At 42.3% G+C, this 1,073,851-nt stretch overlaps 15 protein-coding genes and 4 long non-coding RNA genes across 82 annotated transcripts; 9 read left to right on the plus strand and 10 right to left on the minus strand.

Moving 5' to 3' along the window:
- The first annotated feature begins 113,372 nt into the window (after positions 1 to 113,372).
- On the plus strand, positions 113,373 to 156,244 carry LRP12 (LDL receptor related protein 12). Of its 3 annotated transcripts, XM_077351680.1 has the most exons (7): positions 113,373 to 113,677; positions 137,131 to 137,187; positions 146,443 to 146,578; positions 149,713 to 149,915; positions 150,823 to 151,921; positions 152,470 to 152,602; positions 154,872 to 156,244. In XM_077351680.1, exons 1-7 carry the CDS (start codon positions 113,596 to 113,598, stop codon positions 155,730 to 155,732), a joined length of 2,571 nt encoding a protein of 856 aa, XP_077207795.1. In that variant the 5' UTR covers positions 113,373 to 113,595; the 3' UTR covers positions 155,733 to 156,244. The 3 variants fall into 3 exon arrangements, with proteins under 3 accessions (XP_077207795.1, XP_077207796.1, XP_077207797.1); XM_077351681.1 differs by lacking the exon at positions 137,131 to 137,187 and having other exon boundaries at positions 113,375 to 113,677; XM_077351682.1 differs by lacking the exons at positions 113,373 to 113,677; positions 137,131 to 137,187 and adding an exon at positions 139,240 to 139,357.
- A 9,366-nt stretch (positions 156,245 to 165,610) lies between these two features.
- DPYS (dihydropyrimidinase) lies at positions 165,611 to 208,268 on the plus strand. Its single transcript, XM_077351683.1, has 10 exons — positions 165,611 to 166,018; positions 176,645 to 176,803; positions 177,871 to 178,050; positions 181,019 to 181,208; positions 185,830 to 185,986; positions 186,712 to 186,853; positions 187,766 to 187,908; positions 203,945 to 204,152; positions 206,325 to 206,427; positions 207,821 to 208,268. Exons 1-9 carry the CDS (start codon positions 165,770 to 165,772, stop codon positions 206,397 to 206,399), a joined length of 1,503 nt encoding a protein of 500 aa, XP_077207798.1. The 5' UTR covers positions 165,611 to 165,769; the 3' UTR covers positions 206,400 to 206,427; positions 207,821 to 208,268.
- A 1,817-nt stretch (positions 208,269 to 210,085) lies between these two features.
- Positions 210,086 to 220,035, minus strand: DCSTAMP (dendrocyte expressed seven transmembrane protein). Its single transcript, XM_077351685.1, has 4 exons — positions 219,925 to 220,035; positions 214,855 to 216,330; positions 211,375 to 211,698; positions 210,086 to 210,235 (listed from the first exon to the last, which is right to left on the minus strand). Exons 2-4 carry the CDS (start codon positions 215,878 to 215,880, stop codon positions 210,152 to 210,154), a joined length of 1,434 nt encoding a protein of 477 aa, XP_077207800.1. The 5' UTR covers positions 215,881 to 216,330; positions 219,925 to 220,035; the 3' UTR covers positions 210,086 to 210,151.
- Positions 220,036 to 242,870: 22,835 nt separating this feature from the next.
- Positions 242,871 to 603,169, minus strand: RIMS2 (regulating synaptic membrane exocytosis 2). 50 transcript variants are annotated; one of them, XM_077351690.1, is made up of 43 exons: positions 601,789 to 603,169; positions 560,236 to 560,268; positions 559,754 to 559,840; positions 542,341 to 542,551; positions 536,579 to 536,590; positions 511,779 to 512,053; positions 457,511 to 458,421; positions 431,361 to 431,378; positions 429,570 to 429,778; positions 428,040 to 428,159; positions 427,232 to 427,331; positions 426,117 to 426,240; positions 423,791 to 423,837; positions 422,446 to 422,558; positions 413,212 to 413,259; positions 410,287 to 410,417; positions 402,383 to 402,554; positions 401,379 to 401,532; positions 395,018 to 395,044; positions 392,195 to 392,263; positions 383,045 to 383,201; positions 376,119 to 376,235; positions 360,916 to 360,981; positions 360,264 to 360,371; positions 358,011 to 358,082; positions 355,700 to 355,762; positions 350,611 to 350,685; positions 348,013 to 348,090; positions 345,579 to 345,752; positions 344,371 to 344,480; positions 335,301 to 335,342; positions 331,402 to 331,491; positions 326,838 to 326,870; positions 313,674 to 313,694; positions 308,781 to 308,881; positions 290,500 to 290,672; positions 288,144 to 288,449; positions 276,949 to 277,190; positions 250,784 to 250,922; positions 248,869 to 248,981; positions 247,866 to 247,967; positions 247,236 to 247,375; positions 242,871 to 246,057 (listed from the first exon to the last, which is right to left on the minus strand). In XM_077351690.1, exons 1-43 carry the CDS (start codon positions 601,962 to 601,964, stop codon positions 245,839 to 245,841), a joined length of 5,778 nt encoding a protein of 1,925 aa, XP_077207805.1. In that variant the 5' UTR covers positions 601,965 to 603,169; the 3' UTR covers positions 242,871 to 245,838. The 50 variants fall into 50 exon arrangements, with proteins under 50 accessions (XP_077207805.1, XP_077207803.1, XP_077207804.1 ...); XM_077351688.1 differs by having other exon boundaries at positions 250,784 to 250,925; positions 376,119 to 376,232; positions 601,789 to 603,168; XM_077351689.1 differs by having other exon boundaries at positions 250,784 to 250,925; positions 326,838 to 326,867; positions 601,789 to 603,168.
- Positions 603,170 to 614,193: 11,024 nt separating this feature from the next.
- Positions 614,194 to 635,347, minus strand: DCAF13 (DDB1 and CUL4 associated factor 13). The gene is made up of 11 exons (XM_077351740.1): positions 635,094 to 635,347; positions 632,309 to 632,508; positions 630,634 to 630,741; positions 629,610 to 629,699; positions 628,985 to 629,140; positions 628,013 to 628,090; positions 626,090 to 626,172; positions 624,816 to 624,980; positions 620,147 to 620,282; positions 615,047 to 615,210; positions 614,194 to 614,389 (listed from the first exon to the last, which is right to left on the minus strand). Exons 1-11 carry the CDS (start codon positions 635,161 to 635,163, stop codon positions 614,302 to 614,304), a joined length of 1,338 nt encoding a protein of 445 aa, XP_077207855.1. The 5' UTR covers positions 635,164 to 635,347; the 3' UTR covers positions 614,194 to 614,301.
- A 98-nt stretch (positions 635,348 to 635,445) lies between these two features.
- On the plus strand, positions 635,446 to 646,856 carry SLC25A32 (solute carrier family 25 member 32). The gene is made up of 7 exons (XM_077351741.1): positions 635,446 to 635,706; positions 636,887 to 637,037; positions 640,115 to 640,200; positions 642,076 to 642,236; positions 644,089 to 644,202; positions 644,908 to 645,053; positions 646,366 to 646,856. Exons 1-7 carry the CDS (start codon positions 635,526 to 635,528, stop codon positions 646,496 to 646,498), a joined length of 972 nt encoding a protein of 323 aa, XP_077207856.1. The 5' UTR covers positions 635,446 to 635,525; the 3' UTR covers positions 646,499 to 646,856.
- An 855-nt stretch (positions 646,857 to 647,711) lies between these two features.
- Positions 647,712 to 657,273, minus strand: CTHRC1 (collagen triple helix repeat containing 1). Its single transcript, XM_077351743.1, has 4 exons — positions 656,521 to 657,273; positions 650,656 to 650,877; positions 648,806 to 649,022; positions 647,712 to 648,210 (listed from the first exon to the last, which is right to left on the minus strand). Exons 1-4 carry the CDS (start codon positions 656,686 to 656,688, stop codon positions 648,068 to 648,070), a joined length of 750 nt encoding a protein of 249 aa, XP_077207858.1. The 5' UTR covers positions 656,689 to 657,273; the 3' UTR covers positions 647,712 to 648,067.
- A 3,955-nt stretch (positions 657,274 to 661,228) lies between these two features.
- Positions 661,229 to 689,327, minus strand: FZD6 (frizzled class receptor 6). Of its 3 annotated transcripts, none has more exons than XM_077351746.1 (7): positions 689,142 to 689,327; positions 687,575 to 687,935; positions 678,117 to 678,313; positions 674,849 to 675,866; positions 673,003 to 673,151; positions 666,870 to 667,313; positions 661,229 to 665,757 (listed from the first exon to the last, which is right to left on the minus strand). In XM_077351746.1, exons 2-7 carry the CDS (start codon positions 687,752 to 687,754, stop codon positions 665,592 to 665,594), a joined length of 2,154 nt encoding a protein of 717 aa, XP_077207861.1. In that variant the 5' UTR covers positions 687,755 to 687,935; positions 689,142 to 689,327; the 3' UTR covers positions 661,229 to 665,591. The 3 variants fall into 3 exon arrangements, with proteins under 3 accessions (XP_077207861.1, XP_077207859.1, XP_077207860.1); XM_077351744.1 differs by having other exon boundaries at positions 689,000 to 689,327; XM_077351745.1 differs by having other exon boundaries at positions 688,974 to 689,327.
- A 230-nt stretch (positions 689,328 to 689,557) lies between these two features.
- LOC143844511 (uncharacterized) lies at positions 689,558 to 714,527 on the plus strand. 2 transcript variants are annotated; one of them, XR_013234005.1, is made up of 4 exons: positions 689,558 to 689,653; positions 691,941 to 692,134; positions 713,823 to 713,972; positions 714,402 to 714,520. It is a non-coding gene; the product is annotated as an uncharacterized LOC143844511 (long non-coding RNA). The 2 variants fall into 2 exon arrangements; XR_013234006.1 differs by lacking the exon at positions 713,823 to 713,972 and having other exon boundaries at positions 714,402 to 714,527.
- BAALC (BAALC binder of MAP3K1 and KLF4) lies at positions 703,328 to 721,168 on the minus strand. The gene is made up of 3 exons (XM_077351747.1): positions 720,836 to 721,168; positions 714,481 to 714,656; positions 703,328 to 704,947 (listed from the first exon to the last, which is right to left on the minus strand). Exons 1-3 carry the CDS (start codon positions 721,002 to 721,004, stop codon positions 704,837 to 704,839), a joined length of 456 nt encoding a protein of 151 aa, XP_077207862.1. The 5' UTR covers positions 721,005 to 721,168; the 3' UTR covers positions 703,328 to 704,836.
- A 12,023-nt stretch (positions 721,169 to 733,191) lies between these two features.
- Positions 733,192 to 774,037, minus strand: ATP6V1C1 (ATPase H+ transporting V1 subunit C1). Of its 2 annotated transcripts, none has more exons than XM_077351751.1 (13): positions 773,908 to 774,037; positions 754,634 to 754,815; positions 752,713 to 752,780; positions 745,309 to 745,394; positions 744,707 to 744,801; positions 742,930 to 743,021; positions 742,303 to 742,401; positions 741,460 to 741,528; positions 739,273 to 739,365; positions 739,092 to 739,185; positions 738,093 to 738,190; positions 736,414 to 736,540; positions 733,192 to 734,867 (listed from the first exon to the last, which is right to left on the minus strand). In XM_077351751.1, the coding sequence occupies exons 2-13, from the start codon at positions 754,763 to 754,765 to the stop codon at positions 734,772 to 734,774; spliced, it is 1,149 nt and encodes a 382-aa protein (XP_077207866.1). In that variant the 5' UTR covers positions 754,766 to 754,815; positions 773,908 to 774,037; the 3' UTR covers positions 733,192 to 734,771. The 2 variants fall into 2 exon arrangements, with proteins under 2 accessions (XP_077207866.1, XP_077207865.1); XM_077351750.1 differs by lacking the exon at positions 773,908 to 774,037 and adding an exon at positions 760,365 to 760,519.
- On the plus strand, positions 760,570 to 778,145 carry LOC143844514 (uncharacterized). Of its 2 annotated transcripts, XR_013234008.1 has the most exons (5): positions 760,570 to 760,770; positions 763,054 to 765,285; positions 770,800 to 771,794; positions 775,216 to 775,285; positions 776,412 to 778,145. It is a non-coding gene; the product is annotated as an uncharacterized LOC143844514 (long non-coding RNA). The 2 variants fall into 2 exon arrangements; XR_013234007.1 differs by having other exon boundaries at positions 770,800 to 775,285.
- Positions 778,146 to 779,241: 1,096 nt separating this feature from the next.
- On the minus strand, positions 779,242 to 785,938 carry LOC143844515 (uncharacterized). Its single transcript, XR_013234009.1, has 3 exons — positions 785,291 to 785,938; positions 781,496 to 781,673; positions 779,242 to 780,177 (listed from the first exon to the last, which is right to left on the minus strand). It is a non-coding gene; the product is annotated as an uncharacterized LOC143844515 (long non-coding RNA).
- Positions 785,939 to 786,000: 62 nt separating this feature from the next.
- Positions 786,001 to 820,105, plus strand: AZIN1 (antizyme inhibitor 1). Its single transcript, XM_077351748.1, has 12 exons — positions 786,001 to 786,314; positions 797,253 to 797,390; positions 802,923 to 803,120; positions 803,345 to 803,518; positions 804,124 to 804,296; positions 806,195 to 806,326; positions 807,926 to 808,007; positions 808,328 to 808,402; positions 812,534 to 812,699; positions 813,941 to 814,056; positions 815,731 to 815,945; positions 818,102 to 820,105. Exons 3-12 carry the CDS (start codon positions 803,019 to 803,021, stop codon positions 818,211 to 818,213), a joined length of 1,347 nt encoding a protein of 448 aa, XP_077207863.1. The 5' UTR covers positions 786,001 to 786,314; positions 797,253 to 797,390; positions 802,923 to 803,018; the 3' UTR covers positions 818,214 to 820,105.
- Positions 820,106 to 834,763: 14,658 nt separating this feature from the next.
- LOC143844517 (uncharacterized) lies at positions 834,764 to 839,039 on the minus strand. Its single transcript, XR_013234010.1, has 3 exons — positions 838,523 to 839,039; positions 835,733 to 835,823; positions 834,764 to 835,341 (listed from the first exon to the last, which is right to left on the minus strand). It is a non-coding gene; the product is annotated as an uncharacterized LOC143844517 (long non-coding RNA).
- Positions 839,040 to 853,719: 14,680 nt separating this feature from the next.
- Positions 853,720 to 862,415, plus strand: KLF10 (KLF transcription factor 10). 2 transcript variants are annotated; one of them, XM_077351752.1, is made up of 4 exons: positions 853,720 to 854,110; positions 858,305 to 858,523; positions 858,719 to 859,628; positions 860,993 to 862,415. In XM_077351752.1, the coding sequence occupies exons 1-4, from the start codon at positions 854,075 to 854,077 to the stop codon at positions 861,250 to 861,252; spliced, it is 1,425 nt and encodes a 474-aa protein (XP_077207867.1). In that variant the 5' UTR covers positions 853,720 to 854,074; the 3' UTR covers positions 861,253 to 862,415. The 2 variants fall into 2 exon arrangements, with proteins under 2 accessions (XP_077207867.1, XP_077207868.1); XM_077351753.1 differs by lacking the exon at positions 853,720 to 854,110 and adding an exon at positions 857,186 to 857,481.
- Positions 862,416 to 876,956: 14,541 nt separating this feature from the next.
- On the minus strand, positions 876,957 to 888,098 carry ODF1 (outer dense fiber of sperm tails 1). The gene is made up of 2 exons (XM_077351762.1): positions 887,672 to 888,098; positions 876,957 to 877,433 (listed from the first exon to the last, which is right to left on the minus strand). Exons 1-2 carry the CDS (start codon positions 888,025 to 888,027, stop codon positions 877,115 to 877,117), a joined length of 675 nt encoding a protein of 224 aa, XP_077207877.1. The 5' UTR covers positions 888,028 to 888,098; the 3' UTR covers positions 876,957 to 877,114.
- Positions 888,099 to 888,153: 55 nt separating this feature from the next.
- UBR5 (ubiquitin protein ligase E3 component n-recognin 5) lies at positions 888,154 to 972,215 on the plus strand. Of its 7 annotated transcripts, none has more exons than XM_077351754.1 (59): positions 888,154 to 888,475; positions 902,683 to 902,727; positions 903,232 to 903,313; positions 903,774 to 903,850; positions 904,527 to 904,646; positions 906,338 to 906,527; positions 909,659 to 909,818; positions 915,220 to 915,369; positions 918,310 to 918,521; positions 921,322 to 921,438; positions 921,970 to 922,080; positions 923,275 to 923,429; positions 923,815 to 923,932; positions 925,392 to 925,576; positions 926,033 to 926,142; positions 926,620 to 926,732; positions 932,062 to 932,205; positions 932,794 to 932,905; positions 933,061 to 933,215; positions 934,685 to 934,882; positions 936,157 to 936,367; positions 937,316 to 937,442; positions 938,320 to 938,471; positions 940,384 to 940,479; positions 940,734 to 940,857; positions 941,878 to 941,975; positions 942,117 to 942,265; positions 943,963 to 944,054; positions 944,406 to 944,552; positions 944,662 to 944,780; positions 944,891 to 945,017; positions 945,128 to 945,257; positions 945,448 to 945,608; positions 945,870 to 946,109; positions 947,617 to 947,740; positions 948,685 to 948,796; positions 949,227 to 949,358; positions 950,212 to 950,469; positions 950,711 to 950,979; positions 951,818 to 952,029; positions 952,231 to 952,461; positions 954,145 to 954,218; positions 955,276 to 955,448; positions 955,844 to 955,957; positions 956,821 to 957,038; positions 958,311 to 958,431; positions 958,512 to 958,610; positions 959,675 to 959,918; positions 961,385 to 961,499; positions 962,182 to 962,326; positions 963,291 to 963,421; positions 964,240 to 964,300; positions 965,060 to 965,235; positions 965,645 to 965,729; positions 967,346 to 967,501; positions 967,655 to 967,768; positions 969,272 to 969,416; positions 969,943 to 970,028; positions 970,675 to 972,215. In XM_077351754.1, exons 1-59 carry the CDS (start codon positions 888,414 to 888,416, stop codon positions 970,885 to 970,887), a joined length of 8,397 nt encoding a protein of 2,798 aa, XP_077207869.1. In that variant the 5' UTR covers positions 888,154 to 888,413; the 3' UTR covers positions 970,888 to 972,215. The 7 variants fall into 7 exon arrangements, with proteins under 7 accessions (XP_077207869.1, XP_077207873.1, XP_077207872.1 ...); XM_077351758.1 differs by having other exon boundaries at positions 962,191 to 962,326; XM_077351757.1 differs by having other exon boundaries at positions 945,134 to 945,257.
- Positions 972,216 to 978,830: 6,615 nt separating this feature from the next.
- Positions 978,831 to 989,270, plus strand: RRM2B (ribonucleotide reductase regulatory TP53 inducible subunit M2B). Its single transcript, XM_077351763.1, has 9 exons — positions 978,831 to 978,985; positions 980,560 to 980,715; positions 981,785 to 981,901; positions 982,683 to 982,816; positions 984,714 to 984,808; positions 986,094 to 986,227; positions 986,908 to 987,012; positions 987,392 to 987,505; positions 988,830 to 989,270. The coding sequence occupies exons 1-9, from the start codon at positions 978,926 to 978,928 to the stop codon at positions 988,980 to 988,982; spliced, it is 1,068 nt and encodes a 355-aa protein (XP_077207878.1). The 5' UTR covers positions 978,831 to 978,925; the 3' UTR covers positions 988,983 to 989,270.
- Positions 989,271 to 1,073,851: the final 84,581 nt, after the last annotated feature.

The following is a 1,073,851-nucleotide window of genomic DNA, read 5'->3' on the forward strand; positions in this document are numbered from 1 at the left end:
TTTGGTTGCTGAGCAAGTTTTTAGATTGCCCATAAATTGATTTAAATTGTCCATTGAAGTCAATGAACTTGGAACTCTGTTCCACTGCTTTTTAGGAATGGGACTATTCGTCCTCCGGATGGCTACTAAAACAGGCGTGGTGTTCTTTTGAGTATATTTTTATTTTCAGCCGATGTCTGCAAAGTAAACACTCAGAATAAGATGTGCCAGTGTCCACAAGGTGACTGTCGTTTATGACAAACACAGGTCAGGAGCACAAGGGCTTTTCTGTTGAGCAAATGGAAACATTATTTCAAGAGTAAGTGGAATAATTTTGTTTGTGATAAGTATTTGTTTTCATGCAGAACAAAGGGATTTACCTCCTGCTTTATGTGAGATGTGGAACAAAGCTCTACCTAATCGGTCACTAAGAATCTCCACGCAGCATTTGTATCAATATGTACAGTGGAAGTAAAGTACAATTGGGATTTTCCTGTTAATTCTTCTGCTCTGGTAAATGCAATAGAGACGGCCATTTACCCACAGAGCATCTACCCCTCCGTTAGATATGCCGCCCTCATTCAAGGATTTGAATAGTGCAGCCTGCAGTAATTTGGATTTCCTTAAAAATATTGAACTGTTTTCACTATTAGCTACTATCTGGAAAATCCTGAGGGCAGCGTTCCAAGAGCTTTGATTTGCCCCCCAAAATGATTTGGTTCCCAGAATGTTTCAATTTCTGGATTTAGCGACTCTGAGCTCTGGTGCAGAAAAATATATTTTAAAAAATCTTTGAAGCTAGGCAGAGAAAACAGCCAAGTAGCTGGCTAGAAATTGCTATGTGCTTTATTTTTTTTTTCCCAGCCTCCGGATTGCAGCCCAGAAGGCATACAAAAATAGACCGAATGCCAGAAAAACACAACCAACATACTAGATATCAGGATTTAACTTTTCCCCCCTAATAATAAAAAAAGACTGAAAAAATGCAGCTGGTGACGGTTCTTTGGTAATTATCATGCTTCCATATTATCTATCTTTTCTCACCAGTGCTGACTGACACAGGCCACTGAATTCTCCTTTCCAGTCGTTGTAGGTATGGACGAAACTTTGTGCAAGCCTTGATTGTATATTAAAAAAAAATAATAAGGACTAAGAGCATTTCACTTCCCTTCCTCTGAACTTCCTCACTCTCAACAGCTTATCTGAAGATAAGTCATACAGCCCAGTGTTTCGGCTTAATTGCAAGAAGGTTGCTCATGCTTCAGTCCGTTCCTTGGGGATTTCTACATAAGCATTTTAGATCAAGGTGTATCCGGAATAGGACACCTTGTTCATTCCTGCCCCCTGGTGGCAGCTCCCAGTAATCCATATGATGTGGATTTGTTTTTTGGAGGGGGTGGATGTGATGAATTCCTGAGTTAGGAACAAGACCAAACTCACAGACCTTCAGACGGTTTCCTGAAATCTGAATCAGCGAATTTCTGTGGGTGTAAGGCTGAACTTTTTGAAGAGTATGTTGCACGACTGTGGGGTATAATAATGCTCATAATTTCTCATGAACCAGCATTCCCCGCGTCTTGTAAGGCTGAGAAAGTGGGAATTGGCTCCTTGAGGTCAGCTGGGGGTATCCCAAGAGGAAGCTGCATTCCAAATTTGTAGTCCCCAAAAAGTGTCCTTCTCTGGAAAAGGGGTCATTTATAAAGTACTTCATGTCATACAAAGATTTGTTTGGATAGTTTTTAAAGTTATGATGAATGTATGGATATTGATTAAAATGAGGAAAACAAGAATAGACATCCTAGATCTAGAAGAAGAAGAAGAAGAAGAAGAAGAAGAAGAAGAAGAAGAAGAAGAAGAAGAAGAAGAGTTGGTTCTTATATGCCGCTTTACCCTACCCGAAGGAGGCTCAAAGCGGCTTACAGTCGCCTTCCCTTTCCTCTCCCCACAACAGACACCCTGTGATGTGGGTGTGGCTGAGAGAGCCCTGATATCACTGCTCGGTCAAAACAGTTTTATCAGTGCTGTGGCGAGCCCAAGGTCACCCAGCTGGTTGCATGTGGGGGAGCACAGATTTGAACCTGGCATGCCAGATTAGAAGTCTGCACTCCTAACCACTACACCAAACTGGCTCTCTACTTCTGAACTGGGTCATCGAGTACCAAAACTGAGCTAGATGCAGATTTCTCTAGAAACCTGAAGGAAGTCCTAGGTTTACAGAAAAATCTGAGAATGTTCATTGAGCTCTCAGTTGCCATTCAGGAGGTTACTAGTCAACCACAGCAATATTGCAGAGCCAAGAAAGGGGGAACCAGGGGGGGACCAGGGGGAACCAGGGGGGGGGACTTGAAGGCCAAAATAGTGCTGGAAGCTGTCCTGTCCCTCTCCCCTATAGTGTTCCCTCATAGAGAGCCCCAACATACTTTGCCCTGAAAGAGACTGCTAGGAGGAAGGAAGGAAGGAGGGATAGCTGAACACAAGGAAACTGATAAAGGGAGGTTGGCTGGTGGGTGGGAAGAACAGAAGGAAGCTGAAAAATCAAAGAAGTTATAGGATCTGCCAGGTAAGGGAAAGAGGAAATACAGGCGAAAAATTATATTCCCTCCACCAAAGTCCTTGTAGATCTTCTTGTATTACATATTTTACATTCAATCCAAGAAATAAATCATTTGGAGGTGGTCTATGGTAGACATATGACACTGATCTCTCATGCTGCTAAAATCCAGGGTGTTATTTTTATTGCTTCTATTTTTCTTACCCTATCCTCAAACGTGGTGTGTAGGCAACATAAATGCCTGCCCAAACCACTTTAATTTCACAAGAAACTTCTAAGACCAAGAGACACTGACAAATCAAATTCACCAGATTGGCTTCCCGGCCAAGAGATAAGAGAGCCTCTCTAGTCCTCATCTGACAGGTAATCCTAACATGCTGGATCTCAAAATTAGACTTTATGGGAGAAATGTGTGGCTTCTCCTCTAGATAGAAGTTCCAAATCTCTTCTATGGCCTCTAGCAAGCTTTCTCTTATGAGCCTCTTGTGGCGCAGAGTGGTAAGGCAGCAGACACGCAGTCTGAAAGCTCTGCCCGTGAGGCTGGGAGTTCAATCCCAGCAGCCAGCTCAAGGTTGACTCAGCATTCCATCCTTCCGAGGTCGGTAAAATAAGTACCCAGCTTGTTGGGGGGTAAATGGTAATGACTGGGGAAGGCACTGGCAAACCACCCCGTATTGAGTCTGCCATGAAAATGCTGGAGGGCGTCACCCCAAGGGTCAGACATGACCCAGTGCTTGCACAGGGGATACCTTTACCTTTACAAGCTTTCTCATCCTCTTTCCACTCCATTGGCTCCAGCTTGCGGAGTAATGGAAACTTAAAGCACAAGGTCATCTCATCGTGTATTTCCATTACAACATGGAAAAGGACCAGGGGACAGGCAGGGACTTGGATGTGCTGCTTTCAGTGGCAGCTACAGCTTTTCAGTCATCTTGAATCCTGGCCCTGGACCAAGGATCTATGCCCAAATAATATTGTCACTTGACTTGTTAAAAAATATAGGGTTTGCTTTAAAAAATATTTCTACATTCTGTGTCTGGAAGGAATATTTTCCAGGAAAGAATGCATGTTTTGGTACTCATCTCACCTCCTCCCATGGGGGTGGTAGAGGAAAGTGCCATGAAATTGCAACCAACTTATGGAGACACTGTAGGGTTTTCAAAGCAAGAGCTTTTCCCAGGTGACTTGGCATCACCTGCCTTTACATAGAGGCTTCCTTGGTGGCCTCCCATCCAGTACTAATATTTATGCAGCAGCTGCTTCAGTTTGCTAACAACTGTAGTGACCCAAAAGGAGGAGTAGGCTTTCTATCAAGAGGGCTGTCAAGAAAAAAGACGAGATTGTCTTAAATTAGCATACAGGTATGGACTGTAATTTTTAAAATCCCCTTTGTGTATCATATATGTAGAAGAGTTGTCTTTCTTCATGCTAAATGTGATATCTGTTTCACTGATATACTTAGAATCCACTGTGGCACAGGATCATCTCCATGCTGTCTCCAATTTGGGGCAATTTTAGGTCTGTGAAAGGAGGACAGAGAAGCAGCCCCTGAGTCTGCCAATATTCATGCTGAACGAGAGTAAATGTTCCACACAAAGGCAGAAGATGTCGACAGCCAGAACAAGCGCAGAATGTTAAAATATTAATGTTGGTAAACATTGATTTGTTTAGATTTAATGCATAGGATTAAGGAATACTGAATGAAGCAAGAGACAATCAGCCAGTGCCCAAAGGTAAAATGCAGTTTCCGAGTTATGAAAATTTAATTTGACTGCTTAAGGTATAATTGCTCATATTTATAGCAGCCTCATGCCAGCCAGATAAGAGCCAGTCAGATGGACAACACCCCCAAAACAGAAGTGAATTACTGGAGATTGTCAAATCTCTAAGACTGAGCCAGAGAAAAAAATGAGCAAGTGGGAAGGAATCCTACATGGCATTGTTTTATATTTCAGCTGGCTTTTGGCATTATATAAGAATCTACTTGGAGATTAGGCATTTTTCACCTTAAATCTTTTCGCCTGAAAATCTCATATGTCACATTATAAAGTTTAGGACTGGTTTTCATTGGCATAATGGAGGTTTTCTTAATGCGCTGAAGAGAATAACTAGACCTTAAAATTGATGCAAGTTAATGGTTCACCTTTAAAGCTTTAATTATATTGGCATCAATGTTAATTACAACCCTTTAATCTTTGAGATTTCACTCATTTGCTTTACTCATTTTCTTCCCCAGGGTTGATTAGGCATACAGGTAAACTAAATATATGTGGTAAAGGCATCCATTGAATTTAGTTCATTTAAATGCCACATATATTACAAAAGTGTGAGTCAGGAATCTTAGCCACCTGTGAATTCCTGGTTTGCATCATTTTTTGCAAAAATGAGCACATGTATGGTTAGCTGAAAAACTATGCATGCTCCTTTGGGTAGGAGGCATTTGTTGTTGTTGTTGTTTTTAATCTGCTTCTGAACAATCTCCAAGGCCATCATCAATATCAGCTCTGGTCAGGATGCTATCTGCACTTCCTCAGATCCAACTGGTTTTGAAGAATGGCTTAGAGATTGTCAGCACAGTGGAAACATAGGCTCGGGAGGTTAGCAACCCTACTCAATAATACACCCCTGCCTGCTTGCTGTGATAAACAAAGCAGAAGGGAAGGAAGCAAGAATCATAGAATCATAGAATCATAGAATCATAGAATCATAGAATCATAGAATCATAGAATCATAGAATCATAGAATCATAGAGTTGGAAGGGGTCATACAGGCCATCTAGTCCAACCCAGGATCAGTCCAAAGTATCCTAAAGCATCCTAAAGTATCCTAAAGCATCCAAGAAAACTGTTTATCCAACCTCTGCTTGAAGACTGCCAGTGAAGAAATGGACTTGGGCACCCGGTCCACCAGGTACCCACCCGGCAAAATAAGGAAATAAGCAATATCTAGCTGGCAGCAAGCTAGTAGCAGCTAGAGTCCATCTGGACTGACTTCTTTTCTTCTCTTCCATAGATATTTAACTTGGGTGGGCCTGATCACTTGGGCAAGAGCCCAAGGGCCCTTGGATCTTTGAGTCCTAGCTTGAAGCCTCAAGGCTGTGAGAGTCAGTTTTGCAGAACAAATTCACTGTCAGAGGGTGTGGAGATGGCCATAGGACAGACACTTTCAAAGGGGGATTGGGTAATTTTAGGGAGAATAGGTCTATAAGCAACTACTAGCCATGATGGTTGAAGGAAACCTTCCCATTTAGAAGCAGAAATGTCTGAATACCAGTGCCAAGCGGCAACATAGGAACAAGGCCCTAGCCTCTGTGCCCTGTTGTTGGTCCTCCAAGCGACCTGGTTGGCCACAATGTGAGACAGGATGTTGGAGCAGATGGGCCACTGATCTGATCCAGGAGGGTTCTTATGTTCTTTCCAGAGAGTAGCTAATAACTCATGTTAGCAGCCAGCCATCATATGGGAGTTCACGTCCCACTATGCTTATGGTAGTAGGAAGTGCTGCCAAGTGATAGCGGACCTATGGTGACTTCTTAAGGTTTTCAAGCCAAGAGACATTCAGAGGTGGTTCGCCATTGCATGTGTCTACATAACAATCCTGGAGGTCCTTGAAGATCTCCCATCCAAATACTAACCAGGGCCAAAGCTGCTTAGCTTCCAAGTTCTCATAAGATCAGGTTAGTCCAAAACATCCAGGCTGTACAAATATTTCTTTTCAGCAATCCTTGGGTTGCTCCAAAGCTTAAAGTGGGAAATCTGTGCTTGGCAATCAACTATTCTAAAGCAACCCCTGACATATATATTTTTAAAAGATTCTAGGTAACTGGGTCAGTGAAGACTTCTGTTTTAGAGCTTTAGAGAGAGAAAGCCGATCAGAATAGACAATACGGAGTAGATCTGCCATATGGAGTGTCTCATGGTTTGGATCTATCAGGCTTCCACAGATGGAATGGACTATCCATGAACTATCCATGGATAGTATGACTTCCCTGCCTCATCTTCCCAATGTAGCCCTAAATGTCCCCAATAAAATGCTGCTTTGCAGCACCAAGGACTCCTCCTGGAACTGCATGAGGGGGGATTTGGAGGTTAGCTAAGGTGGGGTGGACAGAAATTCTCCAATGGATCCATCCCCATTCCTATAACTTTCGTAATATCTGAATCATTTGCCACCTGGTGTTATAAAGCGGATCTTCAAATCAATCATATAAAGATACTATCCCTCCCAACTGTCAGGAATCATGAATACATCTTCAGAAATAAAAAGAAGAAGAAGAAGACTTCTTAACTATCAGGTCCAAATCCTAATAGAAAGGCAAAATTAAACGTATCTAAATTTCCCCTACATCCTCTCTTTAAACATAAATAAATAAATAAACCAGTCCTATTCTGTTCCACATTTCCCACCACTCTTCTTGGCCATGGAGTAAACACCATTAATAACTGATACAAACAATCAGTCGCATGCATATAGATAAACTGGGGATGACAAAATATCAAGTTGCAGCTGCTCAATTGAATGCCGTATCTGTACGAGTGGTAATTACTTTTAATTTAATTAGGACTCGTAGTATTGTTTCTATCTCATAGATTACATTATAACATGTAATGTGTTAAAGTTAACAAGACAGAGGGAATGGGGGGGCTCGGAAAAGCAGTAAATATTACCTTTTTATCTATAAACAATGCCATAGTTCAAATTGTCTGGAAATGGTGGTGGTTTGTTTCCAATAATCATTTCATAATAACCATTTGATAAACTCCTCAGGGGAAATGACGGCATTGAAATGCAATAATTAATAAGTAAAATGATTTGTGTTCATGCAGGTGTTGGGCATAGTGGAGGAGTCTAAACTGTGTTTTCCTGAAACAGATTTGTTATTGTGGATTCATGCGGTGGATGTGGAAAGTCATCGGCATCCAAATCTGTGCCTTTTATAAAGTTTTCAGAATTCTTTTTTGGGGGTGGAAGAGGAGACGGAGCCACGTTATGGCAGGATCCAAAATTAAGAGTTTTGTGGAACCATAGAACACACATAGGCACACCTCCCCTCTGGCAGAAACATTTGTGCACAAGAGCCACTTTGTCAGCTGCATCATAAAATGTTACCTTCGATGTTAACAAAAGAAAACCATTACTTTAAGCATTTTTTTTCATTTTCGCATTTCTACCACTTCATTAGCCAAATGCTTCTTAACAAAAGCATTTTCAGAAAACACAGCAAAAATCTGGATAAAAATTACATCTGGTATTTGCTTAAATGCCTGGGTTGACCCTTAACCAGGGCTAAGCTCTGTGCAGTGCAGTGCTATTCTGGTTCACCCTTGGAATCATAGAAACATAGAGTTGGAAGGGGCCATACAGGCCATCTAGTCCAACCCCCTGCTCAACGCAGGATCAGCCCTAAGCATCCTAAAGCACCCAAGAAAAGTGTGTATCCAACCTTTGCTGGAAGACTGCCAGTGAGGGGGAGTTCACCACCTCCTTAGGCAGCCTATTCCACTGCTGAGCTACTCTGTGAAGATTTTTTTCCTGATATCTAGCCTATATCATGGTAGTTGTAGTTTAAACCCATTACTGCGTGTTCTCTGCAGCCAACAGAAACAGCATCCTGCACTCCTCCAAGTGACAACCTTTCAAATACTTAAAGAGGGCTATCATGTCCCCTCTCAGCCTCCTTTTCTCCAGGCTGAACATTCCCAAGTCCCTCAACCTATCTTCATAGGGTTTGGTCCTTCAGCAAAATAACATCAAGTGCTCACTAGTCATTTGGCATAATTTCAAAAAGAGGGGAAAAAACCTCAAAAGAAGAATGTTCCTAGATCATAAGTCGAACTCCACTGGTCCTGACTTCCAAACTTAAATCAAAACAAACTGGAACCAATCATACCTCTTTGGTATCTTTGTAGCCTGCACAGTCATGTCCGACCCATCGCGACCCCATGGACAATGATCCTCCAGGTCTTCCTGTCCTCTACCATTCCTTGAAGTCCATTTAAGTTTGCACCTACTGCTTCAGTGACTCCATCCAGCCACCTCATTCCCTGTCATCCCCTTCTTCTTTTGTCCTCAATCGCTCCCAGCATTAGGCTCTTCTCCAGGGAGTCCTTCCTTCTCATGAGGTGGCCAAAGTATTTGAGTTTCATCTTCAGGATCTGGCCTTCTAAGGAGCAGGCAGGACTGATCTCCTCTAGGACTGACCGGTTTGTTCGCCTTGCAGTCCAAGGGACTCGCAAGAGTCTTCTCCAGCACCAGAGTTCAAAAGCCTCAATTCTTTGACGCTCAGCCTTCCTTATGGAAGAAATGTTTCCCTATAGAAATGTTATATGCTCACAATCATAATGCTTCCTTGTACTGTAGCATGAATTTTCATTGTAAACCACCCTGAGCTGCAAGGGAGGGTGGTATATAAATGTAATAAAATAAATACAAATAAATCATGGAGTTGGAAATCTGTCTGTCAGCCTTTCTCAACTGTTTTGCTCTTGAAAAACCCCTGAAACAGTCTACAGGCTTCAAGAAAGCACAGAAGTGTACAGCATGATTGTACAGAATATGGTTGGGAAGCAGAGCTGTGTACACCCCCACTTGAAGGCCCTTCCCTTCCCACCTGCTCCAGGCCCATCATTGGCCTTAAATAACTCCCATCCATTCAGGAAACACTTCCTGGGCACAAAGAAACCTCAGGGTTTCATGAAACCCTGATTGAGAAAGCCTGGCAAACTATGTAGTTCTGGCTGTGCGATTGTTGTTATCATGATCATAATTGTGATGGGCCAACATTACTGTTTCAATATTTCAGAAGTGGACCCTGACAGAAAAATGCTTGCCTCAGGTCACCGACTGAGATCCCAGCTAAAATACAATTTTAAATGTGGAATTCCTGGGTTTTTTTTTCCCTGCTCAGTCTTTTAGCCACACAGCTATGCTAGCAATTAAAGCAGATTGCCTCCGTTACTGTACAAAATTATGAGGTTTATGTCAAAGTGCGCATGACTTCTTAGTCCAGTCATAATCAAATGCTCTAGACTATTCTCAGAGACCCCCATTCTGATGCTAACTCTCTTTCCCCTTTGTCCTATTTCTCTTCCTTCTCTTCATTTTATTGTGATGTTGTCTGACTTGAGGATACAAAAGCCACACATGCATCCGATCCTTGCAGCTTCCTTTGGATTCCTTTGATATTTTTGCCTTCTTGGTAGCACAGTCAGTATCACAGCTTCTGACTTGCCCTTCGCTGCAATCCTAATGGGCAATTTCAGATTCATGATGAAGAGTAAGACAAACAGGCAAATGGCCGTAAGCACGCAAGCTTGAAGGGGCTTCGTTGCCAGCTCATTATAGTTGCACTAATGAGATTTCCATCCAATTTGTGGGATAGCAGAACTCTACTCGAAAGGGGGGACAGAACCAGTGATACAGTGGGATTACTTTCCCCTATTTTTTTTTAAAGAAATAACCTTTGTAAAATTCCAGACAGACTAGTTAGTGCAGAAACCATGTAACACGGCGCATAAACAGTTGCTGGATTGTTTACATTGCTTTCATCAACGGGACATAATTGCTAAAGTAATGGAATCCTCATCTACCCTACTTAAGCAGCAGTAAAAATACAATTTATGCACAATCTTCAAATAAAACAAGGAGCATAAGACATTTTTTTAAAAACTGTCTGGAACATAAACAGATGCTGTTCATAAGAATCAGTTTTGAGATTGGTAAAGCAGTCAGAAGAAGAGACAGAGTCTATGTGATTCCAGTCTATTGTAGCTCATGAAAAGGTAATCTACATATGGTAAAACTACTATAAAAGTTTCGAGTGTAGTGTTTGCCATAGTGAGAGAGCCATTTCAGTTCCACCATGAAAGGTTAAGGGTGGCCTGAAACTTTGTTTTCTGTGCAGTCAACACAAGCTGCTGTTGTGTGCAGTCAAGAAAAGTGAGAGCACCATTCACCAGGATATATCATCAGAGAGGACAGGAAGCAGGAAGAGGACAGGAAGCAGGAAGCTCTTTCTCACGCATTGTCTAGCATGTCAGGAGTCAGTAGTGGAAGCTGTAGCAGGAATAGAAATGCACTTATTGGCACACAGACAACAGTCCACTTAATAGGCCACAGCCATGCTCCTGCTTCACTGAGCTTCCAACTTCATTGAGTTCATAGACATAAGATCTGGCCCAATCACTTCCAGAAGATCTCCAGGAATTGGGCTTAAAGTCGTACTGCCAAATCCTCTGCCTGAGCCTACACAAAAGCTTTGTTCTTTCTGTCTCTTAAGCTGCTGGACCACAACTAGATACAGGTCGAAGCTCAGCACACAAGACTGAATGGTCCTCCATATTTTCTTCTTTCTTCTTTTTATATTTTAGCTGGTGATTGGTGGAGCCGGTGGCCCTCTCATCCAATATGCTGCTGTAGGTGCCACTGGATTTTTTGCTTTGTTTATATGTTTCCACTCTTGGCGATTGATGGCAGTAGTTTTGGCCATGTACATAGTCAATCGCTGGTTTCCAAGGTCTTCCTTGATCTGTTTAAGCCATGTTTTCTTTAGCGCCATTCATTGGATCTTCCATTCAGTTGGTTGTTCTCACCAGAGGAGTTTGAAGCAGTCTGCTGGTGTTCATTCTGGAGACATAGCCAAACCATTGCAGTCTGCATTTCTGGATTTGTTCTTTAATTTGTGGCTGGTTGTCACATTTTGGACAATTTGGACAAAGTCTCATTTCAAATATGATCACACCCAGAATCTGCTGCAGGCATCGCATTTGGAAGGTCTCAAGTTTGTTTATGTCAGGTTTTCATAAGTCCATGTTTCTGATCCATATAGGAAGACTGGCATTATTAGTGCCTGGAGATAAATTTGGTCTTGAGAGAGATGTCATGGAGGAGAGTTCCAGCCCAACCTTCTTCTTGAGTTTTCTATAGGGGGGGGGGGGTTTACATATAAAGCAACATTCAGTCATTGGAGCCCCAACCTGTAGACTGGAGTTGGATGACCCAGACAAAGTTTACAACTTGTGATGACCTCAGAGAAGTTCTCTGGGTTTGGATAGAGGGACAAAAGGTGTTGGAAACTACCAGGGGAATGTTTCCCCTCAGTTGCCACCAGACATAAGAGCAAAAGCTGCCCATGGTTATACCTTTCTACTTATTCAGGACCTTGGATAGCAGTCTGTTTGAGTTAAATATCAGGGATGGAAACAAAGACTATGGTGGAAATTAATCTTTTCCTTGCTGCCCTGAGGTACCAGAGCTGAGGGTTTGTGGGGCACAAGCACAGAGCTTTTTTTTTTGGGGGGGGGGGAACCACAAGCAACTTATTTATTTATTTGATTTATATAGTACCCTCCCAAGCAGCTAAGGGCAGTGTACAGCATTTATTAACAATAACAATAACAAAACATTAATAAACTAAAATAACAAAGCTTAGTTGCAAAAGGTAGAATGAATGGAACATTGGAATAAGCACAGATCTAACTGAACAATGAAAAAGCCATAAAAGCAAAAGGGAAATCAAAGGCTATACCACATTGATCAGACCCCATCTGGAGTACTACGTGCTGTTCTGGAGGCCTCACTTCAAAAAGGACATTGACATAATTGAGAGGGTTCAGACAAGAGTGACGAGGATGATACGGGGACGGGGGACCAAGACCTATGAGGAAAGGCTGAGGGACTTGGGACTGTTCAGCCTGGAGAAGAGGAGGTTGAGAGGAGACATGATCACTGTCTTTAAGTACTTGAAAGGTTGTCACTTAAAGGAGGGCAGGAAAAGGTTTCTGTTGGCAGCAAAGGATAGGACCCATAGTAATGGGTTTAATCTATGTGTAGAACGATATCGGCTAGATATCTGGAAAAAAATGTCGCAGTCAGAGTAGCTCAGCAGTGGAATTGGCTGCCTAAGGAGGCAGCGAGCTCCCCCTCGCTAGCAGTGTTCAAGCAGTGGCTGGACAGATACTTATCCTGGATGCTCTAGGCTGATCCTGCATTGAGCTGGGGATTGGACTAGGTGGCCTTTATGGCCACTCCCAACTCTATGATTCTAAGCAGCAGCTGGACAGATACTTATCCTGGATGCTCTAGGCTGATCCTGCATTGAGCTGGGGATTGGACTAGGTGGCCTGTATGGCCACTCCCAACTCCATGATTCTAAGCAGCAGCTGGACAGATACTTATCCTGGATGCTTTAGACTGATCCTGCATTGAGCAAGGGGCTGGACTGGATGTCCTGTATGGCTCCTTCCACCTCTACGATTCTATAAAAGCATAACTGCATCATCAGACACTTTGTCAGGGTCAGAACAGTATGGAAGGGTTTATTGTGGATTAAAATGAACATGGCAAGACAAAGAACACAGGGATCTTTTAAAATAGATTATTTGAAACTTGGCACCAAGAGACACCTTACTGGCTTAATTCCACCAAGAAACTGATGGTGCTGCATGTGTAGGGGAGGGGAGGGCTATGGGAAGGTGTGCCTAATTTTTGCACACAACAATGGAACTGTCAGATTTCCAGGACTCTGTGTCCTTCTTTGGTTATGAAATACACATCTCTCTTGAGCCTTTCTGTCCCTTGGCAGTACCCTCATGTTTTGGCAATACAGACCAATAGTTTATTTTTAGATACAGAGGAAAGCAGTGGGGGGTGGGGATGATCCTGTCACCTCAAAAATTTTATACAAAAATAGGCCTCAGTTACATACCCCAAGGTTCTTAAAAGCATGCCATTTAGTTTAGGACTGCTCTGGGAGTTGTCTCATTTGAAACAGAAATAGGTACTGCTCATCTAAAAGAATAAGTCTGCCCTTCCGAGATTCTCCATACTGTGAGACGGTGCCTAAAAATGACTTGAAAGTTATTTTAGGGACTAAAAATGTATTCAGATGTAACTCACTGTTTCCATAGAAAGGCATCTCAGATATTAAAAAACACAACAACTGTTTAATATTATGATGAATGTTTTCAGCTAAAATAGCTACTACCCTCCTGAGGCTTGTTTTATTTTCTTCTCTCCCCCACCATTTTCTCTCCAATAATGTCACTCTTCTCCCATTGCCTTCTCTTGGACGCTTACCCGGCCATTCTGATTGGAAGCCCCAATCCTCCTTTTGCTGACTGCACAGGCTGCCTTTTGTCCCTTCAAGGAAAGACCACAGACCAGTGCATGATTTGTATGCAGAAATTCTCAAGTTCATTCCCTGACACCCTAGTTCAAAGACCTCGGGCAGCAGGTACTGGGAACGGTCTGATAACCTGGAGAGCCACTGCCAATCAGATCAGAGAATACTGAGCTAGACGGATGAGTGCTGTGTCTCAGTATGAGGCAGCTTCAAATGTTCACACTTATCCAATAAAGCTGCTGCTGCTAATTTATAAATAAAAACCATGGGATAATTTTTTTTAATGTTTTTAAAGTCTTTTTCACATCTCAGCTGGACCAGGCTGCTGACCTGACAGATGTGGCTTATTAATTAATATATAAACACAAAGAACTCAGCAGATTACAAGCAATAACCTCCAGAACACCTTAATAACTTATCATTCATTTATAATCCCTGTAATTTGCAAAGTAACAATAGTCTTTCAGTCACAGATGTGTTGCCTCACTAATGGCCATGGAAGTACGATTAGTTATTTGTTTTCGTTTTTTAATAGCGCGGAGTATTGGTTGTTTTACTCCCGCATAAAGTCTGACAATTATTTGTTTATCCAAAATAAATCAATCAGATTGGTAAATTTCATAAACACAGGCAACCAAGAAATCACCTTATTATATACAATATAATCAGTTGATTTATAGGGGAAATCATCATTTTCCTGCATTGATTTTATTTTATTTTTTGTGATAGTTACATGTCTGCCTTTCTCTGAGCAACTTGGGACTCATGGTGGGTAAATGAAAACTTGATTACAGAATGGAATCTTACTTCATCTAACACTTTTTAATGCTATTTCTCAGCACAAAATTCCTGGGCTACTTTGTCTTGAAACAGTGGGGATCAATTCGATTTAATAGCCACTTTTCAGATTCCTTATAAATTAAGATAGATAAAAAGTAAACAATTCTATTAAAATACAGCCAGTTTACTTACAAAAAAGGACTGCCCTCATGAGGAACTTTTAAATATTTGAGTACTGTTTGTTACCTGTTTACCAATCTGAGATCACAGGCATCTGTGATCACTGACTGGTAAAATCCAAAGAAAGAAAAAGGGGGAAATGCTATATATTACCTTTGATTAGGACCAATCAAGATATTACACGACCGTTTTGAAGCATTCACATTTTCCAGAACTCTTCTTTAATTTTTATTCAATTTTTTAGTTGTTACATGCAAAACAAAAAAGGGGAAATTCTTGATTGCACATTGAAGCAGAGGAGGAAGAAAAGATGTTTCTGGCCATGATGTTAAGTTTTCTAGTTCATATCTTGTGCAGGAGATGTGGCCAACAATCAGATAAAATGGTGCTCGGCAGAGTGGCTTTCCGTGTTTACCTTCTTCTGACAAAAAGAAGGGGAAGCAGCAGTCTCCATTGGAGAATATAAAAGCAACTGTTAATCAAATGATGAGCATTGTTTTCTTTAATGGGTAAAGTTTTGCATAAATTTGGACTTTTTAAGTTTGTAACAATGCATTTTGCTAATTTACCTGTCTTCCGTCCACCAGAGTTGAAGTTTAGAAAGGGAAACAAATTTTATTGCTGAGGAACACTTTAAATCCCATCATGTTCAAAAATGCTTTCAGTAAAAGTAAAGCGAGTAAATTTGAAGTTGAAAATAAGACAATCCTTGGAGTAAAAAAAATCACTCACTTATCAGTATATTTCCATGTGGCTCATTCTGAATTCAGAATTTGGAACACAAATTTAGAATATTCAACGTGGCATTATTCATTACCTGGCACTCAGTCACTCAAGGCAGTTAGCCAAACAAGCTATCTCTCTACATACAGGTGAACCAACATTTCTGAGAATCTTAAAAAACTGAAAACATTCATAAATCAAAATAGGAGGTTTTCTATGAGAGAAGCTCGCACTGTGCCAAGTTTAAGTATACTGGCTGTGAAAACAAACCGGCTTTTCTGACAGATACATTTATGCCGACAATATCAATTAGTGCCTATGAAACAGACTTACCAAAGATGATATTTCAATCAGTACCAGGTTTCTAGATGCACAGAGAACATACTTTGTTTTCTCAGTCTAGGAAAGACGATAATGATTCCCAGGGAAACAACAGCAAAAAGGATGGGATTAAAAAATTAAGATTGCTTACAAGGGAAATTTTAAAAGCTCCTTGTTATTTACAATTGAACTACAAACTTTTCTTCAAATGATTTTCTTCCAATGATTAGTGCTCATGATCCAGTCAAAAGGAACAATGCTTCTTTGTTGGTTATATTTTTTTTCCTTATAATTCTTCTAATGTTTTTCATGATATGCAATACATAAACAGTCCTATTCTGGGCATGGATCAACAATTGTTCTGCGAGGGCAATGTGATGAGTGTGTACTTCCTTATTTTACCATACTTAGAATCAAGTCATTTATATTTCGATGCAAACAGGGTTACCAGTGTAGGTTTGGGGGTGAGGGACACAAAGAGATTTCATGGGAGAAGCAAAATTCTCAGCAAATTTTTAAAAATTGCTCTTAGATATTCAAATTCAAATTTAAAAATGCTATATCTTAACCACTTGTTGTGGTTAAGTGGAGGGATACCTTTTCCCTCTTAACTTTCTTAAGTCACAGCCACTGACCCAGTGTGAGTTCTGGCCTCTGGCAGCCGGCATCTCCACCACTACCATCTCCACCACTGGGTCTGATATGACTCCCAGCTTAAGCCACTGGGCCCACTAACGTATCCTGCCTCCTCTGTCATTGCTGGTGGAAGCCTGGCACAACTCCCGGTGTTCAACTGGGCCCTGCAAGGCTTCCTGACTCCCAACCATAGATGGTGATGCCAGGCCTCTGCTGTTGGACCTACTGTGGCTTCTTGCCTCTCTCCTATCATTGTTGCCACAGCCATCCAACAGAGGAGGAGGTACTTGCGCAGAAAACATTCTTGTTTCCAAGGATTTACAGACACACCCCCATGCATTTTTAAAATGTTTTCAGATTTGTCTGCAAACCTGTGGAGTTCTCCTGCAAAAATATCTGTTTTATATCAGTGTGGGCTCAGTCCATGGATTTAAGTATCCACAGATGGATCTATACTTGTCTATTAGATGTGCGATGAGTGAGGACCTGCAAGGAACCAGCAGGAAGGGGAAATTTCCCCACCTTTGCCTCCTTCTCTCTCTCCCCTTCTCTGTCAAAGTTCCCTCCTCTTTCTACCCTATCCCTTCTCTAGCAATCTTCTCCCCTCGCCCCTTGTATGCTGATCCACCTCCTCTTACCCCAGTCCTTTTCAGACAGTAGTCTTCTTCTCCTTCCACCTCTTCTCAACCGCCCCCCTCTCTCCCATCTATTGCACTTCTCTCCCCCAAACAATCTCCCCACTCTTTTTTGTTTCCTCCTCCTTCAATCAGCCTTCTTTCTCTTCCCCCAAGCCAATCCCCCTTTCTGTTTCTCTTTCCCTCGCCAACCCCACTTTTTATCTTTCTCTCCTCCTCCTTCTCTCCCCCTACCTTTGACCCTAGTGGCAGCAGTGCCTGGGAGCTGCTCCAAGCTCCAAGCCTGCTGCCCCCACAGCTGGGCCCAGAATGACCCCCAGAATCTGCTACCAGCTTGGCTGAGCCTGCCACAGCTATGCTTCACTGCCATGCCAGCTGCTATGGCTAGGCTCTGCCACTGTAGGAGCAGGAGCAGCAGGAGCAGCAGGAGCAGCAGGAGAAGCAGGAGCAGCAGGAGCAGCAGGAGCAACAGGATCAGAGGGCCCTTCAAAGGTATATAATGAGGGAGGAATTCCCCCCCTCCCAATGCATTTTTAAACATTTTTGAATTTTCTGCAAACCCAAGTTCATAGCAAAATTTGTTTTGGGTAAGTGTGGCCTTAACCTGTGGATTTATATTTCCACTGATGGGAGCCAAATTTGGAAATGAATATAATCTATAATAATCCGAGATTATAGATTATTTTAAAGAATGGTGAATCCTACATGAACTGAAATGAGGGGAGGGGGAGGAAGACTTCCTAAAGTGTAAATATTTTTTTTTAATTGAAAGACTGTAAACCTATATCCAGTAATGAATCCTCATAAAAACAGAATGGCATATTTAAGTTATGAAGTATGAACCACATGTCGTTAGTGTGGTTTCATTCATTTTAAAGTGTTCATCGTTCATGACAAATTCACCAGGGATTATCCATAGTCTGCAAGAGGTCACAAAAATGTCTGTGGGGCAGAGAATGAATGATTTACTTTCTAATGAGGAAGTAATCATGATTTTAGTTCTCACATTCCATTTCCCACATGTAATTTCTGTGTGATTTTTCGAGCTGCAGAAGTTCATAACTTCCTCTAAAGCAAACCTAGGCAGTCCAAGGTTGGAGAGGTGCAAGACAAGAGGAGTAAAGGCAGGAGACAATAACAGATCCCTTTGTCCCATCTTCCTTTCTTCCAATTCCATCTTCCATTTTAAGTCTTAATTGCAGTTTGCTACAGAATGTTCTTGATTTTATAAAGTCTGAACTTTCTCCCTTTATAAAGGGGTCCTGAAAAAGATGTACATTACAGCTCTTAGTATATATAAATATGTTACATTATACCATCGCCATAATTAAAAAGTTGCCTTGAGGTTTTCTTAATGGCAGAAATAGATGTTTGTGGTATAATCATGGCCTATCATGATTTTGATGGATTTCATTGGACTAGCAGCCATACATTTAAATAATGGTCCTATCATATAACCTTTATATTTAAATCCTTTCATGCTGTCCTTTCCCTGAAAAAGGTAACCAGAATTTAAAGGTATTAAAAAGCCATTGGAAATTTTATTAAAAAATAATTTTCTTTTCCTGCAAGACCATGGTTTAATTCCGTATAAATTAATTTCACTCTAGAAAGTATCTCACTTGAAGAATCTGTTAAGGGTTCCTTTTTACACCCAGCTTGGTAATAAAAATTAGAAAGCAAAATAAATGAGATGAATAACAGCAAGGAAACGAGATGCCTCAAAGAGCATCGTATATAATTGGAGGAGCCCGAGAGAATGTTTAAAATAAGTTCAAGAACAGTGATAAAGGCGGGGGGGGGGGGAGGTGATGTTATCTATTGGACAGAAGAAACCATTAACATCCACCAGAGTGTTTTCAATCACTTAATCAGAAAACCCTTTTCCTGAGTGCTGTTTCTTGTCCATGTGCCATGGACAAACATAAATATTTTGGACTTCCTGCACTCTGATAATGGCCTCTTAACCATAAGCCCTTCCCACCTCAAAGACAAAGCTAAAACAAATGTTGAAGCAGGAACGATAAGAGATGATTCCTTTGCCAGAAGGATTTGTCAATCCCTTCATCTTTTGCACGTTATTAGGATTTTTAAAATCCCCATTAATTTCAACTCTGGTTAGAAAAATGAGGCAAGCACAAGGGTGTTGGGTTCACTGATGTTGCTGCCAACCTGACAGGCAATATACTAAATGGACTGAGGTGGTGGAAGTTTCATGTGAATCAGGGTTTCCATGCCCACTGTACAGGGAATAGTTCCAAAATGCAGGATTTCCTTTTTATGCATCTTTGTAGTTATCCATCTCACTTGCAAGTCATCTGAAGCATGCTCAGCAGCTTACATATGGCTCCTTGGCAGTCTGTCATCCAGGATACTCATCTGCTGACGACCAACTGAGAGCTTGGAGAGGGAGGTCAGTGGAGGAAGATGCATTGTTCTCACCTCGGATTTCCTTTTCTGCAGATTGGATCAAGTGATCTTTTGTGTTCAGTCTCTCTGTTTTGTTCCAGACACCGGCATACATGACCTTTAGCCATGTAGGTCCCAAAGTACCCACCATAGTCTTTTCATGGTCAAAGGAGACAACTTCTTTCTTTTCTAGTCAGGACAAAAAAACCTTTAAGTCCAATCTCTTGTCTTTCCTTCCCCATCTTGTGAGTGTTCTGCATAGTGCAGGGGTTGGACTAGATAACCCAGGAGGTCCCTTCCAACTTTATTGTTCTATGATTCCATGCCCTCCATTTGGGAGGGGATTTTTTAAAGTTTTATATTTTGTTCTTTGGTCTTTACTGACTAGATTCTAAGCTTTGTTTTCATACATGGGACACCCCCCGTTTCTGAGGCAGAGGCTGTTTTCTGTTGCAGAACACATTCTTCCACAGCTGAGAGCTCATTCACACAGGACCAGAGTTTTAAAATATTAGCATCGGAGGAAAACACTGCTGGAATCAGATATTGCTAACTTGATAAGATAGCTAATATTTCCAGTAATGGGTTGGGTCAGCAATATCCAGTTTTTCAGTCCAGATCTCTGATTCCAATATTTCTAATATCAAAAATAGTGGGATTATGAATAGTAGCAAGGAGGCGGCAGGGGCAGAGAAGGAAGGAAGGGCTTTAAAAATAAACATCAAAGAACTGTCTCCTCCATACCCCTAGGGGCAGTAGACCTGGCCTCCAGACAATGACACAATGAAAGCTGAATGTTCTGCCCATAGAAAATGATGAACTTTTAACGTTTAGAGAGTGAGTGTGTTGTGGACCATCTGAGAATGCTTTCTCAGAATTTCTGAGAATGCTGAGAGAATGCTTTCTCTCCTTCCTTCCCAACTCCTGGGGTGGGAGGAATGGCATTTTAATTTCCTTCAAAAAGGGCATGACTACTGCTTTTGTTAAACTGGGAGAGGAGTTCTAAGTTTTATTAAAACACAAGGTTAACAGCAGGTAATGAAAATGCTACCCAAGCCCTTATTTCTTGAAGTGGACGACCTTCACCCTCACAGGCCAAGAGGGCCACAAACAGAGTCAAGGCTTAGGATCCAAGTTTCTGTTCTTCAGTGTGTTCTCTTCTATCACCACCAATGCTTCTACACAAAGATGCATTTATTTTATTTTATTACCTGACCTGAAAGGAATTATTGTTTTTTTAATGGAATATTGTGAGTTACATTGCAGTTTCCACTGAAAAGGTGGAGCACAAAATCAAACAACCAATAAACAAATCAACAACTTTTTTCCAGTGAAGGCCAGCCCTCTAGCTAGGATCCAGTCCAACGTATAATATACTGCTGCTCTTCTGTGCCCTCCAGTACAGGTGGAGTCCCCATGACTTTGCTAGGAGTTTGCATCTTCTTTATTGTACTTGAAGTAGAAACCAGTACTTCACTGGGATTATGGATGCCTGAGTATGTCATAAATTGATTCACAGTCCACCTCTCCAAATAATGAAATCCCTGCTGCTTATTGGATTGTAGACACCCAAGACTCCTTCCTTCCTTCCTTCCTTCCTTCCTTCCTTCCTTCCTTCCTTCCTTCCTTCCATCCATCCATCCATCCATCCACCCATCCATCCAATATAAAAATAGATCTTCTTTTTTGGAATATGATTATGCCAATTCAACAGCCTCCCAGGTTTGAAAGAGTTAAATTTTGGTGAGGAGGACACCCGGAGCCTCCTAATTCTTATTTCATGCTGAAAAGATTTGTAAAAGACTATTCATAGAATCAAAGAATAATAGAGTTGGAAAGTACATCCTGGGTCATCTAGTCCAACTCCCTGTACTATGCAGGACACTCTCAACCCTACCGCTCATTCGCTGTAAGCTTCCACACCCTTGAACCTTCACAGAATCAGCCTCAGGCCTACTCATAAATAACTGGAATACAGAGGAGAGTGCATCTTTCTTGGCAGTTCATTAATACTAACATCACCTGATACTTAGAACCCAGGATTTCACCTGTTCAGTGAATGTGAACAGAAAGAATGTGAATGTGTACAGAAGGAACTTGATCTCTTCCACTTGCAAAGTATTAGCCAATATAACTCATTTCAGTATCTCAAACATGGCTTCATGAGGGGTGTGAACTTGACATGGCATGAATGGAAGAAAGGTAAGGGTAGACAGTCATTGGTCAAAGTACTCTCATGGGGAGTTGACACTGACCATTCCACAAAATTTCCTGAAGTTTTGTCTTCAGGGGGTAGAAGGTGACTAAATATCTGCATGATGCCACTGAAAAATCAGATCCACTAGTTATGCCATTATAGCTCTACATTCATGTCCCTTCAAAACAACTATTTTGATTTTTAATGATCTTTGGTTTAATTTCATATTGTTCATGCTATATATCTGGGGTTGCTAATGGATCTTGCAAGGAAACTATCAAAGACAAAAAACAAAAAGGAACAACTTGAAGTCTTCCTTACCTCTCCTCTCCCTAACCAATTGTCCTCTGTCCTCCTCTTCAATTATGCATCATATGATCAATCTCTTTAGCATTTAGGGGTGTGTTTCTCTCCACCCCGATCATTCCAATGTCAAACCTGGACTGAAAATATGGTGCTTTAAGCAACAAAACATTGTTAGGAAAGGAGGAAGTCTTACCTTACCTGAATCCAATCCTTCAGGTAAAGAAAATGGTGAGATTCTTTTCCCTCACATACATTTTATAACTGAATGAAGGAACTATATGAATGAATAAATAAATATCATATTTCAACCAGCCCTTACTCAGATTTGAAAACTGCCCTTTCTCTACTGCATGCTTTCTCAACCAGGATTACATGAAAACCTGTTCTGTTTTGTTTTTTGTTGTTGTTTTGATGGCTCTGGAAGGGCTTCCCAAATGGATGGGAGTTAATTATCTTTTAAAAAAATTGTTAAACATTTATTGATATGACCATATATGTCAACCAGCTCCTCCTCACAAAATGGCCAATAATGGGCCTGGAGGGGATGGGGAAGACCCCCAGCTATGCTTTGCAACCATATTTTGCACAATTGCACCACTTCTGGGGTTTCTCATAGCCTGAGGAATGTTTCAGGGGTTTCTCAAGGGTAAAAAAGTTGGGAAAAGTTTCTCTACTAGCAGAAAGAGCTATACTATAAAACAGACACCCCAAAGACTTCCCCTTGAGCCTATGTCATTTGAACCAAGTCCAACATGAGATTGACCATAAGACCTGGTTATATTTGTCCCATTTGCAAATCTGCCTTACATGAACATTTCACCTCTGCATAAATAATGGATGAACAGTCTTCCCTCTTTTGCCCAGTCTTACGGCATTCTTTTCTGGCTCAGAAATTAAGGGACCAGGTGCAAAGAGGACAGAGCTCATGTACTTAAGCAAAAAAATTTCACTCATTGCTGTTTCTCTTGCTTCTGCCTGACAAGAAAACACCTGCCAAAATCCCCACCCCTCTGTTCAACAATGTAAACGTATAAGAACCCTGCTTTCCTTTACATCTGGTCACCCTGCAGAGGAAAGCTCTCTATCTCCCCCATCCAAAGCTCTTGGTAGCCTCTCTTTTCTTATTCCGGTGCTTGCGACAGTCCATTATCAGAAACAACAGAAGTTGTGACAATGGGAGTAGTCCGTATGTAAACAGTTGATACAGTGATTCCCTGGGTACAAATTGGCTTTATCAGTCATTTGAATAATGATGGACCAGAAACCGCAATTTGTGTTCAAACAAATAAATGGAAGTGGGATAGAAGAAACAAAGAGAAGCTAACTTTAAGCAACCCTAATAAAGAAGGGAAAATACTTTTTTTTGGAGCTGAATTTCCTATGTTGCCATTTCTGCAGTTTTGTTGTTAATTTCCTTGCTAACATTATTATGTATGAACAAGGTGATATCAAGTATTGATCTTTACTATATTCACATGCCAATTTGTTTCCTTCTGACTTTGTACCATAATATTTTACGCACCACGTCGCATCATTTTGTTCTCCATTATATATACCTTGTCATAGATGCTCTTTGTGAGCTGCCCTTCTGCCATATCACTTTGAACATCCTGTGTCTACCTAGAGAGCATTTTCTCGGGCCTTCTGACACACGTCTTTTCATAACTCTTGTAAGGACATAAACTGTTGGCTGGTTTCCAACATAGCCAGCGAAATCACTGACATATCATCAGTGGTGGATTTTAATGGACTGAGGTCACAACCTGTATAGTTCCCGCCTATACAGACTCCCGGGAATGCAGAATCGACTAGAGTGTTCCTAAGAAATCTCACAGTGAAGTCCTAAGCTGAGTTACACCATCCTAGATACATTGTCAGTGGACTTAGAATGATGGGACATTTTTTAGGATATAAAATTCCGTCTTGAAATCCAACATAAGTAAACATTTCATGTTAGGCTGTTGCAGAAAAATAAAACAGGAATCCAGTGTCAGTTTAACAAAATTTATTTTAATATAAACTTTTGTGTGACAGATGTATCAGATAAGCTGATAAAGTGATCTCTGACTCATAAAAATTAGTGCTGGAATATATTTTTGCAAGTAAGGTACCACCGGTTCGATTTTATAATTTAATATATGTTCTTTTGTGCTGCACAAAGTAAAAACTAGGAATTTTTTTTTAACAGAGAGAGATTTCTGCCCTTAAACTTCTAGCTAGTGACCTTTCAGCAAGGCTCAGATGAGAACTTGTCTTTATATTAAAACTCTTTTTGTTACATTCTGTCTGATGTAACACTACAGATTGAGGATCACATGGCATAAGATCTGGACTATAAACCTGAATGAAAGTATTTATGTGTTTCAGATGGAAATAAAACAGATGCTTGTGAAAGCGACTTCAATAGGGAAACACTGCCAAAATTAAGAGAATAAAGCATTGGGGTTATTTGGGTTTTCTGAAAAGCAACAAAACAAAACAACCCCCCCCCCCCCAACCAAGTCAGTTGAATCACACAGGAATCTCAAGACAATTCCAAGATGAACTGACTCAGAGAGTAAATGACCTCTTCATCTCGGTGATAAAGTTCCAGCCAAAATATTCTCTCAGCCTGAGACGTGATTCATTAGAAATATGTACATGGTGTGGAGCTCAACGCTCTATCTGGCAGAGTCCGGCCTGCAGACAGATAAGAAGCAAATGCAAATGTCCTGATAAGAACTGAATGCAAATATTTATGATATGATATTCCCTGGGAATTATGTTGAGATAAAACAAAGTGTATTATTTTCCCGCTTCTCTTTCAGGTTTGCCAAAATGCCCTTTTTTGCTTCCGGAATTTGCATTTCTTCAAAATTGATTCGGCTTGCGTATTATGTTAAGCTATTTGTTTGCTAAGGATGGTAATTAGTTACTGTAATTACAGCAATGACAGTTGCTAAATTGTTTTTAAAGCATTACAGTGAGCCTGTGCCAGAAGATTGCAGTATTTTTTTGGATTTAAGCAGAGGCTGGAAAAACTCCCACTCTCAGGCCAGCATGGGATTTTCGACTACAAAGCTGCTGCTCCTGATTGAAATATTTTTTAAAAAAAAAAAAAGAAAAAAAATCATTAATTTGCATTGATTATAAGTAACTAACTTTAAATTTTGGTTTATTCGCAGATCACAGAAATATTAGTGATAGTGGGTCCTGTGGGAAAGCAGATACAAGGGGAACTCCCATCGTAAATAAAAATGAAAGCTGATAGCAGAGGAAAAATGGTAGAACTATTACTGGAAGCTTGTTAATTAAACTCTTCAGTCTGTTTTTTTAGATAATTTTTTTAAAATGTAGAATGTCTGATTGAAAGTCATTCCTGAATGCTTTTTTCCCCTTCCTTCCGGAGGGTCCATGGCTAATAGGAGATAACAGAAAGGGGTAGAAGAGAGGAAGGAGGATCTTTTCTGAAGTACTCCTGAAGTTCCAGGCAAACAAAGAGATTTTCCTGATGTGCTGTTGTGCGCTCAACCAACTTTTTCCCAGCCATTCGTGGAAAATTGACACGGAACGTATTATGGGATAGAAGCGTGTCACTGCCTCAAGAAACCTTCTCCAGCACTCATTGTTTTAACTTTCTTCCAGGTTTCTTCAAATGATGGGATTACCGCAGCCATCTGAGCCAGAGGTGGTCTTTTTCTATGACATGTAGTCTCAGGAGCTGATCCTGGGTTGAGCAGGGGGTTGGACTAGATGGCCTGTATGGCCCCTTCCAACTCTGTGATTCTGAGAAGATTAGCTTGTGTAGGACTATGAGTGTGATTGGGAACATACAGGTATGTGTTAACCTTAAGGCTTTAATCCCATCTCCATCGCCATCCCTCTCCCCTATGCTCATATAATCTCATTTCTTATCCTTTCTAGTTCACACCCAAAGTTCCTATTCTCCTTTAACAAGCAATGTCCCTTCTCTACCTCCAAGGACTAGTTTCCCGCCCCTGTCTTGATGAGCAAGCAAACACCTTCAACCATCAATGCCATTAGTGTATGTGAGCTCACATGGGTTATACATAACCCTCACCCTGACTCTATGCCCATTTCTAATTAGTGATCAAACAATCAAATATGCTTTGACAGCAGGCTCATAGCTCTTTGGATCCCGTAATATCTTTCTTTGTGATCCTTTCCCCACCCCTTTATCATTTCTCTTTTTATTACCTGTTTAATATACTTACACCTGAACACTGCATTTGCACGGGTAAGCAGCCAGCTTCATCCAGCGTAAGCAACTTGCAATTTTGTTTCAAAACTGGCAACATTTATAAGCAAAAGACAATTGATTTAAAATTACAATTTGACAGCTAGGCAAACTTTTGCTGTAAATTCCCCGGCTCGATCAGAAATTCACTAACTGGCATTACACGTGTCAGTATTCTTTTAGATTTAGTTCTTCCTCCCCCAAAGAAATATGAAAATAGTGATATTTGCCCACATCACATACTTTTCACTATGTTTTACATGAATTTTCCTTAAGTCGCATCTCTTCCCATTCTCTTATGCAATCAACATCACGCACAAGTTGGAGGGTTTCACAGATTTCACAGGTTATTCCATGTGCCAGTCAACCTTGGCCAAGTATGCACAAAGCAGATCTGCATTCATACGTGTATATATGTAAATCAATGTTTTGAGCACAATTCCCAAACCACAGTTAGATATGTGAAATAGCACTAGTATCTTCTCTCCACTTAAATTAGGGTTAGGGTTGAGACGAGAGTATACAAAATATCCATCTCTACGAGGGAAAGAAAAATAGTTCTGGCTCTTTAGAATGTCCCTGGCTATATGTATGAAAAGTGCAAGATATTTTCGTTAGAGACATACAATCGAGTGATCACATACTCATACGAGGCTAGAAGAAATCCAAACTTAGCAGTCACTGTTCAGAAAAGGGTAACCTGCACTTCTGTTAAGCTTAAGCAAGAATTTAATTTACACTGATCCTTCTCTAAACAGTCAATTTCATGTAAAATGGCTGCTTTTGCAAAACATGTATTACTGGACCACAAAATATAAGGGGAAACCAGTTTACGATGCCTTCCAATGACTGTATGACAATGACTGGGAGCAGATTATAACATCAAATGAATTTGGAAATCGTTACAGCATATTTAAACAAACAAATGCTCTCTGCTATGAAAGTTAAAGATTATTCCCATGTGGCCTATCAAAAGCAGGATGAATGACTCCTAATCACATTCTGAGATATTCTCCAACTGCATCAAAGAAAATTCATTCTGCCCAGGTGTGCCTCTTTCCCTAAACTTATGATGGGAGCTGATAGATGGTAAATATAAATTAGCTGCTTTGGATCAAAGACCAGCTGTAATGATGGGGAAAGAAGAATGGCTACATTCATCATATCATATATAGCAGATGGAGTCGGAAAATGACACTACTTTACTCAGCCAGTGCTAGCAAGAGAAGAAACTGGGAGGCAACCATTACTCAGTCCTGGGCTGGGGCCAGTTCATAGGCTAATCAGCCACTCCTTTGCTTTTTGTTGTTTTGTTGAAGCATATATTTTCAAGATAAATCACATTAAGCATACTTTTTAAAAATCAGATTAAATATGAGGCTGAACATCGATTATTTTTATGTGATATTTCCAACTCTACCCATGCCCACCCTATACATTTTAGGATCTAGTTGTCAAATCAGTCCATCATGTAGTTCCCAAGAACAGTTGGAAATGTTTGTTTGGTTGTAGTCTGCCATTCTTACACACTGTAAATCAATGCAATCGATAGGCTAAGACCTGATCAGAAATATAGTAGAACTAGAATTACAACAATGTTTTGTAAGAAAATGAAGACACATTTGTATTCTACATCCAATTCTATTATCAACACTTTCAGGCAACTAAAGGATAAGGGTTGCCTTGACATTTATTTCATTTTCAAAAATTTATATCATGGAATGTGGGACTAGAGTCTTTATTTATCTATTTGGCTCCCAACAGTTGCATGGCTCTTTAAAGTATTCAATCTATCCTATTTCTCTTTGTCAGTGCGGATAGTACACACCCACTGTTAGTGACATGTGTCTTTAAGACCTGGCATGAGATTCTCCCAACCCTAAATGGATACATCTGAATGCATAAATTATATCATCATATATATATATCATATATTCCACTAGTGAAGTGTGGCTCTGTCTGAGGAAAATACAGAGACTGGAGTAGTGAATGGATGGATCTTTCAACAATTTATTTATTTGTATCCCTTCTTTCTCCCCAATGGGGACACAAAGCAGCTTACATTGTTCTCCTCTCCTCTTTTTTACTCTTACAACAACCCTATGAAGTATGCTAGGCTGAAAGAATGTGCCTGACCCAAGGTTACCCAGCAATATTCCATGGCACGAGTGGGGATTTGAACCCAGGTCTCCAAGGTACTAGTCACTCTTAACCACTATGCATCATCACACAAACCTGAAAAACATTTTCATGTTCATAGAATCATAGAGTTGGAAGGGGCCATACAGGCCATCTAGTCCAACCCCCTGCTCAATGCAGGATCAACATTAAATGTTGATTTAATGCATGCCTGTTACCTACATGACTAGCCAATGTAAAAGTGAATACACGTAGGCTCTTCTGCATGACGGAGAAAACTGCATAAGCAAATAAACAAGTGAGTGAGTGAGTGGATGAATAACATTACCTATTACATGGAGGAATCTACATTTGTTTGTATTTTGGGCTCACTGAAGACATTAGATAGAATGGTAGACACATACACAGACATGAAAATCCCTTATACGGAATCAGACCATTGGTCTATCATGGTCATAGAATCATAGAATCATAGAGTTGGAAGGGGCCATACAGGCCATCTAGTCCAACCCCCTGCTCAATGCAGGATCAGCCCAAAGCAACCTAAAGCATCCAAGAAAAGTGTGTATCCAACCTTTGCTTGAAGACTGCCAGTGAGGGGGAGCTCACCACCTCCTTAGGCAGCCTATTCCACTGCTGAACTACTCTGTCAGTACTGCCTATTCTGATTGGAGGCAATGCTCAGTGAGTCAGGTCCAGATCTTTTTCACATCAATCACTGCCTGAGATTTTTAACTGGACATAGGGTGGATTGAAACTAGCATGTGAAACAGGCGTTGTACCAGAGAGTCACAGTCTCTTCCCCAGAGTTGTAAGGACAGTGCCTACAATATCCTCCACTCTACACCCCCCCCCCACACACACACTGTACTTTCTTTTAATGTTTGTTGTTGTTGTTGTTATGTGCGAAGTCGTGTCCGACCCATCGCGACCCCATGGACAATGATCCTCCAGGCCTTCCTGTCCTCTACCATTCCCCGGAGTCCATTTAAGTTTGCACCTACTGCTTCAGTGACTCCATCCAGCCACCTCATTCTCTGTCGTCCCCTTCTTCTTTTGCCCTCGATCGCTCCCAGCATTAGGCTCTTCTCCAGGGAGTCCTTCCTTCTCATGAGGTGGCCAAAATATTTGAGTTTCATCTTCAGGATCTGGCCTTCTAAGGAGCAGTCAGGGCTGATCTCCTCTAGGACTGACTGGTTTGTTCGCCTTGCAGTCCAAGGGACTCGCAAGAGTCTTCTCCAGCACCAGAGTTCAAAAGCCTCAATTCTTTGACGCTCGGCCTTCCTTATGGTCCAACTTTCGCAGCCATACATTGCAACTGGGAAGACCATAGCCTTGACTAAACGCACTTTTGTTGGCAGGGTGATGTCTCTGCTTTTTAGGATGCTGTCTAGATTTGCCATAGCTTTCCTCCCCAGGAGCAAGCGTCTTTTAATTTCTTTGCTGCAGTCCCCATCTGCAGTGATCTTGGAGCCCAGGAAAATAAAATCTGTCACTATCTCCATTTCTTCCCCTTCTATTTGCCAGGAATTGAGAGGGCCGGATGCCATGATCTTTGTTTTCTTGATGTTGAGTTTCAAGCCAACTTTGGCACTCTCCTCCTTCACCCGCATCAACAGGCTCTTTAGTTCCTCTTCACTTTCTGCCATTAGAGTGGTATCATCTGCATATCTGAGGTTGTTGATATTTCTCCCTGCAATCTTGATCCCAATTTGTGACTCCTCTAATCCCGCATTTCTCATGATGTGCTCTGCATACAAGTTAAATAGGCAAGGCGACAGTATACAGCCTTGCCGAACTCCTTTCTCAATTTTGAACCAGTCAGTGATTCCATGTTCAGTTCTCACTGTTGCTTCTTGACCTGCATATAAATTTCTCAAGAGACAAATAAGATGCTCTGGTATTCCCATCTCTTTAAGAACTTGCCACAATTTGTTGTGCTCCACACAATCAAAGGCTTTAGCATAGTCAATGAAGCAGAAGTAGACGTTCTTCTGGTACTCCCTAGCTTTCTCCATGATCCAGCGTATGTTGGCAATTTGATCTCTAGTTCCTCTGCCTCTTCGAAATCCTGCCTGTACTTCTGGAAGTTCTCGGTCCACATATTGCTGGAGCCTAGCTTGTAGGATTTTGAGCATAACTTTGCTAGCATGAGAAATTAGTGCGATGGTGCGGTAGTTTGAACATTCTTTGGCATTGCCCTTCTTTGGGATTGGAATGTAAACTGACCTTTTCCAATCCTGTGGCCATTGTTGAGTTTTCCAAATTTGCTGGCATATTGAGTGTAGCACTTTTACTGCATCGTCCTTTAAGATTTTGAATAGTTCAACTGGAATGCTGTCACTACCACTAGCTTTATTGTTGCTCAGACTTCCTAAGGCCCATTTGACTTCACATTCCAGGATGTCTGGCTCCAGGTCAGTAACTACCCCATTGTGGTCATCAGGGATGTTAAGCTCGCTCTTGTATAGTTCTTCTGTATAATTTTGCCACCTTTGTTTGATCTCTTCTGCTTCTGTGAGGTCCCTACCATTTTGGTCCCTTATCATACCCATCTTTGCATGAAACGTTCTCTTCATATCTCCAATTTTCTTGAAAAGATCTCTGGTCCTCCCCATTCTATTGTTTTCTTCTATTTGTTTGCACTGTTCATTTAAGAAGGCATTCTTATCTCTTCTAGCTTTTCTCTGGAATTCTGCATTCAATTGGGTGTATCTTTCTCTTTCTCCCTTGCCTTTCACTTCCCTTCTCTCCTTAGCTATTTGTAAAGCTTCCTCAGACAGCCATTTTGATTTCTTGCATTTCTTTTTCTTTGGGATGGTTTTAGTTGCTACCTCTTGTACAATGTTGCGAACCTCCGTCCATAGTTCTTCAGGCACTCTGTTTATCAGATCTAATTCCTTAAATCTATTTGTCACCTCCACTGTGTATTCGTCAGGGATATGATTTAGTTCATACCTGAGTGGCCTAGTGCTTTTCCCTACTTTCTTCAATTTAAGCCTAAATTTTGCAACAAGAAGCTCATGATCTGAACCACAATCAGCTCCTGGTCTTGTTTTTATTGACTGGATAGAACTTTTCCATCTTTGGCTGCAAAGCACATAGTCAATCTGATTTCTGTGTTGACCGTCTGGTGATGTCCATGTGTAGAGTCGTCTCTTGGGTTGCTGGAAAAGAGTGTTTGCTATGACCATTGTATTCTCTTGACAAAATTCTACCAGCCTGTGCCCTGCTTCATTTTGTACTCCAAGGCCAAACTTGCCTGTTATCCCGGTTATCTTTTGGCTTCCTACTTTAGCATTCCAATCCCCCATGATGATAAGCACATCATTTTTGGGCGTTGCTTCTAGAAGGTGTTGTAGGGCTTCATAGAACTGATCAACTTCATCCTCTTCAGCAGCAGTGGTTGGGGCGTAGACCTGGATCACTGTGATGTTGAATGGTTTGCCTTGGATTCGAACTGAGATCATTCTGTCATTTTGGGGATTGTATCCCAAGACTGCTTTTCCTACTCTCTTATTGATTATGAATGCTACTCCATTTCTTCTGCGAGATTCTTGTCCACAGTAGTATACCTGATGGTCATCTGAATTAAATTCACCCATTCCTGTCCATTTTAGTTCACTGATTCCTAAAATGTCGATGTTCAGTCTTCTCATTTCTTGCTTAACCACGTCCAGCTTGCCTTGATTCATGGATCTGACGTTCCAGGTTCCTATGGAATAAAAATCTTTACAGCATCGGACTGTCTTTTCGCCACCAGTTACTTCCACAACTGAGCGTCCTTTCGGCTTTGGCCCAGCCGCTTCATTCATTCTGGCGCTACTCGTACTAGCCGTCTGCTCATCCCCAGTAGCATATTGGACACCTTCCGACATGAGGGGCTCATCTTCCAGCGTCATATCGTTATGCCTATTGGAACTGTCCATAGAGTTTTCATGGCAAAGATACTGGAGTGGTTTGCCATTGCCTTCTCCAGTGGATCACCTTTTGTCAGAGCTCTCAGCTATGACCTGTCCGTCTTGGGTGGCCCTGCACGGCATAGCTCATAGCTTCACTGAACTACGCAAGCCCCCTTGCCACAACAAGGCAGCGATCCTTGAAGGGGGTTTTAATGTTTGGACAGGGCTAATGCTGATGTCGCTTCAGTTGCTGCTTTTAAAATAGTATACAATGACCAGAAAGGAAATAGCCCCATTCTAAAGGACCTTTTCTGAAGTAATTAATGTTTTCATCCAGGGGGTAGCTCAAATGTCTAGAACTTGCTTCTTCTTGGTTCACTTTACAGAATAACTGAAGAAGACAATTTTCTAACACAAGGAGTTGTCTAAAATTTGTCAGTTGAGAGAAAAGACTAAAGCAGAAGAAATAGAGAAATCAGGTTAGTGTGCTATGTATATTCTCTTTTAATATATCTAATGAACTTTGCCTTCACCAGTTGGACAGCTCTAAGATGTAACCCACAGGGGAAGAGGGGAAAACGAGGGCTTAACTAGATGATATGCAAGACATGAGTCAAGTCAGGGGTCTCCCAACCTGAGTCCTTACACATGAATATTGGAGTACTAACATTCCCAATCATTGCAGGGATGCATTCATTGCATGAGCAGGCACAGGGAGAGGAGGGGATTCACCCTCTCCCCCTGAGCTGTTTGCCAGAGTTGAAACAACCATGTTTGTCCTGCTAAATCACAAGAAGTCAATAGCCATTTTCATAACGACCCCTTGACCAGCTCAGTGACTCTGTCTCAGACTCCTTGGTGGGGGGAGCGAAGGAGTCAAGATTGTTGACTGAGTTGGGCCAGAGGCATGAGGGATGACCCATTTTCTTGCATAAGCATAAATGATACTCTCTAATTTTGCTTCTGGACAAACTGTCTCCAGACTGAGTGGAGCAATCACTGATGGTGGCTTAGGAAAACGGGTAATTCAATATCTAGGACCCTTAAATGATTAAGAATTGTGAGAAATAAACGTATATTTTGAATTTTTGTGATTGAGGACCTAATTATATACAGCCTCCATATTTCCTTTGGATTCAGTCTAATTATTATTGGAGGAATCACAGGTTCAGCTTCATATGAACCATCAGCACCAGAGACTACCTTGCCACAGCCTGCTAGAGAAACCTTGCTGCCCATCCTTTGACATGCAGAATTTGGTTTTATCTTTGCAACAGCCCTCTGTAGTAGATTAGGCCAACATTAGAACCCGTACCTGTCCAGGATCATCTAAGTCTGCAAGAAGAGTGGTGCTAGAAGGCCCAGGCTGAGGTGACACAGACAAGGCAACACACCAGACTGGGTGCACACAATCCAGCTGTTGAATTACAACAGTGCCCTGGTGGTGATTGTTCTGTACAGGATCCTGACCAGAACACAGAGCAGCACCTGCCTGACTTGGGGCCAATTACTTCCCAGTCTACTTAAGGTGAGGCCTGGGAAGCCGTTCTGAATCAACCAGTTCTCAAGGCCATAATTCTTGAGCCAGCTCCAAACATTGCTTGCTCCTCTACTGGGGGCCATGCCAACTGATCATCTGTGGGGAAAGTTCCACCTCTCAAGAAGACCAAGAAGCTTAAGGCTTAACTGGGGAAAGCAGTGTGGAAAGGAAGGCTGAAGCCTCTACACCAGACTTTACCCAGCCCCACAGAACTTGGGAATGTATTTCCCTGATGTTACATGATATATAAAAGGGCTTGGAGGACCCCCTGACCTGACTCTAATCAGACATAACATCTAATTGAACTATCAATAAGAGTGAAAGCATTGGTGGTGAAGCCCAGTGGCTGAGAGTGGGAACTTGAAACTGAGAAATATTTATTCTTTCTCCCATCATTAGCCCAGAATCTTGTCTCAGCTTCAGTCCTCCATCTGCAATGCCAGACTAAGCAGTTATGACCTACCTCAAAAAAACTGTCATTATTGAGATGATGTATATAGGTCTTCAGACTATGGATGGGTAGGATTCCTGTCGTATGGTCGCACAGATTTTTAAAAAGCCTTCCTGAAAAAGCCTGGCTTGAACTTTCCCCTTTGTGTGTTATCTCGGTTTTCTATTTCTTTTTCTCCCCAGACAGTTGTTTATAAAAATGAATGTTCAAAGACAATATTGCCTTTTTGAAGTCAGAAGCGGTACACTTTGTTCCACCATCTTGTTGGCCATATGGGTAGACCTCAGGCAAGTTAATGCAAGTTGAGTTTGAAATAAAAAGGGTTGACTGAAATCTGTGTGAAAGTCATTTGTGAGGTACATTTTGGCTATGCCCAATACATAGTGCTCTCTCTCTGTGTCTCACTGAGCCATTTGAAACTTCTACCAGGGCTTAGGCCCTTCCCTCCCACAAAGACAATGAATCTTACAAAGAACCAATAAATGCTTTCCTGCACTTATGCAAAAGAGATTAACCTCAACAGACTGTAGAGTCATTGAAGGCTTTATTTGTGAATTGCTCTCTGATTAGGGCAGCAGAGGAGAGAAATGCTTTGGCTGACCTACATTTAATAGCAGGTTTTTCTCAGCAGCTATGAAACGATCCCCCCTCCCCACTATCAGAAGATATATCTCTAGCAATAAAGGGGAAAATTTGCAAGCCTCAAAAAATGATAGACAATCATAGAAGTCTAATCAAAACACACTGGCAGAAAATAAAGCTGCAATCCTAATTACTCCTGAGTAAATTCCAGTGGAATCAGTGGTGCTGAAAAGGGGTGTAAGTGTTGCAGGATTGGTTTTACTCATGGCAAACTATGCAAAAACACTGAGTATTAACAGGCATCAGCAATGCTGCAGGGCATCTCAGCAGTTTTGGCTGAACACCCCCCCTGTTCCCAATGTTTGCAGTGTGGCGGGGAAAACAGAAGATTATTCTGGACCTTCTCATTGCTGGTTTATCCCACCCTAAAAGGAGACGGTGGCTTACTTTTTTTGCACAGTTAATAATATATAAAAAATAATATAAAAACTGAATTAAAATAATATATTCATCTGCTCTATGATTCCCAGCAGGTTCCCAACTATTATGCTTCTTCTAATGGCAAACTTTGATAGCCAGGTGTTTTTTGGCAGAAGAACTCAAGTCCACCCATAGACAATGTACTCAATTCTAGATTCAGGAAACACCCAAGTATACGGAAAAACATTAATCTGTAACTTTAACACATTTACTCCGCAACAAATGCCATAATAACTCTTGGAGAAGGAAACTGGGAAGAATGGCTGCTGTGAGAGAAAAATTCACCACACCAAAATTTCCTTCACCAAACAATCATGTTTACATTCAATTGTAGTGTACGACTGAGATTCAGAAGTAGATGAGATGGATCCTCATGATTGCCAACCTTTCAACCTAAACAGCCAGGATGATTGTGTCATAACACTTCTGAGGTTCAGGGCTAGAATGAGCAGGAATCTACTTGTCTAACTCAAGCACTAAATAGTAACTCAAGCACTAAATGCTGAACCCCACATGAGTGTAATGCATAATATGTCTAGTAATCTCCTGAAGGCCAAATATATTAGACTTTGGTAGATTAATTAGCTCTGGCTATTTTATTTGTAGTTATATTTGTAGTTAACAATTGTAGGTGAAGGAAAGTGAGATCGATGGTTTAAGAAAATTGTATTCCATATCCATGATGAAGTCACATTGGGATGTAGACTGCAAAGTCTGTGTCATTTTGAAGAAGATGATGCATTAAGTTAAGACTACCAGATGCCCTGTTTTTAGAGAACATATCCTCTTATTTTGGCATCTGTTCTCCCTGGGACTTTTAAAAAGAAATGTCTTCTTTGAGGGTTGAAAGGTTATTAATATTCCTAGTTTGTAGCAATTATCACGGTTTAAATAGTAGTGGGTATTTAAAATGAGATTTGCCATAGTGATGACTTGTTTGAAGTAGCCCATCGGGAAATATGTCCTCTTTTCACCCCCAAAATATAGTCACTTTAATTAAGTGAAACCTATAGTAGTCATTCCAGGTGTCTTAAAATTGTAACCTATAAACCAATAGAGCAAAATGAAAAGTGTACATTCTTTTTCTGTACTTTGCACAATAAAAATGCCTCATAGTGCTGAAAATAGCTTCATAATTTAGAATTTGTTTGCTCAGAAATCATAGCCTCCCATGTATCTATTTCATAGGTTAGCACTAATCTAAAGTGACTGACGTGTTTATTGAATGATTTAGCAATGGTATTTACTAATAGTCATTCTTTTAAATAGGGTTATCAGCCCCTGGTCCATTTTCATGTTTTCTATCTTTCATCTTTAAAAGTCTTTTTCAGGCCTACCACACGTGAAAAGCCACGTTGAGGGTCCCCCATACCCAACCCAATTACTAATCAACTCACATAATTTGTCAATGAACAACAACGATTCATCACACATACTCAACATATGGCATGTTTAAAATAAGCAAAACTGTGGTGGATATGAGCAGGAAAGCTCTCCCTGTTCCCCGGCTCCATTCCTCATGGCCAATTACAGATTGTGGCAAGCAAGTTTTAACAATGTGTTACTGATTCCTGAAAGCAAATTACTGATAACGAGACTAGACTATGTAATCATTCCATTGGAATACTTAAATCACCACACCAGAAAACTGGGCTCTTGCAGACCTTATTTAGCACTTCAGCATGGAAAGAAAATACATTTCTCATTGGCATTCAGACTGAAGATCTTCACATTAACATTCTAAACCAGATGTTATTCGTTGTTGGCCTAATTTTCACTAAGGCAATACAGGGTGGGGGGGGGGGGGTCAGGTTCATACACTGAATTTACTTGTATTAATAAGCCACCCCTGAAGAGCTATGGTCATTTCAAACACTGCCACTGCCACTTCCTCTCCTCACCCCTTTTCACTGCACAGTCTTTTAAAATATTCCAAGTTGTGTGCTATAATGCTAAGCTGATATACCCTTCAGTGTTATAGCAGCACCATTATATGCCTTGATTCGATTCAACTTAGAACATTAGAAAAAAAAGTCATGGAAGATCACATGGCAAAAAAAGACAGGGGAAGAACAGCATTGTGGGAAGCACTATGGAGATTTTTTAACAGCACACGACATGGATTTGGAAGTGCATCGAACGGGTAGAAAACAAGAAAGCAGCTTCTCTGAAAAATGGCTCAACCACACTTTGCTAATCTCATGCAAGCAGGTTTGTATGAACAAGTAAATAAATTCTATTAGTCCAGTCCAGTCTAAGTAACTAAAATGGATCTGTCTGGAATATCCGAAAAATCCGCTAGCAACCATCTACTAAGATGGAATACAAAGGCAGCTTGGTGTAGTGGTTAGCAGTGTGGACTTCTAATCTGGTGAGCCGGGTTTGATTCCCCAATCCCCCACATGCAGCCAATTGGGTGACCTTGGGCTTGCCACAGCACTGATAAAACTGTTCCGACCGAGCAGTGATATCTCAGCCTCACCCACCTCACAGAGTGTATGTTGTGGGGAGAGGAAAGGGAAGGCGACTGTAAGCCACTTTGAGACTCCGGGTAGAGAAAAGCAGCATATAAGAACCAACTTCTTCTTCTTCTACGGGGAAAATCTAGAATGGGTAATAGTTCCCCTATCTAAGTCAGCATCTATAATGAATGTCAGATCCTGAGTTTTGAACCCACTGAGAAGGAAACTGCTGAGAAAGATGACTGAAAGCAAAATTCTTCCACTTTTTCCAGTAATTAATTAAGGCAGTCCCACATCTCATGAATAAATCTTTTTCTGAATATTAGAAATAACAGCATATTCCACACAATTGTCATTGTCACTAATTCCAAAGAAATCACATAGAAGGCTTGGTTTAATGATGTCACTGGCTGAGGCAAAGGAATGCACCTGCACCCATCCCATTTAAACTGGACTGCTATTCATACATAGTAGCTATGCACTTTGCACAGGTAAACAGCCCATGTAAATGCAGCATTGTATAATGCCTCACAGGAAACTGCTGTTTTTACGTCATCACCCTCATGGTTAAATTAAGCTGAAGTTACAGTGCCATAAAAATGTTATCCTGAATCTTGCTTGCGTAAAATGCCATCAAGTATTAACTTATGACCCCTTAGGGTTTTCAAAACAAGAGCTGTTCAGAGATGGTTTGCCACAGCCTTGGATTTCCTTGGTGGTCTGCTATCTCAAGGAGTAACGAGGGCCACCTCTACTTCTGAGATATGACAATATCAGGCTGGCCTGGAGCATCCAAGTCAAGGCCCTTGATTCCTACAGGAGGCCATTTGGTTCAGTTAGATGACTTCCCATTGAAGTTCAACTATCTGTTCACAACAGGAAGTTAAATGGATGACCTTCTTGGACAGGTGACCTTCTCTCAGTTAATATCTTCCAGGGCTGCTGCTGTAATAAGCTCAAAGAATGCAAAAGCTATAAGTAACTATTGCACTAGCAAAAACTGAACAAACAATTTGTAATATCAGTAATCCAGATATTTATAACTTGGGGCTTGAAAATGACTTTGGTTTTGGTCTGTGATAAAATAAAGAACATAGAAGGGCTGGGAAAGTAAAGAAATTAAGAAAAGTACCAGAAGGGAAGAAAAGGAAGCTGATATTAGAAGTTTCATCAAAGTTGCCTCGGCATTTTTTGACCTTGAGCATATATTTCAAGAGGGTTAGAGAATCACATGAATACACCAAATCCTAATTGTTCTTAATCTACCCATGCAGTCCAGCACATATTTTCAGCCCACTCCAGAAACATTTGTTTACTTGTTACAAACCATGTCACAAATCTTCAGTGCTGCAGCTAATATTTTACAATTGATCAAATAAAGTGGGCTATGTATTCTAAATATGTGACTTAATGAATACAACTGAAAGATTTATGCTCCATTTAATGTACTTAGCTGAAGACTCAGGGGGATTGCCAAAGGAGATAAAAAAACTGGAGTATGGGTTAATGCTTAGTTATCTTTTGGTTAACTCATAAAGCTTAGTAGTCAAAGAACTTGAAAGGAAAACCTTTGATAAAAAATTAGCCTATTTGTAAATTCCAAAACAGGCAACTGCTTTTATGTACAGCATAGTATAGGCTTTTATACTACCCAAAAAGGGGTTGGAAGAAAACTGTGTTTGCCATTTATGGATCAGGACAATCTTTTTAGTGGTTTTGCATCCTACAAAAAAAATTTAAAAATCAATTTTTAAAGAAAAAAAGAAAATCTGAAAACAGTAAGCAGAAGAGATACAAAATTGAATCCAAATACTTTTCTGATGATACACAAGTGAGGAAGGGGTCCTTTTTGACCACTACAAAGCAGGGAATCATGGGACCTGCATAAACAAAAACTATGTGGTATGGGGGGGGTGCTGTTGTGAGGAGGGGAATAAGATAGCTTTGAGTGAAAAAGTTGGCTGACTTCAACCCATACTCTCAAAGTTCTTTTCAGTTATTTAGTTAGGGGGAAAGTGTAGGAGCACAGTTAACAGATACCCTCCTATTACACTTGGATGTATTAAGCACAGAGGAAGGTTAATGAAACTGATGTTCTCATCCCTTTATTGTAACAAAATCAAGACCAGGGAGATAAAACATTGGAGTGGAGTGCCAGTCAATTCATTGCTCAAAAATTATAACCTGACCTCCATATTTTTAGACCATGGTCAAGAACGTCCTTGTGTGAGGCTAAATCACATTTAACCCTGGTGAAGGAAGGAAGTACATGAACCTGGTCTTGTTTCTGTGCTTGATATGCACCGCTTTCTGTGCTCTTCCCTTTCTTTCCTTATAGCAAGAATTCTGGTTAAACAATAACATCAGCTATACATAATGTTTAAATTAAACTGGAATTAACCTGCTCTCCTACTGTGAAACCAGGATTTAATCTAGGTCCAAAGTCCAAGCTTAAGGGAGAACAATATTTAGTTACCATGCATGGAAAGGGGAGGAAGCATCCTTTTACTAGTGTTATGATCCATGGGGAAATAGTAACTAACACCCCTTTGCTTCTGTTCATAATATTAACAAGGGTTAAAGACACGATTCTATTTTAAAGTGTGTTCTAAGTTGCCAGTCAGGAACGCAAAGGAGTTGAGACCAAGACTAACAAATGGGGGGAGGGGTTCGAGGCAATAGCCCTGCGCACACCTTACCTAGGAGCAAACAGTACCAGAGAGTGTAGTATCCTCAGCATGGTGTAATTGTTCGAGCTTCAAACTAGGATCTGTGAGTCTCGAATCTTCAGTCTGCATGAAGGTCACCAGGTGCCGATGTCTCAGCCTAACCAGGCTCACAGGGTTGTTGAAAGGATAAGGTGGTAGAGGAGATAATGGTGTGATAAGCTGCTTTGAGTTCCCAAAGGGATGAATATTGGGATATTTTAAAAGATCCCTGCCCTGAAATTCTCTGTAACGAAACTCTGCCATCTCTCCTTCCAATAAAATTTTGTAGCTAGGGGAGTACATTGCATTTGTGTCCACCTGAACCAAAAATATACTCTAAAAATACATTATTGGTATTTTTTTAGTATATTTTGGCTTTCCAAATGTATTTGGGTTTTCCCAAGAAAGCCAGGAAAAAATCCCAAGAACATCTCAGATATATTTGGGAATTATCGGTAGAACTGAAATCAGCGGAGAGGTAGGGCAGATCGCTCCCACCTTTATGCTGTTTTCAGGCTTCTACTGCAATCCCTTTCAAGGTTAAAGAGACTGCAGAAGACAGCCAGAGGATCTGCTGTGCCAGGGGGAGAAGACTGTTCCCATTGGCTGGGCTTGGAGCTAGCTTCTCATACAGCCCAGATTAAACCCCAGAGTTGCTCTGCCACAGGAAACAACCTGCTAACTGCAGAACAATAAGTCATGGGGCCAATTTTTCCTGCAGCATGGTTTATTGGATACCCCCCCCCCCCCCCCCACTTTGGGATTTCTGAAAAAATAGTCTACCAGTATTGAGATCCAGTTTTTTTTTTAGGGAATCCCTAAAATTGGGGGAGGGAGTGTCAAAAAGATCTGAACTGAAATTACCCAGAAAAAATTGCACACCCTTATTCGTAGCATAACTTCTACTATCAGCTATGTGTCAGATTAGGTGTCACTGAATTGTAACAGGGACATAGAGTCAATCATGCAAATACACAAATTTCATCACAGGTACCCCCTACAAATATCTTCACTGTGGTTCCATGTATAATTCCTAGGTTTGCTGATCTCCAGATGGGGCTTGGAGATCATTTGAAATGACAGCTGGTCTCCAGAATACAAAGATTGGTGTCCCTGGCGAAAAGGGCTACTTTAGAAGGTGGACTCTACGGTGTTATAATCTGCTGAGGTCCCTCCCCTCAAACCCTGCCTTTCCCGGGCTCCACCTCAAAGTCTACAGGAATTTCCCAATTGGAAGATGACCACCCTAATAATTCCAGTAGCAGGCCTCTCTAGATAAGTAATTCAGGACACATGGTGTGGAATCAAACCTACCTTTAAGCAAAGGTTATTGCTATTCTGGAATAATTTCAGTCTATTCTGTTTCGCTATAACATCCTTTCTCAATTTCTTTACCCTTGAGAAATCCCTGAAATTCCTCAGGCTTTGAGAAACCACATAAGTGGTGCAATTTTGCAGAATATGGTCGGGAAGCATAGCAGTGTACATGCCCGCCCGTGGCCCCTCCCCTTCCCACCCCCTCCAGGCCCAGTGTGGCCACTTAGGGAATGGGGTGGGTAAGTTGAAATCAACATATATGGTCTTATCACCCAATAAATGTTTAGCAAATTTTAAAAAATATGAAAAATTAATAAACTCCCACCCACTGTGGAAACCCTTTCATAACCATCAAGAAACCCCAAAGCTTCACAAAACCCTGGTAGAGAAAGCTTCCTCTAGAAGAACAAAGCTGACCAAGGTTGTGTAGGGAGGGACACAAGGATCGTTTATGCACTGGGAACTTCTTTGCCCCAGCTCCCATGCAGGAGCACAAATCGGGGGCGGATGAGGCGCACCGGGCCAAATGCTCCCCTGTGTGGGTGTAGGAAGAGTTGGGGCAACCTGCCATGACTAAAACTCCAGCCTGCAGCCCAGCATGAAACCTCCAGTGCATAAACGGTCAAGGTTGTGCATTACTGTCATTGCTTCAGGGTTAACGTAAAACTGCTCCTCCTGGTAATGTTTTCAACTCCTGCTCCCCCTGCTATTTTACCGACTCGATGTCAAGCTGTCATTCTATAAAACTTAATGGTTAAGTCTGATGATTTTGAGAACAGTTTTATGGGTGATTTGTTACATTTTGAGTTATTATTGTGAACTGCCTCAAAACCTTTAAAAAAAACCCTTTTAGATAAATTGTCAGTGCCGTCTTTGTTCTACATACTGTACCTGGCTACCTGTATTGAAGTCACAGAGTTCCCGAGTGAGATTACACAATCTATGGAGATAGTGAGGGGAGCTAACAAGACAGGGAGAGCCAGAAGGGCATGAAGAGAAGGAGCCTCCTTAGCACTCGTTTTTTCCCTCTTGACAGCTGAATGTCAGAAGAACTTGGTCTTGTTGAAATTAACCCAATCACAATGAAGGAATCAAGACAGGCATTTGTACCTCTATTGACTTTTCACGTTTGTGTGATAATTATTGTAACATTTCCTAAAGGCCACAGACCTTTTGATGATAAATACATCTCATTACATGGAATTTTTATATGTAATCACCCTCATGGATCTTTCTGTAATTCGGTGGATGTATTTATCATGTGTTAATCCTAGCGTAACAAGCTTTTCACCTATTTGACTTAATTATAGGCATATCATATGATTTACTGGGAGAGATTCATTTTCTTTATCTTTCTTATGCATCAGAAAAGTCCACTTGCTTTCTTAACACTTTTGTATTTCACTCAAATCTGTTTCATTGTTGGTATTTCCTTAATTACTTCGTCCTTTCTTCAAAGACCAGATATTCATCTTTTAGCTTAGGGCATTGATAGTTAAGGCTAGAAAAAAAATATCTCCTATTGTTGCTATGACTCATCAGGTAAGCACACCTCAGTGAAAGTATATTCCAATGTGAGCCCAAATCTAGAGTAATCGCCCCAATAGCCTCAGCATATGGTACACCCAGTTCCCTTGGCAAGGACGTTAAGGTTGCTTCCTTATATTGGCTGTTTTCATTTGGATGTGAGCTCTAATAGGAAAGAGTGCCATATTCACATAAAACAATATCTAGGAGATATACACATGCACACTGTAACAAATAGTTTGGGATAACTATTCTCAGTGGTCTGTATCCTATCACTTTGCTCGAAATTTGAATCCTTCTGCCAATCTAATGAGACTCCAGATGGACGTGTCTCTTCTTCCAATGGAAGAGTTAACTCTGTTGGAGAATTTGTCTTAGGATGAAGACTTAGGCTGAAAACTTCAACTTTTGCTGAGCAGAGTGGTAGGATAAAAGCCATTAATCCATCACTAGTGCTAAAGATCAGAGGAAGTAATATAAGTCAGAAACCACTAGAAACATTCTCAATCTTCTGATTCCCCCATGCTTTTGGATTACAGTGCCATAAACATTATAAACAATGTATAAGGATGAAAAAAGATAAAATAATTAAGCATTCGGATAGAAAATTAAATGAACTACCTATCTAATAGACAATGTAAACTTCATCCATAGTTTCTCCTTATCGTAGACACTTATCCATATTCTGTTTAATTTATAGACTTTTTGGTTATTATCTCACCCTCTTCCTTGATATCAGCATGTTTGTGATCTTCCCTGACAGTGCTTTGATCTTTCATGTCTTTCGTTAAAAACACTAAATTAGTAACATTAAAATGGGTTGCAATTTAGCTCTTCGTTTTATACAAAGTGAAAGCTGAAAGCCAACAGGTTATGACAGGTTATACATTTAACCATTTAAACCGAGACCATGGCTTTGGGGGCAGTGGAAGCTATTAAGCAGTGCACAGTACTTTGTTCTATGCACAGCTCTTATGCTTTTAATGTCGACCTTAGCCACAAAGGTCTGGGTGGGACACAGCTGGCTAATAGTGTCACTACTCCATGCTCTCTCATATTGTGTCTGTCTACGTCAATATGGACACCATCTATATGGTACCCACATAAGAGCTTATGAGGTCTTTTAGTAATGGTTGTATAGTGTAAAAAGCCACAGTGAAAATGAACTTCCTCTTGGCCTTTTATGACATTTGGTGATGTTCCTTAACTCCTTGATAAGTGAAACAGAGTAGATTGCTGTCAACAGCTTGTTGGGTTGGCCATGGTGTCTATAGGATCCTATGTACTCACTCAGCGCTATGCTTTAGCCAAGGGTAAAGAGACTTGCAGAACATATCCCATGAGATAAAGTGACAGAAATTGAATCTTCAGAACTTCCAACTCTGGATTGTATGCTCTGGATTGTTAGCTGCAACTGGCATTCATGCTGAGAGATGTAAGCCAGTGAAGTGTGACACATTCATTCTATCACTCTTTTTTCTAATATAACAGGTTTTCGTGAACAACCTTTTCTGTTGATAATGTGTAATCAAGGCATACATAAACTTAACCCAATTGTCTTCAAGATGAAAAGGAACAATGATAGTTAAATGCACTGAATGGTAGAAGCAGATCCATACGTGGGCATGAGAACATTTAGGGCCATTCTGCATGACTTAAATGTAGCAGAAGTCTTACCTTTGGTAAATGCTATTAATTCAACGTTCCGCATAACGTCATACACAATCTGCAACACTCCTGCAACACTCCCGCAAAAATTGCTTCGTTGTAGAGCTCTTCGGGAAATCCAGAAAACTGGATTTCCCCTTAAAAAACCACTAGACTCTTGAGAACAACCTGCAACATCCGGAAAAGACATGTGCGTTCTCAATGTAGCAGTAGAAAGAATGTCCCTCCCTCGCTCTTGCCCCTGAGCTTCCGGAGACGCGATCGCCATTTTTTCCCCCTTAGACTGGTGAAAGCACCGAACGAGCGGGGCTTCTCTGGCTAAAGTCCCTCCACAGAAGTGCTTAACAGTAAAACAAAGCTCCCTACTGCAAATGTCTTTAAAGTTCCCAAGCACAATACAGCCCCCTGTTCGAGTCCCAACACAGGCCCATAGCTATGCTGATGAACAAAGGAAGAGAGCCCCACCAATTATTTTTCATGCCCCTCCAACCAGCACTAGGGGTTGTTATGAAATCTGTCACAAGTCTTTTGCCAATGAGACAGGGGCATTTCATTCCCTCCTCCCCCTCCCCCTCCCCCCTAGGCTTTGCCAATGATGTAATTTGCATGCCTATAGCTATTATTAAGCCTTCCTATAGCAACTTATGTGGAGCCAAACCAGAGCAGGGTTTTAGAATTGGAGTAGGGGGGGGTGTTCAATGGAAAACAATGTTGTGAATAAAAGTGGCCATCCACCCAAGAAAACTCACCTTCTTCCGTGATAACTGTTAGCATTTCATTCTCAGCGAATGGAACAGACACTGTTATGGGGATACATTGGCTGCGGGGATTTCTGTTTGGCATACTGTAATCCGGGAACATGGAAGTGGGACAATATAGGAGTAGGAAATGTCATGTATTTATAAGACTCTGTTCATCGTGTGTCAATAAAGAAAGGGGAGATTTGGCTTGAAACAAAATGGCTTATTATTTAACCTTTTTTGTAGAATGGTCCCTTGTAGAGACTTTGCACTACAACATAGCTCATGCATAACAACGTGAATAAAGAATGTGCTCACCACCACTGTACTCTCCCCCACCCCCTAAAAAATCTTCTGCCTACCAGCCTGGTTCAACTCTGTGCAAGGAAAGTCTAGATGCTACAACTCCTATTAAGGAAGGAATACTTCCTCTAACAGATTTGGGTGGGTAACTGCATTGCTTGGAAACAACAACACAAAATTTGAGTCCAGTGGCACCTCTAAAACCAATGAAGCTTTATCCTGCATGCACAGTTCTTCAGATCTGATAAAAATGAGAAACTTATACTTCGAATAAAACTTTGTTGGCCTTAAAGGTGCCCCTGGCCTCAAACTTTGTTCTGTTTCTCTAAGACCGTTTATGCACTGGGAACTTCACTGCTCCAGCTCCAGTGCAGGAGCACAAATCGGGAGCGGATGAGGCACACCGGGCCAAATGCTCCCCCGTGTGGGTGCAGGAAGAGGTGGGGCAACCTGCCATGACTAAAACTCTACCCTACAGCCCGGCATGAAACATCCAGTGCATAAACGGTCTAAGAGAGAAATACTTCTGACAGATCAACAGGAAAATCCTAAGCAGGGTTCTCCCCTTGGAACTGCAATTAAATTTTCCTCCCCCAAGCAAAGTTCCTTTTTTTCTGGAGCAAAGCTGCTTTCAGCAGAACAAAGATCCTTGTTCAGTGGAAGGATTCATTCCAGAGTGACAGTGGAGTGAGAATGATCCTTACTGATGCTACCACTGGATAGAATGTTATTTCGGTTCACATGTTTGGGGGAATGCCCTAAATTTGTGCCATTTTGCCAGGATCTGAGAGATAAGGTTAAGCTTGATTTGTCTCCTTACCTGAATATTATTTTTAATACATGAATCCAGCATACGTGATGCTTTGGATTCACAGAACGGCTCTGATTGCTCTCCCCCCCCCCCTTTAAATTGTATCCAGCGTTTCTGCTATAGTCACAATGAGTGTGAAACATGGATCTTTGTACTAAGGTAAAAAAATCACTCCTAAATGCCAGGTCACACTGACACCAGATTCCCTCACATTTAGATTCTTTCTTCCTTCTTGCTCAGCTGTCTTCTTGTTATTTTCTTTGTCCTGGTAGCGCCTGCCTTTTTATGTTTTTATCCGCTCCTGTTGAGTGGACTAAGGAGAGAAAAGGGTCGCTGGATTATATGGAGATTTTCAAAAACAGGGTTTTTTTGGGAGGGGAAATAAAAAGCCCCTTATGAATGACTGCACAGAACCCTGCAAACACAATGACTCTCATAGCTATGTACAGTCGATGGATCTCCATATATTCATGGGATATTTTATTCTCCCATACACAACAATTTTGGCTTGCACACATTACTGGATCAAAGCCATATTTGGAAAGTACATTACGTGTATTTGTAGAAGCTCTCATTTTCCTGCACATCGGTCTAAGCCATTACCAGCCAATTCTCACATACTGATCTCAGCAAATTTACTTGTAAATAGATCACACTGATTTTGAAGTATTAGCCTACTACAGCTTTTTACCAAATCTGCCTTTTCTGGAAAGAATTATTGAACGGAGGGTGGCAGGAGAAGTCCAGATCTACTTGCATGACATATGTACGTTTGGCTCTTTTTGGCACAAGCTTTCTACCCGGCTTGAGGATGGAGGTAGTTTTGGTGGTACTGGTACATGATATTCACATCCCAAAGCCTTAGATCCTTCGTATCAGGACGTACTCAAAAATGATATTGGGAAATGCAGAACCAGATCATAGGATCTGCTGTGTTTGTATGTGACGGGGAAGGACCCTAGAAAGTCCAGTTCTTTCACAGATATTGTTCAATATCTGTGTGAGACCCCTAAATAAGGCCATGTACAATTGTAGAATGGGGTGTCCTATCTGAAAGATGCAGCAGCTTCTTCGTTATCAGAGGCCTCCCACCAGGAACAGATTACGCCAGTTCTGACTTTTCTTCACTGACTGCCTATTTTTCTTGGGGGCCAAATTAAGGCGTTAGTACTTGCCTTTGAAACCTATCATGACCTGATATCGGATATACATATATATGAAATAAATAAGCTTGCTTCCAAGAACCAAAGTCAGGTAAATCACTTTCCACTCGTTGTTGATAGGTGCAAAGTCATGTCCGACCCATCGCGACCCCATGGACAATGATCCTCCAGGCCTTCCTGTCCTCTACCATTCCTTGAAGTCCATTTAAGTTTGCACCGACTGCTTCAGTGACTCCATCCAGCCACCTCATTCTCGATGAGGTTTTTCCCAGTACATAATACCCCTAGGTCTAACACATGTTTATCTCAAGATGCTGTGATGCAAAAACAGAGCATGTACTTACTATCAAAGTCCAAGGCTGACTGACCATTTTCCCTTGGAAACCAAAGCAGGCAAAAAGGATCCAAAAAAAGTATCCCGCAACTTATTTAAAATTAGAACAAATACTTTCATGTAACATTTGGAACCTTCAGTTACACAACTCAAATGACTGTTTCGCTATTTGGGGATTTTTCATTACTTGGATCAAGAAACAATATGCCAACTCCTGTAGGGGTGTACCACAGTCTTGACAGGAAAACCCCCAGAAATTAAGGTTCACAACATATGAAAGCAGATCATTAACAAAGACAATGTCACTACACCAGGTCTGTAATATATCCCTTGCAAAAGAAGCAAGGTAAGGATTCAGACTAATAGGCGCTAAAAAAAAAATCTATCCAAGAGTATGTACCTATGAATTTCCTCTTGCCAATCCATCACAGGATTTCACTTTCACATTAAGAGTTGATTTGCACTCTGTGTAAACCCCATTTATCATGATGACAGAAGCAAAAGACCTTCATGGTTTGAAATTCCTTCATAACTTTTCAAAGACTGATATAAGAGGCTTGTAACACTCTAAAATTATTACAAAAAGGATTATTTATTTTGCAAGGAATGACTTATTGTGAATGAACTGATATTTTCTAGCACAACCATATTTTTAGTTGGGGAAAATAACAGCGAAGAAATGCAATTGGTTAAATATATTCTTTTAACATGACAAAAATATGAGGCTAGTCTTGTAGGCTGCCAGTAATAAAACCACGACCAACTGCCATAGGGAATAGAATAGGTATTATCTACCAATGAAATATAGAACCTAAGGAGTTAACTTGGAACTGTATATATTTGCTTTCAAGGCTGTCTGAGGCATCCTCCTAACATGAATTCCTACAAAACAAACATAACACTGTAAAAAGAAGCTGGATGGGTAACTTGGTATTTGGAAAGCTGATGAGGATGGTTTTCAAAGTGGATTCTGGGAATCAGTGGGGTGCCTTCAAAGTTTGTGCATGAGGTTCCCCGAGAAAGAAAGAGGAAGGCAGGCTAATAAGACTAAGACTAAGACTAAGACTAAGACTAAGACTAAGACTAAGAATAAGAATAAGAATAAGAATAAGAATAAGAATAAGAATATAATGTATAACATACTTATGAGTGAGGACGAGAGGTATTCTTTAAACAGTCTAATTATGAAAATTATGCACAACTATTTGGAAAGTTGATCCAGAAAATTATTAAATGTAAAATCATTGCAGTGTACAGAATATGAATTTTTGAAATATAGCCCTTTAACCCGAAAAAAAATGGGGGGGGGGGTAGAAATACATTTATATTTTAAAAGGATTTGAATTCTAAAAAACTTAGTAAAATGTGACCATTAATTGATGACATTCTGCATCCATTTGACCTGCATCCATTTGCCTTTCCTGTCTTCATAACATACTTGGTTGCAGCAATCATGGGGTGGTCTTCCTGAAGCATGCATCTAGGACAGCTTTTCTTGGTGTTTTTAACATTGAGAAACCCCTAAAACATTCTTCAGGCTTCAAGAAACCCCAGAAGTGATGTCAGCAGGACACGCCTTCTTGTCACACCCTCAGAAGTCACATGTCACCAGAAGAACCATCACCCAGACACTCCCGCCAGATGTGACACCACCAGGCCACTACCACAGCACAGGAAATGACAGCACAGAAATATGTTCAGATGATATGTGAACTATACCTGCCCTCTGGGCTGCCTACCAGTTTGCTCTTCTTCACCAAAGGGTGCCTGCATTGGGAACCTGCAGAAACAGAGCTAGAGCAGGATTATGCAGCTCCATCAACCAAACCCACACCAATGCCAGAAACAGGGCCAGAGCAGGCCTATGCAGCTCCATTGCCCCCAACCCCCACACCAGAAATAGGGCCAGGGCAGGCCTATGCCACTCCCTACCCTTCAGCTCAGTTAAAATGAGAGTATTTATATCTCTGGACTCCAATTGCTACTAGGGTTGGGGTGCTTCAGCAGGCGTGTGTGCGCCCAAAGGTGTGCTGATGCCCCCGCCTCACCCCCCCCCCCCACACGCGCAATGCTCTCTGCGCTGGGAGAGGCCAACCATTTCGGGCACTGAAGTGCCCAACCCTAACAGCAAGGGTCCACAAGGCCCTAAAAACAATTAAAACTCTGAAATTCAATTAAAAACACTGAAACATACTAGGAAGAGGAACAATACCAGCTGGGGTGTGCCAGATGAAACAAAAAGGTCATCTGCTGGAGAAAGAGAGGGGACAGATCTTCCTGGGGATGGAGTTCCAAAGTTTTTGGAATTTGTTGTTGTTGTTGTTGTTGTTATGTGCGAAGTCGTGTCCGACCAATCGCGACCCCATGGACAATGATCCTCCAGGCCTTCCTGTCCTCTACCATTCCCTGGAGTCCATTTAAGTTTGCACCTACTGCTTCAGTGACTCCATCCAGCCACCTCATTCTCTGTCGTCCCCTTCTTCTTTTGCCCTCGATCGCTCCCAGCATTAGGCTCTTCTCCAGGGAGTCCTTCCTTCTCATGAGGTGGCCAAAATATTTGAGTTTCATCTTCAGGATCTGGCCTTCTAAAGAGCAGTCAGGGCTGATCTCCTCTAGGACTGACCGGTTTGTTCGCCTTGCAGTCCAAGGGACTCGCAAGAGTCTTCTCCAGCACCAGAGTTCAAAAGCCTCAATTCTTTGACGCTCGGCCTTCCTTATGGTCCAACTTTCGCAGCCATACATTGCAACTGGGAAGACCATAGCCTTGACTAAACGCACTTTTGTTGGCAGGGTGATGTCTCTGCTTTTTAGGATGCTGTCTAGATTTGCCATAGCTTTCCTCCCCAGGAGCAAGCGTCTTTTAATTTCTTTGCTGCAGTCCCCATCTGCAGTGATCTTGGAGCCCAGGAAAATAAAATCTGTCACTATCTCCATTTCTTCCCCATCTATTTGCCAGGAATTGAGAGGGCCGGATGCCATGATCTTTGTTTTCTTGATGTTGAGTTTCAAGCCAACTTTTGCACTCTCCTCCTTCACCCGCATCAACAGGCTCTTTAGTTCCTCTTCACTTTCTGCCATTAGAGTGGTATCATCTGCATATCTGAGGTTGTTGATATTTCTCCCTGCAATCTTGATCCCAATTTGTGACTCCTCTAATCCCGCATTTCTCATGATGTGCTCTGCATACAAGTTAAATAGGCAAGGCGACAGTATACAGCCTTGCCGAACTCCTTTCTCAATTTTGAACCAGTCAGTGATTCCATGCTCAGTTCTCACTGTTGCTTCTTGACCTGCATATAAATTTCTCAAGAGACAAATAAGATGCTCTGGTATTCCCATCTCTTTAAGAACTTGCCACAATTTGTTGTGTTCCACACAATCAAAGGCTTTAGTATAGTCAATGAAGCAGAAGTAGACGTTCTTCTGGTACTCCCTAGCTTTCTCCATGATCCAGCGTATGTTGGCAATTTGATCTCTAGTTCCTCTGCCTCTTCGAAATCCTGCCTGTACTTCTGGAAGTTCTCGGTCCACATATTGCTGGAGCCTAGCTTGTAGGATTTTGAGCATAACTTTGCTAGCATGAGAAATTAGTGCAATGGTGCGGTAGTTTGAACATTCTTTGGCATTGCCCTTCTTTGGAATTGGAATGTAAACTGACCTTTTCCAATCCTGTGGCCATTGTTGAGTTTTCCAAATTTGCTGGCATATTGAGTGTAGCACTTTTACTGCATCGTCCTTTAAGATTTTGAATAGTTCAACTGGAATGCTGTCACCACCACTAGCTTTATTGTTACTCAGACTTCCTAAGGCCCATTTGACTTCACATTCCAGGATGTCTGGCTCCAGGTCAGTAACTACCCCATTGTGGTCATCAGGGATGTTAAGCTCGCTCTTGTATAGTTCTTCTGTATAATTTTGCCACCTTTGTTTAATCTCTTCTGCTTCTGTGAGGTCCCTACCATTTTGGTCCCTTATCATATCCATCTTTGCATGAAACGTTCTCTTCATATCTCCAATTTTCTTGAAAAGATCTCTGGTCCTCCCGATTCTATTGTTTTCTTCTATTTGTTTGCACTGTTCATTTAAGAAGGCATTCTTATCTCTTCTAGCTTTTCTCTGGAATTCTGCATTCAGTTGGGTGTATCTTTCTCTTTCTCCCTTGCCTTTCACTTCCCTTCTCTCCTTAGCTATTTGTAAAGCTTCCTCAGACAGCCATTTTGATTTCTTGCATTTCTTTTTCTTTGGGATGGTTTTAGTTGCTACCTCTTGTACAATGTTGCGAACCTCCATCCATAGTTCTTCAGGCACTCTGTCTATCAGATCTAATTCCTTAAATCTATTTGTCACCTCCACTGTGTATTCGTCGGGGATATGATTTAGTTCATACCTGAGTGGCCTAGTGCTTTTCCCTACTTTCTTCAATTTAAGCCTAAATTTTGCAACAAGAAGCTCATGATCTGAACCACAATCAGCTCCTGGTCTTGTTTTTATTGACTGGATAGAACTTTTCCATCTTTGGCTGCAGAGCACATAGTCAATCTGATTTCTGTGTTGACCGTCTGGTGATGTCCATGTGTAGAGTCGTCTCTTGGGTTGCTGGAAAAGAGTGTTTGCTATGACCATTGTATTCTCTTGACAAAATTCTACCAGCCTGTGCCCTGCTTCATTTTGTACTCCAAGGCCAAACTTGCCTGTTATCCCGGTTATCTTTTGGCTTCCTACTTTAGCATTCCAATCCCCCATGATGATAAGCACATCATTTTTGGGCGTTGCTTCTAGAAGGTGTTGTAGGGCTTCATAGAACTGATCAACTTCATCCTCTTCAGCAGCAGTGGTTGGGGCGTAGACCTGGATCACTGTGATGTTGAATGGTTTGCCTTGGATTCGAACTGAGATCATTCTGTCATTTTGGGGATTGTATCCCAAGACTGCTTTTCCTACTCTCTTATTGATTATGAAGGCTACTCCATTTCTTCTGCGAGATTCTTGTCCACAGTAGTATACCTGATGGTCATCTGAATTAAATTCACCCATTCCTGTCCATTTTAGTTCACTGATTCCTAAAATGTCGATGTTCAGTCTTGTCATTTCTTGTTTAACCACGTCCAGCTTGCCTTGATTCATGGATCTGACGTTCCAGGTTCCTATGGAATAAAAATCTTTACAGCATCGGACTGTCTTTTCGCCACCAGTTACTTCCACAACTGAGCGTCCTTTCGGCTTTGGCCCAGCCGCTTCATTCATTCTGGCGCTACTCGTACTAGCCGTCTGCTCATCCCCAGTAGCATATTGGACACCTTCCGACCTGAGGGGCTCATCTTCCAGCGTCATATCGTTATGCCTATTGGAACTGTCCATAGAGTTTTCATGGCAAAGATACTGGAGTGGTTTGCCATTTCCTTCTCCAGTGGATCACCTTTTGTCAGAGCTCTCAGCTATGACCTGTCCGTCTTGGGTGGCCCTGCACGGCATAGCTCATAGCTTCACTGAACGACGCAAGCCCCCTTGCCACAACAAGGCAGCGATCCTTGAAGGGGGCTTTTTTTTGGAATTAGGACTGTTAAAATGTTTGAGATCTTATTGTTATTTTTTTTTAATTCTTTGATGTCCCATGAGCACTCTGATGCAAAGGAATCCCCCCCCCAACATTAACAAAAGATAGCATATAGGCCAGGTGTGAATCCTAAGCATCATACAAATTCCAAACAGTGCCAGAGTAGAATTATGAAATAAAAATGAATGGTCTTAAATGCACTGAGAGCCTCTGGGGAATAAATGATAGAATTTTCTTATATTTCCTGTATATGTAGATAACAAATACATTTAACGCAAGAAGGAAATAGAATTTTAATAGAATTTTTAACTAAAGATCTTGAAACAAAACTAGACATACATTTTAATTGAATTTCTGGCTCAAATTACAGCAAACCATTATAAATCATTAGGAATCAGTTTTAAAACTGCTTTCACTTTTAGCCGTATTACAAACACAGAGGTAAGCTTTTACAGCTACAGATAAGTGTTAATAAATTACCCGAATTTCAAAATTAATGGCTGCCCGGCTGCTTTGGGGAGATATCATTGTGTTTCATGAATATTTTGATTTTGTGATTAGATCAAAATGCACTGAATTCCTAAACAGTCATAACTAAGGTCTGCTGATCATAAACTGTTCCTTTTTTAATAAATTATATTCCTCACAAATCTGCTGATATGGAATAATTAGAAATTGGTTGCCTGCATTTACTGTAAGATTTGCATGACTTTAGATCTCCACCTACTGATCTAGTGGCTGGCAGGAAATGTACATTTTGTACGTTTCTAAATATACCTTGCCTGCAGAGATAATGGTTTATATTGTGATGTTAAGAAGGTTTTTATTTGCAAAAAACAAAGCAATGTCACTTGCCAGTTCTGGAAGACATTGATTAGCCTGTTTATGTCATTCCTATTCAGAACTTATTATTTACAGCTTTTCTGTTTCCATTCCTTTGTAAGAGATTATGATCTGTCTCTTGTAAACTGCTTAAAGTGGGTCTATTTTCTCCCCTTTTTTAGCAAGTCTTGAAATACATTTTTATAGAAATGCTGCTATATTAACATGGAATGTAAATGGTGTAAAAATGGGGCATATTAATCGAACATGGTATCTGCCAATATGATCTTTTGAGTAGTATACAAAATATTTAGAGTTAGACGGAAATGGAAATTGCACATCTATTCTTCAGCGTAGAACACTTGCTGTCTGAATGTGACCCCTCCAGGCAGCCTGTATATTCTACAATTAAATGCACTTTACATTTTAGATGCGGTTCATCTTAAACACATTGCAAAATGCCCACATCTGCTGTTTCCTATAGGTTTTCTGAAAGGCAGGAAGGGGCTGCTGATTATATTGAATCCAGTTCTTAGAACCGAGTCTGGACAATCACGGATTTTAAGGTTGTTTTGAATATGGAAAGATATCTATACCATTTTGCCTATGCATAGAAGGATATATAGGATTGCTGAACTGTTCACTTTCAAATGCATAGAGTAAGGCCATTTTCTCCCGTGTGACACACAATAGGTGGTGGGAATACATTTTTGCTTAACAACAGGGTTGTATCTTCATTTTCACGAGTCACCGTTAACTCCCAGGCCATACAGTATTGAAGATACAGAGAATAAAATTCCAGAGTAGTAAGTCACATACATAATCTGTATCCAGGTTTACAGTTAACTATATCCCACGTAAAAGGAAAAGTTGACCTTTCGGTCGCACTGATTACTGGCACCACTAGACTTCCTACCGCTGCTAAGCAAAACACTGATAAGAATCTATAGGTTCCGCTCTTAATCCCAAAACAGTCTGTAGTCTTTCAAGGCAACTGAATGAGACTGTGCAGGAGAGTTCGTGAAAAGGAGTCTAATATTTCATGCTGGAATAAGATACAAGCTGGTTCGCTCAAGCTGGTTTTGCCTGGATCTCATGTGGGTTGTGCCAGGGACTCGACCGCCATGTTCTTTTTGTGGCTGTTGTTAAGAGAAGGAGGCAAATGGAGGAGATGGGGGAAGAAACCAAGAGAAGAGAAGAGAAGAGAAGAGAAATGTAAAAATATGGAAGAATATATTTTTTAACAAATTTGTTATTGACCATGGGAATAAAAGTAGTTTCCAGATGCCTCCAAGTAGGCTGGGAGAAGATAAGCAACACCCATTGCTGCTTGGCTAGACTGAAGGATTCTGATACATCGCCAGTATTTGAGTGCTACTGTGTTCCCAAAACATGTATAACAAAGGATGATACAGCAAAAGAACTTACATTTTTATGCAACTAAGTTTGGCTGAACCCTATCCATAGCCTGTTATGTGTGTCAGAACTCCACAGCGATGGACTGGCACATTGTGCCCAATGACCCATGGCACCCTTCATTAGTTTAGGCTTATACTAAAGCCAGACACTGCTTCCATGGTCCTCCAAGACCAAGCTTGGCTAGACTCCATCGTCTCTCCAGCTTGATCCAAGTCAAATATTTGACATGACAGCTGCAGCCTGAGACATGTCCTCCCCCCCCCCCCCCGCCAACCCTATTGTATTGTTGATCAAGTGGCCGGCAGAATCAAGTTCATCTGGAGACTTCTAGGTGATCTCTTTGTCTTCACACCTCTGACTCATCCTAAGCCAATTTGCCAGGGGATATCTCTCCCTCACCCCAAAGAGCTAGTCTATAGATCTATTGAGTTATGATGATTTCCCATATTTATCATTATCACCCATCTCCTCCCCCAGCCGGGCCATTTCCCCAGTGTCTTACCCCTGGAAAATTCCATCATACTCCCATCATGCCCAGCATGACCCCCCTCTCAGAAGGGTATAAAAACCCTTGCTTTGCCAAGCCAAAGTGTGTTTCTGATCTGGAACCAATTCAGATCACCTGTCATACTGCTGGCCAGTTGTGTTGTCTTTCTGCCTCTCTGCTCTCCAAGACTGGTAAATATCTTCCTTGATTAACTGCAACTCTTTTCCCTTGTGGATTTCCTATCCAATAGTCTGTTAGTATGCCTGATACATATAAGTTTGTCTATTTCTCTTTGTTATTTTCTTATAAATAAATATTGCTTATTATTGTATTACTATCTGTTGTCTGCCTTGAGTTCATAAGGGTTCAATTACCTCGTATAACATGGGCATTCGATCCTCTCACTAAGCCATTCCCTACTCCACATATATCCTTGACAAGCACTATTTTGGTAACAAGGTAATTGTTTGGTAACATAAGGTAATTATGTATTGAAACTTGCAGTTCCTATAAAAATTAGAAAACCATTAACAACCATATTGTGTTCAGCAGGAAGTCCAAAGGTACAATCTTAAGAACAGTATCCTGGGAGTAAGCCTCATTGGATAGACCTGAGGAGGGTATTAAGTAGACCTTCTAAGGATGTCAGAGTAATATGTCTTCAGTGGCTTTGACATTGTACAGCAATTGTCTTTACTTTTTTTCAGATTTCGGATCCATATACATTCTCTGGTGAGAGTGAATGAAGATTGCTTTTGACCATTTCTGCATGGCGGTAATATTGACATAGCCCTCTTCAGTACTTTTGCATTGTTAACAGCTAAAGTGCAGCACCTGTGATCCCAGAAAAAAGCACTAGCATTGGTACAGAAGCACCTGTGAAGCCTCCTGCCAAACCACATCCAATGAACTTTAGAAGATCAATTCTCTCTCACAGGAAAGTGGAAGGCGGCAGACAGTGACACAATGAGCCAGCCAGAGCTTATCCAGAAGGCATATTTGCACAGGCAGTCAAGAGACAACAGCAGCCAGGGATGGGTTAAATGGACCACAACTCTATAACTGGATTTGCAAATAGATGATGGGGTCCATAAGCTCTTATCAAGCTGGATCACAATGTGTAGTAAATTGTCCGGGCCTTGGGTAGTGCCACAAATCACTGGGTTAAGAGCTCTTCTGGCCAGGGCCTCTTGTATTTCTATGATAGGGGTCAGAAACTGCCTGTGGTTTGATCAAATTAGGATTAATAAAAATTTAGAGTTGCATAGATCATCATCATTATAAATCCCAGAGTTGGATAGGCCAACTCAAGCTTTTTAAGTCCCTATTCTCTTCCATTCCCTGTATCAGTCTATAGAATAAACCCTGACCCACTCTCCATTTACTGTTGCTGCATTCTGGTATGCAGGGATATAATGACAGCATGAAGACCCTGGACATTGTTAATTATCTCGTTTCCTTCTGGGGAGGTCACAAATTCTAAATTGATTGGCAACTGGAATATCAGAGCTAAGAGCCATGCATCACTGAAATCTTGCAATCACTGAAACGGTGAGTGCCATGGGAAACAGTTCTCAGGAAGTCACAGGTGGCTCCTTAGCCACTGAGCATCACTGCAATGGAGAGTTAATAGCAGCAACAACAACAACGAAGAGATTTCTGATGTGATCCCTGGCTTCCTAGTCCCAGATCCTTCTACTGCATCCCAGTGCCCAATCCGCCTCCCAGCATTCCACGAAAAGATGTGGACGGAAATAACTGGTTTCTAATGGAGCAAAAGAATTAATGTTCTCCATTGGCTATCTTATCAGTGCAGATCGTATCTGAGTTAATTGATATCTAAATTGCAAATTAAAGTGATTTGTGCAGAAGCCATTATTGGAAGATCGTGATTATAACGTTTCCTTCGTTTTGTTCTGCTTTAGATGTCCCAGGCAAAAATGATACGATTGTCTCCAAAGGGAAGCCAGCAGAATACTAATGCCTTACCCAGTAGTAGATGCTAAAACTTTACACCTGGCCACGAATTGTTACCAAAAGAGGGGGGGGGAATTTAGCATAATGTAAAATCTTGAACGATCAATGTGGCAGGATTGCCCTTCAATGTTTCTTTCAAGCTGTGGTTAAACTTTTTTTTTCCTGTAAATGCTGACATATTTTCAAACACAATGAGCATGCTTTCCCCCCACACTGAGCCTGAGAGTATTTGAATAAAATATATGCCTTTGGAATGAGGTCCCACTAATGATTCTGGCAAGATTTGTACTTTATTCTTCTGACTGGAGATATAGTACAGGTGGACATGTGTTTTATGACAGGAGATAAAATGTGAGAAAATATCTAATTCATGATATCTGTACAGATCCAATTAAAAACAACAACAACGGAGAGTCCTAATGGACCTTCCTGAATGTGTTGCTTCAATTGCTCAGAATATTCCATACCAAGATGTGGTTATCAGTGCAGGTCTCTTCTTTTAATATTGTTAGCATGTCATGAGACAGAAGAACCAGAATACATAGTTGACATTGCTGGATATTTGCTCCCATTCATTTGTGCCACCATATTCTCTCATCACGGCATTTGCACTCACACATTTACTTCTGAATTTACTGCTTGTGGACTTTAATGTACAGAATCCCCTTCCCCGCATTTCTGAGGAACAACAACAGCACCATCCTATCAGAGCTGACCCTTCCAAAATGAAATTCTGAGGGCCCTTTCCAGGGAGTAAGCCCCATTCTATTACATGGGACTTATTTCTGAGTTAATCTCTTACATGGGACTGATTTCTGAGTTTTGCATTGAATCCCATGTCTATCGGCCCTAAGAAGGCTCATAGTGAAAAGTTTAACATCAAGATTAATTAATTAACCATTAATTCTAATGACACAAAAACTAAAGGAATGACTTCTACTGATAGACTCTCCAGACCTTGAAGGTGGTGCATTGCATTTATTTCAAGATGGTTGACTAATTGGGGCATAAATATTGTCATCTATGCTCTACTGTGAAGAATTACTGTAAAGGTAATGCTAAACTGGTGATGGAAAGTGTCACCAAGTCACAACTCATTTATGGTGAGCCCCCCCCCCCATACGGTTTTTAAGGCAAGAATGACAAATAAAGGTGGTTTACCATTGCCTACCTATGTATAGCAACTTTGATCTCTCCTTCAAGTTCTAGTCAGGGCTCACTCTGCTTAGCTTCCAAGATCTGGCAAGATTGGGCCAACCTAGGCCATCTAAGTCTGGGCAATGCTAAATTAAAACCCTATTAAATCCTCTGTTTCTGGTTCTTGGAAATCTTAGAATGTTCCTGAACTTCAGAGCATTATTTTTATGGTAGAAAGATAAGCAATAATGTTGAGTGTCTGATTGTACTATGCAGGATTGTCCCGTTTTTCATTGTGAGCTACATTCACTCAAGTTGGTCTCCCATCTCCTGTGTTTTCTGACTACACTTTCACCTGCATTGTTGGAAACTGTTCAGGATGTGGAGGTGGACAATTGGAATGGCTCTCTTACTTTGCGCCTGGATCATTATTTTTCTTAGTGGCCTGCTTGAGTAGTTTCGGCCATTTCCAGAGTTTTACAGTAATGCCAGAGAAACAGGGCAGAAATCCCCATCACAAATCACCCAACATTAGGGGAATTTCCACACATCAGTAAAAATAGCGTCACGTCTATGGAATAGCAAAGTGCTAAATAATATTGTGCCTCCCAGGCCCTCCTCACCTTTTTGCTGTCTAGCCTTTGTCTGGCTTCTTTTCACAAGTCTTACCATCCTCATCTGCTTCTGGAAGAGGTAGAAGAGCGCAACAAGCCTTATATGTGTCACACTTCCACCTGTCGATCTATTCAGGCAACCAATCCTCTTTCTCCAACAGTTTAAAGGTCCCGCAATGCCCACTAATTTTTTTTTTAATTCATACTTCTCTGTTGCAATGCCTATATATAGAATCATAGATGCATAGTGCTTTTTGGACACTACCCCTTATGGAATCATGAGTCCTTTGATAAATTAGAAAATATTGTTTCTGATTTGGGGTGTGGGGAGAAAACTTTCAAGAGACACGCTTTGTTGAATAAATTTTCTTTTATTGCTTTTCTTTTATCACCTACACATATGTCCGCCTATTCGTTGCTCCAGGCACATTGCCATTTAAAAAAAGAAATTCCCGTCCCTGGGAACAAGGAAGAGGGAGATGGGTGTGAGGGCAGGATGAAGCAGGTGACTTTAACGCGTTTGAGCCTCCATACCTTCCTCCTGCTGTTTGCTCTCCAGTAGCTAGCACTTTAAAGTTGGTGAATCTACTTTATGTGATTCCCAAAGAAGTGCTCTAAAATGGAGGCTGTAGCAAGCTGTCATCTGGATGTGGGTGGCATCATGTGCAGGAGCTGGAATATTCAGCTTGCAATCAACTGGCATGATGCTACATTTAACGGGTGTGGAAATGCTCAAGCTTTCCTTCTCTCTTTCCTTGCGTTCTTTGATTCGGTGTTTTTAATTATTATTATTATTATCCCTACTTTCTCTTCGGACTCAGGACGGAGTACATCAAAATAAACATACAAAAAATTAAAAATATATAAATGCATTATACAATAAATAATTAAATTCTAAAACATCTAAAAAACGGTTCCTCCCTTAGTGGCCTATTCTGGAATTACAATGGGAAGGAAGGAGAGAGGGGGCAGAGGAATCATACCTGTCCCTGAGAGGGAGGCCAGTTCAATTCAGTGGTGTTTTTAGGCCTCAACCATAGATCCATCATCACAAAAATATATCAATGGTGATACCAATTATCGGAATCATTAAGAAAATCCGTGCTAATTGTAGTAGGCATCATTAATGATGTTTCTGATTCTGGGCAGCTACCCAATGGCAAAAGATAGTTACGTAAGACGCAGTACTGAAGGAAAATTCTGAGGGAACGTATTTTTAAGCACAAGGTCTGAGTGCTGATTGACATGCTTTGTATGATAGTAAAATCTGGCAGGTGCATTAACTTGCATTCCTCTGATCTGTACACATCCGCACTTGTCTTCTTAGGGTACTTGGTAATAAGCTTCTTTAAAGATCCCTGAGTAAGCACTGAAGATAATATCTGGAGTATGTAGCACTCAGTCCTTTTAGAATGGCTTTTCCCTGCTCCTTTCGTTTTCTTAAGAAAATGTCAGTTTAATCATATCTTAATGCTTTGATAATGCGTTTCTTTACATAGCTGTAGAACACTCACTTCAGTGTTTTAAAAGAATTAATGTAGATGTAAAAAAAATGCCACTTAAATGAGATTTCTTTCCAACAGGCTAATAAAACAGGAGCAGAGCTTTCGCCAACTTGAAAAACATTTACACAGTTACACAAATATGGGACGCTATCACTGACTTGGTGCGCAGCCATATGGTAGAAGTGGCTTGGGTTACATTTAAGTACCCTTGCACCGTCTGTGCACTGGCTGACAATTTACACAATGTGGAAGAGTAGCAATTTCTGTTGTGGATGTATATATAATACCAGCTTCTATGCATGTGTATAGCCTTATGGTCCAAGTCTATGATCTTCCATGTTGCTGAACAAGTATTTAGGATGGGGAGCACAATTATAAGTGAAATACTTATAATATGTGCCACTGCTTTTGATTCAGGACACCATGCAAACCTACCAATGATTACCACTTAGAGAAAAGACAATGAAAAGTTGCAAATATCAAGGGTAGATTGGGGGTGGGTGAACTGTGGTCCTCCAGATGTCCATGGACTACAATTCCATGGCAGCATGGCAGGGGCTCATGGGAATTGTAGTCCACGGACATCTGGAGGGCCACAGTTTGCCCACCCCTGGGTTAGATCCAGTCAGCGTTTTCATTCAGTCTCACCCAATATCCCTTCTTACAGTACCTATCTCATCTATCTTTTGCCCAAGTAGTTCCATGATCCTCAACACAACCTTTTTCCTGGAGAAGAGGGATCTCTTCATTCTCCTCCTCTTCCCTTTTTCACCAATGGAAAAGCTGGTTGGATCCAACCAAATGGTTCCACCACTGTCTTGAATGTGAAGCCTTTAGTTTAACCACTTAGTCCTCATGAGCAACTGGAACAGGTCTACTTGCATTTGCTTGTATCCCTTTTCTCTTCTTCCTTTGACCTGTATTATTGACATAGATCCAATTGTAATATATCATGTTACTGGTCTGCTTCCAATTAAAGGTGCAGGTTATCATCTTCTGACCACATGAGCAATTTCTGGACAGTATAGTATATGTTCCCCCTTCAAGGATCGCTGCCTTGTTGTGGCAAGGGGGCTTGCGTAGCTCAGTGAAGCTATGAGCTATGCCATGCAGGGCCACCCAAGACGGACAGGTCATAGCTGAGAGCTCTGACAAAAGGCGATTCACTAGAGAAGGAAATGGCAAACCACTCCAGGTTCTTTGCCATGAAAACCCAATGGACAAATTCAAAAGGCAAAACGATAGAGGACAGGAAGGCCTGGAGGATCATTGTCCATGGGGTCTCAATGGATCGGACATGACTTCGCACCTAACAACAGCAACATAGTATATGTTGAAGAAATGCTAGGCATTGCACAAGTAAACTGTTCATGTTTTCACTTAAAACCACCAATAGAAGTCATCTTGATGCCTCCCATCATTCTCCAATCAAGTTTCTGAAAAATATCTTTTTTGAAAGGAAATCGAAAGATGAACCACCTCTACCCATGTAAAACATATCAGTCTCTCCACAGAAAACTGATAAGAATAGGCCCCCTTGATTTTGTTTTACATAATTTCCTAAACATCAAAAGATTCAAAAGACTGGTTGCTGCACAGGCTTATACAGGGAGAGAAAAAAATCCGCTCTACAGACTAAAAGACTTCTCTTTACGTAGTCTCATGGTATAGTGGTGCTGACTTGTGAATTTCAGACTATTCATGATACAAACCAACCAGAGTTATTCCAAGGGATTGCAAACAGTCTACAAAAAAAATTAGCTTAACTCTCAAACGTTTCTGAATAATCATGTTTCTCTGTGAAACTTTCACCTGTTTCATCAAAACAAATTATAAATACTGTTCAGAAATTATTACTTAAATATAATTATGATCAAAACATTTTAAAATGTGATCCAGCTTTGCTTATGGCATTTGGTGGTGCCAACACAAACTATGTGTGGAGTGTGTGTGTGTTAAATGCTTCAATTGACAGCAGCAAGATTTGGGGTGCCTAGGCAACCAGGGTTTTTTCCAGCCACAATTATCTTAACACCGCCCGTGGCGCCACGGGCGCCACGGACTAAATAAAACGGTAAGGCGTTCTGAGGCGGGATGTGTCCGTGATGAGGAAGGGTCCGGATTGGACCCTTCCTCTGGACAGACAATCGGAGGGAGCAATCGGCAGGCGCGCAGCGCCTGCCGATTGCTCCCTCCGATTCCCAGCCTCGAGCAACTGCGAGCCGTGCGCAGCGCGGCTCGCAGTTGCTTTTTTGTTGCCGCCCGCAAGGGAGCCCACGGCAGCCGCGCGCAGCTACAACACAACCTACGAAGAGCAACTGAAGACCTACGAACCTACGAAGAGCAACTGAAAGCAACACAAACCTACGAAGAGCAACTGAAAGAAAAAAGAAAACCAGCCAAAAAGCCCCTACGAGCTGCGACAGAAGCCGCCGAGGAGCGCCCCTCCTCCGACCCGTGTGCACAGCTTACCTTCCGGGGCCTCCCTGCCCTCCTGGCTGAAGAAGAAAAGAAACCTCTGAGTAGCCACGGAGAGAAAAAAAAAAACAGCCAAAAAGCCCCTACGAGCCGCAACAGAAGCCGCCGAGGAGCGCCCCTCCTCCAACGCGTGCGCACAGCACGCCTGCCGGGCCCTCCTTGCCCTCCTGCTTGCAGCACAAAAGAAACCTCTGAGTAGCCACGGAGAGGAAAAAAAACCAGCCAAAAAGCCCCTACGAGCCGCGTCAGCAGCCGCCGAGGAGCACCCGTGAAGAGCTGCGGAGGCGCCGCCAGCCTCCTCTTACAGGTAGCTTCAGTCCCTCGCCTGCGCCACGGGCCGCGCCCGCGGGCCGCGCCCGCGGATAGAGCCGCGCCCGCGGGCCACGCCCGCGGATCGGGCCGCGCCCGCGAGCCACGCCCGCGGATCGGGCCGCGCCCGCGAGCCACGCCCGCGGATCGGGCCGCACCCGCGAGCCACGCCCGCGGATCGGGCCGCGCGGGCGCGGCCTGCACGGGCGCGGCCAGGCCCTGATTCCCTCTCCCCGCCTCCCGCAGTAAGAAGCTTCCCGGGCCGCAAACTTGCGGCCTGGGAAGTTTTTTACTGCGGGGGGGCAGCGGGGAGAGGGAGCCGCGGCCCGCAGGTTGGGGACCACTGTGCTAGAGCCCATTGTCTTCTTTATACAATGGGCTTTTTTTACTAGTTGTTAGATATTGTAACTCTCCATGCAAAAGGATCTGTGAGGGAAAGGGTTAAGAGAATTCTCTCATTCAAGTACACTTGGCAGTTGGCCCCACCCTCTCAGTGTTTAGAATCTGAGCTGTCACTTGCCTTGTTTCATCTTATATAGGACTTCTGTTCTTCTCTCTTACCTGGGATGTAGCAAGTTGAACTTTTTGAAGTTAATCTGTTCACAGTATGTTCCATGTACCTATATAAATGTCTTTTAAGGTATGCTTCTATTTTTGTAAATAAAATTTCTCTCTCTAGTTACCATAGGTGTCAGATCATCTTTGTAATTTCTTTGAACAGCATTTTTCCTTAACTGGGAAATGTAGAGAATTGGGGATACTATGTAAATTTTCTGTGCTTCCAGGATAAATTATTTCCCTTTTTTAATATAAATACTGCCCAGAAAACATTTGAATAGAATTCTGAGCAAAATATGTTGAAATATAATCCAGCCTGTTTATGGCTTTCATAGGCGCCAACACACACCGGGTGGGGATTAAATCCCTGATTGTCAGCAGCAAGCTTTTAGGTGCTCAGGCCACCATGTATTTTTTCTAATTATGAATAGAGATTTTATTCAGGAAATATTAGGTTGGATACAAATCATGAGGATGCCTTTCTACTCCTAGGTGTAAACCGCACGGAGCTTTTATTCCAACCCCAGATCGATTCGGTCCCTGCCCTCTGCACAGAATGCGACTTCCATTTGGATTTTGGGCAATTTAAATTTTCCTTCTGCAGCAAGAAGGATTGAACCGGAGTGACCCTACCTTTATTGTGCGATATCTTAGAGTGCTTTTAATGCTCAATATCTGGATTGGGGAACCAAGCTCTGTGGTAGAGAACCTCTGATAGGCCACACCTGGTCATGTGACAAACTTGCCTTAAAGGAGAAGGCCCTAATTTCTCTCAACTTCGGTCGGTCCTGGATTTTTCTTCCCTCCTCTGCCTTTTTCGATCCTCTCCACCACCACCCCTCCAAGAAAAGAAAGAAGCTCCCTGCCTGGCTCCTCTCCCTCACCTTCAAGAAAAGAAAGAGGCTTGGCTCCCCCCCCCTTCTGAACTACCCTAACCACATGCAGAAGACTTTCCTGTTTCAATGGGGAGGGGGGAAGAGGAAGATCCGAGTTCAAAGCGATCTGGATTCAACAGGATTGACAATGGAATAAAGAAAGTAAGTGCAGACTCTGCCCTAGAGAGTGTTGTCTACTCACAAAAGGAATCCTTCCTTTTTTATGAATGGAAATTTCACAACTGCTCTTTAGAAGTGCATTCCTAAACAAAATTATACCTAACTAGGGCCACTGATATCAAGGGATTTGGCAAGGTGCCAGTCTGTTTAGGATTGCACCATAAAACCAGGACATTCATCTCAACTAATCCTTCTCAACAACAATGTAGGATTCAGAGGATTCTTTTGGGATCACTGGGTCCAGTAAATCCAGTGCTTGTGACCACACCTCAAGTCTTTGTTTCAGTGGGTCTTGCAAGTGAATACAGATACCTCTAGATAAAATGTACTCACAACCTGTCAATCATGAAGGGCTCTTGATACAACTCCCCCCCTTCCCTGTTATTACTTCCATAAGGTTAAAGGGAGGAGGGAATAATGTGTGCATTACAGCTAATACGCCGTGCACTTTTTGTGTGGCTTTGGGCATGCGTGCATGTGGGAAGTAATGTACCTGAGCTTATCCAGTTACAAGCAAAGTCACACTAAATTTGGCAAGATGGATTGAACCCGCTCTTGTCAGTGAGATCAAACCATTTACAAACAATCATTGTTTATTAAGAAAAGTTTTCTGCCATCAGCTGTTAAAAAAAAAAAGAGAAATCCCTGAAGTGCCAAAGCAGACAGGTCATGAGCGCAAAATACAGTGTTCTGTTCCACTGATATAATCAATCTGATCAGCTTCAAAATACTACTTGCTTTATTGCAGGGGATGGATAGACAGAGATAGCGGGCTGAAAACATAAATTGTAGGTACGCATTTCCCCCCCAGTCTGATTGCTCATTTCCACTTAGATGTGAGACTGGCTTCCTGAAAGCCCTTGATTATTGCAAATTGCTGCAATGTCACAATCACAGCCTCATTTAGTTGCTTCTCTTTTTTAAAAAATTGTTGAGCTTTTGAACCACTAATATTAACTCGTATTTTCTTGTCTCCTTGCAACAATTATTCAATCAGGTTTTCTATTGTGAAGGATGGAAGATAAATTCCTCTGTAGTCAGAACAACTATAGTGTCATGCATGAACAGCTCAATCTTACTCTTAAAAAAAATCCACAAATAAAATTGTGTGTTCTTAAATAATCACCAGATAAAGGTTTCTTCTAGCAATGTTTCCTGATGATGAAATAAATGGCTTTATGGTAAAATTAATAGTGTGAACTTGTCTCTGATGCTCCTTCCCTCCCTTCTTTATTTTACATCATTGTTGCAATGCATAATGAAGACCTTAGTGGTTAAAACACAGGGCCAGAACTTAATGTTCTGTTTATGTTGTACTGTTTTGGGTCCCGTACATTGTACTTAAGCAAAATTTGAGATATAAGAAACTTCCTTATCACAAGTCACTTCGCTGACCAATCTACTGCATGGCTGTCCATTCTGAAGTTGAAAAATATTAGCAAGCACCATATTGTAGGCAATCTGTAGATGTTCAGATGCCAGCTTGGAGTAGTGGTTACAAGTGCGGACTTCTAATCTGGCGAACCAGGGCAGAGTCTGCACTTACTTTGTTTATTCCATTGTCAATCCTGTTGAATTCAGATTGCTTTGAACTCGGATCTTCCTCTTCCCCTCCCTCCCCATTGAAACAGGAAAGTCTTCTGCACATGGTTAGGGTAGTTCAGAAGGGGGGGGGATCCAAGCCTCTTTCTTTCTTTTCTTGAAGGGGGGGGGGGAAAGGAGCCAAGCAGGGAGCCTCTTTCTTTTCTTGGAGGGGGTGGGTCGGAGAGGATCGAAAAAGGCAGAGAAGTGAGAATAAAATCCAGGACCGACAGAAGTTGAGAGAAATTAGGGGCTTCTCCTTTAAGGCAAGTTTGTCACATGACCACCTGTGGCCAATCACGGATCCTCTACCACAGTGGAGAGCCCAGATTCAAAACAGCCTTTAAATATTGAGCATTAAAAGCACTCTAAGATACCGCACAATAAAGGTAGGGCCACTCCAGATCAATCCTTCTTGCTGCAGAAGGAAATTTTAAATCACCCAAAATCCAAATGGAAATCACATTCTGTGTAGAGGGCAGGGACTGAATCGATCTGGGGTTGGAATAAAAGCTCCGTGCAGTTTACACCCAGGTTTGATTCCGTGCTCCCCCACATGCAAACAGCTGGGTGACCTTGGGCTCACCACAGCACTGATAAAGCTGTTCTGACTGAGCAGTGATATCAGGGCTCTCTCAGCCTCGCCTACCTCACAGGGTGTCTGTTTTGGGGAGAGGAAAGGGAAGGCAAATGTAAGCCGCTTTGAGACTCCTTTGGATAGAGAAAAGCGACATATCAGAACCAACTCTTCTTCTTCTTCTCTACCTATCAAAATAAGTTACATGTATCTGTACAAACACATTTTACAAGTATGTTACCATGTACATTATTTTCACATCTGTTTACACTGGCAACTTAATATCACAGCTACTTCCACATCCCCAGCTATTTTCGTGCAGGCATGGCTGGGGTGAGCCGGGTTTGACTTGGTCTGGCGAATGCCCAGTTGCCTAGTGGTGACATGTCCTCACATGATAAAGAAGAGAGTTGTTTTACCATGATATGAAACCGAACCAGAGATCAACCCCACCCCCACCCTACCCCCCAATTGAACAGGTGTGGAAAGTGTGGCTTGGGTCCCAAATGGGTGAGCAGAAGAGTCCATGCTACGTGTTTAATTGCAGCCCACCATGGCATTATATTGAATGGAGTTTGCTGGGTCATTTCTAGTATGATCCTTACTCCATCCAAAACACTGGCCACCATTGGGGATGGTGTGTCGGGGAGGGGGTTGGGAAACTTCTGGAGATTTGGTGATGCAGCCTGGGGAGAACAGGGACCCCAGTGAGGCACGATGCTATAGAATCCCCCCTCCAAAGCATTCCTTTTCTATGAGGTACTGATCTCTGGAGTCTGGGAATGAGCTATAATTCGAGAAGATCCCTAGGTCCCGCCTGGAGGCTGGCATCCCTACTACGCAGTAGATATGCATGATCTCTAATGACCCAAGGAGAGTGATACCCTTTGTAATCAGTTGGTTTAAGAGCTTGTAACTCTGCTTAGGATGGCATTATAGCACTGCTAAGTATTTGTCCCTGAGTGAAGTTTGAATGGAACTAGCATATCTTTAAAAAATCCCCAATCCACCAACAAATAGTTTTATTTGGAAGAGAAACAACTTTGTATAGAGAGGGGAGAGAGAGACCTGTCTAACTGTTCTGGTTTTTTGTTCACTCTAGCTATGCTAAATACATATCTCCTCCAATGGATATTCTTACGTTTTTGAATCATGCACACTATAGATTGTGCATATTCCAACAATTTATTGTGGGGAAATCTACACCAGTTTCACTGTTGGCCAGACATTACATGTCATGTTTTGGTAACTGCCAAATACTATTTAGCTGTCTGGTTTACTGTTATTCATGTTTTCCTGTCCTGTTTTCCTTTCCAAGTTATCAGAAGTTCTTTAAATAGAAGTAAATCAGGATTTGAGAGAGCCTTGGGAAAAAATTGACAGTACCAGTGAGTTAGTACCATGACAAAAAGACTCTACGTAATGGAAGTAATAATGTTGTACTAAGAGTGGATTTACCTTCAGAAATTGAGAATTCATTAACTTGGACACAAATGTTCATAAACATTTTTTAAAAGTAGACCCTGATAATTTCAGGTAAAGGTATCCCCTGTGCAAGCACCGAGTCATGTCTGACCCTTGGGGTGACGCCCTCTAGCGTTTTCATGGCAGACTCAATACGGGGTGGTTTGCCAGTGCCTTCCCCAGTCATTACCGTTTACCCCCCAGCAAGCTGGGTCCTCATTTTACCGACCTCGGAAGGATGGAAGGCTGAGTCAACCTTGAGCCGGCTGCTGGGATCGAACTCCCAGCCTCATGGGCAGAGCTTTCAGACGGCTGCCTTACCACTCTGCGCCACAAGATGCTCTGATAATTTCAGATGAAATTATTTACTGACTTCATGTAGCAAAGATTTCAGGCTCATTAGCAATATTTGATTCATTTACTTTATATCCCACCTTTCTTGCCAATGAGGGCCCCTAGTAGCTTACATCCTCCTCCTCTCCTCCATTTTAGCCTCATTCTCACAATATCCCTGTGAGGTAGGTTAGGCCAAGAGCGCATGACTGGCCCAAGGTCACCCAGCATGCATCCATGGTATGAGTGGGGATTTGAACCTGAGTTTCACAGATCCTAGTCTGACACTTCAACCATTACATCACTACACTACAAAGTCATTGTCATAGATATTTACAACAAATTATTCCATCCCCCACTCCTGTAAAACAAGATAAAAAGGCTATGGTGATGTGAAGGTGCATTCCGTTAAAAAAATGGTTTCCCCATGCACATTTTGTCTCATAGACTGTTTATGCACTGGGTACTTTACTGCCCCAGTTCTCGTGCAGGAGCACAAATAGGGGGCAGATGAGGTGCACTGGGCCAAATGCTCCCCTGTGTGAGTGCAGAAAGAGGTGGGGCCACCTGCCACGACTAAAACTCCAGCCTGTAACCCAGCATGAAACCTCCAGTGCATAAACGGTCATACGGGTATTCACAAGTGGTGCTTTCCAACAAAAAGGCAAAGTCATTCCTGAAAATACCCACAGATAATGTAGTGTGTGTGTGTGTGTGTGTGTGTGTGTGTGTGCATTCTGCTTGTAAAAGGTTCTCCAGAAATCTCTTTTCAGATTACTTCAAAACCGAATCTTCATTCTGGGGGGGGGGGGGGGGGGAGCACAATTTTCTAAAGTGAACTGAATCCAGTCTTTGCAGCATAATTCAAATTGGACATGTAATTCAGTTCTTGGAATTAACCCACTCAACCAAAGCTTGGAAAGATTTAGATTTACTCAGCCTATCAACAACACAATAATGTCTTACAGTCACAAGACCATTCTGGCTTGTGTTGATATAGCCAAACACACTGTAATCTGTCATTCTAAAACTTGCTGTTGCTAATTGTTAGAAACAAGGATCTGTAACAGTCCTCCTGGGTTCATCTGGCTGAAAACATACACAGATTCATACACTTTTAAATCAGGATAACGTTTTTTTAAAAAAACACAGGGTGCTTTGAAGCACTTCTAAAATTACTTTCCTGGGGATGTTGTTTTGCTTCAGTTTTGAAACTGTTAAGAAACATGTTTGGAACAAAATCCCAGGATTTTAATCCACTGGCTGGGAGAGAGTGAAGTGAACACACACAGAATTTTAATGATTCAAGGGTAACCTCAGTTCCGCTTTTGCCGCCATTTTATGTTCTGCCATTGATTCAATCTGAACTTGGTTCTCACAAAAGGAAGAGAATTATATCGTGGTGGCATATAATGACATTTCTATATGGTTTGCATTGCCTAAGTTTTACAACCATTTAAGGTTTGTCTTATGAATAATTTAGTAAAAACCTCGTTTGTCTCTTTATCTAATTTAGCATGTGTACCCAACAGCGCTAAGATGTAAAATGAACCTTATTTAAAAAATCTTTTTAATGTGCTTTTATTTAACTCATATAAATGTTGGGGCAATAAACAGAAGACTTCAACAATGGTGAGGGGGCAATTTGCACCAAGAACACACAAAAATACATGAATTATGTAGCAATACTGGGACCTAAACATGCAAAAATGTAATCAACAATGATTCTCCCTTTGAAGAAAAAAAATAGGTAAAGCCTTTAAGGAAAGAAGGCTAAATCATCATTAATCACTGCATTCTTACAGAGCTGCTATAAAAGTGCTAAAAAATATGTTATACAAATAAAAATGCTTTAACATTGACAGAAGAAGATACAATACTCCTTTTTAAAAGAAGCCTTATGCCAAATAGTATAGTCTTACATTTTATGTGGCATTCTGCTTTCTCCCTTTTAAAACATTTATTAAGCAGAAAGACCTCAGTGACATGTAAATTTCATTTTCTATGCCCAGCAGATTAAAATACATCAGCTTCAGACATCATTCAGCAAAGAAATAATTTGAATAGTTCATTTTATTAGAAAAAGATTTATGTCAGCATTTGACTATGACAAGAGAAGGACTAGGGCACGCATACAATGCTGAAAACAGATTTTCCCCCCATGGAGAGAATCAGCATTGAACAAAATTGTGTCTGAATATCATGTGGGTTGGTCAATGAGCAGGTGAACGACTTATATTGCAGACAACACCGGAATTTTCTCTCTCCAACAATCTATACCTGACCAGGTTGATTCACTTGGGATTTCATAATTCTCTATCAGTGTTTCGGTTGCGAATAGGTGTCTCTATAAAGGACAATTTACTAGAATTGTAGTAAATGCAATATCAAGCTAGGATAGGAAATTATTATTCCATTCCTAAGATACATTCTTCATTGGTTCAGGATGTAGGAACTCCAATAGGTGCAAAGTCCCTTTTCCTACAATAGGATATTGAAAATCTTTTAAACCCGATAGCCGGCTTAAAAGCATTTTTAACAGTTGTCTACTGTCAGAAATGCAAAACAGGACATTTCTACATTGACAGATATATATTACAATTAACATTAAACAAAACTGCACATTCTTAACCAACCCCCCCCCCATGCAATTGTAATATTCAACACTCACAATTGTAATTATTATATACTGACTACCGCCCATCCCTGTACTTACCAAGCCCGACCCTGCTTAGTTTCCAAGATCAGATGATATCAGGCGTGTTCAGGGTGGCATGGCCATAGTATTAAAAGGGAGATTTGCCAAGATTCCTTTTGAAAATAGACTATGCCTTTGCAGACCAAATTCTCCTGACACTATTCAACATATCTTACTGGATTGTCCCTTGTTTATTGTCCAGCGAAGGCACGTTATACCTTTTATACAGAAATGGAGAAACCATTCAAAAGACCTGATCTGCCAATTTTTATTGAGTGATAAGGATGCCGATGTCACTTTTATTGTGGCTGAATTTCTGTCTTCAGTTTTTAAATTCAAACTGACTGATGCACCTTGCTTTAGGATGCTTTGGGCTGATCCTGCGTTGAGCAGGGGGTTGGACTAGATGGCCTGTGTGGCCCCTTCCAACTCTATGATTCTATGATTCTATGACTATCTCTGCTTATCGTGCTAATCTGCTTTATGCCAATAAAGGTATTGGGTACTGACTGCCTTCTTAGAATCTGTTGCGTTTTGCTATGGCGAAACACATTGATGGGATCACTATTGTATTACAGTCAGTTAGAGCTGACTATTCTGCAGCTCTCTGGGGTCTCAAGTAGAGGTCTTTAATAGCCCAACCAAGCCTTGAAAGCTAAGCAGTGTCAACCCATGGTTTGGATTTGGATGGCCCAGGGTTGCTGTTGTTTGGTGGAAGCCAAGCCACTTGTAGCATCTAAGAACTCCCCCTTCACCCTCTAAAAACTCTCCCCTGCAACACCTGAATCTGACAAGCAAGGTGGAGAAATCTGGAAGTAAGGACCACCAATTTTGTTTTAGATATTCTAACAGACTGATTTTAACTGCTGTTGTTGTTGTTAGGTGCGAAGTCGCGTCCGACCCATCATGACCCCATGGACAATGATCCTCCAGGCCTTCCTGTCCTCTACGATTCCTCAAAGTTCATTTAAGTTTGCACCTACTGCTTCAGTGACTCCATCCAGCCACCTCATTCTCTGTCGTCCCCTTCTTCTTTTGCCCTCACTCGCTCCCAGCATTAGGCTCTTCTCCAGGGAGTCCTTCCTTCTCATGAGGTGGCCAAAGTATCTGTGTTTCATCTTTAGGATCTGGCCTTCTAAGGAGCAGGCAGGACTGATCTCCTCTAGGACTGACCGGTTTGTTCGCCTTGCAGTCCTAGGGACTCGCAAGAGTCTTCTCCAGCACCAGAGTTCAAAAGCCTCAATTCTTTGACGCTCGGCCTTCCTTATGGTCCAACTTTCACAGCCATACATTGCAACTGGGAATACCATAGCCTTGACTTGTAACTGTAGAGGTAGGCAATGGCAAACCACCTCTGAGTGTCTCTTGGCTTGAAAGGCCTACTGGATTGCCATAGGTCAGGTGTGACTTGACAGTGCTTTCCACCACCACTCCTTGTGCCTTTTACACTGCAGCTGTCAGGTAGAAATTATAGTCTTGTGTTTGAGAAGCACACTTGGTGCGATTTTCCTCATTTGATTGAACTACAAGTATTATAACAAATATAATTTGGAATTATAAATGGTATATGTGGTTCTACATAATTATATTTCAGGGAGTAGGAGACACACACATCCTCAGGGGCAGACTGGCCATTTAACATCCCTGTGGGGAGAGGAATGGGAAGGCGACTGTAAGCCGCTCTGAGCCTCCTTCGGGTAGGGAAAAGCGGCATATAAGAACCAACTCTTCTTCTTCTTCTTCTTCTAGAGGGTCCCTGGTGGCCAGGAACAAGCAGGGCTAAGCTCTAGCAACTCTGCCTTGATCCTCAGGGTCTGTTTGGCCACGGCCCCTCAGCAGCCATAGCAGTTTGTGTTCACCCACCAATTGTCTTCTCCTGAATTGCTTCTGCTTTTCGGAGATGATACATTGGGTGAGCTCATTGCCCCACTGAGCTGAGAGGCCATCTGCTGCCAACCTGTAGATTGGCTTGTTCAAGGGACTCACTGACCAATCCAGTCCTGCATGCCCTCCTGTTCATAGTTTGTTTGCCCCATAGTATGTTTTTCCCATATGAGTGTGGGAACAACTCTCCGTTGGGTGGGCAACTCTGCATGGGATGTGCATGCATGACTTCTCCCCACTACGCAGTAAGAAAGCAGCAATAACACATCACTCTGTCACAGGAGACAAACAAGGGGAGTTGAATTTAATCCTTCCCAGTCACAGCTGGGCAGCTGAATGTATGATTCCAGCCTCTCCTAACATAGTTCCATGCATACAGCTCAGCTGTTGTCTGCCTACCTTGCTGGATAAGGGCAAGCTCTTTTAATAAGGAATAGCATATTGGTTCAGGTGGGATTTACATTTTGGAGTAATAATTTCCATATGGATTTGTCAGGTTATTCTAGGATGGAGATGGAGGACCCTGACTACCTAGTCTCCCACGTAGCTACTGTTTCCCCTGAAACAACAAGCCCACACACTCTCAGTGGGTAGCTGCCACCACCTGTCACTTTGTAAAGCTGAGACTGACAGTCTAACTTCTCTCTCTCTCGAGAGAGAGAGAGAGGTGGTGGGAGGTGGTGGATTCTCGCTCTGTGGAAATTTTTAAACAGAGGCTGGTTAGCCATCTGACGGAGAGGCTGATTCTGTGAAGGCAAAGGGGTGGCAGGTTACAGTAGATGAGCGATTGGGATGTGAGTGTCCTGCATAGTGCAGGGGGTTGGACTAGATGACCCATGAGGTCCCTTCCAACTCTATTATTCTATGATTCTCTCTCTCTCTGTCTCTCTCATTCACTCGCTCCTGGGAAAGTCACCTCCCTCTTGGTCAGATGAACAAGATAATTTCTCCCAGAGAATATAGCTACTTCAGAGGGTGGATTGTATAGCATTAAACCCTACTGAGGTCCCTTCCCCCTAACCCTGCCCACCCCTGGCTCCACCCCTAATATCACCAACCCAGGTGTTTCCTGACCCAGAGCTGTCAACACTAAAAACTGACTTCCCCCTGTAGATCTTGGACTTTTATTCTGTATCCCTGATCACACAAGTATCTTTTTTAAAACATTTAAGATGGCATATGAACTTCCCTAAACCTTTCTCAATGACTCTCCTATTTAGCAAAGTCTTCTGTTAAACTAGTTCTTTGTCATTTGTGGTTAATTGAGATTTGTATACTGTGTGTTTCTGGAGACAGATTTAATATCTGCCAGTTAGAAAGTTGAAAAATTAAGTTTATGTGAATACTTACTCTATGAAAGGATATTGGTATCGATTAACATAGTCCAGATCCATGTGTATCGCAATGATGCGGAGGGAATAACTAAAATGGCCATTCAGGTATTTCATTACTCAAATTGTACTGGAGCCACTAAAAGAGTCCCCAGTGACCTCTGGACTGGAATTCCAATCAGTCTCTGCACTATTGTAATGACACGAGTTTCACAATGCAGAGCAGTGACCTGATTAATAAGATGTTCCATAAAGGTATTTCTTCAATTTATGGTTCTTTATCCTGGATATCTTTGTTCTTATTTAAGTTCACTCGATCCCTTTCTGCTGTTGTTACCTTTGTGTGTAACAAGCCTCAGGTCCTCTACAGCAGGGGTAGTCAACCTGTGGTCCTCCAGATGTCCATGGACTACAATTCTCATGGGAATTGTAGTCCATGAACATCTGGAGGACCACAGATTGACTACCCCTGCTCTACAGTACTTTGCATGGAGCACTGTAAATCTGCTTTTTGTCATCTGACAGTCAACTCTATGCCTTCTAAGAATGCTGATTCTCAAAATGAGGATCCTCTGTCAGTTGGGATCTTCCAGTGGATAATAGAAGCTTTCCTGGAGGTGACCAGAAATGGGTTTTAGAAACTGATGTTCAGAAAAATTCAACAAAAAGTCTTGCACTTCTCCCCCCCCCCCCCACCACCACCACCAATGTTCCAGTGTAATCTTTTTTTTGTTTATAAGTATTCTTCTGAATTCATCAATATGGCAAGACAGAATGGCAGGGACACGGAGAGATATTCAGAAGCTGCACTTTAAAGGAGGAATTTCCTTCAGTTGGCAGAATTCAGCAAAACTGAAATCTGGGCCTCTTCCAGAAGTGATGAAGACATTTTAAATTTGGTCTGGCTTTGAATAGCTAGTTGTGGTAAGCTGATATGTAGGAGGAGTTTTTAAATTGGGTTTTGCTGCCCGTCCTGATCCTTCGGCATGGGACTGAATGGTCTACAGTCCAACAGATAAATAAAGCTTCAAGAAAAACTGGATAGCTTCAAGCAAAGTCGAAATCCCATTGATGTACTTTCCTCAGTTTAAAAAAAAATTAAGATTCACCGGTCTAAGCGGTGGCACAAAATCTCCACAGCATGCCCTGTTATTTTGCCTTCCCTTCACATTATGTTCTGTTCATTCATTTCCACCCATCGTCAGGGAGCCTAAAAGAAAGAAGAAATCTTGGGGAGATCTGAGGGTAAAATGGCATATTTTTATTAGTAGAAAGATTATTTGACTTTAGAACTGTAATAATGATAATTTCTGTGACCAAAAGTGCTCCCTTATGATTAATCAATTATGCAAACCATCACCATTTCAGAGCTAGTAAAGACTTATTTAATGACATTTTTCATGCATCTCATGTCTTTAATATATTATTATCCCTTTATCCTGACATAGCCATCCACTGTGGAACATCTGCACCATTTTTTATTTTTGGGTCACTGGAGTCATTCACTAACTGCAAAGCAATTGTTTATTTAGAATAGAGGGTTCAAAATTGATGTCTCGAGAAGTACAGGTAACCTGTTGCCGGCTTGCTCCTCTGTGATGCACAGTAACATTCCAGAGAAATGCTTCAACGTAAGAAGACTGCTTCATTAAAACTTTCATGGGGTTATCGGCCCCATGACTGTAACCTGCTGATGACCCCGGCTATGAGCGATGGGGGGGAGGAGTTATATGTCATCATTGCTGTCTTTTGTTTCTCACTTAGGTGTTATTGTTATTGTGGGAGTACTATTGTAAGGATACAGTTTTAAGGGGATTTTATTGTTATTGTGGGAATATTATATATTGTAAGTTTTTAAAGTGTGTTTTATATATATGATGATGTTTTATGTGAACTGCCGTGAGCCAGTTTTGGGAGCAGTGGTATACAAGTAGAATGAATGAATGAATGAATGAATGAATGAATGAATGAATGAATGAATGAATGAATGAATGAATGAATGAATGAATGAATGAATGAATGAATGAATGAATCGTTGCAGAGGTTGTGTCTGCAGTAGAAGAGCTAGTAGCACCATAGAGACCAATACAATTTTGGGGATATATGCTTCTGAGAGTCAATCTCCCTTTGCCACATATAGACCGTTTACACACTGGGAACTTCACTGCCCCAGCTCTCGTGCAAGAGTACAAATCAGGGGCGGATGAGGCACCCTGGGCCAAATGTACCCCCATGTGGGTGCAGGAAGAGGTGGTGCAACCTGCCACGACTAAAACTCCTGCCTGCAGCCCGGCATGAAACCTCCAGTGCATAAACTGTCATAAGCAGGAATAGGATCTCTACTCCTACTTGGGCCTGACAAAGGCCCATTATGCATGGGGGGGATAGCGCACATTCGGGGTAGAATGGCGGCGACTAAAATCACAGATAACACACAAAGCTGGCTGCAACCGGCCACAGACTTGGTGCATGCCTCCGAAAAAGCCGCACTAGCGAAACGCGGAAGAAAACGCAACTTCCGGGTGACCGGGGCGCAACCAGAAGCAGCGTCGGGGTCGCCGCGAGCATAATTGGTTACTCTGGGTTTTGCCGCCGTTGCGTCCCGTCCCGTGCATAACCGGTTTGCTTCGCGTCTTCCCCCTCCACGTTTTCCGTGTGACCCAAAATCGCTGTTTCGGCAGCCGTGCTTAATGGGCCAAAGCGAGTTCTGACTCTCAAAAGCTTCTCCCCCAAACACCTTGTTGGTCTCTACGGTGCTACTGGACTCAGGTCTTAGGCCTATTTTACACTCCTAAGAATACTTTCCTGGGAGAAAGTCCCATGGAGTAGACCTACCTGGGAGTGCACTCTTAATGCTCTGCTTTCATCTTCTCCTCTTTCCCCCCTTCTCTATTCCCCAAAAATGTCAGCTCAGCTAGGACCCTTCAAATTGTGCATGTGGGAGGAGAGCTTGCTCCGTCCTTGAGAGCTTCATTTCTGGAAATCTTCTGGATTCAATCACAAACCAGAAATTTCCATCCGTGGGACAATGTGTGCTTCACAATGATTCCGGCTCACTGTAAGAAGGAGAAGCATGCGAGAAAACAAAAAGCTATTTCACTTTTAAAAAAAGATGACTGGTAACCAAAGTAACAGTTTCAAATAATGATATTCATGAATGTTTGATTCCTATACCTCCTCGATATTCTTTACCAAGCTGAAAAAAACAAGGAAGATTTTTTTCTCCAACACACTTCAGTATATTGTTGTATAGTCATTACTACACAGATTGTTATTCCTGAATATTGTTATATTCTTTATATCCTTCTGTTTATTTCATTGATTGCTGTACTTCAAATACAATACAAGGAGGTTGGTCTCAAAGAGCAAGCAGACAAAATACAACCTAATTTTAAGGCCTTTCTGAGTTTGCCTTTTCCCAGTGATATTGAAGTAAATAACCCGAAGGTGGTGGTGGGGGGAGCTCCTCCCATAACTGGCTTGGGAAGGTACCTTCTGTAACTACCAATAGGAACATGTTCGTTTTCTAGCTAAAAAACACAGGGCCATTCCGCACAAGGGCCAATGTTGCCAATTGGTTTCACAAAGTAGAAACGCTATTTTAAATAATGGAATCTCAGCATTCTGCATACCTTCATTTGTAGTGAAATCCAGTAGCGTTTCATTCGTTCTCCACAGGTTTCCGGTATCGCAGGAATCGCTAGAAAGGAAGCAATTTTTTTCTGTGCTTGTTCCCACCCCTGGCCGTCAATCAAATGGAACAGCCAATGGGCGGTTGTTATCATGCTCCCCAAAAGCCCCTTTCCCTTTAAGCACAGTTAAAAAAACACACACACACATGTTGCAACGAATATGCCTTGATTCCTCACAACGTAGAGACCCATCTAGCTGGTGTGTGAGCTGGCGAGTCATCATTACCACGCTCCCCCGAGTGAAAAAAAAATCTCCCCCCTGCACGGGCGTGATTTTTGGCCGAAATTAAAGGGAACTGGTAAACAGGGGGCTGTGTTGTGCTTGGGGACTTAGGGGAGCTTTAAAGCACTTCTGTGGAGGGACTGTAGCCGGAGAAGCCTCGCTGGGTGAATCAAGCCTCACTGGTTCGTTGCTTTCCCCGCTCTGAGGGGAAAAAAATGGCGATCGCTTCGCCGGAAGTTCGGAGGAGAGAGCCAGGAGGAGGGACTTTGTTGCAATCGCTACATTGAGAATGCACAGGTCTTTTTCGCAAGTGTTGCAGGTTGTTGGCAAGAGTGTAGCGATTTTCTGAAGGTGAATCCACTTTTCTGGATTCCCCGGAAATCACTACAACGAAGCGATTTTGGCGCTAGTGTTGCAGGAGTGTTGCAGATTGCTCACAATGTCATGCGGAATGTAGTTTTAGTGGCGAAAACAAAATGTAATACTAGTGCTATCATCTCATCTATGGAATGGACCACAGAAAAGTTTGAGGCTGTTCAATTCAGTTTGCAAACAACAATGCTATCGTATATCACGCATCAATCCACTTCTGATGTGCTGCAACCACAGGTGACAGAATCTCACCTCTTGTCCTTGTATCGTTGTCCCACTGGAGGCTGGCCAAGGAGTTCACCTGGGCTGACAAATGAGAGAAGGTGAGATGTTGGTGCAATGGGAAAAAGGAGCCCTCTCAAACTCCCCCTCCAGTACTAGACTATTTTGGTGGTCATGTCGTCAGCACAAAAAGAAGAAAACCAAGATCACTTGTTGAGAGCCAGCTTGGTGTAGTGGTTAAGAGTGAGGGCGTCTAATCTGGTAAGACAAGTTTGTTTCACCGCTATTCCACATGCAGCCAACTGGGTGCCCTTGGGCACACGACAGAGTGCTGTTCTCACACAGAAGTTCTGTCAGAACTCTCTCAGCCCCACCCTACCTCACAGGGTATCTGTTGTGGGGAGAGGAAGGGAAGGTGATTGTAAGCCGCTTTGAGACTCCTTCTGGTAGAGAAAAGTGGGGTATAAAAACCACCTCTTCTTCTTGTTGTTGTCTCTTTTAACTGAATATTTATTCTTCCTCAGGGAGAAAATATCTACAATAAATTATATACTCCAGAGAAAGCTGAAAAACAAGGCCAGGAGTCCACCAGAATCAAGAAAACTATTATAGTATGTGTCACCAAATCGTTATACAGTGTAAATGAACCCTAAATCAGCTGGCTTCATATGGTTAGATGTATCTATTAGAACCACGAATCCCTTTCCCCTTGCTTTTTTACATAAATACACACATACAAGATTGGGTAAAAATGTAACCGTATGAGGAATAAAGTTGCATGTATTTTGCCCGGCTAAAACAAACAACAAAAAAAGTAAAGTCCTGCGTTATGACTAACTCAAGATCTCCATCTAGCGGCTATGTTAGGCCTTAACAGTCTTCAGTGCTAAGATCACATTCCTATGGTGTTTAGCTTCAGTTTCATTTATAAGGAGCACAGGATGGTTTAGGAATCCTGGTTTAGGAATCTTTTTTGTTTGCACTGCAGAATGGAATCCAATCATTCTATTCCAACAAGCATCACATAATAAGCTGCATATCAACAATGCCTATTTAATGAGTCAGAACAAAGTTCAGGTCCAGTGGCACCTTTAAGACTGACAAAGTTTTATTCAAGGTATAACTTTTTGTGTACATGCACATTTCATCACACATCTGGTCTTGAAGGACATCATACTTCCCACTTTTGATGAGGTTCCCCTGACCCTTGCTGACTTGACTAGGGCAAGCTTTTTCAACCAGGGTTTCATGAAATAGGCATTCAACCAGGGATTAATAAAATAGGCATTTAGGTCCCTTGTGTCTCCTGGGAGCTCATTCCAGCTGGCTGGGGCAAGGGCTGGACAGTCTTTGGCCTGGAAGAAGGCAGTTTCACCTCTTTCAGGCCACGAACTCTGAGCAGGTGTTATTGTGAAGTTCTCAACACTTTTTGGGGGTTGATAAGGGAAATGAAGCCCCGCAAGTATGCTGGTCCCAGAATGTTAAGGATAATGCAGTGTCCCCTCCATGCCCTCTGAAATTTTTCTTCACAATACTTGGCTAAGTAGGGGTTTCAAGAACTCCAATGTCTCATTCTCCCAAGATAGGCAAATACTAGCAACTACAGCATTAATTTGGTAAGGCAAGAGAGATGAGATGATCGTTTCCCTTTGTCCTTGGTAGGAAATTGTTTGACAGAAGGGAGTGTTTTTTAAAAGGTAGGAACTAGGAAGGTTGTGTTAGGGGACACTCAACCACTCAACAGCAAGCTGTAAGATGTACTGCAGCCCTACATGCAGGGACTATTCAGTAGCTTCTTATCCTTTTCAAAGCACCTTTAGAGGGGGACAATTTTTATTGGGGACTTATTTTCTGATCCTTCAATGACACAAATCACCTGCTCCCAAAGGGGTCCTCAAATGAACGGGAATATGTTTTTTTGTCACTCGGTGAAAAGAAAAGTGAACAGTAAACCTGACATCTGGAAGGTTTAATAAGGATGCTAATAAAAAACACTTATAAAACAGAAAGGGGGGTGAATTGCATGTTCTCATATATTTAAGCTTTGTTTAGCAGTATATCTTTTTTAAAGATCTATTCAGAAACTGCCTGAGAAAACCAACAACATCAAATAAAAAATAAATATACGTAATATAACTTACAATGAAAAAGATAGTATTATGATTCTTCTATACTCTTTATCGGTCTCAGAGTGGATCGGAGTTGTACTGGATTGGAACTTTGTGCACCATCTCTCACCCAACATAGGGTTGTTTTCAGGCAAATATGTTAAAAGCTGCATTCCAATTTACTCACACATAAGCTCTTTATTTATAACCAATATAAAAATTACCATAAAAGCAAGCAGCATAAAATTGGTGACTGGATGGGGAAAGAAGATAGAAGACACTTGAAAGCCTGGGTGGATAAGATTTCTTTTGGCCCGTACTTAAAAGCCAGTAATGTAGAAATTGCACCTGACCTGGATTGTCCAAGCCGGCCCAATCTTGGCAGATCTGGGAAGCCAAATAGTCTGGCTGTGTATTTGGGAAACCATCATTGTATTTCAGAGCTGCTTTGCAGAGGAAGGTACTGGCAAACCACTTCTGTTAGTCTCTTTCCTTGGAAGCTCTACGAGGTTACCATAAGTCAGCTGGGACTTGACAGTATTTCACATGCAGTGTAGAAGCTAGGTGAACTTCAAAGCAAAGAGAATTCCATAGATGGTCACCACCACTGAGAAGGCCCTGTTTCTAGCTGCTATCCACTTCATTTCTGTTAGCAAGGGAACCACGAATAGTGCTTGAAATGGTCTACTTTCAAGGATTGATATAACTGGGCTTTCAGGCCTTGAAGATTTATCCCAGAACTCTGGAGGTTGGAATATGGGGGCTTCTGGGATATTGTATTATTTCCTGCTAGAAAAAAACACTACAGATGTAGCTGAGCGCAAATGTTTTATGATTTGTTGGTCATGAGAAGAGTGCAAAAGAGTTATCATGACTCGTGGCCTGGACTGAAAGTATAAACATGCGCTTGCACCAGTTAGCATGCTTAGCAGGGGAACACTGGAGTCATATTGCAAAACCTGGACATGGCTTTGGAGTGCAAACTTAAATTGTGATTGAGAGCCAGTTTGGTGTAGTGGTTAGGAGTGCGGACTTCTAATCTGGCAAGCCGGGTTCTGTTCTGCACTCCCCCACATGCAACCAGCTGGGTGACCTTGGGCTCCCTATGGCACTGATAAAGCTGTTCTGACCGAGCAGTGATATCAGGGCTCTCTCAGCCTCACCCACCTCACAGTGTGTCTGTTGTGGGGAGAGGAAAGGGAAGGTGACTGTAAGCCGCTTTGAGACTCTTTCAGGTAGAGAAAAGCGGCATATAAGAACCAACTCTTCTTCACTAATCTCAGGGCTCTCTCAGCCTCACCTCCCTCGTAGGGTGCCTGTTGTGGGGAGAGGAAAGAGAAGGCAACTGTAAGCCATTTTGAGACTCCTTGGGGCAGAGAAAAGCGGTATAGAAGAACCAACTCTGCTGCTGCTGGCTAGTATCTTGCCTTGACCTCAAGTTTGGTCCTCAGCAGGCTTACAGACTTTGGTTGAGGTTGACCTGAATTCAGTCACTTCCCATTGGCCCCTGGGACCCCATGAAAACCACCAACAACATGTCCATCCTACGGGGCTGTCAGTATGCTACAGTTAAAATTGGATGTTCTCACCATGTTTGTTCCATTATGTTCTTCTTTTGTGTACAGAAACCTGTCTACCTTTATACATCATGATCTCATTCTGTTAGTCTGTCAATAAAATACTGGGCTATTATTGCTGCAGTTAAAGTGGGATGTGCAAATAGGCATCATGCTCCAAACCATGTCACTTCCAACATGAAACCAAGAGATACTGTGTTGGCATGACACTCTAGGATTCTCCCCAAGCTCTATAGTTTTTCAGGGTTTGAATCAGAAGCGATGATGCTGTATTGGAACAGCCCCTCAACTCAACTTGCTGCCTGTCACTCAGCCAAGCAGTGTACAATTGTAATGAATCACATGCTTGATTTTCCTCTCCATACAAGTGAACGTTGCATTCTTACAATGGCCTATGCGTCTTCCCACTTTTCACTGAAATTACTGGAGGTATCTCTTCATGATCTTGAAGTTGAGAGAGCCCTGATATCTCTGCTCGGTCAGAACAGTTTTATCAGTGCTGCGGTGAGCCCAAGGTCACCCAGCTGGCTGCATGTGGGGGAGTGCAGAATCGAACCCGGCTCGCCAGATTAGAAGTCCACATTCCTAACCACCACACCCAAGTGGCGCAAATTTGACCAATGCGCAGCTCCTGCCGGATTCAGTCTGGTGGGAAGATCTTTTGTGGGGCTTTTGTATATAGGTTGGGATTGTTTGGGAGTTCTTCGTTTCAGTTCTTCGTTCTGTTTGTACCTTGCTGGGGTCCTAATAAAGAGCTCAAATCACTTCCCATCTCCATGTCCAGCTCTGAACCCACGGATTTAACACTCACCATGGGACCTGTCTCTGGCAAGTCCTCTTCTAACTGGGGACATGAGAAAGGATGGGCTGTTTTGGACCCAGCCCCCAGCCCCAAGGATTTGCTTTCCCGAAACTAGTCATGGAAGACTCAGCAGTATAGATAGAAGCACGTAAGTGTGTCTGTGGCGAAGGTCAAATACAGACAGCTGAACATGTCGTATTTGAGTGCAGGCTCTATCGTCACCTCCGTACAAATTCACTGGCCTCATTGCTCACAGAATGCCCCAGAGGTTTGAGGAAACAGCGTCTTAAGCGACTACTTTCAGACACAAATAAAGATCTAACAAAAATTATTGCTAGATTTGCTTGGGTATCTATAAAAATAAGGCAGAGCTGGACCAATCCTGTTCCCTAGTGCTTTTATATTGGATCCATCTACAATTGTTTTTATTTCTTAGTTTTTACCCATTTATAATTGATTTTATATTTGTAATTTTATGTTTTTTTTACTGGCTGGTCTATGACCGTAAATAAAATTGATTGATTGATTGATTGACCCAGCCCCCAGCCCCAAGGATTTGCTTTCCCGAAACTAGGCATGGAAGACTCAGCAGTATTGTTGCGGTTGCTGGCGACCTCCAAAATGGCCACTGAGGTTTCAGTGGCATTCTTTACTTAAAGCTACAGACATTTCTAATATTGGGGGAGGGGTTGAATCCCCACTTTTAAATGTTATTTATCTGTTTATTTCAGAATTCAGGTTTTCCTGCAAACCTGGGACTTTCTTCAGTTTTGTAGAGCTATTCTACCGATCTGTCCCTAACTCCATTTTGTGACTGTTGCTCATATCCTCTTATGGCATGTTTCACAATTGGAATTTTTTAAAGTAAAAAAAAAACACCCTTTATTGGTTTTTAATTTTTACACAAGTTTTATCTTGCCACTACTTTGTATATGTTGAGCACTGCTGACGGAAAGTGCTGCACTCAACTTATGGAAACTCCAGAAAGGTTTTCAAGGCAAGAGATGTTCAGAGGTAGTTCACCATTACCTACCTGGACTTCCTTGGTGTTCTCCCATCCCCATAGAAGTCAGGGCCACCCCTGCTTAGATTCCAAGATATGATCAGACTGAGCTAGCCTGGACCATCCAGGGCAGGGCATTCTCAACATTACATTGCAATGATCAATGACAACCTAGAACAGGGGTAGTCAACCTGTGGTCCTTCAGATGTTCATGGACTACAATTCCCACGGGCCCCTGCCAGCATTTGCTGGCAGGGGCTCCTGGGAATTGTAGTCCATGGACATCTGGAGGGCCGCAGTTTGACTACCCCTGATGTGATCAGTCCCCAGTCTATCGAGCTTTATACTACATTCATAGAACTTGCAGTTAATGGATCCCCTGCCCCAGTATTAACCCCACAGAAGTTAATGGGACTGTTCAGAGCACAGGACATATATGTCTGCCCACACACCATCACACAAGTTACTAAAAAACTGGGTCTCATAATTCCTCAACCAAGAGCGATCTTCCCATTAGTTCAGTGGGCATACATTTTGTAGAACTATGCACTGCTGTTTGATAAGATAGCAGGAAAGAAGCTATTTTCTGATTTACCGATAGAATATCTCCCTTCACAGTTTTCATGGCAGTTTTAAAAGTTCTAAACGCATTCGGATTCCCATTTGCACTTACTCTGATGGCGGAGACCAGATAAAACATGTCAAATATTATCACACTGGCAAAGGTTCTTCATTATTTGAGATATAGACCTGGGCCCAGTTTTATCAGATCTCAATTCTTCAGGTAAACCATGAGTCACAAAGTGAGGCATTATGCTATAATGGCTACATTAACAGGGGACCCAGAGATAAAATTCTGGTCATTTTGACTGCACACCTCCTATCATTAGGAAGCTTTCATCTTAGAAGGCGATTTGTTGGCAAAGATTAAGGCTTCAGTTGGGTAAATTGTCTGGCCTTATATATAAATCAGGGTTTTGACTATTCTGCCTCTATCTCTCTTTCCATCTTTCCTGTGACAGAAGTTCTCTCATTAACCACACTGGGTGGCAGCTGGGCACTTGATGAATCAGCCTCAAAATGAAAAGCTGGTTGATTAAAACAGACTTTAAAAATGTGCTTACCAGTCATTGTTTTTGTGGTCACATCTTCAATTAGAAAGTTCAAGATGCTTTTAAATTGCATTTTTAACATGATATAACCTGCACTAAACATTCATTTAAAATGAAGTGTTATATGCACAGAACCCCCGCCCCCAAAACCCTATAAATATGTAAAAGCAGGGAATTCAACTAAGAAGATCCAGGGAAGACAGAGCGGTGTGCTCAGACTAACACTTTTTGCTAGTGCCAGTAATGCACTAATAGGCATGTCCCCTTAAAACCCCCCAAATGGGAACACTCAGGAAAAGAGTGTTGCTGTTTTCATGCCCTGCTGGATAACTTCTTAAGGGCATGAAGTTTAGTTGGATCCAGCAGGGTACTTCTGATGGTAATGTGCAAAAATTCTACATCTTCCCCTGGTTAGAGAGGTAGGCTTGCCCACAAAAACGAAAATTAAAAACAGCAACATTCTTGCTATCACCCAGAAGTGACATAAGGTGGCTCTAGGAATTACCAGAAGCTCTATGGTTTTATAATAGAGTTTCTAACAGTTCCTAGGGCTACCTTCTGTTTTACCTACAGACGGCATAGCAACATTGATGACTTCACTGACATCACCTCTCCCGTGTCCCTTCTGTTCCTACATAATTTTCTTAATCTCAGCTACACAGAACCCATAGAAACACTGTCTGGCTGGGCTAGACGATAATTTTCAAACCTGTTCCTGTTTCAAGCCTAAGAGTCACCAATAGTTACATCGACCATCTTTCTGTGTGCTTAAATGTCATTTCCAGAATTCTACAAACTTAAGGCTGTTGTTTAGCTAGGAATTATGGAGATTTTTTCCCTTGGTCTGGCATACCAATGAACTGCAAATTTTATTTTCATTTAGACCATACCATCTTTCCACAGATTTAATCATGCTCAAATTTACACAGTCTACAAAGGAAAGTTCTATCAATCCTTTCTTCCTTTTCTTCTATCTTCTTGGCTGGAGTCTGGTGGAGGAAATATTATTGTTTGCCCTTGGAATTCAATGCTTCTCTCTATCCAGGTTGCCTCAAGGATCTACTCCTTATCTCTCATTTTCAGTGAAGTCATAAGCATTGTGTTTTTAGAAGAAGGACCTTTGGGTTGGTTTCAGGTGAGGATTTTAGTGCATTAAACCATACAGGAAACATCTCTAGCAGTTTAACTGTATTTAAAAAAAATTAAAAACACCCACTTAGTCTTTCCCATTCAGCTAGCATTAAAATTCTGTGGCCAGCATTGTATTTTGGTTGCACTGAACATTTCATTTCAGAAGCATAGCATTCAGAATCAGATCTGTGCAAGAAAACAAATGACCATTTTGAGCATCCTTTCCTGGGGAGGTGTGCCTGGCCCCCACATCACCAGGAGGGCTTTTGAAGGCAGCTTTATTGAGGACTGTATTTTGCTTGTGTTAGTTTTTTATTATCAGCAGTCCTAATCGGAGTTTTAAAAAGGTGGCTTGTGTAGGTCTTATAGCAGTTGTTTTTAGAATGCCTTATTCAAATTGTAAGCCGCCTTGAGTTCCACAAGGGAGATAGCTAGTGAACAAATGTTATAGATAAAATAAATGAAACCATTGGTTCATATATCACAAATCTCAAATCCTAATCTAATTGAGGCTCCCACACATTTTATTTTATTTATTTATTTATTTATTTTTGGATTTATAGAATCATAGAATCATAGAGTTGGAAGGGGCCATACAGGCCATCTAGTCCAACCCCCTGCTCAATGCAGGATCAGCCCAAAGCACCCTAAAGCATCCAGGAAAAGTGTGTATCCAATCTTTGCTTGAAGACTGCCAGTGAGGGGGAGCTCACCACCTCCTTAGGCAGCCTATATCCCACCACTGCTCCGGGGATTCATGGTGGCTTACAATAAAACAATAAAACAGTCATAATTTAATAACAACCCAATAAAACCCCTGAAACGTGGGATAATCTTGGGATAAGTTAACATTTATCCCCAAAACTTGGGATAAATTAACATTTAAATGACAGCATCCAGAATGACAGTGTCTGGCAGAAAAAAAACCCCATAAAACATGGAAGTCTGAAGACATCTGAAGACTAAAAAAGATGGGCATAAATTTTCAGGGACATAATTAATTTTATTAGATACAAGAGGTGTAGTCAGTGACATTTCAGTTGTATCTCAAGAGAAAAGCACTCACCTACCATTCATAACAGCCATGATATTTCATTATCATCCACTAGAGGGTGCTGATTAGTAAGCAGCGAAAAGGCTGAATATGATTTCACTGGTGCTCAGAAACAGAAGTAGGACTTGCCAGATCTGCTCTCCTGAGCAGTACTCTGATCAGATTTGCTTCCACACCATATCTTCAAAGACAGTGGAGCTTTTGAATTCACTCAAAGCTGCAAGGAAGAATCACCGTGTTGATTATAATCATACTTTAAACAGAGAAAGAACTATGTTTATCTCAAATTGCATGAAAATTAGATGTGCAAAGGTGCTCTAGGAGAAAATTCAGGCCTAATTTTTATCAAGGCAGTCAACTGGTAGGCTTTGTCCACATTTCTGCTCAACATTCTATTGAAACTTTGTTGTATGTTTCAAGGGAGGTATACTATCTCTGTGTGTAGTTGGTGTAGTGGATAGCAGTGAGGACTTCTTATCTGGCATTCTGTACTCCCCCACATGCAGCCAGCTGGGTGACCTTGGGCTCGCAATGCACTGATAAAGCTGTTCTTAAGGAGCAGGAATATCAGGGCTCTCTCAGCCTCACCCATCCCACAGGGTGTCTGTTGTGGGGAAAGGAAAGGGCAGGTGACTGTAAGCCACTTTGAGATTCCTTCAGGTAAAGATGCACCAACTCTTCTTCAGTAATATCAGGGCTCTCTCAGCCTCACCCACCTCACAGGGTGTCTCTTGTGGGGAGAGGAAAGGGAAGGCGATTGTAAGCTGCTTTGAGACTCCTTTGGGTAGAGAAAAGCGGCATATAAGAACCAACTCTTCTTCTTCTTCAGTAATATTAAGGCTCTCAGCCTCACCTACCTCACAGGGTGTCTGTTGTGGGGAGAGGAAAGGGAAGGAGATTGTAAGCTGCTTTGAGCCTCCTTTGGGTAGAGAAAAGCGCATATAAGAACCAACTCTTCTTCTTCTTCTTCTTCTTCCCTCTAATGGAATACTTTGTTCATTGTTTTATATTTTTATTATTATATTATATTATTATATTTTTATTATATTTATATTTAGTGATAGAACCATGATTCTTTAATGTTACAGAGGTCAGAGAATATCGTGCTGAATTTAGAGTTATTTTTGAAAGCTGTAACAATCAACATAAAAGGATTGTAAGTAGATACGTTTTTTTATTATAGAAGACAATACACAACTTATTTTTTGTTAAATAAGTTTATTTCCTAAATCAGACTTGTCACGGAAGAAAATTATTGTGTGAAAGCACTTATCGAATTGGGAAACATACTGGCAAGTCTCCCACCTTTAAATTATTGTTGTTGTTGTTACTATTTATTACATTTCTATACTGCCCTCCCAATATGGCTCAGGGCGGTATACAAGATAGGTTAAAATTATTTAACAGTAAATTAAAAAAACAACACAATACATCAATATTAACAATACAAGACAAAATAAAAGCAATCTATGAGGATCTCTTTCCACATATTATTTTTAGGGCTGGGTGGAGCTTACACAATTGTTTGCTGGTATTGTTGGCTGGAAGCAACATGTGAAGATAAGAGGGAGATGGGTCATTTGGAATTGCCTAATCTGTCTCAGGCCTTTACTAACCATTTAAGGTTATCTGTTTGTTGGCAATTCACATGAAAAAGTCTATTTTAGGAAGATGGTGCACCTGACCTTTTAACATCTTCACTCAAAACAATGAAACATTTCTTTTAAAATGTGGACCATACAGCCAAAGGAAAGTCAGAGAAATGTAGGGTGGAGGAAACAGAGAGATACGGTCCCCTGGTATACTGCAAGGGGCAAAATTCAGGCAGTCACAGTAGTATCAAACATACAACACTCAACATTAGAATGCCCACATTAAGAGCTAAGTCAACATAAATCACTCAGAAATGAGGAAACTGAAAAGGTAAAGCAAGGGAGCAAAGCAGGGGCTTCCTAGCTAGCTATTCATGCATGTCCCAACTCTTTAAGCAGCAGTCTGAGAGTCTAGACCAGGGGTAGTCAAATTGTGGCCCTCCAGAGGTCCATGGACTACAATTCCCATGAACCCCTGCCAGCAAACGCTGGCAGAGGTTCGCAGTTTAACCTACCCACCTCGCTGGGAAATCAGGGAGAGGATGTCCCCCACCGATGGCATGTGGTGGGATATTCCACCTTTGGGGAGGCCCATAGATCTTCCCTTCACCCTGGCCTCAACCATAAGCCTGGTGGAAGAGCTCCGTTTTCAGGTGAGCAACTGGTCTTAGTGTCAAGATGGAGGGGAGGCAGAAAGTATTCCGGATTGGAAGCTTGCTGGCAACAATATCAAGGGTAACTGCCAGGGTTTGGACCCACAACTTCAGGACTGCTAACATCGGACCCTTCCTCCAATGCAAGGAGCCAAAGCCTGGCACAAGGAGCCTTTCACCAGCATGTCTTCCACAGGACACATTTCCTTGCAGTGATGGACAGCTCCTGGCACCAGGGGAAGGCTTCTCATGTCAGAGGAATGCAAAACCATTTGCAAAACAGAACCTCTAGATCCAGCAGTGTCTAGAATCCCCTGAGATAAAAGGCAGGTGAACGAACATAAAAGGGGAGTTTCAAAGAGCATGAACTCTGTGTAGAATGGCTATTTGTAACACAGAACACAGCAATATTGGCTTCTAGGGAGAAGCAGCCATTGGCTTGCCCATGATATTGTACACAGTTCAGAATTGCTAGTCACACGACCACTGGCCTAGATCAGCCTTAGAGCACAGGCAAACGATGCTAAAATGTTATTAGGGTGCAAAGTTTAGCACTCCAGAAATGTGACAACAAACTTTCCAGACTTCTCACTCATCTTTAAACATAATGTCTTTGAGCGAATAATTTCAACTTTATATTCCATGTTTTATTTTAATGTCAGCAATAGAGATATGAGTGGAGCACATCACACTTCAAAGAATTGTATAGCCTTTTGTCTTTTAAATTAGATTTAAGATAAGCTTCAAGCTCTTCAGACAAATTCAGGTAGCAATAATTAACTGCCAACATTAAAAATGCCTTTCTAACTCAACCCTGACAGATTGTATGGCATAAGTTCATTAAAATCATGAGTCTATTTGCATTTCCACATCTTTGGTGTGTCTGTGACATGTATTTCCTTCATGTTCTTGATCCGTATACCCAACCTTTTAAATTTCAGAAGCTGCCAAGTTCAATAACCAATGGTGAACGCCACTAACTTCATCATCATATAGATATATTCACCAAAACAAGACATAACCTTAAATGCTTTCAAGCTAATTTAAAAGCTTTAATAACTTGCTATTTCTGGGAAAGCTACTAACCATATTTTAGAACTACAGTACCCATGATTCCTTGGGGTAATATTAACCACATGAGGAGATCCTGGGTGGAGTCTGCACAGAGCTTTTATTCCAATCCCAGGTCGATTCAGTCCCTGCCATCTCCACTGAATGCGAATTCCATTTTGATTTTGTCCGATTAAAATTTTCCCTCTGCAACAAGCATGATTGATCTGGAGTGACCCAACCTTTATTCTGCAATATTTAGGAGTGGAAATAACCCTCAATATTTTCAGAATCGGATTGAGAAAGTATGAGAAATCATGTGGATCGCCAGCTGCTTCGCATTTGTTGCCAAAGCTCCATGATAGAAAAGCCCTGATTGTCCAGGGCTGACTCCGTGGTAGAGAAGCCCTGATTGGCTAAGACTGTAAGACTTTTTTAAAAGGGGAAGCCCTAATTTTCGCTCAGCCTAAGCTCTAGAAGCCCTAACTTCTGTGGGTAGAGGAGTCCTCTCTGACATATTCTAGTCTTATTGTCCTTAAAGAATTTTATAGTTTCAAATATTCTCCCTGCCACAGCAAATACAGGCCAAGGCATCCCAGCTCAGGAAAATTATAAGGAGGAAGGAAATGCTGAGAAATGCAAGCAGAAAAGTAAATGGACTTAGTATAACTCCACTTACACACAATTTTGTGCGACACCTAGTACTTTTCTACCGATATAGTGTCCAGAAACTGGTTGCACAACGTATTGTGCTAGCAAAAATTCAAATACTCTTCTTGCATTTCTACCTGCACAAGACCTCAGGAAGAAGCAAAAATAAAATTGCATTCAGAAGGATTAAGCATGCCACTGAGTGCAAGGCCAAAAGAAGAGTCCCCATTGCCAAGAACCAGAAATCATGAAACTACTTGTCAATATCTGCCACTAGTATCTATATACTGATTTACTTTTGCCAAATCTTGAACAGCCCTCTTCTCTAAATAATTATAATTTATTCCTCCTTTACCTTGAGTTATTGGTTCACTGCCTCACTGGGGCCGAAATTCGAGGGACAGCCCTTCAGTGGCGCTCTTATAGACTCCCTTGTGGGGTCCCTTGGGGCGCAGTACTTTCTCCCACACTGTTTAACATTTTTATGCGTCCTCTGGCACAGCTGGCCCAGAGTTATGGGCTGGGTGGTCACCAATTTGCAGATGACACCCAGCTCTATCTCCTTATGGACTGCCACCAGGACTCCCCCCCAATTACATTCGTCAGACGTTTGGAAGACGTTGCTGGATGGTTAGAGCAGAGTCTCTTGAAACTCAACCCCTCCAAGATGGAGGTCCTGTGGCTGGACAGGAAGGGGGCCGGACAGGAAGTGGGATACAGCTTGTCATCTCACCCTTGGCAAGAAACTTGGTTGTGATTCTGAATGCCTCTCTGTCTGTCTGTCTATTTATATATTTTTATGTTTATACTCTCCCTTTCATGATGATGTCACCTCGAAGCGGTTTACAAGGTAAAACCATAAAACAATATATCCCATAAAATCCCATTAAAATCCCATTAAAACAACAGTAACAATAATCACAATATTCCACAGTTATAAGATGGCATTAAAACAATACCTATGGAGGCCCAGGTCACAGGAGTAGCATGTACGGTGTTTTTCCATCTGCACCAGTGAGGCTACTAGGCTCCCTACCTGCCTCCAGGCTGCTTGGCCACTGTGATCCGTGCAACAGTCACCTCTAGATTGGACTTCTGTAACTCAGTCTACCTTGGCCTGCCTTGTCCTTGACCCGGAAACTCCAGTTGGTACAGAATGCAGCTGCTAGGGTCTGTACAAATACACCTTGGAGGACTCATATCCAGATGGTGCTGAGGTAGCTGCATTGGTTGCTAGTTCTGGTCCAGATTAAGTTCAAGGTTTTGGTTTTGGCCTTCAAGGCCATCTGTAGCTTGGACCCTATCTTAGGATCCGCTTGCCTGCTTATGTCTCCTACAGAATACTTCGCTCTGAGGCGTGAATCTCTTGGAGGTCCCTGGCCCTACAGAAGTGTGCCTGGCCTTGACCAGGGCCAAGGCCTTTTCAGTCCTGGCCCCAAACTGGTGGAATGAGCTCCCGGGAGTGCTGAGGAACCTGCTGGAGCTATCACAGTTCCACAGGGCCTGCAAAACTGAGCTGTTCCTCCAGGTCTATGGTTGAGATCAGTGCTAGTGCTAGAGATATCACGGGCCCTCCTTAGGCTCAGTTGAATTACATCTACACCCCTCACCTCTAGGGAGGTCTGCTTGAGGGAGGGATTTTTAAGCCACCATTCTTTTGTAAGGGGCTGTGACCCCTGGGTATAATAGGGTTTTATGTGGGGATTTTATGGGGGGGGGGGGTTTCTCTAAGCTGCTGCAAATCTTCGGAAATCAGCGAGACATACATCTAAATAATAATAATAATGAGGAGGAGGAGGAACAGGGATGCATTTGCTGGCAGGGGCTCATGGGAATTGTAGCCCATGAACATCTGGAGGACCACAGGTTGACTGATCTACAGGACCTCTGATCTACAGGATTATGCAGCTGAGAGTCTGGGGTCTTTGCTTTCCACTGAGGAGAGAATCACTACACATGAATAAATGGGCCTCACTACACATGAATAAATGGACCTCACTCTACACATGAATAAATGGGCCTCACTTCAAAGGCCTCAATAGCTTTGCTTCAAAATAAATAAATAAATGAAGGGGCTTCTTTAGTTGTTAAAAACATTTCTCTTTCACCTTTCCCTTTAATTTCAAAGCAGCTCACGAAAGAATGCCCGATGCTATTCATGAGAACAGTAAAAACACACATTTCAAAAATCCCAGTAAAATGCCATTTAACCCAACCCTAAACCCCCCACACGCTTTATACTGTATACCAGAGGTCCCCAACCTTTCCTCGGCTGGGGACCGGCAGGGCAACTGCCCCGCCCGCGCCACACGCATGCACGCCCACGAAAGTGCCGCGCACGCATGATTTCGGCCACGCAGCGCACAAGCTTGCGGCCTGGGAAGTTTTTTACTGCGGGGGGGCGGGCCGCGGACCGCAAGTTGGGGACTACTGCTGTATACTCAAATTCTTTAGCCGCCTACCCAAAAACAATCCACCAGCTTTACATTGAGGCTTTACACCAGGGGTAGTCAAACTGCGGCCCTACAGATGTCCATGGACTACAATTCCCCCTGGGGCTCCTGGGAATTGTAGTCCATGGACATCTGGAGGGCCGCAGTTTGACTACCCCTGCTTTACACAGAAGCAGGGAAGGGAAGGGTGTTGTTTCTCTTGTTGGGAGTTTCTTAAATTAACCAGTAGGTGGCAGTGTACCAAAGGAGAAGTGCGACAGATTCCCTCCATAAGGAAAGCTACCTCAGCAAAGTTACATACAGGAAACATAAAACAAAATAGGCCAAAACTTGGGATCTCTTTGATGCCTGAGAGGGCCAAATCACAAGAGGGCTTGTGGGTCAGCAGGGATGTTCCATTGACAGATCTCTCAAATGCCTAATCAGCACAAACCCTTCTGAATCATACCCTGCTGAATCGGAAATTCAAGACAGTAACTGTCAAATTTTTGTTTTAATAACAGCAACAAAAACTCCACCCGCATTAGCACTTCCCACCCCTTTACAATACTGGGAACGGGAGAAAAATCTGTACTTCGCTGCACTTGAAATAGTGACTGACAAGGGAAACAATCAACAGAGGCTGCTCTGGAAATGTTTTCAAAGGGACAGAAATGAAGGGGTGGATGAATGGGGCCTAATGACAATGTGCGTTTTCTCCCTAAAATCAGTATCAGGAGAAGAGAAATAAAGACTGCTATTGTCGCTCAGGGACATATATTTCCGGAATAAGAACAAAGATATATTTGCTTGTGCATAGCTGCCAAACCTCCGATGCTATTGTCTAAGTAATTACGATTCCTCCTTTGTGAAGAACGGTGGATGAAATAAATGTGTGCTGCAGAAAGTCAGCTTGCTAGATTGGACCCAACGAATGAAGAACATCTAAGGCAGGGGTAGTCAAACTGCGGCCCTCCAGATGTCCAAGGACTACAATTCCCAGGAGCCCCTGCCAGCATTCGCTGGCAGGGGCTCCTGGGAATTGTAGTCCATGAACATCTGGAGGACCGCAGTTTGACTACCTCTGATCTAAGGGAATGGATCTGCTGCTACTGCACCCCTGGAAACGCTGCTCTTAAGAGTTTTATGGGACCAAAGGAAGGGAGTTGAATGACATGTAGTTGACAACGCAAACCAAGGAGGATTGTTGAAAGTCACCATCATTACCGCAGACCTGTTGACTGGCAGCAACATCTTTAAGCAGCCAGGCCAAACTGAGAGATTCATCCTGCTGCCTCAAGACCAGTGATCCTGACCACAATTGCCTTATAACAAAGTCACCAGTTACTTTGTTCTCCAGGTGCTGGAGAAGAATTAATTTGAGCTATCCATGGGAAGCCTATCTCAGTCTTAAATCTCACAGGTGATCAGCAGACCAGGGAGAGAGCACCTTGCCAATGAGGGCCAATCAGTTCAAACTGCATGCAGACAACTCACTCCCTAACTGATTGGCCGTCCCTGAGGTTGTGCCACCAATAAGGAGAAAGCACTCTTCCAATGAGGCCAATCATGGGGCTTATCTGTCTTCTTCTTTCTCTTTGCTGGGTGGAAGAGATACTTGCCCCTCTGAAAGGCCCTGCTGCTGGTAATTTGCCCCATCCTCAGCCTCGTCCCAACCTCTATCTTCTGCAGGCAAGGAAGGGAAGTCAGTTGCTTCCTTTGCCTCCTGTGCTGGACATTTCTAAGTCTAGGTCCAGTCATTACTAGGCCTAGGCCCAAGATGTCGCTTGGCAATCCCACAGTGCCAACTGTAAGATGAGATTTTATGAGATCTTGATTCTCATGCTCCATTAGTTTTGGGTGTTTTCTTCAAACCAGGGGATTCCACAGGTGAGTAATAAAAATCACCTGTACCTGTAAATAGCCTAATTGTATAAATCTTGATTCATACCCTGGGGCCTTTGTTCACAATCAGCTATAAAGACATAATACATATATTATATATGAGTTGGTATTTAACTGGAAGCATACAATTAATGAAATAAAAAATGAATAATAATTCATTTTTGTGGAATATTTTGTTAAAACCTACATTATTTTTCAAATGAATATTGATTCTTCAGTGTCAAGTAAGATATATTGGGCAACTAACTGGATAGCATTTAGGAGAAACTTGGGCCTTCATAATTCCCATTGCTTTGAATTGTTGTCTATCATTTTGCAGCTAATGCATTTGTTCCTGATTAAATCCATCTGCAGGTCTTTACAGCTTCTTAAATAAAACTGCAGCATCAGCGCCTAGGAAGAACTAACATTCATCCAATTAAATTAATGTCTTTATCATGCCATATACGCTCAATTTTACCTGTGATTTCATAGAAGTAATTTGTTATGTGCTGGTTGTGATCATGTTGCAAACTTCTGCTGAGACAGGCAACATTTAATTTCTACAACTCAGCACGGTGACGATACATAGTGATGGCAGGAGGGCTGTTTTTGTTTGATTTTAGTTTGACTAGTTCTGCTTATTTGCTTTTATGTTGGACTCACTAGAGAACTGATTTAAGCCTGACAGGACTCGATAGTGCGCCTTTCAATAAAGGGACTTGTACAAGCCTATCTGATCCCATCAGCCTTTTTTACCGGTCCCACAAAGGGAAACAGGATCAATGTTTGCCTCCTGAAAACCATACTATCCCAGCATTACAACCCCAGTGAGCTACACTATGTACACCTTACACGCATAATGCTAGAAAGCAGCATGTACACAAGGTAGAGTTGGCAATCTCCAGGGGTAGGGATGCCAGTCCCAGGTGGGACCTGGGGATCCCCCGGTTTTATAGCTTATCTCCAGGCAACAGAGATCAGGTCCCCAGGAGAAACTGGAAGCTTTGGAGGCTGGACTCCATTGCATTATACTCCATCAAGGTCCCTCCTCATCCCGAATCTCACCCACTCCCAACTTCACCCCCAAAGACTCCAGGGATTTCCCAACCTAGAGCAGGCAACCCTATCCAGGGAGTGGCTCGAGATGTCCTGCTATTACAAATGATCTCCAGGCAACAGAGATCAGGTCACCTGGAGAAAATGGCCATTTAGGAACGTAGATTCTATAGCACAGAGAGAGAAAGCTTATCATATCGAGGCCCAGAAGCCAAGAAAAAAGAAATTGTGTACAATGCAGATTAGTCAAGTCACAGGAAGCTCAGAGATTTTTTTTAAAAAAACCACAGGCATCAAACCTCAGTATATAAGGAAACACCTAAGAAGTAATAAGCTTGAAGACTTGAAAAGTCACTGGAGGTCATTCAAATAAATGGATAAAGTATAGGAGTTAGTTGCACATAGGTACTATCCCAGTGACTCAATAGTTGCATTCCAGTTGGAGGCAAAGTTGTGAAGACAGGACATTTGTAGTAGTAGTAGTAGTAGTAGTAGTAGTAGTAGTAGTAGTAGTAGTAGTAGTAGTAACTCAATTCAGTTTTACCACATGAATAAAAAAGGAATTTTCTGAAAATCCTAAGGCATTGAAAACAAGTTATTGATTGATAAAATGGTCTTACAAATTTGTAAATGGTGGAAAACCAACCAAAATGTTGTTTGGATTGACTACAAGAAGGCATTTGATTCACTCCCTCATACATGGATCCCGAGAACACTAGGCATCAGAAAAACTGTGATAACATTTATCAAAAATACCATGAGTAAACGGAGAAGAAATTGGAACACTTAATATCAAGCAAGGAATTTTACATGGAGATTCACTAGCTCCAGTGACCAGTGTAGTGGTTAAGATGGGTGACTTCTAATTGGGTGAGCTGGATTTGATTCCTTGCTCCTCCACATGCAGCCAGCTGGGTAACCCTGGGCATGTCACAGCCCTGATAGTGCCGTTCAGTGGTCCTGTCAGAGGCTCTCTCAGCCTCGCGTACCTCACAGGGTGTCTGTTATGGGGAGAGGAAGGGAAGATGATCGTAAGTCGCTTTGAGACTCCTTTGGGCAGTGAAAAGCAGGGTAGAAAAAAAGGGTAGTAAAAAACCCAACTCTTCTTCTAATACAACTCACCATCATTTTCAACATGGAGAGAGAAATGCTGAGGCAGGAAGTAAAACATTGCACTTACCGCCCCAGCATCCATCTGTCTCTTGACATCTGATCCAGTGGTCCCATCTTCCAGTCTAGGTCTTTGGTCTCCACCGCCTCACAGTTGACTGCGGATCCTGTTTACAGGATCCAATAATCCTCCACTGAGCAGTGGGCAAGATCCAGATATAAGAAGGCTGCTATAAGGAAGGTTGCTAACTCCAGGTGGTAAAAATCCTGGTGACTTGGGGAAGGTGCTCAGCATTGATGTGATTGCCACAGAGACCTCAGCCACCATCTCCTCCAGGGGAACTGATCTGCATAGTGTAGCAATCAGCTGTTCTTCCAGAATTCTAGGCCCCACTTCAAAATTGACAAGCCTTGAAGGTAGCCAGCTGTTGCAACAGCCCAGAAAACTTTGCTGAAACATATGGCACACATCTGTGGAAACACCCATGGGCCTATGATACCAATCGGCACAATGTAAACAAACCCAGATAGAAATGCAGAGATTCTGATCGACAGGAAACCTCCTTGAATAAAGCTGAATAGGATTTTGGGTTAACCTGTTTGGGATGGCTCTGCCTATTAACCTTAATCCGATTCATGTCTTGCATTTCTTTGCTTCTGTCCTAATAAACTGGAATCTGCAAACTGGAATCTGCAAATCTCCTTGTTTTACCTCTCTCCAAATATTGACCGTTTGCTGTCTTTGTAGTATAGAATCATTTGGCAGATTTTATGAATAGGATCCTCTGCAAAGAAGATTCTGTGTGTTTCTTTCACAGGCCTAACCTGGGTTTCTATATAAGGGGTGTGAACGGAGGAGGTGAGGAGCGTTTAATAACACTTATTCCCCTTGAAGTGTTCTTAGGAAACTAGTCAGCTATCTGCAAACATAATGTTTAGCCATTGCTGTTTAACATGCAGCTTCGGTGAGTCAAAGCCAGCATTGGTTGCCATTGCACTTATTAAAGCCAACAGAGCATAACGGAAGACGTTTCCAGCAAGAGTAAAAATAAATATGAGCAATTGCTTTTCTCCCCCATTTTAGTCTGGTTTATATTCCTTCTGTCTCTGAAACAGACCCAACTCAAGGAAATACATCTCAGGAAATAAATAAAATGGACCCTACAGTTACACTAGGATAACACATGAGGCCTACTAATACTGAATCTGATCCCTGGTCCATCAGGGTCAATACTGTCTCTTTAGACTGGCAGTGGCTCTCCAGGGTCTCAGATGGAGGTCCTTCACATCACCTACTCCATTTCACTGGAGAAGACAGAGACTGAACCTTGGAACTTCTGCATGCCACACTCTACCACTGAGCTATAACCCCTCCCCACATTTTGCAGAAATCAAGTGCGACTGTGGATTGATCCATATTCACACCAGCCAAGCATGAACACATGAAGCTGTTGTATAGTAGCTGAAATCAGTGGCCCATCAAATGCAGGGTTGTTTGTTCTGGTTGGGAGTGGGTCATCAGGGTCTTTCATGTGGCCTGTTACAGGAGATGCTGGGGATTGAATCTAGGACCTTCTGTACGCAGAGCAGAAGCTCTACCACTGGGCCACATCTCTTTCACTCGGCCTGATAGTCCTTTCTACCCTGTGTGTGTTGTTGTTAGGTGCGAAGTCGTGTCCGACCCATCGCGACCCCATGGACAATGATCCTCCAGGCCTTCCTGTCTTCTACCATTCCTTGAAGTCCATTTAAGTTCGCACTTCTTCAGTGACTCCATCCAGCCACCTCATTCTCTGTCGTCCCATTCTTCTTTTGCCCTCAATCGCTCCCATCATTAGGCTCTTCTCCAGGGAGTCCTTCCTTCTCATGAGGTGGCCAAAGTATTTGAGTTTCATCGTCAGGATCTGGCCTTCTAAGGAGCAGTCAGGGCTGATCTCCTCTAGGACTGACAGGTTTGTTCGCCTTGCAGTAACCTGTATATTTAACAGACAAAAAATACAAAGAGTCTTCCAGTAAAATACATTGCAAAAGATTGCTACTTGGAACTGTAATGTTGACATTTTTCTGGGGAACTGTATTTCTGTATATTACTGGACAAAACAGGAAATCACTTCCTTATGCAGGAATCCTGTAAATATTAGCTGAGCTGTGGGGGGAACCGATTTCCATCAGCAGCTCTTTTGTTGAAATGACCTCAACACATGGGTGGAGGCAACTGCCTAAGTCTTTTCCATAGAACTGGCAACTACAGTCCAGGGAGTGTGCCAATTCCTTGGCCAGAATTAAATTCCAGTGAATTCAAGGTCCCAAACAAATAAGCATATACGATCGCAGGCCAAAACCATTGTAGGGAAGATTAGATGGCTTGCCGCGTTGGAAGGAGGGCGGTTCTTATGGTTTGTGAGGTCAAAGGTCTCAGAACATCAAGATCCCTCAGATTCAAAGGATACAGATCAGGGTTGCGATGGACATACTTCAGCACCTTACCGCTATTCACATGCCACCATTTTGGGCTCACACATAAATACACACTCTACTGCACCAGGACCAATGAATCTCTCTGACTTTGTCTCTGTTTCAGGCCATCCTGGAAGACAAGACCAAATCAGATTCAAAGTATTGGTATTAACCTTTAAGGCCGTAAATTGTCTGGGACCTTAGTATCTGTGGGACCGCCTTCTCCCATATGTCCCTCAAAGGAGCTTACACTCCAGCACAAAATACCAGTTTGGTGTAGTGGTTAGGAGTGCGGACTTCTAATCTGGCAAGCTGGGTTTGATTCTGCACTCCCCCACATGCAGCCACCTGGGTGACCTTGGGCTCCCCACGGCACTGATAAAGCTGTTTTGACCGAGCAGTGATATCAGTGATCTCAGCCTCACCTCTTTCACAAAGTATCTGTTGTGGGGAGAGGAAAGAGTAGGCAATTGTAAGCCACTTTGAGACTCCTCCGGGTAGAGAAAAGCGGCATATAAGAACCTTCTTCTTCTTCTAAAGATCCTCTAAAGAGGCCCAGAAAATAAAGTGGGCCTCAACCAGAGCCTGGGCCTCCTCGGCCCTAGCACAGGCCTGGTAGATCAGGGCCCTGGGGGACCAAAAACAGTTCTCAACAGCCTGTAAGAGGGAGTTGTTCTACCAGGCCAATAGTTGAGGCCCAAAATCAACCAATGCATTGTAGTATACATCTTGTAATGCCCAAATTATTTCTAAAACATATTGTTTGGCACTTTCCCCTCCTCTTGCAGTCTGTTGAAAAAGAAGGGATGCTCCAAACCGTAAGGGATAGGAATATAGGAAATAATTTAATTTAAAATATTTAATGGCTTTATACTTTGTGTTAAATGATGATTATGTTTGATTCTTGATTTTGTGATTGAGTGGTTTTATCAGGATATAAACCACCCTGAACTTTTGGAAGGGCAGTATAAAAATGTAATTATCATACCATGTGTATGAAAGGCTGATGGTTCTTCCAACAACGTACTGAATGTTCTAACACAATTGATTGCCTCTCATTGGAGACATGCCCCCAACAGGGAGACAGCACGCACCCATTGAGGGCCAGTTGTGGGTAAGGTTGGGCACTTCGGTGTCCGAAGCAGCTGTTCCTGCCTGAAGCAGCTAGCGCCATGGCGGGGGGAGGGGAGGCGCAGGCACTGGTGCGCTGGTTGGCGCACACATGCTAGTGCAGAACTCTACGCCTGTGTGTGTGCATCAACCGGCGCACTTGCGCCAATGCCTCCCCTCCCCCACCACAGCATGGCGCTGGCTGTTTCAGGCGGGAACAGCCGCTTCAGGCACTGAAGTGCCCAACCCTCGTTGTGGGTCTTCCCACCCCTGTTCCTCCTTCTCTTCCATGCTGCTTCCCAGCATTTGCCAGAAGGAGGAAGAGCTGGCAGAAGGTGAATCGGTGATGTGGGGGAGGAGGCTGGCCACACTGTTCTGTGGCTGCAGTTCTGGCCCTGGTGGCCCAGCTTGCCTGGCTGGCCTACCAACTACCCATCAGGGAGTGCAGGAGGCAACTCAGCTGTGCTCCACCAGCTCACCACCTTTAATTGGAATCAAATCAGCTAAGGGAGAAGTTTTATTTCACTCACTATCTAGGCATCAAATTGTTAATCAACGTTCTCTCAGTGATTTCTAGGAATGCCTTTGGTCATTTATGGAACCTGGCATACTGGTGGTAGAAAGTGCTGTCCAGATGCAGCTGACTTATGGCAACCCCATAGGGTTTTCAAGACAAGAGAGGAAGAGAGGTTGTTTGCCATTGCCTGCCTCTCTGTAGCAGCCCTGGACTTCCTTGGTGGTCTCCCATCCAAGTACTAACCAGGTCTGATCCTGCTTAGCTTCCAAGATCTGATGAGAATGGGTTACTCCAGCCATTCCAGGTTAGGGCTCTGCCACATTAGCAACTGCCAGAAAAGGCTTTGTATTCCCATTTCCTACCATAAGATTTCTCTTAGTCTTGTCCTCATAATTAGTCTGTTAGAGGATATGAATCTCTCCTAGTCTGATAAAATCATGTCCAACCCTACTTCCTAGCCTCTTCCCCTTTATTACCTTGTTTGAGCAATTTGTTACTCTGCATTCCTCTATTTCCAACTGTTCAGTTACACATTTAGTCACTCGTGTCCTTTCCTTTCTTTTGGGAATGAAACATTTTCTTTTCAGACTTTGCTGCCATCCCCGTAAGTGCAGAGTCCTCCCCCGGTTGGACACATTTTGAGACTGAAAGTAGGCTGAATTCTGGATTTCAAACTAGTTACGTTTGTGCAACTGGTTATGCCTCTATTCACTGTAGCATCCTTTGCCCTGTGGATAGTTTTCTGCTTAAACATTTAGGCTCCTGCCTTGATTTCCTGCTTGGATCTCCAAGAGATAAAAGTTACAGTCTTCCCACTTTCTTTCCTTCTCTAGCATCATGCCTCCTCTTCCAAGTGAACCTGCCTGCACAGAGACTGTTTACGCACTGGAGGTTTCATGCTGGGCTGTAGGCTGGAGTTTTAGTCAAGGCGGGTTGCCCCACCTCTTCCTGCACCCACATGGGAGTGCATTTGGTCCAGTGCACCTCATCCGCCCCTGATTTGTGCTCCTGCATGGGAGCTGAGGCACTTAGCAGGGCCTGCTAACAAGGGCCTCCCGGCCTGCTGACTGCCTGCTAAGGAGCTCTGTCCCAGGCCTGCTAACGAGCTGGCCTGCCCCCTCCCGCCCCACTTGATCCAGTTGTGAGCTGCAACCCAAAGCCACCTTAAGCTATCTGGGTGGGGGCCAGAGGAAGGAACTCTTTCAAGGCCTGTTCTTAGGAACGGGCTTTGAAGCTAGTATATATATAAATCAGATGAGCTCTTGAGCAGATGTTCCATTGTTCTATATATTTACGTAAACCATTTAGTGGTAATTGCAACACAGCAGACAAAAAGTTGAGACTGCACGCTGATTCTGATTTGTTATTCACTGCAATAGCTTGCCATTTGGTTATAACTGGCAAGAAGCACACAGGTCTTGCTCTCATTGTGTTGCCATTCCAAAACAAAGATGCTGGCCTTGGAGTGATGCAGCCTTCTGCTATCTCAGGACCTTCACTGGCAGGCTCTCCCAAGCCTCAGAATGAGAGCCAGATACTCCAGACCACATGGAGTCATCTCTTTCTCCCTGGCAGAGGGTGTGTTTGTATCCACAGCCCTGATACCATACTCCTGCCTGGATTGGATTCCATGGCCCCCTTTATACCCAAGGCCCCCCTCCCGATACCGCCTCTTCTTCACCTTCCCCACTTTCCCATTTGACGTCTCCCTTGCCTGTCTCCATACTTTCCCTTTATTCACCACGCCTGTCTGAAGCTGGTCTCTCCAGGTGAGTCTTGCTTGCTGAGTCAGCCTCTTGAGATCCCACTCACTGACAGCTGAGGTCTAGCCTGCCCTGTCAGCCTTCTGGGGCCTGGCTCACTGACAGCTGACAGCTCTTCCCTTGCCTGAGCTGGCTCTGCCTGGGTTGTTTCATCTCCTGCTGTTGCCCAGGCTGCTTCCCAGGCCCTTGGGTGAATTAGCTACTGGTTTTGGGATCAGGAAGGGAAGTCCAGGGTCAAGGCAAGCAGAACCTTGCTGTGCTTATCAACAGATTACTTATAAAATCCATAACCAGGAGATGACATGCTGAATTTGGGGAGGACAATTCAAACGGTTATCTCATTAACAGGAAAGTTCTAAGCAGATTTATACTCTTAGACCTCTCCTAACAATTTTTCTCACAAATGCAACTAACTTTCTCATTTTGCAAAATATCAAGGACATCATATTTCTGGCAGCTGCCACTAATTCTAAGAACTGTGGATTTCCAAACAGATGTTTGACAGAGAAAGGGGGGAAGAGATAACTGACATGTAGTAGAAATAGGTATCCCTGCTAAATGATCAAAAATGTAGCAGAATACTCAGAACTATAACAAAAGATAACAGATTTTACATGCATTGTTTGAGATGTTTGGAAAAATTATCTAAGACTGCAATGCTATGAATCCTCCAGGAAATAAATCCCTTTAAACGCGATGTAATTTGTGATGCACGTTATCAATTTTTTATTAGGTTTCCTCTTGACTCTGGGGAAGGGTGCAGTATAAATGCAAAAATAAATAAATGCGGAAAATAGCTGAAAGGAGTGGAATGCTGAAAGAGATGAACAGCTGGGAATGTTTAGTTTTGCCAATGGCGTGTGCTTTGGAAGGAAATTGTTTTTAACACAGGTAGCGATTTCGGCTGTCTTTCAAACTCTGCCAAGAAAACATGCTGAATATATCACAGATTGAAGCTCATTTATCTAATGAAAAAAAGTGAGCTCTGGAAAACTATTTTTCATTATCAAAGTACTGGCGTGATCTAGGAGATGTCATGTAGATCTCAAAAAGGGAACTCACTCATTCCATCTGTTCCACATAATATATTTCTGGTAAGGGATTGGAGGAGCAGATGGTCTCATGGTTTAAGTGCCACTCAGCTCTTAAAACCCACTCAGGGGGGCTGTCCCACCCGAGTGCCTCCTCCTCCAACCAGCTTGCCTGTCTGTCCAGCAGCCAGCCAATCGTCTTCTGTCCCCCGCCCCTGACCACACCCTCCTCCTTCCACTTCCCTCCAAGACTCAGAGGCTGCAGATCCCTGCTGCGTGAGAGCTGCCCCTGCCAGTGAGTGCCCTTCCTGGGGGTCGGCAGCCTTTCCAGGTCCTGGGGGGAGAGAGAGGCCATCTAAAGAGTTCTTCCCCCCCTCCACCCCCACCCCAATCTAGCCCCTATTGTATTCCTGAATGCAACAGACTTAGCCCCTAGTTTAATATAATTGCTCAGCCCAGCATTTCTACCAGAACTTGCTACCTGGACTAGAAAAAAGTTACAAAAACCAAATCATGGCCAGGAGCATGCAAAGGAGATGGGATGGTCATTGCAACTGCTTCTTCTCAACCATGGAATAGATGTTTGAAACTGAGCTGATTTGCTGTTCAAACAGTAAAAATTCAACCCTTTGCTAGAGAGAGAGAGAGAAAGATTCTCAAAGAGAAAGGGAAGCTTGAAGGAAACAGATGTAAAAGGGAGTTTAGAGAAAATGTAATCTGAGAAACTCTTAGAAAGAACGGGTACAGCTGTTTCTTGCCTCACCTCAGGCTATGGCAAATGGCTCAGTCACGGCTTTGCTCTCAATGATGCTTCCTGGAAGGGGGTGGGGAGGGAAGAACAGCAGCTGCTGCTATCAAAGCACTGCTTTAAACCAGGGGTAGTCAATCTGTGGTCCTCCAGATGTCCATCGACTACAATTAATGAGGTGGCTGGATGGAGTCACTGAAGCAGTCAGTGCAAACTTAAATGGACTCCGGGGAATGGTAGAGGACAGGAAGGCCTGGAGGATCATTGTCCATGGGGTTGCGATGGGTCGGACACGACTTTGCACCTAACAACAACAACAATGCCATCCTTCCGTGAGGGCTCAGGGTGGCTTACAACCTGTCATTACAATAAGAGGGTTATAACATTCAATTATTTTAAACCAATTTACATTACAAATCCAGGGGAAGGTAGGGGGAATAAAACACTGATGTTACCTATATGGTATACAGATGCTGTTGTCTATGTAGGGATGCCAGTGGTTGTTGGTGTTCTGTGGCCACAACCATAGGCCTTGGTGGAACAGCTCGGTCTTGCAGGCCCTGCTGAAGTGTTTTAAATCTCACAGGGCCTCAATCTCACTGGGGAGGGTCTTCCACCAGGCTGGATCCTGGGCAAAGAAAGCTCTGGCTCTGGTTGAGGCCAATTTAACTTCTTTGGGACTATGAACAGATTTTGTGTGGTCGAAAGTAGATTTCTCTGGGGGCCACAGGGGGGCATATTGTACATAACAATAAAAACATTAAAACCCATTCCTAAAGAGTATTTAGTTCTCATCAGCTGGCTTTCTTTCTCTTTTGGTTAATTTTCATAATTATTTTTTTCAGTACACCTGAAGAATTTCCTGAATACGTAGAGAACCTTACCTTGTCTGGAGTTGACCCACTGTGTGTCTTTTATTATCTGTGCTGATATATAGTAATAAAGTAAGGACAACTGCATTGCATCACTGAGGCATGGTCAATGAGGCATGGTGTTGATTAGACAACTGGGGCTCAAATTCCTACTCAGCCATTCAGCTTGCTGGATGGCATTGGGACCATCACTCCTTCAAGCAGGAGCGGAAAAACTGTGGGTCTCCAGAAGCTCAAGGACACAAGCCTCTGCTAACATGGGGTTCATGGGAATTGTAGTCCATTGACATCTGGAGAACCAGTTTGGCCACCCTGCCTTAGATAAAAGGCAGGATCATATGTAGATAATATACTCATTTGAAAGTGAAAATTGCTGCGTAAGTTAGATTGTTAAAAAGCAAAGCAAAAGCCTTAATGGCAGAGCTGGATAATGGTATCATTACTTTTACAGAAGAGCTGTTTCAAGTGCTGTTTTAAAGAAGATTGCATTTGATCAGTACCTTCAGGAATTATCCGGAGCACAGATTCTTGAAATGCATTGTTAAGAGCAAAGCCAGCTTCTGCCCAAGTATGGCTAAGACAAAATAAAGGTGGGTGAGCTGTTCTCAGATACCACTTCATCTTTAATGCATGCTTGAGAACTCAAGGTGACATACATGTGTAATAAGTTTTAAGGATTTCATAATAGGGAAAGTAAGGATGTAAAGAACTTGCAAAATAGAAAAAGGTAGTATTGCTCTTTTCAGTATTAGATGTGAAGACCAAAGTCCCATGTTGTATTGATAAACCAGAGGGCTATGTTAAATGGATCAAACCAGCCCTGTAAATTAACGTTGGGAGATGTTAGAGGGACAGTACCATTCTAAACAGTGTTATACCCTTGTAAGTCCATTGAACACAATGCTCTAAAGAGTTTTCATATCCAGACTGCTTAAATACTGGTCATATTGTAGATATCTACATGAAACCATTGAGGGAAATTATCAGGGGATTTAAGGTAAGGTGCTAGCAATATGCAGATGACAGTCAACTCTACATTTTTCAACACCTATGTCAGGTGCATCCTTAACAGGTGGCCTAACAATCCACCTCAGTAGGTTTCTTGGAGAGGTAGCATACCGTATTTGCCGGTGTATAAGACGACCCCCCAACATTTCCACTCAAAATATAGAGTTTGTTACATTACAGTACTATGGGCCACTATGGGCAGCTATGTCTATCCCAACTGAAGTGCACCGGACGACCCCCCCACTTGGAGGCATGTTTTTCAGGGTCTTATAAGTAGTCTTATACGCCAGCAAATACTGTAATTCCCCCTTGTGCAGAAATTAGATGACCTCATGTTTCACCCATCCAAGTACGGTGAACATTAGATAGCATCTAGGTCACTGGCTTTAGATGGCATGCCATGGCTGCTTTGAAAGTTATCAGATTAACAAGTTTTATTGTGATTCATATACAATGTGATTTATATACAATGGGATATATACATACATACATATACAATGGGGAACATACTAAAATTACTATTTATCTTCTTTAAGAGGAGAGAACCAGAAGGTGTGGATTGGAAATTTAGCATCCAACTGTCTCTTTGCATCTATCCATCTATCCATCCATCCATCTATCCATCCACCCATCCATCAATCCGATTTATATATCTCCCTCCCTTATGGTTCAGGGTGGTTCACACAGAACATAGAGATACGTACAGTGTAATTCAATAACATCATATAGAACGCAATAGTAACAATGGTTTCCATGACTAGTGATAATAATTCTGGTAACAATTCCATATAACAGTTCTGACATTAATGATAACAACGGTAACCTGTTAACTATAGTCCCGTAGGTAGGTTGGTTTGAGATTCAATTCATGGGGAGGGATTTCTGGGGGCCCAGTAGATGTTCTTGGTCTGGTCGACCTCAACCAAATGCCTGGTGGAGGAGCTCCATTTTGCAGGCCTTGCGGAATTGTGGTGGCTCGGGCAGGGCCCTGATCTCTTCAGAGATCAAGAGGGGGCCAAGACAAAGAAAGCTCTGGCTTTGGTTGAGGTCAAATATTTATATACCTATCTTCTCCCAGGCTTCCTGGCCCAGAAAAATGTCAGGCAGTTTATTATATGTATGGTCCTATGTTTTTTTTAAACAATTTGTATCAGCCACAAAGAAGGATTATAAATGAAGAAAGTAAATAGGCAATCGTATACATCTTTGTGTATACATGTTCATCAAAAACAAATTCACAGAGCTGCAAGCACATTAATGTTACTGTAGCTCATGTGCCAATCCAACTGTGATATATGCTAAAGATACTCACAGGCAGTGTTCCACAGCTGTTGATCCTTCTCCTCCCACCCCCCTACTCAGGAAATCAGGTGCCTCTTCTCCCATCTAGCCATCTGAATAGCCCAGTTTGGCCCAAGCTTGTCAGGGCTTGGGAATAAGGCAGAGTTGGCCATGGTGAGTGCAAAAATGGGAGATCACTGAGCAAGACCAGGGTTACTGTAAGGAGGAAGGCAATGGCAAACCACCTCTGTTTATCTCGTGCCATGAACACCCCATGGTTGGGATTGCCATAAGTCAGTTGTGACTTCATGGCACATTCTTGTTTTGCCACCTGCTTGAGACAGGCTGCTTTCATCTGAGGCACTGGGCTATGGGATGCTTTTAGGATGAGGCTGCTGTGAATGGGCAGGTAAACAGGCAGCAGAAAAACTGTAGGACATCTTTTTCACTGCTTGCTTGCCTGACCTCTGTCTCTTCTTCCTACTGCTACTGTGAATGAATGCATCTTCCAGGAAAGTGCCTGAGATTATAACAACCTGCAGGTGGTGGGAGAGACAGAAATAATAGAACATCAGTCGGGGCTGTAACTGAAAACACACAGTACTGTCTCATACCCATTACAGAGAGCTGAAAGGGTATTCACAACAGTAAAGGTAAAGGTATCCCCTGTGCAAGCACCGAGTCACGTCTGACCCTTGGGGTGACGACCTCTAGTGTTTTCTTGGCAGACTCAATACAGGGTGGTTTGCCAGTGCCTTCTCTAGTCATTATCGTTTACCCTCCAGCAAGCTGGGTACTCATTTTACCAACCTCGGAAGGAGGGAAGGCTGAGTCAACCTTGAGCCGGCTGCTGGGATTGAACTCCCAGCCTCATGGGCAGAGCTTCAGACAGCATGTCTGCTGCCTTACCACTCTGTGCCACAAGAGTCTCTTTCACAACAGTAGACCCCTCTTTTTAAGATACGTCTATATGACTGCCTTGCTGCCCTTCATCTGACACCTGAAGAAGCAGCTTTGACTCTAGGAAATGTATACCACAAAGATCTTGTTGATTGCTACGGTGTTAGTGGACACAAATCTAGCTGATTCTTTTGAAGAAATCTTATTCTCAGTACATTCCATTGTATTTCTATTGCTTTTGAGACTGACAGTAGACATGATGAAGGCTATAAGCACTAAGTAGAGCCTCTTGTGATGCAGTGGTAAGGCAACAGTCATACAGCCTGAAAGCTCTGTCCATGAGGTTCGGAGTTCAATTCCAGCAGCCGGCTCAAGGTTGACTCAGCCTTCCATCTGAGTTCGAACTCAGCCTTCCTTCTGAGTTCGGTAAAATGAGAACCCAGCTTGCTGGGGGGTAAACGGTAATGACTGGGGAAGGCACTGGCAAACCACCCCATATTGAGTCTGCCATGAAAACGCTAGAGGGTGTCACCCCAAGGTGACATGACTCGGTGCTTGCACAGGGGATACCTTTACCTTTATAAGCACTAAGGCAATCATAGCATCCCCCAGGTAACAGGTGATCTTTCATTGTATTCCTGTGATCATTTGGCAATTGTGGATATTTCCTGGAAGCAACTGTGTGTTCCTAAACATGGGGAAATAACTCCCTCCAACACTGTTTTGGTGTATGAAACCTACTTTTTTTTTGGGGGGGGAGTTATTCCCCTGCAGCACCATTCTAAGCCCATTTGTGTTTTCTTTTTTTTCTCTTTTTTTAAAGCCATTCCCTGCAACTCCTGTGCAGCTGAGGAGAACTTGAGTTGGGCCCAGGTTCTCAACTTTTAAAAAACGCTAATGTGTAATTTAGCCTTAATAGCCATCCATGTATGTATGTATGTGTGTGTGTGTAAGCGTCATGATAATTCCAAGAATATTTTAACTGTTTTGCTGTTTAGGATGCTTACATGCCTGAGTTCATTCAGAAGTTCAATTTTAGAAAAATGCATTCTTACAATGGGCGTGGAAGAATTATCACTGTGCTCCACAGTTCCAGGAGGGGAAGTATCCATCTGATTAAGTGGAAACTTCTAATGGTGGTTGAGTAGGATAAGGACTGGGCGACAAGACTTTTCCCCCTCAGGTTATTCAACTGAATGTTTTTTCTCTATCTGGTGAGAGCAGTGGGTTGTACTGGGCATTGTCATGACTGAGAACTCAAGCAGAGTCCTGTGTGGGGGAAATTCTATAGCTTCAATGGATTTAATTTATTCAGCCCTACCTTACAGCATTGGATGAAATTTGAATTCAGAAGCATCTCATAACACCAAGCACATTTTCCAGGCTTGAAGGTTTCATAAGTCCAAGGTCACAGCCACATAGTTTCTTCAAAGTAAACAAACAAACAAACAAAACCCAGGTAGGTAAGCACTGACTTGTGAACGTTTATACCCCAGAATGTGCTACTGGTTTTGAAAACTACCACTGGACTAAAATTCTCACAGCCCCAAATCTCTGTCCCTCGCAAGAGCGTCTTCCTGGAATCCAAGATTTATTCAAGGCAAGGGCTTCCGTGTGCATGCACGCTTCCTCAGTGTGAGGAGGTGTGCATGCACCCTGTCGCTCACGCCTTGGACGCATCTTCGTTGCATTTTAAAGGTGCCACGGAACTCAGAGGTTGTTGTGCGACTTGAGACCAGCGCGGCCACCTAACTTGAATCTTTCTTGGAATCGAGGCAGGAAACACGCACAAACAGCGGGCGGCCTGACTGGGGAGTGCACAACTGCAAGGGGGGAGGCCGGCATCCCAGCACGACCACGGGCGACGCTCCGACCAGACAGCCGCCGCCTCCTCCTCCTCCTCCTCCTGGCCGTCTGCCCTCCCCTCCCCGCTCCGGGCATCTTCCAGGGAGAGCGGCGGCGGCTCCACGCGTTCGGCCCTCCAGTGCGCAGCTGCGCCGCCGAGGCCCCTCCTGCCCGCTGCCTGAGCTGGGAGACGAGGCCGAGGCCGGCAGCTGAAGCGGCGGCGGCGGCTCATGGCTCCTCGGGCGGGCGGCTGAGCAGAGAGCGTGCGCGGGGCTGGCCGCTGCCGAGTCCTCCCCCCACCCCGGGCCCCGGCTCGGCCTTCTCCCCCCGCCTCCCTCCGTGGCGGTGTTATGGCCCCTTGCTGGAGCACCCAAGGGGGCCTTGCTTGGAGGTCAGCGCAGCTCCTGCTCCTCGTCGTCTCCTCCTGTTGCGGTAGGTAGCCCGGGCCGGGGACCCCGCGGGGGGCGGCGGAATAAATGAGGCGGCTCCGTTTCCCCCTCCCCTCCTCTCCCCCTTCCCCTCCCTTTGTCCCCAAGCTCTGCCTGGGCCCGGGAAGGAGGCGTCGGGAGACAAAGCAGCCTGACTTGTCTGGCCGGGAAAGGTGAGTGTATTTCTCCCCCCCCTCCTCCTCCTCCCTCTCGGCTCTTTCGCCCCTCAAAACAAACAACTCCCCCCCCCCCAAGGCAAACCCCTATTAGGTCGCCTCAGTATCCGTGCTGGTGTGTTTTCTTTAAGGGCTTTAAATCGGACCCGACTAATGTTCTGTTTGGGGGAAAGGGGTTGTCCGAAAAACAGAAGAAAGAGTGCTGGGACCTCTCGGGCCAGTTGTTTTTGTGGTCGCCACTCTTCCCCCCCCCCCCATCGCACATACAGACACACACAAGTTGCACAATTGGAGTGTTTTGGTTTTTTTTTTTGTAGGTTCAGGGGAATCCTGAGATGTTTGTGGGGGTGATTTTGGATTTTTATAGTGAAATGATAAATATTGAACTGTGTGTTTAAGACAGATGGGGGGGGGGCTGGTTGGATACTCCTTCTTTCCCCCTTCCTTGGTAGGAAATCCCTATGCAACTATTCCCCTGTCCCAAACATATTTAATAGGAATAAAGATACTAGAGGCCCCAGTTTAATAATTCTACTGTAGAGGTCTGGGTGGTTTTGCATTAGGCCTGTGCTTTTATGTTTCATTGTGCATGTACACACTGATATTTTCCGTATATGTAAGGACTTAATGTATCATCTAAGACAGGCAATTTCCCAGAGTTCCTTGTCTTAGATAGGAAGGTGAGTTAAAATAGTGGATCAAATAACTTCAAGCTTTGCATTTCGCCTGGCTTTATTGGGTACCTACTTGGAATACAAAAAACCTTGTCTGGATTCCTGCTAGGTGCTCTTAGTCTGGAGCTTGCCCTAGAGTGCATTGAAATAATGGCCCAAAGTCTTCAGGTTCTGCTGCACAGCTAATTTTAAACAAGCGATCTTTATGTGCTTGACCTGCAACATCCATAAATATTTTTGCTCTGGGGAGCAACAATGGTGCTTTGCTAGAAATACCATGCAACAGCTCTCACTTTAGAGAGCTTCCCTGTGATAACTCTATTAATGAGACTCGCATAAGGGGAGGCATGTGGCACAGTTTCATGTGTGGGAATACTTGCTAAACATACAACGCACATGACTAGAGATACGGACTTAGTTTCTCCCATGACAGGCGGTTTACATGAAGGAGAGTGCCAGAGTATTGATTCGAGGCAAGAACCCTTCTTTCTTATTTACACATCCAGCTCTGTTGTGAGGACCTAAAACTCAAGCTGGCTGCTGTCCTTACTTGAGAGTTAACTACAGTTTGTACAACAGGGATCTGTAGTTCCTGTAACTTAGAGATCTTCTAAGATGTTTCTGTTCCTTCCTGGTCATCTGCAAATATATCTGAAGTTCATATTATCCAGAAGTTTTAAGGGGATCCACTGTTGGCCTTGCTGAAGGCTGAGTTACTGTACATAAGATGCGAAAGATGTGGTCATAGATCTACTGAAACTTCCTTTTGTTATTTATTATTTTAAAAACTGCAGTGAAGGGAATCCTCACTGGATTGGAGACATGACCCTAAAAGCACTTTGTGTTTTAATTGTTTCTCTTCTGGTGTCCCAAGCTAAGTATGCATTTTTATGTCAAACTGCAAACCTTGAATTTGTGGTCCATAGTATTAGAACTGGAATTCCATATGGACTTAAAGGGTTAAACACCACCTCCCTTGCTGCTGCTGCTGCTGCTGTGTAATTTATATCCCTTACCTTTGCTTTTAGGTAAAGTGATGTATTATGAGATCTGGTGATCCATCTCCCTGCTTCCTGTGTACTTTGGCTCTTTATCCTTTTTTAGACACTTTAAAAGAGATTTTATATTAGTTGTATGTGTCATTGCTCATTTTAAGAAAGCCAGCTTGGTGAGTTGGGTTTGCTTCTGCACTCTCCCACATGCAGCCAGCTGGGTGACCTTGGGCTCGCCACAGCACTGATAAAGCTGTTCTGACTTAGCAGGAAAATCAGGGCTCTCTCAGCCTCACCTCCCTCACAGGGTGTCTGTTGTGGAGAGAGGAATGGGAAGGTGACTGTAAGCCGCTTTGAGACTCCTTCTGGGAGAGAAAAGCGGCATATAAGAACCAACTAATTCTCATCATCATTATCATACAGTTAATTCTTAATGTGAAAGTTAGCAGAGTCGGATCCAGCCAGATTTATTACTGGTGAAAAAGAAAGGAGAAAGTCCCCTTTGACCACAAGAGGGGTTAAACCTGAGGTTCATGGGACCTGCATGGATAAAAACCATGCGCAGATGGGGCAGGAGTTAAGGCAGTTGAGTGATTGAGCAAAAAGTTGGTTGAATCCAAACTATAATGTCAAGCATATTTATGAGATTTCATTTAAAGTACTCCATTGTCTGTTGCAGGGTGTGAAAAGCAATGTATATATGAAACATTTTCCCCCGCCAAATTTCTCAGTGAGAGGATGAATTTATTAGAGCCAATTTAAACTAACTCAGGAAAAAAATAACTGTTTAAATAAGGCCTTGACAGTGGTGGGGTACTGACAGTTTACCCAGCGTAAACTTTCAGGAACCAGACTTTCTTATTCTTTAGTATAAAGACCAATTTTTTATTATTATTGCTACTACCAAACCTAATAAAAATTACTAAGTGCTCCAGTAAAGAGATTCTAGGTGCTGTGGTGATCTGATGCCTGGAATTAATAGAGCTCTCATTTAAATAATTTATTTTATCATACAAGCTTCTATTTGTCAGTCATGGGTTTTTGAACAAGATGAGGTACTCGCTCATTTTATTAAATAAAATGTTTGCTTGCAAATAAATAGAAACTGCACTGTCTAAAGCAGAGTTTCTTGATGGCCCTGAAAGGATTTCCCAAATGGGTGGAAGTTAATTTATTTTTAAAGTTTGTTCAACATTTATCAGGTGATATGACCATATATAGTCATATTGACCCCCCCCCTTTCCCACAATGGCCAGTGATAAACTTGGAAGGGCCCCAGATGGGTGTGTACAAAGCTATTTTCCCCAACCATATTCTGCACGATCATGCCATTTCCGGGGTTTCTCGAAGCCTGAAGAATGTTTCAGGGGGGTTTCAATGGTAAAAAAAGTTGAGAAAGAGTGGTCTGAAGTATAATCTGAAAATCATGCAGCTGATATGCCTGTTGGACTTCACTATTCTTGTAATTCTTCAGGATCAGGTTGGCAGCAGTTTAATTAATGGAATTCAGGGAGGGGAATAGTGATTGTTTATAATGTTAAATCCCGTCAAATTTAAAAGTTCTTTATATGAATTAGGAAATGAGTTTTTGATGTATAGTAATCAATATATCACTGACCAAGATAGCCTGACTTGGTCAGATCTCAGAAGCTGGACTACCAAGGAAATCCAGGGCAGTTTTGCAGGCACAGGCAATGGCAAACTAATTCTGTTAGGGTTGGGTGTTTCGGCGCCCAAAGCAGCTGGTCCCTCCCGGCACAGCCAGTGCCATGCCGTGGGAGGGGGGGGGAGGCGCAGGCGTCAGCACGCCGGTGGGCGCACACACGCAGGCGTGGAGCTCTGCACCTGTGTGTGTGTGCCCGCCAGCACACTGACGCCCGCACCTCCCCTCCCCGCTGTGCTGGGAGAGACCGGCCACTTTGGGTGCTAAAGCGGCCAACCCCATAATATTAAATTCTCTTGCCTTGAAAACCTTATGGGGCTGCCACAAGTTGACAGCAAAAAAAAAAAATCAATTTATGACTGAGTCAATACTTGTTGTCATAGAGTAATCAATACATGACTGAGTTGATCTGTCATTGCAATGGGAAACATAAAGTTATGTTATGGCCATTGATGCAAAAAGTCTTGGCCCTAAATTCCTATTCCCTGGCACTTCTTATGTGTAAATATCCCAAAGGGCAGCTGGAATCCCTGCGATTCAAGGTTAAACAGTCTTCCAGTTTCAAAAGAGCCCAGAAGGCTGATATAAAGGTGGTTATTCTGGTAACCAGATAGCTAGCTAAAATTGATTTTCTGTTCTTTATATAGAACTAAACTTGTTTTTGAAAAATGTCTTCCGAAGACCCATATAATTGGGTTCATAGAACTGGAAGGAATATCTTGTGTCAGTTCGGAGTCAGGAAAGACACTTCATAGTCAAGTGTATCTGACAGCTGTTTGCCATCTTCTTTGCTATATTTTAAATTTATGAATGTATTTTTTTAAATGTGGTACATGTAGCAGCTAACTAAATTCCATATTAGATTCTGACAAGAAAAGTACAACCAAGCCTTAGATGCAGTTATTCTGTTAATACACCTAGTATATCACATTGCTGATTTCATGTTCTGTTTCTCTCCTGCATGCCTGAGTTTTTTTCTGGGCATTGCCACCATGTCTTACACCTAATTAAGTACCTGCTAATTTCAGTATACATTTGTTTTTCCTTGGAATATTATTTCTGGTATTACAACTTTTACAATTTTGGACATTTGAGGTCTCTTTTTTCACTTGTTTGTAAACTTTTTTGTTTCTAGAACAACTGGAAACTTGCTGAGTACCGAGGTCATCTTAAAGTCACGATCACTTCACTTAAGGCTAGTTTCTACTTATCAAGTTCTGCTGAACTCAATAGGCTTTAAAAATTAAGTAAGATTTTTAAAACATTTAAAGGTTAACAATGTAAGTCACTTTCTGTTCCTGATTTAGTTTATGGCTTTTGCAGAATCTAAATATCCATATTTTTTTATTATTATTTGAAAGATGTTCTGAATTCTGCCCTGAAGATTTCAGGCTAGACTTCAGTTTACCTTTTGGTATGTTTGCGTATTACTTTCTCAATAACAAGAGACTGAAGGTAACCTGAGTTTCGTAGGTGGTCATAGCTGTTTGCTGCCATTGGCCCATTATGCACGGAGTGGAAGGTCCGCATTCGAGGTGGAATGGTGGCGGCTAAAATCACCAATTATGCACGCTGCAGGTGGCAACTGGGCACAGAGTCAGTGTATGCCGCCGAAAAAGCCATGTTAGCGAGATTCAGAAGAAGGGCCCATTATGTACGGCCGCCGAACCGGCGATTTCGGGTTACATGGAAAACGCGGAGGGGGAAATGCACACCGGTTATGCACGGGACGGGGCATAACAGCGTCAAAACCCAGAAAAACCGATTATGCACGCGGCGATCTGGGCGCCACTTCTGGTGCGCCCTGGTCACCCGGAAGCTGCGCTTTCTTCCTCGTTTCGCTAACGCGGCTTTTTCGGCGGCATGCACCGAAGCTGTGGCCGGTTGCAGCCGGCACCGTGCATTATCTGTGATTTTAGTCGCCGCCATTCCACCCCGAATGTGCGTTATTCCCCCCGTGCATAATGGGTCAAAGTAGAGCTTCCCGGGACCAGAAGCAGCTCCGGAGTAGCCGCGTGCATAATCGGATACTCTGGGTTTTGCCACCATTGGGTTCCGTCCCGTGCGTAAGCGGTTTGCTCCGTTTCTTCCTCCTCCACCTTCTCCATACTGCCGTTTCAGTGGCCATGCATAATAGGCCATCGTGACAACTTTGTGTGTCACCTGCAGAACAAAGTTGAGAGTCCACTGACACCTTTAAGACCAACAAAGTTTTATTCAAGATATATAAGCTTTTGGGTGCAAACACACTTCTTCAGATATAATGAAAATATTTCCTCAACTATATATATAAGAGTAGGGTAAGCGAAACTATTATTATCCAGTCTGTCTTTTAATATTGCTTTGACCCATATATTTGTCTTGTCAGGTTTTATTAACACTTTTGTAATTATGGAAGTTAGTTTTCTTAGTATTTTTGGGTTTTCTGATAGGCTTCTACTGTTTGGGTTTTTAGGTTCCATGGTGCAGTCCTAGAGTGGGCATTGGGGGAGTAACCTAGTAGGCATTCCGTCACCACAATAACTATTGTATGAGTTGGTTAGAATGGTTTGGCCTTAGCACAGCTCTTCTTAGTTTTTCCTGTCTCTCCTTGATACCTTTCTTCCTCAGAGCTCTTAATATTCACTGTGCTTTGTATATGCATGTGCAGTGAGTTGAATCTGAGAGCTGCAGCAGGTTGCTTTTGGCCATCATGATGATTGGAAGAGGGGAACTTGCAAGGATTCATGGGGAAGGAGAAACTCCATTCCTGAAGTCCTTGATTCCAGATCTCTGTCTCCTCCTGTTTGCCTGCACAGTCACCATCTCCTGTTCTTCCTAGCAACTGTATGTATTTGTGATATCTATCTATATCTATCCATCTATCACCCTTGGGTGATTTTTATTTCCAAATTTCTTTATTTAAACAAGATTTTTGTGCCAAGTTGGGGATTTCCAGTGATCACATTGGCAAGCATGCCTTGCGGTTCAAGGTATTTAATGCCATTGGAAGAAGGATCTACTAGAACTTAATTTACCTATGCTGATATTGCAGCTTCTGCTTTTTGTATGCCCTTCTGTGAATAGCTGCCCCGTTTCCTTTTTGCAGTTATGCCCCTTTGCAAAGTCTCATGAAAGGATTCTCAAAATATGGGCAGAATATTTTAAGCATTTCGAATGAGGATGTGCAGGCAACTGAAGCTTGTTTGGGAAGTAAAATTAATTCACTTTTTGGGTTAATAGACCTGTATGCATAGATACTAGCACGGTATCCATAAATCTGGGGAGAACCCTGTAGGGTTTTGTGATATTTGAGATAATAAGCCATGGCACAGAATTTAAAATTTGGGTCATATTTTTCTGCTTTGGAAATACCTGCTGTAGGGAACCCCTGGAGTCTAACAGTGTCTTAAATGTGTTTAAGGTATTCAGGTTTTTTGCTGGCTTTAGCAGGAATTTTCTGTGAATAAGAGGTACAAGGCTATATGTCTTTTAAAATGTTACCATAAAAACTTGAAGTCTGTTGCCTGTGTGACACATCTAAGAAGCACAGAAAAGGCTTTACCTAAAAGGTTCAGAGTGGGTCCCTGTAAATTAATTGGGGAGAGAGTATCCTTCTTGCGATCTGACTTTCCAACAGCTGCTTTGATAAGCTGCTTGAAAAAGAATGAGCCAGCACCTCAGGGTTTTTATTTATTTAAAAAGCAGCCATAACAGCTTTTAATGTTTTATTTATAACCTTGTAGAGTATCTAAATCATGTGTCCTTAGTGGGTTTCTGTTCTTCGTGTGAGCAACCAGTAGTTTTCTGGATCTATTGCAAAAGTTTCTTTCTATGATCCTTGTTCAGCAGTTTACGAGGCTCCTCCTCGTCCTGCTCCCCAGCTGCTGCCTCGGAGGCTGCGCTGCCACTCTGCCGCCGGCTCACCTTTGGTGCTCTCCAGCGGCCGCCATGGCTAGGGCTCCCCCTCGGCGTGGCACTGCGCCGTTGCTGCTGGCAGCGCCCCCCAGCAGGCGGTGGGAAGTCAGGGGCACTGGCGGGAAATAAAGTGGAGCAGGGGCTCAGGCGGCAGTGACGTCCCTCAGCAAAAGACTACCTCCCCTGGGCCTCAGTAAAATTGTCAAGCGGTGATAAAAAGGTTGGGGACCACTGAGGTAGAAGACAGGAAGGCCTGGAGGATCATTGTCCATGGGGTTGCGATGGGTCGGACACAACACAGCTTCATTATGTGTATAAAAATGGATAGATTGGTAGAGTGGCGGCCTCTATCTGGAGAACCAGGTTTGATTCCCCACATTCAGCCAACTGGGTGGCTTTGGGCCAGTCACAGTCTTCTCAGCCTCCCCTATCTCACTAGATGCCTGTTGTGGGGAGGAAGAGTAGGCAGTCATAAGCCACTTTGAGACTCCTTTGGGTAGTAAAAACCAGGGTACAAAAAAACAGCTCTTCTTCTAGATTTTACTCCAGCATCAGTTTAAGAGACCAACAGGATTTTCAGGGTATCTGATGAAGGGAGCTTTGACTCTCAAAAGCTTAGTCCCTGAAATTCTCGTTGGTCTCTAAGGTGCTCCTGTACACAAATCTAGCTGTTCTACTTCAGATCAACAGGGCTAACCTCTGAAACGATCTCTAGGAAGACGGAAATTGCTTGACTATTAAACACATCAGAACTCCCTTTTAAGTAAGGAGTTGCATAGATAAGAAAGAGATAATCTTCAGGATAGAAATAGAATAAATATAAATCTAGAGTGGCTTAGGGAAGCTTTGGTGACAAGAGCTTTGAAGAAAGATAAAGATGATAACTTGATGAATACCAAGCAGAGTGTCAGAAAATCCAGTGAGGTATGGCAGGTAGCATGTCTGATTAGGACAGAGGCAACTTGGAGTCAAAGCCCCATTCTGTAACGAAGCTTGACTGAGTGACTTAGGGAGGTTTATTCTCCCCCAGCCTAGCCTCTCTCACAGGATTGCTGTGAGAATAAAAGAGAGAACAGAAGAACTTTGTGTGTCACCCTGGGCTCCTTTGAGAATAGGTGGAACAAAAATGTAGATGAGTAGATAGCAACTTTTTATTTTATTTATTTTACAAAATGTGTATCATACCTTTCTGCCCCTGCGGGGGGTACTGGTTTGGTTTAGTGGCAGCCTCTAATCTGGAGAATCGGGTTTGATTCCTCCATATGTACCCAGCAGGGTAACCTTGGTCCACTCACAGTTCTCTCAGAACTCTCTCAGCCCTACCTACCTCACAGGGTGTCTGTTGTGGGGAGAAGACAGGTGATCGTAAACAGCCGTGAGACTCTTTGGGGTCGTAAAAAGCAGGGTACAAAAACCCAGCTCTACTCTTCTTCTCAAAGCAGCTATCCAATTAACTTGTGTGGAGTGGATAGTGTGAAAGATAAGGTAATGGTAATTCTTATATTGATATCTTAAATCGGGGGTAGTCAAACTACGGCCCTCCAGATATCCATGGACTACAATTCCCATGAGCCCCTGCCAGCGAATTGGGAATTGTAGTCCATGGACATCTGGAGGGCCGCAGTTTGACTACCCCTGTCTTAAATAGACACCAGATATCCACAGGTTTCTTCACATCCACACTGGCCTCAGTTTCAAAAAGCAATGGGTGCTTAAGGATAGAATGCCTTTCGGTAGGCTGGAGGATTATTGGAAGACAAAAATCATGTACTTCCTCATGCACTACGTATTGTGTTCTGCTTTTGATTGTCAGGAAGAACAGCTACACTGATTTGTGGGCTTTTCTTAACCTTTCTCAGATGGAAGCTGCTTCATCCCTCTCCTTCTCACCCCCCCTCCCCATGCAGGCAAGAGGTCAGGAAGATGGCAAAAAGTTCTTGTAGCAATCCCCTTATTATTCCCTGATGATGAGTTTGGCTGTTCAATTAATGGCAGCTGATATTTCTAGGGGCATGATACAAAGGCAATCTTTTATGTACTTTTACAGGTAATGGGCCTGCAAAAGGGAGCTCCTCTACCACGCCTTTGGTTGAGGTCCTCCGAAGGTGAACAACATCGACTGGACCCAAATCCTCCCTTGTACCCATATGCTGACCAATCAAGATTGCTTACTGCTATTGTTAGAATGTTATTTTGTCTGTTTATTGCTATTATTACAGTTACCTTTATTTGATATAGTCACGGAGTTCGATGTAATATTCTTTGTGTTTTGTTCCATGTGAACCGCTGTGAGCCTTAGGGGAGGGCAATGAATGAATGAATGTTCAGAACTAAAAATCTCTGTAGTTGTACACAGAGATTAAATACAAAGGTAATGTATTTTCAACAGGAGAGGGGTTGTCAGTTCCCTCTGCAGCAGAACATCTGTTTGTCTCTTGTGCTGTTCCTGAAGGACCTTCCTTCCCAGTTATCCTGGATGAGTATTTCAGGGTACCTTGTGAATCAGTCCCAAAAGCACATAGCTACACCACACCCTTCTAAGCTTACAGCTTTGGTTGTTGAGCTGTAATTTAGGTTTTCTTCATGAGGTAAGAGCATTGCGTTTGTGTTTTCCCCATTGTCTATGATAAATGTTTTGTACAATACAGCAGGTTGGAAGTAACAGATGCAAAGATACAGTTCAACGTATTGAGCAGATATATTTTAAGTGATTATAGTTGTATTTAGCAAGTTTAGTACTTAGAAGTTTTCCAGTGTGGTGGCAGATGCTTGTAAATTCAAAGGTAGCAACTTTTAACAAGCGTAAAGCTACACTAAAATAACAATAAAATCTAACATAAATATGCCATCTGCACCTATTTCGTGGTTTATTGAGTAAGCTGTGTAATAGTGAGCTTTATATAAAAAAAATCCCACTTGTCTTACATAAAATCAAAGTAGTTTGTGTGTGCTTTAAAAACAAGGTGCGTGAGGGGGGGGGGATACCATTCCAGCAAGGTCAAAGTTCTCCCATCTACTCAGCCCCATTCCCTGGTTGCTCATGCTTGAAAAGAAGCTGCTACCTGGAGTTTGTCTGTGTTGCTTTTTGTCATGGAAAACTACTCTACCAAAGGCTTGAGTTGTTCCACTTGCTCAGCTCCATGCCCTGCTTGCTCTTCCTCTTTTATTGTTGTGTTATGATATTTGACTGATATTACTGCTCGGTCAGAACAGTTTTATCAGTGCTGTGGCAAGCCCAAGGTCACCCAACTGGCTGCATGTGGAGGAGGAGTGGGGAATCAAACCTGGCTCATCAGTTAGAAGTCCACACTCCTCACCCCTACACGAATGCAAATGAACTCAATTCTCAGGAGAATTAGAAAAGTTTTAATTCAAGCATGGTCTTTGGTATAAAGATGTTCTACAACTATAAAGCTAACAAATCAAGGAAAACTTTTGTCAGCACAAATGAAACTAATACCAACCTGAAGATGCCGGATCTCATCCATGTTAATGTCTTTGACAGTGTAACATTACCATGTATGTTTAATAAGGATAGGTCTGTTACACCTGAGCGTGGAGAATGTGCATATTTATGCCTTCTACTATTACATCAGATTAATTTAATTTGGATTAATTTTTAAAGTTTAAGAAGTGCAGTTACCATCTGAGTGAAGGTAAAGGTGCCTAAATTTCACAAAAAGGCATCAGGAAACTTTAATACTATAGACATCTAGAAATGTGCATTTGCATATTTTTAAATCACTTTGGAAAGGCTTTATGGTTTTCATTTTAGAGCATTACATGTCTGCATGGAAAACTCAGCGTGTTCATTAAATTTTGGCCGTGGAAATATTATTTTAGAACACAAAATTTGTTGGCGGAAATAGTAAGAGATGGCTTCCACATTGGAAACATTGTTTCTACTAGCAAATCAATGGGGGGGGATGAAGATATTGGAAGTTGGCATGGATGCATTCTGCGGTCCGAAATGAGCATGAGCGCTAGTAGGAGACCGTCTCTACCAACATTAATGATTCTCTACACTTAAGAGCCTCTTGTGGTGCAGAGTGGTAATGCAGCAGACATGCATTCTGAAAGCTCAGCCCCATGAGGCTGGGAGTTCGATCCCAGCAGCCGGCTCAAGGTTGACTCAGCATTCCATCCTTCCGAGGTCGGTAAAATGAGTACCCAGCTTGCTGGGGGATAAACGGTAATGACTGGGGAAGGCACTGGCAAACCACCCGTATTGAGTCTGCCATGAAAACGCTAGAGGGAGTCACCCCAAGGGTCAGACGTGACCCGGTGCTTGCACAGGGGATACCTTTACCTTTATACTTAAGAACAATATAGGGTCAGAAAAAAGTTGTTTCTCCTAATTCCACCTAAACTAGCGTCAGGTTGTTTGTATTTATTTTCTTCATGTTTCCAGGGCAAGTGAGGAAAGGCGGGGGAAGGGTTTTGCCTGACCACAGTTCACTTTCAACTCTACTAGCTCAACGAATACCGTAGGGAACAATTTCTTACATCCCATTTGCTACAATACCATGAACTATCTACCCCCGTGCCTTGCATTTCCTGCAAAAATATCTTTCTTGACTGCAAACTATGTGTAATAAATCTGTAGCTGAAAGGGATGTCTCAAAGAGTGCAACTCACCTTTGAAACTTCAACTGGACTGTGGCCTGTTGTTTGTGCATGCTGTATTTTAACAGCAATTTGGACTTTAATCTTTCTTTACTTCGCCTTTTTGCAGTTAAAAGAATTAAAAGGGGGGTGATAAATACTTTTGGATTCTCTTGGTATTTGCTGTAATCGTGCAAGAGATCATTGAATAGGACTACAAATCGGGGGTACAAGAAGAGTTGTTTTTTGTACCCTACTTCTCACTGCCCGAAGGAGTTTCAAAGCTGTGAGGTAGGTGAGGCCCAGTGAGCTCTGACAGGACTGTTCTGTGAGTTCAGCAGTATCACGGCTGTGACAAGCCCAATGTCTCCCAGCTGGCTGCATGTGGAGGAGCAGAGAGTCAAATGCGGCTTGCCAGATTAGAAGCTGCTGTTCTTAACCACTGCACCACACTGGCTCTTTTGTATATTAGATTTGAAATGGCATTGAAGATCTAATTTTTTTTTTAAACCCTAAACCCTGCTTTTCTCTAAGGATAGGATGGATCAATAAGGTATTGGAGAAAGATTTTGAAAGGCAAAGGTTTATTGGGTTACAGCTTTTGAAATAAATTATTGCATTAAACTTGCTTTTTTACTCAGGTGTAATATAAAGTGAGCGTCAGAATTGTTTGATGTATACGGTAGCTTGGGTGTGATTTGATGGCGTCTCTTCTTTCTTGTATGGAGCTAGGTGATAAGTTTGGACTCTGTCGCTATATACAGGCAATTGGTCTTGGCACTTGAGATGCGTAGCTTCAGTCTGTTCTACCATAAACAGATGAGCCTTGGCAAGCCTCCATTCTCCAGTTTCTTAAAAGGATGATAATTAGTAGTAGTAGTAGTACTGTTCTTTGTCTTTAATAAGCTCGGAACAGTTTACGTAATGCTCCCATTGATTGTTCACTAAATCATAAACAGCATTATATTCCTCTAAGTCAGTGTAGTTCTGTTTAAATGATTTTTGTGTAAGTCTGTTTAGATTTTCACTGCTCATAATAGATCAAGGTCTCCTCTCTCCAGGGCTATAGGCTAAGGTATTCCCACACTAGTCACAATGCCCACTAGGTTGGATTGTGAATACAACCAATACAATATTTGTAAATTAAAGTATTATATACATTTCTGTCACAAGTAGCAATAACAGCTTCCATGCCACAAGTATAACAAGTGTACAAGAAGAATATCATCAAGAAGATAAGGGAGAAACTGTAGCATTATGTCATGGTTGTCCAAAACACATGAATGCTCTTTTCAGATGCTAACGGACAGGCTAACCATTGTAAACTAGTCTGGCCACATCTTTCTCTTTTGTCCTGAGGCTTCTTTCCCATATTCTAATTTGTACAGCCCAAATGCTGAACTAGTATGACAGGGTCTATGATACATCTTTAAAAGAAGGATTTTTTTTTTTTGGCAGAGTGAAAATTGGAACTGTGCAGTAAAATCTATTTTGTAGCGTATAATAGTCCTTACCTCCAGAAGGAAATAGAAGTAACATAGGGAAAATTTTAACTGCAATGCATTTGCTATTATAGAGGAAATCTGTAGGAGTTTCAAGGTATGTGTTTCCATATTTTAATGCGTGTTGCTAAAAAGGAATAAATCACATTCATGTCCATGGGCCATACTTCAATCAATACCAGACTTGGCCCGGGAAATTGAGGCCAGATGCAAAATAGTAATGTAATATCCTTCACTAGTCCATCCCTTCCAGAAGCCATTTGCCTTCACACAGTTCTTATGGTGCTTGCTTGCTTCATTTTCCCATGACATCTTTTATATACATATGCTTGTTCTGCCCCCACAGCACTTAAGTGGAAGAAGCCTGGATATGAACCTGACTCATTTCTTTTGATACGGGATAGAGAGACACTTCTTGTCATTGCTGCGGGCACTGCTCTTCCCTATATTCCATGAATTTCATAAATTCTACTGTGTGACAGACACAGTTCTGGAATTTAAAAAGTCTTTGTGCAGTTTAAATAGACTTGGCCCCTGCTAGTTATCAGTAGGGATGAGCACAAACCAGTTTAATGAGGCAGAATTCAGCATGAACTTGGCCCAGTTTGGAATTCCCAAACAGATGTTCAGAGCTGAACATTTACCAGACTTCTATCTAGTTCGGTGTGGCTGTAAGAGCCATTTAAACGGCTGAGCAGCATGAATCTGCAGCTGATCTGTTAGGTTTAAATGCCTGTGAGCCATTTCACCAGTTGGGTTTCTTTCCTTCCACTTCGAAGCAGGGAGAAGTGAAATGAACTGGTGAAATGGCACACAGGCATTTAAACATAAAAGCAGGGTGGGTTTACCCATCAGCTGTTGAGTTTAAATGGCTGCCAGCCATTAACCCTGTTTCATGCTCCCCCTCCCCCTCCCCCTATGCTTTGAAGCAGGGGAAATAAAAAAAATAGATTAAATGGCTGCCAGCCATTTAACACTTCCTGGACAATCCCACCCCCCTCTGGCCATAGTAATCCATGACCGGGAGAAAGAGAGACCTGAGCTGACCAGTTTGGGGCATTTTTGGCTCAATTTGGGGTTTGGTTTGGGGATCTTTCCTAACTGGAATTTTTAAGTTTATGCCCATCTCTAATTATTACAATTTAGAATTAAATTTATTTATTCATATTTATTTATTTTACATTTATATACCGGCCTCCAAGCTATCATGTTACTACAAATCTTCTAGGGCTAATCAGTTCTTTAAAGAATTGGTTCTTGTTTTGCTCCGTTTGTGACTGATTGCAAATCTTCTGGATGGTATTAATTGCACAATTAAAACTGCATACAATTGTTCTACCCTTTGGCTTAGTAAATTGATGAGTGATAGAATAATCATGACTGTTTGTCTTCCTTGTAACTAAATTATTGTTCTTCTGGACTGAGACTTGTGCTGTGAATAATTTTTTCTAATATCAGCACCATGAAGGGATGGGGCTCTTTAGTAGAAGGAAGAGTTTCATGACATCCTGTTGGTTTCTTCGTGCTGAGCTTTGGATCCACTTCTGGCTATTTGCTCTCAGCTGCACATTTTCAGTTTGTTACCTTAGCAACTGCGTAGGTACTTCATGTATATTTAAACAATAAACATGGGGTAGTTTTCCTTAGTTCCTTAAATTCAGGTCATCTTTGTCTTTACAGTGCTAAATTAGGATAATAAAGGAAATAGACTTTTTGTTGGAGAATACACTTGTACAGATTTGATTAAACAATTTCAATTGTAAAGCTAACAAAAAAAAATAGAAGGTGACATCTTTTTACAAGTTGGTGCTTTTTGTGTGCATTTGTGCTTTCTATATAGAGCAGTAGTGTAATTAAGGCCTTTGTTGTAAACTTGTGTTTGCAATAGTGCTTGAATAGATAGGCCTATAAAGCAGAGATTATTTGTCACTGCACTGAATTGATATTACTCAATTTGTGCTAGCAGGCCTCAGTGACTGACTTACTGATAGAATTAGGAAAGTACACCATCTTTGTCAGATATAGGGGACTTACAGTGTAGTGCATGCCTTGTGGCAGCATACCCTGATCAGTAGAAAAAAAGTTTGAAAAATTAGAGACTTTTTCATGCCATGTCTCCAAGTAACCTGCCTGAAGAATCTTACAAATAAAGCATAATAGAAACATAAATGGTTAAAAATTCTTATTTAAAATCCAGCATAAAACAACCAGCCGGTTTATAAAAACATAGATAATTAAGCTGTTTAATGTTAATACCAGTTTCCAGGCTAAAACACACTATTAAATTGGTGGTGTAATATCAAACAAATGTTTTGGTCTGGCACCTAAAAGAGTAAGGCAGGCATTGGGCTAGGATCAAGGAGAACCAATTCTTCTTTTTCTAAAGCTGAGGGACGAATATTCCCCTTGACCCTGAAGCCAGATTCCCCTCACCCCACACACACACTTCTTTTGGAGTAAAAAATTAAACTGTAATTTTTTTCTGCACGGAGCTGTGTTTTCTTTCTGGGGCAAACTGGGATGTGGTGGTGGGATTCTGCCCTCATAGCTGGGGCTAAAAAGGGTCAGGTGGTCACACCAGGAGACTCCCCTGCTATGCTGCCTGCATGTTTGCTGGTGGTTGGGGGGGGGGAGGTTTTCTTTTCAGGAATAAAGGTGAGTGAGACACTTCTGATTTAAGTTTACAAATCTATTTTCAAAATAGTACAACAATAACAACTAGGCAAAAATGCAACTTCAACCCACCACCCACCCCAAAACCGCTGACATCAATTTATTGGCACTCCTCCCCCTCCGCCATCACCTGTTGAGGAGCCAGGTGCTCCAGTATGGCCTTCATCTCCATGAGCCTTGTGTTTTGGAGGCAGAACAACCCCCCAGCTCTTCCTTCACCGCTCCAGGGCATCCACACACCCATGCAAGGCATGCACTGTGGAATGGGGGTAAACAGAGGCAGATGACACTTAAGGGCAGACGTAGTCCTCTCCTGCAGGCCATCTATGCCTTGCATTATCTCCTCCACTGTGTGGCTAGGTAGATGTCTCCCGCGAGGTCCCTGTTCCTCCCAGGGTGGAGATTGATGGCCTGAATTTTGGGGCAAAATTTGCAAATGTGGGTCCACAGATGCCATTGACTTGCTCATGGTGGCACTAGCCACCAACCACCCCTTGCCAGCTGATAGGACCCTGCAGGCACATACCTTGGGTTTGGTGGGTGCTGGCAGGGGCATCCTCCTCGACCTCTGGGTCCTGGACCCTCTCGGCCTCTTCTTGGGGGGAAGATGGCATCTCCTCCAGTTGTTCTCTGTCTGGTGCCTGGGGGAGGGTGAAGGGTTTGGCCATGCTCCTAGGTGCCATGGTAGCTGAAGAGGCTGGGAGAAAGAGGCAGTGGGGGAAAAGGAACAGGGTCTCAGCTCCAGTTAATTGCAGTGACATGTGTGCCCAGTGATCCCAAGAAAGTTGGGGGTTATTGCCAGAAACTGGGATCTGCCATGGGATGGCCTGCGATTAAGGGGCTCACATCTGAAAAAGGCAACATGGCTGCCTGGCGGCCAGCACCCCACCTTGAGCAACAATTCAGTGGCATTGGCATCTTTGGTGGCAACCTCTCTCATAAGTCTGCAAACACCGGGGGGGGGGGATTTAGGGATCCCCCCTTGGGTTGGAGCTTCTGGGGTAAGATGGGGACTCCTGGGGCCTAGAGGCACCCACCACAAGGGCAAAGTGAGACGACTCTCAAGGAGGCAATTCCCCCAACCCCAGAAGTTTAAAATCTAACCCCTGGTAATTTCTGCAGAGGTGTGTTCCTCCACGCTAACGTGGGTCTGCCTATTAAAGGGCACCGCAGCATTCTCCCTTAAAGGAATGGCTGCTTCAAACTTCAGGGTAATGGGGGGGGGGAAGAAGGGGGGAATTTAAATACGGCTCGAACTAGGACAAGTGGCACATTGGGGGAACTCACATAGGTATGAAGGACATCCTGCAACTTCTCCCATCATTCTGTTGTGGAAGGGTGCCTCCCGCTCTCCCTGCCATGCCTCCAGGCTTAGGAGCTGCTTGAATTTCGTGTGGCATTGCTCCCACGTTCTGCAGAAGCCCCTCTCCACCAGCTTCTGTGCTGCCACCTCCTTGTCTGTGTATGGGTTCTGGCCATGAGATGTGGGAGACTCCTTGAGTGCGGTACCATGTCCAGAAGAGCCTCTCTGCCAGAAGGCTCATCTGCATGGCCCTGGAATGTTTGCAAAAAGCAATTTTTTAGAGAGCAACACAGAAACGCCCCTTGAGATTAAAAAAGAAATCCATTTGCTGGAACAATAGCAATACCAGTACCATCATTCATGCCAGCCCTGTTGCCATCAGTCCCCTACAGGGGGCAAAAAGGAACATATGACCACCCCCTCCAGCCCACAATCCCCCCTCCCTTCTCCAGGCAAGCAGTGTAAAACCAGAGAATCACAAGCATAACAAAAGCAATGTGAACTTTATTTTTTGTGTTACATAAGACATATGGTTGGACTCATCTCCCCTGATGCCGCCTATACAGGAATGTAGCAATGGCATCTCAGCATGGCCATAAAGAGATTCTCCATTGTAAAAATACACCTGAAAGGGCCACTCTCAAGAAACAAAGGAAAATGTTGGAAAGGTGTGCTGCTTGGTGGGCTTATCCAGGTAACATGGGGTTCTGGGCATAGATGTGCACTCGATGGATCATCAAGCAATGCATAAGAGTCAATTTTTAAAAAATTTATTTTGGTGCTCGGGGAAACTTTACAGACCCCCCACACCTCCGCTGAGTGGAGATTGGCAGGTAATTGACAAGGTTGAAGAGTGGTTAAGTAAAGTTCACATTGCTCTCTCTTCTGCCTTCTCCCCTACCTTGTGAGGAGGGGGAAAGGTGTGATGCGGCAGCTGAGAAGTAGGGGATGGGTTTCCCGTTTGAAAGGCTGCACATGCAAGGTTTACAATCCCGCGTTTGCGAGCCAGAGGCCATGCGTGTTTTAGCCTACCATGCAAAACTGGTCATTGTATTTTCACTTGCTGTCTAAAAATATAAGTTGTTTTTGCTCTTGAGGTCACTAATGAGACTATTAGGCAATTTCATGTGAAATTGATGGAATAAGGGCTGGTTCACGCTGCAGCCTGCATTTACATGAACAAATGTAATGGATGAGTCTGTTTTGCTACTTACAGGAACTGCTGCAAGTCATAACCATCCCTTCCTGTCTGACATGGCACTTTAACATCATGAATGTGTATACCTGGGATAGTTTTACCATTGTGGGAAAAGAAATATGTGAGTTGTACCTTTTTGAAACAAAATATTTAATACAAATTTTCTAAGACCAATGCAAATGGTTATGACACTGTTGTGCTATCAGCACAGTCTCTGGTAGCTGGCAGAATACAGAACCTATCTTAATTCTTACTGCTTGTTATAATGGTTATATGAGCAGTGGCTTCTAATCTAGAGAGCTGGGTTTGATTTCCCAGTCCTTCACATGTAGCCAGCTGGGTGACCTTGGGCGAATCACAGAGCTGTTTTCACAAAGCGGTCTGTAAGAGCTCTCTCAGCTCCACTTGTCTCAGAGGGTATCTGTTGTGAAGAGAAGAAGGAAAGGGATTGTAAGCCGCTTTGAGACTCCTTTGAGTAATGAGAAGCGAGGTATAAAACATTATTATTACTATTGTTGTTGTTGTTATTATTATTAATTATTATTATTTATATTTAGGATCTGGAAAAGACCCAAGTTCAAATCCCTACTCTTCCATGGAAATTTGCTGGGTGATCTTGGTGTTGCATGCCTTTTGCCTAACCTACCCCACGTGGTTGTTGGGAGGATAAAATGGGAGGAGCAGAAAACAATATAGGATACTTTGAGTCCCTGCTGGGAAAAATGGTATAAATAAGCTAATTGGGAAGGATACTTTTGGATTGTGGTGTGCCTATGAGATTATTATTCATGCTCCATTAGTTTTCTCTTCATACTATCTGACTGAATAAAACTCCAGTGATAATGTTTCCAGAGTCTTAACAGAAAAACATATTTACAGAGGTCGACCATACAGGAAGTATGACCCAGCTTTTAGATATAAGAGGCCCTGTAAGTACCGTATGTAGTGAACAACTTCTTTAAACAGTACTAATAGTTATGAAATATCTTTGTGAAAAGCCATTCATTGACTGCAGTAAACAAAGTTGTACCTTTCAAGTATGAAATGTGTGCCATGTGGCAAGGTTGGACATATGACATGATTTAGGATTTAGTATTACCCTTTGAGTTCCAGTTGTTTGTGCTGCATTAGAATCAAGTTATATTCTTTTTTTTTTACTGTGTATGGCCTCCAAAAATATTGAATAACATACTGTAATTTTAAAAATATAAGACGTAGGTATTAAATTGTGTTATGGATGGAGTTAGATTCAAGTGGATGTCAGTGTTGGTCTGAAGCAGCAGAACAAATTTAGAGTCCAGTGGCATCTTTAAGACCAGTTTTATTCAAGGTACATGAGCTCTCGGATGCACACTTTCTCAGATCGTGTCCAACATCCTTATTTCCAGGGAGGTCTGTACATTAATGTCAAGCTGTGATGGAAAGAACAGGCCAAAATGGTGGCATATTTTTATGGTCAATCAACTTGGTGATTTACAAGCTCTCTTGAAAGCATCTGGATCATTTCTTTTTCTTTCTCTCAGTGGGTGGGTGGGGATCTGACCTGGAGAGGAGGCAACTAGTCTTTTAGGCTTCCAATCAGCTTTCAGTGTTATTGAAATCATTCAGAGTACAAATAAAACAGTAGATTTTGCGCAGTTTTATACTCAGACACATAGCAGTTTATGTGCCAATAGATGTCTTGTGGGACTTGTAGGGTTCTTGTTTTTGTTAAGCGGAACTTAACGTGGCTGTTCCGCTGGATCCCATTAGCTTAGGGCCTGTTTGTTTACATGCAACTGAATCAAAAGGTGGAGTGTTATTTTTAAATTACTCAGAGCAGTCAATATACATAACGCTTTACAGAGCACAAGCGGGCACGTCCCTGTCCCAGGGAACTTCATCTAAAATTTGGGCCGGGGAAGATAACACAGAGAGGAAAGAAGATGAAGGTGGGGGGAAAACTGGGGAAGAGTATGTGTTTCTTTGAATGACGTGTATATGAGCTTAGTTCTTATAAACTGGGGGGGGGGGCACTAAGGGGTTGTGTGAAAGTTCTCAAGTGTTGCCTGTTTTGTGCCTCTTCAGAAAAACATCACACACAAAAAACATTTTGTATCCCGTCTGAAAAGATGAGGACAAAGCAAGTCCGCACCTTATTCAGGAAGGCATTCTAGCTAGTGCCTTCAGCCATCCAGAGTAAAGAGCAAGCTCTTTGCAAATAACTTTTACCTATTAAAGAAGGGCCTGACATCTTGCATTTGGGGTTGCCAGCTTATGTGGAGAAAAATGGCTTGTCCCTTTAAATAGAGAGAGTATGGGAATGGACTGTTAAAGCTTTTTTCTGGCATAGAGGTAAATAACAACACTTGATAACATCCCAGTTAATCCTCTGTTAAAGGGACAGGATGCTTTCTCTAAGCCATATTGCAACACCATTTATAACTTAGGCGAACCTTTAAATTTGCTTAATGTTACAGACAAAAATTGTTTGGTTTGTAATTTCTAGGCTGGTTCTGGGGTCCGAAGAAAATTCGTCAGGGCCTGATCAGTGTAAAGGAGAAAGCACAGGCGGACGGTCTCCATATGTAGAGGGGTGGGAATGATGTCTCTTTGCTGATCTTGTTGGATCACAACAACAAAAACAAAGTCCAATAGCACCTTTAAGATCAAAAAAGATTTATACAAGGCATGAGCTTTCGAGTGCATGCATTCCTCCTCAGACTCAAAGTGCTTGAATAAATCTTTGTTGGTCTTAAAAGTGCTATTGGACTCTATTTTTGCTGTGCTACTTCACACCAACACGGCTACCCGCTTGAATCTATCCTGTTGGATCAGTCACATTAATTGATACTGTGGACCAGGGGTAGTCAAACTGCGGCCCTCCAGATGTCCATGAACTACAATTCCCAGAAGCCCCTGCCAGCGAATGCTGGCAGGGGCTTCTGGGAATTGTAGTTCATGGACATCTGGAGGGCCGCAGTTTGACTACCCCTGCTGTGGACCATCCTATATTGCTGAGCCCTTGGGAACAAGTGATTTGGTTGAGAGATAACTCTGGTGGTTCTGGTCTTTTAGATGTAGACAGCAAGGTTTGGAGAATCTGAGTTAGCTCCCCGTCTCATGGGGTGCCCCCAGAATAAACGTTCTAACCAGTGTTATTTAACATTCATGTGAGACCCTGTATGAGGCCTCCTGGGGCTTTGAGGTTTGTTGTTAATAAGTAGATGATACTGATCTCTAGATAGTTTGTTGACTAAGCAACTAGAGGCATCTGTCTCTGTCCTCTGTCCTGATTAAGTGGCTGGAACTGGATCCAGATAAGAGAGAAGTGATTCTGATCAGAGAAGCTGATAACCTGAAGGAGGTTGTTTTGAATAGTTGGATGAGACTATTCCATCATTGACAGGCTATGTAAAGGGTTTGCGGAACAGGTGTTAAAATCTATTGATGAAAATGCAGATTGGTACTCTTTCTAAGAGTGCCTGCTTCCATTTTTGTACGGCATGAAAGCTAACTACTTATTTAAACTTGGCCAACCTAGTTATGTTAATCCATGCTGCTGTAATATTGACACTAGATTATTGCATTGTGTTTTGCAAAGGGCTGCTCTTAAGGATTTGTCAGAACCTACAGCTAACTCAGAATGTGTCAGTCCAACTTCTAAAGAAGATTAAAAGCTGCTAATACAATTCTAGAATTTTTGTACCGGCTATCAAGTCTCTCCCCCCCCCCCCAGCATGACCCAAATTAAGGTAGTAGTTTTAAGGCCTATACAGTCACCAAAACAGCTGCCACTTCTGGCTAATCAGATCCTTCTTGCCCTTTCTTCTGTAACATCTGTGACTCAGTGTTATGGGCTCTTTTTGTTGTCCCCCCCTCCCACCAACCTTTGGAATGCACATCACATTTATCGTTAACTTTTATTCAAGAGAGTTTTCAGTGAGACCTAGTTTGTAAGGTCTTTTGATGGTAGGTTTCTGTTCTAGATTTTTGCTTTTTATTGGGAAAGTATGCAACAGATTGTCTTGCAGTTTGTAATTTATGATGTAATTCCAGTTGATGCTTGGAGCAATTTTTCCAGAAAGAAAAGTGGTATATAAATGTTTAACATATAATGGCCCTGCTGGAGTCCACAGCCACATGGAATGACTAGCCACTGCTTCCATATGATAAGTTGTGGATCTTTTCTGACAGTCTAGCTAGTAAACAGAAGTAATGAGAGGTATCGTTGCTATGAAAAAAAATTCTGGTGAAATCACAGTATGACAGGATTAAGAGTTTGGCTATATGTTAAACTTGCCCTATAAAGAACAAGGCTGTGTGTAGAATTTGATCCCTCATACTAGGCAAGAAAAAGTGGTATTTGCCTTAAAACTCATTCTTAGGAGAAAAGACATGCTTCTGGTCATTCTATGGGGGATTTTCCATTTTGTTGTATCTGGTCAGCGTCCTATAAGACGTTGGGCAGGCAGTGGAAAATATGAAGTAATTGAAATGAAATAATTGAAAAGGACTCAACCATCTGAGATCTTTTAAAATCTATTACAATGTAATCTGATGTCTCTAGGTTCCATATTTAGTTTGTCTACCACATGACAGGTGTTCGGTGCCTTGGTAGTGTAAAAATTTATGTTATTTCTCAATTTATTCTTTCTTCAGAAATATAGTAGAGGAGTCTTAAGTATTTGAATATTAAAATAGCTTGGGTTTTGTTCTTTTTCTGTAATAGTATATCTGAAGAATTTTTACAAATTTTATCAAGGAAATTAGTTTATTCATTGTTTAATTTTAGGAAACAGTGCTCTTGCAGAACGTTCAGAAAATGTGCATATTTCAGGATTGTCAACTGGTAAGTCATTTTTTTGTAATGTTTAAATTTCATGCATGGCTTAAATAGTAAATATTGAAAGCCACCTGGTATCTTATGAAGAGATATTTGGCTATAAAAATTATTACTGCCTTTTGCAGCATGTAATAAGGAGTGAAGCAACTGGAACATGGAAGAATTTTTATAAGATAAATTTGATACCTGCATGCTTGTGAGCAGATTATTCCATTCTAAATGCTTAATTATTTTTTCATACAAACATTAAACTAAAAGGGAAGGTGGCCTGTGTTGATATTTTATATAGCAGTTTTACAAAATACCAAAAGGCAATTTTTAATAAGTCTTAACATTAAAGAATAACAAAACTAAGCACATGACAAGTTTTGTTTTTAAGACTGGAGGCAATACCTGAAACTGCTGTTCTCATGAATACACAGTTCTTCTAATACAAAAAGAAGTAATTGTCTGTTACACTAATGGAATACTGGTAGAGTCTTTAAGGTTTGCTTCCCTACTTTGCTTTCAGACAAAGCTTCTGACCTTCAACAATCTTTGTTCCCTTTCTTCTATGTAGCATAGATATATGCTATGTGTAACTTGCTAACATACCCTGAAAAGAATATCTGTGACAATATAAACAGCTGTACTTACTTTAGCTTTTGACTTAGGTCCTGTTTTCTAAAAAAACAAAACAAAACAAAAAAGACTTTCTTGCCTCTCTCCCCTTGCCCCACTCACCTCAGAATTGTGCCCCCTCATGGGTTAGTGGCCTCCCATTAACATCATGGGTATCAAAGTGGGAAAATACAGTAAGGGAAAGGAATAGGTTAATATTGCCCTCTCTCTTTTCTGTGAGTGAATGATCCTACAGTAAGTAGGTTGTAAGAATTCAGGCACCAACTTTTGAAATGATAGAATTGCTACAATAGTTTTCTATCAGCTGAATCCATTATTATTTATTCCCTGGAAGTGAGAGTACCATTGGCATTTGAATTCCTGCATCTCACCTCCTTTCATTGTAAAAGATAGTTAAGTCGCACAGAGAGATCTCACATGCATTTGAAGTTCTTTATTCGTGAGAAGGAGAGAAGCTGTATTAGTAGATCTGCTAGTACCTAAGAACCACTGTGTTAGCAGTAAAGAGATAGAAGGCTGATAATCCTTACCATAGTTCCTCTTTATAATTTGGAAACAGTGACCTGGGCGGCACTCTCCGGGTCCACATCCTGCGGTCCGGGTCAACAGCCTGCTGTCTGGCCACTGCCTGGGACAGGAAGCCCCGGGCCGTCCACCACTTCTGCCGCTGCTGCGGGCCAATCCAGACGCACCCAGCAAAGCTGAACACTTCTGGATTGGACCGGCGGAGAGCACCCACCTCCGCGAGTGAGCTGCAAGCATGCTGTCACCACCAGACAGCTCCTGGCCATCAAGGGCACCACTTCCACGGTTGCACAGTTGACCCGGCCTCAGAGCTGGTGACCACTGCCTCACTCCTACACCCAGCCTCCATGCACTGGCCACCTACACCAGCCCTACGCTGCCACTGCCACATCCCACCTCTCCAGCTGAGCCCTTCCAGCACTGTCTCTTTCTCTTTCCCATCCACCGTTGGGCCCACTCACGACGGCGCACCGCTCTGCGGCCCACCGCTGCAAATGCTCCTCTCATCTGCCACAGCCGGGTGCCACACCCACGAAAACGCTGACCCACAGGATCCCCTCCCGCCCCCACCCCATCCACATGCACTACCATGAGGAGTCGCCATCACCCACAAACCTCTCCACCACCCTAAGACCACCCCTGCGTAAGGACGTCCCGCCGCATTGCCTCTCTGCCCTCCACTTGCCCTTGCACCTACCTCGGGCTGCCACCAGCACCTCATTGCACCACCCAACAACTCAAAGATAGGCCTGGCCCGCCTGCGGCCCATGCACACCTGCTGATGGGTCCCCCTCACTCCACCAAACTGCCCCCCATACCTCACATGCCCCTCTGCTAGCCCCCGCTGCATTTTCTGTAAAGCAGGCTTAAAAGCTAGTGCAATTATAAAATACCAGTGTAAGTGACCATGGAATCTAGTTTGACAATTATTTATGTATCTCCACAACAGGCAAAATTCTTTGGAGGAAGTGATAGGAAGATTGAGTGTTTGCAACAGAAATGGAATTGTCATTTTCTTTCTACCACCCTGGTAAAGTTGCATGATAAAAGTTTCCTATTTCTAAAGAAGCACGATTAATTTTTTTCCACTTTAAAGTAATCTGCAGTTCCATTAACTGAAAAGCAAAAGGTTCTAAATGAGTAGTAAACATCTTGTAATTTTTGCATACAAATCACCCATTTTCTGTCTTGTTATAATGAACAGTCTTATATATAAATTAGCTTAGATTTACAAAAATATTGACATATATGAGGCATTGTAATATATCTAGACAATATCTTGTACAATAATGCATCTAAATCCATGAATAAGTCACTGTTACAAAATAATTTGAAGTAGGTATGAGTGTAATATCGCATTCTGGGCTATAAAATACAGGATTTCATTAATGCACCCAGATTTATAGATATTAATACCATAATGTAATTACTCCCCAAGCCAATTAAACAGATGTGCTAAGAACTCCCAAGCATATAAAAAAGTATAACTTAATGCCATGACTTTTAAGTTTGTTGCATATTGATGAACTCTTTACAACTAACGTTTTATAATAACGCTATTCAGTATACCTACATATTCTTTTTTTAAAAGACGAGACTAATGGATCCAGTGAATTCATAATCTGTGCATACCCGACCACTTAATTTCAGAACTTAATATATATACATCTAAACCAATGAACTTTAAAGGTAAAGGTATCCCCTGTGCAAGCACCGAGTCATGCCTGACCCTTGGGGTGACGCCCTCTAGCGTTTTCATGGCAGGTGATTTGCCAGTGCCTTCCCCAGTCATTACCATTTACCCCCCAGCAAGCTGGGTACTCATTTTACTGACCTCGGAAGGATGGAAGGCTGAGTCAACCTTGAGCCAGCTGCTGGGATCGAACTCCCAGCCTCATGGGCAGAGCTTCAGACTTCATATCTGCTGCCTTACCACTCTGCACCACAAGAAACTTTAGGTAAACCCAAATTATATTTCAGTTATGGTAGTACTGATGATCATGAATTTCCAAACTCTTTTCTACATCTCTCAGTTTTCTATACAGCCAAAAAATTTCGAATCCTTGTTGACCAATGGGCAAAGAAGGATGAGGTTGCTTCTCTGTATATTTCAGACATTTTAAGGTCAGACTTCCAACTTTAATATCCCCTCCCCTGCATTCCCCCTGTGCAAGGCAGTCATGAGGATTCATGGATCAGCAACCAAAGCAATAATCATTAAATTCCTGTCTGTTTGAGGAACATTAATGGCACCATATGAATCCCATCATCTCTAAAATATTTCTTACAAGAAATGTTTTTATGAATAAAATGATGATTGTGGATTGTATCCAACCAGCAGGTCCACTTGGTGAAGGAAGAGTCTCCTTTGCCCACCAAAAGGCTGTGCTGGCTATAGTCGTGTGAAACAGAATGAAAAGGTTGGCTTTTGTCAAGGAATTTAATACAATCATGCTTCTAGAAAACAGATATATGCCGTTGCTGGTGTTCCTGAATTTAAAAACTCAAATTGAAGAACATTCTTTTAGTGCAATCTTTCCTGGGCATATGTCTTGTTGAATAGATCTGTGTAGGAGTTTGAATAGACCTGCTTAGGATTGTTGGCCCTGATTACGGATCTCCTCTTGCAGTGTTGCCACAAGAATTAGACTACTTTACCGGTTCATTATGTGAGATAAATTATTATTCGGTGAGTCTTACTTTTACAGATATATCTGTGAGAGTCTGAGTTTCTTTAATGCTTATGGGAATCACCTTATAAGCGGAGAAATAAAGATCACAGAAAAAATACATCTCATGTCTATGACTGTACACTGACATTTCCTTGTGAGTAAGCATTTACTGATTAATTAGTTCTTTATCATTCAAACTGTGCAAATTAATATTTTAGTAAGTAGAAGGAAGCTGTCAAGGGAACCCACACAACGAAACTTGAACCCCCCAAACGTTCTCCACTTTCATCTTGAAGTCTTTGTGCATGGTCAGCAAGCCAGGCCATTGAGAGTTAATGTGCTCATCTCCCACGTCTTGTCTGGCTCTCCTCTAAAGTCAAGGAACTTGAGGATCAAGGGCTTTCATTCTTTAGAATAGTGTAACACTGTCTCTGAGAGTATTCCGGGAATGGTGAGGATGGAAAAAATTGAATTCCACTGGGATTCCACTGTGCTCAGCCTGGGAAGAATCATGTCATAGGTACTCTGTGTACAAAAGATGATTACTGTACAATGGAGCATGATTTGACTAGTATGTAACATTAATATATCGACTCTCCTGATTCAGAATAATTCAACATGTTGTTAAGAGTACAGAGAACTGAACAATATTTATGTTTTCCTACGAAGCTTTTAATGAAATGAAAAGGGGGGGAAATTATACAAAAAGCGCTATGCTTTATCCTCACCAGCTGTTTGCACATGTGTTCTTTATTCTAAACAGCTGGTTAAAGCCTGCAGCTTCTGGCTCTGCTTCTGCAGCATATCCTTCTAACTAATGTCATCCTACTGACTCAAGCTTTTTTCCATGTTACTTAGAACCTCCATTACAAGGTGGAGTAGTGCGCATGAGCTGTGGTCCAGTGGCGTGCAGAAGGTCCCTAATTCACTCTCCAGCACTTCCAGTTAAAGGATCTTATAATATGTGATATAAAAGACCTCTTTCATAAGTGTTGTGCATGCCTACTGTTTACTCCCTTTCCTGAGCCCTTGATTGGTATTTCTTTAAAAACAAAATTTAAGAAATCCAGTTTTACATTTTTGGTTCATAGCAACACCCTTCCCTCCAGCCATTTTACTTCAGCTGAATGTTCAACTTTTTTGTTTTTCAGTCTCTTGCAAGGATGTAAATACTTAACCAGTATAAGTATTCTGTTACTTTTTGGGGGGAGTATTAAAGCACAAATATACTGAATTGGTAGCATTTATCCAATATATTATCTATTGAGTTTATTGATTGAAAACTGAGTTCTCTGCTAGGCTCTAGTAACTTCACAGATCTGTATGAACACCTGTCTTTTCCATAATGGAATAGCACAATGTGTAAGAGACTAAGCAATGGATTTGCAAGTCAGGTATTGGCACCTTATCTTTGTCTTCATCTTGCTAAGTAGCTGCAAGCAATGTATTCTCAGCTTCAGTCCTCCACCTGCAATTCTGAAATAACAGTATATATCCAACCACACCATACCAAACACTTAAATACCTTTAAGTATTGAGAAGTGAAGGTGATAGTTTCTTTCAATTACTCTCCTTCTCAGACGCCCATTTTATCCTGTTTCCCTACCTGGGGATGTCCTCATCTGGAGGGAGACTTAGTGGGCTATGGTGGAAACGGGATGTCTGAAAGTTCTACTTCAGATGATTTGCAGATGCTGGGAATAGGTCAATAATTTACGATTACTGAGATATTATCTGCTAAGAGCTTTGACTATGCTTTATGCCAATAAAGGTACTCTGACTCTTTGACTATGCAAAAATGCTAGCGAAGTTTTAAATACTGAGAATTTTTTGTTTTTTTTATTAATATAATTTTAAAAAGATAATTATTGCATTTTTAGTTGAAGTGTAATTCTCATTTTAAATGGGTGAAGACTGAGAATTACTGTATACAATCGGACCCTAAGGGTTCTGTTATTTTTGTAGTGGTACCTGATGTGATATGAGTTTGTGTGTTATACCAGGTTTGTTTGTTTTAACTTTCTATCTTACCCCATTTGGTTGTGTACCATTCATAAAACAAGTAAATACAGGATCTTAAAAACAGAAATAGAAAGTGATTCTGCTGAGAAATCCCATGTAAATACAAAGGCCTTACTATGCATGATTGGTCTCCTTGGTTTAAGGGATTCCGGATATCTCAGTTCAGCTCAGAAGAAACTTGCCTCATTGATTCCTTTCCAGGACCTCTCCTACTTCTTTGGCAGGATTCATACAAGAAAGAATTGTTTCACTGTCTCTGGCCATTTTGGTCTTTATGTAAGATCTAGCACCTTGAGTTGAATGTCTTAAGTCCACTATTTCAAAGAATTAAATCCATAATTTGTATATATTTTAAAAGTGGCAAGGCTGATTTCTGTAGTCATTTTCAAGATTCTATTGGTATTTTGGCATATTGTTAGGTGTTACATTGGAGTTATTGGACTGAATGGTCAAAGATAATATACCAATGCAGGAGGAGACAGGTTTTAGAGCTGGTCACTCAACCATAGATCAGTGCTTGATATTACATCATTTAGTAGAACTCTGGGCTACACCATTTTTGTTGATTTCAAAGCAGCCTTTGATAGTATCTCCAAATACAGACTATTGGCTAAGTTTGAGAACGCTACAATTGATAAAAGATTATATGTACTTATTATTCACATGCTATATGAAAGCAGTATCCTTAGGGTAAGATGCAGCCCTTAGGGTCACCTGTCTGGCAGGATCCCACTGGAAAAAGGAGTAAACCAGAGATGCATCCTGGCATCTCTGCTTGTCAACTTATATATTAATTCCTGAGACGTCATAGTGAGGGATGGTATATAAATTGGATGACAAAATAAAATTCCATGTGTTAACTTCAGTTGTGTGTTAGGAAACTATTATTTTAATAAAAATCCTTTTTATTAATTTTTAAAAGCCATTTCTGTCTGGGATTTCTGGCCAGATTCACCTCCCACATACACTGGTGGAGAAATCTTGCTCACAAGGCTTTGACCCCCTAGAACTGGGGGTTCTGTCACTCTTCTGACAGCTAGGAAGTTTTTTGGTGAGACTGACTTCACATAGAACCAGTGTTTGGCCTATTTCTGGGTAGGCTTCTCTGGCCTAACTATTCTTGCCCACAGTGAAGCAGGAATGAAGAGGCTTGCAGGCACATTTCTCCTCGCACAGCAAAGGATCTCAGTTTGGGCCTTTACTGTATATTGCCAAGAGGAACTAATAACTTCACTGTCACCAAAAGGCATAAGAGAGACAAATGACAGATCAAGGGACATGGTATTGAACAGGTTAAATCCTTTAAATATTTAGGTGTAGCCTTCCAGTCAGCAGGGTCATGGAGAGTTCAAGCAAGGCATATGGCAGAGAATTCTCACAGAATGTTCTCAGCTGTTCTGAGTTTCTTCTTTAGAAAAGCAGCTTCCTATATCTCTGCAGCAGTTAAGGTTTTCCCAGGAAAGGTGATTGCCCAACTAATGTATAGCTCCCAATTCTGTCTTTACCCTCTGTTTACCCTCTGTAAGTTGCAGGCTGGAGGCAGGGATGGTTTCCATCGAGGCATGCTTGTGGGTTCATATACTAGCTAAAATTAAATTGTAACCACCAAGGACTTACCCTTCTTATTCTTCAAGATAACCATCATTAAAATTGGCTAAGGACTGAAAGGAAAATTGCAAGAGTGTGATTTCTCCCCTTCAACCCTGTTACAGCTAGGCTTTCAGAAAGTCAAAGAAATAAAAACAATGGATTTGCGACCTGACCCTTCAGTCTGATAGGGACTAGCTTCAGTGACTTTCCACTGTAACATATCTCAGTCAAAACTGTTTCTTGCCCACATATTATTTAACAGTACAAGGAGTACCTAAATATTGAAGAATATTTACTCTGGCAAACTTCAACGTCCTGACCTTGAGCCTTTTTGGAAGGCAGATACCATTGCATTTCTCATTCACAATGGGTGTGGCCTGCCAAATTGCAAAGACTGAGACTAGAGCATGTACTATTGTACATCTCTTACTATAGTGACTCGAACTCACAATATATGACACCAATCTTTGTAGACTCCCCGGGAAGATCAGAGCAATTCTATACTTCTCCAGTCTCGCTTCGGAAATAATGAGCAACATCGAAAATTTTGCACGAGGGCATACGGCATACATAAGCAGATGGTTAAGTCCTTAAACAAGGCTGGCTCATGATGACACTGTTAAAATTATTTGCTGATCTTAGTATTGTATGTGGCAAGCTTTTGAGCTAATTTTATATAGAAATCAAAATGAATAAACACTGGAGTTTGCATTTGTAACATACCTTGACTCTTTGAAATATAGCACAATTGGAGGAAATGCTAGAACAACTTCTGCAGTTACTTGACATCTACATTCATGCTTTATAAAACTATGTTTTCTGTGACATTCATCTTCCCAGAATACTTATTTTTGTCCCATAATATGAGTCTCACATAACAGGTTGCCTGAACATGTGCATAGTAGTAATAGAGAATCCCAAAGAGTAATGGGGAAAGAGCACCACCTAATGGGGGCTTAAACAAAACCAATAAATCTTCTGCAAAACTAGAGTATCACTAGTACATTGGTGAAAAAACAAACGTCTAAGCTCAGTCATTCTACTCATGCACCATAAAACTCTTGTTCTATTGGAACTTAATATTCAGTTTCTGAATTAAACATCCTTTCCTTCTGATGTGTAGCATTTTCCCTGCGTACTCTCATACGTGAAAAATTACGTGTGTCTATTTGCCATGTGTAAAAAAATGTGAAAGTTATTAACGGTATATGGATTTTGTTAACTTGCTATGATGTGCCCATTTTATTTTCTGTTCTTGGTAGTAAAACTGTCAGATTTTTGTCATGGTTCTAATTTAATTTAATTGACAATAAAAATATGTGAATTTGAATGATATATTTTGCCGATGTTCTTGCTTGGACTCAAGAAATTAGGGAATCTTCCTCTGGTACCAAAGATACTTATTAGGTTGTATGGTCTAACTGTGTATAAATGGCCATGTTCTAAAAGAAATATATATATTTCATTATTATAACTTCAGATGATAAGGCTTGGATCCTATGCATTATGAGTGAAGCTGTGCTAGACAAAGGGTATTCCTGTACTTTTCTGTGCCTGCCACATTATGCTTCTGTGGCTGTGGACCATCAGGGACATCATAGGAGTCCTAACAGAGGACTACAGTAGGAGAGGGAATTGATTAAAATTGCCTCCCCCCCTCTTTCTGTGAGCAGTTTAGAATGAAGCCTGGCTTCTCCAAGTGGGAGAGAGAGATAAGATCCAAGCCTAAATATTCTGTGTCTTAAGTGAAGTCTCATTTTAGGAAATTAAGTTCTTCTGCACTAAACCGTAGCAAAAATACCTCTAATGACATTCTTTCATATCTTTGCAGCTTGTGGAGATATTCCAGAACAAATTAGAGGTCCAACTGGGATAATCACTAGCCCAGGCTGGCCACTTGAATATCCTGCCAGAATCAACTGTAGCTGGTATATTCGGGCAAACCCAGGAGAAGTTATCACAATAAGGTAATCTGTGTACTATTTTGTTATAATTTACATATTTTCCTCGTGTCGGTGTTGCTTACACAGAAATCACTTCCTGTAAATGTTTGATCTATTATACTTATTTAAAGTACTAATATCTGACACATAGAAGCCATTTCAGGAGCAAATAGGCTAACGATAAACCATTAAAACAGTCAGCTAAAGCCATAAAGATGTAAAAGCAACTAGCATTTAAGAACAACTGGTTAAGAATAAATAAGACAAAAATGGGGATGGGGGACATAATCAGAGTAACAGAAACTGTCAGAAAGTGCAGGAAAATACATTATTTTCACGGCACCCAAGGCTTAATAAGACTGGATCTAAGTAGATGTTTATGATGTTTCATAATAGAGGCACCACACCAGAAAAAGCCCGTTGCATGGTCCACTCACTTCCAAAAGCTAAGGCCATGCAGAAAAGGGCCTCTGAAGGACCGTTTACACACTGGAGGTTCATGCCAGGCTGCAGGCTGGAGTTTTATACATGGCAGGTTGCCCCACCTCTTCCTGCACCCACATGGGGGAGCATTTGGCCTGGTGCACCTCATCCACCCCGATTTGTGCTCCTGCATGGGAGCCGGGGCAGTGAAGTTCCCAGTGCATAAATGGTCAAGGTGATTTTAACAGCTTTACATGGGATGTTCCTTTATTGTCTGTTCTTTTATATCTTATTTTTTTCCTCTCACATTTTATTCTTCTTCTAATAATAATTTAGACATCCAAATATACAGCAGCACCAAGCATCATTAGCGTGGCAGAAGTAAAGTTTTTCATACTTGTGAAAAGCCAAGCCACTTTCCTACCAAACCCAACCAATTGGACTTACTATTTCTCTCACATTATCAGAACTTTAAGATGCTATTGAAATTAGATTTTAATTGTAATCCTGTAAGAATAGAAGAATAATTTTTACAACTTGTGCCTGTGTGCTAAATCTAAAGTGATTTTTTCCATACTGGGTTTTGTAGTTTTGATTTTTTAAATCATCATCAGTACTTTAGTTAAGATGGCTTTAAGTGGGAAATAAGTATTAAAATGTACTAACTTTAAATTCAGTTATGTTTTAATTTTTTAATAATTACAAACTTGAAACAGAAAATAAATAAAAATATAACAACAATGGTGATCTATAAAGAGCTTTCAGGTATATAAAAATATGCCTTTTGTGCAGTTATCCTCTGTATGCCATTTATTCAAATTAAGTGCAGTTTGGAGAAAACAGCAGGGAAAGAATGCTGTTCTAATTATCTACTTGTGAGCCACCTGATGACATATGGTTTGGCATAATGAGAAACTAGGTGAATCCTTTACTTTGATTGCTGGGGATTTCTGGGGAGTTTGAACTAGTCCAATGAAGCTGTCACCTCTCCCCCCCCCCCCCGATAGCTGATCTCTTCCCTACTGCCTCTCCCCCCCCCCCCCCGGTGCCATACCACAACTTTGAAACCTTTCTCATTTCAGTAGCAGTTGATTTTGTGACATGGAATCTTGCTATTCAGTAATGCTCGCTTGGCTCATGAAACATAAATGAGATGTATGGCTTGATTTCTGTTATGTTACAATAGCACAGTGTAAAAGTATGAAAAGTCAAAGCTCAAAGTGGTTTGGTCACAAACTGTGACTGTTCAGAAGCAAAGGGACAGAAGATGTTCTAGTCCCAGAAGTATAAAGGTCATTTGGAAGGATAAAATTGTAAACCCACAAAAGTTGCGTAAAATATAGAACTCAGTTTCTTCCTTAGGCTAGCTAATTGGAAATTACAAAGGAGAATTTAATGAGTATCTTGGGACTAGCGCAGTCTTTTGAACTGCACAGAAATAAGTCTGCATGAAACATTCACATTTAAGTTTGAAAAAGAGAGCAGAGATCTGTGAGAAGTATACCATGTTATCACTGCAATCTTGAATACAGGCAAGACTGTGGATAGCAATGGTTGAAGAGTTAAGATACCCAAGATTAGCAGATACCCTGTACAGAGAACAGGAAAACAAGGAAGACTTGCACTCACATTTCTCATTCTCCCCTCCTAAAAGTATACAACCTTTAAGACACCAAAGCTTGTTTAATTTTGTATTTACAAATTTGATTTTAAGAAGCTATTTCCCTGACATCTGTCTCCTAGCGTACTTTCCATTGTTAGAATCTGAAATTTACTAAATGAAGAAGAGCTGGGGTTTTTGTACCCCACTTTTTACTAACTGAAGGACTCTCAAAGCTGCTTACCCTTCCCTCCCCACAATAGGCACCCTGTGAGGTAGGTAAGGCTGAGAGAGATCGGAGAGAACTGTGACTGGCCCAAGGTCATCCAGCTGCTGCATGTGTAGGAGTGGAGAATCAAACCTGGTTTTCCAGATTATTGGCTTCTGTTTTTAATCCCTACCCCAAACTGGATCTCCAAGTGTCAAATGAGTAATAATTTTAAAAGCAAATCTTTAACGACTGAAGACGAAGATAGATTTGAGGGTTGGCTAGAGTTTGATAGTGAGAGACAGAGAATATTATACAGAAAAACTCCATTCTGAAAAACCTATGCAGAGTTTTAATTCATGCTCAGTTCAGCCATACACATTAGGTGATTTTTGTAGTATTACAAAGAAAGAAAGAAAAAAACTCTATTGATACTGATTCTAGGCCATACTAGGGGGAAATCTCATTTCTTAACAGCAGTGTTTCAGGATGATGCTTAAAGTCCAAAAGTGTGTATGGAATTTTTTATATGGAAAATCATTTGTTTGCAAGAAAGCATTAATGACTTTACTTTGAGCACAAGGCCTCTTTAGTTGAAAGGTGGGCTTCAGAAATTTGAAGGGAGAAACAGATTTTGTAATGGAGGTATTATGAAACCACATGTAAGCCATCATGTCATCATAGCTAAATATAAGCTACGGACAATCATTTACAATTTCAGACATATAAAGAGTCTTTTCACAATCAGGGTAGCAAAACTTCAGGTTTAGTTTTGCAGAAATGAAATGAGGGGAAAATAGATTTGTGTGATCCTTGGGAAGCACCAGAGTCTTGATAAACTTCATAGTTGCATAAAAGTATCTAAAAAATCTGTATGGCTTTAACTGGTTAAATGATGCAGATTTTAAACAATTATTATTTTCGTAGTTTTCAGGACTTTGATGTTCAGGGATCACGGCGATGCAGTTCCGATTGGCTAACGATAGGGGCCTATAAAAACATGGAAGGTTACAGAGCGTGCGGGTCTTCTATTCCATCTCCATACATCTCTTCACAAGACCATGTTTGGATCAGATTTCATTCAGACGAAAGTATATCAAGGAAAGGTTTCAGACTAACTTATTTTGCAGGTAAGTGCCAAATGCAGAAAGGTTACTATACAGTATCTCTATTTTGCCTCGTGATGTCTTTCCCTTTTGTGCTTTTTTGTTTAAGAAACGTTGTGTATCTATTTCTTTCATGGTTTCTGAAGAGGAGCCTTTAAAAAATTGGGTAAATTTAAAACAGTGTTGCTCACAGACATGGAGCTGTTTTTAAAAGTGGATCTTGCCCTACTTTCCTGTCCCAAATTTTGCAATCTGTAGTATCTGTCTTTGATTGATCCTGCGCACTTTGTATTTTGATATCCTTCGAATTTAATTATAAAAGGTTGAAATGTAGCATGCAGAACTTCTTAAAGAAACTGAAACATTTTACTATTAGTTGAAAGAAACAGAATTAATCACATTGGTCTAAAAAAGGCTTTCTCAACCAGGGCTTCATGAAGCCCTGGGGTTTCTTGACGGCCCTGGGTTTCCTAAATGGGAGGGAGGTAATCAATTTTTAATATATATATTTTATTTTAAATTGTTAAGCATTTATCGGGTGATAGGGCCATATGTGGTCATGTCGACCCACCTCCTCCTCCTCCCAAAATGGCCCATGATGGGAATGGAGGGGGTGGGAAGGGGAGGGGCCCCAAGTGAGCATGTACACAGCTGTACTTCCCAACCATATTCTGCATGATTGTGACACTTTTGGGGTTTCTTGAAGCCTAAAGAGTGTTTCAGGGCTTTCTCAATGGTAAAAAGGTTGAGAAAGGTTGATCTAAATAATCTGTTTTAAAAAACTCTTCTTCAGCAGACATTGAGTTTTACTTATAACTGATGGGAAAAGCTGTAACTCTTACAACCATGACATGCTTCACTTAAAAGAAAACAATGGTATATATTTAGAAAACAAAATTATTTTTTTTTCACAATGTCCTTTTTTTTTAAGGGAAATCTAATGAGCCAAGCTGTGATTGTAACCAGTTCCATTGTGCTAATGGGAAATGTATTCCGGAATCTTGGAAATGTAATAGCATGGATGAATGTGGAGACAAGTCTGATGAAGAAATGTGTGCCAAAGCAAATCCTCCAACTCCTCCTTCCTTCCAGCCATGTGCATACAACCAGTTCCAGTGTCTGTCTCGCCTCAAAGTTTATACTTGCTTTCCAGAATCTTTAAAATGTGATGGAAACATTGACTGCCTTGACTTTGGAGATGAAATAGACTGTGACGTCCCAACTTGCGGACAGTGGCTAAAATATTTTTATGGTACGTTCAATTCTCCTAATTACCCAGACTTTTACCCTCCAGGGAGCAATTGCACTTGGCTGATAGACACTGGGGATCATCGCAAGGTTATTTTGCGTTTCACTGACTTCAAACTTGACGGTACTGGTTATGGGGACTACGTCAAAATTTACGATGGACTGGAGGAGAACCCTCGCAAGCTGTTGCGTGTTCTAACTGCATTTGACTCTCATGCCCCTCTTACAGTTGTTTCTTCTTCTGGCCAAATCAGAGTGCATTTTTGCGCTGATAAGGTGAATGCGGCAAGAGGATTTAATGCTACTTATCAAGTCGATGGCTTCTGTCTCCCATGGGAAATCCCGTGTGGCGGAAACTGGGGTTGTTACACAGAACAACAGCGCTGCGATGGCTATTGGCATTGCCCAAACGGAAGAGATGAAACCAACTGCACCATGTGTCAAAAAGAAGAATTCCCCTGTTCTCGTAACGGTGCCTGCTATCCGCGTTCTGACCGCTGCAACTACCAGAATCACTGCCCAAATGGTTCCGATGAGAAGAACTGCTTCTTTTGCCAGCCGGGAAACTTCCACTGCAAAAACAACCGATGTGTTTTTGAAAGCTGGGTTTGTGATTCTCAAGATGATTGCGGCGATGGTAGCGACGAAGAGAATTGCCCCGTCATCGTGCCCACCAGGGTAATAACCGCTGCCGTCATCGGTAGCCTTATCTGCGGGCTGCTTCTGGTGATTGCTTTGGGATGCACTTGTAAGCTGTACTCATTGAGAATGTTTGAACGAAGGTATGTATTGTATTATAAAACCTGGACAACTTATTTTTTTATATCTCATTTACCCAACTAAAATGTCAAAATCGAGGAGTGGGTGGATAGTCTAGGGTTGTGCGATTCATCGTCCGAAGCGGCTGTTCCTGCCGGTAGCAGCCAGTGCCCGTGGGGGGGGGGGAGGCGCGAGCGCCGGCGACTCCCCACCCCCCACCCCCGTGGGGTGGTGCTGGCTGCTACCGGGGGGAACAGCCACTTCGGATGCCGAATCACACATCACTAGATACTGTGATAAATTCTATTCCCCCCCCCAGTCTGGAATTCTGCATTAGGACAGTTTCTATGATGTAGAACCAAGACATATAAGGGCCTCTACGTAGGCTGTCACTGTTAGGGTGTGGGTTGATCCCTTTCCATAGCCCCCATTCTGGAAGAACCAAGATACAACATTGAGATTTGGCCATACCTATTGACAACAATTCTGTGTTAACCTGTCAGACTTAATCATGGATTAATATTAAACTTGCTTCAACTGTTTTTAATTTCTTTGTACTTTAAAAAAAAAGGTCATTTGAGACACAGTTGTCAAGGGTTGAAGCTGAGCTGTTAAGAAGAGAAGCGCCTCCTTCTTACGGACAGTTGATTGCTCAGGGCTTAATTCCACCTGTTGAAGACTTCCCGGTTTGTTCACCAAATCAGGTAAGACGTTGGTGGTTCTCCATGAGAAATTTCTTCAGCTGCCTCCTCTGGATTGTAACTAGTATGTGACAATTGTCAGTACTGGGGAATCTCAATCTCCCCCCACCCTCTGGTTCTTTGGTATTAGGCCATAAAGAACTACCCTGTTGTAATCCATACCCCCAGCCACTCCAGCCCACTGAATCGACCGTATTGCAGACTGGGTAGATCTTTCAGGTGTACCACCATCTTGTTTTATTGTATCTCATTGTTAGGTGTATTTACGATACGATAACATTTATTGTGTGTAGCCGAAGGCCATTACAAAGCACAATTAAAACATTAGGTGTATTTTATTGGGGTAAGATTTGGGGATTTTATTGTTGCAAGATTTTTATGTTATCATATTTTTATATGTATGCTGTAAACCGCCGTGAGTCAGCTGGCTGGGAGTGGTGGTCTAGAAATCAAATTATATTATAAATAAATAAAGTTGACTGCCGGCTATTTGACAATGGTCAAATATTTCACGAAGCCAGCAGAGTTGTTAAAGGATAGGAAAACAGCAGGACAAGTCAAGGATTAATCTTTTCTCGCAGCAGCAGCTTTTGGAATAGTCTCTGAAACAAAAGTTCTGAAATCTTTTCTCACTCGAATGAATGAAGTGCATTTTTGTAAGGTTTGCAGTTTAAAACGTTAAGCATTGAAATGCTTGTCACAACGTATAGCATTAGATAATAATTTCTACGTGGATGGTAGATGATACCACATATTTTCAAGGGTAGGTTTATTAGAATAGGCTGAAGCCTGCCTCCTTTACTAAGTGGACAGAGCAGGCTTCAGTGATAGACAGCAGAAAGAAATGGCAGGTACAGTCTTCCCTTTCAGTTACATACTCTGGAGCAGGGGTAGTGAACCAGTGGTCCTCCAGATGTTCATGGACTACAATTCCCATGAGCCCCTGCCAGCAAATGCTGGCAGGGGGCTCATGGGAATTGTAGTCCATGAACATCTGGAGGACCACAGGTTGACTACCCCTGCTCTGGAGGACAAGTGACTCTCCGAGCGAGTGGTAGCCTCCGTGGCTGCTGTATAGCAACTTATAACTTACTTGCCAGGATGCCAAGTGGTACTGCAGTCATTCCTAAGGGCCTGAATAGGCCTTCTGTAATTTATAAAAACTTTTCTATTTTTAATTGCAAATTCTCCTGCCGTAATGCAATCTGCTTGTGAGACACGCCTGCCTGTCTAAATAGTGCTTTGCCATGCAATATGAAGAATTTATTTTAAGAGAAATAATGTACAGACTTGCATGTACAGGTATTTGGAGACTGCCTCTATGATAGCTGCTGGAATCCCACAGGAAAAATATATTTCTTTGTATGTAAGTGCTTTGCTCAATAAGACTACCAACCTACCTTTGAGTTCTTAGTTAAATGCCAGCGACACACCTTTTCTGTCTAATTTCGCTTTCCACCACATGGTGGCGCTTAAAACCTTGCTATGTAAATGTCCTTACCATTTTTGAAATTCATAACTGATTATTCCAAAAGACAAAGATTTTTCCAGTCACTTTGGCAGTTCTCTGTGCACACATGTAAATAAGACAGAGCAAAATCTAGGTCTTTGTGTGTCGTCATGTAACTTTTTCACCATGATCGGTATTTGTCTCTGATGGAACCGTATTGTTTGGAAGAGTATTTATTTTGACCTACCCACCTGTATTATTAAATTAGGCAATATTACTTTATCGTTTATGAAAGTGTTCAGGATATTGTTGAAAAGCTACTCTGACTCACACTGGAAAAGTGGGTCTGTTATTTCAAGCGCCCAAATGACAATGTGTATATAACTGTGCAGCCCTTGGAAATATTATTATAATTATAAAATGAAGACTAGGTTCTATACATATTTCTCTGAAGAGCTCCTATTGTTAGTGATTCTCTTCCTGCTGCCCAGACTCGAGTTCACCAGCCCATTCTTCCGTAGACAGAAACAGTGATTGGGTTTGGCAGCACATTCGCACAACTTATTTTGCCCACCAGCACTGTCCTAGTAAATAATTTTCGAGCTTTAAGGAGTGCCGAAGGTGAAAACTAGTTTCATAGGTGGGGCCAGTTTAATTTGCCTACTGACATATTTTAATAAGAAATTGCTGATTGTATCTTTATTAACAAACAGTTGCCCTGGAGAAATGAAATAGGTCCTTCATTCTTCTTAGGTGTATCCATGTGCATTTTTTTCTTCGTAGTTTTTAACATGTATATGTCCCCCCCCCCTCTTCTTTCAGGCTTCAGTTTTAGAAAATCTGAGACTTGCGGTGCGATCTCAGCTTGGATTTACCTCCATTAGGCTTCCAATTGCTGGACGGACAACTAATATTTGGAACAGAATTTTTAATTTTGCAAGATCTCGTCATTCTGGATCTCTGGCGTTAGTTTCATCGGACGGAGAGGATATTACCAGCCAGAATGCTAACAGAGAAGCTGAAAGAAACAGCTCTCACCGAAGTCTCTTTTCAGTGGAATCTGATGATACAGACACGGAAACCGAACGTAGAGACACAGCGGGTGCAGTTGGTGGCATTGCTGCCACTTTGCCTCAGAAAGTCCCTCCTGCGACAGCAGTGGAAGCCTCCGTAGTCTGTGGAACTTCCTCAGTTCAGAATACTGGCAGTAGTACGGATAGCGGAAGGGAAGCAGCTAGTGCGGAACAACCAAATTCAAGTCCGGGACGCCATCAGTTTTCTAGTGCACTAAGTCGTATGACTCAAGGGTTACGTTGGGTACGCTTCACTTTAGGGAGATCGAGTTCAGTAAATCAGAACCAAAGTCCTTTGAGACAGCTTGATAATGGGGTAGGTGGAGGAAGAGATGAAGACGATGATGTGGAGATGCTAATTCCAGTTTCCGATGTAGCATCAGACTTTGACGTGAATGACTGCTCAAGACCTCTGCTCGATCTCACCTCGGACCAAGGACAAGGGCTTCGACAGCCATATAGTACGACCCATAATGGGACACGGTCCGGCAATCGAGACAGTCCCTGCGAGCGCTGTGGGATGGTACATACTGCTCAGATACCTGACTCTTGCTTAGAAGCCACACTGAAAAATGAAACTAGCGATGATGAGGCTTTGCTACTTTGTTAAAAGTTTGGATTGAGTGGTTGGGGTTGGATGCAAGTTGGAGCAATATTGGTGATTGTTTTGTACTTCGTAATTAAAGAAACATTGGGGGGGGGGGCGATTGTTTCAAAAGAAAAGAATCCAGGCCAAATCATGTTACTAAAAACATCGTGCATGACTTACTGAATTCGTCACGCGGGCATATAATGCAAAAGTTTTTCCAGCTCAGCATACGTAATATACATCTTTTATAATGTGATTATTCTTTAAAGGTCATCTTCTGAGGACTTTTGCCACAGGCTGCTTTTCCTCTTTGTATTCTTAAAGCTTGTTTTGGGGAACGGACCAGACGCAGCATCTTTATAACTTATGACAATAACAAGCAACAAAAGATCTTGGTGCAATCAGAACTTTCCATGCTTGTTATCTGACAAGGTTGCATGCTGAAGAACTGCATATGGCCAGCATGCATCTGCTGTTGGTTCCCTTACACCAGGGGTAGTCAAACTGCGGCCCTCCAGATGTCCATGGACTACAATTCCCATGAGCCCCTGCCAGCAAATGCTGGCAGGGGCTCATGGGAATTGTAGTCCATGGACATCTGGAGGGCCGCAGTTTGACTACCCCTGCCTTACACATACTTTAAGGATTAAGGCAGGATGAGATAACATGGGAAATGATCCTCAGCATCAGATAGGTTTAACGTAGTGTGTAAATCACAGCAGAAATCAGGCTCCTCTGCTACTTCTGGCTGTGTGCCACTCACTCCAGGTGGACTGGCTACTTTGTACAGAATATTTATTCCCCTTTGAAGTCAAGTCCAATGTACTATTGCCAATATAATTTTACTAATTGCTGGTTATTGCTAAGTGTTTTTTTTTCCTTTTGTGGTTTATAATATTTTGTCTAATTGTTACTGAATGTCATCATGTTTAACTTTTTCAGAGGGAGGAGAGAATTTCTCCAACACATTATATATATATATACGTTTTTCTTTTATGAGTTCAAAAGCAGTTAACTTAGATAAACAGAGGGCAAAAAAAAATAATCTTTTGTAGTTTTTATAACATCGACTTTAATAAGTTGGTCTAGAATGGTACAACCAAATAAGGTGTAAAATTCAAAAGTAACTTTTCCATCTATCTTTTAAGATAGATAGCTGAAGCAGATAAAATATGCATTAATTCTTGTATATAATGTGTTTTTCTAAAAAAAAAAAAAAAAAGCTGAAACAGGTACATGTTACTCAAGAAAATATGTTTCAACTGCTAATGGATCTTATCCCTAATAGGGTTTAAATTTGTTTTGGTCTAAAGGGATTTGCACTAAAATTATATGAAAGTCTCTGAAGAGCTTAGTGCACAAGCACTATCACTTTACGATTCTCTAATACAGCAATGAATATATATAAATATATAAATATTTCTATGGCTCTGGTTTTAGGTTCTTGCTTTCATCAGTCATTGTTGCTGCAACCGAATTTCCTTTGCTTTACTAATTTCCTATTTATTCATTCATTGTATTTAAGAGCTGGTTTATCTGACATGAATTTGTTGTGCTTTTTTTTTTTTTAAAAGAAATTAATGTATTTCAAGGTTTTTATTTTTATTTTGTTTGTTTCTTCACATTGTTGGTGCAAAACACACCATTGGGGGACAAATGTTCATAGCTTACAATTTTGTGACCAGCAGGTGGTTGTTGTTGCTACTAGATGATATTGAGAACTTACATCTTTTGAGAAGGTTAAAAAAAAAAAAATTGTCAGTTGCTGTTCTATTTATTCTTTGCCAGTCTAAGTAGGCTTAATGATTTAGTAAGAAGAGTATTTTTGTGTGACTGTATGCTATTTATTAAATTTCATATAATTTTGCTGAATGTCATTTTAAAGCATGCTTAAAGTCTTGTGGATTTCTTGTCATGTTATGCTGTTGGGAACATTGACAATGTTTTAAGATGTATCGAATTAAAAAAAATGTATTGAGAATTTTGCAACACAAGTAGAAAACATAGTATAAATCAAATTTAAGGTGATAACTTTTGGTCACAGACCACCGAGAACGTGCGCAATACAATGTTTCTCTGGAGATTTTCAGTTTCAACCCTGCTACAGAAATATGGGAGTGCAGTAGGCTGCATACTTCGTAAAGCCTTTTGAAGAATTTGTCATATTTGAGAACGGCCTAGCAATCTAAATAGTCACATGTCCCACTCCAGCAGGTAACTATTAACAGGCTGTGCAAACCTTAGTTCAGCCGTGGAATCGACTGTCTAAGCTCCCCCTAACTGGCAGTATTGAAGCAGCAGCTGGACAGATACTTATCCTGGATGCTTTAGGCTGATCCTGCATTGAGCAGGGGGTTGGACTATATGGTCTGTATGGCCCCTCCCAACTCTATGATTCTATGACATTAATATTTACCAGCTTCCTGATACATGGTACACTTGAATCATTCGTGCTATCCCAGATTAAAATAGGAAACACTGTGTTCACTCTTGCACGCAGATGCATACATCTTTTTTCAGTCTGGCCCATGATGATGGATCATCATTCATCTTCCAACGAGGCTAGACTGGAGCTGAATAGTTCCTGACAGAGTGGTTCCTCAGTGGAACAAGCTTCCTTAGGAGGTGGTGGGTTCTTCTTTGGAAGTTTTAAGCAGAGGTTGGTTAGTCTTCTGACATAAATGCTGATTTTGTGAACTTAGGCAGATTGTGAGTGGGGGGGCAGGAAGGGATGTGCCAGTGTTTGTCTTTTGTGGCCCTTCCTTGCACACCCAGGGAATTGCTGATTGCCACTATGCAATGGTAGGTGAATTTCCTCAAGGCCAGGCATTGTGCAGGAGGTTGGACTAGATCAGTGGTCCCCAACCTGCGGGCCACGGCCCGGCACCGGGCCGCAGCTCCCTCTCCCTGCCCCCCCGCAGTAAAAAACTTTCCAGGCCGCAAGCTTGCGGCCCGGGAAGCTTCTTACTGTGAGAGGGCGGGGAGATGGAATCAAAGCTGTGCCGCGCACTGCGCATGTGCGGCAGGGCCGCACATGCGCCATGCTCGGCAGAAATCGCGCATGCGCGGCACTTTTGCACTGTTGCTCTGCCGGTCCCCAGCCTCAGAAAGGTTGGGGACCACTGGACTAGATGACCCTGTAGATAGATAAGATAGATTTTATTTGTATATAGCCATAGGCCTTTACAAAATATAAAATACAAATTTATAACCAATAAAATAGAATAAAAGGAATGATGACCTTGTAGGTACTTTCCAACTCAATGATTCTATGAACCATTTCAAGAAAGTGGACAAATAAAAAGACAAATCTTGTAGCAGAGGTTTAAACTGTCCACTCCAGCTGCCTATAGTGCTTAAGTCAGGGGTAGTCAAACTGCGGCCCTCCAGATGTCCATGGACTACAATTCCCAAGAGCCCCCTGCCAGCGAATGCTGGCAGGGGGCTCCTGGGAATTGTAGTCCATGGACATCTGGAGGGCCACAGTTTGACTACCCCTGGCTTAAGTCATAGAGCCAAGATTAAAGGAAAATTGCATTAGGTTTGGTACAAGGTGGGAAGGAGGTAGCTGGCCTATTAGGATAATGGGGGCACTACTTTGGGCAGGTTCAGCTGCCTCTAGCCCCCTCTTGCCTGTCTGCTTACTACTGTGGGGGTGGCAGCATACAAGCAGCCCCTCCTTAGCATCACTCCTTTCTTTGCGAAATTCTTCCAACAAACTTCTCCCGATGAAGGCTTTGCACATGTGAGTCTCTCTCTCTTTTTTAATTACAGAAGACTAAAATTGCTAGCTCAGCAAGCCAGTCCAGACCCTAAGTTGGTCTGGTATGATGGTATATAAATTTTTAAAAAATTAAAAAATAAGGAAATGACCCATAATTGGGACATTTAATGGCACTTATACCACATATGTATGGCACAGTTTGCAGCAATATGTTGCGTCTTAATTCCTACCTGGCATTGCTATGTTAACAGTTGCTTCAAAAGTACTGTGATATTAATGGATGGATTGTATTCCCCTATAGTTCTACAGAACCCACAGTACACAGATACGTCATTCTGTATGACTGTCTTTGCAAAGTTGCTCAGTTTAGGTTATGTTGAATAATGTTTGCATTGAGAAGAGGAAATGTGCATGCATTGATGAGGGCAGCAAGGCATCCGGGCTCAACCAGGAGAACTTGTAATCATTGCATTGAATTCTGTGATCAAATTACTAATCCCTGAGTTGGCCAAAATGAAAACAACTGAACAAAAGTTCCTCCACACCAGGGGTAGTCAAACTGTGGCCCTCCAGATGTCCGTGGACTACAATTCCAAGAAGCCCCTGCCACAAACTAGTCGTAGTCTATAGTAGATAACACTGTGTACTTTTCACAGGAGAAGAAACGTCTGTAGCCTTGAATATGAAGATACAGTTTAATGTTGCAGGCAAACTGAGTTTGCCATGGGCTGTGTGCCAGTTTTCTATAATGATTCACTATCCCTTTGCAGGTGCTGAAGGCCATTAGTAATGCCACAGTTAAAGTTTAACCAGACCCATCACTATTTTTGGAGCAAGCTATCTACTTTTTAAGAGGTTGAAGTTACCCATTTTGCTCTGAAGCAACATCCAAAACAAAAGGTCCATGGTACCTGACTGACCGGAACAGAAAATTATTTTAAGTAATTTTGGTTGGTCTCAAAGCACCCTTTCTCAACTATTTTAATGTTGAGAAACCCCTGAAACATTCTCCAGGCTTTGAGAAACCCCAGAAGTGGCACAATGGTGCAGAATATGGTTGGGAAGCAAAGCTGTGGACACGTCCACCTGGGGCCCCTCCCCTTCCCATCTCCTCCAGGTCCATCATTGGCCATGGGGAGGAGTGGGTTGACAGGACCATATATGGTCATATCAGGAAAAGTGTTTATGAAATTTAAAAAAATATATTAAAAATTAATGAACTCCTACCCATTTGGGAAACCCCATGATTTCATGAAACCCTGGTTGAGAAGGCCTGTCTTAAAGTATTTACTTTTGTTCTACCACTTTGCCGCATGGCCAAATCATTAGACTTTGAATCTTCCTGTTCTTATTGAGGTGACGGTTTTTGATCTCATCCTAGCTACCCAGAGCTGTAAACAATGGGCGGTATAAAAATTCAAATACATAAATAAAAAATGGAATATGAGACTTTCAGCAAAGACGCAGATTTCAGGGGAAATGTTTCGGCCTCAATTAAGGTGCAGCTAGAAAGTATAACGTGGCAATGCTTTCCCTGGACAATTGGGAGACCTCACAAAACAGACCTGAAAGAGCCAAGAGTGCAAAAGAATGAAGCAGCAAAATTAACAGTGGAGAGGTTAGTATAAAGCTGGGTAAAACAATTTGCTGTGAACTAGAATGGCCTAGGTGTCACTACCACAGAGATAAAGCTTCAGGGTGTTGCCCAGTACTCATAATTATGGAAGAGAGAAAGGTGCCAAGCCACAGAATCTCAGAGCAATGGGAAGATGCCTTCTCCTGTAAATGGAAGACAAATCTGATAGACCCTGCTGCTGCTGCTCCATGGAATCCAGGCTATTCTAGAGAGCTATGGTGCAATTGCAGTTACATAGATGTATTCATATTATGTCTGGGATTTTAAGGAGAGCGTTGAGCCACATTTGTTCTTGAAATGTGGTTGGTTATTCCTCTTGGGTATTTGAGTGCAAGAAAATGTGACAAAGCCCAGGCAGGTCTGTATGAAACTCTTGATTGACATGTCTCTGTACCTCGATGTGATAGGGCAAGGTCATTTGCTAGTAAAGGGAGAGGAAGTGTACTATAGTTACTGACCAGTGAAGAAGCACTGAAGCCTAAAGAGCATCTTCAAGCTGAACGTTATCCATCGGAAGCAGGGAGCTGTTTTTTTTTAATCCCTTTGGCTGTACATGAACAGTTTGAACCTGTCCATCTGGCTCCTTTTTACAGATTCAAACAGTACACTCTAGGCATGAGTGTTTCACACATGCAGCCCCACACAGGCCAGGGAGATTTCTGGTTTCCTGCCCCTTCCAGCTGCTGTTGCTGCAAGTCAGACTGCATGGTCTTCTAAAGCCAGTTTGGTGTAGTGGTTAGGAGTGCGGACTTCTAATCTGGCATGCCGGGTTCGATTCTGCACTCCCCCACATGCAACCAGCTGGGTGACCTTGGGCTCGCCACGGCGTTGATAAAACTGTTCTGACCGGACAGTGATATCAGGGCTCTCTCAGCCTCACCCACCTCACAGGGTGTCTGTTGTGGGGAGAGGAAAGGGAAGGCAACTGTAAGCCGCTTTGAGCCTCCTTCGGGTAGGGAAAAGCGGCATATAAGAACCAACTCTTCTTCTTCAAAAGTCACCTTACTGATTAGTGCTTGTTGAAGTCTTGTGCTGTTCAGGCTGTTGTGTGCATGTTTACGTTTGCATCATTTTGTGGAAAGCATAGCTTCCCGACACACACAGGATTTAATTACCTGACTGACCAGCCAGCCATGCCCCTGCTAGAGAATTGGTTTTTCCTATTGCACTGGTACAGAAGCTACTCCCCTCCCCCCAAGGGAAGTGTTAGCCAACCAAAGCAACTGTTGCACAGCTGAAAAGCTCTTTGAAGTAGGTGACATGTCCAAAGAGTGAACACAACTGTCAAATGTGTTACATTAACCTACTGAGAATATTCTCCATGATGTTCCACAGTCTCCCTTCCAAAGACATTTCACTGAGTTGCTCCAGATATTTTTTTTGTTTTTTGTTTAATGGAGAGCTTAAAAAAGAAATCAAGCTGGAGGCTATTGTGCTCCAGAGCATTCCAAAGTAAATGTCAGAGATGTGAGATACCATCTTTTCTATGCTGGGAAAGGGTAGCCGTTGTCACCATAGAGGATCTCTCTCTGTTGAAACATGGATAACGTGGAGGCTGCCTAGGTGATTACAGAAGGTCCTGAAAATACCAGGTTCTGCTGATAGGGACCACAGGTTGGAAGCTAAAAGAGAGGACTGAGAAGCTGCTTATATGCTAGATAGGGTGGTCTGCCATCACTGGAGGATGGGTTTGACATAATGCACCAAAACATCTGTTCCACTTAAAATTTCTGGTAAGGCCTTGGAAGAGGAGCATGTCTCATGGCTTAAGTGCCACTCAGCATTAACACTCACTCAGGGCAGCTGTCCCACACTTGAGCATTTCCTCCTCCAACCGGCTTGTCTGTTTGTCCATTGGCCAGTTGCCTTCCGTCCCCCACCCCTGACCACCTCCTTCCATTTCCCTCAGAGGCTGCAGATCCCTGCTGCATGAGAGCTGCTTCTGCCACTGAGTTCCTTGCCTGGGGGCTTGCAGCCTTTCCAGGTCCTGGGGAGAGGGAGAGGCCATCCGCAGAGTTCTCCCCCCTCCCCGCTCAGTCTAGTGCCCATTGTATTCCTGAATGCAACGGGCTTTGTCCCTAGTACAAGAAATAAATAGTAAGATGGCTGGAATATACAGGCCATCTAGTGAACTAGCTTGTTGTACAGGTTAGGACTCTGGCGAGCTGGGTTTGATTCCCCGCTCCTCCACACAGCCAGCTGGGTGACCTTGGGCTAGTCGCACTCCTGATAGAGTTGCTCTGACCGAGCAGTAATATCAGGGCTCTCTCAGCCTCACCTACCTTGCAGGGTGTCTGTTGTGGGGAGAGGAAAGGGAAAGCGATTGTAAGCCACTTGGAGACTCCCTCAGGTAGAGAAAAACGGCATGTAAGAACCAACTCTTCTTCTTCTAGTTCCCCTTCTGTGGCAAATAATGATTCATTGGGAAACTATTTTACAATTGGTTATTTTTCTGAAGCTAAATAAGCATTATGGTGGTAGTATAGGGGAAGAGAGAGTACATGCTACTCTGCAGCGGTTATGCCAACCCCACTAAAGAGTAGTATCTCAGACTGCAAACTTACAAAGACTGCAAACCTACAAAGCCATACTTAGCAGTAGGTTTACCAGATTCCCACCCATGTTCTCTGTTGCCACTAAGCGGCAGGAATGAAATTTAAGGGGGAACCATTGTCACTGATACTTCGATGTCACTCTCAGGTGACCGGATTCCACCACCACCACCACGCTCACCCACACTGTATGAGCTGGCCCAATCTCACTGCTTCCCCATCTCAGGTTCTGTCCCCCAAACTGCTTCCTGGGATCACTAGGGCAGAGTTAAGATGGCAGAATCTCACAGTAAGTGAATGTAGTTCACTCTACATTCTATCTGTAGTTCTAAAGAAAACTAGGAAGACCTCTCCCATCACCATTATTTCCAATAGGAAGGACTAGACACCAAAAGGATATTAGTTTCTCTTGTGAGTTTGTGGCTTAGATAAGATTTGAACCCCTAAGCAGACTTTCACCCTTCTAAGTCCATTGAAGTCAATGCTGTTATATATATAAGGTTTAAATTCTCGATACTTATAAAATTGATAAAAAATATTGAAGGCTCAGAGAACTTGTCACTGATGAAAGAATCACACTGAAAACAGATATTACCTGGATTCCATTTTGACAGAAGTCCTACAGAATAAACAGGGAAACTACCAAAAAAAGGACAATTTTCTTTCTTTTATGAATATATTTATTGTATTGCCATTGGATAGGTCTGTTTCTTTCTGTTTGGGTCAATGCTGTTAGGGCCAAACTCAATGCCATGTAGTCCATGGTCTGACCTGTGGATGCTGATGCTGTTTTAGAGATGAATTCAGCCATTTTAGAATCCAAATACTGATCAGGGCCAGCCCTGCTTAGCTTCCAAGCTATGGCAAGACTGGACTAACCTGGATTATCTAGGCCTCATTTCGCACTCATTGGATAATGCACTTTCAATGTGCTTTTGTAGCTGGATTTTCCTGTGCGGAACAGGAAAATCTACATCTAAAGTGCGTTGAAAGTACTTTATCCAACATGTGCGGAATGGATCTAGGTTAGAGCCTAAGGGCTTTTCAAAGTTTCTCATGGAAAATGAAAAATTAAAGTGCTAAAACTAGTTCAGGTCTACTAACAAGGCTTCAAACAGGGTCACCTCAGCAAGGAAAAGGTAACCTTCCTTTTTGCACATAAATCCCTGCTGAAAGGTGAATTTTGGCTTCAGCATTGTTCAATGCAACAGCCAGCACTGGAATCCCCAGACATTTAGGGGCTCAGTCATGCACAAGCCCGCTCCCCCCCCCCCGCCCACCATTTTAGAGTCAACCCAGTAATACCTTGGAAGCATGCAAAGCTAAACACATTACTTTGGGAGAGGGTCTTATTTAAGGTGACCAGATTGTCCCACTTTTGGAGGGACATCTGGCAAATCGTACTTATGTTGAAATTAAAAAATATATATATTACAATACTATTTTTGCATTGTATGCGTTCTATGAAACTATGAAACTCCATATTGACCAAATTTTTAATCAAGAACCCCCCTGGTCAATGGTGTCCTGCTTTACCAATGTTAAAATCTGGTCACCTTAGTCTTATTGAATGCATTTTTACATGGGGGAAAGGAATTTATTACTTTTTCATTTCAATATGAAGCTCTTCTAACACTTGGGTCTTTTGTTTTACTGTTCTTTCCTGACGCTTAGGGGAACTTTTGGAGAAAGGGCATGCTTGTCTTAAAGAACGCTGCTAATTCCTATAACAAAAAGAACAGGACTGACAGGAAGTAATTTGATATGCAGGAGAAATATGTTGTAAAGTTTGCTTTTCGACTGGCCTCTCCCACCACCGTTGTGTGTTAGGGCAATAATTTCAGTGTTAAGAAAAATATTTCCAGGCTGAGAGAGGCCCATTATTTGGGGGGGGGGGGGATAATCCTTGCAGAAAAGCCTGTGTCGGTCCCTCCCCTACTGCCCCAGGGACTCAGCCTAAACTCATAGGCTCCAGATACTGCCAAAAAACCCCATGTGAGTGTAAAGTTACACAAGGCTCCCTTTAAAGTCTGAGGCCAGCTGAAGGGAACGTCAAAAGAGCTGCAGTTCTCTGCACACTGAGGCAGCCTTTATAGAAACAGTCTCTGCGAAGTTCCAGGCAGGGACAGGAGAAAAGCAGCCAGCCATGCAGAGGCTTTTGATCAAAGGAGGGAGAGTTGTGAATGATGACCACTCTCAAGTGGCTGATGTGTATATCGAGAATGGGGTCGTGCGGGCAGTGGGGCCGGAGCTGAAGCCAGGATCGCCTGCTGGCCTCCAGGTGGTTGATGCCACCAACAAGCTCGTTCTGCCCGGAGGAATCGACCCCCACACACACTTCCAGTTCCCCTTCATGGGCACCCATTCTAAAGACGACTTCTATCAAGGAACAAAGGTAAATGTGCCCTTGGTGGCTGTTTCTTTCTCCCTTGCTCCGGTATATAGGCTGTTTTCCCTTGGGCTACATGCAATCGCTATCCTGTTGAAGACAGGAATGGATTACACCCAAAGCAGTGGCTTCATAGTAGTCATTTGGATGATTTTCTGGCTTTGCTTCTTCTGGCAAACCTAGCAGTTTAAGGATCTGTTCATCCAGTGAACAGACGGACCCAAGGCATTGTGGGTAGGGGTTGGAGGCAGTAACTTGCAAGGAGATCCTTATTCAAAGGAGCAGGTTTCTGGGTCTTCCTTTTTACATCAGAATGAGTGGGACCGTTGCAGTCCTACCTTATCCAGATTCTGTAGTCAAACCCTATCTTAAATTGCCAGGGGGAAAGTTAGAACGATATTGGGAAACTTAGATTTCAATCTCCAGTTGTTCAAGTCCACTTAATGAGCTTTATGGGTAAGAGACAATAAATGAAGCTACAGCAGAGAACCAGTATGGTGTGGTGGTCGTTAAGATTTTGGACTAGGATGTGGGAGACCCAAGAAAGGGCCCCCTACTTGTGCCACAGAACCTTGCGGGCTGATCTTGAGCCAGTCACGTACCAACAATGTAACCCACCTCACAGGGTTGTTGTGAAGATAAAACAGAGAAGAAGCAAACATTTGTAAGCAGCTTTGGATGCCCACTCGGGGGAAAGGCAAGATATCAAGTGGATTCAAATACAAACTGTGAAAGTTAGAAAGTATCTTTTTATGAACTGTGGTGACACCCCTTCCTTTTTTTAAAGGCGATGGATTTTGTAAAATAGGGGTTTTAAAAGCTCATTCTGAGCAGAACAGGACTGAGTAATCATTCCAAAATGCAGTTTACAAATGGAGCAAAAGTAGATTTCCATATTTTCAGGAAAATAACATAAGGGCAGATGCTGCTAAATTTTGTTTCTTGCTGGGCTTGCATCCATTTTAGCAACTGTTTCAGTGGGGGAAACTTTTTCTGGCATGACAGATTATATGAGCAAAACAAACCAACTGTACTATCCCTGCTTTCTGATATTGCAGTTCTTAAGGATCTGACTACCTGAAGATAAAGCAATTTTAGTTACAAAAGATGGATTATCTATGCCAGGAGTAAGATGAAATGGAGATACGAAGAATGTTATGAGCAGCTTTGGATCCCCAGGAGGAAGGAAAGTGGGGTGAAAATGAATTAGATAAGGGAGAAATCTCACTGATTTCCCCTGAATTTACATTTCCAAAGTCATTTTCACAAACAGCCAGGTGTATCCCAAATCCTGTCCATGCCCAGCTGTACCCCCAAAGTCTCCAGGTATTTCCCAATCCAAATCTGGCTACCCTACCAGAGACAACCTGATGGTAGATTTAATGTAGGCAAGACATGGCCTTCACTCATTCAGCAACAGCATTCTGTTGTACTTTTAAAACTGTCTTCATGGGTGGCCCCATGCAGAGTGCATTACAGTAGTCATGGTTAAGAAAGTATAAATGAGAGTGGTAAAGCCTCTGTCTTCCAGTTGCACCTTTCAAACCAGAAGCCTGAAACTGATTTCCTTAAAAATATTGACCCCCCCCCCCAAAAAAAAATCTGGGCTGCTTATTTCCTTTGCTCGTCTCCGCACAATAGAGTTGTGGGTTGGGTCAGCTGAAAGCCCACACAGAACTGGAGCAAAGTTTTCCATAACTATTAACTCCTGCAACAATAAAAGGCTAGACCGTGTGGGAAGGGCATTTTGGAGCAACTTGATTGGCAGAAGGCAACTTCTTTGTTGTTGTATGTTGTTGTTTAAAGAGCCTCTCACCCACCACTCTCATTGCCAATTAGAACAATCATTTCCCAATTGCTGCTGTTGCAAGACGCCTCCTAGTGGGATGCCAGAAGAACATTCTGAGTGAGTGAAAAAGAGTTCTTTAGGGAAAGGGTTCTGTTTCCCCTCCCACTCCTCTGAGGATTCAGCTGGAATTTGCAACCTGCAAACAATGCCAGAAAAGCAAAATTGCGGTGAAGTCAGACAAGATTATATAGCCTGCGGCCGGCTAAAGGGAACCTTACTTGTTGAGAATATTCCTATGCCGTTTCTTCAAAGTCCTGCTTTCAGGCAGCTTACAACCAACAACCACTATATTCAAACACAATATAATAAAAACCAAGCCAAGTTTAAAAGCACTGTAGCTGGCTTTGCTTGGAGGCCCTTTTGCTAGAAAGAGTTTCTGCAAACTTCCAGGTGGGGAGGGGAGGAAGCAGCCAGCTGGCTTTTGATCCAAGGAGGGAGAGTTGTGAATGGCGACTACTCACAATGTACCTGCCATGTACCTCAATGGCTGCCATGTACCTCAAGAATGGGGTTGTGTGTGCAGTGAGGCCAGTGCTGATGCCAGGTTCGCCCGCTGGGCTCCAGGTGGTTGATGTCATCAACAAACTTGTTCTGCCATGAGGAATCGACCCCCACAGTTCTCCTTCAATGGGAACTCTATCTAAAGAAGACTCCTATCAAGGTCCAAAGGTAAATCTGCCTTCCTGACTGCCTTTACTTTGTTGATGCGACGGCTGTTGTGCTGATGCCCAACCTGAAGTTCAGAATCCTGAAGGGGGTGCAATATCACTATAAGTATGCATAGATGTTATCACTTTGAAAGGGATGCCTCGCTTTCTCTTTACCTGGGAGCTGCCCTCTGCAACCTTATCTATTTGTCCTCTCACTTTCTCACATGGCCTTCCATGATCTGTCTGTAGATACAGTGCCAAATATCCCAATAGAAGGACCTCGTAGGCTGTAATGCCATAAAGCCCACCTTCCAAAGAACTAATCTGTCACCTGGAGATCAGTTTGTAATCCTAGGAGTTCTCCAGCCTAGACATGGAGGTTTGGAAGCCTACTTTACCATCCTCCTCCTCCTCCACCACCACCACCCAAACAAACACATACAAACACTGTTGTGGGATGTCACTTGACCTGCTTGAAGAGTAGAAATTTAGAAGGTTCAATATGCTACATCATGAAAGGAGTGGCAGAAGAGTCTCATTCCCCAAGCTTTGGACTCATCATTGTGATCTGGACAGTTTTGAAAGACAAAACTGGGTTTCTAGGCAGGATGTTAGAGTTTTAAAGTTACTGTTTTCAGAAATGCTACCACATGCAGGGCCTGTTGAGGAAGGTGGAGAGTAAAAGTGTCAGTGTGCGGAGGGGACAGTAGTACAGGAAGGAAGGAAGGAAGGAAGGAAGGAGAGCTGGTTCTTATATGCCACTTTTTTCCGAAGGAGTCTCAAAGTGGCTTACATTCGCCTTCCTTTTCCTTTCCCCACGACAGACACCTGTGAGGGAGGTGAGGCTGAGAGAGCCCTGATATTATTGAAGAAAAAGAGTTGGTTTTTATATGCTGATTTTCTCTACGCGAAGGAGGCTCAAAATGGCTTACAGTCTCCTTCCCTTTCCTCTACCCACAACAGACACCCTGTGGGGTGGGTGAGGCAGAGAGAGCCCTGATATTACTGCTGGGTCAGAACAGCTTTATCAGTGCTGTGGCGAGCCCAAGATCACCCAGCTGGTTGCATGTGGGGGAACACTGAATCAAACCCAGCTGGCCAGAAGTCCACACTCCTAATCACTATACCAAACTGGAGTAATATTTGTTAGGCAATGGAGAATGTTTTCAGATGAGCCAGTCCTGTAGAAGATAGGGTCCACTTGAACTGAATAGCATTAGGTGCAATATTAAAAGGTAAAGGGGCAAAAAATGGGGCAAAAAATGTTTTTCGATATATATTGATGAAATCTGGGGTGACTGACTAAGAAAAAGACCTTGGGGTGGTGGTGGTAAACTCAATGAAAATGTCCATTTAATGTGTGTCTGCAGCAACAGAAAATCTAATACAAGGATTTAGTCCACATATAGAGCTGTGGTGCGGTTGCATGTGGAATACTATACAAGGAAGCAAATTGTAGAACAGGGAGAGATGCCAAAAGGCAACCAAAATCATTTTTTAACTACAGCAGCAGTCAAGAAGATCAACTCCAAGATAGATAACTTGTTACAGCGCAGAATAAACAGACCTGGCATTCTGGGCTCCTTGACATTGTGCTTTGACCATGTAATACCTAATGGCTTTTGGTTCTAGGCAATTATTACAAATGCAGAGCTAATCACCGGGACTGGGGTTGGATGCCAACTTTATAACACATTTAATTGCCAAAGTGAATTTAAATGTTTGCTTTCAGTGTAATAATTAAAAGCATGGCATATCTCTATTTGCAGATGTTACCAAAAAAAAAAAAAAGACCTTATGTGGGGCATTAGGGCAGATATCTCTTGAAAATGCTTACAAACCATTTTTGCATTGAAGTACATGACATCAAAGGATTGCATTTTGGTAAATAAAATCTAACTGTAAAGCAGAAGCAAATCAGAATGAAAAGGTGTGTCAAGGCTGATAAACACAACTCACAGACCTATGCTGACTAAACATCCAGAATCCCTTGGACTTTGCTCATTTAACATTACCTTGAAATCCACAGAGTACTATAGAAAAGCTGTAACTGCAAAAAAAGGGAGAAAAGTTTGATTTTCCCAAGGCTAGCAGGAAAAGTAATAGAGATAAATAACCCTAATTCAAATCCATTGCTTCTTCTGTCCCCAAATTAAAGAGAGAGCCTCTATGGCGTGGCCTGCTGAGAAAGTTCATAGGCAAACTTTGCTCTGAGGGTGCTAATCTACTGGAGGTCCCTGGCCCTAAAGACACACGTCTGGCCTCAACCGGATCAGGGCCTTTTCGGTCCTGGCCCCTACCTGGTGGAATGAGCTCCCGGGAGAGCGGAGGGCCCTAACGGAGCTATCAGAGTTCCGCAGGGCCTGCAGAATGGAGCTCTTCCACCAGGTCTTGGGTTGAGGTCAAAGCCAGGAACAATGGGGGACCCTCCTCAGGCTACGTGTTAATATCTAGCAAACTTCACCCTGGGGGGGTGGACGGCTGCAGGGATGAGAGGAGGGACTATACTGCCAATCTTGTCACGTTTGGCAGTCTGATTTTTGGCTAATGTGCAGTGAAGCTAGGCTAACTGAATCTAGAAGGGAGAACCAAAGATCCATTTATTTAAAAAATACCAAAAACAACTACATTATTATTATTATTAATTATTAAATTTGTAGCCCGCCTTTCTCTTAAGCCTGAAGGCAGGTTACATACAAATATATAATCCATAAAATCCCATAGAAACCCCTAAACCAGCACAAAGTCCCAATGTACCAAGATGGCCAGGTTCCTACTACCTCCCACAGTCATCTAACAAGGGGTGTGCTAAAGGTTGTGGCCTCAACCATAGACATGGTAGAAAAACTTTGTTTTGCAGCCCCTATGGAACTTTGCCACTCTGTCAGGGCCCTCAACCCTTCTGGGAGCTCATTCTACCAGGTCAGGGCCAGGTATATCTCTCTGCGGCCAGGGACCGCTAACAGATTAGTACCCAAGGGCAAAGGGACCTTTGGGGGGCTTAAGGAGAGAAGCGGCCCCTCAGGCTGGACCCAAGCTGCAAATGGCCTTAAAGGTCAGAACCATGACCTTGAACTTGATCCGGTCCAAAACTGGTAACCCATGCCCCTGCCTCAGCACTGGCTGGATATGTGTCCTCCAAGTTGAACCAGTGATGTATTCAGTTTGGACCCTGGCTGAATGCAGTTGATGGAAGAAATTACACATTAAAAATTGACTAACAGAAACAGAGATAAGGCTGGAACATAAACCTATTGCAGAGAGGCAGGGGAAACAGTTTAAGTAATGGTTGGCATATCTCTGTTTCTTATGAAATGGAATATTTTCAGTCTTCTTGATGGACTCTTTCATTCTTCCCAAGTTGTTCTCCAGTTTTGATCTGAGGAGCCCAGGGACCTCTGAGTGCTAATGCCTGGGCTTTTCCCTGAGGGATATAGCCCATTAAGAAGCCAACAGTGCGTTTCATTAGTGTGTGTGTTACACTGCAATCATTAACCCCATGCTTCATCTGCCATCGCTTCTCTTTCATTTTGTGCCTTTTGCTGCTCTGTTCTTCACCCACACTGCTTCCTATTCCTTCTCCCTTGACCTAGCCTCGACTCCTTTCAGGTTAAACTACCTCCACTCCATTGCCCTCTCTGTATAGGGAAACCTGTGTTAAGGAGCCTCACATGGACTCCTCAGCATCCCACAGGGTCTTGGTTTCTACAGCAAAGCTCTTTTGTACTGCAGGTGCCGTATTTCAAAGTCATCACTTCCACCTCCATTATTGTTCTGCTGATACACGGATTTGTTTTTCCAGCTTAGCAGGCACTGGGGGGAACGGCTTCTGCTCTAATTGTATGCCTGAGGTGCTTCTGGCTCGTTTCTTCCCAGTCTGCAGACTATCTGGTTGGGAAGGCTCAGAGATGGCTAAATGCGGCAGACTCTCTCGCTAGAAATGCCACCCTCCAGGTGGGACAGGGGATCCCCCAGAATTATAACTTCAGCTAGGCTGGTGCACTTCAGCCATTCAAGCCCGAGGCGGGCAGTGCCATGGCGTGGGGGGGGAGGAGCAGCAGCGCTGCCCCTCCCATCCCCCCACTGTAGCGCTGGCCACCTCGGGCTTGAATGGCTGCCAAAGCGGCTGAAGCACACAAGCCTACTCTGGACTGGCTCCCCTAGAGATAATGGATGTTTTGGAGGGTGTACTCTATGGCAGGGTTAGTCAGACTGTGGTCCTCCAGAAGCCCATGAACTACAATTCCCAGGAGCCCCCATCAGCAAATGTTGGCAGGGGCTCATGGGAATTGTAGTCCATGGGCATCTGGAGGACCACAGGTTGACTACCCCTGCTCAATGGCATTGCATTCCACTGAGGTCCTAGTCCTCCCCAGGCCCCATCCCTAAATCTCTAAGGGTTTCCCAGCCTGGATCTGTCAACCCTAACTCTTCATCACCTGCCAGTGACCCAGGGGGCCTGGCAAGTCTTTCTGCCCCACCAAACCTCTGCCTCCACCCACCAAAAATTCAGGACAGTGCTAGACAAGCACTGCTTTTCAGCTAGGCTGGTAATGAGGATCCTGTTTGCTTCCACTAAAACCATATCTGCTGTTTAAATATCTTTTTGTTTACAAATGCATTGGCTGGGCGTGGAGAACATGGAACCAAAACCAGCCTACACAGCAGTAGTCGCAAGGCAGAATCAATAGAGAGGTCCTTGTTCCGTTCCATTCCACTGGAGCTTGTGGCAACTGGCTGGAACGGAGGGAAGGGGCATCCTGGCCAAGGAACAAGTGATCCCGCTGGTGGGGAAACTGGCACATGTACTGTTCCCTCAGTCCAAGAGGTCCTTTTTAGAGCTTTAGCTAGTAAGAAAAATGCTCCATGGCTGGCCTGCGCAAGTGCAGTCCCAACAGGTGTCTGCTCAGAGAATATCCATGAACAGAAGGCCCACTCACAGCAGCTTACAATTAAAACATTAAAATACAATAGAGCACAATACCATAAAATAGTAAAAACGGCATTAAATTCAAACCTAATACAATACACTGGCAGAGAATGAACCCTTAACAGTTCTCCTCCCCAACAGTCAATCCTGGCTCCATGAACCTCCTCATTCCACCAGGTAGTAGCCAGGACTGAAAAGACCACTCAGTGCAGATTGTGGCTGAAATACATTGTCATCCTACCCATTCTTCAAGTAGGTCGGAGTAGGTTCTATTGTTCTCTCATGTGCCTGGCTCAAGGTCACCTAGGAAGCTTTCACAGTAGAGTGACAATTTGAATTTCGGTCTTCCAGATCCTAATCTGGCATTATACTCATTATACCGTCTCTTTTCCCCTAATAACTAGAAGGCTCATCTTGAGCTGAAATCAGAGCAATTTCTCTGTATCACTATCACTAAACATTATAAAGCTCAAATTACATGCAGCCAACTCACTCCCTACATCAGTGGTCCCCAACCTGCGGGCCGCTGCCCGGTGGCGGGCCGCAAAGGCCATGGCACCGGGCCGCGGCTCCCTCTCCCCGCCCCGCCCCCGCAGTAAAAAACTTCCCAGGCCGCAAGCTTGCGGCCCGGGAAGCTTCTTACTGCGGGAGGCGGGGAGAGGGAATCAGGGCCGGGCCGCGCCTGTGCGGGCCACGCCCGCTCGGCCCGATCCGCGGGCGCGGCCCGTGGGCGCAGCCCGATCCGTGGGCGCGGCCCGGGCGCGGCTCGGGCGCAGCCTGATCCGCAGGCGCGGCGTGGGCGCGGCCCGCGGGCGCGGCGTGGGCGCGGCCCGATCCGTGGGTGCGGCCCACGGGCGCGGCCCGATCCGTGGGTGCGGCCCGCGGGCGCGGCCCGATCCGCGGGCGTGGCCCGCACGGGCGCGGTCCGCGGGGGCACGGCCCGATGCCCTGCCGGTCCCCAGCCTCGGAAAGGTTGGGGACCACTGCCCTACATGACAGGTTATGCTGTCAATGGGGAGAGAGCACTCTGCCAATGAGAGCCAGTCAGTTCAAACTGCACTCTGCCAATCAAGGCAAACAAATTGCATGCAACCAACTCACTCCTACATGTTTGGCCCTCTCTGGGAGTGTGCAGCCAAGAAGGAGATAATACTCTGCCAATGAAGGCCAATCAGTTCAAATTGTACCTTGCTAATGAGGGCTAGATGGGGAAGAAATGGAGATAGTGACAGATTTTATTTTCCTGGGCTCCAAGATCACTGCAGATGGAGACTGCAGCAAAGAAATTAAAAGACGCTTGCTCCTGGGGAGGAAAGCTATGGCAAATCTAGACAGCATCCTAAAAAGCAGAGACATCACCCTGCCAACAAAAGTGCATTTAGTCAAGGCTATGGTCTTCCCAGTTGCAATGTATGGCTGCGAAAGTTGGACCATAAGGAAGGCCGAGCGTCAAAGAATTGAGGCTTTTGAACTCTGGTGCTGGAGAAGACTCTTGCGAGTCCCTTGGACTGCAAGGCAAACAAACCGGTCAGTCCTAGAGGAGATCAACCCTGACTGCTCTTTAGAAGGCCAGATCCTGAAGATGAAACTCAAATACTTTAGCCACCTCATGGGAAGGAAGGACTCCCTGGAGAAGAGCCTAATGCTGGGAGCGATCGAGGGCAAAAGAAGAAGGGGACGACAGAGAATGAGGTGGCTGGATGGAGTCACTGAAGCAGTAGGTGCAAACTTAAATGGACTCCGGGGAATGGTAGAGGACAGGAAGGCCTGGAGGATCATTGTCCATGGGGTCGCGATGGGTCGGACACGACTTCGCACATAACAACAACAATGAGGGCTAATCAGTTCAAATTGCAATCTACCAGTGAGGGCCAATTAGTTCAAATTGCATGCAGAGAACTCACTCCCTACCTGATTGTCCCTCCAATAGGGAGAGAGCAATGAGGGCCAGTCATGGAGCTTATCTGCCCCTGCTGCTTGCCGGGTGGAAGAGGGGCTGGCCTCTCTGAAAGGTGTGGTAGCTTAGACTGATGCTCTCTTCCAGCACTTAGCTGGCTTTGCTTAATTGGCTCAGGTGAGCCAGACAGACACAGCAGGGAGCTGCAGCTGGAGGCTGGGTAGTCAAATGAGGAGCTCTTGCAACAACTTTGGAATGTAAGCCCTGGTTTGTCTGCAGGTCCCTTCCCTCCTACTGGTCAGAGTTCTCTGTCTGTTGAACATTTTGCTGGGCTAAGCTCTCATCCAGCTGAGGCTCCAGTGAAGCTGGAAGCTCCTGGCAAGGCTTTTCCTCTGAGGAATCCTCACTAACAAGATCTGAGCTCAGAATACCTCCCAATGGCCCTGCAGCTTCCCATTGCTCTTTGCTTTCAGCAGCCTTCTCCACCCAGCCTGTCCCTTGGGAGATGTAGGGGGATGGGCATGGATAAGGCGGCCCCCCTCTGAAGACTTCCCTGCCTGGCCCACCATTTGGGAAATGTGGGATAGGCAGGAAGGTGGCAGCCTTCCCAGCCAAGCCTTTAGAATATTTGGGGAGCAGGAAGGTGGTGGCCCACCCCTGCATGGCTTGGCCTTTAGAAGATGTGGGGTTGGATGGGAAGGTGGGGGTAGTGGTGACCTGTGTGGACACTCTTGTATGGGAGTGGGGGTAGGAGGGCCAGTGCCCCTCCAAAGCAGCAGTTTTCTCAAGAAGAACTGATACCTTCCTTCTGTCCTCCCTTCCCTCCCCCCTCTTTCTTTCTTTCTCTTTCATCCCGTCTTTCCCTCTTTCAGTATCAGAACAGTGGAAGTCAAAAAATATTTCTTTCTAAAGCAAGTCCCTAAAGGCTATGGGTAATAAGAATCTCCTTGCAGTATTTTCTTCATTCATAACCAATGCTTAAGAACACAAGAAGAACTCATCTGCTTCAGAACCATGGTTCTTTTTAGTACCACATCCTATTTCACACACCAGCCAACCAATTCCTTTGAGGGCTGGAGCCTTACCCCGATGTTGCTTCCTGGCTCTGGGATTCAGAGGATTAGCGCCTCTGAACATGGAGGTTCCTCTCAGTCTGCATAGCTAGTAGCCACTGATAGACATATCCTCTATCTAATCCCCTTTGAAAGCTGACTATTCTTTTGGCCATCACTACATTCCCCTAGCATCAAATCGTGCATTTTAATCACTCTCTGTGTTAACTTCCTTTGTGTTTGGTTGTTTTTAGGCTGCCCTAGCAGGAGGAACCACGATGATCATTGACTTTGCAATTCCTCAGAAAGGCTGTTCCCTCAATGAAGCCTTCGAGCAGTGGAGAAGCTGGGCTGATCCAAAAGTTTGCTGTGATTATGCATTGCATGTGGGAGTCACTTGGTGGAGTGACAAGGTATTATTATTATTATTATTATTATTATTATTATTATTATTATTATTATTATTATTATTATTAATTCAACTGCTATCAGGGAACTGTCTCGCATCGGGTTACATAGTAAAAAGATAAAAACCCCACATAAAAGGAAAAAACCCACAATCGACCCCCTCATTACAGAGCACGGTGGTGAAAGATAAAACCCCACCTTCCTCTCCCATATTTGGAGCATCCTCTCCTTGTGCCCCAGGGGAAAGATCCAGCGTGCTGTCAGACCAATCAGTAGACGTTTAACCTGAAGGGCCCCCTAAGATCTACCATGCCCGGGCCTCAGCCAAAGACCTGGTGGAACAGTTCCGTCTTGCAGGTCCAGCAGAATCATGAAAGTTCCTGCAGTGAGAACAAAAGGAATATATTACTTTGAAAGTGACCATGGCAGAGTAGCCACAAGCAGCACAGGCAGCCAGGATCTGTGGTGTTCCAAGAGGGGTGGGCCATGGATGGCATTATCAACTCCTGTCTGTTTCTATGGCCTGACTAAACAAAACCCTTCAGGCAGAAGAGAACTACAGATCATGGACTGTAGTCTGTATTAGAATATAACTCCTAAATACTTGAAACATGACTTAAGGCAGCCTTTCTTGCCTTTTTTATTGTTGAGAAGCCCCCGAAACCTTCAGGCTTCGAGAAACCCCAAGAGTGGCACAATAGTGCAGAATATGGTTGGGAAGCAGAGTTGTGTATATGCTCACCCAGGGCCCTTCCACTTTGCATCCCCTCCAGGCCCATTACTGACCATATCACCCAAAAAATGTTTATAAAACTCCCACCCATTAGGGAAACTCTTCCAGGGCCAAACAAGAAACCCCAGGGTTTTGCAAAACCCGGGTTGAGAAAGCCTGCTCTATTAGAGAACCCAGGATTGATTAAGACTATAGGTACATACTGTTGTACTAACTCCTCTATATCCTGTTTGTGCATTATTGCTCCGTATGTGCTTAATTCATGTTCTGGAAACGTGAGGGAAACAAAAGCAGGTCCTGAGAGTGTTTCTGATTTCAATATTTCTGTGGCTTTTCCAGGTCAAAGAAGACATGAGAATACTTGCCCAGGAGAAAGGTGTCAATTCCTTTAAGGCCTTTATGGCATATAAAGGCCTGTATATGATTGGAGATACAGAGTTGCATGCGGCCTTTTCTCAGTGCAAGCAAATTGGTGCCATTGCTCAAGTTCATGCAGAGAACGGGGATTTAATTGCAGAGGTAATTGCTGGATTTGGGTTACACGTGAACCACCCTGCCCCCAAATCATTCTGATATCAGTTGCTATGGGAGAGGAATGGGAAGGCGACTGTAAGCCGCTTTGAGCCTCCTTCAGGTAGGGAAAAGCGGCATATAAGAACCAACACTTCTCCTTCTTCCTTCTTCCTTCTTCCTTCTTCCTTCTTCCTTCTTCCTTCTTCCTTCTTCCTTCTTCCTTCTTCCTTCTTCTTCTTCTTCTCCTTCTCCTTCTCTTCTTCCTCCTTTTCCTTTTCCTTTTCCTTTTCCTTTTCCTTTTCCTTTTCCTTTTCCTTTTCCTTTTCCTTTTCCTTCTTCTTCTTCTTCTTCTTCTTCTTCTTCTTCTTCTTCTTCTTCTTCTTGTATAGATAGATAGATTTTTGCCCCATCGTTCCTCAAATGGCTCATGGCGGCACCAATAATTTAATAATCTGACTGGAAGGATTGGATGTGGAAGTTCATTAATCTTATCTGCAGCTAGGCTTGCCAACTGTCCGTGGGGGAATGCATGGATAATTAGGGGTAGAGCCTGGGGAGGGCAGTGTTTAGAGAAGACCCTCCGTTGGGCATAATGCTATAGAATTCACCCACCAATGCAGCCATTTTCTCTAAGGTGACTTATCCCTGTGGTCTGGTGAGCCATTGTAATTCTGGGAGATCTCCAAGCACTCAAAGCACTAAATGATCCAATAAGCCAGGCCTTTGGTTATCACCATTCATTGAATAAAGTTCACTGACTCAGCAGTTCTGGGGATATAAATAACTGCAGCTCCATCTGAACCTGCTTGGTGTTTGGAGAAGGCTGTGAGGCTGGTTCTTGTGTTCTGCTATATGGGGCAGCCTGCAGAGGGGTTCTGAATACCTATTTCAGTATTTCCAGGCCAACAGCAATCCTATCCTACCAGTTAATGATGGTGAATGGTCTGTAATTTGTGTGAATGGCTTCTATCCACCGTATGACTCAGGAATATTTTATAGAGAAGCAGAGAACCACTGGTTGCCACTAAATAGGCCATCTGTTAAGCTGAGCTCTAGATTTTGCATTCTTTTTGTACACTTTGGCTGATTTTTCTGAAGGTTTCCCTCAGCTATGTAAAAGTAAGCGATTTCACATTTACACGTATTTAAATGAAGAAGTCTCCTAAACTTCCTCTTCCAGCACCCTCCCCCCCCCCCAAAAAAAGTCAGGAGATGCAATACATTACCTGTATGAGCTATTGGAAATTTTGGCACATCAACACCTTTTCTGTTCTGTGTTTATGTTTTTAGTATTGCTGTGAGTGGGACCCCACTGACTGTGGAGTGCAGTGCCCGTGATAATTTCCACTTGTTCTGAGAACTCTGAAAACTTGGCATAACCCAAATACAAGTAGAGTCTTCTGGGTATCAGGCTTTTCTCAGTAGATTGCCAGCTAATGGCTACACAGGGAGATGCTTAAAACCCTTCTGTGTAGTGAAAGGGATGAACAAAAAGCAATTTATGCCTGCTGTGGGGATGCCAAAGATTAGGCCTCCTCCTCCTCCTTTCTCTGTCTGTCTGCCGCTCTTTCATTTAAAGGGACAGTGCAGCCAAGAAATCAGGAGGAGACTGGGAAGGAGGGCAGCCATGATGAAGCTAGGAAAGATCCTTAAAGATGTGTTACTGGTGACCGAGATCATGATAATTCATACCATAGTGTTCCCATTTACTATGTGTGTGAGAAAGTGCAATTTGCTATTTGGGGATATAGGAAATCTGCAGATGTCAGATCAAATAGTTATAGAATCATAGAGTTGGAAGGGTCTATAAAGGTCATCTAGTCCCACCCCCTGCTCAATGCAGGATCAACTGAAAGCATCCAGGATAAGTCTCTGTCCAGCCACTGCCTAAAGACTGCCAGCGAAGAGGTAGCCTATTGCACTGCTGAATTATTCTGTGAATAATTCCCTCCCTGATATCTAGCTGGTACCATTCTACTTGTAGTTTAAAGCTATTACGGCAGGTCCTCTCCTCTGCCGCCAACAGCAACCACTCCCTGCCCTCCTGTAAGTGACAGCCTTAAAGAGAGCAATCATGTTCCCTCAACCTCCTCTTCTCTAGGCTGAATATTCCCATGTCCCTCAGTATTTCCTCATAGGGCTTGGACCCCAGGCTCTGGATCATCCTTGTTTCTCTCCTCTGAACCCTCTCCATTTTGTCCACATCCTTTTTGAAGTGAGGCGTCCAGAACTGCACACAGGACTCCGGGTGGGGTCTGACCAATGCAGTATACAGTAGGACTATGACATCTTGCAATTTTGATGTGATGCCTCTGTTGATACAGTCCAAGACAATTGCGTTTCTGGTCTTTTAGTTAAATGAATTGGTTCATTGTACACTGTGTGATATCCCTATGCTGACTGTCTGAAGTATGACCTATCAGCGGTAAAGACCATTGTGTCTGAGCTGACATCTTAAGTTCTATATGAACCGATTTAATATGCGATGGCTCATTTCCATTTCATCACATGGTGCTACCTCCATGAACCGGTCCAAAGAGATCCACATGTTGGATTTACTTGGAGCCATTTCACATTACCTTTCTCCATGGCGTTTTTTTCCAGCCTGTATCATACAGAGCTTGTGGTACAAGATGCCATCTAAATGGTTGGCCATTGGTACAAAGCTTACAGATGTTCTAAAATAGCTTTATTTATGTTTCTATAGCACAAAAGTCGATATTATAAATATACAGCAAAAATACCTGTCTTGTTTCTAAACAATTATGTATCATGCTACCCAAATCTCTAATTCATTTTCTGTTGTTCTTTGCTTGTATTAGGCCAGTAGATACTTCACCTTATTGGTCCTTTCCCACACTACACAACAAAAGAATTATACTGCGATTTGACACTCCAACTATTACTCCATCAGGTAGACTACATCTGAGAAGTTTGTAATGTTAGTGTTTGAGTAAACATGTCTGATCTGCAGGGTGCAAAGAAGATTTTATCGTTGGGGATAACTGGCCCAGAGGGGCATGAATTGTGTCGGCCAGAAGAAGTGGAAGCTGAAGCCACCCTGAGAGCAATCACCATCGCAAACTCTGTGAACTGCCCTCTTTATGTAGTTCACGTGATGAGCAAGTCTTCAGCCAAGGTGATTGCTGATGCCCGGAGGGAAGGTATGTATGTTTCCCACCAAGCATGTCTACTGAACAGCTCAGGAATCTGAACCTCCAGGTTGACCCTCCTTGCCTAAGTCAGTTCTCTGGGGGAAGGAACTAGGTAGGCTGTGTTTGCACATTAAGAGACCTGGCTTGAGTGAGAGCAATGTAGACTTCCTCACTGTTCCCAGTACATGGTGCTTGGTATCTACTGGATAGCTAGTAAGTGCAGGCAAAACACTTTGAGTTAGTCAGTGGCACATGCATGAAAAGCTTTCCCTCTGGCTTCTAGGTTACCATCAGACCTATTATGATCAGGAATTGCTCCTTCTCCTCATTTCCACTCTCTGAATTGTCCTCTAAAAGTGGAGCTTCTCCAGAACCTCTTTGCAAATTGTGTGGGCTGGCAGGAGGGATGCCAGTCTCTAGGTGGGACCTGGGGGTCCCCAGGAATTTCAGCTCATCTCCAGTCCAAAGAGATCTGTTCCCCTGGAGAAAATATATTCTATTGGGGGGTGGGAGTGGACTCTATGGTGTTGTACCCCATTGAGCTCCCTGCCCCCCCCCCCAAGTTCCAACCCCAAGTCTCCAGGAGTTTCTCAACCTGGATTTGGTATCTTATTCCGCCATCCCTCTCCAGTGGCCAAGGGGGATATGACAACCCTAACTGGCAGGCCCTAGTGTAGTCAGAGGAATCCTTCCCATGCATTCTGCATAAGGACCCTAAAATTAGAGATGTATGTCATTTGGTGTACATAAAGGAGGAACTGCTTTCCTGAATATGTTCCCCAGAAAGCTCTTTGATCGAGCAACACCAACCAGCTAAGGATCTCTGGTCCTAAGGAAATATATATATATATTTGGCCCTTGCTCTTACCTGGGGGAATGAGCTCCCGAGAGATCAGGGCCCTGCCTGAACTCTACAAGTTCTGCAGGGAGACAGAGCTCTTCCGCCAGGCCTACGGTCAAGGCCAATTATATTATAACCAAATCCAAATCTCGGTCCTCCCTCCCACCTCTTCTGCCTTCCTTTCCTCTTCTGATACTTCGTACTACTCTGCACCTAGCAGGCTATAAACCACCTAAAGTGCATTCATATTGGTCGTGGTAGGTGTCAACTTGTAAGTTGGGCACTTTAAGCAGAGAGGGCAGGCTGTTGATGTTATTTCTTGGGGGGGGGGACATAATGGAAGAGGCAGTCTTGCAGGTAGGAAGGTCCCAGAAATCCTGAACAATAATATTTTTGATTTGTGACTAGGGTTTTCTGTTTGCCTCTTTTTGGTGTGTTTTTGGCTTTGTGTGATCTGTGTCCTTTTCACTGTATTTTGTTCTTAGCTTAATTTTCAGCGCAGTGCGACTCTGTTTCTTCCCACTAGATGCCACTGTGGGCAATGCTGTGTGGAGCTCAGTGCTCTGCTTTTGCAAACCCACGCGATGATGTGGCTTCAGAACCAAACATCAGAAATGATAAAGTCAGGCCAACTATGTAGGTCAAAGCAGAAATTTTGCCAAGGCAATCAAAAAAGCTTCAGGAAAGAAAGGTGCAGAATATTTGCATTGTGGCTTCAGTGGAGGTAAATTATGTCAACTGTCCTTCAATAGATGTATTTCCATCTCGTCTCTCTTCTTGTGCTGTATGTGCCTACACGACAATGGTGACAAGAAAATAATTGTTCACCCCCAAGATTTACTTTTCCAACAAGTACATTAGCACTTCTTTAAATGATCCATATACCGCAGAGAAGAATCAAGATGAAAAGATAACTATTAGCAGTGCACAGAAAAGGCTGTACAGTCTGTGTTGTATACAGTACAGTCCTGGCCAGAGTCTGCACACGTAGGATAATGCACTTTTGATGTGCTTTGGCAGCTGGATTTTCCTATGCAGAACAGGAAAATCTACTTCTAAAGTGCATTATCTATTGCGTGCAGAACCTACCCTGGACTAGACCTGATAAGACCCAGGCTAAAATCTTCAGGGAAGAAAGGAAGAAGAAGTTAATGAGAATCTCTCTGCCAGACTAATTTATCTGATGGAATTGTCGGGAGAGGGGGTAAGAGAGAAGGTCAGGACTTGGTTCACTCTCCTTGGCGACTTGGAGGGAGGGTTAATTAATTAATATGGGATAATTAATAAATATGATTACTGAGAGAAATTTGGGATCATCAGGCCAACGTTGGTTTCAGATGCAAAGACAGAAGTGGCAAGGAGCTCCAATAGGCAGTTCTGCCATTCAGTATTCAGATTCTAAATGACTGCAGAAACAGCAGCGAAGTTTTATTCCAGGATCCATCACTGGCACATTTTAGGAATCAGACTGACATTTAGAAAACAGAATAAAACACTGCAAACAACAAAGGACATTACCAAAAAATCTTCTACATCTATTAATTCCACCAGTTCACTCAATATGACCTGCAACATCTGGCCTGCCAGATCAAAGCTGCATAACATGCCTCCTTCTAATCTAACACATCTACTCACAGATTTCCGTTGTCCAAAATCGGCTGGATCAGGGATAGCAGGAGAGAATGTGTTCATAGACCCTGATGGCTCTATCACACAACCGCTGTCACAGTGCGACACCAAAGATGCAAAACAGCCATGGCCTGTAGTCTTTTGTGAAATGGGGGACTTTCAACTGTCCACCCTGGGGGGGGGGGGCTAATCTAGCCTTGAGGTTCCAGAACTTTTTGTTTCCTCTGTTTAGCAACTGAGAGCCAAACTACATATTACATTTGTGACATCAGGTTAAGGTGACCAGATTGTCCCACTTTTGGAAGGACATCTGGGGGCACCTGGAGAATTGTACTTATGTTGTAATTTTTATATATATATATATATATATATATATATATATATATATATATATATATATATATATATATATACATACATATATATATATATATATATATATATATATATATATATACTAGTTTTGTGTTCTATGAAACTTTTCATTGCTCCATATAGACCAAATTTTTAATCAAGACCCCCCCCCCCGGTCAATGGTGTCCCACTTTACCACTGTTAAAATCTGGTCACCTGACATCAGGTCCAGATTCAATTTGTTTTCCCTGCAGTACTGCAAGATATGCAGGCATTCTTGAAGCTGTTTGGGCTCAGGGTGATGGTACGCTTGGCAGTTCCCATGTACAGCACACATACCCTGCAGCTGTTTCAGCTCAGGAAAATGACATGAGCAGGGAGAAAGCCCCTCCTCTCCCCCCCCCTGCTGTTTCCCAAGCCCAGTCAGATTCCTGGGGACTTTAAAAATGCCTGCACATGCTGTAGGTCTGCAGTGAAAGAATCTACGGTCCTGAAACTCTCATGTGCTGCACCGTTAAATTCTAACGCTAGGCCTGGCCTGAGAAACTGTGAATTAGCATGGGGAATGATCTAGGAAGAGGTGGCCTGAAAGGGCTTTAAAGACTAGAATCAACCCTATTTAAGCTTGGCTTGTGCAATCAGCTACCTTTACGCAATGCATGATATACTACCAACCTCCAAGTAAAGCCTGGAATTAAAACTCATCTCCAGACTGCAAAGATCCATTCATGTGGAGGAAATGGCAGCTTTGAAGGGTGGACTCTACGGCATACCCACCTGAGGTCCCTTCCTTCCCCAAATTCCACCCTCCCCAGACTCCATCCCCAAAGTCTTCAGGAATTTCCCAACCTGGAGTGGGCAAGGCTGTCCGTCCCCCCTTGAAGCAGTTGCATAATGACCTTCTCGTTGGTCAGAGGTCACAGCATCTTGCTCAGGTCAGAGACAGGACACTTCTTTGTTTTTTTTATTTTTAAAGGAAAGAAAAAGAACTGAAACTGTGAGTCACGACATGTAGGCCAAATTAGCACCGTCCAGTTCCCAGGCTTCAATGCAGGAGTCTTCTGTTTCACTGGATGCAGATCAGGCTGTTAGTTACAGATAAACCGGCCCCATTATACTAGTTGCACCAGCGATTCTGATTAAGGATGAGCATTGCTATCTTCTTTCCTGTCTCATGAGTGATCTTTAAATTAATAATGACATAGAAATTTCTGTATCTTTGTTCTGGGAGATCCCAAGCCATCTGGTTGTGTGAGGTAGCTCGGTGGTGCAATTTAAAGCCACGCAGTTTCTTTGGCAAAGGGGGGGAAAAGCACAAAAAAAAGTGTAAACCCCTCTTCCCCCATCCGTGCTGCCATGAAGACATTTGAGGGGAGTCGTTTTGCTTTTATTGTTCTATATCGCTGTACTAAGAATCGCCATGGGGGACAGTTGGCTATAGTCTGCCCACATTACAGCATTGCAAGGAGCCTCTTGTGGCGCAGAGTGGTAAGGCAGCAGACATGCAGACTGAAAGCTCTGACCATGAGGCTGGGAGTTCAATCCCAGCAGCCGGCTCAAGGTTGACTCAGCCTTCCATCCTTCCAAGGTCCGTAAAATGAGTACCCAGCTTGCTGGGGGGTAAACGGTAATGACTGGGGAAGGCACTGGCAAACCACCCCATATTGAGTCTGCCATGAAAACGCTGGAGGGCGTCACCCCAAGGGTCAGACATGACCCGGTGCTTGCACAGGGGATACCTTTACCTTTATTACAGCGTTGCATGTAAGCTGTTTGTTTGTCTTAACTTTCATCTTTCCCCCCCAGGGAAAGTTGTATATGGGGAGCCCATAGCTGCTGGTCTAGCCACGGATGGAACTCACTACTGGCATAAGGACTGGCAACATGCGGCAGCTCACGTGATGGGGCCTCCGCTGAGGCCAGATCCTTCCACTCCAGACGTTCTCATGAATCTCCTGGCAAAGTAAGCAAACTCGGAACTTGTACAAAGACTCCTCTTCCCAGTAGGAGGCAAAATGCTTTTTCTACAGTGTGGTCAGCCTGAGTGGTTTGAGTCCAATGTTTTCCTCTCTCCTGCCACAAACATTCATTAAGCGTGCATCAGTAGCACAGCTTTGTCTGCTCCTGCAGGTGCAGTTTTGCATCAGATTTCTTAGATAAACTGCAGTTTACTGTGCAACAGTTGCTTAGATGCTCAGCATAGAGGGGCATGCAACCACACAGAAGAATGGTTCATGGAAAAGTAAATGGACTAGACCAGCGGTCCCCAACCCCTGGTCCGGGGACCAGTACCGGTCCGTGGATCAATTGGTACCGGGCCGCAGCTCCTCCTCGTCCTCCTCCCCAGCTGCTGCCTTGGGGACTGCCCTGCCACTCTGCCGCCAGCTCTCCAGCGGCTGCCATGGCTGGGGCTCCCCTTTGGCGTGGCACTGCGCAGCTGCTGCTGGCAGCGCCCCCAGCGGGTAGCGGGAAGTCAGGGGTGCCAGCAAGAAAGCAAGTGGAGCAGGAGCTCAGGGGGCGGCGATGTCCCTCGGCAAAAGACTCCCCCCAGGCCTCAGTAAAATTGTCAAGTGTTGACGGGTCCACGGTGATAAAAAGGTTGGGGACCACTGAACTAGACTATGCTGTGAATGATATAGAACAGTGGGAATTCTGTATCCATGGGAATGTATTTTTTTTTTCTCTTAGTGGCGACCTATCTGTATCTGGGACAGATAACTGCACCTTCGATATCTGCCAGAAAGCTTTGGGAAAGGATGATTTTACCAAGATCCCAAACGGGGTGAATGGTGTGGAGGACAGGATGTCAGTTATATGGGAAAAAGGCGTGGTGAGTGGGACTTCTTTCATTCTTGCAGGTAATGGCAGGAGCAGGGACCAGTCAGCCATTTTGTTATAAGGAGGCCCACATGGTCTCAAAGACCCCTTTTTGTTCTGCCTAGCATTAAAGGATTGAACTTGATAGCTATCCTCTTCCCAAATGCTATTAGAGAGCCAATTTGGTGTAGCAGTTAAGAACAGTGGCCTCTAATCTAGAATCAGAGAGTTGGCCATACAGGACATCTAGTCCAACCCCCTGCTCAATGCAGGATCAGCCTAAAGCATCCATGAGAAGGATCTGTCCAGCTGCTGCTTGAAGACTGCCAGTGAAGGGGAGCTCACTATCCCCTTAGACATCTGACTCCACTGCTGAACTGACTGGAGAACTGGGTTTAATTCCCCCCTCCTCCTCCACTTGCAGCCAGTTGGATGACCGTGGGCCACTCACAATTCTCTCAGCGTCCCCTACCTCACAGGGTGTTGTGGAGAGAGGAAGAGTAGGCGATTGTAAGACGCTTTGAGCTGCCTTCAGGTAGTAAGAAGCAAGGTCCCAATAACTCAACCCTGCTCTCTTCTTCTTCTCTTAACCCCATTATTTGAATATATCCCAGCCTAGAGATGTTTCTGTGTACAGTCTCAGGGCTGTCCTGAGCAAATAAGACCACATTTTTAAAAAATGGCCATTATAAATGAGCAAGACTGGAAACCTGAGAGTAACCTCTTCCGCAGGCTGCCAAGAGGCACTTGCTGGATGCTCTGTTGGAATCCTTCAGTACGTTTTTGGCAGCTTCTGATGTTGAGACTCCCTGCCCAGCCAATGTGCAGTGTTTGGCAATAGGGAGAGAGGCTGCCTACAACCGGCTTGAGCATTTCCTTTTCAAAACAAATGAATAGTTTTGCTTTCCCCCATACTCTTTTGCAGCACAGCGGCAAAATGGATGAGAACAGATTTGTGGCTGTTACCAGCACAAATGCCGCTAAGGTGTTTAACCTGTACCCGAAGAAGGGGAGAATCGCCGTGGGCTCGGATGCAGACATGGTCATCTGGGACCCAAAGGCTACAAGGTACGGCCTGAGTAATCAGCTCCAACCTGCCCATTTGGCCACTGAGCCACACGATAGAAATGCATTTTTAAAAATCTCAAATCAACATACATCTTCACGATGGGCTAACATCCCGTTGGAACAGTGCTGCGTTTGAATTATTCACGGGACGCTTGGTGCTAGCCGCAGCATCTCTGCACGGAGGGTTTGTCTAGTCAGAAGGTTTTAAAAAATCTATCTGGACTGCTGACCGTATAGGAAAATAATGCTGCCTGTACTTTACACTAATTGCCACTTCCTGAAGATGGTCCATGATTAAAAGTAATCCCAAGGCGATTGCATTTTAGAGTAGGTGCCTGAAAACACCTAAATGATGTATCAAGGGTGCCAAAACACTTTGCTGAATATCGGGAATACCATCATTTATATCTAATTCAGAACAGGGTCTTCCATGCAATGGGGCCAGAGCATGTAGGGGAGGGGGGAACGCAGATGGCCGAAGGAACGTCTATGGCTTTAAGAGATGAACACCTGCTAAGATCTCACAAGACTAATCTGAGGTTTTGGTGGCTGTTAAAAGGGCTGCTAGGCAACAACGCTATGTGGGCACCTTCCTACCCTTGGTCTCCATTAGCCGAGGACTGGGGTTGGGAGAAAGGCTGAAAAAAAGTGAAAGAGGGAAGGAAGAAGAAGAAGGAGAGAGGAGAAGCTGAAGTGGGGGAGAGAGAAAAGGAGGGAGAGATTGCCAGAGAGAGAGGGAAGGAAAGCTGAAGACTATAATGGTAGGTTGTGTGGGTGGGAGGGAGGGAGAAAAGGAAGTGGTGAAAGGAGAGAGGCTGTGGGAGTTGAAGTCCTGGATTATCTATTAAGCAAAATTAGTATGTCCTAGAAAACCAAAGGAGGAGGGGGTCACCACAGAGGGGTTTTTTCGTGTGGTTATATTGCTTACTGCTGTTGTTTAGTGTTAAACATTTTTTAAAAGTTTATATTTAATATAATTGTGGGGGGTGGCCTAGAAGAAATCTGAATTTTAAATCTCTTATTTCATCTTCAGCACTTATTAAATCAATATCTTCAGTTAAGCAATGGAGGAACTGAGGGGGACCAGTGGGCTGTGGTTAGGGCATCAGTTGGCCTTCATCTGCCAAGGAGACTGAAAGGGAAAAGAGTGGGGGATAAATGTAAAAGGGCATAATTTAGGGTTGTTTCGATGTGATGCTACTTGTGGCCAATGGGCCATTCAAGCAGGCTGCTCATTGGATTTGGCAATCAGAGATACATGCTGGAGAGGGTCAGGAGAAGAGGCAGGTGCAATCGAGGCAAGAAGTCAGAGCAACCAGCTCTTGTTGAGGAAGGAACAATGCTTTTGTTAGCAGCACAAACTCCACCAGTTTTCTTGAAAGTCACATGGAGGGGCCTTGAGGGGTGGAACTTCTAGAAATGTTCAGTGTGCAAAATACTGTGTATCTTTTTGGGAGGCTAAATTACCAGCCCTTTCCCTGTCTTCCCAGACACCTCCTGTACCCACTCACACAGATGCTTTATCTTCCTTACAAGCCTGTAACTGAAAATGGTAAACACGTAACTGGCTGGAGAAACATAGGAACTGAAGTGACTTTGCTCAAGCCTGGCCTGGTAAATAAAAAAACAGTATTTACCAGAAAGGTCCTATAAAATAAAGGTATAAGATGCTCAGAATTTCAAGTGGATTTAGCTTTACAGGAAAGTAGACAGATTCAAGTGGGTAGCCATGTTAGTCTGAAGCAGCACAATAAAACAAAATCAGAGTCCAGTGGCACCAAAGATTTATTCAAGGCGTGAGCTTTCGAGTGCTTGCACGCCTTGAATAAATCTTTGTTCGTCTTAAAGGTGCCACTGGACTCTGATTTTGTTTAGGAAAGTAGACAGTGAGACTTTGGGGTAAATGAGGTGTTCCACTTTTAATAGGCAACAACTTGGCCTTGCAGACAACAACAGGAACTGCAGTTGCCAGCAGTAGGCCTCAGGCTTTAGAAGGGAGATATCACCAGCCAAGCAACAGACTGTGCTAGCCAGGAGGTGTCTATGGCCACATTCATTACTTTTGATGGGGTGCCTGTGAGGGGGGAGAGCTTTTCCTTCAGCCTAAGTGCCTGGAGATGAGCTGTACTTTTGGGGGGGATCCTCAGATCCCACCTGGAGGCTGGCATCCCTAAACCTCAGTGGGGTACAATGCTACAGAGTCCCCCCTTCTAACGCAGCCTTTTTTGGCTGGGGAGCTGATCCTTATAGCCTGGAGATGAGCAGTAGTTCCAGGAGATCTCCATGCACCACCTGAAGGTTGGCTACCCCTAGGTAGACCTTTCAGCGGTGGTTGTTTCCTCCTATGATTTTGAAACTTATCCTAGAAGTTTTCAATATTTCAAGGCCTACTTTGAAAACAGAACAAAATCTAGAGTCCATTCTGGTTGTTTCATTTATCATTAAAATAGAGATTGTATAAATATATTGTTAACTGATTTTGATAGCTTGGGACAGGTTCTCTCTTTTTCTGTTAGGTTACGTGAGAAGGCAACAAAAGCGACGGAGGTGTGCAATATCAAAATGTCAGTTGCGAACATATCTTTCTTCTTCTAGGAGAGCCATTTGCTTGGATAAAATGTTTTGCGATCCTGAGCAGATATTTAGTGACTGATCAAAAACGAACCTGTTGACTTCGGCTCTGATCCTGCCCCCACTGCATTTATCTATTGTCTTTGATGCAAGACCAGGCATTTCTCTGAGCATCTGTTGCCATACACTTGGCCAGAAGAGGGAGCATTCAGCCTAGAAAGGAGGGGGAAGCCAACGCTGACTGGCAGCCTTCTGCCATCCGAGCTCTTAAACACTTTGGCTGTCTGCCAGCATCGCGAGGTTCTCCACATTTCAGCCACCTCGCCTCAATGCTGTGCTTGTTGCCTACATATGTAGCCAGGGATTTGCACATTTATTAATGAAAGAGTGCACTACTAATTTGCTACAGCAGTCATTGGCAGCTGGATTCTCTTGTCCACAAAGGGAAACCCAATGGAGAATTATTGGCATAGCCAATGCCTGATAGTGCCATGTCCAGAAATGTGTGGGAAAGATGCACCATTGATTTCACAGTATCAATAGTTAGTCCAAAGTTGAAATCAGAAGGCCAAAGTTATAAATCTCTCATTCCACTTTTATTGGATATATATCAATCAACTTTGATTAAAAAATAAATCCAATAAAAGTGGAATGGGATATTTAGAACTTTGGCCTTGTGATTTCAACCTTGGACTAACCAGAAAGGTGGAGAAGAAGCCATATAAAGCTCGCTCCTGTTACCTCCCTGATATAAAAATGTAGGCATGTGGCATAACTAGATTTAGTTTTTCCCTATGCTCCACAAATAAGGATTGTAAACCTGGATTAAATATATTTAAGAATCCTGATTTGGGGCAGTGGAAATGTATGGAATGAACTCCACTTATGCCTTAAATTAGTGGTCCCCAACTTTTTTAAGGTTGAGGACCACCTCTGGGGGTGGTGAAGAGCCAGCGGCCCGGGTGCCGCGCATGCACGTTAGCGCCCCCTGGTGGTGAAAATGTGCATGCGTGGCAGCTCCACGCATGCACGTTTTCACCACCAGGGGGTGCTAATGCGCATGCGTGTTTGTGCCCACCAGCATCTCCCCCCCCCCCAGCTCTCACAGCAGAAAACTAGCTGGGCCACGAGTGAAGTGGCCGCTTCTCTCTGCAGGGTGGGAGAGGCAGGGGTGGCGGCCCGCCACGGATCACAGGTTGACTACCCCTGGCTTAAATCATAAGGTTGCAGAGTTAGATTTAACCCCGGATTCATGTGACAGAAAGGCAGGATGGGTTCATGCCCATTCAGGATTAATGTGGGTTTGATGCGACATCTGAAGGACAGCTTGGGGGACAGCCTGGTGTAGTGATCAAGTGCCGCTCCTCCACATGCAGCCAGCTGGGTGACCTTGGGCTACTCACAGTATTGTTAGAGCCTTTCTCACCGAGCAATTCTGTCAGGGCTCTCTCAGCTCCACCTACTTCACAGGGGAAGTAGGAAGGGAAAGTGATTATAAGCCACTTTGAGACTCCTTCGGGTAGTGAAAAACAAGGTATAAAACCAGTTCTTCTTCTTGAAGTTTGAGGGGAGAGTGAGATAGTCAGAATGTAATGAAACTGACAGAGAAGCTTCCAAATCAACAGAGTAGAAATAGATTCCGCCCCCCCCCGTTAGTTTTTATTTCTGTTGTGTTCACCAACTATTGTAAGCTTGGGAATAGGGATGCCACCTTCCAGGTGGGACCTGGGGATCCCCCAGAACCACAGCTCATCTCCAGACCAGTTGTCTTTGGTGGGTACACTCCATGGCATTGTATCCCAATGAGCCCCCAGCTGCCATTCCCAAATCTCCAGGAGTTTCCCAACTTGGCTTTGGAAACCCTACATCCCATCTCCTGCTGGTGGCCAGGAAAGACCTGAGAGCTCTAATTGGGAAATACGCTCTTTGGCAGTGCCCCCCTTGGTTTATTGGTCTGTTTTAGTATTATTCTAATTGAGAGTGGAGGTTTTGACAGTTCTCCATAAGAGGGTGATTGAGCTCATGCTTTTGCTGACGAGTGGAAGTGAGCTGTGGTTTAGCTCATGTGAAGTATTTCACTCTTCTTTTCCCCTTAGTGTAACCTTTCTATTAACTGGCATCTTTTCTCCTTTCTACCTGAAATCTCATATAAGGGATTGCTGGCTAAAAGGGTACAGTCTCTGAAAAACTCACCCACATTGGGTAGAAAACAAAGAAAATATAGGTGGAAATATAAGTCAGAAGCCAATAATAATATATCAGAAACCACCAAGAATTAAAGCAACAATTAGTAAAACAAAATGGAGGGCTGGGGGAACCCACCGGATTTCCATTCTGACAAACATGTCTTTCTAGGAAAAGTCATATTATTTAGCCAGAACTGCTCATGGGCACTTTAATTTGGAGTCTTTTTTTCCCATTCTACCTATCCCCATAGTAATATGACAATGACACTTTTGTGACCACAGAATGGGTACGGCAATGGCAGCCAGGTGAACCATGACTCTGATGTCCTGTAGGGTCTTAAATTTGCATACCTTGCTAATTTCTACATGGGGATTCATTTACAAAAGTAACACAGATCCACTGTAACATGAAAACCAAAAAGACAATGATATCAAGAGAGTCAGGACAGGCAGAAAGGTCATTGGCATAGCTATAGGGAATGATGGGTGTGCAGAAGCTTGGGGGGGGAGGGGCTGGATAATTTATGGATGGCTGCCCTGGCTGGCCCATTTGCTAGGTTCCTAATAACTAGGCATGTCCAGCAGAAAAACTCACCCAACCTCCAAAATCAGAGTTAAACTTTCTGTTTCCTATCTCCCTCTGTGTGTGTATTGTGACATCAAGTCACTTCTGATTTTTGGACTCCCTATCAATTAATGACCTCCAAAATCTTCCAGTGTTGACAGCTTCATTCAGCTCTTGCAAATGGAGGTTTATGGCTCTTTGAGTGAGTCATTCCACCTCATTCTGTTTTTTTCTCTTTTCTGGCTGTCTTCAACTTTTCCCAGCATTATTGTCTTTTCCCCATGACTCTTGTCTTCTCATACCCTGCCTAGAGTATGGTAGCTTCAGTTTGATCATTTTCGCTTCTATGGGAGCTCAGATTTGATTTGATCTAGGACCCACTTATTTGGCTTTGATGGCCCATTTTGTCCGTAATTTTATCCGTAATACCCTATGTCAACATCAAATTTCTTTCCTACCTGATACCATGTTTTTGCAGAATAAAAATGCAAGCTGAGTTGCCAGCCTAAAGCAATGGACAGATGTTAATACCAAACTGGGGAGAACTGGGAGATTTTTCGGGCCCATTTATACACACACACGTGTACACGCACCTATTTATTAAAAGACCCAACTCTGCTGAATGGGCTTCCAGATTGTGTGCCACAATTTCTAGCACAACCAGGGAAGAGAGAGACAGATATCTTGAAGTGAAACACACTTCCTAGGTCCGACATTATGGATGGAATCAAATTCACTTGGCATTTTTTTGAAATTGCGTTTGGGGAGTGGGGAGATGGTTATAAGAGAGAAAACTGGATGACTTCCATCCCTTAAGCTAAACTGAAGCTGTTCTCTTGATTCCTTGAACACTGGAAGGAAAACTTTTAATATCACAGTTGGTTGCTACCCATTTCTTTCCTACCTGATACAGCAATCTTGTAGAATAAAAATGCAGGCTGAGATGCCAGCCTAAAGCAACAGACAGATGTTGATGCACGACTGGGGAGAATTGAGAGGTTTTCATTGGAAGCCTTTGGGGAGAGGGTTTAGACATCCCTTTGAAAAATGATCATGGGTATTGTTAGACTACCCAAAGAAATCTCTATAAATCAATCATGCTAGCCTTTCTAGTTTAATAACATTCAGGATATAACCTTTCTTTTTCCTCAAAGATCTGACTTTATGATGAACTGCAATAGAGCATAAAGGTTTGCAGTTCAATTTTTTCCTTTGTTTAATGCATAGTCTTCATTTGCTTCTGATATCACAAATCCAGTTAGACTGCTATGTGTGTGGGAGAGAGAAGGGGGGAATAGGGATGAGCAGGAACTGGGAAAATGCAGTTCAGTAGGTGGTTTGTGGCACGTCCGGTTCATAAAACACAGACCATTGCAAACTTTTAGCTGTCTCATAACCTGGTTCAGTTTGTGAAGTTCAAAAAGTGTTAGAACACCCCTATACAGTATGCTAAACCAGGGGTAGTCAACCTGTGGTCCTCCAGATGTTCATGGACTACAATTCCCATGAGCCCCTGCCAGCGTTGTGCTAAATCACCATACCAAGGAATCTCTGGATGACTCTCCTGCCCCCAGGAAAATAACTGCTTATCAACTCCCCTATAAAGCACTTTCCTGGGGGCATCTTTGGGAGGGCGGAGTGTAACATATCCCATAAATGCAATCCTCACCAAATTTGGAGAGCATTTGGAGAGTCATTTTAACAAACACAGTTTCAGGAGTGTATAGAATGTTTTATGTGAACATCAAAGTCATAGGGGACCTACCCTAAATGGTTCTTTACATGCTCTCCAAGTTGTTCCTTTAAAGTTCTGTAAACATTCTGATGGAAATATCTCAGCTCATAAAATGGCATGAACCACCATGAACAACAAAAAAATATCCATGGAAAGTTTGTGTTGGTTGACCTGCCAGGAAGTTGACTTCACAAAACATAAACTAGCTAAAATTTGTCAATAAATTCAGGGACATACCTATACAAGAAGGCTGGTTCTCTTTACCTGTTCAAGTCCTGTGTATGTTGTGCAGTTCTGTTACCTGACATAAGCATGTGGGGAAAGATTATACAGGGCTAAGGCTGGGGTTGACACTGTCATAGATTCACGTAAGGAATTTTAACAACCTCAGTAAGAACTTACATTGTTGTTCTTTCTAGATTTCCAGGCCTTTTTTGTCCTTTTCATCAAAAGTTAAAAATGGGAACTCAGGTTATCCCTATACACAATTTCTGATTTTTCTGCCTCTCTTGATCCGCTGCTTCTACATTTGCTGGAAAATACTTCCGCATAATAGCAGAAGGAAGAGTGGGTATGTGCTGGTTTGAACAGCATCTGTCATGACTCAAAATTATGTATTGCAAAGGTCTCCCCAAAGTGAAACTCTGTCAATCTACTTAAGAGGCAGTAGCCCTTCTCTTTCTTTATCTCATATAATGTAGTTATAATCTCACAATGATGATTTTTGAGGAGACTACCTGTCTGTGTGCCCTACATTATACCCCACCACTTTCCAGCAAGCCCTTTCCTGCCCATCGTTCAACTTTACAGGGTTGGCGTTTATGCCACCTCCTGACATTAGCAGAATACATTCTCTGGCGTGGCATAGTGTAGCCGTTTTTCCGATCCTTGTTTGACTGATGCAGCATCAGCTTCATGACATAATCAGACTAGTAATGCCCCACTCCAAAACATAGGTAGACTGCCCGCAAAACGGAGCTCTTCCGCCAGGTTTATGGTTGAGGCCGGGGCCGATAATATAGATCTATGCCACCCCCGGGGAATCGGGATTCGGACCCGAAGTAAAACATCATCAGGGCCTCCTCTCCACCCGCTAGTAGTGGGGGGGGGGAGTTGAGCTGCCGTTCTTGCCATGCCGGTAATATTGGTAACGTTATTGTTGTTATAATGGGGTTTTAATGGGGATTCTGGGATGCTGTGACCCGCCACAAGCCGCAAAGGAGTGGTGGGAAATAAATATAATAATAATAATAATAATAATAATAATAGTTATGGGGAATTAAGTCCAATTGATTTTTTTAATTTAAATCTACTTCCCTCCCCCATTCACGTACATTAATATGATTTGGGCTAATCCAAACAGTTGTTGTGTTATGATGTCCACAAACCATTATGGATAACGGCAAATGTCAATGAAAGTAAATTAGATTTCTTTAAAAATGTATTTGAGAGAAAGTAAAATGGAGGCCAGTATCAAATGCATGACAGACATGAGAACAGCTTTTCTCTTTTGATCCTGGAATGTTTTATACGTTTCTCTAATGAAATATTCATTAAATAGCACTTAGGTATCAAAAGACCCCTCTTTGAACGACATTGATGCATTGTAGGACATTTTTCCAGACTTTGACGCACATGACGGCTTAAAACAGGGGTAGTCAAACTGCGGCCCTCCAGATGTCCATGGACTACAATTCCCAGAAGCCCCTGCCAGCGAATGCTGGCAGGGGCTTCTGGGAATTGTAGTCCATGGACATCTGGAGGGCCGCAGTTTGACTACCCCTGGCTTAAAAGTATCACATGAAGATAAATAGTAAGATCATTAAGATGAGGCTTTGCTGTGGGCAAGAGGGAGCCTGCATTTTACTTTTCAAAAACCCCTTGCTTTGACCATAATCATGTTTGTTTGTTTTTAAATTGAATCTCCCTGGCCAACATCTGTGGGCACCAATACTCCTAGGGAAAGTTGCAGGTGAATGCTGTTCAGGCAGTGAACCAAAGAAGAAGAATAGCCTCTTGAGCGTAATACTTTCCTGAGAATGGAATCAAACACTGAGAGCAGCTCAAGTATGCATTTCCAGCCTGAGCAGTACAAACATCAGGCACATCCTTGCAGCTCCTTAATTCTGTGTTGTGTCTGCAAAGCTGACTCCATCTCAGGAAGACGATTTACATTTTGCAAGCTACGTCCCTTTTAACTTAAGCTCCCATCCACGCACTCCCTCTTGCTCATGGATCATCCATAACGGCCTCCTTAGAGAGTCCCAGGACTTCCTTTCTATGAATTAATCAGCAGCCTTTTGCCGCTTCTCCTTTTATGTCCAACGCCGTGCCTTCCCTGGAAGTGAGTGTTCAGAACGGGTAAAAAGGGCACTGCAGGGGGACAAATATAGCAGTGCTGGGGAGTGAGGCAGCTCTTCCAAGTAACTGCAGCCCCAAAAGGCAGAGGCCAAAATAATGGAAGAAATGGTAGAAGCAGGATGCTAGATGGGCCTCTCCGATACATCCATCAGCCTTGCCCTTGTAGCTGCTTACAACTACTATCTTAAACAGAGGGTACCTCTTTGCAGAGAATAATTAATGTGGTTCCAAGGTGGTTGTGTTTTTTCTTTGGAAAAGCTGGCCAGAGCTGCAGGGGTAAAAGTCACCAGAGAGAGGGATGGCAGCTATAATGTTATGCCTCCCATAGTGCTCTGGGTACAGTAAAGCAGAAGGGAAATGCAATTGTCCTGCTCTTTCCTTTTCCGTGCTGTGATGTCACTTTTTATCCACGGGGGTCACCTCCGCATTCAGCATGGACTCTTCAGAGCTCACACTTTACTGCAGAAGGAAGGGGGGGGGGATCTGCCTATTTTGATGTTCCCCATAGCTGTGTGAGGCTGGCATGTTGCCAGGAAGAAGGGGGTATACCAGCAGGGCTTCCTTTCTGTGTTTTTTCATCTCACCCTGAATTGGCATTAAATTTGGGGCAAATAAATGTCCCATATTCCATTCCTTTATTGCACTTGAGCTGCTCCCTGCATGCATTTCACTCTTCCTTAAATCTGGTTTAGCTCGGAGAATCCCTAAAGTTGGCCCGTGTCCCTTCACTTCTTTCAGCAAAGTTTTGTTCCTTTCCTCCAGTCTAAGAAGCTGGAGGAAGAACTGTTTCTGGCAGAGGAAGGGGGTTTAGGGTGGGGGAAATGTCAAACTTTGGTAGGACACATGCAATTACTCTCAGTGGCTCAGTTTACATGCCTTTAAAAAATTCCTGGTGCACAGATGTGCACACATAAAGCATTCCAAGAAGCCTTCTTGGTGTGATCCTATGTATGTTTCTATTAAGATTTTTTCCACATGGTGTTTTACTAAAGAGTATGTGCCATGCACACCCGCGCACCAGTAAAGCATTCGGAAAGAACTTGGACATGCAGCATGTACTTTTTCTCAGTATAATATCAATGCACATCAGTAATACCTGGAAGAGAAGAAAGGCACACAAAATGTATTGAACGCTGTGGCAGACTGCACATGCATAGTGCTCTGCATACAATTTAGAATTAATTTACTTGTTTTGTCTTCATGTTGAAGCTGACTTATGGTGACCCCATAGGGTTTTCAGGGTAAGTCATGTTCAGAGGTGGTTTGCCAGGGTCTGCCTCTGTGTAGCACCCAGGACATCCCTGATGGTCTTCCATTCAAAGACTAGCAAGGGATGACCCTGTTTAGCTTCTGAGATCTGAAGTAATCAGGTTAGCCTGGACTATCCAAATTGGAGGATTTAGAAATCTAAAGGTAAAGTTATCCCCTGTGCAAGCACCGGGTCATGTCTGACCCTTGGGGTGACGCCCTCTAGTGTTTTCATGGCAAACTCAATATGGGGTGGTTTGCCAGTGCCTTCCCCAGTCATTACTGTTTACCCCCCAGCAAGCTGGGTACTCATTTTACCGACCTCAGAAGGATGGAAGGCTGCGTCAACCTTGAGCCAGCTGCTGTGATTGAACTCCCAGACTCATGGGCAGAGCTTTCTAACTGCATGACTGCTGCCTTACCATTCTGCGCCACAAGAGGCTCACTTTTAGAAATCTACCTACACCTAAAACATTGTGCAACTCTGAAATAGACACTCTGAAGCCGACACCTTTAAGAAAAGGGAGGCCTCCACCATTATGCTTCTTGCAGCATCCCAAAAGTGGGAAATACCTCTGGCAGGATATTTTCCCACTGCACAGGTGCTGCCAACAGAAAAAGCTGTGAATTTTTGCCCAGTCAGTTGCTGATTTTCCTACCTATGTGATGGATCCTGCCAGCAATGCAGTATGGCGGAGCTGCAGGGGAGTATAATGACAGGGGGGGGTGGTCTTGCAGGTGTCAAGGTTTCAAAAAATGGGGAATCTCAAAGGCATATGGCTCCTCTTTGAACACACGATATGATCATTGGGAACTCCAAAACATGGGGGAAATTTAGGTGACAATTTTGAAAGCGTCATTCAAAGAAACAGGTTCTAGCCTTTGTGTTCAACCTAAAGTACAAACCTGGGTTCAAATGTAATTTTCATTTCAATTATAAGGCCAGCTGAGTCTGCTTTATCACCACTGTATACACTCAGATGTATGCATAATCAACTGGTATTCTTGACCTTTCTTCTATAAGAATGTACATAACCCTGAGTGTCTGTTCATGTGTATTTCTGATAGGGGGAAATCTTTCCGTTGTCTCTAATTTAAGGGGGGAAATTCAGGTAGGGTTGCTATTTCTTTCTGCAGAGAACAGAAGAGAAAGTGATCATAAATTTACTATTTCAGTATTGAGGTATATGCAATATTTTCTTAGGACTCTCATGTTCTGTTGGAGTTTATGCCCAGTAATTACATGCAGGAGTTTGATAGTGATATTTTTCTTCAGCACACAAAAGAAGATCATATGCTTTCCATCCATATGCCTTTCTATTTTAGATAAAAGGGAAGAACAAAGAAAGAAGCAACAAAAGTCAGTCTCCAGGAGAACACAGTATTCATTTTCTGTGCCACGCAGACTCACAAAATATCATCTGTGTTCTTCGGGGAGCAAATATCTCCTGGTTTCAAAGGAGCAGTGACGAATCTTTTCTTCCCCATTAACTTAAAGCATATCCTGTTTTTCCTACAAAGAAGGCTTGTGTCTCTTTTTATTTTTTTGCTTTCTCTCAGTCATTCTCAGAGCCTAGTATAGCTAGGGTTACCAGCTTCCAGGTGAAATCCAGAGCTCTCCCAGAATTTCTGGGTTTTGATGTAGATAGTTGAATTTTGGGTTCCATTGATTATTATGGTCTGTTTTTATAATTCTGTTTTCAATTGCGAACTACCATGGTGGCTCTGATTGGGGAGAAAAGTGGTATATAAATGCTGTAAATAAATACATAAATATGCTTCTTGCATAAAGTAAAGACTCAAATGACTGCCGCAGCATTGTCAGATATTAATACAATAATAAGTAGGCTAATGTTCTGGCAATGCCTTTCCTCAAAATACCAGCAGCATCTCCTTATTACATTAAATAGCTGAAGAGTGTACTCTGAAAGGACTTTTTTCAGTTGCTCAGAGATTTAATAATGATAATTAGTCACTAACCATTAATCATTGTAATTAATTTTGTACAGGCAAAGAACCATGGTTTTGTTCTTTCTTTACTAGCCCCTATTGTCATATAAGTAATGCTATTGTATAGCGGTTCCCTAAAAGTCCAACTTGGTGAGTGGGTGTGTGAAGCATTCTCAAATCGCAACCAACCTATAGTGACCTTGTAGGGTTTTCTAGACAGGAGATGAACATAGGTGATTTGCCATTGCCTGCCTCTATGTAGCAACTCTGGGCTACCTCAGGTGGTCTCCAAGTCTGAACCAGACTCAACCCTGCTTAGCTTCTGAGAGCCAGGTCAGACCAAGAAAATGACTTCATGGTGGTAAAGTGTCGTAAAGTCACATCTGACTTATGACCACCCTGTAGGGCAGGGATTCCTAACCACAGGTCCGTGGACCCCAGGGAGTCCATAGGAGCTGCAAAGGGTCTGCAGGTCTGGGCTGTCTTAGAATCATAGACTCATAGAGTTGGAAGGGGCCACACAGGCCATCTAGTCCAACCCCCTGCTCAACACAGGATTAGCCCTAAGCATCCTAAAGCATCCAAGAAAAGTGTGTATCCAACCTTTGCTTGAAGACTTCCAGTGAGGGGGAGCTCACCACCTCCTTAGGCAGCCTATTCCACTGCTGAACTACTCTGACTGTGAAAATTTTTTCCTGATATCTAGCCTATATCGTTGTACTTGAAGTTTAAACCCATTACTGCGTGTCCTCTCCTCTGCAGCCAACGGAAACAGCATCCTGCCCTCCTCCAAGTGACAACCTTTCAAATACTTAAAGAGAGCTATCATGTCCCCTCTCACCCTCCTTTTCTCCAGGCTGAACATTCCCAAGTCCCTCAGCCTATCTTCATAGGGCTTGGTCCCTTGGCCCCAGATGATCCTCGTTGCTCTCCTCTGTACCCTTTCAATTTTATCTACGTCCTTCTTGAAGTGAGGCCTCCAGAACTGCACACAGTACTCCAGGTGTGGTCTGACCCGTGCCGTATACAATGGGACTATGTCATGTGATTTTGATGTGATGCCCCTGTTGATACAGCCCAAAATGGCATTTGACTTTTTTTACTGCTGCATCACACTGCCTGCTCATGTTTAGTTTACAATCCACAAGTACCCCACGGTCTTGTTCACACACAGTGTTACCTAGAAGCGTATCCCCCATCCGGTAGGCATGCTTTTCATTTTTCTGACCCAGATGCAGAACTTTACACTTACCTTTATTAAATTGCATCTTGTTCTCATTTGCCTATTTTTCCATTGTGTTCAGATCTTGTTGAACTCTGTCTCTATCTTCTGGAGTATTTGCCAGTCCTCCCAATTTGGTGTCATCTGCAAACTGAGCTCCTACTTTTCATTCCGGCCTACATGAGGTAGAGCCAACATAGTAGTAGTAAAGGCAGGGGGAGGGAGCAAAAGGAGGGCTAAAGGTGAGGACAGTGATGTCACTTCTGGGGTGTGGCAGGGGCTGTGGCCAACTGATATCGCTTCCGGAATTCCTCGAAGGCTGAAAAATTATTTCAGGGGCTCCTCCATGGTCCAAAGGCTGAAAAAGGCTGCTGTAGGGTTTTCAAGCCAAGAGGTGTTGAGAGGTCATTGCCTTCCCCTGCATAGCAACCCCGTATTTCTTTGGTGGTTGCCCAACCAAATACTAACCAGGGCCTATCCTGTTTAGCTTCTGAGATCTGTTGAGATCTGATTATCCTGGGCCATCCGGGTCAGTTGGGGGAATTATATTTAACGTTTAGATGAAAGCCTCTCCTTGGTACTTCTGAAAGGAATGCTACAACCATGAACCCAGCATCTGGCCTATGTTCTTTCACATTCTCCTTGTTCTCAGGGGCACCCGAGGGGCTCATCGCGATAACAATGGCCCAAACAGACCCTGGCCGTTGTAAATTGACAGCTGCGGCTCAGATGCTTTTGCCATTAGCTGAGCAATCAATAGCAGCCAGACGTCAAGCGATATTGCAGGAACTTTCAGCAGCTTCCTGGCAATGTTCTATAGTGATGAAGTTGTCAGTGATAACAGCAAACAGTTTGATGTGAAACGGTATCGAGCTGAGCTGTCCAGAACAGTTGACGTGCGGCTGCGGCTTTCTGATGGGAGACTGTGCTCCCTTCGTTCTTTTTCATATCCCTAGGAGCATTTCAGCTCATACCTGGGGTCTTGAAGGGCAAGCCCTAATTGTGAAGAATGCTTTTTTACTTTTAAAGAAAGACAAAAGAGCTGTGTACTGCAAACTGTATTCTGGATACCTTTATAACCTTTTTTCTATTGGCTAATTCTCCCCTGTGATGTTTTTCAAAAGAAAATGTTTGAGCAGTCCAGGGCAGAATCTGCACTTACTTTCTTTATTCCATTGTCAATCCTGTTGAATTCAGATCGCTTTGAACTCAATTCTTCCTCCCCCCCCCCTTTGAAACAGGAAAGTCTTCTGCACATGGTTAGGGAGGCTCAGAAGGGTGGGGGAGGCAAGCCTCTTTCTTTCTTTTCTTGAAGGGGGGGGGGAGAGGAGCCAGGCAGGGAGCCTCTTTCTTTTCTTGGAGAGGAGGGGGAGAGGATCGAAAAAGGCAGAGGAGGGAGGAAAAATCCAGGACTGACAGAAGTTGAGAGAAATTAGGGACTTCTCTTTTAAGGCAAGCGTGTCACATGACCAGGTGTGGCCTATCAGAGGTTCTCTACCATGGAGCTTTCTTTCCCAAATGAATATTGAGGATTTTCAGCACTCTGAGATATGGCACAATAAAGGTAGAGTCACTCCGAATCAATCCTTCTCGCTGCAGAAGGAAAATTAAAATCGCCCAAAATCCAAACGGAAATCGCATTCTGTGTAGAGGGCTGGGACTGAATCGATCTGGGGCTGGAATAAAAGCTCTGTGCAGTTTACACCCAGGTGTGTTTTCCATTGAAACATTGTAATTGGAAGGGTCAGAACAGTGCCTAGTGGCTTTTCCACCTGGATATAATGAAGAATCGGCATGATGGAGAACTTAACTAGATTCTATCTGGGTGAGCCATGTTGCCATGGAAGCTTCCAGTGTGACCCTGAGTCAGTCATTCTCTCTTAGCCTAACCTACCTTACTGGGTTGTTGTGAAGATAAAATAGAGGAGGGGAGGACAATTTTATAAGACACTTTAGGTCCCTGTTGGGAAGAAAAGCGGGGTAAATAAATAAATAAATAAATCTGCTCTGGTTTTAGAAGTGTGTCGCCCTGGTTGCCAGTGTGTATAATTTAAGGGGGGCGAAAATGGAAAACAATGAAAACCGGGAACAGGATGATGTTCCAACTCATAAGTTCACCTTAGCAGCTTGAAGCAGTGGATTTCCAACATCCAGGTTAAAATAGTGTAGACCACTGGTTGCTTGTCTTCTAACTGCAGGACCATCTCAGCAAAGACACATCACCAGGCCATTGACTTCAATATATTTGAAGGCATGGTCTGCCATGGAGTGCCCCTTGTGACCATTTCCCGAGGCAAAGTGGTTTATGACAGAGGAGTCTTCCATGTGGAAGCAGGACAGGGAAGATACATCCCTCGTGAGCCGTTCCCTGAATATGTCTACAAGCGGATCAGGCAGCGAGATCAGGTTTGGGTTCATCCTTTACCTCTCTTTTGAAGCTCCTTTTCTATAAACTTTGCATGTTTCTTGATTCCTGCTAGAGCTGGCAGGAGTGTATCTCCTCTGTTTTTTCTTTTTTATAACACTGCAACTGATCAAATTTATGCAACTCTGAACCATTCAGATGAACCAATAATGCTTAGGACTGATTTATATCAATCGCACCAGTTATTTTTTAGAGCAATAACCAAAATTCTTATTTGGATGTAAAACTGTGTCATCTTTTTCCACTGTTTGCAACCATTATCTTCTTCTCCCAACCCACCCTATAAACCATGTTCCCCTTTTACTAACTCCCCAACCAGTTTTCCCTACATCTGATTTTGGAAAACTGGTTGGGAAGGGGCTAAGTAATCATTTCCTCCCCTGCCCACTCTGCCTCTGCTGATGTTTACCCCTCTGGAGGAAAATGTGCCTGTATATATCACAGAATCACAGAATCATAGAGTTGGAAGGGGCCATACAGACCATCTAGTCCAACCCCCTGCTCATCGCAGGATCAGCCCTAAGCATCCTAAAGCATCCTATGATAACAGAATGAACAGTTCCACCCTTAAAAACAGGATAACATTTTTTAAAATGTAAGTGTTAATGTTGCAATAATTCCTGAACAGGGTCTTTGCCTCAATTACTGCCTTTGAATGGAGCCATAAATAGCTAACCAATGGGCAATAGTTCCAGATTTATTGGGAGCTATGGGGAGAGACAGAATATCTATTAGTTTTAAGAAATACCCAAGGCTGCATACAAAATAGATATACTTTGAGAGAGCCAGCTTGGTGTAGTGGTTAAGAGAGACGACTTCTAATCTGGAGAGCTGGCTTTGAGTCCCTGTTCCTCCACATGGAGTCAGCTGGGTGACCTTGGGCTAGTCACAGTACTGTTAGAAGCTGTTCTCACGGAGCAGTTTCTCTCAGAGTCTGTAAGCCTCATCTACCTCACAGAATGTCTGTTGTGGGGAGAAGATGGGAAGACAATTGCAAGCCCCTTTGAGACTTCGTCCGGCAGTGAAAAGTGAGGTATAAAAACCAACTCTTCTTCTTCTATAAAATATAAGTTCAGAAAATAGAAACATCAATACAGTCTATCAGTGCAAAATTAAATTAGGTTTAAAAGTGCAGCAGTCTCTCCAGACAACAATGGAATGGAAAAAAAATAACAGCTTCTTAAAGCAGCAGTAAGATGATAAAAACAATGCAACTCAGCTACATCTGTGTATTACAGCTACTGTAATATAAGTCATATTGTTCAGTGAATATCAGAGTAGTTCAGGGTTAGAATAGGGTTCAGATTGCCTTGAAAGCCAAAATAGAGAATGCAGACTGTGTCACTGGCAGGAGAGGATTCCATAACTAGTGGGTAGCAGCCCAAAAATGCTTGCCCTCTCATCTGATATTATGAAGCTACTGCAGTGTAATGCAGCCTTTCTCAACTTGCTCTTCTCCCACCCCCCACCCCACTAAGTGCCCAGAAGCAGCAGAGAGGATGACCGGGAAGACGTACAATTAGCCCAGAGTGGGTGGACTACCCTCTTCTTATTGGGTGCATATCCCCCACTCAGGGCCAACTGGGGTGAATTTAACCCAGAGTGTTGTCGCAGCCATAAACTGGGGATTATTAGGTGGGAAATGTTCTAGTAACTGTGTCTATCTCTTTAACAGAAAACACCACGTAGTAAACACAAAATTATGTTGAAGTTACTGAGCGGCGATGGATTTAAAAATAGTTTATATCGCCCCAAACTGTTCTTCCTTCATTTATTCATTTATATGCTTTAAAAAGATCTGTCCATCACAGATCAGCTAGGGAATCAGTGTTCATAGTCAAAAAATTATCATTTGAAATCATGCAGTTCATCAATGGAGATCTCCAAGCAAGCAGAAATAGTAGACTCAGGAGTGTACTTTAAAGAGCCCTGAATGCCGCTCTTGAATGTAGATCAGCTGCCTGATTGGTTCATGCACAGGTGGATTCCAAAACATCTGTTTTAGGGTGGCCAAAATGGAAGAGATGACAAATGTGGGTCTGAAAGTCTGTTGTGGATTGATGCATGTAACAAAAGTAAATGGCCAATTATGTTGGTTTTAGTTTTCTAAGAAATAAAAACAGAACATATTTTTTTACTATGTTTCATTGCAGGTTTGTCAGCCTGTTCCTGTCCAGAGGGCCCCATATGCTGGCAAAGTGATTTCGCTCATTCCAGCACAAAAATAAAAACCACACAGGAGCTCATTTTCTGCAGGTAAATGTCTCCTTCTGTCAGTGTAAACTGGTGGGGCTCAATCCATGACCAAGTGCAAAAGCTACAATATTTTGCAGTGCTTCTTTGCTGCATCCAGAGGCTTTGCTTTACAGTATCTTTTAAGGAAAAGTACAAATTTAAAATGTTCATGTACTTCTCACCCAAGCACTGTAGTTTCTATGGAATGTTTCTGTAAGGAGTGTGGCTTAGACATTCTTTGTGAAATATAGAAAGCCAACTTGAAGTAGTGCTTAAGGGCTGCAGCCTCTAATCTGTAGAACTGGGTTAGATTCCCCACTTCTCCACATGCAGCCAGCTGGGTGACCGTGGGCCAGTCACAGTCTTATCAGAGCTCTCTCAACCTCACCGGGTGCCTGTTGTGGGAAGAGGAAAGGAAGGCAGTTGTAAGTGGCTTTGAGGCTGATTTCGCACCAGCAGCGCCACTGGTGCTTTGCTGTGGAGCTGCATGCTCTGCAGCATGCTGTGTCTCCATGGCGGACACATTTCAGTGCTGGATCTTCTTAGGCACTGAAATGTGTCCCTCCGGAAAACAGTGGTGGCAGGAAGGTTCTGCCACCTTTGTTGGAAGGTGGGATTGGATTTCGCACAATCCCACCTTCCTGCAAAACATTTTTAAAAATGTGCCATGAAGCACAGTGAAGCTGTCCCGGCCATAGGGTGTGGAGGAACTGGCTCTTCTTGTCCAGACAGGGCTACCATGGGACAGGCCCTGTTGGCCGCCTCCGCTCCAACAGGGAATACAGAAGAATCCACTTTGTGCAGGGTTGGAACGGTGGTCGTCTGGCAACAACATCACGTGCCTGAGCCCCGGGTCCATACTGATACTGCCCCAGCCTTTTCCGCCCATGCAGAATTGGCCTGAGACTCCTTTGGGAGTCATGGCTCAAGTGACTATGCCTCATGGCTCAAGTGACTAGGATTTTCTCCCTTCAGCTAGCTGGCAGGGGGTATAAATACTGAGACAAGTCTTTGGTTCTCAAGTTGTGTGAGTACTGTGTGTTGCCTTAAAATAACTGTCTTCACCGTGATTTCCATTTATTAAAATGTATGTTTTTGACATTTGAAACTGGAAATGTGTGAGGCTGAAATTTCACCAAAAAACATAATTGGAGCAGAGAGGTGGTAGAACTGTGGGTTCCCAGGACTCACACAATATTTGTTTTCTCTGACAACAGGGAAGGGGCAAGTTGTGGTATAGATATCCTATGAAGGAACAAAACCTAGAGCTGTAGAGGAGTGACAAATCAGTAGTAATTCTTTCAAGCTGTTTATGCTTTCAAGCTGTTTATGCTTTCTGGTATTACTTCTGCCAAGACATCGGCCTTTTGAATGATTATATCACATCATATTATCTTCTTCCCTTCTTCTGTAGGTCCAAACAGATGAGAATTATTCCATTTGCTCTACTTAAGTAACCTGTTTTGCAGTCATATTAGCCTACAGTTTTAATATCAACATTTGAAGAATCTCTTGATTTATCTTTTTTATAAACAACTATTGATGACTTAATGTGTTAATGACCGCTTTTCCTCTGCTTTCGGTTTCCCTGATGAGTGAACCTTGTGGAAACCTAATAAAAGACATTCATGGTGAACTAGGGATGATCCTAGGTGTGGAGAACACCATGTAAACATTGAAATAGTCTGTAATATCCACTCTGGCTTATATGCAGATACAGGGAGCCATATCTGTACTGAATATTAATGCTGACATAATCCTCATAATCAAGGCATGCAAAGTGAAACAAGCTATTGAACCAGTAGCCCGTAAAAGAGTTACTCTATATGTACCATTCGGATTTCATTAAAGTGTTTATAGGACTTGCCTCTCGGTCACTTTGATTCTCCTGTGACACAATAAACTGATTCATTGGTCCTCCCTTCAGGTTGATTGCAGCTATAATATTTAGTATCATACCACAGGAGCTTATGCAGTGTGCATCTCTTTCTCTCATTCATACACACACACGGGAAAAATCTAAGTGAAACACATGCTCTGATTGCCATTCAGTTCTGGTTTTCATGGTCCATTTCCCAACATACTATAGCAGGGGTCATCAAACTGCGGCCCTCCACATGTCCATGGACTACAATTCCCATGAGCCCCTGCCAGCATTCGCAGGCAGGAATTGTAGTCCATGGACATCTGGAGGGCCGCGGTTTGCCTACCCCAGTACTACAGGGTAGAGAACCATTGTGATGTCATGGTTGGAGCAGTGACACTCAGTGGTGGGCTTGTGATTGGCAGGTTGCTTCCACCTTGCAACAACCACTGCCAAAGGAATGGATAAACTATGAGCTTCCGTGAGGCACAGGTCTCCTGCCAGGGATGGAAGTAAATGTGGTTGATGAGAACTGCAGAGGTGGTTTTTCAATCCAACAAAGTTTGAGTGTCAATCCACGATCTAAGAGACCCACTCTTCCATGGAAGTTCGCTGGATGATCTTGTATAGTCACACTCCCTCAGCCTCACCTACCTTACAGGGTTCTTGTGAGGATAAAATGGAGGAGAGGATAACAATGGCAACCTGCTTTGACTCCTCCTTGGGCAGAAAGGCAGGCTATAAATGAAGTAAATCCATAAAGCTTTGTGTTTCTTTTAATGGCTGGTAACTTGCCAGTCCGTGGCAAATATGTTCCCAACCCTGATCCTTTGGCTTCAGGAAGATGGACTTGAACCCGTGATTTCTCTCAGGTCATAGGTATGCTCCTCCACTAAACTATGGCATGCTCTGCTGCCATGCCTGGAAAGAAATACTTCTTTTTTCAACTCTTCGCCAGATACTGACATTTGGCAACATTGGTCCTTGTGCGGAATGGCCCCAAGATCTTTGGGAAGTGCAACCTTCTGTTTGCAAGCTCCTGCCCTCAGCCTCCCACCGGCACAGGAAACTGTGACATGAGAGGACCTCAAACCCAATGGCCACTGTTCATTTCCTGCCAGTCCTGCTTCTTAAGTCCTTAGTGCCACAGACCCTGGCAACTTTGATTGCCATCCAAAGACAACTAGGGCAGCCCTTTATTAATTTTTCAGAGTGCAGCTGATCTACTTTGGGGATTTTTCCCCCCAAAGTAAGCTCGCCGTTTTTATCTCTCTGTCTTTAAAAAAACCAAGTTCTGCGTTTCAGAGTGTGGGTGGAAAGGGTGAGTCAAAGGGGCAAGCCAAGGTTTTCTGTAAGCAATGGCACTCTTGCGCACCAGAATGGAGGAGGGGAGAACAAGGTCACAACATCACTAGGAAGAACGTAAAAAAAGATGCCAGTAACCCTAATTGGCCTTGTATAACTGAAACCCTTCATTTCAGATTTGCGTCTGTTCATGTTGAATTGAAAGCCTAAAGTTCTTTCATCTGTGAAAAATAAAACATGAAGTGGAAGGTGGCTGGAGGGACCGAGACTCTTGGGTGATGATAGATATATCACAGGGAAAGAAAATATCCACCCACACAAAAGAGCAGTGGCACAGATGAGAGGGAGGCAGCAGGATGGAAAATGGAGGGAGTAATTTTTTTGAGAGAGAAGGAAAAAGAAGAAGGTTAAGGGAGGTATTATTTATAGTTATTAAGACAATTGAGCAAATTAAGCTAAGAATTTTAGTTTTTTTATGAGTTCAAAGTTGCATTGGAAGTAAAAGGCAAATCAATGATTTTTTTTTAATCCAACCCACGTCATTGGTCCACTCAAAAAGGATTTTCTTTTTTGTTGTTAAACACAGCTGTCTTTGGTCATCTCTGAGTCTTCCTTCTGGACATTTTTCATAGCTTGGAGGATAGGGAACCAAAAGTGTAGCTGTGGAAAAAGCAAAGTATTTTTTTTAACATGTGAATAACCATTATGAAATTGCAGAAGTGGAAGGAATGAGGAAGTTATGGACCTTTTCTGCTCTGTACAGAACAAGATGGAAACTTTTGTTTATTCTCTTTCCTGCTTTGATGAAGAGGATGGCAAAGAAAGCACAGTTTAGTAGTCTTCTTAAGCAAGATCTCTCTATGCCCTTCATCCTGGATGGAAGGGAACTAGTTCAGGAAGTAAAGCTTGTATTTACCACTTGGGCTTACCAGCTCTCCAAAGCTATTATGGCAGTGATTCGGTCTGGGGGATGAATATGAAAATAAGATTAACTATAACTTTACATAAGAACATAATAGAATCTTCTAGATCAGACCAGAATACTGGTCCAGTATATGTAATCCAGAATACTGTTTCCCATGGTCAACCAGTTCCTGTGGAAGGCCAAACAGCATAGAAGCCATGCTGTAGCTCCGGAATGCTGATATTTGGAGATTTGCTATTGATGTACATGGAAGTTCCCTTGAGTAGTACCAATCGACTGACCTCTCCTTTCTCAATCCAACCCACTTTTAAAGCCATCCATGCTTGTGCATATCCCTTCGTCCACTGGCAATGAATTCCGCAGTTTAATTATTTGCTGAATAAAGCTGGACTTCCGTCTGTCCATTCTAAACATGTTTCCCCAAGTTCTCATATTATGGAGTGAGGAGACAAAGTTCCCTCTATCCACATTCTCTACCAAGTGCTTAATTTTATAAGCCTCTTTGAGACTGAAAAGCCCCAGATTCTCCAGCGTTTCCTATTAGGGAAGATGTGCCAGCTTTCATAGCAGATGTGTTACCAGACTGGTGCAGGAGCAGTCCACACATACATAACTTCCACCTTCGGGGACGGCAGTATATAAGTATGAATAAATAAATAAAAGTTTGCCCAAATACATGTGCATTGGAGCTACATTTTCTGTTTCTGTGGGAGTTAGTGCAGCGCATGGCTGTGGCCACTCTAGCCCTGGTGCTAGGACCAAGAATCTGGGACTTTTTGCCTACTCCTGGTAGATTCAGCCTACATGGGGTAGATGACAGGCCTCAGCTATAAATATAATATTCAGAACTAGTACTGCTTTCCAAGGTATTTACCATTGCAAATGAATTCTTCCTTTTTGTGTTTCGCCCTGCAAGCTTTGATCTTCGGTTCAGTAACTTTGCATGTAGATATTTTATCCGTTTCATGCCTATGTGAGGAAAGAATGACGTTGTCGCAAGTATTTTAAGCTGTGTGAAGACAGAGGCCAACAGCCCAAGGACTGCTAAAAAGAAGACAATGACAGCTAACTGGATCCATATGGCAGCAAGGGCAAATTTTGGTTTGGGGATACAGGCATGCTCAAAGAGAGGAATATTAAAGGAGGTCGTATTCTTAATGATCTCTCCGTTGTTGAAGATAAATTTATCGGCATTTTTCTGTAAAAAAGGAATGGAGAGAAAAGTTATACAATGGAGCTGGCTGTTTGTGCTGCTCCCATTATAAAACAATTCAAGCACAATACTTCAAAGTTTCGTCATGCCACTGAGATGTTGGATTTCGCCAAAAGTTCTTTGCATTTTGTTTCCATCTATAGGACATTCACACATTAAATTATTGTTCAAAGGCATTTCTGGGCTATTTTCCACACACATACACACATTTTTATGTCACCCTTTTCTTAGGGCTCAGGGTGGCTCAAAGCAGCAGCATCCCTCTGGAAAAAATACACAGACTGGCTCAAGAACCTTAACTTGTGATTAATTTTGGCTCGTTTGTGGTTTTAAAGCAATTTGTGGAGGTTCGTGAATTCATGGGAAACAAAAAGCAGGAAATTAAACCCTCACTTTCTTCTCCAATCTAAACAGCCGTGTTGCAGGGGCAGCCTGCTCCCATGGCTCAGCTATTTAGAGCTAAAAGCAACTGAGTCACAAGAACAGGCTGTCCCTGCAGCTCAGCTGTTTCATGCACATACCTCACAAATGTGGTTTGATTCATATGAGAGCTAACTGGGTTTGTGAGTTTTATGGTTCGGTTTGTGGCTCAACCACAAATCAAACCAAATTTTTGCGGTTCATGCCCATCCTTATCTGTGGGGGGTGTTTCTGTTTTATTTCCCAGTTGATGGAAGAGTAGATTATACAACAGACAACTATGAAGCAGGAATTTCTTTTCCTTTTATCCAGCAGCAGGTGTTATTTAAATCTCTCCCTGTTGTGTTGTCACTGGAAGTTAAGCAATTGTTATGTTTCTGAACCAAAATGCCCTACTCTCCAGAACACCTGAGATTCTTATAATTGCTTCTTGGATAAATGGTTTCTTTGGCAGAGAGGGGGAAAAATTGATGGCTCAGCGCAGGCAGCTCTAAGACAAGGTAATGGGAAATGTACCTGCTGAGAAGCACAAAAAGGAACAAAAAAAATTATTGCAAGCCTGAAAGAACTTGGGCTGTGGTGCCAAACGTCTTGATGACAGAAATTCTCACATTGGCAAGACTGCCAACAACTTGTGTGTTTTGTAAGGGAGGGGATCTTAGGACCCCTTTTGCAAATCATCCCTGCTATTTTTGGGGTGGCTGTTCTGAGGAAATATCCAAATAGCCCCATTAATCAGCTTTCATGTTCAGTCATTGATCTGAAGTAAGCTTCACCTCTGAAACAATGAATTCAAAGAGCAGAGCCATGGAGAGCAAACACAGTCCATGGACTGCAAGCCATTTTCTCCAGGGGAACTGCTCATTGTAACTCCTAATTGGAACTGCTCCAGGGGAACCAGCTGTAATAGCAGGAGATCCAGATGTCACTTGGAGGTTGGCAACACTAGAAATCTACCAGAGATCCAGGAGACCTCCTGTAGGTAGGAGTAGACAATACTGATTGGGGCTAAATCTGCACTCACATTTTTCCCATTGTTGATCCTGCTGAATTCAGATCAATCTGAACCTGGATCTTCCGCCTTCGTTTTTCCTGACTTGAAACAGACGTTGCCTTCTGCACTTAATCATCTGGCTGCTCTCTCCTTCCCGCTTGATTGGGGAAATTAGGTGTGTGTGTACGAGCACAAAGCTGGAGAGGGATTTTTTTCCTTTTGACTCCTGACTCTACAACCAAAGCAAGTGGGGGTGGGGGGTGGAGTGGATCATGAGGCTAATTGTTTATTTTTATTTTCCTGAGTGAGGTGGGGGATGAGGGGGGGGAAGACAATCCAAAAGGCAAAGCTCAACACATAGAAGTGTGGGCTTTTGGAGCACAGTCACTTAAAAAATGAGAAAAAATAAATCTTGCAAGGGAATGACAACTGGGAGCCAGTTTTCCTGCAGCCGCCCTGACCAATCAGTGACAGACTACCTCAGTACATCAGTGCTGGAGGCGCGGAGAAAGGGAAGGAAGTTAATCCAGAAAAACTCTGACATCTACACTTGAAATACTGGGAGTTTTGGAGCGGTTTTCTCAGATGTAGCAAGTTATATCCACTCCTTGATATCGTGGGGAAAAGGTAGTGTCACCACGGATCAATCATAGAAATTATAGAGGGAAATTTTAAAGCGCTAAATAACAAAATGGAAATTAAATAAGTTGTAAATGTCTTTGGTTTTTTAAAATTGGGGTTACAGGGGATAAAAGGCCCAGAGCAGATAAAGCCTGAGATAGAACAGACTCCATATAAACTAGATTGTATTCAAGTGTATCCATTAGCCCATCTCCCTGAGCACCACCTCTTCTACATTGGCAGTGACTCAACACAGTCTCAATCTGAGACCTTTCCCAGCTCTGCTGCTTGAAATCCTGATTATGCTGGGGCTTGAAGATGAGATCTGGGTGTAAACTGCACGGAGCTTTTATTCCAATCCCAGGTCGATTCAGTCCCAGAGTGACCCCACCTTTATTGTGCGATATCTTAAGAGTGCTTTTAATCCTCAATATATTTTAAAATCACATTGTTTTGAATCTGGGCTCTCCTCCATGGTAGAGAACCCGTGATTGGCTACAGGGGGCCATGTGACAAACTTGCCTTAAAGGAGAAGCCCCTAATTTCTCTCAACTTCTGTCGGCCTTGGATTTTTTTTCTGCCTTCTTCAATCCTCCCCCCCTTCAAGAAAAGAAAGGATTTTTTTCCTCCCTCCTCTGACTTCTTCGATCTTCTCCCCCCTTCAAGAAAACAAAGAAAGAGTCCCCATTTGCCACTCCTCCCCTCTTCTGAGCCTCCCTAACCACATGCAGAACACTTTCCTGTTTCAATGGAGGGGGAGGAGAGGAAAACTCGAGTTCAAATTGATCTGAATTCAACAGGATTGACAATGGAATAAACAAAGTAAGTGCAGACTCTGCCCTGCATGCAAAGTATGCTGGGGAGTATGTTCTACCACTGAACTATGGCCCTCCCAAATTCTGCATCTCTTTCCAAAGACCACACTGCAGCGTTCAAAATGACCAAAGGACAAGATTCTGGGTCTGCTTACTGCCACCATTCACCACCATTCACTGCTTCCAGGCCTTTAGTATTGTATTCTTAGCATAAGTTTATTCTGCGGTACACTTTTATCCAAAGCAATCAAAGCCAGAGAAAAGTGCTGGTTCTGTAGCTATGATACTTACATGGTAATACAATTTCAAATGGACGTCTAGCTCAGGGAAATCTTGCAGATGCTTGCTCACTGAGAAAATGAGCCAGTAAAGCAAATAATCCACTGCCGTAAAAAGAATCCAAATGCAAAGGTTAGCAAGCACAGGGAGAAAAAAGCGTGCGGTGCGTTTCCTTTCCCGGGATGTTTGGCGAAAAGAGGGGATGGCCGTGTAGACCTTTCTTTCCTCTTTACTGAGGGGCAAGACAGAGAGCTTTCTCTCACGCCATTGCTGTTCGTTGTATCGGACAAACTCTCTTGTAATGTAAGTATTCTTAAATTTGACGTTGCAGGGATTCAAGAATTTTCGGACAAAGAGGAATGCCCCAACAATCATGAAGACAACCCCCAGAAGAGGAAGGACCTTTTTGCCCATGTATGGCTGTAATTCAAGTATAGATGAGATCTGGCTGGTAACATTCTGGATTTGCCACCTTGTATGCTTCAGCTTCTGTTTCAAGCTCTGATCCGAAACCGAGTAAACCATGTTCAGATCCCCCTCTGTCGACACAAGGTCTTTAAACGGGTTGTCCAAAAGCTTAAACTGATGGTAAATCCACCAAATTGCTGCAGCGTAGTGGCTGAGGAAAGGAAAACGTTGCGATTCCAGAATGCACGTCACACTATCCGCCAGCTGCTGTAGATTGTAGAAAATGCTTTGGAGGTTCCCAGAAAGGGCTACCCCAGTCCCAGCTGCAACCAAGGCATTCCTTCCTTCACGCAGTCCAGCAGACAGGAAGAAGAGAGACGCCCAGCATCGGAGGTGCCTAGAAGAACACAGACCAACAGAAAGGATAATCCAGAGGAATGTGGACGTGACCAAGGAAAAGAGGGGATAGTCCACCAGAAATGAGTACCCAGCGAGGAGCAGGAACATGGTCAATACCAAACTAACGACGCTGCAGATCACAAACAGGTGCACAAAATTCTTCCAGCCAGTCTTTCTTTCAGACACAAAAAGTTTCCAGGCATGCTGAGCAAATGTGAGAAAATTAGTCATTTTGTCCTCAGTGCTCTGGAGATCCAGTGATGGTGACTGAGGATATAAAAAAAGGAGGGCACTGTATCCTTAGAAGTTATAAGAAGTAATTGGGGAGGATTTATGCTTGAATTCAACAGCTCTCAAAATGTAGCAAGGGGGGAGCCCCTTCTTTGATTCTCTTTAAAACTGAAGACTTCCCAACTTGTTTTTACCTCCCTCACAGGTGCCTGCAAAGTGATGGACAGTCCCCTGTTGTGCTGTGTATCAACCTGTGCGTGTCCCATCCAGGCTTCCATCCGCTAGCTCAGGGATCCCCGATGTATTGCTGCCTGGCCAGTGTTTCAACAAGTGGAGAGGACCAAGTGGGGGTTTTGCCCAGCAGGGCTTCTGGTTAGTTGTTAGAGATCTAATTGGCTCTGCAGGTCCACAAATCATTGCAGGGGCAGGATCTTCACCATGTGACTGAAGCTGTGTGTGAACAACAAAATGTTTTGTAAACAACACGTTCGTTTAAAAGGATATTTTGTTAAGCAGAACTTCTTGAAATGTTGAAAATCTACTCTTCGCATTAGGCACAATCTCGGTCCCTAACAATCTGTGGTTGGCCCCGCCTCCTGTCTCTTGGAGCCTCATAGCAGCCATTTTGTGTTAGAATTACCTTCCACAGCCTTGTGTTAGAATTAGAGACTCACAAAAGGTTGAGGGTCCCTGCTGTAATGTCCTTGAAACATTACTGTGAGAATCCCGTTCACTACACTTTAAATGAAACTTTAAGTAAATTCTTTGGACAACACAAGCCTACAAGGTCAGGTCTCATAGGGTAACTAATTCAATAGGGCCAATAATTCAAAAAGCCAGGACCCAAATTCCAATCAGTGTCTCCCCTTATTTAGAAGAGACTTTGTACCAGAGACACCATGAACTTTCTTTATTGGTTAATTACTTTTAGCTAAAGGTCACCCAAACAGTGATCAGAAGAGCCTGGGATAATTTTCAGGGGCTCAACTAAATAGAAAATGACTGTCATATAAAACCTGAATGTCCGGGATTGTTAAAAACTGTCATTGCCTGCTGTTAGTCGAAGTGTTCACACACACACACACACACTCTCTCTCTCTACAAACTAGAGTGAAAACCACTTTAGTTTTATACCTGTTGTTCCTGTAATGATCATAGGAGGACTAAGAATTCTTAGGGCTGAGCTACTGCATTCTCAGCAACCTATCACTGGGTTTTCTGGTTCTCAGGTGATCTAGGAACTGGGTGATGGAGGAGGGGATGACTCTTCTCCATTGAAGGGGGGGGGAAGCTGATTCTGTCCTCTGACTTGTCGACCACAAATAATTCCACTTCCTGCCTGTGTCCTTGTGGCCTCTCTGAAAAAGGGTGAAAATGGTCATTTGATTGCTTTGACACATACCTGGTAAGCTTGTACTTTACAAAATGGGGACGTTAGGACATTGGTTGGCAGTCAGAATATCAGTGTACAGTCAGTGGGTTCAGATCCTTACTGCCATGAAGTTCAAATGGTGACTGAGCCTCTCTTTCTCTCTCTCTCTCAGCCTAAGCTACATCACAGAGCTCTTGTGAGAACCAAATGTGGGAGGGGAGCATACATGTTCATGAACAAGGCTGGGAATTTTTTAAAAGCATAGTCAATACAAGTTCTTTGGGTGTTATTAGTGTTCAGCCACAAGCATAACTAGGGCACTTTGAATAAAGTTTGCATCCAGTGGCACCTTGAAGACCAATAAAGTTTAATTCTGGGTACAAGCTTTTGTGTGCCTACACACTTCTTCATCCACAATTGCTGTTCATTGGAAACAGCGGCAAGGAAGGGAAGGAAATCACTCCACACATGACACAGTCATCAGCAATAGCTGCACTCATAGAATCACAGAATAATAGAGTTGGAAGGGGTCTCATGGGTCATCTAGTCCAACCCCCTGCACTATGCAGGACACTCACATCCCAATTGCTCATGCACTGTAACCTGCCACCCCCTTTCGTATTTCCCACCACAAATCCCACTGGGACATGTTTTCTTTATTTCGTAAAAGGTAAAACCCCAGCAGTTCAGAGAGATTAGCAGTTCAATCGGTTCATATTTTACCAGCCAACCTAACTGCACAGTTCAGTCTTGGGGCTTTACTGTTGTGTTTTTGCTCTTCTGCTGCTGTTCCAACAACACAAAATGTCAAACGGATTTACATGCTTATTAGATTATGAACACATCACGATCCATCAGATACTAATTAAATAAGATAAAGTTTTCCAATTTTATCCTCTTATGAGATACTTCCCCCTTAACAAATATCATTTTATAAGGACAACAGTATCTTTTTGTTTATCTTGAGCACAGCAGGTTATCAGGAAGTGGGACAGAAGCTTCTCTTCTTGAGATTATTAATGCGCTCCTCATCTGCAGTTTTTATCATTCTTCATTGGCCTGTTTTATTATCTGCTGGGAATTTGAAATAAACACTGAGGGCTTTTTGGTTTTTTTTTAGGGCAGGAATTTTCCAAAAAGATTATGCCTTAAAATATGCTTGTGCAGATTTTAGTTCCCCCTTCCTATTCTCGTTGTCTTTGAAGAAACTGAAAACCAAGGTGGAAAAGTATCTTTTTTGCCAGTGATTGTAGAGGATGCTTCCAAGTTAGCCTGTGGTTGGTAAGGGGAACTTGTTGGCTGCTTCCTTTCCACAGACTATTTGAAGAAGAAGAAGAGTTGGGTGTTATACCCCGCTTTTCACTGCCTGGAGAAGACTCAAAGCAGTTTACAATCACCTTCCCTTTCCTTTCCCCACAACAGACATCCTGTGAGGGAGGTGAGTCTGAGAGAGCTCTGACAAGAGTGCTTGGTCAGAACAGCCCTATCAGGGCTCTGACAAACCCAAGGTCACCCCGCTGGCTGCATGTGGAGGATCAGGTAATCAAACCCAGCCCGCCAGATTAGAAGCCGCCAGTCTTAAACACTGTACCACGCTGGGTTATTTGTAGATGACATGTTGATTCTTGTTCTTGGTTGCTGACACTTTATTACCAGTTCATTTTATGGGCAGGATCCAGCAAAAATGTCTCACAACCAAGTCTAGAAAGCATCACAAAATGTGTAGCCTCTGGATCCTCTGCTCTGATGATTACAGGAGCCATCCTACACTAGTCTACTCAGAAGTACTTATTCCATGGACCTTACTCCCAGAAAAAAGAGTTCTTAGGATTGCATCCTACATCACCCAGACGTTCTTGATTTGAGGCATCAATCAATAGATACTAAATGAGTACTTCAATAGATACTAAAGGAGTACTGTACTTCTAAAGGGGAGCAGTGCCTGTCTCTGAAGATCCACAAACCAGTACCTAAGATCAGATTCTCTACAGAGTTATACCGTTCTAAACCCAGTTTCAATTAATTTGAAGTAGATGAACTCTTCATAGGAGTACACTCTTAGGCACTGGACTCCTTTACTGCTGCCAATGCTCGGATTCCAGAGATGAATATGGTTCCCAGCTCCAGGTTGAAAAACTCCGTAAGATTTGGGGGTGAAGCCTGGGGAGGACAGGAACCTCAGCTGGGTACAATGCCATACAATAAACCTCTAAAGCAGGGGTAGTCAAACTGCGGCCCTCCAGATGTCCATGGACTACAATTCCCAGGAGCCCCCTGCCAGCGTTCGCTGGCAGGGGGCTCCTGGGAATTGTAGTCCATGGACATCTGGAGGGCCGCAGTTTGACTACCCCTGCTCTAAAGCATCCATTTTCTCCAGGGGTACTGATCTCTGCTGTAATTCCAGGGGATCCACAGGTCCCACCTGGAGGCTGGCACCCCTAAAGAAAAGGAGGCTTGCCTTTTCTGCACCAGCAAAAGTCTCAAAATAACTTGGGCAGGTGTCAGTGGAGATATTTAAAAAACACATAGGCATTAGCAGTGCGGCACCATTCCACCACCCAAGAGCAGGAAGGAATGAAAACAAAGATCTACCCCATCCAATACAACCTTGTTTTCTTGTTGCTACCATTATTGGAGCATGCCCAAAAGCATAATTCTGAAGGTTTACTTACAGACTGTCCTGAAGGGACCATTACAGTTTTTCATGTCACCGTGCCTCTTTACTCAGAGGAGAAGCTTTGACTGTTGCTGACAAAAGAAGAAGAAGAAGAAGTTAAGATGAGTCACTGCTTGGGACTCCAGTGGTCCACCCACCTCCCTATAATGAGTCATGCAAATTACAATCTTGAAATGCTTCTGGTTTTGAAGGTGGAAGTAATTCATTGGCAAGAAGCTATGGCTGTTGAGGACATAACAATACATATCCACAAATCCATACTCTGTTCTCTGTAGAACGTTACCTTGTTAAGCAAATAGCTCCCATGTAATGGAAACAACTATTGGAAACGCAGGCTGGTCTGCTGGAATCTGGTACTGGGATATTGTTAGCAAGAGGAGATTTACCAGCGTTTGCAGAACATGAAACAATACTACTCAGCTAATGTTCAGATAACCAGGAAAGCAATGTTATTTTCTACCACTAATACAATATGGGGATAGAATCATAGAATCATAGAATCATAGAGTTGGAAGGGGCCATACAGGCCATCTAGTCTAACCCCCTGCTCAACGCATCCTAAAGCATCCAAGAAAAGTGTGTATCCAACCTTTGCTTGAAGACTGCCAGTGAGGGGGAGCTCACCACCTCCTTAAGCAGCCTATTCCACTGCTGAACTATTCTGACTGTGAAAATGTTTTCCTGATATCTAGCCTATATCGTTGTACTTGTAGTTTAAACCCATTACTGCACATCCTTTTCTCTGCAGCCAATGGGAACAGCATCCTCCCCTCCTCCAAATGACAACCTTTCAAATACTTAAAGAGGGCTATCATGTCAACCTCTCAACCTGAACATTCCCATGGTAGGGGATGGGTAGGGGTGCCAGCCTCCAGGCAAGAATAGGAGTTCTCCTGGAATTACATCTCATCTCCAGACTACAGAGATCAGTTCCCCTGAAGAAAATGGCTGCTCTGGAAGGTGGACTCTATGGTATTGTACCCTCTTGAGGTCCCTGTCCTCCCCAGGGTCCACTTCCAAATCTCCCAAAGTTTCTCAGCCTGGAACTGACAACCCAACCCCCCCCCCCATCCGCTGCTGGTGGCTTTGGGGAGCAGGACCTGGCAACCCTAGGTGACAGGCAAATACTCCCCATGTTCAACCCAAAACACACACACACACAATTTGTGAGTGTTCCCACTGGATGTTTAAAAAGTTACCTAAGCACTTGCAAATGTTTGACAGCAATGCTCACAAACTGTGCATGTGTGTACAATGCGCACCTGTTTCCCCATCCCTTCCTGCTAGTTGCCCCCATGTGCAAACCACATACTTTGTTTTTCTACGGGAGTGAGACCAAACTGCTATTAAAGGATGCCACTTTAAAGAGATGATAGGCCCAAATTGGAACCATCTTCCCAGTTGAAGCATCTTCAACTATTGAGAGCTGAACAGAGAATTAGGGTAACAAATGGGTCAAAATCAAAGGTATTTCCTTCTTTCTTTCTTTAATTCATTAATTAATTCATTAATTAATTCATTCATTTATACCCTATCTATCTCCCCAAAGGGGACCCAAAGAGGTTTATATCATTCTCTTGTCCAACATTTTATCTACACATGTGTGGTTAAGATACTGTGCTTGGTCCAAGGTCACCCAGCATAATTTGTTCTGCTTTTTTAAAGGAAAAAATGTGCAATTTCACACCATCATGTGCCTTGTGACGAATGTTATAAGGGCCACTGGGGGAAAGGAGAAGTGGGATGTTTTTTTAAGCTTTGTTGTTAGCTTGAAGAGTCATGGTCTGATGTACACTGTTTCTCCCTGGCATCTAATTTTGGCTTTGATGCACATTCATTCATTCATTCATTCATTCATTCATCCATTCATTCTCACCCCTTTTGGCAAGCTGGCTCAACATAAAAATTGGATACAAATAGCATTTTAAAAATTAACTATCATTAACTAAACTATCTAAAATCATTTAAAATACCTTGTTCTATTCCATTACTACACCAATATTTAAGACCATTGTCTGTAGCTCTTCTTTGATTATTCCAGGGGAGGCCTCATCACAGGAGGGGGCCAGTTCAGTGATTTGGCTGGTTATTGGCCCTATCCAAATGCCTGGTGGAAGGGCTCTGTCTTGCAGGCCTTTTGAAACTGAGCCAGCTCTTGAAGACTCTTCTGGGAGCTTATTCCACAAAGTGGGGGCTGCAACCAAAAAGGCCTTCCCCTGGTTGAGGCCAAATGTACATCCCAGAGACCATGGATTGCCAGCCTGTTCGTACTGGCGGAGTGCAGTGCCCTTTGGGGGCGGGGGGTATAATCAGTAAGGGGATCCCTAAGGTATGTGAGGCCCAGGCCATGGATGGCCTTAAAGAGCCATCCTTTAAATATGGGTTCCTCTCATTCATATTTTATATTCTTAGAGTACCACTCAAAAACTATTTTTGTAGGGATTAAAAAAATCTTTTACAAGAACAGGGAAACTAGAAAATAGATTTCAAGTGAGATTATGCAATGGTCCATTTAGCAAATCTGTGATATTATTATTATTTATCAGTACTTTTATTAGTGACTTGAGAAGTGAAATACATTCTATAAACTGAAGGTGACATCAACACTCTGGAGAATAAGCTTATTATTTTTTAAATCTTGGCAAACTGGAAAGTCACTTTAGTCAATACAATTGAAATTCCAAGGCAAAACTAAAGACATCTGATCCAGCAGATGTTATTGGCCAACAACACCCACTGGAATCAGTGGGAGTTCAGTTAGTCACCATTAATTTGTCTTGTGATTGCGATATGACTTAGCTATAACTAGTTTATTCGCTTTTCCTTTTTTCCTGCATATCTGTTAAGATCCCTCACAACTATAGAGATGCCTTCAGATGTTCTCAAGAAAATGAACAAAATGATTCCATCTCCTTTTGAACATTGTCCCAGAATCGATACTCAGATATACACTGCCACTGACCAGGGAAGGGAATCATTCAAAAGTTGTGTTTTGGTCTGTTTCCTACAAAACATTTTAAGGAGATCCTGGTTTGGAGGGAAACAAACTGAACGTATTTTGTGGTTCAGTCACAACAACAAATCATGGTTGGCAGGAAAACGGAAACAATTCATTGCCGATCCAAAGGGAAACCCAACAATCCCCCAACTTCTCATTACAGGTTACTCTTGTGTTACTTAATTTTAACCCTCCTCTTGTTCAAGGAAGATATGAGACTAGTTTAAAATAAATAATAAATACTAATTGCCACATAAAGATTAAAAAAATTAACAGTGCAATTCTAAACCTCCCGACGTCAACAATACAGTCCTCTTTGCTCAGAGGGAAGGCACAGGATGGGGGGGGCTCTCCCCAGCCACCATGTTGAACCCCCTTATGCCGCAATACGATTGAGGAACCTTCGTGGTACCAAATGCCCCCCCTCCCCCCATGGTTGGAAAACTCTGATCTATGACCTGGGAAGAAGTCAAGAAGACCCTGAAGAGGTCAACTTCCTCGAACCCCTTAGCTTTTGTTCCCAATGTCTGATGCTGCACGCAAATGAATTCAGAAGGTATCAGCCAGAAAATGAATGCAGTAGCCAAGAATGTTCCTTAACAATACTTGCCAAGTCGTTCTAAGTATACATGTTCTTGTTAGCTTGACATAATAAGCTTACAGACACTAAGCTCAGTGGGTGTCAGAGGGCAGAGCTGACATATAACATTTGCTCCGGAGTGACCGCTGCAAAGCGATTGGAGCTGCCAGCTCTGTGCTTTGATTAACAGCCCCCATAAATATTGCTCCTTGTATTCCCTTCTGCTTCTGCCTTCTGGTGCAGTGCAGCTGCATCAGCCCAGCTTAGCCGGCACAAGTCGGGGAGGCTGCAGCAACCTCTGCGTTCCTGACCTCTTTTCTTTCCACCCGAATCCTTTCATTCTCTGCATAGAATAATCATTATTTGTCCCCAGCATAAAGCCGAATATCCTGGCCAGCCTCCAGAGACAGCGCAGTTCTGTCGCATTTCCTCTCAAAAAGTCTGGCTTTCATTTATGTGGTCTTTTGAATTCATGTGTAATTAGTAAGATGCCCTGGGAGCTACTGGGACACACACAGACAGAGTGTTCACGGCTGTTCCCAGGGCCCATTTTGACTCAGGTAGGGCTTTGCTAGGTGGCCTGTTCTATGTCAGCAACAAAGAGCATTGATGCCTTCAGGTACTCCAGCTGCAGTTCAGCCTGTGTTTCCTTTACTGTTCTTCTCTGCAGGAGTCTCCCTAAGCATAATCAGCCAGCTGTTGGGAAATTCTTGAGTTTTGGGGGTGGAGCCTATGGAAAGGCAGGGCTTTCAGGATGATGAACCTCAGTAGGGATCTGAGGCCACGGAGTCCAGCCTCCAAAGTCCCCATTTTCTTGAGGGGAACTGATCTCTGTGGCCTGGAGGTCAGTTGCTCCACATGGCCCTAGTCAATGGCCAGTTGCCTTTTGTAAAATTTCAGTTTCAGAGAGTAAACAAAGGCAAAAAGTCTGCTTTGAGATAGGATTGCTCTCTGTTTTCTTTTGCAGTCTGAGGAGGGGAATTGCCTTGCAACAGCTCATTTTTAAGTGGCGATGAAAGGAGGGACAGGTCTGTTTTATTTTTCACAAAGCCCCGATAAGTATCAGCAAAATGATGAGACATCATCTAACAATACAGCCGTATTTAGATGACCCTAATTATGACAACTTAAAGAAAAGATAAGCCTAACAGTCAGGTTTTATTTCCCCATCCTGCTTGCCATTTCCTGATATCTAAACAACTCTTGGGTAGAAGAAATCACATTTTTCTGTATTAGGAATCACATTTTTCTATATAAGCATCCTTCCTTCTGCTCTTTCCCAGTATGCAAGGGGCCTGTAAATCTGGACTGAAACACAGGGAGACTTTCCATTTTGTCTTAGCAAAAATGCCGGAGACATTCAGTGCCATCCTAAGCAGAGTTATGCCCTTCTTGGCCCATTCAACTCTGTTGAGGATTGCTCTGCTGGGTTGGCAAGTCTAGGTTTGGAAATTCCTGGAGATTGGGGGGGGGACCTTAGTGGGGTATGATGCCACCCTCCAAGGCAGCCATTTTCCCCAAGGAATTAACTTCTGCAGTATGGAGATCAATTCTGGGAAATCTCTAGGCCCCATCAGGAAGCTGGCAATCCTATTTGGGTCTCCCAGGGGCCTAATTCAGTGGGAAGGTATCGATTTCTCATTGAAGCTCTTCTTCACTTCCCCCTCCTGACAGCTGCCATTTTAAGCAACATCTGCACAGAATTCTGACACGCTTCTCAGAGGTTTTGGTGTGGCTGTATCAACAGGGGCATCACATCAAAATCACAAGATGTCATAGTCCCATTGTATACGGCACTGGTCAGACCACACCTGGAGTACTGTGTGCAGTTCTGGAGGCCTCACTTCAAGAAGGATGTCGATAAAATTGAAAGGGTACAGAGGAGAGCGACGAAGATGATCTGGGGCCAAGGGACCAAGCCCTATGAAGATAGGTTGAGGGACTTGGGAATGTTCAGCCTGGAGAAAAGGAGGTTGAGAGGGGACATGATAGCCCTCTTTAAGTATTTGAAAGGTTGTCACTTGGAGGAGGGCAGGATGCTGTTTCTGCTGGCTGCAGAGGAGAGGACACGCAGTAATGGGTTTAAACTTCAAGTACAATGATATAGGCTAGATATCAGGAAAAAGTTTTTCACAGTCAGAGTAGTTCAGCAGTGGAATAGGCTGCCTAAAGAGGTGGTGAGCTCCCCCTCACTGGAAGTCTTCAAGCAAAGGTTGGATACACACTTTTCTTGGATGCTTTAGGATGCTTAGGGCTAGTCCTGCGTTGAGCAGGGGGTTGGACTAGATGGCCTGTATGGCCCCTTCCAACTCTATGATTCTATGATTCTATGATTCTATGATTCTATGATTCTATGATTCTATGACCACGTAGCAAGGCAAAATGTCCTGAGACAACATTACTATTGGTCTGTCTGAGTTAAGTCCACTTTTATACAGGGAACTACCATTTAGCGGTTCATTAAATTCTCACGTCATTTTAAGATACCTTTCCCATTGATTCCATTGGGTGCTGGATCAATATATAAGGCATTGGAAATTCTGCGTAGTCAATGATTCATAATCCTGTCCGCGTTTTGCAACGGTGACTTGCATGCAATAAGTAAAATCGACAGTTTCGTAAAAGCATTTCGGTGCAATTACTCCAAATCCCCAGAGAGCATCAATGAGATGGATTGTGACTGCCAAGAAATACAGTTTCCCTGGAAGCTGGTTTTGCTGCAGTATCTAGGCTAATTTAAATTACTCCCTCTGCCACCAGGGTGGCTCAACGAATGCCACATTGGTGAATTTCATATGCACAGTGATACGAATGAAGGGACTATGTATATAAAGGGAGCCACTCGATTTTGTATAAAAATTACATGTCACTAGTAAAGGTAAAGGTAAAGGTATCCCCTGTACAAGCACCGGGTCATGTCTGACCCTTGGGGTGACGCCCTCTAGTGTTTTCATGGCAGACTCAATACGGGGTGGTTTGCCAGTGCCTTCCCCAGTCATGACCGTTTACCCCCCAGCAAGCTGGGTACTCATTTTACCGACCTCGGAAGGATGGAAGGCTGAGTCAACCTTGAGCCGGCTGCTGGGATTGAACTCCCAGCCTCATGGTCAGAGCTTCAGACATCATGTCGGCTGCCTTACCACCCTGCACCACAAGAGGCGCTTACATGTCACTAGTACAAACTAGTAAAAAGGATCCTGACAAGATATTCTTAAAGGAGGGCGGAGAGGGTCCTGTCTGCCAGACAGAAGCTAGGAACCCTTAGGAAGAGAATCTGACTTCCCATGGGGGGGGGAGCAGAAAAAAATTAAAATCTCATTCAGAATTAACCTACTATGTAATGACTTTTCAAAATATTTGTCAGCATTTTCCAGGGGTTATTTTTGACGCAGTTTTCTTTTGTTATTTAGTTTTTATATATCAGAAGAGCACACACAGGGGTTAGTTTAGAAATTGTTTTATTTTTACTCTTGTGATCATTCTGGAAATACAGGTCTGTCTACAATCGGGATTACCAGTTCTGGTCTGGAAATACAGAGCACCAAAATCCATGTAGAAACTCAAGCAGAGGAAGATTTCCCTAGACAATTTCCGCACTGGAGGCTCCACACTGGGTTATAGCACAATAAAATCAGAGTCCAGTAGCACTTTTAAGACCAACAAAGATTTATTCAGGGTGTGAGCTTTTGAGTGCAAGCGCTATTCCTCAGACTATGAACTCCACATGACAGAGAATAAGGAGTTCATAGTTTGACGAAGAGCACTTTCACTCAATAGCTCACGTTCTGAATAAATCTTTGTTGGTCTTAAACGTGCCACTGGATTCTGATTTTATTGTGCTACTTCAGACGAAAATGGCTACCCATCTGAATCTATGCTAATGGTTTGTAGGCTAGAGTTTGAGCTGGGGCAGGTTGCTCCCGCACAGGAGAGCATTTGGCCCGGTGCACCTCGTCCGCCCTGGATTTATGCTCCCACACAGAAGCTGAAGCAACAAAATTCCCATTGTGGAAACGGTCCTATACATCTCTTCTCTGTCCAGTCTACAAAGCCTATAGACCAGAGAACTGTCTGCCATGCAGCCACATGCTCCTCTTATTTGATTTCAGGCCTACTGCTGACATTTTAGTACCATGTGCTATTTCACCGTAACAGGTTTATTCCTTACATTTGGCCCTGGCCTAGTTATGAGCCGCTAGTTTCATGCCATAAAAATGACTTCAGATAGTAATACAGTTCAGTGTGAGGTCAGGTGAGTATCTGATAGAAGAAGAGGAGTAGGTTTTTATACCCTATTTGTCTCTGCTTTAAGGAGTCTCAAAACAGCTTACAATCCCCTTCCCTTCCCCTCCCCACGACAGGCACCTTGTGAGGTAGGTGAGGCTAAGAGAGCTCTGAGAGATCTATTTGGCCCAAAGTCTCCCAGATGACTTCCTGTGCGGGAGGAGTGGGGGATCAACCCTAATTCTCCAGATTACAGTCTGATGCTCATAATCCTGACATCATGCTGGTCCCGTGACTGCACATGGGGATGTGTTCAGAACGAGCTTCAGTGGCTGCTGATGCAAGCAGATCTCCTTCACTGATTTGGGTATTTATGTGTATATACTCAGCAAAGTGCTGTGGTCTTTTTAAGGCACTCCCCACATTTAACAGTATATAATGGCTTCATTTCATACACCACCCTGAGTCATATTGGGAGGGTGGCATAAAAATGTTGTTGCTGTTGTTGTTGTTGTTGTTGTTGTTGTTGTTGTTGTTGTTGTTGTTGTTAATAATAATAATAATAATAATAATAATAATAATAATAATAATAATAATAATAATAAACCTTTCCATGGATGGGAGGTCAACTTTCTCAACTCTCCTTTTCCAATGCAGCCCAAGTGCCTGGGGAGGAGGAGATCTTCAGGAAAGGCTGCCATGGAAGGGTGAGGTAAGAAATTAATGCACCATGAAAATGAAACCCTTCTATCCATTTATTTTTATTTATTTTCAAATCTTTATTCTGCCCTTCCCCAGAGGGCTCGGGATGGGTTATAACAGAAAGAATATATGGCTTAATTATTCCATAACATTTACATATAAAAAGTTCCACTGAACTACATCCAGCTATCTCCAGAGATTCTCTGTGTGGGCAACTCATGGCCCTCTTGGGACGCATTTTGGAATGGACCAAGGGCTGACGTTTCTTCCAGAAAACTCTGTACACTCAACCACCTTACCCAGAAATGGCGAATGCAAGACTGGGAGGTAGTTGGCTGGGTCAGATGGCTCCAGCGTCATTTTCTTCCAAGTGCCTAACCACAGCCTCCTTCAGTCTCCCTGCGGAGGTCCCTGGATCTAGGAACAGATTAATAATGTCCCAGAGAGGGGCTCGAATCTCCTCACTACTATCCTTCGCCAGCCATGAGGGACTTGGGTCAAGGTAGGCCAAACAGCTGTCAGAGTCCTGACCACATCAGCTCTCGTGGTTCCAAAGTAATGAAGTCTAGAAAGTGGCAGAATGATTGTCCAGCTGAGGTTTCACTAGAATTAGAGCTCATGGGTTGCCTTGTGACTGATAAAGTTTTGCAATTTTCCTTGATCAAAATGATACTCTCCGAATGTCATAGTGATTTTAGTGATTCCTTGCAGGTAACTAATACACAGACCACAGCTAACCCGGAAGTGAATCTCAATTTGGAATAGATATTATTTTGTTCTGCTTGTACTTCATAATGAAGTAAGATTGAAATCTTGAGGGTAAGGGTTATTGTGCACATAAAGGGAGATCAGCAGTTTGACTGAGAGCATTGGGAAGGGTTTTCCTTCACTCATCTAAGTCTGAATAGATCTCCTATAAGTTGAATTAGATCTCCTATTAGTGGCTGAAATATGAATCTCCTTATGAGACTTATGAGCCTCTTGTGGCGCAGAGTGGTAAGGCAGCCGTCTGAAAGCTTTGCCCATAAGGCTGGGAGTTCAATCCCAGCAGCCGGCTCAAGGTTGGCTCAGCCTTCCATCCTTCCGAGGTCGGTAAAATGAGTACCCAGCTTGCTGGGGGGTAAACGGTCATGACTGGGGAAGGCACTGGCAAACCACCCCGTATTGAGTCTGCCATGAAAACGCTAGAGGGCGTCACCCCAAGGGTCAGACATGACTCGGTGCTTGCACAGGGGATACCTTTACCTTTACCTTTACCTTTATGAGACTTTTCGTAAACAGCATTCAGTGGCTTCCCACCAATACCCTCCTCTTTCAAATGGATTGGCTGTTATTTCCATTTTGAGTGCCTTGCCCATCAATCCCTGTAGGATGGAAAGAAAGGACATCATTGGTGGTTTCGCCGAAAGCTTTAAATGCAGTTATGATAGAGATAAAAGCCCATCAGGACCAATTTGAATGCATGAAGATTGGAATTAGAAACTGAAAGAGGTTAAACTCTATTAGCCTCCCCAGCATATAGATTCTCAAAAGACAACGATAACCCTGCTACATTGTCTGGAATATTAATTAATTTTTATGTAAGGGAGATACATAAGTCTCAGTTGGCAGACTCTGTCTGCAAAAGCTCTGGCTCAGGTAAGCAGTACCAATCGCCAGGTCAAGCCGTGTCATATGGTACCAACCATTGGGCCAGGCCCAGCTGCACAATAGGGAACTAGGGACGCCAGCCTCCAGGTAGGACCTGGGGACCCCTGGAATTACAGCTCATCTCCAGACTAAAGGGAGGGGAAGGAGGAAGGAAGGAAGGAAGGAAGGAAGGAAGGAAGGAAGGAAGGAAGGAAGGAAGGAGGAAGGAAGGAAGGAAGGAAGGAAGGAAGGAAGGAAGGAAGGAAGGAAGGAAGGAAGGAAGGAAGGAAGGAAGGAAGGAAGGAAGGAAGGAAGGAAGGAAGGAAGGAAGGAAGGAAGGAGGAGACCAGTTCCCCTGGGGGAAATGGATGCTTGGGGTGGGGTTGATTCTATGGCACTGTACCCCACTGAAGACTCTGTCCTTTACAGCAGGGATAGTCAACCTGTGGTCCTCCAGATGTGCATGGACTACAATTCCCAGCAAACGCTGGCAGGACTCGTGGGAATTGTAGTCCATGCACATCCGGAGGACCACAGGTTGAATACCCCTGCTTTACAAGTTCCATCCCCAAATCTCCAGGAGTTTCCCAATCTGGATCTGGCAACTCTATCCCCCATAGGTATCCTAGCAACCTTATGAGGACCCCACAATGACTTGCAAGGGTGGCCTCCTTTCCCCAGGCACCCCAGGTTTCAGGAAAGTACTTTTTGGGCTGCCCCAATGGAGGAGGTGAGAAATCCTCGTGGCCAAGAAAATATTCTGGTGGGTTCCAAACAGTGTAACTAAAGCAACATGTGATGGGGGCAGAGGGAATAGTTGTTAATAACAGTGAGGTCAGCTGAAACAGAAGCAGGCCTGCTGCATTGCTAGATGCTGCAATGAACCCATTATACATTTCACTTATTTTTTCCTAAGCAAAAATTACTGTCTGCTTACTGTCCAAATTATAATGTATTTCTTTCCTTATCCTATTGATCCTGTTAGCAGGAGGGAGCAGACAATTTATTAGGAATTTATCAGCCTTCCAGACATGTTCTATCAGAAGCTCTTAGCAGACTTCAAAGGCATGCTCTTCCCTGAGTCACTCTGAGAGCTTTTATTTCTCCATTGTACAGAAGCCAGGTGCTCAGAGCAACCCAAAACGTGATTCTCCAGTAGGCCCTACTTTGCTCGGTGGAAATTACTGCCCAGTAAGTGTGTTAGGACTGCAGCCTTAGTTTATCAGTAACTGCATTGCCTTTGGGAAGCCATACAAAAGTGTGACAGTCTGGTTTTTAATGGCACCTAACGCTAGCCGCTTGTAGTTTGGCCAACTTAAAAAGAAATATTTTGCGTAAATACATTACAACTAAACGCATGAATAAATACTGTCCCTCCCACTAACTGGAGATTCCTGCTCTTCTTGTAGCAGAAAGAATTCACGGGATGTTCCCAATTAATCATTCCAATAGGTAAAGAGTAATGGCCAATTTTTAAAAACTTGTACATATTAGAAGAGTTGGTTTTTATACCCCAATTTTCTCCACCCTAAGGAGTCTCACAGTGGCTTACACTTGCCTTCCCTTCCTCTCCCTCTAACAGACACCTTGTGAAGTAGGTGGGGCTGGGAGAGCTCTGAGAACTGTGACTGGCCCAAGGTCACCGAGCAGACATCAGGAGCAAGAGCGGAGAATCAACCCCAGTTCTCCAGACTAGGATCCACCATTCTTAACCACTACAGCACGCTTGCTCTCTGCTCACTTTGGACACAGATGCAGTATCCCAAATCCCCTGGCACCTGTGCAACACGACTGAGGCTGCAGTGGGAAGAGAGGAGGTGAGATAATCCGTTCTGCTCATTCCCTCAGCATAACTGCATTGAAAGGAGAGGCAGTGATTTTGCCCACTCCCCCCATTTCTATTTTAGCCCTAGAATAAACTCTCTTGGGGTCAGAAAGGACTGCTGGGAGAGGGGAAGCCACAAGATCAGAAACCAATCACCTTCAGCTGATGGATTGTGGCATCCAACCAATTAGAAAGTGAAAGCAACCCTAAACAGCTAAGTCCTCTGCTTTCATGCACTCTATAATTCCTGGTTAATGACCCTTATTGCTAATTTTAGAAATTCTATCTGGGCTCTTTATTTGTTCCTCTTGCCACTTCCAGATGTAAAACTGCTCTTCATCATTTAGCCAAAGATTATTGTTGCTGGCATTTGGGTCATTGCTCTAATTGGTGCTTTAAGGTTTTTGGATCTGGTGAAGCAAAGGAGTACCAATCCCCAGACATTTCACTTCCGCCAGTGTTACAATATGAGCCAGCAGTGTATCTCCCACAGGGCCTTCAGCTCATTCCACCGGGTTGGGGCCAGGGCCGGAAAAGGCTGGTTGAGGCCAACCAAACTTTCCTTGGGCCCAGAATCACCAGCAGATTACTACCTGCCAAGCGGAGAGCCCTGTGAGGGCCACAGGGTGATAGGCTGTCCCTCAGTTATGTGGATCCCAGATTGCAATGTGCCTTAAAGGTTAAGACCAAAACCTTGAACCAGATCTGGGCCGCAACTGGCAACCAATGCGGTTGTCTCAGCACTGGCTGAATATGGGTCCTCCAAGATGTTCCAGTGAGGATCCTCGTAGCTGCATTCTATATCAGTTGCAATTTCCGGGTCAGGGACAAGGGCAAGCCCATGTAGAGTGAGTTACAGAAGATATCACCCTGTCTGGCTAGCAGAGACATCAGACTCCAAGGAAAGGAACATAGCACTTGGAGTAGAAGTCCTTTCCTCCAATATGGAGACAATCTAGACAGATTGGCTAAATCCTATTAATAAGAGTTGTTTTTTTATACCACGCTTTTCATACCCCAAGGAGTCTCAAAGCAGCTCCTGTCCTCTCACCACAGCAGGCACCTTGTGAAGTAGGTAGTGCTGAGAGAGTTCTGAGAGAACTGTGACTGGCCCAAGATCACCCAGCTTGCTGTATGTGGAAGAGTGGGGAATTAAACCCGGTTCTCTGGATTAGAGGCCATCGCTCTTAACCACTACACCAATCTGGCTCCTGTAGGATCCTTCCTCCAGGCGAGGGGTGGATCCAGCCAAGGTTTTTTCACTCACTGCTGTCATCCACATCCCCTTCTGACCACAGCCCCTGTCCCATATGACTTTTGTGTATGCAGTTCCCGGGAGCCCAAGTGTAGAGTTTTTAATGGTTCCTTCATTTCTTATGCACCAGATGTAAAATTGGTTGGCTCTAACCCAGTGGTTCTCAACCATAAAATTATGCAAGTGTTCTTTCACAGAAATTAAACCGAAACTGACCAATGGCATGAAGATCCATTGTTCATGATTGTATATAAATTGAGGTTTTTTCCGGGTTCCTCAGTTCAGTTCTGCCTCTTGTCCCGCCGAGCTGTGCTGCCACCTGGAGTGCCTGGCAGGAGACTGCACTGCACTGGAAGCACTGCTGGAGTGGCTGGTGGCTGAGCGCAGGGGCCTACAGGAGGAGCAGCAACAGTGGCAGCCCCCCCCCCCGGCCAAGCTGCTCACCCTGCTGTGACCCCTGCGAAAGGGTCATACGACCCCCAAAGGGGTCCCGACCCCCAGGTTGAGAACTACTTATCCAACCTATAGATCCTCTATCCAGCAAAAACATGACTTTCAAGGCTCACTGTGCCAGAGGAAGAGTTTCCTGGGAGCAGAACAGATTCATATGCTCTACTCTAATGCTTTATGAGCTTGTGTTGTGCATTTGCACACACACACACACTCCCCCTGAAAAACTAAAATGTTTACCTAAGCAGTCTTCACCTTTCAGAAATTATATTCAGGCATGTGTCTTGTAATTTCTTTGCCCCCACACTTGTTTTCAGAGCAAATCTTAGAGTTAATTAAGGCCAAGCTTCTGCTTGAGATGTAGAACATTATGTATTTGCCATTCTGCACAATGGTGACTGCTGATTCATATCAAGGGAGCATTTTTTGATTACTTTGCAAATAAAGACACTGAGACACATTCGCTAATTTGTGTTGAGTGCATAATCATGCCCAGCCAGAAGCCAGCCAAACCATCCAAAGGATCAAAATCAGAAAGTGGCCGGCATGTCAGGATCACGCAGCTCATGAGGCTAAATAGCCACAACCAGATTAGGCTGAATTTTGCAACTGTGCTCATTCAACTCAGATATTTCTCATTTTGAATCCACTTCCCACTTGTGAGAAATGAGCCAGGAATCTTATGTTCATTTTCAGTATCCTTGCTCTGAATGTTCTCCTTCAAGATGTCCACATTTTACAGCATTATTTGCACAGCAGTTGCATACAGATGGCCTTAAAATTAGGGATTACCTACAAAAAAAAAACAGAACACCCCTCCCCATCCTTATCCATAGTTATTCTATATATGTGTTAAACAGCCTGGGGGGGGGGGAATGGAACATGTCTGGCTGTCCAAGTTGGAATAGGGCCAATCAGGGTGCAGCCAGAAAATCCCTGTCCCTGCAGCTCCTGTCCTCAGTCCCTGGACTCTAGCCTCTTTGCTCTCAGAGGCACCTCAGTGCCTGGAGCCAGCAGCAGGTAAGGGGAGAGGGGCCTGGGCAAGGGGTTGTGGTGGAGGGCCTGCTAACAAGGGCCAGAAGTGGTGGCATACAAATTCAACAAATAAATAAAATAAAATAAATAACATTATACTCCATTGAGGTCTCTCCCTGCATCCGAACCTGCCCACTCTCAGCTCTACCCCCAAAGTCTCCAATATTTCCCAACCCAAAGTTAATGACCCTAGTCCACTCTGCTTGGCTAAACTTCCCTGGGTGACCCCGGGAGAGTCTTTTTCTTGCAGTCTTTTTTGAGGATAAGAAAACCCTGCGAGAGCGCCACCTGCCAAGCCATTAAGCAACTGTGCAGGCCATTTCTGGTTTCCAGGGAGGGTTTTGACAGAAGGTGCTCCAGGGGCAGGATCTGTTGGCACAAAAATGAGAGGCATGGCTCTTAGCCAGGGCAGCACCTGACAAAGAGGTCATGGGATTGCAGGAGGAATCCAGGAAACCCCCCAGGTGTAAGGTGACCATCCAGGCGGCATGTCCCCCTTGCTGCCCTGATACACCGCACAAACCAACCCTGCTGCACCAGGAAGTGTGGGTGCTGCAGACAGCTGCCAAGGCCTGGTGCTGCTGACTCCCCTCCTCCAACATGCCCTCTCCTTGCTTGCTTCTTTGTGAGTGCTCTGCCAGCAGGGAAAGGACAGCGCAGGTTCATGCACTGTCTGACTGAAAGGGGAGGAAGGCTTTCAGGCAGGGTTAGGGAAGGTAGTGCAGGCGAGTAGTGGGATGCATGGGTGGGAAGGAGACCCACAGGAACTCTGCCCAGGGCACCTCAAAACCTGGAACCAACCCTGGACACAGAACTGCTCCTTCAAGCTTGTCTCGGCCCACGTAAAAGTGACGGGGCAGCAGATGGCTTTCATGCTTTCCTGCACAGGACACTGGAATTCCTCACTGAGCCTGACACTGTAAATGCTGACTCCATGCTTCTGGACATGCCAAAAGCCCTTTCACCCTATCACAGCTTTCCTTCGTGGTCAGCACCAGCTCACCTAGCCTGCCCCATGGCCCAGAATAGGGTTCACATTTCTTTGCTGCCTCCTATCCAGGCCATGACTTCCTTGCTTTTTTTCAGCGTAGTTACAGGAGGCTCAGATATCTCCAGGGGAGAAACATAAGTGGAAAGCCAGGGAGCATGATATATTTTCTGGAAAGTCATCTGTGCTGAATTTAATTGACAGGCTCAAAGAACTGAAGGCCTGACGTGACCCACCAGCTCTCAGCTGCTTCCATCCAGCCCATGGGTGGTGGGGAGGGCGGTCAAGTCACAGCTGACTGGGGGCGACTCCTCAGGGTTTTTGAGGCATGAGACAGTCAGAGGTGGTTTGCCATTGCCTGCCTCTGCACAGCAACTCTTTGTGTATAGAAGTGCCTGGCACAGAGGTGGTTGGTTCTGATTTGTCTCCAAAAAGCCCTGCAGCTACAGCAAGACTGAGCCCCATGCGCCTCTTGCACACACGGACACCCACAGACACCCCTAGGCTGCGTAATGTAGCTTGACTCTTCATAACAAGTCAGGGGATGAATCAGGCTCTTTGGGGCCCAAGCTTTCTCCACTCATAATAGCTCCACAAAAGTTGATGCGTGCTGGTATGCAATTAGCAGGTGCTCTCCAGTGGCATGCCAACAACCCCACGGGAACATAATCCACATTTCCCATGTCTTCTGCCAACATGTACGGGCAGCATGAGTTGAATAATGAGCTTGAAAATGGTAAAACAAGCAAACATGCTCTGCCTGCCCATGTTCCCATCAACTGGAATAACTCAATATGGCAATGAAGTCTTTTGCACCGACCTTTACTCTGCCTGCTTTCATTTCTGGAGAGGCTGAAGAACTAAGAAAACTTCTCTGCTCCTGGTTAGTGTCACCCACGTGTCCCTTTTCTGCACGTTGCTTTTAGAAAGCTAGCTGTCACAGCCTAAGCTGGTGATCAACAATGTATTTTTCTCCACTTGCCAGGGCACTGCTTATTATTTTATACATTAAATTGATGGCAGGAAGCTGACACCCAAGACATTGAGGGCCTCTTGAGGTGACCTCTCTATGGGCTGCAGACTTGTAGAAAGCACCATAAATTAGCTTGATGGAGAAACACGGTATACACCCGGTATGTGTTTATACCGTTGCTGGTGACAGACAGGTAGCTGATCTCTCCATTTAGCTTAATGGACTCCGGTTGTACTACAAGGTGGAGATGTGCCACCACTGGCATTTCCCCCTTCTCACCCCATCCTATCTAGTAATTGGTTGCTGCACCAGATGTGCTCTTGTATAGAACTCTGCATGCCTGTTTCCAATGAGGCACAGTCCAAATTGCATACAAAACATCAGGCAGGCAGAACAAATAGCTGGAGGGGGGGAAGGAAATGTTTGACAACAGCTCAAGAAAGCAGCTCAAGATACAGTTCTACTAATGGATCACACCAGCTGGTATGCACAGAGAGGTAGCACCATTCCCAACCTTTTTCAGTATGGTAATTCAAAAGTCCGAATTTAATTGGTATGGTCTTTGGTGTAGACAAACTACCCATCTAGTTCAATACTCTATTTTCTATAGTGGCTAATCCAGGGGTAGTCAAACTGCGGCCCTCCAGGTGTCCATGGACTACAATTCTCCTGGGAATTGTAGTCCATGGACATCTGGAGGGCCGCAGTTTGACTACCCCTGGGCTAATCAGATGCTTTTGTGAAACCAACAAGCATTTCACCAAGGGCACCGCTTCCTCCACCATGGACTCCAAGGAAGCATTAATCCAAAAGACACAGCCTTTGCATATGGAGACTACATTCTAGCCTTTGACCATCCTCTCTTTCTCTGTTACTTGCTCTAATCCTCTCTAAGAGTCTAAGATTCCACAAAGAGATGTACCACAATGAGGAGTAGGCTACAGAACAGAAGTGTTGCAGGTCAGATTGGTGGCAGGAAAGGGAATTTGTGGCCGAGGGATACCCCATCTGAAGCAGGGGGCTGGCAATTCTATAGCACAGGGGTAGTCAACCTGTGGTCCTCCAGATGTTCATGGACTACAATTCCCATGAGTCCCTGCCAACTAATGCTGGCAGGGGCTCACGGGAATTGTAGTCCATGGACATCTGGAGGACCACAGGTTGACTACCCCTGCTATAGCATACAGTAAGGTGCCATTTTAGCTGGGTTTACTGATAAAACTCTATGGCAGGTGGCTCGAGCGGGACCATAGTTTCCTTCCATCCTTTTTAGCATTATTATTCTGCAGCACTTGCCTACTCTATATTTTTCTTTAATGGTTGCATTCATCTGCTAGGACTCAAGCTGTGTGAGTAGTCATGAGCTTTGTATATGAGGCCAGTAAATAATATGTTGGTAAACAAAAGACATTATTGCAATTGAAGGAATTTGTTTGGTATGCAATTCATACTGCTACCTTTTTGCCTGCCTTGCAATACTTAAGGACTTGGTTGAGAAGCCAGATGAACAAAAACTATCAAGTGAGCTGATATGGGTGATCAGAATGTCCAAAAAGAAAATCACTATATAGCATCCTTGTATCAAATTCAGTTAAACAGGTGTGTGGGTTTCATCTCTAAAAAGGGGAGGCCATATTCAAAGCACCTTATTTGATCCTCCTCTCCATTTTAGCAGAACAAATTTGTGAGTAGAGGCAGACTGGGAGTGAAAAACCCTGAAAGAAGTCTCCTCCCATAGCCTGCCTTCGGCCATGCTCTCTATGGGCCATTCCGCACCCAATAAAACAAGTGAAATGCTCACCTTATGCAGAGGCCATATTTTTTGCGTTTTGCACAACATCGCCAACATCCATTGTCCAAGCAGCAAACCGGTATCTATATTCTCCATTTTAAGTGCTAACTGGAGAATCGCATAAAGTGGATTCCCCAAACTATGTAGTGCTGGCCAGAGGAGAGCAACCAGCAAGCGACATGTCAAGGAAATGTGCGGAGCCGATGTAGCACTATCTCTGCCTCTAGTTCCTGCCCTCACATCCACCTCCCTCTCCTTTCTCCTGGGGACAGGTTTTTTTTTTAAACAAACAGCCTGGAGCAACGAATAGGTGTTAAATTGTTCAGCAAAGCAACCCCCCCCCACACACACACAGTTAAAACACAAAGCATGCATGTCTTAAGTCCCCCCCCCCAAAAAAATCAGGCTCAAGATTAATTTTTAAAAGAGTCAAGGCTCATGATTCCAAAAGGGGTGGCATTTAAAAAAGCACTATGCATCTTGGATTAGATGCACAGGCATCTCAACGGAGAAGTTTTACTTTTTATAAAATTAGCTGGCATTGTGAGAGAGCAGTACCCTCCTACAGCAGTTCGCTCAGGCACTCATCCTCTCTTGGGCAGCATGTTGCTAGAACAAAGAAGAGTCGAGCAGAGTGGGGATAAGAAGGAAGCAGCTTTTTCTTCCCCCATTCCTGTCTTTCCAAAACCTGTTCATAAAAGTAAAGCACATTTAGATGCTAGAGGGAGAAGCAGGGAGAGGAATGTGGATTCCTCGTTTTTTACTTAAGGTTAACTTTCTGGAGCGTTCTCAAAAGCGGGCTGTATTGTTAGTGCAAATTCTCATTGTAACTCAATCATGTTTATTTTTTAAAAAATAGGGAGGAGAAAGGGTGGGTGGACCAGCATCTAGTAGGCAGAGTTGATACATCATCACTTGAGGTGGGAATGAAGGAAGAAGCAGACTCGAATCCCGAGCTTCTTCATTGGATAAATGCAAATTGCCTTACAAGGGGAAGGGGAGTGATCGCAGATTCTGGGGATTCTCAAACCACGCGGCAAACAGGGACTGCATTTGGATCTGCTCCATAACCGCCTGATTTTTGTGAAAAAGGTTCATTATTTCATGGGAATTGAGGAAGGTCACTGTGGCATTATTTGTGACAAATTAAAACATTCAAAAATGAAAATGATACTTATTATCTTGGACATCTAGAAACTAAGGTTGTACAACTAATAACAATCAAAACGAAGGTAATATCAAACACTTGCTTTAATTGGAGCTTTTATTTTACGACATATACAATCTTGTAAACGTATACAGAAATGTTTTTTTTGTAGTGGAATAAACTAAGAGCCCCATACTGATCCCTGACCATAAAAACAGAGGAGGAAGTTCCAAAGTGGGAGAATGGTCTCTGAGAATGTCTTTTTAGGCATCTTTGCTGTTTGGAGTTACTTAATTGTGGACAAGGAAGCAGCTGACTACAGAGACTGCAGCAGGGTTTAGAGAAAAATGCCCAGGTGTCATAGGAAAATTGTTGCTAGGGATTCCATTGATAGAATTCACATTTCAAATGCTTCTGCTATCAGAACAAATATTTGGCTCAACAAACGGTGGACACACGCATCAACAGGTATGTCTACAACAAACCAAGGCAAGAGTTTAAACTTGATTCCGTAAGTTACAAAAGCCCTTTACCATTTTGTTTAATTTACTGATTTCTCTATCAAAGCAGCCTACATAGGCCAGTTTAGCCCAGGCCTGTTGGAGCTCAGGAACAAAGCAGGGATGGTCACGATCAGTATTGGATGGCAGCCCATCAAATTAATCTAGGGTTGCTACACAGAGGCAGGCAATAGTAAACTGCCTCTGAATGTCACTTACCAGTGCTGATTCAGCACTTACTTTGTTTTTTCCTTTGTGGATCCTGCTGAATTCAGATTGATTCTTCCTGTATCCCTCCTCCTCCCCATTGAAACAGAAAAGTGTTCGGTACGTGATTAGGGAAGCTTAGAAGGGGGAGTAGGAGCCAAGTGCAGCAGGAGCCTCTTTCTTTTCCTGAAGGGGAGGGGAGAGAGGTTTGGAGACAGCAGAGGGGGGAACCAAGAGGCAAATCTCTGCTGAGAGAAGTTAGGGCTTCCCCTTTAAGAGAAATCTCGCAGCATGGGAACGAGGAAGCCTTTAAACTGATGCCCTGGCCAATCAGGGCTTTTCTATAGTGTTGTAGCTAGTTAGTTCGGGACAAGCAGAGAGCTGCACCTTTAGTCATGCCGATTTTTCAAATATTAAGGGTTATCCACTGCAGGATATTGCGGGGGAAAGGTAGGATCACTCCGGATCAATCATGCTTGTTACAGAGGAAGAATTTAAATCGGCCAAAATCAAAATGGGAATGAATGGCAGGGATTGTGGATGGCAGGGATTGAATCGACCTGGGACTGAAATAAAAGCTCTGTGCAGATTCAGCCCTGGACTGTCTTTGTAGATGGCACTTTCTACGACACTGTTGTGACTTAACAGCACCTTATTGTCTAGGAGTCAGGAAACAACTGTTTTAACAGGTCAAACACCAATACAACATTGAGGCTTAACTGCTCACTTAAGCCCTAATGGCAAATATCACCTGAATACTTCTGCGAATGGTCATATCCCCTGGTAAAACTTAATAATGTTGGTGTAATTTGGATATTCATGGATTAGATAAATTGAAATCCTGTTGGTGGACCTGGATTTCACTAGAAAAATCTAAGTAAATGTTTTTGAAATGAAGTACTGTTAAATGTGCACATGAATTCCACAATGATTTTTTAGTAGCAGCTGAGAACCACAAATTGAATGGGCTCTTAATCAAGTGAGAAGAGCTCTCTGGATTGGGCATATTGCTATGACCTATGCAATTCAAGACTGTTCCTGAAATTCCTCACAACAGCTAGGTCAGCTTTAAAATGCAGTAAATGAATACCAAAGACTACGGTAAAATGGGAAGGGTACAAGTCATAGCTTGTAAAACTTTCTGCTCAGATAATGAAGCATCAGAATGATCAGTCCAGTCCAAATGGCACCCCTTAGACAAGCAATGCTGCTGAAGATCCTGCTTCCCATTTTAGGCATAAAACAGGCATTCAGTAGTTAGGCTTGCTAGAAGAATCATCACTGGGAATAATTGTGAAGGAAAGTGTAAGAAGAAGGTAGTTGCTTGCAGAAATTAAAACTAAACAAATTAAAACAAAATTAATTTGGCCAGTGTTTTCATTCAGTTTCACCTCTCTCCTTACTACAGACCATGTTCCTCATATCTTTTGTCCATGCAGGTCCCATAATCTTCAACACCTGGTGGTCAAAGGGAATTACCTCCTCCCTTCTCACAGCAGAAATGCTGGTTGGATCAAAGCCAGAGTGACAGTGTGGAAATGTCTACATGAAAACACACAAGATTGATCTTAAACACATACATTAAGCATGCTTGGCTTGACAGTCATGGAAGTTTTTAACCAGATCAAAGTTCTTTTGTTTTCTATGTATGGCCTTTTTTGTCTCAGTTATTTCACAAGTTTTTTTTTCTTCATTCATCCATTGTTTTATTAAGCTATACACCTTAGTAATCAGTTTTGATTATATATAACGTGTCTAAGTCGGTAAGGCCTTAATTGCACAGCTATACACACATATTTCTAAAAAACTGTTGTATGTGCTTACATCATCAACACTCTCAAATGCAATAGATTGTAACACTGTAAGATTGCTTCAGTAGAACAAGATTTGAGTCTGGTAGCACCTTAAATATCAACATTTCCACCATATAAACTCTTTAGAGTAAGGTGACCAGATTTTAATAGTGGTCAAGTGGGACATTGGGGGGGGGCATTTTGCTCATATTGGGAGCCTCCAGGCTGTTGAGGGGGGAGAGGGGCTGCTGTTTCAAGGGCGTGGGGAATGTCGTGGTACTCGAAGCGGGGCTGGTCACCGAAGCAAAGGGGAAAGGGAAGGGCTGGAGAGGGAATATAAGAGGGACGGTGGGCAGTTCTCATCACCTTGGGGTGTGCACCCAGGCCATGCACCAGCGGGACTTTTTAAAGCCGCGGTGAGACACGGGACTATTTTGCCTTTGCGTGAGTGTCCCATGAAAATCGTGACACATGGTCATCTTACTTTAGAGTCAAAGCTCCCTTGATGCCTTGACACTCAAATGTTTATACACTGAAAGCCTTGTTGGACTTTAGGTTGCTATTGGACTTGGCTCTTGCTCCTTTAAGATTGGTTTCTTTGGATCTACCTTTCCAAATAAAGACGTACATAATGAGCTTCCCCTGTGCAAGCTGCATGTACGTTAAGAGGCATGTAAAACACAACATATGTGTTCCCACTGATTTCAATGCATCTTGCATACAAAAATTTCATGACTTTTTTTTTTCAAGGTTTTAATTCTTTTGTGTTTTTTATAAAGGAAATCACAAGTATGGCCTTTTTGAAAAGATGCATTGAGGGGGAGGAAAAGAATCATGTACACATTCTGTAAAGAAAATGTTTTATTTAAAGTGTTAAATACCATCACCAGAATGAATTTTGATTTACATTGGTTGGTGTTCATTAACAGGCCTAATCTGCCCCTTTCTCCCCCAATTACAATTCCTTTTACTTTTAAAACAGACTATGTACAAGACAGCTGTGGTCACTGGAAGAGTGCTATTTACATGACTAAATCATAAGTAGAGTTGCAGACATGTGAATATTAAAAAAAATACAATCAACTTTTTAAAATAAATACTGCATAACGACCAAGTATGTACAGATCTTCCATTTGGTCATGTCCTTTTTTAAAATTAGAAACAATTTTATAGGAATATGCATAAAAGAATGCATGACTGCATGTCACAGTATCAGGAAGTGAGTAATACATGTAAAAAATTGTTTTACTCCTGGGGGGAATAATGCAAGGGTATATTGAGTACTTATTGGTTGCTCATACACAGGTAACTTGTTCAACTACGTTTTATTGGTGTTCATTAATTAATGTTAACACCTGTCCCTTCTACATAACCACACAGAGAGAAAGGCAAATTGATGTAGTAATTTCCTGAGGGTATCAGGCCTCTGATGCATATGTGGGACTCCCATCGGTGATAGCTTCTCCATTCAGTCTAGCGGAGAAGACAGTTCCATGGGCGTATTTTTTTTCACTGGGATATCCATGGAGTTCTAGACCAAGGTGTTTGGGTACAATTTCACTAGGCACTACAGCTGCACAACCTTCCCTCATTTTAATGGTATTTGTGCAGGGTTCCTGGACAGCCTTGGTGGACTATGCTCAGTAATTATTTGCCACACTGCACCATAAAGCAAAAGGCATTGAAAGTGACACCTATTGTTATTTTTGCCCCCTATGATGCATGTAAATTTTGGGGAAATAGTACAGATTTTTAAAATACAAAACGAGAATATTTCTGCATATGGTCTTAATTTAAACATAAATAAATTATTGCAATGCTTCAACATTAAACAATAAGTAGATAATTAAAGGCATCTAATGACACAGGGAAAGGAAAATGGTCCCACTTAAACATAACAAATTACATTCTTTATTATCAGAGATATTAATGAGAACTCTGGACATAGAGGATCCCACATTTCTACCCCAAAAATCACCTGATATACAGGAGACACATTTTTTTTTCTTAATATCTGAGATGAATTTGCATTCAGGCTAGTAATGGTGTCAAAAATAAGTTGCATGTATTTTATTTAAGGCGTTTAAAAATCAGAAGGTACAGCCCTGGTATCTGTTAGGGCACATAAGTACCACTAATTTAAAAAATAAGAAAGTGCAGAACTGCTGTCCAAGTTTTGACTTTTTAATATAAGGGTGATATTCACTGATTTAACAAACAGATTCTCAAGACTGAATAATACAGCATAATTACTCTCTCATTTGGATCCCTAAATAGCAATTTGTTTGGCTCAGTGCAAGTGGTAAGATGCTGAAATTTAATAAGACTTGCCATTACTTTAAAACTTTCCAGAAATAATAGTTCAACCTTTGAATGAATGATGCTGGTGCTGAAAACAAATTTATTGAAGACATTTTACAAATGGCCACATGATTCCAGTATTTTGCTGTAGAATTTAATTTGAAGGTGACGGAAAAAAAAGAAAGTTTCCATGCACTGTACAATAAACTGCAAAAAGTTCATTTTTTTATCAAATACATGCTGAATTATTGTAATGTACTCCCCAAGCCATGTTGCAAAATCCTTTTCAACATGCTTGAAAAAAGTTCTTAAACAATAGTTTTCCTCAAAGAATTCAGAACTGCAGAGTTACCTGCAACCCTGAATCAAATGTGGGGCATGAGAGGAGTAAGTCAAAAAGTAGCAGTTTCAGAGTATAATGACCATCCTGGGAGGCAGGAAGGAAATGGGAGGGCAAAAGGAGGGAAGAACAGACAAGAAAGGGGAAAGAATTGTACAATTTCGAACATAGTGTTGAACTTTACAAGGCTTGTACCTTTTACATTTAAATAAATTTTATATATTACACTTATTTCTTGTCACATAAACATAATTTTTAAATATTTGCTAGAAATTATTTTTTTCATTTATGTCTGCAAAAACACAGACCGTAATTGGTTTAAAGAATGAGAAACGTGGTGCGTCTTATCACTCTGTTGCATTCTCTCCCTTTTAAAACCATGCACTAGTGAAATTTATTTTTAAAAATAATATAAATTGTTGAAAATGGCTGATTTATTCTTTTTTTTTTTTTTGCAAGTTGCAGCCCCAAGAAAATAATTGTAAGTGTTCAGCATAATCTGTGTCCATGCAAAAAAGTTTCTTTAATTTTCATACAGTACGGTATAGCCACAGAATTTTTTAAAAAATCATTTTTTTTCAGAGTCCACACACACTGCATTTGACTCTAGCAGTAGCTGGAGTTACGAAGCCTGCCACTATAAGTCTTCAACCTTTCTATAAGGCAAGTTTCCTCTGCTTCCAAGCAACTGTAAAGACAACTGGCTATCCGGGAACGGCCCTCTTTGCTTCCATCTTCCCACTGACTTGCAGAATGGCTTCGTGGAGTAGCTCCATGTCTGTGGCATCACCAGGCTTGGACAGGGAGTGGGTGGGGAGAGGGGACAGATAAAGAAAAGGGAGCAAGAAAATAGATGTGCCATTGAAAGGGACTCTTGTTGCATGAGACAGCTTGATTCTTTTAGTTTAATCCATGGCTTCAGATTGGACTAAAACTTGAGTGTCACTGAACTCTAAACCATTCAGTTCTTCCAGCTCCACTCCTTCACCTGAGGACTTCCTTTAGAGCACAATGTGTGCAACTTCCTCTGAGAACACAGGATCGCTTTGTAGCCCTAGAAACAGGCTCCGAAGACACAACATTAAGCATGCAGTGTTACCAGGGTTTGCGACCTGTTAATTTTTTAAAATTTTTGTAACGCTGGTTGTCATGACACCAGTTTCACAGCTGCTATGAGCGAGCGTAAGAAGGTCCCGTTGAACTTTCAAGAGACGACTGGGAAGCCCTTCTTGTCAGAGGGGCCAAAGTTGGATCTACTAAGGAGGAAGGGGGAAACAGTTTGAACCAGCCAATCACCATGTTGGACAGGTCCAGTTCATCTAAAAGTATCTGTGCCACTCCCATAAAGGATTTGTGATCCATACGTCCATAATCGCCCCACACGATTATCTGTTTGGAGTAAAAAGGAAAAATGAAGAGGTTTTAGAAGCAGAATGAGGATGAAAAGTTCTTTGGTTCATTAAAGCAGGGGTAGTCAACCTGTGGTCCTCCAGATGTCCATGGACTACAATTCCCACGAGTCCCTGCCAGCAAAAGTTTGCTGGCAGGGGCTCATGGGAATTGTAGTCTATGGACATCTGGAGGACCACAGGTTGACTGCCCCTGCATTAAAAGATAACTAAGAATGGCAGGTTATGATGAGTTTTTGGCATTTTCACAGTTGGGTAACATTGTCTTTTTCTGTAGAATGGCAGCATTCACAGTTGCAATGTTTGTTGGCATTTAAATACGGCCCTGTGACATTTCAGAATCCCCTTTGCTCTTGGAAACTATAACTGAACCAAGGCAGGAAACAAAACCTACAATGTTTGATTATAAATACTTCGTCAGTTAACAAATATAATGTACATAGTCTTGGCAATTATTTTGCCAAAGCAACGAGGTATCGCCTTAAAGTCTAGATCTACTCTTCCTATGAATTTTAAATTGACATGTATCCAGCAAAATAATATGTTTGGGATATACCAGACAACACAGTGGCTCATTAGCAAAGGTTTACTGAACTCTCACCTGTCATTATTAACATAAATAAATATCTTGCCACTTTCATTGTGGAAATAGAAGGGTAAAGGTGTATTTTAAATATAATAAAACTGAGAATTCAGTCAATCTGATACACAGTTTGTTATAATCAAATAACAATATTAAATTGCTGATTTTTTTTTAAAGGCCCCTCTGGTGGTGGTGAGGGGAAATAGCTGCTACTGGAGAAAGGAAATGGCAGGGAAATCCTCTAGGGGAAGCTCTGTGGTCACTGAGTAGTACCGGGAGCTGCGGTAGCAGCAGAGTAACCACAGACATCTATCCTCTGTGGAAAACACCTTTCTATGAGGAGGAGCTTTTATGGACATGCTGAGGCTCTCTAATTTTTTGTCTTTTAATTGCATTTATGAACTGGCATATACCATCAAACCATGATTTTATGGTACCAATGCAGCAGTACTTGCATCCAAACATTTAAATTAAAGTGAGAGTTTAGGGCAAGGCTATGATAGCAGTTAAGTCTTGTGCTTATTCAACTAATGCTGCTGAAATAGAAGAATCTACCCATTATAAAGGCAAATTACCTGTAAAACTTTCCCTTGGGGACTCTCCTCAAATGACAACAGCTGCTGGTAAAGAGGTTCCAGCGTTTTTCTTGCCACCTTTGTTTTCTTTTTGGCTATACAGACTCCATTTTCTAATAGATACACCTTTACATATGGTGCTTTGAGGAGAGAAAAAAAAAGAGATGAAAATCTGTTAGAGACCATTTTTATACATTAGCTACACTTAGCACCATATGCTAAATCTTGCTATTTAGCTGATAAATATTTTAATTAAAGATATCCTTGGGGGGAAAAAACACCCAACCCTAAGCCTTAATTCATTACAAGCTGTAACTTCAAGTATAGAGCCAAGCAGAAATGTAATTGCTGAAGCTCTGTATCCTGAGAACAGTAAGAGATTTCATGCATACCTACCCACTAAAATATACTGGATTATAAATATTATAAATACACAAGGCATGGCAAAAAAATGTCTGGAAAGGACAACAAATCCACATTTAAAAAAAACCCTCTAGGTAGTCTATATACTTTGGAAGGACCATTAAATACTGTACTATATAGTTTATAGTGCTGTTAAATGATGTACTGCAGCTAAAATAGTTATGAACGACATTAATATGCTGTCCATTAAACAGTTATTTTGTTTACCTGGCAGTGTCTTTGAACCTGGTTTTACAACAAGGCCTCGAGCTCGTATTATTTCCACTTCCAATTGTCCCTTTTTGTCCATCATTCCAACCTGGATATCACCTGAGGAAAGGGGGGAGATATGATAACAATTAAAACACCTGACTATATTTGAGCCGTGTTATTAATAGAAAATGATTATTCCTTTTTCCACTGAACACACTTCCAGTTAAAACAAAGCAATTAGTCTTTAACAAGCTTGTGAAGAAGTACAGGCATGAAGACGAAAGTATCCATTGTAACAAACTTTGTTTAAACTTTCCCTCCACTGCGTATGCAGAAGTATCCTCAAGAAATACTCTGCCAATTCGGGTTGGGTGTTTTGGTGTCTGAAGTGGCCGTTCGCACCCGAGGCAGCCAGTGCCACAGCGTGGGGGGGAAGGCGCGGGTGTCGATGCTCTGCTCTGCGCCTGCATGTGTGCACCGACCCGACCAGTATGTCCATGCCCGCACCTCCCCTCCCCTCCCATCCCTCCCTGCACTGTGGCACTGGCTGCTTTGAGTGTGAGAGGCCACTTTGAATGCTGAAGCACCGGACCCAACCGCCAATAGATTTTACATCGACATTATATTGCCTTTGGACCACTGGATGTTTCCCCAAAACCAAGTCAAATTAGCAAGCTACTGGAAAAATGTATCGCAAAACGATGCTTCAGTTTTTGTAAATTTAAGATAAAAGTGTAGATTATATAATTGAAGATTATCTTAACTCCTCTTTCAGGCAACAGCAGATTGTACCTGCGGCCCAGGAATGGGTGCCTCAGCCAATCCCCGCCCCCCCCAAAATACACATAAGCTCTTCATTTCTACAATATGGGTCTCTCTGAAACTAAGGGAAACTGAGATTAAACTTGGACATCTAAAACCATCCAGTAGAACAAAGACGAATATAATTATTATTAATTATTATTAATAATCATTAATTTTCCATTTTGTAGTCTAACCAAATGGCAAAGTTCCTTACCCATTGCTGGAGTTGCCAGGGTTTGGCGTCCAACTAGCTGTGCAGGACCAAGTCCATCTAGAAAGTCACTGAACTGGCTGTCCGCACCCAACCGCACACCAGGAAAGATCAAACTAAATGAAAACAAACCTATATTTGCATTTGTTTCTAAAGAGTAAAATTAAAATCTACAATCCATTTATTGTTAATCTGGTCCCACAACACTACCCTGTCAAGGAAATGAAATTTTGTAAATATCGGAAAACAAAGTTATAGGAGTAACCAGACTCCATACTGTGGGTTGGAACAACATGAAAAAGGTATCTTAAAAGTATTCTTCCTGTGGCTCTACAAAAAGCCAACCCTGAAGGTCAAGGAACTCCCAAGCACAATGTGGCCTTGACTCTTCAAGTAAAAGAGAAGGAACAGCAGTGTCCTTCTGCAGCTATCCATTCCACAATCATTGTTCTTTGCAAAGGGTCACTCAATCTGCAGAAGGACAGGGCAAATGGCAAAGCTCTCTTCCATGAGCTGATTACGTTGCCAACCTTCAAATAGGACTAATAGAGCAAAAGAAAATACAATGGCCAAAATATACAAAGTGAAAGCGATTAACCCAATGAATAGGCACAAAAGAGTAAATTTCTGTTATATTCACAATACATTGTTACAAACAAATGGTAAAATAAAATTACAACTAAGATATCTGTTCAATACACTATCAACGCTTTCAGCTTTTTTCAAAACAATTACAAATCCTTATAAACGGAGCCTAAGGCCATAAAGATAATACAATCCTCCTGTAGTAGTTCCCAGGGGATAGCCTGGAAACTGACAGTGGTTGGGCCTGCCCATTTCTCGGGTGCTTCTTCTGGGGAGACCGGGGGACAGCACTTGTCTCTGAATTATTTTTGGCTTTTTTCAATGTAATGTCAAAACACTAATATTTTGCGTTTTAAGAAGTTTTCATATCTCTTATATGGGAGCGCTACTGATAATTAGATGCAAGCCTCAAAATGCGGCAAATCCACTTGTTGAGAAATTGGACTATAACCCGGGTAACAATTAACCATTGAAATTGTGGCCCATTAATGTGAATTAATGTGGTCCATTAATGTGGGCCATTAGGGAATTAATTAATGTGGCCCATTAGGGAAAATGCATAACTGACAAAATTAAGTCGATTCAGGATGTGTTGTGTGGGAAGGGTTGATGTGAAGTACATCCAGTACCCCTGCTAAGCTTTGTTGCCAGTTTTGAAGGCGTTTGAAAAACCTGCAACCAGCTAAGCAGGTAACTTGCAGCCAAGCTAATCATACTACATGAAAATACTTCCAGGTACATTGCCAACTTATTTTCACATAATTATTACATTTAATGCTGCAATGCTAAAGCATCCTGAAACCTACTATTTAAAAAATCAATCTTTACGTTCATAGATCAACTAAGGCTGACACAGTGTCACCTTATCAAAATCAATGAACAATACCAGAATCATTCATAGATTTATAACTCATTAACCTCTCTGGCATTAATGGCATCTACTGGCATGTAGCATCCAATATTCAATTAGAAGAAATCATATTCTATAAAATGTGATTTTTGGATGCATGTGATTCGTGTGCAAGAAAAATTATATGCCTGAACAAATTATAGGCCCAAAATATATAAAAACACTCAAGGAACACCTGCTATTTAATTCACCTGGATTTATCTTCCATGTATGTATGAAATATGCACACCTAAGCACATAACTACTGTTTAGTTCTTGGTCATATTGGGCCTCTAAAGCAGTGCCTTCTCCTGTCATGTAATGAAATCCATGTAGTGGAAGTCCAAAACAACAAACATCCTATTGAAAGGAAAAGAGGCTGCCAGCTCCCCTTTCTTTTGCTGAGTTCTAACGCTAGCTTTAAAACCAACATGGCTGACTTACTTCCCCTCAGAGCTGTAACTGTTCATGCTGCCGTCTGTGGATTCCCGACTGGCTTGACGTGTCATCCAATTTCTCATCTCCACAGCCAACCCAGTTTCTGTGCTTCTTTGGACTGTGCTCTTTAACTTTTTCCCACCTGCTTCTGAAGAAACACAACATACTTAGTAGCGTCAAATCTATCTAATCGATGGATGTACCTGGAACAGAATACAGGCCACAGCATCTGCAAAGACAACATTACTGCAAAGACAGTTCACAGTTCATCTCATTTGAGTACATCACAAATAGTTATAACATTCAATTTATAAACTAGTGCATAATGCACACACGTGAACACAGATGGCCAGTCTAGGAATGTATAAAAGTCATGTATAAAAACCACACAATTAATCTAATTACTGGCTTGCATAAAAATAACTTTGTTTGGATAAAGTTGCCAGGGGAGAGGCCTAGTTGACGACACCAAAAAATCACTAGCAATGCAATTAAAAATGAGTTCATTACGTAGGTGTAGGGTGATGCTCTAGCATTTGTCCCAGAAGTGACAGCACGGTGCCATCTATTGCCCCCCATTTCCTCAGGAATTTCCTTCCTCTGCTAAGCTGAACTGACAAAGCAGAAGACCATGCCGCCCTACAATGGAATCCCCAGTACTCAACAGGGATATTGTTCGTTTGTTTTTTATCTCACTACATATGCTAACCTCATTCAACTCTTATATCTATATTCCTTGCAATCTCTTCTTCATTTAATTTGGGACAATGGGACTGTAACATGACTTAAGTTGGTATGTAATGAAATTTAGAATCTAACTGATCTTTGGACAGGAGAACAAACACAGCAGGGCTTGTCACTTGTGGGGATGCTTCCATGCTTGGGTGGAGACGGATGGGACTAGCAACAAAGCTCTTTTAATTATTTCTTTCCACTACTGGGAAAGTGTTTGCCATTAATCACTGACCTTAACATTTTTATAATCCCCTATGTTTTTGTGAATGCCAAATGAACCCAAAGGATTGATTTTGTTATTCTAGGAAGGCACTATGCAATCTTCATCATCATGCTGCATATTTGTTGTTTACTAATTTACTACTAATTTACTCTCTCCTTATATCTGTATACTTATGAGTTTTGTTCCATTGTCTGCAGAAGTGTGCATGCACACGAAAGCTCACATTTTTGATGGTCTTAAAGGTGCAACTGGACTCACATTTTGTTTAATTTCCCCCCAATAATTTTACAGGAGCATCATTATTCATTTTTCTGGTAATATTCAGGAAACTATTCTTCTAGCCATTTGAAGCTAAACAATCACCAATGATTGATACATCAAATAGCAAATCAAATATACTTAGGAAATTTTGTATGTGATTGTGAAACCAAGTCGATAACTTTATCATGTACACAAAACAGTTCCAATAACTTATTATGGAGAACTGAGACTAGGGATAAATCTTGAGTCATTTACTGGCTTGAAGTAAATAAAGACACGCCCACAATTCCCATAATGGACTTCTCAATAATGTTTTGATCCATATCCAAAGTACATCTGGGATTTTTCAAATCTTGCAACACAAACCGCAACACAGGAGAGAACTTATGACTATATTTAGTTAGGAAACCGTTAATTATGGAAAGTATGCTATGCTCTACTGCGTAAGTAGCCAGGATATAGATCATCATGTATAACTGGACCACAATGATAAAATACGACAATATACCATACCCCAGTAAGCAACAGCTAAACTCTCAATGGTCTGAAAATCCCATAACTGCATCCTTAAACATAATCTTATGTTGTTGCTGTAGTCTCTGGCCCAAGAGCATGAGAAAGAAAGTTCCCAAGTTTAATTTCTACCCTGGAAAAATGTCTCTTGGTTGGCACGAATCTTTGAGCTCTTTTTTAAACTACTGCTAGGCTTCCATTATTCTAGGCCAGCTCTTAATAAATAATATGACTTTTATTTGAATGCATAATGGTGGCTAAAATGATTAACTACCAATTACCCATATATCCAATACAAGACCATTTACATTTTTTTTCTAACTCACCCCAAATAATTTTAAAGGGGACACCTGTAAGTGTACCCAAAAAGATGTATGAGAAAATGAGACTAGTTATCTGTATGTAGTTATGATTCCATTAAATGGCCCATTGAATTCATATGCTAACCTGGCATAATTTCATTTACAAATATTAAACTTTAGGCAACAAGGTATCCACCTGTCCACATCAGCCTTGCTCATAACCAATAGGGACTAGTCTCTGTCCTGACCTTTTTAGCCAAAGTACTTTTAATCAAAACATTGCTCTATCTTTGTATAGCTATTACACAGCAATAGAAATGATTTTACAACATAGTGCAAATAGGCCTTTTCAGTACTATTCATATTGTAAGCCATCTTGAACCAAGAAGAAGAGTTGGTTCTTATATGCCGCTTTTCTCTACCCAAAGGAGTCTCACAGTGGCTTACAATCTGGCTGCATGTGGGGAAGCACGGAATCAAATCTGGCTCTTCTAACCACTACATCAAGCTGGCTCTACAAACAGATTGAATACATTTTCTAGGTGCCTGATAAGTTCCTCTAAACAATTTCATTCCAATTTGAAATTAAAATAGGGGGCCTGATGTGCAATGCTGTACAATGCTTATATGGACTCAGAAGAAATAAGGAAATCACGAGGCACAATGATATAGTAGTCTTCTCTATGTTTATAAGTGAAAAGGTTATAACATAAAGTCTAAATGGTCAAACATATGATCAAACATAAAGAGTCAACCAAAACGGGATCCGAGGTTAAGTGACCCGCTTTCTGTTCTATCTTCGTCAGTGGTTGCTCTTCCAATATACTGTCACAGTAGTAGTCGTAGTATCACATTGGCAAAATGCTCATAATTGTCTGGGGATTTCATAAAGTGCACTTTATTGTTACTGATATTGCAGATATTGTCAATCATTTCCATAACAAAATACAAACCAGATATTTAGTCACTATGAGTGATAAATCTTAATTAATTCAATACAAGTATTGCTATTGAGGTCATTTATTTTTTGTTTTATGTTACTCAAAAATTAACAGCAGTTTTATGGAGTCTCATGGGCAGGAAGCATCTTCATAATTTGTGGAAGCTGCATATTACAGAATCATAGATTTTAAATATACTGCCCTGCATTTTCTCTAGCTTGAAAAGCATTCAGCACTGATTCCAAAAAAGTGTGATAACACCTTTAGAAATAGCGTTCATTATGTAAGGAGCCATTGCACATGGTCTCCCTCTAAAAGACAGCTTGCACCAAGTTAAACCTGCCCTATTTTAACATTGATTTCAGAGGCCTTGCTGTCAGCACTCCTTATGAACAGGGTCTTCTTGGCAGCACCCCAGTTGTGGAGCACTGCTTGTCAGGACTGCAATCTACTTGCACTAATGAAAATACACCCAAACTCTTAATAGATGGTACACAGCTTTCTTTTTTTTGTCATTTATAGTTGCCAGGGTGGCAACTGGGGTGTGGGGCTGCATTTCATGAGAAAAAATTAAAAGAAAAAGAAAACTTCATCCACACAGGAAATTCTTACCATACATTTCCTGGTGATTCCTAGAACTTCCTGGGAATAAACTCTGGGGAACACCAAGTAACCAGAAATTCTGTAGTAAAACCAGAAGTTCTTACTACAGAGTTTGCGGTAATTCCTAGAGCTACCTTTTTCACTTCTGAAATCTTCTAGGAATCACCAAAAACTTTATGGTAAGAAGTTTTCCCCTGCTGTAGGGGATTTCCCTATCCCCACTGGGGGCTTAGCAGCCCTACTGTCATCATTATCTTGCCTCTACTACAAACTCAAAAGATGTCATTAGGCAAGCCATTGTGTCTCATTTTTAGTTCCCCATCTGCATTATGGGGTACTAATGCTGGGCAGCTGTTAGGATCAACATTTAACCTGATATTTTTAGTTGTTATTTGTTTGACTACTGTTCTTAGCTATCATGGAAGCTTAGTTGAAAGGTGAAATAGACATCCTTAAATAAATACATAGGTCCTAGTGATAATCATACAGAATACAGAAAAGGTCACATGCAAGAAGAAACAAACATGGACCGTTTATACACTGGAGGTTTCATGCTGAACTGCAGGCTGGAGTTTTAGTCATGACAGGTTGCCCCACCTCTTCCTGCACCCACACGGGGGAGCATTTGGCCTGGTGTACCTCATTCGCCCCCGATTTGTGGTCCTGCACAGGAGCTGGGGCAGTGAAGTTCCCAGTGCATAAATGGTCATGTAGACACAAAAATGCTTGAAGGGACACATGCCCTCTCTGTGGACATACAAGTAGATCTTGCATTTCATTGGCACAAAGACCAAAAAGGCTGTCTATTCCTTGCATAAACATACAATAACAACTCTTGTGTAGGAGGGGTAGATCTCTGAATCTGCCCCCTACTGCTATGTAGAGTAGCTTCCAGCGCGAGTCTGCAGTTCCGAGGCATATGTATAATGCTCAAAATGAAGCACTGTTTGAGCTTAAATAGAGAAGTTTGTCCTGTATGGAGACAGCAATACAATATTGAGCGCTTGACCTAGTTTAAGACCGCCTGTTTCTTCTTTTTTTTACAGATGAGCCTTAAAAGATTTTGGTATGACCTCACCTGGAGCTCAAATTTAACTTCTAACATACAAAATGTGTTAAAGGTGTTTAAAGAGTTTAACAACTTTCTTATATATTTAAAACCGTCACTTTCCCAGTATATTATTTTGGCTCAGAACACAGATCAAGGGGTATGAACAGTCGAGCACTTATGCCAATGGAAGGGTTGAGTTGTATATAAGTGAAGCCTCTAATTTATTTATTTATTTAGATTTTTATACTGCCCTTCCCTACAGCTCTGGGCGGTTTACATAAAACATTTTGGAACATTTACATAGAACACTATCAAAATCAATATAACAGTATAACAATAACAAAAACACACCAATTGGAACAATTAGAACAACACTTAAAAAAAAGCTTTGACACTCCCTCAGCAGGTTTGATCTCTCAGTCTGGGGGGGGGGGGACCTGTAGATGTTAGGGGTCAATTGTCCCCACCACATGCCTGGTGGAAGAGTAATAGCATTAAACACCAATGCATTTTTTCTCTTATCATTTCTTTTCTGAATACTTTGTAAAGTGCAGAAAAGGAATACGCATTTTCTGATATGCAGAGGTTTAAATCAACATGGTACATTTAACCTAGGTCATGACATATTGTATTTGGTTGTAAGAGCCAGCCCCAAATGATAGAAACTGAGTGAATTTTTCAGTCTTCAGGGTTTTGTATTTTAATGACAATGTTTTCTAATACTAGATACCATAATAAACTTTTTAAGCTAACATGGTTGGGCTAGCACCTGGTATATGTCAAGATCCTTTTTGTCCGACTGCAGTCGGTAACATCTGGTATGAAGGCACCACATGAATTAGAGAGGCCACAAAAATATTCTTGTTCTTCTGCAACAGGAAAACAGGGACAGTCAAGCTGCGGGGGAGATGGGGAGTGAAAGCAGAAATACCTACAACAGGGGTAGTCAACCAGTGGTCCTCCAGATGTTCATGGACTACAATTCCCATGAGTCCCTGCCAGCAAATGCTGGCAGGAGCTCATGGGAATTGTAGCCCATGAACATCTGGAGGACCACAGGTTGACTAACCCTGACCTACAATGTCTGTAGCAAAAGCACATATAGGTATTAGCACTGCTCATGACATACAAATTAGAGATGGGGGAAAGAAGATCTCGTAGTATAAAAGCCATAAAATCCTAAACTAAGTTTGAATCAGAACAGAGACACATAATCTGAGGTGTATTGTTATTTCTTGTGCTGTACTATTTGAGAAAGTAGATAAAGGTTCCACATCAGCATCCCAAGAGATGTTCTAAAGTGGACGTCTCTTCAATATGATACTGTTTTATGTGCAGAAAGTGTTTTATAGGGAGCACTTGCTTTTTCTGAGCACACACTCCCACTATATATACCTAACAGATATTGCACTGACATGTAAGCCTTTCCATACCTTCTTTTCACAGAAATATTCTATGAATTACATGATGTCCCTTGGTCAAGCTAAAGCAGTATCTGCAGGTTTTCAAGCTCCAAAAAACCATGTGGACTATGGCCTAAAAAGTGTCCTTTGAGCACGTCCCAATGAAGCAGCAAAAGGGATTGAACAACAGAGTAGTGAAAAACAGAAAAATACAGTATACTGGTTCTAAAATGAGAGATGGCTTCCAGGGACACAACAGAAGAAATGGTCTTAACCTTTGCCATAGAATTGGCTTGCTTATAATATGCAATTACTTCAGAGGTCACAGTCCATGAGATACAAGTGTTCAGTTGCAAACATAAAGATCTTATAATGCAATTAGTGGGAAGAGAGGAAGAAGCCATGCACCCTCTCATTGTGCCTTAATCCCACTCTAGCTAACAGTTCCCAGCTAACACTGATGTGATCTTCAGAAGGACAGCAAGAAACATCTCTAGGCACTCCTCCACCATGTCTGAATCTAGCTTACCTGAGAATTCCCTCCCCAAGGAACACTGCGTATTGAAACAGGATGAATTCCCATAAAGTGCTTGAAAAGTCAATTTTTGGTCAAAAAGGGGAGGGGGGGAATACGCGGTCAATAGCCAAGTCAACCAGGCAATGCCACGTTAAGTCTCTAAAACAGCAACAATTCAACTTCATTCTAAATCCACATTCAGAACTGGACCCAACACTATTATGTACTGCATTATTCTACTGTCAAAAAAGTATCTGTGCAATCATCAGATTATTATTTGAATAAAAGACAATAACTTGACACATGATTGCCTATAGTGGAAGTAGGCCCCAACCTTACCCGTAAACAGATTAGCCATGTTCCTTGGCTATCATTCCTCCAAACCACAATCAAACCCACATTACTGAACCACTGTTGCATGTAACATGTGCCAAAAATGTACACAAACTGGCATATGAAAATATTACGAGGCAAGCTAGAGGCTTTTGTGTCAGGAAGTGATTTTCTGCCGTGGAGGAAAGTACCATCCCTACTGGAACAAATTTGTGGGATCCATCCCACCTGAAGGTAAAAACATTTGCAAAATAGTTTTTTGTTTAAGTTACTGCTCTTTTACCAGCCACATTTCAAAGCAACAGATTGGTAGTAAGAGCTCAGTTTTTATCCTGATGAATGAATGCAGTTACTAAACGGAGAGTGAATATCTCATATACCAGTTTTGTACATTCATCAGAGAGCAGAAATTCATAGATCTTTCCATGCCAAGTTTCAGTAATGGTCTTATGGAAAGAGGGAACTTGAGTGAATTGCTATAGTCTCTAGAAGTGATAATGTGATCACGAGTTAGAGCTGTCCAATGATTAGACATTATTAGCTTTTCTGCAGTATATATCACAAAACCTCAATACGTTTTTTGTGATACTGAAGTAGGTTTTTGATCGCTTACAATATATGACTAAGTGTCCCAACATGAAGGGGCAGTGTCTTTGGACACGTTCTGGCAGTTCACATTTAGGCACTTAATTCACGGGTGTATGCAGGCTCAATTTGGATTGGGATCACGGCACCAGCGAAAAAAGAAGTTTCTATTTCCTCCAGCATTGTTTTCCTGATGAGGAATCAGAGTGGACAGGTAGCTTCGTATGGGAGAAGGTGTTTCTTAAGATATACTGGCTCCCAATGATACATGGTTTTAAGGGCCAGTAGAATCACTTTGAATGGTGCCTAGAAGCTAATTGGGAGCCAGTGTAGATGGAACAAGACTGGAAGAATATGACTTCTACAATCAGCATATTGGCCCCAGCACTCTTTATCAATTATAGCTTCTTCAAGCTATAATTCTTCAAGGACAGCCTCCTCGTACAACACATTACAGTAATCTAACCTAGATGGTACCAGGGCATAGCCCACAGTAGCAAAATGTTTCTGCCCAGGAAGGCCACAGCTAGCTCATAAGTCAATGCTGATGGAAGATACTTGTTGCCACTGCTGCCACCTATCTAATAGGAGGAGTGGATCCGGCAACAACCCTAAACTAGGAACCTATTACTTTAGGGGAATTGCAATCCCATCCAGAATAGGAAACATACTAGTTCTTGGGTCAACCCTTCTCCCTACCAGCAGCACCTTAGTGTAGCTGAGATCAAGCTTCACATTAGCCCTCATGCACCCCAACACTGTTTCCAGGTGTCTGTTCATGGTTTCCACAGCCTCTTTGGGACTGGCTAAAAGTATGAGGTAGGACTGAATGTGATCTGCATACTGACAGCAATTTAAACCAAGTTTCTGGATAGCCTCTCAGCAGCTTTACATAGATGTTGAAAAACATGGGGAATACGACCGAACCTTGCAGGACCCTGTAGGTCAGAGGCAAGTGGTAGGCCCATTATGCACAGAGTGGAAGGTCCACATTCGGGGTGGAATGGCGGCTAAAATCACGCCGCAGGTGGCAACTGGGCGCAGAGTTGACGTATGCCGCCGAAAAAGCCGCATTAGGGAGATGCGGAAGAAAGTAGAGCTTCCCGGGACCAGGGCGCAACCAGAAGCAGCTCCGGAGTAGCCGCATAATCGGATACTCTGGGTTTTGCCACCGTTGCGTTCCGTCCCGTGCGTAAGCGGTTTGCTTCGCTTCTTCCTCCTCCGCGTTCTCCATGCTGCCGTTTCAATGGCTGTGCATAATAGACCGTAGAGCAGCAAGTCACCCAACCTGCCTTTGAGAAAGGACATTGCAGAATAATACCTCCCAGGTCCAGCCCGTAAGGATATCAAGCTGGAAGGTATCAAAAACTACATACAGGTCCAGGGCTCATTCCGCACACATTGGATAATGCACTTTCAATGTGCTTTTACACCTGCATTTTCCTGTGCGGAACAGGAAAATGTGCTTTGAAAGTGCATTATCCAATATGTGCAGCACTGGCCCAGGACACTTGGTCACACTCCTCCTATCTATTATCTGGCACCGGCCCTCCACCTGGGTGATCAAGGATGTTTCAGACCCATCACCAGTATTGAAATCAAATTTGTACCTAGTGGGGGGAAAACCCGAATACTCAACAAAACTAATAAACTGGAATCCTGCATTGACAAGGTCCTGCTTACAAGATTCACAGCATAGAATAATGGCTCCCCAAAATAATTTCAAGCTCTGATAACTTTACATGCCAGAATCATGAATCAAAGCTGACATAAGCAGGAAGAGTCAATAACTTGCCCCGGAGGAGTCTTGATTCATTACTTTCACACTCCAAGTTCATACCAGAACTGTCACCTGTAACAGAGTTGCACGAGAAACACGGTGACCTGTGAATATATTTGGAATGGGGACATGGAACCAATGTCGGATAAAGACTAACACCATGAGCTGGAAAGCAGACACATTAAAACTCACCTTAGAGAGGCAAGAAACAATCTTCTCAGCTTTCTCTCCCTATTGAAAATACTAGGAGAAAACTAGCCAACCATACAGAGCTTTTGCAAGGCCCACTCAGAAAATACAAAGTGCTCTAAATAGGGAAAAGCACATGGGATTTACACCCTTCGCTTCTCTCAGGCTAACTGAGAAACTTGTGCTATAAGAGGAAAGAGCCTTTCCCCCTCTGTTAGCAGAAAAGGGCCTGCAGGGTGAATCTAAATCTAAGCTTGATAGATATCACTATCAGTTTAATAATAATAATTCTCACTTACATAGCACTTCGCATCCTTGGTGCAGTTCCGGAATGCTATCATTATGATTTCGCTATTTCACAGGGAAGGCTGAGGATGAGACAGCAGCTTGGCCAAGGCCATTTTCAGGAGTCAGTGGCAGAGGCAAACCAACAGAGCTCATTCTATGGCCATCAGGGTACACTTCCTGGGCTTGCTTCTTTAGTATCAACCCAGGCTTCTGTCTCAACCCCAAGGAGGTGATTTACAATCGCCACAATCTTGTAAAGGGGCAAACCCACTTCAAGACTAGCCAATTATTAAATCTCAGAGTTAGGCTTGCAATGAAGATAAGTGTGCTTTTTTTTTTTTTTTAAGTCAAAGGATTTCCAAAACGCTAAGGGCAATCAGGGGGAAATCAATGGTTTTGCTTAATCATGCAATGGCTCATAAAGAAAACTGCGTCCAGTACTTTCAATAACTAATTTTAGGATGCCTAAAGGAACAGAAAGGACATAAAGAGTTATCCCAAAACCAAGCTTCTGGGTATGGCCCCTGAACACACTTCAGCCTCTGTACTCGTCCAAGTTTGTTTTATAGCCCCGGCGAGGGCGGGGGGCGCTACACTCCAGAATTCCCATTCATCCAGCAGGCCAGGCTTACTGGGACGGGAACAACGGGCGGGGGGGGGGGGGATCTTCTGTTCTGCGCCGTCCAGGCACCTGTCGCCTCCCTTGAAGGAGTCCCCCATCTCCCCCCTCCCCTCCTGCGCGTTTCCCGCCAAGTCGTCGTCTCACCTCCGCGGGCTTTCTTCCCTTCCTCGGCCTCCTCCTCCTCCTCCTCTCCCAGGGAGTTCATGCAGGGGAAGTACACGGCGAGCGCCTCGAAAGAAGCGGACAGGCTGCTCCGGCTCTGCGAGCGCTGCATGCTGCGCCCTCCGCCCGCGCTCTGCCGCCCCATCTTGGCGCCGGCCTTGGCCCTGCTGCTCTGGACGCGGTAGAAGAAGCGCGGCGTCTTGGCGGCACCCGCAGCAGGTGCTCCTTCCCCGGGGCTCCGCAGCGCCAATGAACCGCCGGCGCTAGGGCACCTCGGCCGCGGCCCGCTCTCTCCCTGCTCCCCTCGGGCGCCGGCGGCAGCAGAGCGCACTCCCGCACGCGCCCGACTCAGCCGCCTTGGCTGCCCGCGGGGCTGGGGGGGGGGGGAGGGGAGGGGGAGCGCGAGGGGCCGCCGCCCCTTCTTCTAGCGCGGCCAATCAGCACAGCCGCCAGCCCCGCTGTCACCCTCCCGGGCTCCGCACCAGCCCAGGCGTCGCTTTCCGCCGGCAACGGCCCCACTTGCAGCCTCCTCGCGGGGAGGCCGTTTCCAAACGGTGACCCGCGGCCAAAAGCCGAGTCGCCGCAGAACTCGCAGGCTTAAGCCCCACATCGGGGGCGGCGACTGGCCACTCGGTGGAGAAGCAACAAGAGGGGGCTGCCTGACAAAGTTATGCAAACTTCGGGTTCCCTTCAGACCGTGTCGGCCCCACCCTACCTTTGGGAAGAGCCCCCTCCCCCCCCCCAAAAAAGCAACCCCTCAATAACAACTCGCTGTTCCTTAAAGTAAAAAATTAAGCGTGAAAGTCTGTTTAAAAGTCTTCTGGACATGGTTAAATTGTTCATCCTTTTGCTCTTGTAAACAAGAACTCCACAATGGGATGTGCGTCAAAACCTTGCTCGTATTTACTGCCTGATACCATGGACCACTAACAGAGAGAATGACTGGCTCCAAGTCACCCAACAAGCTTCTATGGCCCACTGGGGATTCAAACTCCGGACTCCCAGGTCTTTGTGCAAATCACTACACCACATTGGCTCTTTTTTTGATTGGCGGGAGTGCTGCATACGTACTGGGACTGGGGAGCTTGCCCTAGACTTGTGAAATTGAAAAGTACTTGTTTGTGTTCTTTTTTTTGAAAAAGGCCTGATCCAATTTGTGGAGAGACTAATTGTGAAACTTTTAAAATTATCGTTCTGTCAGAAACTTAGGGGTGTGGAATAGTACAGTATAGTCTGATCTCATCAGAGCACAGAAACTAAGTAGGGCCGGTACTTGGATGGGAGCCACCGAGGAAGACTTTGCAGAAGAAGGCAATAGGGCATAACCTCTTTCCTTGCAAACCCTATGAGGTCACCATAGGTTGACTTTGATGGCACTTTATACATCCACATAACAAAGAGCTTCCCAAATACTTACAACCCATACCAGTTGTCTTCTACAGCAGGGATGGTCAACCTGTGGTCCCCCAGATGTCCATGGACTACAATTCCCATAAGCCCCTGCTAGCATTTGCTGGCAGGGGCTCATGGGAATTGTAATCCATGAACATTTGGAGGACCACAGGTTGACTACCCCTGTTCTACAGAATTAGATCTTTTAGAAGCAACTTTTTATCCAGTCCTCTCAGCTACGAGGAAGATGAAAATCCTACTTTATCACCACCCATACCTCAGATCATGATTCCATTAAAGCCATTTCTTGAGATGTTTTTTCACTCATTTCAGTTACTCATCTATCAAACCTAAGAAAGGAGCTGGTTACAAGTACTCCCACTCATTGTGCATCATTCTTATCGCAAACAGATACCTATTAATGGACACGATGCTTTTCACCCAAGGCTATGCAAATCAGAAATTTGCAAGCAGCCTGAATTATAATGGTAAAATTAGCAGCGGTACTTATTCTGTTCCACAGAACATGTATATTTCACAAATGCACAGCGGACAGATATCTAACTGGTGCAGCTATAGCCAGTCATGGAGAAAGGTGTACTATTGCAGCTGTCAAAGCTTGATAAGGTCATAAATCCACACCTGGTGCTGAACAATAAAACCTCTGTTTCAACTCTGCCTCAGTTTGTATGGTGCTAAGCAGATGGGGACCCTTCGTGGCTTGTGCATTATCTCCAGTGTCTTCAGTCTTCAGAGAGAGAGAGAGAGAGAGAGAGAGCACTGCTTGCTGTCCCACTCTCAGCAAGGACAATGAGGCAGCCCCCAACAATGCAGCATCTTCTTGAAATTTTCTGTGGAAGAGTCACAAAGGGCAGGGTAGAAGAAATAGCCGGATCTTCCGGGAAAATGATCACTGGATACTGGAATGCAATAAAATGAGCAAGGGAAAGGCGTATATGGATGGTATGATAGTGATTGGGCAAGATGAAAGGTCTTCTACATTCTAAATAAGGCTGACATTTAGCAGAATGAAGTCATTGGTTCTTGTGGAATGGTACTATCTCAGATATATGTGCAGTATGTTTCTTAATCCTTCCTCTAAGGATTCCTAGTCAGTAACTAAATCTGGGAAGAAAACTCAGCAACCAGCAAGTGTCTAAGCACCCCTTCTTAAAATTAAGATGAAAGCTGCTTGTCAGAGACGAAACAGCACCTAATATCTATGCCACTCCCTATAACATCCCCCCTCCCCCAAGAGGCATTATGCGTCTCTGTTGTATTGGTTTTTATTTTATGGGGATTTTATTGGGAGATTCTTTTATTGTTAGCCACCACAAGCCTTCCAGGAGTGGTGGGATATAAATCCAATTATAAATACAATATGAATAAATAAAAAAATAACCTGACAATACAGAAACAGACAAGGAGCAATCCTGACCTAAGCAATTAGCACTGCCTAAATATAGCAACCTTTTCCCACCTCTATATTTAAATCCCAATTTCTGAGAACAAAGGATGTCATAAAATGAAAGTTCTCATTTTGCTAAACGAACTTTCTTTTTAAAAACATATTAATGTGGCAGCATTTTCAATTAGATTTCACCTAGCAGTCACTTTAGTCTGAAAATCTCTACAAAATGTACTCCCTCCAGAGCTCCATGTAAATAGGTTTTGTGGAAAAAACCTCCTACATTATACATGTAATTAAGTGGACTAAAAAGTTTCTCATCACTTTTACTAGCATTTTTACGTGAGATTTCATTTACAGATAGCTGAATTACAATCATTTTCCAGTATGTTCTACATAGGAGTGGAATTCATTTTATACTTAACTAGCTTCAAAGCCCGTTCATAAGAATGGGCTGTGAAATGGTCTTCCCCGTGAGCTCCCCAGCTGCTCTCCAGGCTGCCGGGAAGCATTGAGAGCAAGGGGTGGGGGGAGCACTTCCTGGAGTCCTGGCAAGCACACCCAGAGCCTCTGTGATGCCCCAGGTATGCTTGCCAGGCCCCCGGGAAGCACTCCGTCTCCCCCCCACCCCCCGCGGCCGGATGGCTTCCCGGGGGCCCTGCAAGTGGTGTGGCGAAGTCACAGATGTGCCTGCCTCTGACAGCCAGGCACGTCTAAGAGGCAAGGGATGAGGGCTGGGTGAGGGAGGGGGGAGCTGTAGGGGCAGAGTCAATCAGGGTGCAGCTGTGTGCAAACATCTGTGTGCATGGAATTTAATTTACTCCATAGTATTCATTAAGAAAGCTGGCTGCACCCTGATTGGCCCTGGAGAGGCTGGACCGTCCATGCCCCAAGGCTATTTCACAATTATTAAGAGGCACCAAATGGATAAGATAACTTCTGTATCTCTAAAGAGGGGATTGTGCTTTCTGCTTTCCACTTTCACTAAAGGTCTTTATGAACATTTCTTATTCTTTCCTCCCTGAAGGTATTGGGGGGAAAAGCATTGGCCTCTCAAACATCCGCTCCCATTTTTTTCCTTGCTGGAGATGCGTGACCCAGCTAAATCTCAAAGCTATTCAAAGTCATTAAGGCCCTTTTCGAGAGGACTGGAGGAAACGCAGGAGGAGGAAGGAGTGCACAAAACTAAGGCCTGCTCTAAATCTTTCCCTAGCAAGAATCCAGCAAAATTCTTAGCAATTTGCAATCTTACTATTACAGAGACTAAGGGAGACAGCCATACTCAACTAAAATAAATTAGGGTTTTTTTGCTGTGTTTTTCTGTTCTAGATCTTGAATAAGACAAACTGATTCTTCCTGGCTTGGCACAAGGAAGCAAACGTATTGCATGTTCCATCACAGAAAAGCTTACCCAATTGAACAAAGAATTCCTTTTTATAGCGAGGAAAAAAACAAAACCTCAACTCAACTAGTGATATTGCTTCAAGTGAAGCCTGGAAATTTCAAAGTTCAATGAAAAAAATGAATTGAAATCTTTTTTTTTTTTTGCAGTCTATAAATAAGACTGAGAATAAGTAAAGCTTTAACTAATAAAATTAAGTATTTAAAGAATAGGTTCCCCAGAAAGGATTTTTAATTATTCCTCCTTCCTGAAACAGCACTTTGAGTCCCCCAGCAGTCCTTCCTGAGAGTTCTGGGTACCTAAGGAATGATATAGGATGCAGCCCAAGAGATTTAATTGAGAACTGTCAGATATATTGAAGGACAGACTTCCTTCACTGGGTTCTTCCTCCCCATTTCCAACCTCTTATCAAGGGCTGGGAAATTAGGCTAAATTCTAGGGGGCATGCACTTCCCTTGCTCATACATCTGTGTACATGGAATTTAATTTACTCCATAGTATTCATTAAGAAAGTTTTCTGCTTGTGGTGGGGAACTGTTTAGAGACTATGGCCAGATGTAACACATATCTACAGTGAACATAGATGAGCATGGGAACTCTGGCAGAATGCAGAGAGCAGCTTCCTTTCCAAGAGCTGGGTTCAGCCAGATTTACCTCCCTCAATTCCCCTTCATGCTATAGTCCTCATTCCATATGGCCTTTGAGGATGCAGGTCCCATGATTCTCAGCATAGCCCTTTATTGTGGCCATAGTGACGCTGCTTTGCACTGAGTTAGACTATTGGTCTACTCAGTCCCTGATGGGCAACAGCACTCCACTGTCTCAGATACAAGTCTTTCCCATCACCTACTGCCTAATCCAGGGGTAGTCAAACTGCGGCCCTCCAGATGTTCATGGACTACAATTCCCACGAGCCCCTGCCAGCATTCACATCCTTTTAACTGCAAATACCAGGGACTGAACCCAAGTCCTTCGGTACATTCTACCACTGAATCACAGGCCCTCGTCCCTTCCCTTTTCACCAAAAGCAAAGCAGGCTGTGTTCAACCCCAGGCCCTTTATGTTATCCCGCAGCCAAAACTAAGTTTTCCCAGTATGGTAAAGTCTAAACCATTGCACAAAATGGCAACACACAGCCCTTTCTCACTACTACATTTCACAGAAGGAAATATGAAAGAGAATTCCTTCCACAGAAAGATTCTATATACAGAATTTTTTTTGTCCTAAAGAAGGTAGCACTTAATTGACTTGGTGTTTTGCAAACATGCTGCTGTTCGTCATAACCATCACTCAAACTGATCTTTGTTTTGCCACTGTTATGATCATCTGTTAGTACTCAGTGTAATCACGGAAGACACTGAGTATGTAGTAATAGCATTTTCGTTGCTGGCAAAATGGCTGGGTAATACTCTTTCCCCTAGTTGCTTGGTAGTAACTCCGGTCGCAGTATTTGTATTTCAGCCAAAAGTCAAATAAAGCGCTAGCATTGTGAAATGTTGCTTTCACTGAGCACAGAACCTAGGACTTCCTAACCTGGTTCCAACAGTTTTAAATGCAAGACATACAAGGCTTTATAAAATACCTTGGGTGACATCAGGTTGCCTGTTTTGTAATAACATCCTCTATCTCAGGGGTAGTCAACCTGTGGTCCTCCAGATGTTCACGGACTACAATTCCCATGAGCCCCTGCCAGCAAACGCTGGCAGGGGCTCATGAGAATTGTAGTCCATGGGCATCTGGAGGACCACAGGTTGACTACCCCTGTTCTAGCTTACTTCTTGAGCAATATGCGGATTACCTAATACATGCAGAATATTCAGCAAAGTATTCTGATGAGCTGCTAGAAACTTTTCCTAGTAGCTTCAAGCTTAACCCTCAACGTACATTGTTGTACCTAATTTGAATGATGAACATGCATTTGAACTAGGACTGTGCAGGATTCTCCTGAGTCTCAGAAAGCAAAAAAAAAACCCTTGGTTTTGGGTGATGAATTCAGCATGCTGAATATCCAGGCTTTCACTTGAAAAAGCCAAGGTTGCGTCCTTCATCACTGTGAAGATGTCTGGAAGAATGTGAACAATGTCTGTGCGCAATCTCCACTTGGAACCACAAAGTTCTCTTTTCAAAAGCATATTCCCTTTCTTTTCAACTGGCAGAATAAAGTGAACTATGTAAAACAAAAGCAAAAAAAATGCATGCAGATTAATATACACTTTATTCCTTAGCACAAAATGTGGGAACTCGTGGCTGTTTATTCTCCGTGGTGGACACTATGACGCCAGAGCTACAGCATGATGGCTGCTACGTGTGTTCCATTTTTCTTACTCGGAGTATCATGAGGTAAAAGAGAGAATGATCTTTGCTGCAGAGGACTGAGAATGCTTTCTCAGCAGTTCTGGTATATATCACATCGTCCGTTCTTGTGAGATCCTAAAGATATACAAGGCAGACAACTCAGCAGCACTACTTTAGATTTTCAGCCAACAAATTAAAAGAGAGATGGAACAAGGTTTTATAAATGCTCGTTTTATTATTATACATGTCCCTGCCATTTTCTCAATCCCTCCTAAAACTGACTGCGTAATTGGCTCCACCTTGATTCAAAGTTTTCTTTCAGGATCTTAAAAAGATGGAGATGTATGGTTGGGTTGCTACTGCTGCCATGATGCATATCCCCCCCCCCCAAGTTCCTTAGTGGTACTACTTGGATTTCTATTTTTTGTGTGTGTGTGGAAGCGGGGCGGGGCAGGGTTGTTCTGTTCCTGCCTGTTCTGTCCCATCTCATTTTATGTAGTGGCCCTAGCATCTCTGAGTAAGGAGTTGCAGGGATAAGGCTGCCCGGTTTGTGAAACTGTAAAAGTTACTCACAGAGCATATGTGACAATGTACACAGCTTTTCCTACATAAAGGTTATCTCCATGGAAGAAAAATGTAAACAAATAGGGCTACGTCATCTGTGACATCTACCAACCCCTGTTAAATACCAATGGCCAGTGCAAGACCAGGCGAGTTCACTGATATGAATGGGCTCAGAATGGAGTAATACTACATAACGGCATAAGCAGAGCATGCTGGATCACAACAGTGGAGGGTCACCATTTCAAACAGCAGCCGATCTGTTTCCCTGGAGGACCAAACAGGCAGGACACAGAGACCAAGGCTTTTCCCTGATGCTGCTCCCTAGCATTTGTACTCAGAGGTTTGCTGCCTCGGTACAAAGAGGTCCCCTTACTTATTACAGCTAGAGGCTTTTGGACAAAGTCTGGCCATTTCTTGAGCACTTGGCAAAACATAAGTAAAACTTCTTTTTACAAAGCCGATTTGTATATATGTCATATTGTCCGGTATCCTGAGATCCTAAAGATATAATACTAGCACAACTAAAGATTTAATTCCATCTGCTGTAATACTGTAACCATTTCATGCTCTATTTAAATATGCAAATGTAGTATTATTAGTGTATATATATATATATATATATATATCAGTCACGCCTTCAAATAGCTGCAATCTCCTTTAATTATTGCTGGAAAGTTGCAAAATAAATAATTTTCATTCCGGACATATAAGGGAAGAGGCTAATTTGAAGGTGTGGGTAAATTCCTTTGTTTCCACACTTTCTGCTTCTTCTAAACTGCAGATTGTCAATAAAAATCCTTACCAACAGATTGCTACCATAAAGGTCTAGTAACTTTGGAATTTCCATTTAGTTGCACCTGGGGCAATCCGTGACCAGAGATTTAACTCTCTGTGACAGGATATCAGCCATACTGATATTACTCCTGAAGCACCACAAGGCACTTGGCTTTTCTGCAGAGCGAGAATAACCACAGAAGTTATACTCTTCAGTAGAAACCGAGGGCAGCTAACTATTTTTCTTAAGGTCTTATAGAACATCTTGACTTCTCCAGGCTCTCTGGAGAGAAGTTTAGAAATAATTAAAGACATTAAGGCAGTTAGGTCCATCAGACTAGCTCCTGCTGAGAACTGCTCACTAAAATGCTGCATGGGAAGATGATGGCTGATGCACCGTTGATTGCCATCTCTACGTTAAGATCTGTGAAGAGATCTTGCAGTATAAAGCATGCAGTAAAGTCACTGGCTGACAATTAATGTCTGAGCAAACAGCTCAGTGTCTGTCCCCACCATCATAAAGTTGTGCGTGGCGGTGTCCAAATCGGCCATTACAGGATGACACACCCAGAGCCGCACCACGCACGGGGGGGGGGGGCAGGCCCGGGCACCGGTGCGTAACTCGGCGCACATACGCTGTGTGCGCCGAGTTACGCACCAGTGCCCTCGCCTCTCCTCCCCCCCGGTGGTGCGTCTCTGGGTGTGTCATCCTGGAATGGCCGATTTGGATACTGCCATGCACAACCCTAATCACTACCACCATCACAATGAAACATTCGCACCTGACAGTAACCTTACATATAGATAAAGTCTAAAGATTGCTTCCTAACTATAGTCCTATGTTCAGAAAACCAATAGGAAAATGATGTACATGTGTGATTACTATAATTCTATCACTGGTCCTACTTTTATAAATATATAGAACTGAAGGCCACACTGTTTGGTACTGAACTATTTCAGTACGAATCTATAAAACAGGATATCGTTTATACGATTATTCACTGAACATAACATTCTTTTCTTCTCAGCATATGTTCCCTTTCTGATGTTTCTAAAGTTGTTTTCTTAGCTTCCTTATGCAGAACTCTGCTTAGTCACTTTATCTGGCTATCAGGGAGGCTCTGTTCTGTATTCACTGCTGGCACGGAGTAAAGTAAGATGAAAAGCAACTTGCTCAGAGAAGCACCTCGTTCGAGAAATTCTCAGAGGCTCAAAAAAAAAAACAAGAAAGAAAACAATTCAAATGAGTATATTAATATGTGCTTTTGGTTTTTTGGCTGGAGAAAATAACAGCCTCCCCACCCGCCCGCCACCACTTCCCAAGGGCAGCAAAATGAATTGAAAACTTCCAGAAATAACAATGCCAGGCAGAACAGAAACCCAAACACCTTGCACCTATAGGGAATGGCTTTGAAACAAAGCGTCCAGAAAGAATGATCCTGTTTCTCAGCCATTTGTTCAGTGGTCGGATGATCTGGAGAGGGAAGGAGGGCCTCAACCTGCTTAAATCAGTGGTCCCCAACCCCCGGTCCGGGGACCGGTCCCGGTCCATGGATCAGTCGGTTTCGGACCGCAGCTCCTCCTTGTCCTTCTCCCTGGATGCTGCCTCGGGGGCTGCCCTACCACTCTGTCACTGGCTCACCTGTAGTGCTTCCCTTCAGCATGGCACTGCGCAGCTGCTGCTGGCAGTGCCCCCCAGTGGGTGGCAGGAAGTCAGGGGCGCCGGCGGGAAAGCAAGTGGAGCAGGGGTTCAGGTGGCGGCAACGTCCCTCAGCAAAAGACTGCCCCCCCCCGGGCCTCAGTAAAATTGTCAAGCGTTGACCGTTCCCCGGTGAGAAAAAGATTGGGCACCACTGGCTTAAATGACAGGAAGGGGATCTTTAAAATAAGAACCACGACAGTGAATAAACAGTCAGTTTCTGATTTTACCTGTTTGCAGGATGGCATTTTCAAGCACAATTGTCACAGCTGTGAAATATAGCAAAAGAGACAGTCCTGTATTTACATGGGCCCCAGGTGTGTGGCCTTTGTGAGTGATAGGCTTTAACTAACCCTAGTAGCTAATTGGCAACCAATGAAGTGTCTGCAGAATGGAAAAAATGTGCACATACATAACCTTCTGTGTTTTTTCAAAGAGTTCCCCTTCCTCATGCAGTTTCAAGGACAGAATAAACTCTAGCGGTTTTGCTTGTAACTGATATTTTAAGATTTGGATTTTAATTTATAATACATCTTTTGTATAATTTTAACTGTATGTCTGTAAACTCAGTGTTGTTATTATACATTATTACAGGAAGCCTATTGGCAAAATGTGTAGGGAATTTTAAAAATACTGAATCGAGTAATAAAGTATATATATTTTACCTGATTTTGTACCATTGATCTTGGCCTTTTAAAAAATCTCCTAGGTCCTGGCAAGCATCAGAACTCCAGCATTTTCACTGCATCTTGATTTGTTAAAATAGATATTAAGACCTACATAGGTGGGGTGTTTACATACTTTATGAATAGCCTTTCATCTCATGTTGCATCACATACAAATGGACATTCCCCACCCCCAAAGGAATGCCCTCTTAACTACTATGTGTACCAGTCCAGTTGCTGCACTGGTATTCAAGACCAGTCCAAGAATTTTGGGTACCCGAGGCACCAAATCTGGTTGCTGCTCCTTCCTGTACGACAGGGAAGGAACTCCTCAACCTTCTTCTGCTTAGGAGGAGCCTAGAAATCAAAGCAAATAAAAGAAAGGAACACCACAACCCGTGACTTCTGTTTTTCCTAGCCAGACTAAACTTTTCTAGGCAGCATGCAGAGAGTGAATTCATTCCAGGTCAGATCCATCTTATCAAGGGGCCAAAAAAGAAATTCTTCATGGGAAGGACTATCTGTTTTGCAGTGCCAGCAGCCAGGAGGGGCATTATGGCATAAAGAAATACAGCTGTCATCCAGAGAGCAAATACTCCCTGTCTTATTACACAATCCAGAAAGGCTGTTTTGTTCAAGTACAAGCACTACGGTGAACAAAAATGTCAGGCTTTATAATGATTTCATGTAAGCATCAAAGACCTTTACACAGTGTACTAAGCTAATGAGATCAATTATTTTAATCACTGAATAGGAGTTTTGAATAAACACTACTCATCCTTGGTTGCTTCTGAGAAGACATATAACATTTCCAGAAATGTTGGAGTTCGTAAGGGGGGGAAAAGTCCCTTTTTAGCACTAGCCTCCTTCTCCCCCAATTTTTTTGCAAAAACTTGAATAAGCAATACTGTCTCATTAAATCTAAAATTGTTTTAAGAGGCTTAAATATATACAATGTAGCACATAGCCTTCATTTCATAACGATCCCTGGATCCGCGGGAGCCCACTAACTACCGCCCGGTCTCGCTCTTAGCATTTCTAGGGAAGGTGGTGGAAAGAGCTGCCCCCAATCAACTGACAGCATCCCTGGAAGAAGCTTCAGTCCCAGACTCAGCCCAGTCAGGTTTCAGCCTGGCCATGGGGTTGAGACAGCACTGGTCACCCTGATGGATGACCTCTGCTGTCAGCTGGACCAAGGTGGGTCCACACTGCTAATAGTACTCGATCTCTTGGCAGTGCTTGATGCAGTAGATCATGAGCTGCTAGCTTGCCACCTCACTGATGCTGGGATACGAGGGACAGACCTTCAGTGGCTGATCTCTTTCCTTCAGGATTGTGAACATAGGGTAGCAATAGGAGAGAACCAATCAAGTTGCTGGCAACTCCCAAGTGGGGAGATGCAAGGAGCAGTTATCTCCCCAATCCTATTGTCACAAACCCAGCAGAGAATGCAGCTGAGGAGCCCCTCCTCAATGTCCAAACTCAGTGACTACCGACGCCCGGCATTTCACCAGAAAGTTAGTTGTATTGAAGATAGGACAGACAGACGAACACTCAGCTAAGCCAACAAGTAGAACAGGAAAATTGACTGCAACACTGCTCCTAGATTGGACCCAGATTTTATAGATACACAAGTAGACCCCCCCCCCCCTTCAACAGGAGAGCTAGAAAACCTTTCCCAAGGAGAAGTGTTTGAACCCAGCTAGGTGCTAAATGCTGGAGCCGAGCAGGCTGGACCGTCTGCTCATGCTTTTAACATTTCAAAGCAGAGCACTGGATCCCACCACTCAGAGAGAGGAAGGGCAGAGCCCGCCCGGAGAGAGGGAAAAAGGAGGGGGGGGGGAGAAGCAGGAAGCTCAGAGAGGGGATTTGAAAAGGCACATGGGTGGAACAGAATGAGTACCTGACACCTATTTAACATCTTTATGGGCCCTCTTGCCCAGCTGATACAGAGGTTTGAACTGGGTATGCCAATGACTATAGTGACCATGTGACACGAAAACAGTGGGACGGTCCCAACTTTTCGCCAAAGGTCTGTGGCCTGGACCATTGGCGGAATGTCCTGTGGCATCCACCGCCGCCATGCTCAGGAGGCGAGGTGAGCCGGCAAGGTAAGGGAGGGGGTGTTCTGCCACACCGCTGCAGTGCTCAGGAGCCAGGGAGTGAGGGGGGTGCTACCGTCCTGCCACCGCCATGCTCAGGAGATCCCCCCCACAAGTAGTCACTGAAGGCATTTGTTTCTTAAAGTCGCAAACACCTTTATCATTATTGGGGGAATAAGTCCATCCCCCCCAAGTACTTCTATTACATTAAAGATTTTTATGCAAGTATTCATACATAGCACTGCTCCAACACAGACTAGAATTGGGCAAATACTGAGAACAAATGTATTACTGGGAATCATTTAAGATTCCTTAAGCTTGCCCATCTCCATAGATAACCGCAAATTTAGCTTTATTTGACAAATTGAGGATGTTGATTCTCTCTAGACCACTGCATATAAGTGGTCCGGATGGAATGTACATTAGGAGACCAGCAGATTACAGTGAAGTAGCAGCAGTGTTATGCTGTCATAATGGGCACATATTTCACAGTACAAATATTTAGAATCCAAGTATTTATTTTACATAGTATAACATGATCCTGGCAAAAATTTATGATCATTTGCTTTCCACTGTTTATCTAATTAACACTGAGTAGCACTGGAAAGGAATATAAATGAAAAACACATTCCTTATTAGTCATGAAGCAATACCACTGGCTAGACTGTGCATCATACCCTGGGCTGTTTTACCTGACACTGCAGGGCATGGCCATTGCTTTTGTTTGTATTACATATAGAACACACATAGTATGAATGTAGCAAATGCATCAGACAGCAGAAAAGAGCAGTGCCGGGTTCTATCCCAACCTACAGCTAGAACAATAAACAAATAATGAATGAAAGGCAACCACTGTATTTGTCTTTCCACAGCACCTAAAGACCACAATATAAATTTTCATTATAACCGGAAGGAATAATGCTGACAGCATTCTTCCTTGTAATAACAAAAGATTTAGAAGGATTACTTAAAGTTTACTTTTGCACCATCCTTATATTCTTTATAATTCTGTTCGAGAAGAATTATTTCACAAGGTAGCTTTCACCCACAAAAATCATATTTTAACCAGAACTGTATGAAGTGGAGAGAATGCTCACTGCAAGTCTGCTTTAAAATACAAATGATTAATCTCCTAAATATGTCATTTCTAAACAAAAAGGGCAGACATTTCTATGGCGGTATAATGACAATAAACAAAAACCTATTCAAACTTCAGCATCTGTATAAATTTCATCCAATTTTTAATTAAATTTTAAATTCTATCTGAAACACAGAATAAATCGACATTAGATAATGCAAGCTAGAGAACCATTAGAACTTGCAGGGGGGTATTTAATGTCCACCTTCCTATTTCCTCTTTCTGATAGCTCCCATAGCCTCTCCCCCTTCCTTCCTTCGGCCCTTCCCTCACACCAGCTACTGTACCTTTATCTGCCCCGCTGTCATTATTTTCCCCCTACTGGAAAGAGGTCTGCTTCTTCCTCTCCTTTTTACAGACAGAAGTTAAGGCTTGAAGGCTGTCAGTATTGCCGCCACAGACTGCATTAATTTCTTAAAGCCGAAGCTGCGGCTACTATTATTTTGTGGGGCTTTAACTCCCCCGTTATATTTTTATTTTGTAATGGGTTCAGATTTTCCTGAAAACCTCAGTCTTTTCTCAAGCTTGTAGAAACATCTGTATGGACTTCCAAAAACAGCTACTTATCAATTTAAAGTCTAAATAATAAATAAAAGTTAAAATTTAAAGTTAAAAAAAAATAAAATATATTGATATACTCTTCAACGCATACTCAGTTATTTTACAATTCATTAAATCCCCTCTCAAACAGAAGCCTTGATAATCTGGCACAGTACAACAAAACAATCCAAGTCTTCATCAACTCCAGATGTACTAAATCTTGCTTGAAATCCAACAACAACTGAAAAACTGAAAGCTACTTTGTGGAGTAGTGGATCCAACAAGGCCATCTGCAGGAGAACTGCCATGTAGCTTTGCAATGTTTATTAAAATGGAAAGGTAAATATTATGTTCACAATCAAAAACTGCACTGCTTAGGTGCATCCAGCTTTATGTCTACTTGGTTAATTATCCACTCAGCAGAAGTCAACATGTAGGAAGAGGTTAATGGTGCTCATTAAGAACCAAACATACCTTAATACTATATAATTACATTTACAAATTAGCAGTGCTGATTGAAATTACATTGTCTATTTCAACACCGTTTCCCATAACCAGAAGAGGGTTTGAGAGTATGGAACTGTAGAAACAAGATGGCATTTCTGAAAGCCAGCCTTACTACTGAGTACAGCAGCCTTAAGGGTCTGACATTGCAATCTTGGGCAGATTTACTCTCCTACGTACATCGAAGTCAATGGGCTTAGAAAGGAATAATTCTCTTTAGGATTGCACGGCAAGTAATACATCCCCAAAGAGGATGTCAAAGACAGTTTCTGTTAAAGTTATTTCTTACCATTGCGTTGCTACACATGGCAAGGCAATCATGGCAAAGTTTGGGTCTTCTTTAGCGTGTTATATGCTTAAACCCTATGTATATATGTATGTATATATAAAACAAGCTAGTAAGTACCTCTACTGCTTTTCAGTTTTTAAAGGATGGTGACCAGCACAGTTCACAAACTCTGCATATGTAAGTGCACCTATTTCTGCTTTCAAAATAACACACATGCTTTAGGGACTTAAATATTTCCAGTTTCCTGCCATGAACATCAGTACAAAACAACCTTTCCCTCTTTCCTGGACCATTTAAAAGACATGATTTATCATACAGCACCTAAAATGTGGAATAATAGTTTAACTTGGACCTGTAAACGTTGATGTTGGTTAAATTAATAGCATGTATTTGAACTGAAAGAAATAAAAGGAAATGAAAAGGAACATTGTTACTTAGGGTACCTATCATATGACTTGCAGTCTCGAAGCCAGATATCATTCCACACCAAAAGCAATGTGCAGTAGAGAGCGGCAATATGAATTTCGATTAAAAACCCAAAGAATTAATTATATCAGCTTCATTTCAATGTTCCTTCATAAACCAATGGCCCTTAGAACATAAACACAGCAAGCCATGTTGTTCCTGAGAAGAAAAGAAATTATTTCATTCCTTGCGGCCCAGTGAGCACAATAACTGAAGCCACAGCCGTTCAATCTGAAGAACATTTGCGTTAAATAAGGTGGGTTGATAAACACTCAGGAAGATAATAAGTTGAAACTCACTCGGCTAGTCTCATTAGTAAATATGCAGTTTCAGCAGTACATTCATGCAAGTGAACCCTAATGTTTATATATGTAGCATGGGAAACAATGCACTGGAAGGGGGGGAAATTAAAATCTAGGTTCCTACCAGTTTGGCTGAGCTGTGAGGTACTTCTGCTTTTCCGTGAAAGACCCACGATGGCTACCATCTTTGCACCGATGCTGGAGCGTCGTTTTTTGCCTCCTGTGCCCACCGTACCCACCGCTGTGTCTGACTGGCTGCCGTCATTCTTCTCAAGAGTGTACATCTCCCCACTGATGCTGGTGCTCTTAGTGATGTTCTTTCCAGAAGCGCCCATCTGTCTGCTTTGCATTTTGGATGTAAAGACACTGTCAGCCGGTGATGGATAAACAATGAGGTAAAAAAGAAAGTAAAAGGGAGAAGACAGAGAAGGATAGGTTTCAGATGGAAAGCTTAGGGAGACTGTAGGGACAAAGCAGCTAATTCACACAGGAGGTCTGGTTAGCTTTGATTAGCAGCAGAGAAGGACAATTTCAGCTAAAGTGATTGACGTACTTGTCTCGCCATTGTAACTGTAAATCTTAGTGAAAATATTCAAACACTGGTTTCACAGTATTTTGTTTACACATAGTATGACAAACGGCAAAGTCACTGGTATGCAATGTATAAATATGACAAAGATGCCAGAATATTTTAAGAATTTAACATTTGTCTATTCTTTCAACTAAGTGTTAGCCAGCTGATCCCATCTTTCCATGTCCAATCTACCACTAATCAAGGGAACGTGATACAAAATAAGTAGATAACAAAATATTACACAGAGTAGCTCTTTTCTTGGCCACTACATAGCATCTGACCCTCAAATTGATTTTTTGCTCAAAGATCTTACCTGATGATGTAGTTTCTTCTTACTGAAAGACTTTTGCAGTTTCTATAGATCATTGGTTCCCTATATTTTCATATTGTGGTATCCTAGGGAAGATACATTTCTCTTAAAGAGAGGAAAGGCGCCTACCTGCAATTGTTCTTTAAGAGTGGTCCACATACTCTTAATATACAGGAAATCCTTCACAAGTCACAGCAACCATGTAGAGAGACCTCCTCTCCCACTGACCAGCCTGACATAAGACTGTCTGCTCCTGAGTTTAAGACTCATAAAATGTGAGTTCTGATGGATTCCTGCAAGGGCCGCTCATAAAGTACAACAGTTACAGGTAACCAAATTTAGTTTCTCTGGGGTGATCAAAGGAACAATGAGAAGAAGGAAAGCAGCCACTAGTGCTATTCCGCAAACACTTGTGGAACAGTTTGAATGTAAGTTCACACAGTGTGGAATATATTTAAACTAAGGCTTGGTCTACACATTCAAAAGAATGAGGTGCTAATAAGATGGTAGACTGGACTGTGCCATTTCATCAGAGTTCTACAACAAAGCTCCTCCATGGCTTTTCTCACATGGTGTGTGAAAGTAGGTTGAGTGTGTCTGCCTTTTAGAAGAAAAATAAGAAAACACTTGGAAACTCAATTACTGTACTCCCAGCATCACATCTGATTTTGCCCTCAGGCTACAGGTGACTAATTCTGGTTTTGAATACACCTCTGCATTACACACTTCCTGGAAATAGGAAACTAGTTCAGCAATGAGAAGATTCCTATCCAAGCTATTAACCAACTATGCATATTTTATATTTTCTAAGAGGTGATCATCACTCACCAGCAGTCTGATGTGGAACAGTCCAGTCTATCAGCAGTCTACCATTCAGTTCTCAAATCATTCCCATATCATGCTAATGCATACATAGGCTAGGTCTTAAAAGGTAAAGGTATCCCCTGTGCAAGCACCAAGTCATGTCTGACCCTTGGGGTGACACCCTCCAGCGTTTTCATGGCAGACTCAATACGGGGTGGTTTGCCAGTGCCTTCCCCAGTCATTACCGTTTACCCCCCAGCAAGCTGGGTACTCATTTTACCAACCTCGGAAGGATGGAAGGCTGAGTCAACCTTGAGCCGGCCTCATGGGCAGAGCTTTCAGACCGCATGTCTGCTGCCTTACCATTCTGTGCCACAAGAGGCTCTAGGCCACAAGAGGCTAGGTCTTAGTTTGACCTTTATTCTCTACTGCTCTAGCATGAAGGAGAAAAAAGACCTCCCATAAGGAGAAGGCACTTTAATCTTTGGATCCACCATCTGAACAGTACAAGTTCTTTCTTTAAAATATTTATATAGATGGCTAACAACCTTCCCTAAATAAGAAGGAATGATGAAGCACGTACATAGACAATGCTTCCTGTTTATTTTTAATGAAAATATTTGCCTTACTTCTTAGCTCAAGGCAAGCAGCCTAGATAGCCAAATAACAGTGTTCAGGTAACACTGTCCCTCTATTATGATTTTTTTTTAATTATAAATACTTTGAAAGCAGCTCACAATCAAAACATTTGCAACAATAATTGATAAAAACAATAAAGAATGAGAAGTGCAAATGCTAAAAACAACAGATAAATACCAAGCTTCATATAAAAACCATGGCCTCAAAACTACTTTATTCAACATCCAGCATATAAAAAAGCTAAAAATCTGATATCAGCAGAAAAATAGTTATGTCTAAATGTTCTCTAAAATAGGTTGAAACTTTTCTGAGATAGTCACACATACAGTACATCACAATGGCTGCATTTGATAGTCAGCAGGGTATATGTGACAACTGCAAGGTCACATGTCTCCAGGAAAGGTTTTGTTAGTATACCAATATACTGTGGGTTAGGGCACTCTTGGTAACAGCTGCTACCTGAACAAACATCCAGAAGTATCAACAAGCCAAGAAGCATATCCAGTCTGCAAACCAGGTCCACTTGGAGGCATTCAGACTTATTCATCAGAACTTGACTGTCCATTTATCCATTCACAAGTAGTAAAGCCCATTGCATGGGTTTAAGGCCTCACTTGGAAGCTGGCAACCCTAAGAAGTCTCCCTGTGCACAGCAATCTTTACCCTAGTCCAATTTATGCATACCTAGGCACTGTGGAATTCCAGAACATGAACCCACACCAATCTGGCAACCTTAACCTCTCTCTGCAATGTTTTCTTGATACCCCACTTTTCTTGATACCCCACTTCCAAACCTCATGGAATATTTCCAGACTAGGCACAGCCAACCTCCAGGCGGGGTCTGGAGATCTCCTGGAATTGATGCTCATCTCCAGACTATAAAGATTAGTTCCTGCTTTGGAGGGGTGACTGTAGAATTGTATCCCACTGAGGTTTAGGAATGCCGGCATCCAGGTGGGGTCTGAGGATCCCCTGGAAGTACAGCTCATTTCCAGGCAGTTTGGAGGGTGGATTCTGAGGCACTGTAGCATTTTAAGGCCTACCTCCAAACCTCCAGAAATATTTCCAACCTAGGGGTAATCAACTTCCAAGCGAGGCCTGGAATGCTCCTGGAATTACAGCTCATCTCTAGCTCCCCAAGCAGAAACGGCTGCTTTGGAGGGTGGACAGGATTGTTGTGCAGAAGAAAGATTTAAGGCCTCCCCACACAGGTTGTTGTGGAGATGAAACACTTGAGGCCTACAGCACAGGGTTGTTGTGCAGGAGGAAAAAGAATCTCCACAACAGCATCCGGTTTCATCTGCATAACAACCTTGCATGGTAGGCCTCAAATGTGCAGAGAGTAGTGGAGAAGAGACATGCGTGGTTTGGCTATATCTGCCCTCAAGCTGTGAGGCTGGTCACAGCAGTATTTTAAGTGAGAAGGGGCTTTTCTATGGCCTCCCTGTCAGCCAATGGTTAGGCAGAAGGGGAAAACTTTCCTCCCCTCAAAAGGAATGCACACATATGCCCACAGACTTCCCTGCATTGCTCTTGGAAAGGTGTCCCCTCCCCTCAGTCAGGGGCTGTTAGAGGCCCCCTTCACAGCTGCAGACCTGAAGGAGGGGGGGGGATGCAGAATCCTGAGCAAGAGCAGCAATTGGCCCTGGGGGAGAGGAGATTCCAGCAACAGGAGTCGTTGGAACCTTCAGTGTGTTGTCAGAAGGATGAATCACTCTTTATGTATATAGATAACTTGTCAGAATGAACCTTTTGTGACTTTACCTCTTGCAAATCATTATTGAATCATTATTGAATGAAGGCATCTTCATTCATCGGGAGCCAGATTAAGAAAGAACATGAGAAGAAGGAAATGTTGGAGTGGAAAGGCCCCAGTTGTCACCCAGGTTGCCAAACTTTGTGGTCATATAGACGGCATTCATGAAAGACAGTTAAAGTTATATAAACAGTGACAGAGGAGCCTTATTAGTAAATTTCACATTTTTAAATCTCAGTGTAAAAGTGTTAACAAGTGTTAATTTAGTTCTTTCCGTTTATAGAGAATGCTTGTATTTTCCCATTGTCTATTGTCAAACAATTCATATGGCCAAAGCGCTGTATCAAGTGCCTATCTAAGAAATAAATGTTATTTAAAGTGATTCAGAGCTCTAAAGGCTCAAGTAAGAGGGAGCAGGAATGTAGCATGATGGGTTCTTGATAGGTGCAGAAGTATGGATGGGAGGCATAGGCACTGAGGCTTCCTGACATCTCAAACCATATTAGATATATTAAACAAAACCACAGCTCACGCTCAGAAAGAAATGTGGGACATCCTCCAAAAGGCAGGAGAGAAAATTAGGCCAGTAAAGAGCCTACCTCAAGTTATTTCTGTCAGGGAATCTTAGCAACTCCCAAAGTTTCTTTCATCCCAGTGGGGTGGAAAAATGTATGTATTACATTTATATCCCGCTCTTCCTTGAAGACTTAGAGCGGTTTATATCACTTAAAACATACAACAAATATACAAACTTAGAGGTTTAAAATATCATGAGTTATTAAAATTCTAAAATCTGAATTAATTTGCCTGTCCTGCCTCCTTCTCAGAACTGCTTCTACCAATTAAACTGGGGATTATTAATCCATTAAGGCAGTAGTCCCCAATCCCTGGTCCGGGTACCGGTACCGGTCCATGGATCATTTGGTACTGGGCGCGGCTCCTGCTCATCCTCCTCCCTGGCTGCTGCCTTGGGGGCTGCCCTGCCACTCTGCTGCTGGTTCACCTTTGATGCTTTCCAGCGGCCGCCATGGTTGGGGCTTCCCCTCAGCATGGCACTGCGTAGCTGCTGCTGGCAGCACCCCCCAGCAGATGGTGGTAAGTCAGGGGCACCGGCAGGAAAGCAAGGAGAGCAGGGGCTCAGGCGGCTACGATGTCCCTTGGCAAAAGACTTCCCCTCCCCCGGGCCTCAGTAAAATTGCCAAGCGTTGACTGGTCCCCGGTGATAAAAAGGGGACCACTGCATTAAGGCACCCATGTTCAGGCAGACTTGTGGAGGACTGAGCAGGGAGAGACAGGAAGTGGTTTAAGGCGGGAGTAGGCATGCAGGCTCCGCCCCCTCCCAAGTACAGAAACCACAAGAGAACTCACATTTGGGAGAGGGGAGGGGAAGCAATGGAAGTGGCGGGTAAGGTTCCCTCAGTTTGTGGCCAAGTCCATAAAGGCAGGACGGGAAAGGCTGTGGACCCCCTCCTGGTTGGGAATCCCTGCAATAGGGAGTGCCATAGATGATAGAAATAGGTATGTTGAGATATCCAGACTTAAGTGAACTGTGGCAGGACAGCATAATAATGCTGTACATTATAAGAATAATGAGCAGATCTGTATTTTGATGTTGTTTTCAGGATTCTCTTTTAGACTATGCAAGACTTGTCTTCTATGCTCTCTTGTGTTCTCTTGTCAACATCCAGCCAGATGGGATACACAATGTCAAATGCAGTCCAGCCAGAAATGATTTGGAATTGGTTCAAGAAATTTCTGTAACATTTGTTTCTTGATCTGCCCTGGGCAACAGCAAAGCCATATGGTTACACACACATTTGAGCAGTCGTTGCTTGTTAAGGAGCTCTGAGAATGCTGATACTATGTCTGCAGGTGTACTGTTAAGTTCTTGTTTGGCCCCAAGACAAGGCTTTACTTTTCTAAGGATACTATGAATGCTCTGTGGCTTCTAACTGGATGAACCTCCTGATGGACATCTGTTCTAGATGTGTATTGTAATAAGTTGTGAAGTATACTGATCAACTTGTCTTATCTCCCAGTACAGTATGATGGATCATTTTGGTGCCAAACTGTTTTTTCCTTGAGGATCCTTTAATGTATACTCACTGGTTTATGGCTGGTATGCATGGTCACTGCAGACAGCAGTGTATGGGGGAACTGGAGAATTTTGTGGCCAGCTGGTCATATGCTTCAGGCCCTGGAATAGAGTTGTTTTAAAATGTGGGTGTCCCCAAATCACGTAGAGAGCCGCATGCCAGAGCAGAGATTTGAACTCTATTATCACTGGTTCTAGAATGACACTCTAAACTGGCTCTGAAAAAGAGTGGTGCTAAAACAGTCCAATGACCCCATACTGTTAAGTGGACAGCCTTGTTGCAGAAGAAGAGTCTGGCACCACCAAACAAAAGCTTGCTCTAATGAAAGAATGTTCCTCTCTTAGCAAAAGACAATATGACTCAATTCTCCCACCCTTGATCTAGGTTAGCTATCAGAGTGGATGTGTTTAATGTTTAAGTATATTTTATTCAGAAGGGTAGCTGTGCTCCTTTAGTTATAGCCTTATATTTCTTGTCATTATTTCGTAAGTCATATAGTCCCTGGGACAGACCGTTTTGCTTCCTTCCACCTCTCCCTAAGATTATCCAGTGGAAGTTGATGGTATGTTAGTGAGGAAGCCAGTTGAAAACAGCAGTTAATAGAACTGAAGACAGCAGTTGGCAGTTGGGAGTGAGTCTGGACGAGCAGTTTAACAGACAGAGTAAAAGAACAATTTGCAATAAAGGATCCCAAATAGTGGAATAGGGAGTTCAATTCAAAAGTTCAATTGCAAATAAGCTTTGTAACCTCTACCTGACTTTCTTTAGTGTGATATTCAAGCCAGAAGAAAAAGTTAACCTTGTTTGTTTAGCCCTGTGGGCTGTCTTAGGACAGGGGTGGCCAAGCTGTGTATCTCCAGATGTCCATGGACTACAATTACCATGAGCCCCTGCCACAGCAGCAGTTGGGAGTGACATCTGGAGAGCCACAGTCGGGCCACCCCTGTCTTAGGGAAAGATGCACACAGGCTAAGATCCCAGTCTCTCTATATTTTATGAACCATGAACAAATGGTGATAGCGTGTGAATGCAGCAGTGTTTGAATCCCCAATCTCAATAGCTCTTTGCAGTGCCTGAGAGAGATTATTATTAAAGGGGACTGAGCTACTTATCAATTGGTGTCTCTTTGAGTAAGTGAGAAGATCTGGTATGAGACTCTCTTTAAGTCATGCTATAAAAATTATACAAATAATACAGGAATAGGCATTTATAGAGTTAAAGCAATAATTTGTCAAAATATGCAGAGGTAAGAAAAATTGGTAAAAGATACATGATTGACCAGTTTTATTCAATAAAAATTAAAAGCTTGCTGCAAGGAAGATTTCTCTCATTAGCAAACACAAAGCTGGCAATTGCTGGACCAAGCAAATAGGTTTTTAATAATGTTATAGTGAAATGTTAGAGTGATATCTTGTTGGTTTGTTTCAAAACTCCTCTGTTAGCAGGGGGGGGGAGATAGCAGGCTTTGGGGTGCTGAAGCAAGGAAAGTGCAGGGAAGACTATTATATGGAGGTTCTATTGACACTGCGTATTTCTTTGTATTTACAGCAGCAATGAAAGCTATGCAGAGAATCACCATTGTGCAGCAGAAGAAACAGCAGAAAAGGAAAGGGTTAAGTGCCCCACCCCTCTCGGCTGCTTTTCTGCTCTGTATTCCCATGACCAAAGGTGATCTTTTAATATAGCGCTAAGATTATGACAAGAACATGATCTATGAAACCTTCAGATATAGACTGAGCGGATGAGTTTTACAAGATGCTGCTGGAATCCATTTTAGAGATGCAAAATAGTTGCAAAATGTGAGCCTTGTCAGATATCAGGGAAAGATATAAAGAACAAAGAAAGATCTAAGGACATAAAGATATGACAGCAGATCTAAAGCTATCTTATTTTCTTAGAGTAATTATTACTTACTAACAAGAAATATTCAGCGTAGGAAGCAGCATTCCCTCAACATAGAGATCTATGGATGGCTTAGGCTGCCATTTCACATTTAATTCACTGAAGTATGAGTCACTGAAGAAACAGTAAATACTCCAAACATTAAAAAAAAAAGATTTCAAAGGACGAATTTCTAAACTCAAGATAAAATCCAACTTTTCTTTTAGAACAAAGAGATGCTTGCAAACTGATGGCTGCAGAGAATGCTCTTTCTGTAACTTAATATATTAAAAAATATCTTCTCAGGCAATCTTTACTCACTGTGTTTAATTTATACCAGACTGAGCAAAATAATTTTGATTATATAAAGGGAATTTTTTTAAAGCAATATTTTTAAGATACTCAACATTTGTGTAACCGTTACAGACATGTAATGCCATATTAGTGGGCATCTGTTGGGTCAAATTGTTTTGGCTAGTCCAGTTGAGTCATTTAGAGGCAGTTCTGTGTGTTCTGTGCCCTTCGTTGCAATTTATACATTTCAATTGAAGTACTAGTTACCCATAGACAATGGATTGGATCCTGCTGAGTATCATGCAAGTAGTGAGCTTTCCTGTCCTTTCCTTCCCACTATAACACCTAGTAAAAGGTAAAGGTAAAGGTATCCCCTGTGCAAGCACTGGGTTATGTCTGACCCTTGGGGTGACGCCCTCTAGCATTTGCATGGCAGACTCAATACAGGGTGGTTTGCCAATGCCTTCCCCAGTCATTACCGTTTACCCCCCAGCAAGCTGGATACTCATTTTACCGACCTCGGAAGGATGGAAAGCTGAGCCAACCTTGAGCCGGCTGCTGGGATTGAACTCCCAGCCTTATGGGCAGAGCTTTCAGACTGCATGTCTGCTGCCTTACCACTCTGCGCCACAAGAGGCTCTTATAACATCTAGTATCCCCCCCCCCCCAATTCTTCCTATAACAGCTATGCCTTATAAAATGTTATAGGATATTGTGGGGGTTTCCGAAGATGGGAGGAAACCCTGCATAAATGGAAGTGGTATCAGCTTGTCCACAAAGGTCTTTGGATGCTAGCCATTGTTTACTTCAGTTTAAGTACTGTAGTTAATGTCTACAAAATAGGGCTGCTAATAATTTAACTGTAGTTCTTCGTTGCTGTAGAAATACAATTGGGATTTCACATGAATTTCTGCAGTTTTAAAAATAACATTGGGCTATTTTGCCTTTCCTCTTGGCTAGAATTTTTCTTCATCTCATATGTCAAGATAAGTGCCTTCTGTTCCTTCTTCAATACTGTGGAACCCAAGGAAATTGCACCGTGGTAAAAGTAGCAAAGCCCTGTATTGACAAGTAATTTTTTTCCCCTTCTTCAATGTGTCTGTTTAATTCCATATGCAGGAACAAGCTGGATGGTAGAATAGAGCCAAGCAAAATCCTTCACTTCCATGCTTCATGATCATAAATGCAGATCATAAATGCAGTTTGAAAATTCTAGAACCTTTTGTCCAGTATTCTAGAATGTACAGTGCTAATGCTTGAGCTATTCTAAGAAAGCACAAATAGCACAAGGACAGAGTACATATTTATTTGCAAAGTTTTACTTTCTTTCAGATAATAAGGGTTTGTTTTCACTACCAGTAGCCTCGAGTCATTTCACTCTATTGATTAAACTCACACCATCAGCCCCCCATGAATTTTCCAATCAGTAACCCTCCCTCAAGAAAATAAATCTAACCCCTCCCCCATTGTCAGCCTATTCTGTTTTATCCAAATGACCTAGAAGAACAAACTATTTGTACCTTAAAACATCCCAGACTTCACTGGGATTTTTTATCTAGAATAGAAATTCTTTGCCTTTCTTTTCCAGAGGGGCCAAAGAAACGTAAAAAAAACACAACCTAGTAAGATCAAACACAAACACCTGAAACAAATTAAAATACACAATCCATGTAATGAAATAATCACTAAACTGACTTTGCCCATTGGTAATCAAAAGCTCACTAATTGAAAATTCTTTTAGGAAATCTAGAATTGTGTGTCATCACCATAATGATGATATTCATCTCCCCAGTTCTGTCTAGGCTTACTTCAAAAACTGACACACATATTAATGAACATCAGGGAGAGGTTATAGAAAGTGAAGTAAATATATACTTATCCTTACTCTAAACAATAAATTTTGGGGTGCAATCAGATAAGAATGATCAGATCAGTGACTTGTATCTCCCAAATTCTAAATTCTGTCATAAGATTGTATGATCCACCATGTCAAAGACTGCTGATAAATCAAGAAGGATCAGAATGGATAAGTTCTTCCTGTTCATATATAAAGGGAGACTATCCACCAGAGCAAACAATAATGTTTGAACAATCATCAACAGTAGATATATTATTAAGAAATCCTTCTCCCAAGAAAAAAGAGCAAATTTGCAAGTGGCCTGTAATAGATCAGAGGCCCTTTATCCAATACAGATTTCTTCAACAAAGGTGCAACAACTGTCTCCTTAGAAATTTCATGAACATCAATGAATCTTACTTTTAGAGTTGGAACACTAGCCTCTTACCCAGCAGGCCAATGTAAAAATTCATATGAATGAAAAATTCTTTAAAATCCAACCCTTACGCGTATCTTTATCATTACTATACAGTAATAATTGCTTCTGAAAATATGAAAGATCCATTTGCTGTGAGATCACCAAATTAATTTCCCTAAAATATCTTTTTGTATGGAACTTGAAAAACATCTACAATATTCCTGTTTGTGAAAGCTTTAATAAAAATACTTTTTATCCCTTAAACACTTCCAGAGTAGTTCAATAAACTCTACACACTGAAATAAATGCCTGTCATGGCACATAGGATACATGTCATGAATATTTTACAGGAAGCCCATGGAGAACACATTAAACCTCTTCATGACTCTGCATTTGGTCAGGCCCCTACAGTGGCATCTTAAGGATAAGCATATTTTGATTTCTAGATCCACTGAAATCAATGGGTGTAACTCTGCTTAGGCTGATGCTGACAATATCCAGTGTCATGGAAACCATCAAAACAGAACCAAACAAATTTACTGAGATGAGCATTTGCTAATCTATTAAAATTTGCTAATCTATAAAAATTAACGTCAAAGGGATTATGAATAAACTATTGCAAAGGATGGAGAATGGTATGGTCCAGGGAATAGGGTCAGGTTTCAAGGAACTACGTACACTACTGGCTATCAAATAGATATTTATTTTACCTGAGATCATCTTGTGAGTATCTCACTTGTGAGTCCTCTTTATCACTTGTTTTTGCCCCTTCCTCAGTTTGATCATCTTGAACCCTTTCATCTTCTTCTGGTTCTTTGTTTTCCTCTTTATCACATTTTTCTGCCTCCTCTTCCCCTTCCCCCTTTTCATCAACTTGTTCATCCTTTACAATTTCCTCATTCTCCTGATTCTCCAACTCTTCTGCTTCTTGCTTCTCCTCAACAAATACCTCCTCCTCAAGAAATATCTCCTCCTCCCCTTCTTCCCCACCCTCTTTTCTCTCCTCACTTGATCTTCTGAAATAAACAAAAATTGAAGAAACATGCAAAATAAAAGAAGAAAGAAGCAAATTAGGATTGGACAGAAATCAAACATGCATTCAATAGGGAAAAAATTAAAAAGTAAAGGCAAACAAATGGGAAAATGCAATGACAAAAATAAAGATGCTTTCCCTCTGTATGCAGCTATAATGGGTCAGTCAATAAAATCCAAACTGTACATTACATGATGGGAGATCCAAAACTGGATCTGTCATTTTATTTAACATTAAAAAGCAGCTGAAGGGGTTGGGTTGTGACAGTGGATTTTTATAACGTGCCTCCTCATGATGTTTCTCCAATAGATACTGATCCACAGAACAGGTATATTCTGCAGTAAGAATGGACTCATCATTACCAATCAAAAATAATAAATAAAATGTAATTGGTCCCAAAATTCCAGCAGTTGTGCTTTGAACAACTATTATTATTTCAGTTATGAAGTTTAATTGTCCATATTACATAATAATATCCTAAATGTTTTGAGGGATAACTTTTTTTAAAGTGAGAACTACAAATCCTTTTCTTTCTGATTTCCACAGCATTTATAATGTCTATGAATATTTTATTTGTTACAATGGTTAACTACAGGGTATTGTTATATTGATGGCTTTAATGCAATTTTAAAATCTTCCCCCTAATAAAACCCAGTTTGCAGGACCAACAACCTACTGCTTAAAACCAGAGGCTATTGGCCCCTGGTGGGGGTTGCCCCACCAATAGGAAAAAGGCAATCCGAGGGATCTGTCTAGCAACCACTGACCAACCTGAATTACCTTTTTTCCTGTTGGTGGGAAAACCCATTCAATGAGACAGGGTCATGTAGCTGTGCTTCTCTCCCCAGGCTACCTGCGAGCGGAGCTGACAAGGAGGGAGATGAGTGGGAAGGCATGAAAGTCCTTAATGTTCCACATCACAGAGCCAGCAAGCCCACTTGCCCGCTGAACTGGCAAACAGGAGTCGGGCAGTGAGGTAGGGTTGTCCTTGCCACCACCACCACTCCAACAAGCCAGTCTCAAAAGAGTTAGGCAGGAAGTCCTCCCCCAGGCCCCAATTCAGCCAGCAACCAAGGCCTTTGGTACAACCAAGGTCCAGTGATTCTCACCTGCCCCAGCTTGCAATGAGGGAGCCAGGTCCAGGATTGGAAATCATGAGGAAAAGAGATCCCCATGAGTATTGTGGGAGGGGGGTCAGAATATTTCGGAGGGAGGAATCACGAGGCAATGCGATTTCACAGTAAGTAAGTAGGACAAACAGGTCATACTAGGGAAATCTCCCCCTACCCCCCCATTCTAATCCTAGCTCACGTGTCACTGTGCCTAAAATATATAATTTACTTTGCATTTTAAAATGCAATATGTTCTTAGGGCATGTATAATTATCCCTTTTAATTAATAACGGAACAGTCTCATATCAATGTTCAAATTACACATCTCAGGGAAATGTTTGTGATAAAGTTTCCTCACCACACCTAAAAAGCTTGTGTATGTGCTTAAAATTCCACAAAGGAAATAACTAGGTTTAATAGGGCTATATTTGCATCTACAACTTTGTTATATAGGCTTACAAAGTTTAGCATCTTCACACAAAAAAAAAAACCCTGCCTTTAAATTGTATTTTCAAACACTGTATTTTGGGGATTTGAATTACAAGTAATACATATATTATGGAAGTGAAGAATTAAAATGCCTAATATAGTAAACATCTCTATGTTATGAAAAACTAGAATGACATAATGAAAAACCTTTTGGAAGCAGCAATAGTTTTTACTGTTTGTTTTGACCATGAGGACTGAATGGTTTTACGCTGTTTTTTTATGTTGCTTTTTATGCTCTGGCGGGTTTTTAAAATATTTTGTTAATTTTAGTTATTTCTCTGCTGTTTTGAGGATTTTATCATGTTTGGCTTTGTAACTAACAAGCAGGTCCTCTGGAGAGGTAGCATATCTATTTTCCTAAATACAACAGTGGAAGAAAGAGATTTGCAATCTAATGTCAACTTGAAAATTGCTGATGTTACCCCTTCTTACCTAATTTTCTTGTTCCCTCTCGGTCGTTCTGACTGAACAGACATGTAGCTAGTGCTGCTGAAGCGAGATGCACTACTGGTCCTTGATACTGCTGACACATCACTTACGTCACTGTCGGAAGACTTGTTGGAGACGTTGTCAGAGCCTCGTTGAGGATCTCGCCCTGACCGATACTGTAAAATATAGACAGATGAATATATTAATTTATTTTATTTATAATTTCATTTATACCCCGCCTCTCTTGACTAGGTCATCTCAAGGTGGCTTACAAGCAATAAAAACAGAGTACCCCATATAGAGAGGTGGTGAAGAAAATTACAGGTCTCTCTTTAAAAAAAAAAAAAACCTTCTGTGTGAGTTGTTGGCTCCTGCCCAATTGAACTCTACTTTTCATGTGTCCTAACTGCTGCATGAGACTTTCGTGACTAAGATTTATTGGAATTTTATTTATTTAAACAATTTCTTTGCCATTTTTGTGGAATTGTCAAAATGGCTTACATAAACAATTATCATCACATAATAATAGTTAATACCAAAAAACTTTAAAAAGCAGAGCCAGAGTTTGTAAATCTGGGATTACAGAAACCTGATCCATCAAATCAAACTTCCTAAAGTGTTAAATGGAACCCACTTAGGTTGAAGATGGCTTTCATATGGCACAATTCCTATCCAAATCTAATTATAGAATACATTTCACTAGACATTAAAGTGCAACTGGGTTCCTGTACATAATTTTGCTTTAATTTTTGGATTAATCAACTGTGAAATGCTCAAGGTTAATACAGGCAAACCCATAAAATAACAAAAGATTCCTTTCCTTGGGGTGAGTTTGATTTACACTAATGATTCCCAACATGGAAACAATAATGACAGAGTCAGCCTGTAATCGTGTGTTCGAACGTATTCATTAGGTTGGGTCTGAAGTACCATAAATGTTTATGAAGGGATCTTTCCCATCTTTCTCTTCAAAGAGAAGTCCCCAAAGCCATTGCTGTGAGTTGGGGAATCTTGAGAAAGGCGTGAAAGGAGACCTAGGGGAATGCTGCTAGAGGAAGAAAACTGTCCTCTGTTTCAAAAGTTCTTACTGCTCTATTGCATGTTTGTTCAACAGTAAACTTAATTTCCCCCAATTTCTGCTTTGAGCTGACTTTGAGCACTGTTTTAAGCTTGTCAGACATTTTATACAGTACTGAAAACTGATTTGTTTTACTAAAGAAGAAAGTATTCAATAATTAGGACAGGAACTATACCGTTACAAGGAGACAGTTTCAAAGGGAGCTATGTTGATCTGCAGCAGAACTAGATTGAGTCTAGTAGTACATTAGAGACCAACAAGATTTTCAGGCTCTCTGGTGTCTGATGGAGCTTGAAAGCTTATACTCTGAAAATCTTATTGGTCTCTAAAGTGCTTTTTTATTTATGTAATCTTTACATAAAAGACCCTAGGACAGGGGTGGCCAAACTCGGGCTCTTCAGATGTCCATGGACTACAATGACCATTATAGAATCTTAATGCCAAGCTAAGCAACCAAAAAAACACATCATGTTAGGGAGAAAGTTTCTTGTGCATGTGCAAACTGTTCCATATTTTATACCATTTGCATTGTTTACACAGTTTATTGTTACAACTACCAGTTACTAATATTATTGTATGGTTATTCATATGTTATAGATTGTTTTATGTATTGTTCATATGTTCCATATAAACCGCCATGAGCCTCCGGGAAGGGTGGTATATAAATTAAATAAATAATAAATAAATATAATTGTTGTAGTTTTGTAGCACTGAAAAGAGAAAGGTTAGCTAGAGTCTACCTATTTACTAGTTTCACAACATTTCATTTCTGCACATATACTTTACAATGATGAAATCATTCAACCACCATAGATGAACATTTGACAACAGTATTCAAGTCAGTGGTGGTGCAATGCTCCTTACCACTTTCCAGACTGCTATAAAGAATTGGCCAATTATAATACCATTGTAAGTTGTGTGAATTAAATGCTGTCAAGTTACTTCTGACTACACTATGAAGTAATGGCAAGTTACTATTACGTTATTTTTTTAAATGCTAGTACTCAGAACTGGTAATATAAATGGGACATGCAGTATCATATAAAAGTCTCACTTGTATCCATTCACAAAGAAGAAGAGTTGGTTCTTATATGCCACTTTTCTCTACCCAAAGGAGTCTCAAAGTGGCTTACAGTTGTCTTCCCTTTCCTCTCCCCACAACAGACACCCTGTGAGGGAGGTGAGGCTGAGAGAGCCCTGATATTCCTGCTCGGTCAGAACAGCTTTATCAGCACTGAGGAGAGCCCAAGGTCAGCCAGCAGCTGGCTGCATGTGGAGGAGTGGGGAATCAAACCCAGCTTGCCATATTAGAAGTCCTCACTCCTAACTACTACCCCAAGCTGGCTACACCAAGAAGGTCACGTATTCGAAGCAAGTGGAGAAAAGCAATGGTTTTGGACCTGGATATAGAACTCAGCACCCTGATAATAAGAACTGCTGATAATGTGTCAAAAATAGATCAAATTAAACTGTTACAAATGATAGCAAATGATAAATTACATATTCAATGTATCGCAATATAATATGATATGATGCAATATATGAAAAGTAATAGTCAACAAGAAAAGTAAAAATGCAATCTGTTGGTTACCAACATCTTACAAAAGACGCAAAGCATTACTTTAGAAGACCCTTGGGTGATCAGGAGATACTTTATCCGAAATTAGACAGAATTTTGAGAAAAAGGTCTAAAAGATTATTGAGAGTAGATTATTATTTTATTTCTCTGTACAACTCAAAACGACCTCCAAAACGCTACTCCTGGGGAGACAACGGGCATTTTGAGCTGCAGCACGAAGAAGGGGGCAAGACCATCATGTTCTGAAGGAAGAAATCCTTTTGCCCATACAAACACTTGGCTGGATCAATCCTGTCTCCTTATGAAGAACATTTGAGACACATCAACATAAATCATGCAGTACTGCCACACAAAGAAAGCTTTGCAGCTATCTTAATTTGGCTGTTAATTATATGTTGCCACCATTAAAGTGACAGTTCTTGCTTACAGTCTGTTTTAATGACAGATTTCCCCCAGAAAGACGTGATTTGACTTTACTCCACTGAACAAAGGTAAGTCAAGGGATGCCCAGGCTACGTAGATCTAAGTTTTTAACTTTTCCTCTTATAAATGGAAAACTGAACCAATTAGATGTCTTCTGAACTGTGCTCAGCTTGATCCAGTTCTTTCTCACACACTATTTAAGAATTGCCTGAAACTGTTAGAAGACATCATCTTGAATTCTGGAGTTAAATACTATCACTATAGAGCGGATATACAAAGCTGCTTTCCACATGGTGGTTCTTCTCCACCTTAATTTCCAAAGTAAAACACTTTTGTAGGAGCTTCCATATGCTGTTGTGTTGTAATTGTCCTGTCTTACTCAAATATTTTAGGAAATAAAACAGTTCTTTGGAAAGAGTACTGTACAGAATATAATAAAGTGCATAAACAGCCAGTTTGGTGTAGTGGTTAGGAGTGTGGACTTCTAATCTGGCATGCCGGGTTCAATTCTGCACTCCCCCACATGCAGCCAGCTGGGTGACTTTGGACTCGCCACAGCACTGATAAAGCTGTTCTGACCGGGCAGTGATATCAGCGCTCTCTCAGCCTCACCCACCCCACAGGGTGTCTGTTGTGGGGAGAGGAAAGTGAAGATGACTGTAAGCTGCTTTGAGAATCCTTCAGGTATAGAAAAGCAGCATATTAGAAACAACTCTTCTTCTTCTTCTTCTTCAAGGAATAGTGCATATTTTGCTGCCCTACTTGAGGTTTACTGGAGGTGAACCATGCTACTGGAGGGCTTTTTGAGTTCTACTTTTAAAAAATCTGAAATTGCTATATTGCTATAACAATCTATTTCCATTTGTCTATTTCAGATTTCAAAGAGCCAAAACAAGAGTTGCTGAAAAGCATATTTAGATGGGAAAATACAAGAAAAAAGGCAGAGAAAGTACACAGAACACTCCCACATGCAGAAGCTCAGGGGTGATGTTAGATCCAGATCTATTGTTAAATGTGCAGATCTCATTTGCAGTGCATATAGCCAGTCTTCTAAAAAACCCTTTATGATACTACAGTGTTGTAACTCTTATAATGGCCCTCTCAGCAATGTTCTGAAAAGGCCTGGGCCTCCTTAATATTCAGAAATGATTTCTGCAGCCACCAAAATCTCTCACCATAGACCTCTTGTTTTAATACCATAAACCTGAAGACTTAATTTGGTAGAATAATAGAATAAACAATACACGTGGGAGGGGCTGTAAGGTGAAAGGGGATCCTTTATTTTAAATAACATGGCTGCTTTTACTTAAACAAGAGTAGAATTTAATTAAAAGTATAAAAGCGTAATGATTTCAGGGTGTTAAAAAACATAATGGTTTCATTACTAGCTTCCTGGTTGCAAGATAAGTGCAGGTGTTCTTTTTTTCCCCTTGCAGTGCCCAAAATAGACTTAAATCACCTAATCTTCACCAGTTGCTACTTAAGCTCCCATCTTATACTCAAAGAACAGACTTCTCCTCCATTTGCATAATTTAAAGAATTTAAAGAATACAGACACGCCCTCCGCCCCCCGACACAAACCCTCTGAACATATCAGTCAATTCCACCCTCTAGGTACATATACCACCTAGAATTATAGAATAATAGAATAATAGAGTTGGAAGGGACCTCATGGGTCATCTAGTCCAACCCCCTGCACTATGCAGGAGATTCACAACCCTATCGTTCATCCACTGTAACCTGCCACCCCCTTAAGCCTTCACAGAATCAGCCTCTCCATCAGAAGACTATCCAGCCTCTGTTTAAACATTTCCAAAGATGGAGAACCCATCACCTCCCAAAGAAGTCATAACAGCTAGTCGTAACACCCATCCAACCCTCCTCTTTCTTACCTTACAGGTCTGCTTTTTAAAACACAGCATATTTACACACTATACCTTACATTAATTTACAGAAATAACACACACACACACACAAAATAGCAAGCCATGATACTGCTTTTCACCAGTTTTGGCTGGTTTATGAATGGCAACCCTTCTCAAGATTTATCTACCCACAGTGATGGATGCTCTGATTGCCTTCAAGTTAGATTGCTTTAATGGTCATCGTGTGGGAATGCCCTTTAAGACGGTTTGGAAACTTCTACTAGTCTAGATTATCGCATTGACCCATTATGCACGGGGGTTTTAGCGCACATTCGGGGTGGAATGGCGGCGACTAAAATCACGGATAACGCACGGAGCCGGCTGCAACCGGCCGCAGCTTCGGTGCATGCCACCGAAAAAGCCGCGTCAGTGAAACGCGGAAGAAAGCGCAGCTTCCGGGTGAGCGGGGCGCAACCAGAAGCGGCGCCCGGATCGGCGCGTGCATAATCGGTTACTCTGGGTTTTGCCGCCGTCGCGCCCCGCCCCGTGTATAACCGGTATGCGTCGCGTCTTCCCCCTCCACGTTTTCCATGTGACCCGAAATCGCCGTTTCGGCGGCCGTGCATAATGGGCCAAAAAGACTGCCAGCTGGGGTAGAAAATTGCTCAGTTGACTGATTTGACTGCAGTTTGGTTAACACTTTCTGTTGCTTTGTATTTTAAACTTTTACTGTGGGATGGGTGGCTTTAATTTGGCTTTAGCTGCTGTTTTCTTGGCTGATTTTACTGAGATACTGGTTTTTATTTTGATTTGGACTCTACGTTATTGCTTTTCTGGGACCTTCTTACACAGTTTTAATGAGAAGTAGTATATAAATCTTTCCAACTAATAAACATACTGCCCTCAAAATGTAGTCAGAGCCAATTTGGTGTAGTGGTTAGGAGTGCAGACTTCTAATCTGGCATGCCAGGTTCGATTCTGCACTCCCCCACATGCAACCAGCTGGGTGACCTTGGGCTCGCCACGGCACTGATAAAACTGTTCTGATATCAGGGCTCTCTCAGCCTCACCCACCTCACAGGGTGTCTGTTGTGGGGAGAGGAATGGGAAGGCAACTGTAAGCCGCTTTGAGCCTCCTTCGGGTAGGGAAAAGCGGCATATAAGAACCAACTCTTCTTCTTCTTCTTCAAAATTGTACAAAATAATCCATGCCACACAGAGGTTTTATTATCTTATTGCAATAGTTCTCATTTATTCACTTTAACATCTGTAGATTTACACTTCATGTGGAGTGATTCATAGTAAGGTGGCCAGATTGTCCCACTTTTGGAGGGACATCTGGGGCACCTGGCAAATTGTACTTATGTTGAAATTAAAAAAATATATATTACAATACTATTTTTGCGTTCTATGCATTCTATGAAAATTGTTATATCTCCATATAGACCAAATGTGAATTAAGAACAGCCCCCCCCTCCCCGGTCAATGGTGTCCCGCCTTACCAATGTTAAAATCTGGTCACCTTAATTTAGAAGCAAGGCTCATTGAGTACACTTGACTATACCTGTTTAGGATTGTCCTGCAACTGTTTAAGCCAGAATCAAGCCCTTTTGACATTCCTCGTCTTTTAAAAACAGCAAATAACGTGAATATTTTTGGTGGTGATATTCACTCACCGGTAGTTTTCATTTGATATTTGTTTGGAATTTAGCATGTTCAAAATCACTTCACCCTGCTGACTCTAAGAAATACTACCCAATGAAATCTGACCATCAGCCACTTTTCATATTTCAACTACAAGGAGCTTTGTAGTAACAAAGGCATGCTATTGTGGTTAACAGCTGCTAAATATTTAATGCCAACAATTGTACTTGAAGAAGCACTTCCTGCTTTTTGTTAAAAGGAAATTTGCTCTTTATTTTTAGCCTCATAGCTGAAGGTATTCTGTTTCATGTCTGCATACTGTTTAGAAACTACATTTGTTCATTCCCTCCTCTCCTTCTATATACGAATGATGCCAAAATCATTCAAGCTCTTTACAGTTCAAGTAAATAGCACTGACCGAGATTTATTAGTGGATTGCATTGCCCTTCAGGCATAGGATGGCACTGGAGAGCAGAATAATCTCCCATGCTTAGGAAAGAAACACTACATAGTCTAAGAGGTGTGTGTGAAACAACCAGCCATCTTAAACAGCTAACAAGAGAACTTAAAACACTGTTTTTCCAATTCCATTTTTAATTTTTTTTAATTAATTTGCACTGGCAACCCAAACTTTACTTCTGATTATCTCAGTATTGTTCCACAGCACAGAAAAGTAAAATAGCACATCCTGAGCCATAACATTTTCTGATCTAATGTTTCCCAAGACTGGAATGCAGATATTTGTGATTTGTTTTTGCATACATACATTTTAATGTTGGATATTAGTATTTTAATGTGAAGTGAATTATACTGGGTATTAATGTTGTGTGTCTTCTTCCTGTAACTTCAGGCAAAGAGATCACTCATAGATTTTATAAATAAAGACTAAAGAATTAATTACTGTAATGCAGTTATAATTATAATGTATATCATTATACAGTTCACATTGTTTCCCTCTCCCCCATTTTATCCTCACAACAACCCTACGTTAGCCTAAGTGTGTTGGCTGACAGAGTATGATTGGCTCAGGATCACGTAGCAAGCTTTCCTGGCAGACTGGGGGATCTGGACCAGGATGTCCTAAATTATCGTGTGAATCCACATCTCTGGCGCATTCATTTTCTCATCTTCTAATATTGTATATGCGATTAAATGCCAACAGGGCACTTCAGTTCTCCTCATAGGACAAGCAGATCAATCCCTACACCAAAGGATAAATGGACGCAAATCTGTCATCAAGATTCACAAAACTGAGAAAGTGAGTCTTCCAAGACATTCAATAGGGAATCTCAAAGTAGCTTTTTTTTATTGTAAAGGAATTTCAGAAACAGACTAAAACAGGAGAGTGCTAAATTACACGTTATTATGATACTCAGGACACTGGAACCCTGGGGCTTAAAAGAAATATCAGTTTCTTATCTCACTACACATGCAAATGTCATTCAAATTCTTGCATCTATTTGCAAAATCTTTTATTATGTGGTATGCTAATCTGCTGATATTCACCAGTCTTACCAATTGCCTTAATCCAACCGTAGTTATATTTATTGCTCAGATACTTATGCAAATTAAGCCTTCCTAGAAACACCCTCCAGTCTCTAAATATAATTGGTGATTTCTGTTTCAATGAATTTAAAGAAGTATGCATGCATGCAAAAGCTTATACCCAGAATAAAGATGCTACTGGACTCAAACTGTGTTCAATGTCAAATCAGTGTGACTAATATATAGTCAATAATACTAATCCAGTCCCATTTTTATTTCACTCACATCCCCTTATCTTCCTCATATAGAAAAGATACCTCTGTTTTTACTTAAGAACACCAGCTGTAGACTGCCTGGCATTATTGATGCTTTTGTGTCAGGAGAATCTAGTATGTGAAGTCATAAATCCAGAGTTGAGATTTCAAAACCTCTCTATCATTACACGTTTTAACTGATCTGCTGAGAGTATTCTGTTTTCAGGTCTGGTACCAAATGGAAACAGAAGACAGCCACTGCATGTGAGTCAAGAATTTCTGCAAGCTTAAGCAAAAAATGTCACACCATAAATGTATTCAAGCCAACTCTAGGCTACTCTTTAAAGAGAAAAAGCATTATTACATAAGGACATAACCTGGAAGCAAGCCCAAAGCAATCCATCTGGTCCATCTACATAAACATCCAATGTAATAAGTTAAATACCATAAGCATGCACAAAAACCAGCACATTATGTCATACAGATGATCTGTAAAAACTGAACAAATCATGGCCATTGAAGATCATCTGCTTAGGGTATAATCAGCCCAGCATGGAAAAAATCTCTAGGATTTGTTTTTGTTTTTGTTTTTTAAGCAGAGTTCACAGTGTCAAAAGTATTCTATCCAAGCACAGGAGTAGGGGTAAATTCTTTACAGCTGTTCTTGGATCTGATGAATCTAAGAACAAATAAGCCAATTAATCTAACAACCTTTTTAAATGTTCAGATAGTTGAGGAATGTATTATTCCTCCAGAAGGGAGTATTACTTGCTAACTTCAATATAAACATCACCATTAAAAAATTGTGACAAGATGCATATGTCTAGTTGGGCACTGGGACTGAGTTTTTCAAAAGCAGCTTCCAACATTGCATTATACCTGCTTTTGACTTACTGACTTTGTGCAGCCTTTCAAGTTCTTAAGAAGTTTGATCCAGTAAGCACAAATGTTGAGAAATCTTGAAGGGTAACTTTCTTTCAAATTTCTTTCAAATCCTTCTAGACATTTATTTTGATGATAAGGCAAGGCTTTATTTTTGCATTATAAAAGTTTAATCTTGCCTTTCATTACATTTTTCTTTTGGCTTATTAGAACCTCCTCTGAAAATGTCAAGAACAGCTGGACTAACGCAGGAACCATCTGTCAAATTTTTGTTCCCCCAGAGTGCAAAGGCCCGTGGGTAATTTATGCCACAGTGGTTCACAACAAAAATAACATCCCACATGAATTCACCTCTTTTTATGACATCCTTATATGGAAGACTGCGAGATAGTTTAATTATGGACAAGTTTAACGCATCTATTGAAAAAGGTGAAATATTACACTTTTCATAGCTGTGAAGAAGGTGAACTAGCTAAGCCAAGGTTCCTACAAAATATAGTTTCCTGCTATTGTAATAAAAGAGAACAGCACTGCACAAAACTTTAGTCCCCGGCGATTAATATTATCTGTTAGATTACACTAAACAATATGACTTTTATGAATAAGTTGCTTGAGAGCAGCAGAACAGTCACTTACACCACAACATAACTATGGGAATTGCCTGCACACACTTGGAAGTGATGTATGGGCTCATTTAACAGTGAAGACTGAAAAAGTTAGTATGTCTGGGGATAGAATTACATTAGCAAGATGGCCCAGGTCATACAGAAATAGCGTGCTGTGGCTGGAAGGATTTAGGATTCTAAGCACATCCCAGTCAACACCAGTGTAATGTTTTGCCATCATATCACTGGTACAAACAGTGGCATAATTGTAAACACTCCCACTAAACAACAGAAATGAAAACAATCCACCCTTGCCTCCTGCTATGCCTTCAGAGCCACAACAACACCTTAAGAATGGAGGTATCCCTAGCAACCACATCAATAACAAAAATAAAAGGGCTATATCTCTCCAGCCTTGTGTTGTGCATATTGAGAACACAAGCACATTGGCCTTTCACAACAACTGCAGCACTCCTCTATGTCCATTCTTTGACTTTCTAAGGTTAAAAACCAAGCCACAAAGTAAATCCTCAAAGCACGTCAAATATTCTAGACTTGATGTTATAATTAGGGGACAACCTTGGGTGTGGTCTTGCTATACCCATTCCCATACGTGGCTTCCAACACCCCTCCTCCCTGCAACTTTTGGAGAAAATGTGTTTGGTTTGTCACTAAAATGACAAAAAAATCCCAAAACAGCTTCTTGTTATGCAGCACTAGTATGTTTTATAAGCCATGGCATACCAATTTTGTTGGAGCTGATGCCAAAAATAGCAAAAACATATTATTATTATTATTATTCGATTACTTATAATCTGTGTATCCTGCTGAGACACAAAGCAGATTACATAGTCTAAATCAAGTACAACCAGAAGGATGGGACATTCAATTAATTCAATAGTGCTTAGACTACAAAAATCTGAAAAACAAGTAGAAATCTCAGAGCTGAAGAAGAAGAGTTGGTTCTTAAATGCCACTTTTATCTACCCAAAGGAGTCTCAAAGCCACTTACAGTTGCCTTCCCTTTCCTCTCTCCACAACAGACACCCTGTAAGGGAGGTGAGGCTGAGAGAGCCCTGATATTACTACTCAATCAGCTCTATCAGTCCTGTGGCGAGCCCAAGGTCACCCAGCTGGCTGCAAGTGAGGGAGCGGGGAATCAAACTGGGCAAAATGACCTTCCCCCATTAATGACCAGCTTTCTTTACAAAAAGGTACAAACAGGTATAACAACACAATCATTAATAAAATTAATAAAATAGATTAAAATTGGTTTAAAATGTTAAATGACAACAGTGAAACTAAATCAGCAAATACAACCCATTTAAATGTTTCCTATATATTCCTCAGAGCTAGGATAAGATTTGGGGTTTTCTATAATGATGGTAAATCTGGCTGAATTCCAGGGCTGGTTCAAGGTACTGGTTTTGACATGGTCTGAGTCCAGCATACCTAAGGGACTGCCTGTCTGCCTATGCCCTCCTGAGAGCTCTTCACTCTTTGACCACCAATAGGTTGGTTGTTCTTGGACTGAGAGAAGTCTATCTGGCCTCGACCACGGCCAGGGCCCTTTTGGTCCTGGCTCCTACCTGGTGGAATGAGCTTCCAGAAGACCTAAGGGCCCTGATGGAACTGGCTCAGTTGCACAGGGCCTGTAAAACGGAGCTCTTCCACCAGGTGTTTGGTTGAGGCCAGGATAGCAACATATTCCGTCTAAGGCCCCTCCTCGAAACCTTGACACCCCATGCTATGAGAAGAACTAACTGTGATTAATATGGTATTTTAATTCTGTATGAGGTTGCATGGTGATTTTATTGTATGTTTTAAAATGCTGTAAGCTGCCATGAGCTGGCGACCCCAGACTGGCAGTATAGAAGTCCAAAATATAAATAAAAATAAATTAAAAATGTGAAATTAGCATCTAATAAGCGGTAGGTGATGAGCAGCTGGGGCCCAATACATGTTTTTATCCAACTTTTAAATTGCCTCAGGATCACCCCTAGTTGGATCCCAGAATGGATTCCAGACTGGCCTCTAGTGGAAGCCGATAAAATCAGAAAACTAATTTCCAAGCTAAATTCCAGCAAAGCAACAGGCTAAGATGGAATTCCATCGGAAATGCTACTGAAATTCCCTCATTTCTGGGCCCAACTCCAAAATAAACTCCAGTGACAATATTCCCGCCTCTTGGAGAAAAGCAGTTGTAGTCCCCAGCAAATTATAGATGTATCAGCTTGCTATCTGTGCCCAGGAAAATCTATACCAGCTATTTAACGTCGAGACTCACGGAATGGTCTTCCTTCAAAATTGGACCAGAGCAGGCTGGCTTTTTAAAAGGGTAATCTACACTTGATTATGCCTTAACTCTTTACCATCTAGCACCCAAGTACTCCCAAAACAAACACCAAAAGCTCTATGCCACTTTTATTGATCTACGGCCTGTTTTCAATTCTATCCCAAGAGCCTATGGGGAAAACCTGCTTTTAAATCTAATCCACAACTTTTACGCCAAAACGAGTTGTCAATATAATACAACAAAGGTGGGAACTAATCTACCCCAATTACTGCTAACGAGGGTGTCAAACAAGGGTGCGTGCTAGCCCCACACGTATTCAATCTACACATTTGTGTCCTGACTGACAGCCTTCAAAGAGACCGCTTCCATGCCCCTAAACTGAGTGACACTCCGGTCCCACTCCTTTTATATACAGACTATGCTGTCCTGCTTTCTTACACTAAGGTTGGTCTAAAATCCCTCCTGAAAGTCTTTTCGACTTACTGTGTGCACAGTGAACTCAAAATACCCTTCATTAAATCTAAGATAATTGTATTTTCCAAATCCAGGAAATCGGCAAGATGGGAAATAAATGAAGAAACAATCGAGCAAATGCATCAATTCAAATATTTGGGAATTACTTTCCATCACTCCCTGAAATGGACTCTGCAGTGGAAATAAGCATTAAATCTAATTAAACAGGAAGTTGGTGCATTAGTAAGGTTTCCCCCACCCCCCCAAAGGCAGATAATACCTTCCTGCAGCTTTAAGAGTTTTTAACTCTAAACTGCTACCAAAATTATTTTAAGGTCTACCTGTCTGGGGCCTGAATACTGTCTCTGATATGGAAGGGGTAGAATCTTCTTTTCTGCGTCGCCTACTTGGCTTACCCAAGTGTGTTGCTTATTCCACAGTTTGCCTCGAGACAGGAGGCATCTAATTTCCCTCCCAAGCTTGGCTTGGAGGCCAGTTTGCTGTAGTGGTTAGGAGTGCAGACTTCTAATCTGGCATGCCAGGTTTGATTCTGCGCTCCCCCACATGCAGCCAGCTGGGTGACCTTGGGCTTGCCATGGCACTGATAAAACTGTTCTGACCGAGCAGGAATATCAGAGGTCTCTCAGCCTCACCCACCCCACAGGGTGTCTGTTGTGGGGAGAGGAATGGGAAGGCGACTGTAAGCCACTTTGAGACTCCTTCGGGTAGAAAAAAGCGGCATATAAGAACCAACTCTTCTTCTTCGAATCTTCCAATTCTGGCTGTTTCAGCAGTGAATTTAACCTAAGGTAAAGGTAAAGGTATCCCCTGTGCAAGCACCGAGTCATGTCTGACCTTTGGGGTGACGCCCTCCAGCGTTTTCATGGCAGACTCAATACGGGGTGGTTTGCCAGTGCCTTCCCCAGTCATGACCGTTTACCCCCCAGCAGCAAGCTGGGTACTCATTTTACCGACCTCGGAAGGATGGAAGGCTGAGTCAACCTTGAGCCGGCTGCTGGGATCGAACTCCCAACCTCATGGGCAAAGCTTTCAGGCGGTTGCCTTACCACTCTGCGCCACAAGAGGCTCTTGAATTTAACCTATCACATGATAAATGACAATTTTCTATCATTGAACACCTGGAAAACTATGAAGAGAGACAAGTCTACAGTATTGTCAGACAAAGAATCCTAGATATAGACTATCAAACACTAGAAGCTGGTGCATGCAAAACATGCTTCCCCCTTTAATATATTCCCATTGGCTGGGAAGACTTCGGAATATTTCTTTCTGATAACATCTCCCGCCCAGAAACAATGTTTTATGCTGGCACGTTTAAATGTACTTCCAACGGCTGTAACTAAGGGCCAATATTTAAAGTGCTCTTTGCTGAGAGGATCTGCTCCCACACATTAAAGCATCCAGAGTCTATGGAACACATCCTGCTATACTGTGAGCATCATACCTTCCATAGGGACCGCATTATAAAGCCACTAATGAGAGAAGTAATTCCACAACACTCCTTCAGTATTTATTGAGCAATTCAAATTTCCAGATAATTGAAGCCATTGCCAGATTTTTTTATGGAACTCTGTTCAAATATGCTAAGAAATTAAAGCAAATTTGAGTTTTAGCTGAATTATTTTTTAACTTATATTTCTATATGTCCATGTTTAGTTAACAACACAAATAAAGGTATTTTGATTAGATCTGAAATTGCCTCAGGATACCAGTCATCTTCTTTAAGTCTAACCTTTCTTTAGCCATCACCAAATTCAGAACTGCGTTGCTGTCCTTACTCCAAACCAATTCCCCTGAACACAAATAATTTAAATTTCCTATCAGATTGGTTTAAACACTTGAGACATAAAGATCCTAACTTCTCCCATTATCCTATTCAGGAGAATATATTTCCCACTGTAATTTTGAACTAAAACAAATTTTTAGCATTGGTGGATATTTTTATCTTCTGAATTAGCACTATTCGTATAAGGTTTAGGGGCAGAGAGCAAAATGCAGCTCATCTAGTCTCAGATCTCAGATCAGCAGACTTGAATATTCTGTTTTGGAAAAAATAAATATTCAGTAGTAATTCATTCCATTGCATCAAATAAGTTACCTACAAAAAAAAATGAAACACAGCAGTCTGATCAGAACTTTCTAGAATATTCTTCTATATGTATTCCAGGCTGCACATCTGCACAAAGAAAAACCCAACAACTAAACACTGATCTCTGGATTTTACAATTGTGGTGTGTCCTTGACAGACACAAATCTACCTCTCTGGCTCCTTTTACAGCATTCTCATCTTGTAGATTTTAAGATCTTTTTTCACTCTGGGCCTTTGATGAAACTTGCTAAATTCATAGGGCTTACTCCCAAAGAAATATGCACATAATAATGATACCCTTGTCATTTATATTGTATGCATATGCAAATATAATATATCATTAAAGTAATCAGCCAATATTCATAGGATTAATCAGGACTGCTGTATAATGAGCACTAGGCAAACGTCTATGCAAACTACCTACTTTCAATTTCTATTTGTTTCTATCAAATTAAGTGTGCTAAAAACTGGATCTGTACTTTTTTCAGCATATGAATAAACAAAATAGAAATGAAGAAACCACTCAGCTGACTTGATGCTTCACCCATGCCTACATAAAAGGAAAGCTATTCTTAGGTGTCCAGAGTAAACATACTTCTTTCCTTAGTAAGAAATATATTTGGACAACCGTCAGGTCTAGACAGTTTAGAATATAAATGCCTTTTTATAAAAGTGTCCTGAGCTTCCCACAATATTAGAATTAAAGGCATTGTGACAGAAAGGAATCATCGATTTATGGTTCAATAGAGTTTTGAGATGAATTCCATGAGGGAAAATATTTCTTCCTTTCTTTTGTCTTGATTATACTAGCCCTTTGTAGGTCACTAAATATGAAGAGAGTCAATGGGGAAAGGAAGATATGCGTCCGTACCTGCTTATCACTCCCCCAGCCTCCATACATTAACTTGTACTTCTGCACAGAAGCGGCTTTTTTTAGCACATCACACTCTCTCCTCCATTCTCCCACAACAGCCCTGTCAGGTAGGCCGGGCTGAATTTCCGATGAGCCCAAGGTCACCTAGTGAGCTTCCTTGGCAGAAGTGTTCAAACCCAGGCTGTCAAGAATTCTGCGACCACCGCTCTGTCTACTATACTGGCTCTCTTGTGCATCTGTCTAGCTCAAACCTGGGTGAACTCTAAGCAGAAAACTTGACCAATACTTTGGGATGGGGAACAGAGCAAGTGAATAAAATGCTTCTTATGGTTTCTTATCCCCAGATTCTGGCTGTCTCTGCAAGGCTGCTATTATTTATCTAAGAAATCATTAGAATATATGTAACTAGAGAGACCCAGACAGAACTACCTGGAGAAATCCTGTAACCAAAATGCTGTGGTTCTCCAGTAAACAACTTTTGTGCAAGAGGGTTTTTAGTTCCATATTGTGGCCATCAGTCCCTCATCCCCCCCCCCCACATTCTCCCAAATATTTCAAGCATGGTTCCTCATGGACAGCAGCATCCCAAACACCATGATGTTACTGTGAATTAAGATTTTAATGGTTTCAATGCTACCAAAACAAACAGACAACCTACCATAAAATTGCCATCCAAGTAACCATCCTTATTAAAACCATCCTTATTTAAAAAAAAAAACAGTTTTGTATTTGTACAGTGAGCGAATCTAATTTCAAGGTACCTTTTACAGTCATTTTACCAGTACTCAAAGATGGAAATAAAGCTCATAATTTGTTTAATTACAAATATTATTAAGTCATACTGTGTAGCAGAACATTAAATTATATCATTCTATAATACTAAGTACCTTACAGAGCAAACCTATGCAAATTTAATAGGGTTAGTAACTTAATGTAAAATGTGGGATGTAAAGCAAACCTGCATAGGATTGTGCTGTTAAAGTAGTAAATATCATGTTTCAGCATGTATACTGACTTACATATCACCTGAAATAAAATGTGGTATAATAAATAACCTGGAGGTTTTAAATTGGATGCTTATGATCCAATAACTAGAATGTTACTGCCGGATTTTTATGGGGTACAGCTTAATATGAGCAAGAAGTGAACCTCTTAAGACCCTGTGGGTCAGGACAGAGTGTCCATGAAACTCCCACCAACTACCATCTTTGTCATTTCAGAGGGTCTTAAGGAATCACTAGTGGAAGGGGAAGGTGGAGGAATACTTGCTTTGTCATATCAAACCTATATTTATAAAAATAAGCCTTAATTTATTCTTGACTTGAAAATATTGCAACATTGATAAAGATGACCAAATCTGACAAAAAATACTTTATCAGACTGATCTATACAAGTGTGTGATTATTGGCAGCATTTGAAAATATGATTTCCGCTTTGAATCCAAAGAGATTTCAGCAGACAGATTTCTGTCCATAAAGCATGACTTTCTCACTTCCTTCTTCCTGTTGCAGCCCCAAATATCCCCCAGGAACAGCAGGGGGCAGTTGGAGGACTGCAAGGTGAAGTGGGAATTATGAAAAGAAGCCTCTCCTTATATGCATGTAAATTCTCTTTCAAATACAAGCTACTTTTTGAAGTACATAAAAACTTTCCAGTTCTATTTCATGAGAGCATTACATATTTGTTTGTTTGTTTGTTTATTGTTTGAATTTCTATCCCACCACTTTCCATAAACTCATGGTGGGTTACATAAAAGACAGATAAAATCCCAATAAAACCAGTCAGCACTCCCCTTAAAAGAAGAAGAAGAAGAAGAAGAGTTGGTTCTTATATGCCGCTTTTCCCTACCCGAAGGAGGCTCAAAGCGGCTTACAGTCACCTTCCCATTCCTCTCCCCACAACAGACACCCTGTGGGGTAGGTGAGGCTGAGAGAGCCCTGATATCACTGCCCGGTCAGATCAGTTTTATCAGTGCCGTGGTGAGCCCAAGGTCACCCAGCTGGTTGCATGTGGGGGAGCGCAGAATCGAACCCAGCATGCCAGATTAGAAGTCCGCACTCCTAACCACTACACCAAACTGGCTCTCTAGGCAGCAGCATAATCTCTCAACTACCCTACCCCAACCTCATCCCAGCCAGCACCATAGGGTGGGTTTGCATGATGTTAAGCGTTGTCCGGAGGAGGGGCCCAAGTTCTTCCTGGACCCAGCCTCAACCAAAGACCTGGTGGAAGAGCTCTGTTTTACAGGCCCTGCGGAACTTTGGCAACTCCATCAGGACCCTCAGCTCTTCCGCCATCTTCTGCTTCAAGACCTCAGCTCTTCCGCCATCTTCTGCTTTAAGTTTTGGAAAAGGCTTCAGAATGTCCCAGCTGCAAGTTACATACATACTTGGAAATAAGTACCATTTGTAAGAAATGCGTTTCTTTATGTGTATGGAGGACCAGTGATTTGTGCCCAGTAACAGCCCATCATGTTTCATCAGATGTTGCTCTTGAAAAAGATCCATAATTTTCCAGAGGTTGTGCACTCCCAGACAGGGGAGCCTGAGAGCCCACTTGAGTGAGTGGAAGCTGTCTTGTGCAAGTCCATATCCAGTAAATTTGGTAGGACTTATTTACAAGTAACATCTGTAGGATTAGATTGTTAACTGCATGTTACCCATCAAATGACTATATGCCCTGATCAAATCAGATAAATTAGACATTGTGCAGCTTTTAAAAACAAAATGCCCTTGCCTTAGAATGATAATCTTGCTCCAGCCTCGAATCTGATCCTGCTACCTGTTTGTACTTGCTCATTTTCATTTGGCGATTTCTCTCTTCTACGTCCATAGCACCTGTCATATTCAAAACAAAATAAATCAACTAATTAATTTGCAGCACTGTGCTTAAAATGAAATCATATGAGCATTTCAATCGTATTTAAATAATTATGTACCTCAGCATAAAAATGTAATTTGAGAATGACACAACCACAAAAGGATTTCTGAAAAATCATTTTGAATTTAATTGTTTTAACATCAGCCATCATTATGGTTCTACTGAAAGCTTTGGCTAGATTTATCGATGTTGCAGAAATATATATTTAAAAAGCCTAACACAAGAACCAAAAATACAGAGTTCCAAAGCAGATTATGTCATATGATATCTAATACTTTTGAATGTTGCTAAAAATATCCGTATGATTTGGCCTTTAGAACATTTTTACTGGCAACTGCCAGATACAAGCAGTGATTATCCGTGTTTGTACTAGCTACTGAAAAGCACTGCTACACTGACCTATAGTTGCAAGCAAGATCGCTTTAGGAAAGCAATCACCTCCTTTGGCTGAAGCAAACTAATCATATTGGGTGGATCCAACAGTTCTTTTAGTAGCCTTCCTTCTGCCTAAGGAGCCTTTCCCCAATAAGTTGCTCTTCCTCCAGTGCAGGAAATATTTAATTTGAAAGGAAAGTCCTTAGATTGGGGGAAGGCTTCATACTTGAGCCAAAAGGAAGGGTGGGGTATAAATATTTTAATAAACAAACTCTGCTGGTGGAGTGGTAAGAAGGGGCACAGTGTATTCATAGCCAAATCATATGAAGAAAACATGTGGAAGGAACTAAAAGTTTTTATTACTGACTAAATACAATAAGGCCCTGATGAATTGTTCACTACATCAGATCTGTAATCCATATATATTTGGCGAGGTCTGAGTTCCTCCCGTTTATTATGGACATAAAACGGAAGTGTGTGTCATGTTGTTTAAAGACAAGTGAACCAAAATAAAACAGAATTAGCTGGATTGTTATATAAAGCATTACTGGAGTGGTAAATAAATGATCACAATATACATTTTACACAATAGATTTTTTTCTGTAAGCAGAACAAAAATGTAAAGATAACATGGGAAATTATTTCTATATGGTAGTTAGGAACACAAATAATTAAAGAGAGTATATTATGCATTTTTTTCTCTTCTCAACAGTAGTTATTTTTATAAACTCTGAACAGGACTTTTAAAGTAAATGAACAAATATGGAAATGTTACCAATGACCTTTGCTAGTGTAAAACACACACATGAATGTTAGAAGCAGATGAGAGGCTGGGTCGTATGGTTGCCAGATGGAAGAAACTCATGCTTCTGAGATCTTGTCTGCCTTTCCATTCCCCCAGCAACTCCTCAAGTCTTCTGAAGACTCTACTGTGTGTTGAGTCTCTTAAGCAAAATATATTTATTACTCTGCAAGAGTCTCCAAGGCTTGTTCTGCTAACAGAAGAGTGAGGAGTGTCAAGTTTGCCTGATTTTTGTTCTTCTATGCAGCCCTCTGTGTTGGTGATAAAGGATCTCTGAATTTCAGCAGCTAGTTTTTAGTCTGTCTTAGACCCATTATGCACGGGGGTTTTAGCGCACATTCGGGGTGGAATGGCAGCGACTAAAATCACCGATAATGCACGGTGCTGGCTGCAACCAACCGCAGCTTCGGTGCATGCCACCAAAAAAGCCGCGTTCGCGAAACGCGGAAGAAAGCGCAGCTTCTGGGTGACCGGGGCGCAACCAGAAGCGGCGCCCGGATCGCCGCGTGCATAATCAGTTACTCTGGGTTTTGCCGCCATCGCGCCCTGCCCCGTGCATAACCGGTGTGTCTTCCCCCTCCGCGTTTTCCATGTGACCCGAAATCGCCGTTTCGGCGGCCGTGCATAATAGGCCTTGCAGGTGCACTACTATAAGACTTAACCCCATATAAAAGGTGAATCTATGTTGGTCACCTACGAACATATTATATACTGTCAAGTTATAACTGACTTATGGTGACCCAATCAAGGGCTTTAAAGAGAAGTGAGAAGCAGAGGTGGTGTCCCATTGCCTTCCTTTACAGAGTCTTCCTTGGTATTCCCCCATCCAAGTACTGACCCTGTAGCATGCTGCTTTCCATGTTGATTGCCTGCTCAACTTTAAACCAGTTTTACCAGGGTTCTCCTTTTCTCCTATAGAGTGAGATTATTCATTATAATAAAACTAAGTCTATAATTTTAAAATCTGAATTCCTTTAAATTAATAAACACATGCAAATGACATCACCCTGGGGAAGAAGATGACTCAGCATGGGCATAACATATAGACTATTCTGACCTAGAACAAGGACTTGAATTTTCATTATGGTAGAACTTTGAAGTCCAGAAGGTGAGCATAATAGATTAATGGCTTTTGAAGGGCATATTTTTCTCAGGGTGCTTCTCATCCTTAACAGAGATTTAGGATTGCCAACAGCTCAAAGAAACAAATCTCTGTTTAACAAAGGTTCAGTGTAGGGCAATGGAAAGTTGAAGTATGGAGGTAAACAATGTTGCCTGTTAATAATATAGCATTAAAACTCTGTTATAAAGGGTAGGACGTTTTTTTCTCCAGCGTGTTAGCAACCCTAAAAGTGTTAAAGGAGGATTTATTAGCTGCCCAAAATCATTACTTTGTTTGCATTCCATTACACAAGGCATATTTATATGTTTGCCATTAGTGTTCTTTTATAACTAAATTAAGACAATACAGTTATGGGAGAGCTGTCCAAAGCAGCTTCCCTGAATGTAGTCAACACCAGTTTCTGAAAAACTGCAGCTGCTGAGATGTATGACTGTAGCTTTTAGTTTAATGATTTTCTAAACTATCTAGTGTTTTGACCAATACTGTTCAGTCAAAGGGGACTATATAAAGAATATTTATATTTCCAACTAGGTGGAATTTTGGGAATTTATTCTGTATTCCTCTTACCTAAGACAATAAGAATCACTAATTTTTAGTTCTTTGTTGTTGTTGTTAGTTGCGAAGTCATGTCCGACCCATCACGACCCCTTGGGCAATGATCCTCCAGGCCTTCCTGTCCTCTACCAGTCCTCGAAGTCCATTTAAGCTCGCACTGACTACTTCAGTGACTCCATTCAGCCACCTCATTCTCTGTCGTCCCATTCTTCTTTTGCCCTCAATCACTCCCATCATTAGGCTCTTCTCCAGGGAGTCCTTCCTTCTCATGAGGTGGCCAAAGTATTTGAGTTTCATCTTCAGGATCTGGCCTTCTAAGGAGTAGTCAGGGCTGATCTCCTCTAGGACTGACCGGTTTGTTCACCTTGCAGTCCAAGGGACTCGCAAGAGTCTTCTCCAGCACCAGAGTTCAAAAGCCTCAATTCTTTGACGCTCGGCCTTCCTTATGGTCCAACTTTCACAGCCATACATTGCAACTGGGAAGAACATAGCTTTGACTAGACAATCAAAACCCCATGGAGAAAAGGACAATTTTTAGTTCTACCTTTATGCAAAAGCTCCCCGCAGGGCTTTATGTTCTGCGCGTACTAATCTACTGGTCATCCCTGGCCCCAGGGAGGCATGCCTGGCCTCGACCAGGGCCTTTTCAGTCCTGGCCCCGACCTGGTGGAATGAGCTCCCAGAGGAACTGCGGGCCCTGAGGGATCTTTTGGGGCCTGCAAAATGGAGCTCTTCTGCCTGGTCTACGGTTGAGGCCAGAGGGCAAGGAAGATCATGGCCCCCCTACAGGAGTGGCAGTAGCGAATTCCACCTGTGCCCTCTGCCAGAATGTACTATTGGGAGTATTACCAGGACTGGGATGAGTTTTTGCTGCAGCATCTTTTTCCCCATGGGGTTTTTATTGTATTTTGTATCAGTATTTGTTCTGTTTTTATGTCTCCTTCAGGGAGAGGCGGGAAATAAATTGAAATACTAATAATTACTAGTAATAGTAATAATAATATTAAAAGATTTGTGCAATAGGTGTATACCAAGATCCTAGGTAGAATACTAAATATGAGGCTAATTTTCACAATATCTATAGTCTATTGATTTCAGCATCAGTATCTGAAGTGGAACACTAAATATGACCTTAGCTTTCGTGACATATGGAATTCTATTGGTTTCAGAAAATATACCTAGTTGAGAACCATCTAGCAGCAATGGCAGCACCATGTTGCTACTATTACGACACAGCACAGGTGTTGCTTGCATCTTCCCAAGCATGTACCTATGTACCCTCCCACAAATTTTGCCATCACCCAGAAAGCTGGAGCCATACTGTCACAAATGGTCCTAGATTGTAGGTGCCCCTGCATCCCCTGTGGCAGTGTGATTCTGTGACACACCAGCAAAGTGCTTCATTGGCACTTCTAAAAACAGCTGCTCAAGTGATGCTGGGGATGTTTATGCAGTTATACCAATGGCATTAGATGTTTAAACTAATGATGACCCTGATGAGTAAATGTCATCTCCATACTATTTCAAGAAGCACAATTATTAATGCAGTCAGTGTATTTAAGTGGTTGTGGGGGGGTGGGGACAATGACCTTTAATATTTTACTTTGAGAGTCAATAAAGTTAATCCTTTCTCAAGCAGCTGCCTTTGTTTAATCTATAATATCAAACATCTTTGGCTTTATTTTTATTTATGCTCCATTTAGTTTACAGCAAGTCAGTTGACTGTGATTCTATGTAGATGGGACGACAAAGGACTTGTAACCAACAATTCTTTCAAGAATCCAGGGAGCATTATGAGACTCTGACTGCTAACAAAACCTCTGGAGACAAATCGTGCATCTGCTACAATCTGCAATACTTAACGCAGAAATAAAGTTGCAGTAAGTGGCCCTACCTTCATCCCCATTCTCTGGCACTGCAATGTATAAAAAACAAAGAGGGAGGAGGGGGAAGGGAGGGAAGAGATAAAACGCAAAATAAATAAAAATGAAGATTTAAAGTAACAGAAACCATGATTTAAAACATAAACAAGCATGAATAAAATTTACTGAGGCTTCTTTTGTCCACTTTATTGTGCCAACCAAACCTAACACTCCATTTTCACAACAATATTTAATAAGCTGCTGGTGTGTCTGGGCTTATCAGGGCAAGCACTGTGCAAAAGCCATTAACACTGTCTATGCCAAGGTCAGCACAGCAGGAGTCAGAAATACTTTGTACTTAGTAACTGGGGAGTGAAAAAATAAACACACACACTGTATTTTAGTGCAGTATTCAGTCCAGTGGTGGTACCTGGAAAATTGATTTCAGAATTGTTTCTGAGAGCTACACTAAATATTTGTTTGTATCATCAATTTCTAACAAGGATTTGCCTTATTTGCTTCTTGACATGTGATACACTAGAGAACATTTCATGCAAAGATGGGTATGATAAGGGACCAAAATGGTAGGGACCTCACAGACGCAGAAGAGATTAAGCAAAGGTGGCAAAATTATACAGAAGAACTATACAAGAGCGAGCTTAACATCCCTGATGACCACAGTGGGGTAGTTACTGACCTGGAGCCAGACATCCTGGAATGTGAAGTCAAATGGGCCTTAGGAAGTCTGAGCAACAATAAAGCTAGTGGTGGTGACAGCATTCCAGTTGAACTATTCAAAATCTTAAAGGACGATGCAGTAAAAGTGCTACACTCAATATGCCAGCAAATTTGGAAAACTCAGCAATGGCCACAGGATTGGAAAAGGTCAGTTTACATTCCAATCCCAAAGAAGGGCAATGCCAAAGAATGTTCAAACTACCGCACCATTGCACTCATTTCTCATGCTAGCAAAGTTATGCTCAAAATCCTACAAGCTAGGCTCCAGCAATATGTGGACCGAGAACTTCCAGAAGCACAGGCAGGATTTCGAAGAGGTAGAGGAACTAGAGATCAAATTGCCAACATACGCTGGATCATGGAAAAAGCTAGGGAGTTCCAGAAGAACATCTACTTCTGCTTCATTGACTATAAAGGTAAAAAGGTAAAGGTATCCCCTGTGCAAGCACCGAGTCATGTCTGACCCTTGGGGTGACGCCCTCTAGCGTTTTCTTGGCAGACTCAATACGGGGTGGTTTGCCAGTGCCTTCCCCAGTCATCACCGTTTACCCCCCAGCAAGCTGGGTACTCATTTTACCGACCTCGGAAGGATGGAAGGCTGAGTCAACCTTGAGCCGGCTGCTGGGATTGAACTCCCAACCTCATGGGCAGACAGATTCAGACAGCATATTGCTGCCTTACCACTCTGCGCCACAAGAGGCTCTTCATTGACTATGCTAAAGCCTTTGATTGTGTGGAGCACAACAAATTGTGGCAAGTTCTTAAAGAGATGGGAATACCAGAGCATCTTATTTGTCTCTTGAGAAATTTATATGCAGGTCAAGAAGCAACAGTGGGAACTGAACATGGAATCACGGATTGGTTCAAAATTGAGAAAGGAGTTCGGCAAGGCTGTATACTGTCGCCTTGCCTATTTAACTTGTATGCGGAGCACATCATGAGAAAGGCGGGATTAGAGGAGTCACAAATTGGGATCAAGATTGCAGGGAGAAATATCAACAACCTCAGATATGCAGATGATACCACTCTAATGGCAGAAAGTGAAGAAGAACTAAAGAGCCTGTTGATGCGGGTGAAGGAGGACAGTGCAAAAGTTGGCTTGAAACTCAAAATCAAGAAAACAAAGATCATGGCAGCCGGCCCTCTCAATTCCTGGCAAATAGATGGGGAAGAAATGGAGGTAGTGACAGATTTTATTTTCCTGGGGTCCAAGATCACTGCAGATGGGGACTGCAGCCAAGAAATTAAAAGACGCTTGCTCCTGGGGAAGAAAGCTATGGCAAATCTAGACAGCATCCTAAAAAGCAGAGACATCACCCTGCCAACAAAAGTGCGTTTAGTCAAGGCTATGGTATTCCCAGTTGCAATGTATGGCTGCGAAAGTTGGACCGTAAGGAAGGCCGAGCGTCAAAGAATTGAGGCTTTTGAACTCTGGTGCTGGAGAAGACTCTTGCGAGTCCCTTGGACTGCAAGGCGAACAAACCGGTCAGTCCTAGAGGAGATCAGCCCTGACTGCTCCTTAGAAGGCCAGATCCTGAAGATGAAACTCAAATACTTTGGCCACCTCATGAGAAGGAAGGACTCCCTGGAGAAGAGCCTAATGCTGGGAGTGATCGAGGGCAAAAGAAGAAGGGGACGACAGAGAATGAGGTGGATGGATGGAGTCACTGAAGCAGTAGGTGCAAACTTAAAAGGACTCCAGGGAATGGTAGAAGACAGGAAGGCCTGGAGGATCATTGTCCATGGGGTCGCGATGGGTCGGACACGACTTCGCACATAACAACAACAACAACACTAGGGCAGGGGTAGTCAACCTGTGGTCCTCCAGATGTCCATGGACTACAATTCCCATGAGCCCCTGTCAGCAAAGGCTGGCAGGGGCTCATGGGAATTGTAGTCCATGGACATCTGGAGGACCACAGGTTGACTACCCCTGCATTAGGGCACAACAAACAATTTGAAAACTCTGCTCAGCTGGTAAAAGAGATCTGGGAAGAGAGGCTTTCAAAGGCTGATGCAGTTACTCAATACATAGATTGGGCAGTCCCCGGCACATAGGCCATGCACAGCTGACCGACTCACTGAGATATAGCAGCGGGTTTCTAGGAAAGCTAAGGGATTGTTTGGAACGGAATATGAAACTATTACTACATGCCAATATATATTTATATATATAGGATGCTAACAGTATGAAAAAGCTATTATATACTATAAATCAGTGGTCCCCAACCCCCGGTCCGGGGACCGGTGCTGGTCCGTGGATCAGTCGCTACCGGGTCGCAGCTCCTCCTCGTCCTCCTCCCCGGCTGCTGCCTCAGGGGCTGCCCTGCCACTCTGCTGCCAGCTCACCTTTGGTGCTCTCCAGCGACTGCCATGGCTGGGGCTCGCCCTCGCCGTGGCACTGTGCAGCTGTTGCTGGTAGCGACACCCAGCGGGCGGTGGAAAGTAAGGGGCGCTGGCGGGAAAGCAAGTGAAGCAGGGGCTCAGGCAGCAGCGGCGACATTCCTCAGCAAAAGACTACCCCGCCGGGCCTCAGTAAAATTGTCAAGCGTTGACCGGTCCCCAGTGATAAAAAGGTTGGGGACCACTGCTATAAATCATTAGAGAGACCGCTGCCATGAGCTAATTCTAAAGCAAATTTTCCATTCACTGGAAACTGCCTTTATGGTAAGGCCCTGTGGAACCGTTTAAGGTCCTGCAGGATCCTGATGTCGTTTGGCAGAAAATTCCACCAGGCCGGGACCAGGTGAAAAAAGCCCTTGCCCTGGTTGAGGCCAATTTGACCTCGTTAGGACCGGAGATGTTGAGCAAGTGGGCCATTTCGCACGGCTTCAAAATAGCACAATGGTTGCTAATTGGAAACGCTACTAATTTGCCATAACCCACGACGTCGTAGACAATCTGCAACAATCCTGAAACCGACCCGCAAAAAGCGCTTCGTTGTAGCGCTTTCAGGGGAATCCAGAAAAGTGGATTCACCCTCCGGATAGCGATACACTCCTGCAACCAATCTGCAACAGTAGCGCTAAAGACCTGTGCGTTACCATTGTTGCTGGTTCTTCAAAGTCCCTCCTCCTGAGCCTGTCCTCCAAACTTCCGGCGAAGCGATCGCCATTTTTTTTTCTCCGAGCGAGCGGGAATAAACGCACCAGCGAGCCTCTTTCTGTTTAGAGGCTTCCCTGGCTTCAGTCCTTCACCTTTAGTCACTAAGCACAAACCACATAAAAGCCCGTTGGCTGAAATAAAGTCCCTTTATTTTTTACACATAAATTCAGCCGAAAATCGGGCCCGTGAGAGGGGGGGGGGATTTTTTTTTTATCACTCGAGGCAGCGTGCCAACGATCATACAATCAAACGACAGCTCACATTAGGCAGCTGGATGGGTCTCTCCGTAGCAACGAATCTACCTAGATTCGTTGCTATGGGTCTGTTTTTGTTTTTTTTTAAACCTTTCTTAAAGGGAAAGGGGCTGTTTGGGAGCATGCTAACGGCTGCCCATTGGCTGCTTGACGGCCAGGGGCGGGACGAGCTTGGCAATAGCGCTTCCTTTCTAGCGATTTCTGCCGAGACCGGAAGCCTGTGGGAAACGCTAAAAAACGCAACTGATTCCACTACAAAGGCAGGTATGCATAACGACGAATTCCACTATTTTAAATGGCGATTTTTCATTCCGCAAACAATTTGCAACAAAGATCCCCGTGCGAAAAGGCCCCAAGTTTTGCTTGCTGGCCTTAAGTTTCTTATGGGATCCATTCACCATGATATTCAACTATGGACAAGATCACTACCAAAGCCACAGATTCCTGGGGATCCTGGTCCAGACTGCTTCCACATGACTATGCTGAGCTGATGACCCTATTAGAGTTATGTGCACGTTTAAAACCACACACTTCCCCATACCCCCATCATACAAAACATAATCAGGTTTTTTTTTAACAGGAGAGGGAAACACAGATTTCCCATCTGGTTGGAAGTGTTAAAAGAGCTTTAGAATATATATTTCATAATGAATATGTGCTCCAAAGAATACTTTGCAGTCAATCAGCAGACCATAGGAAAAGGTACACTGAAATCAAAGGCTGGTGGCTCACATGAAAATACTTTGCCTCAGGACTGGTTTACTTATACTTATATGCATGTTTTGTAACAATTTTCTTTCATTGTAAGTCAACATGAAAGTTACATTTTATTGATATCCACTTTTCTCCACAGTGGGGACCCAAAGCATCTTACAAAACCATTCTCTGTCCCTCCACTCTTTCCTCACATCAACAACTCTGTGAAGTAGGTTTAAGCTGACTAACATAAAGTCACCCAGAGAGACAGAACCAAATGATGTAAAGTACTTGGAAACAACTGTGTATTGTTATGATTATATAAAACTGCTAATCAGCTATATGAGGGTCTCAAAAGTAATATCTAAATCACAATGCACAATACCAACTGAAATTATATACCTACAAAAGATCACATTAAACATTTGAGCAATTAGAGCAGATGGCTGTGATTACTAAGAGTCAGCACAGCTTTCTTAAGAACAAGTCATGTCAGACTAACCTTATATCTTTTTTTGAGAAAGTTACTACCTTGTTGGATCAGGGGAATGCTGAGCTAAAATTAATTTCAACAGTGAAAAATGTAAAGTTCTACATTTAGGTAGGAAAAATTAAGAAAATTAGCTGCAGTTTGCCTTTACCTCTGAATCAGGCAAACTCTGGCTTGCTTTTTTCCTATAAACCAGGATACTAAATTGCAATTAAATAGCAATTTAGAACTTTGGCAAATGAATCCCAATTTGTTAAAATGCCTCACTTCAAAATCCAAGCAAACTAAAGTTTGTTCTTCACAGTCTTGGTGCATAAAACAACTGGAGGAGAAAGTAGAGGATGAATTTGCAAACCCAAGGACTTATGAGAATCTTTTTCATCATGATTTGAGACACAGAAGTCCTTGAGTTTGTTTGTGACACCTGACATAATCCAGAGAAATGACTATGAAACAAACCATAAGCAGAGAATGGGGGAAGGGAGTTGTTAAAATGTCACGACTTCATGAAGTGTGCACCTGATGGTGTGTTTAACAATAGCTCTAAATTAACTGTTATCTTCATATAACTATGATGGTTACTGGAACAGCTATTTGTTTATCCCTTCTGTGACCTGGCTGAGCTGGAATATGTGTTCATGCCACAATAATCTCAAGGCTATTGTAATGCACTATAATCTGGCCTTGGTGAAATCCTAGAAATTCCAGCTAGAATTTATAACATAATCTCTTTCTCTTATTCTTAATGCACAACTGTATATTAATCCCCACATTTCCCCCACAGAGATCGGAACTGTTTACATTTGATTCCCAGAGAATCTACTTTATAGGTTGATTACATGACCAACCCTGCTTAGCTACGGCTGTGGAAGGGCACCATGTGCTTTTTCAACCATACTATACGTTGATATTTCATGAAACTACTGTACGTTCTTCCTTTTTTGCTTAACTGGTTAAATGATATGATTAAGCATTATAAGAACAGTCTTATGGGAGTAATCAATGGCTTGCAGTATCTAGGACTATACAGAAATACCCATTTCCATTAGGCAGATAATATGATCAACTGCAATTGTTCTGAGCAATCTTTAAAATTCTCAAAACAACCTGAAGTGTAGACCATGAATAACTGATTTGCTTCTCTGTGCCTCTTATTGCCAGGTAAGAAAAATAATGAGGGCCACCAATAAACAGGAAAGAAAAATACACAAAATGAGGAACTCTCGATAGGAATGCCCAAGTATTAAGGATCCTCAGCTCCAACCTACCCCTGTGAAAGGGTAGTGGGCCATCACAAGGTTTTCATGGGAGATGAGAACAACTGCAAAATGGCTGCTGATGGGGAAGCTATTACTAAAAATGTTGACACTTCTAAACAAAGTATTCCGCTCTGATGACTATTTTGAAATGGGTGATGCTTCCAAAGCGAATGGCTCCTGGGGACTTCTGAAGCCCCTCCTGTTCTAACAAAGTAGAAGAAAGCCAACATTGATTCTGTGCTTTGAGAGGAGATATTCTGGGGAAGAAGCAAGGGAGCAAAACAGGAAACATATCTGTATGCACCATGACACAAAGAGCATCATGTTTTGCATCATTGTTAAAACAATAATTTAAGTTGCAAGTCCTATATGAAATCCTTCTTCAGAGGCAAATATAAAAACAGACTTATAAATAGTGCTTCAGGAAATAAAACAAAAATGCATTCCATTTTAATAAAATAATTTATGTATTTGTTTAGGTATATAAACATGATACTATATCTCAAATTGTTAATCTGCTGCTTACGATTGAATATTAAACAATACAGATTATCAAACTTGAATAAAATCAGTGTAAGATAATTCACTGATGTTTAATTTTCACATGCTGGACTATAAATTATTGACTGGGCTACCATTATAGGTATACAGACAACAACAAATACAGTTTAAATTAACATCAAGGAAATGTTGTTAACTATGCTTTTATCACCGTGCAAATCACACAGCTCATATAATAAATAGAAGATATAAATAAAACATTTGGGCCAACCAGAGCATGGGATTTTTCTCTTATCAGATAGAATGCAGAAATTCACATGTAGTCTAAGGCATCTGCTTTGTTTTAAGTATAAACAGCAAATTACTCCCCCACCCAAAGTTGGCAAAATAAACTCAGTATTCAATGGTGCAGCCCACAGAATGGAAGAGTCAGAGAGGGAACAGCCGCCGAAACGGCCGAATCACACGAGCCTATTTGTGTGTGTGTGGAGGAGAGCTTCAAAGTTAGCTAACAGCGATGAATTGGAGGGCTTTCTTCAACAGCTTCCAGTAGGCATGACACATGTACATACACAGATAGGGGTGCTGACTTCCAGAATTATAACTGATCTCCAGACTACAGGGATCAATTCCCTGGGAGAAAATGGCTGCTTTAGAGGATGGACTCTATGTCTAATGAAGTCCCCCCTCACCAAGCCTTGCCCTTCCCAGGCTACACTCCCAAATCTCCAGGAATGCCCCAACTCAGATAATCAGTATAGTATCAGACAATATCTCATTAATGACCAAAGAAAGACATTTAAATAGACCCATGAGTGAATTACTGCTAGACAGTCACTTGTTGGCTATCCTACCATTTGGGTAATCCAAATGGAATTAACCAGAGTGCCGGCTTTATCCATTATGGCTCCTGTGCTCTTTGAAGAGGTGGAGGGCCCCTTCTTAGAGAGCTTCAGCAGCTGCTGAAAAATTCACTTGTTTGTCAGGGTTTCTGCAGGGGTTTGAATGCAGGCACCTTTTAAGGAGAGAGAGGGAAAGGTGGGGGGTTGCTGTTTTATTATGGGTTTTGTCTGAGTATGTTTCTAACTATTATTGTAAGCTGCCTTGAACCACGAGGAAAGGTGGGTTATAAATGTTTTGATAAGTAATTTTGAGGCTTCTGAGTTATTCTAAGCAGATGGTAAGAATTTATTATTAAATTAAGCAATGTATTTAAGCAGTTGCAGTATACTGTTTTGAAGTCTGGACAAGGAACATGGGAGTCCCAGGTTCTTGAATGTTAATATACTTCAATCTTCCCATTCGAATACATACTAGATTGCTCAACACAGATCTCTCATAACCAACCTGTTACACTAACAACCATAGTGTATAAAGTGAAAAAAATATATAATTTCCCCTCTCATTTCAATGTTTGCTTACATATGAAGTGGAGATTCTAAACTAGTTTAGTAATAGTGACTATATAGCTACTGAATGATGACTATTTTTAATAAATTATCACAAAGTACAAATGTGTGATCTTGCTTATGAATGTCAGACCATTACTTGCTTCATAGCCAACCCCTCCCCCCTTTTCTCCTGTATTCCAAACAGAAAATATCAATACACAGAATTCATGTATTCCACAGGCCCTGTATGAGCTCCCAATAAAAAAGGCAACATCTAATGAGAAAACAGAATATTACTTTTACTATATCAGATTCTTAATTCAGCATATTAGGACTGGTAGTCTTGAGGCAGATCCGCTCACTAGTCAAACATTCAGACATTATGATATGACACAATTAAGAGCACATGTATGATTTAACATACAGGCCATGCTTCCTGATACAAACAAGGATGACAGTCCCCAGGTGGGACCTGGGGATCCCCTAGAATTGCACATCTCCAGACTGAAGAGAAAATGCTTTGGACGGTGGACTCCATAGCATTATACTTTACTGAGGCCCCTCCTCACCCCAAGTCCGACCTACCTCCAAAGTCTCCAGGTATGTTCCAACTCAGAGTTAGCAACTCTAGATACAATTCATCTTATGAGGCTATCTGGATTCAAATCCTGTTCGTGAGAATGGGCTTTGAAAGGCCCCCCCGCCATGGCCGCCCATCAGACACATAGAGGCGACATTGCCCCCAGGTGCGGCCTTTCTGGGCCCAGTGGGAAGGCCTTCTCCCCCCCCGAAGGTGGCCTCTTTGAGGCCCCAAGTGTGCTTCTAGGCCTGAGAGGAAGGCCTGCTTCCCCCCTTCCCCCCCAGCAGCGGTGTGGCCTTACCCTAGGACCTAGAAGCACACCTGGGGCCCTGGGTGTGTTTCTAGGCCCGAGAGGAAGGCCTCCTTCTGTACTCATGGTGTCCTGCCGCTTCCCCGTCACTTTCTGGCCTGTCCTGGTGAGGGCCTAGAAGCCTTTCTGGCCTGTCCGGGTGAAGGCCTAGATTGTGCCCTCACCCGATTGGTTAGAACTGCTGTCTGTCCTGGTGGGGGGCCAATCAGAAGGCGCTTCGCCCCTTCCAATTGGCCCCTCACCTGGACTGGCCCCACCCACTCTCCGCCCACTTACCTCTTAGCGAAATATGAAGGTGGAAAGATACTAATACTGCTGAATAAACTAAAGGAGAAACTATACATAGCTTATGCTTCAAAGTGACTTTCAGAATGACTGTCATAATTTTGTATCGACAGCAGGAGTAGATTAGATATTATTCATTCAATGGAAAAGAAACAGAAAATATATTTTCCCAATAATGTTTTTAGACCTGTAAATTCATTCATTTTGCATTCCTTTATCTTCATAGTATTGTTTTTGAAAACATGGAACATTTATTTAATATTTTGTCAGCTGTGGGAACAGTAAATTAGAACAAACTTGCATCCGAAAGATTTGGTAACATTAAAATATATAATTTCTATCAATGGGGTAATAATTCTAAATATTTTTACATCTGCTTAGTTCCATGTACAGCTGTGATGTTGGAGTAACACAACCAATCAATTTAAAGAATTCAGATAAGTAAACATTGGTTTGATCCTAAAATATGTGGAATGGACTCTTGAGTGGAATAACTAACATAGGATTTCACTGTAATTTTCCAGCAGTATTGACACAGGCGATTTTAAAACTGTAACTACGCCCTCGCCCTCCAACTAGTAACTGAAACAGACTTTTACAAGCCCAACATTTTAATTTGTTTGAAAGATGGTAATTAAGAAAAACCCTAAAATAAGTGGAACCTTTCGGGCTTTAAAGACACAATAAGAGACTTTTGCTAAAGGGAGATAGCTTTTAGCTCCCTTGCCCTCACTCCGCTGCATACTGGAAACAGAAGCTGCAGCTTTGAAGACATTACTGTCTTCGGGGGTTTTTCGCACCAAGAAAGTCAAAAACCAAAATTTTAAACAGCACAGCACAAGAAACTTCTAGATACAAGAATCACTTTAACTACTGAACTTCTCATTAGTGGCTTGTTGTTGTTGACGGAACCTAACCTAACCATTTCTGACTCATGGTGACTTTCTGAACAAAGGTCCACCTTCCAACTCTGTCAACAGTCATTTCTTTAAATTTTGGGGAGGTCAATCCACTTATGTCTCTGATTCTGTCCATCCATCTTGTTCTTTGTCTATCTTTGCTTCCATTTTCTTCAGTCTTACAAAGCATAATCATTTTTCTAATCCATCATTTGCACGCATTAAGTGACCAAAGCATGAGAGTTTTTGTTTACAGACCTTAGTGCAGCCTTTCTCAATCTTTTTACCATTGAGAAACTCCTGAAACATTTTTTAGGCTTTGAGAAACCCCAGAAGTGGTGTGATCATGCAGAATATGGTTGGGAAGGATAACTGTGTACATGCCCACCCAGGGCACTCCCCTTCCCACCTCCTCCATGCCCATCATTGGCCATTTTGGGTGAGTCAGGTTGACACGATCTCCTATGTTCATATCACCCAACAAATGTTTAACAAATTTAAAAAATATATCAACATTTAATTAACTCCCACTCCTGGGCCGACAAGAAAGCCCAAGGTTTCACAAATCCGTGGTTGAGAAAGCCTGCCTTAGTGTCTAGAGGTATTTTTGGGGTACCAGTATGTTGAACCCGCAAAATATGCATATTTCCTAATAATCCCAAATCCCAATATTGGTATGGTATTCAGAATCAGTAAATATTCAGGAATTTTTTCCAGCATCAGACTCAGACTTCCCTCAAAACTGCATGATTTCACAGTTGAAATGAACTGACTCTGAGGAATTTAAAGGGATCTCAGTCCCTTTAAATGCCACAGACTCAGGCTTTACTCCAAGCCATGTGACTTCATGACTTTGAGTGGAGAAAACAAATGCCTTTTCCACTCTGGTTTTAAGTAACTGTGAGGCATTTCAAGAAGAAGAAGAAGAAGAAGACTTGCTTCTTCTATGCCACTTTTCTCTACCTGAAGGATTCTCAAAGTGGCTTACAGTTGCCTTCCCTTTCCTCTCCCCACAACAGACACCCTGTGAGGTGGGTGAGGCTGATAGAGCCCTGATATTACTGCTCGGTCAGAACAGCTTTATCAGTGCCGTGGCAAACCCAAGGTCACCCAGCTGGCTGCATGTGGGGGAGTGTGGAATCAAACCCAGCTCACCAGATTAGAAGTCCGCACTCCTAACCGCTTTGGCGCGGTTCAGCTGCCTTGGCGATCACTGAAGCTAGAAGTGGTGCGTAGGAGGCCAGATTTGCGGTGCGGAGAGGAGGGGTGGCTGACGACTGGCACACTGCCACCACCCCTCCTTGGGCTTTGGTGATCACTAAGGCAGCCAAAAAAGCGCCAAAGCGCAGAACCCTACTCCTAACCACTATATCAAGATGGCTCTTGGTCCCTTTAAATTCCTTAATTGGCTCCTGTTTAGCTCAGTTTACCAAAAACTTATTTTGGGGCATTTTCCAGCTCCAATTAGCCAAATGCACACTCCTATTAGAGGCTTAATACTCTATCTTTATTCTAGCTCCGTTCTACATATACGGCAGTAAATAGGATAATTTGTAAACAAAAGTCACTTTATAAAAGCAGGTTTAGGAGGGTAGCCATGTTGGTCTGCAGCAAAGGACCCAAAGGTCTAGTAGCATCTAATAAGAGCAAGATTTTCAGAGTATAAGCATTCAAGAATGAAAGCTTCCTTCATCATATATAGTTGAAGAACACTAACTTTAGATGCAGTAAAAATGGGCCCAAACAAACTAGGTAGCCATGGACAGGTACGGCTTTTGTGATAAATAAACTGACCCCTAGATTCACAGCTCTAAATTTCCTGAAGGAATAGAAGGGAAGGATTATGCGAATAAAATAATATATTTATATGTAATATAGCACAAAGGAAAGGACAATGAAGATGAAGATCAAAACTGAAGAAAAGGCACATTTGAAAGAACTCCAATATTAGAATTTTAGTTTTCAGCAAAGGTAAATCTGCATACATTAATTATCGGAGATATTGCTGTGGCCTTTTATTTCATCTACCAGGGACAATCAACTTAAGAGCCTTTACAAAATACTGTCTCTACCCCGCAGCATATATTACCTAACTACATGAAACAACTATCCTAGTGCTTATCATTCCCCTATGTCATTCTTATGCTATGCTGATGTTATTTCTTATGAGTAACCTATAATTCCTATGCTGCTTTAATATCAGGACTGATTCTAAAATGCAAGAGCCACTTCTCATAGCATGGAATGGAAAGGTATGAATTTCTTCAAATTTCACAGCACCTCTTTCTAAACATGCTTGCATTTCTTTAACCAGTCTAAGAACTTCTGACACAATGATAATTCAGAGTATAGAAAGTAACGGTAATTAATGCTAATTAACAGGATATTGAGAAATCTGATATCCAGAAGATAGCAAAAGTAAACTGGAAAGAAAAAAGTTCTCTTTCCCAAATACTTCATGTACTCCCTTAATGCTGTTTTTTTAATATCAAAAATACTTACTTCCCTGTCAAAAATAATATACAACTAAGATTGTATTTTTATAGTGATGGTGTAATAAAAGAAAAAGAAATAAAGAATACATGTATGTAGACATATATGAAAGACATGAGAGAAATGTATGTGTCAAAATTCACAAGACAAGCTAGAAGGAAAATAGAACAGAGAAAACCAGTAGAAGAGACAGACCTGGGTTTCTTCTCCTTGATGAATCCACTTCTTCTGTGATCACGTCGTGTAATGTACAGACAGAGACAAAGAAGATGGATGTGAGTGGATGTACTCAGAAGGTAAAAACTGACACTGAGGGAAAGGGCCACAATTGTTTGAGAAAGAAACCTGTAGTGCACAGTCAGTCAATGGGGAAAAAGAAAAAAGAAAACACAGCAAACACTAAAAGGAAGAAAATATCTATTTGAACTAGAAAGGATCAGAAACACAAAGTTAGTGAGGGGGAAAACACGCATTGTTACAGCTGTCCCATCAGTATGGCTAAGGAAAAATGTAGAAAAAAACAAAGATGCATTTACTCACACATTCAGTTTGGTCCAAGAGTTTTCAGCACACTTAAACAACATTTCTCTAGGCTAAACTTAAAAATTAAATTTGAGCTTTCTCCATAATAATATTATCAGATGCTTTTATTTCTTTTTTTTTTGCTGAAGATAAACTAATTTTAAGTTGCTGGGAAATGGGGAAAAATATCTCGTTATCAACTCTGCAGTCTATGACTGTAATAAAGGTTTGTCTGTATGTCTATCTCATTATCTGGAAGAAGAAATAAAGCCACCAGTCTAGTTTAAAGCCACTAAGTCTAGAGAAACCAGATTACAATGAATACCAATTAAATATATGAATGGTTCTGAAATACGAGTAAGTCATGATTAAAATACAAGTAAAAATTGGGTTCAAATGGAAATGAGTTTCAGAGCATCTATAGCTCTTACCTATAACTTCTGCCAAGATCCTATATGTTATCATTACTCATGTTATTCAGTATATAAATAATTGTAAAGTGAAGTAAAGAGCATAAACTTTCTGGTGTTTTATGTTATGACACATCAGCCTTAAAGGAATTGTTGTTTTGGTCAATTCCACCTTCCTTATGGAAATCAACGGCAACTACCATGAGGTTTTCCTGTCAAGACTTTGCCTAATGTTGAGGGATAGGAGGATAATCTATTCTGTATTTGATCAGTAGACAGAAGATGTTGCTACAGGGCCTCGTTGGATTCATCAATGATGCATTTAATTCTAACGATGAATAGAAAGTCTGGAGGAGGTACCATATTCTATTGTATTAAAAAAACTCTACCAATGACACCTTTTCGAAGACACCTGTATATCACAAGCATAAGAAATGTTAAGCATCTCCTTTGTTTTGGAGACTTACTGAAGGCAAATTCTGGGCATATTTTGGGAGAAATGCAGAACAATGATACCATAGTTTACTTGGGTTGCCTATTAAAGTATGTGTTTGATGTTTGAAAGATACAGGCCTAGACACAAATTGAAAAAAAAAACCAGACATACTTTACAATATGTGATACCTGCAGTTCTTCCTATCCTGTAATTATTTATACAGTAAAAAAAAACTTGCTGGAAAAATTCAAATTATTTGTTTATATGTCAGTTTTGTTTGCTTGTGAGAAAGAAATGAAGAAAAATTTGTTTCCTATTATCAGTAAGCTCCTCAGCATCAGAGTTACAAAGAAGGCCTTAAAATATACCCCTCATAGATCGTACATTTTACTGTTCTATCTAGATTTATTCTATCCCATACTCTCAATCTCAAGGAGGGTGATTCATAGATTCAGATATAAAGCCATAAGAAGTTTTTCTAGGTGACCACTAATACCTTGCACTGGCATATACCTGGCAGATAATACAAATATCATAGAATGGCTAGATATGTTCTTGTTGTACACTTGTGACAGCATTTTACAGCAGCCGAGGTTCCAGCATCCATCATGCAGATCCCACACAAAGCACTACATCATCTAATCCTTGAGATTTCAGAAAGATAGTACTCAAATCCTCAAATTCCAAATACAGTTAGTAAATTCCTTCTGAAGTGTAAATATAATCCTTCTTTCAGTATAACACAGTTATTCAGTGTGCCAAGATCTACAGCGCAATCCTGTGCAATTATTTCAGCCTCAGTAATGAAAATCAATGGGATTATATTGGAGTAACTCTGCACTGAACTATATTGTTAGACAGAGCCCAAAACACAGTGTTGGCAAAGGCTTTACAACACATTGAGTATCACATTACTTCCACAATTCTTATACAGTGATCTGATTATAAAGTTACTGTGTACAGACAGGGCGGTGCAAAAATGACCTTTGTATTCCACATAGCTGTCCTGCTGGAGGTGGTCTTTTGAGTATTACTGGATGAACAAATTTAATCCAGTTTCTTTTTTCATGAGACAGAGTTGAGATGGTGATCATGAGGCAGGATTGAGCTGCTGTTAAGAATTTTCATAGAATAATCACTGGGTTCTTTTAAGGAAGATTTTTTTCCCCCTGGGGGTATACGGTACTGACTCGGCCATCAAACCAAGGAAGAATTTTGGATAAAAAAATATACAATGGGAATTGTAAGTCCAATATATATATAAACGTGTAAGAGAAGCTGCAGTGTAAGAGAAGCTGCCTGTTCTGAAAGTAGAGCAAATTACTTACAATGTTTTTTCTTTGCCCCTTTCTGATGATGCCATCCAAGTTGTGACAAAGGAAGAATATTTTAAGAGGCCAGAAATAATCTGTGCTACTTTCAAGAATTGCAGCTTCTCTTAGACTGTTATAAATCTGGCATCTACAACCTATTCTATACTCATGAGATATTTTTTACATGCAAAGTGGAGAAGGAAGAAGATTTGGAGATGGAAGGGGAAAAGGAATGAACTGAAATGCCCCTTCTCAATCTGATCAGCCCCTCCTGAGCTTAATTCCCTGCAAATAACAGTTCACTCACCCAATATAACATAATCTGTGGAAAGCAAGACAAGAATGTCATAGATGTGATTTCTTCAGAGTCTCAATAATCCCCTTGCACTAACAAGTCAGATCCTGTAACCCACCTTCAATAAACCATGTGAATTTTAATGCCTAATATTTATTAAATCTTCATGTTTTTGTCATGAACCCCGATTCATGCCATCCTGGCTCCATCCGTCCCTGCATATTCTCACACTTCCATGCCCCCTCCGGCCGGCTCTGGCCAAGGCCGTAAAGCAATAAACCTGTCCTTTGAGAACTTCACTCCCTTCCTTTCCCAGCGGGAGAGGCTCCGTCCGAATGTATCAATCTTACTGTAAGTGTCCTTGCGGAGACAACTCAAAGTCTCAACAAAGTGCCAACTGCTTGATAAGGTTCCTGGCCATCTGGCCGCTTGGGAACCGGCTTGCTTTTGCCACCTTTCCACTCTCCCGCCGAAATATCTTCAGCCCCCCTCCCCTACCTAGTGAGCCCTATAACTACCCCGCTTGTTCCCCCTGTACTTTGTTATTATCAAGATCTTTGCTTAGGAAGATCTTGACAGGCTTAAGCGTACTGTGGACTTTGCCTAATAAAACTACTTCTGGAATTTGCAACCGGCTGTTGGATTTCGAATGCGCTTTCCCCTGAGGCTCCACAGGCTGGGCTCAGCCTGATTCCTGACAGTTTTCTTCAGCAAATATACTCTCAGTATGCTCAGTATTCAAATGCTACCACTTTCAGATGCAACGATGGCTATCTAGCTTTGGTCAGTTTTTTATTTATATGATGATTGCTTTCCTGTCCTAATAAAGAAAGGCTTAAAAAGATGCACCTAACTGTCCTGGTAGATTTACCTCCATATTACTCATTTATCCTCCTCTCTCAACTGCTCTTTCTTCCAAATCTTGTCTTCCTTTTGGTCATTCCCTATCCCATTATTCTTATTTTTGCCTTCACTTAATATTTCTGGTAAGGCCTTGGAGGAGAAACGTGTCTCATAGCTTAAATGCCACTCAGCACCACTTGGCTGCTCCACCCAACTACCTCCTCCTCCAACCGGCTTGCCTGTCTGACAAGCAGCCAGCCTTGTGTCCCCCACCCCTGACCACCCCCTTCTCCTTCCACTTCCCTACGAGGTTCAGAGGCTGCATATCCATGCCATGTGAGAGCTGCCCCTGCCAGTGAGTTCCATAACAGCTGCCTGCAGCCTTTCCAGGTCCTGGGGGCAGAAGGAGGCTGTCTGCAGAGTTCTTCCACTCCACCCCCAATCTAGCTCCTGTTGTATTCTTGAATGCAATGGGCTTGGCCCCTAGTTATTTTTATATTGCGCCACACGGTGATCTCACAATGACCAGTCAACCCATCCCAGTCTCCTTCCCAGTCTTATAAAATGCCAAATGACAACTTTGTAAGTTCAGTGGGAATGACTTTTAAGCAAAACATGCTTAGGATTGTACTGTCAGGATATTAAATAACTTTGTACATATTTTAATAATTTGTATAGACAGTGACAAATAAAATGGAACAGTTTTAAAAGGAAGGTATTTTTCTAATTGATGTGCATTCTAACACGTGGCTCTATTTTTGCTATTCTAAAAAAAAAACACCACTGTACCACAACACTAATCTAAATCGTTTCTACAGACTAAAAAATTCACAAAGTGAAAAAAATAAGGTACATTAAGCACACACTTATTACAAAAAGCATGAAATGTAACAGTTTTATAGTCTCATGCTTTCAGGTGGTTTTCCAAACCCTGACAAACCTGGCTCAGTATGATGTTTCTTTTTCGGCAATGATTTGTCATCAGTTATTGTACCATTCACCTTTTTCTGCTGGTCTTCCCATGTAACTTCTAGCGTAAACCAAAAGAAATCAGAGCTTGTCAGAAACATTAAGTAAATTCTATAAGATTCCTAACAAAATTTGATGCAGTTTATTGTAAAGTTGCAACCAGTCACTGGCAAGGTAAAAATTCAGTGTACTGTTCATGTACCCACAAACATTTTAATATATTCAAGTTGGGAGATTATGTTTAATTAAATAGCCAATTCAATATAAGAACTGTGTTTTTTTAAAAACTGTACTCTTTTAACATTCCCATTCTAAAGATTCAGAAAGTACATGAAAATATAAAATAAGAAAATGGCTTGGATTCTGCTTAAAACTCCACAAAGGGAAGATGAATCTTTTCAGTCCCCAGCGCCCTGTGGCAGACCTTTGACTCTCCCGAGCTATTTCTGTGACCCCCCCAGAGGTAGCATTTCAGCTTTTCAACATTTTGGACTGCAGCAGGACAGGGGAGGTAGATAAGTCATGTTCTGCAGACAGAAGGTGCCTCTCTCAATGGAAGTTGTAGGTAGGATACAAGTCAATGTATATTTGTAAAAGTCAGGTTGACTCCTTGATGACACTATCAGCCCCCGTCCCACAAAAAAAAGGCAAAAGAAAATGAGGACCACTTTGCTACCTAAGATTAAGTATCATTTTAATGTATCCTATTTGCAATAATCCCCCCCCTGCCAAAAAAAATGACCCTGGAAACTGACAAGTGTCATAGCCTTCACCTGCTGCCTATTTCCAGCTTTGAATATTTAGAGATACAATAATATGCTACCACTAATAAGATTCAGATGCATAGTTGTGTTGGTCTGAAGCAGCAGAACAAAGGGACCGTTAAGACCAACCAAAGTTTATTCAAGGTATGCATTTTCATGTGCAAGCACACTTGCTCTGAGTTGCAGGTCCTGTTCCAGTGGATTGCAAGTCCTTTTCTCAACATGTGATCTGATTCCACACACATTGGATAGTGCACTTTCAATGTGCTTTTTGCAGCTGGATTTTCCTGTGCAAAACAGGAGAAAATCTGCTTCTAAAGTGCATTGAAAGTTCATTATCCAATGTATGCAGAATGATCCAGCTTTTCTCTCTCCCCAGTAACCCACTGCTACCATCTAACCTTTGGAGGTTAGATGGCACCGCTTCCATGCTGGGAATTAGCCCCAATTTACCAGTAATCCGGTGGCGGGGTAAATTCCTGGTTTCACTTGATGTCAGCAGTAAGTCGGGGCCATCACAGGTGTGGCTTCAATCAGCCCCTCCATTACACCATGGCAAGGGAATGCAGAAACTACCTATGCCATGAAATACTGGTCTGTGAAATTTCCAGTGTTCTTTTCACATTCCAGTAGCAGTTACTTGATCTGGTGTGACTCATCTTATCTTACAGATTTTGAGATACTGAATAAGAATTTAAGATAATCATACACACAAACTGGTCCTGGGAAGGGTGAAATACCTATGCCATTTTACAGATTTTGAGATTTTCAAAGTTTGAGAGACCATTTCAGGCTCCCTTTGTGGAAACAACCAATGTTGCTATATATATGGGGGGAACCGCTGCCAATAGATACCACTATATATAGCTCTGTAACACAAGGCTCTCAGCATAGGGAATCGGGGGGAAATACTGTCTAAACAATATTCCACTCCAGTGGGTGGGACTTGACACTAACGTCCTTGGATATCTCAGGCAAAGTGCTATAGTAGTTAGAATGTAGGATTAAATTGGGAAAGCTTGTATTCAAATCCCTACTATGCCATGAAACTTAGGTCAGATCAGTCACTGTCCTCCAGTCTTACTTAAGACATAAGTTCATTCATATAGGTGAAATAAGGCGAAAGACACAATCATGTGTGCTACCCTGAGCTCTGAGAGTAATGGTGAATTAAAAGCATTGCAGATCACATTATCAGTATGCAAATGAGTGCAAATGATGTACACCCTTTTGGTGACCCAGTATCAGTAGGCTTCCTGTGAAGTTTTCTGACTTCACTAAGAAAAAGGGCAACAACAGTATTTTGGGCTACAATTTCCCCAATTTTGATAATTATTTCCTGAAACATATTTCTAAAAAAATAGTTTTTCATGTGTTTCCCTTTCATTTTCTCTACTCTTCACATATACTGAGCCTGGCTGGACATTGCTCTTTTCTTCTTTCTCTCAGGCTTCAGTCATGTGGTTTCACCTTCCAGTTTGGTGTAGTGGTTAGGAGTGTGGACTTCTAATCTGGCATGCCAGGTTCGATTCTGCGCTCCCCCACATGCAGCCAGCTGGGTGACCTTGGGCTCGCCACGGCACTGATAAAACTGTTCTGACCGGGCAGTGATATCGGCGTTCTCTCAGCCTCACCCACCCCACAGGGTGTCTGTTGTGGGGAGAGGAAAGGGAAGGCGACTGTAAGCCGCTTTGAGCCTCCTTCAGGTAGGGAAAACTGGCATATAAGAACCAACTCTTCTTCTTCTTCCTCTTCTTGCTGCCACACTGCACTGTTGCTTCTTCCCTGTTGCTATGTAGGAGTTTCTAGAAATGTACTAGTTTTCTCTCCTTAAGATTTCTTTTCCTATTCTTGTTCATTGTCTATACAACACACAGTTGAGCCAAAGTTCTTCAGTTCTTTTCATCCTTTTGTAAAATAGTTTGCCTAAGCAGTTCGGATTATATCGTCTTTTATTCTATCTATGTACTTTTCAAAAGGATGTGAAGAATAATTGGGAACAAAGACCTTCCACACAGTATGCATAATGAATCTGCACCTTGAGTTATATTATTGTAATAATATAGTCATACCAAAAAAATTGAAAGGTTTATCTGAAGCATTTTAGGTTTTCCAACTTGATTGAGACTCCTTTATCCAAACTCACAGAGATAGTTAAGAGGGTAAAGCTTGGCTCTTAAGAGCACAAAGTAATCTGAGAGTAGCCAGAGGTATATAGTATAATGTACAGTGAGGTTAATAAGATTCAACGGAACAATGTTTCCTCACCTCTCACAAAAACATATGCCCACTAATCTTGAATAATTTGTACAATGTGGACTAGAAAATGAGAGGGGCATATAGAACAAATGAGTTGAAAAAAGATCCATATGGGAGTAATGCCACCCATGCAGGGAAGGATTATCACCAGAGACTGAAATAATGGATTTAGTTAACTTCAAATTATTTCACTAATATTAATTGCATTTAAAGGCTACAGTCCTTTAAATGTTTACACAAACATAAGACTAAGTTGCACAGTTGTTTACAGCAGTGGTCCCCAACCCCCGGTCCGGGGACCGGTGCCAGTCCGTGACTCCTCCTCGTCCTCCTTCCTGGCTGCTGTCTCGGGGGCTGCCCTGCCACTCTGCCGCCGGCTTACCTTTGGTGCTCTCTGTTGGCCGCCATGGCTGGGCCTCCCCCTTGGCATGGCACTGCGCAGCTGCTGCTGGCAGAGCCCACCAGCGGACGGCGGGAAAGCAAGTGGAGCAGGGACTCAGGCGGTGGCGACATCTCTCAGCAAAAAGACTACCCCCCCCCCCGGGCCTCAGTAAAATTGTCAAGCTTGACCGGTCCCCGGTGATAAAAAGGTTGGGGACCACTGGTTTACAGAATGGCAGCCAGTATCTCCTAGCTACTGATTTTATAATAACACGGAATACTGGAAACATTAATTTTAGATGACACTAAAATTACATGTACATTATTAAGACAAAAGATTGACTAAATATGGAAGAATCGATTGTTGGAAATCGATTAAACTAAGATAATACTTACACATGCAATATAAAAGACATATAACAGAGCTGTATACAGACACAGTCTATTTGTTATGGCATAAACTTGCCTTTTCTCCCATTAAGAGATGTATGATGTTTTTCCTCATAATCTTTATGACATTAAAAACATAAAGAGAATATTAATAATTAAATGACATGGCACAAAATGTTCACTTAAATATTAAGCTTTACGCTTAAGTATACACAAGGTGATCCAAAAAGTGAATACAGAGTCCACAGCACCTATACATAATACGCAGCAATACACAGATAATTACCCTATTTGCCGGCGTATAAGACGACTGGGCGTATAAGACGACCCCCCAACATTTCCACTCAAAATATAGAGTTTGTTACATTACATTACAGTACTATGGGCCACTATGGGCAGCTATGTCTATCCCAAGTGCACCTGGCGTATAGGACGACCCCCCCCCCCACTTGGAGGCATGTTTTTCAGGGGGGGAAAGTAGTCTTATACGCCAGCAAATACTGTACATAGGAACAGGCATATTCCTCACTTGCTCTAATGCTTTTGTCCCCATCTGGAACCCCCAAAATATTCATAGCATCATCACCGGAAATATAACTCATCCCTGATTGACAGATGAATAGAAAGATATAAATCAAAAGAGGTCTTTGTGCTACTCAGGTTATCAGCTTTGCAGACAGCATCAGATATTAAAGAGATAGTCATTAATTGGAATCTTATTAATAGAATAGAAACCGCTATATTTGATAGTTACCCAATATTATTATTATTGTTGTTGTTATATGCTCTTGAGGTAACATATTCCTTAAAGTTCTGACCAGTTGCTTTGTATCGAAGAGTTTTGTAAATGATTCTATGTACTATTGTTGTCATTTTTTAAATAATTTCCCTCTCCTTCATTTTTCCTGACAACAATGAACCAACTCATTAAGACAGGACTGAGTGACTGGCCCAGGGTCAGCTGGCAAGGTTCAGGGCAGTGTGGTGATTCACATCTGGTTTTCTCAGATACTAGTGCAACGCTCAACCCACTATACAACACTGTCTGTCTAATAATTAATTCTACGGACCACAATTCAAACAGGTATTGTAACATGCAAATATAAGGCCCAATTCCAGATATCTGTGGGACCCTAGCACCAGATTATTCATGGGCCTCTCCTTCCCCATGTGCTATCACACTCTCTTTTCCTGTAATCCCCTCATCACAGTTTGTCATTCTTGTCATTCTCCTAATACAAAATATACTTTTTAGAGAGTTTTATAAATTATACATTGGTTGATTTTCTAATACAGGTATAGTTTTATTTGTACCACAGATAATTTTTGTTATTTCACTTCAAGAATTATTTCCAAATAGGGGCTCAAGGCATCCTTATGGATTAGCAGTGGTCACATATTGTACCATGCTGACCTATAGTTAAGGAAAATTGAGAAAATTTGAGTGGGCAGGATAAATGGCCAGAAGAGCCAACTGTGCTACTCTCATCTCCTCAGCTGTAATTGGAAGCACTTGGCTAGCCTGGGAAAGCTCCACTCCATACTTAACTATGATGATGGGGTTGAACTTCCAAAGCTAGCAGAGTGATTATGATTGGCAAATTGGTAGCACTTTTGTCTCTTAGCTTAGCTGATGTTGCTCCCAACATCTTGTCATGACCCACAGAGTGCACTCTCAGAATTTCACCTCCTGAACCAACATAACAAAGTCCCACCAGCTACTTAACGAAGGTCAGCTTTATTAGAAGGCACATACAGGGAAAAGCATCAGTAGAAGTCCATCGCAGAATGGGGAAATTGACAAGGACGCTAGACAAAGGGCAAACAGGGCAGATATAGGCTTGGACCCTCACCCATAGCAAAGGTGTCACTGGACTCTGATTTTGTTTTGTTGTGCAAGAAAACAGTTTCCCAGAGAAAAGTGTTCGATCTCAGAGCTCTGAATATTGGTGCCCACATGGCAGGGCAATCGGGCCAGATGGATTTTACTCTTTTAGTCACAACACAGATTCTAGTCAGAACACATTTCAAAGAAGTACAGTGAGATAACAATTGCATTTCACAGGCTTGCCTGGAAAGAACCTGGAGGGACAAGATGGAGTGGGGGAACCCACTTCCAGCCCGGGAAGGACAACCTTGGAGACTGACATGGCACATGACACACCTCTCATCTGTTCTCTCTTCTTATCACCAATCATAATATCAGGAGGGACTTGGTTAGCTTCAGAAAGCTCCACCCATCCCAGGGATGGAGCAGATATTCAAGGCATGAAAAGGAACATTATAACATTCATATTGCATTAACGCACTTTAAAGTTTGGAAGTTGGACATCTGAAAAGGCATACAGAATAGTTTCATTGAAATTTTAACAGCTCTCCTTAGACATCTAAAAATAGGCATTTAAAAAAAATCTGAGTTAAAACCCAGCTTTTTGCTGTGTTGATAACTAGGCCTACCCCTATATTTATTTATATGACACAACACTTTTGTGTTATAAGAAACTGAAAAGTGGTTAGGATTAGGTTCTGTGGTAGTAATGATTAGAAAAGTTGGTCATTAAAAGAGGAGACACTAAAGGCTGAAAAATATGTTTGGCTCCTAAATTTCCAGTCTGGTGCCTAGATCCAAAGAAAATCTGTCAAGACCTATGCATGAATGTTACATACATTTTTCTAGACCTTACTTAAGAAATATATGGGAAGAACCTGTGGTACAGGTTCTATGAGAGTCATAAAAAGGTAAAGGTATCCTCTGTGCAAGCACCGAGTCATGTCTGACCCTTGGGGTGACGCCCTCTAGCGTTTTCATGGCAGACTCAATACGGGGTGGTTTGCCAGTGCCTTCCCCAGTCATGACCGTTTACCCCCCAGCAAGCTGGGTACTCATTTTACCGACCTCGGAAGGATGGAAGGCTGAGTCAACCTTGAGCCGGCTGCTGGGATTGAACTCCCAGCCTCATGGGCAGAGCTTCAGACTGCATGTCTGCTGCCTGACCACTCTGCGCCACAAGAGGCTCTTCTGCCTACTTTATGTCAGCCTTAAATATCTGTTAAACATATTTATAAAATTGCTTATTTCTTTTTAATAATAATATCTACTTCTGAACCTCAGAATGTGGATCAAAAATTTACAAAATGGGGCTATATTTTTCTATGAGTCTAAGGGAAGCATCAAATTGGGGGGGGGGGAGAATTAAATGTTTAAAAACCTCGGGTTAAAAATTCTAATATCAAATATCAGTTTCTTTAAGACTATATTTGGAGATCTTAGCAGCTGCTGCTAGGGTCTCTAACCCACAAACAATGTCAGCACAGGGAAGGAGGCAGGGAAGAAGAATTTTTAAAAGTAAAAGATAGGAGAAAGGGAAGGTAAAAGTGGAGGGAGTAGAGCAAAAAAGGTCAAAAGACAAAACTGAAAATCAGAAAGGTGAAAGGAAAATTGAGTGAATGTGTCAGAGAAAACAGATAAAGTTATGTAAGTGCATAGGATGGAAAGAGAAATGGGAAGAAGAAAAGCAAGGCAGAAAGTTGGTATGGGTAAATTAGATTTGCATCATGCATTCCCATCATGCCATTTCTAATCAGTAAATCATATTTCCTTAGATGTCTGTCTTGCAAAAAGTTAATCTAAAGTATGAAATATGGAGCCAGGTGCACCTGCTGTGAGCTCTGTACCCTGTTCTTCATAATGCCTTTTGTAGTGTATGTATGTATTTTATGTGTGAAACGTATTCATCTCATTTTGTGTTTGTATGAATACGTTTAACGTAAGCAAGAAGAAAATATGTGTACTGTTATAAGATTAGCTAAGAGGAGCAACTCAGCAGACATAAAATTTTACTAGTAAATAAATAATATTAACATTTTTCTTTTCACTATGGTGCAAATTCAGTATGGATATACACAAAGTTATGTAATCATACAGTTCAAAGTATGTATTTCATATTCATTGGTAATATTCTTTCCTGTACCGAGAATACACAATGAAATTCAGAGAATAAAATATCTACACCTAAAGTATATTGAGTACAAAATAGTAGATTGTAGTCTTTCTGATTTACTGGGCAGTCTAATTCCCTATAGCTAGAAATTCAGCTATAATTCTTATTGTGACAAAGGAATAATCACCATATGCTAATATATGAAGACTTTTAAAGAAATAAGAGTGTATGGAGCACAAGATGCATCATTTTATACTCAGCAACTCCAGGGTTAATATAAAACAATATGGTCCCCAATATGCTTCATCCTATAGTTTTATAAGCACAGGTACAACCACAGCTCTGAGAATGATCAATGGAATACTGGAGCAAATTTCTGTTTGAGCAAGAATCTATACTACAGACAAAAGATTTAGTGATTTTAATATCCTCTGATAAGCTTGTATGGATACCTAAAACAAACCATGTACAAATTATATAGTCTTGGTTTTCATAATATTCCTCATGATGGACAGCTACCCTGACTCACCCCAAGACTCATTAGCCAACCTGGACAGGGTTCAACTGAAAGTTGCACACTCAGCCAGGAATCTGGGCCTAAACTTTGATACCTTCCTCTCCATGGAGGAACAGATCACAAAAGTAGCACAGCTGGCATTCTTCCATCTTCCATTAAGCCAAGTTACTAGTGCCCTAACTGGCCCCAGAACACCTAGCCACAGTGATTCAGGCGATAGTCACCTCTAGGCTGGGTTTCTACAACTCACTCTACGCGGGCCTTCCCTGATCCCTGACCTGGAAATTCCAACTGATGCAGAATGTGGTAGCCAGGGTTCATATGGGAGCATATGGGAGCATCTTGGAAGGCCTACATTCAGCCCACACTCCAACAGCTGCACAGGCTACCAGTTGGCTACCGAATCAGGCTTAAGGTCTGGGCCCTGAGAAACCATACATGGTCTGGGCCCTGAGAAACCACCCCTCTACCTATGCCCCCCAAAGAGCATTACACTCCACCAACACCAATAAACTGGTGTTCCCTGGCCCCATGGAATCTCATTTGTCAATGACTAGAAGTAGGGCTTTCTCAGTCTGGGTTCCCACCTGGTGGAACGTGCTCTCAAACAACATCAGGGCCATGTCACAGGGAATGCAAAAAGGAGCTCTTCTACCAGACTTTTGGCCAAGACAAGTAAACAAGTCACCAACCATCAACCAGAAGCCCCCAGCAAATGCACCAAGAGAAAATGTTACCCGGTACAAACTGTTGATTGTTAAAGTACATTGTTTCATTACAAGTTCTCACTGTTAAATATGTTAATATTTGAATCAAGATGTTTATTATACTGTATTGTCAATCAGTAAGTAAATAAATAAATAAATGGCAGCAATTGCACATAACCTTAAGAGTATTTTCCTATGCAATGGAAAAGGCTTCTTTAAAATAGAGGAAAGAATTTTAACATTAACAACAATTTCTGATTTTCTTTGTACTCAGAAATTAATCAAAACTTGCCAAAGTATTGTTGGAAGCAGATAATGAACATAAAGTATAGCGCCAGTAAACAAGTCACATGATATTCAAAATAATTCTAAACAAATTTTTTTTATTATGCATATGCACTGATTCCTGTGATGTTGAACTGCACGGAGAGAATATCAATATTAAGATGAAAAGTTCTTTAAACCACAGTGGATATATCAGGTATTAGTGACAACTGTAGTCACTCCTTGTCTACTAAAGTTCTTGCAATGCTAAGCTCAAAGAAATCTGAAGCAGACCTGTCAATGGCTTTGGTCCCTGGAGGAGGGGAGAGAGGGGGGAACGAGGGACTTGGTACAATGATGCCTTATACAGCCTCCTCCTATGCTGCTCCCTCACACTGTAGTCTATCCAGACATGCCTCCACTCACTGATTCTTTAATATGGGCCACCAGATAACCCTACCCCCTTGTACCAATGGAAATCTTGCAATGCCACATTTACTCATTCAGTGGACAAAGGAGTTGTGGACTATTTTGTCCTATTTGCTTTCCTCACTTCAGTCCTTTGTACCTTGTGGCAGTTTGTCCACAAGCCTTACGTGATCCCAGCACTCTTTTTTTTTTGGGGGGGGGGAGAGTTGACTGATATGAGAAGGCTCTTGGGGAGAAGGTTACTGTTACTGAAATGCAAAAGTAGCTTTCAAGCTAAACTAAAATTGGCTCCCATTACTTGACATACTAGTAAGGACTAGGCACTGAAGTAGACACATATATTGTAGCATGCAATAAATGTGTTTCTTTACAGTATCATGAAAATAGACCTGTAATCCAAAGGCAACTTTTGACATGTTTTTCTTTAAATAAAGTGCCATAGTAGTTTGTGACTAGGCTCTTGTATGAATTTAAACAGCTGTTACAGATCAGAGCCAAAGAAAACTCAACATACAATGCCATCTAGCAAGCATGACTGCATGGTATCCATGATACTACCATGTTCTTAAATGCAATTGATATACCATTCTGGTATTAAAAACCAGAATTTTAGAAAGTGAAAAACTCTTCCAATTTTCCAAGTAATACAGATCATACTGCAGCTTTTGCCACAGGAATATTTCTATGGGAAGTATTCTGCTTTTTATACAATAATTTACTTTCTCGCCTTTCATCAGATACCTGGCATATTTGCAAAATATTTGCTGCTCAAACAGGCAGGCCTTGCAGAGACTCCTGAAGGTCTCCTAAAGGAGCCATGATAGAGAAGGCCTGGGCTTTGGCTGAAGTCAAATGGCCACCCTAAGTGGCAGAATATGCAACAGGTGTCTGCCTGATTACCATAGCTGGTGCCCGGGGACATATGGAATGAGATAGTCCTTCAGATATGTGGGCCCTAGGTTGTGAAGAGTTTTAAAGGTCATAACTAGCACCTTGAATGGAACTCGGAAACACACTGGCAGTCAATGTAGCTGTTACAAAATGGGCAATATATGCTCCCTGTGATTGGCCCCTAAAAGCAGTTGGGTTGTTGCTTTCTGGATCAGTTGTAGTTTCTGGGTCATCTTCAAGGAAAGATCCATGTGCAGTGTGTTGTAGTAGTCCAGCTATGAGGTTGCAGATATATGGATCGATGTGGCCAGATATACTGAGTCTACATAATGAGATAGCTGGATCAGATGTAGCTGATAGAAAATGCTACTGTCACCATTCCAACCAGCTTTTCAAATACTAAAACATCCTCAGGCTCTTAACCTGCTCTGAAAAGACCAACATTGCTCCATTTAAGACAAGTGGGCTCAGTCCCTCTATAATATCAGTCTTCATGACCACCAGTACCCCTGTCTTGTCTAGATTCAGCTTCAGTTTGTTCTGCCTTAGCCACCTCACCACAGCCTCGAAACACTAGTTCAGAACCATGACATGCCTCTGGAGGCATGGATAATGAAATATAAAGCTGGGTGTCATCTGTATATTTATGATACCCAAACCCCAAAGCTCCTTAAGCCCCACTTAAACTGAGACACAACTCAGTAACACTATTTATCTAAAGCCACTGATAGAAGCCCCACTTTTGAACAATAATTGTGTACAACAAAAATATTCTCTATAATTGAGTCAGACATCAACTGCACCTGAGTTTATTTTGCTTATATAGGAAACAGACACTTCTTTGTGTACAAACCTTTCTAAGGTTCTGTCTCCTTGTCCCCACTGTCCCCACTTTAAATCAGAAAAGAGAACCAAAATACATGGAATAACCCACAACCAGCGGAAGTGGACTGCTCAACTAAGCAATAAATTGAATTTCATAGGAATGCCTCTGTACTCTCAGTGTTAATACTGCCAGTCAGTCAGTATACATTTAATGGCATTAAGTGTTAATACTAAGAATGTACTTCATACCTATACCACTTAATATTTCTGGTAAGGCCATGTAGGAGGAGTGTATCTCATAGCTTAAGTGCCACTCAGCGCTTAACACCCACTCAGGGCAGCTGTCCCATCCCTGAGGGCCTCCTCCTCCAACTGGCTTGCCTGTCTGTCCAGCAGCCAGCCAATCACCTTCCATCCCCCACCCCTGACCACCCCTGACCAGAGGCTGCAGATCCCTGCGCACCACTCTCCCACCCTATGCAGCATGTTGTGGTTATTCATCAAATAATTTCTTAACACATTCCTCCCCTCTGTCAGCAGAGCCTGCTGAGAAAAAAGCAATTTTTGGCAGGGCAATTTTGCCTCTCTCCCCTTATTTCCTTATTCATGTGCCTATCACTCCATATGAGCCCCACAAACACTGCAATCAAGTTTTCCATAAGGGACTGCTGAAAGAAAAGTTGGAAAGGTATGTGATAATTGGCACCTTCAACAGATGGATCACTGGATCCAGCCCATCGGTTGGATATCCTGATGCATCTGTGAGAATGTATTTAAGACAGGAGTGATGGTATTGTGACCGCAAGCGAAGTTTTCAAAATGAGTCTATTGATCTGAAGGTAACAGCAACAGCAACATGTGGTTGGATATACTAGCACTCAATGTTTGGTTTTCTCAAGCAGTTACCAATGAACACCTTCCAAGTTCTGTACAGATGAGGAAAGCAACATGAATGAAAACATTGTTACATTATTCAGCACTAACTATGGTCACCCCTAATTCATTACTTTTTGCATTGTTCTAATATATACTCCTGGATTAATACTTATTCCTGGAGCAATGTGCCTTTAAAGTCCAAACTTTATTTTTGTGGAAATTACTTTGATTACTGTTAGCAAACAACAGCAACAAACTACATGTCTGTTGTGTTCAGTACGGTGATACAGAATCCTAAATTCCAAGGAAATTAAAGGGTACTAGTAAAAACTTAAAACCTTCATGAGGAGACATTTTTTAGTATGTTCGCTGTTACAGGCCCTTACAGATAAAATTCTAGCAAGCATGTGATACTGAACACGATGCTGCTGCCACTTACTGCAGTGAAAATAAAACTTGGCCAAGATCCAAACGTTTGCTTTTATGATTGTGATGATGCAGATTAAAGTTCACAATTTTTTTTAAAGCATTAAAAGCCACTGAAAAGTACCAGGTACTATAATAACACATCCATTGCTGAATCCCAGTTCAAACCTTGAAATAGTTATGTTTTCATTTAAAGCGACAACAGATATTAACCTCCAGTTTCCTTTTATCTTTCAGCACTAATTCCTGTATGTTAAACAGCTCACTTACTTCTCTCCAGTGTCCCCTTTGGTGGGAGTTGTGGCAACTGTCTCCCCCTGCGTCCTGCTACTGGAGTACCTGATGGGCTTGTTTGGACAGATCCCGCACGAGCATGAGACCTGCAGGACACACATCAACACAGACCAAGTCAATTGCAAGATAATTTACTCCTTTTTACCTGAAAAACTAACACATAATGAATGGCTTTGGTACATGTTGAACTTTTGCTGACAATGTGACAACTGAGCCTATAAGTTTATTGTGCGAGGGGGGGGGGTGAAACCAAAATTATGCAAAGGAACTAAACACATTATGCCTGTGTAACTGTATCTGCTAATTGTCTATGGCAGGCATATATGCACAGAAATATATATACACAGAAATAGTGCGTATGCATTTGTTTTATAGTTGCATGTTTAGTGGGAAAATATGTCGTTTCAGAATTCAATTAATATACTATTTCAGTGTTTTACTCGGGTACAAAATTGATGGCAGGCAATAAAGCAAATGTAAGGTTCGATGAATGAAATGGAGTAATAACTTCATAACTTGTTTCTTCATAATTCACTATTGAAAAGTAAAGAAACACAATATTTAATGAGAAAGTAATCTGATTTGGACAGAATGACAGTTTTGGTGGCCTTTCCCACTGAATTTCTTATAAAGACAGTGCACTTATTTCAGTACCATTTGATCATGAATACAATACATTACTGAAACAGGAACAATGCAGAACATGCGCACAGCAAATCAGAGGAAACAGTGATTAAAACAGTGACTGATACATAAAATTAGCACAATTAAATTTAAGAAACTGTTTTTTTTTAATTTAAAAAAAGTTTCGTTTGATGTTATGATGATTATTCCATAAGTGATGTCTGATGATCACATAAAAATTTCTCATTCTGTAAGAGAAGTACATGACAGTTATGAGGTGCTGGAGTGTGAGAAATCACCCAGGATTCCTGACAAATGAGAAATCACAAAAAGAAATGTAATTAATTGTGTCATTAATTCTTGTTAGTAAACAAATTACAATGGCAGCCACACCATTATATCCACGGCAGAATATAAATAGTGTGTTGACGCTGGCAGGGTTAGTATCTACGACTACTAGCGATCAGCCAATAATGAAAGGCAACATCATTGAGCTTTTTGGGAAAATAAAGAAGTGAGCTGGTGGGGCGGGATTAGTCTGATTGGATTGTCTGTTTCACCTCGATAAGGCAGGTGAGGGAGGGGCAGATCTTCCAGTCATTAATGAAGGCATCGATCTCATGAGGTTTGTGTCAGGACGCTCAGTGGATCGAGAGCGGGGGCTGGGCCGCTCTAGCACAGGACGTTGTTCTGTTGATCTGGATCTTTGATATGGTAGTCTAGGTTCCCATTTCCTGTAATGTTAGTCAAAAAGCAGCTCAATTGACCTTCAGCTTTTATCGGTAGTTATGCATTATGCCACACCATACTGGGTTTGGAAAAGATCAGCGTTAAGTACATTTATAACATTTCTTTAAACGTTTTCTTATTGATAACATAGTGTTTATTCAAGAACTGTGCTCTCTTTTTCAAAACCTTTTTGGTAAATGAACAGAAAAGAATTAAATTGTTCAGGAACGAAACAAACCACAGTTTATTGGCATATTTTGCATAAAAATGAAGCAAAGTAGTCATTATGACCGTATACGTCACCCGGACTAGTGCATCTGAACAAGCGTTTTCCAGTGCATGCTATAATTAACTATTCACAAATAATATTTTCAGCTTACAATGCACTAGTGTCAGCCATCAGTCATAACTTCAGAAAGCAGTAAAGACTTTGAAGCAGATCTAAGCCTGCAACTAAAAATAGCTGTATAGTCAGTGTTGTAATATTAGCTGCATTTTTTGTTGGAGCTGATGGAAGATGTTACTGTACCAACATTCAGAGAGAACATATATGAATGCAAAGAAAAGGTATAAAAGGTTTTCAGAGTTACCCAACTATATTATAAAACGGTGATACTCCCTAAGTGTCTTGGAAGCCACATCTGAGCACTATTTCCAATGGCATCCACCCCATGTTCCAGGAAAGTGAGAAAATACTTTAGAAATTGGAATAATTTCACCATGACTATGGACTCAATATAAAACTAACAGTTTTACTTATAACACATATTACAATTTGTCCATGCTTGCTGTATCAAGGTTGTGTAGATCAGGGGTAGTCAACCTGTGGTCCTCCAGATGTTCATGGACTACATTTCCCATGATCCCCTGCCAGCATTTGCTGGCAGGGGCTCATGGGAATTGTAGTCCACAAACATCTGGAGAACCACAGGTTGACTACCCCTGGTGTAGATGCAGGGGTTCTGTGTATGAGGTTGAGTCAACATATGCAGTTGACTAATGTGGTGGAATGAAGCATAACACCATTTAATGTTAACCCATAAAATAAAACAACTGTCAGACAGAAAAATGGGCAGAGAGATGTTCTAACCACGGCTTCTTCTGAAGAATTAAATTAAATTGGAAAGTAAGTGTTAATATAGAGAAACATTTGTTCTGTAATATCCAATCTAACAAATCTCTGAAGCACTCCAAAGCCTGCACACTTTGTGTCCTCTTTCCAGATAAAAAAGGTGAACAGTAGTGCGAAGAAACAACCTTCCATGCTCAGAGGCACTCTGGTAATTTAACAGAGTTATATTATTGTTTTAATGATTTTAAAACCTATTATTTAATTTTAAATTATTTATACACAGAACTGTACTGTGTTTTTATTTCATGTTACCCACCCTGAGTCTACTGAGAAGGGTATGTTATAAGAATAATTTTAGTTACTATTTTTATTATTGTTATAGATAGTGTCTGCAGCAATTGTGTAGCTCTTTCAGTTGAAAGGAATTGCTAATGTGGCCATTCACAATACACAGAGTGAATACCAGTGGTATAAAACTATTGTAATTGTTTACTTATACACTACACTTTAAAATAATAATGCGATTTTATATGATTTTTATATTATACACGGACGGCTTTGGGTATAGATAAAATATTAACTAAAAATGTTCCTACAAGAAGTTTGTACATTCATTTTCATTCATGTCTTACCGTCCACTGAAGTTTCAAAAATTGCCACCATTAGCTTATTATGCATATATTTGTGATTGTTACTGGTTTACAAGCTAGTAATTTAAATTGCAAAGCAGCCAGCAGCAGCCTAAATTCCACAGACAGCCAAATCTGAATTATTATGAGGCAGTGGGGAAGAACAGGTGGTTCACTTACGTAACTAACAGCAGCCTATACCCCAACAATATGAAGTTGTTTCATGGTGTCCTATTTCTGCAAACAGAAATTGTCTGAGACTACTACAGATTTCCCTTACAATTCAGTAGGGTTTGCTTGGCAAAATAACTTATACCCTTTGTTTCAATCTTGCGTCTTTGCTAAATTCTTTGATGACGTCTGTTAAAAAACACGCTAATGTGCATTTTCCATGCAGTAGTATGTGAAAGCCCCACAGACATGTTCAGAATAATACCAACCGCCAACAGGTTCAATCTAAAGCGTTCAGCAAGCAAACACACTACACTGGCACACGTCATTTACACGGGCACTAAATATCAAGGAGGAAACACAGCTAGCTTCGGACAAACCCACAAAGATTACCTCATGTTTTCTTCTGGTTCTATATATTCACTTTCTGAATAGGAAGCTTGATCTGCCAAAACATCCACTGATTCACTTCTTTAATATCAAGGATAAACAAAAAAAAAGTCAGCTTGCCGTAGCTGTTGCTTTGCTGAGACAAAATTTAAGAAAGGATTTGATGGACGCTATGCTTGAAAGAACCATGTATTCATGCAGTGGCACGTAAACATGCTATCTTTGGTCACAGAAACATACAAAAGGAGTCTTTGCAAAGCTATGTCTTATTCTAGTGAAACACTTAGAGCCCTGCCTCAAAATTAACTACACGGTCTGGGTGCCCCAGCAGCATGACTCCGGGGATAACGGTCCACACCGCAGCTGACCTCTACATCAGTGTTGCTCAGGTATAATGCTCGCAGGGCAGAAGCCCCAGTATAGGCTTCTTCTATATGGCTTGAGCTTGTACTGCTCCAGTTTCTTGGCAACTGATGGGAGATATGTGAGGCGGGTACTTATTGCAGCACAGGGCAGTAGTCTTCATTGCTGTACAATGATATCACTTCCAGCATGACCTGGAAGTGCCGGTTTTGCACCAGGGTGGTGCTCTAGAATGTTACCCTGGTGCAATGTCAAGGCTTCCCAGTTGTGCTGGAAGAGATGTCATCACAGAGTGATGAAAATCACCTCTCCCCACCCCACAATTCTGCCAGCCCAATTCTTCCCAATGAGCAGATGAGAGTTGGTGGGCTTGGAAATAATGACTAAGAGTTGGCTCACTGTTATTGGGCACTAGGTAAGACTACATATTTATGCTTTGGACATGAATAGAAATAACATGAAAAGGACTCAGGATCCAAAGGCATTCTTATTACACCTGCTGGATTACAAGTCAACGATAAGAAAAGAGAGATAAAGGCACATCATATATAAAGAAAATGCCACTCATGGGGAGGCGGGAATCCTTAAGAAGATCTAACAACTGCAGGTCCTTTCTTCTGTGCTGCAGTCAGCTTTGTCTGAATCATTTAAAGAGATGTGGACCACATTCTTCACCAAGACTTTGTACTAGTTTCAACTTACTTTCCTGAAATATAAATTACTTTTGCCTGATGTAATAACATTTAGCCATATAGCAGTAAGGTTTTCATCTTACAACTGAAAGGGATGTTAAAATAATAAAAATAAATTACAGGTTCAATTTAAAAATGTCCCCACGGTGTTATGAAGCTGTTTTTCACATTATAAACAACTAGCAAGAAAGCCCCTTGCAAGCAGGAATGCAATGGGTGCTAGGACCCAGGGGACACCAGGAGGTGCAGATCTCTCTCTGTGTCTCTCTCTCTTCCTCTCCCTGCATGTCTCAGTGTGCCTCGCAGCAGGAGGCATAGCAGGTAATTAGAGCTCGTTTGTAGGGGGAAGGAGGGCTGGTGTGCAGTTTGCGGCAACTCTCTCTGACTTGTTTATGCACTGGAGGTTTCATGCCAGGGCTACAGGCTGGAGTTTTAGTCATGGCAGGTTGCCCCACCTCTTTCTGCTCCTACACAGGGGAGCATTTGGTCAAGTGTGCCTCATCTGCCCCCGATTTGTGTTCCTGATGGGAGCTGGGGCAATGAAGCTCCCGGTGCATAAATAGTCTCTGTCTCTCTCTCCCTCCGTCGCAGCAGGGACAGCTCTCTCTGTGTCTCTGTCAGCAGCTTGGAGCAGCTTTCTCTGTGTCTCTCTCTGCTTCCCTTGCAGCAGGAGCGATAGGAGGGAATGAGGGCTCATGTTGGGTCTGGCCGGGCTCTGTGTGTCTCTCTCTGTCTCTGGCACGTCTGAGAGGAATGTGGCTAGGGTCCAGGGAGGGAGAGCAGTAATTTCCATGGACTAGATATGATAATGAGTATATAAATATGTTAGCTGGTATGTAAACTGGGAAACTAAAAGATCTTGTGATACCCAAATCATTTGTCTCACATCATAATCTTTTGTTGTTAATGTTCAAACAAAACCTGTAGTTACAACTTGGCTGGTAACATCACACAAATACACAACATGATCCTATATGCAAAAATAGGTATAAGTAATTAATTTGTATCAACACAGAAAGTCTTAAAAATAATGGGTTGCTATACCCAGTTTTTTCATTGATGCAAAAGAGAGCTGGTGGTCCCCTTTGACCATCAAAAATGCTGTCATAGGATGTGCATAGCCAGAATCTGTTGCAAGAAGGGGAATGAAGTGTGTGAAATTTTGTGAAAAGGGTAGCTGGAGCCAGTCCACTGTTACAATAAGTGGCTAGGAAACCATAAAAGATACATGAAAACAGACTATGCATTGCTTTCAGGGCAGGCATTACTTACTTTGTCATGCATTGTATTTATTTTATTGTGCAAGGTATCAAAGCAGTCAGGTCGACAAAGCATCATTGACTGAAAAAATCAAAGCAACTAATATGTCTCTGTGACAAAGAAATGCAAACACGGGGATGCCGCAAAATCACAGTGTTTTAAGATATCACAAAATATTTCTTCTGTTTCTAGAGACACTGATCACACTACAAGGGGAAGACAAAACAAATGAATGCCTAGAAGCTATAACTGTAAGTATACACAAGTCACTTTCTACTGGGAATACCTGTCAGTATCTGTGGAAGGCTGCTGTATCTCAATCCTTGGATATGCTATTCTTCTATGACCTATTGGGACTTGGCTGTTTGGTCACAGATACAAGATCCTTTGTTAGCATGCCATCAATAACCATGATTGCATAACCATTTATCAATAACCATTTATACAGGAATCAGGTTAAAGAATAAAAATAATGGGCAGCAGCTGATTTTACTTTCAGATTATTGTTGTTACATAGTTAGAATCTAAAGCTAAATACTTAGGCATTTTATAAGGCTAAATTATACTCTAGACAAGCATTTAATTTATGTAATTTAATAGTATTAATTATTATTTATTATTATTATTAGAAAATGCCATTTGTAACAAACAGGCTAGAGAAGACGTCACAAAGAGCATCTGCTGTAACAATTCACTGGAAATATGATTCTTTATGTAAACCACACCCGTCATATACGCAACTCAATAGATATGGAGGTGTTTTATATGTCAAGAAACATCAAAAACAAAGAAAACAATCTAAAGATAATTTTTAAACAGTATTAGATACCTAACTGATTATCTAAAATATTCAAGGGGACCTCTAATTTATGTTGGAAAATTTAAGAACTAAGTGGGATCTTTCTTCCATTTGAGGTGGGAATGTCACATGGGAATGTGAGATAATACTAGAGGCAAATCCTTGAGGAAATCTGTGGAATATTAGTTGAGTATAGCTTTGTTACTGTTAGGGTACAACAACACAGAAAAGATGCATGAAGCACAGTGGTAGCTGTTGTTGCTAGATCACCTCTGGAAACAACAATCTTTGCACAAAGTAGATTTATAGTTATACAAAACAAGGAATTTCATACTTAACTAAAATATCTTCATTAAAGCAAAAAGAGTTTTAAAAGGTAAATGTACAAATGTACAAAATATTTGGACTATTGTAGTATCAAGTTTCCTGTAAAATAAGTGTTTATTTTGATACAGAGCGAATACATAAGACTAAAAGACTTTGGATATAGATATTAATTATAAAGTGTACAGCAATGGTGCAATAACCCTTTTAAGGATGTATTAGAGGTATTGTTTCATACCTTTTCACAGCTTTCTATTTCTTCAATTGATAGATATTATGAAGAATATAAGATTTCCTCTTTAGGAAATTTGGTCCAGCCTTACAATTAAAAATGCATCATAATATTTTGATAGGAAGTTATGTGACATTGCTGAGAAAAAGAACTATACCTCCAAAACCTATGGTACCCTGCATTCTTCTAACTCAATTAAATATCTTAACTATATAAGAATGCGTTAAATGAAGCTTAATGAACAATTGTTCATTGACAATTGCATTTTCCTTTCCCTAAGTAAAATGTTTGCATGGAAAATGCAAAGCAGCACTCAAAAAGCTGTGTGTAGGCTGACACTAGTTCCTCAAAAGTACATTGTACTTCCAGATCTCCAAATGGTAGCTTGAATTGGCCCGAAGGAGCTGTTCCCAATAATTCTTCAGCTAATCAGTAATAAAAAAATCTTAATTTTACCACAATAAAAGGAACTGAAGCAAATGTAAATGTCACTAGTGCAATATACCTTCTACCTGTACCACAGTAACACATAATAAAAAGGTTCTGTGCAACTGGAAACCTATCCTAGCGCATGACTTAATTCTACACATGGCAGCACTTCTAACACTTAAGAGAGAATCTTGCTTTCTAAGAGATCACTGTTCATTAGGTACTTCCTAAATTTCTGCTGATAGATCTTATTTCAAACTGCAAGTACAATGGAAATTGACAGAGTTACACTGGAATTCTATCAGTTTCACCATCACCAAATAGTGCCTTTTACAGTTAAAATCCTATATAGAAAAATTCACATTAAAACTAAAAGCATATTCCTCATTCTTTCTCTTTTCAATATGAAATTTAAATTTATTACAGATTTGAATGAAGGATGAAATGTTAATACATTTTGATAAATTTTGATGTGATCCCTACAGGTCATCATGGGTAAATGTGAATTAAAAAGAAAAATGAGGTCACTTACCTGTAACCGACGTGTCTCAAATGCTCGTTTTTATAATCACACATGGGAAATGTACACAAGCAGACCAGAGCTCCTTGGAGCATGGTGCATTCTCCTCCTTTCTTGACAGTTGTTTCCAACCAATGTCAATGTGAGAAGGGGTACAGAGACCCACTTCCCTTACTGAATGTTTAACTACGCAATATGCCTGGCACATCAGGTCATGACTGCATGACCCGACTTGCAGATGTACATCTGGGGAACTCACTTTAAAAACAGCTTCTCCAGTTGTCACTGTGAGACAGCTCTGCAAGAAGTAGAAGCTTCTGGTTTCTCTCCCATCCTACATTTGTCAGTGGAAAGGGCAGCAAGAGGACTTTTTACCATTTTTCTCTGGCTCCTTGGAGCCCCCCTGCTACCTTTCAGTTTCTCCCTCGATGTGGTGGTCACCCATGGTGATGAGTGAATGAGCACTTTTTAAAGTAAGTTTCCTAAATGCAGGTTTGACAGTGAATCAAGCCCTCTACCTGTGACCTGACATGTGTTGGGAAGAGGGTTTAGTTGTGCCCCCCGTCTTCATGTGTCACAGCAGTAGTCCTTGGAAATCCCACACTGGGATAAGGAGGGGAATATATGAATACACAGAGCAGCGGTTAATAAAACACCTCTTACAGGCAAATGAAACCCTATTTTCATCTTTATGGTCTCTGTATATGAAAGATAAGCAAATTTGATTACCAGTTGGGTGATAGGCATGGCTCTTAGGTAAATACAACATGCAGCTTTGCTTTACCAACTATTGCAAGTTTCTGTGCACTGATATCTACAAAACAGTGCTTGATAAATAAGGAAGCAGAAGTGCAAGTTGCAGCTCTGCTTGGAACTCTCTTAATAAATGGAACTTACAATGCCTGAGTCCTGGTGCTGTATGAATTTGCAGGGGACACTGAACCTTGGAGAATTCCTTAAAGAATTTTATGATACAATCCAGTGAGATGAAGACTGTGCAGAGAAGTTGCATCACATCTTGTTTAATGTCTAACAACCACCTAGTAAGTTAAGTGAGGCTGCAAGAGTATGGCCCATTATGCACGGGGGGGGGGGGTTAGCGCACATTCGGGGTGGAATGGTGGCGACTAAAATCACCGATAACGCACAGAGCCGGCTGCAACCGGCCGCAGATTCAGTGCATGCCGCCGAAAAAGCCGCGTTAGCGAACCGCGGAAGAAAGCGCAGCTTCCGGGTGACCGGGGCGCAACCAGAAGCGGCGCCAGGGTCGCTGCGTTCATAATCGGTTACTCTGGGTTTTGCCGCCATTGCATCCCGTCCCATGCATAAGCGGTTTGCTTCGCATCTTCCCCCTCTGCGTTTTCCATGTGACCCGAAATCGCCGTTTCGGCGGCCGTGCATAATGGGCCTATGATTGGTCCTAAGGAACCCAATGAGCTAGGATCTCCCAGCACCTAGTTGGATACTAAAACCCCACTGGTTCCTGTTGATAAAATGTCAGAGTGGATGTTTCTCATGGGCCCATTATGCACGGCCGCCGAAACGGCGATTTCGGGTCACATGGAAAACGCGGAGGGGGAAGACGCGAAGCACACCGGTTATGTACGGGACGGGGCGCGACGGTGGCAAAACCCAGAGTAACCGATTATGCATGCGGCGATCCCGGCGCCGCTTCTGGTTGCGCCCCGGTCACCCGGAAGCTGCGCTTTCTTCCGCGTTTCCCTAACGCGGCTTTTTCGGCAGCATGCACCGAAGCTGCGGCCAGTTGCAGCCGGCACCGTGCGTTATTGGTGATTTTAGTTGCTGCCATTCCACCCCAAATGTGCGTTATTCCCCGCATGCATAATGGGTCTTGGTCTCACCATCAAAAACTGAAACAGCAATTCTTAGTTCTGTCTCTTCACAAGACCCATGGACAGGGACAAGTATAAAGAGGAAAAAAACTGCCTTGCATTCCAAAGTGGTACAAAAACTTCTGCAGCTGACTTGCATAGGTACAATTACCATGTGAGACTGCACAGAGACTACAAGGATGAATATATAATTCTAAAGAAACAGTTGTATACAAAGATGCATGTTGTTATACGGATAGGTTACACCTGTAAGTGTGGGGGTATGTATTCTTTCACTCAAAGACCAAAGAAAGTTTGCTTACTGTGTTTCCTTAAGAAAAAAAATTACATATAATCAAACTTATATGATTTATAAGCAAACTTATAAGATTTCTACATATGAGAAATGGTAGAAAAAGAAAACCACTGGACATATGTTTGAAAAAGAGCAATGGTATATAACGTTCTGTGATGGACAAGGAAGAGTTGCCTCCTCCAGTAATGGCCAAACATCTGAGTGGGGGTAAAAGGAAGCATGTTAGGAGGAGAATAGGTTTTTGACACTGACAAACGGATGTTGGGGGGAGTTGTGTGGGCATGAGTTTTGAAGGAGAGGGGTTAGGAAGTTAGGGGAGGGGTTAGATTAGACAGAGAGGCCTGTAGGAACTTCAGTGAATTAGAAGATAAACAAGATTTGGGTGCTGTTCCTCTCAAAAACAGTAAAAGGTGCGTCTACTATAGTATTCACAACTGTAAGCCTCTCCAAGATTTTTAAACATAAATCTTACATATGCTTCAGACCCAGCTCACAATGGCTTTGTTACACTGACCAATTAAATTAATTTGTTATTGTCTTTCATCTTCTGTGTCTCCAGGAAATGATATAAGCAGTAATATAAATTGCATGAGTAATAGTTAAATCATAAGCTGTCCTGGTTAATAATAAATCTGTCCCATGAACATTTTGTCTGTTCAAAGAATAAAACATTGCTTCACATCTCAGCATCCTAGTAAATCATAGAATCATAGAGTTGGAAGGGGCCATGCAGGCCATCAGTCCAACCTCCTGCTCAGTGCAGGTACAGGGAAAGGTATGGATGGTGAAGCATAGTACCAAATTCAGCCTCAGATACTTTATTATATAAAAGGAGAAAGGTTAGAATAAAAAAGGGGTATTATAACACTAGATTGAAACTATATGTCTTTAACCATAGAACTGTAACACTACTCTTTACTTACCCGTAATTTTCAGCTGAACCATTGACTACATGATCTGCCCATGAACGTGCACCATTGTAATACCTTTACAATGCAGTTAAAATAAAAATCTGTTATAAAGAGGAAGTTTTTTTTTCATAAAAACATATTCATTGAATAGAATTTCTTCTTGCAATCTGGTATTTCCAGGTTTCTCCACATATCATGTTCAAAGAATTTTTTGAATTAATTTGGAAAATTAGACTTTTGGGAGAATAAGAACACATGTATTTTCTCCTTTACATTTCAGTGCTTTCAAACACTGTCAGCAACTTTATGCTTTTTAATTTTAATTTTTAAGGGAGTGCTTTAGGACCTGTATTGATGGACCACATTGCAAAAACATAATTTATAGTAAAAAAATATGTACAACCAAACACTCTGATTTTAAATATCAGCATATTAAAATCCACCCTCCAAAACCACCACTTTCTCCAACAGTCTGGAGATCAGCCCCACTTTGAAGTGGCAACCCTAATGACGAAGTCCAAGGCATCCAATACACACTGAATAATGTAGCTAACAGGACACATCTCCGAGTGTAACCGAGAGTGCTTGGGTGTGTATGCATGTAAAGCAGTGGTCCCCAACCCTTTTTTTGTCTGGGGACCCGCAGGGCGACGGCCACGGCCGCGCAGCGCGCATGCGTGGCTGCACCCGCGCAGCGCGTATGCATGCTGCATGGCCAAAATCGTGCATGCCGGGCACTTTCACGCATGCGTGAAAGTGCCGCACAAGCGCTATTTCGGACGCGCAGCGCGCATTCGCGTCCGGACCGCCCATGCGCGATGTATGGCGCGGCCCTTATTCCCTCTCCCCCCCTCCCGCAGTAAGAAGCTTCCCAGGCCGCAAGCTTGCGGCCTGGGAGGTTTTTTACTGCGGGGGGGGTGGGGAGAGGGAATAAGGGCCGCGCCGTACATCGCGCATGCGCAGTCCCTGAGGACCGCAGGTTGGGGACCACTGATGTAAAGGAAAGGGAGAGAGAGAAAAGGTGAGAAAATTTTCTCTCAAGACAAGAACTCAGAGGCGCTCAAAGAAATTAATGAGCAGTAGATTTAGACCAGGGGTAGTCAACCTGTGGTCCTCCAGATGTCCATGGACTACAATTCCCATGAGCCCCTGTCAGCATTTGCTGGCAGGGGCTCATGGGAATTGTAGTCCATGAACATCTGGAGAACCACAGGTTGACTACCCCTGACTTAGACAACATAAAAGAAGAAGAAGAAGATTTGGTTCTTATATGCCACTTTTATATACCCGAAGGAGTCTCAAAGCGGCTTACAATTGCCCTCCCTATCCTCTCCCCACAACAGACACCTTGTGAGGTGGGTGAGACTGAGAGAGCTCTGATATTCCTGCTCGGTCAGAACAGCTTTCTCAGTGCTGTGGCGAGCCCAAGGTCACCCAGCTGGCTGCATGTGGGATAGTGCAGAATCAAACCTGGCATGCCAGATTAGAAGTCCACACTCCTAACCACTACACCAAAGGAAGTACTTCTTAGCCCAAAGTGTAATTAACACATGAAATTCACTAGCAGCTACAAGAATAGACAGCTTCAAGTTGGGATTGGATAAACATATAGGCAGAGGTCCATCAGTGGCTATCAGATACAATGTATAGATAGATCACAATGCCTAGGCAAGTGATGCCCTATATTCTTGATACTCAGAGGACAACAGGAAGATGGCTTCTGGAATTCTGGTCCAACTGATGGATTTCCTGATGGCACCTGGGTTTTGGCCACTGTATGACACAGGGTGTTGGACTGGATGGCACGATTCAACATGGCTTTTCTTGTGCTCTTAGATTGTTCTTATTCCTTCCTCTCAGTGATCAGTCTGCCACTGTATGCATGAGCAGCAGCAACTCAATCAGATGGAGGAAGAAGGGTGAATTCTTCTTTGTCTCAGCTGTACAATCTGAGCCAGAGAAGAATTCAGGGGCTGTGTAGTTCATCTCATTTTTAAGGTAGAACAAGCTTCTGGCACTCATACTCAAAGCCAAATGAGTACAAAGGTCAGCTGCATTATCAGTTTTCCCTCCTGTATTTACTATAGTCTATCAATATACATCTCTTCAGGTGAAAGAGTATGATGTAATGAAAGCAATGCCAAGAAAAAACACCCCTCCCTGCAGTTCAAGAAATAAAAGCAAGTTGGTGAGAATATTAACATATTAGAAGCAGAGCCCAGGAACTCTACGCGTCCTTATTCTTGGCCATTTCAAATTTCTACGACATGATATTTACAAAATGCTATGGTAATAATTTTTATCTATGTATAAGTCAAAATACCTTTCAGGAGTGGGGGAAGTATCAGTGTCATCAAAATATGTTTTAGGCACTCTTCCCTCCTGCCTACTCCTCCTGAACATGAAATAAACAGCAGAGAGACATTTTAGTATTGCTGAAGGTACTGTATTTTTTTCTTGTTCTATCATAGAATATAATTGTTATGCAAGATTAATACTCCTCTTTTGCTGCAATGGGATGCAGTCTGGCAAATATTAGGCATGCCTAAAGGCAGAACTACACAGTATAAAGGACTCGGGGATGCTACTGAAAATGGAAATTTTCCATCCCTGATAACATCTGTTTGAACTTATTCCACAGACTGATTCCATCATTACAGTATGTGTCTCTCTTCCCCTGTTAGTGGCAACCAGTTATGTTCACAGAAGCAGAGGAATGCTTAATAATGCCTTTTGATGCTGTTTTGGGATGAGTGCTTCATCTGTTCAGTTCCCTTTTACGAGCCGCAGTTGCCAGTGGGTTCACTGTTCAGGCCAGGGAGAGGGGGGATAGGCAGAAATTAAAATTCTATTGCATGATCCATGCACATAATGATAGGGACCCTGCAGTTTTCTGTTGAGATATCTTTTAGATCAGGGGTAGTCAAACCTGTGGTCCTCCAGATGTCCATGTACTACAATTCCCATGAGCCCCTGCCAGCAAATGGAATTGTAGTACATGGACATCTGGAGGACCACAGGTTGACTACCCCTGTTTTAGATTAAAGGATTAAATGTTGATATCAAAGTAGATAATGGGTTTTCTCCACAGTAAACAAAAAATAAGCTCAAACCTCAAAAAACCCTCTTCGGTCTCATGGTCTGCATGCATCCCACATGATGAACTCCACAATGTATATAATCACCCTGAAAGAATACGGACTGTCCTAACGCCATTGTTCCTTGTAATAAATAAGAGCAACTGAATGATTAAGAAGTCCAAGTACTGGACAGGGTTTTAATTGACTATGAGGCTCAAACCCACAATATGCAGATTAGAATGGCAGGTAAGGAGTCTTGAAGATAAGGAATGAGCCCGTTTCGCACACAACGCCTGTACATTCACTGTTTTTTTTTTTAACAGTGGGGGGAAATAATTTACTTGTGACACAAGTGCCAGGACAAGATGAAAGGCTTCCTGGCAAAGCCTCTACAAAATCAGATTGTTGAGTTCTCTGGTCCTTGATCTACTGTGGATGCATAAGAATCTATAGAAAGCAGAACTGGCAGAAAGATCCATAACTTCTTGAAGATCCATACCTTCTTATCCAGCACCCCACCAACACTGAATGTTACAAAACGCTATCTATACTTAGGAGAACTTGAAATGTGCTATGGTCAGCTGCTGTTAAGAAAATATTTGGAACAGTTGATGCTGGATGTATCCAGCTACTTTCTTTTATCAAGTGAGACACTATATGCAAGATCCAGCCAAAGATAAGCACTTGTTAGTACATGCTTAGAGCCTCTTGTGGCGCAGAGTGGTAAGGCAGCCGTCTGAAAGCTTTGCCCATGAGGCTGGGAGTTCGATCCCAGCAGCCGGCTCAAGGTTGACTCAGCCTTCCATCCTTCCGAGGTCGGTAAAATGAGTACCCAGCTTGCTGGGGGGTAAACGGTAATGACTGGGGAAGGCACTGGCAAACCACCCCGTATTGAGTCTGCCATGAAAACGCTAGAGGGCGTCACCCCAAGGGTCAGACATGACTCGGTGCTTGCACAGGGGATACCTTTACCTTTACCTTTACTAGTACATGCTTAACTCTCTCATCAATAGCCAGACTTTCTTAACTTTTGTACTTATACAGTATTATACATATTCTTATTATATTAGAACTATCGTTTCACATTGGATTTCTTTTAACAAGTATTGCTTTACTCTCTAAACTTTTATTTTTTAAAGTTTGTATATTACCACTTAGTACTCAAGAGAAATAACAGAAATCCAACAACTTTTTTTCAAGCAACAGATGGTAATTTCTAGACAATAAGCCAACACATTTCTGATCCTAATAAATGTACCAGTAGTATGTCACTTCAGTAGAAATAAATATGGATTTATAAAGTGCTCCAAAGGTCTTCTAACATGAGGTATTAGTGAAAGCTATACTGAACAATAACTACTATACATTGACACTCCCAACAATCAATTGTTTTCACTGCACCATTAAACATAAATGGCTGCTTGTTTTGAACAGTGGAGTACTGTCTGCTCATATCTGATATGAGGGGCTAAATAAACACAGCACGCCTATTATACCTCTCAAATTCATAGTAAGCACCCTCAGAATAGGTACGGCACATCGTACGGGATCGAAGTAATCTGATTGCATCTTCACAAAAGATAGGATACATTGAGCGATCCTTGCTGCCAAAACACAAGGGGTGAACATGAAGCTAACATGAGAACATGCACAAAATAAGTATTTTTTAGGCTCAATGAATGTCAATGACAAAATAAGTGAGAATGATAAATGTAAAAGAAAAAGAAATGTAAAAAAAAGAAAAAAAATTTAAAAGCTGGACAACTCAAGCCAACTATGTGATATACATGATGATGCATACAATAGTTTATGACTATTACAAATTATTCCCAAAACACAGTTTATTTATTTAGAAGACTTGTATGTTGCCTCTCCTGCTCAATGTGGCCCGTTTTTTTTCCTGGAACTAGCAGGATCTAATCTGGAAATTTAAACAAAAATTTAATAACTGCTTCAAAAGTATGTCTAGTTGGCAAAGATATATCTTTTAAATTTCAATTGTTAGTAACTAATACCCAATGATTTATTGTTTACTAATGAAAACATTCATCTGATACTATTCAAATGAATTAACAGTGTACAGTGAAAACACAGGTTAATGCAGGGACATGCATTTATACACACAGTCACACACAGGAAATCAGATACCTGGCATCTCTATGATGGTGGTCAATGAACTGAGTGTGTTGGGACCAAGGCAGAGTGTGATAATGACTGAAAGCATAGCAGAAACAAAAAATAAAAATAAGACAATGAAATGAAGACAAACTAACATACAATATTAAACACAAAGCTGATGTCAGGTGCCATAATGACAGGGTGACTAAAATAATAGTGTGTCAACAAAGAGAAATTAAAAGTCAAAAGCAGTGGTTGGGCCAAAGTTCGATAAAACAGTGAAAAACTCTTTAAGAATTGCTAATGATGTTATTATCTTGAGATTCAACCAACAACTTTGTCCTACTGTATTATGCTGGGTGTCCCTCTTGCCCCAGTGCCAGTGCAGACCACTTAGCTCAAGCCAATTACAGACTCCTAGTAGCTGACTTTATGCAGTCAACAAGCTAAAGCATATCATTCAACAAGCATCTGTTATTTGTCACACAAAAAGTATTTGGCCATGGATTCAGCAGCATGTCTGCAGAAGATTCACATAGCCATTATGGCCTATTAGAACATGGGCTCATGTACTGAATACTGAAACAAGGTCATCACGAGAATAAAACCCACATTCTGACATATTAAGATGATCAAAAACCAGCCCATAGTTTATACAGATGAATGATTTCACAGTGTTAACTGGAAGATTTTGCAGTGTTAATTGTCAAAAAAAGAATCAATGAACACTCTTGCAAGGAAATCAGGTGGGTTACTTTTGCTTTTTCAAGATACCGAGAGAATTTCCAACTACTTTTAGATATTTGGGGATCATTTTTCCCCATCTAATATCTGAGAAAACTCCCAATATCTGAGCAAAAACTCTTGATACTACACTGAATAAAGCTGTATAATTATCTATACTTTTTGTTAGTCAGTTACAAGATAATTGTTTTAGGATAAATTTGTATGTGTGTTATGAAGAGTATTATTAAACAACTGTGGTCATCCATAAGAGGCTGATAACAGTATTGGGACAATTACTGCTACTTTTCAGTTAAAGTATATATTTTTTCTGTTGATGGCTACAATTTTTGAAGGCAACACATTATAGAAAAACAGACACGTATGTTTATTTCAAGCCCACAAACCTCCAATGAAGACACAAGATAACGGCATGGATTTAGCAAGTTGATTTAAATGGCTGATCTACATAACTTCAAAAATAACACATTTTAAGGGGCAGACTGTGATAGGCAACCGTAACATGGCTGCGAATATTTGAACAAATCCATTGTAATTCAAAATGGCCAGTAATTAATTATTATTATTTATTTATTCAATTTGTATGACCACCGCTCTCGGAAACCGGCACACAGCGGTTCACAATATTTCAATACAAATCAATACATTAAAACCATTAGAATTCCCCATTAAAAACCCCATAAACAGTCACAATGATGCCGACTGAATAAAATTATTCCCACACAGGCCCACTGGATGGGCAGAAGGAAGCGGATGGATAATTGGGCATAGGGTGGAACAATCTGGGGAACCAGATTGTAAGCCACTACCATGCTTAGCATGCTGCTGCTAAGCACCAAGGGTGCTCCCTCCCACCCCAGCACATCATCAGAACAATGATGGGCTATTCTGGAGAAAATCATCACCCCTGATGCCTAAAGGTGCTTGCCAACTTTCCATACCTTTTGCAAGCAAGCTGCCAACATGCGAAACTAGCTATAGCTTAACCAGTCAAAGATCAGACTTATATTTAACCACCCCCTGGAGATGCTGTGAAGCAAGCAAAAAACATTTATCAATGACCCAAAATTCCTCCGTGCCCCCAAAACAACCAGCTAATCCTGCAAAATTCTACAGGGTACTGGGGAATAGCAGCATGTAAATCCATGATTGGGAGGAGCAGAGATTGGTTTTGTCTCCATCCCTACCTCCCATTGGCTGAATTGCTCTAGCATCTGCCATTCATGTCCCATGCTTTATCTGAAAACTATAAGGAGCCAGGACAGCTAACTCCACAACATTATTTGCACGAAGGCATTTATCTGTGTATATCCAACATTTGCACATTGAGTAAACTATGAAAAGGTATGAAATTTATACCCCTCAAAACAGTAATGTTAAAATTGTTCTTCACCATTTACCTAACAAAAAACACAAAGGATGCACTCTACTCTCCTTGTGATTGGTATACTGCTTCTACCTCAGGCCATAGCACAACGATCCAAGGTTCCCTGGTCCTCTCATTAAGACACATGTTATCGCAGCAACATATATGCACATAACCTTTGAGTGAAGTAACCACCACACTTAACAACTACTATGCTACATTATTCATTGCCTTAAGAAGAGGATTTAAAGTCTGGGAAACACCTTCTTCTCTGCACAAAAAAATCAGGATTGTACACATAGTGACAGATGTGTCCACAGATTTTTAAAAACCTCCATATGTTAAGCATGGCCTCTTGCTATGTCTATCTACTCCATAAGATTTGGCAGATACATATCTTTTATACCTCTTTCAGTTTTAACATGGATGTTACCAATTCTGAGTCAAAAGTAGAGCTAAGTCAAAGTGATGAAAAGGTTTGGCAAACATTTTTGCACCCCACTAAAAGTTCAGTTTTTGTCTATTCTTCAAAGCAGTGCCACTTACAACTGGGAAAAGGAATCTCCTGGCTGACATGAAACCCCAGAGCATCGAAAGACAAGTGCATGGGATATGGTTTAAATCAGATGAAATGCACATCCAAGGACAGATGCTGTCTATCTTTAGCATACTGATGTCAACTTCAAATGCATCCAGGCACTCATTCCTAGAATACGAGTGGGGATGTATATACATTGAGAAGTACATCCCATTAAAAGCATTGACAATTTGACAACTGTCATGCCTGCATTGACAATTTCATGCTTGCAGCATAGTACCACTCACCCAGACAGGGTGCATTGGCCCATCTGCCTTGAGAGAGAGAGGACAACGCAATAACTTAATTTGCCTTCAGTAACATCGCCATGAAGTCATATATTGCTGGACATACAGTATTGCAATGTCATATAAGAATTCTAATGCCAGCAGGACAAAGATTCCCCCCCCCCAAAAAAAAAAAAATGCTAAGAAGGCCAGTGAACATACAGGCATGAAAGGTCAAGCTTGGTAGAGAGGATGTCAGTGAATATTTCATGCTTCAAGATTCTTTTCCCTATTAATGTTTTTCAATCCTAATATAAGCAAAGTGCTACATTCAAAATATACTGCAAGATTTTGAAGTAATAAATCCATCAATCAAGATCTGAATTACCCCTGCCACACACACACACATACACTTTATTTTTGATAAATAGGAAAACAATTATGTATTCTCCTTTGTTTAATGTGATAATAACTGAGTAAGAGTATAATATACCATTTTATGGCATTATTAAGATAGAATATGGCATTAAGATAGAATAAGTAGTAGTATAATCCTAAACATTCCATTGAAATGGATGGTTTTAGATTTATTTATTTATTTATTTATATTTATATATCGTCCTCCCCGAAGGCTCAGGGCGGTTTACAGGGAACAGGAAAAAAGATACAGATAACACATGCAACTCTGCTTGGGATTTCATTGTAAGAGAACAACCGAGAATTCAATTCACTCCACGGTGTAACTTCAGAATGTCAGTGGTCACCTCTAGAATACCAGAACAATATTTATGTTTGATATTAAGATCAAAGAAATATGGGAATGTTCTCAGATATAAATTGATGCATGGATAATTAGGCTAGATGAAAGAAAGGAGATCTAGAATTTAAAAGACAGCGAGACTTTCCTACATCAGCTTAAACAGTTTGCTTTAGCACTCATTCAATGAGCAGCTAACGAAAGTACAAACCATTTTAGATGTCTGTTTTTGCAAGTCTCTCACAAAGACATGTTTTTCCAAGTCAGTAGTAATTCCATCAAGGTGACTTTTTATGGTGCTGGGTGGGGGGGGGGCAGAATGAAGAGTTATCATGGATCATGTCATTTCAAGGATTTCTCCGTTTGGCAGGTCAAGATCAGTAGCCCTTTGACAACTCAAATAGAAACACAGTATGATTTGTTAGTCTCAGAAGATACTTGACTGCCTTTAGCTCTCTTTTTTCACTGGACTTGGTTTGTCTGCCTCAGGAAAATGCAATCCCAATATATCCTGCCTTTATCAAGACCAAATATGCCATATTGTAGTCCACTGTTATTAAAGAAATGATACTGTTCAGTAATGCACATTACTGTTTATGCAGGTCATTTTCTGTAGGTTATCAGATTTCTTTGGATACGGCTCATTTACTTTCCTCCTTGTTCTCCATCCACCTTTCCTCTATTACACACAAAGCAATTTGAGACTCCTCAAATAACATTCACTGCACTGTTGCTGCTATTTTGGCTTGAATTTAATTTTTATTAAAGTTTATGAGATGTGAATATCAGAAAGTATTCTGAAGGATATTGACATGTATACCTATTCTGAAACCACAAGTTACCAGTTTGTTTCCAGGCCAATCAAGGTGTTTGTTATGGCCTTTTGGTGTAAAATGGCTACATCGGATTATCTCAGGGAACATCTTCTAAATTATGCCTGCCTTCTCATGCTTTAAGGTCAGTCAGTGTGGCCTAGAAGTCAGTCAGTGTGGCCTAGAAGAATACAGTTTCTTCTAGATGCTGTGAATGCACGAAGCTTCCTTATATGGAATCACACCATTGGTCCATCAAAGTCAGTATTGTCTTATCACACTGGCAGAGGCTCTCCAGAATTTCAAGGGTATTTACATCATCCATGACCCAATACCTCCCCCACCCCCGGAGACAATGGGGATTACATCAGAGGCCTTCTGCATGTCAACCAGATGCTCTACTATTGAGACAGTCTCCGAGCTCAGGAATTCTATTCACTCCATTCTCTTCTTCCTTTCAAAAGATCAACAAAGTTTGTTTACCTAAATATTGTTCTGGTTGACATGTTATGAGGGTTATATTTGTTATATTTGTTGTCATGTTCTATGTAATTAACCCCATGATGTTATATGTAAACCGCCAAGAGCCGTATGGAAGAGCGGCATAAAAATCCTGGATGGATGGATGGATGGATGGATGGATGGATGGATGGATGGATGGATGGATGGATGGATGGATGGATGGATGGATGGATGGATGGATAGATGGATGGATGGATGGATGGATGGATGGATAGATGGATAGATGGATAGATAGATAGATAGATAGATAGATAGATAGATAAATAGATAAATAGATAAATAGATAAATAGATAAATAGATAAATAGATAAATAGATAGATAATGCTTTTGAGTGGTAAACTCTTTTATGAGTATGCTCTGTGGCTGTTTTATTTTTCTATTAATTTTTAGAGTATTTTGATTATTTGCTATTTTATGAAATATTTTATTTTATAAATATAATTAAAAAATAGTATTACTATTTCACATTTTAAAAGTTAAACAAGTTAACCATAACTGAAGGTAGCAATTCTAGTTTACAGGCTGAAGAACAGAGTTTGAGATGGAATGACTTGCAGCATTTGAGAATTGGACTTTCCTCTTTACCAGCTACACATTATAATACAAAGACTCTCAAATAATACACAGTAGAATTACACAATGGGTCATACACACAATTCTCAACAGATTACTTCTTGTGTGGAGGATTAAATTTTATAAAATTATAATCTGTGACACCAAACAGATATTTCTTCAATAAAAACAGTTGTTTCTACAGTTGTTGTAATTGTCTTGACTACTTTGGGCTGCATTTATAGCTCAATGTACACTGAACTCTCTTCATGCTGTCTTTTACAAAGAAGTGTGTGTGTGTGGGGGGGATAAGCAATGTGAACTGGCATCCATTTAGTTTCCACAGCACACCTGGATACTGAAACATTGATGAAATGAAATGGGATTGAATCTAGTCAATGCCTAGATAGAGGATCTCCCAAGAGCCTTAAACTTTCTGGAATACCATTGTGAAAGATATAACTGTGGGATATAAATGATAATAATCTATGACAGAATTTGACTTCTGATTTTAAATTATATGCTTTATTATAAGAAATTATTTTGGTTTATTTTAGAAGGACCAGAGCATTGAAAATTACTTAGCTTCTAGAGCAGGGGTAGTCAAACTGCTTCTAGAGCAGGGGTAGTCAAACTGCGGCCCTCCACATGACCATGGACTACAATTCCCACGAGCCCCTGCCAGCATTCGCTGGCAGGGGCTCGTGGGAATTGTAGTCCATGGACATTTGGAGGGCCACAGTTTGACTACCCCTGTAGAGTATGATCAATTTGATAATTGCAGAGAAAATATCCTAATTGGATTTTAGTTGGCTTTCATCACAAAGACGTCCCTTTAAAAAGATGAGTGCCTATCCTGCATTCTGCAGGCAGGCCCAGTGCCTTCAGGTGAAGGCAAGGAGACTTGAGAGCATCAGCAGGAATGTGGGAAGTAAGGAACTGGACCAGATGATCCAGTAAGGCAGCTTTTCCAAGACGCAGCCTAAAAAGGCTAAGTAGTCAAGCTCAGCAGCCCTGCTGGCAAATGTTGAGCTCCTGCAGCTGTACAGTGCTTGGTCAGGATGCTATTAAGAATTATTATTCTTACCATTTGGCTCTGGGATGAAGTTACATGCAGCCACTTGACCTCCTTGGCCCAGGTCATCTGCATTTACCATTCCTGCAGAATGAGAGTATCCCATGGGGGGCTAGAAGAAGCCTGGTGACTATTTCAAGGGCTGATGGCAAGGCCATCCTTGCAAGCTCAGACATGATGGCCTTTCATGCTACCGGGCCATTGTCAGCAGGGACCATGGTGGGGCTGAGCCTTTCCTGATCCCCCTGGTCTTCCTCAGCCACCGACCTTGGCTCCTTGGGCTCCTCCACAAAAGACTGATTCTGAATCACTGGAGTGATCAAAGGGGATTATGACAGTAACCAATTTGTGATATTAATACTGAGGTACAGTACATGAAAATCTTTAGAGCAATGCTTATATAATCTGCTAGAAGACCATCTGTATCAAGTGTTTCTTCTCAATGGGAAACTATTAAAATGTAATAATTTGATTCTAAGTCATTTCATGCTTCATGGAAAGCATTGTTGAAATTAGTGTTATGAAATTAATAGGATGATAATGTTTTGTAGTCAGAATTTCTCATGAGTTACTGCAGAATTATATTATATATGTCTGAACAATGTCTTTTAAATAGATACAAACTGCACTGCTAGTAAAAGCTCAGGGTATGGGAGCTATCATATTTTGGTTACAGAACTTATAGCAATTGACAATTGTGGAAAAAACTTTATATTTGGTTAAAATGAGAGGCAATTCCTACCTGGTGATTTTCTGTTCTTGTAGGCATTCAGCTCACAGAAAGTTCCTAACAAGCACTTGTTAAGAGAAAAAGACATCTACCTAGATCACTTTGAAGGTTACTGTCCAGAATGCATTTTACTGAAGAAGCCACTTAAAGAACCATCGAACCAATTACTAACTAGTTGATTTTTCTGGGTTGATGGCAAGGAGGCACACAAGGAGGCCACCCTCTTGGGAAAACAGGTACATCACTACCCAGATCACCAGTTTGCCATGACTGGGGAGGTAGGTCCATGACAAAATCTATGGAGATAATTGACCAATGGGGGGTTTCCAGAAATTGCAAGAAGCCACACGGTTTACCCACCACATTTTGTCATTATGCAAGTTGGGCAACCTTTCACATATTGGGCTATAGACTTGCGAAATTCCTGCCATCTAAACTGTCTGTGGACTAGGTTGTAGGTTTTTAGGAAACCAAAATGCTGCACCATCTTGCTATCATGGCACATTTTTAGGATTTTTATGTGAAGCTCCTTTGGGACATACAACAGTGTGCCATAGTAGAACGACCCCCCTCGCTCTGAGAGGGAGCCACACTACCTTGCCAGCTCTGGGTCTCGTCTCAGGTTATCCTGGAAATTGTCAGGGACCGCATCAGCAGAACCTGGCCCAGGGGAGGGAGCACATTTCTAGCTCCCCGTTTGCACCACCAGACCAAATTATTGAACACAGAATCTACCACCACCTCCAATCTGCTGTCATGTTGGGGAAATCAAGACAGAGCATCTGCCAGGAAATTAGCTTAGGGCTGATCCTGTGTTGAGCAGGGGGTTGGACTAGATGGACTGTATGGCCCCTTCCAACTCTACGATTCTATGATTCTAGACTCGTCTGGCAAGGGACTGTGAAATCAAAACGGGGAAAAAACTCAGCCCAACAGATCTGTTTGACATTGTGTTTCTGGGGTTTCTGCAATTCCTCTAGGTTATTTTAGTCAGTCCAGATCTGGAAAGGAAGTACTGCCAGATTGAGAGGGCTATTTTTACAGTGGCTGCCTCTTTCTCCCATACAACCCAGTTCCTCTCCACATCTGAGAACTTTTTGGAGAGGGAGGCACAGGGATGGAGTTTCCCATCTTTCCCCTCCTGGACGAGGACTCTGCTGATAGCTATGTCGCTTGCATTGACTTGGACAATGAAATAACTCAAATCCGCTCTGAAACTGAAGACAGTCCCTAGCAGCACCGGGACAACTAGTTGGGCACCTAGCCTCAGCTGTGTGAGCATCCAGTATACTTTCCATGCCACACATGCGATTGCGAGTTGGGGGACTATGGGGGTCTTTACCTCCTCAGCTGCCAATCAGCCATTTGATGATCCAGCAGTGCTTTGGTCATGCCAGCCCTGGCTCATGGTGCACTCCCTGGGACACTTCCAGTAGTGAGAGGCAGTCCAGTTGGGATGGTCCTGGCAGCAGCACCCACTAATGACAGGGTCGCCGGACTCCAGAAACCAGTTTCCAGGGTGTCCAGTGAGCAGAGTGGCAGATGTTGGTGCACCTGCTGCTGCAACTTGTGCACTTCATGCTGAAGGGTCTGGTCCTATTGGACCACCCTCTTCAACTCTACCAAAGCCTTTGTTGGATTTGGGTTACTTTTACTGGCTGTCTCCCAGGTCCCTTTTGGACATGGTCCTCCCCTTGCGCTGAGCTCCCTCTCACCCTTGATGATCAGGATCATAATGCCAGCACCCAGGGCAGCTGTAGCATCATAGTCCTTTCAATCACAATCACATATTGCCAGCGATCCTCCCACAACTTATTAGTGAAACTCAGTTCAGTGGTTTGGAACTAGAGGGGGTCTAATGTTTCGAGATCATACCCTTCAGCATTTCAGTGGGAAGAGTCTCAGGCACACCGAGTTCCAATATCTCAGCTGGAATCCTCTCCTCATTACGACCCACCTCCTTGTGAGCTTTCTGGGTCTCCAGCATGTCACTTGTTCCAGGGAACTCCCCAGGCAGACCCCTGGCCGAAAGGCTGCTTAGTAGCTTGTCTGTCAAGTAACATATGTCCTCTTGCTCTGTATGTAGCATGGTCTCCTCCTCACTGGCGCTCGAGCCAGAGGAGTCCTCGGCCTCTACTGGGGTGGCAGCTCCTGCCATTGCTAGGCAAAGCTCCACAGGCCCCAGCAGAGGGAGAATAAGGTTCCTAGCAAACTGTCGCAAACCTGGGATACTCTTCCACAGGAGACAAAACGTGCTGAGACATTTGTTGTGAAAACATCCAAAGCTGTTCATTAAATCCAAGGAGGGTACATCTGGGCATGTCCCAAAAAGAGTACTTTGAAAAGATCTAGTTCCTAAGCCAAGCCTGGGATTCATAAAGGTAACCCTCCTTCCAAATCACAGTTTGTGTGCCAAAATCTTTTCCCTCAAAGCACAGGCTTTTATCTACAAAGGAAAAGTTAGAACAAAGCTATAATACCTAGCTGCCAACATGCTGTTGAAACCTTTTGGTCTAAATCACAATATGAAGTTTATAGAGAGAGCACTGTGAAGAACAGAACTGGTTTCCCCAGCACAGTCAGACTTTGAAAACAACCTGGGAATGGATGGGGTGGGGGCTGCATGGGAGCTACTGGAAAACCAAAATGTAAAGAAAACCACATGCATGCATGTAGCCCATCTGAGACATGGAATGCAAGGGGGAGGCTACATGACACATGGGAACAAATGTAATGATTTGCACACACCACAACTTCCTCCCACTGCTGTTTTTTCCAGTTAAATTACATGGCAGGAAATCCAATTACAGACTGCACAACGCGTTGCAATATAACATTACTGGACAAAGGGATGCCTCTCTGTAGTACTGAACTAAGAAGACATTATTCCTTTTATTGAGTTATGTCCCAATTTCTCAGACCCAAATTGCATTCACCACATCCACTTAGGAGGTGTGGGGAGCTGCTTTTTAGAAGAAGAAGAGCTGGTTTTAACAAAAGGAGTCTCAAAGCGGCTTACAATCGCCTTCCCCTCCTCTCCCCACAACTAACACCCTGCTAGGTAGGTGGGGCTGAGAGAGCTCTGATGGAACTGCTGTGAAAACAACAGAACAGGACTGTAACTAGCAAAAGGTCAATGAGCTGTTCGCATGTGGGGGAGTGAGGAATCCAGCCTAGCTCTCCAGATTAGAAGCCACCACTTTTAACCATTACACCAAGCTGGCTCTTTAAAGAGCCTGCTTTTGCTCAGGAACATGACATGGGATGAGCAGGAGCTTCTGCTTACCACTCCTTCCCAACTCCCCCATTTTCCTGAGCCAAAAAGGCAGAGGCTGATTTTCCACAATTTAGAGCTGCATGTGTATATAATACTGTAAGCGTCATTCCAAAATGGGACAATAATGCCTGTCCATCCCCAGGCAGGGTTTGGTGTAGGAAAATGGTATAGCAGGAGGTAGAAGACCCTGATCTTCCCACACCAAGATCGGTACCAGAATCAGGCTCCCAGCTCTTTAAAAGACAGTTTTCTTCAGCTCCTGTGTCACTTAGGGAGAGTCAATATGATGTGGTGGTCAGAGTGTCAGATTAGGATCTGGGAAACCCACATTCAAATCCCCATTGTGCCATGGAAGCTCAGTGGGTGACCTTGGGCCATCATACAAGCCTAACCTACTTCACAGAGTTAGGAGGATTAAATTTAGGAGAGCAGGATGATGTAAGGCTCTGCGTCCTCACTGGGGAGAAAGGCTCCCCAGGGTATACAGGGTATAATGTATAAATAAAATAAATAAACAAACAGGAATCAGGTCAAGGTTCCCATACTGTAGAGCTTGTACCTGTCAGGAAACATCATGAATGGGATCCCCCCCCCCCCCATGTCTCAGGAAAAAGTGAAGGACCTGGGATGATACCTGTTGACACCTTTATCATTCAAATTCAACATTATGGCTACATCAGTTTTAATCCCCTATATTTGAATAACTAATTGTAGTTATAATCAGTTTTTGTCTTAAGATAATTTCCCATCGGAGATCAAGTCAAGTAAAAATATAAAAGAGACCTTGTTTAGCATTAGGATATTTTGTTGTGTTGGCACCAGAAAACAGGAAGCCAACAAGCGAGAACAGTTTATCCGATTCCATTATCATTCAGCGGACCAACATCAGTGGATTAATGTTTCTGGTTCACAAAATTCTGCCCAGTCACTGCCCAAAGTAGTTTCTAACTTGGCTGCTGCATACTGTTTCAGGAACGTAAAATTGTCCATTAAAAGATACCATCTTACCATGATGGCTTCAAAGCATATTTCAGTGCTCTAGGCCACAGTTTTCTATCTAAAGCAGGGGTAGTCAAACTGCGGCCCTCCAGATGTCCATGGACTACAATTCCCAGGAGCCCCTGCCAGCATTCGCTGGCAGGGGCTCGTGGGAACTGTAGTCCATGGACATCTGGAGGGCCGCAGTTTGACTACCCCTGATCTAAAGGAACAGCAGAAGACATTAATCCCATAAAGTATCTTCTGCTCCCTCTTTAAATTCTGGATGCAACCTGCTGCTCACTGCTGTAAAGAATGAAGTTTGAAAGGGGGGGGGGGTAATTGCCATCACTACATCACTACCAGCCACTATTCCAGCTGGTTGCATTAATAATATTTAGTAATTAATTATATTCATAATCAGAGAGGGAAATTTGGGAGGAATGATTGTTGTGAGGAGTATTATAAATCACAATCCCCCCTCTTCAAGAAAAAGCCCAACTATCTGAACAAGACTTAGACTGAATTAGGTAACAACAACAATTGTCATTTAGTCTCCAAGACATTCAATCCGTTTTACAAAGAAATAGATACTATGATTGTTAATCAATCGAACCCAGTCTTTTCCATCTTGCTTTTATGTTTTTTTAAAAGGACCACCTGTATACTTTCACCAGCCATGGATAGGCAAAGCTCTAATGAGGCTTCTCATGCAATGGTCCCTGTGCATTTTCTTCTTTCTACTGCTTTAAAGACAGCTCCTGCTTCTCATTCTAATTTATTACTCATGCAGCAAAACAGATTAATCACTTCTTTTTTGGGGGGGAGGGTGTTTCAATGACTGCTTTTCTTTTTTTGCATCAAATATAAATGTTTCATCATTTTGACTATTATAACCACACAACTGCAACACCGTGCTTATGAAACATGAAAGGAAATTCATGACCCAACATCTTTGGCTGCAGGAAAAGTATTTTACCTTGCCTCTTCCACAGTCAGGAAAAGAACTAATTAACAATTCACTGGGGAATGACACAGCCACCATGAGTAACAGGAGGTCATTAATTAAGCGCAGAGAAGCCAGAAAAGTTCACAATTGCTCAGTAAAACAAAGCAGTAAGTGACAAAATTTACAGGGGTAACTGGAAGGAGATATAGACCCCTGCTGAATGGGATTTTCTAGGTAAAGTCAGATATTTATTTATTTAAAACATTTCTTAGCTGTCTCTTCTCCCTTTCAGAACTCAAGTTAGTTTACAATATTGCCTGCAAAACTCTTCAACTGCCCCAAACAATCTTTGTGCAACTGAGTTGTTAGCAAATTCCAGAGAAAGGCCTGGCTCTGGCAGAAGCCAGTTTCACCTCTCTGGGCCCAGGGATCTTTAGCAGATTTTGTGTGCTGGAGTATAGGTTCCTCTGAGGTACATAGATGAAAAGGCAATCCTGCAGGTACTCAGGTCCCAGACCGTTCAGGTCTTTAAAGATGAATGCTAACATCTTAAACCTGATTTGGTCCTCAATCTGGAGCAAATGCACCTGGGAGTGCTGTACATCCCATGGCTTCAGTGACAGTAAATACTTCCTTAACTATGCCAATAAAGAAGTATTTGAAGATATATTCTTGCACACAAAAACTTATATCTTGAATAAAATAATATTGCTGGACTTAAAGGTGCCACTGGACTCAAACTTTGCTGATTCAGACCATCATGGGTACCCACAGGAACGTTCTAATGATACTTAAGAGTTTTTTGAAGAGTGTACTTTTATCAATTACCATTTGATAGTCTCCAGCAACACAAATATCTGGACTTTTTCACCTCCCCCTTTTTATAGAAACATTTGTAACCCCTAAAAAAATTATATGCCCCCTATTTTAAAAAACCACTTCAGAAAGGGTGCTGGAAGATTGTTTAGCACAGGGGTAGTCAAACTGCGGCCCTCCAGATGTCCATGGACTACAATTCCCAGGAGCCCCTGCCAGCGAATGCTGGCAGGGGCTCATGGGAATTGTAGTCCATGGACATCTGGAGGGCCGCAGTTTGACTACCCCTGGTTTAGCATCTTATGTATGCAATGAGGTAACAGCTTGCACTCAAAAAACATGTTTATTGATTGTTTTATGTATTGTTGTTTGTTCTTATGTAAATCGCCCTGAGCCTACGGGGATGGCGGTATATAAATATAAATATAAATATAAATATAAATATAAATATAAATATAAATATAAATATAAATATAAATATAAATATAAATATAAATATAAATATAAATATAAATATAAATATAAATATAAATATAAATATAGAATCAGCATAAGTTTTCTGCATATGTAGAACTCTTTTAGGTATGCGGATGTGGTCCTTTGGGTCCCTAGCAGTGGCTCAAAATTTTAAAATGTGAGTTCGCTGTTATGTCTATTTTTAAGAGTTCTAGAAAGGCAGCTAGTGTAACAGGGAAGTCTGAAACAGTTCTTTCATTTTCAAGAATTTCAGCTGAACAACAAATGCTAAATTGGCAGCTCACTACATACACATTTTAAAATGCAATTCACATGTCAATTTTACCAGTAATACATTGCAACTGTATTAGTATCTTCTTGTGAAATGGCTTAATAAGATACTAAAGAGCAACTCTGATGTAAAACTTAGCGAGTATTTTATCTTATTTTCACAATCTAAAGTCAATGAAGTAGAAAATACCCTGTCTATTTTTAAAGAAAGCAAGCAAAAAAATGCTTTGGGTAACCTTGGAAAATAAGCAACTTTAGCAAGGTATAATCTCTAGGTCACTTCTATTATATAAAAAGACAGAGTCCTGAAACATCCCTTGCTATATATGATTTGTAAAGCAAAACTACTATGAATGTTATATGCTATAAAGCCCATTCTTAGAAAATACAGCAATTCATTATTCTTTGTAAAGCAAGAAAACTACACGCCTCACGGTGAAAACAAATTATTCTGTTGCACAGGCTATGATCAGAAACAACTCCATGAACAAGGGAGGCAAAACAAGACCTCTCAGGAAAGCAGTTTCTGAAAAGGCAAGCCATTATTCAATTTAAAAAGCAGCTTACCTATCAAGCAACTGGTGACATTACAGGGGAATTTTTAAAAAATCCAATGCTGCAGGGTCCATAGAAGATAGTGGTTGTTTCATAAGAAGAGGCCATTATGGCTCTCCATAATTCATATGTACAAAAGTCAGAAGTATCAATTTGTAAATCTTTGTATATTCCCAACCAGTTTCAAACCTCTACAAAATAAAACTCATGGCTGTTAAACTAATATCCCAAAGATAGTCAAAACAAAATATAAGGGTGTGGAGCCAACCTTACAGTTTATCTGAAATATACTCCTTGTAAGATTTCTTAGAGCTTTCCTCGTGGTCTGCTGACCAGGGATTGCCTACTGTGAAATTTGTGACAGTATCATACAATATACTAATATAAAAAACTAGAAAATGATAATTTCAGGGGTAGTATTAGATAAATATCTCCATTGTGCTTTTGTAAACTGGAGAGGTTGAGGTTCAGAGAGAAAACTGAAATGATAACTCCTTTTTTTCTGCATGATGTTATTTTGATTTACTCGGTGACTTTGGAATATCTACCTCTCTCTGTCTGGGGAGTTGTGGTCATCCATTATTCGATGTCTGTCCATTCGGCTCATGGTATTGTAATGTGCAGGAGTAGATCGGGTCCCTCGAGACCCCTGTTCCACATTCCTACTGAAGAAACAAAACCATCAGTGTCTTAGAGAGGAGAGTGAGCTATTCCCTTACGGCAGGGGTAGTCAAACTGCGGCCCTCCAGATGTCCATGGACTACAATTCCCAGGAGCCCCCTGCCAGCATTCGCTGGCAGGGGGCTCCTGGGAATTGTAGTCCATGGACATCTGGAGGGCCGCAGTTTGACTACCCCTGCCTTACGGCAATCACTAAAATGTGTTCTGATATTAGTTCACCCTGATACTATTGTTAAAGGGTTGATAGTTTTCCTTAGTCCAGGATACATGATATTTCATGGATGTTGATGCAGAGTCCAATAATCAGTACAAACATCCATGGATTTTTGGCTTTCAGACAAAGTTTTTAAAAGGAGTCCTTGGGTTAGAGAGAGGAACTGTGTGTGTGAAAGGGGGGGAATGATACATCATCCCAAGTGATCGATATATGACCGGTGTGGAAGACTCTGAACTGAATATTTACATGCCATCAACCATGCAGTCCTAAGTACAGGGAAACTACCTTAAGCCCACTGACATAAGTGGACCTAGAAGGCTGCATCCTGCATCCAATTACACTGAAATCATAGCCTACTTCTAATATACCCCACTGCTTCCTAGCCCCAGTTATGCATTCATCCCCCCTGCTATAACACTATTTGGGGAAAAATAGAATTGTGGGAAATTAATATTTGGTTTCAGTATAAAGTATGCAAATAAGGGGAATTACTGCAAAATAGAGCCTCTTGTGGCGCAGAGTGGTAAGGCAGCCGCCTGAAAGCTTTGCCCATAAGGCTGGGAGTTCAATCCCAGCAGCCGGCTCAAGGTTGACTCAGCCTTCCATCCTTCCGAGGTCGGTAAAATGAGTACCCAGCTTGCTGGGGGGTAAACGGTCATGACTGGGGAAGGCACTGGCAAACCACCCCGTATTGAGTCTGCCATGAAAACGCTAGAGGGCGTCACCCCAAGGGTCAGACATGACTCGGTGCTTGCACAGGGGATACCTTTACCTTTACCTTTACTGCAAAATAGGGCTTTAAACTCATTCCAGTTAGTGGTTTAACTAACAGTGTGATTACCCTGAGCTGTAGTTAACACTGGTGCCAAAATATTTCTTAAGTATGGTTAACAGAGGAGGTTAGAATTTAAGCGTGGAAAGGGAGACAGAGAAAGGCTAATAAAATCTACAAATACCACTTGATTATTTAACCAAAATATGAATTCTAGTGTCATAGCTGTACTGACATAAAATATAATTCACACATTGTCTTAATGTCTGTCTTTTTAAGGGAACTGCACAATGTTTAACCTTTCATATTCTTAACTTTCACATTAATAAACAAAGTCATTTGCATGATTGTTGGTATCATAAAGCATCTGAGAACTAAAGTAATGGCAGGTGATGCTAGAAATCTTCTGAAATTTGATGCAAGTGCCAGCAGGGTCTGCTTTTCACAAATGCACAAGGAAGGAGAACTGCAGTGAAAAGGGGGAGACGGTGTTAACGGAAGAAGAAATGTATGAGCCAGCAGATAATATGAATGACATGCACTTTATCCAATTAAAATAGTAGATGTTGTTGTCAAGGGTTTTTCTGTGTACAGCGTTCTGCCAGTCCAGATATTGATTCAGCAACTTAGGGAAGGATTTTAGTCTACATGTTAACACAGTGCAATGCTATTTCCCTGTCAGGACTTTTATTTCCCTGTATTTCTGTAAATTCCCATTCTGTAGATTAGTTCATTATTATCAATTGCTAGCTGCTATACTGAATTGTGTTCTGTGAGACAGTGTGACAGTACTATGTGACAGTATATTATCTGCCATACTATGTGTGATAGCACTGTTGTCTTTCACAAGTTGGTGAAGACTAGGGATGGGCACAAACCGATTCATGACCTTAAATCCATCATGAATTTGGCTGGTTTCTGCCCTCTCCCAAACACAGGTTCAGAGGAGGTGCCTCCTGCAAATATCTCCCAGACCTTTTATCTATTTGGGTTAAGGATTTGGGCCATTTAAACCCTTCGTTTTGCTTTCCCCCCTTCCAAATGGAAGGAAGTGAAACAGAGGTTTGAAATGGCTTCATTTCACTCCTCTCCCCCTCTTCCAAACAGGGGGGAATTAAATGGAGGTTTGAAATGGCTGGCAGCCATTTTGGCCTCACAGCAGGCAGGCATGTTCCCATTTCAGGAGGGAGCAAACTTGATTCCTGAATGGCTTGCCACCATTTCTGCCTTACAGTGGGGGTGTAACCCACTGAAGCAGGGTATCATCTAGAGTCCCCAAGGTGGGGGGGGAGGGGGCCTTCCTATGATTCTGGAGACCAAGCCAGGAGTCTGGAAAAGCACCTGTATATTCTAACTTTCTAAAACAAACTATGTATCACCAACACTGGGGAGAAATTTTCTTAATTATACTCTGAAATAGTAAGAGAAAAAAGAGGATCGAACAGAAAGACATCCCACTGAACTCCAAAACTATCTAAGCCAGAAACTCCTGCTGCCGGCTGTCCCAGAATGCTCAGAAAGTTGGTGCCCTTTGAATTGGCACAGGTAGAAAGCCTACTCTGTCCTTCTGGAACATATACAGCTCCTTACACAATGAGAGGGCAGTTAACTCTGATACTAGGCATGTTGACATAATCCCCACCAGAAAGACAGTGAACATAAACCATAAGTTCAAGGGGGGAAAGCAGTTAGAGTGGATAATCAGCACTGAGATTCCATGTAGTATGAACAATGTGAAGCTATTAAAAGATTACCCACGTAAATCTTTCAATAGTGATGACCTAATAATTTCTTGCTTTGCTCTTGACTCAGGAGGCTGTACTGAATGGCTGCCTGTTTCTTAAGTGCATTACTACTTAGACCCTTTTCCAAGTCTTCTTGTAGAAATTCCAGAACTAAACGACTGGTGGACTTCATGGTTAAGTGCCATGTTCATATTCCAACGAGCAAAGACACTCCATGTGGAACAGTTGCTTCATGTCTAAGAGCAGAGATGACCCGTCAGCCAAAGATATGTAGACAGAAGAAAGTAGTTTTCAAGCTGGCAATGGCAAAAACTTTATTCAAATAATATAAGCAAATATAAGCAGAACGAGTTCCTAGGTACAACAGCCTTGTTTTCATTGAAGTCAGCAATTGTCTTAGTTCTGCTTAATATTGTTTGAATAAAAGTATTTGCTATTGCCGGCTTGAAAACTACTTTCTCCTTTCTTCATGTCTAAGATCAGCAGCTTCTAAATTGTCAAGTTGGGTTTGATTCCCTGCTCCTCCACATGCAGCCAGCTGAATGACCCTGAGCTAGTCACAGTCCTGATAGAGCAGTTTCTCACAGAGCAGTACTGTCAGAGTTCTCTTAGCCCCACCTATCTCACAGGGTGTCCGTTGTGGGGAGAGGAAGGGAAGGCAATTGTAATCTGCTTTGAGACTCCTTGGGGCAATGAAAAGCAGGGTATAAAATCCAACTGTTCTATACAATGCCAGTATGCAGACATGACCTTCTATGAGAATCCTAGATATGGGGGACACTGCTGCTGAATCATTACATAGTCAAGTAGAACACTGGGGGTCTTGGAAATCTTGCTGTGATGGAAAATGCAAGGAAGTCTGAGATTGCTGTTGAAGGAAATCTGGGAACCGTCAGCACTGTAACCCAAATGAAGCCATTAGCATTAGTTCGTTTCACTATGATCTCCTGGATGACTCTCAAATTGGCTGGCTGGCTCAGAATGCAAATACTTGTTTGCAGATCTCTGTGCTTCTGTCTGACAAATAAACCTCATGAACTGCGGCAACCTGTGATTCTCTACTAGCGTGGCCGATCCACACTGAGGAGTCTCAGCTGATATCTGATCTTTCTAAATATTGATGGATGCAGTTACCATCTCACCTGGTCCATAGTTCTCCTGCTGTGCCAGCTGGCATTAACATTCACTATTCCCACTTCATGTTCTGCTTTTATGGAAGTGGATGATCATTGTAGGTGTGAATATTCCAGCATGACCAACACACGTTCCACGTATCCAATTAATCTTCTTTGATTAGAAAGGATTCTATGGTCCTCTTGCTCTACCCATCTTCAATAATTAGGAGTGGTCTTCAGTAATTATAAATGGTATGATTCCACTAGTTATTGATTCAAGCTGCCTCTTTTGGCATCTCCTGGCTCCCACCTTTTAGTGGCTTAGAACTTTAAGGAGACCCAGCCTTGTAAATGATAAGCAGTAGGTTTGCTTGCTAGGAGAATCTTCTTCCAATTACACCTGGCTTGTAAAATGGCCCTTTATCTAGATTCTGCTAACTTGGCTACATCAAGCTGTGTTACTGTAACCTCCAGATTGGACTGTTGTAATGTACTGTATGTGAGGGGTCCCTTTGAAGATGCCTTGTAAAGTTTAATTGGTGGAAAATGCAGCAGAAAGGATCCCTTTAGGGTCAACAGCTCAGAATAACTATTGCTGTGTCAATTATGTTGGCATCTACTTGCTTCAGGGCCTAGTTCAAAGTGCTGGTAATTGAATTCATAGCTACCTCTCATGCTTATTGAACCACATCCCCCAGTATACCTCCCTGCACCAGTTATGTTCTGCAAACAGCCTGTTCTTCAAAGCACCCTTCCTTAAGTCAGTCCATATTGTTGCAGAAAGATTATGGGATTTTTCTGTGGTGGGCCTGATCCTTTGGAATGCTCTGCCAGAGTGGCCAAGGAGGAAAATTTCCTTTGCTACATTTATGAAGAAGAACACAATGTAATGTGACCTTACTCCAGGGGATTCAGTGGAAGGAGAATTGTTCAGCAGATATGGCTTTGAGATTGATGATCCTACATATTTTAATTCTTGTATCCAGAGCACTTTGAAACTGTATTTTGTGTATTTTAATTTGCTGCTATTATAATTTACTAGAGGCAAAGTCGGTGCATGCAGGAATACAACAGGTGCTAGCGGCACTGTGACCTTCCAGGGTTCTGGCCCTCTTTCCCTGCCACTCCCCACTCGATCTTGAAGTCCAGCTGGCTTCCCTACCTTGCCTGGGGGAGATGAAGGCTGGGAAGAGGCTGAGGATGGGGCAACTTACCAGCAGCAGGGCCTTTCAGAGAGGCCAGAACCTCTTCCACCTGGCAAGCAGCAGGAAGAGGAAGAGAAGGAAATGTAAGCCCCACAATTGGCCCTCACTGGGAAGTGCTTTCTCCCTATTGGTAGCACACACCCCAGGGAGAGTCAATCTGCAAATTGGTACTCATTGGGAGAGTACTTTTTCTCCTACTTGTGACATATACCCAGGAAGTGCCAATTAGGTAGGGAGTGAGTTTTCTGCAACCAACTTCAACTTTATTATGTTTAGTGATGTCTTTGCAACTTGCTTGCTGTATTGTTTGCCTGTCTTAAGTCCTGGGAGATAATGTATTTATTCATTTAAATAACTGATGCAGATGTATGCTTCATACATCTGATGAACTGAGCTCTGACTCAAAAAAGTTAATACTTGGATAGTCTTCAAAGTGGCACTGCTGTTTGTGTAATTGTAGAGCAACTAAAATTGCTCTTCTTCTGAAACTGGCTGATCCGACATCTCCAACATGCTTAACACTTTGAAGAGGAGTGGGAGAAAAATTTGTTAAAAATCAGCATTCTTGTTTCACTGACTCCTTGGAAAGCTCCCACTGCTCCCAATGGGTATCTGCCTCTGAATCCTCAGACACCACTGAAGAAAGATTACACTGCCTAATTCTTGAGTTAGCTACAATGGAAAATGACTCAAGGGAATTTACTCAAGACAGAGGAGATTACTCTGGTTCTGCAGGAGGTCCTTTATCTTGTAAACAATTTGATTTGAACTTAATTTACAAATAAAATATCTAAAAAACTGAAGGCAGTATTTAATATAGTGATGGGCAAGTCCTGGATGGATGCCAAAAAAGTCTATATTCTTTTAACACAAAGTACAAAGTTCAGTGGCTTATAATGATTACCATCAGTGCAAAATAAGCATTAAAATTTCCTGAATTATGTTTTGTTTAGATGGTACGCCAAAGTCACCTTTGATAACTGTTGCTGCTGCTGTGGAACAAAGACTAGAGAAGGCAAATTGCAGGTGATCTGAGCCATCCTCTCCATAGGCATCCTATATTAATATACATTCTGAGAACTCCATTTCCCACAATGCACCACGTACTCTTGATTCTTCCTAGGTATGTTAGCCATACAATATCTGAGATGCTCAGGGCAAGGATATTTCCCAGAGTACATTGGGTACCAGAGCTTCCATGCATTATATTTTGCAGAGATATATAGTGAAGAAGAGAAGGAAGACAGTGAAGAAGGAGGAAAGCAAGGGGAGCCGTTTCTCCTTCTGGCCTGCCTGCCAGCAGGCTCTTGCCAATATTATCTCTCTGCAGGTTAGGACGTTTTTTTTAATGTACATAATGCTGCTGATGTGCAACAGGAGTGTTCAGAGTTGTAAACATTGTATTTAGAGATGTACTGGTAAATAACTCAATTTACTTGGGTCTAATTTCAAGCTACACTGGGAAGTAGGCTTCCACATCACTAGACATCACAGATGCTGACTCCTGGATCTCAGAAAAACAAATTATTGCTTTTACTTCAGAGATAAACGAAGAAAATGCTGATACATTTGTGCTCTTCATATTATAAGCAAAAATCTTTAGGATTCTAGTATTATTTAAAAAATCTTAATTTATTATATTTTTTCTGTCTTTCATTCTCTTGAGCTTACAATAATTATTTCTAGCAACTATAGAAATGCACTTCACATTCCAAAGCTAAATAGAGGCAGTAATTTACCTTGGTAAAGGAGGGACACTGGGAGACCATGACCTCGTCCGTCCTATACTGTCTCCATGGTGAGGGGACCCTGACCGAGAGCAGTGATTGGATGACATCACTTGTTCTGGCACTGATAGTGTTGAACTTTGAAGATCTCTTCCATTATGTCGGTAATCTAGAAATACAGATAAGAACAGCTGAAATGATACAGCTCTGCTGTGGTTTTCAGCTAAGGCAACAACAAATCATTATAACAAAAGTTGTCTAGACAGCTTCATTTTTCTATTTTGAGATACATAACTGAGGTCAGATAGTTGCAGCATGAGAAAAGATGTTGTAATGTAACATACAGCACTAATATCAAGAAGTATGTGTATATCACTTCCCAGAGCTCTCAAAGTACTTAGCACATTGTATTACTATTACATTATTTCTCTAAAATAGACTGTAATTATTAACTTATTTAAGAAAAAACTCTGGAGCTTACGTAAGACAACTCAGCGAATTCATCTGACTAGATCACTACATTATGTAAAGTAGGCAAAATCATCCATTTTAAGGCTCAAGTATATCTCCGAATTCCTTGTTATTTTAAAATATTTGTCATATTATATTAAGGCACAGATTTACTATCTAAAATCAATCATCAGATGCTCAGACGATTTGCCCTTTAGGTGCCCATTTCCCTCTCAAATCTCTTCTTCTTCTTCTTCTTCTTCTTCTTCTTCTTCTTCTTCTTCTTCTTCTTCTCCTTCTTCTCCTTCTTCTGTTCCACCCCCTACCAACCCTCACGTAATGGGTACACAAGTAACATATAAGATGTCAACTACTAGTAGCTGACGTATGCAATGATGCAACTATAGGGTTGCCATCTTGGTTAGTTTGGTTTTACAGGAAATCCAGGCTTGTCATTCAGAATCTGTTTGGCACATTAGCTGGCACAGATTTCAGCTTCCTTCCTTTCACATTTTTAAAGCAAATATTTAAGCCTTCTAGATTTGCAGAGAGAAGGTAAAATGTGCCGATAGTTTTCTGTAGAAGAAACAGACTTATTACTCTTTCCCTTAATTCTAGTCAATGAACTTTTAGCTGTGACTACTAATAAGTGTGGAAAACAACAAGCATGGTGTGGTCTTATTACAGCAAGCTGCTTTTTCTGAGATCGTCTTAGGCATTTTTCCTTCTCTCAAATATGTCCAGTGAAGTCCATGGGCAGTAGATTCAGAACAGTTAAAAAAAGATAATTCCTCATACAACGCATACTTAACTGAGGCCACTAGCTTGGATACATTTAATGAGGATTAGAAAGATCCCTTGAGGACAGGTCCAATAACATTAGATATGCTAGCTAAATAGAGCCTTCAGAATCAGAGGTAGTGTACCTCTAAATTCAAACTACTGATTGGCTCTGGTCTCCATGCCTTTCTTGGACGCCTTCAATGGATGTCTTTGGAAAAGATACTGTTCCAGAAATCTCTTCTCAGGTGTTCTATTCTTGACAGCTCAGCCATTTATAATCAGAGGATACAATGGTGCTGGAATTGCTAATGCTAAATAGCGCAACCCTAATTCGAGTTGCACCCTTTTAAGACTTTTGACTTCAACAGACTTAAAAGATGTAAGTGTTTAGGATTATACTGTAGCTGATATGACAAATGTGAACTTTATTCCAGGCCTTTTAAAAACAGAAGGTGCTCCAATAAAAATTACTTATCTGCAAATTTTGAATCACTCAGAAAAAGTATAAAAAACAAATGAGTAGCATAGGAACTATACTTGTCGTATTCATATTCAACGTGAAAAATTTATCCATGATTTGTAATCATTATATTTCATAAAATTTTGAACCAAGCACAAATAATTTACTGCATCACATTATAAGATCGTCTTGCTTATCTAAATAAATGTACCCCGTGCCTCTTAATATTACTCTGATACGTTACAGCACATGTACTCATAATGCATTTTCAGCAGTTCCACGGGGGAGCTTTTTAACACTGCTAAACACTCAATATTTTAATTAAAATCAGCAAGGGTGAAGGAGGCTGACATTGCACCCATTCAATGTGCTGATGAAATTCCACTGAAAGATATTGCAAACACAAGGGGAGATGGGGCGGGGGGGGGGGGATAAAGTCCTAGGAGAGGCTAAAAATATTATCAAAATTAAAGTTGACTTGGAAAAATAGATGTTAATATATCTTAGCTATAAGAAAGAGCAAGGTTATTTGCCGGTTAGTCACACAAAGACCGTTTATGCACTGGAAACTTCACTGCCCCAGCTCCTGTGCAGGAGCACAAATCAGGGGCGGATGAGGTGCACCAGGCCAAATGCTCCCCCATGTGGGTGCAGGAAGAGGTGGGATAACCTGCCACGACTAAAACTCCAGCCTGCAGCCCAGCATGAAACCTCCAGTGCATAAACGGTCAAACACACACACACACACCCCAATATACAGTCAAAGGCAGATACTGGGAAATCTGCAAAACCAGAAAAGAATGATCAGAGTCAGGAATTCCAGTGTGATATGAGCATGAGGTGAATTGCACAGAATATTTTAGTCTTTTCTGCACAATTTCCACAGGATGGAGGCGATATTACTTTTCTATATGGCATTAGCTATGTGGCACAGTGCATTCAACTCTGTATGACATGGTAAGTAAAACTGTGGCACTGTTTAGCTATTCTCTCATGAGCTATCAGTAGTCCAGGAGCTATCAGTAGTCCATATGACAGATGATGGAAACTTATTGCCTAGCTATACATCCTGCCTTAAACTTCCCTGTACTGTTTTATTATTATTTATTATTATTGTATGGCATAGTGTGGCCAGGAAATCCTACAACTGTAGCATTGCCTGGCAGACAGGCCAGAAATGTTTGGAAGTGATTACCCATTGTCTGCCTCCACCTTATGAGCCTAGTTTCCCATCCAAATACTAATCAAGGCCGATCCTGCCTAGCTTCTGAGATCTGGAGAGATCAAGAATGCCCGAGCTATCCAGGTCAGGGATAGCACCTGATCATTCATTGCAGGACAGGATGGTAGACTAGATTAGGGGTAGTCAACCTGTGGTCCTCCAGATGTTCATGGACTACAATTCCCATGAGCCCCTGCCAGCAAATGCTGGCAGGGGCTCATGGGAATTGTAGTCCATGGACATTTGGAGGACCATAGGTTGACTACCCGTGGACTAGATGGTCCATTTGATTAAGAATAGTGATACTTGTGCTTTTAACAAAGAAACTCATGCCTGCTGCCTTCTCCAGACGTGGTCTTTGTATTGACATTTTTGATTCTATAATACAGGGGTAGTCAACCTGTGGTCCTCCAGATGTTCATGGACTACAATTCCCATGAGCCCCTGCCAGCAAACACTGCCAGCAAACACAGCAAACACTGGCAGGGGGCTCCTGGGAGTTGTAGTCCATGAACATCTGGAGGACCACAGGTTGACTACCCCTGCTATAATACACAAGTGGTGGGCCCTGTTAACTTGCTCTTTCATTTTCTGCTATAGTACTACGACTGTCTTCTTGCCATTTTGCTTGAACTATCCCAAGGCAGTATCAGTAGGTTCAGCACTGGAGGGAGGGATTGATACAAAGCCCACAATTTTCTGCACAACAATAAAGGAGTATGTATCAAGGAGTGAGAGGCAGATATTTTGCTGATTTCCTTGGAGAGAGGAGGGGGCAGAGGTTAGACCATAGAACATTCCCCTCCATAAAAGATAGTTTGCATAAAAGAAAGAGATGCAAAATCAGTTTGTACTTTTCAAAGACTGGGATGCTATTGCAAAGCAGGCTGGGAGGGACAGAGACAAACATTCTCCCTGCAAATGAAAGGCAGGAGCAAACAACACAAGATGGGAGAGATCACAGACCTATTATGCATGGGCCGGGAAAGCCAGGCTGGTGGTGGCAGGGTAGTAGGGATAATTCCGACTTGAGCACAATGTTGCTGCCATCCCAGCCACCTCACAGCCGTGGCCCGAATCAGGGCCTCTGATGGCCTACGGTAAGGGAAAGTGGATTTTTCCACATTCACTTTTTTGCCGCGGGTGCCTGCCAGGGTAGCCCCATTCACAAGGGAAGGGCTGGGCCTTTGGGCCCAGTTCCTCCCTCAACCTACGATGTCCCTGCAGGGACACTAAATGCCCTGTTAGGCTTTGCTGAGCTGCGGAGCCAAGAAGGGTGTTTTCCCGCCCACACGATGGTGGGATAGCAGCATGCCCCCCCCCCGCCACTACCATTGCGAGGTGTGGTGGATCCTTCCTACCCCAGAGGTATGGGCCACCTTTGGGGCAGACCATTTGCACTGGGGGATTCCATCCCCCATGCCAGCAACAGCCCAACACAGCCGCTGTCAGGCATAATAGGCCATAAAGAACTTTGACTAATGGAGAAACTTATTTGTAGAGAAAATTCCAAAGAGTAACAGAAGAACAGTTTTCTTCAGTTTCCATGGAAGCCGCAGACACCAGATGTTTTTCCTTGATCTCCAAAAGGTCAATGGACAGTTTTACATAGGGACTAATATTTTGGGGACCTCAGACCTGAATTTTTGCTGATTAGTATTTACTTGTAAACCTTACCATCTAACACATAGTTGTACTGACAGTGATGAGTTTGCTACTACAATATTTAAAAATATACAAGGTTATAAACACAACATTCATGAATCTTTCTAGAGACCTAGTTATACTTTTCTAGTGATCCCAGAATCGCAGAAATCTCTACAATTTAAAAACTCCCTATGTCCACACCCGCTAAACAAGTCCACAAAATAGGAGGGGGAAAAATCTCCAGTGTCCAAGGTGTTCATAGACACTAGACAGATTAGGAAAAGTAGTTCAAATCTTTAACAGAATATCTGCTGAATTCTGACTTCAAACAACTTCCATCTGGGGCAGGGAGTGGAAAGGTCAAAATCTACTGTGAAATCTGATGTATTAGGATTTCACAGCCATTCTTACTCATCATGCATACTTTTACCCATTCTGCAAACATTTAATAGTGTAAAAAATGGGAACACTTTTGCTCATCTGTCTCAGATCTGACACAGAGCATTCATTTGCTAAATGGTATAGTCCCTTAGAACTTCAATCTAACTGGTTGAGGGGAGGGAACCAATGGTAGAATAGTTTTGCAGAGCTGCATGCCTAACACAACAGCGATGAATCATGTGCAGAGGCGTCTCGGAAGAGAAAGGATGGCTTATGAAGAGCCGTTTCACAACTTGCTCTTCACCCAGATATGGCAGTAGCCTAAAAGCAAGGATCATGTATACAACAAAGATTCCTGAAGTGTGTAACAAGAAGTTCATTGAGCTCAATGTTCTCAAGTATGAAAGAAAATATTTTTATGGCCCCATTAACTTTTATCTTTCATTGGTTTATTTTATAGTCCGTGTTCATTCATCAAACCTTTCACACAGGCAGAAACACATATTAGCATATTTAGTTCAGGATTTTTGGCACTTTGAATGGTATGCCAGTAGACCACAGCATATAATGAACAGTTAAATCCAAAAACAGCATCAATTTGAATCTTCTATTAGAATACATTTTGGATTAAATCGGTAAACTTAAGCTGTTTTTCAGTGCCATCATAGAAGCCAATAACAACAACAAAAAGCCCTTGTTTCGTACTACAATAATGTACACATCAAATTAAAGCTGTCTGCAAAATTAGACAATTTACTGTGTTGATATTTTGAATATATTGCACACAAGGTATTCTATAACCGCAAACTTGAGTACAGAAGAAGACACTACTATAGTTTTGGAAAAATGACTGTAAATATTGTTTTCAAAAATTTGATTTCCAAAACATTCTCTTGGCTCAAAGCACACTGAATCTAAAGTAGTTTGCATGATATTTGAATGGTTTGCATGATATTTGAATGGTTTGCATGATTAAACTATTGCATGTTAGGAAATAATCCTAGCCTAGCAATATTCAGGAAAAAATAGTAAGATGTTTTCATATTTAACATTAGACTCCAAATTAGACTACAAATTTAACATTAGACTACAAATTGGTTAAAAACCAAGAGATTGCAAAAATGAACACACTCAATTAGATCCGGGGAAGCACGTAATTTACACCATTTATGTAATGCTTCCCCCCAAATTATCGGCTATCAGCTTTCAGGTGTTTTCCTCCAGATCTGTCATATTCATGTCTGAACAGCACGTATCCATGGAAAAGAAACTCATTGTTCTCTGTTTGCTGTTGATAAGGCATATCAAAACATGGCATGGTAGAAAGCTAGCACAATCATTTGGTTTTACTAGGATGCATGTTGTTCAGTTATTCACAAAGTACCTTATTTGCTGAGAATGCATTGCAGATATGGAAATTTCAAAACATGAAACTGGTTTTAAACAGAGCCAGGGACAAGATCGTGGGCATCTGATCAGAGATGTGCCTGAGTAACGGTGTTCCTTTTGGGGCATTTAGAATATGCTCTCTGATTTTAGGAAGTAGATCTATTCAAAAGATGGCACTAAAAGACAATATATGAAACTGTGAATTATTATGCCAAAGGATTTTGAAAGTATGCCAAAGGATTTCGAAAGGCTCTATCTATCAAATGTTTCAACTATTACTGGTAGCTACTAGACTCTCTTAGTACTGCATTGGACTGCAATTCCCCAGCTCTGGAATAGAATAATTCAAAAGTTCTCACAATCATCTGAAGCCATGGGACTCAATCCAGGAGTCCTGTGGATCAGGGCTGATTACAGACTTCGTGCATACTGAAGCACCAAAGCAGCTGGATGGAGGAGAAAACTCCAGGTCATTCCACCTGCAATTATGATACAGCAGCCCGTGATCACATTATCTTACTGAGCTAATAAGGAGACATACTTATTCTCTGTCTGAGCAACTGGGGGAAATTACCTTCTCTCCGTGGATCAGCCCAACAATCAGCTAATTTGGCAGAGATACTTCGGCTTTTTGCCCTTTGGACTGACCCTGTGAATGCTCAGTTTAGGTAAATATTGGGGGGGGGGGACCCTCGAGAATGGCTGTGTTAAAAGTACTGCACAGCAGGATAAGATAATGCCCTATGGCTTTTGGGATTATAAGCTATTTATATGAAAGATAGAAAAAAAGGAAATTCTCCCTTAAAGTAAAGAACACAGCACAAAAAGTTTGGGATGAAGAAGAGAAAGACAAGGAGAAGAGATGAAGCGTTATTGCACTTGATGTAATCAAACTAAATATTTAAACCAGGGCGACAGCATGATGAGGTTGCAAGTTGAATTCAAGGACCTTAAATGAGCAATTGATGTAGACACTAAATCACAGCAATGAGAAATAAATCAAACAATTCCTACAATGACAGTACAGGAAAATACAAGGATAGTGAGAGATATTTAAAGATCTTTCCACTTCTCACACTATTTCCCAGTTTCAATACAATACAAACATCTAATAGTGAAAACAAAAGCTAAAGAGAGAAAAGCAAATGAACTGTGACATTTTTCAAATTCTAGTGTCATCCACTGAACTGTGGAGAAAAACAGCAAGACAAAAGATTTATTCAGATGTTTAAAAATCCACATACTTTGTCCTAGAAATCTCATGCCATTGAAAAAGCAAACATTCAAGGTTTATGATGACATCATTAGACAACATGATTTATTATATATTTACCCAAGTTCACTCTCTTGTTTCAGAAGAGAGCTCTGCTTTTGTGCTTCTTGAACAATCTTGAGCTCATATACTCCTTTCTCCCCTAACACTGTTATAACCATATAAACTTGCATATAAGCCGACCCGCATATAAGCTGAGGCACCCAATCACACCACAAAATGCTGGAAAAACCTATTGACATATAAGCCGAGAGTGGTGTTTGGGTTGTGGCTTTTTCTCTTTTCCTCCCCTCCCCCCTATTTTGGGCAAGATTTTTTCCCCTTTTCTTCCCACCCTCCTCCTCCCTCCTCTTTCCCTCTGATCCCTCTTGACTTTATTCCTTCCTCTACGGGCATTTCCTCCTTCTGCTATCTGTTCTCCCTCTGAGACAGAGGCTTCAGAGCTTCCTGCAACACATGCTGGCCTCGTTAAGGCAGTGAGGGGGGGAGGTGGAGACTGCTCTTTTCCTCCCAGGCTTGCTGTTCCTTCCTTTGCTTCTTCAGGCAAGTATACTTGTCTCCCACACCCACCCTCCAGCTGTTTTTTTAATACCCACATATAAGCTGAGGGGAACTTTTTCAGCTTGAAAAAAGGGCTGAAAAACTCATCTTATATGCGAGTATATACGGTAGTTACTGACTGGTCTTTAGCCATAGCTTGCCCCTACATCAAAACTGCAATGTTTTGCTTTGCAATCTTTGCTTGGAAGGCAAAGAAGATAAACTATTGCTTGAACTTAGCCTGAAAACATAGTTTGCAGGACAAAAGCAAACTATAGTTTGCAGCTGATATCAGTGAACCATGATTTACCAGAAACCAGTGAGAAACTAACTATCATTTAATTTAGAGATTTCATGAGCCCCACATACCCCTAAATGTATTCATGTAGTACCAAATCATTAGGTTCAGCATCTCATCTGAATCAGGTTGTGACAGACAGGCCTCCTCCAGAATTTTATACTGTGCCCTTTGATATACTTTTTCAGCCCTATGACGACTTCAATGAAAGTGAAAAAAACATTATCAATGACCTTAGTCTTAGTCTTGACTACTGTGCATCCATCAAAGTGCAAATCTGTGGCAAGACCACTGTAAGGATAATGTAAGAAGCTAAGTATTCAACTAAGCAAAAATATTTATTTCCTTACATAGCATGTGAAACTGTTACAAGCAAAGGTTGAAGCCTTCCTTTGCTTCATTCTATGGAACCTTCCTTTAATTTAATCAACTCTCCACACCACAAGAGCCCCTTAAATTGAAGGAAGGCTCCTTGGCTGTAGAAATTTCCTTCTGGGACAATAAATCCATGACCTCAAGCCCCTTCTCTCTTACTGTGAAGGAGATATGAGTAATCAAGACAAGAAACACTAGGTTTAAACAACAGTTCAACAGCTCATATGTTCCCATAGCAAGGGGAGGAAGGAAGAAGCTGGGAAAATGTGAACTAAAGGAAATTCTGTGGCTGGGGGATAGAATAACATGCAAACAGACCAACTTTGTAGGTGTAAATTCATTACCTGATACTACTCCTATTCCATCATCACAATCATAGTCCGAGACTTCACTATCACTTATTCGTTTGGATCCTACAAAAAAAAAACAGTTATTATAGGATTAATTACAGCTATTATATGAAATATGCTATTTTTTAAAAAATAGTGATAACCGTTTGTAAGGCTCAATAGTTTTGGTCTCCCATAACACAAATTATAGATTTGAATATATGGAGGGAATGTATTTTAAATGTTAATGTGGCAAGTAGTGTACTTTCTGAAATAACTAGAGCTTAGTCATCAAAAACTGTTTCTGCTATTAGAAATTAAATATAAGAACAAAACCATATTGGGCTCTGGGTAATTTATATAGAAATGCTTATCCTTTCCTTCTGCTCTGTTTTCTGCACAGAAGGAGAGAAATATAATCCAATACTTTACATGCAACCATATTTAACAGTCCAAGAATTCTATGGAGAAGGAAAGCACAATTCATTTGTCCTCAGCAGTATAAATAAGGTATGGAAGGACAAAAGAATGTCGCTGGAAGAGTAACTGAACCCAACTGAACTAAAGATACTGAACAGTTCCAATTTTCACACAGAGAAGTCTCAGTCTTCATTATATGAGCCAAGAGGAAAGGTGAGGTATAAGGATTATAATAAATAATGTGTGATTCCAAATACAGAAGAGTAAAACAAAAACATGGCAACACAGAATTTGGTTCTCTAACTTTTCTATTCACAGAGGATAAAGAGTACAAGGAGTGTTGAAAGTTGGGGTGGAGTGCAGCCATGCAGCTTCTACCACCCTCCCCACAGCCAGGAACACAGGGAGGGGGGTATGGTAGGGTGCACCCGGTGAGGTTCCCTCATCCTGCAGATGGCCAGTGTATTTCACAGCTCTGTGGCTCTCTTCACCTTCTGGAGGCTGCTGCTCTTTGTCGGAAGTGCTGTGAAGCAGCATGGAGAAGGAGGATGGGGAAGAGCCTATGACTGGCCCTCAGTGGGGGAGGACCCTCCCAGTGAGGGCCAAATAGAGTTCTCCCCAGTGCTTCTCAACAGCGTGCAAGCCCCTCTGAGTGGCCCTCAGTAGGGAGGACCCTCCCCTCAAGAGTCAATCTGAGGGCTGGCATGTCATCAGAAGCACTATCATATTTAATGTGCTATGATATACTGCAATGCAGAAGCAGAACAAGAACAAATTATGAATATATAAATAAGTGCATTTTGAGGAGAAATGTATTTCATTTTCTTATTATGAGATATGTAATACTTTGTACTTTGATATATTAAGTTTTAGAGTATATGTAGAAATGGTGAAATATATAACATTTAATATGTAGTAATGATGAAACTATAGAGCCTCTTGTGGCGCAGAGTGGTAAGCAGCAGAAATGCTGTCTGAAGCTGTCTGTCCATGAGGTTGGGAGTTTGATCCCAGCAGCCGGCTCAAGGTTGACTCAGCCTTCCATCCTTCCGAGGTCGGTAAAATGAGTACCCAGTTTGCTGCTGGGGGGTAAAATGGTAATGACCGGGGAAGGCACTGGCAAGGCCACCCTGAATTGAGTCTGCCATGAAAACGCTGGAGGGCATCACCCCAAGGGTCAGATATGACTCGGTGCTTTCACAGGGGATACCTTTACCTTTAATGATGAAACTAATAATTACAAGATAGCTCAGTTATGGAATTGGGAATTTAAAATGATGAATATAAAAGTACCCCTACAGAACTGGTCTATTGTATTTTCAAGATAATTTGTTAAATATTAAAAATTTGATGAAGGGCATGTTGGGGAGAAATATTCTCTGTTCTACACACTCTGTGATACATAATTATCCTTGACATATACAATGAAATTATATCATCCCTCTTCTCCTTTTTGTATCTCCTCTATACTATTACGTTGTTTTCATATATTTGACCATTTGAACAGCTTGCTTCACAAAGGTGTGAAATATCTGTATTTGAAGATCTGGTATGCAGAAGGATGGAAATTATAGAATATCCGCAAATAGTACACAATGAGTTGGAACTGAACAAATATGTACGGATTAAGAAAAATATTTATTGCAAGTGGTGGGGCTACAAAGGTACATGTTATTTATGATTATTAAGATAGCAATCCAATTCAAATGGAAAGGTATTCATTACCCTCAGTGGCATTTTATGCATCATAGTTTTATAACCTGAAATACTTCCAAAAAAGAGACACAGTACCGAACAATAGTATAATTATGTTACGACAGAATTAACTTAATGTACGTCTCATATGGGAATGAATCAATGTACTGTGAGCAGAAAAAACATTGTGGAACAGAACTTTCCCACTTTCCACTGCAGCCCTCTGATGATCCCAAAACTCTGGTCTGGTGGGGGGAGGTGTCAGATAACCCTCATCAATAGCATGACAAGGCAAAGTGGGGGAGAGAGATGTCCTACAGAAACAATTCAGCAATTGCCTCTGTGCTTCCACTATAGAAAATGCAGTTAGACTGGTATAGGAGCTATGACACAGCAGACCAACACATGTAGACCCAACCCATAGTCAGTATATTAACAGTAAAACTGTTATATGCAAATTTAGATGGAAGCAGAACAAATAAAACATTTTCTTAAAGCACTGACATTTTCAGCAAGATGTGTATATAATACTAAACAATAAATGCATACAATGCTATTACGAGGACAAAGGCCTATTTCAGAAAAGCGGAAAAATACATTCACAGAGCAAATCAGCAATTGAACTGGTACACAACAGGTAGCAGAAGCACATCTATTATAAAAAGCAAAAAAACGGAATGTATGTATATAAGCAATAAACAGTTCAACATGCTTAAAATTTACCTGAATTATATGAATATAAGCCTTTATCTGGAAAACAAATGTTAAAATGAAGTGACTTCAGAAAAAAATGTGATGTCTAAACATGCAACAGGGATGTATATAAATGGAGACTTAAATATTAATAACTGCATACACAATTTTTGTATGGAAGACAAATCACTGGTTACCTCATGAAAACGTAAGAATTGAACCAATAAAACACTGTGCCACAGAATACTTTTCCTGTAATACTTTTCTCATTTTATTCTAACCTTGAATTACATCTCTTGGACACAGATAGGATTGTTACTAAATTTCTTCTGAACTGGGGGGGGGGGGGGGGGAGAACTGGGAAAAAAATGCTTCCAAAGGACTGAAAACTCTACCTGAAGGGATAAGAGAATTACTTCTGTATAAAATAGTTTCAGAAGGTAGCCATGTTGGACTGCAATAGAAGAACAAGATTCAAATCCAGTAGCAGTTTATAGTACAAGATTTACAGGATTACATTTCCAAGAGATCGCTTTGTATCTGATGAAGGGAGCATGGACTGTGGAAAACTCATGCCCCCCAGAAGGCCTGTAGGGTGCTACTGGACTCAAATCTAGCTGTTCTACAGGGAAAAAAATTCTAAGGTGGGAAGGAAACTATACAAAGTTGTAGTTCACAAAAACATAGGAGAAATAAAACTGTCTATGTCAGTGATCAACGGCTCCCACCCCACCATTTGCTGCTGGCCCCATCTGTCTCCATACAAGTGTGAAACATCCCTGCAAGGGAATTGCTGGCTGGCAGCGATCACCTCCCAAGACCAGGGAGTTAAACTCAAAATTTCATTATATATCACTACCATCTGAGGGGACCGATTGGCTGTTTTGCCAAAGAATTATCACTGTATTTGGATGTGTGACACAGTTTACTAATTTAACAGAATTAATTTTTGCTTTATATTCCCACCGTCATGATGGTAGTTCATAGTCTGAGGAAGAGTGCTTGCACTTGAAAGCTCACGCCTCAAATAAATCTTTGTTGGTCTTAGAGGTGCTACTGGACTCTGATTTTATTGTGCTACTTCAGACCAACACGGCTAGAAGAAGAAGAAGAAGAGTTGGTTCTTATATGCCACTTTTCCCTACCTGAAGGAGGCTCAAAGCGGCTTACAGTCGCCTTCCCATTCATCTCCACAACAGTGAGGTGGGTGAGGCTGAGAGAGCGCTGATATCACTGCTCAGTCAGAACAGTTTTATCAGTGCCGTGGCGAGCCCAAGGTCACCCAGCTGGTTGCATGTGGGGGAGTGCAGAATCGAAAGCGGCATGCCAGATTAGAAGTCCGCACTCCTAACCACTACACCAAACTGGCTACCCATTTGAATAATGATAAAAATAATAATAATTCTATAACCTACCCTTCCCTAGATGGCTCATGGCAGCTAACAACAGGCTTTAAGAACAATCAAAACAGGTTTATATAAAAACAATCAAAATACATGCAATAAATTAGACTTTTTAAATCTTTAAAAGCCACTAACTCCTCAATTAAATTTGTATTCTGAGGGTGTAGACCATGTTGAAGGTTTTCCTTTGGGTGGATGGGAATTCATATAGAGAGGCCAGCATCTATGTGATCTTAGCTCCTGGCCTCAGCCATAGGCCTTGTGGAACAGCTCTGTCTTATAGAACCTCAGTCTCAGAGGCCCTGACCTCATCAGGAAGAGTGTTCTACTGGGTTGGAGCCAGGGCTAAAAGGGCCCTGGCCCTGGTTGGGGCCAGTTTTAGTGCTTTGGGGCTGGGGACCCTGAACAGGTTTTGACTACTCAATGCTCTCGATCTTAATGTTCTTTGGGGAACTTATGATAAAAAGCGGTCTCATAGTTACAAGGGTCCCAGACCATTTAATTATTATTATTTAATTCATTCAAGGCCTAGGGTAGACTAATTTGCACTACCCTCCTTTAAAAAATTTAAATAAATACATATTTTATGTGTATACTTCCCCATCCTGTTAACTCAGGGCAGTTAACTGAGTTAAAATCCATACACATTAAAATAAACAGCAACAGTAATTTACTCTCAATTAATTTCAACATTTATCTCCAAAAGCATCCCTGTCTGAATTTTATCTGATTATGAGCTGATTCCATATTTTTTCCCCTTTGAACAGCTCTTAACATTCTTTGCCTCCTAGAAACTTGCTCAATGTTCATCAGGCATATTCCCCAATTTGGTCATTTAAAAAGTTGCATCTTTTCTGCAGACTTCAGAAATATCAAAGTGTGTAGAACCCCCTGTGTTTTCTGAATCATCTGGCTTTGTTGTTTTCATCTGTCATCTGATTTAATTTTAGGTATCATAATAAGGAAATTATCACCTTAAATCACCAGAAGAAAAGTTGACCAGAATATAACTTGCATTTTTTCCTAGGTTAACCCACAAGATGATCCTATATTGAAGATTTTTGTGTTAGAATTCTTTAAAATGAAATTCACCTCCAGTTTCATGGAATAGCTTGTTATGACAAGCTTACAAATGGCCATTATTTGTTCTGTATATTCCAGATAACTCTGTCAACCTATTTCATTCTGGAGTGGCACTGCTGGAGCAGAATCCTTGCTGTAATACATCTCTTTGCAGTTGTGAGTTAGAGCAATTCTTAGAATACAAGTGTAGCATCAGAGTATCCCATGTGGACACTCATACTGAAGTATCTCAGGGTTATTAACCCAGTTTTCCTTCTCCTTCCATCTTAATTTATCAATTTCTGATTATCTCTGAATTTGTGTATCAATTGTAAATTATCAACTCCTAGAGTCACAGGGAGGTACTCATAAAGTTTTCTCACCTGATAGTTAGCTCAATTTCTTAATAATGATAAAATAAATTACAAATAGTATTTTTGAATTATTACAAAGTTATCAGAACAGTACTTCCAAACTTCCAATCTATCCAAGGAAACCAAAACTCATAATTTATATTAATCTGTACATGCCCCAAGCAAACAACCAGTCTGAGGAAAGCAGAAAGTAATTAAGCAACCTGAAAATCAGGGAATAAAATACCTTTATAGGGAAATGTAGAATCTTAGCTTAAGGAGACTTAGTTCTTAGTAATATATTAGGAATGTGACTTTTAGAGAGAATACTATTATATCTGGAATTTAAATTTCCCTTGAAACTGAATGAAGGAATCCTGCTGTGGAAATATTCTAGAAAGGGTGATAATAAATTCTGAAAGTTTTCTGTTGGAGATGAAAATGTTGCTGCCAAACTCTTAAAAATCTAGACAGAAATTTCAGGTATTTAAAGTATTCTGTGGTTCAGATATAATCTGCTGTAGTCTTTTTAGTTCTCTAGCGGACTTTTTTTCACAATTTCTGTACCTTAAAACTTTAAATATAATTTACTATCCCTGTATCATGTTAAATACCATTTTGTTATTTAAATAACTCATCCCGAGTTACAAAACAAACATCCACGTTGTATTTTTTGAACAGAAACCACTCAAACATGCTTATCAACAAAACATGCCCAAGACACTGATTTCATAAAAGAGAAAAATTATACAGAAGCATGGAGAAAAAATGAATGTCATTCTTTGTTTAAATATATATATACATATATATTTACTATACTGTCCACTGGTTTCATAAGCTACAACTGCACTTGCACAAATAATGGTGACATAGCAATTACCATTAACCAAGGTTTCTTCTAAGATTTTATTTTATTATTAGCTGTATGAATAACATTTGTAAGTATACTATTGCCATGAATTTGTGGCTGGAATAATATTTACATTTAAGCTTTTTAAATTAAGGGATGCAATAAGAACATTATATTATATGGATCAGACCAAAGGTCCAGTGATCAGCCAAAATTTCTAGGATATTTACCAGTGATGTTTCCCTAATTATTCTCAGTATCATCCATATTGGCACAGTAACTACCTTCATGGAAGTTTTATTTAATTATTATGATTGTTAGCACTGTTGGCCCATATATTTATCGAATACTTTTTTAAAGGCACCTAAACTAGTAGCCATCACACATCATATGGAATTTACTTAATTATGAATGACATGAAAGACAATTATCTTCTGTAAATACCAAACATACTACTAATCAAATTAACTAAGTGATCCTGTTTCTGATATTATGAGAGGAGAAAGACTGCTTACTACAACTAACATTTATGGTCACCCAAAGCATTGATAGGAGTAGACTCAGGCCAATTCTGTGAGGGTGGAAAAGGCTAGGAGGGTGCTCATATGGAAGCGGGGCTAATGGCCCCTCCGGGGCCTGGTGCACATTAGGCCACCGTTGCCCTGCTTTAAGAGAATGGGGACACAAGATGTGGCAGAGCATGCTGCTCCACTACAACGCACTGATGATGCCCCAGAGTGGCGCTGCTGGAGCAGAATCACCCTCAGAGAAGAAAAAATAATACTGTCTCTGACCCTAAATGAAAAAACCATCCTGTAAAAACAATGCCTACTTTATTTATAGAGCCCAGAAATCTGTGAGAAAGCCTGTGTGGGTGTATATGTGGAAAAATTTCCACACAGATCTGAGTGCCCCCTTTTCCTTCCACAAAGGACCACAGAAATTGGTAATTGCTGTACTAGCCAAAAAAGCAAGAAGCTTTAGGCTTGCATATCTATAAGCCTATGATTTCCCTTGTGTTTCATTGCAAAATCAACCAAGAATATCCTTTTGTTAATTCTATTTCTACACCAAATGCATACCAAAAGACTTCAGGTTTCTTTTGTAAGGCAGCAGTGCAGAGCATGAATGTCAAACAAATATAATATTTCCAAGTGGTTATGAAACTCTTCTATCTCCAAAGACCAAGTATATTCCAGAAACAAGGGTAAACATTTCAATTTTCTAACTTTTAATAGCCATAGTTACAATAGTAACAGGAATTTTAATTTGAGGTTTGGGATTTGGTGACACACTTTTAATACACTGCTTAAATGTATTTAGGCTTCTGGTATATAAACATGGTAATATGTTCTGAATTTCTGAAACAGGGCGAAATAAATTAAAAATAAGGAAAGTATTTAAAAAAAATAACCCCCCCCCAAAAAAACTTTAAGATGGTTAAACTTATAATATGTATAGTAGCTATATTCACTTAAATGCTCAAATGTATACAGTCCCATTTAAAATAACTGGGGATTTATATTGTATTAAAATAGATGGACAGCCAACTTATTAGTTAAAGATCAGCATATTAAACTTATTAAAGATCAGCATGGCCCATTATGCATGGCGGCAGCTACTCTGCGCTGCTGCCATGCCGTTTCCCCTGTACGCACAGGGATGGGGCATACGGGGCTGACCCAGTGTAGTGTACGCACACATGCTTTGCACCGGGGCCAGGAAGCCTGGGATGCTGCCAGGCAGGGTAAGTGGCAGCGGCTGGGGGGAGAGGTGGGGAGGGGCTGGGGGAGTGGGGGGGCCAGGCCCCCTCCACATGCTATGGTGGGGGCAGGAGAACACCCCTGCCGGCTCCGCGGAGCCAACAGGGGCATGCGGTATCCCTACAGGGACACTGTAGGTTGGGTCTAGGCAGGCCAAAAGGCCTGCACTGTCAATTATGCACAGCACTGGCCCACCCCAGCCCCTGCAGGGCCCCGCGGTATCCCGGAAGCTGCAGAATTTCCCGCGTTCACATAGTGTGGGCCTTCCATGGCCCTGGGCCGGGCCATGCCTGCGCTGGCAGCGGGGGCATGCATAATCAGGGATTTCCCCCATTGCCCTGCCGCCGCCAGCGTGGGCATTCCGGCCCATGCATAATGGGTCTATATGGCGTATTCTATTCTGCTTCATATTTTTATGAATACACTTCTAAACACGCAATACTTATAAACATTCAACTTGATAAACTATTGTACAAAATTCTGGCAGTAGTATAAATAATATTATTCACACCAGGCTACTCTTATTTTAAAAACCGAACAAAACCCAGGAAATTCAAATGTAACTGCTTGAATCCTAACCTCCTTTTTCTGAGCCTGGAAGTGTGGAGGGAAACTTTGCTCCCCAGTACAGCCCACATCTCAAGCCCCACTGAAGCACTGGCCCACAAGGGCAGGTGAAAGGCAGAATGTTGTATTCTCATATCTCAGTTTTGCTTGCCTGGCATCAGATCCAAAGCAATGTTTCTTAATAATGTAATTATCATTGTTAGCTTTCCTAGCTATTACAAAAGCTTATTCAAAGCAATTTATTTTATTCATTAAAAAGTATTCTGCAAACCTCTCAGTCCAATGGCATTGAGATGAGTGCATAAAAGGAAACTCTATCAACAATGCCAGCTTTATTCATTGCCAATCTACTAGAAAGAAACCATAAGCAGTAACTCTGAATCAACAACTTACTTTGCAGCCTTCGTGTGGGACTTTCTCCATGAAGCTGTCTGCGTGGCAAGTATGGTGAAGGGTGGGGAAGTGGCAATGAAGAAACATCATGTGTTTGAAGTTTATACCAGTGGGGCTCATCATCCAGCAATGCTGTCTCTAGTTCAATAAGAATCTACAAAAATAACAAAGTATTACTATGCAAAATTCTTTTATACTACAAATATTTAAAGCAGAAACTGTGATCTGTTCATATCTTCATAGCATTCATTATAAATCTGATTCTGTAGGGAATCTATGATCAAGTGTTCAGGAGGAAAAGGCAATTGAATATAGTTTTCATCTTACACATCTCTCCATACTGTTATAAGCATAATCAGAATTATTTCCAGTTCTATAAGAAGATATTTACACTCAGAGAATAAGGCAAATAAATGCATTAGAGCAGTGGTCCCCAACCCCCGGTCCGTGGACCGGCACTGGTCCGTCGATCAGTTGGTACCGGGCCGCAGCTCCTGCTCGTCCTCCTCCCCAGCTGCTGCCTTGGGGGCTGCCCTGCCACTCTGCAGCTGGTTCACCTTTGTTGCTTTCCAGCAGCCAGCATGGTTGGGGCCCCCCCTTGGCGTGGCACTGCACAGCTGCTGCTGGCAGCACCCCCAGCAGGTGGCGGGAAGTCAGGGGCATTGGCAGGAAAGCAAGTGGAGCAGGGGCTCAGGTAGTGGTGGCAACGTCCCTTGGCAAAAAACTACCTCCCCCACCCCCGGGCCTCAGTAATATTTTCCAGCATTGACCGGTCCCCGGTGATAAAAAGGTTGGGGACCACTACATTAGAGATCAGTACTGAGAAAGTTACATGAAAATATTGTGTGCTTGTCAAAAACAGCTAATGTGACTAAGTGGGGGGGAACAGGTATGTGAAATAAATCGTAAAATTTTAAACTTTCTCTAGGATCCACTCATTCCACAGGACTCCTTTGTGAGAAAAAGCTATTAATTCATCATAACAATAAAAGAACATTAGATACCTCCCCTAAAAATTCACTTTCTTCCTCACGAACGCGTGCTTGGTCCCAAAGAGTAATTTCCAACATCCGTTCTCGAAATTCTCTCCGATGTACTGGAGAATAAATAAATGTTTGGTTCCATTTTGGTTCCAAAGTTTTCTTTACTGTTTTTGTTCTTCTTTTGTTCTTATCACTGTAATTAATAAGCGCAGATTAAAGACTAAGTATTGTGACTATGACCTATACAATGAAAGATTGAAAATCCTAGTAGAGCACAACAATACATTGTTTGAATCAGAAGGCCTTTTTACACAGGTAATTAGAGCTCTACCACCACAAAATGATCCAGAAAGAGGCTCAGGTAAAGGCAGAGGCCATGGACTGCACTATGGAGTACAGAATGTACTATCAGCTGTAAGTATGATCCTATTGTGTTAATTTCTGCAATGTTTAAAGTTTCAGGTTAATGCTTACACTTTCTTTTAGCTCTGCTTGCAACTTTCTGCAATCCTAACCTTATTGACTTGGGGGAGCTGTAGGGTGCTATATTCCTAATGTTATTTAATCAGGATCAGGAGTAATTAGAACGTTTATTTGACCGCTTGCTGCCTTTGCTGTAAGGGAGGATTTTATTGTATTTTAATGTTTTATTCCTGTGAACCGCCATGAGACCATTGGAGGAGCGGCAGCATACAAATTTTAAAAAATAAATCTAAATGTGCCCCCCCTTGTACAGTTGATCCAGATGTTTAGGCTGGGTTATCACCAGTATGCTAATAATACCCAGCTATTTTTGTTAATCAACATTGTCAGACTGTCTGGGCACATGTCTTGAGGCAACAGATCAAGTCAAGTCAGCTGAAATTGAATCCAGCCAAGACAGAGGTCCTCTGACTGGATTGGCATGCAGAGAGATAGTTGATGTATATCCAGGCTCTTGACAGAGCCCAACTAACCCTCATTTGATCAGGAGCCTGGGCATGATTCTGGATGTCTCCCTTTAATGGAGGTCCAAATCATGAATGTTGCCTGCCTAGCTTTTTTTTCACCTGTCACCAGGCATGACAACTCGCACCCTATCTCTCAGCATCAGACTTAGCCAGGGTAATCCATACAACAGTCACCTCTTCTGCTACTCACTCTATGCAGGGCTTCCCTTGAGAGTGCTCCAAAAACTCCAACTGCAGCAGCATGGGTCCTCACAAGAATCCAGTGAACGGTACACATGACATGTGAGTTCTCCCAGCTGCACTGGCTCCAGACTGGAGACCAGATCAGGCTCAAAGTTTTGGTATTAACCTTTGAAGCCCTAAATAGTCTGTGACTGGCATAACTACAAGAATGCCTTTTCCTTTACACCCCACAAAGAGTGTTAAGATCATCAGACCAGCCTGGTGGACTATCCTGCCAAAAGAGATAAGGGCCCTGTGGGACCTTAGCCACTTCCTCAAGGTCTGCAAGATGTGGCTGTTCCTCCAGGCCTATTGTCATGGTTTTGAGGGACCATGAAGAAGTGCTGGCCTCACTGTTAAATCAGAGGAAAGATCTGCTCCAAGAACTTTGCCCCCCCCCCAGTTTTATTTAGTTGGGGGTAACTGAGATGACAAATGTTTTTATGATTTTATATTTGGTTGTTGTATAAACTACATCTTTACCTTCCCTGAGCTATACAGGAAAGGCGGGTTATAAAAATAAAGATTTATTAAATGTATTTGTTTATTGGAAGTTCCATCTTTTTGATTGATATTACTTTCAATGTGTAATCTGCCTTCAGTTTCAGTCAGAAAAGGCAGACTAATGTAAATAATATTACTAAAACTCTTTGCTGATATATATTTAAAACATGAATGCCCCAAACACATATTCTTTATATACTACCTTCTTATAGACAGAGATCAAGATCTAAAGAACCACTTTAGGCATATCTATAGCCACTAATTTTTTTACTGTTTTATGGAAATAACTGACTCCAGCCCCTACCCAGAAAAACTTCTGAAACTCTCCTCAGTTTCAAATTTGACTTGTCATGTGACAGGGAACTATGGTTAAGTATGGAACACGTGTTACATAAAAAAAACTAGTCAATAATGTTTTAGTTCATTCAGTAATCATGGAAAGAAAACATGAACTGGAAACAATAACTCAAAAGTACATGAAAAAATATAAACTAATGCTATTTCACTAGCATATAAAATAACACTGTCGATATCTAGAAATTTACTTCAAAAAAATAGCCCATTTAGTGTTATCAGTATTGCTCCAGAATATGTAAATTTTGTATTTTAGCATTAATTACTTAATTTTAACCTTATCATTTTGTTTGCTTGGAAAAATTGAACTAGGTTATACCAGACAAGTTTTTCTCTTAGAAATTGTTTAGCTGGAATTTCACGTCCTTTCCTAATTAAATGCTTGAATTATTTCATTACCCCATATCACTAACAGATTCTTTTTCCTTATGAATGAGATTTACGTTTGCTTAGCAAGCTTATTTATCAGTGCTGGGTGGACACAGAGGTTGAGGAAAACTTTTTTAGCGATAAGAAGAAAACTGATTCAATACAATCAGTTGCTGTTTTTTTAAATACTTGAAGAGAAATGTCAGCAATAATGAAAGGAAAACATGAATAATAACATGCTTCAAAAAGCAATTCCTATAGACCTGATAGAAAAATCTTATACTTTCAAAATACTTACATTTGATTCTTTCTTAACTAATTATAAAACAGATTTTGTTTCTAATACACAGGTTAAAACCACATAAAGAATCTTCACTAATGCAGATACTGAATAAACATAGCAATACTGATACTATATAAGATTTATAAAATAGATACCTCAATGGGGACCTCTCAAATGTTTGCAGGCCCAAGAAACACAGGAGACACTTGTACACAGGAGACACTTGTATACACTACTTGCATACTTATGGAGCACATACCTCTCTTCCATCATTACATTCAACTGCATACATCACCATATATGTGTGTGTGTGTGTGTGTGTATGTATGAGCCTCTTGTGGCGCAGAGTGGTAAGGCAGCAGACATGCAGTCTGAAAGCTCTGCCCATCAGGCTGGGCGTTCAATCCCAGCAGCCGGCTCAAGGTCAACTCAGCCTTCCATCCTTCCGAGGTCGGTAAAATGAGTACCCAGCTTGCTGGGAGGTAAATGGTAATGACTGGGGAAGGCACTGGCAAACCACCCCGTATTGAGTCTGCCATGAAAACGCTAGAGGGCATCACCCCAAGGGTCAGACATGACTCGGTGCTTGCACAGGGGATACCTTTACCTTTACCTTTACCTTTTATTTATATACTAGGGGCAAAGCCCGTTGTCTCCAAGAATACAACGGGTGCTAGAGCTTGGCAGTGGGAAGAGGAAGGGGAGAAGTTGTCCAGTCTGTAAGGGCATGGGGTTGAATGTTGAGGCCTACTGCACAGGGTTGTAGTGCAGATGAAACAGATGAGACAAAAGAGCCAGTTTCTTCTGCAGAATAATGCTGTGCAGTGACCTCAAATCTGCAGAGAGTTGCAAAGAAGAAAGACACATGGCTTGGCTGTGTCTAACCCCTGGCCAGAGCAGTATTTTAAGTGAAAAGGGGCTTTTCTGTGGCCTCCCTGTCAGGCAACTGTTTGGCAGAAGGGGAAAGTCCCCCCCCCTCAAAAGGAAGGCCCTCAGACTCCCCTGCGTTGCTCTTGGAAAGGCCTCCCTCCCCTCAGTCAGGGCCTGTCAGAGGTTCCTTCGCAGCAGGCCTGAAGGGGGGAGGGGGAGCACTCTGCAGCCTCCTGCCAGCTCTGTCAGGGTTCTGAGGCAAGTTGGACTTGACAGTTAGGACAGCCTTGGGATGAAAAGGGCTGGCGCAGCCTCTGTTCTCATCCCCCTTGGCAGCCCTACTGACCTCCTCTCCCTTTGGTGGTCAGGAGCAGACTGGCAGCCAGACTGGGCTGGGTGAATGGAATTTTGGTCTGTCCTGGTGAGGGGCAAATAGGAAGGTGCTTTGCGTGCCTCCCCATTGGCTGCTTGGCCCTGAATGGACACTTGGGGGGCCCAATCAGGATTGGGCCCTCTGAGTTTTTATCCCGAACAGGGCCCGCCCTAATTCCTCCCCAGGTGGCCTTACCCTTTTATTTAACCGCAGGAGCGGTTAAAGATATATACACACACACACACTCCACCAACTTTCATACATATGATATGATATGGTGATAATATGTGATGGGCAGAAAGATATGGCATGATAAAAAGGGGGCAGATAAGAAGGGACAGCAGTTGGAGGACTGTGTGCCGTTCTGGAGGCCTCATTTTTAAAAGAACTTGGACAAGATTGAGAGAGTGCAGGGGAGAGTGACAAGGATGAGGGAAGACTGAGGGACTTGGGAATGTTCAGCCTGGAGAACAGGAGGTTGAGAGGGAACATGATTGCTCTCTTTATGTTGTCACTTGGATAATAATACTTTTTATTTCTATCCCACCCTTCCATATTACTCAGGGAAGCAGAGGACGGCAGGGAGCAGCTCCTGTTGGCAGCAGATTATAGGACCTGCAGTAATGGCTGTAAACTATGTGTGGAACTGTACCGACTAGATATCGGGAGTGTGGGGGGAATTAACAGTCAAAGTAGTTCAGCAGTGTAATCGGTTGCCTATGGACTCAGTTAGCTCCCACTCAATGACAGTCTTCAAACAGTGGCTGGACATATATCATGGATGCTTTAGGCTGATCCTGCATTGAGGAAGGGGTCGGATTAGATGGCCTGTATGGATCCTTCCAAATCTATGATTCTATGATTCAGTTAGGGAGTTGACAATGAGTCTGGCTGAGTGAAGCTATGAGAAAGAGCAACTTAAAGCTGAGTGAAAGTGTCAAATATCAAATGCTAGAACAGGGAAACAATTCAGCTGAAAAGAAATTCTGTAACTTTGTTTAAATAATAAATAAAAGTTAACTCCTTGGGTTTTTTTTAACCCATGTGGGATGGTTGTCTCAGAAAAAGAAACACACACACACAACCAAAGATATTGATCTCTGTATGTTTTGAGATATGTTAAATAGTGGCAATGTATGAATGAAATAGTTTGAGTCCCCAACCTGAATAGCTCTGTACAGTGTCTAAGTGAGGAGCCATTATTAAAAGGGGTTGGGCTATTCTGTCTGTTGGTGTTTCCTCTCTATATATTTTTAAAAGGTAACAACGGTAGAAGATCCAGAATTGGAATCAGATATAGATAGCTCAGCATGTAAATATGAACAGTTTGAAAGTGGTTCAGCAAATAAGGTTACAAATAGAACATGTGAATTTTCTTTCTTTTACTGCCCTTCTTCCTTTGGCCACAGTTGATTTCTAGGACCAGCTTAAGGGAGTTTGCCTTCGGTTCAGGAATAAAAGCACACATGAATAAAAAATGCTACAATCTTTGCAGTAAGTAAAAGCCAAATGAGGTTTCATTATCTCCATTTCACCTTTTGCCCAAAAGTAATTGTAATGTTTTATACTGAGCCCAGGTGTGTAATGCTGCAAAGATAAGAATTGGATAAGAACTGGGGAGAACTGGGTCCATATCCCTATTTTACAGTGAAGCTCATTGGGAGATCTTGTGCTAATCACTCTGGCTGAGACTAACCTGTCCCACAGGGTCCTTATGACAGGAAACAGAGGAGAGGAAAGCATGCATGCTGCCTGAGCTTCTTGGATAAAGGAGGGGATTAAAAAACATTAAACATTGTCTCTCTGCACTCCAACTTCTGTGCCATCTGAATGGTAAGCAAATTCACTCTCATTACATCAAAAGGTTTGGGGGGAAAAAAGCATAAATAAAGCAATTCAGTCACCTCCAGTTCCAGTTTCACATCTGAGTGCAACAATATATAAACAGGATCTATAAATAACTCTAGGTCTGCTATATTAGGAGGCTCGCAGAGGTCATTCTGACCCCTACATTTTCTGCAAAGGTAGAAATCTCTTCCATTGACAGAGACCTCACCTCTTTCATACAGTCCTGTAATTTATAACCCTCCAGCTACAGGTACAGACTTCTAAAGTTTAACAGTGGTCAGCTGGCATTATCTAAAAAAAAAACCCTTATACCATTTATCGTGGTTTAAGCTTTCATAAGTCAGAGCACATTTCTTCAGAATACATGTGAGTATAAGTGGGAGAACTAAGAAAGGTCTTACAAAGTGAAGTTATAAGACCCTGCAATGTTACGTGTATTGTATTAATGTGCAGAAAACAAATGAAACAGGATCCAGGTGAAAGAATAAATGAGTCAATGAGAATGGCAGTAAACCATTCCCAATAGGCAAGGAACAAGCGAAGTACACTAAATAGTGCACATACTGCACAAACAAGAAAATTGTTCTTTGTTGACTAGCTACTCTGTCTCTATTAAGCCCTAAGTCAAACAGTGCAATCCTTGCACACTTCAAATGAAATTGAAGGCAATAGGCTTTGAAGTGCATAACTCTGTTTAGTATTTTAACAGGGTCAAATCTGCACATGAATTTCAACTTGGCACTTCCACAAAGTGTCTCACTTTGAAAGTACCTACAGTTTTTTCTGGAAAACAAGTCTTTCTTCTCACAGGCATCCCCAAACTGGAGCAACTACTCACCATCACCAATAGTCATCAAATGGGACAAGGAATTGCAACAAACCTCAGTGCCATTTCTGCTGCTATATCTATTCACATGATACTGTCACAGGACCCAACAATATAAGAAAGGTCCTTCCACCAGCAAATTATTTGTTTAAAATAAGTGTATCCACACCTTCAACACAACACGCATCTGAGGCAGCTTACACTATCATTATCATTAATTGAAGTAACAGAACATGGTTTCTGAACAAACCTGAGGGGAATTAAAATAGCAGCAGCATCAAGTCATATCAAGACCACAATTATTAAAAGTGTTCCAAAATACAGAATAAGATCACAGAAATTGGTGTAGGCTGAGGTAATGATAAAAAGGCAGAAAAAATGTATTATCATGTGACAGCAATGCCCTTCTGCCATTTCTGTAGACCAAATGTTTTTTTTTTTTGGGTGCAACAGGTAGATACAAACCATACATTAAAACAGAAGTATGCAAAATCAGTAGTGAGAAGTTTCAGCCTCAATGAACACTCAGTCACAGACAAGACATTTTCCATATTTTAGCAAAAAATGTTCATAAGAGAGATTCCAGTATGCAGCTGTTGAGAGAATCTTTAAAATGCTACAAGGCACTTTCTTGTCATAGTAGCAACAAGGCTTTGAAATGTTAACAAATCACATAGATGTTTGTGATGTCATTTATTCATCCATTTTTAAACTTCCTGTTTAAAATGTCCAACTAATTACTATCCATATCAGACAACTTGACTTTTACAATAACCTTCCGGTACAAATATTTACACTAATGAATTAATTTAAAAAATATATTCAAAACATTTTTATTTTGCCTTTCCACCCATTTAGGGCTCTCAAGGCAGCAAACAGGTAAAAAGACATTACAATTAACATTTATTTAAAATACATGTAGATAAAACAGCAGTTTAAATATAAACAGAAAGGAAGGGAATACCAAATAAAGGGAATAACAAAGGGATTCAACAAGGGAATACCAAATAAAGCAAAAATGTCTTAATTCACTGGTGGAAGGCAACTATAAAGCTGAACAGATGAATCTCCCTAGGAGGGAATTCTATCACTTTGATGCCACATCTGAGAAAACCTATTCTCATGTTGTCACCCTTCTAGCCTCAGAACATGGGGGCACCCAAAGCAGATCCATCCAGAGATAGCGGTAATGGTCAGGTAGGTTCAATGGGAGTAGGCGGTTCTTAAATTATGCTGGTCCCAAGCAGTATAACCAACCCCAGTTCCAAAAGATATTAAATTTGCATTGATTTATGTTAAAATAGTTATTCCTTTCCTTCATCCTACCTTCTGTCAGGAAGAAAGTAAATTTTAACATAAGGATTTCTTGGCCTTCCGTCTTCCCTTGAAGGAAGATCCTTTGCTCCCAATATTGTGACTATCAACTGATGACCAACCTTGTCATACCACAATTTTATCTGTAATGAGAAAATATTCATTAGTCAGTCCAGGTAATTCATTACGCAGCAAAGAATTATTGAAGATTAATGGAGTTTTTAGCCCTCAGATTCAAGTTCCATAGCACTTTATAGACCAAGAACATTTTGGGGGTATGAACTTCCAAGAGTCAAAGCTCCCAGATGAAGGCATCTGGAACCATCTCCTTGGTCTTTAAGGTACTAGATTTGAATCTAGCTGTTCTACTGCGGACCAACACAACTACCATCTGAAACTAGCTTTCAGTTGTATCTGTTTTCCTCAGTACTGCAACAAAGATAATTGTAGCATTATGAAACAAAATGATGGATTTTGTGTAATACATTTAATGAAATGTATTTTGTATGAATAATATAGTTAGTATTACATTTCCTATGCTGAAGTGTATATGATTATTTACTGTAGTGGTCCATATGTGTACTAAGTGTATATGTATGTTACCATTTCAAAGAGTGATATGAATTCAAGGTTAATACCTTTTTCCTATTCTTATTGGTATACAAATTTCAAATTTCAAAAAACCTTTAATGGCATATAAAAACATCATTTGAAATTTGAAATGTATGGGTATACCATATGACAAAAGGAAAGGAATAAGGCACTATAGCCTTGTTCCCATTAGTAGAACAATCAGTAATCAAGTGGACAACCATCATCTTACTACTCCAACAACAATTACTTAAAACAATATGGCAACCATTTTATTACTCTTTTCTTCTCTTTAAATATCTATAAAGCAATTCCTATCGCAGATCAGGGAAGCTAACAAACTGTGCAAACATTTAACAGATATTTAATACTTCTAATTTAACTGTTGCCACTAAAAAAAAAACATTTTTGCTGACAAAGTACAATAGGGATATTTTAATCTTTCAGACTATGATGATGTGGAGATTTATTTTATTATTAATATATTCAATGCAGAATTAGGAGATGAGAATAAAGATGTCATGTGTGCCACAGAAAGAATTAATGGTTTGATGGAAGCAACAGCTTTGCCAGTGGGTGCTAAGCTGCTGCCCTAGACTCTTCAGAAAAAGACTGCAGCCATCCAAGACAATTCTAATTCAAGTCACGGCTTGGATATTATCACTAGTTAGCAAATCATATAGTGATCATTTTAGGATATCATGAGCCAGTGAAAGTGATTAGGTTGTATCCTACCAATGCACAGACAGAGAAGAGTCTTTTTAGGATAGCTGTTGGAAGCACAGGAATGTACATGAATAAAGGAATATATTCTATTAGCTTCTGATTTTTGATTAATTAAAGATGCTAGAATATTATACTTCATGTAGTGCCTGAGGACTACCTGAAAGTGATACAGGTGTTAGGTAAGGAAATATCTATCAGGAGCTAAACTGAAACAGTTGCTTGAATATTTTAAAATATATTTAATATGTTTGTATTTCCCCCAAACTGTCCATTTTAAATTAATAAAAATTAGGTGAATTATTATCAACAATATTCCCTATTTTCATTCTGAAGTAAGTATTTTCCATTTCAGTGCTATAATAAATTATGGGGAAATGATGATTTAATCTTATGCAAACAGCAGTCATTGTATGTGAGCAGTTTCTAGTCTATTTTGTTCTCTATGATGAACTTCATGTAGTTTCTTTTCCCTTTAAAATAATGTGATCCTCTTTCTATACAATAAACAAAAATTCCTGATTTTCATGTCTCCTTAAGTGGCAAAACATTTGATGGTTGCAGTTCTAAAGACATTTCCCTAAAGACACTAAACCCAGAAAATAATAAACTACACAGCACTGATACTACAAATGAACATTTCCACAAAACTATTTTATAACAAAAGCAGGTAATGTTCTCTATTTTTTTTTAAAAAGCATGCAGCAAAGCAATAAAAGCATTGTGGCATTCTTACAGCCTACAGTTAGGTTAATCTACAGCACCTTAAGGGATTCCTAATGAAAAAAGGCAAACAACTTGTACCCAAGTAACACTGCGAATATAGGGTTGCCAACCCCCAGGCAAGGCCTGGGGACATCCTGGAATGGCAACAGATCAACAGACTACAGAAATCAGTTCCCCTGGTGAAAACAGCTGTTTTGGTGATATACAATGGTATTATACCTTGTGGAGGTCCCTCCACCACAAACCAAACCCTCCCCAGACTCCACCCTCAAATCTCCAGGATCTTCCCAACTCGGAGTTGGCAGCTCTAGAGTATAGTCAAAGCTACAAATTATGTAAAATTATCTTGTAGTAATTCATCTTTTCAGTATTTCAACTCTCATCAAACTGCAAGCAATGTATAAATTCCTTACACAAGGTACAAATTTATTTGCCTGTCTTCTACTCAAGGAACTACTGTCATTTGGAAAATGCAAAAAGGAAGTGTTAAGTAATGAAAATGAGTGATTTAAAGAGACACCAAATTTGATACAATAAGGCCAAACATCAAAAGCACAAGCTCAGCGATTTCTAGTTCAAGGTATGTATTTATGAGAAACACACAGCTATTAGCACTGCAGACATCTGTGTTAGTTCAATTAGATAGCAGATAAAAAGCAAAACTAAAAACTAATTGTCTCTTTAAATTTTAATTTAGTATTCTGTTTTCCATGCAGGACTATTCAAGCTGCTCACAAGACAATGTGAAATTTGTTAATATGGTCTGAAGCAACACATTAAAAAAATAACAAAATGGGAAAACGGACTAAACTGTGACGTTTTCCTACTATGCATTTTCCAAGATAAACAAAAGAAAAAACACAACTTTAATTTCTGTCAGGCAGATAAAGCCTTTACCTGAACCCTAGGAACAAAAGGCGCTGTTCTTCTACTAAGGCTTTGGCTCTGGTAAGCAAAATTAAAGAAAAAGCCATAAAACAAAACCAAAAAGACAACACGCTGGAACTAAAAGACCAAAAGTAAAACGATACACAACTTTAAACATAGCTTAGCACCAGGGACATATTTATCTAAAATGAAAGTTTAAATGCAGTGCATGAATTAAACCTACAAGTGCATTATTAAATGTATAAAAATGTGTATGTTCCTATATCAATTACATTTTTGTCTCTTGAAGCAATAACACCTTGACCTAAGGTTTCATAGTAATGGTGAGAAGTGTATAAAATATGTATAATGTCAAAAGTAGCCCCACCCTGATTAACTGCTAGTCAAAATTGCTAACATGATGCAAAAGAAGTCTAGAAAATATGGATTAATTGCTTTAAAACACATTTCAAAATTTCTCATCTAAATTTATTTAAAAAAATAAAATCCTCCTGTTAAAATAAACAGTTAAAAGCAACATTTGTCTTTGCAGCATTATTAGCTATAACAACTGAAAGATGATATATAATTCTAAGTTTCCCAATTAAGGAACCTATCAAGGAGATTACCAGCCGAGTTCAGTACATGTGAAGAAATAATAAAGAGAACACTCCTAAGAAAGTACAGTGCATTTTCCTTATCACTAATGAAACAAGGGCTATAAGTAAACTTTCAACCAAAGCAGTTATTTTAGGAATTAAACACTGCTAACAGGGAATGCTATTGTCTGCCTATGTATCTACCTATCTTCATAGATATGACATAATGAATAACACCACTACTTCAAATTAGTACTGTAAAATGTAACACTATAAATGATTACCGATCTACCCATTACTGGAAATATGCAAAACTGAAATCTTAAAATGGGTTAGCCTGAAAACTCAAAATATATTAATTCTTTTTACAACAGACATCTAAATGAATATCTACCAAAAGGTGATTTAAAATTACTGAACAACCAGCCTAATGAATTTGGTCTCTTAAGTAACATTTCTGAGAGTACCTGACTGAAATTATATACCATTATTGATTGATTATTGATGATGACAAGTTTTCTATAATACAGGAATAACATCAAATGTTTTTTTTAAAGGTACATATGGTTACTAAATTACAGCAAGAACTCTCAAAATTATACTTATGGGGTTTGAATTAAGCTGGATATGTGATAACCAGATAGGATCTGTCAACATAGCTGATGGAAATGCTCTGTGTTTGAAACAAATTGGCCAGGTATTTTAGGATATTGGAGAAAACAATGAAATTGGAAGTTCCAAGAGAACTTAAAATAGCTTTGCTAGGCTATTTCTGAAAGCAAATGAAAAGGGATAACAAGTACCTTATAAAAAGTCTGCTTACAGCAGCTAGAATTTGGATAGCCCAATATTGGACATGGAAAATACTACTAAAAATTGAAGTTGGATACATAAAGTTGGATTTATTATGAGACTGGAAAGCATAATAGTATATAAACATATGGAAACAGAGAGGCATTCCATTCACACCAACAATCCTCTTGAAGGTAGTAAAAAATTGAAGTTATTTGCTTCAAGAGGAAATGAACAGTTATTGAATCTTAGAAAGAGGATGAGCAAACCATGTCTGTTACATGTTTTGAGGTGGGATGGTTGTCACAGCGAGGGGCGGTAGAACGAATGAACGAACGAACGAACGAATGACACTGCAGACATGTGTCTAGCAGACACAACTGCTCCTTGTCAGCATCTGATTATCTCAGTATTTCTTCTTGACCCTAATCTTAGGCAAAGATCTCATTAGGAGTGCAAGGGTAGATAATCTTCAGCATGAAAGCCAACCAGTGGCACATCAGTGTATTTTGCTCAGTTTGTTTGGTTCAGTTCATAAGATCAGTTTTCTACCAACTGATATGAGGAGCCGTTAAGGACAATGAGGATATCATTATCATTGCCTGTCAGCCAGATGGGTGGAATTTACAGCAGTATTGAGGTTCAGCTAGTGTCCAGTGGGTTCACATGTACAACCCTTCTATGTTCTCCCTCCTTTTGTCTGCCAGTGCAACAACCTCTTCACAATCTCACATCGGGGAGGGTTTGCACTTAGGATAAAAAGGCTGCCTGCCTAATCTATGTCATGAGATACCAAGGAAAAAATGCAGTTTCTCAGAAATCAATATCTTGCTAGTATGTCTTCTAATACCTGCAGATCACCTGCAGTTTTGAACTGTTACATTGTGTTATTTATTGACTGCTTTCACTCACGCTTCTAGAAAAATTCAGAGTGGGTTAAAACATATTTAAAATTAGCAACATAAATCTTAAAATTTAATTGAAATCACAAGCCATCAAAAGCATTTTAATCTTGGTCACTGATCATATTTACAACCCTTTCCAAAAATGCTTACATTCACATTTTGTAAGGCCTCATTTAGAACAAATTTCCATACTTATAAGACAATATTTGATGACATTTTTCTGAAGCCAATTATAATACCGAAATGATTCACTTTTAAAAGATTATGACAGCATATTTGAGGGAGAAAATGGAATCTTATGTATGTAGAGTTGGAGTGAAATGAATTTTATAAACAAAACCAGAACACTGTATTTCTTGTAGAAAACTATGGTGAGACAGTACTGACTCTGGATCACTGAAACAATGAGCTTCCAGAAACCCACTTTGGTTTAGAAGATGGATCATTGCAAACCGTAACCATTAGAACTTCTGAAGATTTATCAAGGACAGTGTTAGGAGTCTAACCTCAAGATTCCAAAATCTGTTTTATCAGATGGAGCTAATGAATACTGTACCACTGCCACAACCACTTCATAATGAATCCAGAAATGCTCAAATAGTAGTACAAACTCAGGACATAAGAATAACTTGGAATATGAGTATTCCCATTGCTGCTGTGGTGTCTGGTTTCAGACTTTATTAAGATAACTCTTCATTTAGACCCTCAGTTCAGCCAGTTGCCAAGTAGACGTATCCAGAAAATAGACATATACCAAATAGTTTACCATAATATAATATTCTCAAACTGTATCAAATGCAACACAATTTTAACCCCACTTTTACAAACGCAGCTTTATATTATACCACTTTTAAATTTGCACTGCTTTTTGGGACCCACTTAAAACATAATTCCATGTTACTTTTCCCATCTCCCATATAACATGCATCACTGAACAGTGACCAAGCTCATATTCTTTATTTTATGTTTAGTATTTATAAATATACAGCACTCTAGAATAACAGGCCATTTCATGGCCATTTCACATATTACACAGGGGCAAGCCCAAATCAGCCACTGAGCCTCCACCTCCTCCTCTTCCAGAGGACCATATTCCATCTCCTACCTCATGGCTTTACAACTCAAGACTGTTATGAACCATTTGGGTTTGTGACCCGTAATATGAGAATTGTTGTAAAAGTCAGAAGAAGAAGCAATTGTCTTCTCTTCCTCTCCCCACAACAAGTGAGGCTGAGAAAGTTCTAAGAACTGTTACTAGCCCAGGGTCACCTAGCTGGTTGCATGAGAAGAAGCGGGAAATCAAACCCAGCTCTCCAGATTAGAGGCCACCAGTCTTAACCACTGCACAGAGCTGGCTCTACACCAAGTTATCATTTGATAAGTGTTTGATTGTATTTATTCATTCAGATTTCAGGATCTGGGTCGGATAAGCGGGTGCCTGAGCTGTGAGTTAACAGAAGATGAATTATATCATCCTCCACAGTTCTACAGGACTTTCCCAGAAGCTAAATATATGACAGTGGAATGATGTTTCCTGTGATGTGATAAGCAACCATCCATTACAACCCTTTGAGACTTTTCTCTGTGGAAGAAATCAAGAATATTCTGATTAATGTTTATCATATCCTACTGCACAGATGTCAGGATTTCAGTGTCAACACTCTTAAGAGTAGGCAAAGGATCAATGAGTTTTTGATGAATATCAAGGAGGCAATTACAAACCAAAGCCATAAGTGACAGCTCAGTTGTATATCTGACATTATTCTAGCTGGCAGAGATCTTGGAAACCCAGCAACATCATAGTGCAGTGACAGACTGACCAATTTGTCACACTTTCCCTACAAATTAACACTGAAGACAGATCCATAGTGAGCTCATTAGTCCATGTTGAGATTTAGTCATTTTAATATACAATCACAAACTTAAAGCAGGGTAACACATACTTAATGTCTCATATGTCCATATCACAACCAGTCACTTGTATTGCCATTAACTCAGCTTTAAATATTAACAAAAATCAATTCAACAATATCTCTCTTCCAAGACACAAACAATTGGATAAATTTCAGGGATATTTTAAGGTTTCAAAGAAAGATGAAACTCACATGGACCCATTATGCACGGCAGCAACCATACTGGGCTGCTGCTGGGCACTGCCCCTGTACTCACGAGGGAGGGAATCCCTTGGCGTATACAGCTGGCCTGGCATAGCATACATACGCATGCAAAATGCCAGGGCTGGAAAGTCCGACACACTGCCTGAAGGCAGCAGCATCGGGGCAGGGAACAGGGGGAATAGGGGCCCCACTGCACAATGGTGGGGAGCAGCTTGCTGCTCTGGCGCCAAGGTGGAGGTGGGGGGAGTCCCCAGGCAGGGACACCATAGGTCGAGGGAAGGGCCAAGCCAAAAGGCCTGACTCTGCCAATTATGCACAGTGTTGGCCCAACCCAGCCCCCACTCACACCTGTGGCATTCTACGGGATTTCCAGGGGGTTTCTGGGGCGCTGTGCTGGACCTGGGCTGGGATGGCGGCAGCATCATGCATAATCGGGGCTGTCCTGCAGCCGCCATCCTGGTGTTCCTACCCCAGGCATAATCAGTCTTAGAAGAGCACTACACATACAACTATTAAATGTTTTAAATTTTGTATCTACTTTACTGAAAGTGCAATTCTTAATGCAGTTACAGTTCACTGTCCTTAGAAGGCTATGTCAGCTTAATATTTCACTGTAAGATAATTTAACAGACTGTGTAATTCATAAATGAATACCTACAATATCTAGGCAGATATCTAGGCAGATATCTAGTGACAGATATCTAGGCAGATATCTAGTGACAGATTTTATTTTCCTGGGCTTCAAGATCACTGCAGATGGGAACTGCAGCAAAGAAATTAAAAGACGCTTGCTCCTGGGGAGGAAAGGTATGGCAAATCTTGACAGCATCCTAAAAAGCAGAGACATCACCCTGCCAACAAAAGTGCGTTTAGTCAAGGCTATGGTATTCCCAGTTGCAATGTATGGCTGTGAAAGTTGGACCATAAGGAACGCCGAGCATCAAAGAATTGAGGCTTTTGAACTCTGGTGCTGGAGAAGACTCTTGCGAGTCCCTTGGACTGCAAGGCGAACAAACCGGTCAGTCCTAGAGGAGATCAGCCCTGACTGCTCCTTAGAAGGCAGATCCTGAAGATGAAACTCAAATATTTTGGCCATCTCATGAGAAGGAAGGACTCCCTGGAGAAGAGCCTAATGCTGGGAGCGATCGAGGGCAAAAGAAGAAGGGGATGACAGAGAATGAGGTGGCTGGATGGGGTCACTGAAGCAGTAGGTGCAAAATTAAATGGACTTTGAGGAATGGTAGAGGACAGGAAGGCCTGGAGGATCATTGTCCATGGGGTCGCGATGGGTCGGACATGACTTCGCACCTAACAACAACAACAACAATATCTAGGCAAATTCAGTGATCTTTCTGTTACTGAATCTTCCAATCTAACAAGAATTCTTAAACTTGTAGTCAGTAATCCTTCACTACAATGGCAACCAGTATAAAATAACTGTAATCAGTAATGTCTCACCAGTTTCCAAGACCAAACAAACAAATAAGTTGGCCAGTTGCTGACTTGGTTGGAGTAGGGTAACTGGGAAGATGTTTCCAAATAGTGGAAGAAGACAGATGATATAACTAATCAGTGACAGCAGAAAAAAGAGCAGATCATCTGGCTAGCTTGGGTGATAGCTTTTCTTAAATAAACCAGTTTTATCCTCTAAAACATCTCTATAGTTCTACATAATTCTGATCATTGTCCAAATATTACTATCAATCAAAACATTGTGTCATATTATTTCATGCCACTATTACCCTTCCATCAGACTGTCCATGAGGCAAATACTTAACATCACTTCTCCTTGGTAGGAATCCCCCTGTTGTACAATCCAGTGTCTGGTCTGAGAGTCAAGTTATTGTCTCTCTTGGTCTCAATTAACTGATCTCAAGTGAAATGAGCTCACTTCTCAGCCGCTATTGTATCCACACCATGCCATCTAGCAGCGCTTTTCCTGGTTGGAAAGGGGTTCTGGTCCCAGGTCTCTGTAAATGTACACCTGAGAAATATGTAGGCATACTGCTATTATTTTGCAATGGATTTGCAAATAAAATTGCTAGTATCCTGTGTGATGTAGATGCCACAATTGATTTGATCCTTAGTCTGGTCCTAGTTGCATGGCTAACTTTCAGTTAAGAGTGGTCTGATGAAGTGGACAAGCTGCTTTGAAGTGGGCAGCCAACCAACATGCAACTAGGACCAGACTAAGGATCAAATCAATTGTGGCATCTACATCACACAGGATACGTGCTACCAACATGCAGATGACAAGTCTATTTCAGTTCATATCATGCCTCCCTGCCTCGTGTTGGAAGAGCTACATTGGTTGGCTTCCAGACACAATTCAAAGTTATAGCTTATTATCCTGAAGTCCCTTAATAGTGTCAGGTTAGGGTTATTGAAGGACTGCCCTTTCCTATATTGTTCAGCTTGCCAGCTGAAATCTTCTTTTCTGAGCTCCTGCTTACAGAAGTAAAGTAGATAGTACCTAAAGATAGGTCTTTTTCAGTGGTAGCATCTTGCCATTGGAATGCTCTCCCACTTGAGGCTCAAGAATTTTCTTTCAGGTGACAGGCCAAAATATTTCTCTTTACCCAGGTTCCATCTTTTTTAGCAGTTTTATGGCTTGATCCTAGCCTGAAAACTTTTTTATCAACCATTTTAGACTGTTCTTTTTGTCCTTCTTACTTTTATTGGCATGTTTTTATTTTTTATTATTATGTATTTATTTATTTCCTTAGATTTCTAAGTTGCCCCTGTCTGAAATTTTTATTTGTTTTTACTGTTTTTACTGTTATTTGTTTTGTTCTGTTTTACAGTTTTAATTGTGAGCTACCTAAAGGTAGCCTTCAAGTTTTCTAAATAATTATTAATTAGATTTATTACTCGCCTCTCACCAGAGGCTCGAGGCGAGTTACACCATATTACACCCCCAATAAAACCCATAAATAATAATAAACACATACACTACTCATAATAAGGCAAGATGCGGCGAAAAAAGAAACATACCTTTATCTGAACTACCTATAGATAACCCTTTCCAGGGGGGGGGAGACAGAGGGCACTGTTGGTATTCACTACAGCAGCTAATTTATTCCCTTAAGGAGGAGAGGGGGGCCCAGATCTTTCTCGCGGCCCAACCTCAACCAATGACCTGGCGGAAGAGCTCCATTTTACAGGCCCTGTGAAATGCCAAAGGCTCCCGCAGGGCCCGCAGCTCCTCTGGGAGCTCATTCCACTCAGGTCGGAGCCAGGACCTAATATGTATAATTATTATTAGAAGAAGAAGAAGAAGAAGAGTTGGTTCTTATATGCCGCATTTCCCTACCCGAAGGAGGCTCAAAGCGGCTTACAGTCGCCTTCACATTCCTCTCCCCACAACAGACACCCTGTTGTTATTATTAGTTCAGTGAAATATGGTCCAATAATTTTTTCTTCCCAATACAAAAAACACAGGATCAGATTGACTTTTTTCTTTTTCTTACTGTACTATAATATAGCAGTCCTCAACCTTTTTATGATTGAGGACTGTCTCCAGGGGTGGGGAAGAGCCGGTGGCCCAGGCACCGCACGTGCACATTAGCACCCCCTGGTGGTGAACACGCGCATGCGCGTAACTGCTGCGCCTGCACGTTTTCACCACCAGGTGTGCTAATGCACATGCGCAGCAGCTCCGCACATGCGTCTTTGTGCCCACCAATGTGCCGGCGGCTGCACCTGCCTCTTCCCTCCCTTTTCCCAGCAAGAAGCTAGCTGGGCCACGAGCGAAGCAGTAGAGAATCATCATGTCATCAAACTTTGCCCAGAGAGGGCTGAAAAAACAACCAGATCTACAAGAAATCACTGAACATCAAAAGATCGCAGGAAATTATTTGACCAATAAGAATTTCTACAGAAAGTGTGCTTCTTTGTCTAAGAAGTCTTTGCTTATTGCGGCAGTCTGCAAGGTAGTGCTTTGCCTTAACTACTTTTCTGCATGATTCAAAGACCAATACAATATGCATATATGAATGATTCTACAATTATTTCAATAGAAACTAAATTCACTGACATGCTTTCTCCACTGAAATAAATGGGGAAACCATTCTGAGGTGGGGAAGGGATTCAGAGACGGCTGAATAACAGATGCTGTTTCTTAAACCAGGATTTATAGGTGAAGGTTCCTGTTCTAGAGAATGAAATAATATTCAGGTTTTTATAGAAAGTTTTCTATACCTAACGGGCACAACCCATCATGGCACACTATCGCATCTCCCAAATGAAGGACACGGGGATAATGTGCTACTTCCACAGACTTCAAGGACAGGAAAGCGTTAGTGGTTGAAATCCTTTTGCTCAGTGTTTATGTGAGAAATATTGTGCTAATTTTAATAGTGAAATACAACCACAGTGAAATGAGTAGAATGAATTTCAGCCCATCAGTAATTGTTCAGAGAATTCCAGAATAGCTTAATGGCATAACATGATCTCCCAAGACAGGGATGGGGGGAACCTGTGCATTTAAGAAAAACAAATAATTCTTTTAAACTACTGAAAGTGATCTAATTTTCCAATTTTGTGCATGATATTCTTGCCTAGTTTTGTTAGGGATGAATGCTGTAGTAGCTGTGCATGGTCATGCTGAACACACAGAAACAGAAATGGTAATTCTAGCAACTGAAAACATTACAGACTCTACTAAAACCATTACAGACATCTCCAATTCAGTACTTAATGAGATGCACCATCCATGTAAAGAAATATCTTAAAGAAGAGATGGAAGAGATTAAAACTGCAATAATTTTATTGTTACCTGTCATTCTCCATTATGTATATTTTATTACAAACAACAACAAAGTAAATGAGTTTGAACAAATGTTTACATACTGAAAGTTGTCCAGACAAGAACTGTGGAACATCCCTCAACATGCCAGGACTCATGGGGGAAGTGACTGAAATAGATGGCCGGTCCATTTTTTGAGATTCAAAAGAGCTAGAACCTGAAAGTATAATTAAATGCCTTTTGTTAAGATATATTTTTATTCTGATTTCCTATTCTTGAATGAACCTTAGTTTTATAAAAGGAGAATTACATATGTTTTTGGATGTTATGCCTAATGAGATTGCTTAGTTATGAATAACTAAAGGATTGCAGGGTAATTTCAGTAGCATTGGAAAGAATTTATATGCTCTTCTTCTAGAAGAATATAGCTTAGTTCATTTATCAATCTTATCAAAAATTCTGCCATTCAAATATTTGTCTCTAGATATTTAGATTGGCTTCTCACGGTGCCATCATAAACCGCCCAGAGCTGTAAAGAATGGGCGGTATAAAAATCCAAATAAATAAATAAATAAATAAAACAGAGTTATACCTATCGATTCCACTGTCAAAATAACAGGTGCTATTAAATTACACAATAACACCTTGATTTTTGGAAAATTAATATTTGGGATTTTAATTACCTCTAAAAGTCTTCTTTCAATTTTATAACCAAAAGGTAGGAAAAGGTATTTTCATAAGGCATAGTTAATATTGTTAAGACAACTAAATAATAAAAACTGACTAGTTATAATTTATCACGTTTGTGTCACCTTACAGCCATTAACTGCTTTGAAGCTAAAACTCTAGTTGGCAAACTGCAGGCCAGGCCTGGAGGTCTCTTAGAATTACAAGTGAACTCCATACTAAAGAGATCAGTTCCCCTGGATGAAATGGCAGCTTCAAAGAAGGAATTTTATGGTATCACATCTGTGCTCAGGTCCCTCCCTTTCCTGAACTCTGCCTCCAAAACTCCAAGAATTTCCCACTGCAGAGTTGGCAACCCTAGCTGCATCCCACATTTGTCATGACTATCAAAAGGCCAAATTGTAGAACATTTTAAGCATATATATTTCTCTGTGTGTGTGTAAAATCATGCCCATAGCCCTATACAATGAAAATGTCATAAAACGTGTTTTATTTAACAGTACTTTACTATACAACGTTTTCAAAAACTCACCAAAAAAATACAACTGGTATCTATACAATTTCTACCCCTAGCTTAAAAAAAAAATAAACTGCATAGATGTAAAAATAATGTGAATCCTAATATAGTTTTTCCTGACCTCTGATAATATATTATTACTACCCACAGACTGAGAAATTGATAAGGCACTTCCAGAGCAGTATCAAGGGAAGTGTCAAAGCAAACACTTTTTTATATATTCTATGTAGAAGAATGAAACTTACTGGACTCCAATTGTGCATGCGTGCTGTCTGGTATTCTCGGGATATCACTGTAATTTAAAAAGCAAAAAAGAAATGTTTTTAAAAGTATTATTACATTTTTGTTATCATAGGACAATCTAGATCCATAAAAAGTCAAGTTCCTTCCGACAACAATCCCTAGCCAATCTAGGAATTGGCTCTTACTGGGGAGCACTCCCCCAACAGGGTGAGAGCCAGGCATCACAGCCTCTTCCCGCCCCATCCCCTCCTATTCCTAGCACTTCTCAGGAAGCTAAACAGGAAGCAGGAGGCAAGCTGCAGCAGGAGGTAAGCTGCAAACCTCTGGACAGCCATCCACGAGTCTGCCAGCCCCCTCCAACAAAGCCGCATCACGTTCCGCACCCTCCTGGCTAATGCACCATTCCCTTGGTGGGTGCATTCCACCAAGCCCCACTCCACCACACACCCTTCCCCACCTTCCTGGCTGCTTGGAAGGCGAGGGAAATCATCTGTCTGAGCACACTCCCAACAGTACACAGTGTTCCCTGCCTTCCTGGCTGCTGGGAAGATGAGGGAAGCTGGCTGGGCATGCTCTGCCATGGCACACACCACTCCCAACTTACTTTGCTGCCAGATAGGTAATGGAAGTGGGTGGATGAGCTCCACCATGGCAACAATCTCTGCCTTCCTGGCTGCCAGAGAGGCAAGGGAGGCTAGTTGATTATTCTCTGCCACAGTACATGGCATCCCCCCCTTCCTGGCTGCTGGAATGCTGAGAGAGGCCAGCTGGGAGCACTCTGCTATGCCGCCCGAATCAGCTTGCCTTGCTAGCCAGCCCCCCTTTCTTTGGCCCATTTTTAAATAGACTTTGCCACTAATATAAAACAAAGCAAAATATACAAAAATCATATTTTGCTTCTTTGGTCTGGATCTTGGGTGTCCCCTTCAGTTTCCCAAGTAGGAGAACTTTGTCTTATTGGAAGAAAACCTTTTCCAGCAGTAGTTTGTTCAATCTGAGGAAGGGCTCCTCAGCAGAAAGAATGAGCAGAAACCAAGAATAAAAACATACCGTAGAACCATACATATAGTATTATGAGTTCGCATTTACTTAAATCAACCACAATCAGATGATCTTTAAATTACCGTAATTGTTGGCGTATAAGACGACTGGGCGTATATGATGACCCCCCCCAACATTTCCACTCAAAATATAGAGTTTGTTACATTACATTACAGTACCTGTCATTGTCACCATTGTATGGCCGCAGCATGACCGCAGTGCCTCTGGCCCGCCCCTGGATCTCCCTAAGACCGGCACTAGTGTGCAAGTGCGCATGTACGAGCTCTGCGTAGACAAGGGGCAGGCCGGAGCGCCGCTGCTTCCCGCCGAGCAGAACAGGCCAGTCACCACAAAAAGGCTGGCACCCCTGTCTCACTGCTGATGCTCGCCGCAGCCACACTGATGACCCGCCGCACCTGCGCTGGAAACCGCGCGATACTGGATGGTATGTAGAATGAGGTGGGTGGGCATCGGGAGGCCATTATGGGCAACTATGTCTATCCCAACCAAAGTGCACCCGGCGTATAAGACAACCCCCCCACTTGGAGGCATGTTTTTCAGGGGGGGAAGTAGTCTTATACTCCAGCAAATACTGTATATATATATTGATTGATATTGCTGTAAACCACCTGAATTACAAGTTCCCACAAATGGTCCATTGATATTTGACAAAATATGGACATCCAAGCACAACAAAAACAACAGAAGAACCTGAAACTGACCCAAGAAAACATTATAAGTAAGTCTAGTCCTGATTGGATTCTGCACAAAAGACATCCAAATCAGTTGAAAGTGAGCAATTTTATGTGTAAAGTATTTTACCTCCTTTCAACAGCCATTCCAAATACAACCCAACACTTTGTATAGTTCGTGTTCATAAATCACACTTAATTCAATAAAGGTCAACTATATTTTGCTTTCTCTGGATCATTCTTGCAGAACATTACATTTTCATCTGTTCAGCAATGTATTTCGGGTAAATATTTGATATCAAACACAGAGAGATGTAGGAAAGCTATCAGTGGGAAAATCAGTCAGAAGTTTTGGTATAACTAAAGACATGACTACGAAATCAGTCAAAGGACTATTTGTTCCACCCCCCATCTGAAGTCTTCAGATCAAATGGGGAATTTAGCATGTGAATCTTCCAAGTTCCTAATACTGTGAGTAAAATTAATAAAATTAATAAAACTGCTGTCACATTTCGGGATGCCATGTGGGACAATGAGAAATAAATCAATGGGAAGAGAGAAGAGGCAGCTGGGGTATTGGCTTACAATAACTCACCCAATTGGCCTTGAGACTACAAGTTCCACTTGTGGCTCTGGCTTAGATTCTAGAATAATATTATATACTTCTTCAAAGGTGGCTCCTTGCAAAAGCCTTCCATTCCATTCTAATACTTCATCACCTGCAACAATAGCCATAGCAGTCTGGTTAGGAGGGAAAACTAGTCCTACAAACTGTGTTTAATTTAGCCTTCTTCATAAATTGCACAACTAATAAAATTGTATAAAAATGTCCTCATTTTGCTTAACACCAAATCCCCCTCATTCTGCTGCAACTATAACCAGAAGAGACGTCTTGCTTCCTCATCCCACTTTGCCCTGTAAATTTCTCATTCTAATACTTATAATGTAATAGATATATCTGAGGGTTAAATCTTATGTATGTGTTGTGTGTGTGTGGGGGGGGGGAGTTCACAACATTCCAAAATGTAAACTAAATCACCGAGACTGCTTGTAATCTCAATACTGCAAAAGGATCTATGGTTTGCTTTGAATTTGCACTGTTTTCTAAAACTGAGAGATGAATAATTTCATTTAATTCATTCAAACCTTTTCCACACAATGATTAAAGGCTGGACAATGCTCGTCTGGTAGCAGAGATAATTCCCACTTCCACATGACATTGGTACCAAACCAGCCTTGGCCTGGGACTGGCCCAAATCAGGTCCTCTGTTGCCCCACAGCAATGGAATGTGGGTATTTCTGAGTTCCCTTTTTTCCCCCCAGTGCCATTTAGACCTATCGCATGTAGAAGGGGAAGAGTCAGAATTCCCAGACTCGGCTCCTCCCCTACCTAAGGCATTCCAGAAGGGACAAAAAATGCCCCAGTTGGCCCTGTGGTGCTTCACAACATTGCGGAGCCAACTGGGGCATTTTTTTAATTTTCATGAAGGTGGGATTACAATATAATACAATCCCAACATTGTGAAAATAACGCACCCGCCCCCAAGCTGCCGTGAAGCATGGCAGAACCTCTCTGCCCCAGCTGCCTCATGTGTAGGCAGTAATCTGGGGCAGACTGGGTTCAGCGGGGAGCACCAGTGCAGAATGAGTGTCACTGAAACAGAACTTGTCCTTCCCACATACAGAATTCAACTAATATTCCTCTCATACCTGGCCTAAGGTGTCCCACTGTATCAGCTAAACTTCCTTTTTTAACTTTGGTAATAAATGCACAGAGTCGGCCAGATTCAGTCATTTTTCCTCCTACAACCTGTTAGAAAAAGAAAATAACAGCCATCAACATTTTTAAGAGTAATATGTCCTTTTACAAATCAGAAATGGTCAACAGGCCAAACACATATACTACAAACAAATGCTTTGTGAAACAATTCCCCTGTACTGAAAACAGACCAGTCAATGTTTCAGTGTCCTCATGAGAACTAAAAGGGTATAAATCATTGGCTGGTTTTGGCACTGACAGAGTTCAGCTATACAGACTGTGAAAACAGTTGTATTTTTAAATAAGAAAGAGGATTTGTAACCAGGATTGTCAATCCAAAACAGGCTGGAACGATCATCCCTGAGGAATCCTAGTTTCACAAACTAACTATAATTAAAATAAACCATGGTTTTGTGTTACATCCAAACCCAACTAGTATATACAACTAGTAATCAAACCCGCTGTAATAAAAATACAGCGGGCGCTAGGCAAGGGAGCCCCCGGCAGTCGCGCGGAGCACGGCTGGCGGAGGCTCCCTTCGCCGGAGGCCTGATGCGTCGGGGGCGCTTTGCGCCTCCTGACACATCGGGCCGCCAGCAAGGGAGCAACTGCGAGCCACGGGCCGCGGGCTGTGTTAAGATTTTAAAACAATTTTAAAGGTTTTATATAAAAAGCTGACATATGGCTCAGTTTTCTGGGTTGCATTTTCAATTACTAAGATTAATAGCATAAATATATACTGAAAACTGAATCACTAACCTTCAGTCCAAGCATTGCTCCTGAGTCCCTAGGCACACTTCCATCTTTTAGTCGTTTGTTTAACAAAATCCGACCAATTAAACGGTCTCCATCCTTGGACGGCTGCCATGTCACAGGATGCTACAGTATTATGAATAAAGAAGGGAAATCCAGGAGTTCAGTCTATAAACAATATCAACTTATTTCCAACTTCGATTTAAATACTGTGAAATTGCTATGATTATACAATTCCGGAAATTGAGACTATTATCAACAGCCTTGGTTATCCAACCACTACTCACATCTTCCTGAATGACAAATAGTGCAACTTTAAGAAGATATATTCACTTCTAAATCCATTTAAATCAATGGGTTTAGAAGGATGTAACTCCATTTAGGATTATCTATAGACCGAAATCCAGTTTTGATGCATTATTATATATAGTAGAATAAACATAAATTATTTGTTTTGGAATAAAGACACAAACATGAGGTCTAACATGACCATCATCATGTTAAAAGCAATGGCTGAATTTAACCTTAATACAATTGTGCTAAATAGAGTTACACCATTCTAAGCCCATTAAAGTCAATGGCCTTAGAAAGGTGCAGCTCCGCTTACAATGACAGTAAGAGACATGATCAGTTATGGCCTGAGGCAGAAATTTGGTCAGTAATACCAAGTGAAGGCATGCTTACTTGGAAAGTGAGCCCATCAGTTTTAGCACAGTTTGCTTCCAGCAATAGGAAACAAATTTACCACCCAAGATCAATTTAATTCTAGATAATATTTTGATTACATAGCAATGTAGTAATATATATATAGCATATAGCTATATCTGATATTCAATATTTCTCATATACTGTAACTAGATTTACATATACCAACAATACAACTAACATATCAGAACTGGAAAAAAAAATCTATTTAAGTTAATTTTTTGGAATCATAGCATCTTTTCACATTTGTATACCAGTTCCATGCCCTCACACATGCAAAGTTAGCATGCAAAAATAAATTCTCCCTCATTAGATCTAATACCGCTAAAACAAACAACAACAATAAACACTCAAAGCAGATGTCAAAGACAATATTACCCCAAAATGCACAAAAATACCATGGCAACAAAACAAATAAACAAACATGGCAATGAAGGGAAAAAAGAAAAACAATGTTTCTGTGCAAACAGATGTAATTTTCTCACCCCTTTTCAACCTGGGAATTAAACTATTTAATTTAATTCCAACCCAGGAATATTATAGAATTAATCAGATATGCCAATTCAGAAATTATCTCATTGTTTAACCATTTGATGGCTTAAGGCAACATCACTAGCATTAAACGTGATGCTTCTTTTTAGCACCTAAATAATGTTTCCTACTTATGCTTCCAAAAACAGCAGAGCAATCCAGTGGTTTTGTTTTTCTTTTCTGCACCTTGGGAAACATTACATTACACCTGTCTTTACTATCAATCTGTTTTAATGAGTGACAGAGAGAAAACAAAGACCAAATGAGCAGATTAAAATGCAGGCACCACAAGGTCAGTACCTTTTCAATATGGCTATGCTCCTCATTTAGAGTTGTGCTACTACACGTGTCTACCCCAGAATCTTTAATCTGAGGCTCAGACCATTCCAAGTCCTCTTCCAAAGAGTGGCCACCAAAGCACACAATTTTCTTTTGTCTTTCAGATAAGGTGTTAGAGTCCGACAAAACTGCCTGCTCACTAGTTTTTCTTTTTCCCCTTTGATTGTCCCCTACAGGTGTGGGATAAAAAGGATACAAAAAAGAAAACATGCAAAGATGTAAATAAAACAAAGGAACCATGAAATGATAAAGGAAACTGAATGGTAAGGCTCCACATGTCTCACCAAAGACATTGGGGATGCCTCACTGCTATGCCAAGACGTATGGTCCCAGTTGTAATCCATGTCTCCTGTGAGAATCAGACAGACAAGATAGTGCAGCAAAGGTGAAAGAAAGGACAGACAAAGATATCATAGACTTTGCATTCTTGATCATCTATCTTTACATGACTCACTGAAATGTTTTCTAGAAAAAGTGGGAATTCTGAAGAATGAAGGACATGAGGAATAATACTGCATGTATGTAGTCAGGATAGGAGATATGGTAGGTCTTTTGTTCTTAACTTCACCTTATGTACAGAATATCACAAAAAAGGAATGAGAATGAGAGACTGTAGGGTTAGAAATGTTATGAACACGGGAGGAAATTGAGACTAAGTTCCTAAAACATTTTCTTGAAAGTGTTCCACTTATTTAAACAGTATTTATTTGAAGAAAGTGCTTAGTACTATGGGATAAGGCTGTGTTTCGTAGATGAATAATTTGGAATAAGTTCTAATCACTAGAATACACAAAATCAGATGAAGAAGGCTATTGCTTATAAAGGTTCATAACAGATTAAGGAGGTGCAACAATATATTTTTGTTTTCTCGATGTTACCTAAAAATCTAAATGCAGCAACCCCTTATGTATTTATTTATTTATTTAACTTCTATACCACCCTCCCAGTGAGCTGGCTCAGGGCGGTGTACAATGTAAACATGATAAAACAATAATAATTAAAATTAGATTAAAAGATAAGATTAAAATTAATTAAGGTAGGTAAACGACAGTTCAGGTTAAAGTCAGCAGCAACAAACTAATTCTGGAGTGTTTTTCTGTATTCTCCCAGAAACAAGGGTATAGCCTGTGATTAAGTGAAGTGAGTTTCTTCTATATACTATATATAGTATATAACTATATAATTTTTATTACTAATCCAGAAAATGGAGGTCTTCTAAAAAGTGACTTTCACACTATGTTCAAACAAAGTGATTACTTGTTTTCTAACTGCTATAGTAATGCACATGAACTACAATAAGTAGGGGTTTAGAAATCTGCAGATTTGTTATTGTGCCACATGGAATACAGTTTCTAACCACTGAGCATGTCAGCAATGATACATTGCAAAAAGAGGACAGCTACAATAACTCTGGTTACACAAACCCAAAAATGTAATTGATAAACAGGTTCTATTAATACATTTAAATGTTTTAAATGTACTTATTAAACAACAATAGTTGTGCTATAGAAGGGATTTCAGACTTCATCATACAGCCCTCATTCTGTCAAGCTGTCCTAGTCAAACACTATTCTATTTGACCCTTGCATGATTTTTTTTAATTTTTCTTCATTTTCCAAAAAAAGTTTTGTTTTAGCAACACTTTCATTTTAGTGCAGATATCTAGACCCCTCAGCTATAACAAAGCACCTAAACAATATTATGCTATCTCCTACTATATTGTTAATGTTTTTTTTCTAAATTTTAACATACCTGTTAAAAACTGAAAGACTGTTAAGAAAGAGTACAAAATAGTCCTAGAATTAAACTTTGTAAAATGCCACATCATTTTATATATACTCAATTATAAAAACTTAAATTTTGCTTTGAATGAAATGAAATCTTTAAGAATAATTGCTTGGATACTAAGCAGCGTAAACAGTTACTAGTTGAAGGCAACTTGCACCCCAAAAGAAGCCTTCTGTGTTCCTGTGTTGTCGGTGAACAAAGCGGAGGTCTGTGGTGGAGGGGGTGGAATTGGTAGGAATGGCTCTCTCATCTTCAATCTGTGCAAATCCCATTCTATTGGTGGGACTTCTGCAATACTGATGTAATTGCAACTTAGGATCCAAGCCCATATCAATAATACGTAACTATAATCAACATTTCATTAAGAATGACCAATATAACAAAATAAATAAAGATACAATAACAATGCAACACTCTTTCACATCTTTTTCTTGTCTTCCACACCCTCATCATCTTTACTTTATTTATATACATGCACTACATTTTAAGTAAGGAAACAAAAACTGATTCCACATCAACTGTGCCACTCTGTGCAACTGCCAGTTAGTTGCGCCAGGCAGCAAGTCCCACCACTTTCTGTGTCCCCACAGAGACCTTTTACAGCTGCGCACACCATCTGCCCCAGATTTCTGCATCCCCATGACGCAGCCAGGGCAGCAAGGTTCCCCTGCTTGGGGGAGAAGCGGGAGAGGGGGGTATTTGCACAATGTTATCCCACCTTTGTGCAAATTGTTTTAATGCCTGGGTCATCCCTGCAGAACCACAAAGCCAAGTGGGAAATTTCTGCCCCCCCCCCGGACACTGTTTGTTCCCACAGCAGACCAGGAAATGCAGAAATATTGGTTCCCTTTCCACAGGGCAATGGAGTGCCTAAAGCATGCCAGGTCCGGGAAGTATGGAGACAGTCCTGACATTATATGGAAGGGGGGATTAGCCCCACTGCCATACGATTGCTGGCTCAGCCTTTTCAACCTGTGTGGAATTAGTCAAAAAGAACAACTATATAAATCTAACAAAATTCATGGTAGGGCATGAACTTTCGTGAGTTACTGCTCACTTCAGATAGAAAGGTATCTGAAGCAATGAGCAGTGACTCACGAAAGCTCATACCCTACCACAAACGTTAGTTTTTGAGGTGCTATTGGACTCTTTTATACTGCCAGAGTTTCACAGGGCCTGTAAAACAGAGCTCTTCCATCAGAAGCCCAGCAGAGCCTCAGCATGGATTGAGAAGAGAGTTCTCACCACAGGATCAGCTGGGGCTCTGAGTGGCAACCCACTTTGAACCAGACTACCCAACAGAACCTGCCCAAGAGCTGATCTTGTAGGGAGAATTCTAGCAGAGGGCCTGTTTGGCTTAACAAAAAAAATTTCTTCTCAGGTCTATCATGCCTAAAAAATCCAGGATTTCCAAATAATCCCATATCCAAGTACCATACTAGTATTAGGGTTGGTTGGTTGGTTAGTTGGTTTGTTAGAAATTCCCGGGGATTTTTAGGTCTAATTGACCCAAACCGAAAAGTGCACTGAAACAGAAGACACCAACCATTAAATATAGGAAGAAGGAGAAGAGCAAGGGCCAATTAGAGTCAAGATGCATAAGTAACTGAGCATCTAAGACTGGATAAAGGCAATTGGTAATGGTAAGGCCTGTGAATAGCAGCAAATTAGCATACAACATAAGGAGTTTACAACAGATGCAAGAATTAAATGATATTAGCAAGGATCCCATTAGCAAGGATCCTGGAAAGTTGAACTGGTCTCCTGCAGGTTTCTCAGTTTTGTGATTCTCGATGTCAGATTTGTGTCCTTTTATCTTTTGGCACAAAATTTCACCTGTTTGACGTATGTAGAGAACTTAGGAGTGTTGTTGGTATTTAATGGCATATACAATGTTGGAAGATGATCAATACTTTCGGGCTGCTACCCCAAACCACATCCCTAGTGCCCCCCACACACAAACACACATCTCTTTCTTGGTGTTAGGTCTACTGCAAATTCAAAACAACTTCTATAAACACACATTGCTTCAGGTTGGCCATGAAAATGTTAGCATACAGTGAGCCAGGTGTGCACCCATGGCTGTACCATTGATTTGAAGGAACAAGTCACCCTCCTCATTCTCTACCTACATGTAATGATTGCCGATTTCTGTTTCAATGCATCTGAAGAAGTGTGTATGCACATGAAAGCTTACATCCAGAATAAAACTTTATTCATCTTAAAGCTACCACTGGACCCAAACTTGTTCTGCTGCTTCAGATCAACAGAGCTACCCCACCTGAATCCATTCACTGGGATGTAATCCATTCTAAAGTTTAATTTTTTATAAGATCAGCACACCATTAAGTCCAGTGAGAGTGGTGAAATTTTACAAAGAAAAGACTATAACCGACCTAGAAAATTTATATCAAGTTTAATTCCTCCCCTCCCCCGTTATCCCCATGCAGTTCCCTCTAATTGACATTGGACAACAGGAAAAAACAGAAGACATTGGCCACAATTACTGTTTACGCACTGGAGGTTTCATGCCAGGCTGCAGACTGGAGTTTTAGTTGTGGCAGGTTGCCCTACCTTTTCCTGGCCTGGTATGCCTCATCCGCACGGATTTGTGCTCCTGAACGGGAGCTGGGGCAGTGAAGTTTCCAGTGCATAAACGGTAAATGTGACATAAAGTGAAATTAATGTGACATTAATGTGACATTAATGGTGCATTGGGTTGTAGGTATTATATGGACTAAAAGCAGTATGGCTCCTCTTTGTTGTTGTTAGGTGTGAAGTTGTGTCCGACCCCTCGCGACCCCATGGACAATGATCCTCCAGGCCTTCCTGTCCTCTACCATTCCCCGGAGTCCATTTAAGTTTGCACCTACTGCTTCAGTGACTCCATCCAGCCACTTCATTCTCTGTCATCCCCTTCTTCTTTTGCCCTCAATCGCTCCCAACATTAGGCTCTTCTCCAGGGAGTCCTCCATGGCTCCTCTATCCCCATCTAAATTTGTAAGTATTCAGAGTGCCTTAAATCTGCAGTTCAAATATGTTGCAAACTATAATGAAATATAATTCAGATATTCACAGATAAGGCAATAATGAAGAATGATGCTGAATATTAAGACACAACTGTTTGCTTAGCTTCACAGAAGAAAAAAACAAAGAAAGAGTTGCTGCATTTTGAACAAAATGGATCAAGAAGAGCTTCCAAGGAAAAATTAATATATAGACCTATGTTCTAGGTAACACAGAAGACAACCATATGAAGATTACTGGACACAGAACATACCTGATGAAAATGTCTCCTGAAGCAGTTTTAATACCATAAGCAGTACACTTTCCTTTTCCTTATGATAAAATCACAGCCACAGTGTAAGCGGTTGTAAAGACTCAACAGCATGAAAGAGTTCCTTAATGAAGGAGCCAGTGTAATGTTTCCTATTTTCATTGCAATATACAAGATCCTCTTCATTGATACAACATTAAAACTCATGAAATGTTATTTTCATTACAGGTCAGGCAAGCAATGATACATAAATAGATCTTTCTGCTTACATGACTATACTGCTTGTTGTGAACTACTTATTTTCCAACCATGCCTTGTAAAGTGTCTATGCAGCCATAGAGGAACTTTATGGAGCAGGGCTTTCCTACTCCCCTCCTCTGCTGCAGGACCCTGAATCATAGAATCATAGAATCATAGAATCACAGAATCACAGAATCATAGAGTTGGAAGGGGCCATACAGGCCATCTAGTCCAACCCCCTGCTCAACACAGGATCAGCCCTAAGCCTGAAACTTCATTCTTGTGAGCCAATGAACAGTAATAAAATGGGGCAAAAAGGGGGTAAGAAGCAATTGATGAAAATCTTTTTTCCAACAAATGCTGCTCCATCAGAACTGCATGCTGGATTGGATTTGCTTTGGGCAGCCTGCCACATGTGCATGTTTTTTATGGGGGGGAGTTGAGGTTTATCTCAGAGTTAGGAGGAATTTCTAGAGCACTGGGAAGGGCTGTGACCATTCGCAATGTTTTCCCCTTCCAGGCCGACTCCCAAATAGCTTGCAGGGAGCATAGCCCTGACAAACAGGAGAAAAACAATTGCACTTTTCTACCTGGTCACCCTTTAACAAATATTGCTGTGGAATTGGTAACTTACTGCTGCAACCCCAGGAGAATCCTTTGAATCGCTGATGAAGTTCTGAAGAACTAAAATGCTTGTTTACTGGTCTGCATTCTGATGATTTATTAAAAGACACAGATGAGGCAGTTGTTTGTCAGCTTCTTTCATTTTGTCTGGGGAACCAACCAGGCTGATGAGTCTTGGTTGTTCTACTCTCATGTGGTGGCAACTCTCTAATAGACTGTGGACATGGCAGCCCAGCATCAGAAGCATGAGTAGCCATCTACATGTCTCAGAACTCTGTCATGCCCGCCTCCCCTTTTCAGCTAAAAAGCCACACACTAAATTATAAACTACATAAACAGCCTCAAAGGAAAGCTACTTCAATCTCTTGATCAATTTTCTTGCCTTTTTCTTCAACTATATAATATCCGTTTTGATGTGTAGTAACCAGAGCTTTAGACAATTTTCCAAGTGGGGCCAAATCATACATATTCAAAAGCATTACAAAATGGTCATTCTGATTTTCATTTAAGACTCCCTAGCGTAGAATGAAGATGAAACTCAAATACTTTGGCCACCTCTTGAGAAGGAAGGACTCCCTGGAGAAGAGCCTAATGCTGGGAGCGATTGAGGGCAAAAGAAGAAGGGGACGACAGAGAATGAGGTGGATGGATTGAGTCACCGAAGCAGTAGGTGCAAACTTAAATGGACTCCGGGGAATGGTAGAGGACAGGAAGGCCTGGAGGATCATTGTCCATGGGGTCGCAATGGGTCGGACACGACTTCGCACCTAACAACAACAACAAAGCAAAGAATTGGTGTTTTTCACCACTATACTGAGCAGATATTTTCATTAAAATATCCAAAATGTCTTTTCTGTTTAGCCATTGCCGTTTCAGAACACATCAGTGAATATTTCTTTGCCCCATTTATTTATTTCCCAGTTTGTTGCTCAGTCTCCCAGTTTGGGAAAAAGATGTTTTTGGAGGTTTACACAACTTGTTTTAGTCTACACCATACTGAATACCTTCATGTTATCTGGAAAATTGGCCACTTTGCTGTTCACCTTGGTACCAGCTCAATTAAATAAGTTAAATCTCCTTACGCAGATTCTTGAGGAAATCCATACTTACTCATCTCTACCATTTTGCACAGTGCCAGCTATGTAGGGCCTGGATCAATCAAGGGAAAGAGCTGAATCATCTCTCAAATACAAGTGTCAGGATCCAATTGTTCTGGCCGAGCTACAAGACGGCATCTAGTCTACTCACTGAGGAGTTCTAAGAGGGCATCAGCCACACACTGATCAGAATATCTACATGTGGGAACCATGTATCTAGGGCAGCCTTGTTGAGCTGGCTAGCCAGCTCATTTGCTGGAAAGCTCATTAGCTGTTGTGACCCGCCTCGAGCCTGTCAGGAGAGGTGGGAAATAAATCTAAAAATTATAATAATAATAATAATAAAAAAGTCAAGCTTTCTTGGCAGGTATAGTATATTCAGTCCTAGAGGAGAACTTTGACAGAAAAGGATAGAAAAAGTTCTGCTGCTGTTCCTCCTTGCCTTCTCTTCTAAGAAAGGTGCCCCCTCATGACCATTCCCAAGATCATTGTGGAGGAATCCCCTGTGAAACAGGAAGTGTACGAGCCAGACTTCTGTAGCCACAATGGTAAGGGACTATAAATTGTAGTCTGCCAATGCGCTCAGTTACTGGACCAAGAAAGAGATGGTCTGGCCTATGGCTCATAGGCTCCACTTTTGCTTTCCAATAAGTATGTAGTTTGGTAACATTATCAGCATACATTGCTAATGTCTGTTCTCCTGGGGAGATGAGCATTTGATCAATTCCAGCTGAGGGGAACTTCACCCATCACAGGAGGGGGGATTGTTTAATCCTAGAGCCTGTAATACATATCTTGGTGACAGCCCAAACCATGTTATATGATATCAGAAACCATAAACATAATAAATATCAAGCTGAGGACTATCAAAAAGAAAAATTTAATAAATAATAAGAAATAATTAAAACATTAATTTAAAGTGATAATACATTGCAAAACTAGAGTTATATAGAAATCAGTCTTCTGGAGACATTGCTTACATGGAAAGCAAGTCCTCAGCATCATTACTTAGAATCAGTTTTTATCAGTAACTTGATAGGCTGTCCGTTCATTGTGACAGAAGATCTGCTAAATGTTTTTGATCAAATTACATTTCCCACTCCTTCCCCTTTTCCAATTATTTTTAATGATTTTTGTGACCAATACTTGGGAAACATTGATCTTGGAACTCAGCTTTCAGCAGGAGGTAAGGTAACCAGTCAACAAACCAAAAACTTCTAAGAAGAAATAAGCAATGATAAGATAACCTTTTAAAAATGGTATGAACTTTAGGCATACTTTGTAAGGCACATCCAGCTATAAGCAACATTTTCAAATAAAAAGCATGCCACAGCGGTTTCTGCAGCATTTTCCAAGGTAGCAGAAGGTATGGATGGATCCAGCTTGGATCCCACAGAGACTGCTCCATCCTCTCTGTAGGTGTTGCAGCTAAGACTAAGCCAGGCACTGGGCCTAGGGAATAGTTGTGCTGAAAACCTAGTGAGAGAGTCTGGACAGATTTTGATAGAAATATACATGACTTTTCAAAAGTGAATGATTCTATCCAAAAAAGTGAGGGAGAAATTGATACAATGGTTTTATTATAAGCTTCTACTTGAATTGTAAAAATACATTAAAACTGTGCTGCTGAATCATGTTTAGTCAGAATCACATCCTACGGGTCTTTTAGAATCTCATTCTGCTATTTCCACAGATAATTTACATAAAGCCACTGCCATAAACACCAGAAACTTAAGAAGCCTCAGCAAGTCTTACCTACTTTCTAAAAACAATTAGTGGGTGCCAGGAAAGGTGCTGGCAGGCACCACACTGGGAACCTCTGTTCTACAGCATGATTTGGACAAAGAGGTACAAAGCTGGTTATCATCAACATATTGAAGATCATTCTACTCCAAAACTGCTAATGATTTCTCCCAAAGGTTTTATAATAGCAAAGATGATAAGACTGATACCTGTGAAGCCCTGCAGGACCTTGTCCAATTACAAGACTGTAAAGCTGGTCCTATGTAATCCTAAACACTTCTTCTATCTCTGAACACTTAATTGTTCACCATATTAAAGATTATTGATAAATTCAGTAAGAGCAAAGAAACTACATCAAAACAGATCATCAAGAGAAGTCACCAGTGCAGTCTCTCTACCACTGCCTGGGCTGTGTTAAAATGAGCAACTCAGCATGCCTGGACATGTGGGGGGGGCTATATTTTTAACTTTTTATTTATTATTCAATGTATACCTTGTGCCTCCCAGCATCACTCCGAGTGTGTGCAGCCATTATTGCCTCGAATGGTAAGCCTTAACCTGAAAGCTACTTTCTGATATCTCCAACCTTTATCTCTGTTTGACTTCCCACTTCTCTTCACATGGTCACCAACTGCACAAATACAAATACACTCACAATGCTGCTTGTTTTGTCATGAACAAACAGCATGTGGTGCTCAACTTGAGAAAAAATAACACTGTGATCACGATCAGTTCAATTTTCAATTGTTATTTTGATGAGGAGAGCAAAATTACTAACCTATAGAGAAAAGGCATATAGAACAGTTCCAAACTAATAAAAGGGAAAGCCAATCACATAGACCGTTTATGCACTGGCCACTTTACTGCCCCAGTTCTCGTGCAGGAGCACAAATAGGGGGCAGATGAGGTGCACTGGGCCAAATGCTCCCCTGTGTGAGTGCAGGAAGAGGTGGGGCCACCTGCCACAACTAAAACTCCAACCTGTAACCCAGCATGAAACCTCCAGTGCATAAACGGTCATACAGAAACAATTTGCTAGTGCACTAGTAAAGTAAAGAACCTGGGAAGTTATGGTATAATAGGCCCTAAGATGAAGCTGTTCTGTTCATTTCATGCAGTGAGCCCATATCCAGTTGCTGGAGCAAGATATTCTACAGTTAGGCATGAGATTAATTCTCTATGTCTTCTAGCAATCTGAATGCAGATGTTACCATTTAGAAGGCAAGGAAAGTTATTCACACACATAAATTTCCAGTAAGCTGCTCAATGAATCTCTACATTTAAAAAAGTCTGACTTCACAAAAAACAAAGTCATGGTGACAACTATAATATTCATGGATGCCAAGCTGAGAACCAGCAGAGCTGATGGGAAATGATAATACATTTTTATGACTAATAGCAAGTAATTAAACAAAATCCCTATTTTTCATCAATTTAATTTCCTCTAAGTAACAACCCTAATACTATATTTTTTTCTCCTGTATCTTCAAAATTAGTAACATTAAATATTGCCAATTCCATAAGGTTAAAATATACCCCATCAATTGTATTAACAATATTAAGCATCTAGTTTAATATTGGATTCTTTGTTCTATTTGCAAATCTAATCTACCAATATCGTATTAGTAAGCCTGCAGGAGATATGGAGAACTGTTCATTCCCCTCCCAAGGAAATAATGACAATCCACAGACAGGGCCTTTAAGAATGAGAAATGAAGGAAACATGGCACTAAAGGCAAATTAATTAAGTAAAGTCTCAAATAAACAAATATGAATAAAAGAGTGCTATCTCTCTGCCTCCCAGCACCATCAACAAACGCCACTCAGAATGGGATTAAACAGTCCTCTGCAGTTTCACATATAGAGAAAGGCAACATTAGAAAAACCATGCTGAATCAAACCAATGGTCCATCTATTTCAGCTTCCAGTTTCACACAGTGGCCAACTAGCTTCCATGGACAGCCAACATGCATGGCCTAAGAGGTCAAGCCCCTTCCCCAATTTTGCCTCCTAGTCCAGGTATTCAGAACTTTGTTGCCTTTGACTACTGAAGTTTTGTCTAGTCATTATGGTAGTAGTCAAAGATGGACTACTATCCTCCATGTATCTGTCTAATCCCCTTTTAAAGCCTTTTATGCTTGTAGTTATCATTACTTCCACTGACAATGAATTCCATATTCTAATCATTCAGTGAAGATAAAAATATGGTGGGGAAATATCAAAATCAAAGAGAAAAGTTATTCTGGAACCTCTATATCTGGTTCAGAGATTTAAAGCACAGATCAGACAGTGATAATTATCTAAAGATAATTAAACTGTTTAGTGGAAAAACTCTCCTAATCATTATAGTAAAAAAATTGTCTTGCAATAATGGAGACTTTTTCCTAATAGAACTTTCTTCCCACAGCATTGCATTCAATTATCAAAGAGGGGAATCTCTTGTCTCTTGATGATTGTACATAACATATACTCTGGTTTCTCTTCAGATCTCATAAATCTTTCGCCTTTTACACACTGACATAACATTTCCCAGACAGAATAAGCAGTAGAATATACCTACATTCCAGTCTATTTTCAAGATTCCCCCAACCCACTCCAGTGTGAGCATGACAGCATTAGCAAGCACTGGTCCCCAGGAGAGCTTTGCTGGACATGATCTGAATCTGGGGAACATCTCTTCTTGAATCACCTTTCACAAGGCCATTCTCTCTCTCTCAAAAAAAAATCTTGCTCTGGTGCTTCAAAGACCTTCACTAGCTACAGTCAGCCTTGCTGCTATTCTGGACCTTGTTTTAGAGACAAACAGCGAGGAGAAGAAAGTGGAGCTTACCAAGGAAACTCCTCTCCTTCCCCCATTATGTTGAATATCTCTCAGACTTGGACTCAGCAGTCCTGACATTTCTTCACAAAAGAAAGACAAGCACCAAAAATCTTCTCTTGTGAGAACTCTTCTAAACCAGGAAAATGGATCCCTGACTAATGCACTGCCTACAGCGTGGGAGGAAAATCTGTAGAAGGAACAAGGAGGTGACAGGGTATGTAATCAGTTCAGGAGTACAGCATTATTTAAGGCAGATGTCCCCAACCCCCAGTCCGGGGACCGGTACTGTTCCATGGATCAGTCGGTACCGGGCCGCAGCTCCTCCTCCCTGGCTGCTGCCTCGGAGGCTGCCCTGCCACTCTGCCATCAGCTCACCTTTGGTGCTCTCTGGCGGCTGCCATGGCTGGGGCTCTCCCTCGGCGTGACTCTGTGCAGCTGCTGCTGGCAGCGCCACCCAGTGGACGGCGGGAAGTCAGGCGCGTGGCGGGAAAGCAGAGCAGGGGCTCAGGTGGTGGTGGTGACGACCCACGGCAAAAGACTACCCCCCCAGGGTCTCAGTAAAATTGTCAAGCGTTGACCAGTCCCCACTGATAAAAAGGTTGAGGACCACTGATTTAAGGCATATGTTAGTTTGCTGTTGCAAGACCAGGCAATCAAACGGGTGGTCATACTTTATACCCTCTCTAGGTCAAAAGTATAAACTAGGGAGGGGAATATGTTAAAGAAATCACAATTTTATTAGGTATAAAATCATATTTTACATGGCTGGTAACGCCAACTCTGTTGTAGTTTGGCAACCGAATATAATTCTTTTACAATTTATCTTATATACTTGGCAAAGTAAGTTGACAGACATGAAGAGAAAATGTTTTTGCCAAGAGTACTGGCTGTACTGTTTACAAGAACAATTCTTCAGGAGCTTCTTTTTCAGCACAAAGGAACTTCTTGTAAAGAAATGATGATTAAAATTATTATAAAAACCCATGAAAAGTAAGAAAGCAAACTTTAAGGAATATCATGCTAATAACAAACAACATTATTAAACTTAGATCTTTAAATCAAATTATTGTTTAAATGTGTGGATCATAAGCTTACACTCAATACTATCGCCAAGTATTTTTTATGATACATCAGCCTGTAATGCACGCTACAGAAATATATTGTATGTTAATCTTGTTGTAGACTCTAACTACATGCTTCTTATGTTACATTTTAAACAGATTTCCATGATGTACTAATATAAGATATCCTAATAGCCTTCTTTCAAATAGCATGTTTCATATTTACACTAACAGAAAATTTGTATATTAGTAATTACGGAAATTATTAAATTATGAACGTAGTAATGAGAGAAATTATGAGCGTTTTTTCAACAACAGACATACATAGCATTGTTTCTAGAGTTGTTATACTGTCAATTTGCCTACAGATCCTGTCTACAAACAGAAATTCAATTTTAAGAACTTCCTATGAAATACCGCAAAGTATATATGTTTGAATTTAGGAACTCTGCTATTGCCCATTAATCCAGTTTGGGGACATTCTTTTGGAGTACTGCTTGGGTTTCCTAAGTCATTCTGTTATTATCAACAAATCTCATGAACTCAATGCCTGCTTCTGCCTCCAGGTTATTTATTTATTTATTCATTCATTCATTCATTCATTCATATTTATAAACAAATTAAATAGACCGAATGCAGATGCTTAGAGGACCCTGTATACTTACTTCTATTGTTAGAGCTAACCATTTACGCTTACTGTTTGCTCTTTACCAGTCAAAAGTCCACAAGAGAACCTGTCTTCTTACTTCATAGAAGCTAAGTTTACTTAGGTAGCTTTAGAGGGATTTTGATGATGGAAATGGAAAGGGAACTCCCAGGACTCATTCTGAATAACAAATCAGCAATACTTATAGTATCAGACCTGACCAGCATTCATAGAATCCCAGCTGCTAGTTTTACCAATCAGTATCCCACCTGTTGTCAATAAGACTCAATTTTCCCAAAAGGCTCCACCACCATGATACCAGGATCAGCTACATCCTATATACCTCATGTGGCCATTAAACCACAGCTTCTGGGAATTTTTAAGACAAAAGCCTCAATAATCTTAGAATGGCTGTGTCATCCAGTCATCAAATCATTAATCAAGGTTTCTGGGTGTTCAGGGTCTCTAGTCAGTGGTGGAGCTGGCTGGAGCTGGCTCATGCCAGTTCGTGAGAGTTAATTGCTACATTTTTTACGAATTTTGCAAGCCAGTTGAAAAATTGTCTGAAGATCGAAGATGCCTCCCTATTGAACTCAGAAGTATTGAAGAGAAAAGAGGCTTCAGTCTAATGAATATAATCTGTATGAAGGTAAAAATTGTTCAACAGTATATAGAGATGACTCTCCATTGGATATAATGAAGGGATGGGGGCACTCTCTTTGGGAGCCCTAGATGTGGACCCTTTGGACCAATCATTTTGAAATTTGGAGGGGAATTAGGGAAGAGCCTCCCAGAGCTACCCTGAAAGTTTGGAGGCTGTACCTCAAACCCCCACACATACCCCAGGCCCTGGGAAAGGCGGGAATGCCCATTTTCCCATTTTAGTCTGTGACACCATTGACTTCCATGGGCACCAAAGCTTCTTGGTTCTCCTTTTTTGTAAAGAAAGCAATTACTCCATGTAGCATTTTTGTCACTCAATTTTTCCTTAGGAAAAATGGCTGCTCTAGTTGTACAGTTGGGTACAGTGTTAAGAGTCTTGTATGTAAGCCAAAAAAGCCCCACTGAATATACTTGAGCATGACTCTGAGAAGCCCTCTTTATGATTGCTCTTGGTGAACTCAGCTCCGGTTAAACTGGTAATAATTCATTTTTTTAAATACCAGGCCAAACAGATCTGTGAATTTTACATTTATTAATTGCAAAGTGACTGTATTTTTAATACCCTCTTAATGCAGAATGCAAAATTTCTGTATGAATGCTCCAATCTAAATATTAAGCAAAATTATTTTCCTTTCCCTTTTGCATTAACTTTATCAATATGCAGCAAAGGTGGAAAACAACAGCATACAGTTTAAAAATATTCGTTCTGACACCTGATAAAATTAAGCTCAGTGAAATCAAGGTCACAGTCTGCTGACAACTTTCCTGTACAAACTCTATTTAACAGAATGAAAATTACACATGTGATGTGTTGTTCCTGTCCCATTTCAATTTTGTTGATCCTAACTTGCATAAGCAGGTGCTGATGGACGGTACTGTCAATCAGACTATTCTTAAATCAAGTGAGAAAGCTAATTCTAACTCCAGGGTCCTTTCTTCTTTATGGCCCGTTATGCACTGAGTGGAAGGTCCGCATTCAGGGTGGAATGGCGGCAGCTAAAGTCACCAATTATGCACACTGCAGGCGACAATGGGGCGCACAGTCAACGTATGCCGCCAAAAAAGCTGCGTTAGTGAGATGCGGAAGAAAGTGGAGCTTCCCAGAACCAGGGCGCAACCAGAAGCGGCTCTGGAGTAGCCGCGTGCATAATCGGATACTCTGGGTTTTGCCGCCATTGCGTTCTGTCCCATGCATAAGCGGTTTGCTTCGCTTCTTCCTCCTCCGCGTTCTCCATGCCGCCGTTTCAGCGGCCGTGCATAATAGGCCAATATGAAAACTGAACTATTACCTTGAATAACAATGAATTTGCCTAGCAAATAATTGACAAAATGATTATATTTCCTTGATCCTAATTATTATTTAATTCTAAACATCTAAGGAAATTAAAATCAATCTTTTACTTGAAATTTTCTGCACATTAATCAATCTATTCCCGAAGTGATACAGAATCAGAATAATCAAATCTGGATGGCATTTATAAGGAAATACAAACTTGCATTTTTCCTTTTTTTCCCCCTTCCTTCTACAGACTGCATGAACAGATACCCAGCATGTATCATCCTGGCCACTAGTACCCAGAAATAATTGTTTAATAGCACTTAATATTCTTTCATAGTGTTTATTCAGCAGCACACCATGCTAGATCCTGTTCTTATGTTACACTATTCATATAAAACTGAGTTCTTTTCTTAGGTTAATCAGCGGGTGGAATAAAATATGAGTTTGCTTCACTGATCCCTGCCATTCATTCTGATTCATTAATTCTAGTAGTTTCAGTTTCCAATTCCATTTCCATTGATGTTGCAAAAAGTTGCTACTTTTGAAATGTTTGTCATCTTTCTTGAATAAAAATCCAGTTGTGTCCCTCTGTGCGTGTGTCTTATATAAAACTGCTGTTTGTAGATGTATGACACTTGTCACTTCCACTGTCTTGTACCAGCTCACTGGGTTGCTCTAAAAGCCTCAGAATGGGATTGGAAGGCTTGGTAATGCCATTTCACAGCTCCCTGCCCAGAGACCAGTTCAGCTAACCTTTGTCTGGGCAGAGTTCCACATCTGGAACACACACACACAAAACACCATGAGCCTCAGGGGATGGCGGTATATAAATATAATAAATAAAAAATGGGAAGCATGCATACTGGATGGGAGATACACTTCTGGGCAGCAGTGTGTATGAACGCAATCTTAGTGCACTTGTGGAATATAAGATGCAGCAAAGAAGGAGAATGCAGTCAGCCTGTATCAACAGAAGCATTACATCAAAATTACAAGATGTCATAATCCCACTGTACACTACACTGGTCAGACCCTGGTATACCATTTTTGGAGACCAATCCTAAGCAGGTCTTCTCAGAATCCCAATCAATGGAACCTACTTCTAGGAAAGTGCTCTTAATATTGCTCTTATTAAGTACTCTTAATATTCCTTACCTGTATCCTACTTAAATAGAAAATGAATGTTACCACAATCACCTTGTAAATGAACTACCTATAACTGCAATTATCATGTGATCATAAGTTCCATTATCTGTTCCGCATAATATATTTCTGGTATGGCCTTGGAGGAGGAGTTATGTCTCATGGGTTATGTGCCACTCAGCGCTTAACACCACCCAGGGCCCCTGACTACCTCCTCCTCCAACCGGCTTGTCTGTCTGTCCAGCAACCAGCCAATCACCTTCCATACTCCACCCCTGATCACCCCCTCCTCTTGCCACTTCCATCCAAGTCTCAAAAGATGCAGATCCCTGCTGCGTGAGAGCTGTCCCTGCCAGTGAGCTCCCTTCCCGGGGGCCTCCAGCCTGCAGCCTTTCTAGGTCCTGGAAGGAGGGAGAGGCCATCCACTGAGTTCTTCCATCCCACCTCCCAATCTAGCACCCGTTGTATTCATGAATGATAATTTAGTTTAATGATAATGATAATGATAATTCTCATCTTATACAAAGTTGTGTGTGTGTGTGTTTTTTAAAATTCAGTACCTCAGATGATTAGGCAGGAAGAATAATAAAATTATTCCAGGGAGGACGACTGGAATCATTTCTGAATTATTGAGAACCTAAATATTACACTACTATTTCACATGCTGAACAAAAGGAGATCTAATTTAAATTATAATCCAAATGTAGAAACTTCTATCAAAATGCATATATAGTCAATACAAATATCATTAGCATGCTATATTGTTGAAAGATCGACTGTTCTGGGTGGACAGCTTTCAGGCTCCTAAATTTCCTGTGCAAAATTCTAAAGCTCAATCAACTCCAGAACTGTGGTGAGAAAATATTAAGAACATCATGATTATATTACATTTAGCATTGTGTTATATTCATAAATACCAAATGGACAATCGCATGTTTTTTAAATAAAATATTGCTCAAAGGCTCCTTCTCTATTAGCATAAAAACACATTTTTAATATAAAATAAGGCCATGTCTCATACAATAGAAGAGGGCTGTAGAGCTTTGTGATGAAAACTGCAGTATGACTGTAATTCATATTATATAACTGACGTCCACATATTCCCCAATTTCTAAGTAAACAGATTATATAACTGGAGCCCTCAAAGAGAATCATAATCTAAATGTTCACTAAAGCATCACATGTAAAACTAGCAATATTTTAAATTAAATGTCTGTTAACACTATAATTTGTGCGATGTTCCTTAAAGCAGGGAAAGATAAACAGGATCATAGATATATTAATTTCATTTATCTTTCTTATCACTTTCCCCACAAGAACAGTCATTGTAACATTGTAACATTTCTGGGCCTGCAGATTAAAATTTATTAAAATAAGTTTTGGCTCAAGGCTATTTTAATTCGAACAGCAACTAAAACATCTTGCGCAGCAGCTCCTAAGCCTTGTTTCAGAATTAGGTCATGTGACCTTAGGCCAATCCAGTCTGACAGTTCCATAACACTGTTAAATATAAGTGCATGTCTCTAAATTACCAGTTCTATGACCACAACATTAACGTTGATTACTTCAGTCAGATGGTCAACTGCTATGTGAATTAAAAAATGAGTAAATAAGCACTTTGGAGTAATCTACAAGCTTTTATTAAGAACTAGGTGGAGTGTGGTAATACAGATCATTTTATTGAGAATAGAAAATAGCGGTTTGTGCAACACCAAGAAAAAGTGAGAGAGTTTTATAATATAGCCACTATGTTTAAAAGGCTACCAAATAATACAATGTGTTAACCCGAAGAATCTGAAGGAGGATCCCCAGTCATAGATGGAATTGAAAAACATATAGGGAATATAATTATTATTAGATTTATTATTACTATTAGATTTATTACCCACCACTCCCAGAAAGCTGGCTCACGGTGGGTTACAACATTAAAACCCCACAATAAAAACCATCCCCAACTAAAACCATTCTAAGTCCCATGACCACCTAAGCCCTCCTCCCCCCCCCCATCTGTTCAGCAACTCCCCCATCTTACACCTTGGGAGAACGGATGTAATAGGAGGAGAGCCTGATATCCCTGTCAAACTGATGAGGAATCCTCGATCTTATTGCCACCCATCTTTAACCAAATGCCTGGTGGAAGAATTCGATCTTGGAGGCCCTCAGGAACTAACTGCACAAGGTGCATCAGCGCTTTTACTTCTTATGGGAACTCATTCCACCAGGTCAGGGCCAGGACTGAAAAGGCCCTGGCACTAGTCGAGGCCAAGCATACTTCTCATGGTCCAGGGACCACCGGCAGATTCATACCCACAGAGCGCAAGGCCCTGTGGGGATCATAAGGTAATATGCGGTCCTCAGATATGCGGGGCCCAGACTGCAGATGGCTTTAAAGAAGTGGTTCTCAACCTTGGGGTCCCGATCCCCATTGGGGTTGCCTGGCCCCTTCTGCGGGGTTGCCAGGTTGGTGGCCACTGCAGTGGCTGGTGGCAGTAGCAGGTGGCGGCCAGTAGCTGGCGGCAGGTGGTGGCAACGGCAGGCGGCAGCAGTGGGGCAGCAAGCAAGCTCACTCCAAGGTGGCGGCAAGCAAGCTCTCTCCTCTCTGTCACCTTTCATCGCACCAATGAGTTGGGCAAGGTAGAGCACTGACTGGCAGGCATTGCTGGTCAAGAACCAAGTGGAGAACCTTCCCATTGGTTGGGGACCTGCGTCTGCTTGCTTGCCTCCTTTCCCTCCCTCTTTCCTCCAGCCATGCTCGCTCACCTCCTTCTCTATGTCAGCCCGTCAGTCATGGCTGCTAACAGCTGCAGCAGCAGGAAGCACGGCCACTCCACCAGCAGCCACAGCAGCATCTCGCGCCACTGGGCACAGTGATTGATGGGGCGAGCAAGCCCAAGAGTGGCGGGCAGCAATGGGCAGAGCCAAGGCTATGTGCCTCCAGATTGTTGTGCACCTGCGCCGCTACCACCACCCCCACAGTTAGAGTCATGGCGTTACAGCGGTTGAGAACTGCCGCCTTAAAGGATGGCCATACTTCGTTTTTATACCAGAATGCAATGTAAAAGTATTCCTAGGCCATGACACAGCGAATTACGCAACTGGTTTAACGTATCTGGGGAGGCTCTGGTTTTGTCCTTGTCAAATGTTACCCCTTCCATTCCACATGGCGAACTGCTTTTGAAACTGAGAGAACTGTCAAAAGCTGTTTCTCAGGTGGTACAGATGTTTGCAGCTGATAATAAGCACGGTGAAATATCCTATTGGGCATGACAAAGAATTCAGGTACTCCTAGAATGCTTTCAAATTGTAAGGAATCCTTAATAAGCATGAGCTATGCATTAGAAGCCCTTAATTCAAAACCCAATAATAAATGTACTGGGCAGCCTTATGTAACCCACTCTCTCACAGCCTCAGGACTTGATGATGTGGGATAACATCAACCTACTACTTAGGCTTGTTGTAAAAACAACATACTGTTATTTAAAAGTGCCTTATTAGAGCTGTACGACTGCCAAGGGCCTATATCTCCAGCCCCTAAAAAGACAAAAGCTGGCAGTGCAGCATAAGCATTTTTGAAGTTTCACTTTTACTTCCCTAATCATTTGTCAGCACCACCACAGCCAAGAGAGAGAGCAGACAATGGGACCGTTTCTGCTAGTATAATGATATCCTGATATAACAATACAACACTGTCAATTGACCCCCCCCCCAAAAAAGACCCCAATGGTGGGGGGAGGGGGAAATGGTCAACCGCTGCTTTTTGGACCAGTTATAGTTTCCGGGTCAAAGCCAAAGGCAGGCTTCTACCATCTTTTTATTCTGTCTCAAAAATGAAAGACGCGTACATTGAAGTGTATTGAAATCCAAGAAAAATAGAAAGAAGGCCAACTCCAAAAGCTTGCCAGCACAGCAACTCTACTTGGGGGTACATTATTTTCAAGGCACAAGAGTTGCAAGACTTATAGGTACTCTATTAAATAGCACCAAGGAAGAATTACTGACTGTGTTATACACACGGTGCCAATGGCAGTATAGAAAACATAGTTAAGAGGTCCTCGGAGTCAAATTTAAGTAGCCTGAAGGAAGAATGAAGTTCAGTGCTCAAAGACTGCCTACTATTTGTACACATAAGGACCGCAAGATAGAGAATTTTTAGTGTTTGAAGGAGGTAGTTGATTTGTGAAACATGGAAGTCTATAGTGGCATGAAACTAAACTCACACTAATCAAAAACAAAGGATTTGTACAGAACAATTTCAGTTGATTTCAGGAACAAAGCTGACAGGTGGTATCATATGGTTAGGGGCGATGTGCAAAGTACTTAAACCCTTGCATCCATGCATACGAGGAACCCAGCAACTAAATGCATAGTCATCATGTCTCTTAATGGGGCAATGTGTATTCTGAATGTGTGTACAGCTTCAGTACACATGATTCAGCAGTGGATTTTACAGGGTTCTGAGTCATATACACCAAGGCTAGACATGTATGCAAAATATGTGCATCCTTCCTTTCAGACACCATGGCAAACACAGTACAGACATTAGAAGTATCATGGGTAAGTAGCTCAGTGAAGTTTCCATTTGAGAAGGACTAAAATGAGGACACAATTAACATGGACAACAACAAAAATGGAAACTACTAGTGAGGGTTAAAGGAAAAAACTATTCACACAAAAGACATTTACAATGGGACAGAAAATATTAGCTACAAATTTAAACACTGAGAGACATAAATTAATAGACACTAAAAAGAATATAGACATTGTGACCATGTTGGAACCTGGTAAAGCAATGAAACCAAGCAAACAAATACTACTTATTTCCTGGTTGTCAAAATATATAGATTAGGGGTAGTCAAACTGCGACCCTCCAGATGTCCATGGACAACAATTCCCAGAAGCCCCTGCCAGCATTCGCTGGCATAAGGACATGCAAGGGCTCTAGCATTCACTGGCAGGGGCTTCTGGGAATTGTAGTCCATGGACATCTGGAGGGCCGCAGTTTGACTACCCCTGATATAGATGCTCAACCTCCCCCCCTCCCCCCTCCCCCCCCCGTAGGAGGAACAGTTAATAGATCAATGGTTAAAATTGCAATAGTGGCTTTGAGATGAAATAAAACACTGAAGAAGTCCTGTTGGTGACCTCTATTTTTTAATTGACTATGTAAATATACAGAGGGAAAGCTTATGATACATAAGTCAACTTCTACACAGAAGAAATTATTGTACTTGGAAAAACTTAGGCAAGGAACCAAGAAGTTGAGATTCAACTATTGATTTAATCCCCTAAAGAGGAATTAATGGCTTGTAGCATAGCTTTCCGAGCATGAAAAGGATGCTGCAGGGAAGTTGTTCTTGGGAAAATAATCAATAGGAAACCCAGGAAAAAATACTGCAAAAGCTCTTCTGGTCTCTAATTTGTTGCCATGTCAAATTAAATATGCCCCCCCCTTTAATAGCCCTATATGGCCTACATCCAGGATTTGTGAGTCTCTCCAGCCATATACTGAGGCCCAGAAATGACACTCTGATAACGGTGGCATTTTGATCAGAAAGCAGGACCTTACTAGTGAACAGAGCTTTTTTTCAGCTATAGGCCTATATTTACATACTTTTCTGAGATTCAACAAATCCAATATCTTGGTCTATTCTAAGGGGGATTATGCCGCCTTCTTATGTTCTTATGTCTTTTAAGGGGATCGGTTTTATTGGGGTTTTATCTGTTTTAAGTAATCCATCATGAGTTTGCGGGAAGTGCCGGGATAAAAATCCAATAAATAAATAAATAAGTCCACTGAAACCAATGGGATTTGAGTAACTTTGCACAGAATTGCTTTGTCAGTCTTGCAACTAAAGATTTTTTCCCCCTTCAGGTGGCCTTTGAATCTTTGGTAATACAATCTAAGCTCCTTTTGATAATATTTTTATGATTTTGTTATGCTCAGTGTTTATTGCTTTATTCTGATTTTTATATTAAAAGATCCACAAAAATAAATGCATATATTTCACTCATTCTTAGATTTTCTGTGTAAACTATATTGTTCTATAGCATATTCCCTAAAAAGAAGGAGTGGAAATATATCAAATTTCACTCACAAGTGGCAAAACTCTCCTTTGATGTTACTGGTATCTATTCTATGTCAAAACAGAATTACAGATTCTTCTGTGGAAGGTTACAATATAGCTGTTTTAACATCAGTTTGACAAATGACAACATGCAAGCTTTATTCAGGCAGTTCAGTAATTGGTTTGAAGCAATTTCTACTCTAAAAAGAATGGCAAATTAATTTTAAAATAATACCAAATAATTCCTGTTAATTATGAGAGACTACATCTAAAATTATATATCTGAATACATACACACACACACACACACATCCATTCTGAATTCAGCAAAAACTGAAGATACTTAAACCTAGAGATCAGATCAATGAATAGTCTAAACCAGGCTTTCTCAAGTACAGATATGGCATAATTGGCTATGAACCAGGGTTGCAATAACACAGCATTAAAAATAAAATTTGCCTGTCATCTGGAAAGTTCATAAAAAGCTAGATGCTGGCATAATGCTGTCACTAAAATTATACACAGCTTCAGGTAAGCAAAAAATACACTCAGAATGAGTTGCTAGCTGCTGCAAAACCTAGACTGTTGTTTCTCTGCCTAATGCTGTGTTAGATTCGTCCCAATCTAACTGACTTTACCTTGTGTGATGCTAAAGCATTAATAAGGGAGGGTGGTATATAAATACAGTAAATAAAACAAACTATAAAAACCCACCAGAAACTGAGAAAAATAGGGTACTTTAAGGCAGTGGTCCGCAACCTTTTTAAGGCTGCGGACCGGCGGCAGTAAGGAGGGTGATCGCCCTGCCCCGCATGCTGGCGCAAACGCGCATGCGCGGCCCTGCTTCCCTCTCCCCCCCCCCAAAAAAAAGAAGCTTGCTGGGCCGCAAGCTAATCGGCCGCTTTTATATAATTCTGGGGTCATTGTGAGGCATGTTTATGAGGGCATATGCACAATATCCTCTTCATCTCAGACTGCAAAGTGTGGGTGTATAAAAAAGTGCATGGACATGTAAATATACTCAGTGAAGTTCCACTTGCACAATCAAGGGCACTACATACATTATAGGTAAAGGTAAAGGTATCCCCTGTGCAAGCACCGAGTCATGTCTGACCCTTGGGGTGATGCCCTCTAGCGTTTTCATGGCAGACTCAATACGGGGTGGTTTGCCAGTGCCTTCCCCAGTCGTTACCGTTTACCCCCCAGCAAGCTGGGTACTCATTTTACCGACCTCGGAAGGATGGAAGGCTGAGTCAACCTTGAGCCGGCTGCTGGGATTGAACTCCCAACCTCATGGGCAAAGCTTTCAGGCGGCTGCCTTACCACTCTGCGCCACAAGAGGCTCATACATACATTATAATACCAGTCAATCCCAATATCTTGAATAATGTCCTTTCCAAGTGGAAATGCAAGTCAGGAATGGATACAAAATACAGAACACACGCTGCCAGCACCAGCTTTTTAATACACTTGGGCTTATGCAAGGGCTCTAGTCTAAAGCACATGGAAATTTTTGCTGAATTCAACTCTGCACCAGCAGCCATTTATTTAGGACAGTGAAATGAGAAAACTAGATCTATGCTTTGATAAGCATTTTTTTATTTTTCCTGTTACCAACACAAACAAGCAAACAGACCAAACCAGTAACAATATTGTATTCTTTCTCTTGCCACACCACCACATGGACACTTTGAATATTATACATTTGTTTTCAACAGAAGCTCTTTGCCTAATCTATCAATTGAAGAGAATCACTGCAGAAAGACAGGACCTGTTTTGGTTGCCCTTTTGCAACTTTTCCATTTTAATAAAGTGGGACAGGCGCCAAAGGACACCCGAAACAGGTTTCTCAACCCTTCTAAAATTATTTAACATATTTTCTTTCGAATCTTAAAAAAAAAACCATTGTTTTGGGTTGTTGTGCAATTTAAGAACATTAATAATGAAACAAGAGGCACTCAGCCTTTGAGAGCAGTCAGAGAAGACATAAGCTGGTTGTTTGTTCAAGGACAATGGATCAGGATGTCTGATGGGAAACCATGTGAAGACCTTCTCAGATGCCACTCCTGGACCTCCCAGCATTAAGTCTCTTTTTATTTCAGAAGGCTTTTAAATAGCAGATCAGTATAGTACAGCTGCCATGACAAAAAGCAACAATACTTAAAAGTGTTAACATACTGCAGCCAGTAACAAAGCCAGCAATCAATGAGTTGGGTAAATTAAAACTAAGGACCAGATAAATTGAAACCAACGTGGCCAGCAGCAGACCCATGTCAATTACATGAAAATCTCAAACAGTACTAACTCCCACACCATCTCACCAACAATTACAAACTGATGATGTGTAACAGAAGATACAAATCTCCTGCAAGAAACTAGGGACCATGTAGACCAGGGGTAGTCAACCTGTGGTCCTCCAGATGTTCATGGACTACAATTCCCATGAGCCCCTGCCAGCAAACGCTGGCAGGGGCTCATAGGAATTATAGTCCATGAACATCTGGAGGACAACAGGTTGACTACCCCTGATGTAGACTAAAGGTAATGGTGTTGATGCTGTGCCATATGGGAATCAGGATTAATTCAGAAACTGGGGGAAACCAGAGAGATAAAATTCAATCTGTTCCCTACTGTACTAATGCATAAACAGAGCAATGATGTTGACTGAGAGAGGGGATCCATATATACAATTAAAAGAGAAAGGAGCACTCACAAAAATCCTAAGTATACCTGTGAGTATGCAAATGAATGCCCTTCTGTTCTCTAGCACTGACCATTTGGAAAATGTTGATATGAAAACAATGTCACAGAAAAGAAATGCTAGAAAGTTAACACAGGCCAATTCAGCAAAATAAGGAGAGTAAGTTGTAGAGTAGATCTTTATGCTTCACATTTTCTGTCATAACCAGCAAATCTCTTTAGTTTAGAAAGAAAGTGATGAGGAGTATATATCAGGATAACAATCCTAAGCACACTCACCAGGAAATAAATCTGACTTCTCTTAATTACTTCTAAGTAAACATACGTGAAGTCGGGAGATAAATATAGAACATATTCAAGCAACTGGACAGCCCAAGTGATCCAGAATAAGGATTTCATAGCTGGCAAAAAAGGCTATTTGCAACATGGTGCTTGTGACAGCTGAAGTGCCACTTAAGTCCCTACACAGCCCAACTGAATGATACCAAATGAACCAAAGAGATTCTCATGGCTGACAAGCCTCAAGTCTTTCTACAGGCAGCAAAATTTTGTGCCTACACAATTCAAGCCCACTGGAAGGAAACAGAACATCCTTAACTTATTTTACAAGGACCAATTTTATTCTCTACACCCCCTCAACATGTTTTAAAATTTTAATGTTTTACTATGTCTAATTTTATACCCTGGTCTGTGACCCTATAAATTTTTATCTCTCTCTTTGAATGATACTGTACCATTAGTGGCAAAGAGACTTAAACTTGTGTGATTTTTAGCTAGAGAGCTATCCAAACATTCAATCATACATACAATGAAAACACATAAAAGGAAACCTGAGCCTGTCCTCCATGAATTCAATAGAATATCTGCAGAGTGCTACAGGTATACGCATAGGCTCTTCCATGCAATCAGACCCTGATCACCTGTACAGAACTTAAGTATATGAACTTAGGCATAGGACTTAAAGCAGATGTTGTACTGAATACACAATATCATTCCCTCTACAGGTATTTACCATAAACATTACAACACATCTACATAAAGAGGCTGAGCTATGAATGACATGCTACTCGGAATCTGTCCTCCAGCATGAAGTTACTAAGTGTCCTTAATTTAGTCTGTCTCTTAGCCTTAACCTTTCACCTGCAACAACAGTAATTATACTGATTTACCTTCATTTATTCATAAACATTTGTATGCCATCTTGTCAAAAATATGTGACCAAGGCAGATCATAACGAACAATGTATCAAATCAGTTCTAAACCAAAATTCAGACCCATCCACATCAACTACCCTGAGGAAGGAGGGGCTTGGAGGGGGCTCGAGTTCTGGCCAACATCTCCAGATGGGATTCATATCCTTGGATTCCAAGGCCTTGGCTGATGGATCTGCTCTGAAAGTCTCAACTCAAGAGGAAGTGGCCAGCTCACCAGACCCTCAGGCAGCTGCCCATCTTCCCTGGAGGAAAGATAATCAGTCCCCCAAGTTCTTTCCCCAGGTAAAAGAAGCAGCAGTCCAGAAGAAGCAGAACAATGGCACAGATACATCAGGCTTTCAGCCCATGCTCTTACTATTGAGATTGATTACTGTTTTGCTGTATGTAGTTCCTTGCAGGACTACGTCTAAGTTAAGCCCAGGAACAGATGTGGATAAGAGGCCTTGCTGTTTAACCAGTTCATATGGATCAGTATGTCTAGTGAATTTGTATCTAGCAAATCCCAGATTTGTTATCTAGACCTCGGTGCTGTCCTGAAGGGCAGGCCCCAGTCTCCAGCTATTGGGTGGGTTCCAGCTCTGCAGGATATTTCAGTGATCTCCAAGACCCAGTGGCTAAGACAAAACAAAAGGCCAGTAGAACACCCCTGAATTACTTTTATGATGAACCCATTATTTTAGTGGCAGAAGACATAGATAATTTTCAGTAGAAAGGGGAGGTAGAGGAAGTTTCAGCTGGCTGTTGTACGATGTCACATCTGACAAATATTTATTTGTACCAACCATGTGAAATTTCTATGTCAAACAGATAATTGAATAGGAAACATATGGGATTCCAAGCGTCATCTTGGTAAAAAAATCACAGCTACCCCTCTCCTCACATTCCTCCAGTGATTCCTACTCTATCCTGACAAGCTGTGGGCTACTGACCCACATTTTAATATCAGATTTTATTAAAATTAATGTTATTAGTCTTTCAGGTGTCATTAGGTATTCGTTTTATTAAATGACAGTATAGTCATTTCTGATAAGGGACTGGGCTACAATTCCAATAGGAATTTGTCTTTATACTGGATGAATCCATGTGCTTAATCTATATTAGCTATAACCTTTTATTTAATCACTTAAAAACACAAGAACAACAGAGGAAATTTACTATGCAATGTTCATATATTAATTATTTTTCTATCTCATTATTAGTTAGGGTTCTGGCTGATTTGTTGCTTGACCTAGTCAAGGTCATAGAAATCATGTGAGTGAATAAAAAAGGTCAAGTATTTGAAGTATTCAATAAAGGAGTTGCAATAGAGAGATGTTTTTAAAAATATAAATCAACAATATACCCAAACTATAACAAGAGTTAACCCACACTGAAAAATAAATTAAACCATTATTAAGAATGTAAAATCCTACATAATTATTTGGATTGTATAACACACAAAGATATATTATTCAAGCGTCCCATTTTAAATGAAGTAAAATAAAATGTTTCATAATAAAAATGGATCCATAATTTAAAAGCACTGAGAAAAAGAATCTTACCTTTCTCACTAACACTTTCACTTTCAATCTCTACATCATCACAGCTGGTATACTCTGGAGTAGAGGCCAACTCTTCTTCTGAGCTGCTTAGTGAAACCTGCCGCATTTTACCCCCCTTTTTTGTTTTATGAGGCTTTGGTGGTGGAGGCCTAACTGATTCAGACTGGTCTGAACTGAGTGAATCATTCCTTAGCATGGTTTCCATTTTTTCACGTTTTGTTTTTCGTACAGCTGAACTGGGATCCAAATGGTGCTGTTTTCTTAACGAATCAGTCCGCCTCAAATCTGGCCTATCAAAAGGAATTGGACTCCTCCTGGGTGTTGGAGGGCTATGATTTGTGGTCCTCTGTCGATTGGAACTTGGTCCCTGAGTTCTTTCCATGGAATATGAACGTTGGTCCATGGCAGCTCTGCGTTCAGAGGCAGACCTTTGCCTTGATGGCCGCTCCATTCTTATCATAGATATCCGGGAATCTTCCAGTTCAGTATTTGCCAAAGACACATCACTGTGCCTTCGTTCATGTCGTGCTCGAGACACTTCAGCATGAATGCGCATTTGTTCCTCATATGGTTGTGGTTTAACAGGATAGCGAGCCAAATTAGGATCACTTCGGTATCGTGCCTGATACTCCTCTTCCTGCCGTTGCCTCTCATATTCCTCTCTGTTCTGCACATCTTCTTCTAAAGGATATTCCCTTGAACGCCTACGACTTCTCCTGTTAGAATCTCTGTAGTCATCAAGTTCAGGTTCTTCATATAACTGAGACCCACGCTGAGATCGCCTGTCTGTATAATCTGATGGTGACCTTGGCATTGCACTGTCTGTTGTTGCATTCTGTGAATAGTCGTCTCTCTCTTCCCGCTGGCTGTACCTTCTATTCTGATCTCTGGATATCGATGGGCTTCTTTTTCTAAGTAACCAAGAACGAGAGAAAGGAAAACTTGTAAATATTTCCATTATCTAAAGCATATTTTTACAACTAATCCAATGATTAAACTACAGCCGTTTTACTGGCTTTCTAATAGCCTGATCCAAATATACTCCAACTGAAATTCATGGCCTTGTGAAGCTGCATGTATTATTTTTTCCAAACTAGGACAATGTACATAGAAGTCTAATATTACATAAATTAAAGCCTGTCTCAAGGAACCATGTTGGTACTTCCCCTGCCCAATGAGTGCTTAAAACTGTGAATTGTGAACAATGCAAATTATTCAGAGACCACTTTAGTATTATTTTTAAATGTAATCTGCCATTCATGACATTCTATTCATCTAAGAAAATAACCAGAAATCTAAAATTTTTATGATTGACCATCAACACCACCACAAAATGGGCAACCAACTGATATGAGTAATAATTTTAGGCACCCAGTCACTTAACATTAATGGCATGCAGCTGAACCAGCATTTGTTTATAGAACCTTATGCAACACCTTAATAGCAGTGTTTAATCTATACACAATCTCAAGTGTGCATTGTGGTTCAATCTCTTTTTATTTCATCTTTAAAATGCTATTAAATTATGTTGTACTGAGATGGTTTGATAGTAAGTTGTGTGATTGAATTTAGATTTCATTCTAGGTTTCTGTGATTCAAAAACTATTAATATAGCACTTTTAATGTGTTAAGTACTGAACAGTCTGTTACAGCCTACAGGTCTGGTCCAGAAATCCTTGGAACCCTAAGCAAATGATGCCTGGTACCTACTTCCACATGTAATATTTGATAGTTTCATTTATAAGAAAACATTTAAAAAATTCAAACCCATCTTATTTAGGATCTTATATGGCACCCTAGATTACCACTTAATTAACGTCTATGGTTGCAAGTCACTGATTACTGTATAATTCCTTGATGGAGAAGAATCAGAGAGCATACAAATTTCTAAACAGTGACAGATATACTGGATGCTTCAATCACTAAATAAGAAGTCAAGGTTAGCACACATCTCACCATCCTTCAAACCTAAAGAATGCATTTTAGTAACAAAGCTTCCACAGAAATGTGAATTTATCCTCCTTGAATATTCTAGTTTCTAAATAAATACATCAAAAATAATTTGTATTGCTGTCTATAACATTCAGATTCTCCAGTTATGGATTATGCCAGACATTTATATCAAAATACATGCCTAGTCAAACCAAGCACTATTCCTTGAAAAGAATATGAGAGATCTAAAGGCCTGGTCTAGCACCCAGTTATTTGAGTTCAAATTCATGTCTAGTTAAACCAGAGTTCCTTCAAAAGTGTGTCTGCAACGGAGATATACAAGCCTGATCTGGTTCCAAACTATTTTAGCATTTGCCTTGTGCTTGGCCAACATGGTAGCCTCTGTATTAGCTCCTACCAATAATAAATGCATTTCTTTCCAGCCAAGTATTTTCAAAAGATTACCTACATGGCCTTTGTTCTAAGGCAGTAGTTCTCAACTTTCCTAATGCCGCAACTCTTTAATACAGTTCTTCATGTTGTAGTGACCCCCCAACCATAAAATTATTTATTTCACAGAAACTAAACCAAAACTGACCAGCGGCAACAGTGGCAGTACCCCCCTCCGGCCAAGCTGCTTGCCCTACCGCGACCCCTGTGAAAGGGTCGTTCACAGGAGTCCCGACCCACAGGTTGAGAACCACTGTTCTAAGGTTTAAATGTCTACCTTCATAAAGTATCCAAGACTTACAGGGTTCTGCAAGGTCTGCAAGCCAGCATTATTCAGTTAGTTATGTTTGTTCTCTTTATATGTATGGTTATGCTTGGAATCATGGGACCCACATAAACAAAAGCCATTTGAGATGGGGATGACAGTGTGGAAGACACAGGGTTGCAAAGCATGGCCTGAGAGCCAATGGGATATAGTGAGGCAGAAACATGGGGTGTGGCTGTCAGTGACAGCTTGACATCATTTTCACCACATTCTTTAGGGATAACCCAAAAGTTTATGTTAAAATCATAACATTTCCAGTGATTGCTAGAGTGGACTGATGTCACCTCCATTTTTTTTCCTGGAAGTGATACCATGCCATCAGCCTGGTGGCTTTTTTTTTTTTTTTTGCTGGTACTCAGAATAGTGAAAGGAAATGAGAACCACATACAGGAGATTGCCCACTCCCAAGAATGGGGCTGATAAACCTAAAACGGGAGTCGAGATTGAGTGGAAAAAGTTATTAGAGCTAAGTCTTTGACTTGCCCATTAGTATCTAGTGAATCCACAGCTGAGCAGGGATGTGAACATAGCCTAGGAAGTTCATTAGGCCATATTTCATTATGCATATGTAAATAATTCCCTCTAGAAATTCCCAACAAAAAATTAAATCAAAATGTAATTTTTAAAACTGTGATTAAAACTATACAAATTATTTAAGCAAATAAGTTATAAAACAATTAATTATTTTTTATAATTTTTAAAATAAATTTTAAAACATTATTTCAACAAAAAATTAAAGAAATGAATGTCAATCAACTGGGTTTTCAGGAAGAAATCATTAAAATGTGCAGGAAAGATGTAGACGAAATATATATATATACCACAAATTAGAAAAGACTGCATGGAACCAAGTTGCCCACCTCCCCAAAAAATATATTGCTTGGATCTATAGGTTTACTCATTGGCTACCCATGCCAAAAGCTTGCCCAGTGATATATTTACTTTTAAACCATAGACTCTTCTGCCATCTTACAACTAACTTTTGAAACTCTCCTCACTTTCAAAAGATGAGGAACTACTTTTTGACAACAATGCAAGTTAAAGTTCCTTGGGAATGAGAAATTAGGTACATGTTTTTGACCCAGGCTTACATTCACAAATAAAATAATTTCAATAATATTACAGAGATATAATTACATTAATATAATATGCTTTCCTGTTATTTCAAAATAAAATATTATGTTAATTCAAAGTAATATATTCATTGTTCTGCTTTTCAGAATTTTAAATAAAAGTATTCTAAAAGAAGCAGCAGTGGAATATACTGAATATCTCTAGCTGAAAGACATGATGAGTCACAACTGAAACCTATTAGTATATCAACATTACAGTACTCAGAAGACATGTATTTCACATTACTTCTTTTATATTTTCAGTATTATTATGCAATATATTTTGGAACCTCTCTCAAAATCAAGAACTGTTGGTTTTATCTTTAAATTATGTGACCAACTATCATACAGAGTATTTTAATCAGCTACGTAGCTAAAACGAGTATAAAATATCTGCCATTTAACTGTCCACCTAATATTCATTCAGAACAATACCAATTCATGTGGAATATCATGCTTATTTTGATTAACAGAATAAACAAAATAAAGATATGAATTTGAACACACTGAACCATTCAGCAGCATGGTGTGGTTTTTGAAGACTCCCCCCCCCTTACATTCTGAAAAACAACAATGGTAAATGGGGTAAATGTATGCAGTTGTTTATAATTCTAAAATTAATATATTAAATCCTGGTAACATAAAACAGATACCCGATCATTACAAAATATTCAATGTGTACAATAAAGACAATTACATTTTAGAAAGGAATGTCAAATTTAATCCATTACTTTAATACATCTATGCAGTTCTTTCCTCCTTTACCTTTTGATCAGCCACTGCACATCTGGGAAGTCAGGAGCATCATGTTCCTGAGAATGCATCAATTTCTGTGCAGTCTAGCACTTCATTTAATCCTTGTAGATTTGAGGAAACCATGTGAAATGCCACTTAAATAGGAGCGCAAATTTCCAAATAATTTCTTCATGATCCCTTCCTCACCTCTGATTACAAATTGTAATGCATTGAAGGAAAAGATGCACTATATAAAACAAAATGAATAGTTATTTGATCATGAAGTCTGCCCTAATGGAGAACCTGAGAGGAGGGTTACTGGTTAATGCTGTTATCATGTGCTGTATATAGCTGGAGGTCAAGTAAGTATTTACCCTATAAGGAGGATTATGGTACTTAGCTGATTAGTACCCTGTTCCAGTAGTATTGCCTGCAAAATGCATATCATCATGCATTTTCAACAGTTCAAACACTGTCTCATTTAATAATATATTAAGAATACAGATTTTTAAGACAAGTATGTAGTATCTTGCACTGAAGTATGGTATACTAAGAATTGTTGAATTTGTAAAAGAGCTTGTACTCATTTTTAAGAAGTTCCTTTCAAAAATTTTATGATATGCTGAATATTTTTATCAAGTTAGTGGATACAGATAAACACAATTTAGGAGAATTTACCCCTAACTCTTATTGTACATTATCTTGGAGAAAAAGCAGTGAAAATTAATTTACAGTTCAGTCCTCAACAGAGCATTACACTGCTCACTGCACAGAAGTCAATGGGCTCAGAGAAGGTAGTTCTGTTTAGGATTATTACTGCTAAAATCATTTTGTAGACTCAAAAACACATGACGACCTTCACAAGTACATCAAAATAAAGAAATCTATGTGCCTAACATTCCTTACTCAGCCTAAAATGAAACTGGGTTCTAATTTTATGTGCAGAAATATTGCAAAACTTATCAGTGAAAATAAAATCAGAGTCCAGTAGCACCTTTAAGATCAACAAAGATTTATTCAAGGCATGAGCTTTTGAGTGCAAGCACTCTTCCTCAGACTTGAAGACTCACGCCTTGAATAAATCTTTGTTGGTCTTAAAGGTGCTACTGGACTCTGATTTTATTGTGCTACTTCAGACCAAAACGGCTACTCATTTGAATTTATCAGTGAAAAGCCACACAGAACAACAATGAGTGCAGGACCGATCTCAAAAGTGATTCTTGCAATTTTTTTCTGTTTGTTTATAGCAACTTTGCTCATTAGTTTTTTGGGCTTATTTACTTCAGAAAGGTGGCAACTGGCATATAAACAGAAGTGTTTTAAAAATATTAATTGTGCTGATAACACACCAGTGAACAGCAGCCCTGTATTATGGGTTACTAGAAATCTCTGTGACTCAGTGAAAATGCATCTATCTGCTTGCTATGTCACACCAGAGTCAAAAATTAAGTAACTTTTTGTATTGACTCACAGCACAATCCTAAATCCTACAGCAAAAGTGCTCTGGATGACAACTAAGCTGTATGCCAGCACATCTTGGGCCTTTTACCACCCAGCAAGTAATGCATCCCTCCAGCTTGATATAGTGGTTAAGAGTGGCAACTTCTAATCTGGTGGGCCAGGTTTGATTCCCCGCTCCTCCACTTGCAGCCAGCTGGGTAATCTTGGGCTCTCCGCAGCACTGATAGAGCTGTTCTGACCAACCAGTAATATCAGGGCTCCCTCACCCACACCTACCCCACAGGAGTTGTGGGGAGAGGAAAGGAAGGTGATTATAAGCCACTTTGAGACTCCTAGTAGAGAAATTCCAGTCCCCCCACTGTCCAATGGGCATAAAATGCCAACCAGGGAAAACAACTGACATTAGCTCACCGTAATCAGTGCATTTGGGTGGGTTTATCAGATAGCTTAATTCTAAATTCCAGGTTGATTCCTAAGCATCAGTGATATTCCACATCTACATACAGTAACTTGTTATAATAGCAAAAAGACATGATGGCACCTTGTGAAATGTAAACTACGAAGTATGAAAATCTACCTATATCTGTTTATGTCTTCCTAATCAAATTCCTAGTGTATCTAATTTCTGTTGTAAGATTTTTTTTAAATGAAACCATGTAAATCATGTATCTGCAACCACATGAAAAGATGTTACACTACATCTGATGGTCTAACCATCAAGAGTATCTTAATGTTTCTGAATTAAACGTCTCCTGGGTAAAAGTCAAGGTAAGAAAGTAATGACTCCTTAGCAAGCGTACTTAGAATTGCATCCTAAATCTGTCACCAGATGAAAGACATGGTATTACACCATGATCTTTTGCTGCATGAGCAAAATTGAGCAAGATATTTCTAAGTGTGTGCTGTTGCTAGGCAACCTACTAAAGAGCAGCAGTCCCTACTCCTAGTTTTATCCTTCAAAAGGGTTTTAGTTTCAGCAGTCTGGTAAGTATTTCCGTGAATTACTAAAGCATCCTATCTAGATGGTAAAGTTAAAGGTATCCCCTGTGCAAGCACCGGGTCATGTCTGACCCTTGGGGTGACGCCCTCTAGCGTTTTCATGGCAGACTCAATACGGGGTGGTTTGCCAGTGCCTTCCCCAGTCATTACCTTTTACCCCCCAGCAAGCTGGGGACTCATTTTACCGACCTCGGAAGGATGGAAGGCTGAGTCAACCTTGAGCCGGCTGCTGGGATCAAACTCCCAACCTCATGGACAGACAGCTTCAGACAGCATTTCTGCTGCTTACCACTCTGTGCCACAAGAGGCTCTATAATTTCATCATGCTCCGCTTGCTTTCCCACCGGCGCCCCTGATTTCCCGCCACCCACTGGGGGGTGCTGCCAGCAGCAGCTGCACAGTGCCACACCGAGGGGAAGCCCCAGCCATGGCAGTCACTGGAGAGCACCAAAGGTGAGCCAGTGGCAGAGTGGCAGGGCAGCCCCCGAGGCAGCATCCAGGGAGGAGGATGAGGAGGAGCTGCGGCCCGGTACCAAATGATCCACGGACCCGTACCGGTCTCCAGAAAGGAACTTTCCTTACAGCTTTCTTATGTTCATTGCCATATCCACCCACCATCTCCTTGCTGAAGAGTGATCCAAGACTGCCAAAGAGTGCTTACTAAACCTATCCCGCTTGTCAAAAGCCCCCAAAATTAAATGATGGGGAAAGTAAGCCATAGTACACCAATGAAGGGGAGAAGATGGAAGAAGGTGCAGAGTGGGAGGAACAACCTTAATGTGGGCAGTGGAGTGGTCTCTGAGAAGTGGGAAAAGGACATGGGGGAATCTACAGGAATCTGTACACTTTTGAATTACCTTTGGCTTGGAAGCGAAGCAACTGCATTTTTAGGACATTTCTAACTTTACTATGTATGACAATAAAAGATTCAAAGTAGATTTGTTCCATGATCTTATCTTCTTATTTTTGAAAATGAAATAGTTTTTTTTTAACAGTGACATGGGATTTGTTTGGGGTGGAATAATGATGTACAAACATACTGTGGAAAAATTTTGCCGCAGCCTTTATTGACATGGAAATGAGCATAGGCATATCATGGGCAGATCCAGCCATCTTTCAGCCAGCAGATTGCCATGAAGTCCCAATGCCAGCAGCCAGGCGTGGAGACACATGGACAAGTGCATGCACCATCCCATGGGCCAAGTGCTTCCTAGGTATGTGGGAGGGGACAGATGATGTGGGGTCCTGTGGGTGTCAGCCTCTAGTAGGACCTCCCATCAGCTGGAGATGCAAGCAAGCCCGTCTAGCCAGAATGGGGCAGTGACTCAGCATCTGTGCAGCCTCTTATGATATTGATATTGATCTAGATGTTCTATAAGTTTTATGAACACCGGCCAAAGCCATAGGGAAGGGTGTCATAAAAATATGAATGAATGAATGAATGAATGAATGAATGAATGAATGAATGAATGAATAAATAAATAAATAAATAAATAAATAAATAAATAAATAAATAAATAAATAAATAAATGAGGCCCCTGACCTGGGGGAAGACAGCTTGCAAGCTCTTCCCCTCAAAATGGATCTGCTGCATGCACTACAACTGCCAGCTGTGACAGAAAGCAAACTGACCAAAAATGATAGGAAAATATGAAATATAATGATTGTCAAATAATAACACAGAAAGAGGGTGAGACGGGTGGGTGATGTCAGTACCACCGGAGCAGGAAAGAGGGTGCCTAGGCATACATCAGCTCTTTTTAAAGGATAGGGGCAAACCACCCCAAGTCAACCCATGGTCTTAACACCCAATTATGGCAGTGGGCCCTGCTGCAATGGTGGGAAACCCACCACCTGCTGCCCAATCATGGCAGTGGACCCCAGCAGATTCAGTGGGATGCTAGCATGGGAAATACCACCATGGCCAGCTCTGTTCCCATGAGACCTGATCCGGCCCCAGAGTCCCTGTGATGGCACAATCAGCAGGTCTTTGCTCAGCAATGTTTATTTCTACTTGAAGCCATTATTACCCCAAACATGTGGGAGCTAACAGATATAGGACCAGGCCTAATTCCATCATACCAGCAAAGCAAAAAGGTATTCCAGAGAGAAACCAGCCTCACCCAAAGTCAGGCTATAAATCATTAATCAAGGTATCTCAAGTGATTAATGAGTGTGCTTTTAGCCACAAAGGGATCTTGCCATAGTAAAACTCTGCCAAAGAAAGAATTGTACTCACATTACCATTTCCCACAAAAAGGACATAGTGTTCTAATTCAGGCAGTTAAATTGCCCACCCAAACCTTTGTTTACTGAGGTAACTAACAGTTCTGTCCTAATCAAACTGACACCTTTCTAAGTCCAAAAAGGTCATGGACTTAGAAAGATATAACTCAAATGAAGAACACGCCACAAGACTACCTTAAAATGTGCCTTCATAACTCAACTGAACAACACACCAAAAGACTGTCAAATGTGCCTCCTTCCCACCTGGACTTCTCCCATTTCTTATATTACTGGAGTCCAGGAGGACTCTCCCCTTCAACGCAATTAAATAACTGGCTGCTTGGTTGTTTCACATCCCTGCCTAGAGAATCAGACCTTTACTAGAATTTCATAGACATTAGGTCTCTTACGGTACCCCTTTGGCCTTTATATAGTTGTTCTGGTGTTATATATCATTACTGAATGGATGATACTCTTTAGACCAGCATTTCCCAACTTTTTCAAAGTTGAGAAACTCCCGAAACATTCTTCAAGCATCAAGAAAACCCAGGAGCTAAATAATCATGCAGAATATGCCCACCCAGAGCCCCTCCCCTTCCTAACCCCTCAGGGTCCATCACTGGCCGTTTAGGGAGGGGGGGGCAGGTCAACATGACCCTATATGATCATATCCAATAAATGCTTAACAAATGTTTTAAATATATAAAAATGTAATTAACACCCACCCATTCAAGAAACCCCACAGTGTCACAAAACCCTGTTGAGAAAGCCTGCTTTAGGGTGACTGAATTTGCTAATTCTCTGAGAAACCTGCTTGAATAATCTTTTTCTTATTTTACCCAAATTCTCCATATACCTTCAAAGCTTTTAGAAGAGCTTTGCTATTTTGTCAGCAGATCCTCTCTAGCCATTTGTGTGGACCACTGCCCAGATTGGGGGTATGCCTTCAAGTCAGATTTAGAATCTAAACTAGCAGCTCCTTTAATATAAGAGGGAGAAGCATCAGAAGAAGGGTTGTTTTCTCATTCCAAGGCTACTTTTGTCTGGATTTGGGCCAAATTGGAAAGTGGGATACATTGACACTGACAAGTACTTAGTGTATATTTCTCCCAAATGACATGTAGCAACAACCTACATTATTTCACATACATAGCTGAAAATAGCCTCTGCCTACGGGCTTGCTACCCTAGAGACAAAAGGAAAGGAAGTGGCAGGGTGGTTGGGAAGAAGACAAATCCTTTTGGAGAACCAAGAGCAAAGCAGATATCTAAACCTAGGAACAGAGAGAGAATGCTGGATGTCAGAAAAAGCAAATTTCAGAAGTAGAGGCCATAAACATGAAATGAGGCTGTTTGAATGCCTGTGTCTTTGAATGCCTCTGTTTGTCTACAACAGCGGTCCGCAGCGTAGTGGGGGGAGAGGGCAGCCCGGAGGCCCGGGGCGCCCGTGCACGCGCGGCAGCCCCAGCGCAAACGCGCATGTGCGGACTGCCGCACATGCATGTTTGCACTCGGCAGGGGCGCAAACGCGCGTGCAAGGCAGTCCGCGCATGCGTGTTTGTGCTGCCGCCATGCCAGCGGCCGCGGCTTCCCCTCCCGGCCCCTCCGGGCCGCAAGCAAATCGGCCGCTAAAGCAGCCGATTAGCTTGCGGCTTGGCAAGCTTCTCTTCCCTCCCCTCCCGAAGCGAGATGCTTGCCGGGCTGCGAGCTAATCGGGCGCTTTAGCCGATTTGCTCGCGGCCTGGCGAGCTTCTCGCTTCGGGGGGAGGGAAGAAGGAGCCGCGGCCCGGCGCCAAGGCCTTCGCGGCCCAGCCGTGGCCCGCGGGTTGGGGACCACTGGTCTACAAGACTACTAAAGAGAAAGGAGAGATGCAATAAGATAAAAGTAACAGGCTGGCGCTTAAATTACATGAGTCGCAGGCTGCTGTTCACTCATGACTGTAAGCCAAGTCATTGCCATCAAAATATGGATGGTCAAGTGGCAGAAGACAGCTAACTGTTGTTTTCCATACCAAAGCACCCCATGTAGTCACTAGTATTAGTGAAATACATGAACATTTCTGTCTGCTGCCTCCTGCCCTCGGGCTCAGGAGAAGCAGCAAGACTCATGCCCAAGTGTTCAAGGAAAGGAAGGGGTTAGAGTTGGAAAATGCCAAAGCTGGGGTGGGGTTATGAAAGCTCAGGGGGGAGGAGGAGTAGGGGATGGACTGCAGATAGAATGAGGTATAAACGGAGGAAGAGGGAGAGTCCAGGGTGGGAATCTGGGAGGAGGCGGCGAGCGGAAGACCTTGGAGTGGAGAGAGTAAAGGAGAAGATATACTGAGAGGTGGAGGACAGTAGAGACAGAGAGACCAGCTGAGGAGAGCTGAAGATGGAGGAAGGAGACAGGGGAGAGTGAACCTGACCTTCTCAGGACACAAACATAACAGCACCCCTGGCAGAGGCAAGGGAGGCCCCATCATCACCTCAGTCAGAAGAAGATTCAGGGAAGATAGCCCCTCACCCCCACCAATCTGATGACCTCAAACAGGAGACACCCCTAAGAGGTTCATGAGTCACCCTGAAGGGAGACCTCCCATGCAGCCAGCAATTCAACCCCACAATTTCCTTCAGTGCCTGAACAGCATTGTGATATGTGACCAACACACATGGCAGTTTTTCTAGCCCAAACATCATTAGTGTCAGATGACATTTGTATGGACTGTATAATATATTTTGAAAATCACCAGTGCTTCTTGCAATACCTTATAAATAACTAATAAAGCAGTTAAAGCACAATGAAACCTGAATGATGTCTTTCTTGATCAGTAATTAGGAAAAGTACTTTGTTCCTCAAAAGAGATTAACTGAATAACAAAAACCGATTTTAATTTTGCATACCTTTGCTGTTCACTAAAAATTCTATTCATCCATCAAGAAGTAATGTAAATGTTAAGGAAATTTATTCTTATAGTGTGTTTAATATTGTTGTTCCCAAACAAAATAGCGGTGCAAACACTTTCTGACACCTAGATATGCTTTCTTAATAATTAGCTTAAGTTTAAACAGTTATTTCAAATATATGAGAGCATAATGAAGACACTGACCTTGATCCAGGTACACATGCATGCAGCAATATTCAGATTACAGAAGCCAGAACTATCATTTGCTCAAAGAGGAGAAAGAGCAAGCAAAAGGGTATAATTCAGTTCCCTCATCATCTCTTTCCCTTGAGAGATCCCTTTGCTTTCACTAGTAATCAAACTGATGGTAGGTGGCCTGACCACAACTAGATAGCTTGTCCCTAAGCCATACAGTGAATACTGGCATATATAACCTTGGAACCAGCAGCTCAGATAAACCAGCAGCTCAGATAAACAAATTAGAATTGTTGGGGAATTGAGAGGGATAAAAATGGGATTCTACACCTGTGTATACTTGTCTTCCAGCTGGCAGGGAAGATGCTCGATGTATTTACCTGGATGAAAGATTTTGCCAATATAAGGGACCACCATTTGGGGAAAATTTTGATTAGATTTGTGGAGATCAAATCATCCCCAGAACATTTGCTGGGAGATAGAGCTGAAATAAGGTTCTTAACATCAGTCTACGATATTGGACGCCATACAGATGACAAGTATAAGTTGGCAAGCAGAGTCCTTTGCCTTGTTTCTACGATGTTATGTGGAAAGGGAAGGGGCTTGTAGGTCTTAGAAAAGTGTGTATGCCAAATATCTCTGAATCTGTGGGTATACAAGCATCAAAGGGTCCTTTGTAGTTTGAATTATGCTATTTCCAAAAAGTGGGATTCTTTTTCCCCAATAGTGGCCTGAGCCAATTCATTCCATAGATATTTGGCATAGGCAATTTTTTTTCTGTTTTGAGTAAGTTCTTGTATTGAGATTTGAGCGTGATTAATTAGTGAGCCTGCAGGTCTCTTCAGTGTTCCATATAAGCCTCGTGGATTTTTTGAGTTTCCTTCTAAAGGCTCTGCATTCATGATCAAACCAGCCATGGGAATGAAAATATTATTTTAAAGGTTTTTCAGTACATAGTAAAGGTTTGAAAAATTGAACTATCTTATCACAATATTCTACACTACAGCATTTGTAGTAGAGGTTGGAGTAGAGCTAATGAATTAGCATATAAATGTATGTCCGTCAAGGCTTGAGTCACTGTGTTTAGTAGCTGCTCTTTCCATTTACGTCTCCTGAATCCAGGAGATCTGTCATCAGTAGGTTCAGAGGTTGGAATCATAAGAATTCCAGCATCAGTATTTAAAACAAGCCTTAAGAGGTAATGGTCACTTTCAGTACTGTCACCATCCTTGAAATAGTTAGAGTCAGCAAGGTGGGGCAAATGGCTATATAATCAATTATACCAGCAGAAGAGAAGGATACATATTAGTAAGTACCTTAGTCCCATGTAATAGATACAAAGTGAATTGGGAAAGCAACTCTAAAAATGTTAAGCCAGGCTTATTAATTAAAGGATCTAATGAGTGATGGCCCAAAAGAAAAGCTTGACTGGCAACTTGAGCATTATAGTCTGTTAAGGGCTCATAGGTGCCTGGACTCATCCTGGTATTAAAATCTCCACATCGGCTCATCTAGACATGAGTTCTGCAAGAGCTGTAAATACCTGATCCCATAGTTAGTTTTGTCCTGTGCTTGGGGTCATAAATGTTAATATAAAAATGGTACCTAAAAGTTGGCTCTTGCTCAGTATAATCTGATTGTAATTTGGGCCCACAATGAAGTCATGAGGGATCCATGCAGCACCTATCTAGCTGGAGAATATATTGACTATCTATGTGTGATTACCCTGCAAACATTGGTCAGTTTTGGGGTAACTGACATACTTTTGTACATTTCCAGCTTAGGCATACAATTGCAGAGCAATACAGTGGTGGGCTGCAAACAATGTTGAAGGGTTTTTGCAGGCAAACTGCCTCTCAAAGGGAAGAGGGGCCTGACCGCTAACAAGAACACCAGCCTAAGCCCTCCTGGAACTAATTTAATTAATTGCTGTATACACATCATACGGGACTCCCAAACAACTACAAACATCCAAAGCTTTGCTAAGATCCATGCCAGAATGAAGCCTCTTTAAGAGATCTACTGTTCACTGAGAATGGCTTCATGCAGACTTGAAAGTCTATATACAGGTCAGCTCTTTGAATAATTGGAAAAAGATGTCTGTTTGGAGCAACCAGTTGCATCCATTCCTTTCCCCATCTTTAGGACACATTAGGCATTATGAAGGACACTAAACTGATTCCATTAGCCGCAGTGTATCTTTTTCTTCACATATAACAAAACTACACATCATATGATACAATGTGAGGTTTTCTGCCTCTACAGGGCTGAGGGAGTAGAAGGAATGACCAGGGAGGAAAAGGACAGCCTGGATCCTACAGGGGTCTTATCTGTTCACCTACCCACACCTACTAGACCAAGATTTAAATGGGATTTTCTTCAAAATATAGGGGGCCTCGTCAAGCCACATTAGCTTAACTTGAGCATATACACATATCGTTATATCTCTGGACTTTTATGTTTCCATGAGAAATGCCGCTCTCCTCTTGTTGACTGGTGTAGAAAGACATCAGTTTGTTCGGTGAGGGGGGCAGTATTCCTCCGAGACTATCCAAAGGAAGTATGCTCATTTTTCCTGAGTACACAAACTACAGAGTTGAAGGTTTTGGAAACAATATAAAAAGTGAAATAAAAGGAAAAGTACAGTTTCTTGATAGCTAAACTCTTATAGCATCTCACATCCATTCTCCTCTACAGGTGGGAAAGACAGTCCATCCATACACTCAGGATTTGACAGCTGGTTCTTGATGGACAACTGTCAAGCAACTGATTTGAGGAGCCTCATCCAAAATGGATTTTTCCTTAAAATCACAAGCCAAATGGTGTAATATGGGATAGAATGATAAGTCACAACTCACAAACTTGAAGAATATTTTTGAAAAAGCCCTAAAATGATAAATATTATAGCCTTCTAAGTGGAAGTCAGCACTTTGCTCTTTTTTAAAAAAAGAAATATGTATCAGGCAATGCTATTTCAAAGTATTTTGCCAACAGAATCAAAGTTCAATTTTGCTTTCCCTTTCCTCACATTAGTTCCTGAACAGCATTATGTTGGTTCATGAAAAAATAATATAGTTTCCTAAGCTATAAAGCAAGTCAGCATTATCCACAAATGGCAGGTGTGAGGGTAATCAAGAAATAAACCTTGAAGAGTTGAAAGTCTGCAGCTTTTACAAACCCTCCATTACAACTCAGGGTGAATGATCACATAAAATAGGGTTAGTACCCCAGGGAAGCATTGTAGAAAGTTAGCTTTGGCGAGTGACTGAACAGCCTGGAACATTTCAGCAAACAGGGTTTGTCTTTAAGAGTTAGAAGAAGAAGAGTTATATGTCACTTTTCTCTACCAAAAGAAACCTCACAGTGGCTTCCCTTTTCTCTCCCTGCAACAGACACCCTGTGAGGTTGGTGTGGTTGAGAGAGCCCTAATATTACTTCTCGGTCAGAACAGCTTTATCAGCACTGTGAGGAGCCCAAGGTCACCCAGCTGGCTGTATGTGGGGGAATCAAACCCAGCTTGCCAAATTAGAAGTCTGCTCTCTTAAGCACTACACCAAACTGTATAGCAGTCTTAAGCCACCTAAGGCCCCCTGTTATAATTTTGTCCTTTCTTCATAAATAAAGTTTTAGATAATAATTTTAAAGATTGCCAAACAAATGTAAATGAATTGTTCTGAAAACTCAAAGGGCATACCTACACTGCAAAGTGCTTTCAGTGGCCATATCTACACTGCAAAGTGCTTTCAGTGGCCAATCTATATCCAACCTAAGAAGCTAAACTGTGAACCAGGAAAATCCAGCCTCAAATCAAGCCTGCTACACACACAAACACAAACACATACACACATATATATACACTCATATATGTATATGAAATGGAGGTTTACTGCCAAAAGCATTTGAAATTATTGCCCAAAACTGCCCAGTTTTGTTAGCTGTTGTGGCCCAGATTAATTGCTCCCATTGTTTTTCAGTAGAGTTCTGAATTTTTATTCTTACTGCATTTTTTAGTTGTTTTTTTAATTGAAAAAATTCAGGAGGTAAGGAAGATGCCATGGAGCAGCGATATTGGTGGTAAATAATACGTAATCTGGATTTTAAATCATGGCATTCCCTGTCGAACCGACTGCTGGGATGTTCATTATGAGATTTGGTCACAATTTTAGTTTTCTGAGAGAGTTGGTCACAGAGGTTGGAGACTAAACTGTCCAATAGTTGTACAGCTCCCAATGGGTCATCAACATTAATTAAGGTAGATCTTATCTTGCTAAACAGGTCTGATGCTAAAAGGTTGCCAGCTTTTTGATTAATATTATGGGACCATGGGATTCTGGGTAAAGTAGCTGTATCTTCTTCTGAGATTAATAGTGGTTTGGTCAATTTATGTTGGCATTCAATATTGATGGTTAATAGGAGTGGTAGATGGTCACTATCTGTCCGGCCACCAACACGAAAATCCACTACATTATTCTTCAGGGAAGGAGAAATTAATATATAGTCTATAACACTATTACCTCTTAAAGAAATAAAGGTAAACTCACCTAAAGGGTCATAATAAGGAAGGCCATTCATTATTAACCTGTCATGTTGCATGCAATACTTTGAAAATAGAATGCCTGCATAATTTATATTTAAGTCTTTCGAGTGCCTCTCAAATGAGAAGAGAGTCATGGCGGGGAGATTTCAGAAGATTCCCTACATACAGAGACACTGCCCATGTAAACAAGGCTCTATAGAAACCATACAGCACGTTTTCTTTTATTGCCCCATATACAATGCCATTCGGGCTAAAGCTCTAGACCCACTCCTAGCTAACTGTATTGCCTACTCTGATAAATGTAAGGTACAGTTCCTTCTCTCCAATCAGGATCCAGATACAATTGATAAAGTGGCTAAATTCTTACAAATGGCAATTAAGCTGCGTGAATTTAAGAACTAATTGACTGGATTATTTGTCTTATTTGTCTTATTTGTCTTATTTCTATGCCAATAAAGGTTGTTGTTGTTGTTGTTGTTGTTGATATATGTATATGGAAGAGGGGAGGAAGATCTGCCTTGGGTCCCCACTGGGGAGAAAAATGGGATACAAGTGAGGTCAATATGTGCCATACTGTTAGAGGCCATTAGAAGGTTTTGCTGAAGAACAATGAAGCACAATATTGTGACCAGTCCACTACGCAGTCATCTGTAGCTCAAACTTCTTGAATAAGAATAAGAATAATAAGAAAAGAACCTCTGAACGTATCTCGACTACTTTTCCCTCAATGTCTTCTACTCTACTGTAGTCTCTTCTCTCTCCATACACTTAATGAAGCATGATGAGAATTAGATGGCAGAGTCCCCAGATATATTAAAAGCTCCACACCTTTCTCTGTTTTCGGTAGCAAGGCTAAGAAAAGAAATGGGTAGAACAGTAATTCCAAGAATATACAGTGCTGCTTTGCCACAGCACTAAATAACTGCAGCCTCCCGACTGCACCCGTTTAGAGTTACAGGCCAGGTTATCTATGAACATGAGATTAAACAGGGACTCCAGACTAATGGCTGAACTTACTACTTCTTTTCATTCTCCCCCATTCTGCTCAATATACTTCAGGCTTGCCTTTTCTTTGTCTTTCACCTCTCTTTTCCCTCAGCGCCAAATATATATATACTTAAATGGACATAACAGTAAAGTAAAAGAAAGCACATTTAATGTTTTTTTTTAAATTAATCTTGCTGCTTTGCAAATCAATTCATCTTACTTCTTAATTATAGTGTATAATAAAGTTTTTTTTAAAGCCCCTTCCCTCCAGCCCTACCGCAGTCTACTGCAGTCTACCGCTTCATGCCACTCTGGATTCTGAGTGGGCTGAGCAGGGACACTTGCTTATCACAAAAGCATGTAATTTACACTTAGCGCCAAGGCTCTCGATCTGAAAATTCAGATAGTAAAAATTAGCAAAGGAATCCCAGAGTTACATTTATTAACAGAATCAGAGAGTAGGAAGGGACCATAGGTAAAGGTAAAGATTGAACTCCCAGCCTCATGGGCAGAGCTTTCAGACTGCATGTCTGCTGCCTTACCACTCTGCACCACAAGAGGCTCAATGGGACCATAGAGGCCACCTAATCCATAAGTATCTGTCCAGTCCAGCTTTTTTTACAGTTGTGAAACCCCTGAAACATTCTGCAGGCTTCCAGAAAAACCGGAAGTGATGTCATCAGGCCATGCCTCCCTGCCATGCCCCAGACATCACATGTTTACAGTGGGTGGGGCATTCAGTGGGTGGGTGCACTTTGCTAAATAGCAAACCTTGACTGAGCAAAACAAGGAAGCATTCATCAATTGTTCTATCCCACCATGCAAAGCAGCAATTCTCAGCGGAAATGATTTGGAGATTACTTGTAACTTTGGGAGATTTCCAGGCACCATCAGGAGGCTGGCAATCCTGACAAGACCTCAGAATATATTTTCCTATAGTCAGAAATGGTTGCCAGGGCAAGGGTGATACCTGGGAAGAAAGGAATCTTTGTGCAGTCTGTGTGCAGTCCTTGCACTCGATCCAGGTGTGTAGCTCTCAGCTAGGAATGCCAGCCTCCCCTGGAACTGCAGCTCATCTCCAGGCTTCAGAGGTGAGCTGTAGTTTACCTGGAGAAAACGGCTGTTTCGGAAGGTAGATACTCTGGCTTTATACCCTACTGAGGTCCCTGTACTCCTAATGTGCCATCTCCAAATCTCCAGGAGTTTTGCAACCTGGATCTGACAACTCTTCCCTCCACAATCCCTCCAGAAGACAGGTGAAGATTGGCAACTCTAGGGGGGGAGGCAGCGCTGCCAGATCTAGGCTGAGAAACTCCTGAGATTTGGGGGTGGAGCTTAGGGAGAACACAGACCTCTGTGGAGTACAATGCTAACTTCAAGCACATTTAAGGTCGTGCCATGCAATCAAACACTGTGATGCAAAATGATAAATATAGTAAGCTTTGTACTATGATGAAATAATCACATGAAAATAGCAGGTGGAACACGGAAATGTCTAGATTCCATTGAGGTCTGGTGTGTGAGATTTATTGAGCCCTGGTGAAAGCTCAATACATTTAAATTTAAAATGAAGAACAGGGGGTGGGGAAGAAATAAGCAAAAAAAAAATCATCTAGCAGCTGGGAAAAGTCTCCTTTCTTGTACATCCCATTTACAAAACTGACATGACACAAAGGCTCAACATGCCAAACTTCCAAATTAGTTCATTTCCCATCAAGTTTCCTCTTCTATAGATTTGCTAGATACCACTCCTAGTTCCCAGTTTGTCACTAGCCATTGTCAGTGGTTTTTATTTTGTATCAGTAAAATTAGGGGACAATCGATAACATGCTTGCCTTTTCTCTTTTACAAGGAGATGGTATTATTGACATGCTATCCCTCATCAGGTAAGCTGCGTGGGGTATATAAGGGCCCTTTTCTGTTATTATGTATTTTACATATGAAAAAATACCTCTTGTTGCAATAATCATGCAACAGAGGCTGCAGTTTTATCACCAACTAATTAAAACAAATCTCTGTTTCTCTTATCATTGGGGAATCTCAGAACAAGCTGTCAGCCTTAGTTTTGACTGTGATCAGTGGAAATAGATACACGCTGGATAGATTTTTAAAAACTGATACTGATGTGCTGAGAGAAGCTATCAGATAAGCAATTTTGTTAGAGTAACTAGAAGATGGCATATTATCAGGAACCACATATTATCAGGAACCAAAAAGGCATCTAGTCCTTATTGAAAACTACTGCCAACAAGCTGCCAACAGATTTAGTCAACTGTCTTCCAAACAGCTATATTATATTAAATATATTATAATCTAACCTCAATAAATATGCAGACATTATTTACAGATATCCATGTCACAAAGTTTTAAAATGCACTTACTTTATGTTAGACAAGGCAAGGAATTATTTCCTCCAACTGTAATATAAATGCCCATTTTCCCTTTATATCACAATTACCATAAGAAACGTTGAATAAAATAATTTGATGGATCCTTCCAGATTTAACACTCAGTCTCAGTTCTCTTCTTTATTACAGCGCTTATTCCATGTCAATAACAGGCCGCATGATTCCCACAGTACCCTTATCACCGAAAGAAAGGCTGGCTAGATCCAACCCATTATCTGCCACTATCTGAGATAAGAAGGATCAATATTAGATATAAGATTTAAGGGACAACAAAAGAACCTTGGTTCTTGACATTAATTTGTAGAAAATTAGGTTGTCGTTAAACCTAGTAATATTGCAGAAATTAATATGCAGAAGAAAGGGTTCGCTACAAGCTTTCCCTGACATTCTAAGAAAAGGGAACAGATCATGAAGCAACAGAACATGGAATGAAGAGGGGAAAACTATATTTTCCAGCATTGCCAGAGAATAGAAAGCAGACAGACAGACAAAAAAAAAGTAGAGAGAGGGGAGGGATTTGATACTATTCTTCAAGTGCTGCTATGTGTTTGGTAAAAAAGCAGTTTTTCTATTTTGACCAATGGTATTTAGAAGACTGTATAGCCAAAATGTATGCACAAGCCATGTAAGCTTTCTTACAGAACCATAAATGAAGTTGCTTATTGTTTTTCTTAGGATGGGAACATAAACATTGGAAAATGTCCAATTATTTCTCAGTTCCTATACAGTTCACAGTGAATTAGAGCATCCTACAATAGTTTCATTTTAGAGGATTCAAGATATATATTCGAACACCAGAACTGCATACTGAATACTTGAAATTATATAATGTTGTACTCCGCCCTGAGATGGTTTTCTGGGAAGGTGGTATAAGTAGACACAAGAAACACATTCACAAGGAAAATCCAACCATACCCTCCTACCTTCGATTTACAGAAACCAGAGTTTTGAAGGGTCTGTAATATTACTGTGATTGCCCAGCAACACCCAGAACAACCACTGAGTCTCAGGACAGGTTAATAGGCCTTTATTTCTTAATGCTACAGATGTTGTTTGTATTATCCTGCAACGGTTTAATTCCTTACTAATTATTATAGTATATAAAACTGTAGTGTTATATACAGCATGGGTACTTATAAGTATACTACAATAATTATAAAATTATAGTATATAAAATAATCTCCCAATATATATAAATATTTTTCTGCAAACCTGGAGCTTCCCTCAAGTTTGTTCCTGACTCTTGCCTGTTCCTGGCTCTAATGTGTAGATTTTTTGATCCACAATCCATGGCCTAGTTCAAAATATTCATTCAGAGCATATAAGTTTCTTCTTCCAAATGCACACAAACCTGATTGCTTTATAATAGTCATACCCAACTATATAAACAAATATTGTAACTAACTGTTGAACTCATCCTTCATTAGGAAGACAAAATATTGAAACATAAGAGCAAGTTGAAACTTACTAGAAGTTCAGTCTGGCTGGCTGGCCAGAGGTGGCCTGCCTCTGAACTTGAGACTCAAGGCAAACAAAGTCACAGCTTCACTGGAAATATTTGTTGCCTTTTGAAACAAGGGGCAATGCATTTTTCTTGAGTGGAGGGAGGCAGCTGACAAAACAGTGGGACTTTCAGCTCCTCATATCGATGACCATCTGGTGAACTGGTCAAGAGGATGTGCCTCAAGCATTCCTGTCCAGCACAGAGAGACAGATAGCTCATCTGCTTGGAGGAAAGTGACAACCAATGATAACTCTCAGGCGGCTTTGTCATAGCACTCATATATATAGCCTAACATACTATTTCTTCTTAAGGAGAAAAGCAGCAGTTAATTTCATTTCAGACACTAATATCCTTCCAAGACCACCACTTTGTTTGGTATTTTATCTGTTTTTAAATTGTTATAATTATGTATATTTGGATGGGGATGATTTTAATGACTTTAAAATGTAGCTTTATTATGAAAGCCTTAAATTGTTAGCAAACTTGATAGCACTTGTAAAGGAAGGAGGGTCACATAAAATTGTGTAAATAATAAAAGCCCTTCTTTTGGGTTTGAAATGGCACTGCGGCACTAGACTTGCCAGTTCCTTAGCACCTTCCATTGGTATGTCCTTTTTCCACCCTACCTTCTGCAACAAAAAGTATTTAAAAAGCAAGAGGGGAAAAATCCATTAGTCAACATGGGTGTGATGTGGGTGGTCAAAGAAGTATTCGTAAATGAGACTCTGTGGGTGGAGTTCTTAACTCTTCCTGTGCCTGCTATTTCTCACCTGCAAATGTCTCTCCAGGATGTTTTTCCATCAATGGGTTTACTTAAATCTCTGATCTAACTGAGGATATAACAGCTTAAAAATCACCAAGAATGTCTTTTTAAAGTAGAGTAAGTGGGGAAAGAAAGTGTTAAATATCCACATAGACCTGCTTGGTTTTTGTTGCAAATAACTCTTCTTGCTCATATTATCAAAAGTGAGGTTAGAAACCCTGCATGTTCTTTGTAACTGTATTTCTATCTTCATTTCGGCTTCAAGGGGAATCTAAACCCCTGCAAGCTGGCAAATCCTTTTTGATTGAGAGAGCAACAGATGTATCTATTACTTTTGTGCAAAAATCTTTGTGCTGTAAATAAAGAACCACATCATGAACTACGATGTAGCATGTTCTTTCCAAATTAAATTCACTGGTTTAGAATTTACAGTGACAAAAACAAAACTGGAGCATCTTCCAAAACAGAAGGCGAAAATGTTGGACTCTCCATATTTCTGATTGCTGACAGGCACCAATTAGCTATTAATTAATTAATTAATTAAATTATTGTTATTGTTATTGACCTGCCGCTCCCCTGAGGCTCGCGGCGGGTGACAACATGTAAAAACCCCATAAAACCCCTAATACATAAAAACACCTAAAACAATCCCCAACCCCCCAACCGACCCCACCTGATGGCGGCGGAACTATCCGGAAACCAGGAGTCACTAATTCTACTTATAGAAAGAAAGCCTGTATTTATCAAGGTACATCCTTGCTCGTTCCTATTTGAGTTCCCCTCTACTTGAAAACCTGATTCCCATCATATTATCTTATTCAATCTTGCTCTATTTCTGCCTCAGTTTCACAACTTGGCTCTCACCCAGCATAAGCGATTGACTCTGGATTATCTCTGATTTCCCAGTTCTGCTCCTATTTGACTCTCTTCTGGGCTCAGTAACTCTTGATTCTCTGGCTCTGAGCTCTAGTCTACTGCCCCATGGTAGCTATAGTTCAAGTACTATGCTCCTCAATAGCATGTTTCCCTGTATTCTACCAAGCAGCATGTTGACAAAAGCAGGAATAAAAAGTCAGCAAAGAATATACACAAACATGATTCTATGCTGATACAGAACAAAACAAATGGGATATAAAGTAGAGCTGTAGGGAAGATCAACTGCCATTTGTTGAAAGCAGGCCTGATCTCTTAAGGCCCACAGCTACTCTTCACAATGCTATTGTGAAGATGCAATGCTTTGCAATTCTTGTATCGTTTGTCATCAAAGAGATAATAATGTTCTTTTGCTTTTCCACTGTGTTCTTTTGTCAAGGTGTAGCAAAGTGGAACATCCATCTTTTCCAACTACTGCTCCTGCCGTCAGTCTTTATCTGTTGCGATATAACCAAGACCTACCTAGGATACAGTTTGACATAATTGAAAACAAAATATAGAGGCCGTTCAACCATTATTTTTAGATCTGATAAACCAATTCCTTCTTCTGTAAGTCATTCACTTCAAAACAACAGTTTCCTGGAGAATCATAATTTTGTGTTACTTATTTTGAATAAAATCCAGGTTCAGTGATATTTCCCCCATGATCCAATTCCACTTTCCTGCACTCTGTGTAACCAACATGAGCAATATGAACTTAATTCCATGTGCTATATGTGGAAAGTTTAATCCAGGCCTGCAGTATAATTTTGCAGTCCTGAAAATTCCAGGAACTCTGGTATTAATATGAAGAATATAAATATTAGTCTAGGAGAATAATATCAATATTCTTTGATGTAGTAGAGCAGTGGTCCCCAACCTTTTTATCACCGGGGACCGGTCAATGCTTGACAATTTTACTGAGGCCCAGGGGGGTGGGCGTAGCCTTTTGCCAAGGGACATCACCGCTGCCGCCTGAGCCCCTGCTCCACTTGCTTTCCCGCCAGTGCCCCTGACTTCCCGCCACCCACTTGGGGGCACTGCCAGCAGCAGCTGCACAGTGCCATGCCGAGGGGAAGCCCCAGCCATGGCGGCCACTGGAGAGCACCAAAGGTGAGCCGGTGGCAGAGTGGCAGGGCAGCCCCCAAGGCAGCAGCCAGGGAGGAGGACAAGGAGGAGCAGCGACCCGGTATCGACTGATCCACGGACCGGTACTGATCCTCGGACCGGGGGTTGGGGACCACTGTAGTAGAGGACATGTTCATGAAGTTACTGCAACACCTAATTAAACACAATGTGATTGAAGTCTTCTTTAATGTAATATTTTTAGTAATATTAAATTATTTTTAAGTTCCTACTATAATTATTGTTGTATAGCTACATCTTTTATAAAATAAAAAAAACTTAATAAGAAAGGGTACAAAAACAAGAATAAGTAAAATAAAGCAATCCCAGCCACATTTTCAATAAAATAAAACATGCAGGATAGAGTCTTGAAGTGAAAGGAGGTAATTCATATAAAAATTTCCTGCTACTTTTTAGGATGGCTGACTCTTCTTAGAGTTTCAGTAACCTCTCTTATTATTTCCTAATGTAATTAAAATAGGGAAGATACTTTAAAAATCATTGCTTAAGTCTCATTAGATGGTATGTAGAAAGATTGGTGGATAAAAGCTGTTGTGGCTATGTAGAGATTTGTTTCAAAATGTAAACTAACAGAATTTCTTCAGTGTCACATTACTCATTAACATACCATAATGAATAAAAATGTCTATACCAATAAATCTGGATATCAAACTGTGGCTCGGGTAGGTGTCAATCTAACAATAAGTTTTTGAGGGGAAAATAGAACTGGGCCAAAATACTAATTGTTTGAGACTTTTATTTATTTATTTGTAAATGGCAAAGCATCAAAATACTCTGATGTCTCTGAGCCTTGTATTAAGAATAATTGTTCTACTATTCTCAAAAACCATTAGTTGTCTTATGCCCCTCTGTGGACAAGATGCACAAGAATTCGCCTTCTCATTGCTAACAGCAGCAATTAAATGTAGGGAAAGAGAGAAATGCTTTCCAGACAATAAATGCCTGATATTTTCAACCTCAAAGAAAATGGAAAAGATCAAAAGCAAATTCTAAGATTGAGGTTAGTGCAGTTCATAGTGATTGTCTTCAAAGAAAGCTTCTTATGCAACAATCGGAATATAGCTGAAAGCAATCCTAAAGTCCAATGCAGTGCAAAGAATGCTGCTACCAACAGAGTTTCTGACATCCCAATATTCGTACATTCATCTCTGAAGAAAGTCACAGTCACAAAGGCCAAGAAACGTATCCTAAGATGAAGGGTCCCCTTTCATCTAAGCATATTAAAACACCAAGAGGCTGAATAGACCAAAACCCATAAAGCAATAACAGTGAATGTGCCAAAAAGGTAACCTGAGAAAAATGCAGGTGTTGAGTTAGAATGTGTTACATTCGTTTTCAGAGCAGGAACAAATACAAATAGGTTTTTCCTTCAGTATATTTTACTTCAAATATAGCACAATAGATACATTCTAAGTACCAGTCAAACCAAAGAGAATGTTAAAATAAATGCAAAGATGAAACAATACATGTTAGCATTACTCACTATGTGCAATAGCCGTGGGCTAATGAGCAAAATTGTGCTGTTTCAGCAAGATGGAGTTTGGAATGGTAGGAAAGAAACACATGCTTTGTAGCATACAGCACACCACAACATCAAATGCATGCTTGCCTGAACAGCAATATATGCAGCAGCACTGCAGTGTAGACAGTAAAAGCAAAAGGAATACAACATATACAAGGGACTCCAGTTAAACATAGAGCTAATAAGTGAAGAGCTTGCCAGTAAGCTTCCTGACAGGGGGAGGGGGGAGATGAAAGCCACTGCAAACAACACTGTTGTTATTATGTGGTAGATGTGAGAAGGCAGCACATTCCCAAGATCCCACAAAAAAGGACAGAGTGTGTCCACCGTAGCATGCTACATTTCAAAACAACTGTACGATGAAAACATGCTGGCTTGCATAATTTTTTTTTTCATTAACTTCCTTTTCAGTACTGAAAAGTCATCCGCTCGCTTTAGTATAGGAATTTAGCTATCAATAAAGCAGATATTATAAAGAGCCTTTTTTGCTTAACCCGCAAATAAATACCTATTTAAAAATGGAATGCTGTACTATAGAATCAAAAGAAATCATAATTTATTTAAAAGTCTTGCATGCATCCCTGTCCAAAGTTCTGAACTCTGTTTTTGAATGCAACCTTGTCATTAATTAATTTTTAATATGATGCCTGGATAGTTTAGGGGAAAGGCTATAAATAAGAAATGATAATATATATTTATTTTTAGCTAGAAAAGAACATATAGGGTGTTTATAAAAATGCACTAACAGAAAGTAATTTAAAATGTGCAATAAATCAAATACTTCTTCAACATGACAATAAGCAAAATTTCATTTTAATTATACATATTTCTCTAAGAAGGGCTTATATATAAGCATAAATACTGCCAGCAGCTAATAATGTTGTACAAATGCTGTACAACAGCCCACCCTAAATTCTATTATGCAGTGCTACAAACATAACAAAACTTCAGACCAAAATCACACTGACTATGAAGAAACAGATTTCTTTACAAAAGTAAAATGATGCTCAGCTTAAAATTACTTTAGGAACCTTTTAGTTAACCATTCTCATGGAAGAAGCGCACTGATAATCCATATTAAATGCACTGTCAGATTTGTAGGCACAGAAAAAAACCCAGAGTGTATGCATTCAGATTTTCACAAGAACAGAACATGAAGTCTGCTGAGTGAAAACTGCAACAGCAGACATGAGCAAAACAATATTGGTTTGTGGGTGTTGGAGAACAGTAGCTGGGCTGCAGGCCTTGACATATGCACTTGGGAGTATAAAATGGATATACGCTGCCGTTCAAAAAAAATTATTCCATTTTGTCAAACTTTGAAAAGATTTAAAACGTATTTTTAAAAGGAGAAAATATACTTTAGTTATCCTTATTATGTGCTAATAATGATGCTCCAAAACTGACCTGAATCAATTTGGCTATATCATTTTGAAAACTCATCAGCTTCAATATCACCAGTATAATAAAGAGTGATGCATAACTTATGAAAAATAAAGGTAAAATTACGGTATTCACTTAACTGTAATTAAAAATGCTAAGCACAATAATCAATAAAGACATCATCACTTTATAATAAAATTTAGATGATATACCTAGAGTTATTGGGATGAAAATGGGCCTCTTACAGTATCTGTTCAGAATATTATTCATTGTCTTTTCTAGAACATTTCTTGTAATGTACTACTATAAAAACCTATTGTTTTCTTTCTCCCTTCATACATCCTTTCAACTAAATATTTACGCTTTTAACCTAAAATAGGCAATCTTTTTTTTTCAAAGTTCTAAATGTCTCTTAGGCAAGATATGCTCACTGATTAAACAGTATACAAGATACATATTCATATGTAATGGAATATATCCTGAAATACATGTAAGAAACCTGATCAACAAATCCCATCCACTATCATTTACAAAACCTCTCTCTTTTCCCAACCTCCCTAAAAATAATGCCAATCCATAATAAAATAGTGCTCAAACCCGGCTGATTTCCTGCAAAGGATCAGCTCATATTCATAATATAGTTACTTAATAAGATTATTGAAAAGCTCTAAGTGCAGCAAGATTCTTTTCCCCAAATAAAGATATGCCTTCTACATATTTTGCAAGTCTATGCAGGACTGCCTGTGTATAACCTACAGCAAATAATTTATGGTTAAGTAGTCACAACCTTGTGCACTGTCATATTATTAAAGTAATCATTTGTCTCACAAATATTCTATGAATATTTAATAAGTGTATAGGACCCACACTTAGTGCTGTGTCTGATCATAATAGTAAATGTGTTTCAAAAGATGCCGGTTGTATCTTATATGCTTTTATTGCAGTAATGCAGTCATTTAATTCCTGCATAAAATGTGTCATTTAAATATATTATGCAAAAGCAACAGATGACCAACATAAGACTCATTATGTATGATTACTCATGGAAAAGCATGCATATGCACATATGGCCGACACAAATGTAGAAATGCAGAAGGGGGGGGGAAGCTATATTCTTACTTACCTAGCATCATCCAACGTTTGTCCAAAAAGATCATTTTGTAAAATATTTGGAGGAGATGAGAAAACCCCATGAAAATGTGATAACACAGAATTGCAGACCTGGCGCAATGTCTCAAATTGCATTTTCTCTCTTCCCTTCTATTCTTCCTTACCACCTGTGCAAAAAGTCATCTGTTTTGCAGTCACCATCAAATGCAGACATGCCAATCAAGTTCCATATTTCTCCTGATCTTGATAAAAACTGTGCCTAAATGAGCAGAGGTGGATAGTTAATTGTACAGTCATTATTCTTCTAATTCAGTCGTGGAAGATTTAGCACCCGTACAGCTTTCTCCTCACTGTAGCAAGAATTCTAAACGGTAGCAAGCTTTTTGGGCATTCCCAGCCGAAGTGTGAAGCTGAGCTGCTGTCATGTACTCTACTCATATTTCTCTAAGCCTCTTAAAAACACGCAGTGAATAGATGCTGTCGTCAGGAGTTTCAGCACATCTGGCTGCCAGCAATAAAATCTCAGAAGTAATAAAAACGAGGACAAGGCATCCTCACACAGTTACTACTGCCGGAGAGAAGGAGGAGGAGAAGGAGGAGGAGGATTTCTGCAGCCTCTCCTCCTCCTTTCCTCCCCTGGAAAAATGACTAACACCAATCCCAGTGAACATAGGTCTTTTTTTTTCCCTTTTAGAACTTGAAGACAGCAACACAGGGCAGAAAGACCCCTCTAAAAATAGCCACCATAGTCTTCAAATGGTAATATGTAGCAAAAAGAATGTAACAATAGGTCTTTTGTCTTGACTTTCTGAAAAGCTATATCATATCTTGTTTAAGACAGCAGGCAATTCTGTCCTTAGCCATTTTAATTTATTCTCAGGGAAGAGAAGATCTAAAGCCTACACACTTTAATATAATGCCATTACTTATTGCATATATTACGCTCACAAAACTGAGGCAATGATTTATTACATAAATTTTCAACAACCCCACAGAAACAAATTGCCAAGTAGATGTACAACATGCTTCAAAAGCAGAAACCTGCAGTATCCTTTGGAAGCTTACTGCATTCTAGCCACAAATGTTAACAGCAATCAAATCACCCTGGCACACGGCATCTTATCTGCCCCTTCAGTGAACTGTAGGAATGTGGACCTAACACTACAATACATATATGGAGCAACAAGACACTGTTTTGCCTGCAAGACTGTTCATCTAGAGCAGGGGTAGCCAAACAGTAGCTCCCCAGATGTCCATGGACTACAATTCCCATGAGCCCCTGGCCAGCTGGTCCATGGACATCTGAAGAGCCACAGTGTGGACACCTCTGATCTAAAGGAGCTCCCTTGCAGGTTTTATAGGGTAGCAGAAAGACTCTAAAATACAGCTGCCCATGAATACAAATGATCAATCCACTACTATTCAATATTCTGCTAGCTCAAATTATAGTATAAAAGTACAATAAATGCTATCACTGCCAAAGGGGGAATACCAATTAATAGGATTTGCTTTAGAATAGCTAATTTTCAATACGTAGCATTTAATAGCATACCAACTACTTACAAAATCCCTCTATAAACTAAAATAAAATGTAGGCTAATATTGAAACCTATGCACTGAAAGCAATTTCATTCCCCAAGGAAAAGGGAATAAGCAAGTTTTCAGCTAATTACAGAACTGCATCGATAGGCTCAAAAGAGAGCCTCTACAGAGCCAAAAGGATGAGAGCCACAGCAACCCTTACTGTTTCATGGTCAGAAGTATAGTCAGAGTCAAAACATGTAAGGAACATGGTCAGGAAAGAGGCGTACATGGGTCAAGGAAAAGAAGGCATTCCACACTGACGTGTTAAATAATCATTCAGTCGCATGAGGATAAAATGAATCAGTAATCAAGCTTTATATTAACCCAGGCAAGCAACTGAAAGGCAAGGTTATTGTTTTTTCTAGCAGAACCCTTCAGGAAGACATGCCGTTTGGCTGGATAGAAATGAAAAAGACAATGGAATAAAGAAGAGGATTCATGAAATAAAAGTGGCCATGCCTAAAGTCTAATTTAATGTGGCTCTTATATCGGTACCACATTCCAGAAACACTAGCATTTCTTCGTAAAGGTGCTAAAGGAGGAGACTTTAACGTGCAACATTAAGTCAATGTCATTACTATTCTGTGCACATGGCATTACATGCAGCTAGTAGTTTCATTATGTTAGTCTATCCCAGTGTTCAGCCATTTTCTGCTAAATGTGAACACAGATTTTGTTTAAGGTCCTCTGGTAAGGAACAAGAATAGGCAGAGATTCTGAACATTAGGATTAATTTCCATTTTAAAACTTTTGTTTCAAGCCAGAAAGTGCATTCATATCATATATGGACCCCGAGAGTGTGGCATCATCTTTGGCGTTGTGGTTAGTATAGACTTCTAATCTGGCATGCCGGGTTCGATTCTGTACTCCCCCACATGCAGCCAGCTAGGTGACCTTGGGCTTGCCACGGCACTGATAAAACTGTTCTGACCGAGCAGTGATATCAGGGCTCGCTCAGCCTCACCCACCCCACAGGGTGTCTGTTGTGGGGAGAGGAAAGGGAAGGCGACTGTAAGCCGCTTTGAGCCTCCTTCAGGTAGAGAAAAGTGGCATATAAAAAACAATTTTTCTTCTTCTTCGGTTTGCATAAGGTTTATAGAACTATTCCAGCGAAGCCAATGCATAGGCAACAAACATTAAATTAGAATATGTAACCGTTTCATCCTCATAAGGGGGGGGGGGAATAGTAGTTCGGAGACATATGTGGCTTACAAGTCAATCAATTGTGGCTCCTGGCCAGTTATGTATGGTCTATGATTGTGTCCTGTCCTCATCTTAAACCTTCTCTTAACCACATACTGAGGAAGAAGGCAGAACATGAGTACAGAAGTAAATGACAAAGGCATGATCCATCGAGGACCCAGCTATACTGTAGGAACAATGGACCAAAATGGGAAGGAGAAGGAGTGGTTTGATTAAAAAAGAAACAGGAAGGCACTATTAGCAGAAGAGAAAGGGAATCAGATTCTCTGCACTGAGCATCACACAGAAAACACATTCGTTCTTTGCATTTTCTAAGGTTAGGAGCTGTCACTACTCTGCAATAGCTCATGACAATGGTAGTTGTGTTTACTCAGAGCTAATTAGAAATTGATTTGGTAAGATGAGTTTTCACTGTATCTATTCTTCTCTCAAAGGCCTCCTTAATATTTGAAAAGTTGCAATTTCATTTAAAATTATTCATAGCATGTTGTTTTATTCTACAGACACTTACCTCATTGAATTTCAGGGTACAAAATACTATTTCTTGTAAAATTATGTTATCCAATGGGGCTGAAGTAAAAGGGCTTATAATAGGGTACCAGTAAGAAGAGAAAATTATCTGGTGTCATGTTACAAAATATGGATGTAATGCTTTGTATTTAAAATTACATACAAAATCACTGGCAAAATGTATCCTGTTTCTATTTTCTGCTAGCCAGCCACATAATCCAACCCCACAATATTAGCTGTAACAATAATCTCAAGATGTATTGCATTTTATAATAAATGTAATAAAAATAAATAAAAGAAAAAATAATTTTTAACTCAGTCTTCTAAATTAATAAAATCATAAAATGACTTTAATTTTTGGGTTGTGATTAATTTTCTCTTTGCCATATAAAAATTCTTAATTTTTTCTTTTTTCTTTTTTGCAAAAGCTCAAGAACATATACATGGTCTAATGGATGAAATTTCTTTTGATACTTCATAACTTCTTTATATTTGGAGTTCTGTTCATACCAAAAGCAGATAATGACAGGGTTATGGTGAAGATACAACACAGGGGAGAAGAATAGTGTAAGCTATTCATCAGAAAGAAAAAAATGGCTGGGGAGAAGGCATGCCCATTATCCTCTGTCAGTCCTTCAACTTCTACAGTTTTCCCATGCTAACCATCACTGGCATTGACTATATGCTTCTCATATTAGGGACTAAGGCAGTCATTCTCAACCAGGGTTACTTTATCGTCCAGGAAACATTATTCCAGTTGTGGGAGGGAAATAGATATAGATAAATAAAAATAAAATAACTAATCCCAGGGATCCTTGTTCTTGTGTTTGGCTTTCTAGCAGGAGAGGACTGTGCCCAATGCCACAGAATCTACCCTCCAAAGCAGATATTTTCTCCAGGGAAATGGATCTCTGTAGCTCGGAGATGAGCTGCAATTCCAGGGGATTCCCCAGATATCATCTGAAGGATGGCATCCCTAGCTGAGATTCACTACATCTGGATCCAGTGCAAGGACTGTGCACAGCCTGCACAAGGATTCCTTTCTTCCCAGGTTTCCCCTTGCTAACGCAGCCATTTTTGACCCTGAGAATATATATTTGCAGGGCTTGCTAGGATAGCCAAGCTCCTGGTGGTACAAGTGATCTACTAATCACACAGATCTTCTCCCCCGAGAATTGCTGCTTTGTATGGTAGGCTTCCTTGTTTTGCTCAGGCAACGTATTGCACAAACAAAAATGAAATTAACTTATTTAACAAGCATTTTATTTTATTAGTGATGCCACACACACTGTGAACATGTGACTTCTGGGGGTGAGGCAGGGAGGCATGGCCAGCTGGCATTACTCCTGGGGTTATTTAAAGCCTGAAGAATATTTCTTTCTCTTCTGCTAATAGAACAGGGGTTACTCTATAGTCAAAAGGTTGAAAAGATCTGGGCTAAAGATAGATTAGGCATTCTGATTGTTTACTGGTTGCCTAATTCTCCAGTAGGGGTCTTGTCTGAATTGACAGTGGCAATCCCAGATGTAGTGCTGGAGACACCCAAAGTCATCCTTCTGGGAGAGTCAATATTCATACCAAGGATACTGCACTGGAACCAGGACAAGATTTTATATCTTCTTTGTCTGCCTTAGATCGGTCCCAAATCATGAGTGGTCCAGCACATGAAAGAGGTCTTATTTTATATCTAATGTTTTGCACTGAATCCCTGAGAGCAGGTTTTACTTCAGGGTTCGAGATTCACCCTGAACCATGGTCTGCCACTGCTTACTCAAAACCAAGGTCAATGTGGCTCCAACACCTGAAGAAGAGAGTGCCCACTTAAAACTGTTCACCCACAGAGCATAAACTCTACTGGATTCCAGAATGCTCTAGTCTAGGGGACTTCCAGAATGCTCTAGGATACTGTTCCCGTTGGCTGCAGAGGAAAGGACACGCAGTAATGGGTTTAAACTACAAGTACAACGATATAGGCAAGATATCAGGAAAAAATTTTTTCACAGTCAGAGTAGTTCAGCAGTGGAATAGGCTGCCTAAGGAGGTGGTGAGCTCCCCCTCTCCGGCAGTCTTCAAGCAAAGGTTGGATACACACTTTTCTTGGATGCTTTAGGATGCTTAGGGCTGATCCTGCGTTGAGCAGGGGGTTGATGGCCTGCATGGCCCCTTCCAACTCTATGATTCTATGATTCTATGATTCTATAACTTTAATATTCAAAACGCATGCTCTGTTGTGTGTGCAACAGAAGTATGAAATATGAAACTCTTTGAAGTGATCAACAAAGTTGCCCCTTGATGTCCCCTCCTGCCCTTGAGACAAAACATAGCCCTCTGGTTTACCATGGAGCTGGGTGATCTTAAAAGGGCTGGGAGACTTCTAAAAGAATGCTGACAGAAGATTCATACTAAACCTGAGAGATCATATTTTAGAGCCCACTGTAAGACCTATGAAGTGGCAGTGATGGTAACTAAATAATTTCTCTGCTACTATTGCCTCACCTATTTCGCAACCAGTCCATATGCTTAAGGTAACATGGCATCTGCTGACTCCTAAAATTCAGGTTCCATTGCATCAAGAATTAGATGTAATACTTTTGCAAAGTTTAGCTAATAAAATATCAATAATACTCTTTGATTTAGATGCTGACTGAAAGACAAGAAGGGCCACAGGCTAATACACTGCCTATTCTATTTCTGAACCACTTTAACCCAATTTTGATTATGGAAACTGACATGATCTTGGGAACTGTGAAGACCACTAGTTGTACACTGGATCCTTGCCCATTCTAGCTTCTAAAGTCTTGTGAAAACCACATCAGTGAATCCTTACTATCTATTATAAATCTATCCCTAACTCAGGGCACCTTCCAGCTTGAACTAGCTTCAATCTGGCAAGCTGGGTTTGATTCCCAATTCTTCCACATGCAACCCACTGGATGAGCTAGTCACAGTCCTGATAGAGATGTTCTCACAGAGTAGTCCTATCAGAGCTCTCAGTCCCACCTATCTCACAGGGCGTCTGTTGTAGGGAGGAAGGGAAGGTGTCTGCAAGCCACTTTGAGTCTCCTTCAGGTAGTCAAAAGTGGGGTAAAAAACCAATTTTTCTTCTTCCCTCAGCCACTCAAAAGGACAGAAAAATGATGTAGCCAATTATTGCCCTGTCACTAGTCTGAACTCCGTATTGCAGGCCCTGCAGAAAGCTGTTAACTTCTAGGAGTTCATTCCACCAGGTCGAGGCCAGGACTGAAAAGGCCCTGGCCCTGGTCGAGGCCAGGTGGACATCTCAGGGGCCCAGGACAGCCAGTAAATTCATACCCGCAGAGTGGAGAGCCCTGCGGGGGACATAAGCAACCAAGTGGTCCCACAGATAAATAGGACCCAAGCTGCATATAGCCTTAAAAGCCAATATCTTGAGTTTGACCAGGAAGCAGACTGGTAACCATTGCATTTGTCTGAGCACCGGCTGAATATGAGTCCTAACAAATAACTAATGGATGGCAAGATCTGTTCACTAAAAACAAACCCACTTCAGAACCTCTGAAAGTAAGATATAACTGTGGTTTGATCACAAATGCCTGTCAGCAAAAACTCAATTAATAGCCAAGTTTACACCATATAAATATCAGAACATAAGTATAATTCCTTCAGACTTATGTTTTAAAACAACAATACAAAAAACTAATTAAAAATAAAATGAGAAAAGCACTAAAAGCAGTCTGTCTCTAACTTACCCAGGCCACCTCTCTCTTTTGAAAAGCTGTTTTAGGTAGACTCCAACCAGATGGCTCAAAACTGTTCTGGGAGATGCCTGCAAAACCTGGGAGATTAATTTTTCTGCACTATACACCACTAAACTCTTCCAGGTGTCCCAGCCATCTATCAGCACAAAAAACCTCCCAACGTGCCCTCCAGTCTTGGCTGCAGAAATGAAAAGGCTTGTAGTCCGGCTAAGATTAGGAAAGGTCCCAGGAATGATTTGATCCCTCCATAGTTTATAAAAATGGACATTGAATGGTGGACACCCTTTTCACAAACATTGACCAGACTGCACAGATCTCCAGAGATTGGGGTCTGGATCATGACAATATAGTCAAAAGGGGGGGAAATTAGACCCATCCAATAAGCCTGCTTAGTATGGTGGTAAGCTTTATGTCAGATACCTACAGTGGAAGTTATGGGGCCAGCTCAACAGGAAGAATATCTTAGATGAGAAATAAGCAGGTTTTACATGTGGCCATTCCAAAATACACCAGTGCTTGATTCTATGCCATTTAATGGAGAAACAGAAGAAGAAAAAGAAGAAGAAGAAGAGTTGGTTCTTATATGCCGATTTTCTCTACCCAAAAGATGCTCAAAGCGGCTTACAGTCGCCTTCCCTTTCCTCTCCCCACAACAGACACCCTGTGAGGTAGGTGAGGCTGAGAGAGCCCTGATATTACTGCTCAGTCAGAACAGCTTTATCAGTGCTGTGGCGAGCCCAAGGTCACCCAGCTGGCTGCATGTGGGGGAGCGCAGAATTGAACCCGGCTCGCCAAATTAGAAGTCTGCGCTTCTAATGGTGTTTGATAGCACCTCACACAACCAATTATGGCTACAATAGAAGTTTCCAAGGTAGACCATAATTTTTATGCACACGCTACATGAAAAGTACTTGTCAGTTAGATGTAGCTCACAAGATCAACTGTCCCACATGTTCCTAGTAAAGAGGGGCATAAAGCAAGTTTGTATCCTTGGTCCCTTATTATTTAACTTCTTTATAAACTCCATGGTGCAGCCCTTATCTAATCCATACTTCCATCCACCCAATATGGCAGAGACCTATTATTATTATTGTTGTTGTTGTTGTTGTTAATATATTTATACTGCCCTTCAATATGGCTCTTTACACTATTACATGCAGCTGACATGGTTATTCTATATACACATATTTTTTTGTATAGAAAGACTTGTATGTTTCCAGTGTATATTATGTATTATTGATATTCTTGACTGCTGATTTTAGATCACAATAAACTGAAGTGAACTGATGGAAGGAGTTGCTCAAAGGCACAAAGTGGCATTGGCTAAAAATGAAACTAATAATTGCCTGCAGGCCTAGTGCTAATGAAGATGTTAAAGGCACAGTGTAGCAGAATCCTTTGCTATAATGGCAATTGTCAGGCAAATTAGCATGTGTTTTTGTTTTCACATTACTGTTGGTGGTGTAAAATATCTAATGTCATCAAGACATTTTACCAAACTAGGGTTTCAAATTTTGCGTTTAAAATGCTAGATACCTCTCCTCCTTTCAGAGTAGTTGTGAGCTCACTCATCAGCTATATACACTCTATGGCTCAGGAGCTACATGAGGCTCTTTGACAACCCACTTGTGACTCTTCTGAGTACTGTTCCAAAATGTGGCACATACTTTGTGTTTCAGGAGAGTAAGCAGAGCTTGTTTGTGGCTGGCAAACACCACCACTGGGACTGAAGGATGAGTAAGCTGTGAGCCTCCCTTTGCTGCAGGCTTCCTGGCGGGCATGGAAGTAAAGAGCCTATCCCTTCCAACACCCCCCATCCTTCTCTGCAGCCTCTACATTTTTATCCCAGTTGCTGAGACGAGAGTAAGCTGGTTGTGGGATTTTTTTCACTTACCATGAAGCTTCATTTCTTGGTTATTTAAGGCTGGGGCAATCTACTTTTGGGTGAAGCTCCTCCACTCACAGGTGGGGTCACAATTCCTTGCAATTCCTGTAGTGGGAGATGCTTCTCCTCTGATACACAGTCCGGTCCCAGAGCAGTACCCAGAGGAAAAACTTCCTCACCCACACAAAACAGTTAAAATTTAATTTTCAGTGTCATGATCTAGAAGCTAGAGAACCACTGTCAGGCAGGAAATAGATAGACTGCCCTACCACCAAGAAAGGTAGGGCAGTCCCTCTGAATGGGAGGGAAAGCATACCTTAATGGGAGGGAAAGCATACAAGACCGCCCTTGGCCACTGGCAGCTTAAAGCATCCATCCCTAAGGCTATCTGAAACTGTATTAGAGAAAAGTAGCTATTAAGTGATGGAATGGATTACTCTTGATTTCATAGTCTGGTATCCTCAACTTCAAGTATAATAATTAAACTTTTCCATCCTTTTAGGTTAAAATTGCCCTTAATCTCTTTCTCTTCCCCTTCCCCCCCCATGAAGAATATGATGTAAAGCACCTCTTTTCTTCAATATTGGTGGGGAGGCAACTTCCATGGCTCCAATTATTGTAAATATACAACAGGAGACAGCGTCTGCCATTATTTTTACAGTACAATCCTAAGCAGGTATAACTCTGCTTAGAAACAACAACAACCACAAAAAGTATCCCACAAAGAAAAAAATCCTTAATGTATATTCTCAATATGATTTGCAATAAGCACTGGTCCCTTGTGGTTTAGTTACAAATATCAGAAAGTATCTTCCCTCCTAGCCCAACTTGTGAGACAGAGGGTTGCTTCTTCAGTGGCTAATACACATTACAAATTCTAAATCAAGAAGTCAGAATATTATGACAACCACTGAAAAGGAAGCTTGTGAAATGAACGTGGAGCAAATGAATCAAGTCTTAAATATATTCAGTGTCAGTAAAGATTCCCTTACCTTGCCTCTGGAGTCATTTTTGTAGGCTAACCAATCAGTCTAACCTCTGCATACGAGATTCACATTCATGTGATTCTTAATGGGTCACCCACCTACCATGAACTGAGTCATACTTGGAATCTTTTAGCAACATTGGCACCAGGGCCTTGTCAGCAAGGCATCTGCCATGTAGGCAAGCTGCCAAGGACAGCTTATTAACTGTGAACTGTGCCCTATAGCCCAATGCGTCCTCCTCAACACACTCTAACTAGCAGAGAAGTCTTAACAGCTATGGCTGAAATACTGCAGATTCTGTTGACAGACATCTACATCTTTGTCATTTCTAGGCAAGCTATCCCTTTTACAGTAATAGACATGAGATTAGAGGAAAGCAGCTGCAAAACCCTTTTCAAGTCTTTCACATACTATTCTTATTGGCTCTTTAGAATATTCTCCGCACTGCTTTTTTTTATCCAAAGACCCTGTGTAAGGTTTCCACTAGCCATATTAACCTATGGCTTCCTCCCAGGAACAGCAAAATCTGCCCTGATTCTAACTGCCAAGGCGTTTATCCCAGGCTATTTTTATTTGTGGACATTCCCCAACATTACAATAGTTAACCCAACAGCTACAGGTTCTCAAGCAGGCAGTTAAAGAGCAAGATAAGTTTTTTCCTCAATTATATACAAGGCTAGCCTTGGCTACAGATTTCCCAAAAAATCAATTCATGCACATTCCAGATCCCAAAGGACTTTTCTGGACAAACCATTGATTCTTACTAAAGAGACACAGCCAGATATACTTCATTATATACTATGCTTTTGCTCTTCCACTACCAACCATCTGGATTTTTATTCTGTACATCAGACCATATCTTGGACTTCTCATAAAGTTCCTGTTAGTGAAATACTGGGCATCTACTGTGACAGGCAGTGGGAGCAGGTTCTTCTCCCAATGGAACATTATCTCCAAGCATGATACTTAACTCATATGAAAGGCAACCATTTTATTAATTTATATAAAATAATAATACACTGGGGTAATGAGAGACATGGACCGGTTATGTACTGAAGGTTTCATGCCGGGCTGCAGGCTGGAGTTTTAGTCGTGGCAGGTTGCCTCATCTCTTCCTGCACCCACATGAGGGAGCATTTGGCCTAGTGCGCCTCATATGCCCCTGATTTGTGTTCCTGCATGGGAGCTGGGGCAGTGAAGTTCCCAGTGTGTAAACAGTTATGGAGTAAACCTGTCCCCTGTCAGCTTCTAAACTTATCACTTTCTTTTCCCCCTCCCCAGTATTGTCAGGTAGCTGCCTTACAGGAACTCCTCCAAAAACATCTTCCATAGTTTATCCATATCATTATCTGGTGTGACACCGTCAGAGCATTATAAAGAGAAAGACAACAACATATAAGCGAACTAGTAAACTAGTAGGCCACATAATTCCTGATATTTCCTTCCATCAGCTTCCAGCAGTGTCCCAAAAGTTGATTGATAAACTATTGAAAATTACTTACCAGACATTGAATTACTGCAGCATGTGCAGGTTGGCACATGATGTTTCAGAGCTGTACATTGTAGGGTTCAGAGGTCGTTCTGCACAGCCACATTACTTCCCCTCGCAAGAAGTCACTTTGCCATAAGGGCTGGATCATCCTCCTTTGTTCCCCCACAATAGTTTTACTCTAGTTTTTAGGCACTCCTGAAACTCTGTATCTAGCAGTTCTTTAAATTTCTAAGTAGTTGCAACATTCAGCCCTACGCCCATACCATCTTATAACTCTGGGATATTGTGATTATTGTTACTGTTGTTTAATCGGATTTTATGGTTTTGTTTATAGTATTGTTTTATGGTTTTATCTGTAAGCCGCCTCGAGGCGACATCGTCGTGAGAGGCAGGGTATAAATATAAATAAATAAATTCATAAATATTCTATCATGCCTTGGCAGCTGAATCAATGGCAAAGACTCAAAATGAGATCTGTTATAGCTGGCAAGTAGTGGAAGCTTCAAACACTGCTTGTTAAGTTTTCTTTCTCCCCTTTGGTCAACTTTAACTGATTTGAGAGGTAAGAGGATAAATAAAACTTATATAATTTGTTTTTAAGTGAGAGAGTGCATTAGCCTTCAACAACCCTGATAATTCCCTATTATATCGTCCAAGGTTGTCTTCACAAGTAGATACACGGATATGCTGTGACTGGGGGGAGAAAGAAAGGGAGGAGGCTGGCAGGTATCCCAACCTGATCAGAGCTGCCAATAATAATTTCAGAGTAGGAATCAACTGCTTGACCTAGAACCAATCTAGCCTCCTATACACAAGAAAACAAACCAGGGCATCTTTCCAAACGTGGCAGTTTTCCACTCTCAGACAACTCACTTTAGGTTAAGAGGGAAATGTAGCCATCTCAAATTTCATGGTATCTTCAAGGGCAGTAACATCAATTTGCAGTTTGTCTTGAGCACAGGCTGCATTGTTTCCTACACTCAAGGTCTGGCAGTCAAAGGATAGCATGCTACTGAGAATATGCAGCAGCAGTACATATACACTCCCCCCCCCCAGCTACTACAACTGTGCAAAACTTTGGAGAACAATTGAGATGTCAATTTGATCACCTGCTATTTTATGGAAGGGGACATGGTCTCTGCCAAAGTCAAATGATTTTTCTTACAAATCATCCCCATTTCCATAATCGGTGGTTCATAATCCCACTCAGCAACTCAGAAACAGAATATAGAAACTCACTTTGGAAATACAAGATACAGAGCAGGGAGGGTTGTGTGGTCTTAAGGTATATTCTAATAGTTCTGGCACATGTCATGTGTCTAACATTCAGTGTTATGTATAGAAAGTTGGGGCAGCCTAAAACAGTATGCAGCAGAAGTATTTAATTGGTACCTCTGTTTCAGAATGTATATGAGTTTCGGACTATATACTGAGGCACAGCAAGGAACTGAAAAACACTATGAATTTATCTTCAAGATGCATTATCAATAAGACCCACGATTAACAGTAGAGTATTGCCCTAATAAGTATGAAAAAAAATTCTAAGTATAGGGGAGATTATGCAAGATAAATTTGCAGAATGAAGGACAAGAGGAAACAAGTTCTGTATGAGTCAATGGAAGTTTACATGGTTTGCGTTATAAATATATAGTAATTCCAAGTCCATAAAAGGATTTACATTCACAGTGTGGCATTTCACAGCCTTTTGTAATCAAATAAATTATTTTAGAACTCAGTTCCTATTACATTACATGACAAACTACCCAACTCTTATGCTAAAGACTCCTGCTATAAGCTGTCCCTACAGGACTGTAGAGGCTTGAAGTGCAGGGCTCACTCAGTGCAGCTGTGCTCATAAGGAAAGAGGAAACTATATCAGACTTCTTATCTCTTTTCCTGATGTTCTTCCTCCCAGCTGCCAGAGAAGATTAGCAGCAAAAGTTAACAACATCAAGGCTAGCCAGCCAGCCAGCAACTCCTTGCCTTTGTCCAAGCAAGGAACTGTTCTGCCAAGAATAATGTGATACAGCTCTGCCCTTGTCATGAATAGCAAGGAGCTAGATTTCTAGATGGCTTTTAAATATTTGGTCTCAGAAAATAAAATGAATGAGATATCAAAATAAAGAATTATTCTCCTTCGGGAGCTATAGTAAACCTTTAGCACATAATTTCTTTAACCTGACCTCTTTAGTTCAGTGGTTTTTAACCTTTCCAGATGATCCAGGACTCACCTTTATCTCTAGGTAGAAGCATGTGACCCACAAACATGTGACAATAAGAATGGAGGCAAGAATTATGAACCCAATGACAGTGAGCAACATACAAAGAAAGCTGGGGATAGAAAGCACAACAGCCTGGGATTTGCTAGAGTAAGGAACAAGCCAACCTTAGAATCATGGTGTGACCTTGCCTCACAATTCTACTGTACCTCTCAGTTTCTATGCAAAGTTTGGCAGAAGATGTGGTGTTGTTACTCTACAACCCTGTTGAGTGTCCTGACCCACGTGCTAAAGACTTATAATAACAAAGAATGACAATCATTTTGCTACGCTCCAAATTGCTAATGGTTTCTCTTTCAAAGTTTAAGTTATAAGGAAGGCAAAGAAAGAAACACCAGCCCTGAAGGTCATATAGAAGAGTGAAGAATCTTAAAATGGGGGGGGGGGGGGAGACGTGGCTTTCCTGCACAAAATAATAAAGTATGACATCAGCTAAAGGACATAATCATACATTTTCCTTCATTTGTTACCTGTACATCAAAAAATTGGTGATTTGAGAATAGATTACAGGTCAGCCATCTTTTCCAGGTATGGTGACCCAAAGGCAGACAAAACTAAAGGACATTAACCTCAATAAATATTTGACTATTTTTTAGTTTATTTTAGCTAACAGCAATATAAATGTAAATGTAGTTCACCTTCTAGCACAGAAGTATATTTAAAGCAACCAAGTAATACAATTAGATTATTATACATATAAAAATAAAATTAGGACATAGAGGCCTGAAATACAAACCAGAATTCCTCTTTAAAAGATATTGTACCTTGAGCAATTAATTATATCACTGATTCTCTTCAGACATCTCTTCAGACATCATGAACAAGCATAGGTTTAGTACAGGTATAACTCATTCACTCCCTCATGTACATTGAGAAGTAGCACAAAAAACACCACAACAAGGCAGATTCAGGCCCATCATGAGCAATCCCATTTATAACATCTGAATGCAGCCCAAAAGATAAACTTGCTTAAAGAACATTGAGGGTATTTCTCACAATACCTATCTATCTATCTATCTATCTATCTATCTATCTATCTATCTATCTATCTATCTATCTATCTATCTATCTGGATTTTTAGACTGCCCATTCTTTACAGCTCTGGCCGTGTAAAGTACCTTTACAGCTAGATAGGTACTAATAAGTATTAATAAATTAGTAGGGTAAACTGAGCTGTCCTTTGTTCTTTTTTCTTTCTGTTATTTCCTTTCTTAAACTCAATAAAGGTTGGAGTTATCTTTAAAAAAAAAGATAAACTTGCTGGTTACCTTTTTTGACAAAAAATAAAGCATGCATTCTCTCCCAATATAATTGCACAAATGCTGGGTGAATGTTATTGTGCTGATAATATGGCATAATAGAGCTGTATCTTTTAAAGCTTGTTCAAGCAAGTGTATCTGAAGACCTAGAATTTTCCTTTAACTTGTCAAGAAACCTGAGATGGAAGCAACACCGATCTAGAATAATGCAATCATAAAAGGCTGCCTGACATTAAAAAATTACTCCTCTATGTCTACATACGTATCAGTGGGGAAAGTAAATGCTATCAAAAGGGACTGGAGCTGAAAAACGATGAATGGCCAAATAGAGTACTCGGCATCACTGTTCCCAAACATGGGATCCATAGGAACAGACTCCCAATGCTGGGGCTGCAGATTCCATGAGATTAAGTGGAATTTCCATTCCTTATCCTCTGTTTTGAGGGGCATACAACTGCTTTTGAGTGGGCAGGATTGGCTGGTAGATCTGGTTAGGATACCAAAAGATCCTGACTATGTGGAACCATGAGTGCCAATGTTTTGTCCATCAGTCCAAATGACTTAATGTGCCCAAGCATATCATACATCTGAGCACTAAAGGACAGTTTACCTTCAAAGGCCTCCCAATGACAATAAATAAAAATCTAGTTTAAAAAAAATTAATCAAAATGTTAAAAAATTCTTTCACCTCAGAATAATGCATTTTTCATGGTAACAGAGTGAGTGGAGGGAGAATCGGTTGCTCCGCACCCAGCATGCTGCAAAACCAGGAAAAGGCAGAGAGGAGAGAACGAGTGCCTCTCACTTTAAGTAGCTCTAGAACATTCTGGAGCTGACTTGCAAGTGCACAGTTCCCCCAGGTGGAGCTCCACAGAAGACATAATGATGAAAATCATTTTCAACATTGAATGTGATCAGCAACCCCCACCTCACCCCCATTAAAGGCGAGTTTATTTTTGCTATTTACGTTCAGCCATTGTTGCTTATAAGATTGTAACTTAATATCTGGAAATTATTGACTGCTATTGATTTGAGGAGCTTTGTTTCCATTTTATGCTGCTTAAGTATTTTGGTTGGAAATACCTCCTACAGATATTATTATGGTTGCACTTAAAACAATGTTTGCCTCCTTTCCTTAACTCTTGTGGCACCTCCCATCATTTTGGCTTAGATAGTTTATCCTCTTTCACCCATATTAAATGTATAGAAAAAATATTAACCTTCCCTGTCCAAGAAAGGAGATGAAGTTGTTAGGGAGGGACACCATTGTTTATGAGTTAGTTGAAACAAGCTCTTAGAAAGGCCAGATCCATCCCCAGGGTGACTCTCTAGGGTTTCATGTAAAATCTTTCACATCACTGAATATCTGATCTTTGTAAATGGCAATGCCAGACTGAACCTGGGACCTTCAGCATGCAAAGCAAATCTGCACATCAAGACCGACAATGAATACAACCACCAAGGCACTAGTGCAGGGGTTCTCTACCTTCATTTAATATAGTTCCTCATGTTGTGGTGACCCCTAACCATAAAATTATGCAAATGTTCTTTCACAGAAATTAAACCAAAACTGACCAATGGTGTGAAGAGCCACTGTTTATGATTGTATATACATTGGTTTTTTCCGGGGTTTCTCAGTTCAGTTCTGCCTCTTGTCCCACCATGCCGATCTCGCTCTTTTCCGCTGTTCCAGAAGGACAAATTCTATATCTTTATCTACCCCACAAGGCTGTTGTGTGGTTGGCGCCCCCCCCCCCCCCGCAGCCAAGCTTCTTGTCCTGCCATGTCCCCTGTGAAAGGGCCATTCGACCACCAAACGGGTCTCGACCCCCAGGCTGAGAACCACTGCACTAGTGTAAAGCTCAAAGCTATATCAATATCACTGGTTTTCTATTATTAATTAGCAGCAACCATCATGTCTACAACAAGCTATTTAATAGACAACATAAATTCAGCAGTTTACCAATGAAGCTTTACTGGAACCCATTTCCTCAAAAACTATTCTATAATATTTAATATTTAAAGTATAGACCTAGATGGACCAAGGGTCTGATTTACTATAAGACAGCTTCATGCATGTTCCCGTGGTTCTAAAAAAATAAATTACAAAAAAGGTATGGCTAAATATTTTGACTATTTCTTGCATGATGCTTTAATTCTACTCAATGCAATAAATGTTGTCCATACTTATTTCAAGCAAGTCATCCATCCCATACTGATAAGAGAAGTATAATCTCCCATTATCTTTATAATTATACCCAGTGTTATATACACTCCCCAATAACACCTTCTAGCTCAGAAAATTCTTTAAATTGCTTTCATTTTCAAATGTCGGCTTTTGGGGGGCTTTGATGATATTGTTGTTTATTAAGATGAACACTAACCAGGGTGTAAACTGCACGGAGCTTTTATTCCAACCCCAGATCGATTCAGTCCCTGCCCTCTACACAGAATGCGATTTCCATTTGGATTTTGGGCTATTTTAATTTTCCTTCTGCAGCAAGAAGGATTGATTCGGAGTGACCCTACCTTTATTGTGCGATATCTCAGACTGCTTTTAATCCTCAATATCTATTTGCTAAAGAAAGCTCGTGGTAGAGAACCTCTGATAGGCTACACCTGGTCATGTGACACGCTGGCCTTAAAGGAGAAGCCCCTAATTTCTCTCAACTTCTGTCGGTCCTGGATTTTTCCTCCCTCCTCTGCCTTTTTGAATCCTCTCCCCCTCCCCTCCAAGAAAAGAAAGAGGCTCCCTACCTGGCTCCTCTCCCCCCCCCTTCAAGAAAAGAAAGAAAGAGGCTTGCCTCCCTCCCCCCCCCCCCTTCTGAGCCTCCCTAACCACGTGCAGAAGACTTTCCTGTTTCAATGGGGAGGGGGAGGGAGAGGAAGAATCGAGTTCAAAGCGATCTGAATTCAACAGGATTGACAATGGAATAAAGAAAGTAAGTGCAGACTCTGCCCAGGTTTTCTATGCAAAAAAAGGCTTGCATTTGATAAACCTCTGGGGTTCTTTTCCCTTTTGAAATGCTGTTAATCCAGCATGCAACTTTCACCTGTAATGATTTGTAGTCAGTAGTTGTCTGTAACTGTATATAACTAATCCCTACTTAATGACTATTTGGCTACTTGGAAGCTTTGCAAACACTTCCTGTTAATTCTGTCTGTATAACAGCTGAAAGAAGGCAGTGCCTTGTTCAGCTAGAGTTGGTAAAATACTTGGGGTGCACAAATGGAAAGTTGTGCCATGGCTACACAGTCTTCCAAGTTCTCCATATCATGATGTAGTAAGAATCTCTTACTCAGGCTGAATACTAAAATGATAAGGAAGTTCCACTGATGGAACACATATTTCCTTGTGTAGCCCTCAATACTGCCTGAAAAGTCACTGTGGGGGGCAAGAGTGCACAATGCAGTGGAGGACACTATAGCTTCAGCAGACATTACAGGCTTTCCATTCATGGGGGGAAATCTTCCAAATCTTTCTTTTTGTTCTCAACCCCACTGCCAGGGATGATTATGCAAAAATCATAACACATCAAGTGATAAAGAGTCAGAGGAAGTTTGTGATACTATACAAAGATTCTTTCTTTGCTCTGTTTTGGTAACAGTTCTTAGAATTTGAGGGGGGTTTAGTTAGTAAGGGAAAATCAATACCACACAAAATTTAGATAAACTCATTTTTTTCCTTCATGACCCAGTGATCCAAAAATAAATAGCTATCATCATTTCTACGTGAAAACAACAATAGCACATTTCCTATGCCTAGAATGCCACTGGGCACCCTACAGTCATGTCCATCTGCTAAAATGGATCTTTGCCTGCTTCAGAATTAGCAACATCTTGATCAAGATATAAATGACAGGAAACAATAGATTGTCATGAACAACCCTTAACACTGAAAATACAATCCCTTTTACTTTGCCAGAATTGAACAATTGGCAGTGGCAATATATATTAAGAACAACATAAGAGGAAATGATGGCATACAATCTAGACTAATGATGGTTTCAATAGACCTAAGGCTCCTCCTGGGGGCAACAGGCAATGTGGGTATAGTACAAAGCCTCCAAGACATCGAGGAAGCCTACAAAAAACTGCAAACCCTATTCAAATGGGTGTTCTCTCTCCTTGGTGAGGAAGTGCCAATAGTCCTGTTATCGTGGGCGACCAAGGGCATCCAGAAAGTTGTGCAAACAGTGGCTTGCCAAGGACTGAGGGACTTCAAGGACCTCAGCCACAACCATTTGGAAAGATCTGGTAGCCAGAAACCTGAGGGAGAGCATGACCTTGTAAAGGACATAGATGGGGGGTACTTGGTCCTGGAGGCCTGGTCCTAGCTCCTTGCATAGGGCCTGGATGGTTCCCCTGTCCAGAAAGACAAAATACAGGCAGATGTTGTCTGACAGATGGAGGATACTGAAGCATGCCTGCTATGTTCTCCTCTATTACTGTGCCACCCAGGTGTAGAACACAGGAAGCAAATGGATATGCCAAACCTCTAGCAGAAATGGTGGAGGCAGAAGGGGGCACCCTGCTAGAATAGGCTGACCAGGGCCTGCAGAGAAAGGGGGCTGAGTTCAGTACATTGAAAGGTTAGTGGTCCTGTCATCCAACTACATGCTTACCCCCCCCCCAAGACTTATCCCCTGTCCCAACAGATAACTATTGTCCTTGCGGACAGTAATTGAGCGGGACAGGCTCAAGAGATGCCAAGACTGGCAAGAAGCCTTTTCCATGGGGCAGGAATGGATATAGGGGCTGGGAGAGCCTCTGTTGACACTTCAAGCTTCCCCTCCATGCCCCACCCCATCATCTACTTCCAGCATGGTGGTGCAAGGGCACCTTAGGCAGTGTAGATGACCTGCTGGATGCAGTCACCAGTGAGCAGAGAACACCCACGGGCAATCTTTAAGCAGCAGCTAGACAGATACTTATGATGGATCCTTTAGGCTGATGCTGCACTAAGGTTGATCTAGATGGCCTGGATGGCCCTTTCCAACTTTCTATCATTCTAATTCATGGATAGCCAATGGCAACCCCCCAGTTCCACTTCTAGGATTCAGGTGCTCTTTCTTCAGTTCCAGCTATGAGTATTCCAGCTATGATTGTTCATGGTTGGGGCAGTGCTCAGATCCCAGCCACACTGTCTGGTGACCAGGATCTGTGAAGGGTTTTGGTGCCTTTTAGGGTGGATGTGTAGTTGACTATGGGCCTCTACCAACCCTTAAGCTGTGACAGGGGCTTGGTACAATCCCATGCTTCTTCACCCTATGATTGGTTCTGTCTAGCCTGTCCATCACTGCGTCGCTGCCTATCACCACCAACTCTATGAAACACAGTGGTACAGTTGCTAGGGATGCTACTGCAGAAGTGTCCATGGAAAGCCAAAAACAAAAATACTTTCCTTTCCTGCCAGGATAATAAACATCAATATGTTACTGTCATATCATTGTGTATTGAAAGCAAGGAAAGAAAACACCCTTTAAATGCTTTTTAACTACCCAAATTGTGAATACAAATATGCTGTCAAAATATTTTAAATGGTAATTAATTTGCACTAATGATGTTGTGCAGATATAAATTATACATTTCAAATTGATATAAATTAGGCGACCCACCCACCTCTAGCTTCTGTTTTCTAACATTTAAAATATGCTGGGAGATCCAGTCACAGAGCTTCTTTGTAATCTATAATTCAGCACCTCTTTGTCTGAGTGAAAAGGCATTTTATTAATCACATAAAGCTTTCAGATCATTCAATATCAAACATGCATGTATGGTTCAAACATAACATCAAATTATTATTTGTCATTCCAGGGGAATTTCCCTGTGGATTACAGTCTGATGAAGAAATTAAGAAATTAAAGCCCTGGATGTGTCCTGAGGCTTGAATCAGCGCCCCATTCCTTCCCTGTTATAGGCTGAGAGCAGAGTTATGCTCACACTAAGAGACTAATGGATCCAAGTGGTTTCCGGATGATCCAATGCCCCCTGGCGACTTGTTTGGTGAGCTAGTGGAATATTGGCATAGCTGGCTTTCCAAAACCATCAACAAGATTGGTCTCTGATGCCCTCTCTATTCCTGTCCTAAGCCAGCTCCATGATATACATGGGAGGTGCAAGAGCGAAAACAGGAACTAAGATGGCTAGAGCAAGTATGGCAGAAACTCATGACATTGGTTTCAATAACATCTTTTAATACACTTATAAATGCTATCTAAATGACACCAAATTGGGAGATGACACCAAATTGGGGGCCATCTGGGTCATGAGAAGCATGCATAATGGGTGGGAGACACACTCCTGCATAGCAGTGTGTGTGTGAATGAGATCTCAGGACACTTGTGGACGGTAAGCTAAATATGAGCAGACAGTGTTATGGAGCGGTAAAGAAGGCAAATGCAGTCTTGAGCTGTATCAACAGAGACATTACATCAAAATTACAAGATGCAATACTCTCAATGTAAACCGCATTGGTCAGATTGCACCTGAGGAATGTGTGCAGTTCTGGAGGCCTCACTTAAAAAAAAAAAGTGGACAAAATTGAGAGGATGTAAAGAAGAGCAAGGAGGATGATCCGGGCCCTGGAGACCAAGCCCTATGAGGGAAGGCTGAGGGATTTGGGAATGCTCAGCCAATGAAGAGGAGGTTGAGAAGGGACATGACAGCTGTCTTTAAGTATTTGAAAGGTTGCCACTTAGAGAAGGGCAGGGAAAGGTTTCTGTTAGCAGCAGAGGATAGAACCTGCAGTAATGGCTTTAAACTACGTGGAGAATTGTACCAGTTAGATATCAAGAATAAATTTTCACCGTCAGAGTAGTTCAACTGTGGAATCAGCTGCTTAAGGTGGTCGTGAACTCCCCCTCACTGGCAGTCTTTAAACAGCAACTGTACAGATACTTGTCATGGATTGTTTAGGCTGATCCTACATTGTGCAGAGAGCTGGACTGGATGGATTGTCTGGCCCCTTCCAACTCCATGGTTCTATGACTCTACCATAGATCTCCCCTAGAATCTAACTCAAAACATTTATGATTTTGAATTTTTATTCCAAAATAATCTCTACTCATTTTTTCCATATGACAGACAAACTAGCTATTGTATCATCCTATGTAATATAAGGAAAATAAGTTATAAATTGTCTTGCTTGAAACTGTGTCTTTGAGGATCCATGTCCAGAAGACCCAGGAAGGTTTTAATCATGGTGCTAAGAGATGCTACCCAGTTGGTTCGTACAGCCTCAGTCTCCATACAACTGAGCCAAGCACTGAGAACTATACCCTTGACAGCTTCACTGTCCTTGAAACAAATAAGGGGCCCATGAGATTCTATTTCCTATATATAATTAAAGAAAAATGAGCAATGAATATTCTTGTACTATCACCGTTTAACAATGAGGTCAGCTGTCAGACACGGCATTGTAGTCAAAACAATAAATATAATTAAGGTGCACTTGGAGCCAATCAGTATTTGACCTGTCAACTGAAATTCGAGCAAAGGACAATAGGCAACACATATAAAAAGCTATTTGTTTTGGTGCTTTTATAAGAAAGCTTTGTTTGGTTACATATTTCGAAAAATACAAAAACATCAGAGATAAAAGTAAAATGTTCAGGATATTCAGGATCTAAAATTCATTCATTTAATATAATCAAAATGTTAACTATAGCCACTATTACATGTGGACTTCATATTTCTTCTGATTTATTTAGCCTACAGAACCCTATTAAACTTTGAAAATCCAAATTTTCATCTTTAAAGAATTTTAATCATTATATCAGCAGAAATATCTGAATGTGCTGGAGACATGTTCAAGTTCAGAAACTAGATGCAAAAAAACCTGGCAAGAGCAGGGACTTGAGACCTTCTTTGTCTTGGATAGATTTACACACCTCTTGAAAAGCCAGGTTCATAACTTGGGAGTGCTGCTTGACTTCACAGTCTCCTTAGAAAACTTGATAAGTTCTATGGCCCCAAGTGTATTTGCCCAGCTCTGGCTAGTGTTTCAACTGCATGCCCACTCCTGGGTTAGTCAGATCTAGCCACAATGATCCATGCCCTAGTACACAGACTGGACTAGTGCAATATGCTCTACTTTGGGGTTTGGGATATCCTTGAACAGTGTTTAAAAGCTGAAAAAACAGCGCAGAATGCTGCAGCTAGATTGCTGGTTGGGCCCAGCTATCAGGAGTGCCTCTTCCCAATTACATTGGCTACCAAATGCTCCCAAGCATAATTCCAGGTGTTAATTGTGCCTTTTAAAGCCCTATATGGCTTAGGATCAGGATATCTGATATCAGGATTGTCCTCTCCCATACATTCCTGCCCAGGAAATAAGATTGTGGAGAGATAGCCTTCTAACAGTCCCACCAATTAAAGTTGCTTGTTTGGTGGGTACACAACAGAGAACCTTTTCCATGGCAGCTCTACAATTATGGAACAACCTCTGTAGGAAAGTATGGCCAGACCCTTTATCGGCAATTTTCAGGAGGCAGTTGAAAACAGTTTTATTTAGGGCTGCATTTTGATTGATCTGTTTTTTATTACTGGCAGTCCTAATTCATGTTTTTAAACTTAAAATGTAGAATTTGGTCAAGTCATCTTTGCTGGAGTCCGCAAATATCTCTGCCATTGTCTAGCCTGGGAAAACTCTACTATTCGAACCCAGCAAAGCTCTGTCAATATTCCTGAAAAAGCAACTGTGAAGCTAGAATGGGGAAACAAGAGATATTTAGAAACAAAGAGGGGGGAAGAGGTGGGGGTGTACTTGGTCAGCTTCATCTATGTCTTGATACTCTTATCATGGCCTTGATTCTCACTTTATAGGCTTTCCTTAACATATCACATCTTCAATATTCTTCTGAATATACTGTATTTATATAGGTTTTTTAATTAAAAACTTCCTTCTTATCCCTTCTAAGAGGATATGAAATAATAGAAGACATACTATCTGAAGTTACTAACAAAGTAATAGAGTGCTTCACAACACAAGATCTTATACCAGTACTTGATTTCTTTCTTTCAGCTCCAAAATAGGAAGCAGTATTTTTTTTTGTCACTGACTTTGTGCTGGAAACTCCACCAATACATCAGTCTTACAGAAGATGATCAAAAACTTACATTATTTTTTCAAACGTCTTCACTCTTTTTTAGGCATGAGCAATTTGGTTCAAATAAGGCAAAAGGTAACTGAATTAATGCTGACTAGGGTACTTTTCAAACCTATCCGAGCTGAACCGCTCATCCCCTGCATTGAAACAGTCTGAATCAGCAGTGCCTGATAAGGCAGGATGAGAGAGCACCCACCAAACAGCTGATAATGACAGGTACACTGCCCCCTTTAAATCCCTCCTGAAGCATGGGTAGAGATTTAAAGGGAGCAAGTTGCATACCTGTCATTATCAGCTGATTGGTGCAGCACTCTCTCTTTAAATGCTCCCCCAACCTTCACAGGCAAAGCTGCCTGCAAAGATGCAAAACTTTGACTGTGAAAGTAGAGGAAAGCACTTAAAGAGAGCAGGTGGCATGTTGAACAGCTGATAATCCAAAAAATTGAAGGGGTATATTCATGCAATTTGAATTCAGCCCAATTCATTTCGGGCAGAATACAAAATGGTACAAATTTTTTTATGTGCACATGCCTACTCCTTTTCTGCCCTGCATATAATTAGGATAAGTCTTAATTAGGATACCCACATATAATTAGAATAAGTCTGTTCCTGGGTTTGCAGTTTTACCAGGAAACAGTTTCAGAGATGCCACACCCAAGACAATTCATTTCTCAATTAGCAGTCTTGTAACTTGTTCATTTTACAGCAATTTGATTCTGGCAACATAATGTCCTTGCAACAGAGTTTTTTTGTCAAAGCCCACATGCAGAATGGGGGCAAACTTTATCAAACTTCAGCCAGCTATAGCAAATTCATGATTTTCTTGTTTTACTCACAGCTGGGATAAAGGAACAAGCTGCCTCTCAGCTCAGAAATGTATTCTGAAGTACCTCTTTCTATCTTGCAGACCACCCTCCGCCAAAAAATAGCAAAAATGTTACCAGGACCTGAAAGGAGGCACTGAGTGAAAATGGTGCTGTCCCTAATACAAAGTGTTCTGACTTTAAGCAATATTTCACAAAACTTGACAATATTCCATTGCTGACAGTGTAGATTCTATGTTCAGCCTCTAACACACATTAAACAACATTCTCACATCCCATGAACAAAAAAATACCAGGGTTCTCGTTTCCCTTACACAATAAAATATAATATAATTACTGAATTGAGAGCCAAACATAATTTTAAAATTGTTGTTGTCCACCTATTTGTCCAGGTTTTTTCCTAACATTTGACCAGACTAATGCATCAATGGGCAGTTTGTGCTAAATTTCATTGTCAGGACAAACTGCCTGCATTTTATGAAGAACAAAGAATTATAATGCTGGATATTATTTGACTGATGTGGCTATATAATAAAGTAACTTTGTCAGTGTATGTCCCCTTTGCATCAGATCAGCACTTCTTTCTCTTTAGTTCTCTCTATATCACTTTTCTTTAAAAAGAATCAGAAAAACAATAGTGAATAGTGGAACTAGCCTTAGGTCAAGATACAATATGCTTCTACTAGTTAAAACATGCTAAAGGAACAGATTTAAAAACTATAAAAATGTGCAAAGCTAAAAAGAGACACACAAATTATCCAATTTAAAAGAGTTGGCCATGGTTTTCTAACCAGAGAAATAAGCTACCTACCTGTCTGCTGTGTCACCTGGCGCCTGATGCTTCCCTCCTGCACCGTTGACGGAATCTTGCCTTGTAAGCCCTTGAGATCTACCTCGGTCCAATGCCAATATAGATTGCTCTTGAAGCTTTGCTATTTTCTCCTTAGGTGCTTCTTCGTTCCGCAGCACTCTAAAACTTTCTTGATCAGGTTTCTGAGGTGTATTTGTTCCACTGCTATAAAACCAAGCTCCAGATTTTGTGAGGATTTCTTGTTGTTTTCGGCACAAGTTACATACCCACATTACCTATGTATGAAATGTAAAAGAAATACTTATTACAAGAGGCAACAAGAATAACTTACATGCCAAATATGTGATAAATATGTAGTTCCATTTTCAGAAAGAGGACTATGAAAACTGCTAATAGTTTTCAGCCTCTAGCAGTAACAATTCTTAAACAAACAGAAAATGGAAGCATGTGATACATTTATAACAAAGTGTACATGTAAGCCTAAACATGCATAATGTAAAAATAACATAATTTGAAAATATGATGTTGTTAACCTTAAAGTCCACAATTTATTGTCTTGTTGCATTTATAGTCTGCCTTTTTTGCAGATTACTGAAGCCAAGTTACAAAAATTAAAAATCAACAAATACAATAAATTATTTACAAAACTTTCAATGTTCAAAACTACAACAGTATTCCCTTCCCTAAAAGGTTATGGTTTTGCAAATGCTATGGAATGACACACAGGGCACTGAACCACGTGGGGGCCGCACCAGAGAATATTTTGACATAGACAACCACTGATCCCAGCTATTTACAGGACAACACTTTGACAGGGCCTTGCTCAGATAAGAAAAGTCACCACAGAACATATTAGAGAGACAGTCCTGCACCTATCTGATTCCCAGGTCATGATGAATGCATGAATGCTAACTAGCATTTTGAACTGAAATGGGAAACAAATCTTTAACCAAAGTAGTGACTGCAAGATAGGGGTGATGCTCACTCTGCCCAGCTCCTAATTATGATTGAGCTGTGGCATTCTGTACCAAATTAATTTTCTGAATTGTCTTCAGGGACAGTGTTGCGTTAACTATGTTAAAACAGACTAGCCTGGCAAAAACTATGGCATTCTGTTCCAAGTTAATTTTCTAAGTTTCTTTCAAGGGCAGCCTTATGTTGAGAATATTAAAAAAAACCTTGTGGATCTAGCACAATTCCAAAATACATCTGTTGACACCTAAGTCTATCTCCAAAAGTCTCAACAGAATGCCATGGTCCTATTTATCAAAGGCTGCTGAATAAATTCATCAATAACCAAGCATAGCCCTTTCTTAATTCAGACAAAGATCATTCACCAAAACTGTCTCTGCACTATAACTAGGCCTGAATCCAGACTGAAAAAGGTCAAGGGCATATGCATCATCCAAGAAGATATGGAGTTGCTCTGCCTCCACTCTCTCAATCATCTAGCCCAGAAAGAGCACGCTAGCGATTCTATTATAATTGCCCACATTGTTCTTCTCCAGAGATTTTAAAGTAATAAATGGATAACTGCTTCCTTTAGTAGCTGAAGAAAGGCTCCTTATATCTATAATTGATAATGGACATCAGGCATAATGGATGCCAGATTCTTCTCAGCGTAGTAGTAAAAGCAACACATATTTTCTAAATGCCTAAGGGATGTGTGTATTTATCCCTGTATAACTTTGGAATTAAAATATCAGAAATAAAAATGATAAATGCTCTTTAGCCAATATTTAAATCTTAGCTCATCAGATCTTGCCACATAACATATATATAACTACGTGTACTTTTCACAATTCCTTATGTGACTACTGGTAAAGATCTTTACATCTGCTATTATAGAAACAAAACACCAAAAATCTGTAGCTGCTCAAATGCAGTTTTAGAAGTGTTATTAGAAGACTAACTTAAGCTGGTAAAGCAGGAAAATGGCTGTCCGAATACAGAACTATATGAAAATAGGCAGACTGAGGACTTTCACATAATGGGTTACACAGTTTCACTACACTCTATATAAAAATAATAATGGGTGAAGGGAAGCTGCATACGGCTCCAGCAAAGTTCTCACTTCTGCAGTGCTTCTTACTTTTTTGATGAACATTATCCAGAATCCTAGCAATAACACTAAAGGTATAGTTGGATAATGATATGTTTTCACATATTATATTTTTAGGTGCACACCTAAGATATTTTAAGTGTACACATGTGAATGCATGACGAAGTGTTTCAAACCATGTTCAACACACACATACAAACACACACATACACACACACACACACAAAACAGGTACAGTCTGTGGCTCCCTGTTGAGCAACAGAATAATTATCTAGAGCAGACTCTGGTAACATGTGTAACATATGTGTAACAAAAGATCTGGCATCCTTGTTTCAGAGTTTATTAACATCAAGTGTCTTTTATTAATAACCTTTCCTAAAAGCTTTAGCTACTTTATTATTTTATTTATTTATTATACTTTTATACCTCCACTCCCAGCGTTTCACAATGTAACATGGCATAAAAACATCAGATCAACTTCCTTTTGCCAGATTGCATGTATTATCTCTGCATATCAAAAGTAATATTGCTGCTATTGAAGCAGCTTCTCAAACCCTAAGAGCAGGATCCAACCCAGTCAGTAATCAGAGCCCTCAACATGTTGCCAATGTTCTTGCTTCAGTCCCCAAGGCTGAATAATTTATGCAGCATTAAATGAGAGGATGTTCCCATAATAATACTGAAGCCTCTGTGCATGCTTTCATTTAGAGGTAAAGGGACAACAGTCCAATGGGCTAGAAGCTTACCCTACCCCTGACATCCCCATGATTCCATGTCACATACAGATCACAATGAGCAGACAACCCACAGCGTTCTTGGCATCCTCTCATTTCTTGCAAAGCACTTGCTAGGGTGGATGTGCTCAAAAATGCCAGATGGCATGGTGCTCCTGACCAAGCAAGCATCCTGTTCAAATTCAAATTCATGCAATTTGTTTGCTGAGTGAGAAATCTAGGACAAGAACAGGATGTGAAGTATGGGCCACCAAGTGGCCAACCTCCTGAAGAGATACAAGTCGTGTATCCACAGTTTCAGACACCTTTTGAATGACAAAGCAAATCGGAAACGGAATTAAAGAGATTATCTTATGATAAATGATAGTGTTAAAATTGTATTAGCTTGTATAAAATAGTATTAGCTTCTATTTATTTAAACTATTTCTATATTGCCCTCAGCTCCCAAGGCAGCTCACAAAAAAAATAAGATAAATATATCCCACCCTAATTTGAATTATTAACAGCAAACAAAAACCATTTACAGATGGATTAAAAGCAGCAATTAAAAAGTAAAAGTAAAAAAAATAGGTATCGAGAACTTTTTAAAATATAGTATAATGATATTAAAACAGCAGAACAATAATGAAACAGCAAATGCTCAGTACATTTTTATGACAGATGTGTGACTAAAAGACCCTTGAGGGTAAATACTGCACGTTATTAGACAAGTATATATGAGAATGTGTTTTTATTAACTTTATTTCTATCCCCCACGGTTCTCTCCAGTGGGGACTCAAAATGGTTTATATTGTTCTCCCCTGCTCCATTTTATCCTCACAACTGCCGTGTGAGGTAGGTTAGGCTGAGTGTCGGCCCAAAGTGACCTAGCCAGCTTTCATGGCAGAGTTGGGATTTGAACCTGTGCCTTCCAGATCACAGTCCTACATTCTATCCACTACTACTCTGTGCTGGCTCTCAATGTATGCCCTAATCAAAAATCAAAATGTATTATATCAAAAATGTGAAAGTACCACATACAGCTACATAATTCTACAGCTCTTCCAGATCATACACTGACGTATACTGGCACAGGGGCACCTTTTTATGTTCCTCTGTATAGCATCTGTATCTTTCTTGCATACTCTGACCTACACCTTACCCACATAAGCTTCTGATGTAAACCTCAACCACTTTTTCCTTTATCATAAATCTATCAACAATGACTACAGCACTTCGGTAGTCCTTGCCAAACACAGATGGAAGACAGAAAGCTAAAGAAGACAATTTTGTTCTTGGGGAGGCATGGTAGCCAAATCGCTATATGATCTTTCTAATTTAGGAGAATATAAGATGTCTACCAAAGATGGACAGTGGGATTATGTACTTATCTCTCACTGTGATAGGCACAGAAGAACACAGAGCAGGTGTTGTTCAAAACCAGGGAAGGTTATTGAAGACATCAAGAGACTTCCATTTGAATACAGAAGTTGGTTTACCACCCTGCTGATTGCAAAATTATATAAAAACATATTTTATGTATATCTATGTCTTTTTCTAAAACAATTGTGTGTACTTAATATAGACTCCTGAGGAAGACCTATATAGGTCGAAATGCATTAAGTCTTTGGATGTTAGGAGAGAACTAACTTGCTCTTTTTATTCTTATTTTTTATACTTTTATATATTTGAGCTCCATAAATAAAATTCAAATGTAATATGTTTTTATTATATAAAGAAGCAGTTATCTCAACCTTCTCAGGTTTCTCAGTGAAATTAACAAAACATTCTATGATAGCGTTCCTGTAGTTGATCAGTTTTTTAAATCTATATTGCTTGAAATATTCATGTGCTAGGGCTATGTAATGATGAAGCAAAGGAACTTCAAAAAAGTATAATAATAATAATAATAATAATAATAATAATAATAATAATAATTGTACTAACAACAGTAGTTAACCATTCAAACCATTTTCCTAAAATTACAGCTATTTGGTTATTTACTAGCTACATTTTTACTGCATACTTTTCATTCTTCTACACAGATTTAAATAAGTAAAAATGTTTGCTTGAAAAATCTAGAATACATATTTTGAAATCTTACATGTTTCTTAGCTTTAAGAAAGCTGCTAGTTCATAGCAAAGACTAACGCACCACCTAGTGCCTTATACTGGTATGGCTGAATTCTCAGAAAATGTCTAACAAAAACTGTAAGAAATGTAATACTATTCCCATCTATTCAGAAAGAAGTCCTGCTCATTCAGGGGAAATGTGAAACTTTACATGTGAATTAAGGATCCTACTCAAAAATAAAGTCATTAAAATAGACATAAACCTGTATTTTCTTCAGTGGACATAAAATCTTGCAATCCAGGTCAAACCTCTATCAAACTCCTGGAGCAGGACAGAGGAAAGCCTGATGCTGCACCCACAATGAAATTCATGCAAAGAGCATCATTCCTCAAGGTTGTAATTTGATTGTGCATACTGTATTCCAAGGTTATTCTGGCAATTATATACTAATAGGTTCTAAAATTGGCTGTATAGGGCTTGCAAAGAGGTCTTGCCGTCAATGGGAAATTCTGAAAATAGCAACTCAATATCTTATAGGAGTGAAAAGGATATTTCATGTTATTAACTACAAGAAAAGGGAGTAAAAGTATTAATGAAGCTAAATAAATGGATGGAACAGCCACATTCAGAATACTGCGTGAAGCTGTACTCGTCCAACTGCAAACCTGGTAAAAATACAGAAGACTAGAAGCAAAGTGGTTGTAACATATGCCTGGCAGCAAACGTTCCTTTTAAGTTTTCTTTAACTTAATGCAGACTCATCTGACAGCCCCTGTCACTGTCACATGAACCTACAAAGGAACGCTAGATGTAATATTAGGACTCAGGTGTGTAAAGAGCGGTTTAAATACTCAAGTTGACTCTCAGTTTTCAAGTGAGTGACACTACTGAAGCAAAGTTGCCAACTGAGCAGGAGAAAAAATTCCTGGCTTGCAGAGAGATGTAATGCCCAGAGCAGTTTGTGTTCTTTGTGACATGGTGCTAAACTACGGTGCCTGATTGCATATCAAACAGACATTAAGGGGATCACCTTAAAAGTTTCTTTGCTTAAGAATTCACAGATATACTCCATATTTATATGGAATGAGAGTCGTAAGGTATTGCACTTTATGCTACCTTAATGCACATTTCTTAGTTTTTGCAATCTGATAGGCTGAAAATATAAAACATGAACTTTCTAGTAAACAAAAGACAGTATTATTTGGACACAGAAACAGGACGACCAGTATATTTATTTATTGTTACATTTTACAACACAGAAAACAATAAAGTCTTTATCCATATAACAGCACCCTAAAGGTGGACAAACATGCAGACAATACATGTATCCGTATCCATATCAATTATCATTCCCTAATGCATTGATTGCCTTCCATACAATTCTTCATTTTGAGAGCAAAATCAATCATTCCAAAAGATAAAATATTTGAATTAAGGATTTCTCCTTTGCATAGGAAGATTAAAAAATCTGCACCCCCCTCCCCCATTTTTCCCAGGCTTTCACATCTCTCCTAACATTCTTTCACTAGACCACTAGTCTGTGCTACAGTCCTTTATTTCATGCAGCAGTGAGGACAATACCAAACTGGCCAACAGCCAAATCCTTCTACACATAATGCATTTTATTGCTTATTCCTGCATACCACACAAATGGCGGAAAGGCTGATTTTTTAAGTTCAGCTTAGACAAAAGATTCTTGAACTTGGCTATAACTGGATCTTTCAGTTGTACAATAGTCTGCTGGACCATGAGGAGGATCGAGCTAAAAGAATCCTACAAAAATAGGAGTACCGATGCCAGCTGGTGCAACAATTTAGGGTTGGGTCTGCAGTCACCACAATTGGATGGCTGTCACTCTATGTATTCATTCAGCTGAAGCTGCTGATTTCCAGGGTTCAAAACTCATACCAGTACTGAACAGGAGAATTGGAATGGATCTTGTTGCTCGCTTGTCCTTACCATATGTCTGTGTACATGCCACATTTTATATATCTGTTATTTAGAACAAAAACAAAAGTGGTTTGATACAGGAGCATGAAAACTTGAACTGTGGAAAAGAAAATCTTGACTAGGATGGATGCTGCTGACTTACTTATTTTACCTTGAGCTATTTACTCCGAAAATACATTAATTAGGCATTACTGGAGTGATTTACAATACTTTAGAGTTATAAACTTCCATTATTTGTGAAAATATTTTTAAAATATGTTTTTTTTTCCAGCAAGCTTGAAACATTTTCAGAATTTTATAACTACAAAAAATGCAAGTTATGTCATATATTTGATCTTGCTAAATTAGGCCAACTACTGGTATTTAAAAATTGTAGCACTGGATTAGTCCAAAATGTATCACCATCTTTCTAAAGTGTCATCCATTCTGGACTATAATCTGGGGGTACTCTTGGGCCCAGACTCACTGATGAATAAGCAAGAGGCAGCTGAGTCCAAGAGTGTCTTTTATTTGCTTTACTGGTGTTTGATGCCAGAGCTTCCTGTGGCCAGGCCCAGACTCCCTGGCATCAAGTCAGGCCACCCCAAACATCCCCCAAAGGTCCTCACAGAGGCTGAGCATGGCCAGGGCTGACCTGAGCAGGGTAGTATGTTGGGGACAAACAGAGGAGCCTGCAGCAGTGACTCCAGCTCTGGGACAGCTGCAGCTGCCTCCCAACAAGAAGAACCTGCTGACATCATCAGCCAGCACCAGACTGGCAGAAGCCTGGAAGAGACCCTCAGGAGGGCAGTTGAATACAGGGCTACCGGTTAGGTTGGAGCCCAACAGCAACCCTCCCCATGCAGCTACAATGCAGACAATTATCAGGGCAAGTGGAGGCAGGTATACAAAGCGCAAGGCTGTAGGCACGATGGCCAAGCGCCTTGGGGACCAATGGGGAAAAGGGCCAGAGTGATCAGCATGTGGATCAATAGGAAGATGAAAAAGCAAGTTGGTACAAAGGGAAAATAATCTTTCTTAATTGCTCAACTCTTACATATTTGACATGCAGCTTTGTCAGGGGGAATCTTTCTGTTTCTTTTTAGTTCCATACATACACTTAAACAGTGTATGTATGGGAAGTGTATGTATGTATGGGAACAGAACTAAAAAGATTCAGGAAGATGACCCCCTGATGAAGCTGCACGTGAAACACAAGTGTTGTAAAATTATTAAATGTTCTTTTTCCTCTGCACCAATTTGTTTCTTCATTTTGCCTTGGTGTGGCCACACTTTTCTTCACATGTGGGTCAGGAGACTAGGATGGTGAGGGGGAGACAAAAGGGCAAGAATTCTGGGGATGGGTGATGGCAGGTGGGGTTAAGAGTTTTAAAGAGAGACACCCAGAACAGACCAGGAAGGACATTGCTGGTCAGCCCAGAAGGCATGGAAGAGCTAAATCCAATAAAGGGCAAGAAAGAATTGTGGCATGACCCCCTTCCCTCCCACTCTGTGGCCTAAGGAAACCTATCCCAGCATATTTGCAAGTAAGATGATCACTTGGTGTCACCCTCAGAACAGGTGGGGCCTTACACAACTAGTTAGCCAGCTGTGCCCCAGTTATACCTAGATTAAATTATTACATTGTGCTGTATGTGGGGCTGCCCTTGAAAGTGTTCAGAAATGTGAATTGGAACATAATGATGTAGCCAGGATGTTGAGAGCCAGTTTGGTGCAGTGGTTAGGAGTGCGGACTTCTAATCTGGCACGCCGGGTTCGAGTCTGCACTCCCCTACATGCAGCCAGCTGGGTGACCTTGGGCTCGCCATGGCACTGATAAAACTGTTCTGACCAAGCAGGAATATCAGGGCTCTCTCAGCCTCACCTCCCTCACAGGGTGTCTGTTGTGGGGAGAGGAATGGGAAGGCGACTGTAAGCCACTTTGAGCTCCTTTGAAGCGTGTCACAGAATACATATCACTCCAGTTTTGGTCCATCTACACTGGCTTCTATTTTTGTTTCTGGGCGCAACTCATGGTCCTGGTCTTGAGCTCCGAAGCCCTATATGGTTTGGGATCATCATAAATGAAGGACTGCCTAATCCTTTATGGATCAGCCTGATGATTACTTTCATCTTTGGAAGTGGGTGGCAACCCAGGAGAGGGCCTTCTTGGTTATGGCACCAAAGCGCTGGCACTCTTTTCCCAGGGAAATTCATTATTCCTCTTCTTTTGAAGAAGAAGAAGAGTTGGTTCTTATATGCCACTTTTCCCTACCCGAAGGAGGCTCAAAGCGGCTTACAGTCGCCTTCCCATTCCTCTCCCCACATCTTTTCCCTTTGTACCAACTTGCTTCTTGCCATCTTCCAGTATCCACCAACAAGTGAAGACCATATTATATTATATAATATATTATATATAAGACCATATTATATTGTTTGTCAAATAAATGCCCATGAAATCTCTTGCAATGGTGCTGGAGCCCAAACTCTTAGAAACACTTTGGCCATTGTAGCTGTTGTGTTGTAGCTTCAGCAGATGACTGGCACGACATTGTAAATATGATACATCTTGAACTCTGTACCACTTGGAGAACTGCCTGCAAACAGCCAGGAAAGAAACAAAGACAGCACGTTCAGTAGTAGCAACGAACAGCAAGTAGACTCAAACAGGTTGCACATAGTGCTGTTCCATAGTTCCTCCCTTGCCCTTATCCACACAATGGGATTTACAAATTGGGCAAGATATATTAGTGCAAAACTTACCCATCTTTTGTCGGAAGTCATACGGAATCTTCTCCTGTAGTTTCTTCTCAGGCCGTTCCATCGGCCTCTGGACTTGCTAGGTGAAAGCTGTCATGAGTGCAATGGCGGGAGTAGCTAGTAATCACACAGAAGAGTTGCTGTGCTTACTGTTTTTCCTACAGGCATGTGGGTGGCAATGACATGACCCTGTGCTAATCCTCTACCAGCATATCTCAACAGCCCTTTGTGCTTTTTGTTTCCTGTGTGGGGAAGATGGCAAGCAACTTTGGGGGTGAGGAAAGACCCTGCATAGTGAGTATGTGTTGCACTGTGGAAAAGAGTGAGATATTAAACAGAGTAATGTCACCAATATGCTATAACAGCATTTATTCTCTGGCTTTCTGTTTGTGTCATGTGCCCTTTCCCTCTTATTACCCAGCTCCTGCATGTGTCTGAATTTCTGTCTCCACGACATGAGGTCAAACATGTTTATCACCATGCCATGTACCCAAGGTAGGAGTATTCTGGCTAGAGTTTATAGAATTCAGAACATGAGTCTGTGGGCATTTCTGGGATTTTGACAATACTGAGCAAAGGCAGCCATTTCCAAATAAGTGCCTGCTGCTGACACATGGGTGATGCTTCCTGGGCTCCTCTGAAGTGCCTCCTAGCACAATGAGATAGAGGAAAGTTAAGTCTAGCTGTTCTGAAAATGACATGCTTTGGGGAAGTTGTAACATATTAACAGGTACTATCAAGTCCAAGGGTACCATATCATGGATCTCAGATGTAGTGCTTGGGAGAGCTCTAATCAAGTGCTGATTTAGTTAGTATTCCAAGTTGTGCCATGGCTGTACAAGCATGATGGGCGGCACTGTGAGATCGGTTGGTTTTTCACCTCAGTGAACACAACAGGAGTGTTTACTAGTATAATATTATACTCTTGCAAGAGATATGTGAGCTGAGAGGGCTCACAATACTGACTAAACCTCATTCTTGCCAGCTGGACTGCCCGTTTCTGGCATCCACAATGTTACACCAGTGTGGGGACTAGCTGTTAACCTAAGAAGCTTAAACACTGTCCTTGGGATGGCATTTTAACAGTATCCTTTTATTCAAATTAAGAAAAATAAGAAATATTGATTTAAAGAGTTTCTGCATAAAAACATTCTTTTAAAAAACAAAATTTAAATTCCATTTGTATGGGAAAAGAGCCAAAACTGTTCTGCAAAGTGTTGACAATGGCTGAATAAACTTAATTGTCCAACTGCTTATATAAGGTTCTAACTAGATGCTTTTTTGAAATATTCATTACTGATTGTCTCAGGGCTTTTAAAAAAGTAAATAGTAGTGGCAGAGAAGCCCAATTGGTATCAAGGCAATCACATGGGGGGAGAGGCTAATTCTTCCACCAGTGCTGTGCTTCTGATGCAAATCAAACACTCATGATTTGCATCCAGCTTTCCACAGGGATCTTCTTTAAAAGTAGGATTTGCAGTACAGCTGCAGTCCTAAACAGAGTTACATCCTTTTAAGGCCACTGAAGTCAATGTGGTAGGAAGATAATAATTCTGTTTAAGACTGCATGGCTAATCTAGCATTTACATGCCAAGTCGTGCTGCTACTAACCAATAAGCACTTTGGTTGATCCAGATAATCTATAAGGTGTTTCATTGCTTTTAAAAAGTGCAGGCATAATGTTATATCATGCACATTTATTGGTTAGTTTTACAGAACAGGAAACACAACTTAGTTGCACTTAGTTGTACAGAGGTTTGTGTTGCATCTAAAATGACATTCTCAGCATAACAGGCAAAATGGAGCCACAAACAAGTCTCTCTTAAATATTTGGGGGTTGTTCTTAATATATGCAGCATGGGCATAATATAGAAAAGTGGTCAAATGAATGAAATTCTAAAGAAGAACAGAGATTATGCCAAGGAGCCCCCAGACTATTTTTCTGCACTAACAAGCAACAAATTTGCTACAATTTATGGTTTGTTGCTCAAGGGACGAAAAAGAATTAAAATGAGTTGAACAAGTTATACCTATCATTCTAGGAAAATTGAACACATGCCAATGAGCAGGGCTATCATTTTAGCAGGTCTGTAAATATCTTGTGTGCTCTGTCCACAGCAATATAGAAAAATAAGTGTAACCAATGATCACAGAGTAGATATCTGAGTAGTCAAACATGCATGCAGAAACAGTTCATAAAGTGGCGGATTCTCTCTCTCAAAGGAGAGTTCTGAAAAGGAGGGGGTGCCATTCCACCTGGATCCTTCAGAGTGCGGCGTGCAACACTCCTATCTTAATAGTGCATTCACTGGTTGGCCAGCACCAGGGAAGAAGGGCAAATGACTACAAAGGACACCAGTTGTAGGAAAGCAACATGTTCTTTGTGGTCTCACTGCAGCAAACTGACACACAAGCAGTGTTGACATCATCTCACAAGAACACCATGTGGAATACAGCCTGGCCAGATATTATGTTTTGTTTTGACTGGATGTTAAGGAAACACTGGGAGATTGAAGTGGAGGAAGAAAGACTGCTCTGCATATTTCCTGGAGAGGCACACCTTTCAAGGCCATAACTGCTGTCATCAAGAGTGTGTGTGTGTGTGTGTGTGTGTGTGTGTGTGTGTGTGTGTGTGTGAGGGAGAGGGAGAGGGAGAGGGAGAGGGAGAGGGAGAGGGAGAGGGAGAGGGAGAGGGAGAGGGAGAGGGAGAGGGAGAGGGAGAGGGAGAGGGAGAGCTATGCTTCCCAACCATATTCTGCACAATCAAACCACTCCTGGGGTTTTTCAAAGCCTGAAGAATATTTTAGGGGTTTTGCAACGGTAAAACGGTTCCTTCAGGGAACCTTGGAAGTCTTGCAGATATGACAACTCCTATTATAAATGCCATGAGACCCAAGTAGATCCTGAAAGCAGATGACACCTGAGAAGTGCAGTAGATACATGTGGCTATAAGGGTAGAAAAAGTATGTGGTCTGCCCTATGGCAGAAAAGGGTCACAACAGAGTTTAATACTACACAAAGGAACTGGAGTTTGTGAGCGGGAACTGCAAGCTTCTCCTATGATACACAGACCTAGAGAATGAAGTAAATAAGAATGGTACATGTACTGCAATGAAGCTCTGAAGAAATCACAAACCACTTGTCAATATAAGGAAATATTATAAAATTTTGCAATCTGGGGTAAGCTGCAGACATTGCTGTACAGTTAGTGAATACTCAGAGAACTTTCATTATACAGATGGACTGACACTATACTGAAAGGAGATGTTAAACATGTTAAAAACCAGCAGTGAAGGAAAAAGTGATGCAAAAATATGCATCCTGTTCTTGGAGAAGAATGGTTGACAGGTGGAGCAGAAGAAATGCCTTGTGTGGGATGCAGCCATTGACCTCTCTGAGATTTAAAAATATGGTGAAGTTCTCGACCCTTTTTGTTATAATGAAACAAAAATAAAATCATGCGTCCTGTTGGGGCAGCACAATAAGTTCTTGGCAGCCTACTTGAGGAAAGAAGCACTCCTTCTGTAGGGGCAGTGTAAATGGAATAGTTCAAAAATTGCTTAGCAGAAGAAAAGCATTTAACTCATTGGTATTATGCATCCAAATGATAATTAAGACCCGACAGTCTGTAATAATAAACTCCAAAGCCAGCAGAAAAGTTAGTCTGGCTCTAACAGATGGACTGAAAGGTAGAAGACTGCAAAGAATACTGAACAGTAGATTGGTTAGATCGAAAACTACATTGAGTTTTGATCTTGTTATTCTGTAGAGTTTAAAAAATTTTTAGTTATGTGTGGTTGCTGTTTTCTCCATGTATTGGTTTCAGCAGCTAAGTACAGCAGTGGATAAATTGGAGCCAAGGCTGGAAAAGTGATTTGAGAGCCAAGAGACTCTTAGGTTATGATTAATTTTATTGGCTTTGTCAACCTTTTCCATATCCTCATCTGTAACTTCATTAAATACCCCACCCTCCATCAGATGGTAGTTTTTCAATGCAGATATTTGTGACAGGAAGTATTGTGACAGGAAGCACTGAAGCGTATTGAAGCATGGTGTCAGAGGGTAATTAACATAACTATGCTCTTGGAATCACAGAAAACACCATGATGGATTTGTTGCTATGCCAGCTTGCACTCTTCCCTATCAACAGATTCCCACAAGGAGATGGTACCGCTTTACTCTGCTCTGGTTAGACCTCATTTAGAATACTGCCTTCAGTTTTGGGCACCACAACTGAAGAAGGCTGTAGACAAACTGGAGCACATCCAGAGGAGGGCAATGAAGATGGTGAGGGGTTTGGAGACCAAGACGTATGGGCAAACGTTGAGAGAGCTTGGTCTATTTAGCCTGGAGAGAAGACAACTAAGAGGTGATATGATAGCCATCTTCAAGTAGCTGAAGGGCTGTCACATAGAGGTTGGAGCAGAGTTGCTTTCTGTTGCCCCAGAGGGTAGAACCAGAATCAATGGGATGAAATTAATTCAAAAGAATTTTTTGGAACAGACTTCTTCAGGAGGTGGTGGGTTCTCCTTCCATGGAAGTTTTTAAGCAGAGGAAAGATAGCTACCTCACAGAAATGCTGATTCTGTGAATTTAGGCAAATTGTAAGTGGCTGGGCAGAAGGGACTGTGTCCATGCTTGGCTCTTGTGGCCCTTTCTTGCATGCCCAGTAAAATGCTGAACAGCACTTTGGAGTCTGCAGGTGAATTTCCTCTGGGCCTGACTGGCCATGGATTCTGGGTTTTTTTGGATCATCTGAGCATGGAATTGGGGTAACTGCGGTGAGCAGGTAGTTGTGAGTTTCCTGCATTCTGCAGGGGGCTGGACTAGATGACCCTGGGGACCCTTCCAACTCTATGATTCTATGGTGGACTCCTCTAAGGATGATGAGGCTGTATTGGTTCAGCAGAAGAATCCCTGGTAGGGAATACAGGCCAGGCCATGAAACACTTTATTCAGGAGCTGAATATTCGCACAGAGATAAGAGGGATTTTGGCAGGAAAGCCTGCTACCCTGAAGAGGAATTTACTGATCACTCTTCAGCCACAACAACTGCTCAAGAATTGTCCTTGATGTTGCTAGCAGGTTCTGTAGACATAGAGATGGAGACCTACAAAATTTCCAGGCACCCCAGATGTACATACAATCCCCCCAGTGCTGTTTGATTAAGGAGAACGGGGACAGAGGCATTCATAGGATAGCTTTTTGCATTCTGCCCCCTTTTCCATTTTCTTTGGTCTTTTTGCTCTTCTTTTTCAGCTGGCTATGGCACAATGGCATTTCATTTAAAGAAGCCAAAGATGTGAATGTAAACTCTCTGCGGACAGGCATGAACTCTGCTGGCTCTGTTTGGGCAAGGCCCTTGCTCCCACTGTTCTTCACTTCACTGTTAATGAGTTGTACACTTCATTTATGCACTGTCCTTTGGGATAAAGGTGAGCTGGCATGTAATAGTGATTATAGTGCTGGACTGGGATCTGAAATACTCAGGTTTGAATTCTCACTCTGCCCTGGAAGCTCACTTCTTGGACTTTCTCTCAGTCTAACCCACCTCACTGAACCAAGGAGGAGAGAACAATGTTGTAAGATGCTTTCGGTCCCAACTGGGGATCAAAGTGCAGTATAAATGTCTAAATTAAATAAAGTTGTTAGAAGCAATGTCCCAATCAATCCCATCCATACTGGGATTTTGTTCTTAGTAACAATGACCACCTTAGCTTTCAGTAAACTGGATTACTGAAAAGCTACATCTAATTATCTAAAATTATCACCTGGTCAAAGCCATGGTCACAAATCTTTTTTGTGAAGACAAAAACATTTTTTTTACTTGGTTGGAGGTTCTAGCAGGACAGTTCACCTATTGTATGCCCTTGACTGAAGAACAGTACACTCCTTCTATCTGCGATGGTCATCTCCTTACACTGAGCAAGCAGCTTTGGGAGGGGCACACATGAAGCAGTGAAGGAGGTAAGGGACACTCGCTTAGCCAGCCAGATCAGCTGAATCAACCTTGGCAATCCATGAGGTGACAGATGTTGCAGTCAGATCACCCTCAGATCTTTATTTTTTTTGTGAGTGTGTAAGTTTATTTTTAGTTCCTCCACTTTGTAATGTACACTGAGAGAGCCTGAAGGGCTCTTCCAAGACCTACTTCAGAGGATAAAATTACCGTGTCATTGAAATGGACCCTGAGGGTCTATGGATGGACTTTGGTGTGTCCGTGAACTGGACACACACAAAATATTTTTCCCATTTTGTTTCTTTTTAGTTTGAAAACTGTTCTTGTGAGGGGGGTATTGTTTCATGCCAAACAAGTGTAGGATGCTACTAAACACAGGTACATAATGTACATTCATCATTTTCATCATGTTATGACATCTAGAATAGCTTCCCACTGGTAGAAATTAAAATAAATGTACCCATTATGATTATGGGTATACCTCTTTGTTTACATTGGGTTATGGTGATTTTTAAATTAAAAATTAGTCTTTTTAAACAGTCATGGTAATTTACTTCTTCCAGAAGTAGTTATAATATTAATACTTGTGGATGTTTGATAGGTAGGCAAAGTAATAGCATGTATCTACAGTGTAATATAAAGAAATTAAAGTTGGTTTGTGACAAGTACCTGATCTGGCTGGCTGGCTGGCTGATTTGATGAAAACCATACTTCAGTTATGTTTCATGCACAAGACTGGTTTAGATTTATTACTTTCATTTTTGTACATTGGTAACTGCTTTGTGTATTTATGTGCATTTTTCTGGAGAGGTAGTCTATAGCTTTTATTAGATTATCATAGGTCTCAGTGACCCAAAATGGTTAAGAATCTGTGACCTAGAGGCTTTTCACCATAATAGTGTAGAGGGAGGTCATACAATTATTTCAAATTCTACAGAGATTTTATGATTGCAGGAATTAGCTTCATCTCTGCAGTACCAAAGTGTGGCAATGCAGAGCACACCATAATGCCCTGTAGTCTTTGGAGAGACAATATAAACAAGTACTGTAGGCTCAAGATTCCCTAAAGCCCCACTTCAGATATGCAGATGATACCACTCTAATGGCAGAAAGTGAAGAGGAACTAAAGAGACTCTTGATGCGGGTGAAGGAGGACAGTGCAAAGGTTGGCTTGAAACTCAACATCAAGATCATGGCATCCGGCCCTCTCAATTCCTGGCAAATAGATGGGGAAGAAATGGAGGTAGTGACAGATTTTATTTTCCTGGGCTCCAAGATCACTGCAGATGGGGACTGCAGCAAATAAATTAAAAGACGCTTGCTCCTGGGGAGGAAAGCTATGGCAAATCTAGACAGCATCCTAAAAAGCAGAGATATCACCCTGCCAACTAAAGTGCATCTAGTCAAGCTATGGTCTTCCCAGTTGCAATGTATGGCTGTGAAAGTTGGACCATAAGGAAGGCCGAGCGTCAAAGAATTGAGGCTTTTAAACTCTGGTGCTGGAGAAGACTCTTGCAAGTCCCTAGGACTGCAAAGCTAACAAACTGGTCAGTCCTAGAGGAGATCAGACCTGACTGCTCCTTAGAAGGCCAGATCCTGAAGATGAAACTCAAATACTTTGGCCACCTGATGAGAAGGAAGGACTCCCTGGAGAAGAGCCTAATGCTGGGGGAGATTGAGGGCAAAAGAAGAAGGGAACAACAGAGAATGAGGTGGCTGGATGGAGTCATTGAAACAGTCAGTGAGAACTTTAATGGACTCCAGGGAATAGTAGAGGACAGGAAGGCCTGGAGGATCATTGTCCATGGGGTTGCAAGGGGTCGGACATGACTTCGCACCTAAGAACAACAACTGTAAAAATACATAATGGATGCATAGGTACGACCTTATACTAGAAACCTACTGACTGACAAATATACCTTCATACTTTCCTAATCATAACAAACAATTATATACAACTAGGCTCTATACTACAGCTACATCTGCTCCAGTTCTACAGACAAAGATTTTCACCTAAGGGATCTACAAAAAACCTCCTTAAAAATAAAGTACCTGCATGACGAAGTCAAGAAACAGATTAAGCCAGAATGACACACAGAAAAAAACCTGATGCAAGACAGGCCCAAAAGAGACAATAACAGAACACCACTAGTGGTCACCTACAGCAGTGGTCCCCAACCTTTATTAGGCTGGGGACCGGCAGGGCATCGGGCCGCGCCCGCGGGGACCGCGCCCACGTGGGCCACGCCCACACTTCTGGCTGCGCCCGCGGGCCGCGCCCGCGCATCGAGCCGCGCCCGCGAGCCGCGCCCGCGGATCGGGCCGCGCCCGGAAGCCACGCCCGTGGATCGGGCCGCGCCCGCCAGCCACGCCTGCGGATCGGGCCGCGCGGGCGCGGCTTGCACGGGCGCAGCCCGGCCCTGATTCCCTCTTCCCGCCCTCCCGCAGTAAGTAGCTTCCCGGGCCGCAAGCTTGCGGCCTGGGAAGTTTTTTACTGCGGGGGGGCGGGGAGAGGGAGCTGCGGCCCGGCGCCATGGCCTTCACGGCCCGGCGCCGGGCCGCAGCCCGCAGGTTGGGGACCACTGACCTACAGCTCTCAACTCAAAACAGTTCAATGCATCATTGATGGCTTACAACCTCTAAAACTTGGGGACCACTGACAGCACCCAAAGTGTCTTGAAAAGTGTCTCTGGAAGGTTGGAAAGTAAGTTTTTTAAACACCAGATTCCCCTTACTGAGAGCTAAGCCAAGCTTATGAGACTCTCAACATCTTATCTTGTTTCCTAATTATCTTATACTAATGAATAAAGAACTAGGACAACTGACAACTGATATTTTTTAAATCTGCATCTATGCATAGAAGTCATATAAAGCTATTATTTCTAGGTCTATATTATCCACGCACAAAAATTCTTAAAGCACCGAAGAAAATTTATATCATAATAATTATTAAATATTATCTATAGCATTCTACGCATGACAAGTTAAAGTGAGCCATTGCTAACTTGGCTGTGACTCTCTTTTGGGCTGCCATTAAGCCTCCTGAATGTACAAGGGCTTCAATAGTCATAGACACAGCAGCAGGGTAACATGGGTAACTTTACAGCAGAAGTTGTAATGGTATTAGCATTCCACATACTCCCCAGTTTATTTATTAAGAGGTAAACTTTTATTAAGAGGTAGACAGACATATTCTCTTAAAACTTCATGAGATGCACCACAATGTAAAGATTTAATCAGTCCTCATGCATGTACCTTAACTTGGATAATTCATGGCTCACTCTAACCCTCTTCAAATGTTACTACGAATAATGGGGGCCTACCAACAGTAACACATACTACCAATGACGTTCCCAATATGTGCGGATACCATTTCATCAGAATATGGTATGTATTTTCAGCTTCAATCTAATGAAATTCGTACTGAAGATGAAAATCAAGATAAAATGCCAGCTGTACATATCAGGAGCACTGCAGGTAGGAAGCACTCCCAATATGTTCAGTTCGATCTCCCCAAAATAATGTCTGAAATAGTACCAGAGATTGCTGTTGGGATGACTATGTCAACCAGATAATCTACTGCTAAAGCAGCCCAGGATTATCAGTTTCCTAGGAAATTTTTTGGATAGGGCAGTAAAGAGATGGAAGTACAAAAGCAAATTAAATACACTTTCTTAGAAATAGTGGTACAATTACAGTGCACTAGTATTCTGCCAGCATAGTTTTTATAAAATGATGTCAAAACTGATAAATGTGATTTTTTTTTCTCCAGATCAAATGAATACTCTATCACAGAAAAGTGCTTGAGCTTTCTGGCCCAGACTGTTATCCTGGATCTCCTCCAGCCTTACTTGATGTTTCCCTACAACCATGCAAGTTTGTCATTTGCTAATACAAGCTACTGTTTAAATATTTTAAGTAATATTTATAACATCCTCAAAAAGGTAAAGCAACAAAACAATCATGTTTGTGATTATCATGTTTGTGATTATCTAGTAATATGTACATATTTGTTACACATATTATCCAGAGAGTTTACCTTGTTATGTGACAGAAAACACATATTGTAATCTTTTACCTTAAATAATCATGCAAATATACAATAGTGCGTAATACTTTTTTTTCTTATCCTACAATTTGTGGTAAGAAGGGTGATTATTTAGAAGACAATACCTGATATTATTTTGCCATTTTGTGTTAAACATAAACTTTATATCATAAAATGGTTATTTATATCACTTGGCTACAACATTCTAGCAGATAGCATAGTCCTTGTGACATTATAGGAATACTGCACCCCTCTGCAGATTCTTTCACCTGACTAAAGATCTAATTAATGTCTCCACAATCCATTTACAACTGGAAAATCCTTAAATAGATCTGTTTTTATGTATCAAGATACAAAATTGTAAGAAAGAAAACAACATCAGTATGTGTTTTAACCATAAAGGCTAAACGTGCCCATATGTTTATGCCTTTCATTAACCTATACAAGCTCTAAAGCATGGCAGACATAAATCTCTCTGAATTCAATGCTAATTGCTTCCTAGTACTTAGGTTTGCATCTATAATGTCATCAATACTTTTTCTAACCTTATCAAAATTCTTTAACAATAGGTAAATGAGAAAACAGTGCTAAAGCTATATTCACAAAATATCTATAAGCATCGACAAACATTAAAAACTGAATTGAGCTACCTGAAAACCATGTTTCTCCACTGATCCCATGGATCATGACTGTAGACATTTCTTCATTTTTAAAAACAAGGTCTCGGTAGTGATCCATTTTTATGTTATGAAACTCAACTGTTAAATTGTCATAGATATTTAAATAATACTGTGTTGTAATCTTATTGCATCCAAGATCCACTAATTACGAAGCTGCTTCTCCTAGACTCAAAATTATTTCTGTAGCATCACCATTTTCAGTTGTTTGGAAAACTGTCACAAATGTCCATTCATCTGAGAAGAATATACCAGTTTAGTACTAAAGCTGGAATGTTAATCCTGGTATGAAGAAAAGTTTCCATGTAATTCCTGAATTCTTCAGTGAACCTTTTATTTGTAGATGCTCAGAGCAACCAGTTGGTGCAATGAAAGTCTGGTTATTTTTTCTACTTCACTCTATTACTAGCAATGTCTTCATTATTTATATATATCGGCACTGGTTTCCAGCAGCTGAAGCCAACTCTGATTAAATATTCATTGTACCCTGCTGTGCCATAATGTCCAACTGTACTCAAAAGCATCCTAGGTGTGCTGTTACACACCTGTGGCCGAAACAACGGATTTGCTGAGCTAACTTTGATAAAGGCTTATGCCTGGCACTTAACAGCACTTGATATGGTTTCTAAATGCCTCAGCAGGTGGCAAAAATAGCTTAACACTCAAACACAATTTAGCATTCTGGCTGTGCAACTGAGCAGCTTTTAAATTATACCTTTATAATTAATATGAGCAAGGGGGCTTACTACAACTGTAGAGCACATGTGTTCAATGTTCAAGGCCCAATATTTAATTTTTAGGTATCTCCACATAAGGAGGCTGTGAGAAACTACTCCTGTGGCAGATAGTTTGCAATCTTGGACTAGATGGATCATGAGTCTGACTTGGTATAACACAGCTACTTACATATTTATACTATAAGGGTAAAGGTAAAGGTATCCCCTGTGCAAGCACCGAGTCATGTCTGACCCTTAGGGTGATGCCCTCCAGTGTTTTCATGGCAGACTCAATACAGGGTGGCCTTGCCAGTGCCTTTACTGCTGCTTAAATAAAGAATGTCTATAAAAAGAGCTTGGTGTAATATAAAGCAGTGGTGCCCAACACTTTTATCACCGGGGACCGGTCAAGGTTTGACAATTTTACTGAGGCCCGGGGGGAGGTAGTCTTTTGCCAAGGGACATCGCCGCCACCACCTCATCCCCTGCTCCACTTGCTTTCCTGCCAGCGCCCCTGACTTCCCGCCGCCTGCTGGGGGACGCTGCCAGCAGCAGCTGTGCAGTGCCACACTGAGGGGAACCCTCAGCCATGGCAGCCACTGGAGAACACCAAAGGTGAGCCAGCGGCAGAGTGGCAGGGCAGCCCCCGAGGCAACAGCCAGGGAGGAGGACAAGGAGGAGCCGCGGCCCAGTACCGACTGATCCACGGACCGGTCCCGGTCCACAGCCCAGGGGTTGGGGACCACTGATATAAAGGATGGCAACAGTTGCATTTTTAGACTGATAAATAATAAAAATCATTATAGCTTAATTTCATAAGTTCATCTCTAAATCTGAGTCAGTGAGCAAACAGCTCTATTCAGTATTATTCAGTAGAATTTCAACACCAGCACATAACCAACCTAAACCTCATCTACATGTGTAATTCCTTCCACCCTCAGGATACATTCAGCAATTTTCTTCACTAATTAAAAGATCTGAGGCGTGAGTGAACTTGACAAGCATCTTTAACATGCAGCTCCCCTTCCATACTACCATGCCCCAACAGGTAAGCATCTGGATGAAGAATGTAAGCATGTGTAATATTTTCTCACTGTGATCTGAGTAATTTGGAATGATAACAATAGAGCATCACTCAAATTAGAGACACTCTTGTACCTTCTACTAATTTTCAGTGTTCACAGATTACTATTCAATTTGTAATAGATACGCAGATCTTAACTAGATCTTCTATCTCAAAATGGAGAACCATTTATGTAAGAGGAATAGTCTGGTATTTTTGTCACTTCTCTGCTGTTTTCGAGTAAGTTCAGAGCACCACTTCCGCACACAAGCTAAATATACACATAAGGAAGAACAAACTTATTATTACTATATTGTATACCACTTTGTCCATATAAGGAGTAATGTATATCAGTGGTCCCCAACCTTTATTAGGCTGGGGACCGGCAGGGCATCGGGTCGCGCCCACAGGGACCGCGCCCGCGCGGGCCACGCCCATGCTTCGAGCCGCGCCCGCGAGCCGCGCCCGCGGATCGGGCCGCGCCCGGCCGCGCCCGCGGGCCGCACCCGCGAGCCGCGCCCGGCCGCGCCCGCGGGCCGCACCCACGAGCCGCGCCCGGCCGCGCCCGCGGGCCGCACCCACGGATCGGGCCGCGCCCGCGGGCCGCGCCCGCGGATCGGGCCGAGCGGGCGCGGCCTGCACGGGCGCGGCCCGGCCCTGATTCCATCTCCCCGCCCTCCCGCAGTAAGTAGCATCCCGGGCCGCAAGCTTGCGGCCTGGGAAGTTTTTTACTGCGGGGGGGGGGCGGGGAGAGGGAGCCGCGGCCCGGCGCCGGGCCGCGGCCCGCAGGTTGGGGACCACTGATGTATATGGCACACAGGAGTTATATGGATGGTTCTTTTGGTTGATGGAATTTGCAAACGTGGCCCTCCGCAATCCACAGAGTGAGTACAACTAGTTTATCTAGTTGTGTGTACTTCAAGTATATCTTTGCCCATGTGTTGGGGAGGGGGGAGGCTAAAATTTCCTCCAAAGTTGTGCCATGATAGTAGATTCCAGAAGTAAACACTGTATAGAACTGAGACTTCTTTGAGCAGATGTAGCCCTTGGACCTTGTGTGATCGGTCAAGATGTTTATATTTGTTTTAGAAGTCCACTCTCTTCACAAATGGGTATAAATATGTGGTGCATCATTTCAAAAGCCTGTTTAAAGTCACATTATTATGGACTTCATCCATTTCATATTATGGATACTGGCTTACCTATATCAAGATGATACTTTACCACACCTTGTAGCCTGATTCCTGTCCATTCCAATATAATAAACACTACATAAACACTACATAAAAGATATACAGTATAATCCGGTATGTTCAGGACTTACAAAATCAGGACAGGATCCAAAGGAATGTGTTTCTGTGCATGTAACATAAATTTCCACCCACCCATCCACCCACCGTTGTGTTCTACCAAACACTCCTAAATTGGGAAGACTATTAAGAATAGTAAGCAACACACCAGGTTACAGTAGGAACTGGAAATCAGGAAAGTCCTCATAAACATTTTAGAAAGCTGGCAGTCCTCAAATCCTTCTAAAAAAGTTCCACTGACTTCTAAATGAACAGTCCAGTGTTCTGTTTGACTAGCTACTTCAGGCACAATGCACTAGAGACATTTATTGAATTGCTGATCTTCTGTGGATAAATTTTTCATTTCAAATATTACTTGCACATCAGATGGTGGACTTAAGGCAAAAGGGTTTGTTATAGCCATATTCTGTCCTGATAAATGTCACTGAAATGCTGTAGTGTCACATTTTTAGAATATTACACATATTGCAATCCTTTTGTGTATTTTTGTATTTTCATCAGTTTATAACTAAAGGGGGGAAAACTTTAAGATGCTATTTAATTACATATTTGATATATCAATGCACTCATCCTTTCTCCTATTCAAATACCTAAAATGAAATCGACATTTAAATATTCTTTGGATTTCATACATAATATTCTTACAATAATAGTCAATATGATATGTGCAGCAGGGAATAATGATATAATCTGTAAACTTCATCAGTAAAATGTATAACAATACATTATCTAAAAGAGATTCCAGAACTATTTTGTATAATGTAATAAAAATTCTAAAATGAGCTATTTGGGGACAGTGACAATATGTTTAGTAACTGTTCAGATCCAAAAATCAGACCAGGCCATATGTAGTAGTAGTAGTAGTAGTAGTAGTAATAGTAGTAGTAGTAGTAGTAGTAGTGCTATTGTAACAGCCAAAGTATATCAGATTCCTCCTATAAATATGATCACCCATTGCATACTTAAACCCCCGCTTATGAGAAAAACACATAATGCTCAGTTAATGATTCACTGTACAAATTCACCCACTACAACTGTGCACATACCACATGCAAACTTCAAAATAAAACTACACTGAATGCCATGTTTTCATGCATCATATAGGTTTCCAATAGCTGTATCTTTTTCAAATTAATTTATTTTTGAAAGAACAATGTCCATTTTGCTGTCATTTTAGAAAGACATACTACTATTAATTCCAGTCAGAGCTGATTACACAGTGCCACGGGTACATTGTGTTCACTGCAGAAAAGTGTGAAGGGTTGTTTCAGATCTCCAAACAGTATTGACTGTAGCTGGTCAATACTATTCTGCCATATGACCCCAATAATCTGATGATGTAAATCTCCCCTTCACATTTATTTACTGCAAACACCTATACCACATACTCACTGTAAATCAGCCCTATAAAGTGAGGACAAAACCTAATCAAACAGTACCATAAAAGACCAACAAAAAGAATAATCTCAGGAAAAAAAAGGATTCTAACCACTTTATCCTCCTGGAGAGCATATCCATGAAAGCAAGTAAAAAAGAACAGGAAAAGACAAAGAGAAAAAAGTTACTTCTATTCTGAAAGGAAACAATAATAGCTATTAGTAAACAGACTGCAAAGAAGTAATAATTGTAAAAACTATTTAAGAATATATTGTCAAACACCACTTTATGACTTCACAGAAATGAACAGTGCAGCTCCAATAATGCCTAATACTTTAATCAGCTAACCAATCAAAAACATCAGTACAGCTAACAACCTGATATACAGAATATGCAGAAGAAAATGGCACAACTGTTCAGGAACAATTCTCAAGACTGAAAGTGCAGTGAAATTGAAAACACATTTAAGGCATTAAATAATAGTAGCTCAATTTGTTATACATGAAAGTCTTCAAACTAACAAATTATATTTAAAATTTCATATATTTCAGCACCTAAGGACAAAACTTTACATTATGTTCAAATTAAGGAAGGGCATGAACCAGAAAAATGTGATTCCTGTCAGTTTGTGGTTCATAACATGTTTTTTTTTCCCCACCTGGTTTTAAAGCAACCTGGGGTACATTTTTATTTGGGGAAATGGCACAGAGGAAACCGTTTTTTTAAAAACCTTTTCCCAGCGCCACATTTATGCTCCAGTTTGGGTACTTAAACAGCTGATTTTCAGAGCCACTCAAATCACTCAGCAAAGTTGAGTATTTTATTTACACCAAATTTTACTGCTTTTATATTTTGTCCCACTTATCCACAAAGATAACTCAAGACTATTTTTATGAAAAGTGTAGTCTCAGAGATGCTTTTAAGTCAGCTCTGAACTCACATTTTATGGGCATGTACAATTCTAAGCCATATAGCAATGAAGAGATGGGAGGTATTTTAAAAAATAACTTGAAAATTATTATAGCTATTTTATCTGCTTATATAATGCTTTTACTAGTAATTAGCAGCCGGAATACCCCAACCTAGCCTGAGCATTCCTTAAATAATGCTAATAGCCAAATCTCTCCAGGATACCTGTCATAAAAGCATAAGAATGCCTTTAATGAATCTAGTATATTTTCCAAATTGAGGTCCACAATACATCAGTCAACTTGATACAAAATATGGTGTCACTGCACATTTCACAAGCTGGTGGTTTAGCCACTTTAGATCATTTCAAATCATTTAGGATTGGGAGAGTAGTTTTAGATATAATTGTACTTAAAGTAGGGTATAAAAAGTACAGTAGAAGGAAGAGCGTGGAGAAAAATAAAGAAAGAAAAGGACGTAAAGCATTTATCCTACATATGACCAAGGAATGCTTCTAACACTATAAACCAACTTTCTCAACTTTTTACAGTCGAGAAACCCCTGAAACATTATTCAGGCTTTGAGAAATCTCAGAAGTGGCACAATAGTGCAAAATATGGGTGGGAAACATAGCTGGGTACAAACCCACCTGGGGCCCTCCCCTTCGAGGACCCTCATTGGCCGTTGGAGCTGGTCAACATGACCATATGTGGTCAAATCACCTGATAAATGTTTAACAAATTTTTAAAATATATAGAAAATGAATTAAGTCCTATCCATTCAGGAAACCCTTCCAGGGCCATCAAGACACCCTGGTTGAGAAAGCCTGCTATAAACAATGGAAGTTACATATGTATATGTCACAATTCATTGACAGCAAAGGAAATGACAATAATTAGGTATAGAATTCAGATTTCAGAGAATCCTAGCTTTCTTTCTTGCTTAAAAGAAGATTCTAGCCTTTAAGGCAAGAAGTATATGCTTTAATGTTTGTGAACAATGTCTAGCAATAATTATTCAAGATGAATTAATAATTTTTCTAATAGTTGGGAAGAAGGATTCAGTGCTCTACAAAGTTTCTCATCTCTCCCTAGAATATAATATGCACAAAACCAATAATAAAATTGAGGAATTAAGTAAAATAAGATATGTAAATCTGCTTAGCGAATTTATACATAGGGCAGAATTCAGCTTTTTTTAAAGTGTGTACTGAGGACACATAGCCCTAATAGAGCTTCAAATAGATGTTGCCTCCTTACATATACCTGTATTTTTATTATTACTATTTATTATATTTATTAACCAACGCTCTCATAAAACATCTCATGGCAGGTTACCGAATAAAAACATCAAATAAAAACATTAATATAGAAAAGATAACTCATGGATATCTTATCAGCATCTACTAGCACAACCAGAGTAATTGGTGGGCCACTGTATGAGACAGCACGCTAGACTACATGAACTACTGATCTGATCCAGCATAGCTCTTCTAATATTCTTATGTATAGTGGTATTTTTCTTTCAAATGGAATTTTAATCTTTGGGATCAAGTGGAATCAACCTGTATTCACAAATTATCATATAATTCACAATTATTTCAGCTTTAAACTACCTAAAAAGATATGAATTATCACACTATCACTGACTGTGCCCATAAGTGCCATGATTTCTAAAGTCTGGCTTTTATAAAAGTCCAAAACTGTCAAGTCAAATTTCAGCAAGTGTTTGCCATTACTTTGTTTGAAAGAATTACATAGTCATCAGGGCCACATGCTCTGACTCTTGGAACATTATGACATCACAAATTATTCTTGCCTGTTAGAATATATTTCTGAAACAAATATCAATCTATGACAAACTTAAGCCTCAAACAAACTGAATCTCTGACCAGATGCATTTCAATACTATGTCTGATTCATCCCTCAAAAACATTTGATAGTTAACATGGATGAAGGGAGCACTGCCTTTAAAAATGATTTTAAAACCCTTTAATCACATAGACCGTTTATGCACTGGAGGTTTCATGCCGGGCTGCAGGCTGGAGTTTTAGTCATGGCAGGTTGCCCCACCTCTTCCTGCACCCACACAGGGGAGCATTTGGCCTAGTGCGCCTCATTTGACCCCGATTTTTGCTCCTGCACAGGAGCTGGGGCAGTGAAGTTCCTAGTGCATAAACGGTCATATTCTGATATCATAACTTGGCATTTGGATTTCCTGTCCTGTGGGATTTACATCTTTTCTTTTTGACTGTAACTCCCACAAAATCAAACAAGAGGAGTCATAAACATGTCGTGAATTTTCTATTCAGACTGTGTGGTAGTTACAACGCATTGGCATTTTGGACAATCCACAACAGACTTTTGTTTCACTATAGAAAGAGTAAGAAAGTATAGATCCATGTCCATACCTGAAACAAGGCAAGCCAGAGAATCAGAGGGAACACGCATATTGAAATCCAAATATGCATGTGAAAATCTTGTATATGAGCTATAGAATTCATAAAAACAATCTCTGTGGGCTTCTTTTTCTATAAAACTGCAGCCTTGAAGTTACCAGGGACCATTTTGCAGGGGCAGGATCAGAGGTCAGGTTTAGTGCCTTCGCAGCATGATGCTGCATGGGCATGGCTATCTAGGAGGGCCCAGCAAGCAGCCAATCACTTCCTACCTTGACAGAAAGGGACAGTCTGGGGGCCAGATTTGGTCACCCAGGCTCACCCCCGTTTAGGACCAGGTGGCTGCTGGGCCTTCCTAGTTTCTACTTCAGCCATTACTCCCTCACTCGGTTATCTAGTTTTGTAGCATTACACTTCTTATTTCTTCCGTGCGACAACTTTTGGTAGTTTTAGCATGATGCCCTATGCCATGCCAATGCTCAGGTAGGTGTAAATCAATAAAGCCATGGCCTGTTTCATCCCAACGTGGATGTAGCATGTGTATTTCTCCATTCTGCCTCCTATCCACCCATACACACAGCAGCCCTTAGGATCGCAATGAACTATTTCTAACACTCCAAATCATGGAAGTAATGGGTCACAGACTGCCCAGGAACAGCAGTGAATAAATCAAACAAACAAAAAATAAATAAATAAAAAGCTTCAAATAATTTTCCGACACTTTAATTTCATATCCTTAAAAGTTATGCATGAAATAGGTGGTTTGCATGACTGAGATTGCACCTTGATCTGCCTAGCCTTAGTCTGATGCTACATCACACAGGCTCTCAAAAAGCAATATACTGCTTCTGAACTGCCAGAACCGCAGTCCTCATATATACAAAATAAACTTGAGAATGAGACATCCAACACAAAACTGTATTATTTAAAAAGAACTTTTAAAATTTTGCTTCCAGTGGACAAAATGCCAGAAAATTGGGGAAAGATCAGCTAAAATCCCTGCTTAGCCATGAAGCTCACCAGATGCCCTTGAGCCAGTGACTCTCTCACCCTCACATTTCTCAGCTGATTGTGATGATAAAAGTATTGCAATAGAACCTATGGCTGCCACAGAGCTGCTTGGAGAAAGGATGGGATAAAAAAAATACTTTACAAGAGAATCTGTAAGTTTCATTTAACACGAATCCACAGTGATTCTCAGAATTTATATTGCCTCACTGAAATATCAATTTCTTCACTAAAGAAAAGAAAAAAAGTGCAAGCAAAATTAGGGAGTTAACAATGAGAAAGAGGGGGGGAATGAAAGATAAAGTCACAGAGTCCTCGGAGCAAAAGAAGAAGAGTGGGGGGATCAGTTGTAATAGGGAGGGGGTGCTGACAATGAGAAAAGAATGACTCAAAATCAGAAAAGGGAAAAATAAACATTAAACAGAAAATGAATTAATCTGAGGAAGACAGAAAAAGCAAGAGGTTAAATGTAAGAGTGCTGTGAATAGCAAGGAGGGAAGGAGAATAAATCAGACCAAAAGAGGACAGCAGTTAAGAACAAAGGCAATAAAACAACAGCGGAGCAGAAATGAGACTGGAAGACAAACTGAAGTCCTACTGGGCAGCCTCCAATACTACCGAAAAGCACCTAGGGGACTAAGCAATAGTAGTCCACAGTTTCCTTGGTTGGCAATGGGCTGTTGAACAGCTCTCCTGTCTGCCCATTAGTATCTAGCTTTTCCCTGCCTTCCTTGAGCTAGAATGGAGGAAAGTGCCATGGATGCTGACTTGTTTGCTAAAAAAAAAATTAAAGGAGCAGCACATGATCAGAGCACTCAGTTCAGCAGGCTATGAAAAGCCTTGAATTGACATGCATAAGAATACGTCAGAAGCCGCAACTAGTAGAGCTAGGGAGCACTACTAAATACATGTAGCAATATAATAGCAGGGATGAAAAGGAGCTAAATGTTGATAATATGAGATTCCATTCACGAATGCAAAGTAATGCCATATTATCATCAGTGGTGATTATCTACAGTGTCCCAACAGACTACCAACTTCACTATGAGCAGATACTAGGGATGCTCTGAATTAGCTCTTGGGCAGTTTGGGAAAATTTATTCTTAGCCGAAGTGAGTGCTTATTTGTAACCCTGTTTGAAATATTTGTGTGTGTGTGCAGATGTTAACAGAATTAGTCAGGAAACTGAGTTTGCCAAAGGTTTTTCCAAACAGGCTTGTAATTAGCACTGGCTGATCATTTTCTTCCACTGAATTAGACTTGCAGTCAATGAATTCCCCAATGCACTCATCTATTTTTTCGAAACAAGCAGCTTGCCAGACCCACTACACCAGTCATGTCATAACATATGTTGTGAGCAAGTTGATAAAATATTTGTGGGATGATACAGGATTCTTCCCCCCCCCCTTTTTTTTTTGCAGCTGCAAATTTGTCTTGACTTTAAGAGAATTTTAAGAAGTTTGAACCAGCATTACAATAATCTATTAGCAAGTATTTTTCTAAGTACTAAGATCTTAACTTAATGAAACACAAGACGTAATTGTAAAATGCTTCCTCACCTTGCTTGAGCGTAAAGACACTCTTCCGCCACAACGTGCACAGAATTTAGTTTGGCAATATGAACAATTATGGCCACAGCCGTCGGCAAATTTTGTTTTGTGGCAAATGCCACAGGTTGGTGCATCACTCTTCTGCTCGAGCTGCTGCTGTGATTCTTCACCCATCTTTTTCACCTGTTCTTTGTACATTTCAAACTGTTGGTGTAATTTCCTGTAGATGAAAATAACAAAAGAGTTATAATATTTGAGTAAGAATAAGAGAAACGTCTGTCAGATTATCGTTTTATACTGATTTGTTTTGTTTTGTTTTAACCAGCCAAATAACTAGTCTTAAAGCACATATCCTATACATCTGTATACAGGGAATAGATGGAAGATATTTGAATTATAACAGATCAATTGAATTGAATAAGGAATCGCATGACTAACCATACCAATGAAACTGTTTAAGATTAAGAGATTAAGATTCAACATCGTAGCTTTTTGCCTCCTGATGAGGCTGCAAGGGAAAACAAGCCAAACTTCTCCCCCCACTCCTTGGTTTGTCAATCACTGGAAGCCACCAATCACAGCACAGCAGTTCTCTCGTGGACTGAAATTTTCTTCCCCCCTGAACCCCCAGATTATTTTTAAATAAAAAAGGCACTTCTGCATTGCTATGTGGTAATGCCACAATACAAATGCATTTTAATAAAAATCAACACTGCCGCGTTGCTATGGAGAAACACCAGAATGATATAGCATTCCCCCCCTCTTTTTGGGATTCGTGTTCTTATGGACTTTTAAACGTCTGGGTGGATTTCTGGAATTCTGAACCTGGTTCCTGGAGCCTAAAAAGTCATTTTGTGTAAATGGTTGGCTTAAAAACAAAGTGCTCAGACCTCTTTATGATTGGGAGAAGGATGCTTGATCATCTGCCCCCGCCCCTTTCCCACAATTTCCCACCTCCAGAAAACAGAGACAGGGCTGTGTTTTGCCTGCCTGATCCCAAAAAGACTGTCGATACTTTGCAGAAGATTTTATTTTACTTTTGACAATGTAGCTTCGCGGTCATGCTGCTACATGGACCATGCCATTTAAAAAAAAACTCAGAGCAGAAAATGGAGAGGGAAGGGTGAGTGCGAGAGTGAGACAATGCTGCAGAGGCTATAGCACCTTTTCCCCTCTATATGGGCTTGCTCCTGGTTGCTCACTGGTTGCTTACTGGTGGGATGTGAGATAAAAAGTGGCAAATCCACTTTTTGCGATTTCACTCATCCCAAGGCAGATCTGGGCAAAATGCAAGCCAGCCCCTGGACAGCCTCAGGATGCAGGGGATGTCATGTGGAGGAGTCTCTAAAATCCAACAACCAGAGGCTGTCCAAGAGCAGATTCCTCATGCAGAAACCGTCTAGTTTTCCTACTGTGGACCAACATAACTAGCTTCTAAAACTGATTTCAAGAATCTAGTTGGTATAGGGATGTATATCCAAGGTGACCTGGACAGTTGAGATAGTGACTCCTAGAGGCCTTCTCCGTTCTAGAAGAGCTTCCCTTCTAGAAGAGTAAATCTGTTGGTTTACACGGGGCAAATGGCTTGTCCATAAATGGAAGAACAGTATAGAAAATAAACCAGTATAGAAAATATTAAAACAAAAGTCAGAATAATTCTCCCCTGGTTCTAGGACTCCATCCTTGATGGGTGGTTCTCACCGCTGGTGCTAGGGAGGCAGGCCTTAAATTTACTTCCTCTTCCTGTCTCCCTGGTAGAACCGCCCTCATCTTCAGTTTTTCTCCTGCCTGCAGGGAGTGCGGTTGTGTGAGCATTAGCTCTTCACCTTTTTTTATAGAAGCTAGATTAAGACTGTTAGTTGGAATTTCTATACTAAAATCCTTCTACTTCTTTTCCTCTGTATCTTTCCCTCCCAGTTCATAGTTAATGTTGCCAGGTTAGAGTTTAAAGTTTAAAAGTTAGATTAATAGGAAATTTACTTACTGTTCAGAATGGCAACAAGTGTTTTTCAAGATGATTATTTGTTGGAGTCTCATCTCCCAGGCACGCATGGAGCTGCCGGTGGAGCTACGGGCCCGGCAGATTGCGTTCCATCGGGAACCTTACTGACCGTGGCAGCCCAGCAGCAGCCCGATAAGCCTAGGAAGGCTACTTGCAAACCAGCCAAAAGGCTGCGTGGAGAGAAGTGTGAACGGGCTAGCAGAGGCGTTCTGCCTAAACAAACAAGCTCCGTGGAGAGAAGTGTGAACGGGCTAGCAGAGGCGTTCTGCCTAAACAAACAAGCTCCGGAGGCAATTCTGACTGCGTCATGATTAGCTCTGCAGGGAGCTTTGGCCTTGAGGGCAGCCATGTGCCGAGCTCTGAGTTGCACGTGGGGGAAGGAGTCCCCCTAGTGGCTGAATGCCAAAATGACTGCACGAGCTCTATAATACAAGGTGAATCCCAAACCTCTGTTGGCTCTCTGGGACACCCATAGCCTGGCACTTCTTCTGGAGACAGACCTGCAAATGTGAGTGAAGGGCTGCCTGCTGGCATGTCCTCTGAAATGTTCAATTTTATGAAGTGTATGTTAAGAAACGAAATGAATTCGTTTTATCAGCAGAGGTCTGCTTTAAATGTGCCTTCTTTACCGCCTAGGATGCTGCATCCTCCTGTTCAATATTATTCCCCATCGCATTCTGTTCACTATGAGCAGGTTCCTCAGTCCGTTCCCACCAAGGCGGCTAGAAAGATATGCTATAATTTACCTATGTCCTCAGGATCGTCTGTGAGCGATCCAGAAGGTGAGTTTTTGATGGATGAAGAACAGGGGACACAGGCGATGGAGGAAGATATTCAGGTCCCTGAGTCAACTCAGAGATTTTGTAAAGAGGAGGATTTTCAAGATTTATTACAGAAATGTATTGTGGCTTTAGCCCTTATTACAGAAATGTATTGTGGCTTTAGCCCTTATTCAGCCAGAGGCAGCTGAGGCACCGCCAGAAAAAGATATGAAGCCTAGAGTGAAAGGTAAGGAAGAATTTTTTCCTCCTGTGGAGGTCGTACAAAAGGTGTTTCCTATGCTTGAGTTTTTTGGAGAAAAAAAAAAAAAAAAAAAAAAGATTAAGGCAGAATGGCAAAAACCTATGGCTAACAAGCAATTTCTGGCATTTATATATATATATATATATATATATATATAAAAAAAAAAAAAAATTTACAAACTCTCAGACTATGTGGAAGAGTTTTACAGACATTTCTGGTCGATGCACCAGTCACGGCCTTGCAGTCACAGGGTCTGGTTTCTCAGAATGGTGAGGGTCACCTTAGAGACCAGATGGATAAAAAGGAGATTTTTCTCTCAAAAAGGCACATGAGGCTGTAGCTATGGCCATTAGAGCCTCGTCCACAGCTTCCATAACGACTAGGGCTTCAATAGTCTGGACTGGAAAGCTGGTAAGATTAATTCCTGAAGCAGACAAGAAGTCTACTGAAGGTGTATCACGACTGTTAAAGGCAGTTTGTTATTTAGCAGATACTACTTTGGATGCAGTTATTTTTGCAGCCAGGGGACTTGCGTCCTTGGCAGCTGCTAGGCGTGGTCTTTGGCTGAGGGCCTGGCCTGCAGACAATCATTCCAAATCCATTGTTATTGCCTACCCCTTTCAGGGAGATAAATTGTTCGGGGATGCATTGAATAGAATTTTGATCGAAACCCGAGATAAAAAGCAAATGATGCCAAAGTTTGTTAGACGTGGTAATGATAGAAAGTTTCAAGGCTTTTCTTTCAGATCACAGAACACCCTACCAAGATTTCGGGAGAACAGGAGAGGATCCTGGGGGAATAGTCGATATTCCCTTCGTAGGGGACGTTACTCCCGATATAGCAGACAAGGCTTCAACAGACAGGAGAAGCCGGACAGGGACTCCTCCCAGAATAAAGCATGACTCCCTAGAAGACAGGGAGATTCCGGTAGGGGGTCGTTTATCATTGTTCCCTTACAGATGGTTGAAGCGCAGTCCATCTAATGGGCTGCAGAGATAGTTCAGGTTGGTTACAAAATAGAATTTTTTGCAATTCACCCCAACAGGTGTCTGGTGTCCCCATTAAGCGCAAATCGGCTCAAGAGAGATGCTCTGCTAAAAGCAGTCCAACATCTACTAAACATAAGAGCAATAGAAATAGTTCCTGCAGAGGAACAGAGAAAATTCTGTTTACAGTGCCAAAATCAAACGGGGATTGGCGTCCAATTCCATTTGTGGCATTACGCCAGTCAGGCGTGTTAATACATCATTTTCGGACGACCTCTTGATCCGAGCGTCATCAGCTCAGGAATCAACATCACACACAGAGAGAGTGATTACCACTCTGAAGGAATTCGGATTTCTAGTCAATCTGGAAGCGAGTTCCATGGTTCCTACCCAGTGCTTGGAGCATCTGGGAGTTTTGTTGAACACGGAAAAAAAAAAAAAAAAAAAAAAAAGGAAAATTGGTTTTGCCAAACAAAAAGATCAAAAAGACCAGAGATCTGGTGGGGGCTGTGATACGAGAAAAATCAACTTCACTTATGACACTGGCAAAACTCATGGGAGTTCTGGTAGAAACACGGAAGCATTACAATGGGGGCATTTCCACCTGCGTCCTTTACAGTCCCTTCTAAGGCCATTTCAGGAGAAAATAACAGCCAAGTCAAACATCAGAATCAGGTTGATTCCTGCCGTAAGGAACAGCCTCTTGTGGTGGCTGAAGCCGGTGAATCTTGGTCAGGGACGCTTTTTCGTGAACAAGAATTAGTCCTATTCACAGATGCCAGTCTGTCGGGGTGGGGAGCCACTCTGGAGACTAGGCATGTTCTAGGGAAATGGTCAGCACAAGAGAGGGAGTTTCCAATAAACCTATTGGAAATCAGAGCAATTCGACTGGCCTTGGTACACTTCCAAATCAAATTACAGCAAAAGCATGTCCTGGTAAGAATGGACAATGTTGCAGCCAAGGCTTATTTAAACAAGCAAGGGGGGACGAAATCTCCCTCAATTCACAAGGAAGCGTCACTGATTTTACAATGGGCAGAGAAGACTCTTCTGTCCCTGAGAGCAGAACATATCAAAGGGATCCTGAATGTACAGGCCGACTGGCTCAGTAGACAGGAGATTTCTGAAGCAGAATGGTCCTTGAATTGGGGTGTATTCAAAATGATTGTGGATCACTTTGGCAATCCAGTGGTAGATCTATTTGCCAGTCAGGAGAATGCGCTCTTACCTCGGTTTTTCACCAGGTTTGCTCAACTCAGAGCAGAACAGATAGATGCCCTGACGGCTCAATGGCCGCAGGGTCTGTTATATGCATTTCCTCCAGTCCCAATCATTCCCAAGGTACTCAGAAAGGTCAGACAGCAAGGGGCACAGGTAATCCTGGTGGCTCCTTATTGGCCACGCAGACCATGGTTCGCAACAATCCTGCGTCTAGCGGTGGGGAAACACCTGTCATTACCGGTAATACCAGATCTCTTGACACAGGGGCCAGTTTGGCATTACGAGCCAGGCTGGCTACAGCTGACCGCGCGGAGACTGAACGGTCAGCTCTGCTAAAATGCAGCCTTAGTGAAAAGGTGACTAGCACCATACTGGCGGCCAGAAAACCTTCTACTGTTAGGATATATAATTATTCTTGGAAGGTATTTGTCAGGTGGTGCAGACAAAAAAAAAAAAAAGGACCCTTTAAAGACTGGGTTATGGGTCATCTTGGAATTTTTACAAGGATTGGATAAGGGTTTGAAACCATCCACATTACGTAGACAGGTGGCAGCCTTGGCGACAGTTATTCCAAAGGTTCAAGGGTTTCCCTTAGCCAAGCATCCTCACGTTACTAGGTTTCTGAGGGGAGCCACGGTAGTTTCTCCCCCAGCCGTGCATCGTTTCCCAACTTGGAGCCTGAGTGTGGTACTATCAGCGTTGCTGAGACAACCTTTTGAACCTTTACAGGATATTTCATTGAGACATTTGCGACTCAAGGTTATTTTCTTAGTTGCAGTAACGTTTGCTAGACGAATTTCAGAATTAGGAGCTTTATCCATTAGGAAAGATCTTTGGGTGTTCTACAAAGATAAGGTGGTTTTGTGGACAGATCCTATATTTAGGCCCAAGGTGGAATCTAGATTCCACAGGATGCGGGAAATCAATTTGCCTACATTCTTTCCTGACCCTAAACATCCTAAAGAAGTTTTGTGGCATAGATTAGGTGTACGAAGGGCCCTCAAGGCATTCCTTATACGTACGGAGCCATTTAGGAGATCAGAGTTAATGTTCATAAGCATTTCTCCGCCTAATAAAGGGGAAAGGATGTCTACTGTGGCTATTGGAACGTGTCTCAGGGATTGTATTGCTGAAACATACAGTTCATTGGGTAGGCCTGTGCCCTCTGGCATTACAGCGCATTCAGTTAGGGGGGCTGCAACAAATGCTGCCATGATAAATTCTGCCTCTGTAGAACAGATCTGCAAGGCGGCTACCTGGTCTTCAATTTCCACCTTTATTAGGCACTATAAGCTTAGTATTCAATACAATACAATACGTTTATTGGCATAAAGCAGATTAGGAGGCTATACAAAGATAGTCAAGATGCATCGGACAGTTTAAGTTTAAAAAACTGAGGACAGAAATTTAGCCATATAAGCTTAGTGATTACAGTGCAGCGGAGGCTGCCTTTGGCAGAAGTGTTCCTTTACAAGGCTTAGATGCAGACGACACAATCCCGCCCGGGACAAAGTAAGCTCTTGCATATCCCATCAAGGATGGAGTCCTAGAACCAGGGGAGAATGCCCATTGGCACTTACCGTGAAGGGTACTTCTCCCTGGGTTCTAGGACTCCATCCAGCCCTCCCTGGGCGTCGTCTGAAATTTAGTCCTGTTATAGTCATTATGGGACAGGAAAAGGGGGAATATTGGAATTTAGTTGTTCGGAACTGTTTTTTTCTGCTTCCTCTTCCACTATTTCATGTTCTTATTATAAAAAAAAAAAAAGAAAGAAAGAAAGAAAAGAAAAATTATTACAGAGAGTTATGGTTACGGTAGTTTGGAGTATTGTTTCTCTGAGCTTTGGAAGGATCACAACTGAAGATGAGGGCGGTTCTACCAGGGAGACAGGAAGAGGAAGTAAATTTAAGGCCTGCCTCCCTAGCACCAGCGGTGAGAACCACCCATCAAGGATGGAGTCCTAGAACCCAGGGAGAAGTACCCTTCACGGTAAGTGCCAATGGGCATTTTGTATACCATTATTACTGAGAAGGATTTTGCTGCTGCTCTTATATCCACACAAAGCTACCTAACCAGGTTCTTCTAAGAATATAGTGTAGAACAAAGCAATTAATATTCTTATAAACCATAAAGAGCATAATATATGGAGCTTCTAGCCTCTATAGGTTTCTATATGCACTTTATATACTATTAAGAATCTACCACTCGGCCGGACCACATTTCTCAAGCTGTGCTATATATACCTTAGACATCACTATGATAATTAGTTACAAAAAGAAGTTGACAGGAGTGTAGAACTCTGTGAGGAGCACCTCTTTGAGAACCAGAGCCCTAGCGTAAGCTGTTGGCAAGTATAATAGCTGAATATGCTTATGAAACAACAGGCAGGTAGATTAAATTAAAAACACACCATTTACATTTTTACAAACTTAACAAAAAATGCTAAACCATTTTTAAAAAGAAACACTTAAAAGCAGGCAGAGGTATGCAACTATAAAACCAGCAAGTGGCTGGGAGACAGCCAATATTTTTTATAGAATGACACGTGCTTGCTGGAGCTTGTGATTGGTGACTTCCTGATACAAAGAACTTCCATTTCATTAAAAGTTTAGTTAACCTGGAGAAGCAACAGAAAACTATCAGATCAGACTTTCAGGCTCTCTATGACAGAGGTCTCATGCCAATCTGTATAGATGGGAGAAAGGGATGGTCAGCTATTCCATCACAACACTGTGCCATGAGAAACTATGTTTGGTGAATTTCTTTCTGCCTGTTCTCTCACTGTTGATAGTAACAGGAGTTATCTGTGAGTTAGGAAGTAGCAACCTGATCATTACGAAGTACATGAGAAAGCAGTTTGCATTTCAGTCACAAACTATACATGTTGTTTTACTAAGCCAGAAGATGAAGCAACTTTGAGACCATGAGAACGTTTTAAAACAATTTTAGGTAAACAATATGTCCACACAACAAGTGAAAGTGTGTATTTATATGTGCATCTGTCTATATCTATATACTGATTATCGATATTAGATATTGAGTGGAAAGTACTGTTAAGTCACAGCTGACTGGCCTTGGACTGGGGAAAGTAGGTGCCGGACAAGCCGAGGGCCCTGCAGGAGCTTGCAAAGTTCCGCAGGCCTGTAAGATGGAGCTTTTCCGCCAGGCCTTCTCCTCCAGTATGCCACTGACCCTCCCCCTGGAGCCAGGAAAACGGTTGGGGGGGTAGAGTGTTGTCAGGACTGACAGGGCTTGGGAGGGTGGAATGGGGATTTTATTGTTTTATTTTGTAAATTTTATTTGATGTGAGCCACCTTGAGCCAGCTATGTTGGAACTGGCAGCATATAAATATAGCTTACTAACTAATAATATAAATAAATAATAAAAAAAACAATTGAATTATTTGTACAGCAGCAGTCTCAAAGAGTTGTAACAGGGCAAGAAAACTATTTAACTATTAAGTTAAACATTATAAAAGTGAAATCATTAACTTCTTCTTGCATTACTATCATACACATTATAGTATATTAACTGTGGCAAAATTAATTTCATTTGAATTATAAATATATCCTTAAAATACGTATGTTACAAATATCCATTGAGTACACAAGAATGACCATTCTGGACCTGGGTCCCAATCAGATCCAAAAACAAAGAGAATGGGGCTAGGTATAATAGCGGGTAGTTTTCTACTGCCCTGGGAAGATCCCCAGGTTTCCAGAAAAATACAAAAGGGGAAGGAGGAATTAAACGTAACATTTGGAAGAATGAAGAGCTGATATAAAAACTGGTTTTTCTATCCCACTTTTAACTACACAAAGGAGTCCTTACAAACAACTTTCCCTTCCTCTTCCCACAACACTGAGGAAGTGATCACCCCCTTCTCATTGTCTATTGGTCTAAACCATACTGCATTAAAATATCACACGTGAATGAGTAAAACCTTGCCTTCAAAACACATACTCCAAAAGAGAAAATATCTCATGGGAACCTTCTATTGGGAAATTTGAAAGAGTCCTGGGGAAAGCGAATTTATCCAGGCCTTCTCACCTCCAGCTAAGCACATTCCAAAAGCTATGCGGTTGCAGGGAGAATATTGCTGTAATAGTGAATGCAGAATTAACTTTTTGTTAAACCTCATCTCACGGGACAAAAGTAAACAAGTGCCAAATAACAGATCAGTCTACCTTGGCTCAGAAATATAACACCCCTGGACATTAGAGTATCAGGATTAGAATGAGTTCATTCCACATCATTTACAACATTCATGAGAGCATTCAATTATTAACTAACTTGTATCTTTTTACTGCTGCAACTGGATTGTTCTTACTTGGTGACTTTCCTTTTTAATGAATAGGAAATAAGCATGGACAATGCTGGGTGTGCTAGAGTATGCAGGGATCAGGAGTGTTTACCACTCCATCATCTAATCTTACACTGTTCAGAGCTGTGTATGTGTGACAGTAGAAAAAAAAAAGAAGCAACCTATGAGTTAACTATACTTGATGCTTTCTCTGCTGATGCCACATACTGCCACATCTGGTGATGCAATTATGTCAGTGAAGCAAATAAAAACGTTTCTACTTAAAACTCGAAAAAAGATACTATACGCGAAGCTTTCCCTGCTGATGCCATAAACTACCCTATGGTTGGTGATATCATGATTTTAGTGATGCAAATTATAATTATTTCTGTATTTAGAACACAAACTAAAAACTGTTGCAGAAGCACTGGCAGGAAATAAAAAATGCATGAAAGAGGGTATACTGCTAAATGGGAGGGGGCAGATATTACATAGCCAGGCTGTTAGACTGTATAGTGAAGGTTTATGTATTTCTTTACTTAATCTATAGCCTGCCCTTCTCAGTGATATTCCAGGTAAAGCTCCTATGATGATATCATAGCCACTAACTACAGGTACATTTGCCAACTTCAAATATTTGCTAAGCTGGTGAAATTCACCAGACAGAAAACAGGGGAAGATGACAGAGTAAGAATAGGTCTAATTCTCACCACCCACTACCCCACGCTGACCATTCTGGACATGCCCTGAGCCACTTGACTGGCCATGTGGATCACAGCTCACTTGTCCAGCAATGCGGTAGGAGAAAGTGGGAGAAAACAGCACCTGAACCCAGAAGTGATACCTATCAAGGAAACTTCAAAATCTCTGTGGTAAAAACAGTAGGATCAAAAGCCATCCAGTATCCATCACAAATGTACGTGGCTCAAAATTATATAGGAAAATGCCTGGTTGAGATTAAAAACTTTAATGACTTCATTAAAAATTTATATAGTATTTATTTTTGTCTCCACATAATTTTCTATAGCCAGTACTTAAAATTCTTTAGACCCTTATAAGCTTCCTCTAGCTTTCTACCTATGAAATTCTCAATAACTGTTGTAAGCAATTAAATTACAAGGCTGGGGTTACAGACGGGGAGAAGTTGGGCCTAGGAGCCAGAGAGTTGGGGGGGGGGGCAGCCTTTTTCCAATTTTTTCAACGTCTTCTTATTCCCTTGCTCACTTTCATGCAGTTTTGCTCATAAAAGCTCTTCTTCTTTCTTAAACGTTCCCTCTTGCAGTTGACCTTGCTGCAGTGCCTCCTGTATCATATCTAAGAACTGCTTCCATAAGGCAAATTGTAGAAAACTGCTCCTCAGGGCTTCTTACCTGTTTTCCATCAGAACGGCCCATCTGCATTTACTGCAGTTGTGGTTAATGATGAGCTTAGGCAATAAATGAAACAAAGCACAAACAGTGCAAGGCACCAACCACACAGACTGCTTGCTGTTCATTTTCTTATCTCCTGCTCATGTCCAAATCTCTGCACTGCTGGTGGTCCTTTACTTCTTCAACATCCTCTCTGCTCAAAGACAGCATTAAAGGTAAAGGTAAAGGTATCCCCTGTGCAAGCACCGGGTCATGTCTGACCCTTGGGGTGACGCCCTCTAGTGTTTTCATGGCAGACTCAATACGGGGTGGTTTGCCAGTGCCTTCCCCAGTAATTACCGTTTACCCCCCAGCAAGCTGGGTACTCATTTTACCGACCTCGGAAGGATGGAAGGCTGAGTCAACCTTGAGCCGGCTGCTGGGATTGAATTCCCAGCCTCATGGGCAGAGCTTCAGACTGCATGTCTGCTGCCTTACCATCCTATGCCACAAGAGGCTCTTTTTAGCATTAGAAGTCTTTAAATGCCTTTTAATTTGAAGTGAGAACAATCATTTGGAGCTAGGAAACTAATCAATATTGCTGAACTCTCACCATTGTTTTACCCATGTACCTCATGGCAGCCAGTGTGATGTAGTGTTAAGAATGTTGGAATAGTATGTGGGAGACCCAGGTTTGAATCCTGACTCATGTCATGAAAGACAGCCTACCTCACAGGATTGTTGTAAGGATAAAATGGAAGAGGGGTAATTATGTAAACCACTTTGGGTCCCAATTGGGGAGAAAGATATACATTAATTAAATAAAATAATTATCCTGTTCAGATATTCTATTGTTCACAAAGCAAACTTCAATAAAATCAGAGTCCAGTAGCACCTTTAAGACCAACAAAGATTTATTCAAGGCATGAGCTTTCGAGCAAGCACCCTTCCTCAGACAAAGAACTCCCTAGACCCAGAAGCTGGACCAAGTGCTCACCTGCGCATGAGAGGCTAGTCTCTGCCCCAACAGGCATGCAGCCACCGAGCCTGCCATGAAGGGGGTGTAGCTCCTAACTGATTTCATTGTGCTACTTCAGACCAACATGGCTACCCATTTGAATCTAAAGCAAACTTCAGACATTCTGTTTCTGCACTGGGAATTTCACTGCCCCAACTCCTGTGCGGGAGCACAAATCCCGGGCAGACAAGGTGTACCAGGCTAAATGCTCCACCGTGCAGAAGCAGGAAGAAGTGGGGCAACCTGCCACAGCTCAAAGTCCAACCTGTAGCCCGGCATGAAGTGTGGAAATGGTAGCAATTTACCTTCCTATTTGAGAAAAGACCCCCTAAATCTTTATGGACAGTATTACTATATCCCTATTAGTTTAACCCCACTGAATATTCAAACAATTGCACTTCCATCCTATACTGATAACGTTTGTTTACCCTCGCATAACCTAGTGATAGAAGCACTCATTTTGCAAATATGCAATCTTGCAAATTTTGCAATCTTGACATCAAATTAAAATAAGGGGTCGATACTCATGATACCATGACTCCAGAACATACTAACAATCTTCCCCAGGGGCTTCATGTAGATGCTAAAAACCAAAAGAGTAGCAAACTCTTAGCACCACTAACCAGATTCTGCCCTCTACCAAGGATCAGATACAGCCCAACACAGGTCCTCTTAAACATATCCTGGCTAGGCAGTCCAGTAAGATGCCATGTTCAATCACATGCATTGAGACGTATGAGAGAGTTAACAGATATACACTTCTGCCCATCTTCCTACAAAGTTTATCAGATAAGGTTATGAAGGTGTTACCAGTGCCAAAAGCTTGTGGGAAACCATACTGAAAATGATCCAAATAGCCCATTACATTCAGGAATCCCTGGAGCTGAGAAGGCACCATACACTTTATCACCTTGCCAAAAATAAAATATTCTTCCCTAATGGTGTTTTGCTCAGTAGGGCTTCCTGACTGTGGACTGTGGACCAATTCACCAAAAGGGTTCAACAAGAGCTGATCTAGATTATTTTTCTTTAGGGGATGCCTTCCAGTTAACGTGACCAGGCCCTATCATATGCCTTCCCTCCTATCCCTCTGATAGCAAGGGTGGAAGCCAAGTTGGTTAGGGACAACTCTGATTGTATACTGATCACTTCTTTCTGGCTGTGACAGGTTTGGTTTCAGGTTCTTTTACACAGATCCAGGGGCATATTTACCCACCTACTTCATGTTCCATACCTGTTGAGTGTAAAGAGTATATAGTGACTCCAGAACATACATGTTGCTCAGTAGTAAAAAATCTATTTAAACACACCAACAAACAAGCAAATTGAAAGGTTCATGTAAAACTAGATGCAGTTACAGGAAATATAATGCTAGGACAGATGTTACTTTCTATTCAGAAAAGGCAAGGAGAAGCCAATCAAGGGAACAAGCTAAGATTTACTGTTTCTCAGTACAGATTCAGGTCAACTCTGACCAAGTAAGAGGTACATGTGATTGTTGTTTGAATTCGTATTTCATATTTTTCAAATGTATATATTTGCCTTTTCAATCCCCATACTCCATAAATTGTGCAAACAACAAAATAAGAAACAAGCAGCATAAGAACAGGCAAACACAGTAAACTAGCAATAAATAAATGGAATTCTTCACAAGTTTGCCTGTCACCCTTGTGCAGAAGTTAATGTCATCACCTGAGTGAATATTTGACTAGATATGTACTGTAAAATCTGATTTAAAATAATTTAACTGTACTTATGAACCTTCCAGAATACACTTAAATGGGTTGCTCTGTGGCATTATTTAAGCACCAAAATTAGTATTTTAAAATAGCATAAATACTAATTTAAAACATTATTTATCAATTGTCCATCTCATAAGAGTTGCAGTAGTCACACAAAACAAGTATATAGAACACACAGAAATAATTTCCATCACAATATAGTAACCCACTGGAGAATTAGTTTAGAATTCAAGATGACTAACCTAGAGTTTTAATTTCTAGAACTGAATGTTTACTCTTTAAAATGTTTGCCTAAACTGAAACTTTGCTGAGCAGAGTGGCAGGATACAGGCCAGTATTGTTATGTATATACAGAACTAATTTCTAAAGCACTTTAAAACCTCTTGATGCCAGCTATATCTGATTCTACTTTATCTAGTAAAAATATACATATTGCTTACTGATATTTTGTATCTTGAATTAATTGAACATGAACACAGCTTTGATACAACATTATTTGCATACTAGATTCATTCACTTCCCACATTGTACCAGTTGCCCAGGATGCCACTTAAACCTGAAGATGCACAGGAAGACCTGTTGCATCATAACACCTGAGGGGATAAACCTTTTAGCCATGTAGGGATTCTTCTAAATATGATTATATTATCACAATTAGCGCATAATATTAAAACCCATTCGTTTTTCTGGAATTTCCAAGTTGTTTAGAATAATGATTTCAAAATAACGGGCATTTGGGGGGGGGGGGGTTCCATCATCAATTCACTTAATTCAGAATGAACTTTTCACTGGAAATAATTTATTCTTACACGGTTTTTTTACACCGGAAACTGTAGGTGTGCAAGAATATATTGATTCACAATTCTATTTAATATTTCTGAAATATTGTCCGATCATCATGTTTTATATCACATTTCTGGAGGAAGTTGTTAATATATCCCATTTTAAGCACATAAGGTTGTGTTGTAAAGGTATTTTTCAATAATAATGAGGATCTAATAAAACTAAGGCAAGAATCACCATCCCATTTCTTGATTGTCCATAAAACAATAGATTGAGCTAACAGAAATCATATTGATCAATCCTACATGTATTTGACAGATAAGGTATAAAAACAATTAAAATGCATTGGGTTTATGATGTATTTATACAATGTCCTTTTAAGTCACACTGACCAACAGACATTGGGAGTTGGATCCAACCAGCTATTCTGTGCATAAGCAGAGAGCCCCTTTCAACCACCCAAAAGACTATGCTGAGGAATATGGGACCTGGGGCTGTAATAAGTATCAGATATAGGTGAGATTAAGTGAAAAGACTGACTGGATTCAGCCCAGAGTCATGAGAGTAAAAAGTAGCCACTTTTAACTTATTTAAAAATATTTTGAAATCATCATCATATACTTAAAAAAATAACATCATTTGAAATATTAGAGATGATGATGACAATCCCCTAATACTAGAGATGACCCTCAAGAGATGACAGTAATCTAAAACCATAGTGTTTAATGATAAAATTATAGTTAAATATAGTTAAATATCTGAAATACAAATGGTGCCTAAGTAAATGAAAAATTTCTAATTTTACTGACAGACAGAAGATTCAAGATGAGCTTTAAAAAACAGTTTACATTAATTCAGTAACAGAGAAGAAAAAGAAGAAGCAGAAGAAGCAGAAGAAGCAGAAGAAGCAGAAGAAGCAGAAGAAGAAGAAGAAGAAGAAGAAGAAGAAGAAGAAGAAGAAGAAGAGTTGGTTCTTATATGCCGCCTTTCTCTACTAGAAGGAGCCTCAAAGCGGCTAACAATTGCCTTCCCTTTCCTCTCCCCACAACAGACATCCTGTGAGGAAGTTGAGGCTGAGAGAGCCCTCATATTACTGAAGAAGAAGAAGAGTTGGTTCTTATATGCCGCTTTTCCCTACCCGAAGGAGGGTCAAAGCGGCTTACAGTCACCTTCCCATTCCTCTCCCCACAACAGACACCCTGTGGGGTGGGTGAGGCTGAGAGAGCCCTGATATCACTGCTCGGACAGAACAGCTTTATCAGTGCCGTGGCGAGCCCATGGTCACCCAAGCTGGCTGCATGAGTGCAGAATCCGGCTTGCCAGATTAGAAGTCTGCACTCCTAACCACTACCCCAAACTGGCTCTCTATTAATATTAAGCTGAGTAATATTCCTTTACTTAGGGATAGATGTACAAAACTACAATCAAAGCTGACATCATTCCATGCATCTGGATCACATTCACAACCAGAATCTTGGATTCAGAATATTTCTGCTGATGGAAGGATTTCTATTCATGGATTGTGACTTTCTTGCCTACCCTCTCCTGCAGCAAAATGCCCTACAAAACCATTAAAGTGAACATTTGAGGAGGTACAAAAGTCAAACTCCATGAACATAAATCCTCCCATTTGTAGCAATGCTTTGACAGCAAAGCCAATATTTTTACCTTCACAAATGTATTTATCTTATTGGTGTATCAATTTATATCCTACCACTCCCACACAGGCAGCAATAACAACACCCACATAAAATCCCCTAAAAACAGTATAAACCCCTATAACCCTCCCTTGCAGGTTTTCTCTCAAGTGCATAATCAAGCCCAATTATTATGTTCCCAAGGCTTATATTCCAAGGAAATATAAAAGATACTTAACAAAACTGTATTGTATTTATACATGTTTAAATATAGAATGCGTGTTTGCAAAGTCTACATTAAAAAAAAATCCTGTCCCAAAGTCCATCGTAACTAACATGCCCATATGTACTGCAAGATCTTTCTATAATACCACAGATTTCCAAAGAACAGCATAGTTACACTTGAAATACACAGAGAAAAAATTTCAGAAGTACTACAGTTAAAATATCATTTCCAAACACAATATGCAAGGTACAGGATGAAGTAAACTCACAGATATATATTATATATAATACAGAAGAATTTGACAAGACTACATTTTTTTGGTAATTTCTTTTAGTTATTATATTGCTATCACCAAAGCGATTGATATGTTTTAGAAGAATTAAAAGCTTGAAATACTCAATACATAGCCTTAAAATTATGTCAAAAATAAATTTTAATCTTACAAGTATAAGAGATTTTTATTTGCCTTAAAGTAACCCTAAAATATCCTAACACGAAAAATGTCTGCAACTTCTAACTTTGCCATTTCTGTCCCATCATAACAATTTTAAAAAATTTAGGAGGAGCTATTATCAAAGGAAAGCCAACTAGGTATGACACCATGAATCAAATGCGTTATCTGTCAGAGTCTTTCAACCTGGCAAATATTTTAAGACATGAAACAATAATAAGGTAGATAAAAGTAATGTGTACACAAAACACCTTGGGTAACTAGGAATACAATGGGCTCTAGATTGGGAGGGGGGGTGAAAGAACTCTGTGGGCAGCCTCTCCCTCCCCCCAGGACCTGGAAAGGCTGCAGGCAGTTGTTAGGGAACTCACACTCTGGGGCAGCTCTCACGCAGCAGGGATCTGCAGCCTCGGAGGGAAGTGGGAGGAGGGGGTGGTCAGGGATGGGAGATGGAAGGCGATTGGCTGGCTGCTGGACAGACAGGCAAGCTGGTTGGAGAAGGAGGCACTCAGGGGCAAGACAGCCGCCCTAAGTGGGTGCTAAGCACTGAGTGGCACTTAAGCCATGAGACATGCTCCTCCTCCAAGGCCTTATCAGAAATATATTATGTGGAACAGATACTCTCCGATATGTTTTAGTGCTACAGCAATACTTTGTCTACAGAGAGCAGCTTACTTACGTCTGGGGCTCCTTTTCATTTTGCTGTTTTTGCTGTGGCTGAAGAACGTTATTTACCAGCTCAGTGATTCCACTAAAGGGAAACCACCTGTTTAAATAAGCAAATAATGTGACTGAATAACCAAATAAAATCATACTAGTATAAATGCTTTCTTACCCAATAAAAATAGTCATGTAAAGGAAGAAAAGCTACAGCCAGTAATGGGGATGTTCACTGCTATTATGTCAGCCACTATAAGGATGTAAGGGAAATAAAACTTTGCACTTAAGTAGTCCATAAGCAGGTAGCAAGAAACTACATCCAGCTGAAATGTGGATGAAGTAAGAAGCTGCAAACAGCTCTTACAAGCCAATCAGGAAGCAGATGACTAACTGCAGCCTAGCAGATATTAGTTAAATCTAATACCATCAAAGGTGCAGAAAGCAGAATATGGCAAAGGTAGAGAAGTCAAGCCCACTGCACTTTCAAGATATTTTACTTACTGTGTCACTTGTGGTTTTTGTTCTTCTTTAACCCTAAAAAGATAAGTTTGTGCAACTGAGTGCAGTGTAGTGGAACACAATTTCTACTTGCAGTCCTCTCTCTCTCTTTCCACTAGCTACCGAAAAACACTTGCTGTCATTTGTTGGTTACTGCAACTTCCAAAGTAGATCATTCTCCCATTAAGCTAAAAATATTATACACTAGCACACACATCTTTAATTCTTTATTTTCTGATTAGTACCAATTCTTTCAACAGAATCACATTTAGCTCTGTGAGGCTGTTGTAGTCATAACTGTCAGAAGTGCACAATTACATGTAATTGGAAACAAGAAGTAAGATACCAAATACTTTATACGCCACAAGATAACTATGGTATGCTCAGTTTTTAATTAACACATTCCCTAGTTGAATTGAAAATGCTACCTATTACTAAACAGCCTGCACATAAATTTGTGACACTTTTTTCATCATCATCATCATCATCATGTATTATAAAAGGCTTGTAAAGGTTATTTATGTTTTGTGGTTTCACACAGGTACATATACATATCACTCAATGCCAGCTTGGTGTAGTGGTTAGGAACACCAATTTCTAATCTGGCGAGCTGAGTTCTATTCCCCACTCCACCTCCACATGCAGCCAGCTGGGTGACCTTGGGCTCGCCACAGCACTGATAAAGCTGTTCTGATAGAGCAGTAATATCAGAGCTCTCTCAGCCTCACCCACCTCACAGGGAATATGCTTGTAAGCTGCTTTAAGGCTCCTTCTGGTAGAGAAAAGCAGCATATAAGAACCAACTCTTCTTCATATGCCTGGCATTCTAAGATGATCCAGCAGAGTGCAACTTACTGCTTCCTACTAGATTCCAGAATGTTATGGGAGTATGGAGTGTTAGGAAATCCAAACATGTGTTCTGTTGAGTCCATGGTGGAAATGTGGAATGTGAAGTTCCTCGAAGTGATCAACAAGGTGGACCCTTGTTCACCTCTCCCAACCTTGGGACCTAACCCAATTCCCTGGTTTACCATGGAGTTGGGTAAAGGGCTGTCTATAAAAAATGGCCAATTATCACCCAGTCACTAATCTACCTTTTTTGGGCAAAGTGATTGCAAGAGTACCAGCAGCAGAACTCCAAGTTTTCTTGGATAACTCATCTGTTGTCATCCTTTTTTAGGGTAGAGACAAAGGCCAAGCCTCTCTGTTGCTCTTATTGGATATATCTGCAGCCTACGATACAAAAGACCATGCCATCTTTTTGAGTGACTGAAGGCAGAAGCAAGTATCAGCTATTGTGTGTTGAACTGGTTCACATCATTCTTCATAGATCAGACTCAGACAGTTTCTGTCGGAAAGCAGTTGCCATTAGTGTGGGATACCACTGGGTGTAGTTTTTCCATCATGCTTTTTAATCACTATTCTTATTATTTATTATTTATTTATTACATTTTCACAGATCAAAGCAGCAGTTTAATAAGCGCTATCCTGGGTTGATGGGCGGGACTTTGGTTTGGAGGGGCTGGATATCAAAACCATGTGCAATGCTTTTGCCATTTATTATTTTAGCTTGTTTTCTGTCCTGTATAATTGATTACCTTTGGTGTGAATAGTAGCTGAGTTATGATGGTATAACTAGCTCAGGAATTCCGGTTCTGCTGGTTTGATCTGTGAGGAGTGTCACCCCTCTCCTCAGCCTTGGGACAGGAGGCTCAAACAGGAATCACCAAGACTATGTTGTGCAGTAATATCAACTAGTATGTTTAATATTAGCACACATTCAAGAGTCAACCAGAACGGGGTCCTAAGGTTAAGTTACCCGCTTTCTGCCTGTCTTCGTCAGTAGTTGCTCTTCAATATTGTAATAATATTGCATATCACATCGGCTGATGCTCATCACAATATGGAGTTTGTTTTCAAAATTGCCCTGGGGCAGGAGGTGCCAGTTATTTCTTCTTAGTCTGGATGAGGGGGTAGCTGGAGGGCTTGATATCCAAATGGGCAGGTGGAGGGAGCTCAGGGATTGGAGGTTAAAACAGAGTAACAGACACTGGCCAGTTTTAGCAAAGGTTCTGAGATGTAAGCATTGTTATTTTCTTCAATAAAGAGATTTATTTCAATGCCATGCATGAGTTCCACGACACTTACTTTCAAGAAAAGGTGCATGGAATTGCAGTTTAAGTATATAATACTTAATACATGTAGATTAAAAATTGTTCTTGTTGGATAGGATAGATAGGCATTAGTTTTTCATGTATCTGAAGTGAACTGTTGGAATATTTAGCTTCTGTATATCTAAATACAGACGTGAAGAAAATAATACAGATGATGAGATGCCCATCATCCATACTAGCTACAGTGCAAACACATTCATTTATTTATTATATATTTATTATATACCGCCCTTCCCTGAGGCTCAGGGTGGTTAACATAAAACTGGGAACAATACAGATAACATGCCATTAAACCATGGAATATATAGCACACAAAAGTACAGTATTCAAACATCTACAGCAAACTATACAGCAATCACAGCAAAAGATCTTTACAGACTTTTTCCGTTCCACCTACCCAGGCATTATATCTCCTTTCAAACGAAACACAACAGTTTGCTTGTTTGAGCAGATTATTCGTAAAGTAAAAACTGAATTTATGAGAATAGGTTCATTTAGATAAAATAAATTATCCTATGAAAATCAATATAAACATGATGCATTTGTGACAGGCAAATAACTGGTTAACTACTGAGCTCATCTGTTCTCTTCTTCATGCAGAATACCAAGACTCTAACTAGTGATGGCATGTAAATACAAGTCCCTTATCTAATGGAAATTAATTTTTATCCACGGGATTCTACCTACCAACATTGGACCAAGGAATATATTTGCTAGACTGGCTTATTACAGTGAAAAATACTTGGTAATTAATTACAATAAATCAAAAATAGTCTCCTTTTATAATTATAGATCCAAATTTTGCTAGTTTAATAACTCCAGCAAAATTGAGCAATGCTCTTCATTTAATATCTTGGCATTATATATCATGGCAGGCACACTTATATGCCAACATCTCCCAGGTATACCACTCAATGGGAGTTATTATAAAATTATATAAATATAATATATATATATATATAAAATTCTTCTATGCCAATGATGCTCAGTTGGTTGCAGATTTGAGCCTGATAGGGAAAGGCTGAAGCTGTCCAAAATACCTTTATTAGGAAAAATATGGGTCTTCCTCAAGGCATAACAGCTGCCTTCCTCAGAACTGAGGTTGTTCTTCAGTCTATCCCCTCCATGGTGCACCTGAAACTCCTGAAATTCTATTTAAGACTTGTCAATTAACCTGAGACCCACTTATTCAAACTCAGCCTTCAATTTTATTTAGATACTACTGGACTACTAGGCTTTCCCCTCTCTTGCATTTATATGGATTGCCCTCCCTTGGTTTGATCAAAGCTTGGTATTTTTGTAAAATCCAACAATGAGTCCGTGGGAAAGATGCCTTAAGGCAGTGATCCTCAACCTTTTTCAGGCCAGGGACCGGGAGGGGGGAAAGGGAGGTCCGGAGACCGGGGGAGAAGAGGGAGAGCGGCGCTCGCACCGGCAGCACTCACCGGTGAGCACCGCGCAGCAAGCCCCACTCTCCCTCTCCCCCCCAGTCCTCCCTCTCCCCTAGGCTTCAGCGATTGGGCAGCAGAAGTATCCAATCGCTTCCGGCGCAGCAAGCGCCACACCGCAGGGGGAGGGAGGCGCATCCGGTGGTTTGCCGGCGCCTGTGCCTCCCCCCCCCCACCATGGCCCAGTACCGAGCCATGCCCCAGGGGTTGGGGAACACTGCCCTAGAGGGACAGGAATCTGGTCTAAATTTTCCAGGTGGTATCTGAATCTTAACTATGCCAGATCTTTTTCTGGCTAATTAAATGGCCTAACAAATGCCTATCTAAGAAAAGTCTTTACTAGTGTAAGGTTTCAGACCTGTCCTTCTGTTTATTTGCATGGCAGATTTAATCGGGTCTCACCAGATTGCCGGTTGTGCCCTTGTGGGCTTAACCAGGTAGAAGATCTTATCCATTGCGTCCTGTATTATTCTCAAATTAAGTTAAATACAATACTGTCTAAGGTATCTGGCTCTGTTGATGATAAAGTATTTCTTTTGGCAGATGTTTCTCCTCCTATCAATTTAATGGTTGCTAATTTCATTTCCTCATCCATCATTATTAGGAAAAGGTTTGTTTCAAGTATGGATAAGGAATCCTCATTCTAGTATTACTCTTTCTATTCTGCTTCATTTATTTTACTCTGAGCTTGTAATTAAACCTGGCAATAAACCAGGTTATGAGTTGTAACCATCACAAGCTGACTCATTGTTCATGACGTCTAAACTTAACCATCTTTTTCATCATGGGAGATTCCCAGCTTCCCTATAGACCCTGTTCTGATCATGCAGAATATCTAGGCACATGACATATCTTTCAGTTTGTTCTATTAATACTAGCTAAGAGAGTATTTATTTAGAAAAACACAGTAGACTGGACTATAGCACTGCTAGCAGCATGAAGCTAGTGGAGTGGGATTTCCTTGTCTCCGACTTCCCGCTGCATCCCACTAAGTGCACCTGATTCTGCTTGATGGGAGGCACTAGTCAAGGGTCCCTCAGGTACAGCATGGATAATAAAATGAGCAACAGAAGGGGGAACTTGCAGTGACCACTCTCCCTTCCTCCATAAACATAAATGCTATTCTGGTTACAGAATATCAGATTCAACCCAATGGCCTGCCCTAGACTTCAGGCCTAAAGTTTCTTAAGGTGATGTCTGCCAATTCCTCACCATACTTTGCCTCCAATTCCAGGAAGTTTTAGGGGCTACAGCAGAAGGGAAATCATCAGGAATTTCAAAACCCTCTTTTAAAAATATAAGTGACTGCATGGCTGGAAACAGGTCAAACAGAATGCATCAAATGAACAACGGAGAAAGAAACAAAAATGAATATTTATTTTATATGCCCTGAAGCAAAAGAACTGCCATCACTTGGGAGATTTGTCATCAGCACTCCCTGCTTCTTTTAAAGTTCAAAACAATGTGCCTAAACTGCCTTGAACTTTTCGGAGAAAACATACAGCAACTATACAGTTTACTAGTATTTAAAAGACCAAATAGCAGCTTTTGAAATGATCTAAGTCATGGAAACAGTGCAGTGATAAATGGCTAAACTTTCCCAGAACTGCTTCTCCAACCAGATTTGACACTTCTTTCCCTTTGCTTTAAACATCAAAGAAATCCTAATCCCAAAGTGTTAAATTATGTGAGCACACAGCACTGATTAAGTGGATATTTCTCCATCATCCCTTTCCATTGCAGCCCAGAAAACCTTATTATGGGGGCTGAAGGAGCCTTGCAGACAGTATGTCACATGGCACAGAAGACTGTAGTGATAATTGTACCCACTTTCCACTGGTGGAAGTAACATGGCAGAACAAGTTCATTAAAAGGGGTGGATGCAATTTAATCCAGTTCTTCCTTTGTATAGCAGCATTCTGCGTCTTATGGCATTTTTCTTCATATGAGGCTTCTTTGACCACCACTACATTAGCTTTTCAGGGCTTCTGGAAGAATGGAAAAATAAGGAAAGATCCACCCCTGCAAGTGTCTCCTGCTCAGAATTTGGATCTATCCTTCATCTATCACATCACTGGCTGTAAGTCTGTCTGCCATTTGGAAAAAAAATGTATAAGGGTATCCTGAAAACAACAGATGTACAGCTACCCCAATCTCAGGGCACCTTGAAGTCAGAGATAGATAAAATTATAGCAAAAATGAATTTTCCCCTCCCTTATCACAATGTTTATCTTACTTCAAGAACAAGTCCTTCTCAACTTTTCTAGGCAGCTTCATTATTTGTTCCATAGTCTAGTTAGGAAACATTTTCGGATATTCAATTTAATTCTATATTGCTACAGATTTAACCCATGCCTTCCTTTTCTCTTTCCAGTGATCATGATAACCTCAACTCATCACAGCTCTGTATTTGGTCGCTTCTGCTTCCAAATGCTGGGAAGAAACTGAACACAAAGAACAGGCTTTTCAGTCAGTATTATCTCAGTTTCTCTGTTCCAGAGTGACTCCAGGTGGATAGCAAAAGCAACTGCAGCAAATATGCTACAGATTGCAAGACTATACAAAGGGAGCCTGTGCATCCTTGGTTGTGTCAAGGAAGCTATAATTCCTTAATAGCCACGTTCCAGTGTTGGTAGCTTGATAACTTTACAAATATAACATGGAAAGGCCTTGCTGCAGGAAAAAATACTTTTTTATAGAAGGCATGGATAATAAGTTAAGGAAGTAGTCTAATTGTAGTGTTACATATGATACATCTTTAGAGATCTAACATTGACATTAATTATCACTATCATTTCACTATACAGGAATGAAATGGATGACACTAGGAGTTCAACAGGTTCTTTCAAACTGAGTGGTTTGTTTCATTCATAACTACTTTCATGTTACTAGATTTTACTGAACTTGTACGTACAAATAATTACGTTGCTATCCTCCACAACACACCTGCTACAATAGAACACAGAATTAAAAGCCAAACCCCACACAGTAAATAAGCTTTCTCTGGCTGTACAATAGGCTGAGAAGAGTGTGGAGAGAACAACAAATAGCAGGTAAGTAGCAGATTCATATCTTGCATCTCTGTTTATTAATTCAAGGGTAGTCAAACTGTGGCCCTCCAGATGTCCATGGACTGGCAGAGGCTCATGGGAATTGTAGACCATGGACATCTGGAGGGCCGCAGTTTGACTACCAAATACCTCTTATCCGAAACAAAAATCAGTTATCACAAGATTCAGTCATAAATGTATGAGCTGCAGCATGCTTTGGGAATGTAACACAGTATGAGCCAGTTGTTGCAGTCCTTTGTCACTTGCAGATGTCTGAATGCCTTAAGTTTCTGATACCCTGCAATTAAAGTAACATATGATGTGGGATTCAAGAGATAACCCATGACCAGATCCATGAGCCGCAGGTCTTACTAAGAGGGTCAAGGGCCTTTTAGTGGTGTGAACACTATACCGCTCAGAGCAATTACTATGCCTCATCAGCCACATTAGATGCAGTGATGCAATCCTCAACTTGCATAGATTGTGCCTGTCTCTTGTTCCTGGTAATGTTAATGCGATAGAAGTACAAAAATGAAGCAAGAGGGAACCAGTCAAAAATACCTTTAATGGCATCATAAGAGAGAGCCCGTCTTCTTGACTGCTTGATCTAAAATGGTTCAGTCTCACTCAACAAAATCACACTGGAACAAAATCACAGCTGACTGGTTTTGGCAATCTGGATCCCCCCCGCCCTGTGATCTAGATTCTCCTACTGTCCTGGTTGTGCTGGGTGTTTTGCGGGGGTTTTGATGGTATTGCTGTTTGGTCTTCTACTACAAATTTCATCTCAGTAAGCTCTGTCAGCACCTTAAACAGGGTATCCGGAAGACTCAGCCATGAGCACAACCACAAGACACCTGCAATGCTCTCCAAGAAGGGGAAACAAGGCACATCTCTTTCAGCTGTGCTTAATATCAGCTGGCAGTATATGTCAGCTCAGTTCAAAGGTTACTGCCAAAACCATGAGGTTATTGCTGAAACCACTTGCAGTCTAATAATACAAACTGGTAGATAACCAAAGGAGCACAAATAAGTCAAATCTGTGAGTTAGGTGCTCACCTGTAGGAATTGCGAATCACCCAGACCAGCAGCAAAATGTAAACATTAGGGGGTTTTTGTTGTTTTTGTTGTTAAGTCACAGTTAACCGATGGGGCTTTCAAGGCAAGAAATGTTCAAAGGTGGCTTACCATTGCCTTTCTCTAACAACTCTGACTTCCCTGCTGGTCTCCCATCCAAATTATTGGACCAAATACTAACTAAGGCCAACCCAACTTAGCTTTTGAGATCTGATGAGATTGGGTTAGGCTGGGCTGTCCAGGTCAGGGCTGTAGATAAGTTAGCACATTAAACAACTCATGCTATGGAGTCTTGAAATGGCATGCAACTTATTTTATTAAATAATGTCATTGCTACTTTGTCATAAGGAAAAAGACACATGACAAATTGCTTGTAAGTAATAAACCATGGATTCTTAACCTATGGTCTATGAACCTCTGGTACACAGATTGACTTCAGGGGATACTTGAACCAGGTGCAAACAAATTATTTTTTCTCTGATCTGATTTCCTTCCTGTTATTTCTGGAAATTGTTTTAAAATGTCCAATTACGTTAAGATATTGTTTCATTCCAAACAAATGTTGAATGGAATGGGATGCAGTCCTTAACACTCCCTTTTTATGACACCTTGAATAGATTTCTATTTATAAAAATTAAGGGAGACATGCCCAGTCATTATGATTATAAGAATCGATCACTTTACATTAGATTATGATGAATGATAAGGGGAATATATAGGTTCTTTTTCAAGTGTTGACTGTAATTTTTTCATTACTTGTGAATACTTTATTTTAGGCAGGCAAGAAATAGCATGTATTTATAGGGCAATATAAAAACAAACCAAAACAAAGTTATGGTAGATCTCCAGATTTTTCTGGGGAAGATGTCCATAGTTTTCATCAGATTCTTCAAGAGATCTGTGACCCAAAAAAAGGGTTAAGAAACGCTGTAATAGACGAAGATGCTGAAAGAGCTCTCCTGGGCCTTATTAACTTTTGCTCCTTGAAGAAGTTGCAAATATGCTATTGCTACCCTGAGTAAGAGTTCTGAAGGTTACTAAATATCATTTTACATCTAATATTTTCTGAAATCTACAAAATATCTGTATTAAGTTGCACATTTTGAAACAATGTGATCCTATGAATAATTACATGAGTCTATGTGTGTGCAAAGTGCTGTTGCTGCAAATGATTTATGGCAACTCCAGAAAGGGGTGTTCAAGGCAAGGGAGAAATGGTTTGCTATTGGCCTTCCTTTTCAGACTCTTCCTTGGTGGTCTCCCTTCCAAGTACTGACCCTGCTTAGTTTCCAAAATCTGAGAAGATCGGACTATACTATGCCACTTTCCTTCTCTATTCCAGTCTAAACCTGCTGAATCAGGTATTTTTGAAGTGCACTACAATTTACACACTACTTAAAAGTTCACTAAAAGTCTGAATCAGTCTACAAAATCAATTCACTTGGTTTCTATAATCCTGTATTTAAGACAAAAAGGCACCACATAAAAGCCAGCTTAATTAAATAATAATAATAATAATAATAATAATAATAATAATAATAATCTTTATCTTTAAACCGCCCGTGGCGCCGCGGGCGCCACGGACTAAATAAATGGTTAAGGGGCCTTGAGGAGGGCTCTGTCCGTGATGAGGAAGGGTCCGAATTGGACCCTTCCTCACGACAGACAATCGGAGGGACCAATTGGCAGGCGCGAAGCGCCTGCCGATTGGTCCCTCCGATTCCCAGCCCCAGCAATTCCCAGTCCCAGTTGCTCCGATTCCCAGCCCCAGTTGCTCCTGGCCTGACGCGGCGAGAGGCGCGAAGCGCCTCTCGCCGCGTCAGGCCGCCCCCCGAGGGAGCCCCCGGCAGTCGCACGAAGCGGCAGTCGCATTCCCAGCCCCAGCAACTGCGAGCCGCGCGCAGCGCGGCTCGCAGTTGCTCCCGGCCTGACGAGACTCCAGCCGGCGAGAAGCTGAAGAGAAAAAAAAAACACCCCTGTAGGAGCCTTTCGCAGCTCCAAGCCGGCACGCCCACGAGAGCCAGCAGAAAAACATTAACCCTGTAGGAGCCTTTCGCAGCCCCAAGCCGAGAGCCAGCAGAAAAACATTAACCCTGTAGGAGCCTTTCGCAGCCCCAAGCCGAGAGCCAGCAGAAAAAAAAACCCTGTAGGAGCCTTTCGCAGCCCCAAGCCGAGAGCCAGCAGAAAAAAAAACCCTGTAGGAGCCTTTCGCAGCCCCAAGCCGAGAGCCAGCAGAAAAAAAAACCCTGTAGGAGCCTTTCGCAGCCCCAAGCCGAGAGCCAGCAGGAAAAAAAATCCTGTAGGAGCCTTTCGCAGCCCCAAGCCGAGAGCCAGCAGAAAAAAAAACCCTGTAGGAGCCTTTCGCAGCCCCAAGCCGAGAGCCAGCAGAAAAAAAAACCCTGTAGGAGCCTTTCGCAGCCCCAAGCCGAGAGCCAGCAGAAAAAAAAATCCTGTAGGAGCCTTTCGCAGCCCCAAGCCGAGAGCCAGCAGAAAAAAAAACCCTGTAGGAGCCTTTCGCAGCCCCAAGCCGAGAGCCAGCAGAAAAAAAAACCCTGTAGGAGCCTTTCGCAGCTCCAAGCCGAGAGCCAGCAGAAAAAAAACCCTGTAGGAGCCTTTCGCCGCTTCAAGCCGGCGCCCTGGGAGCCCCGGCAGCCGCCCACAGCACAGCTGCTGGGTGCTCCCTGCCCTCATGGCCCCAGAACACAATGGAGCCGCCGGGAAAGCCGCAGAAGAACAAAAAAATGCAGAGGAGCCGCCACAGCCCAGCGCACCACACCTGGGACTCCCGCCTCCTCTTTCAGGTAGCCTGTCCCTCGCTCTGTCCCTCGCCTGCCGCTCGCTCTGGTCCCCACCTGCTAGCGCCCATTGTCTTCTTCATACAATGGGCTTTTTTACTAGTAATAATAATAATAATAATAATTCCTTCTGTAGGAGCTTTGCCTGGCACCATCTGTATTTTCTAGGTGCTGGGTGAAGTCTGTTATATTTGTTTGAGTTTTCGGTAGACAACATTTTTCTCCTTCCTGATACTTAAATCTTCTGGCATTCACATTTCCCCCCCAAGCCTGCTGTTTTAAATGCTGTTGAAAAAGGTGTTGCTTTATTCATTAATTCTGGGTTTTATTTTGAGCCACCTTGGATGCCCAGTGAAGCAGAAAGGCTGTATGCAGACTTTTAAACAAACAAGTGGTGCAATGGTCTAGGACCAAATGTGAGATGCTGTTGCTCGGCTCAGCTAACTATATAAGTGGAGCTCCTTTTGTAGGGAGCCATGGGATCATAAACAAAACATCATGATTTTGAACATTCAGTAAGTCTGCACATGACTTCAATGCCTGCCGTCAGCCACACCCAAGTATATCATGCCCTCGTGAGCAAGGTTGGTTTGATTTCACCAAGCTCCCAAGTGACCTCAGCTCCCATCTTCCAGTGAGCTAAACCAGACTCAGCCCCCCAGCCAACCAAGTGCTTATTTGCCTTCCAGTCAGACAGATGGTATTCCAACGTCTGTACCTTACACATTTAGAAATATGGGCCAGGATTTAGGGGAGGGTTTTGCACATATTTTCTGGATTCCACAAAGGGAGTACAAGAGTCTTTTCACAGATATGAAGAAGCTGTGAAGAAGATTAAGAAGATATTACGAAGTTGCAAAATAGGCTTTCAGTAACACTCCACGGTTTCTTCCTGCTTTGACATCAAACCAAGAAAACTGTTCGCAAAATAGTTTTGGCCTCTTCTCATCCTAGCCCTGCTTCCTATTTTTCCTCCTCTTTCAGCTCCCAAGTTAAAGCACAAACATCATTCTTATGAAAACTATTTATTTTATTTATATTTATATGGAGTCTTCCCTTTCAGCTCAGGATGGTTTACATTGTAACTCTTGTACACAATACAGTATATGAACATTCAAATATGCACAACTTATTTAACAGTGAAAAACTTGTATTGACCAATGTAAAATAGCAACAGTACTCAATGACAATAAATAACAGTTTGATCTTTCTGTGCTGTGGTTCTGTATTCTTTTAGTACAGTTTATGAGGGCCTCTGGTTAATGGCTGGTGGCTTGTTCACTTGTCTTGACTAAATAGCTGGTGGAAGAGCTCCTTTTTCCAGGTCCTGCAAAACTGTTTTAACTCCAGCAGGACCCTGATATCTTCTGGGAGCTCATTCCACCAGGTAGGAGCCAAGACTGAGAAAGCCATGCCTCTAGTCATTGACAGACGAGCTTCCCTGGGGCCAGGAATCAGCAGTTTGTTGGTGTTGAAGGAATGTACAGCTCTTTGGGGGGCATAGGAGGAGAAGCAGTTTCTCAGATACTCAGGGCCCAGACTATACCAGAATCTTATGCCTGATGGCATAGTCAACTAGTAGCCAGTGCTGCTGTTGGGAGTTTAGGATGAATACAGGCTGCTGCAATCTATACCAGTTGGATTAAGGGGAAATGCATTTAACTGTTAGTGAGAGATGAGTGTATTTCAGTGCAAATCAAAACAAGTTACATCCTACTAAATCCACTGAAATTTTGTCTTAGAGGATATAATTGTTTAGGATTACATTGTAAATCTTTCTAACCATACAATCAGGTATGAATTTCAACTGGAACACAACTACATCATAAATCAGAGAAAAATTCACAAAATACAAAAAATGTAAATTGCTTATAGATTAACTCATTTCACAATCTGGCTGCATAATCTGATAACCTGTTGATTGCAAGCATACTTTTTAATGACTAATATTTTCCTTGGAACAATAAAATGTAAGTAGAAATGAAATATTACCTGCATATTTCATGTGGCATATGTTCACTACTGAGTAAAGATTATTCAAACGTTTAAAAGAAGAGTGAATCCCAAGTCATAGGTGCAAGCCTGTTTACTTAACTAATTGTTGTTCTAAAGCAGGGATTCGGTTCTCTTTTTACCAGCTAATTAGGAACATTCATTCATGTTTGTTTGCAGTTGGTGTATTGATTTAAAACGAATAGACCTACCATTCATAAAGAGAAAATATTCAGACATGATTCATATAAAATGGCATTTAGTAACCAATTCAGAGAACAACAATGCAGTCATAATTGAGTTTCAGAAGAAATTTATTTATACTTTAATGTTTCTTTTTTCCCCGCGAGAATATTTCTTTGAAAGAATATATTTTAAAGAACATTTAGTTTAAATGAGCTATGATCTAGAATAACAAACCAAATCATGGGGATAATGTAGGAGAGCCAGTCTGGTGTAGTGGTTAGGAGTGCGGATTTCTAATCTGGCATGCCAGGTTCAATTCTGTACTCCCTCACATGCAGCCAGCTGGGTGACCTTGGGCTCGCCATGGCACGGAGAAAACTGTTCTGACCGGGCAATGATATCAGGGCTCTCTCAGCTTCACCCACCTCACAGGGTCTCTTGTGGGGAGAGGAAAGGGAAGGCGACCGTAAGCCGCTTTGAGACTTCTTTGGGTAGAGAAACCGGCCTATAAGAACCAACTCTTCTTCTACTACTACTATGAATTATAAAGTCTTGAATACAAAACTCATGTGATGCTGGCCATGCTGTTAGAAAATTAAGTGTAACTTCATCAACTCTACTTTTTTCTTAGTTAAGAAAAAAATATTTCAGCAGTTAGAAATAAAAAATATCTCACTGATAAAGACATCTGGAATGCTGAGCCTCCAGGGAAGGGACGGGTATAAATGAATAAATATTGAATAAATGGATGAAAGCTAGCATGCACGTATCAGAAAGTGTAACCTGGAAGTGGAGTACAATAATTGGTTACTCACCAAAAAGGGTCCTCCTCCTCCTCTGAGACCAGGAGGACATCTTGGTAGTGGGTGTTTCCCATCCCTTGCAAAGGAAGGCAGGATGAAATTCTTCACTTCCTGCCTCCCATGATAGGAGGCACCTGCCTTCAATCTTGGAACTCCAACAGCAAACACAGAACTATTAATGAAATGAATACAAACCAGCAAGGCAAAGTGCCCCACAATATATAGACAGAATGTCAGAAGACAGGAAGGAATATTGTTCAAAAAAGGCTACGTAAGAAACCTTAGCACCTATGACCCAGAACTAAAACGTCATAAGAGAACCAACATATCAATATATGTATGTGAAACGGCCCTTAACACAGGAATTAGATTAACCATGGTTACTGGCAAATGGGAGGGACAAGATGTTCTCCTGCTCTCAGAGAAGGACAGTGAGTAACCTACAGTTGTTCTCCCTCTGATCCAGGAGGACATCTTGTTGGGACATACAAGAGCAGCCCTCAGATTAGGGCAGGCAAAGTCCACCACATGATGCAGAATTTGCAACCAAAGGTCATGTCCACTAAGGACAGAGAGTTGGATTTGCAGTGCCTTAAGAAGGTTGAAAAAGACAACCATGATGAGGCTTAGCATACCTCCTCAACAGAAGTCCTGTTGACTAAAATCACGTTACAGGCTAATAACCTAATGGAATGGGCTGTGACACCTGATGACATAGGTATTCCCTGCTCCTTGTAAGCCTTCACAATACAAGGATGGAGACATATATTTATAGCTGCCCTAAACATGTGCAAACCAATGTTAGGTGAAGAAACCAAGATAAAGACGGTGTTTATCTTTCTGAGTGATTCAGTTGTGAATATATACTTTTACTGTCCTTTTTATGTCCAATTTCTGCCATATCGTTTCCTGTGACATAAGTTCAGATCTTGAGAAAGATGAAACCTAGAGTCCACCCTTGGTCTAAAGGTCAGGTCTGTACAGAGAACAACCTTATCTTTATGGAATGGGCAAGTTGGGATCTAAAGATAGGGTCCACAGCTATGAAACCCCGGAGAGTGATGTAATGGCCACTAAAAAAAGTATCTTCATTCTAAGAAAGGTAAGAGAACTCTTGCTAATATGTTCAAATACAGCCCTCAACAAGGCCAATAACACCATGGGGAACCAATGTGACATTGGAGGCTCATATGAGGCTGCCCATTTTGAAAACCACAGAATGTGTGGATGTCAGGATACTCTTCTCAAAAAGAATAATGTGGACAGCATAGCAACTTGTCTATGTAACATCATCAATCTTAAATCTCTATGGATTCCCTTTTGGAAAAACTGTTAAATGGTTCCTATTTGGATAGTTCATGTAGTTCACTGCTTTATGTCTGCACCAATGTACAACAGTTTTCCATGAACAATAGTAAATTCTCGCTGACGACTTTTGACAAGAGGCCATGATGGTGTTTGTAACCTCCAAACTATATCCCCTTTTTGTTAGAGCCAACCTTTCAGCTTCCACCTGGTCAGATTCCACAAGTCTGGTTGTGGATGCTAAATGGGCCTGTGCTGCAGTAGACAGCTGAGATTGGCAATGGTAGATGCAGCTCATCCAACAGCTGGAGAATTCACAAGAACCAAGGACATATTGGCCACCAGGGGGGTATGAGAATGACTCTGTCCTCAGTAGTTTTATCCAACAGAGTATCTTTGGGATGACTGGCATGGAGGGGAAGGCATATAGAAGGTTGTTGGGCCAACGTACTGTCAATGCATCCATCAGGATGGCCTGAAGACAGTAAAAGCAGGAACAGAAGGCTGAGACATGATGATTGAGGCCCATTGCAAACAAACCTAGAACAGGGGTTCTGAAATAGGGTGTAATTAGAACACGGCCCATTCTCCCTCTCAGATCACTTGTCAGCTCACAGTCCACTTGTGTGTCCAATAGATCAGCTCAGAGACGAGATACTTCTCCACCCAGGTCAGCATCTTGTTGGCTCGTCTGTGTAGACCTGTGGATTGAGATCCTTCCTGCTGGTTAATATAGGCTTTGAATGTAACATTGTTGGTGCGAACCAGGACATGAGTTCCATGTAGTAATATTACAAAATGCCATAGTACCAGAAAGATTGCCTTAAGCTCCAAAAATTGATGCCACCAACCTTTATGGGCAAACTGTCCATGATGGCTCCCCAAGGCTATAAGAGTAGCATCAGTAAAAGGTTGGTGTTCTGACTGTATGAGAAAGAGTTTTTCCATTGAAAAAATGGATTTTCTTGTCCACCACTTCAGGCTGCATTTGACCTGCAAGGGATCCCTCACTGGAACATCCACCTTCTTGGAGAGTATCAGCTGGAAAGGCCTGAGCAGTTGTTGCAAGGACCAAGAGTAGAACCGAGCCAACTGAACAACTTCTGAGTCACTAAGTTTGCCTAGTCATTGAGGCCCTGTATTTCTGTAGAAGCCTGGGGCTGAGTTCTTCTGTTATGAGAGGGGAATGGGGGTCTAGGTGCAGAAAGGAGAGAATGAAACTTCTAATCTTGTAATCTATTGGGGTGACCTCCCTGGTAAGAATGGAAGGGCTACTGCCAATACCATTGTCTATGGTGAGTGGCAACTGAGGAAGAAGTTATGCCAGGGTCTTGGTTGCAAGTGCTCCAATTCTTCATCAGTGGCCTGACCAAAGAGGTCAATACCATCGTTAGGTAATTTCTCTAACTTTGCTTTCATGTCAGGTGTAAGGGAAAAGGATCTCAACCAGGAATATCTCCTAGGAGTAATTTCCATTTTGCCAACAATACAAGGAACTTCTCAAGCAAACTGAGAGGAGAAAGCCCCTTCACACTATTCTTCGGCTGTAGTTATTCCCTCAGACAAAGCCATTGATCCTAAAATGGCCATTCAAGACGCATGGGCCAAGAATCCCAACAGGCTTCCCCCGCTGCTTCGATTGGATTGCAGAGAGAAAGGAGGGGAGGAGTAGTAGTAGAAAAGGGAGGGAAGAAATAGATAAAATTAGGAAGAAAAAGATAAGAAGAAATTAGTAAAAGGTAGGAATGAAAGCAATAGATAGCATAGCTTATATGCTCTCCCTCTCAAGGCAGGAAGTGTGAAGATGGGTACCTCCCACCACGAGAGACAGGAAGTGAAGAATTTTTCCTGCCTCCCTTTGCAAGAGGCGGAAAGCACACATCACCAAGATAATCTCCTGGATCAGAGGGAAACAACAGGTGCATACTTTCAAAAATAATCTGATTGTATAGTTTTCGTGGTTTTATGAATTGGTGCTTCATGGTCACAATGAACTTGAGAATTCAGAAAATTGTTACATATCCAGAGACCTGAATTGCTTTCTTTGATAAATTCTGCCACACAACTTCATCTGCAGAGTGCCAGTCTTCAGAAGCCTTTGACAGCAAATCAGAATAAAATTCTTAACTCTATGAGCAGAAGTGACCATGGATTAAGTAGGAGTTGAGTAGGAGGTGAAAAGCATTCAGTTTGTAGTCACTGATGCAAATAGTACCACAATGTGTCCGTCCACTGTTAAACTGTTATTTATTTTCTACAGTATAAATGATAGTTCAAGGATGGAACATTACTATGGAGTCATATAGTTATGGTTTGTCATACTGACTCCATTACTATGATTTCACATCTACAACTGGATGAAGTTTACTTTGAGGAGACAAGAACAAATTCATTGTTCAGAGTTACAACGGAACAAGTTTGATGCATGGACATCATGGAAGAGTCCAGAAGAGATCTGGAGCATATATCATAGTTACACCCACCAACTGAATTTAATAATGCAACAAGAAGCATCCCAAACCTAAAATGTGAAGATGTTTTCATCAGTGATTGCAGCAAGAAAACAACTCTTTTCTACTACCATTGCATCTTCACAGTTTAAGCCAGCAGAGGTATTTTAGGTGGTCAGAGGCTTGTTGAGATCTGGCCTGCAGGAGGAGATGGTCTGCTCAGTGGCCCACTGTGACCATTTTGCTCAGCACTTTGCAAATAAAATAGCTCACATCGGTTCCAACTTGGATTCTACATTACTAGTGGCAGGATCAGATGGTGCCAGGGTGCCAATCTGTCCAATTGTTTGGGGTACTTTTAATTCTGTTCAAACTGGGGCTGTGAACAGGTTCCTTAAAAGTTTGAGTCCTACCACTAGTTTGTATAACCTTTGCCCTTCCTAAGCACTTAAACCTTGCGGAGCTGCCTGACTGGGTTTGAGAAGTAGTTAATGCCTCTTTAAGAGAGAGGGTGGTTGCTCCAGTTCTAAAGAAGCCCACCCTCAACCCCTGGATATCTCAACAAAATATCAGTCATTCAAAAATTCCACTCTTGAACAAGGTGACTGAATGGGTGGTGGCTGGCCAACTCCAAGCTTTCCTGAATGAGGCAAATCGTTTAGATTCCTTCCACACTGGGTTTAGGCCTAGTTTTGGGACTAAACCAGACTTTGTTATCCCAGTGGATTATTTTAGCTGGAAGATGGACAGAGAGAGCATAACTCTGTTAAGTCTCCTGGACTTCTCAACAGCTTTTGATACTTTCCTTAACCCTATTTTGCTCCCTTATATATTTGGGAAACAGCCTCTTGGAAGGAGACTCTCCAGGGCCCTGTCTGTCCACGTCCACCCTGATTGGCCCTCCCCCTCAAGCTCCCACCCTGCCTCCTTGCCTGCTAGAAGCCTTGTGGCTGTGGCCTCCATTGTCACCCATGAGAAGAGAGGCAGTGATAGGGCTTTGCGGCCCCCAGATACGCTCCTGCTGGGAGGGAGCCGGGGGGGGGGGGGAGTTTGCAGCCTCCCTGCGAGCCGCAAAGTCCTATCAAAGTCCTGTTGCCACCGGCGGGGAGGGGGAGCTTCCCACTCCCTTTAGACTGCTTTGCGGGCCAAAGGGAGCCGCAGCCACCCTCTCACACCCTCCTGCCTGACGCCCCTTTCAAAGCCCATTTTAAAAATGGGCTTTCATACTAGTCGATCATAATATCTTTCTGGACTGCTTAGCTGGGCTGCGATAAAGAAGCACCATCCTACAGTGGCTCTGGTCTTACCTGGAGGGTAAGTTTCAGGAAAAGGTGCTGATGGGCTGCTGCTCTTTTGGCCTATGGGTCCCACAAAGTTCCATCTTGTCCCATATGTTGTTTGACAAGCAAATGAGGTCATCTACAGATCTGGTCTGTGTTGTCACTGATAGGCAGATGACACTCAGCTATCTCACACACTGAGCTGACCCAAGGGAGGCTCTATCTTCACATATTTCTCACTGGCTGCTACAGTCCCAGTTCCTTCAGGCAGGAGGGATTTTGAAGCCTTAACAGTCTGCCAAAATACCTGGCATTGGCACAAGCAACACTGCCTCAATTTCAGCTTTGCTTTGTAAACATGCTGTAGAGCAGCTGAAAGGCTACAAGTGGCACAGCTCCAATCTTTGAGAAATGAAACTAGAAGAGAACAGAATTCTACAAATTTAACTGGGCTACTTATATGGAGGCTCCTGACAGCTTTATGCTAGATTGGCAGATAAGATTTCAAGTGTGCATGAATACCGCTGTAACTAACTACATCATGATCTGGGATGCTGTGCTATCACCTAAAGCATACACAAGCTATTAGACTAGTATGGCAGTCTAATGTTTTACAGTGTTCTGCTGTCAAATATACAATAGGCACTGGACAGTTTAAAGTACTAAACAGGTTGGAGCAGACTATCCAAGGCCTGTCTGCTGCTGCTTATAAGCCTGCTCATTGGCTAAAATAATCTTTGGAAACCCTGCACCATGTTTTTCCATTTTTAAAGCAAGGTGGATAAGCTGCAAGAAAGAACAAATCTTAGTTGCACTAAGTTGCTTCTTAATTTCAGCCGCCCCACATCCATTCATCTGCCATAAAGTATTTTGTAATCTGTCAGGCTGTTTCTCCCAAGCATTTTGTTCACTTGCTGGTAGAAAAATTTTGTATAGGATTGAAACTGACAGGCACCAAAGCAAGATTAATCCTTCCTTTTCATCAAGTGTACCGTTCTGCAGCACCTCAGCTATACCTGTAGTCCTGTAATACTTAAATGTTTCTCTTTCTTTAAATATCGTCCCTACTACTGTGTTTACTTTTTCCAGCTTGTAGGAGAAGATTTCAGCTCACCCTCCTAAAAGTGATGGGAAGGAAGAAGCCAGAAAGGGAAGAGAAATTTGATGCTACCAAGCACATAGCTTTGTAACTTGTCCACATTTGCCTGATTTTGCCACTCTCCACCTACAACAAAAAATCACTACAAATCACTCTGCCACCTAACAAAGGGATCTGAGGCAGTCAGCACAAATTCTAGATGTACTTTGCTAAATGCAGTACTGTTGCATATCAAAGTAATGAAATATTTTCTGAGCAAATCTTAAAATCTCATGACCACAGTTTCCTGGAGAGAGGAGATTCTAGAAATCTTGATTATGTAGCATATATGCCACACAGTCCTGAAGCAATCCAGATAGTCATTTGTAGCAGAGATTTGAGGAGAAGGCTTCCACAGACCTGAAGGAATGTTGCTGCAGCAACATCAATTACAGCAGGGGGCAATGGAGCCTGTTCTCACCATTGGAACAAAGGATTGTTAGGCCAGATGCTACCATGATGCATTGCATCGGACTAGGCATGACACACTTTACCAAAAAACAAATGGTATTGTACAAATTGCATAAGACTTCGTTGTTTGTATGTTAATACTGAGGTGTTTTTGTGGGAGATCTGTTTTATGTTTTATATTATTTGTGAACCGTCGTGAGCCAGCTTGCTGAAAGCGGCGGTCTATCAAATAAATAAAATAAAATAAAATAAATATTGCAAGAGATAGAATGGTTATACAGATCTGCTACTGGGACAAATTCTATTGAAGAAAATGGAGTTTGTGCCAGAAGAACATTTTAAGGTGAATTCTACAAATGAAATGAAAGCAAAGTTTACTTTCACAATGATTTTTTTTCTAATCCTTCTGACTGAAGCTGACTCACCATCCTAGCACTCAAATGAGCCATTCAGCTCAGTTTATTTTTAAATCAAACCTTCAGCAAAAAGTTGCTATTTTTATACTTTGCTGTCAATATAAATAAAGCTGCCTAATCAGTAGTTCAAAACTAACACTTTCGAACACACAAAAGGATTTCTCACTGCTTCTTTGAACTCAGAAACCAACAGTACTCCAGATTCCTGATTTAAACATTATACAAAACTGCTTAAATGAAACCTTTCACGTGATATTCCAGATTATGAACACCTTCACCTTAAGCTAAAATGACAGCATTCGCTTGGAACTCATTTACTGTGTTGAACTAAAATCAAATATCATTTGTAGGGCAGTTGTAACTCATGGCACTCTATAGAAAGCTAATGTGCTGTAGTAGTTAGAAAGTTGAACTAGGATCTGAAAGACCAGGTTTAAGACTCCACTTTGCCACAGGAGCTTACTTTTTACCTTGGCAAATTATACACTCTCACTGTAAACTACCTCACAGGGGTATTCTGAGGATACAACTGAGGAGAGGAGTATAATATAAAGCACTTTGAATCCCCACTGGGGAGAGAGGGGTAGTAAATAAATTCAGCAAAAACTCAAGTCATTTCAATGTACTCACATTCTAATCACATGAAAGTATATCTCTTCTCTTCCAGTCACAATGACAGATGGGTATACTGGCTAATATTTTATGAACAAGAAGAAACATTGGTTCTTATATGCTGCTTTTCTCTACCAGAATGAGTCTCGAAGCAGCTTCCAATTGCCTTCCCTTTCCTCTCCCCACAACAGACACCCTGTGAGATAGGTAGGGCTGAGAGAGCTCTAAGAGAACTGCTCTGTGAGAACAACTCTAACAGGACTGTGACTAGCCAGAGCATACCCAGCTGGCTGCATATGGAGAAGCGAAGAATCAAACCCACCTCTCTATATTAGAGGCCACCACTCTTAATCACAACACAAAGCCTATCCAGACTAAAGTTCTGGCAACTAGCAATTAGATCTCCACAAATCCTGCAATCATAAAATTAGATGAAAACATAGAGGAAATCAATTCCACCCAATATCCATAACCGGATGAACACCCACAAGAGACCTGCAGAATTTGACTTGGCACACAAAATATAGAAGATGGGTAACAGAATACGAACAGGCTTTGTTGGTCCAGTCAGACTAGAAACAGTTACTTCTGCTGGAAATTTTATCCAGCTCCTGGATTAAAGAAGAGTGAAAGGGAGATAAATGGGAGGCAAAATTGACTGCTTTGCCATCAAGCATGTCCTAGGAAGAACTACTAGTCCTTCCTACAAAGAGGGGGGCATGTTTCCCCTGAGGAGAAAAAAATATTAGGGCTTTTTTTTCTCCTCTCAACAGAATTGGCTTACCTAGAACTGGAGGGGCATCTCTGTAGCTAAAACACATTTGGTAATCCTGAGTTCTTACACTGACAGATGTATTCGGTATTCATTCGTACAGATTCTTGTGGTAATAATGAGAAGCCTGTCAATATCTAGCTGATGAATATGCCATCAAGGGAACACGAGTTAGAGCAGGGCTGTATTCTCTGAAGCATTAAAATCTACAGCCACTAAGGCAATAGGCCAGGGGTAGTCATACTGCAGCCCTCCAGATGTCCATGGACTACAATTCCCATGAGCTCATGGGAATTGTAGTCCATGGACATCTGGAGGGCCGCAGTTTGACTGCCCCTGCAATAGACTCACGGCTTTCTCCAATGTCACTACAATTTCCTGTTGATTTACATTCTTCCTTAGATTGTAGAAAACTAGATTGTATTAGTATTTCTTATAATTTAAAATGATACACAGTTTAAAGTTATGAAAATGAATTATTGCTTTACAGAACTTCACAGCCTGGGAGTGCTGCTCAACACAACAGTCATTTTAGAAAATTAGGTGGCTGCTGCAATTAGCATTGCCTTTGCCCAACTTCTGATAGTGCATCAGTTTCATCTGTTCCTAGGTCAGTGTGGTCTAGCCACAATGATCTATGCCTTACTTACATCTAGACTGGACTACAACAATGCATTCTATTTAGGGCTACCCTTGAAGAGTGTTCAGAAGCTGCAGCTAGTATAGAATGCTGCTGCTAGACTGCTGGTCTGGGCCAGTTATCAGGATCATGTGACCACCAACATTACAACAATTGGTATTTTAATTGTATTTTATTGTTATTTGTATTGTAGCTGCCATTAATTCCTGTAAAGTAGAAAGGTAGCTAATGTTTTAAATAAATGTACTTTATGACCATGGTCCCCAACCTTTTTATCACCGGGGACCGGTCAATGCTTGACAATTTTACTGAGGCCCGGGGGGTAGTCTTTTGCCGAGGGATGTTGCTACTTGCTCCACTTGCTTTCTCGCCGGTGCCCCTGACTTCCTGCCGCCCGCTGGGGGGCACTGCCAGCAGTAGTTGCGCAGTGCCACGCTGAGGGGGAGCCCCAGCCATGGTGGCCGCTGGAGAGCACCAAAGGTGAGCCAGCGGCAGAGTGGTAGGGCAGCCCCCGAGGCAGCAGCCGGAGAGGAAGACAAGGAGGAGCCGCAGCCCAGTACCGACTGATCTACGGACCGGTACCAGTCCCCGGACTGGAGGTTTAGGACCACTGCTTTATGACACATTCAGTATTATTCATCTATACCTTAACGTGTCATGTGAACTATTTAAATGCAGATTAATTATGATAAGCAGATTTATTTGTATTCAGCCTATTTTAAACAATAGTTTAACTAAGCAAAACTGAAACACTAGCCCATGAGACCTGTCGCATAATTATGGTATCATTAACAATGTTTGATTGATTTTAATGGTTTTAACTGATTTATTGTATTTGCCACCCTGAGATGACCAATAGGGGTGGGTCTATAAACGTAATAAATAAATAAATACATACATACATACATAAATACATAAATAAATGATAGGCAGGCAAATAATATCATAGCTGTTTAATTGAATTCATTTATAAGCAGGTCTACTTAGTGGTAAGTCTTATTTTATTCAATGGGTCCCAGGAAAGTATTCGTAGGTTTGCAGTCAATAGCTACTATATATGTACTATAGCTCCTGTAACATTGCCCATACATGTTCTTACTACCAGCAAAACAAATCTACGCAACATATTACACCAAGCAACCTGACAGGTGGTTTGTGACAGGTGCCATTGATCTTTCTTTGTTTAACATAGAACAAGCTGTTATTTAGTAACACAGTGAACAAACATTTCTAACACTGTACACAAAATGTATGAAAATGGTAGGAAATGGTCCAGCTGTCTTTATTGTAATCATTTTCTATGGTTTCAGTTATCTAAATTAAATGAAATAACTTTTTCTTCACTTTTGAATTAAATTTAAAACCCTATTGAAATTTGCAATCTTTGTATTTAAGGGTGGGGTATCAGCACATATGGCTTCACGCACTTGATGCCAAGCTGGCACCAAAGATCTTGTACAATAACATTACAGAGAGATGTCTATACTTAACAGTTTAGGGTCATGCATCAGGTTTTTAGTCTCAATGTGGTCTTTGGTAAAAGCTCTGTTTTGATATATATGTTGAACTAATCCTTTGTACAATCAAAGCTCAATTAATAAGAGACATCCTTTTCTACTTTTTTGTGGAAAATGAACAAAGCTGCCCTTAGAAGACACTAGATTGCAGTATTCAGCTTATAGGTCTGAGCTGAGAGTTGACTATACTAATTAATGTAACAGCCTCCTAAGGGAGTCACTCCAGGCCTACTTGTGCAGGTAGGGCTGAGGGAGCTCTGAAAGAACCATGAATGGCCTCAGGTCACCCAGCTAGTTGCATGCGCAGGAGTAGGAAATCAAGCCCAGACTGCCAGATTAGAGGCCACCATTCTTAACCATTACACCAAGTTGTTTTTCATGTGGTAGCTGCTATCTAATAGTAAGTCTCCAGGTGGCTACTGCTGAGCCTGAGTGACTCATGCAAGTTGTGTGGTAGTGAGTCACTTGGTGATTGCTGCCAGACCTGGCCTGATAAGGACAGAAGGGAAAGGAGCATGGTGGCCTGAAAGGCCAAAACAACCCTGGCAAGAGCGCTACTCCCTTCCCTACCTTTCCCTGACTGATACCAAGGCTTGAATGTTGCCAATGTTGTTGTGGTTGTCTATTAACTCCCATAATATCTCAGAGGGCATCCAGCTGAAGGACTGCTATCATTTGGAAGGGTTTAACCCCGCAATATTTGTTTGCATATTTCAGATTTTTCTGCAAACCTGTGGCTTTTTTTCACAGTTGAAGAAAGATCTGGATTCTGTTCATGGCTCCAAATATTGCATACTTCCCAAGAGCTTATTCTGCCTTCATAAAGCCACTTTTCTTTTGGTTAATTTACAACATTGAATTTTCCATCATAGTTGGAGGAGTGCTGTGGGTTTGTAAAAGACCCAGTATCAGTGGGTGGCCCCCATTTTGCCGTGATCATAATAAGGGCAAGCACCTTACTATTAGGAATTATTACTGTTTTAAGTATCACATACCCTTTAACGTCTATTTAATTACATCTTTGAAAGCAGCCATTAATTCCCACTACATTTTCTTCTCTCATTGATCCGTAAAAGATTCTTATGCTTATAGTATGCTTGCTCTTAATTTTTAAAGAGCTTTTTCAAACTCACACATAGGGAGCACAGGATCTTCCAGGGACTGTGCCATTTCCCTTGGCTGAGAGATTATATTCATCCAATGTAGGATAATTATGTTTTTCTTAACTATGTCTTGTTTAGATCTGCATCTGTAACATATCTAAAACGTGGTTGGAGGTTGTGGGAAGAGTTTTTGACTGGCTCACTGCCTAGCTGATTGGCCATCGTTCCAACGAACAGCCAATCACGGAGATTGTCCTGTCCCTGACCGAAGAACCCTAACAGAACACTGAAGGTTTCAAAGCCTCCTTTTGGTGTAATATCCCCCACTGAGGACTGACTGATATTCTTGCTCAGGATTCTGCATACATACCCCCTTCTCTTCAGGCCTGCTGTGAAGGAAGCCTCTAACAGCCCCTGGCTGAGGTGGGGGATGTGTTTCCGAGAGTAACGGAGGGGAGTCTGACCATGTGTGTGTTTTCCTTTTGAGGGGGCAAAGCTCTCCCCATCTGCCTAACCCAGGGGTAGTCAAACTGCGGCCCTCCAGATGTCCATGGACTACAATTCCCAGGAGCCCCCTGCCAGCATTCGCTGGCAGGGGCTCCTGGGAATTATAGTCCATGGACATCTGGAGGGCCGCAGTTTGACTACCCCTGGCCTAACCGCTGGCTGACAGGGAGGCCATAGAAAAGCCCCTTCTCACTTAAAATACTGCTGTGGCCAGCCTCGCTGCTGAAGGGAAGACACAGCCAAGCCATGTGTGTCTCTTCTCCACCGTTCTCTGAACATTTGAGGCCTACCACACAAGGCTGTTGTGCAGATCAAACTGTTGTGAGGGTTTCTTTTGCCTCCTGTTTCATCTGCACAACAACCCTGTGCAGTAGGCCTCAAGTGTTTCATCTTTACAACATCCTGTGTGGGAGAACACACATTTCCCCTGGCAATTCCAATGAGCTCCTTGGTACCAGTGTAGACAGATGGAGAATGAGGCAGCTGTAGGTCCAATCTTGGAACCAATATAGCAGATCTGGTTGTCGCCAAGGATGGCAGTTTCAGAGAGTGCTCAGTCATGGCTGTTGATTTAGCCAGAGTTGATAGAGGAGAGGGCTTTCTCTCAAAGTATGGCCTTGAGCACGGGGGCCCTATCACTTGACTCTTTCAGCGTGAATTGCTGGCATGCCTTGCCACATTATGCCCTTCACCCGAACAATACAATTATAGCTCATGATTATTGCGGGCACATTTATAAGCCCTTTTTGATCCATTTTTAAACTGACAAAACCTGGTCAGATGATATTAATATAATAATTATATATGTATACATATGAAACAGTTTCTAACAAGTGGCTTTCATTGAGCCCACAGAAGTCCATACATTCTAAATTCTAAATTATATATTGGTGTAGTATCTCTAATGCAAAAATACACAACTGCTGAAAATATTTCACTCACTGTTTGTTTAAATCAGATGACCATTCAGCCTGTGGAATTATTTAGTTAGCCCTGAGAATCTTTGTAGAAAGGCAATCATTCACTTCCCCATCGAGAAGCCAAACAAGAATTGTACACATTCCCTAAATTTCCCTCTTTGCAAACCAAGTCTGCTTTCTTTTATAATTCAACTGAACTTGCAGCTACCCACACTTCCCTCAAACAAGCTGACTTAGCAAAAAAAAAAAAAGAGGCTTTAATCAAATAAAATGCTATTCAGTGGAAGAAGATAAGAGAATGCTGTTGAACGCTGTATGTACTGACAACTGTTATTTCAGCTGCTGGCAATGACATGACAAAGTCTGCATTTTGCAGTTAAAGGAACTGCCACAAGAGACTAAGCGAGTGCTACAGGAAAATTATCACAGAATACTACATAGCTGAATACTTTACCTAAAATAAACCTGAGCAGCAAACCCTGATTTTACACTAGTGAGGTTCTTTCTCATGCACATACTTTTGGGTCCTGATTTCTGTCCTCATTCCCCCCATCACCTTGAAAAAAATAACCAAATAATTTTCTACTCCTGCAGCAAACAACGTATGATAACCAGATTGTCCCACTTTTGGAGGGACATCTGGGGGTACCTGGCAAATTGTACTTACGTTGAAATTTTTAAAATATATATATATATTGCAGTGCTATTTTTGCGTTCTATGAAACTTTTTGTAGATCTATATAGACCAAATTTTTAATCAAGAACCCCCCTGGTCAATGGTGTCCCACTTTACTAATGTTAAAATCTGGTCACCTTAACTTATGACCATGTCCAGGTGACTGACTTTCACCTGTATTGAGTCTCATTTAAGAAGTGCATGAATGAACTAGCTCCTGAGTATAAAAGTATAAGGTCCCTAAGAGTTAAGAAGGTGTCCATTCTTAGTTTAAGCAGTCAGCAGTAATGGTACATATAAATTTAAACTGTTCAACTTTTTTTAAAAAAGCTATTAAAAAGAAACAGTTGTGAACACAAAAATTACTTTAATTTAGCTCTGCAGCAATCTTTCAAAAGCTGAAAATTTCAGCCAATAGCATTAAGCATTCTAGTGCTGATTCTATTTTCCAGACTTTAAACACAGGGATTAAAGAGATAAAAAAAGTTAGGTAATATATGGTTTGGCTGTCACTTTACTATGCAGCAGTTGGTTACACACACTGAAGTGAATAATAATTGCAATGACTAGCCATATTAATAGAAGCAAGCTGAATGAAAAGCCTTGTTGCAAATCATCTTGGGGTTTGATTCAGCAAAAGATGCAGTTTTCTTCCAACCAAACAAGCCCACAGTGATAGTGTGTCTGAATTTGTGTCTGAAAAATAGTGAACATGTTTCACTATGAAACATGAAACACAATAGTTTAATTTTAAATTTAACAGTACTTCCTCATTCTACAGAATAATGTACTCCCAGTTGCCTGAACCAAATTAGCATTTATGGACAGCATACATAAAGCCCTTTTTTAAACACCACTAATAAGCTCACTGACAGGGGAGTGGAAAGGACTAGAGACTGAATCCATCACCTGTATTTTCTGTTCTGCTCTCCACAGACAGGTTCCCTTATATAAGGATACTGTGCCCTTGGGTTGCCCTACCCACAAGGTTTGCACCTCTGGACCAGTTGATCTAGCAACAGAGTTTTCTGAGGCCTCAACTTAAGTAGGCTGGGAGCTAATTGAACCTAGCTGCACCGCAGACTGGTGTTGTTGCACTCTAGCTAGGATCCTGAAAGGAAATATTATTTTCCAGGCACTGCTCTAGATCCATGGTGGGATTGTGTAAAAACATTCTGGCACTTCAGCTCCTTTGCACCTGGCTCAGACCTCCCACTGCACTGGCATTCCTGTGCAGTGGGAGCAGGTCCTAGGAGACTACGGACCTGTCAGGATTGTAGAATCTCTGTCATAAATTAGCCTGAGTTCCTCCATGTCAGTTATACTGCTTGATTGGGCCTGGCGCCTGCTTGCCCTGGCCTTGTAGTTTGTAAGCTATAAAATAGAGTAGTGATGTTATGTTAACCTTTATCTTGTTGTGGGCTCACAGGGTGGTTGTCACCTCTCTCAAGGCTGGGAGAATGGAATCCTGTTTTTGTAACACACATGTCTTTTCTCTCCTACCCCCCCTCCTTGGGAACTGTCAAGTTTTGGGCAGGAGAAATGTATTGATAAGCTGGGGCAAATCTGGCCTCTGGTCAGATTTGACTTTCAGTCCAATGCGTATAGTGCTAATCAATAAAACTCTTTTCTTTTGAATAAGTTTTGTTGTGAGTTTCCTGTGCGTCTGACATCAAGTCAAATCTCACAACTCCTTTCACCTGCAATAATGCAGGGCGAGGGACATACTTTTTCTGAGCAGGGAGAGGGCCTGGATTGGGACCTCTCCCAGGGCGACGGCGCTAGTGCAGGGCCGTACAGCTCGGGCATGCTGCGGGCAGTCTCGGGGACAACCCCGGGGCCCGAGGAATTTTTGGAACGACACGTCACCCAGCGTAGGCGATTGTCAAAGTACGACCGCCCTACTGGGGACGAATTGTGGCCGGAGCACCTGGCGCTGCCTAGCTACGGACTGGAGCCTGTGGGTGAGACACAGGACTTGCAGTACAAGCTGGACAGGGTGACCAACTGGCTGCAGGACCTTTCGGGTCGGCTGGATCCGGAGGAGAAACGCCGGACACAACGCCTGTTGAAGGAAGTGCTCGGTGGTGGTGCGCACGATACCAGCGGGCAAAGAGCGAGCGGTGGGCTTGCCCTGCGGGAACACGGCATGGCTGACACGCAAGCAGCGGCGGATGCCGAAGCGGTGGCCAGGGCCAGAGCGCAGCTGGAGATCGAGGCGGAGGCGGCGGCTCGAGCGAGAGCGCAGAGGGAGAGGGAAAACGAAGACGAGGAGCGAGAGGACGCAGGCGGCGCTGGCGGCGACGGAGCCGGAGGAGACGGCGCGGGGGGAGACGATGAAGCAGCGGCGGCGGCGGCAGCGGCGGCGGCGGACGTTGCGGGAGCCGAGGCGGCAGCAGCAGCAGCGGCACGAGAAGCAGCGGCGGCGGCCGCACGGGCAGCAGAGGCGGCGAGGGTGGCAGAGCGAGCGAGAGTGGCGGCGGGAAGAGGACGAGGCATCGGCCGTGGTGCGAGACCCCTGGTCCCAGCCCCGGCGCCAGCGGATTGGGGCCCAGGACGCCTACCCCCCCACCTCCGTGGAGTGGAGATGCGGAGCACCTATAAATTCAAGGCTGAGTTTTCTGGGAACCCCGACGATTTTCCTACGTTCCTGGTGCATCTCCAGGCCTACATGATGGACATGGGTTTCACTTTCCATGACGACGCCGAGCGGGTGCGCTTCGTGGGGGAAGCCCTAGAAGGCAAGGCTGCCAAATGGTTCGTGGACTTGTACCGTTACCATCCCCAAGCCATCCGTAACTACAACCATTTTCTGCGGGCCATGCGCCAGATGTACGTGGAGCCGTTCGAACGGGAGACTGCAGAGAAGAAACTCAGAGCTCACCGGCAAGGAAAATTGTCAGTGGTTGAGTATGCCAGGGAATTTAAGGAGCTGGCGTCTTCGGTGCCGGACTGGACCGAACCCCAACGCGTACTGGCGTTTGTGGGGGGCCTCAATCCTACTCTGGCTGACAAATGCCTCCTTTTGGAAGACCCGCTTACAGTCGACGGGTGGGTCCAATTGGCTGGAGAGATGGAAAATCGATTGGAGCGGGCCTCGATGGTCCAGGTCCTGGCTGGTAAAACCGTGGCGAAGACTTCCACCCCGGCGAAAGTCAAGCCCCGAGCGAAACTGGAGCCGACTGAGCGCACCCGGCGCATGGCAAAAGGGCTGTGCTTGGGCTGCGGCCAAGCGGGACATTTTCTCGCACAATGCCCGTCAAAAGCAGTATCGACCCCGAGGGCCGCGAGCAGCCCCCCACCGAAAGCCCAGCCCGCCAAGAAAACCGCTCCGAAGACAAGTGCCAAGTCTCTTCTGGTGCCAGTGGCTGCCGTACCGGCAGTGGACGACTCGGAGGAAAGTAGCGGGCTGGAGGACGAGGATCAAGCTGAGGCGCAGTCGGGAAACGAGGATGGTCTGCTGTAAAGGCGCCCCGCCAGCAGGCCGCCAACAGGGGCAAACGCGCGGTGAGTGATTCCCCCTTGCTGCTCTTACCCGCCAATCTCTCCAACCCCAAGTCGGGGAAAACGGTGGGGGTCCGATGTATCGTGGACTCGGGGTGCACCCAATCCTTAGTGAGCCCGGCACTGGCCGAGACTTTGGGGGTGGGAAAGGTGCCGCTGAGAGAACCCTTGCCAATCACCCAATTAGATGGGAAATGTGCTCCCGGAGGGGAAGCCACGGCAAAAACGCGCCCAATGGACTTGGACATATAAAAACATTGGGAGCAAATCCAACCTTTGGTAGCCCCTCACTCCGCCTTTCCTTGCGTGTTGGGGTTGGACTGGCTGAAGGAACATGACCCCCTAGTGAAATGGAAAGAAGGGACTGTGGAATTCACCTCTCCCGCTTGCGAGCAGCACGCTCGACCGCGAAGCCCCCCGAGCTCGGGGGTTGTGGCCGCCTTGGGATCCGGGGGGGCAGCGCTCCCTCCCGAGTATCGGGACTTTGCTGATGTGTTCGCGGAGGTGGAGTGCAACCAACTTCCCCCTCATCGTAAAACTGACTGTGCCATTGAATTGAAGAAAGGGGAACCCCTCCCCAAAGCCAAACTTTATTCCATGAGCCCGCGGGAAATGGCGGAGCTCAGGGAATTTTTGGATAAAAACCTGGCGAGGGGCTTTATTAGACCGGCCACATCGTCCTTGGCGGCCCCGGTCCTCTTTGTGAAAAAGAAAGACGGTTCACTGCGCTTGTGCACCGACTACCGTGGTTTGAACGCAGTCTCCACATGCAACGCCTACCCGCTCCCCCTGATAAAGGACTTATTGGGCCACCTGGGGAAGGCGCGAATCTTCACGAAACTGGATTTAAGGGAGGCCTATTACCGGGTCCGAATAAAGAAGGGACACGAATATTTGACAGCTTTTAACACTCCCCTGGGGCAGTTTGAGTACACTGTAATGCCGTTCGGCCTCGCCGGCGCTCCGGGCGTGTTCATGAATATGATTAATGAAATTATGCATGATTTATTGTACCAGGGGGTGTTGGTTTATATTGATGATATTCTTGTGTATTCAGAAAATGTTGAGAGTCATGCTAACCTGGTCCGCGAAGTGCTCCGCCATTTGCGGGAGCACCAGTTGTTTGCCAAACTGTCAAAATGTGAGTTCCACCAAGATGCGGTGGAGTTTTTGGGCTTCCGGGTCTCCCAGGCTGGGATTGAAATGGACCCGGGCAAAGTGCGGGACCTGTTGGCTTGGGAACCCCCCCCCCCCGTACTAGGAGGCAATTACAAAGTTTCTTGGGGTTCGCTAATTTTTATAGAACCTTTATCCCCAATTTTGCCAAAGTGGCGTTGCCTCTTACTGATTTGTTGAAAACCAAACAAGGGGGAAAGACAGCGAACCGTCCGGGGGCGCCCCTCCATTGGACTCCCCCATGCCAGGACGCGTTTGACAGACTAAAATTGTTGTTTACGTCCGAACCGGTGCTGGCCCATGCTGACCCAACTAGGCAATTCACCGTGCAAGTAGATTCCTCGGACGTGGCAATGGGGGCCGTAATCCTCCAAGAGGGGGAGGATGGGAAATTGCACCCGCTGGCCTATCTTTCAAAGAAATTTTCTGGGGCTGAACGAAACTGGGCAATTTGGGAAAAGGAGGCGGCTGCAGTAAAATTGGCCCTTTCCACTTGGAGGCATTGGTTAGAGGGGTCCACAGTTCCTTTTGTGGTCTGGACGGATCATAAAAACCTCCAGGCGCTCAAGCAGCCCCGCTCGCTTTCGGCAAAGCAGATGAGATGGGCGGAGTTTTTCGCTCGTTTTAACTTCTCCCTTAAACATCTACCTGGCAAAATGAACTTTCTGGCAGACGCCTTGTCGCGCCTGCCCCAGTACAACAGCAAACGAGACCCATTGGTGGATACAGTTTTTACCCCCGCCCAACTGGGGATGGCCGCGGTGACGCGCAGCCACACGAAGTCTGAAACGCCCATTCCAGGGGGTTGGGTCCAGAAGGAGTTGTCACAGGACTCGGAATTTTACTCCCTCCGCCCCGATCTGACTGAGAAGGGGGGGCTCTTTTTCAAAGGCGAGAGGCTTTTTGTCCCGGCAGCGGCCAGGGGAGATGTTTTAAAACTTTGCCACGATGCGAAAACAGCTGGACATTTTGGGTTTGTGAAAACTCTGCACCTAGTCAGGAGACAGTATTGGTGGCCATCTCTGCGCAAGGATGTGGAGAAGTATGTGCAGGGGTGCCCCATTTGTGTCGCCTCAAAACCTGCTGGAGGAAAGAAAAAAGGGCTGTTGCAGCCCCAGCCCACCCCCTCTCGGCCTTGGACGGATGTCACTATGGATTTTATTACAGACTTACCTCCCAGTCAAGGGAAAACCGTCATTTGGGTAGTAGTGGACGCTTTTTCAAAGCAGGCTCATTTTATCCCGTGCACAGCCTTGCCTACTGCAGCCAAATTGGCTTCAATGTTTATAAACCACGTGGTACGTCTGCACGGGATCCCGACACGTGTTCTGACGGATCGGGGCCCCCAGTTCGTTGCCAAGTTCTGGCGGGAGCTCCTGAGGTTGTTAGGCGTAGAACAAGCCCTCACCTCGGGCTATCACCCCGAGTCAAATGGCCAGACCGAGAGAGTAAACCAGATCTTGGAGCAATATTTACGCTGTTTTATCAATCATCAGCAAGATGACTGGGTTTCTTTATTGCCACTCGCTGAATTTGCCTATAACAATGGGGCCCACGCCTCAACGGGGGTATCCCCCTTCAAGGTGGTGTATGGGACTGATTTAGTGGCAGCACCCACCTGGGAACTTAGCTCCACCGAAGCCCCTGACATTAATAAGTGGGCAGCAACCATCAGTGCGGGGTGGCCGGAAATAATTGCCAGCCTCAAAGGAGCGAAACAAGCCTATAAAGCCCAGGCAGATAAAAAACGGGTACCTGCACCAGAATGGAAAGTGGGAGATCTGGCCTATTTGTCCACAAAGAATTTGCGGTGTCAACAAAAGTCCAAGAAGCTTGGCCCAAAATATGTGGGCCCATTTAAAGTGGTTAAACTAATAAATGCTGTAACTGTGGAACTAGCTTTACCAAAGACTTATAGGAATGTGCATCCGGTTTTTCATTCCAGCCTGCTGCGGAGAGCTCCCGTCCCGGATGAATGGCACCCTCCTCCAGCTACGCCTGTGCCGATTTACATCGACAAAGACACCCACTATGAAGTCAACCAAATTTTAGACTCTCGTATGCATAAGGGTCGCCTCCAGTATTTGGTCGATTGGAAAGATTTTCCCTCTGGGGACAAAGAGTGGGTGGAGGCTGGGAATGTGAAGGCACCCCGCCTTCTCTGGGCTTTCCATCGAGCATTCCCTGATTGTCCTCGCCCGGTGGATGCCGGCTAGGTGGGGGAGTGAGATAGTTTTAATGCGGAGGGATGTCAGGATTGTAGAATCTCTGTCATAAATTAGCCTGAGTTCCTCCATGTCAGTTATACTGCTTGATTGGGCCTGGCGCCTGCTTGCCCTGGCCTTGTAGTTTGTAAGCTATAAAATAGAGTAGTGATGTTATGTTAACCTTTATCTTGTTGTTGGCTCACAGGGTTGTTGTCACCTCTCTCAAGGCTGGGAGAATGGAATCCTGTTTTTGTAACACACATGTCTTTTCTCTCCTACCCCCCCTCCTTGGGAACTGTCAAGTTTTGGGCGGGAGAAATGTATTGATAAGCTGGGGCAAATCTGGCCTCTGGTCAGATTTGACTTTCAGTCCAATGCGTATAGTGCTAATCAATAAAACTCTTTTCTTTTGAATAAGTTTTGTTGTGAGTTTCCTGTGCGTCTGACAGGACCAAGGTTTATATCCTTCTCAGTAGAAGCTTGGGTGGTTAATCTCAAGGGCCTTGGCATGGTCTACCTTGCTAGGTCTGGCAGGGTGGCCTCTGGTCAGCAGCCACTTCTGCAATGCCAGGCCCTCAATGATCCCACTGGTCTTCCTCAGGGTCTTCCCTGAGGATCGAGAGTCACTGGACTGGTCAAAGGGAGTCATAACATTTCCTTATCTAGGGCTGCTAAATGGCCTGGAGAAAAATTTCCTGACCCTTTAATAGAGACCTGTATGTTATTTACCTGGTGATATTAGTCATCTCCATACCATTAAAAACTTCATTGCTCATTTCTACACATTAAAACTCTATTAAAGGCACAGGGCATTTTCCTCAGGCCAGTTGGCAATTTTATCTCCTCCTGAACAGCTGATGAAATGTTTATCTCATAAAAATTGTTCCTTATATTCAGCCTCAGCTATTGGATCAGTTACAGAAATTACTCACAATTGTCTTATATGAGCATGAAGTTTCCCAGCTGACTGAGGATCTGAACACCAAAGACTTACTTTACATACAACTTGCCTCTAGGTGGATCAGGATATCTGTGTTCTACAAATGCTGGTCTGACACAATTTACAAAATCCTGAACTAATCTTGGACATGTTTACACTTTCACTTTGTATTGGCAAGTGAGTAGCTTGCTTCAGCAAGGTAATTTCCAGGACTGAAACATGCATTTCAGCAAACTTGGCCTAAGACCCAAAATTAAGCCAGTCTTGGAAGAAACCCAAGACATCATAAAGAGATTTATCAGTATAATCTCTTTCTTCAAATCACCTAATGGGTTCAATTTATTAGTTTAATTTCAGCAAAGCCAGTGTCAATATCCCTGGTTTTGGGAGTTTTGGTGTTCAAGAGGTAATTCCTGTGCACCAGAAGAATTATCGAGCTAAGGGTACAGGTAAATATACATAGACAGTTGTAAGCGTTTGGGGCAAATGCTGGCAGGGGCTCATGGGAATTATAGTGCATGGACATCTGGAGGACCACAGGTTGACTACCCCTGCTCTAGATAAAATCACAAAACAAATGTAATAATGGCTGCAGCTGTAACAGCAGCAGTAGCCATACTGGGAGAAGAACAAGTATATTATAATGTTTTGTTTCAAAGTCTCATTTGCAAGCTAAATCTCCATTGTGGAATGTACTCCAAAAGCTTAACTAACCATATGCAAGAGGGGGATTAGCATAATAGTGAGAATAATGTCAATATTATTTCAACTTCTACCTTTTGGCCTATTCCTTTTTCCAAAGCCATATAACTAAGCTGCAACGTTTCAACTGTACTCCCAAGCGTTGCAACTTCCCCATTATGTCCTCCCCTTATATCTCCACCTGTTTCCAAACATAAAACAATGTATTTTTTATTGTTGCTTAGTAGCTTGAAAAGAAACAAGGAAAGTTCTAATATGTGTATGTAAAATGTCAGTATTAATATGTGAAATTTCAGTTTTACAGTACTAATTTCCCCCACAGGTCACAATGGCTTTATTTCATTATAAACAAATTAAGATTAAATACATTTGAAAACTAGTAAATAAAGCAAAACCACTGGAATCTCAATTAAATAGCATTCACAAAAACAGTTAAGAGTGAACACTTTCCTACCCTTCTCAATTACAAGATTTATTGTGCCTGAAATGGCCTTTCCTTTGCTATATAATATTCATTTTTCTCTTCCATACTCTTCATGACACTTCTGACAATTTTTTGCTGGTTCATAATAGTCTGATCTCAACGTCACTGCCCCACTAGCCCATCTGTACTGTTCATTTTCAGTTCCAGACCAACACAAATTCTCACAACTAACACAAATTATAGTAGTAAAGATGTATATCTCATGTCTTACAATCACGTTCATCATTACTTTAAGACATAAGTTCACAAATCAACTAATGTCAAACATTTTCAAACCAGTTTCTGAAACTTTGCCAATGAGCATTTGTATAGTAAAACACACAACATTTGCAGACAACTGAAGACAAGATATAGGTGTATCCCTATCCTAAAAATACAACTTTTGAAGCAGCTGCTATTTTTTTCCTACTAAAGCTTTTAAACAACTTTTGTAGTACCACCCCGTTATTGGCACATGCTTACTTTGCCACGTGCTCTAATGGACAGATCCCTCTTACCGTTATTACTATTAGAATCAGCTTTTTAAAAAATGTTCATGAATAGTATAAAACTCACACAAAATATTATGTTAATTTCTTAAATGTTTACTCTGCATTTTTCAAAATACATAGCCTTCTGGATCCCACCTATCAACAAATTGAAACAAAACTACCAGAAGATGAGAATTCACAATAACTTGATTTATCAAACGAGCACCTAAGAAAACATGAAGTCTTCAAACTTTCTAAAAAGCCTACCAGAATAAAAGTATCTTGCAGTACTTCTTGAAGTTCTCCGAAAAGGTATTTCCCCAAGAAGACCCACAATCAAGTCCCACAACCAAGAAGGCCCAATGTTATCTTGCTGCCGTTTTTAAATCTCAAAGGCAGGAACAAGTGGGGGGCAGCAATATTCATACAGGTTCTCCCTAGGTCTTAAAGATGCCATGCCATAGTAGACTTTTTAGGTTAAAACCCATACAATAAATCTGATCAGGAAACAAAATGGAAGTCACTATAGTTCCCTGTTCTGTCAGCAGCTAAGTGGCAGCTTTCTATACCAACTGGAATGTCCAATCCATTTTTTAAGAAACATATGACAACCATAGATTCTTGAGATAATAAAGGGAGAGGCGACCGGTATAAAATGTTTATTTTCCAAGAGGCTGCCCTTGCTGTACAAAATCCATTAAAGTTAAGCTTGACAGAAAGACAAGTAATTAGTCACAATTACTGACATGGCACATAAAGTCAATAGTAATATCAGCTACTCAGATGGTACTACACAGGATATGTTAAAGACAGCATGCCACTAAGGGCAGCAGAATTATCTTTAAAAAATATTTCAAAACTATGGAGGTCATTCCTCAGGAACACTGCATGGGTTCACCCAGGGCCTTCACAAGACATAACCTATCAAAAGCAGGTATCTGTGCAAAATAACCATTTCATATGTCATCATCTTCTAGCAAATCCCAGCAGGAGTGGTTGCTGACCTTATCAGTATAAACTCCTGCTGAGTGCAACTCTGCATCATTTCTCTTTGTGTCTTCCAAATCAGAGCAGAAGGAAAGGACAGAGTAGGATATATACACATACATATACAAATGCATACATAATATGCCCTGGGAAGAGGAACAAAGAGGAAAAAATTCATGTGACAGCGGCTACTGACGCTGCTGAATGCTTTTAGTAACCACCCCAATAACATAGTGACAGACTAATTATTAGACAATATATAAATTAGACAATATAAATAGGAATGGCGGGGGGGACTGTCAGAGAAAACTATACAGCTACTTTCTATTTATGTGTATTTTAGACACATTCTGTAATAATGTACCACTTAAGATAGCTAGCAGTTAAGTTTTGTCAAGAACTCTACAGGTGTCAACTCAGTTTCTAGATCAAATCATCCTATGCCCCAAAATAGCTTTAATTTCAAAAAATGTTTTGTCAATAAAATAGAAATTAAAAAAACAAGCTAATTGACCAGCACTTCCAATATTTCTTTCAACCACAGGTGTTACCTCTTCCTTTGAAAGGGTAAGTAACTTATTAGACTGGAAAGAACAATATTAAGATCACTTTGTCTTAGAGTGGAAATAACAACACCAAGATTACTTTTTAAAAATTAATATTAAGAAAAAAGAAGAAAATTAACTAGATCACCATTAAGCTACAACAGCCTTTCTCAGGCACCAACATACTTATTTAATATTTCAACCCTAGAAACATGAAGGATATGCATACTCAGCCATTCTCAATAAGCAAAAGATTCACCTAAAGCAGAAACACCTGAGAAATTATTGAGAGATACAAAGAGGAAGGATCTTTCTTTATAAGAACATACCTTGGATACAAAAATAACATTTTGCCAACAAAGAAGCCTTACTCCAATATAAGGGATCACCTGCCAATAATTGTTCTAGTACAATGAACCTGCTGGAGCAAAATTTCTTCTGCTGAAAGACTCAGTTATCAGCAGAAATTGAACCACTGGATCCAGCCATACCATCCATAATTATGTATCATAACAGAAAATATAGGGTCTCTGCAGCCAGTATTATCCCTTTATGTGAATAAAGTCACAATGAGCAATACAGCATAAGATTCACTTGCATATCCAGCATATTGCACCAGCACAGCAACATGTGTTAGCATTACTCTGCCACCAGAAGGAGCATACTGGCATTGACCAAGACTATTGTCATGCACAGAAACAGGAGAGGTGAGGAAGAGTAAAATGAGGGTGAGACTAAGAGTACCACAGTTAATACATCCCTTTATTCCTTGGGACCATCACGGAATCACCTATATCAGCAAAATACAACTATGTTTTATAGTAAGGTACCAGCTAGAATGACATTGCACAGCAAGAACATGGATACAGCATGACTGACATCTTAACTTGTCTGGGACTTGCAATTCCAACTACATCAGCACATGCCATTCTGCATAGTGTCTCATCTACACATGTCTGTATCCAGATGGCAGTCCAAAATCTCTTGTTAATATTACACATTGACAAGCTGTCTGCCTGATCCCATACCTGCTATAAAATGCTTATAAGAAGCCATTAATTCATGTATAGTATATTAAGAATCAAATTTTAGGAGAGACAGTCTTCCCTGTTCTCAAGTTTAGCTGTTTTAGGGAGGTGTATATCAGTTTAAAAGGCATGTGAATAGCATATGATTTTCATCTGAATAGTGCTAGTGAAATATCATAGTTTACAATTAGACGCACTTCTCTTGCAAATGTGTTTATGTTCTAAATGTTAATACTCAATAAATTAAAAAACCATGAATCCTATCTACTGTATTTTTATTCTGCCCTTCCTCTAAAGAACTCAGGGTGGTTTCCTACCTCCATTTTTATGCTCAGAACAACTCTATAAGGTAGGTTAGGTTGAACCAGTGGGACCCAAGAAGTCTCATGGCATAGTGGGGATTTGGACACAGGTCCCCCACATATAAATCCACTAAACCCTTAAATAACCTTATTTTTAAAATATAGGGGAATACATTTGTTCCTATACCCCATACTAGAGTCAAAAACAAAGAACATAATCAAAACTTTATTCTCAGAATAATCAGAGATATCGCATAACTACTAGTATTTTAAGTGTTAATATTATCAATGATTGGCAATGTCACTGCGAGCTTAAAATTAATCTAATAGATTTAGTGATACATTTTTCAAAATGTACACACCAAGATGTAAAGGATAAATGGAACACAGATCTCTGCAACTGGTGCAAATTACATTAAATTATTAGTTGGAATTAGAGTTGCAAATGGTAACCCAATTTTTCTTAATGTAATTACACTGGCTTCCTTCAATGCAGTGACATATATGATAATTTTTGTTCAGCCTAAGAACAGTGAAGAAGCTTATTCCTCTTGATGGGGAGATTAAAAAAATACCTGAAAACAGTAATTTATTTGTTCACTTTCATGTTGCTAATGATACACTGATTTCAACACAAATTCACAGCTGAGCCCAGAAACCAAAAGGAAGCTTTTAGCTGCAAATTTTGAATCAGCAGTTCAAAAACACAATGGGTTAACATCACTATGATTGCCTAGTAATTTGCCTGGGTATTTTTAGCAGCATTTAAACTTACAAGCATTCATTTTGACATGGACAAATTGTCACAACGTGTCCAGTGACTGTTTGTCCAAATTAACAGAGAGCAGTATCTATTATCATAGAGCAACAAAGCATCATTTAGAGGTCAGTGTGGCCATTACATAAGAAAAAGCCACGTTTTCATGTATGATTCCATGACGGTTGAAAACCAGAGACAAGTCATACCGTATCATATCATACATTGTACATAGAAACAGGCCCTCGGCTGCTAATGAGCAAGTGGTGGTTCAGGATTAGGGGGGAGGGGAATTACTAAAACCTATTGTGCAGATCATAGAAGTTTAGACGCCCTGGAAACCTCTCCATCCGGAACACATATGCAAGAAACAAAACAATGACAACCACAGGCACGGTGGCACCTCCGAACAACCAGGGCCAAAGGGATAAGAAACGAGCCCATTTGCAAGAGAGCCGGAGGCCACGGAGCCCGGGGCGAGAGAGGACCGGGGAGGACGAGCCCATCGTTCCTCTCGCTCTGCCTGGACAGCTCCCCGGTGCTGAAGTTCCTGAGCGGCCGGGCCGAGGCGTTTCTGCGGCGCCTCTCGCTTGAGGCCCGCGCCCTGCCCTGCTCGCCGGCGAGCGTCTAGCCTGGCGGCTCCCACAGGTGCAGGGACAGGAGCGCTCTGCCAGCCCGCCGAACGGGCCGTGGGGAGGGGACACGTTGTGGGCAGGAAGATGGCGGCTCTCGCCACCCCGACAGTGGGGCGCTCTCCCCGGGAGGGGCCGGGGGCACGGCGGGAGGCAGCCAAGAGAGGAGGCCGAGGCGGCGGAGGAAGGGCGCAGGAGCCGGCCGCCGGCGAGACCCCCTCCCGTGGCCCACCCGCTCCGCCACACACCGGGTGCCGACCGCACCTGTGCGGCCATATTGCGCCGAATAAGGCGCTCGGCCCCTGGGGAGGGAGGGAGGGAGGGAGGGGAGGGGGCCGCCGGCTTCTGGTCGCCCTTCCCTGCCCCATCTCCGGCGAGCGGGGGCAGCCACGATGCACGGACCACGGGCCTCCCCGCAGCACGAGGCCGCCGCCGCCGCCGCCGCCCACCCCGAGGCCCCTCGCGGTCCCCTCAGCCCCACCTCAGGCAGGCAACGCGGCCGGGGCCGGGGGGGGGGGAGGCGGGCGGGCGGGTCGGAAGTGGCCCTTACTTGAGGACGGATTGCTCCTTCTCTTCCTCCTTCTTCTGGCGATCCATGACGGCCTGGATGATTTTCCTCTCTTCCTCCGTGAGGTGGCTGAGGTCGGGCAGCTCGGCCGCGGGCGGAGGCGGCGGCGGCGGCGGAGGAGGAGCAGGGCCGCCCCGGGGCCCAGCAGGCGCCGACATGTTGGGAGCCGGAGCTTCAGCAACCCTCGGAGACGGGGGGCCTCTGGGCCAACTCAGGCGGCGGCAGCGGCGGCAGCAGCAGGAGCAGCCGCCGCCGCCGGGGGCCAGACATCCGAGTCAGCGCACTTCGGGGGCTTCCTAATCCGTCGGCATCCTCGCCAGTGCCTGCTGTGGGGCGGGGAGCGTCCTTGGGTCGGGGAAGCGACGAGGGGTGCCCCCCCCCGGTCGCCTCGCAGGAACCCCGTCACCTGCTGGCCGGGGCGGGAGGGAGGGACGGAGGGAGGGAGGGACGGAGGGAGTCAGGCGGCAATCAGGGCTGGAGGGGCGACTCGGGAAGAGGGACGCGCCGAGGCGGGAAGACGCGCACTAGAAGGGGGACGGGGAGGGGAGGGGAGATGGGGAGGGACGGAGCCGCCTGGCCTGGCCTGGCCGGCGTGGGGGGCTGCCCCAGCCGAAGGCGCCCCCTGGTCGGGGGAAGAGGGGCCGGCAGGGGGGTCGGGGCGCGGGCTGCGGGGGCGAAGCGCCGGAGGAGGGCGACGAGGAGGCAGAACGACGGGCAGGAGAGCAGAGCCCCGCTGGCCGCCCGAGGCGCAGGGCGGGAGACGACCCCTGAGGGCGAGGGCGAGTCCCGGGCGCCAGCCGCTCCCGCCGGCTCATAATTCCAGGCCGCCGTCCATGGAGCGGGGCGTGCGGAGGAGCGGCTCCCTCCGGCGGCGGCGTCCTCCTCCTCCTCCTCCTCCTCCTCGTCGTCTGCCGCTGCCGCCGCTAGCGGCCGCCGCTTCTGCCAGCCGCGCTCCGCCAAGGCCTCGCCGCCGCCGCCACCGCCGCCTCTCGTGGCCGCCTCGCTCGGCTGCTCTTCTCCCCGCCTCGCTGCTCTCGGCGAGCCGCCTAGCCCATCGCATCGCGGAATGAAAAACAAACGCAATGCACGGAAGTGAAACGGGAGCGAGCTGCGGCTGCGAAGCGGGCGGGCGTCCGTCCCGGGAAGGGGCGCCTCGTTCTCTTCCCCCCCCCCAGCCCACCCGCCCGGCCGCCCGCCCTCCGGCACAACCACGGCGCTCCTGCCTGAAGCTGGGCAACGGGCAGGGCTGGGCGGGGGCACGGGACGAGGGGAGGCGGCGAGGGGGAAGCCGCTTTCCCACAGCCTCTCGGGGAGGAGAGCGACACGACGCGCGTCGGCAACCAGGGAGGCGAGGCCGGCGGGGGGGGGGAGAGAAGAGCAGGCAAGAGGGCTGGGCTCGTTTATTTATTTATTTCATAATAAGCGCGTCGGGAAGAAAGCGGGAGGGGGAGAGAAAATGGACGCGACGCAAATCACGCCAGGCAGGAGGGGCCTCGTGCTGGAGACGCGCGCGCGACGGAGGGAAAGGGGGCGGGGAGAGGGCGAGAGAGACGGTGACGGGCAACCGCCGCCACGCCGCCGTTATTTCTGGCGAGGTGTGGGGGCGGGAGGGGGGAGGCGGGGAAGAGGCGGGGCCGTGGAGAATCTGGGAGGCGAAGGGAGCAGAGCCTGGAGTAGGTCGTTCCCAGCGCCAGCCTAAGAGCGTTTTCCTGGGATGAAGAGGCCCGAGAAGGAGCCCCAGTGGGCCTGTTCAGCGTTGTTGGGGGTCCTGGAAGTGCTGAAGGTGCAGTCAGGACACACATCCAACTTAAGCTGCCCAGGATTGGTCAGAGTCAGGTCCGGTGGCACCTTACACGCCTGATCCCTTGTTGGTCTCCAAGGTGCTTCTGGACTCCAGTCTCAGAGTGCTACTGCAGGCCAGCATAGCTACCCTCTGAAACTAAAGAGAGAGGTCGATGAAGATGAGTAGTCTGCCTGTAGCCGTGGAGCAAGAGTCCAGTAGCAACCTCTAGACGAGCAGAATATAAGCTAGTGGTTCTCAACCTGGGGGTTGGGTGGGACCCCTATGGGGGCCGGGCGACCCTTTCACAGGGGTCACAGCAGGGCGAGCAGCTTGGCAGGGGGGTGGGCACTCCGCCAATTTATGTACAATTATGAACAATGGCTCTTCACGCCATTGGACAGTTTCGGTTCAATTTCTGTAAAAGAACACTTGCATAATTTAAGGGTGGGGGGTCACCACAACATGAGGAACTGTATTAAAGGCTCATGGCATTAAGAAGGTTGAGAACCACTGGTATAAGCTTTTGTGAGTCATTGTTTACTCCTTCAGGTTTCTAAAGATGCCTCCAACCATAGCTCTGGAAGATCTGGCAACATCCCAACCCGGGACTGCTGACGTCGGTGCTGCTGTTAATACTCACTAAAATTGTTGCTTCAATTTAATTTGAAATGTTGAATTTTTAGAAATTTTAATGAACATGGTGCTTATTATGGTGCTTTTTACATCATATACACCACAGGGAGCCAGCTTATTGGGAGGGCAGTATAGAAATCAAATAAATGCCCTGCTATTTGGGTCATAAGTTATATTTGTTTTCATATGGGTTATTTCTACTGTTTTGCGTTTTTTCTAGCGTTACCTGCATTGTATCTGTCCCATGTTGCCTAGGAGAAAGGGGGTATATAAATAGTTTAAATAAAATAAATAAAAAGATTCCCAAATTAAAGATGGCATGTTAAAATGAATGGGAATTGGCCAAGAAGCTCAAAGGGTGCTTGTAGAGAACAGGTTCCATGGTGGGGGTTGGGATGGGGGTTAGGGATGAGAGTCTCTGGATGCATCCGACAGGGAAAACTGACAAATAAAATTAAGGTTCTATTTGGGATTATAAAACCAGAAGTCCTCTGACAAATTACAGTTTACATTGTCAGATATTAAAGAAAAGCCAGAAAAAAAATAACCATCTAGAAATTTGTGGCACTACTACTGCATAACAAATGGAATTAAGACATAGACTGTCAAAGGTTTAAATGATTTCAGTTCAAATCCACTATCATATCAGCTCATAACCTTATTCAATCCAATGAGGTTTTAAAAAATCATTGTGTTGCATTACCACTGGTGCAAAATAATCTTCTGTAATCAGCTCATGCAGTAAACATAATTTCAGTGTTTACAAACAGCTGCAAAAATAAACGTTAGTTCCAGTGTTGAAAACCTATGGTGTGAAATTAGCAACTGAAGGCAGCTCTACAGGTTTAGATGCTTTATTACTGCAGAAAGTTTGATCTGTTGCCTTTTATTTCCAAAGCATTGCTCAAATAGAAGTATTGAGAATAGTGTTTGGATCCACAAGATTCCATTACTTTATTGACCACAGATCACTGACGGCAATTCCAGAAAACCCTTGTAGTTGTGAGCTTCCTGTATTCTGCAAGAGGTTGGATTAGATGACCCTGGAGGTCGCATACCTAAGGGTCCTTGGTCCCACTGACATTTTTTCTTCTGTCTTCCATAAGTCCATACTAGATTTGGATGCTGCTATATATACATAACAACTGAATGGCATTTCAATGTCCAGGGGCACTGAGCTTCTGAACAGTAGTGTTGAAAGGCACCTTCAGCCCTCAAGGGCTGCTGGTTGGCTACTGTGAAACAGGACTCTCGAATAGATGAACCACTGATCTGATCCAGCAGGTCACATCATATTTCCTTAGGCTGGTGTTCTCAGACTTAGAGATTGCTGTATTCATAATAGAACTAATGCATACATGGGGAAGTCTTCCTTTCTAAAAGTCATTCTCTGCCCCTTGTGACTAAAAAATGTTAAGTCTCAGAATTTCAGTGACTCTGTTTACTTCTAAAACCATGATATGGTTTATTCTTACAACACCTGCCTAACCAATGTCATCAATATATCTGCTTCTCAACATGACACAATCTGTGGATATTTGAAACTGAAAACTCAAGCCATGAACACAAAGGCCATGTCTTTCTACAAACCTGAGAACTCCAGGTTTGCAGAAAAATCTGTAATTGAAATGTCATTTTTCCTTGCTAATGATGTGTCACCAAACTATTTAGTCTATGTCTGAGTGGAGGAGAAAGATTCCACTAGATCAACTAGAGTCCATGACAACCACTTGTAATAACTAAATGGAATTAATCCACGACTAAATAACACCAGTCAGTATTTTATCGTACCTATGATTTCTGTAATGCACCAAAATGGTTGCTGTCTCATTTAGATGCCTCACTCGGTATCTGAACAAAAAACATCTGGCTCTGAAGAACTCATGGTAGAGATCATTCCATTTCTGGGAGGATAGAGTACTTGGCTCTAATCCAACCTGTATGCATATTAAAAACAAACAAGCTAGTACTACTATTATTCATTTTGCTTTCAAATCAAGTAGAATAGTTGAGGAAGATAGCTCTACGGGTCTCAAACTTGTACATGCTGCTTCCAGAACACCAGTTGCCATATTTCAAAACACATGAAAGAAAGTAACTTTCATGTGCCACATTAGTTGTTAAACTGCCACTGGATACTACCCAAGGTTCTCCTTTTCCAATTCCTAGGATCTGGGGAGGACTGCCCTTAGTTTCCATCCCAATGGTTGTACTCACTGCTGCAGCAGGGATGATCCTCCCCTGTCAATCAAGAGAGATCACCACATTGCCCTGCCATTTCCCAACAGCAGCAAATATTTTTGACAAATCAGGGTTTGGCACTCTTAAATCACAAACATCATTTGGACAGAATTAAATTGAAGACCAGTCCCAGCTGATTCATAGACATTAATTCCAGTAAAATTATCTGAGGTTTGACACTTGTAGGAATAGCACTCCAGTCATTACTGTAAGTTTGCTAATTCTAAGTTTATTGAGGGGAAATAGCTTTAATTGTTTTCTCTGAAAAGCACAACTATGTCACCTAGACACACATACAAACACTGAACTGCCTAATACTTTTTTCCAGAAATCACATTCCTACAGAATCCATGCTACCACAGATGAAATACTAACCCTCAGACATGGTAGGATTACTAACCATATTGAATGGAAATCATTTCTTATGATTGCACCCTTCATGGTGATCTCACATGCAGCTGCATTTAGATTATTTGTTTAAAAGAGTGATCTACATTTTACCGTAGAAGATGCACAGTAGCAAAACTCACAAATATCTGGTACAGTAATCCATGCTTTCAAAGGCACTCATTTTGCAAGTATTCCTGATTGCAGAAGAGGCTGAAATCTATGCACTCTTGGCTCACATATCACATTGCTCAAATGAACCGACCACTTTATTAAATTAAGGAACCATTCTTAAGTAATGTATGAACTGGCTCTTGTAATTCTAATTGATGGCTTTAGAAAATCATAAGACTCAGCCATCCCTCAAGTCTTTTTAGAATACCTTTTTACTTTGTATTGCTACACGCGGGTGTGTGAGAAAGCATACTTAGCACACTGAAGACTATTGGGGCTACATAAATACTAAATAGAAGTAAAGCACAAAACCAAAACCAATGTCACAATATGTTATTTATTATTACTATTTATTAGACTTGTTTCCCGCCACTCCTGGCAAGCTGGCTCATGGCGGCTTACACAATAAAACCCCAATTAAAAACCCATTAAAATTAACATTGTAAATGCGATATTCAGCAACTATAGATATTAAAGGGAACGCTTTGTGTTATATACATATTCAATATATAAGAAATGATATCAGTGACAAACTGATACGGTTAGGTTAGTCTAGACTGGTGAAGCATCTCTTAAAATCCTGTGCACTTGACTACACTCAGGAGTTTTAATTAAATGCAATGTGATTGTGCCTATACAAACTAAACAAAGGAATATATATTGCAGTTATGGCATTTTAAAAAGTACAAAAGCAAACAATTGGGAACCGAGTTCTAGTGCAAAAATGGAGCTACCCTCTGAAAGTTTAGAGCAGTGGTTCTCTGACTGTACCCAAGGACTCTCATTTTAATTGTGAATTTTTCATACACACACCCCAATCTCTCTCCTCCTGGCACAAGCCCTATTCAAAAAGGAGGGGGAAAGTTCTCATCTGGAGTTAAATGTTTATGTGTTTTTATTTAAATATTTTATAACTTTAAATGCTATTTTTAATTGTTCACACAATTTCATGCTCACCAGCTGGGAGATCCTGATCTGGTGGAAAGGCATAAAGATGTATCAAATAGATGCATAACATCACTACTCAGTTGAACCAGAGATATCAAGAAGCTTCATTAGTAATTAATAACTATGAGACAGAAACCAGCTGAACAGGGTGGGGAAGAGGTCTGTAAAGAAAAAATCAGAGCTGTTCATTGAAATAGAAAAAGACCAGCATCATAGAAAATCAGATTTCCCAATATTTAATTTAAAAATGCCATTGTCTTTTGTTGCCTTTGTCTATGGATGAATAGCATCTTTCTACCTGTACTAAGATGAGCCTCTTGTGGCGCAGAGTGGTAAGGCAGCCGTCTGACAGCTTTGCCCATAAGGCTGGGAGTTCAATCCCAGCAGCCGGCTCAAGGTTGACTCAGCCTTCCATCCTTCCGAGGTCGGTAAAATGAGTACCCAGCTTGCTGGGGGGTAAACGGTAATGACTGGGGAAGGCACTGGCAAACCACCCCGTATTGAGTCTGCCAAGAAAACGCTAGAGGGCGTCACCCCAAGGGTCAGACATGACTCGGTGCTTGCACAGGGGATACCTTTACCTTTTTACCTGTACTAAAATCTTTTGTACTTTTTATATGGGAAATAATTATGAGGTTGGTATTAGGGCTCTTTGTTGCTTTTCAACCAAGTAGAGTTACTAGGGTTAAGCAATTGATTTTTGACTGGTGCTCTGAGGTAATCTAGTTAGTAAATCGGTAAGTGTTGGTTGCCATCAATTCTATGAGTTCCTGCACAGCAAAAGGGGAGGTGGTGGTAAGTGTATTCCAGGAAAATTAATCAAAACATACCAAATAGACACTATATATGTACTGGGAAATACATACATAATGTAACTTAAAGCCTACTTGTTCTATGGGTAAAGATATTTTCACTAGCTTAGTTACAAGTCTTATACGTACCTCCAAGCAATTGCATTTAATGGCATGCCACATTCTGGCATCAATTTTCTAATCCAATTACCTAATTCAAGCTTCTTTAATGTTTGATAATTAACATTTATAATCATGATATATTACTCTGACGTTTTTTGGATTTGTACAGACAACCATAATGGATAAAGATTATTTTTGAAATGGGTTTTTATTACAAATGTCCCAGTATTTTCCAGTTTTGAATACTCTTTGTTGCAAAACTATGCAGCTGCAAATATTGCTGGTGGATTTGATTGGTATTCTATTTTGCCTTCACTGTTTCAAAAGGAACTGGGGCTCTGTCCTTGAAATAGCTAATCTATAAATATACCTTTATTTATCCAGCTGTACCAATTAAATGTTTCTCCTTCCATCTTAAATGCTGGCTTACACACACTGGAAGGAAAATCATTGATTTATTTTGTCTTAAATTATTATCATATGAGAAATAATATCTCCGATACTAATCCCACCGATACTAACTCATGGGAGAGGGTAGTATTCTGCTTCTTTTCCTTCCCATTTATGAACCAGCACTTCCATTTTACAATTCTCGGCCAGCCTTCCTGCTCCAATTGCATTGTTCCTATCATGGACAGGCATACCCCACACCAGAATCTCCACCTGTCAGGCGTTCATTTGATACTCTAGTACTCAGGATCATTTTAATCCTCCCCACGTCACTAAAGATGCAAATAACCCTTTGTAAACAGAGCAAGGCAGCACAACCCCACAATTAGAAGTAGTTATCCTGGGAAAACTGATTATAGCTCACTATTACTTTGACACAGGAAACAAGTAGCAGCTAATGCATCTGAAAGTAGGTAGGTGAATGGCAAGCACAATGGAAAGTTTAAGAAAGGATCCGTGGAGGAATGCATGAGGATAATTTATAGAGGACATTAGGCAGACACATTTCTTTATCATATACACATGGAAATACTGGTGAAGTTTTGGCCGGCTTTATCTTAATGGATGCTGACAGACTTTCCTAGCATTTACAAATCATTGTCTTCTGCGGAACTCAGGCAAATTGGAATCCTTTGATCCAATAACAATTTGGGAGCAGCTCTGATACAGAATCTTTCCTCTCAAGACTTCTTATTGAATGATTCCAGTGAAAAGCAATATATCATTATTAACGGCCTATATATAGTTTTCAAGAAAGATCCATTAGTAGAAGACTAACTTTTGCTGGGGCCTATTCATGGATTTTTACTGAAATATCCACATTGATTACCAATTCCACTTGTATTTCTCCACAATATAAAACCCTCTACTAACCACTTCTTACTCATCTGACATTTTGATGGGTTACAATTTCCTCACCAATGCAAACCCAAAGCAGTTTACACAACATCATTTACTGATCCTTTTTTAAATCTCCACCAGAACCACCCCTGTGAGGCTGAGTACGACTGAGCCATGGTCACCCAGTGAACGTCCATGGCAAAGTGTGCATCTGAATCTAGGGCTCTTTCCGCATGTGTAGGATAATGCACTTTCAGTGTACTTTTGCAGCTGGATTGTTTTTCTTGTGCAGAACAGGAAAATCTACTTCTAAAGTGCATTGAAAGTGCATTAACTCATGTGTGCAGAATGGGCCTAGGTCTCTCAGATCCTAATCCAGTACTCTAGCCAAGCCGCTACACTGTCTCTCCTACCACTTAACAGGGAATGCTAACTCTCTGTTCTTGAGCTGACCAGGTGAATTAATTGTAGTGCAACCAAATTACAGAAATGTCTGTGCTGTACTGTTGAAATTTTAGAATAAAGGACCGTCCCAATATCCCAAGGGGGGGGGGGGTCAAATGAATTTATTTTATAAAATCAAGCAATTTACTCATAAGAATAAAAGAAGAATCCTGCTGGGTCATATAAAAGCCCATATATTCTACCATTCATGAATCACATTGACCAGAAGATGCCTCTAGGAAGGATAGAAGCAGCATTGCACATTATAGATTTTCCATTTACCCAGCCTGCCTAATAGCCATTGACAAACCCATTCTTTACGAAACTGCTCATTCCCTTTTAAAGCCACCTAAGTTATAACTGCAGCTATCTAAAGAACAAGTCCATGTCAGGCACCCGGTTTGAGAGATGTCCCCTTTTCTTTTTGGTAGCGCTTGCTAGCAGGGGCTCATGGGAATTGTAGTCCATGGACATCTGGTGGACCACAGGTTGACTACTACTGATCTAGTCCAACCCCCCTGCACAATACAGGAACTCACAACTACCTGCCTACCCACAGTGGCATCAATTTCATGCCCAAGTGATCCTCCCCACCAAATAACTCCAGAATCCAGCCTGGCCTGGAGGAAATTCACCTACCACTACAGTGGCAATCAGCAATTCCCTGGGTATGCAGGGAAGGGCCACAAGAGACAAACACTGGCACATCCTGCCCATCCACTCACATTCTGCCTAAGTTCATAAAATCAACATTTCGGTCAAAATACCTTGATGCTCTTCTCAGCATGTATGCCAGGTGAGGCATGATGGCCTAGATTTCACCAGCACTACAGCCTTCTAAAAAAGCAGCCCAGCAAAAACAATACTGATACTATACAAGGTCACAACCCAGCAGGTAGAGCACTATTCCTCACATGAGGGTCCCAATCCATAGCTGGAAGCCTCTTCCCTAAGGCAACTTGAGATGCTGCTGCTTCTGCTGGCTTTATTTCTAAAGTGTCTTCCTGCTGCATTTTACTGTGGGCCACGCACACCGAGCCTGCACCTGTTGGTTAAAGACTCAGGTCAGGATTTTAAAAGCTGATGAATCCAGTGAGTGGAAAGGAGGGCTACTACCTGGGATTCTTCCAAGATAATTACCACACAGCACTATACAGCAGGGGTCCCTAATCTTTTTGAGCCTAAGGGTACATTTGTAAGTCCAGCACAGCATGGTTGGCACAGCCAACAAAATGATTGCCACATCTTGACTTCAACCACACAGTGAAGATCCTTGCGCTGTGGTGGCAGCTACTGCCAAAACATTTTAAAAGTTTGCAATTGAATTTCCCGTGGCTAATCAGAAGCCTGCTGGGCAAAATCAGCTGCTGATTCCCTTTAGATGCTTTTTAAAAAACTAACAGTTAGATCTGGGATTTGAAACAGAGCTGTCCCCACTTTCCCCTTCCATCAGAACGTCACGATCCATGGAAAGCAGATACTGGGGTATGTGTGTGTAGAAATCCATAGCAGGTTAGGTTGTAATAAAGAGGGGACCTGGGAAAGGTCACACCTCCCATATCAACAGACATCTGCTGAATATAATCCTAAATTTGAATCCTATGGTAAAGCAGCATTTTTGTTAAGGAACCAGACGTTTTGTTTTTGTCCCCCTGGGCGTATGACACTTTGACCTAATAATTAGTTAATTCCTAAACTGTTAGATATTTCTATATTCATCACTACTCTGACTTGGTCCTTCATACCGTCCCAAATAGAAGCAGCCCTGGCGTAGATAGATATGTGTCCTAACAGTTGTTCCCCTAAAGTTTATGCTTTCTTTTGTTCTCTTAAGTAGAGCAAGGCTGTCATACTTTAAAGAAAACTTTAATGCTTTTACAGCTTTTTTCTGCTTAACCACATGGCTCTTTAAAAAAGCGGACAGTATTAAATATAGCTGAGCTTCTGTTATTTTGGTTTAAAATAACTCCCAAGCATCCTGGTCAGAGCTGACTGCTTTTAGTCTAAATGCCCTGCATAAATTCTCCCTTTCAACTTTTGACAAATCCCAAATTTGTCACAAGTTCCTTCTTTTGAAATCAAATGAGACTGGTCTTTCCACATAGATCCTGATTGAAAAAGCACTATTGGTTGCTGTTCCCAATCAGTTCAAAAGCAGTTTGCATCCCATCCTATCCAGGGTTCCTCCTCTAATCATATTTCAGACTGTCACAACAATCCAAAGCAATGTAGGGTTAGCTTAGGTATGTGCCTATGGAATGTATAGTAGGGTTTACCTTTGCACAGTAGGGTTTATAGGTAAGGATTGGGAGTCTTATTGGACCCAGTACCTGTGGTAGAAAAATATAACTACTCAACCCACACCCTACCCCTTCACTTGCCTTGTAAATTATATATTCACTAATCTCGCCATACTGATCGACATCACAGTAACTTCAAGGTTCAGCTAATCTAAGTATCTGAAAGGTTATCACTTAAAGGAGGGCAGGGAGTGGTTCCTATTGGCAGCAGATAGGATCCACTGTAGTGTGTTTAAATTATGTGTAGTTCAGCAATGGACTCAACTGCCTAAGGAGGCCATCTTTAAGCAGCAACACGGAAGCTTTAGCTGATCCTGCATTGGGCAGGGGGTTGGATTGGATGACCTTTATGGACCCTTCCAACATTATGGTTCTAACGTGCTACACATGGTATTTTCCTTGAAGACAACTTGGAAACCTCAGCCAGATTGGAATGCAGCAGCTGTTATTTGGAACTGATATTAATTTTTAGATCATCACATTAGGTACTCCTTGGATCCCAAGTTTATTGCAAGATGCCTTTATGACTTGGGACCCACATATTTGAAAGAACACATCCCCTGTATGTATATGTGAAACAGCTCTTTATCCTCAATTAATAGTAGTGTCAAAGTTTTAAACAAGAGTGTTTTAACAATTATATCCATAATAACTTGTATAATAGCTGACACACCATACGCTTTCACAAACAAGATTAATGTATAAATGCGTAGGCAGCCATACCAATATTGGCCACCTACTTAAAAGCATGTTTAATTCCCACTAATATCAGTCTGAAAGTTAAAAGCCCACTCATCTCTTTTGAATTTTTTTTTATCAGGATCATAATTCAAGCTTTGCCAGTAACCACATTCAGAAATCTAATGCACATTGTTCTGCCTGAATTATAACCATTTGCTGACAGATGTCTGCTCAACATTTCAATAACAGAAAGTACCCTTATTATTTCGGCAGTTGGAAAGGATGGAAAAGAAAAATATGTCCCTTAATGTTGAGTTTGGGTTATGTTGCAACATTCTCTAAGTGGTACACTGGCATGTAGGATATTGGTTAGCCAAAATATCTAATGAGAACACTGCTCATGTTTTAAGAAATTACTATCCCGTGGTTGTACATTCCATGCTATGGAACACAGAGGCAGATCACCTTCTTTAGTAAGCTAGAAGCAGCACCCACAACACCTCTGTCTTTTTCAAGCGTGGCAAAAATTGATTACCAGTGGAGCAAGAGAGTAGCAGATCACTGGAGTTCTTAAAAACGGTCAAGACACAAGTTCTTCTAGGAATTTTTTTTAATAATGTCCAAAAAGGGATAGTTTCTGGGTAGCAATGGATCAGGGATTATATTAGATGACAAACAGTAAAATGGGTAACCATGTAAATCATTCCACTACAGCCACAATATGTTTCTTCTTCTCTGATATGACTGGTATGGATCCAGGCTTGCTGTGCTTCCGCCGGTTCAGTTCCCTAGAAGAAGAAAGATCAAAATGAGATTTTTACTCATAGCCCTAAGTGGCAAGAAGAGAGTAGCTGCCTAGTTGCTTAGTTTATGAGCATAGGTATTCTATTGTTGCTAAATACACACACACTATATTTTATATTAGGATCTTTACCAATTTATCACAGGCTAATGACAACCTTAAGACAACTAATTTAAAATAATTGCACACAAATTACTTTTTTCACAAAGCACTAAGGATGTTCAGTATTTTCTGACTATTTTTAAGGACTGGCATGTATTAAGATGCCTGCAGAAAGAAAAGAATAATCACCAATCTGGTCTGTCATTTTTACTCTGCTGGTTTAGCCAATTCAAATGCATAATTCAGCAAATAAATAATAACACAAAATCGGGGGGTGGAAAGTAGCCAATGAGCTATCTAGACCGACCTCTTACCCTAAAACTTATCCATTAAATAAAGCCTTCCCCATGGAAGCCTTCCAGGTATGTTTTTTAACAACTTCCATGGATCATATTCCAAAGTTTGCCTAGGTCTTTTATTACAGTACTGAGCTGGTTTTAAGAAATATTATGCACTCTCTACATCTATTCAATAGTGTAGCTGCTTGTTTTAAAGAAATAAAGACACACAAAAGAAACAAAATAAAATGAAAGAAATGTACTTTCGCCGACGAGCTTCTCGCATGATGCGTAGCTCCTTGGCTTGGCTGTAGATGACCTTTGGCAAGTGACGATGGCGAGCAATGCGCTTGATCTGGGGGTGGTGCTGGAATTTTTCCTTCAGTTTTTGGTTATAGAGCATAGCTGCTTTCTCTCGGGGACTAAGCTAGAAAAAGAGAGTCCAGGGTTAACACCTTGCAAATGGCAACTGTTCATGAAGCATCATTTCCATGTGCCTGCTGCTGGGCACTGAGGCGTAGGTGAAAGTTCTAGCAGAATGAGGCAAGTCAGAACTGGGAAACTATCAGAGTTAAAATGGGCAATCCCACACAGTGCAAAGATGGTGGAGGAAGCCACCCTAGAAACGTGTCACTCATGTTTGGACACAAGTTTTCCCTAGGAGTTGATTCTCTGTTGAACAAAAGAAGGAAACTGGTGCGTCTGCTGACACTCCTGCAACCCTTAGATAATGATAATTATTTTGTCCTTTGGAATCAACAGTCTAGAAATAGTCCCTTGAATGACCAACTTCCTATTTACCAACAATAGAACAAAGATCAGCAAGCACTATGGGAATGTAAAGACTGAGAAGAAGGAAACACATCCACGTTTTTAGGTCCACTCTGATTTGGTATGGATTTAACTCTGAAGCCAGGATTTAGGGGCCAAAATTGTGAATGTCCTTCCTCATTCCCCACTTTTTTTTTTTTTTTTTTTTTTTTGAGACTCAAAACAATTCTCAAAATGAATTCAGGAGTGTATCCACATTAATTTTAAACCAATATGACAAGAATCAGAAGTAATGCAAAAAAGTCTTTATTTTATCCAAATTGGGGGCAACTGCAGAAGATTTTTATTCTTCCCTTTTATTCTTCAGATTTTTATTCTTCCTTTTGTTCAGGAAGCTTAGGGCAGTGTTAATGGTTCTTCTTGACCTATTTTATCCTCACAACTCTGTAACATAGATTTGGGTAACAAAGAGATTGCCCCCAGAATGATCCCAGGTCTCCCAGATTCTTGTTTGACTCCGTACACCACACCAGTGAAGTGGACAGAAGGAGAATGCTCATTAGCCAGCAGCTTTTTTTCCAGTTCCTAAAACAGGTCTTTGACATTGCCTGAACTGGCAAATAAGATGCTGACAAAAATACAAGGATAGAAAAGATCAAACATTGCAGATATATACAAAGGTATATATGGATTATATGTAACAATACGGTGGAGAGAAGGAAGAACAAACGATAAGCTAGATCTGAACAGCAAACTGCCATTCGCAAACTAAATTCTCACCACTATTTTTGATAGAATCTCAAGATGAGTGGTCCACCACATGGGCTTTTATTATAATGCTCCTATGGTGTGGCTTCATTTGGAAAGCTGTGTACTGTTCTGGTCACTACGTCTCAAAAAAAGACATTGGCAGAAGTGGAAAAAGTGCAGAGGAGGGGAATCAAGATAATGATGGTAATGGAGCACCTTCCCTATGAGGAAAGGCCGAAGTGTCTAGGACTTTTCAATTTAGAAAAGAGAAGACTAAAGGCAGACATAATAAAGTTTTATTATGAGCCTTCGGGGAGGGCGGTATATAAATGTGAATAAGTAAGTAAGTAAGTAAGTAAATAATGCATAGGATGGAAAGAGTTGACAAAGATAAATTATTCTTCCACTCCCCGAATACTAGAATTCAAGGGCATTCAATGAAGTTGATAAGCAGTTGATTCATGACAAAAGAAAATACTTCTTTACATGGAGAGTTATTAAAATGTGGGATTTACTGACAAAGGATGTACTGATGGCCACAGGAATAAGGGGATAAAAGGGAAGGAGATAGACTCATGGGCGGATAGGTCTATCAGTGGCTACTAGCCATGGTGACCAAGGGGAACCTCCACATTCAGAGGCAGCTAATCTCTGAATCCCAATGTCAGGGGTCAACAACAGGGGAAATTCTCGGCTTCTCTGCCCTGTTGTCAACCCTCCAGAGCCACTGGTTAGTCACTGTCAAAAACAGGATGATGGACCATTGGTCTGATCAACAAATCCAACATAAATCAACAAATCCAACATAAATCTTTACATTTAAAACGTACAACACTCTGTGAAATGGCTTTTTGGCACATTTTCTTATCCTGTTTTCGGTTTTCAGCTGCTCAGCTCAGTGAGGATTACCTTTCGTCCCATTAACTTAGTTTCCTGGGGTGGGTAGGGAAGATTCTGAATTAGTACTGCAAGGGAATAACTGGAAACACCTACTCTTACACCTAGCTTCTTTTCACGGTTAACTAAAGAACATAAACACAGCTAGTTTCCCTTGAACGGTGTATTAAAAGTATTACTTCAATCAATTAAGAACAAGAATTTTGCCTACTAAGTCAGAATGTAGGTGGCTGGAAAACCTGACTGCCAGGCCCTTAATGATAATACAATAATTAAAGGGAGTCTCCCTTCGAGGTTATACATACATATATTCAGTGTCCTGTCCTACATACATATATACAGTGTCCTCACAGTAAAATAAATGAATCCTAGTTCATCACTGCTGGACATTTTAAGGAAAGAAATGCAATAATCCTGATAAGTTACATGAAATATTTTGCCCTGCTCATTTAACTGAGACATTCTATAACAGCCTCTTTAGTCAGCAGTGCATTACAGGTGCTCTTATTGCACAAGTGTTAATGCACTCCAAACTGAAAGGCTTTTATGTTAATTACTTTTAAAAGGGTAGCAGCTTTAACAGAACCTTGCCCTTTCCGGAAACACAGTCTTGTTCATTTATAAAGCACGGCACTCATAACTTGCTCCATAAGGCACTGTCTGCCATTCTTCCTCTATCACAAGGTGTCCTCCCTGATTTTGCACATAGTAGCTATGAGAGACATTCTAAGATTTTCACCCCAACAAACCACAAGGAGTTTAAGACCTCTATAAAAATACTTAAACCATTTTCACGTGATATTTAGAAGTAAAGCAATTACAAGGTCTAGGAATTAGGCATGGATTGCACCTGACATCCATAATACTCTTAAAAGAGTCCTATTATACCATAGACACCTGCTATAGACACTCCAGTCTACATGTTAATGCCACATTGACATTTGAGCCAGCTGATGCCAAAGTTTTTAAAACATTAACATTAGCTATATAGATGCACAGTTAAAAAATCTACCAGGTAGACAAAATTCGGAATATACAAAATCCCTCCTTTGAGAACCGCTGTTCTGCAGTGTGTGCCTAACAAAGGAGAAGTCTATAGTGATTAAAAAATAGTTATGAAAAGTTCTTATTTCTTAATGCTTATTTAATATGCAAGGCATTTTTTTGTTATAAAGATTCTTGCTTTTTCCCCTTTTAGAATTTTAATGAAGATATTGCAGAAGCATAAGGAGAAACTGTTATAAGAAAGAAAGAAAAAAGGACATCTATAGCTGTGCCATGGGATCGCCAGGAGTCAGACATGACGGAATGGCTGACAACAACAAACCTCATAACTTTAGCTGAGACATGATTCTCCATTCTTAAAAAGCAGGATTCCTCTCACCTATCAGATCTTGTGAAATCTTGTAAACCTATTGACCAACTCAATTATTTAATAATCATAGGAAAACTATATATAGTTTGTATAAGATGTAGAGCTTTGTATAAGATGAAGCACCCTGCAAAGATGTAGAATTTTCAGCTATCCCTATTTTTCAAAATGTCTTGTCTCTTTCCAAATTGCAGTCCAAGTACAATTAAGATACCATGATCCTCCCCACAGTTTTGGTCATTTCTGCTCTTCATTTTACATTGCCACATGATAGCTTAACACAGCATTGTAACTTGACAGCTATAGCTTAAAGATTCCTCGATCTTGCCTACAGAAGCAATGGACAGTTTGAGTTCTATCACTGGAAGTGTGATTCCCCTCCACCACCACAAACGAACCCAAAACACTGCTCCTGGGGGATGGGGAGCCCACAAGGAATGGATTGGAGGTCCCCTCCTCCACACCAAGAATAGTGCCCAACAACATAAATAGCCACTTTTATGCTACTGTCATCTATCTCCATATGGAATTCCATTTGGTACCACATTATACAATCAAGATAACAAGGGAGGCAGTTATTTAGAACAGGGGTAATCAACCTGTGGTCCTCCAGATTGCTGGCAGGGGCTCATGGGAATTGTAGTCCATGAACATCTGGAGGACCACAGGTTGACTACTTTTGATTTAGAATATTTGTATCCTGCTTCTCCAGATACCTGCTTAAAGAAACTTCAGTGAAATACCTAAAGTTAGAGTCATCACAGCACATAAGTTAATAATCAAATGGATACATTTGAACATGAATGTCTGTGAACCCTGCAAGATAAACTTGTTTGAGAATATTTACTATATAAATGTATTAACAGTTTCAGAATCCTTTCTTCTGCAAAGGAATAAGTCTATCCAATTACATCTCATCAATCAATAAAGTCACTTAGCCCAAATTAGTCTCTCTTATTAATTTAATTGATTCAATCACATCCATATTTGGAAATTTCACTAGAGTAACTTACATTTGTTACATTGCTAGAAGTCCCTGAATATCGGCCTGTTTTATTTATTTATCATACTTTTATACCGCCCTCCCCGGAGGCTTATGTGGTAGTAATGAGCTTACAGTGTTATTTTATAGTAATTACTATTTTATCAATTAATTCTATCAAGCAGCGTTCCCACATCCAAAATATCATGGATAGTTTTGATGTTACGCCCTCCCTATCGAAAGGGTATCAGAGCTGTAAGATGGTACCCCTCAAAAAAAGACTAACCAAGAAATCAAAGGTGAAGCATAACCTCCAAGGATAAGGTGGGTGGGAGGAGATAACCAAGCAGGGGTGGCTATTAGAACATGAGATTATCCAGTAAACAGGAACACCAAGCAATCTCTACTAGCTTTAGCAGCCTTTGAAAAAACCTGTAGATGAATTCATGGAGATTAGCAGCAGAATTCTAAATAGAGTTAGTTACATGGTATTGCACCATTGGCCCAATATTAGCTTTGATTGTCTGAGCCTACCACATGCTTTTCTAATTTGCAAAACAGTAAAAGAAGAAATAATCTACGGCTACTTACCACACCAAGCTTTTCAGAAGCATTAGCTTTCCACAGTCGAATGTTCATTTCATCAGAACCACACAAGATATATTTATTATCAGATGTCCATTTGACACTAATGACATGCTGCATTCGCTTCGTATGATAGACTTCCCTAAAACAAGCAGAAACATTACAGTGAAGTTTTCTTCCAACCCCAGTTCCAACTCATCATGTAATTCCTTTTCATCCATAGCTCAGTGATAATTCTAATCTACTTCTGACCCCAGAATGCAGAACAAAAATCCCACGGACTGAGAAATTTCAGTTTGCAGGGGGGAAAAAATCCAAATCCAAATAAATAAAGATAACATACAGGAGGGAGCCAAATCTCTTACGGCTAAGAACCCCCCTCCCTGCAAATCCTCAGCAGTTCCAACTTGCATATTCCTAATACAATGAAAATGTTTTTAGAAACAACCACCCATGGGTAATACTGGTTTGGATCCAAAGATGTACTTCCCCATGCACAAAAGGAAATATTTGATTTTCATCAATTTTCCACTGAAGCTGCAGCCACCTCAGTTCTCAAGGACCCCCTGGCTTTCAGGAAGAGATTTTTAGCTGGTAAGGAAGACTGAAGACAAATGATGGGAAGTAAGACCCATTATACCAACAGAGCTACACTAACATTTCTGGGTCCACCCCCACCATTTTTAAGCTAAGGAACAATCACTAGAACTCATATTCTTGAGCCTGTTGTGCTCAAATAAGCTCTAACTTGTCCACACAATGAACCTGCTCTCAAAAACTGCTTCCACAGGTGGCCACCCCTGGTTTAGACACTGATCTTTATCCTGATAGCCATTTCAGGTGTCTCTGAGCCCTGGTCCATTCTCATTTCTGCACTCTAAGCAGACCCAAATACACTACCACAACAGAGTAGGTCTAATGCTGTGTACTGAACTACTACTACAGAAACCAGCTGATGGGGGGGAAAGGATTTCCATGGACTCAAAGAGTTGTGCAAACAGATGCTCAAAAATGTATTCTTCAGAAAAAATTTTTAATCATTACTTGGGTATGCTTTTTATTGGGCCTTCATTAATTGGCTCATATCAAAACAGAACAGGTCTCTGTGTCCACAGATTCAAGAAAGTTCATTACATTAAAAAGCTGTCCACAAAGCAAATCTTTCAACTATACCAGCATTTTGTTCCGATTTTAAGCACGCAGCTCCAAGTAAACGCATTTACAAATGAAACCCTTCTAAGCCAATTGACTTCAGTGGATTTAATAGGGTTTAACTCTGTTTAGGATTGTACTATATGAGTACAAGTATTATTAAGTTATTGTCTAATGATTTAACAATATTATACCATTTACAAAGATTTTCATTTGGGTTATACCCTTAAAGAAATTGCACCCTTAAAGAAAATGGGCACTAGCCAGTGACCTGGTATGCGTTTTGCCAGGGAAATTTCACGTACATAATGCATATCATCCAAAAATGCTCATTCCCAGACTATAAAGATCAGCTCTCCAGGGGAAATTGGCTGCTTTGGATGGCAGACTCTGAGGCATTGCACAGCTTTGAGACCCCACTCCAAACCACAAAGATCATCCCCAATATAGGAATAGCCAATCTCCTGGTGGAGCCTGGAGATCTCCTGAAATCAGAGCTCAGCTCCCCAGAGAAAAATGGCTGCTTTTGAGGGGAGACTTTGAGGCATTAGAGCCCACTGAGGTTTAGGGAACAGCTAAGGGGAACAGCCAGTTAGGCATTAAGAAAAAATTAGTATAAAATGTTTTTCAGAAGGTATATTACTTAAAAGGATATTGAAAAAGTAGACAAAAATTAAAAAGGAAAACATTGTAAATGTCATGATATAAACGGAACCTTTTATCATATATGGTGGACTTGTAAAAAATCAAAATACTGGGAGAAAATTCATGGAAAACGCAGAATATATTAAAGTTTAAATTCCTCATGAAAGCTAAGAACGTTATTATTATTTATTAGAAAATATATATACTGCCCTTCCAGGATTGGCTCAGGGTGGTGTTATTAGGAATATTGGCAAATAAATTACCAAAGGTTTTGAAAGAGTTATATGAATATATGGAGAGAGCTGCTAGAATCATTTACACAGCAAAATGGAAATGGGATGTCTGCCTAAGTTTATAGGGAAATAAACTTTCTGACTATGCAATAATAGTAAACGTAACAAATTTCTTGAGAAACAGATCAATTTTGAAATCTGGTGAGGGATGGGTTGTTTCTCATGTAAGTACAACATAAATCAAGAATGAGAAACACTTTAAAAATACATTAAAATATATTGTAATGCATATAAATGTATGATATTGCAGAAATAGAATGGGAATTCTCAAAGAGTTCCCTGCAACACAGAGCTCTTCCACCAGACCTAATAACCAGCTAGCCCTCTGCTGCCTGGTAGCAGGTGTACCGTTATGGGGAAGGACTGTTTTTACTGCCATCTTGGTTTTTGTATTGTTCTGTATTGTTTTAATGGGGTTTTATTGTTGCGGGGGTTTTATGTTGTAACCTGCCACGAGGTGGTGTGCCGAGAGTGGCAGGTAAGAAATATAATAAATAAATTAAATAAATAGCTAGAAGACCTATAGCAAATCCTGGGCCTCTCTTCTGCCCCCTCTGTCCTCCCTCCCTCCCTCCCTGTCCTCCATTTAATAACTAACATCTTAGTGGCTATAATCTTGATCTAAGGCAGGGGCTCATGGGAATTGAAGTCCATGGACATCTGGAGGACCACAGGTTGACTACCCCTGATCTAAGGAACTAGGGCTGATGCAACAGTAATAAATTGTGGCTTTACATCGTTCTTGTAAACTGCCCCGAGAAGGGCAACCAAGAGGGATGGTACATAAATCCCAAAATAAATAAACAAACAAGTTTTGAATATAAAAGCATAAGAAAAATATTTTGAACAAAAATATCTTTATTTTCAATGTGAGCTAAATATATTTTTAAAAACTGTGTATAATGTGGCAAATATGTAAAAAGAAGAAATTACACAGGATATATGTAATAATAATGATATAATATAGCTGCAAAATTAGAAATTTAAAATGCCTGAAGTAAGATATTATATTTTGTAGGGAATGTTTTGGGGATTATGGTGAAGGGATGTTGGGGGAAAAACTTTCTTCCTGTTCTGTCTTTAATAGTTTATGATTTGATATATATTATTTGTTGTGCAGCTGCTCTTTCTTTCATTGATACTTATATACCACTATCTGTTTTTCTAAATAAAAAATATTTATCCAGATCAGTTTATGCAACTTCATAGAACATTTTCTTTTACGAATCATTCAGATCCATTACAGGTTTTGAAATTCACTCTTCAAGGACAAGAGCAACACAATAGCATATGGGTGAATAACTTCTTTCATTTAATCATACAAACACCTGGCTTGGTTGCCAAGGGCTTACAATGAACTTAATAAAAGCGTTTGTTTCCTTTATCTTCTCATGTTTCAAACTCAAGGTTTAATTAGGAACATGAAATTAACCATGGCATCCCAGTCCTTGAAACTACGAAGGAAACCTGCTAGATCAAAAACAACCTCTGCAGCGCCACTCGGCACTAATGCTAAACATTTAGGCTTTGGCCGAGAGGCCTATACCAGCAGAAGCAGAGGACATGGCCAAGGGCTACCAGGATTTTAAACTCAGTCTTCAACTCTCAGCACAGCCAGGCTCCTCGGACTTTTTGGTATCCAGCACTGCCATGCGAAGATGTCCATTACCACAAATGAATTACATTATTTCAGTGGTTCTCAACCTTCCTAATACAGTTCCTCATGTTGTGGTGACCCCCAACCATAAAATTATGCAAGTGTTCTTTAACAGAAATTAAACCAAAACTGACCAATGGCGTGAAGATGCATTGTTCATTATTGTATATAAATTGTTTTTCTTCAGGGTTTCTCAGTTCAGTTCTGCCTCTTGTCCCACCATGCTGATCTCGCTCTTTTCTGGTGCTCCAGACAGACAAATGCTCTATCTCGCTCTACCCCACAAGGCTGTTGTGTGGATGGCGCCCCCGGCAAAGCTTCTTGCCCTGCCACAACCCCTGGGAAAGGGTCATTCGACCACCGAAGGGGTCCTAACCCCCAGTTGCTGCATTATTTGTATCACTCAACACAAGGAGGAAATAAGCCCCATTGATATTAAGCCGTATTAATTTCAGTACCCCAACTAATGGGGTAAACTTGGACTGCTTTCTTGTACAGAAACCCACTAACATTGCGTACAAAAAGACCTTTGAAAGTGAAAGGATTTGGGGGAGGGGAAGAACTGGAATCCCACCAGGTGAGCGCAAGTCCTCAACCTATACTCAAGTTGCTCTTCGGATTCCAGCCAAAATAACTGCTTCAGGATCAGAGGTACCACCAAATGAATAGCTAGTCAGGAAAAATCAAAGGCTTAAAAACAGAGAAATCTAGCCTGCTTGCTACAAAATTCTATTGTTTTGCTAAAGTGGAATTTCAGTAACCATCAATGTAAAAAAATTCAAGCAACTATCTGTTTCTTCTGCTCCCCTCTCAGAATACTGTAGGAGGAAATCTAGTATAATTCACACTGAATGAGTTCATGGGAGTGTTGGGACTGCTGGTGGAGGAGGAGGGGTCCCAAGAGAAGCTTATTTGTAAAATCACTGACCTGCTGTGACCTTTGTCTACAGGGAAAATGCGGATAGATTTATCAAAGCTGGCAGACACAAATTCTTTCCCAGTAGGAGCATAATCCACATCAAGGACCGCAGACACATGATCCATATGAACCATTAGAGGCTTGTCAAGAAATCGCATATCAAAAGTATACAAGCTACAAAAGAAAAGCAGTAAAGGCATTACTCTCAATTATTACATATTTTTCAACAGTCAAATCTTGACACAGGTTTTCAAATAATCTAGACAAGGGTACCCCACATTTCATGCCTGTTCATTCATTTAATAATATCTGCCAGTAAAATCCTTTTTTACTCAGAAGTCAGGTCCATTTTATTCAGTAAGTATTGTTAGCACTGTAGCTTAACTCAAGCAGTCAAAAGACAACAGCTCAGATGCACATCAGCTGGTAGACCATAACCATACTATCTTGGAATAAAGAATTTACATCCAGGATTCAGAGCTGGCATTGAAGGAAAACATACAGAAGTTATTTCACCAAACCAAGTGCCACTAAGACTTCAATGAACTTGGCAGCCTTGTTCAAAACTCATCCTGTGGAAGCTAAGCCTCACCACTTTCAAAAGAACTTAATTCTAAGTGGGTGGATTAAGAATCACAGGGTAAATCACTTAAATCCAAGTATTCTGGTTTAAACGGATTCTGGATTAACCTGAGAGGCCGTGACAAGATTACCACGGAAAGAGAAGCCATCTAGATCTCAGCAGGACTTGGTAGGATAATTACATGTGTTTATATAAGAAATACTTGGGATCCTTATTTTCATTGATTTGCAGCAAGGATTAAGTTCCAGAAATAATGAACATGCTTTGATAAATCTAACCTTGTCATCACTACATTGTTATTTTTTAAAGCTACTGAGTTATCTGTACTGTATGTAAACTGCCCTGAGCCTCAGGGGGGGGTGATATAGAAATACAATAAATAAATAAATAAAATCTCTTAGACCATGCTGGGTAACAAGAGCTGGATCTACATAATACAGAGGACTTGTGCTTCTGGTTGTTTGGGACAGTAAGCCCCATGTTGGGAAGCACACTTTGGAACAAGGTGAGTTTTCGATAATGGCATGGGAGTATACAGTTCAAAGTAGGAAAAAATCCCATTGGACATGCCCAAGCACTTGGGTACACCTAAGGAGTCCAGATAAGAGTTACAGGATTCATAAATCAAAATATAATTTTCAGACAGACGAAAAGGCAGAAGCCTACGTAGTGAGCAAGCAAAATCTGAAATCATTCTTACTTGTAGTCCTCATTCGCTGCAGTGAAAACGGAAGCTTCCATAGGATTCCAGCACAAAGTATTTGTTCTCATATCTAAGATAACCTTGGAAAAAATTAAATATGGGAAGAATAAAAGGATTTTTCAACTATTTGTAACAGAAGTTATACAAGGACTGAAAATAGTAAAAAAAAAAAAACATTTAAAATTATATAATAGTTAAAATACTGGCCTAGGATCCAGATTCAAAATCACACTGTACTATTACAATTGCTGGGTGACCTTGAATCAGTCACCCTCTCTCAACCCAGCCTACCTCATAGGATTGTTGTGAAGGTTAAATGGAGGGAAGGAAACCAATATACACTATCACGACCCCTTGTAGGAAGGCTGGGATGAAAATATAGTAAGTATACAAAGCAGCTTTCACAACTGGTCACTGCAACATGCATAACATGCTGACTTAAATATCTCCAATCCCAAAATACAGGCACTGAGGCAATCAGATGGAAAGACATACCCAACACATAGAACAAAACATGGGGGCTCATTAAGACTCCATGACAGTACTGCAACCTAGAACAAATACTGAAGACAACTATAGTTTATGACCCGATATGCATCACCTACGCAAGCTACCTACTGAAAAACAACTTCCTAAGATTGTTGTTAAAAATGCTTGTGATCGCTGTACATATCTAATTCTGTAAAATTGCATATCTAATTTGTTATATCTGATTCTGAATTTGGCAGTAGAGTGTCAATCAGAAATCCACGCAATTGGGACTGGGGCAAATAGGATGGGATTCTCTACAAACCTGAGGGAAGCCACAGATTATTAGAAAAACCTGAAATCTTAACAAAAATTATACTGGCAGGTCAAACAATGTCACATAATAGAAGCAGAAACCCACAGCTTATTGCCTACTGAAATCTTATGAGACTAGACATGGTGGCCATTTGGGATTGGTAGACAACCATGATATTTTATTTTATTGTATTGAATTTATATATACAGCTCAGCCCTCCAAGGCAGGAGGAGGAGACTGAAAAGGAGCAGGAAAGGGGGAAATTGAGTGTCGAGTGGGATACAGCCAGCAAATGAAATGCTTTCCACAAGTCCTTATAGGGCACCCACTTATATACTATCACCTACACACTGGCAGCGATTTGCTTTGCTGCTCAGAAATTCTATGGCCAAATTCGTAAAAAGCCAGATGGCTCTGCAAGAGACTAACCTGATCCTCATGCTGAAGGGATAAAAGTGACAACTTGCTCTAGTCTGACTCTTCCTTGGTGGGAGGCTGATTAGTTGCAAAGTATTAAGCAGTGCATATGTTATATGCTCCCACTTGAAAGGAGACCTTTGCAACAGTAAACAGCAGCGACAGCTGGGAGATGGTAATCCAAGGAAGAAAGTCTGTTACTCTCAAGTTCTTTTTCTTTACGAAACCTTGAAGGCGTTTCTAATCTCCCATTATACAAAGGAACTATTTGCATACCATTGTCTTGTATTTAGCTAATAATTGTCACTAACTTTCAGTGCATAGTATTTAAATACATTATAATCTAATGTTAATGTTAAAAGAATGTTAAACTATTCCTATATTGAAAACAAATTCATTTCAGCGGAGAAAATACTAAATGCTTTTCATACTCTTGAAGAAAACAGACCTTGGCCCACAGAGACAAAAGACAGGGGGACTGTAGAACAGGAGGGAGGAGCCTTTTAATCCGTACCTATAATATTTTAATTAACAGCTTTCAGAATGTATTTTGATGGCATGTAGAAGTATTTCAAAGGTATTAGCTGTACTATCTTTGCCATAAAACACAGGATCCCTATGGAAGTTTCATTTAGAAGAATCTGCTGAGACACAGAAGGGTCTTCTTTAAAATAAGGCAACGAGATTGCGCGCACAAACAGTTTTAGAACATACATTACCTTCTTCAGCGCTGTTGATTGTCTCATGTCATATAATACAATATTCCTGTCTGAAGCACAACTGCCCAAAAGATACATCTGAAAAACATTGTGAACTACTTAGGCAGAAAACATTGATCCTTTAAGCAAATTTCCAGTGCTGAGAGGCAACAGATATATTACAAATAGGAAAAGTTTCAACTAATGGATCTTTTAATTTAAAGAGTGTAAATTTCAGTTACCTTCCCCTCCTTCCCCTAGAAAGATATCTTTGGATTCAAGCCAAAATCTATTCCTCTTCCCCTCAGATTACATTCCCATTACTTGTGAGTTTTTGGGTCAAGTTTTGGCCCAAAGCCAGAATCTGCCAGCATTCATCTTCACAGAAGCAGCTTCAAACAGAGACTGATGGAGACAGAGACCACCCCTCCTACCTATTCCTTCTACGATGGGAACCAGAGATAGTACACCTTCCTTTTTCAGTAAAGGACCTTGCCATGTGCAGTATGTAAGCCCTATGGGGCATGACCAAGTTCATAAGGGAGTCAGCTTGGTATAGTTGTTAAGAGTGGCAGCTTCTAATCTGGCAAGCCAGGTTTAATTCCCCACTCTGCCACATGCAGCCAGCTGCGTGAGCTTGTGCTAGGCACAGTCCTGATTGTGCTGTTCTCACAGGTGTATCTTTGCTTTTCCCCTTCAAGTTCCACTTTCCATCATATTGTTGCTCTTCACCCCCTTCCTTTCCAACCACCTCTCCTTTCAAAATCCACCCCGACCCATTTGTGCAACCTTGTCTGATCTGCCACAGCCTTTTATTCTATTCATTCCTTCTGTTTATCTTTATCCTCCCTTTATCCTCTGTTCTCTCCTCATTTGGGTCATAATTTCCCAGTGTGGACTCCAGTTCTTCTTGCATTAATGTTTACCATGCTGCTTGCACTAAAACATTTTACCACAATAGTTGTAATGAAATGTACAGAAGCACATTATTACCTCAATTGGATTGAATTTAACACTACTTATGCTATCAACTCCCCAAGTCAAAGAACATAATGGACTGGTTCTTTGTTCATTCCAGATATCAACTTGATGACCACAAGTGGCAAAAATAGGCTCTCTCCAATGATGATCAATTCCTGTGTACACAGTCTTTAAAATAAAGAGGGACAGTCATTAACAATTGATTTTATATGCATGGACAGCCTGGGCTTAAATGCTATAATATAAAATTATAGGTATTGATTTAGAAAACTGATATGATGCCCCTCCAGAAACCTGCTTAAAATGGCTCACCAAATAAACAAATATAGCAATAAAACCATTAAAACAATAAAATCAGCAATATTCCTGTTTATAGCAATATTAGTAACTAGGGATGGGTGTGAATCAGAAAATTCTGCTTTGGTTCAGGGTGTTTCCAAACCCCCAAACCAAGTCAACCCAATCCTCCCCAAAAAACAAACCACAAAATGGCGGGCTGAAACTACTTTCAGCTCCCTCAATTACATACCTCTCAGCTATCAGCCTGAAATGACTGGAAGGGGAGGGGAAGCAAAATCGATTGCTTTAAGACCAAACTTTGTTGGTCTTAAAGGAAAACAAGATAGTAAATGAATACCTTTCCCAGAATTGTATGTATTGGTTCTTCTGGTTCGCCATTAGCTGGCCCTTCCATCTTCCAATGCTTCACTGTTTTATCATCACCAACCTAATAATTTTGGAGTGGAAGAAAGATTTAAAATTATCTTTATAATACAACCAAATCCTACACATTTACTAGGAAGAAAGACCCCACTAGATTTTCACTAAACTGTTTCAAGTGGTTAGTCTGCAGTAGTAAAAACACAACACGAGTCCTATAGCACTTTACTGGCTAACCAGTAAATCTTTTTGTGAATCAAAGCTGATGCGAGCTTCATCTGATGAAATGTTCCCTTAAACAATTGTTTTATCTTTAAGGTGCCACTGGACTCCAATTTTGATCATTACTTACATTCTGATCACACAAACTTATTTTAGTGATTTAATCATTTTAAATGCATCATTTATACCTTAGTTAGCACACAGAATTATAGTATTTAGCCAATGGAGTGGAAAAGTATAAAATATTTTGGGTTTCTATAAGAACAATTGCAACTTAATTTGCACATTGCTGCACCCTATGCTACCTTACTCCATTCAAGAGGCAGAAAACAAATTCTCAGCTAAATGAAGGAAAGTATTATTTGTACAGAAGCGCTCTCACACTGTTATGATATGCTGAGCTATAGGCATATTTGGGTATTAACTCTATAATGCTGCTGCTGATTTGGAATCTGAAGAGAAAGGACTGCACTTCCTTCTCCTAGTTGCTAGGAGAGGCAATGACAGCAGAAAAATACTGAGGGCTGTCTTGACTGCACAAAGCTTCCGGAAAGTGGACTTCATGTGGTACAATAAGAGCTCAAGATTTTTCCAGGACAAAAAAATAAACTTCAAGTGAGGGGTTTTTGGAATGATAAAATAAGCAGAACAATATTATCTAGGCAACAAACTCCAGAATGGAAAACCATAGAAGAAAAAGAATACAGAAAGATAATTAAGAGGTGATAATGTAAGGCAGCGTTCAGGCACCCTTCCTCCATGCTCTCTAGTATACTTACCGTGAAGAAAGAGGTACCACAAAAGCGGGCACACATTCCTCGCACAAAGCCCTCATGCGCTTGTAACGTACGGATGCATTCGCGCTTCATCAAGTTCCAAATTTTAACCTGTTAAAACAGCCAAAATTTTCCCAACTAGAATCAATATCAATTCAGTAATAATATTGCTTTTGCAGCAAAACAGTATGCTTCAGTTAAACGATTGATCCCATCTTCACCGTCTAACCTGGAACTTGCAACACATAAGAGGGATCAGAAGCTTACATTATGATCTCTATCAATTTCGTTGGTACTAATGAAAGATGTTAGAGAGAAGGTAGCATGGCATAGTCCAGTCTTATCACATCTCCAAGGAACATGGTAGAGGAAGGCAATTGTCTCTGCTTCTCCACTGCCTTGAAGGCCCCTTGCTGGGGTCATCGTAAGGCAGCTGTAACTTGACAGCACTTTACATTCACACAATGAAAGGTACTTTGATATTGCATGGGCCGACATAGCTGTATATTCTTTTCCCAAGGAAACCAGCCTTAAGTGAATTTTGGCAATCTGGGACCCAAAGGAGGGGCTTTTCTTCTCCATCCCCCTAACTTATGGGATACTCTTCCCCAAGAATTAATAGTGATGGCATCCCTATGGGCTTGCCAAACTGGTTTAAAGACATACCATTCCAGGGAACCTTTGATGTAGATAACTGGATTACTATGTTGGGGCTGCTTGAAAATTGGGGGGGGGGGGTGTTTCCTATTGTTTATTCCTTTAGGATTTTATGCAATTAAAAAAAAAAGACTGGAAACGGTTGACGGGAAATTTTAAAACACACAAAATAAACAAATATTATGGGGAAAACCTACATAGTATTTTCTGTTGCATCCCCTACCCTGTGCAATGATCTGCCTGGTGAGGTCAAAAAGAATTCCATCCTCCTAGCTTTCTGCAAATTGTGCAAAGTTGAATTCTTCAAGCAGACATTTTGCACTTGTAATAGAATTGAACTGCAACAATGTGGCTCAGAGAAAGGCCTGTATATGGAACATACTGTCTGTTGCTTTAAATAAGATCCTGCTCAGTAATTTTTGCCTTTGTTTAACATGTCATGTTAATAACGTATATATTGCTTCACCTCTGGCTGGTTTTCTGGATGTGTAGAAGCCAAATGCCTATTACATTGACTTTTGGATGTCCCACTCTGCTGATTATACTGACTTATTCTATGTAATAAACCACCTGGAGTCCCAGTGAGAAAGGTAGACTACAAATAACATAACATAAATAAATACAACAATATTACTTTAACATTGCCACTACATATAGCAAATCTCACCTCCAATACAGTAAGCTATTATGTTGAAGAACTAGAAAATTAGATGAGTTAAGTAACTTGGTAAATCAGACAACTAAAACTGAACATTTACAGGAAGAGTATTTAGTGGCAGGAGTTCAAATGGAAAAGTTTTATTTGGCCACTTAATTTTTAAAAGTAAATAAAAAGGGTTTTGTTCTTTTGTACATATCTGGTGCTCTAACACTTTAGATCAACACTCCAGCACGCAGTTATAGGAATACATTTTAATGAAATACAAGGAATTTTTGCTTCTTTAACTGAAATAGTACAGTATCCATAGAATAAGACAGACTCTTTTCCAGAGAGTTTAAACAGTCTGAAAATTATTCTTACCTCTCCATCACATGCACCAGAAAGAACTGTAGACAAGCTCTGCGGGTGCTTAGCCATGCAGTTAACTCCATCCCTGTGACCATCTAATGATGCAATAAAAGGCTTTGCAAACACACGATCCAACTTTGTAGCATTCAGGGCCCTTGTGTATTCCCTTGGAACTTCAAATGGATGTAATGCAGGATCATAATTTCGTGGAACTAAGATATTAACATGAATATGTTTAAGGAAGAAACTCTCGCTTTAAAGATGTTTCTGTTTTTTATGCTGTTACATCACCACTATCAGAGAGGAAAAAACATTTTTCTTACATAAATTCAGCTTTAATAACTTTCAATAGAAAAGTTGAAAATAACCATATTTTGTTTATATATTGTTTATACGAGTCATCATCATAGGACCTTGGCTGCTAATCATTCATTGGCCTGCAAGGACAACAGTCTAGAACAGTGGTCTTCAACCCCTGGTCCGGGGACCGGTACCGGGCCGTAGATCAGTCAGTACCAGGCTGCTGCTCCTCCTCGCTCTCATCCCTGGCTGCTGCCCTGCTACTCTGCCGCTGCCTCATCTTTGGTACTCTCAGCAGCGGCCATGGCTAGGGCTCCCCCTCAACATGGCACTGCACAGCTGCTGCTGGCAGCACCCCCCAGCGGGCAGCAGGAAGTTGGGGCGCCAACAGGAAAGCAAGTGGAGCAGGGACTCAGGCGGCAGTGATGTCCCTCGGCAAAAGACTAACCCCCCGGGACCTCAGTAAAATTGTCAAGCGTTGACCAGCCCCCGGTGATAGAAAGGTTGGGGATCACTGGTCTAGACCATTGTGTGATACAGCACACCAGATTAGGACAATGGGTCTGATGCTGCAGGGTTCTTCTTATGCCTCCTTCCCTCCCTCTTTAACTGGCATTCAAAAACTCATGAAAGGCTCAGTCTTATCTGCTTTGCTAGCAGCAGGTTCTAGGTTCAATTCCCAAGGATCTTGTTGTTGATAATGATGTGAAATTCCCCCACCTGAGACCACAGAAAGCCTCTACTACTCAGAGTAGAGAATATCAGCCTTGATAGAGCAATGAACTGGCTATGTTTGGTAGCCTGGCAATGAAGCTTCGGAAACAATGGCTATAATGCTACTACACTCCCAATGCCTAGATTCAGGTGAGTAAGCGTGTTGGTCCGAAGTGGCAGAACAACATTTAAATCCAATGGCACCTTGAAGATCAACAAAGTTTTCTTCAAAGTGTGAGTTTTTACGTGCATACAACAAAGCTCACATCTTGAATAAAACTTAGTTGGTCTTAAAGGTGCCATTAGACTCAAATTTTGTTCCCCATACTTAAGTAACATATTTTACTGTTTGCTTTAGCAATTTATATTACACTCTAGGTTGTATTTTATATTCTGAATGTTATGCTGTTTTATGGCTTGTCTTGGACCACAAGAGAATAAATTCTGAATCCGATTCAGTACACAGCTGATTTAAGTGCTCCATGACCATGCCAGCATCCCATCACTGCCAAGTAGCACCCCTTACGGCACTTTCAATGCCCACCAAGTCACAATAAGAAACCATTATTATTTAGCTTCACCCTAGAGCACTACTTCTAATGGCAGAAAGTGAAGAGGAACTAAAGAGCCTGTTGATGCGGGTGAAGGAGGAGAGTGCCAAAGTTGGCTTGAAACTCAACATCAAGAAAACAAAGATCATGGCATCCGGCCCTCTCAATTCCTGGCAAATAGAAGGGGAAGAAATGGAGATAGTGACAGATTTTATTTTCCTGGGCTCCAAGATCACTGCAGATGGGGACTGCAGCAAAGAAATTAAAAGACGCTTGCTCCTGGGGAGGAAAGCTATGGCAAATCTAGACAGCATCCTAAAAAGCAGAGACATCACCCTGCCAACAAAAGTGCGTTTAGTCAAGGCTATGGTCTTCCCAGTTGCAATGTATGGCTGCGAAAGTTGGACCATAAGGAAGGCCGAGCGTCAAAGAATTGAGGCTTTTGAACTCTGGTGCTGGAGAAGACTCTTGCGAGTCCCTTGGACTGCAAGGCGAACAAACCAGTCAGTCCTAGAGGAGATCAGCCCTGACTGCTCCTTAGAAGGCCAGATCCTGAAGATGAAACTCAAATATTTTGGCCACCTCATGAGAAGGAAGGACTCCCTGGAGAAGAGCCTAATGCTGGGAGAGATCGAGGGCAAAAGAAGAAGGGGACGACAGAGAATGAGGTGGATGGATGGAGTCACTGAAGCAGTAGGTGCAAACTTAAATGGACTCCGGGGAATGGTAGAGGACAGGAAGGCCTGGAGGATCATTGTCCATGGGGTCGCAATGGGTCGGACACGACTTCGCACCTAACAACAACAGAGCACTACTTTGATGGAACTCTACAGAATCCAAAGTTGAAGGGGTCCTCCAGGGTCATCTACTCCAATCCCCTGCACAAGGAGTACATTCACAACTGCCTGCCCTCTCAGTGACCCTAATTCCACGTGCAGATGATCCCCGCCCCCCAGTCTAGTGTGTGGGAAATTCGCCTTCTGACTCCAAAGTGGCGATCAGCATTTTCCTAACCATGCCAGAAAGGGCCACAAGGGCCAAGCAGCGACACAATCCCTTCTGCCCAGCCACTCACAACTGACGAAGTTCACAGAATCAGCCTCTCCGTCAGATGGCTACCCAGCCTCTGCTTAAGAACTTCCAGAGGAGAAGCCGCCACCTCTCGAGGAAGCCTGTGCCAGAGTCCTGACTCGCGAGTCGGAGACACGTGTCCTTCTGGGCAGAGAGCTCACCCCGTTGGAGGTCCTGCTTGGTCTCGCGGACGTAGTCATCCGGATTCCGGCTCAACACCTTCACCTTCATCCTCCGCGGGGGAAAGGGCGGCCGTTCCGCTTACAGTCTGCCCCTCCACTAAGGCGCCTAGAGCCAGCCAGCCTCAGAAACAACTTCCGGGTGAAGGCAGCCGGCACAGGTGAGGAAACCGGCCTCTCTACAGTCACGTGAGCAAATACGCTTCACTTTCCTAATCCCGCCCATTAGGCGCCGAGGAGGAGGCCATGCTGTGTTCTAAGTGGTCAAGCTGCCCGTCAGTTTCCGGTAGGGCCCGCCTATGAAGGGAAAGAGGTCAAATCCATAGCACCACTCACTTCCCCCATGTGATCGGCTACGGTCTGCGCAAAGGGTCATTTTCAGGGAAAACCTCTTCTTCACGTGCGTTCTCTTCGATGACGGTCACTGCTGCCGTCCCAGTGGTCGGGGCTGCGCCCACGCCGGCTTCGGCGCCGCCTGCTGCACGGTCCCTCTTGAGGCACGTGCGTTTCGAGAACCTGGTGGCCGGTCTGAGCGGAGGCGTGGTCTCCACGCTGGTGCTGCATCCGCTGGATCTGGTGAAGATCCGCTTCGCAGGTTAGGATCCCTCCCCCCGGCTGCAACGGCCGCCCGCCCCAGCCTGCCCTCGCCTCAGGGCCACGTGCCAGCTCTATCCCCCCCCCCCTTCTCCTGCAGCATTCCCAGGGGGCACCAACTGCCAAGCCCATCCCTCCCCCAGGGATGCTTAGTCGGTAGCCATCACCTGAGTTGCAGGTGCAGCGAGAAAGGTGGTTGGCACTAGGGAAAGGGTAAACTGAAAGCCAGACGTGGTTTATCCTAATTAGCATTTGTAGCGTGTCCTATGGGCCCAATGTCCCAGGCCCCCCCTGCTGGTTTTATGTTTAGGTGGGAGTTTTTTATGCTAAGGAAGTTTACTTTCTGGATAATTCTATTTTTATTTTGGTTTTATGAGATTTTTAGGCTGCCCCTCTTCTGCAGTGGTCTCAGGGCGGCTAACAACATTAAAAAAACAAGCTTTCTAAAATTCTATAAAAATAATTACAAATTACTTAAAAGTTCCTAAGAAGGTAAGACCAAAACCTCTCCATCACAAGGCTTCCCATGAACCTGATTATAGTAAACGTTTTCGGCAAAGTGAAGCCGTAAGTTACTTACGAAGTCCCAACTATCCCTGGGAAGGGTGTCCTGCAGTTACTTGTGCAGCACAAATAACAGTGCCAGTTGTGCTCTGCTAAGGCCCAACTGGCCTGTTGTATTTTTAAGCTGGGCCTGCTGTATGACTCAGTGACATAGGAACCTAGAAATGTCCCACAGCAAAAACTGCTACGGATTTGTGTGGATGTTTTCTAACACTTCAGTCAAGAGGAAATGCAGATTATTCCAAGTGATGCTTAACAGTTATATAGTTCTTTCAGTGTTTAAAGCACTTTGCGCACATTGTCTTATTGCCATTGTTTACAGGAGTTCTACAAAATTCCAGTACTGTGTTTTGGGATATGGGGAAACAGCTGAGCAACTTGTTGATTTCATTTCAGATGTAGTATTTGCTTCAAGGATCTTATTCTTTCAACCACTTTTATGAACAAAGTTTTTTTTTCTAATTATTTACTATTCCCAGTGCTGGCTTAAAATTTTATTAGCTTCATAGTTCTTACCTGGAGAAGGTTTACTTGCTCCTTTGTATTTATATTATGTTATTGATAATTCATTCTGGAATATACTTTCATCAGATTTCTCTCTTTTTTGTTTTGTCTAGTGAGCGATGGCTTGGAACTCAGACCAAAATACAATGGAATTCTCCACTGCTTGTCAACCATCTGGAAACATGAAGGATTGCGTGGTCTGTACCAAGGGGTAACACCAAACATGTGGGGAGCAGGTGCCTCTTGGGGCCTCTACTTTTTCTTGTAAGTTGAATTGTTAACATAATTTATCATGTTCTGTTCAAATATGTGTTTGTAGTGCATATTTACCATTCTGTATGTACATAGGCATGCTTTATTATACTGCCATTTTGATTGCAATGTCTGAGGATGCATGAATATATCACCCTATGTAACCATGGTCCTTTTTATCTAAATGTTCCTGATGTCCCATATAAAGCTTGTATCTTGATATGTATATAGATATCAATACTTTTCCATATTTAGTATTAATCACAAAGGCTTCAAAAGATCCAAGATGTGATCTAAGCAAGTGGGCTGGATCCAGTGATTGGGCAACAGAAGGTGCTGTTGGTCACAGCTTCCCTGCATCATCCTCCCCCCGGCACACCTTTTTGACCAGGGGGGAAAAATTTTCTGAGGTTGCAGAACCTGTGTGACCTAATGACCATGGAAGCTAGGAGGCTGCAAGAAAGGAGGGGACATATTGTTCTTTTTATCTGTCAGTTGAGCTCTGCTCATAGAAGAAATAGAGGGGAGCAATTCCAATCTGGTTTTCTTGCCCACTGCAGCTTCTAAACCTATATGGCTTCAAGTGAGTAACAGTGTTGGTCTGAAGTAGCACAACAGAATTTGAGTCCAATGGCACCGTTAAGACCAACAAAGGTGTGAGTTTTTTCAAGGTGTGAGTTTTTTGTGCCTGCACACTTCCTCAGACCATGGAACAGGTATACAGATATAAGGAGAAAGTAATTTTTTACTAATTTTTCCCTAAATCGGTACTCCTATGATTTCTGTTCCATTGTCTGAGGAAGTGTGCATGCACACGAAAGCCCATACCTTGAATAAATCTTTGTTGGTCTTAAAGGTGTCATTGGACACAAATTTTGTTGGACCTATATGGCTGTTAGTCCATAGCGTTTACACATCCTGGCACTGTTTTAGGGTTATAAAGGTCTTCCGGAATGAGTGAGGAAGACTGCAGTGAGTCAGGCTGGAAGCATTATTTTTGGCCTTGAAATTTAGGTGATCTTGGTTCAGAGTGGTAAGGCAGCAGACATGCAGTCTGAAAGCTCTGCCCATGAGGCTGGGAGTTCAATCCCAGCAGCCGGCTCAAGGTTGACTCAGCCTTCCATCCTTCCGAGGTCGGTAAAATGAGTACCCAGCTTGCTGGGGGGTAAACGGTAATGACTGGGGAAGGCACTGGCAAACCACCCCGTATTGAGTCTGCCATGAAAACGTTAGAGGGCGTCACCCCAAGGGTCAGACATGACTCGGTGCTTGCACAGGGGATACCTTTACCTTTAGGCTTATTTCAAGTATTTCTGTACTGATCTGAAGTAAATCAGAGCAGATACTGCTGCTGCAAGGAGAAATCAAAATCTCCTCTTCAGGCCCTCCAGCTGTGTTTTTAGCAACCCCTATTCCGCATAAATTATTGTAACCTATCAAGGTCCAAAGTACTTCAGTACCAGAGGTTGCAATTCAGTTAATAGGATTAGAGTTAAGTGAGCAATCCCAGTGCTGTTCCTGATTTTAACCCGCATTGAATAAATAAAACATTTACAAATAACGCATCTAAGTGATAGAAGCTGGCTATCTGTCATGAACTTTACCTGGTTCAGTCAGAGCATACACAAAGAGAATCTATGAATAGTGAGAAGGTTTGAATTCTCTGTCTCCTCTTGTTTTCCAAACCTTGTTCTAGGTTCACCAGCCAGCAATTAATAGAGTCAGCACACGGGGGGTATTAAAATAGATAATTATCTGTGTAAGATCCACACAGTACATAAATGTGTCTTATGTTTGATAATATGGCATATTGCTTTTTTGTTGATACCTTGCCCAATAAATACCATTTCAACATGAACTGCTTTAATAATATTGCAATCTGTTAATTGAAACCTTAAATCTGCTCATAGATTTTCTCTGTCTTGTGTTTTATTATAACTGAGCAGTGCCCAAGGGAATAACTACTGTGTGAGGAATAGCTTACTCTTCAAAAGTAGCTGTACATTTTCAAATTGTAAAGAGGAATATAAGACATCTAGAGAAGAGGTCCATCATGTCTCTCTCTCTCTGTCTAGACCAGCCTTTATCAACTTTTGTGCTGTTGTGAAACATTCTTCAGCCTTTGAGAACTCCCAGAAGTGGAGTGATCAGGCAGCATATGGTTGGAAAGCTTAGCTGTGTACATGCCCACGGGGCCCCTCTCCTCCCCACCCCTTCCAGGCCCATCACTGTCCATTTTGGGAGATGGGGGGCAGGTTGACATGACCATATATAATCATATCACCTGATACATGTTTTAAAATTTTAAAAATATATTTAAAATAATGAACTCCCATCCATTTGGGAAACCCTTCTAAGGCTATCAAGAAACCCCAGGGTTTTGCAAAACCCTGGTTGAGAGAGCCTGGTCTAGACACACACACACTGTGGATAGAGTCTGAAGAACCACACAGCTAGTGACTCCCCACCCCAATGCCACTTGCCAAACCACCTGCAGAACTTGAGAGCAGCTTCAGAAACAATTTGTGATATGTTATGGGCCTGCTGTTTGAATGAATCCTTCTAGCCATGTAAGTTGCCTTGAGATGTCTGTGCCAAGAGGGTACAGTATAGAAATTGAATTAATAAATAATAAACAACTGAACTTGAGTGCCCTACAATAGTTCTTTGACATCCAACCTATAAGTTGAATATTCATGTAGATTTGATGCACATATATGTTTCTAGATAATTGTCTTGTGCTGGTAGATCCAAATCTTCCCTGCACTCCGTTCCTCCTAATAACTCACTATTGAAGATTGCAAGGCCCTCATAGATACTTGTTAGGGGACTGGGTGAGATGGGGATGTTGGGTGAGATAGCCCCCGCTTCTCCTCTCAGACCTGACCAGGCTTTGCTGGAAGGAAAGAGATTCACGTGGCTTTTTGTCCATGTAGGACCTCTGGCATCCACCATCTGTTTTCAGAAGTCAAAAATGAGTGCCCCAGCAAATGGAGCATTAGTAGCATACAGGCCAGAGTAGCTCATGTGTTTATAAAATAATAAATTATCTGTATTTCCTAACCTTTTCTCAACATTTAATTCCTCAGCTATAATGCCATTAAAGCTTACAAGACAGAGGACAAGCGAGAAAGTCTTGGAGCAAGTGAGCACTTAGTATCAGCTGCTGAGGCAGGTAAGGATACGGAACAAAATATTCTGGGGTTTTTTTGTCCATGTTTATCAATTTTTGTTGCTGACTTGAACAGAAATTCTCATGTTTAATTCAGGAAAACTATTTGGTTTTAACATCAGGAATGCACTTTATGGTCTCCCATTTTCGACTAAAGAGAAGGTGGCAACTTTTTGATATGGTTTAAACTTAAATTCATTGAATTGGTTTTAAAGTGATTTGTATGTACCATATATCTATACTGTATACAGATACTTAGATTTATATTTAATGGTGTGAGCTTCCCTGATCCTCTGGGGAAAGGTGGCATACAAATCTAAAAATAAAATTTAAAAATAAACAAAATAAAAACGTTAGGCCTTTCTCATAGATAGAGCATTATCAATACAGTCCTAAGAAATACTATCTCAATCAGAATTGCAGCCTTCTAAATACTTTGCATTCCTATGACTTTCCTTGGAGAAAGCCCCATTGAATAGCCTTCAGTAGAATTCAGAGTTAGACCTGTTTAGGATTGCACAGTAAGTGCCCTAATGCAGAAGTGATTCTACTTGGGATTACGCTTACTAAAGCTAGGGGCAGTATATAAATTGCATGAAAAAATAAAATAAATAAATAAATCCATGAACTTGCAGTGGATTCACTTCCCTTGAGCTGTACCAGATTTTTATCCATTGGGTTCAGTAGAATGATGCTCAAATAAAGATTCTTAATCTTGGTCATTCTTTATCCTAACATGACATGTTTACCAACTGAATACAAATGTTTACTTTTCTACAATTATGAATACTCTTGGTATTTGCTCTTTGTCAGATAAAATTGTTGATCTAAACTATTTGGAACACTTGGTTGACAGGATTGCAACACATTCCTTTCCTAGACCAGAATCCAAAGAGCCGTACTAGGAGTTCCATGTGCCACCTTATGGCATCTCCTTAAACTGAAAGTTCTCTCAAAACTACTATGTGAATTTAAATTTCACTGTGCATTCCCAAGCCCAAAGGACTGCTTAACTTTGCAGTCCTAAGTAAACCTTCTTTAGTTCATTGGAGTCTACTTAGGACTACACAGTGAAGTACCTCTCTGGATCATAGCCTTATATTCAGTCTGCACCTTGGGACAAAATCATAGGCCAATATGGAATGATCAGTATACAGTGGGCTATAAAACACATATTAATCAAAATGCATACAGATCTGTCTGATACAATGTATTTTGCTAGCTTCACAGTGCATTTGTTTTATTATTGTAGTGTTTCCTTATTGTCCTTATTTTCAGAAATTGATTTTTTTGTTTCCCTTTTACCATACACTATGTTACCATATGATTCTGCTTGAAAACAAGGCATATGCTTGCATGTTCCACGTGTGGGCACTCTCACTCCCTCTCTTATTCTGCTTCCTTCTCCATTTTATTTTTAGTATATTCACCTTAGATTACTGTGATGTCCAGTTCAGCAGCTTGGCCTTTGTCCACCAAACTAGAAACACAAAGTGAACAGTGGAGCTTCTCATTTTGGTTTGGTCTTGGGGGAAATCCTTCTACTAGACATGTATGGGACAAGAAGCAGCGTTTCTGGCCTTTGCCACACAACAAAGGGAAAGAGAGTAAGACTGAATCCGATCTAATCACACTGGATCCCAGGGGAAGTTCTTTACATGGCACACTTCTCATATTCCACACCCTTTTCAGCAGTATTTGCTTTCAGTCAGCAACTCTTGTTGAGTATAGATGAACGGATAAACCAGGACCTCAATGTTAAATAATGGCACACGATTGGTCACCGTATGTTTGCTTGTTTGTTTGCTGTAAATAGTGCCTTTTGTAGGATCATAGTACCCCAGTTGAAACAATGGTCACATTTCTGTCTGTTGTTAGGAGCCATGACCCTCTGTATTACGAACCCCATCTGGGTGACAAAAACTCGGCTTGTGCTGCAATATGAAGCTGGCATTGATCCATCAAAGAGGCAGTACAAGGGAATGGTAGACGCCCTCGTAAAAATATACAAGTGTGAAGGAATACGTGGCTTATACAAGGTAAGATGATTAGAAATCATACTCTGGGAGTACTGGTATTTCGTGTGACTAAAACATCCTTAGTGATGTGACAATGTGTATATGAAAGTGTTACTGTGTGAGCTCCACTACCATAGGTCTGCTAGTGGGCTTCGTTTTTCTTTGCTCCTTCTTTTCCCCGTTGTCACAGGGCTGTACTCAAAGCCTTGTGAAGAGTCAGATCTAGATGGATTGGGGCCAGCTTGATCTCTGCTTGTAACTGTGTTGTTGCTGGCAAAGACCAAAGTACTTTAACACTTTGTACTCTCTGTAGAATCACTAGGCCAGTATATTGTCTGATCTCAGTCTGCTTCTGCTGTCTGTTGTGCACAACTTTTGGTTCTTCAAGCCAACGGAGGACAGGGTTGAATCCAGGCAGCTTTTTCAGCCAGTCTTACCCAATTCCCCTGCTTAGTATTGTCCCCTTCCCATACAGCTTTTATAAATGTGAGTCTTGTGATCCCTACCATAGCCTTTTTGGGTGGCAAACGGAGCCTCTCCTTCCTGTTTCACCACCAGAGAAGCTGGTTGAATCCAGCCCCAAACATCTGGTGGTACATTGGAGTAGTGTGCTGCTACAGCATTCGAAAGGATATTCCCATTGAAACCAGAACCAAGACGTATAAGGCTGTTTTTCAAGCTTGAGCTACTCAGTTAGTTGTCAGTGGGCCAGTCTTCTACAACTGGGAAGCGTGTCTGTTTGGTTAGAAGTCAGGATCTAAATGTTCGTTCTTCAGTAGTGTGAAGGACTTTGCAAGGGGCTGTGTTTCCAGACTCAAGCTGATTTGAACAGATGCTGCTCAACCCTTTCTGAATGTTACTTTTAAAACTGTATGCCAACTGTTTTAGACAGTACTTCAAGATAACACTAGAGTGTGAAAAACTACAGGAAGCAGAGCAAAAAGGCATTATTGTAAGGGCCCAGGAGACTTTCATGATAAACTGAACAAAAAACAGTTTTCCCCAGGATTTTCAGAGCTGAGAAATTAAGGGACTTGTTTCTCATGAACAATGAAAATCAAGCATTCCTGCTCGTAGTTAGGGCCGATGAATCAGACCTTCTTTTCTGGCCAAGAACAGCCATTTCCCAAATGTATAAAACAGCCTACTGGCATAACCTAGACTGATAATATAAAGTGGTTAAAAATAAAACAGAACTTTTTCTGTTATGTATATTGATGCTGGAAAAAATGCAGGTTGTATTATGTTCCGCATTGAAACTAAAGTTTATATCTTTAAACAGCCCGTGGCGCCACAGGCGCCACGGACTAAATAATTCGTTAAGCCCCCTTGAGGTGGGCTTTGTCCGTGATAAGGAAGGGTCCGGGTTGGACCCTTCCTCACGACAGACAATCGGAGGGACCAATCGGCCGATTGGTCCCTCCGATTCCCAGCCTGAGCAACTGCGAGCCGCACACAGCTCGGCTCGCAGTTGCTCCCGGCCTGACGCGGCAAGAGGCGCGAAGCGCCTCTCGCCGCGTCAGCCCGCCGCCCCAGGGAACCCCCAGCAGTCGCGCGAAGCGCGGCTGCCGGGGGTTCCCTGCCTGGCGGACTGACGCGGCGAAAGGCGCAAAGCGCCTCTCGCCGCATCAGCCCGCCGCCCGACGGAGCCTGCCTGCCTGCAAAGAAGCCTGCTGCCGCCGCCACCGACAACGACGCCGACCAGCCCGCCGCTGCCGTCGGTGAGTCCTAGCGCCCGCTGCATTTAGCTGCAGCGGGCTTGATTACTAGTGTAGTAATAAAATGATAACTGTGATGTTATCCTGTCATGAATCAGGTTGGCTAGCTTTAATATTTTGCTCTTTAAACTCTAAAAAAAAAATCTGTGTTTTAGGGTTTTGTCCCTGGTCTGTTTGGAACAAGTCATGGAGCCCTGCAATTCATGGCCTATGAAGAACTTAAGTCAAAATATAATAAGCATTGGAATAGACCATCAGATTCAAAACTGGTAAAGCTCTCCTGTATTGTGGCTTATTTTATGCATGTAGTATATGATATAAGAGCCTCTTGTGGCATAGAGTGGTAAGGCAGCAGACATGCAGTCTGAAAGCTCTGCCCATGAGGCTGGGAGTTCAATCCCAGCAGCCGGTTCAAGGTTGACTCAGCCTGCCATCCTTCCGAGGTCGGTAAAATGAGTACCCAGCTTGCTGGGGGGTAAACGGTAATGACTGAGGAAGGCACTGGTAAACCACCCCGTATTGAGTCTGCCATGAAAACGCTAGAGGGCGTCACCCCAAGGGTCAGACATGACTCCATGCTTACATAGGGGATACCTTTACCTTCACCTTTAGTATATGATGTCTTCTGTCACTGAGAACAGTTCTATTTGGCGTTCATGGCTAAATAGGGGCCTTGATGGCCCCATCTTCCATTAATTCAACTAGCTCCTTTTAAAACCAACTAAGCTAGTGGCTATTATGTTTATGGCAATAAATTCCACCATTTAATCATGCATGAGTACTTTTACCTGTTCTTTATTTAGTATTAGTATTATTTAGAGTTGGTCTTGTTTATTATTAGCAACATTGCTATATTTAAAAGATAGAAACTATCAAATATTCATAAATATTCATAGACCTACAAATGTGGAGTTCATTATCGATTCCTTTAACACCGTCGTTTGAAACTAATGTTGGCTCCGTTTCGTTTTTAGAGCACTTTAGAGTATATCACTATGGCAGCTTTGTCGAAAATCTTTGCTGTTTCAGCAACATATCCGTATCAGGTTGTGAGAGCGCGTCTCCAGGATCAGCACAACAGATACTCAGGAGTATTGGATGTAATACGTAGAACATGGAGGTAGGCATGGGAATCCACACCTATTGCAGAAGGGGCTCATCTACAAACAGAGCAATGCTAAGCAGAGTTACACCCTTCTAAGTACATTGAAGTCAATAGGCTTAGAAAGGTATAACTGTTTACAATTGCCCTGTAAGTATAAGGCAGGTTAGGAGGGGGCGTCCTGCCAGCAGCAGTGATGTGTCACTTCCATCCTGTCCATATTCACTTCCATCTGAGCTGATCATGTGGCAAGCATCTCCAGGTAGGGTTGCCAACCTCCAGGTAAAGTCTGGATCTCCACCGGAATCACAATTAATCTCCAGACTACAGAAATCAGTTCCCCAGGAGAAAATGGCGGCTTTGGAAAGTGGACTATGGAATTATGCCCTGCTAAGGTCCCTCCTCACTCCCAAATCTCCAGGAATTTCTCTGCCCAGATGTATTTCTCTGCCCAGCCCTACCCCCACACACACCCACACAGAGTGCTAATTTAAACAGATTTTAATGAGTTATTTCTAACCTACCCTTCCATGTATAGTCTGTGGTGACATTCATGCCTGTGGTTGGGTGAAAATGTTGCTATTTTGCCGTCAACTTTCACCTGTCCTTTTGTCCCTCTGCCTTCTGCTGAAGCAGGTAGGACTGCAGTATTGCCCCACAGCAGATGGAGCTGGGGAGTGGCATAAAGACTGGTGGGAGGGATAAGATATGTAGTAGCTGCATCCTCTCCCATGGGTAGGACTTCTGGCCATCCTAACTCAAAATATAGTCTGAACGTCTTTCCCCTTCCTTCCAAATATGGTCAATATAGAGGGGAAATCACCTGGTTTAGCAAACCATGCGACTCCTAGAATCCTGTAGCTGTTGACATGTATAAGTAATTGGCTATGTACAGTTGCATATGAGAATATATAATGGCCCAGTGGCACCTTCAAGACCAGCAGTTTTATTCAAGGTATAAGCTTTCGTCTGCATCCACACTTCAGATACAAAGAAGTGTGTGTACACAAAAGCTTATACCACGCTTAAAGCTTTGTTGGAATTAAAGGTGCCAGTGGATTAAAACTTTGTTCTGCTGCTTCAAAGCAACAGGACTACACACCAGAAAAATGTCAAATAGGGCCTTTTTAAAGAGCCATGATGCATTTCACCCATTTATTTTTCTGTAACTGTAAGATGAAATTCTTAACAGAGTCCTATCCTCAGCTAATTTCAAGATTGCATTCAGAATTTTAAACTGTTCCAAAGACACTGTGCAGAAAATTGTTGCATGATCTTCCTATTAAATAAATTTGGAAGTTACAAGTAAATGCTTTCTGCTTCTTTGTAGGAAAGAAGGAGTTCATGGATTTTACAAAGGAATTGTACCTAATGTGCTCAGAGTAACTCCTGCATGCTGTATTACCTTTGTTGTGTATGAAAAAGTATCCCAATTACTACTTGGATTTAATAATAGCAGCTGAATCCTGAAGATTGCATCAAGAAAGGCATCTTCATCAAATACCTGTCTGTTTTAAGACTTAATTTCTCCGTTAATCTCAGAAGAACAGGAGAATAGAATTCATTTTGATAGAAGCAATTGAATCTGGAATTTTTCCATGCTGATCTTGTGTCAGAGAAAGGCTCAGCAAAAGCTCTGCATATTTTCTTTCATTGGTTAGTGCATTGTTCTCTCTGACCCTGTTCAAGAAAAGCAATGAACTCAGCACTGGGAAATGCATAAAGATCAGTGTGTCAAAATACTGGAAGGAACAATAGTTGGTATGCTGCCGATATATGGCCTTCCCCTATTTATATCACTAATAAATTGTGTATATACAATTGTTTACAATGATTATTTCAGCATTCCATGTCCTTTCGATCCACCAATTGAGCAAGGCTAATGGTGATAAAAATTAATTGGTCTCTACAGCATGGCACTGAGAGCACGTGTGTTGCGTTTGTCTTACGTGCTTGAATAAAAAATCTTAACACATCACAAAAAATTGAACCACTGAAGTGTCATATTTTAAAAAAATTTTTGGTGCCTGCTTGCTTCTATTACCGTAGCTTCCAGTTAAAAATGCAATTGAATTGATGAAGAGATTTTTTAAAGCTGCCTTTTTACAGCTTTTGAGATATGATTCAGCATTTGAGGTATGATTCAGAATTATGGAGGTGGCTCAGCCCTATGAATGCTTGGCTTTGGCAGGTTCAGAACCAGCCTGTACCGTCCCTTGTCTGACTACTGAGGCCTGTCCTGTCGCTGCTTGATGAGTAGACATCAAGAAAAAGGAACAGGAACCATCACAACCACTCCAACAACAGCTGCAGCTGTCTGCTACCCATCCAGGAAGTCTCTTATTTGCCTCATTTCTACCACTGTTGTCCAAATTCCACAGCCCTTCCTGGAAATGTCATCCTAGCGCTGAAACCTTAACAAGATTGTATGTGCTGGTTTAACAGTATACAAAGGCATACCACTCACATATAATGGTAGTAGTATTCAGAGTTCTATACAAGATTAGGAGTATTTGTGGATTCTGAATTCCCTAATATTGAAATAGAAATATTAAAGCAATCAGTAAAGGGATTTAATTAAAGTAGCAGTAATTGTTTCAAGACATCTTTCAATGCACAGTTGGGTCTTCTTGTGTTACTCAATGAATGAAAAGTGTTTTCTAATAGGAAGCGACATTCAAAGTAAAATCATACTTTATTGTAGGTTAACTAGGCTTAAACAAAGGTAAATGTTTCTAATTTGGGTGTTTATAAAAGCTTGCCTTTATTAACAAATGTAGAAAAGTGTCAAGAATTTATATTAAAGTAGTACTTAAATACAGAATCTCCAAAACTTTATGAAAAACATGCTAGGATACTTCTTTTTTGGTAAAAAAAAAAATCAACTGCTTACTGCTATGTCTATTTTAAAAAATTGTGCGTTATAGCCAAGTGCTTCCTTCCGTATACAGAAGACTAGCAGGGGGTGGATTGGCCCCACTACTACCACGCATGCATTGTATATAACATAGTATAGTATTGGGAAGAGCATTCTATTTTGGTAACTCTTCTATAACGATGCGGGAAACTGAGTTCCATCCAGTTGAAGCGTCTCCTCTTGGGTAATCTGAGCAGGTGCCAACCCAAATGGCAACATCCACCAAGCCGGCACTGATTCCTTCACATAATCCTTCCACTGTTGGAAGACAAAGCACATCTCGTTTTTACTCAAAAACCATCAGCTGACTAGGTACAGGAGACAAAAGTGCAGGAGAGGGAGCTGAATAGATCATTCATCATCGGAACTCTGCAGTGAGTTCTCCTTTGGCTGCTGCTCTATCTCCTTTCCAGAGGTAAGGCTACCAGGAGGTCTATATGCTGGTGGATACCTGTGAAGCTGTTTTCAACTGCAGGTCCATCCAGGTCAGTATCATTTATTCACCCTGGCACTGGCTCAGCAGCCTCTTAAGCAGAGAGCTTTCACATTACCTACCACCTGATTCTTTAGACTGAATTTGGGACTTTCTGTATGCCAAGCAGATGCTCTACCACTGAGCCAGGGCCCTTCCTCACGATGCTGAAGCCTAGGAGGTGTAGGTTTGGAGAGGATTGATTACAGGACTATTAAAAAGGAAACTTGGGGACTGAACTGGAACCATGTAGCCACCAGCATTTTTCTTTGCTCAAAATGAGGAGGCTGAATCGTCCGGCCTCATCTGTTTCATCAGTGCATTGCGCTACGCAAGGCAAATCAACCTTTGCTGTAAAAATTGATGGATCTGTATACGTACCCGAAGAAGTGCGGTGTATATTAATCGTGGAATTTAATTCTGGACTTCCTTGGTCTAAATAAATTATAGCCTCAATAGGAAGCGGCCCAGAACACTCGGCTCCGTTGAATGTAAAATACCAGCGCTGACAACAAGCATTTCTGCATTTGAGGCGAAGCGATCCACTGAAGAGAACTCTTAAGGCACTGTTGGTCCGCATCTTTGTGAATGTGCATTCCTGTGTTTCAAAGAACAAGAACAAGGTGTGTGTTGAAGCTACTGAAATTTTTCACAGTTAATGCACAATATACTTTATTCTCTTAATTGTCCCGGTTTCTACCACCCAGTTTTCGGCTGGTGCATGCCACAAACTTCAGTTATGCTATCTTGCAGCAGATCCACAAAAACATTCCTTTACTAGTAGTTGCCGTTTTTTGTTGTTGTTATTCTAAGGTAATGTATCGGAAATTCAGATGCGGGAAATCTTTCAGAAGGCTTCAAATCTTTGCAGACTTCAAATATAGCCGTCATAGAAAATTGGATCTTCCATTCCACAATGGCTGGAATTCGAAGTCATGGTAGATTCTCTTACAAGACAATAGATATCATGGTTCAAAGGAAGAAAAGAGGGTATTGTAGGAACGATATCTGTAGTTAATTTTTCTCCTTAGGAAAGTAACAGAACTAGTTATTTTTTAATCTAACCACAGCAAGTGAGGATGAAGTGTTAACCAGCAGGTCACTAAATGAAAAAAAATGTATTACATTCCTGGTTCACATATAACAAAAAACGTTGCTTGTAGTTAGGAATGAGTTTTATGAAACCCTTAAGCATGTGTGCTCCATTCCTTTTCTTGTACATGGCATAGAAATAGTCACATTCCACTTTCACACAAATTATATATCACAACAGGGCTAATTAGTACCCTTGTTTGGTAGGCATTTATCTGCTGCTTTGTCGCCCCGGTATTTTAGGATTAATTTTATGTCTCAAGCTGGTTCCCTGGAGAGGTAGCATAGAAATTTGCTGAAGAAATAAATAATAAACACATGTATGTTAAACAAATAAACCAGAGATTTCTCTGAATAATGACGGTTTCTGGTCACTTCAAAGCACTATTTTAATGCTAGAGAATCAACCAGTTTGTGGCTTAGACATAACAAAAATAATTTGCCACAAAAGCAGAAATTATCCACTTAGAAGTCACATGTTAAGGGAGCATGAAAGCCCATATATTTCCAAGACTTGCCTTTGTACTAACCAACTATGCTAGCTACAAGATTTTTTTTCTAACCATTTTCTAACCATTCGTAGCCTTTTTATCTGTGATAGGTGATCAAACTATCTATAGTGAAGCGTTCCCCACCAGATGTTACAGTTTTCAAGTAATGAATAATTACAGCAATAAAAGACAAGTATGTACTAAAGAGTTGATAATATTATCTGAAATGGTCTATGAAAATTGGATTTAATAAAAGATTGCTACAAGTGCCACAGAATCCAAGTTGAAGGGTCATCTAATCCAACCCCCCTGCAGAATACAGGAAATTCACAACTACCTGCCCACCCACAGTGACCCCAATTCCATGCCCAGATGATGCTCCCCCCCCCAAAAAAAAACCACCAGAAAAGCCTTCCTTTCTTTATACTATTATTATACCAGGATATTCTCCCCCTTCCCCTATTTTTAAATCCTACCACCAGAGGCTTATAAGGGGTTGTCAGTACTTTTAACCAGGCTGTAACTACCAGTATTTGCCTCCCTAGCAAACTTACCCCTAGACGTTAACAGAAGATTAGCCAAGCCAAATCCTTGTAAGTTCTCTTAACACATATATTTAGCGCATTATAGTCAATTGTGTTTGCTTACTGCAATCTTCCCGAGGTCTATGCCGTAGTTCAGAGCACTCCAAGAACACTGTTTATAGTTGGGAGTCCAGGATTCTTCAAACGTCTCTCGCACACATTCTCCTTTCTCTCCTTTAAGCCCATCTCGACCGGGGATTCCAGGGGTCCCAGGGATACCGTTGACCCCAGGATTTCCATCTCTCCCAGGAACACCGTTCGGTCCTTGCAAACACATCCCATTATACTGAAAAACAAAATGATTCATATTTGAATGGTGAAACTAGCCGTGCAATACTGAACAAAATCGAAGTGGTGCAAAAATGCTGAAGTGTTTCTTCCCCTCCCTTTATAACCTAGTAAACTGGATTCTGAGCCTTTAGCTGCTACTGCACAATGCTCTGGGGGCTCTCTTTCTACAGCAGATTTGGTCTTCAACAATACATGGATGATGCAGACTGGAAAAGGAAATTATGATTCTGCTACCTTTGTCAGGAGAATACAGAGGGATCCTAATCCAAGTTATACCTTTCTAGGTCCCAGGAATTAATGGGCTTAGAAAAGCCCACTCTCACACTAGAAATCTCCCAGCCTGCCCTGCTGCTGCTTGACATACATCTTTCGGTGTATCCTATGTCACATTTGGCCTGAATGGATGCCACATGTTGTTGAGATGCATGCTCTTCGCTCTGCGGGTTTGAATCTGTTGGTTGTTCCCGATCCCTGGGAGGCATACCTAACCTCGACCAGGGCCAGGGCCTTTTTAGTCCTGGCCCCAACCTGGTGGAGTGAGCTCCCGGAAGAGCTGAGGGCCCTGATGAACCTGTCACAGTTCCGCAGGGCCTGTAAGACAGAGCTCTTCCACCAGGCATTTGGTTAAGGCTGGGCCAGGAAGATCGGGTCCCTCCCTGTGTAGGTCCTATGTGCCGAACATCTGGGCAGGAGTCAGCCCCTCAGGACAGCGGTTGGAGCGGTGGTAGGAGTTTGTTGTTGGGTAGGGAGGGGTAGACCCCGCCACTGGGGCCGCTTCCCTGCGGCCTGCCAAGAGCACCCGCCGCCTCTGTGAGGCAGTGGGCATGCTTGGCAGGCTGTAGGGAAGGGAAATCCTCCCCTTTGTGGCTGCTCACCTGGGACCTGGCAGGTGTGCAGGTGGAATGGCGGAGACTCACAGACACGCTGGCTCCAGCAGCCAGGCATGTCTGTGAGGCGAGGGGTGAGCTCTCAGTGAGGGAGGGCAGGAGCTACAGGGGCAGGGCCAATCAAGCTGGCCACACCCTGATTGGCCCTATTCTAACTCGGACAGCAGGACTCGTTCCTCCCCAAGGCCATTTTCACAAATATAAAGAGGAACCATGGAGAAGGATGTAAACTGCCATGAGCCGGCAGGGCCCGAGAGTGGCGGTTGACAAAAGCTACTATAAATAAATAAATTCTGTTTAGGATTATACTGCCCTTCTCCCTTGGGTACCAAGAGCAAGCGCTATGCATGATCTTCCCCAAGTGCATATTCACTATTTTGCACGAATTGGGCAATGTACATATTTCAAGCTTTTGTGAGAGAGATCCCAAAAACCAAAATGTATTGTAGGTAACCATTCGTGTTTACTGACACTAGCAAATATTCATGTTGCCCTGTTCACTCAAAATAGTGATCACCAATATTTACTTTTATTAAGGGGGTTTCGATGTCACCTCATCAGAGACCTGTTCAAACGAGCTTACAATGCATTAGGGAAGCCGCTAGGCAAGGCAGGCATTCCCAAAATGTAACTCAATAAAAGGGCTGTCAGGATGCTCTTCGGTTAAAGACCGACTAAATTACCTTGTGCAGAGATAAGTGATGTTTGCTGTGTACTTTGATTGTTATCACTTTGTATTTCTTCCACATCTTTCCTCCATCTCCCTTTGTATTATTATTACTATTATTGAAGTTATTTTTAAATCTGTGGCGAGAAACTGATAGTACTAGTTGAATAGCGACCAAGGAAAAAGGGAGTGGATGTTAACAGCAGTTTGATATCCCTGCCGAGCTCTTTCTTTAGACGGGAGAACAACGTATTCCTTGTTTTCTGATGCACTTTTGCTGCCGGATCTTATAACCGTGAAAGGAGGTCACCTTCATCATTGGGAATAAAACAGCATTTGGGAAAGTACAGCAGTGGGGGAACCATTGTAATAATAGATCAAACAAGAGGCCAGAACTTGAAGATGCGGTGAAGAATATATCAGAGTAATGGAAACTATTCAGGCAAGAAATTATTTCTGAAGGAGTCACCAAAGGAAATAATGTTTTTCACGAAGAACACAGAGAGAAAAAGATAACTTGCCCCAAGGGGGAAGTGACTCACACAATAGACTGAACACTTTGGGCAGAATATTTTCTGTGTTCACAGCACCCTGAAAATTGTGCATCTTTTTGTCAGATTATGGCTGTCAACCCTTTAGGTGGCAACTGGCGATTTCCCACTATTACTGTCAATCTACAGCCAACCAAAATCAGTTCCTCTGGGGAAGATGGCTGCTTTGGAAGATAGATTCCGCTGGTCCCCTCACCAAACCCCGCTCTTTCAAGGCTCCACCCCCCCCAAATCTCCAGGTTCTCCCCAACCAAGAACTGACAACCCTATATGACAGGGGTAGCGTTTGCTGGCAGGGGCTCTTGGGAATTGTAGTCCATGGACATCTGGAGGACCACAGGTTGACTACCCCTGCTATATGACATTCAGCAAATTCCAGGCCAAACAAGACAATATGGACTCCTACTGATCACAAGGACAACGATGCCATAGGACAGCACTTCTCCCACCTTCTGTGCCACTGCAAGTATAAAACTGCTAGGAGGGGAGGGGGTGCAGCTCTGTCAGCACTTGATAAGGCGCAGGGAGTGGGAAACAATAACAGGTTTGGCCAAACTGTGGCTCTCCAGATGTCCATGAACTACAATTCCCATGAGCCCCTGCCAGCACTGGAGAGCCAGTTTGGACACCCCTGCAATAGTGCTTCAGGAGGATCAAGCCTTAGTACGGTCATTCAGCAACCTTGTGGCTAAGACAAGGACAATGTCATGTCTAGTTCAACCCTCACAATCTAGTGCTATTCAGCACAGTATCCTTTTGCCTTGTTTGATCTTATTTTCATGCACTGACTACAAGTTTCTCTTGCCTGGACAGATTTAACATTCTGATTGGTGTCAGAACCCCAAGGTTTCTCTCAGGTTCAAGTTACCTGAAGTGTAGCCATTGTTAAGATTGTCTGAGCATGCTGTAACCCTGAAACTCCTAACTGCCTCTCTATTCATTATGGTATCAATGTCGTAGCTGTTCCTGTGTTCTCTAAGGCCATTGCCGGGGCTGCTATCTGGCCTATTATGCACAGCTGCCGAAATGGCGATTTCGGGCCACATGGAAAATGTGGAGGGGAAAGACACAAAGCAAACTGCTTATGTACGGGACGCAATGGCGGCAAAACCCAGAGTAACTGATTATGCACGCGGTGACCCCAGTGCCCCTTCTGGTTGCACCCCGGTCGCCTGGAAGCTCTGCTTTCTTCCGTGTTTCACTAACACGGCTTTTTTGGCGGCATGCACCGAATCTGCAGCCGGCGCCGTGCGTTATCGGTGATTTTAGGCAACGTCATTCCACCCCGAATGCGGACCTTACCCTCCGTGCATAATGGGTCTCTGTCTTGGCTGAACTCCTAGCCTGGCACCTGGAATGGGGGTGTTGTGTCTAAGGGGGGATTGTGAACTTGCTTTGGAGGGAATAACTGGTGGATAAGAACTGTTGCTTGTGCCCTGGTCTTTCGTTTCGGCTATGTGAGTCCTGGAAGAGCTGCTTGAATAAACTTTCAAGAGAAGTGTTTATTTCAAGTCTGTCATCCTGACAATTGGGTGTGATATCATCACCAGACAAACGAAATGGTCTTAATCCCGAGCTCTCCCACGCAGGAAACCCAAACCTCCACAGCATTACATTCTGTTTTTGAAAGGAACTATTTCCCACAAACACTTAACTCAGCACGGCTCCTTTGCCTTTCTCCTCCCATGCATATATTACTGGCCAGAAGGGAACGTGGTGACGGGAACTTTAGACATAGTCAGCCAAGGCCAGCTCTGCTGATGTGTTCCACACGGAAATGAATGGCTTGAGGGAGGAAAAATGTCGAAGAAACCAACTATCCATTGCCCTGAATATTCATACTCGGGGAGTAATCACAAAGGGCAGAGGAACTCTATCGCCTTACTCATCATCAGCTGCCGGGAAGTCCCACCACATCAGATTATACAGCTGCCTTTCTTTCAGCGTTCCAGCTGCGGTTGTGTTGGCAGACAGAAAGAGTTCTCCCAGACCTTAACAACTGACACAAATCATAGAATCATAGAATCATAGAGTTGGAAGGGGCCATACAGGCCACCTAGTCCAACCCTCTGCTCAACTCAGGATCAGCACAAAGCCGTGTTGCATCCAGTTTGGGCAACACCATAAGCCCCGTTCCGTTACTTCAGCCACACCCAAGTTAGGTTGGGTCTATGCTGTCCACTGCAGGAGGCCACCACAGCCTGAGGTGGTGAAATATGCTGTCCTTCTTCATACTCCAAATAGGGACAGCAAATGTTAAATGTTGCACATCACAAGCGAAGGTTCCAACCCTGCTCTTCGCTGGCACAGTAGAGGTTGGATCCAGCCAACTTTTTCCCCAGTCTGCCTTGCCTAATGTTGCTTCTTATTGCACGTGGCTCTGGTGATGGTCTCATGAACCCCAGCAGAATATGTCGGGTGGTGAAAGGGGGTGCCCCCCTTCCCTTGTCACTAGTGGAAACATTGTTTGGATCCAATCCTAAATTTTTGGATCCAATCCCAAAAAATATTCAGCATTGGGAAGCATTTACAAAAAGAACACCCACCACCACCACCTGCAACCTGAAAGGGCACTGGCCAGTCTTCCTCTGTCGCTCTGCTGCTTGACCAGGCCTCAACCCTGTTGTTGGGTGAGCAAGATGAGGCTCCCTGTTTCTTGCTATACACACAACCATGTTAATTATTTATTGCATGGCATATGTGCACTTCAGTCAGGAGAGCCGGGGATTGTCTGGCTGCCGGGCAAGAGCCATTTGGAGGTGGTTTGCCACTGCCTGGCTCTGCCTCATGACCTTGGTATTCCTTGCAGGTCGCCCTTCCAAGTGCTGGCCAGGGCCTGCTCTGTTTCACTTCCGAGATCTGGTGGGATTGGGACTGCCTGGGGTGTCCAGGTCAGGTGTCATGTTAAGGTACCAGTTGGGCACCCACTTGAGCTACAGCCCTTCCAATATTCAGCACACATGTAGGAATGTTGGCCCAGTTCCAAAGAGCCACTGGGGATGTAGCACACCGCATCTTGCGTGCCAAAGTCCACTGCAGGGGTCTCATTTAAACTGGGCAAGGTTAGCGCACCAAAGAATGACAGGCCGGGCTGACGTTGCCCTGACTGGCTCTTAGGGGCCGGGCACAAGCAGCAGCATCACCAGGAGAAGTTCTAGCGCACGGCCATTCCAGTGCCAGCCTCGAATTGGGTCCTCGACTCCCCAGCAGAATTAGGGTCTTGCACCACATCTGAGGACTGCAGAGGGCGGGCGCATGCTCTCTACTACCTGCAGCAAATATCGTCGAATGCTCTCGACTACCTGTAGAAAACGGGGACCACAGAACCACGCCCCCTCCCCTCCCCTCCCCTCCGGTCTACTTTATGGCGGGCAAAGACTCCCCCCCTCCTCCCTGTTGTCTGGCCCCAGTTCTGCCGCCCCCTGCTCTGCGCGGCGGGTCGAGCCGTGCCAGCCAGGGCGGGCGGGGAGGGGGGGGGCTTTCCCTCGGCGCCCCCGGCCCAGGCAGCCCCGGCCGCCGCTCCCTGCACTCACCACGTCCACCACCTCCCGCTGGCGGAGCGCCTTCGTCTTCCCTCTGGGGCTCTCCGACGCCGTCCCCGCCGGGGGCGCCGCCGCCAGCAGCAGGAGCAGCAGCAGGAGCGCCACGCCGGGCGGAGGCGGCGGGCGAGAGGGCAGCGCGGCGGGCGAGAGGCGCGGCATGGTCGGCGGCGCGGAGGAGTCGGGCAGCGTCTGCCGCGTGGAGGGATGGATGGATGAATGAGCCCTTGACGGCTCCGGCCCCCTCCCAGGGGACCGCCAGGAATGCGCCGCCGGCTGCGCCCGGCACTCTTGCAGCAGCCACAGCAGCAGCAGCAGCAGCAGCGTCCTCCGGGCAGCCGAGTTGGGGGGGGGGGGGGAAGGCCGAGTCCCTCCCGCCCCACTTCGCGGGATCCGGGGGAGGGGGCAGCTGGAGTCCGGCGACGGGCTCGGGGAGTTACGTCGGCCACAGACTTTCGGCTACCGGCTTCGCCCACGAAGCACTGCCCGAGAGCGGCCACTGGAGGGCACAGGCCGAGCCCGCAACGCCGCCCCTCCGGCAGAAGCCTGGCCGCCCAGCGCCCCGCTATGTTGCGGCCAGGAGGAAAAGGAGTCCTGCGCTGTCGCCTCAGGGGCCTCAGTACTCCTTTTCCCGAGACGGGACTTCTCCAGAGCAAGGCCTTGCCCCGTCCAGACACATCTCTTGCGTATAATAAGAGGCAGGCGAGCGCCGGGAGGAGCTCCCGGTTGTCCGTCTCTACGGGCAGTGCTGCTGGCGGAGGGGGGGGAGGAGCTACTCAGGTGGAGAGCCCCACCACACTCCCGCCTATCCTGCTAAGAAGATGGGGATCGCTGCCAGTCGGATCTGGGGGGAGGGGGCAAGGGTCTGGTTCTCTATCGGGCAGCTCAGTATGGTCAAGGGTGGCCGGACTGGGGACTGGGAAATCCAGGATCAGTTCCGTGCCTGTGGCGCGGGACCTTGCTCCTTGCCTAACTTACAGGGTTGTTGTGAAGATAAAATGAAGGAGAGGAGAAGGAAGTCAGTTGCTTTGGGTCCCACATTGGGGTGAAACTCAGATGTAAATAAATTTGGTCAGCTAAAATAATAAATGTGTGAAAAACGCAAAGTTTTCATTTCTTAGAGGAAAATAGGGTATAATAGGGTATAATAGCCAGCTTGGTGAAGTCACTGCAGTGGTTACGAATAGTGGCTACTAATCTGGCGACCTGGGTTTGATTCCCTGCTCCTCCACATGTAGCCAGCTGGGTGAGCTTGATCTAGTCTCAGTCCTGTTAGAGCTGTTCTCACAGCAGATCTCTCAGGAGCTCTCTCAGCACCACCTGGATTCTTAGAACAACTTCTGGCATACTATTAAAAAATTAAAGGACCTGCTTAGCTGTTTGAACACTTGTTAAGAAGAAGGACTTATAGGATTGTGACAAATAACTATCTTCATACAAGAAAAAAGATCAACACTAAAATATAATTAAAACATAATTTTATGTTTGCTTTATTCTTTTTTTTTCTTTTTTTGCAGTGGTCTGCCACTAGAAGCAGCGCCAGTCCTTTCTGCATCACCAAAATGTCACTGCAAGAATTCTTTTTACACAGCTGGTGAGGCAGCTAATTGAGTACTTGGACAGAATACAACCTAATTACACTCAATTGAATTTTCACGAGAATATTGAAAAGTATAATGATATCGATCCAAGCGAACACGTTGGGATTAGAAGGACCAGTGGGATGGAGAAAAGTGCCTTGTAGGACTGTGTTATGTAACAACTATATGTAAAAAACAAACAAACCCCCTCCTTCCTTAAATCTAACTCACACAGAGAGCAACATTAGCAACTAGTAATACAGCACATATGCTCATTAGTAGCTCCCCATGCTAGAAACCGCTTTGCCAATTTATTTTTGCTTCTCATGGCAACTTTTATCAGGAGCCCTACTAAGAGACATAAATGTGCTGCTCAACCTGCATTTATTTCTATTAGGTAATAAAAGACTTGTACTTACCTGTAATTGTACTTCATCAAGTGGTCTTTCCTCCTTTCCTCACCATGGACCCCCTGCATCTTTTTTTTGTTTTTGTTTTGTTACTATGGGTGCCACAAAGTGAGGGAAGAGTACCCCCTCTCCCTGGTCATGTGATGAGAGGAAGGAATTCCAGAGCACTCATTGCTGCATTTATAGCACTAGACCCCTTCAGCATTTCTGGCCCTCTCTGTTGGAGCCAAATGGTATAACTGGTGCCCTCTTAGCTGCATCTCCTCAGTCACAAGCGAGGACAGAAGAGGATGTGTGCTGAAATACTTGAAGGGCTCCATATGAATCCTATAAAAATGCCCAACCTTTTCTGAGATCGATTGCAAGGCCTAACCTCCGAGATGTTACATAGCTAAAAGCTTCCAGAGGCCTTCTTAGTCTTCTTGGCTGGAGGCTCAGAGGATGCTCTCTGAACTGTGTGGCAGTGGTGGGGCCAAACGTGTCAAACCCAATGAAGTCGAAGTGGGCAACTTCTCCAGAACTGATGGACAGAGGCTTCAGGACTTTCAACACTTTTTCCCACAACGCTGCCTTTAGCTTAGAAACTCTGTCTTACCCTACCCCCAGCTTTATGGGTGAATTGGATGTATATAGACTTATTGCATGTATGCATATTATGCGCTTCTCCTAGACAAAATGGAAAGAGATTCTCATCTGTCTGCACCATTTAAACCCTACAAGGGGTGCATTACTTAAGGCTTTTGGGGCCATTTGAAACTCTTATCTAAGATGCCAATAGTCATCAAACAGTCTTCTCACTGAAACAAAACAGATGGGGTCATAACCTTCTCCTTCGGCAGCAAAAGAGGAACTGAAGGTGGGGGCGCTGCTGCATGAGAGCATGGGGCTCTTGGGTGTGAACAATTCTGAGTTCTGGCACACAGCACCCCCTGGAAGGGTAGGCTTGCTCATGCACAGTCCCCATGTGGGACTGCACATGTCAAAGATGAAAAGCGGGATATAAATGAATGCAAATGCATAATTTATTAAAGACAACATTGTTGATCATACAAGCTATCTGGCTTGTATGCCATTAACTGAAGAAACCAACCTCGCTGACTGTTGTTTATGACTGTAATTTTGTGGCCTGATGAAATCACTCAGAAATTTTTCATCTTAAGCTTCAGTTGGATACCCATGGAAATAAGGGAATCTTTGTAAAAAAAAAATCAGTTGAGTTGCAAGGCTCCGGTAAGTGCATAGTTTTCAAGAGAAAAAATGAATAGGAAAGTTAAGCTGGGGTGTGTGTGCAAAAATGAGGGAATATAAAGCTGGTCTAAGTTACAAGTTCCCTTGGATGCCAATCCTCATTTTTTTGCATACTAAGAGTAGAAAGTGATCACTGGCAAAGGTTTTTGTTCACAGACAAAACACCACTGAACACAGCACCAGTAGCTGATGGATGCAGAGATTTCCCGTGATGTTGAGTTTTAATGGCTTAGCATGTTGAGAGTGGGTGGTCAGACTTCAAAAGGAAAAGTGATTCTTCATCTTATTCAGCTTTCATTGCTTTGCAGAAGTCTGTTTCATTTTGCCGCATCAGGAAAACCCAGGAAAATCTTGCATTCTGCTGAAAAGCAGTTGGAAGAGAAGGCTCTACATTTTTGCTTTGAAGCTGATCCACAAATTTCAGACAAGTACAACCCACATCCTCTGCTGTCTCCTGCTCTTTGCAGGTGGTCAAGCCGTGTTAGGGTTTAAGGAAATGCCGAAGGCATGAAAATTCATTCATATGTCTAACTAAGAGGCATTTATTTTAACTTTGGAAACATAGGAATTAACTGATTTAAAAAAAAAATCCACTGCTGATTTACATTGAGAGCTGATTCATGCGTAACAGAAATCTCCCTAAAAGCCTGCAGTGTACAGCGGGGATAAAAAGGCAAATTCAGAGCGAGGAATACGACTGAAAATAGAATTGCAAGTAGTATAATGTCATCATGAATCTATGGTGTTTCTTCATTTAGGATATTGTTCAGTTTTGAATGGGCCATCCACAAACACATCGTGCAGAATTGGAAAATACACAAGAGACAAATACAATCATAAGGTTATATGGGGCCCTCTATTGAAAAAAGAAAAGGGGACTTACAAAGCCAGACCTTCAGTTTAAGCAAAAAGAGGATATATTTGGGGAAGCAGGATAGAGGAAAATAATAGAGGCTGGTGTAGAGAGCACAACGGAAAAAGTCGCCCAGTAAAACTGATTGGCAGTAATAATGGACAAACAAAAATGACAGGTTATACACAGTGGCACTGGGCCATGGGGATAGTCAAACACAAGTCATGTAAGTATATTCTACTAAGACCACACATGTCATCACAAAACACTGCAGAAACTCATTAGACTGCACACAGTGATGTTTTAGCTGGTCCTTATAACTGTTTTTAAGTAGTTATAAAAACTATATATCTAATAGAAGGCAAACCTGTATCAATGACTTCTAGTCACAGTGGATAAAATGGAATATTCATATTTAGAGAAATGCTGGGAACAAAGGACAGTTATTTCCACCAGACCATGCTTGTGAACTTGTGATCAGCTAGTGATCTTTATTGAAAAGCAAGTGTCAAACTAGATGGACTTTTCTTTGTTTAATGCAATTCCATCACTATTTAAACAAATAGCTATCTTTCTAATCTTCTCACGAACAATAAGAACACGCGTGTCTCTTTTATAGTATCGAAAACTTTATTGACCCAGATAGTAAAAATAGTTGCTAAAAATGTGTACAAAAATTTCAATTTACAAATATGTCAGAACAGAATGAACAAGCAGGTTGTTTTCCTCCAGTAATATATACAACGTTTTCAGTATCTCCTAATGTCTGCAAGGCATGTATCCTACCACACCACTGAACATAGACTGAGCCTTCCAACAGAAGAGTCACAAGTCAAAGGAAGCATTTTAGCTTCAGGCCGGATACATGCTATTGTATGCTGAAAATGAGCACCTAGAAAGAACACCAATAATTTTTGTTTAAGGCAATAAGTTACAAAAGGTAAAAATGTCAGCATATCATGGAGGGAATTTTAGTCTGTCAGAACCACCTTCCTTATTTATTTGGTAGTTGTATGACTTTTCTTTGCAGTAGTTTTATTTTACTGTTCAAAAGACAGCCCAATAAAGCTAAACAAACTGGAAAACAGGGCTGCCTATCATCAATCTGGGCATGCAACTTTAAATTCTTATTGTAGTAAATACATTGTTGTGGTTGTTAGGTGAGAAGTCGTGTCTGACCCATCGCGACCCCATGGACAATGATCCTCCAGGCCTTCCTATCCTCTACCATTCCTTTAAGTCCATTTAAGTTTGCACCTACTGCTTCAGTGACTCCATCCAGCCACCTCATTCTCTGTCGTCCCCTTCTTCTTTTGTAAATACATTGAAGCAGCCCTAAAAGTTATAGTTTCACACAATAATGGCCAAATCTGATCATTCATCCCTCAGGTAAGGATGCTGCAGATTTTGCAGCGAACCAATTCAGCAGTCAAACTCTCCCTATTCAGCACTCATGGTTAAAGAATTAGCAGATCAAGGTTATGTTTACCTTGCAGCAAACAGTTCAAACAGCTGGTGAACGGGTATTCAGCTGTTCTGTTGGTCAAAGGCAGACTCTTCACTATGAAGAGGAGCAGCTGGGAGTCAGGTTTTGATATTCTAGCACTTCACTTTATCCTACCGTTGCTGCACTGGAACATAAGACAGTTTCAGGGGAGAAACAAAAGCTGACTCCCAGCTGATGGGAAAAATCAGCTGGGAGCCAGCTTCTGATCCACTCATGCCCCAGTTTCTGTGAAAAGATTGCAAGCAAGGAGAGAAATGCTAATGGCACACTCCATTTTCAAGGTACTGCTGCTTCATTGTCCTGAAGAGGAAACTGGGCTAGCCTAGGATGTGCTGACAAATGCTGCTTGTGTCCTCTAAAGCAGTGGTCCCTAACCTATTTATCACTGGGGACCAGTCAACGCTTGACAATTTTACTGAGGCCCGGGGGGGGGGGGTAGTCTTTTGCTGAGGGAGGTCACTGCCACTGCCTGAGCCCCTGCTCTGCTTGCTTTCTCACTGGGCCCCTGACTTCCCGCTCCCCACTGGGGGACGCTGCTAGAAGCAGCTGCGCAGTGACATGCCGAGGGAGAGCCCCAGCCATGGTGGCCGCTGGAGAGCACCAAAGGTGAGCCAGCGGCAGTGTGGCGGGGCAGCCCCCAAGGCAGCAACCTGGGAGGAGGACGAGGAGGAGCCGCGGCCCGGTACCGACTGATCCATGGACCGGTCCCGGTCCCCGGACCGGGGGCTGGGGACCACTGCTCTAAAGGAAATCTTGCCCCAGGTAACATCTGTTCTTCTGAGCCAAAATCAGGATCTGTGATTATAAGAGATGTTACTTCCTAGTGGCAATAAAGGAAGGTGGACTAGATGGTCCATTCCAACTCTATAATTCTAAGGTTTCCCTTCACCAGGACTTTGGAGTAGAAGCAAAGGACCTTACTGGCATCTGGGAGAGGAAGCGAAGGTAAGCCACTTTGCAATTTCTTTGGGTAATGAAAAGCGGGTTATAAAAACCAACTCTTCTTCATCTTATCTCTTTGCCTGCAAGCTTCTCATCTGCCTACTCCAAGTAGGGAGGGGCTGAACGTTTTTCTCCAACTGGCACAGTGAACAGCTCTTAGAACCACCAACTCCCTGATCACTACTACCACTCAGAATATGAGTCAAAAGAGAAGGGATGTACCAGCATCCCTAACTTCAGTTAGTCACAACTGTCCACATGAAAGACAAGATCCAGCTTTAGTGCCACTACCAGTTCTGGTTTCACTGATGTGCCCTGAGCAGTTCCTTCAGCCATGCTGAGCATGTGTCCACTTTTCCTGAATGAGAAAGTACTGCCCCCCATGTTTCAGGACCACATAGCATAAAGCTGCTGACCCAGAATATGAACAATGTTCAGACAACCAGCATCCCAACAGTCACAACCCAATTGAATTTATAGGGGAGAAGCTTGAGACTCCACATTCTTAAAGGAGACCCCACTAGTATGGAAGTAAGTATTTAGACTAACTGTAAAGCAAAGTGCAATTTATATAACTGCCTACTAGGCCAGTACAGTATATCCTACTAGGCCAGTACAGTAAGAAAACCACGTAGAACCACCAAGAGCTACTGGGCTGGATCTAGCTAGCTTTTTCACTCAGTCTCAGTTATTTCTTCTGACTACAGCCAACATCCTACATGCCTTTTGCACACACAGACCCACAGTCACCTGCATAACCTACCCAGCTTCCCCTATTTTCATTCATGGAAAAGCTAGTTGGATCCAACCCACTGAGTGTAACCCAACTGAGCTCATTAAAGGTTGTGTACACAATTTCTGAATGACTTCTTTCTTCTTTTAACCAGAATAACTTTTAAAGCAACACCAGCTGTTTTACACTACTGGAATAAAAGATAAAACTGAGGAATCCAAATCTATACCTAGAATAAACCAGCTGATCTGCATATTCCACTAGCAAAATAAAATGGGAGAAGAACCTTATTTCATCTATTGGTATTTCAAAAGAAATACAACATTTGCAGGTGCCAAATATTTGAGATAAAGTGAAATAATAAGATCTGAAGTTAATTAAATGGAAACACAGAATTACATGATCTCTGACAAACCACACATTTGTCTCCCAGTTCAAGACAAAATCCTGCATCCATAATAAAATACTGCTTTTAAATGAAAGCTGAGGTTGCTTTTAGTCTAAACCTTTAAAGGCTGGCTAGTCTCCCACAGAAGTAAGCTCTCGTGTACTGAGGACGTCTGACAGTATATTGCCAATCAAAGGTATATTATGTCTGGACAGAAAGAAGACAACAAGCAGAAGACAAGGTGGACTGCCATGCCCATTTGTGCAGAATAAATGACCTTGAAAATTAAAGTTATCAATATCAAGCACCAAATTCAAAGGTACCAGAATGGAAATGTCAGTGCTGCAGCAGTTAAGAACAATAACATGCGATGTTATTGTTCTTAACTGCTGAACTGCAGCTTATTCAATTCTCTTCCCTCCTCCATCCCAAGACATCACTCTTGCAAAAATGAGAAAGAAAGAAGACTGAGGTATATACTAGCATAAAATACATCTTCAGTAGTGCAAGAGAAACAGCAGTTTTAGCTACTTTCAATTGCAGTCTAATTCCAAAATCCCTTTCCATTTCAGTGTGTAGACTACCATTAATGGACCAGAAACATATGAGCGTTCCACAAATGCTTAAAAAGTTCTGCCAGAGATGGCATCCCAACCCAGACTCTGCCTAAACACTTGTGAGAAACATCTGCACCAATGATCCCCAATGTTCCTGGTACAATTTAGCTGTAGAACTTAAAGACAGTTGCACAATTCTGGTGGGTGCTGAAGGAGGGCATCTTTCTCAGCAAAATCCTAGGGGTGTTTGTGTCAAGAGGAGACATTGAGGTTGATGCAAATGATCAGCAGCTTTCTTAAGTAATAGGAAAGGACTAGAGATCCCTTCACAAGCAAGCTAGAGATATTTGGTAGGGAAGACAGAAAAGCCAACAGAGAATAACTTTTCAGCTACAGGAGTTGCTTGCATAGGGTAAGTCCCTTTTGTTACACCACACAATCCTCACTTCTAAAAATCTAAGTTTTTGTCCTGTGCAACAAAGCAATTTATAACAAAGATTATTTAAACAGTAGAAATATTGCTAGCGGAGAAGCTGAAACAAATACATCTTGCCAATCCTTTTCAAAATATTGAACCCTTCCCTCATTACTTTAATAGAGCTTGACATATAATACTTATTAAGTGGTAACATATCGATTGCTCATCTTTTGTCTTAAGCTTACTACTCACTTTTAGAGTTTAAATAGGAAATTATTGCTAGGCAACCTCACAGTACAAATTTTACTTTTCCTGAAGTGCAAACAAGAGCATTATGCTTCTTCAGAAGGCACAATGCACAGTCATTTCCAGTGTCAACACAGAATCCGTTTCAGGAACTGAAAATATCCCCATAATGCTTCCTTTTTTTTAACCATTGGAGCTGTGACCAGACTCTGGAGCTTTTCTGGAATCCGAAGATAAGTGAGGAAGTAGCAAGACTGACCCCTTGGCAGTCTCTGGCTGGGAAACATCAAGGTGTGGATGACTGACTTGGAGTGGAAGACTTTCAATAACGTCACTTTTAGGAGTTGTCCTACATGTATACAAAAAGAAATGTTCTACAATGAGACAATCCAAAGAACAGGCAATAAACTAAATTAACCTATTTTTAGTCAATGGCCTGGATGTATTTCATCCTGTATATATGCTTTACGAGTGTAACGCTACATTTTCAGTTGCCTGCGTCTCCTGATAAAGATGTCTGGTAGCAAATCTAAATCTATAAGTAGACAGAATAATTAGCTGGATTCATCTTCAACCTCAGTATAAGTCAGCTTGTTGTATCCTTATATCCTAAGTAAAGAAGATCTGAGTTCTTACTGTACAGCCCAGATCAGGGAATTCTTATGCACACGTCAACAGTCTTTGCCAACAACATGATTTGGCATAATTTAGTGATGGTCTAGAAAAGGTGGAGTGTTGGGGTGATAAGATGTAGAATCATAGAATAATAGTTGGAAGGGACTTCATGGGTCATCTAGTTCAACGCCCTGTACTATGCAGCCATCAAAAGCTTTTCATTTGCCATGTCAATACAAACCTAAGATTGTGGTGGTACTTTCATCATGTATACATCATTTTAGCCAACAATACACTATGTTGATATTTATGCTATTTGTGCTCATTAGAACCAGTGAGATGGGTCCCCATTTCAGAGAGGTGTAACTGAGGCAAAAGGATACTGAACCACTATGGCAAAACCAAAGAAAGTTTCTCAAATCCAAATCCAACATGACTGCACCAACTATTACAATGCTTTCAGAATCCCTGCTTAATAATCTAAACTGTATCATCATATTCCCACTACAATTAAACATCACTCTGCTAATGTTTTCTATATTGGTTCCTGATCAAGTCCTTTAATGCAGCTCCATACTTTACATTGGCTACTGCCTGCTAGCTATCCAAACCACTGCACTTGATATTCAGTTTTCATTGTGTGGATCTCCCATTAAGAAAACTGCAGAGAACAGATGAATGAAACCACCCACCCCTTGCAAAGATGATACACTTTCCTGAGCTAGAAATGTGTTTTTGCACAGTTTATAGTCCCTTTGCCATTATTTCTGAGTAAAATATAGGCATCATCTTTTAGAAGGGCATGCAAATATATTTTTAAAAGAAAGAAAACGAAGACAGCCTGACCTTCCTTCAAGCATCCTCTTCATGCTTTCACATACACTGATCATGTCTTGTGCACTGTCCCCCTTCCTCCTCTTTTCCATGTGCTCCAAAGCCACTCGAGAGCCAGGTGACATCTGCAACGCGCTGTGTTCACTGCAGGCACGTCCTTCCTTCTCCCCTTTTTGGCTGGGCACCCCATCTGCTTCTGTTTCTTTTCCAGATGTTTCTGGACAGCTCTTGATTTCAGTGAAAGTATCTTGGCTTAAATAATCATGGTTTGCGATTGCCATGGCAGAGGTCCCATGATTAGTTGAGACCCCAGTACTAGTCCCCATAGACTTTGAGATCACCTTCAGTTTATGAGAGCTGGATTTGTAGTGCTTCTTCTTATGCTTAGCTTTAGAATTGTGCTTTAAGAAAAATTCACAGGACTCTTGCAACACTCTCCTGCTTTCACTTATAGGACTGCGGAGGTAAAAAAGGCAATACTTTAGAAGATGTTCAGATAACAGTAAGATCTGAAAAAAATGTCAAAACTACCATTTTTCAAATAATGGCAGACCACAGCCTACATAATTTTAATTTCTATGGAGCAAGTCTACTGAAACAGGGACATATTGTTTTTCATTTATACAACACTAACTTGAACAGTCCTATGCAATGCAGTGTTCCTGAGGGACCACCTCCCTGCTTGAGCTCCCCTCAAAGAGCTTTATGCTCCGCCACAACCAACTGGTTAATGATCCCTGGCCCTAAAGAAGCCCTCCTAGCCTTAACCAGGGCTAGAGCCTTCTCTGTCCTGGCCCCGACCTGGTGGAATGAGTTCCCGGAGGAGATCAAGGCCCTGACGGAGCTAAAACAGTTCTGCAGGGCTTGCAAAAGGGAGCTTTCCCACCAGGCATTTGGATGAGACTGAGCAAACCAGCAACTTCTACAGGGCCCCTTCTCCCTCCCTCCCTCCCAGAAATCCACTCATATGTTCTGCTCTGGAGCTGTTTGCATTGTTATAATCCGTTACCTCTGTTATAGTTTTAATGTTAATATTCTTGTTATCGTTATGAAAAACTAAGTTCCATGTTCTGTTTTCTACATTTTATGTAAACCGCCCTGAGCCTCAGGGGAGGGCGGTATATAATTACAAAAAAAAATTAAATAAATTAAAAAATCTGTCATCTTCCCAAGGCCCTGTGAGTTGGGCAGTTACTAATTACACTTGGAATAAAACATCAATGGCGAATGCTTGACATCTGTTGGTCATATTTTAAAAATCACATAGTTCTTCAGCCCCTTATGCATAATGTGAAATAAATAAGGGGGAAATGAGAGAGAGGGATTTGCCCAAGGTCATTCAATGAACCTTTTTCTGAGCTGGAGTATGATCTCAGAATCCAAATCCAATATGTAACATCTGTATGACAGATCCTCGCTGGCCAAGTCACATGTTCATTAAGAGTGACATGGCTAAATTCTCATTAGTTTAAATAAACAAATAAATATGTTATGTTATGATTGTTATTTATTGCATTGTTATAATATTCTATGTAACCATTCCACAACGTTTAATGTAAACCGCCCAGAGTCATAGGGAAGAGCACACAAATTCCCCAGACCCTCATACCTGAGGGACCGCCTATCGCCCTATGCCCCTCGCAGAGCCTTGCACTCTGCGAGTGAAAATCTGTTGGTCGTTCCCGGCCCTAGGGAAGCACGCCTGGCCTCGACCAGGGCCAGGGCCTTTTCGGTCCTGGCCCCGACCTGGTGGAATGAGCTCCCGGGAGAGCTGCGGGCCCTGCGGGATCTTTCAACGTTCCGCAGGGCCTGCAAGACGGAGCTCTTCCGACAGGTTTATGGTTGAGGCCGGGGCTGATAATAGATCTATGCCCCCCCACGGGGACTCGGGTTCTGGACCTGAAGCAAAACATCATCAGGGCCTCCTCTCCACCCGCTAGTAGTGGGAGGGAGGGGGGGGGGAAGTTAAGCTGCCGTTCTTGCCATGCCGGTAATATTGGCAATGTTATTATTGTTTTAATGGGGTTTTAATGGGGATTTGTGATATTGTTACCCGCCACGAGCCGCAAGGGAGTAATAATAATAATAATAATAATAATAATAATAATAATAATAATAATAATAAAGCATGTGGGGAATATTTCTCTGTTTCCTCCTTGGCTCTTAACTCTATTTGGCTCTTAACTATATTTCCTCCTTGGCTCTTAACTCCCTGCCTTTATCTTCTGTCATATCCCATAGGGCTCTTATGTTCTTGTATGATCTTAGGATTTAAAGTGCCCTTACCTGGGTAGCTCAGGCTAGCCCAATCTCATTACATCTTAGATGCTAAGCTGGGTCAGCCCTGGTCAGCATTTGGATGGGAGGCCACCAAGGAAGTCCAGGATTGCAACACAGAGAGAGGTAATGGCAAAACACCTCTGAGCATTTGCTGGCTTGAAAACCCTACTGCAGGGGTAGTCAACCTGTGGTCCTCCAGATGTCCATGGACTACAATTCCCATGAGCCCCTGCCAGCAAACACTGGCAGGGTCTCATGGGAATTGTAATCCATGAACATCTGGAGGACCACAGGTTGACTACCCCTGCCCTACGGGATCGCTGTAAGTTGGCTGTGACTTAATAGCATTCTCCAACACCAATCTAGAAGAACATTGTTTTCCAACAGTGGCTGCCAGATGTCTCCAGGAAAAACTTACGGATTTCAGTGTCAGGAGACATGATGGGGAACACTGCATTGGATGAATTTAAAAGGGGCTGTATAGATTTAAGAGGGACAGGTCTGCTGCTGGCCATTGGCTATAGAAGCTCAATAGGACCTTCCAGGTTCAGAAGCCTTTTGTTTCTGACTGTTCAATGCAGAGCAGTTGAGGGCTCTTCTCTGCATGTCTTCCTCTTTTCTTACAAACAGGACAGAGCCCCACTCAACCTAGACCACGCTGTCTCACAGCTGCACTTTCTCATTTCCCCCTTCTTCCTCTTCTATCCATTGTTCCCTCAGGCTAGTACCTTCATTCCTTTGCTTTGACCAGTGCCTACTCTGCTCCTCCCTATATTAGCCTTCCTTAGGCCCAAAATGTAATCCTCAGTCTTGATGCACCTGTACCACATATGTCCTGACCTGGATAGATCTCGTCAGATCTCATAAGCTAAGCAGGGACAGCCTTGGCAAGAATTTGGATGGGACCTCCAAGGAATACCAGGGTCATGATGCAGAGAAAGGCCATGGCAAACCAACTTTGAACATCTCGTGCCTTAACAATCCTCAGAGTTGCTGTAAGACAGCTATGACTTGACAGCACTTTCCACCACCACCAAGCCACGTACAGCTGTTCCCGTGTCCAAACATTATGACCTGTAATTTCCCCACAGAATCTGTACTGTTTGCAAATAATTGTGCAGACGCTAACCTTTCATAAATATCACATGATATCAGACCAAGTCATAGAATTATAGATTTGGAAGGGGCCATCCAGGGCATCTAGTTCAACCCCCTGCTCAATGCAAGATCAGTCTAAAGCACCCATGACCAGTATCTGTCCAACCGCTGCTTAAAGACTGCCAGTGAGGGGGGGCTCACCACCTCCTTAGGCAGTCTATTCCACTGATGAATTATTCTGTGAATTTTCCCCCTGATATCCAGCTAATACCATTCTACACACAGTTTACGGCTATTACAGGCACAGACAGACTGCTTGTAGTGTTTGTTTGTTTTTTAAGTGCAACTGAACAACATGTAAAAATAGTTACATAAAGGTGTGAGCGTGTAAGTAAAGCAGACGTAACAGGAAGAAAGGGTTATGTATTTGTATAGTAAATCACTTAGGTAAAAAGCTATTAAGTAAAAACATATGAAATAACTATACAGGAGTGGAAAAAGAGGGGATAAGGAATGGAATCTTTATGTTCACTGTTAAAGAATGCAGACTGAGGAAGCTTAGCAACTGTCTGCAAGGTTTTACTGGAAAGGTCCTAAGGAATACAGGAGCATAAAATCCACATTAAGAATCCAGGATAGGCATGGAAAAATATGAAAATGGAGACTACAAACAGCCTCTTTATAACTGCACAAAGAATACTGAGTAAGGAAGTTCAAACTGAATCGTATTCTCCAATGATCTAAAAGGGAAGGGGGGAAAAATTCAGGATCTTCAAAGACTATTGAGTTTTATGAAAAATAGTGAAGCTGAACAACAAGGAAGCACTCAGAAAGTTATGCCAGAATAAACTAATTCATATGAATAATAAAGATTACAAAAAAAATCTTGGAAACAATAGCTTTGGGAATGCAGTGTGTAGCCTTTCAACCTCACCACAATTCTTTATCAGAGCTGTACCTTTTTGAAAGGGGAACATGAAGGGAAGAAAAGAGCACTTTAAATCCTAACAAAATCTGTGGCAGGATATGAGCTGCTGTGAGTCACTGCTCATTTCTTCAGATTCTGTTAGTCTGATACTGGACTCTTTTCCTTGCCACAGACAGACTTATGTGGCTACCCATTTGGATCAATCTCCAAGAAATGGGAGAGAAAAAAGTGTTTCAGGCCCCGAACTAAAGGCCTTTTATGTGTATCTGGTATAAAATGTCTTGCAGATTGCTAGAAAATGGTATCCATGCCAACTTGCATCTCTAAGCTTTGAGAAGAAAAAGGGAAAACAGGAAAAGGCAGCTACAGCTAAAAAATAAGCTGGAAGACAATCAGCCACAGCCTGAATGGCCCAGACTAGCTTGACACCAACAATACTTGGAAGCCAGGCAGGGTGAACCCTGATTAGTCCATGGATGGGAGACCACTGAGGAAAATCCATGCAGAGGATGGCTGAACAGATTTTTCAAATCTCTGCTAATATGCATCTCATGTCTAAGTTGCAGCCATGCTGCTACAGATGAAGCACTCAGTGTCTTGCAAAGTGAAGAAAGGACCATTTTACTAAAGAATGACTGGTAACCAGAGATGCTTTATAGCTAGTTAACTGTTGCTAAAACGTCATGACTTAGTTGAAATGAGTAGGAGGCTTGTTGGCAGTGTAAAGGCTAAATGGACTTTATTTCAGCATACATTTTGATGGATTAGACACACAGATGTGGGTCACTAAGAAGACATATAAATGAGGCTATGATGAAAAAAATGGAAACATAAAAGTTAAAGGGCCATGAAATGCAAGAAACACAGAATGGGAAAAGTACAGAGAATATTTACAGTAGCAGTAGCAGTAGCAGAAGAAGCAGAAGCAGCAGAAGCAGAAGCAGAAGAAGAAGAGTTGGCTCTTATATGCCGCTTTTCTCTATCCGAAGGAGTCTCAAAGCGTCTTACAGTCGCCTTCCCTTTCCTCTCCCCACAACAGACACCCTTGTGAGGTGGGTGAGACTGAGAGAGCCCTGATATCAGAACAGTTTTATCAGTGCTGTGGCGAGCCCAAGGTCACCCAGCTGGCTGCATGTGGAGGAGTGCAGAATTGAACCTGGCTCGCCAGATTAGAAGTCTGCACTCCTAACCACTACACCAAACCACTACACCAAACGCTATAACTGAGGAATCCCAAATTCGAGAGAGACTGTGTCACACTTCCTGATGAATTCTCATTCGGTCTCTTGCTAGAATTTTCTTTTGCTAGACAACAGTGACTTAGATCCTCAACAAATGTGCCCTTTGACCTAGAGTTTATAATTTTTCCTTTATAACCTCAAATATATATGTCTGGCTAGACTAACATGGCTTCTTCCTTGACTAAGAGTGCCCGTATGTCATATGTTCAGGCAGAAAAAGACTCCCTGTTCCAGATGCTGCTAGTCCATAAGGAATGGTAAGCACCTCCAGGGAAAGGAAGGGCTGAACCGTGTCAGCACCTCAAGATTCCTACAAGATAAAGTATCAAAATGATACTTTGAACCATTTAAGGAATGTTTTTGCACTACTGGAAATCCTAGAGATAAGTCAGCAAGGGAATTTTTAACAGAAGAATATTGATGCATGGTTTTATATGTCATACATATTTAAAATGTTTTATATGTCATACAAATTTAAAAGCATGATTTAAAATGTGCTTTAAATGTCAAACATATAAAACACATTTTAAATCATGCTAGTAGTAAAAGGCATTTTATATCTTCCTGCTATCAGCAAGACAAAATAAGTAAGTCTTACTCTCTTTTGCGATTCCTATTAAAGAAACTTGCCCATTCGGAACAGGTCTTTTTACTTCCGATCCAGAATACTGGAGATATGCCAACAATTAAGGTCATCAGATATTTCATCAGAAACAAAATTATTTCTGGCCTTTTTAAGACCTTCACCTGAAAAACAATAACCATTCAGTGAGAATACAATAGAAAAATGGTTTTCCTGCCTTACATTTCAGAGGACAAAACCAATAGTGCCACAATAGTCTTTAGTATGACATCAGCTCTGCCGTTTTCAGGACGAAAATAAATGAATACATGCCATGCACTCAATCATGTTCATTTGTTCTAGAAATTGCAGCTGAGATCCTGTGAAGCCCAGCACTTAGCATTTCAAACTAGATTGGGGGGACCTGAATTCAAATTCCTATTCAGTCATGAGTTTCACTGGGTAACCTTGTGCTCCTTCATACACACTATCCTACTTTAGAGGGTTGTTGTAAGGATATTTATACTTTTTGGAAGACAGGCCAGACAAAAATGGTAGTTCTATGAGGGTGGGGGAAACTCACAATAGAATTCTGAGCTCAATTACTTTACAAGCTTAAAAGAATTAAAAACAGATTTTACTACAGGTTGGGGGGGAAGTGGCAGGAAAGAACTAGAGAAAATTTAAGAAATACAACCATGTAATGCACCAACCCAAATATTTTTGGAAAACTAGAATTTCCCACAATTAGATAATTCCTAAGAAAAGCTCTTTAACACTGAAAAGAGAGGCACAGTTCCGGCACAAAACTCAAAGCTCCAGATATAAGGACAGACCAATGAAAAAGAACTGTGGACAATTATTCTATTCATTTCTTTAGTGAGTGCATAGTGAAACATGGGTACATCATCATCTAAGTGCACGAGGATGATGGAACTTTGGATATGGTGTTATAGAGACACAGGATACAGACAGTCTAAACTAATACAGTCTTTAAAAGTATGGATAAGAAAATGTTGCTTTTGTTGCTTGCCATTTTACAACTTATTTTTAGAGGAAGGAGAAGTATGGGAGAGTGGAATATAAATAAAATAAATACCCTGAAACCAATTTTGCTCTAAATTATTATTTCATTAGGAACAGATGGATTTCTCAGCATTAAGCTCTAACTATGTATTCATTTTGAAAATGAACAATAGAATAAAACATTTCTTGTTCCAACTCTTTCATTAATTGGGATATAAGAAAAAACTACAAATTGCAGTCTTATGTTCCAGCATGTCCTGAAACACTCCCCTCACCCCAGTCTTTTATACATCACCCAGCCTGAAGAGTTCTGGGGAACCTGAAAGCCTTCTCTCACTATTTTTTTATATCTTGCTACTCCTTATAAAAGTGGCCTGTTCACTCAATAAAGATCCTTTCCTCCAGCAGGAGTCATGCACAGATGCTCTTCTGAGCATCTTGAGTCAGGAGAAAACTTCCGCCATTGAAAGTGCTCATGCTGATGGAAGAGATCCAGAGCATACAACCCTTTTGGGGACTTTTTTTCTATGAATCATTTCAGGTACCTACAACTGTAGACATTTGGGGGCGGGGTTTCTACAGCATATACACAGACATAGAGAAACACTTTCCTCTTTTTCTAAGGAGAAGGTGATCAGATTACAAAATAAATACTGCCATCATGAGCAGCAGAGAAGGATCCCCCAAAGGGTCTCAGCATCACAGAAGACCCATTTACAATCATTCTTTTCAGAGTCAAATGCCCCGTGATGCACAACACAGTAATATCACATTTGGAGCTAACAACCCAAAACAACACAATATCAATATAACTCAAGAACCTTTGCTATTGAAGCATAAAGTAGTTTGCCATTACCTGATAAGGGCAGGGTATATGGAATTCATCACAGTGATCGGCAACCCATGTGGTTTCCCAGATCTTCCTGTACACCTGCTCATAGATGTAACATCCTAAGAGAATCACTAGTGGTACAAGATATAAGCCACTGAAGACACCAATTCTAATCATGAACTTCTTGAGCTTTTCTTGATTCCTGCCATCATTCTGTATGACTTGCCGAACGTGATTTAGGGAAATTATACCAGCTAAGAGGAGAGACAGACCAACGATGACACAGAGGCACAGAGGCAGCAGGACAAAGTATCGGGAAGAATCCAAGTCATAGAGACCAACAAAACAGACGCCACTGATATTGTCGCCTTCCACTTTGTTCATGGCAAGAAGCATAATGGTGAGAAAGCCAGGCACACCCCAGGCAACTGCATGAAACCACATTGCTTTTTGTTCAATAGCTTCGCAGCTCCATTTTCGTCCAGCAGCTAGGAACCAAGTAACTGTGAGGATCACCCACCAAACAGTCCCTGCCATGGTGAAGAAATACAAAGCCATAAAAACAATTGTGCAGCCTTTGTTCTGGGAACCAAGAACAACCATTTCACCTATTCGCAGCTTTTCATCTCCCTTATTGCAGGCTATTCTATTACCTAGGACAAACCCAAGGAAGTATACCAGAGACACTATGCTGCAACAAACAGAATAGTATATTATTGGCCTCTCTGGGTACCTAAACCGTTTAACATCAATCAAAAACGTTAGGAATGTGAACAGAGTGGCACAAAGGCAAAAAATTGAAACTATTCCAATGAAACTTTTGGCAACATCTAGCTCATGATCACTGAAGTACATATTGGGACATGGGGGCGCACACTGATCAATGCCCAAAAATTTGTAGCTTTGTCCACTAGAAGTCTGCAGGTGTCGTGGACACCAAAATCCATAATCCCTTCTAGGCTGTCCTGGAATCTTCTGAGTTTCAGGTGTCTTCAGGGTTGGATAAGCAGCAACAGGGGCAGTTTCATCACAATCCTCCAACCTAGAGAGTTAAGAAAAAATTCAGAAATGCCAGGGAGTTGGCCCAACACTTCTGGGCACCATCTACTGTTATTTCTCCTAGAATCTTAAAACAGATTCTTAAAAAGAACTTTACAAAATGTCAGGCTGACCTGCAATTGGATTTGCAAAGAATGTAAGAACCGGCAGAGCTTATATTTAATGAAAAATATGTATTAAATTGTACACATTTTTGAACACAAAAGGTTTTACTATTATTTCCTTGTTATCATTTTGGAAATTACAACATTTTCTTTGTGTATTTTCTAATTTGTAAATCAATAAAAATATACCATTAGACAGCAACATCTGGTTATTCCTTGCTTGGCTCTCAGGACACTGAAAACATGTCCTGGTAGAAAGGGCTAAAATAGAAAGAATATTGTTGAACATTCTCAGGAATACTGGGAAAGGTGAGGGACAAGTAATGTTTTTTTTTTTTTTCCAAGCAAGCAGCATTTAGGATTGTATGGTTTTAAAGACCAGAGAACTCATCTCTATTTAAATGTTTTTGTTTACTGTAAACTGGTATGAATAACACAAGAAAAACCACGAGTAGTTGTATTATGTGTATGTAATTGTAACAGGTAGATGTCATTCTGTTTTAGAATACAGATCCTTCAGGAAACTGAAAGCTCCCTCTTTGAATTCCAATGGTGTTTTTATGATGTTGGTATTCACTGGGTGTTTTATGATAGATAGAATCTGAAGAAGAATGTAATTTGGAACAAGAACAATCTGGGTAAGTTGTCATTTGAGCTTAAGAATCTGGAAATAAAGTAGTGGTCAACGAGCCTATTTTTCCCTCTGAGCTTCAATCAAAGTTATCACTTGAATTATACTATTTGCATACACATTTGTACTTAGGTTTAAAGAAAAAAGGATAATAAAAAATCTTCAAAGGTAATTTGCCTTTAAGAAACTTTCAACCTAAAATTTGGTAGTGGCATGGGACATCCGTTTCTTGCACTGTGCTCTGTCATCTGGTGCCAGCTGGTGGTTGCAGTAGCAATAGCATCAGCAGCAAATTAACCTTTCTTTCTTTCTTTCCTTCTTTCTTTCTTTCCTTCTTTCTTTCTTTCTTTCCTTCTTTCAATATGTCTTCAGCATGGAGTTAACTAGCCTGTAGGAGTCTCCTAGCTTTAAAGCACTGGAAATGGCTCCTTGTCGTGTTTAATAATTAATATTATTTTTATTATTTTCTTCATATGTTAATGCTTTTTTCAGAGCTTTCAAAAACAGACCCCTTTGTGAATGTAAGATTTATGTGAGTCGTGATTTTGAATGCTTTATTAAGAAAATATATGTAACATTATATCTTTGCATGTTTACTTGGCACTACAATTTTGTAAGGGCTGAATTATTTAAGATCTGAGTGGCTTGAAAAAGATTTCCTGAAATGAGATCACACCATATGGTAGCAGTATGATCTTGTTAAAGGACTGATTAGAATACAATAAAATCAGAGTCCAGTAGCACCTTTAAGACCAACAAAGATTTATTCGGGGCATGACCTTTCAAGTGCAAGCACTCTGATGAAGTTCTTTAATTTAATTTTTAATTTAATTTTTATAACATAACATCTGAATCTGTTAAGCTTTATTTTCATTTCAATCAATTAATGAGGATTTTTTAAAAATGTTCACAATATCATCTTTTTAAAGTTCTGCTTAGATACTTGAAAAATGTAAGGAAAAATCTCACATGTATGTGGTTATTAGGCACAAAATTGTTCAATCAGAGCCATTCCAACCTGCATAAATATTTAGTTGAAGCTGTAAACTGTTATACAAATGAATGGAAATATCATTAGAAAAATCAGGAAATGATCCAAAGAGATATTCTGCTACATGGTTCACCAATTCTGGAAAGATATTGTGGCTACTGAATATGTTGAACATCCTTCCGCTCCCTGGGCAGGTACTTCAAGTTGAAATTAAAGGTTTAAAACTTCAAATGGAATGACTAGTCCTTCCAAATGAATTCAGAGCACAATGGGAAAAATTCCTGGAATTGGAGCAAAATACACCCCTTGAAAAATGAAACAAATCTTAATTTTGTATGTTATGATCACTATGGAACACCTATTTCACAGCTCTTAACTGAATATATGAAGATATCCACATATGCAGTAAGCCACAAGGCTACAATACTCTCTAAGAAGTAACAGACTTCGCTACTAACACAGAAAAGCTTGCAATATTAAGGGGAAAATGATGGGAAAATTCTGTACCTGTCACATTCAAGCTCCTTTGGCCATATAATTCCGAAAGTGTCTATGGGTTCTTTACAGGCCGAGTAAACTCTTTCACAAAGACTTCGACATGGGTAAAATACATGATTCTTTCCCACACAGGAAGGTACAAATGCTTTGCATAAAAACGTGCGGACATCAGGAGAGCACTGGATTTTCAAAAGAGGTAAAAATGGCTGTTGAGGAAAAAGCAAATATTTTTATTAGAAAATTATTTTGAAATGACTTAAAGCAAAACAAAGCTAATTTTAGTCAACCTGGCTTACATTAATTTTCATTCAGAAATGACACGGGCTTGATGAAGATCAGAGGTATTACAGTATTGGGGGGTGGGGTTTCCCCACTCATCTCTCTTCCATATGCCTTCCTTGTTAAAATCCTTCTCTTAGACCGTTTATGCACTGGAGGTTTCATGCCGGGCTGCAGGCTGGAGTTTTAGTCCTGGCAGGTTGCCCTATCTCTTCCTACACCCACCTGGGGGAGCATTTGGCCCGGTGTGTCTCATCTGCCCCCCATTTGTGCTCTTGCATGGGAGCTGGGGCAGTGAAGTTCCCAGTGCATAAATGGTCTTACTGCTACTTTCACCCCTAACCTAAGGAACAGTAATGTTCAGAGTAATGCTGGATTGATTGTGGGGGGTTGGTGAGGCATCATGTTTGAAAATACATGGCTATAGAGAGAATTCGGACAAAAAGGAAAATAGTTATTTCATTCCAGTTAATTTCATAGAGACATAATACAGACATTTTGAATCATTAAAACAATTGGTATTCTGACCCATAGTAAGGTTACATTTTGTTAAACATCTGTTTTTTTTTCCGAACAACAGACTGGCCCCAACAAAGCAAGATTGCACGGGTGTTCATGTATTTTCATGGGCTGCTTCCAGCAACTTCCTGAGATTTCTAGACTATGTGGAACTAGGAACACCTGGCTTAAGGAGTGAGGAGGAAGAACAGAGGGCTTCATTTTCCTCTCTGGAGACCCCTTTGGAAGATATAGCTGATGCAAGAGGGGGAATTCCAGTGCAGCTCCACATCCCTTGTCTGAGTAGGCTTTTTCTACACACAGGACCCCAACATCAGCTTTTCAGAGGTTTCAAGTGTTGCTTTGGGAAGTAGAAGCAGAACAAGAGCCACATCAGCAAGCACCTTACGCTAACTGAGCTGAGAAAGGGTATGCTCAAAGGGTCTGGCAAAGGTGGCAGTGGGAGTAATGCCTTGCCCACAATCTAGTGTTCACAGTAAGCAGGTTATTTCTCAGGCAGGGAACAATGCCAACCCAAACTGCTCAAGTCTAAAACCTGAGTCAATGGAACAACTAGTTCACATTTGTTGTTGCTGTTAGGTGCGAAGTCGTGTCCGACCCATCGCGACCCCATGGATAATGATCCTCTATGCCTTCCTGTCCTCTACCATTCCTTGAAGTCCATTTAAGTTCACCTTAGGGTCAATCCATCACTGCTGGGCTTCCCTGAAGTGTTTTTTGAGCACTTCAATCCACAGTACAGGGTATGCCACACTAGTCTGCTACGTCTTACCTTATTCCAACCACAAATCTGTGACGGTGCACAACCGTCTAGTGCTGCTGGTATAGTTCTTATCCAGCCACCATAGTCTGTTGCTCTAGTCTGCTAGTGTTTCTCATAGTATCTGCCATATCCCAGCAACAGCTGTCTTCTGCTTTACTGAGCCAGGCTGCCCTGGTAGTATTAGCACTGTTCAGGGTTCATGCTCAGCTTGCAGCCATTTCTCCTGTGGTTATCTGGAACTAAAGGCTGTTGCTGCAGGTACTTCTCACAGCTTCTCTCTGGGGCTGGCACAAGCACTCAGAAAAAGTCAGAGAGCTGAGGGAAACCTTTTGAAATGTGGTTTGTGCTTTGTTAAAGTAAGAAATGGCTATTCCTATTGATTTCAATAGAGGATCAGAATTTCCAGGTTTTGGTGATAGTGCACATCCCTAAGAGATGGTAATGCACAAACTGAACTTTATAATTAGTAAAATATAAGGATTATATACTATTAGTGAACAATATGACTTAGAGCCAGCCAGGTTTTTTGCTTTTGCCCTTGGCTTTATATATTCACCAACAGGAATTCTTATAATATAGTTAACTTTCCATTAAAATTGTCCACTGTATTTTCTGTCAGACGACAAACTTCCATGGTAGCAAATTCCCTCAGATTCTTTATTTAGCGGAAATCCAATTACATCCACAAACAAAAGTTCTGCCCTCTCTTTCAATGGTGAGGGCTCTATCATGTATGATATAAATATGCAGAATCCTGTCTTTTGAATGTTTCAATAGTCAAACCATTAAAAGAATTGAGACATGTCACAACTGGAACAAATTCACTGAAATGTACGATTCCCATAACCGTAAGAATTTATTACAAAACCCAAGGAGTGATTCTTCTGCAAAGTCTACCTTCTACCAAAATGGCATTTCCTCCAGATTCTTATGTAGACCGTCCTACTCTGAAATATGTCAAATGGATATGAAATTCATCAGGTACTGAACATGTGAAATAAAAATTCTGCTTGTACTGAAGATGAAAGCTTTGCAGTGCCTACATCATGTATTAAAACTATATGTTTATGCTGCTACTCTTGAGTTGATCACATAGAGCAGGAACTTAAGACTGCATTCTACTAATGGAACTTTCTGTTGGCAGACACACCTCTTCCACAGGAAGAGGGCAAGATTCTGTTGATAGAGAACTGAAGTCATGTGAACATCATTTATTACTGGAAAAAATGAATCCACTAAGTTTCTGGGATTCTACCCTAAATACAGTGAAGACTCCTCTCTCTAAACAGAAACATCACCTACATAATATGAGACATTGTGAAACTGTGAGGAAGTGGATCATTTGGACCCCTTCAGGAGAAGGAAGAGGGTCATGGGCTGGTGGATAGATTCTGATCCCACTGATGTCTTCCTAGAGAAGCCCCACAAGACTTTAGAAGCAGGGGATGAGGCACCTATTTCCTCCTCCTCTGCCCACATTCAGCCTGTGGGGAAAGTACTTGGCTCCTCCTTGGCCCTTTTTGAGACCCTGGATGGCAACCTGCACAGGCCCAGCAATGGACCCAGCCTCATGTGGTGAAAGAAACCCAGCAGGAGGCTGGACCAATGCTAGTCTCAACTACAACTACATCCCTGCTAGCCCTCCCATGAAACTTACAACAGTTTGGTGTAGTGGTTAGGAGTGTGGACTTATAATCTGGCATGCCGGGTTCGATTCTGCACTCCCCCACATGCAGCCAGCTGGGTGACCTTGGGCTCGCCACGGCACTGATAAAGCTGTTCTGACCGGGCAGTGATATCAGGGCTCTCTCAGCCTCACCCACCCCACAGGGTGTCTGTTGTGGGGAGAGGAATGGGAAGGCGACTGTAAGCCGCTTTGAGCCTCCTTCGGGTAGGGAAAAGCGGCATATAAGAACCAACTCTTCTTCTTCCTCTTCTTCTTCTCTACTTCATCATCCAAACGGAAACTGTGTACGACTGGTCCAAAGTCACCAATGACCTTCCACGACTTGGGAATGTAAACCTGAGCCTCCCAAAACTAGTCTGGCACCAGCTACTGCACTTGCCCCTTTCTTAACACACTTCTCCAACTACTGCACTATCACAAAACAGGGTCTGGAAGCCAAGGCTTTCCCCTGTTGTTACTCGTCTGCACTGATTTTTCACTAAATTCTATTGGGGCAAGGCTAGACCACTCCCTGAATTTACTTAGGCCCTTTTGCAAGCCATGTGAACTAAGGGCCTTTATGATAGCAGTATGCTAGAATGTTAGGCTGCCCATGCCATACATACCATTATGGATATGCTTACCCCGTTACTGAAAACAGCATTTATTACCCTCCCTTTATTTTTAGGAATTGCCAGTTCTTACGTGTGCATTATTTTTATATGAAATAGTTACACAAATTGGTCAGCCTTCTTCCTCCCTATTGTTTTCCATCATTTTCTTCATCGGTGTCAAGCCCATCAACATCTTCATTGCCTTTGTGACACGGCACTGAAGTCTTATCAACGCCATGGCCTTGAGGATTGTGCAACAGATGCTCACTCCACGCAGCTCATTCCCAATTCCAATTTGTTCACAGTATTTGCTGCCAGTAAACTGATTTACATTGCAGTAAAGTAGTTCCATCTGGTGCTCATCTTTTCCCGAGGCAGTCTCTCTCGTAGTTTATAAATGAACATATTTGGAATTCCTTTCAAATATGAAGATTAGGTAGTGTCTGATGTTATTTAGATACTGTGCTGAGCTTTTAGAGAAAGTGTACTTCAGTCTATCTCAAAAGGTCCCAAATTTCTGGTAGGTTAACTTTTCAACAGGAAATAATGAGCTGGGTTCATGTATCTGAACTGGAAAGACTAATGCTGTAGGTGCTGAACTGGCACAAGTTCAGCATGCATGCAGTACCACAATTGGAGATACCACAATTTTTGTATAAGATGGTGGACCATTCAGACCTGTTCAAGCCAGTTTGGTGTAGTGGTTAGGAGTGCGGACGTCTAATCTAGCAAGCCAGGTTCAATTCTGCGCTCCCCCACATGCAGCCAGCTGGGTGACCTTGGGCTCACCACGGTGCTGATAAAACTGTTCTGACCGAGCAGTGACATCAGGGCTCTCTCAGCCTCACCCACCTCACAGGGTGTCTGTTGTGGAGAGAGGAAAGGGAAGGCGACTGTAAGCCGCTTTGAGCCTCCTTCGGGTAGGGAAAAGCGGCATATAAGAACCAACTCTTCTTCTTCTTCTTAAGAAGATAACTTAAAGTCATCTTAGTGCCCACCTGAGTAGCTGCCACCACTGAGGACTAAAACTGTTTCAATAGTAAGTCACAAAGGTTATTAACATTTTAAGTGATTTTTCCAGAAAACTTTACACATTTAATTATTCTATTTATGCTACATCTTTTCCTTCTACTGAATCCTGAAATACCCAGAAGAAAACAAGTAATTTTGTTTTAATACACATGCACTCTATGATCAGCAGGAAATAGGCACAGCTTCTTTTTATCTTGGCGTGTTATACAGCTCTGCTAGGTGATATTGTTTCCAGCTGGCCAACTGGAAACTAGCCTTTATACAAAGTGAGAAGTCCACATTTCCTAATAACCATCAAAACAAACATATAGGAAAACACATTCCCATCAAGCTGTTAGATCAGAAAAGCACTGCTCCCCCTTCTCCCATTCTGAAGGAAAACATCTTGCCTGCCTCCCCTCCCCTTCTTTCTCCCTCTTACAGTCTCTTCATTACCCATGGTTCAATGGTATGTTTGAACTGACTGAACCGCAATCACATTCATCACATTCAACCATAACTGGATTTAAAAAAAACGGTAACTATGGTTGCATCAGGTTAAATGTAACACTGGACTAGTTAATACTCGAGAGGGGAGCAGATTAGTGTAAAAACACCAAAGCTGTGCAATCTGACAAGAGCTATGTCTGAACAAGCACGTAGCAGTAAAATTAGTGGATTTCTGACATGACTTCTTGATTTAAGGATATGCTGTTATTGTTACAACAGCTGATCTAGCAGGAGAAAGTTAAGAGTATCTTAGCTACATTACACTAGACTACTATTAGCTGAAAACTAAGTGCATTGAAAGATAAGTCATGTTTGCACAGGTTGAAGACTAAGGAAGAAGATAGGGTAGTAGGATAATGCAGAACTGGGCACTGATTATACAGTACTAACTGATAACTGAAGTGTCAGACACCCAGCATGAAAAGAGGTGTGCCAGTATGACAAAGACGACTGTGCTACACTTTTATCATTACCACAGACAGATAAGATGTACAAAGTAGGATTTTGGACTTGTACTGTGATTTCTACAAGGTGACTTGGTACTATTCACTCCCTAAAAAAGGAGCAAGTAGTGTTGGGTGGGTGAAAGTTTTTCCAAAACACGCATAGCACATCTCCACCAGGTCCATGCACAAACCAGTTTTTCAAAGCCTCACCTTCTGGTAGCAGGTCTAACAATTCTGCTTTGTAATTAAGCTTGCTAAGCAGTTTCCCAATTAAGACATTAAGCAACTATTAGAAGCACAACTTGTTACTCAGGTTTGCAATCTAGTGACCTAAAGGAAGTTAGGACCGGGGACATGTGAATTCAAATCTATCCACATACATGACATGCCCAAGGGCACCATCTTACAAGTTTTTTTTTACAAGTCTAGACTAGCCTCATGCACTCACCCCGAGTACATTGACAGGATAGGCAAATGTGACAGGTAGAATTCTTTTTTAATTGCCAGTGAAAATGTGAGCCTATATCCTACAACTGGTCCAGCTAAAACCCTCCTTGAATTCTCTAGCTATACTCACAGACTTAAATATTTTTTGCTCACTCTCCACTACATGTTCAGGAAACTACTGGTATAACTACAACTGTTCTACCAGTAAGATGTTAAGTCTGTGGAAAAATCTGGCATGAGCAACTATGTGCTTCTTTTGCCCATAGATACCATAATTCTGGCTACATGTCTGTCAACTAATAGAATGTGAGCTGTGTGCAACTGTTGTCTTTGGACACGTTCCATTTTACAAGAATGAATGAGCTAACAATATGGTTCCACAGACTTCTGCAGATAAAGAACATTCAGTGTTCAGTTACTACTCTGATGGGGTAGATAACACAATAACCTGCCACTACCATAGTTAGCCCAAATAAAGACATAAACACCAGTGATGGCCTACTCCTATATCAATACCCTTTTAAAAAGGTCCATAAGACAAATGCAGAATTTTAAAAACATTTTAAAAATTATAACCTGGCTTTCTGTTAACAGACTTCCAATGAAGTTTTAAGTTTGACTGCAATGCAATAAAACTAGTGATATTTTAGCACTGCAGAGAACGCATTTAGAACAGCAATACACCACAGAGAAGAACAATGTTGTGCAATTTGTGACTATATGAATTATGCATGGAACTCCATGCCATTTATTCAACAGCTACAATAATAACAACCCTCAGAGAGAGTTATTTTATTCTCCTCACTGACATAAATGGCTTGCACAAGGCTACTCAGCATATCCAGAACTTTAAAAAAAACCCAAATATCTGTCTGATGCTGGAAAAGAGAATATTTAAAAATACAGATCTTGCTACTATCCTGTGCAAACTGATGCTACACCAAAGTTCTGCTAGCCTTCAAATAAAGTATTTTTCTGATAGAAAGTAAAAAGATTTAAGAAACACTTATGAGTATAATTGATTAGTGAAAACCATTAAGCACACCTTTATAAGAAATTCAGGAGTCACTTGTATATGATGAACAAGCAAGGTACCGTTACGACCTCTTATGTGGTTTTAAACATTTACTTCAGTAGAAACCTAGCAATAAGGTTAAGTTTGCAAAACATTTTACCTACTAACATATGGATTGCCACCCTATGGGATCAACATGAAAAGATCTCTCCCACAGGAACAAACTTGGCTTTCCCCCCTGAAGAGTAGCCAGAGGTGCACTCAGCAAAGAGTCCAGGTGCAAGAAGTCATTTTTCCTTGCACTGAGAAGATTATTTAATGTGCTTGCAGTGGCAGCTTATCACTCCTTCAAATACTAACAAGAAGCCTCTTTAAAACAGTCTGCCAAAGACAGGAGGAATGGAATGCTGAGAGAAGCAGAGCACCAGTGAAACATTAAAAGGGAAGGGACTAGAAAAATTCCTGCTCAAGGCTCCAAGCTTAGATAAGCCTATAAGGCAGGGGTAGTCAAACTGCAGCTCTCCAGATGTCCATGGACTACAATTCACATGAGCTCCTGCCAGCTGGGAATTGTAGTCCATGGACACCTGGAGGGCCACAGTTTGACTACCCCTGGACTAAATGGACCATTGGTCTGTTCCAGCAAGGCTCATCTTAAGTTCTTATAGGAAACATGCCTATAATGCCTATATGTCTTGCCTTATGCCATTTTTCTAGTACATATAACTAAAAACATTAGATGTGTTTTCCAAAGGAATATTTCTTCTTAACAATGAAAAGGAAAGAATGAGTAACTATACAGAATGAAGCTATAAGAGAAAGAAAAGATATATTACTACTTTCTTACAGTATTACTGTAATACATTAACTACCTATCAGTGTCATGCTAAACAGGTCTATTCAATGGGGCTTACTTCCAGGAAAGTGTTCTTAAAGACAGCATTCTAAATATATGTACATTCTGATCAAAAGTCAGTCCCACTGAGTTCAATAGAACCGCCTGTACAAATATGCTTAGGTAGCCTTCCAGCGGTTCTCAACCTGGGGATTGCGAACCCTGGAGAGTGGTTAATCAACCCTTTTCCCAGGGGTCGCCAAGGCTGCCGCTGCACCGCCATGGATGCTGCACTGGCGGCAGCAGCCTCAGCGACCCAAAGGGGATTGCAGCCTTAGGAAGGTTGAGAACCACTGCCTTAGACACTGCCTCCGCAAATACATTTAACATGACTGCTTGGCATTCCTGCGTGCACTGACCTGTCAACTATATTACAGGAAAGAGCAAAAGAATGCTTTAAGATTCACTTTTGTTGTTGCAGAAGCACCCTCTCTATTTACGATTAATGGTACTTAACTGAAATAAAGTTCAAGTCCAGATCAGAATAAGTGCATGTGCATATGAAAGCTTATACCTAGATTAAAACTTTGGTGTTAAAGGTGCCACTAAACTAAACCTTTGATCTGCTGCTTCACATGTACATGGCTTCCCACCTGAATCTATCAGCATTTCATCAAGATATTAAGAAATTCTGTCAACAAGAGTTAAGAATTCATTCACAAAACTTTCTATTATATTAGGAAAAAAGAATACAAAAACTAAAAAATTACACACAGATATGACAACATATACTGTTAATAAAACTTAATCAGCTTTACTGATGATGTGAGCTTCAACTGACAAAAGTTTATTCTGGGATGAACTGTGTTTGTCTCTTGAGTGCCATTGGACCCGTTTGATTTTGATACGACATAGCATAGCTATCTATATGGAAAACCCAGCCCTTAGAACTGCCAGAAGAGCTGCATTCTAAGTTCTTTATAAAGTTACATCACTGGTTCATGTAATCTAGCACATTATCTATAGCTACTAACAGCTCTACAGAGAATAAAGGTTATGTTTTTCTCAATTCTGTCACCAGAGAGTCCTGGAATTCAACTGGAATGTTTTGCATACAAAGCATATGCCCTACAAACAGATTATGACAAAATTATTTTCTCTGTCTAATTCTTATAGCATCCCATTCCTTGAAAATCTAATGTCCATAGCATGGTTGAATAGTTTAATAGCATGGAAGGAAGGAAATACCCAATGTTTTTGAAAAATACTAAACTAGCACAAATAGAATGGGACCACTCACTACACAGTATACTGCTTATAAATATATGTAACTATAATTCAGAAAAGAAGTGAACAACTCACCACCATGTGTTTATATGCAGTGTCTTGATCATAATGATCCAGTATATTTGGGAAAAATGTCATATTATAGTCCATTCCTGAACATTTTGGAATAGTTATAGGTTCACATGTAAAGAAGCTATTCCCATAAGTCACTTTTAAGGTTACACTCCAAGTCAGAAGATATACAAAGATCCACATCTTCTCAGATATTTCTGACTTCAGCACATAACTATAGTATCTCCTAGGTGATATCTGTTTCACGGTGAAGGCCAACACAATGGAAGCACAGACATCTTTTCATATCTCAGACACAACAGGGAACTAAGAGCCGTGGACTGATGAAGACTCTCTTCATACCGGAAAGTTAAGCTTCTCCCTGCTGCAAAATGAAAAGGAACAAAATAAATAGTTAACATTGATAACAGCTGTGACCACTAAGATTTTTACAAGGATTACACAGAAAAGTAAAAAACTCCTCAAAATAAAGTTAGATCCTTCAGTGCAAAAGAATTCAGATCAGTTCTTAAAAGCCAAACCAGTTGGACTTAATGCAACCATGATACAAGCAAAATAAATGAGTTTCAAGCTGGTGATGACAACCAAATAACCGTTTATTCCAATGGAAAATAATTTCTCAAACTTTCCAAATCATCAAAACAAACTCCTATGAACGTTCCGTTTTCAGTATCTTCATCAGCGATACCAGTCGGAAGCACCTCAATTAATATCTTACTTCTAAAGACAATTATTGCACCTGAGAATTACACACTTCAGGCAAAGTTCTCAGAACCACCTGCAAAAGCCTGAATGATATATACTAATTTTCAAGCCCCAAACTGGTAAATAACGACTACTGACACATGATGCAGGCATTTTCAATAGCTGCAAACATCAGACAAAATGCCTTCACACAAGGAAAACAAATGTACAGTCTTCAAGAAACCTGTAAGCCAACTAGCTTCCATGTATTGTTCTCCACAACCTGCCCCTCCCCACAAATAACCACAGATGGGGTAAAAAATGCCTACGCCAATTAAGCTGTCAACAAGCATTTGGCACAAGAGCCTCCAACGCCAAGCCAAGCCCAGCCCACCCGCCCAGGTGTTTTGCGCCTGGTGCTCCCAGAGCCTCGCAGCTACGGCTGCTTTCTCCACCCCGGAGTGGAACCGGTTTTCCAATCCCAGCCATTCTTTCGGAGCCTATGACTGACCGGAGGAGGGGGAGGGGGAGGGGGAGGGGGAGGGGGAGGGGGAGGGGGGGGGCTCGAGATGCTACCCGTGACCCCCCTCCCTTTAAAAAAATCCACCTCCTTTCGTGGCCTTCGAAGGAAAACGTGGGGCATTGCAGGGGCAGAAGACGCCGAGAAGTTCTCCACGAGCCCCCCCCCCCCGCCATTAATCGGGCCGCTCTTTCTCACCCAATGATTGGGACTCTTGGACTCACCGGGGCGGCTTCCGAAGTCAACGCCGGCCCTCCAAGAAGGGGCGCGGAGGCAGACGCCGTGGCCGCAGCCCCCCCTCGGTGAAGCCCGCCAGGAGGGAAGCGGCCAGGCCTGGGCCGGCCGCAGAAGACACGCCCTCCTCACCTGAGCGGCTGCGAGGCGACGGCAGCGCTCGGCCTCGCCTCAGGGCGGCAAGAGCCGCACCACACCGCTCGCTTCGAGTCGTGACTCCGCCGCCTGCTCTCCGACGGCCCGAGGGCTTCCCTCTCCCGGCCAGGCGGGGAAGGAGGAACTGGGATCGCGCGATATTTCAAAGGCCGGAGAGAAAGGCGAGGGGCGGCGCTGGTATCCTTCCGCCCTCACGAAAGGAGAAAGAGAAGCCGGTGAAATTCTTACCGCTTGCTTTCTCTCTCCTCCCCCTTTCCTAAAAGTGGTGGGATCCAAACCGTTCCTTAGTCTGACCAAAATGCCGCGGAAGGAAGGGAATGGGTCATGCCATTGCAGGTAGCGGGGGGGACGGGAGGGTTCCAAGGCTTCCCAATCCCTCTTTAAAAGCATGCGTTTACTAGTAAGCGAACACAGCGGAATGTGGGTTGTATTTAAACTTACTGTGGCATTGTTTCCCTTACGAGCCAGGGTGCTTCGTTGGTAGACAGGTAGGCTGAAATAGTTTTAAAATATCTATTGACAAAAATATATACAAGCGACTAAAGCACACACATTTTTAAAATTAATAAAACAGGCAAAGAAATAAAGCACAGGTTGAGAGCTTTACAATAAATCAGAAATGGCATTCCTCGATCTTCAGCCTGAAAGCCAGGGTGTTGTAGTGGTTTGACTTGAGGAGATCTAAGTTCGAATTCTCCTACAGGTATGAAGCTTGGCAAAAGCTCTCCCCTCTTTTCTTTGACGTTTCCTTGTGAAGAAAAGATGAAGGGAAAGAATTATCCCTCTTTGACCTTCTTGGAAGGAGGCTGGGATGAAAATTGAGTCAATTGCTGTGCAATCCTAAGAGGGGAGAAAATGGACTCAATGAGGTTTACTGGTATGATAGGCATACCAGACCCAGGTGGGAACTGAGGATCCCCCAGAATTAGAAGTCCTCTCCAGAATAAAGAGGTCAGCACCTCTGGAGAAAATGACTGCTTTGGAGGCTGGACTGCATAACATTACACTCCAGTGCGGTCCCTCCCACCCCAAATCCCACCCACTCCCATCTCCATCTCCAAAGTCTCCAGGTATTTCCCAGCCCAGGGCTGCCAACCCTAAGGGCCAGTTACTCCAGTGCAGTGCCTCAGTGCTATTCTGCCACTCTAGTACTGGTGCAGCTCCATGGCTGTGCATCAGAATCTATTTATGTGAGCAATGGGGGTGGGGGGGTTACTGGCTTCCTAAGCTCTTTCAGGTAAGGAAGCCCCCCCCCCCCCATACAAAACAAGAACAGATACAAAGTTGGGCCATTAAAAATGGGGTCAGCCCTTTCAGCTCAGGAAAGCTTCTGTGAAACAAGTGCAAAGTTGTGCCATTAAAAATTGTGATGCACCCATTATAGGTCAAAAACAGGTCTGTGTGTCCCCCCTCACAACTGTTGCCTAGCAACCCCTGATTAGTCCTAGCAGCCCTGTCCATTCCGGCACTGCCATCTCACCACAAGACCTCCAAGCAACACAGCTGCACAGTTACTGGAGATGCTGACACAGTTGGGTCACTGAAAACCAAAACGCAAAGCTTTCCCTATACAGAGAGAACTTACATTGCCATAGTTACACTGCAGATGGACACCACAGGGCAGGCACAGCACGCGATTGGTCTGCCTATATTTTACTGCCAATTTGTTTCTGCCAATTGTGTAGGTTCTGCCTACCACTTGGCCTAAGAGCCCAGTGCTGGAAGGGGAGAGTTAGGACTGGACCAAAAAGCAGTTTTTATCTTTTGAATGTATTTGTTTAAACAATGTTTGCCCTTCCTCTGCACATAAATACTCGCCAGGCAGCTTACAAGTTATTAAAAGCAATAACAATGCTAGCACAGTCAACTAAAACAGCAGCAAAACAAGATATAATCTGAAGCAGCAAGTACCGCTGAATTCCACTGGGACTTTGATTCTCGAAACAAACAAATGGGGTGGTGGTATGGAATTTTAAAAGGGGGAAAGGGGTAAATCAAGCAAAAAACAAACACATTTTACCTTTTCTTGACTCCAAGATAGAAAGATGAATATCTCAAATACTTGGAGCTGTGTAATACACAGCTGTGTAATTAAAAAAAAATCTTTCAAATTAATGTGTTTGTAAGTGGGGTGTGGCAGATAACTTTTTGAAAAACAGGAGGTTGAAAATAATTTTTCTTTACAAATGCAGCCATAGATGAATGATGTTACAAATGTAAACATCAGTACTAGATTTAAAATAATTAATTTTAAAAGTTTTAGAATGTTTTTTTCCCTCTGATGTTTTTTAAACCCTTAAGGAATACATTGTCTGTACATTTCTGTTCTGCCCTCTCTCCAAGGAGCTCAGGGTTATATACATAGCTGCTCACCTGGTTCTGTCTTCAGGGCAACTCTGTAAGGAAAGTGACAGCTTTAATTGCTGAATAAGAATTTGAACCCAGGTTTCCCTGGTCCTAATCTGACACATAACACACAAAACACAAACTTGTACTTTTATATAGCTGAGAGTAAGTCCCCCCAAACTCAGAAAGCTTATTGTCTTTCTAAAATAAGGATGCAATATTTCTATAACCTGGGATGGCTGAACTGTGGCTTTCCAGATGTCCATGGACTATAATTACTATGAGCCCCTGCCAGCTGGTGTAGCCTTTCTTCATATAATTAAGAACATCTTGCATGCATTCTCTTAGCACTGTTATTTCCTAATATGGCTAATTTCTTAATATTTTATTCTTCCTTACAACAAAACTCATGAGATTTCCCTTCACCAGTGGAGAACATCTACCCAGGAGCTCCCTTTTTATATCATGGCTCACCGCTGTGAGTGCAGGAAGATATGCTCCAAAAAAGGAAGGGAAATCAGAGGGGAAAGCATTTTGTGTGCCAGCGCCATGAATTCTGCCTTCTGGATTGCAAGGTGCATGTGAAGCCTGCAATTCCCAGCATTTGGTTTATTGGCAGCCAGGTAATTAATGAGGGCTGGGTGTATGTGGTTTGGCTCGCTTGAATGTACTGGATAACTGCACTTGAGACACAAATAAATGCCTGTGTAGGTATATCCTGAGGCTGAGAGTTCCTGACCATTTAGTGATTTGGATTTAAGATAAGCCTTTATATTTGAGACTTGCTGGCCCATGCTGGCCGATGCTGTGACTTAACCCTGCATATGTATAATCAGTTGCTACTGCAGTTTGCCTAGGATTACAGCAATTTAGCCTTGGGTTTGTTCACTACTTTCATGCACCAACATTGTATATGTAGAAATCTGGCACCACTGAGGTGAAAGTGGATTCAGAACTCATGTGCTGCTCTACCGGTTTTACTACAGATTCACTGTGTAGCCGTGGGCAAGTTACAGCACTTCTACACCGTGCATTTATAACATGTGCATACTCATAATATTATTTAATACCCTCACAACCCTTCATTAGTGCCGGCAAAGCGCTCTGAGATATGCTGGGAAGAGATGGTCCATTGCATACCAAACAGAATGTGGCTTGCAAACCTGTATGGGTATGGCCTGTACACTTAAGTACAATGAGGACTGTAATGTTTATAGGCAAGGTAATTTGTAGAGCTACAGAACCTCAAGAACGATACTGTTCTTTTGCACTGCTTGTCAGGAACCGCGCCACGTTGTTGCCGCAGTGGCACATGTCTCGGCTTGTGCTGAGTCAATTTAAACAGCTCTGTAAGATCAAACTGTCAAGTAGGTTAAGCAGAAGGCAGTGTATAAAATGGAGGACTCAGTAAAACAGCATGGACCTTCTGTTTTGTCCTTGTATATTACAATGGTGGCATTTATTTTTGATTGCACCTTTGGATAGTATACGTTTTGTGATACTTCTTTGCATCCCTGCTGTTAGTGGCTACAGTTGAGCTAGGAATGTAGTAATTATACTTTTAACATGCCCAGTCTAGCTAGAACAGATGAGAAGTTAGTAATGTGATGTGTTTATACATTTGAAACAGTACCATTGTACCTTTGGAGAACTGGATAAAATCCATTGTAACTTCAGGGCAAAGACCTATAGCTCAGAGGCTAAGCATAATCTCCGGCATGACCAGCTGAAAGGCTCTCGGGTAGCAGGCTGAAAAAGGCCTTTGTCTGAGATCTTAGACAACAAGTGAGGGAGCTGAAAGTCAGGGTTTGTGCTGGTGATGGGAAGTGCTGACTTATGGTGATCCCATGGGCTTTTCGGGGCAGAAGACATCCAGAGGTGGTTTGCCATTGCCAGCCTCCATGTCATAGCCCTGGTATTCCTTAGTGGTCTCCCTGCATAGCTTCTGAGATCTGACAATGTTAGGCTAGCCTGGTCAGGCAAGGGAATATTGTAGAATACAATGTCTCAAGATCTGGTAGCTGGGTGTATGTGGGGGGAGGGGTATTATGGCTGCTGAATGTAGAAGGAAAATGGGGGTGGGAGAAGCAGAGATTGTCTGACTTCTAAGGGGGTAGGGATGAAGCAGATGGAATTCCTGGGTCTTAGGAACATTTCCAAATTAGATTTAGGGTGGGGAGGAGTGTTAAAGGAGAAATAAAATGGCACATATGAAGTTTCAATATTTATTTACTAAAAGCTGATGTCACAAAGGAATGTGGCTGAGCAACAGGACTCTTGAGTTGAAGTATCTTGATTTAGCGGAAATATTTTGGACAAACATTATGAAATATTTTTTGAACTAAGCACTCTCAGTGGAAGACTGGGTCACCTTCTCCCTAGGTTTCATGGAGCCAACCACTATATCTCTGTGCTTATTGACCTGCCACTGATATTGTTCTGGATTACCACGGTGGTGCTGTAGTTGAAACGCAGGTCAGGCTTGGGGGGCTTTGCTCCTACTGTTCATCTACCATCTCTGAGGATAATATACTACAACAGAACAAACAAATGTATTTTATAAACCTCACATGAGTGGCAAAGATAGACTAGAGTGGCATAGAGACAGAGTCCAACAAAATGGAGGCTAAATGGTTAGGACAATATCTGTGAATGTTTGCTCAAAGTTTAAACATCAGTGAATTAAATAAAACATTTCATGTGTAAGGAATGTCCTGTTTGACATTAGAGACACATTTGATTACCTTCTGGCTTTTATGTTTTCAGTTGGATGGCTTCCATATTTTATTTGTTCCCAGAAGCTCAAAAATGCAACCTGATACTAGTTCAACCTTGTGTCCATTGAAGCTAGCAGAGCATTATAAACAAGACACAAAGAACCTTAAGATCTTTTTTAAGCCACTTTCCCACCCTTTTTTAAGCCACTCTCCAGATTGATTAAGATTTCTGGAAAACACAAAGCTTGCATGTTGTGTTATTTCAGTTGATCTTAATAAAAGGCATGACATGGCTCTTGGTTGTTAATTCTGCAGTGAACCATGTGGCCATCAAATGCTTTCTGTACTTTGAAAGTGTACTTTGAGAGATGGAAGAACTACAAAAATCTTTGCCATCATGTTTGTTTTTTCCAGTTACATTGAAAATGCTTGAATCAGAAAGCACACACAAATAATGAGAGCAATATTAGAAATAATATTTTTTACTCTTAAGCAAGATGAAAATGGGAAAATATGAGATCTAAGTGCAGGCCTATTCTCCCTTTGAATTGGTATGAAACAAAGGCAAAAGTAAAGATTTCCCATTGTAATTGCTTCCCTCTTTGAGCATATGCATGCAATCATAACTATGTTACCAAAAGGATTAGGGAGATACTTACAAGACAGAAATCTAGTATTAGCAATTCGTTAAAGTATGTAGTTTTAACATATAGTTGTTACTCAATTTTTAAAAAGTCCTCTAGTGGCAGAAGGGAGGAATGGCAGTCTCAGAGATCTCAGTAAAGAATGTCTGAGGCAAACCTATGCGGATGTTTTGAGGTCAGCATTTGACAAAGGACTGTCTTCATGTGAAAGTAGTGCTGGGTGCATATAAAGCCTTGTGGCCTCTGTGTGTGTACATACATACATACATACATACATACATACATACATCTGTGTTTCAGTCTTTCAATATACATCTGTCTCTTGAGAGGTGTCATGTTGATGTGTGGAATATTTCCTTAAATTTTATTTATTTATTATATTTATATACTGCCCTTGTAAGAAAGTAGGTAAAAAATGTAAAACACCTTAATTATAGTTTAGTCACGCCAATGGAGAACTGATAAAATAACTTTGCAGATTCAACCCATAGTTTACCTGTTGGTCATTCTAATGCCTGCAAAGAGGACTGATCCAGGGAAAGCTGAAGAGTAGGCATAACTCATCTTGAATTTATATGGTACAAATTAGCACCACATTGCTCCTTAACTTGGGTCAAAACTGTTTTGAACAGTGGCTGTGTGGGACTTACTGTTCAACACTCTGTGCATGGGACAGATTTCATTCACCACTTTTACTGTCTTTTTTGTGCCAGTCACATACCAAAGACATGAACAAATAAAACCCAGCAGTGAATAAAAGCAGTGTTTTTCTTTCCTGGGCATTGACAAAGCTTTGCAGTTCTGTTTTATAGCCTAGCAGTTGTCTATAAGAAATCCAAAATCAACATTTGTGAAGCAGAACAATCAATACCACAGAGCTTCAGGGGATTGCCAGCATGAAAGATGATGGAAAAAAAATGATCAATGTTTGTCTTTTCAACAGATAAGAAATAGCTGTAGGGCTTTATTGTTAAGCTCTCAGGGATGTGAACAAATTACAGAATAAGCCCTTTTTAATATAAAGGCAGAGCTCCAAGTATATTTATTTTCAGCGTCCCCCAGAAATTGGCAACCATTTCACTCATTGCCATAACTGTTTTGCAGACAGCTGAAAATGATCCAGAGAGTTGCTCTGTCCATACTTTCCTGTGTCCTTGTATTGCAAAGAAATATGGTTCGAGGCAATATAATATGTTTGCAATGTAGTTTGGGGTCCACTTCACACCTGAAATTCCAAAGATTCAGCAAGGATCCTGTTTCTTGCAAATGACATGATTGATGTTTTTCATAGAGGTGTCCTCAGCCTATAGAATGGAATCATTGATATTTTAGGTTATATATATTACTGATTTTCAACTTTAGCAGACTGACTGAACCTCAAAATGAACCAGAGAGCAAGAAAGCTCTCTGTTTTGTTAGGGTGGGGTGGGGACCCTGGAATGTCGACACTAAACTAATTTTTTTGAATACATTGAAGTATTGACTTTTATTTGAGGACAACAGGAATATAATTAATTCTTCCCAGAGAAAAGAAATGACTGGATTTACAGCTGTTCAGAAAAGTTTGCATGAGGTAACGCAGAACCATTTACTGAGCCTTAGGGAAGGCGGTATACAACTGTAATTAATTAATTAATTAATACAAGTAACGTGGCGTGTGATTCTGATCCATGAGTTGATCTTCCAATTCCCAGGTCAGTGTATTGCAGAGGTATTTGTGAAAGGTCATAACGATTATTTAAAAAATATTCTTATCTGCAAATACACTTTGGTGCCAAATTGTGTTCTGCATTAATCCCGGTTTATCATTAAACCCCTATGACTAAATTATAACTAATTTTGAAGAGAGATTTGAATGCATCTTCGTAAATCATGGTACTCCAGATCTCAGAAATCTGAATTGACTTGGAGTCAGTCACTCCCGTGTGAAGAGACTGTGACCGTTTATGCACTGGGAATTTCACTGCCCCAGCTCCTGCGCAGGAGCACGAATTGGGGGCGGATGAGGCGCACCAGGCCAAATGCTCCCCTATGTGGGTGCAGGAAGAGGTGGGGCAACCTGCCACAACTAAAACTCCAGCCTGCTGCACAGCATGAAACCTCCAGTGCATAAACGGTCTATCAAACAGTACGCTAGGGTAGGAAACACCTTATTAAAATTTGCACTTTTTGGCAAGCTGCTCAGCACAAAACATGTTCCATATACTTTTATATTAGCAGCCTGTATGAGAGTGTTAATATGATGTGGACTAGAAAATTCTGTTGCTGGAAATAGTGATGTAAACCTGGACAAACATATCTGCATAATGATATTTTGTACTGTTTTTAAACTGGGGAATATTCTGTGCTTGGATATTGTTTCTTGCAAATTACATGAGCGACACTTTGCAGAGCCTTTCTTTTATGACATCTCCTTGCCCCTGCCTTTCTGTTCATATCTTGTTAGTGTAAAGTATTTCCTATTGAATCTGATGAAGTGAATTCTGACTCAAAAACTTATGCTGTAACTTACTGAACTTGTGCTTTCATTTCTCAATCCCTTTGAACACCATGTGGAAGGGAACAGCGTATAGTTTTGCCCAAATTAGTATCATTTTCCTTGTCTCAGATCCTGTGGCCACCATCCCCCTCTCTATCACAGAAAGGCTTCATTTAAAAGAGGAAACGGACATATCACCAGCATTATAATGATCTCTTACCACAATCTACTCATTCTGAACTCCCCACTTCCATTTTGTTAACAAGGAGATCTCTAGCGCTTTTTTTTTGCAAAGGTAATGCCTTTTCCTATCCATCTCTGCAGCAGTAAGCTCCAAAACATCCTTTTTTTGAAATAATTAAAGCTGAGGAACTAAGAAGTTATGGCAATAGATGTTATACTGTTATAGCAATTACTAGGTTTTTTTAAAGCCAAAAAAGCCCTTTGAGAGCTTCAAGTCCTCAGATTAGTAACCTGAGAGAACACAGTAAGAACCATATCTTTGCAAAATGAATCCTAGGTATTAAAGGCACCAAGGAACTGCAAAAATCCATACAACTCTCTTGAGAAGCTATTTACTTAATGGCATTAATGAATAATAAATAGGTCATGAGGAACTGCTGAAAAATACCGCTGCTATCCCAGTAATGCCACAGGCAGTGGACTGAATGTGTCACCATAAATCATTTCTTCCCATTTCAATGCAATGGAGAAGACTCTTTGTTCCTTTGGCACTGCATATTTTCCTGATGTTTTAGAGCTGTTTTTCCTATAATGCATTGATGAAATGATGGATTAAGAACACGAAAATCAATTCTAATTAGTCCTGCTATTGTTTGAGATCAATAGTCAGTGTTCTGTCAATTAATATATGTATTTCGTATCTGCCACCAAGGTTATGGAAAGGCTTATTTTGGTACTATATATTCTATTTCAGTCAAGCTCCAAAAGGTTTTTAAAACATTATTTCATTCTGGCAGTTCAAAGATGTTGTTGGTGTTGAAACAGTAATCAAAAGCATGGAGTTGTTGTTTTGTGAGAGTAATTTAAAGCACCTTGGTTTGGATCCAGCCAGCTTTTCTGCTGGTGAAGAAAGAGGAGGGGACCCCCATTGACCACCAAAAGGTGATGCAGGAGTCATGCAACTTGCATGGACAAAAGCTTTGTGTGATGCAGGTTATATCAAGAAGCGTTACAGGGTGATATTTAGCAAAAACATCTGGCTGGAACTAAACCCTTATCTGTTTGTTAAAAACATCATAGATTTCCAGACATTTCCAGATTTCCATCTGGCTAATTCCCATGTAACATTTTCCAACTCCACTGCGCTGTCTGCAGACTATAACTACTTCAGCGTTCACTTGTCATGGTGGGTCAACCCACTGACTCATTGCAACCCAGATCCAGCAGTGTGGTAGCAGCATTTGGTCCCCCATAAGGGCAAGATCACATGCAAACATACGGAACTGTCAAGGTTTGGGGCTGACTTTGCTAGTAAAAGACTAACAGGAATTTGGAAAGTGTGGGCTGGCATATGAAAATACAAGCTTTGATCTGAGGAAAATTGTACATCTGCACTCAGAAGAATGTCAGCAAGGATTCTTATTCTGCCATGGATGTTCATTGGGTATCCTTGGGCCAGTCTCACGCTCTCAGCCTAACCGACTTAACAGGATTGTGTTGAGAATAAAATGGAGACGAAAACAATGCAAGTCACTTCAGGTCCCTATTGGTGAGAAAAGTAGGGTATAAATGAAGCAAGGAAATATTTCTTCATTTGTCTCTGCAGAGACATTTGGCTGCCCACAGCTGGAAGCAAGATACGGGATTGGGTGGAGACGTGATCTGATCCAGCAGGGCTCTTCTGCTGATTTGAAATAATAAAGATAAATATTCTAAGAGTGCAGCTCTAGGTGAAAGCAAGGCATTTCAAAGTCAGGGCCCCAGAAATATGATGTAATTTCCTCACCACAGTGCCATGTGGCTTTCTTTCTGTGGCCATGTCAAGCCGTGGCCATGAACTCGACTGGCAATTACTCAAAGGACATATCTCCACACTACAAAGGTTCTGGTTAGATAATGGCTTAACCGTCATGCTTCCCTCAGAGATTTCACTCCAGTTGCCTACAATTAATGCCTAAGAGCCTGCGTCTCTGGCTCTACATTTCTCATTACAGAACACCACCTCCCACTTACCTGCACAACATACCACTAGCGCTCCTTTTTAGTTCAAGTACAAAAGTGTGCGTCGGGCAGGGAGGGGGGGGAATAAGTAAATTCGTATGCTTTGGAGCTGAATAAACTGAAACTACAAAATGCTAAGAGTGGTGTTTTTTTTTAAATTATGCTCTTTTTAAAATTATGCTCTCCTGCTGCCCTCTCCCCTGGCTATTGTCAGGATCAGTGCCTGCTCTCTGCCATGAATCTCTATATTAGCCTGAGCCTCTCCATGTTTTCTTAGTCTTAGTTTTACCTTTCGCTTTTAGGTCTCTGTGTAACCTCGACCCATGATATTTAGCTGTCTGCCTGAAATCGAAACCTGTCTGCTGTACTCTGCTATCATGATTTGCTGTGAACAATTTGTCTTTTGAACCGGCCAGCAAGGCCTGCTTTCTGTAACCAAAACAGTTATCTTGTCAGCGGGTGCCGGGCAGCCCAAGGACAGAGAAGTAACACTCCCTGGTTTATTGCACCTGGTGCTCTTCCCCTCTCCCTTGGGAACCTTTCAAGTTTTGGGCGGGAGAATTCTCTTGAAAAGGGTCTGCAAGTGTATCTTTGGGCAGATTTGACTTCGCTAGTTATGGTGTCTGAAGTAACTTCTCAATAAAGCCTTCTTATTACAGAAGTACGTTGTGAGTTTTTCCAGCACTTGACAGCTATAAAAACAACATGCAAGTCTAAGGACTGGCAACCCTTGTTGGAAAATGTACATTTTAAAATGGAAAGGGGGATGGTGAATTCTAGCATCTGCACAGGCTGTATGGATTCACCCTTTGCAAGAAGGCAACTGCTGTGGCGCCCCATCACCTTGGTGATGTAGACAGAATTCCAGTCAGAACCTTTGTCATCAACCCAGGAGAGGGGAGGGAGTGACCCTTTGTGAGTGCCATATTAGCCACCACAGTCACTTTCCACATTTAGCTGTGCTCAGAGGGTACCTTTAGTTTACAGAAAGCAGGCGCTCCTTCTTGTTTCATCTCAGACTGAGGCTTCATTGTGCATCATTTCCCCATCAGTGCTGATCTTTGGCACTTCTGAAAGTCGCCTCTTTGTATTTTTAATCCTGTTCCACAAGAAACAAGCCCTTTGGCCTCGAATCAGAGAGAGAAGGGGGGAATGACACTCTTGGGAATGTACTATGCATAGCTATTACAGAAGCTTTTTCAAGCGATGAAGAATCTCACCCACAAAAGGTTTTATATATACACAGAGGAACATGCTTAGACATTACTTAGCAGTACATGTCCTGTACAAGGTGCTGTGGATATGTTCTCCTTGGGAAGCATCATGCTGTCTTCTTCTTGCCTTGACCTCAGGTGTGGGAGTAAATACAATGTACTCCCTAAACCTGGAAAGTAGAAAGCTGGTGTGGGCGGGAGGCTCAGCCGTAGTGACCAGAGATATGAGAGAAGAAGTTTGTGAATCTGTCTCTCTGCATGCTCAATTGCTCAGTTTCATGGCTATGCCAGTAAAGAAGAAGAGTTGGTTCTTATATGCCGCTTTTCTTTACCCAAAGGAAGCTCAAAGCTGCTTACAATCACCTTCCCTTTCTTCTCCCCACAACAGACACCCTGTGAGATGGGTGAGGCTGAGAGAGCCCTGATATTACTGCTTGGTCAGAACTGCTTTCTCAGTGCCGTGGTGAGCCCAAAGTCACGCAGCTGGCTGCATGTGGGGGAGTGCAGAATCAAACCTGGCTTGCCTGATTAGAAGTCCGCACTCCTAACCACTACAGCAAACTGGCTGTCACAAAAGGAGTTTGTGACAAGCATGGTTACCCATGAGAAGGTATTAGAATTATTGAACCAACGGTTACAACCATAGTTCAATAAATAGCCACAATACCAGTGCAGAGTTAGGAACAAGGGGGCCATATCTTGCACCCAGAGGCCGTTTCCATCCCATTAATTTCAATAGACCTTAGCCTATTCTATACAGCTACTGGGTGCTACATGTGGCTCCCTTATTTACGTAACTATGCTCACTGCTTCAATTGTACCAGTATTATTTTACCTGTCGATCGTGGTTACCCTCCTAGCTACAATCAAGGCGTCCATGTAATCCTAATCCCTGTGAAGCAACCACCAAATTTTATATAGTGAAAACTGCCTGAAGAATATGCAGTTCAACATGTCTGAATGATAAATAGCAGAGTTTTGAAAGACTAAAGCTGCTATGGTAATGAATGATCTCTGGCAATTAAAGTACGGCCACACTACTGTTATGGATTGCTGTTTCTCATACATCAACCTGATGTTTATATGAGCACTTCTGACATTCAGGGTTTGTCCTTTGTACTGGTGCAGATCAGGATTCTATTTCTGTACTTTGTGTTATATCAACTGAGAGTCAGTGTGGTGTAGTAGTTAACAGCAGCAAATTCTAACCTGGAGAACAGGATTTGATTCCCCACTCTTCCACATGCAGCCAGATGGGTGACCTTGTGCGGATCACAGTTCTGCTAGGGCTGTTCTAGCACAGCAGTTCCATCAGAGCTCTCTCAGCCCCATGTATCTCCCAGGGTGTCTGTTGTGGGGAGAGGAAGGGAAGGCAACTGTAAGCCACTTTGAGGCTCCTTTGGGTAGTGAAAAGCAGGGTATTAAAAAAAAAGGCTGTTCTTCTCTCCTTAGTAAAAGTATTTCCATTGAAATCCTGCTTCCAGAAATTTTAAAACCCATGAAGTACAACAGCTTTAAATCAAGTTCAATAAGCCTCTTGAAGTTGAGTTCAAAAAGCCTCTCTGGCTAAATGAAATGTCATCTTTATCAATCACATCTGATAAGAGAGAGTGTCACTTCTTGAGTAATGTTACACAATTCAGAATAAGTGGTTTTAAAAAAATATCCCGTTCCCTTGAATGTAGGTTAATATCTTTACTGCAGCGTATATGCAGTAAGGCTATACCTTGGCTTTAGTCAGGGACTCAGTTCTTGTTACTAAGAGGCTTAGTGATGGTTATAGTACCTTAACAATTCTTAACTGCAATGAGTTGAGATCATTTTGTGAGCTACTAAAATGCTGCGATCCCCTGGCTTTTAAAGTGCTGTGGCCTTGTACCTATCCGTATAAAAATAGCAATGAGAGAGGTAATCGGGTGAGAGAGATGGAAAGTCTGGAAGCACTGCCAAGGGAGACAAAGCAGAAAAGAAAGAGAAGCAGAAGGAAAAAAGAAACAGGCTGCGCACCTCCACTAACCCTTGTGGGTGCCTCACTTGTCTCCCCTCAAAATGCTGGGGAGAGTTCAAAATGCTCTATTATTATTGTTACGATTATTATTTGTATGTATTGCCTGCCACTCCTGGCAGAGCCAGCTCGTGGCAGGTTACAAGATAAAAATAGATAAATACAATCCACTAAAAATGCCCTAAAACCCAGTAGTTAATAAAACTGCTATATAGGCATATATGTTTTAACGTCGTGTAGTGCTGTGCTGAGATTAAGATCTCAGAAACACGGGGTCAAATCTCTGCTCTGCCATACAGCTACTTGGGTAACCTGACCTTACCTAGCTGAATACTTAGGGGTATTGAGAGGGAAAAATGGAAGAGTAGAGGCCAATGCCTGAAGAAGGGTGGGATTAAAATGTACAATGCATTTTCACAGCATATGTGGAAATAGGAAACGCTTGTTACATTCTAAATTGACTGAATTTCCTGTTCCTGTGATGGAAGTATCCATTCTGTATCACCACGTTCACATTTTACAGTGACTACTAAGTAATTTCCCACAACTATTACTCATTTACAAACCAGAACATTTTTAAAGTTGCGCCCTTTACTTGTTCGTTAATCTCTCCTTTAAAACTGTTTTTCAAAACAATGGTGTCTTCAGTAACATATATAATAAAGTAAAAACCGTATTCCCTTTGGAAAAGGATCATTAATCCCCTTCTCCTCCAGATGAAGCTAGTAACAAGGCCCTTTGCAGTTAGCCCCTTGAACATATTGTATATTAATTACACTAGGCTCATTCAAGTAAAAACAGATTGCAAATTTGACACAATTCTCCTGTAAGCAGCATGCATTCAATCAAGTAGGAACAAATGCTGTTGAATTTGTGTTTCCAATCAGACCTGGGTACCATGAAGAGTAATTGATGGGGAAACCTTAAGGGCTATCCACACAGTTTAGTGGACTACATCACAAGTGATCTGTTAAGCTATACTAGCCCTAGGAATCAATAACAAGCGAGCCCAGCAGGTTGATTCCACTTCATAACAGAATTAGAATTGCAATACAATGCAAAGCTCCTTTACAGCAGGGGTAGTCACCCTATGGTCCTCCAGATATCCATGGACTACAATTCCCATGAGCCCCTGCCAGCGAATTGTAGTCCATGAACATCTGGAGGACCACAGGTTGACTACCCTTGCTTTACAGTACAGAAAGGAGGCACAATATATTTTTGTGCATTGCAGCCCCATAGGGCTATACTAGCCCTATGAATCAATAACAAGCGAGCCCAGCAGGTTGATTCCACTTCATAACAGAATTAGAATTGCAATACAATGCAAAGCTCCTTTACAGCAGGGGTAGTCACCCTATGGTCCTCCAGATATCCATGGACTACAATTCCCATGAGCCCCTGCCAGCGAATTGTAGTCCATGAACATCTGGAGGACCACAGGTTGACTACCCTTGCTTTACAGTACAGAAAGGAGGCACAATATATTTTTGTGCATTGCAGCCCCTGGGGTATTTCCCAGTGCATAGTGGCAAGCAGTGCTCACACCTGGTATAGCAATCTGATCACCATTCTACTTGCCTCACCAGGCATTTGAAAAAAATCAGGATGTGCCAATTAGTGCAATCACTGCTATGAACACTTTTAGATGTGAGATGCTAAATATTTTCTTATATGTGTGTTCAATAGCAGTTGCAACCACATAATTCAGTCAGCCTCTATCTGCTAAAAAGAAGGCATAGGTATGAGATTATTTTTAGCGTTTCTGAAATATCAATATTTAGATTTTATTAACTTTATATTAAGTGACAAAGTAAAAAACAAAGAAACATCTGTTCAGATGATGTGTCACTTGTTGGCCCAGTCTCATCCAAATGACAACACAGAACTAAAAAGTATGGTTTGTCCAGACATCCAATTTTAGCAGATGCTTAGACCTAAAAGACAGACAGCACTTCCAAAGGCACTCAGCAGCCGGGAACCACTGAATTCAGCATAAAACGTCTTTGAGATCTTCACATTACGTGATCAGTTAAAGTGCAGCAAAATATTGCAAAGTTCATTCATCCTCTCTTGGCTCTCTTAATTCACACAGTTCTTTGTCACTCTTCTGTTGCTATTCATTTGTCTGTTTTTTTTGGCAGCATTCATTGTGGTTTCTTTTGAAGCCTTTTTCTTGCTGTCCCATTTGGGCTATATAAAAAATAAGTTACAATAAAATGGTTAGCTTGATGTAAGACATTTATAACATGCTTTGTAAATCCAAAGCAAAGGTATACAAACAAAGCGTAACACTAAAAATGAAATACAATCGCAATATAAAAGCAAAGAAGTGTAATAACCCCACATCCCCAAGGCCTCAACAAAGAGATGGATGTTGTAGTGATCTCTGCGTTAAATTATAAATAAATTCCCAAAATGGAGGCTATGGCTCAGTGCTAGAGTATCTGTTTTGTGTGCAGAAGGTCCCAAATTCAATCCCAGTAGCAGCAGCAGCACCGGCAGCAGTTTTATGATCAACAGACCTTTCAATTAGGGTTGTGCGCCTGCATGTGTGCCTCCCCCATCCGCAGCACAGCACTGGCTGCTACCGGCGGGAACGGCCACTTTGGATGCTGAATCGCAGAACCCTACTACAGTTAAGGGAGCAAGAAATAGGCAATATAAAATACTTTCTGATTCACAACCTGGAGAACCAAAGTAGACAATACTGTTGTGGATTTCAAGTTTAAACCATGTAGAATGTTTTGACATACTAAGTTTGCTCTTAGGTTTTTGTGTAAATTTGCAAAGATTTTTTTTTCATCATGCCAGCTAATTTACAGTTTTCAGTCTTGGGAAGGATAGCATGAATCAATGACTTTATATCCAGAACTAGGGGCCAAACCTGTAGTATTTAGGAATACACCGGATGCTAGATGGGGGGGAGGGTGGAAGAACAGTGGATGGCCTTCCCCCCCCCCACAGGACCTGAAAAACTGCAGGCAGCTGTTAGGGAACTCTCTGGCAGGGGCAGCTCTCATGCAGCAGGGATCTGCAGCTTCCGAGCCTCAGAAGGATGGGGAAGGAGGAGGGTGTGGTCAGGGATGGTGGACGGAAGGCGATTGGCTGGCTGCTGGACAGACAGGCAAGCCGGTTGGAGGAGGCGGCACTCAGGGGTGGGACAACCACCCTGCGTGGGTGTTAAATGCTGAGTGGCACTTAAGCCATGAGACACACTCCTCCTCCAAGGCCTTACCAGAAATATATTATGTGGAACAGATAAGTGTTAGAACAAATGGAACAGTTTGCAACAACGATCCTTTGTGAGGTTTACATCACACCTTTAGAGAAAACGAATTAGTCAATTCAAGAAATTCATGTGAGGTTCACATAATTATGCCTCAAGAAGATGGCTACACCCTAACCCCCCCAAACCTCTTGAAGCTGGGCTGCAATTAGGCTTGTCTTATCTTTTCTGAAAAGGCTTGGTAAGAATTTTAGAAATTAAATGCAAACACAGGTTAAATAGAACTCTGAATGAGTACAAAAGGATGATTAAAGTGTAATAATAATGTGCTTTCAACCTTTCTCATGATGACTCCACAACAATGAGGTCTTCAAGGCAACAGATAAACAGAGATTGTTTGCCACTGTCTTCCTCTGCATAACAATCCTTGACTTCCTTCATGGTCTCTCACTCAAGGTCTAACCATGGCTGACACTGCTAAGCTTTCAAACTCTGACAAGATCAGGCTTCTTGGGGCTTTTCAAGCTGCTACACATTATATTAATCCAAACAAAGGAATTCTGGTGACTGCAACCTTATAGCAAAGAGTAGAGAATCCAAAAACATCTTTCATAGCCTGAGAAGGTCTGAACATTAAAGATAATTGGGCCAGTTGAAGGGGGAAAACACTTATTTCAATACCACCGCCTACATAGCAGAAGAGTTGTATATTCTGCTTTGTGAGATGGTCTTATCTACCCTGCCACCTCTTTCTCCCACTCTTCTTGATGAAGTGCTTTAGGGAAATACAAATGCACATAACTACTCTCAAACATCCTAAAAGCAAAGAGCCACTTAAGAGCTGCATAGTCCCAAATGCCATGTTTTATCTAAAGCACAAGTAACTTTTCGTCCATGCTCCTGGAGTTTATGCACAAATGTAGGAGGGCATGCACTGTCTCAACCACAATAAAATATAAATCTCCTTTAGGCAAAGTGCAGCACGTATTTTGCTGCTGGGGACATATGTGTTTCTTCCTTTTTGCACATGACCAAGAAATGTAGCAGTACAAATCACTTCCTTCTGTTACACAGGGCTGATCCTGCGTAGAGCAGGGGGTTGGACTAGATGACCTGTATGGCCCCTTCCAACTCTATGATTCTATGCATCTCAGGGAAAGGCGTCCTTTTCACACTAGGGCCACATAATCATTTGAACAACACCATAGATCAGGGAAATATTCCTTTAAAACTACAATGGCAGTGAACTTATGCTGCGTGAAATGAAAGAACTGTGAGAAAAACTGCTATTACAATTATATGAAGAATCTTCTCAAGCAAGGATCCTACTGTGCAGGAAAACCTGAAAACAGTCCCTCATGCAGCTATCCACTTGCATGACAGTGACAGGAATTAACCCCTGTATCCGAAGCAATTAGGGCAGAAGCTGAATGTTCTCCCAGTTTGCATTCTGCCTCGCGAACAGCAATTTCATGTGAACCAAACCCACACAAACATCCCCACTGCTGCTCCATTAGCCCTTTCCCCCTGTTTATTCCTCCTGAAGTGAACCAAACTATTGCTCCTACTGTTCTGAAAATGACACTTGACTAATGAAGCTTTTTTATAGTAAGGCTAATGCATCCTGTATGGGTCATATGGATACACCCAGTCCCACTCGTTCTTTTACAGTGACCCCACCCCACCACCAAACAGCCAGAACAGGATTCCTGCCAAACAAACCCCTTCTCTTTTGTTCTGCCCTAGTAACAATGCTAGATGCATTAATGTTTAATCAAAAAGGAGAATATATCTGAATCCATGATTACTGCCAAGTGTCTATTTGGCTCAAGTAATTATATTGCTTCTGTTACAGAGCCTTTTTTGTTTTTTTCCTCCCTTATGAGCTAATGAGGAGAGCAGATAGTTGTACATAATGTATTTGTTAATATCAATGGTCCTGTAGCTGCTGACATCATGATGGTGCGGAAAATAAATGATAACCCCTGCTGCTGGAGTGTTCAAATAGAAAGGCATAATAGGGTATAGGAAAGGATTTCTTTGTTAGTGTCACATCTGCTCCAGGTCCAGATAAAACGTCAGATTTGCCATGAGATTTTTTACTATTTCTAACTCAGCAGCAGCTTCCCAGGGGCCAAAGGTGCAATCCTAAGAAGAAGAACTAGTACAGCCAAAAAATCTGATAGCTGTTGTTGGAGTTGTGGGAGATGCTGGGAGAAAATTATTAGGGCGGCTGGAGTGGCCTTAAGTGGAGTTGTGGGGGAGAGGGGAAGCTAGAGAGCCCCGAAAGGCGGGATCTGGCAGATCCTCTCCTCTGTGAGGTTAGACCAGCTGTTAGGTGTCAGGTTGGGTTGGGTGGGCTAGGGGGGATTTTTTTGTAGGGGGCTGTGTAGGGAGGGTGAGGTTAGGGTGGGTTAGGGAGGGAATTGGTAGCAGCTAGGTTAAATTAGATTAGTTAGATTGGTTAGGGCCAGTGAGAGGGAGGAGCTACAGCCGCTCTACCCAAGGTATTGCAGTAATTAGATAAGGTTTGGGGCCAATATACAGGGCACTATTGGCCGTGTCTAGACATGGCATGGTCTGCCAGACAGGAACGACAGAGTGGGCATGGAAGGGGAGAGGGGGCTATAACCCAACCTGGGAGAATTATTCCAGCACTTCTGGGCCAAGGGAGGTATGGCGGTGGGAGGAGGTTCAATAATAGGGGGAGAGCGGCACACGCAGGTCCAGAAAGGCCCCGACCGTGGAAACACGGTAGGTGGCCTGGTCGATGTGCTCGCTGTCCTTCAAACCTCCGTCCCATCCCCAAATCTGTAGGAGAGAGGGCTAGGGCGGAGCCGGTGCTGATGCTATGCAACGCCAGGTCGATCAAGAACAAATCCTCAACCCTGCGGGACTATTTCGCAGGGCATGGGGTAGACTTGGCGTGCATCACCGAGAGCTGGGTGCGCGAAGGTGAAACAGTCGCCCTTAAAGATCTTGCGCCACCCGGCTTCTCGGTCCTCCATCAGCCCCGGCTCCATGGTAGGGGGGGTGGGGTGGCGATCCTAGTCCGGGACAGCTATGCCTTCAGGGCTCTCCCAGCACCATCGATCCCAGGAGTTGAATGTGTCGGCCTGACGTGGGAATCGGTCGAGAACGTGGCCATCTGGGCGGTGTACCGTTCACCCACTGCCCCGCCTGATGCCCTGCTGGGCCTGCTGGAGGCGGCGGCCGCCTGGACATTGCAGTTCCCCAAATTATTAATTTTGGGGGACTTTAATGTCCATGTGGAGTCGTCGGCTCCAGGACTTGGCTTGGACCTGGTGTCGGCCATGGCGACACTGGGGTTCTCGCAATTTGTTGCTGGTCCCACTCATCAGGCTGGCCACACCCTGGATCTGATCTTTGGTCCTGGTGTTGAGATCGATCTGGTGGCTAACAACATCGTTCCGTGGTCTGACCACCATACCCTGAAGGCTCGCCTACGGATGCCACCCCTCCCCTGTTTGGGTGACGGACGCATTTTAGTCCGCCCACGGAGACTTATGGAATCCGAAGGATTCCTGAATGCTCTGCGGGACCCGATGCCCTCCGGTGTCTCGTTGGAGGCCTTGGTGGAGGACTGGCAGTCCCGCCTGTTGGCCGCCATTGACGAGATAGCTCCTGAGCGCCCTCTCCGCCCTCGCCTCAAGCAGGCCCCGTGGTTTACCGCGGAGCTTCGGGAGAGGAAGAGGGAGGTGAGACGGCTAGAGCGAGTGTGGCGGAAGACCCGCGACGAAGCTACAAGAACATCTCATCGCACGCTTATGAGGGCGTATGAGATGGCGGTGAAAGCGGCAAAGTGTGACTACTTTGCTGCGGAAATCGCGTCCGCTAGCTCTCGCCCAGCCCAATTATTTAGGGTAGTTCGGACCCTTACTGCCCTCGAAGGAGGGCATCAAAATAGTAGTCAATTGGAACTAGGCTGCGAGGCTTTTGCGAGCTATTTTGCGGATAAGATCTTGTCGCTCCGTCGTGACCTTACTGCCACAGTTGATACAGTTTGTGAACTAGAAGCTCCGTGGCCGTTACGGGGGATCAGGTTTGATGGCTTCAGGCGGCTCTCTTTATCCGAAGTGGACAAATTGCTAGGGTCGGTGAGGGCGACCACTTGCCCCCTTGATCCCTGTCCGTCGTGGTTGCTTAAGACCAGTGACCCACGGATAGGTGTTCCCCTGAGGGAGATTATAAACCTCTCCCTTACATCAGGAGAATTCCCTCAGCGGCTCAAGGAGGCAGTGGTTCGCCCTCTTCTGAAAAAACCATCGCTGAATCCGCGGGACCCCGCCAGCTACCGCCCGGTATCGCATCTTGCATTCCTGGGCAAGGTAGTTGAGAGGGCCGCCGCGGACCAGCTCCTAGCATTTTTGGAGGAAACTTCGGCCCTTGATCCATACCAGTCTGGCTTCCGTCCTGGCCATGGGGTGGAGACCGTGCTGGTCGCCCTGACAGATGATCTCCGGCGCCAGCTGGACCGGGGCGGGTCGGCCATTCTCGTGCTATTAGACCTGTCAGCCGCATTTGATATGGTTGACCACGAGCTCTTGGTTCACCGCCTCGCTGATACTGGGATTGGAAGGGTGGCTCTTAAATGGCTATCCTCCTTTCTAGAGAACAGGTCACAGAGGGTCGCTGTGGGGGAGGAGTTATCCGACTCCTTTGCACTCCCATGTGGGGTGCCACAAGGAGCGGTGCTCTCCCCCACGTTATTTAACATCTATATGCGTCCCCTGGCTCAGCTGGTACGGAGTTATGGGCTTGGGTGTCATCAGTACGCTGATGATACCCAGCTCTATCTCTTGATGGATGGCCGGCCAGATCTCCCCCCAGAAAAATTCGCCAGTTGTTTGGAAGCAGTGGCTGGATGGATCAGGAAGAGCCGCCTGAGACTCAACCCCTCCAAGACGGAGGTCCTTTGGCTAGGCCGAAGGGAGCAGGAACAGGAAGCGCGTCTTCCCTGCCTGGACGGGGTACAATTGTCATCTGTGCCCCAAGCCAGGAATTTGGGAGTGATTCTGGATGCCTCACTTTCCATGGAGGCCCAGGTCACTAAGGTAGCCCGGACGGCGTTTCTCCATCTACGCCAAGCTCGGCTACTAGCGCCCTACCTGCCCCCGGAACACCTGGCCACTGTGATCCATGCAACGGTTACTTCTAGATTAGACTTCTGTAACTCGCTCTACGCGGGCCTACCCTTGTCTCTAACCCGGAAGTTACAGCTGGTACAGAATGCAGCTGCACGGGTCCTCACTAAATCATCTTGGAGGTCCCATGTTCAGCCTCTGCTGAAGCAGCTGCACTGGTTGCCAGTTTGTTTCCGGATCAGGTTCAAGGTTTTGGTATTAACCTTTAAGACTATACGCGGCTTGGGTCCTGCATACTTGAGGGACCGCCTATCTCCTTATGCCCCCCGCAGGGCACTTCGCTCTGCGGGTAAGAATCTGCTGATGATCCCAGGACCCCGGGAGGCACGCCTGGCCTCGACAAGGGCCAGGGCCTTTTCGGTCCTGGCCCCTACCTGGTGGAATGAGCTCCCTGAAGAGCTGCGGGCCCTGACGGAGCTCTCTGAGTTCCGCAGAGCCTGCAAAACGGAGCTCTTCCGCCAGGCGTTTGTCTAAGGCCGGGTGATGGCCCGGGGCTAAGATCGGACCCCTCTCCCCGGAGGGGGGAGGCCAGTACTAGACTGACCTGGTTCCCCAGAGTGTTCCATCCTATGCCCAATTATCCTCCGTTCCTTTCTGCTCATCCAGCGGGCCTGTATGGGAATAGTTTTTTTTTTTTTTTTTTTTTTAATCGCCATCATTGTGACTTAGTCATTGTTTTAATGGGGTTTTAATGGGGAATTTTTAATGGTTAATATATTGTATTTGTATTAAAATATTGTGAACCGCCGCGAGCCGGTTTCCGAGAGCGGCGGTCATACAAGTCAAATAAATAATAATAATAATAATAATACTGTTGTGCCATTATTTAAAAAAAAAAAACTAGAACCCAGTATTTAAATTCCAATATGTATATTTAAGTTTCTGTATTTTAACTGATGTAATCCACCCTAAGCTTTCAAGGAAGGGTAGAATATAAATATAGATAAATACATTAATTGGAGGCTCTGTATTCTCCCCCTCTCCAATGTTGGAGCTCTGCTCTTCATTTTTTGTCTGTTGCCCCACTACAAAGTCATCCCCCTCCCAAGGGTCTTCTTCCTCCTATGGCATTTAGATCCGCCTTCTCAACTTTTTTCTCATTAAGAAACCCCTGAAAAATTTGTCAGGCTTTGGGAAACCCCAGAAGTGGCGCAATCGTGCAAAATAGGCTGGGAAGCATAACTGTGTACATGCCCACCCAGGGTCCCTTTCCTTCGCACCCCCTCCAGGCCCATCACTGACTAACTGGGGGGGCAGGTTGACATGACCCTATATAGTCAGATCACCTGATAAATGTTTTAACAAATTAAAAAAAAATCCGACTTGGAACATCTGCTGGTCTCCCCAGACGCCCCCCCGTGACTGAAATAATTGACCACCCAATGTTGTTGTTATCTGTTATTATATTATTAATGGTGTATTGTAATGTTTGAAGGTTTTACTGAAAGTTGTTTTGATGTTACAGCCTCTATAATGTTCCATGTAAGTTATATAATGTTCAGTGTAAACCACCCAGAGCTGCAAAGAATGGGCGATATAGAAACCTAATAAATAAATAAATAAATATTTTAAATTAATTAATTCCCACCCATTTGGAAACCCTTCTAGAGCCATCCAGAAACCCTAGGGTGAGAATGCCTGATGTAGATCATGGGATACCATGGTGACAATCGCTATACAGGAACCTATGGAACTCAATATGGGAAAAACGTGCCAAGCATTCTTTAATCAGATCAAAGAATGCTATCAACTATTTTTTCTCTCTCTCAACTGACAGCAGTAAGAAGAAATTCTGTATTCAGAAGAAATCTGCCTCTCTGTAACTCCATTTTCTTAGTGTATGCACTTCACTGTCCCCCTTCCCCCCAATTATTCCCTCTTTGTATTTTAAAAAGGAGTTTCGCAGGGCCTGCAAAGTAGAAATCTTCTGCTAAGCATTTGGTTGAAGCCAACCAAACCAACAGCATCTGCTGGGCCCCCAGAAACCCCTCCCCATGAACTGAATCCCAAGCCGACCAACCTAAGGGATCATAGTTGGCAAGTTAATGTTATCATAGGAAACGTTATAATACTTGTTCTCTTCAGTTATGGAATTCACTGTTATTGTTTACTTGATGTTATGAATTGCGCTGTACCAAGGGAGGGTGGTATAGAAATATAAGAAAAAAATAAAATATATGCTGCCTAACAAAATGAATAATAGGAATGCTGTAGGTTCCTTTGCTTTCTCTCTCCCTCTCTCAGCATTCCTTCTGGATTCTGAACACCTCAAATTGAGGTGAGGGTCTCTGAAACCAGAGTCCTTTTTTGGTGATATGCACCTTGTTGCCTTGAGTGCTGCTCAAAATATTCCAGTAGGCTTGATCATGCTACTGGCATGATGTTCTAAAAACAACTCTGTTTCAGTTTTGGAAGTCTGCTTCACTGTACAAGGTGCATGTAGAAATTTATATATTTATAGCTTGCCTTTAATTCTGACCCCAAGTACAAGCATAATCTGATGGAGATGCAAGTGTACATCTTATTCTCCCATTCCCCTGGGGGATTTGGATCAAAGTACATTAATCCTAACTGTACAATATCCTCATAAACAATGAATTAATTAAGTTCATAATTGATATCTACCATTGCTGGATTTTATACATATAGGCTTTTATGCAAATGTTGCACCCAGGTATGCATTTACTTTGGGCTGAAGACAGGACAGCAATATCCAGTGGAAGGAAGCGCAACCAACATGCAGTATACAACTTCTAATTACAGATATAATTGCTCAAAATGGCCCAAAAGTGTTCTTCTCAAGAATCACCATTGTGACAGAACAGTAAGCAATATAAGATCTTTCTTTATGATCTTAATGAAAATGAAAATATTTACCTACACTGTTGTAACATATCACTGTTTGTCATGAGCCTTTTGTTATGACAAATTTTGGTTGAGGTCGACCTGAATTCAATCACTTCCCATTGGCCCCTGGGATGTTTTCACTATATTTGTTCCATTATGTTACTGTTTCCCTGTTATGACTATTTTGCTATTCAATTTATTACGCTATTTGTACTATTTTTTTCTTAAGTTCCATGTAAACTGCCATGAGCCTCAGGGGAGGACAGTATATAAATATAATATATGTATTTATTGTGATTTCCAATAAGAGATACTGATTTTGTGGTTAACAAATAATAGTTTATCATTAAAGTAAGAAGCTTGATAGTACTGTAGCTAAGTCAGAAATATTGTCTCTGTTTTCCAGCAGCTAAGCAAGGCTTGGTCCAGCTTCAACAGAAGACCCAGCACACCTAGAGGCATGCAGAATGGAAATCCACACCCACCTCTGCCGTTCTAAAGCCATTCTGCTGCTTCGGTGCTGATGTTCCAGTGGTGTGACTTACAGGCTTGGTTGTGCATTGCGTACCACAGTGCGTTCTCTTTTCAGCCGCAGCTATACCACTTGCAACTGAAGACTTTAGGACACAGGTCTGACTGTATTTGCCATCCTCCAAACTTCCTAACAAAACACAAAATTGTATATTGGAAATAAAGACAATTCATGTTCAATTTTGAACTGGACATCACAGTTTACTACTGTTTTGTAATTCAATTTAAGAAAAAGAGTTTACAGTAATTTTATGTATTCACTGTAACGTAGGATTTCCCATAAGACTATGATTTTACATTCACACAAAGAGCTGTATGTACACACCATTTTTGATGCAACAAGGAACACAGACCAGCAAGGACTCACATTTCCCAAGCTTCTCCATGGAATTACACTCCAGCTTCAATATAGAAAGTTTCATGGAGTGGAGATGTTAGAATGCTTGCATGTCATTCCAAGGACATGAGAAAAAATATGAAATTAAAAACTCACTCTGATTCAAAAAACAGGAATAATTAAATACAGTAAGACAGATCCCGATTATAGCAATGGAAAGCACTTCTACCAGCATAATCACATTTTCCTGCCGCCTACTCAGCTGCAGTTTATACTATAAAAATAAAAATTGCCCTCCAGTTGCTTTTCTCCCCACAGATGATCATTATGTGTTGCTTTAGCATCCCTCTGTTTTGTCACAAAGCCCCAACTCCCAGGGAAATAACATTACTGTGTGGGCACATCATGGAAAACAGGCAGAGCCATGTCAAGATTTCTATGGTTTTTGTGGTGACTTGGAGAAGAATAAGGGCCCAGTTTCTGGATCCTTAATGTGCAATTACTTCTAATAGGCAAAACCTACCATACTGTTCTATTTTACACACATGTATTCTGTGACAACTTTCCTGCTTATGCACAAATACTATTTGCCGCACTATTTATAGTGATGACACATAACAGACTTACAACACACACACCATTTCTACACAAAATTCCTATTCCTACACAAAATCTCTACATGCCTTATTATTAGGTGTTATATGATTTACACAGGATGCATCTAAGATTTTCTTTTTAAGTGTCTTAAATTAACGTGCATTCCTGTGCTCCACATACTCCACATTTAGAGGCTTCTAAAATCGGAGAAACCCAGCTTCAAAACCCCATTCTACAGTTAAGATTTCTGGGTAACCTGGGCCAGCCATTTCTCCCAGCCTAACCTACCTCACAGGTTTGTTGTTGTGAGAATAAAATGGAAGAGGGGATTACCTCATATAACCCCTCAGATGAAAGGCAGAATAAAAGCATATTGAATAAGTCCGTCGCGGTTTTTAAAGTGCATACTTTTAATGGCAAGCAATACCTGAATTGGCTATCGATGGTAAGGCTGTCTAGCTATACTGCACATAAGAAATATTTTAAACCATGTAAGAACTCACAGCAGAAAAGGAAATACATGCATATATCCTCTCCAACAGCAACAGATGTGAGTTTAAGCATGCTTCTGTAAACACAGCTTGTGAAAGGAAATTATAACAAGGTCCCCTCCATTTTAGCTGGAATACTACCATATCCACATTTTAATAAGAACATCCAAGAGTGGATTTCTGAGACATATTAGCAAAGATGAGAAACTTAAAGTTTGTATCAACATGCCTTCATTTGCTATAGGCCACCAAAGCATCTGTAGTCCTGAATGGTATAAAAATGCTTCCAGATCAGGACTGTATTCACCCAATCTTCTGGAAGACCACCAATGCCTCCCCTTCTCCTTGGACTTACCTAGGGTAATTTTTGCATGTGGCCACAGGGATGAGAAGCAGAAGGGGAAGGATTTCCCCTTCTGCGCCTCAGTGAGGTCCATGCACCACAGTGACTGGTACTCAACAAAGGCTGTGGCCATTTTATCTCCAAGTAACTGTGGTCTCTGTGTTATTCTTCCCTTCACATTCACTACCTCTTGCACCTTCAGTGCACAAGTGCCCCCCCTCTTCCTCACTAAGAGTACAGACCAGGCTCCTTCTAAAGAAGTTGGATTCAAGTATGAGCACTCCAAAGTTGTGTCAGTGCAGGAAAGAGATAGCTGGCAAGTAGACAACAGGGACACACAAAGGGACAACAGCCACAAAAAGGGAGTGCAGGAGCCACTGCCTGCTTATGTCATAAAAGCCAGCTCAAGAGGGTCACATCATATGACATGGTCCAGAAGGGACACAGATTTCTACTCCCCATTCCATTTTGGTTTCCTCCCTCCTCCTTAATCTACTATGGATATCTGTTTGACAAGTGGGTAGAGGGTGGCAAGATTTGTGGCTTGCTTCCCTTCCCATTCCTATACAAAATCTACTAGCTCATTAAAGTTGCATAAATTCTTGCATAATAGGTATGACTGGAACTTCTGTGTTCTATAGGTTAGAGCAGGGGTAGTCAACCAGTGGTCCTCCAGATGTCCATGGACTACAATTCCCATGAGCCGCTGCCAGCAAATGCCCCTGGGTTAGAGCACTGGACTACATCTAGGCAAACCCAAGTTCAGTTCCTCACTCAGTCGTGAAGCTTATGACTCACAGGGTTGTTGTGAGGATTATGGTGTGTGTGTGATTGTCATGCATGGAATCCTGAAGTTTGTTTATTTATTTATTTATTTCTTGGGGTTCTAGGCCACCCGTCTCCAAAATGGTCTCAGGGTTGGCTTACATCAGTTTCATTAATAAAATCCCAATACAATAAATATCATTAAAATCCTAAAAACGGATCAATTTAAAATTGTAAACCAAATGCATTATTTATAATTTAACCTTAGCAAGCCTAGGATCTCAATAGAGAGATCTCCAGTGTTTGACCGGGCTCAGATAGAGGGTCTAGGCAGGGTGGAATAAAAGTCTCAAAAACATTTTCCCACTATCCTTATACTATTCTACTTTCCCCATTATATCATTTTTACCCATACCATTTTATCTATGTCTGTCTGTATCTATCCATCCATATTGTATAGACCAGGAAATGAAAATATCACCCAAAGAATTTCCAAAGAGCAAGTATACAGCCAAATGAACCATCTTCAGAGCTTAATATTTGCTAACGGCTTTGTTCTAACCCCTTCTGTTCAGGACATTGATCATCATGCCTTTTTGAGTGGCAGTGCAACAGCTACAGATAACTCCCCCAGAGCTGCTGGCTTTTTTATATGGGTTTGGACTTTAAAAAAGAGGCAAAGTTTTGTGTACACAAAGAGAAAATGGCTGGTTATATACAATGTGAAAATACTGAGGCTGAAATGCATTATTACAGCACAATAATGGGATCAATCACCCTGATGTGCTGAGGTTTTATTGCAGAGAAAAGGTACACAGTAGTCCTGCGTCATAGGTATAACCAGCATCATTTATAGCACTCAACAAAGCAGAACTATTCAAATCTCAGCCCAACAGGCAGCCTCATGAAAAATTAGCAAATTAGATACTGTTGAAGGTACCTTTTTATCTCCCCATTTTCACTCCCTCCAAGAAGTGCATGTTATTATTTTTCTATAGCGTTGCTTCTGAAGTGTTATCAATCCATTAACCAAATTTCCCTTTCTTTTACCTACACCATAATGTGGGAATCATTTTCCACATCTCTACTGCAAAGTTTTATTGGCATAAAATCAAGCAATATGATTAGAGATTTGAAATACAACAAATCCATTCTTAGACCAACCATTACATTAATAGTTATCCACAAGTGGAAGGGCCTGCAAAACTAAGAGGCAAACCCCATCCTCCCACCATCACCATCTGGAGAGGCTCCCAGGAGCCCAGCCACAGCAGCAGTGGTATCTGGGAGCCATTCTGAGTATGGAAGGGTTGCCTGGCTCTGCTGCCATGATGGCCAGGCCTTCACATCCAGACACAGACCAGCTACTAGGCTCTGTTACCAAGACCAACCCAGTATAACTGCCAGCATCCCTTCTGGCTGCAGCTAAGATTGGCATGGCTGCTGGCATCTTCTACCATGGCAGCTGAGCCCAGCATGGCTTCAGGCATCTTCCATGGCTCAGCCCATCATAGCTGCTGGTATTCACTGCTGCTGCTTGATCAAACTGCCAGCGTCTTCCAGCTCCTTATCTTGCAAGCATGTTGTCTGCACACATGCAGAGAGCACAAGTATATTTGGGAGGGAATTAGCCCCTTTATTTGTTTTTTGTTCATTCATTCATTTATTTATTGTCTTTAACCTCCATGTGTCTCTGATCCATAAATTTAGCGATCCACAGATTGCAGCCACTTATGGCTAATAGTCTGTAGAACTATCTATCTCTCACATGTTTTTATCAGGCTAAATTATTTAATTTTTAAATCTCTCTTTACAATCTTAAACAACGGGCCCAATGGGAAACTGACCAATAAAGAGAGACAAACCACACAGTCTGCCTCCCCAAACCCCTCAGTGCAGAGAGATGATCCACTTTTTTCCATTGCTGTGCAGAACTCTTACTTCAGGATTCCAAAGGAAAAAAGGTTTTTTAAAAAAGTGCAGGGTGCAAGTACGATATTCAAATTAAAGGCATACCAACTTGAACACCACAGGAGTATAATTATAAAATTATTACAAGAAATGTGTGAAAGTATACAAGTATACAAAACGGAAGAAAATAATAAAACTAAACAGCTAACCTAGAAGACTTCAGATGTTACCCGATCAGACTGAAGGTACAAAGTCCAAACTCCAAGGAGCAGGTGTTCCAGCCACACAAGGCCCAATCTATAGTCAAAAGATCGCAAAAGGGAGGCCTGAAAGTCCAAGGGATTGAAGGAGCAAAACTAGAAATAATGGTCCCAGACAGTCTACGGGTGGCTTGATCCTGTTCAGCCAATCAGAAGAAGAGCTGTTTTTTTGGACCCTGCTTTTTACTATCCGAAGGAGTCTCAAAGATTCACCTTCCCTTTCTCTACCCACTAGAGACACCCTATGAGGGAGGTGGGACTCAGAGAGCTCAGAGAACTGTGAATGGCTCAAGGTCACCCAGTTGGCTGCATGTGGAGCCAAATCAAATCCAGTTCTCCAGATCAGACACCACTGCTCTTAACCACTATACTAAGCTGGCTCTCAGAATCAGAGCTTTTACTTGGTCTTCTCTGGTTCCTTTAAAAATATTCTTATTATAAATCTGCAGAAATATACTTTTTGTATAAGAACAATATCCACAAAACTTTGGAAAAGAAAAACTACATGTGGCTAAAACATGCTTGAAAGCTGTTAAATATGGTAGAATTTTTAAAAAAATCCTAATGCAAACATATATAAAAGCTTCAGATGCATGGAGACTCCTAGTCTAATATATAATGGTTATCTTTGGAATTTCTACTCACATTGTTGAATCTTGAAAAAAAAAGTATAGAATTATCATGTGTTATTTGCCTCATTTTGAAATTTTTAAACAGAGGCTAGATAGCCATCTGACGGAGAGGCTGATTCTGTGAAGGACAGGGATTTAACCAGTCAAATATAATTATTTTATATTCCTTTTAATTTTAGTTGTATGTGCTTAACTGTCTCCTCTGAGGTCAATAGGAATTTAAAATGTTTTAACTTTGATTCAAACATATTGTTTACAAAATTAGCAAATGTGCCTAACCTACCAGGAATCGGCATTCATACAACACTCCCAAATGCTCATTAAACAGTTTTGTCGGCACCATGTGGATCATACCTGCTTCATTGTGCTCCTCCCTCCCTCATCCCACCTGCCTCATTCTCACAGAGGCACATGCTGATCAGCATCCCCAGGGAACAAGAATGGACCAGAAGACCATCTGAGAATTTAACTGAAGGGAGCCGCCACTTGACCTATAAACCTACAAAGACACCCCGGGGGTCCCCTCTTCAGCAATGCAAAGGGACATTTTAGAGCCGTGGCACATAGGCTACACAGGACTTTATGATTATTAGATATGATGATGCGATGATGATGCTCCTAAAATATTTCCAGCGGGGCGGATGTGCGTGTGCCTTTCCGCAACCTGCTACCTGGCTGGCATAGCCAATAGGATATGGCTTCCTCGCAGCTCGCAGAAAGGTCTTAGTTTGGGGGAGCAGGATGAAAAAGGAAATAAGTTGACGGAAGCCCCCTCTCCAGGCTCAGAGACGAGCGGATGGCCGGGGCTTTTAAGGGCCGAAACGCGTTTCTTCAGCAGGGGCTCCTCCCGGCCCAGCCGAGTCCCGCTTCCAGGGGTCCCTCCTGCCCCCAGGCGACCCCTTTCCCCGCCCGGAGCGGCCAACCACAGCCCCGCAGCGCACAACGCGGCCCTTCCCGCCCCCGCTCTCCTCACCGGCTTCCCTCAGGCCAGCCTCGGCGTGGCCGCTCTCCGCGCCGCCGTTGGGCAGCGGCTGCTGGGGCTCGGCGTCGGTGTTGGTGAGCCAAGTGGACTCGGTCTCCCGAGTCCAGCTCTCGTAGTAGCGCGGCTCGATGGCATCCGCGCGGCTCCCGCCGCAGCCCATCGCCCGACCCTCCCCCCCCCCCTTAGGGCCAGCACCGCGGGAGGCGGCACGACGACAGAGGCATCGCCGCCCGCCTGCCCGCCTGCCTGCCTTCCCGCTGCTTCCCGCAGCCTCTGGCTAGGCGCGGGCCGGGCCGGGCCGGGCGGCTCCCCTCGCGCGCTTTCCCGCCTCCTCCAGCCGACGCTGCTCTCCACGCCTCTCGCGCCCCCTTTCCCCCGCCTTCTCCCTCCGCCCTCGCGCGCGTCCCCGCCCCCGGCCTGACCCCCCCCCCAGCCCCCCCTCCCCTCTCCTCTCCCCTCTCCCGCCCTTTTCTGTCATGCTTCTCCTCTCCCCCCTCAGTCTTCGCCCGGCCGTCCGGCTTTTCCCTCTTCCCCTCCTCTGCGGTTTCTTTCTGGCTCTTTCCCGGGGGATTTGAGTGGGCTGAATTGGCGCCTGCGTCTCCTCCTGTCACCAAACAATCCGGAGCTCCTCAAGAGACTCGGAGCAAATTACAGCCATAACTGTTAACAGCTTGGTGTGAAGGCAGGAACAGGGCCTGTTCCCCAGACGTGCTCTTGTTAATGGGGAGCAGGTTAATTAAAATAAGGGCCTTCCTGCTTTGCAGTCTTAACTATGGGCAGTGCTGAAGTAGACCCAGTGAATTCCTTGATTTTTTTTTAAATGTTGATAGGTTTTCCTATAGCATATGTTATCCTATCAATGAAATTATCTGATGCTGCACTTGTAAAGCAGTGCATTGCGGGCATGTGCCAATTTACTCTGGCTAGAATTTGCATTGGATTCAATAACTGCTTTCCATCATGCATTAGCAACATTTGTACAAAGGCATTTTGGAAGCTTAAATAGAGCAGATTTTTCTGTGGTACTAGCATTCTACAGATTCTAAAGAACATAAGAAAAGCCAGGGTCCATTTAGTCCAACAACCTGTTTCATATAGTCGACAGCCATCTATCCTAGAAGGCTAACAGCCAGGACATAGAGGACAAGGACTCTTTTGACTTTGCTTCCTAGCACTGGTATTCAAAGGTTTGCTCTCTCTGATTGTGAAGGTTTTCTTTAGTCACCATGGCTAGGAATTGTTGACGAACCTGTCCTGCATAAACCTGTCTTAACCCCCTTTTGAAGCCCTCCATACTCATGTCTGTCACTATTTCATTGGCAATTCTGAAATGTAACTAGTCATTGATCAAACCAATGGTCCATCTAGTCCAACGTTCTGTCTCACATAGGGAAGAAGAGTTGGTTCTTATATGCCACTTTTCTCTACCCAAAGGAGTCTCAAAGCCCTGTTGCTTTCCCTTTCCTCTCCCCGCAACAGACACCCTGTGAGGTAGGTGAGGCTAAGAGAGCCCTGATATCACTACTTGATCAGAACAGCTTTAACAGCACCGTGGTGAGCCCAAGGTCACCTGCTTGGCTACATGTGGGGGAGTGCAGAATCAAACCCGGCTCGCCAGATTAGAAGTCCGCACTCCTAACCACTATACCAACCAGTTCCTCTGGAGGACCAACAGCAAAACTTCGTGGTCAAAGCCTTCCCCTGGTGTTGCCTCCTGGCTCTGGTGTAACTTTTGCTACAGTTTTCTGCTAAGTGGTCAAATTTAGTGATAGTTCACACATACAGGGTTAGTAGATCAGCTATCTCAGATCTGAGTTCCTTAAGAACACTTGGGGATATGCCATCAAGTCCTAGGGACTCACTGGTTTTTAATTTCTTCAGCAGGGCTAGAACTTCACCTTTGGTCACCTCAATTTGATTAAGTTCTTCAGATTCCCCTCCTGAAAATGGGGGCTGTGGCATGGGTACATGCTGCACACTTTCAACAATTAACACAGAAACCAAAAAGCAATTGAGCTTTCTGCCATCTGCCATCTTCCTTTATCAATTCATTGATTCCTTTGTTCTCTGCCTGGTTTCCTGCTCTAGATCCTTTTTTTCTCTTGGTGTTTTTAGCAACCCATGCCTCAAAATCTCTTTTTGCATGCCTAATTGTTAATTTACTTTTCTTTTGCCTGAGCCTGTGGTCCCTCATTGGGGCAGAACTTTGACTTTTTAAAATGCCTTTTTCCTTTTTACAGCTTCTTTGACTTGTGTTGTTAACCCTGCAGGCCTTCTTTAGACTTTACAGCACTTTTCCTAACTTGTGGAATGTATGCTATTTGGGCTTCAATTAGTGTGGTTTTAAATTGTTTCCAGGCATTCACTAGGTATTTAACTGTCTTGTTTTTCTCTTTCAGCTTCCTTTTTTCTATATCCCTCATTTTTGTAAAGTTCCCTCTTTTGAAATCACCTTGCAAGAAGACAGTCGCAGTCCTGTGCAGACCCAGCTGCGTTGGGGAAGGCATTAGGAGATCAAGACATTACTAGTTGCCTCTTTTCCTGCTAGCATGCCAGATCCCTTATTCTTTGGGGCCGTCTCTCAGCTTGGAGGACCAGTTGATGATCAATTAAAGTAGTGGTCCCCAAACTTTTTGTCACTGGGGACCGGTCAATGCTTGACAATTGTACTGAAGCCCGGGAGGATAGTCTTCTGCCTAGGGATATTGCTGCCTGAGCCCCTGTTCCACTTGCTTTCCCGCTGGCACCCCTGACTTCCTGCCGCCCACTGGGGGGCACTGCCAGCAGTAGCTGCGCAGTGCCACGCCGAGGGGGAGCCCCAGCCATGGCAGCTGCCAGAGAGCACCAAAGGTGAGTCGGCGGCAGAGTGGCAGGGCAGAGTGGCAGGGCAGCCCCCGAGGCAGCAGCCAGGGAGGAGGATGAGGAGGAGCTGCGGCCCAGTACCAATTGATCTACGGACCGGTACCAGTCCCGGGACCGGGGGTAGGGAACTGCTGAATTAAAGGACACAAACATCTACGCACATTATATAATTCAAAATTATAAACAATTTAAACATCCGTTTAATTCCTGTGAGATGAAAGATGTTTACCATTAATATGACTATTGTTATATTAAGCTTTTGTCCACGTGTTTTATTGCTATTGTTTATTTATTTACTTCAAGCCTTCACATATTTGAATTATCTGTATCTGAAAATAGAAATTAAGATTAAAACCTTTTGCAGATAAATTTGTTCTTATTTTGATAACTGCAGGAATGGAAAACTTGAAGACCAGTCTTTCGGATCTCAAACTGAGCCCAGGGTTTCTCTGTTATTGCTAATAAAAGATGTCACAGTGTTTTCAAAATGTCTCCCATGACTGGGAAGAGAATAAAGGATATTGGAAGTAAAGGTTGCCCTCCAAAAGACGTGGATTAGATTTATCAATATTTTGTGTTAGTTGTGTACACATCCCTGACTCACTTGAGTTGTTGAGCAGCAATTGCTTGCTGCTGTCTGACAGTGTGTAATGGAGAAAATGAACAACACTGTTATTACATAAAATCATCTCCCACCCACTGAGCTGACTCATTAGAGCGTCACTGAATAGGTTCTTGCATCAGTATCAAAACATGAAACCATCATCCTTTCTTTTCTTTCCTAAAAGATAATTTGCTTTTGCCCCTGAGTTCAGTGTGGGTTAATTATTATAATTTTAAAAAAATCCTGTAAAAAAAAGACCTGCCAGGATATTATGGGGAGGCGAGGATGGGATAGACGTTTTTTGCAACTGCTTATTGGGTAGAGATTCCGAAGGTATGAGATGTAAATTCACAGGGATGTTGAAGCCATGGAAAAGAAAAATATGTGAGTTTTTCTGGTTGATATTAAATTATTCCATGGAATAGACCTTGCTGCTTTAATAACAGGTTACATATTAACTTAGTGTGATGAGACCAAAACTCTTCTATGTTTGTGTGTTTTACCACACAGGATAACAAAGGTGAATGATGCTAAAGAAGGTTACGGATGTAGCAGGGCTGGGAGCATCCCGCAACTGCTAGAGATCAGATGTAACGTTAGCTACTGTTTTTTTGTTTATTTCGCTTTTGCATCTACTAGCCTCTGTCCTTTGCAATAGACTGCATGTGCAACCAAATAATGTTTGCTTGACTAGGGAGAGTCTGCACAAGTCTTTACCTTTCTGCCTAGCCACTTGGCATACTACTGAGCAACACCCCTGTGAGTCTGGACTTTACCCAAAGTATTGACAGAGACAAAAAAACATAACAGAGACCATGACACTTAGCATGCAGAATCCCATTGCTTAGTACATCCCAATATTAACAAGTATAGATAAAACAATAATATTGTTACTAAAACAATAATATAGATATGCAACAGAGAAAGAGCAGCAAGTTGCTGCACCCTAAACATATCTCTTCCAGTTTGGAAAACAAAAGGGAAAAAAAGAAAATAGAGCAACCACTAATCTTATTACAAGACAAAGCGGAATGAGGCATTGACAAAGCAATTAACTCTTCATTTACAATGTACCTAAATGTTTGGGGTTTTGTGGTTACTGTAGATAGTGAGTTTGTGCTAAGTGAAGCTGCTGTGTTTTTAAATTGAATTTGTATTTCTGTTATACACTCGGTATCTTAACTGATGAGATGATGGTCTTGTATGCCAGTAAAGGTTTATTGAGATTAAAATGCACAAAAAAGGTACTCCCAGCCTTGTAAACTGAAAAAATTGTACATTTTTGTTGTTATTTTTAAAGAAGAGTGATCACTCAATTCATTTAATGCATTTGTGTTCTGTGGGTTATTTGGAAGTTTATAGCAATGATATCACAATTGAAAGCACAGAGCAGAATATGTCCTGTTTATACAGTAGCAGTTGGCTTTATCTGCTGTGGTAGCAGAGATCAATGATAGAGCAAGTCAGTAAGATCTTTTCCCCTCCGCAAAAAGCAGATGAATGAGCATCAGTTAGGGAGTATTTTCCCTCTGTAACCAAATGCCATCCTTGCATAGTAGAAATAGATTATTGAATAGATTATTACAAATAGTCTGTAAAGTGTGATTTAGTTGTTCATTTCATACACGGATAAGCAGAAAGGGGGAACAGAAGAAATAATTATCTGAACATCTACTTAGAATGACAATGTATTTCCAGTAGCAAATAACTTAATAAGCTGAATGAAGCTGAAGGTTTTTGACAAGTAGCTGAATCAGTGTTAGTCAGTGTTGCCAAAATCCTGGTGAGATGTATTCATGACCATTGCTTGTTAATTTGCTAATATCAGTGTTGAACAACTACTAATTTTACTTTTGTATTTTTCAAGAACCGTCCCTTGAAAAAGCTGTAGGCAAAACGCATCAGGACTTGTATGAAATAAGAATTAAAGAACAACTGAAACTGAAGAGAGACAACTCTATATAAGTCCAATTTGGATATTTTTTATTGCCATATTGGTTTTCCAGTGCATCTGTACTATTCTATATTTGTCTCTTTACTGGGACCCGCTCCTCCCAGTTCATTCAAAATCCTGGTGAGGCCTGATGGTCTTCTGGAATTACAACTGATCACCAGACTACAGAAATCAGTTTCCCTGCTAGAGCAAAAGACTTCTGCAGAGGACGAGCTCTATCACACTGTACCCTGCTGAGGTCCCTTGCCTCCACCAACCCCATCCTCCCTAGGTTTCATCCCCAAATCTCTAGGGATCTCCCAACAGGTAATCGGCAACCCTAGTTCCAGAAAAGCCCATAGATCAGTTTTAACTATGAACACTGCAATTCACAAATGTAAGCCAAACGAACAGTATTTGATACGATTTAGGCTGTAATCCCACACACAGTTATGTGACTACTTGGACACACACACATACTGCCCTGGGAGACTGAGTCAGGTCTATCCTTAGGGTTGCCAGCTCCAAGTTAGGAGATACCTGGAGATTTGGGGGTGGAGCTTGAGGAGGGTGGGGTTTGAGGAGGGAAGGAACTTCAATGGGGCATACACTATAGAGCCCACCTTCCCCAGGCAAACTGATTTGTCACGTGGAGGTCAGTTGTAAAGGACAGTGAATTCATCATGGTGCCTCAGCTTTGTCTTGGCCTTCCTGGCTCTTGGCTCCAAGTGACTCCTCTAGGTCTTCCGTAGGAGTGGAGGGACAGGATGAGAGTTATAAACTGACATGACCAACCTCTCTGTGCCTTGCAAGTTCTCAACAGATGGTGCAATATTTGGCCAAGCCTTTCTTTGTGTAGAAAAGGATGAGGAAAAGGAATTACATCTTAGCAACTGGCTTTAATTAAATTTTTGATAGATTTTAATTCAAGCCACCTGAAGAGCCAAACTGATCAAAGAGCAGGAAAATAAATACATTTAAAAGTAAGTAAATATTGAATCACTGCACACAGAAGGGAATTATAAATTATACATTGGCAGGTTTATTAAATCAGCAGGGATTTTGGGCATTAAAACAGGCCTGATCTTTTACATTTCTCCCAGGTTTCAATAATGTCCCAAATGCATACAATTCAGCAAATATGAACAGTCAAGAAATGTTGACTGTCACTTCAAAAGGTCCCCCTGCACCATGCTCATGAGATTAATTGGGCCCCAGAGCACTTGGGAACATTAGATGCAATGCTGGAGAAATGCTGTATTATACTCTGCAAGGTACTAATTCTCAAATGTAGGAAAGCATTTATTTTTGCCCAGTTTAATGTTCTTCTCTCTGAACTTTTGTAGGGAGATATTGTAGTGTATCACAGGGTTTCCCATGCTGTGTTTCAGGACCCAAAAGTGGATTGCAAAGCTTCTGAAAGTGGGTCACAGTCAAGACTAGTGAGGAGACAAAAGCCATCAGGTAACTAGTAACTTCACTATAGTAGCTGAAAGAAGGAGGGGGCTGCAGTGGAAGCCTGCCCTGGGGGAACCAGAGGACAGAAAGGGGTGGTTGCATTTATGGGCTTTGTCTTGGGGATGTTCCTTCAGCAGCCCAATATCTCGCCCAGTTCTCTGCATTGCTTCACTGCCTTCTACTTGCTGTCAGAGATATGCTGCGTTGAGCCTCTTGCTGGCAACTTCATCACTGTCATTTTGTAACTCCTCAAAGCAGTGCCTTCTTTATGTGGCCCTCAAATTCCAGCTACGGCCCAGATGGCAGAGGAGAAGGAAGGTGGTGAGGGCAGCTGCAGGCTTTGTGTGAATCGATGGGAGCCAAAGTCATAGTTTCCCCAGGGCACCAAAAAGCTTTGGGTCAGCCCTGGTTGGGTCACTGTATGAGGTCAATTTGGACATTTGGTTCACCATCTGGGAAAGGTTGGGAATCATTGGTGTACTACTGCAGGAATGTGTATGCCTTTTGCAAGTGGAGAAGTCGAAACTGTTGGATATGTATTACCGCATCAACTTTTTAATGGTGATACTAGACGTGCTTTTACTACCCCATCCTCCCAGAAAGTTTTTAGAAACTCAGAAACAAACAGATCCTGGTAGACCAGACAAATCATGCATTTCCCTTCTCTTGAACCATTAATCTTTGATTAGGGATAGAGTCATCATAGCTGCTAGAGTCTACGGTAGTTCTGTGTTAATTTAATTAATTGTGTTTGCTGGTTTTATATCAGACTTTTAATGCAAACATTTCTGATACTGTTATGTTTCTCTGCTCGTCTGTGACTGTTAAATATTTCATTCATTAATTTACCCATCAAACTTGATAAGGAACGTTTATCATAATGAACTTATTTTTTCATGCATTAAAAGTGAAGTGAATTTCTGTCACAGTTTGGGAACTAGTTTGGGAACTTCCAGTGGGGACAAGAGATGTAAACAGGCTAAAGAATAAAATGTGTGCATCTCACATCCATGGGGAACCTGGTGCAAAATCATTTGAAGACAAACTGATTTGGGGTCAGGATTTTGTATGTAGCACTCCCTCACTGCGATCTATTGAAATTATGTGTCCTTGGTACATAAAAAATAATAAATTGCTTTATTGCCTGAATAGCGTCCAACATGGCACAATATCAGTGTGAAATGCGTCTGATCAGTGCAATCAAACCTTTTAACCATCTGTCAATGCCAGCACTGACGAAAGCCACATCCTCATTTTAGGATGGACACCATGAATGATTCACCCAAAGCACTCAAGTCTTCTGTACTCACTTAGATTTACTGAGGTACTCTGAAAAGCAATAGGTAAATGCAGCGTAGCGGGAAGACACACCAACTGCAGAGGGCAAAAGAGAAGCACTTATTTCAAGTGAGAATAATGCCGGAAGATTAGGCGCCACAGACACAGAAGAGACTTGGTTGCTTGATGAGAGGGCTCCTTGTCTGCCACAAGGCATTGGAAACCAGGCTGCGCAGAGGAAGTTGTTGCCTAGCAACCTAGACATCATTCAGAGAGGAGCGTGTGTGCCCCATGTGCATGCAGAGGGGGGAGCAAAACCACCGCAAAAGGGGAGGAAAAAAAGAGCAGGGAGTTCTGGAACAGCGGAAAAGTAAACCCGAGGAGAAAGCCATTGGGGGATGCACCTAAAAATCAATTTCCTTTGGAAGAGGAGGCACCAGAGCTTTCTGCTGCCCTGCATTAACCTAATGTGTCTATTTACTCACCTACAAGCTTGTCTAGTGCTAAGATGATTGGATTCATTTCACAACTGAAGTGTCTCAGATTGATTTTGCTCTTACAATATTGTTTTTCTTGTGCCTCTTACCTCCCGAGCAGCAGCTCAGTTCTCAACGTCTCCAAGCAGAGATCTTTGCTTACTCAACTGCAGGGTGCAACCCAGGAATAGCTGGCTTTATTCGCAATATTGTTATTTCTTTTGGAGGAGCAAATATTCTTCATTTTAGGATATCTATTGCACAAATGAAATGTAGATGAAAATGGCATTAAGAAGCAATCATATTTCCCAGACATTGTGTCAGCTAATGAACAGGTGCAAATTGACTGCTGTTTGCGTTTTGACAGTCCGGCTGTGAGCTGACCCCCCGCAGCTTTTCAGACATGATAAGATTGACAGTCCACTCTGAGCTGATTCCTTATAGCTTGGCTTCTAGGGCGGCTAACCCAGCTCACCCACCCCCAAAGACAGACCCACCTAGGAGGCTTAATGGCCCAAATAAATGGACTTCTCCACTTCCAAACTCTGAAACCATGAGGACTAATAACGAGAAAAGAAGTGACAGCGTTTGTACTTGAGCTAGTTTTACAGTCTGTTTCACATCATATTTAAAACAGAATAACTTTTAATGATACTTCACAATGATAGATCACTGAGAGTTTTTGGTACTACTTCATGAAATTTCTGCGCAAGAAAGGGTAATTATTGCTGCAGAACATCAAATGCACGTTGTATAGATAGGCTGCCCTGTCTTATCCTGTGCTGTTTCTAGATTTTGATTGGAAGCAAAATAGGATCCCAGGCTACCCAAAATGATGTAATTTTGATGACATTAAAATGTCCATTCTTGCTTGACAGCCATGGAATTGCTCCCAACTACTTCCAGGAATAACAAGAATTAGTTATTGAGTGGGACAATGGGCAACCCAATGAACAAACAGTGTGGACTGGAAAAACAACAGGTTAATCAAGCAGTGGTGATAGTTAGGTATATGTACACAGGTGACAAACATATCATGCGTAACTATCTAAAAGGGCCAGCTGAGAAAATGTCACATACAGGCGATAGTGTCTGATTTTGCTTGGGGGTGGAGGGGAGGGGGCAATTCTTACGTAGCAGGTGGGGAGGCTGAGGTGAATCAATAATTCAAAGCAGCACTTACATATGTGAGAACTTTTCATCCTTAAAACAACTGAATTGTAGATACCCTTTCAAAACTTAAAGTGCTGCTAAAACAGTTTTTATTGAAAAACACAGAATCATAGAATCGGAACTCATGGGTCATCTAGACCAACCCCCTGCAGTATGCAGGACACTCACATCCCAATCACTCATCCACTGTAACCTGCCACCCCTTTGCCTTCACAGAATCAGCCTCTCCGTCAGATGGCTATCCAGCATCTGTTTAAAAATTTCCAAAGATGGAGAACCCACCACCTCCCAAGGAAGCCTGTTCCACTGAGAAACCGCTCGAACTGTCAGGAACTTCTTCCGGACAGAACCAGGAGGGTAGAGCTGGGAGCTATGATGAAATCATAGTAATGTTAACCTTAGCATGTACTGAGAAGTCTCCAATCTAGTGTCAGGGAATAACTAAAGGCTTGGTGTGAAATGCGTTGATTCAGGGCTCCACCAACCTATCAAATCAGGGAACAGATGTTCCCCAGTATTAAGGGGCCAGATTTGGCTCATAAACATGGCACAGGGATTGCGTGGAAAGGAAGAATGTCGGCTTTCCTGCACCGTTTTTTGTGAGTTCACCCATTTGCTTCACTGTGAGGGATCACATGCTGCAGTAATTGTACCACTGAAGGGCAAATAGGTCCCACCATGAAATATTTCTGTTTACAGATCTGCCACAAACACCTGGCTGGACACCCTGCAAACAGGATGCTGGGATAGCATTGAAAACCAACCCTTTTTCCCCCTGTGCTTTTCCTGGCATGTTCTAGGTAGGTCCTTTCCTATTGTTCAGAGCACAGCCTGACTTTCAATGCCTCAAATTCCACCTGTTTCCTCAGAAACAAATTATTTTTGCCCCTGGTGGAGCCAGCAGGAAGGAACAGCTAACTGGCCCTGAAGGCCAGTCGTTTGTTAGCGAGAAAGACAACCCCATGCCTTCTGAAGTCTGGAAAAGGATGAGGGGCAGTTTGCATTAGAGGTACTAGGAACATTGTATTTTGTTCTTCAGGTTTCACTATGATATCACCAGCTGATGTTTTGAACAGGGTGCAAGACCCCCAAATTAGCAATGCGTGGGCTCTTCTCCCGAGGGGTTGACCCAGCTACAGCAATCCATCATGCATGGTCACTGAGAGCTCTGCCAAGTAAATTACATTGTCTCTGTACTCTGACCTGGAGTGTGTGCAATTTTGCTAACTGCTTGTGATGAATCTGCTGCTGAATAAACTCTGCTTTGAGTGAGAATTTGTTCCTGTCAATCTCCAGGAAGCGAGAGAGAGGCTGGAGATCACTCCTAACAATGTCAATCCTGATCTTCTTGGAGGGTCCGATTTACCCTTCCACAACAGACTGAAGATCTGCAAGCTGACCTTAGGAAGAATATCTCCTGCAGAGTCAAGGAACTCCAGTCTGGCTAAGTGTTAACCAGAGAAACTGCTTTCTGCAGGCCACCTCTGTGAGATGGGGCGGGACCTAAAACCACCAAAATCCAATTATTCTACCTGATATACCTTTAGGCGGATCCAGCAGGCCTGCTCTTATGTTTTTTATAATATAATAATTGTGGCAGGATCTTGCTCCATTCTTGTGCCAACATTTCCTGCAAACTCTTGTGAATATGAAGTTTTCCATTTTCCATTTTGGTTCTCAGTATCTACTGCTGGTGGTACATTCCACACCAGGGGTAGTCAACCTGCGGTCCTCCAAATGCTGGCAGGGGCTCATGGGAATTGTAGTCCATGAACATCTGGAGGACTATAGGTTGACTACCCCCTGTTCTACATGACTCCAAAACACACTTCTGGTATTTTAATTAGCCGGTTCAGAATTAGTGGTTCATTGGCTGTCTCTTAACGCACAACGGATCTATTTAGCCCAGGCTAGCTCAAGCAAAGTCAGGCCTCATTAGTGTTCGGATGAGATACTACCAAAGAAATCCAGGGCCAATCAATACCAGATCACCTCTGCACATCTTGTTGTGAAAATCCTATGGGGTCACCATAAGTTGGTTACAACTTTTTGTCCCTTTCCACCACAAGGTCTATTAACATGACTACAGAAGCAGGTGATAGATTTCCTAACCAACAACTTTGCATGGCTGACTAATCTACAGGATGCTTAGTTCATTCATGGAGCCAAGCATAGCTGGAACTCCATGAACCACCCTGCCTCCCCTACCTCCACCTCCTATGCTCAGTCACCCACCGTTGTTTGCTAAATTGTGGCTTGCAGAGTGTCAGTCTGATGTGGGAGGCCCAGATTCAAATCCCACTCTTCCATGGAAGCTGGTGGGAAATCTTGGGCCAGTGGTACATCCTCAGTCTATTGTTGCAATGATAAGATGAAAAACAATGTAAGCTGCTTTGGGCCTCCACTGGAGAGAAAACTGGGATATAAATGAAGTAAAATAAATAGATTTTAATTATAACTGAAGGCCTCAGGAGCACACAAAAGGGAGGGATGAGTGTATAAACCAAGGGTCATTGACATAGTACCAAACAATGGTTTGGCATCAATCAGGACTTGGTATAAATTTGGATCTTTAAAATAACTTTATTTTTTAGAATGTAATCACAATATGCAGGAAAGAGTTGTGGCAACAGATCTCTTTTTAATTATAGAACCTTCTGGATGTGGGTTTAACAGTTTACAAGCTTCCAAATTACCAAGTGCTACCCTGTTCTCAAGTACTATTACTTGCAGCTAAACTACATGTTAACATCAGCCCTTAACAAATATATTTTACTATAGCAACAAAGAGAAAAAATAGGAGAGCACAGCAGACTATAGACGTGACTGGACAAATCAGCTGAAATCAGGATTGTTTTGGGCATTCCTACATCACTGTTATGCTAACATTAGTACAGAAGCTCCCACTGAAGTTTCACAGTTCATCAGCATTGTTGTATACAAAGGATATTTCACAGGCATCATATAACTTTGAAGAGTGGATCTAGGGTGCCCTCTAATGTCCAGAAACGAATGTTAATGATAGAAGAACAGCAGCCTCAGAATATTGTTAACTGGAGCATCAGAATAGACTATTCTTAATTTTAAGAATAAAACAGAATACATTAAGAGCACGTGGCAGAATGTAATAAGCTTTTAATAGGTTATTGTCTGTCTGGTCATTTGCTTGGCCACAGTAAGATTATGGTGACTTCTGTAATTCATATCCTCACTTCTTTAAATCACAGATTTTGTAAGGCAGGGGTAGTCAACCTGTGGTCCTCCAGATGTTCATGGACTACAATTCCCATGAGCCCCTGCCAGCAAATTCTGGCAGGGGCTCATGGGAATTGTAGTCCATGAACGACCACAGGTTGACTACCCCTGCTGTAAGGGATGTTTGGTTTTTTTATATGAAATATATGCCCACTTTTCTCCTGAGCATCTCAGGATCAAAAGCAAATACTTGTTTGAGACTTGTCATCACTCTGGCTTTGCCAATGACCAACACAAACCTGATGCGCCAGGTAATAAGACACGGAATCATCTCACCCCTTAAAACAGGCAGAGCACTTGTCATTTAGTTGCATTACAGTGAGACAGGCATGCAATACAGTTGCACAGGTGCTTTTATTCTCCTGTATTTCCAGTGTGTAACGTATTGTAAATGTAAAACATCCAGAAACTAGACTGAATATCAATCTTCACATATATTACATCACAATTCAATAACAATGTTTACAACTTTATATAATCGTGAAACACAGTGAACAAAATGGCATGTCCCTGCCCCCCCCCCATACACTATTTTTCTTTGTAAACAAGGTTCATAGAGGATGGTCAATGGAATTGATGCAGACCACTGCACGAAAGAGAAAGGATGTTTTTTTTATTTTTTTATTATTATCTTTAAATAAATGACTATTTATAAATACACTCTGATTCTCTCAATATACATTTATAGACCTGATCAATTAAAAGCAATACTATACTTCTTTTTAAAAAGAAAAATGTCAAAAGATGGTCCACGATGGAGATTGCTCTCCTATGCAAAAGGGAGGAAGAAGCAAGCACAGGTTTACGAGTTAGAAGCATCGCCATTCTTCAACCTCATTTCTGCTTGTACACCAATACCACGAGTGGATCGCCAGGGTCAGAAGTTATTTACTTGAATTCCAGCAAGTTACAGTCTATCTTGTAATACACGTAGGGGTAGTATTCCTGCTGACTGAGGTTCAAGCCTGGAATATCCATAGTTGCCTGCAAAGGTAAGAGTGTAGACAGGTCAATCTTTTGTCCCAAGAAGACTAACAGGTGAAGTGTGTGCAACTAAAAAAAAATAATCAGTATTTTTTTCAGATCTGAGCATCAGGGAGCTAAAAAATATTGTTATTTCCAGTTTCCAAGTTCTGTTATTTGGATTCAGTTTTTATTTTAAAGACTGATATTTTTTACTCCATTATTCCTTATTGGGAAACTTTCAATTGGTCTGGAGGGGCCGTTTCAAATCTCTTGGCCTCAAAACTGCAGTGGAGGTGCTGATATCTGTCTTTTAAATAACCTCCAAATTGAAAGTGAATTGGACCAAGAGGTCTAATTCCATGGGTTCCTGAATGTGTCGACCTGCCCCCCTACAACATCTTTCACTGATTACTACAGGGGAGACAATGTAAACCCTGAGAATCCACACCAGCGTATACCCCAGAATTGCCAAAGCAAATTGGAACACTGTTGCAAGCCTAGAAAATATAAAATCAGAGAATCTGGCCAATGTGCACTCTAAGAATCTACACCAATGTCAAACCCAACAATTCAAAGCAAAAAGCAAACCTGATACAAAGCAAATAGCGCCAAGAAAAACAACAAAAATGTAAAGGGGCATAATCTATGATAATCAAACTGGCAAGCTGATATCAAGTCCGGGGAGACACAGAAATACCAAAAGACCCCCCCCCCATGAAAAATGTCCTAGGATCCTTCAAATGCTGGCTTCTGATATTCCTGATTAATTCCAAATATTCCTGGGATTTTGGGGACCCATTTTTCCAGTATCCAGGCAAGTTCCAGTAAGGTATTTTTCATAGATTCAGTTCAAACATAGCCAAATACGCATCCATAATGTCTATTTTAAAAAAAGAAATGGCATCTCAAATTCAATCTGCACTTTAAATTTTGGCCTTCTGGGGAAATCTTTAATCAAAGGCAAGAAAATAGGAAGTTGATGGCATCTCTTACTTCCCAAAGGCCAGAGTGGACTAAAGCAGCATATGTTCCTTTATCCTCACTGACTTGAAGATGTCAAAAAGCAAAGATCTCTCCATGGCACCATAAAGAGGCCCCAGCCAACTGGAGCTCAAGGGTTCCAACAGCTCCTTCTCAGCACACACTGAGAACACAAAAAGCTTTGACTGAGCATTAGCAACTGCATGCAAGGACCCATTCAGGGTCCCTGGGCCTTTAATGGCTGCACAACTGGCAGGGAGAGAGAAAATGTTACTTTTTTGAACTCTTTATATCTGTAGGGAAAACCTCACCTGCAGAGTTTCTGCCTATTAAGGTGTTAAGTAAAGTCCTTTCTTCCTACTCCTGGCAGGGCTGCTCCCCATACAGAACAAAAGCATTGTCCATTCCTGCTCTTATGACAAGATTATGAACTTCATTCCTATTTAACCAGATATGAACCAGCCATCCAGATACTGAAAGGGGAGGCTGGAGACAAAGTGCTCCTTGGTTTCAGAACAATCTAACCCACACCCGGTGGAAACCTGGGTAGCCTCTGGGCACCACAGAGATGCCTGTCACTCACATCGATGATAGCTGCAGCACTGCTGTCAAGGTGCTTGTACAAGTCATACAAAACTTCTCTCAATTTCTTCATCATTTTCTTGTTTGGTTGGAGCAGCATCGCCTGGAAGTTGACTGGCAAACCGTACCTAGAAGGCAAAACATTTTTTGTCTTAAGAATCCAGTTCTTCTCTCTATATCAAAATACATTTAGGCAGAAAGGAAACAGACAATGGAGAATCTTTTACTGCTGTTTTTATTTTATCGGAAAAGGATTGTTTCTTTTATCTTGGGTGGCTTTTTAAATTACTGCTCTTGAATGTATTCTTTCTGTTTAACAAATAATTTGGGGGAAACAGACACAGCACTTTCCCCTTTAAAACCCTTGAGAGAATGTTCTAGGGCCTCTTAGGCCAGTAAAAATCAATTCCCATGGTATTTCTTTTCCCGTTATGATTGTGTTTTAGTGGCTTTGTTTCCAAGGGCCTTGTTTTATTATCTTAGCTTACAGACAGATTTTCTAACATTTCCCTGTTCAAGGGAAGAGACAGGCCACTATGCATGACCCACACATCTGGATACACATCTGTCAAGTACACAGTATGGCAACACTAGGTTTATACAGCTCCACTGCTGAGTACAAACCTGTTGCTATGTGATCAATTCCTAAGAAGTTGTGACATGATACCTTCCTGGCCATTTCTTTCCATCCAGCAAGAGACATTATTCCACATGGCAGCATTTAAATAGAGCCAGTTTGGTGTAGTGGTTAGCAGTGCGCACTTCTAATCTGGCATGCCGGGTTCAATTCTGATCTCCCCCACATGCAGCCAGCTGGGGGACCTTGGGCTTGCTACAGCGCTGATAAAACTGTTCTGACCGAGCAGGAATATCAGGGCTCTCTCAGTCTCAACCACCTCACAGGGTGTCTGTTGTGGGGAGAGGAAAGGGAAGGCAGCTGTAAGCTGCTTTGAGTCTCCTTCGGGTAGAGAAAAGCAGCATATAAGAACCAACTCTTCTTCTTCATCATCATGTAATGTTGTGTTAGATAGATGTTGTCTGCAAGAGTGGGAAGAAGTTTAGAGAACCGTGGAAATGCTTCTGTTTTGACACCCAAGGAGTGCTAGAATCAGTTCCTGGAGTCCAGTGTGATGCAGTGGTTCAGAGTGCTAAACTAGGATCTGGAAAACTGGATTCTAATCCGAACAATCCCATGGAAACCTGTTAGACAACTGCAGGTTACACAGTTTAACATACATCACAAGGTTGGACTGAGGAGAAAACGGAGGACAAAAGAAGCCGCTTTGGGTGTCCAATGGGGAGAAAGGTGGAGTAAATAACAGCAGAGATCCAGATGCTTTAAGATAACTCACTAGTGATATGTAATAGGGGGGGAAGATGACTATGACTGAAACCTTGATCCTTGCATGTAGGCCATGGGTAGCCTTAAGAGTATCAAACTACGCAGATTTAATATTAAAATGCCAAAACAATTCTTTTTAGTGTATTTTATGAACTGTGATCTCTCTCCGACTTACATAAATAAGGTTTAAAAAGTTCTTTCTTAAAATAGTCGTTCAGTTTGGACAGTCCTGGTGCCTGTTTTCTTTGAACAGTATAGTTATCAAAGATTCACTGAACTAAGGTTACAGAATGCTCTTAAGTTCCTGAAGGAAGGTACAGTCACTTGTTTATTCATACCTGAGAACTGATTCAACAAAGACTCTTAGTGCTTTCACATGAATCCATGCAATGAAGGCTTCACTGAAATTCACTTTCAGCCACCGGACAAGAGGTCCCTGGATTTGAGTTAAAAAAAAAACAACCCAAGATGTTTTAGCAGCTCAAATCTCCACTGTATTAAAGCATGTTACATAAGGAAGTGCAGCTACATTTGTCCTTTGGAGTAGGCTAGCTTATGTTAAGTTCTATTACTGAATCCTTTTTTTTTTACCTGTGGAACTAATCTCTCAAGCACCATTAAATTGGTGAAGCAAAACAGAACTGATTGTATTGAGTCAAAGTATAATTTTGTTAAACACAAATGCTTTGCAGACACAGGGCAGATCTCCAACAGGAAGACAGCAAACAATGGATTCAGAACCCCTAGGTAAGGCATAGACAGCAGCTCCTCTAAAATACTCTGTGCAGAAATATTCCAAGCATGTGTGTGGGGAGAACCTCCATAAGCAACAGCTTGAGTGGAGGTAACAGGGATGGCAGAATATGCACTATACCAGGTGCGAAAGAACACCCTCTAATTCTACAAGTGGCAATTGGTAGTTCCCAAGTCTATAAATGGCACATTGCATAGCAGGAACTTGGGACACCCACAGGATTGTTCTGACCTCCAGGAGGGCCAATCTGAAGTAACTAAGAAGGGCCTGCAAAAGCCAGTTCCTTTGCATTGGCTCCTGTCTTTGCAAGTCTTGAAGGTCTGACATATCGTAATGTTGCCCAGAATACTAAATTACATTTTACTAGAAAGTGCAGCCCAAACTCTAGCCCACAATAATAGGACTACCTTTCATATTACTCAGAATGTCATTATCCTACCTCCTTAGATAAGCACTGCTCTCATACCTCAAGGAATTAAGAAAAGTCAGCAATCCTTTGCCTCACATAAAAAGTGAGGCTGGTGGGGAAAATCTACTTCCTGGTTTGAAGAATTGCCAATGGTACAGGTTTCATTTAACTTACAAACTGTTTTTTCTTGTCAGTAGACAGTCTGTCCATCTCTAGTTTGTCTGCCTTCATTTCTTCTTCGTTATATTGAAAGTCACGGACCATAAATCTGCATAAGAAGAGCAAGAGACAATGGAAGAACACTGCAAAACTGTGATTAGATAGGGGGAAAAACAAGCTAGACTAGAACACTTACTTGTTTTCCCTGGCTTTTTGTCTGAATTCATCCACTACCTTCCTGAACAAGGTGATGTTACAGAGGTAACTATCCTGGTCCTCAGAAAGAACACTGCAAAGAGGAAGAAAAAAAGTGCAAGAGATCACAGGCCAAAAGCAACAACAAAAATTAAAAAGTTGTGTGTTAAAAAACTGTGACCTGTAACTTAAAATAAGTTTCCATGCTAGGCTGCCAGCCCTCTTCGAAAAGAGCTCTATAATCAGTTTAATTTGAAGCTTAATTGGGTGTTTTCAGGAGTTCTGCTGATTTTAGCAATTTTTTAAGTGAAAGGGAAAGAAAACATTCCCTAAATATATGAAGGGATGGAATGACAGATATTGTAGAAGGAACTGAACACAATTTGGGGACAAAGATTAAAGCAGAGATCCTCAACCTTTTTGAGCCTGTGGGTACCTTTGGAATTCTGCCACAGCAACTCCCAAACAGCTGCCACAGGAAGTGGGGAGACACACTAACAGAGGAAACAGCTCAAGAGCAGGGCAGAAAAGGGGCAATTCAAAAAATACACTGGGAAACAGAGGTGAGAGAATGAAGCAAACACTGGAAAAAAATTATTTTAATCTACATTGCCAATCAAATCTTCTGTGGCAATTCAAAAGCCATGGTATACAAGTGCCCCATCTGGCCACACCTGTTTTCTAAAAACACTCAGTGACTGAAGGGACCATAGCGTCCCTCCCTCTCACCACACTGGGGATCCTGGGTTAAGACTCTCCAAGAGTCTTAAAATTCAAAAGAAGTTCCGGCTAAACATCCAGATGAAGTTCCTGACAGAGTGGTTCCTCAGTGGAACAGGCTTCCACGGGAGGTAGTGGGCTCTCCTTTGGGAGTTTTTAAACAGAGGCTAGATAGCCATTTGACAGAAATGATGATTTTATGAACTTAGACAGATTGTGAGTGGGTGGGCAGGAAGATATGTGCCAGTGTTTGTCTCTTGTGGCCCTTCCTTGCATACCCAGGGAATTGCTGATCGCCACTGCGGGATGGTAGGTGAATTTCCTCCAGGCCAGGCTGGATTCTGGACATTTTTGGCTGGGGGGAGGGGATCACTTGGGCATGAAAATGGGATAACCGTGGGTGGGCAGGTAGTTAATCATTCCTGCACTGTGCAGGGGGTGGGATGATGACCCTGGAGGTCCTTCCAACTCTGTGATTCTATGAAAAGGCATGCAGCTAGAGAAGTGCAGTTTTTGATGCTCTTTTAGTATAGCCACCACCATGGGGGGGGGTTAGGTTGGAGCTGCAAGGGTTATGCCTTTCCTTCATGCTATCTCCTGGACAGAAATTAATTTATTAATCAGTTAATTAATAATAGTCTGATCCATTATTAGCTCTCGGATGGGGGGCAGGTTCCCCGTATCCCACCTCTTGTAGGCAATAGCAGCCAGAAGTGGGGGAGAGGGGGAGACTCTTTCCTCAACAGAAGGGTGCTTGGGAAAAGCGTTAAGCAATCCCAGCATTGCAGCTGGGATCCAGATTCCACCCCAGTACTTCCAGTATAACTACTTTTCAAGATGGCAGGAAATCCTATCGCAGATGTCCAGCATCACCTAGCTTCATTTGAAGAGGAGAGATGAAAGTGGAATATCATTGTGCCTTGTCCTCCCAGGAGAGTTCAATCAACTGAAGAGGCCATCTCAGCCTTCAGCCCAGCTTAGACCATCTCTGGACACAATAAGCTCCTTCAGACACCAACTCTTTTGGCACTTGTACCATGTGGCTACCATTATGTTACAATGCTAAACCACATGGTACTTATTCTTGGGTAACTAGTTGTCCACACTAGAAGCTGTACACTTAACTAGGGTTTCTCTTCTTTTGGCCTTCCTAAATTGTTATATTATTTCTCTACACTTCCTAAATTTATCTACGCTCAAATACTCCTGAGCATAGATTACACATCCCAATGGAATCGGCACCCAACCTGATTAGTTCTATTGCATTTGTTATAGCAGTGCAGTTCATGCTTAGCAAAACTTCCTGCCAACTAGTTGTATACTGGAGACAAGGAATAAATTATTGAAATGGTGGTACAGGCAAGTTTCCAGTTCTGCTTTATAACCCTGCAAAATGTTTAATTTAGCTTCTAAAAGCTATTCAACAAGATTACAAAGGAGAACAGGGCCTGAAAATGAAACAACTTACTTGCTGGATCGCGGGACTATCATATCTGTCAGTGTCTCATACTGCTTAACCCAGTCATTATAATTAGTCCTAAAAAGAAAAGCAATTCACTGTACCAGCAGACACATACACCCCCATGCACAAATAAATCACAACCCTCAATACCATTAAACCCCCATAAAATGGTGGCAAAATCCCCAATCCTTCCCCAATTTACAGTCAGACCATCACAGGTACAGGATTGCAGAGTGGAACAGCACTGGCTGGAGGAGGGGGCCCCGTTGTCCCTGAAACCCCGGCCTCAACCAAAGACCTGATGGAAGAGCTCCAGTTTGCATGCCCTGTGGAACTGTGATAGCTCCGTCAGGACCCTCAGCTCTTCTAGGAGCTCATTCCACCAGGTCGGGGCCAGGACCAAAAAAGCCCTGGCCTGGGTTGAGGCCAGGTGTGCTTCTCTGGGGCCGGGGGACCACAAGTAGATTTGTAACCGCAGAGTGAAGAACCCTGCAGGGGGCATAAGCAGACAAGCAGTCCCTCAGGTAGGCAAGGGCCCAAGCTGCAGGTGGCCTTAAAAGTGAATACCAAAACCTTGAATCTGATCTGGGCTACAATTGGCAACCAATGTAGCTCCTTCAGGACAGGCTGACTCTGGGCCCTCCAAGATGTACAAGTGAGGAGCCTGGCAATTGCATTTTGTACCAGCTGTAATTTCCGGGTCAAAGGGTAGAGCCGCTACAACAACCAAACAACAACCACCAACAATAAAGCTACAACAACCAAATCATGTGGTGACATCTTTCCATTCCATTATGTTTGCTTGCATTCAAGCTTCAATGAAGCTTCTTCTCCAAGAGAATGACTTACTTTGGTACAACCACTAACAATGTCATCAAATATTCGGAATCAAGTACAAAGTCTTCTTTCTTTACAATTTCGGCAAGACTTCTTGTTAGTAAACTACCACTGTAAAAAAAAAATACAGAACAGGAGGTGAGTAAACAAAGTGTGTCTGAATAATGAGCTAACTAGAAGAAATTCAAGTTTTCAAGCTTTGCCCTACAGTAGCCTGTGTAGGATACCATTCCATGTGCTTTGGATGGGGCTGTGCTCCCTTCAAGATTCAGGTCTGAGGGTGCTCTTGGATGGCTTTCTTTTGAATGGCCAAGTTGCAGCTCTGGCCAGGAGTGTTCTTTTATCATTTTAGGCTGGCATACTAAATACTACCCTTCCTGGATAAGTCTAAGGTAGCTAAGCTACTTGTCTCTAGGAGCAACCACATTAAACTATTGGAATATGACGTTTTACAAGAACTTCAAACAATTCAAATGCAACTGCCTAATTATTATCAGGGGCGATCACTTCCCTCATACCACACCAACTCTAATCCAGCAGGACAAAGTTCCATCCTGTTTCTGAACCCAATTTTGTTTCTGAGCTTTAACTGGCAAAATCCTAAAATGTTTGGATCAAGGTAAAGGCAGGAAAACTCACGCATTCTTCCTTTCCAAGTTCTGAAGGTTGCCTTTCAAGCTGTTGTATGCAGATGCCCTTGCTTTTAGATCATTGTCAATCTGAGTCACTCCCTTTAAAAAGAAAATTCAGAAACAATCTCAAATGTCTTCGGTGTATCCACAAATTAGATATGTATGGTTTTTGCAGAAGTTCTTACAGTTGGACATGCTTTGCAAAGGTTTTTACAAGTTAATTCAGAGCTATGTTAATTTTTAAAAATCTGTTTGGCAATTAAAGGTCTGGATGCAAACTGCTTGCTGAATGAATCTCACTCCTGCTCCCTGCCTTCTCATACCTGCCCCCTCCCCCAAAGCTGCTTCGGTGATTGAAGGAGTCTTGAGAAATGCGTGGGATGCAGGCCTACCCCATCTCCTGATGTCTCCATGAGTGAGTGAGAGGATCTGAGGCAAGACTTGGACATGGCTCACTCTATATTTTGAAACAGAAGAGTGGCAAATGTGACCCTGAATCTGAGAGAGAAGGTGGCAGGCCCTCAGTGTGAGTAGCAAAGTATAGCATAGCATCGCCACATAGCATCGCTACCAATTGGAAATAATTTGCCATTCAGCCCCAATTCTCTTCATTAACAACCCAGGGATGGGGTAGGAGAAAGAGAAGAGATATAAAGAGGCATCATTTTCTCCTAGGACTATTGTGTAGTACAAACAATTACTGCTAGAATTAGTTTGGGTGGGAGTGAAATAATCTGGTACATAGAGGATTTCGACATTCCTTCTGTTTGAAAGGGTCATAAAACAACAGGGAATCAAAGCAACAGAGAGAGCCTGCAGTTCCCAATCTTGCAAAGTACCTTCAGGCAGCCAATTTGGGCTGCATTAGTTCACTGGTTTAGAACATTTGGGTGAATGAAAGAATCCCCCCAACAGGGGGGCAGACGGATATTAATGTCTCAATGTCTTGGTCATGGCCACACAGAAATTAAAGAGTAGTTAAAAGAACTGCTATGACTCATCATTGACACAGGAGAAATACAAAGACAGCTGAGCTTCATCTACGTCTCCTCTGATATAAACAATTTATAGCCAGGATTTTATAGAGGCTAGAGGGTATGGGTAACTTTGGTATGTAGGCCGAACATAATCTAGACAGAACAGATGTGTTAGCGGAAAACCTATATACTGTAATTTACAGAGATATGTCAGAAGGTCTATCCAGTAACCATTTCAATATTTCTAGATAAGTATAATACAGCGGATTATAGGTTTGCATACTATATATGGAAATCATTATCTACTCAGATATAGGAGCTTCCCAAGGCTTTCTGTCTAAGGCAGTGGTTCTCAACCTGTGGGATGTGACCCCTAGGGGGGATCTCGGCGAGCCAAAGGGGGTGGCACCATCAGGTAGGTTGAGAACCACTGACCTAATGAGAAGAAATATGGTGAAGAAAATGTTTACCTTATCACAGGGGTAGCCAAACTGCGGCCCTCCAGATGTCCATGGACTACAATTCCCACGAGCCCCTGCCAGTGTTCACTGGCAGGGGCTCGTGGGAATTGTAGTCCATGGACATCAGGAGGGCCGCAGTTTGACTACCCCTGCCTTATCAGATGGAAAGCAATATCTTCAACGAAGAAGGTATGTCATTTGTTAATACAGTCCTAAATTAACATGCTGTAATTGGGTTAGCTAAAGAAGAGGCATTTTTTCACTTTATAGATCAGAACCTCTGCTATACCAAGTAAAATGGTCAGTTTCATCAAGAATGAGAATACAATATTGAATGTTAGTTTACCTTAGCAATTATTTCTGAAATATTCTTCAGAGACTGCTTGATTGGGTACTTTGCCATATCCCACTGGAATCTGGTTATGTAAGTGACCAAGTCAACTAAAAACAAAGAGATTCAGGATTGACTCTGGTAATATAAGCCATGGATCTTTGCTACACTATTTGAAGATCATGGAGCTAATCAAGGAAAATGTCCACATATATTATCAACATTAACCCATTTTGTAATGAACTATATCCAGACTAAAAGGCAATAAAGTAGTTGATTGGGATAAGACTTCAAGGGACAAAATCATGTTTTATTACCATCAATTCTACTTTTTTAAAGACAAGTAAACTCAGTTATGTATTTCAAGTATCTTTTTACAGCTATCATGCATGAGGATTTTGCTCCAAACATAGAACATTATGTAGATTGCATATATGACCTAAAAATTAATTACAAACAGGGTAATGACAGCAGCATTATAACAAGGTGGAAATAAAACCTCTTCTGTCTGGTTTGAATTCTTGATATTACTTTTGTTACAGAAGTGAGTTATAGTAACCACAGGAAAGCATATAGTCTACATTCAAAGTTATCCTATAGAGAAAGTTAACACTTACCACCATTGGCCAGAAGGTTTTCCTGAACTTTATCTTTACTGTCTTCAAGCACATCAGCCATATACTGGGCCACCTTCTTCACAGTACTGAAGACCAGGAAAGGAAAAAAAAGTTAAGGAATTAATCTATTTTCCCTTCCCTGGACTCATCAGTAGCTGAGAGGGCTATATAGTAAATAGGGGTAACAATCTACGTCATAATATTTTGAATTCTGTTTTATCAGTCTGACAGAATTCAAGTATTGTCATGTAGATTAACAAAAATTAAGTCCAATAGCACCTTTAAGACCCACGAATATTTATTCAAGGCATGAGCTTTTGTGTGAGACACACTTCCTCAGACAAAGTGGAACAAGGATCATGAGAGTACAGATATATAGAAAAGGTAAATTACTGGCAAATTAGTAAACTGTGTTTATCCAGATTATGCCATATGATAATTCTTTGCTAAAACAGCTAATCAGTCCTTTTGAGTTCAGTTGTAGTTCACAAAAAAAAACATTGGAGAAATAAATCTGTCCATGTTAGTAATTAATGGCAGACACTTTCCTAGTTGTGAAAAGAAATAATTAAAAGAGACAAGTTGCTTGCCCCATCCATCTCCACGCAAATGTGGAAGCATCCCTGCAAGTGACAAGCTATGCTGACAATTTATCTTGTCCTGAGACCAGAGAAAGTTTGAAATTACATTGCATATTACTAACATCTCATTACAGTCACATTGTCCCAAATAAAAGAAAATATAAAAGAAAAGAAAAGAAAAGAAAAGAAAAGAAAAGAAAAGAAAAGAAAAGAAAAGAAAGAGGGGATTGTAAGGAATGTGGATATAAGAACTGAATGAAATTAGCATGCATAATGAGAACGAAACATTGGCCTACCTGAAGGTTTCTTCTCTTCAGTGGGGCGAAGTCCTCCACACTGGTTAGGTCACGCCTCCAACTGCTCCTTGCAGGGTAATGCAAATTAGCAAGCCTTCTGGGATCGTGGTAGGCTGACCCCTCCAGGCCTGGAATAGCCAAGCTCCAACCAATAATGTTCTTATCCAACCAACTTTATGAATCATTTAACTTCTTTAATTATTGAACTTAAACATGAACAGCAATATTAACATGAAAACCAACTTTTCATAACATATCTGTTTTTCACCAGTTTTGCAACACAACCTATTGAGGAGGGTAGATATATTGGAGGACTTCGCCCCACTGAAGAGAAGAAACCTTCAGGTAGGCCAATGTTTCGTTCTCCTTCAGTGGGGGAAGTCCTCCACACTGGTTATGTAACCAAGCTAAATAGGGTGGGCTTATGTATATACATCTTACAGATTCAACCTGCCACCTGTTTCAAGACTCGTCTGCCAAAGGTTACCAATTCCTCCTCCTGAGCCTCAATTTTGTAATGCCTCACAAAAGTAGTAAAGGAGGACCATGTAGCTGTCCTACAAATCTCCTCAATCGAGGCTCTGGTTCTAAAGGCTGCCGAGGTGGCTGCGGCTCTGGTTGAGTGCGCTGTGATATTCTTTGGACAACTCAACCCTTGTGAATCATAAGCCTGCTTGATACACAGTCTTATCCAATTGCTCACTGTAGACTTTGATACCTTATTACCTATGTTTGTTGTGCCGTAAGCCACAAATAAGGCCTCTGTTAATCTAAAGGCCTGAGTCCTTTTGATATAACATCTCAGTGCCCTTCTGACATCTAATTTGTGCCAGTTCTTTTCCGTTTCCCCTGAAGGGTTTGGAAAAAATGATGGAATCACTATTTGTTGGTTCAAATGAAACCCTGAATTGACTTTTGGCACAAAGGAAGGATCTGTACGTAACAAAACAGACCGTTTACGGAATATACATAGATCTTTGGCAATCGATAGGGCACCCAGTTCAGACACCCTTCTTGCTGTTGTAATCGCAATCAAAAAGGCCACTTTCCAAGACAAGTACTTTAATTCTATCGATTTTAGGGGTTCAAATGGACGTCTCGTAAGCGCCTGAAGCACCCTTGAGAGGTTCCATGTCGGAAACCTATGTTGGACAGGTGTTGCTAATTGAGCCGCCCCTTTGAGATATTTTCTGATTAGTTTATTGTTTGCAAGGCCTTTTAGACCTTTGAACTCCAACACCGCTGCTAAGGCTGACACCTGACGTCGCAGCGTATTAGGCCTTAACCCTTTACTTCTACCCTCATGTAAGAATGCCAAGATATCTTTATAAGATGGCTTCATAGGGTCCAAATTGCGGTTCCGTGCCCATTTTTTAAAAGCCAGCCAGGTATAATTATATATTCTCCTGGTTGCTGGACGCCTAGCATGAAACATTACATCCACAATCTCTTTGGGAATGCCAGACTCTACTAGCGCTTCCCTACCAATTTCCATGCCGTCATTTTTAACCACTGAGGATCTGGGTGCCAAAGTGGCCCCTGGCTTAACAGATCTGGAGTTACTGGCAAGGTCCATGGTTTCTCTACTGATAGATGTATTAAGTCCGAGAACCATGGTCTCCTTGGCCACCAGGGTGCCAATAGTATTACAGTTGCCTGATCCTCTCTGATTTTGTTCAACACTTTGTTCAATAGTTGAGTTGGGGGAAACACATAGAGAAGCCCCTTCGGCCAGTTCTGGAGAAGAGCGTCTATGCCTTCTGACCCTTTTTCCGGAAACCTGGACATGAATCTGTTCACTTTCTTGTTTTTTGCTGTGGCAAACAGATCCATTATTGGATTTCCAAAGCGAAGGATGATCTGCTGGAACACTTGATTGTTGATTGACCACTCTGTCGGATCCACATCCTTGCGGCTCAGCCAATCCGCCATCACATTCTGGGTGCCTTGCAGATGCTGAGCCTTCACTCCTTGGACATGGCTTTCTGCCCACTGGCATACCATCACTGCCTCCTTGTGTAGCATCAACGCTCTTGTGCCCCCTTGTCGGTTCACATGTGCCTTGGCTGTCACATTGTCTGTTTTGATTAGGACATACTGGTCCTGGAGTAAATCCTGAAAAGCTACCAGCGCCAATCTGATGGCCCTTAACTCCAACAGATTTATGCTGTAGGTGGACTCTGTTTTTGTCCACTTTCCCTGGACCATCCGGTTTCTGCAGTGCGCTCCCCAACCTCTGAGACTCGCATCTGTGGTCACAATGATTGGCACTGGCTGAATAAATTTCACTCCCTTGATCAGGTTTGCCTTTGAGCGCCACCAGTTTAAATCCTTTTTCAGTCTCTCTGAGATGAAGATCACTTTGTGTCTTTTCTTGATGATCTGACGTTGAAATGGCAGTAATGTCCATTGTAGTGGTCTGAGGTGTAACCTTGCCCAGGGAACTGTTTCTATGGTTGCTATCAAGAGGCCTAGCAGTTGTGCCAAGAGCATCAAGTCCACTTTTTTTGTCTTGCAAACCTTTGATACCATATCCTTCACCTTCCTCACCCTGTCTGGAGTCAGGAATACTCTGGCTTGTTTGGTGTTGATCAGAGTGCCTAAGTGAATCAGCTCTCTGGATGGTGTCAGATTGCTTTTCTGAAAGTTGATCAAGAACCCATGTTCTTGAAGTGTGCGTACTGTAACCTCTACACTCTTCTGGGTTTCCCTGAGGCTCTCCCCTCTCAGCAAAACGTCGTCCAAATACGGATAAATGTGAACAGCTCTTTGTCGAAGAACTGCAACCAAAGTCACCATCACCTTGGTAAAAACTCTTGGAGAGGAAGAGAGGCCAAAGGGTAATGCCTTGTATTGGTAATGCTTGTTCCTGAAGGCAAATCTGAGGAATTGTCTGGAAGTTTGATGTATTGGAATGTGTAGGTAGGCTTCTTTCAAGTCTAAAGAAGCCATGAAGTCGTTGACCTGAAGTGCCTGTAGAATGGAACGAAGGGACTCCATTCTGAACTTCTGTTTTCTGACAAATAGGTTCAGTTCCTTTAAGTTCAGAATTGCCCTCCATTCTCCTGACTTCTTGGGCACAATGAACAGTATAGAATATACGCCCTTGCCCCTCTGAGATGTTGGAACTTCCTCTATCGCCCCAATGTCCAGTAAATGTTGAATAGCTTCCTGTACTAAAGAAGCTTTCACTTCCTCTTTCGGTATAGGGGACGACACAAATTTGTGGGGAGGTGTCTGAACAAACTGTATCTTGTAGCCGTGCTCCACAACTGACAGGACCCACTTGTCTGAAGTGGACTGCTGCCATGCAGGAAGAAAATTCTGAAGCCGGCCTCCTATTCTGGCGTCATGCTGAAGATTTTTTGGATGCTGTATTTCCATCCCTTTGTTTGTTGGGTTGATACTGGGGCCTCTGGTATCTAGACTGGTATGGGAAGGAACGTCTTCCTCTGAAACTATCTCTCTGGGAACTTTGAGACTTGTACGAACGAAAGGACTGAAAGGATTTCTTTTTGAATTCCTTGTCCTTCTGAGAAGTTGATGGCATAGCTTTTTTCTTCTCTTTGGTCTCTACTAAGACTTTGTCTAGCGCACCTTCCCCAAAAAGAAGTCTGCCTGAAAATTTTTCCATTGCCAGATTAGATTTTGATAGGGTATCCACTTTCCAGTGTTTAAGCCAGAGATTACGCCTGGCTACTATATTGGCCCCCTGTGCCCTGGCAGAGAACTGCAATGCATCTTGTGAGGCATCTGCAGCAAACTGGCAGGCTCTTTTGATCTTTAAAAGAGCCCTTCTCAACCTTAGGGGGTCTGGCTCTGGATCTTGCAACAAGTCATCAGTCCAGACTACTGCCGCTCTGGCGAAATTAGAAAGAACTGCATCTGCCCTGATAGCTAAGGAGTTGGCTTCATGAGCTTTCTTTAACACAGTCTCATTTTTTCTGTCTACTGGATCCTTTAGGACGTTATCTCCATCTTTGGTTAGTACTGCTCCTGATAACATAGCCACTACAGGAGCATCGACCAGTGGTATTTTTAGATCCTGCATGGTTTCATCTGGAAGCATATAAAATCTTTTGGCTACAGAATGCAAGGACATCCCACTACCAGGAATTGCCCATTCAGCTCTCATGACATCTTCAAAGTCATCAGCAAATGGGCATACTGTCAGCTTATTGGGGGGTTTCTTGAAACCTCTTGCATCCAAGTTAGCTGATCTCCTGGTTTTTCCTGAAGCAGAACTAGTCACAGTCTCCTCCTCATAATTGAGACTTTTAGTGACCTTTTTTAAAAGTCTTTGAAAATGTTCTGCTTGAAAAAGTCTGGAGGAGACTTCTTTGCAGTCAGAATCTGTCCCTGACCATTCCCCATCCTCTTTGTCTGAAGCCACTGTAACTGATGTAGCTGCTGACTGAAGATCCTCCCTTTCTGCCTCTGAATGTTGAAAGGTATGTCTGTCCCTTGTGTGAAGTCTCTTTGGTCTCCTACTAGAGGAAGAGGCTGCTCTCCTAGATCTTAAAGAGGATCTTTTTCTCTTTCTGGATCCCCTGCTCCCTCTAGTGGATGAGGAATCCGTATCTTCACTTGGGCATGGGGAGGAACTGGGCTCCCTCCGTCTATTTTGGGAGGGTGGGAGGGACTTTTCTTGCACCCTGGCTGCAGTCTGGGCTTGTGGAGGAGCAGCTAATGACTGTGGAATCCACAAAGTCTGCCATTGTTTCCCCCCCCACTCTGCCAGTGAGGGTGCTAAAAAGGCGGGGAAAACTGGTGTGCTGGTGTTATCTGCAGCCATCACATTTTCTGCTCTAGCAAGGGAGGTTTGTAGAAAGAGGGGCCCCACTGCCCCACCTCCCAGCCCAGCCACAGTTCCTGTTACAAACACATTACCAGCCTGCTCTTGTAATCTCTCAGTGCTTGTCCCGGGTGCGGCTGTATTCTGCCCGGGGGCGTCGCGTCTCTCAAGCAGAGGAGACGCGGTCGCCTCTGACCGGGCCATTTCTTCCCCTCCCCGCTCAGCCAGAACGGGGGTGAGGGAATTCTCCGGCTGCAAGCCTGCAGACGGAGCTGGAGAAGATGAAAGCTGCTTCCCTGAATTCAGCATAGCCGACCGATTCTGGGCTTTTGCAGCCTCTTTCACCTCCAATTGATTTGACCTTTCCTTCCTTCTAGATTCTGCCCCCGAGGCTGTTTTCCTCTTAGTGAAGGAATTTTGCATATTCTGTTTGCTTTCTGTTTTGCAGATCAAGGAGCTCAGCTTCTAAGATCCTGCTCGGAGCTTGCAGGGCAACAGGACTGGAGGGGTCAGCCTACCACGATCCCAGAAGGCTTGCTAATTTGCATTACCCTGCAAGGAGCAGTTGGAGGCGTGACCTAACCAGTGTGGAGGACTTCCCCCACTGAAGGAGAACAAAAACCTATATCCTTGTTGAGTCCATTGTTCTAAGTGTTGTAATAACTTGCATTTCTGCAATCTCCCTTTCTCGTCTGTTCTTGAAGTTCCTTAGCAATAAAACAGCTACTTTGAGGTCCCTTGTTGGATGTCCTGGAAGATTGAAGTGTTCCCCAACAGGTTTTTCAGGCCTGTGATTGTTGATGTCAGAGATATGTACATTAATTCTTTGGCGGAGGGTTTGACCTCTTTGCCGCATATAGAGAACAGAAGGGCATTCATTGTTGGTATTTAATGGCATACACAATGTTAGAAGATGAGCAAGTGAATAAGCCTTTGATGTTGTAGGTGATGTTGTTAGGTCCAGTGATTGTGTTATTGAATGTATGTGGCTGCAATGCCATTAATTACTAACAGACAGTTTTATTTCTCCAATATTATGGTGAACGACAATTAAACTCAAAAGGACTGATTAACTGTTTTAGCAAAGAATTACCATATGACATAATATGGCATAATTTGGATACTATGACACGGTTTACTAATTTGCCACTAATTTACCTTTTCTAAATATCTGTACTCTCATGATCCTTGTTCCATTTTGTCTGAGGAGGCATGCATGCTTAAGAAAGCTCATGTCTTGAATCAATTTTTGTTGGTCTTAAAGGTGCCATTGGACTCAATTTTTGTTGTGCTGCTTCAGACCAACATAGCTACCCTCTCAAAGGCATACTGAGAAATTCCTTGTGTTTTATATTATGACTTATTTGCCCAAGGAAAAAAATGCCTTTTTTAAAAATGCTGGACATGGTCTCTATTTTCCCCCACATTTAATCAAATCACTCAACTTTCGTACTACATTCAATATTAGGTGAAGAGCTAAACAACTAGCCAGTAATGCTATCTGGTATCTAATTAGAAATGCTTTTTAATGTTCAAGATATTGAAAGCATGTTTCAGTGTTGAAAGTTACAGACTGAACATTTTCATAAGAAAAACTGATACACTAATACGAAGTTGGTTAATCTGAAAACAAAAGACCATTAAGAAACGACATCTTGGTTTGTATATTATGACCAGACTGAATACATGCTGGTTCAGATATTTTGCTGATACTAAGAGAAGTAGTAGTTACCCTTCCACAAATGCATCCAGTTTAGCCAGCTCATCTGACAAACCAACTAAAACATCCAGGGTGCCAACCTACAGAGGACAAGAATTGTTTTAGAAAGTATTAACAGCATAACAAAGTGGAATTTCTAGATTTATAGTGTCATCTATACATATTTACTCAGAAACACACACCACAGTGAGGTTTATTTCCCAATAACTGACCACAAGATAGAAGCTGAAGAAATTCTCAATTAATTAATTAATTAGATTTTTATCCCACCACTCCCCGAAGGCTCATGGCAGGTTACAGAATATAATAGATAAAAATCCCAATAAAACTACCCCTAAAAATTTATAAAATACATCACAAAAATTAAACCCCAAGATGGTTGCGATGAAACCAATTAAAAGAGCGCCCCCTACCTCCAGGGTAGATATAGGGGGGATGACATAAACCACCAGAGATGGTTTCAAGGGAGGTCAGATCTTCCTGGGTGCGCTGACCTCAACCAAAGACCTGGCAGAAGAGATCCGTCTTGCAGGCCCCGTGGAACGCTGAAAGCTCCCACAGGGCCTGCAGCTCTTCTAGGAACTCATTCCACCAGGTCGGTGGAATTAAAAGGGTCTATCAATCTGAAGTAACACAAACATAATTATTTTATCTCTAACTAGGTAGCACCTCAAAGGACTACAGTATTTGCTGGCGTATAAGACTACTTTTCCCCCCTGAAAAACATGCCCCCCAAGTGGGGGGGTCGTCTTATACGCCGGGTGCACTTCAGTTGGGATAGACATAGCTGCCCATAGTGGCCCATAGTACTGTATTTTGAGTGGAAATGTTGGGGGGTCGTCTTATACGCCCAGTCGTCTTATACGCCGGCAAATACGGTAGTTTACACATTAAGAAATTAAACAGTCCATCACCAGTCAGCAACATGCATTCTATAACTTGGAAGTGATATCCCACCAGCACATACACACAGCAAAAGCAGCACAGAACTTTCACTCATTCTGGGATTCATGATGAAAATACACAAGTAAACACATGGCAGCTTCACTGACCCATAATGTGTGAAGTGACCCTAAACAAAAAAAGCCAAAAGTAGCTCACATGAATTAAATTACAGAAACACAGCACTGACTAGCACTGATTTGACAAAGGCAGACTACAGCTCATGCATATTTGCCTATACAGACACACTAAATGCCAAATAAGTTAACATCTTTCTGAAGACTTGTCTTTCATACAGGCACATGTGAGAGAACAGGCCAGACTGGCACCTAAAGTGTTGTGATTATGGTGCCAAACGAACACGTTTGAAGCTTAGATGTCACCACTGATAATGTCCTTGCTGCACTAGCCACCTGCCTAACCTCTGAAAAAAGGATATACCAAGAAACAAAGTGATCTCACTTGACTGGCAGGCCATATGGGAGAAGGTAGCCTTTTATACAAGCAGCAGCATTCATTGAGAAATTTAAAAGTCAAACACAATATTCTGTCCAGACATGCAGTAGAAGCCATTGAAGCTCTTAATGCTGACCCACTACGATCATATTGGTGATTACCAGTCAGCAGTCTGACTGCAATGTCTTGCAACAATTGCAATATTTTACAATAATCAGTTTGGAAAGCAATTACCAAGCTATGTACAATCTTACATCTTCAGAAAAGGCAGACTATGAATGTTGCAAAGACAAACTGTGACAAGATCAGAAAAGGCTGCAGCTGATGTATCCTCTAAAGTGGATGGAGGGCTTCAATTTGTGCAATCCAGAAGAATCTGTATTGTAATTTAAATAGTTCAGACATGGCTTGCAATTATATGCTTTACTGCTGTTATTTTCTTCAGCAAAAGCAATGTGTCATGCTTGCACTATCATGCACAAATCTAAGGTTCAGAGCAAAAGGCTTTGAGTGGATGAAAAAAATGCTGACATACCTTTAAATCTGGAATATTAAACTTTGCATTGGTGGACAGGTTGGCATTTTTAGTAGTTGCAGCATTCAGTTTCTCCCATGTCTGTTGACATGTTTTCTCTCCAGGAGCAGAAATGAGCCAGAACTCTGTCATTTTTGTCACTTTTAAATTGACACTGATTATTTAGGAAGATACAGATGACCCTAAAACAAAAAGGAATACATTTAGCTACGAAGTAAGCACCATTCAGAATAAACAACTTATGTGGCACCACACTGATGGAACTCCAAGCGTGGTGAAGAAAATCTGTACAACTCCTTGCTTTTGCTTGTGACTCTTGAAAGATCTGAGATTTAAGAAAACCCATCTCTGCCAGCCAGTCATACAAGAATCTCCACACTTTTTGTTGCATACTTTTATCCAGTGTGCTGTAGGAAGGGAAAGTTAGCTTTCCTTGCTCTCATACCAATCAAGATGGCTGAAAGATGATATTGACAATATACAGTGATACTGTTTTCTCAACTCTTCTCCCAAGAAGGGGACTGTAATTATGCAAAGTAAGGCAGAGTGATAGGAATCTCTAAAACAGGGGTAGTCAACCTGTGGTCCTCCAGATGTTCATGGACTACAATTCCCATGAGCCCCTGCCAGTGTTGGCTGACAGGGGCTCATGGGTGCCTGTTGTGGGGAGAGGAAAGGGAAGGTGATTGCAAGCTTTCTGGTAGAGAAAATCGGTATATAAGAACCAACACTATTTCTTAAATGCTCTTAAATTGTACATGAACCACACAGCACAGGTTTGCAGCCACTGAGCTAAGCTTACCCTTAGGCTACTGTAAATTGAATATTTGGATTCCACAGTTCATAATTAGTTTGCTTATGCACTTAGGGGAGTTCATACATTCACTCTGTATCCCATGTTCCAGCAAACCACTAGGTAAAATATAAGGAGCAAAGTATGATAACTTAATGCAAGATGAAAAAGAGCAATTAACAAATTATTTTAAAAGATATACAGAAACACTGACACTAATATCAAAGGCTAAAAATGTAAATGCAGAAATGCTGTGATAAATCAGCAGAGTTTACTTCTGAGTGAACTGGTTTAGGATCAGAATGTACAACACTGAGACAGGAAGTGAGATCACGAGCCACAGCCAATCAACACTGAAATAGGTAGTGAGAACATAAGTCTCAGCCAATCACCACTGAGACAGGAAATGAGAACACAAGCCTCAGTCAATCAAAACTGATACAGTAAGTGACGCCACAAGCCTCAACAAATCAACACTGAAACAGGAAGTGAGACCACAAGCATAAGCTAACGCTGAAATTTATTGATAAATAAAAGCATTCTTTTGACTATGATCTGGGTGGCATTCTGATAGTAAGCCAATCATAGCATACCAGAAAATAACTTCTAGTAAATCCACACTTTAGACTAGGCATGTCCAGATGTTCAAATAGGATTAGTAAATCTAACCATATATAAGTGGTAAGCTATTATGAAAAGCATTCTGATTACTGAACCTCTGAAGAACACTTCCATAAAGACTATGATATCTTTGACAGTATCCCATAAGGCAGCGACCCCCAACCTTTTTAAGGCTGGGGACTGCCTTAAAAATGATCTACAACAAACCTTTTTGGAACTAAAATACCCAGCCAGTGAGGTCAAAGAACAGATTAACAAAGCCAGAAGGATACCAAGAGAAAACCTGTTAGAAGACAGACCCAAAAGAGAAAACAACAGGACACCACTAGTGGTTACATATAGCTCTCAGCTCAAGACAGTACAATGCATCATCAGTGACTTACATCATCAGTGACTTACAACCCCTACTGGATAATAACAGTTCTCTTTCCCAAGCACTGGGGGGTAAACCTTTTCTTTCACACAGACAGCTCCCCCAATCTCAAACAACTCCTCACCCACAACAATGCAGCATCTCATGTGAACATGGACACTGGTACTAGAGCTTGCAACAAACCCAGATGCCAACTTTGCTGCCATATACAGTCCAATGCCACAATTACTGGACCTAACATCGTCACCTATACCATCAAAGGCTCATACACCTGCTCATCTTCAAACTTGGTATATGCCATAAAGTGCCAACAATGTCCCTCTGTTCTCTAAATAGGGCAAACAGGTCAAACCCTCCGCCAAAGAATTAATGGACAAAAGTCTGACATCAAAAGCCACAGTACTGAAAAACCTGTAGGGGAACACTTTAACCTTCCAGGACATTCTATAATAAGGGACCTGAAAGTAGCTGTTTTATTACAAAGAAACTTCAAGAACAGGCTAGAAAGGGAGATTGCAGAAATGCAAGTTATTACACCACTCAATAGTTTGACATACCCTAGACTCAACAAGGACAAGGATTTTTTTTATCTCACTATGTATGCTAACCTTATGTAACTTGTGTACCCATTCCTCACAATTTATTTTAATTGGGATTATGTGACTGTTAGTAATATGTAATGTAATTTTGAATTCTACTTTCTGGTCCCAGGACAAGATCGCTGCCAGCTTAGCTTCTACTTGTAAGAAAGTTTCACCCTGGTATAGAGACAGATAGGGCCGGCAGTAAATAGTAGGGTGTGAGCCGTGGATCACTGCCTTTGACAGTTTTATTTCTAATATGTCCTTGTGTTCGAGGGGTTTGATTGGCTGGTTTGGCAGAGAGTTATCATATGGCTGTGTTTGGATGCTGTGGCACAGTTTACTAATGAAACAAGATTAACTTTTGCTTTTATATTCCTACTGTTATAGTCATAGTCTGACGAAGAGTGCTTGCACTCGAAAGCTCATGCCTTGAATAAATCTTTGTTGCTCTTAAAGGTGCTACAGGACTCTGATTTTAATGACTCCTATTTCGTTGTTTAGCTATCAGGGGAACGTCAACTAAATTATTTCTGAAGTGTGTTATTTCTCCATCAGGTGGAGAATTATGGGAATTGCTACTTTAATTTTATTATTATATATTATAGGAAGAAACCAACCCAGAATATGGAAGAACTATGACAAACTTAGAAGTTTGAGCTTTGTACACAATGTGGAAGGACATCCCGCCCCCCCAAGAATTCATATGCTACAGATAAGTAAATACAGAAAAGATGTATGAAACAAATTTACAGCCACTGAACTGGTATGGAAAGCCTCTGGATCTTCAACTATATATTTTTCAAAGGGCAGCCACAGTATCATACAGATAGCAAAAGAGGAACTACATGCCATAATCATATATCAAGGTATCTGACTATCCACCATCACTATTTCCAGAGTCCCACTGAGAAAAGCAGACTCTGAAGTAAGCAAATAAAAATATTACTCTTAAAAGAAAAGTCTGCTGAAGGATTCAGTGACATACTGGCATTTCCCATCTTCAATCATTTATCTCCAGCAACAGCAACTCCGCATTTTTAAATCAAGAGTACAGCATCCAGACACACCACAAAGATATGGGAGTTAGAAACCAACAGGAACAGGAACCACTAACCTGTTTTAGCTAAACCACTTTAAACAAAATACAATTAGAAGGCCAATGATTCCTAATGGTGGCAACCTACAAATGTTGGAGGACATACAAGATTTTAGGTAGCCCCCTTCGCCAATTCCATGGCTTCCAACAGCAAGCATAGATAAGTGTTATGTTCATAAACACTAGATGCCTTCCCCAGTCTCTTGAATAATTCACAGAGAAACAAACTAGACTCAAACATAATATTAAATAGTTGGCCAATTGCCATAAGGCACAGAAGTCTCATTGAATGTGTACCTGAGATTTGTGTATTTATATACATAAATGAATCATGAATCATCATGAATATATTTATAAGAGTCAGGTTTTTTTTTTATGCTGCTTGCTATGAGCCTATTTGATACCTCACATCATCTCTGGGTTGTTGCCTGACTGAATTCTCCCTTCCACATGTTCATATAACCACAGCAGTTATGGAATGACTTTACCACACAGTTACAGTTACTGCCTCCCTCAAAGAGAGATGGGAAATCACCCACCAAGCTGCCCTCCTGACCTAGAGGGAGAATGACTTTAGCACAGGTCTATTCATCTTCCATAACAGTTAGTTTTACAAGTAAATAATGGTTTTGATGGAAAAACGTATAGCGGTGTTTTGTTTTCGTCTTAACATGTCCATTATCTGTGGGTTATCTGTGGGTTAGATTTTTGGCAATCTGCCAAAAATCATTGTTTTTTATGGGGAAAGCAGTATATAAGTATTTAAATTAATAAATGGTGGGGACATCCAGTGAGCCAACACAATTTAAGGGTCAGAGTGTCAAACTAATATCTGGGAGACACTGGTTCAAATTTCTAGTGTGCCATGGAAGCTCAATGGGTGACTTTGGGTCAATTACAACCTAACCTACCTCACAGAGTGGTTGTTATAGCAAAAATGTGATGGTAAATTATATTCTAAGCCACTCTAGATCCTCATTAAGAAAAGAGGAAGGTGTAAGTAGTGTTGTATAGTGACAGTTCAGAATTCAGCCCTGACTGAGAGTAGTTTAGCAGAGACAGGAGAACTGGAGGAAAGCTGGAACGGATGTTTGAGAAATAGGCAGATTCCCATTTGGGCCAAAGAAAAGGGCCAGATCTTCTAGTGAGATCTTCCCAGTCAATCAGGGAGTTAGGTCCGAAGATTGCAGAGTTCACTGGTCTGGTGTGGCTAAAAATTGTCTCTAGAAACCAAAACTGTCAATGAAGGTGTACTAAAGTAGTTGTGAAAACTCTGGAACAACAGCCGCTCAACATAAAGATGTAAGTCACTGTGAAAAACTTAAGAAACTCTCATTAGCCTGAAACATAAGAACTAAAGTCTGGACATGTATTGGTTTTACCTCAGAGTTATCTATACCAAGTTACCTCAGAAACTTTCAAGCCCTCATTTCTCTCTGAGTAAAAATACTGTTATTTTTGAATTTCAAAACCTCTCGAGTGCCATTAAAGTTGTTTTAAGAAAGGGAAATCCTGATCCTTCCCTCAAGTTGCTGGGCTGAGCCATCAGCCAAAATACCATACTGTGACAGGGTGAAACAGGAAAGAACATTACTAGGGCAGCTCTATCATTAAAAGGAAAAAAACTGAGAAAAAAACCTAACCTCTGAGGGAGGGAAATGGTCTGGGGGGGCATCCTAGTATCACAAGGCTCAATGAACTTTCCATAGTCTCGGCGCTGACCGAGTTGGAGAAAATAATAAGGCAGCAACGGAATGAATTACCTGTGTGTGTGTGTGAATGACCTGAGAGCACGTGAGGGGATGCCCTGAATGGCCCTGTCCCTCTTTAGCAGAAGAAGCAGAGGGAGCCGAACTGCGGGTCTCCAGATGTCAATGAACTACAACTCCCATGAGACCTTGCCAGGGTCTCATGGGAATTGTAGTTCATGGACATCTGAGGAGGCGCAGTTTGGCCGCCCCTGGATTTGACAGACAAAGCGAAGGGCCGGGAAGGAGCCCACTAATAGTAAGGTGCTTGGGGGCAGAACCCCCAGAACTTCAGACAGACCACCACCCCCCCAGCACCCAGGCAAGGCGAACCACGAGGCGCCGGCACGACCAGTGGCTTTCCCCCCCAGGCCTCCCGCTCGGTAAGGAGAACCAGAGGTCAGGGCTGGGGGAAGAGAGAAGCCTCCATCCATTTCCCCTTTCCCGGGCGAGGCACCCGTCGGCCCTGCGGAGCACGGGCGGCCCCCTGCCCTTCCCGCCCTGGCCCACACTTACCGGCGCCTGACGAGAGGGCAGGGGAGGAGGCGGAGGCTCGGGAAACGGCCGGCGCCGAGAAGGGCTCTTCCCCGTCACTGCGCCCCCATCCCCTCCGCGCACACAGCGACGCCCGCCGGAGAGTCACGTGAGGGCGGAGGGAAGGCGGGAGGAGAAGTCAGCTGACCAGGCACTTCCTCCTTCGGCACCCGGATGCATCGGGCGTTCTTCTGGGCGGAGGGAAAAGAGGAGCGCGGTGATTGGTGGAGGCCGGGAAGGGCGACGTTTGTGGCGGTGGCAGTTCGCAGCGCCGGCCGCTGGAGGCGGAGAGGAGTCTCTCCATTTTGCTGGCCGGAGCTCGGCTGCACAGCGCGAGGATGGGGCGGGAGGTGGAGAAAATCGGCCGGCGCGGACAGTTTTCCAGAGGGTGAGTCGCGCTCGTCTGTACGGCCGGTTGGGCTGCAGTTTGAGGCCTTTACGCTTGATTGGTGCGGGTGGGTTGCATGAGGAGAGCCCGCGTGGGGCAGTGGGCAAGAGCGGCGGCCTCTAATACGCCGACCCGCGTTGGGTTCCCCGCTCCTCCTCCACATGCAGCCGGCTGGGTGTCCTTAGGCTAGTCACAGTCCTGTTAGAGCTGTTCTCACCGAGCAGCAGCAGCCTCGCCTACCTCACGGGAAAACTGTGTGTAAACTGCTTTGAGATTCCTTCGGGTAGTGGAAAGAGGGTTATAGAAACCAAGTATTCATTTATTCCATTCATTCATTCTACTCTTTTTCTGGAATAACCGCCTAGCAAAATAAGCTGCATCAAAAAAAAAAAGGCGGGGCACGCTACAGAGTTCTCCCTGTTGGCAGAGTAATTAATACAGCCTCGGTGCGCAACGTGATTCAAGAGGAGCTAAAGGTTTATTTAAGAGTTAATATACTTGTTAGGAAAGAAGAGAGACAGAGAGAGTAGGACTGGGTGCAGCACTTCAGAAAAGAAGGGGGGAATTGCCCAGAGAGTAGCAATCTGGAAACACAAGGAATGACGCTCATCAGGAGAGAAGATGCTCTGACTTCACTATCCGATCTTATTGTCTTCTTGCTGCCCCCCTCAGGGTCTTCTGTTCTTTGTGCACCAGGTGTTGAATTTTCCAACATCCCTTAATGCTTTCACTGCAAAACTCAACTTTTGCCACATTTTGTTTTGCAATCATCCTTATTTATCATGTTTTACTTTATTTATTTTATTGGCTTTTCATGTAAATAAAATAAATCTTAGAGCCAAGGGGCACCATTGTTAGACTGTACTTAGGGCATCTGTTGGCCTTAATCCATCCCTGAGTGTGATATAGTGGTTTAGTGTGTTGGACTAATACCTGAGAAATTTAGGCTGAAATCACCATTCATGCAATAGAAGCTTGCTGGGTGACCTTAAGTCAGTCACAACTTGCAGAGCCCAGTGCTAAAGACCATGGGGTGTGGGTAGGAAAGAGGTGGACACATCTTTGACTCCACCTTCTCCAAAACCTATAGTTGTTATCTAACCATCTGTTGTTGATGAAGAGTAATTTTAATGGGTCCAAGGTGCTTTGAAAGTTGAATTGTGGACAGGGGTCAAATAGGGGCAATACTCCTCACAAATGGAAAGAAGCTTATCTATAGTCATAACAAAAGGGCTTGCCAGTACAAAAGTCTCACATCCATCTATAATTGTAGTAATTGACTGTTATAAACACCAGGATCAAAGAGCACAAAAACAGGCAATATACGACCGTAAAATGAAAGTCAACTGTACTAGCAACAGTGTGTACCCCAAACCAATGTTGCAAGTACACAGCAAGATGTACAGATTACATCTGATGGCAACACAATTCCTATGGAGAAGCAGGGCCAATGGGGGGTTCCATATGAGCTGTGATTTAAGCAGAGTACTGAACAGCTGCAAAACACCATCTCTGAAAGTGTCCCACACGCCAGTGTCACCTACCCATATTTACTCTGAAGCAAGATCTGTTGTGCTCAGTAGCACTTATTACCAAGAAAGTGGGTACTGCATTCACAATTGTCAGCCCTGGCTTTTTATTTACGATAGGGTGAATAAAGCTGCACAACACAGCCAGCCATCATAATCCTTGCTAGAAGCTGCAAAATGGACATGCAGCTTCTTTATTCTGCACAGGATGAAAAGGAGCCCAGAGATTGTTGAATTGAAGTCAGTCTAAAGGCCCACCGTTTTAGAAGAGTTGGTTCTTATATGTCGCTTTTCTCTACCAGGAGTTTCAAAGCAGCTTACAATTGTATTCCCTTCCTCTCACATGACAAGCACCCTGTGACTCTCCCCAGTTTATGACTGGGGATGTTCTTGAATCTCTCTTGGCTACTAAAAAGACAGGTTGGTGCAGCAGTTGCTAAGAGCATCAGTGTATCCTGTTTAAATAACTATAAATGTTATTTATAGTGCAAACCTAAATGAAGTGACACCTGTTCCTTTCTAACCTTACTGATTTCTTATCTGACCTGATCATGTTGATTTGTAGTCTTTAGGATGGATTACTGTAATACTTTCTATTTTCTTTAAAGATGACTAAAGGTCTTCCTCTTATAAAGGCTTTCCTTGCTTCCCAGATTGTGGCTGAAGGTATTTCTTCTGTTATTTATTTTGAAAATTCATGCAAATCTTTTTTGTAATCTCCACTTTTTTTGTTTTTTTTATTCCACTGCCAAAGCGCCTCTGCCAGGTTGCGGTTTACAGATATTTTGAGATTCTTTCATGAACTCAAGAATGAACTGCAGAAGAATCATGAAGAAATTATGGGAAAACTCGGATGTCTCCATAAGGAAATTCGAGAATTAGTGGAAGAAATATTTCCAAAAAATATTCAAGAAGGACTTAAAGAACAAACAACTGGATTATCAGATATTAAAGCAAAATTACAAGACCAAACACAAGAAAGCTTGAGCATTGAAAAGAAGCAAAAAGAAAATGATTTTCTGAATGAGAAAGCTGAGCAAAGAATTGAAACGTTGGAAACTCAAAGTAGATTGAATAATCTTCGTTTTCAAGGCATACCAGAAAATTTTGATCAACAAAATCTAGAAAAGAATTTCCGAGAATTACTTCAAAATTATATAAAGACACAAGGAGACTTTCCAGATATTGATCAGATATATAAATTCAAGATTTGCACAAAGGAATAAGTTACCATGAGATATACTGGTCTGTTTTTCACACAAGAAAACATGAGATGCTATATTAAAGAAGCAAAGAAAATTTCCACTTAAGATAGCAGCAGCAGAAGTACAGATCTTTCAGGACTTCTCTCTAAAGCTACTGCATTTCTACGGTGCACTATGTTTAATAATTATGGTTGCCAACAATTTGGAGGGAAAAAGTCCTGTGTCTATATCAGAGGCCTTTGCATATTTTCCTCTGTCCATCCACACACGTTACACACCTGCTAAAGGAGTGGGATATTTTTTGCTCCAAGTTGTTGGTAACCTTAAATCATTGCAGTGACACAGTCGAAATATATACCTTTTAGTAAGTTGGATTCCAACTTACTTTCACTACCAGTATATCATTTAGCCTGGTATGACTCTATATAGATTGTGTTGCTATGCTTATCAACTCAGATCAGCTAGTAACCTGCATTAAAATGTATCGCTGGATACAGCAATGTTATGTGGCACTTCAGATAAATGTGCATGAACATTTTCCTGAATAAAATGGGACTTAACTGTTTAGGCTTGTTCTTTTGCTACTCCAAAGAAGCTCAACCATTATTAAGAGATTGCTGTATCAGTGAACGTTCAAATAAGGATTGCCCAGGATTTGGATGTTACTGCACTCTATGCATCTCGGTACTATGCCCTAGTCCAGTGATTCCCATGTGATGAGGAATTCAGACCAGCACATTTGTGGTCATATAAGTTGCGTGATGAAGTTGACAAATGTTGGTAGACTTGCAGAAATGACAACTTCCCAATAAGCATATAGAATCATAGATCATCTAGTCCAACCCCCTGCACAATGCAGGAAACACCTGCCCACTGAAAGTGACCTCAACTCCATTGGCATTTCCCTGAGTATACAAGAAAGGGGCACAGAGCCAGGGCCACAGCCTTTCCTGCTCTTCCACTCACAATCTGCCTAAATTCACAGCATCAGCATTTCTGTCAGATGGCTATCTAACCTCTGCTTAAGAAGGAGAAGCCCTGAATGCCTGGTGGACTGCTTGAGTCTCCAGGGCATGCTATACACTCTCCCAATAAATTGAAACTGAGCTGTCCCTCCCAACCCTTTAATCCTCTGGTTCTAAATCTTCTTTTTATGTGATGAGTGTCATCAACATGTATAACCTAACCTACCTCACAGGGTAGGTAGGAGAAGAATGATGTAAGCGGCTTTGAGTCCCCATTGGGGAGAAAAAGCAGGATATGAATAAATTAAATTAACAATTTACCTCCCCTCCAGGCCAAGATAAACTCCGCTTGCCTCTTTCCATACATTAAGCTTCTATTAAAGGGACAGGATATTTTTCGCCAGGCCAGTTGGCAACCCTATGGAAACATCCCAAGCAACATTTGGGGGTGTACCATGGGTCTTGCTTTCTGAGGAGACCTTAGGATTGCTTCATCCAATATCCTGTTGCAGATGATAGCAGTTTTTGAGGAAATGGGGAAAAGACCAAAGTTGTACGCAAAAGGAAGGAGAGGGCGTCACTTCCTGAGCCTTAATGGGCCACAAAGGAGACCTCATAAAATAAACGTGACATACATAACAACAGAGTTTCAAAGGTTAATAAACAATCCTAAATGTATCACGTGCATCCTGCAGGAATTTATGGGACATTACACCGACCTAATGACTTCAGGAGTGCTTGCCAAGGACTGGTGATTGTGGATACTGCCTTTTAACAAGCTATACTCATGTTAAAGTTTCACAGCAGTCTCTTCCTGTAAGTAGAATTGCCGCCTTTTTTCCTTCACTCTGCTCCCGTGGCTTTAGTAGCAGTTTGGGAATGCTATCATGAAGACTTGAAACCTAGGCATGTTACTTTCATAATATTATGTATTCTGTGCGGTACACCTGCTTAAACATGCACACACATATTTATTTATTTATTATATTTATATACTGCCCTCCCCAAAGGCTCAGGGCGGTTTACAGGGAACAGGAAAAAAAAGATACAGATATAAAACCATAAGCATTCTCAATGCGGTCCCTATCTGGATACTTAAATCCAGATATTGGAGAAAAGAACAGACAACACAAATCTCTACAAACCTGTGAAAGGCCCCAGATTTGCTGAAAAATCCAAAGTCTTCAAAATGCACTCCCAATATTAGAAACAGTATCAGTAAAAGGCAGAGAAAGAGTGCAGGTTACTTTCCAGGGCAGTTTGGGATCAGGGCGAGGCCTGGCAGCAACTACCATGTAACTTGCATGACTCATTCAGACTCAGCTGCTTGCTCCCATTCAACAGCAGCCCTTGAAAGCCAGTGTGTTATAGTGGTTATAGGAGGGGTAGTCAAACTGCGTCCCTCCAGATGTCTATGGACTACAATTCCCATGAGGCCCTGCCAGCGAATGCATTCGCTGGCAGGGCCTCATGGGAATTGTAGTCCATAGACATCTGGAGGGACGCAGTTTGACTACCTCTGGATTAGTCTCCAACTAGGATCCGGGAGAATAGGCTTGAATCACCATACTGCTGTGGAAGCTCCCTGTGGCCTTAGCTCTTTACACGTTCTCAGCCCAACTGACCGCATAGAGGAGTTGTGTGGATACAATGGAGTAGTGGTCCCCGACCTTTCTCAGGTCAGGGACCGCCTCCGGAGTGAGGGAAGAGCCGACGGCCCGGGTGCTGCGAAAACGCACACGCGCAATTGCCGCGCATGCGTGTTTTCGCCCCCAGGTGGCGCTAATGCGCATATGCGGCCACTGCGCGTGCACGTTTTCGCCACTAGGGGCGCTAACGCGCATGCGCAGCAACAGCACCCATGCACGTTTGCATCACCACCATGCCGGTGGCTGCGCCTGCCTCTTTCCTTCCTTCTTGCTGCCGGTGGGGGAAGGCAGGCGTGGCTGGCTGCGGCCCAGTACCGTGGCCTTTGCGGCCCGCCACCGGGCCGCAGACCGGGGGTTGATGACCCCTGCAATGGAAGACGAGAGAATGAAGTAAGCTGCTTTTAGGTCTCTATTAAGGGAAGGGGTATAAATAAAGTAAAAAATAAAAGATGAGGATGGCTGGCAACCAGCAGCAGGGTAGACTCATGCAGGAATAAGGGAAATGGTGCTAAGCAAGTAGCATAACTTTGCTTCTGGAAAATACCAGAAATTACGTCAGAGTATTTGTGGAAAAGTGATGCTGAGCTGCTGGCAGGGTGCCATCAATTAACGGGAGGGCAGGAGTTCTCCCAGTAGGCAGATAAAAGTCGGTGGGTGGGAGGGAGAGAAGGAAGCAGGGGAGGGCGAGAACATGGAGGTTGCCAGGAGGAGGGGAGGGGGATGTGGTAGAGGAACGCAGGGGAAAGTGACCTCCCATGAGTACATTGCGTAACTGGGCTCTGCCAGCCCAATAGGCTCCACTGTTCAACTCAAGTCATAATTTTTCCATGTAGACTGGGGTGAGGGGAGACTGAAAACGGGGCAGATAAAAGTATGTTGGTGGGTGGGAAGCAGAAAAGCTGTGGGGCTTTCAGGAAAGGGAAAGAGGAAATAGTGAAGTTGGGGGGAGATGCAGGTCTCACACTACTGTGTGTTATATATGCATATGCCCATAGTTATAGAGTTGTAGGTACAAAAAGCGCTTTATGCTAAACAATATTTATTTTAAAATTCTTCCACAATTTCTGTGCTTGGTTACTACTGAACTCTATACAGTTGCTTGTCCTTGGGAGCAGTGGTGATGGCAAAAGGTTTTTTGTTCCAGCATAGAAGTCTAAAATAAATGACGGCTTCATAATAAGCTGCTTGCGAATGTTGCATTTATATTTTCAGATTTCATGCCATGGTGAAGGAAGCAGATACCTTCCATCTAAAAACATATATAATAATCCTAACTGCATTTACTGTCTTTATTTTACAGTCATTTAGGCCAAAATTTCAGATGCACTACTATACAATAGCAGTTTATAAAAAGAGAAGGTAATACATAAAGAAAGGTTAGAAATGTGTCAGCCGTAAAACTTAATAACCTTTAAAGCAGGGGTAGTCAACCTGTGGTCCTCCAGATGTTCACGGACTACAATTCCCATGAGCCCCTGTCAGCAAATGCTGGCAGGGGCAAATGGGAATTGTAGTCCATGAACATCTGGAGGACCACAGGTTGACTACCCCTGCTTTAAACCATTGAAAGTCAACATTTAAAAAAGCATTAAATACCATTGACTATTTTACAAAAACAAAATGATACATGAAAGCAGTAAAACTATTAAAACTGTTAAAATATAAAATTAAAAACAAGATTAAGAGACGTACCATAAAAGCTACTAACCAAAAAATTATAAGAAATTCTGTGGACCTATCTGTAAACCGCCCTGAGCCCTCGGGGATGGTGGTATATAAATATAATAAATAAATCAGTGACCCAATCTTTCCTAGTTCTTAAAGCTAGCCACACCTTTGTTAAAAAAACCTATTTGAATCCGATAGCAATAGCTGCGGGCAGTGCTTGCTCGGGCCGTGAGGGCATTCTATAAGCATTGCTACTAATGCACCTGTGCGAATATGATTATACAGTTTGCACTCAAATAAGATGTGTTCTGTGGTCTCTACTTGACCCTCGTTGCAGATACAGAGCCGATCCTTGAGAGGGAGTCCATCAAATTTCCCACTCAACTAAGTAGAGGGTAGGGCATTGTCACGAAGGAGGGTAAAGGATCTCCTGTGCTTTTTTAAGATACTGCATCAGGGTATTCCTGTTTAAAATATCTTTCCTAAAAAGTGGCTCCTGAATATTGTTGAGATCATGTTGTCTCTCTACTTCTATCACTTTTATCTTAACAAGATCTATAGGCTTGTCGTAACCCATAGACCAGGGGTAGTCAAACTGCAGCCCTCCAGATGTTCATGGACTACAATTCTCATGGGAATTGTAGTCCATGGACATTTGGAAGGCCGCAGTTTGACTACGCCTGCCATAGACAAAAACAATTGATATGAGAGACCATAATAGCACAACTTTTTAGTGAGTGAAATTTATCACGGTGCGATGAATGTGTCTGTCACTATTAGACTTGCAAGACCTTGCTGTTGGAAAAGTAATTTTGGCCAGAATGCAAAATTAGCTATCCAAAGCCTGGTAAGAATGTTGACCATACCCGTCTCAATCCTAACTGTATTTCATATGCACACACACACACACACACAAGCAAAGGATTCCCTTTATGTGCCAATAAACAATCTCAAATGTCACATAGTAGAGAGTATCTGGAAACACACAGATGGACAGGAAGCAAATGAAATGGAGAAGTAAAGGGCACTTGCCAGATCAATGCTGGGAAGATAAGAGGGAGAATCCGGTTTAGAGGAGGCAGGGCTAACAGAAGGAAACACACAAGACTGGAAAGGAATTCCAGGCATGCAACAGGTGCAAGGCAGAAGTTCACAGCAGAGAGAACAAGGAGAAACAAAAATTCAAAACATTGTAGATCCATGAATGCTGTCTTGAGGGCAGCCAACACTTCCTCTGAGGTGGTTTGGCTGAAATGTGAAGAAAACTCCCTATATGGCTTCTGATCAGTAATAACTCAGTTCTCTCTGGAAATGAAAAGAACTGAGATTAATACTTAAAAATCTTACAATGTTATAACTGGCATTTAGCTAAATAGATGAAAAACCTGCATTTACACCTTCTTCAGTCCATTAAATGGCCTTAGAGGGCTGTTACTCTGTGTAGGATTGCACTGTTAATGCCATAGGAACACTGGTTAACTTATAAGGAGTGTGCCTCACATCAGCCATCTAATGCTAGTGGGGACGTTGATATCTGGGGGACATCCAGGGACATTCCCTGTCCTAACAGGGAATTGGTCAATTACTGAGAGGGAACCTAGCTGTGATTTAACTTTAACAAATAGAGCCAGGCTGTCAGTTTAGACTGAGAATAACTGGCCCAAGGTCACCCAAGGGACTTCCATGGCAGAGCCAAGATTCAAACCCAGGTCTCCCATAGTCAGCTCTCTGACTCTCCATTTGAGCCCAGCACTTCTTTTTTCTTGTAGAAATTAAACACAAGACTGGTCCTATTTGACAGTTGTCCATAACTGAGATGTGGTTGTGTAAGTTCTGCTGCCGCTGTTACCATTTCTGCTCAGTGCAACAATGGGAACTATGTACATAGTTTAAATTGCAGTAGTCAAAGTATCTTGGATCTCTTTCACCAGCCCTCCCTATTTTTAGATATTAGAACAATCTGAATTTGGCAGGCCATAATCCCAGTTTCGATAGGAAACTAATCATTCAGCGTGATTCAAATTTTTTAGAAGTTGTGCTGAATGAGTGAGTGAGCTTCTGAAATTCCTACTTTCAATTGTGGCAAAGTCGGTTCTGAAGGCACCGTAATGCAGATGCAGCAGCTGTGGATCTAGCTCCCTTTTCAAGTGGGGCCAAACAGGGTTTCAAATGGCATAAGCAGACTAAAGTTTCAAAGTACCACATGCCTGGAAGGACATTTTATTCTACCTAGCTAATTCCTAAAATATGATCTGCAATGAATGGCTAGTCAGATGAAGTCTTTCCAGTATGCTGTGTGTTTGAGCCGGACCATTGTTCATGCAAGAGTTTCCAGTCAATAAGATTAACAGTGCAATCCTAGACAATGTTACACCCTTCTAAATCCATTGAAATCAATAGGATTAGAAGGGTGTAACTCTTCAAAGGACTGCACTCTATAATACATTTGCTTGGAAGCAAGGTCCCTGGACTTCAGCAGGGCTTACTTTCTTTCAATAAATATTTTAAGGCTCAACTTTAGTCTAAGGGATGTACTAAGGGGAGCTCAGAGGAAGGACACCTGCTTTGCACTTAGAAGGTCCCAATTTAATCCCCAGGTATCTCCAGGTAAAAGAACCAGACAGTAGGTGATGTGAAAGATCTCTTCCTAATACCTTGGAGAGCTGCTGATAATCTGAGTAGACACTGACTTTGATGGACCATTGGTTTGATTAAATATAAGGCCACTTCATGTGTGCATGTGTAACAGGCACCAACTAGTGCACTTATTAATATTAGCTTGTAACATCCAAAAGTTTCATTCGGTTTGCACAGGAATTCAGTAAAAACAAATGTAATTCCCTGGATATGAACTGCAAGTTGTCTTCTGCAACCAATATGTTATTTATGAGAAGCTAATTTCTGGAAAAAGAGTGCTTCATAACCTGGAAATGTGGTGTAAAAAAGGAGGTTTATAGGCATGCACACAATGTATTTTTGCCATCCCTCTAATCTCTTTGATGTCTCTTTCTAGGACCCCAAAATGGAAAGGAACTTCTGTATTCCTGATAATGTCCTGGACAGAATTGGCTACTCCTGATTAAGACTATGCACAATTACCTGTTTCATTTCTGCTTGCTTTTAAAACTTGATTCAGTATTTATTATTCATTATTATAACTTAATTCAAATCTGAAAATATATGTAAATAATTATTAAAAAACCCAGACACACTAAATCTTAAGGATTGTATTGCTAATTAGCCCATAGCTGTTAGCCAGCGTACTGAACATTAGTATAATAATTCATAACAAATCCATTGTTTTTTTGTTCATAGAGTTTTTGATTGGCATGAACACCCTCTAGACAGATGTTTTTACTACAAATATTATATATTGCTTTTCATTATTGATTTGCACCCACAGAGTGAGGGGCCATGCAGGAGGGCCCAGATATGTGGAGCCCAGACCGTGGATGGCCTTAAAGTTCAAAACCAGAACCTTAAACCTGATCCAGAATGCCACTGATAGGTTTACAGGGAACCTATCAGCAAAGCTGGCCACTCTACTGCTCAGCCCCAATTCCAAACCATTTATGAACAAATTAAATAGTACTGGTTCCAATACTGCTCATTGTAGGACCCTGCTGCTTGTTTCCCCCCATTGGAAATGCTGTTCATTTATTCCTGCTCTTAGCTTCCTGTTGTTCATTGAGTTTTTAACTCCTATAAGGACCAGTGTTTTAGTAAATGAACTTTAATTAATGAATAATGATGAAAACATTTACCAAATTCCAAGTAGGATCAGGCTAAATATGTCAAGTTTATCTTTTTATCTTGAGATATTTCCCCACGAGGGTCTTCAGTGCTATACAATCGATATGCTGCTAATTCTTCTAGGAATGTTCTGACACTGTGATCCATACTAAAAATACATAAGTGGATGCCACAATACTGGTGTATCATGAACATGTTGGCAGTGGCCCTCATTACCTGTAGGTTTTCTGCAAAGACATGGCTACAAATACAGCGGTATGTAACTTTTTTCAAAGACCAACTTATAGTATGAAAAAAACTCTTGGTATGGATTATGTATTACTAACTCCCTATGAGTGCATGATTAATAGCTTTATTATTTCCAGCAATTTCATTCCAAAGCTAACAAAATAATCACAGCACTTACTTGCTATTACAAAAGTTTATTCATCTGCCATTGTGCCTTAATGCGTTAATAAAAATAAATCCTGCACCACCACACTTCTCTGCAAGAATTGAAATTAAAACATGGCAAATACTAATGGAAGAAGGCTGCATTCAAGGCAGATGGTGGGAAAAACTACATAGCCAACCTGATCACTGCCCATGTCAAGAAATGCTTCATGAAGAAGGCACAATCATGACCCAAATAGGCAAGGCACATATATGAATGGCTAATAATTAAACTGTTGACCCAGCACTACAACTCTATCTGAAGCTGAAGGAAATCATTCCAAATTTAAAAACTATGGAAGCACAAAGGGGAGAAATGTGGGAATACAGTGGTTTGAGAACAGCATTGTTTGGATTCTTCTCAATGACCGTTTATGCACTGGAGGTTTCATGCTGGGCTGCAGGCTAGAGTTTTAGTTGTAGCAGGTTGCTCCATCTCTTCCTGCACCTACACAGGGGAGCATTTGGCCCAGTGCACCTCATCTACCCCCGATTTGTGCGGGAGCTGGGGCAGTGAAGTTCCCAGTGCATAAACGGTCAATGTGAGCAAATGGTGTCAACTCTAGAGAAAGTGGCTTCCAGTGGAAACACTTTGAGTCTGGAAGAAAAGCCAAATTAATATGTAGCCAAAAAGTGGCTAACGTTGAGTGCATATCCAGCTATAATGTGCAGCAACATGAAATGTTCCAATAAAATTTACAGCAACCAGAGGGTGTTTCATGTTGTTACTTAATAAATTGTCCTGCCTGAAATTATTCTGTTTAAAAAGATGTTTGTCTAGCTGCCAGCTGGCAGCTAACGACTTGCTGAATTTTTGCCTTCTGCAGATCAAATTATGCAATCACCTTACACTTGTACAACCTCACAGTAAGTAATTCAGAACAAGTAAAACAAGAGTTTCCATCCTGACCTATGAAGAAAGAGATGTGGAATTATTGAGCACAGTGGGCGACATGGGCAGAGGTGGCCAAAACCAAGATCATATTTTTCCTTTCAAAGTAAGGAACATAGAAGCATAGAGCTGGAAGGCACGCCAAGGGTCATCTAGTCCAAACCCTCTGCACAATGCAGGAAATTCACAGCTCCCTCCCTCCCAACTCCTCAGTGATCTGTGTTCTATGCCTTGAGGAGGCAAAAAACCTTCAGGATACCTGGGCCAATACATCCTTGGAGGGAAATTCCTTCCTGACTCCAAACTAGTGATCAGCATTAACCTGGCCATATAAGAAAGGGCCCCAAGATCATCCCTTCCCTTTGACAGAAGATTATCGCGTCACTCACTGTGGTTCCAATCCTATATATTGACATTAGAAGTCCATTATTCAAATGTCACTAAATATAACTTCAGAAAAACTATAATTTATGTAAACTTTGAGATTGTATATCATATCAAATAAAGGTTGAGAGACAATATAGGAGTAAAATATTTTGATGAACACTATCCTACTGCTATCTGAAGATAAAGCATTACTGTTTCTACAATAATCTTTTTTAAGGTATCATGTTTTCTTTAATTTGATAAGGATGTCTGGTGTTATACTGAGAAAAAGCATTTCTAACACAATTTGAAATAATTTGCAATTTGTCTTAGTTTAACAGCAGATTTGCTAAGGGCAGGAAAATAAGTTAATGCTTTGAAAAGAATGATCCTTTTGTAGTAAATAATCTAGCATGTCAGCTGAATAAATAGAACTAAAGTTTCATCATCCTTGGCTCTCCCTAAATTCATTTATAATCAGAAGGCGGCCTTTCAAATCCAAAAATCTACACTGGTTCTAGAAATGCATGACTTCGAAAGTATCTCTGATTATTTTATTTTCAAGACTGGTGTTGAGGAAGACAGAGATTAATTGTTAATTTCTCTTTCCCCCTCAATAGGAAGGCTAGGGAAAAGAAAAAAAACTATTATGAGAAAAAAAAATTCTATAAAGCTTACCCCCCGCAAGTCTTCTTGTTGTTCTCTTTGGTCCACTGTTGTATACATTGTCCTCTTGTTAGCACAAAGCAATAACTGTGAGTACACATACTAGGGCACATCATCCTGAGGTTGTCCAGTCTTCTATCAGTGCTGTGAAAAGAAGTCAACACCTGAGAAATGCAGAAGTTTTACTTTAGTTGATCCATTCATTGTCATCACTCAGTGCTAGAGGTTAGCCATCAGCATGGAGCCCAGCTGGTTCATTCCTCATCAGCTCCACCTACTTCAAATCCAGTCTCTAGGTCAGCTTAGTCCCTTCCCTAAGTCCTTGTAGCTCTTACCTCAGGCCACAGCAGGAGCACCCTTCCTGCAGGCTTAGGCCATGAGGAACTCCCCAGGTCTAGAGTAGGAGTTACTCACTGCACCCTCATTCAGGAATGTTACATATCTGGTCCATGAGAAGCGTGGTTCTTTCCAGACTGTAGAGTTTGTTTGGCTTGTCTCTTTCCTCTTACTCCTAGATGGTCCCAGCCAACTACTTCCTCCTTCCTCTCTCTCAGCTGGACTTGCCTTTTGGTGCTTGCTCTTGAGTAGGTTTTTTCTCCCAAGGAGACCTTTATATCAGAGGAGGCTCTACTTAGGGTAACCAGCCTCCAAGTGGGGACTGGGGATCTCCTGGAACTATAACTGATCTCCAGTCAACAGAGTTCAGTTCCACTGGAGAAAATGGCTGCTTTGGAGGGTGGACTCTTGTGGCATAATATAACAATGAGATCCCTCCCCTCCCAAGTCCCACTCTCCCCTGGCTCCATCCTCTAAATATCCAGGTATTTCCCAACTCTGAATTAGCCACCCTACTCTACCAAGACTTAGTACTGGGTGTCCTTTATTATTCTGCTTCTCCACCCCTACATAAAGATGATAGATAGATAGATAGATAGATAGATAGATAGATAGATAGATAGATAGATAGATAGATAGATAGATAGATAGATAGATAGAGTGTCCTTCCCTTTGCCCAATAGCTGTGCTGCAGGTGGGGCTAGAACTGTTCCCCTGTTCCAGCCCTGATTTCCCAGAGCTAGAGCATCCAGGGTTGTGAGGGTACAGTGTTTTCCTATTGCTGTGGGAATGTGCTTTAAGAGTAATCCTGTCTTATTCACACACATCATAAATCATGGAAACATCATGCTGAAAATCTCTGGAACCATTTCTGCATGCTTTTCCAGTGATGATAACTGCTTTTCCATGTGCTGAATAAAGCTGGCAATAAATTAATAATTCCAATCTTGGTTGTTTCATTATCTATGTGATTCTGAATTGCAGAATGATATTAATAGAGAAGACTTTCATGACGCTTTGGTTTCTTACGTTCAAAGAAATATGTAGAACGAAGGTAAATAGTCCATAATTCCGCTCTTTTTATTTTATTCATTTGATTCATTTATACCCCACCTCTCACCCCAACAGGGATATGAGGTGGCTTACACTGTTCTCTCCTCCATCTTATCCACACAATAGCCCTGTGAGATAGGACAGGTTAAGAGTGTGTACTGGCCCAAAGCCACCCAGCAAACTTCTATGGCAGAGTGGGAATTTGAAACTGACTCTCCCAGATTCGAGTCCAACAGTTCTAACCAATATACTATATTGAATAAATTCCAGACTTTTATTTAAAAGTTTTTACAGTACCGGTGTGGAGTAATGAAAATAAACTCCACACTACTAAGTAAGTACATAGTATGGAGATTATCTTATTACTTATTTTAAATTATGACTCTCTTGCAACTCTCATCCAAGTTGGTTCTTCAGGGGGCTTACAGCAAAACTAGATACAACAATTAAGAAGGAGAAGAAGAGTTGGTTCTCATATGCTACTTTTCTCGACCTGAAAGAGTCTCAAAGCGGCTTATAGTCACCTTCCCTTTCCTCTCCCCACAACAGACACCCTGTGAGGTGGGTGAGGCTGAGAGAGGTCTGATATTACTGCTTGGTCAGAACAGCTTTATCAGTGCATGGTCACACAGGTGGTTGCATGCAGGGGAGCATGGAATCAAACCCGGCTCACCAGATTAGAAGTCCACACTCCTAACCACTACCCCAAGCTGGCTCTTAAAACAATTATTAACTAAAACACATAAAACAGGGCCTCCAAGATGGAGCTCTTCTGCCAAGCCTACGGTTGAGCCCAGTGGAAATACAGCTGGAACATCTGATCTGGGCCTCTCTCACCCTTTCCTCCCCCTCTTTCCCCCCCCCCCCCATGGGGCCGATATTAACACTGATCAATATGCAGCACACAAACTGATGCTTTTAAACTGTTTTATGCAGTTCAATGTTTTAACTATATGCTACTGAATATTTGCGTACTTTGATTTTTATACTAATTCTGTTTCATGTCACATATGTGTTGTGCACTACCCCTCGTGATTCTGACATGAAGGGCAGTATAGAAGCTTTAAAATAAATAAATACATAAAATATAAGCAAGTGAATAATTTTCCATATCTATATTTGTTTAGAGACTTCAGAATACGTTTTACCTTGAACATATGGAATCTCCAAGGATATATAATGGCAATGCTTTGAATCAAAGCTCTTCAGATAGGTTTCTCGTTTCGGTGTCCTCTCTTGAGGTTGTCCATGTGGGAACAGTTCAATCACAGCTTTTTATAAGCATCTAGGAATGCATGGATGGAATTTCAGAGCAGTAATTCCCTCTTTCATATTCAAGTAAAAAGAAGCATATCAATATCACATCCAAGCGAAGGACAAAAAATGACAAGACAGAGATATAAAGAACTTCCAAGTATGTGTTTGGATGTCTGTGGTGTTGGAAAATAACAAGTGTGGATTACTCGTCAGCAAAAGATATTATAATCCAGGGGTAGTCAACCTGTGGCCCTCCAGATGTTCGTGGACTACAATTCCCATGAGCCTCTACCAGCAAATTCATTTACAGCAATTTACCTCCATCTGTGGAATTTTCCCCAAAAGAATCGTGTGACCAAATTTCAAGTTGACATTCTACAGGGAAAAAAGTATATAGTGATAATGCAGTAACGAAAGCTCTGTGGTTGGGTGAAGGGAATTTTGACTTTTAAAAGTTTACACCTTGAAATTTTCATTGGTCTCTGAGGTACTACTGGACTGTTTAATATCTCACTCAGAAGCTGGTCCCTTGTTTAGCCCTGCTGACCACCTAGGTATATTGATCCATGCTACCGTAACTTCCAGACTGGACTACTGAAATTCACTCTGTTTGGGTCTCCCTTTAAAAACCATTTTGAATCTCTAGTTAGTGCTAAACACAGCAACAAGACTTCTCCTTGTGGTCAGTGGAAAATATAATCCCAAATGCTGCATCAGCAGTATGGCTTACATGTTTCTTTTAGACCCAGTTCAAAGACTTGGTATCACCTTTAAAGCCCTTGGCTCAGAGCCCTCATTGTGAACTGCATCTTTAGGTATTCTCCCATGCGCCAGTGACACTCTTAAGATAGCCTCCTCCTTGCGGTACCCTCTCTTGAGTGTTCTTATGGGAACCGCTTAGTCATAGACTATCTCAGGAGTAGGTCTTGTTCCATGGGCCTACCAGTAGCTGATGTTCACTGGCAACTGGGAGGGAGTGAGGGCAGAATGAGTCCAGAAAGCAACCTCATTGGCTTAATTTATTTCAGAGGACACTGGGTAGAACATAAACAACTTAGGCAGATTTGGCTGTGGTTTGAATCTGCAATGTTTGTTTTTAATCTGTGACATTTTTTCATCTCTGTATTGTTAATGCTTGTTTTTAATATGTTTTTGCCTTGCATGTTTATTTTCATCTTCCTAATTAATCTGTTTTTTGCATTCCTGAAACTTGTTGCCACATCATTACCTGCCTTGAACTTAAGGAGAAAAGGCAGAATGTAAATGTCACACAAATTTCAGAAATGATTGCATTGTTTCAAAATCAACAAAAACATTGTTTACCACTTCTTATTATTTGACACAAGTGCATTGCTCTTATTTGACACATAAAATTGCATAGACATTTAATGCATGGGATATAAGTAACAGTGTTTAAATTTATTCTATGATTTCAGCACGCTGGGTATAATGTCGTTGTGATTGTATGCACTCCCAGTCGCTACCTACAAAGAAAAAAAACTGTCATTATAAATTGGATATAAATACTGTGACACATTTTAACTGTATTTTCACATACAGCTGTGCTCCACAATGTGAAATAAATAACGTTTTTCGACATGGAATTGTTTGAGAAGAACAATATCTGACATTTTCATTTATAAGAAGTTACATACCAAGAGAGAGAGAGAGATCAAGTCACAGCTGACTCATATTCACCCCATAGTTTTTTTTTCAAGGCAGGAGGCATTCAGTGACAGTTAGCCATTGCCTGCCTCTGCATTGTGAACCTGATATTCCTTGGTGCTCTCCCATCCAAATTCTCACCAGGACTGACCCTGCTTAGCTTCCAAAATCTGATGAGATCAGACTAGCCTGGGCTATCCCAGTCAGGGCAACAGGTGCTTGGCTGAGGCTGGGGTCGTAAGATCAGGACCCTCCCCTTTGCACCTCACTTTTACTGCAGCCTCCCAGGCCAAACATCACCTGTGGTTAACTATCAGCATAATGGCGACTGCTGCTCAGAAGGCTGAGGGTTCGCATGGGAAAGTAGCCTGTGGATTGCTACTGCCGCCGTCAATTGACTGTATTGGAGGTTTTATGCTGTTTTATGTAAACTACCACAAGCCAGCTGTGCCGTGAATGGCGGTCTATAAATATAAATAAATATATACTGTTAAAATAGAAAAACTGCACATTCATCTGATTTGGCATCCCTTAAAACCTGCCATCCGAGTAGACTGCCTAGTTTTCCGGTATGGGCAGGCCAGCCCTGGGCCGGTTCTCCACCTACTTTACAGAGTTCATGTTTTGTATCTGGGACCCCACCTTGTGTCAGATGTAGCACAATGAGCTACGAATTCTCAATTTTGACAATTTCAGTTCTGGAATTTGTGGAAAATCTTAATTTCATAGTTATTTGCAACTCAAGATGTGTGTTTTGTAATCATGTGTCCAGTCGTTCCCCTCCCTTTGCATTATATAAATATGCATTTTCCATTGTAAAAATTAAGCCAGTCTAAATGCCACTCTTAGAATTTTGTTCTGATCTTGCTTTCATTACATAAGAGTTTCACTGCGGGATGTTTAATACGGTTCAGAGCGTACCAGTGCATTCTCTGTGTTGTACCAGGATGACACACAGCTACCACTGGGAGGTCATAACACTTGTTTGTGCTCGTTGTCTTTCTCTCCTACTGTCAGTTCTGTAAACACTGGCAAAAGTTTAAAATGCGGTCAGTCAATAAGACACGCTTGCTTGCATAACTGCTTTTTAATAACGCTATAATCTCCCCATCAACACACAGAGGGGGGAAAAACACACAAAGAAATATATTGTTTCCCTACACTGAGGAGTAAAAGTAGAGGACTAGACTGAAAGCCACATGGTAGCTGCATGAATCTGTCTCCCGATTATTATTACTTTTTTGGATTTTTTTTAAACCCACAGTTGATGGAGGCCAAGGAGAGAAATGGCATGCCTGCGTGGGGCAAAGGGACAAGTTGTTTAACTCCTTCTCTTTCTACCACTTGTTTCCTGAAAATTCTCCCCTCCTTCAGAAACTTTTCTTTCCACAAGAGAAAAGATATAGGGTCCTTGTGCATTTTCCCACATGGGGAAACAGATTGTGCCGTGATTTTTATCAGATAAATGGCAGGAAAAAAGCCAAAAACATCACACCATACCACACACACACACCCCTTGAGTTCCTTGTGTCTTGTCTGCAGCCTCCAAGGCTTATTTTCATTAAATAATAAACCTATTGAGAAACTGATCCTTGTATAGCCATGTAATTAGTGCAGCCCTGGGGCAAAAAACACCCTGAATGCTTAATTGTGAGGTTCCTTTGACATAAAGATGAAACGCAGATAAATGTCAAACTGCAGCATTTCTGCTCACAGAAGTTACTCATTTTATTGTTTTTATACTTTGACATACATTCCTGCCAGGTGTGGCATACTTGTCTTCACCTGTGGTGCTTCCATTTCCCCTGTTCAAGTACTTCGCCAGGAGCAGATAGCTGTCATGTGGACATGTTATTTCTTCTGTAACACACACTGATAATGATAAGTGAATCATGTGACAAGTCCCAGAGCTCACCTTTGGGTTACTTGTGCTGAAAGAGCAATTTTATCTGAGTTCATCCCCAACAGTTTCTGTGAGAAAGAACAGAAAACATAAAACAAGCTGGCTGGTGCAATCGCTACACACAGATAAGCAATTTGGCAATTCCAGACAGAGATTAAAAGGTGGTGAGGAATTACTTGGCAGAATTACTAAAAACGAGCATTAGAACTGTAAAGGAAGCCCAGTGGTTCAAGAACTTTATTCGTTTAGTTCATTTACATGTCCACTTTTCTGCCACAGGTGTCTACAAGAAAATGTAATAACAAATAGAGCAAAAATACTAACACAAAGCAACCCTTAAAATGGGGTGAAAACATCTATAATAAATCTCAGGAACACAATAAAAATGTTTTGATGTGCTCCAGAAGGTCTGAGGTAATAGCACAACCCTTCAGGGATTACAAAAGTGTGGTTATGGCTGCTGAAAAGACCCTCTCACAAGTTGCTGCCAATCTAACCAGATGATACAGGAACTACTGACATCAAGGCTCAGGCAGGTTGACATGAGTTGAGGTGACCCTTCAGGTACTTTGAACCTAAGCCAGGTCATTGGAAGCTCACATCAGACCTTGAATAGGGCCCAAAAATACTGCAGTTGGCAAATCACAGCATTTGTATGTTCGCAGTAGTAAATAGTTACGGCTCGGGCAATCATATTTTGAATTGGCTAACATCTCCAAACAATCCTCAAGGGCAGTCCTACATAAAACATCTGGATATGACTAAAGCATTTAAGACAGCAGCCAGGTCAGTCTTCCTAGGAACATATGGTGCTGGCCAACTGGTAGAAGGCATCCTTAGTAACTTCTATAACAGGTTATAGTAACTTATAACAGGTTGTTCTCCTCTTGCTTCCAACTCATACGACTTATCATATTTTTATTCACTGTCTACCCGTTTTTTGTTTCTTCAAAGCATTTAATTAGTGTTTCTACCATCTCTATAGGTTGAAATGGAAAGAGCTGGAGTTGCATACTGACACTTTAACCCAATCTCTACACAATTTCTCATAACTGCTTCATGTAAAGATTAAATAGAAACAAGAGGAAACCTTGCAATACTGCACAGCCGACAACTAGAGGGCAAAACAGTTATTGCTCAGCAACACCTTCTAGTATATAGAAAATATTATTTACTTTATTCATATCCCACTTTTCTTCTCAATGGGGACTCAAAGTGGCTCACAACATTCTCTGTCTCCATTTTACCTTCATAACAACCCAGCATCTCATCATAGGGTTTTTGAGTTAACAGTTGTTCAGAACTGGTAATTATTGGCTTCTTCTGCACAGTACTAACTGGGATTAACCATAGTGTCCACTGTTGTTGTCTATGAAAAAGCCTTACCAGTGTCACCTTCCACTACTGCTGTTGTCCAGCAACTACCTTTTGAGGACTCCTCCATCCCCATCTCCAATGGAACTATCCATTCACTTTGGCTGACTTGGTTGTTGATCCTCAAAGGGAGCAGACCAGGCTTTCTCAACCAGGGTTTCATGTTTCTTGACAGCCTTGAAAGGGTTTCCTGAATGGTGGGAGTTAAGTAATTTTAACATATTTTTTTTAAAAATGTTTTATCATGTGAAATGACCATATATGGTCATGTCAACCTGCTCCTCCTAAAATGGCCAATGATGGGATTGGAAGGGGTGGGAAGGGGAATGGCCTGGGCAGGCATGTACATAGTTATGCTTCCCAACCATATTCTGCACAAGTGTGTTACTTCTATGGTTTCTTGAAGCCTGAAGAATGTTTCAGGGGTTTCTCTATGGTAAAAATGTTGAGAAAGACTGATATGGTCAATAAAAGAAGCCATGGTTCTCAGTTTGCAAAACCTGAGAATAGCTGCTAATGATAGAACATTTTGGAGGATGTTAATTCATAGGGCTGCTGCAAGTCAGAAGCAACTTGACTGCACTTGTCTCTCACACACATACCCCACCAACAACAACTCAATGTGGTAAGTTAGGTTGAGTTTCTGTGACTGACCCAAGATTACCCAGCAAGCTTTAAAGGCATCCAGATAATCAGTTTCAACCATAAAGAATGCCTCATTTGAATTAAATGATGATGGAAAAGTGTGATTTCTTCATTCCCACCACTACCATAGAGCAGATCCTAAAACAGACTTCTAACCCGTAGTTTGGTTGGCCTCAGACCAGGTCTTCCACTGTTGCCACTCTAAATAACATTCGTAAGTCCTTCAGGTTTTCAAAGAACCAAAGGGCTAAATGAGAATCATCATGCAAAAATGGCCACGCAGAAGCAATTGTATCTGTTGTACCTGCCATCTCCTGATTCCAGAGGCCTACCATCTGCCCAGAAAAACTACCAACCAATTCAGCAAGAAATTCCTCCAGAGCTGCCTTGGAAGCCTTCAGGATTCATCATTCTCCAAGGGGGGGGGGGAAGCATTTGTATTGCCTACCCCAAAGCAGCAGCTCTGAATCACCATTAGTCTAAACCTCATCAGTAAAGATCTCCCCATGAGTTATCTTAATCTCCCTCATCACCCAGATTAGATGAGTCACACCTGTACAGAGCACCAAATCCAGGGTATCAGCAGCTAACTATATACATGGGACTAGATATTACCGAACATAGTCCATCTTCGTGAGAGTGGTCATGAAGTCCTAAGCTGTTTTACTTATTAAAACATTTATATCCCACATTTGGTTTGAGGTGGATTATAATAGATGTTGTAGATGCTGTCACCTCAGCATGGATGTTAATACTCAAGCAAAATAAAGAGTTGGCGATCAAGGGCAAGACTAGACCACTCAATCCAGGGAAGGAAAATAAACAGGGATCTCGTGGCACCTTAAAGACTAATAACTTCTATTCCAGCATAAACATTTGGGCAGGAGCCCAGTTCTGCAGATGTAATTAGTGGATTCTTGCTCTAGTCATGTAGAGGGTGTTACAAGATAAACAAACAGCAGGGTCAAGAGGCCTTAAAAAGCATGTACTACAGCAGAGTTCCCCAATGTGGTACATTTGGACATGATGGTACCCAAGTGTTTCGAGAAAGTGGGTGGGGCTTTTGCCCAGCAAGGCTTCTAACTGGTGACTGAAGTTTTGATTGGCTATGCATATTTTTTAAAACACTGCTTTGGTACCAGCTGCCACCACAACGATCTTCATTTTGTAATTGAAGGTAAATTGTTTATGCCATTTCATGACTGGCTCCACTTCCTCCAGCGGTGGCTGGAGACTCGGGATCCTTGCATTGGTGTAATTATACCCCCCCAATCAAATCTGATCAAGAAAAATACACAAGTCATTTACAAACTGTGCTACGCTAATTGATACCTGTCAAGGGTGAGGAGTACTAGGTTTTTCTAAGACAGTAAACACCTGTAGGGAGTAAGAAATCCCTAGCTTTTTTCTGGTCAAGGTAACAGATAATATCAAACCTCTGGCTTGAATCCTGCCCAAAATCTTGAATTTTCCCTCTCCCGTCTCCTCATGCAGTCCTAAATTCCACTCTAAGAAGACAGAGGGTTTTCAACAGAAAGGGGAAAATCTGTACCCCCCCCCCCCATGAACATGCAGAAAGTATTGATGGGATCCAATAGTCTTAATGAACTTCAGTTCAGCTATTTTATTCTGAAGTTTGTCTTTGAGGTTTTTTAACAGAATGCTGTAGAGAGCAAAATGTTTTATGAATTTTCCGAAAACTGTGATCTTTAATGACACATAAATTAGTTTATTCTTTTATTTAGGCACTCACCTATTTGTCCTGTGCAAAAAGCAAAAGGGCATTGTTGGCACATTAGAACAGACAAAATAATATAGCTGGTATTATTAAGTCCTATAACATTATTGCCTGAATTTTTAGTGATCACTTGGACATGAAATTGGGGTCACTGTGGGTAGGCAGGTCGTTGTGAGTTCCTGCATTGTGCAGCAGGTTGGACTACATGACCCTGGAGGTACCTCTATGATTATGATTCAATTAATATAGAGGCAAAGGTGGTGTCCAGATGTATGGCAGAATATGGTCCCTAGATTTGTGTGCTAGGTAGACTAAGGAAAGAGATGACAAAAACAACAACAAAAAACAATGGTGCCATTGGAAGAAATTTTTACTCCAAAATATTAACACCCCTATGTGTTTTGTGTTAAGCTTCCTCAGGTGTATCTATGTATAAAAAGGTATCCCCTGTGCAAGCACCGGGTCATGTCTGAACCTTGGGGTGACGCTCTCTAGCTTTTTCATGGCAGACTCAATACGGGGTGGTTTGCCAGATCTATGTATACATAAAAATGAAAGGGAAAAGAAAAAAAAGGGTGAGAAACATATTTTTACTGTTTCTCTTAATTATTTGCTAAAAACATATCAAATCAGTAATAAAAATTTATTTTAAAAGACAGAACTTCCAAGCATGTACAAACAACATTTACTTATCAAGAGCCCCTCAAAACACTACTAGGAACTTAGAATAATGTTACAACAATAATCACAGGCATGTAAATATAAGTGAGTTCCAAAGCTATTAGTTAAAAAAAATAGAATCAATAAACATCTTTCAAACCAAAATGTGCAATATAAACACTGCCGTGCTCCCACTAAAACAGCTTCAAAAAGTTGGACTGTTCTCATTCTGCATTTATCTGAGTCAATGTCAGCCAGAAAATGTTTTCAGACTCAAGCTTGGTACCACATGGGTGAAATGCTCAGGAAGCATGTTGAACTGTGTAGCGTTTTTTGATCTTCAATATGAGTACCAACTACACAGTTGGATGATGGTATCCAGAAAACAGACCTTTTGTGTAAGCTCCTTAGACACTGGTTGACTGTAGGGCAGCGGGTTAAGTCCATATATAGAAAAACATGTTGTTTTCCTATGTTAATCATAAGAAAAGGACAAAGTACACACCATAACTGTCTAACACATTGCAAGCACTTGCTGCTTGCACAAAAGTTCTGTTTTCCCTTTCTTAAACCCGCATCTTCAAGACAGTCTTGTGCATAAGGCAGAAATCCAACTGGTCTAGCATTTTACTGCACAGAGAAACCACTCTGAAGAAAGACTGCGACTACTGGGTGTCACCTTGCCATGAGGCTGTTTATTGGCACCAAGTCTCAATTTTAAAAGCCTCACCAAAATAAGCAGGAGTCTCTTCTTCAATACTAACCCGCTTTGGTTCTAGCAGGCCTTCGTTCGTTCCCTCAGGGACAAGCAAAAACAAGAGTGACATCAAGGCGAGCAGCAGCAGCCTCAGTCAAGCAACCATACGCCGTTCCCGGCGACCCCGGGACGCGGGGTTTTCAAGGCAAGAGGTAAGCCGAGGCCGTCGCCCTCGGTGGTCTCCTAACCCTGGGCTGACCCTGCTTAAGCTTCCCAGGTCCGGAGGGACGAGGCTCGCCAGGGCCACAGGGTCAACGTCCAGCGACCGGCTGGCCAGGCGGGGAAACATTCTGTTCCCGTCCTCAGAGCCGCTCTTTTCCTTATTACTTCACGGGTTCGAGGCGCGAGCCCAGCCCCGGATTGCTAAACACGTCCCCGCAGGGCAATAGCTGCAACCCAACCTCCCGCCCTGCGGCCACGACTGGGAAAGGAGCGCTCCGCTCTGCCTCCTTCCCCAGCCCCCGAGCGAGCGGCCCTCGCTCATGCGCAACCCACGCTTCGCCCCGAGGAATTTCTACGCTCGCTGAGAAGGGAGGGAGGAGAGAAGCCGGCGCGCAAGGAGAGGGCGCCTTTGGGCTGGCTGCGAGCAAACGGCCGGCCAAGCGCCTCCTTCCTTCCACGCTTGTGACGCGTGGCGCCGAGCCCCTCCTTTGGCCGAGCCCTTCCTATAAATGCAGAGCCGGCCGCCCTTTTCCGCCTTCTTTCGTCTTTTTCCCCGTCTCGCCCGCTCTCTCGCTGCGTGTGTGACTGTGCTTGTCGCCGCCTCTCTGGCCACCCGGCTGCCGCTGCTGTTGCTGCTTTCCCTCCCGGTGCTTTCCGCCCCTCTTCCACGCGGGTCTTTCTCTTCTCCGTGCTTGTGTCCCGCCGCTGCAGCGCAACGGTGCGCTCTTTCCCCGGTCCAGCCCGCAGCCTATGGCCCTGGAAGGCGCCGCTGCCTCCTGTATTTCTGCTGTAGGTTCCCACATCCCTCTTTAAAAATTCCGCCTAAAAAGAGAAGACGATTTACCAAATCTTTCGGGCCGTTGTCCCACGTGAGTACCCCCCTTTTCGTGCCGGGAAGGCGACGGGTTATGTTTTGGATGGAGAAGATCGCCTCGGGAAGGGGGCAAAAGGGGGGGCGGGGGGGATCGCCCCAGCCGCGGTGGAGAAGGGAAAGGCCGGATGAGAAAAGGGCGCCGTTTGAAGGGGGGGGGGGGAGAGGAAGGTGCAGGTGCCTCGGCCGTCTGCAGCCTCCCCAGGATCAGGGCGGCGGGTGCGGGGAGAGACGTGGGGCAACGCCATTGAGAGTCGGAGCGCCACAAAGCTGGGCTTGGAGAAGCGCTCGATCTGGTCCAGGCAGGGCTCGGCCTCCCGGATTCCTTTGCACCTCCTCTGGATCACGCCTGGGGACGAGATGCTCCATGACAGCCTCCCCAGGAGGCATTCGCGGTTCTCCCGGGGGAGGAAGGCAGGCAGGCAGGCAGAAATGCCGACTCAGTGGAAGGCTGAGGGCGCCTCCGAGGCAGCAGCAGCAGCAGCAGCCGGGCTCCCGCCGGCCCCGACAGCGGCGGCGCTAAGCGCGGAATGGTCAGCCGGCCGGCCGGTGTGTGCTCGGCGGTGCCAGGCTCCCCAGCACCTAGGGCCGCGGGTGGCTCCCCTCAGGGGAGCGGGGGAGAAGTCCCGCGCCTCCTCCCGAGCAGGGCCGCGGCGGCGGGTGTCTCTGGGGCTGGGGAAAGGGGAAGGAGAGGGGCAGCAGCCGCCTCAGTTCTAACATGGCGGCCGCTCGCGTGTGCGAGGAAAGGGGCTGCCGCGACGCTTCTGCTCCTGCTCCTCCGCCGGTTAGACCTCGGCGGGGCGGGGGTGGGGAGGGGGCTCCCGGGTGGGTCGTGCGACGCCGTGGGCAGAGCCGGCGCTTCCCGGGGGGTGGGGGGGGGAGCACGGCGGAGGGGCTCGGCGTCCGCCTGCTCCAACATGGCGGATTCCTGGGGAGGGGAGTGGGAGGCTGCCGCCCGGGTGGCTGCCTCAGAACTGGGTCAGTTAGCAGTGATAAGCCGGGAGAAGCCGCGGCGGTTACGGCGCAGTCGTTGAGCGTGGCGGCGGGGGAGGGGGAGGTGTGGGGCTGTGGGGGAAGCCCCCTGACCTGTGAGGGGAACCTCTCTTGAGTCCCATGGGGGAAATGGCACGCCGGCTCCCTGTCCGTCCTGGCTCTTGTCAGTCGCCAGCCCCGCGGAGGAAGGGCGGGTGTCAGCCGGGGCTTCCCTGGTTTCTCCTTACCCCACTAAGGGAAGTCTCCCCACAGTTTGGGGGCAGTCGGGCCCAGGCCTGGAGCTATGGGAGAGAGGAGGCCTGTTGGTGACATTGCAGAGAAGGCAGCCGCTCTCTTCTCAGGCTCCTTCTCCCCCCAGGTTGAGTGTGGGGACAGAATTGTATTGCCTGGTGATCTCATAGGGCTGGCCCTTCACAAGAGCATTGGCGGCCCCTGAAGCCCATGTAGGGAGAGGGGGATGACTCTAGCCAGAAACAATTGATGATCCTGCCTTGCTGTTTCCAGGTTCCCTTCGAATGAAACAGGCTGGAATTGAAAAAGAACCACACAAAACACACACACACACACAGTCCAGTGGCAATTTAAAGACTGAAAACACTTATTTCAGTATTGGCTTTTGAGAAACATGCCGACATTAATGCTGCTAGTCTTCAAGGTGCCACTGGGCTTTTGTTTTGCTACAGCAGACGTTGCTGTTTTCAGGTTTTGCCAAGTAACATAGGAGGGACACATGGCACCAGCAAAGGGAGTGGAAATGTTGGCCCAGGTTGCTTAACTTAGGAGAAACATGCCTGCCGTGGCTAGACGTGAAGATCCTGTATGCATTGTTCGTGCCAAGGGAGTTCTTGATGATGAGGTTTGACTATCTAAGGTGACAGTAGTTCATCGTCCTCTCTTCTCGACCCCGGATCAAGTATATTTATGCATCTGCTTTTCCCCTGATGCTTGGAACAAGCTTTAATAGTGTCATGGCGGGGAATGTAGTAAAGCAAGACCACTTGCCTTGTTTAATTATTGCAGTCTGCCTTGAGTGAAAAAATATCTCCTTCCTGGTTGTCTGTGAGGCACTGTCACAATATACATAACTTTAATTACCCAGAATAAATACAGTCCCTTGACTTGGCACACACCATTACCAATGTAAGTCAGAATCCATGCTTAGTTTCTTACCACACCTTGAAGACGAAAGAAAATCCACTCTGATTGTGAATGGCAGAGTGGTGTAGGAAGATATAGCACATTAAGAAGCAACTAATATGCTTTAGGATCTGAGCATGTGCTTGCGGACTAGTTTGTCTCCTTTTATCCGTTGCCAGGCTTGGTCCTCCCCTTATGTCAAACCCCTCCGGACTGCCAGTCTTGAAAAAGGAATTTTATGGGAACTTGATTGCTTTAGTCACAGTGGTGATTCTTGTATAAGAAGTGTTTGTACAAGAGAGCTCAGGGGCATACAGATTCGTTTAGTTAGAGGTGTGACATTTGTGGAGCCAGCTGGATTTCTGAGGGATAGTGTGGTTGTAGACCAAAGCATATTGAGCAATGCAAGTTCAAGTCCTCTGTTAGTGATAACATTCACTCAGAAGCATTAGAAAGCCCTCATTTCTCCACTCATGTCTAGCTTAAAAGATTGAATGATGATAAAATTGGGGGATGGAACTCATGTTGCTTTGAGAATTTTGGGCAGGATATGAATGTGACATTCCTCCTTTTCCTCTGGGAAACATGATAGAAGAGATAAAAACAGTAGTTTGGCTGTCCAGAGCCACATATACAACATCACACCTTGACCATGTTAATGTGGAACAGTTGCCACCCCTTAGTTGAGCAATCATAATAATGTGGTTCCTACCAGCATTAGTTAAATTTATGGGGAAATGCCACCTTTTAGACATTCTTGGATCTCCTGGGTTGTGAATAGGACAGACAATTAAGGAATATTAATTTTTAAAAATTAATGTTTTAATCCTATTTTATTCCCAAGCGTAATCCCAGAGTGGCTTTTAACACTCATTTAAGTACTTCTTGAGGGGATGTACATAGAAATCAGAATTTAAGTAGTAGACTGATATAATCTTGAAGCATAGTAGGCTTTTAAAAATCAAATATGTGACTATTGTGTTTTCAAGACATCTACACTGCAGAATGGTTTAGATGACTGGGTAAGGCATTGCGTTGGGTTGCGTAGGAGGAAGGGCTTTTTGAACTGTTTGTCTCCAATACTTTGGCGCCAGTAAACAGCTGAAGGAAGTCTAATTTCCCCCCATTGGACCTGTCTCTAGCGCTCTTCAGGGTCCCGGATGGAGAGGAAATGCAGATTATGCATGTCATTTGCTGAGGCACAGACACTTATTTGGGACTATCATGATGCTCTGTTCAAAGTGAAAGCAGCGGCTGGAGGTTTCCAAGTGTATTGTCACACAGCCAGTCAAAATTGAGCTTATGCTCAGATCATCCCCAAGGCCCCTTATGTGTGCAAGTCACCAGCTTCTATTCTTGCCTTGGGCGGAGAAAAGAGCTCCCCTTCACTCCAGCCCTGTGGGCGGTGGCATCTTAATGGAGTTTTGTATTGAATAATGGTGGTGGAAGAGGAGGGAGGAGGGTCTGTTCCAGTCTGGACTGGTCCTGTCTAGTTCTTTCCTTCCTGCCACGGTGTGAACAATGCTGCTGTTGCTGCCGCGGCTTGCGACAGGCATCCCCCACCCCATGTGTCTCTCCAAGAGTGGCGAGTGCGTGCAACGCCAGCCTCCCCTCCCCTTCCTTGTCTGCCCAGTTACAGGGTGGTAAAAAAGCGCTACTCTTATCCACAGCAGGCGCTTGTCTCCTCTGCCTTTTTGGGCATCCGGTAGTTCTGAGCTGCTCTCAGCAGCCGCCAGGAGTTGTGGTGTGGAAGACGGGGAGGCAGGAGAGAGCTAAGATCGCTCCACAAATAAGCTAGGAAGCCTTGTTAGTCACACACAATGGATGGGTTTCTGTCCTCTGAGATTCAGGTCTTGCTGTTTGAAGAATCTGCACAGATGACTCAAAAGGAAGGTTGAATTCTAAGTGCTTTCAACCCACTAAGGTTATTTTTGATGGCTAGTAAGAAACTGCTGTGTTAAAAACAGCTTGAGATGAAGCAGCTTACATTTGTGTTTTCTCCCTTCCCGTTCTCTTTATGAAACCAGTTTAATTACATATAACATAACCTCAGTGTTCATAACAATGGCTTCTGGAGCTTGGAAGGAGGAAACTTTTAACTAGGAGGCCAGACACTCTTTGGGGTGGAGGTTCAGGGTTTGTTTTCTGTGTGATTTTTTTGTACACCTGGAATTTGACATATATTTGGTTGGCAAGTGAGTTAAACCTATTGCCATTGCTCCTGGATGTTTCGTGATAACAATAAAATTTAAAATACTTTGCTCACTAATTATAGATTAGTTAATTAATGCTTATTTTCTTCAACTTGTTAAAATTTTGCCTTAAAAACAGAACACCTGAGCTGTTCTGCCTGTACAAGAGGATGTTGTAATCTAAATCGTGGACTATGATTAATCTGGGTCAAATGGCAATGGTACCTGAACAGCTGGAATGTAGATCTTATGGTGCAATTTGAAGTATGCATTTATTTAAATCGTGCATACTGATTCAAAGGACTGCTGTTTCCATTACATTCCCTCCTTTGACATGAAAAAGGAAGGTTTCTTGGAAATTGTTTACTTAAGTTACAGAATCATAGTGGAAGTTCATGTTTTAGTTGATTACTTTCTGTGCAGACATGTAAAATCTTTGTGTGAATGCTTGTTCATAAATCCAAAATTCTTAAGGGAGCTTACTCTTGATCAAGTATAAACAGTATATTCTTGGTGAATATAGTTCTGTAAGACAGAAGTTTTCGTTACATAATAAAAAATATTACCTGTGGAATTATAGAACTCCTACAAATAAAAGAAGAACTTATGAAAAATAGACACGTGCTTGCCCAAAGGACATATAGTTAGGGTGGGATAATATGGATAATTCCATGAAATAACAGTGTTGCAATTGCCCTCTGCCCTATATATGTGATTTTTTTTTGACATAAGAAAAATTGTGTTTTTTTCCCCTTGGGGTGAGAGAAGAACAGACATTTTAGAAAAATGGAAATCCATGTTATCCTGAACAAGGCTACTGATTCTTTACTACTTTAACTACCAAAAAAACCTTAATATTGGCCAATAAATATACTGAATAGTACAATTTTATGAAACTTAAAGGTATAAATGAGTTATAGTCCAATCCTAAACAAGACAATTGTACAGAGTGGCAGCCTCTAATCTGGAGAATGGGGTTTGATTCTTCACGCCTCCACAGATAGCCAGCTGAGTGACCTTGAGCTAATCACAGTTCCCCCAGAACTGTCTCAGCCTTGCCTATCTCACAGGGGTGTCTCTTGTGGGGAGAGGAAGGGTAGGCAATCGTAAGGAGCTTCTTCAGGTAGTGAAAAGCGAGTACAAAAAACAGCTCTTATTGTCTAAACTTGTGAATTTATATTGGTGCAATTCTGTTTTAGGATTGTACTGTTTTCTGTAAGCAGAGCTGCAAATATATCCTATAGACAAGGGAAAAATTGAAAACGCTGATTTTGTAGTAAAGGAAAAGTTACTTGAACAGAAACAGTCTCATATAGTTAAATAGAGCTGGCAGCATATTTGGATTTTACTTTATAATAAATGCTGAACTATTCAATAGTATGTTATAATCTTAATAAAATCAGAGTCCAGTAGCACTTTTAAGACCAACAAAGATTTATTCAGGGCGTGAGCTTTCAAGTACAAGCACTCGAGTGTGCTACTTCAGACCAATATGGCTACCCATTTGATGTTATAATCTGTGAACCGTATTAATTGTGGATAGAATGCTTGAAAATTGCGTTTTGAAAAGCAAGATAACAATGTGGAAATACATGGGAGGATAATTGCAAGCAGGGGAAAATAAATGGCTTAATAAATCTTAACAGAACAATTCCTAAATTCCTACTAGAGGTAAACATTAAGCATGAAAAGAAGCCCTTGTCTTCCCAATCTTTAATATCATCAGACTAGATTCCCAGGTAATCTCTAGTCTTGTTGTGAAACTTCTTCAGCTTTGTAATAATTGCATGCAACCAAAACATTCAGAGCAGGAGGTCTTTTGAAAACAGAATAGAAAACAAAATTATGTATGTGCAGCATACACAGGATTATCACTATCTAATGTTGTTGATTCTTGCACAGAAATTTTGGTATCATACGTTTTGAGTAAAACATTACCTTAAAGCATTTTGCCCATTGCACATAGGAAAGTATTCCATAGGGGTTTTTTAGTTTTAGGTTTTTTTTAGTACTACTGAAGGTTTCCTAGAGAGCAGTGAATTTTGTTTTCCTGGACTTTTGCATTGTTATCTTCCCCCAGTAGCTCAGCTGCAGAGTTCAGACTTTGCATGCAGAAAGCCCCAGGTATAATATAATAATATTGTTGCCATCAGATGATGGGAAAGGCATTCTCCTGAGGTTTTGGAGGCTTGGAGAAGGCCTACAAAGCAAATTATCCAGTTTAATATGTGCCATCATTTGCCACCAGTGTCCTGCCACTATCTATGCTGGACAAACGGGTCAGTCTTTACATGGCATAGTAAATTAACACAGATCTGACGGCAGAAAATACAGTATTTAGAAACTGCAGAGGAATCTTTTAACCTTCCCAGACCCACTGTTACAGGTCTTACAGGGCCTAACTTACAAAACAAACAGAACGTGGAAGAGTCCCATGCAAAAGTGCTGAATTAGAATTTACCCAAAAATTAAACACCAGCTCACATCTAGGCATTAATAGAGATCCTTTACAATTGGTAACAGTGAAGCATAAACTAACCCATATTAATGGGTTCTAATTATGTTATAATCATACTATGATATTGTATTCCTTGCCTTATTGCTTCATGTTGAACCTCTATGGAAAGCTCTAGTTCAGGGGTAGTTGAACTGCGGCCCTCCAGATATCCATAGACTGCAATTCCCATGAGCCCTGCCAGTGTTCACTGGCAGGGGCTCATGGGAATTGTAGTCCATGGACATCTGGAGGGCTGCAGTTTGACTACCCCTGCTCCAGTTTGTAGATATTTGATCTAGCTCTCTGTAACGCAGCCCCATGAGAGACTGCAAGCTGTAACCTCTCTAATCATAATAATCACTAAGTATAAAACCCACATATTCCATATCCTTATGCATAGATTTATTTGGAATAATTTACTATGAAAAAGTGAGGTTTGACTCAGGAATGCTTATGCTGAAATAAACTTGGTAGATCTTCAAGTTGCCACTTGATTTCTCATCTGACCCAAATGGACAGTGCGTGTTTCATTCCAAATTTTCTGACCCTTTGTTGTAAGCCTCTGCATTCTGTGGAGACAGAATGAGATATGCTGTGTATGCAGAGATTTCTTAAAATTTATATCAACAGAACTGTAGCCATCAGAATATTTTTATATTATATTTTTTATTATTTTTATATTATATTTTTATTATTTTTATATTATATTTTTATATTATATTTCATATTATATTTTTATATTATATGCCCTTGCATCTGATGTCCTGGGGCCAGAGAGGCTCTAAGTTATATTTGATCAGGTGCTTAAAGAATTGTATCTCATTAATACACTCTGTGCAAGGTAAGCAATCACCTGTGTGCATTGCAGCACAGTCTGTTAGATGTGACGTTATTTCAGTAGCCTTCAAAACTTGCATTCCTGTTGAAAAGGTAAGGCAGTGACATCATCTTGAATGTTAAAAATTGTCAAAGTGAGATTCAAATGGGTTGCTGTGTTGGTCTGAAGTAGCGCAATAAAATCAGAGTCCAGTAGCACCTTTAAGACCAACAAAGATTTATTAATAGTCTGAGGAAGAGTGCTTACACTGAATAAATCTTTGTTGGTCTTAAAGGTGCTACTGGACTCTGGTTTTATTGTCATAAAGTGGATATTTGCAACTAGGCTGCTAAGGTGGTCACAAGGTAGGTTGCTCTTGTCTAGGAGATCAATTATCCAAATACGCAGACATGTGAGGATATCTAGGGAGTCCCATTCAGTGGAGATACGATATCTAGCGATCAGGATGCTGTTCTATTCTGAGGATGCTCCTTCTGCTTAGAAGTAATGAAAACATCCTGCCTTTCTGTGCCCTATCTCTCTGTTGTTTGTTGTTGTTAGGTGCGAAGTCGTGTCCGACCCATTGCGACCCCATGGACAATGATCCTCCAGGCCTTCCTGTCCTCTACCATTCCTTGAAGTCCATTTAAGTTTGCACCGACTGCTTCAGTGACTCCATCCAGCCACCTCATTCTCTGTCGTCCCCTTCTTCTTTTGCCCTCAATCGCTCCCAGCATTAGGCTCTTCTCCAGGGAGTCCTTCCTTCTCATGAGGTGGCCAAAGTATCTGCTCTCTAGCGTCACATTAAACAATCAATGTCAGTCTTCCAGTTCTCAGAAAGGCGTATGGCTTGCTGATAAAAGTAGATTCTATACCAAGCAGCCTTCAGCCCCTCAGCAGCATGGTAAAATTTTAAAAATACAAATAAATCGCCGCAAAGCATTTATTGTTATACTTACCAGAATAAAATGTCTCTCCCTTGAGTAATTTTTTTCGTTCTTGAAGGTAGTTCATTTTCAGGAGCCAGAAGTTGGAATAGGAGAGATTCATATGATCTGCATTCTTCCTAGTCACCATTCTGGGATGGCTTTATCTAGCTTACCTTAACATTTTCTCATTTGGAATTTAACACCGTATCTCTTAGGAAATATTACACCATGTGGATAAAGCAGATCTCTGTTTTTTAATTTATTTTTATTATTATTTTTATTTTTTAGTGTAATTTATATACTGCCCCTCAGTGTGACATCGCAGGGTGATGTACGTAAAACCAGTGGGGAATGGGAAAGGAACATTTGGAACAATAGGAATGAGGAAATATATAAACAGTCATAACAATGCAACATATGGGTAATCATAAACAGTTGGAGGGGATAACTATCTAACTTAATGTTAAACTAAATTTGCTTGTTCTTGATGAACTTGAGATAGTAAAAGTAGTTTCCACAGTTTTCACATCCTAGGTATCTTTTTGGTAGTATTTGGTTTGCAGAATGCTGGTTGGCCTTACTCATGCATTCAGTTATCCGAAATCATGGTTCATTAGCAATCATCTGTAACCAAAAAAACAACAACCCCATATCCCTATTGTATTCCCGCTGTGCCACCTCGAAACATACACTCAGTAATATAACTACATATACCTGCTTGTGTATCTGGAATGAGGAGAAGAGCGTCTTTCTCTACCTTCTCATAGCCAAGGGGGTTTCATATTTATGACTTAAGAACTGATTTCCCCCTCTATTGCCATGTCTGTTTGCAAGTATGACATGCCATTTCCTGCTGACCTTACTCGCCATAAATTATCCATCTGTGGGTTTTGGCATTCTAGTAATAACCTAAGACTCTCAGTGTTTCTCCTACTCATCAGTAAATGTCTTTGATGCACTGTTTCCTGCCAACCCTGTCTGCCAGGGATTATCTTTTCATGCGAGAACAGTAGAATTTACTCCCCGCAGTACTGTTGCAGTTCTTTTATGTCCTTAAAATTTACCATAGAACGTGAATAATCAGAATCACTGTAAACATGTATATTTTTCTCTAGGTGGAAGTGGGCATTTTGTTCCTGTCATGGTGGTAGCCAGGGTTTTTTTATATATATATAAGGAAAGGGGGAGAACCAATGGTCTAGAACAGGGATCCCCAACCTTTTGGCACATGGGGGCTGCATTAGCATGCTCAGTGCCTAAAGAGGACCACATCTTAAACCAAAATGTAACAGAATTATTAACCTACTTATTTAGATCAAAAGTAAACATTCAAAAGTAAATGAAGAAATGTTAACTTTAACGCAATCCATTTTGGAACAATATTTTACTATGGATACCGTTTATTTAGCTACACATGCTTACCTAGTCAGTATGATTTTTGTGGCTGTTTTCTGTTAGCTAAGGCATTGATGTCCAAGTCAAGGGCCACACAGAAAGAGGTCGGGGGCTGCATGCAGCCTGTGGGCCGCAGGCTGGGACTCCGGGTATAGAATGTAGTTTAAAAATAAGTTACTTACGCTAATACTTGATAATATAGCAGTCTGGCCCTTAAAACTTGGGTGCTCAGTTCTTCCAAGAACAGCCTGTGCTCATGTTGTGTTAATAGTGAAACAGCAATTGCCTGGGATTCTTTGATCAGTGAAAGGCAAACCTGATGATCCACTGTACATGGAATATGCTACATTTGTGTAAATTCTGCTCAGTGCATTTTGAACTACCTCTTCAAAATGTCTTTAAATACTAAGTATCTTTTTTTCTTGTGTCCCCTGCATAAGTATCCCCCTATTTTAAGAGTTTTGTTGGGAAGGTACGTGGCTTCTGAAAATTTCACTTGCCTTGTTACAAAAAATGCTGGATTGGCTTCTTAACTTGAATACTGAACACTTTATAAAATTCAAGAGTGTAGGTTGTGATGCACATAATCTTGTTCTTGTGAACACATAGGTGGGCTTTGAATTTTTTCCCAACCCTTGTGCCCTCCTCATAGCAGTCTGTATAGCCCATGGAAGATGGTGTTGTTGTTTTTTTAAACTTTCCTCAAGGCAGAAAAGATTGCTGATAGAACAAGAAATTATATTTGCTACTGTATTGAGGCTATATAGTGATCTACGAGAGTGACTATAAATTGAATGAGGAATATGGCTAAACATATCTTTTACTGAAGGATAGATCTTGGGCAACTGATGTTGAGTGTTTATAGCTTGTGGATGTACATTCCCCCCATGTACATATTTGGAGGCAAAGTTGTATGGGCTGGATTTTCTTCCTGCTGTTGCATGCACTAAATAGTTGCATCTGCATTTTCTCTTAGGGCAAACTCTCTGACCAGGTTTACAACTATCCAGAGGGTTTAGGAGAAGTGCTTTATCGAGAACAGTTCGACTTCAACGCTGAGCCACCTTGGGAACCTAGCTGATGATAGTAGGGTTCCATCTCCTAACTCGTCCATGTAAGTATCTCTCTCCTTTTTTTCTCCAGTGTTATAGCTATGTATCAGAGAGTTGCCTAGATCAAAAGTGAGTCATTATATCCAGGAGCTTTTGCTTGTCACCTGGTTTAGTTCTATCTTCTAGCATTTGGTTTACTTTTTTCCAGTTGTTTCAAATGAAAGTAGGGGTATGTGTCACGTCTGCCTCCAAGTGATATTTCTGGTATTAGAGAAAACGAGAATAAATTTAAAATGAAGAGCAAAATAAAATTTGAAAGGTGTAATGAATTGGATAACATTGTTTTTAATGTATGGCCATGCTACTTTGTTTAAATGAAGGTTATATAAAATACTGAACTTTTTTATCTGCCTTAAGTTGGCATTATTTCCACAAGTAACCATTTGAGTTCTTTTAAAAACTAGTTAATTAGTGCAGTAACAAACAATAATATATGAGAAAAGGAAAACACACAATCTATATAAATTTAAATGTAACAATGTATCCCCCTTAAACATCTTCTTTCTGTATAAAAAGCTCTACCAATGCCTTAATGAAAGCATATGGCTTAATGTCCTAGGGTGTTCAAAGTGAAGGATGACAACTAATACAGTCCGTTTTACTGAGAGTCTATCCAATTGGGCTTGAGTATTATAAGTAATACACTACTGTGTCAGTTTAGTCCTTTCTAGTAGGGACCTCCTTGGATTTCAGACTTTGCTTAGCAGATGACATTAAACAAGATGCCATTTCCAAGTCTGCATCATACAATACATCTTTTAAATATCACAGTAACCAAATTAGTGAGATCCATGGTAAGCTTGTCAATTACAAAATAACCAGAGCAACCTTTACTTGGTGCTGATAAATATTTGTGTGTGGTGAAAAAAGAATGAAGCGGGCCCTTATCCTAGAGGAGCAGTGCCAACAGAGTCAAAAATACATTGAGTACATAGTCTGTGAGGCCAGTCTGTGAGGCAAAAGCTGCCAATTGTGTAACATCACCAGGTTTTCTTTTTGAGCCACTGAGATTACTATTATACCAAATCTGTTTCACACATCAGTAGAACTCTCCTTAAACATTTTTTTACAACAAATATAATTTTCAGTCACTAACAGTAGCAGATAGAAACTAGTGATGCTGTTCTTTAACACTTCTTTAGAGAATAGGACTTCAATGAGTTTCTAAACTGACCATATTTATGAGATGAGTGCAAGATACAGGAAATTAAACCACACCTGTATATTTCCTAGCCTTTCAGTCTCTGTAATATTAAAGGACAAGGTCAAAGGTGACAGGCCAGAACTAATTTGTTATTTAAATTAATACAAGAAATGTAAGTCCACTTTAAAGGAAAGGGTATCACATTGCTAGTTGCTTTCTTGATACCAAAGTAAGTCTGATATAATTTATATAAAAATTAATAATAGGCACAGTATCTTTCCCCTTAAGGGGTCACTCTTAATGATGCTAAACTAATAGCTTTATAATTAAGTTTAATATTAATATAGGGGACTTCTAATACACCTTCCACTGATTTATTTTATAGTAACTTGGGAGCAACCCAAGAGAGGTGTTTTTTTTGCCATATACATTTTAAAATCAAACTCTGCCATTGCTCTTGGCGGCAATTATCTACTACAAAATGAATATATCTTAATTTAAAAAGAATGTTACGTGAAGCGTTCATGTCCATAATTGCTGTTTGACATAGCCATGATAATGAAGCAGCTGGCCAGAAACAATGGTCAGTAATTAAATCACTTTGTAGTTTAACATGATTTATTCTGGACAAGGAATCAAAATTCACAGTGGTCACATTTCTGGGATTTTCAAATACTCTAGCAAATTCTTCCTTTTCTATTTGTTTATTTCTAACCATGCTGAGTCTCTTGTGGCGCAGAGTGGTAAGGCAGCAGACATGCAGTCTGAAAGCTCTGCCCATGAGGCTGGGAGTTCAATCCCAGCAGCCGGCTCAAGGTTGACTCAGCCTTTCATCCTTCCGAGGTCGGTAAAATGAGTACCCAGCTTGCTGGGGGGTAAACGGTAATGACTGGGGAAGGCACTGGCAAACCACCCCTTATTGAGTCTGTCATGAAAACGCTGGAGGGCATCACCCCAAGGGTCAGATATGACCTGGTGCTTGCACAGGGGATACCTTTATCTTTAACCATGCTGATTTTGAAAATAATTTGAGTTCTTATATTGAAGACAATGAGTAGATTGAGATGTAATGGCAAATTATAGTCGTGAACTGAACGATTCAGGGGGATTCTTGGTCTCAGATTCTACCTCCCTTGTCTGAATCTGAAATAATATAATCTGTTATGAATCTGATGGTAAACCATAGTTTGTCCTTTGTCTGATCTGTCGAAGTATGGTTTGTATTTTTCTTCTGAATTAGGATTAAACTAGAATTTGGAATCCTGGATGCCCCTCGCTGAAGGAGTAGGTCAAATCATAGTTTGTCAGTGCAAATGTAGCAGCCAAGAGTGCTCCACAAAAGTATCTTCTGATTATACCCTAGTTTGCCTTTACATTTGAACCTAGTGCATGGTTTTACTGCAAACTTGTCATTTTTTCAGTCAAAGAAATCGGAAGCATTGGGGCGTGACTGTGCTGCAGGATATTGAAACTTCTTGCCAGTGTGCATAGCAGACATATTTGGCATCTGGAGCTGTGCAATCACTGGGCCTGATGTGACTGACTGAAGTAGTTGACACTTAGAAGCCAATGTAAATGCTTTCACGGACCCCAGATGCCTGATAGCACAGCCATGTGCTAGCCTGGAGTGGTCGGGATTTGCTTGAGGTCATCTGCTTGCACTAGCACTGGTGCACATTGTGTTAGTACAGTAGCCTTTGTTAATTTCACCTGTGGTTATGAAAACAAGAGGCATCCGCCTTTAAAAATCCTTATTTCCGACAACATGTATTTGAACTGTATTCAGATACCATAAACTCCAGTTTTTGTTTCTAAAGTGAATTTAGTATATTCTGAGGCTTGTACACTCCCTTTCTTTCCCCCTTGTGGGTGGAACAAATTCAAAAGGCTGTGACTTAAGGTTTAGAAAGGCCTTGCATGAAGGGCTGGAGAGAGCAGAGTAGAGGTTTGGTTTGCTTGTTAGCCAAACACACAGGAGCACATGGTTTTGAAACGCTTTGATTTCATTGGTTAATTGTGATTATCAAATTTGAATGCCTCAATAAACCATGGCTTGCTTTTTTGCCCACCTATCAAGATTCCTGAATTTGATGCTCAAATTTGGACCTCACAATGAACTCAAATTAGGTAAAAGTCAGGAAGGCTTTGGTCTCTGCCTCACACAAGGGGAAACTAGTCTGTGAATAGAACAAGCTCATTCTCATCACAAACAGGCTAGTTTATTTGTCACTGGATTACAGCCCTAGAGTACCTAATACACAATTGAAGTTTTTATCTGTCAGCATTCCTTACCTGAGTTTACATGGATGAATCTTCATTTACTTCAATCTCTTAAACTGTACAAATAATTTGTTCAAAAGGAGATTATTCTGCTATTGTGTGACACTTTTTCCTCCCATTTTTTTGTTATTGTTCTTGCCTACCCTTTCTTGTTTTAAATCAGTCTGTTGTGCTGGAGCTATATCCCACTGCTTAGAAATAACTGGTATTTGTGCTGGATTTTAAGTACTGTTTGTTGTTTTAAGAGCCAAGGTTTGGCTGGCATGTTGAGGGATTGAAATAAATACAACTGCTTGTGCAGCTGCTCAGAGGATCACTTGGTTTGCTTTCTTCACATTGTCAGAGATGGCCTGTTATCTGAATGCAGCTGACTTCAAAGCAAAACTTTGACTGTTGAGGGAAGTTTGAGAGTCTAATCAGCTTGAATGTCAGGCAATCAGAAAGCTTTTTCATAATGAATGGCATAGCCATTCTCATGATGTTTGTAAAGTGGCTAGGCATTTGGACTTTCATGGCAAGATCTGCCCTCCCAAATATCGAGCACAAATATTTTAGATTAGTCATCCTCTAAAAATTGAGCCTTAAGCTACTTCATACTACTGTTCACAGGCAAATAATGCTTGCATCTTGGGTGCGCCTAAGTTCAAAATAGCTTAAACAACACCCAGGTTTTGTATGTGTGTGAATTTAAAAGTGCCCTAATGTTCTGTTATAAAATGATTTATTGAGGAAAAAGTCAATTAAACAGAATGAAAGTGTGTGGAACAGTGTTAATTAAATTTGGCTTGTCTGGGTGTGTGTTTAAATTCCCATTAAATCTGTTTCTGGCTCCTGTTTCCAGCCTCAGCTGCTGGCAGTGAAACCAGCTACTTCAGCGGAGGGTGTTCTAGAGCTGTAGGGAGGGACGCTGCCACCGCCCAGCATGCTGAGAAGGCCAACTGCAGGCTCTGAAGTTGTATGCAGGTTCTTATGGGTAGAGGTGGTCCCTTGAATGCCCTTGTCCAGGGCTGTTAAAGACTTCAGAAGACAGTACCAGGGTTTTGAATCGGGCCTCTAGAGAGTCTAGAACATACCTGTGAAGTACTTGAACAGCGAAAGTGCTGAATGAATGCTTAGGGAAGTACAAGAATGTGTCTTGCATTTATTACTCTGTCATGTGATGGTAGAATAGGAAGTATTTGAAATACAAAAATGCTATTGACAAGGAAATGGCTAATTTTAAGGTAATGGGTCTGAAAAATGTCGATTCTGAGGGAATGCTTCCAAAATAACATTGGACTGGCATGGGTGTGTGTGTGGGGGGTAGCATATTTGGCCCTATTTCGGATGTTTTCATTGAGCAAGATCAGAAGGTGCCTTCTAGTGCCCCCCTAAGTAGAGTTAATCCCTTCTAAGTGCATTTATTTTAGTGGACTTAGTAAGGATGTTTAGGATGGCACTACCACAGCTTTATACAAAAGGTCAGTAGTGAAAATACTGTAGTCACATAAGATTGTGATAACAAATCCAACATATTCAACACAAAGCAAAACCTGTAGGAAGTTACAATAATTCCTAAATAGGGTCTGGTTTTAAAGTTTGCTTAATCAGTAGCCAAGCCTCTTCTGCTGGAATTTAAAGATTGCTCTGTATATTGATCACAGTTACATAAAGCTCCTTCTGGGACTGGATCACTGCAGACTATACATTTTGAATATTCTCTCATAACAAACGTGTATCAGCAGGATAAAAGCCGGTATATTATAGGAATACTTAAGTAAGAACCTGTGTCCCTGATGTATTAACTTGCTGCATCCAGTAGTTGTCCATATGTAATCCAACATGGTTAGTCCCGAAGGACATTATGATAATGTAGGATGTGTAGCTTGACTCTAAGTTTCAAGTGCTGATTGGCCACTGTGTGAGTCAGGATACTGGACTAGCTGGACCACTGGTCTGATCCAGCAGGGCTTTTCTTCAGTTCTTAAGCCTGTGTTATCACTTCTGTTGGCAGAAAATCTATACTGTTGATGGGCTTGTGTGCTTGGGCGTCAGAGAAAAACGTCTTTGCTTGTGCTCTTCTGCAATGCTCATTGCAACTGAGGTTTTCATTATGTCTTCTGTCAAACAGTTTGTTGCATAATTTAAGGACCCGGCTCTAAGGCTTTGCGGCCCGTCCCTTGTGTTTCTTGGTTTATGACTGTCGGCTTTGCGGAATACGGCTGAGATGAAAGGATTTCTTGAGGATGCAAACTACTCCATTGGCTTATTGGATGAAGGAATGAATCTTGGAGATGTCATTGACAACTGCATTTATGAGCATACTCTTGTAAGTATTCAGTTTTCAATAACTACTTTCACATTTCATTTAATATTTAAATAAGTAATACATTTATGCCTATATTTTCATAATTTATAACTGTATTCTTATGGAAATGGAGGTCAGTATCAGGGACAACAGTGGCTAGAGCAAGAAATATGTCCCCTATAATTGTCCTCTTGGTACTACTTGTTGGAAAAAAGTTCAACTATATATAATTTTGTGTTTTGTAGACTGGCAAAAATACCTTTTTTGTTGGTGATCTGGGGAAGTTGACCAAGCAGCACATCCATTGGCAAAATGTTATGGCACGAGTAAAACCATTTTACAATGTAAAATGTAACTCTACTCCAGGCGTACTTGAGATTCTGGCAGCTCTTGGAACTGGGTTTGCATGTTCGAGTAAAGTAAGTATTATTTTTGTTTCTGCTTATCATCTAAACTTCAGCAAATAATATCGTTATGGAATATGTGTTGATAACATTGCCATGCAGTGGCTTCTTACTTCCTGACGTGTGATATTTTTTGTACCCTGTGGTCCGTTTAAACTGGCTTAGAGGTGTCCTTCTGAAACCATTTAAGAACCTTGCCTTTGAAGCTCATGTGCTTGGTCAATCGTACTTAAAGAGACTGTAATTTCATGGTGATCTTTAAGATTAACTAAGAATGCCCCTTTGCTAATACAGTATGCATCCTTTATTTATACATTAAATTATGTAAAAGCTGTTCTCAGAAGTTATTCCAGTACTTTTCAGTAAGCATTCGAACCCCCCACCTTTGTGTTTAAGTGGGGGGGGTTTGTTTTTAAAAATCAATTGACAGGCAACTTAAGGTGGAGGTGTTGGCATTTTAAAAGTCCCGTTTATGTTAAAAAACAAACAGGTTTACGAAATGGAACTGTCTTAAATTGCTTTTGGTATATTGGAAAACTAAAATTTCTTACTGTCTCAGCATAATTTCTTACTTTGCAGCTTTAACTGTTTATGTAAATAGTTTGCTTTTTATATTTCAGACGGAAATGGCATTGATTCAAGATTTGGGCATTACTTCTAAAAATATCATATTCACTAATCCTTGCAAGCAAGCTTCTCAGATAAAATATGCAGCAAAAATTGGAGTAAACATTTTGTCATGTGACAGTGAATTGGAACTAAAGAAAATTGCTAGGAATCATCCAAATGCAAAGTAAGTAAAAATGAATGTATTTGTTTCACTTTACTGCTCTGGGATGCGATTTTAATTTTGGCTACAGTACATAGTTATAATGTTATGCAATCTCTGAAGGGAGTTTTCAGTACTTTTGTACAGAGTATTCTCATTTAGACATTTTGACTTGTTGCTATTTAAAGCCTGAGAATTTGTGCTTTAATGTGGAAACCCCAATCTTTCCAGGTGTGCTCTGGCATAATAGCTATAGTAGGTTACATCTGAAGATTCTGATAACTTTCATCAATATTATTTTATCAACGAGCTTAAACTACTTTGACTGAGAAGCTGTTTCTAGCAAGGTCATGTGAGCCAAGACAGTATTAATTCCTTAATAAATAACGTTCCATTTTCTGCCAGGGATTCTGGCATCGTGATGAGATGTATAACATAACTTGTTCAACTCACCATCTCTGAGAATTGCCTAAAAAGTCTCTTTAGCTGGGCTGGACAGTTTCAGGGAGAACAAACCCCAGTAGATGCCTGGGACATGTGCCAGTATTCCACATGCCAGTCTAGTAGTGTTGTGCACCAGCATGGCATGTCAAACTTCTGAATGACTGGGGTAGATTCAGAATGGGAAGAGGAGTAAGAGTCTGGTGATGGGTTACCTGGAATCCATCTGGTTATTGGTAAGTGTGTGCTTCTTCGAACTAGTGCAATACAAAGCATATATTTTGACCCCTGCCTTACTTAGCAGCTCACAATACTGGCAAGGTTTTGAGAGCAGTTGTTCCTCTAGGAATTTGTGCTGAAATTGGGTATCTCCTTTTCCATATTCAAATTCTCTGTATTTGTGTGGACAAGTGACATTTGTTTCCTGTTTTGATGGCCAAGAAACTGCAAATCTTTCCTATCTTCTCCCACACTAGTAATATTTACTGTAATCCAAAGCTTTGGGACCATCTGTAAAAGGAAATTGTAGACAAGTTCATGTGCATGATTGCTGCCTGTTCATAGTAGCATGCACTTGTAAATGTAGATAGTAGCTTTGGAATTTTTCATTTCTTTTTAAAACGTCCTCCCCACACACATTCCAGAAATCTACACTAACAGTGGGAAAGTAATTTTTGTTCTCTGTGTGCATGAGAGTGTTCATGGCCTGTGGAATCAACTAGTTTTATGAGTGTAGCCCCTCTCCAAAGTAAGTTTGTCCTAAATGCAGCTGTTTTGATGTTTGAGTGAAGGAATATTATTCGCAAATACCAAAATTGTCAATTGATGGAGGCACAAGGTTGAAATAAATGACCTGTCATTCTAGAGGCCAGAGACCTGTCATGCTTTCACTCACACATTCCTGTTAAATGTAGTTACCTTCTGGTAAAAGAGGAAGGCTTTTTAACCTCTACGCAAATAATCTACCAGGCAGTTCTAGTTACGAGAGGAACAAACATGACCCACAAAGTCCTTTTGCATTGAAATGAATTGTTACGATGAATGCTTGAAAAAATACTTCCTTGTGAGACGGAAAATATTAAACACTTTCTGTGTCAAATCAGCCATATTTTAAGCCTCCATTCATATTTGAACAAGGTTTTTAAAAAGCTGAATGTCACTGAAAGAACTTGTGACCATGACTTCATCTAAGGTAATGTATTTCTATTACAGCATTCAACTGACTATCTGCTACCACAGAGTCTTTAGCTGCTGCATTTCCAAACCTCTTTTCCTTTTTTTTCCCTACCTCCATGTTTTAGGCCCTAATTGCTAGTTTTCTCTCTGTACAGGATTGTTTTTATTAGGTTCCCTTGACTCAGCCACCGACGGAGTTGGAGTGTTGGCAACATAATCAACATGCTTCTGACAGTCTTCAGGCTTCACATGTGCTGATGCTGGTGTAAACCAACTGTGCCCCAATCATCTTCCCCTTCTCTTAGGCTCTTACTCCATATTGCCACAGAAGACAATGGAGGTGAAGAGATGAACATGAAGTTTGGCACCACCCTGAAGAACTGTCGGCATCTCATGGAATGTGCTAAGGAGCTGGATGTCCAAATAGTTGGTGTGAAGTGAGTAGCCTTGTCACGCCTCCTTTGCCTTCCCTTCTGTTGTGCTCATCTGATAAGTATGAAATAGGAAGGCAGCAGACTTCCAACGTGATGTTGCAATGTTCATTCTAGAAAAGTGCTAGTTCAACGGACAATCAAAATAGTAGTGTTCTAGTCACTTTTCATGCATGTTTTTGAAAAGGTGCTAAATGCTTTGCTTCATAACTATCCGAATGTTATGTCCAAGTACAACAAACAGAGTATAGGATACTAATGTAGGCTGAATTACTTGCGGGTACCTCACCAATTAGAGAATTCTTATTAAAGCGTGGTGTGGTAGTTAGGAGCGGTGGCTTCAAATCTGGCAAGCAAGGTTTGATTCCCTGCTCCTCCACATGCAGTTGGCTGGGTGACCTTGGGCACATTACCGCTCTGACAGTGCGGTTCTGGCTGAGCACTAATATCAGGGCTCTCAGCCTCACCTACTTCACAGGTGTCTGTTGTGGAGAGAGGAAAAGGAAGGCAATTGTAAGCCGCTTTGAGACTCCTTCGTGTAGAGAAAAGCGATAATATAAAAAACAACTTCTTATTCTAAATGTTTATTCCAAAGATCACATAAAATACTGCAGACTTTTTAAAAATACCGTGTTTCATTGCCCAATATAGACCCTTTAAAGTTATTATCTGATAGAACAATTTTTTGAAATGAAAAATAACTAATAAAAGTTCTAGAAATATGCTAACGAAATGCAGCTGGTTTCTTTTTCAGAGTATAGTCATCTCTTTTATGTATAGTTTGCTTGTCTAGACAAGAGTTCTTTAACAGGTAGTTTCTTGGCAACAACTATATCGAGTAAGAATTGGAATATTCAGCTAAATTATGTTTCAATTTTGATTTGATGTGTCTTTTCTACGAAGCTCACTTCTGTTGACTTTTTACCTATGGAAAAGGAGACATTTAGGCCATTATACCCTGTGTTTCCTCCCTATCTTGAGACTCAAAGCCTATTGCAGAAATAGAACTCAGCCAACATCTGGAAACAAAGGTCTGCAATATGATGTTCCATCAACTTGGGAAGCTGCTGGTTTCTGTTGCATTGTTCCTGCAGGGAGTCTGGCAGCAGAGTACAGATTAAGAGGGAGAGGGCCAAGAACGTTTTGGCTTGCACCTCTAGCTACGCACCTGCAATAGGACAGAACAGGAGAACCAGCCAGGTCTCCTTCAGCTGGCAAAAATATATTCCCAACCTTCTGATTTGAATTTTGGGGGGAAACATTTGAATACTGGACTCAACATGGGCTCCTGGCACATGCAGACTCTTTGGGATAAAATCACAGATTTTTAAAGTATCACCTGAACATCTGTCTCCTTTATTTTTCAGGCATTCACATGCATACCCCAGCTTGTTTTTGTTAGGTAGTAACTGCAATAACTGTTAGTTACATATGCATGGTTGAGGAGAAAAAAAATAAATTGTTTCTTGTGACACTGACGTACAGTGTATGTGCTCTTGAAAAACTTCTGCTTGGAAAAGACTTGAGTCTCTCTGTCTTCTCCAGGATTCCTGTTAACTTGAATAATTACATTGGTAGCACTAAAACTGTTTGTTTGTTTTTCAGATTTCATATTTTGAACTCCTGCAAGGAACCTCAAATATACAAGCATGCTATTTCTGATGCTCGCTGCGTGTTTGACATGGCTGTAAGTAAATTATTGCACACGTACATGCATCAGTGCTCATGTTTATTGTTACAATGTCAAGAAATATTTTCTAAATGGAACTCAGCCCAATCAGTTGATGGCTTGTTACTCTCTACTAATCTGCATCCTATGTAAATTCACCTTTAATGTAAAAATGGATAGCTTTTCTGCATGTGCTGAATATAGTTTCATGATTCAGATATAATCTAATGTTTTAATTTGTTTAAACTGGAATGCATTAATCAGTGTTTAAGTGTGCTCTTCTCTAGAATACAAATCTGGGATCAGATTCATTCTAAACTTTTGCACTTCTATTTTAGGAAGAATTTGGTTTTACTATGAATATGTTGAACATTGGTGGGGGCTTCACAGATAATGAATGTGATCTGGAAGAGGTATGAAAACTATTTCTGAATTTTCCTGTTGACCTGGTATGCTTGGCCTGTCTCAATAAGTATGTAAGACTTGTATGCGCAGTAGAAAATATATAAAAGTTGACAATAATGCCTGCTGTAGTACTATTTGGTGGTGCCACAGAGTCTTTCAGTAAAACAAGTATATTTGGAGTTCACTCTGGCCCAAATCTGAGTTCAGCCAGGAAGACTTGAATGTACTGTTGTACTTGATTGTAGCTTATAGGACCACAGTGTGTTAAAATCCAGTGTATTTGGATTTCAGTATTAATTTAAAATATTTATATGCTGCTTCTTCAGAGACCTGCTTGAGTCAGCTCACAAAGCAAAACAAGATAAAATCATAACATAAAATCAAACCATGAAAAATCAGCCAATAAAAACATAGAATATAAAACATTCTAGCCAGAAGCAGACTGTAAAAATAATGTAAAATATCAAATCCCTAATTCAAGGCTTTGCTAAAAATAAATGTGTTGATTTTGTACCTTAAAAGAGTCGGATGGGCATAATACAGGACTACACAGGCTGTGAAAAAAGCAGCAGTTCCATGTCTGAAGGTGGGAGAAAAGAGAGCCTGTGAATCTCAAATTGTGGTTCAAAGAATACAGGAAGTAGTTCTTCAAGTTCCCTGCCCTCAAACTATTTAAGACCTTAAAGGTAAAAGTCTAGAAACAGCCAGCCAGTGCAGATCTTGGAACATGGCGGGTGGTACGATCTGTCTGTCAAACCCTTGACAGTAGCCACATTTTGAACCAGCTGAAGTTTCTGGACAGTTCTCAAAAGGCAACCCCATATAGAGTGAATTGTAGCAACCTAGTTTGGATCACAGTGGCCAGATCACACTTCTCAAGGAATAGCTGTAGCTGCTGTAACAGCTGCAGGTAACAATTCAGCTTGCTAAGTTTTGTGCTGCGGCCATAAAAATACAAAGTTTTGAAGTACGATAGTTTTAAGTTTTATTTTTAGGATTTGTCTTAATTGTATTATACCTAATGGCCATTCTGTTTTGGTCTCATGATTTTGTTCATAGAACTTGGTCTGAACAACTGTAATAATAAACTTTGATTTCAGCTGAGGCTTCATAGAATGTCCTAATATGCCATGAAGATGACCTGAACTTCTAGCTGTAGGAAGAATGCGACTGTACAGAACAAGCTGGCTTGGTCCCTGAATAGCTTTGTCATTGACTAACATGGTGACCCAGTCTTGCTTTGATTGAGCTTCATTTCATTGGCTCTCAACCATCTCATTACCTTCTCCAGGTACATGTTCAGGACTTCTGCAGCTCCACCCATCTCAGCTGTTAGGAAATATTACTGCTGCTGTTTGCATACTGGCAGCATCTTATTCCAAATGCTTTGATTTGGCGATTATGCGTGTGCTTTGAGGCATGTGTTCTAGTTATTTCAAAACTGTTTAAATTCCTCCTGTGCATTAGGGAGAGAAGTGAAATAAATGAGTATTAATTAAAACCCTTTCTCCTATTGCATCCTTCCATCTCACCATCAAGAGTCACTGGATGGACCCCATCTTTTCCCCCTTATAATTCTTTTAAAATAAAGGTAAAGGTATTCCCTGTGCAAGCACAGAGTCATGTCTGACCCTTGGGGTGACGCCCTCTAGCGTTTTCTTGGCAGACTCAGTACAGGGTGGTTTGCCATTCCCTTCCCCAGTCATTACCGTTTTACCCCTCAGCAATCTGGGTACTCATTTTACTGACCTCTGAAAGATGGAAGGCTGAGTCAACCTTGAGCCGGCTTCTGGGATTGAACTCCCAGCCTCATGGGCAAAGCTTACAGACAGCTGCCTTACCACTTTACCTTATATATATATAAGGTAAAGGTATCCCCTGTGCAAGCACCGAGTCATGTCTGACCCTTGGGGTGACGCCCTCCAGCGTTTTCATGGCAGACTCAATGCAGGGTGGTTTGCCAGTGCCTTCCCCAGTCATTACCGTTTACCCCCCAGCAAGCTGGGTACTCATTTTACCGACCTCGGAAGGATGGAAGGCTGAGTCAACCTTGAGCCGGCTTCTGGGATTGAACTCCCAGCCTCATGGGCAAAGCTTACAGACAGCTGCCTTACCACTTTACCTTATATATATATAAGGTAAAGGTAAAGGTATCCCCTGTGCAAGCACCGAGTCATGTCTGACCCTTGGGGTGACGCCCTCCAGCGTTTTCATGGCAGACTCAATGCAGGGTGGTTTGCCAGTGCCTTCCCCAGTCATTACCGTTTACCCCCCAGCAAGCTGGGTACTCATTTTACCGACCTCGGAAGGATGGAAGGCTGAGTCAACCTTGAGCCGGCTTCTGGGATTGAACTCCCAGCCTCATGGGCAAAGCTTACAGACAGCTGCCTTACCACTTTACCTTATATATATATAAGGTAAAGGTAAAGGTATCCCCTGTGCAAGCACCGAGTCATGTCTGACCCTTGGGGTGACGCCCTCCAGCGTTTTCATGGCAGACTCAATGCAGGGTGGTTTGCCAGTGCCTTCCCCAGTCATTACCGTTTACCCCCCAGCAAGCTGGGTACTCATTTTACCGACCTCGGAAGGATGGAAGGCTGAGTCAACCTTGAGCCGGCTTCTGGGATTGAACTCCCAGCCTCATGGGCAAAGCTTACAGACAGCTGCCTTACCACTCTGCGCCACAAGAGGCTCTCTCTCTCTATATATATATATATATGTGTGTGTGTGTGTGTGTGTGTGTGTGTGTATGCAGGGCTTTATTTTGGTATGTTGGATAACATAAAAGGAGGGAGAATTAAAAATGTTCACCCACAGTATTCGAAGCCTCCCCCCCCCAATTTTACTTAATGTGTACTTCATATTGATAACATCAGTAAAAATAGTACTTAACCAGTGTTCTTCATTCCTGTAGGACACTCCTAATATTTGCTCATACTTCTAATAATAGTCCTAATATTGGGATTAAGTCTGTGCAAAATATACTGGCTATTTTAGGATACAGGAAGCTGATATTTAGAAATTGGTACAGATTCAGTTGAGTTCTTAATGATAAAGGCACTGGACTCCATTATTCCTCCTAGGAGGCCAGTACTTCCTGCTACGAGGGATTAAACAGTAGTGAAGGTCCAGCATGAAATTATTAGCACATTGATAAAATAAGTAACCTCCTTTATTGAACTCACACTAAATCCTGGAAATTAGAGGCTACCACTCCCATAGTGCCCTAGCAGCTCTTTAGTAAGCTGACAGCTTTGGAAATACCATGCTCAGTGTTCAAAGAGAAGGTTTGGCTGTTGCAGGTATTTTAGTGTGGGCTCTTGGATGATAGGGCTTTAGAATCATGGGTGATAAAGTTTCAGCATCATGGCTTCTGAAAATGTCCTGTTAGATTCTAAAGAGGTACGTGTCTAGGTAGCTGAGAAACAAGCTGAATGAAACGGGAAGTTGACCTTTCCTAGAGAAGCTGTGTTCAAGTTTCTAAAATGTGCTTGAATTTATTGGTGCCTTCTGAAGGACATTATAAACTCAGTTATTTCTTATCTAATGTTCAAATTTTAAGCTTTTTATAAGTAAGGCATTACTTGGGTAAAAGTAATTTTACTTGGGTAAAATTCAGACTGTGCCAGGGCACTTCCTTTCACCCAGTGCCTTGGGAAGGGCTAATACGTTGATGTGGAGGAGGTAATTTTATTTATTTGATTTTTATACTGCCTTCCCATACGGCTCATACGTTGTGGGATAATACATGGAATGGCCTAAGCATATAACATAGTCAGAAATAGCATCAACAGTAATCCAACAGTGGTTTAAATTAACATAATATCAATGATTTTGATCAACAATAATATAGCAGGAATGACAACTTATATAAGAACCCTGAGAGAGGTCAGACCGGTGTAGGCCATGGAGGAGGTGTCTGAGGTGGGGACCTGTAGATGTTATTGGGTTGGTCAGTCTCGGGAATGCCTGGTGGAGGCCCTGCTAAAAATGTACGTTGTGAAGAGAGGTTTGATTCAGCAGATAGCCAGGAGGAAAATTAGCACCTAATTTTGACACTGTAAATTGCTATTTCTGGCCTTGACAGAGAAATCGTAGAGACGGGCCTTCTGCTAAAACGTCCCTTTTTTGTTTTCTAGGTTAATCACATTGTCAGTCCACTGCTTGATATCTACTTTCCTGAAGAATCTGGAATAAATGTGGTTGCGGAGCCTGGACGCTATTACGTTTCATCTGCGTTTACTCTTGCAGTCAATGTCATTGCCAAGAAAGCTGCTCAGTGCGATAAACATCTTCCCACTGAAAGTAAGCGAGACCATTTTGGTCGATTTAAATCTGTGTAGACACAGCACTACGTTGGATCCTGGGTGAAACAAATCCTTTTATCAAATAGCTTTCTTTCCCACTGTGAGATTTCTTAGTGGAATTTGTGTCTTAACCTCATTGTTGGTTAGGGAAGTCCAGATCCTCTTACATGTTCTGCCCTTTATGTAATTGTTGGCTTGCTAAACCATTTGCAAACTGTTGTGAATAGAGAAAGATCTAGGGAAGTGTTGCCCAGAATGTGGTTCCTAGAGCTGGCCTGTCACGCAGAAGCTTATATGGGCTGGCTTCACTACTTTTGAACTGGCTTCAGTTTTCTGTTCTGAACTGGTGAGGTGGCAGAAGGGAAATGTCTTGACTCCTGGGTTAGGGTTAGGGTTAGGGTTCTCACAGAAACATGCTGCTTCCTGGTGAAAGTTTTGCTTGTGTGGTTATGTTCTTAATTTTTAAGCTCCGACACAGCTAGGTTTACCTGAGGTCAGTGTTGTGAGTCTACTTTCATTGTGCTTGTTATAAGGAGCTTGTTTTAAGAAGAACCATCATTGAATCCACGGGACGCTGTCACCTACTGCCTGGTCTCACATCTTGCATTTCTGGTAAAGTTGGAGAGGACTGCTGCAGACCATCTCCTGGCATTCTTGGAGGAAACGTTAGCCCTTGATCCAAATTTCAAGATTATTGGTCCAAGGGGTCCAATTCTAAGGGCTTTTCAAGAGGGTTGCCCCCATCCGCTCCATTATATCCTATGGGATGGGCCTCTCCACTGGATATAATGGAGGGATGGGGCACCATCTCTGGGAGCCCCTAGGAGTGGACTCCTTGGACCAATCATTTTGAAATTTGGAGGGAAGAGCTTCCCAGAGCTATCCTGCAAGTTTGGAAGCCAGGATGGAAGGCCAACTGATATGGATCAAGGGGCGAAGTTTCCTCCTACCCTGAAATTCTGGAGGCTCTTAAATCTAAATATAAATAAATAAATAAATAAAACGTGGTATTAAATAAAGAAATGTTTGTCTGTTTATTTAATTAGGTGCTTTTTAAAGCATTGATGACTGCCCAGCTTTTCTAAATGGTTCTCCATATATAAGTTATTTCTTCCTTTCAGTGCCGTTACATATGTCCCTTGTTCCTATGTGTGTATTTTCACATGCTTCTGAAAAATTGATTTTTTCTTTTGAAGATTAGTGAAAATTTTATTAAAATATATATATATTTTTTTACAGTGGAACAAACCAGGAGCAATGATCCCGTCTTCATGTATTACATGAATGATGGTGTCTATGGTTCTTTTGCAAGCAAATTATCTGAGAATTCTAATGCTACTCCAGAGGTTCACAAGGTGAGAATCCCTTTGTATATTGTGCAGTTCAGGGTTCAGTCCCAAAATAGCTGACTCTGTTGCACTTTGTGTTTGGGCTACTCATGAAATAAGCAGTTCAGAATTATTTTCAGGTGGGTAGTTATGTTGGTGGTGCAGTAGTAGAGCAAGATTTGAGTCCATTAGCACCTTAAAGATTTCCAGAGAATAAGCTTTGGTGAGTGAAAACCTACGTAACAAAGGGAGCTTTTGTTAAGCGAAATGCTCTGTTATCCCAAAATATTTTGATCAAAAATTAGGGGAATCAGCTATGTGAAAACGGGAATAACTAGCTAGGATCACTTTTGCACAGTTTACAAGGTGATTAAGCCCTTCAGGAATCCAAGGCAGACAACAAATACTGTTTAAAATAATATTGTAGCTTTATTTACAGAATAAGACTAAGCAAGTAACACTAACACCTACAGCAGAAAGAAATGAGATTGGAAATGGCTAGGTTTGGGGAAGGGGGCAGCAAGGTTCATACGATTATCTGTCTTGCACAGATGGAGAAGTTGGGTGTGTTGAGGGAGAGGGTCAGCAACACGAATGAAACCAGCATCTGAGTTGGGCATCGCCAGAGGGGAGCGAGCACAGTGGCAGCTCCAAGGGTGGATTTATATACCTTTTCCTTAGCCAACTACGTGGTAAAAAGTCACATAGGCAAAAAGTGGGCTTTGGACAAAGGGTGCAGATGCCCCCTTTTGAAGTGGGCCCAAAAGGTTGATTTATTCAAGATGTTCTGGTGATCTGGGAAACTTGGGACCTGGTTTGATCTAGCTGACTATATAGAGCAATAAGGCTCTTGGCAAGCTGGCATTAGGTTCGGTGGATAGGAAAGGTATTTCAGAGGTAAGAAGTTTCTTCGAAGATCTGCCGGTTCAATAGGGTGGGGTGTCAGGAAGGACGATGCTCTTTGAAGTTGCCAGCACTGTGCGCATGTTTCCCAAGGATGCTGGGTTCATGAGGTCAGTCAGTCATGCCAAGCTTCAATGATGCTCCGCAGAGAAAGGCTGGCCTGACTTTTGCCTTATGTCTAGGCCAGAGCAACTGTCCAGAGTCCAGAGTTTTGATTGAAGAAGCACACAAGTGCTAGTCTTGTCCCACAATGAAGTCTGCTTGTTGTAGGTACTGATCCAGAGTTTTGGGCACAATGGGATATAGTACAGAGGATATGGTTTTCACTGGTTATAATCCAGGGTCTGGTAGCACTGGTTACATTTCAGGGGTATGGTTGCACAGGTAACACTTTGATTCTGGAAAACTTGCACCCTGGCAGCCTTGCTGATGGAGCCAGCTTGGTGTAGTGGTTAAGAGTGCCGGCCTCTAATCTGGAGAAGCAGGTTTGATTCCCCACTCCTCCACATGCAGCAAGCTAGGTGACTTTGGGCCTGTCAGAGTTCTCTTAAAGCTCTCTCGGCCTCATCTCTCCCTTACAGGGTGTCTGTTGTGGAGAGAGGAAGGGTAGGCAAATGTAAGCTGCTTTGAGACTCCTTCGGGCAGCAAAAAGGTACAAAAAGCCAGCTGTTCTTCTTTTAACGTGCTACTGAGCTGGAATCTTGCAGTTCATAAGTTGTGGCTTAAAGTAAATAATTTTTCAAATCTGTAATAGCACATGTAAACCTGAGTCTAACTGCCAGAACTGTTTTCTTTTAGAAATACAAGGAAGACGAGCCTCTGTTTGCAAGCAGCCTTTGGGGTCCATCCTGTGATGAGCTTGATCAAGTTGTAGAAAACTGTCTTCTCCCTGAGCTGAATATTGGAGACTGGCTACTCTTTGACAATATGGGATCTGGTACTTTGGGTGAACAGTCTACTTTCAACGACTTACAAAGGCCACCGGTTTATTACATAATGTCATTTGGTGACTGGTAAGTTTGCATTATTTTGTACTAGGGCATGTCTACTCACTTACTTTGGGAGAGCATTTCAGTAGGCTGGCCAATAGTCAGAACATAACTAATGAGCCTTGTAGATCTATATTTGGCTTAAACTTAGGCCCTGGGGTTGGCCATGTGCCAGGAGGAGGAATGTTGGCCGTGCAGCAGTTCTTTTCTCTTTAGCTTGGGCAGAATTTTAAACTTTGTGAGGCCGGATCTGCCTGAAAGGGCCAGTACATGCAGACATCTAAATTTAGAGGTTGGTTTGCTCCGGGCTTGTCATAAAAATGGAAGTACTTGCTTGCAAGTGCTGCTTTCCTTGCCTTTAGCAGCTAGCATGCAAGACCACAATAGTGGAAGAATTACCGCCTCACCAACACGGGGACATGAGGCTTGCAGTGGCTGGTCTCCTTTTTCCAAAGTCGGGACAGAGGGTCATTATTGGGGAGGAACAATCACGCCGCTACCAACTCCAGGGAGGAAATACCACAGGATGTGATCCTCTCCTCACTGTTATTCAACATCTTTATGCACCCTCGCGCTCTGCTTGTTTAGGGCTTTAGACTTGAGTGTCACCAGTTAATGAGCAGTTGGCTGAATATTCCACCCAGTTCCTTGGACAGGTGTCTGGGCATTGTGACAGAGTGGCTGCAGCGAAGTCACCTGAAGCTGAACCCCCTGAAGACTGTGGGGTCCTGTGGCTGAGAAAGAAGGCACCAGAGTTGGAAAAATGCTTCCCTTGCCTGGACGGGGTGCAGCTACAAGCTGCACAGACTGCCAGGAATTTGGGGCTAACCCTCAATGCCTCCCTTACCATGGAGGCGCAAGTCACAGAAGTAGTTTGTCAGGCTTTCTTCCATCTGCACCAGGAAAAACTACTAGCACCCTATCTAGACCCAGAATACCCAGAATACCCAGAATACCCACAGACCCACAGTGATCCATGCAACAGTCACCTCTGGGCTAGATTACTGTAATTTGCTGTATGCAGGCCTTGACCCTGGCCTGGAAATTACAACTGGTCCAGGGACCCCCGTGGAGAGCTCACATTTGACCCATTCTCTAGCAGCTGCACTGGCTTCCAGTTGAGTTCCAAATGAGGGTTAAGATGTTGGTTGTAACCTTTAAGGCTTTACACGATCTGGCACCAGCATATCTTAGGAACTGCCTCCCTGAGTATACCCCCTGAAGAGCGATCTGTTCTACCTCGATTAGAGCCAGGGCCTTTTGGCCCTGGATCCAGCCTGGTGGAATAGTTAACTGGCCACTTTGCTTGGACCAAGTTGCCATTGGAGCTGGTTATCGTATAACTGTTCATAAGATTAAGGAGTGTGCAGCTCTTTGCCATTTAGTGGGGAAACTACACTGATGTGAACATGCAGAATGGTTACTTTTGAGTGGTGCCTCAGCAGAAGTCTGGTAATAGATGCTTGCTCGCTTTCCAAATCTTGTATGGATTCTTTATTATATTAGTTAATTGAGTTAAGTGGGAAATGTTTCTTGGCTGTAACTTTTTCTCCTCACTGAACTGGAATGAAATTTTCTGACTGCATCCCTTGTTCAAGGAGATTCCAGAAAAGAGGAAGTATCTCTGTTTTAAAACCTCAAGTGTTTTTATTTGAGGAGCAGGAAGAGGCAAAGAGGGAGGCTAGGGGGGTCTATATGAAAAAGGGGAACTGAAGCTTGCCTCCTTCCCCCTGCTTTTTGTAGTGCTTGAAGCATTTTAATGCAGAATTGAACATGAGAGGGAAATCCACACAGGTAAGGTTGCAAGAAAGGGATAGGTTTCCGCTCCCTTTGTTCACAAGATTAAGCTCTTGTTGAATATCTCCTGTCTATTAGTGTTTAAAGCTTCTTGTACAGTGAACAAAATTTCAACTTCTTGCAAACCCCACCCCCCTTGTGCATTCCAGGTTTCTTTGGGACTGTAATAGAAGAGCTATACAGAACTAGTGTTCAGTTGAATTTAAGTCCCACACAGTTTTGATTGCAGGAATTGGATTGCAAATTTCAGATTAGCACAGCAAAGCATGAACGACTGCATTTGCTTGAACATTGGGAAATGTCAGCGGGTTTACTTATTCTGCTTTATTATTCTGGTGTGTGGCTGAACCGTTGTGCATTTTGTTTTTTTTCCTTCCACTCAGGTGTGAGATGCAAGATGCTGGCTTTACCTCTGACACACTGATGAAGAATTTCTTCTTTGTGCCTTCTTGCATTCAGCTGAGCCGGGAAGACAGCTTTTCTATCGAAGCTTAAACAGGCACCAGTGCTTCATTTAGCCTTGCAGTTGCATGTCTGTAGTCTTGTCTGGTCACAACATTCCAGTTTGGAAGAAAAAAAATGGAACAATCTTGAATGAATTATTTAACACTTGAAACCCATTGGGACCAGGCAAAACCAGCTACAACTACAATTCACTGGGGGAGTGAGGGTTAAATAATAATAATAATATTAAGATTTAAACTCATCAGATAATTCAGTCCCTCAGCATTTAAATAAAATATGCAACAAAATGGATGACTTAGTCGAGATGGAAACCCATCACTTGGGTTCTGTTAAACAGTTTACATACAAGTACAGTTTTTATACTAAGGATTTCTGTTAGAAAGTCTTGTAAAGTCGTCTTTCCCCCAGATATATGAAATGTCAGTGGGAAACAAGTGTGACTTCATTAGCTACATTTAGTGTTTTTAGAATGTGTAAATTTGTGCTTTGAACTGTAGTTTAATAAATGTAAAATTGCATCATAGTATTTGTTGTATTTCACCCTTGCTGTACCTATCCCTGTATGATTGCAATAAAATTTTGTGTAGGTTTTTATTTTTTCCCAGGCTAACGCAGGGAAGAGGGGCTAAGCAGCAAAGATAGTTTAAGTATGAGAAGGTACAAGTAACTGTTCAAAGACTTCAGCATTTGGGCAAAATACTAGATCATGAACAAAATTTAAAATAAACTAAAAATCAGAGTGCAACTTGTATTTCAGCATCTGATGTAGCAATTCTAATTCCAAATTGTTGAACTTGTAAGCTGGTAGATACCGAAAGAAGTGACAGAGGACGTAAAATGGATACAGGATTCAAAAGAAACACTGCAAGAACAGGTTTCTCAAGTGCTGTATGCATTTTATGTTCTGTATGCTCTTGGCTGCTGAAAGCAAGGCTACTGAATACAGGCTAAACCTGTGCATTACAATCTCTTCTACAACAGTACTGAATTATAAATGGTTCTGTCCAGCATTCAGTCTTTAGCAGAAGGGCTACATTCATCTCCAGTATTCAGATTGGTGTTTGCCTGACTAAGAGTGTACACTTAAACTATCAGAATTGCATCAACTAGACTTAGGAAGGGAAATATTGAAGCTTTTACTCATTGTTAGACCCCTACTACCCTTTGATTCTCATTTTAATTTATTTTACTAACCTTTACTAGCCTTGGAAGCGCTTCTTCGAAATGCACCGAGCCAGAGTTAATTTGAAAATGGTGATTAGTATTCTGAATTAATTTGGTGACGTGGAATGAGCTGTCCAAGTGCAAATGCATCTTGTGCTAATACCTACTGGTAGGAAGTTCTGTGCATGGGTCTGAATATGCATTACTAGAGGAAGGGGCCAGGGAATCGTAATCCCTTCAACCTGACTGTTCTGAAAAAACAGGTACTATTGGGGGGGCCGGGGGGGGATTTCACTTATGTGAATGGTTTCTGAAATTAAATCTAATGATCCTGAGTGCAGAGTACAGCTGTGAGCATTAAAGCACAAAATATACATGGAAAAACCCCCACAAATGTACCCAATTTTATGCTGTCAGAAGAATCTGTTAAACTTCTAACATTTTTGATATGGGATTTGTCAGGGTTTTTGTCATGCAAGAAAAGGGGTGGGGGGAGAACAGCTGTCCTATTCATCCCCACCCCTTTCTGAAGGTGCCCCAGGACTCTGCTATAAGGTTTTTAGAACTGTTGTGAGTTTAACCAACTCTGTTGTCAATGGTACAGTCACCTTGGAAATGTCTGTATTGTAGTTTGCCATAAAAACTGAAGTTTGAACTTGGTATGTATTTGAATTTATATGCTAAAACCTATCTTTTCTGTTTACAATATTGTAATATCAGTTTTGGAATAATTCAAATATAAAACTGAATGATTTCTATATAGCATCTTAACTGTAATGGAGCCGCGTCTCGTGTACATTTCTGTACTTAGCTTTCAGCGTGAAAATCCACAGCCATGGGTGATAGGAAGAGGTGCTGAGCAACGTTTGGTGTGTCTAAACCAGGGGTAGTCAACCTGTGGTCCTCCAGATGTTCATGGACTACAATTCCCACGAGCCCCTGCCAGCATTTGCTGTCAGGGGCTCATTGGGAATTGTAGTCCATGAACATCTGGAGGACCACAGGTTGACTACCACCATTGCTGGGATCTTGATGAGCACCCAGAACCTGTGAAGCAAAACTATCTCAGGGGACAAAGACATTAGTGTAGAAATTTCATGAGTCTTGCATGATTTAAGACTGTTCCTCTTCCGGGAGCAAGTCCCATTGGCCACACTGGATTTTTTGAGTGAACATGCTTAGATCATTCTGGCCAACAAAAACTGCATTTCATCTATGGACACTGCACAGCAAATAAGTGCCCATTAACCTTGCAAGCTTAAATGGACTCTAGGGAATGGTAGAGGACAGGAAGGCCTGGAGGATCATTGTCCATGGGGTCACAACGGGTCGGACACGACTTCGCAACTAACAAAAACAAACAATCATACAAGGCATATGTTGAAGGGAATAAAGTGATATGGTTGGTGGGTTTTTTACACTGCTGCAGGCTACATTCAGACTGCTAGTTTTGCTTGAGTGCAAAGACTGCAGAGAGGAGGGGTCAAAATTGCTCCCTTCCATCACCAGAGCCATGCTGATGGGAGAGGAAAATTTGTCATGTTTCTAATCCACACAGCTATTATGTGAGTCTCTGAATGAACTTGCCTGGACATGTCTGCTGAAGGGAGGGCATCATCTTCTGTGCATCTTGTATCTATTGTTTCCTGTAGTGAGTTGGTGCTTATAAACAGCTGCTTTCACACCATGGGCTTGCCACATTTTAAGCTGCCCAGCTGCTTGTCTTCCTCCTCTCCCCCCTCCAAACATTTTGCATCGTTCTGTTTGGGCACAGGCAATTAATAGCACATCCTATCCACAAGATGTCTGCAAGTATAGGGAGGTGATTTTTTAAAGTTTTTAAACAATTTGTTTTATTTCTATGCAGTTACTTACGATCCTCAAAAAAATTAAAACTGAGAAGTTGGGAAATGCTGGGGATCGTTTCAGAACACAGTTGCAGGAGGGCTTCAATGCACATCAGGCGCAAGGGAAACCTCAGCTAAAAATTGAGAGGAAACCTATTACCGCAGGCTTTTTGGAATCTACTGCAAAGGTGATTTCACACAGAATTGAATCAGCAACCACACTACCTGCCTTTGCTGTATGCTACACATCCTTGAACTCAACTGTGAAATGATCGCAAGCATCACAGAACAGCAAGAAGGCAACAGCCATGGTGTTGTTGTCCTGCTGAAGTCCTTCCCACTCTCATTGTGTGTAGTAGGATCTCACATAGATACATATCCTTACACTTGCTCATATAGCAGTCATAGAAAATACTACATTACCTTCTATTCACTAGTTTAATAAGTAGTATGTCAGCTTTTGAAAGAATTTGTTTTGGGTTTTGAAGGCAGTACAACAAATTATACTTTCCTAAGCAAAGCTTCCTTACTAAGTGTGGTCATTCAACTGATTGATGTCCTAGTTGCATCACATAATCTGCATTTCCCTTTGCTTTTTCAATTCTGTGCCCACTAATGGTTCAGTCTTGATCATGTTGTACATGTAAAAGTGGGAAGGGAACAATGTACAGTTCAAATAATTATTTACAAAAGTTATAGCCCACCTTTCTAGCCAATCAGGGCCACAAAGGCAGCTGACAATATATAAAGTTCACCATGATGTACATAAAAAACAAACATTAAAATAGAACAGGAAGAGATCACTGAAGTGACATCAGACGAACCAAAGAATTCTCCCCCTGGCAGAAGACAGCAGTAGATGAATATCCCTGGGGATGGAGGACCAGAATTCTACCACCTAAACTGGAAAGGCCCCCTTCTCAGGATGCCTAATTTCAAAAGACATAGACACCTGAAGTAGAGCCTCATAAAATTGCAGTACTGGGCAGGAAAGTCTCAAGTCATATAGAATTTAAAAGATCAGCACCACTACTTTGAATTTGGCCCAGCAACAAATTAGAAACCAGTACAGATGACTCATGTCTGAAGTGCATGGTCCTCATAATCCACTTCAGTCAATATCCTACCTGCAGTATTCATGGGCAGTCCCAGAGGGAATACATTGCAGTAGCCTAGTCTAGATGAGACTAGGTCATGAACCAGAGTGGCCAGATTGCTTCTGCCCCCAAAACACCACAGCTTGTTAGTGAAAGTTGGCAAAAAGCACACCTGGTCACAACCACCACCTGTTCATCCAGCAGTAGCCCTAGGCCCACCACACTCCCCTACAGACCTGCTCCTTCTGGGGAATATAATCCCATCCAGAACAGGAGATGCCTCAATGGCTATAGAGGGATGTATTAAAAATAAAACTTGGGAAAGAAACATTTTTGAGATAACCAGACCCTCCCCTGAGATTTTCCTGTAGTTGAAGACCTAGTCATTTAAGGATTTAATTTTTTGGGGGGGGGGATGTTTACATAATTCAGGACAGTTCCATTCTGCCATTAGACAATTCAGTTTGTCCAACCCAAGATTTTGTGTTCTAGCATAAATTGTGCTTCAGGAGTACCGGTTTGCTTGTTCCAGAATTGTTCTTCCAAAATCCTAACCACCAGATAAATGGGCATTTCCAGCAAATAAGTTACTCCTGGCTCTCACCCTACTAGATATTTGAGTCCAATGGCAACTTTAAGACCAACAAAGATTCATTCAAGGCGTGAGCTTTCATGTGCATGCATACTTCCTCAGACCACGTGCATGCACATGATAGCTCATGCCTGGAATAAAACTTAGTTGGTCTTAAAGGTGCCGACTGCAGCTACCCGCTTGAATCTACCTTGACACAATGTTATTGACATTATTTTCAACATGTCCGCTAGGTGTCACATTTGACTTGTGTGGTCTCTGTAAGAACAAAACACGATCGAACTTTGTACTGAACAATTCAGCAGGAAATCTGTAAAGTTCTGGTTTTCTTGCTTATACAAGGGGGAGGGGGAGATATACAGCAGCAATGAGAGCAGGGGAGTGGTGGAAAGTGCCATCAAGTGAGAGGTGACTTGTGATGAGCTCCAAGATTTTTCACAGGAGTAGACAACCAGGTGGTTCACCATTGCCCACTTCTGTGCAGCAACCCTAGGCTTTCTTGGTGGTCTCTCATCCAGGTCAGAGCAGATGTTTTGTTCCACCCTGTTTTCCTAATCAGATTCATTTTCCTTTCCCCAGCTGCTGTTTGTTTTCTCCCCTTCCCAACAATCTGGAAGATGCTCTAAAGCAGGGGTGGTCAAAACTGTGGTCCTCCAGATGTTCATGGACTACAATTCCCATGAGCTCCTGCCAGCAAATGCTGTCAGGGGCGCATGGGAATTGTAGTTCATGAACATCTGGAGGACCACAGGTTGACTACCCCTGCTCTAAAGTTCATAAAGTTTAAGAAAACTGGTACAAAAAGCTCTTAATCAATTTAAATCTCTGGCCTTCGCTTCTGTCAAAAGATCCTTGCAATGCTGTGATCTTTAAAGCCAACATTACTTTGCATTTTTCCCCCAGTCTTCTTGGCACCCATGAAGCAGTGGCCCATTTAATCATTTACATAGAGACAACCTGGAATTTTAAAAAAGGTGATCTTTTGTACCTGACGTCATAACTGTATCACAAGCAATTAGATGACTTACATAACAAGAGATCATTGTGATATTTGAATTTTACATACTTAAATCTCTTCCTCCATGGCTCCTTAATGCTGCTGTTTACAATATTTTTTTCTTCAGAAACACGCATGTGGGCTGTGCCTCACTGTGTGTGTCCAACAGTCTATGGAAGCTACTGCTAGGATGAAAAATTGTTAGTGTTTAAGATTCCTGTTCAATTCCGCCCCCCCCCCCCGCTTGTTATTTGGAACACTGCATTCTGTTTTCTCACCCAGCTCTTTTATACCAGGTAAGTTTCTAAGTTTCTACATTACTTCTTTGATAATGATACCTGGAAAAAGAGCAGCTTTGAAACATGTTTAGAACTGTTCTGCAGCACACAAGCCGTCTCCTGTTAAGACATTCTTAGACTTTCTCCTTAGCCACAGTGTGTTCCATAGGAACTGCTATCATGTTTGCCTCAGGAATTAACCCTTTCCTGCCACAGAACATGGAATATTTGCTGACACAGAATTTGAGCCCAAAGTCACTCCCTCCCACCTTCTGTTCTAATCCCCTCCAGAAAGCACCAATAAAAACTTTAAGTTACTTTCATTGCTGCTTTCCCCCTCCCATTGATTCTGCTTCCCCTTCCCTCACTGTCCCCCTTCTTTCCCCAAATTGCCTATCATACCAGGCCATTCCTCTCCCCATTTGCCAGAACTAGCTTTCTGGATTCTTTCTTCCCCATCCTGTTTCTGCCACCCCAGAGCACTCCAGTCCCCTCTTAGTGTTTCTTTCTGTTCCTATTCTCTCAGGGCACATCCCCTGGATGCACATTAGTCCTTATCATCCCTCCCCTCTCACCCCTTCCTTCTTTGCCCTCATTTTTTCTCTCTTTAAATTCCGATTTAATCCTCCCCCTCCTGCCATTCCCTCACCTGTCTCTAACCGCACGCTCTTAAAGTCAACTGATGCCTGAGATTTAGGCAAGATAACTGAACCAAGGTCCTGCGATGGTGCCATCTGCCGAGGTTGCCAAGGCAACCCGAATGGTGCCCAAACACGTGAGATGAGGGAATCCTGCTAGGGACTGCCATTTTGGTTGCCTTAGCAACCTCATCACACAGCTCGACAGCTGCATCACGTGTCATGACAGGGCAGGTGCACGTGTACGTTCAGAAATTCCTTTTTGTTGTTTTTGGTTCTCTCCCCCCCCCCAACCGAAAACGATGGTCATAAAGCAATTTAGTTATTTTTACATGTGTGGCAGTCCTCTTTGTACTGACCATGGGTTGCCCTTGAAACTGTTTAAGAGCTTCAAAGGGTGCAGAATGCTATGGCCAGGATGTTGACTGGAGTGGCTGAAGGGATCTTATCATTGCAAGTCTCTCTACACTGTCTCCTAATTAAAGTCCTGGTGTTGAGAATCAGCTTGGGGTAGTGGTTAGGAGTGCAGACTTCTAATTTGACAAGCTGGGTTTGATTCCCCACTCCCCCACATGCAGCCAGCTGGGTGACCTTGGGCTCACCACAACACTAATAAAGCTGTTCTGACCGAGCAGGAAAATCAGGGCTCTCTCAGCCTCACCGGATGTCTGTTGTGGGGAGAGGAAAGGGAAGGCAACTGTAAGCCGCTTTGAGCCTCCTTCAGGTAGGGAAAACCGACACATAAGAACCAACTTTTCTTCTTTTAAACCCCCATGTGGTTTGGGACCAACCTACCTGAAGGACGTCCTACTCTGTTATGCCCCTGCCTACCCACTGCAGTCATCTACCAAGGGCTTGCTTTTAGTTTTCAGTGCTCCTGCCTTTCAAAATTATGCAGGTGATAACGCAGAAGAGGCCTTCTCGAGGATGGCATCAAAACTCTGAAACACCACCCGGTAGGGAGTTGCCCTAGGCCCTGTGGTGGCTGCACAAGCCTGGGGGCCCAGTGAGATATGTCACTGGCGGTGTCGAAGCCCCTGGGTGGCACTGAGCCTGGAGCAAAAGTGGCCGGGGGAAAGCCTCTGTGGGTTCCCCTGGAGCAGCTGCCTGCCAGCCGGCAGAGAATCCTCCCATGTTGTTGTTCTCTGGGGGAGTGAGCACAGTCCCTCAACCCCCCCCCCCAGCTCTCTAGTGAGCTACAAGAGAGCTGGGGGGGGGACACTGCTGGTTTGCCCAGGCAGCCTTGGGTTCTACACTGGGCTCGGTGAGGGGGGGGGGGTGATGGAATTCTGCTCACACAACTCTCTTTTCATATAATTAATATCAGTGTTGATTTTCCGCTCTTTCTTTGTTATGCAGTCAGAAGTAGAAATGCAGTACCTGTGATCTCTGACTCCTTGGCAAATAACACACACACACCCCTAAGCAAAAATATTCAAGAGCAGGTTCTCTGTTCCAACCTTCCATGGTTTATCATTCTATTCCCAACAGAATATGAGAAGAAATGGGTACCCATGCAGTGTTAAGAATCTCTATCCGTGGATATTTAGCCAGGAAATGCACGCCACTGATTTCCAAATAATTGTGTTTAAGAGCCAAGTGCTGGTGAACTAAGCAGGATGCCAGAAGGCAGAGCTCTTGGCAAGCACCCCCCCCCCCTTTCTCAAACATTTCAAGTGTTAATATCAAACTATGAAGGGTTCTTTTCTCTCGCATGTTTCCCCTCAAAAGCTACTCCTGAAGCAAACATTTCCAACAAACACTTCTACTTCCAAGTGTGGAAACACCTGAAACGCCGCTGACAACAGACCTTGCCTCTCATGTGATCTATAATAATGGCAATTTGAACTGGAGCATTCAGGGACATGGGCTAGCTGTTGGCGCATTGCCTGCTTTCCTTGCTAGGAAGTGCTGTGTCAGTCTTTAGGAAGCTGATTTGGAATACGTTAGTAAGCTGGAAGGGACAAAACAGTTGATTCTTCCCTTCAGGCAAGTGCAGGCAAAAGGTACACACTTCTTGTCCTACCCACAGCTGAAGGGTCTGGCACCAAATAAGGCCCCAGCAGCATTAAAAGGTCGAGAAGAACAAGCTGTAGAAAAAATCTTACAAAGCAGAGGGAAACAATGGTGACTGGAGAACTCTAAGCTATTGTCCATGTACTCACCGGAACTCATTTGCTCCTTCTTCCCCCTGTCATACCGTTGTTAATTCTTATAACTCTGTCTCCATGCCCTGATGGCTCATGGGCTCACACTGCTCTCTAAGCAGCAATGGCACTTGCCCATTCTCCCTCTATGCCATGACATTGTATCTGAGGAAGTGTGCATGTACAAAAAACTCATAATCACTGAACATTATAAAATTGAAGTTGCCTGCAGCCAACTCACTCCCTACCTCCCTGGCCCTCCCTGGGGGTGTGCTGCCAATAGGGAGATACTCCTCTGCCAATGAAGGCCAGTCGGTTCAAATTGCAATTTGCCAATGAAGTCCAATCAAATTGCATGCAGACAACATAAACCCCACCTGATTGGCCCTCCCTGGGAGTGTGCAGACAATAGGAAGAGAACACTCTGCCAGGGAGGGCAAATCAAATTGCACTCTTTCAATGAGGACCAATCAGTTCAAATTGCAATCTGCCAATGAGGGCCAATTAATTCAAACTGCATGCAGACATTGTACCCCCTACCTGATTGGCCCTTCCTGGGGTGGTGTGCTGCCATAGGGAGAGAGCACTCTTCCAATGAGGACCAACTGTGAGGCTTATCTGTCCTCTTCCTGCTGCTTCCTGGGTGGAAGAGGTCCTGCTGCTGGTAAGTTGATCCATTCTCTATCTCCCCCAGGTAAGGGGTGGGGGAAAGCCAGCTGCCTCCTGTGTTTGTGTCAGGTGTCGGCTCTCTGCTGGAAGGAAGCACAGATGAGCTGCACAGGAGACAGAGATAATAAGTATTTTTTAAAAATGCCAAGGGACAGGCAGAATGCAATGAATGTCTTGACAGTCCAGTGAGTCAAGGGTTCTTTCAGGCAGTCCAAGGACATCAGCAGAAGGAGCAGGTCACAGGTTGCGTGCATAACCCAGGCCTCCCAGCCTCAAGTTAATATAGGCTGTCAGCAAACTCTCAATTATCACTCTGTGACGTCTTAAAGGCTTCTGCAGTCAGCAACTGTCTTGCTAACGTGGTCTGGTGCCTTTTAGACCGGAGCTCTCTTCCAGCACATAGCTGGCATTGCTTAATTGGCTCAGGTGAGCCAGGTGGGCTGACAAGGCAGGGAGCTGCAGCTGGAGGCTTGGCAGAGGAATGAGGAGCTTCTGTAAGAACTTTGGAATCCAAGCCCTGGTTTGTCTGCACCTTTATTCTCTCCTGCTGGTCAGAGCTCACTGCCTGTTGAACATCTGGCTGGACTAAGCTCTCATCCAGTTGAGGCTTGGATGAAGCTGGAAGCTCCTGACAAGGCTTTTCTGCTGAAGAGTCCTCATTAATGGGACCTGGGCTCACAACACTTCCCAGTGGCCCTGCAGCTGGCCATCGGAGCACTCTTTGCTTTCCCCTACCTTCCCTCTACTCAGAGGGACTGGTGGGATCCAGCAGCTTTCATGACCCAACCTGGCAGCCAAGGCCATGGGAAGGAGGCAGCCCCCCCCCCACCCACAGCATTACCTGTCCAGCCTGTCCTTTGGGAGATGTGGCTGAGTGGGAAGGAGGTAATCCACCCACCATGGCCTTCCCCACCAGAGCAGCCTAGCCTTTGGGAGAAGTGGGACTGGGTGGGAAAGAGACAGTTCCCATGGCCCTGCCCACCAATATGGCCTTTAGGAGATGGGCAGGAAGGAGGCAGCTGCAGTGCAGCCTTCCCTGCCCAGCCTTTGGGATATGTGGGGGGCAGGAAAGTGTCAGCCCCCCCTGTAGCCTTTCTAGCCCAGCCTTTGGAAGATATGGGGGGTGGGAAGGTGGCAGCCCACCCTTCCACAGCCTGCCCGGCCTGGCCTTTGTAAGATGCGGAGTTGGATGGGAAGGTGGGGACATATATAGGCAATGTTGTATGGGGATGGGGAATAGGAGGACTAAAGGTAAAGGTATCCCCTGCGCAAGCACTGGGTCATCTCTGACCCTTGGGGTGACGCCCTCTAGCGTTTTCATGGCAGACTCAATACGGGGTGGTTTGCCATTCCCTTCCCCAGTCATTACCATTTTTACCCCCCAGCAAGCTGGATACTCATTTTACCGACCTTGGAAGGATGGAAGGCTGAGTCAACCTTGAGTCGGCTGCTGGAATCGAACTCCCAGCCTCATGGTCAGAGCTTCAGACAGCATGTCGCTGCTTTACCACTCTGTGCCACAAGAGGCTCATATAGGAGGGCTAGTGCCCCTCAAAAGCAGCTATTTTCTTCAGGAGAACTGAAGCCTCCCTTCCCTCCTCCCTCTTTGTCTCTCTTTTCTCTTTCATCCTGTCTTTGTCTTTCCTCTTCCTGAAGGTTTCCGGCCCCCATCTGGAATCTGGCACCCCAGCTGGCTGCATGTGGAGGTGGAGTTAGGAATCAAATCAAGCTCTTGAGATTACAGCTTGCTACTCTTTAACCACTTCACCACACTGGATCTCAAGATCCGAGTGGGGGAGGGCCAGAACCCAGAAAGGTCACAGTGCAGGTGTGTGCGCTAGTGCCTGTTGTATTCCTGGGTGCAACTCCCTAGTACCTTGAGTAGAGCTTTGTTGTTCTTAAAGGTGCCAGTGGACTCTAAATTTGTACCCTCTATTCCAGTTTAGGGAGGGAGGGAGAGAGGTCCCTGTTGGAAGTTTGTAGCAACTTGGAAGAGGGGGGAAATCCTGTTGGAAGCAGCCAGTTGGTCTTCCAAGGAGAGTTGGTTCTTATATGCTGCTTTTCTCTAACCGAAGGAGTCTCAAAGCGGCTTACAGTCACCTTCCCTTTCTTCTCCCCACAACAGACACCCTGTGAGGTAGGTGACGCTGAGAGAGCCCTGATATTCCTGCTAGGTCAGAACAGCTTTATCAGTACTGTGGTGAGGCCAAGGTCACCCAGCTGACTGCACATGGGGATGTGGGGAATCAGTCCCGGCTTGCCAGATTAGAAGTCAGTGCTTCTAACCACTACACCAAGTTGGCTTGTACCTGATTATGGAATCACAGAATTACAGAACTAGAACGTACCTCCAGGGTCATCTAGTTCAACTCACTACTACTTGCTCACCCACAGTGTCCTCAATTCCATGCCCAGATGATGCCTCACCCAAACCAGAAGCCCTGGCCAATCTGGCCTGAAGGAAATTAATCTTCCAACACCACAGTAGCAAACTGCATTTCCCTGGGTGTGCAAGAAAGGGTCACAGAGCCAAACACTGACACAACCTTTCCTGCCCACCCACTCACAATGTGCCTAATGTGGATTTTGTCTCAAAGAAGCCTTGCTTTTGGTTCATACCAAGTGGGCCTTCCTTCTCATCCCTACTGTCCACTCATTTTCCCACGAAGCCTGATGACTCTCCTTATGAGCACCTTCAGCACTGTAACAAATGTTCCCATGCTAAGCTGTGACTGGCCCAACCTTTAGGGTTTCCCACAGCAATTTGTCTTCTTAACTCCACCCACACTGTTCCAGATAAGGATGACTAAACCACACAAGGTCATCCTCCCTCCCAGTGATGGGAGTAGCCTTAACTTTCCAGATAAAGTATTGGTGCATGGTGTTGTCTTTTTACTTGACGACTATCAGCATTTACCCTCATTTTCTAAGTACAGATAAGTGATTTACGGATGTTTTAGTAGAGGCACGTGTAAGGGATGGGCTAAGGAGGTCAGGGAGCATTCTATTGAGAGTCAAGAAACCAGGATCAAAGGCAGCTAGCATACAGAGATTAAAAGATAACGCATTCTAGTTCCAGTTTCCCTTGAACTTCTTCAGAAAGCTTGTACATTATGTTTTCTCCCTTCTAATAGCCTAGCATGACAACAGACTGCTAGGTTTTTTTTGCATTGCAGTAAAGGTCAATTCTTAATAGCTTTTGCTTACAAAACAAAACATGCCTGCATCATAACACTGCATTCAGAACCTGAGAGAGAAGGTCCACGTACTTTACAAAGTCAGGTGGTATATCTAGAATCTGAGGGGGTGACAGTTCAAGCTACAACACTGCTTGTCCCCCTATAACTAGACTAGGCAAAGAAGACATGAGTTTTGATAACACTTAAAACATCAAACTTAAGAACTCTAAAGGAACTATGATAACTACAGGCAATGCTTATGAAATTATGGGTCATGCTGCAATGTAAGGAAAATTGACATGCAAAAACAAATATGATAGAACCCCCCCCCCCAAAAAAAGATCTACTGTCAGTCAAATCAACTTTATATAAAATATATAGCCCTCTTTAAGTATTTGAAAGGTTGTCAACTTGGAGGAGGGCAGAATGCTGTTTCCATTGTACCTGTTTTCATTATCTGTACCTGTTTCCTGTTCCCTGTAAACCACCCTGAGCCTTCGGGGGAAGGCGGTATATAAATATAAATAAATAAATTGACTGCAGAGGAAAGGACGCGCAGTAATAGGTCTAAACTACAAGTACAACGATATAGGCTAGATATCAGGGGGAAAAATTTCACAGAGTAGTTCAGCAGTGGAATAGGCTGCCTATGGAGGTGGTGAGTTCCCCCTCACTGGCAGTCTTCAAACAAAGGTTGGATACACACTTTTCAGCATTTGGTGGCAGAGGCTCCTGGGAATTGTAGTCCATGAACATCTGGAGGACCACAGGTTGAGGATCCCTGATTTAGGATGCTTTGGGCTGATCCTGCGTTGAGCAGGGGGTTGGACTAGATGGCCTGTGTGGCCCAACTCTATGATTCTATAGTCTTCATCAGACGTAATTATTTGTGATTTTTTGAAGCAGAATAAGATGGAATATAAATGAAGCTGAGTAAGTAATAAAGTGAGAATGAGGGACTGGGTAAAAGAAAGGTTGGTTGGTGAGTGGGACCATGAACAGACATACAGATCTTTCCAAAAAGAAAATCCTGAGGTTTGCAGAAAAATCTGAAAGGGGAAAAAGTATATTGGCAGTTAACTCCCCCCACGACAGAATCAGCACCTGTAGCTTTAAGATATGGATACCCTTTTAGCGCTCAATGGCTATTGTAGGGAATACTAGACAAACAATACTGCTAGACTTCAGGCCTTGGTTTCTATTAGTATAAGGCAGTGAGAAGGGGAAGGTCTTTTCAAGGGCTCTTTTAGTCTCACAGGCCACTCCTCTTGTCCTGGAGGGCATACTCATTGGCCATGCCTGGTAGTTAGTGCTGCTTGAATGCCAGTATGGCATAGCAGTAAAAGTGACAGGCTCTAGAACACCCAGGATTGAATTATATAAGCTGCTTAGGGTCTCTACCAGGGGAAAAAGCAAGGTATAAATAAATTAAATAAATAAGCTGAGCTTGAGGGACAGAGAAGATTGCTGGGTGGGAAGAAGAAAAGGAGGAAAAGGAAGGAAGATGGGGGGCTGTCAGGAGTAGAGATGCCACACTCCAGGTGGGACCTACGGATCCCCCTGAATTATACATCTCTAGAGATATCAGTTCCGCTGGAGAAAATGGACACTATGAAGGATGGACTCTACAGCATCATACTCCACTGAGGTCTCTGTCCTCCCCAGACACCATTCCCAAATCTTCAGGCATTTCCCAACCTGGGCCTGGCAACTCTACCCCACCCTCCCATGCCAGTGGAGAGGTGGGAGAGAAGAAATGGGAGGGGATACAGGGGGAAAGGAGGCCATGAGGATTTTCAGCTTAACAACAACAACAGCACGTTACATTAAAAATAATTGCTGTTTGTTCTCTGCTTCTCACTGTGTCAGAGGTATTATTTTTTTAAAAATTCTGTACTACAAAACCATGTTCTGACCTAGCAAGCTAATTGTTCTGCATATGCATCCCATAATGCACATGACTGAGGCATGGCAACTTGCCTTAAAGCCATTTCATGAAAGTATGGCAGGAGTGATCTAAACCAGCAATGTCACTATTTTTGCTTTTGATTCACCCATGTTTTCAGTTACAACTTGTATTGTAGCTCCTCTCTCTTGAAGCCTGAAATGGTAACACTCCCAGGATAGAGGCAGGTGAAAAAGTACAACCACAACAAAACACACAACATGACAACAGCATTTCTTTCTGTGTTCTCCTTCCACCGTGAGAAACTGTATCTTCTTACAGACAATAAGGAAGTCCAACTCTTCAACCACCTCCACTGCCTCAGTCTTTTTACAATTCTTGTATATGTTCACATAGAACAAGAACAGAATACATTATTCTGCTCTGCCCTGTTCATCGCCTTTAAGCATGGTTTCTGTGCCATCCATGGAAAAAAACAATCCTTTATCCAAGCCAGAGATCAGCACCCAAACTCATTTAAAATGCTGGGCCTCAGCCTCTAAACCTACCAAGTAATACTCAAGAAAAGAGACTATGTCTGAAAGTCTGCAGAGTGCCTGCCCGCCTCTGCACATGGGCCACCTGCTGTGCTTTCCACTCCCCCTGTCTGTGATTAGGGGGTGGGGCTTCCAAGTAACAGATGTGTCTTCCAGGCAGACTTGAATCTTGGATCTATCTTTTATTGAAGAAACACACGACACAGTGAAAGATTAACAGCAATAAACAAAGCCTGGTATCAGCGGGGGGACTAAGGTGAAATACGTGAAAGAAACTGAAAGCAGGTAACATTTTTATAAACCATGGGGAAACAACTCAACGGGAGCCTAAAACCAATCTTGGGTTTTGTCTGAGGAAACCATGTAAGGTAGAGCTGTAGAGTGAGTGACATTGGGGGCGTTCCATCACTCTAAGGAGATAGGATGTCTATCTTTGTCTTAACCCTCTGACCCCTCCTTTCTCCTGGCTTGTCCTCTCAGGGTCTCTATATGGCCTTCCATAGGTCTCTCCTGTAGACACAATACCTTCATACTCCCACAACACACGGTGTCAAATCAGCTAACCACTTTTTTAACAGGGAAAGTACCCTTTTGATTAGGCCTTTTTCTCTTCTTTTGACTGCAACCTGAATTGGAATGTATCTACTTGGAATAAATCTTTTACCTTTTTTGCAATATACTTCTTTGGGGATTTATTATTATTTGAATTTATTTCCTGCCACTCACGGCAAAGCCGGCTCATGGCGGGTTACAAGATAATAATAAAATGGAATTCCCTTAAAAACTGCACTTAGTTTCATGCTTCTATGGCTGGGCAAAGCTCTGCTATATTCACCAAATATCCCAGTAAGAACACCATGAAAGCAGTTTTATTTTATAAGCCAGACGTGCTTGCCTGTTTCCACATGCACACATTCACATCTCTTTTTACGCTGTTCTTGATTTCCATCAACCATGGGAATTTGGGCAGATTAAGGAAGCTGCTGTGAAAGCAGAAGAGGAACGTGAAAGTGGCAGAAAGAAATGCCTTGCTGTTCCCCACGACTTAAAAAAACCCCAAAACTTCACAGGGAAAATGCTTCATACAGCCCCATTTATCTCATTTAGAAATCATGAACCTGCATCCTAAGATTATTGCAATGGAAGGGGGAGGACATGGTGGGTTGGCACAAGGCACAAAGAACAGAGGCTTGAAGTGTCTAAGATGTATCTAGTCCAGGGGTAGTCAAACTGCAGCCCTCCAGATGTCCATGGACTACAGTTCCCATGAGCCCCTGCCAGCAAATGCTGGCAGGGGCTCTTGGGAAATGTAGTCCATGGACATCTGGAGGGCCACAGTTTGACTACTCCTGCACTAAAGGCTTCCCAACAGTGGTACTTACTTTGAGCTTATTGGGGAGCCACATTTGCTCTCCACCATCAACCTAAAGGGCTACTTGCCTACTGAAGGGCATGCGTGCTCAGATTTGGGCAGCAGACGCAGGCTCACCCGCTCTGCCTCGTGCTGATGAAAAACACAAGAGGGCAGTGACCGAAGGGAGGGAATCTCAGGCTTCTCACTGCAGGAGCTTCCCACGGTTGGTTTGGTCACCAGCATCCCAGTCAGTCTTGCAGGCTGGTTCACAGCAGGAGCAAGGAGCTTGGGCACTCCTCTTTGTTCTTGCTCTCTAGCCATAAGGAGACCTGTATCTCGATTGCTTCGAACCAGGGGGGGAGGAAGGCAGCAGTGAAAGAAGTGAAGGTGTTTAAGGCTTCCTAGTGAAGAAACCTGTCTGCAACACTGATAAGCCTCTCTTCCCAGGCAGAAAAAGCTCCTATAATGGGAAGGCTGTGTGCCCTCGACTTTCCTACCTGCCCCCTTGCTCTCTTTTCAGCATGAGATGCTGCAGCTCAGGAGAGGAAGGGAGATTGCCAAAGGTGGCTGGGGAGAAAGGCAAGTAAAACCACCACTGCACGGTGGCCAGTCAGCACTTTTTCTGACTGTGGCTGTGCTGGTGGCAATGGTTTTATTCTCTTTTCTCTGTGTCCAGCTTTCTTCCTGACAGCTGTAAAGGTTGTAGAGAGGGGGCAGGGGATTTTTGGAGAGTAAGGACCCTTTACGCCAACACCTGAAAAGAGAAGGCACCTGAGGAAGACTCACAGCTTACCCATTGTCTCAGGCAGCAATTGTTTCAAGGTGGGAACACCTGCCAGCACAAGCCCACTGGACCAGGGCCTTGTTCATGTCCCCCCAAAACAGGCCAGGTGCCATATTAGGGGATGGTACTGAGACAGTCACAGGTGATATGTCCAAGAGCCATATGTGGCACCTGAACCACTATCCCTGCCCTACATTTTATAATTAAGAGAACAAGTTGTATCACTGCTCCCCCTCCCCAATTACTTTTACATGCCAGGGACACAATGAACTTTAGGCATAACCCTGCAAGCCACCTGAGCATGAAAGTAAGGTGGAAAGAGCTTGCCCTCCCATGAACAACATCTGATGGGGTTGCTTACATCGTCAGCGCTACTTTTGAAGTTCTTCTTGAATCACGAAAGCACTGCTGGTAGTGAAGAGCCTTGATCTCTCTTGCAGGACACCTATAATCTGATGGATGATGATTAACATGGAATGAAGGCAAGGCACTGCTGACAAGCAGGCCAGGTTATTTCCAGATTCCTTGCACTACTAGGTTTTTATCTGCTCTGATAACTACCAAATGAAGTCCTAGGAAGAATAAACAAGGGCTAAGTGTACATAGAAAATGGAATAGCGATCAGTTCCCATTAAAAACAAAATGCTTCTGCTATACAACATGATAACCAAAATCCTGCTGCCAGCTCTAAGGAGAACGGCATCTTATCTTACAGTTCTGTATTCTTCACCATATATGGACATCAAAGTCCAAGGATTAGATCCAGGTATGAGGTGAGATACAGATGTTTGTGCACATATAGGCTATCTTTTGCATTCCTCAGTCTGTTTGCTGCCTTTCCCGGCAAGCTATGGACGTCTATGAAGGTTTGTTTATTTATGTACTTTATTTCTGGTCTGCCTTTCTCACGGAGAATCAAGGCAAACAATCAATAAAAACAAGAATGGCAAGATAGACAGAACCAACCAAACATTAACACAGGAGGCAACAACAAGAGCTCTGCCCTTTTTAGTTGTGTTCAGCCCCAGCTGAATCATGAATGCAGAATGTGGCCATTTTGGTGAAACCAGCCATAGTTTCCCAGACCAAAGGAAGAAGTCAAGTTGTTGGTTTATATACCCCACTTTTCAAAAGAGGCACAAAGTGGCTTACAATCGCCTTCCCTTCCTCTCCCCTTAACAGATACTCTGTGAGGTAGGTGGGACTGAGACAATTCTGAGAGAACTGTGACTGGCCCAAGGTCATCCAGCTGGCTGCATGTGGAGGAGGGGGTAATCAAACTAGCTTCTGTCATTCATAGCCACTACACCAAGCTGGCTCTTAAAGGCCAAATACTATTTATTGTCAGCTACATGGTAAATCAGAAAAGGGCTGATTTACTATAACAGAAGCATAAACAAAATCAGAGTCCAGTGACAACTTTAAGACCAACAAAGATTTAATCCAGGCGTGAGCTTTCGAGTGCAAGCACTTTTCCTCAGACTATGAACTTCCATCATGACAGTGGGAATATAAAGCAAAAGTTAATTCTGTTATATTAGTAAACTGTGTCACAACATTTTTCTGGTTCTGGGAACCATTCAAAGGGAGCGAAAGAGTTCCTGATCCTTGTTTAACTAAGAAGCATAAACGTGAGGGTTGTAAATAGAATTCATGCTTTTTCATCTATGTAACTGTGTGTTTCTTTTTCCCTCCAGTTTCCATAGTACTCTGCACTCCCAGGAATGTGCTGATCATGGCAATGTATGCAGAGCTCACATCTGGCCATGGGACAAATGTATTTGTATATTAGGGGAAATAAAAAAGCATCCAAAGACTATCTTAGGTTTTAATCTGTCTAAATATCAAAGAATGAAATCTCTCTCACAATTTTTAGAACAATTATTATTTGCAAGTGGAACTACAGCCAGGGTGGTATAATGGTTAAGAGTTTTGGAATAATAGAAGAAGAATTGGTTCTTATATGCTGCTTTTCTCTACCTGAAGGAGTCTTAAAGCGGCTTACATTTGCCTTCCCTTTTCTCTCCCCACAACAGACACCCTGTGAGCCCTGATATTACTGCTTGGTCAGGACAGCTTTATCAGTACTGTGGCGAGCCCAAGGTCACCCAGCTGGCTGCATGTGGAGGAGAGGGGAATCAAACCCAGCTTGACAGATTAGAAGTCCGCGCTCCTAACCACTACACCAAGCTGGCTGTATTGTTATAACAGCTGAGAGACCTGGGTATGAATCCCCCCTCATGTCATGTACGCTCACTGGGCCTACCTTGCAGGAGGATCAAATGGAGGAGAGGAGAATGCTGTAAATTGCCTTGGATCCCCATGGGGAGAAAGGCATGGTACAAATGACGTAAAATAAATAAAAACGTTAAAAAATTCTTTCCTGGGGGATCAGGGCAGCTCCTTGGAGAAAAATTTAATTGCTTCTTTTTTTTTGCAATCCACGGTTTATAAAGGGCAATTTCATTTGCTTCATGGTCAACATTCTGCTCGTCAAATCTGACACCACCACCAATCTATCCAGTGTAATGTTTTTAAGTGCTGCCCAAGGAAGAGAGGCCCAGCTGAAGTCATATCATGGACAATAGTCAATAGCAGAACAGCTGTGAATAGCTTCAGTTCCTTGTCACAGGGTAACACAAACATAGAGGAATTGCCATGCAAAAGGCAGCTGACTGGATAAGAACCAATAGGCACAGTGTTAGATGCTGATGTATATTAACACAGCCAACTTCTACCTAAAACTTCTAGGCATATAGCAGATCCAAACCAACAGGATGTAGGAATATCCCATTTCCCAAATACTGACCATGGGGATTTTTGCTCATGACTTGTAAGGGTCCTGAGCCAGATGTTTAGACCAAGAAGTTACCATGAGTCTTCTGCAACTTATTCCTCTCTCTTTTTCTTTTTTAAAAGGAAAATGGTGATAACACTGTTGCTACCATCAGTAAACTAGTTGAAAACCAGTGTGCTGAAAAACCAGTTGGCAGAAGCAAGGTGCAACTACTAGTGTTCCCACAAAAGAAGCAAAACAAAACCATGAACACTAGAGCAAAACAATGAGTATCTAGTTTTCAAAATGTAATTACAAATGTATTTGTACAGAAACTGCATAACCGTTTAAAGATGATTTAAGCAGCAAACATACCAGCATGGTTAGCAGCAGTTCAGAAGACAATTTCAGCTGAAAAATCCATACCCATCGTATCTAAGCACACAACTAATCCTAGTGGAATTCCGGCACCTCTTCTTTGCAGTCATCTTGGGAAACCTGACATTTTAAATACAAAGAAAGCAAAACTGACGGGTGTTAAAATGGCATGTCAAGGAGGTATGGAAGGTCTGAAACTGAAAGACAGACTTTGATAAACCAGAGTCATAAAGAAGCAGAATGGCAACTAGTATGATACAGATGTGGAGGCCCACAGCAGAGGGAGATCAAGGACTGGTAGGTATGTGAAGGCCCTGGGGAAAATAATGGCTTTTCCCCTGAAAACTTTTTTTTAGTTTTTCCAATGAAGAACTGGAAATTCAATCCAATGAAGAACTGAAATGTCAGTCAAATGTTTAATCAGGGCTCCTCTTGCCTTTTTGTTATCGGAATACCAGATCCCCTGGTCCAGGGGTAGTCAACCTGTGGTCCTCCAGATGTCCATGGACTACAATTCCCATGAACCCCTGCCAGCGTTTGCTGGCAGGGACTTATGGGAATTGTAGTCCATGGACATCTGGAGGACCACAGGTTGACTACCCCTGCCCTGGTCATCTCCTGGTCCTGTGGCATGCCATGGTCCCATCTCTAGCAAGTGACTTATTATTTTCTTTTTCCATATCAGTTAGATTCCTTCAGTAAGCAGTTAACTGAGTGTTGTAAGAAACTGCCACTTCCTGCTTCTTCTTTGCTTATAACAAACCATATATCTTTTGTTTCAATCAGCTGTAAGGAAAAGATTTAAGAAGGTACCTCTTTTTCTCAATAGTAGTTGCAGCTATTATGCACTTACAAAGAACCTCAAAACTTCTGCACCTTGTTCACTGTTGGTTTTCAGGGGATTGTACCCTCCTGTCCTCTGGAGGGCAAATGCAGACTGGAATAAGGGCAGAAGATGCTCTGCAGCACATACATATTGCTTTTTCCCTTACAGAGTTACAGAGAGCTGTAACAATGCTGCTGTCACAAGAAATCTAAGAGGAGGAAGGAAGCTTTTTTTCTTCCATTGGCCTGGCAACAGTGTAGGAGAAAAGGACTGTGCAGGAAATAGAAGCCAACTCCCCTGGCCATGACAATGCGTTTGCAGAACAGATACAACAATGATGTTGCAGTTACCACAAGGTAAGAAAAGAGGAAAGGAGAGACCTTGTCATCTTCCTGCAGAGTCTCTGTTGGTTGCAGCACTGCCTTGGAACAAGTAAAAATTGAGGGCCCATACTTCAGGAACAGAGCAGCCTGATGTTGGTAAAGTCCTTCCTACTCCCTCTTTAGCTCTGCTGACTGACATTTTCATTGCACGTAAACATGGCTCCAGCAGGAATTCTTGGAAGAACTGATGACCAGAGAGACTGTCATTACACAAATATCCTTGGTAATAAATCCCGCAGTACACACTATTGAAGGGATGGGGGGAAGCTGGGATTTGATGTGTCTCGCAATTCTCACTAAAATCAGAGATCTCGTTAGATTTATATTGCACAACTGGAACCTCAAAGTTAGCTGTAGAGGGAAACATTTTCCCATCCACCTTGATAAACAATTCTATGGTAATACAGGACTGCCATATCAATAGAATTTCTGCGATACGTGAAATAAAACATGGAAATTAATCCTGTCCATAATAAATGAAAATAATAAAAGTAACTAGAAGTCACTGACAGTTGTACCATTCTGCCTTGAGAAACAAGCTACAGATTAATTTCCTTTTTTAATGTCCTCTCTCACCATATTTGGAGGCATCTTAAACATGGCATGGAGAAAGAAGACAGTTCAAAAATAGATATACACAAATTCTCAAGGGCGGCTCCCTGCTTTTTGATGGCATTCCGCCAGAAAAGAGACAGTGCAAACAGTTTGTTAGGATCAGAGATGGTGAAATATGGTGTGTGTGTGTGTGGGGGGGGGGGAACCTAACTCTCTGGGTGGCCTTGGACAAGCCAGACTCATAGCTGAGGGATTCTGCTACGAGGCCACCCAGAATGCTTTCAGTCGAGCTAGAGTTTTCACAAATATCTCTCCTATACCTAAATAATATTCCTTGCACTGGCTCTCCCACTGGCAAAGAATATCACACATTTGGCATACATACATTCCTCCAGGTCCTCGCCATACCACATGCAGCATATGCTGGTTTCTCATCTAGCTACATTATAAATAAACAAGGGTGGGCTACAGCAGCAAGGCAGTGACACATGATCTGGCTTCAGAGAAATAACGCTGCTACAAAAATCTGGCACTCTGTACTGCTTCTTTAGGATATGATTCCTTGCTTTCAGGATTAGTCACAGGATGCCAAAGCAAGAACATGGGAAGATCTCAGCTGGCATGTATCCTCAAAGAGCAAAATGCTGCATCAGCCTTCTGTCCTTCAGTACTGCTATCCACTAGAAGCAAAAAATTATACTTTGGAGAGAAGAACAAAAGCTGACTGACTTCTTTCCCAAGGATCATAGGAAGCTATGGGGTCAATTGATGACCTGAGATAAAACTGAAAATATGGTACATTCAGAAACAAAAATTGCAGACAAAAAAAAATCCTGTACACAAAAAATTCCGCACACAATTGGAATTATATCTGTGAAAGAAATGGCATGCCCAATCAAATACTTTAAATTACACAAAAACTGAGGGATACTAGACAACGCTCACATTCCTAATCTCTTCTCGGGAAACAAAAAGAGAAGAACCCCCCCCTTTTATCTAAAGCTTTCCCTTCCCCCTGTGTTCAGGGAATGTTCTGCAAAAGAATGAGTAGACTATTTTGATGAAAATAATGAACTCTGGTTGTTTTCTAGTTTTTGGTTTCTACAGTACTGACTTCCAATCAGCACAGGACCCTTTTCATTGCTCTCCACTGGCTCCTTCACTGATTTAGAGCACATTATGTATTAGACACGCATGTATTAGATGTGCATTTAGCATAAATACATCCTCCCAGGTCCTCACCATTCAGACCACATTAGGTTCCCATCTAGCTACATCAGAAACAAACATGAGTTCCTTATAGGAGCAAAGTAGCAAAGCAGCAAAGCTTAGAAATGGGGAGCAGGGATAAGCAACACTTTTCAAGCTCTTTATATACAGGAAAAAACAAAGTAGAGAACATGAGCCACTTATATAGTGTTACTTGACGAAGTAACCAGAAGATCTGGGAGACCCAGGTTTGAATCCCCATTCTGCCATGGGAGCTCGCTGGGCGACCTTGGGCCAGTCACAATCTCTCAGACTAACCTACCTCACAGGATTGTTGTGAGGAAAAAATTTAGAAGAGAATGAGGTACGCTGCTTTGCCCCCCTTGGGGAGAAAGATGAGATATAAAGTTAAACTAATAAAAATAAAAGGAAACCTACGAAGACACAGAGGATTATGCTCTTCTTCCTGTTGAATTACAGAAGCTTTTTCTTCTGCTTACTACACTGGGAAGGACCTGCATACCTGAGGGACCATCTCTCCCTATATGCCCCCCCCCCGAAGAGCTCTTTGTTGGTTGTCCCTAGCCCCAGAGAAGTGTGCCTGGCCTCAACCAAAACCAGGGCCTTTTTGGCCTTGGCTCCAGCCTGGTAGAATGAGGTGCCATCAGAGATCTGGGCTCTCACAGAGCTCCCAAAGTCCTGACAGGGTTTTGTTTGAGGCCAAGGCTGCATTCTTAACCATCTGAAAGGGGCCCCCTGCCTCGCCCACACCCACGCTTCTGCCTGAGCCACTCCCCTGTCAGGATAATTATTCTTCCATGAGCAGCTTTAACATCAAGCCTGGGAGACAGATCTGTTATGCCAAATGCGTGTCTATAAGGACACGTGTCTAAATTTAGTTGTGGGGAATCAGCTAGTAGAGCCAGCAAGAGGCAGCGTGGCGTAACGTGGGACCTTATATTGCACAGTTTACTGGGTAATTATGTCACTGAGATAGAACCAAGGCAGACAATGATCTAAACATGAAAGGATTTTATTAACACACACTAATTAGACAAAAGACAACACATGCGTACTCTAGCAAAGAAATGTACATTCCTAGCCACTAGCACACAAGGAAAAGGCTTCTAGGGGAAGAACCTATACTAAGGGTTGATTGGAAGTGATATCTACCTGTCTTCTGGGTGGAGCAGAGTTCCGGAGGTCCAGGGAAGCAATTTGGGGCGACGGACGAGGGACCAAGACGAACGTCGGACAGAGTTTCTGTAGCCTGGAAACTGACTGCAATTTGTGGCTGTGGGAGCCCAATATTTAAAGGAAATTTGTGACCTGAGGTGATAGGGGGCAGATCCTATCTTGTCCAGGGCTTGGACAAAGAGTTTGATGGCTGGAGCCGGGTCCCAACAAAGACACGGGTTGCTGAGACAAAGAAACTAGCTGCTGGGAATATGAAGAAATATTTCCTGTCTAGAAGGGCTGATGGCCCATTTCTGGCAAATCCTGGATGATTGCTTGTGCCTGGGGATAGTGGTAAGGGAAAAGACAAAGGCCAAATCTTGGATTAGATTTGGTGCTGAAAGAGAGTGGCCAGTTCCCTTTACAAGACAATGTGCTTGGCTGGCTGGAGGGGAGTCTTGGGTAGGGTGCCTTTGTCTCTCTGTACTTGCCAGATGTGCTGACAAACTCCTCTTTTGTTTGCAAGCAAGTCGGTTGGGGGAAGCCTAACTCCAAGTCCTGCTTCAGAGCCAGAAGTGGGTTTTAGTTGCTCTCCCATTATGCTTTGCAAGGCTTGACCTGGCTTTTCTCTCTCTGGTGCCAGGGTCTGCTCAGGAGTGTCAGGAAGGGTTGACACGGGTGCGCCAGCCTTTGATGGAGGGGTGGCAGCCCACATAACAATCCCCCCCTTCATTTGGGAACTACAAAGAGTGGAACTCTTTGGAACGTTCACAAATGACCAAAACACATGTAAGCAAAGATAAACTGTCCACAAAAGAAAATAGTCAGAAAGACTTTTGGGAGGGTGAGGTAGGTTTCCAGTTCTTGCCACTAGAACAACTTCCTACTCTATCAAAGCCAACTTAAAAGCAAAAATAGTATTAGGAGCTAAGGGCTGGTCCCTTTTAGCTGTCTGTGGAAATGTGCTGGCAAAGTGAAAACTGAATCTTTTTCCTTATGACAGGTATGGGCAGTTATTTCTAACATGCGGGCAGCAATCTACCTTACAAATACAATCTATAATAAAACATTATTCTAAATATCATTAATTAAAATTACATTAAAATGCTTAAATCCTAAGGGAAAATACACACACATACACATCAATACAACAATACAATAACAGTAAATGAAATAAAATACATAATTCTCATGGAGGGAAAGAGTTTAGGCACCTTTCCCTTTAGGTCAAATGTCCAATCCGGTGGGTCTAGCAGCTGCAATTGCTTTGCTGCTAGTCAGTCCAGTCCATGTGTAGGCTAGAGTCAAAAAAATTTCAATCAAAGATGAATTTTTATTCCATCACCATCTTGAGTTGGTAGACAGCAAGGGCTGCTGTAGGTGATGCAGGTCCACAGCTGTAGAAGAAAATTGCAGTGGAACAGAGGGCTCTTGTCCATGCTGGTGAAAGGCAGAAAAGAGTTCAAATCAGAGTCCATAGTCCTTGGGGCTGCAGGAGGTATCTTCCCGGAATACCTAGGCAGGGGAAAGCAGGAAGCATAATAGTTCTAAGCCAACTCCAGGTCAGGAGGTGAATTGCAGTAGCAGCCAGTAGAGGGCGCAGTGTAGACCAAGGGTCCATTATGGGTACGAGGCAATCGGGTACAGTCTATTGAATTGTCCCTTTTCCCAGCAGGCGAGGCAGAAAAGGACAATGACCAGGGTGATCTGGCAGATGAGGATGATGATGGGGTGCATCTTGAAGTTGATGGCACTGGTAGCATTGCTTGACCATCTTAGGAGGGATTCCCACCACTGGTGATGTCCCAAGTTAGTAATCTTAGTGGCTAAAGTGGAGATCTGGTTACCGTTATCAGTGATGATCAGGATGGCAGCGTCTCCAGCTGCTTTCACTGCTTCCAGGGTTTTCCAAAGAGCAGGATGCATGAGGAGGTGGTGGAGGGGTTCCATACCAAGTCCCAGGACGACAGGAGAGATATGGGAACTCTTGCTTCGTCCAGAGGACAGCGGCGTAAATGAAGACCCATTCATGGATTGAGTACATTTTACAGAAACAGTGATTAAATAATGGTGCCATGGGCTGGATCCGGTGATAACCAATGGCCAAATTATACTCTTGGGTCATGTCCAAAAGAGCATTTTTCCTGATCAATTTTTGGTGGGGGCAAGGCACGGGTGATGTGCCTCTAGGGCTTCACTGTCACAGATGAGGCCTTATTTCTCCCGGCATTGGCAACCTTGGACATTGACTGTCTGCCAACCCGTAGAAGAGAGATCCTAGCCCAGTGGCTAACATAGAGGATGTCTCCGGACTGAGTTAGAAGTCCAAGAAGAACTACAGGGTGAATTTGAAAAAAATTCCGGTGGAACTACTGTGGCCACGAACAGGCGGAGCAATCCCGGCTCAATCTTGACATGCAAGAGAGCCCACCAATCAAATAGGGCAGCTTCATTCGGCATGAGGGTTGCCATCATGAACTGCTTTACTTAATGTGGCCCTCAGATTTAGGTCTGATTAGTTCGTGACTAGGGCCAAATTAATAGAGTGAGCCTGCGCACATGCGAGTGCCAGGGAAACGTTCACTCATTGAGTTCATGGAGTGCTGTACTTCTACAACAATCTCCAGAGAAATTTGGACTGGTTTGGCCAGTCGAGAGGTGGCATCAGTTGCTACTGCCAGTTTATTTGTCAGAACTACATTTTTTTTTGCTACATCGATCTGGGAAGCACCCATGCCAATTGGGGCTAACCAGATGGATACATTTATTTGTGTAAGGTATTCTCCCCCCCTCGCGTCCGAGAGTGGGCAAGGTCTTTGTCCCTATTTCCCTTTACCCTGGATCAAACTGGAGGAAGGTTTCTGCCACACCTTCCAAAGCAGGCTCTCCTGAATTGGTCAGTGAGAGTTGTTTGAACACAACTGTTGTGGTGGGGGCTGGAGGTTTGACCTCCAGGGGCTCTTCAGTGGCGCAATCCTCCTGGGGATTGTCCAATTGTCCTTTCCATTCCTTGAACTGGACACAATGGAAATACTTCAACCAGATGCTCCCATTCTTAGGCAGAGCAACCTGGTATCCCTAAAGGGAAAGACTGTTCCTGTGCATGGGCAGAAGGTCTTTATTGGCTGCTTGATAAGCTAGATTTTCATTCAAAACAAAAAAAAAATGACAAAAAGAATATGTTCTAATTGCCAATTAAAAATAAAAAGACAAAATGTAAAAGGGAAGAAAAATCTGTAAAGGACGCATTTCCCAAAGAGGATCTGTGACTTCCCCCCCTTGCTTCCCTGAGGTGGGAGTCGGTCTTTAAAGCAACAAAACTTCTTCCCTTCCCGATTTGAGAAGAAAGAATACTTTCTGTGCTGTTAAAGTTCCTTAGTTATGTAGATTATTTGCTTCCCTGGGGGAGAGCAAGGCATGAGTCATAGGCCTGAGTGCCTAGGAAGGCAGTTAGACAAAGAGAGTCTGTTTTTATATTGCAAAATAGGGGCTGTTTCAGTGTGACTGCATCTATCAGTGGAGGCTCTACCAATTGTAGCCAAATTTAAAATTTGGAAGTTTAAAAGTAAAAATGGAAGCACACATGTTGAACAATTATTTTTCTGTGTAAATTAACTCAGTGGCACTGGAACTATTTGTGGAAGTTGAGAAAATAAGCTGATTATCTCATTGAATTGGAAATCTGTTAACTTTGCTTGCAACATTAACTGGAAGGAGGGAAGCTAAGAGTAAATTGAAAAAGAATGTTGTCCTTGCAACACATTCTTCCCTGTCAACTTGGATTTTGGAACTCTGTACAGGTTCAGAGGCAGGATTTCCTTCCTGACTCTGAGATGGGGGAACTGAAAATATTTCCTCTTCTTTAAAGACAAGAGGTAAAGCTGGGTTGCTGGATCTGCTGTATTTTCTTTTCAATTTATTATCTGTGTGGCTTTGGAAATCTAGCACATTTTGCAAATGTGTTTTTACTTTAAAAAGTTCACCCTGCAATTCCTTGTTTTTCTCATTAAGATCTTTAATTTCTAGATCTTGTTTCTGGGTAAGTGTTTTAAATTTCTCTATTTCCTTCTGCCAATCCTTAGGGGATTCAGAAGAAATTTCTGTGGGCCTAGTTCTTGTCTCCATCTCTGGCTCAGATCTGAGCATTTTCCTGGTTTTCCTCTTCCTCATGGCCTTCACAAAGGCACACATGAGCACAGATGTGGGTTGGTTATCATACTGGGTCATGTCTGCCCCAGTATTTCTAAGTTCCCGCCACAGAAAAATCCGGTCACTAATTTTATTCTGCTGCTGAGGGGCAGAATCTCTATTAGGTTTGGGATTATTCTGGGGGAAGTTACTATAAGAAAAACCACTCTGTGTCTTATCCCTGTTTTGGGCAGGGGAAGGTGGCTGTGGGTGCTCTGCTGAGTTAGCAGTAAGCTTCCCATAGGCAAGGGCTAGCTTTCCCAGAGGCTGCCTGTTGAACTGGGCCATGTCCAATCTGGCCTCCTTGCGCCCGGCCCAGTAGTATCTCCTTAGGAAGGTTTCCGAGTGCTGAGACCAATTCTGGGCAGAGGGAACTGCCTGCTGAGGGTTCCCAAGAGGTGCTGGGGGAGGCACAGCAGTTTGGGTGCCAAGGGAAGACTCTGCACTTTGGCCAGAGGGGTTTTTCTCTGCTCCAAAGCTGCTGTGTCTCTTGTTTCTCCTACGTTTCAAATGCGGGCCACTGTTAGCATAAGTGACCGCCTGCACTGGTTCCTGGGAGCCTTTCTTGGGATGCTTGACTCGAGAACCTTGAGCATAGGCCGCCTCACGGAAAAGGTCGCCAGCAAGCCGTACCTTCTCCTTGAGCGCATACCAAGTGATGTTGGTCGGGTTGAACAAGCCTATAGCAATTTTTGTTCTGGTGTTAAGACCATTGTAGAACGGAGTCTTAAAATTGTCTACATTAAAGTTCCATATACCCTGAGCATTTGCCTGAACCTTCTCAGCTAACTGCGCAAGGAAGCACTTGTGGCTTGAATAGCTTTCAGGGTTCTCATCCGGGCCTTGCTTGTCCATGAGGAACAGTAGCTCCGCTGATTGGCCCGGCCATAGCAACTTGGCTATTTCACGGGCCCAATTCATTGGACCTAACTGTGCCATTTTACGTTGGAGTAGGCCATTCCGTAAGGCTTGTGCGTCTGGTCCAGTAGCGCACACCCTTACCAATTGGCATAGATCCTCCCCGCTGGCAGTGGGGTACTGCTCTAGGGTTGAATACAGCCATTGCACGCCAGTGTCCCTGTTGAGAGGGCCCAACTGGTCACCAATAGCCTTCGCTTCATGAGGCTTCCAAATCATGACTCTCTCCTGGTTGGTAACCTCGACACGGCCGTTTGCCATGTGTCTCCGGACTGTCTCATGCTGGACGGGATGGACCGGAGTGGGGGTTTCCGTCCAATCAAGGTGGATTGGCGGATGTGAGACAGCCTCTGCTGGCAGTACCTGCTCTGTGTGAGACAGGTCTGGCAGGGCAGGGAGCGTCTCGGGGTGCACAGTTGCAATGAGAGCAGTCTGAAGCCCCAATTTTTGCTTCAGACTTTCAATTTCATGGCGGCACGCATCATGGCTTATGGCTGAGACTTGTGCTGCTTTTTCCCTAGCCAGAAATTGTGCTGCACTCTGTGCCTGATCATGCAGCTTGCCCAATTCTTTCACCTTAGCAGAGGCCTCTTCTGCTCTCAGAAGAGCCTGTTGGCACTGGAGATCTTTCTCCTGTACCAGATTTGCATAGTGGTTTTTGTCCACGAGCAAGTCAAATTTCTCTCCTTGCAACTGTTCTATTTTTTGGTGGAGCTTGCTAATTACAGCATCTCGCTCCCCGATTTCTCTCTCAAGATCTTTACTTTCCAACGCTGTTTGGAGTTCTCTAATCTGTGCCACACTGTCCTGCAGCGCAGTGTAGAGACCCCAGGCAGCGTGGGTACTCACACTTCCCAGTTTCAGCCTCCTGGAGTCACAGTAAGACTGAAAAGTCTCTGTAAGTTTCTCCAGGGGATTTGGGTCTTTAAAGAACCCAGGTTTCCAGGGGTTGCGCCCCTTTGACATGACCCACTTGGTCAGCTGGTCTACCCTGTCCTTGTTCTGAAAGGCTTCAGCAAGAACAATCTTTGCAGCCATCTCTTATGGCAGCAGTTACCCAAACACTCAAAGAGAATGCAGCAAAAGAAAGACCAGGTCTGTGTCCCCTGTGTCTGCAGAATGGTCACAGCCTGCACCAACCCTGATTCATGGTATATACAGCACATGAACAGGAGGAAACAAAAGGGGGGTGGGGGTTGGCACGGTGTCCTTTCTTGCCCTGCACTTAACGGGAGTGCCCGAAGTCAGGAGGAGCACCTGCAAACCTCGACTGATTCACGGTATCTACAGCTCGTGATCAGAAGAGGAGGGAGAAGAGCCCTAATTCATGGTATATACAGCACATGAAAGGGCCAACCTCAGCTCTGCCTTAGCGAAGGTCAGATGCGTGAGGGCGGGGTTCCCTATCGCACGCTACCGTGGTGGGAGACACCCTGTGGGTCTGAAAGATGCAATGTGGGGTCCCCACAGAGCGACAGTCAAAACCCACAACAAATTCCAAGTGAACACCGTTTTAGCCCACGGCCAACAGGCTTTGCAGTACTGAAGGGAAGGAGGGGAACGGAAAACAGCCCACCCAGAATTCACACAACAGCAATTGGCAAACACACTCACACAACAAAAGCCACTAGTTCATCTCAGAGACTTTTCCCCTACGTCACAGAGGTTTTAAACCGAGGTAGTTGCGCCTCTGCTTTTACCACGGAATAAAAGCCCTGGGGCAATTGCCCGCGTGATCCACCAGATCTGTTACGCCAAATGCGTGTCTATAAGGACACGTGTCTAAATTTAGTTGTGGGGAATCAGCTAGTAGAGCCAGCAAGAGGCAGCGTGGCGTAACGTGGGACCTTATATTGCACAGTTTACTGGGTAATTATGTCACTGAGATAGAACCAAGGCAGACAATGATCTAAACATGAAAGGATTTTATTAACACACACTAATTAGACAAAAGACAACACATGCGTACTCTAGCAAAGAAATGTACATTCCTAGCCACTAGCACACAAGGAAAAGGCTTCTAGGGGAAGAACCTATACTAAGGGTTGATTGGAAGTGATATCTACCTGTCTTCTGGGTGGAGCAGAGTTCCGGAGGTCCAGGGAAGCAATTTGGGGCGACGGACGAGGGACCAAGACGAACGTCGGACAGAGTTTCTGTAGCCTGGAAACTGACTGCAATTTGTGGCTGTGGGAGCCCAATATTTAAAGGAAATTTGTGACCTGAGGTGATAGGGGGCAGATCCTATCTTGTCCAGGGCTTGGACAAAGAGTTTGATGGCTGGAGCCGGGTCCCAACAAAGACACGGGTTGCTGAGACAAAGAAACTAGCTGCTGGGAATATGAAGAAATATTTCCTGTCTAGAAGGGCTGATGGCCCATTTCTGGCAAATCCTGGATGATTGCTTGTGCCTGGGGATAGTGGTAAGGGAAAAGACAAAGGCCAAATCTTGGATTAGATTTGGTGCTGAAAGAGAGTGGCCAGTTCCCTTTACAAGACAATGTGCTTGGCTGGCTGGAGGGGAGTCTTGGGTAGGGTGCCTTTGTCTCTCTGTACTTGCCAGATGTGCTGACAAACTCCTCTTTTGTTTGCAAGCAAGTCGGTTGGGGGAAGCCTAACTCCAAGTCCTGCTTCAGAGCCAGAAGTGGGTTTTAGTTGCTCTCCCATTATGCTTTGCAAGGCTTGACCTGGCTTTTCTCTCTCTGGTGCCAGGGTCTGCTCAGGAGTGTCAGGAAGGGTTGACACGGGTGCGCCAGCCTTTGATGGAGGGGTGGCAGCCCACATAACAGTTTAACTGACAGGGCATCTGCTCCATCGAAAAGCGGCAGAGGCTAATTGATTCCTTGTCCAGTGCACACATGCATGTAAGGGACAATGGGCCAGCACTCGTTCGTAGGTCCTCTTGATAGTAGAGACAATTCACCTAGATTTGTTTAGGCTTCGACCTGTGCTTCTTTGGTGGTGGTTCAGAAGAGGATCTGGTGGGAAGTTTCTCAGGTGTCTTGGAACATCTTCAGCTGGGATCCTACTTTAGAACCAAGTGGGGTCAGAGGCCATTTGGGGATTCTACTGGGAAAGATGACTTTGCTGACAAGTTAACAGCTGTAGAGTTAGTCTTTTCCAATAAAGCGGCTTTGAGGAAAGTGGGGTGATCAGCCTTGGCTTTCTGGGTGGCAGATCTTTCAAGCCAATGAGTTATGGCTTTCCCGCAGACAAAAAGGCAGAGTGTTTGTCCATTCTCAACAACTTTGTTGAACAAAAGGGCCACTTTTTCAACACCTACCTTTTTTTTTGGGGGGGGGGGAGACCAAAAAAACAGGCGTCAAGAACTGTTCTTCTCCAGTAGCAGCTTAGGAGAACTGAGGTAGTGTGTGGAGCCCCTCCCTGGAGCCAGTGAATGTTGGGTGAGGAAACAGCCGCCTGTTGAGAGGGGGTCTGTTACACAACACTGGGCAGAGGGCTTACAGCACAGCTGCAGCAATGCTTAATCACAGGAACAGAATTCTAAGTCATCTACTTTTACTATGGCAACAGCCCAAACCTATACACAGCTAGGTGTGTCTGGTCCATCTCATTCCACATAGGATTGCATTGTTAGTAGATTGACTGCCTTTGGGAGTAGGATGTCCAAGGTATAGCAAAAGGCATGTAGCTACAGAGACAAAAACCTTGTGTTATACTGGAATTTGTTCAAAATGGTGGGAGAAGTCACATTCCAAAATAGTAAAAGATCACATACAGGTAAGGACAGGGGTAGTCAAACTGCGGCTCTCCAGATGTCCATGGACTACAATTCCCAGGAGCCCCCTGCCAGCGAATGCTGGCAGGGGGCTCCTGGGAATTGTAGTCCATGGACATCTGGAGAGCCGCAGTTTGACTACCCCTGGATAAGGACAACAAAAAAACTTCATTTATACAGCAACGTTGGATCTTCTGAAATCACCACCAGTAACTATTCAATCCATGATAACAGTGTATTACAGAATATCATAAGATAAAATTGTGTCCATACTTATGACAATGTGTTGAACGTTCCAAATCCTCCAGGCAAAGCCCTGCCCACGCCAGGAGGCTATGGGAAAGCCACTTGCCAGCTCTTTAAATCTCCCCCCACATACACCCTGTTGGTGCAGAGAAGCCTCCCTGCAGCCTGAAGAGAAAGCAGGGGGGGGGGGGGCAGCAAGCGGCTCTCCTGATGGGAAAGATGCTTGCTCCTTAAACCTCCCCCTTCCCTCAAGCAGTAGGGAGAAGGCTACCTGGAGCCTGTGGCATTCCAGCACGCAACAGGCTTCACTGCTAGTCTGAAATAAAAAGCAGATGTTAATACATGAGATTAAACAGATCACACTTGACAAGGGTACAAATGTAATTATTCTAAAGCCCAGGGAGGCCAGCATGGAAAGGCAGCAGAAATATCCCTTTGACTCTTATTTCACCCAGGGACTGCCCCTGATAGATTTCTCACAGTGGGAAAGAATACAGACAGACGTTAATCCCACTGGATCTGCCTGGAATTACTCCTTGTTAGCAGTTCCTTTTGTGAGTTGCTGAGCCTATAGGACAGGCTTTCTCAACTGGGGTTTCATGGAACCCTGGGGTTTCTTGATGGCCCTGGAAGGGTTTCCTGAATTGGTGATAATTAATTTTGAACATATATATATTTTAAAATTGTTAAACATTTATTGGGTGACATGGTCATCAACCACACCCAAATGGGAAATTTGGGTGTGGGTGTGGCCTGGAGGGGTCCCCAGTGGGCATGTGGGTACAGCTCTGCTTCCCAACCATATTCTGCACAACTGTGCCTGTTCTGGGGTTTTCTTGAAGCCCGAAGAATGTTTCAGGGGTTCCACAATGGTAAAAAAGTTGAGAAAGGCTGCTAGAGGGTGTCCCACCGTCTCCTGTCTCAGCACACCTAGCTCTTCTATGTGCTTCCATGCTATGCCTGCGGCAGAAGAGCAAGATTCAAGAAGGCGCTGCTGAGCCCAGCCACACCTAAAGTCAGACAAGATTTCCAGGGCATAAGCTTTTTGAGAATCAAAGCTCCTTTAATCAGATATCTGGCTAAGGGAGCTGATACGTCAAAAGCCTTATCCTTGAATTCCTGTTGGTCTAAGGTGCTATCTGAACTGCTCTCCATGTGTTTTGTTATAATCACCCCTTCTTTGTCTTTCTGAGCCAGGAAGTGCCTCCTCCCTCTATGGCAGGGGTAGTCAAACTGCGGCCCTCCAGATGTCCATGAACTACAATTCCCAGAAGCCCCTGCCAGCATTTGCTGGCAGGGGCTTCTGGGAATTGTAGTCCATGGACATCTGGAGGGCCGCAGTTTGACTACCCCTGCTCTATGGCTCCCTTTCTTCCCCCAAAAGCTTTCCTTGCAAGCTACCACCAATCAATCACAACCTTCCTAGAGAGGTGAATGCTGCCAGTACCCCAAACAACAGACCCCACTGCCTTGTTTTGGGCTCCTCGGCCCATAACATTAACCTGCTTCACAGGGCTGTTTGGAAGAAAACGGGGAGGGGGGGGGGAGAAAATTGTTTTGGGGGTCCCCCTTGGGAAGGAAGGCAGAGCATAAGCAAACGCTCACGTAATTTTTTAAAGCTTGAACAACCAAACCATGTACAAACTTTCAAGCCCCGCAGGCCATTTCCTTAGGCTCATCGGAAAAAATGATGAGGGAGGAGAGAAGACAAAGTTCAGAGCTCGGCGGCCCCCACGCTGTAGCAAATCTTTGCAATACCTGCCCTCTGCATCTTGCCGGGGTGGAAGAGACAGGAGATTCCGGCATGCCCTTCCGGACGGCCATCTGTCTCACTTACTAAGCAAAACATCCTCGGCGCAGCCCACCTCCCTCCTCCCACCCAGATCCGGAGAAGGAAGGGGGCGGGAAGGGACGTGACACTGACTCAGCCAAGCAGCAGGGACTTACCCAGGGGCTGCGCCGGGACACGCCGCCGGGTTTATGGACACGCTGGGATGACTCCCTCTCCACGCCGCTGGGCAGCCGCCGATCACGCGTGGCCCCCGCTCGCCCATTGGCCGCGGCTTCACACACCTTTGCCGGCGATTGGCCGCGTCCCGCGCCCGCCTTCCCCGACGCCGCGCTGGGGAGCCGCCACCTGAATGGGGAGCTGCCCGCGAACAAAAAGAGAAAAATAAAGGCAGCATCCAGCAGAGAACGCCTGGGGCGGGGGGAGAAGGCGCTTGTCAACAGCTGCTGCCGCCGCCTGCCAAAGCCGGCCAGGGGGAGAGGAGAGGAGGGGAGGAAAAGAAGGGGCTTCCAGCAAGGCCATGCTCAATTTTGGAGCTTCTCCTTTGCAGCTAGCCGTGAGTACAAGGGTCTCTCGCGCGGGCAGGGTGAAATTGGGGCGGTGGGGGCTAAGGGGGCCGAGCGGGGAACTGGTTTACGCGGGCTCGCTTTGGGCTGTCCAGGAGAATCCAAAAGGGGGCTTCTTCCCTGAAGGCGACGCAGGCAGATAGGATCGAATGAATATCACGAGGCTCATATATTTTATTTGTCTGGACTATTCAAGAACCCGCAGTACGTTTTGGTGGAAAGATTGGGGGTCTCCTTGGATAATGGAGGGAGGGGAGCCCTTTGCGTAGGGGGGGATATTTGGGGTTTGCCACGAGGACCCTGGGTGCGGGCGAGAAGATGAGGGTTGCTAGGCAACGCAATAGGATTGGGAAAGGGATTACAAAAAAAAATAAGTTGGCTGGTTTCTGGGGCGAGGTTCTCGGCGACCCCCAAACTGGGAAAGAAGGATGTGGGGAGAAGGGGGGGCTGGCGGGCAGAGGCTGGGGAGCGGCCTGACAACGGAGTTGCGCGAAGAAACCTTCGCGGCTGAGCGAGGCGCAACATATGACTTGGGTATTATTTGCAATTATTGTTATTGCAAAGTTTAAGTAGAGCCCTGTCTGAGCCCTGTCTGAGGGCAAATGAATATGTATATATCTCTCCAGTTTAAACTGGACGCCTGTGGCAAGCCCCACACGAGCTCTTCGGCCCCCGCCGGCCTCACGTGGGAGTCGAGCAGCAGCACACGAGGGCGGGGAGAGCAGAGGGGTCCGGGGCCGCCCAGGGACGGCGGGCAGGATGTGGGCGCGGGGGAAGCGGCCGCTCTGAAAGCCCCAATGGCGGGAAGGATGAGCGCGGCGCTGGGGCGGCTGGCCTGGGCGAGGCCGGCCTTCGGGGAACAGGGGGGGAGGCGGGCGGCGGGGTTAGTGGGCGGCGAGCTTCGGTCCTGGGCGAGGCTGGAGGTGACGCTGCCCGGCTGGCCGTTTCAGGCGAGGCGGCGGCGCCTCAGGGGGCGTCGAGGCGGACGGGGCGAGGCCAGTCTGGAGGGAGGGCGGACGGGCAGGCGAGGTTGAGCGCCAGGAAGCAAGAGGAGAGGCAGGGCGCCGGGACTGCTCCGAGGGGGACAGGCCTTCGGCTGGGAATAGCAGCGCCCATTTTGGACTTCATCCCTGTTCGCGCCCCGTGTTTGCATCCCCCCTTCCTTTTTGTTGGGGGGGGGAGTTCTGGCGGGAATCTCCCCCCCCCCTTTTGTTGTTCAGACGTGATTCAAGCGGGTTGGCCTGAAGTAGCGCAACGACATTTGAGACCAAGAGGACCTTGAAGGCTTTGAGTCCAGTGGCACCTTTAAGACCAACAAAGATTTAATCAAGGCGTGAGCTTTCGAGTGCAAGCACCCTTCGTCAGAATATGATCTTCTTACATGACAGGGAATATATAGCAAAAATCAGTTCTGTTACATCTGTGTCACAACCAGATACAGGCTTTGAAGGCGTTGAATAAATCTTTGTTGGCCTTAAAGGTGCTATTTGGACTCAAATGTTGAAGGGCGTGATTCGTTTGCATCTTTCTCCCCCCCCCCCCCCGCCGCTCTTACCGGGCGTGGTTGAGAGGCGCATGAGCCAGCAACCTCGCTATGCCTTACCAGCGCCTGGATCCCGCCCATCTAAACCAACTTGAGCTCCCCGAGATATAGGGGAGTTCTGCTGCGGGACCTATCAAATTCCCTGGCGCTGACCCCCGATTAACCGACCGCATCAACGCAGCACGAAGTGCGCTTAAAGCTGATGGGTCCCGGTCGCCCTCTGCACATCCGCGGCCCCATTCCGTGCACTTCGGCACGCCTAAGCCGAATAGTATCCATGAGCTGAGGGGTACCCAAGTCCATAGAAATGTGGGCGAGCGTGCCTAGGTCTAGACCCACTTCCACGGGCTGGTTCTGCCCGACGCCCACTGGTTCCGGGGAAGGAAGGGAGGTGCCCGCATATGGCTGGAGGGGTTGGGTCGCGTTGGCGTTTTAATTGGCTCTCATGTTGCCGCAGGAAGCGGGGGCGCGTCTCCAGAGTGTGCATCGCAGAGAGATAAGATTCAAGTGCAGGGGTGGTCAAACCGGGCTCATGGGAATTGTAGTCCATGGACCTCTGGAGGGCCGCAGTTTGACTACCCCTGTTCAAGTGGGTAGCGCCGTTGGCCCGAAGCAGCACAACATCGGAGTCCAGTGGCCCCTTTCAGACCAACAAAGCCTTCTTTTCGCGGGCATGCACACGATTGCCTGAAGAGCGCCAGTGCGTGCACACTGCCGCTCTCGCCTTGAATCAATCCTTGCTGGTCTGGAAGGTGCCACTGGACTCGCATGATGTCGTGCATTGCAGAAAGATAATCGGGGTTTGTGTCCAAGGCCGCCGCGTCCCACCCCTCCTCCGCACGCGGCCGAAAGCAACGCGCTCCATGCGGACGAGCTTCGTCAGCCTTTCCCGGCAGCCGCGGGCGGCATCTCTTTCCTGCCTGCCGGGCCTCCCGGCGTGGGAGTGGAGGGATGGGCGGAGCCGGGAGTGGAGGGGAGGGGGGACGAGCGAGCTCGGCAGAAGTAGGTGAAAGGTTGCCGCGCTGCAATCCCCAGTTCACGTTTCCCCCGCGGTGGGGAGCAGTCGCCGATCACGCTTTGTTCACGTGTCTCCTCCCCCTGGGCCGGCTTCCTCGGGAGGCGCCAGCCAATCGGCTCCTGGGCTGGCTGTCCTCGGTGGCCAATGGGGAGCGCGGCGGCGTTCCCCGGGCTCGGGTGCGTGCTGTTTGGAATGTTCGGCGTGAGTCACCCTGGAGGTTCTTTGAGGCGAGCGTGGCTCCCCGCCAAGATCCGGCTGCCAGCGAGGATCTCCCTGCCCCCGGCTTAGCCGTCCTGAGTCTGGCTGGCTGGCTGAGCGGAGGTCTTTCTGTTCCGCATTGCCTTCCTCTGCAGTTTGCAATGATCGCAGACAAATCTAGCCAGGCTAATCGATTGGGTTCCTGTACAGGGTGTTGTAGGGGTGGCTTTACAGGAAGCCGGACAGATTCTTCCAAAGTCTAAAAACAAGGTGTGCCGGCGAATGACGTAGCAACCTTTCCAAGCTATACTCGTCTAAGTAAGGGTGCTGCTTGGGAGGGGAGTCATGTGTGCCTACTGCCCATGTTGCTCCAGAAGAAAGAAAAGAAATAGTTCAGAATGAATACAGCAGGCCTCTTGCAGGGCACAACCGAAAGAAAAGTGCTTGGCACACAAGGAAGTGACATAGTAGCCACGTTTTTTGTGTGGAGGGGCTTCTGTTTGGAGAGGAAAGAACAAACTTGCGCAAAAGTCCATTGTTTAATTCCATTGTCTGAGTCTCACTAATCTTTATTGGGGTGCTTCAAGTTGTAGCACTGTGAGGTATGTAGAATAAGTTCCTCCGTGTTCTGAGGGTTCACTTAATGCCTCTGATATGTGGGCCTTAGGCCAACAGGAGGGAAAAAGCCTTTAGGGCGACTCCCTTTTATTATTTCAGACTTTAGCTTGTTAAAAAATAGTTGCAGCACAAACAAATCCTTCAAAATATTACGATATATTTTTGAGGTTTTTTATTTATTTATTTTTATTTATTTATTTTTGATCCATAAACTTGTGCTTAGTTGTGGGATCTAATCAGCACTTGATTGGACTGAAATAATCAGCTGTGATCCAGTTTAAACAACCTGGATAGCCTATACTTTTCCAAATGCACAATAGTGAACAGCAACCAGAACTGGATAGTTCAGACTAGCTCTGTCTTATCAGGTTTTGGAAGCTAAGCAGGGTCGGTCCTGGCCTGTATTTGGAAGGGAGACTGCCAAGGGTCACAATGTAGAAGCCAGCAGTGACAAACATCTCTTGAAACCCCAGTGGGTTGCTTCTGTAAGTCAGGTGTGATATGCTATTAAAGAAAAGACTCTTGGTTTCTATATCTGTCTTCAGTAAGGTGTTGAATTATAGAATCATAGGGCAATTGTGCATGGTCACTAGCTTTATGATATCTAATAATTGCTAGAAAAAATAGTCCTTTTGGGGAAAGCTGCTTAGCATTGGAGTTCCATATAATATTTTGTCTACCCAGTTCAATACATGTTTTAGTTTGGCTCTCACAGGCTAAATTCAACTGTTTTCAGTAAGCACTGACAGTTATTTTTCAACAATGTTGGTAGCAGGTCATTCAAAATCATATCTGTTTTTCTCATAGGAAGGAATGGAGCAGCACATTAAAAAGTGTTCTTGGAACAATGCTACTGAAAAAAGTGATTTTGAAGCAGTGGAAGCTCTGATATCCATGAGCTGCAGTTGGAAAGCAGACTTCAGAAAGTATGTTGAACTGAGACCTATAACGCCAGCATCAGATATATCTGAAGAATTTGAGGAGAACCCACAACCTGCTGCTGATTTTAATGCAATATCAGCCTTTGTAAGTATGATGAATCTAAAATTGCTTTTTAATAGTTCTCCCTACATATATTCATTCAGAAGTAAGCCTTGATTAATTTGATTGTGTTTAGGAAGTATATGTTTGCACATGATTATAACTTACTACGGCTCATAGACCGTTCTAAGTAGTTAAGCCACATACCTATCTCACTAAACCATGGTTTTGTTCTTCTAGTGTTTGACTCCACCCTACAGCCCTTCTGACCTTGAAATGTCTCAAGCAGTCCCTCCAGCAGCACCATCTATTGTACAGAGCAAGTCAGTTGTTACTGATAAGTCTGGTCAAGCTTCTCCAGCTGCTGTTAAAAAGAATGAAACGGTCCCGGCATCAAGAGAGCTGAAAGCCCAGGCAACAAGCGTTATTCGCCACACTGCAGATGCCCAGCTTTGTAATCGCAGAACGTGTCCTGCAAGAACAGCCAGCGCCCTGAATTATCAGGTTGATAACACAAAGGAAGCAAGTCCGCAGGACAATGCGACATCAAGAGAAGATTCGTCTTGTGAAAACATGTCACTGAAGACTGCACTTCCTGAAAACGACAAGCTGCCAGGCGTGCAAGATCAGAGATGTCCAATGCTAACTGTTAACCCAGTGCATTTTGCACAGCCTTTAATGAATAGTGGCCTGCCAGTCCATGGATCAGCACAGCAGACTTCGTCACTGGTTGTCCCTACGTCTCCTATGCAAGCTGGAGGAGTCCCTTCTATGCCGTTAGTTTGCCAGATGGTTCCATTACCTGCGAACAACCCGCTTGTGACCGCAGTAGTTCCCAGCACCCCTTGCAGTCAGTTGCCATCGAACCTTTGTCAGCCTATGGTGTTTATGGGCACCCAGGTTCCCAAGGGAGCTGTTATGTTTGTTGTCCCCCAGACTGTTGTTCAGAATCCGAAAGCTCCTGTGATCAGTCCTAACGGCACCAGACTTTCTCCTATTGCTCCTGCTCCAGGTTTTGCTCCTGTTGCAACCAAGATCACTCCAACCATTGATTCTCTGAGAATAAGAAGTCATGTTTGTAACTATCCGGGATGCGGAAAAACGTATTTCAAGAGTTCCCATTTGAAAGCCCATGTGAGAACGCACACAGGTAAATTTACAAATATACAAAATTCAAAATGGAGTTCGTATGTTACATGCATATTGGTGGCAAGATTTTCTACATTTGGGGAGTATGGAAAACTTACCAAGAATTCCCAAGTTCATTTAGGCTATATAGGCAAAATAGGAGGTATTAACTAGGAAATGCTCCATTGCCATGGGGAAAAAAATGTATTCCTTGGCTAGCCATGCCATAACTAGGAATAGTTAAATGCAGGAGAGGGAATTAACTCTTCACATGATTCTCATCAAAGATGAGTAGCATCTTCAAGCTAGTCTACACCTAAAGCCTCTGTCCCACAACAAATCCAACTAGTGAGGCAGACTAGAATGGCTTAAGGCACTGGCACTAGCTTTTATTGCTCTTCCAGGAATGAGTTTAAAGCACACAGTTCTAAATAAGTATTGGGGGGGGGGGGACTGGCCATCCAGTGTAGCTTTCTCTGCCTGCTGCTCTGGTTGTGGGAGGTGAACTTTCGGTCAGAACTTGCTGTTTTCTTCATGAAAAGTTATAATGTGCAGCAATTCTGCTTTTTTTGTGCAGAAAAAATTTGTTCATGCAAAAATGTCTGATTTGGGGATAATTAGCACCTTTTCCTATTGATAATCATAATGCTGTGAGAATCATTGAAGCTACAGTCCAAGAAGACTGACTCAAAGTGTGATTTTAATTCAGCCTGGAAGCTGGCTGTATTCCTTCTTACATTATGTGCTGCCCGGATCCCGTTCAAGTTCTTGGTTTTTTAAGGCCTTACGCGGGTTGGGACCCACATACCTGAGTGACCGCCTATTGCCCTATGCTCCCCGCAGGGCCTTACGCTGTGCAGGTGAGAACCTATTGGTCGTTCTTGGCCCTAGGGAAGCGTGTTTGGCCTCAACCAGGGCCAGGGCCTTTTCAGTCCTGGCCCCCACCTAGTGGAATGAGCTCCTGGGTGAGCTGTGGCCCCTGCAGGATTTCCGCAGGGCCTGTAAAACTGAGCTCTTCCACCAGGTTTATGGTTCAGGCTAGGGTCACCAAACTAGAGTCACCGCCCCCCCCCCCCCTGGGGTTTCGAAGTGTACATCGCTCCTTCTCTATTTTCTCCATCGCTTCGGTAGTGGGGGTGGGAAGGGGATTCTTTTGCCGTCATGTTGGAATTTTTAAAGTCTTTTAATGGGGATTTTAACGGGGTTAAGACTACTGTAACCTGCCTCGAGCCTTATAGGGAGAAGAGGGAAATAAATCTAATAATAATAATCCTAGGAATACTGGTTGCCTACAGAAGTCCCCTCCCCAACAGTTGGAGTAGGAATCCATATTGCCTATTGTTCGTAAAGAAATACTTATGGCTCTGCTTTCTGCTTCTATTGTAGGCGAGAAGCCATTCAGTTGTAGTTGGAAAGGCTGTGAGAGGAGGTTCGCACGTTCTGATGAACTGTCCCGCCATCGTAGAACACACACGGGTGAGAAAAAATTCGCCTGCCCTATGTGCAATCGTCGGTTCATGAGGAGCGACCACTTAACGAAACACGCACGTCGGCACTTATCAGCCAAGAAGTTGCCAAATTGGCAAATGGAAGTGAGCAAGCTTAACGATATTGTTGTACCACCTCCTACTGCACCTGCACAGTGAAGTATTGCCACGGGAAGACACTGTCAAACAACTGTTGTTGCTGTGGCTGGAGGAGGGATGTCAAGCCAGCTTCCAAAATAAGTCTGAGGTTCTACAGTGTCAGCCTTTGATGGCTGCTAGAACAGACAGCAGGGATGGCTCTGAGGTCTCCTGGAAAAAAAAAACCAGTCAGATGGGACAGTAAGTTTCTCCTGTGTAGGGAAAGGAGAAATATAAGTGTCATGCAAGAGTGAAGCTTTAAACATCTTGTTTGCACTACTTGTATGCACTATAGATCAACCAGGTATAAGTCAGAGCGATGTGTATGTGTTTAGGCTTAAAACCAGAGACGAATAACGGTCTGGTGCAGAACCAGATAATGTTCGGTTATACCAAAGTGCTGTAACTTCCTTTCAGGCAGCAAATAATATTTGATTCATTCTTTGTTGCTTCAAGGCTCAGTCATCAGACTGGTGGAACTCTGGTTATCAGAAACCCCCTTGTGCTTAGGCCTGTTTATCGCCATCACTTAGGATATCAAGTATAGGTAATCGTACCAACATAAAAAGTTAAAACATCGAATTGATTCAGAATGTCTCATGGATGGGACGGGGGTTTAAAACATCCAAAAATGGATCCATTTTGTTATGTTATCATGCAACTCTAATAGTATTTTGCTATTCCTTTTGAAAGCATCATGGTAGTACTATTAGCTGGACTGATGCAATTGCTTTTACATTGCTTATGGTTTCATTTATACCTTGACATTTTTAAAATCTTGATATAGTGCACTTTGTTAAAAATGTAATCATAAGAGTGAACTGAGGTTGTTTCGGGAGAAAGGACAAGAGCAGTATGCTATGCTACTTTCTAAAAATATTACTCTTGAAGATATGCATCTGTTGGAAGCCAAATGGCCTTTATATGTTAAAGGCTTTATGCGGTGTTAAATCAGAAAATGTGAGAAGCTAAAGGGTGTCAAGACACCAAATTGGTACACCATGATTATTAAACTATTTTTCCTTGGTGGTATTTGTGTTCCATCTTCTACACTACTGGTGAAGAATAAACTGCTGGAGAGTGGTATGATATCTATTTTGTGACTACTTTAAAATTTTGCACACAATTTCTTATTGTACTTTATACCTTGTTTACAATAAAGATCCAGTTTTGTTTAATACAGACACATGTGTATTCTCACATTTTTAATTGTTTGAAAAATGGACTGTAAAAACTCTGCTCATTAATTCTGAGCCGGAACTTTCTAAAGACAATTAACATTGTAGATCATCTTGAAAAAGGTAAAGGTAAAGGTATCCCCTGTGCAAGCACCGAGTCATGTCTGACCCTTGGGGTGACGCCCTCTAGCGTTTTCTTGGCAGACTCAATACGGGGTGGTTTGCCAGTGCCTTCCCCAGTCATCACCGTTTACCCCCCAGCAAGCTGGGTACTCATTTTACCGACCTCGGAAGGATGGAAGGCTGAGTCAACCTTGAGCCGGCTGCTGGGATTGAACTCCCAACCTCATGGGCAGACAGATTCAGACAGCATATCGCTGCCTTACCACTCTGCGCCACAAGAGGCTCTCATCTTGAAAAAGGGACGTATAATTGAGCACATAATGCAGTAGACCCCCCAGAGGACTATCTTAGATCTGTTTGTGTATCTAACCACAGAGTGGGATTCATTTGTTACGTTTCTGATTCCTATCCCCATTCCCCCCACCTTATTTTTAACCTAATTTTTCGGGTTCATATAAGATTACAATTTTTATTAACAACTAATGTGTATCTTATCTAATGGTTAAATCTACCAGTCTTCTTGTAAGAGCCTCTTATCGTGCAGAGTGGTAAGGCAGCAGAAATGATGTCTGAAAGCTCTGTCCATGAAGCTGGGAGTTCAATGCCAGCAGCCGGTTCAAGGTTGATTCAGGCTTCCATCCTTCCAAGGTCGATAAAATGAGTACCCAGCTAGCTGGGGGGTAAACGGTAATGACTGGGGAAGGCACTGGCAAACCACCCCGTATTGAGTCTGCCATGAAAATGCTGGAGGGCGTCACCCCAAGGGTCAGACATGACCCGGTGCTTGCACAGGGGATACCTTTACCTTTTACCAGTCTTCTTATGACATTTTCATGCTATTGTAGCATGAGAAATCGGTCTGATAACAGTTTTTACAGAGACTTAGCAATTGTTTTAAGCATTTCTGGGCATATTTGTGTAATAATTCACCATTGAATTACACAAATGCACAGCTGGTACTTAGAAATAGTATATTTTGGTAACCCTTAAAGTAGCGGTCCCCAACCTTCTTGTAGTTGGGGACCACCTCCGAGGGTGGGAGAGAACCGGCGGCCCGGCCACAGGAGCTGCACGTAAACGCGCACCCGCAGTTGCCGCGCATACGCGTTTTCACCACTAGGTGGTGCTAACGTGCATGCGCAGAGCAGCTGCACGTGCGCGTTTTCGCCAGCAGGGGGCGCAAACACGCATGTGCGGCGGCTCCGCGCTGCGGGGGGGAAGTCGGGCGCGGCCGCTGGTGGCCCGGTACTATGGCCTTAGCGGCCCGGTACCGGGTCACAGAGCGGGGGTTGAAGACCCCTGCCTTAAAGTATATAGATTTCCCCCCTTTGAAACCAGTGTTAGGCCATCCAGTCATCCTATATACAACCATTTTTATAAATAAACACCAATGTGAAACGTTAGTCCATTTCTTAACTATATTTTTATGTAGAGGGAAAAAGCATTTTTATAGTCTGCATGATATCATGCAGGCTAAAATTTACATTATCTTCTTCCATCATGAGTTTACCTCCATAACTTCCTCTCAAACCAGATGGGAATTCCTAGAATGTCTTCTTGCTTGGCTACCAAACCATACATTCGTCTGTCCAAGCACATTTGAAGAACCATTTTTCAAGCAGCGTATACGGTTGGGAAACTACTACTCGCATTTACTCACATGTCCAACTAGGGGTTGTGTGCCCCTGCCATTGAGAGGGCCCAGCAACCTCTACCATGCTCTGGGAATAGGTCTGCTGACCCTGGGCCAACAGTAAAGCCACGAGGCCATTTTAAGGAGCCACACCTAGTGGCTGGGATAGCTCCCTGCCAGTTAGCCAATGAGATGAGAAGACAGTCCATAGAATCCCCCAGTCAGGAATTGGAGATTTAACACCCTAGAAAGTTGTTCCTTCTAAGTGCTTGGTTAATACCCACCTTGATTAACAAAACCGTTTGTTTTAATCTGCCTGGGTCCCTGTGAGGACAGGCTGCTCTTTGTCTCCCACACAAACATAGCATGGGTCAGGAAAGGTGACAACTCCCTGCCATATATCTTCAACCCATCCCCAACTGGATTGGTGAAAACATTGCCTGGCACTCCCTGAGCGCTATTGAAGAAGAAGAAGAAGAAGAAGAGTTGGTTCTTATATGCCGCTTTTCCCTACCCGAAGGAGGCTCAAAGCGGCTTACAGTCGCCTTCCCATTCCTCTCCCCACAACAGACACCCTGTGGGGTAGGTGAGGCTGAGAGAGCGCTGATATCACTGCTCGGTCAGAATGGTTTTATCAGTGCCGTAGGGAGCCCAAGGTCACCCAGCTGGTTGCATGTGGGGGAGCGCAGAATCGAACCCGGCATGCCAGATTAGAAGTCCGCACTCCTAACCACTCCACTAAACTGAGGCCAGTTGGTCAGAGTTGCCTCATTAGATCTTCTCACAATTGCCTCAGATCTGGCACATCCAAAACGTTTGCTATTTAATTGCTAATGGTTTCTTGGGTGAGCAGCCTCATTGTGAGTCCTGACTCTCATCCTCAAGACTCTGCCATTAGGCTTTGGGTAAGGCATCTCTTAAGACCTATTAGACTGGCCTCAACCTCACTTGTCTCCCAGCTGTAGGGGGAAACAGGATCAGTTCAGGTTTGCTTACCCTTAATCTGTGTCACACAATGTATCTATCGCGACTCTAGCTTGCTGTTGCTTTAGAATATCTTTTAATACACCTTTTACAATCTTTTGGGCTCTGGTATGTTTTATTGGCTCTCTGCATATGGTGGACCCACGGAGGGGCAGCCTGAAACCGGCTTACCCTGTGGGAGGGGAGAGTGGGAGACCCCTAAATCTCACAGTCCCGGCCGCCTCAAACTTGAAGGATCACCTGCCAAGGCCCTCATTAATGTGGGTTTGTTGTTTGGAAGGGTAAAGTGAGAGGTAACTCTGGGCCCTCCCCGGTTTAAGCCCCAGACCAGAGAGGTGGCAGCCAGTTAAGGCCCTTGCCTGTTCCAGGGAGGAGACATCCATCTTAGACAGACCTCCATCTGGCATCTGTGGCAGAAGGTTAAACTTCAGGGATGTAAACTATCTCTTTGGTCTCCATCTACAGATTTTGAGTGTTCTTTGATGAATTCTAACCACATATGCAGAACACAGAGTAAATTGACAAGGTACACAGTGTAAGACCTTGCTGCAGATTTTGGCACTATCCAGATTTCCCTCAGCCTTACCATTTCCCAAAGAAGAGGGGTGATTACTATGTGGGAACGGTCTCTCAAGACACAGGGATGATTAGAATGTGGGTGTTCCTTCCTGCATTACAATAATCACCAGTCCGTAATTTTCTTGAGTCTTTTGCCTTTATTCTTCACAAATAACTGCTGGGTTTTTGAAGAGCACATCCTTTGCTAAGTGTTTTGCTAAGCTTGGCAATTCTGTCAGGCAGCAGGCAGTGCCGACGTGGCATATATCTGAAGAACTGAAAAGAGACCTAGGTTGATTCCACACTATAATCATTTTGCATTTCTTTTCCACTCCTCTAAAACTTAGACAATATATACAAGCCCACTGGATTCTGCCCCTGCTTATCTTAGCAGGCTACTTGTGAATCATAAGCTGGCTTGTTTCTTTACTATCAAATAACAGTCTTTCTTACATGTCTCTGTAATCATCTATAAACATCAGTTCAAGAAAATGGCAGCCAGGGGTCCCAACCTTTTGGAGCCTGTGAGTGCATTTTGAATTCTGACACAAATAGCCACCTGGGGAGCCCAAGTGTAAGGGATAAGAGGGATAAATATAAAAAATACACAGGGAAAGAAGAGTCGCCGTAGTAATAGCTGTTGCTGAAATGTTATTTTCAGATGCCCTTCCTGGAAACAGTTGACAGGCCCCATGGTAACCCCGGGTACCACTTGGGGATGCTTGGTGTAAGCACACAGTTCTGCCCAGTAAACCTCTTAAATTATGTCTATCTTCGGCCATTGATGGGAGGTTGTATAGTGTGAATTGGTTGCCCTGAGAGTACTTTCATATTTTCAATACCCATAAAGGTGATTTAAGAAGGCAAAATTTCTCAATAAAATAGCACTTAACACTAAGCATCTAACCAGACAATTAAAATAGCTATGCAGGCAAAGAGATACAAAGTGTTTGTATGTCATTTTTAGAGGTATGTAGTTTTTAGAGCTAAATATTAAGATCTGATTCTGAGAAGTGTAAGGACTCCCCCTCCCCATTTCTACATTTCTAGAACTACAGGGTTTGGCTTTGGTTCAAAGTAACCACTTTCTCATGTCCTGGGGCCATTCCCAGCCAATTCCATTTTTAAACTTCTGTGTAAACTCAACAGTGCAATTAGCTTCCTATTCAGAGGCCAGGATGCCCCTGGATTTATTGGAAGTCATTCGCAGAGAGTAACTAGAGACCAGATAACTCAATAGGGATTCTTGCAGAGAAGCAAAGTTCTGTATATTTCTACTCTAAGGAAATACAGTAGCCTGCTTGTTCCTATTTAAAAGCTATTCCTAATTTATGATTTGTAAATTATTATGAAAGCTTCATTAGCAATCCACTGCTGTCCTGTTTTTTTCAATATTTATCCCCTTGTGATTGCTAAGAAAGCTGTGTGGAAACATGGGGGAGGGGGGGAATGGTAACAAAGAGAAATGAAAATGGAATATTAACACTAAAACGCTTTGTACTGTCTGTTGTATGTACATTTTATTATGTAATTATAGCATTCACATGAACACGTAAAGTTGCTTTATACCAGTGGTTCTCAATAACCTTAATGCCATGACCCCCCTTGGGTCGCCGCTACCTCAGCAACCCAAAAGGGGTCATGGGATTAAGAATGCAAACTTTGTGATCTCTGATGCCCGAAGTGGCCAGCGCCATGGCGCAGCAGGGAGGGGCGGTGCTGGCACCTGCATGCTCTGCACATGGCATGCGCTTGCGTACAGCCGCTGGCTGGCACGCCACCACCAGCGCTGACCCTCTTTTAGCCGTGGTGCTGGCCGCTCCAGGCGTCAGGGATCACTGAAGCGGCTGTCTTGCACCGCACAAGCCTAAAATGGAAAGGAGGTTGCAGTGGCTCGACAGCAATCCCTGGGAAAGGGTCAATCGACCCTAGGGGTCGCGACCCTGTGGTTGATATCCGCTGCTTTATACTGAATCAGACTCTTGGTTCATCAAAGTCAGTATTGTCTACTCAGAGTGTCATAGAGAGACTTTTCACATCGCCTGCTGCCTGGTCCTTTTAACAGGAGATGCCAGGGACTGAACCTGGGACCTTCTGCATGCAACTCAGGGGCTCTTCTACAGTTACTTCTTAAATTTAATGTGCCATGTTAATATGCTGCACTTCACCTCTGGTCGGTTTCCAGATTTCAAGAATTCTGATCCTATTGTATTGTCTATTGCGGGGGTCCCCAACATTTTTGAGCTTGTGGATATATTTGGAATTCTGATACAGCAGTGTACATGTGGCCACAAAATGGCTACCACAGGAGGTGAAGTCAGCCACAAAATGGCTGCTGTAGAATTAAGCTCAGAATTACTCAGAATTAAGATCCTTGTGCACTGGGCAAAAGCACAGTAAAAGGAACCTGCGCAGCTAATCAAATCACCAATGGCCAATCAGAAGGCGTGCTGGGCCAAAGTCTCCACTGGCCCCACCCACTTTCTAAAAACATTTGGCAGGTGGCAGGCGAGACATCTGTCGGCACATATGCGCCACATTGGGGACTTGTGTTGATTATATTGATTTATTCTGTGTAATTCACCTTGTGTCCAAGATAAAATGGAAAGAAATAAAATTGGTCCAGAATTCACAAATTGTTTCTAGAACCAGGCCACTGCCTTCTGTCAGCTACAGTCATGACTGACATATCCAAAACATAACCACACTGCCACACTAAAAGCTTCAGAGATCAAATGGGTCAGCCAGACCTTACAGCTATTTTTAAATAGCACAGACATACTAACATGCAACACGAGCAAGTGTAAATATCCTACAGTGGCAATCCTGCATGCAGAATTACCATGAGATTCTTAGATCACGGAATTCTGCCAAGAATCACAAGGGACACAGTTACAAATGCTACTAAGACCTCTCAGAAGCAACCCTTAATATTCATAACACAGTATCTGTAGAGGTAGAATGGCCCCTTTACATCCAGTACTGTATACATTTTCGAGTGTTTTCTAATATTTTATTTTTTTTTAAGTTTTAAATTGTTTACAAAATGATACCTGTAGAACTAGGCTGAGCTGGGGAACTTCCATATTCTGCTTCTACAAGCAGCATCACAATGCTGCAGCAACACACAGGACTTTCATACAATTTTTGACAAAAATAACAGTCTGCAGATGGAGCAGTGGAGCAGACAACAGATGGGTCACATGGTTTCAAAATGGCACCAGAAGAAATACCTTGTGCTGTATCTTGCTCACATGGAAAAGATAGACAGTATAATTAATTGTTCTCATTTCTCACAAGCAGATGCTGAGGAGCAACTCTAGTGCTGAGAAGCTACTCTAGTCCTTGTTCCAGTGTAAGGACTGGTATGCCTGCAGAAAATTTCCCTTTCCCCCTGTAGCTTCCAGTTTCCCTATCCTCAGGCTCTGACTCTTTAGGGGCTATTTCACCCTACAGTGTCCTTTTGAAGAGGGCCACAGGAGGGGCCACAGGAAAGGAAAGTTTCAGCTCACTCAGGCCCCTCTTTCTCTTGCCTATACCTCTTTCCTTCCAGTGGGGTTAAGTTCTGGCCCTTCTTCCTTTGCTGCCCTGTATCCTGCCTTTTGAAGGAGTCCAAGGAGGTGGGAGAACACCAAGCTCTTCCAATGTTCCATGATATGGGGCTGGGTTCTCTGGGGGGTTGACAGCATTCCCAATGCAGACAATGGTGTTTTTAGGGTATGGTGACCAGGGTTCACACCCACGGGTGGTGAGAGCCACGTGCTCTGACCTAGAAGGTAGAGGATGGCTTGGTGCCATGTATGCTGTCCGTGAGTGTCCTGATGCTACAGACCAAAGACTGGGCACAGTGGCTGCTCACGTTCAACAGAGTGATGCCTGACAGCTGCCTTGTGCAAACCTCCACAGCTTTCCCTTTGGTGTGCGCACTGGTGTGGGCTGCCCTCCCCCCCAAAGGCAGCCAGTCCCTTGAACCACCTTCACAATGGTGGGGACAAGTAGAGAGACTTGCAGCCTGAGGCACAGGTCGGAGTGTAGGCCTCTTCCCCCACGGCCCACCTGTCAAAAGGCCTCCTTCTCCTTGGCCCGTGGAGGCCCACAAAGGTAGGGGACACTTCTGGCCTCATCCATGACATTGCCAGCAGGTGTGGCTTGGCCATGCTCAGGAAATGTCCTGGGCTTCTCTGTGGTTAACCTGGCTCTTTCTCCCTACTTATGGATGAGGCCTGGGCCCCTGAAGCCACTGGGGCTGCCTCAGCTTGGGTAGGGAGGAACCTGTGCTGCCCACCCAGGCTTTGGCCCTGGTAAGTCTGGGGGCAGGGCCCCTGACTCTGTACACCTACCTCCTTCCTTTCCCTGGTCTCGATCTATATGCAGGAGCTGTTAATTTAGTACAGTTTTGACCCCAGATATGAACAGGATGGATTTTCCAAGCGCTTGGTTTACTTCCCAGGGTGATGGTCCTCAGCTTGGTTTCTGCTGATATCCGTGGTATTCAAACAACAAGAATTGTTTAGACTACCCGCACAGGTGTAAGATAGCAACTGCAATTGCTAGACAGTCAACAAAATGCCTTGTATGGAGGCATGAGGTATTTTTTAAGGACATGGAGGAGTGCCTGGAATGAAGGTTCCGTTGACATTATGGTTCAAGTTGCTCTACAGATCTTTTAACTCTTGGAGTGTTTCCTCTCCCTACACCTTTAAGGCCTTCTGAAATCTGGCAGAAGCCCTGTCATTATGTCTCCTAGCAACTGTTGCAAGAGCCAGCAAACAGCTCCTTCAGGGCACAGTCCATTTGTTAAAGCTATGTGCAAAGAAAAATAAAGGCTGAACCATCATTGCACATAAGCACCTACAGAAAAGAAACCAACACTTATTTAAATATGTTTAGACAAGTGAATGTAGCACAGAGACGTGTAATAGCTCCGGATGGAGACAAAAAAAAGGCTCCTGGAATAATGGAGTCATTCAGTTTCGACAAGCACTGGTTCAGCAAAATTTATTTTTCATACATGAACGCAACTTGTCCTCACATTCCCCTTGAACAAACAAGACCTTCGTAAACAATAATGATCATACTCATATGTATATTTCAACTTTTCAAAGCACTTCCCGCTCATTACCTTTGTAATCCTTACAACCACCAAATTCTCTGTTCCACTTAATATTTCTGGTAAGGCCTTTTAGGAGGAGCGTGTCTCATGGCTTAAGTGCCACTCAGCACTTAACACGCACTCAGGGCAGCTGTCCCGCCCCTGAGTGCCTCCTCCTCCAACCGGCTTACCTGTCTGTCCAGTGGCCAGCCTTTCGTCCCCTACCCCTGACCACCCCCTCCTTCTTCCACTTCCATCTGAGGTTTGGAGGCTGCAGATCCCTGCCGCATGAGAGCTGCCCCTGCCAGTGATTTCCCTAACAGCTGCCTGAAGCCTTTCCAGATCCTGGGGAGAGGGGAAGGCCATCCACAGAGTACTCCCACCACCCCTAATCTAGTGCCCATTGTATTCCTGAATGCAACGGGCTTGGCCCCTAGTTGTTCTCATATGGGAGATGGAAAACTAACAGAACACTGGCTTAGCAACTCAGAGCTCCTTCCTATATATAAGGCTTGAGGAAGCCTGTTTCAAGACATTTGCATGCATACAAAAGCTTATACCCGGAAATAAACTGTGCTAGTCTTAAAGATGCCACTGGATTCAAACTTCATTCTATTGCTTCGCACCAACAGGACTGTTCACCTGAATCTACATTGTTAAGTCAAGCTAGAGGGATGAAAATAGGTGTCTGCCAAAGACTACCCTGGGAAAGCCTGAAACAGAAAAAGCTGACAATCACCATAATGAAAAACATTCAAAATATCTTCAGCCATGCCTTCAACCCTAAATGATTCTTGTTGCTATTACTATGTTGTCCTACAGTAAACATATACACATTCTGGGCCCAGCCCAAGAATGTTTACTGCAGGGTTGAAGAATCTGCCTCCTATTGTCTATCCTCTTTGATTTATTGTGAACTAGGAATCCCCTCCCAATAACTTGGATTCACTTCCTTTTATTCACAAGGTCAGTGCCCCATAACATAGAACATAACCCCCTCACAAAGTGGGTGCACCCCTCTGTAAGACCACCCATGTCCTGAGAGTTGCTTGAACCCCCAAAAGTACAAAGAAGTTTTGAGGTGGGTCCCCAAAAGTCAGTAAGCTGGTCCTAATGCAAAAAGAGAATGTCTCTTTGACCACATGTGGTTACAGGTTCAACCTGTATAATCGTCACCCATCTAGGCTTTTAAAAAATGTAGGTTGATTGCTCTCTTGCATAACTGGCATCAATGGTCACCTTGGATTCCTACATCCTGGAACACATCCTACTTCCAATGGTCTGCTTGGTATGTGTGCCAAGATGCGGGATTTGTCCCCGTCCAGGTAGAGATAAAGCAATCTTGGGGAGCTACAACACTTTAATTTCCCTTTGGTGCCATGTGACCCAGATGGGGAGGAGGGGACAGGCTGATATTGCATGAACTAGCATAACTAGCATTTTCCTGGTTCTGTTTGATAAATAAATGAGAAAAGTGTCTGCCAACTTTAGTTACAGATATTTACATGTTACCTGTCTTCATCATAGCATTAATATATTTGGAAACATGTCAACATTCCAGATGCATTTAGAAGAGAAATTCTGTATCAAATATCACTCACATTGAAAAAAAAATCCTAAACAGACAGGCTCAGAAATGAAACTGGAGACAAGCTGAGGCCATATCCTTAAGTGACCTTATCACACAAGTACTGTGAACTTTATAAACACTCCTGATAATGTTTCTACTACTTTCCTTTCTGATATGTTGTAACTTAATATCCTCCGCCTAAAAGAGACACACCAAATTTATAAAAGTGAGGACATGAAGAAGTCATTTGTTTTAAAGACATGATAAAATAGCAATGGTTCTTGCAGACTGGAACAAGACCTGGAAAAATGACCATGTTAAAAAAACAGTGGAAGGTTTCATCTCCCAGGATGCTCTTGTTGCTGGCCTAAGTCACCATTCTTCGACAAAACTTCAAAGGGAGATTCCAGTACGAAACCACTGAACTGGAATCCATCTGAGAATTTGAACAAAGACTGTGCAGTTCTCTGCCGTTCTGTGTGTAAATATCAAACCTGGAGAGACTGTATTTTCAGCACTTACTGTGTGTGACTTCTGTACTTATTTTGATTACATCAGAATTTTACATAATGACATGACATCCTGCAATTTTTGCACTTCATGGCCTTTTGTTTTTCTCATCCACAACCATGTATATGTGTGCAAACTTAAGGTCCGTGCACTCGATCATGCATTTGATAAAACAGGCTGTAATCCATTACAGTTTATGCCCTAATAATTATTTAAACATAAGATTTTAGTTTGTCACAAGACTCCTGTTTCCAATTAATTGCAAGTGGTATAAGGTCTGATTGAGGTTTAAATGTCTGGCTCTTTTGAAAGTGAGGATGGTTTTATTGGGGGGAATTCAGATTTTTGGGTGCACGTGTCTGCCTGTATGTCCTAAGGAGTCTTCATATACAAGAGAGAGCAAACATGCAAATTAGCTTGTAAAGGGAAAAAGAGTAATTAGTTCCACTGCTTCTGATGCTTCAGCTGGTAGACCTAATGGGGTTTTTGGGAAGGCGTGTGGGGAAGGATGTCTGAACAGAAGGACTGGGGAGAATGCATGGGGCCATTACAGGCAACCAAGGTTTGATATGAGAGATACATATCGTGACTGCAGGGGGATTATTTAGCTAGAAGGGGAGTTGGTTTTTTTACTGTTTTTGACTACCCGAAGGAGTCTCAAAGCAACTTACAATCGCCTTCCCTTCCTCTCCCCACAACAAACACCCTGTGAGGGAGGTGGGACTGAGAGAGCTCTGACAGAACTACTCAGTGAGAACAGCACTATAAGGCTGTGACTAGGCCAAGGTCACCCAGCTGGCTGCATGCGAAGGAGTGGGGAATCAAACCCAGCTCTCCAGATTCAAAGCTGCCGCTCTTAACCACTACACCAAGCTGTTTTGTTGATGATCCGAATTCTGGAAGATAAAATTATTGCGAAGACTGAAGCAACAGTAGGCGTTGTTTGTGTATTGTGTACAAAGAAAGGTGGTGAGCAACAGTATAGTTACCCTTGCACTGGAGTTTTGCTAGATTTATGTTTCAGGAGCGTCTGTGGCCCATTTAAGAAAAGTCAGCATCTATTGCCGATGTTAGCCTGATATGGGGTGGGATCAAGGGGTTACTTCAGGCTGGGATTATTTCTGACTAGGCTAGGGAATCTCACCTGCCAGAAGCTATAAACAGACACAGCAAGACTGACTTCATACCAGTCTATGCCACCTAGTGGTAAAATCACCCAGTTTCAATCCCTTTTTCCCAATCTTTAGACAACCTGCTGTCCACTAGAAATCTTATCCAAATGAATGGAAAAGGACAGAGTATTTCTCAGCTAATGTTGGCCACAAGCAAAGCACCAGCTGTGCTGTTGAGAATAACATTTCCCCTAGTTAGACACTGTCCGAAAATGGTTGGCTGCGTGACTTGTTTTGTATCTAGCTTTTAAAAACAATGCGGACTTTATTATTGCAGTATGCAAAGAAAATTATCATTATTTCTTGGAAAATCTTAGTTTGACAGCTTTGCATTGATACTTAAAATATCAAGAAAACTAGCTGGAGATGTATATTTCAGCTTGTGTTTAATTGGGCTTTTTTTGTTCTCCTGAAAATGAAACCACTTTCACAAGAATTGCTTTTAATTTCCCAAGGCTCATTGACGTACCTCTTACATGAATAGTGTCGTCAGACAGGGTTGCCAGCTCCAGGTTGAGAAGTTCTTGGATATTTAGGGGTGGAGCTTGGGGAAGGCAAGGATGGGAAGGGGAGAGACCTGAGCTGGCGTTTAATGTCAGGGACTCCACCCTAGAGGCCACTTTCTCCAGGAGTTCAGCAGACCCCACCAGGAGGCTGGCAATTCTATTACAAAGTGATGTCTCTAGCAGTCCCTTTAATACCAGTTTGATTTGTAAGCAATTGATAGGCGATTTTATTTCTTGCCATTAGAAACTTCAGTTACCCCTTTCCACTTAATAAAAGAGATAGGATTTTCCCTCTCTGTCTAGCTGGCAACCTCAGACAAGAATATGACTTTTATGAAGGAAGTGGCATGCACACTGGCGCTTGTGTTAAGACGGCATGTCTAGTCTCCGAGCTATACAAATAATGGGATAGGAACATAAATGCTTGTCGCTGTGTATTAGCGACTTCTTACCCAGACATTCTTTTGTCTCCCTTCTCTCACCCTCTCAACGAGTTTGACACTACCTTGAGATCACATACATATTATGTACAGGTGTGTTTTTTATCCTATTTACAAATTATAATGTCATTCTGCTAGCAGTTCCATGCCATCTTTGGCTGGGCACATAAAAGCTGGGCACATTGGCTGGGCACAACGTGGGCACATAAAAGATGTTCCTGCCCTGATGAGGAATGAGAAAGAAATTCAGGTTTGCCTGACATGCCAGTCTTGTAAAGTTGATATCTAAGATACGCAAGACCACATTCTATCATATTTTCATCCCATCCTTCTTCCAAGGAAGAAAAGTTGGATTTTATACCAATTTTCTCTGTCTCAAGGAGACTCAAAGTGACTTAAAATTGCTTTTCCTTCCCCTCCCCACAACAGGCACTTTGCCAGGTAGGTGGGACTGAGAGAGTTTTGAGAGAACCATAACTGGCCCAAGGTCACCAAGCAGGCTTTGTGTGCATGTGTGTAGCAAACCTACCTTTCCAGGTGAGAGTCTGCCACTCTTAACCACTATACCATGCTGGCTCTGAGGAATTCAGAGTATCATATACAGCTCTCATCTCCTCATTATATCTTTACAACATCACCCTGAGATGGGCCAATGGTCCCCAGCCACTTGGGGCCATTTTGTCACTGGTGCCCAGCACCTTACGTCAAAATTCCAGAAGTACACACATGAAAGGAAGAGCCTCTTGTGGCGCAGAGTGGTAAGGCAGCTGTCTGAAAGCTTTGCCCGTGAGGCTGGGAGTTCAATCCCAGCAGCCGGCTCAAGGTTGACTCAGCCTTCCATCCTTCCGAGGTCGGTAAAATGAGTCCCCAGCTTGCTGGTGGGTAAACGGTCATGACTGGGGAAGGCACTGGCAAACCACCCCGTATTGAGTCTGCCATGAAAACGCTAGAGGGCGTCACCCCAAGGGTCAGACATGACCTGGTGCTTGCACAGGGGATACCTTTAACTTTACCTTTACACATGAAAGACATAAGATGCTAGGCACCAGTGACAAAATGGCTGCCATGGGAGGTATAGCCATGCATGCACACAGAGGAAACCCATGTGCTGGGAAGAAGGGGGATCATTTAGAAATATATACTGGGGAAAAGGAGTGAGAGAAAGTAAAATCTATACAGTGTTGCCAGCTGTCCTGACAATATCATTTAAAGCTGAACAGCCAATCAGATCGCAGGTCAATTAGACACCCTTTTGGGCAAGAGCCCCCCTGACTTCACACACTTTCTAAAACACTTGGTGTTGGTGAGTGCTATGGCACCCTTAGGTGCCATGCTTGGGAACACCTAGGCTGAGAGAGAATGGCTTAAAGAACGTGTTGCCATCTTACTGAGTGAAATTTTGGTTGCCTTCATTCTAGTACCATGTAAAAGGTTTCCCCTTCCCTCTTCTTTTGTATTGTTTCACATGTAAGCTGTTCTAGAAGAGGGCTTGTTCTATACAGTATTGCTATTTAAGCACTTCATAGACCCATTATGCACGGGGGGTTTAGTGCACATTCGGGGTGGAATGGCGGCGACTAAAATCACCGATAATGCATGGTGCTGGCTGCAACCGGCCGCAGCTTCGGTTCATGCTGCCGAAAAAGCCGCGTTCGCGAAACGCGGAAGAAAGCACAGCTTCCGGGTGACCGGGGCACAACCAGAAGTGGCGCTGGGATCGCCGCGTGCATAATCGGTTACTCTGGGTTTTGCTGCCGTCGTGCCCCGCCCCGTGCATAACCGGTGTGCGTTGCGTCTTCCCCCTCCGCGTTTTCCATGTGACCCAAAATCGCCGTTTCGGCGGCCGTGCATAATGGGCCATAGTGAGTAATATATAACAGTCCCCCTCTTGTAACTGCCCAACAAGCTGAAGTACTTTAAAAGTTTGACTAACAACAAACTTGCACTAGAGCCAAGAGATTTACAAGCACTGTCGTTGTTGGTAGAAGGTTACATTGGTTGCTAACACATGGCTAAAGGGTGCTGCTAAAAAAAAAAAACAGCAGCAATTCCCCAGGGAATCCACTGGAGTTACATCCTTAGGCTGATCGGCTACCAGAGCTGACCATCCATGGTCTTTAAAGCAAACTCAACAGGCAAGGAGGACATGGACGTGGTGGAGATTCTATTCTCACAAGACTCGTGGGCCCTATACTGTAAGTGACTTCCTCATCCGCCACTCCAGGTGGCAAACAGATCTCCTTGGTGACTGTTGAATAGTTGTACTCCTTTCCTTGGCAGGTCTTATATTCTTCTTCATGTTCAGCCGACACTTTGACTTTCCCATCTTGTACTTTCACGGTTATGTCCTCTGGGTCGAAACCTTTAACGTCCATCAAAGCCAAAAGCTTTGGACGAGCGGATGCTGCCAGCATCTTAGCAACCCTTCTTCGAATCCTGCAATCAAGAAGGAAGATTTCGGAATCTCATTCATTCATTAATTCCTTCGTTCATTGTGTTTATACCCTACTTTTCTCCCTGGAGGAGCCCAAAGCAGTTTACAATAAACACCATATAAATAAGCCACTAATAAGATAAATTAATAGCATACCTTTCAACATTTTACAGGTAAAAACACCTGTGTTGCTAGGGCAAGGGAGGGTAGCAACTACAGGGGGAGGCTTCCCCTACTTTAAGGCCTCCTGGAAACTTCTGGTTGGCTGATGTGTGAAACAGGGGCTAAAGTGACCACACTGTGTCCAACAAATTGAATTCCAGTTCTGCTCTGGAAGTTTGATGGGTGACCTTAGGCTAGTCACTTTCTATCAGCCTAATGCAGGTAGTTGGTGGGAAGATAAACTTGGAAGGGGGCAGATTGCTGTTGCAAACTGAGGAGAAAATGACAAGTATCCAAATAAATATATCATGCTGTCAGTTCCCCCTCCCCTCCAATTATCCTTTCCCTCTGCTGATTTAAAGACCATGAGGGTAATGGCCGGGGGAAATATAAACTGTCCTAGAATATATTTATCAATTCAAAATTTGCTCAGAAACTCAGCCGTAGAGTCTATGGTGCCATGCCACTGGAACAAAATATACCCATCATATTTTTTCAAGCATTTTAATGTCTGGCAAATCTAACAAGAAAGTTGAACTTTAAAGAATGGCTGCCCTGTAAACATTAATAAGAAAAAGAAGATGACAATTGTTCCCCCAGAATTTTCATTTATACCCCATCTTCCTCCCCAACAAAGACCCAAATCAGCTTACAATATTTTTTTCTCCTCTGTTTTACCCCCACGGCCGCTTTGTGAGAGTGGATGAGCTGAGGGAATGTAACTGGCCAAAGCTTTCATGGCACAAGTGGGGAGATGGACCTGGATTTCCCACATCCTAGTCTGACACTCTTAACTACTAAATCACACTGAGGGTGGGTAATAAAGATGGATCTAATATTAAAATGTCATAATCCAATGATAAACTCTGTGGGTGGTGCCTGTTAATGCCACGGGTGAATATAAATGAAATAGCCATGAAACACTAACCTGTACCAATGACTGAAATGATTACAGTGCTGCATCTTAGCATTTTTACATCTGCCAGTGACAAACATATAGGGTTGGCCAGTAGATGCTGGTGTGTAGCTGTCATTTTATTAGGTATGCGGAGAAGAGAATTTACACCAACTTGGCGTAGCGGTTAAGTGTGGCAGCCTCTAATCTGGAGTGCCGGGTTAAATCCCCACTCCTCCACATGCTGCCAGCTGGGTGATCCTGGGCCAGTCACAGTTCTCTTAGAGCAGTTCTTATAGAGCAGTTCTATCAGGGCTCTCTCAGCCCCATCTATCTCACAGGGTGTCTGTTGCGGGGAGAGGAAGGGAAGGCAACTGTAAGCCACTTTGAGGCTCCTTTGGGTAGTGGGTAAAAAAACAACTCTTCTTCAAATGTTGGCTATCCTATTTCAGCGTGTTCCCCATGTAGCCCTCAGCCAGTGCAACCCTTTGGAAACTCTTTGTCTGATATTCTGTTTTAAATACCTGGATAAAAAGGCTAATCAGTTCTATGAAGCTGAACTATATTCCTGAATAGTTACCCATTGTGATCTTTTCTGGACCTGGAACAGCCCTGGGGGGGGGGGGTAATATTTAATTCATCAGTACATGTACAGCCCTGAACAGTGCAAATCGCACCCTCCAGGCTGTTTCAGTTCAGTTTCACTCTCCATGGACCATAATTTGAAATTGGACACAAGTATGCCTAAAATGTGGAAGTCTCAGGGCATGCCTCTCTCTGCCTCATCTGAAGAGGCTCCAGGAGAAAATGTGACATTGGGCTCACAGATATGGACTGGATATTTCAAAATGCCTGCCTAAAACAAATTTGTCTTCTATTAGACAATAATTCAGTTGTATGTGCAGAAGAGGAACTAAATTCAGGCCTGCTTCCTTCATAAGGGTTCCACATAGGAAAGCAAAATGAAATCTACAGTTTAAATGCTGCATATCATTTACAGGTGCTTGGAAGCTGAGGCCAGTCACACACAGGTAGATAAACATCTATCTCCATAAGTGACTATGTCTTGAATGGCAATATTTCCCTTATAGTAATATATGTCATGTTTGAAACTACTCTCAGATTCAGAGTAATTTCATAAATGACACTAACATTACCCCCCCCCTTTACCTTATAACATGGAAAGTAAATACAGAACCTAGAAACCATCTGTTTTAAATGTCACTAGATGGCCAGGATCACTGTGGTTATTTTATTCCATCTACAACAGGAAGTCAAATACCAGTATTAAATGGATTAAAGTGTTTATAAGTTAAAAACAATACCCACTGGGAATTATTTGGCTTGTTGCCAGCTACTTACACATCACATTATAACTCACCCTTCCTCCAGGGAACTTTGAGCACTACACATGGGGTTGCCATTTTATCCTCACAACAGCTCTATTGGCCGGACTAGACGTGACAATATCCATGGGTTTGAGCTGTAGACTCTGCCGCCATTTTAAAGTGATTTAAAGATGCCACAAAAGACTCATCAGGGCTGAGGTGCTCTTGTCTTCCCCCACTTTTTCAGGTGCCAAAACAGTGGACCTCCCTCCCTACCATGGTTTTGGCATTTGAAAAGGTGCAGGGACAGGGAAAGAGCCCCTCAGCCTGCCATACTGTGAGCCTTGTGGCATTTTAAAATCACTTTAAAATGGAAGCATCATCCACAAGTTGGCCCCATGTGCCCTGTCATATCTAGCGTGGCCCTGTGATGTACGTTACATTAAAAGCATCTGCCCTGTCTCATCCAGAGAACTTCATGCCTGGACACAGAGTTGATTTCAGATCTCCAAATCTATGTTAAGCACTTTCGCTAATGCTCTGATCTTCTGTATTGTGCTTGTATAAGTCACATGCTTATATCTAATTATATCTGTGCCATCTATCAGTTTTTCTACACCTTCTTATGAAGTTCCTTTATTGAGGACATTTCTGTAGGTGGGGGGTTCTGGCTGCTAGCTGTCTTCAGCTGATCGACTGGAAAATATTGCTAAGTAAAGAAAGTTAAAGCAGCTCCCTGACTCAAGTTTCCGTCTTGAGAATGGATAAAGTCGTCATAATTTTGAAAAGGAAAGAAAAAATGATGGAATGGCAGAGAAAAGAGTGATGCAGCACAGATGATAAGCGGGAAAAATTAACTTCAACTGGGGCAGGAGCTGGAGAGAAGCCTGAAGATGAAGAACAAAGCAACTCAATCAAGTAGGAAAGCAAAAGGGGGGGGGTAAATTTTATTTAGCAAACATAAATCTGAAGTGTCACCGGCTTAAAATTAATATCACAAATTGGAAAGGAAATCTGTTCTTTTTGATGTATTTGCACTGGTCTAGCTATACTTAGTTTCAGATACATCTTGGTGCCAAAAGGTTTCAGCTAAGTTTTTGTGAAAGAGCCCATGTGGTTACACAAAGAAATGCAGAGCAACGGCCTCACTCTAGTTCAAATCTACAGCTAATACACACCCTCTGGGAATGCACAATTAAGGGGGTATAGGTGATGCTCCCTCTCCTCTTTACAGATAATGCCACTAACTACCATGGCCAACAGATAACTCACTGGTCCCTTGGATTACTTTCTCCCTTTCCAAATGGTTCCCTGTGCAGTAGAGACAGACTGCCCTGACTGATAGCCCAGATTAGCACAGGTGGATGCACAGAGGCATCCTACAGGACATCAAATCCACTACTCTCCATCAAATTCGAGAGAAAGATTCTTCATCCAGAAGTGCCTCAGCAGCCAACCCTCAGCAGTGTCTGTCTACTTCTTCCTCTCTCTCAAACATTTCTGTCTTCATACACAGACACAAATCTGTTCCATCCCTTCAGATGCCCCATGTTCTAAGATTTCCAAACAGGGTCCAGGGGAACCCTGGGCTTCAAGTTCAGATGTCTGCTGACATCACTAGATGTCACTGAAGCCCATTTCCCCTGTTGCTCTACAGGCCTCATCTCTTTCTCCACAATGGAAATGGTAAATGATGAACTGATTGATTGGCTGGCTCCCACATCTTACTTCTCAGAAGGGGCATGTCACTGCCTGAATATTAGCACTTGCACCTCTAAGTAAAAAAACTAGGGACTTACTTTTCTCATCCTACACATACAGGTGTGCCCGTACAACCGGAGACGCCTGGGAGAGGAAATAGTTTTAAAAGAGAAATGCCAAACAGTCTGATATAGCAGTATAATAATACAGCTCTTCCCAGCAACTCTCTCCCCCCGCCCCCAACCATGGCATCCTTGTACTAACTCCTTAAATTTGCACTTTGGAAGAAATAGAAGAGAGAAGAAGGAAAGGAGAGCTGAGGGGGACTCCAGATGAAAAGTGGGGGAGCAACATCTCCTGTCCTGTCCTGGGTAGCTCAGGATAGCCCAATCTAGTCAGATCTCAAAAACTAAGCAGTATCAGCCCAGGTTAGTATTTGGATGGGAGACCACTAAGAAATACCAGGGTCACTAGGCAGAGGAAGGCGATGGTCACCTCTGAACCCTACAGGGTTGCCATAAGTTGGCTATAGCCTTGACAGCAAATTAAAAAATTCCTAAACTCTACACAGTACAGTAGTAAGCAAAGGGGACACGAATGGTATTATCCTGGTGAATGGTATACTCTCCCGGTGATCATTCAAAGTCTTAATTTCAAAATGTTTATTTCTTGTCACCAAGAGGACATCCTGTGCATAAGTACATTGCCCTGAGTTTAAATGATAGAAAGCTTCCTTCTGCACTCTGGTGCTAGACTAACAACTTAACTAACCCATTCTGCCTTCTAAAATGTATACAATGATTATGTGAAAAATTGAGATTTGTACCACCCTCTTGAGATTGCAGGCTTAAATACCACAAAGACATATTTTCCTCAAGGGGGTTGTACAAATTTCACTTTTCCACATAATCATTGTCTACATTTTAGAAGGCAGAATGGGTTAGCTAAGTTGTTAGCCTAGCACCAGAGTGCAGAAGGAAGCTTTCTATCATTTAAAATGGCACATTTGGATTATCAGAAAGTTTCTCAAAGTAGTACAAGTGACAACCTACATAGACACTCCTATCTGTTGAACAATGGAAAGAATCCCAGGTCATGGAAAACCACTTCTTCCAGATGACATGTAACATGTGTGGATATCAGGATGAGAGTATAATACAGAAGTGGTTTTTTGTTTCTTCCCTTGGGTTATTTGATGAGAGGATTTTTAACAGTCAATACGCTTCTCGAAAGGCAATTTGTCTGCTGTTTAGGATTGCTGCTTCTGACCTGGGAAATTCATGGGGATTTTGTTTGGGGGGGGGTGCCTGGAGAGGTCAGAGGTAGGAGAAGGCAGTGGATGTGATGCCATGGAATTTGCCCTTTAAAACTCCCATATCCCCCACCCCCCCAGGACTGATCTTTGTCGCCTGGAGATCAATTGTAATTCCATGAGAACTTCAGGCTTTGTCTTGAGGCTTGGTAATCTTGCCGGCAATGCTGATTTTCCTTTGCCAAACAAAGCCACAAACTTATGTTCTAAGATAGCGATCCCCAACCTGTGGGCTGCGGACCACATGTAGTCCTTCAACTAATTGGAGGTGGGCCCCAAAGGACGCCTTCTCCCCCCCCCCCGGCCCTTTACTTCATCCCCCCCGGCCCTTTACAACACACTTCGGGTGTCATTGTCTCCCATCACTCCCAGATGGGACTATCTCGTTGCAGAGAAACAAGCTCAGGGTTCCCATTGATTTGTCATTGTCATGAGTTACAATTTCCATGAAAATAAAATGTTCCTTATGTTCATTGTTGTGGCGTGTCTGTATCTTATTTTGAAGGGATGTTTAAACGTTACCATAGCGACCAGAGAGCGTTAGGGCAGTGGTTGAGAGTAGAAGAGTAAACTACCCGCCCCCCCACCGGGCCTCAGTAAAAGGTGTTGAGTGGTCCCCGGTGATAAAAAGGTTGGGGACCACTGCTCTAAGATACACTCTCCATTTGTTGGAGTAGAGAAACCCACACCACTGATGCCTTTTTAAGGAATTAAGAGTAAGGAATGTTAGGGATCCAAGAGGGTAAAGGAAATGCTTCCAGCGCTATTTGACTTTCCCTACATCAGCCTTTCGCAACTTTTTGACCATTGAGAAACCCCTGAAACCTTCTTCAGGAGGAACATGTATACATCATCCATCAACCGGTTGAAAATGGGCCTCAAGACCCAAACACGTTCCTTTCTTTGTAACTTCTAACAGGGACAACATCAAATTATTTTTTCAACAATAATCTGCAATCTATTTTCCACGGCATACTTTGCCACTACCCCACCCGTTTTAAACCACATTAGCTGCCCAACTAATTCACCAAAGGATGCCTTTACCTGGCCAGTTCTTGCTCAGCTTCTATTTTAGCTCTAATGGCTTTCCTCTCCAACGTCGTGAGGCACGGCAGTCGACACGGACTGCAGCACAGGATGTCACAGAGGCAGTGAGGAAACGGGTGGAGACTACAACAACAATGCGGGTGGAGGCTTATGTCACAGAGGCAATGTAAGTGGAGGTGTCTGTTGCAGAGGCTATGGCAGCAATGCATGTCCATGAACCTTAAGCGCCTCTTGATTTCTCTGTCAGTTCGCCTTAAATCCCGCCTCACAGATTCCAAAGCCAGACAGAGTGACGCCATTACTAAGCATTAAACCATATTAGTGTACGAGTACAGCCTTTGACAAAGGGCACCCGTCAGGGAAAAAAATTGCTCTTGCAAGCCCTGGCCAGAAGTTTGCTTTAAGAGCAAGTGCCTGGTGGTTTAGTTGTATTCCAGCATGCTGTTTATGACATCATCATTACTCTGCCAATATGTCATAGTCGGTCCATTGCCATGGGAACTGTAAATAGTGGGTATAACCTAAACAGCTACTCAGTGCAAAATACTACAGTGATGGAGCATGAAGAGTGGCATTTCATGGACAAAGGGGTCTAGGAGGATTTCTATTCTTAGTTAAAAGCCATTAGGAGCCTATTTATATACATAGATTTTTTTGAATGTACTAAATTGGCTTAAAATGGTACAAGTACCTTGTGGATGTTTTTACAAATTGTGTTCATTTTACAAAAAACATAAACCATAATTGTAAAAAAAATGTGCCCATGCTTTTACCATGCTGCTTCCTGGCCACAAGACTGATTACTGAAATACTGTACTTATCAATATAATTAGACAGTATTTTTGTTTTTTTGTGGCTGGGTAGCTTCCCTTTCCAAAAAAAACTATTAGGTTTCTCTCCCCTATAAAACGACCCTTTGTTTGTTATATGGGTGTTTTAAAAAGTGGTGGTGTGGAATCAAAGCTGCTGCTTGTGGAAACATTTTTAAATGGCCCCTTATCTGAACACACAAAAACAGAGAATTGATGCTTAAAGCAAAGTCAGACCCCAGCCAAACCATGTAGAAATGGTGCTATAAAGTTTACAATTATTCAATTGAAGTTCAAAGTTCAGCTCAGGAATCATGTTAAAAAGGTGAAAGTATTCCTGAACCAAACTATTTTGATTACCTATTTAGGGGGTGACAAGATTGGAGGTAAGAGTTCCTTCAAGTAAACTATCCCAAAGAAAAAAAAATTGTTAGTTAAAATGCACAGGGATCCAGCGTTTTATAATTTCTTCACTCCCACTGGATTTTATTTTACTGACATTAAGAGGAAAACATGAGTTTCACTAAGAAACAAGCTTCAGCAGTATTTTTGCCTACGTACAACTAAAATGAGAACTTGAATGACAAGTACAGCAGGACCTTCGATTCTATGCAGACTTCTAGAAATCTAAACTTTCCACAAATGTGTTGTGTTTAAGATAACCGTCTTCAGGAGATTGTTCAACAATTTCATGTCACATGACTGGAGTGCTAGACTTATGCAATCATGAATTTGAGGCTGCATTCTGGAAGCAATATAGAACATTACTTTAGGCTTACTTTAGGTTCGGTCAAAAGAATAAAATAGAAAAGAGCTGGGAAACAATTGCTTTAACTGAGGCTAACAATTTCAATTTTTTTAAATCTAAAAGCCTGGTGTTTTTGGATTTAATTGTAGCTCAAGCCCCTTTCAATACAACAGAATCCCAGAATGCCAATAGTAAACCTTCAAATCAATGTTGTTGTTTGTTGGGCTGTGATATGCCAGGTTTCAGCAGTTAATTTTGTTAATAATACATATGGGATGTACTTGCCAGTTAGAGTTGCCTTCCAATGCCTGCTCTAGAGTGTTCTACAGCCCAAAGTGTAAAATTTCTTTCCTGCATTACAACGGATCTGGTCAGGATTGCTATATATCTTGGTGCTGATAGTAGGAACAAATGTCTGAATAAAGTGTCTGGAACAGTCCAAGACCTGGCTGTTCCTTGCTCTGTCCATAAAACGGTTAAAAAGAAACCTTGTGTGGAACTGGCAAATGCTTCCTTTGGGCTTTGCTGATGTCACCTTTATGTCATATCACTTATAAACCTCAGAGCTGGGATTGTTCAAGGTTTTAAAGATTGCGTGATCTCAACAACCTTGCAAAAGGCTGTTAAATGTCGTCCAAGTAATTTTTTTTAATTGGCTCAAACAAAAACCAAATACTGTTATTAAACTCAAATATATTCTGCTCTTAACCTTTAGGATTACTGTACATTCAATTTCCCCTCGAGTAGAAATGCTTCAGTTTCTCAAAACAAAATGAATACATTTTCCCTTAGAATTCTATCAACAGAACGTTAAAAATCTCAGACCTTGAAAAGTGTGTGTCACTCTTCTCTACAATGAATAGGTGTGTTTTCATCACAGGAAGGAGGGAAATAAGAATCCATTAAAACTGATTTCAGTAGGAAGATACCATCATAAATGTCCCTCATTCCACTTGCTGATAATCCTACATTCATGGGACTAGATACTCCAGCTAAGGTGCTACCTTCTTGTCATCACATTGGATTGTCTTTCTGTCACCCTCCATTTTGACAGGAGTCCTGTCTCTGGCTGCTAGGCACAGGAGGCCAAGAACAAGAGTCCTTAGTGCCTCAAAAGACAGAGAACTAACCAAGAGAGTAGGACTGTGCCGGGAATCTCTTTTTATTTACTGAGGACAACTGTAAATCTAGAAACAAACTGAGCCCTGCTCTACCATTAATCAAGGCCTCTCAGCACTTAATCTGGGCAGTTAGCCTCAAAAGAATCTTGCCCTAGGAGAATTCTGTCAAACTCACAAAAGCATTTCTCAGTAAAATACTCTCTGTTCACAATGATCTGATTCAGGGTGCTTTGAATTGCCTGCAGATTGATGCTTGAAAAATCCAGTTCCAAACATGGCTCTGCCTGCCTGAGGATCTCCATTCTCTTTTGTAAATTGGAACACTTTTTCTGGTACATCTCATGGGCTTCTTCACTTTTTGGATTTCATTTTTTGAATTATTGTCTGTGGGGCTATTTGGACTACTAACCAATGCCTGACCTGAAGAGCCCAGGCAAGCCCAATCCTGTCATGTCTAGGAAGCTAGGCAGGGCTACCCCTGACTAGTATTTGGATGGGAGACCTCCAAGGATTGGGTGGGGGTAGTTCCTCCAAGGAACACTAGGGGTCATGATGCAGTTAATGGCAAACCACCTCTGAACGTCCTTTGCTTGGCTGCCACACAATCCTCAGATCTCCCAGCTACATGACATACGCCATATGATAAACATACTTTGGGGAATGGCCCTTGCTTGAAACCTGCAAATGATGGCAGGGGCTCATGGGAATGGTAGTCCATGAACATCTGGAGGGCTGCGGTTTGACTACCCTTGCAGGACGGAGAGCTCCTCTCATTTGTCACCGAGAACCGGTCCACAAACCAGCAGGTGAAGGTTTCCCAGGGCTGTACCATCCTAGGTCACAGGTAGCCAACCTGTGGTCCTCCAGATGTGCATGGACTACAATTCCCATGAGCCCATGCCAGCGAATGCTGGCAGGGGCTCATGGGAATTGTAGTCCATGCACATCTGGAGGACCACAGGTTGGCTACCCCTTTCCTAGGTTACCATAGTAGAGTGCTTCCCCTCCCACTCCTTCCCGCAGAGAAATAGCAGGTCGAAAAGGACATGATGCTGAGAACAGCGCTCCACAGCATGCTGGTCTTCCAATGCGTTTACATTTTTCCTCCTTCAGATACCTTCTCTCAGCGGGCTCAAGTGGTGCAGTCGGCGCAGGAAGCGCCTCGGCCTCTCGCTTCTGGAGCCGATCAAACAGTCCCCGACGCCGCCTCTTCCTGGGAGACAGGCCATCCATCACTCCCGCCGCCTCTCCGCGGGCCGCGGTCGAGGAGCGCTTCTTCCCCTCGGGAGTAGGGGGCGCTGCCGAGCAGCAGCCGCGCCACCGCTCCATCCTCCCCGTCCTAGAAATAAAGCGGCGCGCGCACAAGGCGACTTCTCCCGCCCCTCCCCGGTCTCCGCTTAAAATTTCACGTCTGACGCAAGCGCGCCGAGTCGCCGCACTCTCTCCCTCGGCCAATCCGCGCCGGCCTTTCATCGACGCCGCGGTCTCCCCGTTGAGCTGCCCCGCGCCATTCGCTGCCGACACAGAGACGTCCCGCCCCTCCCTCCCCGGCGCGCCGCAAGGAAGGAGGGAGGGAAGAGAGGGGGCCACTGGAAGTTAAGATGGCGGCGCGTGTGAGAGTGGGGCGCTGACCGAACCCTTTCCCGTTGTCGCGAGCTGCCGCCCCCCTCTCCCGGCCCCGCGCTGCCCCGCCTTAGCTCCTCCCCCGCGCGGAGCGGCGCTCCCGAAGTGCGGGCGAGACTCTGTGAAGGAGACACCCAAGTTCCCCCGTGCCCGTCCTCCCCCCCCCCACCCCCGGTCCATTTCCTCCTTGCGCGCCCGGCCTCTGCCCGCCTCCCTCTGGGGAGCGGGAGGGGAACATGACCTCGATCCACTTCGTGGTGCACCCGCTCCCGGGCACCGAGGACCAGCTCAATGACCGGTGAGAGGGAGGGAGGGGCGGCCAGCCCGGGCGGGGGGGGGAGGGAGGGAGGGAGGGGGCGAGGAGGAGCCCCGCGGCGTGAGGGGAGGAGTCCCGCGTGTATGTGGGGGGGGGGGAAGAGAGTGGCGGGGTGCATGGCGGGGTGGGGGCAGCTGGCCTTCGCCCAGCCTCGCGGGACCGGAGCGCCCACAAGGACCGGCGCGTGGGTGTCGCCTCCCCTTTGGGCACGGATGCCTTGGTCGTGGGCGGCGGATGCAGTTGTGGCCGAGGAGCAGATCTTGCCCAGGCCCGGCCTTGGCTGAGCCATCGGGCGGCGGATAGGCCTGGAGATTATGTGCATCTCTCTCTCCCTCCCTCCCTCCCTCCCCCCGGGAGTGGGCCGGACTGGGCTCTCTCGCCGCCAGAACTTCTCCGGGCTGGTTTCCCTGGTCTGGCGTCCGTGCGGCGATGGGGAGTATCGCTTGCTCAAACGTCATGTGCTGCTTTAAAGACGGGCAAGCGGAGGCCGCCGGGCCACGGTGGGAAGCTCAGCCTCCCCTCCTTGGGGCTTTCTGGAATGTGAACAGGGCGCCTTACGCCGGCCGCACAGATCGGGGGAGGCTTCCCTCTTCTTGTAGGAGCCCTGATAATGGTGGGTGGAGACAGCGGAGAGGAGCCAGAATGTATTTTGAATCTGTTGTTAAGGCAGGCGATGCCAGTGTGTGTTGGTGGTGGGAGAAATGAGACGAGTTAATGTCAGTTGTGTCAAAAGGTTGGGTCGCCTTTATGCAGATCACATAGAGAAGGTATTGTGGGAGAAGTTTTGATTGAATCCACGGTGGTGGGTTGGGAATAGGTGGCTTTGGAACAACTGGGTGAATCAGTAGAAGGATAATATTTCTGTTAATTATCCATTTCTTTGCATTACCCCCAAAGCAGTCCTGTGACAATTTCTCTGTTGGTCAAATAAATATTTAAATATTTCTATCTGTACTCTCTGGGTTGCTGTTATACTTGAAAATGTTCCAGGTCAGTGTGGTGTTCCAGTTATGTAGATATAAAAGAATATGACTAAAAAGTTACTGTTGCATTGAAATCCTAAGCAGTGAGCTTAGATGGATGTAACTGTATTTAAGATTGCACTGTTGGAAATGGAGAATCAACGTGTCCTGTGAAAAATGGGTGGGTTTGGGAATTACTACTCACGCATGCTATTAAGTGTCTGACATCAGATGAGAAAGGGGGTTGCAGTTTAAAATGTGCCAGCAGGGTGTGGTTTCTTCCTTTTGAATGACCTGGTGACACATTTTACACAGGTGCATGTGTCATGTGCTCCTCAGAAAGTACCTCGATGTTTGCAACTTCAGTTCTACCTGTGAACATAGCATGTTTATGATATGGGGCAAATCGACACATTTTTTGTAGCTGCAGCTCTATCTATGGCCTAAATATCTTCACACAGAGGTAATCTCACTGAGCTGAGTAGGATTTTTTTTTAGTTTATTACTAGAAAATACTGCTACTGTTATTACTATAATAATTATAATTACATTTATTTTCTTCCCTATCTTGTGATAATCAGGGTGGATTACAGTAGAGGTAAAAACCTATGAAATCATAATACAAAAATAGAGATTTAAGATGCATCATAAACATTAAAGCAAGAATTGGAACTAATTGCCTGCTCTTTCTACCACAGGGAAGGGAAGGAGAATCATATAAATGTTCATTTGAGTTAGTTGGATTATGACAGGGAGGCCAGTGGATTAAATGTTTTTTTGCCTCAACCATAGCCTTGTGGAATTGTCTGAGGTTCCACAGGGCTCTGATCTCTGTTGACAGAGCATTCTACCAGGCCAGGGCCAAAAAGGCCTGGTCCTTGTTGAGGCCAGTTTGATCTCTATAGGGCCGGGGATACTGAACAGGTTCTGTTGACTAGATCTTAATGCTCTCTCTCTGTGTGTGGGGGGTGTCATAGTGAGAATGGCAGTCTTGTAAATACCATCATAACCACAGCTGAGGAGCTGCAGTGTTCTCTAAGTACGACTTTATGTTGGTCTTATGTGATAGCTAACATGGTAAATATTTTATAGATTCACTACTTTTCTTGTAATATCTTGAGTTTTATCCTGTATTTTTTATACCATTATAACATCATAAACAATACATTTGATATATTCTGTTGGATGAAGACTGAAGAGTGCATATGAAGTTGTAATGGTGAAACCAAATACTGTCTCATATTCTTCTGAAATGCTGCTTAACATCTTTACAAGTGGTATTTTAATAAAGCAGAACATCTTTCTAAAATGGCAGGAGCCCTTGCTGCAACTTCTCCTCAGGGAATGATACATTTATACATTTTCAGTGTGTTAGAACTATGCAAATTATTTCTGAATTGAAAGTTGAAAGAAATCAATAAGATGGATTTACGTATATGGTGCTGGTTCAATATGATTTATTGCTACTACAGATTATGTACAAATGCTCACAAAGGTGGAACATGTCTGTTTCTGTTTTTGCATTTAATTCCTGGTATTGTCAAACTTGCTCTCGCTTAATTAATGATCAAATATTGAGTGTGTGCCTGTATACTGCTATGTAAAAATAAAACCAAAAGAATTGTATCTTTATCCCATGAATCCAGAGACAGATGAGTAATGTTAATTTTTTGGGATTATTTGGTCTATGAAATCTAAAGATGTTTTTGCGTAAAAATGTTTGCCTGTAATAAATTGTGACATGTGCCAGCATAGAGAAGGAAAATCTGGCCTATATTTAACAGTTCGAAAAAGCAAGCTTGTCTGTCCTTAAGCACTCCTGAGCTTCTCCCAGTAGAAATTTGGCAGCTGGCTCTTCTCTTTCAAAGTAAGAAAAACGTCAGTGTTTTTCACAGCTGGAAGACAGTGGAATAGAATGTATGAGAATTGGCTGTTTTAGAAATCTTGCCTGCTGTGATGGACTGTACTTTTTAAAACCTTAGAAGTGCTTTACAAACCAGAGACTGTGAAGGGTTAATTTGTCACAGAAACAGAGCCTTGAGTGGCAGGCTGCTGTAAACAATCTGATTGGTTAGCATCAGCTGAGCAGAGAAAGAATTGAGAGCTGCATGCTGAGAAGATTTCTGCCTTGACTGAGTGATGTATGATTTCAGCTTTATCTGAGAACAGTTTAACACAGATGGAGAACTGGGGAAAGCTGGCAAGGAAGTTTGGGAGCCGGGCAACGACTCCCATTTGGGCCAAAGAAAGGTGATAGAGGGAGAATAAAATTCCATACCCAGACACACTCTGCAGAGATTCCTGATTTAGTGTGGTTAGAAACTATCTTGAGAATTTCAGAGTCAGTTAAAAACTCAAGAATGAGTTCTGTTTTTTCAAGAGAAGGGTTTTGAGTAATGTGAAAAGTATACCAGCTTTCTAGAAACAAAGAATCAGAAAATACTTTTAAAAAGTGTTTGGGATAAACACTGGAACAAAAGCCTCTCAGCAGAAAAGTTTAAGTCACTTTGACTAGCTTAAGAAACTCTCATTAGCCCAAAATATAAGAATTAAAGTCTGTACCTGTACTGGTTTTATCTCAGAAATCTTTAATCCCTGATTTCACCTGACCCTTTGCTCTCTGTATTAAATAAATTTTATTATTTTTGAATTTCAAAGCATCTTGAGAGCCATTTACATTGTTTAGGTTAAAGGGGACTCCCAATCTATTCCTCAGCTTCTTAGGTTTAGCCAACAGCCAAGATATCATAGGACAGCCAGAGTTTTTCAGCAAAGAAGAAAACATATCACTAGGGCTGTTCAGTCAGTAAAGGGAAAGAAAAACAGAGGGAAAATCTTGCCTTTCTGCCTTCAGCCTCTTTGTGTGGAGCCAGAATGAATTTTTGTGATGTTCTGATAGATAACAACTTAAAGAGCCAAGCAGTGGTTTGAAACGTTGCTAACCATAGCCTGACTTCAATATTATTTTTATTGCCTTCCTTTAACACTGATGTAATATCATACTCTATGACCTTGCCTGGTGGAGCAGTCAGTGTGTCATATTTTATAGGCTTACTTGCTGGATGAGCAAGTGTTAGAATCAGGAAGTGATGCTGCTAGTCTGTGGGCAAAAATTAGATGCTCTTAGTGTAAGAAGGGTGACATTAGAACATACAGGAAATGTACTTAAAGAAGCTTGATAAATGTAATATTGCTTTTTCATTTATAATCTGTTTTGCTCCTAAACCCAAAATGTGATAATTTGATATTCTGGCCAGTCAAATAACTGATATGCCAATGGTGAAATAGATTTATGGAATCTACACATTCAGACATGAAGACCTTTCAGATAAATCAAGTGAGGTTTAACTATTATATAAAAACAAGGTTTATGTGGAAATTTCCATTGCAATACCATAAATAGAATGAAAGGCAATACTACAGACATTGCACATATTTAAGGAAAGGCCAAAGAAACTCACACAGGGTTAGGTCATCCAACAAACCATGCATGATGCACCATGGATGGGGTTGGAAAACAGCTGGCTACCTTGATTCAGAGTACTTGACTTGGTGCCTGATAAGGAGGAGAGCTATTACATGACTGAAAATATCAAGAACAGAATTTTTCATGGGAGAACCTATCTTATATAACCAGGGCAATGAATGCTTTAGACCTATCTGATAATGTGAAAACCTCTCTTAAGGAGGGATCTCAGAATGGTCTTAGGAACAGTGTTGTTGTTGTTAGGTGCGAAGTCATGTCTGACCCATTGCGACCCCATGGACAATGATCCTCCAGGCCTTCCTGTCCTCTACCATTCCCCAGAGTCCATTTAAGCTCGCACTGACTGCTTCAGTGACTCTATCCAGCCACCTCATTCTCTGTCGTCCCCTTCTTCCTTTGTCCTCAATGACTCCTAGGAGCAGTATTGGTCTGCATATAGATTTTTAAACTAACGTACTTAAGTGAGCCAATGGCTTTGAGCAACAGCACACTAATAAAATTAAAAACAATCCTAATAACCCAACTCTGGACTCATTTATTTATTCATATTTCTTGCTGTAGTTTGAGGGAGTGGTGGGAAATAAATCTAAATAATAATAATAAAAAGAACTTTGCAACATCCAAAGTGGCTTAGTGTTTAGTGCCTTCTAGGAGCATTCCTAGTTTCTATCCAATATGTTTATTTGCTCTCCCTTGAGGAACCAATACAATCCATTTATATCTGAGTAAAATACACTTTTCAAGAGACAGTGCTCCAATGTTTCAGTTTGCCCTGATTGATACAAACATAATCTATTTGAGTAAGGAAGCTTCTTACAGCAGTCGTCCTAACTAATAGACCTTACTTACAGATTTAGCTCAGGTCATGCTAGGAAAATGTGTTCCTATGTTTCCAAAGCTTCTAACCTGACTTAGATCCCTTTGGTAGATGCATCAGTAGTGGCATCTCAGATGCAGGTGTCTCAATGGATGACAAAGGTTACTTAGTGGGCATATTTGGCTGCAAGAGTGATCTAACATTGCAAACTCCTCACAAGTCTTTGTTGGAAATTAGATCTTTAGATCGCATCAGTTGGCCAGTCCATTTATTAGCAAGGAAGAGTCCATAATTTTAATTGAGGTGAATTAAGCTGTTAAATGAAAGGGGGAAAAGCTGCAGGTAAGCCTAGGAAAGTACATGGCTGCATGGAGACACCATTGAAGTAGCCCTGTGGTTTTGGTTGGGCTTTTTCATCCTCCTGCTTATTCTGATTTCAAGATAAATAACCTAAATTATGCTAGGCCTATAAAACAGGGTAGTCACCCATTCAGGATTTCAGAGATTTGTCATGACTTCAGTGGATCTCCCACCCTGTGGGGATGAGACAACAGCATTTTCAGAGAGTCATGCTAAATTCTTTGTCAGACCTCTGAATTGGAGGCTATAACAAGAGGTGACTTTTTAGGGTTATGCAGTCTTCCTCCTGGCAATCTCACATCTCGCCCATGTTGACTCACCAAGACCAAAAGGAAGTGCACAGCAAATACATCTTGGGATTTGCACAGAAAATACATGGATTATTTCTTGGGCACCAAAATGATAACAGCAGGTGCCATAATGGGGAAAAAGTCTCCTCTGTGTATTCTGATGTCCCCAAAATGTTGGATAGTAGAGAGATATCCTAGAAACCAGGTTTGTAAATGGGGTCATGAGGTTCAGTTCTGTTCTAGAAGAGTTTTTGACATCTGTTGATTCTGACCATCCCATCTTATAGGAGATTTCTAAAGTTTCCCTCAAGGGGACACCATTCACGAATGGTAAGGTTCAAATTAAGTAAATGAATGTAGAAAGGCCCTTCCAGTGTTTAAATATCAAGAGGAGGATTCTCATTCCAATCCAACCTGCTGATGGGTTTCCTGGCACCCCCTTTATATTTCCCCCAAAGTAAAGAGCCAGTCCTGCCTTTTGTCCACCTTTTTGTAGTAGGAGTGCTTTTGTGTCACATAAAGGTAAAGATATTCCCTGTGCAAGCACCAGGTCATGTCTGACCCTTGGGGTGACTCCCTCTAGCGTTTTCGTGGCAGACTCAATACGGGGTGGTTTGCCAGTGCCTTCCCCAGTCATGACCGTTTACCCCCCAGCAGCAAGCTGGGTACTCATTTTACCGACCTCGGAAGGATGGAAGGCTGAGTCAACCTTGAGCCGGCTGCTGGGATTGAACTCCCAGCCTCATGGGCAAAGCTTTCAGACGGCTGCCTTACCACTCTGCGCCACAAGAGGCTCACTATGATATTATTAGGAAGCAAAAAAAAGATATTGCATCTCAGTACAGCACATCTCTGTGTACAGAGCAGGCCAGATTCAACCCCCTTAAAAGAAGAAGAGTTGGTTCTTATATTCCGCTTTTCTCTACCCAAAGGAGTTTCAAAGTGGCTTACATTCACCTTCCCTTTCCTCTCCCCACAACAGACACCCTGTGAGGTAGGTGAGGCTGAGAGAACCCTAACATTACTGCTCAGTCAGAACAATCTATCAGTGCTGTGGCAAGCCCAAGGTCACCCAGCTGGTTGCATGCAGGGGAGCACAGAATCAAACCCGGCTTGCCAGATTAGAAGTCCACATTCCTAACCACTACACCAGGGGTAGTCAAACTGCGGCCCTCCAGATGTCCATGGACTACAATTCCCAGAAGCCCCTGCCAGCGAATGCTGGACATCTGGAGGGCCGCAGTTTGACTACCCCTGCACTACACCATGCTGGAAGGATCTAAGGGCCAAACCAGACATTATGCTTGGTGTTTTAGTATTTTAAAAGGTGGGGGAGGGGAGTGAGAGAATCAATATCTCCTAGCCCTGCTGTGTCTCAGATGCAATCTGGATTCTGTGAAACTTTTCAGGTGGCCAAATTCTTTGCCAAATTGGCATTGGCAGCCGTGGGTTGGACCCGTGAGCTGCCGAAAAATCTAATTTGGCTCTCAAATAGCAGTTGCTGGGAAAGTCCCCTCTGCCAAAGAGTCTAGAGAGCTGCTGCCAGTTAAGAGTCAACAACACGTTGTTAGAAATGCCACCAGTTGGGACTCTGTGAAAGAGAGCCTTGTATGTTCATCAGTGACATAAAAACCTTGAGACGTTCTGGTTCTTTAACAGAACTGCTTGATAAACTCATCTAAAATTTGCAAATTCCTCAATTTTTCTGCTTTAAGTTCCTATTGGGTACAATTCACAGGCAATTATGTTCAGCGTTCTAGAAAACTGGAAAGGACAATGAATCGGAAGTTAAACAATTCCTAGGAAGTGTTAGTCCTCGTAGAGAAACACACAGGAATGACTACAGTACTAGCACTACTGCAAGTTAAAGGCAGCATGACAGAAGGAAAAAAGGCAATTTTAAACATGCATACCCACAGCTAGAATTTAACCAAAGATACCATGCAGGGAACACACTGGGAGGGGCTGTGGTTCAGTGGTAGAACATCTGCTTGGCATGCCGAAGGTCCAGCAAAAAGGACTGGGTAGCAGAAGATGTGAAGAATCATAACTTTGAGAGCCAGGAGAGTGCTGCCAGTCTGAGTAGATCAGGAGTAGTCAAACTGCAGCCCCCCAGATGTCCATGGACTACAATTCCCATGAGCCTCTGCCAGATATTGCTGGCAGGGGCTCATGGGAATTGTAGTCCATGGACATCTGGAGGGCCACAGTTTGACTACCCCGGAGTAGATAATGCTGACCTTGGTGGACCCATGGTCTGATTCAGCAGCTTCATGTGTCCATTTTTTTTTCAAACCCAAACATTAGACAAACAGGAATTCCACAGCCAAAGTACTAAAGTCTCTCTGGTGCCCTCTCTCCATGCTTGAGTTGGATAAGCTTTACTAATGTGCTTCAAGCTTAATTTTTTTCCCACACACTAAAAGTGATGTTTAATTAAATAAGGTACATATTGCTTTTTATAAATACTGCTTGGAATAATGTTTCTCTAATTTATGCACTTAAATTATCTAGGTCTTACATACTGTCACAAATATAGCCAGAAACACAAGGGTGCCATTGCTGGTCTTGAGCAAAAAAATCTTGGAGAACGTTTTGCCAGGCCTGAGACAGAGCTGATGGTCTCTCAGCTAAACAATGAGACACTGCATATAGTGCCCCCCCCGCCATTGAGCCGTATTGGGCTACTAGGGGCGGATTAAAAAAGATCAGACCCTCTGTCCTCCCTGAGGTTTATTAGTGGTTAGAACTGGGTCGCTTGCCGCTGAGCACTGGAGGGTTTTTTAAGGTTGATTGGTTGGTTTTCAATTGTTTTATGGGTTTTAATGGGGGGATTATGCTTATTGTTAGCCGCCGCAAACCTTCGTGGGAGTGGCGGGATAAAAATTGAATGAATGAATGAATGAATGAATGAATGAATGAATGAACATTCAAAACAGAAGAACTTTGGAGAGAGTTGAAGAACAAAAAAGTAATGGAAAAATATGTCCTTTAGCAGATTATAATATATAACATTATAAAATAATAAAAAAGCCTCTTGTGGCGCAGAGTGGTAAGGCAGCAGACATGCTGTCTAAAGCTATGCCCATGAGGCTGGGAGTTCGATCCCAGCAGCCGGCTCAAGGTTGACTCAGCCTTCCATCCTTCCGAGGTCGGTAAAATGAGTACCCAGCTTGCTGCTGGGGGGTAAACGGTCATGACTGGGGAAGGCACTGGCAAACCACTCCGTATTGAGTCTGCCACGAAAACGCTAGAGGGCGTCACCCCAAGGGTCAGACATGACTCGGTGCTTGCACAGGGGATACCTTTACCTTTTAAATATAATCAGTAGATGAAATTTGCTGGGCTCAGCATCTAGAAGCATCTTTGAATGATAAAAATGTCCAACTATACACAGAAGTGAAGATGCAGTTCAAAGATAGGTTTACTTGTTGAGGGCAAACAGATAGCCATACATACATGAAACTAGAGGTCTTCTGTTTTTATATTTTTTGTTATGATAAAAAGTAGCAAGAATGAATGAACAGATTTTATATAATTCAAGAAAATATAAAGATTCATGCATGTAGTTATAATTACTTAACCACAAATGTGTGACTTTATCAAACAGGTTAGCTTACTATTCTTAGGTGATTTTGAAAGTCTATATAGTAAACTGAACTGACCTAGAGCTGGGCTGGGGGTGGGGGGAACCGTGGCTCTCCAGAAGTCCATGCTGGCAGAGGCTCATGGGAACTCTAGTTCATGGACAGCTGGAGAGCCACAGTTTGGCCACCCCTGACCTAGAGTATCTGCTTGACTGCTTGCTAATAGCATTTTGTAAAATAAATGGATGGTATTATATTCTTTACTGAAAGTGTAAATAATTATGTTTTAATAAGATTAAATTGAGGCTTGATCTCTAGTAATATATTTCTTGTATACCATATCCAAAAATGAACCACAGATGTTGTTAAGGTATACCTCTTGGCAGGATATTAATGATCTGATATAGGAAAATCTAGGGCTTCTTAGGGTTAGGGTTATGTACGCCTGTATCTGAATCATGCCTCACCAAAGTCATCCCAAATATATTTCTTCAGAAGAATAACTGTGAAAGAGCAACTAAGCCAGCACGCAGCTGACTGAATGTCAGACTCCCATTTTTATAAAAATAAACTAGAAAAGTAAAGGTCACCTCCCCACAATGGATGTGAATCTAGTCTAGACTAGACCCGCCTGTAAAACCAAATAATAATTAGAACAGAAAAATCCTTAGCTTACCAGACAGGAAAGGTTCAGATAGGAAAGGTTCAGATTCTTTTAGGTTCCTAATGTATGTGGTCTTATTCTTTTCTCACCACTATCTAGATAAGTGTATTTTGAAAGAGTAAGAGTCTTTACTGAACAGAGTCCTACTCCCACTTGCCTTACAAAAAACAAAAGAAAAATAGAAAAGCAGATAATGAGCAGTGGATTAAGGTGTCTGTCTCTAAAATTTCAGCAAATAAAAATCTATCTTCGAGAAAGCTAAGTTTTTGTGAACAAGGGGAAACAGCACTGCACACAAATGGTTAGGCAATAAAACTGCCAAGAGTTATTTAAAACAGCCTTAAAATTAGCCCACAAATTCACAATATCTTTGTTTTTACACGTTAACAGCCTGCAAAGACTTACAAGAACTTAGCCTCCACACCTAAAGTTGCAAAATGATTCATTAGCTAAACTCCTGCTGGCAGAAATTTTCAATTAGAGCCTTACTTTGGTCCTGTAGAGTCAGGTAGAAATACTAATTGGGAGGGAGCCCTTGTCAAGTCCCTCAACCAGAAATTCATCTTCAGGAGTCAACTGTCAAAGCCTGAACACATGGATGGACTACCTTTCTCACAGTTTTAGAGGAAAAGTGCTAGCCATAAACTATGATGTCAATTTTATTTTGCTGTTCTGTATTTTTCATTCCCAAATTCCCACTGTGTTGCTTTTTGTGTTTGCCTTCTGCTTCTTGTTATAGCACTCTGAACTTGGTGATTCATGTTTCTTGGCTGTGATGATATCCACCCCGATGGAGACAATGACATTTTTTTTACCTTCACTGCAAAATGCATTAGCACTAGAGAAGCAGACTTCAGTTCCATAAAACTGATGCTACTGAGCCAGTATGGTGTAATAGTGTGTCAGCCTAAAACTGAGAATTGCAGATCTTATTTAATTTGTATCCCTGCTTTCTCCCCAATGGGGACCTAAGGTGGCTAACATAATCTCTCCTCTGTTTTATCCTCCTAACAACAGCCCTGTGAGGTAGGTCAGACTGTGAGAGTGGCCTGAGGTCACCCAGTGAGCTTCCACTGGACAAGTGAGGACTTGAACCCAGGTCTCCTAGATCAGTGGTCCCCAACCTTTTTATCACCGGGGACCACTCAACGCTTGACAATTTTACTGAGGCCCGGTGGAGGGGGGTAGTTTACTCCTCTACTCTCAACCACTACCCTAACGCTCTCTGATCGCTATGGTAATGTTTAAACATCCCTTCAGAATAAGATACAGACACGCCACGACAATGAACATAAGAAACATTTTATTTTCATGGAAATTTTAACTCATGACAATGACAAATCAATGGGAACCCTGAGCTTGTTTCTCTGCAACGAGATAGTCCCATCTGGGAGTGATGGGAGACAATGACACCCAAGGGTGTTGTAAAGGGTCGGGGGGAGATGAAGTAAAGGGCCGGGGGGGAGAGAAGGCATCCTTCGCGGCCCACCTCCAATTAGTTGACGGACCACATGTGGTCCGTAGCCCACAGGTTGGGGATCGCTATCCTAGATAATAATCTGACCGTCTTAATCACTGTTCTACACTGGATGTCATGGAAGCTTACTAGATGACCTTGGGCCAGTCACTCTCAGCCAAATCTACCTTGCACGGTCATTATGACAATAAAATGGTGACGAACAACGTAAGCCGCTATGGATTCACATTACGAAGAACAGTAGGGTATAAAACAAATAGATGTATGTAAACTTAGCATCTTTCCAGAAATACAGTCTGTAAAAGATCATGCTGTGGCCTCTTCTCCTAATCTGGCTCCTTTCTCTAGATTTACTGGAAATCCCAACCCTTGCCAATGTTATCTGGAATTTTGTTAGCACCATAAAATAGTGCTACCATAAAATAGCTGCCATGAGACTAAGATCAATCACAAACTGAGTCTAGCATCATCCTGATTCCAGCAGCTATTTCTAAATGGACGCTCCCTCCTGACACAGTGGCGCAGAGTGGTAAGGCTGCAGACGTGCAGTCTGAAAGCTCTGCCCATGAGGCTGGGAGTTCAATCCCAGCAGCCGCTGGGGGGTAAACAGTAATGACTGGGGAAGGCACTGGCAAACCACCCCGTATTGAGTCTGCCATGAAAACGCTAGAGGGAGTCACCCCAAGGGTCAGTCATGACCCGGTGCTTGCACAGGGGATATCTTTACCTTTACGTGACACAAAGGCACTCCTACTACAAAAAGGTGGACAAAAGGCAGGACTGGCTCTTTACTTTGGGGGAAATATAAAGGGGGTGCCAGGAAACCCATCAGCAGGTTGGATTGGAATGAGAATCCTCCTCTTGATATTTAAACACTGGAAGGGCCTTTCTACATTCATTTACTTAATTTGAACCTTACCATTCGTGAATGGTGTCCCCTTGAGGGAAACTTTAGAAATCTCCTATCACCGGGGGTCAGACATGACTCGGTGCTTGCACAGGGGATACCTTTACCTTTAATAATATCATGCCGTAAGTTTAACCTTTGATAGTTTCTCCTTCTATCCCACCTGTATGATATCTCATCGTCTCCGTCAAATGGATGTAGGCATTTCTGGAAATTTTACACCTCTGGATTCATGACTGATCTCTGGTTTTCATTTAGGCAGAGATCGGTGCCAAATCCAAATGGCATATTAGGGCAGGCCAAAGTATCATCCAATAGTATGTTTCCCATTTTCAACTGAACCTTAAATTCCCAAGGACCTGATTTTTTCCTGAGGTGTCAGTATTGGCATTCATCTTATAGAGACGTATAGTGATGGCCATTAAAGTACCTGGTTCTCATTCTGCTGTTACAAGATATGTACATTTATGAACATGCTGTAATTCATATTGAAGTTTTCTTTATCTAGGCTGTATGTTCTTTCTCAAGTCAAGCTACGCATGGACTAGGCATGACATTCTTGCATTCCTTTCCTAATAACTTAGGATGGGGAAGTCTGCATTTCCATACTGAATGATCCAGAAGGTGCCCCTTATACTGCAAAATGGGACATTGTCTCAGTGACATCTGAATTATCAGGTGACGTGCTACTTCTGAACTGGTAGCACTGCTGCTGATGGAAGACTTCTGGGACATTTTCCTATTTCCTAGTAGGAGGGTACCTGCTAGGTGACAAATGGTACCTTGAGTAGTCTCCTTGGCATGAATAGCTGATGAGGGTGCCCAGATAAATCAGGATAAGAGCTGAATTTGCTCCAAAGGCTGCTAGTTGATCATTCTTAGAATCCTGGCATATTGAAAGCCTCGATGGTATAGGTGTATTCAGTGATAGGGGTTTTCCAGGAAAATGTGATTGATTTTTCCCACATTCAATTTGAAAAAATCATTCAAATAATGTTAGCAAAAGAAGGCAAATATACCATATATATGGAGAAGTCAGATATACAAGCCTGTACTATGTACAAGCCCTGGGACTTATCTGTGCATCGTATCCTTCCTTTAGCCCATCTTATATGATTGATTGTGGCACAACAGCCCTGATAACTATAAATGGAAAATATATTTACATATGGGTGTGTTTACATGTTCTGCCTTCTTGTTTCCAGTATAGAATTTAGTGGCGTTCAGAAAAGTTGTTCATTGCATGAACAAATCTATTTGTTCATACTGAGGAAGGCAGGCAAGGCAACCTCCATAAGTAGCCACAAAAATCAGTGTTCAACCTTTTGCATATCAGTGTTTGATCTTATCTTGAGAGGAGGTAGAGAAGTTTGATGTTATCTGAGAGAATGTAGACAAATGGTTTTTATGTTTTGGGCTTAGCAGTATCCTTTAAAAATTATTAATGTTGACCTTTATTGCATACTGTGTGCAATGAATAAATTTCCCTACTTCCTGTACTGGCCGCAAATCCCCCCTGCCTGCTTTGGAAAGTTAGATTGCTATAAACAGATCTCTTGACCTGAACTGAGGCAAAAACATGCTGCTTAACTTGAAGCATTTTGTCAATATTAAACAAAGCTTTGTTTTCCATTACAGGTTAAGGGAAGTTTCAGAGAAGCTCAACAAATACAACCTAAACAGGTGAGGTGAAGTGGATGCTGCACTATCATGGCAAATAATTTGAAGGGAATATTTAGTGTTCATGTTTTTATATTTTAGTGTTGGTAACATCTGAATTCAATTGCACAATTGGAATGGGCAGTTAAGGGTGGACTGCTCCCCTCCCCTCAGATACCTTCTGATTTGCACACAGAAAAACCTTTGGTGATTGGCTTTTTTAAAGTTATCGTGCAAGATATAGGCTGTTGCAAGTATAAATAAATACAGAGATCCCCTCATGGATAATTTGCTTTAGCTGGTGGGTTACACTTAAATATAATGTTCCTTGATCACTTCTAAGGTTTTGTTCTCCATTTTCTATGTTTAATGACTGAAAGCTCATCAGTTGTTGCAACTAATGTACATTTTTAGTCATATTGAGATGTATCTAAATTCATTGTACATTCCATATGCCACTTGTTTTCTTTTGTTTCTCAGATTAAAGAGTCTTTAAAAATGTTACACATGCTCACTTTTTGTTTTCAGCCACCCCCCTTTGAATGTATTGGAACAGGCTACTATTAAACAGTGTGTGGTGGGACCAAATCATGCTGCATTTCTTCTTGAGGTAAATTGCTCAAAATACATTAAGACAACAGCTTTATGATTATATAAAGGTAAAGGTATCCCCTGTGCAAGCACCGGGTCATGTCTGACCTTTGGGGTGACGCCCTCCAGCGTTTTCATGGCAGACTCAATACGGGGTGGTTTGCCAGTGCCTTCCCCAGTCATTACCGTTTACCCCCCAGCAAGCTGGGTACTCATTTTACCGAGCCCGGAAGGATGGAAGGCTGAGTCAACCTTGAGCCGGCTGCTGGGATTGAACTCCCAGCCTCATGGGCAGAGCTTCAGACTCATGTCTACTGCCTTACCACTTTGCGCCACAAGAGGGTCTTATGATTATATAGTTATGCCTAACTTCCCCAACCTCCATTAGATCAACTTTACCAGCTACTGAAAACTTGATTCCCTCCCCCTCCAAGCTTTGGTTTCAATATTGTACATCTTTTTTCTTGTTTTAAATCTAGGATGGTAGAGTCTGCAGGATTGGCTTTTTAGTTCAGCCTGATAGATTGGAATTGGGTAAACCAGATAATAATGATGGGTAAGATTTTTTTTCTTCAGGTATCTTTCTTTTTGTAATTTTTAAATGTTTTATAAAGTAGTAATGGTAATGATGATTTTGAACTATTAATCAGGTATCTCAGTTCATCACTGGCCAGAAATAAAGGCTAGGCTAATAATCCTTCCTTGTTAAATAATCCGAACTGAATCTTACAATGCAAAATGTGATTTCTGAACAAAATACCCAAGTCTCCAAACCTCAGATTACAGTCATCTTTGTAGTGGTGCCACCTGCTAGGACATCTTTTCTGGATCTGCATTGTTTAATCACTGCTGTGAGAGTATAATTCGGGTTTAAACAAGATTCTTGTTTTTCCATTTATTTACAAATATATTTATGTATAATCGATTGCATATTCATTCACTTAGACACATTCAGCAAGGCCCATGACTACTAATATGCAAGGTTTATTTTTTCAAAACATCATTTTGTCATGAAGCAAATGTGTTTGGCGTGCTTTGCATGCTTTGTCTGTTTTTTATTACTATTATAGAAGATCACATCCTGCTGCTAAATTTGAAGATTCCCCAAGGGTGTTGCTTCAGCTGGTGTGTTACCAGACTGAGTCCCTGAGAATTTAAGCTTGGGATTCCAGGCTTTGTTTTTAACCCATTTGGGATTGTATTGTGACTGATCTACCATCTTTTACTTTCAGTTCAAAGTTGAGCAGTGGCTCAGGGGCAGGAAGGACATCCAGGCCAGGCAGGACTAGTGATTCCCCATGGTTTCTGTCTGGTTCTGAAACTCTGGGCAGACTGGCAGGCAACACCCTTGGGTAAGTTTTGGTAGGGTCGAGGCTGCAACCCGTTTGTACCTTACTTGGCTATGTGTGACTACACATACATTGTCTGCATTATGTATGAGAACTGTTAAAATGCAGCAGTGGTTTAGCTAGGTTTTTGGGAAAGAGCTATTAAACAAGGTTTTGTGTTTCTTCAAACTCTAGATTAAAAACAAAAACAAATTGATGCTCTAATAGGTAGTCTTTAGAATTAGCCTATTTCCCGATAGTGATAGCTTGATTAAGAGAGGAGGACTGTTGACTTAAATGCAGCACCTCTGTGTGAAACTCCTAATGACAGCATGGCTCTAATACTTAAAACAGAGTACTGAATTATTAGTTGCAGTTGTTTCATTGGTAGTAGATCCCTGACAGTTTTTTCCCCCCTTCTGTTTCAGTATTCGGTCTAGTGTAGGGGTCTGCAACCTCTGAAAGTTAAAGAACCAAACTATGATGAACTTCAGAGCAATAAAATATTTGTATAACTGCAACTGTACAGTTTAACTTTACTGATAATTAATGTGATGATCCATATAGCTTCTGTAGTCCAAGCAGTGTTTGTTTCAAGATCTTGACAATAAGTAAAAATACAGAAAGGAGACATTACATTGTTATTTTAGTGCACTGGCATAAATTGGCACATGATTTGCACTTGGGTTGCAGACAACTGTTCATCTCTTTCATTTCCCTTTTAGCAAGAAGCTTTTTAATCCTATTAAAAATCTTTTCCTGCTCTTCCTTTCATATACTGACTATGATGGCATCCTATTTTTCTTTTTTAGAAGATGCATATATGGTTCCTTATCTAGCCACATCTGGTTCTAGAACTATAGGCTGCAGACCCCTGGGCTGATATATTTTATTAGCTTCAGAGTAATCTTTAAGATACTGGATTGTTTGGATTGAGTGTAGTCAGTAAATATAGAAAAAGTAGAGAAGTCCTAAGACTCTTACATTTTCAAAAATCAAGATGTTACAACTTAAGATAAACAGATTTTTTTCTAATTTCACAGGAAGGATTGAATGTATTGGAGAGGTTTCATAGTTTTTGCCATTATTTACTCAATAAGTTCCAGAAGTATATAGAATTTCAGTTCTATATTTTACACTGAGAATGCTATTTAAATTTCAATTTTAATAACTTGTAGGCTGGCAGATGTAACTTCCCATTTTAATAACTTGTAGGCTGGCAGATAGATTCTTTAATTCAGTAGAGCATACTAACTCCAGCATATAGAAATTAAGCACATAGCTCAGGGGTAGTCAAACTGCGGCCCTCCAGATGTCTGCTGGCAGAGGCTCATGGGAATTGTAGTCCTTGGACATCTGGAGGGCCTCAGTTTGACTACCCCTGATATAGCACTTTTATACATAAGGGGGTCTGGCATAGTATTGCTTTGAGAAAATTCAAAAAATCTTGAATTGAAAAATGAAAAGCCAAAAGTAAAAAACATTCCCCTTAATGAATGCTCGTAAGTTTGTCATGTTCTGTTTCAAAGGAATCCGCTAAGGAAGCATACTTAAAACATTGCTGTGTAGGAAAGAGTCAATTGTATCAAGCAATGCTGGGTTTAATAGTATAAAGTATATTATAAGGCTAACATGCCATAAGCAGCAATGACATTTAGACACAATCTCTCTTTAAAACCACACTGACCTGTTGCCTTTTTCAAAATATTCTTCAGGAGTCGCTGGAGCTCAGGTGTTGGAGGGAGCGGAGGAGGATCTTCAGGTAGATCCTCAGCAGGAGCTAGAGATTCTCGGAGGCAAACGCGAGTGATTCGAACAGGGCGTGACAGAGGGTCTGGACTGTTGGGTAGTCAGCCACAACCCGTGATTCCAGCCTCAGTTATTCCAGAAGAACTCATTTCACAGGTACCCGCCTCTTATGAACATTTCAAAGTTTGTGTGTGTGTGTAAAATGATCTGCTGTATATATGTTGAAAATGATCTGTAAACTTCCTTCACATATTGTATTTGTATTCTTTTCTTTGTTAAGGGTATCTAATCATATTTATGTGTTTGAGAAATGAAATAAAGACTTTTAGTGAAATAAGGACTTGTAGAAGATACTTCCCAGTGTTAATAACTTGGTGAAAAATTAAATCTGGTTGCTGTATTAACATTGGCTGAGAGAGAGCACTATGATCAGTCTTGAGTGAGCTTTTTTGTATATGGCAACACCCTTAATGTAAATGGAACCATCCTGAATGCTCCTTCAAGTCATCTTTTTGCGTAAATGCATGAGACACCCATGCCCTAAAGGTGTCTCATGGTAGGTAGCGTATCGATTATGGATAATTAACAGTGTCTAGTGGTAGTAGGGCTAGAAAGAATTTTCAAAGTAAGTAAACTGGATAGTGTTTGCCAAGCTATCCTCTTCCTTGGGAATTTTGGAAGATAACAGAGCTTGTACTCTAGGGCTTATTTGTTCTGGATTCCCAAAGGTTGAAAATGGTTCTGAATTACATGTTGACTCCTATTATGCCATTAGATGAATTTCTTCAGACCCAGCTGACAGTGTGTTATTTCATACTTCTTCCCCTGGGCTGTTCGTTTTTTTCCCTTCTCCGTCACTCCCACCAGTTTAATGTGCAGATTGCCAAGTACCTGGCCAACTTTTAAAAAAATGAATAACAAATATTTTTGTACTGATGAACACAAAGAATGGTGTACTACCTATCTTTTATAAATCTTCACCATGTTTATTTTTCCTGCCAGATGGACATGGTGCCCAATGTTATTCTGTTTCTATCAAGCTCACTATTGCCAGGTGGGGCTTTCCCATGTGGAAGAGTGGGAATGTGTCCAATGAAGCCAGACAATAGGGGAGGGTAAAAACCTCCAAACAGCAATCTGCTCTGCCTTCTTCCCATAGGACATCCAGTCCCAAGAAGCGCCTTGCCTTCGTCTTCATTTTGTCCGGACTGACTATATGGAAAAGGATTAGCTAGGCTAGCCTTGAGTAGTTAGAAAGTAGGGAGATGCAAAAAAATTGGCTTATTTCAGATTCATGCCTTCAGTGCTGCCAAACCACTGCTCCGTAGAGAGGCTTGTATTTGCAGATCAGGTTGTTGGGCTGGGAGAGAGGCTCAAACTGCCAGCACCCCATACAGCTCAAGTTGATCTGGTGATAAGGTTTATCTCTGTGGATCAGCTGTTCAGGCTGGGGGAGCCAATTTGAACTGCCCCTCTCCACCTGACAAACAGCTTATCTATGGAGAGAAGTCTGTTCACCAAATTGGGTAGAACTCTGCATGGGGGGGGGGATTTAAAAACCCCTCCCCCACAGCCCTACAAACTGCTGACCCTTGGAGAGGCTTCTGGATCCTATGTATCAGCTGTTTTTCAGGCAGTGATTTGAGAACCCAAATTGGGCTCCAAATCAAACTGGGGATTCATGACTCAGCTAACTCCTCCCCCTTCCAATCAGTATTGATTTTTTCCCCCTGCGTCTGAACTGAACTGCACACCCCTGGTAGAAAGTCTTGATCTTGCCGTATTTCCAGAAAGGAGTGTTGACTTGACCCCCTATGTGTATTTGCTGCCTTGAATTTTGAAGAGAGAGGGATTGGAGGGGGCGAAAGTATATTGGAAGCCTCTGTGCAATTGGTTTCAGTGTCCAAGTGCCACACAAACTGCAGTTCTCACTTCAGAATGAAAAGGTACCTATGAAGAGTTTTTAAAGATGAATGAGATTGAGACATACATGAAAGTGAAGGAAACTTGAAACCGTAGGAAGAGAAAAGGAGAGATACAAGAAGGTTCCTTGGGTTGCATCTGTAGCAGGAAGATAACAAGAAATGTTGCTAGTGTGGGGAAGTTAATTCAGTTGTCCAAATCCAAGAAAATAAAACATAAGATCATAGTGGACATATCATGCAGTTGGACCTGGGATAGGTTGGTTGTAACAAGAAAGGTAAAGGTAAAGGTATCCCCTGTGCAAGCACCGGGTCATGTCTGACCCTTGGGATGACGCCCTCTAGCGTTTTCATGGCAGACTCAGTATGGGATGGTTTGCCAGTGCCTTCCCCAATCATTACCGTTTACCCCCCAGCAAGCTGGGTACTCATTTTACCGACCCCGGAAGGATGGAAGGCTGAGTCAACCTTGAGCTGGCTGCTGGGATTGAACTCCCAGCCTCATGGGCAGACAGCTTCAGACAGCATTTCTGCTACCTTACTACCCTGTGCCACAAGAGGCTCTCGTAACAAGAAAAAATGGTATCAAATGGGACAGGTTAATAGAACAAGTGATGGTAGTGCTCACAGTCACTATTTTGGCGACAAGAGAACAAGTAAACCTGTGAAAATTTGATTTTTCTTCTGGGTATGGCTATCCAGAGTCTGTCAGCTGGATTGATAGCCTTATGAGAAGAAATGGGGAATGCTAGTTGTGTTTTCAGAGCAGTAATTCCCTGTAACCCCATGAACAAAGATTTAACTACTTTTGATTTTAAGAAATCTGGCAGCCTATTGGGCAGAATATTAAGAATATTATAATCAAGAATATTATAGCATGGCTGGCAAAACCTCAAAATCTAGCTCTTGAAAAGCCTCTTGAAGAATTACTTTTTTGTAAGTGAATACGATCCTATCTCGTTACTTTTTAAATAACAACTGAGACAGCCTAGCTTATTCCCAGGATGATCTGAAATGTATTTTTACATCCGAACATTTGCATATTGTCAGTTGCTATAACCATGAAAACATTGGCCGTGAGAGAATAGAGTATACATAAATTGTAGACTGCAAAAAGTAGTGTTTTTTTAACCTCTTCCTGATTTTGTGCTTTGGGGCCTCTTTTCTGTTAAGGCAATTAATTCTAATTCAAGGTTTCATAAATATAAGAAATAAATAAATGATTATGTACAGGTTACCCCTTTTAACCGTGGCTTTTTCATATGCTTAGAGGCCACTTTCTAGTGCATTTCAGTTTGTTCTTGTCAATAGAAACCATTTTGGGGGATTCTTCAACCTGAACGTATGCATGGTTTTTACTTACAGGCACAGGTAGTTCTACAAGGAAAATCTAGAAGCGTAATTATAAGAGAGCTCCAGCGGACAAATCTCGATGTAAATCTTGCCGTGAACAACTTGCTGAGCCGTGATGATGAAGACGGAGATGATGGTGATGATACGGCTAGTGAATCATATCTTCCAGGAGGTTTGTGTGGGCCAAGGCTTTCTCTCCCTTTTTAATTTTTGAATTCCTTCTGTCAATGTGCAACACTAGTAGAGGGCTTATCTTACTTTTTCTGCTATGGGCTCTATTGAGATGTAAAGAATTACTGTTCTTTTGAAGGTGGTAAACTAGAGAATAGTAGGTGAAACAGATATAGAACTGGGGCATGTGCATTTATGCAACTTAGAGTTTCTTCAGTCCTCATAAAATGAAGATTTGTATGACAAAGTTCTGTATTGCCCAGGGACTTGTCATATACATTTGCCAGCATATTTAGACTAGTCAGAGTACTTGGTGTAACTGTTCTATGGCTTTCTGGTGAAGGGTTTTGTTGCTTAAGAGCATCTGATATCAGGTGCACAGGGGGGAAATCTGCTAGCCATATACTTTAAAATTAATAGTTATTTCCTTCTCATGGGAAACTTGGGGCTTTGCATAATTGATGTTCATGTTTGGGGCATGACTTTCTATGCTACTTACGAACAAAAACACAGTGTGCCCACACAAAAGCAGGATCTTTGTATCCTGTTCATTACCTTATGCTTTATTTAAGAGCAGGACTAAGCAACTAGTCTACTCTCAAGGGTCGTATTAGGAACATGCAAAGTGAGAAAAGCTGCAAACAAATTGCAAATATATTTTGGCAAACAAAGGATTAACATAAATTATATTAATGATATGAGCAATAAATTTGCAACAGTTAAGTTTCGTTGATAGTGAGTGACTGGAATAGTGGATTATCAATCCTTGATCTGCCAGGGAAAGAAAATAAACTTAGTTGTATAATGAGACTTTAAGTCATGTGATTTGGTAGTAGTGATTTAATGCATATACCAGGAAATGTTTATCCCAGGTGTGCGAACTGCCTCATAGTGATCCTAGGAATATAATTTTTTGTTGTTGTTTGGTGTGGTTTGTCAATTATTAGCTGTCTTGAGGCCTTCTGTGGTAAAGGGCAGGATATATTTAACACATCCAATTTCTTTGTTGTTCTATATTTGCACCCCATCTTGTCTTAGGTAGGGGTTTCAGTTGTCTATAACTTTGTCCATCCTTGAATAACTATGCTTCATGTCTTCCACAGAGTTTATTACAGTCATATCTAATTCTGAACTTGATCCCCATGTGGATAGAAAAACCAAGATAATGGGACCATGTTCAGATAGTGTTTTTTCCCCCTTTAAACCTGGCTCACCCCCCCAAGATTGCAGAAAAATGTGAACAGTGGAGGGAAGTTCCATGACAGAATTGTGTTCTGTGCTTGTGTAGCATCCTTGCTTATTGGTGGAGGAGGCCCACCCCAAGTTGGTGTAGTCCTATGTTTTGGCAATTGGTTTGTGTGGCTGCTCTAAGTTGATATACTTAATAGTTGGTGGGGCTGCTGAACAAGCACCTTCAGGAAATGATGGCCCATTGTCGGGTAGACAAGACCTCTCTGCTGCTGCTCCTTAAAAGCAACATTTCATAGCCTCATACAAAGTCTGGAAAGGATTTGCTACCTCGTAAACTTGCTTATGGTTGTTCTGAAAATCTTTATTCCCCAAATCATCTTAGTTTGTTGAAGATTAATTTTAATAAAGTGAAGCAAATCATGGAATTTTGCACTGAGATGTTCTTGCCATGATGAGACCTGAGAATTAAATTGTTGCCAGAGAATACGGAATCCTTTTTTTGAATAGATTTAGTAGGTGGCTGGCAGGCCTTATTTGTAGATGTATAGTGATGGGAAGACTGGCTGCATATTGTATGCAATGTGAATCTCTGTTACATGCCAGTTCCAAATAAAGTACCTCGTAAGAAGATACTGTGTGAACTGGCCACTAGTCTGCATGAAAAAGTTGTTTTTTCTTTTAATTTTGTGTTGCCGTTAGTTAGAGTCAGGTATTTGATCAGTAAAAAGAAAATCAGTGTCGTTTATTTAAAGTAGTAACTTAATTAGGACAATTGAAAAAGATAATCAGCATATTTGTTATTTAGGGTGACTGCAAACAATAGTCAACTGTTAGTGTAAAACAATGACACTGGTGGGTACCCTTAGGTGGTACTTCTGAAAATTGATTTCCTGCTTGGAAGTGCCAGCAGTTCTAGTTAGTGGCCAAGTGGAGAACCTTTGGTTTGCTTTTGGTTCCTGTACGTCACAGGGCAGCCTGCCCTCACGAACAAATAAACCAATGAAGCTAGAAGGAAAGAAAAAAAGATAACCGGCTACCTCCACAATGATATTCTTGGCATCATGAAAACATACAATAGAATTTGACTGATCAGTTGCCAACACCCTGATTTCTGTGACATTGTAGTTATTTAGGGCACTTAATCTGATTTGCTGTGTCAAGGACATAGTTCTAAGGGTTCCAGCAATGTAAGGAATTGTGATAGTGGAGACTTTGGAATCTAAATTGTACTTCCTAAATTTGGCTATGGTCTTCCCAGTTTCAATGTCTGGCTGTGAAAGTTGGACCATAAGGAAGGCCGAGCGTCAAAGAATTGAGGCTTTTGAACTCTGGTGCTGGAGAAGACTCTTGCGAGTCCCTTGGACTGCAAGGCGAACAAACCGGTCAGTCCTAGAGGAGATCAGCCCTGACTTAGAAGGCCAGATCCTGAAGATGAAACTCAAATACTTTGGCCACCTCATGAGAAGGAAGGACTCCCTGGAGAAGAGCCTAATGCTGGGAGCGATTGAGGGCAAAAGAAGAAAGAGACGACAGAGAATGAGGTGGCTGGATGGAGTCACTGAAGCAGTAGGTGCAAACTTAAATGGACTCCGGGGAATGGTAGAAGACAGGAAGGCCTGGAGGATCATTGTCCATGGGGTCGCGATGGGTCGGACACGACTTCGCACCTAACAACAAAATTTGGGAATAACAATAAAACTTCCAGCCACGTAACTCCTTTGGATGAGCAGTACTGGCTTTTGAATGCGCATAATGTTTGACCTCATGGTGAGTGCAGTGTTGGCCACGATGGGCTCGTGTACGGATGGCATCTGACTAACAGCAGCTGTAAGTATTTGGAAACCCTGCTGTTACTGCACTGTTCCAGTGGCAGTGAACCAGTTTTCTTTTCCAGCGCACTTCATTTTATAGGATATAGTGGGCTTGTACAACGTAAGAATGAAGCGTTTTCCTCACTTACCATATGGCTCCAAAGGGAACCTGTTAGAGGAGTCAGTTCTAATGTACCTAGAATTGAACTGTGTCTGGTTATAGAACAGTGATAAGTACACAATTGGCTTTCCTAGATATATTTTCATGATTTGTAGTGCTGTCATCTCAAACTATTTTTAAAAAAATCATTATGGTTAGGTTGTATATGCCTTAAGAAATTGGGGAATGTGTCATGACATTCCATATCATCCAACTTGGATGATCAGAGAGTGAGAGTCTGACGGCTTAAGAAGCCTGTCTTTATTGATCTAGAGATGCAAAATGGGTAAGATGAGATTTTTGAGTCAACACGATGTCCTTGGTGATAAGTAACTTTAGAATAATCTCATGAATTATGGATATGTGGGGCAAAAAATCTGGTGTGTTTCTGATTCAATGCAATTTAGTATATGTGAAAGAATTAGACTGGTATTTCGGTGGCAGAGATCGGTGCATCAAAGATGCTTTGCCTTTCTGTTCCCTCCCTGTCTAGGACTTGTCTTTTGCAAAAGGAAGTTGAAACAGGACCATGTGGTGTCTAGTGCTTCCCAAGTCTATTGCATTGCAGCATTGCTGTGCAGATTGTAAGGTAGAGAAGAAATTTGTGTGGATGCGTGAAAGAGAAATAGCGAGGTGAGAGTACTTTGTGAAGAGGGGTAAGGCAAGCGAGAAAAGGACAATGGGTTGGATGCAGAAGATCAGGATTTTTCTCAGCTTCTCTGTCTCATTGCAGTCTGAAATGCTGCAACTGAGAAACAGCATGAAGGACAAATTGAGTCTACAGTTGAAAGGAGGAATTGGTGGACCTGGTCCCCCTCCTTTCTGTTAGCAGAAATTTATTGCCAATTCCAACCCAAGAGAAAGTGGACCCCCTCACTTTATTCATTGCACAAACTTCTACATCTGGCTTTTAGAAAATGAGTGAGGCCTTCCTTTCAAGATTAAGAAATAAGTACATGATGTCATCTTAAACCTGAGGTTTGGAGAATGATACATTTATCTAAAAACAGTTAAATTTAGAATGTGGCATTGTAATTCATCGTTTGTTCTAGACTAGAGGGGCTAGAGTAGAGGGTAATGAGATTCTGACGTTGAAATGTATTTACTTTTACTAAGATAGATGCTGAAAGAATGGTGTAAGTGATTTTGAAATAAGAGTTGGATCTTTAGGGAGGTCTCAGACACCCACTGATGGGGATTGAGGGGAAGAAAAATGTTCAGTCAGTTCATTGTGTCTTAGTGATAATAGATGTATTTAAAAATAATGAAAACTGAGTGAGAGCCACTATTTCATTTGGTTTGCTTCAAAGGGAGATGTTGGGTTGATGGTTTTTTTAGGTGGATTCAGTTGTTTTAAACAGGAAATGGACAGTGTATAGGAACTAGGAAATAGACATTGGAGTATAGTAGCCAGGTGTCTGAGGAAGTACCAACTGTGTGAGAGTTGGAAAAATATCTATTTGTGAGGGAATGTGTATTTTAGAACGTTCAGAAAATCTTCATATATTTTGAGAAAACTTCATTACTTTGAAATATACTTTTCTCTCACTGTACATTTCTGCTTTGTACTAGAAAATAAATTCAGTCCAATGTAACATGAAATTTGAACACGACCAATAGGGTTTTGTGTTTTCATGCCAGGAACCCAAGTAGGATTAAGATTTCATCCTAAAATGGAAGCATTCCAAAATGCGGGGGGGGGGGGGGGGGCTTCTATGTCAGAGAACATTCTAGGTATGGCAGATATTAAAAATACAATATCAATACATTTTCTGTGGGGGCACATTAATGAATGCTGCGTACATTAGTAAAATCCTATCGAAGACACTTCCATTCAGGAAATAGTAGAAGGCAAAATGAAAGATAGCATGCTATCTGGAAGAAGAGGGTTTAAAAAAAAATTACCTGCTGTGTTCTGGAATTTAAATGTATTGAGTCTTCTCTTTTTATACTGCTTAACTGTACACAGTTTTGTCTAATGTCTGGGTCCTTAGGATTAGATTAGTCTCAGTGGCTTGAAGAAGCAAGCAGCCAAGCAGTTGACTTTGGTAACATTGGTTTCAGACCTTAGGGCATTGTGCTTGATTGCAAGCGTGAGCAATAGGCGCACTGGCATGCACATGGCAATCTGAAGAAACTTCAGTTTTTGTTGGTGGATTTGTCTTGTTTGGTGATGGTCTTTTCTAGCTGATATTTCAAGTAGCTGATAATTCACCTGAGATCCTTGTCTCCTCTTATAGAGGATCTTATGTCTCTTCTGGATGCTGACATACATTCTGCTCACCCAAGTGTCATTATTGATGCTGATGCTATGTTTTCAGAAGATATTAGTTACTTTGGTTATCCATCCTTTCGGCGCTCATCACTTTCCAGGCTAAGCTCGTCCCGAGGTAATTTTGCACCTTTTTTCTTTTGTAAATAAGTAGCATTGCTGTGCAGTACTCTAGTTATAGCACATGCTGGTGAATTTGTCTAAGATTTGTGTGTACATTTTCCCCCTATTTTAAATATAAGTATTTTGTCTTAAACTATATATTTTTAAAAACTATCTTTTGACATAATTACTTTAGATATATGTTGGAAGGATACGATAGGTGAAATGTGCACCCATATATATTGCATTCCCCAAAGTCAACGTAACTAGACCTACTTCAGGAGTATTGATCTTAAAAAAAAATTGGGCATGAATAATTCTATTCTATTCTAGAAATTCTAGAACGTAATTTATTTTAGATTGCTCAGGAATCCATGTCAGAGCTGGTGTACTGCTAGTGGCACACAGGGCATTTTCTGCCTTCCTGGATCTGGAGGCATATTTTTGTAGTATAGTTAAATGTCCTACTTCTGTTCTGTTAGGTAGCATTGAACTCTGTTCCACGGCTCATTATGCACTGCTCTAAGAGTAAGCACTTCCTTGGCAAGGTAGAAAGCCTAATGATCTTTTCTCAGATAAAGATGGGAGAGGTTGGAATTGAACTGCATTCTGGAAAAACTTTGCAGTGCTTTCTGTTAAGTCAGACATTTGTATCTGCTTTTTGGCAGTAATAACCAGTTGCAGCTACAGAATACTTTGTATAGCATCAAGTTCTAAGCCTGATTTAGTATGAAATGTAATATATGTAGCATCAAGTTCTTAGCATGATAAAGTATGAAATGTAATATTAGACACCTGTACCTGTAGTTTTGTTCTTCATGATTTCTTAAAGATAAGTATTACACTTGGTAGGTATTCAAAACAATTTACCAATTGTTAATCCAACCCTCTGATGTGAAGTGTGACCGTGCCACAGTTAATCTTGGTTAGATGTTCAGATAGCTAAAGATCTATCCCTGCATCCAGACATCAGAGCGAGCTGTAGTTCAAACTGCGGTTGGGCATGAACGCAGCTTGTTGGTGTGCTTGCAAGCTCACCTCGTTCCTTACCCTTACGCTCAAGGGCAGAGCTTGATTGAAAGCTTCCTGATTTGATCAAGTGCCAGTGTAAGAGGAGGTAGGAGAGCCTGTGGGAGTATGTGAGCATAGCAACCAGCTGGGTCTGTGCCTGATTACTTTTTAATTTTCAACTTGTCATGATGTCTGACTGCAGCTGCTGTGCATAAAGTTAGTTGCACAGGAGGCAAGATAGTGTGTAGGTACACAAAAAACCCAAAACTTTTATCTACATGTCAGCTTTATCAAATCTAGATTTAGCACATTGTTTAGTTTGTGCAGACAATAGGTTTTGTAAAGGTTTAAAATACAGGCCCTGCCAGCAGGGTTTTTATTTAATATTGAAATTAGGGATTGGAAGCAGCCTGCAAGATCACGCATGCTCTCCTTCTGCCGCTCCTTGCAGTCCCAACTTCCTGGGCTACACTGCTCTTGCTAACTCAATAGTGTTTTCAGCTTCACCAATTTTAAGTATTAATTTTCATGTGGGTTAGGGATGGCCACATAGAATGTCAAAATTGGTGGCTAGAGGAAGCTAGTTTTATGTACGAGAGGGAAGAAGTAAAGGAGTCGGCAAGCATAATTCTGTGCTCTGCTCTTAATATCTAAACCAGGGGTAGTCAAACTGCGGCCCTCCAGATGTCCATGGTCTACAATTCCCAGGAGCCCCTGCCAGCAAACGCTGGCAGGGGCTCCTGGGAATTGTAGTCCATGGACATCTGGAGGGCCGCAGTTTGACTACCCCTGATCTAAACTCTGGTTTCAGCATTAAGTCTGGGTGAATCTGAACAGACATGACACACGAGGGGAAAGGAAAAGTTTTCAACAGATCAGCGACTGGACCAATAGAAACCCAGCAATAAATTGATTCATTAAGGAGAGGGAGGAGAATGAGCAGAGTTCCAGGGAAAAGCACAGCAGAACTTAGGGGTGGTGTTTGAAAAAAGAAGAGTAAGAAGACAGGCTGATGGGGAGGAAGAGCAGGAAAGAAGAAATGGTTTCAAAGGTGGTGTTAACATAAGCAAAGAATCATTATGTGCATGTACAGATATTCAACCTCTGACTTTTCTTAAATACTTCCCTTTTTCCTCTCTAAGGTTATTTCTATGTTAAGATGAAAAATCCTTATTTTCCATGTATATTTGTCTCTTGGATATTTAGCTTGATTACCTGACTTAAAATTTTAATTGTATGAAAGAACTGGAGAGTACTGGCTTTAGACAATTTGTAGGCCAATTGGAGGGAAAGCATTTTGGTAAGGAACGTCTTCCTTCAAAAATCTTTTTAGAACTTGTCTGGCTTCAGTTTTTTTTCCCAGTTAACCAGCTTTAATGTAAGCTTTAGAAATAACTTCCAGTGCCATGTGGTGTTTAAACTAAGGGGTTGGATTAGCAATATTTGTAATTTTTTTTTTAAATGTGGTTTACCTTTTTCAAGTGGTGGTGGTGGTAATGGGGAAATTCTGAGACTCTCTAATAAACACTCTTTTTGGGCTACCTTCTATGTCTCTAACAGATATTACCTTGTTAGGTGATTTCTTTTTTGTTTCTCTTTTTTGATAAATCATCCATAATATACTCTTTGCATATGGTACTATATAGTTTTTTTATTGCTTTTTATCTCATGCTTAAAAAAATTCCAAGCAATTTCTTATTCATTTTTGGGCTCTTTGGAGCACCTAAATTTTGAATTTTTATTTCTAGTTTCATTCTTGCATTTCAGATTATTTTGGTTAATATTAAGTACATATGCTTGAAAGGGTTAATACTTTGAATGTTGCATGTCATTTTTCTATTAGCCTTTTATGAATAGACTTAACTGCTGTTAGTTGCATCCTGAAGGGTCTTTACTAGAGAGTGGCTTACTTTTATCCCACTGGTGTGACCCAATTGCATACCAGTTCTCCTTCTTCCCTTAGAGAGAGACTCTGAGCTGTTGCGTGAACGTGAATCCGTTTTACGTTTGCGTGAACGAAGGTGGCTTGATGGAGCCTCATTTGACAATGAAAGAGGCTCTACAAGCAAAGAAGGGGAACCCAACCTGGATAAGAAGAACACACCTGTCCAAAGCCCAGTCTCCTTAGGAGAAGACTTGCAGTGGTGGCCAGATAAGGTATTTCGTTTCTAAAATTTTTATATATAAAACATTTTAACTCTCCCTTCCCCCATGCAAATACTTGTCATGACATCTGGAGCTGATACTGCTCAGGCCACATCTTGTTCTAATCTGCTGCTGTACTTCATTCCTAAACCTAATTACTTGAAGGTAAGTAGTACTGATTTTAAGGGAAGTGATATATGCAAGTATGCACAGCTTCTTGTCTTGGATTGTGGTTTAGCATCCCTCCAGATTAGGGAGCACTCTCTTTTGGGGGACAGTCGGTGAGGTATTTGTTCTCTTTTCCCCAGGTAAGAGAGCACAATTTAAGTCCAGTAGCACCTTAAAAGACCATCAAGATGCTAGACTCAAAGCAAGTGCTACTAGACTTGACTCATGCTCTTCCATTGCAGACAAACATGGTCATCCTCCTGAAACTGTTTCCCAATGTTTGACTTCTTTTTCCATTCATAGATTAAGATGTTTTTCTCTTCAAACTGCATCTTGTCTTTTTCTTGTGTACACTCTTGACCTTTCAGCAGTTCATTTTTCCCTAGCAGATCCCTGCTGGTGAAGACACTTAGCATTTGTTTCCCTGCCTTCTGAGAAGCATGGTTACTTGTTAATTTCAGATCATAATTTTTTTTTGCTTTGGTGAATAAAATCACTTTGATTGTATTTTCTCCTTTTAACTTCTTTAATAAAGTCTGTTATATTATGATGTCCACCCCACCAATCAAGTCTTTTTGCTCTTATGGCTTTCCACTTCAGTTCCTTTTGTGTGTGCCTTAATTTGTTAGGAGACTGACTGGCAGTTGGTGTAGTACCATTTTGTCTAGCTGGAGTTTGGACTCCTACTTTGTCCTTTTCTAAAGTACCGTGGGAACCATGAGCTCTGGCTTGCTCATCCTGTTGACTTGGCATCTCTCTTGGGTTCAGCAAAGAAACATGTCAAGCTTTTCCCCCTTTTTGCTCTTGGAAAGTAAAAGGTTGTATGAGTCATGGAGGCTCCTTGATTCCCTTGACTAGTGTAAGGCTAGATGCTTATTTGCGGTGAGATTCCAGGCTTCATTAGAATATTTTAGATTTTTGGAGTATTTTCTGTTAAATAGTCTTACTCAGAAAGACATGTAAAATAAAATGGGTGTCTGAAATGAATCTGGGTGTTGCTACTTAACCGCATACTCTACTGAATGATACCTTTTGAGCTGTTGAAAGGATACAGGATTAATGGCAAAGACTCAAGAGGCTGTTGGGGAGGTCTGAAATTGGATGTAAAAATAATTCCAAATTGGCAGAGAACTCCAGTGCAATCTTGTTAGCCTTCGCTGATTGTTCTTTTTATGACATTCTCTTTTCTTCTGTCGCTTACTTTGGTTCCTTTAAATTGCAAGCACATTTTGAGATACAAATACCTTTACTTGTAAGGTATCTCAGTATGGTTACATTTCTCTTTAAAAATTAGGTCCTGATGTAAAGGTAGTTAATGGTGGCTTTAGCGGCTAGCCTGTTCCTAAAAGAAATAGCCAAATTACGTTATCTGAACCATGAAAGCCAATGTTATGCACTGGAATCATTATCCTTGAATGCTGGTGGCTTGTTCTATAACAAACTTCTTACTAAACTTTTGCATAGAACTTTGTTTAAAGCATTTCACTGATTTTAAAAGAGGACATTTCTCAGGAGTTTTTAATGCTCTCCCCCATTTCCAGTTTCTCCAAGAAAACCAAAAACCCACCCAGACATGGAAAACCCTTGATATTTTCCACTGGGTCTTCAGATTTTTAGATGCCCCTTTGAATTCAACAGCAGCATCTTACTGGTTCTGTCTAGTTTTGAACTTAAAGTGCTGGTAAAAGGTAAAGGTATCCCCTGTGCAAGCACCGAGTCATGTCTGACCCTTGGGGTGACGCCCTCTAGCGTTTTCATGGCAGACTCAATACGGGGTGGTTTGCCAGTGCCTTCCCCAGTCATTACTGTTTACCCCCCAGCAAGCTGGGTACTTATTTTACTGACCTCGGAATGATGGAAGGCTGAGTCAACCTTGAGCCGGCTGCTGGGATCGAACTCCAAGCCTCATGGGCAGAGTTTTCAGACTGCATGTCTGCTGCCTTGCCACTCTGCGCCACAAGAGGCTCTTAAAGTGCTGGTACTGACTATTAAAGATGACCTGTTTCTTTGACAGCCTGCTTGAGCTTTGAGGTCTTTATCACAGTCCGTGCTTTTTGAAATGAGATAGTGACAAAGGACAGGGCATTTTCTATTTGGCATCCTACATCTGGCATGCATGCCTGCCGACCCATTTACCTGGTTCCAGAACTGCTAATTTCTGGGCACCAGACAAAATCCTTTCCTTCCAGGCATTTTTCAAGGATTTTTTTGGCTCAGTTTATGCCATACACACCTGTAGTCTTGTTGAATGTACTATGACACTTTTGTTCTGTTATGCTGCTTTTCTTTGGTTATTTGTTGGTTGTGTGTTACTTTTCGTTGTTTCATTCTGGAACCTCTGTTGGGCAGTTTTAATTGGAAAGCATGGTATAGAAATGCGTTAAATAAATTCCTCACAGAATTGTGTACTTCCTTCTGTTGGTTATCACAGCTACTTCATTGAAAGGTTGAATGAATGTGTTTTGCTAAACCAAGTGTAGTTCTTCAGGGTCCTCTGGATGAGTTAAACAAACAAACTTTAATTTCATAGCTAGACTAGTTGACCTGTTCAGAAATCCTGGACATTTGTTTCTCCATGTAATGAAATCCGGTCCTTTGGGGCTGACAGCATTTCAGCTTTAAACTTCTTGATTACTTCTTGTAGGACGGACTGAAATTCAGTAGTATTGGTGCTCTGTATTCTGAGCTTGTGGCAGTGAGCAATAAAGGGGAGCTTTATCAGTGGAAATGGAATGAATCTGAGCCTTACAGAAACACACAGGTATATACAGTTTTGTTTGTTAAAAGTGAAAATACTTTGCTTATGTGAAAGCCCACTCTGTCTTGGGAATTTTTTTGCTATGCTTTCAGCAAGGGGAACATGCTGTAAAGACTTCCTGCTTGCTCCTTTCAACCTCACTCCTTCTTAGCGGCCTGGTAGTTTTGTTTGGAATTGGTGGCAGGGGCTGAGGGAAGGAAGTTGTGGGATCAGCGCCCTCAGTAGCAACACTGCCTGAGAATCCACCACTGGAGGAGGAGGGCAGGGAGCCTGATTCACAGTCCTGTCAAAGGGATGTAGCTCTTGGCTATGCAGTTTAGCAGCCCTCATGCAGCTAGTACTTTTCTGCCATACAAGGATTCAGTTCTGTGGCAAAAAGCTTACTACTGCTTTTAGAAATGGCATTTAGACAGGGTCAGAGATTGCTTCCCCCACATAGAGATCTGGAGGGGAAGGTTGTTTGACCTCCCCTTTCTATCATAGTATTTGAGTAATGAATAGACAAAATATTACCTGCTGCTTCTGTTTCTCAAGAATTCTTCAATACATCATCCACGTGCAATATCTTTGGGATTGACCAATGAGAAGATTGTCCTACTCTCTGCAAATAGTATCAGAGCAACTGTTGCAACAGAGAATAATAAGGTATGTTGCTCTAGGGATGAGGGGATTCGTTTCCATGTTCCACTTTCTTCCCCCGGGGTAGATTTTACAAAATTATTTGTGGTGGTTAATTTCCTATAGCTGTAACATTTGTATGCAAAAGCAGAGGTCAGAGCTGCTGATGAAAGTATTATAAAGAGAAAATACTGTGGGCATTAAATGGCATCTACGTTAATGGTTGACTGAATTCCCATGAAGCTGCCTTACCAATTCACACCATTGGTCCCTCATGGTTATTATTGTATAGTCAGACTGGCAATGACTCACCAGAGTCTCAGGCAAACATCTTTCATATCACCTACTGCCTAGTCCAGGGGTAGTCAAACTGCGGCCCTCCAGATGTCCATGGACTGCTGGCAGGGGCTTCTGGGAATTGTAGTCCATGAACATCTGGAGGGCCACAGTTTGACTAACCCCTGGCCTAGTCCTTTTTAACTGAATGTGCAGATGTCAGGAATTGGACCCGGAGCCTTCTGTGTGCAAAGAAGAGGCTCTTCCACTAAGCCATATCCCCTCCACTGAATTGCCTGTGGAATTTTGTTTTTTTCTTTGCAGTGATCCCAAATGTCTTTGGCCTGTTCAAAATTACAGGAACTTTCCTAGTAAAAACTTTAAAGTAAATATATAAGACCAAGGGGGGGGGGTGCTTGAGGCACCTTGTGTTTGGTTCTCTTTTGCCTCCGGTTATTACATATCCGCCATATTTCTCAGCCCTTACACTTTGATAAATAGTTTTGATTATTTGGTGATCAGCACCTTCTGAAATACTAAGAAGTCCATTATTTGTATAAGACGCTGTGGTCACAAAAAGCTAAAAATATTCTGAAATGTAGCAACTCCAGGCCACAACATCTCCATTAGATGTGCATGAGTCTCTCCTCATGGAAAGGCTTCCTTTTAATTTCAAAGGAGGGACTAGCCACACAGGTATTTTTCCCTTGTGGAAATGAAATGCAAATGTTGAAAAACTCAAGTGACCATCTATGTTATGTTTTGCTTCAAAAGAAGAATGCCTGGTGCAAGCCTGTATATGTGTGTGTGTGTTTATGTGTGTGTGTGAGAGAGAGAGAGAGGAAGGGAGGGAGGAGGGGGTGTGATCAGTGCCAGAGAGGATTGGAATAGAATCCAATTAGAACTGATTGGATGTGAATGATCTTATGCTTTTTGTCCTCTTAGGTAGCGACCTGGGTGGATGAAACTTTGAGTTCGGTAGCTTCTAAGCTAGAACATACTGCACAGACATACTCGGAACTGCAGGGAGAAAGGATAGTGTCACTACACTGTTGCGCTCTTTATACCTGTGCTCAGCTGGAGAATAACTTGTATTGGTGGTAAGTGCGTAATATTTCATTGTGGTCCAGATGTGCAGCTGAGCTCTTTGAAGAGAAGTAGAACAGAACAATGAAAGACATGCCTCTCTCTTAATTTAATTGAATTGGATTTTACCAAAGTTTATTCACACAGGTTATAAATGATTTAACAGTAGTACAGTGCTCATCTTTGTGTTTCAGAAAGGGAGAGAAAGCATTCTTGCAAATGAGCTGTGAAGTTAAATCCTGGGGTTCCAGGTGGATTTTGTAATTCTCCTTAGGAACCTGTGAAAAATTCATTGACTTTGTTTATAATTCTTCAATACTATTACAGTTTTGTAACTCGATATTCACGGTGACAAAGCCATGCTAAGTACATTAAAACAATATCCCCCTTCTCCACCAGGGGCGTAGTTCCTTTCAGCCAAAGGAAGAAGATGCTGGAAAAGGCCAGAGCTAAAAACAAAAAGCCCAAGTCTAGCGCTGGCATCTCCTCTATGCCAAATATTACTGTTGGTACTCAGGTAAGCAGAAGCATGCTGTAACATGTATTTTTTGATAACTCGATATTGAACATCTCTGGCTCCCTTCTTCTCACCCCCCCCTTAACAATGGGGGTTGGAATGGGTTCTTTTTGTGTCCGCCATGTTGTGATGGTTTTTAAGTCTTTTAATGGGAGTTTTTAACAGGGTTTTAAGACATTGTGACCCGCCACGAGCTGCTTAGGAAGTGGCGGGAAATAAATCAGAAAAAAAAATATTTTAAACGGTTCTGAAGAATGACCCGGATAAGACAATCTGATCTGTGTAAAACTGCCCTGAGCTGTATGATAGGGAAGCATAAAAATCTAATGAATCATTCAACCTTACTTGCTATAACCTTGTTTTATGATATAACGAGGTGTCCACGTGTATGCAGGTGCAGTGTCTAAAGTGGGGATTCCTGTTGTTTGCACTCTGCTTTCTCTTAGCTGGAATCATGCTGGTCTCTCTGTCTTATCAGTGCTGTTTTATACATAGATTTGCATACTTGATGTACTGCTGGAGGAATCTGTGCAGCTTATGTTTGCTATATTTTCTTTTTGGCACCTCTGCCCTAACTTTGTATCCATATTTTATTGATGTCCCAAAATAACATTCTGTATCTAATTCCCATGATGGTCCCACCAAAAATCTGAAAACTCAAAATAAACAATGGGTTGTATTGGATGTAAAAGGATGCCTCTAAGATTACAGTCACAACAAACTCTCCCCCAAGCGATGCTAATGAAGGTCTTGGTGTTCCTGCGTTGTAAGATAGTCACCACTGTTCTGTGGCTGCTGAAGAACTGAAAGCAAGTTTACCAAGATGCTCTGTCGTGGATGTAGTGTACTGTAGAACAGGGGTAGTCAACCTGTGGTCCTCCAGATGTTCATGGACTACAATTCCCATGAGCCCCTGCCAGCAAACGCTGGCAGGGGCTCATGGGAATTGTAGTCCATGAACATCTGGAGGACCACAGGTTGACTACCCCTGCTGTAGAACGTATTGTGGACAAGATGTAGTCCAGTGAAATCTCATGAATGCCCGGAAGACACTGATGGGAAAATAAAAGCCAGGGGCAGAGAAAGAAGTGGCTTATATAGATCTGAGGGAGGGAAGCAGAAAGGCCACAGCGAGAAGAAAAAAGGGCCCTGTGATGGAAGGGGGGGTAGAAAATAGTACAAGTGGAAGTGGGGAGGGCTAAGCTGGCATATTGGAGGGAGAAGCAGACATAGCAGGGGAAAAGGGCCAATTGGGTGGAGGTGGAATTTCCCCTCCTTTGTGAGTTCTTATGGTTCCATATATATATGCTGGTACCAGAGTGCCACTACTGAGGAACTGGAATAAAAGGAATTACTCAGTGTTTCTTCAAAGGTGTACATTTTTTCATTGTCCCTTTTGATGCTTCGCTTTGATATAAATAGTTTATAACCAGCCTTTTTTTTTTTTTTTAAACGGCAGGTGTGTTTGAGAAATAACCCTCTCTATCATGCTGGAGCAGTTGCTTTTTCAATCAGTGCTGGCATTCCTAAAGTCGGAGTCTTAATGGAGTCTGTGTGGAACATGAATGATAGCTGCAGGTTTCAGCTCCGCTCGCCAGAGAGTTTAAAAAACATGGAGAAAGCTAGTAAAACTACCGAGGCAAAGTAAGTGGGCTAGAATAAACATTTTAAAAATATAATTAGATCAGTACCATTTCAAGCACCTTTTCTGCCAAATTATCAGCCTTGTTTTTTGGCTTCTAAACCTCATTCCTCTTGGGTGCACTAGGGACCTTTAAATGTTATTCAGAAATAAGTGTCTTAAGTTATATAGCAAAGAAACTGAATGCATATCACTTGGCCCAGTCTTGTTTGGGGAAAAAATTCATCCTCTTAAAATCATATTAAAGAACACACTCTGATTTTATATTTTGGCTTCATGGATTGAGATTAAAGGTAGATTCTTAAATCTAAAAAAGAACTTTCCAAGGTTCTGTATATGAAGTCTGTGTAGAAAAGCTTTGTATTCACTTGGGGGGGAGGGCACTCAGGATAGTTAGCAGCTCTGTCCAGAGCATTAGCTAGACTTCCTGGAGAGAGTAAATTATTTTTTATTCTTAGACCTGAAAGCAAGCAGGAACCAGTGAAAACTGAAATGGGCCCACCACCTTCTCCAGCTTCTACGTGTAGTGATGCCTCTTCAATTGCAAGCAACGCGTCTATGCCATATAGTAAGTTGTAGATTGTGGTTTTCTGCTCAGAGCCATAGAGATTTTAAGTCTGCCAATTATACTGATGTAGTCACTTTGTTAAATTTGAACACTTGTATGTAGTCACTTTGTTAACTGTATATAAGGACTAGTATTCCCTCGACTACTTGGCTGATAGTTTGGGTAATAGTTTAGGGAAATATGTATTTTTAGAAAGCTTTCATTTCCACAATTGGTTGATAATTGATGTTTGTATTCTTATGTAGAACTGTTACTTTTCATATAGTATTCGTTAACTTACAAATAATAATATGCTACTCTTAACAATATAAAGTGTCAGTAGTTGGTGTTTTCAGTGGGCTGAAAGTTATTATTGGTACTAATTGAGAAATTGACCCACAGTAGCGAGTATGTCTGTTTTATATAAATAGGCATTTATTGGGGGCGTCATCATTACCAAGCAGAGTGGTAACTTCTTGTACTTCTTTCTTGTCTAAGAGCGACGGCGGTCTACTCCTGCTCCAAAAGAGGAGGAGAAAGTGAATGAAGAACAGTGGTCTCTTAGGGAAGTAGTGTTTGTAGAAGATGTTAAGAATGTTCCTGTTGGCAAGGTTTGTATAAAACAGAACTCCTTTAAGTCTCCTTTTCTTTGTTATTATACCAGTCCTCACCCCATCCCCAGGGGTCCCACTATTTTGCAAACACAACCGTAGTGTTTTGACTTCTGCAGGGGGTTGGATTAGATCAGTGGTCCCCAACCTGCGGGCCGCGGCCCGGCGCCGGGCTGCAAAGGCCATGGCGCCAGGCCGCGGCTCCCTCTCCCCGCCCCCCCCCGCAGTAAAAAACTTCCCAGGCCGCAAGCTTGCGGTCCGGGAAGCTACTTACTGCGGGAGGGCGGGGAGAGAGAATCAGGGCCGGGCCGCGGCCCGCGGGAGCGGCCCGATCCACGGGTGCGGCCCGCGGGTGCGGCCTGATCCACGGGTGCGGCTGGGCGCGGCTCGCGGGCGCGGCCCGATATGCGGGTGCGGCTTGCGGGCGCGGCCGGGCGCGGCTCGCGGGCGCGGCCCAAAGTGTGGGCGTGGCCTGCGCGGGCGCAGGCCCTGCGGGCGCGGCCCAATGCCCTGCCGGTCCCCAGCCTAATAAAGGTTGGGGACCACTGTATTAGATGACCCTGGAGGTCCTTTCCAACTCTATGATCCTATGACCACCTCCCAGTCAACTAGTTTCTGTGCAAATATGATTCTATGTTGAGTTATAGCTTGATCCTTCCTTACATGCTTCCCGTGCATTACCACAGCACACCGTGTGTTCATAGAACAATAAGAGCATTACATGACAGGGTCTGTGATATTTGCTGCCTCTGGCTGAGTTGATCTGTCTCTAGAGGGTTTTCTCTGGAATTGCTTCTATCTCCAGCATCTTTAAATGGCCAGATGGAGCCTTCACAGTATCAGCAGCTGTGGTCTGGGTGGATGTTGGCACATGAATACTGCTGCACATAACAATGGTACAAGAAGCTACAGAGAAGACATATCATGTGGCCACTTAATTCTTAACAGTGTTAAAAATGATTTAAGCATGTGTTTGTTTTGCCTGAACAGCCATTTTACTGAGTTGGTTTGTGTCTGCATTGGGAAGGAGGAGTGGTTAGTTTATACCTTCTTCCCGTATTATCAGGGAAATGTAGATTGTAGCATCTAGCAATTCTAAGGTGCTGTTTTCCCAAGACTACTGCTGTTGTGTGTCTGTTGACCAGTTGGCTTAACTGTAAGATTTTGAGTGCTTTCTGGTACACCGTGCTTTAGTTGTGTGAGGAAGTGGGACTCTGTGAAAACAGTTCCAGAGTAGAGATTGTCCAAATGGCAGAACTAAAATGAATATCCCACCCTTCTGCCCTCAGGGCCACCCAGGTGGCTAATAAATTAGAAATGTAAAGTGTAATGTATTGAATAAATTGGGCAATTGCCCCTTTAAGGCATTGCAGAAAGTTCCCGTGTGTGGGAAAATCGGGCGTGAACTGAGCCTATGTATGTAAGGAGAGTGTGTTAGTTGCAAGTTGTTAGGTGCCCCTGTTGTGTTAATGAAGGGTTTTTGGAACATGTGTGTTTCCCTCTCACTATATAATACTGGCGGCAAGGATGGGATTGTAGCCCAGAGAGGGAGAGAGAAGCAGCAGAAGCGATGGAGACGCAAGGTCACATGGAGGAGTTTGATGTGTCTGACCCGGGGAAGTGGGGAAGCTATATTGAGTGGTTCGAGTTCTGTGCAGTTGCAAATGGCATTAGCAGCGCCAACAGGAGGAGGGTACTTCTCTTCAGCGTGTGTGTGGGACTTACGAACTGGCAAAGGCTCTAGTGGCCCCGGACCTATTGACAGTAACATCGATAGAGAATGTATTGACCACGCTGGCCACCCATTTCACTCCCCGGCCCTTGGAAACTGCATGGAGGCACACCCTTTCTCCTGAGGGGGCAGAAGCCAGGTGAAAGGATCGCGTCTTATGGGGCCGAATTAAGGCAACTGGCCCAGCATTGCAACTTCCGAAACCTCGAGGAGGCCCTGCGAGACCGGCTAGTCTGTGGATTCGAAATGATGTGACCTAAAGGAAGCTGTTTGCCCGACAGACACTTACCTTCCAGGCAGCTGTGGACGACGCACTGGCGGCTGAGACGGCGGAGGCCACCACGTGAGCAGTCAGACGGGCACGAGGCCCGGGGGGTCTGTTGTGAGAGCCGGAGGAACTGCTAGAGAAAAAGATCCACCGTCTGCGGGCACGAGCTGTGCCGGCCCGGGGAGCACCAATGGACAAGTGCAGAAAGACGGCAGAGCGGCCACAATGATGTGGGAGCTGTGGGTGGCCCCATGCCAGGAACTCCTGCAGGTTTAAGGAGGTGCGGGGCCTATAAGAAGTGGGGTCGCATTGAAAGGGTCTGCAGGGCAAAGAGAGGCTCCAACATAACACAAACAGAAGGTTAGGCTTGGTCGCAGTCAAGCTCCAGAGCCTGTGAGGTGGCCATGGAAGAAAAGGGAGAGACCGAAGACCTGGTCCAGAATGTGCGGCAGGAGTCAGCTCGAAGGATCACAGTCTGGGTGAAGCTCAATGGCCAGCCCTCCAACATGGAGGTGGACTCCGGCTCCGCCTTTTCAATCATCCCCGAGTCCTTGTACGAGCGCATCCAACTTGGTGGTGGTTTGCGACTGGAGAAATTTGATCTGCCTGTGATTGATTTCCAGAGGAATCGGGTGCTGGTGATGGGAAAAGCCCGGGTAGCGGTGGAGTTCAAACAGTTTAAGGGTACCCTGAACTTAGTGGTGGTGCCTGAGCATCAAACCAGCCTCCTTGGATTGGGCTGGTTTGGCCCCCTTGGTATCACTGTGGAGGGGCTGCACCAGGTGCGCGTGGGAACCTATGACGCCTAGTTCTGCCGGTTTGCCTCCGTTTTTGACGGTAAGCTGGGGCAGTACCGGGGGCCCCGAGTCTCCTTAGCACTGGATCCAGGGGTGGCTTCAATTAAGCTCAAACCACGGCATGTACCATTTGTCCTCAAACATAAAATAGAGGCCGAGTTAGACCGCCTAGTGACACCTTAGTGATGGGAGAAACTGAGGCACAGCTGTTGGGAAGGCTGGTGGAAGTGTTAAGGCTCTTTGAAACGGCGGGTTTGCATGTAAAAAGGGAGAAATGTGGATTTGGGGTACCCCGCATTGAATTCCTAGGGCTTTTGATTGATGCCGCCGGCATTCACCTAACCCCAATAAGCTCAGAGCCATCTCAGAGGCACCCACCCCCAGGTCGAAACAAGAGCTCCAGGCTTTCCTGGGGGTGCTTAATTTCTATCATTCCTTTAATATAAAGAACAGAAGTCATATTAAAAACCATTAAACCCAAACAAAAACACATAATTAAAACAATCAACATCGTTAAAATACAAGGCCAATTCAGTATAACACACATTAGAGGTGTGCAAAAAAAAAAGAAATTTGATTTTTTTTCAGATTCAGGTATATTGGACCTGAAAAAGATCAGTATTCCCTGATCTTTCCCCACGTGGGGAAAACCTGCTCATTCTGCAGGCTTTTCAGAGAACATGGCAGGATCTTCTTGGCCTTGGCAGAAAGGTCTGGCCAGATCATCTCCTTCATGGCCCAGGAGCTCAGCTCCACAGGACAGTCCCTCACCATTGCAGCTGCCATGTCTTATGTGCTTGCCGCTCCCAGAGGGGCCAGGTACCTGCCTGATGAGGGACTGGCGGCTTCTGGTGTTTAACAGTGTTGCAACAAAGAAAAGAGCTCACCTCCACAATTTCAGGGCTTGAATCTCTAGCTGTTGTCTGCTGCCTTGGATGCACCACTGTGATCTGCACAAATGTGTTCAGCTTCCGATCACGAGTAGGAGCTACAAGATCTTTTGCATGCTGAAAATGACACCAGAGAGGAGGGGAAACAAACTGTAAAAGCAAAGCACAGCACAAACTTTGCTCTATGTCAAGGCAGACGGAGTCATATTCCCGAGTTAAACCTCTAGAGATTTGCAGCTGATGCAGCAGAGGAAGTCCATCGGAAGTCCCTTACAGAAATAGGAAGCCGCATGCTGGAAATTGAACAGTTTTATTTCCACCTGTGAGATGACCCTCATTGTGGTGGTAGCCACAGGGGTGGGGGTGGGATATGCTGCCTAGCAGGGGAGGTGGGGGATGAACAACAGCAGAACTGTGAGCCGCCTCTCTTCCTGAATTGCCCTGGTCTGAGAAGTCAGGTCAGTCTGTGCTCTCTTCTGCTGCAAGCACTTGAGCGTGGAACAGGGTTTTTTCCAGTGATGCTTTGGGCTGATCCTGCGTTGAGCAGGGGGTTGGACTAGATCAGGGGTAGTCAACCTGTGGTCCTCCAGATGTTCATGGACTACAATTCTCATGGGAATTGTAGTCCATGAACATCTGGAGGACCACAGGTTGATTACCCCTGGACTAGATGGCCTGTATAGCCCCTTCCAACTCTATGATTCTATATGTTTTCCAGTGATCTGTTTTGCATCTGTTCTGGCTGCCCAAGCAATGTTTGGGTGTCAGCCTCCAGGTGATAACTGAAGTCAAATCAGTCAGTGCTCTGTTCTGCTCCAAGCACTTGAGTGTGGAACAGGGGTTTTTCCACATCCTTGATCAGCCGGTAAACTGGCACACCTGCCAGTGCCTACTTGTCACGCAGCAGATGGGTATACCTTACACCGTGAAAGATGTGACCCATGATATGCTGGCATTTCTGGAAGAAATACCTGAAGTCACAGTTTCAGGAAGTCACCAGGAAGCCCATGGAGAGATCCCTGCCTATCCATGCCACTAATTGGTGTAGTGGTTAAGAGTGGCAGCTTCTGATCTGGCGAGCCATGTTTGATTCCCCTCTCCCCCACATGCAACTGGCTGGGTGACCTTGGGCTCCTCAAAGCCCTGCTAGAGCTGTTCTGACCGATCTGTAATATCAGGTCCCTCTGAGCCTCACCTACTTCACAGGGTGTCTGTTGTGGGGAGAGGAAAGGGATTGTAAGCCATTTGAGACCCCTTCGAGCAGAGAAAAGTGGAATATAGAAAACAACTCTTCTTCTTTTCTTCTTCACTGTGTTTTTCTGTGGTGGCTGATGCATTGTCCATCATTTATCTCAGTTTGGAGCAGTGCCTGGCAATAGCTGGTTGGCGACCCTCACCCTGCCTAACACTAGTTCTCCTGCATGTGTGGGGCATCTGTACCTTCATATGATCCTTGACAGTCCTGTACAATGAGGGCAGCATCGCCCTGTTCAGTGTGGTGTGAGCAGGGTGTGTGTAGGAGGAATAAGCATCCTGGAGCAGCCCGTAGAAAGCCACATCTTTAATTGCAGAATTACTTTCAGCTTTGCCATCAAGGGTTTAACTTGTTCATATATATATGCATAATGTGTTTTCTTTATAGGTACTGAAAGTAGATGGTGCTTACGTTGCTGTAAAATTTCCAGGGGCATCCTCTAATGCAAACTGTACAAACAGCTCTGTCTCAGACCCTGATCCGTCTTCTCTCCTTCAAGATTGCCGATTACTCAGAATAGATGAACTCCAGGTATATATGATAATATTAAGACATGGCAGGTTTTAAAATGTTAGTAATTATTGAGAACACAGCCTTAAACTATTGTGTGTGTGTGTTTGTGTGTGTGTGTTGTTTTTTTAATCTGATGCTGGGGTTGGAGAAGCCATTAGATGGCTGACCTGTCAAGGGGATAGGATTTCTCTAGAGAAGGAAAGTCTGTAGTTAGAGAGAAGATGGCTAATGGGAGATGAGAGGAAGATCCCAGATAAAACCAACAGTGGTATGAATAGAACTGTGTTCCCCACCCCAAAATATTAAGCCTGGGGATGTTCTTGAAACTAAGCGGTAGAAAGTAGAGGATGGGCAAAAGAAAATATTTCACAGCCAGTGCATTAATTAATAACTACATCTTTGGTGATATCAAAGGGGTGTTAAGCAAATGAATGGAGGCTCACTTGGATCCGTGGCGGGCAGCCATGAAAGCCAGATAGAAACTCCATGTTCAGGGGCAGCCCTAATCATTACATGCTTGGGAAGGGGGAAGAGAGCTTGTTCCTTTTGGTAGAGTGCCAGAGGATTAGATCAATTCATTGAACTGAAATCTGCTTTTGTTACCAGGTGGTAAAAACTGGTGGGACTCCCAAAGTCCCAGATTGTTTCCAAAGGACGCCTAAAAAGCTGTGTATTCCTGAGAAAACGGAAATTCTAGCGGTGAATGTGGATTCAAAAGGTGTGTGTCTTCTCAACTTCTCAGCTCCTTTCTTTAGAATAAAGTGCTAATCATATCAGCAGAAATGGGCAAACTTGCAAACACTGTTTATTTCATCAAGGATATTTACTCGCCCTTCATTTGAAATGCATTCTGGTCTTTCCATACACTTGCAGGTGTACACGCTGTTCTGAAGACTGGGAACTGGGTTAGGTATTGCATCTTTGATCTTGCAACTGGAAAAGCAGAACAAGAAAACAATTTCCCCACTAGTAGTATCGCTTTCCTTGGGCAGAATGAGAAGAATGTTGCCATTTTCACTGCTGGGCAGGTTTGTTTGTTTTTTAATTGCATGCATTGTTATCTTAATTAACATCTGGGGGCTTTTAATGGTGATATAAAATAGCAAAGTGTAGCATAACACTATGGAGTGGTGCAGCTTCTCCTTATGGTCTGACTGACAGAAGTGAGCACTAAAGGTAAGCAGAGTGTGCAGGAAAAGCTCCAATTACAGTAGTCCCTGCAGGTGCGTATTCGCCTTAAAAAATAGACAGGCTAATCAGGAAGGAATAGTTGTCACTAGTATCTTCCCACTTTATTAAGACTCCAGGTATCATCAAGTAGGTTTTCTGTGGAGGAGAATGTAAACACTTTAGCTTTCCTCACAGGGCAGGGTCCCAACAATAGGGAAGAGAAATTCAATGACTGTTGATTCTGAAGTAGTCTCACCTACACTTGACTTCAGGGCACCTGCACTTTGTAAGCTGGATGTTGCAGGTGGTGGCATAGCAGGTTTCCAGTGCAGTGCCAAAGGCTATGGTGAGCTAAATAGGGACCCAACTCTTTGCTACCAAGCCGTGGTTGCAATCTCTTTGTAAGGAGTCCTATAGGACTTCAAAGAAACACACAGGGGAAGTCTTAGCATAGGGGCAGATCTGTGCAAAAGAAACATAGGCAAGATCACAGATCAGCTCACTCCTCCTGTGGTAGTCCAACTTTGCCCAGCTTATAGCTCTAGCTGCCTTGAGCCCAGAAAGGTGAGGTGTAAATGTTTTAATGAATAAACTTCTCCCAGAGCTTCAACTGAAAGCATGCATTCTCATAAATGGAAGGCTTCCTGCAAGAAATACAGAGAAGAAGGTTGCTGCTCAGGTGGTGCAGGGGACAAGGGGAATGCTCTATTCTCCAGCCTTTCTGGAGAAATCCAGAATGCTTCCATAAGAAGGAAGCAGTTATTACTAGGAGCAGGTGGTACAAACAGAACCTTCGTGAAGATCCTCTCCACTGGAAACCTTCCCTGGATTCCTGTCAAGGCCATGTGCCCCCTAGTTTTCAGGTGGCAGGGGGGGGGGCAGCAGCTTCATTGTACCAAGGGTGGATGCCCCCAGAATCTTTCAGAGCCTCTCACTATTCCTTTTCCAGATAGGATTGTCATGCAGAATGGTCCTGGGAGTGTTTGTATTGATCATCATATGATTTACTGCCTTTTTTCATCGAGAACAAGTTTTCTAACTGTCTTGGCTTTTATAAGCCTTTTCAGAAAACAAGTAGTTGGGCTGTATAGCCCCCTCCTTGAAAGGTGCTCTTGTATGGCCACCCACACCCTGTGGACCATTTGTGCTGCAATCTTATTTTGAAATAAAGAACTGTGTTGTTGAAGACCAAGGAGAGGAACTTTATGCAATTGATTTTATGGCAGAAATTGATGTGTTATGCTGCAACCACATGCATATGACCTGATATGAATGAGTAAAGTAATCACAAAATTGATGTGCTGTATCAAAATTTCTTTTTATGTAGGAGTCTCCAAGCATTCTTAGAGATGGAAATGGCACTATATATCCAATGGCAAAAGATTGCATGGGTGGAATAAGGGATCCTGATTGGTTGGATCTTCCTCCTATTAGCAGTCTGGGAATGGGAGTTCATTCCTTAACAAATCTTCCTGCTAATTCAACCATTAAAAAGAAAGCTGCTATCATCATAATGGCCGTGGAGGTAATTCACAGTATGCTCTAATTAATTACTATTTGGAGACTTACTCTCCTCATTTTGGTAATTTTCATCTTTAAATTATATTCTGCTTTTTAACAACTAGTCCTCAGTTGAATAAATTCAGGTGGGTGATTAGTAGATTTTGTGCTGGATTTGAAGGGTTTTGGGGTGGGTTTACAATTACTGTTGTCTAATGATTTGATTTGTGTTTGTTTCTGATATGAAAACTGATGCTTTCTGTTTTGGCCAGAAGTTTTATAGAAAGGACAGCCACGTACTAGACAATAAAATCAGTGCAATCCTAAGCAGAATTCTACCCTTCTATCTCCATTGACTTCAATGGACATAGAAGGGTGAAATTTTGTTTTGGATTGAATGGCATGTATGTTTTCTGTAAGGTTGATGGTGATCTTTCAGCAAGCTGGTTCCACACTTCCATTTTGACATGGGCCATGGCTAAAATGCTGGCGCTGACAGGTTCACAACCTCCTACACAAGTTGACCTGAGCATTCATCTTCCCACTTTTCTTTTCGGGGAGAGAAGTTCCTTGTACACAGTGTTTTCTGACATTCTGATTTTGTTTTAAATAGCAACTGCCCACAAAATTACTTTCTTTTTAAAAAGGACAAGGTAGCATTTAGAGTGCAAAATGCATTTTATGTCATACAACTGATACTAAGCACTCAATAGTACATCTTCACAGAGAATATACTATGCGGGTGAATTTCAGAACAGCATGGTTGGGGTGAAATTTGCATGCACCTAAGTTGATTTCTTAACCTCTTGTGGATGAAGTCTCCCTGGTATAGTTTGTCTTATTTAAATCACTTGAAAAATAGTTTATGGCTATAAGAGCCTCTTGTGGCGCAGAGTGGTAAGGCAGCCGCCTGAAAGCTTTGCCCATGAGGTTGGGAGTTCGATCCCAGCAGCCGGCTCAAGGTTGACTCAGCCTTCCATCCTTCCGAGGTCGGTAAAATGAGTACCCAGCTTGCTGCTGGGGGGTAAACGGTAATGACTGGGGAAGGCACTGGCAAACCACCCCGTATTGAGTCTGCCATGAAAACGCTAGAGGGCGTCACCCCAAGGGTCAGACATGACTCGGTGCTTGCACAGGGGATACCTTTACCTTTACCTTATACTTTTCTACTTCATGTGCTGTGCCCTTCTTCGTGAAGTTTGCAGGAATGAACATGCTGTGTTCAGAGCATGCTGTGGCGTAGAAGTAAGGCAGCACTCACTTGCTTTCATTCGTTTTATTTTGTGTGTGTGCGTACAGAAACAAACCCTGATGCAGCACATTCTCCGATGTGACTATGAGGCCTGCAGACAGTACTTGATGAACTTTGAGCAAGCTGTTGTCATGGATCAGAATCCCCAAGCTCTGCAGACATTCCTTGGCCACAGATGTGATGGAAACCGCAATATTCTGCATGCGTGTGTATCTGTCTGCTTTCCAACCAGTAATAAAGAAACAAAAGAGGAAGAGGGTGAGTTTAAGAATGTGATGGAAATACATTTTGACTGGGAGTGAGAAATCCAGCTAGATGCATTCATCAGAACTTCTCATTCATAAAAACTCCTCACTTGAAAACAGGCTTTGTACAGAGTTTTCATTCACAGTTGGGCTCTTCCATTTCCCTTTTAGCTACCATCTTCTCTCAGTAGCTCTGCTTCTGTAGGTGGGTGGGTGGGGGAATCTTCAGTACACTTGATGTAGAATAAAAAACAGCTTAAAGGGGAAGCACCACCACCCCAGTGCATGAGGCTGTGTTTGGATTCCAGCCACAGACCTCATGTATGCTGGTTATAAATGTGGGACAGAGGCTACAAAAACATTAGAGATAAACAGTCTTATCAAGTGCAGAATTATGGTCACAAAGTTGAACATGCCACCTCCCCTCAAGGAAGAAAAAATTGAGGAGTCCTGCCCACAGATGGCCAATATGGTAACTTTTGCTAATAATGCTTCATGAACTAGCAAAAGGTCTGAGAAACTAAGAGGAGTTATCTGCCAGACTGCACACAATATGCAAGTAATATAGTGCATTTAAATTTGTGCAACAGCAAAATCCATCTTGAGTAGCAGAAGGCAGAAGAAATTGTATAACATCCAAATCATATCGTATTTACGAACCTCTTACTATAGCATCCTGCAGAGGAACAATTCATTTGAATGTTTAGAAATGTATTCCCATATATTGTAGTGCAGAAATTAAACTCATCTGCTGAGCCAAGCAGATGCAGAAAGTGTTTTGTTTCGCCTTTCTTTGCTTTGTACTAAAAATGTCCTGACCTGATAAATTTTGTGATTTGAACGATTAAACCTATATTCCGTGTTTAAATTGGAAACGTAAAGGCTTTGAAGAAGCTTAACATTTAGTTGGCTGTTCTGGATATACATGACACGGATGTCAAGTTTTTTCTTTATGCTTCAGAAGCAGAGCGCTCAGAAAGGAATACATTTGCTGAAAGATTATCTGCCGTTGAGGCTATTGCAAATGCTATTTCAGTCGTGTCGAGCAATGGACCGGGAAACCGTGCAGGATCCTCAAGCAGCAGAAGGTAATCAAGGGACAATGCATTTATTTTCTTTCTTGCCCCTCCTGGTCTAGCACTCCTTATTCACATGTTAGGTTTATGGTGACATCTTAAATTTTTGACATTCAAGTTTTCAATGATGTACATAACTCTTAACAATTTCATGTGCGTGTATAAAAATGCATGCATGTGTCCCTAGGATATATGTGGTTCATTGCTGTAGCTTCCGTGCAGGCACTCATGGGACACAGTGCAAGGTTGCAGGCCCCTCACGGAGAGGAGCTTCCAAGTTTTTAAAGGAATTTCTAGCCTTTAGGAGCACTCCCCCTCCCCACTGTCTGCAGAGAGCTCTTTCCTGTTCAAAGGGTCACGTGACAAGAAGCAGAGCAAGTACTCCTCCTTCTGTTCTCTTTGAAAGAGACCATTATTTAATGCTCCTGAAGGAACTTACCCTGGATTCATTACATCCAAGTAATTTACAGCAGGTTCTTTACCTTTAAGGAAAAGGTGATGGTTCAGATACAGGTTATTTTGAATTAATGAACTATTGAGACTCATGGTTAGAGATGGCTTAAATCTCTTGCTTGGAATAACCTAATCAAGGGATGGTCTGGGCCAGTTGTCTAGATGTGGCTTTAGTTCTTCCTTTGTGTTAAAGTAGCTTGCATGGCCAAAGAGCACTACCATGAGTCCGGGAAGCTGCTTCCCATTCCAGACTCTCAAGTTTCATTAAGTCTCAGATGCACTTAAGTATGGATGTTATACCGGAGGTTAAATAGCAGCTTCTATGCAGTCTGTTGTTTGCAGAAATACAGATGAAAAATTAATTTGGTCTGTAGTACTGTGCAGTTTCTTGAAGAAAGTGCAACATGTATTTTAGGATTTCTTCTCTTTCCCTTAGTCTGAGGCTGAGAGAAATGATGAGAAGATCCTTGCGTGCAGCAGGGTTGGGCCGGCATGAAGCTGGAGCTTCATCTAGTGATCATCAAGATCCAGTTTCTCCTCCAATAGCTCCTCCCAGCTGGGTTCCAGATCCTCCTGCGATGGACCCAGGTAAGGTTATGCGAGTGTGTTGAAATAGGTGTAGAGAGCCAGTTTGATGTCGTGGTTAAGAGCAGCAGTCTCTAATCTTGAGAACTGGGTTTGATTTCCCACTTCTCCAAATGCAGCCAGCTGGGTGACCTTGGGCTATTCACAGTTCTCTTAGAGCTCTCTTAGCCCTGCCTACCTTGCAGGGTGCCTGTTGCGGGGAGAAGAAAGGTGGGTGATTGTAAGCTGCTTTGAGACTCCTCGAGATAGTAAGAAGTGTGGTACAAAAGCCCAGCTTCAACTCTAGGTGAAATTTCTGATGAACTTATAGATGTAGCAGTGCACTGGAAATTCATGTGTGTTTATAAGAACTGTGTAAAGCAGGGGTAGTCAAACTGCGGCCTTCCAGATGTCCATGGACTACAATTCCCAGGAGCTCCCTGCCAGCATTTGCTGGCAGGGGCTCCTGGGAATTGTAGTCCATGGACATCTGGAGGGCTGCAGTTTGACTACCCCTGGTGTAAAGCATGGTGCCCTGAACTGGGTAGCCCAGGCTAGCCTGATCTTGGGAGCTTAGCAGGATTGACTCTGGTTAGTATTTGGATGAGAAACTGCCCAGCTGGTCCAGGGTCACTATGCAGAGGCAAGCAATGGCAAGCCTTTTCTGCACGTCTCTTGCCTTGTAAACGGTGATGGATTGTTGTAAATGGGCTCTAACTTGACAAAAAAAAAAAAAAAAGCAGTGGTATTAATTCTGCAGTTTGTGAAAACTTATATACACGGTTAGTGCAAACTCAAAGGGCTGCAGAACTGTGATTTATTTATTTTTACTTATTTATAATTAGATTTATAAGACAGCCCCTCAAGTTACCAAGTTCCTTCCGAAAATGTAAAGTTCTTTCCCTCCAGTACTGTTGAACTGGAGGAAGCAGAAAGAATCCTCTTGGTCTTCTTGTATTCCTCTCTGCATGAGGCACAGCAGCTCAGGCAAAGGAATGGGATTGTCCTTGGTAGAGCCAAGCTGGTTGCAGAAGGAGGAGAGTAAAACCACCCTCCACCATCCCACTGTTGCTGACTTTTCCTAGATGGCTGCCATGGTGGCAATTTTACTGTCTCCCCTCTGTGGCCAGCTAGCTCCAGTCTTCTGCTCGCCTGTTGAGATAAGAGGGCATAGGCTGCAAAAAGAGGTGGAGTTTGCTGGAGAGGATGAGTCCTTCACCGCCATCCCTGGTACAAAGTCTTCCTCTCAGGGAGGCTTGCGGATTTCCATTCTCTGTGGCAGCAACTGTTTCTAAGTCGGAGCCACCTACCCCACAATCCCCACTTCCCCCCCGGTCCTGAAACATGGGGTGGGAGCCATATTGGAGAACGGTGCTCAGAAGACCCACAAGTCAAATGTGACTTCTGAGCCGCTGAGTGTGCATCACTGTCAGACAGTGTATTGCTGTTTGTAGTTATGAGTTTGGTGTAGTGGTTAGGAGTGTGGACTTCTAATCTGGCATGCCGGGTTCAATTCTGCATTCCCCCACATGCAACCAGCTGGGTGACTTTGGGCTCCGCCATGGCGCTGATAAAACTGTTCTGACCAAGTAGTGATATCAGCGCTCTCTCAGCCTCACCCAGCTCACAGGGTGTCTGTTGTGGGGAGAGGAAAGGGATGGCGACTGTAAGCTGCTTTGAGCCTCCTTTGGGTAGAGAAAAGCGGCATATAAGAACCAACTCTTCTTCTTCTAAGTTGGCTTGCTAGAGGAGGAAATGGGGTGTTAAAATTTCTGATTGGAATAAGCAAACTTGCTATCTGCTGTGAATGTTCGTGATCCCCAAGTCTTGGGACATAACCTTTGTTATAAACACACTGTCCATCGCTACTGTAGAGACTGCATTTTGCCAAGGATTTTTTAATTGATATGCATCCTGCTATTCTTTTTACTAAAAGATGGAGACATCGATTTTATCTTGGCTCCTGCTGTGGGATCTCTCACCACAGCAACAACTGGCACTGGTCAAGGTCCTAGCACCTCTACCATACCAGGTAGGACCTGCTGTTTTGTATGCAGGTAGTCAAAGCTTGCTTCCCTTGAGAACATTTTTGTATAACTTTGATTGCAACTTCCTAGCAGTGGTGCGAAATTTCTCTGTGCAGTGACACTCAGCTTATCGCACTGCGGTGTTGTTTCTGTTGTAGTTCAGCTGTTAACTGCCTAGAAGCTGCATGTGGTTTCCAGCAATTGAGAGAAGCTTCACCACAAGCGTCTTGGTGTTCACCCAAATTTGTTTGAATTACAGGTCCTTCTGCTGAACCCTCTGTCGTGGAATCAAAGGATCGGAAGGCAAATGCACACTTCATACTGAAGCTGCTGTGTGACAGTGCTGTTCTGCAGCCTTATCTTCGGGAACTGCTATCAGCCAAGTAAGAGTCTTTATCTCAAAATCATGTAGTGCATCCCTTACCCAAAGCAGTCGTGAGTTGTCTTTTCTCCTTGGTCAACTGAAAGTCTTGGATGACTTAAGGATTTCATATTATCTAAAATGGGAAATCCCCAGTAGGTAATGCAGCAGCAGGACAGAGCATCTGCTTGGCATGCAGGAAGGTTAAATCCCTGACCTGTCCAGTTAAAGGATCAGGTAGCACGTGATAAGATCTTTGCCTGGTACCCTGGGGCACTACTGCCAATCTGAGTTGAGAATATTTGATGGACCACCAGTCTGATTCACTACAAGGCAGCAGCATCTCACAAAAATGTATTTTATATATTTTTTAAAAATTGTATTCCACCTTTCCTTGTGGGTCCAAGGCACCTTACAATAATAATATCTTTTTTTAAAGCCACAAAATCCAAATCTGTCTCTTCCCCTCCCCTGAAAAAGATGCTTGTCATTCACGTCCCTCAAACATCCTGGCCTTGGAGCACTTCCTGAAGATCTCCAAGGAGGGGGGCCGCCTTCACCTCTTTAGGGAGCACATTCCACAGAGCTAGAGGCACAGGGAAAAAGGTGGATGCTGGTCAGGCCACTCTGCGTGGAGGGGTTGCCAACAGATGGCTGCCTGATGGGCCTAATTGGCATCTGGAAGGAGACTACTCTTCAAGTACGTGGGACCCAGGCCGTGAACAGCTTTAAAGTCATAAGCACCTTTTGTCGTAGATAAAAACTGAGGAACAATAATTGGTGTATCCTGCGGATGCTATGGTTTCCATAGAGCACTGTAGACTTGCCTGTAGTTCCTAGTAAAGAGCTGGCTGAATTTGTCTTCTCATTTTTATTGTTCATTTGCATTAATAGTCCCCCTCCCTTTTGTGTGCATCACAGTTGTGTTAGCTTTGAGTCTGAAGACAAGAATAATTTTAACTTTGGCTCTTGCTAAATTTAGCAATTTGCTATTTTCCATTGACTGAAAATGACAAGGGATGTAAATAATTGGTTTTTCCAGGGATGCGAGAGGCATGACTCCATTTATGTCTGCTGTTAGTGGCAGAGCATATCCTGCTGCAATTACCATTCTAGAAACGGCACAGAAAGTTGCTAAAGGTACGTGAATGTTCCCTTTTTGTTTTGCTGTACGTGCAAACATTTTCAGATTTCAAGCTGTTCCAATTGTTTTGAAACCAACTTCATTGCTGAGCTTTTTTCACCTACTTTCCTTCCCTTTTCCCTCTCTTCTTTCTAAAGCTGAGGCAACCTCAAGTGAAAAAGAGGAGGACGTGTTTATGGGAATGGTTTGTCCCAATGGCACTAACCCCGATGACTCCCCTTTGTATGTTCTATGTTGCAATGATACCTGTAGCTTCACGTGGACTGGTGCAGAACACATAAATCAGGTAAACAACTTGTCACGTCCAAGCAGTAATGTTACATCAGCAAGGATCTGTTGCGTGTAGAAAATAGTTAAGGGTGTGTGTGTGTGAAATAACATCAAGTTGCAGCCATTTTATGGCAACCCTGTGCAAGCACCAGGTCATGTCTGACCCTTGGGGTGATGCCCTCTAGCATTTTCTTGGCAGACTCAATACGGGGTGGTTTGCCAGTGCCTTCCCCAGTCATTACCGTTTACCCCCCAGCAGCAAGCTGGGTACTCATTTTACCGACCTCGGAAGGATGGAAGTCTGAGTCAATCTTGAGCTGGCTGCTGGGATTGAACTCCCAACCTCATGGGCAGAGCTTTCAGACTGCATGTCTGCTGCCTTACCACTCTGTGGCACAAGAGGCTCTATATGGGAATTGTAGTCCATTAATATCTGGAGGACCACAGGTTGACTACCCCTGCTGTAGGGTTTTCAAGGCAAGAGACATTCAGAGGTGATTTGCTGTTGATTGCCTTTTCATAGTGACTCTGGATTGCCTTGGTGGTCTCCCATCCAAATACTAAGTGGGGCCAGTACTAAGCAGAGTTTCTGAGTTCTGACAAAATCAGGCTAACTTGGCCCATCCAGGTCAGGGTGATATTTATGTTGTGTCAAACATACTACAAATTAATCTTAAAATCCCAAGTCTAGTATTTCTTGAGGTTCTAGCTCTTGTTTGCCTAGAACTCACCTACTGGTGCAATCTTAGTCCAGCTGGTTTGTGACTAGCAATGCTTTTGTAGGCTGTTTAGTTGTCCCAGTGAATGCCACATGTGCTTGGGGAAAGGAGACTTTTTCAGCCTAAAACTTATTATTGGAAATAGTAACTTATTGCAGACTGCCTTGCTTTGCAGAAGAAATAATGGTAGAAGCATTTTAAGAAAACAAGAGGAGCCATGTTGAATCAGGCCAATGGCCCATCCAGTCTCTGTCACACAGTAGCCAAAACCCAGGTGCCATCAGGTGGTCCACCAGCAGGGCCAAACTCCAGAAGCCTCCCACTGTCATTCCACACACCCCCACACCAAGAATACAGAGCATCAATCACTGCCCCAGACAGTGATCCAACTATACGTAGTGGCTAATAGCCACAAACGGACCTCTGCTCTATGTTTACCAATTTTAATGTAAATACAAATAAAATATATGTAACTGTTTTAAAGTTGTTAGACTAGGTGCTAAAAGATTATATCAGAGTAGCAGTTTACTAGCCCTGTTTAAAAGATTACCAAGGATAGTGTAAACACTAAGATGCATAAGGAGTTCTTACAAATGCAAGGACTTTAATTTTCAATACATTACTGGGGTTTTCTGTGTAAACCTGTCCTCAGTGTTGTTGCAAACAGTAGAGCCAATATCCTTTAGGAATTCTTAGAGTATTTTGTGAACTTAGCACCGCACTTTTGCATAAGGAGATAAGGATTGGGATTTATCTTCAGGAATATTTAGAAGTCTTGAATCTTTCATGCACCTCCTGCTATAAATGAGATAATTCTGTGCATGTGGTCTCAAAGCTTTTCCATTTGCTTGCTTCTGGTGATTTAAGTTTATATGTTCAGCCTAGGAAAAGGAGAAGAAAGCAAGCTGCTAGATCTATACCAAGCATCTTAAGTCAAACATCTTAAAATTAGACATGCTTGCATTTTCTAAAATGTTAAACTTTGTCTCCCTAGGACATATTTGAATGCAGAACATGTGGCCTGCTGGAATCTCTGTGTTGTTGCACTGAGTGTGCCAGGGTGTGCCATAAAGGCCATGATTGCAAGTATGTACCGGTTTGTTTACTTCTGATATAAACCAACTCGTATGCCTGCTCCCCAGCATAAGGAAGAGGGTGTCAAGTTGTGAGCTGCAGAGCAGCTTTTTAAAAAGTTGTTCCAGAGGAGCATAGCAGTAAAGAGTTCACTTGACTAGGACTGGGGGTAGGTTCACAAGTTGCTGCCTTATTATCCAAGCTGGCATTCATCTTCTAGTAACTTTCCTAAACAGGATACCTTGGACTTCTGCTTTATTAACTGATTAAAATCACTGAGTGCATTCCTGTTTCTCATTTCTATTATGTTATGCATTGACAAAAATTGGAGCTATATAGATGAATCCTGTCTTCTTTTTTCAGGCTTAAACGCACATCCCCAACAGCATACTGTGACTGCTGGGAGAAATGCAAATGCAAAACATTAATTGCAGGACAAAAATCAGCTCGTCTTGATCTGCTCTTCCGACTGCTCACTACCACAAACCTTGTCACTATGCCAAATAGCAGGCAAGTTGTGTGTGTGTGTGTGTATGTCTATCTGTATCTGTATAATTGCTAAACTATCTTTGATGGGCCCATGTAGCTCCTCATTCTCATATTCGTTCATATGTTCCAGGGGAGAGCATCTTCTGTTGTTCTTAGTGCAAACAGTTGCACGGCAGACGGTAGAACATTGCCAGTATCGGCCCCCAAGAATTAGGGAAGATCGTAATCGTAAAACTGCAAATCCTGAAGGTGAGAAGCTTTCTCATAAGATTTTCTGAGCCGCAAAACTCCCCCCCCCCAGTGCCAGTCTCTCAGCAGCAACTAACATTCACACACAGCGTTTATTTCCTGTGTTTTAGATTCAGATATGCCTGATCATGACTTGGAACCCCCCCGGTTTGCACAGCTCGCCTTGGAACGAGTGTTACAAGATTGGAATGCGCTGAAATCTATGATCATGTTTGGCTCTCAGGAGAATAAAGACCCGTGTGTATTCACTAACTTATTCCGATTACACTTTTGAAAATAACTCCATCATAGATCTTACAGCTTACGTTAAATTTTGTCTTCCCCTTTTCCCTCTGCTTTTTTCCAAGTCTTAGTGCAAGCAGTAGGATTGGACATCTTTTGCCTGAAGAACAAGTGTATCTCAATCAGCAGAGTGGTACTATTCGACTGGACTGTTTTACACATTGCCTTATTGTGAAATGTACAGCAGACATTTTGGTAATGCACATTTCTGTTAATATGGTACCAAAGAAGTAGTTCAGTCAGTGGTGATTTGTGGAGTCAGTAATACTGTAAACTGATTTGTAAACTAACTTAATGGCAGGTTTTTGTTTTCTCTTTCTGTGAACAACTTCAAGTCAAGAGTTATTCATTAGTGCTTAAGTGATAATATAAATTGTCTCTACAGCTTTTAGATACTTTGCTGGGGACTCTTGTCAAAGAATTGCAGAACAAATACACTCCAGGTCGCAGAGAAGAGGCTATTTCTGTTACGATGAGATTCCTGCGGTCTGTGGCAAGAGTTTTTGTCATCCTTAGTGTGGAAATGGCTTCCTCAAAAAAGAAAAAGTAAGTTTATTTTTAACTCAGTTTGAGATTGATGGAATAGGGGTGGGGTAAGAATATAAAGTGACAGATATCTCTTCTGGAAGTTGGCCTCCATCATCTTGCATGAGCGATGCATTCTCACGAATGCTTCCAGAGGAAATAGCTGTGGTTCTGTGTATGCGCAATGTAATGGAAGGGTTGTCCTGACTTGTGTATTTTTTGAACCTTTTTGAATAGGTTGCCTGTTCACCCACGTGTTTCCTTTCCCTGCCTCTATTCCAGCAACTTCATTCCACAGCCAATTGGAAAATGTAAGCGTGTCTTCCAGGCTTTGCTACCTTACGCTGTGGAGGAATTGTGTAATGTGGCAGAGTCCCTCATAATCCCGGTCAGGATGGGCATTGCACGTCCTACGGCACCGTTTACATTGGCAAGCACTAGCATAGATGCCATGCAAGGCAGCGAAGAACTGTTCTCGGTGGAACCTTTGCCTCCACGGCCATCCTCTGACCAGTCCAGCAAGTAAGGATCATTTTTATGGCTGCGTTTTCCCTAAAGATTTTATAATCACTTTTGAAGGATATTGTTTTCACCTTGTGGCAGATAGATTTGCTGTCTTAGTTGCAACTACAGAAGCAACCAGGATGATTGTATCTCCTTTTTATTCTTCAAGGAGCTCAAGACACAATACTGTGTTTTGCTGTTTGTTTTGTTCTGTTTAGAAGATTTGTAGACTGCCTTTTCACTCTCAGGCCCCCAAGGCAGTTCACAACAAGGCATCATGCCAACGGTTTACATTGTGCAATGAGTACAGAATAACGTAAAACCATCTAAAAGCACCAGGGAGTGAACCTCAATAAGTCCTGTCCCAATTTCTGTCTGGTTCAGCCTTCCCGAAAAGAGTTCGTTGGTTTAATCTGGAAGCTGTGAAGGGAGAGGACTGATCTTTCCTCCACTGGAGGAGAGACCCACCATCCTAGGTGAGGGGGCTGAAAAGATCCTCCCAACTCAACCTCACAACGGCTGGTTCCCACATGAAGGAGGCAGCATGCATGCGCCTCTTACTGGAATGCTTTCTCCACCATCACTTTATCCCAGCAAAAGCCACGTAGGTGTGCTAGGCTAAGAGGAACTGACCCAAGGCCGCCCAGTGAATTTTATGGTTCAGTAGGGATTTGAATGCTGCTTTCCCAGCTTCTTGTCTCCACTCCCTAAACACTATAATATCCCATGCTGGCTCACAGCACTGACCTTTCCTATTAACCTTTCTCAACACATCAGGGTGATTAGTTCGGAATATGTCATTCCTGCATATTTTCAACAGGATAATGTAGTCTGTTAGAGTTCCCAGAGGAATCTGATCTGGCTGTGAAGGTGACCAGGGTGATAGGAGTTGGACTCAAACAATATGAGAAGGCCTCTATTTCTACTAGTTTCGGGACGGGAAGGAATGAAGATAATCTGAGTTCTATAAAATAGCGGTCCACAACCTTTCTCAGGTCAGGGACTGCCTCCGGGGTGAGGGGAGAGCTGATGGCCCGGGTGCTGTGAAAACGCACACGGGCAATTGCCGCGCATGTACGTTTTCGCCACCAGGTGGCGCTAATGCGTATGCACTGCAACTGCGTGTGTTTTCGCCACCAGGGGGCGTTAATGCGCATGTGCGGCAACTGCGTGCATGCACGTTTGCGTCACCAGTGTGCCGGCGGCTGCGCCTGCCTCTTCCCTTCCTTCTCGCTGTGGACGGAGGGAAGCAGGTGCGGCTGCCAGCGGCCCGGTACCGTGGCCTTTGCGGCCTGGCACCGGGCTGCGGACCGGCGGTTGATGACCCCTGCTATAAAACATGACTTAATCTAACAAGGTAGTACTTTTAGAGAAACGTTTATGTCCGTATTCAGTGGTGCTGCCTTCTGTCTGTCAGGTTGACTCAGCCAGCCAACTTGTGTGAAGACAACAAATATATAGTGCGTTAATATTACCTTTTGCTATATTCTTGTATTTTTAAAAAAGCCTTTTCTTTCTCTTGTAGTTCCAGTCAGTCTCAGTCTTCCTATATTATTAGAAATCCACAGCAAAGGCGGATCAGTCAGTCTCAGCCAGTCCGTGGGAGAGATGAAGAACAAGACGACATCGTTTCAGCCGACGTGGAAGAGGTAGTGTTGGTTTTCAGCTGGAGATTTTGTGTTTTAGGTAAACGTTGGTACAGAAGGAGACAAGATTGTCCTGGTACAAGACTGGCTTGTGAAGTTACAGCTCTAGTGCAGTAGATGCAGACAGGCTGTGGAGTTGTAAATGAGCCTTCTTGTACAATTTCAGTGGGTAGCCGTGTTGGTCTACAGTAGAACAGACAAATTTGAGTCCAGCAGCACCTTAGAGACCAACTGAAAACCGTGTTTCTGCCTAAGGTGCTACTGGACACGAATCTAACTGTCCATATGCAGCAGCAGAGTTTTGTAGCGACAGAACGGAAACCACACACTCCTGTAGCAGCAGAATGTCCTGCAGTGTCTCACGGGACAGCTGATTTATGACCTGAGCTTTTACGGGTGACAACTGCAGATTTTGCTCTGCTGCTTGGAGTTAGTGCAACCCCCCCGCACAGACACACCATTTGGGATCAGAATTTGAATTGTAAGCTGTTTGGACAAAATAGTGCAAGTATAGTGATGCCCTGGAGGGACAGACCAGAACCAATGAGATGAAATAAATTCAAAAGAACTTCTGTCTCAACATCCGGAAGAAGTTCCTGACAGTTAGAGTGGTTTCTCAGTGGAACATGCTTCCTCGGGAGGTGGTGGGTTCTCCATCTTTGGAAATTTTTAAACAGAGGCTGGATAGCCATCTGACAGAGAGGCTGATTCTGTGAAGGCTTAAGGGGGTGGTAGGATACAGTGGATGAGCGATAGGGTTGTGAGTATCCTGCATAGTGCAGGGGGTTGGACTAGATGACCCATGAGATCCCTTCCAACTCTATTCTATGATTCTATGATTCTGTGATTCCAAATAGTTTTCAATAGTTTTCAAAACTGAGATTTATGAATTGCCTGCATTGATTCCAAAACCCTGCTTAGCATTTACAAACCTCTCTCTGTTCCAGGTTGAAGTGGTTGAGGGGGTGGCTGGGGAAGAGGACCACCACGATGAACAAGAAGAACACGGAGAAGAAAACGCTGAAGCGGAAGGGCAGCATGATGAGCACGATGAAGACGGTAGGCACTCGTCATTTTAAAAAGTTTAGACCAGGGGTAGTCAAACTGCGGCCCTCCAGATGTCCATGGACTACAATTCTCAGGAGCCCCTGCCAGCGTTCGCTGGCAGGGGTTCCTGGGAATTGTAGTCCATGGACATCTGGAGGGCCGCAGTTTGACTACCCCTGGTTTAGACTGTCCCATTCGCCAAGGGCCGGATTTTCTGTTAACACACTCCCCCCAATCTTGCCAGGCATGGGGACACGACTGTCACAGAGAAGCACCCTCACTGGTGCAAGCAGCACTTGAAGTTGTCAGAAGTAGGCCACTGCAAAAACCCAAAAGGAGAGGGTAAAATGGAAGGTAGCAATATCGAGACCCTGAATCTGAGTCAGTGGTATAAATGCAGTTAGCAACCTTTCACTAATTGAATATGATTCCTGTTAATTAGGAAGTGACATGGAACTGGACCTGCTGGCAGCAGCAGAAACCGAGAGCGACAGTGAGAGCAACCACAGCAACCAGGACAATGCCAGCGGGCGCAGAAGCGTGGTCACGGCAGCTACAGCAGGATCGGAAGCAGGTAACGTCCAGCGTCTCAGTTTTGTTGCCTGGATTTTTGATGCTGCTGCTTTGAAGTGTATTAAGATGGCAAAAGGTCTGCACCAGCAGTTGACCCCGTGGGAGTCGTCTGCGTGTTTCCTGGTGCCCCCCCCTTCTTCTGAAGTCTCTTCAGGGGGATTCGAAGGGACTTGACTGAAACTGAAACAAAAAAAATAGGGAACTGTCTGAATAAAGTGCATCGCACTCCCATAGCTTCAGTTTGATGTCTTCCCTTTACAGATGTAAATAAATACAATAAATAAATTATACTTCTTAAAAAAAATCATAGTAGACACAAACAGTTTTCGTCATGTCCTCATTGTTTGGAGGCTCTCTCTGTTCATTAGAATGAGACCCGGACTGCTCTCTGCAAACATGGTCCATTGTATAAGCCCCAGAAGTCTCAAAGCGTGAATTGTCCCATAATGCAGAGGTCCCCAACCCCCGGTCCAGAGACTGGTACCGGTTCGTGGATCACTTGGTACCGGGCCACGGCTCATCCTCATCCTCCTCCCTGGCTGCTGCCTCGGGGGCTGCCCTGCCACTCTGCTGCCGGCTCACCTTTGGTGCTCTCCAGCGGCCACCATGGCTGGGGCTCTCCCTCAGCGTGGCACTGTGCAGCTGCTGCTGGCAGCGCCCCCCAGCAGGCAGCGGGAAGTCAGGGGCGCCGGGGCTCAGCAAAAGATTACCCCCCACCCCCGGGCCTCAGTAAAATTGTCAAGCGTTGACCGGTCCCCGGTAATAAAAAGGTTGGGGACCACTGCCGTGATGGGCTTAGGCCTTGAAGAACAAAGCAAGCGGCAACATTCCTCATGGTGTATGTTGGCCTACAGGTGCCAGCAGCGTTCCAGCCTTTTTCTCTGAGGATGACTCTCAGTCCAATGACACCAGTGATTCAGACAGCAGCAGCAGCCAGAGCGATGACATAGAGCAAGAGACCTTTATGCTCGACGAGCCTCTGGAGCGGACAACCAACAGCTCCCATGCCAGCGGGGCCGCCCAGGCGCCCCGCTCGATGCAGTGGGCTGTCCGTAACACCCAGAACCAGAGGACGACGAGCACTGCGCCATCCAGTACCTCTGCTCCAGCAGGTGAATGTTTATTGTCACTTTCCTCTTAAAACATTAGCCAGTGCGAACATGATCTTTTTTATTTTGGTCTACGGGAAGCATGCAGGAAATCGGTTTGCATCTTTGGAAATGTGGCCCACTGTGTATTTCTTCATCGGTTTAAGGCCCATTTATGAACTGTCTGTGCTTTGGGGTAAGCATTAGAGCTGTGTTCTGTGCATCTAATGTTCATACCCTGAATGTTGTCTTCTTTTGCCTTTAGCGAGTTCAGCAGGCTTAATTTACATTGATCCATCGAACCTGCGTCGGAGCGGCACCATCAGCACCAGCGCAGCAGCTGCTGCAGCAGCCCTTGAAGCGAGCAACGCTAGCAGTTACCTGACGTCGGCCAGCAGCTTGGCCAGGGCTTACAGCATCGTAATCCGACAAATCTCCGATCTAATGGGCCTGATTCCCAAGTACAATCACTTGGTGTACTCCCAGATCCCGGCCGCAGTGAAGCTGACATATCAAGATGCAGTAAATCTGCAGGTATCGTGCGAGAAAAGAGAGAGAAAAATGGTTACTGTGTGTTAAATAAGGCCTTTTAAAAAGGAAATCTGCCTTCCTGTTAAAAATGTTTTGTCATGAGTAATAACTGCTGCTCTCTGCCACTACCTCTACTGCTAGTTCTCTGGGTTTGTTCATTTTCCCCATTTGCGTCTTTCTGACAGCCTTTCTGATTCCTCTGAGCTCCTGTCCCTAGTCAGCATTTGGGAAAGACTGCTTTCCAGGAGTTCTGGGAAGGATACAGGTGAATGTGTGTGTTGGAGTCCGCTCTTGCCTTTTCCTGGAGGCTGATGCAGGCAGATGGGGAACTGATGGCACATTTCCTCTCTGAAGAAGAAGAAGAGTTGGTTCTTATATGCTGCTTTTCTCTACCCAAAGGAGTCTCAAAGCGGCTTACAGTCGCCTTCCCTTTCCTCACAACAGACACCCTGTGAGGTGGGTGAGGCTGAAAGAGCCCTGATATCACTGCCCGGTCAGAACAGTTTTATCAGTGCTGTGCCTAGCCCAAGGTCACCCTGCTGGCTGCATGTGGGGGAGTGCAGAATCGAACCCAGCATGCCAGATTAGAAGTCCGCACTCCTAACCACTGCACCAAGTGTGTGAATCAGAATGACGATGTCAAAGAGTGCAGAATTACAGTGGGTAATTGGGAATTTGTTTATCTTACTGAAGGGGTTGTAGCTCTGAAGTGCTTCCAGCAATCTGGAAAATGGTAGGGATAATAAATTGTCAGGATCTTTATGGAATTAGGTTAATCACCTTGATGACTTAAATGTAGGCATGTTTGCTAATGCATTATTATTCATCGTAATTTACTTAGAATTACGTTGAGGAGAAGCTTATCCCCACGTGGAACTGGATGGTGAGCATTATGGACTCTACTGAAGCTCAGCTGCGTTACGGGTCTGCTCTTGCCTCTGCTGGAGACCCAGGACACCCAAACCACCCGTTGCATGCATCCCAAAACTCAACCAGGAGGGAGAGGATGACAGCACGTGAGGAAGCCAGCCTAAGGACCTTGGAGGGCAGAAGGTATTAACATTTTCTTACTACATAGGAATATTGCAAGGAAAAAATACGCAGTTGTGCTCTGTATTTTAAAAACAACGTTTTGCTAGCTCTCCAGATAAGTAACATTTCTCTTGATAGTATGCTGATCTGAAGGGCTTTCTGTGTTGAGCCATGGATAACTGTGTTGCCAACAGTTACAATGTTTTTGTTTTAAATCTCCAGGCGCGCCACGCTGCTCAGTGCTCGTCAGGGAATGATGTCGGCGAGGGGCGACTTCTTAAACTACGCGCTCTCTTTGATGCGTTCCCACAACGATGAACATTCTGATGTTCTCCCAGTGTTGGACGTTTGCTCTCTGAAACATGTAGCATATGTTTTTCAAGCTCTCATTTACTGGATTAAAGCGATGAACCAACAAACAACGCTAGATACTCCTCAGCTGGAACGGAAAAGGTATAGAAACTAATTAATGGAACTCTTGCTCTCGGTAGATGATGGTATTCATGGATCAGAAGTTTCTAGTGAAGGGGTTTTCCTCATATGTGCCTACAGATGATGTTGTATTTGTGATTGTGATAAAATGCAGTGAAATCTAGGATGTAGCCTATGCTGTTGAAACGTTGGACAGGCAACTGGAATGGCTTCTCCAGAATTTTCATCATAGTGATGATGAATACGGATGCTTTTTGTGTGTTCCAGAAAATAATTTGAAGCCAAGAGAGAGAGACAAAAATCATGTGCAAATTGGCCTGTGCATGTTTACAGATTTTCAGGAAACACCTAGTTGTGATTTGCATAAGAGCTAAATATATTTTACCTTTATTGAGCAGGTTTTCTTGTGGTGGGCAGTGATAGGCAAGTTACTTTGTCTATAGTTAAATTAGTATTTTGTGTCCTTGTGATTAAACAGGCATATGCTAAAATATTTCTGGGGTTAAATACCAGTGGAGCAGTTGTTTTATTCTTTTTGCCAAGTTGCTTTGGGGCACATAGGCACCCTGATCTTAAAAGAGGAACAGGATGCTCCTTGTGTGAGGGTGAACAGTTTTAACCTTAATCTGGATGAGGATGAACTCCTGATGGCAGTGAGATATGCCTGTGCTGTTCTGCCTAAAAATGTAGATTCCTATCAGGAAGAGCCTCTAGCTTTCATTATTGTAATCCAGACTGACATTTACAAGTTTTTTTGCTTGGCTCACCATTGAGGGAAGATGGATGAGAAGCATGGCAGAATAATTTCCAGATTAGATTTCTGCTATTTGCCCTTTGTGAGGCAGTCCTAGAAGACTATCTGAAAAGTCAGCTGTTAAATAATGCAGCTGTTCAATTGTTGATAGGCGTGAATTGTTGTGAAAACATATTGCCAGATTCAGAAGAACCTTCAGGACTATCCATTTGTGTTCAAAGCCAATTTATAACACTAGTTTTAAATTTAGATGGTTTTAATCCAAATTCATTTTGAATAACTTATCCTATATGGCTTTCCGCTACCTGCCTGACAGTGAGATTAATTAATGATGCTCCAAGTTTGTCCTTGTGTTTATAAGTACAGGACATCTTGCTGATGGTGTTTGCTTTGTCCTTTGTGTAAAGAGCCTCTTGTGGCGCAGAGTGTTAAGGCAGAAGACATGCAGTCTGAAGCTTTGCCCATGAGGTTGGGAGTTCAATCCCAGCAGCCGGCTCAAGGTTGACTCAGCCTTCCTTCCTTCCGAGGTCGGTAAAATGAGTACCCAGCTTGCTGGGGGGTAAATGGTAATGACTGGGGAAAGCACTGGCAAACCACCCCGTATTGAGTCTGCCATGAAAACGCTAGAGGGCATCACCAGTAGGGTCAGACATGGCCCAGTGCTTGCACAGAGGATACCTTTACCTTTGTGTAACTCATAAAATGTCTTTAATAGTTTATTCTATAACCCACTTTAACACAATAAGGTAAAGGTAAATACAATATATTAACACAATATATCTATGTAAATTATGTACATTCTGAATATTCTATGACTGTAGCGAGTACAGTTAGGCATTTTATCATTTATGTTAAAGGAAGCTATGAGCCAATGTGTTTTTAAAAGCAATTTTCTTATATATTATTGAAACTGCTGTTTGTCTAAAATGGTCTGACACTTACTTTTCAAGGACCCGGGAACTCTTGGAACTTGGTCTTGACAATGAAGATTCAGAACATGAAAATGATGATGACACAAATCAGAGTTAGTATTTATATCATCTGTACCTTGGAATTAATAAACAGACAGGGACATCTTTGATAAACCAAGCGCTATTCCAGTGAGAAATTAAATCCTGGGTGCCAGTTAAGGGATCAGTGCTAGACTTTTGTTTTTAGTACCAAGGCTCAGTCCTGGATCCTGCGAGGTAGTACTACAGAAGCTTTTGAGCTTGTGCAAAGTGTTTTCCCCTGCTCACTGAAAGCTTTCAGATATCTGGATGTATGGTAGCAGTGGGAGAGACATTCTGATTAGCCTGAAGGCTTCCTTAGACCTTTGCAGAGGGAAAGGAGCTACTTGCAGCCACTCTGTGGTTGTGCCATTGGGGTATCCAAGGTGAATATCAGGTGGAGTGACAAAAGCACAGGCACTTTGTTTGTATGGTGAGGTTTCACCTAGTTTGTTTGTTTGTTTGTGTATATGTGTGTGTGTATTTATTTATTTATTTATTTATTATTACATTTATATACCGCCCTCCCTGAAGGCTCAGGGTGGTTTATATCAAACAGAGATAACTGTACAAATAACTCAGTATACAATAACATAATAATAACTATAACATTATGAACAATAGAACATTGGGGAGAACAATAACTCAACACTTACTGATGGGCCAGTGGGTTGGGTGAGCCTGCAATGCTGGTTGTAGGAGGGAGGCTGAGGGGGGCCGATTGGAAGCGGGGGTACTGGTCGACCTCAACCAAATGCCTGATGGAGGAGCTCCCTTTTGCAGGCCCTGCGGAACTGTTTGAGCTCCGTCAGGGCCCTGATCTCCTCTGGGAGCTCATTCCACCAGGACAGCATATCATTTTAAGTCACAGGAACAAACTGAAATCTGTACAAATCCCAGTAGTTATCTTGTAGCAGATGTCTTGAACCACAGATTATTTTTGGTTAATTATGATGTTATTGTAGACTTTCCTAGTTTTATCAGACAAGATATTCACAGGGTCAATCTACAGTATTTTGATTTTGAATAATAATTTTTTCCCCAAACCTAATGGTTCTTTGGCTTCTCCCACCTCACATTTCTCCTTTTCAGGTGCTACACTTAACGACAAGGATGACGACTCCCTCCCAGCTGAAACAGGCCAAAACCACCCTTTCTTCCGACGGTCAGATTCCATGACGTTTCTTGGCTGTATTCCACCCAACCCTTTCGAAGTTCCTCTTGCAGAGGCCATTCCCCTTGCAGATCAGCCACATCTCTTACAGGTAACGTTAGATACACCATATAAAAGAAACAAAAAGCAACAGCCTATTCTCTGATTTTTGGTGGCCAGATTCCGGATTCTTTAATCAGGGTTAAGGACTTGGGAGAAAACTGCAGGATGTTTTGCTGGCCCTGGCCCTTAAAGTTTATCCCAGTCAGGGCTTGCTGTTAACCAAGGTTTTGAAATTAGCTTCAAACCCTGGTTATTAACTCTGGTTAAAATAAGTCCTGATTTGTGCCTTCAGTACTAGGATGGGCTGGAGGGAGGGAAGCGTTAAATAAATGGATACTGAAGAGAAGAGGAATGTATCTTTCTATAGTTTGTTTGGTGAAGTTTGTGTGTGTTCCAGTGCCAGGCGAAAGAAACATAGATTTTTTATTATTATTATTTTGGCAGCCAAATGCTAGAAAAGAAGATCTGTTTGGTCGGCCAAGTCAAGGTCTGTATTCGTCTTCTGCCAACAGTGGAAAGTGCTTAATAGAAGTAACAGTAGACAGAAACTGCCTTGAGGTACGTAGTTTACTATGGCATTCTCTAGCAAACCCTCCTTCTTCCTCTCTGTTCTCTTCTCCTTTCAGTTCTGCCAAAAAGCCTGTGTTGTTTGTGTGTGTTGTTTGCGTGTGCATGTGTCTTGGCTGAATGAACAAGGAAATCACTATGACAAGGGGTAGTCACACTGCAGCCCTCCAGATGTCCATGGACTACAATGCCTATTAGCCCCTGCCAGCAAATGCTGGCAGGGGCTCATGGGAATTGTAGTCCATTGACATCTGGAGGGCCGCAGTTTGACTACCCCTGACTATGACATCCCCCCCCCCCCAGACTCTGGAAAGACCAATGCATCAGCCAATAAAAGGGGTCACTTATTCAGGCACAGACTGCTACAGTCTCTGAAAAAAGCAAGCAAGTATGCATTTATCACCATTTATCAAATAGAAACTGTGTATTGGTAGTTCAAAAAGTTAGGATTTTTTTTTCAGAGCTCCCATCCGTTCTTTAAATTACAGCTCTTTATTTTTCACCTATTTCCCTTCTTCATTCATAGTGAAGTGGATAGATGGGTGTGCACACAAAATTCAGTTCCTAATATAATAGATCTAAGAGAGAATAAATACTTTTCCTTGCAGAATTCTTCCTGCTAGAGTCCATTTGCCCTTTTCTGGAGTGTGTTCATTGGATAGAAATAGTTTCTGAAGCTTGTCATGCTAAATGAAAACATGTATGCATAACGAAGATCTTCTGTTAAAATAGTAGGCTGAAGAGGTTCAAAATAATCTGCTTCAGCTGGCTTTAAGTGCTGGATTATAAAGCCTGTGCCACCGTAGTGTAGCAGTCCTTATTTACGCAGCAGTTTTAATTTCTTCTTTGCTTAGGTTCTACCAACAAAAATGTCATACGCAGCCAATTTAAAAAATGTCATGAGCATGCAGAATCGACAGAAGAAAGAAGAACAACAAAATGTGCCATCAGAAGAATCCGAGGGCTCAAAGCCTGGTCCTTCAGCCCATGATCTTGCAGCACAGCTGAAAAGCAGTTTACTGGCAGAGATTGGGCTGACTGAAAGTGAAGGCCCCCCTCTGACTTCCTTCAGGTATCTTGAAATAGCAGCTCATTCTCTTTCTTTCTTCCCAGTATGGTCACTCTGCTGTCCTTCCCGCTCAATTCTATGTAGTTCAGAGTAGGAGCCTGGGGTGAGTACCAGCAGCAGATGAGAGAGATTAAAGGGAAGTGGATGAATTGGAGACAGGAGATTCCCATCGTAATTCTGGTTTACTGTAGGCAGTTAGTGCTTGATTGGAACGACTGTTGTTGCTATTGTGCATCTTGTAGCAAGGGCAAAGATATGGCGTTTTCCAGCCACTTTGAAGCCATTGGAGATGTGTGGGGTTTTTTTTGTCAGATTCAGATTTACTGCTTTAGGAACATGATGCATTATGGATAAGTTAGCACAAAATTACACTGTTTTTTACATTTTGTGAAAACGAAATAAATAAAATATTAAAGTAATGATTAATGAAGTCTCTTCAATCAGAGACAGAACAGTGGGGCACTGCTTCATATAAATGTACAGAAAAGGAAGTTTTTAAAATTATCTTGATAGAGTCATCATCTAGAAAGTTACCAGGGTAGCAAGGCAAAGATATGCCCCCGAAAGCAATGATCTCATTCCCAGGCTACTTCCAGTTCCTGGGGGACCCAGTCACCTGGTTCAGCAGACTTTTTCAACTGGATCCACCCCACTGAACTCTTCCACTGGGGCCGGATCCACCTCACTGAAACCTTCCATACCATATGGTAGAAATGATGTGCAGCAAAATTGTTAGAGGAATAGGACAGAATGAGCTAACTGAATATCTGGACTCCATATCTGGGCTTCAGTCATTACCATGTGTGATAAACTTCAGCCAGCAAGGATATTAAAGAAAACTATTATTTTAGCAGAACAGATTTTGAGTCCAGTAGCACCTTTAGCACGAATGACGTCTTATTCAAGTTTATGAGCTTTCGTGTGCACGCACACTTCCTCAGACATTGTATTCCTCAAACGTTGTTGGTCTTAAAGGTGCTACTGTACTAAAAAATCATTCTGCTGCTTCAGATCAACACAACTGCCCGCTTGAATCTATTATTTTAGCATTTTCTCAAATTTTCTATGTTATTCTAGAGAGTGGACTTTACATCTCTAGATAAGCTGAATTCATTTCAGTATTACTTTTGTCCTTGAGTTAGGTTTGTAGAATAGCATAGATGTTTTCATTTGACTGTTGCTAGAAACACAGAATTATTTGTTACATAAATGAGAACCATTGCCTTTTAATATACCAACTCCCCCCCCCCCCCCCCAATTTGTTCTCTTTTCCAGGCCACAGTGTAGTTTCATGGGCATGGTCATTTCCCATGATATGCTGCTTGGACGTTGGCGGCTTTCTCTGGAGTTATTTGGCAGAGTGTTCATGGAGGACGTGGGAGCAGAACCTGGATCGGTATGTTTTTTTCTTAACTGAAGACTGCTTGTTTGTTCTGTGGGGTGTTTTTGATACTGACATGCAGCTTCTCTTTGTAGATCTTGACTGAATTAGGTGGCTTTGAAGTAAAAGAATCAAAATTCCGTAGAGAAATGGAAAAACTTCGAAACCAACAATCTAGGGACTTAACACTAGAGGTAATTTTTTTGTTTGATCTTTATTTAAAAGATGATCTATACTGAAGCATCCCATTGCTCACATTACAGTGAAGTATCATTAATGTGGTAGTCTAGCAGTCTCACTTTTGTGTTCCAGGTTAGGTAATGGGCTACTAAATCATGAGAACCCTGAGCAATCTGCTGGATGGAGGGACTCCTATTCCTTAGGAGTGTTAAAGCCAGTCTGCCTTTTCCAACCTGGGGGCCAGGGGGCGGAAGAGGCTGCTTTCAATTGTTGGGCCATTGACATTCTCTTCTTGCTGGGCCTTGGCTGTGTTCATGCTTTTCAGAGGCACTCTGATTGCTTAGTAGTCTGACAGATGTAAAGAGATTGGTGCATAGCTTGGATAGCTGATAGTTGAGCAAGTACCACCAAGAAACCGCATCAAAAGTTTACTTGGGCATAAACACTTGACTTCCAGTGCTGCTTCAATGTATGTCCTCAGCCTGCTACTAAAAATTAGGCCACTAGAGTTGTTTCTGTCCGTGTGCATTATGGTGAATCTAGACTCAAACGCTGGGTGTGACCAATGTAGACTCTTGGTGGTTCTTAGGGGCCAAACTGAATTTAGTGTAGATGTAGCTTTGGCAGAGGGTAGCCATGTTTTTGAGAAGTGCTAGCTAGCTTTAGATGTGCTAATTTATCTTCCTGTTAATAGTTCATTGCTTGGCAGTTACAAACCATCCTCACATCTCATTTCCCTCTTTTTGGGAGGGGTGTATTTAAAAGCCCTTAATGATATGGCTTCTAAGCTCCGGAATATCGTAAGTATCTCACAGTCCATATACTTTTCTCCCTTAAAGAGGAGAGGTGGCATTTGTTGGGATTATGAATGTTCTGATATGACATTTGCTCCAGTACAACTGGCTGTTGTGGTTATGTTGGACATTACATGAACATTCAGTTTTGCTAGGTAGAGCTGAATGTCCATGTAGTTTTATATTTAGGACTGGGCTTGGGGGGGGGAGGGGGGCGTATGACTTCAGTTTAACCTGGTGCTTTCTGTGGAAGCTTAAGATCTTGTTCTGGATGTGTCTACTAGGTTGATCGAGATAGAGATCTTCTCATTCAGCAAACAATGAGACAGCTCAACAATCACTTTGGCCGCAGATGTGCTACTACTCCAATGGCAGTCCACAGGGTAAAGGTTACATTTAAGGATGAACCAGGTGAAGGCAGTGGTGTCGCAAGAAGCTTTTATACTGCAATCGCACAAGCTTTTTTGTCAAACGAGAAGCTGCCAAATTTAGATTGTATCCAAAATGCCAACAAGGGAACACATACAAGTAAGTGTCTTAAGTGTCTGTATAACATGAACTTTGAGCATTTCTTTTCATACCGAATGATGTGTGGCAATTTTGTTTTCAATGAGAAGGGCTGATAAAGACCCATTTCTGTGTACTGTGTTGAGTGGCTCTGCACATGGTGGTTGTACTTGTTTCTTTCACTGAACTGACTTGCCTGACAGGCAGCCCTGTAGAGATTGAGAGGCAAATTTACAGGCGACAAAAAAAGATTTTGTGTGCTGTGTTTTGTAAAAAAAAAGAAAATAAATTAACCCATTTTGTAATTCTTCACCTTTGCATGCGGAGACTGGATGATTAGGATTATGCCATCACTTGTTGTTTTTATTGTTGACCGATTGGTTATTAATTACTGTAATTTTATTGTTCATTACTGTAATTTTATTGTTCATTAGGGGATGGGGTTTTATGTGAGCTGCCTTGAGCCTTCGGGGGGAGGCGGGATAATAATAATAATAATAATAATAATAATAATAATAATAATAATAATAATAATAATAATAATAATAATAATAATAATAATAATAATAACTATGCAAATAAAATAAACTTGTCCAACAACACACTGGTTGCAACAATCGCCATTCAAAAGAATACATCTCAGCAAGGGGCCTAAAACAATTCACCTAAAATCAAGCCTAAAAACAAATACCTTGCACTTCCCAAAGGGAATTTGACAGAGAGCTGGGTTCTTGCACCTTTGTCTGGAAGAGAATTTAAGGAAGATGGAGTTACTCTAGAGCAGGGGCAGTCAAACTGTGGCCCTCCAGATGTCCATGGACTACAGTTCCCATGAGCCCCTGACAGCATTTGTTGTCTGCTCTAGAGAATGCTCTAGAGAATGCTCAAGCTCTTTTGGTTAACCTGCTGAGAGTGCTAGCAACTTTAATTGGCAGACAGTCTCAGATGGTGAGAGGGAGTCTTCGGGATATGAGAGTCTCTCTTTATGGAGGGCTTGAAAGGCTAACACCGGTACTTTTAATGGACCTTGGAAGCAGGTAGTGCAACAGACTCAGAACAGATTGAAAGGTCTCCTGTTAGCTGCTGCAGGCTACAGCCAGTCATCTCTGTTTTGCACTTTCTAGTTGAAACCAAGGCCCAGGGTCTTAACCTGATCAGACACAGTTTGAATGAACCCACCTTACAAGGCAGATATCCAGAACAAATGCATACCCAGCCAGCATAACTTCAGTCAAATTTCAGTTTGTTGAAACTCCTCAGCTTGCTTTCAGGCAGGCATGTGTAAATGATTATAGGAGCTGACTTGCTATCTCATTGACAATTTTCTGAGCCCTTTCTGAAGTTTTCAGTAGCTGAGGCCAAAGAGGTAAAGCATAGGCAGACCCAGCTATATTTGAGTGCAGTGTTGATGTCTTCATAATATTTTCTGTATAAATATTGTTGGAAAATGCAGGTTTACAAGATCTAAACTTTGCTCTCCCCATCAGGTCTCATGCAGAGGTTACGGAACAGAGGGGAAAGAGATCGGGAAAGGGAACGTGAAAGAGAAATGAGGAGAAATAGTAGCGGCTTGCGAACTGGCTCTCGGCGAGACAGGGATAGGTAAGTAATGTTTTTAAAATAATTAATTTTCAGAAGAATGTCAGAAATGGCGAACCACTAGTTATTATCGGGTGTTTCTCTTATTAAGTAAGTGGCTGCTGGTCTTTTTTCACCTGAGCTCCATAGCTGCTATTAGAATTCTTGACAACTGTGTAATAGCTTATTTTCACAATTTCAGAAGTATAAGATCCTGTATTTATTAATGCATTTATACCCTGTTGTCCTAGTTAGGAATTCCCAGAATGGTTTACGGAACAGTAAGAAACAGTTCATTGTAGCAACAGCAGATCTAACTTAATTTCCACTGCCACCAGCATAGGGGTGGATCTGGTGAATCCATTTGTTTCCAGTGGTTCTTTCTCTTGAGCAGTAGAGCTTCTCACATGGGGAGAATGGTTTTTTTGCACCAGAAGTAAATGCCTCAGCAGAATTGTCCGACTGCTTCCACCTCATTGTCTATAGCAGGGGTAGTCAACACTGGCAGGGGCTCATGGGAATTGTAGTCCATGAGCATCTGGAGGACCACATCTGGAGGACCCTGGTCTATAGATCAGGTTGCACAGAGCAAGATCAGAAAGTAGCTATGAAGCCAGTGATACCATGTAGGATGTTCCTGTTATCCCTTATCTTGTTGGTCACTGCAAAGTCCCAGACGATTTCTGATGAAATGTTCTTTTTTAAGGGACTTTAGAAGACAACTCTCAATTGACACTAGACCGTTCCGACCTGCATCAGAAGGGAATCCTAGTGACGACCCGGACCCTCTTCCTGCACATCGACAGGCTCTGGGTGAAAGACTTTATCCCCGTGTACAAGCAATGCAACCTGTAAGGCTAACCTCCTCACCTTTCTGCTGTAGAGTAAATTGTTTTTGTTTCTTCCTCGGGATTTATTGGTGCGTTGAGTCATAAATTGATTGGGTATATTTTGACAAGTTCTTGTCTTCTCTACAGTGGTATGACTAATTCATAAATGTGCATGAATGGATATATTGAAAACCTTTATTATGTGGCTGAATTACCCAAAATGCTCAGTTAACTTGCATTGTTCAGATTTCAGATCCCTTCCCCATAGCCACCATGGCCCTGCATCTTTGATCACATGCAGCATGCGCTACTCCTGCATCTCCAGTTGGCCAGCATGATGCCTCTGACTGTTGCTAAGCTTCTGACAGCTGGCACTGCCAGTTGACATAATACTTGGATGCTGTCTCTCCTCACAGCTGCCAAGCTTGTTTCTCTGGGCAGGAAAGAGCAAACTTTTTGTATTTATTTTATTTTAATTTTATTACATTTATATACTGCTCTCCCTTGTGGCTCCAACCTAGTTGTGGTATCCACCCTAGTTGATTAACCTGCAACCCAGATTCCTCATAACTGTTACATAGAACTTTTACTGTACTGTGACATGAAGGCTTTAGCCTCTGCCCCAAAATTTGTTGCAAGTATAGAGCTCTGAGGACTCAAAACTGTTCTATGCCAAGGATTGCCCAGTTGATTCCACTGTAGAAGAAAGCTCCATTCACGTAAAAGGATCTATGCATGATGCTGGCTCCTTCATTTAAGTGAGTTGTGAAATCTATGAAAACAGAATGTCTGAGTGCATGGCTGGGCTGTGGATCAATTCATGGATTTATAGTTTCATAAGTGCTGTGAGCTGTAGCTAATGGTTCCCTTAAGTTGGAGAATGCACTCCTTCCATTGGAGAAAGGGAGCCAACCACTGTATCTAGCTCATAGTTATCAGATGAATATAGACATTTCAAATAAAGGTATTTGTGTCTGTTGTTCAGGCATTTGCAAGCAAGATCACAGGTATGCTGTTGGAATTGTCTCCTGCTCAGCTGCTTCTTTTGCTGGCCAGTGAAGATTCCCTTCGAGCAAGAGTGGATGAGGCCATGGAGCTTATTATTGCACATGGAAGGTATATGAACATCAGACTGTTCAAGGAAGTTGAAAACATGCGCGTTGAGTCTTGATGGTAGACAAAAGAGTCAGGTCTTGTACACATCTCAGCACTGTCACTGAACTCCTCTGAATTTTAGGGGAAGCTTGTTTTTCAAACCTTAGTTTTCCTACAGCAGAATTTTTGTGAATATTCAGAAAATGTAGAATGATAGGTATGTGTTGTAAGGAAGCTCATAAGCATTACTACTAATGTAGTCTGCATGTTTTTAAAGGAAAAATGTTAAGAACTTGCACTTCATGAAATCAAAATTTTAGTACAGTAGTTGGGGGTACGTAATAAACAGGGTTAATATCTGAAAAGAAATTGTTCATATGTGGCAGGAGTTCAGTAAGATACATGAGAACCAAGAAAGGTCTAGGATTTTTTTTTAAAAAGACAGTTAATTAAGTGGGTTATTTGATTTAAAAATCCCAGTAGTCATGCGAAACTAAAATATGCCATGGCCTCATTTGCATATATTGGGAATCCTAAAGTATAAAGCATCTGAGTTTAGAATGTTGATGAGTTTGAAAGGATTGTGCAGTTTTAACCTTGAATTTTATCTTTATTTTTGGACTTCCAAATTCTGTAGCTTCAGGTGTTGGATACTGTTAGGCCATACTAGGTGGGATTAGTATATATTTCTCCTATACAACTGAAATAATTGGCAAGAATTGGGAGTATTCAAGGTTGAATGAGATTTTTTAAAAATGGAAGTTATCCTTTTGATAATGAAGTCAAAATTTCTGGCTACATTTGGCTGTCTCATAGATATTTTGTTTTTATCCTCAAAGGGAAAATGGAGCAGATAGCATCCTAGACCTTGGATTGTTGGATTCTTCAGATAAAGTACAAGTAAGAGATCTATTTTAGCATTTGCTCACTTCCACTGTGGGGTAGGGAACGTACAAACTTGTTTGCCGCTCCTTCTCATTAGATTCCTGGGGATTGGATTGGTTTTATTTAAAATATATATTCTCTGCCTTATCTTTGACTAGGGGTGCCAATTCCATGGTCAGGCCTATAGATCTCCCAGAATTACAGCTGATCTCCAGACTATAGTGATTCGTTTCTCTGGAGAAATTAGATGTTTTGGAAGGTGGACTTTTTGGAATCACATCCCTGCTGAGGTTCCTTCCCTCCCTAAGGACCCCGCCCCCCCGATGCCATTCCCAAAATGTTCAGGAATTTTCCAACCTAGAGTGAACAATCCCATCTGAGACTCAAGCCAACTTAAAGAAAAAGCAAAAACTTGCAAGGACACAAATATGATAAATGAAATATAACCTAAAACAGGGGTAGTCAACCTGTGGTCCTCTAGATGTCCATGGACTACAATTCCCATGAGCCCCTGCCAGATGTCCATGGACATCTGGAGGACCACAGGTTGACTACTGCTGACCTAAAAAACTTTTGTGAACCAAGTTTAAACTAAAAAAAAAATTGATAAAGGTAAATACACCCACATTTTTAGCAACAGTTTCCTGCACAATCTTTTCTTAATTTAATACAGAACAGTTTTCTTTTCTTAATTTAATACAGAACATTTTTGAGCTGTAAAGCGAATTTCGGCTTCTTTAACACCATCTTTTTCATGTTTTTCTTTACTAAAAGGAAAATAGAAAACGGCATGGTTCCAGTCGCAGTGTAGTAGATATGGAATTAGATGATACAGATGATGGGGATGATAATGCGCCACTGTTCTATCAACCTGGAAAGCGTGGTTTCTATACGCCAAGGCCTGGCAAAAACACAGAAGCCAGATTAAATTGTTTCAGAAATATTGGCAGGTAAAGTATGCTTTCCAACCATATTCTGCACAATCGTGCTGTTACTGGGGTTTCTCAAAGCCTGAAGAATGTTTCAGGAGTTTCTCAATGGCAAAAAAGTTGAGAAAGGCCAAATTGTATGGTCATATTGACCCACCCCCTCCCAAATGGCCAATGATGGGGGGAAGGGGAGGGGCCCTGATGGGCATGTACACAGCTATGCTTCCCAACCATATTTTGTAAGATCACATCACTTCAGTGGTTTCTCAGTGGTAAAAAAGTTGAGAAAGGCTGGTCTAAGATAAGATTTCCCTGCAGTCTGATAATACCTGTTTTACAGTGATGACCGTTAAGCACTGGTAATAAAGATGATTTCTCATTTTCAACATTTTTTCTGTTAAATTTAACAAACTTCTCTGTTGCCTCTCAGAATTCTAGGGCTGTGCTTGCTACAGAATGAACTTTGTCCAATCACATTAAATCGGCATGTAATCAAGGTACTCCTTGGCAGAAAGGTCAGTATTACAGTAGTAGTTTAATTGCATTTAGTAAGGGAATACCAACTTACAGTACATATTACAAGGAAATTGAATAAGTACACATCTTTTTTTTTTAAATCACTTGAGTCAAGGTTATATGTGCATTATAATTTGATCAAAATAATCAGGAAAACTTTCTGTTCTTTGAAAATATCACAGCCAAGCAAGACACTCTTTACAGGATACATCACAGTTGTTATCTGTAAAGAGTACCCAGTTGATGTCCTATGAATGTTTTTAAAAATTCTAGGAGTGCCACAGACCCCTGCAGAAGAACATTATCTCAGTCTAAGCATATCTGGGAGCTATATGACCTCCAAGCTGCTCATTTGCCCTTGGTACTGAAAGATAACACTGCAGTAAAGGAGGTGAAAGAAGGCGCTATTTGTAGATCATGCTCTTCATTTTAAAACAAGTTAACAGTTGATCAGAAGAATGATATTTGGACCCTTCTTGTATAAATAGCCAAGGAGAAAGATTGCTACATTTCATTAAGGTATAGAGTGGGATAGTGAAATGCAAAAACCGTTTTGACATTTTAAAAGCTGTAGGAAGTAATTGACTGTATTTGTACATCACAGCAAACCTCTGTGTGTGACCAGCATAGACATAGCTTGTTTGTCATTCTTGTGCACACCTTCTACTTCTTCCCATCTCTCTAAAGTTGGTTTCTGAGGAGGTATATATATTCAAGTGTCTCTATGAACAAAAATTTATGTGAAGATTTCCCAAGTCAGGAAACTTCAATTGTGCTCTGGATGCCAGTGGAGAAACATGGAAATGCACAACGTTTATGAACCATAAACTGAAGTTTGTAATATATGGAAAGCAGTTATTTCTTAATTTTATAAAGTGTCTCAAAATGTGACCATCTAATAACTAAGTGAGTGTCCTGCATAGTGCAGGGGGTTGGACTAGATGACCCATGAGGTACCTTCCAACTCTATTATTCTATGATTCTATGAAAATCTGTGATGAATCCAGGTTAAATGTTTATAAAAGTATTCTTTGTCGGTATATCTTGAATCATACTTGTAAAACTCCACAGTGTTTCAGCTCTGACCTCAAACCAAACCATGGTATCTGCTAACTGCAGTTTGTAAGATAAACCATGGTTTAAGTTTCTAAATGTATAACTGGCAAAGCATGATTTAGAGCTACCTATTTGCTTTTGTCTTCTGTCTTTTATCACTCAGTTTCATAACTGCACTGCATTCCATGGTGCAGTGACCTCAAGGGCAAAGCATTGGCTGTTAGTGGTTTAAGTGTAGCAACATGCAAACCTATTTCAAATCACTGTTTCTGATTGTAGTTTTGCTGATGGATCAAACTCTGGTTTATAAGTTCAGCCATTATACCAAGCGGTAGTTAAACTTCTTTAACGATAATTAGATGTTATGTCTGAAATGAGCCATTTTGATTATCAGAGGATGGGAAATCTTGGATCTCCCTAAGACCTGGTGTGCACATACTTTTTCGAAGTTAATGGTAGGCTGCTTAGAAGTGTAGCATTCCTATAAGCACACACCTAAACTTCATAGTTCTTGGATAGACCCAGCTTTGCTATTAAAGACCATGCTTATTATTTTCAGGTTAACTGGCATGATTTTGCTTTTTTCGATCCTGTGATGTACGAGAGCTTGCGGCAACTCATCCTTGCTTCCCAGAGTACAGATGCCGATGCTGTTTTTGCAGCAATGGACTTGGCATTTGCTATAGATCTGTGCAAAGAGGAAGGAGGGGGACAGGTAGGCATTGATTGAATAATTCAAAAGCAGCTATACTTTGTCCTTTTCTGGTTAAAAGTAATTGTAAACAGCAATTGTAAACAGCAAATTGGAAACATGTAAGTAGAAAAAATTTAAATAGAAATTAATAGATTTCTACTGTTCTCTCCACAGGTTGAACTTATCTCTAATGGTGTAAATATACCAGTCACTCCACAAAATGTATATGAATACGTTCGAAAATATGCAGAACACAGAATGTTAGTAGTCGCAGAACAGCCTCTACATGTAAGTGATAAGGATTTTTTCCCCTCATAAATGTATTGGTTTCTCTTTATAAACATATTGGTTATCTCTTTTGTTATGTGCGAAGTCGTGTCCGACCCATCGCGACCCCATGGACAATGATCCTCCAGGCCTTCCTGTCCTCCACCATTCCCGGGAGTCCATTTAAGTTTGCACCTACTGCTTCAGTGACTCCATCCAGCCACCTCATTCTCTGTCGTCCCCTTCTTCTTTTGCCCTCGATCGCTCCCAGCATTAGGCTCTTCTCCAGGGAGTCCTTCCTTCTCATGAGGTGGCCAAAGTATTTGAGTTTCATCTTCAGGTTATCTCTTTAGTGTTACATAATCCATGCAGAATTATAAATTTAGATATATTACTATAAATGTAATTTCTGTATGAGAAGAAGGGTTGGTTTTTATACTCCACTGTTCACTAACCAAGTCTCACAGTAGCTTACAATCACCTTCCCTTCTTCTCCCCACAACAGACACCCTGTGAGGTAAATGGAGCTGAGAGAGCTCTGACAGAACAGCTCTGTGACAATTTATTTATTCCCAGTCATTTCATTACATTAATTTTGTAAGATGAAAGAAATCTTGTAACTTTTCATTGGGTTTCTATTTCAAACTGTGGTTAATAACAAATTACTTCATACTGAAGATGTGCCTTGGTTGATCAGTTTTTCCAGGTAGCTGTGATTTATGGTGTCTTGGGAGGTTGTACAGAAGAATTTAGGACTCCTCTGAAAAAGGAAGAATAACATGTATCATTTATGTGTTTAACTCAGGCCAAAAAAATATGATAAAAACTGTACAGGCACTGATCTTGCTAGGAGATCTCTCCACAGGCAATGCATACCGGGAGAATTACAACCCAGAACAACCAGGAAGGCTTAGTGGCCCATCTAATCAGTCCTGTGGTGATAGTGCCTCAACATATCTGTCAACAGAAAAAGAAGGCATCCAGCATTCAGACAAGCACATTCTCTCTCAGTGCTCACACTGTTTGCTAAAGCAAACAGTGATGTCTTGTGGGGTGGGATAAAAGACAACACTATTGTACTGGGGGAGGTGCTAAAGGCACCGAACTCCCAGAATTCCGCAGGGCCTGCAAAAGGGAGCTCCTCTATCAGGCATTCGAGTGAGGTTAAACCAGCCTAAAAACATCCGTAGGCTCCCCTCAAGTCAGACCCACCATAATCTGAAGGATTCAGACCTCCCTAGGGGTTCCATTAAAGTTGTCTTATTGAAAATTGTTCAATGAATTAATTATGGTAATCAGTTAAATTTATATTTACTGATAGAATTGTTACTGATTATTGTGCTATGACTGCTACTTAATACATGATGTTCTGTGTATTCCACGACGTTCCATGTAAACCGCCCTGGGCTGTATGGGAGGGCAGTATAAAAATCTAAGTAAATAAATAAACTATTAGACATTGTATTGCCAGCCAGCCTATATTTCCTGTTGATGCTGAACCAGTAATTCTCATGACTCTTTCAGGCAATGAGGAAAGGCCTGCTGGATGTGCTTCCAAAGAATTCCTTAGAAGACTTGACAGCAGAAGATTTCAGGCTCCTAGTAAATGGTTGTGGTGAAGTAAATGTGCAAATGCTTATCAGTTTCACCTCTTTCAATGATGAGTCAGGTAAAGAATCCTTTGTTAATCTCAAGAGTTACAGGACAGTAGTGGCATGCTTATTCGTGTACCAGTTAGACAAGTGTCATCTTGCTATAAGCTTCCATAATACTTGCCTTTTGTAAAGGTGATCCTGAAGGGCATGGCTCCTGCACACCAATGTTCTCTTAGAAGATGTCTCCCCTACAAGTGAAACCTGCCTGCCTGGTTTAATTCAGGGGTAGTCAACCTGTGGTCCTCCAGATGTTCATGGACTACAATTCCCATGAGCCCCTGCCAGCAGGGGCTCATGGGAATTGTAGTCCATGAACATCTGGAGGACCACAGGTTGACTACCCTTGTTTTAATTGAAACCATATTTTAGCTTTTACTATTCATGTGCTAAAATAAGTCCAGGGTCCTTGCGTGCTTGGCTTCCTTTCCTCGATGGTTTTCATTTGAATTGTAGCATATAGTTAAGTGTTGTCTTTTGTGCAAATGTTTGTTTCCATTACAGAAATTGCTGTGAACTGACTTTTCTTTTATTCTGTAACAGGAGAAAATGCTGAGAAGCTTTTGCAGTTCAAGCGTTGGTTTTGGTCCATAGTTGAGAAGATGAGTATGACGGAGAGGCAAGATCTCGTGAGTATTTTCTCTCGGCCAAATTTCCAACGTTAATTTGTTACCTGTTGAGTTAGGGTGCTTCTTCCACTTGGAAAAACATATACTACCTTAAGTTTGGCCAGAATTCTGGGTGTTAACTCGACACAATGAAGGAATCTTAAGCCTTGTGTTTCTTGAGCAAAATCTCTATGTGCTGCATTAAAAGGGAGTAAAGCTGGTGATACAACTGGAAGGGGTGGGGGGGGAAGGCTGCCGTTCAAAGGACAAATCATTCAATGGGCATCCCCACACCCTGGGCCTGCCCATAGAAATTTTAAACCTCAAATGACTGCAATGGAAAAAAAGGTGTTAAAGAGAACCAGGTCTGTTTTCAAATAGCACTTGAGAAATAATGAAGCAGTAGTTTCCCAGAGTTCTTCATACCAGTTATTTGGAAATTATAGATTTCTGCTACTAGCTATTTAACCCATTCAAGCCCTTAGTTTTGTTGATTTGGCAAATGTTTAAGAGAGGAATCATAGGCTCTGAGCAGCTGGGATGTTTGAAGTGGTGGCTTTCTGTGTAACATTTTGAGTTGTAAGGTTTTGGGCTCAAGGGACTTACAACTTTGCCAAATTGGTGTTTCCTGAAGTATCTAACCGTTTACTTTTTATCTGCCCCTTAGGTTTATTTCTGGACATCAAGCCCATCCCTGCCTGCTAGTGAGGAAGGATTTCAGCCCATGCCTTCCATCACAATAAGGCCGCCAGATGACCAACATCTCCCTACGGCAAACACCTGTATTTCTCGCCTTTACGTCCCACTCTATTCTTCTAAGCAGATTCTCAAACAGAAGTTGCTACTCGCCATTAAGACCAAAAATTTTGGTTTTGTGTAGAGTATTAAAAAAAAAAGTGTGTATTGCTGTGTAATATGAACTAGCTAGTTTTTTGTAGATTTTTCCATTTGTCTATAAAAGTTTATGAAAGTTAATGCTGTCATGCTCTCCTGCTGGTACTTCAGTGATTAAATGCAACATTCCTGTACTAAGTTTGTAACCCATGGGCTGAAGGCACTCTAGCAATGTTAGACTGTATCCATTTGCTAGTTGGCAACTTTTTGGCCAGACTCCAGCCAAAGATGACAGCAGAACAATATAAATTACACTGTGATTTAGCTTCTTCTTTTTTTTTTTTTTTGCTGAGGGGGAGAAATATGTAAAATGTTCTAAAAAAATTCACTGCTTGCCTTTGTGGAAGGTGTTTCAGCAAAGGCTCTTGTACAGAGGGAGTAGGGAATTTCAAAATAAAAGATGAAGTATGTTCTGTGTTTTATTTTAACTTTTTTTTTAAAGGTGTTTAATTTTGTGGTTGGCTGCAGTTGTGCATCATGTATATTGAACTTGTAAAAAGTTCTTGCCAGTTCAGAGCTGAGTTGAAAAATCATTCACGTTTGCTTACAAAAACCACTGCCATTGCAATTTTTTGTCTGGTTGCATTGGACTCTGGCACATTAGAAACCACCACTAATGATTTTGCATGTAATCTATATACCTTAGTGAGGGTCTTTTTTTGTGTATATAACAAGGAAGCCAATGCACAGTATTTAATCGTTCACAATCAACACTTTTGTATCCCTCCTCCCTTGAGCAGTCAGTCAGGAAGTTGTTCCATTTCCAACTCCAACCTGGAAACTTGTTCTGCTGTGTCTCAGGCTGTCGAAGCTGTCAGCCTAGGCACTACCTGGTAACTGTAAAATGTTTATAAGATCATGATTATTTGAAGGTACCTTTTGAAGAAATTTAATGTTCGTGAGCGGCTTAACTACTTTTGTATCTAGCCTTTTTTAAGTATCTTGTTACAGTTTTTAATAAATTACAGACAAAGTACAAAGTCATACTGAAGAAACAATAGTTTTTATTTATGTAGCCTGTATATTTTTAGTTATCGCAGCATACCACTTGTCCACTAAACCGCTCTAAAGTTTCGCAAGTGGATAAAGTTCATCCCGATCTACAATCAAAACAGAACGGTTCAGCCCACATTTTACAGTTAGCAGAAAATCCTTAATTGCCTGGGCCTTGCAGATTCTTTCTCGTGAGCTGAATGTGTGGATGGCAGGCAATGTAGTTTGTTCATCTAGCACAAAAAAAAAGAATATTGCCAAATGCATTGCAATGTGTGCGCAGAATTCTCACTTTTGTATTAAAAGGTTTCCTTTTTTAAAGAGCCCTGTTGTATTTCAGTGTATTAGGAGTCCATTTTGTTAAGTACCAACATGTTCTATGAAAGGGGAGGCACTTTGAAATGGCTTGTTCACTCTCTCATGGATAGAGGCTAGGCTGGAACTCTTTAATGATGATTAGTTGTAATCTCCCCTTTTCATTTGGGTTTGTGGCTTAGGGAAAGTGCACATTACTGAAAACTTGGCCAAATTTCTGCCAAAATCGACCAGTCTTTCCCACCCTTCTCTCTCATTTAAGCATTTCCCTTTCTGCCTTAGCTTAAAAATAATGGCTTGGGATTTTTTTGTAGAATGTCTAACTGCAGTAGGTCTGGGAACTCTAGAGCATTTCTCTCACCTCCGTGTAGCAGACTCTGAAGACTGTTCCCCACCTCTTAAAAGTAGACGGCCTGGCTTATTTTTAAACAAAACAAAAATAACCTGCAGGTGCTGTTTAAACATTAGGTTTTTTTCCCCCTGCATGTGCTAATAAAACAATTAGCTTCCCCAAGTACAGTCCTTCCAGGCAGAACAACAGAGGCTGCCATGATGTTTTTAATGGATATAGAAGTCTGGATTCTGCTCCTGGGCTTGCCATCAGCTTATGGTAAATTACTTAATGTCTCTGAGCCTCTTGCATTCTGTAAAATAATCATTACCTACCTCACAGAGATGTTGAGGCTTAGTAAGGTTATCCTCCCCCGGGTGCCCTCTTACAAAAAGGCTGTGTATAGTGTAGAGTACTGTTATATATAACCTGTGTATATATAGCATATTCATATGTTATATGTATAATTCTGTATATAACATAGCTGTTTTACAACAATCACAGCTGGATAAACAACACAATCAGCAAGCTCTTTACAGTAGCTTAACCATTACATATCTACACACTTAAAACAACATGTTGCTGACACTCTAACCAAAGGGGAAAGTTAGAATGATTTATGCTGTCGTCATTGACTCAAGATGTATATGTAGCTATATAAATAGCTTTTCTCTGTATATTTGAACAGTATCAAGCTTTTAATAAGAAATGTTTATTAAAATTGTACACCGCATTAACCGTCTGACTTAAATTAGTTTCTTTTTAAATGTGGTAGAGAAAAGAGAGGCTTGTAGGAAAGCTTAGTTGTGTTTTGATTTTCACCCAGTACTTGGAGAAAGTACAGAGGTGGTTTATGTAAATGTTTCCATTTGCTGATTCGCAGGGCTTGTTTTACAGCTGACATTGAGGCTCTTTTTTTTGGGGGGGGGGGTTATTTTCAAACTGATCTGGGTTTCTTCTTAGCCTTTCTTGCTTGCATGAGAATTTAATACCTGCATCAAGTATTTGACTCTTTGAAGGACAGGTCTTTGTTCTCACTAGCTGGATCATGGGGTCTGGGGATGGGTGGATAGTAAGCAGCCCTCCATGGTGATGTCTGTACAAATGATAGATGTAAGAGATAGTCAAACACCACTTCATTGATCTTTTATGCAGTTCCACATGGGGACTGCACACGAGCAGGCCTGCCATCTGATAGGTCTGTACAGCTAGAAGTTCCCAGAGGGCATTGTGCAGCAGAGCCAGAAGCTTATTCCTGCCCTGAGGTCACATGCTCCTGTGCATGCTCCTGCCCTCGGTTTCTGTTTTGCTGCTGAAGGGGAAGGTTATGTTTTTGGAGTCTCCAGGTACAGTTGAGAGGATTTTAGTCTTGAGTTGTTGAAACTACTTTAGCTCACAATGTGGAGCGAAGATGACGCAAACTGACAAACACGGTTCTTTTTGGGTGAAGGGCATAGTGTCAGGGCCTCTTGTGGCGCAGAGTGGTAAGGCAGCCGTCTGAAAGCTTTGCCCATGAGGCTGGGAGTTCAATCCCAGCAGCCGGCTCAAGGTTGACTCAGCCTTCCATCCTTCCGAGGTCGGTAAAATGAGTACCCAGCTTGCTGGGGGGTAAACGGTCATGACTGGGGAAGGCACTGGCAAACCACCCCGTATTGAGTCTGCCAAGAAAACATCACCCCAAGGGTCAGACATGACTCGGTGCTTGCACAGGGGATACCTTTACCTTTATAGTGTCAGGGAGATAAGGAGTCTAAGTTTAAGACTCTGTTGTGGGAGAAAGCCCTCGGAGTTTCCAATTCTGTGTCTTCAGAATCACCGCATTCAACTCTGCCCTCCTGTATCTGTGACCCACTGTGACCGATCTCAGTCAGCAAAGGAAAAATGTAAATTGTCTCCCTTGTAAAACACTCCTATCTGCACTCTTGAGCCAACACCAATCTTGCAGTGAGGGGAGAACCAACAATCAAATCAGATGGTTCCAACGGAACGTTGTATCAGACCCAGATGAGAGGGTAGGTGTGCCACCTCTGGCATCTCCCACGGGATCACTGAAGTTTGGAGTGCAGGTGATTCATATGGCCCAGTCTCTCAAAATAGAAATAACCTCGGAACACAAATCTAAAGATGGTGCTTTCCTGGTTTTGGAGGGCCTTGAGGACGTTACACTGGAACCATGGCAAAAGCCTGCATCTCTTCAGCCTACCTTTTATAAAATTAAGGAGCCATTTAATTATATGATAATTCATTCTTTGCTGTCCTCTTTGGTTATGGAGAAGCCATCAGGCCTACCCCTCCACTCCCACAGATAGGGAAGGGTGAAAACTGGATGTCCTGGGTCAATAATTACAATCTTCAGCAGCCCTAGGCTTCAAATTGCCAACTATGAAACCATTATGGCTCGTGATCTATGAAGATGCTGAAGCGTTATCCTTCGTCTTTCCTGACTGAAATAAATGGGACATCAAAATGTTTTAAGGGACTGTGGCTTCCTTACTGTGGATGTTTTTCATTGCATGACTAGATTTGGTAAGTTGCATATCGTGCAGCACAATATTCCCAGCAGGTCTTTATTGCAGAAAAGCTCCCAAGAAAATATACTGAGGAAATCATGGAAAGATCAGTGAATAAAGAAGCATTTGTCTCTTGCATGTGAGATGTTACCTTGATGTCACTGAGTAGGTTCTGATACTGTTTGCTTTGGAGAAGTTTGAAATAATGGGGTTTTTTTTTGGTAAATTGGCCAGAGAGAATAAAGTCTGGAATGAAACAGAGAGCATATATAGGCAGTTTCCCTCATAAGCAGATAACACCAGCTTAATTTGTGTGGGAGGTATAATACCTAAGTAAATACATCTACATTTAAAAGCCTTGCTAACAGAGGATAAAATATTAGATAAGTTTCCTTGTTTGCAATTGTAGATTCAAATCGGTAGCCGTATTGGTCTGAAGTAGCACCATACTGCTACTGGACTCTGATTTTATTGTGCAATTGTAGAGTTATTTTTTAATTCAAGAGAGGATTTTGCAGTGATTATCAGTTTATCTTTGAGCATTGTACGTTAGCTAGTAATGGCAAATTTCTTTTGTTTTCTGTTAATAAAGTTTTGAAAATATGAAGGCAGCTATCCATGGCTGCAAATGTTGCAGATATTCCTGTCTCGTGCTCTAGGGACAGGCTTATTATATTTCTAGAGTGCTACTAAACAAAATCCTGTTTGACCAGTGGATATAGCAGAGCAATAGAAATGAACATCTGTGTTGTCCATTGCCACTGATGGTTGCATATCATCCCTTTCAGGTATATTATAATGTCCAGTTATAAAGCAGTGCCACATGTGGCCTCATGCCTGAAATATTGATTGCTGTATCTTAAAAAACAGGATTACTACAAGGTATTATCTTGGGTATTTTTGATCTAGCTTCCCTATTGCATGTCCCTTAGCCAGAAGTGCTACTAACTGGCTACTGCTCTAACTTTGACCGTTACTGGGAAAGGATCAATGCCCTGTGATTTACATAACACTGAATTTGAGGAATGTAAAATACAGGTGTTCGTGGTAAGGTTTTCAAAATGTAGAAGCTTCAGAGACCATGACTTTTAAAGCAGTGGTCCGCAACCTTTTTAAGGCTGCGGACTGGTGTGGGGGAAGGGTGATCTGGCGGGCGCGCATGCGCGGCAGGTCTGCACATGCGCGCTTGCGCCATGCGCGCTCGCAAACATACATGCGCGGCACTTTGCATCAGACTGCCAAGCATGTGTGTTTGGGGCCATGTATGACGCAAACGCGCATGCGTGGACCTGTCACGCATGCGTATTTGCGCCGGCGGCCGCGCTTCTCTCCCCCACCTCCCGCAAAAAGAAGCTTGCCGGGCCACAAGCTAATTGGCCGCTTTGGCGGCCAATTTGCTTGCGGCCTGGGAAGTTTTTCACTGCGGGGAGGAGAGAGCGGGGAAAGGGAGCCGCGGCCTGGTGGTTGGGGACCACTGTTTTAAAGTAAGGCCTTGAGTCCACTTCATAGTCTCAGATCTTCAGGAGAGATCCTGCTAAGTATCTGAAGCTCAATTCTGGCTAAGTGACCTCTTTGATTGGGTGTGTGTGTGTGTGTGTGTGTGTGTGTTTGTTCTGTATTCCAGTGATTGAACCTGATACCATCCATGCTCTACTTTTCATAGCCCAAGACTGTCAAAGGGGCCATATAATCATGGCAGTAGCAATTATTTGCCTTCTTACAAACATCTATATTAATGAGTTGTTGTTGTTAGGGGCGAAGTCATGTCTGACCCATTGCAACCCCATGGACAATGATCTTCCAAGCCTTCTTGTCCTCCACCATTCCCCGGAGTCCATCTAATGGGTACAGAATTCAAAACAATGTTGTATGGAAGTGTTGTTTCGTTGGTCTTTAATTTTAGGAAACTTGTATATCCATTTAGGACAAGTTTTTGCTGAGTATCAACACTAGTTTCAGATACAGTCTGAGGAAGAGTACTTGCACTTGAAAGCTTGCGCCTTGGTCTTACAGGTGCCACTGGACTTTGATTGTCTTGTATCAGATACTTGCAGATTTCATTTTTTTGCAATACGTAGCTGGTGTCTTCCTTTCTTGCTGATTCGACTTACTGGCTTTTAGAATTATGTTTGCATGCTTTTTACAGCATGGAAATCCAGGCAACGTAGGTGAGGCCCCCAGGAGCCATTGAGCAGCCTCAGACCTTCAAGCAAATTTGCTGTATCATGAGCTTTCTGAACCATGCCCTGGGCCTATCAACAGTTTTAGAAGTCTGAAAAGAAAAAGGAATCCTACAAGGTTTAATAGTAACCTGGGGATTCATGCATCTTGAAGAGGCTTCATGGCTCATGAATTGTTACGTTGCAAATATAATTGCTTCCTAAAGACACGAGAGTTCAACTCCATTGTTGAAAGAAAAGGAATCCTGCTGTCAAACTATTTAAAAGTCTGAGGGATCTTCCCTCAATCTCTGCATCATTGATGGCAGCAGTGTTGGAGGGGTGAACTGGGAGGATTTACATTTGTCCGGCTTGGCTGGGGAGGAAGCCGGCCCATATGACCCAACTGCAAATTACAAACTTGAGGATACCTAGTATTCCTTCAGTGATGTGTATGTAAATATGTAAAAACATGCCCATACGTTTATGCAAGGCAGGCCCATAGATCTTTTATAATAGCAAAGAAGGCTCACCTCATTTCAAAATGACTCTCAGGAAGCACCACAAGCAGATGTTTCTCCTAGCACAGGGGTGGCTAGAATGGCTCTCTGAATACCCATAGACTACAGTTACCATGAGCACCAGCCAGCATGTGTAATCCATGGACAGTTGGAGGATCACAGTTTGGCTACCCCCTGGTGCAGGCTATGTCCACATCCTTGCTAAGCCAGCTCTTCGATGTGTCTAAGGCCAAACCAGAGGGCCAGGCATCACTGAGTCTTGGCACCAGTTAGCGCCCCCCACCCCCCCCAGCCAGGCTGATGAAGAGTCCTGTGGAAACCTCGCCCCTGCTGTGTGTGGCAACTTAGTTCGGCAGGGAATAAAAAGGGATTGTGCTGTGATAGACCAGCATTTAATCCCTTAAACGTATTGATGATTATGAGTCCGTGAATATTGTGCTCCTCTTAAGGAAACTTAAGAGGAAACTTGTTAGGAAACTTAGAGACAGTGCGTGGGGAGGGGGGAGGGAGGGAAGGAACCTCAGTGGGCATAATGCCACGGCATCCATCCTCCAAAGCAGAGGTAGCCAACCTGTGGTCCTCCAGATGTCCATGGACTACAATTCCCATGAGCCCCTGCCAGCAAAGGCTGGCAGGGGCTCACGGGAATTGTAGTCCATGGACAACTGGAGGACCACAGGTTGACTACCCCTGCTTTAAAGCATCCACTTTCTCCAGGGGTCGCTCCAGAATGGAGACGAGCTGTAATTCCGAGGGACGCCCTGATCCCCCCTGGGGGCTCCCCTAGCTCTCCTCTCTCGGATTCAGGGAACAACGTCGTCGTGTCGGAGGGAGGGAGGGAGGGCGCGTGCACACTAAAGCGCGTCCCTGGAATAAAACTTTGTGGGGCGTCAAATTTGTCCCGCTGCTGCCCCAGACCATCCCAGCTACTCGCCGCACTCTTTCTCCTCTGTCGGGGGACGCTTCCCAGGGCGACGCGCCACCCGGCAGACAGAGGGCTTTCAGTCGCGCAGGCCCAGCCCACCTTCCCCCTTCAGGGCGCGCCGGCGCGGCGTGTTGTGCGCATCGGCAGCGACACGCCTCCTCGACCTCCCCTTTCCCGAGCCGGCGCTGGGTCGGAGGCCTGCAGTTCCCGGGGCGGCCGGCGCGGCTGGCTGTGGCGCTGCTCCTCGCCGCGGCCGTGGCTCAGGCTGCCATGGGCGAGCGCCGCGTTGGGGGCGGCTGGGGCGCAGCGGCCGGGCCGGGGAGCGAGCAGGTGGGTGCGCGGGAGAGGCGCCTCTTTTGGGAAGGGGGCGGCCGCGGAGGCGCATTTGGGCGAGGGGAGGCCGGGGGGGAGGCGGTGCATGTGTCGCTGCTGGAGCGCATCGGCTTGCGGTATCCGGCGAGGGCTGCGCCCCTGCGCAGGCGGGGGACGCCGCTCCCTTGGGCGCTTACTTCCGAGGAAACTGGCCGAAAGGCTCCGGCCGTAAAGGCAGCCAAGGTGACCGGCCTTTGAGAGCTGCGTAGAGGCTGCGCTCCGCTAGGAGTCATGACGCAGCCGCGATGCCACCCTGCGCACGGGGATCCCTCTGTAGGGACCTGCGCTTGCCTTCCTTCAGGTGGGGGGTCGCGTTGGTCTGAACGGCCGAGTCCAGGGGCACCTTGAAGAAGAAGAATTAGCCTTTGTACCCCGCTTTTCACTGCCCGAAGGAGTCTCCAATCTCCTTCCCTTCCTCCCTACAACAGGCGCCGGGTGAGGCAGTTGGAGCTGAGAGCCGTGATGTTACTGCTCTGTGAGAACAAAACTATCAGGGCTGTGATGAGCCCAAGGTCACTCAGCTGGCTGCATGTGGGCGAGTGGGGAATCAAACCTGGGTTGGTTAGAAGCTGCTGCTGTGGACCACTACACCAAATGCAGGGGACAGGAGGAAGAATTTTTAAAAGTACACTGGGAAGAGCGGTGACAAAGAGAACAGAGCATATGCTGTGTGGTGTCAGCGGCTGCCAAAACAACATTAAATCTGTTCAGATCTCCACTGGCCAGTCAGAAGCTGTGCTGGGCAGGAGCCTCACCTGGCCAAACCCACTTTGTAAAGTGGGCGCTAGGAAAGGTGTCATTGGGCACCATGGTGCCAAGAGACACCACACTGGGTACCCTGCCAAAACTGATAAAATGTTTCTGGCCTTCTAATTACACACTGAGCAGAATTAACCCTTCAAATAACCCATTCACTTCAGTGTCTTTACGCTGCACTGTCAAGGTTGTTTCAGGGCAGAATAGGGATTTGGACCCAGTCCAGTGGAAAGATAATTTAGTTATATGGTATTCTTTATAACTGGTACTGCCGTTTGTACACAGCGTGCACCTGGCTTCTAGGAAAGCGTGTGAGACGATAAAGGAGCGTCTGGATGGAGGATGCAAACGCCTGCACGCTCTTGCTAAGAATGAGATAAGGGGGAAGGGTATCCTTTACCTGCTTGGGTCTCCTGTCTCACAGGTCCTGCTGTCTACATAACTAGTTCTAATAGAATGCCCTGGCAGAAAAGAGACAACCCCTCCCCCGGACCCCAAGAGCATTTCTTGCACTTCGGGTTGTGGTAGTTACAGGTTGGGCCCCTACCCGTACACATTACATAGCTACCCAGCATCCATAGATGTCTGAAGGTCCTTTAACTTTGTCTCTTGGCCCTGGTGTGACACAATACCACGGGAATAGACTGATTCCTTGCCAGGAATATGGCAAGACTCTTGTCTTGACGGATCCACAAAACATGTAATGAGTTTTCATGGGATATTTGCTGCTCTGTTTGCATGTCGACATGTTGCATGACCTTCTGCTCTCCCTTTAGAGTCTATCTTCAGATGCTGTTGAAAATGGGTGCAAGTCCAATGAAGAACCTCTCTTAAGAAAAAATCCACATCGATTTGTCATCTTCCCAATTCATTATCCTGATATATGGAAAATGTACAAGAAAGCTCAAGCTTCCTTCTGGACAGTGGAAGAGGCGAGTTGTATGCAGAGCTGTCTGTCTTTCAGAGTACCAACTTTTCCATAAGGGGGGGGAGGGGGTTCTGAATTCTTTATGGTATCTTAATTCTTTACAGATACTCTTGCTAAAACCCTAATGCATTCAGCTGGAAATGGTGAATTATCTGTGAGCTTGGCCTTTCCATACGTATTTGAAAAGTACTTTCCCTGTCTTTGCTCCCCCAGGGGAAACAGCAGCAAGAAGGTTAAGAGGCAGGCAAGATAGCATTCACACACTGCAGTCTCCACAATGGCCCCTGCTGGTGCCACCTTCCCCTGCCATTTTGAAGGTGGTCCTAAGCTCTGCCCTCCCTCTCTCTGGCTTGGCAGCAGTCAGAGCTTTCCTACGGAAGCTCTGCCCATAACCAAAGATCCTCTAAATCCAACTTAACAGGGAAAGCTCTGAGAGCACCATAAGCCAGCGGTCCACAAGCTTCTGCTTGCCGCGGACCGCTGCGGCGAAGTGGTGGGAGAGGGCGGCCCGGGGGCCCGCGCGCAGCCCCAGCGCAAACGCGCATGCGCGGACTGCCGTGCACGCGCGTTTGCGCCCGGCAGGGGCGCAAACGCACATGCGCGGCAGTCCGCGCATGCGCATTTGCGCCGCCGCCATGCTGGTGGCCGCGGCTTCCCCATCCAGCCCCTCCAGGCCGCGAGCAAATCGGCCACTAAAGTGGCCAATTAGCTTGCGGCTTGGCAAGCTTCTCTTCCCTCCCCTCCCGAAGCGAGAAGCTTGCTGGGCTGCGAGCTAATCGGCCACTTTGACAGCCGATTTGCTCACGGCCTGGCGAGCTTCTCGCTTCGGGGGGGGAGGGAAGAAGGAGCTGCGGCCCGGCGCCGGGTCGCGGCCCGCGGGTTGAGGACCACTGCCATAAGCCATGCTTGGAAAGAGCATGATGTCATGAGGGGCATGCCATGTTCTACCTGGAGAGAAATCCCTACAGCCTTAGAAAACTTTTAGGAATTGTCTATTCATTTCTAACAACAGTTTCTTTTGGCTCAGCCTTAACATTGTATGACAATATAGATTTTTCTTCTTCCATACAAAGGTTGACTTATCAAAGGACCTTCCTCACTGGAACAAGCTGAAACCAGAAGAAAAGTATTTCATTTCACATATCTTGGCATTTTTTGCAGCCAGCGATGGAATCGTGAATGAAAATCTGGTGAGAGTTTGACACTTTACACCTCAAGCACCTCTATTGTATTGACAGCTGTTATCAGCAGATTATGGACAGACCACACTTCTGGTATTCATGCAAGGGTATAAAATACTTTGAGGGTGCATTTCTGTCTGCATATTATTTGGATTTGTTTCCCGCCACTATCGGAAACCGTCTTGTGACGGGTTACAGTCATAAGAGCCTCACATTAAAAAAAGTAAAACAATAGAAATATTCATAATAACCAGCGGCAAGCTAAGAACTCTGACCTCCCACCCCACCCCTAGGAAGCCTGACTGTACTTGGCAGGGTGGTCTTCAACCAAATATGCTTGTATCCAGTGGGGCCTGGCAGGGTGGAGACTTCACCCATGGCCGAGGCAGACCGGTAAATGTTCAGGCAAGGCCAGTAAGAGTTATCAAGTTAATCAGACAGCTTCATAGTAATTAGACTTTGCGCTCAGGAAGATTTGCATTTGCTGACAAAGATACACTGCTTGTGGGTGCCTGGCTTAGCAAACTCTCACAGAGGAAGGTTGACATGCAGATGCCCCATCAATGGCTCAATCTCCCACCCAATATTTGGGTCAATAGCTAGCATAGCCTGACAAAGGAAAGCCACAGGCTCCCTTTCTTCAAGGCGAGGCATTGCTAGCTCCTAAAATGGCAGGTGCAAGCCACAAGGGTGTCAAGGCAGATGGTGCATGTCTAGGAAGGGAGTCCTTGGTAACAGGGGGATACGTTTTTGAGGTTGCATATGCACGATTGACGTCTCTTGTTGGCAGGTCGAGCGATTTAGCCAAGAGGTGCAGGTTCCAGAGGCTCGCTGTTTCTACGGCTTCCAGATACTAATAGAAAACGTCCACTCAGAGATGTATAGTTTGTTAATAGACACGTACATCAAGGACCCTGAGAAAAGGTAATCACCGTAAGTATTTTCTCAGTGTTATGAACAGCCAGTCTAGAAATCTGTATATTCATACAGGGTCCCTGCTACTTTAATTGTTTCTGTGTTGCTTTGATTTAACATTACACTGTTTTAATAATCAGTTCTAAATAAAAAAGCTGAGACCTGTGTACATTTGTGCTAATTAAGATAACATGCATTTTTTTTTGTTTGGCATAATTTCCCCTCTTTATCATGTGCTTTAGACATGTCTTTGGCTCATAATTTTTTGAGATTTTAGGGGAGATTGCCCAGATATTGTCATGTGAATCGTGCTATATTTTTCGAGGACTGCTTAGTGTCTGAAAGCTCAGGACCTCCTCATGGTGTGACCAGCTTGGTGTTTCAGTGTCCAACTGGAAAAGGAAATCAGTAGTCACAAAAAAAAAGCACAGGATTTGTAAAATGTTCCTCCATGTAAATTGTGCCCCTTGTACCATCCCTGTCTTTTCCCTGGTCTGCCAAGTTGGCTTATGGGGATGAGGGCTGGAGGTGTGTCATTGGAGCTTTTGAGCCTCAAACAAAACTCTACCCAGACATGAGCCTGAGAATGAAATCCTCATCCTTTCAGAGCAGATAACTTATGGGGGGAAAGTTTAGTATAATTTCTTATTGCTCTGAACTGTTCTTTCTTTGTCTCCCTTCTTGGGGAAGGACATTACCGTCTTTAATCTTTAATTTTGCTGGACTGTGAGATAGTAGCCGAGAAAATCAGCCGAGATCCTGCCTAGTGTTCTGGGCATTCGTGTTTTCATTATTGTGCTGATCTGTCAGTGCTACCCTGTTGAATTACTTCTGTTCTTCATTTCTCTGTTTGTGTCATGGGGAGCCCAAAATGTGAGATCTGGGAGCCCACCAAGCGTTTCTTCAGCTAAGGTTTGAATGGCAAGTTCTGAAAAATCCTCATTTCCCAATGCACCATGGTGTGGGAACTTACCTTTTTACTCTGTGTAGATACTTACAGAACACTATTCCATCATGTGACCCTTGGAAGAGGCCAGAACCAGGTGTATGGTGACTTCCCTCCCCTTAGACATAGTCAAGTATAGGGTTCCTCTTTTATTTAGCATTGGCCTTTTAACTTGCCAGAGAATTTCCTCATGAGCCCCTGCTGTGGAGGGCTGTGGACAGCCAGGAGGAGCAAGCTGATCCAATCTTCAGTGGGGGTGGCAGACCTTGGGGCTTCTTGGCGTTGGCCCAGCCATCAGTAGTGAAGAAGGCAGTCCCGTATCTACTGTCATCATGGTTGGTCAGATGTGAGTCGAGTGATCCCTGCAGTGCTGTGGGTTCTTGAATCATAGAATCATAGAACCATAGAGTTGGAAGGGGCCATACGGGCCATCTAGTCCAACCCCCTGCTCAACGCAGGATCAGCCCTAACCATCCTAAAGCATCCAAGAAAAGTGTGTATCCAGCCTTTGCTTGAAGACTGCCAATGAGGGAGAGTTCACCACCTCCTTAGGCAGCCTATTCCACTGCTGAACTACTCTGACTGAACATTTTTTTCCTGATATCTAGCCTATATCGTTGTACTTGTAGTTTAAACCCATTACTGCGTGTCCTTTCCTCTGCAGCCAATGGGAACAGCATCCTGACCTCCTCCAAGTGGCAACCTTTCAAATACTTAAAGAGGGCTATCATGTCCCCTCTCAACCTCCTTTTCTCCAGGCTGAACATTCCCAAGTCCCTCAACCTATCTTCATAGGGCTTGGTCACTTGGCTCCGGCTTGAACTATTTTAACCTCCCAGCCCACCTTTATTAAACTACAAAGTCTCCAAAGTAGGCGAAGGGTGTGCAAGCACAAAGAAACCGTCTCACTTCACAGTGCTATGTCTCAGATAATTTATGATTTTTTAAAAACATTTACAGGGATTTTTTGTTCAACGCTGTTGAAACTCTGCCTTGTGTCAAGAAGAAAGCAGACTGGGCACTGCGGTGGATAAGAGACAGGGAAGCTACTTTTGGTAGGTGACCACTGAATGACAGACGGAGTTTCAGGTGAAATAGGGCTGGGCTGATTTTATGACCAGTTTGCCGACTGGTCATGGATTAATGGGGCCCTGAAGATCTGGGCTGCTGATGTGCAGAGGTTTATCTGTGGCTCATTTATGAAAAGGGAAGGGTATTTACATTATGTCATGGTCTAGCTGTGCTCCGGCCTTCCCCTGTCCATGGTCCCAAACTTGCTCTTCTCCAGTGCTTTGGAGATGAGCTCAGTCCAAACATATTACCAGGCAGCATGGATGGGAGGGTGTACATAATCGCCTTCCCTTCCTCTCCCCATAACAGACACCCTGTGAGGCAAGGGAGGCTGAAAGAGCTCTGATAGAACTGTTCTGCAAGGACGGCGCTTACTAGGGTTGGATGCTTTGGCGTCCAAAGCAGCTGCTCGCACCCAAAGCAACCAGCACCCCATCGGGGGGGGGGGGGAGGCACGGGTGTCTGTGTGTGTGCACTGACCACAGCACTGGCTGCTTCGGGTGCGAGTGGCGGCTTCGGACGCCGAAGTGCCCAACCCTAGCGCTAACTGTGGCTAGCCCAAAGTCACCCAGCTGGCTGCACGTGGAGGAAGGAGCGGGGAATCAAACCCAGCTCTCCAGATCAGAGGCCACCTCTCTTAACTACCCCACCAAGCTGGGGAGATTGAAAACACCGCCCTGAGACATCACAGTGAGGGATGGTATATAAATTGAATGAATGAATGAATGAAAATAATCCAAGGCCTGTCTGCATTGGCCCTTCCTTCAGCTTCTTCTAGCCACCATATTCTCTGTGGCACCGCTGGAGGGATGTTTTTGGTCTTTACAAAGCAGTAATTGCTGGCTGGCTGCAGCAATGTGACATCATGCTGATCTAGTTTACGGGTTCCTCTGAATCGCCAGCTTTTATTTGAAACCATCTTTAGCCCTTTCCATTGCGTAAATACACCTTTCGCAGTGAAAGAGATGATATATTTACTTCTTGAATGAAAGCAGAGCGTTCATCGGACCCAGTAGGTCTGCACTGCTCTTCCTTGCAAAGCCAAACATTTTACTGCTGCTTGACCAGAACATGGCCTAGCTGTGGGGGGTCTAGGAAGCTGCTTTGGGGTTTGGCTGCAGGCTGTGGCCTGCCGGCTGACCTTCCCTCCTGGGTGCAGTTCTGTATCCTGACGTCCTGCATTTGGAAATGTCCTCTTCAGCAACTGCAGGAGGCTTTGTGAGTTGTGTGACTAAACGGCCGGTGTCTTTTGTATTCTTTTTGTCACAGGGGAAAGAGTGGTTGCTTTTGCTGCTGTTGAAGGGATCTTCTTCTCTGGAGCTTTTGCAGCTATATTTTGGCTCAAGAAAAGAGGACTGATGCCGGGGCTCACTTTCTCCAATGAACTCATAAGCAGAGATGAAGTAATGCGCAGCAGAAGTCATGTTAAAGTCTGGCCAGAGCAAACTTAACAATAGATGCTAGATGAACCAAGCACCATTTATATTAAAAATAGTACAGTATCAGCAAGTGGCCCAAGACTATAGCTGTTTTTGAAAGGAAATGTGCTTCTCCCCCCCCCTCACCTATTACATACTACTGTTAATTTGTTTTAGAATATGAAAACTGGAGGTGAGTTAACAGCAAAACTGTCTTAACGAAAAATCCAGTTTACCTCTCTAGTACGTTTTGTTTTACCCTCCCTCAAAGGATGTCAGAGAATCCTATGAATTCTCCCTTCCTCCATGTTATCATTACAACAACCCTGTAGGATAGCTGAGATTGAGAGTTACTGGCCCATTGAGTTTAATGAAAAGCTGTGGACTTGAACCTAGATTCCAGCCTGGCATACTAACTACCTCCGTCCCATTAATCATTTCCAGTGATTTTCAGATGTGCTTGAGGCCGTTGCAGGTTGGAAACATGGTGCAGCAGGAGAAGGTTGAAGGCCACCACCCCTAATCCTTGAACTCTTTGAACCTCCAGTTATGTATGAAAGCACCCAAGTGCAAGAGTAGCTTCTTGCCGTATTGGAACACAGGCTACCTGTTTTCGAGAGCAGCAAAAGGGTCACTATCAACTTTTCCTCTCTTTTTTTTTCCAGGGCCTGCATTGTGACTTTGCCTGCCTAATGTTTCAGCATTTAGTGAATAGACCTCCTGAGGAAAGAGTCAAAGAAATAATTGCCCATGCAGTTGAAATTGAACAGGTGAGCAGACCAAATTGTGCCGTGCCACTTTCTGCAGACGTTGGGAAGCTTTTTTGTACGAGTGTGTGTGTGTTAGAATTGGAGTGGGTAATTTTGAATGTAATTCCCCCTTTTCTTGTGAGTGTTGTTTTGAATTGTGTGAATAAGACCTTGCTAATTGCTTTGAATGAACCATAAAACACCTAGTGCATAGCAAATAATCTATCAATAGCAGTTCTCTGCATCAGTGGATATTTACAGTGGCCAGGTAAATTCTGTATGGCGAGCTGCTGCAGGAGGCCTGCCTATGACACTGTTTAGAGTCGGCCCATAATGTGTCGATCCTAAGAAACTAACGCCTTCTGAAAGATCCTTTTCTATTTCTCTCATAACTTGGCAGGAGTTCTTAACAGAGGCCCTTCCAGTTGGCTTGATAGGAATGAACTGCACTCTGATGAAACAGTATATTGAGTTTGTGGCAGACCGATTGCTTCTGGAACTGGGCTTTTCCAAGGTACATCCATTCATTGGTCTTATTCTCCGTGACCTGTCCTTTGAATGTCTCCTTTTTTCTACTTCAACATTTTGTGAACTCCACAATCGTTTGCAAAGGTCTTTTTGTCTCTTGTAACCCAGGCAAACATATATTTTTGTCCTACTGTTCTTTCAAGGAGCTCAGGAAATCCTGCACGAGGGACTTAGGATGCTTAGGGCTGATCGACCCCCTGCGTCGAGCAGGGGGTTGGACTAGATGGCCTGTATGGCCCCTTCCAACTCTATGATTCTGAGATTCTATGACTTTCCCTCAAATGTCACCCTTAAGACAATCATCTGAGGTAGATTCCCTGAGTGCAAGTGACTGGCTCAAGGTTTTCTGGCAAGCGACGAACCTGAGTAGAGGTTTGAGTCCATTTCTCTCCAGTCAAATTCAGCACTGTGGTCAATACATCATTCCATTTCTCTGTACCTGAATGCTTATAAGTCAAGCTGTTCACTTGTGGCTGGCACCTTCTTGGGTCAATGGTGCCTGGCAGATCTTGCCACACGTGTGAGCTCATCATTCATTTCATTGGTGGAACCGGCTGCTTTCATGGCACTACCCACTTCTTCATTCAAAACATGCAAAACCAGATAGTCATATCTGAGTTTATGTTGACTAACAGCAGTTTCGAATGTGGGTTTTCACATTCTGAAATTACCTTCAGTAAAGTTCAACCCTAAACATAATGAAGTTCTTCTAGACCAGGGGTGGCCAAACTGGCTTTCCAGATGTCCATCGGCTACAGTTCCCATGCAGTTCCCATGCTGGCAGGAGATCATGGGAATTGTCACCCATGGACATTTACAAAGCCACAGTTTGGCCACCCTGTAATCTAGACCAGGGGTAGTCAACCTGTAGTCCTCCAGATATTTATGGACTACAATTCCCATGAGAGCCTGCCAGCGTTTGCTGGCAGGGGCTCATGGAAACTGTAGTCCATGGACATCTGGTGGACCACAGGTTGACTACCCCTGATCTAGACCCATTGAAAACAATGGCTTTAGAAGGTTGTAACTCTTGATTAGGATTGCACTGTCAGTCAAGACTGGGAAAGGGGAAATATCAGAGAGTCAGAATGATGGGCAAAAATTGTGAACCATTTTGTGGTCTTTACTGATGCCCGGACAGTGATATGAACAGAATTATTCTAGACTCTGCCGATGAGAAAGGGAAGGGACACCAGTTTTTCCTCTCTTTGACAAGGAGTACTCTCCAGCTATTGTCAGAGTTCTATAGCCCCTAGTTCATTGCCTCTTTCTGTTAACTGTGGTTTAACAACCAATGTGTTTCTTCTTAGGTCTTTGAAGCCAAAAACCCCTTTGACTTCATGGAGAACATCTCACTGGAAGGAAAAACCAATTTCTTTGAGAAGCGGGTTGCGGAGTACCAGCGCTTTGCAGTGATGACCGAAACGAATGATAATGTTTTCACTTTAGATGCTGACTTCTAGTCTTATGCGGGGGCGGAATCGAGCTGAAAAACGTGCATTCACTGGTTTGCTGCAAAAGCGTCTGCTTCTTCCACTGGATACGGGGGGTTCTGGGAAAACGTTTTCATGTTTCACACTGTTTTTATATAGTTTATTTATTGCCAGTTGTGATGTAAGAAGGGTTTTTTTGTTTACTCCCTAACAAATGTTCCTGCTATAAAATCATGCAGAGTTTTTTCTTCATGCAAATTAATTAATATCATTATCACATAGAGCAGGGGTAGTCAAACTGCGGCCCTCCAGATGTCCATGGACTACAATTCCCAGGAGCCCCCTGCCAGCATTCGCTGGCAGGGGGCTCCTGGGAATTGTAGTCCATGGACATTTGGAGGGCCGCAGTTTGACTACCCCTGACATAGAGTGACAAGCTTTGACTTAATCAGAAGATGTATTGACTTGCAAGTGCAATCCTGCAAGTGCATTCATGGGAGCAAACTGCACTGAACAGGCCTGAGTGGAATTCTGAGTAGATCTGTTTAGGATTGCTCTCTTCAGCCTTAACTTTCCCCACGCCATAAATGCTGGCTTTGTTCCTGTCCTAATTCGGATGAGAGACGTATTTAAGGATGGGCCTTCCAGCTTGTATCCCAAACTAGCAAGTATTCTGCATTGTAAACAGCTCTCCCTTTCCAGTAAGCATCAAAGACAAGTGATGAAGCTGTCAGTTGAAATCAATATACACAAGTCTTTTGAGGTCAGCTTAGCAGTGCCCCATCTGCTCTTTCTAGTTGGAGGAACAGAGTTCAGGGCTCCAGCAGCTGTCCCTGGAATCTAGAAACCATAGCTGCTGTGGTAGAAGAAAAGGAAATGGGTGCAGTAAGATTTGCTGCCCTGAGTTCCTTGGAGGGAAAATGCAATGTATATAAAATGAATAACTTAGGAGGTTGTTTTTTTTAATTCCTGCAATGTGAGAACCGGCTGAAGGATGGTTTCACAAGCTGACTCTGTGAAATTAAAATAAAATAATATTCTTTTCAAAAATTAAGTTTTCTTAAACTATGTTGCAATGAAAGTGTGTTTGATTTAATGCAATTTAGGAGGAATGCTTTTTGTGCTGTAGAAAATATCGTGGATTGGATCTAACTAAATGTGAATGCAGAGAGTTTTGGTGGTGGGGGTGGGAATCTCTGTCACCTGTTCTTTCCACAGCCACTCCCTGGGCTTCCTGCACATCTCACTGCACAGGACCGAATAATCTATTGAATGAATGAAAACTGATTATTGAGCCAGAGCCCTTTCAAGCTGCTTGATAAGTGCTTTTAAATAGTTCTGTCTTGCTGAAAGGCACCAAGGGCAGGTGCCTGGCTTGTCCCTTCTGGGAGGCTGGTCTGTTGCTGCAGGTGGGTACAATCAAAAAGGGCAGAAAAACACAACCCTGCACAAAAAAGGTAACCAAAGGGCTTGGAACAAAGAAAAAGAAAGTAAAAATAACTGTAGTTGCAGATATAACTGTAGTACAGATATATACAAAATATTGTGCATAATTTCATAATACAAGTACTGAAATAGTTTAAAACAACAGCCTTGTGTGTCATCATATGTCAATAGGAAGACAAATGTCTATTTACATAAATATAGAACCAATATACCAAATGTATTTTGGCATTAGGCCTTCTTCAGTGGTACAGTTCAAACTGAAGACGCCATTCATTTAAGAGACATACATAAAACTGATATACATAGAATGGATCTGAAATGAAGGGGGGAAAGAGGAATATATAGGCCTTGTTAAGAAACAATTCTTTGAATTCTGTACAATTTGTACATTATGTACTTTTAAGCGTGTATTTACGTAAATTGACATTTGTCTTTCTATTGATTAGTTATGCTGAACCACAGGATTGTTGTTTTTAAATATTTTAGCACTTTTGTAAAGCACTTTTGTAAAGCAGAATGAAAGCTACAGAATGAAGAAACACAGAACACATAAAAAAGCACAAAAACTTTTCCTTAGAGAATCTACCTACCTAAAAGAGGAAGAAACCTATAAATGAGGAGACATATAAGCCTCAGCCTTGAAGAGAAGTGGGGGAAAGAGGGCAGTCCTGGGAGGCTAAGAAGCTGCTTCCACTAGCTGAAAATGACCAGGCAGGAAAGTGAAATGCAATGGCAGGTCCCTTGAGTAGAGGGTTGAGATTGGAGAGATGCAGGGCCAACCACAAGAGTCTTAGTTTTCACAAGGCTAGTACATTCCAGTTTGTAGTGGTTAAGAGTGATAGAATCTAATCTGGTGAGCAAGATTTGATACCCCACTCCCCCACAGGCAGCCAGCTGGGTGATCTTGGGCTCATCAAAGCACTGATAGAACTGTTCTGACCAAGCAGTAATATTGGGGCACTCTCAGCCTCACCTACCTCACAGGATGTATGTTGTGGGGAGAGGAAAGGGAAGGTGATTGTAAGCTGCTTTGAGACTCCTGGTAGAGAAAAGCAGCATATAAAAACAAACTCTGCTTCCATTACTCAAACTCTTGAAACACCAGTACTCATCTTGAGTTTTTAACTGACTCTAAAGGGCTGTGAAGGTAGTTTCTAAGCACACCAGACCAGGGGTATCTCCACTCTTTAGACCTAACTCCCCATTTGACTGGGTATGGAAATTATCCTCTCAAAGGAAGATTTAGCCCCTTTCTTTTGCCTGAATCGGGAGTCTTCATCAACTTCCCAGCTAAGAAATCAGACTCGACCCAATCAAGGCAGAATTGTGACAAAATTTTCACATGATCATTCTAAACTGGATGTTATTCATTTATGGCCCAGTTCTAAGTAAAGTAATACAGCGATCAGGTTTTTATATAGCTAATTTCCTTTCATTATTTAACTCTCTGAAGCAATAGTCATTTCAAACAGTACCACTCCCCCTACCCCTTTCCCAAATTTGGTCTTTTTTTGAGCATTATAGCACTTAACCAATAGAGCACTTAAGGCTCTAGTGGCACCACTCAATGAAGTAAATGAAGTCAAGGCATCTCAGTGGTGCTGCTATAGCACATAAATGCTCTATTGGTTTAGTGCCATAGTGTTCAACTTAGAACGTTTTTAAAAAAGTTCTCAGGAGATTGCACAGTGAAAACAGGTGTGTGTGTGGTGGTGGGGGGAAGCAGCATTGTGAAAACATGGAGATTTTAAACTGCACAGCACAGTGATTCAGAAGCACAACAAAGAGGTACAAAATGGAAGAAAGCTGTTTCCCACAAAAGACGCTCAGTTACACTTTGCTAACCCGACGAATGCAGGTTTATATTAATAGGTAAATAAATCCTGCTAGCAGCCAGTTGCTAAAATAGATCTCTCTGAAATGGCAGGGAAAAATCCATTAGCGACCCATTCCTAAAATGGAATACAAAGGCAGTTTGAAAATGGCCTCATTCTCCCCTCAGCATGCAGCCCTGAAGACTTTCTCTGCTTAGCGGATGCTAACCAATCAGATTGCTTGGAACAGCCTGTCACTCAAGGCTCTCTGCTTCTGTGAAGAATCAACCCTTTCCAGCCCTTCAGCTGTTTGTAGAACTCTTCTAAGCATCTTCAAAGTGCCGTCCCTCACACAAGCAGATGCCAGCTTGGTGTAGTCTAATCTGGAGAGCCAGGCTTGTTTCCCCACTCCTTCAGATGCAGCCAGCTGGGTGACCTTGGTCTAGTTACAGTCCTGTTAGAGTAAGGTAACCAGATTTCAACATTGGTAAAGCGGGACACCATTGACCGGGGGCCGGGGGGGGCGTTCTTGATTAAAATTTGGTCTATATGGAGCAACAAAAATTTTCATAGAATGCAAAAATAGTATTGTAATATATATTTTTTACTTTCAACATAAGTACAATTTGCCAGGTGCCCCCAGATATCCCTCCAAAAGTGGGACAATCTGGTCACCTTATGTTAGAGCTGTTCTCACAGAGCAGTTTTTTTCTGGGCTCTCTCAGCCTTACCTACCTCACAGGGCGTTTGTTGCGGGGAGAGGAAATGGACATGCAAAGAGCTCATGTTGTTTGTTTGTTTGTTTATTTATTTATTTATATGCCGCCCTCCGGGCTCAGGGAGGGTGGTATATATGTCCTTACAAGGACTCAAACTCCACTTTGAGAAATGCTGGTATAAAATATAGTTGGAAAAAACTGCAAAATTATAGCAGCTTACTGTATTAGGTAACTTGCTCTGGGAATTCCTAGCGACTCTCATTTCTTGTTTTGCTTAAAGGGCCTCTGGCTTGGATTAGAGAGGAAGAAGAGAGAGAAGAGCTGTGGTTTTATATCCCGCTTTTTACTACCCAAAGGAGTCTCAAAATGACTTCCAGTCACTTTCCCTTCCTCTCTCCACAACAGACACCCTGTGAGGTAGGTGAGGCTGAGAGAGCTCTGAAAGAACTGTCACTGGCCCAAGGTCAGCCACTTGACTGCATGTGGAGCAGCAGGGAATCAAACCCAGCTCTCCAGATTAGAGGCCACTGCTCTTAACCACTATACCAAGTTGGTTCTTGTTGTCTGTCTGAAATCCAGTATTTAATGAAAAAAACTGGAATTTTCAGATTGTCCACGTGGTGGAGTGCTTGAGCCAATAACTTCTGTGTTCTCAGAAATCCAAGTTCCTCATTTAGAGAACAGGCATCGATAGCATTGCATGTTCTAATGGCTAGCATTACAGAATGTTCTCATGTACTTCTTAGATTGTAGGCAGAAGGGTTATTGCTGCCAATTTACTTCTTGGGGTAAAACAACACTTTCGTAAATACCTGTACAAGTCTCAAGTCACTTTCTACTCCTCCGAGTCAAATGGTAATGCTTCCTTACAAATATGGGCAATGTAAAATAGAGATAATCTGTAGATTGAAAAACTACCATGTGCTACAAACTGATCTCTCTTTGAACAGTGTTGGAAACAGGTGGCTGTCAGTCCAGTCATATAACATCACCTCTCAATGAGCTAATTCAATGGCTATTAAACTACAGGCCTTTCCTATCCAGTAATGCAATGTCTTTTGTGCCTTCGTGAAGAACCATGAAGATACAAGAGTTGTTTTTTTTTTACGTAAAGGTAAAGGTATCCCCTGTGCAAGCACCGAGTCATGTCTGACCCTTGGGGTGACGCCCTCCAGCGTTTTCTTGGCAGACTCAATACAGGGTGGTTTGCCAGTGCCTTCCCCAGTCATTACCGTTTACCCCCCAACAAGCTGGGTACTCATTTTACCGACCTCAGAAGGATGGAAGGCTGAGTCAACCTTGAGCCGGCTGCTGGGATCGAACTCCCAGCCTCATGGGCAAAGCTTTCAGACTGCATGTCTGCTGCCTTACCACTCTGTGCCACAAGAGGCTCTTTTTTTTTTTAACGTAGGAACATATTAACATGGTCTGTTTGTTCTTTATGTAATTTGAAGAAGGTACCATGACAATATTGAAATGAGTGTGTGCCTGGGATCTCATCATTATTTTACTACTTATGAATTAGAAGACGTCAGTTTTTATACCCCACTTTTCACTATGCAGTCTCAAAGTGGCTTACAATTGCTTTCCCTTCCTCTTCCCACAACAGACACCCTGTAGGGTAGGTGAGGCTGAGAGAGCTCTGAGATAAACTGCTCTGTGAGAACAGCCTTGTCAGGACTGTGATGAGCCCAAGGTCACCCAGCTGGCTGTATGTGAAGGAGGAGTGGGGAATCAAACCCAGTTCTCCAGATTAGAAGCCACCACTCTTAACCACTACACCAAGCTGGCTTTACAATTTGTATATGCTCTGTTGTGGAAAGATCATTTGTCTGTACCATTTGTTGCGTTGTATTGTTCATATTATAACTGGGTGGGGTACTTTCTATTTGCAAACACACCTTGGTAATTTTACTCTTGCATCACTTTTCATTATTGTTCCATGATATTGTTCCATTATTGTTCCATCAATTGTGGATGAAATATTCCAGATAGGGTTTGCTATTATTCTGCCTTTCATATTTACCAGGTCTCAGCTTGGCCTCGTGTTGAACTGAAGCATCTACACAGCGTTGCAATATACTGATTCCTGCACTGATCCAGTTAAGGTACACAGTCAGCAATTTAGTCTGCATGTATAGATTGTCCTCTGAAAAATACCTGATTTTCTGCTATGCAGGTAGGCAAACAACTCAAATGAATGACCTGCACTTAGAAATAATTGAGTAGCAAAAGTACCTTCACTGACTCCCTTTTAGAGACAGGTATCAGTAGAGTCCATTCAGGGCGTCTAATTCCCCTGCACAAACGGTCAGAGTTTGGCCCTGGGTTACAGCAATGAGTGACAGGCAGGGAAGTCAGAGGGACCCTGGGGGCAAGGCCTTGGGGAAGACTAGAGGGGCTGAGGAGAGGGGGAGGGCTGTGGCCCACCCCCACCTGAGAAGAGGCCCGCCTTAGTGCCACCTTCCACCACTCTGACCTTTGGCTGGAGTGGTACAATAAAGAGCCTCTGGGGTGGGCAGCATATAAACAAACAAACAAACAAACAAATATTGAGGTGGCTGCTGGGGCGCCCCCTTCAGGAGTGCAGGCAGGGGCAGGTTCAGGCACTGTGTGGGGTGCTTGCTGGTCAGACAGTACCTCCTGTGGCTGTTGCTGGGGTGAGCGTCGAGGACACGACTGGTATGTCCCCAAACCTATCTGCAAGCAGCCTTTTAAAAAAACCAAGGCTTGAAGGCAGAAATACAACTTTCCTGTTTCAATTCTATCCAGTAGGTGGCAGTAAAACACACCTCACTTATGTTTTGAGGTGGACAGTGCCTTGTGGCAGTAAATGACACCTTGTCAAATATCAAACCTTTGCAATAATTTTTCCCTGCCTATTTTGGGCAGTTTTAATTTCCAGACTGTCTCCTTTTATTTCTCTTTTTATCTGGGGATTTAATAACTCAAAGCCAAACAGTTTTGCCACCTTCCATTATATTGCACTGGCAATCTGTCTTCGTCCCTTTGTACAAGCCGCAGGTGCAGGAAAAAAGATAAATTAAATTGCCATTTGGGTCCTCTGCTCAGGGTTGTGGTGAGTTTTGGATCAAGCAGGCCCTTCTACACCCTGGAAACAGAATTTGTTTGAAGTTCAAATAGTAATTTGGTTCTGACGGATTTCTGCATGAGGCTCATGCGCTTCCTTTACAATTTAAATAATAATTCCCCCCCCCCATCTAGAAGTCTCTCATAGTATAAGACGTGGGAGCCATTTCTGCAGCTGTCCTTTCCTCCCAAAAACAGACACCACTCTCTCTTCTTGCATCTTTTGTTATTCCCAGTCACGACCCAAACACCATTCTTCTGGGCCTCGTGCAAACATGCAACCCCTCCCCAGCTCTCTGATACATCGAGACACACAACTGCACGTGCCATGAACGAAAAACATTCTATTTTTTTTCCTGAGATGGGCACAAGAAGACCACAATTCGGGTGTGCTGTCTGACTCGGCCTCCTTCCGAATGACCAGGAGCCCATAACACGAACCTGTTTTTCTTCCACCACATTCTTAGGATCTTTTCCCAGTAAGATAATAGCTCACTGCTCAAGATGTTCCCTTCCAGCCTTTGCAATACATGCACCAAACCAGGCCAGAACGAACAGCATAAAATTCTTCTGAAGTAATTTATGCTTCGTTTCTATATCCTTGTTTTAAGCTAGACATTTTTAACAACCTGTGTTTAAAGGCATAGAAATACACAATCATTTGATGGCACCGTGCTGCTCTCGCTCCCCCTCCCCCCGCCTGCTGTCCTCTCAGGGTCCAGGTTTTTGATGTTGTGAGCTTGTGGCATCCTGTAATTGCATACATAGCTTTATCTGAATGGTACTCAGGCTAAGGAACCACGTCAAAGGTACGACTCTGCTCTGGAACAGAAAAGGAAGCTCTGGCCGGGGGGAGAGAGAGAGATGTCTGGGTATCCTCCGCTGGAAAAACAATTATCTCACTGTCACTACGAGCAGCTTGATACAATTATTTCAGTTCTACAGAATACACAGGAATAGTTACGAATGTACAGAACTGCTTTTTACTCAGTAAGTTTGAAGGCACCTGTTGCCTTAACCCAATAATCTGTATCTGAAACTGCTCTTCGTGGTTGCAGGCACAGGTCTTCCTCAGCCAGGCAATCCAACATCTTTTGACATGCGGTTCTGGTACTCTCATCAGCAATTCGGAAAGCAGAGACAGAATCATAGAGTTGGAAGGGGCCAAATCTTTGGATTTAAAAGGAGCTATGAAAAAGTTGGAGATTATCAGTGCAAACTGAAACAGATATAAAGTCGAAGGGGTTCAGAAGGGTGTGCTTAGCACAGGAGGACTTTCTGCCTCTTGAGATATCTATGCTATTTAAAGAGGACTTGGTAAAGCTTAAGGCCTATAAATGGCTAATATTCCCATGGAGACATTTGCAGGTCAATATATCTGTGATGGAAACAACCACTTTAATTGATAAAATAAGGAAGATGTCTCAGTGGAGCACCTTAAATATTTTGTTGTTTAGCAGAAAAATGACAGCTAAAGTTATTTTAAAATTGCTATTATCTATTCCAAATGATTTCATTAACATTTATCCTAAGTGGGGGGAAAAAAACCCTTAATAGTTTATATAGGCAGGGGAAAATGTCATATTCAAATTGCCCCATTCTAAAAGTAGAGGACTGACCTCTTCTAGCTTCGAGAAGCAATTTTCTGAAAATAATATTATCCTATGTTGAAAACTGAAGAGGCTGAAATGTCTTAATTTAGAGAGAAAGGAGGAGTTGGGAAGCAGCCTTTGGAAGAGCTAGTATGGAAAACAAAACAAAATAGGTTTTATATACGTGGGCCATATATTTCATTCACACTGAATGTATGTGGCTGATGAAGAAAACTCAGCTCTTAATAGTTCACTAGGAACTTTTCAACATTCGCTGGAGCTTCAGATATGGATCCAAAATATGCAGGTTCAAGAACTAGGAAAACAACAAAGGAATAGATTAGAGTCATAGAATCATATATTCTGTCAAGGTGGGCCCAACGCTGTGTAGAGTACTTGTTAAGGGCATCAGACTAGGACAGGGGTAGTCAACCTGTGGTCCTCCAGGTATTCATGGACTACAATTCCCTGCCAGCAAACATAGTCCATGAACATCTGGAGGACCACAGGTTGACTGCCCCTGGACTAGGATCTGGGAGATGTAAATTTGAATCTCTACTCTGCCATTCAAGCTTCCTGGGTGATCTTGGGCCAGCCACACACTCTCAGCCAAACCCACCTCACCGGATCCCTGTAGACTAGAGAAAGACTGAGTAGAAATGAAGTAAAGAAAGAAATATGAATCAAGGACAACCTGAGCTCCAAAAGGGAAGGGACTCACAATTCTCTGGTATCAATACTGCCAATAGCATATTTTGGGTCGGTCCCCACTTCTTAAAAAACAAGCAAGCAGGGACCTAACCGCCTTTGAGCGCTTGACAAAATGGAGCTCTGCCTGCAAACTGTTTTCTGGACTCTACCGGCCTAATGCCAAACGGATTGTCTCCTGCTTTCAGTAGAAAGCCATTTGAAACAATATGGCCCTAGTGACTTTTGGGAAGGTTAGCAGCAGGCCATCATCTGAGGCCTAAAAACCTGTTCTTCAAAACAGGTGCTATGAAAGACAAAGCATGTGCTACTTAGAGCAGGGCTAGTCAACCTGTGGTCCTCCAGATGTCCATGGACTACAATTCCCATGAGCCCCTGCCAGCGTTTGCTGGCAATTGTAGTCCATGGACATCTGGAGGACCACAGGTTGACTGCCCCTGACTTAGAGGACAAAGAAGCAAGAATTGTGGTGAGGCATGACTTTTGGGCTCATATAGACAGAGGCTGTAATTCCTCAGATAACAATGCTAAGTAATGAATATGCTGATTTTCGCCTGTTTTATAGCAACTGCGACCCAGCCTACTATGAGATTGAAAGAGTATTAAGGGTTTTTTTTTTTGGGGGGGGGGATATTACCAGAGATTGCCAGTTTACTAACACACCTTGCTTGGAGATAGATAGTTATATTAGTCTGTTGGTAGTAGTAGAAAAGAGCAGCAGTAGCCCCTTAAAAGCCCTGCCACAAATCAGTGCTTAAGGTGCTACTGGACTCTTACACCTTTCTACACCTGGCTTCAAAAGCTGGTGCAGGCCATTGCGGCAGAGAGAAGGCCAAAAAGATCTGTAAGAAAATGTATCTTAGTGGGACGGCAAGAGCTCAGGTGTGAGGCTAGTTGAGTTCTGGTTTTAAATTATGATGAAATTCGGAGGGACAGGCGAGTGGGGAAACATACACGTGGTGGTACCCAGTTGGTTTCATTACTGCGTTATTTTGGCACACACCTAGACCTTCTGCTAATGAACCAAAAGGAAAGGCTGCCTGAGGACAAGCAGGCTCAACTGTAAGCACAGTTTAATGAGCACCAGGGTGCCGGCAGGCAGAAGAGTATTTCTGGAAGTGATATTTCACAAGGCAACCAGATGCATTGGAAAACGAATATACCATTTTGTGCATATGTCAAATCTTGGGGGATCCCATTTTAGGGGAATGCAAATGCATAGCTGCCTACTGGGTGTGATCTGCTCGATGTTCCAAGGCATGTCATAAAATCAGCAAATGTTGATTCATTTATTTGACTACGAATAACTGGGCAGAATGCAGGTCAGGCAACCATTCAATGCAACAACTCTAGAGATCTGTGAAGAGGTTTTGTGTGTGTGTGTGTGTGTGTGTGTGTGTGTGTGTGTGAACAGATAAGAACAGGCAAAGGGCCCTGCTGGATCAGACCAGTTGTTCATTAGTTTAGCACCTCGTTTCACACAGTGACCAACTAATTGTCCTGGAGGGGCAAAGAAGCCAAGGCATTTCTCTGATTTTGCCTCCTGGCACTGCTGTTCAAAGGTTTTCTGCCTCATGATGTTGAGATTCCCTAGTAGCCACTGATGGACCTCTCTCGCAATGTAAATACATGGCTGGATGGGGGATCATGACTGTGCTGGGTTTTGCTGGCTCTGTTCTGACTTCAGCACATTTCTCAGTTTTTGAGGGCACTTGCATAAGCTTGCATGCATTCTTACAGGTCTCTACACAAACAGAATCTTGAATGTATGGAGCTCAGGGAAGGAATTATAGGGTTTAATCTTCCTCCCCTGCCATGTATGAATTTGTATGGGCCCATTTCCAGTCCAAAAATATACCCGAAAATCCATTGTATTTTTGCATCTATATTCAGGTGTCTGGAATATAGACACCTGAAGGCCCACCAGGAAGTACCAGAGATTGAGGCCCCTGCAAGTCTTGTCTGAGGCCAGGACACCAACAGTGGGTTGAAAAAGCTGAGTAATTCCAGCAACAGTGCCTGCCATCTGGGGAAGCAATGAATTCAACCAGGGGAGTTAATCAGAAAGTACACTCTGTAAAACACTCTGGCCACTGTGACCTTGTGGGCCCTCCTCCTACCCCCCCTGATACTAGGCATAGGTGAAGGGGGGATGAGAGTGTATGGGTTTATTGCCATGTTTGCGTGTTGTTGAGATTTTGTGTTTTTATTGTATTCTGTGATGTCCAATTTTAATGGGGTTTTATTGGGTTTTTAATGACGGACTATTGTAACCCGCCACGAGCTGGCTTGGGAGTGGCGGGGAATAAATCTCAAAACAAACAAACAAATAAATATATGGGATTCGTGGAATACTCGTAGACTGGGTCTTGAATATTTCCAGAAATTTCCAGGGCTGGCATTTTAAGGCACTAAGGCCCCCACTTCTGTACAATAGGTTTCCCTGGACAAATGGGGTGGGGGGGGCAACTGTCCCAGGCTGAGCAACCAGACCTTGTAATCATGATGACGCTTTCATAGCCCTACATGGTTCTTTGGGCAGAAACAAAGATGATAAAAAACAGGCCTTCCCTGCAGCAGGACTGCATTTCAAGGCTAGATTTATTTTTGGAGTCTGGTGGTGCTTGCTGGTTCATGTCTTGCACAGGGTTTTCCCAGGAAGTTCTCTCTGCTTTTGGTTCTTTTTGGCTTTCCATGTTGGCTCTGCTTGGCATCTGTGGTTTATCATTGGTTCTGGCTGGCTTGCAACAGTGCTCCTGGCTTAAGTGGGTTTGGCCTGGATTCTCTGGTTTGTCATTGGTTGTGGTGGGCTTTGCCACACAGGCCCACAGTTCTGCTGAAATTCTCTGGTTTGACATTGACCCATGTTTGGCTACTGAATTTCTTGCCAAGGAAAACAGTGAGGACAAGTAGGATGGGTGAAGGTGCCTTGTTTAGGGGCCCATAGGGCTGAATCCCTTGATCCCATTTGCTTGAAACTTGGAGTGGGACTTTAGGGGGCAGGCAGGACTAAGCTTCCTTCAATTTTGGTGTCATTTGATTGGAAAATAACTGCTCCAGCCTCCTTGTTAGAGTCTCTCTATAGGGAAAAATGAACATAAAAAGTTTGGGAAATCTACAAACAAAACAAAGCAACCCCCCCCCCCCAGTCCCTAGAATCAAAATCCTGAAACAGTATTGAGAACCCAAATAATCCAGAATACTGGCATGGGAACCGTCCCTGAAATATGAAACTGGAAAATACTGAATTTATTTTGAGTGTATATCTCAACCTATCTGCACAATGTTTTGCTGCAGGACCGATTTGTCAGTTGAATCTTTGCAAAGGTAAGTATATATAATGCAAGTTAATGACGCTCAGCACAGTATATTGCCTTAACTTCTCTCAGATGAAAATGAACCAAGCCATCTCTTGGGATTCATTAGCCAACATAAATACCACTAATCACTTCTGTTAATAGATTTAATCTTACCTTAGTTTTTATACTCTGCTTTCCTAACATTTACCAAGGCTGCTACACCTATAGAGAAAATCCAAGGGGTTCATAGCATCCTGAAGACCACTTTGGTATTGGACTGGGCTACATGTTCAGTAGGAAGAGCACTTGGTTCTTCTGCTGCCCTACAAAATCCCACAACTTGACCACATTCCCTCAAGACAAACTGGCCTCTGAGGAACCAAATATTCTGTTCACCCGAATGCCCAGACTCAAACGCTTCATAATTTATTTAGCTTTCATCAGAGAAGTCTGCATGCAATATTCTCATGCCACTCTCAATCTGCTGATGCAGCCTTGTTTTGAGAACTGGGCTGACCGGGGTCGTGCCTTTACGGGCCTCGTTTTTTGAGCCTCACCCCCATGAAATCTATTGTCGAGTCTTTGCCAGATATCACTTTCACTTAATATACATAATGGATTTGGTTTTGCAGCCAAGCAGGTAGAAAAGCTTTCCCGCCATTCATAAATTTTGTTAAAGAGATAAGATAAATAGCTATGCGGTGCTTCAATAGATTTTTCTCAAGAAGCAGCTTTAGAGCATTAGATAAGATGGCCTTGACTGTCAGAAAGAAAGAAAAGGCTGAGCTTCCTGCAGCGGGATGCCAATTCTACTCGAAAACAGGTTATTTCGAGAGGTCTCTGCAGAGCTCCGGCAGTTGCAAGATTTCCCTCTCAGCTAATCCAGAAAATCTCTACATGCAGAGTGACTGTGCAGACGTCCATTTGTTGTAAGGATTTTATTGGCTGACTGGTATCAGGATATTGCATTCTCTCAGGAGTTAAGGTAATGAAGAATATTGCAGAAATTACCGGGGAGGTAAGCCTCTTCATAATTGCCACTAAATCTAGACTCAGAAGGGAGTAGTGTGTCTGCAAACAGGTCCATTATGTCCATGTTTTTATAAAAAGTCATGTGTACACACACAAATCTAATCTGCTCCTTTGTTGCAGTAGAAAATGCTGAACATCTAGTTAACAGCATCACCGTGTCCATGTGTTGCTAAATTCTAATTTATTACTTGTTTCTGAGAGAGAGCAGTCATATCCCTTCTCAACTTCCTCTTCTCCAAGCTGAACGTTCCCAAGTCCCTCAACCTTCCCTCATAGGACTTGGTTCCCAGAACCTGAATTGTCCTCGTCGCTCTTCTTTGCACCCTCTCAGTTTTGTCCACATCCTTTTGAAGTGAGGCTTCCAGACCTGCCCACAGAACTCCAGGTGTGGTCTGACCAATGGAGGATACCATGGGCCTGTGACATCTTGTGATTACATCCTTTCCAGTCAGACTACCAACATAAACCCATTGGAGTGGCATCATCAGTTTGGGAACTGTAGAAAACATTTTTGTGAAACCCATCAAGGTGTCTTTGTCATGAGATCTGACCAGTGCTATGTTTCTAAGGGATACTGTTACTCAGTAATGGGTTACCTGTGCTGGACTACTGAACCATAACTCAGCCTAGTAAAAGAAAAATCTTTTTTTTCTTTGTTCAGACACCCCCAGATTTAATTAAAGAAAGTATCTTAGCTGGTGACACTCGTGTTTGTGGTGGAAGAAGGAGATATGAAGTGGCCTTCTACAGGGCCAGCATTTGCATCTCCCCCCCTCTCTCTCCCTCTCCACCCACCCACCCACCCACCCACCCACCCATCCATCCATCCATCCATCCATCCATCCATCCATCCATCGATAGATGATGGATGGATGAGATAGTTAGAAGAGAGAATGAACAAGAGATCTTCTCCCATATGTTCCTGTCTCTACAGTTCTGGAACAATCTCCCTCACTGCCGGGCCCCCTCACTGTCAATCTTGTTGATGGCTGCATTTTCATTGAGTTATCATTTCATATTGGCAGTCCTAACTGGAGGTTTTCAATTGTGACTTTTATGGGTTTCATCGTTTCTATTGTTTTTATAATGTTTTCTTTATGCCAGAAAGCGCTTTGAGCCTCACAAGGGATAAAGGAGGCTACTAAGTGTTTTACACAAAAGAAATAATACTGCTGAGCCATATGCTGGACACAAACAGTAGGACTGTGACACCCCAACCATCAGCAACTATATAGGCAGCTTGGTGAAAATACATGTGTCTATTTACTTATCTTTAGCCAACTTGGGCTGCATATTTACTTGATAGCCCCATTGAAATGAGTAGGATTTGTTCCTGAGGAAATACAAAAAGAACTATGGTTTGAAAGCAACAACTACTAGGGAATAATCTGCAAATATTTCTTTGCTGTTATTGGAACTGTCCAAGGTATTATAATCAGCTTGCTGTGTGCTGAACAGTCAAGCAGTTGATGGGGCAATCCAACCATTACTAAAGACATTTGCTTTCCTGGACTCCTTGTTATATCAGTTTGTCTACCAAGGAGTACTTGTATGTTTGCCGCCATATGTTTGATTGTTGTGTTCAGCTCATGAAATGATTTCGGGGGTTCTAAGTGGGAATGGAAGGAGCACCATTACGACAGTCCCCACCGCTTGCACCTTGCAAGGTGTAATGGCTAGAGATAGGAAAAGGTGCCCTTTTGTGTGCCCCTTTTCTATAGCAAACCTTTCAACCTTTTGAAGAATGTTGAACTTAAAACCTACTGTGGAATTCCAAAGTACCTGTAGACATCTCAGCAGAAGGACAAGCTCCAGTGAGTACATTACAAAAGGGCACGTTATCTACTGAAATGGCCAGAATAGTTACGTAATTCATTCATAGCCCACCTTGTGTCCATGAAGTCCAAAGTAGCAGATAGCAGAGTGCCATGCAGTCTTCCATGCATGTGCTTACAAGTCCTAGATCTGCTTAGCTGCAGGGAGGTGGCTTTCTCTGGTGCCCGTTGGATTCTGCTGCATTCTACCTCCCATTCAAGGGATGAAGAACACTAGGTGGGCATGTGATGTGGAAGGCATCAGCTATCAGCCTGCACTAATAAGGAACTGGTCTGGGTGCTTTTAACAACTGTGGGACAGGTGACTTTGGCGTGGCATTTCTAGGGACACTATTGAAAGTGACATTAATTGTTCCGAGATCATCCTGCTGTATGTAAAGGGGAACCCTTAGCCTTAATTGACTGTATCTTTTTTTTTTTTTGCAATGCATTTATTTCTTTTTGTAACAAGCCTTTGCCATTTAATTTCTAAGCAAACTTAAAGTGGTAGATATCTACCTGCCATGATTTCTTGGATGATGCTGGGAAACGGTGTTGATAGATTCTGCCGTAAACCCTTCTGTTTAAGAGATCCCTTCCCCTTTTTGGAGGACCCTAGCCCAATTGTGGGCATATGCAGCACTTGTGCCTATACACACATAGCCCCATCAAACAATCGACAAGTGCTCCAATTGGATGCTTAGCAGGGGAAAGGTGGATTCAAGGGTATGGGCAGCTCCAACATGTACATAGAAGAGGTACATAACCGGAAGACTGCTTTTACATATGGCAGCCCATGGTTGCTTGGGATGTTCATGTTTACCTGTTAGAGTTCTTTTCTCAAGTTTGTCACATTCTAGACCATCCACAAAGTGCCACCCATGTATTGTGTAGCTCATGTGGTGCTTGGGGAACTAGCTTGGTGTAGTGGTTAAGGGCGGTGGCTTCCAATTTGGTCTGATTCCTCACATGCAGCCAGCTCATCACAGCCCTGATCTTGGGCTCATCACAGCCCTGATAGTGCTGTTCTCACAGAGGAGTCATATCAGGGCTCTCTCAGGCCCATCTATCTCATAGGGTGTCTGTTGTGGGGAGAGGAAAGGGAAGGCGATTGTAAGCCACTTTGAGACTCGTTCAGGTAGAGAAAAACAGGTATAAAAATCAATTCTTTGTCTTCTTCATCTTCGTCATTGTCATTTTGTCCTCTTACCATATAGTGTTTGGCTTGGCACCACCAAATTCAGCACAGAGGCCATCATGATGCAGAGAGAGTTAATTTGGATATCTGGGTTTTTGAAACAGCTCTTGGCAACTTCACAAAGTCTCATTGTGGTTTAGTAATAGCTTAAAAACAGAAAATATAAGAAGAGTTCTAACAAAGTATTTGTCTGTAAGAGGGAATGCAGGAATATCTGTTAGAATCTGATGAGTTGAGTCTCTCATGTATGTTCTGAAAAGCATTAAATCATTATGTAGCCCTACTTAACATGCCCCTCTAATTCTGGACTTGGCTTATAAAATATCACATGAAATGAGATGTCATGACGCAATATGGTGTATCTGCCTGCATTTTGGTCCCATGGGCATCTGATCAGACCTTATCAGTTTCACTTGAACTGTGCCCGATATAGGAAGCACTGCATTTCAGAGGATGTTTGGACCCCCTGTGTTTCTGACACTGATGAACACAGGAGAGTAACATAGGTTAATATACTTCCATTTTGCACATATGAAGAGCAGCACCCAAATCACACAAGGTCTGCTTACTTGATCAAAGGTGGATCTGTGCATTTCTAATTAGTGACCGTCAACCAATTTTAGATTCATAAAGTAGTGATCCTCTATAATTTGCCATGCCGAGAAGAAAAAGAAATAATGCATAAGGGTAGAAAGAAAATGCGTTTAACCTGGGAAAGGACCAAGCGCCATAGCATTTTCAGAATTTGCAGTTTTTAAACTCCTAGAACTCACCTAACACTTTTTGGAATTAAAGAGTCATGTGTCTCCCCATAACTCTTTGCTGAGGAAGTGGACTTGAGTCTCTTGAGGATGCTGGTAAGTCTCCCCTGGTAACCAAGCAGCAGCTATCAATGCAAACCCAATACATTAAGGGGGAAAGTGCCATTTTCAAAGCCTTTTCATTAAAGCCCTGCAGGAAATTACAGACAGTTTCATTAGCAAGCTTAAGACTGCATGAAGCATTTTTTGTTTTGTTAACGCGAACATAAATTTGCTCCCTCACAGCTGTGCTGGTTGTTCAACCAAATTCAATATAGTCCTTTCTATAGCACTTCTTCCTACACTCTGTTCAGATTTAAACTTTTGACATCGCAGAAGTGGTTATGTGTAGCTCAGTGTTAACAGCCCACCAGCGTGGCAAGTCGGCTTGCATAACTCTCGGTGACAAGCAGAAGTCTGGATTGTCGAGCAGACTTAAAAAAAAAATAAAAAAGACTGTGCCTTAGCAAACAACAAAAAAAGCCCCACATGCAAACTTATAACTTTTTTGTACTGCCACACTTAAATAATATCTTTAGTGCAATTAAGACAGACAGACACATGCACACACACACACATCCTAGCAAGAAACTCAATTCCACCTGATTATTCCGCACTGTAAACATGGTATCTAAAAGTCATTATAAGCCTTCAGCACATACTCCTCAGATTTCTCAATTCCTCCACTCCACATCACCCTTCAAAGCCAGGGCAGAAGTCTCTCTGGGGTAGCATCCTACAAAGGGCAGTGGCTAGAAGCAAAAACTGGCGAAATGGATATGCGTACCTTATGGATATGCAGAAACACTGACACATGCTCATTGGGCTGTTCAGATTCCAGTGTAAAGGGTTACACTGCAGAGGTAAATGGATCTGCCATTCCATCTGCCCATGGAAATGTCAGAGTTGTAGTTTTGTGAGAGGACTTAGGGATCTCATGCAAGAAAGAGCTCCTCCACAGGGCATTTGGTTGAGGTCGACCCAAACCACCACTTCCCATCCCCAACCCCTCAGCTTCCCTCCTTACAACCATCACTGCAGACTCGCCCATCCCACTGGGCCATCAGTATGCATTGACTTGTTCTCCTCAGTGTTCTATTGTTCCAAAACGTCTTCCATTGTTACTATTGTATTGTTATAAATGGAGTTACTTGTACAGTTTCTGCTTGATGTAAACTGCCCTGAGCCTTAGGGGAGGGTGGTATATAAATATAATAAATTATTTAATAAATGAATAAATCTCCAACAGAAAGTTCTTAGCCAACTATAGTTCCTAACCAAGGTTAGGAACTGGCCTTGTCTGTCTCATACAGCAGGGGTAGTCAACCTATGTTCCTCCAGATGTTCATGGACTACAATTCCCATGAGCCCCTGCCAGCGTTTGCTGGCAGGGGCTCATGGGAATTGTAGTCCATGAACATCTGGAGGACCACAGGTTGACTACCCCTGTCATACAGCACCTGGTTTACATGTCGTTCCTGGGTTCAGTATCTGGCATCTTCAGGTAAAGCATTTCAGAGAGAACTATTTGGAGATCTTTCTTTGCCTAAGATCTGGCCAACCCAGCCAGAACAGACAACTGTGAACCAAACAAATTAATGACGTGGCTCTGCATAAATTTCCTAAAATTCTAACTAGCATAAAGGTGATATTCATTTTATTTATTATCAAATTTATAGCCTGCCACTCCTAGTTCACTGGCTCGTAAGTGGGTAACATAGTAAAACCCTCCACAATAAAAGCCCCTAAAACAATATATAAAACCATCCCTCCCTGGCGGGATATAAGTTTGAGATATAGCCATGGATTGAGATTCAATGGTATAGTTTGGTGGAGTGGTTGAGAGCAGCCGCCTCTAACCTGGAGGGCTGGGTTTGGTTCCCTATTTCTCCATATGCAGTTCGGTGACCTTCAAATAGTCTTAGTTTTGTTAGAGCTGTTCCTGCAGGGCAGTTTTGTCAGAGCTCTCTCAGCACCACCTACCTCACAGGGTGTCTGTTGTCGGGAAAGGAAGGAAGGCAATGGTAAGTCTTTGTGAGACTCTGGAGTAGAAAAAAACAACCCTTCTTCCGTGCTGATCCTATGGCACATCACAGGAGAGTATAACACAGAGAACTTTAGCCATTCTGCTGAGCGTGACTAATGCTTTGGCTTGGATATTTTGATTACTGGGAAATAAGCATAAATATGATGGTCCAGAAAAAGATTATAGCTCAGTGGCAGATTTCATGGAGGGATGTCATTTTACATAGATCACTGATGAAGATAGAGATAATTACTGCATCCTCTATTAGTGTGTGTGTGTGTGTTGATAGCTATAGTTAATCCACTTACAAGAAAATATGATATGAAATGCAAGTCTGTGTAATACAGGCCAAAATGAAATTAGTAAATTTCTGCATATTGGCACTGTGAAATAAGGACACTCTTCAGCTCAGTTGTCACTTTTCCCGTGTGCTAGAGTGCTTTCACTAGAAAGCCATGGGAGGGTTAATTTTTTTTCCAGCTGGAAAATGAAATACCATTTCATTAAAATGTCAGAAGTTAATGTACAATAAATAAGGTTGAGAAGGAAAGTTAATGAGGATTCTGATCCAAGGGTTAGCTTTATTTCCCCCTCCTCCCATTGACTTGTCAAAACAAGACAGTGAACTTTCGGCACATCCGTAGTCTGGCTCACAGATTCTCAAAGTGGAAGACTTGGGTGTCCCCCCCCATTTATTTCATTCCATTGATTGTTTGCCTTTTTGTTCCAAAAGAAGCCCTCAATGGTCTCAGGGCCAAAATACATGACACGTGTGGCAGGACTCAGGACATGGCTGCCCAGCCGGACTTGGTAGAACTAACTTGGAAAGAACTGCATTGCTCTACAAAGCTCCAAATGCTGCGAAGGAAGAGACAGGGAGGCAAGCTTCCCTTCCATGCTGTTATCATGAGCTGAAACAGCTGTGAGGGATGGGCAGGTAGAGCCCAAGGAAGGAAATTCTACCTGGTGGCAGTTTCCACTGGCAAAACCCATGCTGCAGGGAACCCTGAAACCCCCCTTCCTCTCTTGGAGTATTTGGAGCCACATGGACCAATGCAAAGTCAGTTGCACCACTGTATACATGACATTTAATTGGGATGGGCACCTGTGTTTCAACACATCTCCCACGTATTGTGTATTTTGGTCTTCAGGGACTGACCATCCCAACTGTGGAGGGCAGTGAACTTGCATCAGAGGGGTAGCCAGGTAGTTGATAAAAATGCCACAGGGAGAACGTAACAAGGGGAAATATAGTCCAAGCCATCTGTGTCTCAGCCGGGGCATCAGCTCTCAAATAGCTTCCTGTAACCTGCCCTCAGGGGTCAGCCCATCATGGGAGGGGCGAGGCATGCGGATCTGTGGCTTGCAGGTGTCTCTTTGGCATGCAGCTCAAATTGCAAGGGACAAGGTGAAGAGGTGCGTTGCATTCTGCAGCTCTGAGCCCTTGGTTACCCCAACAAGCGGGTTGGGGAATGTGTTGACAACATTTGGGGTGTCAACCACACCAACTGGCCACAGCCTGTGCTGTGCCAAGTGTCATCCTTCTTCTCTCCCCAACCCACCTTGGGCTGGTTCCCACTCCAGCACAAGAAGAGTTTTTAAAAGGGTCATAAATGTATACAAAAAGAAGAGAGCTGTAAATGGGGGTGGGCACAAACTGGCTGATGAAGTTTTGAATTTTGGTCATTTTGATAAGTATAGATTCAGGCATGTATAGAGCAGATCCTATGCAAGCTAGAGACACCAAGCCGACTGTAGAACTCCAAGTTTGGGGTCCTTTGGGTGCACAAGATCCATTCTATACACTCCTGAACCTGCGTCTATCAAAATGACTTCCATTTTGACAGGTACAGCTTCAGGGGTGTATAGAACAGACCCTGTGTATGCTAGGGACACCAGCCGACTCTCCTCCAGCTTGGTGTAGTGGTTAGGAGTGCGGACTTCTAATCTGACAAGCTGGATTTGATTCCCCGCTCCCCCACATGCCGCCAGCTGGGTGACCTTGGGCTCGCCACAGCACTGATAAAACTGTTCTGACCGAGCAGTGATATCAGGGTTCTCTCAAACTCACCCACCTCACAGGGTGCTTGTTGTGGGGAGAGGGAAGGGAAGGTGAATGTAAGCTGCTTTGAGCTTCCTTCGGGTAGAGAAAAGCAGCATATGAGCACCAACTCTTCTTCTACCTCACAGGGTGTCTGTTGTGGGGAGAGGAAGGGGAAGGCGATTGTAAGCCGCTTTGAGACTCCTTCAGGTAGAGAAAAGCAGCATATAAGAACCAACTCTTCTTCTTCTTCTTCTACATGCCCTGCAAGTTTTGATGAGGATTGGGTTCCCCCCCTGAAGGTGCCCTCCTAGGAAAGTGCTCTCTAGAGAAAATACTGGCTGTAATACTTTTTATTAGGATCAACAAATAGTTACAAACCATGGTGCTTTTAAGCTTCCAATAAAGGCCTGGTGTGATTTATGGACGTTCCCCCATTCCCCACTCATTGGGTGACTCCCACACTTGCCTCCTGTCCGCCCACCAGAAAGGGAAAACAGCTGGGGCTGATTTGCAGAGCTCCAAGTAGCTACTGCGTGGTTGTTCTGCTGGGGAGCAGAAGAGGTGAGAACCATTGGGGGGGGGGACTGTTTAAGGCAAGCACTTTGGTTTATTTTTAGATCGCTGTCAAGCAGGATGTGAGCCGCTTGCTGCAGGCCAGGAAGTTCACCGAGTCAATGGCTGCAGGAAACAGTTGGTTCCCTTGGGGCTGCAGCAGGCTGGGCCTTGTGTTCCACACACAATCGCAGTCAGCGACAACTTCCCAGCTGCAGGGTCTCACCATTGGTAGTGTGTATTTCTGGAAGGAAGTAAAAAAGACGCCCAACAATTAGCCGTTCGTGTACACTAAGGGTGGGCAATGTGCCTAGAAGTTGGAAAATACTTCAGCGTGTTCCAAAGATTTGGGGATGTAACAGAAGGGAAACCGCGGAGGCACATGTCGAAAGATGACATATGAGCTCGCTCACATCTGGGCTGCAGCTTTTCTCTTGTGCCGGACTCAGGTCCTTGCTTACATGCTCATAAATATACTTTCAATGAGGGTCTCTAGAGAGAGTTCAGGGGTAGTCAAACTGCGGCCCTCCAGATGTCCATGGACTACAATTCCCAGGAGCCCCTGCCAGTGAATGCTGGCAGGGGCTCCTGGGAATTGTAGTCCATGGACATCTGGAGGGCCGCAGTTTGACTACCCCTGAGCTAGCTCCTTGGTCCAGCTGCAAAGGGGACAGCTTCTTGGCCTGACTGAGAGTATTGTACCGAGCTGCAAACAGAATGGAACAAGCAGCTTAGTAAATAGCAGGGAAATGGCAGTGTTTTTTTTCCCGGCAGTGTACAAATAAAAAACAAGCCAGAAAGCTGTCTTCAGATCATGCTACTGTTTTAAAAAATGGACTTTGAAGGGAGAAGATTTTATCACGGAGACAGGATAGATAAGGAAGTGCATGATTTACCCTTTTAAAATGTCTATATTGCCCCTCTCAGACTAGCCGAGATACTGGCTGAAGAGTTGAAGAAGAGTCTTTGTTGCCTCTCTCTCCCCACAACAGATACCCTGCGAGAGCTCTGTGTGGGCCGAGAAAGCTCTGACAGAACTTCTCTGTGAGAACAGCTTCCACCAGGGCTGTGAGGAGCCCAAGGTCACCCAGCTAGCGGCTTGTGGAGGAGTGGGCAATCAAACCCAGCTTGCCAGATTAGAAGCCACAGCTCTTAACCACTACACCAAGTTGTTTTCAATTCCTTTCTTAATAATCTCCAGCATATTATTTGCCTTTTTTACTGCAGTTGGACACCGAGTTGACACCTTCAATGAGTTATTTACCATGATTCCAAGACCTTACTTAGAACCTACTTTTATCTGAATTTTAAACTGAGCAGAGAACAAAGATTTAGAGGAACCAGACTAGAAAGATTCCAGGAAAGAACTTCTGGAGATTTCAGGACAGGTTTCTTTGACCCAGCCTGACTTGATCAGCAGGCAAGGAAGACAGATGATATAACTCTTGGGAGCAATGCGGGAGGCCACTCTTAGGTGTTGATTCCATTGAAGCAGACAGAACTCTTAACAGAGGCCTGGAGGAGGCGGTTATTGCCATGTGCTGGCTTGCATGGTGGACGGTAATGGAACTCCTGTAAAAATATGTAACTTTCTAAGCTAAGGAGACTGCCTTATGTTTAACAACAAATAGGACATGTATGGGGGGGGGTAGGAATTGTAGGCAACATCAGGACTAGTCAACCACCCATGCAAAGAAAAATCGAAAGAATCTGTACCTAGAAGGATCTGTTTTACAAGGGTGATATGTCCTACATATAATCATAAAACAAAACAGAAACCTTCACCTGCTGCAGAAGACAATGGTAGAAGCAGACAGGCATATCTTCCTGGGGAGGGAGTGAAAGGGCCCAGAAGGCCCTTTCTTAGGTTGCCACCCATCCGGCTTCAAATGGTGGAGGGGCTGGAAATGTGCCTCTGAAGATGGCCAGAGGGGTCAGGTAAGTTCATATGGGAGCAGGCTGACCTTAAGTTCCGTAAAGTTATTTGTGCTTGCAAGTCAGTTTGAAGATTTTCCAACCCAGCTTGTATCACATATATTGTCTAGTTTGGTCTGTAGGTGAACCAGGGTAAGGTACCTCAAACAAGTTGGCTGGATTTGCAAGTTTGGGTGGCCAGCAATATCACTGATGAGGAATAACTGAGAAAGAGGACAGGATAGGGGGTCTTCCCATGAGCAAACACACAAGAGAAAATGCCTGTGTGTGCAAGTACATGACAACAGATCTGCTGTACAGACATGTGCTTCCATGTGAGCATGTAAGTTTCCCTCAATACAGAATGCGTGCATGAAATCCGTATCCTGTTCCTCCTTAGAGAAGATCAGAGTTCCTAAAGAGGTCATAAACTGGTCCTCTGGGATATGAAGGCTGTCAGGTGCTTTCCCATCATTCTTTGCATCTGGCTACTTACTAGAATCTTGAAAGCCATGTCTCTTCCGCTGAGCCCCTTTTAAATTTTAATAAGACCATTTCCTCCGCATAATTGTGCTGACTCTGTGTAGTTTAATGAGCCATTCATGATCTCCCCTAAGCAAACTGCCTTAACTTCCCTCTGCGGAGAAGATGGGTAAGGAAGAGATGCCATGTGAGACCTGAACTGGAAAAGCCTTCATTAGGCGCTACTAAAAATATTTAGGGAAAAAGCAAGCTCAAGTGACATTTTGAACAGTCCTGAATACAGACAGTTAACTGTGATTCCTGTCTTCCTTTCCCCTTTGAAATTGGCAAGTTTGAATTTGGAATTAATGCACCGCACATGCCAGGCTTCAGAGCTCAGATGGCTCCAGAATTGTGCGCAGGGAGTTTTCTTGTTGCATTTCCATTTCACAATCCATTTGGATTATAAAGCTTCAGATATTCAGGATGGATTTGATGAAAGATATTTCTTCGTTACTTCTGCGAATGAACGAAACACGGATCTCTCCCTCCCTCCATCTCCCAGATTTCTATGTCAACCTTCAGCCTTCTTTATCCACTGGCATATGAATAATTTAAAACCAGACTAGCAGTATTAACAGCTGTATGCAGAGATTTTTTTTTAAGGGGGAAAAAAGAGATCTGACATGAAATGTGTTTTTACTGTATTGGATGAGTGACCTAGAAACGTTGATGCTTCATTTTTGTAAACTCCCGGCTGGAAAGGTACATGTTCAAAGAGGCAGGTTTAAAATTCTCTGCAAAGCTTTAATCTTTCCTGGTAGGGAGATATAAATCATATACTGGTCACTCCATCAGGGTTTCCATAGTTGCTGAAAATAAACAGTGGGGCTATAGCAGAAGAAGCTGTGATCCTACTTTGTACCCAGCAAGTCCTTTGTTGAATTCCTGGCACCTGAGGGCCAAACTGGAAATGGAAGATCCTGCTTCCTATTGTACACGTGTGAAAACTGAACCTGCACAAGTAAGCTGAGGGGCAGGTGAGGTCACACTGAGGTGGAGAAGATTCCTTCAAGGCTGTGATCCTTGACTTAACCATGGTCTACCTCCTGGTACTCCATTTGAGATTTTTCATCATCGTAACTGTGGACCCTCCCTTTCCTATCACATGACTATACCACATCCTTGCAGCTCAGTGAGCCCTCTTCCTGTCACATGACTATACCACATCCCTGCAATTCCATGAGCCCTCTACTGCTGCCTTGTCATTCCATGTGGACCCCAGGACTGGGAAAGTCAAAAAGGCCCCCACCACCATAGAGCTATAGCCCAATTTGTAAAATGACAGACTGTTTCGAGATAGGAGATATTCTTTTTAATTTTTAATTTGCCAAGTAAAGACGGTATATTTCCTCGCTGATAGATATCTGTGCAATATCATTTAGATGAAGCTGAAAACCAGATCATTCTGGTTTATTTAATGGAAGAAAATGTTACCTTTTGGTTATAGGCATAGCTTCTTTTTGACAGTTTCATTAAGGAATTAACTTCTAAGAAAGGAGAAGGGACTCATTCACGCCATTGTTATGATGGTGATTTGTTTTTCTTTCACTGTAGGAAAATCTATAATAGGTTATAATTGGCATTCATAGAGATGTTCTATTACAGCTCTCTGTATTCTTGATGTTTGGTTGAAAAGAGTCCTGTCTTATGTATGGTGAGGAAAAGGGGAATGGCATAGAGGGTGGGGAGAAGCTTTCTTTCTGTAAGTATTAAGAAAGGACAATGTTTTTCAAGATTTCAAGATTTTTTCAAGATTTCACCCAAGCAACTTGTTATTTCGGGAATCATGTGGACTTTCCCAAGACTGATCTGGGAATAGGCTGAAGGCTACACTTCAGATAACAGATCTGGGGGGGGGGGGGAAACTAAGTATCAAAGAATTTGGGTCAAATATGGGCTCTGGTCCTTGATTCGCTGGCCATATTCATTGGTTACAATTTTGGCAATTCAGCTCTGCATAGTGGGAGAGCATGTTGCACGTCATCCCTCCAATGCATGTAGGCACCATTTTGTTTGTCACAAACCTTGACTTGGGCATCAGTGCCTTGGCTAATAGAAAACAGCCACAAAAATCACACTGACTAGGTAAGTACGTATAGCTAAATAAAAGGATTCCACAGTAAAATATTGTTCCAAAATGGATTGCATTAAAGTTAACAGTTCTTCATTTACCTTTGAAAGTTTACTTTTGATCTAAATAAGTAGGTTAATAATTTTGTTACATTTTGGTTTAAGATGTGGCCCTCTTTAGGCACTGAGCACGCTCATGTGGCCCCCATGTGCCAGAAGGTTGGGGGCCCCTGCTATAGACCCTGGATTAGAATGCTCTGAATGGGGAAGTCTGGCAGGATTAGTCGGGAAAATGCATGACGGTGGAATCCGTAGCAGAACCGAGCCGTGTCCTTCTAAATCATATTAAGTTCATGGGTTTCTAGGGTCTGGGATGAAGACTTGACAGAGCTGACAGTTTACTCTGCATCTTCCTCTGCAACTTTGCTAGAGCAAATTAATTAACAACTCCCCTGTTAATTTAATTAGGAAATTAATGCTGAAAGCGTTTCTGCCTGACTTTTATTTTTTGCCAGTCACAGCTGTTAACATCTTCCTGAACATATGTTAAAATCCTTTCAGGGTGTTCACCCGTAGCAAGGCACATGACTCAGTAAGGCTGCCGGTTTCTTTATCCATGCACTTTTATTGTCTGAGTATCTGAGCTTGTGGCCTGTCAGTCAGGGCAGATTTCCCCTCGGAGAAGAGACAGTCCTCCAGAAAACTATTAAAACATATTTTTCAGCTTGAAAAGTAAAAGACAGAAAGATGCAAAGTAGTTTTTTTCCCCAGGCCATGATGTTCAAGCCTGGTCTTGCATGCTTGTTAATTATCGTGGTCGGAAAAAAAAAATCTGTTTTCTGCTCTTCTTTTTTAAATGTTGTTAACGTCCAGCTTGATGAAGAGTTTGAAAGCTTGCAAAATGTTTTGCATGAATTTGGGTGGCCTTCATTTAGGGCTCTCAGCACTGGGTTGGGGAATTCCTGGGGACTTGGGAGTGGAGCCTGGAAGGGCAGCATTCGCAGAGGGAAGGGACCTCATCTGGGTATAATGCTTTACAGTCCACCCACCAAAGTGGTCATTTTCTCCAAGGGAATGAGTTCTGTCATCTGGAGACCAGTCATTCCAGTAGATCTCCAGGCTCCTCCTTGTGAAAGGCAACCTTACTTTCTTGTTTTTGGCTTTTCAATAAACTGTTCCGAGAGAAACTGCTCTGAAAGAACAGCTCCAACAGGACTGTGCCTAGCCCAAGGTCACCCAGCAGGCTGCCTGTGGAGGAGCGGGGAAACAAACCCAGTTCCCCAGATTAGAGGCTGCTGCTCTTAGCCGCTACACTACACTGGCCGTGATGATGATGATATGATGAGAAGGTTTCACCACCTTACATGCTTCACGCCATTCTGAGAGTTTTCTACACAGAGCCAGCAGATTAGAGAAGGGGCAAGGTGAAGCGCACACAGCATCTGATTAGGAAAATGATCTCTAATGAGCTCCCCCGATTAAAGCATGATTTATTATTAAAGCATTCTGGATGCCCCAGTTTAGCCTGAACTTGTCAGGGCCTAGCTGCTAAGCAGGGTCAGCCACAGTCAGTATTTTGGAAGAGTTGGATTGCTGTATATAGAGGAACAATTCAAGGGGGTCATATGTTGGTCTGAAGCAGTAGAACAAAGTTTGAATTCAGGGCCACTTTTAAGACCAACAGGCTTAATTCTGGGTATAAGCTTTTGTGTGCATGCACACTTCCTCAGATTCTTCGAAATAGATTCCCACAACCTTTACATATAAATAGAGAGAGGGTGGAGGGGTGGAGGTTAGTTGCTAGGAAGGGCTAGTTAGAGTCAAGAAACCAATGTCAACCCATGGAAAACCCCATGGATGGGGTCACCACAAGCTGGTTGAGACTCAAAGACATATTCGTCTCCTTAACATTATTAATAATGTTGATGACATGGGATTACATCTTTTTGGAATGTGTTTTTGTGGTTATGTCCCTATTGCTAATGATAACAAATATAGATCTGTCACTCTTTAAAGCCAACACCTGCACTTTGGATAGTCCACATCTGTTGGTCCTCAGTTTTCATCCCTCTTTAGCAAACTTTCTGAATTCTTCCTGGCTTGCTACAGATCTGGTCACCATGTAAATATTTATGACACTCAGTCCTGGGATGGAAACAAAAAGAAATGGACCTTTCAAACTATTTTGGAAAAGGTTCCTGTATCTTTCATACACTTTATCAGCTTAGATGTTCAGTACAAAGAATAACAAAAGGGGGTTGGGAAGGAAGAGAAAGCTAAGTCTTTTCGAAGCTTGGTGGAAAATGGAATACAAGATGGGGAAAAAGTAAAAAAAAAAAAAGAATTGGGTTCTCCCATTGTGAATATCAACTAACAACAATAGCAATGACAATAAGATAGAGGGCTGTCAAAGTTCAGTGGACACATGGTGACCTTGGGGCCAAGGTGTTGAAGGTCAGAGATGAACACAAGTGGGTTTTCCACAGCTTCCCTCTGAATCATAGACTCATAGAATCAGAGTTGGAAGGGATCTCCAAGGTCGTCTAGTCCAACCCCTTGCACAGTGCAGGAACTCACAATTACCTGCCTACCTACAGTGACCCCAATTTCATGCCCAAGTGATCCCCCACCAAAAATCTAAAATCATTGGGGCTTAGTGAACACCGCAAAAGTCAAGATGAATGGAAGGAGTACTTATCATGGAGGAAAAAGCCCTCTCCCCATAAGGAACCAGAGGCTCTTGAACCCAGGCATGAAACCCAGCCCCCTTGAAGTCCTGCCCCAAGAGGGCATTACCAGAGGTCTCCGAGCCTTCTTTCTGCTGCCATGGGAATACTTTGGGGAGCCCAGTCAAAAATCTGGGGTTGCCCTCCTTTTTTTTGGTACTGGCTACATGCTTTGGGGTTCCAGTGTCAGGGGTGGATGACAACTTCCTTCTCAGGGCTTTGAGACATCATGTCTAGTTTCAGAGCTTTTGAGCTGTCCACCATGTCAAGTTCCTTCTTGGGGTTTTCAGCCACCAAATCAATGTACGTTGTTGCACACTGGTTAGTGTTTGGGTGTCAGTGGTGGACTCAGGGCTTGGAGCCACCACATCTACATATATCATTGCACACTTTGGGGGTTGGAGCCACCCATGGTTTGAGTTTGAGTCTCAGATGGTCTTAGGGCATCTGGTTCTGCTGGGCTGGCAAAAATGTCCTCCACCTTCAATTTCTACTGGAGCGATTCTTAGGGACTTTGATTCTGTTGCTGTTTTGCTGGGTTTTTCTTGCATGGTGGAAGAGGGCCTTTCAATACACTGCTTAATCTGCACCTCATTTTCCTCAGCAAGCACTTTCCTGAGGTCACCTTTGGGGGGGTGTAACTTGGATCCTGTAAATCCAATCCTCACCAAACCTGGAGGGCAGGTAGAGGAGAGTCACTTGGAGATCCCCATAAATCTGGTGGCTCTAGTACACTGGGGTGTGTATGACTTCTGCATAATGAAGTTCTCAAACTGCAGTTAGGTTCATACAAATGGGTTTCTGTCCATGAGGCTGTGTAGTGTGGTTCGTGGGAGTTCCACCAACGGAATCTTTCCCGAGTGAAAACTGCTTTGAGCTTACGGAGCTTCTTGGGGCAGTTGATAAGGTCAGAACTGTCTTCAAGAGATCATAGAAGGATGTTGCAAAAAGGAATGCAACGTAAATGTTTTATTTACGGTCGACATTTGCTCCTATCTACGAAAGCTATTTTTAGATCTGCTGTTTTTTGTTTTTTTTTTTTAGCAAGCCAGGCATTGTTTGTTAATTGAAACCACCTTCACTTCCTTGACAAGAGATTACCATATTTGACAGACTCTTTATAATCAGCTCCAATTTCGATGCTGGATGGTCTTTGCCGTTGCTAGGCAGCCGCAGACATTCCAGCCGTGAAATACCGCTCTGTGGGCCATGGCTAATTGGATAGTGGGTGCATTTCTCTGAACTGTGGCATGCGAAAATTTAGTTTCCTTTTGTTTTAAATTTCCTGTTGGCTTGCTTGGAATGAAGAGGCAGTCAGAGTAGAAGAGAGGCTAGTGAAGAAAAGAAAAGTTGTCGTGGGCTTTCATATTATGGGCTGCAGAATGAAATCATTAATGACTTTGATAGTATCAAACATTGTGCTTTATCGCTGCCATCCAGAGCAGAGTTACAGAGGTCTAAGCCCATTGACTTCCGTGGATTTAGAAGGATGCAATTTTGTTTAGGATTGTACTGTAGATTCATTGTGTTTACAAAAGAAAAAAATGTTGTGCCTCTGTTTAAAAATTTCCAAAGATGGAGAACCTACCACCTCTCGAGGAAGCCTGTTCCACTGAGAAACTGTTCTAAATGTCAAGAACTTCTTCTGGATGTTGAGATGGAATTTCTTTTGAATTAATTTCATCCCATTGGCTCTGGTCTGTCCCTCTTGGGCAAGAGAGAACAACTCTGCTCCATCCTCAATATGGCACCCTTTTAAATACTTGAAGATGGTTATCAGATCCCCTCTCAGTTGTCTCCTCTCTAGGCTAAACAGACCAAGCTCCCCCAACCTTTCTTCATACATCTTGGTCTCCAAATCCCTCACCATCTTTGTTGCCCTCCTCTGGACATGTTCTAGTTTGTCAGCATCCCTCTTCAACTGGGGTGACCAAAACTGAACACAGTACAAGTGAGGCCGAACCAGAGCAGAGTAAAGCAGTACCATCACCTCCCGTGATCTGGACACGATACTCTGTTTGATACAGCCCAAAATCCCATTTGCCTTTTTAGCTTCTGAGTCACACTGCTGACTCATGTTCAATGTATGGTCTACTAAGACTCCTAGATCCTTTTCGCCCATGCTACTGCCAAGACAAGTCTCCCCCATCTTATATTGGTGTATTCGGTTTTTCCTATCTAAATGCAGAACTTTACATTTGTCCCTATTAAACTTCATTTTATTCAGTTTAGCCCACTTCTCGAACCTATCAAGATCATCATGTATCCTGATTCTGTCTTCTGCTGTGTTTGCTACCCCTCCCAGTTTAGTATTATCTGCAAATTTAATAAGTACCCCCTCTAATCCCTCATCCAAATCATTTATAAATATGATATGAATAATACCGGATGTGGGTTGCCCAGGCAGGCCCGGTCTCAGCAGGGTTGGCTCTAGTTATTATTCACATGGGAGAAACCAAAGCGGACCAGGGTATGATGCAGAGGAATGCAATGGCCAACTACCTCTGACTGTCTCTGGCCTTCCAAACCTTACAAGGTTATAGTAAGTCGATTGTGACTTGATGGCAAATGAAGAAGAACAAAGAACCTTGCTTGGGTGGTGACTGATATAAATCCTGGATCCTTTTACAAAAATTTGTCTCCTCAAAGGATTTCATTGTGCTGCAGCCTTTTCACAATTACTAATGAAAAGTGGAAGACACAACTGACAACCAACTTTGGTTAGGCTGAACCAGGATCTCTCCTGCCTACAGCAAGATCTGTCAAGTGCCATCAAAAGCTTAACAAGTCTCATCTTCCTGGAGAAGTCACTTGTCTTGTCAACACCTTCCCCCTCTTTTTCACAATACTGTACACAAGTTGCTTTGTCATCAGCCAGCCCTCAGTGTCTCTATGGCAACTGCTGTACCGCAATTGCTTAGACAGAGAAGGAATGAATTAGAAGAGAGTTTAACATGTTGTTAGCTCTTTCTAGTGACATCCTGCCTTTCTTTAAAATATCTTGAGACAAGTTGCATAATATTTAAAGCTCATCAAACAATTCTAGGGAATATTTAAAGCGGGGTCTTCATTCTACCAGCAGGAGATCGGGGGTTTATTTTTCAGTCCTCTGCCACCAAGATCCCAAAGGTCACGGGGTAAGCTACATATCATGGCTCAAAACCATTTCTGGTTGAGATTTTTGCTCCTGTATGACTGGAATGCTCAGAATAACTGGCCACAGCCAGCGGTACTTCATTCATGACACCTTGATGGGAAATAACAGGTAGGATGATGAAGACTGGGAAGCAATGCTTTAGAGATATTGTGAATGTGATGAGCACCTTGTGAAGAAGGGAGGGGAGATGTTGGCAGACGGTAGCTGAGGCAACATCAGGAAAAGAGGAGACTGGCAAAGTTAGTGTCGAATTGGCTCTGCTATTGAGGTTGCTCTGCTTTGACTACAGTTGTTCATAGTGATAGCAGGAAACTTACACATGACATATTCAACAACTGAATTCCCCCTACTCATATGCCCATATTCCCCCCGCCTGAATTTCAAATAGACAAAACTAGACAATTGAAACAGATTTAGTGTTAATAACAGGTCACAACCACAAACAGTGGCATAATTACATTCCCAACAAAGCCTGGGGAAATAAAATAGTTCTTCATCTGGTTCTTCAAAGTCACCATTCTAACTCTCATTCATTTGCATTGCTAAGAGCTATATTCTGTGTTCTGGACACATTTTCAGTATGAATTAAGACATGTTATTCCTTCCCAGGACATGAAAGCAAATGAGAAACATTTGATTTTTCTTGCGGACTTTTCAGCATCTTAAGCCTTCTTGGCAGATTCGAAATCTTTAGGCTCTTTATCAAAAGGCAGCAATGCCTGAAGATGAAAAAGGGAGAAAGTTGCTGCAGCTGCCAGGAGCTGAGGAGAACAGCTGTCTCCCCAAAAGTACTGATCGTTTTCACAGATGGCTACTACGGAGGCCATTGGATCGCAGAGCTGAAACTTTTGACCAGCTGTTTCAAATTCTCAGCTGTTAGTGGGTGCAGAAGAGAAAAAATGCTGGTTTTGGAATTCACATAAGAAGTGATAAAGTATCACTGTGATACAAAAACCCATAGAATAAAATTTCCAAAAGTATTATAAAACATATCAAGCAAATAAGTCACCCAGCAACATGACTTTCTTTGATAATTGAAATTATTACAGAAATTATGCCCAATTATTACAGATCATTTCAGAGATCATTTAGCCCAATTATTACAGATCATTTCTGCAGTAGAAGAACTAAATCTGAGTCCAGTGGCATCTTGGAGGCCAACAATATGTTCAAGTGTAAGATTCAGACAGTGAAAAGGTCTTGTGTCTGGCTTGTACCTGGGGAAGGTAGCTTTAACTCTTGAAAGCTTATACCCCTCTGCATGGCTTGGATGGTAAATATAAAAACTTGCTGTCCAGAAATGTAATCCTCTTTCGTACCCAATCACCTCTGTTTCCTCTATGTGGATGCATTAGTTTAAATCTGTGTGCTTGTGTGTTAGGGACTTTGTTTTTCAATAAGTATCCTTTTTATTGAACAAAACCTATGTCCTTGTCTTACCTTGAAAACCAAGGAAGTCCAGGGGATGCAACTTGCCACACATGGGCTGGGGAAACAAAACCTCTATCCCTTTCTTGCCCTGAAAGCCCAGTGGGATTGCCATAAACTGGTGGTGAGTTGACAGCACTTTCCACCACCTATATAGATTTTCTAATATACAAAATCATAGAATCATAGAATCATAGAGTTGGAAGGGGCCACACAGGCCATCTAGTCCAACCCCCTGCTCAACGCAGGATCAGCCCTAAGCATCCTAAAGCATCCAAGAAAAGTGTGTATCCAACCTTTGCTTGAAGACTGCCAGTGAGGGGGAGCTCACCACCTCCTTAGGCAGCCTATTCCACTGCTGAACTACTCTGACTGTGAAAAATCTTTTTCCTGTTATCTAGCCTATATCGTTGTACTTGAAGTTTAAAATGGAATATACTTGAGATAAGTTCTAGCTAATCGTATTATATAAACTCCTCATAAGCACAACATTACCGACCTTTGGCTTCCAAAAGCAAATTGAGCAATTGATTTTTGCAGGCCATTGTAAGTAAAATTTCATTAGCAATTACTCTCTTTTATTGAGCAAAAATATTATTGTGTAGAGAAAGCAGAAAATAGTTCTTTGGGGCAGAGTGTATTGCCTAATGTAAAACTAATGCTGATCGATAGAGAACAATATTTACTTTCATGCCTAAAAGGTTCGAAGCCAGCAGGGAAGAATGATTTACAACTGGGCTTTTGAGAGTACACTGATTACACTCCTCTGAAATGATAAAAGTGTGTGTGGGTGTGTGAGAATAACTCTAACAGGACTGTGATTAGCCCAAGTGGAAGAGGAGTGTAGCGCTTTTAACCACTACACCAAGATGGGTACCAACAGAATGGCCAGGTGGTCATTGCAAAGGTAGGGAGAAAGTCTGGTCTTCTGAGGCTTAATTGCTAACATCAGAGCTTAGAGGCTGCTACAGAACTAATATTTCAAATATTCATATTTCTGTAAGAATAAAGTGTCATCACAGTGCTAGCTAACACATGAAACTACACATCAGCATTCGTTAAGACAATTGAACTGGTCAGTGTCTGTATTTTCTTGGCTTTTATGATCCTGCCCCTGTTTTGTTTTTGCACATAACGAAGACTGTTTTTGCAACAGAGTTTCTCTGTTTCTGAAGGGTCAGAGGCCCAGCACAACCCACACACAGCAATCAGATAATGAATTGTCTCTTTCTTCTGGATAGAGATGTCGAACAATCTCATTTCCCTTCCCTATGTGGAGTGTCTGGGGAAAAAAATAAGAGCTGCTAAATACAGGAGTTTGGAACCCATGACTCAGTTCCATTAATGGCAATGCTGCCTTCTAGGCCGTGGAAATGTATGCTAATGCATCGGCAGAAATCCTTATGCCAGAGAAAAGTATGCCATTACAATAATGGACCTGTAGAATACAACCCGTTGTGTTATTTTCCATAAAGAATTATAATTAAATGTCACATCGTAACTGACTTCTGGTGACTCCACGTGGGATTTTCGAGGCAAGAGATCAGCATAGGTAGCTTGCCATTGACTTCCTCTGCAGAGCCTTCCTTGTTGATCTCCCATTAATCTTCCATCCCAACCATGGACAAGCCTACAGAGTTTCCAAGCTCTAATGAGCTCAGACCAAACTGGCACACATGCTTGGAAACACATTTCATTGGACATTTGTAAACAGAGGCTGGATAACCATCTGACAGGGAGGCTGATTCTGTGAAGGTTCAAGGGGGTGGCAGGTTACAGTAGATGAGCGGTAGGGTTGTGAGTGTCCTGCATAGTGCAGCGGGTTGGACTAAATGACCCAAGAGGTCCCTTCCAACTCTATGATTCTATGATTGCAGAAAACATGATTGGTTGCATCTTTTTGACTAGTATACACTTGGAAACGGATTCAGGCTTGATCCTGTGTAATGTTTGAGATCTCTCGAAGGCTTTTGCTTATTCTTAAAATGGCCTTTTAACCTAAACAGTCACATCTTGACTTATTGTTGCATGGAATCTCTTCAGAAACACTTAATGTAGCTTTTTTAAAAAAGAGGAGGCTTTTAACAATCCGTGACAGTGGAAAAAACAGATGAGGTACATCCTGTTTCAAATGGTAATGCATCTAGTTTAGAAGAGTTCTTCATTTGTATTTGAAGTTTGGATCTTTGACTTCCTCTTCAGACGGTTCTCCCTTGGAAACAAGCAGATGTTGCCAAAATAGTCCACCTTTTCCTGAAAGACTGAATATTAATAGCTCTAACAGAATGCTTCCCCCCCTCCACAGCACAGTTTATTTGTCTAGATATTAGTCTTGGAACAGAACACAGCTGAATAGAGATAACTTATGATTGGTTGAATTGCCATGGCCATTTTAAATATTTTCCCTGCTCAGAGGAAGCCACTTCTAGCTAATGTCCTAATCCTAAATGTAATTTAAAATTGTAAATTAGATTGGTTTATTTTAAAGACTTAACTTTTACGATAGCTGAAAGCAACAAGGTCTTGCTTACAGGCCTATAGTTTAGTGCCGGTTCTGCATACATAGGATAATGCACTTTCAATGTGCTTTGGCAGCTGGATTTTCCTGTGCAGAACAGGAAAATCTACTTCTAAAGTGCACTGAAAGTGCATGATCCTATGTGTGCAGAATGTGCCTAGGACAGGGCTCCACAACCTTTTTGAGCCTGAGGGCACCTTTAGAATTCTGATGTAGGGTAATGGGCACAATCATCAAATGGCTGTCACGGGAGGTGGAGCTAATCATAAAATGGCCACTGCAGGAGGCGGATCTAACTATAAACTGTCAGGGAGCAAGTTTAAAAATAACTGTAATAATTGTTTCTTTTAGTTTCTGGCAATATTTCTGACTCCTGGTCACTTTCTGAACAAAGGCCCACCTTCCAACTCTGTCTGCAGCCATTTCATTACATTTTTGTAAGGTCAGTTCACGTATGGCTTTGATTCTATTTAACCATCTTGCTCTTTGTCTACCTCTTCTTCTTCTTCTTCTTCCTTCAATCTTACGAAGCAGAATATTTTTTTCTGATCCATCACTTCCATATATTATGTGACCAAAGAATGAGAATTTGTGTTTACAGATGATTGCCTCAAGAGAGCAGTTGGGTTTAATTTGGTCCAGAACACATTGATTTTCAGTAATTGACTCCAGGTCCATAATTCTAATAATGCCTCTTCAGCATTTCAGGCACAATCTCTGTTTAACATGATGCCTTTTAACCTGCACAGCTGACCAGATCTCCAACGAAGTGTCAGAAGCAAAAGCCTTTCCTGACTTCACCTCCTTTCTGAAAACATTTGATAGACACCAAGAAAGGTTTTGGCTGGTGCCAGGGTGGGTGCCATTACCTGTATTTTCTGTACTTGTCTAGTACGTCTGTACTTTCAAATGAGTAGCCATGTTGGTCTGAAGCAGCACAATAAAATCAGAGTCCAGTAGCACCTTTAAGACCAACAAAGATTTATTCAAGGCGTGAGACTAAGCTTTAGTCTGACGAAGCGTGCTTGCACTCGAAAGCTCATGCCTTGAATAAATCTTTGTTGGTCTTAAAGGTGCTACTGGACTCTGATTTTATTGTCTGTACTTGTCACTTAGAATTATGTCTTCGTCACACACACCCATGCTAGGTACTAAAATCTAACCATGCTACCCTTTAGAATGGGAGCGAGAATTGGTAGAAGAGGATCTTCTCTCTAATGACTGGCTTTCCCAGAATGCATTTGGAGCCATATGGGAAACAGACCTCATTCGTATGGAGACAGGGTTTGCATAGGGCTGCCATGTCCCCTGTGGCTATCAGCAGAGGGTGGGGTAAGATTACCAGCTAGATGACTCTGGATGCCAACCGCCAGGTGGGACCTGAGCATCCCCAGGAATTACAGCTAAAAAAGATGCCTCTTTCTAGAATGATTTGTTCTAATAGATTTTTTAAAAGCTTAATTTATATTTTTCTCCAGGCCGAGTCAATGTTCTGTAGCACTTGGAGAACTGGAGAAATGTTGCTCTAGAATTTAATAAATATGTTGTAGCAGGTTGTATTAATTGCTGAGGCCCAGCAGCTGTTTTGTGGGCTTAGCACAAACAGTTGGCCTCCTGCAGATGGAGAGACAGCCAATTAAGAATTTTGTATTTGAAGCCAGGCCTGATCCAATATATTGGGGGGGGGGGGGGAGGAAGAGCACAAGTCTCTGTTGTCCATTTCGTGTGGATCCCCTTTTCAGAGTGTCATGGGATGAATATACTTTTGTAATTCTGTGAGTGGTTTTGATTAATGTGATTCTGTATTTTTAAGGAGTGCAATTTTTAAAACCTTGTTAGTTTGATGGTTATATTTTGTGTCCTTGGAAGTTGGTGTCATGCTGCAAGTCACCTAATGAATAAAAATTCAAAAGGAAGTGTTTCCTTTAAACTCTCATAATGCAGGAATTCAACATTTAGCATGAAACAAAGTCTGCACAGGGAACTCTCTGGATTTCTTGCCTCTGTTATTTCAAATAATTTTGCTTAATCCATGGATGAACTGTGGACCATTTTGTTTCCTCCCATCAAACTTTTCTCTTGAAATGTGTGATAACGTTTAGCTTCATTTGTGCTTGAGTAAATCCGTATACATATGAGAAGCATTGTACATTCCTTATATGTTTTTAACCAAGTTGGTGTGACATGCAGATACGAGGCAAACATATCTGAAATGTAAATAACTAAAAACACTGGCAATGTTGTTTTATGGATGAGAGGTTTGGAAACCAAGACATGTGAAGAAAGTGGAATAGTGGAATTAGTTCAGCAGTGGAACAGGCTGCCTAAGGAGGTGGTGAGCTCCCCCTCACTGGCAGTCTTCAAGCAAAGGTTGGATACACACTTTTCTTGGATGCTTTAGGATGCTTAGGGCTGATCCTGCGTTGAGCAGGGGGTTGGACTAGATGGCCTGTATGGCCCCTTCCAACTCTATGATTCTATGATTCTATGAAAGGTTGGGGGAGCTTGGTCTCTTTAGCCTGGAGAGGAGACGACTGAGAGGGGATTTGATAACCATCTTCAAGTATTTAAAAGGCTGCCATATTGAGGATGGAGCAGTGTTGTTCTCTCTTGCCCCAGAGGGACAGACCAGAACCAATGGGATGAAATTAATTCAAAAGAAATTCCATCTCAACATCCGGAAGAAGTTCCTGACAGTTAGAACAGTTTCTCAGTGGAACAGGCTTCCTCGGGAGGTGGTGGGTTGTCCATCTTTGGAAATTTTTAAACAGAGGCTGGATAGCCATCTGATGGACAGGCTGATTCTGTGAAGGCCTAAGGGGGTGCAGGTTACAGTGGATGAGCGATAGGGTTGTGAGTGCCCTGCATAGTGCAGGGGGTTGGACTAGATGGCCCGTGAGGCCCCTTCCAACTCTATTATTCTATTATTCTATGATTCAAAACTAAGCAAACTGTGCATATGAGCAAATATGAACTTTCATGTTCGTGGATTTAGCAGTCTGCTTTGGCAATAGGTGGGCTTTCCACTCCTTGAGATTCTTTTGATTCTCAATTCTGGGGTGACTTAGCCTAAAACTGCAGCCAAATTATCCTGCCTCCTCAGACACATCTAGTTAGCAGGTGATGGACGAGGAAAGAGTGATACTATTTGCTACCCAAGGTCATTCCAAAATATTTGCCCTGTGGTTACTTTCTAATTACCTCACTGATTCATAAGACCACGTCTTCTCTTGCTTTAATCTTTTCACATCAAGGGATGAAAAAAACTATGCCTCTCTGGAGCCCTCTCGTTTTTGTGTGGCTTCTGGAAAGAGAGAATAAAAAAAAAAAAAGAAACCCATATAATTCTCTTATCCTCTCCTTTTCTCCATGTGCTACTTTTGTGCAGCTTGACATTATTTCCCCCCACGAAGCCAGTCTAACGCAGCATGTTGTTGTTTTAATGGTCTGAGAGCATTTTACCATTGATTTGAATGAGTTCACCGAGGACACGGCAGAACTATCATCATTAATACCAAAACTAAAAGTGATATTCGTAGTGAACTGAAATGAAGTGAATCTTAAGGTTACAGACGCTTTGGAAGTTTCTCTCATGCAATATCATGTTGTTATACTCCTATATCTGATGCATGAATTTGATAGCGGTGAGTAAATTGGCTGAAAGGTTCTCCCTTTGACCGTTTATGCCAGGGGTAGTCAAACTGCGGCCCTCCAGATGTCCATGGACTGCAATTCCCAGGAGCCCCTGCCAGCGAAAGCTGGCAGGGGCTCCTGGGAATTGTAGTCCATGGACATCTGGAGGGCCGCAGTTTGACTACCCCTGGTTTATGCACTGGGAACTTGTGCCCCAGCTCCCGTGCAGGAGCACAAATTGGGGGCGGATGAGGTGCACCAGGCCAAGTGCTCCCCCATGTGGGTGCAGGAAGAGGTGGGGTAACCTGCCACGACTAAAACTCCAGCCTGCAGCCTGGCATGAAACCTCCAGTGCATAAATGGTCTTTGGGTGAAAGTGGCACCCTTCTAAATCTGTCATATAAAGATTGCTCTCCACAGAATGGATCTTTTTTTCAGACCTATAGCCAATCCTATATATATTTCATTAGACGGAGTTCCTTCTAATCTCAACAACTATTAATAGATTGGATTATGTGGGTATAGGATTGAGTTGGAGTCAATCTCAGTGGCACCTTACAGATCAACAAATTTTTGTGGTATAAGCCGTTGAGATTCAAAGCTCACTTGGTCAGATCTTTTTGTATCGGTTGAAGAGAGCTTTGACTCTAAAAAGCTTATACCTCAAAAATCTTGTTGATCTCGGCAGTTCCACTGGGCTTCATGACAACATGGTATTTTTTTTATATATAGATTTTTATTTTTCACTTAATATAAGAACAGAGTAAATATATAAGAAATACGTTAGTAAACATTATATAAATTATACTCTGAAATATTTTAGTTAAAAAACCCTCTCTTCTATCCCCTCTTCTATCTAAGAAGATAGCTTATCTTCTTAGATAATTCAAATAAGGACCCCATTGTTCTTGAAAGACTTCATCTGTTTTCCCATTAACTGTCAATGTCAGTTTGGTCATCATGGCCAAGTCCGCCAATTTGGTCAGCCAGTCTTCTATTGAAGGTAAATCTTGTATCTTCCATTTTCCGGCCAGAACTAGTCTTGCTGCTGTCATTGCGTGGAAAAATAAACTGGTTTGCCTTAGGAGACACTGTGGGGGTATATTTAATATGGCATTTTTCATAACTTTCTTTGGCCTCATGCCGTTTTCACACATTGCAACCTACACCATGTGGCCTTTTCTTTCTTTCTTTGTTAATCTCCAAGTAGGGCCTGAATATATCCAGGAAGTCCAACCAATCTCCAGATGATAGAGACCACTTCCTCTGGAGAAAAGCGCTGCACTGGAGAACAGACTTCATGACATTATACCCCACTGAGGTCCTCCACTGAGGTCCTCCAACCCCAAATCTCTGGGATTTCCCAACCCAGAGTTGGCATCCCTGTTCCTAAATTGTACAGGTCTCTTCCAGAAGATCCAGTCAGCATTCATGGGGATCGTATCCATTGCTGAGTAAACAGCTCTCCTTGTCTTCAGTTTCTCAGCTAATTTGAACAGTGTCTTAACAACCCTGCAGGCAAAAGTAGAAAAGAATCTTTACGCTGACAGCTGACTGTTGTCACTGATTGCTGTTGTGACAGCGCTGCTACGGGGATTCTGGTTTGCAGCTCAGTTAAGAGCAATGGCATGGTATCTCCCCAACCCTTTGTCATGGGGCATTTTTTGTACAGCAGAAGTGTATGGAATCTAGGTCTCAGTCCTATCATACTTGTTTGGATCTTTTACCACATGAAATGACACTGAAAGAGCAGCAGCATGAATTCTGCACTGGAGGTTCTGCACCAAGCTGCAGGCTGGAGTTTGAGCTAGGGTAGGCTGGCCCGCCTCTTCCTGCTCCCGCATGGGGAAGCATTTGGCCCAGTGCACCTTGTCCACCCTGGATTTGTGCTCCCACACGGGAGCTGGAGCAGTGAAGTTCCCAGTGCGGAAACGAGAAGTAGAAACAATCACATCCCCATTTATTGGGCTTGGTGGAGAAGCCAATCAGTTGTTCTGCAGCAAAGACAGAGACAGAACGAAGGATCAAATGATCTTCATTTTGGAATTGCTGCACAAATTACAAATGGAATTACTTGCAATTACTTTAAAATTAACTTCTTGACTGTCACACAGATTGAATTCACCAGATCCCAGCCATCTTTCTGCAAATAATAATTTCCCTGCTGATTAGTCTCCTGCCTCAGCTTATCTAATTTCTTGCTCTGATGAAGGGGAAAATTGGTGGGACCATTTGTTGCTTAGTCAGTCTGGTGTAATTAAAGCAATTAACAATGAAGTGATTAATTTTCTCATTAATACATGAAAGGGACAGAGAACTTGTTTTATGCTGTCTCCATGTTACTTTCTATCTCCTTCAAATCATGCGTAGGGAAGAAAGAATACGATGTACTTGTTGGATGAGGGTTTGATTTGAAGGGGAAAAATTAATGAGTTGTATATAAAAATTAAGGCCATGTGGTAAATTTTAGGGAGACCTGGCAATTAATGAGTTATTGTCAGGTTTTAAGAGGCAGGACAGTGCTTTCATTTTTATGGACTCATTGAGGTGTCTGGTGTTTCAAGCTAATTAGTTTTGCAAGTAGGAACCAGGAGGTAGGCAGGAAGTACTTGTTGTAATACAAGTTGCACTACAGCTGAGAAGTGGGAATAAGATATGCTTTCAGAATGGTCTTCATTATTGTGCTTGGTTTCCAAGAGACGGGCAGCCTATATATATTGAGGATGTTAATGCTTTACATCAAGGCTGTACCACTTATCAGCCTTTAAGCTGATCACAGCCTATTGCCCAGTCTGATGTTGTATTGTCAGACTAGGACTAAGTAATCCTAGATCAAAATTCATTCATTCATTCGTTCGTTCGTTCGTTCGTTCGTTCGTTCGTTCGTTCGTTCGTTCGTTCGTTCATTCGTTCATTCATTCATTCATTACCTGCTTTTCGCTCCAGTGGGAACACCAAGCAGCTGAAGATACAAAAACAAAGTGCAATGATACAGAAGAAAAACTGGACAGGACAGGGAAGGGGCTTCTAGTTGCAGAGGTCTTAGGGTTGCTATCCATTTGTCAGCAACCACCAGGAACTTCTGGGGGCAGAACCTGAGTGATGTGCAAGTAAGAGGGAAGATCACGCACATGCCCTTGACAAAGCCCCAGTCTGCAGTAGGATTGGTGACTGTACAAGCAAGTCCCTTTTGAAGCAACACTTGACCTGCCTAATTAGAATGCACACACACACAATTACAGGGCTATTTTTATTGCTTTATTGGTTTAATGAAGGCTCACATGGCACGATCATGCACTCCTCTTTTGATGCTTAATCTAATTCCCAGCCATCTTTTATTTAGAGTTCAGAGCAACAAACAGCCGAGTGAAGGATGATAAACAGAAACAGGCACTTTTGTTCTTTTCAAACAAAGCTCAAAGCTTCTTCGTAATTAAAGCTGTACTGAAACATGTCATCTTTCTTTTTAAATTTAAAGTAGAGCTGTCTTGTGGGATATCATGTTTAATATCATGTATAATAACCGTGCATACCGTCTGTTTGATCTGATGAGTCTGCTCTGGTGTGTACCAGACGAACTTCTTAGATGGCAAGTAATGGTGCAGTAACATTCAATAAATTAATTCAGCCTCAAGGTTACTTATTATTAATTTAATACATTGTTATCCTGCCTTCCCACCTATTAGGTATCTCAGGGCAGCAAACAATTAAAAAGACCCAACTTTTTAAACCCAACTTATACTACAATATAGTGTAAGCCAGCCTTTCTCAACTTTTTTACCACTGAGAAACCCGTAAAACATTCTTCTGGTTCCACGAAACCCCAGAAGTGGCGCAATAATGCAGAATATGGTTTGGGAAACATATATCCGTGTACATGCTCATTTTGGGAGGAGGGGCAGGTCGGCAACCATATATGGTCATATCACTCAATGAATATTTAAAAATTTTTTTAAAAAATATTTAAACCATTAACTCCCACCCTGGTTGAGAAAGCCTGGCGCAAACCGTGACAAACGTACTCAGGAAGGAGGGTCAGTAAGCGTATACAAAATGAAACAACAAAATCTTTACCCACTGATGAAAGATTATAGAGGGCGACAGATGAATCTCCCTGCACATGTGCATATGAGACTCAGCTGTTTAGGAGGCTTGATGCCCCCCCACCTTCCTACTTGGGTTTTAGATTTTTCTGCATATCTGCATCCTGTCTCTTTCTCAGACATTCCCATGCATGTGTATGATTTTTAAGTCCCTGAAAAGGTGTGTGTGTGTGGGGGGGACTGGACTAGATGGCCCTTTGTGTTTTGTGTGATTCTGATCCTCCCAAGTTTGCAAGAAAAACTTCCTGCCTTTCATCTGGCCCCAATCCATAGATTTAAGTTGCCATAGATTGGGCTACATTTGGCTGTTAGAATAAGAGAATCCACGACCAAAAGGATATTTTTGCATGTGAGAAAAGCAAAGAGGTGAACACCAAAGACAAAAGAGAATGGGGAGAATGCTGACTTCCCCCTCCTGCTTTTATCAACACGGAATAACATTCGTAGTCTCTGCCTGTCTGCAGAGATTGTGCATGGGAATGTCTGAGAAAGAGAGCCTTTCCTTTTCATAGGGTCAAGTTGTTACCAAGTCTGATAGCACAAGCTTCCCCCCCCCCTCACAAAAATTTCTTGCAGGGATGAGTGCACGCTGACCCTACAAAAAGTCAATGTTATGCTTCCATAATGCAATTCCGAATAGCTGGAGACAGTCAATGTGCTATTCACTGTTCGTTGCCATAGAGATGCAAAATTTGTGGGGTTTTTTCAGCTCATTGATGTGTATGGAATTTCAGCCCTTTATGCAAAAGCACAAGTCAATTAAAAAAACATGAGAACTCACATTAGTGGCAATCCTGCCTGCCGGGTGACTCACCCTGGCAGAAAGTTGGACGACTTTCCCTGCACAGGCTGTAGAATCCCAGAGGAAAGACCCAGGTGGTGAGTGCTACAAACATTTCTGTTGTTGCTGAAGAATAAAACAAGGCTTTGAGTCTGATGACTATTCAGCAGCCTAATTTGCCCCTCGGAAAAAGGAGGAGGGGTTTCACATTGGACCCAATCCGCAGCCCTCTTGCCTCATTAACTATTGATCTTCCTTGTTTTAGATCATATCGCAGGCATGACCAAATCATTTTGACGTTTATACACTGTCCTCAGAATCGATTATGCCACTTCCTGGCTCCTGGGACTGCACACAGCCTCTCTGAAAGGCCAGCTTGTTCTTGGGTTGCCTTTTTGAGGGCAAATGTAGTGAGGAGTCTGAACCCGAACATCAACAAAGCACAAATAAGGACTCAAGATTGTATTGGCGATACTTCCCCGTCATCCTGCTTCTTGTGTCCAGCTTTGGCAATACTTTGTGCCCCAAGGAAAGGGAGAAGGAATCCAAACTATATACAGAATGATGACGAAGGTGGGAATAAGCAAGCTAAGGTATCAGAGCAGCCAATCAGGAAGCCTGAAGGTCAGAACTCACTGGGGAGGCTTAGGTGAGCTACAATCTTTCATCTGTAAAATAGGGATGATAATGGTGGGGTGATGGAAAATGCTATCAAGTCACAGCTGGCTTCATTCATTCATTCATTCATTCATTCATTCATTCATTCATTCATTCATTCATTCATTCATTCATTCATTCATTCATTCATTCATATTTTATTGACTGTCACGCTTGGACCAAGCTGGCTCCTGGCTGTTTACAATAAAACCTGCATAAAATACAATAAAATACAGAACAATCCCTCTTTGGCCTTCCTGACCCACCAGTCCAGTCCACTCACTGCCTACACTCCCCACTCAACCTGCCTCAGAGGGGAGTGGGCACCTCCTGCACTAGGTGTCCTGGGCATCCTAGGTGTATGGCCAGCTCCCCCTCTCCCCCAATGGGGTTTTCAAGGCAAGAGATGTTCAGAGGCTCTTTGCCATTGCCTGTCTCCTCATCATGACCTGGTATTCCTTGGAGGTCTCCCATCCAAATACTAGCCAGGGCTGACCCCGCTTAGTTTCCGAGACTAGCTGGGGCTGTCCAGGTCAGGACAGGGTAATGATAATACTGATCTATTATAAAGGCTGGTTGTATTTATTTATTTATTTATTTAATTTCTATCCCACCTTTCTCTCCAGTAGGAGACCCAAAGTGGCTTACATAATTTTCTTCTCCTCCAATGTATCCTCACAACAGCCTTCTGAGGTAGGTCAGGCTGAGAGTGTGACTGGCTTGAGATTACCCAGTGAGCTTCCATGGTCTGAATGGGGATTTGAACCTGGGTCTTACAACACTAATCTGACCTTCTGAACCACAGGAGGCCTGTTTTTGTTGTCTTTTGCCTGATGTGTATCAACAGAAGCTATAATTTAGAGACTTCCCTTTCTGTCTCCAGCAGGGAAATAGTAATTTGAGGACTTGCCCTAAGATCACATGGCCTGAATTCATTCTAAACTCAGGCTTTGAGGAGGCTGTTTCCCTAGCTCTTCGTATTAAAGTTGTTTAAAGCCATCCCTCATTCCCATAGGCTTTATCTGTGGACCCAGAAATCAGAACTTTTTGGTACTGTGGCTTGTAGGGCCAAGAGTTCATGAGGGAAGCAGTACCAGCAACCCTAAATCAGTAGGTGAGGTCCCTAATCAACCATTGACTGAAAAGGGCTACCAGCTGTGAATGTTGTCTCCTTCACCTCATGGTCCAGACCAGGGGTAGTCAAACTGCAGCCCTCCAGATGTCCATGGACTACAATTCCCAGGAGCCTGGGAATTGGAGTCCATGGACATCTGGAGGGCCACAGTTTGACTACCCCTGGTCCAGACATTGGCTTGGTTCAGAAACTACAAATTGACTGTGATTTGTAATTTGGGGTTTGCTGGATTTGGGTGTAATGGCAACCTATAGTTTCATGCTAATTAGGAAGGGTAGGAGGCACTGGTGCTTGCAGGAATGAGGAGAAGAGGAGGAGGAGGAGGGGATGATGAGCAGGCTCTTGTTCTGGGAGTACCAAACCGTAATTTGGCATTAAGGGACATCAGCAGAACCACTGCCTACTCTATCAGGAGGCTATGCTGATTTTTCTAGTGTAAAACAGAGCCAGTGTGATGCAAGGGTCACCATGCTGGGCAAGGATCTGGGAGACCTAGGTCCAAATCCTGATGAAGCTTGCTGGATGACCTTGAGCCAGGCCCGCTTGCTCAGCCGAGCCTACTTGCAGGGTTCTTGTGAGGGTAAAATGGAGGAGGGCAGATTGGTGTAGGCTGTCCTGACTGAGCTTCTTGTAGCAAGATAAATCATATAATAAAACATAATCTCAAAGGTCTCTCTGAAATGGCTAAGCCTTTAATGTACCTATCAATTGTAAGACTTCAGAGATGTTCAGTGATGCCAGGCACTGGAATTATGCAGATACTTCCATTTATTCTTCTCGCTGTTCTTCTCCTTGTTTAGATCTCTGACATGCGAAAAAGATTCATAATTTTCATCAGGTCCCCAGCTAGCACTATATCTCAGCACACATCAAGCAGGTTTGGCAGCCCGTTTAATGAAGCTGCTTCTGAAATAAGGGACTTGTTGTAAGGCTGCATTTGCATAGCTATTTACAGCAGGATAATTTAGCTACTTTGGCTCATTCTGCCATGAGGGAGGGAGAAGCAGGGATGCCAATCTGAAGGGCAGGATAAAGCTGTACTAGATGTTTACTATGGCAGGGATTTCAAAGTCAATCAAGGCTCTAAGGAAATCTTACAGGCTAAAACAAAACATTTCTTACAGGTGCAGGTAACATGGTGGCTCTCTGTAGGATCTTAAAGGAACAATCCTTTGGGGAGAATAGTTGGGTGTAATGTTACATGCAGCTTAATTCATTCAGTGGTGGGAAGGTCCAGGGTCTAGCGCTTATTTAGGCTGGAACCCTGTGAACTCTTTATTTTGTTTATTATTTAATTTCTAACCCACCACTCCTGCAAAGCAGCTCATGGCAGGGAACAAAGCATAACCCCCAAAACACTCCCATTAAACCCCCTCCCCCACAGTACAACTTTAAAGCTGACACAACCCGGCAGCAATAAATACATCCCAGCATTCAGACTCAGGGAAAGGAGAACCTGATGTCCCAGTTACCTTGGGGAGGGGCTATTAATCTTACCTGCTTTGGCCTCAACCAAAGACCTGGCGGAAGAGCTCCGTTTTGCACAATTCCTGTGGAATTGTGACAGCTCCATTAGGTCCCAAAGCTATCCCGGGAGGGTTGGGGCAAACGACCCTCAAGCTGGGGATCTCCAACTGATTAGCACCCATAGAGCAAAGAGCCCTGTGGGGGGCATAAGGAGACAGGCATTCCTTCAGATATGTGGGGCCCAGAACATAGCTGGGTTTGAAAGTGAAGCCCTGACAAATATACAGGTGGAATACAGGTGTAGGGACTCCTACAGGGCAACAGTTCCAGTACCCCACATCACATCCCCAGCGCAGGGGGTGAGGGGGTATTGGGAGAGAGGGGCTGTGGATCAGTGGTGGTTGGGAATGCAGAAGGTTCAATCCCTATCATCTCCAGCTGAAAGGATCCAGGGAGCAGGTGATGTGAACGAACTCAAGCCGAGACCAACTACAAATCTGAGTAGACAATATTGACCTTAGGGGGCCAAAGTTCAGCTGCCTGTGCTCATGGGGAAGTGTACATCGCTCTCTTCCATTATCTCCGTTATTAGTAAGGGGAGAGGTGTGGATTTTCTGCCGTCATGTTGGTATTTTTTAAATCTTAATGGGGGTTTTAATGGGTTCTAATGGGGTTGAGACTGATGTGACCCACCTTGAGCCTATAGGGAGAGGTGGGAAATAAATCGAATAATAATAAATCGAATAACAATAACAATAACAACAACAACATTCCAGTTCTGCATCCCCCGGAACTTTCAGCTGGTTCCAGCTGAGTCTGCTTCTCGGAGTCTTCCAGCATTAAATCTGACCTTTCCTCCATTCACTCAGACATACCTGTCGATCTAGGCAGGAGGGGTTATCCCCATCTCCTGGTTGGGAAACACCTGGAGATTGGAGGGGTGGGACCTAGGGAGGGCAGGGTTTAGTGAGGGGTGGGATCTCTGCAGGGTATAGTGCTATAGATTTCACCTTCATTTGCTCCCGATGGACAAATCTCCACTGTCGGGAGATCAGCTATAATTTCCAGGAGGCTCCACTTCCCACCTGGAGTTTTGCGACCCTAGTTTGAAGTCTTAACAGGTTGCTTGACCAGAACCATTCAGGCCCATTGAGAAGCACTGCTATCCCTTCTGCCATCTGTGGATTCACCGAGCCACAGTGTGATCAGAGTCCAAGGTATCCTATCCCAAAATTTCAAATAATCCAAAGACTACGAAGAGTTACTGAGACCTTTTTTCAGCGGATGTGCTTCTGTGCCAATGAGCACCCACTGATGTGCTCTGTCTTCAAGACTGTCTTTTTCCAGCTGAACTCATCTGAGCATTTAGATCCACATCGCCGGCTTTGATTCACTGCCTCTCGCCATCTGAGCTGCAGCAGGGGGTCACCTTTTAGGTTGTGTAGCAGGTTGTGCAATCCTATACAGAGTTACTCCTACCTGTCCACTGAAATCTTCGGGTTTAGACTACCCTACAGCATGAAAAACTGCTTTCTTTTTGGTGGCCAATGAAAACCGGCAGTCGTTTCTGATTAGCAAAAGTTTCGAGTCCCCCCCTCCCCACTGGGGACTTTTGATTTATCTACTACGGATGTTTTGGCAGCAACCCACCCAAGGAAAAAACCCAGGGGGCTGCACTCTGTGTGGAGATAACAGAATACTCTAGGAATCACTGTGCTAGAGAGCTCTGTATAATCAATCTTTAATATTCAACAAAAATATATTCAAATTTTTTGAAGGATTTTAACGCCAATGAACATAAAGTTATTAAAACTAAGGTCTGGTCTTAAATGTTACCCTGCAATCCACATGAAGATCTGCTTCATAATATTCAAATAGTTTGTAGATCAAAAGACCATCTCTCCTCCTAGATGCTTAGCAAAAACCTGGGGTAAAATTTACCCAGATCTAGGACATTGCAGCTTTGAGGTCCTTTTTTCCAGACATGGTTCCTATTTGGTTTTATTGAGTCCACTGAAGAAGCAGAAGTCTGGCGAAATGAAGTGTAGCAGATCTTTGTGTGGATTGCCATGTGACATTTAAGACAAGATTGTATTTATAATAACTTTATGTGCATTGTGACTAAAATCCTTTAAAAGAATTGAATATAATATTTTTGTAATTTTTTTGTTGTTGAATGTGACTGGATTGATCATACAGAGCTCTCTCGCCCTGTGATGGTCTATAATGGTTGTTTTGGCTGCTTCATTTCCCTTCATATCTGCTTTATAAATTGTTAGATCTAGTCTGGTTTTAGTTACCCACCTTGGGTTGGTCGGTGGGTTGGAGCTGCAGGGCATAAGGGGTACGAATATTTTAATCCAATGATCAAATACACGAATGCATTATGATTGTTCAAGAGTGCTATTTAGGCAGATAGCCACCACCAGAAAAGAGAGTACTTATGTAATTATATAGGCTCAACCCTCATACATTGGATAATATTTTTCCAATGCACTGTAGAAATTTCACACAGGAAAATCCAGCTGCAAAAGCACACCAACAATAAAACATTCAGTAAAATCAGTTACAGTAATAAAATCACAGTAAAATACAATAAAATAAAATTTAGCCCCCCATCTCCCCAACCCATTCACACGTTACATTAGCTACCTCAGACTAGAGATGACATCAGAACAGGGGCAACCAAGAAAGAGGAGGTGGAGGGAGGCTGAAGAACTTTGGACTGCCCTGGGTGTATTATGCATGGCAGGAAACCTCACAAAAAGTCTGCCCCAAAAGACATTTTTTAAAAATCTCCTCCGCTGTGCCACCATACACCAATGGGGGAAATCGAGGCCCTAGTCCCGCATCCACCTATGGGAACTTGAGGTGTCCCTTGTTCGACACAGACCACCTCTGCTATGCCAACATTACACCAGCAGAAATTAATTTATTCATTCTCTCAGAGGCATTCACGAGCATTTCAGTCCACTCTCTGTGAGGAACAGCATGCCTCTGAGGGGGAAAGGTTGTAGTGTTTTCAAAAGGCTGTGTCCCCCCACAGAAATTTCTTGTTGAGGTTTCCATGTCCATGAACTACAATTCCCATAATGCGCTGCCAGTAGCACATGCTAGAGTGGCAGTCATGTGACATTGCAGCTGACCATGGCCTGCCAATGAGCGTCTAGCACAATGGAAGAATTGCCCCCTTCCCCACTATTTGCTGGTCGTAAGTCCATCTTTCAAATGCATAATCTTTGCAGAAAAACACAACCATTTAAAAAAAATGATGATTTAAAAGGATCAGTGCTGACTTTGGTGAAAACCTTCACATGCATTTCAGCCACAGGCCCTGCGGAACTTTGACAGTTCCATCAGGCCTGGATCTCAAAGCAGCCATTTCCTCCAGACTGCACTATGAAGTCTGGAGACCAGTTTGAATTCTAGGGATGCCAGTTCCTAGGTGGGACCTGGGTAACCCTGGAATTATAGCTCATCTTCCCTACCTGTTCAGGGCTTCCTCCTCCCTCCTCCCTCTTCTGGGGTATCAATAAGTGACAACATAATAAGTTATGTGTTTTATTAGTTATACTATATTGCTGTACGCAGCCACGAGATGACGGGTTCAAGAGGGGTGGCCTACAAATCTAAATAATAAATAAATAAATTCAGACACCCCTGTGAAATAGATCATTGCTGGCGAAGGAACAGAGCTTGACTGAATACCGCTTCATCCCAGGAGTCTGCAGATGGGTTTGGATTTAATCTTAGATGTTCTAGTTCTAAATCCTGCATTCTTCTGATTGGAATGTGATTTCCACACATACTTCAGAATATTAACAAAAGTGGATCTCCTGGGGTATTCCGCCCTCCCCCCATAGCTTCTTCCAAGTAGAAAACAGCAGGAGAAATCTGTCAGTAGTATTTGGCGTGTAATGAAAGCATGGACCTGTGTGTGATTGAAGGAATATAATCTCTCCACCAGCTCTCTGGTTTTAAAGCTTAACAGCAACTTACTTGGCTCTTCGGAAATAGGAAATGAGCTTCCACTTCCTTAGCTGTTCTTGTTTGTTGCCATAACAGAGTTCATGGAGGATTTGTTGGGGCTGTTATGCAAGAGGGGTTATCACCGAAAGAGCTAAGGAATGGGTGTAATTATATCCTGTTACATTCTATAGCTTCACAGCAGCCGATCTGAAAGCGTCTGAACACTGAGTGCTTCATTTATACTTTTATTCCCCCCCCCCAAATTACACAATGCCGTGGTCTCACACATAGTAATTTCCATGGTCATCCACGAAATTTGTGGGAGGCACTTCGTGTTGCTTATTCCTGTTGCTACTGGCGAGTCACTTGTAAAAAAAAATATATCTGTAGACTTTTATTATAGCTATTTGCAAACAGCACAATTCTGCCAGCAAATTATAGAGTGAGTTGTCTAATTTACTTTGGTCTTGCAGAACAGTGAAAGCATGTTGTCGAGAATGCATTTCCCCAGCCTCTTTCAAGTCTGAATCTTGAGTTGGGAGTGACATTTCCAAAAAAACAATTCCAAAAAGCAAGTTACAAGTGAGGTAAAGATGAAAACAAGCTCCTGTCAGTCATGGTTTTAGGGAAAGCGTGCTACACGAGCTACTCCTGACATGCGTGGTCACCGTTTTGTGTCAACAAGTTAATCTAAGAGTTGCCAGCCTCCAGGTGGGGCCTACAGACCTCAGCCCCCCCCCCCAAGAATTACAACTGATCCCCAGACTGTGGAGATGAGTTCCCCTGGAGAAAACTTCCATTTTGGAGTCTTTGTATGTTATGCCCTGATGAGATTTTTGCATACAAAAACTAGAAAACATGCACATCCATGTTTACACAAAATGGCAGCCACATATATTGGAAGGACTGTTTGCTGTCCCAGAAGTAGGAGCACCCATGAAGAGGAAGAAGAAAAGTTGACAGCTCACAATCACCTTCCTTTCCTCTCCCTACAACAGACACCCTGTGTGGTAGGTGGGGCTGAGAGAGCTCAGACAGAACTGCTCTATCAGAACTGTGATGAGCCCAAGGTTCCCCCAGCTGGCTGCATGTGGAGGAGCGGGGAATCAAATCTGGCTCTCCAGATTAGAAGTCACTGCTCTTAACAACCACAAGCTGGTTCTCTCTCTCTCTCTCTCTCTCTCTCTCTCTCTCTCTCTCTCTCTCTCTCTCTCTCAGAGTGGTGCAGAGTGGTAAAGCAGTGAACATGCTGTCTGAACCTCTGCCCATGAGTCTGGGAGTTCAATCCCAGCAGCCGGCTCAAGGTTGACCCAGCCTTCCATCCTTCCGAGATCGGTAAAATGAGTACCCAGCTTGCTGGGGGGGGGGGGTAAATGGTAATGACTGGGGAAGGGAATGGCAAACCACCCCGTATTGAGTCTGCCATGAAAACGCTAGAGGGCGTCACCCCAAGGGTCAAACATGACCCAGTGCTTGCACAGGGGATACCTTTACCTTTTATACGAGTGTATATAAATCATTGTGTTCTACTGATGTTCGTTTGGTGTTTCTAGTTGCTGTTTGGATTCAATAAAGAGTTGATTGTTTTCAAAGAGCTGTGTCTGTGTCTACCAAACCTGCAGACTTATTAGTGGGATAATTGAAAAAAATGCTGCTTATCTCTATGCTGATATGTCACTTCCAGACCGTTGGCAAAGTCACATACCCCTTCCATGCCCTGCCCCCCATCTTCTCACTAGTTGTTGGGTTCAGCCTAGCAACCCTATACCATAGAGAATTGTGGTCCATGGACATCTGGAGAGCCACAGTTTGGCCACCCCTGCCATAGAGCTTGCTGTATCAGAGGAAAGAAGTTCTAGGACTGAGTAGAAGGAAGTTCTAGGACTGAACTCTATGTATTTCAGAACGGTAAAGGAGGCAAAGTTGTACTTTCTGAGTAGAGGTATGTGTTTCTGGGTGCCTGTGTGTCGAAATATTCCCGCCACATATTTTAATCTTGGCCTGATATCAGATGTGAGCTAGCAAAATGCTGGTATAATAGGATACAATCTGAAATGCATAGCTCAAGGTAACCTATTGAATCTGCAGCAGTAGATAGGAGGAGGTAGATTACTTTTTCATTGCCATGATATTGCTTAAGAGACTCCTGCAGTTTCTCCGCTGAGCTTTTGTTGGATCAGCTGCATTTTTCTTTACATATCACGATGACTTTTGCCACAGTAAATTATAGCCAACTCACAGCTGTGTGAAATAGAACATTGAAATGGAAATAATCCGTAAGTGGGAAAATAATTTGCTGGGAAAATAAAAGGTCGATTTCTGGGGCTTTGTGAGAAGGCAAAAAAAGATGACACACTGAAGGGAAGACAGGGTCACTGAGCTTGCTTGTAAACCGGCAACAATAAAACTCCAGGTAGCCTTGCTAATTTAAGAACCCAGAAGTTAAAGTGGTTAGTGGAGGCAAACAGAGGTACTTTTCACTGCCTTTCTAAAAAGATCTTTCCATTGTTTTTAATCAATTAGATAATGGATCTAGTTAGTGTTTCATCAAGGTTTGGTTTTTCTCCCTTCTCTTGATATGTTGTTGGAGTCCCTGGCTTGGCCAAGAGCTTTCTTTCATATATTTTCTGCTTTGTGGTACCCTCTGGTCTGGGCTGATTAGTTGGAGAGGAAAGATGTCCTTTTTGGCTGCTGTTTCATATTTTTATGGTTTCCAAAAGAAGAAGTCTTAACAAGCTTTTCTTTCTTTCTTTCTTTCTTTCTTTCTTTCTTTCTTTCTTTCTTTCTTTCTTTCTTTCTTTCTTTCTTTCTTTCTTTCTTTCTTTCTTTCTTTCTTTCTTTCTTTCTTTCTTTCTTTCTTTCTTTCTTGTAAAGCCTGGATCCTGCCTATGGGAGCAATGAGAAAAACAGTAGCAAATAGGGTAAGGTGACCAGATTGTTTCACTTTTGGAGGGACATCTGGGGGTGCCTGGCAAATTGTACTTATGTTGCAATTTAAAAATATATATATATTAAAATACTATGCATTCTATGAAACTTTTTGTTGCTCCATATAGACCAAATTTTTAATCAAGAACCCCCCTGGTCAATAGTCTCCCACTTTACCAATGTTAAAATCTGGTCACATAAAAATAGGGTTCCCAGTTCCTAGGTAGGACCTGGAGTTCTCCCAGAATTGCAGCTCATGTCCACACCTCAGAGATCACTTCCTCTGTGGGAAAAATGGCAGCTTCAGAGGGTGGGCTCTATGGTACAGTACAGTAGTCGAGGAAAAGCTGAAGTCCCTCCCCAAGCACCAATCCCAAATTTTCTAATCCAGAATTAGTAACCTGAGCACCAAAGCAAGGCCCTTTATGGGTTAGCCCTGAGAGGCAGCTGGATCTAGAAGGATTTGTTTTTTTCGGGGGTTATTCACATTGCATGATCTGCACTGGTTTACTGTTTTGCAGAAATTTGTACTGATCTTCATAGTTCCTACCTTTGGTGGTGGGGCACAAACAGAATCTCTTTCTGAAACTGCTCAGGCCATTAGGTCAGGGTATAGGACAGGTTAAATGGAGTCTGAAATTGCTGAGACAGAGAGGGGAAAAGATCTTGGGGTTGTACTGGATGAAAGTGTCAACCACTCAGCAGTGAAAAAAGGCAAACTTTATGCTCAGGATTATTAGGATAGGGATTGAGAGGATAGGATAGGAATTGGCTACTATTCCTATTAGGATAGGAATTGGCTACTATTGTCATGTTGCTGTATAGATCTATGGTGCAATCTCATTTGGAGTACTGTGCCCTGTTCTGGCTGCCATATCTCAAAAAGGCATTGCAGAGCTGGAAAAATACAGAGGAGGGAAAATGAAATGATTAAAGGGTTTGGTTGGAACACCTTCCCTATGAGGAAAAGCTGAAGAGTCAGGGACTTTTCAGATTAGAAAAGAGATAACTGGGGGGGGGGGGCATGAGAGAGATTTGTAACATTATGCATGGGGTAGAGAAATGTCAAAGAGATATTTTTCTATCCTTCCCAAAATACTGGAACATGAGGGGGATCCAAGGAAGCTGATGGGCGATAGGTACAGGATGGACAAGAGGAAATGCTACTTTACCCTGAGAGTGATTCAAATGTGGAAATCACTGTCAGAGGATGTAGGGATGGCCAGAGGAATAACCAGCCATAAAAATTGATTAGATCGAATCATGGAGGACTGAGGAGAACCTCCACATTCAGAGGCACTAAACCTCTGAAGCCCAGAGCCAGGAGGCAGCTTCAGGGGAAGGCCTCAGCCTCTATGCCCTGTTGTTGGCCTTCCAAAAGAACTGGTCAGCAATGCTGTGAGACAGGAGGCTGGACTAGACCGACCACTGGTCTGATCCAGCAGGGTGATTCATGTTGCTAAACTGTAGGTTTTAATTGGGATGGGGCTTCTTGGCCAGTTGCCCACAGAGGTTCAGATTTAGATAATCTTGTTGATTAGGCCTAAGAGCCTCATACCATAGTTATCTTTCACCACCATAATATTAGCACTGTACTGTCATACAATCAAATATAGAATCTGCCCACAGGCCTAGATTTTATTTGAGAGAGACAGAAAGACAGAAAGACAGACTAGATGTTGCTAGACTGGGCAAGATGAATTATGAAACAGGAAGAAGTTAGGAAGTTCAGTCAAGGAAATCTGATGGGAAAAGATAGATCCTCTGTTGATTTTTGAGCAAAGTGATCAAGACAACCAACCAGATGTTTTATTGAAGCAAGCACCCAAATCAGGCTCAGGCAAGGAGAAAAGACATAAATTAAAGATTAAGAGACTCTATGCCTAGAATGAACATTTCTGCTCCTGCAGTGGAAAGAGAGCAAAGGAATCTAGGACTGCTAACTGGCTTGGAGAAAAACAAAATGTCCTGTTTCTTTAGCAGAGGTTTAACGTGTGGCAAAAGCCAACTGAAGCTTTTCATGGCATGGAGGTGGATAACATCGCCAGCATCTCATTAAGCCCGTATTAAAGGGAAAGGAACAACTGGCAACCCTAAAGAAAACAGAGAAGACATTGGAATGAGAAGAGGAACTTAAATGCAATATCAGCTCAGCAGCACCAGAATGTATAAGAGGTGAAGCAACAAACACTCTTAAGAATATGTTGCTTTCTTGCCACATCACCTAAGAACTGAATGCGCCTGCTAATTTTGTCCCCTTCCACTGAAATTTCCCTTTCCTCTTCTGATTATTTAGAGTTATATCTGTCGGGCTATTTGATGAATATAAGAGAGTCTGCCCAGTCATAGAAGCATGATACTGAGTGCAGTAAATAAATACCCCAAGAAGTATATTGCAAAAAAAGAAAGAAAGAAAAAAAAGGGGTGGTGGTGGTAAACTTACATTTAGAAACATAGAATCATAGAATCATAGAGTTGGAAGGGGCCATACAGGCCATCTAGTCCAACCCCCTGCTCAACGCAGGATCAGCCCAAAGCATCCTAAAGCATCCAAGAAAAGTGTGTATCCAACCTTTGCTTGAAGACTTCCAGTGAGGAAGAGATCTAGTTTACATTCAGGTTGTATTCAAAGAGATCCAGTTTACATTCAGGTTGTAGTCAAAAGAAGAGAAAGAAACCTAATCTAATGAGTATTTCCCCTATTTCTCATGGCTAGCTAATCCAGCTTCATGTGTGGGGGAGTATGAAGGAATTGTAGGAGAGACCTACAGTCTCCATGGAAGGCCATATAAGAAAGTGAGAGGACACAGTGGAAGGAGGGGCCAGAGGGCTGCTCCCAAGTTAAGTCAAAGAGAGACATTCCATTCAAGGAGATAACATCTATTTACATTTGGAGTGATGTAGTACCTTCACATGTGAAGGTAATACAGGTAAATCCAAGAGTGTTACACCAACTCAGTGACATAATTTCCAGTTATTCATCAAAAGTGACATTGCTTTATTGGCCTGACTCCACTTTTCCTGTCTATTTTCTCCTGGTGTCCTGCTAAGTGGTGATTTGCAGAAGGACAGAGCTGGTGTGCTTAGATCAGGAACTGAGCATTCCCAATCAAAAGGAGATAAAGAGTAGTTGGTTTTTATACCCCACTTTTCACTACCCAAAGGAGTCTCAAAGGGCCTTACAATTGCCTACCCTTCCTCTCCTCACAATAAACACCCTGTGAGGTAGGTGAGATTGCCTAGGAGGTGGTAGATTGCCTAAGGAAGTGGTGAGCTCCCCCTCACTGGCAGTCTTCAAGCAAAGGTTGGATGCACACTTTTCTTGGATGCTTTAGGATGCTTAGGGCTGATCCTGCATAGAGCAGGGGGTTGGACCCAGCTGGCTGCATGTGGAGGAGGAGTGGGGAATCCAACCCAGTTCTCCAGATTAGAAGTCATGACTCTTGACCACTGCAATATGCTGTATCATTAGATTCAAGAGGAGGAACCCCCTTTTCTATGAACATAGTCAAATTTGTTGTGTTCAGCTCTGGTGATCAGCTGCATTGCTGACATTGGGGTCTGCCATTTCAGCACTGAATGATGTCATACCCGTTGAACAGGTTTGCATCAGCCTTTTGCACAAAAACATGGACATTTCAAGCAAATTGGAAGCTGTTAACAGTACTAAAGGTAATCTAGATGAAGCCAAACAGTTGGATTAAAAAACAAACAAACCAGGATTTATCTATGGCTGATTTGTATGATTTCTGATTTAAGTAAACAGTTAAATCAGAAATCATTCAAATCAGCCATAAATAAATACTGGATTTTAAAAAATCCAATGGTTTTGTTTCATCTAGGTTATCTTTAGTGATGTTAACAGCTGCCAATCTGCCTGAATTGGCCATGTTTTTGTGCATGAGCAGTTTTACAAAAGCCTGATGCAAACCTGCTCAACAGGTATGAAGTCATTCAGTACTGAAATGGACAGACAGACCCCAGTGTCAGCTGTGGCAAGCAAGGATTTGAGGGGGGGTATTAGCACTGAGCTGTGTAAACATGCAAATGCATGAAAAGCTGATTGTGCTGATCGGAACTGTTAGGAAGAATTATGTTGAAGCAACCGGATGAGTTGCCATCAACAGATTGGCAAACAGACGGGCAGTCTGTGGAAAAATGGCTGCATCCTTGTTACTGGTGAACTGGAGAAGGTGGGTGGGTGGGTGGGTGCTGAAGCCTCCCTGCTCATGAGTGGTGATTGTGCATTGGTAGGGAGAGAAGCTAGCATGCTTGTGCATGGCAGATGAGTGTGTGTGACTAGCCTAAGATCACCCAGAAAGCTTCCATACCACAAGTAAAAATTTGAACACCCCCCCCCCCCAATCCTAGTCCGAGTCTATCAGTACAGTAAAGTCCCTCACCGTGAATTGCACTGAAAAAAGCCCTTTTTCATGTCCTCATCAACTAAGGCGCTGTGATAGGGGGCACAGCAGCTGTTTCTTGTACCTACAAGACCACCTCTTTCCATATGTCCCCCTAAAGAATTTAAGTTCTACGGAGCAAAATCTGCTTAAGATCCCCAAAGATATCAAATGGGTCTCAACAAAGGCCAGGGACTCCTCAGCCATGGCCCCAGCCTGGTGGAATGCTTTCCTTGGGGAGAGCAGGTCCCTGCAGGACCTTGGACAGTTCTACAGGGCCAGCAAGTGTGCTAGGTCTATAAAAGGTAAAGGTATCCTCTGAGCAAGCACTGGGTCATATCTGACTCTTGGGGTGACACCCTCTAGCGTTTTCATGGCAGACTCAATACGGGGTGGTTTGCCATTCCCTTCCCCAGTCATTACCGCTTACCCCCAGCAAGCTGGGTACTCATTTTACTGACCTCGGAAGGATGGGAGGCTGAGTCAACCTTGAGCCGGCTGCTGGGATTGAACTCCCAGTCTCATGGTCAGAGCTTCAGACTGCATGTCTGCTGCCTGACCACTCTGCGGCCTATAGGTGAGGCCTAATACAGTGTTGAAAGACCACCCAGATTTACCTCAGAATCTGAAATCTAGACCTATATCAACCCTCCCACTATAAGGAGGAAGAGGTTATAGTGATCTGTTATGGATTTTAATGTTATAATATTTTAGTGAATTATTTTACTTTTTAAAAAAATGTTGTTACCCACCTTGAGCCCCTGGGGGTGGGCGGGCTATAAATAAAATATTAGCATTGTTGAATTCTTAGGTCCTTCTGAGGATCAGTAAGGTTAGAACATACTGAAATCAGTAAGCTTTAAACCGGTTTAACTATGGCTTGTTTATAATGCATATTGCTATGGTAATGGTTGACGAGCCTTTTGTGGTGCAGAGTGATAAGGCAGCAGATATGCAGTCTGAAAGCTCTGCCCATGAGGCTGGGAGTTCAATCCCAGCAGCCGGCTCATGGTTGACTCAGCCTTCCATCCTTCCGAGGTCAGTAAAATGAGTACCCAGCTTGCTGGGGGGTAAATGGTAATGACTGGGGAAGGCACTGGCAAACCACCCCGTATTGAGTCTGCCATGAAAACGCTAGAGGGCGTCACCCCAAGGGTCAGACATGACTCAGTGCTTGCACAGGGGATACCTTTACCTTTACCTTATGGTAATGGTTAATAAGTATAATCAGTGTCATCTTGTTCTTCCTTTGTTCTGTTTACAAGTTTTCATTCAGCGATCCAGCAACCAGATCATTTATAATTTTAAATACCTTCCTTATTTTTTTTATCCTCCTAGAATATCTTTGCTGCAAGTTCCTAGATTTAATTGAGGTGAAAGTACTTTGTGCATTTCCAGTTATGCAATGTCCACAAATTTCAGATTTAAACCTTAAGAAATAGAAGTCCCTAAAAATTATAGCCTAAAAAAGGGCATGGACCAATTATAACTGCCTGTTCAAGAGACTGTGGATTGACCCCCTCCGCTGTGCTTTTTAAACTCCCCCAAATTAAAAAGTGTTTTAGGCTGTACGTAGGCAGTGCTGAGGGAATTTATTTCAAAAATTAAAGAACATGCAGTAATGTTGTGTTCCTCTTGGCCATATGGAGCGTAAGAAATTAAGACTTATAACTGCTATTTATTAAATATATGTGTTTATTTGTTAACCATATCTCACCTTTTCTCTTGGTTCAAGTTGGCTTACAGTACTAGTGAAATCATCTCCAAGCAAGCCTTCTCCCCCTCACCCCTTAAAAGATGCCTGCTATTCAAACCCACTTTAACACCCTGGCAAACAGGAGGCCTTGCAGAGCCTCCTGAAGGTCTCCAAGAACCTTTCCTCTGTCTTCTTCAGGGAGTCCATCCTACAGAACTGGAGCCACAGTGAAAAAGGCCTGGGCTCTGGTGGATGCAAGACAGGCCAGCCTAAGTGGTGGGATAGTCCACAGCTGGCTACCTGCTTACCGTACTGCAGATCATGAGGGGCTTTAAAGGTAACAACCAGCACCTTGCATTGAACTTAGAAGCAGCGCCTTGCATTGAACTTAGAAGCAGCGCCTTGCATTGAACTTAAAAGCTAGTGAAACTGTTTCAAAATGGGCAACATCTTTTCCTGGAAGCTAACTCCTGGCAGTGTTTGGGCTGCTGTATTTGAAACCAACTGTAGTTTCCAGGTTGTCTTCAAGAGCAGCTCCACATAGAGCTGGTTACAGTAATCCAGCAATGAGTTTACAGAAGAGTGCAGCACCATGGCCAGATCAGCTGAGTCTAGACAATGAGCAAATTGGCAAGATGCAGCTGATAGTAGGCTACTGGACACCTGGCCCAAATGTCAACTACAGGGCATCATAAAAGGGTTACCAGCCATTCAGAAATGGTTTGGGGACCTAAGAATTTAGTGACTTGGAAAAGGCTACAAAGTCAAATTGTCTTGAATCAGGGACTTGCTAGCTGGCATTAAGAAGAAGAATTGGATCTTTTATGCCACCTTCCTCTACCTGGAGTCTCAAAGCGGCTTACAATTGCCTTCTCTTCCCTCCACAACAGATACCCTGTGAGATAGGTGATGCTGAAAGATCCCTGATATTACTGCATGGTCAGAACAGCTCTATCAATGCTGTGAGAAACCAAGCTGGCTGCATGTGGGGGAGTGCAGAATCAAACCCAGTTTGCCAGATTAGAAGACCACACCTCTAACCACTACACCAACCTGGCTTAAAGATAGGGCCTGGAGTTCTTTCAGATCTCCACATGACAGAAATCAGTTCCCACAGAGGAATTTATCCACTATAGCAGCTCTCAGTTATGCAAGTATCCCTTGCATTACTCAGGCATGCAAATTATGTAGGGCACCAACAAGGGATGCATGTTAATGCCATCTGAATAAATGTAGCCAGTCACTAAACTTGGGTTCTATTTTCTTTCTTTCTTTCTTTCTTTCTTTCTTTCTTTCTTTCTTTCTTTCTTTCTTTCTTTCTTTCTTTCTTTCTTTCTTTCTTTCTTTCTTTCTTTCTTTCTTTCTTTCTTTCTTTCTTTCTTTTCTCATACATTTGAAGACTTGTTAAGGCTGGCTGGTTAAGGTGCCAAATTTCTTTTGGTACAGTATTTGAACCGAGTGACCTTGCTGATATCTTTAAGGACTGGAAAGCTATTATTCCAGGGCATTCAAGAGTCTGTTATCACATCAGTACTATTAGTGGTATTCTTAAGCAACTGAAAGACGTGTTAGCAAGGACTAATAAGAGAACATAAGAGAAGCCATGTTGGATCAGGCCAGTGGCCCATCCAGTTCAAAACACAGGAGCCAAAACTCAAATGTCAAAAAGAGGTCCCCTGGTGGTACCAAAGCCCCAGGAGCCACCCCACTGTCGCCCCCCAAGCACCTAGAATAAGAGCATCACTGTCCCAGACATAAGAGAAGCCATGTTGGATCAGACCAATGATCCTTGCAGTCCAACACTGTAACACTGTAACACACAGCAGCCAAAACCCAGGTGCCATCAGGAGGTCCACCAGCAAGGCCAGAACTCCAGAAGCCATCCCACTGTTGCCCCCAAAGCACCAAGAATGGAGCATCAGTGCCACAGACTGTTCACGAAACTGGGGATCTCATGCAGGCAGTGTGCCCCATGAGAACCATCCCTATTTAATATATTTTGGCAGAAGTAGTCTGCTTATCATCAGAGTACCCCATAGCTCTTTTATAGGTTGCATGTCAAGCCCCCAAGCAGGGAAGGGGCTATGGCTTGGTGCAAAAGGTTCTCCCTGTCATGCAGGAGGTCCCAGGTTCAATCCCTGGCTTCTCCAGCTAAAAGGACAAAGATCTCTGCCTGAAGAGTAGCTACCAGTCTGAGTTGGCAACACTGACCTTGATAAACTGATGAAAAGGAGAAGGCAGCTTCATACGTGCTTGCGGGGGGAGTCAGGAGACAAGGAAAACAGAGCTGAAAATAAAGAAACTAAATGGGTTAATGTGAGATCTACTCTGCACCCATAGAAATGTGAATTCTTCAAATCTGAGTGAGAACAATTTTTCATAGAGCCATGGAACAATACTTGATCAATGCAAAGCCATTTTCTTTGGTTTGTGGAAAAGGCCAGAAGCTGCTGAAAGGCTGCTGCATCCAAAAATTAACATTCATAATTCACCTTCTTCTTAGCCAATAAATTTCCATCTGAATTTTTCATTTGGATTTTTATTTTCTATTGCAGTTTTTTTTTTAATACACAGTGGAGCAGAGCAATTTCCCTTTTCCGAAAAGTGTCCTCAGATTGATTGGATCGTTTTGGTACGGCAGAGAAAACTTCTGGCTCTTGTAGCTTCAGGGAGATTGGATAATGTAATCAGCGGGCTAAAAGCTGCCAAAATTTGACAAAGTTCAGTTGCGACGGACAACGCAGAAGTGCCTGTAAACAACTGGGCCGAGGGCTTTGGCTTCCCTGAAGATGACTCCTGAGATATACAGGAGGTTCCCTCCCTCCCCATAAGGAACCAACTGGACAATCTGAAGCAGAACTACACTCTTCTAAATGCACTGAATTCGATGGACTATGGAGAAAGTAACTCTGTTAAGGATTGCACTTCAAAGAGAACAGTCATTGCTCATAGCTCCCACTCTCTCGCTCTCTCTTTCTTTTTCGTCTGTATGCAGGCAGGGTGTGCAGGTTTTTGACATTTGTCCCAATATTGAACTTGCAAGTTATATAACTACAACAGAGGAAGTCACTTTCCCCTGATTATTCTAAAGCCATTTATTTTTAGCTCTGGTGCAAGCCTCCTTCTGAGCTAGTTCATTGAGAGCTGCAGAATATCTCTTATTAAAGTTTTCAGTCAATAATCACAGTGGAGTTATAGGAAGTATAGCTAAAATGGATCAATATGCTGTGTTTTTCCTCTATGCTCAGTTTCTAAATAAGGGATATTTGGTCTGTCCAGTCAAATATGTCCACTCGTGGCATTAAGTTTTGTATGGCTTGCAATCATTTTGCCAGGACTGTTGCAGCCCTAGAGAACGTCTGGATGGATTCCGGCATCATTTTGGAAAAAAATTAATATTTTCCACTTCTCTTATACGGATTAACCAGTGCTGCTTTTTGTAATGAGCTGCCGAACCCTTGCTTCATTATTCCGCTATAGAATTTGGTTGATTCAAATGTGATTCCCTTCAAAGCCGAGGCATTCTGCAGCTCACAATGTGCTGTTATGTAAGGCTCAGTTAATTCTTTGTCCGCACTTTGCCTTGGGCGGCCGACTGGTGAAGTTCCTTGGAGTTAGTTCCCTGTGGTGTGATGTATTGTTGTCGGACAACCGTGGGCTCCTTTGCCCATTATTTGAGCTGTCAAGGTCCTGTCTTTGGATTTTCTTTTGCCTCAAGAGTTTCCATTGTGTCTCCGTTGCTGCTTAAGGTTTCACAAACCAGTTGTGCATGTGGTGTTTATATATGGCCAGAGAGGACTTCTCTACTGTTAGCTCTCAAGACTTGACAAGTCCCTTTGTATAACCAAGTCTGGAACATTACATTGTTTGGGGTCAATTGTTGTGTTATGTAGGTGAAATTCTGATTGGGTTCTTGCAAAGTGTGAAACTCAATTCTGCCTGGTTTCAGAATGGGATGCATTTCCCTTTTCTCCTGCTTCAGTTCTTAAACTGTTTTTCCACGTTTCAGCCAATTTAATGTACTTGTGCTGGAAGACCAGTTTGAAAAATGAATTTCTCTTTCTCTTTGAACTGCAGGCGTGAAATGTTCTGCTGCATTCTTTCTGGTAATAGTACCAGTGGATTCCGATTCACTGGAGGGGGATGTGTAAAGTGAACCTTCTTGGTAATATTTTTCCAGTGATGTGAAACTGAGCAACTGACCTGCCTTCTCAGGTGGGCAACTAGGAAAAACATGAAGCTAAAACCTCCTGTGATCTGCATAACTATTTGGTATTCAACCCTGTGCTTTAAAATTGTGAGAAAAGCGAATACTCTGAATGTATATTGCTGTACTTATTCCAGTTAGCCAAGGAGTACTGCATGACAAACATGACTATTTTGTGCATACCAGTAGTACACCAGGACTTCACACAGTAAGATAGGTATTCATGCATGTCTACACATCCTGGAATCTCCAAGGACAGCTAAAGTGGGCTTTCACTGGACCAGAATTGCTAGAGATCAAACCAAGCATATACATGTGTGTATCATTTGTATCCCCCTTCAAGGATCGCTGCCTTGTTGTGGCAAGGGGGCTTGCGTAGTTCAGTGAAGCTATGAGCTATACCGTGCAGGGCCACCCAAGACGGACAGGTCATAGCTGAGAGCTCTGACAAAAGGTGATCCACTGGAGAAGGAAATGGCAAACCACTCCAGTATCTTTGCCATGAAAACTCTATGGACAGTTCCAATAGGCATAACGATATGACGCTGGAAGATGAGCCCCTCAGGTCGGAAGGTGTCCAATATGCTACTGGGGATGAGCAGACGGCTAGTACGAGTAGCGCCAGAATGAATGAAGCGGCTGGGCCAAAGCCGAAAGGACGCTCAGTTGTGGAAGTAACTGGTGGCGAAAAGACAGTCCGATGCTGTAAAGATTTTTATTCCATAGGAACCTGGAACGTCAGATCCATGAATCAAGGCAAGCTGGACGTGGTTAAACAAGAAATGAGAAGACTGAACATCGACATTTTAGGAATCAGTGAACTAAAATGGACAGGAATGGGTGAATTTAATTCAGATGACCATCAGGTATACTACTGTGGACAAGAATCTCGCAGAAGAAATGGAGTAGCCTTCATAATCAATAAGAGAGTAGGAAAAGCAGTCTTGGGATACAATCCCCAAAATGACAGAATGATCTCAGTTCGAATCCAAGGCAAACCATTCAACATCACAGTGATCCAGGTCTACGCCCCAACCACTGCTGCTGAAGAGGATGAAGTTGATCAGTTCTATGAAGCCCTACAACACCTTCTAGAAGCAACGCCCAAAAATGATGTGCTTATCATCATGGGGGATTGGAATGCTAAAGTAGGAAGCCAAAAGATAACCGGGATAACAGGCAAGTTTGGCCTTGGAGTACAAAATGAAGCAGGGCACAGGCTGGTAGAATTTTGTCAAGAGAATACAATGGTCATAGCAAACACTCTTTTCCAGCAACCCAAGAGACGACTCTACACATGGACATCACCAGACGGTCAACACAGAAATCAGATTGACTATGTGCTCTGCAGCCAAAGATGGAAAAGTTCTATCCAGTCAATAAAAACAAGACCAGGAGCTGATTGTGGTTCAGATCATGAGCTTCTTGTTGCAAATTTTAGGCTTAAATTGAAGAAAGTAGGGAAAAGCACTAGGCCACTCAGGTATGAACTAAATCATATCCCCGACGAATACACAGTAGAGGTGACAAATAGATTTAAGGAATTAGATCTGATAGACAGAGTGCCTGAAGAACTATGGACGGAGGTTCGCAACATTGTACAAGAGGTAGCAACTAAAACCATCCCAAAGAAAAAGAAATGCAAGAAATCAAAATGGCTGTCTGAGGAAGCTTTACAAATAGCTAAGGAGAGAAGGGAAGTGAAAGGCAAGGGAGAAAGAGAAAGATACACCCAATTGAATGCAGAATTCCAGAGAAAAGCTAGAAGAGATAAGAATGCCTTCTTAAATGAACAGTGCAAACAAATAGAAGAAAACAATAGAATGGGGAGGACCAGAGATCTTTTCAAGAAAATTGGAGATATGAAGAGAATGTTTCATGCAAAGGTGGGTATGATAAGGGACCAAAATGGTAGGGACCTCACAGAAGCAGAAGAGATTAAACAAAGGTGGCAAAATTATACAGAAGAACTATACAAGAGCGAGCTTAACATCCCTGATGACCACAATGGGGTAGTTACTGACCTGGAGCCAGACATCCTGGAATGTGAAGTCAAATGGGCCTTAGAAAGTCTGAGCAACAATAAAGCTAGTGGTAGTGACAGCATTCCAGTTGAACTATTCAAAATCTTAAAGGACGATGCAGTAAAAGTGCTACACTCAATATGCCAGCAAATTTGGAAAACTCAACAATGGCCACAGGATTGGAAAAGGTCAGTTTACATTCCAATCCCAAAGAAGGGCAATGCCAAAGAATGTTCAAACTACCGCACCATTGCACTAATTTCTCATGCTAGCAAAGTTATGCTCAAAATCCTACAAGCTAGGCTCCAGCAATATGTGGACCGAGAACTTCCAGAAGTACAGGCAGGATTTCGAAGAGGCAGAGGAACTAGAGATCAAATTGCCAACATACGCTGGATCATGGAGAAAGCTAGGGAGTACCAGAAGAACGTCTACTTCTGCTTCATTGACTATGCTAAAGCCTTTGATTGTGTGGAGCACAACAAATTGTGGCAAGTTCTTAAAGAGATGGGAATACCAGAGCATCTTATTTGTCTCTTGAGAAATTTATATGCAGGTCAAGAAGCAACAGTGAGAACTGAACATGGAATCACTGACTGGTTCAAAATTGAGAAAGGAGTTCGGCAAGGCTGTATACTGTCGCCTTGCCTATTTAACTTGTATGCAGAGCACATCATGAGAAATGCGGGATTAGAGGAGTCACAAATTGGGATCAAGATTGCAGGGAGAAATATCAACAACCTCAGATATGCAGATGATACCACTCTAATGGCAGAAAGTGAAGAGGAACTAAAGAGCCTGTTGATGCGGGTGAAGGAGGAGAGTGCAAAAGTTGGCTTGAAACTCAACATCAAGAAAACAAAGATCATGGCATCCGGCCCTCTCAATTCCTGGCAAATAGAAGGGGAAGAAATGGAGATAGTGACAGATTTTATTTTCCTGGGCTCCAAGATCACTGCAGATGGGGACTGCAGCAAAGAAATTAAAAGACGCTTGCTCCTGGGGAGGAAAGCTATGGCAAATCTAGAGAGCATCCTAAAAAGCAGAGACATCACCCTGCCAACAAAAGTGCGTTTAGTCAAGGCTATGGTCTTCCCAGTTGCAATGTATGGCTGCGAAAGTTGGACCATAAGGAAGGCCGAGCGTCAAAGAATTGAGGCTTTTGAACTCTGGTGCTGGAGAAGACTCTTGCGAGTCCCTTGGACTGCAAGGCGAACAAACCGGTCAGTCCTAGAGGAGATCAGCCCTGACTGCTCTTTAGAAGGCCAGATCCTGAAGATGAAACTCAAATATTTTGGCCACCTCATGAGAAGGAAGGACTCCCTGGAGAAGAGCCTAATGCTGGGAGCGATCGAGGGCAAAAGAAGAAGGGGACGACAGAGAATGAGGTGGCTGGATGGAGTCACTGAAGCAGTAGGTGCAAACTTAAATGGACTCCAGGGAATGGTAGAGGACAGGAAGGCCTGGAGGATCATTGTCCATGGGGTCGCGATGGGTCGGACACGACTTCGCACATAACAACAACAACAAATCATTTGTACATGCTCCTGTGGAAAATATCAGCATACATGATACAGAATCAAAGGGAGGAGATCTCTAGGGTCATCAACCCCCTGCAGAATGCAGGAAATTCATAACTATCTGCCCACATATAGTGACCCCAATTCTATGGCCGAATGATGCTCCCCCCCAAAAAACCACGTAACCCCTGGCCAGTGGTTAGAGTAGGCCTGGGGTGACCCAGTTTCAAAACCTGAACCTCTCAGATCCTAGCCTAACTACTATACCACATTGTCTCTCAGCTTTCCTCCTGCAGCCTTTCTCTAGGAAAAATCTGGCCAACTTGTAAAAAGAGTGTGTGGTACTAAGTCAGTCATGTGAGTTGTGTGGTGGCCACTGCCCAGACCACTTCAAGTCAAAAAAGTTGTGTAGAAGCTACTGCTGGGCCCATTCGAGTAGTCTGGTAGCCCCTGATGCATCCAGGTGAGTTGCACAAATTACACAGTAGCAAGTTGCCAGGTTGGTTGCTGCTGGGTTTGGCAACGATGAGTGATCCCTCCAGGTCCAAAGGGGCAACAGTGGAGTGGCAGGCCAAAAGAGTCCAAGAAAGGGCTCTTCCCTTGCCTTTTACTGACAAAAATCAAGCTTTGAAGGCTAGCAGTACTGTGGTTGCCTAGCAACCTCCCCAATGACCAATAAGATCTCAGAGGACATTCATTTCTAAAGGTACAGGTACTGCTTCTATTGTCTTGGGTGATTTTATCCACCAGTGTGTATTTAGATTTGAGATTTTCCTTGGGGTATCCATAGATGGAGCCATATTGGGAATTAGATATATTGATCAACGTATCACAGCTAATGAGATCTTGACCTATCTTAGTCAGTAAAAATACTAATTCACAATATAACACAATTGTAGATGAATGAGCATATCATCTGTGAGAGTTGAAGGGGATGGAGAAATTGAGAGTCTTCAACTCATGAAGCTGTGGGGGGGGGGACAAATGGAGCCAGAGAAAGGGGTAAACAGGACCCCCACAGGAAATGGCTGGGGGTTGAAGCTTGGAGGGTGACAAAGACATTTTCATAGTTTTTTAAAGGTTAGTCCCCTTCTTAACATTTTATTGTAATTTGGGTCAGGCACCTGATACATGAAAATGTAATGTGTATTTTGGCCCTCTCCTCCCTGAGCTATTAGGCCGACATGCCTGTGCCTAACTTACTGTTAACACAGACTTTAGAAAAGAAAGGTGCAATTAAATAAGGCCAAGAACTGTGAAAACAGCATTCTTGCCAATGCCTTATTGTTTATGTTCAGCCCTCTTACAGAGTTCTTTCTTTCCCCTGATGTGCATCTACAAAAAGGATGTACATAAACCCACCAGGATTGCTGCTTTCAGTCTACATTTTCCATTACTGTCATTGGGGGAGGGGCACAAATACATGTGCTCAAATAGACCAAATTTTGGGGGAAAGGTCTTGACAGGTTTTTGTAGTTGCTGCCATTTGGAATGCAACATTGTTGGCCGTGTGACCTTAGCCTGGAAGTCACGGCAGCATTTCATTAAGTTCTGGGTGGAGTTTCCTTGACAAGGATAACTTTAACCGCTTTATAGAACTTATCTTAGAAACTGCACAGCATGTGGTTTAGTGTTTATTCCAATTGTTCTACACTTCCCATTTCCTTGGGTGGTAAAATAATATATCATTTATTGAGAAAATTTCCAAATGAACGCAAAATACGCCTGAATAGGACCTGGTCTAAACACAATGCTGGCAGGACAGAAGAGCTGATCTGCATGATTCTGCACACACCACCTTCTTGTTTAGAAATGGGTTATTCTGGCATATGAACCATATTCATACCATTACAACACTCGCCTGGCCTGTATATCTCTGGCATGAGCCAGCATAGTGTAGTGGTTAAGAGAGGCGGCTTCTAATCTGGAGAGCCAGGTTTGTTACCCTGCTCCTCCCCATGCAGCCAGCTGGGTGACCTTGGGCTAGTTGCACCCCTGCTAGAGATGTTCTGACTGAACAGTCCTGTCAGAGCCCTCTCAACCTCCATTACCTCACAGGGTGTCTGTTGTGGGGAGAGGAAAGGAAGGTGATTGTAAGTTGCTTTGAGACTCCTTTGGGCAGTGAAAAGTGGGATATAAAACCCAGCTCTTCTTCTTCTTCTTCTTCTTCTTCTTCTTCTTCTTCTTCTTCTTCTTCTTCTTCTTCTTCTTCTTCTTCTTCTTCTTCTTCTTCTTCTAGGGGCTGGATCCACCATCTTTGGGGAAAAAATGGATAAATATGGATTTCAGATCAGTCTATTGATGGGGATTAAACACTCAACGCACTGTAAATCTGAGGTCGCTCAGGGCAGGTATCATCGGGGTATAAAATACAATAATTTTAAAATCACATTTTATATAAAAACAAATTCAAAGTCTAATCTCTCTACCAACTAATTAACTGTTAAATGTTAAGGAGGGTATTCTTATTTTGGCTGTGTATTTTGTCTTGTTGTTCTGATAGCTTCCCTGCAAGGGATGTTTTTGAGGGATGGCAGCCAGTTAGGTGTTATAAAGTTGTATTTTTGGCCTCAGCCATAGGCCTGGTGGGATAGCTGTGCCTTGCAGGCCCTGAGGAATTGGTTAAGGTCCCACAGAGCCCTGATCTTGGTTGGCAGAGTATTCCACCAGGCGTATTGATGCCAGTTTCACTCCACTGGGGACAGAGACCCTGAGCAGATCCATTGACTGTAGCTTTCTTTGGGGGTCATATGTCTTTCCTCCACATAGTGGGTGACAAGAGGAGCTTCTGTGTATCAGTTCCTTATGTAAGAATGATGTTCATTTATTCTGATGCGAATGGCACGTGTATACATGCCGATGTATCTTTTTTGACACGGACATTCAAATAAACAGACAGTTCTCTTGGGGCCACAATTACTTAAATGTGGATAATAGACTTTCACACCCATTTCGGGAGTTTCACATACTGTCATAACCTGTGTATATTTGCAGACACTGCATCTAAGGCATCTGTAATGGCCAACACTATCCTTAATGCTGAAGGCCTGCAGAGATCTCACCTTGTAAGGATGTTTTAAAGCAGTGGTCCCCAACCTTTTTATCACCGGGGACGCTTGACAGTTTTAGTGAGGCCCGGGGGGGGGGGGAAGTCTTTCGCCGAGGGACGTCGTCGCCGCCACCTGAGCCCCTGCTCCACTTGCTTTCCTGCTGGCGCCCCTGACTTCACACCACCCGCTGGGGGGCACTGCCAGCAGTAGCTGCGCAGTGCCATGCTGAGGGGGAGCCCCAGCCATGGTGGCCACCGGAGAGCACCAAAGGTGAGCCGGTGGCAGAGTGGCAGGGCAGCCCCAGAGGCAGCAGCCAGGGAGGAGGACGAAGAGGAGCCATGGCCCGGTACCGACTGATCAATGGACCAATCCCGGTCTCCGGACCGGGGGTTTTGGACCACTGTTTTAAAGCATCTTGAGGAGTGGGAAATCAAACCTGGTTCTCCTGATTAGAGGCCACCACTCTTAACCACTCTGCTCTTCCCCACTACACCATACTAGCGCTATACAACATGGATCCACTTTGAATCTTATTAATTATATCCAGTTGGTCAACCCATTTGGGTTGCTTTGCGTATTAAATATCCATCCTGCATCCCGTTTTAATTCCTGTCGCATAGCTTTTCAACTATTATTTAGCTTGTTCTCTTTTGCTAACTTTGCTCTCTCTTGCTGCTGGCATTTTATTCTATTGTTCAAAATTGTTGTTATTTTATGTCAGAAAGCAAAGACTTCTATTTAAGCTTGTACAGAGGGTGTAAGTTTTAAAACCTGCTCTGGGAGAAGTAGTTTAAGGGACTAATCCACCCGGAAGTTTTCTTCTGCAGTTTGCATCCATTTCTTTCACATTTATAACAGGACACTTTGCCTGGGGTCTCCCACAAAAGTTTTGCAGAAAGGAATACACCTAGTAATTTGTTGGGGGAAAAAAAAGGGGGGGTATTTTTCCACAGAGGCAAAATGTTGAGTTTCCATGCTGAGGAAATAATAAAATTTTCCCCTCACAGAAACCGTACTGAGAGGAGCAAGTGGGTAGCAACTGCACCATTTCTCTTACTAATCATTTGGAAAGGCCCCCAAGTAACACATAAACTTTCCCTGTCTGTATGGTATGAGAACCTGCAGTGGCAATTACAGCCACAGGCTGGTTGTTGATGCTTTAACTGCTGTCATAACTTGAACTGGTGACCATTAGTGAGGAGACTTGGGGCTGAAATGAGAGCTTAATAAGGTGCTTGAGCAGTTATATCACCAGCATCCAGTTCCTTTTGCTGTATTTACTATTAGACTGGTGAAGTCCAGCCAGTTCCTGTTGTCAAACCTAATTATAATGATTTCAGCAACATGGTAGGAGAAACCTGAATAGATTGGCAGATCACTTCTAACATTTCACAAGAAGGTACATCTGAAAATCGGTGGGACACAAGCAACATATGAGTAACCTGATCATCTTACATCTGAATTAGATCATAAAAATTGATTTGTTGCAGCGTATTTTAAAATGTATTTTTAGATATACAGATTTAGTATCAGGCACAGAACAACTGTTGTTCCATAGACGAAGAAGAAGAACTGTTTTTTTGTACTCTGTTTTTTATCACCTGAAGGAATCTCAGAACATTTAACAATCGCCTACTCTTCCTCTCCCCACTACAGACACCCTGTGAGGTAAATAAGGCTGAGAGGTCTGGGAGAAATTTGACTGGCCCAAGGTTACTCAGCTGGCTGCATGTGGACGAGTCGGGAATCAAACCTGGTTCTTCAGATCAGAGGCCACCGTTCTTAACCACTACAGTAAGCTGGTTCTGTCATTGATGAGAGAGCTGTGCTTTGGAGAAAGTCTGAGGCAAAAGCCCTACTTAAATGAATGAGAATGGCCATCATTGGCTAACATATGTTAATATTCAGCCTGAAGAAGAGTCCTACTACAAAAATCACTGACTGCTCTGTGACATTTGGTTGGTCCTACATTATGACTGCAACTTCACACTTCATAGATAAACTAGCTAGCTTAACATGCCCTGCTCCCTAGTGACATGCCTGCAGCATTCGACAAGAGCCAGCTGAAAGTTCTGTCACACTCTGCCATGGCCATGGGCAGCAAGTGCAAAGTCTGTAAGGCGTGGTACACGTCACCCTAAATCAGTTGCACGGTTTTAGTTGCAGTTTTTGTGAATCCCATCTAATAAGTGCAGGTGGGTCATATTCTTTTTCAAAAGTAGTGTGTTTCCTGAGTCAACCTGCTACACCAAAAGCCTTGTTTGTTTTGAAATGCTGGAGGACTGATTTGGTGTTTTGGTTCTTTTAGGTTCCTTTGTTTAGCCTCCTTATGTTTCTCGCTGCCTCCTTTTGTATGTTTAGCCAGACCAGGCAGTATGGTTAGTGTGAGTGTGAAGTAGCCAGGACTGGTTCCCTTCCCCCCCCCCTTTTGCTCCCTCCCCTTGCCTTTACTACTACTCTGATAGCTCTGCCTCTTGTAGGCCGGAAACAAGAGAAGGAGCTGAGAATACAGCCCAGACCCCGCCTCCCAATACCATGCCAATTCCCAGCTACTGTGGACCTCCTTCCAAACTCCAGCAGACCCTCATTAAGCAAGCACATATGATGAGAGGGAATAGCGTTTGAGTCCAGTGGTACCATTAAGACCTACCAAGTTTTATTAAAGGTGCAAGCTTTCACGTGCATGCTCACTTCCTCGGACACGAAAGCTTATACTTTGAATAAAAGTTTGTTGGTCTTAACAGCGCCACTGGACTCAAACTCAGGGCCATTCCGCACAAGGGGGAAAACACGAGATCATTACCAGGTGCAGACACTTTATTTTCAGGGTTTCAGATCCCGCCTCCCGCGTCTTCCCAGCGGTGCTCCCGCTACGTCATCCGATTTGTAGTGAGAGCAGCGTAATCCCAAAAAGTAGATTCCCCTGCGGAACTCCCGCCAGCTGCCGCAAGCAGCCAGCCAAGGGAGAGTCAGGAGGCGAGGGCAGTAGTCGTCACGCAAGGAGATGTCCCACCCTCGCTACTGCTTCAGACCACTTGAACTTAAGTGATAAGAGAAGGAAGGCAACCAGTTTATTAGAACTGGGCTTTGTTGTCGCAACACATCTAAAATAAAGTGGTGCTGGTAGAAAGTGTTGCCAAATCACAGCTGACATGGCGACCCCATAGGGTTTTTAAGGAAAGAGGTGGTTTGCCATTGCCTGCCTTCATGTCATGACCCTGGTATTTCTTGGAGGTCTCCCATCCAAATATTACCTGACCCTGCTAAGTTTTCAAGGTCTGACAAAACTGGGCTATCCCGGTCTGGTAAAATAAAGTGCCAGACAATATGTACTTATCTTTATTAATAAGAGCATTATTATTGGGAAAATATTAGTTTAGGTATGGTGACGTAGTTTTGGATGCCCTTTTGCAAAGTAACCTCAGCTGCCTAAGTTTTATCTCTTGCTGTGACAAAGAGATGGAATTCATGGCCGGTATATGAATATATTAGTAATGATTAACATGATGAATGCAGAGCTAAAATGTCTGCATATAAATATGACATTAAAGATAGCAGTTGCAGGATGGTAATGATATTTATGGCATGTTAAAGTTAAAGAGAATGCTGATTTTTACAAGTCATTATCTTACACATACGATTTTGAAGATTATATTTGACATGCAGTTTTGAAGATATGGCAAATCTAGATTATGTTCAAAGATTCTGTTATGGATCTCAACACGAGAAGCCTTTTACAAACAAGAAATGGTAATGAAAGACAAATGGTTAATTTATCAAGATATAATGGATTTCTCCCAAGGAGAGTGTAAAAAGAAACCAAGGGAAGATTTAATAGGACAAAGGTTTGTCAGTGTTTTTTAAAAAACGTGCATCATGTAGAAAGATTTTAAGTAGATAAGAAAATGTATGGGTTTGATAATTGTAAAACTGGCTTTGAAATGGAACTATGAGCAAATGATGAACATGTTATAGCAAAAATATATAACTTTTATTAAAATATGACACGAGAGACAAACAGGTAAAAGACTGCATAATAAGATGGATCAAGAATTTTGGTTATAAGTTACATCTGGAACAATGGGGAAAATGTGCCTGAAGGGAATTAAGTTTACACTAAATTTCTAACCTTTAAGAATTTTTTAAGAAAATGATGCAGAGTTAGTATATGCCAGAAAAATTGATTTATTTATGAAAATACACCAAATAAATGCTGAAAATGTGAACAGTTAACAGGAATATTTTACCATATGTGGTGGAATTGTAGCAGAGTATTAAAATTTTGGCTACAGATACATGCATAGATGCAAAAGATTTTAAAGGCTAACCTACTAATTTGACCAGAAGCATTTTTGGCTAGGTTTGATAGATAAAAATCTGTAAAATAGCCAAGGGACTTTGTTTTGTATATAACAACTGCAAGACTCAAACACTCAGAATTGGAAACCTACAAAGCTACCAACACCAGAGGACTGGCCATTGAAGATGTTAGAACTGGCTGAAATGTCTAACCTTAGGTCACTGGTTAGAGAGATGTCTTCTTGACTTCTTGCAGGAAAGAGCAAGAAAGAGCAGGAAATTACAGTTTACAGACTGGTTGGCTGTAGACTTAAACAAATTAATGTAATCAGATTGATATGGACATGCACAGTGAAAGCGAGGGAAAACACTGTGCCTAGTAGGCCTGATATTCTGAATTGGCAGATCTGGTTATTTTTCTGAGTTGGCCAAGTAAACATTCTGGTTGCTTGAATGAGTTCTGCAACTTCCCAGCAGCTGGGCCCCAGGCAATTCTAATTAATAAGTCTAGGTCATCTGCCCAAAGCATTAAAGATCCAAGGTTAAGACCTGAATCTGGCCAAGTTCTGTCCTGAAGAAATTGTTAGCTTCATCATTAGCACTCTGTCTTGAGCAGCAATAGAGACTGCAGTCTGTCTTGACGACAAATTTCATGCTGACCTTCATTGTGGTAACAGGAGTTTAAATGCATGTCTGCTATGGGGTAGTCAAACTGCGGCCCTCCAGATGTCCATGGACTACAATTCCCATGAGTCCCTGCCATGGACATCTGGAAGGCCGCAGTTTGACTACCCTGAATGAATTGCATAGTTTCTTTCTCTCTTCTCTCTGTGGATATAATACTCAGTTTACCCATACAAATAAAAAAATCACAACATGAAGTAATAGTACTAGTTTAGTACACAACACCCTACTCTCTGTGGCCTGCCTTTGGTGATGGCTGCAGGCAGGGCTTTTTCAGTGATGGCTTCCTGCCCACAGACTGTCCTTCCCCTTGAAGCATACCTGGCACCTTGCCATCCTGTCTTTCAGGTGCCCAGAATAAACATGGCTTGTTATCCAGATTTTTAACTGATAGGTTTGATCTTATAAAACTGCTTCTTACAGTCTACTTAAAATCTGAAGACTGTTTTACAAAGATCATTTTAGATCGCTAAATGCTTTATGACGTTTTTATGCTCTGACTTCTTAGATGGGTTGTTAATTTAACATTTTTATCCCGCCTTATCAAGCCTGTCTCTGGCAAGGCAACATATAACATTTTTAAAAATGCAGTGAATTAATAGGAACGGTTGGATCATACTTTTTCGCTGCTGACAGGCAAGGTATTCTCAGAGAATACAAGAAAACAGCTTGAAGATGACAACTTCTGGCAAAAATTCAGCCTTAGCAGCTGCATTCTCTAAAAGCAGCGAGACAGGAAAAAGAAGCATGAATTTGCATGTCAGTCCATTATTGTGTTCGATATTTGCAGTAAAAAGAAAACAAAAAGTAGTGAAACGGGAGTATTGTCGTAGGAATTTCCTTATCAACAGTACCAAATTAAATTCCTGCCAGGTCTCGAAATGTCAGCCTTGTTGTCTTCTGTTATTGTTACCTAGGTTCCCCTCCTCTATTGTTCTGCTAGATCTTAGAATAGATGTTTATTTTAAGCCTTTATATGAGCATATGGATAAAATTAAGCAATCATTCAGAAGATGTAAACAAAGCTGATCCAGGCAATCTCATGATTACTGAGAATAAAGAAGTGGGTTGGAATAAGTGTGTGGAGCAAAGAAATATCAGTAATTCCATTAGGGGGTAAATCCACTTATCACATTCATATGTTGTTCTTCCACCAATGAGCTCAAAACGGCATAGGTGGATGTGGCAACTGGAGATGCTCAAATATCTGTTGGCTTTCCTCATGTCCTATTCATCAGTTGCCAGTCAGACAGTCAGATATTTTTGGAGGAATGTTTCTCTGTTGATCCTTTTCTGGGTATTTGGCAGGTTGCTTCAATACCGTCCTCCCTAACACTGTGTACACTGCAGCTGACTTTTAGCACATGCCTGTTCCCGCACAAACTGATAGAATTCTCCTTCCCTCCTATCTTTGCAGTTATTTAAAGAGAATTACAGCTTTCTAAGGCCATTGATTGCAATGGATTTAGAAGGGTGTGGTCAGGATTGCACTGCTAACAAATGGCAAATCATATAAATCTTGTACATCAGTCGGATGCATGCTGCATTTTTTAAAAGTCCTACTGATGTGGTGCTCTTGTAAGTAATTCTTAGCAGCATTCATAGCTTCCAATCTGCTTAGGAACATTTTCATGGATGCATGGTTTTGCAAAAATCTGATGTCAAACAGTTTAGAAGACCAAAATAGACATCTGGGTTTTAAAAGAGTTGGATCTGGGTTTCTTGGATCCCGCTTGGGTCCCCCACAGCCTCCCAGCAGCTGCAGGGAATGCTTTTTAAAGAATAAAGGAGAAATTGTTTCGTCTCAGAATGCAGTTACAGGGGGAGGTAGGACAAATCCAGGCTCTCAGTTTCTGTGGCTCCATATGCAGTAGACTGGTTGATGGGACAACAAAAATGAGGAAGTGACTCATCTCCTATGATATTTTGGTATGGGAAAAGGGCTTAGGGAGGAAGGTGGGAATTCTTCCTCACCTACCCACCCCCGGATGGTGTTCTGAGCACAAGTGGGTCATTCCCCACAGCTGCTGTGTAGTCACAATAACCTGAGTTGGGCCCAGGAAACTCAGCCCCAGCTTTTTTTAAAAACCAGTTCTGAGTCATTTAGTGCTAAACTTAACAGACCTGGACCCTGTCTGCACTGGGAACTTTGCTGGTCCCGTGCAGGAGAACAAATCCAAGGTCGACAAGGTGCACTGGGCTAAATGCCCCCCGATGTGGAAGCAGGAAAAAGCAGGGCAACCTGTCCTGACTCAAACTCCAGCCTGCAGCCTGCCGTGAAGCCTCCAGTGTGGAAATGGTCCAGGTGACCAGTTCACATCTGACTGCCTTAGTCAAACATGGTACATTTTAACGTTGCACCTGTTCCCTGCAAAATGGATGGCATTTTACCTCATAATAAATTCTATGAGGATGAGGGAGAAAAGTTACAGTTACAGTCTCAGTCGCATAAGATGTTTGAGAATATGAACTATTTCTTATTTTGAGTTCCATTCATAGATTACAGGTAGAGCCATCGATCAACCCTTGATCACCTGTTATGTTCAACCAAGAAAATAAATGGATGTTTATGGAAAGCTCTTCATTGCTGCTTTGCTTTATGTTCCTGAACCACAGCCACTTCCTTTCAGAAAAGAAGGGGTGGTTTGATTTTATTGCTGTCGTAACCATTTTAAAGCTGGTCAAGCTAGGCTAACAATGGCAGGTTGCAGAGTATTACCAGAATGCAAGTTATGGCTATTCCATTTGACTCTCTAAATTTAGGATGGGCACTTGAGTGTGCTTCGTTTTCACGGACTGCTTTGATAGGTAGGTTCTGGTGGGTAGCCGTGTGGGTCTGAAGCAGCAGAACAAAGTTCAAGTCTAGTGGCATCTTTAGATTAGATGAGATTTTAATTGTTTGATAAAATGTGATTTTAACAATGATTGTATTTTATACTCTGATGAAACCCGCCCTGAGCCTTATGGGAAAGGAGGGACAGAAAAAAGTAAAGTTTGTTGGTTTGTTTGTTTGAGACCAATGAAGTTTCATTCAAAGTATAAGCTTTCATGTACACACACACACACTTCTTCAGATACATTGAAATAAAAGTACCAATCCATAGATATAGTTATATACAGGCAGAGGGTGAGCGGTAAATCAGCACAGAGCGTATTAAAGTTGTCTGGTCCTTGCATCTGTCAAAGACTGCAAGAACTGAACACATGAAGAAAATAAGCATTTTGAAAATTGATCATCCAAAGCAAAATATACTGGGCTCAGAAAGCTCTTTCACAAATACTGTACAGCTTGCAAATTCAGACATAATTAAGAACAGCAAGGTTTGATCAAATATATAAGGATACAGACATATTAACTGACCTGTAAAATATACTGTGAACACTTCCTACAGGATCAGTGCTTGGGTGGAAATGCTTTCTGCTTGTGCGAATGAACGGCTCTTTGAATTCAAACCATCAGGAATCCAAGCTTTTCTTTTCTTTTTTTGCGTCAGATACAAAAATATCCTTCATTTTCTGTGGTTTCACACAAACTTTTCACCTCATGGATGGGAGCCACCATTCCCCTGCCAAGCTGATGAGGTATCTCCAGGCAAGCATCTACACGAATCTTGGTTTTATGAAACGTTAGATTATGGCCCTTCTCCAAGGAGTTCCAAGGCAGGATTTCTCCATTTGATCTTCCCCCAAAGCCTCTGAAGTGGATTTCCCCCCCCCCTTTCTTACCCATTTTAATGCTTTTGTATCTCTGTAGAAAAAGCCATTTTCCTCTCATTTTTGAACAAGTTTTGCTCCAAGTAGTTCAAGAACACTTCTCTTTTATTCGAGAGAAAATAAGTATTTCTGTGAAGATGTACATTTTCATCTCCTCAGGAGCTAAAGCAATATCTTTCAAGGGAACTATCTTCTCCCAGTATCGGCTGATCCTGACCATCAGTATTTCCAGAGAGGAGCAGATGTTAGGTTCTTCACATGATTAAATGCTTGAACTGTGTTCTGACAGAAAAGACCTTCTTTTCATGCCTTCTGCCATCTTTTAAATGTTGACCTCAGGTCATCCGGGAGTCTCCCGTGACATTTGGACTGTGGGGAGCTCTGATCTGAATAAGGTTTTTCTTCTCTTTACTTCACGCCTGCTTGACGGGGGGGTGGGTGGGGGACCATATTAAGAACAACACAGAGAGGTCCTGCCCTCTCTCAGGCTGGGCCCAGAATCTTCGGAAGGGAAGGGATTGATCAAATGTGGCTACTCTGGTTTGGGTTGTAAGAGCCTATGAAGAAATCATTTCGATACACATTGACAGAATTTGGGCTTCAACATATCCCTTTCAGCATATAAAAAATAACAATGGAATATCCACAAGGAACTTGCAGGGGGGGCATCCCAATCCCCACCACTTGTACTTCCTTCCCTCTCCCCCAGCCCTCCTCTGACGCCCCCTCTTTTTTTCTCCCACTCCCACTATTGCACCTCCTCTTTCTTTCTGCCCCCCTTCTCAGGCACCCTCAACTCTGTTGCCAGGTGGGGTGGGGGAGTGATGATACCTGCACCCACTGCCACCTCTAGCTTCATCAACGTGGCAGGGGAGTGATGACTCCCATGTCCTCCCACTCTGATAGCTTCCAGTTTGGCAGCTGTGTGTGTGTATGTGTGTGTGTGTAGGGGTGGAAGGACTCTCATCCTCTTCTGACATATCCAACTTTGGCAGCTTGGGGGCCAGTGATGACCTCCAAACACCCCTCTCACCTGTAGTTTGGTGATGGGGGAACAATGACTCTTTTAGGCCCCCCTGCTCCTCTCTAGTTTAGTTGCCACAGTGGTTGGGGGAGGAGAGAGCAATGCCTCCTGCTCCTTCTCCTGCCTTCTCTCCCCCCCCCTGCACAATGGCAGCTCCCCACCCACCATCCAGTGGTGGCAAATCCCCTCCTCGACTGGCAGCTTCACCACTTCAACTATGGCGGGGGTTACCTCCCATCACTGCACAGACAAGCTTACAACTGGAATAAAACCTTGTTGGTCTTTACAGGGGTAGTCAAATTGCTGCCCTCCAGATGTCCATGGACTACAATTCCCACGAGCCCCTGCCAGCGAATGCGGATTGTAGTCCATGGACATCTGGCGGGCCACAGTTTGACTGCCCCTGGTCTTAAAGATGCCATTGGACTCAAATTTTGTTCACTCCTAACACATCCACAATAACAATACTTGTGAAGCATAACTGTAATGGGGGAAAGATTCAAATGGGTAGCCGTGTTGGTCTGAAGTAGCACAATAAGTAGCAAGCACTCGAAAGCTCATGTCTTGAATAAATCTTTGTTGGTCTTAAAGGTGCTACTGGACTCTGATTTTATTGTAATGGGGGAAAGGTATGAATGTCCAGTGAACGCATGAATGCGAATATGCTCACCAAAGGGGTTCTCCATATTGTACTTTTGCTCAGGGCTTTAAGGATGAAGCGTGTGAGGATTGGCGTTGGCATTTCTCCCTCAAACTGCTTCACGAGATATTGCCATTCCATTCATGGGCAAAAGAGCAGCACAGCTTTGCAGATTTGCATTCATTTCCCTCCTGTCCTTGTCAGCCTAGATCAATTAAGAAAACAACAATGAAGCTCTCGGGGACATCTGAACGGCCAATGCCATTGTGTAAAAATAATACGGCTGTTCTGGAAAGATTGTTTTTTGAGTAGATTCATCTGCCAGTGAAAAGGAAGAAGAGAATTGATAGACGCCTTTTTTCTTTTAAAGGTTCATTGTTTGAACAGCCTCTTTTTAGGGTTTGCTATTACCAGAATGACCAGAATTGAGGTTACTGAGTCCTAAAAACTGGCCGGTAGCTGTTTTTGTCTGTTATGTACAATGGGTCAGTCCTAGCTGACCCAGTGAAGATATTTGAATACTGATGAACTCCATAAATCAATTACAAATGCAATGCTTTTCTGCAGGAGGGGAAAAGGGAGAAATACTTAATTATGTTCAGAGATGTTCATCTTTCAGGCTCAGCCTCTTGGATTCTGTGGTTAGAAGGGATAAGGGACAGACCACGACTCTCATTGTCTTCTGTAATTTGTTCCTTAGAGAATTCTAATGTGCTCTTTCAATACAGTTTTGTCTTTGGGGGGTATGATGGAGTCAATGGGATAATGTTTATCAATCTCTGTGGTGCTGGGGAAAGGTCATTTATAGCAATCCATGTCTGAAGCCTCATTTCCATACCTGGGAGGGCAATATTGTCTTTGCATTCCAAACTCTAGGAATGAAGGATCCTGTTTGGTACTCATGTCTTGAGTTAGAATTCTTGTAAGAGTTCTGAGAAAAAGCAATATACTGTAAGAATTGCAGAGCAATATTTTGTAAGAATTTGAATTATTGACCGTGTTTATGCCAAGTATTCCCATGGGCAAAGGGTCCTTTCTCCCTTCTACCACTGTTCTGCCTTTTACCACCTTTGACCTCACAGGGTGTCTGTTGTGGGGGGGGGGAGGGGCAGGCGATTGTAAACTACTTTGAGACCCCTGCTGGCAGTGAAAAGTAGGGTATAAAAACCAACTCTTCTTCTTTCCTGAGTTTCCTATCTGGGAGAGTAAAATATTCACTCAAGGGTTTAGCAATCAGGGCACACAGTTTTAATAGAATGACCATTCTGACGCAAGCAGGAGAGCTAGCATGCTGAACAAGAGTCAAAGAATAAAACAGACTAAAGGTCAGGGTCTAGAATTCCAAAAGAAAGTTCACCAATTCCATCGTAAGCATAATTCACTTTTACCCTCCTTTCAGAGTACATTGTGCATTCTTTCTAGGGAGAAAAGGGGAAACGAGCCCTTTACACAAACCCTTGGCTGAGATAAGGTTGCTTAGACAGCAGGTTAAAGAACAGATTTTTGAATAATGATAGGTGGGAGGAAGAAGCACGCTAAAATATTGCTGATCAACCCACTAATGTAAAGACACTGACCATTTCCACATGAGGAATCTGTTCCTGGACAGCCTTTGAATGTTGGTGGGTTTTGGAGCCCCCTCAACATGATGTCACCTGCATCCCGAGGCTGTCCAGTAGCTGGGTCAAGTTTTAGCCATTTTTAACTAATGATTTCAGGAATTGCCAAAACTAGATTTACATCCCTAAATTGCATGTCCCATTGGTGAGCAACCAGTGAGCGACCAGGGATATGTCCATGTGGAGGGGGAAATGCATGATAGTCTTGGCAGCTTTGTCTTATCGCATAGCATTACTGCATGCCACATGCATAGCATTACTGCATAGCAACGTGGAAATGCCTTTTTAAAAACAAACAAACAAAAAACTTGGGGGACTGGGGGGGGAAGAAAGTTTCAGTCCATGATAGAACTGCTGTGCTGTGATTGGTTCCTTGTTGTGATTGACAAGGAGCGGAGGGAGAAGTTCATGCTGCTTTCCTTTACAGTCTCGTCTGGAGGCAAAAAACTATGATGGTGTAGAGGCAAAACGCGGGATGAATCTCCCTGTGAGGAGGGCTGCAAACACAAGATTTACCATCTCACGTTTGCAAGCAGGAAGCCACTCATGTTTTGCCCCTCTGTGTGGTAATGGTCCTTGTAAGAATCTTAAATCATTGCTTAACTTTAAGCAGTGTAATAAAATACTTTAACGTTCTATCCTTTGAACCTAAGGTTAGTACACAAAAAAACATAGATCACAAAATCTCTAACAGATACCCCCATCGAAACTGCCCTCAGCCAGCCACTGTTCCTCTTGGCTGACCAACAGCAGGTATACAGAGGCCAGGGATCCTGACAGAGATATAAAACTCTGCTCGATAAGCTCAGGTCCCCACTATTTCTTTAGGGTGGCCAGCATCTGGCACAGAAGACTCCTAAGATTCACCTTGTAT

The sequence above is a fragment of the Paroedura picta genome, chromosome 9 (genome assembly GCF_049243985.1).
Source record: "Paroedura picta isolate Pp20150507F chromosome 9, Ppicta_v3.0, whole genome shotgun sequence".
NCBI classification, from domain to species: domain Eukaryota; kingdom Metazoa; phylum Chordata; class Lepidosauria; order Squamata; family Gekkonidae; genus Paroedura; species Paroedura picta.

Excerpts from the sequence above, each read along its gene's own strand:
- DPYS (XM_077351683.1), top strand. The coding sequence starts at position 165,770 with ATGCAGAGGCTTTTGATCAAAGGAGGGAGAGTTGTGAATGATGACCAC. Across the intron at positions 178,051-181,018 it reads ACGGGGATTTAATTGCAGAG|GGTGCAAAGAAGATTTTATC; the intron begins GTAATTGCTGGA and ends TCTGATCTGCAG. Across the intron at positions 186,854-187,765 it reads TTATATGGGAAAAAGGCGTG|CACAGCGGCAAAATGGATGA; the intron begins GTGAGTGGGACT and ends ACTCTTTTGCAG.
- SLC25A32 (XM_077351741.1), top strand. The coding sequence starts at position 635,526 with ATGACGGTCACTGCTGCCGTCCCAGTGGTCGGGGCTGCGCCCACGCCG. Across the intron at positions 637,038-640,114 it reads TGGGGCCTCTACTTTTTCTT|CTATAATGCCATTAAAGCTT; the intron begins GTAAGTTGAATT and ends TTAATTCCTCAG. Across the intron at positions 644,203-644,907 it reads GACCATCAGATTCAAAACTG|AGCACTTTAGAGTATATCAC; the intron begins GTAAAGCTCTCC and ends TTTCGTTTTTAG.
- ODF1 (XM_077351762.1), bottom strand. The coding sequence starts at position 888,027 with ATGAAAGGCCGGCGCGGATTGGCCGAGGGAGAGAGTGCGGCGACTCGG. Across the intron at positions 877,434-887,671 it reads CTTGAGCCCGCTGAGAGAAG|GATTCGAAGAAGGGTTGCTA; the intron begins GTATCTGAAGGA and ends TCTTGATTGCAG.
- DCAF13 (XM_077351740.1), bottom strand. The coding sequence starts at position 635,163 with ATGAAGGTGAAGGTGTTGAGCCGGAATCCGGATGACTACGTCCGCGAG. Across the intron at positions 629,700-630,633 it reads GTGGTACCTCTTTCTTCACG|GTTGGTGATGATAAAACAGT; the intron begins GTAAGTATACTA and ends CAAAATTATTAG. Across the intron at positions 624,981-626,089 it reads GCAGCGAATGAGGACTACAA|CTTGTATACTTTTGATATGC; the intron begins GTAAGAATGATT and ends TTTCTTTTGTAG.
- CTHRC1 (XM_077351743.1), bottom strand. The coding sequence starts at position 656,688 with ATGCCGCGCCTCTCGCCCGCCGCGCTGCCCTCTCGCCCGCCGCCTCCG. Across the intron at positions 650,878-656,520 it reads AGCGGGAGGTGGTGGACGTG|TATAATGGGATGTGTTTGCA; the intron begins GTGAGTGCAGGG and ends TTTGTTTTTCAG. Across the intron at positions 649,023-650,655 it reads TAGACCTCGGGAAGATTGCA|GAATGCACATTCACAAAGAT; the intron begins GTAAGCAAACAC and ends TTTGAAACACAG.
- LRP12 (XM_077351680.1), top strand. The coding sequence starts at position 113,596 with ATGGCCCCTTGCTGGAGCACCCAAGGGGGCCTTGCTTGGAGGTCAGCG. Across the intron at positions 113,678-137,130 it reads CGTCGTCTCCTCCTGTTGCG|GAAACAGTGCTCTTGCAGAA; the intron begins GTAGGTAGCCCG and ends GTTTAATTTTAG. Across the intron at positions 137,188-146,442 it reads TATTTCAGGATTGTCAACTG|CTTGTGGAGATATTCCAGAA; the intron begins GTAAGTCATTTT and ends ATATCTTTGCAG.
- BAALC (XM_077351747.1), bottom strand. The coding sequence starts at position 721,004 with ATGGGCTGCGGCGGGAGCCGCGCGGATGCCATCGAGCCGCGCTACTAC. Across the intron at positions 714,657-720,835 it reads GGCTGGCCTGAGGGAAGCCG|GAAGTTTGGAGGATGGCAAA; the intron begins GTGAGGAGAGCG and ends GTGTTTTGTTAG. Across the intron at positions 704,948-714,480 it reads ATGGCTTTAGAACGGCAGAG|CCCAAATGGGACAGCAAGAA; the intron begins GTGGGTGTGGAT and ends TTTTTTATATAG.
- UBR5 (XM_077351754.1), top strand. The coding sequence starts at position 888,414 with ATGACCTCGATCCACTTCGTGGTGCACCCGCTCCCGGGCACCGAGGAC. Across the intron at positions 955,449-955,843 it reads ATCAGCCACATCTCTTACAG|CCAAATGCTAGAAAAGAAGA; the intron begins GTAACGTTAGAT and ends TTATTTTGGCAG. Across the intron at positions 957,039-958,310 it reads CCCCCTCTGACTTCCTTCAG|GCCACAGTGTAGTTTCATGG; the intron begins GTATCTTGAAAT and ends TCTCTTTTCCAG.
- KLF10 (XM_077351752.1), top strand. The coding sequence starts at position 854,075 with ATGCTCAATTTTGGAGCTTCTCCTTTGCAGCTAGCC. Across the intron at positions 854,111-858,304 it reads CTTCTCCTTTGCAGCTAGCC|GAAGGAATGGAGCAGCACAT; the intron begins GTGAGTACAAGG and ends TTTTTCTCATAG. Across the intron at positions 858,524-858,718 it reads TTAATGCAATATCAGCCTTT|TGTTTGACTCCACCCTACAG; the intron begins GTAAGTATGATG and ends TTGTTCTTCTAG.
- RRM2B (XM_077351763.1), top strand. The coding sequence starts at position 978,926 with ATGGGCGAGCGCCGCGTTGGGGGCGGCTGGGGCGCAGCGGCCGGGCCG. Across the intron at positions 987,013-987,391 it reads ATGCAGTTGAAATTGAACAG|GAGTTCTTAACAGAGGCCCT; the intron begins GTGAGCAGACCA and ends ATAACTTGGCAG. Across the intron at positions 987,506-988,829 it reads TGGAACTGGGCTTTTCCAAG|GTCTTTGAAGCCAAAAACCC; the intron begins GTACATCCATTC and ends GTTTCTTCTTAG.
- ATP6V1C1 (XM_077351751.1), bottom strand. The coding sequence starts at position 754,765 with ATGACAGAGTTCTGGCTCATTTCTGCTCCTGGAGAGAAAACATGTCAA. Across the intron at positions 752,781-754,633 it reads TTAATATTCCAGATTTAAAG|GTTGGCACCCTGGATGTTTT; the intron begins GTATGTCAGCAT and ends TGTCCTCTGTAG. Across the intron at positions 734,868-736,413 it reads GTGCTGCAGCTATCATCGAT|GCAACTATGGATATTCCAGG; the intron begins GTGAGTGACAGG and ends TTACCTTTGCAG.
- AZIN1 (XM_077351748.1), top strand. The coding sequence starts at position 803,019 with ATGAAAGGATTTCTTGAGGATGCAAACTACTCCATTGGCTTATTGGAT. Across the intron at positions 803,519-804,123 it reads GGTTTGCATGTTCGAGTAAA|ACGGAAATGGCATTGATTCA; the intron begins GTAAGTATTATT and ends TTTATATTTCAG. Across the intron at positions 806,327-807,925 it reads GTCCAAATAGTTGGTGTGAA|ATTTCATATTTTGAACTCCT; the intron begins GTGAGTAGCCTT and ends TTTGTTTTTCAG.
- DCSTAMP (XM_077351685.1), bottom strand. The coding sequence starts at position 215,880 with ATGACTAATTTTCTCACATTTGCTCAGCATGCCTGGAAACTTTTTGTG. Across the intron at positions 211,699-214,854 it reads ATTTGAAATTGTATTACCAT|AAAAATGCCGATAAATTTAT; the intron begins GTAAGTATCATA and ends CCTTTTTTACAG. Across the intron at positions 210,236-211,374 it reads GGAAGAATTCATTTGCAATG|CTACACTTTTGGTTCCCTAT; the intron begins GTAAATACCTTG and ends CTTTTTCCACAG.
- FZD6 (XM_077351746.1), bottom strand. The coding sequence starts at position 687,754 with ATGTGGATCTTTGTATATCTTCTGACTTGGAGTGTAACCTTAAAAGTG. Across the intron at positions 667,314-673,002 it reads AATAGGAATCGCAAAAGAGA|TCCTATAAGTGAAAGCAGGA; the intron begins GTAAGACTTACT and ends TTACCTCCGCAG. Across the intron at positions 665,758-666,869 it reads AAGAGGATGCTTGAAGGAAG|GACAACTCCTAAAAGTGACG; the intron begins GTCAGGCTGTCT and ends GTATACATGTAG.
- RIMS2 (XM_077351686.1), bottom strand. The coding sequence starts at position 601,964 with ATGTCGGCGCCTGCTGGGCCCCGGGGCGGCCCTGCTCCTCCTCCGCCG. Across the intron at positions 426,241-427,231 it reads AGTGGGACACCTTAGGCCAG|GTGATGAAGTATTAGAATGG; the intron begins GTATGAGAGGAA and ends CTATTGTTGCAG. Across the intron at positions 360,982-376,118 it reads AACTCCCCAGACAGAGAGAG|TCATTATCACACTCTGCCTT; the intron begins GTAGATATTCCA and ends CTATGCTTTCAG.